This window comes from Cydia fagiglandana, chromosome 10 (genome assembly GCF_963556715.1).
Source record: "Cydia fagiglandana chromosome 10, ilCydFagi1.1, whole genome shotgun sequence".
In the NCBI taxonomy this organism is placed as follows: domain Eukaryota; kingdom Metazoa; phylum Arthropoda; class Insecta; order Lepidoptera; family Tortricidae; genus Cydia; species Cydia fagiglandana.
Window position 1 is genome coordinate 1,985,064 of NC_085941.1, and position 944,482 is coordinate 2,929,545.

Here is a 944,482-nt window from a genome sequence, read left to right on the forward strand (position 1 = left end):
TACGAAAACATGTTTGTTATTTGAGTTAGCACTGAAGACGATAAACGTATAAATAAGCATCAAAATCTCTTAAATTAAACGCAGAATTTAACGATCACGGATTAGCAAATAAATATATGTTTCAATTAATATGGATTTCCGCAAAGCTACGCAGAATAAGAGTTTTAGTTTTTTCAAAATTATCATAAACTTCATTAGCTAAATTTAAAAGTGTGTGGTTTTCATTGATACATCAAAATTAATGGCAAGTTATAGAACGCCAACAACACAAAAGTCACGTTTAGTCATATCCACAACACAGAGAAAAGAGAAAGGAAAGAAGTTGTTAAAGCCCCTGTACGCAATGGGCCAGCGCCGGCCAGTCCAAGGGACGCAGCCATGCCTTAGAATGAGATAGCAATATAAATGCGTCCCCCAGACTGGCCCACGCTGGGCCATTGTGTACAGGGGCTTTTACGGCTTACGCTTTCATTATAGCCTTCACGCTTTCAAATAAGGTTTATGTTAAATTGCTCCTATGATGTTGGCGTATGAGTGACATTTTCAACATATGGCGTTCAAAAGCTACCCGTTAAAGTATTACGTCATCGTGAAGCTCGTTTGCGGCCTAGCCGTGCCAAATATTTACAAATATAAAGCTCGATTCAATTGCCCATATTATTTGTTACACCTATACATTTATATACAAACGTTGATCGACTACACACGGACGTGCCGTGCGACGAGACTTGGAAAAATTAAAGAAAAACTAATTTTATTGATAAGCATTACCTGCGTTTTAAGTATAGTCTATTCGGATTTTAAAATATTGCAAAGAAAAAACACTTAAATAGGTAATTCGGCCATTTTATGATTGGTCGAAAGACCGAATCAACTGTTTTTTTTTTGTTACTTTAAGTTCCAAACGGAAAAAATATTTTTCCTAAGTTATGTTGTTATAGCTTTTTCCAAATTATCTCATTGTTTGATTTCTTGTTAATAGAAGTAAAAATCTGACCATGACCAAAATATTGTACCAATTCGTATCAACACAAAACAATTTATAGTTATAAATAAAAACACAGAAAAAGAAACCTTCTGACAAAGCAATAAAGTTTAATTTATCGTCGCCTGTCGCACGGAGTACCGCAAGGCTCTAGGCTCGGACCCGCCGCAGCCCTACTGTTCCCAGGTATATTATAATTAGAAACACAGCCAATAGTCAGCTATACATAGCGAAATATTGCCAAATTGGAATGATAAATGTATGACACGTCAAGTCTAAGGCAGGTGTTAAAAATATCGATATAAAACGTTATTGGCTATGTGCGAAGCTGGTGCTATTTCAGATTTTTAAGAATACAGTAAGCTGATAAAAAACTTGTTTGCAGGGAGGTCATCAATCTCTGCAGCTTACTGTATACAAAGAAAGACTCGCAGATTAACAAGAGTGCCCATTAGAAGACCTTATCACATTGCAATAAGAATTACTAATGGTTACCTTATTCAGATAAATGCTGTAAAGCATGCAAAGATACCATGCCTAGGACCAAACGAGTCATACATTTATGGCTCAGAGTTACAAGGGATTAAGTATTGCATCTTTGCCGACCGAGGGTCTATGGCGCTCGAAGTGAAAATAGACACAAGATACCAATATGGTTTTTAAGCTCTCGAGCAAAATTAAATTCTAAATTTCAAACCACAAAGACGCTTTTTGGCTGGCAAATTTAGAACCCTGAGACTCGAAAGTGGTGAAAACCTATCACTATCATTTTTCTGTGTTCCATTTTTACTACGTATTGCCGATAGGGGGCCCTCGACCCACCAGTGGCGACGCGTCATGCCAAGCCGATAATGTGGCTTCGATACCTGTAGGATTGCACCCAACTCCCTCCGCGGAGTCGAGTTACGGACGCTCCGCCACTGAAAACTACGCACCACGAGAGGATCAGCTCTCGGAGGGGTCTTGAACCTGATTTTGATCTTTAGAATCATTATCACTGACTTTTTCACTTTCACTTGGTGTGTTGGATGGTTCGTTGGCGGTGCTGGGCGTGCTGGACGTGCTGGACGTTTCCTTGGTGTTGGACGCGTTGGACGCATCTGTGGGGTTGGACGCGTTGGGTACGTCAAGCGGAACGTCGAGCGCGGGCGTCATGTTTGCGTTCACGATGTTTGCTATTACCTAAAAAAAGAAAAAAAAATAAAGAAAAAGAAACTCTTACGCTAATCGACCTAGTCCTTTAGTAAGATCTTTGAGGATTGATCCGTTTCGTCAAACTACGTCTTTAATATATCCGTCCTCTTCAAATAATTAAATAAATGTAGTCATTCATTTTAAATTTAGAATCCTACCTGCAAGCATTTCCGTTTTCGTGTCGTCTGTGTTTTATCTGTGGATTTTGAATGACAGCTAATTCATCTAGTGGTTTATCAATAGGTCGTTGAGGGATTGCTCTACGCTCGTACCATTCTATACACAACCTACTTTAGACCTTACCTCGGGCGTCATAGAGCTCATAGCGGTACGGAGGTTGTCGTCCAGAGAGCTGCTTAATTCATCTAGTGGTTTATCCATAGCATCGAGCCGTAGGTCGTTGAGGGATTGCTCTACGCTCGTACCATTCTATACACAACTTACTTTAGACCTTACCTCGGGCGTCATAGAGCTCATAGCAGTCCGGAGGTTGTCGGCCAGAGAGCTGCTTAATTCATCTAGTGGTTTATCCATAGCATCAAGCGGCAGGTCGTGGAGGGATTCCTCTACGCTCGTACCATTCTATACACAACTTACTTTAGACCTTACCTCGGGCGTCATAGAGCTCATAGCAGTCCGGAGGTTGTCGGCCAGAGAGCTGCTTAATTCATCTAGTGGTTTATCCATAGCATCAAGCGGCAGGTCGTGGAGGGATTGCTCTACGCTCGTACCATTCTATACACAACTTACTTTAGACCTTACCTCGGGCGTCATAGAGCTCATAGCGGTACGGAGGTTGTCGGCCAGAGAGCTGCTTAATTCATCTAGTGGTTTATCCAGAGCATCAAGCCGCAGGTCGTGGAGGGATTGCTCTACGCTCGTACCATTCTATACACAACTTACTTTAGACCTTACCTCGGGCGTCATAGAGCTCATAGCGGTACGGAGGTTGTCGGCCAGAGAGCTGCTTAATTCATCTAGTGGTTTATCCAGAGCATCAAGCCGCAGGTCGTGGAGGGATTGCTCTACGCTCGTACCATTCTATATACAACTTACTTTAGACCTTACCTCGGGCGTCATAGAGCTCATAGCGGTACGGAGGTTGTCGGCCAGAGAGCTGCTTAATTCATCTAGTGGTTTATCCATAGCATCGAGCCGTAGGTCGTGGAGGGATTGCTCTACACCGCTAGTACCGTTTACATCTGGAATTTATTGACATAGTCATATCACTATAGTCTGTATCTTTATGTATTTAAATAAAAGTAAACAATTTGTACATTTTCGGGTAGTTTATACCTGTATACAGAGTGGAAAGGCACGACGATCCTTTCCGCAAAAGGCGGGTTGTTTAGCCTAAGCTCTACATTTTCTCCATAGAAACTATGTTAATATGGGCAACCGTTTCTAAATTATGGCCTTTTAAACATCCATGCAAAAAACTACTTTGTTCTAACCCTAACAGGTGACAAGGTCAATGAACTTACTAGTAAACAATCTGCATACGACAGGAAATTGTACTAATTTGTTGCCATCCAACTATTCTTAGGTCTGCTTACAACACGGTAAGAATCGTTGCAGGATTTTCGCTTTCTTAGTGGTTCCACTTGTTCAATACTTGAATGAAGTAGTTATGTTATTCCTTAATATTAATAATACTAACCACAACATTGTTTACAACGACAGTTTAAATTGTGACATTGACAACCACTCAAAAGTTCGCAATCGTCTTATAAATATCTCTGGTTTCCTTGACTGATAAAAAGGTTTTAGTTTCATAACACGTTTCACAAACATATTTTCGAATAATTGGAAACTATCTAAAAAAAAAATGTAGGTTGTGTTTGATAGACCAAATGAATTTGCAAAAATGAAATATCTACTAAGAATACATCAAGAATAAATAGGTACTTCTTAAATACCTAACTAACAAACCTTCTTCCGTGGTAGGAAATAGACAAGACGTCTGTCATAGACGATGTCATATTCTTCAAATAAAAATACCGTTGTTAGATGCTCGTGGTTATTTAAATTTGTGGGACTGTGTAAAAGAATGTACCAAACGGAATGTGAAACTGCGGACGAAATGAGACATTAAAGGCTAATTGCTGCTTTTGACAATCTGCGGAGGAAAAATGAGGAACATTATCAAATATCTACTACAAAACTCTTCTCTTTCTTCTTCAATGAAATGACACGTGGGCAATGTGCGCGGGCTCGGGTGCGGGCTGCGGCGTACATTATAAGACACGGAGGTACATTTGAAAACCGTATGTGAAGAGAAGATAGTGTTAAATATTGGCAAAAAGTAATTATCTAAGGAAGTAATAAAATTGTTTGTAATATTTTTGCATTCATTTGATTTATTTGTCATTTATGCGTCATTCATACATCATTGCCATTCTGTCAACGATCGGAAAAAAACGTGAAGTCCCGAGCTTTCCCGACGGAGATCCTTAACCTAGCCGTCATGTGCACATGCTATAGGGTTATCAGTATCACCACAGTTAAAAAGTAGAACTTTTGGTATTTTTATTTTTTACTCAATTAACGATTCTTACCATTACCAATCTGCTCTGTATCACTTAAACGACTTAATACTTCCGGGAAGGATCGTCGTGCCTTTCCACCCTGTATAAAATACAAAACCGCCTGGATCAGTCACTGAACGACCTGACTTTAATCTATTTGGTCATGTAATGTTTTCATCTACCCTCAACTGGCTTATGGAGCCATTTGAGCGCAGATTTAGTTTACTTTTATTTATGATTCGGTCAAATTGTGTTTTTTGAAAAACTAATTATAGCCAGCATTCTATGAATGTAGTATGATACCTTTGGGTATGGTGCTTTACGCAGGCTAGCGTCCCGTCCCCTCCCCCTGACGCAACCCCCCCCTTTTAGCATAAATATGTCCCGGTTGGGAGTTTTTTTTGTTTTTTGGGGAAAGTATACAATATAGGAAAAAAGTGTCAATGAAAGAAATGTTCCCTATTAAATTCTAAACAAAAAAGGTTATATTAATTTTTTTGATATGACGCACCATATTCATTTTATGGCTAGATGAACTTCGACAAAATTTAACTGTTGAAAAACTTGCAGAAGATCAATATAACATAGTACGTGATAGTACTAAAAGAAATCATACAGGACAATAACCTTGCAAGCTTATTTTCCGTATAAGATTTTTTTCAGTACTATCACGTACTAACTTATAATGAACTTCAACAAGTTAATACATGAATATGGTGAGTCTTACTAAAAAGTTGTATATAACCTTTTTTGTTTAAAATTTATTAAGGATTATTTCTTACCTTGACACTTATTTCCTAACTCTAATACTTTTCTCAAAAATAAAAAAAAACCGTAAACCGGGACATATTTCATGCTAAAAGGGGGGGTTGCGTCAGGGGGAGGGGGAGGGACGCTAGTGTGCGTAAAGCACCATACCCAAAGGTATCATACTACATTCATAGAATGCTGGCTATAATTAGTTTTTCTTGCCCATACATTAGAACATAATTTAACCGAATCATTAAATACCTAAGTTATGTTAAGTTAGTTTTACTCATTCTTAGGTTTATTTTAGTTCATAATTTGTATGTTTAATCTATTGTAATCTAAAGGTTTTTAATATAATAATAATAATAATGAACAATTTCAATGTGAACGGGTTCCAGCAGGCGTTCTACATGACATTAAAGCTCTCCAAGGGGCCTCTACGTGTTGGATCTATATCCCCACGCAAGCCTATCAAAAGATCGGGATCTATAGGCCCGTGAAACCCAAAATAAACAATATAATTTATTCCAATACCTAAAGATACATAGATAGGTTACCAACTGAAGGTGTAGTTTTATTTGTAAAAATGCGAACAGCACGACTGACAATGAGTGTATTCTATACCATTTTACGCTATAACAGCCGGTCCAGCCAGGTGTTTAATTGTTGTAAGTATTATAAACTAGCGATTTGCACGGCTTTTCACGGGTAGTTCAACCAATTTACACAAAACCTTAACAAATTATACACCAAAATCTTCCTCAAGAATCACTCTATTGATTGCATGAAAATTCGTTCAGCAGTTTTTGAGCTTATCGCGAACATACAGACAGACAGATGTCGCGGGGGACTTTGTTTTATATTTTTGTTTTATGTATTGATAAGAGTCAAAATATGAAGAAGAAATCATGAAAAATAAGATTTTCGTTAAACGCTAAACTAAACGTACAGTACCCTTCCTCTACATTGCATACCATGCCTTACATTCACTACAGCATGTATTCAATAAAATAAAAAAACTAAGTTACCATCCCCCTTATCTTGATAGCGCCACGCATCGAATTCCTTCTTAAACGCAGCACTCGCAAACGCGTCTTTCTCGAACGCGTCGTTAGCGAACGCGTCCGACTTGGCGAACGCGTCGTTAGCGAACGCGTCTGATTTGGCGAACGCGTCGGTGTTGGCGAACGGGTCGATCGGGGCGCCGAACGCGTCGGCCGAGAACTGCGCCCAGCCCTCGCCCGCCATGTTGGATTCCTCGAACGAGCTTTCCCATGCTGGAAGAGAAATTGAATATTATATACACTACGGTGCGACATGAATCCGTACACGGCGGGAAGAAGTTGATATCTGGCAGGAAAAAATTGAAGAAATTTGAACCTTATGTCATTTTATTTTAAGTTCAAATTCCTTCGGTACAATATCTCGAGTTATCAACTTCTTCCCGCCCTGTACGGAAATAGTATAAGTAAAATGAGGGCGCCACTTTCTACGCAACTGGCACATTTTTGACGTGAAATGATTAAACATGGCAACATTTTAGTACGGATTTTTTTAGTTTAATTTTATTTAATTTCTATTATTTTATGGCGCACTATATCGCTGTCCCAATATTACAGGGTTCTATGTTACATTTTCAAGATAGTTGAAATTCGACTTGATGTCACTATAATAATGTTCAAATTTCAATTCGATAAAAGTGAAACATAGAACCCTGTAATATAGGGCCAGCGATATATGTAAACGGTTTTTTTTTATCATACTGAAAACGCAAGGGTTTGATGTATTATATTTCAGTGACACAATTACGTTGTTTTTGTGTTTGCACACCGTCCGTCTACCGTATCTCTGTCCCTTTCCCTCCCGTACTGTATACTCACGGCTAACAGGAGCAATGACGTCATGCACGGTGGCTCTCGCCTCGCTGTCGTCGTCGTCCGTTTCCCCCGCGTCGTCTGCCCTATCTCTGTCCCCTTCCCTCCCGCACTGTATACTCACGGCTGACAGGAGCAAGGACGTCGTGCACGGTGGCTCTCGCCTCGCCGTCGTCGTCGTCCTTTTCCCCCGCGTCGTCTACCCTATCTCTGTCCCCTTCCCTCCCGCACTGTATACTCACGGCTAACAGGAGCAAGGACGTCGTCGTCCTTTTCCCCCGCGTCGTCTACCCTATCTCTGTCCCCTTCCCTCCCGCACTGTATACTCACGGCTAACAGGAGCAAGGACGTCGTGCACGGTGGCTCTCGCCTCGCCGTCGTCGTCGTCCTTTTCCCCCGCGTCGTCTTCCCTATCTCTGTCTCTTTCCTCCTCCGCTTCGCCTTCTGGCGCGTCGTCCCACATGTCTGATTGGCTGCAGAATATAAAGTTAGGTTAATTAAACTGAATTCGTAATTCAAGACCAAAAAAGTAAGTGAATGTTGCCACTGCAATAATTTGTTAGTAAAATAGTAAATTCCTTTAAATAAACACGCTAAGATAATTTATTTATTGGTAATTTTACTCCTACAATTTAAAAAAGTACTTATATTTACTTATTTTTACATAAATACAAGACGCGCTAGTAAAAAGTGGCAAGATGGTCCTACTTTTTTTGATCTTGAATTACGATTTTCAGTTTAGGACTTCACCGATTTTACATTACATTGTATACACATTTACATTACACATACACACATTTATTTATTTAACCTTTTCATGGGTGGCGTTGCGGTGGTGTTGTGGGTGGGTCAATACAAAATTGTATGTCACATTGTTTTACATAAAGCTAGAGTTAGACCAAGAAAAGTCTGCAGCGATTTTCATAGTTTTGATTTTCATTTTGCTAGTGTTATTTAAATGTCATAACGTGACGAAGATGTTATAGAATATTGACGCTTAAAATAACATTTGCACTGCGTGGGCTATCAAAATCGCTGCAAGTCTGCAGCGATCTCTTGGTGTAATTCTAGAACATTAATATATTTGTGTAACAAATCAACTAAGAAACTATACTTACTCGCACATGCGCTGGTTGGACAGCTCCAAAAACTTATTCATGTTGGCCGACGACGCAACCTAAAAAAAAAAACAATTTAAAACACACTCGATCAAAATAAAACAGTTGAAACTCTTCACATTTTACCCACACCAGAGACTAATAACGCTAGACCGCCAATCCCCTTGACCAGCGCCATAGAGAAATATTGTAAGAATAGAGTGCTCACTCCATACATCAGGTTTGGTACCAAAAAGACTATCTTTTTCGCAGTCGACATCTAGCGTCGAGTAGCGGAATTATCAGTACCGCTACTTGATACTAGAATTCTCTAGTGTCGCGACTCACGAAAATTGTATTGAACAACAATTTACAACCTAAAGCAGGAGCTGAAAATAGAGTTCCGGTTAATTCGGTTATAATATTCGCTGAAAATTGTCGAGCATTAGACTTTTTGGTCGTTGCGTTGATTCTCATGTAGCAGTACTGATAATTCCGCTACTCGATGATAGATGTTGACTACCAAAATAATAGTCGTTTTGGTACTAAAACTGATGTATGGAGTTAGCCCTCTATGTATTTTTTTTCTCTATCCTCGCGCTTATTTATCAGTACTGCTACTTGACACTAGATGTCGCGACGAACGAAAAGTGTAAGCTCAACAATTTCCAGCTAATACGAGTATTAAAACCAGAACCATAGATAAATATAGTAATACAAGAGTGCTCACTCCGTACATCAGTTTTGGTCCCAGAAATATTAGTATTTCCATAGCAACTTTCATAGTCGACATCTAGCATCGAGTAGCGGAATTATCAGTACTTTAAGTAGTAGTAGTAGTACTGTCAAGTGACAATGGATGTAGCACCGACCGGAACCTCTAATCTCAACAACATAAGAGTTTCCGGTCGGTGCTACACTCTTGTGTGAGCACTCGTCTTACTTACTCTATACCAGAACTCTATTTTCAGCTCCGCTTGTAATATTAGTTGTAAATTGTTGTGCAATACACGCGCTGGGATTAGCAGTCTAGCCTATGTCCAATAGCCCACACACGTACCTCACTCAAATCTTCATCGGTCGCGAAGTCGCTGTACTGAAGGGAAATAGAGAAGAATAAGTTCCATGTTCAATTCAATACAAGATTATTAAGAAGCTTAGGGCCCCCCCCACATCTATCGTCTTACGAGCGTCGGCGTCTGGTCAGCGCTATGGAAAAAGACGTCGCTGCGCAGTTGCGTCGACGTTGCGTCGAGCAGCGGCCATAGAGTTGTAGACGCCGACGCTCGAAAGACGCTAGATGTGGGGGGGGGCCTTAGGGCCACTTGCACCATTCACAACCCGGGGTTAACCGGTTAAACCTGGTGTTACCATGGTTACCAGTGCCTACAATTAGACACTGGGTTTAACCGGTTAACCCTGGATTAGTAGAATGGTGCAATTGACGCTTAGTCAGTAGAAAAAAACGGCAATTTAAAAATGTAGGAGTTGTCTTCCGATTTTTTCTATTTACAAATATAATATATAGATTTACAAATTTGAATTTCGGGCCTTTTTCTACTGACAAAGTGGATGTATTTGAATATAGTATAAGTTTTTTGAGAATAAACAGCCAAGAATAGTTTTTATGCCAGAAAAGATAGTTTTAATAAGGCCAGCAACCCTTCTAGCTATGTGAAGTTAAAATGATAAAAAGTGGATACAGATAGACAAGAAACTAATTTACCAGGCGTCTCTGGTAATAGGTCGTCTTTAATATTATACTTTTTAGGGTTCCGTACCCAAAGGGCAAAAACGGGACCGTATTACTAAGACTCCGCTGCCCGTCTGTCCGTCACCAGGCTGTAACTCGAGTCCGTGACAGTTGAAATTTTCACAGATGATCTATTTCTGTTGCCGCTATAATAACAAATACTAAAAACAAAATAATATAAATATTTAAGTTCCCTCCCATACAACAAACTTGATTTTTTGTCGTTTTTTGCGTAATGGTACGGAACCCTGTGCGCGAGTCCGACTCGCACTTAGCCGGTTTTTATATTAAGCACAATTATTTATTCGTTATATTCGCCTTATTTTACTTACATTAGTATTACTCACATTAGAGAGATTGTACAGACGAGTCTCCACCTCGACCATGCCCTCCGGCTGAAACAAAAGCTTATATGTGACGTTCCACGGCAAAAGGTACCTTATGGCGGCTGGCGCTTACGTCGCATAGCGCCGCAATAATATTGGAGCGGCGTTAATAATAGCGTAAGCGCCAACCTCCATAAGGTACCTTAAGCCGTGGGACGTCACATATATAAACTTCATGAACTAACCCATGCATATTAGGGATGTACCGACTAGTCGCCGACTACTTGTAGTAGTAAAATAGGTGTTGCTTTTCACCTATTGTATCCAAATTCCTATTTAGGGTGCTTAAAAACTTATGTTCGAATTATTGACCGCTTGGTCGCTTTCTTATCCGATTGTCCGGTTATCCTATGAAATATAGCCTTAGGAATTTGTTATTTATGTATTTTAGCGTTACTATTCATAAATAATATGACGAATAGCGCGACGAAAGGGGTAAAACGTTTGCATCTGAACCGAACATAGACGAAACTAATGATCCGGCCGACTAGTCGGCCGACTAATTGGCCATCCGAGCGCCGATTAGTCGGCTAGTCGGCCAAATCAATTGTCGGTACATCACTAATGCATATATATTATAGATAGGAAGGCTATATATAGAATAGAAGGCTAAAAAATAAGTGCATTCCCGTTGCCAGGGTGGTTTTGGGATTATACTGAGTAACTTTTTACTTTTCCCTGGCAACGGAAATGCAAAAATAAGTATTTTTTAGCCACCCTATATAATATAAATAATTATCCATACCCTCTGAGTTGGAAGGTCAGATGGCAGTCGCTTTCGTAAAAACTAGTGCCTACGTCAATTCTTTGGATTAGTTGTCAAGCGGACCCTAGCCTCCCATGAGCCGCGGCAAAATGCCGGGATAACGCGAGGTAGACACAGTCCGTTTTATAACACATTCAGGGCCAAGAGCCCGACAGTCGGGTACACTGTTCGTAACGACGACGCGCTACATACGGCGAAAACGTGACTACGCGCTACGAGCGTAACCTGTAGCACTTAGTAGCAATGAATGTCTTAAGTCAGTTAGGATGGTATTCCACCTGTCCAATGTCATTGCGTCTCACTCTCTCATTAAGCAAAATGTGAGACGCAAATACACATTGAACCAAGAAATTGGACAGATGGAATACCATACCACAATTTAAAACTTACCTCGACTTCATACGTGTTGTCAGAGGGGTAGTAGCCGCCCTGGAATGGAAAAAAAATATTTCGTGTCAGTATTTAACTTTGGAAACTAAGGCTCATATATGGTGGAAATATTCGCAGTATTGGGTAAAGTCTTGGTAGCTCAGATGGAAGTGCACCGGACTAGCGATCCGATGATCGCAGGTTCAAGTCCCACACAGTGAATTTTTCCACTTTTAATTAAAAAATTATATTAGTTTACTTTTGATACTTGTATATATTCTTAATGTATCGCAGGACAAATGTGTCGCTTAACTTCAAACTCTGATAAATCCATTCGACCATTTAGGAAATATACCAAAATCGCAAAATCTGACAGTTGGATTTACCCGAGTTTGATGTTATGCAACTCAAATTAACGTTTTGACATCATGAGCAACATGAATCATTAATGTATGTCAGTATTGTATACGTACCAGTGGCGTATCAAGTTGTTTAATAAGCGATTCTATGGAAGACGCCGCCAATCGTTCCGCGGCCGGAGTCCTTTCCTCTAGCGTGGGAGCGATCGTCCGCAGTAGCCGCACCACGTGGCCCATGTAGCCGGCTCGGGGCTGCTCGCCGTACCCCTTGTCAGTATTGTATACGTACCAGAGGCGTATCAAGTTGTTTAATAAGCAATTCTATGGAAGACGCCGCCCATCCTTCCGCGGCCGGAATCCGTTCCTCTAGCGTGGGAGCGATCGTCCGCAGTAGCCGCACCACGTGGCCCATGTAGCCGGCTCGGGGCTGCTCGGCGTACCCCTTGTCAGTATTGTATACGTACCAGTGGCGTATCGAGTTGTTTAATAAGCAATTCTATGGAAGACGCCGCCCATCGTTCCGCGGCCGGAATCCGTTCCTCTAGCGTGGGAGCGATCGTCCGCAGTAGCCGCACCACGTGGCCCATGTAGCCGGCTCGGGGCTGCTCGCCGTACCCCTTGTCAGTATTGTATACGTACCAGTGGCGTATCAAGTTGTTTAATAAGCTATTCTATGGAAGACGCCGCCCATCCTTCCGCGGCCGGAATCCGTTCCTCTAGCGTGGGAGCGATCGTCCGCAGTAGCCGCACCACGTGGCCCATGTAGCCGGCTCGGGGCTGCTCGGCGTACCCCTTGTCAGTATTGTATACGTACCAGTGGCGTATCGAGTTGTTTAATAAGCAATTCTATGGAAGACGCCGCCCATCGTTCCGCGGCCGGAATCCGTTCCTCTAGCGTGGGAGCGATCGTCCGCAGTAGCCGCACCACGTGGCCCATGTAGCCGGCTCGGGGCTGCTCGCCGTACCCCTTGTCAGTATTGTATACGTACCAGTGGCGTATCAAGTTGTTTAATAAGCGATTCTATGGAAGACGCCGCCCATCGCTCCGCGGCCGGAGTCCGTTCCTCTAGCGTGGGAGCGATCGTCCGCAGTAGCCGCACCACGTGGCCCATGTAGCCGGCTCGGGGCTGCTCGCCGTACCCCTTGTCAGTATTGTACACGTACCAGTGGCGTATCAAGTTGTTTAATAAGCGATTCTATGGAAGACGCCGCCCATCGTTCCGCGGCCGGAGTCCGTTCCTCTAGCGTGGGAGCGATCGTCCGCAGTAGCCGCACCACGTGGCCCATGTAGCCGGCTCGGGGCTGCTCGCCGTACCCCTTGTCAGTATTGTACACGTACCAGTGGCGTATCAAGTTGTTTAATAAGCGATTCTATGGAAGACGCCGCCCATCGTTCCGCGGCCGGAGTCCGTTCCTCTAGCGTGGGAGCGATCGTCCGCAGTAGCCGCACCACGTGGCCCATGTAGCCGGCTCGGGGCTGCTCGCAGTACCCCTTGTCAGTATTGTACACGTACCAGTGGCGTATCAAGTTAACATCCAATGACGCCCCCCTACCTCTATGAAAAGTTAACTTTTTCACAACGCCATATTAGGGGAGCCATACGTCTTCTTTGCCCTAGACATTGCACCGCAGCATTTCGTGGCAGTTTTAAATACTCTGCCACGAAGTGCTGGAACAATATACCTCCACCTATAAGGAACTCGCCATCAATTGGTTCATTTAAATGTAAATTCAAAAAACACATTTTATTCTTACAAAAAATATAATTATTGGGTATATATACTCCTATTACTACTGTGACATCCCTACTAGAACGAACGCCTGCTAAATAATTTATTTCACCTTGTATGCCAGATAAACCAAACCAAATGAATGACTGTTTAGGTACCGTAGGTTGTTATTTTAGTTTTACTTTAGTTTTTAATTGAATAATAATTAGAGCTTTAATAAATTTACTTGAAATTTTTTACACTTATATAAAATTTGTACTTTAGCATATAGTTGCGCTCTCTCGTAAGGGTTTCCACGGAAGACCAGCGTCGAGATCTTTAGATGGTATCTTGACATTACGCTGAGTGGAGACCTTTTCAGTGACGTTTAATAATAAATTAGTTCTGTTGTCTCATGTAATACCTAAATTTAAGCGTTTTCTGAATAAATTTCTTCTATTCTATTCTATTCTATAAGTTGTTTAATAAGCGATTCTATGGAAGACGCCGCCCATCGTTCCGCGGCCGGAGTCCGTTCCTCTAGCGTGGGAGCGATCGTCCGCAGTTGCCGCACCACGTGGCCCATGTAGCCGGCTCGGGGCTGCTCGCAGTACCCCTTGTCAGTATTGTACACGTACCAGTGGCGTATCAAGTTGTTTAATAAGCGATTCTATGGAAGACGCCGCCCATCGTTCCGCGGCCGGAGTCCGTTCCTCTAGCGTGGGAGCGATAGTCCGCAGTAGCCGCACCACGTGGCCCATGTAGCCGGCTCGGGGCTGCTCGCCGTACCCCTTGTCAGTATTGTACACGTACCAGTGGCGTATCAAGTTGTTTAATAAGCGATTCTATGGAAGACGCCGCCCATCGTTCCGCGGCCGGAGTCCGTTCCTCTAGCGTGGGAGCGATCGTCCGCAGTTGCCGCACCACGTGGCCCATGTAGCCGGCTCGGGGCTGCTCGCAGTACCCCTTGTCAGTATTGTACACGTACCAGTGGCGTATCAAGTTGTTTAATAAGCGATTCTATGGAAGACGCCGCCCATCGTTCCGCGGCCGGAGTCCGTTCCTCTAGCGTGGGAGCGATCGTCCGCAGTTGCCGCACCACGTGGCCCATGTAGCCGGCTCGGGGCTGCTCGCCGTACCCCTTGTCAGTATTGTATACGTACCAGAGGCGTATCGAGTTGTTTAATAAGCGATTCTATGGAAGACGCCGCCCATCGTTCCGCGGCCGGAGTCCGTTCCTCTAGCGTGGGAGCGATCGTCCGCAGTAGCCGCACCACGTGGCCCATGTAGCCGGCTCGGGGACTGCTCGCCGTACCCCTGTACGAAAATATAATTCAATAAGTAAGCCATAAAAGTTACTTTATGTTACTGTTGCCCCACAAAAATTAACTGCGCGGTGATACACATTTTAGTATATAATATCTGGGAGCCCGAGTTTTGCTCGGAAAACATATAAAAGGACAAAAATGCGCGTTTTTCCGGAGATAAGACCTAGCTAGATCGATTTTTCACCCCCGAAAACCACCATATAGCAAATTTCATCGAAATCGTTAGAGCCGTTTCCGAGATCCCCAAAATATACATAAACAAGAATTGCTCGTTTAAAGGTATCAGATATAAGCCCCTGAGAACCCTACGTACCATACAAAGGGTTCTCAGGGGTGTAACACAGAAGACCATGCGTTACCGAAGACTGACACACCATTACAATATTGCCGGCGTCAGAGGGCGCGCGGGAAGACTTAACCCACCAATATACATATATACATACAGGGTGTCCCAGAACTCGACGTCAAGCCGTAAACGGATGATAGACCAAGTCATAACAGTTACCATAAAAATACAAAAAAAATCCAACTCATGTTCTTTAAAAATTATGGTCACTTTAAAAATTCACTAAAAAATCCACACCCTGTAATTATTCAAGATTACACAATAATAAAAAAATTAGAATAAATTATGGAATTTGTAGTAACAAGAGTTAAAGAACCATTACAGGGTGTGGATTTTTTAGTGAATTTTTAAAGTGACCATAATTTTTAAAGAACATGAGTTGGATTTTTTTTTTGTATTTTTATGATAACTGTTATGACTTGGTCTATCATCCGTTTACGGCTTGACGTCGAATTCTGGGACACCCTGTATAACACCTTTAATCCATTTGAAATTCCATTCTAATCAATCGATTTCGAACCGTAATTCTTATTGAAGAAATGCGTTTTTGTTTTGATAATTGCAAGTAATCACGGCTATGAACTTAAAGATTAAGACGCGTTTTAAGTATTTTATATAAAGTCTTCTTCCTCGCGTTATCCCGGCATTTTGCCACGGCTCACATAGGAGCCTGGGGTCCACTTGACAAGTAATCCCATGATGTGACGTAGGCACTAGTTTTTACAAAAGCGACTGCCATCTGATCTTCCAACCCAGAGGGGAAACTAGGCCTTATTGGGATTAGTCCGGTTTCTCACGATGTTTTCCTTCACCGAAAAGCGACTAGTAAATATCAAATGATATTTCGTACATAAGCTCCGAAAAACTGATTGGTACGAGCCGGGGCTTGAACCCGCGACCTCCGGATTGCAAGTCGCACGCTCTTACCGCTAGGCCACCAGCGCTTCAAGTATTTTATATAAAGTATAAACGTTTTTATTTTATTACATTAACATCCTATTACCGTCTCGAATGCCTTATAACGGACACAAAGTTTAATCAAATTGTAGATAAGTTACCTGTTCGTTTCATTTTCTTCATAAATATCCATTAGTCTGTTGAATAAGTCGCACTCGTCCAATATCTGTAACAATAGAATAGAATAGAATAGAACAGAAATAATTTTATTCGTGAGCACAAACACAAAATAAAAACTTATACTGAACAGAAATAGCTCACAGATGTAGTCATGTAGTGCATAATAGGGTATTATACTGTATTTAAAATAAATTATTTCACCCCATGCATGAAATAAAGCACCAGATAATTATTAGAAAAACAGAGATAGGAGTTATTTTTAAACACAAGTTCTATTTAATAAATCGAATAGAAATATAAAAAGTAGGCAAGTTGACCGTGACGTCACGATGTAATGCTTCATATAAATTCCATATTAGCAAATCGTTTTGATAGTTCTAAAAAAGTAACTGATTTGACTAGTAGGAATATACCCTATTATTTTCCATAAGGTGCTGTTTCCATATAGCTTCAATTTGAAATCAACCTTATCGACAGCCGACAATGTGGTAGCTTTTGATTGAAAACGTCACATTTAGTTTTTGAAAAGTTCAAATTAGATTAAAACAGAGTGTACATTGTAATAGGGAATATTAGGCAAAGCTTTGCGTAGGTGGCACCACTGGCACATACAGTAAACAAACCTCATTGACATCATCAATGACACATCATGCGTCACTACGTCAATCACATGGCCTACCGGTTTCTGCCCCTCTATCACTCTTGCTTATTCGATCGATAGAGAGTCAGATAAAGAAATTTCGATTTTAGCGTTTCGCGGTAGGCCGCCTGTAAACGAACCGCCTTGGTGCATCAATGTCATACTGAAAACTTGTCAAAAAACAGTCTAAGTATGTTTATGGTTTACAAAACAAATTAGTGCTGCTCTCTGGCGGCAGAACATTGCAGTAATACTCCCTATAGGGCCTTACTGAAAACCAGCGCCGTGTCTTATGGCTCCTCTACACGATGGGCCAGTGCCGGCCACTCCAAAGGACGCAGCCATGCAGTAGAATAAGATAGCAATATCACTTGCTCCCTTTAACGCATAAATGCGTGTCAAGCGGACCCCAGGCTCTCATGAGCCGTGGCGAAATGCCGGGATAACGCGAGGAAGAAGCTGTTCCTAATGTATATTTTTTTTACGCCAAATAAATATTTTCTATTTTTATAATCCAGCCACTTTTAACATCTTTGTGCATCGGATAGGACCAAATGGCGGGAAAGAGGGGAGGCCTTTGCCCAGCAGTGGGACACTCTTATAGGCTAATAAAAAAAACAACGGGTTGCACTCCGGGAGTGCCGGCAAAAGTGAAAACTCAATGACATTGTAACTCAAAATATTAATAACAGCGCCATCAAAATGTCTGCAGCACTTTGTACAATTGAGGTTAACGCCATCTAGCGTTATTTCGTCGCATTACTTGAAACCCCCAAGCACATCACTGTTAACTGTTAGTACTCGAGATATATTCAGAGTCAGTCAGTTAGAGGGAAACTCACTAGATGGCATTTAAATCAATAAAGAAAATCCAATGACATTGTAACAATGTCCGTCACACGTGACGTCACGTCTTAAGTGTTAAGGCGTGTCTCCATATTGCGCGGCAAACTCTCGAAACTATCCATTGCGCGCGGCTGCCTCGCGAGCCAATGTTCGATAGTTTGCCGCGCAATATGGAGACACGCCTTTACGCTCTCGCGAGTGCAAAGCGCCGCTAAAGAAGTTTTCACTTCAAAAATTCTATAAATACTTACGTGTCGGGCGTACTGCGTCCTGTAAGCGCGGTTGGTGAGCGCGTTCCGGACCATGACCATGACCTGCGCGTGGAGGAAGTTGTTGTGCGGGTGCGCGAAGAACATGTCAATAAGAACGCCCGGGGTACCTGCCAATGGTGGTTCGTAAGTGTAAGGCCTGAGTGGACGCTCGAGCGGAGCGTTCGGCGGGGAGGGTAGCGTAGCGTCGGGGTCACAGCTCTCACAAGTGATTTGAGCAGCGTGCACTAAGGCCGCTTCTATACGTTTCCATTTGTTTAACATGCACGCCGCACGTTCCGCCCCGCTGCACGCTCAACTCGAGCCTTACACTAAGGCCCCCCCCCCCCCCCCACATCTAGCGTCTTTCGAGCGTCGACGTCTACAACTGTATGGCCGCGCTCGACGCAACGTCGACGCAACTGCGCAGCGACGTCATTTTCCATAGCGCTGACCAGACGCCGACAGACGCCGACGCTCGAAAGACGCTAGATTTGGGGGGCCCTAAGGCCTGAGTGGACGCTCGAGTGGAGCGTTCGGCGGGGCGTGCAGCGTGGCGTCGGGCTCACAAGTGATGTGAGCAGCGTGCACTAAGGCAGCTCCTATACGTTTGCATTTGTTTAACATGCACGCCGCCCGCCCCTCCCCGCTGCACGCCCAACTCGAGCGTCCACTCAGGCCTTACACAGAGTTTTTTGTTGGTAGATTTGATTATAAATACTTTTTTATATAGGGACAAAAATATATACATATAACACCGTATAAGATAAATAGATTCTAAAAAAAAGTGCCTCCGAAAATCAAGAAAAATTTATGCTCGAAAAGATGACACCATTTGATATTTAACTATTTTAACACATACCAGTGAAAGAACAAGGATCAAAGTCAAATGGCGTTCTAAAAGTTTTAATCCTGTGTCGAAAGATGGCTGTAAATTTACTGTGACTACAGAATTTACTTTGACAATACGCCTCTATACTAAATTCTCTTTGATAGGGACTATCTTGACATAATATTATCAATCTACTCGAAGCTTACTCAGTTATCAAAACCAAGCAAGAATACAATAGGCTACCGTAAAGGCCCGTCTCCATATTGCGCGGCAAGCTATCGAACATTGGCTCGCGCGGCAACCGCGCGCAGTGGATACCATTGGCGCGCGAGCCACGCGCCGCGCGACGAACCATTCACTGTCGGTGTTTCGACGCGCGGCAAAGGAATGTTCGCGCGCAGCTGGGACGGGTGTGTATATATTTCAGCTGGCTCGCGCGGCCGCATACATGGATAATGAAAAGTGTCGAACTTTAATTGATTTATACGGCACTAAACAGTTTCTATGGAACGGTAAATGTAGTGATTATCGCAACAGATCATTTTTCTATTTGGCTATACTTCGTTCCGAATAATTAATTTTTGTGATATAATGTGGTCGATCGTCGGATCGCCTGCCGCGCGCGGCCGCCGCGCATAAGTTCAAGATGGTGCCGAAATTGGCTCGCGAGCCAAAATACAGGTTTTCCGCGGTCGTACATTGCTCGCGCGGCCGCCACGCAATATCGAGAAGCGCCTTAATAGGATCGATATTCACGATAAACACACAAATGAATGCCCTTATTATATTCGATTCAATAAAGGGTTAATAAATTATTTGATTGGCTTTCTTAGTAAACACCATTTAGAACAACGTTTACGAAAAAGTTAATTACCTAGTGTAAGCATAGTGGAAGCGACTTCATCCACCTCCGAGCCACACAATGCCGCCAGCAATGCTGCAACCTGAAACAGATGTGGGCGATTGAGAGATTATTCCGAGTATTGAGGATGTTAGCTTGCGGCGGTTGTTGAAAGTCCGGAGAGTCTCAGTAAAAATGTTTATTGTTCTACAATGTTACATAAGTTAACTCTAAAATGTTAATGTTAAATAGTGTCCGACCGAAGGTTCGGTTTCGGTTTCGGTTTCGGCCAGTTTCGGCCAAAAAATCATGTTTCGGCCGTAGTTTCGGTTTCGGCCAAAATACGGCCGAACCTTTCGGCCGGGCCGAAACTTACGAAATGGTACTTCGGACAAAGACCAAAAGTTGGGGAATAAGTAGGACAACAATATTAATATCTAGGTACATATACTGATTCATGTATAGGTGGTATGGGTACCTACATAATTTAATTGGTTTATTATAAAACACAATTCCACTAGTGAGGGCGCCACTGGACGGTCGACTCAGTCTTAAGAGGCTGTCAATACCTATAACGCGCACACTGTCTAATTGTATCGGAGTGAATGAGATAGCACTGTCGCACGTAGCCGTTGGCCGAGTATCCGCTCGGCCCGAGTCGAACGATGTCTTTTTCGCTCTTATTCAATCACTTATTCAGTCATTTTCCTATCTACCTCTAATGACAAATTTTAAGCGAGGCTAAAGGTTACGCTCAACTAGTGCTGCAAAGTTGATTTTCTCAATAGTTAATATTTTGCGAGGCTGAACAGCTGACTATTGATTAAAACGAAGAAAAAACCCTTAAAAGTGCCCCCAGTGCAGTTTTTCATACGAATGCTTAGCCTCACTTTTTACCTCAATTTACCATTGGTTTGCGTTCCACATGTCCTCTACTTCAGCTTAGCCTTTGGCCTCGCTGCGCCATGCTCAGCCTGCGGTCTCGCTTTTTAATACAATGGACATTGGTTGGAGTCTGTGCTCAACTACTTATTTTGAAGCCTGAAGCACGGCTTTGACTTCGCATGAAAGTTCGCCTCACTGGGGCACTTCGGACTTTTAGGCCCAGGTGAAGATCGGTACCCGGCCTTGCGATATTATTAACAAAAAATTTCGCGCTCGCTGCGCTCGCGTTTTTGGTTGACACTGTAATCACTGTATCTACATGTTAGCTTGACTGGTGAATGAATAGAGTTACACCAAGAAAATTCTGCAATGTTTTTGATAGCATACGCAGTGCAACTAGTGCAAATGTTATTTATACGTCTTATTTCATAGAAGTTTTGACGTTTAAAATAACACTTGCATTGCGTGTGTTATCAAAATCGTTGCAGAATTATCTTGGTCTAACTGTAGTAATTTTCTTAAAAAACTGCTTAAGTAACATAAATTTCAAGGACATTGGGTGTTGACAGTCCCATAATATGTGTGTAAAAGCGGTTTTATGACATTTTTTCAACGATTCTAACAAGTCTACAAAAGTTTCGGTTTCGGTTTCGGTTTCGGCCGAAACTAGAGCCAAAGCCGAACATTCGGTTTCGGTTTCGGTTTCGGCAAAAAAACATGTTTCGGTCGGACACTAATGTTAAATGAATGTTAATAAAATAGTTATTTGTTTTGAATGCACCCGGTCGCTAAGAATCCGAAAAGTACACTGATTTGTACAGCCGGCCACATCGTCAAAACTAAACTGGGTCGCGGGCGCCTGTCACGTGTTCGGTGCATGTGCACTGAACACCGAGTCTCCGAATTAGTGTTAAGGCCTGAGTTACACTTGTAAGTTTTACTTACGTAAGTAGGGACAAAGCTATTTGTTAGAATGAGATAACGATATTCATCTCTCATTCTGTAGTATAGCCGTGTCCCTACTTACGTAAGTAAAACTTACAAGTAGTGTCCGACCGAAGGTTCGGTTTCGGTTTCGGTTTCGGCCAGTTTCGGCCAAAAAATCATGTTTCGGCCGTAGTTTCGGTTTCGGCCAAAATACGGCCGAACCTTTCGGCCGGGCCGAAACTTACGAAATGGTACTTCGGACAAAGACCAAAAGTTGGGGAATAAGTAGGACAACAATATTAATATCTAGGTACATATACTGATTCATGTATAGGTGGTATGGGTACCTACATAATTTAATTGGTTTATTATAAAACACAATTCCACTAGTGAGGGCGCCACTGGACGGTCGACTCAGTCTTAAGAGGCTGTCAATACCTATAACGCGCACACTGTCTAATTGTATCGGAGTGAATGAGATAGCACTGTCGCACGTAGCCGTTGGCCGAGTATCCGCTCGGCCCGAGTCGAACGATGTCTTTTTCGCTCTTATTCAATCACTTATTCAGTCATTTTCCTATCTACCTCTAATGACAAATTTTAAGCGAGGCTAAAGGTTACGCTCAACTAGTGCTGCAAAGTTGATTTTCTCAATAGTTAATATTTTGCGAGGCTGAACAGCTGACTATTGATTAAAACGAAGAAAAAACCCTTAAAAGTGCCCCCAGTTCAGTTTTTCATACGAATGCTTAGCCTCACTTTTTACCTCAATTTACCATTGGTTTGCGTTCCACATGTCCTCTACTTCAGCTTAGCCTTTGGCCTCGCTGCGCCATGCTCAGCCTGCGGTCTCGCTTTTTAATACAATGGACATTGGTTGGAGTCTGTGCTCAACTACTTATTTTGAAGCCTGAAGCACGGCTTTGACTTCGCATGAAAGTTCGCCTCACTGGGGCACTTCGGACTTTTAGGCCCAGGTGAAGATCGGTACCCGGCCTTGCGATATTATTAACAAAAAATTTCGCGCTCGCTGCGCTCGCGTTTTTGGTTGACACTGTAATCACTGTATCTACATGTTAGCTTGACTGGTGAATGAATAGAGTTACACCAAGAAAATTCTGCAATGTTTTTGATAGCATACGCAGTGCAACTAGTGCAAATGTTATTTATACGTCTTATTTCATAGAAGTTTTGACGTTTAAAATAACACTTGCATTGCGTGTGTTATCAAAATCGTTGCAGAATTATCTTGGTCTAACTGTAGTAATTTTCTTAAAAAACTGCTTAAGTAACATAAATTTCAAGGACATTGGGTGTTGACAGTCCCATAATATGTGTGTAAAAGCGGTTTTATGACATTTTTTCAACGATTCTAACAAGTCTACAAAAGTTTCGGTTTCGGTTTCGGTTTCGGCCGAAACTAGAGCCAAAGCCGAACATTCGGTTTCGGTTTCGGTTTCGGCAAAAAAACATGTTTCGGTCGGACACTACTTACAAGTGTAACTCAGGCCTAAACCTGAGTCGCTGAAGTGGTTAAACCATTAACCCAGTGACAAATTGTACTGGTAACCACGGTAAACTCCAGGTTTAACCCTGGTTAGTGAATAGTGCAAGTGGCCTTTAAGAGGTGAGTAAATTGTAAAAATATGGGTGCAGCCAACTTATTCAAAAATATGTCCCATAGTTCTTAATTATAAGAGCTATGGGGCGTATTTTTGAGATAATTTGTGCACCCATATTTTTACAGTTGACTGATGTATATTTATAATTTTATATATAATTTGTCTAACCTGTAGACGCGCCGCGCCCACCGCCACTCGCGGGGCGGGAGGAGGTTTAGGCGCCTCCGTCGGCACTTCCGTAGCTGACGTCTCTTTAGCCTCCGCCGTTGCCTCGGTAGATCCCTCAGATGGCTCGGCAGGTTTGACGTTTGCCTCCGCGAGTGGCGCCGGTGCCTCGTGCGGTGGAGTCGCCTCGTGCGGAGCAGTTGCCTCGGAGAGCGGTGCGGGGTCGCCTCGCTCGGGCGCGGGCACCTCGGTGGTGACGGCGGCGTCGCCCGCGGCGCTCACGGCGGTGCCCCCGCCGCCGTCCGTCGGCGCTTCCCATGATGACGGCTCCTGAATCAATACGGAATTAGGAAGGTCATTTCCATAAAGTCGACCCAAAACTTGTCTACTGCGATGTATGAATATGAATAGTATCCAAACTTTGGCGCGTGTATTTAAAACACAGCTCTCACGCGACGACTTTTTCCTAGGCCCAATACGATGACGATGAATTTTCAAGGTATAATTTTTAACATACAAATCAATAGAAATAAAATCAATTAAAAAAACCGGCCAGGTGCGAGTCGGACTCGCGCACTAAGGGTTCCGTACCATAACGCAAAAAACGGCAAATAAAATCACGTTTGTTGTATGGGAGCCCCACTTAAATATTTATTTTATTTTGTAGACATGCCTCGGCCGAGGCGGCGCGAGATACATCTACACTGGCCGTTTTGTGCATGAGGAAATTGCTCGCTCTGTGTAGACCCGACTAATAACTTAAACTTACATGCATATAAGGTTCAGGTGGCTGCAGCAGCGCCGTGTGTAGAAGCGGCAAATGCGGCGCCACAGCCAACTCCACGCCGTTACGAGTGCTGGCCCCTCCTGACCCACCCCTGTTTACAAAAACACTTTTATACGTCGACTTCAATATGGGAGAAGGGAATATCTTTGAAAATGTTTTAATCCGTTAACCTTTCATTTGTCTAAGCACTGATCAGTGCGCTCGAATAAAAATCCTTTGTTTTATACAATAGGTTTGAATTCGTTCGCACTGATCAGTGCTTAGACATACGAAGGGTTAATCGCTAAAGATTTTCATAATCGTCCTTACTAGAAGTACAGATGTAATGCATAATTATTTTCCATCCTATTGTCTCGGTAACGTTCGTATTTGTCTTGATATTTCAGTCAGTCTCGGCACAAAAAGTACTGAGGCTGAAGTAGTATGACAAATACGAACGTTTCAGAGAAAATATAATGGAAAACAATTATGCCCTACAGATCTGTACAAGGTTGACTTTCGAAAGTTGGTACGAATGCAATGACCGAAACGAATTATATCTGTCATTGAATGACTGACACATGTATTGGGTACAGTCAGATACAGTAAAATTCACCATTTTATTGGTTTAGGAGCATTCCATGAAATTGTCTACCGTTGTCCCGTACAAACGCGAAGTTTCTGAAGATTGAAAGCTATAAGAGTTTTCTTTTCAATGACAGATGGTCAAAAATATGCACAGAAAAATAATCGCCTGCTTTAAATGCCGAGAAAAAAGTCGCAACACAGGAAATAAAATGCGTTTGTACGGGACAGCCCGTGGAATGCTCCTTTATCTGTTACATACATATATATTTCCATTCAATCATTTCATTCGTACCAGCTCTCGTGAATCGACTCGCCCTAAGAACTTTAGGGGTGCTTCTTATTGAAGAGACGTACAGTAATATACAAAAAAATCAGTCTCAAAGAAAACATATTATTATGAATAATTCCTAATCGTAACAAATCCGATAAAAACTTCGTTAGCGCGACGTAGGCACTGCCGCTTCGTGTTGAGCGCCATCTAGCGTGATGGTCGGTAAACTTACTGTTCGGCGTTGTAGTCCTGGTCCTCCCTCATGGCCAGCAGTAGCCTGGCGCCGTGCACCAGCGCGTGGCGGCGCGCCGGGCCGGGGCTGGTGAACACGCCCTGCAGCAGCGCGCCCACGCCGCGCGGGGACGTCACCCGCGCCACCAGCGCCTGCGCCGTGCGGGACCTGCCAATATCACTGTTATACTAAACATACGGGGTACAATTTTTAACTGAGGACAGCTCCTGTACTGAAACACCCAATTTGTCAGTAGAATGAGGCCCGAAATTCAAATTTTCTATGTAAAGTCGACTCTTCGCGCCTACATTTTTCAGTTGATCGGTTGGCCGCATCGTGAAGTGATCGATTCTAAAATGGCACTTTATGAAATTCTCAAATTCGACGATCCAGCCGCGACATTTACGAATGAAAATATTTCTATTTACCTTGTATTCCCTGCGGGCGAAACCTGGCTGTAATCAGCCGCACAACCATTAAGGATGATGTCAGTAAGCAGAGCGGCCGCGTTGGCGGCGGCGATGGCGCGAACTCGCTCCGCCGCCCGCTCCGCTTTCGCCTCCGCTTCCGCTTCAGCCTGTGCATTGTCGCCCGTCGCCTGCTCAGACGTCGGTAGGCCTTCTCGTACTTCTAAAAGGGGTTGGGTATAAGGTAAATAATATATTTTCATTAATGAACAATAGTGCAACTATTAGTTGGAACACTTATGTAGAAGAGAGGTAGAACAAACCTTTATCTTGCGCGTCCAGGTCCCCCTTCTCAACGGCCTCCTTCTCCGCTTTCTCACTCTCCTCCTGGCAAAAACAAAATAAGTAATAAATAAAATAAATAATACTAGAGGTAAATCTTACACAGATCAACCTGGCCCCAAACCAAACTAAGCAATACTTGTACAATGGACTTGTACAAAAATGAAAAGACAAAAACTTATTAGACCGTAAAGTTACCTGTTGGCCTTTCTCGAGCTCGCAGGGCGGCGCGCGCGGCGCGAGGGGCGGCGGCTCGTACGTGCCGCAGATGATCGCGATCAGGGCTTCGAGGAACTGGTGCTCTTCTAGCCACTACCAGAGAAAATACAAATCTTTTGTTCAATAAAACACATAACACAAGTACATTATAATCCAAATACACTATAAAAATAAACAGTGAACGGTCTAATAGCGAAGAGTCTCGACCAACATCTTGAGAGACTCTCGCTAGGTGGTTGGATCAAGGGTCAGATGCAGAAGGCGGTGATCTTGGACACGGCGCGGATAGTCCGCCGGTTCCTCTCTCTGCGGCCCTGACCACCGGCAGCTTGGGCCCTGCCCCGCTGCTGGCGGCACCCTAGGTTAGGTTTTTTATAATGTGTTAATACTTATTGTTTTTTATGTGTTTTTGTATTTTACTTTTATATTCATGTTATAAATGACCTAGCCTAAGAAAAATAAATAAATAACAGTAAAACAAAAATACTAAATAGGTAAGGAAACCTGTAAGCCTCTACCTAATGTATACACTCATTTTTTTACACGATAATTTAATTTACTCGTAACCGTTAAATCCAAAAAATGTAGAATCAGAAATGTTAAATGAAATGTAAAACCGCCGAGGTGTTCAGATGTCGCAGCAGATCGGGCAAGGGGCTATTCATAAATTACGTCATATCAAATTGGGGGGGGGGGGGTGTCTGGACATCGGATGATGGTAGCATGACGTAGGAGGAAACGGGGTCATTCGAAGCATGATTTTTGGATGATTTTAGGGGGGGGGGGGGGGGGTCAAAAATCGATGACGTAATTTATGGACAGCCCCCAAGAAGTAAACTTACCTCCATAATGAGCTTATTGAAGAGATCATTAAGCCGTATGAAGCATTTGAGCGCGTCCAACACCGCGGAGGTATGCAAGTGCCGCAGCAGATTGGGTAGGAAGTCGCGCCGCGCCTTAAGGAAGTCCAGGACGCGAAGGCACACGATATGGTATAAGTACCAGTCCTGTATCAAAAATATTGATATATATGCAACGGAAAAATCAACAAAAAGCATAACAAAACTTTGTATGCAGATTTCCATAGAAAGTGACCAGTTTTTATTGCTTCCGAATTAGTTATTAGTTGGCTCCACACAGAGCGAGCATACGCACGGCCAGTGTAGACGTGCCTCGCGCGCACCGCCTCGACCGAAGCACATCTACACTGGACGTTTTAAGCGCGAAGAAATTGCCTCGCGCGTATGCTCGCATTGTATGGTCCCGGCTATTCAGTAAATTCTTATATAAGATATTTCGGCAATTGACTAATGTGATCCACCATTTTAGTTCTAAGTGAAAATATCAACATTGCAATATGTGTTAACTCAAAGAATATTTGTAAAGTAAACAAAGTTGATATCACAACCTCAAACCAAGTACATTTATTTCTATATTAGTTAACTATTTCTTTCTTTCCTATTTCTATATTAGTTAACTAATCTAGATTTCAATAGGCGGATGTGGTGGACGCTGATCTGCGTGAACTCCAGGTTGAAAACTGGCAAGAAACAGCACAGGACCGGGATCCGTAGTGAGCAGTCGTGTTGGAGGCCAAGACACTTCGGGTCGCAGCGCCGGAGGAGTAATTAGTATGTATTTCTTTCCTCACCTGTTTAGGACTCCTGTCAAGCAGCATCTCAATAGTTTTACTAAAGTATGACGCCAGCAGCGGGTTCAGCGGAGGCTCCCTATTGATGAAGTCACAGAGCCTGTGCATCTGCACCGTGTCCATGGACAGCCGGTCCGAGAGCGTAGGGAGCTGGGACGTGAGGACCTCACAGGCTATGGAGGCGTGCCGGTACTGGAGGCTGAGCTCCACATTCTTGGGGGGCTCCTCTGTGATGAGTGTTACCAGCTCCGCTAGGATGTCTGGACGTGTGAGGCTGAAATATTTTATTTCTATTAGAAAATAAGTAATGAAAGGGGAAATAATATTGAATTTCCAATAGGGAATATTACGCAAAACTCTGCGTAGAGGGTGTAGACCGCGAAACACGAAAATCGAAAGTTTGGTTTCTGTCTCTCTATCACTCTTGATTATTGGATCGATAGAGAGGCAGATAACAAAATGTCGATTTTCGCGTTTTGTGGTAGGCCACCTGTAAACAAACTGCCTTGATGCATCAATTTCATAGCGAAAACTTGCCTGAAAAAAGTGTTTGTTTTTTGACAAGGCCTAGTATGTATAAGTTACTCTATGGTTTACTGTGTCTCTGTGACTCTATGTGCACTAGTGCAAATTTCATGCAAACTAAATACTGTAGTTTTTCTGACACAGTTTTAATCATATTTTTACAGTTTTCATCATTTTGAATATCTTCCAACCTTTATAAAACACCATGAATATGTGAATTCTTTATATAGTTTCATAAACTACAACTAGAACAAAAACTAGATCCAATTATTATATATATATATACAAACTATCAACTGCACTATGTTAATTTATGCTTTTTTTTTTCTAAATTTTGAAGATGGTTTAGAATTCCAGAAAACAAATTACATGCAAATATAATAATATATATATGATCTAAATGATATGTGATATCTTTATCTCCATGTTTACATTCGCAATGATAAGAGTTCTGTAGCAATTCATGTATAAGGCTTACACATTTATTAAATTAAAAGCTAATTGCATAAAATCATATGATTTGTATTGACATTCACTGTACTTTGTTTACATACTTTGTGTTCACTGAGAAATGCACATTCCTTTCAGCCAAAAAATATACAAACTATTTAAAAATGTAATTAGTTGACTTATTTAGCTAACCAAAACTAATAGTTTTAGGGAAACTTTTTAGAACTAAAGATGTAAACCAGTTTAGAAGCTAAACAGCAAATATGTCATAGTTTGGTAGACATCAGCTGATGCTCAAGTGAACCAATGAGTACTCACAACTGTATGAGTGCCTTGTTATCCGCTTTGCACTCCTGCAGGACATCATCTGCCTCCAGCACCTGACTGAGCGTCACATTCTGAAACACATCAGATTACTCATCATCACGTCACTCCACAACTTCATGCCTCCACAACACCACACACACACCGCTATCCACGGCCACCGGCCCCCACAAACCACCTCCGGTCGTAAAACGGGGCGTAAAACTCACAAATCCGCCGCAAATACAAGTCATCGCTCCCTTCATAACCATGAATTTTTCAACTATATACGCACCTCTTCTTTGAGCAAGGAATTTAGCTCCCTCACAGCTATATAGTTCCCGCTCCAGAACATGATTAAAATTAATAAGTACTGATTATTTAATTACTTTAGATCCATAGAAAACTTAATTATTTTACGGATTTCAGCGTTTCTTTGATAAAGTGCAACGATCCGTTTTCTCGTCTGACAGCACAGCACCAGTGTTGCCGTGTTTTGATTTAAGTTGCTAACACACTATCGCACCGCACCAAGGTCATTGTGGGACGCACCCATAAGTAAGAGGGAGAAAGAGATATCGCTTTCTCCCTTTTACTTATGGGTGCGTCCCACAATGACCTTGGTGCGGTGCGATAGTGTGTTAGCAACTTTATATTCGATTTCTGAGTCACGTTCGAGTAGCGACCTTGATTTTATATTTTTGATTTTTTTTTTAATTTTTGTTGATTTATTATAATTTTATATATCTTGGGCCTTACGAGTATTATATTCTTTGGGCCTTACACTGGAACTTTGGACCGTTCCGTAATGCTAAGTAGACTGTTGTACGCGAGAGTACCTATTTGGTACCTATGTAATGTGGACAACGAGTTATTGCATTACGGAAACCAACTTATATGACATAATTAATGCGATAACATCAGCCTTAGCTAAAGCGAACTTTACGTAGTACATAAGACAAAGGCTTAGTAATAATCTGCCACCCAGGGCCTCGCTATAATTAAGGCCACCGCACTAGTGTCTTCCATACATACCTACCACAAGTGTAAATTTTCAGTTTACAATCAAATTATCACTTCAACTTAAACTTAACGTATGTTAGTATCTATACTAGATTTCTATACAAGAACATCTCAATATGGGATAGAGGATTTGACAATAAAACACTAAAATAAATAACGAATATTTATTTATTATTTCCCCTTAAGCAACTGTATCGCCAACGCCTCCGCCTCCTGCACCGTCAGGGCTGCGGCGACGTCCGTCAGCCGCGCCGCCTTGCGCGGCGCCACGCTCGCCTGCGGGATGCCTTTACTTTCAACCAGCTTGCGTTTGAGGGGCCTGGGAATTAAAACAAATATTAAATATACGTCCATACAGATATTTACAGGATTTTAAAGTTTTCAAAATTTCCGAAAATTATTGGAAACTTTCCTCAACTTGCAAATCTGTAGGTTCAAGCCTTTGTACCTGATTTGGAACACATTGTAGCGTGAGTGAGAACTTATGGATGGTGTGATATGTATTAAAGATTCTAATTATTACTATTTAATAATACTTTAAGAATTAATGAATATGAAGAAATACCTGTGATATTTCTCTTCTTCAGATTCAGGTTCTGACTGTTCATTATCCGAGCCTATTCTCTCATCTTCACCAGAATTCTTTTCATCACCACTACTATCACCATCTTTTTTTGTATACACCTTATCTGGGTCTGGCAGCCATGATAGATCAGGGCCATCTGACTCTTCATCACTTCCAAAGTCATCTTTCTCTCCTTCCTCCTCCTTTCTTTTATTCTTAAGTTTCCTTTTCTGTTCCTTGTGTTTAGCTTTAACCTTTTCTCTAAACCTGATTTTGTCAAATTTGTCTTCCTCTTTAAGCACTTCTTTAGCCATCTCTATGTCAATACCACCCACATTCTCATTTACGAATTTTTTGGCAAGCTCTGACTTTACATCCTTCTTTTCATCATCTAAAGCTTCACCTTCCTCTGTGAACTTCACTTTAGTATTTACTGTAATTTTCTTTTTAAGTAACTTCTTAGCAATAGCTGCTTTGGTCAAAGGTTTGGATTTTTTCTTTGACTTGTGTTCATCTGCTTCTACTATTGTATCATCTTCAATATCAACATTGGCTTTCTTTACTTTCAGGAAATCATCCTCATCACTGTCATCATCATTGTGGAAGTTCAATTTGGGAACTTCTTTTATGAGTTTTTTCTTTACCTTCTTTTCTATTTGGGGCTCCTCTTCAGCAGGGCTGGCATCTGAGCCTTCATCCTCTTCAGCCTTTTCCTTTAATTTTGTTATTACATCATCATCAATTTCTTCAGATTCCTTCTTAGCTGCTTCATTCTTCTGATATCTTTGTAGGAACCTGATTCTAGGAGGTACTATCAAACCTAAAGACCTGGCAAAAGCATCTGTGTCTAAAGCATGGACATTGAATATCTCTTTGTTCTTCATTAAATACACTGACTTCAAGTAGCTTACAAATGCTTTTTGGGCAGTTTGTTTCAGATCTGTGTGATCTGAGAGCAGTGCCTCTATTTTTCTCTGAGGGGCAACAACTTTAGATGGGTCTACTGATATTTTATTGATAGGAATTTTGTTCTTATTCAAGTCTTCCACAATTTTTACCTCATTTGGAAGAAGCATTAGAAGCCCCTCACCTTTACCAAGGACACCTCTAGCTGTGCGGCCAGCCCTGTGGATGTATGTCTGAACATCCTCTGGACAGTCCATCTGTATCACCCAGTTGACTCGAGGAAAGTCAAGTCCTCTTGATGCTAAGTCAGTTGCAAAGAGAACCACATTAGATTTCCTACAAAAGTCAGTGTAAATCCTTTCCCTTTTTTCTTGATGTAGAGTGCCGTAGAGAGCTAAGAGACTTGTGCCAGGGCGAAGCTTACAGAACAACTCATAGGTATACTTTACTTGCTTGCATGTGGCCATGAATACTATTACTTTCTGTTTTAGATGATTTTTTATGAAAGACCAAAGAATGCCAAGTTTCTCATCAATTTCACAGACTATATAGCTCTGTTGTAAAGCTTCTGGAGTGGTTGTTTCTGCCTGCTCATGGGGTGCCACATATGTAGGGAACTTTAAACTGAGCCTAGCCAAATCTTTTACAGATTTTGTTTGTGTTGCAGAAAACAAGAGTGTCTGTCTTTCAGCAGGTAAATTCTCTATGATTGCATTCATGGTTGCTTCAAAGCCCATGTCTAAACATCTATCAGCTTCATCCAACACCAGGATTTGTAAGTGGCTGCAGTCAAATAAGGGGTTCTCATCCATATGTTGTAGAAGCCGTCCAGGAGTACAGATTAATATGTTAACTTGGTCCATTCTCTTTCTTTCAAACTTGAGGTTTTGTCCACCGATAATGAGGCCAGCAGAGAAATCGTGAAGCTGGCCAATCTTTCTTAATGTCTGGAAAATCTGGTAAGCCAGTTCTCTTGTGGGTGAGATGACTAGGGCTCCTACTCCGTCCATTCGTGTCCATTTGTTACAGAACAAATTTTCCAAGATAGGTATTAAGAAGGCTAAGGTTTTCCCTGACCCAGTTTTGGCAGCCCCCAGGATGTCTTTCCCTTGTAAAGCGTAGCCTATAGCTTGTCGCTGGATCTCAGTGGGAGTCGTATAGTTGTTATCTTTAAGCCCTTTAAGAGTTTTCTGGGATAGGGGCAGATCTTTAAATGTTTTGATTTCATCTGGTACAATCTGAAAGGAATGAACCTCTTAGTTATAGATGCAATAATTTAGGTTTAGATGTATGAATGTTTCATTAAAAAGAATAACATATGGTTATAAACAAATCTACAATACGAAGGCCTAAAAATGTGATACCTTATCATACTGTGCTTTTAAATATTGAATGGCCGCATCCTCCTCTACATTCTTTTTGCGGCGTGGTTTGTACAGTTGAAACTTCGTCTTCCTTTCTCCTTTTTTCTGTGAATTATTTTGTTGTTTCATTTTAAAAATTAGTTTAATTAATTCATAACATAACCTCGCTATTTCCCATGCACTGCCCTACGCACTTCAACATCATATATACATTTGACGTTTCGTACAGTGTTGCCAACTCGGATTTTGAAAAAATGCTAGACTAATGTCTAGATCATGCCAAAATTGTGCCAAAGTTTTTTTAAAATGTGTCAAAAAAAATGCTATAATGTAACTTAAAATTAGACACTTAAACCACTCACACTTTTCAAATTTGCCGTCTTTTTCTACTGACAAGGTCTGCTTGATCTGCAACTTTATATAGTCCGTCGACGTCCATCCGTCCACAAAAGTCAGAATTCATATGAAAATGTGAACCACAAAAGGCGATGGGGCATATTGTTGCTGCCAAGTTGGTGCAGACTTGACTTAGACTAAATTATGCTAAAAAATATGCCAGTGGCCTATTTTATAAAGCTACAACTTACAATTTACAAGCGGAAGTCTCGCTCTATCACATAGGGTTAGAAAGAGACTTCCGCTTGTAAATTGTAACTTGTAGCTTTATAAAATAGGCCACAGGTGCTAAATGGAAAATTGTGATGCCAAAGCGAGGGAAAATGTGCCACATCTGGCATCCTTTATGCTAGGTTGGGAACACTGGTTTCTTAAAAAAAAGTAAATGTCAACTATTCCTGCCCTAATCGGTAACTTGGGGTGATACCAGAATTGATACCGATTTTTACAGGTATCCATTCCTATCGACTGAATCGATTGTACGTATAATCGTTTCGGTTGTCTACGGTTTAATCCATTGTTTCCGGTTAGTTTATGGTAACTCGCTACTATTTTTTAACGAACTTTGCGTCATCCTTGGCATAAACAAATTGGGAGCTCCGCGGAACTGTCGCGTTTGATGATATTCGAAAGACTGTCCCGCGTCGCGATAATTAATTATAATTTAATTAATTTATAGCTAATTCTGACTGTATCGTTGGAGGATATTGGGGTAAGTTGAAGACATAATTAATATTAGTGCCTTAGTTATGCGTTGTTTTTTTCTCGAAGATAAGTATTCTTTCTTTGTTTGGAATCATGCCCCCTCCGCCCATATCAACACCGAACTCCTTTACAGATGCCACTGCGTAATATCTACGATTTCCTTGTTACAATCATTTGAAGGCTAGTCAAACCTGACGTGAATTAAATGTACAGTTTCTGAACTGCTTCTCTTACCTAAGCAATTTCTTGGTTTCTATAAATTTTTAGTTATTAAACTTGAACTACCCACTACTTATTTGGTCGTAGTTTCAAGAATAAGCAAGTCATTATACCTAACCGAGTTCAAGGTGGGAATAATTAACTGCTTATAAATCTTGTTTATAATTTCTGGGGCAGTGGGTTATCCTTAACTGGTCTAGACAGGGTATGTAACTTTAAATAGGGAAAGTTTTTCCGTGATAAACCGACTTAGTAGTTTGAAATTGGTTGTGCATACTATACAGTTCATAAAAAAATCTTATATTTATTTTATTGTTGTTCATAAATTCTATAAAAATACACAAGGTTTAATAATTTTAAGTATGTGTTCCACTTGTCTTTATCTACCAACTATTTATTATTTGTTATTTCAAGAATTCAATAAGCGAGTCATACCAAGCAGAGTTCAAGGAGGGAACAATCAACTGTTTATTAATGTTGTTTATTATAATTTTTGGGACAGTGGGCTATCCTTCTGGACTAGTGGGTATTTAACTTCAAAGAGAAAGTTTTAGATTAATACCCATTTAATTAAACTGCTTTAAAAATTCACTATGCAGCTACTTTAGCTCAATAAAGAAAAATCTTTTGTTGTTTATCAATTTTAAGTAAATTAATGTTTGTTATAGTAAAATGAAGTGCATAGCTGTGCTTCTGTGTGTGGTGGCAGCCGCCAGCGCTGTCTCCTTCTTTGACCTGGTTCGCGAGGAATGGACCGCATACAAGGTAATATTCCTAATTTTCTGCTATTTTTTCCTGACATTACTATTGCCAAGTCAAGCACAATTTTCAACACACAAAAACAATAATTTTATTACCTGTTGTGACATGGTCGTACCTAAAGATTTCATAAGGCTAGGTACATGACTGGCATGTTCTGTCATCATGACTATTTCCCATTATATAATTTTCTTTGAGGAAAAGTTGTAATGGATAATGTGAAAATCGGTATAATATTCCAAGAAACTCTTTTAAAATTCTTATTTTAAAAATGAATGAAGTAAAAATTGTTATTCTTAATCAATATGAAACATATTTTTAATTTATAAGGTGTACTTGGGTATATCCAAATAATAGTTTCGGAAACAAATGTCGGGTGATTGCGAAAATCACCCATGAATCCGTCATATTAGGTCCCGTTTTCGGAATTAATCATATTTCGGCAATATTCAAAATTACCACATACAACTTAATTAAACATTTTAATTACCAGACATAAAGCTCTGTTTTCATTTTTTATTCTCTTTGACATAAGCATTTATCAAATTAACGAATCAATCCCACCAGATGGAACACAACAAACAATACGAGTCAAAGGAAGAGGACAAGTTCCGCATGAAAATCTACGCTGAGAACAAGCACAAGATCGCCAAGCACAACCAGAAGTACGAACAGGGCCAGGTCTCGTTCAGACTGAAACAGAACAAGTACGGAGATCTGCTGCATCATGAGTTCGTGCACACCATGAACGGCTTCAACAGGACTAACAAGTGAGTACCTGTTATACTGTTTTTTTTAAAGCTTGTAAAGTATTCTACTGCTAGCTGCTGGGCAAATGCCTCCCCCATTATACATATTGATTTTTACTGTACATTATACATATTTACATTTTTGATCTCAAGTCCACCAATTTCATATACATGTATAAACTTACTATTAATATTATACATACAACTATTTAGATAGAAATTTTATAAAGTATTGCTTTTTCCTTAATCGAATTAGGTATGTAGCTAAAAGTATTATAACCAATCTGCACATCTGTCCATAATGTGTGATAGGTTACCAAGAGGAAAGTCCAATGCTAATAATGGTCAATAGAGATAAGCAACTGCTAACTTTTCTGACTTAAAATAAACAAAGCCCAGCTCATAATGTTATGATAGCTGCTCTCAGTATTTTTAAAGTTTTTAAGCTAACAAAATGTTTTAAACTAATTAACAAACAGTGGTCTTCTGTTTTACATATTAATTTTATAGGTATATTTCCAGCTTTATCAGTTTTATTACTTATTTAAAATAGGTAAAGAACTTGAACAATGACTTACAGAATTAGGTCGCAGATAGCGATTCTGCAAATAATGCTTATCTGTAACTGTATGTTTGGGAAAAATATAAACAATGGTGCAAACTGACCCGCGGGGCACTAGATAACTTCTATTTGTACAGGTTCGCCATTATCTATACATACTTTTGTAATAAAGGAAATGATATATGTATTGGGTTTTTGAAGTTGATTGATCTAATGTACTCGTAATATAGAATATAGGCGATGGTTGCGTTTAGGTATAGGTTAGGGGTTCCTATAAGTTTTGGATTTCTTTTTGCCAAAAATTAAACGTATGTGAAGTATTAGAACAAATTCAATTATTTTCAGAAAATATTTTAATTTTTGTTTTAATTAAATCATTTTCAGTTTTATTTCAGGTTATAATTAAACTTGTCTACATTTGACCTAGTGTCCGTCTTTTATTGTAACTCACATCTTAAAATCGTTATCAGTTTTTAATTTCATCACAAATATCTATACTAATAATGCTTGTTTGAGTAACGGTTCGGCTACAGCTAAGACTTATTTCAAAGAAAAGTATCTTTGGACACAACCTCCCCAAAGTAATAAGTACATTGCAACATCTATTGTCTATTAGGTATTCTAGGCGTAAATAGTCATCTCTAAGTGTATCTAAAGCGTTAGATTATCTCGCAGTACCTAACTATAATTAAAGCTAACGATCCTTGTACGCGTTGATTCGCAGTTTGACTGCGCGTAGCTAATCGTCGATAAGCAGTTTACGTTCTGTTCTTATCGTCAATAAATTGTTTTTTTTTTTGACCTTGCTAGTAGTCATTTTCGGATTTTTTTTATTAGTCTTAAAATTTAATGTGACATTAATATTAAATAAATAATTAAGTTTAGTACTACGCTTCCCGCTTCCAATACAAAAGAAATCAGTCAAAATAGTCACTCTCATTATGATTGACGACGATTAATTTCAACGCCTAATATAGGGGGTGAAAATGGATTTTAAAGTTTTTTGCCACAAAGTTGTGACAGTATATTACGTGTATTTAAACACTGCATTTGCCCACAGACACAAGGGTCTCCTGTCCAAGGCCGCTGGCGTCCGCGGCGCCACCTTCATCTCTCCGGCCCACGTCACCCTTCCCGACCAAGTGGACTGGAGGAAGAAGGGCGCCGTCACCGAAATCAAGGACCAGGGCAAATGCGGATCCTGCTGGTCGTTCAGTACTGTAAGTACTTTATTATTTGTTACATCACGTTAAGCTGACACCTCCTTGGCAGTAGCCATACTTGATGCCTGATAAGTTGGATTGGTGCAAGAAGGGCAGTCACCGAAGTCAAGGACCAAGATTTATGGTTGGGTTAGACCAGATTTAAAAATTTTTTTGTCATTTTGTATCCTACCCTACATAAAAAAAATTGTCTCTGTCTGATAAATACATAATTAAATTTTCGTGCCATTAAACACTATTGTACAAGAGGTGCCGCGACCAGGATAAAATAATAATATACAGATATCCGCCTCGCCTATTAAAGTCACATAAAAATTCCTAGAACCTATTAAAACGTCCGCCTCCTTTCTCCCGGCGTCATTCAAACATGTCAGTCGCGAAATGACTGCTTGACCGATTTAACATTATCACACTTCCTCCCGAGTTCGCGCAATTCATTCAAATTGGTCACACCAGGGTCTTTTGAGGACCAAAATATTTATGACCACCGAACTTAAGTAAATAAGTACCTATTTATTTATTTATTTATATGAGCCTAGAGTGTCCCACTGCTGGGCAAAGGCCTCCCTCCTCCCTTTCCACGTATCCCGGTTTTTACCCGTCTCCCACCTATACCCTATATGTTTTTGGTATTAGAGGTGAACAGTGTCAAGATCCCGGTATGTCCTTAAACTACGTCCAAGACCACCGGTGGACGGGCAGCAGCGTCCCTCAAATTCGGTGTACTCGACTGCGATCGCCAACTCGCCTGCCAAGCGTGGCGATTATGGCATTCACCCCCCATCCGGCACGTATGGAGGTCCAAGGGGGAGGCCTATGTTCAGCAGTGGACGTCTTATGGCTGAGATGATGATGATGATGAGTGTCAAGATTATGAATACCTGCTACATTAAAACGAAGTTGAAAAATTTGTCGTAACTCTTACAGAATGGTTTATATTACAACTAAATTGTATACAAACATTAGTCTGTATACATAGAAAGCGCTTCCTACGTTCCGTTACGGCGATCACGTGCCCGTTCACCTCGAACTAGAGTTACGAACCGGTCTTTGTGTCCATATGATCTTCACAACTAAGGAAAATACTCGATATCCTATTGATCGTTCCACATCCGAACTTTTTCCTTAACACAATCAGAGGGACCGAAAATTGCTAACCAAAATACGACCTTGTGGTATTAGAATTCAATTTTGATTCCTTGTTGATTTCGCGTTCTTGAGACTCTTGAGTTGAGTGAACGAGTTAATAGGATATGTACACTGTACTAAAATATTTGTGTCTACATGGTCTTGATGAAGGAAAATACTCCAATAATCGTTCGACATGCGAACTTTTTTCTTGCTGCTACGTACTTAATCGTTGAAACATCCGTTTAAAATGAATTTGCTTGGTACGCATTAACGAGGTATGAAGGTATCGGACGCAGCGTTCAAAACAATGTAGTAGGCAACGCATACATATTATGTTATGTACATAATACGCGACGTCAAACAAAACAATGATTCACGAAAACATCGATTTCTTAGTAAAAGTTTTATCAGGCTATTGCGACTGTTTGTAGATATAAAATAATATTTAGTTCAATAAAAATAGTTATCAAAGAATTAAAAAAAACAGAATCGATTGGTTCTGTCGTGTTATCTCCCCTCGTATTCTGCTGTCAAAAATTGGCGATTTTCTTTTCAATTGATTTTATCTTTTAAATTGTTGCCTATTCTGGTAGGAGTGTAAGGACTGTATCGTTTATTATAAATACAACTTTACTTAGCCGTTTTTTCTGGTATTATGTTTTTATTAAAAAATTACACATATAGTTTAATTAGTGCTTTAATAATAAGTAACATTTCGTCCTGGGAGATCACGTAAAGCATATGGTTTGGACAATATTTACCCAATCCTCCCGAGTAACTACAACGATTTCGGACAAATACTACAAGAAAATTTACGGTTTGCGAACAAGATAAGTATTACACAAAAAAAATCGTACTATGTAAACAGCAATTACATATGATTCGTAAAGCGAAACATCTGGGCATAGTCTAATCATTTCTTTTAGTTGGAAAAAAAGTTTTGGATCTGTGCTTGGTGGCCTTTTTGAAAATATGGCATGTTACTTACGACAACCCCGACTTTGGTATACAATATAACCATCATGGAGCGTTTCTATCGACCTGTTCTAGCCATGGTTCAACGCCATGAATGTCCGTTAGGCTTTGGATTTCGGTAGATTCTTTTAGCTGTTTCCGTCATTTCCCTGGCGTCAGAAATTGACGGGAATCCAAAATGTTGCATAAAAAGTCGTTTTCATGTAAAGATAAAATACACCACATTTATTCTGTGGATGTTCAATTGAGCAATCATGAAAAGGACACTTAGATGGCATATTTTGGCAGCATATTAACCTTTTGTTTCTTTAAATCGTACTAAGGAATCGGTGAAATAGTCTCAAATTAAGCTCGATAGGCTTGTCCGAATTACATTTGCTAGAAGGTATTAAAATCATCATAAAGTCCCTAAAATAAAATAAATGTAAAACATTCTTATATCAGATATGTCTTAAAAATACCCCCAGCATATACCTTAAGAACATAGTAATACAAAATAATACACACGTCAACAGTTAGACCAGGTTTTATCTGTATTTATAATAAACGATACAGTCCTTAGTAGTTACTGCGTATAGTATTCTTCCTTCCTAAAAGGACAGTTGTCACAATGGTTATGGACAAAGAATACAAATTACATTGCTAACCTTCACGACCAAACAAAATAAAATTGACCCCCCTTTTAAGCCGACACGGATTCCCTATTGTGATCCGTTTATTCGTTATAATTATCAATGTTATTAACACTAACCGATCGATGCGGGCCGTGCGTGTCATATTCTCATATTTATCTACGAAAATTATTACTTATTAAACAAAATACCCATGGAAACTAGTCTACCAATGTACGAGTATATGCAGTCAAGTGGTTCTTTCCCCAACTTATAAAAACCAGTCGCAAATCAAAGTCATTTTGTTCGTTCAACCCGCATGGGTTTTTGTATCGGGATGATGTAATCTTTTACCTCGTGAAAACATTTTAACTCGAGTCATAACTACAAGTGTATAAGGTATAATTTCGCTTGACAGGGCTGTAGCTCAATACTTGAGCCTAATGAGTCATGGCAGTGTATAGGTTGTTAGTTGCAGTTTTTATGTGATTTTACGAACACTCCATGCTTCAAAGATTGCTATAGTTGCCATCGCAGGTAGGTAGGTACTTATAGTTCACTATAAATTACTATTCGAAGTGCGGCCGCTTAATATGAGGCGTTTTGAGTGCCCTTAAAATCCTTAGCCTGCAGTTTTATACGCTTAGGTACCTACAAGTCAGTAGCAATCATATAGTTACAATAATAACAATAATTATGGCTGAGGGTGAATCACTCCTGTCCTGCGAGAACACTCGTATGTGTCATTTCCGCCGCTTGCTTTTGTAGATTGTAACACATCGCTGTTTATAAAATACTAGCTGTGTTCGCGGTTCTTCCCGTGTCGGTCTGTGTCAATTTACCAAAAAAATTTTGCCTATGACAAGACTTAAGCTCTTGTTTTCCTAGGATAGCGCTGCTGTTTGTTTTCCTAGGATAGCGGTGCCGTCATATAGCGGCCGTCTCCATACAGACTAGCATACTACGACATCCATATTTAGCCGTATTATTTTGTATGGAGACGGCCGCTATATGACGGCACCGCTATCCTAGGAAGACGGCCAAATACCAAATTTAGTTAAAATCGGTTAACTAGTTACTTACCTAAAAGAGATGAAAAGGTCACAAGAAAAGCAAAGAAGCAAGTGTGACTTATATAAAGTAAATATTTTTCTCTTATTTACATTTAAACATGCCGGTAAAAAAGACTGTTTCGCATCATGTAATATACATTTCCAAAAATACGTGATTTAATGCCTAAGTTGATCTTCAAAATAGGTATACTATATATATATAAAACATTCTCGTAATATGTTAGATACTTTTACAGACAACGCACACGCACGGCCTAAATTCTAACCAATTAACCCCTAAGCGCTACTTGCACCATCCTACTAACCCGGGGTTAACCGGTTAAATCGTTAACCCATTATCAAATTGTACCGGTAACCATGGCAACTCCAGGTTTAACCGGTTAACCCTGGGTTAGTGAATGCTGCAAGTGCATATAACAAGTGCAAGAACGATATATATATAATATATAAATACTTAAATACATAGAAAACAACCATGACTTAGGAACAAATATCTGTCTCATCATACAAATAAATGCCCTTACCAGGATTCGAACCCGGGACCATCGGCTTCACAGGCAGGGTCACTGCCCACTAGGCCAGACCGGTCGTCTAAAGTATAGATAGCGAATATTCGTTTTATATTAACCGGTTTAACGCCGATAATAACGAACTGAATATTTTATATTACAAGGAAGTAATCTTATATTTATTCATGTATGTAGATTGTAGGTCCATTTAAATCAAGTCACCCGGTCGACTTGAGGTCACGTATTGTCAACTCAGAAAATGGGTCAGTCTTCCACTTGTGTCAATATGTTTGCTGTTACCAATACAATTGCGCTTTATGGAATTTGTTACGTGTATTGTATTTGTATTGATTAAATCGTTGAAGTCGTTACTCATACTTAGAAAATGCGTTGAAATCGTAACACTATAAGTAAATATACTTTCTTCAGGTTCAAAATAGAAAGAAGTTATCGAACGTTACCTACATTAAATGTTACATACATACAATTTAAGTATGGATTAGACATATTTCGAGGGACTCATTTCTAGGAGTCAAAAGAGGATTATTTATTATATCTCTCGATATTAAGCGCGCGGTGGTTTTATGCGATAAACGCAGCGTTAAACGCGATGTGTTTGCCGCACACCATTTTACATCATATCGAATGACCAAACATTGTTTTACGCGGTAAACGCAGCGGTAAGCGCATTGTCATTTTTCCTACATTCCGTTGCATGTGTTGAACGCTGCATTTATCGCGTAAAACGACCGCGCGCTTTATTTGAACTATTTTCTAAAATACTGCGTTTTGGGGTGGTATTCCATCTCAATATCTTATTCCAATGTGTAATTATTTGCATCTCACATTTTGCTAAATAAGAGAGTGAAACGCAATGCACATGGGACAAAGAAATTGGATGGAATGCAATACCACCTAACATCACTCGCGTTGAAATGTTGTTTTTCCTTCCTTATCCTCCCGTTTTGTTTTTCGTTACTACCTGATGATTATTTTACAATAATATTTCTCCCACAGACCGGCGCTCTGGAAGGGCAGCATTTCCGCAAGAGCGGCTACCTGGTGTCCCTCTCCGAACAGAACCTCATCGACTGCTCCGCGGCCTACGGCAACAACGGATGCAATGGCGGACTCATGGACAACGCCTTCAAGTACATCAAGGACAACGGAGGCATCGACACTGAGAAGTCTTACCCCTATGAGGCTGTGGATGATAAGTGCAGGTTAGTTGAATTTGACGGTAGATGCGCGGCGGAGGCTGAATCGCGCTAACGTTTGCTCGACGTAAAAAGTGTATGTAGTGTCGATAAAAGTTCTAGTTTGAGTTTGGTTCTTATGGACAACGCCTTCAAGTACATCTAGGACAACGGAGGCATGGACACTGAGAAGTCTTACCCCTATGAGGCTGTGGACGACAAGTGCAGGTTAGTTGCTGAATTTGACGGTAGATGTCGCTGTTAGGTGCGCGGCGGAGGCTCGATCGCACTAACGTTTGGTCGACGTAAAAAGTGTAATACTAATAAGTAGCTCTTGGTCGAAAGACAATGGCGGCATCGACCTTATTATCATAATTTTTTTAAATGTTTTTGCTCACTATTAAGATAAACCAGTACAGACCGCAAGTCGTAAATTTTCCTCAAAGACCAATCAAGTTTTTCATTTGCGATGCATACATTGTTATAAACAGCGATAGTATTTGCTCCTATAGTTAAATTTACTACAGTTACTACCTACTTTAGTCAGGAAATAATTGAAACTAATGTATAAATGTAGTCAAGTTTTCCGGGCATTTCAATTTTTCCTTGAGTTATCAAAACAATATAGATAAACAATACAATATAGATATGACGTTTTGTATTTAATTTTTATCATATACAGCTAAATTAAAAGGTTGTGCAAAATATTGTAGCCAAAAATTAACAGCTTAAGTACATTGCTCTACTTTTTAGTACTCTTCATAGTTTTTGTCTATGATTTCCATATGATAGTAAATCTAATAATATGTAATAGCTGTTCGGCGAAGGAAAACACCGTGAGGATAACTGAATACATCCGCGAAGAAATTTAAAGGTGTATGTGAAGTCCCCAACCCGCATTGGGGCAGCGTGGGGATTATATCCTAATATCTCTCGTGCATGATCCGAGGCCTGTGCTCAGCAGTGGGACGTATAATGACCAAATTTTTATATTTTAACCTCTAGCAGCCCAGAGACCTATAAAAAGGTCTCCTGTTCCATTCTAATTTGAACTTTGTGTTGACGATATAAAATTTCATTTTGCTTGGCAGGTTTGACGTATGGGCGGCTAGAGGTTAATAAATACTAATTCTGAATTTATCACTTCATATGAATACGTTTACAGTCTAACCCCCTTATTAAAAAAAACTTAACGGGCCTTATAAATTGTGTTTTGGCCCTTTCTTACTACATAATACCTACATAAGTTAAAATGACAGATAACGACAAACGATTCATAGCTAATTCAGACCAGTAACGCGTTTATGAATAACGCCATTAGCTTTTACATGATGAACATCCAAATGCAACTATGAAATCCATGATTATCATAAACTATACGAGCTTTTTAACTCTGACACCCAAAACTTTACCATTTTATTACACTAATACCAACAAGATCTAACCAGAATATTCTCCCCAGGTACAACCCCAAGAACTCCGGTGCTGATGATGTTGGCTTCACCGACATTCCTCAAGGAGATGAGCAGAAGCTTCTAGAGGCGGTGGCTACTGTGGGACCAGTGTCTGTGGCCATTGATGCTTCGCAAGAATCCTTCCAGTTCTATTCCGATGGTGTTTACTTTGATGAGAACTGCTCGTCTGAGAACCTCGACCATGGGGTAAGTTGGTTCTAGAAACTTTTAGAGGCGGTGGCTACTATTGGAAATTACATGAGGAAATTTCGGGGCTTTTCCACGTATATACAAATTGTTTATTAAATTTGGAATAAAATGAAATATTTTTTTTAAGAAATATAGGTCAAAAGTAGTTTGTTGCCTACGAATACGTACAGTCACGCTCCGTGATTTTTATGCCATTTAGGGTTCTAGCTAAATTGGACAATCTATAGCTTAAGTATGGTACAATTAATTTAGCTAAGGACCCTAAATGGCATAATAATCGCGGAGCGTGATGGTACATTCTATAATGATTAAAAACTTTTGACGACTAGTCTGGCCTAGTGGGTAGTGACCCTGCCTGTGAAGCCGATGGTCCTGGGTTCGAATCCCAGTAAGGATTAGATTAGATTAGCATTTATTTGTGTGATGACACAGATATTTATTCCTGAGTCATTTCTATGCATTTAGTTGTTGTCTGAGTTGTTTTCTATGTATTTAAGTACATATTTATATATTATATATATTGTTGTCTGAGTACCCACAATACAAGCCTTCTTGATCTTACTGTGGGACTTAGTCAATCTGTGTAAGAATGTCCTATAATATTTATTTATTTTTCTGTTCACTTACCACTGATGACTGATGCAACCTTGGAGGTCAGACGCGATCACGCACGCATACAAACAAACTTTATCTGCAATCATTACAATAATAATTAGCCTATCTGTTAAACGTGCGGATAAACACGCGACTTATATCTATCTCTATCACAGATCGACACTGTACACGAAATATAACAATATTAACACGAACTTTTAAAAAATCATTGCAATACAAATTTAGCGAAATGTCATCTATAGTTCGTTTTTTTAGGATTAGAAAGAACTTTAAGGAAGGTAAGCGATTTTGACATATCTTTTAATTGAAAAAAGCTTTTTTAAAATCAATAACTATTACTTACTCGTATGAAAGCAGAAGAATATAAATGATCGTATTAGATTCATAATTGTTACATATTTGCCGTAACTTATTTTTAAAATATGTATGTTATTCAATTAAAAGACACATCAAGGTTGTTTACCTTATTTCTAATGCAAAAAAAAACGAACTATAAGTCTAGTCATCTTGTTTTTGTTTGTGGGTCAAATCAAAGGGTCAAATTTAAATTAAAAGTAAAGTGACATGTGTATTAGTGTCTCACATTTTGCTTAATGATAGTGAGACGCAATGACATTGGAGAAAGAAATGGGGTTGGCCGGTCGAAGTTTTTAGCAGATGGCGCCGTCATAACATGCCCTGTCAATCCCTAGTATTGTGTCAAATATTTTGTTTTTTTAATACCCTGGATGCCAGCCCTTTAAGTCATATCTCATAGAAAAACGGGCAAGCTATGATGGCGCCATCTATGCAAACCTTTGACAGTTGCCAGCCCCATTGGACAGGTGGAATACCACAGTACATGATCCATAAATACTCTCTTCTTCCTGGCGTTATCCCGGCATTTTGCCACGGCTCATGGGAGCCTGGGGTCCGCTTGACAGCTAATCCCATGATTTGACGTAGGCACTAGTTTTTAAGAAAGCGACTGCCATCTGACCTTCCAACCCAGAGGGGAAACTAGGCCTTATTGGGATTAGTCCGGTTTCCTCACGATGTTTTCCTTCACCGAAAAGGGACTGGCAAATATCAAATGATATTTCGTACATAAGTTCCGAAAAACTCATTGGTACGAGCCGGGGTTTGAACCCGCGACCTCCGGATTGAAAGCCGCACGCTCTTACCGCTAGGCCACCAGCCATGATCCATAAAATACTAACATATGTTTTTGTCTCACAGGTGCTCGTAGTCGGGTACGGCACGGACGAGTCCGGCGGCGACTACTGGCTGGTCAAGAACTCGTGGGGCCGCAGCTGGGGGGACCTCGGCTACATCAAGATGGCGCGTAACCGCAACAACCACTGCGGCATCGCCTCCGCCGCCTCTTACCCACTAGTTTAGATCTATATCAACTCGAAAACATTTCAAGCCCACTAACCCGGGGTTACGCGATTAAACCGCTAACACAGTGTCAAATTGTACTGGTAACCATGGTAACTCCAAGTGTAACCGGTTAACCCCGGATTAATGGGATGGTGCGTGGATCTAAGAACTCCACGAAAATATCACTTGCTACCAACTCTACTTTGACTTGTAGACACATTGGAGTTCTAATAACGAAAGATAGACATACCATATCTACTGCCAAGAAATCCTCGAAATCGTCAGGTTGCCTTGCCACCTAAAGTACCATTCTATTGAACTTACTAACTATGTAAACAAACCGCCATATTGAAATTGTAAAAGAATTATGAATTTACTAGTGAGTTTTGTTTACATAGTTAGCAAGTTCTATAGAATGACATTTGTTAACAATGTTTACACATTGGGGATCTAATAAAATAACAAAAGAAACACCATCTTAACATCTACCAACATCCAAAGAAAATAAAATTATATTTTTATAAATTCTAGACCTAAAATAATAAGCAAAAACAGTATGAGACCGTATTGTATTTTAGAATTGTTCAATACTTTTATTTAACTTTATTGATATTTTATATTTCGTTGTACAAAGCGTTGTATCTTCGATTTTTAGTTGAAATACAGAGGTCGTTACTTATTGAAATAAATACAAACTGTTGGTGGCACCGCATTTTATAATTTTAGAAGCCGATAATATCAGATTAAGGCTTACTGGAGATAAAACAATAAATAAATAAAAATCAAAATGTAGAAAGGCTAGCCTATTGTGATCATGGCTATAAGTTATATATAAAAGATCTTAGTGATGTCTAATTATAAGTCTCTGAAGCTTTACAAATTTATACTTAGTTGTAAGGCTATGGAATTGTGAAATTTGTAAATTTTATCTACTTTAAGTTTTAGCATTAGTGAATGTCGCAACCCTGTGTAAAAATGTAGCGTCATTGTCACAGGTCACAGTCAAACAGCAAAAAAAATCTTAATACTCTTAAAGGCTTGCTACACGGTCGCCGACAAGCCTTCTAACCGTCTGACCTTGGTCTGTCCTTGGTCAGTTTTGGTCAAATTTTGTTGGTAACAACTGTCTACACGGTCCGGGACCGGCCAAGGCCACGCGGTCTGGGGGCTTGTCGGCGACCGTGTAGCAAGCCTTTTATGGTACTTAGTACTTACTGAGACTTTTTGACTGTGACATTTCTGATCATTCCATTGCTTCAATCTTCAATGAAACATCACATTTTATTCTAGGACTGGGTCTTGTATAAGTGTGAATTAAATAATTACACAGTTTTATAAGGCCTAGACTAAGTAGTTTTAATGGTAGGTTAAGTTCAAATTTTACGTTGTGATATGATTTGCGACTGTGAGAAATATAAATATATTTTATTTAAAATACATTTTTTTATTTGCCACCTGAGAGCATCCTTATAAGATCCGAAAATTTTGACGCACTTTAATAAAAAAAAATGCTTAGAATAGTCAGACCAATCTAACATAGCAGCGATTTTGAAAATTCTATGAATTTGACGTTTAAAATAACACTTGCACAGTCTGTGCTGTCACAATCGCTGCCGAGTTAGCAAAGTGACTCTACCAGTCTTCGATTACAAAATGGGCAATAAAACCAATGCTAGGCGAACATAGGCCCCTTTACAGTAATAACATTAAGGGCCAGTTGCACCAGCCACATTTGACAAACTGATCACCGTCAGCCGGCGCGCCCCGGCGCTTTACTATGAAACTTTCCATACATAAAAATTTAGCGAACTCTTTAACGATACGAACAGTTTGGTGCAACCGACCCTAAGCTGGCTATTTGTGACGTCCCACGGGCAAAGGTACCTTATGGCGGGTATGGAGTTATGCATACCCCAGTAATCTACAATAAATAAGCTATCGATAACACAAAAGATCAACCTTCTAAGTTGCGTAGTTACAGAGATATGATTTTTTGAAAATAATGTTGTGAAATGAGCAACTTTACGATAGAGAAGTTTTAAGTTTAGCCGCCTAAAAAACTATGTTCCTGAAGTAAGTTACATAGTTGACTACAAATAATAATACCTTATATATCTGAGATTAAAAAAATGTTGCGACTTGTTCTGTAATGCAAATAGAAACCTTTGATATCGACTGATTTATGTGTATACTAACCAATCTCTTGAAAATAAAGTTTTATTTCATTTTCACGATTGATTGCAATGAGCTCTCAAGATTTAAATTGTATCTATTAGAAAACGACACTGAGAGACAGTTTAAGCAAAAAACAATACCGATTTAGAGGTGAAAATGTATTTTCTGACTTTTTCATATAAAATCAGAAAATTGAATATTTTTACTTTTAATGTAATAGACTAGACATAAAAATTCAAAATCGCTCTCCTTCTTGATTCGACTGGCAAATCATATTACTTTTTGGCAACCGGGTTTTTTAACCTAATTAGACCCCGCTGAATCCGAATTTGCCGGTTGCTCGATCGAAATCATGACCGGAAGTGAGATATTTGACATTAAAGGTCCCTTTTTTTAGTTTTTCGTAAATAACTCTTAAACGGAGGCGCATAGCAAAAAATATTCTATTACATGAGTAATCTGCATAAAATTGCTTACAAGAAAGATTCAGTACAATTTTTCGCTAGGATCAATATTCAAAGAGATATTAACGCGGGAAATTTAATTATAATCACTTCTGAGGTCCCTTTTTTTAGCTTTTCGTAAATAACTCATAAACGGTGGCCAATATCAAAAAATGTTGTTAAACGATAATAATCTACACAAAATTTTGAACAAAACAGATTCAGTACACTTTTCGCAGGGATCAATATTTAAAAAGATAATAAAGAGGGAAAGTTCTAGTATAATGAATTCTAAGTTTCCTTGTTTTTATTTATTCGTTAATAATTTGAAAAGTATGACTCATAGCAAAAAAAATCTTATACCTAAATAATAAACATAAAATTTCCTACAATAAACATGTAGAACACTTTTCGCTAGGATCAATATTTAAAAAGACAAAGCAGCGGGTAAGTTAATTATAAATAATTTTAAAGTCCCTTTTTAGTTATTTGTAAATAACTCGTAAACGGTGTCCCATAACAAAATAGGTTTTTAAAAATAAATTATCTACATAAAATTTCCTCCAAAAAATATCTGGAACACTTTTCTCTAGGATCAATATTTAAAGCGATATTAATGGAAGAAAGTTAATTACAATCAGTTCACAGGTCACTTTTTATTAGTTTTTCGTAAATAACTCGTAAACGGTGGCCCTTTGCAAAATAATATTCTACATAAATATTAAACATAAAATTGTCCACAAAAAAGGTTCTGTACACTTTTTTGCTACGTTCAATATTTAAAGAGGTATTAAAGGGTGTAAGTTAATTATAATCAATTTCCAGGTCCATATTTTTAGGTTTTCGTAAATGACTCGTAAAGTAAGGCTCATAGCAAAATAAGTCCTTATTGTTCTTGTAAATAAAAAATCGGCATAAAATTTTCTACGAAAACATAATGAACACTTTTCTCTGGGATAAATATTTGAAACGATATTAAAGAAAGAAAGTTCATTACGATCAATACACATGTCACTTCTTTTTAGTTTTTAGGGTTCCGTACCTCAAAAGGAAAAAACCGGTCAAGCGCGAGTCGGACTCGCGTTGCAAGGGTTCCGTACATTACCCAAATTTCAACAACGTATTTTTTATATGTGAAACGCGAGTGAATTAATTGCCATTAAAAACCCGTTCAATAACTAAGTAATGTGCGACTCGCGCTTGCTTGCATATTTCTAATAGGTCTTCCTGTCATCTATAGGTAAACCCAGTAGTTTCGGAGATAAAGCCCCCCCCCCCTCATAGCCAAACAATGACCATTCCCCCCCCATTTATCCGTTTACGAGCCATTTACCAAAACCTGAAAATAGGGACTTGGAAATTCATTATTATTGATTATTGAACTTACCCCCTTTAATGCCTCTTTAAATATTGATCGTAGCGAAAAAGTGTACAGAACCTTTTTTGTGGACAATTTTATGTTTAATATTTATGTAGAATATTATTTTGCAAAGGGCCACCGTTTACGAGTTATTTACGAAAAACTAATAAAAAGTGACCTGTGAACTGATTGTAATTAACTTTCTTCCATTAATATCGCTTTAAATATTGATCCTAGAGAAAAGTGTTCCAGATGTTTTTTGGAGGAAATTTTATGTAGATAATTTATTTTTAAAAACCTATTTCGTTATGGGACACCGTTTACGAGTTATTTACAAATAACTAAAAAGGGACTTTAAAATTATTTATAATTAACTTACCCGCTGCTTTGTCTTTTTAAATATTGATCATAGCGAAAAGTGTTCTACGTGTTTCTTGTAGGAAATTTTATGTTTATTATTTAGGTATAAGATTTTTTTTGCTATGAGTCATACTTTTCAAATTATTAACGAATAAATAAAAACAAGGAAACTTAGAATTCATTATACTAGAACTTTCCCTCTTTATTATCTTTTTAAATATTGATCCCTGCGAAAAGTGTACTGAATCTGTTTTGTTCAAAATTTTGTGTAGATTATTATCGTTTAACAACATTTTTTGATATTGGCCACCGTTTATGAGTTATTTACGAAAAAGTAAAAAAAGGGACCTTAGAAGTGATTATAATTAAATTTCCCGCGTTAATATCTCTTTGAATATTGATCCTAGCGAAAAATTGTACTGAATCTTTCTTGTAGGCAATTTTATGCAGATTACTTATGTAATAGATCATTTTTTGCTATGCGCCTCCGTTTAAGAGTTATTTACGAAAAACTAAAAAAAGGGACCTTTAATGTCAAATATCTCACTTCCGGTCATGATTTCGATCGAGCAACCGGCAAATTCGGATTCAGCGGGGTCTAATTAGGTTAAAAAACCCGGTTGCCAAAAAGTAATATGCTTTGCCAGTCGAAATCGTTTTGATGAAAAATATGACCAGTCTATAACACACAATCAATTTTTCTGAGCACATATGAAAGAAATTCTGTCATTCAAATGAAATAAATCCTAAAACCCCAACTAAATACTATATTTAACCCCTTATGCCACTTTAAACTTACATAACAATTACAGTATTTGCTCCATACATTTACGAAAAGGTACCTTATGGAAATAAATCTAATAATACATCACTACAAAACATCAATCACATTGAAGTTTATCTTTTATGAATAGAAAATATTAATTTACATTAAACTGCCACAAATTTAATTAGTTCTTCGTCATAATAATCTTAAAAAAGACCAATAATTTGTATGTAATGAAAAGGTACCTTGTGGTTAAGTTACATGATGAGGCATGATGATGATGGAACAGTTAGGATAAACTAATAATATTTTTGGGTAAAGATGGTATAAATCGTCTATTTCTTATCAATAATATATTTTGGTTGCCATTGAAGACAAGCGGCATTGAGGTTCAATGACCTCAGATATTCCATAAGGTAATGCGTCGGGTATTGGCATTTTTCAGCAAACCAATGGCTGATTTATTGCATGCGACCAAACTAAATGAAGATTATACTAGTTAAGAAAGACTTGACGAGAGCAACTTTGGTATAATAGCAGGCTACTTGGATTTGTAATGTCGGTCGATGTACGGTTATAATATTTGCTAGGCGCCCCAACCAGAACTGAAATTATCAAATTAGTTTTGCAGAATGCTAATACAGTTCTCTACCAAACTTCTTTTCCCGTATTGACTAGTTTTTTTGGGAATTTTCAATCTTTTTTCCATAAGGTACCTTTTCGACTAAACTCTGAGACGACATTACTAGGCTTATAACTAACTTATAACAAAAATAAAAACAGGTAAACAAACGTTACGCATTAAGGTTTCAGATCACACAATAAAAAAAATTGAGCATTTTTTCACCTCTTTACAAAACATTTCATATCTCCGAAACTAGAAACCCTCATAAGGTACCTTTTCCCGTGGAACGTCACATTTATACCGGTAGCTCAAAATGCGGGTACAATTCCTTGATTTTTTTTAATATCAAAAGATTCGTAGATTGCTGTGGGAAAAGGTTTTGAACCCTAAGTTAAGAAGCACCTTGAAAATTAAGATGATATTATTTTGCGAAAAAAAAATCAAAGACCTTAATATGACTCGTGGCTACACAGTTGCGGTGTAATCTATCTATACCCTGTATCTTTATGTACCTACTTAAATAAAATAGCGGAAGCAGTTATAAAGTTGACCCAAAAATTTTTTATTAAGCTATGAGCTTCATCACATATGTTCCTTGAGTAATTCTAAGCATTTCAAGCCTGGGAGCCAATAAGAAATGTGTGTCTACTCGGATTTGTAATGGATTCAAACTTTCAACCCCTTTTTAACCCTGTTAGGGGATGAATTTTACAAAACGCTGAAATTACTTTTCCTGTCTTTTAATAATATCCCCAAATACAAAGATTCAAGTCCCGCGTTCGAAAATTTTTTTGATATCCATACAAACTTTCAACTCCTTTTTCACCACCTTAGGGGATGAATTTTCAAAAACGCTGAAATTAGTTTTCTTGTATTTTAATAATATATCGTTTTACGAAGTTTCAAATTCCTAGCTTAAAATAAAACTTGAACCCCATACAAACTTTCATCCCCTTTTTAACCCCCTTAGGGGTTGAATTTCTCAAAATCGCTTCTTATCTCTTGTACACTTTATAAATGTAATCTAGTGTGCAAATTTCAACTTTCTATCTTTTGTAGTTTCGGCTCCGCGTAGCAAAAATCTCCAACCAAATTTTTCACCTTTTTACGTTTTTCTTGTAAAATTACTATGAAATTGAAAAAACAAATATCAGCAATGAATTCTACGTCTTTGGTTTATACGAAAATGATACCAAACTTGCCCTAGTACCCACCAGGATCAGAGTAGATTTTTTTTAAAGATGACGGATGGCGGCCGTCTTTGTACCCCACCCTCCCCCCCACTTCACGCTAGAAATGCTTAGAATTACTCAAATATCAGATGTGATGAAGCTCATAGCTTAATAAAATTTTTTTGGGTCATGTATGGCAGCGTTACATAACTGACTCCAGTAAAAGTAAACAAATAATTTGTACATTTTCGGGTAGTTTTAACCTCCTAAGGCCCAGTACCAGGCCCATACCAATGAAAAATGCAAAATTTGCCACAGAAATTTGAACCTACTATGTAGGAAATAAAGTTGATTTTGCGTTGTTCAAAAACTGAACGAAACAAAGCAAAAGCAACTCTGTTCCAATCCAATACGATTTAAATTTCATTGAACTGAATAAGTACTATAGGTAGGACCTTGGGCCTTAGGAGGATAATATTCATTGACTAACCAACCAAATACAAAACCACCGGGATCTGTCACTGAACGACCTGGCGGCCGATTTCTGAATTTCGATCGCTCGATTTCGTCACTCGAAAATCGGTGGAAAACGGTGAACTGAGCGATCGAAATTTGGAATCTATTGGTATTGATCACTCGATTTCATTTCTATTAGTAGAATTTAAATGCCTAGTAGTGGAGACATTATTTAATGAAATACGCGAAATCGAGTAGTCGAGATTCAAAAATCGCCCCCCTGACTATTTTATCATGTAATGTTTTCATCTACCCTTAAGAAGCCAGTTGATTTTGATTTTGTTTACGTACTCTTTTTTAAATATAGAGTAAATATACAGACTTTAGATAGGTGCGTCCAGATTAGCGAGTGCTCAACTGCCCACTTTTAAGGTATTACTTCAGACTGCTCGTCTAAGGGTGGTATTCCATCTGTCCAATATATTGGTCCAATGTGTATTTTGTCTCACATTTTGCTTTAATGAGAGAGTGAGACGCAATGACAGGTGGAATACCACCCTAAAGCCCCCTCCAGACTATGCGCGTGAATCGCGGGCGAAGCCGCGAACGCAAGTGTGGCGTCGATTTCGCAGATTGTTCACGCCTTCGCGCCTTGTTCTCCGTTTTTTGTCGGTATTTCGGCCCGCGTCAAAGGAGACGCGAAGCGCGAACTTGTAAGACTCCACATTACACAATATTTTGGCTCCTCTGTGGCAAGATAAATATGAATTAAATTATGATTATATTATATTAAGCAGCTATATTTTACGGTTTCACAAGAAAACAAAATGGAAAAAACAGCTAAATCACGTATGATGCCATAGATAACTAACAGTTAAACTCGATCAGCTGATGCTTTTCCGCCATCTTGCCGCAAACCAAACTGCGAAATCGCCGTGAAGTGTGCGAGTGTGGAGTCATACGTCAACTTCGTGGAAAGCCCCCTCCAGACTATGCGCGTGAATCGCGGGCGAAGCCGCGAACGCAAGTGTGGCGTCGATTTCGCAGATTGTTCACGCCTTCGCGCCTTGTTCTCCGTTTTTTGTCGGTATTTCGGCCCGCGTCAAAGGAGACGCGAAGCGCGAACTTGTAAGACTCCACATTACACAATATTTTGGCTCCTCTGTGGCAAGATAAATATGAATTAAATTATGATTATATTATATTAAGCAGCTATATTTTACGGTTTCACAAGAAAACAAAATGGAAAAACAGCTAAATCACGTATGATGCCATAGATAACTAACAGTTAAACTCGATCAGCTGATGCTTTTCCGCCATCTTGCCGCAAACCAAACTGCGAAATCGCCGTGAAGTGTGCGAGTGTGGAGTCATACGTCAACTTCGTGATATGTTCGCTCCGCGACGTCGCGGCGCGATTCACGCACATAGTCTGGAGGGGGCTTATCTCGCAATTCTTGCAAGGCATAAAGCGCGCAACGCACGCAGATCTGAAAGCAACATAAGTTAATTGAATCTTGAATCTTCGTCGTTCGCATGTGATATCTGAGGCCTTACCGCGAACCACGTTCGACGTGTTGCCTCCCTGTCACACTTACGTACGAATTTACAAGAGCGACAGAGAGGCAACACGTCGAACGTGGTTCGCGCTAGGCCCTGTTTCACTCTGTCACGCGATAGCTGGTCATGTGACGCCCTCGGTCAGTGCTACTTACCCCTGTTATCTTAACGCGACTGCGTCTTACTGCCCTTTCACCCTATGATAGTCAAGGGAAACTACGTAGCACAGATTTATAACTATTTTTAAACCTTGCTGGAACGAGATAGGGTCTATAATCGTAACATCACGGTATAAACTTGAGGGATAGTTTTAGTACTACTTAGCAGTAGGTACTATAGAGGTAGGAAACAGCAAAATGTCATTTTCATCACACTTGCTCGGAAAAGATGTATTTACACGTAGGGCTTGCGGGCGGGAAATTGAAATTTTCGCCCTAGGGCGGAAAAAATCTTTTCCGAGCAAGTGTGATGAAAAACACTTATTTACACGTAGGGCTTGCGGGCGGGAAATTGAAATTTTCGCCCTAGGGCGGAAAAGTGTTTTATACAGAAGTTTGTTTTTATTAATTCTCCTTTTTTTCCTTACAAGTGTGATGAAAAACATTGTGTGTGCCACGGGCGGTAAAGAAATTCCGAACTCGTGAACATTTTAAGCCCTCGCTTCGCGTCGGGCTTAAAATTGACACTCGTTCGTAATTTCTTATTTCCCGCCCTTAATACACAATGTACTATTTCCTCACTCGTATCCTTACGAAGAGTTCTTATGGAAAACTACCGCAATAATAAAAATGCTACTTGTTACAGTCAGTTCCCTACCACTAGAGATGCAACGGATAGTTGTTTGGCCGGATACCGGATATACCGCATCTCTACCTACCGCACTCACCTTGCACAGAGCCAATAGGTAGGTAGAGCCACCTACTCAGTGGAAGTATGGTCAGGTGTGGCTCACTCCACGATTTCGTCGCTTTGCTACAGGTAACTAAAAGTACATCCGTTCAACCCCAATTTTGGGGTTTGCTATAAGCCGCACGTGGCGCTGTCGCCACCTAGCGGCCATATCTGTGCTGATCATGATAGACGCGTTTTGTTAGAGGGTGAGTCTTCTGTACCTAGTACTATTATTTATTCTGTGGTATGTTGTAAGTAGAGCAAATGAGTCGTTATGATTACCATTTTCTTTGTTAATTTTGAAAACAGAATGTACACAATTAATTCTTATCGCCATGGGAATAATAAGCGATGATGCAGCAATTAAAAAGTAATTGTTTACTTTAAATTTCTTTGTTAAGTCCCAATTAGATGTAAATAAACGGTTACTCATTAACGCGTATTCAATTTGTGATTAATTCGATGCGGTGTTACTTACATTACATGAGGTCAGCGTGTGTCATTGCGAACTTTGTTTTGTTAGGTTTCTGGATCGACAAAGAAAATGGAATGGTAACTTGCATGTACACAGCTGTTTTATGTTGATATTGATGACTTTTTCGTAGAATGTAATAGGACGAGACCATTAGTCATACTTAAAAGAGTATAAGATTAGGTCTTCATCCTACTTAACTACATGTTTATATTCACCTACGTGGTATAGGTACCTAGGTAGATACCTTACTATACTTACAAATCTTATTTACGATTTAAAAAGTACCTACCTATTAACTAATTTAATGCTCAAACCGGGACTCGAACCCCGAGTTTCCAGCTGATCCATAGGTAAGGTCAGTACCGCCTTGGCTGCGGCCGTTTATTATTTTTTCAAGAGATGTTAATAGTGGACGGAGACTAGCGCTCCGTTAGTATCAAATAGGATGGGGTAAATACATCTTTGATTATAATAACTATAATTTTATTTATTTAAACTTTCTTGTACCATAAAAAATAAGTAGGTACAAATGGCGGACTAAGGGTCGGTTGCACCAAACTGTATTTGTAAACTGTATTCGCTAAATTTGTATGTATGGAAAGTTTCATAGTGGCGCGCCCGGGCGCGCCGGTTGACGTTGATCAGTCTGTCAAATGTGGTTGGTGCAACTGGCCCTTAAATTAAGGCATTCTCTTAACATCAGTCAACCGTAGGGCAAAACAGAAATTCTCGAATGTGGGTAATATATGGCCTCTATTATTAAACTTGTTATAAGTACTTAAAGAGTTTCCAATATTTCAGTAGTTGCACAATGTCACGACTAGCTGCATATGTATTCATTGTGGTATACACAGCAGGGTACTTATATATATGTCGCAGTCGGATCGTATAATCCGCCGTATTACATTACGGCTAGCCGTTTTCAAAAACAGGGGCGTTTTGAAATGCGGCGGTTTAACGATTAGCCGTATTGAATGCGGCTGAATGAGAATCCGCCGGAATGTATTCGGCGCCATACGTTCTTCAACACGGCTAGCCGTAATGTAATACAGCGAGTCATTAGCCGCCGCTTTGACAGTTTTTAGTTCCCATTTTTAACACTCGTGGCGCTGCCTGACAAACGCTGGGGTGTCCATCAAATCTGGAGTTTGTCGGACTGTTTCTTTTCAAAAAAAAATTTCCTTCGCAACTTAACTAGACGGAGCCCCGCTTCGCGGGGCTCCTATTTCTGAGCGGTTTGCCCTTCGGGCATCTGAAGCTACCTAACGAACCTAACCTACCTACCTATTGATTAAGTGAGACGTCCGTGAAAACATTACACTTTGGGGAAAAAAGCGTAGGTAGGTAATTAGGTTAGGTTCGTTAGGTAACTTCAGAGGCCCGAAGGGCAAACCGCCCAGAAATAGGAGCCCCGCTTGCGGGGCTCCGTCTATTTAAGTTGTGAAGGAAATGTTTTGGAAAAGAAACACATGTAGTGCGGTGGGACTGGGACCATGGTAGAAATAAATTAAATTGCAAACATTGTCAAACTCCGGTTACGTAGGCGACCGAAAGAACTGGTCACTCTATAATGTACGATGCGGCTAAACGTGGGCCGCCTTATTGAAGAACGTATCGCAGTGACAATCCGGCTAATCGTCGAACCGCCGCATTTCAAAACGCCCCTGTTTTTGAAAACGGCTAGCCGTAATGTAATACGGCGGATTATACGATCTGACTACGACATATAGATTGGTACGGCGTGGGTAGGCCACTTGTAAAAACAAATTAATATACATGGTAAATACCCCTTTTAAGACGAAACAGAAGCTGAGTTTTAAATAATTTAGGTAAATATACCCGTCTTGCTAACGGAAGCGGCTCCTAAAACTAGTGCGATAAGGACAAGGCGAAAAATCCTGCGTAAAAATCTCAAAAATCGAGGTTCGTACTCGACTGTTTCCTCCTCCAAAACTTAACCAATGGTAACCAAATTTGCAAATCTAAATGATTATGAAATTATCTGTGTCGGACCGTTTTGCTTATTTGGCTAATTGATATCAGTTTTATTTATTTATTTATTTATTTATTTAAACTTTATTGCACGATAACAAAATGTACAAATGGCGGACTTAATGCCTTAAGGCATTCTCTACCAGTCAACCATTGGGTCAATCAGAAAACTTGTACTTAGTGCAGGATTGTAGACAACGAGAAGAATTATGAATCACAAATCAGGTTATTCTAAACAATATTCTAATTATAAACTACACATATAAAGATAATAGCAATAGACACCTACATATATACAAACATGCATACATACATACATATATAAATAAATATGTTATATTCTGTTATGTACCCAAGAATATAAGTAAAATGCGGATCATTTATCTTTAAGCGAGTTAGAGAGTTTTGAATACTATGCCTCTCATTGCGGCATAGTCAATGAGGCCATTTTTAAACGGTCCGACACAGATATTGACAATATTAATGTGTTGAAAAAAATCATTGCTCCAGCATCAAAACCCACGGAGGAAGCAGTCGAGTACGTTTGTATGGAGAAATGACCACTCCTAAGATTCCGTAGTTATAATTAAGTAAATGACCATGTTAGCATAAAATCGTACCTACATCTTTGCTTAACATCTGGTGCCTTGGTCTACTTAGGCGACTATATCCGCCCAGCCGATCACGTGCTCTGATAGCAGTTAACACATATTTCACAACAATAAATAACATTTATTTTTGTTTGATTGCTGGCTACTTATTATCTCTTTGTTCTCGATAAATTGTTGTTATTATAATTATAAAACAAGTTCTGGGGAACTATAAAGAAGTAGGTAATTAGTAATTAAAATAAGTTTCTACGTAGTTCATTGTGCAAGTAAGATATAGAGCACTCCATTTATTATAATAGCGAGCGAAAAGAACGCAGCTTTGAGAATGAGACAGCAACACATAATAGCAGCGTCTCTGTCGGTTTTTGTGATAGATTGATAGGATAATGGCTCCTCTACACAATTGACCAACGCCGGCCACTCCAAGGGACGCAGCCATACGGTAGAATGAGATAGCAATATCACTTGCTCCCTCTAATGCATAAATGCGTCCCTTGGAGTGCCCGGGTTTGGTCCATCGTGTAGAGGAGCCATAACAGTGGCGGATTTGCCCAGTAGGCCCGGGGTTGGGGCGGCAAAAAATTTGGGGCAGCAAATTGTGACAAAAAATTTACTGATGATAACAAGAAATAACATAAAATGTAGTCAATATATGGGCGCTGCGAAAGGGGCGGCTATAATGCCTGGGGCCTAGGGCGGCAGACTGCAAATCCGCCACTGTAGGATAAGTAGATATCTATAGGTGGTCAAGCAAATCTTTTCAGTAGAAAAAGGCGCGAAATTCAAATTTTCTATGAGACGATATCCCTTCGCGCCTGCATTTTTCAAATTTGCCGCCTTTTTCTACTGACAATATCTGCTTGACCAAGTATAAAATGTACATTAATAAATTAGAAGACAGTGGTCGACACAGATGAACGTTTTATTGTAAAAACATAGCTATACACAATGCGCTGTACGCTACTATTTACACGAAAATTGTAATATGGCTGTTGACACTGGGCAGGTAGGATATTACTGTTTAGTTATAGTTTATTATGTATGGATCTATGTTCGCTGGAAATCGTTAGTTATTATGACATACAGTTATATTATAAAACAAAGTAGTCAATGGACTAGAATTCCTACACTCAACTGTCATGTTTTTAATGCAAAAAAACATCAACTTTTCAACATGCATAATAATGCCAGAGGTATATCCTGAGATTCTAGAAAATGTTATTTGTTTGTTCTATATAATAGTCGTTTACATAACATCCTCACATAATATAAAATGGAATTCTATTTGTGCGATGAGTAATACGCAGTAGGTATTTCCCTTAAAAAAATGCTATCATAAAATTGCTTGCCATTTCCTGGCTCATGGCTGTGATTCTTTGCCAAATAGCTGTCTATATTTCACACGTTCAGTGCCGAAAACTCGACTATCGGGTATTTTATGATTTCGTTGCCAGGCCGGACGACCCGATAGTCGGGATCGTGGTACTACTGCTATATGGCGAAATTGTTGTGGCCTGGCGCGGATATCTTGTTTGGATGGTTGACAATGAATGTGTTAAATTGTACGAGTAATAATGTGCGAACGGCAACCAAGAATGGCAATGTTTGGCGTCACTTTACAGTTGTAGAGCGAGTGGTACTGAATATTGGTAAATCAGAGCGCGACTGACCGATGACTAAAATCCTAACATCAATACGTATCCAAAAATCAGGACTATACACGGAGGCTGAAAAATAACTGCATTCCCGTTGCCAGGGAGGTTTTAGGATTATATTGAGTAACTTTTACTATGGGACCAACCTCGAAATCACGAGAAAAAATGTACCCTCCCATAGAATATGGATCAGGCAAAATGTATGGAACGGCAAAATTTTTTTTTCTGGTTTAGTCCGATAGTAAAAGTTGCTCAGTATAATCCCAAAACCTCCCTGGCAACGGGAATGCAGTTATTTTTAGCCGCCCTGTTTAATATATTATGGTAACCCTAATAATTCTCCCGTCACAACTATGTACTTAAATTGTTATATATTCATTCTTTTATATAGACTTAGGTACAGTCACCTGCAATAATATATTACTCTTCGAAGGCCTCAAAAATATGTGACGAGCTCTTATGGCTAGAGGCAAATAAGATCGTGTGAGATATTTTTGCGGCCTTCGTTGTGTAACATATTATTGCAGGTAGCCTGTACATAAGCGGTTAGACTAAACAGACATCGTAAGTAAGAAAAATAGGTATCGTCTTGGGTCGTCCCGTTCGTTTTTCGTCAAGTTCTTAAATTAGTCCTATTTTGCTTTCGTCACTCATTCTACATTCGTCACAATCGTCGGTGGCTTTCAATGTAGAATGAGTGACGAAAGCAGAATAGGACTAGTTTAAGAACTTGACGAAAAACTAATGGGACGACCCAAGACGATACCGAAAAATATTGAAAATAATTTCTCAGATTCCAGTAAAGTGCTCAATTGGAAATTAATTAAGTTAACCCGGGAGAATTAATGTTCGGGCCACAATCCTTGCTTATTGGTTTATTTATATGTAGAGACTACTTAAGACTCCACAATTTAATACTAGCCTAACCTACACTTACATTATAAAACTATTTACAAAATCTACACGCGTTATTGAAAACAAGGATGTTTACTTTTTGTAACAATATGTTTGGCACAATTTCAATATATTTTGATGGGACTTCACCTGCAATAATATGTTACACAACGAAGGCCGCAAAAATATCTGACACGATCTTATTTGTAGAGCCATAAGAGCGTGTCACATATTTTTGCGGCGTTCGAAGAGTAACATACTATTGCAGGTGACTGGACAAACGCTACTTTTGACTTTCAATAATGACAATAATATTGCAGGTGAAAGCAGTAAAATCAATAAGGCCCACTTGCACCATCCCACTAACCCGGGGTTAAGCGGTTTAACCGTCAACCCACTGTCAAATTGTACTGGTAACCATGGTAACTCCAGGTTTAACCGGTTATCCCCGGGTTAGTTGAATGGTGCAAGTGAGCCTATCACATTTAGAACTTCAAATACTTTCACGTTTACAAATTTAAAGTCAGTAATTAATAACAAAATGTATCAAATAATGTCCTCCAACTGACAAGCGGCTACAAATTTGTAACGAAATATATTTTGTTACTTTTTTCCTACTATTTGGCACACATTGAAATAGGTAGTTGAAAAATACTACCTATAATTCCGTACACGGCGGGAAGTTGATATCTGTCGGGAAAAAATTTAAGAAATTTGAACCTTATGTAATTTAATTTAAAGTTCAAATTTCTTCAGTAGAACATCTCGAGTTATCAACTTCTTCCCGTCATGTACGGAATTTATCATAACTATGGGTATGTATGCGTATTTATATTTTAAATAATAAACTCTTCGTGGATCCTTGGCATGCATTTTTTAAATAAAATATGTATGCATTTGCTTTTTTAAGGACAAAGGTCGGACAAGAGTAGTACAGACAGTAGGCCATCGCAATTGCACACAATCAAAATTCTAACAGTAATTTCAATTCGTGCGTGTTTTATATGAATAAAATTATTTTCGTTCAAAACTAAACAAAGAAAAAAAAATGAGCATTCGAGACTAAAACATATCGTAAAGTGTCATAATAGATGTAACAATGTGGTATATATGTCGGCGGCCGATCGTAAGATTAGGCATATCGTGAAATTCCTAGGCATATAGTGAAACGTGAAAATCTTTGACACGTTCCCTGAGTCGACGGAGCCCCGCGTGGGGCTCCTATTTCTTCGGGCATTTGAAGCAACCTAACGAACCTATCTTGCCTATATATTGGTTTAATCCTCAAAACAATACACAGGAACATTACGATCTGCCTGATCTTACGATCGGCCGCCGACATACACAGAATGTAGTGCATAACTGTTTTCCATCGTATTCTTGGGAACGTTCGTATTTGTCATGCTAGTTCAGTCGATGTCAGTATATTTTATACCGAGACTGACAGAAGTTTCCGTGAAAATACAATGGAATATAATTAAATAATTATGCAGTACATCCTGTACTGACATGTTACATACATCATTCGATAAATAAACATCAAATAGACTTTTTCCCAGTGCTTTTCGGATATTTCGATCTGTAAATAAATGCATAAAATTCTTATACATACTTCGAAAACAATAAGGGTCAGTTGCACCAACCACATTTAACAGACTGATCAACGTCAGCCGGCGCGCCCCAGGGCTTTACTGTGAAACTTTCCATATATAAAAATTTTGCGAACTCTTTAACGATACGAACACCCACCGTTAAAGCGTTCGCAAAATTTTATTGTTAGGGAATTCAGTTTCATAGATCTCTGAAGCGTGACGTTGATCAGTCTGTTAACTGTGGCAGGCGTGTCTAACTCCGCGATTTCGTCGCTTTGCTACAGGTAGCTAAAAGTACATCCGTTCGGCCCCAATTTTGGGGTTTGCCATAAGCCGCGCGTGGCGCTGTCGCCACCTAGCGGCCATATCTGTGCTGATCGTAACAGACGCGTTTTGTTAGACAGTGAGTCTTCTGTACTTAGTATTATTTATTCTGTGACTGTGGTTGGTGCAACTGGCCCTAAAAGCACTCATTCTCGAGTCGACTATATAAACTTGACCGCTTATGGCTCACTTCAGGACTATAATAAACAAAATCTGGCAATACTAACGACACGTATCATTCGACTATTTCTTCTTAGGTTTCTTAGGGTTACGCGAGCGAGACTTGGCCTTGCAGAGCGGGCAGATTGGCGCGTTTCGGTGGATCTGCTGGTGGCAGGATAAGCAGGACTTCATCGGCGGGGGCTGTTGCCTGTAAATTTCATAAGGATCATAGGATAAGTGGGTGATATTGCGAAATATACGAAGTATGGTATTCACTGGGAAAACGGTCAGATGTTACGCGAATTAAACCCTATCACTTTGATATAAAGTTCAAATCTTTGAGCGTGGTGGACGAAAACTGCGTTGTGGAAACTCTGGTTAAATCATGATTATATTATACTGAATTACATTAATTATGTATGCCGGTTTGTTTGTTTAGAGCAGCGGTCGGCAACCTTTTAGCAGCCAAGGGCCACATAGTAGTTAACGGAGGTGACGCGGGCCGTACTTTGTTAATATTTATGACTTTATGAGACATTGTCGTTTGTCATTACATACAAAATAGCCAAGGCGGCTCTCGGGCCGCAAGTGACAGGTTCACGAGCCGCATGCGGCCCGCGGGCCGCAGGTTGCCTACCGCTGGTTTAGAGTGTAAGTTTCAAATCACCTAGAATTCGAGTTTTCTATCTTGCGGTTTGTTTGTGCTCTGGTTTCCGAGGATAGCGGTGCCGTCATATAGCGGTCGTCGCCATACAAAATATTATTCTTTCATATTTAACCGTATTATTTTGTATGGAGACGGCACCGCTATACTATGGAAACAGAGCTTAACACAGTTAAATCAAAGATTGGATCTTTTGATAACGCGGAGAGCAATAAGTTGTAAAAGCTAAAATGGTGAAAATGTAGAAGCAACAAAATCGAATAACTAACTTAATGAAAAATATTAAAAAATATATAATTAATAATAAACAAAATTATTTAACACTTGAATAACGATTTGTATTCTGAACTGCCTTTAATTTTAATCTGAAATAATGCAAATTAGCACTCGGGCAGTATTTTAAAAGTAGAGAAACGCCACTAAATTGTAATTATGTAGTTTAATTTTTAAATTAAACTCAACCAAAACTTTTTTTTTTATTATTTGCAGACTGGAATGGATATATATGAGATTTTTTTTTAAAGATAGGATACAATGACAGTACATTATTATATGGTACAGCCTGGCAAAAAAGAGTAGAAATTAAAAAGTGGCAATACTGTAGTGTCGTCCCTTTCAAATCAATGGATATAAGAGAACGGGACGACACTACAGTGTTGCCGCTTTTTAATTTCTACTCTTTTTCCCAGGCTGTAAAAATAAACATCTTTATGTACATAGTTTAAAAATTTAACTTCAAAGAAAAAAGTTTCAGGCCATCGTTCAGTATACAAGAACGACAGGAAATAAGGATGAAGGGAGAGTAAAACAAAAAGAAACAAAACTCAATCGAACCTCAGCGAGACGGTAAGGAAATCTTGGTCGAGAGCAGACCTGAACGCGGGCGGCGGCGGCGGTGGCTTGCGCACCGGCGCCGGCGCCAGGAACGGCACCGCCCGCGGCGCCGACGCCGACAGCGCGGGGAACCGGCTGCAACACACAATCATTACTTTTACAGTATGTGTCTGAACATGGGGCTTTAATTCCATGGTTTGATTTTACTCGCTAAACTGAGCTACTTTTACTATGGGACCAACCCTAAAATCGGGGAATTTTTTTTTTGGCTTTTCCATAGAAAACGTCGACATCTGGTCAGCCAAAATGTATGAAAAAGCCAAAATTTTTTTCGTGATTTCGGGGTTGGTGCCATAATAAAAGTATCTTAGTTTAGCGAGTAGAATCGAGCCCTGGATTTAAAGCCTCATGGTCAGTTACACCCTGTATATGGTTGCATCCTATAATTACAATGATTTTAACTCATTAGTGGCAGTGGTGGCCTAGCGGTAAGACCGTGTGCGATTTTCCGTTTTGTACCAATGAGTTTTTCGGAACTTATGTACGAAATATCATTTGATATTTACCAGGTGCTTTTCGGTGAAGGAAAACATCGTGAGGAAACCGGACTAATCCCAATAAGGCCTAGTTTCCAAAGTCCAGCAATTATTTGAAGCACACAAAACTCAGTAGAAATAACGTATTTCCAGGAATGACAGGTATAAAAAAGTGGGTTTCTCTTTATAAATAGCTGGCCGAGATAAAGGTGAGGGAGCTATAATGTGAGGCAAAAAATATTAAAATCCAAGCTAATTTGACAGGATACTGACTCTGGTGTGACGGGGCTGCCCTCCTCCTCATGCAACTCCGGAAGTCGCTCCAGCCCTAAGCACTGCCGCCGTAGCAGATCCACTTCCGCCTTCAACGGTCGATAGTCCTCGTGGAGTCGGGACGCCGCTGACAACTTCCGGGACATTGATTCTTCTGTCTGCTTTATCACTGTTTCCATCTGTAACCAACATGTAAATGCTGTGGAAAGTAAGCAACTATAAATGAATGTCGATATTATGATAGTCCGCACGGGTGGTACCTACTATAGTCCGTTAAAGATACTGAAATAAACATGAAATTAAAATTACATATTCATGGACTGTAGAACTCCATTATGGTGAAGTAGGTTCAGAGAGCAATCTCTTCTTCTACCTAGCGTTATCCCGTCCATTGCCATGGTCCGCTTTCCTACTTAACTTTTTCCACTTTGCGCATTCCTGGGCGTCCTCTTGTGTGTCTCGTGATATCGGCTTTCACGACATCGAGCCATAGCTGTTTTGGTCTGCCATGGGGTGGGGTGGGGGGGTGTCGGATAGTTTTAGAGAGCAGTATTTTGAGAAAATCGTATGACTTTTTTAGACCACAATAATGGCTGCCTAAAATTTAGTTAGCAATCATGAGGATTTTTTCTAATGACTTTATCGATTAAAATCCTGATCCCGACTTTCGCTCGATAGAAAAAAATTACGAGCATAGGTAAAACGCACTTATACTTTTGTGGGTTGGATTAAGTCGGAGTCTGCGTGTGGTCTAATCATGAAACAAAGAGCATCCAAGACTAGTCGCACAGTTGGATTAAAATAGCTCTAGTTCTCCACAATCCAAACAAACACTTTGTAACGGCACATTTCCGAACTAGACATACAAATAAACATGCCATTGTATCAATCTAAAAATATCCGTGTGATTTTGATCCTTATACAACAGGCATAAGGTTAAAAGCTGTGTTTTTTAGACTAACGGACAGGTGGCCTAGTCACAAGACGAATGATTTTTAAACAAATTATTGGTAATGCATTTACAATTATATTTATTTTTACGAGAATTATTACTAAAACAGTAGTGTAACACTCAGTAGCCTACAATATTTCTTGCATGTAACGATTTATCTCAATAAGTGAAATGTAATTAATATTTCTTTAGAGACAAATAAATATTTTTAACCCGAAAACTATAGGAAAGAAGACGAGAGCATTCTGCCTAAGATACCTAGGACCTTGTAGGAAAAGACTCAAATATGGCTCCCAATTCAGATTTTCCATACAAAAACAGTACAGAAACTGCAAATTCCGTTTTCACCATAGAAAACCACTACCATTCCCAAGACTCTTCCCTACTATTTTGAGTATTTGATACTCCAAACAAACACTGATGATTTTTACAACAGTTTACAAACATAAGCAGTATAGGTACTCAAAAGTTTGTTGCAAACATACATACTAACAGTTTGTGCAGTGTTTCTTTTTTATTTATTTTTTCAACAAATATTCCAAAACCCTATTAATTTGATGATTGATTCAGATGTTTAGGTATAAGATAAGATAAGGAAGTTAAGATAAGTTAAGTTTTAATTTCTAATAGGTTTAGTTGTATATAGTTTATGATGTAATATTAAGTATGTTTACTTCCTTCTACAATCTTTGTCATTTTAATAAATTAATGAAATAAAAATATACTTAAAAACAAACCCTATTACTTACCGCATTAATGTCAGCATGAATCTGTCGTAGCTCCTCCACGTGGCTCATCTTCTCCTGCTGCAGAAGCTCCATCTCGCGCTTGTACTGCGCCAGGCAGCGGCCCTCGGCATCTCCGGAGCGGACCTCTGTGAGGATGCTCCGCTTTAGGCGCTCCAGGGTGATCGTCTTATTCCTAAATATAAGGGTTGGTGATACATTACACATGCCATGGTAACTCGAGCCAAACCAATGGTTTATGTGGTTCAATTCTCAGTGGGTGTAGGCTTCAAAGACTGGATTTACCAATAAGTATGTATAGCTAACTAATGAATATCCAGAAAGAGCACTATGGTATCTTCTTCCTGTATTATTTGTATTGTTTTCTGTAATGAGGTGTGCAATAAAGAGTATTTGTATTGTATTGTATTGTATGGTCTATAAAAAGCTTAGGTATTCTACTGTCAGGATTCCTTAGTCGAGCACTGTGTGGGATTGTCATTATTAGCATGTTTATGTATCATAGTAAAATATAAATAGCTGATAAGATAATTCAGTGCAGTAAGTGGAATTAGTTTCTACTATTGAAGACTTATGGCTGTATATCATTACAATATTGTAAAAAAAAAATACATTTTCATTATTGTCCAAAAAATAACTACTACCCAACAGAAATTATGCAATAAGCGGCATCAAGCTAAAGTCTATAACATAAACAATAATAACATTAGCATGATATCAGTGGAATCGGTAGCTTTTCAGGGTTGTATAGCAAGGAGTACTTAGAACAGGCTACGCCGCAATGATCACAGCGATAAATTGAGGATTTACGGATTTACGGAACTATAATCGGTGTCAAGTGTTTATTGATCGAGTCCACAGGTGCGAACTTATCTCATAAAATTCACAATAATATTCATACCTAATCTCCTTCATGGCTTCTAACTTGTGATATATTTCGCGTTCGTTTTCAGCGGTCATTTCTTATTCAAGTCGTAGTAAAAAAAACTAGCCGCAGGCTAAAATATTATAAAAATTATAACGCACAAAGCGAAAAGGATTCGGCCTCGCGCACATGAGATTAACTAGTGATGTGACTAAACACTTATTCGCTGATACCGCATTTAATATTCGATTGATACCAATTTATTTATGTGCGATTATCGATACTACTATTTGAATAGGCCAATAGTTTCTGGTGAATTAAATTGTTTAATAATGTTACTGCTATAGGTTCGTAATAATATTCTAAACATTCTAAATACATAGGTGCTAGAATGGTGCTACAGGAATTTATTTCATCACTTCTTAAAAATTGCGATAAAAACCGTAATAACTTGATGTCTCAAACACACCTACAGTGATACCAGCAAAGAGTATAAACTCCTCTGCAATATAATACGTATAGACTACTCTTTGCACTAATCATTTAGATAGAAAAACTAGCCACAACCATGATCCATGTTATAAAAATAGTAATTTATCGTTTTTATTTCTCTACTGTAAAATGACGAAGTGATGAAATTGAAATAATTCACATAGTGAAAGTATGTTTGGAATCTCAATAATCTGACGGAAATACTAACATGGCAATTCCGTCTTTAACACAAAATGAAATGAAAATGGCCGACTGAGTATAGAAGCGGCTTGCTGTCAAAATATTAAAAATAAATTATAACGCATTAGAGCAACTTTTATGTAATTAGACGATTGTAATGCCACTTTTTATCGTATTGACCGGATGAATTCAGTCATCTTCACTTCGAATGCTCCAAAATTGGACTCGCAAAGGTCATTTACACCTTTGCCAACTCGCTTCGTGTCTGCGTTCTGAGGCACCAGCGGACGGTCAGGCTGTGCTCAAGAGACCGCCAGGATGAGTGAGGACGGCAGCGAGGGCTCGGCGACACCGCCGAGGCCGCAACGACGCATCAAGAAAGTGATGGTGCTATCATCCGCCTCAGAGTCCGACAGTGACGAGAGCGATGGCCCGACGCGGACCCGCAAGAGGCGCCTACGGGTGAGCGCTACTCCTGACCTGGACTTTGCTAGTGTGTGGAGACAGTGCAGTGTTGTGACCGTGTGTGTGTTTCAGGTGGTGAGTGAGGATGAGGGTGCCAGCAGCAGCGGGAGCTCTGTAGGCGCGCGCCGGCGCCGCGCGCTGCCTCAACTCCGCGACTCGGACGCCGACAGCGATGGCTCAGTCGGTCCGGCCCCCTCCGCCCCTCCCAAGCCCGCCTCAGGCTTCGCCTCAGACAGCTCTGAGGGCAACTCAGACAAATGCTCCATCTGTCTTATGAGATTCACAGAACAAGAAGTGGGCACACCTGCGAACTGCGAGCACATATTCTGTTTAGACTGCATCACAGAATGGTCCAAGAATGTGAACACTTGTCCGGTGGACCGCATCACTTTTGATTCTATAGTAGTGAGGACATGTGCGGGTGGACGGGTGTTGCGTTCGGACCCTGTTCAGGTAACAGACCGCCGCCCCTCTGTGGAGATGCTTGTTATTGAGGACCCAACCGTTTGTGAGGTGAGTAAACTCAGCTGTGGCAATTTTTGAGTTCTATTTTCGTTCTTGACCATAGAGTAATTCAAGTTGTTATTTTTTTAGATCTGTGGCAGTATGGAGAATGAAGACTCAATGCTGCTGTGTGATGGCTGTGACCTGGGTTTCCACATGCAGTGTCTCACACCTCCACTACTTGAAGTAAGTTTGATTTTGATAACTAATTTGACAGGTAGAAACTTGCATGTGCCAAAATCAGCCTGTTAAGTAAATTTTGTTTACTATTCCCATTTATCAAGAGTCATCCCAGTGTGCACTCGAGTCATGCATAATAGACTGCAAATGGCATGTAAGTATTTAACCAGGAAGCTTTATAACAAATAAGATGGAAACGAAAGTAAATATTGTGTTGGCGTCTCTATTGCCCAAAATATAAGTGGCTCAAATAAGTACATAAACACCATTCCAATCATCCAATGCTACATTTATAAACAATATTTCCACAATTTCAGATCCCCATAGACCAATGGCACTGCCCAAGCTGCATCAGCCGTGGTCTGCACAACATTGGAAGCTTGGAAGACATTATATATCTCTCGGAGGTGGATGATCTCTTCACTGGCATTGCTGATATGGAGCTCCCGCAGGGCCCGCGTGCTGTACCTCTAAGACAGACTAGGGAAGTTAGAAGGTCTATACAGTTTTTTTATTAATTTCAATTCAGTATTTAAGCACAATGCAATAGTATAGTCATAGTAGTAGTCATATGAATTTTCTAAACATTACAAATTGCTAAATTATGTTTAAGCTAGGATCAACACCCAGATCTTCTATTATTTGGCTGCAATATAAATGCTTAATTTATTTAACAATAATTTAAACTGTGATGTAATTTAGAAAAAACATTAATTATCTTATCAGTAACAATATATATGTTAAGTTATTGGTTATTAAATTGTACCTTTCCCAAAATAAACAGTTTAAATTTAATTTAATTTCCAATAAAGAAGAAAAAATTGTATAGACTAGACTTAGAGTAGTCTAAGTCAAGTTTATACAATTGCAACTTAAACTGTAGAGTTTTTGGACCTTGTAGTATGTAATGAAACTTAAAACAGAAATCAGTTTCATTACTGAATTTTTAAATAGTACAATGAGTTCTCTGACATAATGTAGGTCATCACTTTTCTAGGACAGATGTAGTGCATAATTGTTTTCCATCATATTTTTTTGGAAACATTCGTATTTGTCATGCTATTTCAGTCAACTTTATTACTTTTTGCACCGAGACTAACTGAAATAGCAAGACACATTCGTATGTTTCTGTGAAAATACGATGGAAAATAGACTGTAAAGGTACTGTAACTGTAGTAGGTACTTACGTTGAGATGTTTACATGTTCATGTTACATTTATTCTTAACTTTAGACTAAGCACACTTCCGTTGCACCAAACTGTTCGTATCGTTAAAGAGTTCGCTTTTATGTATGGAAAGTTTCATAGAAAAGCGCCAGGGCGCGTCGGCTGACGTTGATAAGTCTGTTAAATGTGGTTGGTGCAACTGGCCCTTACTATCATCGCCATTGATCCATGTCTCATGTACTACTACACTGTCTCATGTAGGTCTTCAAGAAATCAATCCGCGGAGGAGCCGTCCACCTCCTCAGGACGCCGCGGCGCGCCGGCGGACGCGGCCGGCGCCCGCCGCGCGCGCGCCCCGCCGCGGCGGCGCCGCAAGCCCACCCGGAGGAGAACCAAGACTGTCATCATCGAGTACGAGATCGAGGAGAACGGGAAGTTCCCTATTACCAGACGGGTGAAGAGGACTGTTAGGAAAAGGAAGGTTCGGAAATTTGCTTAGTCCAATTCTTTGAAATCTACTTGTTTATTTAGCATGAAATTTTAAAGGTCTCTTTAAATAAAAAACGTATATTGGGATAAAAGATTAGATAATATATGAGGTACTTTTTAATGTACCATATAATTGGTATTAAAAAGTAAACTACCTAATACATTATGAACGATGATTGTAAATGCAAACGCGGGAAAACACATTTGTTGATTAATGATCAGTAATTTTGTAATGTGGATTTAGATACATACCTAGTAGAAGTAGTAGGTTAGAAGTTTCATTACTAAAGTAAACATATAATTGTCAGTTAACACATTCACTGCCAAGAACACGCATGTGTGTTCATTTGCATATTATATTGCATTTCACATTCATTCATAATGTAACTAATGTATTATGCTTTCTTTTATCATATTATCATAGGTACATAATATATATCATTATTGGTTTCCTATTTCAATTCAAAATTTAAATTCTTGAAATGTCAAAAACCTAGAGGTTCTCGACTCATACATTTTGTATGAAGGTGCATGTTCGTTATTGAGTCTGTGGAACTCGGAAGTAACTTTTCTGCCAAGGACTGCAGGGATTAAATCAACTCTTGTTTAGACCTGCTCTGAATCTGAACGAAATCTTTATATAAGAGATTAAAGTTACCTAAGCGCCCTAACAAATAATTAGTTACAGACGCGCGCGCGGCGGCCGCGCACCGCCGCGCGCCGCGCGCTCGTGCGCCAGTCCGTGCGCGCGCAGCTCGCCGCCCTCGCCGCGCCCGGCCCCACCCCCGTCACCGTCAGCGCCGGCGTCAGCGACCTCCATGTGCGACGAGCGAGAGCCGGGATACCGACCCTAAATCTGTTTGGATCGGAGAGGGACTTGGAGTATTTCTCGGATGAAGAAGTCGCATCGGAGGGAGCTTCGACAGTGGCGAGGGCAGTGCGGCCGAATGCGGCCGTCTTCAGTGCTTATAGACAGGTGAGTATAAAAGGTCACCGACCTCCATGTCAGCCCCGGCGCAAATTGAAGAAGTCGCATCGGTGGGAGCTTCAACAGTAGCGAGGGCTGTGCGGCCGAATGCAGCCGTCTTCGGTGCTTATAGACAGGTGAGACGATCTTACAACGCTAAGGTCACAGACCTCTGACCTCCATGTCAAACGAGCTCGAGCTGACATACCGATGTTAAGTCTATTTGGACAAGACTTGGACTATTTCTCGGATGATGAAATCGCGTTGGAGAGAGCTTCGACCGTGACATAGGCATTGCTTTGCTTTGCGATCTTAAGTGCTTACAGACAGACAGGTGAGTTTAAGAGGTCACTGACCTTCATGTCAGAAGAGCTCGGGGCGAATACCAACTTCAAATTTGTTCAGTTTGGAGTATTTTCTGTCTTCAGTGTTTATAGACTCCAAATCTACAGAAAATTCGTCAAAAAAGTGTTTACGAAAGTGAGACGTGAGGAGGTTGAAACAGTCAAATAATGATCAATCACGTCGTCATTATAACTACTTTTAATGAAACTCAAAAATTTAATCAAAGTTCAGTTTCATGAAACATCTGTTTCGTTGCGATAATTTTATGTTTTGTTAACAGGCTCGCCGTAAGATGGTGTCGGTGCCATCTCCCCCTCACGCCACCGCAGCACCCGACCTACTGTCCGACATATTGGAGAGCCAAACACTATTACACTCTAAGCGTTCTGTAGTGTCCGTCACAGTGGATGGACAGATCAGCATCAAACTGCGCGGCGAAGGCAGAGTCGATGTCAGCAAGGTAATTATAATGTGTATCTGTCTTTATCACTCACTATATTGGTAGTTAAACTACTGTCCATATTGGGGAGCCAAACGCTGCTGCATTCTATTGTTCGTTTTTTTAGCATTAGAAAGAACTTGGAAGAAGGTAAGCAATTTTAGCATGTCTTTTAATTGAAAAACGCTTATTAAAAATCAGTAACTATAATTTATGAAAGCAGAAGAATATAAATGATCGTATTAGATTCATAATTGTTACATGTTTGCTGTGACTTATTTTTAAAATGTGTTTTTCAATTAAAAGACACATCAAGATTGTTTTCCTAATTTCTAATGCTAAAAAAAACGAAGTATAAGTGTTCTGTAGTGTCCGTGACAGTGGATGGACAGATCAGCATCAAACTACGCGGCGAAGGCAGAGTCGATGTCAGCAAGGTAATTATAATGTGTATCTGTCTTTATCACTCACTATAGTGGTAGTAAAACTACTGTCTATATTGGAGAGCCAAACACTACTACACTCTAAGCGTTCTGTAATGTCCGTGACGGTGGATGGACAGATCAGCATCAAACTGCGCGGCGAAGGCAGAGTCGATGTCAGCAAGGTAATTATAATGTGTATCTGTCTTTATCACTCACTATAGTGGTAGTAAAACTACTGTCTATATTGGAGAGCCAAACACTACTACACTCTAAGCGTTCTGTAGTGTCCGTGACGGTGGATGGACAGATCAGCATCAAACTGCGCGGCGAAGGCAAGAGTCGATGTCAGCAAGGTAATAAAAATTAGTGAATAAATTGTCTGACCAACCAACTTGGTCATCAAACAGTTCAGAGAGCAATCACTAATTATTATCATAACATCATTTCACAGGAGAGAATAGATTTATGATTTTAGCTTCTCAAATGGCTGACCAAACCATGAATATGAAATAATTATGGTAATTACGAGTAGTTTGGTCATTGTCGTAAACTGGCCATTTCTATTGAACTTGAATAGATGTGTGCGTATTATTGTATAATGGTGTAGGCAATAAATAATAAATAGTCAATTACCGTTAGTTGAAACATGTTTTAGACGTAAAGATTTTCAAGACGTTTAAGATTTGAGCCGAACAAACATACAAATATTACAAGTTAAATAAAAGTTTGTAAATATATCCTAAGCTGTATAGTACACACCTCCTCTAAAAATGGAATTTAATTAAAAATAACATGAATTTAAAAGTCCGTTGTTGCATGACATGTTGCGTGTCTGTCCTTAACTTTGGTGCCGATACAATAGCGTTATAGGTAGGCAGCATCTAAATTTTTTTTATAGACGCACCAACAGTACATAAACAAAGCAAGTAAAGTTACATAAGTACAGCAGACACGTATAATATTTATGCATCAATAACAGGTGTGCAACAACATTCAAACAGTTCGAGGCTTTTACACTACTTTACAAACTATAACTATACATTAATAGTATATACATTTAAATGTATGATATTGTAAAGAACGGTTTGATGACAGGCCTCCGACCCGCCGGTGCGCTCGGCGCCGGCGCACGGGCAGCGCGGCGGCTGGGGCGGCGGCTACAGCGGCAACTACCATCGCGAGCAGAGCGCTAACAACTTTGGTCGGGGGTATGTAGTCTAATCTTATTTTGTCCAGGCATCCAACTGCAACTCAAAGCGCTTATCTTAACCTATTGCAATCGGGAGTTTGCCCAGGAAGATATGAATAATTTAAGGCCCTCGGTACACATCGTTGAAGCGTTGTTGTAGCGAATCGTATAAGATTACGCTTCATGTGCGGATTTGTTTGACTATGCACGTGTTCGGACCGTTCACGTCTTAAGGCCCGTCTCCATATCGCGCGGCACGCTATCCGGCAGCAGCGCGTCATGGATACCGGGCCCCCACGCCCGCGCGCCGACTCGACCACGGGCGCGCGAGCCCCGCGCCGCGCATAGAACCATTCGGTCATTGTCGGTTTTTCGACGCGCGGCAAAGGAATGTTCGCGCGCAGTTAGGACGGGTGTGTATATATTTCAGTTGGCTTGCACGGCAGCATACATGGATAATGAAAAGTGTCGTACTTTAATTAAATTATAGGGCACTAAACAGTTTCTATGTAACAGTAAATGTAGTGATTATCGCAACAGATATTTTTTGTATTTGGCTCTATACTTCGTTCCGAATAATTAATTTTTGTGATATAATGTGGTCGATCGTCGGATCGTTTACCGAGCGCGGCCGCCGCGCATAAGTTCAAGATGGGACCGAAATTGGTTTGCGCGCCAAAATACAGGTTTGCCGCGGTCGAACATTGCTCGCGCGGCGGCCCCGCAATATCGAGACGCGCCTGTATACGCGTTACGAGTAATACGCGTCACGCTTGCGTTCCGACGTCACGTGTCGAGGGCCTAATTTGTAACTAACCAGAGTTGAAAAAAAAAGTTGGACGGATCAAGTGAATAAACTAATTAAGTGAAAGCGTCTCAGATGATCATAGTGAAAATCTGACCGCATCGTCACTTCCACTGTAGAATAAGCTCGGAGTCCGTGCACAGGTACGAGTACGGTCCCAACGGCGGCGAGAACAACTACCCGAACCGCGGGAACAACTACGGCGGCGCGCGGCGCGACGAGGAGGCGTGGGGCGGCTGCCCGCGCCGCGGCCCCGCCCCCGCGCCCGCCCCCGCCCCCGCCCCCGCCTGCGCGCGCCCGAGGCGCCCCGAGCCCCGGCAGCAGGCGCCACACAGGTCATTAGCACTTTCAAGTCCCGAGGCCTCCCTGCCGCACTTAACGTGATTCAAAGTTTTTAACCCCTCGAAAAAAGGTATCATTGTCACTTCCGCCTATAAATGTGCGAGTTGCGAAAAATTTAAAAAAAAATTAACTTTCTAGAAAAGTTTTAGTGAAAGTTCCGTTTTGGTAATCGAAAGTTTAATTCTTCATAAAAAATATGAAAAATTTCCTTCATTTATATTTTGAAACTTTAGAAACTTTCCAGCGGCACATCTCTTCTGGCGCCTTAAGATTTCCGACTAAGTAAAAATTTTCTTTATAAAAATTTTTCGTATTTCAAAATTCATTGCATTATGTTCTTATTAAGGAATACCGGTAACTGTACCCTCCGAAACTCAATTCGTGTCATTAAACAAATGTTTTTACGAGCAAATAATGCTGCCGTTGTCTCCCGACTGACAGCACAGAATTTGTTAACCCCCACAAATATACTTACTAATGAATACATATTTCCAATTGTAGATTAGACAACAGACACAGCCTAGGCCCCGCCTGGCCGCGGGCGCGGCCCGAAGCCCCCGGGCCCCAGCGGCACTCGTTCGGGGGCTTCGACAACCCCCTCGACATGCGCGTGGCCCCCCACCCCCCCTCCGCGCCCGCACAGGACCGCCCCTTCAGACCCCTGCCGGAACCCCCCGTCTTCGCCTTCGACAAATTACCTGAAGAAAAATCAGAGGACGGAAGCGATTCGAGCCTAGTAATCGACACTGAGAAATATGACCCGACCGAACCGACACATGATGATGATGAGGAGGAGGAACCGCCTCAAACATCGGCACCGGTCTTCGGTCCATTACCAGCCCCGCCGGTACCTCCTAAAATCGATTCACCCCCCAAATCCCCAGAAATCACACCCCCGCCTACCCCTATCACTTCAGTACCACCCCTCCCCCCCGCTCCGGCCCTCCCGGCCGGTTTACTAGATACAGCCGTCAGACAAGTCTTAGAGGAGCACAGAGCGCTTATGGAACCGCAGCAAAATAACTCCGACGACGACTCTGATGGAGATTGCCCTAACTTCTCTATTTATTCCGCCACAAGCGTACATATAGCGAGCGCGGGCTCTCTAGCGCCCCCTACGATGCGTTCTAAACCTGATCTTGACATGACTGATTTAGTACAAGAGGATGACGAGCCGATTAAAACTCCTGAAGAAGAAGAAGTCAAAACTCCTGAACCGACTCCGACTAAGAAAGACGACTACAAAGAAAAGGTTTCCAAACGCTGCCCTATAACACCCAACACTCGAGACCCGATCAAAATTAAACTAAACACTCCCTCGCTTATAAAACGTGTTAGTCTTTATGATGATGAGGATGTTGCTGAAAAAACTGAGGAACCGAGTACAGAGGAGCCAGAAGCCCCGGAACCGACAATTGATGAAGTTAAAACTTCAGGAGAGCCCCCAGAAGATGACAATGATAGTGATAAAACGCCGATGGTAACGGATGAGAATATAGAACAGGATAACGATGAAAAAGAAGATGATAAACAGGACAAAGATGATAAAGAGGACAAAGAAGAAGATAATCAGGATATAGAAGAGGAAGAAAACGCCGATGAAGCCAAAATCAGAAGTCCATCGCCAAAAGAAGATAAGACACCAGAAAGACCAGCGGAAGATCTCGAAGAAGGGGAAAAACAAAATGGAACCGCCACTCCTACTAGTGAACGTTCACCTTCTGCACATTCCCCACGGTCCCCACACTCCCCACGGTCCCCACACTCCCCACGATCTGATGACGGAACGGAGAAGGAGTTGGTCGCTATAGCTGATGGTGAAGGTGCTCCAGAAAAAATGACCGAGTCCATTAGTGAAACGGAAGATGAACGCTCATACACGCCATGTTTAGACGAGAACCAGAGCAAAGATGACGTGAGACTAGAAGGCGAGGCGCTCGGCACAGAAATGATCTCCGAAGACGAAGCTAACGGCGTGTTCAGTGACGCCGCCGGCTCCCCGACGCCGCCCGAGCCGGACGGCAAGAAAAAGAAACGCAAAGAAGGCAAGAAAGATGGAAAGACTAAGAGTAAAGGAAAGAAAGATATAGCGTTTAGAAAGTTGAGCAAAGCGGGCCGCGAGCGCAGCTATAGAGATAAAGACAGACGCCGGCGCTCAGGGTCGGAGTCACCGCGCCGGGCGGCCTCGGAACGACGCAGACGCGAAAAACGCAAGGATTTAGAGAGATACGATGTTCGATCAGTCGTCACAGAGAAGAGAAAGAAACAGAAAGATCCGTTCGGAAGGGATGTGTCCCCAGCACGTTCCGCGTCGCATTCCCCGCAGCCGGAACGCAGGTCCTTATCGCGCGCGCGGCGATCTATATCGCGCCCGCGTAGGTCGCTGTCGCGGCCGCGCAGATCTTTATCGCGCGTCCGTCGATCGCTGTCACGCGTGAGGCGCTCGTTATCCCGGCCGCGTCGGTCGTTGTCGCGCGCTAAACGCTCCATATCCAGGCGGTTGACACCTAGTCCGCGAATTCGTCGGGCGAGTTTACGCTCACTCACCCCGTTATCACCGCGCGGTTCGCCTCCGCGACGCTCCGTATCGCCACGCCGAGTCCGCAAGCGCCGCAAGACGCCGTCACCGAGGCGAAGGGTGTCTCCTCGGAGGCGGGAACCGTCGCCCGTTCGCGCTCGCAAGCGAAGACGCTCCGCCAGCCCTAAGAAGGTCGGTAAAAAGAAGAAGCGCGCCCGTTCGCCCCCGGCGCCTGCGCCCCGTCGCCGCGAAGAACTTCGACGCAAATCGCCCAAGCGTAAAAAGAAGAGACGCAGCCGTAGTCGCTCACCAGAGCTATCCCCCGGCCCGCCGGCCGGCTGGTCGCCTCTGTCGGTCGATTCGCGATTGTTATCGCCGCGCACACCCCCGCCGGACGCGTCGCCGGCGAAACGTCTCGGTAAACGCAAGCGTAAGGAACCGCGCCGCCGCGAACGCATCAAACACAAGCGCGGCAAAGACCAGCCCGCGCCCAGCAAAGAAGTATTCACATCCGGGGACAATATCCTCGTTAGCGTTAGTTTCGCCGAGCAGCAAAAGACGGCCGGCCCGGCGGAAAGACGTAAGCATCGCGAGGCGCGGCGCGAGAAACGCAAGCGTCGGCGAATAGCGCCAGCAGCTGACGATAACGCTAAACCAGTAGCTATCATCGATTTAGAACGCTCGCCGTTCCGCGAGCTGACTCCCTCCCCTAAAAACGTGATCGTGCTCAGCGATAGCGACCACGGCGAGAAAGAACCAGCAGTTCAAAAGGAGCCGGAGCCTGCTCCGGCGGCGCCGGCGTTCGCGTTAGGGACCGTCGGGCCTAAGACACCACCGGAGCCCGCCGCGCAGCCTGCACCCGCCCCTGTTAAGTTCAGTCTCGCGGCTAAGCCCGGTACGGCACCTCGAGCGCCCAACCCACTCAGAGAAGACGAGGAACCGGCGCCGGCTGAAGCTGAAAACGGTCCAAACACACCTCCTGAACCTCCAGATTCTCCGGACGCCTACGATCCGTTCGAGCCGACCCGGTCGGCCTCAGCGTCGCCCGCCCGCGCGGCGTCGCCCGCGGCGGCCGAGGCGTCGCCGGAGCGGCCCAGCATGACGCTGGAGGCGGCCCAGCGGACCAACCTGTCGGCGGACGAGGTCATCGCGAGAAGGCCGCTGTCGCCTATTGAGAAGGTACGTAGTCTATTGATAAATTATACTTTCAGGTATGCCACAATGCTCTGTTATGGCACAGCTTATTTGGATAGGAAATATGTAATGTTCGATTTGGCGCGGGCACCACCGTGGCGCTATTAGATACGCTGCTTTTGCTGTAAAAGGGCTAGCTAATGTATGTAGCTCGGAACTTTGTGAAAGGATTTTTAATACAGGGCAGAATTAAGTTTGTCGCAGTCAGAAGATGCTTTACACTAGTATTTCGTTCATCGCAGGTGATGGCGCTCCTTCAGTCAACGCGAGACGAGTCCCCCGAACCAGTCCCCGCGGCCGGCACGCACCTGCCCGCGCCCGCCACCCCCGCACCCCCCGCCGCGCCCCAGCCCCAGCCCCGCATCCTCCTCCCCGAGCCTACCCGCGCTCAACCCAAACTCTTCCTCGCCAAACCTTCCCCCATCAAATCTAATCCTATCAAACCCATGCAAGCTACCAAGATATCCATGCTGCCTTTACCCAGGCATGAGGGCGGGGACTCCCCGTACTCGCCGGGCTCCAGTGACTTCGGGGACCTATTCTCGCCGCCGCCGGCGGGCAAGCGAGACGCGTTCGACTCGCTGTTCGGCGCGAAGCCGATTAAACGCAAGGATAAGTCGCACGCTAAGGTGCCGGTCAAGTTTAACAGGAAAAAGGGTAAAGGTAAGTATCGAATTTCTATATTTAAAATATGTAATTACAAAAAGCCCAAAATAATTAAATCTTATACATAGTTTAGTTGAATAAATAAACTTATTGCAAACTTTCATTTAACTTCTCGTATTTATGGGGTAAACCTAAGTTTAAACCACTTTGAGGTTAGAGACCAAAAGTGACAGAAATTGGGTGACAAAACAACGCAAACTATTCTATCTTGGATTTGTTAGAATTATTATGATTGTCGAAACAATAGTTCTATCAGCTTTTATAAAATATAATATTTTTTGTAAAAAATAAACTTAAGAATATCAATAGAATACTGACATATACTCCTAATAAAAAAACGGCATTTTGTTCAGAAGCTATACTTCGTTTTTTTTAGCATTAGAAATTAGGTAAACAATCTTGATGTGTCTTTTAATTGAAAAACACATTTTAAAAATAAGTTACGGCAAATATGTAACAATTATGAATCTAATACGATCATTTATATCCTTCTGCTTTCATAACTAATAGTTTTATATTTTTATAAAGCGTTTTTCAATTAAAAGACATGTCAAGATGGCTTACCTTCTTGCAAGTTCTTTCTAATGCTAAAAAAAACGAACTATAGGACAATTCCACTTCACAGATTGTGTAACACGGTAATATGGTTTCAGGCAACAAGACGCAAGTAGGAGTCAAGATAGACGACGACAACCTGAAGATCCTGGACGAGCTGCCCAGCTCGGCTGTCGAGATGCAGGTTAAGAGCAAGGTTGGTACACCATACACCTTGCAGCATCCAGGAGGCGCCTCCAGCGCCGCTTTCCGGACATAAGTCTGCCGTGCCCTTCGGAAGAACAACATTTTTTTAATAGCCTGTTATGGTGTCCCACTGCTGGGCAAAGGCCTCTCCCCTTGATTTCAACGACTCCCGTTGTTGAGCTTTTTCCGGCCAGTTATTAATGAAGGTGTCTAAGTCGTCCCGCCATCTCCGCCTGGGCCTGCCACGTCTGCGCTTATTTTGCGGCATCCACTTGGTGGCTAATATACTAGCCCACCCACCGATCCGGATGCATGCGGCAGACGTGGCCTGCCCAGTCCCACTTCAGCCTGGCGGTCTTCTCCCCTACGTCAGCTATGCGTGTTCTGGAGCGCAATGTAGTGTTTCGGATGCGATCCGTCCTTGTGATACCTAGAATGTTGCGCTGCATACGACAACATACAAGTAAAATATTTTAAGGCACAAATCTTATGCATTGATGAAGTTAGTACAGTTGTTTATAGAATTTACTTCATTATAATAATTATTTTGATATTCTTTCAGTTCTTGAAGAAACTGAACCGACAAGAACGCGTAGTGGAGGAAGTTAAACTCGTGCTGAAGCCGCACTACACACGCAAACGCGTGTCCAAGGAGGAGTACAAGGATATCCTGCGCCGCGCCGTACCCAAGGTAAATACAACCTTGTCTTACAGTAATAAGGTTCAATTTGTGTGGAGGAGTGCAAATGTTGGGCAGCGCTGTGCCCGGGGTAAATACAGCCTTGTCGTACATATGATAAGGTTTATTTTACTAAAGCCGCACAACACACGCAATCGCGTGTCCAATGAGGAATACATTCTGCGCGGCACCGTGCCCAAGGTAAATACAACCTTGTTGTACATCTGATAAGGTTCATTTTGCTGAAGCCGCAATACATGCGTAAGTGTCCAAGGAAATATTTCTCTTTCAGAGGCTGTTCAGAGGTAATCCTGCTTTGAGCCATGGCAGTAAAGACAACCTTATTGTTCAACTATTAAAATTTGTTGACAACGTTTTCATGACTTGTGCGAGTCGGACTCGCGCACAAAGGGTTCCGTACCATTACGCAAATACGGCAAAAAATCACGTTTGTTGTATGAGAGCCCCAGCATATTTATTATATTCTGTTTTTAGTATTTGTTGTTATAGCGGCAACAGAAATACATCGTCTGTGAAAATTTCAACTGCCTAGCTATCACGGTTCATGAGATACAGCCTGGTGACAGACCGACGGACAGCGGAATCTTAGTAATAGGGTCCCGTTTTTACCTTCTGGATACGGAACCCTAAATGTTATCATTATGATTGTAAAGTTTCGGCTTTTTGTACTGTAGTGTATAGACGTCTCGAGCGCTTACGTCATGGTGAAGTCACTGACAGTTAAGGCCTGTGCACACCGGCTGCGTGTGCGTGACGTGCACGTACGCGTGCGGCGTTGTAGTATACAGATCCTTATGAGAGATGGCACACCGCTTGCGTGACGTGTGCGTGTGCGGCTCCAACATTTTAGCGCACGCACACGCGCACGTCACGCACACGCAAGCCGGTGTGGCTCGGCCTTTAGGGTCAGTCGATGTCAGACTGCGAATAGAGCCGGTTGTACCGCGCGATGTTTGTGTTGGCGAACCGTTGGAAAAACATTAAATCGTAAGATTTACTGAGGTAAATACAGTACTTTACATGTACATTTATGCAAAGATATAAAATTGTATGTTTGTTCCAGATCTGCCACAACAAGACGGGTGAGATCAACCCCACGAAGATCCAAGCCCTGGTGGAAGCGTACGTGAAGAAGGCGCGCAAAAAGCACAAGCTCGGCCTCGCGTAACCTCCCCTTAATTATAGTTAAGCTATTTATACTTAAATGAAGTATGAGTGAAGTGATCATGTACTAGATGAATTCCTTATTTAACATAGTTTGCGATAGATATATTTCTTCACCTGTCGGATAATATTAATTGATCGTTAATTTAATAATAAAATATATTTTAGTTGGATGGAGTATTACTATTTGATAGTGCGAGCTCCGTCGGCAGCGCGCGCCATATACATAATGTAAATAATATGTACATATTTAATTGGAGTGAAATGACTATTTTATTTACCGACCCGCAGATATCGCACGCTGTAGATACCTCGTAGACATTACTAGTGTAAGCTTAGCTGTGAATGCGATGTGAGCGACGTGGCCTGGCTCGAGTTTGGCCTGAGTCCGCTCGAGTTGGCCTGAGGCTGGCTCGAGTTGGCCCGAATCTGGCTCGAGTTGGCCTGGGTCTGGCTCGAGCGTGCCTGACTCGGGCCAGCCACGGCCTCGGCGTAGCTAAATTCATGATCATGGTTTTGTGGTGTAGTTTATAATGATTTGAATAAATAAAAGATCGATTTAAAATAACCAAAAATATTTATTTCGTAGATAAAGTAAAAACACTTGAAACTGACCTAATGTATTGAGTGAAAAATGAATGAATGAATGTATTGTCATGGTTCGTATATATTTGGTTGAAGCAAGTCAGTCCGTAGTAATGAGCTACATATTAGAGATATTAAAAACAAACAGAATATCTTAAAAACTAACCAGGAATGGCTCAAAAATGTTTTGGAACCAGCTGAGCATAAAAATTTCATCAGTGTACCTAACTACCTACTCTGACTTAATCAAACTAAGTTATTGCAGTTTAATATATCATTCTTAAGCTTTTAATTAAACACTGGTAGTAATTTCGCTGATGGTTATCACAACTGATCAATATTTTTAGTTAAATTTCAAAAAGGACATAGATTATATGTTTAACCACAAATATAACTCAATATGCATAATCATACGCTAAACCGATTCACTAGAGGCCGAATAAATATCAACTTTAGTTCTGTGTGTGCTCAAATTGAACGAAACTCAAAATTTCATTTCGTTACTGAGAAAAACGAAGCGAATATATACTAATGTAATTCCCACCGACCGGCTGGAGTCGGGCCGCGCCGGAGCGCATTTTCAATATGCCTATACATTATGTATGGCAGACGCGATGGAATCCGTCCGGAGCCGACCGCGTCCGCGAGGAGCCGACCGGCTTGCGACCGTACAAATGTGAAACGCGCTCAGACTCCGCCAGTTCGGTGGGAGTGGGTCCTTTTGGACGCCAATGACCGATATATCCGCACCGCAGGTTCCACGCCAAAGACTGATTAATGGGTCACAGACCACAGAATAACATAGGCCTACGTGCATATGCATAAAATTCAATTTCAGTTTTGACACTTCGGTGACGTGGCGTCCAAGTGACATGGCGTCGAAAAGGTTAGTGAGTTATAATGTGGTCTACATACATATTATGTGACTGTAAGGCAACAATAGTGAGCAAATTTGTTATAAAATGTCATGTTAAAATGCTCTTTAAAAAAATCCTACACATTTCGTTCACCAATGTCACCTCACAACACACGGTGGCTTATACAGCGGGCGCGAACCCGATGCGGCGGTTGGCGACGTCGAACTCAGTGTAGTAGCGACCGATAAACACGTCGCCGAGGATCCAGAGGGGCCCGGCCGGTGGCGGCACGTCGAGGCCCATGAAGCCGGACAGGCAGACGGTTTTGCCGAACTGAGATACCTGTACGAAAGAGTAAATATTGAGTAACATAGTATGCGTTGTTGACTTTTACTCTCGTATTAGTAGTTTATGTGACTGCTACATAATAAAAGGCATTAAAATACGAGTGTGGGTTTATGAAACGAATGAAATGAGTTTCATAATAGTATCACACGAGTGTTTTAATGCCTAATTATGTACAGTTACATACACTGCTTTATCTACACACATATTATAAACTTTCTATGATGTATTCACTAACTTCATATTTCAGCCGACTTTCCTCTCTGGCGGAACTCGCGGATATGAGATGGCTTCTCCGAAATATCTTTATCGCACATTTTACACGAAACTTTTGTTATAGTTCCTTTAAAAACAACAAAACAAGTTATTTTTTACTTATAAACTAATTAAAAGATAAACTGTACGTCAAATGGCGGCAAATGAAAACTTTTTTCACGCACGTCACGCATCCGTAGTTTTTTTTAATTCAGAGACAAACTAGAGTCGGGGTCGATTACCATATCGTCCGATACCAACTTACATGCGAGATTTGTCAATATTGCATGTAATTGTCATTTGATTTCGAATAAAACGTCATCTCAACTGATATTAGAATAGGGGTCAAATCAAATTGCTTTTTTTTCAGAGATGTTCGAAATTTGAAATGCATTACCAAATCGATTTTGATATAGTAATGAGCTATTACCACATTTTCACAGATAAGAAATTTGCTGTGACAAAACAGTTTATCGTAAAGTGGGCCATTATTTACGAATTTTGAAGGCATCATAGACAGTTTATGATATGTGTGTAGATAAAATAATTAATTCGTTTGATTACCAATACGTTAAGAGGAGGCTAGCGGTAAATTGTAGTTTTTACTTTGAATTGTTACACGTTTTTACAAAGGCAAATGCCATGGAAAAAAAATAACACAGAAACAAGACTATATTTTTAAAACTTTAAAATTAAAAGGTTAAAGTTTGCTCAAAAAAAAAAATCACGAACACGTTATTTTTTTATTTATCTTCAATTGTATATCGTTACCATGCATAGCACAGCACAGCAAAATTCATCAGATCAATTTTTGCGAATTGTGCGGATATTTATCAGGACTTCCCTAGACGAATAGGACTCCTAAAATATCGGAGCAAGGCCAAATCAATTAGTTGAAAAGCAGGATGTCCCGAAATATTCGGGACATCTAGTGACCAGGTAATACCTATATACTTACTCATCATACATCTTCATCATATATCTTACTCATGAATGGCAAACGCGCTCAGGGTGGGGCTCGTAAGAGATGGTCTGACGCCATGAAGAAGACGAGTGGCAGCAGCCTGAGGGCCTACCGCGAACCACGTTCGACGTGTTGCCTCCCTGTCACACTTACGTACGTGTTTACAAGTGCGACAGAGAGGCAAGACGTCGAACGTGGTTCGCGGTAGGCCCTCTGCATCGTGCGGTCCACTTGGCTTATGAGCTTATGACCGCAATCAATGGAGAGATGTTGCATGTGGTCGCGATCCTCAGCATTGAGAGAACGAGGAAGAAGAGAAGAGATATACTTACTCGCAGCACATAATCCTGTCCGTCAAGCGGAAACTCCACGCCGTTGATGGTGAAGGTGACGCGCGGCAACTTGGGGATCAGCGAGCAGTCGAACACGTACCTTTCGAACAAAAAACCAGTAAAGTAGATATCTATTGGGGTCTCTATTGTTTCCCAAATAGTTTTAAGTAATAATGTATTGTTTGTCCGAATTTTCGTTAGTCAACGAAATTTTCAGAATTGCAAAAAAACAAACCTAATCTATCTACAGAATAACCTAACAAAAATCCTGAAAAGTTAACGGATCCAGTTTTATGACTAACGATAATAAGAGAAACGATACATGAGTCGCTTAACTTCAAACTCGGGTAAATCCATCTGTCAGATTATGCGATTTTGGTATTAAGAAAACGTAATAGGGTAGATATTTGCTCAGAGGGTCCAATGGATTTACCAGAGTTTGAAGTTAAGCGACACACATTATGACTTAAAACCTTATGGGAAACAAAGGGACCCTTATCTAATGGTACAGTCGTTTCCCTAACATAAGCTATTCTATGCACATTCCACCACTGCTAGACTAGATGAATGCCGTAGTTATTTTAATATAGTAATTAATAATCAGTGAAAAACACACCGGAACATGCGACACAACTGAAAACCGCCGTGTCACCGAAATATTTTTTAGCTTGTAAGATTTTTACTATTGTATGTATGTTAGTTTGTAAGGTATCATATGATATTTAGATTTAATTTAAAATATATTGCAAATTTTCTTGTGTTCTACGAAATATACACATCTACATGTTATTTAAGAAATTTCGTATGGAAAATATATATATCTACATACTGTCCAGATACGAGAGGAGTGGCGCCGAGCGCCTTGTTCAGGGTCTCTACCTCAGCTGTGGGACCGCCGATGAGGGAGGTGCCAGTGTCGGCGATCGCTTCGCATCCCTGCAACAATAATATACTCATAAGTACATAAGAGGCACAAAAATACTTCCATATTTATTTCTATAGGTACCTACGAATAAATCTGTTGTTTTTGATAAAATCGGTTTCCATTCATCTTTGTCATACTCGTTGTTAAACATGAGCTAATCTCTTTCGGTGAGCGACAGTGGTTCGTGTCTACGTGTACTCACCTTCTCACAGAACTTGTGTCCGGCAATGGCGATGCCGCCCACATGGAACTGCCAGTAGGCCGCCTTGTCGACGGGTACGTAGGTCATGTTGCCGCGACAGTGGTTCGTGTCTACGTGGACTCACCTTCTCACAGAACTTGTGTCCGGCAATGGCGATGCCGCCCACATGGAACTGCCAGTAGGCCGCCTTGTCGACGGGCACGTAGGTCATGTTGCCGCGACAGTGGTTCGTGTCTACGTGGACTCACCTTCTCACAGAACTTGTGTCCGGCAATGGCGATGCCGCCCACATGGAACTGCCAGTAGGCCGCCTTGTCGACGGGCACGTAGGTCATATTACCGCGACAGTGGTTCGTCTCTTCGTGTACTCACCTTCTCACAGAACTTGTGTCCGGCAATGGCGATGCCGCCCACATGGAACTGCCAGTAGGCCGCCTTGTCGACGGGCACGTAAGTCATGTTGCCGCGATAGTGGTTCGGGTCAGAGCCGCCGAGGATCATCTCGCCGCCGACCTTGGCTGACGGATCTCTGTAGAGATGGAGGACATTAACAAACTGGCATTGGGGCAAAAGCAGGAATGCTAGAATAATAGGCAACTTGCAGTTTGTGACGAACACTGTTCGAGCTAAGGGTAACCACACTGTTTTACTAATTTTAGATCTCTCGAGCACATATCGCATAGGGCCATTTACATGATACAAGTAAAAGGTTTTTTTACTATAATCGCCGAACGATAATTAGCAGTTGAAGTTTGAACACACCTGTTTAAATAGAAAGAGAAGACAGGCGCGACGAGTTTCTGGGCCACCATGTTATCGAACACGGGTGGCACGTGGTCCACGGAGATACTGCAACATAGAGATATACTATTAAAGTCGAGTGGCTTTTGCCACTTTGCCAGTAAAAGGTGCCAAATTTACAGATGTAGTCTCAAATGGTTGATATTAAACCTTAGCACGACAGAATAGAGTTTACTATTGTAATATAATAATAATAACTCCACGGCCGATTCGGCCACGGCGACTGCTATCAACTCCGTTGCTGTCTCTGGTGTTCTCGCAAGTGGCTGACGTAGCCTATCTTGTTACTTAAAAGTTCGCGAACATTGCGAGCATGTGAGCACACCATTTGAGTAATTAAAAGGTGGTGGTCTGGCTTTTACTTCGTCGCGCTTGGCATCCAGCTCTAAGCGCCGTCGCGATTCTTATTCGGTTACGTTGGCATTTATTGCTGCCCGCCATTCCGTTCGTATGGCTGCCTGCAGCTCCCATCGCGACACGGTTACTATTGTACTCACGTGCTGAATAACATGCCTACCTGGGATACCTTGAAACTTAGTGTCTCTGCGAACGTCTGAGACTTCGTCGTTATATCAACTATACAATAGACCTTATGTCGATGGATTAAGGTTGGTTCTTACGAGCTGAAAGCCATGCCGAGAATGCCGTCGAACTTAGCGGCGACGAACGCGAGGCCGGGCTCAGATAGAGCCTCCGCGAATGTCTGAGACTTCACCGTCACGCCACCAACCTACAAATATTACAAATAGTTAATATAAAAGTCATACACCCTAATTGGCGACGACATAACTGTTAAGCCCAAATAAGGTACGACCGGTCTGGCCTAGTGGGTAATAGTGACCCCTGCCTGTGAAGCCGATGGTCCCGGGTTCGAATCCCGGTAAGGGCATTCATTTGTGTGAACACACATATTTGTTCCTGAGTCATGGTTGTTTTCTATGTATTTAAGTATGTATATATTACATAAATATCGTTGTCTGAGTACCCACAACACAAGCCTTTTTGAGCTTACTGTGGGGCTTAGTCAATTTGTGTAAAAATGTCCTATAATATTTATTTATAAGGTACCTATAGGGACAGTGTGCGTTGGAGGGTCTACCACCTTGTAACCTAAAATACCGTAATTTCGAGACATATCACAGGCCCGAGGCAATCATTAAATTTGGACAATGGGGACCTGTGCTTATTTTAGGGCCCCGTGTCTATTTTCCCGTTGTACCACCAGATTTAATTAATCAGAATGGTATGCATATAATCCGAGTAACACAGAGAGACATGAAGCGCGCCATACTCGAGAAACGAAGCTTGGAACTCGACATTACTATTAAGTTAAAATTAAATACCTAACCAATAAACTAAAATGGTGTTGAATGGTACAGTCGCCATCAGATATATCGGAGCGGCCAAGGTGTCCCCAATATCTGAACACGCACTCTAACGCCTTGACAATAGAGGCGTGTTCAGATATTTGTAACACCTTGGCCGCTCCGATATATCTGATGGCGACTGTACATGTGTCCACAATGGTGGCACATTGGTCAAAATGTAATAGATTGGCGTTTGAACACGAAAGAAGCGCCTAACTAGCGCTACGCTACGCTAGCGCCCTTTAGCACTACGGGTGGACAACATTCAGAAAGTTACGGGTCACTTCTAGATGAGATTAGCTCATAACCAAAAATGTCTATCTCAGTGCGATAAAATGCTAAAAAGTGACGTTTTCAACCAAAAGGTACCACTTTGTTGGTTGTCGATACGGTTGGTTGATTATTGACAACCGACATAAGTACCCTTTTGGTTGAGAATGGCACAAATGGTGATGGGAAATGTAAATAATATGTATATGTACTAACAGAGACGGTGTCGGTGGAAAGGAACCCGGAGAGCGAGCCGGAGCCGTAGTGGATGGCGAACTCCTTGCCGTTGGCCACGTACGAAGAGGACTTGGTGCTGTCATATTTGTTGTGGAGCACTGCAACAAATAACATCATCATCATCATCATCTCAGCCATAAGACGTCCACTGCTGAACATAGGCCTCCCCCTTGCATGATGGGGGGTGAATGCCACAATCGCCACGCTTGGCAGGCGGGTTGGCGATCGCAGTCGAGTACACCGAATTTGAGGGACGCTGCTGCCCGTCCACCGGTGGTCTTGGACGTAGTTTAAGGACATACCCGGGTCCAACAAATAACATAATTGTATCGTACACTCTCCTGGGCACATAAGCAAAGTTAACTATTCGTATGCCTTTGTCAAAAATTTGCTACTGAATAACTTTGAAATTGTGAATTGCAGTTTAAATTGTGTGGTACGTATACGGGACGTACAAAAGGTTAAGGGATATAAAGCATATTTTTTTCATTGCTTTTCTTAATCCGCAAAAATTGATTACTCCATCCCTTCTTCTTCCTCGGACCCTCATTGTTGAGGATAGCAACCATGTGTGCTCCGTCTCCACAGTGTGCGATCATAAGCCATATGGACCATGGATCACGCACTGCATGTTGCCGCCAACCACCCTCTTCACAACATCAGACCATCTCGTGGGTGCTTTTCCTCGCGCACGCTTGCCATTTATTTGACCCAAGATAATCTGCCTTTCTAGGTCATGCTTTTTAGACCGCATGTAGGTTGACTGGTAGAGAATGCCTCATGGCATTAAGTTCGCCTTTTGTAAATTAAGTTATTCTTTTGTGCAATAAAGTTTTAAATAAATAAATCTCTTATTAATGTGGCATACTCTGTATAGATAGCTGTTGGATCTCCATAACATAAATAAATAAATGATATGACCAAAAAAGCTGAGTGCGCGTTCTTGACATATTGTAGAGAGCCGTGTGGTGATTTTCAGCTCCTCTAGGATGGACTTATTGGTTCTCATAGCCGTCCAGGGTATGCGAAGGAGTCTGCTTCATCCCTACTAATATTATAAATGCGGAAGTAACTCTGTCTGTCTGTTACCTCGTCACGCGTACACCGCTGAACCGATTTCGAATTAGACGAAATTAGGTATAAAGATAGTTTAAGGGCCCAATAACTTTTATAGTAGTATATTAAAATTAAAGCATGATAATCAACTAACAAGCTTGAAACATATTTAGAAATATGTTTTTAATTACCGAGTTGTAACCATAATTTATTTTTTATGACTGCCTAGTTACTTAGTTAGACTAGGCCCTGCACGTCATACTTCTCTAATTTACGACACAAGTTGTCCGTAATTTCAAAAATATGCATGTGCGTAATGTTATCTATTAGCAAAGAATGTGGTTTATACTTTATAGTTAACGTGTGTAGCTTATCTGTCGATAGTGTCGATATAGAGTTACACGCGCGGCGCATGTTCGTTGTATTGATTTTTATTGTGATCATTGTTTTCATGGGTCATTTCACACTAAATAGGCTTTTAGGTTACTTAACTGCTTGATTGTACACTGGTGTTCAAAAGTGCATGGAGACGTTTTAACCGTAATATTAAGACATTACATCTATCCATGCACTTTTGAACGCCACTGTACCTCGCCGATTCATAGAGTATTTCGCTTACGTGCCCGGTTTAGGTATGTCCTAATCTATAGCTTTTTAGGCGGTTCATATTTAATACGATTTCCCGTTCCAGACATTCCAGTACCACAACCATTTCAACTATAGTAGACGAAAAAAAAAATGGGAGCCGGAGTAGTAATACTTCAGTTAAATTCTAAACTTTGACTTTTTTATTGTGGGACGTACCTACCACATTACAATATACATATATACAGTTTATGTTTCAGAAACCAGAACCTTTTACTCGGGCATTCACTATCTATTTGATGCAGGCTGTTCTCAACATCACGCGTTGTGCAGCGGTGTGTCGAGCGAGTTTGGACTGTATTGTTAAACACATAAGGTTGACTCACGGCTGACAATTTGCATAGGTTAGAGAAGACCCATTGTCGAATACCACATTAAATATTTATGTGGATGAGTAAATTATGAATGTCTATACAAATAAGAGCTACTCACGGCAAGCTATGTTGGTGTAGTGGCATTTCTTAGAAGGCACCCAAAGGTTGGAGGATCCGGTGTCGAATACCACGCGGAAAGTCTGCGGCGGAGTTCCAATAGAGATCGGGCCGTAGTATTGCGCCTAGACAGACAAACATGCAAACAAAATGGTATGATTAAAATTATAGATAGACCTAGACCTAATTACTGTGCAAGAAGGTTTACGTATGGTCAGTAAAATGTGTGAACGAAGGAACATGATAATCGATTCCTTGTCTAAATTCTGATTGATGAAATTTTGTTTATTTTTAACGTCACATTTTAGTCAGACATATCTCTGCATCACTGGGATTCAGCGTTTTGGCTAGCAAAGTACAAATTAATCGGATCATAATTCGTCCAATGTTAAAGAAATGAGTCACAAAGGCAAGCGGCCAAACAGAGAATTTTCTGTCTAAGGTCTTAGAGCATTTAGTAACTGGAGACGTCATGGCTGATGTCCCGGAATCCAGGACAATTTCCACTTCGATAGCTAAAATTTTGGGAGCAAACGAAAAAAGCTGGGCTTTCAATCTGCATTTAATGACAACTAGTGTAAAAAACAAAAGGTAAAACAAAATACCATAAAAACATAGACAAAATATATAAAAAGTAAATAACATATAAAACCTCGAAATAGTCCTCGACAGCTGTCATTTTCTGTACGAAACAGTCTGCCGATTTTTGCGGGGGAGGGGACGTCAAATGTATTGCTATTTCTACATGATTTGTAACGTAACGTACAAATAGCCATGTCAGTCCATACAAAAGTTTGCACAATTGTGCAAGTTTTCCGGCAGAAGTAAGCTCTTAAGCGACTCCACTTATTAAATGCTCTAAGTCTAAGGTAAAATGACCGAATATTACGAGTAGGTATAACAAGTCACACAAAGATTTGCTTGTAACCATACCCTTTCTGTAATTGACACTTGGGACGAAGGTCAAACAATTCGTCAGCTCAGTTCAACGCCCAAACCCTCACGTATTGAAATAACTCAGACAACTCAGAAGCAAGGGGTTATCGGCCAAGTCTGTATAGTTCGGTAATTTCTATATGTCCACGCGAATTCACATCTTGTTTCGTAACTAATAAGATTCCAGAATAAGTGAATAACCAAACTATTTAAACTAGAGAGGGTTATCACTATCAGTCGTACGATATCGGTATAATGAGTTCTGTGTAAATAGCAACGTTTGTATTGATTGCAAACATTATGCTGAAAAACATGTTGTTTAATAATAACGCTGAAACAGTTGGGACCTGTTTTTAAAACCGTACGGCGTACGTGTTGTATTACAACTGACCTTCATAAATTTATAACCTGGCATTTGAAATTAATTGTTCCTGATCAAAGTTAGAAGTATATCATATCATATATCTAACTTTGTTGAGATAGACTAGATTTTTAATTTAAATTTTATTTAAATTCCGCGCTCGAATAGAATCGAATTGCATGGTCAAGTACTGAAAACTGAAATTAAACCCTGTAAACTGTAAGGTTTCTTTCTTGAGAACTTAATAGGATATATACCAAAATTAACAAAATAGCTTCTCATATTCATAATTTTATTATTTTGTTACTCAATAGGTCATGTCAAGTCTGGTAAAGAGTTTAAGGCTCTTAATAAAGATAGGTAAAGCCTCTTCATGAAATAAAACTATTGAAACGGATTATATCGCGTATATTGAATTCATACTACATCCCGACGTTTCGAACCCTTTACAGCGTTCGTGGTCAACGGGTGACTTAACTATGATGAGTAACTATCGCGGTAACCGAAGACAATATTAAAGCCTCTTCAGGTTAAGTCACACTTACATCAAGATAGTTGGAGAGGGGCTCGGGCGAGGGTCCGGCCGGGCGCCGCAGGCGGAGCATGTTGAGCTCCGTGCCGACCGCCGCCAGCTGACCGCGAGCCGTCTCTACTTTGTGCAGTGGTACTCTAAAATACACAATTACTTAGTAGACGACTCCACTCGGAACACGCCACCTCGCGAGGAAATTGCCGCGCGAAGCAGCTCGGTCCGTGTTGCCGCGCGAAGCAAACGCTCTTCTGGCCGAGACAAGTCAATTTGCAGGCGTGGCAATTGCCTCGCGAGGTGGCTCTTTCTATGTGGACCCTATTGGATATGAACCTACAGTGTATCACTTGATTATGTTTTTAAAATTGTGTTTTACAAGCAAATGACTTAATGAATATATGTACTCTTAATGCAGCGGTCGGCAACCTTTTAGCAGCCAAGGGCCACATAGTAGTTAACGAAGATGACGCGGGCCGCACTTTGGTAATATTTGTGACTTTAGCAGACATTGTCGATCGTCAGTACTACATACAAAATAGCCAGGGAGGCTCGCGGGCCGCAAGCGACAGGTTGGCGGGCCGCTGGTTGCCGACCGCTGTCTTAATGGATAGTGGATAAATACTTCTCTAATGAAATACTTAGTCAAATGGCCAAATAAAATTAAAAAAAAAGAAGAATACATACTATATCAGAACAAAGTTGCATAGAACATTGAACATGCATTTAAATGCTTTCTCATATCTCTATGCTTACATAATTCGTTTATTATTAAACATTTGCAGATAAAACATTATCTTGGAGCCAACAAATTGCATATTTATCAGTTTACATAGGTATAAATTACTTTAGTCTTTCAAATGCCATAGTATGGCATTGATACTTTAAATAAGTTTTTGGCAAAAAAACATTTTTGATACAAGCTTTTATTGCTGACTGTACTTTTCTTTCCACAGGCTACTAATACTCATAGAGACAATTCTAACAACCTCAGACACAGTTAGTTTGCGTTGCTATCACAGAGTTCGCATGGTCAAATTTAGCTTTGAAGATTTGACTCACACTAACAATATAACATACATACAAACAGAATAACATACATACTCATACTAGGACAAGTGAAATAAAAGCTTGTAAAAACAGACTGCTTGCTCAGCTTGCTGCACAATAATTGATGTCAAAATGAGTCATAGTATATTCTTCTATGTTTAAATATAACTTCAATATATGTATTGCTTTTGCCTAAGCCACACAAATATCAACAATAAGGCAATGATGATTCATGCTAAACATTATAAAATAAGAATGCTATTCTATTAGGTCATCAGAGCATTACATTATGGACTTTGATTAACATGATTCTACAACGACTAAAATTTCTACAAATTATATCTCTGGCTATTCCTATAGAAATTTTAAAGAGTATGTTCAGCAATCGTCATTTGCTTGCCCTTGTCCCATTTACTCGGGGTTGGCACAGCATGATGATGAGGATGTAGTATGTTCAGCAATATCAAAAGAATATTATATGGTTGTGTAATGAATGGCTTATTCAGTGGCGGATTTGCAGTCTTCGTTGTCCTAATGTCCTATGCCCCCTGTTTATGTCCCTTTCTCAGCACCCATCATATTGATTGACTACATTTTGAGTTATTTCTTGTTATCATCAGCGAATTTTCTGTCACAATTTGCCGCCCTTAATATCTTGCCACCCTAGGCCCCGGCCTACTTGGCCTTAGGGCAAATGCCACTGGGCTTATTACAATTACTTATCAATTATATAATTTTTTTCCTACAGGAAAACACAATTATCAATGAATTAAGGAAATATGCTGTATCAATTATATAGCCACTAAATGTTTCAATGAAGGAAATATGTAATCAATTATTTTCTTTGTTTCATCAAAAAAGAAAAAGTAAAAAGGCATAAAACATACAAAGTTAACTAACAATAACAACATTGTTTACTTAATGATTCATTAAAACTTAAAGTCATGAATGTCATTTCCAATAAGAATATTAAGAATTGTGAAAATGTTTACTGAAATATGAAATTCCTATTCAGAAATCATAATATGATTTTTGTTGCTTTTAATTTAAGCACAAATACTGCACCTTACAAGGCCCTTTTTAGTAGCTACATAAACAATATTTGTACTTTTGGTTACAAAAGATTAGGTTTATCTTGATAACAAACTACTTATGACTCACAGCAGTTAAATCAATTTTACAGTTTAATTTATGTGAGTTAAGCCGTAAAATTTATTTAAGTAATTCTTAAATCATTGCATTGTTTGCTTCATGAGAGTAAAGAAGTGTAAAAAAGTTTTATTGAACATGGAACATTAATAAAATAATGTTAAATAATAAATATGTATATTGATATACATTAAATTGTAATCTAAACTTTTACATATTTGTAGTACATTTGGTATAAATTAGTAAAATTAATTGATTACAACAAAATAAAAGTTTACCTACACCTACCTACATAATTACATGGTCTTGCTTACAAACAACGTAAATGCAAAGGTTGCCAAAATCCCGAATATTGCAAGTCATACATGTTTACATGTATGTTGCTAGGAAAGAAAGCATCACTTACCTAATGAAGTCCGCTGCGCAGGTTGCGGCGAAAGCCAGGAAAATTATAGCTAATTTTCCCATTGTTGAAGAATCACTGGGCACTACGAATAAGACAATTACTTTATTTAAAAATACTCAAGTATTGTTTACCTACACACTAATGCGTACCTGTTGTTTTATAATAGAAAGACAGAAAAAAATTAGCTCACCGACAATTCGATGATTTCTTCCTTCGCAAGTGTCCGCACGCGAGGAAAATAATTAGTTAATTAAATCAAATCGCCGGTACTCGGCGTATTTCTCGCTTTTAGTTCAGTTCAATTGATTTGACATTGACAGCTGACAGCGACATTTGTCAGTGTTGCAAGCCTGCATTCACAATTGCCAATAATGATCAGCCAATACAATGCTCGGTCAATAATGGCTCCTCTACACGATAGGCCAGCGCCGGCCACTCCAAGGGACGCAGCCATGCGGTAAAATGAGATAGCCGTATCACTTGCTCCCTCTAACGCATAAATGCGTCCCTTGGACACAGAATAAATAATAGTACTACCGTACAGAAAGGAAGCTTCCTACAAAACCGAAGTTTGACAGCGGTTCAGGGTCGAATCATACTATCCCTTTCTAATATATGGCACTATCCCTTTCGGCTATTTAGGGTTGTCAAAATTTAAGTGATTATCTTATCTGTGGTCGTGCACGCAAAAGGAAGTCAAGTGGTGCCAACCCTAAAAATTGCTCGGAGCAATGCTGAGCCGAGCGGAGCCGAGTTAGGCCGAAGACAGGAGCTTCGCACCCCTGCCTTGGAGTGGCCGGCGTTGGCCCATCGTGTAGAAGAGCCATAAAGGCCAGTCCAGTGATTCTGATCAAATCAAGTTACAAACTTCTGATTCTGATCAAAAACGTCAATTTGTCTCGCCGATTATCACCGATAAAATGTTAATAGATGGTCAAGCAAACCTTGTCAGTAGAAAAAGGCGCAAAATTAAATTTTTTTTATGAGAGGCTATCCATAACATATACTAATCTATGGGCTATCCCTTCGCGCCTACATTTTTCAAATTTGCCGCCTTTTTCTACTGACAAGATCTGCTTGACCAAGTATACTTTTTTTTACTCCTCGATGCGGACGCAAGAATACCAATTTGTGAGACTAGTGAACAGTGATATTCATTATGGCGTTATGTTATAGAATTCTCCCGCACCCCGTAATCGGATTGTAAAAACGGTTCGTCGTAATATGGGCCCCATCGACCAATAAAGCCTGAACCTGAAAGGCATTTCAAAGTAGGCCGGCCATACAGCCGGCATAATAGGTGGGCATCAGGTGGGTGAATAATGTAGAACATTGGATCTTGGGTCCTGTATTGATCATCGTGAGTTTTTGCTTTGTGGGCAAAGGTGGAAGATCTCATCTTGAATATCAATCAGCAGGGGTTAAGGTTTTTCAATGTATATTATGTTAAAAATGAAACTACAGCAATAGTGTACTTACGTTTATATTAATTAACAAGTAACAAGTATACGGCCCGACCGCGCGCCGCGAGCGCCCGCCACACACACATACACTTCTCGCACACACACAAGTCACATGATTAGCTACCTTCACCCATAAACGGGCTCTCGCCGACGATCGCTATTCTAAAAGTAACCCAATTAACACGCCCTTAAGGTTTAAATTACATTACAACGCCCATGTCTAATCAATTCTCAGTTACATCATTGTATAGTTACTAGCGTCATAGCGCCCAAAATAGTTTTTGTTCATAGAATTAGATTGGTATAGTTTTGTTTTAATTGATTTTAAAACAAATCATTAAATTCAACGTTTTGGGCTTGTTTTTCGAGAAACGTAAAATACTTCTAAATAAAAATATTTAGGCAACATAATGTACAATTTGAACATTATTACACGCAGTTTAACATCTCGATTTACTTTAAATGATATCCAAAAATAATGATATTTAAATATAAAATTATATGAAACCCATTGTAATTAATTACAATGTATTTTCAAACATTACTTAAAAGATGTCGCCAGCAATTTTCCTAGTAACGTAAACTTCTGGGCGTTACGAGGCTATTACAATTGCTTATAATATGTATCTTGTAAGTTACAATGCTACATGATTTACTATGATGGAACCGAGAATTTAATCTACATAAATATGCATGCAAATCTTTATCGTTGTGATAAAAATAGAATCTTCTTTTTCTTATTAAAATATATTATTATGTCATTTGGCTTTGGTTTTTAAGATCATTTTAAATTCAATGTCAAGTAAAATAGAATACATTGCATGCATTTTTTATTTAAAAGATAAGCACCTAATAATGTAGGGGGGTGTAGGTAAATATAAAATTAGACATTATCACCACGAAACGTTACGATCAATTAAAATAATATCTAATGTTATTGTTGCCTAAAGGGCCGTGAAAATATTTAATAATATGCATTTCTAAATGACGTACAAAAATTTTACAATTTAAAGAACTGTTCGGAACTATCAGTTCATTTTAAACAAACTTGCAAATTCTTTAAAAATTAAATTGACAAAAATTATACTTAACATAAATTGCTATCGCCCAAGGTGAAATAATTTTGATACCGTGTGACACATACTGCTTTTCACATCAACTATGAGGCAAATAAAAAAATCTTAGTGTTGACACAATGTGATGCTTAAACAGATTATTTAAGCTAAAAAAATAATGTGTGCTAGAACAAAAAAACTGTTACTTTGATCCCTCCTAGCAGGGAAGAAAATTGCCACTTTGATTCCTCCTAGCAGGGACGAAAAAGCCGTTTTCCGAATAGGTGATGTGAAAAGAACATTTGGTGGTACCCCTACACTACATTACCAGATGCTTTTCAAATACCAATATGCAGGGCCCATGGGGCGACCATGGGTGGAGTAAGGCACAGAATTTGGAGGCGGCGCGGCGGTCTCACTATAAACTACCACTTATTCTTACACTTAACATTTACTGTGTGACATGTTTGTCTTTATATATTACCATAGACTCTATATACATAGGACGGTTTTTGAAGCGCACTCGACATCGGTTACTAATCAGGAATCTGTCTTTAGCCTCTTTTATAATCAATCTTTTGTTCAATCAAAGTTTTACGCCGACGACTTATAAGCGATAATAAATTTTGTTCAAAACGCCGACTATTACAATAAAAGACACTTTATTGAAAAGTATATTTTGTTACCTAGTCTTATGCTTGTATTTCGCTTTCTATGTATTTTTTAACTTTATGGTTCACAATAAAGAATATTTACTTACTATACATTTTAAAATAACCCGACAAGAGCGAAGAGCGAGATCTTTATACACATAAATATTATTACATCATAGCTAAGTAAGAATGCTCTTAATAAAGCTATTGTTTAAACAAAAATAATCGAATAATAAGACAGCATACGCTCGTCAAATGCACAACAAAAAACTCCCGTGCTCTCAACCTGGGGTATAACCTTTAATTCAGTACACTGTCAAAAATATCATTAGTATTTCGCTCAAAAGATTATTATGTTCTGTTTAGTGACAAATTCGAGTGCGCGATTTCCAAATTTCAATTCAGATACAGTATTTAGAGATCGACAAGAGAGCCGCCGCGCGGCGCCGGGCCGTATCGGAACCCCGTTCCGTATTACAACTATTGTACTTCGAAAATATCATCTTCTCATAGAACTCTATATGTACAAATATACTCTGTATATACAATATATCCTAAAATATATTTACAAATCGATAATCATTAATAAACGAACCACAATTCTAAATAAAAATACAAAAACGAGGTAAGCGAGATTAAAATAAACAAAACGCACACAAAATAATTGCCTCGTCCAATAGGGAGCCCCGGCGTTGATATGAACGGCCACATAATTATTGTCCATGCCGTTTTAATACTGTGAGCTCACTTTGGTCTGAGCACCGTCACTTCACTTCACAAATGTATTTACAATTACCACAAAGTAAAGGTTTAATATCGTTTGAAAAAACGTCCCATGAATCATTAGGTAACTTTCTTACCTATTTTTTCTTGATACTATAATACCTCTGTATTCTCACATTCTGTCCATTTAATTGATTCAAGCTATATGTTAGAACGGGATAGCAAAACATATACTCCGTATATTTCTCGTTCTAACATACAGCAACGTTTTCCCCTCACTAAGTCACTGGTATCTAAGTCGGCGTGTCCGATATTTTTGTCGGCGTCGGCGTCTACCGCGTGAGGAAGGCGGGATCGGAGTCGGCGGCGGCGCTGTATAGACGCTCGTCCCGTGAAACCAGCCGTAGTGAGAACGAGTTTAGTGTTAATGGCGGTGGTTGCACGACTTCCACGTTGCCGGCGTTTGCCTGTAAGAACATAATAGTATAAGAGTAAGAAGAATAAGATAATAATTATTTTTAGTAAGGATTTATAGTTTTTGTTTAGTACTATCTTCGGGAAATAGGCGTTAACCCTTTATAAGGCATAAGGGTGGCAGGAATTATGCAAAATTGAATCCTATCACTATGAAATAAAGTTCAAAATCAGGTGGGAAATATATTCCCTCTGCCTTATAAAGGCTTAAATAGATGCACAAGTTATACCTAGAAACCTAATACATTCCAGCCTAATTGATAATAATTAATTCGAAGATAATAGAATTAGATGGTTGCTATACTTGCTATATACATAAGCACAGAAAAAATAATAGTACTAGGTACAGAAGACTCACTCTCTAACAAAAGGCGTCTGTTACGATCAGGACAGATATGGCCGCTAGGTGGCGACAGCGCCACGCGCGGCTTATGGCTAGCCACCAAAATTGGTGGGACGGATGTACTTGCCACGCCTGGCATAAGTCAAAACCGTAATAACTACTATATAGTCTAATAGAGAAAAAGTGTCATTATACTGACCAAGAACAGAGTAGCCAAGAAAAGCCTCGAGACATCGGCATCATCCTTCGCCGCGGCATCTAATACGGTAGTAAAGGCCGCCGGCGGGCCCTTCCCTCTCTCCCCCCCCTCGGGTAAGGCGCGCAGCACGGCGGCGCCGAGCGCGCGCACGTCGAGCCCGCGCGCCTCGCCCGCCGCCGCGCGCGCCACCACGTCGGCGCGCCACGACATCCACTCGGGTTGCGCGGAGTAGTCCACCGGCTGGAATATATCGAAACATTTACTTAAAGACACAGTTTAAAAAAAAATAGCCACAACCGAATACAGAACCTCCTTCTATGAAATGGAAGTCGGTTAATAAAACTGTTCAATTAGTTATACGGTTTAATTCACCCGCGCTACATGTTTAGGAGAGCTTGTGTCCATTTTCAAGCATTTAGAGTGCGTAATTGCGTATAGATGTGTTAAGATTGTGTGTAAAGTAATTTAATATCATGTCATTATAGTCAAAATTCGAGCACAGTTAAGTATTTTAACGGGATAAGAGCCCAAACTCATAAATAAAAAGGCCAAAAAACGGATTAGTGTGTTTTTTAATGTGACAATGAATTTAATTTAATTGTGTAGCAGCCAGTTAGCTGGTACACTAGTAGTAGTAGCTTCAGATGGGTTGTTGGTGAGCAGCACGGCAAACAGCAGTTGTAGTGAGAATGTAGATATATTGTGAAGTAAGGTACAAGTTAAGAAGGTGACCCTCCTTCTCAGGAATCTATTATGCGTCTATATCTCTCTTGCTTGTACAGCGGTTTTTATATCGTTAACTATCTTGTTTCCGCCATTAGAGTTGCTGTTCGACAAGACGTGAAGAACGTGCGACTCTAATCCGGATGACAATCACGTATAGCATGTACTACATGCACGCGCGGCTGATTAGATTCCGAAATGCATGTACAGTGATAAGACTGTACATATTGGCAACCCCTAACGAAGCGAAAATTGTTAACTGAGAAAGAGAGTCGTTACAAAGTAAGTAAAGGTGCGTAAGTAAAGTACAAAGTAGTTAAGTGAAGTTAAACAAAGTAAAATAAGAGTTACAAAGTAAAATAAGCTATCCATCAAATTCGAAGACAACGTCGTCCGCTGCGGCGTTGTCCTGATGCCGCTGTTCCTCTCGGCTGGCTGGCGGCTGCGGCTCCATCCCACGTTGCAGATTCCTTGCTGCCGGAGTAGGCTGCATTTCCATGTCCTCCTGACGTCGCTTAATAGACTTGAGTGAGCATTGACTTCGTGACGTACGTTTCGCACATAGTTTCGGGAAACGTCGCTTCCCAGCCCACACGGCGAATGAGATTATAGCTATTCCTAACAGCAGGTAGCTTATGACATATTGATGCATATCATGACTGGAGACAGTTGATGGCATACTTGTTCCTGCCTATGCTGCAGCGTTATCCTTCGATCTATTTCCGCTTCTGCTGCTCCTCGATAGTGGCGGTTGATATCTTGTAGGAAGTTAGGTTTACGATCCGATTTATTGTTAAAGACCGGTACGTTGATACCATAGCCAATTTTAATTTTGCTATTAAACTGATCTGATTGCAAACATCGTTGCGGCAACGTAATAATCCCCGACGATGTCGTCGTGCGGGTGGTAACTTCGTCCATACATATTATTCGTAATGAACAGGTGTCACAACAAACTACAAGTCAAGTGTTTGTCGCATGAAGTTCAATCCACTCGTCCTTGCATGACGTGTTTATTATGTCACACGGTGTAGTAATAATGCCGTCCCAGCAGTTTTGCTTCGCACGAGACATTGTTATTGTTTAAGTTGTAGACAGGTTGACTCTTACTGCAAACGTAGCTGTCTGGCTTCTGCTGTATGCAGTGTTTTAATAGTTCCTCGGTCAAGGTAATATAAATGTTTTTCCTGAAGTTCACGCCAATGTATTTTGAAGTAGTTTTCGTAATTGCAGCTCCTGCCGCAGGTTTCACTAGTAATGGTATAGCTTGGAAGAATGCGAAATCTGCGTCAGAGATGAGCGGCACGTGAATCTTGAATAGGAAATAACTGCCTGTCACCTTCGCCTTGACGTAAAGTAGCTTATAGAGATCCTTGGTACCTTCCTTTATATTCCCTATTGGAAGAGATAGCGTCCGCGGCAGCCTGCCAGCGACTGCTGTGAGCTGCTTAACTAAGTTGACTGGCGTGACGAGATGCACGTCGATGTGTCCTTTGTAGATGTTCGCTAGCGTGTTGAACATCATTCCTTGAACATCCTTGAATTTGTTTACTATAAAGTGCGTGCCCAATGACACCGAATTGAAATAACTGGTTGCCATCACTATTTCTAATGTATACTCGACCTTCGCAAAGTTCAAATTAGTGCTATTCATGAAGTCATCGATCATGAGGAATTGTTTTTTGATGTTCTCTTCAGACCTCCTCAGGACAGCGTTCCCGAGCTCCACTTCCACCATGCACAGACGCTTGATTCTGAATAAGCGCGAGTAGGTAGTTCTCGTTGTCCTTTACAGCCTCTATATCATTCTGATACTTGTCCGCGAATCTCTGGTCCAAGATCCCGAACAAACTGTTGCCTGCGTAGCCCACTCCGTCGAATAGGCTCCGTTTCCTCCTATCAGACGAGTGCTTATGCGGGGCCAGAAGTAACGAGTTATATATATAGTACTTCAAAAGGTCCATTTCGTGGTATAATTGCTCCATCGTAGCTTTGCAATAGCAAGGGTCAGTTTTCTGGCACAATTTATCGGTTTCGCGCAGGTAGCCTCCTACCTGACTGACAGCCTGCCAATAGCTGCTTAAGTTATAATACAAGAGAAGAGTCCATTCGTCGTGTATTATTCGTAGCTAGCCCATTGTATCATAATAAATGGAGCGCTCCGGTTCAAACGCTGTGTAATCCGAGCCGGTGCCGTAGTACCGCCGGCGGCGGCGGCGTGTGACTCATTCGTTTAGGTACACATTACTATTAACGATGTCAATAACGTCATCAGAGTTCGCATTGAGGATTTACTCTGATGATGAGCTGATCTTCTTGTGCTAAGTTCCGCCTCTTTGCCTCCTGACTGCTTGTCACCGTTGCAGTTAGATTCTATAGGTAGCGGTGACAGCTTGACTACGGGACGCTTCGTGATCCCTGACTTCGTCTTTATGGTCGTTACTCTTACGCGCCCGTCGCTGCCTGCGTGAGTCTCCAATATCCGCCCCATTAGCCTTCTATCGGGCGCAGATTATAATCCTTCATAAGGACCACGCCACCTTCCTTCAAGTCCTTGGCTGGCTGATTCCATTTGCTCCTGGCTTGAAGATGCGATAAGTATCCATTCACCCAGGCCTTCCAAAAGTGCTAGTGCCTGTGCTCGATAAGTTGCCATCGACACCGCAAATCAATAGATTTTCCGTCACTGTGGTCCGACAACGCTCGCTGATTCGATAAGTCGGCCATAAGTTAATAGTTTCCCCTAGACTTAAATCGATGGCCCAGTGTCGTGACCACGCCTTTACAGTTCTGCTCCCACTTATGATCCAATATCGTTGTCTGATATAAAATAAAATAAATATTCTGATATAAAAGTTAACCGAGCTTCTCCATGAAGCGTCACTTCCATGAGCTTGATCGATGATAAATTCAATAATTCGGCTCTTGCTTGACAAAATGATCGGGTTCTTCATTCCGGGAGGCAAGTTCGACTTGTTTAGACGACCTCCAAGCCCGATGATATTCTTTTCATCCATGTATGGATTAAGCTTGACCAGATCCGATCGTTTCGTGATCAATTGCTTCTTCAATAGTTGTTTATATTCGTGTTCAAAATCCATGCGCTGCGCACATCTTATAATGAGTCCAGTCGCCTTTGCTTGCTCGTAGTTATAGATATACAGCGTCAGGTTTTATTTTGCTAGCTGCTGTTATGAAACGTAATATCCATACAATGACCCGTACAACACGGCTAAATGAGCTGTACTTGCGCAACAATCCATTTTTGTAACATATTTACTATGTTCCCAATGTTAGCCTCTCTGCTTCTTCTATAGTGCATACATTTGTTGTAAACAACGTTAATGGAATTTTTCTTTCACCTTGCCCGTCGAATGTCTTCAAAGATTCGAGTCCGTCCCACCAAAATTGCAAGTTAACAAGTTTGTTAGGATAACGTCCTCGTGATGCACAGTCCGCTGCTTCTTGCTCGGACTTAATGTAGCTCCATCGCTCGGCTGGAATTATCCCCTTGATTTCCACAACACGATTCGCTAAATATTTTCTCCCATTTATTAACTACCCCCTTGTATCTGGATACGTGTGAGTCACACCACGCATATATGTATAGTTACGGTATATCCCGTCAATGCGTCCCTTAGCTGCGACAAGAGCAAGGCGCCCCGGCAACTCCAATCTCGGCGATTCCTTATTATTAGCTAAGGGCGCGACTCTTGTTTCCGTCTCGACTTGGGTGATGATCGATTTACCTCGTTCGTTCAGTGCTTTCGCGCACACGACACATGAATAAGTCTTCTCGCTTGCATCACAAAAAACCGAATAAATGTATCGTGTTCTCTGTCGTACCGACCCATCGTTGTAATTTAATACCTTTTATCTGTGTTAGTACTCTTTGATGAGGTCTTTGCACCTCTTCCCAAGCTTCGCTTCCTTTCGAAGTCTTTTTTCGAGTTGAAGAAATTGCAAGATAGCTACTGCTTTCGAATTTCCAAGCTTTTCCTCATAGTTGTAACGGAACGGCACCTTGATGATATATTTCCCACCCGGCGCTCGTTGAACACTTTGCCTGTAGCCAGCCTCGCAGTGATCGCCCATAGCAACGTCTGAGCTATCCTGTGTAACGTCCTCAGTCTCCCAGAATTTAGCTATTTCTTCCAAGTTTAACATAGTTAGTTACATGACAGTTCAATGTTCCGCGGTTTCCACCCAAGATCCACCCAAGTTGAGTCTCTACGGAGTCCATCTAGGATGACCTTAGCGTCGACACCTGATCCGAGTAGTAAGTCAACTCTTCGGTACATGTTATAATCAGGATCGGCGAGTTTTAAATGTTCTAAGTGCACCCAGTTCTTTCTTTCAAACGTAGAATTGGGCAAACTGTTAGTTACTCTATCCACAACCAATGCTCTAGCTTCGAAGACGTAGTCGGAGTAGATAGATTCGCAATTCAATCGTCCTTCGTCCTTTACGATCCTTGGATCCTCCAAATCCAGAGACAATGCCGCCAAGCTTGTTCCTTGGCAGCTTAGGTAGTTGACTGCATTGGTCTAAAAAAACACTCGAAAAGTGACGTAAGTTCCGTCGACTGCCTGTAGTAGTAGTTCGTAGTGCCTCTGACCCGTCCCCGATAAATGATAGCAAGACGGGCGTGAACTTGAAGCCGCCGGCCGTTGACCCGACGAATTACTTCTATTGTAGTTAGCTTGACATGTTTCTTTCCGTCGAATTATGCAACAGTGTATGATGACGCATATTACTCCTTGCACGTTTTTGCCGACTCACACTCATCGCCGCAGTGACTGTATACGCAATTTTTGCAGACGCGCAACCTTGCAACAGTTGCATTACGGTGGAACAGATCTAGGTCAATAAACCTCGGACATCGCATCAGAATTAAATAGGCATAGTTTCCATATGTTGTGTGATAACTTTTCGGTACCTTCCGGTTGGTACCTAGTTGAATGATTTCTTAGCTTGCCATGGTTTGTTGAAAGTTGGTTTGCTGAATATGGCTGACTTCTGATAGTTAGATGTATAGTTAGTTCCTTCTTTCTTCTGATTCTTCATAGTTTCATATGCCATAAATCTACTTTCCAAGAAAGATAAGAAATCGGCTAGAACCGGCAATTCCCTCTGGTTCTGAAGCTCCTTTAGATAATCATTGAAGGAAGAAGAGTCAAGTTTTAGTGACATAAGATGCACGATCATCGGATCCCATGTAGTTATCTCGACGCCGATATTAGCGAGCCCGTTGAGACACTCCAATATTACATCGTGCATCTTTTTCATACTGTGCGCATCCGGATGGTGAATGACAGATAGATTCAGCATGACGTTTACATATGAAGTAAATTGCAGACGCTTGTTGTCATATCGTTGGGTCAACAACTCCCAACAGGAAGAATAGTTCTCGGCGCTTATAGTCAGATGCTGTACTAATCTCTCAGCCTCGCCTCGCAGTTTAGTTTTCAAATGCTGCATCTTTTGAGCCTTGTTAATAGTAGGGTTGTTATGAATAGTTTCCAGGAAAAGGTCTTTTAATGACACCCATTGACTATAATTTCCTGCGAACTCAGGAACCTGGATCCTCGGGGCCGAATGTTGATAATGAGCCACCGACCAAATCTTGCTATTCAATCTCCTTTTCAGCTCGTCGTACTTGTGCTCTACGTTAACGAACAAACTGTAATAGGGCTCGTTAGAGCCTTTCAGGATGGCATCTAACTCCCAGTGCTGTTTGTCAATGGGTTCCCATTTCGACTTCAAGATGCTGAGGTGATCTTCTAACTCCCATTTCTGCGAAATTCCGCTGATGTCGACTTTAGACATGGCCCGATCGATCGCTTTAAAGTTGCACTCCTGTTTATTAAGCAGCTCACGAAGCTTGCTTTCGTCATCCTGGCATTCTTCGTCAATTTCTGCTATGCTAAAGTCAACTTTATTCCCCTTTATATTTTCCTGGTTCTGAGACCGTAATCGGTCCAAAATATCCTTCTTGGTCGACTCATAGATAGCTTCAGTTTTCCCGTATATGTCGTTCGTGAAGTACTCGATCGTTTTATCATCTATTTCCTGCTCAAGTAACTCATGTCGTCGTATAAAAACTTCCCATAAGCCTGCCAGTGCCATCAGTCGCTTATTTAAGTACTCTTGACTCTTCCTGGATGCGCAATCCCTTTTGTAGTTCGTGCACAAGGTCTTTATATTTTCGAAACTGACCTTTTGCTGCTCGAGAGTGTTCATGATTAAGTTAGTTAAGATAGTTTTTAGTAGAAAACTGCCACCTGAGAATTGACGCTACTTGCCGTTGCTTGCACTGTACCTTACTTGCTGTTGAATTTGCTCACTTTTTAGCTAATTGCTTGAAGTTCAGCTGTAGTGATAGACGCTTGAAGTTGAAGTTCGTTGATGCAGTAAACAGTAGTTCGTAGACGCTTGAAGTTAGCTACTTGTAGTTAGTTTAAGTTGAAGTTTCAGTTGAGATGCTTAAAGTTAAAGCTAGTTGAGTTTAGCTAAATGCTTGAAGTTCCTTGTAGTTGGTTATAAGTTGACGTTTTGTTGACGCTTGAAGCTGTAGTTAGTTGCTTGAAGTTGTAGTAAGTTGCTTGAAGTTGTAGTTAGTTGCTTGAAGTTGTAGTTAGTTTCTTGAAGTTGTAGTTAGTTGCTTGAAGTTGTAGCTAGTTGCTTGTAGTTGTAGTTAGTTGCTTGTAGTTGTAGTAAGTTGCTTGAAGTTGTAGTTAGTTGCTTGAAGTTGTAGTAGTTTCTTGAAGTTGTAGTTAGTTGCTTGAAGTTGTAGCTAGTTGCTTGTAGTTGTAGTTAGTTGCTTGAAGTTGTAGTTAGTTGCTTGTAGTTGTAGTAAGTTGCTTGAAGTTGTAGTTAGTTGCTTGAAGTTGTATCCCCGACGACTGTAGTTGCGCTGGTTCAGTCCGATGTCCCTTGTCCACAGGTAACTAATGCTTCTGCACTCTAAATACGATATATGCGCATTCTCAATTCACTGGTGGAACCCGCTTGTGGGAAGCCAGCAAACCGATTCGCTATCGCAATAAAGTAACAAAAACATTAAATACCCTCTGTCGAAGCCGCAGGACACGGAGAGGTTCGAAGGACCATTTAATGTAGCAGCCAGTTAGCTGGTACACTAGTAGTAGTAGCTTCAGATGGGTTGTTGGTGAGCAGCACGGCAAACAGCAGTTGTAGTGAGAATGTAGATATATTGTGAAGTAAGGTACAAGTTAAGAAGGTGACCCTCCTTCTCAGGAATCTATTATGCGTCTATATCTCTCTTGCTTGTACAGCGGTTTTTATATCGTTAACTATCTTGTTTCCGCCATTAGAGTTGCTGTTCGACAAGACGTGAAGAACGTGCGACTCTAATCCGGATGACAATCACGTATAGCATGTACTACATGCACGCGCGGCTGATTAGATTCCGAAATGCATGTACAGTGATAAGACTGTACAAATTGGCTTTTCGAGGTACTCGTAGCATTGAAACTAAAGATTCGAATCAAATTTTACATAAGAAATATTTATCATTTTCAAGACATCCAAACAACGCAAGTATTCTTTTCTTCCCTAATTTTCATTAGTAGTACAAAGTTTAGTATTACAAGCTTTTATTTACTTTCACCTGACCGTTGTCTGTCTGTCTGTAATCAAATCTTGCAAGTTAAATTTGATCCACTTCCCGGTTTCCGATTGAGCTGAAATTTTGCATGCATACGTAAGTCGGGTGACAATTCAATATTATGGTGTCATTGAGCTGATCTGATGATGGAGACCAGAGGTGGCCATAGAAACTCTGTGATAAAACAACGAAACCTTATTGTGTTTGGGGTTTTTAGAATTGTCTCGATGAGTATTAGTTGCCTGTGGGAAGAAAAGTACAGTCAGCGATAAAAGCTTGTACCAAAAATGAAATTTTTGCCAAAAACTTATTTATAGTTGTCGTTACCGGCGGCGGCGCGGGCAGCGGCGGCGTGGGCGGCGGCGGCGTGAGCTCGGGCCGCGCGCCCTCGGAGCCGGAGAAGGTGCTCTGCTCGAAGAACCCGTCGTCGTCCGACTCGGCCGCCGACGCCAGCCGCGACAGGCACAGGGAGATGTCCGTCGCCTCCGACTCCGTCGTCGCCGTGAACCCGAGGAAACCTGGGGTTGTATACATGTTAAGAAATTGTTTGTCATTGTAAGGCCGGAATTTATTTTGAAATAATAGAAACCACGGAACTAGGGAACTACTAACACTAATACTACTAATAGTAACAGAAACAATAACAGAACACAGAAGTAATAGTAACAGTAGTAGTTAATAGTAACAGTTGTAACAGAAGTAGTAGTAGTGGTGGTAGTAGTAGTAGTAGTTAGTACTTATACTAATAGTAACTACGGAAAAAGTTATCGTTTCATTTTTCGAAGGACAATCTCATAGGAATACGAAACTAAAGAAGCCCTAATGTAAATTTTGACGCGCGTATGCGCTATGTGTTATTTTGTATGGAATTTAGAGTTTCCAAATTTAGAGCGGGACCGCTTAGCGCGCTACTCAAAATCACATACAAAAATAGACATAAAGCAAACAAGAACTTGTTCTAGGGTAACAACGGCAATTTTCCTATAGAAATAGTCAAATAGGTGCCAACGACTGGTGATTTTTAAGCGCCAATCATTGGTTAATTTACCCCACTTCTTTAACCACCTAAGGCCCGCGGCCCTATCTATCGTTCTAATTAGTCCAGTTATTTTGTTTGGTTCCATGTCAATACAAAAGAAATTGAACCTTATTCCCTACACTACTGATTTCAAATTCCACCACATCTTTTTCTAGCATTTTCTTGTACGATGGGCCTTGGGAGGTTAAGTTATAACTACTCACCTCCAATGTCCATCAAGTCGGACTTGTCCACTTCGTCGAATCCACGGAATTCTGAACAAAACGAACGTGATCAAAACGTTTTCAAACTATAACAGAACTGCACCTATACTTAACTTTCACCTTATGTGACAGCGCATACAGCGTACACCTATAGCGGTCTTCACATTGGATGTGGATCCGTGCAAGCGGGACGTCGCTATATACGTGCATAGCGCTGTCTCGCTCATACTGGAACGGCAGCAGTGTGATAACCGCATAACCTCGTAAGACCCAGGGCAATTTTTGCGCTTTTGAATTTGGAACTTTTTTGTTGTTTCTATATGAGTTCTAAATTCGAATTTAATTAGTACTTGTACAAGTACACGGGGAGTTACGAGGGTGAAGCAGGATTCGGCCATGCGGCGGGTATAGGTATTAGGTAGCAAGCCATGTACTACCGTGCTAGGCTGAAAGGGCGTTTAGTACGAATATCTGGAGAAGGGCTGAATCGACTGAACTTATGAAAAGTGGTTTTTAAGACTTATACAATCTGCAGTTTTGGATAACTTTATAAAGATATTCACACACAAATCAATCGATTCACTTTGTTATCTTATACAGAAATCGATCGATTATGGAAAATATCGCGTTGGCTTAACCTCCATCCGATCTTAATCATCTGGTTTTAAAGATCAAATTCACGCTACAACATTAAGTAACCTACTACCTTTATTGTAATAGTCAACCTAGTAACTTATGAAACTTTAGGCCTATTTTTAAATAATTTTTGTAAGATTTATTTGTAAAAGGCTGTTTGTTTTCTAAATAAATAAAAAAAAAACATGAAAATAGGCCATATTTTATAAAATATCTATACAAAGTTGCACTTATAAACTGAAATAGATGTCATATATAAAAAAAAAGTGACAAAGCCCTCCATTGGTGAAGGCCGGATTCGAACCGGCGTCTTGAGCAATCCGGGCTAACCCCTTAAACCCCTGGGCCACCCCGCCACGGCGGAACCCGTCCCAATTTCTCGTCTATATGCCATCTTACTAAGACTAGGCGTTATTGACCAACTCTAAGGGCAAGCAATATACTTAGAAAACACCCAAAGTTCCCAAGGTTATGTAAAGTTACCATTGTCTGCCATATTCGAACTTCAAGATATTCACAATTAGACATTCACTAGATATGAAATAGTAACGATATGTGACGTTTCACGGAAAAAGGTACCTTATGGCCGCAATAATATTGATGGAGCGGCGTTAATAATAGCGTAAGCGCCAACCGCCATAGGGTACCCTTTGCCGTGGAACGTCACATATCGTTACTATTTCATATCTAGTGAATGTCTAATTCATTTCCCGAATCGCGCCGTGTCATTTCTCATCAAATTGGTATTGGCCAAGTATTGAGATTCTCCTCGGCCTGTTAAACGCCATAAGCCTTCTCCAGATACTCATACAAATAAACATATGTAGGGCACATGCTCCATTACTCTCGGCTACATACCGGTAATGTCTGGCTGCTCCTTAAGTTGCGCTCGCACAGCGAGTATACGCGCCGCGCGCATAGCCATCACGCGGGACACCATCTGGCCTGGCAGCGAGAATTCGCGCTGCTCTGTCAGGAATACTCGCAGTTCTGCAAGTGAAGGAAAAATCATCATCATCATCATCATCATCATTATCATCATCATCATCATATCAGCCAGAGGAGGCGGGTTCGAATCCTGGTAAGGGCATTATTTTGTGTGTTCATGACAAATATTTGTTCCTGAGTATTGGATGTTTTCTATGTATATATAAGTATTATATATGTGTATATTATATATATATCGTCGTCTAGTACCCACAACACAAGCCTTATTGAGGTTGATCTGTGTAAAATTATCCTATAATATTTATTTATTTAGAGGACGTCCACTGCTGGACATAGAGTGCCACAATGACCGGTCTTGCTGCGCCACCGGTTAATAATCAGTGTGAATCGTATAATAGGAAATTATATTAGTCTAGATTGTAGGTGAATAACTTTAGGCCTGTCCAATACTCAGGTCATACTAAGGGCTCATTTAGACGATGTGAGAACTCGCATACGAGTTTCATTACATTGCGGGTTTTGATCGGTCGATTGAATTAGACGTAACCAACAGTCCGCAATGTAACTAAAATCGCACGCGAGTTCGTGCGCCGTCTAAATCAGCCTTAAGTAAGGGGGGGGGTCTGAAAAAATCACGAATTATCACCATGGATGACGGGTGACTGTCTAAGGAAGATATATCACATGTAATTTTTTCTTAAACTGGGCCAAACCTAAAAGTGTACAATAAACTCAAAGACTAGGTACCCAAAAAAATACGTGATTAATGGACAACCCTTTTTGCACGAGAATGGCATCCGGTTGCACAAATAGCTACTTGGCTTGAAACATCTGTGCTTGATAGCTGTGGTCACGGAAAGACCGCAACTGATCACGAAGTGTCTTTCCGTGACCACAGCTGATACGTCGGAATTTAAGGTAAAAACAATGAAATTATTTCGCGGTAGACCCGTTTGTGTAATTAAATATGTGTACAAAACGCGAGAGTTAGACTGAAGAGTACGAAGATATTTTATACGAAATTACAAATAAATCTAAACTTGGACACTATCACTAGCGGCACAGAATAAATAATAGTACTAGGTACAGAAGACTCACTCTCTAACAAAACGCGTCTGTCACGATCAGCACAAATATGGCCGCTATAGTTCGTTTTTTTAGCATTAGAAAGAAGTTGCAAGAAGGTAAGCGATCTTGACATGTCTTTTAATTGAAAAACGCTTTTTAAGAATCAAAAACGATTACTTATGAAAGCAGAACAATATAAATGATCGTATTAGATTCATAATTGTTACCTATTTCCCGTAACTTATTTTTAAAATGTGTTTTTTAATTAAAAGACACATCAAGATTGTTTACCTTATTTCTAATGCTAAAAAAACGAACTATAGGTGGCGACAGCGCCACGCGCGGCTTATGGCAAACCCCAAAATTGGGGTCGAACGGATGTGCTTTTAGCTACCTGTAGCAAAGCGACGAAATCGCGGAGTGAGCCACGCCTGCTAGCGGGCATAATCTATTCATGTTAATCAGTCATTTTGGCCGCCTGTTCCTTCCTATTTTCTAACATGGTTGTAAGTGTGACAATGCCTATTGCTAAGTTTTTTCATCACTTATTTGCGCTATCATAACACAGGTGCTATGAGTTTGCAAAGGTCGTTAACCTGATTGGAAATGCTATTAGGTATTAACGATACATGTGTTGGATAACGTGAATTAGACCTTTTTATGAGGTCAATAAGATTGGTTTTCTCTTGACATGACTAATCAAATGAAAAGCAGATTAAGTAAATACTTCAGCATAATAGGTTCGGCGAATATTGTTGTAGAAATGAGAACGCCAGTAGCAATATACAACGTGTGTCCGGAAGTATGACAACTATTGGTTTTACACGGTTTAGAATTGAAATTACGACAACTATTAAGAACAAATATATATCATATGATTCGGTTTACTTGTATTGCTTAAAGTTCTAGAACCCAGGCCCTACCATTTCATTTCATTTATTTCATATTGTATTGTCATGTACATTAGATGTTACATTTTATATCATAGACCAGCGGTGGAACAAAAATTGGTTTTGATAACATTAAAGTTTTTTCTTTTTTGATATGTTATTGTAAGCATGTTAAATAACATTCATGTAAAAAGTTAGAAAATTTTAGGTGGAGCGTTCGGCCATATTTAAATATTTCAATTTTTGCTAAATAACTAGGTAAATATAAAATTAAAGTTACAAAAAACTTTAACATATTCAATAACACTTTAATTGATTCACAATATTCGGTTTTTAGAAATCTGGAACAGCTGCTTTCTGGTGAACGTAAAAACACGAATTATTATGTAAATACAGAATTAGAGTAACTGATATTGCAAAATTACGATATTACCTATCAACTTAGTATACATGTAAAAAGTTAGAAATGTAGGCAATGTGCTTGTCTAGATTTTGATTTCTGGTTAAGCAGTATAGCCAATATTGAATTAAAGTTTGTAGAGTTAATATTACACGGTCATAATAAAGATCTTACTTCTCACTCAAAAGATTAGAAATATAAAATCACGGCGACACTAAATACTGATACGTAAGTATGCATTCCGAGCTTATATTAAGTAACATTTCAAACGCGCGGCGTTTTCGCGCGCCGCGCTGTGCGCCGGGGCAGGAGGCAGCGATCGACGGTCGCGGGCTAGCGGTTAGCGCGGTGCCCTTAAAAATACGCAAAGCGTTTATAAAATTATTATCAATGGTAAATAGTTATTTTACACAGTACACTAATGGAAACTTACCTTCCCTTATTTATTTCTATATGTACTAGGGATTGCCTGCGGTTTCGTTTACGTAGAATTCGTTATCGTGTTAAGTATAGAAATAATAGATACATTTGTAAATTATTTTAGGTGCATTGTCATACAGACAACTACCCTTGTTAAAATATTCTTCAAATTCAATACACAGGTGTCATTTAATATAATTTTGCGTAATTTGGCGCTTTTAGGTTATAACTGACTAGCGACATATATTTTTTAAGAGCGATCATCTCCGATAATATTGACTTTATCATAACATCAATTTCAAACCCAATATATTATTCATTTTATACAATCATAATATTACACATCATTAATACAATTATTGTAAAAAAACCCTAAAAATAATTCAAATAATTCAAATAAAACTTAACCTACACAAAGCTTAAAATAACCCACCCTGCATCGTACCTGGCTCAAAGGTCCCCATAATGCCTGCAGCGTTCCCCCGCTGAACTGCTATGGAGACCTGTTGAACCAAGTACGACCCAGAGCGAGGATCACCACCTCTCTCCCGCAAACGCCGGCCTATTTCCCCAAAAAGTCGGCGAGCTTCGACTCCCCACGGCCCCGCTGTCTCCAGTGCTACCGGCACAAAATCGTAAGCGGATGCCAGTGCGGAGTATTTAACGTGCTTTTGCTTGGCAGCAGTCTCCGCCGCCGAACCAGCACAACGCATGGTCTGCCCTAAATGGGATGCAGCAAACGTGCTCACGCAAGTTGCATCCCACAAGAGGCAGCGTCCTCTCCGCCACGGAACCAACGTAAGGCCGTCCGGCCTCTTCCCATCCGTGCGACTGAGACCCGGCGGCTCCAACACACAGGGAACGTTTGCCGAAACCATGGCCCTCCGCACAATCTCATTTATAGAGTGGTGTCTCGGAAAACGGCCAGCGCATCGTCGGCAACTCAAGCCATGATGCCCGTTCTCCGCCACCCATGCTCCGCAGCCACAGCGGTGAGGCTCACACACCTTTGCCCCCAATCTGAGTGCCACAGCTATTCTCAGCGAGTCATTGTCTAGCATGGTACCCAGTTGAGGTGAGGGCAATGCATGGAGCCACGCCCCTGATTCTGGCTCCGCGATGGCCTTGAGACGCGCCAGATCTGCTCCCGAGGCACCAGACACCAATGAGCTGTATACATGTTTGCTCCGCACGTCGTCCCATTCCCGCTGTACGGCAGGGTTGTGAGGCCGCAAATCGCCCGGGACTGTGACCGACCATCTTGCCAGCGCTTCAGCAACGAATGGGACCGGGGAAATGCCACCATTCAAAGAAAAAATGCGAGTGACAAGACCCTCAGCTCCAAACGAAGACGCAAGAAACGCCGCTAGTCCCACATCCTCCACGCGACGAATCCCCAAACCACCGTACCGAACAGGGAGTGCCGCTTGAACCCACTGTGCTTCACTGAGCTCCACGTTCAGAACTAGCTCCAAGGTCAACTTCAGCTGTCCATCTAACTCCCTCGCGTCGTCGACAAAAAGCCACGATGGCGACGTCCGTAAAATATAAGTCATCCGCGGAGTGGCAAAACAATTTCGCAACAATGTTAAAGCGACATGGGACGACAGATTCCCCAAGTGACCCCGCACTGCTTCAAGAGCCTCTTTTTTAGTCTGCAGAGCCGCACTGACCCCATCAGGAAATATTGGCGCCCCCAGCAGAGAAAGAGAAGCTTTATTGACCTTCTTAATACCTGGTAGCAACTCTTCCAGAGATCTTGACGAGGCATCCGGTACGAGACCACAAGCGTAGAGCTCACATTTTGTTGGGTTTACTTCCAACCCAATCTCCCTCAAAGCTGGTATAAGCTTCTTTAGGTCCTCGATTACCGCTTCAGGCGATCCACCAATGGTACCATCGTCAAGGTACCACACATTAAGAGGCGAGTTTAATGCGACAATGGCCTTTTGTATCGCCAAGCAAAAAATCAAAGGACCCAAAGGATCGCCCTGTTGAGCCCCAACTTGCGACAAGATTAAGCTGTCCTTGAGATACAAGTTGCTAGCACCCGAGTAGCATTGATACGCAAAAGGGTAGAGAGACGGCGCCAAATCTAAAACCTCCTTCAGAATAACGTCCCTGTCAACACAATTGAACGCGTTTTTTAAATCAATCTTGACAAGGACACTATTAGAGTTATCGTTACTTAAAACAAACGATCTAGTCGCATGTATAGCCGCCTCACACCCCCTCGCTGTACCAAAACCAACCTGCTGTGGCTGCAACTGCTCAGACATTCTATCTCGAACAGCACGACAGCCCAACTTCGCAGTCAGACGCCTAATTACGCTACCCACAGCAATCGGTCGTATGCCGCCATCCTTTTTTGAGAGTGCACATAACGAGGCGCCGTACAGGTAGGGCCTCACCTCCAAATTTAGCATACCCTTTAACAGGAAGTTGCACAGATCGGTAAGGGAATCCAATAAACGTCGACCATTATCACCCGCAGAAGAAGAAGTAAGCTCTTTAAGATGTTGTGGACGCAAACCGTCCAGTCCGGATGCAGAACCATTATAAAATGAGCCCAGTGCCTTAGCAACCTCATGGGACGTTACTGATAAAAAGGTGCTATTTCTATCTGGTTCCGGAGGATAACACAGCGGCCTAGATGGAGATGGATGCTTCTCTCGTAAAGAGTTCAAAGTATCCTGATCCACTGGTGCCAGCGAAGAATCAGACAGAAGCAACCGTACTGCACCCCTCACATCACCGTCGTAAACTTTAGCCTCTATAGCGCGATATTTAGAGCCCGATACGCGAGTTTCATGGTCATCACTGTCATCAGGAAAACATAAACTCGCACTTTCGATGTTTTCCTTGACTTTGGTGGTCAAAGATCGACTATCCGACTTGCTTTCTGGTACTCTCAGAGCTGAGAAAGAAAAAGTTAGGAAGGTGAACCAGTCGTAAACATCGTTTGTGTCTAAAACTTTTCGTACGACCTCACAAAGTCTACGCGCAGCTTGACTCCTTGCGCCCTTCGGAATATGCCTTAAAACACGCACGCTCGATTTCAAGGTTGGCAAAACCTCCCAGTTAACTGCCTGCATTTGCGGTGGAGCTGTTGTATTACCCGGGACCGCCTGAGATACAGTATTCACGAAATTTACATCAGGAACCGCTAGACTAGCAGTCTGGGCCACATCCTTGTGAACCTTACTTATGTGAATACTAAGACCCCGAGGTACAACATATAGCTTAGGCGACCCCGGACAATACGGGCAGGTAGCCTTAGCTGGGCTACTCATATTCTAAAATAAATGTCACAATTATATTATATTTACAAGATACAATGCGCGAAAGTGTAAACAGAAAATTTTCCAAAATGTGTAAATTACAACCCGGTCACAACGGTATAAAATTTGTTCCTAGTAAAAACGAAATAAAAACGACAACATTAAATAATTAAAATAACATGTCAAAATCATAAATACAAAAAAAAAACCTTATAAAATAATATTATGTCATAAATGCCTAAAAAAAAAATTAAAACATTATTTATATTAAAATGAATTCAATTGATTTAAATTAAATTATAAAAATTTCTATATTGTGTACATTAAAAAAACCTTATAAAATAATATTATGTCAAAAATAGCAACTTAAAAAATCTAAAACATTATTCCATTATAACGAATTAAAATTCATTTAAATTAAATTATTAAAAATTCTATATTGTATACAAACACAAAAAAATAGATAAAAAATAAAATTAAGTTTAAAATTTTAAATAAAAAAAAAACCAACAAATTTAAATAATAAAATAAATACAAAAAGATGCTGCCGCGCCGGGGATCGAACTTAGGACATAAGTGTTATCGGAGCCAAAAATTCTTCTCGAAACCCCTAGACCAAACTCCCAGTTGGCAACACGACGAAATTAAGAGTCTTTTAACGTAAATAAAGTCCGTCATAAAATGATTCCACCCTCGAAGTAAAAATTTAAGCACCCACAAAAACTGCATTCCATAGTAATTGTCATTCCAATACACAAAATTCCTTTTCTGCCACAACTTGCACTTGCATTGTTTTCTTTTGTTGAACAACACCTTGTAAGTATTCCGGAATGCTTGATATTCTTACTCCGCCCGGCACTTTTGAACTTTTTTATTTATTGTTTACATCACATTTGTCACTGTATCACTGAGAATCCAAATCCTGGTCTTCTGACTTCTGTGCGGACTCTCGCGCCAAGATAACAATACCAGAGCTGATCTTCGACCTGCTGCGCCATTCTAGGTAGGTTTCGGCCGTATAAATGGAAATAAACAATTACAATAACAAAAAGTTTCTCGGAGCCGATGCGTAAGCGTTGACGGCAGCGCCATCTCCCATCTCCATTTCAAACTAACGTTATTCAATATTTCTCATTTCAAAGTCAATATTACCAACCAACTGATCCAATTTACCTATGGAAACAACTCAAAATTTGCATCAAATTAAATGCCACTTTTTTCTTATCCGTTTCGAACAATCAAGAGGGCCTTTACGAGCTGATGTGGTGAAAATTTTATTTAACCTTCGTCCCTCGAAACCTTCACTACGCTCAAGGTTCAATTTTACGAACCACTCGCTACGCTCGTGGTTCAATTTTAAAATCTTTGAATTTGTGAATGTACTTCCTGCCTCGCACAGCCAAACTGTGGAATGAACTGTCCGATACGACCTTCAAACCTTCAAAGACCCCCATCTTAAAGGTCGGCAACGCGCTTGCAACCCTTCTGGTGTTGTGTGTCCATGGGCGACGGTAATCGCTAACCACCAGGTGATCCGTCTGCTCGTTTGCCTCCTATTTAATAAAAAAAAATGTTTCGCTTGTTTGGGTATCAATATTAGCACGAGCGGTTAATCAACAACTTTTCCCCTTGTAAAACAAATAAGGTAGGTGAAGTGCAGGCATATGAGGCCCGGCGGGTAACAAGGCCCAGCATTCAAAAATAACAGTTGCTCCCTATTATTCCCAATTATTCTGAATTTGTACTTGTTGCTAAGAAGGCCCACTGTCAGTGCAGGTAAAAAGGTCCAGTCCCGGGCCGTATGAGATGAAATAATTATTAGATTAAAATATTTTAAGATAATTTTGAATATTTTTAATCTCTTATTAATAAGGTCGATTTGAAGAAACTTCTATAAAATTATGACTTATAAATAACACTTGCACTGCGTGGGCTGTCAAAATTGCTGCAGACTTTTCTTGGTCTAACTATAATAATTTTTCACTTGCTTTATTGACCTAAAGACGTTTTAAAGAATCAAAAAGTCTAATAACATTGAGGCACTTATACTTTTTAAAGGCAGTAACTATTTACAAGTAACTATTGACTTTTTTTTGTTAATACATAGGTAGTAGGTAGGAAGTGCGAAAAATAGATATTTTGCAACGAGTGACGAATTTTAAAACACGGCTAAAGGGAGTGTTTTAATGTGCTTATTATAGCACCGATGTCGTAATGTAGCACCAGATGTACTGTAAAAATTATGTTAAAAGATAATACTTACTGTTACGAATAAATATTTATACTGTAAAAAATTATCCCACCAAACACATTTTCATGTAAATTGTTGCTAAGACGAAACCATAAGACTTGCACTGTCAAAAAGTTGTCAGATCTCTTGTCGAGCCAAGCTTCAAACTCTACAAGCCCTAATATAACTTCACTAACTCTACACCTTAGTCAAAATATGAAGAAAAAAGCACTATATCTTGTTATATATCAAATTAAGGGGCTCATTGTGAGAACCTCAGATATATTTTTTCATAATTTTAAAATAAATAGTTTAGAAGTTATTTAAGAAAATACGCAAAAAATTACCATTCCCCCTCCCCCCTTATCTCCAAAACTACTGGGTCTAAAATTATGAAAAAAATACACATATTAGCTCTTTTCCTATAGATGACAGAAAAACCTATTAGAAATGTGCAGTCAAGCGTGAGTCGGACTTAAGTACCTAGTTTTCCCATCCCTACGGGTTTTTTAAAGACATTTTACTCACTTTTCTCTAAAAAAATATATTGTTAAAATTGTGTAATGTACGGAACCCTTGGAACGAGAGTCCGACTGGCATTTGGGCGGTTTTTGTATTATACTTACATACAGTAGTTCTTGTAGAAACGAAACGGCCAAGCCACATACTTTTGGTGTAGAGCTAGTAAAGTTAGAGGGCTTGTAGAGTTAGAAGCTTGGTAAGAGATCTGATAACTTTTTGACAGTGCGAGCCTTATGGTTTCGTTTGGGCAACATTTTACATCAAAATGTTTTTGGTGGGATTTCACTTCTTTTTGTAAGTTGCTTATGACAATCTTCCATCCCCTAATTTAAAGGGTTGGGGGTGATTTACTATTAAAAATCCTGAAATAAGTATCTGGGGGCATCTGTTACACAATGTACTTCTTACTGATTCCCCATATAAACCCTTCACCCCGTAAGGATAAACTTTGGGGTTGAAATCTGCCTTCAGCCCGTAAGGGTAAACTTTGAGGTTGAAGTCTATTCTATATCCTTCCCCATAACAATACCTATCTACATACCAAATTTCAACTTTTTTTTTTTTTATTATGAATGGGCTTACTCATGGCCACAGACTAGCCGAGGCGTAGACGTGGCCTACGATGGAGCGAGCTCGCCCAGAAGGTGCCTGTTCACTCTTGATTTGAAGGTTGCCGGGTTATAAGAACACGGAAATATAGACGCCGGCAAGGAATTCCATTCCTTGGCAGTGCGCATAAGGAAAGTAGAAGCAAAGCGCTTCGTGCGAATTGGTGGAATATCTACCAAGTAAGGATGGAAACCGGCCGTGCGTCTAAAAGTCCGATGGTAGAATGGGGACGGTGGAATAAGCTCGTGTAGCTCTTGGGCACACTCCCCGAAGTGCAACCTGTAGAATACCGACAGGCTGGCGACTTTCCGCCGATGGGCCAAAGACTGAAGCTTAGCCGTTAGCTTCTTGTCGCCAATCATCCTCCTGGCTCTGCGCTCCACTGAGTCCAAAGCGGCGAGTTGGTATTTAGTTGAGCCATCCCACAGGTGGCTGCAATACTCCATACACGACCGGACTTGAGCTTTGTAAAGTGTTAGAAGCTGTCCAGGTGTGAAGTATCGCTTCACCTTATTTAGGACGCCCAGCTTTCTGGCCGCAGTTTGAGCTTTAGACTCAATGAAGCTGCCGAAGCTGAGGACTGAACTCAGCTCCATGCCGAGGAGTTCCAGGCTGTCGGCAATAGGTACAGATGCACCCCGGAAAGAAGGAGTCAGGTCGAATGGACTCCGTTTTGCGGAAAATAGACACGTCTGCGTTTTGACAACTAAATCGGTTCAGCGATTATGGATTCCCCATACAAAATTAAACCCCCTCTTCATCCCCTTAGGATAAAAAATTTCAAGTTTTTGAATTTATTTGTTGTTTGTGTACTAAAACTATCTTACATACCACAGCTTCTTAGAGGACTTCAGGAAGTACCCGGTATTGATGATCATCAAGTGAGTGAGTCAGTGACGAAATCGAAGTTTTTAGATATGAATAAAATCTAAAGTATAAGAGCTATGCAATTGATATGCTTAATAAGTCCGAGAACTTTGTTTATCTGGTATAATCCAACCCCAAGTTATGAGGGTTCCAAAAAACGATGAAGCGCTTCGAGAAAAGGTAGATAGTGCCCTTGCGCTTTCCTCGTCTTGGCAGAGGCACTGCCGTGCCCCCAGATGTTAAAAGATGATACTACTGTAACTAATAGAGATTTATGTTTAGTTACCTACTATTTTCGCGTAAACTAGACAATTTTTATATCTTTAGTTATTAAGGCCCAAAATAATTATTTTCACTTATTATAAATAAATCCTCCTGTTATGAAGTATCAAATATTGTTATTTGTAAATGTATAACTCTTAAGTTAAAAACAATAAAATCTGTTATTACCTACTGTCAAAATGATTATTTTTTGCGGGATTAAGTAATACACTGCTAGTGTTCAATAAGGCCCATAATAGGACTTTTATAAAAGGTATATTTTCCAAGAGTATCGTAATATTTTTATAACTATTTTGGTATAATGAAGAAACTTAAGACTGCATCGAGCAAAATCAGCGAAAAAGGCAGTCACCGTTTAGTCGCTAGCGTTCACATCTCTTGATAAAAAAATTTATAATAAATGTCATTATTATCCCAAAGAACTGTTTACAACGAATCACCCTTGAAAATCTGAAATATTTTACAATATAATAAATACACTTATGCAAAGTTGTACCTAAAACGAGATGAACGAGTGTCAGCGTTTAGTAAAATTTGTATAAAAAAATCGATGCTCATGCTATAAAATCGAGTGATTTCGAAAGCCAGATAGCCAGATAAATGGACTACAACGAATCAGGCTTTTCCTATTTTTCCTCTTAAAGGCTACAGAGAAATTCAATCGTAAACGTAAACTTTCGTAAAATTTCCATACATCTGCCATATCTGTCAAATTCTCCTTTCAATCAGATGCCCGCTGGGCTTGGTTCGAAGCGGACGCGTACCAGGATCTCCCAGTTTGACATTTCGTTTTTGAATATATATTGACAGAAATTCATATCCGTATACGAATGATGATACCAGTGAAAAACTGTGTTCAAAATAAATAGGGTAAATAAATAACGTCACACGGAGATCTAGAGTCATTAAAATTTCGATTTCTTTTTATTCACAAGTCATAATACTTAAAAAATATAACAAATTATTTAATAAAATATATGAATACAACCAAATCAGTGTAATTAGCGGCTTCCTAATTCACTTAAAATGAAAAAAGTTTGAAGATTTGTTATTTCTTATTGGAATAAATTTTCATTGTGCTGGTATTCATGTTACGTCATTTTAAAAACATATATGACATAATGTCAATATACTAGATAAACAATTTATCAACAAAATTCTTCACATTTTAGCCTTAGCAATATAAATTATTGAAATTTTATTTATGAAGACAGAGCAATGTTGTTCACATAATTTCAGCAATAAAATTCTTAGTTTCAACTAGTTCTGTTGCTATTCTGAGAGCTATCACGAGCTCTGAAAGTTAATTCAATGATATATCATCAAGAAATTGAAATCAAGACTCGACCTGCAGTCTCAGCGAGTTTTTGTGGCTATATTATCAGTTGAAAGAACGATATTTAAAGCCAATACCAGCAGTGATCTGGTTTACGAGTACCTATATTGGTTTTATGTGACGATGTTTATATAAATGTATCTATCAAACAACAACGTGCTTTTATTTCATTGATATTCGGTGCAAAACGATAACTCAGTAACGAAATAAAATTATTAGAAATGCCTTTGGTTTTTTTCAGTAAACGTTTATATTTATGAGGTCGTTTATAAGGTCTTATGTCTTATCAGCGTGGCTTTGGCCTTTGGACATTTTTGTAATGCTTTGTAATAAGATAGGTGAGGTATCTACTTATATCCCTAATTGTAATAACCTTTTATGAAATGAATTACAATTTAATTATTTAAATAAAAAAGTGGTCCACAAAAATATACATCGGCTCGGTCCGCTAAAATAATATAAGTGCCCTTCATAATATTAAGTAGGTATATTTAAGATTAACAATCAGTAAACATCATTAATTACGCTCAAATGCTTATGTTTCAGTACAAATTGGGTGAGATATTTCCGACATAAAACCTAAAGGTAAAAGTACAATTTGCTAAGTAAACTGTCAATCTACATTAATTATTATAATAGATAGACTCTTAGAGGTCAGCTTACTGAAGATTATGAACAACATACAGGTACTTTCTAAATAAAATACAATTTGTTTTTCCATGACTCATGTAGGCCTTATTTTACTAGACCATTTAAATTGAAGATGAAATTAATTCATGATAAAAGGTAATAAGGCCCGGTAATATTCTCTGTTATTCTTGAACTTGTACTATGACTAAGAAGGCCCACTGACAGTGCAAGTAACAAGGCCCGGTTCTGAACCAACATGGTATGGTTTTTTTATAAAACGTGTATTTTTCAAAAGCGCCGGAATATTTTTATAACTATTTTGGTATATGAAGAAACATGAACAAATGAGAAATCTATATTGAATTGAATTGGTAATAATATCCTGATTATTTATAAAATTATTTCAGTTAAAATAAAGGTATATGCCTCACCTAACCCTATTCGTTCACATTTAGATCCTATAGCTATATTTGGTCACTTTGGCCCTCACTATCTATTTGATACCGATTGTACTAACAATTAAAAGTACAGCTCATATGTACTTTTTCCTGTACTGAAACTTATAAGGTATGCCCACCAAATACGCTCATAAGAACGATATATTCTATAGATATAGGCTATGAACTATCTAATGATATACAGGGTGTAATCGTTAAGTGTAGCCAGGCTATAATTCCGTAAATATAACAGATATCAGAAAACTTCAAATTGATATCGAAAGTGCGTTACCCAATGAGTAAAATAACATTAATAACTTTTTTTTAAATAAAAACAGAAATATCCCAGACATTAACTCTACTCTAAGACATTAACTCACAAACCCTCCCATACATTTAGTACGACGACTCACCCTTCAAAGAACGTTGGTGTCGTAAGAGATAAAACTGCTTGAGATTCATTATTTGCGATGATAAACTGTAATATACCGTAACCTGTAACCTACCGTAACCTGTATATGTAACTACCGTTTATGAAATAATAAATCTATTATTTCATAAACGGTAGTTTTATTATTTTATTACAGTGAGGGGTGAGTCGTCGTACTAAATGTATGGGAGGGTTTGAAGTTAATGTTTGGGATATTTCTGCTTTTATTCAAAAAAGTTATTAGGGATCATCCATTAATTACGTCACATGAATTTCTAGGTATTTTGACCCCTCCCCCCCCTCCTTGTCACACTTGGTCACATTTTGCAACTCCCTCCCCACCTGGTGTGACGTCACATTTTAGGTAATTTTGTTTTCAACGAAACCGGCAGTACTAACTCGGCATTATTTAAAAAAAAATATTTTTGGTAAAATTAATATATATAATTTTATTTTAACACAAAACCAATTAGGAACGAAAATTACCTACATACTTCCAAAACCTCATTATCTAAATGTACTGCGAATAAAAAAATATAAATTAATTTTCGGTTACTGATGAATAGTGATGAAGTTAAAGTGACGTCACAGTGTTTGTGACTCCCCCTCCCCATGTCACAACATGTCACATTTTCTTGACCCCCTCCCCCCCCCCCAAACGTGTGACGTAATTAATGGATGACCCCTTAATGTAATTTTACTCATTGGGTAACGCACTTTCGATAACAATTTGAAGTTTTCTGATATCTGTTATATTTACGAAATTATAGCCTGGCTACACTTAACGATTACGCCCTATATAAGTTACTTCGGGACGCGTCATGGTCATGGCCCAGAACCCATACTATCCGGGACACAGTTCTTTAATATTATGTGGGGCTAAAAAGGCCCTCTGTCAGTGCAGGTGACAAGGCCCGGTCCCGGGCCTTATTGAACGTATGAGATGGAATAGTAAATTTAAATATTTTAATATAGGTAATTATGAGTTTTTTGATTTCCCGATAAGTTTTAAGTAAGCATCACTTACTGACTTACAAAAGTATAAGCGTAGTACCTGCATTCTATTAGATGTTTTTAAAGCCTTATTATCAATAGAGCATTAAAAATTAAGTTATAAGTAAAATATAATAAGTTGTAAAAAATATGTTACAAGACATTATATAACTAATGAAGGGATAATTTTAGATATAAGTAGTTCACTTCGAGTAGGTAAAATCATGGTAAAATAGACGATTTCTTATATCTTTAATAATAAAACTCCTAGTTTTAATTTGGTCTATGTCTACAAACCGCATACCTACCATCGCACACCACCACACTGTTAACTGACAGTTCATAAACCTTATTACAAAAGGCATAAGGTCTACCGATGGACAGTTAAGAGCGTCGCCGTTTGTACCTATCTTAATACAAAAGTCAACAACGAAAATAAATAATTACCTAATACGTCACATACCTATGACATGACATGAACAAACAAGGAAAGCTATATATAAAACGTGTTTTTTCTCTGTCTTCTCACAAAGGAAAGTTTGACAATTTTAATTCCTCAAAGGAGGTCAGTAGTTAACACTAAACTCGAAACAGCACCTTTAAAAAAAACATTAGGGGTCACTGACCTGTCCCAGTAAATTGAGGTAGTGTGCGTGAGCTGCGTTTGTGCGTGAAATGGGGTAATTTGACAGAATCTGAAAATTTACCCTCCTCTACGCCCTCTTAAATAAATGAGAAACCTATTTGAGTGAGTTTTTCATACTTCATATCCTGTTTATTAAAAAAAAAAACATTTTAATTTAAGGTGGGCTGTATATAGGCATATATGGCCCACACGGAATATACAATAAGGTAAGTGAGGCCACTTACCTTATTGTATAAGTATTCAGGATGTATACCGTGTAATATTGAGCAGTTTGTTTATAATATACATATTATGATATTGACGTTGAATAGGACAGGACATGACAATAGGAACCAGAAATAGGTATAGTAGGTCAAACCAATTTGTCAGTAAATAAAAACATAAAACTATATTCATCCTTTTCTTTTGGGTGCTAGTACTAGTGTAAGTCAAAGATAGTATGATGATTCTCTCTGTCTATGTTTGAAATGAGACAGTCCTTTGACAAACATTTTTATTACAATATTAGTCAAGATAATGAAATATAAGCTGGTCAAGCCAATCTTGTCACTAAAAAAAAGCGCGATATTCAAATTTTCTATGGGACGATATCCCTTCGCACCTACATTTTTCAAATTTGCCGCCTCTTTCTACTGACAAGATATGATTGACCAGCTGTAGGTATTTTTACGTAATAAGATATTTTAATTTCACGTAATGTCCGCATCTTATTTTTATATGTGCAAGGTAAACAAACAAATTAATGATAAGAAAAGACAGACAGTGTTACTGAGCGGGAGGTGGGGCGAGGGGCGAGGTATAGGTAGGCTATGATAGGCTCTCGAGCGCCGCGCCGGTGACTGACGGACCAGCGCGGCGTATGTATGAATTTCGCGCCTTTTTAACTAGATTTTACTATTACAATGCAAGCTACACACAGAAATTTCTTACTTTCCATAATATGGCTGCGTATATTATTTTATAGTAATAGACTTATTTTTACAGACTCTAATTCAATATTAGATCTTATAGGACAAAAAACGCATATTAATTCTAAAGCATATATCTTATTCTTCTAGCTTTTTAGCTTGCATATTAACTTAAAAAAATAGATATGTTGTTGTGGATTTATTAAACTTTAATTCAATATCGACAAAAGAATAAGCTAATTTGTAGTTTGACAAAGAAGCACGTTAAAAAAATTTCTAATAATTTTACATTATAAAGCGTCATACATATTATAAACAATGGAACTTAAACATTGCACTTTAATTCAATATTAAAAAATCATTACTAAAAATATATAAATACCTAATTTATATCTAACGCTCGTTCTAACTTTTCATCATATATTGCAAATATGCTTAAAAATATGTCCCATATCAGATAAGTATCACTTTTTCAACTTTAGAATTATCAAAACTTTTATTGCAAAAATCCGGTCCCACTATTGAGCTATCAGTCAGATCATGACACCCTGTTAGGGCACACAATAGTATTAGTTATTGCAAACTCTTTAATATTGAAAGTCCACCAGTATACCCTCTGAGTTGTCAATGATAGGCACTCATAAAGCGACCAGTCAGAAAGTAAAGATAGAGATAGTTTATTATTCAAGTAGGCATATTACAAGTCAAAAAAAGCTACACCGGCTCCAACCCTACCCCTCTGCCTCGAGAAGATGCAACTTATAAAACTTTTGCTAGTCACACCGGAACACTCTGTATAAGTCTCACGCGCAGTCTTTTCAGACAACACATTCAACTAAGCACGTAAGCAAATCGTGCGTATGCGGTCAGGGGGCAATGCCATTTCCATAACTCTAAACCTAACTAGACAGTTTTTAGGGTTCCGTACCCGAAGGGTAAAACGGGACCCAATTACTAAGACTCTGCTGTCCGTCCGTCCGTCCGTCTGTTACCAGGCTGTATCTCACAAACCGTGATAGACAGTTGAAATTTTCACAGATGATGTATTTCTGTTGCCGCTATAACAACAAATACTAAAAACAGAATAAAATAAAGATTTAAGTGGGGCTCCCATACAACAAACGTGATTTTTGACCGAAGTTAAGCAACGTCGGGCGGGGTCAGTACTTGGATGGGTGCCCGTTTTTTTTGCCTTTTTTGCATTATGGCACGGAACCCTTCGTGCGCGAGTCCGACTCGCACTTGCCCGGTTTTTATTTTCACTCGATGGTAAAGCTAAGACGTGTTCTGTTTCCGACTATCGTGTATTTTATGATTTCGTTCCCAGGCCGGACGACCCGATAGTCGGGATCGTGGTGCTACTGCTTTATATGACGAAATTGTTGTGGCCTGGCGCGGACGTCTTGTTTGGCTGAGTGGCAATGAATGTGTTAACAGTGTATGTATGAAACAATTTTTTTCTCATTTAATTGTACATTAGAACTCTAATGCGTAAATAATTTCCAATTTATCGCTATTGGAATACATCATACCGCAAAAAAAAAGCAAATTTTCATTTAATTCACTCCATTGAAGTTCACAAATTGTGGGCATCTTTCTCTTTTACTCCAATGAAAGTGTAATTAGAGTGACAGAGAAGGATGCCCGCAATTTTCGAACTTCGGTATTCGCGGTAGGCCCTCGGATGACGCGCAGCGACGTCGCATGTTGGATGCCAATGACGCGGCACAGATAAGATTACGTAAGTCATGGCAATGTAAGTACCATCGCCCACACTGTTAACTGTCCATTGGTAAACCTTATTACGTAAGGCATAAGGTCCACCGATGGGCAGTTAAGAGTGTTGTACTATCCTCGAAGTTAACTGATCATTCGTGAATCTTATTACAGAGACATAAAGTCCACTGATGGTTAAAGTGTTGCTGCTTTGTACTATCTAGTATCTACCTTCGACACGTCTAATTGACCACTTGTAACCCTTAAGTCAACGAGATAAGATCTACTTGGGTAGACCATTAGGTCAGCTAGTGTGTTGGTTGGTATTATGGCGTTGGTGACGTAATTGATGCCTAGTTGACCTTATTTATAATGGCAGTCATAAAACTTACGATGTTGTACTAAAACTAATTATTTATTAACTAAGGGTCGTATTCCAACTGTCTAATTGCTTGGTCCAATGTGCATTGCGTTTCACTCTCTCACTAAGCAAAATATGAGACGCAAATACACATTGGATCAAGAAATTGGACAAGTGGAGTACCTCCCTAAGGACTATTTTCGGGGCTTTAACGTTTCTATCAGAACTTATAGATGCTGTTTTGAACCTAAAGGTTGTTACTGCCATCTCCTTTAACGATACACGACATATTTTTGCATGAAAAACCACATCTGTAGTGTGCACAGCCATGCCGCATCCATCCATGCCGCGTTACATTATAACTCGTGAACATTCATACTAGTTTCGTTATCTACGCTGCAACGCATCTGAACAGGACGGTCGAAATAACTTGTTCTCTAAGCCGCTGGTAATTAATACTTTGTTGTGTATCATCAACATGTTACAAACGATTTCTACCCACTTTACCATGCATTACAAAAATTATAGTATAAATTATAGTGTAAATTGTAGTAATTATTATGTATATAATATTGTTTACATTTAAATTAATTAGTGCACGTTAGCCCAAAATAAAAAGTGTTGTTTTATAAGTGTATCTCATGTAAGTGAATTTTGTAAATTCTTAATGAGATAATAAATGTCTTAAACCATAACAATTACAAGAAGCATTTTTTTGGTCTTTTATGTTTAAAGGGTGCGAGGCCATGGGCAAGGGCCTACGTCAAACATATCCATAGGCAAGCCGGGGCTAATTTGGCTTACATATTTCCTTTGCAACTCTGCTCAAATGTCCAAAAACAGGCAAGCCGATGGGAATCGGCTTTTATGGACGCGCCGCCACTGCTAGCTACGCCACTGCTCGGGTAAGTAAATGAGTCATCATCGTCAACCAAAAGACGTCCACTGCGAAACGAAGGCCTCTCCAAAGGATCTCCACAAAGTCCGGCCTTGCTATTCGCATCCAGCAGTTGCCGGGGCTCAGCAGATCGTCGGTCCACCTTGTGGGAGGCCTGCCAAGCAGCGCCGGAAGTATATGAGGATTTTATTTTAATTAGCAGTTACCTGGTGCGAGGAAGAGCTGTCCAGCACCGGTCTGCAAGACCGTGTGCTCTTCTTGCTTGCGTTTGCGTTGCTTGGCGGGCGTAGCGGGTTCAGCCTTTCTCTGTTGGGGGTTCCATAGAAAGTGTAGTTACCTGGTGCGAGGAAGAGCTTACCAGTACCGGTCTGCAAGACCGCGGGCTCTTCTTGCTTGCGTATGCGTTGCTTTGCTGGCGTAGCGGGTTCAGCCTTTCTCTGTTGGGGGTTCCATAGAATGTGTAGTTACCTGGTGTGAGGAAGAGCTTGCCAGCACCGGTCTGCAAGACCGTCGGCTCTTCTTGCTTGCGTTTGCGTTGCTTTGCGGGTGTTGCCGGTTCTGTCTTTGTCTCTGCTGCCTCCGCTGGGGGTTCCGTAGGCGCCGCAGGCTCTTCTAAACATAATAAAACGACCAAATGACATTTTATGAAATAAAAATAGAAATACACTATTGCAGACAAGATTAGAACTCAAAAAATGTACGGGAAAAAGTGCCCAATTTGGAATCTAGTGGTCACTTCTAACGAAGTTCTTTCTAATCCTCAAAAACGAAGTTAAAGACTCATTCTACTCGACTCATTTCTAGGTTCGAAATGAGTGCACGTGCAAGTGAGTGGAACGTTCAAATTGTTTTAATTATAAACGAGTACGATTATGGCCGTGACTGTATCTTAAATCCAATTCGTTTACTCAAAATCAAGCAACCGAATATCCGGTGCATCTCTAATATTGACCAACCTGTGGGTATGGGGGTGGAGCAGGGCGGGTGGTGGTCGGGCTCGGGCGAGGCGGGCGGCGGGGGCGGCGAGGGGGGCGCGGCGGCGGCGATGGCGGCCTGCAGCTCCGACAGAGGAATAGCTCGAAGGGCTAGCGAGGCCGTGTCCTCTTCCCCGCATTCCAGCTCGTCCACTAGTAGACCACCCTGTCGATAAACGTAGGTTAAATGCAATTTCTTATGGGCACGTTCTTGAGGACATCGGCTTGTGTTATGTATTTTTTTGTATAAAACAACACCATGTAAAGACCTATTATGTAGCTTACCGATGCGTAGTAAATATGTAGAAGTAATAATCTCGAAGTGTAATTAAAGTCCTGTAGCAACCACATAGGTTCTTCAGCATAGACCAAAAGTGGCACATCACATCCAAAACTCTTGGAAAGGTACATCATAGCAGCTGCATTGTAAAACACCCTATCACCTGTACTATTAATGTATTTACACCTATGATGACTAAATAAAAATGATTGATTGATTGGTTCCAACATGATATATTATCCTAGGTAAAGTTAGACCTCTAGGTCTAGTAGAGGGTCGTAAGCTGATATATAGTACTTACATGTAATCTCCAAGTGACATTAAAATCCTGTAGCAAGCCAACAGGCTCTCCAGCGTAGTCCAACAGAGGAACATCGCAAGGCGCCAAAACTCTCGGTTCCAACTCAATATACATCCTTGGTAACGTCGGCGGGGCCTTTAAGTCGGCCTCGCGCCGGGCTTGCTCGCAGGCCTCGAGGTTGATGCGAGCCCAGCCGGCGACCGAGGCGCGCCGCTTGCGGCGGTTCGTGGTCGCGGCTGAGGGGGACTCCGCTTCGGCTTCGGGGTCGGCCTCGGCGTGCGATGTGTCGTTATTTTCACTGGTGGGAAACACAGACTTTACTATAGCGGTACGCTTAGTTTTAATTTATATAAATCTGTTACAACAAGTTATAAGGGTCTCCCCACACCTGCTGAATCGGCAATAGCCGATGGAGAAAAGCTTTGTCTACGCAATAAGAGCGAAAAAGACGTCGCCGCGTCGTAGAGCAACATCTTTTTTTAGGGTTCCGTACCCAAAGGGTAAAACGGGACCCTATTACTAAGACTTCGCTGTCCGTCCGTCCGTCCGTCTGTCACCAGGCTGTATCTCACGAACCGTGATTGACCTAGACAGTTGAAATTTTCACAGATGATGTATTTCTGTTGCCGCTATAACAACAAATACTAAAAACAGAATAAAATAAAGATTTAAATGGGGCTCCCATACAACAAACGTGATTTTTGACCAAAGTTAAGCAACGTCGGGAGGGGTCAGTACTTGGATGGGTGACCGTTTTCTTTTTGCTTTTTTTTGTTTTTTTTTTTGTTTTTTTTTTGCATTATGGTACAGTCAGCAGCAGATATACCTGAGCGGGCAAGGTGTCCAAGAAAACATATACACTTCAATCGTCACAAAAATAAGGACATCTAAGTTGTCATTTTCACGTAGGCTTTCAGTTCGTCACATATACCTTAACTTCTGAGTTTTTCTTTAACACATACACCCTTATTTAATCACAATGACAATAACGGTTAAAACGTCAGTGGTAACTAAGCACTCAAATTCAAGCTGCTGTCATTAATACCTACACGCACTGCCAATCACGTACGTCAGCAGCCAGGGTGCCACCACTTGCTAAACAGTTGTTATTTCAATGGTAACTAAGCATCAACATTTTATCTGTTTAACTTTTAAATAAATACTGTAGCACTACGAATTGACACCTCCTTTCTTAAAGAAGTATTTTATCGTTAAGTGTCAAACTTAGACAATAAATAAGTAGGTTCTACGAGAACGATCGGTTTTTTTATTTTAACTGTCATATGCGGCTGTTCTTCCAAACCGTAGAGCATATTATATACCTATGTTAATATATTTATTTAGCCCGTTTATTGTACTAAAACATACTATACAGGGTGGCCACAGGTTGGCCCATTTAGATCGGCCAGTATGGGAAAATCTGATACTATAAGATATACACCGATCTTTTCTTAGGAATCATGTCATCGATTTAAGTAACACGAAACACTGCATTCATACATTAAAAAAAAATGTGTACTCAGCTCGGGAATCAAACCTCGAACGTTTTGAAAAATAAAACTAAGACTATTTCTATTTAGATATCGATTGTGTAGGTCTTAAGCAATAAATGTTACTATGAAACATGATGTCTAAAATTAATAAAATGCATTGTTTTCATGTCCTTTAATTTCATTTAGTAAGTTTTCGAAGATTTTTTGGGTTTTTAGGGTTCCGTACCCAAAGGGTAAAACGGGACCCTATTACTAAGACTCTGCTATCCGTCCGTCCATCCATCCGACCGTCCGTCCGTCTGTCACCAGGCTGTATCTCACGAACCGCGATAGCTAGATAGTTGAAATTTTCACAGATGATGTATTTCTGTTACCGCTATAACAACAAATACTAAAAACAGAATAAAATAAAGATTTAACTGGGGCTCCCATACAACGAACGTGATTTTTGACCGAAGTTAAGCAACGTCGGGCGGGGTCAGTACTTGGATGGGTGACCGTTTTTTTTTGCCTTTTTTTGCATTATGGTACGGAACCCTTCGTGCGCGAGTCCGACTCGCACTTGCCCGGTTTTTATTTTCAATACATTTTACATACATTTTTTTTTAAATGTATGAATGCAGTTTTTCTTGTTACTAAAATCGATGACATGGTTCCTAAGAAGAGATCGGTGTATGTCTTATAGTTTTAGATTTTCCCATACTGACCGATCTAAATGGGCCAACCTGTGTAGTACCTACTAAAATACGATGCCCCGAATCGATCAAAGAACGAAGGAGAAAATAATTGTATCCAACCTAGCAGTAGGTAAATATCAAATGGCATTCCGCACAGTAGTAATCTAAGTAACGCTTACTGCGGGTTCAAACCTACAAAGTCCTGATAGAAAGTCGTACATATTACGCTACATCTGACATATCTTCAAAAATTATATAAACTAATGCGAAATTAACATAAAACCTGAAGATACAAATTAATAATAAAAATGAAACCCAAAAGAAATAAAAAGCTGTAATCTCTAGGTGCGTACGACTGAGATTTGAACCCGCGGTCTCTACTTTGAAAAGCAAACGCCTGTTACTGAGACCACAACGTGCCTTGACAATTGGCTCTAAATTCGGCTTCAGTTAGATTTTGCTATGTGTCATTCGTCTTGACGATTCTGTTAAAAGAAATAGTTTGCAGTAAGTTGACCGAGAGGCTCCTGTCAAATGGTTTAAGGGCAAAACGTGAGATAGATGTATGTGATGACAAGACTGTACTGCTTTCGATGATTGTCAAAACGCTTTACCTGAAATTAGCATGGCTATCTTTCATTCAATATTCGACCCTACTTGTATGCTTTAAAGTCTATTTTTCCATATTGTTCAGATATATTTGACACGTTGGCCGCTTAGATACCATTGGTTTTTTGACAGCTAAGGTATCAATGACTTGTTGTAAGTGTAGAAATTAATGAATAGCGACTGTTAACATATTTGTGACACGTTGAGCGCTCACAAGTAAATACTACCATGACAGTCAACAACTTTTTGACAGTTTAAACGTTTACCTCTCTTTGAGCACCTGGAGTGTATAGCGACTTCTGCTGCTGACTGTACGGAACCCTTCGTGCGCGAGTCCGACTCGCACTTGCCCGGTTTTTTAGTTTATGAAACTGTAAATTACAGTCTGTAATCCATAAAATGTAGCATATTGAGGACTGATTAATCAAAATAATAACGCATTTATAATCACCGCTTTGCAATTGTGCTGGAGTCAAGTGATAATTATTATGATCCTGCCAAACCCGAGAATTTGATACAAGACGCGTTAAATACTCAATGCTTTTTTTAAATATTGGGAGTTGGGACACATTCAAAAGTTTTGTCTCATGTCGAAACATCACAGGATCGAGGCATAAAGCATCACATCGAATCTAATATCAACTAAAACTAAACTGCCTACCAATAATACCCGTATTATGCTGTAAAATTGTAATTCTATCTACCTGGCTGTCTAAAAAAAGCATGTTGCCGTAAAAGGCGTGAATAAAATCGCTTTCAGAATATCTAACACAACTCTTCAAGGCTGAGTCATGAACCTCCCGTTGCATACATTAAAATGTAATATTGTCGCCATTTTCGCTACACGCTACTGTATACGCTGAGTGAATTTTTATCTTACGACTATTCGCTGTATGGTTTTAACTATGGAATCTGAAGCAACATAAACTAATTACAGGCAGGGGTGCGAAACTCCTGACTTCGGCCAAACTCGGCTCAGCATTGCTCCGAGCAATTATTAGGGTTGACACAACTTGACGTCCGTTTGCGTGCACGACCACAGATAAGATAATGGCTTGAATTTTGACAACCCTAAATAGCCGAAAGGGATAATGCCATATGTTAGAAAGGGACAGCATGATTCGACCCTGAACCCCTGTCAAATTCCGGTTTTGTAGGAAGTTTCCTTTCTGTACGGCAGTACTATTATTTATTCTGTGTTACAGGCATAAGATATAGCTTATCCTATTCTAAGGAGTAAGGACCGTCGCCCAGACTGTTAACTGACAGTTTGTAAACCTTATTACAAAAGGCCACCGATGAACAGTTAAGAGTGTTTGTACAAAGTTACAGGGCAATCTAGGTAGTTGTTTTAAAATGAGACCGTAACTACGTTTGTATGGAGAACCGAGTTTGCTGCGGACTCTTAGGGCTCATGTAGACGATGCGAGAACTCGTATGCGAGTTTCATCATATCGCGGTTTTTTATCGGTCGGTTGAATTGGACGCAATCAACAATCCGCAATGTAACTAAAATCGCTTGCGAGTTCGCGCGCCGTCTAAATCAGCCCTTATGATCAATAAATAATGGGAAATGTTAGTAGGTATATTATGACAAAATTTATTTCATTCTAATCTCTTAGCTACAGGCGTATTTGTGATTTTAAGTAATTGTTTGCCGAATATTTTACCAGCGGATCGGCACGCAGAAATTGTACACAGTTTAAAAGAACTTATGTATGTTTATGTTGTATTTCCTGTTAGAAATATAAAGGTATTTAAAACTTTTTTGATTATACTTTTTCGATAATTTAAATTCTGTAATTTGCATATTAGGTATCTGTGTGTTTACATCTGATATCTCCTTAGCATTGCAAAATCAGAAAAAAGATAACCAAGTTTGTCCAAGATGTATGATAAAGCGAGTACAATCTATTTTGAAACTTATGCTAATTATAGTAAGGTAGATAATTAAATTAAGAACGGAGATTATTTTTCCATGAAACCTAGTCGAGGCGTAAGGTATTCTGTAAGGTGCATGCATAGACTAGGAATCCTCTAGACCGAGTTTAGAGCAATTATTTCATGCAACCGATGATGCCAAAAATGCTGGGGTCAAAAAATGCTGGGGTGCGCGGGACGAGGTGAGCGAAGTCCCGTGCCGTGATTGGTCCGTTCTAAGACACGGACGTCACACAAAGACACTTTCGACTCGAACATGGAGTAAAATTACCGTATGCGTGGCACTGGGGGTAGCGCGACTATGCTCAGCCTGGAGGATGTTTTGTCTGTGGGTGCATGAGACTTTTAATGCCCAGGACATTGTTCTTGTGTTGTTATAAATGAAGACATTGTTTGAACAGTAGTATGAATCACGTCTGTAGAAATATTGGTGCAGAGGATTTTTTTTAAATTTGTCCTTGAACTGTGGTGTCAATAACATGAACGTATGTTATTTGTTGCTAATATAGCTGGTAATTGTGTTCTTAAAACTATAGAAGAGTGTGAGTTTTGCTTACGCGCGTACGACGCGGTTTGAAAGAAAGTGCTTCCTAGGATTGCTTGTACTGGGAACTCGAATAATCTTTAAGCTGCGGGAGGGACCGAAACCTTTGACGTTAGGCTTTGTCTTATGTAGCTGTAAAAGCGCTTAGGGCTGCTTAACACAACATTCCTTCAAATTCCACACTTGCTTTTCTCACTTTGTCAACAATTTGATTGTTTAATTTCCTGTAATTCCGTAATTGTCTTCAGATTTGTCAAGTTGGTATAATTTCCATTTCATCACTTTCTGGTTAGTTAAATAATAACAAATAGTACAATGTTATTTCCTGTTTCGGGTAGGTACATAATAGTACCTACATTACGATATAAGTGCGACAAATATGAAATTCGCAACGAGTGGCGATACATTTTAAATCGACAAGAGTTGCGAATTCCCTATTCGCACATGTGTCGTACAACGTTTTACAGTACATATGGCTCTTTAAATTCTCTATATAACAAATATTTGTCGACACACAAATAAATGCCCCTACCAGGATTTGACCCCGGGACCTCCTGCTTCATAGGCACTACCAGGGGTGCGAAACTCCTGACTTCGGTCAAACTCGGCTCCGCTCGGCTCAGCATTGCTCCGAGCAATAATTAGGGTTGGCACCACTTAACTTCCTTTTGCGTGCAGGACCACAGATAAGATAATCACTTGATTTTTGACAACCCTAAATAGCCGAAAGGGATAGTGCCATATATTAGAAAGAGACAGCATGATTCGACCCTGAACCGCTGTCAAACTTCGTTTTTGTAGGAAGTTTCCTTTCTGTACGGTAGTACTATTAATTATTCTGTGACACTACCAAACCGACTGGGCTAGGAGGCTGTTTACTAGGAGACTTACGTGTTTGTGTGTAATGACTCGCTGCACTCCAGCACATGTTGGTACAACAGGTCCACCTTCCGTCCGTAAATGTTGGCGCTCTGTTGCAGCAGCAGCGCCAGCTCCGCAAAGTTGGGCGCCACCACTTGTGAGCCGGGGATCTCCGCTTCGAGCGCGTGAAGACCTGCCTCGGTCAGGTATTCTTCCAACAACTGTAGAATAGATTGATTAGTTATGTTATCATTTTGAAGAGCATCCTCAAAGTGAAACCAAGATGCATTGGGATGACGACATCAAAAGGACTGCGGGGAAGAAGTGTCTCCAGCAGTGGCGGATTTGCAGTCTTTGTCGCCCTAGGCCCCAGGCCCTGTAGCCGCCCCTTTCAAGGCACCCATAATGTTGACTACATTTTGTGATATTTCTTGTTACCATCAGCAAATTTTTTGTCACATTTTGCCGCCCCTAAATATCTTGCCGCCCTAGGCCCAGGCCTACTGTGCCTTAAGGCAAATCCGCCACTGGTCTCCAGGTTGCACAGAACCGTGACGAGTGGCGTAAAATGAAGGAGGCTTACACAAGAAGGGTAGAAAACGGCATAGAAGTGTTAGCGTTAGACCGAGCTAAGTTGGCAGCAATATTGATAGCACAGACTGTGCTGTGTGCTGTTATTGATATGTCATAATTTAATAAAGTATTGGGTTGAGGTCACGGTGGAGACAAGTAGCCCTTAGTCAGGGTATTAGTAAGTAGTTTTATGTTTCCTTTATTGTTATTTTAATTTTAACTTTTTTTTGCACTTTTGTGTACACTAACCTTTAGGCTATTAAGATGCATTTTACTAACACACCTATGGATTATGTTGGTCCGAAATAAACAATTTTTATTTTATTTTTTCATAGTTGTTTGACATTTAAAATAACACTTGCACAGCCTGGGCTATTAAAATCGCTGCCAACTTAGGGTGACTGCTATAGTTAATGGCCACTACGTAGTAATTGGCGTTTCCTAACAAACCAGAATGAAACAATCCAACTGAGACCTTATTGTTAAGGTATAATAAGATCCCTCCGGCAATTAAGCAGGCCCCGAGTTACGCCTCATTTGTTCGACAAATGAAAACAAAACTAATTAAAGACGCTTTGTACTCCATTGACGAATTTTTTTGTAGTAATTAATAAGTATTTAAAATGTTAGATTTAATGTTGTGGTAAATACAAAAAAAAAATTGTAAATGTATAAATAGATACTGTCAATAATAATTAAAAATGATACGTACAAATTATAAATGTAAATAAGCCCATGTGCAGGGCCGGATTTGAACGCCCCAGTTTCGGCAAAATTATTAAATTATACCTATTAAGTATATATGTTACTGATTCTGGTGGAGAACAGCACAGAATAGGAAGGAATGGGAAAAACTGGGGGAGGCCTTTTCCGCACACGCGGCATGCAAATGAATAAAATAAATTGAAAAACAATAAAAGTTAAAAATTAAAAATTTTTTTTAATAAATAAGTATAATAACAAAGAAAGTGTAAAAATAACAAAAACGCATGAAATAAAGGCTATTACTATTACTATATATGTTAACTATCTGTAATTATTTAATGACGTATAAAATGTAAATTTTATGAATAAATAATTGAAATTGAAATTGTAAAAGTGGCTAATTAGTAATTACTTTGTAGTGGCCAAACTTATAGCAGTCATCAGTAACTATAGCATTGTCCTTTGTCCTATCCAAGACTTATATCCAGACATCGGATTCTATGGGGCAGAATTTATTGACAGCTAGGGAGTTCCTATATCGGTAAAGTAAATTATCGATATTAAATTCTGCTTTACTGCTTATATTCTACTTTTCAGGTTACAAACTATGTGAAAAATTTCGTTTGAGTTTGTTCGGTTATGTTTGTGTGATGGAGGGATAAACATCATATTAACGTACAATCTTTCACATTTATAATATTAGTGGGATTAATGCTACTGAACTCAAATGATAGCCATTTAATAATTTATGATTTGAATTAATGAAACAATAAAAAAACATGAAATATTCTTATTGTAGAAAACTCCTATGTAGCAAAATATAGATATTTTTAATAAAAAATAATTATATTAAAATATTTATGGATTTCAATTGAAGTATTATAATAATGCAGTTTTAGTTTCGAGATATGAAAACATACATGATGACGGAATGCTTATACATGGGTCATTCTAAGTTAAGAGGTAATCGCTTGTATGAAGAAGTGGCACAACATAAATGTTAGTATTTTGATCTAATTATACAATATTTTTATTGAAACAACTCTTTTATATATATTTGTAAGCTAATCAGTCATTTTTTTAATTTTTTACCATTTTAGAAGACACCAGGGGAGATACCATACTTTTTCTATGTAATAAAGAGAGAAGGGTCTCTCCCCTGATCTCTTTAAAAACAAACAAAATCGAAATTTTGATCAGCCGTCTTAGAAATTCGAGCAAATTAAAGTGTAATGATTCATTTAAACAAGAATTCATACCTCCACTATACATTTTGGAAAATTATGCGCCAGGGGAAAGACGCCAGGGGAGTGACTTTTTCATGTCAAATCAGATATAATTGTGCAAGTATTTATTGTAAATAATAAAATTAAAGTATTTATATAATCTATGCATAAACTATAGTAAATATACAAATACAATTAAGCATTTATATCAATAATTTTGAAATAAAACTGACCAGGGGAGATATCACTTTCATAAAACAACACTGTCAAGTATAGAGTTCAATGATCAAAATGACTGACAATCGGAACCAAAAGATGACTGTCGCAGGGTTGGTCGTTAGTATTGAATGAAATGCATTTCTATTGGGATTAAAATGGCAATAATTAAAGCTATAAACCCAATATTTTTACATTTACATAATGGCCAGGGTAGGAGACATAGAATCTGGGGGACAAATTTTAACATAAATATTTTTTATGAAAAAGAAAAGTTTAAAGGATTTTATTAATAACATTACAGTCAATATTTGTTTTAGTTTATGAAGTATATCACATTTAACGGATTTATGGGAAATACATCTGGATAAAATTACTGATTTATTGAAAAACCTGCAAAGGGACAGGCCAGGGGAGAGACATTTTGCATGTTTGAGGTGCAATTGTGACAAAACTAAATTAATTAATAAATTGAAATTGACTGTATATAGAGGAAATGCAATCTTTTAAGGGAAATTACCATAATTAATTTAAATTGTTTAAGAAAAGTATGGATATGTATCATGGACACCGTTAATACCTCTTAACTTAGAATGACCCACATGGCACAAATATAGGCATGGCTTTGAATAGATTTCTGTACCAAATTAACATGAATTTATGAAACTCAAGTATATCTCAGCAAATTTCCTGTGGTTGTAGCATGGTAGGATTTTTATCGCCAGTCACTTTCGCACTTACATGTAACATGACGGGCATGGTGATAGGCTATAAAAATGTGGCCATGCTATAACTACTAACTAAAATTACCTAGGACAGATTGATATATTATTATTAGAAGCAATTGGAGATGTGGATCATTTCAACTCTCAAGTTACACATTGATGCATCATTGTTAATATTAGTATCCAAATTTGTGTATCTTAAACATAACAATGCGAGTACTTTCAACTTTGTTTCAATAATCTTGAACTATGTAAGATGTCAGAATCAACAGAATGTGATGGATTATTGATTTAATGCTTGTCAACTTTTATGTATTACGAAAAAGCAACATGTTATTGTTTTGATAGGCATAGCTTTCAGTTTTCAGTAACAATGTTGACCTATTTGAGAAATATACACAAGATTGATGCAATATGAAAGTTTAGCATGTTACATGATTAGCATTTGTTATCAATGCAACTAGTGCACATTGCACAGGTACACGGTGCAGCCGCTGTAGCCCGGGCAAGGCGGGCGGGGCACCGTGGGCGGAAAATTCACAAAGGCTTTCTAGGAAAAACTCACGGCGGGGGCGGGAAAACTAAAGAGGGGGGGTTCAAGCCCGGCTCGAGGGTGCTCACCGCGCATAGGTCCGTGTCGAAGCTGCGGCGGAGGTCGCCAATGGGGCGCATCAGCTCCGCCACGATCTGCTCTAGCCTCTGGGAATTCATACTCCACCGTTTCTCCCGCCGAGATATTAGGTCCCTGCAAAAAGCGTGGGCTCATGGATAACATATCTGACAAGCGTCGCGATCGCGGGCACAACACGACACAACTGAATACAATACACTAAATATAACACCACACGATGGCGCGAAAGTGACAGACACTCGTTCGCGCACTAACAAATTGCACTTTTACACCTCGGGGCTTTTTTGTTTGCCGTAAATAATTACCTCTGCCGAACCTCGTTATCGGCGTCCATTTTAGAAACATGAAATCTTGTGGTTATAAGGAGTCTAATAACAACGGTGGCCATTTATTTACGTTTTCGCGTGAGACAGTCCATGTTCGCTGTCAAAGCGTCGCTCGGTGCTCGCTGTTCGCGATTGTGCAACCTTGGTTAGGCTTGTCTATGGATGTTCTACATTTTGCTTGTTTATTGTTCAAATAAATATTTTACAATAATAGTATCCTAAAAATTAATAATATTTTATTTGAATTACCGATATTGAAAAGATAAATAATAAAATAATCCTTGTAAAATTTGTTGGTGCTGCCATACTCAAATAATTTAAGGAAGCCATATGATAAAATAAATGTCAAACGTCAATCAATTATAACAGCAACATATTTGCATCGTTATCGTTAAACAAATGCTCTAAATAAACACAATTATATCGTAATTAGTAAATGGTACGCAGTCCGCGAATTTAGCCGATAAAACAAGTAATCCGTTCGTGTTTAAAATTTCATCGAGTCAACATGGGGATGTCGCGCTGCTATTCACTTATGAAATGTTTGCTGATACTGTTTAACATCGTATTTCTGGTAAGATCTCAATAAATCTTAACTTATCAATGAAAACGGTGTCAAAAGTCAAGTGTGTCGTTAGATATAGTAATGTTGTAATAGTAACTATGGTTGTATAGGATTAATTGGTAGATGTTATGTTATGGTCGTATAGCTCAGCGCGTATCGCGGAGGGCGCGTTGAAAGAATCCAGATGCATTGCGCGCCGGCGGCGTGCATCGCCGACCCGCACCTCATTAAGTCTATATTAGGAAAGCTTCCTGGGCACTTCCTCCTCATTATGTAGTCCACTGCAGTCATTGTTTATTATCTATAAAAACAAACATAACTGGGTGCTACATACCAACATGTACGGAAAATTTATAGTACAGTTGAGTTCAATATTATCAGTAACTTTGAAATTATAAGAATGTTAATTTATTACTTAGTAGATAATGAGTTTAATTTAGAAATAATAGTTTTTAGAATTTATATTTACTAGATAAGTATTAATGACAACATACTGGCTCACAAAAAAAAAATAGAGATCTGGGTGCATAAAATGCATAGTTGCAGTTGATTGATAGGCCACTTTCGCCTGCTATAAATAGGTGTTGCAACCGGGGCCATTATCAAACCAGTTGTGCATGTTTGTGTGGGAGGCAACATGCTCCAACAATGCACTTTGCTATGACATCACTGGATTACTCAAATAACTTGTTTTAAGTTTATGTGAATCATGAATTCACATGAATGAAAAAAACTATTATTTGCTTTATTTTTTATTCATTTTGAATGCAGTTTATTAAACTGTTATTTACAACTTCATGGTCCTTTTTGACACTATCTATTTTATGTGGTAATGTAAAATTATACCATAGGAATAAAAGTCAAAATCAGGAAAAAAAAAACATTATTAAAAAAAAGCAATAATTTATCAATCTTTTAAAACATTTCAGACATTTATTTTTCTGACTTGCTTGCTTTTAAAATTAGAGGATAATGATGATGAGGTGTTAAAAGTAGATTGCCATGTTTGAAATTAAAAATAAAATAATAGAATAATAATTTAGTAGAAGGTACTCTTTGCAATACAATTTTCTCAATCCCTTCATTGATTGTATACTGTAAAAAAAAAAAAATTAAGCCATGCCAGGAAACAAATATTTTTAGTGTACTATGTAATGTATTTCTACATAACAGATTAAATAACATCAGACCAAAAATTAACTTCTTATGAGTAGAATTAGAAAGACTAAAAAGATGATAGTGATCAAATAAATAAATATTTTATGAGTTCCAGTTTTACCTAAGTATTTTATTTAAAAATACTTTTTATGCGTTCAAGTTATTATTATAGCAAAATTTTAAACTTCTGCCAATTTCCTCTATCTACTTCTGAATGGTATTGTTTCATTTTGCAGAAGTATTAACAGAATATTATTTTTAAGTCATACAAGTACATTGCTGGAATGCTCCTTAACCCTAGAGTAGTTGCGCCTTTCAGTGAAACGCGAGTGCTCGCATGGGGAGCATTTTGCCGCAGATAGTTAACATGAATCACTTTGTAATCATTTTTATGGAAAAATAAACCAAAAGCTATTAGAAAAAGTAACATTTATAATACTTTCACATTCAGTAGTACAAATAAAACATACCGTGACAAAGGTACAGTCTTGAATTGAAATTATGGCAGTTTTTTCGCCACAGGCGGCAAAATTCTTATAGCGCAAGCACTCTAGGGAACTCGATTTTCTGGTGTCTTGACTACGTCACCATCTTGCAGGTGATAGGCCTAGCAGCCTGCGGGCTGAGCGTCTGGGCCCTATGGGAGGGCGGAGCCTCCGCCAGCGTCGGCGGGACCGGCGCCGGTGACGCGGCCGCGGCTCGAGCGGGGCTCTGTGCTGTGGCGGCCTGGGGCGGAGCGCTAGCGTTGGGCGCTATTGCTGCATTGTGGGGAGCGGCCCGTGATGCCCCATCGCTGTTGGCTGCTTCTTTTGCGCTCTTAGCGCTGTGTGGTGTGTATTCATTAATTATTATAAATCTAAGATAGAGCAGGTAAGAGTACAGATGTAGTGCATAATTGTTTATCATCGTATTTTTTCGGAAACGTTCATACAGTTTTTGATAAATTCCATAGGTATTCTGAGATCAGATTATTTTCTTGTGCCGCTTAATTTTGTAGTTGTCCTTACTCAGTTTATTCATGTATTAAAAAATCATTCTGTATGTGCACCCTGTAATGCATATGCCTGTTAAACTTTCACTTTGGTCAAGTGAATATTAAAAATAAAATATAATACCTATATTAATGTGTATAATCAGGAGTGGCGGAGGCGGCAGCGGCTTGCTGGGGCGCGGCGCACCTGCCCCAGCTCCGGCGGGCGTTATCGCAGCGCTTACACTACGCGGTCCGTAACGAGTACGGCCACGGCGCCGCCACGCAGCTGCTCGACACCATTCAGGCCGAGGTATTATATCTGAACACGACACACGTGTACGTCAGCCGCAGCTCCGGCGGGCGTTATCGCAACGTTTACACTACGCCGTCCGTAGTCTCTTGATCTGTGATAGCTAGACAGCTGAAATTTTCACAGATGATGTATTTCTTTTGCCGCTATAACAAAAAATACTAAAAACAATAAAATAAAGATTTAAGTGGGGCTCCCATACACCAAACGTGATTTTTGACCGAAGTTAAGCAACGTCGGGCGGCTGATCCCTTGGATGGGTGACCGTTTTTATAGAATAATGATACGGAACCCTTCGTGTGCGAGTCTGACTCGCACTTGGCCGGTTTTTTTGTATTTGTTGTTATAGCGGCAACAGAAATACATCATCTGTGAAAATTTAAACTGTCTAGCTATCACGGTTCGTGAGATACAGCCTGGTGACAGACGGACGGAAGGACAGCGGAGTCTTAGTAATAGGGTCCCGTTTTACCCTTTGGGTACGGAACCCTAAAAACAAGGTATGTAAACTTTGCTTTACCTTTTGTTATATTATCCTTCATCAACAACGACTTACATTAAACTTATTCCCCAGCTCAAGTGTTGCGGCGCAGAAGGCGCCCGCGACTGGCAGAGCTCGGTGTGGTCCCGCGCCGAGGCCGGCGCCTCCGACGCGGCGCCCCCGCAGCCCGACGACGTAGCCCTAGACCTGTCTGTGACCGCCCCTAACTCTTACTACTACGTGCCGCCTTCGTGTTGCTTGGTGAGTTATATACTCTATCTATAGTAGTAACACAGTGGTATAGAGTCCAGTGTCGTCCCGTGCCGAGGCCGGCGCCTCCGACGCGGCGCCCCCGCAGCCCGACGACGTAGCCCTAGACCTGTCTGTGACCGCCCCTAACTCTTACTACTACGTGCCGCCTTCATGTTGCTTGGTGAGTATATGCTCTGTCTATAGTAGTAACACCACAGTATAATAAAGAGTACTAACGTACAGTATGGAGACTCCCTGCCTCCCGTTGAAAGTGCCGCCCCCCGCTCTCGGTTACCTCACAGTTACCGGCTGGCAAGGACGCGACGACGTGGTGCGCAAAGCGGAGGCCATGTAAAATATTCAAATATTAAACAAATATTTACAAAACCTATCAGATCACACTGAAAACAACACAATATCTGACATACATATAACATATGAACAAAAAATCATGTTTTCAACTTACGTAATATTTTGGTAGCCTGAATTTCCTTACAAAAATTTTGTTACTTCTTCGTTTATACCGATTCAAAAACGATTGTAACTATTGTATAAATCCAGCTTTACCTTACAGCATAATACGATTCTTATTTCTTCCTAATTCGCGCAATGAGTTTTGAGTCATTGAGGTCATCGAACTTGACAACAAAATGGCGGGAACCCTAGCACGTCTTATTTCACTCACACAAGCATGGTACGCGTTCACCTATACGAGCTTAGACTGTGTGCGTATTAGGAACGCGTTTGTTTCATACATTTGATCGCCAGTGTCCGAGGTGTGGTAACACAGTGGTATAGAGTTCAACCTGGTCCCGCGTCGAGACGGAAGCCTCTGAGTCCTCTGACGCCGCGCCTCCACAGCTAGCGCTAATTAGCAACTTAAATAGCTAAAATCAGTCAGTCAGCGCTAAAACATTAGATAAAAATATGGGTGCATACAACTTACTAAAAAATATGTCCCATAGTTCTTAATGCGCTGACATAAGAGCTATGGGACATATTTTTGAGTATAATGAGACCGAGTGCACCCATATTTTACACTTGACCGTACCTATGGCAGGTTTCATAGTTCTTTGCTGACTAACTTTGAATCCTATCGGCCCTTATTCTGCTTTACAACTAACAATGTTGTCAGTTCGAATTTTTCATATCTCGACATTGTTATACTTCGTAAATTTTAATTCCGACTTTTTCATATCTCGACATTTTTATACATTGTCAATTTTCATTTTCGTTTTTTTTTTATTTATTGACATTATTCAGTATTTAGCCATTTTTATACCCCATCATTTTTCCATGTCGACATAAGTCGCCTAAGGCGCACTTGCACCATTCCACTGATCCGGGTTTAACCGGTTAAACCTGGAGTTACCATGGTTACCAGTACAATTTGACACTATGTTAACGGTTTAACCGTATAACCTTGGGTTAGTAGGATGGTGCAAGTGGGCCTAAATCATATATTTTTCGATAGTCAACTGAGGAAGGCGGAGACGAAGCGTCTTGTGCGTCGGCGCGGCGCGTGCCGGCGGCGTCGGGCGGCGCCGCGGGGCTGCACGCGGCCGCCTGCGCGCCTAAAGTCATCAACGCGCTAGAGGTCAGCACTCTACTAAAGGGGCCCACTGATTAACACTCTGCCGGACGGAATCGGCCTGTCAGTTAAAACAAAAAGTTGACAGTTCCGAACAACTAACAGGCAAATACCATCCGGCGGACTGTAGTACATAATAAAGTTTGCTAATGCCTTTCGAAAAAGCAAAATGATATTTCCTATACATATATCAAAGATGGCATGATACCATTAGGCTAGTCTGATGGTATATATCAGCGGTCGGCAACCTTTTAGCAGCTAAGGGCCACAGCAGTTAATGTAGTGGACATGGGCCGCACTTTGTTAATATTTATGATTTTATCAGGCATTGTCATTTGTCAACATAACATACAAAATAGCCAGGGAGGCTCGCGGGCCGCAAGCGAGAGGTTCGCGGGTCGTATGCGGCCCGCGGGCCGCTGGTTGCCGACTGCTCGTATATGTATATCGAAGAAAGCCCCCCTTAAATATTTATTTATTTTGTTTTTAATATATGTTGTTATAGCGGCAACAGAAATACATAATCTGTGAACATTTCAACTGTCTATCACGGTTCATGAGCTATAGGTGACAGACAGACGGACAGTGGAGTCTTAGTAATAGGGTCCCGTTTCTACCCTTTGGGTACGGAACCCTACATTTAATGGTGTGTTTCCAGACGGGTGCACGGCTGCCGCTAGCGATAGGCGCGGCGCTGCTCGCGCTGCACGCGCTCGCGCTACTGCTAGCGCTCGCGCTCTGCCTGCGCGCGCGCCCCGCGCCGCGCTACAAGGCCTAGGAGCACTACGACCACGGCCGACTTTACATCTTATCACACTCACAGTAAGATTGAATTTTCCATGACTTGCGCGTTCATTGTCGTTGTGATAGATAAATATCAACTATTCACTCTGTTGAATTTATAGTAGCCGCAATACCTACTGGCGAATGAGGTCATTGCCATCGCTTTCACTCTTAGTTGGTCTTAACGAGGGTAAAGGAGATAGCATTATGACCTCGGTCACCAAATGGTATTGCGTTGAGTATAATTCCGTACACGACAGGAAGAAGATGATAAATGGCGGGAAAAAATTAAAGGAATTGGAACCTTATGTAGTTTTATTTTAAGTTCTAATTTCTTCAGTAGAATATCTCGAGCTGTCAACTTCTTCCCGCCGTGTACGGATTTATCTTGCGGTGCGAAATATTGACCTTGACTGAATATGTCTGACATAATACTAGCGAGTGTTGCATCTCTTTCTACGGGGTTCCTGCAAGATAATTTCATCGCAGAAAAAAACGGCAATCCCATTCGAGCCGGGCTAGCACATGATTGGCGCGACAGTATCTCGCCGCGAGATAGACTACCCGTCCATCTTTAATTAATACAGTTAGAAAAAGACGGGTAGTCTATCTCGCGGCGAGATACTGTAAGGCCAATCATGTGCTTCGCCTACAGTGACGTCAGTTTAGCTCATATGTCGTAGCTCAATAAAATTATATAAACGGGACATCCAGCAACATTTATAATGGCTCCTCTACACGATGGGCCAGCGCCGGCCACTCCAAGAGACGCAGCCATGCGGTAGAATGAAATAGCAATATCACTTGCTCCCTCTAATGCATAAATGCGTCCCTTGGAGTGGCCGGCGCTGGCCCATCGTGTAGAGGAGACATAATGTCCTCACTGACGAAATTCAGAATTGTGTATATTCATGAGACCAGTGGCGGGCAAACTTTTTTCATGGGGAGCCAGAAAATTAAAAAATCCGAGGACGGCCGAAAATGCAGAAAAAATGCATGTTCTATTGAAACCATTACGGCGCGAGCCATATACTAATAATTTCGAAGGACCGGCAGCGGGCCTGATAAAATTCTGGCTAAAGCTGGCCCGCCGGCCGTACTTTGCCCACCACTGCATTAGACTGTAGATATGATGAAGTTGCAAGTCTGCATCTGTTGAGTCATGACAGCTTATTGATATTTCGAGTCAGAGGGTGACATCAGATGTAATTGCGTAAACAAAACTGCATGAAATGTTACATCCGTAATGAACAGTAAAGACTTATATTACTGTTTTCTATAACTTACTAATTGACCACTAATTACGATAACATATGAGTAATTTGTAATTTCTATATAATATCGTCGGGTGACAAGCAAAAGTCACTAAGTACTATCAAAAAATTAAAGTAACAATGCACTTTATTACATCCATATTATTTATTGTCCAATAATTTCAATGGTGTTAGTTAGTGACTTTTGCTTGTCACCCGACGATATACACATATATATCTTTCACATAACAGCAAAAATACTCTTTTCATAACGATTAATAATGTTATTAATTACGAAAATATGAATTTCATATAATTACTTTTCATCCGCCTAAATGGAGGCTAGCAATCTCACATATTTTATGGCTCCTCTACACGATGGGCCAACGCCGGCCACTCCAAGGGACGCAGCCATGCGGTAGAATTAGATAGCAATATCACTTGCTGCCTCTAACGCATAAATGCGTCCCTTGGAGTGGCCGGCGTTGGCCCATCGTGTAGAGGAGCCATTATACATAGCAGCTAACCCATGACACTGTTTTATTGTTTATATTTTCCTTAGGTTACTTGTTATACTTGTAAGAATATTATTTAAAATCTTACGCTACGTCATAATAATGAATAGTGCCATAACCATTACGTGTTCTTATCCACTGCCTGAATATAACATAAACTGTCCACTGAATTAACAAGTATATTTCCAACATATTATAATTACATTTTTGACTATTTGTTTTTACTAAAATTGTTATGCTGGTTTTCATAACACGTCTAAAAGGGTCAAAACCGTTCGGGAAATGCGTATTTTCTGTGAACATTACAAAAGTCTACAATTAATTAAAACTTTTAAAAACGTAGAAAGTTTTAACATGCCTATAGAATAAAGTTAGAAAATTTGGCTTTAAAATCAGTTTATATCATAAAAGACGTGATGTCCACAGGCAAGACGCATATACATAACTCATAGTGAAAAACTTTTTGACCCAGACACATCCTTTATGTAAGCCAATATAAAGCGGTCTTCACATGGTATGCGGATCTAAACGCAACTCCGTTGTGCGAGAGAGATGTATATGGCTATATACTACCTCGCTCACACGCGGTGTGTGGACCCAAATCAACACAGGGATCTGCGTAAAAGAGGTGTTTTATTATATGATAAATATTGTAAATTAATATGTATAATTATATTGTGACGTGTAACTAACGAACCTATCTAAGTCATCGGGCTTCTAGTCATGTCACTTCACAAGCATCATTCATCTCTCGAAACTGGGTTCTGATTAACCTTCTATTAAAGAGATAAACCATTTTTAAATACATGCCCCTCCTCTTAGCACCTACTTACCCTCACCTTAGAGCATTTAATAACCGGAGTCGCCTTTAAGAGCTACTAAGAGTCGCCTTTAAGGGTACTAAAAGCTCTGCCAAAAACCTTACACAATGTGCATACTTAATTGTATGGACTGACGTTTATCTGACGTGGGTATACGTTTGTGTGTGCATTAGAGGGCCGCGCCCGCGCAGTCATAATAGTTTTTTCTCAAACATGCAATGAAATATTGATGTTATGTTCCTTATAATAAGCTGCGAAGTATGACGTTTCAGGTGCGGCTAGGACAAAAGGTCGTTAATGGAATTTCATACACATCTTGCAGGCCTAGGCCGGCAAAGTCCTCTTTTTTAATTTTCATTTCACAGATATTTGTGACACAGCATCGTGGCATTCATCCATTAAAAAAAACTAGAGGCAGTATAATTTTAAATTATAAATTTAACTACACAAATAAAAACATTTAAAATATTTCATCTAAACGTTAGCGGTAAAAAGGTCTACTCAAACACGCGTAGTTATATTTTTTTAATTGTTATGGAGGTAAAGTTGAAAAATATTCATTCTGTTTTATTGGATTTATGGTGCGTTGTTGATTTTTTGACTTTAATATGAGTTCCGACGAAATAATGAAATTAATATTAATTGTAATCGTAGGTGCTGGAATTGGCAGCGTAAGCAGAATTGATTTTAAATAACTTGCTGCCTCTGCCGCCAAGTCAAAGACGAAGTATGTATATGGTTGCTTATGGCAATTTTATTATTTGAGAAACTAAGAAAAATGGCTTACAGTTTATTAGAAACAGTTTTGTGGCATATTTTAAATGAATGTAACTACAAATTCGTCAACAGTGTGGAAATTATACTTATTTACTCCATACATAAAGCAACGATTTATGTGAAACATGATGTCAACATGAAAGACTACCTATGTAAACTTATGTGACGAAAACGACAGTCAGACGGATACAAGGCGAAAAAATCAAAGATACATGAAAATATACGGGTAGTAAAACTACACGACTCGTGTAAAACATACGCGTGATAATGATATAGGTACGTGTTGGTTATATTTTGGGTGTAGTTTACTTTTTTCTATAAATAAAACTTGGGTTTCGTGGATTTTTTATTTTATTTATTTCATTGCATGTTTGAGAAAAGCACTATACATACCTCGGCGGGAAATGGGGTTGCCCGCGCTCAGACCTATCCGGCCTCGCTTCGCTCGGCCGTCTATATGTCTTCGGCCGGCAACCCCTTTCGTCCCGGCCTCTGTAGTAATGTACTATTCTTTTTATAAGAATGTTAAATGTTTTAGACGGTGTTGTCTCGCATTTGCTCTTTTTTTTTGGCTGCTTTAGCTGTACTGTAACTGCAATCTTTAACAGCTAAGAGGATTTCATAGAGTTTTTAATATTTATATACATGTCATAGAAGATCATTTATACATTTTATATTGAAGGGAAAAAGTGGAAACATTTACGCTTCCGGCAGGACTTGAACCCGCAATCTCAACCTCGCCGCAAGTTGGTAGGCTTCCGTAGTTCAATTGGTTAGAGCAAACGCACGGATTGCGGAGGTTGCGGGTTTTTTTTTTCCTTTAATATAAAATGTGGAATATCGCTTGCAGAGGTATATGCATGTTTAAAAATAAGATCATTTACATTTGGAGCGAATAAATGGACTACAAGAAGTTGTTGGCATTGTAAAAGGTTATTCAGACCCTGTACAAGTGAATCCACAAGTCATTACGCCGAGTACAAATGATTGGTTAGTTTAAATCGTGCCATATGAGAAGATTGATTTGCATTTACTGTTTCTGCTGTAAGACTGAGCATAAGACATGCTTCGAGCACCTTTATGGTGCTACTCCAATCAACGAGGGCTTTTTTGTATACATTTTCTACGAATAATTGACCTTCGACTGCCCATATTTTTGTTTTTATTGCTTCCTCCAATGAATTATGATATTTAATTACACAAACGGGTCTACCGCGATATAATTTCATTGTTATTACCTACCTTAAATTCCGACGTTTCAGCTGAGTTTGGAATTTAAGGTAAAAACCTTCGAGCAACACGGAAGGGAGGCGGCATTCGCATTTCGCACTATTTCCCCTCTGCCGAGGTACAAGATTAGCGCGTCAATCTAATCTAGCGCGGGTAATAAAACTAGTTGCACTTGGATTTTTCACTAGACCGAGTCCAGACGCGCGCGTGAACACTGCTGCACAAAAATGCCTGTTTGCTCGGTTTTTTGTTATAAAAAGAGGTCGGGGACATCAAATTTACAAAAAGAAAGTGTTACATTTCACATGTAATATTTTTTTTTTACATATCATACGTTTAATTACATTTAAATACAATTATTATATTTTAGTCTCGAGTAATTGTTGGATTTATCGATTTTGCTCGCTCAGTACAAATTGCGGATCGGTCGAGCAACAAATCCGACTTCTCATCTCTCAGAATACAATGACATACTTCAACGAAAATGTGTTAGTGTGCGTGTTGTGACACTAGTCACTCGTCCGTACACAAAAAGAGATCGAGGTTTGCAAGATTTGTCTTTGACGTGTGTCATTTTCTATGTATTTGTGTCATCATTACAGATTGGATTTTGTATGCAAGTGTGTGAGAAGTGCGACTGTGTGCACCTTTCCCCCCGCGAAAAATGGCAGAAAGATTTGTACGGTGAGATATCGCTTGGGCCCCTCCCTTCCGACGTGTCGGAAGCCGGTGTTGCTCGAAGGTAAAAACAATGAAATTATATCGAGGTTTGCCCGTTTGTGTAATTAAATATGTGTATGTGAGCTTAAAGTGTTATATGAATTATGACATCAATAAATACGTCATCTCAAAATTATGATGGAAAATGTGTACATGTAATTAAACTAAGTAGTTCAATAATTTGGAAAAAAACTTTGACCAGAGAACGACCTACCTTACGGCATGTTATTGAAAGTTGTAACTGATACGATATCAATTATCACAATGTTATTCAGCAATATAATTAAGGATGGTGTAATTATTGATCGGTTTGGCTGCCTCGTTGATTAGATTTTTATATAAATGAGTTTCGTGTCAATTGTTTGTGAATTCCTGTGTCCTGTTATTTACTCATTATAGCTTATCTTTAGTACCTAGATGGTACATCTTGTACAACGCGCTAGGAGCATTCCATTCTACCGTTGGTCCCGTAAAAACGCGAATTTTCTAAAGATTTGCTATGACAGATGGTCAAAAATATGCACAGAAAAATAATCGCCTGATTTAAATGCCGAAAAAAAGTCGCAACACAGGAAATAAAATGCGTTTAATACGGGGCAGCCCGTGGAATGCTCCGCTAGGGTTTAACTAAAGTGGTATTCAGATTGGGTTTTGAGCATTTATTAAAAAGATTAATCATAACTTTATGCTGTAAATCGAACATTTTTTATAATTTAACAAATGGTAAATAAATGATTTCATATTTACGATAAATTTATCTGAATAGCATTTTATTTTAACTGTTGTCATTTTACGTTTATTAGGTTATATTGAATACCACTGTAATGAAAGTTGAAGCCAATAAGTTCGGAAGCAAAACTACATCATAAAAACATATAATTCCTCTTCTTCCTCGCGTTATCCCGGCATTTCGCCACGGCTCATGAGAGCCTGGGGTCCGCTTGACAACTAATCCCATGATTTGACGTAGGCACTAGGACCTTCCAACCCAGAGGGTAAATTAGGCCTTTTTGGGATTAGTCCGGTTTCCTCACGATGTTTTCATAAAAACATATAATTAAACTCTTTTAACTTAATGGAATCAACTTTCGTAACCCAAACTGTAGTTATGATAGCTCTATTTTTCGAAAAGAAACAATTAAAGACAAGAGCTAAGCGCGTACATATTTTATATAGATTCCTATATATTACAAATTATATGAATATTTCACTAACGTAGCGTAAGTTCGTAACCAAATGAGTGTTAGCTGTAAGTATATGTTGTTAACTCTACATAGATTTATATGTACTTATTGTCGTGTTTAGTATGTTTGTGTGTTTTCGGAATTAAAATGAGGCGCCGTAGACGGGTACAGTCAGCCAAGAAAATGGTCTACCACTTTTCGACTCTATCATCTGATTGATAGAGTCGAAAAGTGGCTAAAGTCGAAGTGGCACTTTCTTGGCTGACCCGTACTTGGGTATTATAAATGTACGATTGTACGTATATGTCCCAGGGTGTTGTAAAATGAGTATACTCAATACAATACATGCTGAATACTTAGTTACATTTAGACATGTGTACTTACACCTATAATATCGTATTTTAAAACAAGAAATTAATCATTGTTGGAGTAATATTTTATGACCACAACGAAACCATTATTTATGTTTACTCTTAACTAAACAATGTCCAAAATACTGGACATAACCTTTTTCATTTTTAGGGTTCCGTACATCAAAAGGAAAAAACGGAACCCTTATAGGATCAATCGTGCGTCTGTCTGTCTGTCCGACCCCCCCCCCCCTTTATCTCTGAAACTACTGGGCCTAAAATTTTGAAAAAAATACACAAAATAGTACTTTACCTATAGATGACAGGAAAACTTTATGAAATGTGCAGTCACGCGTGAGTCGGACCTATGTACGGAACCCTTGGAACGCGAGTCCGACTCGCACTTGACCGGTTTTTTTCCTAACGAATAATTACGATCATTCATAAAGTATGATAGTATTCAGTAAAAGTGTACCCATGTACCATATTACCCTGATAGTATTCAGTAAAAGTGTACCCATGTACCATATTGCCCTGATAGTATTCAGTAAAAGTGTACCCATGTACCATATTACCCTGATAGTATTCAGTAAAAGTGTACCCATGTACCATATTGCCCTGATAGTATTCAGTAAAAGTGTACCCATGTACCATATTACCCTGATAGTATTCAGTAAAAGTGTACCCATGGACCATATTACCCTGATAGTACCCTACGGCGCCGCGCATAATACTCGCGGCACCGCCGCCAGCTTTACTTGAGACTGATTTTCACTTCTATTTGTTAATTAACCATTTAAGTTGCCATTCAGTACAAATTTAGGATTTATTTCGTGTTCTCTCGACTGATTCTCTCTAGGTTAGGGCCGCCCTGCCCAGTGTCTTAATACTCTTAATGTTTCATACGTATTTGTATTGCATATTGTACTGTAGATATTGTACAAGTATTCTTACGGACATAGAACTTTACGACTTAAAACCAGGCAAAATTAACTTTGCAGTAGATTTTTTTTGATAATTTGGATTTTTCGGTCGATTATACACAAGTTTTGACGACATGTTTAACAGTTTATCGTCGTGACTGCAGGATTAAAATTATTTAAGCCTGCATCTGTAGGATATATATTAATATATATATCCTGGTAGGTAGGATATATATTAATATATATATCCTACAAATATCCCATTTAAGAAAATTTAAACCATTAAAGTCAATGAGATGTGCATAAATATAAGTACTACCAGCGCCATCTAGTGGTACGTAGCGATACTAATAGCACAAACATATACACAATTTATCAAAATAGTACAAAATGAACTAAAGTAACATAACAATGTGTAATAATTATTTAGATATTTGTGTTCGTTTTTATATTTCTATTGCAGACTGTAGATTGATAATAAATTAGTCAGGGCGGTGTAGTCGTAAGTAAATGTGCTTTTTATTGAAAAGACTAACGATCCATAACGCGGTCCACTCGAACTGCATGTCGTCCTCCTCTAAACTATTAATATTATAATAAATTAGATAAGGATAGCATGTATGTCGCGAGATGGACGCAGTTGTGGTAAAGGGTTTTTGTATTTGAGAAACTAAATAAATGTATGTGAAATAACCGTGCGTTTCATTCCAACTTATTCATTTTTGTACATTTATCAGACACTGAACTTGCATTTATTACATCTAGGTTTTCTCGTAATGGAAACCAAACCAAACTGAAAAAGAGCTATACGTATTTTTCGATTTTTACAACAGCTGAAAAGATAGCTACTAGCGCCATCTTGGAGCCGGCTTTGCATTATTTTTGTTTTGCTACTCGCTTATAGAGGGCGCTAGCTGTATAACTTGTTAACTATTAGTTTTGCTATGTAACACTAGATGGCAGTAATAGTAATAGATAAAGATAAAAAATAGTTTATTCAAGTAGGCATATTACAATGCGCTTATGAACGTCAAATAAACCTTTACCGGCTCCAACCGTACACCTCTGCCCCGAGAAGATTTAAATCCCCCCTCAATTGGAGGAGGGTATCCCAATATGGGACCGGCAACAAACTCGGCGGGACACATCTTTTCAAAACATTATTACATCTTATAATTAACATGCATTACGAGTAATTAAGAAAAATACAATTTAAATTACTATAGAATTCATGCAATTATACTCAGTGAGTACATAACTTTATAGAATTTGATATAAAAAATAAACATATATGTACATGAAATCACAAATACGTAGCTCTTTCAGAAAACATATCAAATCTTACAAAAGGAAAAGAAATTAAAATCAATAAAAGAAATGAGAATACATATTATATGAATCTGACTGATTGTTATGAGATGCTGTCATACAATTTGATGTGCTTTCTTACCTGAGCTGAGTCACCTTTAACTCTACACATAATACAATATTTTTAATTGCTACTTGTCGTTATTACAGTTTCTGGTTTGGACCATGCATGTTTGTCTGTCAAGTAGTCCTCGACTCTGTAATAAGCCTTCAACATCAATGACTTTTTTAAGTAATTCTTAAGAGCTGGAAAGGGTAATCTTAAAGCATCCTCAGGTAACTTGTTATAAAAATGAATGCATTGCCCAACGAATGACTTCTGTACTTTACGAACACGAAACTTTCTGATAGCAAGCTTATTTTTATTTCTAGTATTATAGTTATGGACATCAGAATTCTTAGTGAAGGAGTCTAGATTCTTAACAACATAAATAATACTATCATATATGTATTGGGAAGCTACAGTTAAAATATTAATTTCTTTAAAAAGTTCTCTTAATGATTCACGCACCCTTAAATTATATATAGAACGAATGGCTCTCTTTTGTAAGACAAATATAGTCTGTATGTCAGCTGCTTTGCCCCAAACCAGAATACCATATGACATTACACTATGAAACTAACTATAATAAACAAGGCGAGCTGTCTCAACATTAGTCAATTGTCTAATTCTCCTCACAGCGTAAGCGGCCGAACTTAATTTGTTTGCTAGTGTTCTTATATGAGGACTCCATTGTAGATTTTTGTCCAATGTTAAACCAAGAAACAGTGCTTTATCTACCATATCTAAGCATTCATTATTCAAAAGTATCTTAGTATCGACTGGTTTAACATTCGGCAAAGAAAATCGAATGCATTTAGTTTTCTTAGCATTAAGAAGCAAATTGTTCATAGTAAACCAGTTTAGTACATTAACGAGTGTGCTGTTAATTACCCTGTAATCGGTAGATTTACGATCAACCTTAAAAAGTAATGATGTGTCATCAGCAAAAAGAACAATTTCACAAAGATTTTCTACTACACATGGCAAATCATTTATATAAACCAAAAACAGGAATGGACCCAAAATAGAACCTTGTAGTCCTTAATTAAGTCCCAAAATAGTCCTTAGACGCGTCCCATTTCTTTTTTAACTTTTATTTTATTTATTGATAATTCTTAATAACTTATTTCGTTTGAAACTAAAATGCATTTCATATAAGTACATGGTACAAACAGCAAAAGAAAATGATTAGTACAGTTTTCCTGGTTCTTACTGACTGACAAATTGGTTTGACCAGCTATAAATTGGATAGGTGGAATACTACGCAACGCGACGCGCTTACAACGTCATTTTGATTAAAAATGTTGTTTTATCAGAATAAAATTTAGTTCTATAAAGTATGCATGCAAACTTTAATGCAGGAGGGTGTGTTGTCTCTGCAGCCGCTTGCTGCCTGTACTAAGGATAGTAAAAAGGTAGGTAAAAACGGAAAATTCATTTGTTTACTTATTTTATTACACAAGGTAGTAAATTTAAACATATTTTTTGAGTAGTAGGAACTTATTTAAGATACTTAACAGAATAAATAAATAATAAATAAATAAATCTTTATTTCCAAAAATAAAAATTACAGAGTGTTGCAGGGGTCTCCGCACTAGGCTTCGCCTGTATCGCGGGGTACCAGGAATACATGAAACAACAGAATTACCTATACAAACATAAAGTCCAGCTTATGGCAAAATAAACTTATTATAACTAACATTTATTATAACTAACACAATCAAAGGTACTTATATATAACATTATAATAAGCTAAAGTACATTATCTAAAATAGCTTCTGTCTCGGCATAACTAAGAGAACTTAGGAATTTAAATAGTTGTTTTTTTGCTTCTATAGTGGTGCTAGATCTAAGGTTACATTGTTTAAGAATGGAATTGTAAGTTGTAACTCTAATGCGATCTCCAAAACGTTTTCCAAAGGCGGAGCGTACTTCGGGAATTGGTAGATTGAAGATGCGTTTTTTAACTAAGATATTATATGAGGGCAATGTTTTAGAGACTTTGTGTGTGTATAAACAGATTTTGTGTAAGAATAGCTGTCGGACGGTTAAAACTTGAGTTTGCGCGTAAAGATCAGAGGTTGGAAACCGATAGGATTTTTTGAGCATCACTTTTAGTACAGAGCGTTGGGCCCTTTCGATTTCCAACATACAAGTCTTTGCTGCACTGCCCCAAACTGAAATACAGTAACTGATCACAGACTGACAAAGTGCACTGTAAATCATTTTTAATAGTGATTCATCTGCAGAATTACGAAGTTTTTTGAATATATATATTGACTTTCTAATTCTTCCGGAGAGATTATGTATATGGTGTTTAAAGTTCAGCTTATCGTCAACTAATAGTCCAAGATATTTTATAACATTAGTTTTCTCAATAGAATTACAGTTGCAGGGGTTTAAGGGGAAGTTAGTACAAGAGTGGATTTTTATTGTCGGGTTGAAAGATGGTTGTGACGAGGCGGTTTTGTGAAAACAGAGAAATTTAGTCTTATTGCAGTTCAGAGTCAGAAGATTGGCACGGAACCAGTCAGATGCAATTTGCATGCCCTTTTCAGCTGTGGTGACTGCATCCTTCCAGCTTGTATCATTAAAAAGTATTACCGTATCGTCTGCATAACACAGAATTTCAGAATTTGGAATATTGAGATTGAGGATGTCATTCATGTATATCGTAAAAAGAGTGGGACCAAGAATGCTTCCTTGCGGAACACCGAAATTAACCTGTTCAGTAGAACTTTTAAAAGATGCTACTCTGACAAGTTGCCTTCTTCCCGTCAAGTAACTTGCGAACCACGACAGAGGGACTCCATGCACGCCCAGGTTTTGAAGTTTGCGAAGTAAAATTGGTATAGACACAGTATCAAATGCTTTAGCAAGATCTAGGAAGACGCCAATACATTTTTGGTTATTGTCTAAGAAGGATGAAATAAGATTGATAAGAACAGAGGTGGCGTCTTCCGTAGATTTGTTCCGCCTGAAACCAAACTGCCGATCTGATAGGAGACTAAATTTTTCAAGATAACGGACTAAACGATTGTTAACTAGTTTTTCTAAGATTTTGGAAAAAGCACTAAGAAGAGATATAGGTCTGTAGTTACCGGGAACATCCTTTGGTCCTTCTTTATTAGGTCAGGAAATGAATGCTCAAAAAACGTTGTAGAGGGAAATGCCAGGAACACAATTTTTGACTCCCTAACTTTGTTTGGACTAGTTAGGAGGTGAACATATCAAAAGTCCCCGGCTGTAGCCCCGGTGCTGGGGGGTAGAGGGGGGTAAGAAGGTCGAATTTTTCGGTTTTTCATTGATATCTTGGAAACTTTGCGTCTTAGCGACATGACTACTAAGACAAAACGAAAGCTGGTAAAATTAGTTACAAGTTTTATCCAGTCAAGTTTTTCGATATCTTGAATAGTTTTTGAGATACCCGCTCTTGAATGTTTATTTAGGGATTTTAATTTTATCTTGATATCTACATCAGTGAAGCTGTTAGGCCATGTTTGGTATCATTTTCGTATAAATCGGGGGTGCTGAATTTATTTATGGTATCACATTGACACTATTGCGAAGTAAAACCAAAATTTAAAAAAATATATGTTTTTAAATCGCTCTTCACGCTTAAACCGCTGAACCAATTTCGTTGAAATTTGGTATAGAAATAGTTTCAGTCTCGACACAGGATATAGGATAGTTTTTATAACCAAAAGCATCTTTTGAGGGTGTGAAAAGTGGGGTGGAAGTTTGTATGGGGAGTCAATAACCGCTGAACCGGTTTAGATGAAATTTAGGATGGCATACATCTGTGATTTAGATGAAAATGATACCAAACATGACTTTAAATCTTACCTTAAGCAGTATTAACTTCAGGAATTCAGTTTCGTCGACGAAGTTGAATTCCCCCCATACTCCATTTCACAACTTTAAAGGATGATTATTGAGATAAAAAGTATCTTATGTCCTGTCTTGGGACTCGAAATAGCTGTATACCAAATTTCAATTAAATCGGTTGAGCGGTTTAAGCGTGAAGAGGAATTTAAAAAAAAAGATATTTGTTTAAAGTTTATATGTTTTTTCTTAGGAATGGTGTCAATGTGATACCAAAAATGAATTCAGCACCCCCGTTTTATACGAAAATGATACCAAACTCGGCCTAGCAGCTTCACTAATGTAGATATCAAGATAAAATTGAAAGCCCTAAATTAAACTTTCAAGAGCGGATATCTCAAAAACTATTCAAGATATCGGAAAACTTGACTGAATAAAACTTGTAAAAAAATTTATCAGCTTTTGGTGTGTCTTAGTAGTCATGTCGCTAAGACGCAAAGTTTCCAAGATATATAAGTGAAAAACCGAAAAATGTGACCTTCTTTCCCCCCTCTACCCCCCAGCACCGGAGCTACGGCCGGGGACTTTTGATATGTTCACCTCCTAACTAGTCCAAACAAAGTTACGGAGTCAAAAGTTGTGTTCCTAGCTTTTCCCTCTATAACTTCTTATTGCTTGGCCTATATGTATAGGGGTGATGGATGCGATTTTCCATTGGTCCGGAAAGCATCCGGAGCCAAGGCTGAGATTGTAAATGTGGGTTAAGGGCACGGTAATACAATTTCGAAGATACTTTATCAGCTTATTATTAATCCCGTCTAATCCTGGTGCACTATCGACTTTTAGCTGCGTGATAATGGCTTCTATTTCCTTAAAGTCAGTTGGTTGCATAAAAAAGGATTTATCTGTTCCGTTACTAAGTTGCAGATTGCGTGCTAAGACTTCTTCAGACGTTCCAGATTGAGAGATAATATTACTAGCTAGTTTTTGACCTACGGATGAAAAGAACCTATTACAATTATTTAGGGAGTCTTCTGGATTTGGCGACGAAATTAGTTCCATTGGTAAAGTGTTTTGTTTGTTTAAGTTACAAATATTTTTGACTACGTTCCATAATTTTTTGGTATTATGGTTATTAGCAGAGAGTTCATGTTTCTCGTGTTGTTCTTTTAGTTTTTTTAACAGGTTATTGCAAAAATTCTTGTATCTACTATAGGTTAATTGCAGTACTGCATCATGCGGATACAGTTTTGATTTTAAATGTAATCTGTCACGGTGTTGGATACAACGAAGGAGTCCAGGCGTCATCCAGGCTTTTAAAGTGAATTTGGATCGAGGAATTTTTACCAGTTTTGAGTTTAATTCCACGGCTTTGGTAATAATTGTCACAAAGGTGTCGGCTGCAGTGTTCGTGTTATTTTCATCTAGAACTTCACTCCAGTCAGTTGTTGAGAGCTCCTGGGCGACACCTTCGTAATCTATTACGTTTTTAGTTCTGACTGGTTTAACGTGATAGGATAAATGCGATGAAATTTCTATAGCGGCTGCTTTATGATCTGTTATATTGAGCTCACACACCACACCGGTTACTGAGCGTTTAGTTCTAACGAATATGTGGTCCAAGCAGGCTCGTTCACGCGTAGGCAAGGTGATCGCGGGTGCCAGACCATGTTCAGCGAGAAGGCAGAGGTATTCTGATGCACTATTATGTTGGGTATTAGAGGACAATATGTCAATGTTTATATCACCAGAGATAATTAATTGATTTACATGTCGGAGTGTTCCAAGAGTCTGTTCTAAGTCCAGAAGAAAACTAGTCGTGCATTTAAAGGATGGAGATCTGTAAAAACCGAGAATTGTGGCCTGATTTGGAATATCTATTAATAAACAACAAGCTTCCTCAAAACGGGGTTCTGAAACGGTCGCGTTCCAGTAGTCCCTGACATACACTATAACGCCGCCATTTTGATTTATGTTGTGTTTTGTATAAAAAGAGCAATATCCTGGAATCTGATCTACAGTTAAAGTATCCTGTATTCTACATTCCGTCAAAACTAAAATGTCAAATTCAACATTTGTTCGGTGTATGTTAACGAGGAATAGGTCAAAGTTTTTATTAACACTTCGAATATTAAAAGTTAAGACTTTGAAGTTCCTTTTTTGCTTAAATACCGTTTTACAGTCGTCCGGGGATAGAAGGTCATGACAAGGTATATTCATTACAGAGTCTAAATCGTTTGCCAATTCAGCTCTAATCATATTCAAAAAAGAGAAAACCAGTTTTCCGCGTTGAAATAATAGAGTTATTAGATAGTCTACTTTGGATTTGTCTAAGAACATGTAATAATTCAAGTATACCTTTGAAGATTATTATGTACACAAAATACGACGTACAATAAAACATGTCAAAGTAGTTAGGTAAATTACATTGGCTCGGTGTTGTTATTAAACTTTCGTACAGTCGGTATATGTATCTTTGAGTTCTAAAACAAGACAATTTTGTCATGATATAAAAATTCTGATATAGCCTCATGATATAAAAACTCATGATATGAATCAAAGTCACATTTATATATTTTGCCAGCAAGATTATACAAGCTAATACGACATTAATTACACGGGCAGCTAAAAGTGATAATAATGTAACGTGATTGTAAAAAACATCTAAATGATATCTGTTGCGAGAAAAATGTAGTTTTATAGTTTTCCTTTGGCATGTCTTTGACAAGGGTTTAGAAACTTTAGGATTATTAACATTAAAAATAAACATCTTAGTACATGAATTGTGGCATGCTCTAATAATATTGCATGTAACTATACTAATTTTAAGATCAGGTATTGCACGAGACAGATATTTTTGAGATCCATAAAGTGACAGGAAAATAACGCTTAAACTAAAATATATTAATAAAAGTATGAGTTGACTTGTTTTTGTCATAACATAAGTTAGTACATTTATAAAACCGCTACTAATTTTACATGTCTCGAAACGGCTCGGCTTGGCTATTTGGTGCTGGTCCCTTGGCTAACTTGTCCAGTGTTGTTTCCGAAGATATTCGTACTATCGAACTGGTTTCGGAGCGGCGCATGTAGATGGTACCGTTCGAGGTCCACACGAATTTGAAGTTAAGCTGGGCTCCAGTGGCTCTAGCTTTACTGAACAGAACCCTGTTCGTTTTGGTAAGGTGTTCATTTAAATACACGCGACGGGAATTCCCTTGAATATCCAGCATGTCAGTGGTGAGCCCGCGGCGCACTCTGGCGGCGCGCAGGATCTGGTCACGCGGGACACGTCGCGTCAGCGTCAGCACGACGGGTCGCGGCCGCTCTACACCGCCCGCGCCGCCGCCGCCCGCGCTACCACCGCGCTGGCCCACACGCCGCACGTCGTCCACGTCACGGGGGTCGAGCTCGATACCAATTTTGAACTATTTGGTATAAGTTTTCGCCGTTGTTTTCAGTGAGACCTGTAATTTCGATGTTCTTAAGCAGATGGCGCTGTTCCTTGTGTTCCAGTTCTTGGCGCAGCTCGATTATTTCAGTGCGATGATTTTTAACCTCCGATTTATAAAAATCAAGTTCTTTCAGCTGGCTTTTCATGTCCGAGATTTCGTTTCGAAACGTAGCCACGTCCTCTGAAGTGCTATTGAGTGATGTAGTGAAAGCATTCATCTCTCGTGTCATCGTATCGAAGACGCGTTGCAGCTGCTGGAGGGCTGTTGTAAATGAAGATAGAACTTCATTGGGAACAGACATCGACGCTAGGTTCTGTGCAGAAATCAAGAAATCCTTAGTAGCACATTCATCGTCAGATTTAGAGCCGGACTGCGGCGCCGCCGCCGCCGCCGCGGCCGCCGGCTGTTTTTGAGGCGAGCAGTTGCGGGTTGGTGTTTTTCCGTTTGTTACTTTGCTCGCTTTGCAGGGTTGACAAACGTATTTGTTGTCGTTCGACTTCATTAACTTACTTTCTTCTCGAGTTAACTTAACGCAATAGGAGTGATATTTTTTGGGGCATGATGAGCACGCCACGATATCGCCCTTCAAATGCTTCTTGCAATCTCCACACAGCATCTTGATAATAATATAGTATTGTGCACTCTTTCAAATAATATAGGCGCCCTCTCTCGGAGAAGCTAGATTTCACTTGGTGGTCGATAGTTGAGCTTTCGTTGCGTAAGTCTGACAAGCTTGGGTAATGCGATTATAGTTTGGAGTGATAATGTTAGATGGCGCTAAGATCAATTTTTCGGTGGGTGTGGCTGGCGGGAGGCGCGAATAATAGTAATATTTTGTTGACTTATTGTAGGTTATAATAATAATTTCACTAGTCTGTTGAATAACTACACTTTTCACTTTAACCGAAAGATAACACGTCCTTGTCACGTTTGTTGAAAATTTTTGGCAAATGAAGTGGAGATACGGGCGTAATGTCACAATAAACTTAGTCGACGCGGCACAAGTTTTATACAGTTTTTACTAATTATAACACGAAGATGGCTCAGATAACACTTGTACACAGTATTTGGACTATGAAGAATCACTAGAGCTAAAACATTTTAGTTAGAACATCGTATATAAATTATTAAAGGGAAAAAATATGAGAGGTAACTTTAATAGGTGGTGGCACGTAGAGCGCCACCTGGCGAAAAAAAAAACGCTTCTTGACGGATACCTTAACCAAACTTCAGATATCCAATCATGACAATATTGTCATTTCTAGGTTTCTCCTTTAACAAAGGATAAATCTTTGTGGGTTCATCACGAAAGCACCAAAGGTCATTTCCAAAGTCCAGACCCAACAGCCTGAGCAATGGTGTGCCAAGAAGGTTCTCTGATTCAGTACCTTCAGGGAATACGACAAACTCCATTGGGATAGTGCGGTCACCAAATTTAGTGTTGCAGGTTACTTTTAAGAAATCTGTCTCTTCACCGTTCACTAAATCATGACACTGTCTGAATCTGTAGCCTCGTGCTTTTAGCTTATTGTAGAGTGCATGCGAAGCCACACAGCCACCAGCAGCAGTGCCTACAATCCCTTCGTCAATAATGTCATCGATTTGGAATCGAATAGTCCATCTCCTCACTTTGTCCTCACAGGAATCAGCTTTCTTGCGGCATACGTACGCCGTGTGGCCAGGATGACGACAAAAATTGCATCGAATGCGCTTTTTCGGTTTCATAGATTCCTCGACGCGTTTCCCTGCCTCCAGAAGCTCGTCAAACGTCTCTACCGTGTCCCGTGGAACCTTCTCCAGTATTTTATCGTGAAGGCTCGAGTACATTATATCTAATTTTTGAGATTCTAGGTGATTGTAGGGCAGTTGCGCAAATAAAGCCTTTTTCTTTGTTATGAAAGTTTCAATGAGCTCGTTGTCTTTCTGTTTAGTAAGCAAATCTTGATAAATCTCGTGCGCTGGTTTTTTGCCTTTATTGGGCGGCCTATGGTTTCCGGATATATTCACTTTGGCCATGGCTTCATTTACTCGGAACATGTTTCCGCCAATCACACAAGTTAATTAGTTTTTGGAATAAAATAAAGATAGTTATTGTTAAACGCTAACCTTGTTTCACGAAATGTGACACTGACAAGTGACAGATAAATTTTCAATTTCATTTCACGCTAGGGTTTTCAAAATCATTCACGATTTAGTTACTTCTAAAACATGCATAATAGGTATCTATTATACTACATCATTACTACATACTTCCAAACGTTCTGTTCCGTTCTTCAGAAACAAATGTGCAAATAGTTATTATTAGTTATTTCAAATTAAAAAAGTAAATACAGAATAATCGAAGCACTTCACTCTTTATGTGAAATGGACCGTCAAAGTTTTCGACAAGAATCGATGCGCAGTTTTTACACGACTGCCCAAACAAAAAGAGTGTATTGTTTTTGAAATCGATTTCACATATCTCGTCGTGTTGAGGTGCATGGAAGCTTCAGTGCTTGAATAATGTCCTCTCAATATTTTGCAAATATGCTGTCCTCGGTGAGGGATACATATTTGCGCCATTTGGCGTAGAGACTCTGGGACCGTGGGGGCCTAGCGCAAAAGCCTTATTTAAGGAAATGTCCCAGCGTCTCATCGACACCACAGGTGATCAGAGGGCTGGCAGCTACCTCGGCCAGAGGATAAGCCTGGCCATCCAAAAAGGAAACGCTGCCAGCCTCCTGGGCACCATAACAAACGAAGGCGACCTGGGCCCAATTTTATAAAGCTACAAGTTACAATTTACAAGCGGAAGTCTCTTTCTAACACATAGGGTCAGAAAGAGACTTCCGCTTGTAAATTGTAACTTGTAGCTTTATAAAATAGGCCACTGGGGAGCATTTTTAGGGTTCCGTACCCAAAGGGTAAAACGGGACCCTATTACTAAGACTTCGCTGTCCGTCCGTCCGTCCGTCCGTCCGTCCGTCCGTCCGTCCGTCCGTCTGTCACCAGTGGCCTATTTTATAAAGCTACAACTTACAATTTACAAGCGGAAGTCTCGTTCTAACACATAGGGTTAGAAAGAGACTTCCGCTTGTAAATTGTAACTTGTAGCTTTATAAAATGGGCCACAGGCTGTATCTCACGAACCGTGATAGCTAGACAGTTGAAATTTTCACAGATTATGTATTTCTGTTGCCGCTATAACAACAAATACTAAAAACAGAATAAAATAAAGATTTAAATGGGGCTCCCATACAACAAACGTGATTTTTGACCAAAGTTATTTTTTTTAAATTAAAGTTACAAGACTATATGGTTGGATTTGGGGTTGAACAAAAGATATTAAAATTTTACAGAAACGGTTTTTTTTTCATCTCTCTAGCTCTAAAAATAAAGATTTTAGACCCGGGTCAAATTTTTATTTTTAATTTTTTGATTTTTTTTTTGTCCAAATCGGTCCCAAAAAAGGTCTATGTATACGAAAATGCATTAATCGTTTAGTACATTGTACTAACGACAGCTCAAAACTGAAGTCCATTTTGCTTTATCTCTTACCGTTTTCGAGATATATCGTTCTGAAGGTACGAATTTACGAAAAAACTTTGCTATTAACTCCATCAGGCGCTGATGACTTTTTTGTATGGATATATTGAAATCCGACTCGCACTTGACCGTTTTACATAGATTAATTTTTTTTTTGTAATTTCGGGTTAGTAAGTTCGGGTCATGATTTATATGGTAATCATCATCATCATCATCATCATCATCATCATCATCATTTTCGCTTTCAGTCGCCCACTGCTGAGTATAGGCCTCTCTTCGTGTACGCCACTTATATACATGCATTTATGTGTATGGTAATATTTAGTAAGTGACATGGCATAATGTATATTGACATAATCTGTCAAACTGTCAAATTTGTTTTTTTTTGTCAAATTTAGTGTAAAGTATTATATTTTGTCATAGTTTAGTACTAAATGTCAATGTTGGGTAATTTTTTGTAGACTGCATTTCTCATCTTAAGGGCCGGCAACGCACTTGCAGCCCCAGTGATCGCTGTGCTTATGTATTTTTGGGCGAGTTTTTGGGTTTCGTATGGGAATATTTGGTACAAAGGGACATGTTACAGTGTCCCAGTGTATATTGACATGATCTGTCAAACTGTCAAATTTGACAGTTTTTGTCAAATTTAGTGTAAGATCATATTTTGTCATGGTTAAGTACAAAATAAAATTACTTAAATATTATTATTGAATAGAATAGAATAGAATAGAATAGGTAATTATATGGTAATCATCATCATCATCATTTTCGCTTTCAGTCGCCCACTGCTGACCTATAGGCCTCTCTTCGTGTACGCCACTTATATACATGCATTTATGTGTATGGTAATATTTAGTACAAAGTGACATGGCATAATGTATATTGACATAATCTGTCAAACTGTCAAATTTGTTTTTTTTTGTCAAATTTAGTGTAGAGTATTATATTTTGTCATAGTTTAGTACTAAATGTCAATGTTGGGTAATTTTTTGTAGACTGCATTTCTCATCTTAAGTGCCGGCAACGCACTTGCAGCCCCAGTGATCGCTGTGCGTATGTATTTTTGGGCGAGTTTTTGGGTTTCGTATGGGAATATTTGGTACAAAGGGACATGTTACAGTGTCCCAGTGTATATTGACATGATCTGTCAAACTGTCAAATTTGACAGTTTTTGTCAAATTTAGTGTAAGATCATATTTTGTCATGGTTAAGTACAAAATAAAATTAATTAAATATTATTATTGAATAGAATAGAATCGGTAATTATATGGTAATCATCATCATCATCATTTTCGCTTTCAGTCGCCCACTGCTGACCTATAGGCCTCTCTTCGTGTACGCTACTTATATACATGCATTTATGTGTATGGTAATATTTAGTACAAAATGACATGGCATAATGTATATTGACATAATCTGTCAAACTGTCAAATTTGTTCGTTTTTGTCAAATTTAGTGTAAAGTATTATATTTTGTCATAGTTTAGTACTAAATGTCAATGTTGGGTAATTTTTTGTAGACTGCATTTCTCATCTTAAGGGCCGGCAACGCACTTGCAGCCCCAGTGATCGCTGTGCTTATATATTTTTGGGCGACTTTTTGGGTTTCGTATGGGAATATTTGGTACAAAGTGACATGTTATAGTGTCCCAGTGTATATTGACATGATCTGTCAAACTGTCAAATTTGACAGTTTTTTTGTCAAATTTAGTGTAAGATCATATTTTGTCATGGTTAAGTACAAAATAAAATTACTTACGTATTATTGTTGACAGATACTGTCAAATGGGATGTTGTTTGACAGAATCTGTAAGAATCTTGAAAGTTGAAAGTTTTTTAATAAATATGGATCTTGCTTACGCAGCGTCTTATGTAGGCGAACATCGCGCGATCCCGAAGCGAAACGGCGGGACGCGGCGCGAGGCGGCTCAATCAATCCTTTGATGCCCATAGAAGTGTCCTATGTAAGCGATCTCGTTGTGACCGCGGTGCGGCGCGATTTGATGAATGCTGATGGTCCTCGTTATTATGCTCAAGGCATTAGTCTTAAATAGTAGGTACTTAAGATAAGGTGTTGTATAGTAATCAAAGTGAATGAGGTTCAGTCGGCACGCGTTGATGTCTTTTTAAATTTTGTTTGTTTCATAGGAGTTTCTTTAGGAAATTTTGTTTTTAGGGTTCCGTACCCAAAGGGTAAAACGGGATCCTATTACTAAGACTCCGCTGTCCGTCCGTCCGTCCGTCCGTCCGTCACCAGGCTGTATCTCACGAACCGTGATAGCTAGACAGCTGATATTTTCACAGTTGACGTATTTCTGTTGCCGCTATAACAACAAATACTAAAAACATAATAAAATAAAGATTTAAGTGGGGCTCCCATACAACAAACGTCATTTTTGACCGAAGTTAAGCAACGTCGGGTGGGGTCAGTACTTGGATGGGTGACCGTTTTTTTAGATAATGGTACGGAACCCTTCGTGTGCGAGTCCGACTCGCACTTGGCCGGTTTTTTATTTATAAGTTTTGTTAAATTTTAGTTTTACAATACAATACAATACAAATACTCTTTATTGCACACCTCATTACAGAAAACAATACAAATAATACAGGAAGAAGAAAAAATTTTTAATTTTAATGTTGTTTTTATTATGAGTATTATCACTTTATTTGTTATTGGTAAATAAAATTTTTTTTTTTATATTTTGCCCCTCAAGGCGAGGTAATAAAAAATCCATTGGATTTAATATTCTTGCATTGTTTTATAGTATAAAATTTATACAATACAACTTGGAAGTATATGATAGAGACGATAGGCTACTGGCGCCGTTTTCTTTTTTTAAGCTTTTTAGTTTCACTACTCCCCACTAGAGAACGCGAGCTGTACGGTTTGTTTGGTAATTTAATTGGTTTTGTTAGTTTTATGGAGCGCAGCATATTAGGGCCCCCCCACATCTGGCGTCTTTCGAGCGTCGGCGTCTACAATTCTATGGCCGACGTCGACGCAACGTCGACGCAGCGTCGACGCAACTGCGCAGCGACGTCATTTTCCATAGCGCTGGACCGACGCCGACAGACGCCGACGCTCGAAAGACGCCAGATGTGGGGGGGCCCTTAGGTGTGAAATTAATAGTAGTACGTAGCACGGAAAGCGACACATATATAAATTAAAGAAAATATTATGCCCTAAGTTTTCGTCGCCCGGTAACGTGCCTGCATTTTTAAATACCTGCATGTCCAAATGGCACCAACCTTTAGACCTACTTTTTTTTAACCGACTTCCAAATCCCAAAGGAGGAGGTTATCAATTCGGTTGTATGTTTTTTTTTATTTTTATTTTTTTTATTTTTTTTATTTTTTATTTTATTTTTTATGTTTGTTACTCCATATCTCCGTCATTACTGGACCGATTTTGAAAATTATTTTTTTGATTGTATGTATATGCATACAGATTGGTCCCGTTTTTGTCAAAATCCAGTTCTGATGATGGGATCCATGAGGAATCGACGGAACTCCTCAAATCTTAAAGGCATACATATGGTGATTTTTGTGTTTTTATCAACAAATCAAGCATATACATTCAAAAACGTGACATTTGATGAAGTGGAACTGCTGATGATGATCAGAACGGAACTCTTCAACGACGCATAGTTCACCTTTGGCGATTTGTCCTCTTCGTTATGTTTGTTAAGCAAGTTAAGTTTCTAAGCCACAATTTTATCAAGCTTGAGTTCTGATGATGGGATCCATGAGAAATCGAGGGAACTCCTCAAATTTTAAAGGCATTCGTATAGAGATTTTTGTATTTTCATCAGAAAATCAAGCATTTTCATTAAAAACTGTCGCATTTGATGAAGTGGAACTGCTGATGATGATCAGAACGGAACTCTTCAACGACGCATAGTTCACGTTTGGCGATTTGTCCTCTTCGTTATGTTTGTTAAGCAAGTTAAGTTTTTAAGCCACAATTTTATCAAGCTTGAGTTCTGATGATGGGATCCATGAGAAATCGAGGGAACTCCTCAAATTTTAAAGGCATGCGTATAGAGATTTTTGTATTTTCATCAGAAAATCAAGCATTTTTATTAAAAACTGTCGCATTTGATGAAGTGGAACTGCTGATGATGATCAGAACGGAACTCTTCAACGACGCATAGTTCACGTTTGGCGATTTGTCCTCTTCGTTATGTTTGTTAAGCAAGTTTAGTTTTTAAGCCACATTTCTGTCAAGCTCGAGTTCTGATGATGGGATCCATAAGGAATCGAGGGAACTCCTCAAATCTTAAAGGCATACATATAGAATTTTTTGTATTTTCATCATAAAATCAAGCATTTACATTAAAAACTGTTGCATTTGATGAAGTGGAACTGCTGATGATGATCAGAACAGAACTCTTCAACGACGCATAGTACATGTTTGGAGATTTCGAATTTCGATTTTGACTTGGACTGGGACCCGGACTCATACCCGGATCCGGTTCGGACCCGGACTCGGACTCGGACTCGGACTCGGACCCGGACTCGGACCCGGACTCGGACCCGGACTCGGACCCGGACTCGGGCCCGGACCCGGACTTGGACCGGGACTCGGACCCGGACTCTGACTCAGAGACCCGGACCTTGACCCGGAAAACCACTATGATACCTAAACTAAATAAACCACTATGATTACCTACCATAAAATGTGGGTATGATGATGCCAAACCCCTCCCGCTCAAACTCCCGTACACCGCACCGCATGCGCCGTTAAGTGGGTTAGGTTAGGTTTGAACTGCGATCCTCACAGAATCGAACAAAAGTGGGTTAGGTTTGGTTAGAACTGCGAGTCTTACAGAAACGAAATGCTACTAGAAAAGTGGGTTTGATTAGGTTCGAACTGCGATCCTCACAGAACCGAACTGCTATCAGAGAAGTGGGTTAGGTTAGGCTAGATAACTACGACCCTTACGGAAACGAAATGCTACTAGAAAGTAGGTACTGGTTTTACCTCCTTTTCTACATAGTGCACCATCTACCATAATCTTTCACCGGGCCCCATAGAAGTCGGTTTTTTTTTCTTAAAAATTATTTAAATAACCTACTTGTCCTGCAGGTACCATATTTTACACATATGTAAATTACTGATTACTGGCCTGCTAGCATGATGCATCCCGCCATTTTATTCGCTTCGTTAAAAAATAACTTTTCTAAGCTACGCTACGCACATGCAGTGTTCGCAACCACTATTAGATAATACAGTGCAGGGCCACGCAACACAATAGTAAGAAAGCCATCAGATTCACATTTGCATCGCAGTCGTGATGCGACTGACCAAATGAATCCCTAGGTTTTGTAATTCACAAAACTTTCGACTGTAAAGCTCTTTTCTCGTACTAACTGAACCCAGAGAATCGTAGCAACTTGGCGTAATCGCAGATCAGTTTATATTAGTTCTTCTTTTCGGCTATATATAATAGTCGGTATTGTGTTAAGCGTTGAGAATCGGCACTACCATGAAGAAATGAAGATGCTTATGATTACAGTTAAGTATGCAACTGTGATGTGATGGCTCTTTGTGTAACATGACCGATACGATTTGTAGTTCCGCTGTTCTTATAATGCTATCTAGTCATTTTGCAACTTGATATCTTTATTACATATACCGTAAAACGGGGTGAAAATTAAGACACGATTTTCAACTTCAAGGACGATTTTCACCAATGATCCAAATGGTAAAAGTAAACATTTTAGACATCATTTTATGAGTCTTGGTTAGTTCTTCAATTTTGCATTTGTGAAATCAATTTTGACCCACCCAATTCAGAGAAAATCAAAGAAAACTGCATGTTTTCTCCATATCCTTAAAACGGGGTCGATAGACACACGAAAGGGGTGAATAGAAATATGAAGTTTTAATTGTCATGGGCATCGAATTTGGTCATTATTATTTTGATACTCTATTGGCAAATAGTATATATATATATATATATATCTGTTAAACAGTTATTTGATACAAAAATATTTTTTCGTGTCTTTCAACCCCCAAGGCGTGTTTTTTCACCCCTTTGCGGTATCTAATCACCCCCTATGACGTAACTATTCACCCCATATGACGTAACTATTCACCCCATATGCGTGTCCACTGTCCCCTTTTTCACGTAAAATTGCTTGTTGATAGTTTTTTGCAAAAAAATGCTTCATTATAGAGAAAATTGGTGATATTATTTATTATTTAGGTACTACAGATACTATATTACCAGGTTAGCTAACTTTAACTACGTTAATGTTACTACATTTACCGCTAGAACAAAGTTCAGACAGACATGTAATATGAGCAAAAAATTAAACCGTATCTAATAGTTTAATTTTTTGCTCATATTACAGGCCACACCTGGTATATTAGCCTACATAGGTAATATAGGTATGTAACAATAATTGTAACATCTGCTCTTAGCTATATTCTAATATAAATTAAATATAATACTTTTATTTCAATAGGAATATTACATATTTATATAATGTTACTTGCTTTCGATGTCGATCGCTTGAATTTCAAAAATTACCCCTCTGTTACCTACTCTTTACATAGTTTCGGGTCTACTATTTGGGCACATCATCCGACAGGCGTTAAAGATATTAGGTAGGTATTTAAGTTTTGAATTGGCGATCAATTGATAAACTTGTTGCGTTACCCTTGTGGCTGGATTGGCATCTTAGCTTAATTTATTTATTTATTTATTTAGAAATTTAATTCAGGCAACAAGGCCCATATTACAAATACCTTACAGACTAACATACATATGTATTTTATAAACTTAAAACTAAACACTATTTAGACGATAAAACGGCGTGGCGTTAATGAACGCATGCATGTACGATTGCTGAAGAAGCCTCAAGGAAACCTTTTATTGCCGCCAAACGGCTCCTAATTGAGGTCGGGACTCCAATCGACATCATTAAGGAGTCCTTGCGTCATGCAAATTGTTCGATTGGAACTGCATCTGCATGTTGTTCATTCAGTACAGTCAACGGTAAAAATATGGGTGTAGACAACTTACTCAAAAATATGTCCCATAGTTCTTAATTCACTGACATAAGTGTTATGGGACATATTTTTGAAATGATTTGATACCCATATTTTTACCATAATGAAAAAAAAAAAACGGAAAAAAATGCAAAAAAAAAAAACGGTCACCCATCCAAGTACTGACCACGCCCGACGTTGCTTAACTTTGGTCACAAAAATCACGTTTGTTGTATGGGAGCCCCATTTAAATCTTTATTTTATTCTGTTTTTAGTATTTGTTGTTATAGCGGCAACAGAAATACATCATCTGTGAAAATTTCAACTGTTAGCTAGCTATCACGGTTCGTGAGATACAGCCTGGTGACAGACAGACGGACGGACGGACGGACGGACGGACAGCGAAGTCTTAGTAATAGGGTCCCGTTTTACTTTTGGGTACGGAACCCTAAAAAACGTTTCATTCGCATTGTAAACATTACAAACGTAAGGATTCCTCCCGTAAGCATCCCGTCTGCATTCTGGACAACAATAGCGATCGAATGGGGCCAGTTACGAAACTCGGTCTTCCATCGATTGCATCGATCATTGCCGGTTATTGAACGTAATTGATCGACGTGCCGGCGGGCATTATTAGGATCAAGTTTGGGACGTGGCAATTAGGTCAATACAAACAATTCTCTGAAACGTGCATTTGAGACTAAAGACTGTGGTGTGTTCCCGGTATAATAGCCTGGATGGTAGCCTCGTGTATTCTTAGGACTAAGATTTTAATTAGGTAAGGTAGAAAGAGAAATTACAATAATTTCAAATGTCAATAAACTTACAGAATGGTACATTACAATTTTTTTTCAGCAACTAGGTAGGTATGAGTTTGGTACGAGACAGAAGGATATTTTTTTCTGAAAATAATGCGACTTGCCACCAAATTGTTACCATGGGAAATAAAAATTGTTTCCAAATATCCTTTTTAGTCTAAATTTAATTTTAAATGAGATTTTATTTATCTTAATTTTTTATTGTGCTTTGAGAAATAGGAAATAAAGAAAATAACAGACATTATAGACAATATTTTTATTAAGCATAATTATTAGAAAACAAAATAAATGTGCCTGGCACGATTTACGGAAGTCTAGCGGAAGATTTTATCCAAATGTCAGTAAGCTAGCCCTGATAATATTATCATTCTTTGGTTTTTCCCTTGTTAAGGGGTAGGTCTCTGTGGGATTGTCAATAAAGAACCAATATTCACTACTAAAGCCTATGTTCGCCAGGAAAGGTATTCCAAGATATGTATCGTCTTCATTTGATTCCGGGAATATAACAAATTTGGTTGGAATAATGCGGCCACGCAATTTTATATCGCATGTAACAATTAAAAAGTCCATCTCTTGGGAAAAACACAATCTATTAACAACATCACGACACTGTGTGAATCTGTAGCCGCGCGCTTTTAGTTTAGTGTATAGTTTGTGCGAAGCTATGCTAATAGCGGCGGCAGACCCGAGGATACCTTCGTCCCAAAAGTCATCGATCTGGAATTTTATAGTTCTCCTTACTCCAAGTTTACGAGGGGACCCTCCAGTCTCTGGAAGTCCAGAGGCACTGGAGCCATTGTTAACATCGGCTTTCTTGCGGCATTGGTCTGCCGTGTGCCCAAAGATACGACAATAGTTGCATCGAATGCGCTTTTTAGGTTTCATAGATTCCTCGGCTCCCTTCGCTGCTTCTAGAAGCTCTTCAAACGTCTGCACCGTGCCCCTTGGGATCTTCTCTCTGATTTTTTCACGAAGGCTCGAGTATATCATGTCTAGTTTTTGGGATTCTAGGTGGTTCGGAGGAGGTAGTTCCGCAAACAAAGCCCTTTTCTTTGCTATGAAAGTTTCGGTAAGTTCGTTCTCGTCCTGCATAATAAACAAATCTTGGTAAATTTTGTCCACAGGTCTATTGCTCATCATGGGCGGCTTTTGATCTTCGGATATTTTCACATTTGCCATGGCTTCCCTTGATATACAGCGTACACAAGTAATCTTCGAATTCATTAACTCTCGTAACTTGAAACTTCGTTATAGTATGTCACCCACATAGTATGTCAGTGTCAATTAGCAATTATTCATTTCACGCAGACGTTGTTTCCCATGTATGTAATCAAGTCAGTTTCTGAAATACTTATTTATCTATATTGGATTGGTCATAAATAATAAAGAAAACATATTTTTGTGCATTTCGATTTCGGAAATATATGCGTATGACATTAAAAGAAAATAAGAACAAGATAATGAAGCTATTTTACTATAAGTTGCAATAAGTAAAGTGAAACGGACCGACAGTAGGCTTTCATAATAATGTGATTGTTTATGTTGGTAACAGTTGTTATGGCACAGAATTATAGTACTACCGTACAGATAGGGCACTTCCTTCCTACAAACCGAAATTTGACAGCTATTCAGGCAGTGGGGAGACACTCCTGACTTCGTGCAAACTCGGCTCCGTTCGGCTCAGCATTGCTCCGAGCAAATATTAGGGTGTAAAAATTCAAGCCATTATCTTATCTGTGGTCGTGCCCGCAAAGGTACGTCAAGTCACAGAATACATAATAGTACTACCGTACAGAGAGGACACTTCCTACAAAACCGAAGTTTGACAGCGATTCAGGGTCGAATCATGATATCCCTTTCTAATGTATGGCGCTATCCCTTTCGGCTACTTAGGGTTGTCCAAATTCTATTGATTATTCTATTTGTGGTCGTGCACGCAAAAGGACGTCAAGTGGTGCCAACCCTATTAATTGCTCGGAGCAATGCTGGGCCGAGCGGAGCCGAGTTTACCCGAAGCCAGGAGTGTCTCCCCACTGGTCAAGTTGTGCTAACCCTATTCCTAATAATTGCTCGGAGCAATGCTGAGCCGAACGGAGCCGAGTTTGCCCGAAGGGAGGAGTTTCGCACCCCTGCCACAGAATAAATAATGGTACTAGTAACTAGGTACACGTACAGAAGACTCACTCTCTAACAAAACACGTCTGTCACGATCGGCACAGATATGGCCGCTAGGTGGCGACAGCGCCATGCGCGGCTTATGGCTAACCCCAAAATTGGGGTCGAACGGATGTACTTTTAGCTACCTGTAGCAAAGCGACAAATCGTGGAGTGAGCCACGCCTGCCCCTACCAAAACATTGAGTTGAGATTTCTTTGAACAGTTTGAACTTCGTAAAGTGTTAATTTTGTTTTTGTATTGCCAATTGGTTAATAATCCGTGTGGTAACTGAGTTTAGTATAAATGCACATGAGTCAACATCCCTATTTGCGGCAATGCTCACGTTTCCAAGTAAAAATTACGTCACAGGCCAATTCGAGTTTAAGTTATTCGATATGTTTCCGATAGCCAAAGAATATAAGTAATAATCTGCGCTTAGAGTTTTACGGGAATGACGGGAATTCAGTATTATCATTTACCTAAAATAAAAAAAAAACATACAAAGTTCAACTCGTAATAGGACATTTTTCACTTAATTAAACACCTTTAACGGCCGGTTAGCAATCGTTACAAAACTGATGGTCAATGTCAAATCCATTCCATCATTTTGTCAGAAATGTAACGGTTAGACGTTACTGAAACAAGACTTAAGTCGCGATTAACTTGTACAAGTTAAATGAAAATGCCCAATAATGCAAGTGGCCCTCTCAAAACAGCTTCATGCAACGTCACCCCTAATAACCCTTATACTTGATTGACAGTAGCCAGACCGGTCGCGGGACTCGCGGGTTTGAGTCCGACTTGAGATAACCCAGGTCGTTGCCCGGCGAACCGGTTCGTCGCGTGTCCGGTCTGATCAGGATATCATTTGATCGGACCATCTCGTAATATAAAGAGGCAAGGACAATATACAAAAACATAATCGGAGAGATTCTATGGAGGATCTTCATCGCTGGTGAATACAGTTGGTAGCAATATTATTGAACACTAATTAAGTTCAAATACAGTCAATAACAATGAAACCGTGTTACGTAGTGTCAGTAGCGGCGCGTTAAAAATATTCGTAGCCAAGCTGGGGGTATTCTTTTTTTTCACTAGTTGGGAAGCGCAAGAGGCACGCCGGTGGGAATCGAGTCCTATTGTAGCCCCGCCACGCGGGTCCGTCTTAAACTATGTTGGGGCCCTTGAGCACATAAGAATTTGGGGCCCTTTTGGAAAGTAAAGAAAGCTAATTAAACTAACATTTTTCTACTATGATCTTCTATTTAATACTGGTAATCAAATATTGTGTAAGCACTCGCACGACAGCTTTTTCAACGCGCGTTAAAAAAGTTTGGATGACGCAAATTCATACCTACGTGTGTATTTATTCACACGACAGCGGTGGCGCTTTTTATCAAGCGTTGTTAGATTTTCGACTTTAAGCCTTGGTCGTTAAGTCGAAATTAGAGTGCGGACAGATTAAAGCGCTTTTTTAACGCGCGTTGAAAAAGCTGTCGTGCGGATGGGGGCTTACTGTCTGTCCTTCGGGGCCCCCTGAGGATGGGGTCCAGGGCACGGGCCCCGCGTGCCCTTATAGTAAAGACGGTACTGCCGCCATGGCCTTCTTGAGTGATGCTCCTTGATTTCTGCGCATTTTATTTGCTTTGATGTCAGAATCTTGTAATTTGCTAATTTTAAATAGTTTTTATCCTTTTATAACCAAGTTATAGTGTGTTATAGTTATAAATAGTACATCAAAGTATGTATCTCGCATGGTATGTAAATGATATGATATAAATAACTGCATCGCTAATATCGAGGTTAAACTTGACTAACCCTCATTAGCTCTATATCTCGAGATGCATAAAGAGGGGACTATAAATAGGGTCAGGAGGTCAGCGCGACTGGACCAATTGAATTAGATAAGATGCTTCGGCGCCAGAGAACTGTATGGCATTGTAAGAAAGGAATGCTTTTTAGGGTTCCGTACCCAAAGAGTAAAACGGGACCCTATTACTAAGACTTCGCTGTCCGTCCGTCCGTCTGTCACCAGGCTGTATCTCACGAACCGTGATAGCTAGCTAACAGTTGAAATTTTCACAGATGATGTATTTCTGTTGCCGCTATAACAACAAATACTAAAAACAGAATAAAATAAAGATTTAAATGGGGCTCCCATACAACAAACGTTATTTTTGATCAAAGTTAAGCAACGTCGGGAGGGGTCAGTACTTGGATGTGTGACCGTTTTTTTTTTGCTTTTTTTTTGTTTTTATTTTTGCATTATGGTACGGGTTCCGTACCATAATGCACGTTTCCAAGTAAAAATTACGTCACAGGCCAATTCGAGTTTAAGTTATTCGATATGTTTCCGATAGCCAAAGAATATAAGTAATAATCTGCGCTTAGAGTTTTACGGGAATGACGGGAATTCAGTATTATCATTTACCTAAAATAAAAAAAAAACATACAAAGTTCAACTCGTAATAGGACATTTTTCACTTAATTAAACACCTTTAACGGCCGGTTAGCAATCGTTACAAAACTGATGGTCAATGTCAAATCCATTCCATCATTTTGTCAGAAATGTAACGGTTAGACGTTACTGAAACAAGACTTAAGTCGCGATTAACTTGTACAAGTTAAATGAAAATGCCCAATAATGCAAGTGGCCCTCTCAAAACAGCTTCATGCAACGTCACCCCTAATAACCCTTATACTTGATTGACAGTAGCCAGACCGGTCGCGGGACTCGCGGGTTTGAGTCCGACTTGAGATAACCCAGGTCGTTGCCCGGCGAACCGGTTCGTCGCGTGTCCGGTCTGATCAGGATATCATTTGATCGGACCATCTCGTAATATAAAGAGGCAAGGACAATATACAAAAACATAATCGGAGAGATTCTATGGAGGATCTTCATCGCTGGTGAATACAGTTGGTAGCAATATTATTGAACACTAATTAAGTTCAAATACAGTCAATAACAATGAAACCGTGTTACGTAGTGTCAGTAGCGGCGCGTTAAAAATATTCGTAGCCAAGCTGGGGGTATTCTTTTTTTTCACTAGTTGGGAAGCGCAAGAGGCACGCCGGTGGGAATCGAGTCCTATTGTAGCCCCGCCACGCGGGTCCGTCTTAAACTATGTTGGGGCCCTTGAGCACATAAGAATTTGGGGCCCTTTTGGAAAGTAAAGAAAGCTAATTAAACTAACATTTTTCTACTATGATCTTCTATTTAATACTGGTAATCAAATATTGTGTAAGCACTCGCACGACAGCTTTTTCAACGCGCGTTAAAAAAGTTTGGATGACGCAAATTCATACCTACGTGTGTATTTATTCACACGACAGCGGTGGCGCTTTTTATCAAGCGTTGTTAGATTTTCGACTTTAAGCCTTGGTCGTTAAGTCGAAATTAGAGTGCGGACAGACTAAAGCGCTTTTTTAACGCGCGTTGAAAAAGCTGTCGTGCGGATGGGGGCTTACTGTCTGTCCTTCGGGGCCCCCTGAGGATGGGGTCCAGGGCACGGGCCCCGCGTGCCCTTATAGTAAAGACGGTACTGCCGCCATGGCCTTCTTGAGTGATGCTCCTTGATTTCTGCGCATTTTATTTGCTTTGATGTCAGAATCTTGTAATTTGCTAATTTTAAATAGTTTTTATCCTTTTATAACCAAGTTATAGTGTGTTATAGTTATAAATAGTACATCAAAGTATGTATCTCGCATGGTATGTAAATGATATGATATAAATAACTGCATCGCTAATATCGAGGTTAAACTTGACTAACCCTCATTAGCTCTATATCTCGAGATGCATAAAGAGGGGACTATAAATAGGGTCAGGAGGTCAGCGCGACTGGACCAATTGAATTAGATAAGATGCTTCGGCGCCAGAGAACTGTATGGCATTGTAAGAAAGGAATGCTTTTTAGGGTTCCGTACCCAAAGAGTAAAACGGGACCCTATTACTAAGACTTCGCTGTCCGTCCGTCCGTCTGTCACCAGGCTGTATCTCACGAACCGTGATAGCTAGCTAACAGTTGAAATTTTCACAGATGATGTATTTCTGTTGCCGCTATAACAACAAATACTAAAAACAGAATAAAATAAAGATTTAAATGGGGCTCCCATACAACAAACGTTATTTTTGATCAAAGTTAAGCAACGTCGGGAGGGGTCAGTACTTGGATGTGTGACCGTTTTTTTTTTGCTTTTTTTTTGTTTTTATTTTTGCATTATGGTACGGAACCCTTCGTGCGCGAGTCCGACTAGCACTTGCCCGGTTTTTTTGGTGGATAATTTCGATTTCATTGGTGGTCTAAGGCTTGAAAAGTTGTACATAATGCAATACATTGGATATAGAAACTAGACCAAATTGAATTAAGGAAGACTCACGCTAGACCGGGCCGAGGCGTCCGGCATGTCATTTTCTATGACGGGTGATCGGTGATGACGAGGTGTTTCCATAGAAAACGAAGTGGCGGCCCGAGCCCGGCCCGGTCTAGACTGAGTCATCCTTTAAGGTTCTTAATGTCGGCGGCCATAAACAGCCAGATGTTATAGGAGAGGAATGTACTTTAATGAAATGAACCATTGTGTGTAGCTGTGTACTGTGGACATTCTGCCGATGATCTCAACTGTGTCAACTCAATGTCTCCCAGTGACATTACAAATATAACATTTTAAATATAGTCAATTTAATTTATAGATGTATTTTAGTTCATAAATTATTTATTTGTTTTTCTACTGTCTTTTTCCTATGAAATAAATTATTTAATTTACTCTCTTCTATAAGTATAAGGGGTCAAGAAGTCGGCGAGAATGACCAATTATGTACAGATGTTTGTGTCGCCGCAAGCGAACAGTGCGTTGTTGCAGCGGAGTAGGAATGTCTTTGATGACTCATTGCGTACCAAGTGGACATTTCGTCGGTGGTCTTAGTCAGGTTTTTGTATAGTTTCTTCTATCAATGTACCATTATCATATCAGACGAAAGAAGTTCACGAAACTTTAAACTCTCGCGTTTTGTACCTACACATATTTAATTACACAAACGGGTCTACCCCGTCTACCCCGAACATTTTTATAAACGAATTTCGTGTAGTTTTATTTAGATCTCCGTTGACATTTGCTGGGACGTCAGTCTTTCCGTGACCACAGTTGGCGCAACTCAGCTGAAACTGCGGAATTTAAGGTAAAATTGAAATTATATCGCGGTAGACCCGTTTGTGTAATTAAATATGGGCTAGTTTCGGTTCCGTGGGAATCTGCCGAATCCTATACCGCAACAGAAAACGTCGCCGACATGATTTTTTTGCTAGGCCATAGGCCATTGCGCTCTTAATTGCCGGTGATTCGGTGTCCTTAAGTTCAGAAAGATTAACGGCATTGTTTGTTTTCCTTGTATTTACTCAATACCTACTTTGGAATCTTCTTTATAGTAGTAACCTACTTACCTAAGTATTAGTGAGTAGTTGAGAATGCTTAGGTACTTACTAAATCTAGTAATCTATATTTCTACGCAGTAAAGCAGTGACTTGAGGGAAGAGCACACACACGCACACACACACACACACACACACACACACACACACACACACACACACACACACACACACGTCTTAACTAAATTTTGTAAATTAATTGTTTTGAGTGCACTAATCTTTCAACATAATATCGTAATTATTAAATTAAATTTTAATTATAATATAAATGGTATGTTAAACTTTACTTTAGCTTAAGTTCATACTTAATACCTTCACCTAAATATTTTGTAATGATATGTTCGGTTACTACTATTTTTATAAAACCTTAATAGTTAGTAGCGGGGTCTTCTGTCACAAGTATTTTACAATACTTACTAGGAGATTCCAAGCATAACTAATTGTGAATTGTGAAATGTTTTAATCCAAATAAACAATTTTTCATTTTCATTTTCATTTTTCAAGAGCTGAATGAGCATAACTAATTGTGAATTGTGAAATGTTTTAATCCAAATAAACAATTTTTCATTTTCATTTTCATTTTTCAAGAGCTGAAACAATGCCACATACGGGCTGAAACATACCACATACGGGCTGAAACATGCCGCTAACGGAGCACACACTACAGTACTGAGTGTACTGACGCTGTAACTGCACTGTTTTCATGACAACTTCATCAAAATCCCATTGTGTTTGTTCGTCAGTCATCTCTATATGGAAACTTAACGTCTACCTATTTGCGATGAAAAAGTCCTCCATAAAAATGTGTCTTCACTTAGTTCCAAAACTTTTTAATTGTTGCTGCTGCAGATGTGTTTGGTGTTCTTCAAGAAGGGTTCTTCAGGGTGTTCATAAATGGCTCTATTAAATTAATGTTGCTTTGTCCATGGGCGACAATTGCTTCCCATTAGAAGGCTCACCGCTTTCTGATGCTACTACATCAAAGAGTACACCCTGTTAATAGTTAAACAGTGGAAGCTTGATGACTTGACGAGACATTCCTCGAGCTTTATCGGCAGGGGTGTCGGGCGGGGCGGCGCGCGTCGCTCGAACTCCGGGCGCTCCGCTCAGTGCCTTACCTGCCGCGAGGGGCTTCGCGCGCGCCCGCTGCGCCAGTGTTTACATCGCGTGTGATGGTTCGGTGACAGACACACAGGATACAACCAGGCTACACCATGGCGTGTGCCCGAGGGATCTGCACCGCGGACAAAGTTTTCATATTCATCAACATCGCTTTCGCGGTATGCATCCCAGCCTGATCATTACCATAGATATTAAGGGTTTATTACAGGGTTGATTAATCGTATTTGCATACTTCAGGTTAAGTGTCTCAGATGATAAATGAGTCAAATTATGAGATGAGGCTGTGATATTAAATTTGTGGTAAAAATTTGGGTTTCTGGGGCAATATGTCAGTTTAAATTCTAAATATAAGATGTGTTTAATTTATGATCAAAGGTTCAACCATACCATCCATTCCATTTTGGAAAAATGGGTTACATATGCCACTTTAGTTTACAAACATATGTAAATGAGTTATGTAGAGTCGAGCTAGAGATGCATGCAACACATCGGTTAGGAATGTTAGGATAGAGTTCGATATCATCAAAAACTGGTTATCTTTTCTTTATTTTTGTTTTATCTCACTATCAAGTTAGGGACTCGTACATCTTAACGACGTTAATTCTTTGATAGCAGGGATAGACACCCGAAGGCAGATTTTTGCCGATGTGCCATTTGGTAGAGTCATATTTGTAAAAGAGCCCTTTAAGGCTGTCCTGTTTTCATAACATAAATAGGTATTTAGTTTATTCCTACCTGTTTGATTTGAGTACCTAAACAGGCTTAGAAATACTTTATTCAGATTGTAGGTATACCTCTACCTCTACTTGTAGGTACCTCTATCAGACAGCCAATAACATATACCTGCTCTATCGTTTCCATAATACATTGTTATGATTAATTAATTATATTATAGCTGTCGACTAAAAATTATGTTGTCTTAAAATACGTCTATCAGACATCAGTTATAGCTATAGCCACAGGTGCAAAATTAAAACACAACATAATTCCCAATAGAGTCAAAGACCACCGAAACTCAAAATCACTGATGCTATTCAATTTGTGGTTTTCACGCGGTTTTCATTACGCCTGCCTTTCCTGACCAAACTTTTTACCCCTGGGAGTGACCCGACGTTAATTTATGAATGTCCCAACTCCACAAAGTTAAACATATCCCTTTTACATACAACTTGTTGCAAGTACATATATAAATATTGATAAATTAAAAACTAACAGTTAAATATGTCAGTCGTGTAAAATGCGAACGCTACGCTTCAAATTGCAGCCGTTGCAACATTACCTTTTGAACTATTTCGTCTGTTTCATTGCCCCATTTCGTTACGGGCGTGCGTCAGCAAAGTTACGATCTACAGCTATTATAGTCAAACCATGCAGACCTTGCAAATCGGCCTGAAAATAAACTTGAAGCGCAATGCGGAAAATTCACTTCTTTAATGCTACAGTAACTCCTTTGAAATATGAACTCCACGCCTAAAATATCCATGACTGTGTGTACGGCCGTTTGACAAAAAGGTTGGAATTGCTAACCGACCAAACTGTATCGTCACACAAATTTATAAGATTTGTCGTAAAGTTAGCCTCGTTAAATTTGGTAGGTTAGCCCCGGCTTCCCGTTAACGGGGTCTAGCCCGGGCTACCTGCGCCCCCTCCCTCTACCCGGGGCAACAGGCAGCTGGCGTTCCATTGTCCAAGATCTGTCCCTATTCAGCCACGGATATTCCTCTCAAGTCAGCATTTATTGGTCTATCGAAAGCAGCTAAACGGGCAATATCGATGTTTATTGATGAATATTGCCAGCAATTGTCTTATTTTATGATTGAAATTGAGCATGTCGGAGTCATTTTGTTAACTATAAACAGTCTAGTAGATACTATACTAGGTACCTATAGTTGAAATGCGTTATAATCGTGTTCTTTGCTTGAGATAATGGTCTCCTTCCGCTAGTGTTAATCCAAATCGAAGTCCGTAACGTAATTTGATTATAGGTTAACCAAAACAATTCTAATATTAAACAAGTGCATACCGGCACCGCCAGTTAAATATCCTTTTTAAAATATTTAGGAAGGTATTAATGCAGGGATTCCACCAGTGTGCGGCACTGTGCGGCCCAAGCATTTTTGTACTCAATATGCCTGTGCCCTGTGCCGCACATTGGGAAGAAAATTCTGCAGACGCTACAGAATGTCAAGTTTAGTGACCGAATAGTTTCTATATTTGGTCACGTTGGTCACAGTAATGAAACAAAACTGCGACGTGACCGAGACAGTCTCTGAAGTTCGAATGTGTATAAGTAGGATAAACGGCTTACCACTTTTTAAGGCGGACCAAAGTATAGTAGCGAATTTTTGCAGTAAAAGCTTTCCAATCGTTGGGTAGCAAACTTTTAAAGCTTCTATACTTACTTTAGTAATTGTGGGCCCATCACAGAATATCAATATTATCATGTTATCCCTGTCACACGGTGTTATATAACGTAAAATCCGATACCCAAAATTTGTCTGGACGATTTCGCTCTTAGGCAATAAGACCGTCTGTTGTTACCTCTAGTATTGTATATACCTAATAGACAGTGTGATCCACCATAAGAACAACACACTTACGTCACTTACATTATTAGAAGGTACACTTAAGTAATGACACTGAAAAACCACTTTAGTTAGGATATATGTACTTAGAATTCATACTTTAAGAGGATATCCAGATTATCCAGTAAAGATCGAGTGTTCGCATTTTTGTGCTAGATAAGATGATTCATCATGGACCCCAATGAATAACGAGGAAACTCTTAAAATTAAATCGCTCACTGTAGCAATTTGGGTTCTTGTAGAGTTACTCAGGCCATGAATTTGCTTTAATTTTGAACGAATCATTATATTTAATCAACACAAATGAACTGGATAGGATAGGATCTATGGATGGCGATAGTAAACGGTACATGTCATTGTTTAGTTGATGACACTGCTGGCTCTGGGGTTTAATTTTTGCCTTTATTGTCAAATTAGGTATATCTACAGCTATAGAGCGCTATCTACATCTAATATATACATACGTATATACTTACTTAGTTTAGTTAAGTACCACACTGTTATAACCAAAATTGTCACTACTGTAGGTAATGATAATAATTTAAAATTCAACAGAAAATCAGGCTTTATTAAAGCCTATTTTTTATTCCGTAGACTAAAATGACATTTCCTAGTATGAACATAAAATGTCATTTCATATAATGAAATGTCATTTTAGTCTACGGAATAAAAAAATTAGCTTTAGCTCTTAACTTTGGAACATGAATTGGTTAATTGGTTATGTTCCTATGGCAACAGCCAAAAGGCAATTAATTAGAACCGTACACTACGTATGAGTATTATTTACTAAGTATGGCTCAAAGATACTGTAAATAAAGATCCTAGTCATTCCTCAAATCGAATGCAATTATGTTCAAACACGTCAATCGAGTTGGCACTGTAACTCAGTTTTTGTAAACAGCGAAGGTCAAAGGTCTTCGAGTCACGGGCGCGATAAGCGAGTTATTCTTTGTTAAACAATATCAAACTAGTCGGACAAACATAGTAACCAGTATAAATATGTACGTTTCTATTACGTATGCTTGTTTTGGATATTAGGGTCACAGTTACGCTGGTTTGCTTGTCGTTCAACGCGAAAAGCAAAAGGAATCCACGGTTATGATGAAAGCAACCGCAGCACGTATCGTACCATGTTGTGCGATCAAGTTTCTATGCAATTTTAAATCTTATTCTAGAGACATAGATTTTAAAATTGATGCGTACTTTTGGAGACACATACTGCGTTTGGCACCGAGATTACAGGCTATTGTGTACTTGTGTAGTCTACTGATACCCGAAACTAAAGTTATATAGCTTCTGACGAACTTGGTAAACAGTTAAATTGACTCCGCGCCATGTCAGAGGGTGTTACATAATTTAATGAACGAAAGGAAATAAATGTTTGGGTAGGTAAGCGTTTATTTTGTAATGTAATGCGTTTTGCTCGAATGTAGGTTATTAGGTATAGACATCGTCAAACATTTGACCAGTTGCTGTTATTGGCATGACATCAGTAGGTTGACCTACCTATACAAATCCTATCACGCACAACAATGAAATGAAATTGGAGAAAATAATGAAATAACATAATGTTACGAACCGTTTGACTATTACCTACATTATACCAATTTACTATTTATTCTCATTCTCAGTAACACTTTTTAGGGTTCCGTACCCAAAGGGTAAAACGGGACCCTATTACTAAGACTTCGCTGTCCGTCCGTCCGTCCGTCCGTCTGTCACCAGGCTGTATCTCCCGAACCGTGATAGCTAGACAGTTGAAATTTTCACAGATGATGTATTTCTGTTGCCGCTATAACAACAAATACTAAAAACAGAATTAAATAAAGATTTAAATGGGGCTCCCATTCAACAAACGTGATTTTTGACCAAAGTTAAGCAACGTCGGGAGGGGTCAGTACTTGGATGGGTGACCGTTTTTTTTTTCTTTTTTTTTTTGCTTTATGGTACGGAACCCTTCGTGCGCGAGTCAGACTCGCACTTGCCCGGTTTTATCATATTTACGTACATTATTAGCAGGTAGGAATTATAATAAGTAGGGTTCTTACTTCTTATCTAAAATCTTCGAGGAAAACCGTAGCGGAAACAATTTCAAAACAATGGTTTTTTTATTATTTAATTACTTTGTTATAAGTGAATAAATCAACAATTTACCTTTAAAAGTTTTTATAAACACTTCTTCGCTAAAAAACTACGCTCGTGACCTTAGTCCACTGACTAAGGAACAATATCACTGTCGTAAATAGCTATTAGGGTCATGCATGTGTTAGATTAGTCTTTACGTTTAGGTTACTATTTTTACTTTTGTATATCATGTTTTACTTTGTGCTCACATATTATGTCAAATGAATTGCGTGGAATGTTTTATATCTAGTTATAAGTCTAGGATTCATGCTCCTTTCATACGTGCTTAATATTGTATCTATTTATAAGTCTAGGATTCGTGCTCCTTTCATACGTGCTTATAATTAACGAGATTGGCAGAAATAAATAAAATTCACTCTGCATATAATACCCACTAGTTCAGAGATACAAATCGCCCGGCCATTCCTATATAAACCCGCGCCATTTGTAGCATATTCAGAGAACTCAGAGAGCTTAACTCTATCACTTGCCTGAACACTCTCCAGTAAATAAACTCAGATATATGTGTTTTTATTTCACACAACACATATTCCGGTAAATGGAGGTATAGCGGACTTCGAGACAGCACGACGGCCAGCGCGTTCCAGCGGCGAGTTTCTACGCTTCACCCAACGAACCCCTCATCACGAAAAGTTACAGTCTACACTCCACAGTTTGGTCCTTCGAACCGGATGAAGATAGAAAAACGTACGCGCTGAGTTTCAAGCGACATAGCTTAATTCAGAATCAAGAAAGAAACACGTACGCGCTGAGTTTCAAGCGACATTGCTTAACTCAGACGGCAAGAAAGAAACAAGTACGCGCTGAGTTTTAAGCGACATTGCTTGACTCAGACGGCAAGACTGAATAAAGAACGCGCTGGGCCTAGAGGTTCGCTTCGGCTTAGACCCAACCCCAATACCTTTCCGTACCCATTTACCGGCTTGCCGGTCGGACCGTGCAGCGTGTAGGTCGTCCTCCGCTCACGTGTCCTGGCAACTTTCGTTGCATGTGTCACATGGTTGATACCCACACACTGCTTTCGAACGTTCTAGGCATAGCACTTTGCCATTGCGGGAGATTCAGTGCCACGAGGGATCCACGCTACGCTTAGGGCCTGACGTTACGCTCAGTAACGGTCAGTCATAGATATAGGCAGGTCAAGTTAGGGACCCCCGCGTGTGTTAAGTGAAGTGAAGTGGTTCCAGCCAGAAAGATGTCCGAAAAGGAAGCAAGGAGCCTACGACCACGCACCAAGGGCCCGCCTGCGCCCGCAGCCAACATGGACACCCCTACCCCCTCGTCCGGTAAGACTACGTCCGGCGAGACAAATACGTGGAGCAAGGGCACCAGTGGCAACCCGAATACTACCGGTGGAAACGAGTCGGTACACTCGGAAACGTTAGATGCCACGGTAGTAAATCGTAGTAGATTAGGTACGCTAGTGAATAAAGACATCGATGCGCCGCCATCGCCGTCGCGGGCGCCGTCTAATCGCGATTCGCATAGGAGTCGCAAATCGGTTAGGGAACGCGATAATAAATTGGCCGTGCTAATGGCCGAGCTCGAGGTTCGTAAAGCCCGTCTAGCCGTTGCTAAGACAGAGTCCGACACTGCAAATGTACGGCTGCAGATTGCGCAATTGAAGGCGCAGTCTGTCGGCAGCAGTGACGCGACCGTCGAAGCTACTAAGACAAAGTCCGACACTGCAAATTTACGGCTGCAGGTTGCGCAACTGAAGGCGCAGTCTGTCGGCAGCAGTGACGCGACCGTCGAAGAACGGACTAGAAGTTGGGTAGAACGACAAGCTAGGTTACAGCACGAGATCGCAAAGGAAAACGTTAAAATCCCGCCGCCGAAAGAGACCGCGCAAACGCAACCGCCGCCGCGTGCAGCCGTCGATCGGGCTAGCAGACCACCCCCGCGCATTGTAGAGGTACCGCACGGTACCTACGCGCCAATGTACCATAAACCGCCGGAATTGCCTACATTTGGCGGAGATATCACCGAGTGGATATCATTTAGGGCAGAGTTCGAAGATACGTCGCCCATGTTTAGTGCCGTCAATAACGTCAGTCGGATTAGGCGCGCACTTAAGGGCGAAGCTCGGACGGCCGTAAAATCAATAATGTACACGGTTCAGGATCCGTACGAGATAATGGAAGCGCTGGAACGGCAGTTCGGCGACCCTGAGGAGATTGTTCTTACGGAAATTCATAACGTTAAACGCATGCCGCGTTTATCCGAAGACAATTCTAATATAACCTCATTCGCCGCGCATGTAGCGAATGCCGTCGCCACCATTAGATCCTTGCGTCAAGAGAAATACTTGCACGCGCCTGAGCTCGTGAATAAAATCGTGGATAAGTTGAATCTGATAGTGCGCTATGAATGGGCCAAATACAGGCAGTCTAACGTAGAATCACCCGGGTTAGTTGCGATTTCCGAGTTTCTTAACGAAATTAGCACTGCGGCCAAGCGCATAAACCGACATAAGCCGTCTAACAGGTCACGGAATGCAGTGAACGCGGTTTCCTCTGTGCGCGAACCGAGCAGATCGAGCCAAGCTCTCTCTGGGTCACGCGCCCCCGCGTTCTACCGTGACACGTCTGACGAATCACGGAGTGCAGTGAGTGCGGTTTCCTCTGTGCGCGAACCTAGAAGATCGAGCCAAGCTCTCTCTGGGTCTCGCGCCCCCGCATTCTACCGTGATACGTCTAGTGGATCGCGAGATGAGCGAAGCGCGGTTTCCTCTGTGCGCGAGCCCAGTCGATCGAGCAACGCTCTCACTGGGTCCCGCACCCCCGCGTCGTCCTCTCGCGACTATAGTTCGGATTCGGAGTCAGATTCCCACGAATCATACACACGTGATACGAGAAATAGATCGCGTGTTAATAAATCGACCGTAGCTCAAGTAAAGCACCGCGATGGTAATTTAAAGAAAAAGCCAGCGTCAACCAGAGCTCAGCCTAGGCAGCAGACATCGTCTGTCTCTGTCTCGCGCGATGCGTGCGCCATATGTAAGAACGGCAAAGAACACAAAGTTAGTGAGTGTTCGAAATTTCTAGCCGCGACTATATCTGAGCGATGGGACTTGGCAAAGGGTGCTAGATTGTGCTGTAGATGTTTAGGCGCGAGTCACCCTAAGCCTTATGGGTGCCAATATGTCGCGTGTGGCATGAATCAGTGCGAAGCCGGACATAATAAACTATTACACGGTCGAAACGCGGCCGCGTCCGCGAACGGTAATAGAGTCCCGGCGGCACCTGCAGTACTCAATGTTAGGCTGCCGCAGACGTGTCTCAAAGTCATGCCTGTAGAGGTGTCGGAACCGTTAGGTTCCGTCCAAACCCTCGCGCCACTTGACGAAGGCGCGACAATGACTTTGACGCTACACGGAACTGCGGACAGAATCGCGCCCGCGGTACAATTGGTTGGGCACGCAAAGCCTAATACCGCGGACGACGAGGCCTTACAACTTGTGAAACGGCATTCTGAGGTAGAATCATTAGGCGTTTCGCAAAAGTTGCCTCGGGTCGACCCCGACCAACGTGCGCTAGATTTACTAGAAGCCACCTGCGAAAAGATACCGGGGGAGCAAAGGTATCGCTCGGGCTTACTTTGGCGGTCAAATAACGAGAAACTCCCCGATAACCAAGCGCAAGCATTGCAACGGCCGTACAGTCTAGAACGAAAGCTAGACCACGATGCGAAACTTAAAGCCGAATATGCAAAGTGTATGTTGCTTGACAAAGGTTACGCGGAGAAAATGGACTCGCCACCGCCCCCCGAGGCACCCCGGACGTGGCCTCTAGCGCATTTCCCAACTTTTCACCCGCAACGCGGCAAAATGCGATTAGTTTGGGACACGGCCGCCACAGCTTGCGAACGTTCGCTTAACAGCGCGCTGTTGGCTGGCCCCGACCTGTTAGAGTCACTTTTTGGCGTATTAATGCGCTTCCGCGAAAGTAAAATCGCGGTGTTAGCCGACGTCAAACAGATGTTTTTACAGATCGAAATAATAGAGCAAGATCGCGATACGTTACGTTTCGTTTGGCGGACAGGGATCGATTGGGACAGGCCTATATCCGTCTCCCTCGCACCCGCGTGGCGATCGTTCATTAATAACGTACGGTTAGTTCGCGCCACCGCTGGTAGTCTGGTTGCCGCCGAGGTTTTCAAAGCCGTATTGCTCGCTAAGAAAACGTAAAGAAACTGCATGAAGGTGACGTAGTAACGAGGAACGTGGCCCAGAGGCGTAATCGCCCAGCTATATCCTGGCCTGGATGGCCATTGTTCGCACACGCGCAGGTGACGTCCGCCGCCCAGTTTCCAGACTCATCCCCATTTACTCCGCGCATGAAGACGGTGTTAACACACGTGGGGGAGACTGTCGTAAATAGCTATTAGGGTCATGCATGTGTTAGATTAGTCTTTACGTTTAGGTTACTATTTTTACTTTTGTATATCATGTTTTACTTTGTGCTCACATATTATGTCAAATGAATTGCGTGGAATGTTTTATATCTAGTTATAAGTCTAGGATTCATGCTCCTTTCATACGTGCTTAATATTGTATCTATTTATAAGTCTAGGATTCGTGCTCCTTTCATACGTGCTTATAATTAACGAGATTGGCAGAAATAAATAAAATTCACTCTGCATATAATACCCACTAGTTCAGAGATACAAATCGCCCGGCCATTCCTATATAAACCCGCGCCATTTGTAGCATATTCAGAGAACTCAGAGAGCTTAACTCTATCACTTGCCTGAACACTCTCCAGTAAATAAACTCAGATATATGTGTTTTTATTTCACACAACACATATTCCGGTAAATGGAGGTATAGCGGACTTCGAGACAGCACGACGGCCAGCGCGTTCCAGCGGCGAGTTTCTACGCTTCACCCAACGAACCCCTCATCACGAAAAGTTACAGTCTACACTCCACAATCACGTTAATATAATATAGGTATATATATCTCAGATACTGATAAACAACAAATGAGATACTATGCCCTATTTCGTCAGTGTTTGCTGAAGATTAGAAGGGAATACAAGAGTTGTGAGGCTGTGACGAATGTGTAGATTTGATACCTTAGCACGCATAGATATAAACTATGGATGAGCGCATGCATACGAATTGCCCGTTGCGATCTTCATGTCAGCAAAAAAGCGCCATCTGTTACACACTGCGTACAACTACGTGAACTCGACTCTCGCGATAACTTTGTACGGGCGTACAAGGCTTGTTAAGTTTATTCGCGGTTTATATCAGAAGAGCGTCGATTAAGTTTATGGTTAATCAAAATTATTTGTTGTATTTGTTGGCGTTGTTTGATATCCGTGTCGTCGACACTGACGCTCCTTCTTACCTCTCACGACCCGTGACATCTGTACTAAAATCAGCTGAAGACGAAAACCAGAGAAAATATTCCACGGCCTGTGAAATGCGACATGCAACTTTCACACCACTTGTAACATCTGTTGACAGCGTCTATGCACCCCAAATGTCCTCCGTTATAAAACATATGGCAGAAACCATATATCAACGTTGGAACCGTTCTCTAAGTACCATACTGAGCTGGCTGAGATGCAGGATCAGTAACGCCGTTATACGTGCCACCTGCATGTGCATCCGAGGCACACGCCACCGGTTTAAGTCCCCCGCCAGGTGGCTTTAGTTCGACGACGGTGCCGCCCTTCCACACATCGACTGAAACCAATTTTCTACCCTACCTACATATGTCTTAACCTAACCCTTTGCCTATGTATTACTTATGATTCTCGTAATAAATGCTTTAGTTAACATATGTATTGTATTAAAATGGGCGAACTTATCCTTATAAGTTTCCGTTCTTCTACGTTATTTCGTGATGTCATTATCGTCTCAGGCGGCAATGCAATATTTTAAACATTCGCGCCGTGCGGTGTGCCGCCCTGTGTAAGCCGGCTCTGTCAAGGTCGACAAGTTGGGGGAGCTACTAGCTACAGCAGTACAGTTTGATAAGTACCTCCCGAGCTTTCGCGAGTAAAATGGGGCGAACAACTATTTCTGTTAGTTTCTTGCTTGCAAAACGGGTAGAGTAAAAAAGAAGGAAACAGCAATACAAACTAACTAACTATTTTGGCTCAGTGATCCAAAGAGAATCTTGGCCTCCGAAATGAGAGCGTGCCACCTGTCCACAAACATGATGCAAAAATATAAGTAGGTAATGGAAAGTATTAAATACAGCGATGTGAATTAATCGGTGTTTGAAAATGCGCGCTTTGTTTCTAGCGCTCACCTGTTAATTTTTTTTGAGTTTTACCTACAGTTAATTAAAAACTTATAGGTACCTGACAAGAATTAATATACTAGGTACCTAAGTCAACGAATAAAACAATAACAAATACTTGATCTTGTTATTTTGAATGTTTTTAATAATTATGTAAAAGAAACGGGAACAAACTCTGTAAGACAGACAATAGGTACTTTAATTTCGGTAATTATATCCGGTAGGTAATCAACTAATCATAATATATTTAAGTAAATTTACCTATACAAATCACGCAGTATGCATTTCTACTTCATAATAACTTCCAAAGAGAAATGACGTCCTTACAAGGTTAATGCATTAGCGCTATGACGTAGGAGCGAACATCAGTTGCTCGTGAGAATGAAATAAAATTATCGTTTAAAATTGGTTTTAAGCAATAAATAAACCTAATTGGAAATTACTTACCGATGATATGAGATCCCATTTTTTTTCTTATACTTCCTATAATGGTTTTTGCACCCTTTTACAACGCAATAAGGCATTTTTGTGTTATGCTGCATGACAACTTTCTACTGCGCAATTCGCCACACGACTGAGCGCCGGGGTGTGATAAATGCAAATATCACACCCATGTAGCGGCCCCCTTTTTAGTGCTCGTTAGCCGCGTCCTTACGAAGTAATATATATGTCCATGTTAGCACGCCTTAGCTGATTCGTTTAGTTAGATAAACCAGTGTACGTTGGTCTTCAATTATTGAAAGGTTTACGGTACTTGAGGCCAGCTTACGGTGGCATTTTGTGAATTGACTTGTTTGCATGTTAGCGCCTTGCCTTCGTCATGGCTGTTGGTGTTGGCAACACTTGTTGAACCATGGCGAACTCATAGCCATTTTGAAGTACTTATTTTTTCTACGATTTCTTTAATTTTATTTGGCAGCACTGGTTACACTGCCACAGTAGGTACTTGGATCTGTATAGAGCCGTTAAGTTTACATCTACTTGGTAATTGTATGGCCGCGACATACTGGACAATAGTACTGGTGTGCAGATTTAGCAAAGACGATCTCTATATAGTTGGTGCGTTACATAAAGCAAACCAGAGCCATCAGGAAACAAAAAGAGTTACATTAGAAAACTAAGTTAAAAACTGGTCGTCAAAGAGAATCATTTTGAGAGTGAAACTAATCGCCTTATCTCTTTTACTCCCAAAAATAATACCAGGCGGCTTAGCACGGTGGCCTTTTTATCGCTTGTCACCATGCCTGTCACGTTCTAACAAGTATGTAAGTGCAAAAGGGACGCGTATAGTGATAGTCGATAAAAATGGAGCCGTGCTGCGCCCGCAGGCTGGTGTTTCGATCTAGTTACGACTTTGATAGATCCAAGCAAGAGAACCTGTAAGGGTACCTATAACAAGAAATTAACCTAGGATGCGTAAAACCACACAAAAAGTAGGCTTTTGAGAAAAATCACGAACCTTATCTCCGTCGGCATATTGCTTGCTGAATTGTAAACGGCTAGAGCTCACGGAGCTTTAGGAGCCTACATATTGAATTCGCGCCATATACCGCGGCGGCGGCAAGGAGCGCAATGAATTCCGATCCCCTGAATTCTCCGACGATTTATCGGGGTCGCGGATTATTTAGCAGGAGCATTTACGTACATATACGTGAAACACGTACCTGTTACGTTATTGATATAACCGTAGTCTGGAACAGTTGTCACTTGTGGTTTTAACGTTTGGCGCTGTTTAGGGTAAATACGCGTATAACCATTGCTTGTGCGCCCCCCTAGTGGTTATTGCTATTTTGATAACTGAGATATGACAAACATTAAATAATAAATTCAATTTGCCCTAAGTCCCTACCACGCATTTCGCAAAATAGCCAATGCTATACATAAAGGCGTGCATACATTGGTATAGGCGACTGAAAAATACATACATCACATGTATTTTTGCCTTCCCGCCGTAGTAGGAGCATTTTTAGCTGTAAGTATATAGTATATACCCTACCCGTGTAATTTATCTGTGCATCACAGTGGGCTTCCTTAGAGGGCCACCTTGTATCAGAGCCGGTGTAATAAATCTGACAAAGGATAAACACTTATTAGAACAGTAATTTACTCGGTGACGAGTCCTTAACTCCTTAGGGACCGCCTGTTACGAGCCCGTGATTCTTATTTATGATCCCAACACGGACGACGCTGATTCTAAGAATAGACTAAGAAAGTATAAACTAAGAAAGTAATGCTAAAAATCATTCCATGAACCAAATGTGATGTTTCCTCGAGATTCCACTCTGCAACTACACATATCTATACGAATACATTGCATTTTATATACGATCTCAAATGTCAGTACAAGAATGGGGCCACTGGGACTGGGACGCTGCATGCTTTCTATTCATTTCGACATCGATAGAAAAATGTCCATAAGATCTAATTTAACACTTTAAACGTCAATAACGCCACTTAACGTGTAAGATTTAGCTTAATAAACGAACTCGACCTAATACCATTGACCATTTACCTAGGTGAGAATTTTCAGTAGATAGGTACGAGAATTTCATTAATCTTCCAGAACTCGAGAATGAATGAAGTCAAATTGCTCATAATATAGGTGAGTAGTTTTCTTTTTAAATTCGTTTTAAGCCTTACTTTCCTGCACTACTGTATTTAACATAATTTATCGAGAGGAAGTGATATATTGGATGTAACTGCGAAGATCTTGCATTTGCATCGACCCCGAACCGGCAACAACAATGCATCTGCCAAGTTTTCAATAACGGCCATTGCCGGAAGACAGGAAAGATTAAAATGGACCAAGGAACTTCGAGCACGGAGCACGGGATTTAAAACTAAATTACCCACTCTTTCAATTACTCGTCGCAGTCGCGCGATCTCAGCGAGATTGAAAGTGAGATTAAAACCTTTTAAGTTAGATTAAGGTCTCGCGACACGAATTGAGGCATCTTTTGGCATCGGATCAGCTGAGGTTTGCCAAGACTAAAGACGGGCGCAAAGTTAGTTTAAATTGACAGTAATATTAGATGTTGGGGCTTGGCCACAGAATAAATAATAGTACTAAGTACAGAAGATTCACTCTCTAACAAAACGCGTCTGTTATGATCAGCACAGATATGGCCGCTAGGTGGCGACAGCGCCACGCGCGGCTTATGGCAAACCCCATAATTGGGGTCGAACGGATGCACTTTTAGCTACCTGTAGCAAAGCAACGAAATCGCGGAGTGAGACACGCCTGGCTTGGCGTCAAATATGCTCCAAAGAGAAATCAGAACGACACTAAAGCTTTTGCACTTGCGTTTAGATTGTGTTGAAGTATGGTGGTTATATGCTTATAAGTAGGTGTTTTAATTACTAAATTTTTGGTGGCTCAGTACAGTCGGGACACATATTCAGCACTCGTAGCCAAATTAACTATCTTGTAACTCGTAAAACAAAAATAAATCTATTATTGCCGAGTTCCACGGACATCTCACTGATGAGTGTGTAGTGTGTACATCACCGTCGATTGACGTATGTTGCACCAAGGACTGAAATAGATAAAAACTTGTTGTCTTAGCGAACCTGTCGATACTCTGACGTCATATAGAGTAAACGTACTGGTGATCACCGCGGTCTCAATCTCAATAGGTACACTACATACATGTCATCTTGAAACTTAAGTCATTGTCAATAGAGGTGACAGCAAGGTGTCATCTATTGGGCTTTAGCATGTCGAGCACTAGTACGTTTACCTGCTAAAATAATTATAAACGGTTCGGTGAAAAGCGTTTAAAATTACCGCTGGATGCAATGCATTCCATTACATTTGTGGTTTCAAATTGAATTGGATGCCATTTCACGGGGTACTACACATAGATTGCACTGAGGAATCCTTTTACGTTCGAAGCCTGAACTGACTAGCAACATGCAATTGGCTTATAGGTACATTATACATTTAGGGTTTTCTATTGTTTTTATCTCTCAATCATAGAACTACAAACATAAAAAGTGCACCCTTAATTTTCTGATCCCATATCGGAATCGGATATCTATTACCCTTGGAAAAAAGCAGCTGCTAGAGTTCCTTTCATTTTTGCATTAACGCTTTCGTTTAAACAATAAATATTTATAAAAAAGTTTCAGTATTCAACATCCAATACGAGTATGTATACTAATGCGATGATCCGATACATACCGGGTGTGGTCTGTAACATGAGCAAATAATTAAAACATAGATTGTACTCCTCAAACGGTGACACTTTTGTTCAACAACTTTTAAAAATTATGAAGTATAAATACTCTCTATTTTTCATACAAAATAAATATTATCTTCAATGGACGCCATCGCCACGACATATCATTGTGATTGACGTTGCTTGTCACGCCTTAAACATAACAAAATTCGCAATACATTGCGTCTTAGAATAAACTTTAAAGTGTATTAAAAATCAAACCACAAGTTATTTTTATAAGTCGCTGAACAAATGTTGGTCAGTATGAGGAGTACAGCCTACAGTTTAATTTTTTGCTCATATTACAGGCCACACCCGGTATACGATCAAGAATCGGACAGCGTGAAACGTTTTTAAGACCTCATCACTTCCTTCGAGAACAAATAAGTTTTGTTACATGTCTACAAACGACTCCAGTCAATTACCTACTCCGACACGCCAGCCTCCTCAGGGATTCGAAGAGGGTAATCAGGAGTCAGTAGGATGGGATCCTTAACGACGCACCGATCTGTGACGGCCTCCATTAGCTCATTTCCATGTGCGTGACCTACATACATTTCTGGCTTTACGTGCTTCTAATTTCTTAAGTGAAATATATGTCACTACTTGCCACTTCACCTGCATAGAATTAGTACCTACTTCCATATCCCATAATAAATTTAACCCCTTTGGAATGATTTTCTGCGCCCCAGCCCAGTGAATCAAATTATCCCTGTAAATTTCATCAAGTTGGTTCAGCGGTTTAGCGTGACAGTTAAAGACAGACAGAACTATGAGTATTAGTAGGGATGAACCAACTAGCCAATTACGCCGCGAAGCCAGCTCCTCAGGGAGATGAGGGCAATCAGGAGGAGTGGGATCCTTAACGACGGAGCCACTGATCTGTGACGACCGTTTTGCTCCATTAGCTCATTGCCATTTGCCATATGCGTGACCTACATACATTTCAAGCTCTATCTGCTTCTAATTTCGCTAATCGATTTTAGTGAATGTATGTCGCTAGTTAAGCTTTGCTTGCGACGCTGTTTGCGTAGAATTATTTTCATACCCCACTTCCATAATACATTAAGTCCTGTTTTCACTTTATGATTTCTGTTATAAAATCAATCTTACATCATTTACATGTCTTTTGCCGAGACTAATTATTATTTTCATACCATTTTTTTTTCTGAATACTGCAATAATAGTATTTTATGCAACAGTTTTATAAGAGGGGCCAAAAAATGTGAGTGGCGTGGGTAACAATGTGAGCCGAAGGCGAACATTGTTAATAAATACGCCATGAGCATTTTTTGACTACTTATACAACGTTGCATACAATGCTTTTTCTATGACTAAGCAATATTAAATAAAATACAAAAAATTATAAACAAAATTTTATTTATGAAAATGTCAATGTAAATTTTGGATAGTAGGTATTACTATATGTATGTAGCTCTTGTCTGCGACAAGCACCCATAATACCAAATAATACTGCAACCTGTAACAAGAAAAAGGAGAATTAAATAATATTCAGTTTCAATGCAAAAATATAAAATGTACATAAATATAGCTCGTTGTACTGTGTACCCTAAAAATGAGTGAGTATCAAAAAATTTTATAACATATACCAACCTTGCTTAAAAGATAGATCTGATCCGGTGCTTCCAATTAGTCTTTGAACATACACCAAAGACGTTTTCAGAGAATGACGAAGTTTTGTGCTCCAATCTCCACGCCATGCACTTCCCATAAGATTTGTCGTATAGGTGCTGAGATTTAATACTTAGGCAACAAATTTTCGGTCGCTGCTTGTGCTGCAGCGGATATTTCTTCAGGTGTAGAAACAATGTAGTCCTCTTTGTCCATTTTCAACACTTTTTATGAACGCAAAACAAATAGTAACGCAAAGTACTCAAAGAACAAGAAATTACCGGGAAACGAAAAACAAACGAATAATGTCTATGGTTATGTTTTTTTTAAAGCCGTTACACACTACCGCACCGCACCAGGGTCGTGGTGCTGTAGGGTATAAAAGTATTTTTTATTATGTTGGTAGCAATGAACTCAGTACAAATTTGTTACTTTTTTAATAAAAACCGTATTCATTCAATCGTTTGTCACGTTGGTAGCAATGTACCGGTATGTGGCACCTGCTACCCTGCACTAGCTTACCGTATCGTAATGGCTCTAAAACGACACAAGTGCTTTTTTGGGCAATAGACTATAGACTTTTAAGGAGTATTAATAATGTATGCCCTTATAATCCTTATATGTTCGTTCGTGACTATGTAAATGACAGATAAAAGTACCCGAGTAGAAAAATAAAGTTACCTATTACTTACATTTATAATTTAATATTTTTTCGGTACTTTTGATTTTTGTTCTATCCGTTACCGAACAACTGTATATATTGGCAATAAAGGATATTTGACATGGGTACACAGGCGTCAATACACTCCGCTAGTCTGATTTATAACGGCAGCCAACAAATCTCTAGAATTACTTTGTTTTTCGCTGGTAAATAAATATCCTCGGTCCGATGCCAGCAATTCACTTCTTAATTTTTTTATCCCGTATCATATCACTTTTATTTGCTATATTAAGAAAAGAAATGTAATACGAATATTTGGGAAAGTACGACCATGAGTAATGCAGACATGTGATGTAACAGCAAATATAATAGGCAGACGTCTAACTTATAAATATAACCATCAAAAGCTTCCCATTCCGACTGAGTGGCCTCCAACGGACCCGACGATGGAATCCCTGGAGGCCTTATTAAAGTTAGCTGAGTAACGGTGATTGCTTATTTATATCACATCCCAAGTTAGAGGGCTTGGAAAGTAGTAGGATAGAGTAAAATACATATGTATGTTTTCGTTTTTCAGATATTTAATACCATGTAGATGAGTCTCAAATTGCGGTATAGCCATCTACCGCTATCTGCTATCTACCTACCCTATAACTATATCTATTCGTGAATATAATTTTAGATAAACGCGTACGGTGCGACAAAAAAATCTCATTTTCTTTTTTCTCTTTTGTCCATTTACGAAACCCGAAACCCGAATAGAAAACAGCCCTGAGAATTTAGACAAATTGCTTTCGTTGTTTTATAGCTCACATTCGGAGGCTGAGGAAATAACAAGACAATAATGCTTTTCTTTTCTTGCTATCAGTATTTAGTAGGCAGTTCTTTCAATCTGCTATAACACAGAGAATATAATAGCCGCAGAAGCCTGACTTATTTACAAAGGCATCAGATTAAAGGGCCCTATTCTAATTGATTACGAGAACAACGAGGGAATCCCTGTAGTGTAGACCTTATTAAGGCTGATAAATTGGCATTGTTTATTTATATGGTATAAATTGGAAGGCAGGCGGGAAAAAAAGAAGTCTTATTAGGAGGCTCGAATCGGTGGTAGCTCGAACTTTGACCTAATTCGGGATCTTTTCTTTAAGGACAAAATAATAAGGTTCTCTGATGTCTCCAAATTTAGGCAATAATACCTACTATTTCACCACTACTTGTTGTTTATATGATAGACAGAAAATATAGGTGTTATAAATTGTCTACAATGTCTGCGACAGCCAGTAGATAAAGCTGATTAGTTTTAGGTAAAAACTTCGTGGTTTACGTTATATCTAAGTTGAATAGCAGTTATATGCTATATGCTAGTATTGTATAAAATATGTATCATAGGTAAAAATTTAGACTCGCACAGATACTTGACTTAAAAACCTTCTTAATCCACAATCAGAATACAGGAAGAGGAAAAAAAAACAATTCAATTCCCAATTGGATCGTGGAAATCTTTCTGCAAGCGTCGAAAGCACGTAAACATAGTAAACAAACGTATGTATTTCCTTTTCCACGTATGCTAATATTAACGAATAGATTGTGCCGGACGACCCTCGTGAATCGTAATGAAATGTAAATGGGCAGTCAAGTAATTATTCATCAGATAATTAACTATTTAAAGCTTCATCAATTTCACACATAACTACCAAAACGTAAATTCAAAAGCGTACATTTCTTATATCAATAATGGTTTTTTGTAGAAAAGATAGGTATCTTTAAGAATGAAATGCATAGGTTATACATTTTCTCTTCGAGTACTTTTCTGTGTCATACTTACTTATCTGCAGCGAAGCTAAATATTTTTCCAAATAAAAAAAACATTGATCGAGAATCTGGAACATCAGAAAATAACTGATTTGCAAGACCGAAGTGATCCCATAAGTGTTCCGTAAACAAAGTTTTGCACGGAACACTAAAAATACCTATGCGTAATTACTGGCAAACAGTAGGTACAAATGCAAAAACGAAAAACTAATACACGACAGAAAATTTATGTTTATCCAACCCTCTCACAGAACTTATATATCGCAATATCTAATTGTATTGTCGTTGATAACTTTATGGGAGTCAAATTTCTGCATTACATTTTTCTGCAGTGATCGGCCGCGACGCTTAATATTTCGCTGAACAAATAAAACTCTAGATTTCCGCCCTTGGATCCCTCTGATTTGTTGAACCGGGTCATGGTCGGAACTTGGATGGTCAAAACAAATACATATATCACACCAAATTTGGCATAGGTTTTCTCAGATACTATCAGAAGGGTGGGGATAATCAGAATAAATAAGTAAAAGCGGCAGAGGAAGAATTTAAAGTCATCATTTTCCTCGCGTTATCCCGGCATTTTGCCACGGCTCATGGGAGCCTGGGGTCCGCTTGACAACTAATCCCGAGAATTGGAGTAGGCACTAGTTTTTACGAAATGTAATGTGTGGTGGCAAATATAATAAGTAAATAACAAATAAACAAAAGATACTGACTAACAACAAAGAACAGCCATTATTGATTCATACATGCTCTGTCACCGATAAATCTAATTAATACGTAATAAATACTAGAATAAATCACGTACGCGGCCAAATAAGGTTAATTCCTCAACGTGGGCCGAGAATGCCCACAAAGCGAAATTCCTTGCCCTTAGTTAGGTTTGTGAATGCGAGTGCTTTTGCTGAGCCATGCTACGTCCCGTAGATACCGCATTATGAAACGTTTGTTACGACGAATCCTGCATTTTTGCTCGTAAGGTACGCCTTTGAGCAACACTTTGCATTCCACGTTATTTCAATATAATGCATACTTCAGAAGCCCATTCTTTATTTTCTGTGGAACCAATTTCTTATTTTCGCATCGTAACGTGGACGCAACTGTCATGTTTTCCTTTTCATCATGCAGCACTCTAACCCCCTTATTCATAAAACTTTACGGACCTGACTTAGTTAAATTACCCTGTTTTATCCCTTTCTTATTAACAGGTACATAAGTCAAAATGACAGATAAGGACAAACGATTATTAGCTAATTGAGGTTTGTAGCGCGTTTATGAATAAGGGGCATTCCACGAGACTGTCGCTTACATAACGCTTTTGCCTTGTATGGCAGCTACCTCAATAAAATACGTGAATCTCGAGAATATACTGCCAATTTGTTAGCCAAGTCATGAAATATTACCTGACCCAATATCGCTTACTCAGCATTTCCAGAAGTATTAGAAGAATTGCGTTATGTAAGTGACAGTCTCGTGGAATGCCTCATAAGAAGGTTAAACTCTAAAGGAACCCGTATTCCGTTATGGTATAACCTAGTAGATAGGCCGAGGCATTCGAGGCACTAAGTAGTTTCAACAAAATTTACACCTGAATGATGCCCTGTAACTGTGAGTGGTATGACATGAACCATCTAGTGAGTGCGATCAGTGAGTGGTTTTTGCTTAGCAATGCCTTTGCTTTGTGCGGTCGGAATGCGTTGAGTTGAGAGCACGTGGGAATGTGTGGGAGCACGCGGAAATCTCCGCGATATTGGTTCTGGGATTTGAATTCGAGTTGTATCGCAATGTTACAAGTCAGTCGCCGCCATTAAATTCTCTAAAGCTTCAATTGGCTCACGTTACAAGACTGGTGGGTATGGCAACGATACGAATTTGTAGTTGCAAAGTGCAAAGTGTCCGTGATCTGAGAGCTATTTATTAGCTATAAGTTAAAACATCATTTCTTACGATAATAGTACATTACTACAGAGGCCGGGACGAAAGGGGTTGCCGGCCGAAGACATATAGACGGCCGAGCGAAGCGAGGCCGGATAGGTCTGAGCGCGGGCAACCCCATTTCCCGCCGAGGTATGTATAGTGCTTTTCTCAAACATGCAATGAAATAAATAAAATAAAAAATCCACGAAACCCAAGTTTTCTTTATAGAAAAAACTAAAAGTAAACTACACCCAAAATATAACCAACACGTACCTATATCATTATCACGCGTATGTTTTACACGAGTCGTGTATTTTTACTACCCGTATATTTTCATGTATCTTTAATTTTTTCGCCTTGTATCCGTCTGACTGTCGTTTTCGTCACATAAGTTTACATAGTCTTTCGTGTTGATATCATGTTTCACATACATCGTTGCTTTATGCATGGAGTAAATAAGTATAATTTCCACAGTGTTGACGAATTTGTAGGTACATTCATTTAAAATATGCCACAAAACTGTTTCTAATAAACTGTAAGCCATTTTTCTTAGTTTCTTAAATAATAAAATTGCCAGAAGCAACCATATACATCCTTCGTCTTTGACTTGGCGGCAGAGGCAGCAAGTTATTTAAATCAATTCTGCTTACGCTGCCAATTCCAACGCCTACGATTACAATTAATATTAATTTCATTATTTCGTCGGAACTCATATTAAAGTCAAAAAATCAACAACGCACCATAAATCCAATAAAACAGAATGAATATTTTTCAACTTTACCTCCATAACAATTTAAAAAATATAACTACGCGTGTTTGAGTAGACCTTTTTACCGCTAACGTTTAGATGAAATATTTTAAATGTTTTTATTTATGTAGTTAAATTTATAATTTAAAATTATAGAGTGTATTATTTATTAAGTTCATGTTGATTTTGTACAAATAAAACTGCTAATTATAGCAAACATTGTTTTTTGTTTTTTTTTTATAGGCGTAGTGGCAGAGTGTCATTACGAGCCATAAAGCAAATACTGCCTCAAATTTTTTTTTATGGATGAATTTCACGATGCTGTGTCACAAATATCTGTGAAATGAAAATTAAAAAAAAGGACTTTGCCGGCCTAGGCCTGCAAGATGTGTATGAAATTCCATTAACGACCTTTTGTCCTAGCCGCACCTGAAACGTCATACTTCGCAGCCTATTATAAGGAACATAACATCAATATTTCATTGCATGTTTGAGAAAAATTTATATGTATACCTACTTATATGTTTAAAGGAATAGGAATACGTGGAGGAGCGAATTCATATTGCCCGGTCCGATATCGGATGTCGGATAACTATTGGAGAAGTGCCCCATATTTCTTTGTGGTCGGACCCGACATCCGATATGGGAACGAACAATGTGAAAACACTCTAACTACTCAATAGAGTCAATAGGTATAGTTATATATGAATAGAAAGCTATCTATGTCAGTTTGTCGTATCCTGTCAATACAATCGACGCATTGAAAATATCTAAGTTTTACATTATCTTTGATCAAACTTAGATAGTTAAGAATACGACAATAGTATCGCGGATAAAGTCTCGCGGACTTTAAAAAATACTCAATATACTCGTAGTAATACTAGTATAGAAACAGAATGTCATTGCCATATGATAGACACCGTGTTGGAAGAGGAAACCCAATAATTATTTATTGCAGTAGAGTTCTAAGTTATAACCTATTTATACGTCGAACAAGCCATAAGTCATAACAATGTGTATTAGGTGTTATAAGTTAGGTATGTATTTCACAGGAAGGTGCACAAACAAGCAATGAGCTCATGACCAATTGTCAATAAGAATAGGTATGTTTAACTGTAACGTAGGACCTTCAAAATAAATTAACAAGTGCTTGTTTATTTGGTTATGTAAAAACTTGTAATACATTTTATACATTGTAGACGAAGTTATGCGACTTATTTTTATTAATTTTTTTTTTGGCCTTGGCGACTTAGGTCCACTCAAGTAGGTAGGGACCTAAATGCTCAATCCATGGATTTTTTTCTTAACCGATTTAAACGTTTATTAATTTCGAAGGAGGCGAAGTTTGCCGTGAACTTTCTTTTATTTATATAGTTACGTATACCCATTTCTAAAATTTCCCAAAGCTAAAAGGACGTCTGTACCGATTAAAGAAAACCCTCCTTAGCCAAAAGTGACTTCTATCTTCGGTACATCTATGTAGAAAGAAGAACGAACTATTTACAAAAAAAATATTTCCTTCAAACATTGTAAGACTGTCTAAGCTGTATGTTGCTATACCTATTTGTTTTTAATGCTATAGTCACAATACAAATGCATTAGTTCGATTGTCAAGGCACTCAGATGCGCTGTGTTTAGTGTTTAGTTTGGTGTCAAGGTGCGGGAATGACACTAAGTAATTGTTACATTTGTTGTAACGCTTGAACTTTAACACTTATATAAATTAGTTATAATTATAATTGCATTAGGTACATGGCATATTCAAAGATCGTCGGTTACTATTTACGGCCATTTAACCAAAAATATTATCAACACAGTCTGTCTTTACAACACACTGCACCATTATCATATCGATGCTGAAATGGGCTACGTTTATTATTTTTCCAAACAAATATCGAATGACATTGTCCCAATTTGGTATAATTGTATCCTCGTTGTTATGCATAACACCAGTTATAGTTAAAGCGGCCTCGATTACCAAATGTTTGGACAGTTGAGTAAATACACATACACAGAAAGGCAGGGGACATCTGGGCGCTAACTGGTTAGGCTTTGACCGTATTGTCAGCAATAGAAACACCTAAATACTCGAGGCTGCACTGTCTGGCAAACGGAGATAAGTGTTTGAGTGCAGTTGTGAGAGTGCCAACATTTAGTGACCTTTAAAGTTTTGCGAAGGGTGTCAAGTTTCCCTGTCTATCTGACACAAACAAGTTGCATAACAGTGCCCAGTTCATCTTATCTATACCCTATAAGTATTTGGTGCCTAAAAATACTGAAAATTCGGAGCATTTGAAAGAATTATAATTTACATTATGTACTTAATATCATTTGCTCAGAAGCTTAACTTCTGAACTCTGAAGGGTCTGATATATGCACCGAAGAATTTATATCACCAATCACACTTTCTTGACGAATCACGTACCTACTAAAAGCGATACTTTCGCCAATATATTTAAAATTCTCCGCGAAACTCATCAATCCAACTTTAAGCTTAAGCATGGTACAGCATTTTACATCACCGTATTCCAGCTGCTGCCTTAAATCCAACACAACCCGTAATTGCCGCACGTGTGGAGTCAGCTTATCAACACGTCAGTCGCTACGTCCAGTCACTGTAATAACGAAGCCAGGGGGTCGCTGTTGCTACACGTCAGGATTTTACTGACGTGTTAGGAAATTGGAATCATTCGTTAGCAACATGTGGGAACAGTAAAGCTTACATGTCACATGTTAAGTATACTTTCAGTCGCTTTTAGCAGCTCAGTCATCAGGCCGGTATAGGGTTGCTACTACAAACAGTCAGGAATGTTAATCAAATACTAAGAATGTAGATTTCTGATAAATTCATGATAATGATGTCAGCCAGTTTCATATTTTTCTATCCACGAGCAACGTGTTAAACGTGTATTAGCTTACTGTACTTGTTCTATCTCGTAGGCAATATATGAATATAGGCCCTATGTTCCTATAGAAAATAACATGGATTGGAATTTGTGGACATTTGCTCGAAAAAAGTTAACTAATCATCACAAAACATCATAAGTTGAGTCATTTTAATAGTGCGATAAAAATGACGTGTAGATATTTACTGTATATTTTTACAGATTAAATTTGATCAGGGATTGCATCCCGCATTTTTAACGAGTGCTGGTATGTCAGCCCTATGGAACCGCCGTATTATCAACCAGCTCGTTCATTTCGTGTGCACTCATGCTCGGTCACTCGGACATGTCGAACTTTTGCTACTAAAGTTGCGGACACATTAGCAAACTATGTATATGCATGCAATATGTGTAAAGTTGGCTCCACATCGACGCAGTTTGTAAATCGATTACCGAAACTATTGAACGCGAACACTAACTACTCACACAATGTTTATTCATCAAATGATGGACAAATAAATCTTTGATAATTTTTATTATTTTTGAACACTTTGAATTGACTCGTACGAGTATATCAACATGAATATTTGAGTTTTCTGAGTTAGAGTATATATATGTAGATACATCTAAGTATTCTATTCCATACATTTGACAAATTAAATTAATAATTCAATGATAGGATGAGGCATGCGTCTGTTAGGTTACCAAATTCAAATTTATAGTCTTGAGAAATTTCGCATAATTTTGGGATATCCTCTGTGAAATTGTCTACGTACAAAAAGTTATGTACGTCAGGTACATGATCGTTTCTCTTAAATATGCTAATTACAAGGTACCTACAGAAGGATGGAATTTGATGTCAGTTAGGTATGTTTAATTTCTTAATAAAAACGTGCGGTATGAAGTCCACCTGATATTTCTCGGAAGGTTGCACAGAGAGCGTTGAAACTTTCCATGCGACCGGAAAAACTGGTGCGGTTTTCCAAACGTCATCGCTTCTGTGAAAAGCGGCTGCAGGCTACGGACCAGTTTTTACGCGTGTTTGTGGCCCGACGTGTATCATTGCAATCCCGCGGTTTTAAATTGTGACAAGCTTGGATTTTATTCGTGAGTTTGTTTAAAAATTGTGAAACCACTCAAACTCAAAATTTTATGGAACGGTAACTCAAAATGTAATCACGCTTCCCGATTGATTTTTAGGGTCCTAGCTGAATTGGTTGTTCAATACTTATGCTATAGTATCTCCATTTTAGCAAGAACCCTAAATGGCATAACAATCCCGAGTGGTGACTGTACATACCACTCTACATGATTGCATCACATCTATTCATCGGTTGTAGACATTACCTACCTAAAAAACCTCCTTGTAAATTTTTAGTGTGGGTGTGGCTGAATTTTTTTAGGGTTTGTTTAGGCACCTCTTCTATATAATTTTTGCGTTCTTTATTGTTCGGCCATAAATTTTACATACCACATTCGGCCATAGTATTTTTAATACACAACTCACACGAGCACGTAAATTGAGATTGTGTAAGCAAGTCAGAAGGTCTCAACGAAAAAAAATGCGTTATGGTATCCGATATCACCAATGCTGTTCTAAGTAAGACGAATTACACAACGTATTTCTCAATGGCATGTTGGACATGGTGGATTAGTATCTATCGGAATTGAAATAAGAAATAATAAAGTAAGAAACTAGACCTTAGCAGTTGCGGAGCGCTAGTAACGCTAAGTCTTACGTAGGCGAACAACGCGCGAACGCGGCGCGGCGCGGCGCGGCGAAATCAATCCTTTGATGCCCATAGAAGTGTCCTACGTAAGCGATCTCGTTGCGAACGCGGTGCGGCGCGATTTGCACGCGAATGTCAGGCGCCGCGCCGCGCCGCGTTCGCGCGTTGTTCGCCTACGTAAGACGTAGCGTAAAACTCGATTCCTACCGGCTTCCCAAATTTTTAGTCCGTCAAGAGCATTTACTACGGCTCATGAAGAAAAGATTCGACTTTTTCGGCAAAAATTAAGATATTATGACATAATACACTAGAAAAGGATCGGATAAAAGTAAAGGGTAGTTGAAGTATCTTAGATCGATGAAGTAGTATAGTAAAGTGTGGACAGCCTCATTAAGATGATAAAGGCTCCAAAGTTGACGTAAGGATGTGTATAATAGCGATATGGTAAACAATGTGGCGTAAGATGCAGGTGCACGCGCAGGCCCTAAGCAATGTGTTAAACTATGTTGGATACGCCCTTTTACGCGCGTGAGTGTGAGTCACTCCGATATGGATCTCGCATGTGCTCACACGGGATTTCTAACGTCTTGTACATACATATCTGCGAGTATTAGTGCATCATCATTCCGCTTCTAGGTACCTATGTGTCAAAACAAATTACAAATTAGGCTTGAATAGAATAGAAAGGGCAGACTTTGATTTCAAATCTAAGTCTGCCTGTGTCTGTCTATTATATAATTATGTTTATAGTCTTCCTACTCGGTGTGACCACTGCTGGGTTTGCCTTTGGGCATTGTGCCTCCCCTCGTTTTTTACACTCGTTGGAACTTCCCCCCATTTCGGGTATAATGCGTCCAAGTTGTCTTGCCATCTCCTTCTGGTCTGCCTGCACCCCGGCCTGCACATCTATGTTACGTGGGTCCCATTAATTTCAGTGATTAATCTCTGTCATTGTAATTATAATTAATCCCGCAAAAACTACCGCAATACGTCAACAAACCAATCAATATTCATGACATTTAATAATTGTCTTGTTACACGTCGTTAAGAAAAACAATCACTAATGGTTTCGTTTTCCTTTGTTTTTACAATGAAAAACAAACGTGTAATCTTGAAAATTATTGATGGTTTCTAGTAATAGCTTAACTACGAGTATATCGTCGGAGTCAATTAGAATTGAAGTATTCGTATCTCACTTAGGTGTCTGACACTTCATATTGAAAGACAACCCAAGACAAATAGGGTCATTGCGCTAGTTTTCGCCCACTTGACGAAGTTTGAAAACCTACATTGCAGCTCAAATTTGAACTTATTGCAATCCTTAATGTCTAAACAAAATATTTATCTACATAAAAATTATATTTTGCAAATAGCAAATTAGAGCATGGATGGAAAGTAGCGCAATGACCCTATAAAGTAGTAGAGCTCCCCAGTCCCCAGCTCATTGGAAAAACTAGTAATGTTTCTAAATTTAAATCCCGAAATTGGGTTGGGGTTGAACGTTTTTAACGACGACGTCTACTAGGACGAAGTACTATACATACTATACTATAAGTACTTAAATAAATCAAATTCGGAACCACAATTAATAATTATTATCAAACGATGCCCTGCCCTCACAAAGCTGCCTATCGACGTTATAAAGTGGTCGGGAGTCGGGAGTGTTCCAATTCGAGCTAAACGTTATTAACTGCCAAGGGTGCAGCTCTTTAATTGCAGTCTCGCACGAATATTCGAGGTCGAAGAAAACTGCAGCACACATATTTTGTTACTAAGCTTAAAATTGAGAATTTGACCCCGAAAACTAAGATTAAGTCACTGGTACAGTCAACGGTAAAAATATGGGTGTAGACAACTTACTCAAAAATATGTCCCATAGTTCTTAATTCACTGACATAAGAGTTATGGGACATATTTTTGAAATGATTTGTACACCCATATTTTTATCGTTGACTGTACTAACTGGCTCTGTGACCTGCTTTAAAATGAAAACCTCTTGAATCCCCAAGGCACGCGCTAAGTATTTAAAAAGAAAAAACAAATCAAAATATGAATTGATAAAAATATTGGATATTATCGAATCAGATTTCGAGCGATTTCACTAGTACTAATCGAAATTTTTTACCAGTAGAGGAGAACAGGGGGGGTAGGTAGTATTTTTGCCCACGCTAATATACTCGCATTCTCACCGGTGTCATATTTTTGCTCCTGAGGCTCTTTATGTAGTCAGCATAGTCTATAAAAGCACTAATGTAATCATAGTGGAAACATTATAGGCCTAAGATATTATGGTGTCGTTACTAGTTAGTGAGAGGCAGCCAGCGTGGAGCCGGCGCCTACGTGGATGTGCGCACGCGACTTTAATTGATTATATTATTGTAACGGATCTAAGAGAGTTCTGACTCAGTCACTAAATATATATATGTATCAAAGACATATGTAACTTTGTATAAGACGAAAAAAGTCTTAGCGAAAAACGGCAATGTATTAGATTTTCATGAAGTAAAAACCGCAAAGTATCATATCCAAATGAAAAATTCTTTGTTTAGTGTTAAATACTATCCAATTCCAAAATGTATTTTTCAAGATTATATTATGGCGTTGCCGCTTTTTATACAGGAAAATTACGATAATTTTCTGTGATCGAACACAGCGACAAGGTGAAATATGAGAAAATTACAATTTCCGATCAAACGAGAGTACCTAATAATGAAATACGATCCACAGAAATTAGATTTGAAAAGATTCCTGGTCGCGATGATCCGGCGACGCGATAACGGCTCACCCTAATTTAGTTTACTTTCAATTTCGCCCTATACAATTGGGATTGAAATATGATATTTTCTACTAATATTTATTAGATTATTTATACTGCAAAGTTTATTAAAAGAGTTTTAATTACCTATACATACAAAAATATAATTCAGTGAAGGAAATAAATAAATTAGCGACTAAAACTTTAGGGGTTAATATTTTTTATTGCTCTGTTAATTTTTCGGTTGCTAAACTAATTCTAAATATAGGTAATTTTCCTTATCATTTGGCGTTGCCTGTTTCCTGTGACCGTTCACGGTACCACAGCACAGGGACAAGATGAAGGGTATCAGGAAATTACAATTTCCGATCAGAGAGTAACGAAACACAAATTATATTTGGAAAGATTCCTGGCCGCGATGATCCGAGGCGATGCGGGTAACGGCTCATCCTAATTTCATTTACTTTCCATTTCGCGGTACACAATTGAGATTCAAATAACTGGATTTAAATATAATCCGTTAAGCAATCTTCTTCGTATTCAACTATATTCTAAATGAGGGGTCAGTACATTTTTTCTATTAAATTGTTATAGTCTGATCAGGCCCACGCAGTTAAATAGATAAGTATCTGGTCTACCATGTCACATTCGACACATAATGAGGCACATCGCACCGTGTGACAAACGAAATCCCGGCCCTCGACCATCAATCCAACAATTCGGCCTTCTACGGCCCATTGGACGAAAACTCCTTGTTTTACGAGCGCCCGATGTTCATTTTACGAGTCCGAGCTATAAAGCCCCGCGAGATTAATTTGGAGCATCTGTCATCTTTTATTGCCAAGACAATATGCAGACAATGCACTGAGGTCAGGTCAACGACCCGCGTTATCGCTGAGATTACGTGTACCCACGTGTGTACGGTCGATGTCAAAGATCTGTTCAAACTGTTGAACCTTACTCCTTCGTAATAAGGCGAAAATGTGTAAATATCTGTGTGCCAAGCCTACACTACATGTCCGTCTCTATATGTTGTGCGACTTGAGTCTGAGGGATAAGATTCAAATTTGCTTAAATATTTATGGATGACCACGTTTCATCATCTCAGCCATAAGACGTCCACTGCTGAATATAGGCCTCCCCCTTTTTTGGGGGGTGAATGCCATAATCGCCACGCTTGGCAGGCGGGTTGGCGATCGCAGTCGAGTACACCGAATTTGAGGGACGCTGCTGCCCGTCCACCGGTGGACTTGGACGTGGTTTAAGGACATACCCGGGTCCTGGACGCAGTTTAAGGACATACCCGGGTCCACGGGTACCCGTGACCACGTTTACTATGCGTTAATTTGGACGAGTCTCATTAACATCTCGTGTTTGATCTACTTCTTAGAGAATCAAGAAGCATGAGGATACGCATGCTTCAAGATATCAGATTACCTACAGTTAGATCATCGATTTATCATGACATAGGATATGAGAAGCATTTAGTGTCCGTTTATTTTGTAATTCGAACACCCATCGAAGCCTGCCTACCACAGAAGTGGGAGTTGGTATTTTATTAAGCGATAGGCCCCTGAATTCGGTAAATTATATGCAAATGTACTATTGGGATATTTGTAGGTACCTATTTATTTATTTATTTAAACTTTATTGCACAAAATATGTACAAATGGCGGACTTAATGCCAAATGGCATTCTCTACCAGTCAACCATAGGGCCAAACAGAGATATCTACAATTGGTGCAGAGGGAGAAATATACCTATTGAGTAAATTAAAAAAAAAGCAGACTATACTCGTACATATAAACTACATAAATAAATAAAATATACATATTTATATAATACATACTATAAATATCATAATGATGGATATTACTCCTATGTTGTCTCTCTGGTCCATATTTCCGACTATGAACCGTTAAGATGTATCTAGTACCTATTGAATTCCTCTCATAACGTATGAAGCTTTTGAATGTTTGATATAAGGACCGGTTTGTGGCCAGTTTCTTGACGTCTGACCGGTTCCGTGCACGTGGCCCATTATTTAATTTTGTCGTTGCGACGCATATACCTATTGGACATATGTTTACTATCGACGATTACGATTATAAAACCTGAGTTGCATTACGCCTTCTTGGTCACAAAAAAACCCAGGCGTATAGCTTTATGCAGTACGAAGTAATAGAGGTGGGTCGAAAATGCCCTGTTTGTCTCTATCGCATTAATATGAAAGAGTGATAGAGAGACAATATTAGCGTTACGTTTTCTGCAAGCGATTGTCATCTTGGCTAGGTCCCCAGCATAGCTTATTCGAGGAAAGAGAGTAGCTCTTTATTTAATTGCCAGTATTTTCGTTACACATTGTAAGGTATACCGACTATACCGAGTGCTCGTCACTCCCTGTACAAATAGGTGTGTCATATCATATAGCAGGTGCCATCTATTGGACATTAGCATATCGATAACTAGGACGTTTACCTTTATAACTTAGTATTTTTAACTTTATAACTTAGTAGTTTAGCTTTATAACTTAGTATTTATGACCTCATTGAAACACGTGTATTCTGTATAAGCTACAGGTAACAGGCATGTGACGTGCCCGGCTGTAGCGTGTGGAAACGTAGACAGCTCTTATTATAACATCAAATAATTACGGCGTGCAAAATAATGGGGTAGGTGACAGTATAATAGTTTCATTATGTTACATTAAATCTAATGTATCTGTGCGGAAAACACACTGGCAATTACGTCGGAATATACCTGTCGTGGTATTTTCCTGACATTAAATTTTGCTAATTAACTATTTGATCACAAAGACGTCAACTGGCGCGCGGGGCTACAGTCCAATATCAACCCTCGTGCATTCCCACAAGGTTCAAGATGACGCGCCGCGAACGACAGGCGTGGCGTTCAAAGGTTTAAACGATCGAGCTTTTGTTGCTGGAAACGTCCACCAATGGATAATCACGATCTACGAATTTAAGCTGTTGTGAGACATACTAACATTGAATAACACCAACAACAACACAACAAGAACAACAACAATAACACAACAACAACAACATAGTACAAGTAGTACAGTAAGTAAGTAGAACAAGTGAGTTTAAACCGTAAAATTATTCAATGTTAATAACGATCTTTCCTTTTTCTTGGCAATTAAGTATTATTTGATGTTGGAGTGATGTGATGTCCTTTGTTTTCTCCTTCCCCTTTTCCGGTCAGACACGTGTCAGTTTCAGAAACATAGCACTCTTTCATAATTGAAACCACCCACACCACTGTTCGCTTTTCCCTTCTTCTGGCTCCAAGTTTCCTAATGTTTATCAATAAATAAATGTTGATGACAATACCCATGTATTGAAACCAAAGAAATATCCTAAAAAGGCCTATGTTTTAGTTTAAGTAATGTGTTGGCAATTCCTCCGCAAACATTACAATATCACTGAAACTCCAAATAGAATTTGAATAAATTGTCCAGTAGAGATTCCTGTTACGTCCGGTGTTTGAATTTTCCCCGGCGGGGCAAGTTCGCAATTTCCTGCCAAAGAGGATACAGACTTATTCCGGGAATGCGGGCATTTCTGCTCTTATTAAATTTACATTTTTTTACTTCGCAGTACCAAAGAGATGAAAGAAGTGGAAACTTTGATGCGTTATGATCCTCATCTTGTTTTGTTTTAATTAAAATGTACTTTAGTAGATATCATCCTACCGACTGCGCCAATTAATGTCATTATTAATTGAAATGAACGAAATAAATCACCATTACTTATGGTTTCTGATTTATTATTCCGATTGTAGATATAAAACAAAACATAGAGTGTAATTTTTCGAGTGGTAAGTCGCGTATACACACACACACACACACACACACACACACAGCAACACACACACACAACACACACAGCACAGCAAATAAGTTGTGTGCGTACAGGACAGCAAATAAGTTGTTCTTTAATATGTTAAAAGTACTGGGATTTGCGTGACAAGTCCGCGGGTCACGCAAGGTGTACATGTATACGTACGTACTAACAGCAACACTCCTAACCATTGGTCAACCTTATGTCTTTGCAATAAGGTACACAAATTGTCAGTTAACAGAATGTCCGGTGACATACAGAGGCCCCATCGATCGAGCTGCAAATAGCAGTTTGGCAAATTCGAGTGGTAGACAAAAGAGCATCGTTCGAGCGCTCTCCGGCTCCATACTTCAGCGTGCTTCGCTGTCGAGAGCATCCGTTTACTATTCATTGAATAAAAAAATTTTAAAATCTTAGAAAAAGTTAAAAAGGTAAAGCAATTTCCGTAACCGGCATTCGCCCAGAAGGTAGGTACATTCAGCCAGCAAAAAAGTCTAGTATTTTGACAAATTGTAATTATAGGCAGTAAAGTGTACGCCCCAACTTCAGTATCCACGTCTGGAGACGTCTGGAGACGTGGATACTGAAGTATGGTGGTAGTATGGATACTAGCTAGCACCTATGCAGCTGTATAGAAAAGTTGGTAGGTACTTATGTTAGGGCACCAACTGCACTAAAGCACCGACGTTAACGGCGCTTTTATATTAGAGGCTTGTTAAAATTATATCAATACGAATACCTAAAATGTATTTTTCTACTCGTCGACTATAATTCTTGAATTAAGATTTCTTATACCAAACTTCAATTGGGTAGGTAAAGTTTTTTGAAGATAGGCAAATTATATTTTTTCCCGATAGTATTCATTATAGCGATCACGGAAATGCAGCTCTTTTATTTTTATATCATTTTATTGATTAAATATAATTTTTTAAATGATCGATATGACATTTGTGATGTGAAATGGCAGATTCGAGTAATTAATTCCTTGGCGCGTAGTAAATGGGACGAGATAGAAAAAAAATCGATGTCAACTGTCAGTGTCATTCTTGGAAAATAACTTGCAAATAATTGGAAAATAATGGTCGGACGAAACATTTGTGTTTTCTTGTAATTGGATGTCGGTGTGATTTCTAGAATAAGTATTTTTAACGTCCCTAGCACAATCAACACGGATATTTTGATAATGATAACGATTGCTTTCGACTACTTGGCACTGCTTCTTGGAGAACATTTTCATTAACGCCTCCACCACGACTCTTGGACTGCTACACGAGTCATTTTGGATCTCAGTATCAACACAATAGATGGAGACGATCCCGGAAACGTTCGAATGGAAATATAATATTACAGAGATGAACTCAAAGTGCGTCGTACCGTCTTGTAGGAAATACAGACGTTACTTTCCAAATTCAGCGTATTTGAGCACACCAAAGTCTTTAACAGCGATTCGGTGCCAAGCTTTGAAGATATATTGGCCAAAATGGTAACTTATACGTTTGTGAGGACTATATAAACGTGATTGTTGTATTATACATACATAATGATTAAGATTGTAATAGTCTTATAACTAGGTCGTTATTGGCTATTATATATGGGCTCGGCAAGGTGTTCACAATATCTGAACAGGCACGCCCTGATAATAGAGGCGTGTTCAGATATTTATGAGCACCCTAGCTGCACCAATATATCTGATGGCGACTGTACTTTAGAAAACTTATAATATACATCCAAAATAATATAATATAAATCCAGTAAATTTCGTTTCGTTTTATTTTAAAATCCACAAATTATTATCCTTAAGCATTAACATTACAACAGTATATAGAATCACGCTGTGTGGCGTGCCCTTGAAGAGAGTTGAGAGGTTCAAATATGGTCAATATGGATAAGTATGTCTGTAGGGTAAATGTGCTTCACGTTGGGGCCTGTTTACATATTGATTAGTGTTGATTGCGGGTTTAATACATTTGCCACTATACACAAGTAGCAAGTGTATCAACTCGCAAAAATACTACATTTTTGCTTCCATTGAGGTATACATAGTAAGCACTATTCTCAAATTATGTGAGGAAATAAAACAAATTCAATTTAGTAAAGCGTATTTAATAGGGGTAAAGTGACGCGAATACAATTAAAAAAACAACGCATATTCTTAGTTAATATTAAATGTAGATGGCTTTTTAGTTTTCACTTGGTCACAGAAATACGCTAAAAACCACTTTCAGAGTAGGTGTTTCTTGCGTTTTGGCTGTCCTTCTTGTGTCCTTCCACAGCATGAGCATGTCGTAAGTCCTGTTGTATTTGTCCCAGGACTTAGCAGGAAGCTAGTTATTCATTATTAAGTTTGCTTCTGCTTTCAAATGAGGCGGTGCATGCCGTCTATTCCAGGTCGTTTTCGTCACTTGAACTCATTTTGTTTATTACGAGTATTAAAATAACAAGCGGTAACTTATTGAGTATTGCACAACGAATAAACTTTGCCGCCTTTTATTTGCATATTTTTTAAAATTATATTACCATAGATACAAAGCATACGGTACGCGCATGCGTCAATCCGCGCGCACCGCGCAGCGCCCTTTCGCGGTGCTAAAGCGGTATCCAGACGGGACTGATCAAATCGGTCGATTTGATCAGAAATGAAATTGGCGTCAATCTCCAATTTTAGATTTATGGTGATATTAGACCCATTTAAATTGAAAAAATGCCCCATAACGAAAATACTAGCCTCACAAATTGGTGTTCTTGTGTCCGCACCTCATTTTATTGGTCATTATCGGCGGTTGAATTCGGCGAGCCAAATTGGCGTTTGCGTCCGTACGTCCCGATTCGATCGGGCAATTTAATCAGATTGGCGAAAAATTGACTAATCTGGATACGCCTTAAGCAACATCGAGTTCACGATAATTTGACATATAATAATAATAGATTTTTAGCATAAGTTGCATTTCATAAAACTTAACCCAAATCATTTGTACATTTTCAAGTCAAAGATAAAGACATGTTGGTTTTAAAATTTTAATAAGTATAGGCCATAACATTGTCATGATCTTGTAACATTGTTAAAATAAGAGAGTCTCCCATTTTCATTTTATTGCATTTTTTATAAAATGTCTTTAGATTCTCGGGATATCTTGGTCCTAATTCGATTGCTCTTTCACAGGATGCTCGAGGCTTAGCCGAATAACACTGTAAGGAAGTATGTCATGGCTCAATGGTTCTAATTAGCCATCAGTATAATACCGCCAATGAATGTTTACATCCACCTGAAAATAAGAACAACATTCATAAAATGAGAATAACCACACAAAACTAACAGATGGTTGAAATTGTTAGAAAAAATTAGACCGATTTCTTGTTTACGAACTTAACAGCTCATGGCAATTTAATAATAAAAATCAAAACACAAGTGAAGAAAGTTTTATGTACCTATGTATTTCACGGATACGTACTCCTGTACGGCCATTGCTCCTCTAATTCAACGGCATCGTGCTTATCACTGTTATGATAATAATTTCAAATTTGTAGAATCTGCTCGCAATCTCGTATGAACTCGCTTATTTTTCTTGCAAAACTCTGTCCAAGGGTCAGCGTAGGGGCCGTCGTGTAGGGGTGGGGAAGAAAACGTTGTCCAATAATTTATGCAGTGCCAAGTTATCGAAAGTAAATTCAATCTTTGTCCAAATACGCGCAGATGTCGTGGGGAATCAGAAGTCCGTGGGTCGTGCTGAGGTCGCCGAAAATCTCAATGATAACATTAATAGCAATTCGCAAGGTAACATGAGGCTTGTCCGTTATTTTTCGGGAATGAGAGCTAAGTGACACTGACAGTTGACATCGTTTTTTTTTTCTATCCCGTCCCATTTACTACGTACAAAGGAATTACTCGGATCTGCCATTCCATCTCACAAACGTCATATCGATCATTTAAAAAATTATATTTAATCAATAAAATGAAATAAAAATAAAAGAGCTGCATTTCCGTGATCGCTATAATAAATACTATCGGAAAAAAATATAATTTGCCTATCTTCAAAAAACTTTACCTACCCAATTGGGTGTTTTTAATGTATGGGCTTCCAACTCAACTATAATATTCATATCGATACAGTTTAGTCAACTATAATGAAATTGACCAATCACAGCTCGCCGCGATCAAGAGGACGACACAAAATCATAGCTCAAATTAATTATTTATTTTAGGTTGTATAGTAGAAACAATTGGTTCATAAGTCAGAAACTCGCATGTGACACCCTTGATATAGCAACATCCATAGACTACGAAAACCACTTAGTGTTGCTTGTTAGTCTCCGTAGGCTACGGTGGCCAAAATCGAGAAAACAACTGTCTAAAAATTTTATTTAGCGCGGAGCAAGTACCAGGGCCTCATGAGTTACGAGAAGGTGTCGTTGACCATGGCGCCGGGCGCGGCGGCCGGGGCGCGTAGTATGATTAAGGTATCGCGGCTGCTCGCGTACCATCTACATACTTTTGGTTTGGTTTGTTTGTATGATTCTACTAGTTTAAAGTATTATTTTTGTTGACTCATAGAAAAAGTATTGTATACAATAGTGATATAATCAAGCTTTTCAATCTCGTACCTGAATTAGGCAACTCAGCAAGCTTCGTTGCCTAAACACGGTACTCGACTGAAAAGCTCTCTATTATATCACGATTGTATAAAATACTATTATAATGTCTTTTTATCCGAAGGACTTAGCAAAGTAGGAATATTTTAAAAACTCGTGGACAGTCCAGTATTTTCGACGCAGCGAAAAGTGGTTCCACCACAGAAAGAGGCTTTAATATACATAGGCCGACTTAACCCTCTTTCCAGGCTGTTCTAAAAGTATAATTTATACCCGGAGGAAATCAAAGGAAATGCCTACGACGTCCTTGTTAAGTAGTCTCTCTGAAACAATAATACTTTGTTAAAGTTTCACAATTTGCCCACCCCAAGAGTATTTCAGTCGTCCTGGTAATAAAATAATGACACTGTGACATAAATTATACGGAATGAAATCGTCTTTGGGGTCATCCATTAATTACATCACACGTTTAGGGGGAGGGAGGGGGTCAAGAAAATGTGACATATTGTGACATGGGGGAGGGGGGAGACACAAACTTTGTGACGTCACTTTAACTTCATCAGTAACCGAAAATTTATTTAAATTATTTTATTGTTGTATTTTTAAATAACAAGTTTTTAAAACGATAATCGTTTTTAGGGTTCCGTACCCAAAGGGTAAAACGGGACCCTATTACTAAGACTTCGCTGTCCGTCCGTCCGTCCGTCCGTCCGTCCGTCTGTCACCAGGCTGTATCTCACGAACCGTGATAGCTAATAGAAAATTAAACGTATAAAAACCGGGCAAGTGCGAGTCGGACTCGCGCACGAAGGGTTCCGTGCCATAATGCAAAAAAAAAAAAACAAAAAAAAGCAAAAAAAACGGTCACCCATCCAAGTACTGACCACTCCCGACGTTGCTTAACTTTGGTCAAAAATCACGTTTGTTGTATGGGAGCCCCATTTAAATCTTTATTTTATTCTGTTTTTAGTATTTGTTGTTATAGCGGCAACAGAAATACATCATCTGTGAAAATTTCAACTGTCTAGCTATCACGGTTCGTGAGATACAGCCTGGTGACAGACGGACGGACGGACGGACGGACAGCGAAGTCTTAGTAATAGGGTCCCGTTTTACCCTTTGAGTACGGAACCCTAAAAAAAGTAAATCTAAATAAATCCTTTTGTGCCTCGCTTGAATGTTTTTAGTTTTTTCAACCCATCCCTTAAATAATTATTGGTTTTATCTCTTTTTGAAGCATAAAATTGTCTTTTGTTTCGAAGTACAGTCTTTAGTAGCTTAGGGACTGTAGTTATAAAGAAGTTAAAGTCTAAAGAGCCCAGGGAATTAGGTAAGTAGGCCCCGCCCGCCGCTCCAGTCATGTTATTCCCATCCCAACACTGTTCGTACCAACTACACCCTACTACTGGTTTATCACCAACTTCGAAAATCTTTTCTCCTATTTGGCAAGCAACAGCGTGGGGAGAGTGGTTATGGTGACATAACACCATACTCCTAACTTATATTGCGCATTAACTTATATTGTTAGATTGATAGAGATGTATGCCCCTTAGAGGATATAACCAACGGAGACGCCATGTCTATAATTTTCGGTACAAAATAGTCTGCCGTTTTTTGCGGGGAAGGGGTACATCAAATGTTAACGTAAACATAGTCATGTCAGATAAACGTCAGTCCATACATGTGGTTGACATGTCGTTGACCATTGGCCGCCTATTTTCGACAGAGAGGAACGTTGGTTATATTCTCTAAGGTATGGATTTTACTCTTCTTTTAATACTATATCGTATCTACGACTGTCTAAGATTTTCGCATAAGTACCTACTCACTGTGGACCGGAATTTACGTAGGTACGTGACCGATCACGCATCTACGTAACATCGGACGGAGTTTCAAAAGTAAAACAAGACGGAGTGGATCAAACAACTATTTACTAAGAGAAAAACATATAAATAAGTCACGTTGTATCAGTTAAACTAGAGGTATCTAATTCGTCCGTTCTCGCCAACCAATGGGATATTACACCCAAAACTTTTTGTGACCGGAAGGGACGCTTAATAACTCAACGTTTGACATGATTAAAACAATGACTAACGAAGTTTTGGATCTTTCCTGGCTCCAAAGCCGATAAACAAAAAATGGACTGTTTTATACCACATGATTACCTACTGCAATATGGATTTTAGGAATTAGAAGAGAAGGAAAAAAGTAAAAAATTGCCTAGACTTGAAAAGAGAGAATAAAGCTCGGTAAAAGCAAATCTACGCGACTTTCTTTTCAATACACATTAGTTTTCAATCATCAATCATAGGGCGTTGAGAAACTTTTTGGTTTGTCATATCGTGGGTCGATATTCGTTCAATTTGCATGACTTATAGTAAGTGTTACGTGTTTAGATTTAGGAACAAGTGGATATATATATAATTATGTTGCTATAGATACTAACTACCAAATACGTAATAATATAGGTAACTATACATACACACACACACAATAATAAATCTTATGATTTAAAAAGTATGGTACTGGCTACCATACATAGTACACGCGGAGACATATATACCTACCTAAATTACCATTAATAGAGCTTAATATGATTGCAATAACTCTCACAAGTGGACTCTTTAAACGTCTTCGTCCTACCTCCGTGGGCGGCGCAATTACTGGGGTCCAATTGCTCTTATCAATTCTTATAAACCGACAGAGAATCGTTGTACCGTCGTCTTATTAACATATGAATATGACCGAGGACATTACATTCTACTGATACAAGAAACTATTCTGTTGGGAACGCGGTATCTTATCAATGAGTTTATCTTCACTTTAACTGCTATTGAGTATTGACCACTTATTGGTCGATTAGTCATTGAAAAGTATTTGCACTATTTGCTGACAAAGGTTTTTTATGACTTTGACAAATAGTGTGCTAACCCTGCATATCTTTTCTGTAAACATACTTAGGTACCTAGTTTAATACTTAAGTAAGTATATATAAAACTGAAAGTCAGAAGCTCTATCTACGTCATTCCAGGTTTTGGATGAAGTTACCAACGTACCTTTCATTTGTAAGGACACTCTTGAGCTCTTGATGATCTAGACACGCGGCAGCGTGTCAAGCCAAGTTCAAGCAAAGGAACTGGCTAGCCAGCGCCAAGTGTAATATTACACGAACCACTTGGTGCCACTTTTGACCCTTCTATAACTCAAAACATCTTTGACGTAAACACATAAAACTACGTGTGTTTAATTATATCCATAAGGATATCTAGAAGCCCAAATTTCATGAAGCTAGCTCAAACGGTTATAAAGGTATGAAGGTCAAAAAGTCGTAAATTTTAAGACTGACTTATGACTTATAGTACCTAAACCTAACCTACTTCCAGATGACCTAGAAGGATGAAATTTGGAATCCAGCTTGGTTATTGTGTGTAACCGTAGGAAAAAATCTAAAAATAAAATAAAGTTAAAAAATAGGGGGGGTCCCCATACAAAAAAAACACTTTTTATTGGGACTGACATATAAGTACCTAAACCTAACCTACTTCCAGATGACCTAGAAGGATGAAATTTGGAATCCAGCTTGCTTATTGTGTGTAACCGTAGGAAAAAATCTAAAAATAAAATAAAGTTAAAAAATAGGGGGGGTCCCCATACAAAAAAACCACTTTTTATTGGGACTGACATATAAGTACCTAAACCTAACCTACTTCCAGATGACCTAGAAGGATGAAATTTGGAATCCAGCTCGGTTATTGTGTGTAACCGTAGGAAAAAATCTAAAAATAAAATAAAGTTTAAAAATAGGGGGGGTCCCCATACAAAAAAACCATTTTTTATTGGGACTGACATATAAGTACCTAAACCTAACCTACTTCCAGATGACCTAGATGTATGAAATTTGGAATCCAGCTCGGTTATTGTGTGTAAGCGTAGGAAAAAATCTAAAAACAAAACAAAGTTAATAAATAGGGGGGGTCCCCATACAAAAAAAAAAATTTTTATTGTAGCGTTGGAACCGTTACAAGCAGATATTTGAAACTACCCCAATATATGTATTATTATATTTGCTATATTAAAATAAAGTTTAGTCAAAAAATAAGTGGTGTCCCCATACAAAAAACTTGTAATACGCTCTAAACAACCGGCCAACGGTGTGTCGTCGGCGGCGCGCGGCACCACATAATTATACAAAGAACAGAAGTAAAAACCATACAGCGGAAACACAAGAAAAAACATTAAATCTCAATACCTGCCTAGTTTTCTTTACAAAAAGTATTGATATCCCACCAAAAACATAAATGTAAAAAAGGAGAGCCAAGTTCAATACAAAAATTATGCTTGGCTGTGGGGCTCGCCGCAAAAAGAATGGAGATCTAAATGAGTGCCACTGCCAAGTTCTATGCAAAATCCAAATATGTATTTATAGGAACAAAATAACATTAAAAACAAGTATTAAACTCTATTTCTTTGCTTTATTGGATACCTATAACAATTGCTGTTATTTAAAAAAATGTGAGATCTTAAAGTAGGTTAGATTTGGCTTGGCCAGGTTTTATCAGAATTACAATATATATAAAATGATTGATATAATGAAAACTGGCCAAGTCAAATCTAACCTACTTTAAGTTCTCACATTTTTTTAAATAACAGCAATTGTTATAGGTATCCAATAAAGCAAAGAAATAGAGTTTAATACTTGTTTTTAATGTTATTTTGTTCCTATAAATACATATTTGGATTTTGCATAGAACTTGGCAGTGGCACTCATTTAGATCTCCATTCTTTTTGCGGCGAGCCCCACAGCCAAGCATAATTTTTGTATTGAACTTGGCTCTCCTTTTTTACATTTATGTTTTTGGTGGGATAGATACATCTCTTTAACGGACTAATTAATGACTAGGTATTCAACTTGTCGTCTGACTAAGCTGTTACCTATACAAGACGTCGGTTATGTTATCTGAGACAAATATGTACTACTACTTATGTATCTTTGTATGTAAATCAATGTTAATGTCAGGTTAAATGCACTATTACCTACATGGTAATAAAAATATTCCATGTGATTATTTATGTACCTTTAACCTTTTGTGTAATAAATAAATATATATATATTTAATTCCATATGATTAGGTAATGTAAAAGATCCCTAAGTAGTATGTTACGATACCTAATATTTAGCAAATACAATGTATTGTTTTACCGTCTCACCTCGAAATGAAGTCACCATGCAAAGTGGAATTCTGATCCTGTTATTGGAAATTCGCAACTTGCGAATCGCAAGTCATTCAACCGCATGCAGAGAATGTATCAGGCCTCGGTCCGAGCGTGCATCATTTAGCAACGAGGAAAAAGTAACTGATATGTTTATTTAAGTAGTATGACAATAGGTACGTGTTACATACTAAATGCTAAACGTTCTTGTTAATGCAAACACAATAGGTACTCGTCTTGATTCTAAGAAATGCATGCACCAAACGTATCGTATTGGTGTGGGATACCTACATTGTTCTTTTTAGGGTCTCGTACCCAAAGGGTGAAAATGGGACCCTGTTACTAAGACTCCGCTGTCCGTTTGTCTGTCTGTCTGTCACCATGCTGTATCTAATGAACAGTGATAGCTAGGCAGTTGAAATTTTCACAGATGATGTAGGTACTTATTTCTTATTTAAGTGGGGCTCCCATACAACAAACATGATTTTTTTGCGTACCTAATGGTACGGAACTCTTCGTGCGCGTTAGGTACAGTCGAGTGCATAAATATTTATACATTGTTCACCTTATTGCAATGGGTTAAGATGAAGAAATGTATATATGTATACCCATTTATGCACTCGACTGTACTTTATGTACCTACATAATTTAATTTTATTAATATTATCGTTTGGTTGAAATGTTGTAGGTACCTCTAACTGACTCTGGCAAGGCCCTAACTAGAGCTGGATTTTTTCTATAAAATCAATATTGCTTTTAATATGTATGTACTTACTGTTGCAATTGTTATTGGTGAGCAATAAAGAATATTTGTATTGTATTATTGGTATTGTAGTTATAAGTAACAATGCACTATTATTTTTATCATATGGCTTTATTAGAAAAGAAAATTGAATTTACAAAATGTTACCTTACTTATAGTTTATTGTTCTATGTTTATTTAAACTTTAAGCAACTTGGAAAGTTATTAATGTGGAGACTGGTCGCTCGAAACACACAATGAAAGAACTGAAACTAAATATTGATAACAAAATTATAGATTCCAATTTAGAAGTAGCTACTGAATTTGAAAAATTTTTCACCGAGGTACCAGTATCCACAACTAAGGATTTAAATTCATCACCCTCATCTGCTGTTACATTATTAAAAGATAACGCTCCAGAGTGTTGTAGAGACCTTCATTTTGAACATGTTTGTACCTCAGATGTAATAAAGGCGTTTAAATCAATTAATGTCAAAAAAACGAATGACCTCTGGGGAGTCTCTGTCCATGCTGTCAAATCCTTAGTAGAAATTGTAGCGCCTGACTTGGTAGTTATATTTAACAACAGTGTCGATTGCGGCGAGTTTCCTGATTTAATGAAACATAGTAAAATAACTCCTTTGTTTAAATCTGGTAGCAGCTCTGACCCCACTAACTTTAGACCGATATCTGTGCTACCAACATTCAGCAAGATTTTTGAAAAATTAGTTCTTTCACAATTAGTACGACATTTTAACGGCAATAATTTAATGCATAATAAGCAGTTTGGTTTCACACGGGGTCGCTCAACAACCGATGCTGGTGTTGAGCTAATTAAGCATATTTTCGATGCCTGGGAGGAGTCACGAGATGCTTTAGGTGTCTTCTGTGATTTGTCTAAGGCGTTCGATTGCGTTTGTCATGAAACATTGATCAGGAAACTACACTATTATGGAGTTAGAGGATCGGCACTGAATTTACTTAAGTCCTACTTAAATGGTAGAATACAAAGGGTCGATGTGAGTGGACAGCGATCACCGGGGTCATTGGTCTCTATGGGTGTACCACAGGGGTCAATATTGGGGCCTTTCCTGTTCCTTATCTACATAAATGACTTGCCATTCCTTGTAAAGACCCACCATGACATAGTATTGTTTGCAGACGACACCTCACTTATTTTCAAAGTCAAACGACAGCAACAAGCGTACAATGATGTAAACGATGCTATTTCAAAGGTAGTAAATTGGTTCAATGTTAATAATTTATTGTTAAATGAGAAAAAGACTAAATGTATTCAGTTTGTCACTAGTAGTAACGTAAGGCATGTGCAAACAAGTGTCATTGTGAAGGATGAGGAATTGGAATTAGTTGATAGTACAGTTTTTCTTGGTATAACTTTAGATTCTAAACTTCAGTGGGGTCCCCATATTGCTACTCTTTCGAGTAGACTGAGTTCTGCAGCTTTTGCAGTGAGCAAAATCCGTCAGTTAACTGATGTGAAAACAGCTCGATTAGTATATTTTAGTTACTTCCATAGCATTATGGCATATGGTATTTTACTGTGGGGCGGTGCTTCAGAGATAAATACCATTTTTGTTCTGCAGAAGCGGGCTATTCGAGCAATATATAAATTGAACCATAGAGACTCACTTAGAGATAAATTCAAGGAAATTGACATAATGACAGTGCACTGTCAATATATTTATGAGAATATTCTGTATGTACATAAAAATATTGTTAATTTTAGGAAAAATTGTGACATTCATAATATTAATACTAGAAATAAACATAAGCTCGCAGTGCCCTTCACACGGCTCCATAAAATTAAAAAATCATTCATGGGTAATTGTGTAAGATTTTATAATAAACTTCCAAACCATATTACTGAATTATCAATTAATAAATTTAAAAATTATGTAAAGCGTAAACTTATTTCTAAAGCTTATTATACCACACAAGACTACATGAGTGATAAAACAACGTGGGATTAATTGTGACTCGAAATAGATAATTCAATGTATGTACTTCTTTGTTAAGTTTTATTGACATTTGTTATTGACATTTAGATTTTATTCTAGAAACATTCTAGACTAGTATTTTTTATACAATTTTTTTTTATGTTTGACGAAATTTTTGTGAAATTCTTAGTATTAAATTTGATCTGTATAATAATCCAATATTACTATGGAATAATATTAACTTCAATAAATTGCTCTGATAATTAGCTTAAGATAATATATTATTATGTAAAACGTTCATAAGTGCTTGTTACTAGGCCTACATGAATAAAGTATTTTTGACTTTGACTTTGACTAAAACATATTGTTACTAACTAATAAATGAATACCTATACCTATTCTTGAAATTGTATACCACCATTGTATACCGTAAACCGGTTGATTGTGACACTCTCTAATCAAATAATATTGTAACATCTGTATACTGACATTGCATAATCTGACAATAAATGATTACTTACTTACTTACTTACTTACTAAAAAAAAACAATGCACTAAAATTTTGACACAACCATTATTGCGTATTTTCGTTCGTTAGACATAAATCCTAATATACATATTCAATTACACAAACGGGTCTACCGCGATATAATTTCATTGTTTTTACCTTTAATTCCGACGTTTCAGCTGAGTTGCACCAGCTGTGGTCACGGAAAGACTGACGTCCCAACAAATGTCAACGGAGATATTAATAAAACAACACTAAACTACCCGAAATTAGTTTATAAAAATGTTCGGGGTAGACAAAGAAATTGCAGCTACCCGTTAAAGTTTAATGTTTATCAGCTGAAACGTCGGAATTAAAGGTAAAAACAATGAAATTATATCGCGGTAGACCCGTTTGTGTAATTGAATATGTGTACAAAACGCGAGAGTTTAAAGTGTTATAATCCTAATATAGTATTAGGATTTAATTTATGCCTAACGAACTATATAGTTCTCGTTGATACGGCGCTGAAAAGTGCTAAGTGTTCTGTGAACTAAACTAAATTATTGAGTAAGTATACGGGGTCGTTTTTGGACCGTTAGTCATATTGTGCGAGGTGATTAGGTATAGGCCATACTGAACAACTTTTTCTATGCTATGGGACCAACTCCGAAATCACAAAAATATTTTTGGCCGTTTCATACATTTTGGTAGAGTGGATGTCAACGTTTTCTATGGGAAGGCCAAATTTTTTTAGGGATTTCGGGGTTGGTGGCATACTTAGAAAAAGTTTTTTAGTATGACCTACCTAATCACCTCGCACAATATGGCTAATGGTCCAAAAATGACCCTGTATATATATATCTTTAAAGTAGATCACTTTTATTCACTCACTTCACTTTCATTTCACTTTTATAAGTGAAATGCATTTCTGACTATTAATTGATATTGGCCTTAACAAATTTAATATGTAGTCGAGAACTCAATACTCACTGGGGGTAAATTAAATCACGCATTTCATTATAGTTAGCTATTATTAAATGAGTAATAAGGACACACTGAGTAGGTATATATGTACTTAATGAAAACATAGACCCAGGTAAGTCATACATGCATCGAGTTGGGTTTTATCAGAATAATAATATTATTACAAGTACCTACGCTCTAATGCTAAAGTTATTAAGCATTTATACCTAAGTACCGTTATTAATTAATATATTTCAATGTGTCTCAATTAAAATAAAGGTAGGTATGTAATGTAGCTATAATTAATTAGGTACATTCTGCAATTAATACAATACTAAATCAGATAAGAAAAGTCGGTCGGACGCGCAAATTTTATCAACGGACAGTCGATTTCATTAATCAGGACAATTTAATTAATTAACATAAAGTTTCGAATCATACAATTGAAGGTATTTTTCCTGATTAAGAAATCAGGGAATCGAAAGTAGATTAAGAGAGATAAAAGGAGGCTCTGTTTTTAAACACAGTAATAAAATTTTTCAATGGAAACCGAAGTAAGCCTAAATAAAAGTTTACAATTAAAAAAGCTAACTGTTTATGACAAATTTAAGGATGACTCACGCTAGACCGGGCCGTGCCCGGGCCGAGGCGTCCGACATATCATTTTCTGTGACAGCTGATCGGTGAACACGTGGTGATTTCCATAGAAAACGAAGCTCCGGAAACTCCGACCCAGCCACGGCCTGGTCTAACGCGAGTCATCCTTTATGGAAAAAGCGGAATCATGACTAGTCGTTTTTTTGGAATGGTTTTTTGGATCCATGCTAGTAAAAATTACTAAAAACCACTAGAATCCATCTCATCTACGATAAGTCTGCACGCCAAGTCGAACTTGTACCTACATAGCTTAGGCTTAGACGGACCATTAGTAACAGAAGTTAGGAGTACCTTTTACCACTTATGCAGTAGCCTAATCAATTATAATACAGCCATTCGAAAACTCATTCAATTTGGTATTTAAGTGTCTTATTGTCGCGCAACAAATTACAAATTCAAACTGGTTTTTCAGTGACCCTTATGAGTGGGAGGTAGAGTAGCAGTTTATTTTTATGAACGTAAAATTAAATACCCATTTTCACTAATCACAAATTCACAATCCACGTACCTACTCGTCAACATTTATTACAGTAGTGAACTATGAAACTTCCTATAAGGTAAACATACTGGTGCTCGACGCGATCCCAGTACATGTCATCTTGAAACTTAAGTCATTGTCAATAAAGTTGACAGTAAGGTGTCATCTATTGGGCATTAGCATATCGAGCACTAGTATGTTTACCTTAAATACAATAAAAACTAATGTTTTGAACATTTGACGGTGACGAGGGTTTGGTGCAACCGATCCTAAGTTGAACAGTGCCTAGTTACAATACATATTTATAAAGTACTGTTTTCATTGTTGCAGATGTACAGCGGCGCCCTGCTAGCGACGGCAGCCCGTCTGGCCTGGGACCCGAGCACATACACATGGTTCCGCTTCCTCTGTGCTGCCCAGTACCGGGCCTCGGCGGCCTACGTGCTGGCGGCTGGCTTGTGGCTGGCAGCTTTAGTGTACCTGGCCGCAGCCGCTGCGGCGCACCATCCTCATCAGCCCTCGCCGAAGCCGCGCTGCTTACATCTGGTAAGATAACAAATTAATCACTTCTTTGGAGAAAAGAATAAGTCTGGGACCCGAGCACATACACATGGTTCCGTTTCCTCTGCGCGGCGCAGTACCGGGCCTCGGCGGCCTACGTGCTGGCGGCTGGCTTGTGGCTGGCAGCTTTAGTGTACCTGGCCGCGGCGGCTGCGGCGCACCATCCTCATCAGCCCTCGCCGAAGCCGCGCTGCTTACATCTGGTAAGATACCAAATTAATCGTTTCATTGGAGAAAAGAATAAGTCTGGGAACCGACCACTACTGACTGATTACCTGTTTTGAGACTGTGTAGAATGTGTAGAAATTTAACCTACCAGGCTTGCCCAATAAATCGGATCGGACGCCCCTATACCGGTACCGTATATATACGAGTAAGGTAAGTAATTAATTACCTTTACAAATTTCTATGTCAAGAAACATTTCTAACTGAGTAGAAACGGGAGACAAATGTCCAATCCTTTTAGGAAAAGGCTATGCCTAATAGTCTCCGTCTTGGGCCTAAGTACCAAATTATCCGAATTGCTACAATGAGCAGCAAGGTCATTCCATTCTGTCGAAGTATGTCAAATAAAATTGCTATCGTCAATTAAGTGGTCGCGTGATATTACTGGTTGTTTCATCGATACAATAAAAACCTTAAAGTCAAGTTTGATTTAACTAGAAAGATAGAGGCACTTGACCCCAGCACGTAACAGTAAAACGGTCCTCACTCAAGTTCTGATTACCTGTGTGGAAACGGGGATAAGACTGAGTTTTAAGAATTTCACATGCAGTAATAAGCTAAATGTGTCTCTAGTCTATAGCAAATTGTTCATACAAATTGGTACATACCACCACCAATACCTACAAACCAAATACATTAATGTAAATGATAAATCTGTTCCTGATTTCGTATGAGTTGTGTTCGGATTTATACATCAAATCTTATCATCTCTTCATTTCCTCTTGATTCATTTGACTGTGTATTAACAAAAATACCAACATACCAAATTTTTTACACATAGGAATAATAATTATTAGCTGTAAATACTTACATTAAAGTTCGAATCGGCACAACAAGGAAAGTACCCAATAAACAATGATATCCCATAAATTCAATTCAATTCGTTTAATACGTTATAAAAGTACCTATATACACGGTGTAACATGAGGAAACCGAATAATTTTAACCACGCGTTTCGAAAAAATTTAATATGAGCTTCAGGTCAATTTCACTAAAAAATAATTATTTTGTTTTGAATTTAAATTTTTTTGAATGTATTTGTACATAAAAAATAAATGTTATTGATAAACTTGTCACTTAAAATTGTTTTTTATATTTTTTTTCCGTAAAACCTACTTTTTGCAAAGTGTTACTTGTCACTTTTTGACATCTATCAATAGACTACGTCCCATAGCAGCAACATCACCATCAAAAAGGCCTTTTACACTACGTAACAATAAAAACTTGCTTTTTTTTTAATTAATATTATCTCTGAAACTAGGCGAATTTCAAAAAAGTTTATAGGACATTCTGGACATTTTTGTCTCTAAATATGATCAGGAATACGCTGTTAAAATTATTCGGTTTCCTCATGTTACACCGTGTATATGTCATATGTATACGTACTTATGTACTTTCTGTTCCTGGCATTTCTCACTACCACTGGAAACCTAACAAGAAATAATTTCGGGTGTAAGTAGGTGTTGAGTCCATGACAAGGCGTATTAGTTTTTTGCTTTCTTGTGCTGCTGACCGCCGGGCGTTCACAAAAACTACGTAGCTAGGAGCTTAGCTCTATTATTTCCCATTACTTATATACCCGTTGCTATGCCTGTTCTGCGGCTAATTCAGTAAATGAGAGTCGTAAGTCCATTTTGTTTTACACGCGATTGTAATGCTAGAACAAATAAGATTAGGGTTTAAAAAGGTAAAATATGATGTAATATTTCGACCACAGTCTCCGGTTTTTACAGTACTGAAGCGTACCTAAAAGCTCATTACGTGACCGTAGAATGTGATGAATCATCCTATCCCGAGTTAATGGTCGTTAACATTGCTATAGCATCCTAGGAGAGAACTAGTAGTCATTAGGCTTGGTAGTTATTTTACTATAATAGAAAAGATGTATAAAAGCTAGTAAGCTTTCCCTATGTCTCTATATGCCAGCAGCAATGTTGCAGAGTTGTGTCTAAAATTTCAGAAGACTACATCGTAGGTTTCGTTCAAAGTGAATAAGAGCATCCATAATTAACTTCGTTCAATATTTATCTTCCAATATCTTTAGCCAGTATCAGTAGTACCTATTCAAATAGAAATCCACCAGATACATTGAAAATGAGTGTTTTATATGTAACTCAGTGTACAAGGCTTTACGCAACATTGTTTCTCTTTAATTCCAGTACGCAGCCGGCGTGGTCTGCCTCGCCGTGAGTGAAGTCGGCTACGGGGCGTGGATGGCGGCCTCGCTGGCCGCCTGGTGGCGCGAGGCGCCAGAAGCCGAGCTGGCCAGGAAGGGCATGGATCTGATGCATGACCTGAAGCCTATGCTGCTGGCTGTTGAGCGGTACAGGGACGTGGCGAGGCCGGTGCTCGACATGCTTGATGTAAGTCTTCTTCTTCTTCCTCGCGTTATGCCCGCATTTTGCCACGGCTCATGGGAGCCTGTGGGGTCTGCTTGACAACTAATCCCGAGAATTGACGTAGGCACTTTACGGAAGCGACTGCCATCTGACCTTCCAACCCAGAGGGGAAACTAGGTCTTATTGAGATTAGTCCGGTTTCCTCAAGATGTTTTCCTTCACCGAAAAGCGACTGGTAAATATCAACTGATATTTAGTACATATAATTTCCGAAAAACTTATTGGTACGAGCCGAGGTTTGAACCCGCGACCTCCGGATTAAAAATCAGACGCTCTTACCGCTAGGCCACCAGCGCTTCCTGCTTGATGCGAATATTGTCTGTCTTCGCTTTTCACTGCTTGTGCGTTGGGACTGGGAGAAAACGTCTGCTGAAGGAATGATAAGGAAGGGACAAGGAAGCTGTAATAGCTAAGTAAACAATGAGCGGAGTAGGTAGTGATAATTTAGTAGTGGTGTTAGTTTTATAACCAAACTTTTCCAAATCTTTTGGTTTGCAGGAGAGTAACTGCTACTGAGCCGTTATAGACCAAAGATCGCAACCTCCTTTCTTCAGCTGGGTCTTGATAAATATTATTCAACTCCTCTGCTCATGTAAATGCTTCATAAAGATAACGGCAACTGGCTCTTGAATTGAATCAATCCAATTATTTCCTATTCAGAAGTGTGAGTGGTGAAATATCTCAATCAATCAATCAAATTTTATTTCAGGCAAAAAATATACCCATACAAAAATATTAAAATAAAAATAATTACAATCTAATAATATCTGTATAAATAGGTATAACAAGTCCGTAAGTGACGGAGGCTTTATCTATGGTGATAAACGCGAATATAAACCATGATATTACGCCTTCTGCCATAACAGGACCTTTTACGTCCAACATAAAATGTTCTTCGTTCTCGTAATTAGATATTAGGCGATATTAAGCACACTTTATGACAGCGATAACGTGTAACTGTCAGCCCTATAACTCCTACAAGGTTCCTTATTGGCAATATCGCATAAATCGCATCCTACAAGAGAACAACTAAAGAAATCTTCTCTCTTTATCTTGTCTGCTTAGTGCTCGATGATACTTATTTCATTGTAAGGTAAACGTACTGGTGCTCGACGAAATCCCAGAACATGTGTCATCTTGAAACTTAAGTCATTTGTCAATAGAGGTGACAGCAAGGTGTCATCTATTGGGCATTAGCATGTCGAGCACTAGTGCGTTTACCTAACAGCATAAAAAAATACCTTAAAACAAAAACTCGTACCCATAATGTACATTTTGGGCTCATGCAATGCAAGCTAATCTTAGAGACGCAGCCATCTGAAATCGCAATATCGCTTGATCCCTCTAACCAGTCTAACCTAAAGCTGCCTCCAGACTGCGAGGACGCATAGATTAGCCATCATGTGGATCGGGCCTCATAAAGGAGTTCGTTAGCACCAATCTAATAGAATCTGTCACATAAATGTACTGATGGAATTAATGAAGAAAGATTACCTTTATATTTTTCAGGAGGTCGAGCACAAAGCGCCCAACAACGTATACGTCATCATGGTGTTCGGACTAGTGGGCATGGTGTTGCAAGTGGCCGCGTTCGTGATGGCGCGGCGCTTGGCGCGCCGGGCGCCTCCTCAGGAGGACAAGGAGGATAAGGAGGCCAGCGCGTGCGTTGAGGAGAGCGAGGAGCCGGGCTGGAGGAAGAAGGCGAATCTACGGATGTATACTATACTTGACAAGATTTTCTAGCAGGTATGTTTCCAGTTATCTAAGATGCAATTAAATCTTTTGCTCATGGAGCCACTACATTATCACCAGGAATGTTAACAGTTACAACATCGCTTCGGATAATTCTTATTTTTTAGTAAGATAATTGAGCTAACTGTATTTCCTGAACATTAACGTCGCGGATACCTATGGCGATGCGTATACACCAAAAGACATTGAGGTGTCAAACAGATCACTGTGTTATGTCTTTCCTGTAGACATACACAAGAGTTAAGGGCTATAAAGGTTAATTTTCTTATTTAACCCGTATCCACGTGAAAAGGTCCTCCTTTTATTTACAGAACTATGATAAAATCATTACTTACATGCCCACAAGCTGTTAACTATTGCCCACAGAAGAGTAAAATGTACAGTTCGCGCGAACACACACTACACACGAGTAAGTTTCAATCATATGAGGTGTTCTAATTACCGTTGTAATTTCCAGGACGCCTCGGCCCCCGGGCCGCCGCCGCCCTTACCCAGCGCGCCCTGCGCGTCTCTCTCCCCGCCGCGCTCCAGAAAACGTTCCAAAAAACGACGCGGCCGACCCCCAAGCGCCCCGAAGTACAATGACTCTAAAGACGTAGCGTGGGATAAAGCGAGCGAGGGGAGGTACATGACCCGGGATTGGGAGCCCGGTGAGCGAGTGGCGAGGGAGGGTAAAGCGATGGAAGGAAGGGGACCCGCTGCGGTGCGGGAGGGTACAGGGAGGGAGGGTTACATGGTCCGGGAACTTTGGGAGCCCAGTCCAGCGCGGGATGCGGCGTGGGACGCGGTTCAAGCGCAGTTCCGGGCTACGAGGAGGCTGCGGCCGCCCTCGGCGCCGCCTACGCCGAATACCGCGGCTGCGCTTCTTATATTGCATACTGAGCTGTAATTCTAGCAATGAAGACTTTTGAGTGACTGTTGGTTTATTGTCACTTAAACGCGTTCAAACAGACAGAAAAATGCGAACCATTTTAATAGCCATGTATTATTAAAAACAAAATCCGTCTAAGCTAACTTTTCAATGACTTTGGCATGGAAAAATGAGGGAGTGACATTATAAACGCCGTAATTTGACTTTTATGTCGACACTCTTTACATTGTCGCTGCCAAATCTATGCAAAGTTAGTTTGGTTTTCCTCTGCCATTACTGCACATCTATTTATGAAATTTGATAATGCCGCATTTAGCTATGTTATCGAAAACGCTGCTTCGCGTAATCCTTCTTAATCAATGGGGTCTAGAGGATTTTAACTTTTTGAAAAACCTGATAACTGTGCTTGGTACGTATGAATGCCAGTGTTTGAGCTCGTCTTTATTTAATTGACTGAAAAGCGTTTTCCAATGAGACGTTATCTGTAAATGAAATATTATTCATAGTTCAAAAATTATTTTATAGAAAAAAGGAAGAAATGAACTGTATAAGAAAACACGTATTAGTTACATTATAATGAAATATTGAAATTAATTGTTATTGTTAGACCGACTAAAGTCGGATGAATGATAGACACTGCCAAATAAAATAAAGTTCAACTAAGCGCACCACATTATTCGATAATAGGTAATAAAAGTGTATAACATTGTTACTGATATAATGTATAACATTTAAATTGCTAATTCTATATAACGAGCGAGTCTTCTAAAACTAAATTATAAATGATTAAAGCTGCGATCTCACGGGTAGCGTAAGAAACATTAAACCAGTGCTTGGATGACTTTGTACATGTGGTTATCTAACAGTGTTTTAGATTTTCTAGAACAATAAATGTACCCATTCCGCTGTGTGTGTGACTGCAGCTTTAGGTTCCGCCAGTTTGATTAGGTTATGTTCACATTTGCGTCATTTTTGCATCTGCTTTATTTCTCTAATTTGATTGGACACAATCTTTCGGCTGGGTGAGTAAACGGATGTTTGGTCTCATATGAGAAATTACACAAATGTGGACACGGCCTCACGTTACCAGTTTGACAATATCTACCTTCTAGTAATGACAGACTGCCATATTGATTTCTAGTTTAATAATTAAGTGTAACTTAGTTAAGTAATGCCATATCACCGGGCAAGCGCCGACTCCTATATTATACTCCTATAGTTAGTTGTTTTAAGGTATTTTATGATCTGTAGAGTATTTTTTTATCGTACGAATGTGTTGAGTCTTCGAATACTATCTAAAGATACTGGCAGGCAATCGTGGCAGTGGAAAATAAGCTTTAGATATTGCACTTTATATCGCAAACTAGCTGGATTTAATACGTTAGACCCCGTGGGTAGTCAATCTTTGTCATCACTTGTTTTGTATTACAAAAGTTGCTTGCCGTACCTATCCGTAACATCTTGCCCTTACTTTACTTGTGCACACATTTAATGGTCTTTTCTTTATGAGACTTTAATCGTAAGGGAATAAAGATTATTGTACCTAACTGTGAATATCTCTATAAATATTTAAGTATACTGCCATGATTGCATGACCATACTGTATCTTGCCTTGCCGTTGATTGTATGTACTGTTGTTGAGGAGACTGGTGCTATCTGCTCCCGTGCTCCCGCGTCGTCCCTCTTCATTATTGTTTTCATTTTTGTTTGTTAAAACAAAGAGAAGTCTTATCAAAATACGAGCGTTCTACGTGTTACAAAATTATTGCCTTAACTCCATTTCAATATTAATTTCTTCAAAAGTTCTGTGATATATTAAACGTTCTGGGGCGCCGCGGGTCGTCGCTCGGCGAAACTCCATTTTGCTGTGATTTGCTTTTAAAGTTCGAAACGACTCTTCTACGTAGATAGTTGAAATTGTTAGTATACTTAAACATGACGCGGGGTGAAAATGACTCAGAACGATATCGACGAGCTTATCAAATTCTGTAAAATATACTCAATCGATTTCCAGTAGGTACAAGATTACGCGAATGATAAAAATAATACTCATGCCATGGAATATGAATAGGGATAAACGATTTAGCCGCTATATACGCACAATCCATTACAGAGAGTCCATATTTTCTAGTGTGTAATGTTTATCTTTGGAATCCAAGTACAAATGATGAGTAATTTCACCCCGCGAGTACGCGGCCTTTGGGCCGTGCCCCGATGCCAAATAGCTTTAAGATAAGCCGGTGTTTGCTGCTTTTCCCTGACCAACTAAAGTCAACATACTTCTCGACCATAAACGTTTCCACGAGTTGTTTATAATACAAGTCCTTCTTGACTGGTCGGGACGATATCAATACAATAAGTAATACGAAGTATTTATTATGATTCGATATTTAGGTCTAAATCAATGTACTGTGATCGTGAACACCCAATCACCAAAAAAAAGCCATAAACTCCCAACTATGGTCCAAAATTAACTCTAATAGCTTCGTTCTGGCATGATTAAGTACTATTTGAATGTCGTAAGTCAGGAAAGGCCTTTAGATGTCATAATGCATTGCAATTATGCAAACTTGATTTGGGAAAGGCAGTGACGCGGTCAAGTAGCAAAGTGTAGCCGACTATACTATACCGACTATGTTTAAATTTTAAGGAAAACGAAGCAATAAAGTGATATTTTTGTAAACTGTTGTATCATTTCTAACTTCATAAGTTTGCACTTCACCGATGACGTGAAATGTTTTGAGCTTTGAACAGAGATACCCATCAGCTCAATTTTTATGGCTCCTCTACACGATGGGCCAGCGCCGGCCACTCCAAGGGACACAGCCATGCGGTAGAATGAGATAGCAATATCACATGCTCCCTCTAACGCATAAATGCGTTCCTTGGAGTGGCCGGCGCTGGCCCATCGTGTAGAGGAGCCATTAGGAATTTTCGCTCTCTTTTTGTCACATCTACTCATCTCATCTTAAGTATGTATGTAGTTTAGATAAGTTAAACACGTAATGGACGTAATATAGAAAAATTCAACAATAAATAAACAATGCACTAATATTTAATTAGGCATTGAAAACTTATAATAAAATAATGTGTCAGGTGATATAGATGCGAAAAGTTAGGTACTCAAAGTCCTATCACCTTCCAACAAGACGCAAAATCGAACGTCATCAAATACGACTTATCACCTTTATCTTTTCAAACCTGTATTTTATATCTAGAACACTGACATTGTGGCTAGCTGCACCTCTGGGACGCCGAGCGATTGCGATAACTTGATAATACTGATAAGATATTCGTATTTTGTACATCATATCTAGCACACGTCAAGTACGCGTCAGTGCTAGGAGGAAACTCGTACGAAGAGTCTCATAAAATCTAGTCAATCGCCGACAGTCTTTTGTTTTAACGGCGATCTTGATGTGTCAAACTTTTTTTTGTGATTTTGTGGTGTTGTGAAGTGAGAGGGCAAGCTATTGGATGGAACAGGAGTGAAAGGGAGGCAGGATGTGTGTCAGCGCGCGAGCGGCGCACGCGCTACAGCATGTAAACCTGCTGCTTGTGGTAAGGGTCTGCGAACTTTTCTTCCCACTTACTCAATAACTACGCCAGTCACTGTAAGTAGGTATAAGCTTCTTAGCTTTAAATTATGCTACCACGAAAATCGAAATAAAATCTGCCTGTCTCTATCACTGTCCTATTCGTGTGACAGGGTCGCTAATAGACAATTTTCGAATGTCGATGTTTGAGGCAGTTCACCTGCGTCGTGGACATTTGGTTGCCGGACAACATTTGATTCAAAACAGTGGGACTTATCCGAATTAACCTTTGCTACTTAAGTGCTAAACTGAAGGATATTTACTTACCTAGGTACCTATAGCTTATAAGAGAATTCAGAATTATTATTCATTCTATTGTCTTTATTTGCCATTTTTATAGCCCACACTGTTAACTGTACATCGATGGACCTTAAGCCTTTTGTAATAAGGTCCACCGATATACAGTTAGGTGTTGCTGTTTGTACGACATGGAAGTCTCATAGTCAAGGGTCTAAAGGCGTCCGTCGAAGTGATCGAAGACCGTGTAATCGATCTTATCGACATATTACCTAGTAAGATTTATCAAATGCAGTTCAATGCCGCTATCTTGTAGTAAGTATCTTGATAATATATGTATAGGTTGTCTAGCAAACATCTCAGAAAGTAAATCGTTAATACGCTCGCGTCGCGTCAGTTTAGTTAGTTCTCAGAGTTTACTTTACTTTTGGAATGCTAATAATAGCCCAACTAGCAAAAAAGTCTCAGATTGCGCACTTTATAAGAGTAGTGAGCTTATAGCGCTCTTATTTTTGTTTTGAACTTGTCATCGCTCTTATATTAGTCTTAGACAAGCTAATACGCACTTTTAGTAAGTTTAGTCTTATTACCTAGTCTTATATATGTATATTAGAGCATTTTATAATACCATTATAAGCCTCTCGCTCTTACAATAACATTTACTAAGTCTCATTGAACTTGAGAGTACCTGGTCTTATATCCACATTCTCTAAGTTCATTTGATCTTATAATAGACTTTCTAAATGCTATTATAAGAATGTAAGACTAATATCAACATGGCATAATACTATTATGAGCCTCTCGCTCTTACAATAACATTTACTAAGTCTCATTGAACTTGAGAGTACTTGGTCTTATATCCACATTCTCTAAGTTCATTTGATCTTATATTAGACTTTCTAAATGCTATTATAAGAATGTAAGGCTAATATCAACATAGCATAATACTATTATAAGCCTCTTGCTCTTACAACAACATTTACGAAGTCTCATTGAACTTGAGAGTACGTGGTCTTATATCCACATTCTCTAAGTTCATTTGAACTTATATTAGACTTTATAAATGCTATTATAAGAATGTAAGACTAATATCAACATAGCATAATACTATTATAAGCCTCTTGCTCTTACAACAACATTTACGAAGTCTCATTGAACTTGAGAGTACGTGGTCTTATATCCACATTCTCTAAGTTCATTTGAACTTATATTAGACTTTATAAATGCTATTATAAGAATGTAAGACTAATATCAACATAGCATAATACTATTATAAGCCTCTTGCTCTTACAACAACATTTACGAAGTCTCATTGAACTTGAGAGTACCTGGTCTTATATCCACATTCTCTTAGTTCATTTGATCTTATATTAGACTTTCTAAATGCTATTATAAGAATGTAAGACTAATATCAACATAGCATAATACTATTATAAGCCTCTTGCTCTTACAACAACATTTACGAAGTCTCATTGAACTTGAGAGTACCTGGTCTTATATCCTCATTCTCTTAGTTCATTTGATTTTATATTAGATTTCTAAATGCTATTGTAAGAATGTAAGACTAATATTAACATAGCATAAGAACACTGTAAGTACGTACTTTTCTGATCTTACTAAAGCTATAATAAGATCAACAGCAGCACTTTAGTAAGATATTAGAGTGATATAAGATCAAGACACTTATATCACAATAGAGAAGATCAATATCAGATGGTTTGATCTTAAATCGTTTTTGGGAACACTATTGTTAGTATAAGTAATTCAACATGGCCACATCATTTGTATTCAGAATGCTTAAAATACTCTAATAGTGCGCTTGAAAAATGCACCTACATCAATGGCTGACTATCAATACAAAATAAAGAAATAAAATAATTATAAAAATATTCAAATACCATATTTGAGTAGGCGCATAAAGTTTGAAGTGTAAAACAGGGTCTACTTTACAATAAATAATATTTTCCCATGTGAATACTTACCCTGAAACATAAACAGACGATGATAAACAGCACGTTATTATATTTAAACATAATTCATAAAAAGCATGATAAACACTTACACTAATATGTTTTTGTCACGTTGCAGTTAATTTCACCCGTATATTTATACTTCACAAATAGAATGTTTCAAACCAAAATAAGCTTATTTAGGCTTACAAGATTCTAACGTTCGACCAATATAAGCCTATGTAGGCTTACAAGATACTTACGTTCGACCAATATAAGCCTATGTAGTATGTAGGCTTACAAGATACTTACGTTCGACCAATATAAGCCTATGTAGTATGTAGGCTTACAAGATACTTACGTTCGACCAATATAAGCCTATGTAGGCTTACAAGATACTTACGTAAAAGCGATATTAGCCTAAAGCAGCTTAATATAGTTTTGAAAAAGATTACTGTGAATGCAAACAACATTCAATTAGAACGATATTAAAATAAATACGCTTATGCTTTGTGCCCAAACCCGGGCTTATACGATGATATAAAATCAATATAAGAGCGACAAAATTGTAGTCTAGAGACTGTTGTTAGCGTGATTTTGCTAGTTGGGAGTCCTTCACTTAGGTAACTGAGCGTAAATAATTAGGGCACAAAGGCACAAGATTATGATTGATAAACATATGTTTTATTGTCACGTTTATCTGATAAATTTCTATGATTATATTTATATTTTGTACCTACTTTAACGCACATTTGTCACCAATTTTCGTCGAAAAACGTACCGGAAACACCGGTTTAGGCGGAGTATGCCACTTTCTTTGAATAAATTGGTAAATTGATAAAAGCCCACTGCTATGCACATAGTTACCTCACTTCATTAGATTAAATTGAAGACTACTTTTCCTCTCCGAATAGGGGGCAATTGAAAATCCATAAGGGCGCCCAACATCTAGGTGTGCCTACTGACTTGTCGCATTCGTGTAACTTGCAGTGTGCGCCATATATGACACGCACACTCTCTAACACGTACCCTATGTATACCCTAGCATAAGTATCATATATCAGAATAAACCTATACTCCAGCCATAGTGTTTGTCTTTACGTCCCACCTCACATGGCGATCCTGGCAGGGACGCCATGTAGTGTTGGACGTTAAATGAAACTATTTGGTTGGAGTATAGGTCTATAATCTCTAGAATAACATGGGTACGAGCTTATATAGTCTAGGCTATGTTACGTGTGAGGGTAAGGCGTAACACACACTACGAACTTAATGAGTAAAAAATGAATGCCCAGATATAATATTTTCCAGCTGTTCGCCGGCGCCGCTCTATCCACAGGCGCTCGCCTCCGCTGGGACCCGACCCTCTACATTGCGATCCGAGAACTGCTTCCGTTCGAGTACCGAGTGCTGGCGGGGGCGTTACCGTCCGCAGGAGCCGCGTTACTCGCCGCGGCGCATCTTGCCATCGTGGCCTCCCAACACAGGCCCAAGAGAATCCTGCTTTACACGGTAACTGATAGTGCTGCAGATTTATCTGACAAGGCCAACAGGACACAGGACCCAACTTCTAACTTAGGTACCCTTAGCGCCAAGCCATGAATTTCCCAGTACCAACGAGTACTTAGAGAAAATATTTAGTAGAAGCGTGACGAGTCGTCACTGACAAGGTGTCGGGTCTACTTAACTGCCTAAAAATTGTATTGCTTCACCATCTTTGCAATTAATTCAATCACCATCTACAGTCGCCATCTGAGAGGCTAATGTGCTCACAAATATCTGAATACTAATCAAGGCGTTAGAGTGCGTGTTCAGATATTTTTGAGCACCTTGGCCGCTCTGATATATCTGATGGCCACTGTACCATACGTAACTTCATACTTACTTATATACATTCTTTACAGTATGCAGGCCTAATGACTCTTGGGATGGCATTGGAGATAGCACTCGGAGTCTGGGTGTACTCCCGCATAGTGGACTTCATGAATTCCCCTGCGGCCGAGGAGATGGAGCACATCCTGGCCACGAGGGAGCACCTGGAACCGCTGCTGCAGCATCTGTCGCGGTGGCACAAGATCCCGGAGCATCTTAGTGAGCTTGTCAAGGTTTGTCTGTCAGCACCATATACATTGTTATATCCATACGGAGTATAAATACCTAAGCACTTGCCGTAGATACGAGCTAAAGTATAGCCTTCATAAATTCCCCGGTGACTGAGGTGATGGAGCATATCCTGGCCACGAGGGATGTGAGACGAGTATAATATGAACTAAAGTAAGATACTTTAAGTAGGATAGGTAGATTTGACATTCCAAGGAAAAATGCATCTCCTAACTCCGCCAAGGCTCCTAATATTTGTGCACACCTGGGACTGCGCAAACTCGGATTACGCGTTTTAGGACCAATGAAGGCATTGAAATTTCCAGCTTGCTGGGAATTAATTCTTCGAAACAATCTAATTTGATGACCTCCTAGCCTAGTCGGTAGTGACCCTGCCTATGAAGCAGGAGGTCCCGGGTTCGAATCCTGGTAAGGGCATTTATTTGGGTATTTATCACAAATATTTGTTCCTGAGTTATGGATGTTTTCTATGTATATAAGTATTTACTATGTATATAAGTAAGTACTAGACGACGATATATATATATACCGTCGTCTAGTACCCACAGCACAAGCCTTATTGAGCTTACCGTGGGACTAGATTGATCTGTGTTAAATTGTCCTATAATATTTATTTTTTATTTATTTATTTATTTAATTTGATTGGCTTATTTTGACATTCGCAGGAGGCAGAAGCAGACGCCCCCTGGAACGGTTACGTAGCGGCCGCGCTCCTGGTGGCGTTCTTCCTCCTCCAGCTCTTGGGCGTGGTGTTCGCGATAATGGCGGCGCGCGCGCCGGCCAAGGACAAACGTCATGTGCATACAAAGTATACAAACGGAGGACTATCTGCCAGTCGCGTGTCGCTTGTGGATTCTATCAGGTGGGTTCGGAGATTGAGGGTGGAGGAAAAGGTTGCAATTGTAAATGGTTCTTTAGAAATTAAGACCATGTTCAATTAATAGCTAAAGCCACAGACAAAACATCCTCCAGACTGAGCATAGTCGCGCTACCCCCTCTGCCACGCATACGGTAATTTTACTCCATGTTCGAGTCGAAAGTGTCTTTGTGTGACGTTCGTGTCTTTGAACCAATCACTTCGATCACCTCATCCCGCGCTCCCCCGCATTTTTGGCATCATCGGTTGCATGAAATAATTGCTCTAAACTCGGTCTAGAGGATTCCTTAGTCTATGGCTAACGCTCTAAAGGAGCGTTTTCATATTGTCCGTCCCGATATCAGATAGGTACCTACTTATATATCTGTTATCGGGACGTATCAGATGTCGTATAAGCACAAAGAAGTAAAATGTAGCAAAGTGCATTTTTATTTAATGTTTATTAATGTCATATAATATGCCACTCTAGCAGCTGTCTTTCTTCAAGGATCATTCGACATCGGATTAGACAATGTTAAAACGCTCTTACTGCTACTGCCACACTGAGGGCGGTATTCCACTTGTCCAATTTCTTTGTCCAATGGGCAATTATTAAGCAAAATGTACTGAGACGCAAATACACATTGGACGAATATATTGGATAAATACCACCCCTAAGGGGCCCACTGATTACCAGTCCGCCGGACGGTACCTCTATCGGCCTGTCAGTTGTTCCGAACTGTCAAAATTTGTTCTAACTCACAGGGTGGGCCCCTTTAGGCTTATGTGCTTCCGCTTAAACACAGACAACGAAACTGACACAGTTGTCTGTGTGTTCAGGTATGGCGGGCAAATAGCCGCTCAGCAATGCAAGCTCGTAATAGTTTGGCTCTCTGTGGACAGAAGCAGCCTCAGCGGCCGGAGCCGAAGCAACGTAAACGTGGTACCGCAGACGCCGGCCAGCGTCAGGAGTTACCGAAGCGGCAGAAGCGGCGAGGAATACGCGCCGCTGAAAGCCAAATACAAGAACGGGGTTCTTGTGCCGATATGAAAGTTCGCCCTACCTCCTAAAGGGGCCCACTGATTAACAGTCCGCCGGACGGTATCGGCCTGTCAGTTAGAACAAACTTTTGACAGTTCCGAACAACTGACAGGCCGATACCGTCCGGTGGACTGTTAATCAGTGGGCCCCTTAAGACCCAGAGTCATTTTTGCAGTTTTGAATTTGGAACCTTTTATTCCATTATAGTTCAAAATTCGATTTTAATTTGTTCTTTTTAAAGGAACTCAGGACTTAGGTAAGACTTTTAGGCTTAACAGGACATAGGTACCTACCTACTTGAGAATGACTCGATCTCGAGGCATGTCGTATTTCAGAGCACTATTTTAGTGTTAATAAGATTTATTTAGTGAATAAGAGTGAGCGCACTAGCGATAACTAAGAGTGATTGTACTAATGATAAGAATTCTGTGTTACCTAACCTACTTTAATGTGTAATATAAAGATGTTTCTATAAATATAATAGTTTTATTTCGTACGTATAAGAACCTATATCACTATAGGTAGTCAGCTAATAGAGTTCGATCAAGAAAAGTCTGCATCGATTTTGATAGCCCACGCAGTGCAGGTGTTATAGAAGTTTGACGTTTAACATTTGCACTGCGTGGGCTATCAAAATCGCTGAAGACTGTTCTTGGTTTAGCTCTATCACCTTTCACCTGATATTAATTTTATTAAAACACTAAGATATTAGGTATATTATATGGGAGCGGGCTGACCATCCTTGGCAAGGAAAGTATTCATGAAATTTTGAGGTGAAACTGATAGGATAAAGGGGACCAGGATCATCTAAAAACGCCAAGTCAATAGTTCAACATTTAATCGTTACACGTTTTGAAATTGAAAGTCGTTCGCCATCGCCTCGTAGCCACCGTCCGTACCGGTTCCGTATCGTACCTGAGGGCTTACCGCGAACCACGTTCGAAGTGTTGCCTCTCTATCGGACTTGTAAATTCTTGCGTAAGTGTGACAGGGAGGCAACACGTCGAACATGGTTCGCGGTAGGCCCTCTGACTTCGGCAGGTCGGACGGGTCGGATCCGTACCGGACGGCGCTAGGCGCGGCGCGGCAGACGGAGAGAAAGTGCAAAAATATAACTCGTGCCCACCTCCTCAATAAGCAAATATCGTTATCGTTGGGCCAGAACGCAGGCACGCCATAGTAAAGGGGTATCAATAAAAATATTTGATCACTTGCAATATGTTAACGCGTAAAATAAAATTTGTTTATCTTGCGACAAAGGCAATTTCTCACGATTAAGTAAATATAAATTTGTAACAATAGTTTTTTTTACCATGTAGTGTCCTTCTACGACTTAGTTTGCACCAACTTGGCAGTGACAATGTATGGGAGCGCCATACATTACGTAATAGCACTTGGCGCGAACTTAGCGTGGACGGACTCTACTCAACAATGTACTCGCTTTCTAGTTCTCCGACAACGATATTTGTCAATAAGAATATCTTTACAACAAATCTACATTGTATACATATAGCTATAATATAGTTATATAATATGAATATCTGCTACATTATCAACAAAATACGGATCACGGAACGGGTTTCCCGCCCCGCGAGCCGGTCTACATCACACCATGATATGACACCGTGACAGTACGGGTATAGCGTAAATCAGGGGTCTGCAAACTTCGGCCCTAAGGCCAGATCCGGCACGAGAGCTAGCCACTCCGGCCTACGAACAAAACCAAATGGTGGCCATCGGGTCAAAAAGGTTGAAGACCCCTGGCGTTAATACAAGTTCACAATACACCGGTACAAAAGAAACGAGACGTAGCAACAGCGAACACCGCGAACACAATGTAACGTTTGTGGGGTACTTGCCATTATATTCCGCAAAGATGCTTATAAACCAAGGCTAGGATCAACACTGTTCATTGACTATTGGTGAACCTTATGTCATCTTAATAAGGTTTACAATTTGTCAGTTAAGAGTGTGGACGATGGTTCATAGGGCCACTCCACACTAGCGTCTCCCGAGTGTCGGCGTCTATATATATATATATATATATATATATAGACGCATTTGCGCATTGATGCCATTTTCCAAAGGCTGACTAGAAGCCGAGGCTTAAAAGATGCTAGTGTTCCCACACTAGCATTTTTGGCCTTTACTTGACTTGAAAACACCTTCAAATTAGAACAAAAATGGAAAGTACCCTTGTAATGGCCGGCCACCGGCCGCGGGCGATACGCTGCTACAGCGATAATCGTCGACCCTTAACCTACTTAATTTACATTAAAGGACCCTCCACATTTAGTGCGCGAAACACTACGCGAAACACGCGAATCTGAAATCGATTCGCACATTTTTTTCGGTTTTCGTCGGTATTTGAGAGAGCATAAAACTCTACTGTCATCGTCTCCTCATTGCTTCACGGTCCGTTTCTGTCCGTAATTTTCGCGCGTGATGCATACACTAAGTTTGGAGCGGGCTTAATAATAAGGGGCAGCTTAACAAGAAGTAAGCACGTAAAAACACTGGAGGGAAGTAAAATGCCTTGAATCAGGGCACGAACTAGTTGTCATATCTCATTCTTCGCGGCAATTCTCATGAGAGTAACTGTTCCCGAAAATCGGAAATAGCTTTTAAGCTATTAGATAAATCACGGATCACCAAAAAAGAGACGGTAATAAGTACGTGGCCGTCATTCAAGCTCACATGATTTTGTTTACTATAAATGTTAGTTCTTTGTGTAACCTCCAGAGTTTTTATAAGCTTCTTGGATACGAATCTTAGTTGTCAGCCGCCTATTAATAATACTTAGTACCGAAGCTACGAAGAACCTGGGTTCTCGAAGGATTTGTGTAGTGTTGGTAAAGACTCGAGTCTTTGGAGTATCTTAAGACTTGACTAGAAAATACGCCAAATTATTATACAAAAAAAATCGCGAAGTCTTTCAAAAGCGACAATTTCCATGTATCTAACACATATTTACATCAAAACATCAATAACAAGGTTTTTATAAGTCGAAATCCATAAATTCACGACTTCAAGTTCTAAGAAATAATTAAAGCTTAGAATGTCCTTCCGCGAACGCTCTGGTTTTCTTAAGGAACTACAATATTTCGTACATAAATAAAAGTATAGGTTTAACATCAGGCGGGCTGTATATTTGTTTGGTACCAACGCGCAACGTGGCATAAAAAAAAATCTCGTAATCTCTTCATCATATAACCCTCTAACACATTCGATTTTAAATACATATTTATTCGAGCCCCCGTGCCCTAAAATTCTGCATAGGAATGAAATACAAAAAGATGACAATAATATTTGCCTTAGGATTAGGGACAATATAGATTGTGTCCTATAAGGGCTCAGTTTTATCGGTCGATAGGGCCCGCATACGGGATACGGGAGATGTCCAAAACGTATGCCACTATGCACACTATGATATTCACTAGTCGTTTTACTGTCTCGCCCCTTACGAGGAGGCACCGCGCGCCGTATATCGACCTTGTTATCGACCAACGAAATGAGCCTTAAGGCCCCATTCGCACGACAGCTTTTTCAACGCGCGTTAAAAAAGCGCTTGAATCTGTCCGCACTCTAAATTCGATTTAATGACCAAGGCTTAAAGTCGAAAATCCAACAAAGCTTGATAAAAAGCGGCTCCGCTGTCGTGTGAATACATACATTGTTTTCCATTTGTGTCATTCAAACGCTTTTTTAACGCGCGGTTAAAAAGCTCCCGTGCTAATGGGGGCTAAGGATGTAAGACTCGATTCCATACAAACTGTTTGAGCTACAGAATAGTTCAGCGGCCGTGTAGTCGCCTTGCGTGGTGTTTACCTGTAGCCGCCGGCCGCGTCCTGCAGGAAGGGGTTGGCGGGGCTGCGCGGCGCGGGCGCAGCCTGCCCCGGCACGCCCAGGCTCGCCTCGCCGGCGTAGTTCTGACAATCACATTTGTAGAGGAACAATAAGGGGCAGAAAAACTTCCCTGAGGTACACCATATATGTTGGTTATACTTGTAGCTAGTTCTAAATGTACTTGTAATTATATGTTGCATTGTTTTTTGGTTCAATGCAAGTAGATAGCTTTCAATCTGAGAGTAAGTTCCAGGAGTAAGCACTTGTGACGTTTTTCTAAGGGTGGCATGGTGTCTCAAACGCCTTTGACATACTTATCAAATGGTCAGGTATGCTGTGCTCAATAGTTTTCGTGATTCGATCATAAAGCTGAAAGCGGGCTAATGTTGTGGATTTTCTTTCCCTAAAACGCTTTCCCTATCCCTAAAATTCTCTGTAAAGTATAGTTTACTAAAGTAAACGAGATACTTTTCTATAAAGCTTCCTAAACTTTCTATTCGTACTTATTTACATAACTTTTTCATATATTTTATAGGGATTCATGTAATAAGCCTGTAGGTGGAAAGCTTTAGACCTAAGAATAAGAACTGACTTGTGTGGCTCCGTATGAATCATGATGGCCGAGGTCGGATAAACGAGTAGACGAAAGTGCGCGAGGTATGGGGTTTGAGGGGACTCCGTGGGGGGCCAGCACACCCGCTTCGGCCACAGCGCGGGCTTCTTCATCCATATCCCCTTCTACATTAGCCTGGAAATTATAAAATTTAACATTTAAATAGTACAAAGGCAGAAAAAACATCTGACAATAAGTACCTATACCTAAACGTTGCAAGTAAACAATCTGTGAAATGTATCGTTGTGTTAAGATCAATTGCCTCAACTTAGACTTTAAAAATAAGACATCGTTCTTGACTATATTGATCCAGCAGAAAATCTTCTTTAAGTTCGAATGCACAAGATGCCCTCCACAGGTTCAAGAGACATGTTTATTTTTCTAGAATATCTACACTAGAGCTAGAGACTGGGCCAGTTTAAGAAGACGCTGTCACAGAATCCTCTCAACAAGACTTTGTTGATTAACACCAATCTGATCTGAACCATTGAATGAGGGCATTACCGCATGAAGACACTAGAGATATGACAATCTATAAAGAAGAGGACCAGTATGACGACAGTTGGATAATAGTATTATATTGGTTTATATGAAGATGGCTTACCTCTTCCCGGAAGTTAAGGAAAGCGAATCCAGCGAGGGCGAATCCGCACAGAATACCGTAGCCGGCGAAGGTCCGGGTGGTGCCCCACTTGGCGACCGCCACGCCGCCCAGCACGGCGCCGCAGCCGCGCCCGAGGCCGTGGTGGAGCCCCTGGGATTTTCATTTAATTAAGTTTAATATATAAAGTCTTATAACAAAAAGTTGAAGATAAATCAGTGTCAGGGATACTGGAATGTGTGAATGATACCAATTGTTGACTATTTGATTTGATTGACTCAAAATTCAATCCCGGAGCATGACAGCCAAAATTCAGTGATGATAGAAGCCAAAGGACCGGTTTCTCTTATCTCTGATCCCTGCTGACTGAGATCAACTAACCCGAGGACGGTGTCTATATCAGACGACGCCTGGACGACGCTGATTCTTTGATAAAAACAAGATGCAATATTCTTGTTCGCAGTCAGTATTTGATTTTTTGTAATTATTGTTCTAAAACATTACCTGAAGAACACCCTGGGCAGACGAGCGTAGACCAGGCGGTGCGTGATGAGCGATGTAGGAGCAGCAAGCAGCCCATACAGCGGCGTGGGTCACTCCCTGCACGAACTCGAAGGGCAGCACCCACCACGGGTCGGTCAACCACGAGATGTAAAGGAAGCGCAGGACGTTACCAGCTAGGCCCAGGCACAGCACCTGGAGGTACACCGATAGATCTTTTACATGTCCGTCCAGGCATAAGTGCAAAAGAAATAACAGATTAAACAGCGCGAAGAGAGACTATAGAAAATGGGTATGATGGAAATCTAAAAAAATGTAAAATCAAGAATTGAAGCGTTATATGGGAGAAGGGAGAGACTTAGAAATATAAATAAGATCATTTATACCACTGCAAAAATCCTTGTGAAAAAACGACGAGTCTTTGGAAATAATGATGATTAGAACAAATGCCAAGAAAACGGGCTTACCTTGAAATGCCCCATTTGTGTAATCAGCTTGAAGCTGAAGAAATAAGCGAAGATCTCCGAGATGTGGTTGATGACGGACGCTACACCGAACAGCGTCGGCGACCCTCCAATATCCTGTAAGACAAATCGTAGGTATATTGACCCCGTGGAAAGCTATCTGCACTCCCCCATAGTAACATGGCGACACAGATCACATCAAGATACAAGATGGAGCTGGACAACTGGCGGTGATTTACATTAGCGCTTCGCCACTTATTTAGCACCGGGGTGAGCGACTGCTTATTTCAGTTGCGTCCACGTATATTAGGATTGTACTTGTATAATTAATCCATGGAGTTCCACGTTTTTCTAAAATTTCCAACCGTTTTAGCGTAGCGTTTTATAAGTAAAATTTCACCTATGCATAGTTAATTAGCTCTCTTCATAATGCAGTTTCTGTTCAGACTGCATAACGGTAAGGGGACTGAAACCATAATTAACTAGATAAGTTTACCTGCAGATGCCAGAAGAGGAAGGTGAAGATGAGGCCGATGCCGAAGCCCATGAACCAGGCCACGAACAGGAACGAGGCCGCGCGGACGTTTTGGAACTGCTTCAGCACCGTCACCCATTCAGGCATCTCGCGCGTCGTTTGGGCGAACACCTGTAATATTATTGATTGACTTCTTCAACTCCTGTGATCTAAATTTACCGATCAAATAACGATTTGTTCGATTTGATGTAGTTTTAAATTTAGAATTGAACTTTGCCTGTTTTAGCTGACCTGATAGCCGGTGGGTGGGGAGGGATAAATATGATAGCTATGTGCTCATGAATCTCATGATAGCCATGATCAAATCAAGACGACGATGATGCCTGCTCGACTAGTTGTTGTTGAAGTTTGTCGGAGCTATGAAGTCTCCTCAAGCTATCAGGCTTACCGTTTCTCTCTCTCTCTCCGATTCTCTTACCTTGGCCTGTTCCAGCGGTGGCTGTGGCGCGGAGCGAGGCGCGCTGGTGTCCAAGCCTGGTAGTTGGAGCTGCTCGGCTAACTGCTGCTGGAGTTTATCCTCCTGCGTAGGTGAGGTTGGACCTACGGGTGCTATCACTTCGGGCGCGAACTCGTACTTGAATTTAATCTGCACATATAAAGTTCCTAATAAGAGAGATGCTCAGAACCCTATGTCATGCGCCTAAATGAAGAAACCGTTTTGAAAGAGCTCAAACATACTACTACTAAGATTTTTAAAAGCGACTTAAAGGAATGTGGTAAACAGGGCTGCCAGTACATAAATCTTGATTATGCGATCCTGTGCCCGCAATTATACGAAATTCGATTGCATTATACGAGTACAAAAAAAATTATTTTAAATCGATTTTTTAATAACTGGTGAATTTCGGTTTTTGCAGTAAGCCCCCAAATTGCGGGGATATTTCTCTTTTACTCCAATGACAGCGTAATAAGAGTGACAGAGAAAGATGCCCGCAATTTGCGCACTTGGATTTTCGCGGTTATAGCCCGCGTTGACGTGTATTGAAGTAGTTGCCGTTCCATTAAATCGTATAACAGTATTGGCACACTGTTTTTTGAAGCTTTGACAGTAGTTTAACATCGATGTTTTTTTCGTATCCAATTATACCGATTGACCAACTATACGACATGTATACGAAAATAATTTCATTATACGAATTTCGTAGCCTATTATACGATCTGGCAGCCCTGGTGGTAAACACAATGCTTACAGCACACACTTCATTGACTAAAGATTTTATTGATTAATCCCATTACTATAAACTGTCTGGTCAGTTAACTGTGTTGACGATGGTATGCAAAATAAAACTCATAATTCTACCTACTTGTCGAGCAGAGGCATTTATAAAGACAAAATTTCGAATATTTTAGTGATTTACATACCTCAACGACTTTCTTCAATTAAGTAAGTGATAATAAGGATCCGTATGACACAAACCTGTCCAGCCGTAAGAAGAGCAGCGCCCATCAGCACCGAGAACGTAGCGAAGCAGATGGTATAGTTCTTCTCATAACGCTGCGGGCCGCCGCACGGGTGTGAGCTGAAGGCTGTGCTGTGGTCCAGTGCGATGCCCACGAAGAACATGGCCAGCCCCCAGCCCAGGGAGCCGAACATGCGCTGATGACCGTACCTATAATAGGAGGTATTTGGTCAGTAGGTAGGCGACAGATGTTCCGGATAACGCGAAGCTCAAGCAGACACGGGTAAACAAAAAGTGACTATTCTGTACGATTCTGGGCCATCATCTTTTATTTCTAGTAAAGCTGTCGTGGCTCACGATGTAGGACTGATAATTAATGCTTACCGGTCAGCGTCTTCTCCGAGCAGAGTAATAACAGCAGAGTCAGCAAGCGTAATGGCCGGCGCGCTGAAGAACTCGCCCACCATAACCAGCAGCAGCAACAAGAAGAATGTCTTCTGAATATCAGCTGTTCTGTACACGATAGACGAATGCAGCGGCGTCACCCAATCAGCGTTCTGCGCCGGGTTATAATTGTACGCGTCAGATACAGGCAGGGGACTGCCGGCCGAGCCAGCGGCGGCAGACGTAGTCGGCCCGTGGAATGATCTCGCAACCGCACTAGACGGCGCCATTGTATCATCGTAACGCGGCGGCAACAGATCGTAGCTAGTCGCGTTCCGAGGCACCACACAAGCAACAGCTCCGGGCTGCACCCAGCTTAACGGCAACGTAAATACAATCCATGCAGCCAGCGATGCTAAAAGTAGAGTTCTTCCTTTACGCCAGCGATCAGCTAGCCCGCCCCAGAACGGGGCGGATAGGAACTCCACAAACGGCCTCGTGCCTATAAGCAGTCCGCATTGGCCAGCGTTCATGCCCATCTGTTTAAAGTAGACGCCCATGAGGGGGAAGAGCGAGCCGAACGCGGAGTAGAAGAAGAAGTAGAAGGTCTTGACGGTGAGGAGTTCGGGGTCGACGGCGCCGGCGCCGCAGAGCATTTCGAGCACATCGCTGCGGCCGCGGACCTTGTGCGTGGCTTCCTTCGGCTCCGGATACCTGTAACAATCATTTGTTAAATGTACGTCCAAACCTGGCGTATGTGACGGGAACGCGCCACAAATGCTTCTCTTGTGATAGGCCCGCTAAGGGCGCTATTGTTCGCGGGTAGTACCTACATTAGTATCTAAGATGTGTTGCGAGCTTGCAATGCACGAGCAATCCTCTAATGGCGCGCTAGCACAGCGCATTCACCTGATTAATGCTTTTTAGGACTTTAAAATGAGGTTTTCGTAATTTTCTTACTTTTATAGAAAATTGTTAACACTTAACACTAGTTATACTCTGATATCGCATTATTTATACGATCGGACGCCCAAAATGGCGTATTACCTTTAACCATAACCAAAACCATGCTTCAATTCCTGTTTAGTTAATAAAGTCCCAAAAACAATTATAAAGTTCAATCCAATTTAAGACATCAGAGAAAATATTCTTTGATGTCTTAGATTACATCGTAATGAGATCGTGCCTTTTTCACTCAAATTATCCCACCTAAAGCGAACCCTGCACCCTTGTCTATTGCGTAGCAAGTACCTAGACCTCAATTTTAACCAATAAACCATATCATCAAACTCTCCATTTACTTTACAGCCTAACGAGTCAGTTCCGCCGTGGTTCCGTTTCCGTTCCGTTCCCACTCGCGTTTGGAGTTCGGAGGCTCGACGCATGCGCCCCGTGGCGTGGCGTCACGAGCTCGAGTTATTTCGGGGTGAAGTGCCTAACAACCTTAATTGGGGGTCAACCGAGGTTTATGATTAAGTAATAGAGCGAATCAAAGTACGCGCCGTACCTAAGGGAGTGTCATTCATTTTTAGGGTTCCGTACCCAAAGGGTAAAACGGGACCCTATTACTAAGACTTCGCTGTCCGTCCGTCCAACCGTCCATCCGTCCGTCCGTCTGTCACCAGGCTGTATCTCACGAACCGTGATAGCTAGACAGTTGAAATTTTCACAGATGATGTATTTCTGTTGCCGCTATAACAACAAATACTAAAAACAGAATAAAATAAAGATTTAAATGGGGCTCCCATACAACAAACGTGATTTTTTACCAAAGTTAAGCAACGTCGGGCGTGGTCAGTACCTACTTGGATGGGTGACCGTTTTCTTTTTGCATTTTTTCCGTTTTTTTTTGCTTTATGGTACGGAACCCTTCTTGCGCGAGTCCGACTCGCACTTGCCCGGTTTTCTAATTCAATATGACTGACCGTCGCGCTTGTGTAGGTACATATTCTTATTGCATGAAATGTTTAGGTATTTAGCAGAAACTAGATTTGATTTAATCCCAATGTCTCAGGTGACAATGCTGTCTTATTGGAAAACTAAATAATACAATTAATAATTTAACTGACGTACCTACTTAAATAAAAGCATAAATTAAAGTAAATAAAGCTTACTGTTGTCCCAAAAGCTAATAAAAAATAGAACGAGACGCTAAGCACCTACTTTATATTCCGTCCTTGAGCTGAAAACTGTCCTTCGGGATTTACATAGCACTAAGCAGTCTAAGCACCCTGGCTACAGACAGAGAAAGAGATCAGACGGTAGCAGGGACTTTTTATTGTTTTAATCAAAAGTAATTGTGTATCGTTTTAACGTTTTCATACCTCCGGTTATAGAAAGAGGGGCGAAATCGGTAGAGCGATACACGTTTTGACTAAATTCTACTTTGGTTTTCCATAGCTCCCGATTTTGTGTCGTCTCCACTTTGCCTAAGAATTCTACTGTGTATTGTATAGTAAGATCGAATGTTGTTTACCTCTGCTTGAGTTACTGTATTGATTGTATTGTATCCTATTGTATAAATATACCGTTACCGTTACCGTTACCGTTACCGTTAAGTGACTGCGCCAGCCAGCAGTTCTGCTGCAAGGACGCAGAAGCGTTGGTCACACCGGAGAGGGAGGGACGGAGAGGCTCGTCGAGCTTGCTCAAATACACGCGCTGGCACGATCCAGGCAGTCGGTCAGAGACGTATGCTACGGTACGCTAACAATCTCCGTCCAGACAAACCTGTTCCGAGCCAGGGCGTGTATTCGGGCCTACTCGCGTATTCCTTCCATCATCAGCCGCCCCGGCATGCTCAACTGACCCTCCTGCCCGAGACACCGGCGAGCCAATAATACAGGTGGGGAGTGTGGGGCGTGTGCAGTCGAGGATAGGACTTGACGGGAGTAGAAGAACCAGACCGAATACCAGCATCGTGCCCAGTGTAAGGAAGATATGTAGATAAATACTAGTGTAAATATATAGGTAAGAAGGGATGGTGACTGCGATTAAGTAGCGTTCGTTGTTCTTAGGTTTGTTGTGAAGCCGATTGTAATTTTCCCGTGAGTTGTTCAATCACTGGTCTGTCGTTCTCATCAGGCTGGGACTTCGGTATTAACAGTTTTCATGAATTCGTGATTGACTTTCTTTAAGGTCTTTTTCTAATATATGGCTTTCGTATTTTCTTAAGTTTCTTACCCACCACTGTCCGTTGTCACTTGCGAGAGCCAAAACTTTGAGCCTTGCTAGTCTCCAGACAATGTTTCTTCTGTACAGTAGGGGTTTTGTATGACAGCGGGATGGATGATGGCGGTAATGGCGATGCCGCGCTATGTAAATATTCGAGTTTGCGTGGAGATTGTCCTTAGCGTTTCGTGGGCTCGTGATCGTCCGGTTCGGTTTCAATCCGTAACATTTGTCTCAGTGTGTTGACTGCTTGTTCCATAATATCCTGGATATACGCCGTAGCGCGCTGTAAATGCACTCCCATTGGAGGGTTAACTAATCTTAGATAAATACGAAATTTTTAACTTTACCCACCCATTTTTGCTATTTCAGGCGCGATCACTATGTTTAACTCCGCTTCCATGTATTATGTGCATATTAAGGTTGTACCTAACGGACGACGTTCAGTGTCTCTCTTGTCCTAAAATAATTGTCTCAAGGTTCTTTTCTTCAGATAGCCAATATACGGTGTGTGCGAATTAATACAACTAGGTACATACTACAATACTAAGAATTAATCACGCTTATCAATCAACACTGCAAGAACGCGACAAAACACTAAGCAACACTCGAACACCTATGTTTTCAGCTAACAAAATAGAATCACCACCAAATATTATTCATACACCGTATGCACTAAATACTGTCATCGGTAGGTATGTTCTCTTTTGTTCCATTCATGTGCATAAATATCCGTATCGTTCATTAATATCCGACTTATGGATGCGCCAAGACTTAGTACTTAGGTACTACTGGGATTTGTAAGGTGTCAGGTCACGCTTAGAAAAGTGATCATTTATTTCTGTTCTTGTGCTAATACAGTTTTTCACGTAGCACCTAGAAATGATTTGCAAGTCCAAAATAACACTTCGATGATTGTTTATGTTTGACCACACTCGGATCTGGTTGCTCAACGGACATTCAAATTAATTTGGCACTGCATATAGCCAGACACTGCTAGCACAAATAAAAATACATAGACACTGTCACTTTAATAAACAAGTCACTAATTTAAGAATGTAAGAAATATTATGGGTCCAAAGATTGTACAGATATTACACTTAAACAAACATTAGGCTTGGTTGCCTTTGTCTGGGAATGCTAACAAAAAACCTTTTGGCTCGTTTGTGCAATTTAGCGGCCTGTACTTTTTATGGTTATTTGGTCAACAGATGCGTTAAAGGGAAGCGTATTTGTTTTTTCTAAACTCCATTTTCTAAACTATTGCACCATTGTTTCCCGTAATTCAAAGCCCCCCGAGCTACGTCTGAGCACCAGATGGCCGAAGCTATAGGCTGCTTTCTCCTGGTTTTATTGACTTGATATTCTCAGGATCGTAGATAAAAAGAAACTTACGATAAAAAACACTATGAACACTCCTAATGTACAGTAAATTAGCAATCAGGTTTACCTTAGTACGGTGCGTACTGCGTATACGAGATACTTGTTTGATACGTACATCGCTGGAGAAATTTAGGTGTATCCGTGAACGTGTTCACTTTTAGTGCAGCCCGTGTAGCCGATACATTATATTCACATTATAGATGCCAGTTGTGTATATTGTATCCTATTGTATAAATATACGGCATAAAATTGTATGTATTTTCAAATGTTACTACGAATATGCTCAGCGCGGTATGAGCTCTGTTATGCAAGTCGTGACGTCATTCGCGTAACATGCGAAAGCCCATTTCATTGCCAACTATTGTCATTCTTGGAAGGCGCCGGACAGGGCGCCGCCGGCTTTTCCCAGTTTTCCCTCTCTAAGCGCCATTTGCACCATTCCACTAACCCAGGGTTAACCAGTTAAACTTGGAGTTACCATGGTTACCAGTACAATTTAACACTTTGTTAACGGTTTAACGGGTTAACCAACCCCGAGTTAGTGAGATGGTGCAAGTGGCCCTAACTGGCCCTAAGGGTGGTATTCCACTTGTTCAAGATTATTGACCAATTTGCGTCTTACCTAATACATCTTGTTAAAAAAATGTGAGACGCACTTGACTGAACATTGGACACAGATCTTGGACAAGTGGAATACCACTTTCAAGGATGGCTACTATGGCTAGCTGAGCTGAGAGATAAGGCGTTTGACTTCCAAACTGGAGGTCTGGGTTCAAACCTCGGTTCGTATCAAAGATGTTCTCGTGACCTGCAGGAAAATCATTTAATATTTAAAAGTGGCTCTTCGGGAAGCAAAATACCTATATACCTACCCAGGAAATCCAGGAATCCTGCATACATTTTCAAAGATATTCATTCATATCTATGTTGAACTATATTATATCACAGAATAAGTAATAGTACTTACTACCGTACAGAAAGGACATTTCCTACAAAACCGAAGTTTAACAGCGATTCAGAATTCAGGGTCGAATCAGGATATCCCTTTCTAACTTATGGCACTAGAGATTAGTGCTACTATTTAGGGTTGTAAAAATTCAAGTAATTATCTTATCTGCGGTCGTGCAAGCAAAGGGACGTCAAGTTGTGTCAATCCTAATAATTGCTCGGAGCAATGCTGAGCCGAACGCAGCCGAGTTTGCCCGAAGTCAGGAGTGTCTCCCCACTGATTATACATACAATAGCGTGGAAATCGAGACCATGACCATCCATCCCTTGGATTCTCACGGGGGCGTCGGGGGCCAATGAGGTAATGACGATATTGTTTGCGTGAACGAAACGAAACCGTCTGTTTTTAAGCAATTACTCATAATAACTACTAACCACAAAAGTAGCGCGACGGTAATCATAATCTGAATATAAATCAATTTGAATTACCTGTTACTTTATTATACGAATGAAATATGTATTCAGGCTTTCAGTTTTGAGGGTCAAATGGGAAGCACTTACTGCGCAACCACTAAGCCTCATTCTAATCCCAGTCACGTATAAATAGACAGCTTAACACTTAGGGCTGATTTAGACGGCGCGCGAACTCGCATACGATTTTAATTACATTGCGGACTGTTGGTTACGTCCAATTCAATCGACCGATCAAAACCCGCAATGTAATGAAACTCGCATGCGAGTTCTCGCATCGTCTAAATCCGCCTTTGCTCAGTACCTACATTCGATTTTATTTTATACTTCAGCGAGGCATCTCTCTCGAGTTGTGTTTACTAATATTGGCCTACTACGCTACGGCCTACGCGTACACCTTCATAAACCGTTTACTGACAGTGTCGTAAATACACATACATACACATTTTCAGAATTCCGTAATATTACGTTACATAGGTGTATTACACATAAAATTGAGCTTGCAGATACAGAACTCTCGACGTCGAAGTTTATCAACTGTTATATTATTTTGTATACCCGGCCCAAAGTTAGTTAGTTAGTATTCTGGATGTTGGCAACAATAAAACCGATGTTTTTTCGGATATCGGATAATATACTAAGATTACTAAGTAGGCGTTTTTAATACTTTTTTAAATTTAACTTTTATTATTAGATATCTGAGGTCTCATCTGAGGCTCTACATTTGCAATAAACATGAGTTAAATGTGCTTGATCAAATTGATCTTGCTTGAAATTCATGTGGAGCCATTATATAAGTTCTGGTCCTTGATGCCTAAATTTTTTACCGCTTTCCTAAATATCGTCGACAGGTACCTTAGTTTGAAAATTGCATATTTGAAATTAATCGTAATGTTTATTTAATTGTTTACATAACGAATGCCTCTAGGTATTCAGACTAATACCTAAAGGTCTGGTCAATCAACTGATTCTTAGTAGAACTATCCGTCTCTTTTTATTTCATACCTATTGGACGAAAGAGATAATCGGTATCGCGCGATACGAAGTGTTACTGCGACAAGTTCTTAGGGTTTCTAGTGATGGCACGTTACATGTCATTTGGTTTTCTATTTCAGAATAAACATCGTTTTTGAAAATTATCAATCATTATTGTTAAGTTTTTAAAGACGCGCTCTGCGCATGTTTACGTAGCTCCAAAATCGAAACTGTTGAAAAGATTAAGTTAAGAGCTTATGTCACGTCACCTATCATGGAACTAAAAAGGCAAGTCTCAGTAGTAAAGTGAGTACCTGGAGGTGTCCACCTCGCCATACTCGTCGGGGTTGACGAGTGGCCGCGCTGGACCCTGGACTTGAGGCGGCACGTCCATCCTGCGGCTGGCGGCACACTACTAGTTAGGGTCCCGGACTCGTCGATAACTGCGCGCAGGCGCGTAGCTTGCACATGCGCAGGACTTAAGTCTACTTGGAAGTCTAATTTTTTCCAATTCGAATTGATTCGACCGCGGATTCGAGTTGACTGGATTAAAATTTTTGGTTGGCAGCCGGATACCTAGTCCCTATTACCTACTGACTGAAAATTTTGTTAATATTGACTGGTTTGATCCTTTTATCCGTTTAATTGTTCCAGAGTTTCGCTACTTCGCTTCGCCACTGTTTTTAAGTTCGAGTTGCACCGGAACTTGATTCGAGTTGACTCGTCCGTTCGAGTTATTCGAATCGAACAACTCGACTCGTAGATATTCATTAGCAGGCCTCCTCCCATAGCTAACGCACGTGGGAGGAGTGTAACTCGGGCGAAGACGAACTCAAAGCAAAAATACGACCAGCATCGATGGCGCTACGCGTCGGCGACGTTGGCCTTCCGATTTTTAAAGTAACAAAATAACTTATTTATTAAACCTTCTTTACTGAAAGATGATGCCGATTGCCGACGACGCCCACATTTTATCACGACCGGTCGTTACTTTGGGGCTCTCTAAGCTTTAGTCCGAGGGAGTTTGGTGAATGGCCTCGCCCGATTCTCAGTTGTGAGTGCGAAGAGATGCAATGGATTGTAGATATAGGTACTGCATAGCTGTAGAATAGACGATATAATAATATCTGGGAGACCAAACTTTGCTCGGAATACATAAAAACTCATAAATGCGCGTTTTCCCGGAGATAAGACTGGGCTAGATCGATTTTTTGCCCCCGAAAACCCCCATATAGCAAATTTCATCGAAATCGTTAGAGCCGTTTCCGAGATCACATTTTTACTTAATGAGAGAGCGAGACGCAATACACATTGGACTATGAATGATCTATGAGTGAATTGCAAAAAAAATGTACGTAATTAAGAAGGTGTAATTAGTCTTAACTTAATTGATTCATTTTTATTACAAAAATTTGTATTGTATTGAATTCGTAACATATAATAATATGTGACGTTCCACGGGAAAAGGTACCTTATGAGGGTTTCTAGTTTCGGAGTTATGAAATGTTTTGTAAAGAGGTGAAAAAATGCTCAATTTTTTTTTATTGTGTGATCTCAAACCTTAATGCGTAACGTTTGTTTACCTGTTTTTATTTTTGTTATAAGTTAGTTATAAGCCTAGTAACGTCATCTCAGAGTTTAGTAAAAAGGTACCTTATGGAAAAAAGGTTGAAAATTTCCAAAAAAACTAGTCAATACGGGAAAAGAAGTTTGGTAGAGAACTGTATTAGCATTCTGCAAAACTAATTGGATAATTTCAGTTCTGGTTGGGGCGCCTAGCAAATATTATAACCGTACATCGACCGACATTATAAATCCAAGTAGCCTGCTATTATACTAAAGTTACTCTCGTCAAGTCTTTCTTAACTAGAATAATCTTCATTTGGTTTGGTCGCATGCAATAAATCAGCCATTGGTTTGCTGAAAAATGCCAATACCCGACGCATTACCTTATGGAATATCTAAGGTCATTGAACCTCAATGCCGCTTGTCTTCAATGGCAACCAAAATATATTATTGATAAGAAATAGACGATTTATAACATCTTTACCCCAAAATATTATTAGTTTATCCTAACTGTTCCATCATCATCATCATGCCTCATCATGTAACTTAACCACAAGGTACCTTTTCATTACATACAAATTATTGGTCTTTTTTAAGATTATTATGACGAAGAACCAATTAAATTTGTGGCAGTTTAATGTAAATTAATATTTTCTATTCATAAAAGATAAAAGCTTCAATGTGATTGATGTTTTGTAGTGATGTATTATTAGATTTATTTCCATAAGGTACCTTTTCGTAAATGTATGGAGCAAATACTGTTATTGTTATGTAAGTTTAAAGTGGCATAAGGGGTTAAATATAGTATTTAGTTGGGGTTTTAGGATTTATTTCATTTGAATGACAGAATTTCTTGCATATGTGCTCAGAAAAATTGATTGTGTGTTACATTAAAAGTAAAAATATTCAATTTTCTGATTTTATATGAAAAAGTCAGAAAATACATTTTCACCTCTAAATCGGTATTGTTTTTTGCTTAAACTGTCTCTCAGTGTCGTTTTCTAATAGATAAAATTTAAATCTTGAGCGCTCATTGCAATCAATCGTGAAAATGAAATAAAACTTTATTTTCAAGAGATTGGTTAGTATACACATAAATCAGTAGATATCAAAGGTTTCTATTTGCATTACAGAACAAGTCGCAACATTTTTTTAATCTCAGATATATAAGGTATTATTATTTGTAGTCAACTATGTAACTTACTTCAGGAACATAGTTTTTTAGGCGGCTAAACTTAAAACTTCTCTATCGTAAAGTTGCTCATTTCACAACATTATTTTCAAAAAATCATATCTCTGTAACTACGCAACTTAGGAGGTTGATCTTTTGTGTTATCGATAGCTTATTTATTGTAGATTACTGGGGTATGAATAACTCCATACCCGCCATAAGGTACCTTTGACCGTGGGACGTCACATATAAGTCTAACACACTTTCATGCATCTAACTTAAATAGAAATGGCTTAACGCATTCACTGCCAGGGGGCGTGGCCTAGGAACAAATTTGTATGACAGTGGACACACATGTGCGTCGGGGGCAGTAAATGTGTTAAGTCTCGTAAGTCGTATCGTAACACATGGAATCAATTAATTTTCATTTTTTTTGCAATTCACTCCTGTGACATTGGACAGATGGAATACCATCCTAAACAACATGTTTAAAAGATAAAGAAATGATGCGTAATTGAATCGCAATCTATACTACAATAAAATTCATCGGTTTTCAAGTTTAGGAGGGGGGGGACGTAGCGATGGGCGAGTCGAGTTATCTGATTCGAATAATCCGAATCAACCTACAGATGAGTTGATTCGAATCAAGACTATTGGCAATCCGAATCAACTCGGCCACTAAACTGACTGGTAACTTGGTATCCGATCCGCTGACTCGGCAAATGAATCGCCAATTCACCAACTCTCCGAGCCGAGTCAACGCTACGCTAAGGCCATTCAAAAATAAACCTTAATTCCATAGCCCGAAGGTTCTTTTTACAACAACTGCCGCTTGATTTGCCATCCCGAGTCGAGTTCACTGGTAGTATGGCCATTGAAAAATAAACCTTAATTCGGTGTCCTGAAGGTTCTGTTTACAACAACTGCCGCTTGACTCGTTTGCGGCTCCGCGGCCCGTGACCTTGTCGCGAACCACGCAAACCGTCGAGTCGAGTCAGTTCGAATTTCAACTCGGATCAGTGGCCGAATCGATTCGAATGATTCGAATCGAAAAAAAGTGGACTCGTCACATCGCTAGGGGGACGGCGCGTACGCAGTCCCCACTACCAAAAATTACGCGTCCGAGTTATCCACATTAGGGATAATCGCAAGGGTCAACCCAACCGCAGTGCAATGGAAGGATCTCGCCCTGGGGGAACCGCCTTCTTGATCACGGTATCCCCTACGCCAGGTAAGTATGAATTTACTACGTTAGGGCGCGAGTGTCATTGTCGCGAGAAAAATCTTAACACCGCGATGTACGATTTCCACCGCACCTGCGCAGCGCCATCTAGCGACAAATGTTGGTTCAAAATTTCAGTGCAATACATTATAATTACTGAAAAAATGTTAGTTCCTGATTAAATGAATCAACTTTAATCATACCGAGTGATGTGTACCATTATTAACTATAACAAATAAAATTAACGCTGTGGATGACCAATTGGCACAAAAATAAACGAAAAATTTAACGGTTGCTTTGATGCCTCCGGTTTTGGCGAGTACTCATAAAGCTTTTAACCATGAAACTAATACATTTAACAAATATATAGCGGCGTCGGTGTTTATGACCATAAACCGCCACCGCTCATATAGACGGCCGCTATATGACGGCATCGCTATCCTAGGAAAACCGAGCTTTACTGGGAGTTGTACAATAATAAGACAATAGTAGTAAATATATATTTTACTTTATCTTAAGCGTTCTAGGGCCACTTGCACCATTCACTAACCCGTGGTTAAGCGGTTAAACCGTTAACCCAATGTCATATTGTACAGGTAACCATGGCAACTCCAGGTTTAACCGTTTAACCCCGGGGTAGAATGGTACAAGTGGGCCCTAGTCAGTCAACTCAGCTTCTCTAACAACTGTCCCATTATATCTATCAACTGTTGCCTCTGTTCCATATTCTCAAGATGTCGCCGTTCCCTGTTCTCCTCGCAAATAATCAGCTGTTCTAATACACTTTCCGGCCTTCGAGTCTCAGACAGTGTTTTAGTAGCATCTCTTTGTAAAATTTTAGGTTTCTCTACTAGGGACTCTATAAGCTTGGAATACCATCCACCGCGAGTGTTCCACGCCCTGCCGCCCGCTCCAGACTTATTTTTCCTATACAGTTTTAGCATCCCTGATATTTTACTCCTACATTGAGCGATGGAAACATTGTAACCTCCTTTGCGAAGTTTCTGAACGACGATTTGCCAAACTTTCTGCCGAGTTGCTTTGGTGCCGTGTAGAGGCGGTCGGTATTCCCGATATGCGTTCACTAGTATCTCTATGGATCTCCGACTCCATTTAAAGATATGAGATGGCGTGGCTTCTTCAGATTCTGAAAGCAAAATAGTAAATGCTATAGTTCTTTTTTTTAGCATTAGAAATAGACTACGCATTTTGACGTATTTTTAATAGAAAACGCTTTTTAAATATCAATAACCATTACTTATGAAAGCAAAATAATGTAATTAATCGTATATGATTCATAATTGTACATATTTGCCGTGACTTGTTTTTCAATAAAAAAGACTTCAAGAGTATTTATCTTTTTTCTAACGCTAAAAAACGAACTATAGTAAGTAACAGACCAACACAGCGACATCTAGCGACTGTTAAAAAAATGTTGGTACTAACTTTGCTTCTAAAACTGCGAGCATTTGAAGCAATGTAAGAATTTTTTGCTAAAAATAAGTTTAGTTCATTAAACTATAACGGTATAACAAATATTGGACAGTAAATAAAACTTACTAATTTCCGCCAACGTTTCGGACACCTCCAAAGGATCATAGTTAGACGTATCAGGCGTCCCATGTATTATAGAATCTATCAGATCGTAGTACCTCCACCTCCTGGGTATCAACCTATTAACCTGATTATACTCTTTTATACTCTTATAGGTTTTCTTTAGTGAATGAAACTTGACCATACATTGTGTGGCGGTGACAGTGAAACCTTGTTTCTGCATGTCTTTTTCAACGAGTCTGAAGAGAACTTTTTGTGATATGGATCCGGAGTCGAGCGCTCCCTGGTATTTGCGGTACAGGTCTATTAGGGAGAGGATGTCTGGGTTTTCCCATTTGTATACGTTTTGTGCGGTTCCTGAAAAGTAATAAAGTATTTATTTATAGCAAGACATAGCATGTTTTGTTGTTGAATATAACTTTTTTATTTTCAAGATATAGAACAGATGGTTACTTACACTTAGTATGAGATATGTTTATTATTATTTTATATAATAGTAGGCTATATGTGCCCCAATAATAAAATATTTCCTTTCGTTCATCATGTAAAAAAATTGGCATCGAAAATGTATTTATTTTGTCTGCCATTAAGAACCAATTAGTCCTTGTAAATGTACAAAATATATTGTCAAATAAAATTTAAGGATTAAAATTTTATTTTATTCGCCGTTGTATCATTGGATATGTATCAAGATTTCTGCACATTTTGTAATCTACAAAAATCTAAAGCGTCTGTTTCTTGTACTTACGTTTGCAATCTGCCTTTTTTTGCTCTTGATTGTCAGTGTTAATATTAAGTTGATTAATATCCTTGCATTTCGGCGAATCCCATGCATCCTGGAACATTATAGTAACATAAAAAAAGGAAAACTAAAGATAACTGTAAAGATTGGCCATTGTCGCTACGTAACCCATATCTTTTCCCGTTAAATATCTTTATTTTCACTTTTCAGCTAAATGTTTTGACCCTATGAGATACTGCATATGTGTATTTATATGGTACGTAACAATTTATCACTCACCCAAAACAGTTTTTTAGGTATGTGATATATAATGGTCCCTTCCGTTGTTTTGTCCGAAAAATAAATTATGTAATCAATCAATCAACTAAGTTTAGTTACCCGAAGTTTAACACTAGATGGCATAAGTAGCATTTTATGAATTATTTAATGCGAATAATTATCAAAGTAAACCATTATCAATTCGACAATTATACAGACAAAGTCGTAGGCACAGACTAGTATTTGATAACAAAATGATGCTATCAGCTTAGCAAAAAAAAAATTAATATCTTCATATTAACCTGAGATAGTTTACTGCCGCTCACCAACAGAGGGCACTAGTAGTGCCGCTTTTTTATTCAATTTCCTGATTTCTATAATTATTACTAAATATTAGCTTTTGTATTACAATATTATAATTTTTGTATTCTTTTATTACTAAAACTATTTCAAACACGTTGAAAGCTATGATAAACTTGGTATTCAAACTTACAAGAATGTTGTTTAGTTACTGTAGTTTACGAAAATTGTCAATAGATGGCGTTAGTAGTACTCGATTATCGCTGCTGTATCTTTCTTCGTAAACAAACATTACTCTTTTTATTGCTGTTTAAAGGGTAGTTTTTGCTGATATTAACTTTCAAGAATGAAGAGTGAAGTCAACTAAATAAAATTAAAAAGATTTTTAGAATTACAAATCCTATAAAAATTGTTGAACCACTTTGTAAAAAAATGTCTTCTGAAATTCTTTTGTTAATAAAAAGTTGTTAAAACTTACGTTTGAATATGACCTATATTTTTCCATCTCCATCATAATCAGCTCCATCAGATCCATGTACATCCATCTCTTCACCGAGACACCGGAGTTAATTTCCTGCTCTTTCATCTTCTCATAAATCTGTTTCAGATTTACAAACTTGTTTTTACACTGCTGTTCTGTGACTGGATGTCCCTGGCCTTGTAGGTTCTTGGCAACCTGGTCCCAGACTTGGCTGATACTCATCTCGCCACTTACTAAGGAAGTTTCGAAGGATTGGTAAGCTTCAATGAGGTGGAGGGTTGCTTGGTGAGTCCACCGGAAAGTGGTTGGTTGTATAGCTGGAATGTGAACAATGGTGGATTGTAGAGTGGACTTTGAATTAGCCAGCAAAAAATTATCTAATTTTTTTACTATTAAAAATTTTCTTTTGTTTTCTTTGCTGCATGATATAGGTATCAGGTTTAATTTCACTTTGGTTGGATATCATTTTAGCTTGACTCTTTCAACATAATGATTATTTTTCTACTCATTGCATTTTAAAAATAATTGCTGATACAATGCTCATATCTCATATGTTAATAAAATAAAAAAACAGGTCTTAAATATTGGTGAAATGATGTATAAGTTGTCAAGTACAAGTTGTGTGGCTATAAATATGTATAAATTATCTACCATGAAACCAATAAAATAATAATGAAGTCTCAGATTTTTGTTATTAAATCAAATACCTATTACAAATAGGAATCTCACTCATATTTTGATTTTTATCTATTTAAGTGAAATGTAAAATTCTTTTTGAGAAAATACAATTACTTTAACCACAATCTAAGCCTTACTTGAGCTCACACCACATTCTTGCTTGACTGAAATTGAGGTTCCGCAATCATCCAACATATCCACATCTGGAATATTTAAATTTACTTTATAATCATAAGGAATTTGTGTAGGTACGAGGTACTATAAATTATAATGGGTAATCTTCATTCGATTAAGTACACAGTTATGTATACCTAATATTTTTTTATATTAAATGATTAAAAAAGACAGGCATTTTCTGGCGAGGTGTCTACAGTTCGTTTTTTTTAGCATTAGAAAGAACTCCGCAGAAGCAAGCGTGCAGTTTTTATCAGGCTCGTTAATTGTTAATAATTATTGAATTATCTAATGTAGCATGGTCAATACATATAATTTACTTCAAATTGTTACCGCTAAAAGTGCCAGATTTAAAACCACAAGCGAACTTCTGCGAAGTTCTTTCTAATGCTAAAAAATACAGACTATAAGGGGGTTGTAACAGAATGTATTAGCAAACTATTAAACTTTACTCACTGAGTAATTCTACTGGATCATCGGAATCATTTTCATCTTCTTCTTGTGCTAAAATATAATATGTTCCATGAATTAATCAGCTCTTAACACTGGTTACTAAAATAACACTAAAAAGGCACTGTGAAACCAAGTGAAACTTACAAAAGTCAAGATATTCTTCTTGATATTCTTCTGCATCATCTAAAACAAACGAAATTATATTTAAAATTATCACAACAAAGTAATGAATGTAATGATAAAACAAACTTTATCATTGCAAGAATACAATCACTGATAAAAGAATTTCTAAACCAATGTAAACAAAGCAACTTACTCGCAATATTGTGCTCTAAAGCACTATCATTAGCTTCTGATTTAGCAACATATACGATGTAAGGAGCATCTTCAGCCATATTTCCATGCGAAATGTGACATTTTCGGCAAAAATGGCGCTTGTAATCGAGTAAAAAAGGCTCATAGAAAAGGCTCCAAAAGCGCTACAAATCCCTAAACCTTCAAACGCGATGTCAAAGCGTCTGGTCTGGTCGTGTAAAGATGTTTTAAACGAAACGGCAAAAACAATGTAGCCAACATAGAAGACAGCAAAGTTCAAAAATTCAGCCGTTTGATTTGACATTTGACAAAAGCAAAACGAACTTGAAACGAACATCGAAGCGAAAACAAATTTGTTCATTTTACTCGCGATGTTATTTTGAAATAAAAATGGAATACCGTAGTACAATTGATCAGAGATATTCTAGTGATGTGAGTAACCGCGATATACCGTCGTTTATTGAGCCTCGCCCTCCTTTAATTTTGAATCCTTTTATGCGTCCTCGTCCGCAGAAAGGTACGAATTTGTTGGAGTTGTTTGAAGAGGATGATTCGGTAGAGGAGGAGGGTCCGGAATTGGTGCAAGTGTACTTGAGACTGAAGCCGTCCAATGTGCCTAGCAGTTTGTACGAGGTCCGGTCAGACCAGTGCCTCATCACCTCAGTGGATACGGCGACCGCGGGTCATGGCCGCCGCACGCAGCACAATGTGTGCAAAATGTACAGTTTCTCACATATATTTGGACCGGATGCCAATCAGAATGTCAGTATTTTTCTGTTTTTTTTTCTTTTTGTTATGATCACACATTTTTTTTGTCATCCTTTAAGCAGTTTAGATTTAGACTATCTATTTAGGATTAAAACATAAGCTTGCAATTGTAAACTTGACTAATATCTGTATATACTTAGTTTATATTAATATTACAAAAAAATCTTATTAGGACACGGTATGTAGCCAACAGGAGAATACATACTTCTGATGATGATTGAAATTAATATATTGTGACACAATAATTTTCTTACATTATTATTCTTACAGGAAATTTTCGAGCATGTAGTAAAAGGCAATCTCCGCAAGCTCCCAGACGGGCACAGTTTCACCCTCCTCACATACGGAGCATCGGGTTCCGGGAAGACGTACACACTCATGGGTACCGTGAAGGCTCCAGGGCTGGTGCCACGGTCACTAGAGTATGTGTTCAAGGTTGTGGAGGCTGCGCAGATGCCTCTGTACCGGCCGGGGGAGAGCCGGGCTAACAGGCTTACTTTAGCTGAGCAGGAGTATGAATTACAGGTATAATTTATACTTAAAAAAAAAATCTTCTGTTATGGTAGTACCCTCTGATGTAACTTACTTAAGTCATTCTATGAGAATATGTCTGCATTTGCATCTCATTGCCACAACTCTTTTCATTAATTTTGTATGAAAATATATTGGTTGTGGCAATTAGACCATTTTTTGAGAATGATCAATATTCATAAAGTAGTTACTATGGTCAACTCTGGTGTGGTTAGTTTTGGTAAGTTTGGATACAATCAAATGAATTGTACAAATTAAGTAAGTTCAATAGTAATAAAATAAAAAAGAAATAGCAAATAGAAATAAATCATTGAAGTTTACAATTAACATGTTGGTTAACAAATTATTTCGTTTCTAAAAGCCTAAACACAATTACACAATATGAAGTCGTGTCGTGTCACGTTCCGACATCGTGTTACCTTGCGACGTCGTGACGTAACACGTTTCGACGTCGTAACACGTTATGAAGTCGTCTTGTGGCTCCATACGACGTCGTGTCGTGGAAATTTACGACGTAACCAGTAGCCAACCAAATTTACTTCTCTTAATGGTTACAGTGGGTTCGTAACCTGAGGCACTTGTCAGCGCCACTACGCGAGAAATACCGGCGCATGAGCACGAGACTCGTCAGTGACATGAGCAGAAGCACTGTTGACCTCAGCAAGAGAACTAAGCATTATGTTTGGGTGAGTTTTTACGAAAAAGATAACATTTCAGCAGCACACATTTTAAAGTGCGATCACGCCTTATTACCTTGATTTCTCCATGAGTACGACATTTAAAAGGGAGGAAGGAAGTTCCATAAGATGCTCCTCATTGATTATTATCTCGCTCGCGCCGCCTCGGCCGAGGCACGTCTATACTGGCCGTTTTGTGCGCGACGAAATTGCCTTGCGCGTATGCTCGCTCTGTGTGGACCCGGCTAATAATGGGTAAAAATCGTAAAAGTTTTAATATTTTATGAGTTGCTGTCTTTTCAGGTTTCATTTGTGGAGATCTACAACGAGGCCATATACGACTTGCTGGTGACGACCGATCGCACTGCTGCGTCTAAACTGCGTATTCGAGAAGATCCCTCTGGCAATGTTTATGTTAAGGTGAGTTTCTAAAACAAGGACTGCCTGTTCTTATAGGCAAGTGTAGGAATACAATATAAGGATACTATAACCCGCCAGTTAAATTATGTTTTATCCCTTTCTTACTAATACATGAGTCATTATTACAGATAAAGACAAACGATTATTAGCTAATTCAGGCATGAGCGCGTTTATGAATAACGCCATTATCCTGTCTTAAAATTTAATTTGATTTGCAGAATGTCCCTTTCACCAACGGCTTCTTAAAAATATACCCGACTTTTCGACTATCGTTGTTAAGATCCAGAAAATGTCTGCTCTATATTTCAATTGAGCTTACAAATTAAAAAAGTGGAAAAAAGTCTCTGGCGAAACTCATACTCGCCACTCTGCATGGATCGCTCTGCCACTGAGCTACCAAGATGTAGATGTAGACCAGCGGTCGGCAACCTTTTAGCAGCCAAGGGCCACATAGTAGTTAACGAAATTGACGCGGGCCGCACTTTGTTAATATTTAATGACTATCAGATATTGTCGTTTGTTAATATTACATACAAAATAGCCAGAGGGGCTCGCGGGCCGCTTTTTGCCAACCGCTGTTGTAGATGATGACAGCAAATATATCAATTTTGTTCTATACAGGGAGCAACTCAGGCCTTCGTCCGCACAGGCGAAGAGGCCTACGACGTGATGGTTGCTGGAAAGCATAACCTGCAAGTACACGCCACGGGCGTCCACGCGCAGAGCTCCCGTAGCCACTGCATATTCACTATAACCATGCTCACAGAGACAGGTAATGACGACGTTATGGGTCACCACAGACGTCATACATACCTAAAGTGTCATTCTATGGAACTTGCTAACTATGTAAACAAAAGTCACTAGTAAATTCATCATTCAGAGACAATTTCAATATGGCGGTTTGTTTACATAGTTAGCAAGTTCCATAGACACATTACAATATGGTTTACAGTACATTATGGTCCTACTTTCCCGCACTAGTGCGGGAAAGAGCACTTTCCGTGCGTATGTCGAAAGTTTAAAGGTCCATATGTAATGTCAAACGTTGCACGACACACATGCGAATAGGTAATTCGCAACTATTGGGGTGTTTTTCAGTAGATTTTCATAAAAAAAAAAACTATCGACGTTAAATGCCGTCTTCGTCGTCGCTGTCACCATTTTGCGTTGACGTCAATTGCGGTCTGTGGCGTTCAAAAGGAATATTGATGTTAATAGTATTTTTCATCGCCAGAATCCGGGGTGCGAGCGTCCCACGTGCGGCTGTGCGACCTGGCCGGCAGCGAGCGAGCGCGGCGCACGCGCAACACCGGAGCCCGGATGCAAGAGTCCCGCGCTATCAACTCCTCCTTACATGTGTTAGAGAGGTGTCTACACACACTCAGAAGGAAGCAGACGAGCAGGACAGACTTGGTTCCTTACCGGTAAGGCCCTCAGCACATGGAGCGTAAGCGTATCGTAAAAATGTTCCTAACTCTACATCGGTGGACCTTATTGCAAAAGGATAAAGGTCGACCAATGTACACTGCATACTGTTTAGTGTAGTTGGTTTCTTTTTTAGAGTTCCGTCACAGAATAAATAATAGTACTAGGTACAGAAGACTCACTAACAAAACGCGTCTATTACGATCAGGACAGATATGGCCGCTAGGTGGCGACAGCGCCACGCGCGGCTTATGACTAGCCACCAAAATTGGTGTGGAACGGATGTACTTGTAGCTAAGTACCTGTTGCAAAGCGATGAAATCGCAGAATGAGCCACGCCTGGTCATGGTAAAAGTGGCGCTTTCTAATAAACCGAATAGGCGCTACGGAAGACCAGCGCTGGCTCTATAGCTAGCATTATGCTGAGTTGGTTCCATTTCGTGATGCTCACTTATTGATGTCTTATTTCCTGTTGTTATTTGTACATGTTTTGTGAACGTCACGAATAAATATCTTTTATCTTTATCGTTTCCAGGGAATCAAAGCTAACCCGTCTCCTGGGCACGGGCCTGTCCGGCACCCGCGGCGAGGCGGTGAGCATGGTGGTCACGCTCAACCCGGCACCCGAGTACGCGCACGAGACGCGCCACGTGCTGCAGCTGGCTGCCGTCGCGAGGGACATACGTAAGTTGCACATTCTATACTAAGATAAGATAAGATAAGATAATATTTATTCATTAATACTGTCTATGTACTACACTAAAACACAGTTTAATTGTTTTCAACTGTTATTTTAGGTGAATATTGGTAGAAAAAACGCAGTTGCGATCGCAATGTACAGTCAAAGAATTTAATTTCCGACCCATTTCATACCTTGTCACGGTGATAATCGATACACTATTTATATAGTATCGAGTATATAGTATCCAGTCGCTATATATAGTATTTTTCAAACTGGAACGGTACAATGATAGAATAGATGTCGCCGCCATACAATTTAAAACTGCGATCATATATAACCATGGATACCGCCTTTAGGAACATTACCGTTCAAATTCTCGGGCCAAATTAGCACACATACACAATTACGCCTACATTCAAATAAGACGACGCGTTTACAGAGACTGTAATCAAAGCTGGTAAACAAAATAAGAGTCATCTTTATTACACTAATGGTACATAGCTAAGTGTAAATGAAATGCATATAATGTCAATAACTACCAATCAGCGACATTAATCCGCTAATAACCTTCTTGCTATACGTACTGGCCGCTGAGAGTTCGCGGTTCATATTTGATTAGAATATGACTTGGACAGGGATAGGTTTATGCCATACAGTGAAGAACCAGTCAAATAATTCACGTATAATAATTTAATGCAGATTAAAAGATAACTAGTTAAAATGTTGTTATGACATGACAGACTAACTCAACATAAGTAAATATATCATTGTTGTATAAATGTATTCCGCTATAATAAGTATTTTGTATATTTTATTATCAATCTGCATGGCAGTGCGAAGTCACGTTCAGGTATAGTCTGTCCGTTTTTCTAAGATCAAGTACGCCATAGTAAATGTATGGCGAACTTGATCTTAGAAATCGGACTGGCTATACAGTCTGCAAAATTTACATGGGTACACGAATCGGGTCAAAAATATTTGAACAGGCGGAGTCACAATAAATCCCCACTTTAAGTTCAGAATATTTTATATGTATATAGCCGGTCAAGCAAGTTTGTCAGTAGTAAAAGGTGCAAAATTAAAATTTTGCATAGGACCTCAGCCGTTCGCGCACTTACATTTTCTAAATTTGCCACTCTTATAATATTTTAAACTTTCGCGTTTTGAACACATATTAACTCACATTATACGAAACGAAACTGATTTACGTCGGTAAATCAAGGTAATTGAATATAATTCGCGTTAGACCCGTCTATAATGTGAGTTAAAATATGTTTGCTGCTCTTTTCTACTGACGGAAATGGCTTGAGAGAGAACCTACATATATGTGACAGTAGAGGGTGGATTCAAATGATCAACATTTTCAGATAATGTGTGTATTTGTTAAATTAATTCAGTGAAAGCATGATAGGAAAAATGTATCTACATATAGGAGACCGGGTATGATTATCTCACGGGTTATATCTCATGAATAGAAAATATTCTAGATATCTTGCCAGGCATTCACTCAATTTCATGTATCTCTAATTGGACAGCTTTTTTCCATAGTTCTCTGCGAACAGCATCTTGTGGGAATCTGAATGCAAAGTAATGTAAAATGACAATACCAAATTTGATTATTAATTTGAAATAACTAGGTAGTTTTTTTATAGCTCCATCTCATGAAATAAAAAAGGAAAATACAAATCTGTAAGAAGGAATTTATTACTACATTTATAATTATATAGAAAATACCTAAACCAAACACAAGTTAATAAAATAGTCTACTTCATTTAGCATAACACCATCCCTATTATCATCGCAATTTAAAAAGTCGTATGTTGTTATGAAAATCGTATGCAGTTGTTACGTTTTAGCTTAGCACGGTAGTATTGAAAACAAATCGTCATGTTTTTTCCAAATTCTACTGAAGTTATCTGTTTACTACAAGTGAAAAGTGATTCCACTGTCCTTGGTATGAACTAAAATAACTTCTGCACCACTTCACGACACATGAATATATTTTTAATTACAAAAAAACGTTGTTTTTATAAATCAATTTAGCCATTTGTCACTGACTGTCATCTCAGTGGTACTGAGATTGCCAATCGAGCAGTTTGTAAGTACCGCCTATCGCGGGGTAGTTTGCGTTGGGTCATAATTGAGCGGACAGAATACTTCCATGTATAGCATTTCGCTGATTTAAAACCTAAAAATACCAAATGACGCAAAATTGTATTAAATTGACATCTTATCAGTTTGAAAAATACCATAGAGACCTCATTTGTCGTTATAGTGACCTATTGTCATTGTGACAAGGTACAAAATGGGTCGGAAATTAAATTCTTTGACTGTACGTAAGATAACCAGTATCCTTAGGCACAAATAATTTTCGGTATTATCTTGGGTCGCCCCATTCGTTTTTCGTCAAGTTCTTAAATTAGTCCTATTCTGATTTGGTCACCCATTCTACATTCGTCACAATTGTCGGTGGCTTTCAATATAGAATGAGTGACGAAAGCAGAATAGGACTAATTTAAGAACTTGACGAAAAACGAATGGGAACACCCAAGACGATACCTAATTTTCAGATGCTTATATGAAAATTCTTAACGGGAAATAACTGATATTCATCAAGGGATTGTCTGAACCCCTGAAATGGTTGATTTTAAAATATGGTAATAATTAAAACAATATTTCAGAGGTGAACCACACGATAGCGGAGTCTATGTCGACATTAGAAAACAGTTGTTCTACTATTCAAGACACCACGATCGCGAGCAGCGCCGAGGTCACCAGGCTCAGAGCAGAAAACGAGAGATTACATTATGAATTAGTGCAGTAAGTTTTATTGTTATTAATAACTATCCGAAATCATTAATTTTCGCCTAATATACATTATATTATACACGGTGGCCAAAAAATAACTACTTTCCCGTTGCTACAGAGGTTTGATCAAATTGCTTAACTGTAAACTGTTGTATTCTGTACTTGCTTTTGTCATTTCACTAAACCGTTCAGAAATTTAATCAAATCAACATAATGTACCATCGTCCAGTTGAGACTTAATCATTTCACTAAACCTGTTTACCGAAATGATAAAACTAGTTGACTTTTTGAGTTCGTTTCGCCAACCTACTGTCGTGGTTAGGGATTTTGTCAAATTCCTAAACAAATCTAGGGAAATGAAAAAGCGTTTCGCGTTTATTGGCCGATTTTGTCTTTTCACTAAACACAGTCAGTGATTTGGTTAAATGACTGAATTTTTGTAGAGAAATGATATGGATTCGCCATTCTAACATCCTTAGGGGCTATTCATAAATTACGTCATTTTAAATTAGGGGGCCGGGGGGAGGGGGGGTCTGGACATCGGATGATGGTAGCATGATGTAGGAGGAAACGGGGTCATTCGAAGCATGATTTTCGGATGATTTTAGGGAGGGGGGGGTCAAAAATCGATGACGTAATTTATGGACAGCCCGTTAGAAATTTGTTCAAATCTCTGTTTTGATCATTTCCCTGCGACATATATAAGCAACGCAAAGTAAAAAGTAACAAATAGACAATTATTGTAGTTTCGACGCCCAAGAGTGTAACGGTAACTGTGGGCTATTTTTGTAACTTTTTAATATTTTCTGCGTGGATAAAATCACGTGTAAAGCCCGATTATTTGAAATTTGATTTTTTATGTGATTTTTTTAGAGCCGAGTCACTAAACCGGAAGTTAATGGAGGATATGGCGGAACAGCAACAGGAAAACGCAGTGACGGTTAAAGAGCTAGTGGAAGAGGCCCGGGATATCACTCAGCAGTACTACAAGTCGCAGCTTCGGAGTCTCGAGGAGCGACATGAGGCTGAGGTGAGGGAAAAGATACTAAAGCCTGATGATCATTGTCAAGAGGGCGCTGTTCATAGGGTGACAGTTCAGTATAGTATGAAAAAATTAGTTCCAGTGAAATTCCGCAACAAGGCGCACGATCATAATAATATATTCCTGGTCTGGTGGTTATTATAGAAAACAGATTATTAAGAACATAAAACTGCACACACCTGCTTAGGGTGGTATTCCACCTGTCGAATGTGTCTTGCGTCTCACATTTTGCTTAGTGAGATACTGAGATGCACAGACATTAGACCAAGATATTGGACACATGGAATACAACTCTTAGTGCTGTTACCCTTATTATTTTAGGGGGCTAATTGAAATGGAATAAAGGAAACTAGTACATTACTTATAATACATTTATTTGACTAAACGACAAATATCTAAGTTTAGAAGTGTCAAATGTTAACTTATGACATTATAATATATTAAATAGCCTCGGCTAGCTTACTACAGACTTAACTAAAAATATGAGAGCAAATGTGGGTTTGGCGGCTACATTTCTTATGGTTGGGCACTCTGGGTACGTGGTATAAAAAATAAGGAAAATTATTTAAAGTAAGTTGGGCGCCTTGGAGAATATAATAAATTGGTTGTCTCTGACCTTTTAAGTAGTGACATTAGAAGGAAGGTACCACTGCCGACACACTAATGGAGACTCATGTCGCAGTGCCTCTGCATCCATGGTAGTTGTAGTAATAGCGAACAGGCCCCGACCGTCGGTACACCAAGCTGGCTGGGGGCTGCCTTACAGCCAAACTGTAGACTAAGTGGTAGGCCCTGTAACGAGTTACAGGTAGTAAGACAGGGTTCACAGACTTTTGACAAGCTGGAACCTAAATAAAGGAGAAAAATCGGTTCATGATTTAAAGAGCGGACCCCCGCATGGGCGTAAGGATTACGAATTCAAAAACAAGTAATTAACTTACCCATCGAGGAGAAGCGGCATACGTGGCCGGGATTGACCAGCATGTCGACTCGATGAGGCCTCCACCAACACACCATCGTCTCACACGACTTCCATATAGGATAAAAATCCGGGACTGTGAAATAAAATTCACCACGCTATTAAATGGAATCTTATGCACAAAACCCGTCGCAAAAATCACCAAAATACTCACTTAAAAAGGAGATGTCTCCCGATGGGATATATTATAGCCATTAAACGGCTTTCATACGGCGAAACACCGCAAAAGAAAACGGTCCACGATCTTCATTTTGACAGGAAGAATAATGACAAGTCAAATGGCAGAGTTGCCACAGCCCGAACTGGATTCGTGCAATCCTAGGTGATTTTGAAAAGAAAACATTACCTATCTTCTTTACTTATTTGGACTAATATTAAATAGAAAGAAAAAACAATATTTGAAGACAATTTTAATTTACAAACCCCTTTCGATTAAAAAAATAAACAAAATGTAGGAAGGCACCGAAATTATTTTTTAATCTAGCAACCCGGTCCATGTTGTTATCGACTAGGCTCGCTAGATGGCGGTAAAGGTATCAAACGAAGACGGGTCACAAACTAAACAGTATTGAAAAAATGCAGAGTTAAAATTTTATTGTTACAGTGCTCCCCTACCCGAAGAAAATTTTGACTACGGCAAAATTTTGAGCTGGCCCCCAGCTCGCAAAACCACCCTCTTATTTTCTAGACGAAGTCCCATAAAAAAAATCGACGCCAAAGGCACAAAGGAAAGCAACGACCACCCAATTCGAACCCACGCATTAAACTATAATAAAAAAATAAGCACAGCCGAGCTGTGCACAAGTTACCCATTACAAACTATAATATTACTGTACTGTAATCTACACTACGATACCCTAAACGTATATTAACCTAAACGAAACTAAACGCTAATAAGCGAAGCTGCAAAGCTCCCTACCTACGCACTGCATCGCTGTATATCTTGGCGGCGCAGCGAGCGACCTGGGTCGCGGGCTGCACGTCCAAATTATATGGCGGAATGTGCGTAAGGTAACAGATTAATCAATAATCAGTGGTAAGGACTGAGTACAGTCAATTATCCATATGAGTTAAGGGCAGTGTCCGATAGCTCGGCTAAAGAGTCACTGAGCTACCAATCGACACTCCTCACAGGAACACTGGCCCTGCAGTGCGAAATCAGGGATTTCGCCCTGCACTGCCAACACTCACTGTGGATAGACGGCCTATAGCCAGGTAAAATTTAACTAACTAAGATCGGTGACTGCTACTTTACACCATTCAAGTAACGCGCATTTATCAGGCCGTGCCTTAAGTCGACACAGGTCTGAACGCGGAAACGAGACAAAACGCAACACAACGATACGTTGACCAGCTGTGTCTGAACGACAGGCAGACGGTAACGTTCGAAACAACACAAGACACACAAGGAAGTCGACTGTACAGGCTCCATTTCAAGCAATGCAAGTCTGTCAGTCTGACACACAAAAATCCGATGTTTGCGGACAACGCTTTAAGGCGTGTACCACATAACAACCCCCTAACATCAACATTAACGTTCACGCATATGATTTAAGTCATACCGCAAAGCGTTAACAAGGAAGATGGCACTGCTATTAAGAGCCTGACGGTTTAAAGTCCGCCAGAACCCGACCAGCCAGTGCCGATTGGAATGCTGGTTTAAAGCGCCAGCACCCCGGTAAAACACGCGAAGAGTCTTTAAATCGTCCTCTCCGCCCACCAACAACAAACAAACCACGTGACTGAGTTACGTTTGCTCAGACACGATCGAAAGAAAGTAATACGTAAACAAAACTCCTGCACGCAACACATAAAAAAAAAACTCCTACCGAAACATCAACAACAAAAAAAACTGCACGATCACCGATATTAAACTAATAAGTAAGTATTTACTTCACCTAAAATAACAACAATAAGGAAAAAACTCGATTTAAGTCGAGACAATAGATAAGGAAAAGTAGGTAATAAACATAACTCCCGTACGAAACAATTGTGAAACTACTACAATAAGATTCGACCTTAAAGGTAAACCGCTATTTGAATATCGGTAAGTTATTTAAAAAAAAACGTAAGTCAACAACAATAATTGTGACTGACTGTACCCAACCACGTCAAGAAACTATTTAATATTAATTTTATTTATTTTAAACTTCAACTCCAAACATCCCGTAATAAATTTAATAAATGTAAACTCCTGCTGACTGTACTTCACTATAACCTCCAAATTTGCTCCCTTTACATTATGTAATAAATTTATAATACGGTCCATCCTTTCAAACAAGATTACCATAGTAGTACAATTACCAGTAACTAATCCTTCACATCAAGTATATAAAAAAAAACAATGGAAATTAGGTATTACATTTTTAACACTACTACTAACCCTCCAGCAAATCATAAACTTTTGCTTGAAAACAAGTCACCAAAAAAAAATTTAAAGTGAAAAATAAATTAAAGTTTAAGCACTTAAGCACCTCACTACCCGGTAAGGGTTTAACCTTCTGTGAGTGACTCTAAAACATGATATAAATCACAAAAAAAAATACAATAGTCAAAACATAGTGTGTCTGCTATCCGGTAAACTACAACGTCTTTTATGAAGTAAAACTTTTAACATTAAGAGATACTAAGGAAATACATCTATAAAATAAATTGTGTTTATGACGATTGTCTAAAATTGCTTTAAATTAATAACATCTGGAGTTTAAATACCAGCAAATGAATAAGTAATTAGACTACAACTCCTTTACAGTTCAACATAAGTATATAAGTAGATAATTGACAACATGTGGCTGTCCTAACCACAATTAAATAGTGTTAATTATTTTGAATATTGCAGTAAACAAAGGTAGGTATAATAAAGCAAACAGGATGTCCAACCATAAGTTCCTTTAGCTAACTTATATGTGACTAAAGGGTGCTCGCCAAAAGAAAAGCCCCGCGATGGGTGACACTGTTACCCTTTTTATTTTAGGGGGCTAATTGAAATGGAATAAAGGAAACTAGTACATTACTTATAATACATTTATTTGACTAAACGACAAATATCTAAGTTTAGAAGTGTCAAATGTTAACTTATGACATTATAATATATTAAATAGCCTCGGCTAGCTTACTACAGACTTAACTAAAAATATGAGAGCAAATGTGGGTTTGGCGGCTACATTTCTTATGGTTGGGCACTCTGGGTACGTGGTATAAAAAATAAGGAAAATTATTTAAAGTAAGTTGGGCGCCTTGGAGAATATAATAAATTGGTTGTCTCTGACCTTTTAAGTAGTGACATTAGAAGGAAGGTACCACTGCCGACACACTAATGGAGACTCATGTCGCAGTGCCTCTGCATCCATGGTAGTTGTAGTAATAGCGAACAGGCCCCGACCGTCGGTACACCAAGCTGGCTGGGGGCTGCCTTACAGCCAAACTGTAGACTAAGTGGTAGGCCCTGTAACGAGTTACAGGTAGTAAGACAGGGTTCACAGACTTTTGACAAGCTGGAACCTAAATAAAGGAGAAAAATCGGTTCATGATTTAAAGAGCGGACCCCCGCATGGGCGTAAGGATTACGAATTCAAAAACAAGTAATTAACTTACCCATCGAGGAGAAGCGGCATACGTGGCCGGGATTGACCAGCATGTCGACTCGATGAGGCCTCCACCAACACACCATCGTCTCACACGACTTCCATATAGGATAAAAATCCGGGACTGTGAAATAAAATTCACCACGCTATTAAATGGAATCTTATGCACAAAACCCGTCGCAAAAATCACCAAAATACTCACTTAAAAAGGAGATGTCTCCCGATGGGATATATTATAGCCATTAAACGGCTTTCATACGGCGAAACACCGCAAAAGAAAACGGTCCACGATCTTCATTTTGACAGGAAGAATAATGACAAGTCAAATGGCAGAGTTGCCACAGCCCGAACTGGATTCGTGCAATCCTAGGTGATTTTGAAAAGAAAACATTACCTATCTTCTTTACTTATTTGGACTAATATTAAATAGAAAGAAAAAACAATATTTGAAGACAATTTTAATTTACAAACCCCTTTCGATTAAAAAAATAAACAAAATGTAGGAAGGCACCGAAATTATTTTTTAATCTAGCAACCCGGTCCATGTTGTTATCGACTAGGCTCGCTAGATGGCGGTAAAGGTATCAAACGAAGACGGGTCACAAACTAAACAGTATTGAAAAAATGCAGAGTTAAAATTTTATTGTTACAGTGCGTACAAAGCAGTCATTTTTTTAATTGGACTCTTGGTTTATTCAACGTAGAAATATCGATCGAAATATCATTGCTTGTTTTTTAGGGTTCCGTACCAAAAGGGTAAAAACGGGACCCTTATTACTAAGACTTCGCTGTCTGTACGTCTGTATGTCTGTCACCAGGCTGTATCTCATGAACCGTGATAGCTAGGCAGTTGAAATTATCACAGATGATGTATTTCTGTTGCCGCTATAACAAAAAATACTAAAAACAATATAATAAATATTTCAGTGGGGCTCCCATACAACAATCGTGATTTTTTTGCCGTTTTTTGCGTAGTGGTACGGAACCCTTTGTGCGAGAGTCCGACTCGCACTTGGCCGGTTTATTTATTTTTAGTGTCAGTATCTACAGATAACATCTATTTAACGATAAATTAAAAATTTTGTTTGCATAGTGAATAGAAGGAACTCTTAATAGTAAATTAGGATTGTTCATTTTTTTTAGACCCCCATTTTTATTTTATTTTCTGAAAATATAGGTTAATTTAAGATACCAATTTGAATGATTTAGTAATTCGTGGCTCGGTTGAATATTTATAATTTATTGAAAATATGAGATACGACTTCTCGTAAATTACATGTCGTCGGCTGATTAGGATAATGCACAAGCAACAACAAGCATTAAAAAAATAGTTGTCATTGTCAATTGATTGTAATGTCACCTGTCGACAATGTCAGTGTCACGTGTTTCTATAAATAACAATCGTCTGGAATGGAAAACTCGTTTATTTTGAATCATTAATTTCAAAATACCTACGCTATAAATTTGAGAAAGCTGATTCCAGAAATCTGCCTAAGTTATATAATATAACTTAGTTTTATTGGAGTATGTATCCATATAGCATCCAACTCCAACCATAACTTGGCTGAAATCAAGGGAGCAAAAATACAAATGTAAGTCACCTACATCATATATATTTTAACTGATTCGATTTGTAAGAAGATTGGATTCATAAAATCGTTACAAGCGTCCATTGCTAAAGGTAGCTTAGCACCCAGTGGGTGCTTTCTACCGGCTTGTCACCATTGTTTGGATATTGTACTACATACTTATACTACTATATTAGGAACATGCCAATTTTGATAATTATATCCTATTATTTCAGGTCATCGTGATTCCTATTTAGATACAGCTGTGAGATATGTAACTGCACTTGGGCCCAGAACAAAGTTGAGCATTTTGTATTGAAACGAACGTCATATTAATTATTAATCGTCGTAATACTTTACGACCGTAAATAATGCCTGGGAACAGAGTAAATAACAAACCATACACTTCTCTTCTGGATGGTCAACAAGAAGCCATCATTGTCAGATGCTCGTGCAGAACATGATAAACATACATTTAATGTAAAGTTACTATTTTTTTTGGAAACATATATAACATATTTCCCAAATTAATAAAAAAGTAGGTAAACAAAAACATGTTTTATTATTCACAACTCTTTATTAAGTCTTGTCCACCATGATATCAGCAGCTTGAACTGCAACATGTACCTGGAAATTAGAAATTATATCTTTTTAAAGCAGTTTCAGGCTGAAATTTGAGTATGGCTATGTATTCTTGTATATTCCTTCTTTCTAGTAGGCACCATCTCTGTTTAACGGTTTGCCTTTAGATACTCTGGCTACATTACCACAGAAAATAAATAGATACCACGACCCTACCAATAAAGTGAGCTTTTAAATACTTAATTGTAGTAAATTAATATTAATTTTATACTTACATCAACGTGATTCTCACAGCAATACTGTGTGTAACACGTGAAGTAGGTAGGTATTCCAAGTTTAATTCACGGCACCATCTTTCACGTCGTAGGTCTTCGTGGATTCGAACTATTATTTTTGTCAATCATTCCCACACATAGGAACAAGGTTTTTGATATATTATTAAGCAATGAAATCTACTGTTTAGGTATTAACCTTTTGGCCGCCGGACCTAGTCCGCAAAGACGCTCACTCACACGCCAGAGTAAATTCTAAGTAAACAACTAATAAAAAGTTTAGGGATTGGAAAATGTGATATCGATATTTACAATTTATGGTAAAAATCTTCTCAATTTGGCTTTGTTCTTAACCAACTTTAATTTATTTCGAGAATGCCAAAAATTAACATATTTTTTACATACGACAATGTTAAAAATAAAGGTCTTTATCATTAAAAACAACCACTAAACAATATCGATTCATGACGTAATATCACCGCACTAGGCTCTACGAGAAGTCTTGTATACATGACAACGGCGCGCATGGACTGCCCGCAGTGCAGACCGACAAGGACCGTTTCCGCGCGGATTAAGTAATAATAGTCTCTAGGTCAACGGCGTAAGCGCTTGTCGGTACGTAAACTTTATAAGCGTATGGTTAGAGCCGCGCATCGTGTGTCGATAATATAAATGTACCGGAACTGCATTGGGGAAAATGACACGTGGGTTGAATTGTCAATGAGTGAAGAACAATAATATTGGATAAGGGTGGGGATCAGAAATGTTCGGGAATGCATGTTTCACATTCGACATGTTCCTTAGAAGAGCTTGTCAGTTCCCGTATTACACCCTCCCTACCATAATAATTTTTCGTCAATTTCAAATACATAACATTCTCATAGTTAGGCGACACTGACTAGTCCGAGCGTCCGCCTGTAGGTACCATTCTTGTGCGAAGCGGTCACTGCAGGGTATCACTCCCTACTACACTATCATCTCAAAATGAATCATTTGTTCTGCAAATAGACCACAAGGACAGATTTACTTGTCTGACTCTACTATGGACAGCTGAACAAGTTCCCTGAACTCCAGCTATAGTTATGCCTGTCTCTCTCTCGTTTAACGTATTCTAGTTACTAGTTATCACCAATTGGCATTTAACAGGTGTTCAAATGCTTAAATAAAACCAGATTGGCCACTTGATATTTATTTTGAATATTATCTAGAGATGCACCGGATATTCGGTTACTATCCGGTATCCGCCCTATCCGGCCAGTATTTTAATATCCGGCCGGATACCGGATAGTGCCCTACTATCCGGCCGAATACCGGATAGTACCATTGCTTGATTTTGGAGTAAACACATTGGATTTAAGAAACAGTCACGGTCACAATCGTACTTGTTTATTATTTTAAAACAATTTAGAGATTCAACTGACTTGCACGCGCACTCATTTCAAACCTAGAAATGTGTCCGCGCGAACGTTCACTTAGAAACAGGTCAAAACTGCAGAATGCGCACCTGAAAAACCGAAATGTAGGTGCAGCTCTGCTGGCCGATATTCGGCGGGCGGATACCGGATATTCGGCCGAAGGGCAAGCCGAATATCCAGTATCCGGCCAAACAACTATCCGTTGCATCTCTAATATTCTCATATCGAATTAACATTCCCATCCCTAGCTGTCTTGTATACAAGACAACGGCGACGAGGAACATGAAAAACGTTGAAAACTGGAGCAATTTTTTTGATTGCCTTATTATAAAAGAATGGATTTATTTATCTGCTTTAAATGCAATTTGTTTAAAAATCAAAGACCTAAAACATTAACACGAGTGTAAAAATATACTACAATTGATGTTTTTTCACATTTACCGAGCGGTTGAATTTGTGTCTTGTATACAAGACAGCGGCGCCAGTGTATCGTTCTATCGTTGTCTTGTATACATGCCAACGGCGGTCAAAGGGTTAATTATAAATCAAATTGTAACAAACAACCGCAGCTGTTTAACTGAAAAATTTTGTTATGACAATCGATGACAATGATAACTTTGACAATACGTGAGTGACGGATTTATTTACTATGGTTCGATAACTTTTATCATGCAATGACTTTACATTCAGCCCAGGAGAAGGTCAAACTAAGGTCATAAGGATATTTGTTGAAATATCTTCAATCCTCAATTATTATATCGCAGCAAATGTCGGAAACTGTTTAAAAACCTTATATCTCGAAATGGTTTTCGAAATAGAACATTTGAAAAAAAATGAACAATCCTAATTGTGACTCGCTTTTCTTTTGTCGGTGTGATCGTATAACTTTCAGTTATAAAGATAACATGCCTTATGCCTCATCACGTCTTATTCTGGAACTGTAGGTATTTGTATATTTGCAGATGGCGGAGTTACGAGAGGAATACGAAGCCAGGCTGGCTAAAAATGTGGTCGCGGAAGAAGGGACGCCGTCGCGAGCTTTACAAAATAAGGTACAGACTACAGACGTAATGTTAAATTACATTATCGCTCTTGATATAATTCTTATTATTGTTTAAATGCAACCATTCATTAAATATTTAAGTTTCAGTCAGAAATAGTCAATAACTACCTCAATATTAATACTATTTACTACTAGTATGTGTTTTTATATTCTTGAAACTACTTTGCTCTTGACAACATTCTTAAATAACATCAAGGAACTTTGTCTTCAGGTTATGCAGCTTGTGAAGCAGATAGCAATATTGGAGGTAAACATTTTTTAATTAACAAACTTTTATTTAAGTTTTAGCTCAGTTTCACGCTCACATTCGACTCCTCACGCGAGCCACCTGGTCTTACGATCTTACGATCGGCCGCCAACATATCTAAAACATAAACACGAAATGTGTCAAGTATATGCTTAAGTATAAACAGGGGGCTCCAATGCTGCGCTCTTCAGTTCCTATATTATAAAGTTCCTGTCTAAGCGAACTGTCTTAAGAAGAAAGTGTGGAAATGCTAATAAAATCGTATATTTTTAGGAATTTAACGCCTGTGGTGACACTGCTACACTCTGTTGCTGTTGTCTGTACTAAGTTAGTTCAGTCTCTAGGAGGCTTACTTACTGGTCTGTGGTTTTGCAGGAGGAATTAAACGCAGAGCGGCTAGCGCGGGCGCGGATGAAGGAAGAGATGTTACATCTGAGGACCTGCATCGAGGAGAGAGACGGTTTGTACTTGTTATTCCATCACACAGAGCTTAGGATGCTATTCCACCTATCCAATTTTCTTGTTTTTGACAGAGACGGTTTGTACTTGTTATTCCGTCATACAGAGCTCAGGATGGTATCCAATTTCTTTGTCCAACGTGTATTGCGTCTCACATTCTGCTTAATGAGAGATTGAGACAGTCAAAATTCAAGTCAAATCTTCAGGTTTTTGATGTTTCGAAATGCTAGGAGTTGAGGCGTTAAGATACGCAGTTTAAATGTTAGTATTTCTTTATTTATTACAGAGAAAGGTTCAGATGACCAAGACGACGCGATACAGCTGACGGACAGTGAAGACGACAGCGACCAAGAGGACGATCTTTGCAACGACAGCCTCGAACCCACTTTCAAAAAAGAAGACATCAACCGCTCAAGACTCATGCGACAAAGCACACTCAATAACACCAGAAACACGACCTTTGATAACTTGGACGGAACACACGACACGCTCAAAGACGAAAGTGTGGCAGACGCTACGTATGACGTTAGTAAGAAGGACACCACTATAACTGAAGCTGATGAAACATATGATGCGTCTAATGATACGTATAACCAATCCATGGATTGCCCTGCTACAGTAAAAAAGGCTGAAGCGAACAAAGCAGAAGAGACAAAAGATAATTCAAAAGTTGAAAAACACAGTGCTAGAGAAACTTATTTTGTTAGTAATTCTAGTGTAAGTTTAAATGAGAAACAAGATTCAGTTCATGACTCGGGACACATAGCTGATATAAGTGTTTCTTTACGAGATGACGATGGTTTGAAAGATATTAGTATTACTGGTGACATAGTAAAACCAAGTAAGACTATTCTAACTCAAATCGATCAAATTAAGAAGTTTGCAATTAGTACAGCGTCGACTAACAGCTCCCTTGCTCAATTTGAACTGTTAGAAAAGGAAATGAACGACAACTCTGCATTCAAATATTTTGATGATGGAACTGCCAAGAAATCTATAAGCATGAGCCCAGGAAAGAAGGTTAAGAAGCCTTATTTTGACGACGAACAACCGACCCCAAATCAAATATCCAAGGTAAAAGATTTAATAAAAAAACAGGATGTTTTAAGGTCTCCATCCATAGTCCAGGATGAAATTCCAGAAAATTATAAACCTAGTACTATCAACAAAATTATGCGCGAGAGTATCACAGTAACCACTGAACTACCTCCTTTGTATAAAAATAAAATATTGAAGAAAATGCATGATTCCATAGATCCGTTTGAAGGTGCCGATTCGCCGTGCGCAATTAAAGAGGTGCTGAAGAATGTGGAAGAGGCACGAAAATCAATTGAACAAATTTCCCTAGATAACAAAGAAAACGTTTCAGAATCAGAAATTGTGAGGGATTTATTTGAAATTAAAATTAAATCAGAAATTGTGGAAAAGGATGATCAATATAATATTGTTTCCGACATTAATGACGATGCTGTTGAAACAGAACTTGGCAATGAAAATAATATTCATGATGCTGCAGCTAATAAAGAAGATAAAAACACAAATAAAAAGGATTCAGATACCCAGTCGACTGCAGATGAAATTAAATCTACTGAAAATACTGACATGGATGTAAAGCATGATCTTTTAACCGAAGTTAAACAAGAGGAAACTAACACAGAAATTGTTGAAAAAGAAACCGAAAAAGAAACGAAATCTGAAGAACTCCCAAATGAGATTAGTTCTCTAAACGACATTACCAGTTCAAATCAAACAATAGAAGCAGATAATAACACGATTGATGCATTTGAGAACATTTACAAACATATACCTGTGCCAAGAGCAACTGAATTCGATCTTCTAATTTCTGAGCAAGCTTTGGATACGACGAATGTAAATCAGATTAATAAATTTGAAGAAGTCTCAGAGAAAGCGAAGGTAAATAAGGAAATAAAAATTGAAAACCAGGAAACTAACACAGAAATTTTTGAAAAAGAAACCGAAAATGAACCCAAATCTGAAGAACTACCACACGATATCACTTCACTAAACGACATTACCACTTCAAATCAAATTATAGCAGCTGATAATAATACTATTGATGCTTTTGAGAATATTTACAAAGATATAACAGTGCCAAGAGCAACTGAATTTGATCTTCTAATTTCTGATAAATCGTTAGATATTAATGTAAATCAGACTAATAAAATCAAAGAAATCTCGGAAAAAGCGAACGTAAACAAGGATGTAACAATTGAAAACCTTGAAAAGAATGATAATAATAACGAAACAGTACAAGATAATGTCATCGACAACTACACTGATGAAATAAACCAAGAAAATAAAGAAATAGTTAAAGGTGTTAATGACAACAATAATCATGAACTTAAACAAGAAATACCCGAAGAACCTGAAACGAAGATTAAGTACAATCTCCGCCACAAAACCCAAAACACCAGTAAGACAGATAACGATGAAACAATTGAGCACCCAGAGAAATGCGGCCCAAGGACTGCTAAGAAATCCCTACGATTGAGAAGAAAGAATAAAGAAAATGAACCGGTTGAAGATGAAGTTAACTTGAAGGATATAGTGAACTTGCAGAAGGAGTTTTCTGATGTGACTATGGGAGTGCCGGCGCCGGTGAAAGTGGTGAAAGAGATCCCGTCTCCAGAGAAAAGTGAGAGTGAAAATCAGCCGCCGCTGCTGGGAGTTCAGAGCTGTCCGTCTAAGAGGTTAGTTGCTATAATTACATTATGTATTTGGCTTTTTTAGGATTAGAAAGGACACAGAAGTAAGCGTTGAGGAGTTGCATTGATTTATGCAAGATTTTAAATGATTTGCAGTCTTTGCCGCCCTAGGTCCTGTAGCCGACAGTCACAATTTGCCGCCCCTAATCTTGCCGCCCTAGGACCAGGCCTACTGGACCTTAGGACAAATCTTTCTGTTATTTTCCTGTGGACCTTTTATCGAACTCCCTGGAGGACTAGGTTTATTTGTGTAAGAATATCCCTAAATATTTATTTATTTATTTTATACTTACTACTTACTTGGTTGGCGCGGTGACCCAAAACGAGTCTTGGTTATTTATGTTACGCTAAGGCCCACTTGCATCATCCAACTAACCCGGGGGGTTATGCGGTTAAACCGTTAACTCAGTGTCAAATTATACTGGTAACCATGGTAACTCCAGGTTTAACCGGTTAACATCGGGTTAGTAGAATGGGGAAGTGGGCCTAAGTGGGGTATTTTTATTCCAGTGTGACCCGCAGCCGCCGCAAGCTGTTCACGCCGCGCGCGGAGCCGGTGGAGGAGTCCCCGCCCGCCGGGGACAGCGCCGAGCGCGTCCGCGTGCCGCGCCCCAGCTACCACCGGCCCCGGACTCGGCGCAGACTTAACTGATGACTCTACCTGTGCATAAACTGTAACATATCTATTTAACGCAAATTGTCAATCTTATGTTTATTATTTCGTTTTTTTAGCATTAGAAAGAACTTGCAAGAAGGTAAGCTATCTTGACATTTCTTTTAATTAAAACACGCATTTTAAACCAAAAACTATTACTTATAAAAGCAGAAGAATATAAATGATCTTATTAGATTCATGATTGCTACATATTTGCCGTGACTTATTTTTAAAACGTGTTTTTCAATAAAAAGACACATCAAGATTGTTTACCTTATTTCTAATAAAATGCTAAAAAAGAAACGATTTATAGTGTGCCAAACCCTCCGTCGCACGAGGATGCGAGCGTGTAATGTGGGGGGCGGCACCGGCACCTACTTGTTGACGTGAAATGACGATATATCTAATTTACCACCATTGAGTGGTTAATTCATTCATCATTCAGCAGACCCTCCGATGCTAAAATATTAAAATGAATTGAACGACCGTGATAAAGATATCGACGATTGTGAATTTGCTTTTATTATTTTAATTTAATACAGAATATTATACAGATACTAAATCGGCACTAAACAGTAAGCTACTTGATTATATATTATAAATTGTTTAAAATTTAGGTAGACTTATGAAAAAATCTGCAAAAAGAATTGTTTTCTTCGAGCTATTAAAGTTTATTATATTTAATTCTTGTTTTTGTTTCCTTTTTTCACTCCGAACGCAACGTATTTGATTTGGTAGTATAATAATACAAAGATCAGGAAAACAGATTGCCGGCCAAGTAGAATTACGCCTTCATTGGAGTAAAAGAGAAAGATCCCCGCAATTTGCGAATTTCGGGTTTCGCGGTAGCCGCTCTGGCTACGTACCTTTACCGGTCATTTTACGCCCTACCACAGAATAAATAATAGTATTGCCGTATAGAATCCTTTCTCAGGCAGAATCATTTTGATTTAAAAATGTGAGGCGCAATGCACATTGGACAAAGCTTGGAATAGTGGAATACCAACCTAGACAGGTGATCTGTGTAAGGCACGTTATACTTGAGTTCGGACTTTGGACAATCCAATCGAACTCTTAAAATCCATCATCATCAGTAAATACATATAGGAGACCTACAATTTCTATACAAAAGCGTTTGTAGGGTGCCGCTATTTTCTGTTTTTGTATTGTAGCTTTGTGTGTATGAAAATTATCACTTTACTGCTTTATTTAGTGAGCTCTCTAACTCAGGAGAAAGTTAAAAAAAAGTTTAATGTAACGGTTAAATATATAATTTGTAAACTTTTAAACATAGCTTGTTTTAACGTATCCCTAAACAATATTAGTGGCGCCAACTTTTGTGCAGTAGAAGAACTTAATTTGGTTTGGACAAAAATCCGGTCGTGTATAGTTGCCGTAACTATTGAATGGCTAAAAATCATCCTCACTATCTATGGCATTTTGAAATGTCAAAATTGTCAAACACGATTGACGATATACGTCTCGCATTGAAAACAAGACGAGTTCATCGCATCAGCTTTTTATTTATTTAGAATACTGTTTCTACTTAGTGTTAAGTTAACACAAATGTTTTAAAACTTAAGCCACAATGGCTGCAACGACAAGAGCGTCTGTGTCGCAGATATTGCGCAATAAAGACGACGCTGGTGAAGAAGAAGATGAGCCTAAAAAGAAGTCCCGCGAGGACTGGCGGAAGGCTAAAGAGCTAGAGGAGGCTCGGAAAGCTGGCACTGCACCCGCTGCCGTCGACGAAACAGGTATAACTTTGATTCGTTATTGTTTTCTAACCTAAAAAAGTGATCAATATTTCTTTATGCTTTGACGTGAAAAGTATCTAAATTCTTCTGAAATTAGCTACTCAATAAAACTTATTTAATAACTTGAAACTCGTTGTTGGTTATTTTAGCAGTGTAAAGTATGATATTGTCCATTTGTATTACAGGAAAAGATATAAACCCGCACATTCCACAGTACATATCTTCTGCACCATGGTATTATGGGACGTCCGGGCCAACACTCAAGCATCAGCGGCCTCAGGAGGATAGGGAGGCCCAGTTTACCAAACTTGACACATTTTACAATAAGGGTGTTGACACAGTAAGTATTGTAAAACAAGCATTCTTCTATGCACTATGTGATATCAGCATCACCTAGTAAAAGTGGTTCAATCTGATTAAATTATGTTTTAAATAACCTGACAATATAATTATGTACTTATACACTCAACTATCATTCATTTTAACTACTCTTTAGTGTACTCATAAGGTTTCAGGCAATGACTAAAATTTATTTACGGAATATGATACCTATAAACAGTAAACACAGTAACTATTTTACTTTGCATTTTTTCAGACCAAAGTAGCAACCAAATTCAGGAAAGGGGCCTGTGAAAACTGTGGAGCCATGACACATAAGAAGAAAGATTGTTTGGACAGACCTAGAAAGGTAAGTAACTAATTTATATTTATTTATTCATAAGAACATGCCAGAGGGGAATGGAGAGAAGCATGTTAGGGTACACAAAAAGAGACAGAAAACGGGCGACGGAAATAAGAGAGATCACAAAATTAGAAGATGTTACTCTGCAACAAGCGCTGGTGGCCTAGCGGTAAGAGCGTGCGACTTGCAATCCGGAGGTCGCGGGTTCAAACCCCGGCTCGTACCAATGAGTTTTCGGAACTTATGTACGAAATATCATTTGATATTTACTAGTCGCTTTTCGGTGAAGGAAAACATCGTGAGGAAACCGGACTAATCCCAATAAGGCCTAGTTTCCCCTCTGGGTTGGAAGGTCAGATGGCAGTCGCTTTCGTAAAAACTAGTGCCTATGTCAAATCATGGGATTAGTTGTCAAGCGGACCCCAGGCTCCTATGTGAGCCGTGGCAAAATGCCGGGATAACGCGAGGAAGAAGAGTTACTCTAAAATCAAAAACTCTAAAATGGAAGTAGGCGGGCCACATGCTCAGGGAAAAGCAGAAGTGGTCAAACATACTGACTGTGTGGACCCCACGCTACAACACAAAAAGGAAAAGAGGCAGACAATACAAAAGATGGTCAGATGATTTAAGGAAAACTGCTGGTCCACTATGGACACGACTAGCTAGAGACAGAGAGGCATGGAAGGCATTGGAGGAGGCCTTTGTGCCAAAAGGACACGTCGAGCCGACGGTTGCTGCAAACACATGAACAAATAACTAAAACTGTACTAAATATTATTATTAACTGTATGCTCGAAATTAAAGGCTTTGAAATTGAAATTGAATTCATAAGAACGGTGTACACCAATTACTATGCTAATGTTAAACATATTTACGTTGCTATATGACTTACTTGACTTGCACCAACCACATTTAACAGACTGTCACATTTAACGTCAAACAGTAGGGAAGTACGGAATTTCCCATACAAATAAATTTAGCAAACGCTTTAACGGTGACAGACAGTTTGGTGCAATGTGGTGTTATTGTCCTGTGTCCCCTAGATGGGCCAGAGGGATCAACAGTGCACCGCCATCTTGATTGGTGTTGAGCTTCATGCTTGACTTTTTTTCTCAGAGACCGTTTGACATAGATACCTAAAATTTGGAAGAGTTAAAATAGCTATTACCACCACTAATATTGTAAATAAGTCAAAACTGCTTATTTCTTACCGCTTATTTGCAGAGTACCTATTTATAGTTTTAGTCTTATTTTCATTTCCTATTTCAGATTGGCGCTAAATACACAAATGCAGGCATAGCACCAGATGAGTTCAACCAGCCCAACCTGAACCTCAGTTATGACGGCAAGAGGGACAGGTGGAATGGTTATGACCCGTCGGAACACAAGGCTATCATCGAAGAGTACCAGAAAATTGAGGAGGCTAAAAGGGAGCTGAGGGCTAAGAAGTTGGAACAAGGTATTTTTAAAAGCAGCCTTGTAACTTTGACCCGTTGACCGCAAAGACGTCAACTGACGCGCGTGGCTACAGCCAGGCGTGGCTCACTCCGCGATTTCGTCGCTTTGCTCCTCCTTAGTCGTACACTCTTGTCAGAGAGCGTCGCTTTGCTACAAGTAGCTAAAAGTACATCCGTTCCACACCAATTTTGGGAAAAAGCCATAAGCCGTGCGTGGCGCTGTCGCCACCTAACGGCCATATCTGTCCTGATCGTAACAGGCGCGTTTTGTTAGAGAGTGGGTCTTCTATACCTAATAGCACTATTATTTATTTTGTGCCACAGCCCAACATCGACTTTCGTGCTTTTGGACAGTGTTTACGATGACGCGTTACGCACGACAGTTGCGGCAATCAAAGAGTTCAACATTACTTTATTTCCTTAAAATACTTGTACAATGAAATACTGTCTATTAAAAGACTTCAACAATAAAATTTATGAAGAGAAAAGGGTTTGAAATCACACACATACAGGTACGAGCCCCGATGCATATGTTTTCGTCAGGTGAACCCATTTTTTGAGGTTCTCGCCTTTGTTCAAAAATAATGTTTTTGTTTAAAAATTACTAATATTTAATGCTTATACTAATGTAATTTAATTTTATATGGTAATACTCTGCAATAACTAAATCCAAATACAAGAAATACCGTTTGTACTGAAAGAAAAATAATAATGATTGATTATATTTTTTTTGACGGGTAGGATTACAACATATGTGAAAAGGGCTATTACCAGGGAAAGCAATAGGGCTCTGCCAATGTACTGACAATTTTGTTTCGAGCCCATGCATGCAGCAGTGCTGTAAGAGAGGACAATATGATTTGGGCAACGTTTTTGAAAAGTCCTGTTTTTCAGCAATAAAAGTCTCATGCAATTTTATTATACGATCAAAATAAACTACTTACATTAAACATTGCTATTATGGTTCCCATTACTGGGTCATTATATGTTCATGTGTAAAATTTATTAAAATAAACAAAATTGTTGCACAGAACTAGACGAAATCATTTGCATCAGAGCTCGTAAAAGTAATGTCAGGATAGGAGTTAGAAGTCCTTAATTTAAAATGTGTTGAGTTTAGATGGTTCTGTTTTGGTGGAAATGTTTCAGAAGTTTTAAAATTTTCTGATAAATAATTTTAATTCCAGATCCAACAGCAGTGGAAGATGATGATAATGCGGAGGAGGATGAAGACAAATATGTGGATGAAGTGGACATGCCCGGTACTAAGGTGTGTAAATAGTTATAACAAGTAGAATGCTTCAAAACCGAGAGACTTAATGGTAATAAAAGAAACGGCCAAGTACGAGTCGGACTCGCGCACGAAGGGTTCCGTACGAAAAAAACGGCAAAAAATCACGTTTGTTGCAAAGGCAGCCCCACTTAAATACTTATTTTATTCGTTTTTAGTATTTGTTGTTATAACAGCAACAGAAATACATCATTTGTAAAAATTTCAACTGTCTAGCTATCACGGTTCATGAGATACAGCCTGGTGACAGAGAGACGGGCGGACAGACAGACAGTGGAGTCTTAGTAATAGGGTCCCGTTTATACCCTTTGGGTACGGAACCCTAAAAACATATATATAGTGGAATATGAACTAGGAGCACGATAAAAACACTGTATTATTTGTCAGGTGGACTCGAAGCAGCGCATCACAGTGCGTAACCTGCGTATCCGAGAAGACACGGCCAAGTACTTGCGGAACCTCGACCCGAACTCGGCCTACTACGACCCCAAGACCCGGTCCATGAGGGACAATCCCAATCCTGAAACTGCCGAGTAAGTTATTATCAATATATTTAAAACTTTCGAGTTTTGAACACATATTACACACGTTTACAGACGGGTCTATCGCGAAATTATTTTATAATTTCATTATATCACGTCGGAAACTAATGGTAATGGTAACATTGGTAACTAATGTTAATAAACGGTCACAGAAAGACCCGTTTGTGTAATTAAATATTAGGAAAGTTTAAAGTGTTAGGATATAGAGTTGACTTAACTTCGGATCCAAGTTCCGACAATTTCTTTTTTTCCCGATCCAAGTTCCGACAATTTTTTTTTCCCGATCCAAGTTCCGACAATTTCTTTTTTTCCCGATCCAAGTTCTGACAATTTCTTTTTTTCCCGATTCAAGTTTCGACAATTTCTTTTTTTTTGTTTTACTTAAACAGTCGCTATCAGTTATATCTGAGCGGTCAAGGTGTTCACAATATCTGAAAACGCACTCTAACGCCCTGACAATAGAGGCGTGTTCAGATATTTGTGAGCACCTTGGCCGCTCCTGATATAACTGATGGCGACTGTACAGTTTGTCAAATGAGGTCACATTTGCCCAGGTCGGACTACACGGGCGAGAACTTCGTCCGGTTCACGGGCGACACTCGCGCGCACGCGGCGGCGCAGCTGTTCGCGTGGGAGGCGCACGCGCGCGGCGTGGACGTGCACCTGCTGGCCGAGCCCACCAAGCTGCAGGTGCTGCAGCGCGAGTACCACGACAAGTTCCACAAGTTCAAGACGCAGGTCAGTACTTACACTTGTCTCTCTCTCTCTCTCTCTCTCTCTTTCTATTTAGCCCTTATCTACCCTTCGGGTGTAGGTCCTTCATTTTACGCCATTCGTCACGGTCCTGTGCAACCTGGAGCCACTTCTTTCCCTCAGTCCTTTTGATGTCGTCGTATTCTTCCACTTGTATTTATGTAGTATAAAATCTCGGAGACCGAGCTTTGCCGGAAAACTTATAAAAACTCAAAAATTCACGTTTTCCCAAAGATAAGACCTAGCTAGATTGATTTTTCGCCCCCGAATACCCCCATTTAGCAAATTTCATCGAAATCGTTAGAGATTTAACTCCTCACTCAACTCCCAGCACTTTGATCAGTCTTTAGTCATAGTAGAGATGTAGTGCATAGTTATTATCTTTGGTTTTTTTTACGGAAACGTACGAACGTGTCTTGCTATTTCAGGCGGTCTCGATACAAAAAGTACTAAGGTCGACTGAAGTAGCATGACAAAAACGAACGTTTCCGAGAACATACGATGTAAAACAATTACGCAGTACATCTGTAGAGAGTTTTTGCAAGTTTATTGACCTCAGACAATTTAGTATACGAATTCAAAGCTAGATGGCGCTGTTCAGTGTTGTTAAAATCCTGCATCGCGCTATAAAGATTTTTCGTGGAATAATGACCGCGGACATGCCATTTATTGTTAGTCTGTGAATAGGTCGATAGATGGCGCTGTTCCATGTAGTTCAAATTCTAAGAGATCTTTTCTACTGACATCCAGTTTTTTGCGGGTACGGTTTTCTGCAGGATCCCGTATTAGTAGTAGTGTCCGACCGAAGGTTCGGTTTCGGTTTCGGCCAGTTTCGGCCAAAAAATCATGTTTCGGCTGTAGTTTCGGTTTCGGCCAAAAAACGGCCGAACCTTTCGGCCGGGCCGAAACTTAATTGGTACTTCGTACTATGAAACTATACATGTGACAAAAATCAAAAGTAGGGGAACAAGTAGGACAACAATATTAATAAACTGATTGAATTAATTGATTTATTATAAAATACAATTCCCCTAATCAAGGCGTCACTGGACGGGCGACGCAGTCTTATGGTAACATTCCATTTCTAACCGCAGCTGGATTACTGTCAATTTTACTACGGAAATTGACAATGACAGCGACGCGTTCAGTACCGGTAGTGCAGCTGCGGTTAGAAATGGAATGTTACCATTAATGTGTATAACTAGTGGAGTGGCCAAGTTGAAGAATAGCAACTTTCGTAGGACTAAAAAGGTTTATACCGAAATCATGGTTTAAACCATGCTGATTCCAACAATACCACTTGGTATTGTTGGAATCAGCATGGTCTACTGATTATCAAAATGCATGTTGTCGCTTCATAAAGTGGTGGAAAGGTGTTTCTATGACGTCGTAAAGTCGGCAGTACAAAGTTGTAAACTATTTTCTTTTAAACATACCATGTGGGGTACCAAATGTAAGGGTTTTGTGAGTAGATTACAAATGTATAACATATTAGTCTAACATGTTCACCACTTGGCCTAACAAATTATTAGAAAACTTTCAAACATTTGACAATCCAGAGTTGAATTTGAACTGCTCTAAATTGAAAATGACTGAATGGATTAGTCCAAATTTTATACAAGACAGATTTTTTTAGTATTTTAGCGTATTCTCTAGGATAACATCATGGAAAATAGGTATCATAATAACATCACTCTGATGATTTTTTTTCTAAGTGCTGCACCCCCTTTGCTTTAGTCCAGCCCGGTATAAACCTATTCGGTCCTACGAAAATTGTAAATAAGTTAATTTCTACGAATTGGCCTAAAAAGCGGTTTTGTAACATATTTTCAACGATTTTCACAAGTTTACAAAAGGTTCGGTTTCGGTCGGACACTAATTAGTAGTATACGTGCTACTATAGTAAGGTTCACACGAGCACGCATACTACAGAAAACTAAATCACGTCAGTGGGAAGGAGCTCTAAAACGCGCTATTAAGATTTGTCTTGGGAAAATGACCCAGACATACTGTACTGTACCAATTTCGTTTACATTACGAACGAATTGCTCGATAGATGGCGCTTTTGACTTAGCAAAAATCCTAAATGTGCAATTAACCAAGATTTTTCTTCTACCAACGACCAGACTGGTCCACATTTTTTCTAAACAATTCTCACTAAATAACTTCGTGTCTATTTACAGGTGAAAGAATCAGTACTGGAGAAGTACGGAGGCGAGGAACACCTGAAGGTGCCCCCGCGAGAGCTCCTGCTGGCGCAGACTGAGGTCTTCACGCAGTACAACCGCGACGGAACCGTCGCCAACGGACCTGAGAAACAACTTGCCAAGTAAGTCATAATTCTGCCCCTATAACCATTTGAACGCCCGAAAGATTTTTTTTATCATATTTCTTTTATTGTGACACTATAATTATGTGAATATATTATGATTTCAGGAGCAAATACGAGGAGGACGTGCTGATCAACAACCACACGTCAGTGTGGGGCTCGTACTGGCGCGACGGACAGTGGGGCTACAAGTGTTGCCACTCCTTTATCAAGGTACGTGCTACAGTCACAAATACGAGGAGGACGTGCTGATCAACAACCACACGTCAGTGTGGGGCTCGTTCGTACTGGCGCGACGGACATTGGGGCTACAAGTGTTGCCACTCCTTTATCAAGGTACGTGCTACAGTCACAAATACGAGGAGGACGTGCTGATCAACAACCACACGTCAGTGTGGGGCTCGTACTGGCGCGACGGACAGTGGGGCTACAAGTGTTGCCACTCCTTTATCAAGGTACGTGCTACAGTCACAAATACGAGGAGGACGTGCTGATCAACAACCACACGTCAGTGTGGGGCTCGTACTGGCGCGACGGACAGTGGGGCTACAAGTGTTGCCACTCCTTTATCAAGGTACGTGCTACAGTCACAAATACGAGGAGGACGTGCTGATCAACAACCACACGTCAGTGTGGGGCTCGTACTGGCGCGACGGACAGTGGGGCTACAAGTGTTGCCACTCCTTTATCAAGGTACGTGCTACAGTCACAAATACGAGGAGGACGTGCTGATCAACAACCACACGTCAGTGTGGGGCTCGTTCGTACTGGCGCGACGGACATTGGGGCTACAAGTGTTGCCACTCCTTTATCAAGGTACGTGCTACAGTCACAAATACGAGGAGGACGTGCTGATCAACAACCACACGTCAGTGTGGGGCTCGTACTGGCGCGACGGACAGTGGGGCTACAAGTGTTGCCACTCCTTTATCAAGGTACGTGCTACAGTCACAAATACGAGGAGGACGTGCTGATCAACAACCACACGTCAGTGTGGGGCTCGTACTGGCGCGACGGACAGTGGGGCTACAAGTGTTGCCACTCCTTTATCAAGGTACGTGCTACAGTCACAAATACGAGGAGGACGTGCTGATCAACAACCACACGTCAGTGTGGGGCTCGTACTGGCGCGACGGACAGTGGGGCTACAAGTGTTGCCACTCCTTTATCAAGGTACATATAGTGTGGACAACCATTTTCATCAAGTGATCGTATGGTCGTGGATCGTAAGTGCGAGTCGGACTCACCTACTGAGGGTTCCGTACTTTTTAGTATTTGTTGTTATAGCGGCAAAAGAAATACATCATCTGTGAAAATGTCGACTGTCTATAGTCCGTTTTTTTAGCATTAGAAAGAACTTCGCAGAAGTTCGCTTGTGGTTCTAAATCTGGCACTTTTAGCGGTAACAATTTGAAGTAAATTATATGTAAGTAAGTAAGTAAATATTCTTTATTGCGCCAATAATCATACATCTTACATACATGTAAAATTACAAAGAAGTTTATGTATTGACCATGCTACATTAGATAATTCAATAATTATTAACAATTAACGAGCCTGATAAAAACTGCACGCTTGCTTCTGCGGAGTTCTTTCTAATGCTAAAAAAGACGAACTATAGACATCACGGTTCTTGAGATAGCCTGGTGACAGAGCTGACAGAGTGGAGTCTTAGTAATAGGGTCCCGTTTTTACCCTTTGGGTACGGAATCCTACTTCATACCGGCTTCATACCGGCGGCGCCACGAGCGTGAACAATTTTAAATGGTTAAAAGGTTAATATTCAACACGGTTGTTTGCAGATGTCATACTGTGTGGGCGAGGCGGGCAAGTCTGTAGTACTGGAAGTTAAGGACGCAGACACCGGAAAGGCGTCCTCTTCCAGCGCCGTTTTTAAAGAGCCGGCGGAGAAGAAGAAAGATAAAAAAGAAAAAGGTATGTATTGCTAGCACCAAAGACATATTATGTAGTTTCGTATAAGATGAATAAAGTCTAAGGAAAAAGTCATTCCTGGATAGATGCCGTACACACCTCTAGCCTATACTCGGCTAGATGGCGTGACGGCACCGTTTAATATTTAACAATTTTAACACATATATATCAGTGAATGAACATGGATCAAAATGAAATAAAAATAATAAAATCATTTATCCATATATATACATTTTTTTGATAATTTTATACGTTTTCATTTTGAGTTTTAGACGTGTGCCGATAGATGGCAGTAAATTTACTGTGACTACAAAATTTACAATGACAGGACCCCTCTATACTATATTAGCACGATATTAAAAATAACGATTTATAGATAATATACATATACAGTTAGGAAGACCTGTTATTGGCTTCATGATTGTATCCTAGTTAATATTATATATAAGTTTATATTGTTTGTTAACGCTGTTTGTCTTCTAATAAAATAAAATATATGTATAATATATAAATATATATAACATTATATACAGTGAAACCTGGATAAGTGGGATCTCAAGGGACGAGCAAATTTGTCTCACTTAAAGAGGTTTTCCACTTACCCGGGCTCCCAGTTAGCCAGGTACAAATAAATTTCTGTCTCATTTACAGAGGGCTCCATTAATAGAGGTGAGAATAGAGTACCTAATTATCTTTAAAAATAAATAAGGGATAATAATCCTTGTCCCTAAACATTTTTAAGTCTGTTTAAATATTTCTTTGAATTTATTTTGAATGATTCTCCAAAGGATAGATATTTCAAAATTAAATTTGATACGGACTTCATTGCGTATTAGAAATTTAATAAATAAAAATTAATTTTTTCGTGTTACTGATCAAAATTTCAGCTTTCGTTTCGATAGTTTTAACTACTTACCTACATAAATTAACAAAATCAAACTTGAAGTTGTTTAGACACAATTAGGCAATTGCGGAATTTGTGGATAAACTAAAAGTTAGTAAGAATACGGAAATTGTTCAATGAAGTCCAAGTTAGAGAGGTCATAGATTGACGTTATCTCAGATACAGAAGTAAATTCCCTATAAAATTCTAAAAAACAATTAGGAAAATGTAATCTTATAAATAAAGTCTCAGTAATAGAGGTAAAATACACTGTCTGTCTCAATTATAGAGGTAAATGAGACTATAAAATCACAACAACGAATCCCAGTTATAAAGGTTCGTTTTATCTCAGTAACAGAGGTAATTCAGTGCTAAAGTGTCGGGACTACACCATGAGTTCCAGCTATAGAGGTTTCTCACTTATCCAGGTCCCACTTAACCAGGTTTCACTGTATTATAAATCGGAACGTAGCCCCTGTCTGTGTGACACCTCTACTCAAAAAAATCCCCAAAAGGTGACCCCTCACTTAAGGCGTATCCAGATTAGTCAATTTTTCGCCAATCTGATTAAATTGCCCGATCGAATCAGGAGATGCGAATGCAAATACCAATTTCGCCGCTCGCCGAATTCAACCGTCGATAAGGACCGACATTACCGATTAAATGAGGTGCTGACGCAAGAATACCAATTTGTGAGGCCATTATTTTCGTTCTGGGGCATTTTTTTAATTTAGAGGGCTCTGATATCACCATAAATCTAAAATTGGAGATTGACGCGAATTTAATTTCTGATCAAATCGGTCGATTTGTCCCATCTAGATACCACTTTAATGGACACCTCCGTACATAATCAATCTTTTTTTCTCAGAAAAATCCTCGTCATCATCATCATCGTCGTCGAGCTCAAGCAGCTCTGACTCGGAGCCCGACCACCGCTCCAAGACGGAGAAGACGAGTAAGAAGAAGAAAAAGAGGAAGTCCAAGAAGAAGAGGAAGAAGGACAAGAAGGAACTCAAGAAGGAGGAAGATAAATTGAAAAAGGTATGTTACAGTTACTTTTGTAGCAGATTCGCTTCACGGCTGGTATTAATAGAATACAAGTAAGAACCTAGCCTTTAAAAATAAATATATATGAGGATATAGCAAAGTTGACTCGTTAAAATTACACTACCCAATAACAACAAGTTTGGATTTGGAAGTACAGTCGACGTCAGAGAGAAGTTCAGTGTTGCCAACTCGGATTTTGAAAAAATGCTAGACTAATGTCTAGATTATGCCAAAATTATGCCAGTTTTTTGAAATATGCTAAATTGTCACTTGAAATTAGACACTTAAAACACATACATTTATCAAGTTTTCGCCTTTTTCTACTGTCAAGATCTGCTTGAGCAACTTTATATAGTCCGTCGACGTCCATCCGTCCACAATAGTCAAAATTCATATGAAAATATAAACCACATAACATAAGGGGATGCGCATATTGTTGCTGCCAAGTTGGTGCAAACTTGGCTTAGACTAAATAATGCTAAAAAATATGCCAGATAATGGAATGCTAAATGGAAAATTTTGGTGCCAAAGCAAGTGAAAATATGCCAGATCTGGCATCATTTATGGCAAGTTGGCAACACTGGAGAAGTTTATATTTATTACAAAGGAGTAAGGTATAAATATCTTTGACGTCGACTGTACACAACACAACTAGATGGTATAGAAAGCCGATTATTTTTTGTTCGGTGGCTTTGAAAAAACTATAACTCTAGGGTGGTATTCCATCTGTCCAATTTCTTTGTCCAATGTCAATGCGTCTCACTCTCTCATTAAAGCAAAATGTGAGACGTGATACAATTTGGACAATGAAATTGGATAGTTGGAATACCACCCTTAGCAGCCATATTATAATTAGCAGTTGTAGGCATTTGTTTCAACAATAGTTTTAACTTAAGGGGTTAGAAAAGTCAAATTAATACACAGGTGTACTGTGACTGTGTACCCAATTAAATATGTGATTTACATTCACAATTCTAAAGATAAATAAAAAAATTCTAAGAATCATGATGCGTCAAAGTATAATGTTTTTTGTTTACCCACACAGGCCTTAGAAGCGGAAGAAAGGCAGCAGAAACACGCCTCATATTTATTATCTGTGGACGAGCGAAAGCGGCCCTACAACAGCATGTACGAGGCCAAGGCCCCTACCGAAGAAGAAATGGAGGCCTACAGGATGAAACGACAGCGAGAGGAGGACCCTATGAGCCAGTTCATGTGAAATAACATTTAAATTTATAAATTATAAGGAATAATAAATAAAATTACTCTAAATCATGTCAAGTTTATTTAATAAATGTTCCTCCATTTTGTTATCTGTGGAAGAGTGCAAGCGGTCGTACATGGGTCCTACAACAGGATGTACTAAAGAGAAGCCTACACTTAGAATAACACAGCACGAAAGACCCTAGAACAAGGCCTGTTCACTTCCTAAGAAAGTTATGTCCCCAAATAATTGCGCATGTGTGCGCCTTAAGCTTCTATGTGTGCGTTGGCCTCCGGGAAAAAGTTGCGAGTAATAAAAATAAAAACATTTTTCTACAGCAAAATTGCTCCCAACTCTGATTTAAATTATCACGAATTTTATACAATATTAATCATAAAACGGGACTTAAAACGCTTAAAACTTAATTACATGCGATTAAGTTTTATAATGAATATTTGCTTCCAACTGTCTTTATCAATGTTCTTAAAATATATGGAGGGTAGGTACGTCTACCCACCATAATAAAAAATATATTTGTCAATGACTCTGTCCAACTGCTGTGGTTAAAGTTCATAACGAAAATTTTATTTATTAACTCTTTAAATAATACATACAACGTGTACCGCTACGTACCACTTAAGACTGTAAGTCTGTACCTACATGGATTACAGCAATGCACATAGAAAATGTGCTAAATGCGGAGCAACGGCTGTTGAAGCAGCTAGAGTGAAAGTTACAACTTTAGTGGGTTCAGAAGGAACAGAGTCATAACGCATCTGGAAAGCGTATTTAATTAACCGTGAAGAAATGTATGAATACAAGTTGGAAATCTGTGTAAAATGCCGTGTGTAAAGTGTAGTGTATTTGTGTGTAAAGTGTAATAGGTAGGCATGCCTAATGTTATTTGTATAAAAGGTACTGAAAACTTTGTGAATGCGCTTTATTAATGTCTATTTTTTTATTAAGTTGCCAGTTGCCAGTTTTCAGTGTATAATTTTATATGTAAAACATTTTTTAATAAATAATATATATAATGTTATAAACATAAACATGCCTTTTATTTAAATCAATTGATAATACCACAAACAAGGGTTTATTTGCATCTTTCATATATTTCGTGATATGAATATAACAGATATGATTATCAACAGAATTACTATATACCTACCTATAATACCAATACCCGCCAGGCTAAACCGGTTATCAACTTTATTGTTTGGTACACAACGAAGGCGCTACTAGTATAAACGTGTAAACGTTTGGGGACATTTTTTTGTATGGAGTTATCGTTCTTCTCCTAGTGAGTATTATATTCTTTGCCCTAGAAGCCAGTTCATGTGACCTTTCTATAATTGTCACACACACGCGTTAATACTTCGGCGTTTGATCTATGAATAAAATCCTAGAAGTATTTTTTGTATAAAGGTAAGCATTTGACCCCAATCTTACCGTGCCGATGCGGTCTAGCATGGAGCAAGCTTACACCAAAGAGAATATAATCACTACGTGCTTACACTCTCGATTTCAAAAGATCCAAAGTACGGGCTGGGCATAGATTTGCAGAAAGCGAGCTCCACTCCTTAGTCGTTTGCATAACGAAGCACGGTTACGGTTTTATTTAATTTTTCTTAAAATTAAAATTGGCAATTGTAAAGTTGGCGTCGAATCTTCCCTAAATCTTTTACGAATTTATGATACATAAAGACAGTTTGTTGCCGACCATTAAGCAAGCTAGCGATCTGTAACAAAGAATTTACTTCATCAATTCATATTTATGATATTCAAGATCAATGAATTTATGAATATTAACTTGAATGGAACTCCTTGTACTTATTTGGCAGAACAAGCGATTCCTTTGCATCAGTCTTGGAATCTTTATAACGACTAGTTTCGGTATTGCCAGCAGAAGAAAAAAAATACTAAATTGGTGGTTTCTTGATATGTTACAACAAAGAACTCTCCAATATTGCGTGGTACATCATGTTTGTACAAGTAAATGCAACAATTGTGAAATTTATGCACAATTTGGGATTGTTTTCAAATACAAAGATTGAGGTGCTTATAAAACTTGTAGTAGTTTTCACACTGATTATGGTAGATTTTTAAACTTGACCGATGACACATCGCCATGATTTTTTAAACGTCAAATCATGTCATTTCCTTTTGATTAGTGGGCCGTCCAATTATTAAGTTTGTGATTGTTTGTGAAATAAAGCGTAATGATGGCTGCTGAGGACACAACAGCGGACGCGACGAGGCGGTTAAATGTTAAGAAACAAACGCTGGACGACGCGTACGCGGCGCCGGCCAATTTCCTCGAAATTGACGTGGTGAACCCAGTGACGACAATGGGAGTCGGGAAGAAACGCTATACGGATTATGAAGTCCGCATGAGGGTGAGAACTTCTCCAAGCATCTATTAATAGAGTATAGTAATTAGATTATCTGTTTACGCTTCGTCGGTTAGTTTGTTTTGTTTTTTGTGGGCGTATCGCAGAGGCCAAGGTGAGCGCGCTCGGCGCGTCAATCTGCCGACTTGCAGCAATTATTGATGTAGAATCCATTTCCTCCTTACAGACCAATCTGCCCGTGTTCAAAGTGAAAGAGTCGAGCGTGAGGCGGCGGTACAGCGACTTCGAATGGCTCAGAAACGAATTGGAACGAGACAGTAAGGTATGCCCACTCTGTTTGACTCATTGCTGATAAACGGTCGAGTTGTTATCTTTTTAACAACAATAATATTTGACCAACGAAACTGTTTTGCAAAGATTTTCACAAACAATCCTCAAAGGGTTAAATAATGAAGTAGGTAAGTGATTGAAATACAATTCTTTTCATTGGCAACATTTTTGTGTTTTAGATTGTAGTACCACCTTTGCCGGGCAAAGCTTTAAAGAGGCAATTGCCTTTCCGTGGAGATGATGGCATATTTGAAGAGGAATTTATAGAGGACCGCAGAAAAGGTGAGGTCAACAACTCAATTTACATGATCATCTTATTAGCAAGATTTTTAGTGAACTGGCTCTAACCTAACCTAACATATCAATTTCACAATATTTTGCACTTTAGCAAACACTCCACAAATGTTCCATGTACTATATGAAATCTATTTATAGAACTTGAATGAGCCACATGTAATCAACATTTCAAAGCCTGTCAATAAGATAGATGTTAAATTTGAATATGCCGGAATATACTGAATATTATGTAAAACTATTTAAGAAAAATAAAGGCTTAAATAATAAAAATAATACTGAATATTAAAATTAAACAATCTTCTTATGGTTTAACTCACATGTTATTTAGCCACTTAGACATGTTTTAGAGACTAACCCCCTTATTCATAAACGTTTACTAAAGTTGACAAGCCGATAATAATTGTTTGTTCCTTTCCATCATACCAATATGTTGGAATTTTCAAGCACTGACATATACCAAGGTAGATTTTGGCAATATTTATCAACTATCTGCTGCACAAGTGCAGGAGACAAACCTACCTGCTGGTTAAAACTATAAGGCCATAAATGTTAGTCCATTTTAGTAATTGTTTTCACTAATTTTAATGTGTTATTCATCACAAATAATTTTTTAACACCCAACTAACATTTCAGGCTTAGAAACATTCATCAACAAGATAGCCGGGCACCCGCTAGCACAGAATGAGCGCTGCCTGCACATGTTCCTGCAAGAGCCAACCATCGACAAGAACTACGTCCCCGGCAAGATACGGAACACATAATAATCACACTCTGCCCAACTTTGGAACAATTCTGCTCATACTATCTATATTTAAACCGATAAGTTGTAAACTACTTTTTAAAGAAGAGATACTCGCGTCTGGGTGATGTGTAGATATGTTTTAGAGGTATACAATAAAGGGGGTAAATTAGTATTAAGAATACTATACACAGGATAATATTGCATCTATTTTATCTATTTCATCTATCTATTCTGATAAAAAAACCCAGGCATTCTACTGCGATTTGCCTTTATATGACATCTTCCTCACAAGAATTGCTCTTAAAAATCATAAGTAAAATTAGTAATTATTAGACTACCCATCTTTTTAGTTAAGGGTTGTAAAGGGTGTTAAGGGTGCTATTATATAACAGATTTTGCGTGAGAAAAAGATCTCATATATTCTGTATGTGTATGAGTAGGTATTGGCATAATTAATTGAATTAAGATCTCATCAAGTGTATGTTTTCACCCAGGATTTCTATGTAAATTGGTAGGTTTTTTTCTTTAAAAAGTAGTTTTATACAATACATATTCACTGAGTGAAAGTTTTAATTCAGTCACGCCACTCACGCCCTGATTGGTCGAACTATGGAGCCTTGGTCAGGTAAGTTCCAGAATTTTAGTCAAAATTTAAATAACTGTTTATTAATATCACTGTTAAAAATAACAAGCAGTTGACAAGTTAACTTGAAATGATAAAGTTTAACACATTCAGTGCCGAAAACCCGACTATCGTGTATTTTATGATTTCGTTCGCAGGCCGGACGACCCGATAGTCGGGATCGTGGTACTACTGCTTTATATGACGAAATTGTTGTGGCCTGGCGCGGACGTCTTGTTTGGCTGGGTGGCAATGAATGTGTTAAAAATGTATCTGAGTTTAACCAAGATAAATCACTATGCAAATTGTTACGATGACTAATGTTCTTAAGTCTATAAAACAATATTTTTTGTCAAGTCTGGACTTGCCACTGATAATATACTTAATGATATAGACTCCAGTTCAACCATTATTTAAAATACAAATGATCTATTTACACTAATAAATTATTTGTTCATATTACACTAACAGCACTATTATAATTAAATGGCGGGATTGTTCCAAAGTAATAGATAATGTATCAGTGATCATATTAAAATATCACGAATGCAATAACCTTCGAGCGATGGAAAATGACGACGGATTTCTTATGCGGCACTGCATTCCACAGATAAAAAATATATTTATTCTTGCGTTCAGACTGCAACGATCTGGTGCGAACAGTGAATCATTATGCTGTGTCTACATTTGAGTAAACGTTATCCGCTATGACATGACTCAAATGGGTAGACACTAATAAAATTAGAACAAAATTAGTTATTGTTTGAAATTAAGCAATATTATTGGAATTGTTGAAATTGTTTAGCGTTCATAATCTCTATGTATATTCAGTTAGCATTGCGAGTAATTATATGTTATAGTCAATAGATTAAACACTAAGGTAATTTTACTTTATTTTGTATACATAAAATCTCATTGGTTTGAATTCATTCGCCATCTTTTTTTTTTCTAAATCCCTGTGCAAGAGACTTCTGAACCGAGCTAATCCTTCTCACTCTCACATATAGCAGGGTCTCTTTTCCTTGGGAGTTTCATCATGTTTGAGCTAGCTAAGTGTATTTATTTTCCTGGTTTATTTGGTATGAGTTGAGATGCTTCTGGCCTAGATTGGTAGCGGTGAAATAATCTGAATTATTTCCCATCGTCGATTTAAACTTTCGATTTTAAAGATGGCAAACGAACCAAACAATTCTAGGCTCGAAGCATTGATGGGATTGTAATATAATTAGACTTATATTTAGTTTAACTTAGATTAAAAATTTAAAAACAAACGTAGGTTGCCACAACACAACTTTTATAAGATCTTATGACCTTTCATATTATGTATCATAAAACATCATAAATTGGCAGGTATGTGATACTGATAAGCAGATATCGTTAATTTTATAGCATTTTTGGTGCAGCGGAGTGGTGTTAACGGAACTAGTATACCTAGATAATTCCAACTGAAATGTTAAATTAAGGTTAATATTAACGTAATTAACGCTAATTAATCATTAGGGTTGTAATTGTTTATACCAATTCCGTTAACACCACTCTGCTGCACCGAAAATGCTACCTATAAAATTTACGATGTCTGCTGATAAGTCAGACTAAGCCTTTTTTATTAAACTAAAAAGAAACCATATACAGTGTGTTTTCTGTAACAGGAGCAATAAATTAAACTGTAGTTTGTACGCCTCAAACTGACCACATCTGTTCAGCAACTTTTGAAAATAATTCATGGTTTGATTTTTATTACACTTTAAAGTTTATTCTAAGACGCAATGTATTGCAAATTTTACAGCGTGTCATGTTTACAGCGTGACAAGCAACGTCAAACACACTGATGTCAGCGTACATTGAAGGCAATATTTATTTTGTATGAAAAAGAGGAAGTCTAAAGGATTTATATTTTTTAAAAGTTGCTGAACAAATGTTGGTCAGTTTGAGGAGTACAGCTTTTAGTTTAATTTATTGCTCCTGTTACAGGAAGCACCCTGTATGCTCAGAACTCATTTGAATGAGTAGGAGGGAGTTTTTCCAGTGGGTTGAAAGTAGAAAACGACCCAATAGGCATAGAGTTTAATAGTCATAATATCTTATGTCGGTTGCGTGGCATAAACATCACCTATGTGAATTCCTGTAACACCAAGTAGGCGTTTGGGTATTATTCCACTCTAGGGTTCCTCTTCGATAAGAATTCAACATTTGCAGTCAAAGTCAAAAATATCTTAACTGCCAAAATGGCAGAAAGATGTCAACAGGAGTCCATGGTTGTAATTGCTTACTTTGACTACAAATAAAATATATTGTTAGAGCCGATACAGATGGACTGCAACCCGACTGCAATTTGTATGAGAACTGCACGTTAACTGCAACGTCGGCGTGCAGTTCCTATACAAGTTGCAGTCCGTATGTACCGGCCCTTATCGAAGAAACACTAGTGTGATTTCTATGGTACGATTCTCAAATTCGCGAGTTCTATTCGAGATTCCATAGTGATGCCTTATCTCAAATTTTATCGATTCGAGAATCGGACCAATAGTAACCATTCGCCGATAATCAAAGTATTTTAAACAGTGCCTGAAGGCATAGGTAAATGAATTGACCTTTTTAAAAATATTTTTCGCCTTGGGTGTACAAAATTGGTAATTGGATGGTTACTTTCGAAAGGTCGTAACTGCATTGTGCGCACGATTTGATTGCCTTTACGAGAGATAGCTATAGCAAGGTATTTGTTTCTGAGGAAATAGCTTTTATTTTATTTTATTTTTCTTTAGTCTGTTATGCAGTAAGGTGTATTCGGGTAATTCCGAATATCGAAAACTGTAGGATAATTCCTAAAAGAGACTTTTATTATAATTGAATTTTTGGGTGATTTTCATCTGAATTTCGGAATTACCCGAATACACCTTACCTTAGGGAGGTTTTCTTGCTAACGATTTCTAAAAGAAGTGCTTTCTTAACCACATATTCAAAGATACTGCAACGTGCTTACGGAATGCGTCCATAGGCTAAAGCGAGTAAAGCGTCTACTTACCACGCGGGCCGTACGCTTGGTAGCCACTAGAATAAAAAAGAATTGAAGTGGCAGTCAACTCGTGGCAGCAACATTTGAATGTCTTTTCAAAAGGGTTTATTTTTGTATGGTTTTAGAGAAATGAGCCCTTTTGAAAACGAGTTGTCGAGATACGATCTTTCTAAAGTCACCACGTAATGTAGTTTTATATATGAATAATATCTAATTTGAACAGAAGCGGTGTCATGGTCGCGTTTTTATCACTTGTCATGCCATGCGTCACTTTCGCACTTACACATTTGTTAGAACGGGACAGACATGGTGACAAATGATAAAGAGTCGACCATGTGTTGTCGGTTAGTATAAATGACTGTTTAGATATACAGAGAGTATAAATGTCAGTAATCTGTCAAACGCAAGTTAACATTCGGTTACGTATTATGTCGATCATAATAGGATATAATGAAATAAATTTGCTATCATGTCACTATCGTTGTTTTATTGAAGACTGAGGGGGCTACCGCGAAAACCGAAATTCGCAAATTGCGGGGATCTTTCTCATTTAGGGCCCCCCCCACATCTGGCGTCTTTCGAGCGTCGGCGTCTACAATTCTATGGCCGACGTCGACGCAACGTCGACGCAGCGTCGACCCAACTGCGCAGCGACGTCATTTTCCATAGCGCTGGACCGACGCCGACAGACGTCGACGCTCGAAAGACGCCAGATGTGGGGGGGCCCTTACTCCAACGAAGGCGTAATTAGACACAAGAGAACAATGCCCGCAATTTGCGAACTTCGATTTTCGCGGTTATAGGCCTGGTATCATAGGGTGGTATTCCAATAATACAATGTTATTGCGTCTCAGTCTCATTAAGCACCTTCTCCGGGGTGTCGCTCGTGTTTTTACGTCCGAAGCTCACGAGCGAGTCGTCCTGTTTCCACAGTTTCTGGCCGCGGATCTCGATCTCCTCGTGCCAGTATTCTTGGGTCGATCTATAACAAACTTACAGGTTTAACCTTTTCGACGCAGTGTTAAACACAAAAGCTGTCACGCTGACGCCACGTCACCGAAGTGTCAAAACTGAAATTCAACTTTTATGCATATGCACGTAGGTCTATGTTGCTCTGGTCTGTGACCGATTATATAATCGGTCTTTGGCGTTGAACCTACGGTGCGCGTATATCGGTCATTGGCGTCCAAAAGGTTAAGTATGTACATGTTACCTATTTGATGTAAACTAATAAAGTGCTGTATTTATTTGATATGAAACAACATTTAAATAGATACGATGATTGATGGACGGACGCCAATGTAAGGTAATCGTCTTAAACTGTCAATAAATTTTTCTCTTTCCAAAGACCATATATCTCTCAGAATAATAAATAATACTAGGTACAGAAGGTTCACTCTTTTAACCCTTTGACCGCCGTTGTCCGGTATAGAAGACAACGATAGAACGATATGCTGGCGCCGTCGTCTTGTATACAAGACACAAATTCAACCACTGAGTTAATGTGAAAATAATAACAATTGCAATTTCATTTACACTCGTGTTCATATTTAAGGTCTTTGTTTTTTCATTTATTTGCTTTTTAAGCCGCTATATAAATCCCTTCTTTTATAATAAGGCATTTAAAAAAATTGCTCCAATTTTCAAAATTTTTCATGTTCCTCGTCGCCGTTGTCTTGTATAAAAGACAGCTAGGGATGGGAATGTTAACTCGATATGGGAATTTTTAAAGTAAATATAAAGTCAGAAATATGTTTTTATCTAAGTATTTGAACACTTGTTAATCGCCAATTTTTTTCAACGAATAGTAGGTAACTACTTACTAGAATACGTAGAACGAGAGTCAGGTAGGCATAACTATATTTAAAGTTCAGGTAGCTTCTTTAGCTCTATAAAGTAGAGTCAGACAAGTAAATTTGCCATTGTAGATTGTGGACTATTTAATTGCAGAAGAGATAAAAAAAAATGATGTTATTTTATAGCTTAGTGGGAAGGGATACACCGCAGCGACCGCTTCGCACAAGTGTGGTACAGGGACATACCTGTTTATCAGACTTTACTTTTTTTGTTATAACATTGAAGTTAATGTGTAATTTTTTTATAACAAGTCGTTGAACGTTTTTTTGATAAGAGTTTACCTATAGATTAATGTAAATTATAATGATAGATTCTAATTCCGGAATAATATCTTCACTCATTAAAAATTCAACCCACGTGTAATTTTCACTAAAACAGTTCCGGTATATAGACTTTATCGACACATGATGCGCAGCTTTAACGTTACGCCAATAAAGTTTACGTACCGACAAGCGCTTACGCCGTTGACCTAGAGACTATTATTACTTGATCCGCGCGGAAACAGTCCTTGTCGGTCTGCATTGCGGGCAGTCCATGGGCGCCGTTGTCTTGTATAAAAGACTTCTCGTACAGCCTAGTGCGGCGATATCACGTCTTGAATCGACATTGTTTAGTGGTTGTTTTTTATGTTAAATACCTATATTTTAAACATTTTCGGGTGTAAAGCATATGTTTAATTTTGGCAATTTGGAATGAAATTAAAACAGGATAAGAACAAAGCTAAATTAAAAAGATTTTTACCATAATATTGTAAATATCGATATCACTATTTGCAATCCCTAAACTTTTTATTAGTTGTTTACTTAAAATTTGCTCTGGCGTGTGAGTGAGCGTCTTTGCGGACTAGGTCCGGCGGCCAAAAGGTTAACAAAACGCGACATTACGACAGATATGAGTATATGACCGCAAGGTGGCGTAAGCGCGAGCACGAGCAGGCGTCCGTCCCGTCCCGTAGCGGTGCGCGGCAACTTTAGGTACTACACTACCCGTACTACTGCTAGACACCAAAATTGGTGTGGGCCGCATGCACTTGTAGCGACGCGACGAAATCGCGGAGTGAGCCACGCCTGCCAGTATAATATTGATCGTCGGGTACTGTACCTGCAATTCTCAGCAAGTTGCGCCGTGTTAGGGAACACGTGTTGGAGCAGGAGCAGACAGGGCATCACCACCACACACAGGAATTGGATCTGTTCGGCGGGCTGGTTCGAGGAGCGCCGGCGGTCCATCATGCTGAGCGGGGTGTAGCCCATTTCGCGCTCTTTGTCACCCTGAAAACATTATGGATCCTCTACACGATGGGCCAACGCCGGCCACTTCAAGGCACGCAGCCATGCGCTAGAATGAGATAGCAATATCACTTGCTCCCTCTAACGCATAAATGCGTCCCTTGGAGTGGCCGGTGCTGGCCCATCGTGTAGAGGAGCCATTAGCAATTGAGAATCCGATCAGACATAATCGGTAAAGCGGAGCCCTTTGAATGATAGGAGGCAAACGAGAAGATGAATGGCCTATGGTCATCAAAGATGGAAGTAATATGAGGTCGTACGAAGATTGATTGCTACCAGTACCTAGCTACCTACACATCTGTTCATAATGAATCATGATCAATTATTGATCAGCCTTCTAGCATATTTCGTCTAGTATACGGGCCACATAAGAGAGCTATCAGAACTGAAGAATTTCTATTAATTTCAAAACTTACTTGATTATAAAATTCTTCGTATATACAAGCCGTTATAGCTTTAGCAACACCAAATGGTTTGCAGCATCCCGAGAGATCACTTGTCGTCATAAGTATTCCCTGTAAATAAGTAGGTAATCTTAATAACCTTTTGGACGCCAATGACCGATATATCCGCACCGCAGGTCCAACGCCAAAGACCGATTAATCGGTCACAGACCACAGAGCAACATAGACCTACGTGCATAAGCATAAAGTTCCATTTTAGTTTTGACACTTCGGTGACGTGGCGTCCGAGTGACAGCTTTTGTATTTGACACGGCGTCGAAAAGGTTAATCGCAAATTATGAAGCGGTTTTTGTTAATATTATGATTATGAAGCGCTTTTGGATGGAGCTAACGTTCTTATTGTTTTGTTTGTAAAATAGACACTATCGACAGTACCGTGATTAATCGTTGCATATCGTTTAAGTATATGGTTTATTTTGCTCATCCCTGTGACTGCTGACGACAGGCCGTCAGTTGTCAATCGTGATGCGCAATCGTGAAACTGTCGGTTTTTAGGGTTCCGTACCCAAAGGGTAAAACGGGACCCTATTACTAAGACTTCGCTGTCCGTCCGTCCGTATCTCACGAACCGTGATAGCTGAAATTTTGACTGACAGTTGAAATTTTCAGATGATATATTTCTGTTGCCGCTATAACAACAAACAGAATAAAATAAAGATTTAAATGGGGCTCCCATACAACAAACGTGATTTTTGACCAAAGTTAAGCAACGTCGGGCGTGGTCAGTACTTGGATGGGTGACCGTTTTTTTTTCTTTTTTTTCCGTTTTTTTTGCATTATTTTGACACTTCACAGGAATCGTGGCGTAGCGTGGCCTGTGGTGTACACATAATCTTGGCATGGCCCATCATTAGCCACTGTGTACTGGAGCCTTAATACTTTTTACCTTAAGCAGGTTCCTGTGTGCGGACAGTTTCCAGTCGAAGGTTCCTTCGGCGACGACGTTCGCGAGCTGAGCCCTCACTTGGAAGTACACAGCAAAGTCCGTGCAGAGAATGTCGTATTTGATCTCCTCTAGTAGGCGCTCCTGGTCGGCTGGTGGCAGGTTTGATATGATTTTCTTATCCTAAAATAAAAAAGGAAATGATAAGAAAGGAAGAATACATCAGACTATAGACCGACCGCTTAAATGAGTCCTCGCCATGCGCGGTACGGGGGCGACGGGGTATGACGACTAAGGGCGGCGGGGAATACGCGGGCGGCAGGCGTACGGCGCGGACTCATTTAAGGTCGGACTATACTTTAATTATAATTACACTTTAGTTTAACAAACATATTTGATTATTGGTGCATGTTGAACTGTCTTTTCTAGAATAAATATTTCATCAATCATAAAAGAAAAACCATAAGGGGATATGTCGAAATGTGAAATTTGACAGTTTGGCGGTGATCTACCAAATGTTGGTTGTCACATAATTTTCCTGAGTTTTTTGGGGTTCAGAATTTAGACCCAGGAGTGGAATAGTCCATGAATTCGTGACCGAGAAATGGCAACGAGTTTATTTCACTTCCTCAGAGCTCGTGTACAGTACCGTCTTTACCATAAGGGCACACGGGGCCCATGCCCAGGGTTCCCATCCTCAGGGCGCCCCGAAGGACAGATAGTAACAGTATAATAGATTACCCATAATAAATAGAAGATCATAGTAGAAAAATTTTAGTTTAATTAGCTTTCTTTACTTCCCAAAAGGGTCCCAAATTCTTATGTGCCCAGGGACCCCAGCATAGTTTAAGACGGCCCTGTTGTGTTAGGTACAGTCGCCATCAGATATATCGGAGCGGCCAAGGTGTTAACAATATCTGAACACGCACTTTAACGCATTGACAATAGAGGCGTGTTCAGATATTTGTGAGCGCCTTAGCTGCTCCGATGTATCTGATGGTGACTGTACAAACTGCAAGTAAAAGACTCGGTACCTCAATAAGCTTCTTGGCTAGGAAGTAATGGTGGTATTCCAATAGCGAGGTCCTGTACATCTGCGAGAGCGGGTGGTTGGTCAGCGAGAGGAAGTTGTTGTTCACGCCGGGGTGGTCCAGGTCGTGGCACACTCCGGACAGGAGCAGTGCCGCTGTCTGGTCAACAGAAGAGTTTAATCATTAGGCCCCCCCCCCACATCTAGCGTCTTTCGAGCGTCGGCGTCTGTCGGCGTCTGGTCAGCGCTATGGAAATTAAATGACGTCGCTGCGCAGTTGCGTCGACGTTGCATCGAGCAGCGGCCATAGAGTTGTAGACGCCGACGCTCGAAAGACGCTAGATGTGGAGGGGCCCTTAGCAGGCGTATGATCGATATGAGGAAAGGTTCTCGAGTGGCGACCACGTACCGGAAGGCACAGTGTGGGTAGACCCCCCACAAGGCGGACTGACGACCTGGTAAAGAGGTCGCTGGATGCGGGTGGCGCAAGACCGGTCATTGTGGCAGTCTTTGGGGGAGGCCTATGTCCAGCAGTGGACGTCCTTTGGCTGATATGATGATGATGATGAGGCGTAAGATGGAGGACGTGATAGTGCAACTGTAACTTTTTAACAGCAGTAGATGGAAAGTGTTAGGAGCCGTCATTTATCACGTTATCACGTGGATGAATACGACTAATTATATCCGTACAACTGGAATCAGATATACCGTTGAACTTTTCGTCTTAGTCTTAGTCAAAGATCGGGAGGAATTAAAGCAGAATTGAATTCCAACCTTTAAAATTAAGCCGAACTAGTGAACACACTGCTGACAGCCTTTTTTTGCGCTAAACGCACCTATTTTACGGTCAGCTTCACAGATATCAATTTACATGACTAGCGTGGTCATACCTATCGATATGCGATGGATTAAGCGTGAATGCGATGGATAAGCGTGAATCTTCTGTCCTGTATTAGTTTTTCTTTCTCACATTTTTTCTGTTTGTCCTTTCTAGACTATCATGTAAGTACTTGTTTGTATAAATACTATGTCTATTATGATTTCACAGTCCGCTGTAATGCTGTGTAAATTTTATGAATCAATAAAATAAATATCGCTGCAGTCCCTAATAGTTATCATTACCTCAATAGGATCAAAGTGTCCTGGGTTTGTCAGCAGTATCATATACATAGTGTGTGTAAAGCAAAACGCGTGTTCTGCGTTATGGTAAGGGTTAGGCCGGTAACATCCCAGCACCGTCAGCGCGAAGTCAGCCATTTGCGTGCGGTCGAAACTCATCTTCTCCATGATCGTTTCACTGAACATGTAGCATACTAGCCCGGGCATGTCTTCTTTGCTGATCTCACTTATATGGAAGTTGTAGCTGTAAACGAAGAGATTTTTATAAATTGAGACACACTGGTGTGTCCAGTAGTGTCCAGTGTGTTCAAAATTTAACACTGATTCGCCAACCTGCTTAATGTGTTTGGATCATCAACGACTAGTTGATTTTTGGACCCCTTTATATATTCTCAAGACGGACGATTTGATACGGGCGGCTGGGAAGGGTTAGACACAGAATACACAAAATGGATTAATCAGCATCTAGGGTAGCTGGTAGCCCAAAGGTTATATTAGACTATGAAGATCCTTTTAGGGTGACATGTCCGTGATTACACAACCGTTTTTGTTCACTGCTGATGATGATTCAGTGAACTTAATGAGGGGTATGTGGTGAGACGAAAGAACGTACCTACCTATAAGGATATCGGTTAATTTCCAGTTCAGACATAATTGTAAGCGAAACAATATGTAACTCAATAACTTTACCAATCTTAGCTGTGCCATATGTAACTCAATAACTTTACCAATCTTAGCTGTATCAAGTCTTAGCTGTGCAATATGTAACTCAATAACTTTACCAATCTTAGCTGTAACAAGTCTTAGCTGTGCAATATGTAACTCAATAACTTTACCAATTTTAGTTGTAACAAGTCTTAGCTGTGCAATATGTAACTCAATAACTTTACCAATCTTAGCTATAACAAGTCTTAGCTGTGCAATATGTAACTCAATAACTTTACCAATCTTAAGTGATGAAGGTTAGATTAAGCAGAGGCGTAACTAGGGGGGGGTTGGAGGGGGCACGTGCCCCGGGCGCCGTCCAAGGGGGGGCGCCAAAATGGGCAAAAGACTACCTCTCCACCTTAGCCAAAAGGCAGCAGGGAAACTTTTGTCAGTCGTATTTACCACCACTGTGAAGTGTGAAATGCGCATGGTATTCTGGCCCTCAGCGCAAAAGAGAAAGCCGATCTTTTAGGTACTCTTTTTGCCTCGAACTCGACCTTGAAAGACGACGGTAGCGCCCTACTGCCCACCACCCCGCAGTGCGAATACTCTATGCCAGAAACTTCTATCAAGCAGAGGGATATTCGGCGGGAGTTGCTATGCTTTCGTTTTATAAGGCGAGCGGGCCGAGTGCTTCAGAGTTGTGTCCCGTGTTAGCGCGTCTTTTCCGTTAGGGGTCTCCTGTCGAAGTTACCATCTTATGGACTGTCCAGGAAGGTTTTGGGATTATACTGAGCAACTTTTACTACGGGACCAACCCCGAAATCGCGAAACAAAAGTTTACTTTCCCATAGAAAATGGACCAGCCAAAATGTAGGAAACAGTCAAATTTATTTTTAGGGGTTGGACTCATAGTAAAAGTTGCTCAGTATAATCCCAAAACCTCCCTGGCAACGGAAATACAGTTATTATTTAGCCAACCTGTATACAGCTTGGTCCAAACCTTGATGCCCAAAAATTTTTTTTAGAATCCTCGTCGTGGGCTATCATAATATTATTCCCCATGTACGAGTACATGTTAGCCGATTCTTCGTAGTTTTCGAGAGTTTTAACTTTTGTTAAGAAATTCCAGGATGAAGCTTTGCTTTGCTTTTATTCCTTCTTTTAATTCCTTGAAATCGCTTGTATTTTTTATTTATTTAGGCACAGATTAATAAATAGTTGCTTGATTTAGGTAAAGGCAACATCTAAGCTTGACATGCTTGAACGTAAAATTTTGTCTTTTTTTCCCAACTCAGCCAAGTGAGGATGCTGATTTTTTTTAGCAACTGTGCCGTTTGTCAAGGATTATGTTACAAAAAAAAACATTTAAAAAAGTTCAATAGTTTTTTTTAATACATTAATTGCTTCACCCCGGAATTTCTTAACAAAAGTTAAAGGTAATAAAAATCATAACTCGAAAACTACGAAAAGTCGGCTAACATACATAAGTACCTATTCTAATAGCCCACAGCGTGAGCAATGTAAAAAAAAATTTTGAACGTCAAGGATTGGACCATCCTGTATAACACATGCCGTGCCAACATCACTCGGTCTGTGATACTAGAATGTCGTGAAAAACCTGTGTCAGGTACCGAGAGCGTTCTATCTAGAGTTTTGGTGTGGGATCGGGACAATTTAGTCCAATTCAATCCCACCATGACTCAATTTTGCGCGTTTACCGCTAAGAAAACCTCATTTTTCAAGGCACACCCCTTCCCATGTCAGGAAGTATTGGGAGCCTCGATCGGTGTTGACATCTCCATCAGTGACGTCCAATAATTTCTGCTCCTTGCTAGGTAGGCTGCGCTCGTATCCAAAATAACTCGGTGCGCTCAATAAAGGGAGGCGATACTTTACTCTGGGGTAGACTGATCCCATATATTGAGTACTGCTATCACCTTTGGACAGGAGCACCTGGATGCCACCTTGGACCCTTCAAATCAGTCCAAAGGCGCGCTGTACCTATGAATAAGTCTACGATCCCAAACTCACAAGCGATATTGAACCTTTAAGTCTAAAAAAGAATCTTCAAAAAAGAAGTTTATAAGTTTTAAAATGGTCGGCAACGCGCATGTAACACCCCTGGAGTGTAGACGTCCATAGGATGCGGTGAACGCTTACCATCAGGTCGGTCGTGAACTTGTTATCCACCGATGCACTGTATTTGTCTAAATTAATTTTTAGGGTTCCGTACCTCAAAAGGAAAAAACGGAAGCCTTATAGGATCACTCGTGCGTCTGTCTGTCCGTCCGTCTGTCACAGCCGATTTGCTCGGAAACTACTGGACCAATTAAGTTGAAATTTGGTACACATATGTAAGATTGTGTCCCAAAGACAGATATGTAACGTCAATAAATAAATTTTAAACATAAGGGCTACTTTTGGGGGGTAAAAGATAAAATTAATAAATAAAGTTTTTCAAACTATATCGTGTGTATATGTATATCAAACGAAAGAACTCATTGTGAGAATCTCAAATATATTTTTTTTATAAATTTACGATAAAAAGTTTAGAAGTTTTTCAAGAAAATAGACAAAAAATTACCATTCCCCCCCCTCTATCTCCGAAACTATAAGGTCTAAAATTCTGAAAAAAATACACTAAATAGTCCTTTACCTAAAGATGACAGGAAAACCTATTAGAAATCTAGAGTCAAGCGTGAGTCGGATTTAAGAACAAAAATGTGGTTTCGGTTATTTTAGGGACACAGCCGCAATGGTTTAGGAGAAACGTGATGTAGACGCTATTGTGAAGGCTCTAGGCCTATATCCGCATAAGGCCGAAGGCCCGAAGCGTCCCGAAGAGGCGTGCCTTTAGCTTCAAGCGTGAGTCGGACTGAAGACAAAAAATGCGACTAGGCTGTATCTGGAACCCAGCCGCAATAGTACTTGTAGTACTGATTGATTAGGTTACTAGAGTCTGGCTAGCCAAAAATTGTTGACAGATATTTCGTTGTTGTATCACTAATTGTCTATGATTTAAAAAAAAGCTAAAAGTGAGTTGTCAATTTATGTCATTCATTCAAATTGTTTGCGGTTTATAAGGGGTTTATTGTAAATAATATTAATAATTTCTATACTGAGTGATGTTCGCAAACTATTATTTAAGCTCGTAAATAATTACGACAATGTGCGAAGTCGACGTGTAGCGTTGTATAACGAAAAACTGCAATGTTTACAACTCCTAACCAAATGTAAACAAATTAGGAGGTTGGTGCTCTATAAATATTTTGATACTTTAAGTACTAGTTCTAACATTTGCCTATTACTTTGATTAAGTACGTGAATTTATTAATGCCTGAATCTCATAAATAGGACAAGTGTTTAAAAAAACGGATAAACTAAAAGTTCTGAAAAATATCTATAAAATCTAAATATTGGAACGTAAACATATGTGTATGTTGTTGACTGTACTTTAAATAGTGGTAGAAATTATGTAAGCTGACTTTGAGTGCACGTAAACTTTTATTTAGCTTATTTCCATAGGTACCTTACTTGTGCACAGAATATCAAAAATATTATCTAGTATCAAAACTATAATTCCTACTAAGCAAAGTGTGACCAGCCCAAGATTTTTTGAATTTCCCGCCAATAATTTAGGTAAAATTTCAGTAGCCAGACTCTATTGTTACGTAGCTATTGTTACCAAAAAATAAACTAAGTGTATTCCAGTTGCCAACGTGCAACCCCGAAATCGCGAAGAATAATTTGGCTGTTTCATACCTTTTTCTATGGGAGGATACATTTTTTTTACATTGGTCCCATAGTAAAAGTTGTAAAGCTCAGTATAATCCCAAAACCTCCCTGGCTGAGGGAATGCACTTATTTTTTGGCCACCCTGTAGGTATTATCTCTCTTCGGCCTTCGCTTTTAAAACACTAGCGAAAGTTGTAGGAAACGCGACCCGTCGCGTCGGACGCTCCGAGCTATCAGCCCTACGCGGAGCTCGGTCTTCAGTCTTCGCATGTGGATACTAGTACTATTGTTCGGCATTTAATCTTCCTATCTAAGCTACTTTGCATAGTTGCGGAGATATAAGCCACCACGCCAGAAAACTTCATGTTACATCTGGTTTTTGATTGACCCATTCGGGTTTATCAAAACGTTTTATTCACATCACGTTTCACGTACAAAAAAAATATTGAAAATTGTGTGATGTACGGAACCCTTGCAACGCGAGTCCGACTCGCACTTGACCAGTTTTTTTTTAATAAGCAAAAGAATAACCCTTTCGTTTCGTTGGTTCATTTCGTTTGGGCGGGGGGGGGGGCGCAAATTTGGTGTCCGCCCCGGGCGCCATATCCTCTAGCTACGCCTCTGAGATTAAGTAGTGATATATATATATATATATATATATATATATATATATATATATATATATATATATATATATATATATATATATATATATGTACCTATTTTTAATCTTAATAAATTAGGTTCTATCTTAGCTTAATAATTACGTGACTGTTACGAACGAATTAAAGTTGTTCGGCGGTATAGCGATCCCGTTGCTCTCTATGAGCTCGTCGAAGTCGTGTCGGCACGGCTTCAGGTGCACATGCATCAGGTCGCAGTACACGTGGTTCAGGTTTTCCTACAAAATACAAGGTTATGAAACTTATGAAATATCAATAACCTCTTTGAGTTTGGGTCTTTTACTGTTAGTAGTTTAACTATTGACAGATTTCTCAAGTTTTGAGCGAGATGAGAGAGAAATAAAACCGGGCAAGTGCGAGTCGGACTCGCGCACGAAGGGTTCCGTACCATAATGCAAAAAATAAATAAAAAAAAGCAAAAAAAAGAACGGTCACCCATCCAAGTACTGACCACTCCCGACGTTGCTTAAACTTTGGTCAAAAATCACGTTTGTTGTATGGGAGCCCCATTTAAATCTTTATTTTATTCTGTTTTTAGTATTTGTTGTTATAGCGGCAACAGAAATACATCATCTATGAAAATTTCAACTGTCTAGCTATCACGGTTCGTGAGATACAGCCTGGTGACAGACGGACGGACGGACGGACGGACAGCGAAGTCTTAGTAATAGGGTCCCGTTTTACCCTTTGGGTACGGAACCCTAAAAAACGAAACGGTTCGCGGGAAACCATCGTGTGGCTGTAAGTAGTAAGTACTTTTAGAGAATTATGTTTTGTAACTAAATAGCTACCTTTTAAGTATTAGTGGTGGAGCGCACATGAAACTCGATTCTCACCGACTTACTTTCGCTATTTTTAGCAAGTTGACTACTTTTACGTACGGTTCACAAAGAAAAAACCGAATTAGCGGCTTCTCTACGATTTTTTATGGTCGTAAGCGCAACGCTACTACAAGCTAATTCTTAAGAGCCAACAGGAGTGGTCATTTCTATACGTGGTTTTTGAAGCTACAGCAATGATTTTTTCAACACAGATTAATATTGTCAAGATCTGTGTCTGACTGTTTTGCTTTTATTGATATTTTTTAAGGCGCTAGAGTCCTTCAAACACGGCCAAAAAGGCCTAATTGTACGTTCTTTACGTACATGGTAGATCTTCTCCTGATGCATGTGGTAGAACTGTACGATGAGAGAACAGTAGCTGACGAACACTTTGAATATCTCCTCATCTTCGGCTTTGAACGGTTTGGCATTCTTTTTGTTGGTCAGTGTGACAACTCCTGCCGATTACATACTATCATCATCATCACATCATGGATATACTAAATGTAAACTGGGTGTGCATACTTAAGACGAACTTGATGGAAACAAACTAAATGATGTAGGTTTACCGTTACGTAAAATATTAAGAAGGGTCAACGAGAATAGATTGGGGATAGAATGGGGTGAATTGACACTAATACAGGCTATTGACAGCCCGCCTGCTGTTTTCGCCCGGGCGAAAATGGTTCTAGAAATGATTATCGTGTTTGGAAGACTTTTCTTCAGTTAACGATCATTTATTGAAAGGCATATTTGCTCTAGAGAATTTATGCGAATTTGTTACAACTAATTTTCCAAAATTTTCTTCAGGTAATGCGATTTTTTTTCCAGATATATATTAGTAAACTTTCTTTAACACATTCACTGCCCCCCACGCACATGTGCGTCTACCGTCATACAAGTTTGTTTATAGGCCACGCCCCCTGGTAGTGAAAGCGTTAACTTACCTATATAGCTAAGTCACAGAAAATCTAGTAAGTACACCATGGTAACATAACTCACCAATAACTCCCTTTTTATCCATAATCGGCATAGCCAGGCACGATCGCACGACGGTACCCGTAGCGGGGTCCACCTCCTTCATGAATCGAGGGTCCGTGTACGCGTCTCTCACGTTGAGGGAGACCCCGGTCCGAGCCACTAGGCCTGCCGGGGTCTGGTCGGCGTTCAGGCTGATGAATGAGGGAATGGAATAAGGATAAATGTACTGAGCAATGGAAAAACGCGAGTGACGTCAGTGGGGAGACATTCCTCCTTTCAGGCAAATTCTGCTCCATTCGGCTTAGCATTGCTCCGAGCAATTATTAGGGTTGGCACCATTTGATGACGTCCTTTTGCGTGCACGACCACAGATCAGACTTGAATTTTGACAACCCTAAATAGCAGAAAGCGATAGAGTCCTTGAATAGCTGTCAAACTTCGGTTTTGTAGGAAGTGTCCTTTCTGTACGGTAGTAGGTACTATTATTTATTCTTTTGTGAAATATCTATTTTTTTTGAATCATGAAAACTCCTGCACTAAATAAATCCGAAGCGACCGCCACGATCGCTGGTGGAGGGGATAAAACTGAAATCGGAAGCTGGTGGACTGGTGATGGAAATATTATGGCGGTTGGTGTCAGCCAATCGTGAACACGTCATCTGACAAACTGCATCGCTCTCTCAAATATTAAATAGGCTTCAAATAACGAGAAGCTTAATAGAATTTGGGTTTGAGGTGGACTAACGTTGCGTCTTACGTAAGCTAACAACTAGCGAACGCGACGCGGCGCGGCGCGGCGGGCCCAAGGCGTTCACGCTCGCAACGAGATCGCGAGTTCTATAGGTTGATTCACCCCGCGCCCCATCGCTTCGCTTCGCGTTCGCGTGTTGTTCGCCTACTTAGTACTCTGCGTTAGGATTTGGGATCGCGGTTGATAGTGTGAATATTAGGTACTCGACTTTAGTTTTCTTGCGGGGCATGGCGGTGTTCTCTGCCCAGCCGTCGTCCCACATGTCGGCCGTCAGCTCGGCGCGCTCGCGGTCTATAATGTAGAAGCTGCTCCGCATGGCACCCATGAAGGACTTCACTACAGCCTGGAATAACCATCAGTTATTGTGATGAATGATGATGATGATGCTCTCCTGACCGATTTCGGCCACAGCGACTGTGTGCTCTGGAGTAGGCAAATTTTAACTCGTGTTATTAGAATGTAGATGATCCACTCTCTGGTGCGCCCTTAGGTGGCTCACGTATACCCTATCTTCTGGGGTATAATAACTTCCTTCATTTATTGTATAGAGCGGAGAAGTTATACATTTGACTTTATTCATAATATCCAAATAGACGTCACATAGTCATGATTTTCAGACATATATATACAGGCAGAGTTTGGGATATTCGACGCACCAGCATATCCGTAAGCATCATGTCAATGGAAGATAAATTGCAGAAGTAGTTGAGATCCGGTCTTACTGCGCCTCACAGCAGGCTACAGGCAGGTACCGTGATTGCCATCCTTCCGTAATCTAACTAAGTAATCTATGCTTGCTGCGTGCAGGGTTGGTAAAGACAGGAACAATTTTACAGAAGGTTACAAATCTCATCGTTCGGACGTTGGATATGTTTTTAAAGAATTTTACAACTCACCAACATGTCGGTAAGCATTGTGTCGATAGAGGCCAAGTTGCAGAAGTAGCTGTTGAGCAAAGCCCGCAGCTCCGCGTTGAGATGGCCGGTCTTTTGTAGCGTGATGCGGGCGGCGGCCTGGTGCGCCGCTGCGCCCGCCCAGCAGGCCACGCTCACCACCGTGTATACCACGTTCTGGAGAGTTGTGTTGTTACACTTTAGAAATTCTAAAAAGACTACCTTAGTTTGTAGCCTGTCGTAATGACAATTAACAAGAATGTCATCAGATTTATCGAGTTTAAGTCGGGCCACAGTGACGACTGTGACAAAAGAAGCAATGGCCCTGCAGAATTCAAATCGATTGTACCTAAGTATATCTTTATATATAAACGCGAGCGGCTCTGACGGTAAAACCGAATGAAATTATGCTCAATCGAAAGAGCTTGAAAAAATATCACTTTTGAATCGAGAACATGTATCCGCAAAATTCGTATTGTCGAGTATTTTGCATTTAAAAGTGAAAAAATTTCGACAAAGAATGCAAATGTTCAATTTGTTGATTGTCATTTGACAGCGTTTGTTGCGTTTAGAAACTGCAAACATGCTTACAAGTTAGGTTGGTCGTTTTTTTTTTAAATAAAAAGCAAGACGAATATTACTGTTTATTTAATGACTCCGGTATGTATAATGGTTATTATTTGCATTAAGTTTCGTTTCATATGGATATGTATACCGGTATAATTATTACATTTGTTTTTTAAGCCAGAACGTGCGATAGTCTGTTACGGCTTTTAAGACGATTGCAACACTGCCTAGACGTCAAACCATTCGGCTTTGGGGTGTTTTGAATTACTAATTTATTCGAAAATACGTGATAAAAACCTGTTAAATAGTGTATTGTGTGTGTTAACAATAAAAAATAGTCACCGAACATAGTGCAAAGTGCAAACGCCATCGTAACGTAACGAGATTTGAACTTCAAAGCGTTCCATGGGAGTATTGTGTTTAGTATTCAAAAATTCGACCTATGCCGCCGTGGCCCGGTGGCAGAATGGCACAGGCACCTGCTGCGATAGCAGAGGACGCTGCTTTGATTCCAGCCTGGGGCACTGGAGGCCTTGGTCACTTTTTAGGGTTCCATACCCAAAGGGTAAAAACGGGACCCTATTAAATACTAAGACTCTGCTGTCCGTCTGTCTGTCACCAGGCTGTATCTCAAGATCTCATGAACCATGATAACTAGATTAACTAGACAGTTTAAATTTTCACAAATGATGTATTTCTGTTGCCGCTATAACAACAAATGCTAAAAACAAATTAAAGAAATATTTAAGCGGGGCCAATGCAATGCTAGGCTGGATATGACCGATGAAATGAATAAATTTTTATTAATATGTTTTAATATGACATGTTGGTGGCAAACAAGCATACAAGCCGATGGTAAGTGGGAGTTTAGACTAGACCTCTGCTTCTCCAAGGGACTCGCATTGCTGACCGGTTACAAATCTATTACACTCTTAAAACATTTAAGCGGGGCCACTGCAATGCTAGGCTGGATATGACCGATGAAATTAGTAAATTTTTATTAATATGTTTTAATATGACATGTTGGTGGCAAACAAGCATACAAGGCTGTTAATGCCGATGGTAAGTGGGAGTTTAGACTAGACCTCTGCTTCTCCAAGGGACTCACATTGCTGACCGAGTAAATTTTTATTAATATGTTTTAATATGATATGTTGGTGGCAAACAAGCATACAAGGCTGTTAATGCCGATGGTAAGTGGGAGTTTAGACTAGACCTCTGCTTCTCCAAGGGACTCACATTGCTGACCGGTTACAAATCTATTACACTCTTAAAATATTTAAGCGGGGCCAATGCAATGGTAGGCTGGATATGACCGATGAAATGAGTAAATTTTTATTAATATGTTTTTATATGACATGTTGGTGGCAAACAAGCATACAAGGCTGTTAATGCCGATGGTAAGTGGGAGTTTAGACGAGACCTCTGCTTCTCCAAGGGACTCACATTGCTGACCAAGTAAATTTTTATTAATATGTTTTAATATGACATTTTTTATTTTTTATTTATTTATTTAGGCAACAAACAGTCTTGTACAAAAACTTATATAATAATATTATATGTGTTAATAGACCTTGAGTGCCCTATCTTAATAAAACAATTTTTAATCTAAGTGTAGGAGCAGTAAGCGGAAAACAAAGTTATCATTAAATAACAAAGTTATCAATGAGTGCATAAATTATACTAACTAATATACAAACAAGCATGTTGCAAGCAGGCGTGTTGGTGGCAAACAAGCATACAAGGCTGTTAATGCCGATGGTAAGTGGGAGTTTAGACTAGACCTCTGCTTCTCCAAGGGACTCACATTGCTGACCGGTTACAAATCTATTACACTCTTAAAATATTTAAGCGGGGCCAATGCAATGGTAGGCTGGATATGACCGATGAAATGAGTAAATTTTTATTAATATGTTTTTATATGACATGTTGGTGGCAAACAAGCATACAAGGCTGTTAATGCCGATGGTAAGTGGGAGTTTAGACGAGACCTCTGCTTCTCCAAGGGACTCGCATTGCTGACCGAGTAAATTTTTATTAATATGTTTTAATATGACATGTTGGTGGCAAATAAGCATACAAGGCTGTTAATGCCGATGGTAAGTGGGAGTTTAGACTAGACTTCTGCTTCTCCAAGGGACTCACGTTGCTGACCGGTTACAAATCTATTACACTCTTAAAATATTTAAGCGGGGCCAATGCAATGCTAGGCTGGATATGACCCTATGAACCTATTAGCGAGTCCGACTCGCACTTGGCCGGTTTTTCTTAGTAGGTATATGACATTTATTTCAGATGTACAGCTTGGCAAAAAAGAGTAGAAATTAAAAAGTGGCAACACTGTAGTGTCGTCCCGTTTTCTTATACATATTGGTTTGAAAAGGATGGCACGACAGTGTTGCTACTTTTTAATTTCTACTCTTTTTTGCCAAGCTATACTTCATTGTCCGTCATTGTCATCACAACTGAGTATTACCTATTATTATTATTTATTTTACCCGAGCGTGGCCGGGTTTTCATCTAGTATATATATATATATGTATATATATAGGTATTTATATAAGTACTTCTAGCTAAGCCTTTTTCTCCGCAAAAATGGTCATGTGTCTAATAATTTAATAATTCAGTCAGCTTAGGAGAGACTTGGCCATGTACTAAGTATACCTGTGTGTCTTTATACTGTTTGAAATATGGTGATCACGCCACGAAGAATTGTTAGAAATCATTACCCATGACCCTGGCTGATATCTTCCACCGCGTCGCTCGCCGGCGGCAAAATCTCCTCACAGTTTAAATAGTCATCATCATCATTTCAGCCTATATACGTCCCACTGCTGAGCACAGGCCTCCTCTCATGCGCGAGAGGGTTTGGTTTAAATAGTATCTGATCCTAAATGGTTTGATTTCAGAAAATTTCCTCCCTTGAACTATTCGCCTATCTTTACCGCATCATAGGGCTCCGCACACGTCCTATACAGCTCCAGCACAGCGTATAAATCTCCATCGGGCTGCAGTACTGGCATCACGAGCGCGGTCTTGGCATCTATCCACCGAAGGCCCGAGGAGAAGCGCCGGTCGCGCTGCACGTCGTCTAGTACCAGGTATTCCTTGGTGGAGGCCACGTGGGCTGCGGCCATCTTGCCCTCTTCTACAAAAAAAACAGTAGGCTATTTAGGTCTTTGATAGATGATCAGTCCAATGCACAGACTTCTGCTACCTATTAAAATCGGCTGCCGAGTTAGTTCGGTCTGACTCTATAGACAACGTTCAGTTCAGTTCATTTTTAGTGTTCCGTACAAAACTTTGTTCACGGAACACTTATGGGATCACTTCGGTCTTGCAAATCAGTTAAATACGTTTTTCTCAGAGACCGTTTGACATAGATACCTAAAATTTGCAACAGTTATAGCAATTAACAACACTCATATTGTAAATAAGTCAAAACTGTTTATTTCTTATTAAAAGGGGAAATTTAGGGGGTTGAGAGGGGTAGGCTGAAACTTTTTTCATTTGTAAGAGTCGTGTGGGGTACCATTAGAAAGCTTGCAAAAAATTGAGTCGATGGACTGATTTTGACTTCATTTTAGACTGCAATAGTTTCGTCAAAAAATGCATTTAAAGTTGCAAGTTTTCATACAAAAATTTTCACCTCTGTCCTGGCGATTTTCGCGAAAACTATAGCTAACAGGCAGCTAACCAGTCAATACCCAACTTAAAGAAGCATGGAGACGGCGGGAAAATTATCAGCTTAACTTTATCTTTATTAGTTTTTCAACTGCAGCTTGACCTTTGGTTGCTTAGGGCTAGCTAACTGATGCTTACACTGGTCAATTCATATTTAGCGAGAAACATCCTCAGTTAAAACTTTGGCATTGAAATTTATGACTTATGTCTTGCTTATTTTTGTGGGATATTTAATTTTATCTCAATAGCCTACTATAAGTATGAGAGACATCTACAAAATACGACCTTATTATATTGCAAATAAGTTTCAATTTTGAACGGGCTTTCCAACCAATGGACTAGGCATCTCAAAAATCTGAAAAATTCAAATTAAGAATTCCGTTCTTGACTGTCGTTGTGTTTTTTTTTCCACAATAAGACACATAGAGTTAGTAAGGCGTATAGAGATAATAAAGTCATTTAATATTTATGAACAGCTTTGGCCTCATGTATAGATTTTATTGAGAGTATCTGATTCGTCGAAACAATATACACAATATTCCTTTTCATTAAGTACCATTACATTTCTGTATTAATTGTATAATTATAATATCTATTAATTATATTCAGTACTTATGTATATTTTTGAACGGATCGGGTTCGAAGGTTCAGGGCTATAACCGCGAAAATAGAAGTTCGCAAATTGCGAGCATTTTTCTCTGTCACTCTAATTACGCCTTCATTGGAGTAAAAGAGAAAGATCCCCGAAAATTGCGAATTTCGGTTTTCGCGGTAGCCCCTCAGTCCTGTTACGAGAAAATAATTTTGGAAGACATTAATAGTATATGACGGTTAAATATCACAGTTTTTAGAAACAAAGGTAAAATTGACGAAATATTTAAAGTAAGCCGATCTTGTTTTTTAGCAGTTCTAAATAATATTAAAGTCTATATATATGGCATAAAAAAATAATGAGTTCTAAATTCAAATTGAAGGAGTATACATTTAAGGTAATGAGTTCTAAATTAAAATTGAAGGAGTATACATGTAAGGTATTATAGGCCAAGCGCGCACCACGATTTTAATTTTTGCGACACGATTTTAGAATCGCGCTGTAATATATCGCAGAAAATTCACTGCGCGCACTGCGATGAAAAACTCGACGATTTGTTCATTCTCAACATGGATTTCGTACCAGTCGCTTGTCATGAAACGTGTCTTTAATATGCGATTGCTGTATGACATTTTGAGCATTTATAACACAAAGGTGATCCCCGTCTATTTCCATAATTAAATGGCCAACATCTAGCGTCTCATTTTGAGACTCCATTGGAGATGCAGGTGCCGAGATGTTGGGGTTTGGAGAGCGAAATGCCGACTGAGGTCCGGCCGGGGTGCGATTTTATTATCGCAGTGCGCGCGGGGCCATACAACTCCGCATGCTGCAATTCACTTTGCGACAATCGCGTCGCGAACAATCGCGGAAAAATGTGACAAATCAAAATTTTAAAAACGCAGCGATTTTTTTGTCGCATATGCGCGCACTAACATATAAACACATACGTTGCATTTCTGCGCCAAAATTATCGCAGGACAAAAAATCGTGGTGCGCGCTTGGCCTTATACTCTAAATTATTATAATACATCAAGCATTCGCGAGATGCTCGACTTCGGTATTCAAACACAAAGCAATAGTACAAGAATCTAACTAAATGCAAAGGCCGAAGGAGCGATTCGAAGATCCGAAGCGTCCGACAGACGCGCGCCTCCCGTAACTTTTCCAAGTATTTTTAAGTACAAGTGTCTAAGTCGCAAGATCCAAAGGCTGAAGTCGCATTGGGCCGAAAGTCCGAAGCATCCAGGAGGTCAGTTCTAAACACAGGTAATTAATACAAGTGTCTAAATGCGAAGGCCGGAGGCCCGAAGCCTGCAAGATGTCAGTGGTTAAACACAGAACTGACAGCCTGGACGCTTCGGGCCTTCGGCCCTACGCGGAGCTCGGGCTTCGGCCTTCGCATTTAGATACTTATACTATTGTTCTGTGTTTAAGTACTAACATCCTGGACGCTTCGGGCCTTCGGCCCTACGCGGAGCTCGGCCTTCGGCTTTCGCATTTAGACACTTGTACTATTGCTCTGTGCTAAAGCGATGACATTTTGCTAAAGCTCGGCCTTCGGCCTTCGCACTTAGACACTTTGTACTATTATTCTGTGTGTGTAGTTGAATACGGTATCCTAAAAACAGGCAAACAACCTCTGTAAAATGTAACGATGCGAGCGGTACGGCTACCATCAGTTTGGCATTGACATAAACGCTACCGTGGGCGTGAACGTAATTTACTTTCTATGCATCTCGCTCGTACTGACATATTAGTGCGAAAGAGATATACCTATAGGAAGTAAATTACGTTCTTCTTCTTCTCTTCTCTGTCGTATCGCTCTTGACAGAGCGGTCGTGGTCACGTTGAGGCGTCCGCATCGGTAGTAGAGGCGGACACAGCTCTTCGCACGATCTCCCGCCATCTCTCCCTGTTGGCAGACTGTCTGGCACAGTCAGATACGCGATTTCCCACTGCGGATTTTATTTGGTCAGTCCAGCGCATAGGTGATCTGCCGCGCGATCTGGTTCCCTCTACTCTTCCTTGTACGACCAGTCGCTCTATGGAGTCGTTATCTCGCCTAGAGACATGGCCAAAGTACTGTAGTATGCGCGACTGTACTACGGTCGATAAACGCTGTGTGATGCCGAGCTCCTGGAGTATGGACACGTTGGTGCGGAAATCCGTCCACGATATCCCAAGCATTTTCCTCCAGCACCACATCTCCAGGGCATCTATCTTCCCCTTTTCCAACTCGCGCACTGTCCACGTCTCTGCGGCGTAAAGAAAAATGGGAAATACGAGTGTTCGCACGAGCCTGACCTTAGTGGTTTTGGTAATGTTGCGATTCCTCCATACTTTCTTTAACTTCTCCATCGCAGTTCTGGTAATAGCCATGCGCCGTTTCACTTCATCTACGCAGCCGCCGTTGTTTGAGATTAAAGCCCCGAGGTAAACGTAGGTCTGAACCACGTTACAGTTCGCAATCTGTGTCACTTCGGGCGAATTGTCGTTGACGCGATCCACGATCATAATCTTGGTCTTTGATCGGTTTATTTTTAGCCCAAACGTAAGGCTTACGCGCTCCATTTTGAGAAGTAATTCCTCCATAAGGTCAGCGTTACTGGCAAATAAGGTGGTATCATCCGCGTATCTTAAGTTTGCAATTTTGTATCCACCAATCGCAACACCATCAGTCCAGTCTTCGAGAGTGATTCGCATTACAAGCTCGGTGTAGGCGTTAAAAAGTAAAGGCGAGATTATACATCCTTGTCGCACGCCCGCACTTGGATGGAAACTATCTGAGAGGAGGTCATCTGTCCGCACTGAAGCTGTTCCCCCTTCGTAGAGTTCCCTGAGCAGGTGTACGAGGTGTTGAGGTGCACCCATGTCCAGTAATGTTTTCCACAACGTTGGCCATTTCACAGAGTCGAATGCCTTGGAGAAATCAACAAAGCATATGTATGTCGGCTTGTTGAACTCCCGAGCCTTCTCGATGATCTGACGAACGATGAGAATCTGTTCGCGGGTTCCTTTTCCTTTCACAAATCCGGCTTGTTCTGGCGCAATTTCTCTGGACAAATATGCTTTCAGTCGCTCGTTTATGATGTGCAACATTATTTTGCTAGCGTGTGTTATCAGAGCAATGAGTCGAAAGTTGCTACACTTTTTCGTGGAACCCTTTTTATGGAGAGGCATGAAGACCGTGTGAGCCCACTCAGTGGGCCATTTGCCTGTGAGCCAGATCTTGTTGCAGATGATGTGGAAGATATGAACGCCACGCTCTCCCAATGCTCTTATAGTTTCAATTGGGATCTCATCTTTCCCTGTGGCCTTCCCATTCTTAAGATGTTGAATAGCGGCTCTTACTTCTGACTCAAGAATATCCGGTTCAAGCATGTCACTCGCAGGTTCCGTGGGTGTGAAGTTTCGCGACTGAGGGTCTTGAAACAAGGACTGGCAATAATTCCTCCAAACTTCCGAAATTTTGTCCAGTTCAGTGACTACTCGGCCATTTTGATCTTCGACGGCCCAGGTTTTGGACGGCAACGTTTTCGTAATGAGGCGGATCTTGTGATATAGGTCTTTTGATTCATATCTGTCTGCATGTGCCTCAATTTCCTGACACATATTGCGCAGGTAGGTGTTGTGATCTTGTCTGCATTTAAGTTGAATCTGTGCTGATATTTTATTAAGATCCTTAATATCAGCTCCCGCTGCTTTCATCTTCCGCCGTTTTTCTACAAGATCAAAGGTGCCATCAGTCATCCAGTGCTGTCTTTTGTGAGTTGTAATTGGTGGAACGGATTTCGTGACAGTTGTAGTAATGAGCGCCTTGGCTCGGTCCCATAGTGCATCGGGTGTTTCGTTAGCCAGATCTGCTTCAGACCATTGTGACCAGTTTTGCTCGACAATCGAACGGAATCGCTGAACATCCTTCACCTCCAGCTTCCTCGGTTTTTTAATCGTCCTAGCTGCTGTTAGCTTGAGTTTTAGCCTACAGATCAAAAGTTGGTGGTCAGATCCACAATCAGCCCCAGGTAGCGTATGGGCATTTGTTAAAGATGATCTCCATCGCGACCGAGTCATAATGTAATCTATTTGATTGCGAGTTTTTCCATCCGGCGATATCCAAGTGTAGAGCCTTCGAGTGTGGTGTTGGAAAAGGCTGTTCACAATCAGCAGGTCATTTTCAGAAGCGAATTGTAGTAATCGTTCACCTCGTTCATTCCGTTTCCCGAGCCCAAATCTCCCCGCGCATTTGCCTAGCTGGTGAGCGTTTTCTCCAATCTTAGCGTTTAAGTCTCCCAGGATGACCAATAACTCTCTATTGGGTACCTTCGCTATTGTGGATTCTAATTCGGAGTAAAACTTCTCGATTGCTCCATCACTTGCGGTAGAGGTGGGGGCGTATACTTGAACAATATTAAGATTCATAGGTGAAGCTTTTATCTTAATGCTGATAATCCGATCGCTTACCGGCTCATACCCCATCACACATTGCTTCAGATGTAAAGGTATTAAAAAGGCCACGCCGTTGCTGCTCCTGATGTCGTTGCCAGAAAAGTAAATAACGTGGTGGTCTGTCAATAAATGTCCGCTGCCTTTCCAGTGGGTTTCGCTTAGGCCACAGATGTTCACTCCGACTCTGACTACTTCTAGTTCCAACACCTCAAGTTTTCCAGGTTGGTTTAAACCGCGCACATTCCAAGTTCCTATCGTCTGGAGGTGCCGTAGTTTGATGAATTTTCCAGTAGTAAAATTTCCATGGAGGGCCTGGTCTCCTACCCCGCCATGTTCACGATATCGTTTATGTGAATGCCAAACTGATCCCGACTGACTCACTGACTGTGACTGACTGACTGTGTAGCCGTACGGAACACTAAATGCCTCGAGCTATCTCGGGCTTGGCCAAATTATTTAGTTCTTATGGCTTCTGTCCGTTGGGACAATTTTGCCAGTGCTAAGACAACGTTACAAAGGTCGACGCCGTGTCAAACACAAAAGCTGTCACTCGGACGCCACGTCACCCAAGTGTCAAAACTGAAATTGAACTTTATATGCATATGCACGTAGGTCTATATTGCTCTGTGGTCTGTGACCGATTAATCTGTCTTTGACGTTGAACCTGATATATCGGTCATTAATAGCGTCCAAAAGGTTAAATTCCTGGCATTAATACAGCTTACTTAATTTGAGCATTTCTAAAAATATCGCTTTATGCACTAACATTCATTTGAATTATGTGAAAATGAAATAACTTACCAATAGGAATGTTGACTTCATGTCTCGCAGGGTTTTTTGTATTTTTTGGCATCAGTACCAGTTCATTGTTCACTTTATTCACAATGTACACAAAAGCTCCTGAAATTAAGTATGATCATGGCCTGTTATAGGCTTATAAAGTATACATAATAGCTTAAGCTATTAGGTATTTAGATGTTTCGCTAACGATGACCAAATGCGTCTACGGAACGCGTTTTGCAAAAGAATGGGTAGGTACCTAGTTTAATTTAACTCTCGTGGCTATATTGGAACCTGAGCAAGCGAAAGTAGCTAGAGTTTCAAAGAACGAGACGCAAACTACTATACATATTACTCAGTTCTTATGATAGGTCTCCACTTCTCCCTGTCGGTTGCTTTCTGGAAAGCGTTGCTTAGTGTGATGTCCATCTGGGCGGATATTTGGTCACACCATCTCGTTGGACTTGGTCCTCTAGGCCCTCTGCCATATTTAACTGTTGTATATATTTAGTAAATAATTAGCTTACCAGAACTATTAGTAACGGTCTTCAACACCATAGCAGTCTCATACAGCAGCGAGTCCAAATCAACGGTATCTTCCAAAAACACGTTAAACCTATTTATATCCAAGTATGTCCCTTCTTTCCTCTCCTCTTTTAACCCTTTCCTCACTATCTGTGCGTACGGAGCTATAACCCTTTTCGTGGCCTTGTCCAGTTTCTCAGAGGACACTAAGACGATGAAAAAAGAATTAGGTATATTTATTCAGAACGCTTACAATATTGCTCAAGACTAACGGCGCGATTCGGGAAATGATTTAGAGATTCACTATATGAAACAGTAAAGATGTGTGACGTTCCACGGCAAAAGGTACCTTATGGCGGCTGGCGCTTACGCTATTACTAACGCCGCGCCGCTCCAATATTCAGCCGCGGCAATGGTACCTTTTGCCGTGGAACGTCATATATCTTTACTATTTCATATCTAGCGAATCTCTAATTCATTTCCCGAATCGCGCCGTAAGGTTATGTGGTAACCGGCATATTCCTACAATTATTGTTTGTGAAGACCGTCATTAGAACTCTCGTATCGTATCGTAACAGTCAGAGAAGAGCTTTCGCTTCTTCTGCTCTACCTACCTTCTATAAGTGGAATCTGTGTAGGTACAAATAGCAAGAGTTAAAAATGACGAAAGTGACGAAAGAGCAAATGAGGAGAGTCTTTTAAAACGGCTTAATTCTCTATGAACACCATACAAAAATAAAGCCTCTTTGAAAAGACACTCCTTTAATTATGTAGATAGTGACTGCACGTAGATAGGTACAGTTGTACCTGATTGGCGGTCTTCTACACATTTACATTAATAAAACATGAACGCGACTAAGGGCCGATATAGACGGACTGTAACCCGCCAATTTGTATGGAAACTGCACGCCGACTGCACGCTAACTGCAACGTCGGCGTGCAGTTCCCATACAAGTTGCAGTCCGTCTGTACCGGCTCTAAAAAGATCTCTCCTCAGCTTGTTGTCATGTTACCTGGGTCAAACAGATCACTGTGTTACGTTCTTTCCTGTGGACATACACAAAGTTAAGGGCTATAAAGGTTAATTTTCTTATTTAACCTTTATCCACGTAAAAAGGTCCTCCTTTTATTTACAGAACTATGATAAAATCATTACTTACATGCCCACAAGCTGTTAACTATTGCCCACAGGAGAGAAAAATGTACAGTTCGCGCGAACACGCTAGTTTTCTCTCCTGTGGGCAATAGTTAACAGCTTGTGGGCATGTAAGTAATGATTTTATCATAGTTCTGTAAATAAAAGGAGGACCTTTTTACGTGGATAAGGGTTAAATAAGAAAATTAATCTTTATAGCCCTTAACTTTGTGTATGTCCACAGGAAAGAACGTAACACAGTGATCTGTTTGACCCACCTAAGAAATGCGACTGCGTTTTGCGAATTAGGCTTGCAGTTTTACTCATTTTAAAGTTGATGGTTTGACTGGATTGGAGATTTAACTTTTTCTGACTCCTTTTGTCGTCCTCTTCATCGTTGGCTGCGGTCTTTATATTAAAAGATTTCATCGACATGATTTACAAAGGGAATATAACTAAATTTCCTTGTTTATTTGGAAACGATGACAGTTAATGTCAATCAGAAGTCAGGTAGTTTTGTTTATCTTAATCATAAGTTTTGTCGTGGTAATATGAAGGTTAGATTTAACTGAAATATGTTTTTATTCAACCCTTTCAATCTTCGAGCAACACCGGCTTCCGACACGTCGGAAGGGCCCAAGCGATATCTCGCCGTACAAACCTTTCTGCCATTTTTCGCGGGGGGAAAGGTGCACACAGTCGCATTTTTCACACACTTACATACAAAATCCAATCTGTAATGACGACACAAATACATAGAAAATGACACACGTCAAAGACAAATCTTGCAAACCTCGATCTCTTTTTGTGTACGGACGAGTGACTAGTGTCACAACACGCACACTAACACATTTTCGTTGAAGTATGTCATTGTATTCTGAGAGATGAGAAGTCGGATTTGTCGCTCGACCGATCCGCAATTTGTACTGAGCGAGCAAAATCGATAAATCCAACAATTACTTGAGACTAAAATATAATAATTGTATTTAAATGTAATTTAACGTATGATATGTAAAAAAAGTATTACATGTGAAATGTAACACTTTCTTTTTGTATATTTGATGTCCCTGACCTCTTTTTATAACAAAAAACCGAGCAAATAGGCATTTTTGTGCAGCAGTGTTCACGCGCGCGTCTGGACTCGGTCTAGTGAAAAATCCAAGTGCAACTAGTTTTATTACCCGCGCTAGATTAGATTGACGCGCTAATCTTGTACCTCGGCAGAGGGGAAATAGTGCGAATGCCGCCTCCCTTCCGTGTTGCTCGAAGCTTTCAATGTTACAGGATAGTCGATTCATAAAAATAGATAAATAAATAAAGGACATGAGGAGACATGATAAAAAAAAGTTTTAATTTAATACTACAGAAAGTATAGCGTGCCTTAGCGGCTACCGCGAAAACCGAAATTCGCAAATTGCGGGGATCTTTCTCTTTTACTCCAATGAAGACGTAATTAGAGTGACAGAGAAAAATCCCCGCAATTGACGATTTTCGGTATTGGCGGTAGCCCTACTTAGCACACACAAAGTTACAGCACATGTAGGTGTAGGTAGGTACATATATTTTTGAGCACCTTGGCCACTCCGATATATCTGATAGCGAATGTACTAGTCACTTAACTCTAGTAGTTAAGAAAATACAGATGTAGTCCATACCTAATTGTTTTCCATCGTGCGAGTATGGTCTCGGAAACGTTCGTATTTGTCAAGCCCCCTCCAGACTATGCGCGTGAATCGCGGGCGAAGCCGCGAACGCGAGTGTGGAGTCGATTTCGCAGGTCTGCGTTCAGGACTCCACACTCGCGTTCGCGGCTTCGCCCGCGATTCACGCGCATAGTCTGGAAGGGGCTTCATGCTACTTCAGTCAACCTCAGTACTTTTTGTACCGAGACTGTCTCAAGAAACGTTCGTGCGTTTCCGAGAAAATAAGAAAAAGAAACCAATTATGCACTACATCCGTAGTTCTATTTGTATTTATTAAATTGCTAGAGTTAGACCAAGGAAAGACCAAAGCCAATTTGATAGCCCACGCAGTGCAAGTGTTATTTTAACGTCAAACTTCTATGAAATTATGAAGTAACACTTGCATTGCGTGTGCTGTCAAAATCGTTGCAGACTTTTCTTGGTCTAACTCTATCAGTATTTTGTACTGATAATCTTCCTATTGGTTAATATTGATTTATATTTTGTAATGATATTATCCTACCTAACCTAAACAGGTATTATTTACAGAAGAAAAAGTATAAAACTCATTGCTTCAAATACATTCTACTTTTAGTCACCAAATTGATAATTTTCAAGCGTCATTATAGGTACTACTTAAAACTAAAATATACAAAGAAAGAACATACCCTTCACAGCCACAGGGCAGTCGGGTAAACACATAAAACCTATCACTAACACTATAAAGCTGCAAAAATAAACATTTTTTTTATTGTTTATTATTAAAAAAAAAATTGTTTAGTAAAACATTGCTTCACATTATTTTGTGTGTTATAAGTTGTGCACAAAAAAAAAAAAGCGCTGGTGGCCTAGCGGTAAGAGCGTGCGACTTGCAATCTGGAGGTCGCGGGTTCAAACCCCGGCTCGTACCAATGAGTTTTTCGGAACTTATGTACGAAATATCATTTGATATTTGCCAGTCGCTTTTCGGTGAAGGAAAACATCGTGAGGAAACCGGACTAATCCCAATAAGGCCTAGTTTACCCTCTGGGTTGGAAGGTCAGATGGCAGTCGCTTTCGTAAAACTAGTGCCTACGTCAAATCATGGGATTAGTTGTCAAGCGGACCCCAGGCTCCCATGAGCCGTGGCAGAATGCCGGGATAACGCGAGGAAGAAGAAGTTATAAGTTGTGCACAAAGCACCAAAAATGCGTAACTATTATGATATCAAAGTTAAATTAATAATTATTATGCTTTCAAGTGAGATTAAAATTTGTTACCTTATATTGATAAGGTCACACTTATGACATCATTGGATGTTGGCATGTGTGTGATAAATTCAAAATAAGATTATAGCTGATTATAGTAACAGAGTGTTAAGATATTTGTGACACTCATGTAAAGGATTGGCCACCTCTGTGCTTAACAGACATGTTTGTCAAAAATGCAATGCACACGACATGTCACTGCATCCACTTCAGTGTGCTTAGCCAACATGCCAATAGTTAAAACTCTGTAGTGTAGTATAGTCATCTCTCTCTATCATTCTTCCATATTAGTGTGACAGTGACAGTTGCATTTTGTTCGCAAAGAAGCGTAAACGATTGGCATGTTGGCTACGCTTGCAGGTGTGGTTGATCCTCTATAGCTGTTGTTTTGTTTCCATTACAAGAAGCATCTAATTAGGGCCAAGTTATAGGTTTCCTGTCTTTTTTTGGTTGCGGACTGTCAGTTGCAGGTGTATCCTGAAACAATAAAATTTAAAGGTTAAATTAATATTTAAAAGACTTTCCTTATGCGCACTGCCAAGGAATGGAATTCCTTGCCGGCGTCTATATTTCCGTGTTCTTATAACCCGGCAACCTTCAAATCAAGAGTGAACAGGCACCTTCTGGGCGAGCTCCATCGTAGGCCACGTCTACGCCTCGGCTAGTCTGTGGCCATGAGTAAGCCCATTCATAATTTTAAAAAAAAAAATATATAATAGTTTAACAGTAGGAAATTGTCCAATCCTAAGAATTGTTAAATCATTTCAAAGTTAATAAATATTATAGGTGAGTGATGGAACGAGACGAGCTGCAAGAGACAGGATAAAATGGAAGGGTTTAGAGGAGGCCTATGTCGAAAGACAAGCTATAAAAAGGAAGAAGCGAAAACCGGTTGCAGATTCACTTAGTTAAGGAATTAGATATATAATATATAGTGTAGTATAAAAGAAACATAGTGCAACTTAATACTTATATTATTATTATGTTACACAGCAATTTTTATTTTATTTTATAGGTGAGTGATGGATACAAGTATTGAATTATTTTGTTATTAAAATGTACTTACAGAGTCTATAGACATTTTCCTTTTTAAATAAGCATCCTTTTCCTTATTTTCTATTTTAATCCTTTTCATATGCCCACTTAATAAATCTGGGGGTGGTTTGATTCTGTCAAAGTGATCCGAGTGCACAATTTTTCTTGCGTTAAAGGCTGTATTTAGAGATACTTTCTGGGGTGCCGGCGGACTGACGGGTCGTGCCTTATTTAACACCTTTCCTCTTCCTGAATCTCTATATCTTCTTTGACCGTGGGGCACACAATACTGATGAAAAATGTGTAACAATTCATCTCTTGCCATATTTTCTAGGTTCGGGACCCTTAAATGTCGCTAGAATTTAAAAATAGATGTTTATTTACACAAAAGGCACACCGAATGCGTAGTAATTGTAAACAAAATTATAGTGGTAAGCTCCACCGAAAGTTACCTCGTGAAGTACGTATATTAATTGTTCGTTGGTTAATAGTTCGGGATGTAGTAACATTTCACAAGGTACAGCCATATTCAAACGTCATATAAACCATTGGAAAGTTTATTAAAACATATTTTTACCAAAATTCATTTTGGAGGCTTTTTAAATAACCTCACTCAGCTGATAATGACAGTGACAGCTGACATTTGGAGGGCGTGTATGCAGTTTGTTATATTAAAAACAACTTGTACTTAATAGGAGCTAACACTAAAAGATTAATTTTAAAATAATAAGCCAATTTTGCATTAACAATACAAATAAATAAGTAACTTAATGTTAAACATTATTTTATTTTTAATTGAAAATTAAACGCTAGGGTTAATTTTTTGGAAGGTAAGTATACAATAGCGTACTGTGTAAACAGTAAGTATAGTGTTTGACGTAAATATTTTTTTAAAGCCATAACACACTACCGCACAGCATCGCGACCTCGGTGTGCCGCAGCGCCGCACCATGGCCGCACCCATTATTATTCGATAACTAAAATTAACTTCATTATACTCTATCTCACAATTTCTTGACGAAAGTCTTTAAAAGAAGTCAAAAAAGCAATCAATCAAGTCTAGTTGGCTATGGGTATTTTATTGGTTGGCTATGGTTTCTGTTTTCTGTCAGTTCGATTCAGTGCTGTCATGTGAAGCTTTGATTGTTTGCTTTACTTATTTCTAACGTTTTTATTTTGGACTCTTGAAGAAATTTTAATTATAGATACGTTAAAATTAATTTAAACGTTATATATCATCATAGCTACATGTGTGGCGTTCCTGCGTTAACCCCTCTTCTCTCTATCAATAGTTTTAAACCTTATTTTATTTTCGCATAAATAAATCACGCGAATCGTAAATAGATCCCGATGTTTGTTTGTGAATAAAATAAGTGTTTATCAGTGCGCGAGTGAAATACAAGAGCAGTCAAATGTTAATGGTTCCCGCGATAATTTCGATGTTAGAATCGGATCGGGACGTACGCGCGAGGAGGGACTATGTTGTTTATCAGTGCCTTAGCGATCGGGATGGTGACCGGCTTGCAGAATGCTACCACGGACGTTGCGGCGGTCAGTGACGTCACGGGGGCGCCGCGGCGCGAGATGGTGCTGGACGGTCCGAAGCTGGCGCCGCCGAGCCAGCTTGACAACGTGACGGTGCAGGATCGGCCGTCGATGTGGGACATGTATTTGAATCCGTGCGGTAAATGGCGGCCGGTAAACCACATATTTTTCCAAGTGGCCAATGTGTTTTTTCTGCTGTCGTTCTTGGCGCCTCACACGCCGACGGGACTGATATGGTTGCGCGTGGCTCTGGTCCTCGGGTGCACGTTCTCCGGGATCTGGGCGTGGAGTATCGAGTGCTACCTGGACGCTGTGTTGTGGAACAGTGCATTCATAGCTATTAACTTTGTATATTTCTCGGTGCACTTCTATTTGATGAGGCCAATCAAGTTTCACAAAGACATTGAAGAGGTAAGACACATTCAAGTATTCCTTATGTTATTTTATACCAATTTAATAGTGCCTCTTTAAAGCTTATTATATACTCTTATTATATATATATTTTATATACATATATTTATATGGGAAAACCTAAAATTTAATTTTGCTTTACTGGAACTAATATGTTGAAGGTAATTTTTATAAAAAAGGTAAAAGAAAGAAATCACATTCATTATTTTTCCATTGTGAAATTTGAAATATATTTTTAATTATTTAATATATTGTTAGAGTCTAATTAAATCTCATCAGCTGTATCATGTCTTATCACTCTTATCAGTGCATGAGTGTACAAATGTGGTGATTTTACATGTAAACACAGGTGCATATCAAACTACTGTTAGATAACACAATCTTATCTTTGTTAGACCTTGATTTTTGCAATCTATCCGTGAATTTCTTTTTAATTCATACTTAGAAGAGTTGAAGAGAAGCAATGGTCCATACCACACTAATTTTCTAACTATGCTTTACTAAGCTAAAACATAACTTTACTTAATATTGTACTTGTTTATTCTGCTTTGTAAGTAAATGACCAATGGATTACATGCATTAAGCTATTTACCTTATTTTTTACTTTAAGATACAAAATCAAATGTCTAAAATTCGTCTACCTCAAAATAGAAGTAATTTACATATACTTGCAACAATAAGACTGATATGGATGCGAAAACAACGACCTCAGAGCAATTTGAGAAGAATCACATAAGTATTAGTCATTAGTATTGACAGGATTCCTTGAGGAGCTGGGCTGGCTGGCTAGCTCCCCCCCCCCCCCCCCCCTATCACGCAAAATAAGCGCCTGTCGTCGAGTTGCAGAAAATCGCCATACAATACTAGTCGTTAAACAAAAGTACCAAAGGTCACTTGTCTATGAACTCTTATCAGTACACCTACATCGTTTTACTCTGTCAATTGTTTATGGGCATTGCATGCCAAATTACCTTATGCACATAGATTGCCTGTGTATGTTAGTAATGTCATACGTCAAGCTTGAAGTGAGCACGATTTGTCGAGACTCGCGTAGGTACCTAACTATGATTTAATGTAACCGGGTCCATACAGAGCGAGCATACGTGCGAGGCAATTTCCTCGCGCACAAAACGGCCAGTGTAGACGTGCCTCGGCCGAGGCGGCGCGTATGCTCGCTCTGTGTGGACCCGGCTATTAGAAAAACTATTTTCGCCAACGCCGAACAGGTAAATGATGTAGCTAACTATCGTGTTAGCGTATCTACGCGCTAGCACCCAAGTGATGAAGATTTGGGTAAATCGATCGGAAACTATATTTTCCCATCATAATAATATGATCATTTCAGCTACTTTTAGGCTCCTTTCATTCTCTATTCGTGTTTGGTCTAGTGTCTAGAGCTAGAGCGTTGAACGTAAAAGCTGTCTTCTATATATATCAATCATAATTTTCGATAAAGAATGGGTTCTAGTTAAAAATACAATATATTTATATTTTCTTGCGTCTTTCACCTAAAAACCACAACATTATTCAATCCCATTGCCCACTAAACTACTTCTACAAGTCCACTTCACTTTATCCCCAATACGTCTGGTTCTGACACGGAGCTACGCCTCCAGAATGAATCATGTTTTCGGAAAGCGATAGACGAAGCACGTGCTCCCGCGAGTGTGGAGCGAGTTATTGGCGAATTAGGTATTCAATAACAGCGCTGGTTCTAGATTTACGTCCACTTGGGGAAAGGGGGATGAAAGAGGGAAGTTATAGTTGCTTAGCTTTGGAGTGCCACTTTCAGATATTGTTGAGCTTGAGCTCTTGCATGCATGTAGCAAACACGAGGCTCTCCACTGTTTGCTCCCAACGTGCACTTGGTTTCTTCGGCCTACTGAGGAGGACAGGGCCAGATAGCCTGGTAGCCCATAATTACTTGCCGCATGGCAAGGAAGCGTAGGAATGGACGTAGGGCCACGCGTTGGACGGACAGAATAACGTCAGAGACAAACGCCACATTGCAGGCTAGCATGCACTGGGCCCAAGACAGAGCGGCTTGGAGAGCACTGGTGAAAAGTGTCCACATTCGTCATGTCCCTCAGTCATGAGGATACGACAAGGAAGAGAAGCAAACATTGTGACACATAAGGAGACGGCCTAGTTTGAACAAGACCTCGTTTTCTCGGGCTGGAAGAACTTATTGTGTACGCTTTAAACCTACATACTTCTTTAGGTTGGAACTGAGAAAATGCTACTTTACTGGGGATAAGTACGATGTATAAAAGACTTGTAGTTTGGTCAGAGATTTGTACATAATTTAGCATCAAGCCTTATTAAATTGCCACGTATTACGATTATAAATATTATATTAAACTTTAACTTTACGCCACCTAACTTGTAAAATTTCCTCTAAAAAATTGTTTAAAAGAAAAAACAACCATGAAAACACTGCGTAGAAAACCCGCAGATTTTTAAGTCCCGATCAAATAAAGAATTGGCCGAGTGAAACCTACAATGCGTAAAGGAAACTAGTGGCCAACTACAACTGTAGAGACTAACTTTTTACTGAAGTTTGTAAGAGATGTCGCCGAGGCGGAAAAAGTTAGACTGCCGCTTTCATCTGATAAAATTCTTGGTGACTTATGATTTCAGTAACACTTTTCGGTGGTAATGTTTGTGTGGCATTGTAAGTTTCTACTTTTATTGGTGTCATAGAAATCAAAATGTCATCTCATCTTTAAGTCTATAGGTATAAATTAAGAATTTGACGAGTGCTGTGAGGAAACTGAACCAAATTATAACCTGGAGCGTTCGAACCATACTTTTGATGTCATCCAACCATACTTTTAGTGTTCTTTAATATTATTTAAATGTAATTTCAAAACACTGTATTTCACTATAAAATATAAATAAAATAAAGTGCGGAACAGGGAGTCTATATGCGAAACGAAACGTGTATATATTCTTATCCCATCAAAAACATAAATGTAAAAAAGGAGAGCCAAGTTCAATACAAAAATTATGCTTGGCTGTGGGGTTCGCCGCAAAAAGAATGGAGATTTAAATGAGTGCCAAGTTCTATGCAAAATCCAAATATGTATTTATAGGAACAAAATAACATTATAAACAAGTATTAAACTCTATTTCTTTGCTTTATTGGATACCTATAACAATTGCTGTTATTTAAAAAAAATGCGAGATCTTAAAGCAGGTTAGATTTGACTTGGCCAGTTTTCATTACATCAATCATTTTATAAAGTTATTCAACATATATATTTTGTAATTCTGATAAAAACTGGCCAAGCCAAATCTAACCTACTTTAAGATCTCACATTTTTTTTAAATAACAGCAATTGTTATAGGTATCCAATAAAGCAAAGAAATAGAGTTTAATACTTGTTTATAATGTTATTTTGTTCCTATAAATACATATTTGGATTTTGCATAGAACTTGGCACTCATTTAAATCTCCATTCTTTTTGCGGCGAACCCCACAGCCAAGCATAATTTTTGTATTGAACTTGGCTCTCCTTTTTTACATTTATGTTTTTGATGGGATATCAATACTTTTTGTAAAGAAAACTAGGCAGGTATTGAGATTTAATGTTTTTTCTTGTGTTTCCGCTGCATGTTTTTTACTTCTGTTCTTTGTATTAATTATGTGGTGCCACGCGCCGCCAACGACACACCGTGGGCCGGTTGTTTAGCGCGTATTACAGGTTTTTTGTATGGGGACCCCCCCTATTTTTTAACTTTTTTTATTTTTAGATTTTTTCCTACGCTTACACACAATTACCGAGCTGGATTCCAAATTTCATCCTTCTAGGTCATCTGGAAGTAGGTTAGGTTTAGGTTCTATATGTCAGTCACAATAAAAAAGAAATTTGTATGGGAACCCCCCCTATTTATTAACTTTTTTTTGTTTTTAGATTTTTTCCTACGCTTACACACAATAACCGAGCTGGATTCCAAATTTCATCCTTCTAGGTCATCTGGAAGTAGGTTAGGTTTAGGTACTTATATGTCAGTCACAATAAAAAATGGTTTTTTTTGTATGGGGACCCCCCCTATTTTATAACTTTTTTTAATTTTTAGATTTTTTCCTACGCTTTCACACAATAACTGAGCTGGATTCCAAATTTCATCCTTCTAGGTCATCTGGAAGTAGGTTAGGTTTAGGTACTATAGGTATGTCAGTCAGTCTTAAAATTTACGACTTTTTGACCTTCATATCTTTATAACCGTTTGAGCTAGCTTCATGAAATTTGGGCTTCTAGATGTCCTTATGGATATAATTAAACACACGTAGTTTTATGTGTTTACGTTAAAGATGTTTTGAGTTATAGAAGGGTCAAAAGTGGCACCAAGTGGTTCGTGTAATATTACACTTGGCGCTGGCTAGCCAGTTCCTTTGCTTGAACTTGGCTTGACACGCTGCCGCGTGTCTAGATTATCAGAGAACGGAATCCGAAGGTTCCTATGTAATATGTATTCTAAGATGTCAATTCAAGTGAATATTTAAGTCTTTCCCTTTCGAATTACCTCAATCCTATTTCGTTTGTCAAAATGGTTACTAACGGGTACATATGTAGTCCTCAGTGGCAAAATGCGCCTATCTCTAACCAGAAAACACGTCGCGTTACAGCATCAATAATTCCGTGGACCGAATGATGTTGTAAATCCGCAAACCCTCGATAAAGTTAGTTGAATTTATTCGTTATCCAGGGGATAAACAGGCGGTAACCGTTTGGGAGTGTAATATGTGAAGTAATCTGTAAGTAACTCGTTTGCCCCCGTTCCCTTTCGTTCTTTATTTCGCTAACAACATCTAGGAAAAGAAACATTTATCAAGACAAGAACACACAATAAGGAAAAGGGCGTAGTCTTTTTAAAAGTGTAGGTATGTAATTAAAATACTTAAGGTTCCGTCACACAGGCGCGTTTTCCGGGCGGGGCGTGAGCGTTTTATATGTAAAAGCGGCGCGCCCCGCTCACGCGCCGCCCGTATAAACGCGCCTGTGTAACGGAGCATTTACATGTCCTGACTTTTTGAGATCTTTGCAGCATTCGTGCTTGCAGGGTATTAGGATGCCAAACCTGCAACCATGTTCTCATACCGCTGTCAACGCCTTTTTGAGATTCAGTCTGTCATACAAGGAGCGTAGCTTATGCTTTAATTGTCATGTCCATCCACCATAAAACATTGAATAACCAAATAAATTATTTTATCATAATGGGAGATAGAATACGACCTTTTTGGTACACTGTTTGGTAGAGAATCATTGTTTCAAGCCAGGCACTGGGTGAGGTGTTAGAGCGTTGAAGAAGTCCACGGTTCCTTCTCAAGCTGTACTGTCTTACAATATTTCAAAGTCTATTAATAAACGCTAGTATCCTCTCACTCGGCCCATCAACCACTCGATATGGAAACCCATTGCATCACAAGCAGGCTCTAAAGGCGACAGCATTCTGTAATGCTCCCGATATTGATCCTACTACTAATTGGTTTTTTGCTTTCCTTTATCAGTCTTCTACAAATTTGGTGTTAACTCGCTTTAAATTTATGTTTATCCCTTATCGACGTTTAATAATAAATTAATAATTGCTTCCTTTGTTAAGTTGCTGTTCTGAATAAGATTAAGTACATTTAGACAGGTTTACTGGTCTAGTTTCTTGCTGTTACAACTTACTTCTTACGCAACCGGGCTTGAGCTTGACATTTATAATGCAATTCACGTCTATAATTCATACTAAGTATTGTACTACTGGTTTGTATACGATGTAATAATAAAAGGAATAAGTTATTATCTGATTTATTACTCTAAGAAACTTATAAAATATAGCAATAGTTTCCTATTTTCTTCAATGTTGTAACACAGTTTAAGCTCGCGTACTCCGTAAATTTTGAGCTGGAAACTCTTTATGTAATAAAACTAATAAAATAACCACTAACCTACAAACTTGAAAAGTTAAGGAAAACCACGAACCTCCTCGGAACGATGTTTTACTGTTTTTCTTAGTTCTACCTTAGTTTTCTTTAGCTTTCACGCTTTTAGAGCAGGATTTTCGCTACCCCGTTGCATGTTCCAAATCCGCGAGTACCTCACGGCATTTGCACGAGTTAAAAACTGCTATTTCCCCACTTTAGACAGATTGCTTGGGCTTCTAAAAATAGGCCGGTTTGTGGCGTTTAGTTTTTCGATATTGATTGCACTTGCTGCAACTCACTTGATTTCAAGTGCAGTACAAACCCTCTACCTACCTACGGGATGTGCAGGGGTCATCATAGGCCTTTCAGTCTATTGCAGACTATACAAACAGTGTCAGGCAGGGCGACAACGTTTTTCATGGCTGTATAAGCCAATACGGGAGCGGCAACCACGACCGCAAAACTGGCAGGTGTAGTGTGCCCGTGGCGAACACATGTCGGGCTGATGACGCTTGGCTCGCTTACTTGCCAGTGTCTTAAACCAAGCGTCATCGTGGATTTTACGACCATCGAACACCAGTTTGCGCCACTTATCTCTGTCCGCAGCAAGCTCCTCCCATTTATGAACCGGGATGTTGAAGGAGTTCATGTCTCGCTTGACGCAGTCCTTATGCCGTAGCATCGGCCGACCGACACTTCTCTTGGCATCAGCTATGGCGCCAAGCATAACACGCCGCGGCAAACGAGAAGGTTGCATTCGATGCACATGCCCCAGCCAGCGTAAGCGTCTCTGCTTTAGCAGCGCAAAGAGGCTGGGCAGCTGAGCAATCTCAAGAACCCTCTCGTTTGTGACCCTGTCCTTCCAAGATATGCCCAATATGTTCCGGATGCAGCGCATGTGGAAAGCGTTGAGGCGACGTTCATGTTTGGCATACGATGTCCAGGTCTCTGCCCCGTACAAGAGTATGCTCAGGATGCACGTTTGATAAACAACCATCTTGGTTTTCCTGGTAAGATGTTTATTTTGCCATACTCTTGCACTCAGCTTCCCAAACATCGTCGCCGCTTTTCCGATACGAACGTCAATTTCTGCATCCGGTGAGAGATTGTTAGTCACCGTCGACCCGAGGTAGCAAAACTTGTCGACTGACTCGAGCGGGGCGCCATCCAGCAGGATTGTCGGTTTTTCCGCACACCCTTGAGCCAGTACAACAGTTTTCCGGGGATTTATGGACATAGAAAATAGAGAACAGGCACGCGAAAACTTGTCCATAATGGTCTGAAGCTCAAGCTGCGATGTGGCGACGAAGGCTGCGTCGTCGGCAAAAAGCAAACTGTCAACGAATAGATCGTCTCGTTTTTGCTTAGACTTTAATAGTGACACATTATAAAGTTTTCCGTCAGCCCTCGTATGAAGATGGATACCCTGTTGGTCGTCACCGAATGCAGTTTTCAGCAGTAACGAGAAGAATATACCAAACAGGGTAGGCGCCAGTACGCAGCCTTGCCGAACACCTCGACGCATAGAGAACGGGTCAGACACGGTACCGTCGAACACCACTGCACCTTGCATACTCTCGTGAAACGACTTCACAAGACTCAATAGTTTTGGGGGGCATCCAATATGTTCTAGTACGGAGTAAAGCCCTTCCCTGCTGACGGTGTCGAAGGCCTTATTCAGGTCAACGAACGCAACAACAAGGGGTGTTCTCTGCTCTCTACACTTTTCTTGAATCTGCCGAAGTGTAAAGATCATATCCGTTGTAGAACGCTGGGCACGGAATCCACACTGGCTTTCGGGATATACGCGATTGGCAAGTTGCTGTAGCCTTGAAAGAACTACCCGACCGAATAACTTGCCCACGATACTAAGGAGGGAAATACCCCGGTAATTGTTACAATCACCGCGGTCTCCCTTCCCCTTGTACAACGTGACGATGTTAGCATCGCGCATATCTTGTGGGAATTTTCCTTCCTCCCAGCATTTCCACAACAGACTATGCAGAATTGGACCCACACACTCGAGCTTTATGATGTCGGCTTGAGTGCCATCACTGCCTGGACTCTTTCCGCGTTTCAGCTGCTTTACAGCCCTATGAAATTCCTCTATAGAGGGTGGTGCATCTAGTTCGAACCCAACTGCTAGTTTCGGCGCGTGTACTAAGGCCTCTGAGTCAATAGCAATCGGATTCGAATAGAGTTCGGTGTAGTGTTCCACCCATCGTCCGAGTTGACGGCAGCTATCGGTTATGACAGTACCATCTACTTCTTTAAGAGGGGCTGTCTTCTTTGGCACAGGACCTAGAACCTGCTTGATACTCGAGTAAACACCGCTGAAGTTACCGGCGTCGACACACTTTTGGATATTCGTGCACACATTCGTCCAGTACACATTCGCGAAGTGTCGTGCATGGCGCTGCAACGTCGACGTGGCGGCCTTTAGGTTTTCTCGTGTTTCCGGTGTGGGCTTCATGCGGTGTTTTAGTGCAGCTTCACGCTTGGAGTCAAGAAGAGGTTTTAAATGCTCTGAGTTTTCAGCGAACCAATCCTGAGTTTTAGTTTCCTGGTAACCGAAAACTGAGCAGGCAGTGTCTGTCAACAACGTTCTGACACTCCTCCACATGTCGTCTACTTGTGCATTCTCACTCCAGGTTGATTGCGCGCTTCTTACCAACTCCCCAAATTGACTGACCATCTCGTCATTCCTGGTATTCAGAATGTTGACTTTCCTCTTACCAGGAGGTCTGGACGAATGGATTTTCTTTTGAGTGAAGGCAACGCGCGCTACTACCATGGAGTGATCGGTGTCACATTCTGCACTGTGAAAGGTTCTGGTGTGGAGTGTTTCGCGTAGGTCTTTCTTTCTGGTGAGGATCATATCCAGCTGATGCCAATGACCCGAGCGAGGGTGTTTCCATGAAACTTTGCGCGATAATTTGCCCTTAAAATATGTATTGGTGACGCACAGTAGGTTTCTAGAACAAAACTCTAGCAGACGCTGGCCATTTTCGTTTTGTTTACCAATACCATGTTCACCAATACAGTTCTGCCACGCATCACGGTCTTGACCGATTCTAGCGTTAAAATCGCCTACAATATAGAGGCGATCGGAGGATTTTACACCGCGCACTGTTTCATGGAGTTGGTCGTAAAATTGGTCCTTGGCCTCACCCGTTGATGGTAGTGTTGGAGCGTACGCGGAGATGACTGTAATGTAGCCGCTGGTTGTGTTAACTCGCAACACCATTACACGCTCGGAGACCCCATGAGGCTTTTCGATTGCTTTAAGCAAATCATTGCGAACGGCGAAGCCAACACCGTGCTCACGAACAGCATCAGCCCTCTTACCCCTCCAGAAGAACGTGTATTGTGCCTCGCGCAGGGAGCCTTCATCAGGTAGCCTGGTTTCTTGTAAGGCTGCTATTGATATGTTAAGCCTATCTAATTCCATGCTGATTACAGCCGTCTTACGCAGGTCGCATGCGTTGCTGTTACTTGAGCCCCCCACGGTGTCCGAGAGGCCTGTCCTCATAGTACGGACATTCCATGTCGCAATGCGCATGGATAAGCGGGTTGTGTTATTATTTCTTTTTGACTGTTTTTCAGCAGGTGAAGTACGTGACGACGCCGGTCGTCTAGTTGAAGGCTAGTGCTCCCTACACCCAAAAGGAACAGACCGGCACCGAGGCGGATCAGTACCTAACTGACCGGGGGCTGCCCGGCTTAAGCGGGCGGTAACTGATCAGTGGGCCTACGAAGGACCCTCCCACTGTCAGGAGTGACCCCTAGCGTCCTAACTTACGCCTATCCGTTTGGACTTATTACTGGTCACTGTCACTCCCCGTGTTGTTTTCCACGTGGTAAACCATCGTGGGTGAAGTTTCCTCTCCACAGACACTGCATCGCCTGGGACACAAACGAAGAGACACAGGGTTGCCCAAGACCTGTGGCTCTCTCTCGGCCTCACCGACTAGATCCGCGAGAAAGACAAGTCAATACGCGCGGAGTCGGATCGGCTGCAGGTGCATGACGGCTGGCACCGAGCCGGGTTTGTTTCAAGTTTTCCTTCTCTGTTGCCTATCTCTTCCGTTAAACAGCAGGAGGACCACGTGCAGGCGAGATAAGCCGGGGCACAAAGATGTTATTCGTGCCCCTCCCCCCCCCAGGGTGTGCAGGGGTGGGGTAGGTTATTAACCCTTGATGTGAGAAGGGGTTTATCATGCTACCAGCATTTTTAACTTCTCAGTTGAATGGTTGGGGTATTTGGGCTAGCATGGGGACTATAGTCCAAGCCCTCTCGTGCATGAGAGAAGGCCTGTGCCCAGCAGTGGGACGTACTCGTATATTATATAGGCTAATATAATTGGGCCATTGGTCTGTGTTTCCTGAAGGCATATATGCATACTTACATAATGAATATAACTTCATATATGTTAATGTATGCAACCTGGAACGCTGTCACTGTCCATTGCAGCTGTGACATGATTTATGATCAACATTAATGACGTCTTCAGTTTAAACATTTATCAACATCTTAGGTACAGTCGACGTTTAAGATATGTTTACATTCTTGCTCTTTACTCCTTAAACTTAAAGTAAACATATCTTATGAAGCGTCCTTATAGTATACCATAAGAAGTAACATAACAGTTCAGAATTGTTTATTAAGGAAGCAAACGACGTATTTGTTTGAATTATGAAAACTAAGTGCACGAGTTAAGTACGATTCCCACCGTACAGGCGGAGTCGGAGCGCATTTCACATTTGTACGACCGCAAGGCGGCTTCTCATCGGTCGGGTCCTCGCGGACGCGTTCATCTCCGGACGGATTCCATCACGTGTGCCATACATAATGTATTGGCATATTGAAAATGCGCTCCGGCGCGGCCCGACTCCCAGCCGATCGATGGGAATCGTACATTAATGTCTTTCCCCTGGTAAACCTGTACAGATAAAAATGGTGACGTAACACAAGAATTTACGGGATTTTATTTCGAATAGAAAACGGAAAAAGGAGGGCCACGTTGAAAAGCTTTGCTGTAAACAATAGTTTATTCTATTGAAGGCGTCATAAGCTACACTTGGCAGCCTGCAATCCTTTCTGATCGGGTTAGTGGGGCAACAGGGGTGAACGCTCCCTAACGTCACACTCGCAGAGAATCGCGTCACCTATTTATACGATTACGCAGGCTGCACAGTAAAAAGTAGTTTACAAGAATAAAAAAAATATTTGACACGCTGGCTCTACAGATAAGCTGTAGATATATGCACGCTTCGTATTGTGAGATATTATAGCAAGAAACAAAGTAAGGAACTGTACTGTACAACTGTGTGGATATAGTCACTGATAGTAGATACTGCAGGCCTATTGGCTTTATCCACGTGACAAAATATGCGCTACTTTTTAACAGAGCGCGAATCAAAAGAGACTTGAAGTAACTGTCATATAGGAACCATCATTACGCGAAAGATATGTCTAAAGCAAACAAGCAATCGCTATAAAATCTGCATCTTTTCCCTATTAAACGTAACAGGACACTCCCATCAAACCGGACTATATGGGCCGCATCAATTTGCCCATAAACCGCACAAGTACTTCTTCCCTTAAAGGCTTCAAAGCTATTAAACTGCATCCAACTTAGAGCTCGTTCTGTGATAGACACTTAGACAGCTGGAAGTAGAGATGGGTAGGGGTGAGTAAATACTGAGTATTTACTCGGTATTTACTCAAAGCACCCGATAAATACCCGTATTTACTCATTTAGGTGGGTAAAAACGATTGCTTATAAAATATTCAAAAAGTGAGATTAAAGAACAAAATTGTCTTTTGTTGAAGAGTGCTAACGTGTATTAACAATATCTATAAAATAAAAAGCATAGAGGACGCTTAATTTAGGAAAAAAAGGTAATTATTAGTGAGAGGAAAATTTTGTTAACAATTATGTTTTAAATGAGAAGGTATTTACTTTAAAAATATGAGTACTTAAATTCTACCGATGTTCTAGATAAGTGCATGTCGCGCAAAAGTGCGTGTTTACGCGGCACTTACGACCTTTTATTAAGGGTTTTTTAAAGAAAACTCAAAAATGGCTCAACCGATGATGTTCTAAATATTGCTTTTTGTACTCTATTATGCGGCTAATCTCCCGATATGTTTTCATATTTTTTCTGAACTTTGGTTCTAAAGTTATAGAGAGGGAAACATTATTTTGGCCTTTCGAAAGGGTTTTTTTCCAAAAATATTCAATTTATCCAAAAATGTTCTTAGAAACATTCCAGTTATTTTTAAAGACCCATTTAATGATGTGCAAAATGTTGGTGGTTTCTGAGATTTTTTTTTGTGACAATTAGTTACATGTATGGAGTGCCCCTCTTAAAAATACATTTCTTACAATTTTGAGTACGTAATCCAGTAGCGGCTTACAAAATATACCTATATTTCAAATTTATATGCCCCTTTCAGCACTCTAAATAGTTTATACCCACCAATTTGGGTATAAACGAGTAAATACGGGTAAATTGAGTAAATACTGAGTATTTACTCGGTATTTATCCGTGAGTATTTACTCACTACCCATCTCTAGCTGGAAGTGGTCATCGCAACACCTATACAACTAGGAAATAATCAAAGATACCCTAGTATTAAAGTGGTTGTTTTAAATTACATTAATTTTCTATATAGCATACTTGTTTTTAACTACTTTTACAGCTACACTGAGGAATGAACTGACGCCCGCACAATTTCCGGGACGATACGATCTTCAAATCTTCGAGAAAAGTGCGTATTCCCATCACAATTGTGCACACTTTTGTATGCGACTGACGTTTATCCGACATGGCTATTTGTACGTTACGTACAAATCATGTAGATATAGCCGTACATTTGACGTGCCCCTCCCCCGCAAAAATTGGCAGAATGTTTTGTACAGATAATTTTTAAGAAAAAAAACCGACTTCTATGGGGCCCGGTGAAAGATTGTGGTAGATGCTGCACTATGTAGAAAAGGAGGTAAAACCACCCACCGGTCCGGGTCCGAACCGGATCCGGGTACGAATCCGGGTCTGGGTCCGAGTCCGGGTCCCAGTCCAAGTCAAAATCGAAATTCGAAATTGTTGTAAAAAATAGGTATTTGTAAAATAACGTAAGAAAGAGATGTTTATGACACGAGTGTTTTATTCGAAGTAAGGTAACTAGGCAATTTTAAAATATTTTAAAATATATCAAAAATAGAAAATAGAAGACTTAACGTTTGTCTACACAAAGAAGGTTACAAACTACAACAGCCGCCCTTAATCGAAGTTGTACCAGACAAACACAAACAAAAAAAAACTTAAGTCTCTAATCCTAAGTTAAGTATACACCGTTTATGTACTATAGGTCCTAGTGGCTTCGTTAGTACATCAGCAGGCATATCACTACTTTTAATATATTCTAATTTAACAACATTATTAGACACCTTTTCCCTAATAAAGTGAAATCTGGTATCTATATGCTTAGTCCTGTTGTGGTGTACAGGGTTTCGAACGAGGTTGATGGCACTCTGACTGTCAGAAGCTAAATTAACTATATGCAATTTACCTGTTATCTCAAAGATAAACCGTCGTAAGTAGCATGCTTCCTTCGTGGCAGACGCTAGTGCCATATATTCCGATTCGGCTGAAGATAAAGCCACTGTAGGCTGCTTCTTGGACTCCCAGGATACTGGACCTCCACTTAACTTGAAAGTGTATCCAGTGTACGACCTTCTGTCAATCAGACAATTTGCCCAGTCCGCGTCACTAAAGCCTTTTAAAGGTTCTCCACTCTTCCTGTAAACCAAGGAGTAATTTAAAGTACCCTTCAGGTACTGCAGAACCCTTTTCGCAGCATTCCAGTGTTCCTTAGTAAAACACGTATTAAACTGGCTTAAATAGCTCGTAGCGTAAGCGATATCGGGTCGTGAGTTTACCGTAAGATACATGAGGCATCCTATTAAGTTTTGATACGGATAAGACTCACCTTCTTGACCATCAGTTCTTCTTTCCATATTCTTTTTAACTAGAGGAGTATCCACAGTCTTACAATCCTTCATGTTAAATTTTTCCAGTATGGAAAGAATGTAACTCCGCTGATTTAATTTAACACACTCGGAATCGCATTCAATTTGTAAACCTAAGTAACATTTTAATATTCCGAGATCTTTCAAAGAAAAATATTTCGACAAATTCGTTTTGACAGTGTCAAACGTCGAATCAGATTTAAAGAAGACAATTATGTCATCGACAAAAATACCCAATATCACGAGTTCCTTACCAAAAAGTTTCGTATATACACAAGGCTCGGAAGGAGTTCCTGTAAAACCTATTTTCAAAAGTGTTTCATTCAACTTTTTGTTCCATGCTCGCGGTGCCTGTTTAAGGCCGTAAAGGGATTTCTTCAGCAAACAAACCTTGTTTTCTTTGCCCTTCTCGATGAAACCAAGAGGTTGCTCCATGAAAACTTCTTCTTCTAAATCTCCGTTTAGGAACGCGGTATCGACATCCAAGTGCTTCATTTTTAACCCCATCTCTGCAGCTACAGCAAATAAAGTGCGGAGGGAAGAATGGCGAATCACAGGTGCAAACGTCTCATCGTAGTCTACTCCCTCCACTTGATGAAAGCCTTTCACGACGAGTCTCGCTTTATACTTGGTTATATTACCGTACGCGTCCTTTTTAATTTTGTAAACCCATTTACATGGTATCACCTTTTTATTAGGCTTATCTACTAGGTCCCATGTGTGGAGTTTTTTTAATGAACTATACTCATCAGCCATAGCATGCCTCCACTTATCTGCATCATCGGCTTGAGTAGCTTCAAGATATGTTGTAGGTTCTCGAGAATCAGCCGTAGACACGTTGTAAGTTAGGAAATCTGGTGGTTTCCTATCTCTTGAGGGGTATCTTGGCTCAGTATGAGATTCCTCTTCCACACTTGCTGGCTCTTCATCCGCACTAGGTAGCCGTGGTTCACTGAAGGGCTCTCGCTCTTCCATAGATACTAAACCTTCGGCACTTTCTAGATTTATCGGCGAAGGCGGTGGTTCAGGGTCGTTGCTCTCGTCGCAGTCATAAAAGTGACAATCTTGACAGTTTTCAGACTCGGTCTCTCTTTTATCTTCGAACAATAAAATAGAGTCTGACTGTACCTCAGGTTCTGGTGACCTCTGCTTCAGCTCTGTAAAACAATTCTCAAAAAAGGTTGCATCTCTGGACATAAACATTTTTCGTGGGTAAGCAGGATCCCTAAATATATAAGTACCTGGATTTTCTGAATAACCTACGAAAATCGCTTCCAGTGCCTTGACATCTAATTTCCTTCTGTGACACGAGGGTATATGGACAAGTGCTCTACATCCAAACACTTTCAGGTGACTAAGATCACCTCTACGACCATACCACCTGTCATACGGAATTTCTCCACCTAAGGCTCGATGAGGAGACCTATTCTTTAGGTACACGGCAACTTGGAATGCGTCTTCCCAGAATGCTTTCGACAGTGAGCTTTCAGCTAGCAACGTCCGCGCCTTTTCTGTAATCGAACGATGTTTGCGCTCCGCGACTCCAACCTGTTGAGGACTGTAAGGCGTCGTCGTTTGATGCTCGATACCTTTCGAAGCAAGATAACCAACAAACTCTTTATTAACGAACTCCTTACCTCCGTCAGTCCTAACCGCTTTTATTTTCTTGTCTAATTGATTTTCAACAAAAGTTTGAAACAGACAGAATTTATTTTTTACCTCTGTTTTGGAAGAAATGAAATAAGCAAACACCTTTCGCGTATAATCGTCTACTATCGTTAGCATATACCTATTTCCTTGAAAAGAGGTTGTAGACACTGGTCCCATGAGATCCATATGGATCAGCTCTAACGGGGAAGTAGCCCTATTAAACGCTACCTTCTTGAAAGGTTTCCTCGCTTGTTTACCTTCCACGCAAGCGATGCAACTATTTTTATCTACTACTGAATACTTTACGCCTACCTCGTGATTCTTCAGTTGGTTCATGCCTATGCGACACAAATGTCCTAGCCTCTTATGCCAAAGTTGATAACTATCCTGACAGTCAGAGTGCACATCCTGTGTCATATAATTATCTGCCACATTCTCCGGAACATTGACAGCACCGTCTAAAACGTACAGTCCACCACAGGGCGAGGCATGAGCAACAGATTCACCTGTAAAGCGAAAATTATCAGATTTATAAAAGTTACATCCATTAATATCAAAAACACATATAAAACCCTTTTGAACAGTTTTGTATACAGATAACAAATTAGCTTTTAAATCTGGTACAAAATCAACGTCACTGATCTTGTTCACCACGTTCTCGGGTGTGTTTATTGATATGTTTCCAATTCCGCAGCACTTAATCTGTTCTCCGTTTGCGACAGTAACGGTACCTTGATTCTGTATCGTAAGACTCTGAAACCAATCTCGTCTAGAAGTCATGTGTCTAGTACAGCCCGAATCTACATAAATGATATCCTTACTTGAGCTGCCAGAAGTATTAAGAGCTGTAAATGTCGTATCGTTGACAGTTACCTCATTGGCTTTCTCCTTCTTGCCTCTCATCGGACAGTCTGGTCGCTTATGTCCAGGCATCTTACAGTCGTAACAAACCAGATCCTTCTTCTTTGACTTCGGCTTCCTTTTCGCATGAAAAACCGATTCTAATGGTGTAGCCGCATCCTTGGACATTTCATTTAGCAGTTTTGTCTTAACTATATCTGTAGTCACATCGACATTACAGTTTTCTAAAGCCATAATGAGAGGTTCGTATTTTGGAGTGAGACCTCCCAAAAGTATCGCAGCAATAGACTTATCCTCTAAAACTACATCTATATCCGCCAGATTCTGTGCGGTTGACATAACTGCGTTAATGTACAGTTCCATATTCGAAAAGTCCGACAGACTCAACCTGTACAATTTTCGCTCTAAACAAAGTCTTCGTCCCATTCCCTTGTCCTCAAAAGCTTTCTGCAAAGATTTCCATGCTTCGGCTGCGGTTTTCGCACATCTAACATGAATGATTGCCGCACCATCTACTGTCAAACATATCTTTGCCAGGGCTTTCGAATCTTTTCCTACCTTTGTAGAGGCAGGGGTCGTGTCTCCTTCAGGGTAGCCACCGACTGTCTCCCACAGATCCTCGTGCAATAGGTAATTGCGCATCTTAAATTTCCACGCAGGGTATCCATCTTTGCTCCTCAGGCAAAACGATGGAAAAGATGAGCTTGAACGGGAATTAGAAACACTCGAAGCATCTCCCGATTCGTGTGACATATTTACGATTTGTACTATTTCCAATCACACAAACACTACACCTCAATATTTTACGAAAATACACTTTACACTAAACTTTGCATTATAAATTATAGCATTCGTGCTGATAACGTGTTGTAAAAAATAGGTATTTGTAAAATAACGTAAGAAATAGATGTTTATGACACGAGTGTTTTATTCGAAGTAAGGTAACTAAGCAATTTTAAAATATTTTAAAATATATCAAAAATAGAAAATAGAAGACTTAACGTTTGTCTACACAAAGAAGGTTACAAACTACAACAGAAATTACCAAACGTGTACTATGCGTCGTTGAAGAGTTCTGTTCTGATCATCATCAGAAGTTCCATTTCATCAATTGCGACAGATTTAATGATTTTAGGATGAAAATACAGAAAATTCTATACGTATGCCTTTAAGATTTGAGGAGTTCCCTCGATTACTCATGGATCCCATGTTCAGAACTTGAGCTTGACATAAATATGGCTTAAAAACCTAACTTGCTTAACAAACATAACGAAGAGGAAAAATCGCCAAACGCGAGCTATGCGTCGTTAAAGAGTTTCGTTCTGGTCATCATCAGCAGTTCCACTTCCTCAAATGTCACTTTTTTCAATGTATATACTTGATTTGTTGATAAAAACACAACAATCATTATATGTATGCCTTCAAGATTTGAGGAGTTTCATCGATTCCTTATGGATCCCATGATCAGAACTCGAGCTTGACAGAAATGGGGCTTAAAAACGAAACAAAACGAAGTAAACATAACGAAGAAGACAAATCGCCAAACATGAACTATGCGTCGTTGAAGAGTTCTGTTCTGATCATCATCAGCAGTTCCACTTCATCAAATGCGACAGGTTTGCATGAAAATGCTTGATTTTCGGATGAAAATAGAAAAATCTCTATTCGCATGCCTTTAAGATTTGAGGAGTTCCCTCGATTCCTCATGGATCCCATTATCAGAACTGGGTTTTGATAAAAACGGGACCAATCTGTATGCATATACATACAATCAAAAAAAGAATTTTCAAAATCGGTTCAGTAATGCCGGAGATATGGAGTAACAAACATAAAAAAAAACATACAACCGAATTGATAACCTCCTCCTTTGGGATTTGGAAGTCGGTTAAAAATGACAGCCAAGACGTCTCCACATCCTCTGTTTATGTAAAACCCTAAAAACACATTGGATTCTAATTATAAATAGATATGTATGAGCAGCACGCCTGCTCAGGGCTCAGGTCGTTATTTCAATTCCTCTTCAACCACAATAGACAAAATTTCAGCCCAGACAATCTAAAGTTACGATGTTTCCGCGACCTCGTCGCACAGTTGTGCTTTTCTAGCTTATTCTGTTCCTTCTTGTTATCTGCAAACAATTCTGTGGCTGCATGTTTACTTTCACGTGCCTTATAGACACAATTCTGTGGCTGCACGTTGAGTTTCAGACTAGATCTTAGCTAAAGTAATTAGGCGAACTGAACTCAATCGATTTTCTATCTTAACATCCTTTTTTGCAAGCAACATGACATTTGAGTCTACAATGTCTGCGCAACATTTGTCCATCAAACAACATCCAATCTTACCCCAAGAAGTTAGTAGGTAAACAAATTCCAAATATCCCAATCGTAACAAGGCCTAAGGTGTTTGCGGGTAAAACTATCGATTTTATGCAAAGGCGATGCACGCTGATGCCAATATAGTCTGTTGGTCTCGTTCCGTGGATATTGTAATTGGGATCATCCGACTTGGCTCTCAACCAGTGTCGTATGGAATGTCTATCACAACAGGGACCTTTATGAATTAATAAACTAATTTTAGGAATAAATATTCCAGAGCAGAGCAGTAGTGCAGGTTTGCGCTTTTTCTAAAACATTTTTAGAAGGTGAGACTTTTAGTTGTCAAATCTACATTGACAGGCTAGTTCAAAGCTAGGAATCTAAGTCCTTGTCAAAAAAAATCAGGGCTACAGCAGGGACCCATTTATTTGTACCTAACCCAGAAGTGCTAAGGATAAGGACTACAGATTGGAAACTGCCCCATTTTAGTAATTTATGGTTTCAGCCTTCTCTAGAGCTGGGTTCCTTGCACTCTATGCTGTTGCGCCCTCAAGCAATTTGCCTGCCCTAGATCCGCCACTTACAAGAGCACATCTGATTGAACCATATACTATCAAATAGAATCGGACCACGCTAAGCTTTCATGCCAAGTGATACATACGTCAAGTATCACGCTGCTGTGGAATAGATAATATGTTATTAGCATGTATCCATTGTCATTGCAAAGTCGGTGCAAACTAAGCATGATCGGAGGCTAATAGATGATTAATTTATTAAGACTTAATTGGGAGGCAAGAATAAATTGCAATTGATTCCTCAACCGACTTGTGAATTGCAAAGTTTATCCTCTACAAGTCTACATGTATAGAAATAAGAAATCTCCATTAGCATAATAATTTTTCGAGTCTGGGATCTAAAAGTCGAAGTTCACAGTAAATGTTAATACCTTAAAGGCGCGAATGTGAATTTTACGTGCACAGCGGACTGCGAGTCGATAAAATAAGATTGATGGCGTGCGTTTACCAGCTTCCACTTGGAACTATCTCACCATTTGCGGCACTTACCCGTTAACTGATGTGGACTACTTATTCATCTGTAGATGGGTATTGCTGTATTTGGTTTAGGATTTTAATAAAACTGGCCTTGAACCATCCAAATTTCGTACTTGCCTCGTTCAAAATAAGTAAACACGATCCGTTTTGTTATTGGCATTTCCATCAAATTGGTATTTTGAGCAATTCACAATATCACTAGTATGGAAGGTAGAGATGAGGAAAACAATCTTCATGTATTAAAAAGTGTCCCTCAAAAACATTAAATAGGCCGCGCCGCGGCGCCACTGTGCATCGCGAACCAATTTTTGACGGTCTTTTAGCCTTGTCGGTAGTGACCCCGCTTATGAAGCAGGAGGTCGCGGGTTCGAATCCCGATAAGAGTATTTATTAGCTTTTTATTATTTGTATTTGTAGGTATTTAATACCAATATATAAATTAATATTGATATACATATGTAAGTTGAAAAAGATAGAGAACAGAAATTGTGATGACCAGCATCACTGGAGGAGGCCTTCACCCTCACAGGAGGGGTTGTTGCAGAATAAATTACAAGAAAAAAATATAATTACTTACTACTTATTACATAACCAAGCATAATAGAACATTGATTTGAGGAATATTAAATATTATTGTAATACTAAACCTAATGTAAATTTAAGTTTATAATATTGTGTTTGTTTTACCGGCGAGAAATAAAAGGCTCTTTTTTGTTTTTCGTTTTTAATATTAATATAAAAGTAAAATATAAAAACACAAAACAAAAAAAAACACCCGAACACATTTTTATATATGTATAATGTAGTGGCGGATTTGCAGTCTTTGCCGCCCTAGGCCCCAGGCCCTGTAGCCGCCCCTTTCTCAGCACCCATCATATTGACTACATTTTGAGTTATTTCTTGTTAACATCAGCGAATGTTTTGTCACAATTTGCCTGCATCTGACCCTTGATCCAGTCTCTAGGTGTTGGTTGAGACTCTTCGCTATGAGACCGTCCGCTGAGACGACTATCGCAACAATGATCGTCGAGTCAACATCCCACATGGCGGTAATCTCGTATATAAAGTATTACTTACCTAAGTATCACTAGTGAGATTGAGTTGGAAATCAAAACCTGAGTGTGCGCGCTGCGCGGTAGTTTTCAGCGAATGCGAGTTCTTAGTTCGGGGCGAACTATTAGTAATTAAGACAATAACTTGGCATTTATCCTATTCATTTTAGTTTTGGTTTTGGCTGCGGCGTAACGTTTATTTTTATATTTTGCCAGAAAGTGGGCTCGCATAACTACGTACATATCGATAACATTTTTTAATATATGTTTGAAATGGTCGACACATCCAACTTTTATCAATGCTCCTTTTAGTCATTCTTGCGAATCTTGCGTAATTTCACTGATCGTCTCCATATTGGTTAAAGCTTTGCTTATTACTCTTAACATACATTTCTCTATCATTTTGGTCAGATTGAATAGATCGTCACTAGCATAAATTAACCCGCCGTATAAATCCATTTTATCGATTACGTCGTTTCTCACTAACAGTTTTCCCTCATTGGGACTCATTTGTATGAGTTTCAAACAATTATTGCATTTTACGATTTTTCGCAATTTGCGGACGATGTACCCAGCAATGTAAGACTGCACCGCGTCACTGGTGTAGTCATGGTCTTCATAACCATCAATCAATGGTTCACCATTATCTAGTATATGGTCGAGGCTTTCCAGCCATGCTTGCTTAGCCTCGTTTGAACCAGTTACCATATCCTTTGCTCCTAGTAAGTTCTTCAGCAAATCTTTGCCGGAAACGTTACAACCTTTCGGAGGGCGTATTAGGGAAAAACAAGACGCCAATCGGTAAACTTGTGCAAACATTTTGGGATCAGGGTGATCGTTTCCTCCACACGAATATCTCATGACGGAGAAAAATCTCTGAAAACAAGTCAAAATTATTATTCAATAAAAAATATAGGACCTCGGGTCTCAAACTATCTCCATAATTTTATCTAAATTGGTTCAGCGGTTTAAGCGTGAAGAGGTAACAGACACACTTTTGCATTTATAATAGTACTAATATTTATATGGCTATGTTCGTTTTTTTAGCATTAGAAAGAAGGTAAGCGATAAAAAACGTCCACAGCCCAAAGTTACGCCTCATTTCAAAAGAATTAAACCCAAAAACACCAGGCAGAAATATATTGATGGGTACATTAAGTATATGGACTAGGTAGGAACTGTATCCTAAAAATATATGTGCCACCTGTCATGCTTAACGGAGCTCTCTTAGACAGAGTACAGAGTTTCAAGTACCTAGGGCATATTGTTACTGCGGACCTCAAGGATGATGTGGATATGGAGCGGGAGCGGAGGGCGTTGTGCGTAAGGGCGAACATGTTGGCTCGCAGGTTTGCTCGTTGTAGTAGTGACGTGAAGATAACGCTTTTCAAAGCGTACTGCACGTCGCTGTACACGTGTGGCCTGTGGGCGGACTACACGCAAAGAGCGTACAACGCGCTCCGCGTCCAGTACAATAACGCATTCAGGGCGGTGTTGGGGCTGCCCCGCTACTGTAGCGCTTCGGGCATGTTCGCGGGGCCCACACGGCCTGTTTCCACGCCATCATGCGCGTGCGCGCAGCTGCGGTGGTGCGGCGCGTGCGGGCCAGCGCCAACACTGTCCTGGCGATGATCGCAGATCGGCTTGACTGTCCTTATATTGTGCACTGTTGCAACAGGCATGTAAGGACAGGTGTAGGTTAGTTTTGTATGTATTGTTGTGTTTTTGTGTATATATTGTATATCATTATTCTTTAATGTGATTTGTAAATTTTTAAATTTTATTGTTAATTTTAGTAGCTTATATTTAAATGTAATGTTATTAATGTTGTGTAATCAAAATCGGTATCCGATTTCTTTGCACACTGCGCCTTAGCCAAGGAAATTTTCTCTCTTAATTGGATATTCTGCAATTATATGAACGGTCGATATGAAATTCGTTACTCAAGTAGGTACAATGTATAAAGTTATAAGCCGACAAGATATTGTAGTAATTAAAATGTGGCAACATCGTAGTGCCGTCCCGTTTTCTTAGATTGATTTGAAAGGGACGACACTACGATGTTGCCACTTTTTAATTTCTACAATTTCTTGTTGGTCTATAAGCGGGTGTGCGAATAAAAAACAACAGCTAAGTAAAGTGGTATCCAGACGGGACTGATCAAATCGGTTGATTTTATCAGAAATGAAATTGGCGTCAATCTCTAATTTTAGATTTATGGTGATATTAGAGCCCTCTACATTGAAAAAATCCAGAAATGGTATCCAGACTGGCCTCACAAATTGGTATTCTTGCATCTGCACTTCATTTTATCGGTAATATCGGTCATTATCGGCGGTTGAATTCGGCGAGCCAAATTGGTATTTGCATCCGCACTTCGATCCTGATTCGATCGGGCAATTGAATCAGATTGGCGAAAAATTTACTAATCTGGATACGCCTTAAGGGACTTCGAAATGATTTCGAAAAATATGTATGAAAACTTCTTGCTCAAGTTTCTTTTTGTATTATTTTACGTCTTCAATTATACAAATACAGTATATTATAGCGTCGCCTAGTACCCATAGTACAACTTTTGCTTAGTTTGGGGCTAGGTTGACCTGTGTAAAGGCCAGTACACAATGGGCCAGCGTGGGCCAGTCTGGGGGACGCATTTATGCGTTAGAGGGAGCAAGTGATATTGCTACCTCATTCTACCGCATGGCAGCGTCCCTTGGCCTGGCCGGCGCTGGCCCATTGTGTACAGGGGCCTTTAGATGTTCCCTAATATTTATTTATTTAATATATTTTTGATAAAAAGCCGTAACAGACTACCGCACCATACCGCGACTTTACGTACCGATAGTCGTAAGGTGGTCGCCGTACGTGCGTTAAGAGCCCCCTCCAGACTATGCGCGTGAATCGCGGGCGAAGCCGCGAACGCGAGTGTGGAGTCCAGAACGCAGACCTGCGAAATCGACTCCACACTCGCGTTCGCGGCTTCGCCCGCGATTCACGCGCATAGTCTGGAGGGGGCTAAGGATGTAGCTATAATTTGGAGCGTGAAAGAGATATTTTAACCGCACCATCAAGGTCGTGGCGCGGTGCGGTAGTCTGTTACGGCTTTAATGCCGGCTACATACGTAACGATAAAACTGTGCAGTCCGATTGTCCGATTGTCGATTATCGTAACGATTTGTCATACACACGGTTCGATTTATCTGCACAGTCGGACTGCACAGTTTTATCGCAACGATTTATCGTTACGTATGTAGCCGGCATAAGACTTACCGTCCTCTTCAGACGCTTGCATTTATGTACAAGATTTGAAGCGCGCCGTTTAGCTTCTGCCATTTTTTGTAATAGAGTTGAAGTGGAATTACGGTTCTGCAAACGATTTCGTAATATTCGACAAGATTTACATCTTGGGTACTGTTGATTTCTTTCGTAAGTATCATCACCAATAATCACACCTTTACAAAATCTGAAAATTGATGTAATTATATATTAGATAAATTCGTTTTTATCTTTTATTATTCTCCTGTACCATTGTTTATGTATAAATAGTGCTTTAATCTACAGGTACCTACATAATAAGGGTTCTTAAAATACACATAAAAGTCGAGTTTTAATAGGATAGGTTCAAGAATTAAGACCTATTTAATGTACCGTTACATACAATATTTTTAATGACAAAAATGTTAAATAAAATCAAAGTTATTAGGCTTACGAGTTATCCTTTTATTTTAAATACAACTGTTACATTATGGTATATATATTCATAAGACGACTGCAAACAGTTGTATTATCGCCTACACCCATAGTACAAGCTTTGGGCACAAAACAGATAGGAACAGAAGTCAATCACATGTATGTACTTTACTTTTCATACCTACGCTCGGCGGTCGCTCTAGGGTTGCGAACTATGGCATGCACAAAAACTATCGTGGTAGTGGCACTCGTATCTATCGTATCGTATCTCGAATCTAGTTGTTTGATTTATTGTTGAGGATAAAACGGGAAGAATGGAAATATAAATTAATAATAACATTAAAAACTCAAATAGGTATTTTAATTTTAATGTCATTGTTATATTACAAATTTGTCACAGAAAATATCTTGCGATGATTTCGAGATTGGCGAAATGCACGATTATTATATTTTAAATTATAATAAATTCGCATTCTCATGTACAATGTAATAAATTCGCATTTGCATTCTCTCTGAAACCACTGGTAGCTTAAAAAACGACAATTCACCGATTAATATTGAATTTAAACAACCGTCCACTGTACAGTTATAATAACTTTTTTTTTGTTTCTCCATTATTGCACAAAAAAGTTCACAGACGCGTGTCTCAAGCGGATGGCACTCGCGCTCACAGTGGTCCTAACCGGTCCGAGATATCGTGTCCGTGAGCAGTGTCAATGTGTGCGTTGCTCGAGCGCGGTTTGTATGTAGGTTGATTTCTGTACCTATCTGTTTTGTGCTTTGGGGCTAGGTTCCTCGTATTCGAAATGAAAAGTAGAGTGTTTAACTCGGGTGAATGGCATCATTTTAGCCTCGGACTATACTCTCACTGCGTTCATCCCTTGGTTAACAATCTACCAAAACTTACTTATTGTCGTCAATCTGAGTACCAACGCACAAAGGCCATCTTTCAACCGATTTTAAGTAATCGTAGGTGTTGTCATATGAATTAATTTTCTCCTTTAGTGGCAATTGTTCATTATTGGGAAAAATTACCTGCAATTAAATAGCAATTATGTTTCGTAACAAATTCAAATCATGCCAACCGAATTTTATTGTTACATTAATAAACACTTACAGTGACAGTTAGATCATCGTTTAAACGTATATGATGTTTAATCTTCTGAGTTTTTGGATCCATTCGCATAAATTCCAGCCCATTAGGATTTTCTGCATGTAGCCAAAAAGGCGGCAACAACGAAAATGCCCGAAACTTACTTTTAAAATTCTCTATTGGATTAATTGTTACATTAGTATCCTGATATTGACTAAACAATGGTTCCGCAAAGTCCTGTTGTATCATTTCATAATCCATTAAATTATTAGAATCATTTTGATCTTCTGATAATTCCTGTTGCTCGGCATTGATTTGTTGTTGCTGCTCGTCCTTAGGTTGATTGGGGTATGGTTCGAAAGATTCCTCTATGTGAATAGTATTGGCTTGGAGTTCATGTTCGGGAATGGGAATAAACTGATGCTCAATCGTGGGCACAGCTTCTTCCTTAAGCGTTTTTCTTTGTGTAGGAATATATTTGAGCTCTCCTTTAATAGTTAACTTTTCGTACAAATTTATATTTTCTTCTTTAAAATGAAGATGGCAAATATAATCATTTGCTTTTAATGCAATTCCTAACGACTTTTTCCAACTTTCTAACCGTGCCGGAGTCTGAGAATTAATAGAAAAATGAAGAATTGTTGAAGTGAAATTGTGAATTTTATAAGAAAAATATAAAAATCACAATATAATATTTTATTAAATAACTAGCGACCGGCTTCGCACTATAGTTCGTTTTTTTTAGCATTAGAAATTAGGTAAACAATCTTGATGTGTCTTTTAATTGAAAAACACATTTTAAAAATAAGTTACGGCAAATATGTAACAATTATGAATCTAATACGATCATTTATATTCTTCTGCTTTCATCAGTAATAGTTTTTGAATTTTAAAAAGCGTTTTTCAATTAAAAGACATGTCAAAATCGCTTACCTTCTTGCAAGTTCTTTCTAATGCTAAAAAAAACGAACTATAGTCAACAAATTATATACGTAAACCTTCCTCAAGAATCACTCTATTGATACATGAAAATCGAACTGAAACCGTCCAGTAGTTTGTTTATCGCAAAGATACATTCAAACCCACGAACAGACAGTCGCGGCGGGGGACTTTGTTTTATAAGGTGTAGTGAAAATTACATACTTACCGTTGGTTGGAAAAAAGATACGGAATTCGTAACATTTTTCTGTTTTTTCCTCTTACGCCCACTTTGGCAACTGTTTACGATGAAAACTTTTCCCATTTTTACTATAGAAAATATATCCTATAGCGGTGGATTTGCCCTAAAGCCCCACATTCACACTCCTACCTTGTAGGCCGCCTCGTAGTCCACGTCGTTGGGTAGGATTGTGTATGGGGGTTGCGGACTACGAGTCGTCCTACCGTTTAGCCGTTTGTAGGACGGCTCGTAGTCCGCAACCCCCATACACAATCCCATACATAAGCCCAGGCCCGAGGTGGCTAGATAACAGAGGTGGCAGTCTATATGATGCGTACTGAGACAGGGGCGGCTAGTTTTACTGCACAAGGAAATCCTAAATTAAATAAATCACTTTATGAAAATTTTTAATAAAATTTCAAAAAACTGACAGCGCACTTCACTCAGTCAATAAGGTCTAAATTCATGTTAGTTCCCGGTGCTACCTACTAGCGCCACCGGAGAGATTTCGAACTATTCTTTATACTGACAGCTGGACACTTTTACAACCGTCTTATCATAAAAGATAGCTCTCCTTTACTTCTACACTCCATAATCACTAGGCTTAAATAAAACCCAATATTTCTAAAATAGAATTCGGTTAGATTAAAGTAATTTTACAAAGATTAATTCGATTCCATCTTCAGCGTCAGATTATTGAAACTTAGGTATAAGCTAAGCCATCTTTCAACAGCTTTAGCGTACTTAGCTCTGGTTTTACCTACTTCTCGTCCAGTTAACTGAAAATAAACCGTGATTAACGCGAAATAAAGTATACTTTTCAAAAAGGGGCATAAGCAGTCGATTTTAACGTCGAAAGGTGTGAATCACCTGCAAATGCGAATCCTTACCTCAAACTCAGCCACTTCACGGGGTTTTTTCATCGTCTAAATTTACCGACGGCCGGAGGGATCGAGTTTTTTCTTTTACCTGCTCGTGTATTTTTAATACCTCTGCAAAGTTTATCGCACGTCACGTCGTCATTTTACAGCTTATAATATAACCCTTTAAAAGCAACTTTGTCGCTCTCCCCACAGGGAGTTAGTCGCCAACGCAATTACTCTTGGCGCCTCGACCCCCTTTGCTCCGGGGTAAAGGCTACCTTCTAAATACTAGTTAACTTACAGAAACGCGTATCGTCTTTCTGTTTAATATTGAAGTTGAACTTTATCTCGATCAGAACTAGGGGACTATTGCATTTGTATTATTGAAAAAGATACATGTTGTTTGTAGTGTGCCTTCAGGCGACTGCTGTGCACGTCTGATCCGGATCATTGGACAGAAAACATGATCAAATGATCACCAATATCAAAGAGAATTTGAAATAGAGGAACATTGTCTAAGTAAATTATATAGTCAGTAAATGTACTGCCATCTTTCGATACAAATGATTAACACTTTTAGAACGCCATTACTTTGATCCTTATTTTTTCACCGATATGTGTTAAATTTGTTAAATGTCAAAAAGTATCGCCATCTATTCGAGAGTAGGCCAAAGGTATGGCGCGATCGCTCGAAAAGAGATGGCCTATCTATCGTATTGACCATATTCCTCTAGTCTAAATTCTCTTTGTCAGTATCAACACATATATCTACATGTTTTGTTTCTCACATTAACAAGTCATCGGAGCGTAAATGTGCCTTTTCACGTTGGCTCTTTTTGGAGATAATATGCTAAATAAAAACCTCATTAACAAAGGCATTATTTCGCCGCGTATGGAAATTGAATTGCTATTAAACTTAAAGGTGTCGTGCTGGTGTCACAAAATCGATTACGTGCAACCGAGTGCTACTAAAAGTTTCCTGTTCGCGGCAAATTTGGTCCGAACTCTATTACGGTAAATTTTTACGTGAAATATGACAAATTTTAGGGAGGCGCCGCTTGGTAATAGAGTGCTGTATCGTTGGCGGTTCTTTTATTGGACGGGGAATGGCGGTGTCGTTTGACACGACCATTATTAATAATTATACCTGGGTTACGTAAAGTTGCCGTCATTTTGTCGTTGTTATTTAAAAATAAATCGTATTATACTTCCCTACTTAGTTACTTAGGTATGTCATATACCCCAATATAGACCCTTTAGGTACACCAGCATCAGGAGTGTTATTAATGCGCACTTGTGATTTTCTGACACCATGCGACGAAATTTCATTTCTTTTCTCCCATCACAAAGAACATTTAGGTATTTGTCATTCCCTTGGCTTGTATTTCTCACTTAATTTGGGACAAGACATTTTAAAACACGCTGACTTAATAAGTCACACGAAGAATCTTCATTCTTCCCCGCGTTTACTTTTAACGGTAAACGCACGAGTTCTTTATTCGTTGTCACATGTGCCATATTACCAGTATCATTCCTTTTCACTCCATAAAGTTAAGTGACAAAGCTTACTGTAACTGTTTTACTAGGGTCTCTATTGTTTCCCATAAAGTTATAAGTCATAATGTATTGTTTGTCCACATTTTCGTTAGTTATAATTTGGTTTTTCTTTGAAACTCGTAACTTTTCGGGATTGCCATAAAACAAAACTAACCTATCTATAGGAGATTACCTTACGAAAATCCTGAAAATCTGAAAATAATCTGATTAATCTGACAATCATTACATTACGACTTTCATTGAATAATTTTACGGTTTAGACTCACTTGTTTTTAGTCACTCGGTCTAAACCGTAAAATTATTCACTGTTACTATGTCTCACAATTCGATTACGCCTTTCAATAATTATGTCAAACAAAGGGATCCGGTTTTCTACTTCTTCTACAGTAACTTTTTCATTTTTCATTTTCATTGTTTAATTGTCGATTCAAGCTGCAATGTCGGGTTCATGGGGTTCGATGGGAGAGCATTGTTCCCATTGTTTTAGGTCATAGTTAATTGCATTTCCTTCCCACCTTTTTTCAGTTTCTTTGTTTGCATTCTGTGACAGATCGTTCATTATGTAACGGATTTATAGCTGTTGCTTGTTCCAATATAGTTAGTTTGCTAAATAAGGCTGGTAGCTTTATATGGAGTTTCTAGAGCAGCCATAAATATACAGGTGGTCCAGCGGCAGATTCCGATTTCAAAATGTGATAAATAAAAAACTAAAACTACTTATAAATGGAAGATTCTTATGGATTTCTATTTTGGAAAATGATGTCATTTTCGATGTCGATGTCGATTTCTAAATGTCGATCTTCGCTCTGTACGCAGTCCTCCTAACTTTACCGCATCTTCCGAAATTAATGCATAACTTATGCCTTGCGGTAGGTATAAGTGACAATCTTTGGTAAGATACGTCTCAATAGCATATATGCACGCTGCTCTGCTGGCCAACGACCCATTGTTAATTTGTTACTGACTTAGAGCATTCAATAACCGGAGACGCCTTTAAGAGAGGGGTAACCCTCTGCCGATAACCTTGCACAATTGTTCATACTTTTGTATGGACTGACGTTTATTATTTGACGTACCCCTCCCCCGCAAAAATTGGCCGGCTGTTTTGCACAGAAAATGACAGACAAGGTCTCTCCAGTTACTAAATGCTCTAACGTTACTGATCAATCCTCAACACACAACTAAAACACCCTACCGTCACCCACTCGCATTTCGCGTTCCAAAATTATTTGAATTCGAACATTTGTCGCTGGACATTTCAGTAGTGACCGATTGATCAATTGACCATGTTATTTGCAGCTGATACCTAGAAATCCTAGAATTCGTGAGTTTGTTTGCACGTATTCTGAATCCAGTAGGACCAGTAGGTATACAGCAGCCGTCCATTAAAATGATTAAAAGCTGCTGAAGTGCGGGGAGCTGATGCATAATTCGGTTAGCAAAATTAAAATTTTAATGTTAGCATTATTCTTACCTAACACAAATGATTTCTGTGAGCACTCGTGACTTAATGTTATAAATTGTGCTATAAACCTGGCATAGAATCTGCAAGTCCTATTGTTATCTTTATTATTTTCTATTGTTATTACAATTGCACACTAAATAAAGTCGATGTTTCAATGGTCACATTTCTAAACCTATCAATGCGGTAGGGTTGTCTCTCCTAAAATACATATTTGAAACGTACGCGTAAGGCGCGGCACTAACGGCAACTGTGTTCGGTAACTGAAAATGGAGAGAATAATTGCGTAGAATTGCACGTGATATTTAGGTACTACAGCACACAGGCTACTGTGACATAACTAAATATTGACTACTAAGTACTACTAAACTATAACAGTAGTGTCAATGTAAGAAATGTAAGAATTATAAAATATTGCATTAAAACATTTTGATGGAGTAGAAAAGTGAAACCGCTTGGTATAAACCTCCTGATACCGATGTCTGTGCAACATGGTAACCATATTGAGATTGATTCAGAAGGGCTCAAAGCTGATACCGCTTTTCGTTTCCAACACAAATATCTTACTTACTTACAAATATGTTACTCATAACATAAGATATTTGAGTCGACCAGTGTAAAGTACAACTAAAGATTAATCGACCTCTAACAAGATAAATGTTTCTTTTCCGACAACTCTAGCACGATTTCTTTAATTTCTGAACTTTCTGATTGGAATCTCACACAAATGTAAATAGATTAGGTACGCGTAAATTGCGGTTACGGTAAGGCAGCCTTGTCACCGTTTGTTATACTCGTTAGCTGACCTTATTGGGCCCAAGTGTCAAACTGCCTTGTTACGTAGGCTGTTTGCATTTCGCTAGGGTTGTCAAATCATTGGCAACACTAGGCTGGGAGGTGAGGTAGTTTTTCAAAGTTCGTGTATTTTCACACATGTTCGTACATTTTTTTTCTTTTTGTTTAGTTTGCGCGTCTCTTCGTTCTATTCCTGACAAATGTCACGGATAATCCAAATTTCGAAGTCTCATAAATAGTGACCCTAAAATTAGCATACCTAATATAATATTGACACAGCCAAAGCATTTCGCCGAGTGGAATATCTGAGTACTAATGTGCCCGGACGGTTGATTGATCCCATTTAGTTCATCAGTTTAATGAAAGTTAGTCAAGGGTATGCTCCCACAAGGTTTCCGTAGTTAACTGGGGTTGTTTCCTAACTTTCCTAATGTTAGGTACATTTTAGTTGCTGGGCCATCAAGATTTAGTCACAGTATTTGTAATTGATTCCATGATTTCAAAGAGACTGTCCTGAATTCGTCGGGAACGCTTCTCGAAGACATCTGGGCCGGATGATAAAATATTGTTTGAAACGGTTTCACAGGTCGCTTAGTTTCATTGTCATGCTGTCAGGTTCTGATGATGAGATCCTGGTCAACTTCTTATTATATGCATAGTTGCACACCTTGTGATTAGTGCATTTTCTCTTGGAAAGTAGAATTACTGACGAACACCAAAAATGCCATTTTGTTATTGGTGGAATTTATTGATAAAAATTATATCTTTAACAAAAGTGGATTCCTTATAAGCTTCTTCTTCTTCTTCAACCTAGCGTTTTCCCGGCCTAGCGCCAGGGTCCGCTTTCTTGCTTAGTCTTCTCCACTTTGCCCGGTCTTCGGCATCCTCAAGTGTGAGATTGTTCTCTTCCTTGCAAGTCATAAGCACCTATTTAAAAAGGACTATCAGCTAGAAACTTTTCACCAACTCCTCCTAAGCACATATTTACTCGTAAAAAGGACTTTTTGTCGGAAACTTTTCACCTTGCCTAAGTTTATTATTGTCCGTCACTTCGCGATCCTCCTACAGTTTCCCGCTGCGCTGTAAACTTTTGTAATTGGATTCCAATTAGTTTCAAATGTCAACAGGCAATTGTTTCGTCCAATTGTCTGTTGCTGGAGGGTATACTACAGGGTGATTAACAAGGCTATGCTGAAATTAACAATATGGCTTTGCTGGGTGTATTATGATAAGTACTGATAAGTGGGTGTAAATTATCTTACGTTAGTCCCTGGAATAAAATGTTTTAAAATGGAAGACCTGACCTGCATGAGTTGCGTTCTCGCGCGCGCTTCCATACATCTAGCACGACTTTAAGTATGAAGTCTCACGCGAGAACGCAATTCATGATAGCCTGTCTGGTTAAATTATAAATATATTTTTTGTTGTTTCGTGGAAAGGGAGGAGGGATGCCTTTGCTCAGCAGTGGGACACCTAGGCTCATATAAATAAATAATATTTTTCTATCTGTTTTCAAACCAGATTCTGATGTCTTCAGGAATATTCATCTTCTTATTTATCGGCTCTTGTCGGTGTAGTTCAAAGTGAGCCCTGCGATCCCATCCTACCTTTTTAATATTTTGTACTGTCAGCAAAGTTATCCGGTATGCAGGATATGAACACCTGCATAAAAACTAGATTTTCTAAATTTATTACTATTATTTATGTAAGTATATGATTTTCATGTGTTTGTCATTTACATCAGACATACGTTATGAAAGATTCAACCATACAGAAATAACATATTCAATACTCCATCTCATCTCATCTGCCCATCTCACTATACATTTTGCAAGATGACTTGCTTGCACAACTATGCCTAGTGCTGCTCTTAGCAATGTTTACTTTTAATTTGTATTCCAATATACATTCGCTTTGCACAAATAGGTCGCAAGTCGCAACTATGTCAGTGATTTTATTGTGATTGTATCCATTTACTATTTCTGTAAGACTGAAAATACTCTCTTTGCTTTTACTGACCATTTGTAGCGACTCGACATTGTTTTAACTCATTCCGGCGAGAGCACTTGATTCTTGAAGCAATTACTTTAAATAATGATGCTACATATTGCATTGCAGTACAAGAAATATACTTTTCTAGTCATCATCATCATCTCAGCCCATATACGTCCCACTGCTGGGCACAGGCCTCCTCTCGAGCGCGAGAGGGCTTTGGCTATAGTCCCCACGCTAGCCCAATGCGGATTGGGGACTTCACATACACCTTTGAATTTCTTCGCAGATGTATGCAGGTTTCCTCACGATGTTTTCCTTCACCGAAAAGCGACTGGTAAATATCAAATGTTATTTCGTACATAAGTTCCGAAAAACTCATTGGTACGAGCCGGGGTTTGAACCCGCGACCTCCGGATTGCAAGTCGCACGCTCTTACCGCTAGGCCACCAGCGCTTATCTAGTGTATCTAATAATTAGGGAAATGAGTATGACTATGTATTTGACTGTATTCGAAATAAATTATTTTACGCATGCATGAAATAAAGCACTAGAAGAATAGAGAAACATAGACAGCAGTTATATTTACATTTAGACACTGAGCACCCAAACAGCAGGTGATGATGCAAACGGCATCATAAACGATAAGATCAGAGAGTTTTGATGTTTCTAAGATAATGTTTTAACTAAATAAATATGTGCATGCTCTCGCTCCAGTATCGCTGCACAGTTGTTTAGTTCATTATTCAACTTTATGCATGAGGTAAAGTTGTGGGAAAGATACAACATTGATGTTGGCATCCTTGGAACTCTCTCTACAGTCTCAACTTAGCTGTTGGAACTTGTCTTAGCCATGTTTAACTTCAATGCTGTTGGTACGACTATATTATGACTTTGAAATGTGAATAAAGACTTAAGAACAGAATACCAAATACGCTTACTAACTTCGAATTGCGTAAACTAAAATGTCACCTTCACATTCGCATCACCTTTGACTTATTTCACTTATTTGAGACGGTGACGTCTGTACCAAATATTTTTGTTATTCGTTATTCCCGAAGACTTCAGTGTTTTCCTTTGTCAATACTGTTGCAATAAAATAATAAAATTAAAAATAAATCAGACTTGGTTCATTTTCAAATTGAACTCCAGAAGTAAATAAAGAAAGTATAAACATTGCGAGATATTTGAGGTACGTTTTCTGAGTTTTCTGACATGTTTATTTACATAATCATATAATGCTGATGTGGGAAATTTTGCTGTTTAAGCCAGCGTTGTTGTTGTATAAATAAACCTGAAATAGATTGGCTGCTATTAAACTACTTAGCAACTAAACCCGTGTCCGTCCGGTGTCAATATAAGTGATTTAGATTGCGGGTACACAATACGCTATTAAAATAAAATAAAAACATTCTTAATCGTTTAGTAAAGATAATAAAGGTTACATATAATATAGTCCTTGAGTGGTAGAGTTGGTTATTTTGTATGACAATTGTCGTAGCAAAAAATCCACGGCCGACGTGCCCACATTGCGCTCAGGTTAATTACCGTAATTATGCTACGAATAGTGTGGCAGTTGTCAACAATGTCTGGGCCAAAAGAACATTAGAACAAGCGTTTATCGCGCTATTTTAGGATAAAAGATTAATTTTAGATGATCTTTGTTTCTCAAATAATGTCACCGAACTTAGGCATACCTATGTACCTAAAGAACAATCCTCTACAGAGCCCAAAAGAGGATCATTTTGCGTATCACACGACCACCATCTACGTTAAGGGGTCATCCATTAATTACATCACACGTTTAGGGGGAGGGAGGGGGTCAAGAAAATGTGACATATTGTGACATGGGGGAGGGGGGAGACACAAACTTTGTGACGTCACTTTAACTTCATCAGTAACCGAAAATTTATTTAAATTATTTTATTCCCAGTACATTTAAATAACAAGTTTTTAAAACGATAATCGTTTTTATTCGTTTAATTTTCTTTCCTAAGCAGTTTTAGGTTATAAAATTACTAATATTTATATCGTCAAAAATATTTTGAAAAAATATTAATATTACTTAGGTACTTACTTAATTCGATTTGGCGATTTCGTAGAAAAAACTGTGACGTCACACTAGGGGGGAAGGGTTTGCCAAATGTGACCAAGTGTGACAAGGAGGGGGGGGGGGAGGGGTCAAAAAACCTGGAAATTCGTGTGACGTAATTAATGGATGACCCCTAAGGGCGCAGATTACCAGTTCGCCGGACAATATTAGCCTGTCGGTTGTTCGGAGCTGTCAACTTTTGCGTTTAACTGACAGGCTGATATCGTCCGGTGAACTGGTAATCTGTGAGCCCCTTTAGTAAAAACCTTTCATTTTCACTGTTTTCACCACCATTTTCAGGGCTTTTTTTCTTAAAAGTCATGGCCACTGCTGACAACTCCGTTTTTACCTGCACATTTTAGTTGTCTAAAGGTAGATCTTATACTTAAACATAATATTGCATATTGTATTATATTTTTACCAAAAAATCTTTCAGAATAATGATAGGAAAGCTGTGGCATATTAAAATACACAAGTATCATTATAATCTCGGAGCAGACGAAACGAAGCCCGCACTTTACATTCATCAAACCATGCGTTGTCGATTGTAATTGCGTGTGAACATGTTTAAAACCAAAAGGATGTAAGTCACTATAACTCTCATATGAATATAGAATGTTTTACCAATTTAACGTGTCTCGGGTTACACTCGCACAGTGTTTCGTCTAGAACAAGCTAGGTGGACAAAAGTCGTTATCAAATTATCTCTAATGAGTCATTAGATATGATAAACAACATGTTGAAACCCCCAAACCCATTAATAGATTATGTCTAACTTTCTAATTTTATGAGCCATAGGGTGCAGAAGTCAGCTAATGAGGTAAGTGCAATTGCACAATTTAATCAGTTGCAATTTTGTGATGCGTTCAACGACATCTCTTACAAGTAAAACGTTATTTTATGAAAAGGTTTGGTAATAGATCTTATAACTGAAGGTAAGCACTTTATATTTTTCATAAAAACATGTTCATATCAGAATGCTCGTATAGAGCAATAAATATGCACTTAAAAACGTGGTGATTTTTTCTTCATTTTAGAACTTTGATAGACTAGCAAATACTTGACACCGCTTGACACCGGTCTAGATTTTTGATATTATTTACTTGCATAATTCTATTTTATGATGGTGTATATTTCATTTTGCATAAATTTGCATAACATTTTTTTTTCATTTTTTTTGCAGAACACGTTTTCTCTATTTTAAGGAAGGGGTTTTTGAAGAATGGACAAATAAGGGGAAAAACGACGAAAATTTCCACCTTTATCAGTTTATATTGGTAAAATATGAGTTACGAGATTTCAAAGAAGAGTCTGAGAGACGGTTAAAAAATATTTTAACCAGTTATTCATCAAAACTGAATACCAAGTGGAATAGTGCGTCAAGATTTAAAGAAGCAATTTGTGGAAAAGTTTAAAAGTGGTATGGATGGCCAAAATATAGAATTACGAGTGTACATAACTAGACCAAGTGCATCAACGTCGTCTGAAAATGTTAATCCTGCAGGAAGACCCAAATTAAACTTCAAAAGTTCCCCTTTTGAAACGGAAAAAACGCTGAGTTAAAGATCTGGTACAATTACGTACCTATATTTTAACTGCTGCCGAAATCCCGATTGATTCGTGATCGACAGAAAATAGAACACGGCAAAAATGTTAAAAAATATTAGAGAAAGTCCACTTAAGCCAACGTAGTCTTGTTCTTATGACAGCAGTAGGTACTTCAATGAATTCTAGGCAGCTAAGTGTTACTGAGGCATTAGCATATTATATTGAGTCAAAATCGACAAATACAAACTTACAAGCAGACTAAAATGTGGTCAATGAAGGGTGATTATCATAAATATTCATCATATCATTATTTGCCCAATGCAAAAGGTACAAGCGTGTTATATCCTTCAGAAGAACTTTAAAAAACTTACGCAAAACAATTATTATTCTGATATAATACATGAGTTAGAACAGATTATAAGTTATTAATAATTAACAGATTAATTATTAATAATAAGTTAAGTTTTAATTAATTTTCTATATTACATTTTTATTTTTTTTGTATATTTTAAAGTAAATACTATGAAAATAATGTATCTAATGAACTGTAAAATTTTGTTTATTATTGTGTTAATAATTTATTTGCAAAAAAATATATAATTAATTTAAATATATATTTTATTTTTATTTTTTTGCTTTTTTTCATGGTATTTTAAAATTTTTAGTAAATTATATTTAATTAAGCAATACTAACCATAATACTACCCAAAAACACAAAAAAATAATTTTGTCCACCTAGCTTGTTCTAGACGAAACACTGTGACTCGTCTGGCTTATGGGACGTGATCTGAAATGCATACGCATGAATTACTGATGAAATTGAGGCTCGCACACCAAAGAGAATTTAGCAACAGGTCAAATAAAGGCTTGGTTGGTCCCAATTAAATGCTAGCTACGGCTTCACATAATAACTAGGCTTATTTTGTAAACTACCTCGTCGTGGCCTCGTCCTTAAATACACTATATTCCAGGAAAACATATTTCCGTTATAAAATAGCTACGCTAACTGACATGTTTGAAATATCTGTTTTAATGCTTTAAAGATCTGCATTTAATTAGAAATGATTGCACTCAATTAAATTAAAGTAGGTAGATATCTAATATCATAGTCTATGAGTCCGAACCGTTTTCTACTCTAGTTATATACTAACAAGCATCTAACAAGGACGTAAATAAAGAACGATTTTTTTAAAGCTCGATGCCTATTGAAGTCCAACATAATAAAATCGAAATTGAGCATAATAATGTAGAAGTCTAATAAGATCGGAAAAATACGCATTACATTCGAGACCAATATTTTCTTCCCAGTAAAGCAAACAAAGCCATTCTACGCCCCGAGATGAATATTTTTCGACGTGCATCCGTACAATGGCTCGGCACAATGTTGCAGGAATTTCGCCATTCACTAAAAACTTCTATTGTTTTGCCTACAGACTAAAGACTGGTAGAATATGCATGGCTTTGGAGGCTTAAACTCTCAAATGTGGAAATTTAATAATCCATTATGTTAATTCGGTCGGAAGGACCCGAAATGCAAATGCAAAACTGGTGTTAGAATTTTAAAATAGGCTTATTTGGACATGTTACAGTGAAACTGTGTGCTGGAAGAACGTATGAACATAGACAAGGAGGTTAAATGCAGACAATTTTTTAATTAAAACACGTGACATACTAAATCTTTGGAAGATTGTATTCTTATTAAATAAACCCAGGAGATGACTTCTTAAAACAATATTTACAACAACGTTTTAACCCAAAGTATTGCAGGCATTGATAGAAATAATTGATAAATAAGGTGTGTGTTGAGCAAACCCTGCATGTCGAATTCTCTTCCTTTTATTTATATTTCCATTCCATGAATTGATTTACTAGGAAGACGTACGCAAAAACATATTCCAAGAATCGTCTCGAGACCCACAAACTAACATTAAGACTAAAAAAAACTCTCCAGGCTGTTCTCTGCATGCTTATTAATTTACGCAAAGCTCGAGCCATTTGACGAATCCATTCAGTCCACGTTTCGATGCAAACTATATGTTACTTGGAACCTCTGTCATTATCTTTATAAGGATGGCATATGCAAGACTTATTATTAGGCTGAATCACATGCCTTCCAGACTAAATTTATGTATATCTGCGGCACAAACTTATGTGGGCGACAGTGCTATAAATCATATAATATTTACACACAGTGTTCTTGCATAATTCTCTAGCAATAGTCGTTATATAATTAAGCTCATTTCCCGGAGTTTAGCTGGAACTGTTGAGTAAGGAAGGCTATTTTATGACCTAAGGAGTTGTTTGCACGTTCCGTTTAATTATCCTCATATTTCGAGGAGGCCAGGAACTTTTTTAATTATTTAATGTAGGTACCTAATGAATGTGATATGAAACTTTAAGTGAACTAAGTCATAGTTTTTAAAACGGGAAACTTTATAGTCGATGTCTTCATATATAGCGAAAAGGGATGACTAACATTATTACCTACCCGTGAACAATATTGTGATATTTGCCATTGCCAAAATCTGGAGAAATATAAAAGCAAAAAGACAAGGGACGCCGTTATTTTTGGGGTACGACAAAATTAATTGCAGAAGTCTGATTGGATATTGCCTATAGGTTGCTATAGCAACAGTACGGAAATCCGTGATTTTAAAAACGAAGCAGCAAATTAAATAAAATTGTACAAATTGAAAAACTCGTTTCTTAACATTTAATTCTCCCGGAGGATTAAGCCACCAAAAGTATTATGATAACTAGTTATTTCACAGATTATTCCTGAGTTTCCTGACCTAAGTACTTAAAAATCTCGTGTTTTAGCATGGAAACTTGGTAAAACTTAGTTACGGCGTAGAATATGATTCTACTAACTAGCGCTACCTCGAAGACGCCTCGAGTAGTGTAGTAGTTTTCCACATTTAAAATGTATGCATTGTCTTATGTTCAATATCTTCCACAGGTATACGTGGCCCTCTTCAAGCCGCTCCGAGTCTCGCGGCGGCAGTTCCGACGGGTGCTCCGCTGCATGCGCAACGTGCGCCATCTCAAGTGCCACGAGCTATACGCACATGAGAAGGTCACCAAGGTGGACAGTCTCTCCCTAGTGCTGTCCGGCAAGTGAGTACATGTCATCTTCCGCTCCGGCGAGCTCAACTTATGCCACCTCAATCAAGTGCCACGACTGCCACGAGCTATACGCGCATGAGAAGGTCACCAAGGTGGACAGTCTCTCCCTCGTGCTGTCCGGCAAGTGAGTACACTCCCTTAGTAGGCTTGGCACAGGAGCGCCGCGACAGTATCCCTCAATATAACAGTCCCTCTCTAATTAAAGCAGTTAGAAAAGACGGGTAGTCTACGTCGCGGGCGAGATACTGTCGGGACGTCTAGTCTATGCTAAGGTCACAGACACTCGTCATCTTCAGCTCCGTCGCGCCGCTACACGAAACATCCTCCTTTTATATAACTAGGTCGTTCTTTGTTTAGGATGGTCTACTCTTTTGGTCAAAACTCCATAGTAAAGGAATATAAGAATATAAATAAGCCCATTGGGGACTGTAGTGGGCTTACGTTTGTACGGTCAATGGCGGTTGCCATTAGGGCATCGTTAGTTTATCTTTTTTCAACATTCTGCTTAAAATGGCCTAGTAGTAGTTAGCCTACTTAAGGTCAAATATTTCATACATTCTTAATGTTATTTAAAAAAAAATGAAATAATACTACACAAAACACGTGTATTTGAAGTTTTTACAACTTCACGAAATTCCCTGTATGTATTATATAAATATTTCCCCTAATATCTAAGGATTATCCTCTTGAGAGTATAATATATTGTATAATAAAAACACCCCAAGGGGTCCATAGCGTGACGAAAACTCGTAAAAATAAAAGACCAAAGTCCTGCCTTGTCGACGTCAAAGATATGTTAACACTCCTACACCTTACTCCTTTGTAATAAGGTTACATATGAGTACTTATTTTTGACGCCGACTGCACAGGGATCTTTATAGGTATTCAAGATAAACTGAACCATAATAATCTGGTAGGTTGAAACCCAATACGGGAAACGGATTAGGATAGGCACCTCTACTCTAGGCCAGTGGTTCTTAACCTTTTCAGTCCGGTCACCCCTATGACTAACTAGGGAACCTGATTTTACCCCTCCTCCCAATGGTAATAAAAATTAAAACGTGTACGTTTGTTGTATTGTTATATTAGGTTAGCTTATTACCCCCGTAAAATACCAGTTTTACCCCCACGGGGGTAATTACCCCTAGGTTAAGAACCACTACTCTAGGCATTGTACAGTCACCTGCAATAATAAGTTACTCTTCGAAGGCCGAAAAAATATGTGACACGCTCGTATGGCTCGACAAATAAGATCGTGTCAGATATTTTTGCGGCCTTCTTTGTGTAACATATTATTGCAGGTGACTGTACATCTCTAGGCCGCTCTTACCTCGGGTCGGTTTAAGAATCCTACAGATGAGGAATCACTAAACAAATATGTACACCCTCCTTTATATGTTGATGTGAAGTGTTTGGGTAAAAAATAGAAGTTAGAGTGAACTGGTATACTGACGTTAGTCTATAAGAACGATTCTAATTGAATGTTTCACCTTATTGAAACTGGAATCATCATGTCCACAGGATTGTGAGAGTTTTCAATGATCCGAACACAACAAAGCGTGTGATCATTCTGAACACCTGCGCCTCACTAACTTTTGTCTGAAAGCTGCTCACATTTGCAACGGTCCAGAACTCCAGACGCCATTACAGCAAATTCCCTAATCTAATCTGGGTTACGAGTGCCTACGACGTCATATGTTTCCTATTGACTTACTTTGTGGGATATAAGCAACTTTGTGGTTGGTTGTTCTAAGAAAATCTAAAAGGACAACAACGTTTTTAGAGAAATTGTATCCCGTTGTCGGCTGTTCATTTACCTACGGACGATTTCTATTTGCACCTCCTACGGCTATGCGTTACAGTCAGCAGTGAGCTAAGCGATGTATTCAAAACGATCTAAAACAACCTTATTATTAAGAGAGTAAGCGTGTGATAATTTGCAGAGTTAGACCAAGACAAGTCTGCAGTGATTTTGATAGCCCACGCAGTGCAAAGGTCAAAATTCTATGAAATTATGACGTATAAATAACACTTGCACTGCGTGGGCAACCAAAATCGCAGCAGACTTTTCTTGGTCTAACTCCCTATCACCGGGCGCTTACCTATTTCTGAATCTAACTTTTGTCTGAAAACGGAACACGTTAGGAACGGTCCAGACTTCTCCGGCATTACAGCTACTTCCTTAATCTAATCTAGGTTACGAATGCCTGTATGTGGCGCGAATAGCTTGCTTTAACGGTCACATGCTCACAGATTCACTGTGGCATATGTAAGCTTTGTGGTTTGTTGTTCTAAGAGAAAATAGATAGAGTCGACTCATTTACCCTATTGTCGGCACTTCTCTGAAGCAGTGATAACTTTCCTTAAAGAATAGGTGCCATTGTATTTTACTTTATAAGACAACCCAATGGAAAGTTTACCCTAACTTCCATTTCTTCCAAAAGTTCTTACATAGTTGCAGATTAGCATAAAATATTTGTGTTCGGACGTGGAGAGCAGGTATAAGATTTTTCGATAAACATCGTTCAATACCACTTTTGTAGCGAAAAATAAGATTGGCAAACTAAACTATTAGCTCCTGTCCTGTGCTAACGTAGTTTCTGTTCTACGGATAGGTATCTGTGTACAGTCAGCATCAAGTAAACCATCATGCCAAAGTAGCCAAATATATCGGAACACATCCTTTATTTTTTTAGTAATAAAGGTCTGTTATGATGTATTTGGCCCCTTTGATGTTTAATGACGACATTTTTTTTTGCTGACTGTACCACGAATCGCACAAAAATATACGGAACTCTCAAACCCCGTGGACCGGCCACAAAGTCCACAAACACCAGTGACAAAGAACTAATGCCCGCCCAAACGTCATTCAGTGTGAGCTGGCCGCACTGCAATTCCCTTTTGTGACTGCGTTAGAAATAGGGTTACTAGACTTACCACATCGGAATTTCTAATTTACGGGACAAGTGGAACACTAGGTTAAAATTCTAATGTACTTAACCCTCTAAGGGCATCTTGCACCTTCCCACTAACCCGGGGTTAACTCGTTAAACCGTTAAACTAGTCTCAAATTGTACTGGGAACCATGGTAACTCCAAAAATGATCATGGTGATAAATGATCGAAACTCAGGATAATGTTCTGTCCCAAATTGGACACCCTAAATTTCGGGACATCACTGAATTCAGAGGCTGATAATCGAAGCGTGCTAAAACAATCGGGACACCTAGTCACCCTAGTTAGAAATGTCACCGCAAATCGCCAGCGACCCAAATGGACAGCGACAAAAACGTTTAAAGGAAATTTCTAGATTTTAGTTCGCTTAATCTCTATAATGCTTTTAGTGGTGATTGCATTCAACATTCAACGCCGGCCGACTACTCACTGCTTTAAGGTCGACAAAATGCTTTTAACTGAAGGGTTTATCGTCGCGTCTTAGTTCTTTAATTGACCATTTACCCTTGTGTTGATTTTGAGTTTGACTGCTTTACAGAAAATATGCCATCACGGCATGCCTTTAGTTAGCTACCTATACTACCTGTCCTTTTTTCCGTTTTGTAAGTAGAAAAGTTATTTTCAAAAAATATTTCAACAGTTTTACATAACGTCGTATACTCACAAGAATTATATTCAAAGTTTTCTCTGAAGTTTTATGGTAAAAGAAAAGTAGGTACTTTGAATATTTCACGCACATGCCGAGAAAGTAAAGTTATAAACAAATGTGCAGGAGAGAGGATAACTCGCGGATATGATTACATTTTTTGAGGATATACCTACATCAAATTCCTTTGAACATGTAGTAGGTACGTAGGTAGGTTATGTAACTTATGTAGCATAATTTCTAAAATCAAATATCCTAAGTACGAAATTCCTAACGACAGAACATCGAAAATCAAAATGTCTAATGTAATTCCTAAAGTTGCGTGTCCTACTGATACACTTTTAATCGAACGATCTCATTTTCGAAGATCAATTATATTCGTTCTACAATACTTTTAAAGTCAATATGTATAGTGCTCAAAATAGCTACGTTCAAAAAGCCTAATGACAATATATTGACAGCTGAAATAGATGGCGCTTGACAACAGTTACCGCATAATATCCGGAGCTGTAGGTATAGTTCGTAGGTTCGTAACTGAGCCCGAGCTAATGCTATTGTCTATTGTTAAGTAAAACCGCTCGTGCCACGTGCCACCACCACCTGCATAAAAACCTGCGTACTTCGGTTACTGAGTGCCGGCGAATCGAACGCTACAGAACCAGTCTAAAATGTGTCATCGAGATGCGTAACAAAGGCGCGTTATCGGAGAGCGCAACTACACTGGTTTTTTGAGCGTTGGACTAGCCTGCGCTCAGGTGCCAAATAGAATAAGGATGACCCTTTTTTGCAGGTAAGTATTAGCATGTGCGGTTTTACTGAACAATAGACAATAGGATTAGCCGCCGGGCTCAGTTACGAATCTACGAACTATACAGCGCTTTCAACATAAAGACTGTCAAATTCGAAGCACGAAGTTGTTTTAAATTTGACGCATAAAATAGATGATTATTTGGATAAAATTAAATGTCTTTTTTTAACAACGTACATAAATATGCATTTCAAGTACAGCCAAGTAACGTTTCCGCGTATAATGTTCATCATCATCATCATTAGGCCTTGTGCATCTTTACAGATGATTTAAGCAGCATCTATGACTTATTAACTAGCGACAGCGTCGCTCGTGGCTATATAACCCGATCCTTGAACGGCACAGTCGCCCACATTTGTGACAAATAAAAGTGCATTGAGGATCCGCATCGAGGCGACCCTCATCGCGCATGTGTTTCATTGCCCGTTTTCGGGCCAAGTCTTGAAACCAGGACCTATCATGGGTTTCGCGACCTCTTAGAAGGCTGTTTCTCCACTCCACGCGGTTTAGAGCTAGGTCTTCCCATGAGTCGCAGTTGATGTTAAACGCAACCATGTCGCGCTTTGCGCAGTCCTTAAAGCGGAGTAATGGGCGTCCGACGTTGCGCTTGCCTATAGTAGAAGAGCCGGCCGTAAATTTTCTAACCGACTTGATACCACGATGAAATACACAATGGGAAACCATAAAAGTGATGCTAAGTCCGAATTCGATAGTCTGCCACGGCGGAACTTGCCGAAAGTACGAAAAAGAAGGCCACTTCCGGTGCGAAAAAAGGGGGCTGATTTAACCCATCTGATACCGAAATAATAATTATGGCAGCAGTTAGAAATTTACATGTAGACACATAAAAGCGAAGTCTGCCAGTATTTTTTTAGCCGGAAGTGCTTGGCAGACGCTCTCAAAGGTGGCCAACGGGACCCCTAATTTAACCCATCTGATACCTCCATGAAACCAATTCCAGTCGGTAGGTATGAACCCTCATGTCAGGAATATATAAGTCTGCCAAGGCTATTCCTGCCGAAACACAATGGCAGACGAGATTATGTAAGCAAGGTCGGCATCGGTTACCCTACACTAACCCATCTGATACCACCATGAAACCAATTCCAGTCAGTAGGTACGAACCTCCATTTTAGGAATATATAAGTCTGCCAAGGTTTTTCCTGCCGAAACACCTTGGCAGACGAGATTATAAGCAAGATGACCATCGGTTACCTTACACTAACCCATCTGATACCGCCATGAAACCAATTCCAGTCGGTAGGTATGAACCCTCATTTCAGGAATATATAAGTCTGCCAAGGCTTTTCCTGCCGTAACACCATGGCAGACGAGATTATGTTAGCAAGGTCGGCATCGGTTACCCTACACTAACCCATCTGATACCACCATGAAACCAATTCCAGTCGGTAGGTATGAACCCCCATTTTAGAAATATATAAGTCTGCCAAGGTTTTTCCTGCCGAAACACCTTGGCAGACGAGATTATAAGCAAGATGACCATCGGTTACCGTACACTAACCCATCTGATACCACCATGAAACCAATTCTAGTCGGTAGGTATGAACCCTCATTTCAGGAATTTATAAGTCTGCCAAGGACTTTCCTGCCGAAACACCTTGACAGACGAGATTATGTAAGCAGCATCCGCATCCGAGGGATCAGTATTTTGGAATTATACAGATTACGGACATTATTAATAGCTGTAGGCTTATTTATTACTTTTCGATTATACATATTTGTATATTATTATGTTATTAATAAAATATATTTATAATTTATTAAACCTAAACTTAATACATTGGGAATTCATTACCTGCTTACGGCAGTAGTAGGGATTAGTGGGTGAGTTCTGGCTCACTGAGCCAGGCCAACAGTCCCTCCCCCTTTTTTCCCTTGTTGAGGCCCTGCAACCTTGCCTTGAACCCAAACTAATGTCATTGTAGCTCGAATCTAACCTAATCTATTTTTATTGCTTTTAAAATATTTCAATTATCTACTTTTGCAAAGTTAAATGTTGTAATCTCTATTTCGCAAAATGGAATTTTAATGTGACTTTAATGTATGTGCAGTCTACTTAGTAATTGGGTTTAAAGATATAAAAACACACATTTTATTTCCTATCCTAAGTATCCTATCCTAAGTTTATTCAAATAATATTCTGAACATATATAGTAACATCATTACTTATTCTGTGTACAGTGGAGAAAACGAATGAAATCGTGCAATTTGATTTTACTATTTTTAAATAAAGAGTAACCAAACAGTATTTTCCACAGTTGTTGGTAATGATACTATCTCTTACAATTTCTCTTCATGAACATTTTATGATACCTAACCTTCCAGTTTTCGCCCGAATTAATCAATAAATTCACCAACACCATTTACACCAACCAAATAGAAAACGGGTCCGTGTCCGAATTCGCGATCTCGAGTCCGGGTCCGCGTCCGGGTCCAGGTTCAGGTAGAAGTCGAATTCAAAATCTTGCTTGTTTTGCCAGTGGGGTAACTTGGTTAACAATCAATTAGAAAAAGACAAGTCGTCGAGGAGTTCCGTTCTGATCACCATCAGCAATACCACTTCATCAAATGCCACTGTTCTTAATGTAAATCCTTGTTTGCCTGATGAAAATACAGGAGTCACTATACAATGCCATTCAGATTTGTAGAGTTCCCTCGATTCCTTATGGATCCCGTCATTAGAACTTGAGCTTGACGAAAATATGACTTAAAAACCTAACGTGCTTAACAAACATAACGAAGAGGACAAATCCGCAAACATGAGTTATGCGTCGTTGAAGAGTTCCATTCTGATCATCATCAGCAGTTTCACTTCATCAAATGTCACAATTTTGAATGTAAATGCTTGGTTTGTTTATAAAAACACCAGTATCACTATATGTTAGGGTGGTTCAAAAAACATTTTTTTTCCTAAGGGGCACCCCCTTATTTAGTTACACTTATTATGTTGATAAAATACACCAAGTTTCGTAATTTATCTCAACTACAAGGGGGTGCTTCACCACGTTGAAATTTTGTATGTTGTTTGAAACCCAAAAAAAAGAGTATTATTCAAAATTTTATTTAAATATCTGGTTTCACACTATTTTCACATGTGATGTATAAGTTTTGAAGTAGAAAAACATTTTCTTTCAAAATAATATCTTTTAAATCACACTTTCAAATAATGTGCAAGCTGTGGTTACCTATAATTGGACAAACGTCTACCTTTAATGTTATGTAAGCTACTGATTCTTTTTTCGTGATGTATTGTCTGTTGGTGATCCTAAATAAATAAAATAAATAAAAAATGTGAAAACTACTACTTACATAAAAATCTAAAAAATAATAACTTAATTTTTTTGATTTCATACAATTTGAAAATTTCTAAGTGTTTGAGCACCCCGTTGTAGTTAAGATAAGATTACAAACTTGGTATATTTTGTCAACATAATAAGTGTAACAAAATAAGGGGGTGCCGCTTCTTCTAGCTAGAGTTTGAATTTTTCCCATACAAACGTGAACCACCCTACTAATAGTAGTAGATGTATACCTACAAGATTTGAAGAGTGCCCTCGATTCCTCCTTAATCAGAACTGGGTTTTGACAAAGACGGAACCAATCTGTATGTATATACTTACAAGTTACAACTCAACTAAAAAAACAATTTTCAAAATCGATCCCGAAATGACGGAGATATCAAACATTAAAAAAAACCGAATTAATACCTCCTTTTTAGGGTTTCGTAGTCAAATGGCAAAAAACGGAACTCTTATAGATTCGTCATGTCTGTCTGTCTGTCTGTATGTCCGTCCGTATGTCACAGCCACTTTTTTCTGAAACTATAAGAACTGTTTAAACTTGGTAAGTAGATGTATTCTGTGAACCGCATTAAGATTTTAACACAAAAATAGAAAAAAAAATACAATAAATTTTGGGGGTCCCCCATACTTAGAACTGAAACTTAAAATTTCTTTTTCATGAAACCCATACGTGTGGGGTATCTATGGATAGGTCTTCAAAAATGATATTGAGGTTTCTAATATAATTGTTTTCTAAACTGAATAGTTTGCGCGAGAGACACTTCCAAAGTGGTAAATTGTGTGCACCCCCCCCCCCCCCCCACCGACATGGTGGCGTAACTATACAAACACTTCAACACTTCGATGTACCGATAGTCAATATTGCATCGCTGAAGAGACTCAAGCAGTCTAGAGGCTAGTTTAGATCTCGTTCAAACCAATTTTCGGTGGAAGTTTGCATGATAATGTACAATGTACATCATATATATTTTTTAGTTTTGTCATTCTCTTATTTTAGAAGTTGAAGGGGGGGGGGGGGTGTACACAATTTACCACTTTGGAAGTGTCTCTCGCGCAAACTATTCAGTTTAGAAAAAAATTATATTACAAACCTCAATATCATTTTTGTTTTGAAGACCTATCCATAGATACCCCACACGTATGGGTTTAATGAAAAAGAAATTTTAAGTTTCAGTTCTAAGTATGGGGCACCCCCAAAATTTATTGTTTTTTTTTCTATTTTTGTGTTAAAATCTTAATGCGTTTCACAGAATACATCTACTTACCAAGTTTCAAAAGTTCTTATAGTTTCGGAAAAAAGTGGCTGTGACATACGGACGGACAGACGCACAGACAGACATGACGAATCTATAAGAGTTCCGTTTTTTGCCATTTGGCTACGGAACCCTAAAAAGGAGGTATTAATTCGGTTTTTTTAATGTTTGATATCTCCGTCATTTCGGGATCGATTTTGAAAATTCTTTTTTTATTTGAGTTGTAACTTGTAAGTATATATGTCACCGTTAAATTGTAAAAAGCGTTAGTTTATAATCTAACTAGCGAGATTGTAAACTGTCGAAATATTGTGTACCTTAACATACTGCTTACAATTTAACGCTTTATTTTTCGTTAGATTATAATCTATCGAAGTGAAACCGTCATATTGTGAACTGGCGTACGAAGGAACGCGCCTCAAGCGCTGATTGGTTGAACGTTGTGAGCCGCGCGCCGCCATATTTTAATGTCGATAAATACATAGATCTGTTGTCGAATGCAAACAAACAGTGTTTTGATTACTGTAAATTGATTTCGTGTTAGAAATTACTAAAAACTTTAAAATTAGTTACCTACATGACATTGTTGCTGAATGGTGAAGTAAAATTCATCTGTGATTAACCAAAGAAATGCACTTCAAATGATAAAAAACCGGTCAAGTGCGAGTCGGATTCGCGCACGAAGGGTTCCGTATCATAATGCAAAAAAAAAAAAACAAAAAAAAAAGCAAAAAAAAACGGTCACCCATCCAAGTACTGACCACTCCCGACGTTGCTTAACTTTGGTCAAAAATCACGTTTGTTGTATGGGAGCCCCACTTAAATCTTTATTTTATTCTGTTTTTAGTATTTGTTGTTATAGCGGCAACAGAAATACATCATCTGTGAAAATTTCAACTGTCTAGCTATCACGGTTCGTGAGATACAGCCTGGTGACAGACGGACGGACGGACAGCGAAGCCTTAGTAATAGGGTCCCGTTTTACCCTTTGGGTACGGAACCCTAAAAAGAGGGGAAATATTGCTGCGTTTCTGATTTTTACTTTTATATTTAGTTGTATTTCCGAGGCGTCCAACATGTAATTTTCTATGACGGCTGATCGGTGATCACGTGGTGCTTTCCATGGAAAACGAAGTGCCGGAAGCTCCGGCCCGGCCCCGGCCTGGTCTAGCGTGGGTCATCCTTAACTTAAGAGCAAGAATGTAACGTTCATGATTCTATATCGTATTGTTGTAGCGGTGGTGGCCGAGTGGATATGACATCCGACTTTCAATCCGAAGGTCGCGGGTTTAAATCCTGCATGGCCCGTACCAATGAGTTTTTCGTAACTTATGTACGAATTATCATTCGATAACTATTTACCACTAGCTTTTCGGTGAAGGAAAACATCGTGAGGAAATGGTAGGTGTATGTGAAGTCCCCAATCCGCATTGGGCTAGCGTGGGGATGATATCCCAAGCCCTCTCGCGCATAAGAGGAGGCCCGTGCCCAGCAGTGGGACGTATATCGAGTTAATTATTATTTGTATCTCCGTTTTAAAACACCCAGGTCTTTCGAGCCCGGTCATTTATAAGGCGTACGTGGGGATATAGATCCAACACGTAGAGGCCGTTTGGATAGATTTGATGTCATATAGAACGCCTTCTGGAACCCATTCACCACATCAATAGATACCCGTGAACCGGTTTCAGCAGGCATTGTAAGCTATTGTAGAGAATATGGACAGAGTACTGGTCTATGGTTTAAGTTTGGGTGAAAAAAAAGACTGGGCTATTGCAAAGAAGTCCGAACACCTGTCATAACATTGCTTGCACAAGTTATCGAGGCAGGCAGTGACTCGCCACTCGTTAGATGGGCACCTGATGCACCATCGTAAAGACGGCCAGGCGCAACATCGGTGTGAGCGGCTCAGGGGTGTCGAGAGGTGTGCGCAGCTTTCTACCCAGTGGCTGTTATCAGCCACTGTGCCAACTCGCGTCTTATGCATCTTTCACTTCCACCCCTGGAGCATATAGCTCTAGCGACTCCTCTCTGGACGGGCAATGAAGGCAAGCCAGAGCTGAGACTCCTGCGGGTCCCCTTGAGGTCCACTCCGACCAACGAAGACACGCCGGAGACCCTGACCGACTCTCTTATTATTATTGTATATTTTTTTTGTTTCACGAGAAAGTGACGTTTCTGATTTTATTATTATGTTACTATGTTTTCTTAAATATTATCAGAATGATTGATACTCTTCTTAACTAATAACAAATACATAGGTACTTGATATCACAATATTTGAAGCGTATTTTATTAATATGACAGACACCCGTGTTTGATTCTTAACTCTATGGACACAGAACGGCGTACTGTAAGACGGACCAATCAGCATGCGAGGTGCGTTTCCTCGTGTGTCGGTTCACAATTTTACGGTTTCTTGTCGATAGATTATAATCTACCGAAAAACAATCCGTAAAATTGTAATCACTAAGTTACGGTACACAATCTTTCGACAGTTTACAATCTCGCTAGTTAGATTATAAACTAACGCTTTTTACAATTTTACGGTGACATATACATACAGATTGGTTCCGTCTTTGTTAAAACCCAGTTCTGATGGTGAGATTTATGAGGAATCGAGGGCACTCTTCAAATCTTCTAGGTGAATGAAATGATGATGATGATCCTTCCGGCCGATTTCGACCATGGCGACCACTTCGACTCCTAGTTTAGCTCGGCGTTCGTGCGCCCGAATATGGCTGACATAGCCGATCTTGGAGGTGAACCTCCGCGCACATTGAGGGCACGTGAGAACACCAGCCACATAGTGGTAGTGAATGGAAGCAGGCTGGCGCGCTTTCAGATCATCGCGTTTAGTGTCGAGGTCAACTTTACGTTGCTTCTCGAAATCGCGCACTTTGTCATGCACCAGCCTGCGCCACTCCGGACGTTGTGCTGCATATAGTAGTAGGGTGGTTCACGTTTGTATGGGAAAAATTCAAACTCTAGCTAGAAGAAGCGGCACCCCCTTCTTTTGTTACATTTATTATGTTGACAAAATACACCAAGTTTGTAATCTTATCTTAACTACAAGGGGGTGCTCAAACACTTAGAAATTTTACAAATTGTATGAAATCCAAAAAAAATAAGTTACTATTTTTTACATTTTTATGTAAGTAGTAGTTTTCACATTATTTGAAAGTGTGATTTAAAATATATTATTTTGAAAAAAAAATGTTTTTCTACTTCAAAACTTATACATCACATGTGCAAATAGTGTGAAACCAGATATTTAAATAAAATTCTGAATAATAAATACTCTATTTTTTGGGTTTCAAACAACACAAAATTTTAACGTGGTGAAGCACCCCCTTGTAGTTGAGATAAATTACGAAACTAAATAAGGGCCCCTTAGGAAAAAAAAATGTTTTTTGAACCATCCTAACATATAGTGATACTGGTGTTTTTATAAACAAACCAAGCTTTTACATTCAAAATTGTGACATTTGATGAAGTGAAACTGCTGATGATGATCAGAATGGAACTCTTCAACGACGCATAGCTCATGTTTGGGGATTTGTCCTCTTCGTTATGTTTGTTAAGCACGTTAGGTTTTTAAGTCACATTTTCGTCAAGCTCAAGTTCTAATGATGGGATCCATAAGGAATCGAGGGAACTCTACAAATCTGAATGGCATTGTATAGTGACTTTTGTATTTTCATCAGGCAAACAAGGATTTAAATTAAGAACAGTGGCATTTGATGAAGTGGTATTGCTGATGGTGATCAGAACGGAACTCCTCGACGACTTGTCTTTTTCTAATTGATTGTTAACCAAGTTACCCCACTGGCAAAACAAGCAAGATTTTGAATTCGACTTCTACCTGAACCTGGACCCGGACGCGGACCCGGACTCGAGATCGCGAATTCGGACACGGACCCGTTTTCTATTTGGTTGGTGTAAATGGTGTTGGTGAATTTATTGATTAATTCGGGCGAAAACTGGAAGGTTAGGTATCATAAAATGTTCATGAAGAGAAATTGTAAGAGATGGTATCAATACTAACAACTGTGGAAAATACTGTTTGGTTACTCTTTATTTAAAAATAGCAAAATCAAATTGCATGATTTAATTCGTTTTCTCCACTGTGCACAGAATAAGTAATGATGTTACTATATATATTCAGAATATTATTTGAATAAACTTAGGATAGGATACTTAGGATAGGAAATAAAATGTGTGTTTTTATATCTTTAAACCCAATTACTAAGTAGACTGCACATACATTAAAGTCACATTAAAATTCTATTTTGCGAAATAGAGATTACAACATTTAACTTTGCAAAAGTAGATAATTGAAATATTTTAAAAGCAATAAAAATAGATTAGGTTAGATTCGAGCTACAATGACATTAGTTTGGGTTCAAGGCAAGGTTGCAGGGCCTCAACAAGGGAAAAAAGGGGGAGGGACTGTTGGCCTGGCTCAGTGAGCCAGAACTCACCCACTAATCCCTACTACTGCCGTAAGCAGGTAATGAATTCCCAATGTATTAAGTTTAGGTTCAATAAATTATAAATATATTTTATTAATAACATAATAATATACAAATATGTGACGCCCCACTGGTAAAGGTACCTTATGGCGGTTGGCGCTTACGCTATTATTAACGCCGCTCCAATATTATTGCGGCGCTATGCGACGTAAGCGCCAACCGCCATAAGGTACCTTTTGCCGTGGAACGTCACATATGTATAATCATAAAGTAATAAATAAGCCTACAGCTATTAATAATGTCCGTAATCTGTATAATTCCAAAATACGGATCCCTCGGATGCGGATGCTGCTTACATAATCTCGTCTGTCAAGGTGTTTCGGCAGGAAAGGCCTTGGCAGACTTATAAATTCCTGAAATGAGGGTTCATACCTACCGACTAGAATTGGTTTCATGGTGGTATCAGATAGGTTAGTGTACGGTAACCGATGGTCATCTTGCTCACAATCTCGTCTGCCAAGGTGTTTCGGCCGGCAAAACCTTGGCAGACTTATATATTTCTAAAATGGGGGTTCATACCTACCGACTGGAATTGGTTTCATGGTGGTATCAGATGGGTTAGTGTAGGGTAACCGATGCCGACCTTGCTTACATAATCTCGTCTGCCATGGTGTTACGGCAGGAAAAGCCTTGGCAGACTTATATATTCCTGAAATGAGGGTTCATACCTACCGACTGGAATTGGTTTCATGGCGGTATCAGATGGGTTAGTGTACGGTAACCGATGGTCATCTTGCTTATAATCTCGTCTGCCAAGGTGTTTCGGCAGGAGAAACCTTGGCAGACTTATATATTCCTAAAATGGGGGTTCGTACCTACTGACTGGAATTGGTTTCATGGTGGTATCAGATGGGTTAGTGTAGGGTAACCGATGCCGACCTTGCTTACATAATCTCGTCTGCCAAGGTGTTTCGGCAGGAATAGCCTTGGCAGACTTATATATTCCTGACATGAGGGTTCATACCTACCGACTGGAATTGGTTTCATGGTGGTATCAGATGGGTTAAATTAGGGGTCCCGTTGGCCACCTTTGAGAGCGTCTGCCAAGCACTTCCGGCTAAAAAAATACTGGCAGACTTCGCTTTTATGTGTCTACATGTAAATTTCTAACTGCTGCCATAATTATTATTTCGGTATCAGATGGGTTAAATCAGCCCCCTTTTTTCGCACCGGAAGTGGCCTTCTTTTTCGTACTTTCGGCAAGTTCCGCCGTGGCAGACTATCGAATTCGGACTTAGCATCACTTTTATGGTTTCCCATTGTGTATTTCATCGTGGTATCAAGTCGGTTAGAAAATTTGCGGCCGGCTCTTCTACTACTACTGCAATTTGGCTCAGCATAGTCTGTCTGGGTAAACGAGCACTGTCCATGCGTTGCACATGCCCTAGCCACTGCAAATGTAATAATGTTAATGTAAATAATGTTATTACAGCAACATATATACTTAATTATAATTGCAAATACAATGCCCATTTCAGGTTTGGATGCCCTAAAACAAAACGGGTTTATCTGCTTCAGACACAATACATACAACACTAAGTTAAAAAGTCGTGTCTCTTTCCCAGTTTTATCCGCACATACGTCTTCTTAGTTTTGCATGCACATACGTCCTAGTCCGAAAAGGCGTAAGTCATTTTGAGATTCGAATGAACAGTTGGACATACGACTTTCTGCCTTAGTGCGGTAGAATAAGACTTGATTTACGCTGTATCCATTTCGCAACCCACTGCCCACTCGCAGATTCACTTTTCCTTTCAATGGATCCATTCATATTATTATATGGCGAGTTAATGAACTTCATTGCGTAACAACAGCTGTTCATAAAATAAACATTTAAATGGAATTTTGGTAACATTTTTCTCTTTAATCATGTCTATCCAAATGGCTAACTATACATTTTTTTAAAATATTTATCTTAAAGTTGACATAAATTGATAGCAAATATTAAGACTTACATCATTAGTTTGTTTGCTTTACAAATATTAGTGAACCTTGGAGGAGATACTAGTCACATCTGCAACAACTACTATCTTCTAAGTACATATATGTATATTGAATTGCTTGTCCAGTCCAATACAAATACAATATATACAAAAGCGGACAACATGCTCGAAACTCAACCTCTGATATAAGGTGGGTCAAATCAAAACAAACTACCGGCACACTTTTCATAATTATTTATACCGTCAGCAACGCTTGACAGGGCCCGTGTTATGGGCGTTAATATAAAATGGTTGCCTACAGGCTACAACTCGTTCTATTCTACATTATCCACGGTACCACGGTGGAGGACAAAGGGACAATATGACTTCATGATGTGTAAAGGAAGTTGTCGGTTATCAACAAACCACGTTATAGGAGCATTCCACGAAATCGTTTACCGTTGTCCCGTACAAACGTGAATTTTCGGAAGATTTGCAAGCATATGAGTTTCTTCTTCTGTGACAAAAGGACTAAAAGTTGTTGTTCTTGTTTATTATAATAATAACGTGCCTTATTTTTCTGGATTATATGTGACGTTATCTATGAAAAGGGTCCTTATTGTCGATGGCTCTTACGCCATTATTAACGATGCTCCGATATTTATACCATGCCGCGCGACGCTGAGCGACGTAAGCGCCATCGACAATAAGGACCCTTTTCATAGATAATGCCCCATATATTGTATTACACTTCGTGCTGCACACAAGATCATGGCCCCGACGGAAGACCAGCGTTAGCGCTAGCCCAGCCAGGCTAGCACCATGCTGAGTCGGGACGATTTCGTGACTTATATCATATACAGGGGTCGGACAAAAAGTGCGGATGACGTAAAAATGACGTAATCTTGCACACAGGATGATGTTTGAGTTTGTATTTAAACTTCCGTGTGACATGTAGTAACAAAGTAGTATTAATGAAGTAACAAAATAATCGTAAATACATCCATGGAATTAATAATACAGGTGGTAGTAGGGTGATGTAGTGAGTAAAATAAATTTCACGAATAAATGTCTTTTAATATTGCTTACCTTCATTGGTATATCTTGATTACAGCAAGAGCAGTATACGTGTTTGTCACGTACCTCCAAAAACGGAAAATTGCCACAATATTCGAGTAAAGATGACATTTTAGAGCGTTTTCTTATACATTAGTAAATATAAACGTGGGGGCCAAGCGCGCGCCGTATATACAGGGCCTTAGCGGAGCGCCTTATAGATGCCGCAGGAGACCAGGGCTGGCCAGTATTTTGCTCAACGCATAAGTATTGCCATACAACGTGGCAATGCGGCCAGCCTTCTGGGCACACTGCCCATCGGCAGTGACTTGGGGGACGTTTTTTATTTATAGGCTTTTTATTTTAAGTTTATTTAGTTTAGAGATAGTTTGTATTATTATTTGTAAGCTAATTTAATGTTTTATATTTACTTAATTATTTGTGAATTAAAACATATTTATTTCAATATAAATTTTAGCTGAATATAATCGTGAAGATACAATATCTAAACAATAACGAAGTCAATTTATTGTTCATCTGATTGACAATGTGTCAGTCAAAAACGTACTTACTCATTTCAAGTGGCGATATCGTTTAATAAAGAGGTTGATAAATGATAAGTGATAATTGTTTATGAAAATCAAAAGTACTATTTGAAATCATCCTATAAGTGGTTTGACGTCATCCGCACTTTTTGTACGACCCCTGATCATATATGTTAATTTGTATTACGTGTCGTTTTCTCCTTTTATCTGTAAAAGTAATATAAAAATCCGGGCAAGTGCGAGTCGGACTCGCGCACGAAGGGTTCCGTACCATAATGCAAAAAAAAAACAAAAAAAAAGCAAAAAAAAAAAAACGGTCACCCATCCAAGTACTGACCACTCCCGACGTTGCTTAACTTTGGTCAAAAATCACGTATGTTGTATGGGAGCCCCATTTAAATCTTTATTTTATTCTGTTTTTAGTCTTTGTTGTTATAGCGACAACAGAAATACATCATCTGTGAAAATTTCAACTGTCTAGCTATGACGGTTCGTGACATACAGCCTGGTTGTCACCACGGACAACCAGGCTGTGTGACGGACGGACGGACGGACAGCGAAGTCTTAGTAATAGGGTCCCGTTTTACCCTTTGGGTACGGAACCCTAAAAATGCGTTTGTACGGAACTGTCTGTGGAATGCTGTATTGGGATAGGTCGACTAGTGTGCAAAATAAATCATATTCTTGGACAATACGATACATTTATGGCTGTAGCGTGGAAAGACTGGCAGTAAAATGCTTATGACTTGTTAACGTTTAATGGTGTTTATGTTTATACAAGACACAATAAAATTGATTTATTACGTACAGTCGCAGTCCAAGTTGACATTTATTGCATTGTAAAAGGCGAAAAAATATTTTTTTTCATCATAAACTACGTATAAGAAACAATGACAAAAACGTTGAAAGTAATTAACGTAAGATCAATAAATGTCGAAGATTAGGAATTTATTTCTACGTTTAACAAGAAGTCTCAATTATTTTAACGATACCACATAAATGATACATGTCGTGACTGTGGCTGCAATGTTTCGTGAGTTTCTAAAATATCTAAAAATCGTTAAAACATTTAATGTCTCACGAAAGCATACTCTGCAATCTCTACATATAGTGAATGCAACGATAGGCCTACCGTTTAAACGAAGTCGGTTGGTAAATTATTATTGTTATTATGGTTAACTATGGACGAAGTCTTGGCTGCATGACGCTTAGTTAACATTATACTAAACAAGAATGTAAAATTTCTGGTGTCTAGGTACTGTAACACGAGCAAATAAAGAAAACATATATTGTACTCCTCAAACGAGAAAACGAACAAATTAAATATACTACCTATTTACGCTATCATCAGTGAAATTGACGAAGCGTGTCACGCCTTGAACACAAGAAAATTCGAAAAACCTTGTGTCCTAGAATAAACTTTAAAGTATACTAAAAATCAAAACAAGTTATTTTTAAAAGTATGTTGGTCTGTTTGGGAAGTACTACAGTTTATCGAATTGCTACCTACTAGAAAATCACCTCGAAACTGCTTTACCAACCGCTTGAGACAAGACCTATAAGTCTACATCTATTTGCATTTGGGTTAAACCCTGCATATTGACCTTTTAAATGTATTCCGCCTAAAATAGGTCGCGAATTAAGGCAGGACCTTTGATTTAATTACAAATGCAAAAGCGTATTGAAATTTAGGCCAGTCTCCCGCCGCTAGGGTTTGCAATCCGGATCCGAAATGTATGAAATTATCCGGATCTGGATCCGGATCCGCGGATCTTCCCATACATTTCGGATCCGTCGTGCAAACCCTACCCGCCGCTTAAATGTAAATGTCGTACGTAACGTGAGTAAGATGAAGTAAAGGATATTCTAGCTTGTCGATAAATGTTACGTTTGAACTTTTTTGTTCAAGTCTTAAGCTAAAAGTTTGATTTTTATACAAAAAGTCCAGTAAACACACAACACATGGGTTTGTATTATTATATATTTAGGCTACTAAGTACAATATCGACACTTCTATTCTACATAACTCTTAGATCAACCTACAAATATAGTTACCAAAATGTGATCACTTATAATTAAAATATACTAGAACACGAATGGTCCTTTCTGAAGTCAGTTGGTATAGCTGTTCCTGTCTACCTTTTGACGTAAGGATTTAATTTTCGGACGCTTGACTCAATAATTATTCGCAATTTGCATTTTACAAGATGCATTAACGTATCGATACAGTTTCAATCAAAAGTGTTGAAGGCCTGATGTAGATTAAATACTGGTTCTTTTGCAAGGTCGTCGGTAATGATTATGTTTTTGTTGAGTTCTGCTGTTGTAAAAAGTGCTGGTTCATTTTTTATTCTATTTAAACTGCAACCGTGATAAAAGATTACATTTTACTTATGAAATTCTTCTTCTTCTCGCTTCTTTATAATATAGGTTTGAAGTTTTTTGTGTCCCAGTGCTGGGCAAAGGCCTCCCCTCTCCCTTTCCAATCCTCCCTGTGCTGAGCAAGATCCCGCCAATCCCGCTGGACTGCATCCAAATCGTCCCGCCATCTCTTTCTCGGTCTGCCTCTGCCACGACTACCCTGGGGATGCAGTAGCTATTTTGGCCCATCTGTCATCAATGCATCCGGCAGACATGTCCAGCCCAGTCCCACTTTAGCCTGGCGGCCTTCACCCCAACATCGACGACTCGGGTTTTGGAGCGAAGCTCTATGTTCCTCACCCTGTTAGATCTTCGGAAACCGAGGATTGATAGATTTCTGCGCCTCAGTTAGGGGCCACCTAACTGAGACACAGAGGGGTTTGGCCACCGTATGTGAGGATGGTCAAGATGCACGTGTCGACGAGCTTGCGCTTCAGTGCACTTGGGAGTTTAACCTTCATTTCAACAATATTCAGAACGAAACGGCCGACACGTCCAGATCGCCTTGAATGAAGATTTATACCAGTTTCGGTAAATGGCGACGACTGTCCACGCCCATTCCTTTTTGAGTTGTAAAGCCGCGTGGGGTCGAAAGCCTTGTGAAGTTTAATTATGCATTACTCATTAACTCGTGACTTATACTATATGTTACGTATTAAAAAGTGTATATACTACACAATTAACTGTACCCTCATCATGAGTTTTACGCTAGCGACTGCGTCAACTCAAACGCAGTACGTTTCGCTTTCACCTATGTTAGTACGAGGGAGATGCATTGTGACTTAATTTACGCAGTCGCTAGCGAATATGTCAGTGTCAAACTCGTGGTTAGGGTACTGATTTGTCTAGTGACTCAGTAGTCAGCGCTGAAAACATACAAATCTCCAGCGGCAGTACGCTGCAATTTTTTTTAAAAGCGACCCGTTAAAAGATTAAAAGTGAAAAAACCAAAAAAGAAGCTACAACTATGAATATTGAACTTACACAGAATTAGACCTTGCCGAATATTCTAATGTTCCCAAAACCTCATTAAAACTATTAAAAGTATAAAATATCTTAGTTCAAATCCGATAGCTGTAAACCGCTTTTTACCCAAAATCGTTTCCTAATGAGATCTTTTATAACGAGCGGTCGGCAAGAAGATTTTCCTGATTGTGCGGGGACCGGATGACTCAGTCAGTAAGCACTATAATCACTTCATAATGAGGTCATGAATTATAGGCACGATTTTAGAACTTCTGTGCCATTGACGGAACAATGAACTGAACTGGTATGGTAATTAGTGACATAATGATGTTCCTGTTATGTATACAATGCTGAGAAAATGCATGTCTATACTTTATTGTATACTTTTTAGCTTTTATTACGAAAGACATAAGGTCCACCGATGTATAGTTAACAGTGTGGGGTGTGAGCGATCGTACCTAGTTCTTTTAACTATAAATATTTATTTTGTCCAAATGAATTAAATCAATGACTGGCATATGTCACATCTTAAGGTTAAAAAAGTTTCCTAATTCGGTAGAAGTTTTTATGGACCAAGATTAATCGGATTAACTAGTCAGTTGGAATTCGAGCGTGTATTATTAATGGAAAATATGTCATACTGATTGCTTTACAAATACGTCATTTATCACTGTCATCATACTATTGAATGGAAGCTTATCAAGTTATCATTTATTAAACTGATCATCTATTCTGTTATGGTATCCTGATTCATAGTTCATTCATGTAAGTAGTTAGACTAATTTTGAACTTTATTGTGTCAATCAAATTAATGTAATCAATCGATTCATTAAATACTTATGTCTAATTTTGACTGAAGGGTTTTTCAGAAATTGGTCCAATAATGACTGTTTGGCGTCTAATAAGTTAAACGGCGTCTAATAACGGTAAACATTTTATGTCGTATTGAATTGGATAAACTCTAAGATGATTTTTCTCTAAAACGAATAAAAATATTTAAAATGTTTCTTCGTTTGTCCCACACCTACATTTAGGTATTTAAACATACCGTAGCATTTCTCGGCATATTCTGCCCCTTCAGTTTCAAGCGCTCTTAATTTAATAAAAGCTCTAGCACCTATCGACGAGGAATTCAAATCGCGTACAAGCGAATTAGATCACGATCCGCAATCCGAAAGTCGTTATTATATGTATAAACGTACAAGCAAATCGGGATCCCTGACATTAGCCAAATATCACTCCAGCTCTGTATTCACAAAGCTGTAAGCAGATAAAATTTATGACTGGTTTCAGGGTAACTCGGGTTCAGGTAAACTAGTCTTCTGATCCGCAACTTGTTTTGGTCTTACCCAAAATTGTGGGCTGTTGTTTCACCTCAGTTTTTGTCGGGAAAAGAAAAGACGATTGAAACGTAAATATGCGCACCCTCTTTTAAAGGGAAATCTTCATCTTGCTTGTAGCACAACTGGAGGTGGTGAATGACCTAAATCCTCCACCTTACAGAAACCTACAGAAGTAATTAAGACTTCTGCTTCTTGCGTCCACTGCTGAACACTTTCTTAACCTGTCAACACGTCGAAACAATGAAGCTTTGTTAAGGGTCGACAATACGTGAGACTGTAGGTTGTATGATAAAGATGTCCGATTACATATATGTACATAGTTGCTATGCTTTTTCCAGCGCAAGTTATACTAGGAAATACTCAATTTTGAGCCACGATGTATTGTGAATATCTTAACGCGGCACTGGCGTAAAGGCCACCCTAATGGAGTTTACCGGCAATCCCGGCTAATCCAGAATGGCGGAGTTCAATACTAAATAAGTACTCTTACACCTTTTTAATTCTAAGTAACTCAAAATAATGCAGATATTTTGGAACGAAATCGCGAAAGAAGTTGTTGACATTCAGTGATATAACGGAGACCCATTCACATCTATCTAGTAAAGATTTTGTCGGGAAATGTTTCAAATTAGAATTAGATTTTCATTAAGATTTTTCTTTCGAGTCTGATCTTTGAGTCTCCTTTCGTCTCGTCTCGACAACGTAGGTATTTCAATAAGGGTGAAAATACTCGTAGAAACCTACAGTTCTTACTACTTAGGCCCACAGTTCTTAAATGCAAATTGGTTTCTTCAAAATTTAATTTGCGTTCAGGGGCTTCAAGGTACATCTCTTTCAAACAGAGTTTTTAATATAATTTCTCTTAATAGTCGAAAGAGATTAGTCATACTCGTAACCCGTCAGAAAAGTGATTTATTCTCTGCTTTCACACGTGGGTACAACCAACCAGAAACTATAAATAAATCATAGAAAAATTCAATATCCAATCTCGATAAACAAACATCCAAGCAGATTGAAGCTACAAAGTAAATAGCCTGGAAACGTTAGTGAAACATTCATGGAAATTGTGAATCGTACGCCTGCAGCTGAGATACTTGAGAATCTTGAGATGCACTCCATGCGCGAGTGTTGTCAAGAGCTCTTTCTGTTCTGACCATATCGAAGGTAGCACAGTTCCAGTTCTAGGTTGTAGGATGGTCGGTCCACATTTTGAAAAATATACAATAACAGAAATGCTACACGGAAAGGAGAACAGCTGGACAGACAAACGAAGGCATTTTTGACAAGCTTCTCGTGCTTGCGCTCGCTTGACCAAAAGACCTGACAACGGATTAAGTTTAATAAAATGCGAGAAGAGTAGGAAATTTACTATTCCGATAGGAGTGTAAGATTTCTAAGTACCTACAATACCTACATATGTATTGGTATGTTTAGGCAAAATTATAGCTCACAGTCTAGGTTAGATTTAATAAAACGTCTTCTTTGACCAAATTACCATTTTCTCGAGAAACTTGGCTATGCCTAGCCATAAAACAGGATCCTTCGCGTGTTAACCGTGTTCCGACAATACGTTTTTATTTCACCGCCTGTGTCTAGTGCGTTTTACGCCTAACGTTTACAACCTTTAGTGTTTTGTCACCTGCCTATGAATGTTCGACCTTGAAATGTCACTTTAAGGTTCAAAATTCAGTGCAGATCACCGTAGAGTTAAGTGTGATCGTTATGGTGCCGTTTGGGACGTTTCACGTTAAATTAAGGTTAATCTTTGATCAAGGTCTATGGATTCGACCGATACTTAAACAATTTGAACATGCAACGCAACGCCTGGGTGAGAAATTGGGAATAGATAAGACTTGACGCGATATGAACACGAATTATCCTTTTCGTGTTAAATTATAGGTATTATAGATAGATATATAGGTACCTCAATATTTTTGTATACAGAAATATTCAGCTAATTTTAAGGTTTCATTCAATGGTAATCAATAATCATATAGGTTATAGCTACAACGCCATTAATTTTATTATGTATAAGCTTTTTATATGCACAGTATGCATTCCATATTTACCTCTGAAGCAATCAACGTCAAAAGCAAAATTATACAACCCGCATACACACTATCAAACTGCCTCAACAAAAATCAACTAAGTAAACAAATATTCGAAACGCAATTGGATATTTCCAGATTGGTGAGTCTGTCCGAACCTGATGCGGGGTGCCATTTCAAAAGATCGGCGTGAGGGCATGGGCATAGGTGTTGTGTTTACTTTGGTGATCAACACAGGATATTATTGGCATTACAAGTCGTTAACAATCTTGAATGCCTGTCACATAATATATACACGTACACAGCCCGCCGGCATTCGTTGGGGATAATATCAGGTGGATGAATATGCAACTTGATATTATATTATGGTAACAGCTTGTCACTTTACTGAATAGAATTGAATTCAAATATAACTGGATTTGTGTTACTTTCAATCAATACATCAAGTCCTTATTACATCTTAAAAACTCGATAACGAAATTTGAACACTACGGTGATCGCTGAACATCACGCGGATCGAGATACAATATTATCTAAGTAAACTATAATAACATGCCTAGTATTACAACCGAAGCAGAATGGCGTTTTAGGTACTGGACCATATATTTTGTGGTCACTGAATTTTCAAACGTCAACTTATGACAATTATAAAGTTACCGCATGAAATCAAAATCACAAATTCAAAACACGAAATTCTCTTAGACTTTACACATCTTACTTCATCAATGCATCTTTCGTACCTATAGTAAGAAACAAGAAAACCTGATCGCCATCTTGATGTAGACAAAAATAACATTTTATTTCTCTTTCCAAAAAATACATTATTACACCATTGTTGTTGTTGTTGTTGTCCTAAGGCACCCCAGAGGTGCAAAGGGCCTTCACAAGCTCGCGCCACGCCTTCCTATCTTCAGCGACCGCTCTGGCCTCGCTCCAGCTCAACCCGACCGCTCGTAGTTCATTTGTGACGGACCGCTGCCAAGAGTGTACAAGGCGCCCGAGGCCACGGCTTCCGCCCGGCGGTTTCCAACCGAAAGCGATGGTTGCGTTGTTTGTTTCCCCTCTTCGAATAGTATGTCCTACCCATCTCCATTTCCGTGTCGCGATTTCTTGGCCGATGGGTGTTTGCCGGCATATACGCCACAGGTCTTCGTTGCGCATAGTTTTTGGCCAGAAAACGCGAAGGATCGACCTGAGGGACTTGTTGACGAAGACTTGAAGCTTATTCGTTAGGCCCTTAGTCACTCTCCACGTTTCGCAGCCAAAAAGCAACACAGATTTCACAATTGATTCGAAGAGGGAAAGTTTAACACGTCGCGTGAGCACATTCGACTCCCAAACAGCCTTTAACTGCGCGAATGCAGCTTTCGCCTTCTTTATCCTGTTGTCGATGTCCTCATCCGCTCCACCTTTGCAGGATAATACGCTCCCTAGGTACACAAACTTTGACACCGAGTCTAGGCTCTCGCCCCCCAGTGATAGCGGATCCGTTGTCCTTGATTTAACTCGCATGCTGACTGTCTTGCGTCTGTTGATTCGCAGGCCCATCCTATCAGCCTCTTCTTTAAGTCTTTCAAGTTTGGCTTCTAGATAGGCCAGAGTAGGCGAAATCAACACGATGTCATCCGCGTAGTCTAAGTCCTCCAAAATGTTTGTGCCCCATGGTATACCTCTCGCTGTCGATACCACATTTCGCATGACGTCGTCCAGAAGAATCACAAATAGGAGCGGCGATAGTAGGCACCCCTGCCTTACTCCGGCTGATATCTGTATCGGCTCTCCAAGCTCCCTCTCATGGACCACCCTGCAAGTGCCACCTTCGTATAAGGAGCGTATTATGCGAATGATACAGGTGGGAATACCCCTCCTGCTTAGGCTTGACCACAACGCGCTCCACTTCACAGTGTCGAAGGCCTTTTCGAAATCGACGAAAGCCAAGAACAGTTCCGATTGCCATTCGACACACTGTTCTATAAGGATACGCAGGGTGTTGGTGTGGTCAGCGCAGGAGCGACCCGGGCGAAAACCCGCCTGTTCCTCACGCAGAGTGTCAGCTACTTTTGGTGCGATGCGATTAAGCAGGACTTTTGCCAAGACTTTGGCAGCAGCTGGAAGTAGAGTGATGCCGCGCCAGTTGTCGCACCGCGATAGATCACCCTTCTTTGGGACTTTAACCAAGAGTCCTTGTTTCCACTCGGCGGGTACTTGTCCAGCTTCCCATATACGGGTTATTAGGGGATACAGTAGCGTTGCAGATGTGGCTATATCAGCCTTCAGCATATCGACATGCACATTATCGATTCCTGGCGACTTTCCCGGCTTTATGGATTTTAGAGCCGTGACTATCTCATCAAATAATGGCGGCATAGTTGAAATGTTCAGCTTCCAGGCTGGTTCACTAAAGGTGCTGCATTCCGGGTCTGGTGCCTGGGACTGATATAATATGTGAGTAAAGTGATCCGTCCATCGCTGCAGCTGTTCGCTCGCTGTACATAGCAGACTACCGTCGCTACCCTTCAGCGGTTTCCTAGCACCACGCCCACTGAGCGAGCGCGTGATGTCGTACAACTCGCGCATGTCCTTGCGTTTAGCGGCGGTGTTGGCGCGGTCTGCCAGCTCGTCAGCGGCACCATTGAATATCTAATTCTAAATCAGATCTTACAATTTTCTAAGCTAAACTTAGAGGAAATGAGATAAGATTGAGCTATCTAAACCGTCAATTTCACTATTTACTCTTATCAACGTTCAGTTCAGCAATTTCAAAATAGAACCAAAAACCTATTCAAGCTCCACAAATGCAAATTGAATGCGTATTTCACACGATTACGTCAAATTAATCTGATTATAGGCTTTTATCAGCCATGTCGCCATTAACATAGTTCAGCCGATATTATAACGAGCCCTGTCAAGAGCTCTAGATCTCATTTAGATCAACTGCAAAGTTCTTAAGCCTTTTAACTTTACTTAGACGCGACTCGCGAGTAGTGATGTTAGGAGTCTTTTTTTTTTAATATTCGCGAATATGATTGCGAAGACATTAAAATGCGAAAGCGAATTTGAATTTGACTTCGTGCGCGAATGATATACATATATGTCAAAGTATGAAAATCCGGGACTATGTTCACAGGAAGTGTTTACAGTATTAGTAGGTCTGACGTCTTCGATATTATATTGGCTTTCTGCAGATTGAGCTGTTGACCATCATAAGCGAACTACAACTACTACGAGCTAGCTCATAGTCGTTTATCCATAACGAAATTTTCATGGAACTACCTATAAACTACTGCTTATTGTTAGTAGGTAGTTGGGATAAAAATAATATTTTGTTATAAAATAATGGTTATGTTTATGCCAAAACAATGCCCTATAAATATTCTTAATTTGTATACATATTCGCAAAGTATCGTGCGAATAAGAATTATTTAATCGCATCCCTAGTCAGAGCACTTCAATGTTATCTCGTAGATTGAACTGGGTCCAAGTTAATTTATCTTTCATTTCCTAAGGTTTTAGTGCGGAAAACTATAGGTACATTGCTGTACTAACTTAGTGCTCCTGATCGTAAAAATCCTGCAGCTGCTCTATTTTATGCGTTTCGGTGGAAGATATTTTAACCAGATTGTTTTATTTACTGTTTTACACTATAAATAATGTTAGTAGGAAAAACTGGCAGGTGAGTTTGAGACAAATTCATCAATATGAGGAAATTAGTTCGGCAAAATATGCTGTTGCACTCTAAATAGTCTAAATATGACACTTCTAAAATGTTTTGGCATACCACGGCACGGAGGATACATTTGTATTTAAACGTGACATATTTAGGTCTTGAAATATAACATACTGCCACTGATAACACTGCGCCAACGTCTGCTATTATTTTGCACCTCTTTTTATAACCCTTTTTGCTTTAATTGGTTCATTCGATGCATAAAATTGCACTATTTTCCTGGCGGTGCCGCATTCTCTGAAACGATTGTGCAATTAAATATTTTAAACAGTTTTCATGTTCGGTATGCTCCTGTTATTATTTGAAAAACAGGTTCACAGGTCTACAGGTTGCACTTCGGGGAGTGTGCCCAAGAGCTACACGAGCTCATTCCACCGTCCCCATTCTACCATCGGACTTTTAGACGCACGGCCGGTTTCCATCCTTACTTGGTAGATATTCCACCAATTCGCACGAAGCGCTTTGCTTCTACTTTCCTTATGCGCACTGCCAAGGAATGGAATTCCTTGCCGGCGTCTATATTTCCGTGTTCTTATAACCCGGCAACCTTCAAATCAAGAGTGAACAGGCACCTTCTGGGCGAGCTCGCTCCATCGTAGGCCACGTCTACGCCTCGGCTAGTCTGTGGCCATGAGTAAGCCCATTCATAATAAAAAAAATAAAAAAATATAACGATGTAGTCTAGAAATGCTAGTCCTAGGATGATGTCATTAGTAGCATAGGTTATCGTTATCATATTGCCTGACTTGCATTATTAGTAATTGCAAGAACGTTGATAACCTTTGGTACTTAGATACTGCAACGCTTGCAGCGCACTCTTTATAGACTGGTCATATTTTTCATCAAAACGATTTCGACTGGCAAAGCATATTACTTTTTGGCAACCGGGTTTTTTAACCTAATTAGACCCTGCTGAATCCGAATTTGCCGGTTGCTCGATCGAAATCTTGACCGGAAGTGAGATATTTGACATTAAAGGTCCCTTTTTTTAGTTTTTCGTAAATAACTCTTAAACGGAGGCGCATAGCAAAAAATGTTCTATTACATAAGTAATCTGCATAAAATTGCCTACAAGAAAGATTAAGTACAATTTTTCGCTAGGATCAATATTCAAAGAGATATTAGCGCGGGAAATTTAATTATAATCACTTCTAAGGTCCCTTTTTTTAGTTTTTCGTAAATAACTCATAAACGGTGGCCAATATCAAAAAATTTTGTTAAACGATAATAATCTACATAAAATTTTGAGCAAAACATATTCAGTACACTTTTCGCAGGGATCAATATTTAAAAAGATAATAAAGAGGGAAAGTTCTAGTATAATGAATTCTAAGTTTCCTTGTTTTTATTTATTCGTTAATAATTTGAAAAGTATGACTCATAGCAAAAAAAATCTTATACCTAAATAATAAACATAAAATTTCCTACAAGAAACATGTGGAACACTTTTCGCTAGGATCAATATTTAAAAAGACAAAGCAGCGGGTAAGTTAATTATAAATAATTTTGAAGTCCCTTTTTAGTTATTTGTAAATAACTCGTAAACGGTGTCCCATAGCAAAATAGGTTTTTAAGAATAAATTATTTACATAAAATTTCCTCCAAAAAACATATTGAACACTTTTCTCTCGGATGAATATTTCAAGGGATATTAAAGGAAGAAAGTTAATTACAATCATTTCACATGTCACTTGTAATTAGTTTTTCGTAAATAACTCGTAAACGGTGGCTCTTTGCAAAATAATATTCTACATAAATATTAAACATAAAATTGTCCACAAAAAAGGTTCTGTACACTTTTTCGCTACGATCAATATTTAAAGAGGTATTAAAGGGGTAAGTTCAATAATAATTAATTTCCAAGTCCCTATTTTCAGGTTTTCGTAAATGACTCGTAAACGGATAAATGGGGGGGGGGGGAATGGTCATTGTTTGGCTATGGGGGGGGGGGAGGGGGGCTTTATCTCCGGCTTTATCTCCGAAACTACTGGGTTTACCTATAGATGGCAGGAAAACCTATTAGAAATATGCAGTCAAGCGCGAGTCGCACATTACTTAGTTTTTGAACCGACCCCTACGGGTTTTTTAATGGCAATTCACTCGCGTTTCACATATTTAAAATTTGGGTAATGTACGGAACCCTTGCAACGCGAGTCCGACTCGCGCTTGGCCGGTTTTTTCCTTTTGAGGTACGGAACCCTAAAAACTAAAAAGAAGTGGCATGTGAATTGATCGTAATGAACTTTCTTTCTTTAATATCGTTTCAAATATTTATCCCAGAGAAAAGTGTTCATTATGTTTTCATAGAAAATTTTATGCCGATTTTTTATTTACAAGAACATTAAGACTTATTTTGCTATGAGCCTTATTTTACGAGTCATTTACGAAAACCTAAAAATATGGACCTGGAAATTGATTATAATTAACTTACACCCTTTAATACCTCTTTAAATATTGAACGTAGAGAAAAAGTGTACAAAACCTTTTTTGTGTACAATTTTATGTTTAATATTTATGTAGAATATTATTTTGCAAAGAGCCACCGTTTACGAGTTATTTACGAAAAACTAATAACAAGTGACCTGTGAACTGATTGTAATTAACTTTCTTCCTTTAATATCCCTTGAAATATTGATCCTAGAGAAAAGTGTTCTAGATATTTTTTGAAGGAAATTTTATGTAGATAATTTATTTTTAAAAACCTATTTTGTTATGGGACACCGTTCACGAGTTATTTACAAATAACTAAAAAGGGACTTTAAAATTACCTATAATTAACTTACCCGCTGCTTTATGTTTTTAAATATTGATCCTAGCGAAAAGTGTGGTACATTTTTCTTGTAGGAAATTTTATGCTTATTATTTAGGTATAAGATTTTTTTTGCTATGTGTCATACTTTTCAAATTATTAACGAATAAATAAAAACAAGGAAACTTAGAATTCATTATACTAGAACTTTCCCTCTTTATTATCTTTTTAAATATTGATCACTGCGAAAAGTGTACTGAATATGTTTTGTTCAAAATTTTGTTTAGATTATTATCGTTTAACAACATTTTTTGATATTGGCCACCGTTTATGAGTTATTTACGAAAAGCTAAAAAAAGGGACCTTAGAAGTGATTATAATTAAATTTCCCGCGTTAATATCTCTTTGAATATTGATCCTAGCGAAAAATTGTACTGAATCTTTCTTGTAGGCAATTTTATGCAGATTACTTATGTAATAGAACATTTTTTGCTATGCGCCTCCGTTTAAGAGTTATTTACGAAAAACTAAAAAAAGGGACCTTTAATGTCAAATATCTCACTTCCGGTCAAGATTTCGATCAAGCAACCGGCAAATTCGGATTCAGCGGGGTCTAATTAGGATAAAAAACCCGGTTGCCAAAAAGTAATATGATTTGCCAGTCGAATCAAGAAGGAGAGCGATTTTGAATTTTTATGTCTAGTCTATTATGTCTTACTTTGTTTCTTCTTCTATGTCGAAACCGCATCTGTAAGGGTCGTAGCCACCATAACTTACTCTACTTATATGTTATCGACGTTATCGTGCCTTTCATCCTGGTGGCCGATTTTTATTGTCTCATTTGTTAGCTAAACAAATATATTTCATTAAATAGCAGTAGGTATACATACCTATATGACAACTGCAAGGCAGGGAGCAGAATATCTGAGGTATTAATCTGTATCCACTTAAAACTATTCAACTTCGAGCGTTCAGGATTCTTATTATCTGATACGGGAGAAATTCCAATAGCCAGGAATCAAATAATAGTTGAGGGGACAATACTTTTTATAAAACTATAATAATCAGTTTTTGTATATCCATACTGTCCATTTACATTTGTAATTCAAATTTTCCAAATAATTTGCCGTTCGAACTTTATACTTCCATCTAAGTTTGTAATTGAATTCTCCTTTGATCATGTTTCGAATTTTTATCGCGCGTTCAGATTTTCATCTTTTCGCGTAGCATCTTCCAATTTATGGGTCGGAGTTCATATTTTGTATTGGTTACGTTTGGTTCGCGAACTTTTATATAAAGAAAAAGTTACTAAGACTCATAAGATCAAGAGATAATTGCTCAGGGCTGGCCTGGGATATTTTCTTTAACAAAGTTTTACGTATAAGAATTAGGAAGTATTAAGTACCCAGCCATTATTATGTTGTTGTTGGTGTTGTATCAAGTCCTTTACGACTGATGGATAAAGATCTTAATGCAATTTATTCGTACATTTGTACCATATTAGTGCCTTCTTACATGTACCAATGATTCTTTGTACTTCTTCTTGCGGCACTACTTCGACTCGATAAATGAGGTATAAGTGATCCATTTAATCGGTATGATAATTGAAATCATGTTGTCCGACGGAATCACAAGCAGCATAATGCATTTGCTGTTATTGGTCGCTTCAATTATATATTCCACTCCACTGTGCCGGCTGTTGGCAGTTGACGCAGGTAAGAGGCTTTTTCGAGTGAGTCTCTATGGATCGGGTGAGTGATTTCCAAATGTCATCAGTTGTTAATAGATTTCGATCTGATCACTGCATAAAACGCTACCTGACATCGGGTTATGAAACTCTTATACTTATCATTCTGATAAAAAATTGTGCAAACTTTATTAGCAATGTCGGGGACTGAGATATTTATGCTACAAGTTCATAGTAATACGGCGAGCTATCCTACGGATAAAAATCGAAAGATTCATAATTCGAATACACTAGTTCAAGCCGGGGTCGATGTCTCAAATTACCACGCTTATTAATTACACCGACTTACGTGTCAAACTCCCGAGTGCGCGGCTAATGCGATTATCACACTGATGCGGATCTGCACGCCGCTGCGGTGCGTGAGCGAGACAGCGCTATGCACGTTTATAGCGATGTCCCAGTCGCACACCGGGGCGACGTACGGATCCGCAACGAATGTGTAGACCGCCTAATAGTTAATTGCACTGCGTCGCTTTGTCCGCACTCATTTTAATTAATAACTTCTCACGGAGTTTATTAAACTCAGTTTATACACCTTTTTCGCCCGTCACGAGCATTTTTCTCGTTAAATCTGTTCATATTGTGGAAATGTCTGCGATGCGAGTCAGCGGTTCCTTTATCCGACTTTGTTACCGGATTTAGGAGTTGTGATGTTCGGATTTAGTGGAGGGACGCTTTTGTCGCCTTTTGAAGGTGAAATGAGAATGGAAGCCGTAATTAAATTATTTTTCTGTTGTGTTAATTCCGGTGTCATCTTCAGGTACTGGTGCGGAGCCCAGGTCCCGTTTTACTATATACATATTATATTACAACCAAAGTATAAGTTCCTCCGTGTTGCGGCGTTATCATGATTAGAAACACCATTTTTTTTGGCACAATTGTCGCACTCCAACCAAGTCTGTATTACGAATTCAGTTACACATGTCGTTATCCTTGTTACAGTAAACATAAACATGTGAAATAAGCATGCCTAAGTCTAACATTGTTGCCTTCCAACCTGTCCCTCAAATGTCTCGAGGGACTACTTAGCGAGGCGGTTTAATTTAAATGTTTTTTTATCAAGGGCAGTACGGTCAAGAAATAAAGAACTAAGTCAAGACGGTTGGACCTAAATCTATGGTCGTATCGTTATTTATTCGTTGACCCATGTACCTACAACATTCAATGAAGTAATATTCATGGAACTCTTTGTTAATAAGTGTTACTGTGGACTCCACAATCTCCACATCTCCTGCCAACTCTCAAAATGTTGCCAACTTGGAGTTTATGTGTGACGAAAACCTGCTCCTTTAAGATGGGAATGCTCTTTTCTTGAAGTTTTGAAGGTCATGTCGGTCCGGAAATACCGCAGTCAAGATGTATTGAAAAAAAAACCCTATTGACAAATGTAGGTGTTAGATGACCTTTCCTGCAAAGTTTAGTACATAAGTCAAATTTTCTGTAGAAGAGTAAACAAACGTTCGCTTTTTGCAGACTGGTGGTATCCCAGAACCAGAGGGCGCTTCACATCGTGTTCCCGCACCACTTCCTCGACTCGCCCGAGTGGTTCGGTGTCTCCACCGATGAGTACTTCCAGGTAAACTAACGTCTAAAAACTTACTTATTTAACTCGAACAACCCACCCACATCGCTCCCGGCGCCAAGGTGCTCATCACGCTTGCTGCGTTTCTGCGTTGAACCACGATGGATAACCTCTGCGCCAGGAACGACCCGGACCGAGGGAATTTGGTACACAGGTTCATGAAATATACCTACACAGCAGAAACTGTCTTCGTCCAGGATAACTATTCGCTCGTGAGCGATCAGCGAATAAACCCTGAAAGGTCAAGTTCCTGTTTGACATTGACACTCGGTTTGGCTGGTAGAAAGATGGGCGCCATTTTTACACGTATTATAGTGCCTTTTAAAGTTGGAATGAATAAAGCGGCCCTGCCCGCTTTATTTTCCCAAATCCCAATGTTTACTGATGAATTTAGAACTGAGGAAGCTGTAACCAAAATTCGGAAGAATAATTTAAAGGCATTCGAAATATAAAACTTTGCCAATGGGTCTCCTAATTACAAGCTTTTATTTAGTTTCACCTGACCGTTGTCTGTCTGTAATCAAATCTTGCAAGTTAAATTTAATCCACTTCCCAGTTTCCGATTGAGCTGAAATTTTGCATGCATGTATAAATCGGATGACAATGCAATATTATAGGACCATCGAGCTGATCTGATGATGGAGACAGGAGGTGGAACTCTGTGATGAAACAACGCAACCTAATTGTGTTAGTGGTTTTTAGAATTGTCTCGATGAGTATTAGTTGTCTGTCGAAAGAAAAGTACAGTCAGCGATAAAAGCTTGTACCAAAAATGAAATCTTTGCCAAAAACTTATTTTAACTATATAATACAGTAAAATTATACATTTTGCGTTTGCGACAAATCCGGTAGTTCTGATTTTTTGCAGGCTTGTTTATGATATTGGCCCAATGAATAATCCAAGTTTGTGACCTCGAGCGCCGAACGCAACTTTGTCAAAAATCGAATAAACCGCAATTTTTTTTAGATTTGGGCGATTATAACCCTAAAGTACTAGTTATTGTTAGTAACTTCCTAGGGCGTTTTTAAAGTGGACTAAATTTGCTACAATAAGACACTAGAATTGTCTCTGTACATCTAATATTTTCCGAGATAAAGCCTTTCAAAATTTTATAATTTTACATCAGTTCTTAGCTATAATATAAGGGTTAGGTAGGTAATTTATAAGGAATTCATCACCGCCACGTTCTACAAAATATTTATTTTCCATAAAAAATTTTTTTTTCAAAATAGGCACTCATACATTTTTTTATGGAAAAATAAATTTTGTAGAACGTGCCGGTGATGAATTCCATATAAATTACCTACCTAACCCTTATATTATAGCTAAGAACTGATGTAAATAAAAAAAAAAATTATACGAGATAAAGCCTTTTAAAATTATAAAATTTTGAAAGGCTTTATCTCGGAAAATATTAGATGTACAGAGACAATTCTAGTGTCTTATTGTAGCAAATTTAGTCCACTTTAAAAACGCCCTAGGAAGTTACTAACAAAAACTAGTACTTTAGGGTTATAATCGCCCAAATCTAAAAAAAATTGCGGTTTATTCGATTTTTGACAAAGTTGCGTTCGGCGCTCGAAGTCACAAACTTGGATTATTCATTGGACCAACATCATAAACAAGTCTGCAAAAAATCAGAACTACCGGATTTGACGCAAAAGAGCCAGGTTACAAAATTCGACAAAGTTACTGGATTAATAGGTGCGGACCCTGCTGACAATAGTGTCAAATACTTGAAACAATATCCCGTAGTTTCGCAGCGCAGTTTTCGGCCGACCTAAAAAACGGAATTTTATCTTTTATCTATGCTAAATGCGGCGTCGGCGGAGCTAACACCGGATTTGTGATTTCCTCCAGCAAAATAGAGAATTTCCTAGGAAATAGGTTCCAGAAAATGTTATAAAATCTCTTTACTTCAGCTAGAGCTAGTGGGATAAATTAAATTAGATTCTGAAACAAAGTTACCGCTTAACAACTTAGTTTGCTAGCTGCGCTGTTTAAATGGTGCTTATCCTAATTGTAACTAATATTTGGATGCCAAACTGAGTTTTGGCTCTTTATTTGAATCGTATGTTTGAGTCATAAACGGATTTTACTCCTAATTTACACTCTAAAAAATGAAGACCAACTAAGAGCAGTTTCTTCTTAGTTGACGTTAAGTTAATTACAACAATTACGATCTTATATAAATCAATGAAAGCTGATTACTTAAAACAATAAGTGTATCTGTGATTGAACTAATAAAGTAGGTATTGATTAATCCTAACAATTGTATACCTTGCATCTATTATTAACTTGTTGACATAATTATGTAACGTAGGTTGATTCAATAAATATCAAGCTTAGTTGATCTTACTAGGGTCAATTAGTTACCATAATTCTTTTTCATGTATATATTGAACAAGATCTTAGTTGGCTCAGTTACATAGCAATAGTAAGATCAATCAGAATTACCTTATTTGAAATGTCGAAGTCCTTGTTAGGCTCGTATGGAATCAAGATGCTTGATTACGACTATCAAAATATTGATAGGGCCAACCAAATTTTTTTTAGAGTGTAGTTTTAAGGACACGCTAGAGTAAAAATTCACGATTTTGGTGCAGATTAAGGCTAAAAATAGGTCAGTTAGAGCGTTTGAGCGTTGAGAAGCGTTTAATGCGAACCTTACTTCAAAGCCATGAATAAGGTTCTTAACTTTTGGGATTAGGAGGAAAATGTCCCTTCTGTTGCCGAAACTCAAGGGTGACCAATTTCCTTCATTAGTTAATATTTATGTAGGGCATGATTTGAATGTTGTATTTACTGCTAGTTAAATGCAGACAAAAGTCCTTGTCTATTGTCTACGCAAATTACTTAGCCAACTCCAATAACATGTGTATTACACAAATTTGAAATTACATTCTGTTACTCTGTTAGATATTTTTGCACGCTTCGCGGCTCGTTGTGCAAGATATTATTGCTGAAGGCTGTGATTACAAGAGTTAAGGAGAGCTAGATAAGTTTGATAAATATTCAAATCGAACGTAATGTACTAGGTAGGTACTGATTGTATTCAGTAAATATGTATTGGTTATTTGCAAAGTGCTTGCTGGGGGTAGGGTTGCCATATGTCCGGATTTGTCCGGACATGTCAGGATTTTTGACCCTTTGTCCAGATTGCGGCCGGACTTGGCAAGTGTCCGGATTTTTAGGAATAACCTTATAAAACTTAAGGCCTTAAGGTTGACTGGTAGAGAATGCCTTATGGCATTAAGTCCGCCTTTTGTACTATAAGATTTTTCTTTTGTGCAATAAAGATTAAATAAATAAATAAAAAAAAATGATTACGTGATATATTAATTACAAAGTTAACAAAGCATTAGTAAGTAATCAACGAAAACAATAATATTTCTTTCAACGATACAGCCGGCCGCCGGGGCGTCGTCGTTCAAGCTACGCCAAATCTCTGTTACAAGAAAAGTCCGATTTTTAGGGTGATGTCAGGATTTTTATCAGGACATTTAATTCTTCCATATGGCAACCCTAGCTGGGGGTAAGTTACGGTACTGCACTGCGAGAGGCAAATGTGAACTTCCATGGAACATCTTTATACTTCATACAATGACACACCTGACAAATTGCCGGATAATTAATGTATCATACCACCCTGTCCCTGTACCTATTCCCGCCAGGGCCATGTCACAGAGCGAATACTCGTAAACAATTCTGGATGTGTCCGTTTGATTGCGTTTATATTGAGTTAATCGGTTCGTTAACCACGTTTGGTGCAACCGACACTTACCTAATTGCACACAGTAGAACATTATGCTAATCCGCGAGCGTAAACAAAATATTAGCACTCCAAATCCAAAAGAGCTTAAGTTACTATAGAAATCTTTCAGAGATGTATCTTTTTGGTATAGCAGGGTGGTGGGCGTGTGCTTTCTCTTTCGTTTGCGTGGGTTATGGTTGCGATTGCGTCGCTCAACCGCCCTCAAACGGAGACTTCGATTGGTAATGTAAGCAATTTACATCCTTATTTAACTTGCAATGTAAGTAATCATTTGTAGATAAAATGTAACTTTCTTGTCAGTTTTTGACGGATAAAGAGAGCATTGGTGTGGTGAAGAGGTATTGTAGGATATCAGGTGAACTTTTTGGCTTGAGATGGTAATAATAGCTCAACTTATGTGACTTTATAATAATATGATGATAGTCGTCAAGGGAAAATTATAGTTTCTCGAAATATAAGTGTTTTAATTACGCTGTGAACTAAGATGTAAGTAATTGCGACGATTCACATCCAACCTATTCCGGGATAAATCAAAGGAATCCTGGTAGCCTATTGTTTCAAATGTAACATTGTCGCTAAGAGTTATCAACCGTATGCAAAACGTATTAAGGTTCCAAATGCAACAATAATTGAGGTATTTAGGCATGTCGACTTGAATCCCTACCTCATATTTAATCCTAACATCAATCCTTAGGCTTGGATTAGTGATGTGATATGAGAAATTTCCGTTCTTGGAAATATTCCCCGGAATGTCCAAATAAGGGAATAAAAAATGAAAATAATGTATGTAACTTATAAATTGTGTTTTTTTACTTTATTCTATTCTAAACACTTACCTGTATAGTGTGATCTCTAATATTATACCAATTTGAGATGAATGTGTTAGGCATGTAAGCCTTACATGCCTAACACATTCATCTCAAATATGTAGACTAATTTTTAGTAAAACAAACTTGAATTTTTAAAACTTTAAAAGGCAGTAAGCCCTAAAACCAGGTGTTTTTTCCAATTTTTTTTTTCATATTTGTAATGTTCATAATAATACGCAACGTTTTATTCGTCTTGTGATAGCAAAAAAACAACTTTATTTTTTTCCATACGTTGACGGGACACTCTAATGTAAGGCCCGTAGATAAGATTACGTACAGTCAAAGAATTTAATTTACTACCCATTTTGTACTTTGTCACAGTGACAACCGTATGAGGTCTCTAGCGGCTTTCATATTGATTGTCACTGACAAAGTACGAAATGGGTCGGAAATTAAATTCTTTGACTGTACCTTACAGACTAACATAGAAATTTTTTCTTACATGCGTTCTATTGATATTATCCCCAAAGTAATCCTCCAATCATAAGAAATATTCCGTAAAACAGTGAATGTTCCTGTAAATATGAGTAATATTCCCGGTAAGGTTTAGAACACTACTTAGGATGTCTCCCTGCCCCAGTTACCACCGGATTAATTATGCAACATCTAGGTTAACCAGCCACGCAGCACCGGCCACATTCACACTTTACAAATATTCCCTAAAACTGTGAATGTTCCCGTAAACATGGGTAATTTTCCCTGTAAGGTACAGCACTAGTTAGGATGTCTCCCTGCCCCAGTTACCACCGGATTAATTATGCAACATCTAGGTTAACCTGCCACGCAGCACCAGTCACACTGCCGTATTCGAACTTCAAGATGTTCACAAGAGACGACACGTACTAGATCCATTCTAGATACGTTATAGTTTAAATATCAACTAATTTTCTTTTGCAGCGCAATTCGGGCAACCAATGTCACTTTTACGTTAGATAGCGTAAGATATCTATTAGATATGAATTAGATCCTGTGGAAATCGTTCAGGAGTATCTCCAGAATCGCGCAAATGTCAAATTTGACAGCTGAGATCTTAAACATATCGTTATTGTATCTTGGTGATGTTTAAAAGATATCTAATAGATGTCTATTTCAAAATCCGAATCGGGCCCCTAGTCACACTTTAGAAATCACTACTTGATTTGATATAGTAGTTCGCCCCGAACAGAAACCTCGCGCTGGTTGCTTACATTTTGATCCCTTTTCGCTAAACTGCTCACTGCTCAGCTATTTACCATGTTAATCAGAGCATAAGGTTATTAGAAAATTCACTAGGTACATTTACATCGCCCGGTGCACTTTCCCTTATGTATACGTGGCCTTTATGGTATGAAATTGATGCAAAGAGGGCATTTTATATATGGACATTGCCGCTTTGCTTTTCGAGTTTGTACGCCGTGTGACACGAAAATGAATTTTGTATGAAGTTGGGTACGAGTTTTAGGAATGACATGTATCAACGAAAATTCATGTGATCAATTGATCATAACAAATAACCTCTGGCTTCCGGTTCAAGCGCCACGCGTCGTGATTAATTCCTTTGTTTTTTGCTCATTCATATTGTTTAAAGTGTAATATCGATATCTTATTGTGCAGTGAATACAATACCATTTATTTCTCTCATATAAGCTTACAGTAGTTTACCAATTCGCTTATGGAGAATTAATCTTGAAATGCATTTAACCACCATTTTGGAGTCAACGGCCGGTAGTCCACGTGCTACTTGTAAAGTCCAGCTATCGCTTTACAAGAGCTAATAAAATCACCGCACACTGTCTTGTACTAACCGTACAATTTTAGTCGTCGTATTTAGCTCCTAATACCTTGATACTGGCGAAATAGTACCGCTGGACTGAAGCCATAATTTTAAAAGAAACTTAACCCTCTCTCCATCACGTTTCAGGTGTCAATAATGGCGATGGAAGAATCCCGAGTGCTCGTGTGGCATCGAGACAAACTCAAGCTTTCAATCATGTCGGATGCCTTCCTACAGGCGGTGTTCGACCACATCCTCGGTAGAGACGTCGTCCACAAGCTCATGCAGGTACCTACGGATGATGATGATGATATCCCTCATCAGGGACATAGGGCTCTCAGAAGGGAGCTCTCCACCCAGCCGAGGCCAACTGGTGCAGCCTTTACCTACGGATACATGTTTTATAGGGGAATTGGACCTTGGAATGGAGTTATGCTTAACTAGAACCAAAGGTATTTGACATAGAGTGTGTTACAACTTGAGGACCCAAAAGACATCCACTGCTAGACAAAAGAAGTGAAAAGACTTCTGAGATTCTCCACAAGAACACTACGTAGTGCGCTGCTGAGATCTTGACCAAATCGTCGTCCTGTATGGTCTGTTTATGCTAATTTAATTGTTGCTATTGTACTATCCGCAAATTAAACTGAGGACAGTGAGGACCTAGGTCATAATCACTATCTCTCTCATTCTTGCCATAATCACGTAAGCGTGAATAAGATGTTTCATGACCGGGTGGTCAGCAGTTTGGTTTGCGAATAGCAGGTACCTATATTTGGCTATGTGTGAAGTGAAGTGTGTGGTGAGGTGGGGCAAATAGCGACGACAGTGTTCGGAGTGGAAATTATGCGAAATTTCATTATTTCACGCACTCTAACGCCCTGACAATAGAGGCGTGTTCAGATATTTGTGAGCATCTTGGCCACTCCGATATATCTGATGGCGACTGTACGACATCCACAATCCACAAATTCCACAATCTATTTAACACCTGTCAACTGTCTGATATCAAATGTGTCCCATTACCCGGCATAGTTTTACACAAGGCGAATAATCAACTACAACATTCCAGGTGAGCGAAACGATGGCAGTGAGCAACGGGCACTTGCCCAACAGTTTCGAGGAGGGCGAAGACAAGCCGATGCTAGTTGTGAAGAAGAGCGGCGACGGGCCCGGCATCACCGCGCTGCTCAACCGGCAGCTGCAAGGTACGCCATCTTGGTTTTAGCTGTTAAGCATGTGCCAGACGGTAGACAACCAGTTTCTGCAAGATGACCTTGGTAGAAAACAGTGATTTTAAGCCATGTAGCAAGTGGTTGAAACCAAATCCTGCATGACCTTTAAACGCCATTGGTAGAGGCGTGCTCTGCCAACCATTGGCAGAAGCAGTGGTTGTAAACTATGTAGACAGCCGCGCTTTTACCTCGCTTCTACCAAGGTCATGTTGCAGAAACTGTGGTTGTCTGCCGTCTGGCGCATGCTTTATACTCTGTACCTTTAGGTATTTAAATAAAAGTAAACAAAATATATCCTCAAATGGCTCCTTAAGCCAGTTGAGAGTAGATGAAAACATTGCATGATCAAATAACACATACATTACAGTCAGGTCGTGAATGATCCAGGCGGTTTTGTATTTGTTTAGTTAACCAATATATGTTGTAATTACCCGAAAATGTACAAATTATTTGTTTACTTTTATTTAAATACCTAAAGATACAGACTATAGAGAGACCCCCACTAGCGTCTCTCGAGCGTCAGCGTCTAGTCAATATAGCTACTGCTCGGCGCAACTATGCAGCGACGCCATTTTCCATAGCGCTGACTAGATGACGACGCTCAAAAGAGGCTAGTATGGGGTGGCCCTTAAGGCCTTGGTCTCCGGTTGGCACCGTACGATGTGAAAAAGCATATATACAACATTTTTATAAAACTTGACGATCTATGCAACACACGAAATCAAGTTGAGACCTAGGCTGAAATGTGTTTCTCGTCAGTTTTGCTCATAGTTTATGTTCGGATAATGGAAAGGTCATTAGAGTTGCAATTTTGGGAGTTATATCCATAATCTCAATATCCCGAGGAAAATGGGAACTAAGTGTGTATGAGATTTCTAGACAGATTCCTTGATTTCTTCAGATGTTTCATGTTTCTAACAGGGGCGTTTGCTTACCTTTATTACAAATTTGAAATACGTGTTAGTGACATACTTATTCACAAAAACATAGGTTAAAATGAAAAAACGATTGTCATTAATAACGGCAAATATAGAATTCGAATTATCATTAAGAAAAGTAAATCATCCGTAACAAGTTTTAATTATAGCGGTAACAGAAATACATCATCTGTGAAAATTTCAACTGTCTATCACGGTTCGTGAGATACAGCACGGCCAGACGGACGGACGGACGGACAGCAGAGTCTTAGTAATAGGGTCCCGTTTTTACCCTTTGGGTACGGAACCCTAAAAACAGACTCAACGTGGGAATTAACACTGTATTACCAGAATTTGGGTTTATTACTTTATATTAAGTGTTTTTTAACAATAACAATAACTCCCCTGCGTGGTTATACATTTATTCAAACGTAGATGCTTCAGATAATATTTAATGCGTATAGGGCATCTTGTTTGTGACATCTGAAACGCAATATTATAAATCACACAGTTGTTAGAAGGGCTTTAACCCTTTGTGTCATCGTAAAATAGTTAAAATACGACTAGTAAAATAATGTATTCATAAAGGGTGGCGGTAGCACTGAAGGGTTGAGCGAGGGGTTGGTCACTATGAGGTTTCTTTTGATTATATGGTGACATGAGCAAAACTGACGCGAACAATTTTTTGTATAATCTTAGCATGAGTATTAGTTATGCGAAGCCGGATTAGTGGCCTGGTTTAATATAATTATGAAGAATAAATTGGCAATATGATATATATTCCCAAATAGTCTGGTGAAGCAACTTTGTCAGTAGAAAAATGTAAAATTCAAAAATTTTATGAGGAATCAATCGCGTCTATATTTTGCAAATTTGTCTTTTTCTACTGACAGAGCTGGCTTGTCTAAGTATTACTGTGCCGTGAGCAAAAAAAGTTTAAGTCTATGGTTTCCAATAGTGTACAGCTTTTTTTTTTCAATAATCCAGGCCATTTTCTAATTTGTAATAAATAAATAGTAAATGCTTCTTTTTTTTATAAAATTACTAGCCGTAGGCTTGAGCTGTAGTTTGGAATAATTTAAAATGGCTCATACTAAAGCACCATCTGGATATCATTGGTTGTATTGGATGTTGTCATGTAAAGTTGGATGTTAAATGTACATTAGTATGTCTGTCCATTTTATTAGTAATGAAATATTTCGTATAGAATTTTTTTCTAATTTTTTGATTTCCATGTAATTTTGCAGACATGCTCACGTACCGAAGTTAATGTTAGCTAAATACAAATATTGATCGAACAAATATCCGTTTAATTTACTTTTCTAAGTGTATGTTAGAATGTAAAACTTTGCTACTGATGGTGGATTTGCGTATATTTTTCGATCGGTGTTGACGCTTTACATATTGGCCCATAACAATTTTTTGGTAGTTTGAGGCCAAAATGTAAGGCTGCGCTCTACGCTTTGACTCCATTTGATCCAACAGTTTGGTATTGATAATCAAAAAGAGTATTGAACATTGTGCAACTCTTGTGCATATAAATAATTATTTATGATAATGATCCAACTGTATGGGCCATCTAATTGTCAACCAGCTATCACATAACGTAAAACTCTAACAGTTTAAATGACTGAACAGGACACTTAATTCGTTGTATCGAAAGTTTTAGATTTCTAGAATCTAAAATTCTAAACTAAAATATTCGATCCGGCGTTGTATTTTCTTCGCTTTCGAATACTATTTGATAATATACGAGAAAATACAACATACGATTTGAAACTGAGGAGTCAATACGTGGAGCGATATAGCCATACAAACGTGGCACAAGATATACCTACCCTTCTCTCGGCCCGGCTACGATATTGCACGACCGGCGGCGGCGGCAACCATACGTGGGAACGAAAGGTCCGATCGCTGTGTCTCGCTCCAACCTATGGCCGCCGCTCGTCGCTGCCGCCGCCGCGCGATGTCGTGGCCGGGCCGTTACACCTCGCGTGTAACAGAGAGGTGCCCTGCTAAGCGAATAAGCGGTATCTCAAATGAAAATGACTATAACGTTTGTTTTTTTTTTCGTTTTAATTCATTCATTCATTCATGCATTCGTTGAGAGCCTCTAGCGAGAGCCGATCCAATCGGAGAGGCGCGAGTCGAGACGAGTAATAGCGCGACGAAAAAGGAGCATGTGCAGTCGCCATCAGATATATCGGAGCAGCCAAGGTGCTCAAAAATATCTGAACACTACTCTAAAGCCTTAACAATAGAGGCGTGTTCAGATATTTGTGAGCGCCTTGGCCGTTCCGATATAAATGATGGCGACTGTACACACTCGTTCTCGGGGTGTATCGACGAGTGTGTACAGCCGGTTCGTTTCTGAAAGTTCCATTTTCAACATGATTTGTTTCCGAGATACCGATGTTGAGCTTAGAAGGGCAGCGTATATCGGCTGGTCGTGTAGTAACGTTGTTGTTGTGGCGCGGCAGGCGAGCACGCGCCGCTGCTGCCCGCGCCGCACAGCTGCTGAGCATCGAACCCTCAACCGCCCCTCTCCCTCCCACTCATTATTTGCTTACGGTTACTTGGCGTTCCTCCCTCTCGCACTAACCATCTATTTTGCTTGACGTCGGCGATAAACGCCACAGTACACTGGTAAATCTGGAATCTTTTTACAATGTGGATAAGGTTGTGTTTCTCTCACGAAAAAAAAAAAAGATTATAAATATAGATCACAAAAAAGTCTGTTGTCTGTGGTGTATTTCTATGGATTTCGTATCGCCATCTGCATTGTGGGTTTACCCTCGTTATTTTTTTTGCGAGTACAGTCGCCATCAGATATATCGGAGCGGCCAAGGTGTTCACAATATCTGAGCACGCGCTCTAACTCCCTGACAATAGAGGCGTGTTCAGATATTTGTGAGCACCTTGGCCGCTCAAATATATCTGATGGTGACTGTACCTAAGAGGGAAATATATAAGGTAAATTCGTACATTTTTTATTTAATCGTTAATTTTTGTTTAATGCTTGAAAATAACCGTTTGTTTACATCAATTATGATTAAGCAAATTTAACTGCAAATAAAATAATGCGTAATACCTTATATATTTTTCGAAGTTTTCGTTTATTTCGAACTCCATAAGAGTCGTTTTTACGTCACTACATATTTTATTTTAACGTAACCATATTACTACACATATACATATAGATTTTTTTCTTTCTTATTGTAACTATAGAGTCTAGATATTGTATCTGTATAGGTAATATAGGTATTTCTCAGTTTGCGTATTTTTAGACACATATATTATCTGCGAGTACTTATATGTACCTAATGTTTATTTTTATTATGAAAAGTGTGATAATGTACCTAACCATGACATTAATATGAATCTTTTTAGCTAACATATGTACACATATTTCTAATATGCTACTTTTATATGTCGCATGTAGATGTCCGTATTAACGAACTAGTCATGTACCGTTTTCCATTATTATATATCATATTTACTAACATACTAGGTTTCCATTCACTTTTAAAACAAAATTTAAATTATCTGTCTGAATATAATCATGTTTAATATTTTTATCAATTAGTATGTGAGATGTTAGAATGTCCTTTGTCTGGGTCAAAAATAATCAAAATCTTCACCTACATTGAAGTATTTTTAAAACCGAAGGACATTTTAAAATATCACGTACTCTATATCTTCATTTTACATTGTGAACTTACATATTTGTATAAGCAAATATGTATTGTTAAAGTTCACTACGAATATTATAATTTGAATTTTGTTTGCGAATGGATTCTTGAACTTAATAATAAATGCATGCGATTAAGTATATTTAGAAGATGCTTACACGTATATAATGCTAGTATCTATCTCTTTGTATAACTACTTTTAACGTTAACTATTATTGTAGTATTTTTGAGAATTACATATTTTTCTAAAATAAGGTCACTTTTTGCAGCTAGGAAATAGATACCAGCAACATATTTAGGCTGTAGGTACCTACTTAGGTATTATAGAATGCTTTAATGGTATAGTTGTTACCCCTTAAAATAAGCAATACTTCATAGTTTATGTAAGAAAATATGAGCTTATAAACAATTATCCTTATCGTCCCATCCCTTAAGTCCAAAATCCCTGAGCATGTTTGGAAGATCAACATTCGGAGGTAATTTTTTTGTTTCATTATTTTCTCACCCTAACTCACTATTATTTCTATTGGCTTTAAATTCAAGTGTGTCTAAAACTATTTTACTTTTTTATATGTCAATCAAAAAACTGGCAACACATTTAGAATATTGTTCGTTAAATTTTTTTTTAATTAATTCTCTTTTTCAAAATTTAACGAATTGGAATCATAGAGCCAAAAATTCATCATTCAATATCCACATTCATTTGAAATGCTTACACTGCTTAATTGTTTTATTAACGCGTTCAGTTTAATTCAGCCATACGTTTGTAAATGTATACTACATTATATAATAACAAAATAATTTCACATTTGAAACACATATCAATCACGCATACACTAATATCATCATCTAGTCATGAAGTCACGGATGTACACCTATAGCGGACGGTAAAGCTCCTTTTTACCAATCCAAATTGAAAAATATTACCAAGCAAGATTGGTGATCATAGAAGACTGCAGACAGCGGTCCGAAGAGAGCATCAAACCCAGGAACTGTGTCTTGCTTACACATGTTTCCTTAAATTAGAGAAATATTGTCAAATAACGTCTTTTCCCCGTAATCAAAACGAGATACAATTCTGTATAGTCGTTGTTGAGTTGTCGAGTCCTCTTCCGGTTGGTTTTTTTGGCCGTAGTCTCGTAGACAACCGTCCGCAGTATGACAGTCTTTACATTGAATGCGAATCTACACGCCGCTCTGATGTGCGAGCGGGACAACATTATACACGTGCATACCGCTGTCACACATTAGAATGGTATGCGGATTCGTGTGAGTGTGATAACCGTGTATATGTTCATATCGATATTTACCACAAACGTCAAACTGAATTAGCCAATGAGGTTGGTATTTGCACACGGCACAAGCACTGGCGGTGTGGCTAGTAACACGCATGTTTTGTCTGTGGGACTGTTGGCTGGTGAGCTTTTGGGTTTATGTTATTTTACACAGGTCTAACTAACAATATATTATTAACACGGCAAAATGAATACGGTCACCTGATCTATTTGCCACAAAAATTAATACATTTTGTGAGAAAATTTACTTTTGATGGTAGCTTGGCTATAAAATTTGTATAATAAATAGCTCGTTGTTTCACATTACTATGTATAACTGACAAGTATGGCGAGTATATATTTTAGATTCAGAGACAAAAAAGCTCTTTTTTAATGACGATGTTAACGATTGTTTTTTTATTTGGTTCGATCAGTTGTCTATATTATAGTCAATTCTTCAAGTGGTTTAACGCCAGTCTGACGTTTTCTAAACTTCATAAAATATTGAAAAAAATCGCGTGGAAACCTTGAATCTAAACCCTCGTATATACCTGCGGAAACAGACATAGAAAGGAGAAGCAACGGACTAGAATGTAGATGGTCTTCTAAATATTGAACTGAGTTAGAGTTTTGTAACATGTCCGAAATTAAATAAATTAAAAAGTTTTTTTTTATGTCGCTTTAACCCCTCTTGTTACCATTCGAATATCTGGAATATTTTCCACTATCCCCGTGCCGAATAATCTAGAATTGTTATAGTTGGTCAAACCAATTTGTCATTCAGTAAAGCAGGAAAACTATACTCATCCTTCTTTTGGGTGCTAGTACTAGTGTAAGACAAAGTATGATTCTCTCTGTCTATGATTGAAATGAGACAGTCCTTTGACAAACTATATGTCCACAGCGAGCGACCCCAACGCGTGGCGCCTCGGTCGCATCGAGGAGACCGACCACGAGACGCCCGTGTGAGGACGGACCCAGCGCGCGCCCGCCCCGCCCGGCCGGCGCCGCCGCTAATGTCTACCTTATTGTCTACCACACAGAGTTCTAACTCGGACGGACAGATTATGAAACAATGGAGACCTCGGTTTTGACAGTGGAAGTTCGCTTTCGCTGTTTTAATGAGTGTAAATAATTTTGGATGTGAATATGGTGAAGGTCTAGTCGATATGAGTACCGCAAGATATTGTTCTTTGGCGCTAGGCTTTGTGCCGGTTATACGAAGAGGTCCTTCGGAGATGGGCAGCTTTTGCGCTAGAGATATGTGAGCTAAACGGCGAACGAAGTCAAATCTACGCTAAGGGTGGTATTCCATCTGTCCAATGTGAATTACGTCTCATAATTTTGCTTAATGAGAGAGTGAGACGCAATGACATTGGACAAGTGGAATACTACCCTACGAAACTCATATTTTACGGGACACAAGTTTTTCTTTACGATCTTGGAGAAATAAGAGAACTTATAGCGATGCAAACTACGCAGTTTAGCACATTTCTAGCAGAAAGGAAGTCCAAGTTAGATTACATGAATTGATATTATTTATATGGGGATAGATGTAGAAAAGCTGTAATGACATGTTACATAGCGCCATGATAATATATTGCGGTAGTGTCAATAGCCTCACTTAAGGCAGCTAGTGATAAAGCGGTGTAAAGTGATATGTGCGCTATGGCTTGAGTAGTAGGGTCGGAATTTGAATAAGATTGCTAATGTGTTTTTTTTATTTATGATTGAATCAAACTTAGTTTTGTTATTTTGCAGCTACGGTAATCTGTGATTATAATACAACTATTTGTAAATTTAATTTAGATTGATTGAAAATTATTTCAGTATTGTATCACCTTTAAAAGGCTTTGGTTTTGCGTCCATTATATTATGAATTATAATTATTATCTCATTATTAAGCACAAATAACCCACAATCTCTCTGCTTTGCTTAAAGGCTGACTGGTAGAGAATGCCTTATGGCATAAAGTCCGCCTTTTGTACGGTAAGGTTTTCTTTTGTGCAATAAAGGTTAAATAAATAAATAAATAACTTGATTCCCATTACATTATTCAATATATTGAAATATTGATAACAATGATAACGGGCGTAGAGGTGGGTGGTTTACTTTATTTCCAACTGAAAAATTATTAAAAAAAGGTATCTGCTCTGTTTCATTGTTTTAGTATGGTTAGGCATTAAATATTTAAGCATGTCAGGGCTAAAAAGCATATTATTTTATATATTATTTAAGCTAGGTCTTGCATACAAAACCTCAAAGTTACAGGCACATTTTGTTTCTTTTTTTGGAAGGGCTGGATGTGTTAAGAAAAGGTGAACAAAAAAAATTAGACACTTGCAAAGACTAGAATTTACAGTTACATACATGTAATAGATATGGAGATAGACTTGTTATGTCCCAAAATAAAACTGAAGTAAATAGGTTTCATCAACATTTTGTATTAAATAGCTCGTATCGTATGATAGAATAAAATGTAAAAATAATGTGTGTTTAATCAAAATGAATTGATTACCTGTAAACGGTGGAAGTCACATTTAGTTAGATGCCTATTTACAATTAATAACAATAACTAAACATCATAATAAGACTAAATAGTAGGGTTCATTACTAAACCTCCTAGTCATAGAAATGCAAAACCCAAAATTTGCCAATAGCAGAAGTTCTAAGGTCCTGTTTTCTAAGGGGACCTTGCATTTTGGAGACAAAGCAAACCGCTTGGAACAGGTGTTTCTGGGGGTGATCTGAGCCGATTAAGCCCGGTTGCCAAGAGGTTCCACCCAGCAGGTTGGCAGGGGAGGGGGGGCAAATGTGGCTCCGGCGCGCCTCACTCTAAGCTATATATCTGCATACATCTAGCAACTATAACAAGTTTGGTGTCTTTTTCGTGTAATTCGAGGATGAAGAATTCATTTCTGTGACTAAATTTTCACTCTTCCATACAAAAAAATCAAAAAAATCAAAAATTCCAAAAAAATCTTTTCACTTCTTTTTTCGAAAATCTTCTACAAAATTAAAACTATGAGGATTTGCTCTAGAAAAAAAATACCTGTGAATAGCCCAGTTATCCTACTATATAGAATAGTAAACTTGTTAAACATTTTTTTTTCATAACTCTGATAAAAAAAATGTTTTGTGTCGCGCGGCGTACCTGCATTGTAAGAGCGGTATGCAGCGTTTAGGATTTTTAAGTATGTTTCGATGGTTTCTGATAAGTTGTTATTCTTCTGGTTGTAGAAAATTACTTCTGGACGTGATATATATACAAATATAAATTAAACGTATAAATATAGATGTTGGGAAAACTTTCGCCAATAGAGTTATTATAAATGTGATAAAATTAACAAAGCAGATGTTTGATTAAAATGCGGGTTAAAATACGAGTAAGATATATATTGTTCGCAATTGCCACTACATGCCCATGGGTCCGTGCATTTTAGTTTTTTCTTAACGCAGTTGCACCTCCCTGCCCATTTTGTTTTGCAGCGGCAACGAATAAGCTCTAAACAAGCAGCAGCCGCCGCAGGTAGGCTTGTACATATGGGCTCCCAGTAACCATTTTGTTTGGACCAGCTCCAGTCAGCAGGACATGGAAGCTGTTGCTGAGGGGCTATAATCTGTCCCCAAACATAGCCTCCTTGGTAAACTGCACGGAGAAATATGTTTACGTGGGTAGGGCATCTTCCATTGGATGCAGATTCTCTAACTGAAGATTTTTTTTTGTAAAAAGTACTTTTCGGCACTCTTTTGCACTCGTACTTGTACCTGATGTACTCGTAAAATCAGTAACAAAATACTATGCATTTTGTTAAAATAACGTCTAGGGGCCAATTCACACCTCGTAATTCAAATCTGTCCATACTTACTATTGTACTTGCCATACAAGACAATAACAATTTTTATCAATATTGGCAATGCCTGCTCAATATTGCCTTGTTTGCCGTATTTAAACCCCTCCGTTACGGCAGGATATGCGCTCCAAGCTTGAAATACGCTTTTTTCCCTGTCCATACAAAAAAGAAACAGTGTCGCAACCTGAAAAGGTGTGGAAGAATGACAAGACTTCTGACCTTTCTGGTCCTGTAAAATAAATTATATATCTATGCGTTACAAATAAAATCATATATTTAAAGAAAGTTTGCAGCACTTGACCAATTGCCCTGGTGAGCTGTCTCGTATACTGCGGTGACATATTTATTTTATTTACAATTAATGGAGGATTGGCACAGGAAAGAATCACCTGTTCCTCTCGTGCCATGCTATTGCATTTTCTTAAGCTAACGTTTGTAGTTCTTCCATTAATTGTAAATAAAATAAATAAATATGTCACCGCAATAAGAGACAGGTCAACTGGGCTAATGGTCACGTGCTGCAAACTTTCTTTAAATATATGATTTTATTTGTAACTCATAGATATATGATTTATTTTACAGGACTAGAAAGGATAGTAGTCTTGCCATTCTTCCACGCCTTTTCAGGCTACAACACAGTTTCTTTTGTGTGTGGAAAGGGAAAAAAAGCGTATTTCAAGCTTAAAGCGCATATCCTGCTGTAACGGAGGGCCTTCTTCTTCGTTACACTCTTGATAGAGTGGTCGTGGCCATTATGAAAACTTTTGAGCGACTCATTTAACGACACGTCGCCATTCCTCCCGTAGAGCTGCATTCCGTAAGCATTCGCTTACTGTGACCGACACACTGATTTGGTTTGGTCAGTACATCTCATTAGAGATCTTCCCCTAGCCCTGTCACCTCCTACTCTTTCTTGCACAACTAGACGTTCTGTAGATGTTCCGTCTCGACGAGACACGTGTCGAAAGAAGTTGAGTACCGAGTTTTGCCCGTAGAAAGCAACCGCTCTTTAATGCCAAGCTCCTCAATAATTGATGCTCAGTCCATGATATGCCCAGCATTCGTCTCCAGCACCACATCTCTAGTGCATTCACTTTCTGTTTTTCGGATGCCCTTAGTGTCCATGTGAGACATACAGCATACAGAAAAGTGGGAAATATGAGGGATCTGACAATCCTGGTTTTAGTGGTCCTTGTAATGTTCCGGAGGGATTTAAATACGGTAAACAAAACAACATTGAGCAGCCAATTTTGGAAAAAAATGTTATTGTCTTGTATGACAAGTAAGAGTCTTACAATATTAAATCTGAACAGATTTGAATTACGAGATGTGAATTGGTCCTTAGACATTATTTTGATACTATGCATTGTGTTACAGTGTTCGGATCAGGTACAAGTACAAGTGTAAAAGAGTGCCGAAAAGTACTTTTTACAAAAAATAATCTTCAGTTAGAGAATCTGCCTCCAATGGAAGATGCGCTACCTACGTAAACATATTCTCCGTGCAGTTTACCAAGGAGGCTATGTTTGGGGACAGATTATAGCCCCTCAGCAACAGCTTCCATGTCCTGCTGACTGGAGCTGGTCCAAACAAAATGGTTATTGGGAGCCCATATGTACAAGCCTACCTGCGGCGGCTGCTGCTTGTTTAGAGCTTATTCGTTGCCGCTGCAAAACAAAATGCGCAGGGAGGTGCAACTGCGTTAAGAAAAAACTAAAATGCACGGACCCATGGGCATATAGTGGCAATTGCGAACAATATATATCTTACTCGTATTTTAACCCGCATTTTAATCAAACATCTGCTTTGTTAATTTTATCACATTTATAATAACTCTATTGGCGAAAGTTTTCCCAACATCTATATTTATACATTTAATTTATATTTGTATATATATCACGTCCAGAAGTAATTTTCTACAACCAGAAGAATAACAACTTATCAGAAACCATCGAAACATACTTAAAAATCCTAAACGCTGCATACCGCTCTTACAATGCAGGTACGCCGCGCGACACAAAACATTTTTTTTATCAGAGTTATGAAAAAAAAATGTTTAACAAGTTTACTATTCTATATAGTAGGATAACTGGGCTATTCACAGGTATTTTTTTTCTAGAGCAAATCCTCATAGTTTTAATTTTGTAGAGGATTTTCGAAAAAAAAAGTGAAAAGATTTTTTTGGAATTTTTAATTTCTCGATTTTTTTGTATGGAAGAGTGAAAATTTAGTCACAGAAATGAATTCTTCATCCTCGAATTACACGAAAAAGACACCAAACTTGATATACTTGCTAGATGTATACAGATATATAGCTTAGAGTGAGGCGCGCCGGAGCCACTTTTGCCCCCCCTCCCCTGCCCACCTGCTGGGTGGAACCTCTTGGCAACCGGGCTTAATCGGCTCAGATCATCCCCAGGAACACCTGTTCCAAGCGGTTTGCTTTGTCTCCAAAATGCAAGGTGGTGGACCTTAGAACCCCAGCTACAATGAAATTTGAACCTATAGTGCAGGTAATAGGGTTGATTATTATTTGTTTGAATATTTAACGAAACAAGAGAAATGCAACTCTGTTCCAAATGAATATGGTTTAAATTTCATCGAACTGACGAATTACTATAGGTAGGACCTTGGGCCTTAGGAGGTTAACCTGCAATATTTTTAGAAATACATAAGTCCAGTAGGAATCAAACAAATACTGCGAGAGAAGTACAAGTTGAATTGCATAATCTTCATATTCAAAGTTGAAATAATAAACTTATATCTGTACAGAATATACATGTAAAACTATCACACCATATTGAATGTACAAATAATACTTTATTGCCTAAAAATGCACCAGAAATTTGAACATTATAGATATCAATAAGTTCTTTTTTTATGCAGGGAGTAATTGTTAAACCAAAGTATTGAAATGGTGCCCTATTCTTGTACAGACTATAGAGCTGTGTTGTAATATTCGATGTTGGAAATTGTAAGCAATAGATTTTGATGTACATTATATTTGTAACATTCCATAATTTCCTTTTGCAAATGTGTAAAATGTTAGGAATATTTGTCGTGTAATCAAGACTATTTTGAACTATACATTAAGCTAGAGAATGCTTTGAAGAGATGTTGACAGAATATTAATTATCTGGACGTTTACACTGAAATATTACATAAAAGAAATTACATAAGGTGCATTGGGGTAACTTCGAAAGCGGGGTAATTTTGAAAATGGCAAATAGCTACTAAACTAGAAGCACTTTCTACTGTAGTAACAGTAGCAAGATACCTTGGTAACTAAGCGTTGCAATAGCGTAAGGGTTGCTAAAGTATGAAGTGCTACTGGTTTTATAGATATTTGTCATTTTCAAAATTACCCCGCTTTCGAAGTTACCACAATGCACTATATAGATGTTACTAAAATATTATCACAAATGCACTGCCAATGCAATTAATACTATAATACTGATTTTAAATGACTTGAGATCAAGTTATTACTGTTATTAGACTTGCAGAAACATGTGAGTGACACTGTGAGATAATAATTCTTAAATTAATGATCTCATGTTTATAATATCCGCAAGGCTGTTCTATAAAGCCCAAATGCTACAGTAAAATTTTCATATGGCACTGGTCCCACCGCGAGCTAGTAAGCTATGAGCTATCGGCTATAAACACGAACAAAAGATAAGCACTCCCGTGTAAATAAAAGAGACACGGCGATATTTATAGCTCACCGCTGGGCGAGTAACTATAAATATCGCCGTGTCTCTTTTATTTACACGGGAGTGCTTATCTTTTGTTCGTGTTTATAGCCGATAGCTCATAGCTTACTAGCTCGCGGTGGTACCAGTGCCTATAGAGAGAAGAATTTCCAAGAAGACTGCAACGATTTTGATAGCCCACGCAGTGCAAGTGTCATTTATTTGCCTTAATTTCAAAGAAGTTTGATGTTTAAAATAACACTTGCACTGCATATGCTATCAAAATCGCTGCAGACTTTTCTTGTTCTAACTCTTAATAAGTGTTGGGTGCATTGGGTTAAGTTCGAAAGCGGGGTAATTGTAACTGGCAAATACCTATACAACCAGGAGTACTTAACACATTCAACACCAAGAACCCGACTGTCGGGTACACTGTTCGTAGCGACTACGCGCTACATACGACGAAACCGTGGCTACGCGCTACGAGCGTAACCCGTAGCACTTAGTGGTATTGAATGTGTTAAGTTCATAATTTAGCAACACTTCTCTTACTTCCTGTTGATATAGTAGAGGGCTTCTAGTATAGTAGATATTTGCAATTTTCACAATTACCCCGCTTTCAAAGTTATCCCAATACACTAAGAATTTGCTGGTACAAAATACTGAAATATTAATGATTGAAAGTCTTCAATGTTGTTGTTTGGGAATTATGGAATGATCTTGTGAATCTACTACTTGCCTTGATATAAAATGTTTGTTGTACTTGTATAAAATGAGCGCCTGATGTGGGGTTAGAATGCCTTAACGAATTGCCATGTGTGATGAATGTAAATTATGAATGTAATTATGTACCTATTATTATAATTGAATCAATGTAGTTCATGTTGAGACAGATAAATAAAAGTAACTACTTGTATAACTTATGTTTTATTAGTGAAAAATAGATTTAAATGCATTATCCTTAAACTCTCCAAAGGATGTCACAAACATAATATGTATAAATAGATAAGACCGTACAAAAGTGATTTTGGTTGAAAAGACCCTAGAGTTAACATAAATATCACAACATAATTTCATCAAGAGTCATCAAAAGTCATTCGTCCCACCCCATGTGACTTGATGTATCTCCGATACTGTTTGTATTTGTTATTTTCGGCTAAAGCCTTCTTGGCTTCTTCATCTTTAATTGCCTTCCAAGCTGCATAGTTCTCTTTAATCCACAACTCTTCATCAAGAAACTCTTGCTTCTCGCTATCTTCTAATGAGTCAAACTGGTGCTGACCTAGCTTCATGTACTTCCTAATTAAATATAATTTCTCCTGCTCTTCATATGGCTGTCTTAAAATGGTAAACTTCCAAAACCACCTCATGTACCAATAAATATAATAAGAAATAGTGTAAGGCAGTATTATTAGCTGCACCCAGAGAATGTCTGTGATTTCTGGCTTCGCATAGGCTCCTTTAATGTCCATGTTCTCTTCAATAACTCTGCGTATGATTCTATCTTGCTCCTCCTTTTGCTCTGTCTTGCTTTTTCTATTCCCTTTACTCTTTGAGTTTAGTTCCTTTGTTTCTTCTTTGGCAATTTCTAGAGCTTTATTTCTATACTTTGGCACAGTCATAAAATACTTAATAGCCGTATCGTACTTGGACCAGGCACTGTAGTACTGGATTACCGATATGATAGAGATAGTGACAGCAATCACAATTCGAACATCCACTTTAGGTGCCATGCGCCGCCGGTAGTACCTGTAGTAATGGGCGTAGTACTCCTGAGGGTTGTCAAGCATGTAATCGTAGTCGGTCCTCTCCTCGTCATCTCGAAGTATCTCGTATGCGGTTGCGATTTGCTTGAACTTCTCTTCAGCAACTTTCTTAGCCTCCGGATCTCTGTGCATGTCCGGATGGTATTTCCTCGCCAGCTGGCGGTATGCCTTTCCGATTTCATTTTTTGTCACGTCTCTGTTGACCCCTAAGACTTCGTAACAGTTTTCTTTTCCACAATAAATACCCTCCAGCAGGTGATCGGCAGACGAGACCGTGGCGACGTGCCATGACAGAAAGATGAAAAACAGATAATGTAAGTACTTCGTCATTGTATTAAAGCATAATACTGAGTCGGAATTGTAAAGATTATCGTCGATATTAATAAACGCTGCAGTTTAATAAAAAGCTTGCGAGACTGCAGCTGGCTGGACTGCATTTGACAGCTAGCGAAAATGTTAACGTCAGTTGCGACGTCAGCTAATTTTCGTTTAGAAACTTAAATATGCGTCGAAACAAAGTTTTAATAAACTTTCAATACGCGTCATACTCGTGAACGGGTGCTGTTTGTGGAGACTGGTCTGTTAAGCTAACACGAGCTATTATACTTAGTAACTTTTATTAATTAATTACAGTGAGACGCCTCATTCTGTTCTCGTATGTTTCTTTTCTTTTAATGAATGTATTAATTATACAGGATATTGACTCTTGGAGACCTTATACATCTCTAAGGATAACTTGATAAACTATATAATCTTATAGTTCTGACACCTAGAGACATTTACACCTCTAAATATTATAGATTTTTTTTGTGTGTGTTTTTTTATCTGTATTTTGTATGTAATTCGACATTAAGAGACCATATACATCTCTTAGTAATTGTAATACGTTAGATTGAATTGTTAGTTTTATTTTATAAAATTGTTGATGTTATTATTTTTGCTTTTATGTAAATTCAATGTTGACGTGTAAAAGTGCCCTTGTGGCCTATTTGCTGAATAAATGTTGATGTTTGATGTTTGATGTTTGATGTCAATGATTTATTAAATTTGGTGGTTTATTTTCGAGTAGCGGTGGTGTAGCGCTGCTTGTATCATAGCAAATGCAAGTGATTTTAGCCTTACAACGCGATAAGAAACCTTGAAAAGTGAATGTGTTTACATTCGTCGTGTATGCCCGGCTTTAATCAAAACTGTTAGACTGTCACGTCAACGTCACAAAAGCGTGTTCGCTAGAGATAGTGATTTTTTACTAAATAAAATAAAACAAATTTAACAAAAAATGATAGAAAACGTTGCAGATACATTCACTAATAGCGTTTTTTTGTTTCTAACTGGAGAAATCAGAGACGGGCAAGGATTGTTGATAAAAAGACATTCTGAAAGTTTAAACGTACACGGCGACTTCAGCTTTCCAAATAAAGTGAAATCCTGGCACGGATACATTGATGCTTCAAAGGCGAAAGCAAACGATGATAGCTTGATGCAGTGCATCGGAAAATCAACAGAAGAATTAGTTCGTGAATCACAAAATTGGATCCTACAAGTAAACAAAGTGAAAGAACATAAAGACCGGATTCACTTATTTCTCGACCGCACAAAGTCTATTCGTAGAGGATTGACAGAAGCCTTAAATACCAACGCCACGGTTATCAAAAGATTAAATGAGACACTTGATTCAGTTACGTGTGATCCACTTTGTAATGATGATAGTTTGACGACCCTCCGTTTACGAAATCTAAGCAGAACTATACAGAATCTTTGTACTCTCTGTGGGAATAAGACGCCCATATTTGTAAGCTCAAAATCGTCCAGTATTTGCCCTGATGGTAGTAGAATGGTGCTGTGTGGGGCTGTTGTTAATGCTAAAACAGGCAGCAAGGAAAAATCTGTTGATGGGAATGAATTTATACAGTGAGTGTGTAAACCCATTTAATATTAGCCAATTTCATTGTGATAAAAACTAAATGAGGATTATGAATTATGTAAAATTTATGAATTAAATAAATTTGGTTTAGTGAGCTCGCAAAATTCAACCCAGGTTAACTCTCTGTAAACACATTCAGTGCTGAAAACCCAACTATCGGCTATTTTAAATGTTTTCGTTCCCAGACCGGACGACCCAGTAGTCAGTATCATGGTCTTCTTTTTCTTCGTTAACTCTTGAAAGACCTTTGAACGACTCGTTTAACAACAGGATTGTGGTACTACAGTTTTATAAGATGAAATTGTAGTGGCCTGGCGAAGATGTCTTTTTTAGCTGGGTGGCAATGAATATGTTAAGACAGTCTTGGCATGGATAAATATGTACTATAAAAAAAAGGAAAAAAAATTTTTGTTCATATAATCCAACCACAAATAAAATTTATCACAGTTTCATTATATTCACATTTTTATCATTTGTTTCCAGGCTGCGCCAAGATGAGATGACACTAATTGCTCAACACAAGTATGGGGTGAGGGTGTCCACAGACTCAAAATGGAGAGAGTTCATAGCTAACCTTGGGGAATCAGCTGCCATATTTGAATTGCTTCGGACCAAACCTAGTAGTGCAGTCAAAATTAATTTTGACTGCTCTTCAACAGGGTCAAGTAAAGGTAAAACCATATATTGTATTTTAATCCGCTAAGGACCACTTGCACCAGTCACTAACCCGGCCGTTAATCGGTTAAACCTGGAGTTACCATGGTTACCAGTACAATTTGACACTGGGTTAACGGTTTAACCGGTTAATCCCGGGTTAGTGGGATGGTGCAAGTGGCGCTAAGTGTAAGGCTCAAATTGTCTCATCATTTGTCACTAAATCTTAAACACTTCCTGATATAGTGGAATAAAATATCATCAGTTTATAATGTGATTGCTCTTGCTTCAAAAGTGGTAATTAGTATAATTAAAATTGTACAAAGACAGTACCTATTAGTATATCTCATTTGTCAATAAATTCATTTTGTATACATAGTGTTTCATATATTATGTTGTGTATTATGTCTATGCAATCACGCAAAATAGGCGCGAGTCATCGAGTTGCGGAAAATCGCCCGAACTACAATATGTCTATGCTAAGCCACCTACCAAGTTCTATATAATATAACATATGATGTGGCCATAAATTTACATTAATCAAGAATGTTTCCACGGAAGACCAGCATAGGTGTATCCAAAAGATACTTTGATACCAAGCTGAGTAGACCACATCACCACAAAACAGATAGGTACAGAAGTCAATCACATGTATGTACTTCACTTTTCATACCTACCTACGCTCGGCGGTCGCTCTAGGGTTGTTACTCGTAACTATAGCTTATGGACAAAAAACTATCGTGGTAGTGGCACTCGTATCAGCTCGTATCTAGTTGTTTGATTTATTGTTGAGGATGGAACGGGAAGAATGGAAATATAAATTAATAATAACTGAAATATTTTAATTTTAATGTCATTGTTAAACTGGTAGTTTAAAAAACGATAATTCACCGTTTACCAACCATTACCACAATGGTTAAATGGTTGGTGGTGCAATTAATGGTTGTATTTAAACAACCATTTACTCAACAGTTATAATAACTTTTTTTTACTTCTCCATTAAAATATTGCACATAAAAGTTCACAGACGCGTGTCTCAGAGCGGATGGCACTCGCGCTCGCAGTGGTCCCAACCGGTCCGAGATATCGTGTCCGTGAGCAGTGTCTGTGTGTGCGTTGCTCGAGCGCATTTTGTATGTAGATTGATTTCTGTACCTATCTGTTTTGTGACACCACATAATTTTCAGTCACATTATAGGGTGTTTTTCAGAGGTCATATATCAGAATATTTTTTGACGTGATAACGTCTTAGAAATCGATGAACACTGGTAGCATGCACGAAAAAGTATCATGTTGTGGACAAATCTCCATAGTAATATTGAGGACAGATCTCCATGTTAACGTTACGTAATGTAATGGTAATGTTTTCTTATGACGTTATCACGCAAAATTATCGTCCATAAACCGACTTTACAGACAACCATATTATTTATCTTCCCATGAATCTCATCTCTAAATTACAAGACTTGACCTTTAGACTGCATCACTGCATGTTTCTTAGACAGAATTCTTCTGTGTTCATGGTCGTATATCTTAGTGGCGATATTTTTAATAACCCCAACTGTCACTTGTTTTCAGGAGCTTCTTTCATACTGTACAACTGTGCCAGGCTGGAGACTATTGTGCGGACATTTAATGAGAAAGTTGATGACGGAACTTATCCTCCTATATCAGACTTTGAGCATACGGATTTCAGTTTACTAACACAGGAAGTAATAATTGTTTTATAATTCATTTTCATTAGTATCAATATCATAATATTGCTAATTTAGGTATCTAGATTTATCATATTTTGTAAAGTTTGTCAGTTGTCCTGATGGTAAGAAGAGTTGCATCCCTGTGATGTTATTTTCTGTGGAATATCTAACTTTTTTGATTGTACTAAGCAACCAAATATTTAACTTGAGATAGTTTTAGTAGGTAGACAATAACTCACTGGCCATTTAGTCCAAGCTCAAGCATAATACACTTTTCTGCCTATCCAATTCAAAATCATATAGCAAGTTCAAAAATTCGTACTTGGTTGGCGCAAAATGAGTCTTGGCCTCCGACACAAGAGCACGCCACTCCGTCCGTTCCTGCACGGATTCACGTCAGCTTTCACTGACGGAGATCTACATCTATCCGCCCACCCATACTTAGGCTGACCTACAGGACGGCGTCCAGTCTGTCGACCCAAATATGCTCTCTTTACCGCGCGATCCTCTCCCATCCTTCTGAGGTGGCCAAGCCAGCGGAGACAATGTGCTCTCTTTTTTTGAATATCGCAAACGATAGTAACACAGTCGTTCATTGCTATAACAAACCACCAAGAAAATTCCTGGCATAATGGCTCCTCTACACGATGGGCCAGCGCCAACCACTCCAAAGGACGCAGCCATGCGGTAGAATGAGATAGCAATATCACTTGCTCCCTCTAACGCATAAATGCGACCATTGGAGTGGCCGGCGTTGGCCCATCGTGTAGAGAACCCATTAGATTAACCATTGTAATGAATGCGAACTAAGAATATTTTTTCTCTTTGTCAATTATATTTATTTAATTTATGATTTCAGGATGAATGGAGCTTAATATTCAACTTCGTAATGGGGTTCCCATCTCTCATAAACAACTCCATGGATGTAGGGGAAACTACATGCGAATTCCGTCCACACCAGATCTGCAGCTTTTTGTGCTCTATGGTCAGGGTGTTTAGCCAATACTACAGGAGAGTTAGGATACTAACAGTATGTTGATCTTATGTACTTTGGTTATTAAGGTAATTGTGGGGAAGATGGGCATATAACATTTTTGGTTGGGAAGATGTTGACTACGAAAATAATAGTCGTTTTGGTACCAAAACTGATGTATAGAGTGAGCGCTCTATGTAGTTAGAAAGGATGGGCTTCGGTCCTTCTGCTCTAACAACCACAGAGCAAGTCTTCTTCAACAGAAGTCAAGTTCTACAGAAGTAAGTAGTGTAGGTATGTGTAAAAAGCAAAAATTAGAAGCGAGGAAAGAGTGTGAAGTCAGTCTTACCTGATAGATGGTCTTTTCCACATTGACTTAATATAAAATCTTAGTTTTATCGAGTTCATTGTTACAATAGGTTTAATCTTTCGTACGCTGCTATAGTTTGCTATTAACGCATTCACTGCCAGAGGGCGTGGCCTAGGAACAAACTAGTATGACGGTGAATGCATATATGCGTTCGTGGCAGTGAATGTGTTAATTATTAGTGATCATCCAAAAAATGGTTAAGACTGTTCGTCTTATGGGGCAAGGCATACAAATGGTTTCTTATTAAAGTGTTCTGTGCTGGGCCATTGATATGTAAAATATGATATGAATTTATTTGGTACAATTAAACGATCTAAAGTCGCCTAGTGCACACAATAATCACTAGGTTAGCCTAATAGTGGTCTTATAGAAATCCTATTGATTTTGTGTCCTATAGGAAGTATACTACTTAGGTTCCTCAGAGAGATTTCCCCATTAAGAACCTCTCTGAATGTTTAATAATAATCTCGAATACTTCTTTGTTACAGGAGCCAAGAAAGCATCTGTTGCCAGTATTGTACGCCAGAATCCACATGTTAAAAATATTGAACGAGACCCTCAAGATATGCTTGAAAATATTGAATATTAAAAGTGTTACGCAAATGTAAATCTGTTGCCTTTTATTGACGCCCCATAAGTCCGTAGCCATTGTACCGGCGAAATTACAATTTTAAATTATTTTATTGTAACCGTCCCCTTTGTCCAAAAGCTGTAAGCCGCTAATGAGTGTAAACTGCTTAGGAAATGGAGATTAGCTGTGTTCGCCAAATATAATAGTAAGCATCTAAGGCGGTCTATGTAGCCGGTCAAACGCTGCGCCCTACGAACGTTACGAATTATTACTAAAACCGTGGAGTTAAACCGATCGTGGCTGTTAGCGTGCAGTTGAGCGCACTTCAATGCATAGCCGACATACAGCACAATGAATACTATGCAAATAGAACTTGTTCAATATACCACTTCAGCATTCAGCAGCGCATAGAAAAAAAAATGTTTTGTTTGGAAACACAAAGTTCACGTGATTGACCCAGGTATTTTATTGTGGGCATTGCCGCGCCGCGATTGGCGCTGGCGGCCCGAGCGCGCACGAACGTCGCCGACTAATCACGAAGCGGTTTACACGGTCGCGCGTCCCAACTCGTCTAGTGTGTTTTTGACATCGGTGAACGCAGTCGTGAACTTCGGAGCGGACCGATATACTTTTTATTTATAGTTAATCGAATAAGTCGTGTGACGTTCGTGAATACCTGTGTAACCCGGGATATAAATATGAGTATTGCTGCACTCATCCAAGCCGCTGAATACCTCGAAAGGCGAGACAGAGGTGAATTGGATTTTCTTTGTTTGAATTGTCAATCGAGTGCAGTAGACGCACACGTCAACATGGCTCCCGTCTATTTTTGCCGTGTCGTAATCAGCTGATTTTGACGGAATGGCAGTTTTCTTTGTTGCAGAAGCGGAACACGGATATGCGTTGAACCTGCCGGCGTACGAGGAGACCCGCTCGGGCGGGAGACGGCCGAAGACCAAGAAGTCTCAGGGCAGCAGGTGAGCGCCGACAGTGCTAGTGCAAGTGTATATTACGTGATCTAATTAGTGGAGAGTTTCTCTCGCGTGATAGGCAAGTGTCGCCGTGGCCGGTTACAAATGTATGTTTTTTGTTCCAGGACCACTCATAACGAGTTGGAAAAGAACAGGTTAGTGGAGTTTTCCTTACTTATATCAGTGCCGCGGCCGGGAGGCTGGTCTAGGCTCGCCGCGTGCCGGCTTGCAGTGCGTCCTATGGCGCGTGGCGTATTGACCTTGGCAGACTAGACGAAGGAAAGAGTGCAAGCCGAGTAATGAGTCGCGGGTGGGGCGAGTGACGCCTGTAACCCATTTGGCAGCACTGCCACGGGTAGTTACGTCACCTCGGACTTGGGTTCTGATCTTCCTCAATCGTCACTAACCAGCGTGGGGAGATGAATGAAACAAACCGCCAAGCTATGTGCTCGTGTACCGGCAGTTTTTCATTGAGGTTCAGCCTTGTATAACGCATCATGCCATGATTAATTACTAGTAGTTAGTTTCTATAGCATTCGTAATAGCCGAACGGAAACAATACGTGTAGTATATACGGGTATGCTTAGGTAACGTGCGGTTACTGACGTGTCAACAGCATAGAACTGCTGTTTAGATAGTAAGTCAGTGTGAGATTAGTTTCCGTCCATTGTTGGAACATAAGCCTCCCTTTCATATCATTCCATTCCAGTCCTGCACTAATCACACGGCCGCTGCGGGCCCTGTAATGTCATTGATTCATTTGACTCTCCCTTTGTTACTTACACAATTCTCTAACCTCTTTGTTTCGGTTGCATTCCTGTTACCCGTTTCCGTCCTATGCTTTGTAAGATTTAGGGCCCTGGCCCTCTGCCCCTTTCTTTATCATGAGAACTCGTTATCTTTGATTATGATTATATAGCTCGAGAATGTTACGGTGTTTAGTTTAACAGGTATGTTAAGTGTTCATTTACTAACAGCCGAAACAAATAGGTTGGCTAGGAGTTTGTGGTTTTGATTGAAGGGTTTGTACTTACAATTGATTAGTAGATAGTTACTGGAAAACGAACGTAAAATTAACACTGACGAAAAATTAATCCATAATTTATTACACTTTAATTTTTATATACTAGAACACGAGGTTAGGTTGCTAAAAACGGCGGTAAAGTAAACATCACAACAGTAGTTTGCAGTAGTCTTTTTTTCCAGTATTGACGTAAGTAACCATAGATAAACTTTTTCTTAGTTCAACCACAGACAAAATACAAAAAGTGACGTGGCATACCTACTACAGTTCCAAAATTTGACATATTTTTTATTGGTAATGTTGGTATTACACGTGACCACAAATCTGCCATTTATTGAGTCTGTCCCGGTTAGATTTTATGATAGGTATTAAAACACAAGTTACGTACCATGCTCCGCTCATAAAAGAGATATTCCTTTTTAATTTTCTCCAAGGTTAGAACTGCACTTCATTTTAACGTCAGCGCGTTAAAATAGGTGCCTAATTAACGCTTGTAAATAACTCCACACTAAGGTCGTTTATTGCAATTCTGTTGTAGATAACGCTGTAATTAATTTATCTCTCGATCTTATACGAGTGATGCATGTATGTTTTTTTTTATAATGTAGGTGAGGTAAGTACCTACCTAGAAACAAGTTTTGTTCTGCTTTACCGGTATTACGTTTAGGAATTAAACATTTTTGTAAAAATGGTTAGTTGTAAGTACTTAAAGAAATTCGCAAAAAGAATTCTGGAGTTCTTAATCTCGGCTACTTTCATATTTAATTTGACAAGGGCACGTTAATGCTCGTGCAGCTCGTGGTTTGTAGAAGCATAAATTCATATTTTTAGCGTAAGTTGTATTAAGAATTCGTGGCACGTATAACCCACAAAGTTTATAATACTTTTAGAACGTTCACTGAAAATCTCTGAGCCATGAGATAAATATCATTTTGTCCGACGACTTCTAAAAAATAAAGTGAGTAATGCACTTTTTGCGGTCATTATCTAGATTTTTCTAAGTTTTTGTTAGCAATTTGTGCACAAAGGAACAAATCCACGCAAAGTTCAATATTATTTCAAAATCATCTTGGTGATCCTGTAGAAAATATAGGCAGGTTGCTATTCATGCCGTCGTAGAATTAATTACCTACTAATATGTAATTGTTTTCAAGCAAAAATATGTTTGGGTACTTGTATTAGGGGTGATGGTTATTCAAGATAGTTATTATAAATTGAAATAAGTATAGGTATGTCTAAAGGTTTATACTTAAAGGTAATAAACGTTATTTCTTCGTAACGTAGGTACGTGATTGATGGTTACTCTTACGTCACTTAAATGCTCCATTCTATAAAAGATTTTCTTGAAAGGCGGGGTTTTATAGACATAATGCGTGCGAAAATAACGTGCATTTCAGTCGTGGTAGACGCGTAGGTACTTTCTCCGTGAAATGGAACGCTAGAATGGCAGGTACATATATCAGTTGGTAATTCGGAATACGTCGCGGTATAAATTATATGGAGAAATTGTCGACAAAAGAATTTTTGATATTTTCTTGCTCACATCTGGCGCTGCGTTGACGTTACTTAAGTGGAATGGTTCACAATAGAAAGGTATTTATCGAAAGCGGCAAAGAATGTCGAGCGGGCTCTTACGCTCCCTCTTAATGTTAGAGAGATAACGATAAAAAAAATGTCTTTACATAGATACAAGATTGTTGAGCGGTGCGATTTGCGTGCAATCTTCTATTTTATAGTTGCTCGCAGAACACATGAAATATGCACTCATGTATGCTCGCCACTCGGTACGTCAAGCTATTCGTATTTATATCGATTTATGTGTAAGATAGCCATACATTTTTGATGCAAATCTCGGAAGCGGCGGATGTGATGCATCCGAGCAAAAAATATGCTTCCACCGGCTGTTCTACATGACGCTCGGAAATGCGCCTGTTTTATGCATGTTTTCTGTTCGTTATGAAATAAATAAACACGTTAAAACGTAACAAGACCAGGAGGTAGTGCTACAATGTATTAACATACTTCAAAAATATTGGCGGGTACAATTATCTATATTTTAGCCGATTCATTATGGAACGCATTTCTTATCTATCAGCCTACAAAATCACGTTAGCTATCTACCAATTCTGCCATATTGAGAAAGTTATTGGAGTATTGTATTTCCGAGTATTTATTCTAAATATGTTTAATTTTCTATAGGTAAGTGTAAATCGCGAATACATTTTTTTAGATATCCGATAACGTATTGTTCTGGACTGAATTGGATCATGCGGGCGGTATTATACTAGTTTAGTCGGCTGGCTGTTGTTTTCGGTTAATATATTTATTTTAGTGAATTTAGGGAAATATTTTGCACGGGATTTTAGTTTAATTAAAATTAACTGCCGCTACGGGAAATAGAGCGTTTTTACCTGTTGTGAATGTTGTGTAGTGTAAAATAGTGAGTCTATAATGAGCATTAAGTAATAACGACGCATCGTTTATTAGATTTTATTAAAACCATTAAGATTGAATTATTATTAATATGTTATTCGTTATCTTGCAATTCAAATGCAGCTAATATGGTACCTACCTATCTTTGCCAAACATTTAGTGATTAATAAAAACATTTCTCATACCGATAACTAATGAATTAATGATGTTACCAATTATGAATAACACATACTTACCTAAAGCTTCATTTGAAATTACTTCAATTTATTTGAATATCTTCAATGCTATATTTAATCTTTCTACAATCATTAATGTTTACGTCGGTGAATGAATTTGTTATCTTATATTTAAGTGACTCATTATTTTAGTAATAAAGACAAATGTGTTAAAGTTAGACCAAGAAAAGTCTGCAACGATTTTGATAGCACACGCAGTGGAAGTGTCATTTATACGTCAGAATTTCATAAAAGTTTGACTTTTACAATAACACTTGCATGAGTTGCACTATCAAAATCGTTGCAGACTTTTCTCGGTCTAACTCTATATTATAATCCTCTCAGAGGACACTGCAATAATTTAGGTTCCATAAAGCATAATCTACTCTCAGTTTGATTTGAACCCAATTGAAGCGCCCTCTGTAGTGAGCAATTGGCAGTATAACCCTATTTCCGCTGCAGAGCAAAACTTATTACCCACAATCACATGCGGCTCTTATCAGCTAATGTCAGTGCATTTGCAAATTCACTTTGAAATTGTTTTAATCGTGAGACTGTCCGTATGGCGACCAACGCATGGTCGCCCCGCATGTAGCGCAGTGTGCGAACCGCACTTACCACGCCAGTTTGTTGGTTATGTTGGTTATCTTGTCTAGCTGCCTCCGTCCCTCTCTGCCGCGAATGCATTGTTTGATTTCCGAACGCAATTACATATTTAAGCAAATAAGCAAGTGAGAGCTGCTCTATGTTTACAGCATTGTATAATTTCCGAACGCAACTATTTGAACGTGAACAAATATGTTGCATCCGTGCGAGCTGTTTTTATGCTTTAACGAATAATGAATACAAATTTGATGTCATTGAATACGTTTTTTATTACGCCTAATCAATATCACGTGCATTGTCTTATGAAATTGAATGGTTAACGCTTTTTCTCTGTGGTTAATAGAAATCATCACAACATTCCCACATTCAAATGATTGGTTTAAAAATAGTCGTTGCATATTCAAATATAGGTTTTCTTTGAGTTGATCATCGTTGCATTATTATGCAGGCGTATTGAATGCTAAAACGGGCGGTGTTTGAACAGCCAATCTGTCTGAATAGAGGAGCTTTACGTAACCAGTGACGCTACAGCTCGCATGCCCGCCTGCACGAGTGCGAGTGATTTTGCCAGTACATACCTACATACTACATACTTGCATGTTATAAATACGTCGTTATTATGTAAATTTGAACGCGCCCGCAATTATGTGTTGATTGATTTGTGCTCTAGATACCAATTATTTACCTACATTTGGTTACATGGCACGCAAAGGTCCTACTAATATGGAAAATATAGGTTTTAATTTATGGAAAACAACTGTAACAAAACGGAAATGGACTATTAACTTTTTAAACACATTAAAAACTTGAAATTCTAATCTATTACCTCGTTACGCTCAAAAAACTTGTCTATGGTAAATTAAAAAAGTAAATTACGGGTTCATCACGCCTGTCATGTGATAGCATTAAGTTCTTCGCCTACTTAGCACTATCGGCTATTAGCATATTAGTGCCGATAAAAATGCTAAAATAAGTACTAGGAAACGTGTTCTTACACTTTGTCCAATGCCTGGCAAGCCTTATGCAAGCCAGGCTCAATTTATGTGGCATTAGGTATAATGCAGTAAGGAATACTGTCAATTAAAGTATCATTAATTCGCAAATTGTGATGTACTTATAACGTTGCCATTAGCTTGGGTAGTTGCACATTTTCAATAAGTTTACTGCAAGTAAAAATAAAATTTTAGATGTCATATTAATTGCTTGTAGAGTCACATAATAAATAATGTACTATCGTACAGAAAGGAAACTTCCTACAAAACCGAAGTTTGACAGCGGTTCAGGGTCGAATCTTGCTATCCCTTTCTAATATATGGCACTATCCCTTTCGGCTATTTAGGGTTGTCAAAATTCAAGTGATTTATCTGTAGTCGTGCACGCAGAAGGAAGTCAAGTGGTGCCAACCCTAATAATTGCTCGGAGCAATGCTGAGCCGAGCGGAGCCGAGTTTGGCCGATCTCAGGAGTTTCGCACCCCTGGTAGAGTTATTGAAGAGCAATTTCAGGATATTAATTTGACTGAAATAGAATTGCTGAAATAGGTATACAATATTTTTTTTACAAAGCAACCATTAGGTTAGGTAAAATCAATTCCCTAGTTTAAAGCTAACCTTGATTATGTAACTCGTCGCCCTTTATTTACTGTGCTTGGTAACACCACGACCTCTGTTCGACTCATGCCGACCTGGTACCGCGTCATGTCATCACTTTTCTATTATAAGGTAGCAGACCTTGAATTTCGCTCCTTTTTAGGGTTCCGTACCCAAAGGGTAAAACGGGACCCATTACTAAGGGGCTGTCCATAAATTACGTCATCGATTTTTGACCCCGTCCAAAAATCATGCTTCGAATGACCCCGTTTCCTCCTACGTTATGTTACTATCATCCGATGTCCAGACCCCCCCCCCCCTAATTTGAAATGACGTAATTTATGGATAGCCCCTATAAGGGCCCCCCCACATCTGGCGTCTTTCGAGCGTCGGCGTCTGTCGGCGTCGGTCCAGCGCTATGGAAAATGACGTCGCTGCGCAGTTGCGTCGACGCTGCGTCGACGTTGCGTCGACGTCGGCCATAGAATTGTAGACGCCGACGCTCGAAAGACGCCAGATGTGGGGGGGCCCTAAGACTCCGCTGTCCGTCTGTCACCAGGCTGTATCTCATAAACCGTGATAGGCAGTTGCAATTTTCACAGATGATGTATTTTATTGCCGCTATAACAAAAATACTACTGACAGAATACGAGTATAATAATTATTTAAGTGGGGCTCCCATACAGCAAACGTGATTTTTTTGCCGTTTTTTGCGTAATGGTACGGAATCCTTCGTGCGCGAGTCAGACTCGGACTTTTTCTACTATTTTTTAGGTTTTATAGGTTTGCCAGAGTATAGGTAGGTACCTCTTAAGCTGGCTTGTCTCTGTAGATAAGTGCATTACACAAACTAAACATTACAGTATTTATTAATTAATTACTTTCCAGTTTTCTTGTCACTAATGCTCGTCCGTTACAACATGGGATCTAAGTCTATTACAAACATTAGTATCGTCTGCATATGTTCGTATTAACAGAAACACTAACCACCAGTGGACCTTATTGTCTATGCAATAAAGTTTAAAAATAGTCACTGCACATTGTAAAGGCAAAACTCACTCGTATAATATTGTCACAAAGTGGAGCCAGGACAAAAGGTCCGAGCCGCCTTGTACGGTATTTGCCTTGCCCGATGCCTGCCTCCCACGGGATTTCACAAGTCTACTGGAATAGAAATTCAAGCTGTTATGCAGTTACGTAGCTATTTTATTTGATATAAAGATAGGTTTGCGGAGACTAAAAATTTATAAAGCTAGCGCCGTCCCTCATTTTTATCTTTTTTTTTAAATTGCCTGTTATAATACTACAAATAAAATTTACTTTACGTACTTGATGTCCCACTGTTGGGTAAAGGCCTCTCCCTTGATTTCCACGACTCCCGTTGTTGAGATTTTTCTGGCCATTTATTAATGAAGGTGCCTAAGTCGTCCTGCCATCTTCGTCTGGGCCTGCCACGTCCGCGCTTATTTTGCGGCATCCACTTGGTGGCTATACTAGCCCACCTATCCGAATGCATGCGGCAGACTTGACCTGCCCAGTTGCTTCAGCCTGGCGGTCTTCTCCCCTACGTCAGCTATGCGTGTTCTGGAGCGCAGTTGCAGTGTTCTATATGCCATTAGAATCGGACCAAGCTAGTTGATAAGAAATATTTGTATAACAAACATGTTAATTATATTAACGTAAATAAATAATACGTAATATGTCCTCGTTATCTAGCACAATATTCTCAATCCTTTGTTTTAGAGTACAATACAAGTTTCTATGTTAAGGGGTATGTTATAATATAAGTATACATATTTTTTGTTATGTTCACTCTAATGATCGCAAAATACTCAATATAAATTTCTTTTCCAAATAATGTACATTATTTATTTGCAACAACATTGTGCCTATTAGCATATTATCATTTACGATTTCTCGTAACGCACCGTCCTCATTAAAATGTTTGCGGCTAACATGAAACAATGAAATCATAGTTTCATTTGCATGCAGTGCTTATTACTAGTGGGAGCGTGGGCATAGAGCGTTGAGTGTTGATTGAGTGTTGAGCATTGAGTGTTGAGCGCTGAGCAAATGACAGTGTTGGATTGTTTAGGTGCCGCTTTCGCAGCGTTCGCAGAACGCGGGTTAAATGGTTGTTGAACCGGTATGTGACCGCTTTTAATGCGATACCGACCTAGTATAAAATGTCCAATATAAACCCTTAGGCCCACTTGCACCATTCCACTAACCCGGGATTAAGCGGTTAAACCGTTAACCTAGTGTCAAATTGTACTGGTAACCATGGTAACGCCAGGATTAACCGGTTAACCCCGGGTTAGTGGAATATTGCAAGTGGGCCTTAATGGCTCATCAATGAAAGTCCGTGACTGTAGGTACTGCTAAAATAACGGAACGAAAATGATTTAATAAAAACTTTCAAACTGAGGCTCGCGCCGCGGGCGCGTTATCCACATTTTATCTCTTACGTAACTTTCTATAAAAACTTTATCGCCATAAAAGCAAAATATACTTACACAGGCGTTTAGCGCGTTATGCTAGAGCTATACATTAAGCACAATGGCCTATAAATGTTGTTAAATAAACGCCAACCTTTTAGGCCCACTTGCACCATCCTACTAACCCGGGGTTAAGCGGTTAAATCGTTAACCCATTGTCAAATACATAGTACCGGTAACCACGGTAACTCCAGGTTTAACCGGTTAACCCCGTGTTAGTGAATGGTGCAAGCAGGCCTTAGCGAGCAACAGTGGTAGCCACCACCAGTTTGGCACTGACATAAATGCTATCGGGAACGTAACCATAACGTAACTTACTTTCTATGCGTCTCGCTCGTACTCGGATGTTAGTGCGAGCGAGATGTATAGAAAGTAAATTACGTAGACGTTAGCGTATATGTCAGTGTCACTCTCGAACTGTGAGCGGCTCATGGTACTTACGGGCTCAGGACGGGATACGAATTATTTCTTTTTTATTTTGAATCACGAATATGGCCGTAAATAGGGCCTTTTTATGGCCTATAATCTGTAGGTTATTGTTAGTGGAATAAAGGATCGATCGCGTATGTCAGGATATGGCATTTTATGTTGGATATCCTGTATTGCTGGATCGATAAAGATAACTAATTTCTGAACACAAACGCTCGATTGTTGTGAGATAGTTTATTATGTTTCCTGCCTGTCGATGTACGCTTTACGTGCGTTTAGTTCTTTAAGGGGTACTTGCACCATCCCACTAACCCGGGGTTAAGCCGTTAAACCGTTAACCCAGTGTCAAATTGTACTGGTAACCATGGTTACTCCAGGTTTAACCGGTTAACCCCGGGTTAGTCGGATGGTGCAAGTGGCGCTAAGAGGATTTATTAACTGAGTCCCCGCTTAGATTTGAGAATTTTAGGTAAATATCTCCGTCGCGCTGACGGGGACGGCTCCTAAAATTAGTGCTTTAAGGAGAACTGCAGCTTAGGCGAAAAATATCAGAAATCGAGGTTTCATTCACGCCATTTTCTCCCTTCTAAACTTAACCAATCGTGACGAAATTTTCGGAAAGGAATGAAAAAGAAATTATCTGTGTCTGACCATTTTGATTTTCGCGTTTATTGTTGCCGATTTTGTATGCGATGCGTCTGTTTACGGCACATTTATGTGGCCGTTTTTAGCGCTGCTTGAAGCAACATAGTTTTTATAATAACAACAATATCAAAACAAGCAAAACGTACAGACACAGCACAGATACTGGTAATATTGAACTCGTATAAAAGAAATATTCATCTAGGCTCAAAATTTGGGGTCAAAATCCGGAGAGGAAAATGTCGAGAACGTTTGTATGGGAAATTACCACTAGTATCCTCTTATTGTTTGTAGAGAAGTGCAACGGTGTGTCGTCTAGAGTGGCAACACTGCAGACAATTGTATCTACGAGCGAGGCCGCAGACAAAACATGCCAGCAGGTTTACATTTTATAATAATAGTGTTTATGTTGGAGTGCCAATGACTTTCAAACCTTCGTATGTTTGCACTAATACTTGCTTAACTACATTTTAGATCTTAAGTCAAACGGATAAGGTTGCGTTTAAATGTTACGCTACGCACATCTAAATGTGCCAAGAGTTCATGGGAAAGCGCGAGCGTCGGCCATTTTTCTCGCTCGAAAGGCAAAGGGACTGCATCTTCAATGTCTTTTCCTTATTTGGCTGTGTTTAGTATGCGCGCGGACTTTCGAGATGATGCTTAACCTAGAAGTGCACCTTGAGAACGTGAATGCTGGTGTATTTTCAACGTAAGACAATCCTCCTCTTAGCTTAAACGCATACTTGGAAAGAAAAATACTTTCTAAAGTTTATCGTTGCGGTATCGCTAGCAAAGTTGCGGTTCTACATGAGAGAGCAAATTGGCGATAGCGATGGCGGTATCTTTAAACACTTTTTTTAAATCTAAATGATATACTTAAATATTACATTTCAGTTTCGGAAAAATGCGGCATGGGAAATGAAACGCCTGGTTTAGCATTATTAAACGATATTGGGAGTAAACTAACAAATTTTACTCAAAAACCAAGTGTTTATTCCCAGCTCAAAATGAGATTCCAAATGCCTAGTACAGGTAGAGTCGGACCAAATTAACTATGCATGGTATTTGCTATGACAAAGTGTAGCAATGTCAAATCCCTATGAAAATATGACGTTTATAATGACATTCCGTGATTTTGTTCTGTTCACGTCGGCGCAAAATTAACTTAGACTGATTTTATATAGACGATGTTGGAAAAAGACGTTCGGCCGACGAAAAAATCCTTCCTATTTTCAAATAACATCTTGATTAGCAGTATCAGTGCATCTCACCCGCATCGGTGGCTCGTGTACTTGTAGGTACACTCGCATGTGAACCACCAACTGTCACATGACTAATTGATATCGATCGTACGTACACGTAGCTGCACCGGAACGGCATCGCCACCCGCTCACCTTGACTTTAGGCGTTCAGTTTTTGTGCCCTCCCGTTCGAAATCGCAAGTGAACGGACTGCACCGCGCCGGCCTTGCCGCTTTTTTTCTCGTTACGATATTCGGCAGCCGAATGACGTAATACACTTAGGCGATTGTGCAAATTGATCCGACGGGAGGATTTGCAAATTTAACTCGCGGAACTCGCCACGTGTATCGCTTTTTCTCGAAGAAAGGCGCTATTTTGTAAGCGTGACTGAAGAGTGAAATGTAATTTAATTCACTGCAAATCAAACTCGTTTTAAACTCGTTTCAGTGGCTTTGTGGCGCGATCGTTCACCGCTAGGACCGGTGAGGTCGCGTTTGGCGTGCCAGTGATCACTTAAATCGCTATATAAATTAGTTGTTCTATTAACTTCATTCTAATGAAGCTACGTTTTGTTTTAAACGATTCTCTGATCGATTTTGCGTTGCGTCGGTACGCACCTCGATTGTTGTGTAAAGGTTGTTTATGGTTATAAATTCTCTAGCAGTAGTTAACGGAGCGCGAGGGGCGCCGGGCGGCGGGGCGGTGCGGGGCGAGGTAATCACGCCGCACTGGCTAGCGCCTTGATTACTACTATTGTCTTGAGGAAATCCTCGCTTCTTCACCACCGCCTTTGTCCCGTCTCTCCCATTAATTGAACGAATCTAAAAAAGCGTTCGAGCGAATTCCGGACCGTTCCGAAACGGACGAGCGCGATAGTTTCACAATCGATCACTTAAATCTGCATCCGTCACTAAGGAAATGAATCCGGGAATCCATTATGCAAACGACCCTAAAATTAATGGGGAATTTGGACGGAATTGATCCATTGGATGTAGTGATTGGAACGCGAACCCCTTCATAATTCGGGGTTCGAAAGTTCCCGAACACGCGAAGGTTAGCGATGATTTGATATCCGCCGTTCCATACCGAAAGGTCGCACAAGCGCTCGAATGTAAATTGAACTCAAATCATTTTAGATTAGACATGCAACATTGAGCGTTATCCGTGAATGTTAATTGGGTTGCATACGGACACGGACTGCAGCAAAGATTCGAATTTAGATCCTTCAGTCAGCCGTCAAGATAAGTGAATAGTGCTGCCCTCACACCGTCAATCAATAGGAGCCCCCGCTAACGAAATAACAAGCAGATATAAAGTAAAACGCATTCGGAACTCGAGTGAGGAACCTACGCGGCTCCCGGCCTGCCTTGCCCATTGATATTCAGAAAGTAAATAGTTACTTTGTAGCAACTGGCTTCGACGTCGTTATAGAATATAGCTTGAAAGCTTTCCTATTTTAGTATTTCCGTTGGTTCGATTTGAATTTCGTACGTAAATGCAATCTGTCTTTGAATGCCATTTGCCAGTGTCAGCGCGGTTTCGCGTTTAGTAAATACGAAATGGATGGAAGCGTATCATGTAATACTTTTTTTTAAACTAAGGGTCCTGAAGGGGATAAAACAAACAACCCGATAGTGGACAGGTACAATTTAATTGCCGGCCTGGTTAAGTTTACACTTTTGAGCTTAAACACTACTTAACGACTTATTGATAGTAAACTAAATTTATATTTATCTAACCGGGTTTTAATTATTGTTGGTGATACTTGGTCGATTGCGCTATTGGATAGTTAATACTAAAAGGTGAATAGTCCAAAATCGCAGTTTAGGAAAAAGTAGTGAAAGGCTTAGCTGCACTGTAGCGACAGTCGACGGCTCTCTCTCTCGACCAGATGGCCGGAGGTTCCAATAGCTCCGACTCTGGCGGGGCCAGCTGCACAGGTCGACTGGCACAGAATCTGGCCTACCAAAGGCCGCGCCCCTAGTAGACACCTCCTGGAAAATTCCGGGTACGGGATTAGTTCCACTGGCTCAGGTCACGCCAAGAATCTGTGGTCCGTGCCACGTGAGAGTCCGTTTCACATAGGAACAAGGGTTTCCATGCGTAACCCTTTGGGGTTATATTACAGTATAGAATTCAGCGCTACGCGGGATACTTTTATGTGGCCGCATGGCACGCCATACAATTTCTGACAAAAGTATATGAACGACGCCTTACCTGTCGGAGGAAAATCGTCTTGCCGGGGTTTATGAGTGATCGAATATCAACTCCGAAGTGCCCAGGACGCTCCTGGTTCGCCCTTTCGGGAAACGGGTTAACCTCAAGGTACACCTGAGGGCAGGCTGAAATAAACGGTTCACGTCAATAATCGCATAATCCAACAACAGATTCCGAATTTCACGGTCTTCACAAACGAATGTAAGATTACTTACCAAAGATGAGAACGTTGTCCCAATTATTTAATATAAAGCCGAGCCCGGCTAGGTCGGGGAAGAAAATCCAAGTCCCAAAATGGCCGAATCATTCTCCCTCGGTGCCTCCTCTTCGATGTTGCCAGGGTTACAATCCCAAGGCATTTAACAAAACTGACGTGAAATTCTAAATACGGAAATTAGAACAGAGCGTGGTAAACGCTGCTGGACAAGCACGGTATGATATTTTTAAGAAAGGGAAAGGAAGACTCGACAATCTATACATTCCTACCCGTTCATGGAGAATGATAATAATTATTTTGGTAAGAACTAGTTGGCGATCGAACTGGTTTCGAAGGGATTCAGACCTATCTCCCTGGCAACACGGAATCGCTGCCAACTTGACAGTCCATCGACACTATTCGAGACACAGATTTAATCGCCCGTCCGGCTTCATAGAAGTATTTTGTTATCTAAATATTTTTCCATTACAATCATCAATACATATTAAACATGATTTCTATCTATATAGCCACATCTGTTATTATATCCAAGCAAGTTCTTTATATCCAAGTGGTTTAAAACTGTTCAACACATAACATCTTTTTGTTAAATCGTCATTCAAAAGTCTTTTATCGTCAGTCTAATGGCGCTTAAAGCTTGTCACGGCTACAATTACAATACTAAAGACTTAATTCCTCCGTTTTTGTCGTAATTATATATTCCGTATAAGGCTGGTGCGGTGTTTCAACGTCGCGTGGGCCTTTGGAGAGCCTTGAAAACTTCCATACACCTCTTTCTAAGCAGAAAGCAGTAAATGTATGGGGTCTACAAACTCTTACAACCTTTTGCAAGTTAGAATAATCGTATAGCGGTGCCGTCTCCGCCAGGTGTCGCCATATTAGAACTCGGTTAATGTTTGGAGTGAGTGACTCTCCGATTTTAGGAAGATTAAATGCCGTGTACCGGGCGAGGGTTAGTTGTTTCGTGCCCGTGAGAGGATTACTACCAAATTGGATTGCTAGAAAAACGGACCGAAACTTTTGACTCGCTTAAAGACTGCCGAACTTTAATTATTTACAGGGAGTATTTCGAATTTGTGATTCGATGGCCCGCTAAATAAAATGTACAAGATATTGAATTAACTTTTGCCCCCGAACAAGGGGAATTTTGTCAAAAGGACTTGGGACTGTGAATTGCCGGAGTTGGACCGCACGCAAAAACTTTCCCATTGAAATGGAGGGAGGACATCTATTAATATCTTCTCTGTGAATAGGTGCTTTCATAGCTACTAAAGTAAGGCAATTAGGAAAAATCACATAAGTATCCCTACTAATAGGATCAATACAAGTCTGTCTGTTACCTCTTGACTCTTAAACCGCATGTACAGTCAAGGAATTTAAATTCCGACCCATTTCGTACTTTGTCACAGTGACAACCGTATGAGGTATCTAGCGGCTTTCATATTGATTGTCACTGTGACAAAGTACGAAATGGGTCGGAATTGAAATTCCTTGACTGTACTTAGTGATTTAGTTGAATTTTGGCTTGATGATAGTTTGATTCCCGAGGAAGAACATAGTATTGATGGAATTAAAATAGATACATAATTTGCTGTTTTTTAAGAGACGAAAAATAGTGTGAAGCAGATAGTTTTCCAGATAATAGTGTTCCATATACCATAGTGAATTAGTTTACAGATCACATTATCGGTTTCGCGAAAATCGAAACGTAAAACTCGCAAATGACCCACCCGGCCTAAAATCATGTTTCGCGATCGCCTAAACACCAAAATAAGCTATCAAATACCTGAGTGTAATGACATAACTCTACAATGGTATGTTTTTATGGTCTAGTTAGGCGAGCGCGGGTATTTATGGGCCTATAAAATATAAAGTGCACCTGTTCCGGCTTACTTTAATATACCGCTTTGACGAAGATAGTAAGTAATTGGTGTAAATATTTGAGTTGAAGGCGTGAAGTTTACAGGAATGTAAGGGGTGTAATGTAAGTGGTTGTGTTTAAATGTAAGGTTAAAATGCTGTGACGTAATATGTGGCTTTACAGCAGAGCTTTTCCGAATTTCAGAAATTCTGTTGGAATTTCAGATAAAAAAAGACCTTATTGCACTTGAAGCGTAATATGTGATGATGCACCATTCTGTGATGGAAAGCTACATAATATGACGATTGAGGTTTTAAATGGGACTTTTTTTTTATCTCTGTTTTGCATGCTTTTTTGTTATTTAGTATTTATTAACAGCAATAAGAGAATATTTCGATTTTATCATTTGCTAACATTTTATTAGATATCCACTTCTCCGATCCGCTGGATTACAACCAATAGGGTATTTGACTGTATTTAAAATAAATTACTTTACATGCATCAGAAGATTAATAGAGAAACGTAGACTGCAGCTATTTTTAGATTCAATTTATATTTTAAAACCCGTATAAAACTATAAAGAGTAGGTAATTTGTTCGTGACGTCACATGCTAGTGTTTCGTATAAATTCCATAGTAGCAAAATCGTTTTGACAATTCGAAAAAAGAGACGGATTTGACTAGTAGTCAAATACCCTATTCCCTAATCTAGGTATTGGTTGATTATAAGCATGTCTTCTCTCACCTAGGCCTCGGTGGAAGACAGCTTAAAGCGTATTCCTTGTGCTTTCAGACAAGTCACATGAAATTTGTTTCATATTACCTTTCGTGTTATAATTCTACGATGCGGTAAAATACTAGTCTGGCGGTTGCCAGTGCGTGCCGCCGCCGAATTCTGTCAATGTTTGCTTGTGATTTACTACGTCTGGTCTGGCTAGCTAAAAAACTGCTCAACTTGGTTGCCGTACCTATAGTTCGTTTTTTTTAGCATTAGAAAGAACTTGCAAGAAGGTAAGCGATCTTGACATGTCTTTTAATTGAAAAACGCCTTTTAGAATTCAAAAACTATTACTTATGAAAGCAGAAGAATATAAATGATCGTATTAGATTCATAATTGTTACATATTTGCCGTAACTTATTTTTAAAATGTGTTTTTCAATTAAAAGACACATCAAGATTGTTTACCTAATTTCTAATGCTAAAAAAAACGAACTATATTTATAGGCATTCCTATTTTATAAATCTAGCCTTTTTTTGTTGGAAAATACGCTAGACCATGGATATAAAACGAACTTAAGAGTTCGCAGCAAGCTCGGCTGAATTACTGCCTAGCTATCACGGTTTATGAGATACAGCCTGGTGACAGTGATAGACAGACGGACAGCGGAGTCTTATTTATAGGGTTCCGTTTATACCCTTTGGGTATGGAACCCTAAAAAACAAAGTACAGTCAACAGTAGAAGTAAGCTAAGCGGGTGAGGTGTTTTAAATGATAATTTATTATTCCTTCACATGAAAGTGTGCAGATACTTATATTTATTTACTTAGAGACGTAACAGGATAACACACGATCCCCGCATACAATGTTGCCAAATTCGTGTTTATCTTAAAATCAACAAAACATAACCTCTCAAAACATCCGCTCGCAATTCCTGAAACTCGCAAGACTAGATAATTCAACGCAAGCGAGCCGATTCTCCGTAGAGAATACATTACCTGCTATATACAATAGGTTAAGCATATAGACTGCCTTATATAGACTCCTCACAGGCGTCTTATTCACATAATGTGGAACAACCAATCGGTTACGTCTGCGTCACATATCATTATGAATATTACTTAATCTAAAATTAGTACATAAGGGACGTGATTGCCTTTCATATAGACAACCGAGACTGGGAGAGGTTAAAATAACAACAGACGGAGTGGTGCAAATACGTTGTAGAGGGTCGCATGTTTTGTGATGAGTCCTGGTTCGCCGCACTCGCTGACGACCCAAAAACGATGACAAGGCGCTTCAGTACCGTTTTCCGCGAACTTCACTTGTCAGGCCTGCGGTAGACCATGTCGGTCTCGCATCGGTCTTTTCAGCCGTCAAAAAAGGTGTCTCTCCGGTGTTACACCATAAATCATCTGCATTAAGGCCAATGATGATGAAAATTAGTGAATAATTTTTAGCTGCTAATCAGGGCAGTATGCATGCATTTAATAACTAGCTCAATGGTCCAAAATTAAACTGTAATCTCTTAGTTTAAGCGTGTTATTATTAGAACTACATAGTTTTAAGGCAACATTGGCAACATGTTTCATAAATAACGTAAAACACCCACAAAATGCGTAATAGGTAGGTATAACATTGCTATTCGTCCTTAATTACCAGAGACCGGAATTTTTTGACTGGCATAGGGAGTTCTCATTTATCGGTTTCGGATACACCTATATACCAGTGTAGAAAACAAAATATTTAAAAGTTATAATAGTTAATGGATATTTGACAAATAATAATTACATAACATAAGTGTAGAAATAGTGAACCACAGTTGTAGTATTGGAATTTAGTTGGATAGTTCCGGTCATGATTCATCTATTACGTAAATGATCTGTGAATTAAAGCGACAATGTACGCCAAGAGCACAATATATACGTCCTCTTACCCAAGTAAACTAACCTCAAACTAGAAGTAACGTAAACGCGTACGTTAACGTTACGCGTACCACTAATTATTGACGCAATTAAGATGACGTTCGCTTAAGGACTGTATCGTTTATTATAAATACAAATAAAACCTGGTCTAACTGTTGACGTGTGTATTATTTTGTATTACTATGTTCTTAAGGTATACTCTGGGGGTATTTTTAAGCCATATCTGATATAAGAAGGTTTTACATTTATTTTATTTTAGGGACTTTATGATGATTTTAATATCGTCTAGCAATTGTAATTTGGACAAGCCTATCGAGCTTAATTTGAGACTATTTCACCGATTCCTTGGTACGATTTAAAGAAACAAAAGGTTAATATGCTGCCAAAATATGCCATCCAAGTGTCCTTTTCATGATTGCTCAATTGAACATCCACAGAATAAATGTGGTGAATTTGTATCTTTACATGAAAACGACTTTTTATGCAACATTTTGGATTCCCGTCAATTTCTGACGCCAGCGAAATGAGGGAAACAGCTAAAAGAATCTACCGAAATCCAAAGCCTAACGGACATTCATGGCGTTGAACCATGGCTAGAACAGGTCGATAGAAACGCTCCATGATGGTTATATTGTATACCAAAGTCGGGGTTGTCGTAAGTAACATGCCATATTCTCTAAAAGGCCACCAAGCACAGATCCAAAACTTTTTTTCCAACTAAAAGAAATGATTAGACTATGCCCAGATGTTTCGCTTTACGAATCATATGTAATTGCTGTTTACATAGCACGATTTTTTTTGTGTAATATCTCGTCTTGTTCGCAAACCGTAAATTTTCTTGTAGTAATTGTCCAAAATCGTTGTAGTTACTCGGGAGGATTGGGTAAATATTGTCCAAACCATATGCTTTACGTGATCTCCCAGGACGAAATGTTACTTATTATTAAAGCACTAATTAAACTATATGTGTAATTTTTTAATAAAAATATAATACCAGAAAAAACGGCTAAGTAAAGTTGTATTTATAATAAACGATACAGTCCTTATCTGAGCTGGCTAACGTCTTGAACACATAAATATTACAAGACAAAGACAAGAAGTTATCTAATATAATCATCTCTCTCTTGCCTTATTGTTAGACGAACCCGCCTCCAAAAATCCGGTCCAATACAATTGAAATTACGCTATATTTTATATTTAAATTAAATACTTGAATGTTCATGATAAATTTCATGTTATTTAAAAAAAGTTAAATCCCGAGCAACGTTAAACCATCAAAAAACTTCAAGTCAGCATCGCGGTTGCTACTATATGACTAAATCTGTACGGATAATATGATGGTTGTTCTTGTCTACGTGACAGCGTGATAAAACGATGTCCGTCACTTTCTATCCCATGGTGTTAAAAAGTGACGGTTATTTTATCACGTGGATAAAGCCAACCATAATACGCCGGCTGAAGCGATTTTGCTAGACTGGGATACTTGGGATATAGCGTCGTATCAGCGACATCTCTCAGAACTGTAATAGCTATTAGAGCTATTATTAGTATATAGTTATTATTTATATAAGCAATTATTCGAATTTTCACACGTCCATTACCTTTCCTATTTGTGTTATTGCTGAAATAACCTCGTCATCGCCTCCTTACCTGACCCCAAATCGACGTTATTGCGTTTTCACTCCAAGGCCCGACCGGTAATCCCGCTAATAAAAAAGAAAACAATTTCCCTCGTCATTCATGAAAAGCATTAATTTGCGTTTCGTGTAATTCCGTTTAGAAAACATCGGTTCATAAATTTCACCGGTGAATTCCGCCGGATGGGCATGATGTACTGAGGACACGGAACTGAGGAGGGTTCCGGCAAGGGAGCCCTAGGGAGGGCTGTATAGTACACACTACACAGATCTAGAATAGATCTAGATCTATTATCTATAGCAGCGGTCGGCAACCTTTTAGCAGCCAAGGGCAATAGTAGCTATCGAAGTTGACGCGGGCCGCAATTTGTTATATTTATGACTTTATCAGACATTGTCGTTTATCAATATTACATACAAAATAGCCAAAGAGGCTCGCGGGCCGCAAGTGAGAGGTTCGCGGGCCGCATGCGGACCGCGGGCCGCTTGTTGCCGACCGCTGACTATAGAGATAGAATACCTATATAGCTAAACTGAAATGTACCGAACCTTCAAACTTTCTAGAAAGTGCGTACTCTCCTATTTTACAGGCCGGCTTTGCAATCCCTCAGGTGTGGCAAGTATTGATTTCAGATATAATATGCGATTGCGTAAATTACTTATTTGCTTTAGTAACAGTATATTTTAATATGCAACTAGAACTACCCACCGTGTCGCAGCGTTACGTAGTCTAGTCTTTATGTTATGGCATAGTCTAATAAAACATGGTCTTCTCTTCCCAGAGTGACACAAGTTTACGGCACAATAACATGGCCGCTATATATAGCGCTATCGCATATTATCATATAGCGCTGTGGCATGATGACGTAGGCTTGTGTCAGTCACGTGACCACGAAAAGACGGGAAGAGAATACCAGGCGTAGTATATTATTATACCATGCATTACGGTCTTATGGTACATTGAAGGCCGCTATAAAGTCTCAAACGTGGTCACGTTTTTGAATTTTTTCTCACTATCGCACTCATGAAATGTCGTACACGTGATGACTCCCCTTTTGCACACTAAGCATAAGCGTCATTGCGGTACAGTTAGTCAGCAGCAGAAGTTACTAATCGGGCGAGGTGCTCAAAATGATCTTGAAGCGACTTTATTGTTATGAGAATAAGAGCGTGTCAAGGTAATTTCGAACACCTCGCCCGTCTAGCAACTTCTGCTGCTGACTGTATAGTATCCACTTGCCTAAATGCGACCGAGAAATAAAAAGCTGAAAGCTAGACGCCCTCGACTAACACGATCTTGCGATTGTCGACCCTAACCTCAAGATATTAAAACTCATTTTCTGTTGTAGATGAAACTTTGTTGAATTTGTAATTGTTTCGGCCGTGGGCTGGCAGTTTCTTATAATTAGGCTTCTTGTAGATGGCGTAGGAAGCGTTGTTAATCCATATTGTTCTCTGAGGGATTTAAAATTTATTTCACTCGCGCCTTTCGCGACTAAAATTCCGTAGTTCGTGCTTGTTATTAGCTTAGTTTGGTGTCGATGGTATTTTCTTTAAATGGAAACCATTTTCAGTGGCTATATGTGGCTGCATTTAAAACTTGTGAAACTTCAGGCATGTAGGCAAGTTTTGAAATAGGTAGGTATATATTGCTTGTAGTTTGGCAACTTTTTTTGAGAAATAAGATGTGATAAATTGAAATTTATGTACCTTATTCATAAAACTTTACGGGTCCGATTTAGTTAAATTATGTTTTATCCCTTTCTTTCAAATACATAAGTCAAAATGACGGATAAAGACAAACGATTCATAGCTAATTCAGGCCAGTAACGCGTTTATGAATAACACCATTAATGAAATTGTTATTTAATGTCGACTCGTTAGTTTCTATTTAACATTTGAAACTATAACTGATAGTTGAGAATAACTTGAATGCTGATCGTCAGCGTAATTATTAGTTTATTATAAGGTGGTACTTGTGTTCGACATGCTAATGCCCAATAGATGACACCCTGCTGTCACCTATATTGTTGACAATGACTTTAGTTTTAAGATGGCATGTCGTCGAGTACCGTCAGTATACCACCACCTTAGTATTCAATCAATCAATCAATCAAAGCATTTATTTTCAGGCTACTAAGGCCCATAGATACATACCTTACAAACTAACATATATACCTATACAATAATAAAAATCTTAAATACTAAAAAATCATTTACGTGACGCAGTTTTCTGTTGCGATTACATACCTAGTTTTGTGTGCAATAAAAATTTAGGTACTTATTACTTACTATAAATAAATAAAATAGTTGTAAGGCATTAGTGAATGATATTTATAACTTTACGCGAAAATAAACAAGGCTAAATACTCGCTCTTCGGCCTTCTTACGATTTCTAAATTAAGTAGTAAAAACTATCGTCTGTCTGCAGGATATAAAGATTGCGAACTTTGGTTTTACAGTAATAGCTTGGAATCGATAATTTTAAAAACAGTTATAGATTTTGCACTTTAGGGCTTGAAAATGATCTTCACATGCTCTTATTGACTTTAAAAAAGTGAGGCCAATACCACTATTGTGTACCGCACCCGCTTACTTATTCGAAAGATAGAGGCAATAAAGGGACTGCAAACCGGTAAAATATTGTATTGAAAATACCGGTAAATCGGTAAATTACCGGCAATCCTCATACTAAATATTTACCGGTTGCATTCCCTCAAAATAAACGATTTGGTTCGCGACAGGGCCCTCTACGCATAATACAGTAAGTATCCCAAAATAGATTTTCCTACGTCTGTACGTACCTACATACATATATAAGTACCTACATATATTATGTACATAGGTACATAATATAATAATACGTGCAGCCATGCATGTAGCAATCTCGACCTTCCTCACATTTAGGTATAAAAGACAATGCCACGCCGTACCCCAGCGGACATAGAAGCCACAGACTTGAAAGAGTTGAAAGGTAGACAGGTAGAGGTGTATTTCATTTTACCGCTCACGTCAAATGACGGTCCTATGACAAATCCTTCAAGTTTCTTTTGTTTGTCCTTAATTTATGTGCCAGCCAAACTTATACTTAACCAAAAAATACTTACTACAAACATTTTACGTGACAGCTATATACTCCATGGATATAAAAATTAACTGTCATAGGCTTAGAGTATTTAATAACCGGAGTCGCCTTTAAAAGTTTACCCCTCTGCCGAAAACCTTGCACTTGCCTGACATGGCTATTTGTACCCATGTTACGTTCAAATCATGTACAAATAGCCATACATTTGAAGTACTCCTACCCCGCAAAAATGGGCAGACTGTTTTGTACGGAAAATGACTTAAATGACAGCCAAGGCGTCTCCAGTTACTAAATGCTCTAAGGCAGCGGTCGGCAACCAGCGGCCCGCGAGCCTCCCTGGCTATTTTGTATGAAATATTGACAAATGACAATGTCTGATAAAGTCATAAATATTAACAAAGTTCGGCCCGCGTCCACTTCGTCAACTGCTATGTGGCCCTTGGCTGCTAAAAGATTGCCGACCGCTGCTCTAAGGTCATATGGACCATCATTCGATGCGAGAGGTATAGATAAAAATTTTTGAACTGAGCTTGTTCACTTACCTGTACTAACAATGGCATTGTTTTTATTACAATCCTATTATCTGCTTTTGTTCTCGTAGGCGCCAACCAATTTACTTACAAAATAAGTTAGAAGTACATTGCTTGTACATTGAATTTTAAACTTTATTTCTTATTGAATGGGGTTAAAATGGTCTAAAAACATAATATCATATTCAATCTTTTGGAAAGAGTGCATTCTTCTTAAGGGTCGATGGTCGTTAAATGCCAAAAAAGTTAGGTGAGCCATTATTTAGTTAGTGTATTTTGTAGTCTATTGTTTAAAGAAATAGAGTCGTTAATCTATACTAACATTTCAAGGCGGTTATAATCTGCTTTTACTACGAGGTGGTTTACCACTCAATGGTATTGTATTCTTGAGACTCTTTGAGTAAACTAGCTCAGATCGTTTGATTCACACTATATATGTATATTCGTGTAGCGCGTAAACACCAGGAAATCGGTGTGTTACGTCACACCTTAGCTTACCTCTGCCCGTCTTTTTTAACTCTATGGTAGGAGCATGTAAATTTCCGTGACAGTTGTTAAGTCTACTGCAAATTAAAAGGCATCTTCGTTCGACGACCCCGCGGTAAAGACTACCTTGGAAACAGACAGGTGGATAATACAGACTGACAATCTTGGTTATTATGTTCCTTGTTACCTATTAATTTAGATCGCGGAAGCACTGTTACTGACGTCGTTAGTGACAGTGATAGATTAATACCCCCTTATTCATAAAACTTATCAACCACATTTAAATCTTTGTGGGGTTTGTCCTAAAAACATCGTCCCGATTGAAATTCCAGATATCAGACATTCTAGGAAATCATCCACATGGAATCCAGTCATTTAGTAAATGTAAGCGAAAACGAATATCGCCGCTTGAAAAACCAAACATCGTGACTTCGTGAGTGTTGTGTGTCGAGTTGTCGACTGAGTGACATCTATAGTGTGCAAACGTTGAACCACCAAGTGCGGGTAGTTCGACTAGAAGATATTGATGTCAACTTAAGCCAGTTTTCTCCGAGACCTCGGGGGCAGCTCCTTTAAACGCCGGAGGTAATTTTAAAACTTAATTATGCCCGATTAAGTAAGTCTCTTTTTATAAATAATGTGTAAAAATCATGAAAGTTTAAATCATGAGATTAGCGAGTCATCATCTGAGACATTACAGCCGCGGGTGGGCCTTAGCCGGTCAAGCAAGTCTCTCCATTCCGATCTATTTGTGGCCTTCCTTCTTCAACTTTTTACTAAGGTCCTGATGTCTTGGGCTGGTATAGCGACTACCATTCCTTATAACTTACTCGTCCCATGAAACCGAGTCCATTAAGTAATGAAAAAATGCTAATACCCACCGTCCACCACGATGGCTTCACAAAGAAATCGATGTCAAACCTCCATCGCCCGTAATTTCTGCAATTTGCTACCGGCCTGAACTTCAGGGCAATTTTATACAAGCATTTACTCATTCTAGACCTTATTGTCTTTGAAATAAGGTTGTCAGATGGTAAGTTAGTTCTGTCTACGATGGTACTTCTTAAGAGTAAAAAGTCGTAAGTGGGATATGTTCAATCATAATTAGAACTTAATGTGTGACGATAAAGTTGGAAATAGATTGATATGTGTTATAAATGTGTTTTCCGTAATCCGCTTATATAATGAAAGTGCTTTAGTTTTAATTCGTATTTAATACCATTGTGTGAGGGTGGAAGTTGATATGTCTTTTTTCCTTTTTGAAAGAATATCTACTTACCTATTTTATTAATATGTAGGTTTGTCATTAAGCGATCTATTTTTGCATAAAACTTCTGTAATCCTTTACAAAGAATGCACACTCAGTGGATGCATATTTTAGATTAAGATTAGCGATGTTAAGCTATTTGGTTGATCGATTGATATAAAAATTGTAATTCACAAGGGAATATGTGACGTTCCACGGGTAAAGGTACCTTACGGCGGCCGGTGCTAACGCCATTAATACCTACGCTCCAATACGAATGCGGTGCTACGCGACTAGGGTTTGCACGACGGATCCGAAATGTATGGGAAGATCCGCGGATCCGGATCCAGATCCGGATAATTTCATACATTTCGGATCCGGATTGCAAACCCTATACGCGACGTAAACGCCAACCGCCATACGCTACCTTTGCCCATAGAAAGGCACATATTTATATCTGCTTAGTAACTACTTAAATAACCCAATGTACCTGAATACTTACTACCTAAATGCATAATAAATCCGCATTGGGCTAGCGTGGGGACTATAGCCCAAGCCCTCTCGCGCATGAGAGGAGGCCTGTGCTCAGCAGTGGGACGTATATAGGCTGAAATGATGATGATGATGAAATGCATAATAAGCCCACAAGCTGTGATCTTAGGACGCGATAAAAGTATTAATGCATTGGATAAAATAATCTTAACAAATAATCATAATACTGATATAAATGGAATACTGATTAAAGTTATGTAACAAAGCTGCATAACATACTTAAATAACCCAATGTACCTGAATACTCACTACCTAAATGCATAATAATTCACCCACAAGCCGTGATCTTAAGACACGATAAAAGTATTAATGCATTGGATAAAATAATCTTAACAAATAATCATACTAATATAAATGGAATACTGATTAAAGTTATGTAACAAAGCTGCATAACATCACGAATGAATAATTGTAGACAGTTCTTGTTCTTGCTCTATCACGTTCACCAAAAATGTTATTAACTTCCCACATTCCCCACAAACGTGTCTTTATTTGAGAACATTGGGCTGAATAAAGTTCCTAAAACGATTATACAGGACAAGGATAAATTTGATCTGAATATCAAAGTTATGAAACCACATTACTCAGCAAACTAAAGGTATTATAATCTATTTCGCTGAATAAATACACATTTGGTAGAAACTAATTCCCACTAGACAAATAGAGCCATTAGTTTGACGTCTGGATTATCTAGATCTAGGCCGTTAAAACACAATGTCTGAAGGCTAGACATGCGATAATGCTAGAAAACTAGGCGTTAAATTAATGAGTGTGTTGTATCATGTTGTTGAAAGGCTAGGGGTCAGGCATTTTTATTCCATTTTGAACTTTACACTACTTACTTTTCACCTCTATCAGCCCTGAGGCGTATTTAGTCTTCCATTCGGTTCTGAGTACATAATTTAAATCTTCATTTCGACAAAGTCATTTTTGATGTCTGCGCGACTAGAGTTTAGGCAGTTGACAAGACAATAATAATTAGCATTACCAAATTTTAAATATCTTAACTTGATTTTTTATGAGCGCAAGCGATCGTAATATCAAGCAAATCAAGTTGGATTTTCAATGTCATCGCTCTGAAAAGCAAAAGTTCTGTGTCCACAAAGCTTTCCCAGTTGTGAAATAAATACTAAATTATGTATATATCGGTTTTCTCAATATATTCCACAATCAGAATTTAGGTTTCCACTTTCCTAAACTTTTGGGAACATACGACATTAACGAGTAACGACAACAACTTTTGTTTGTTCTGTAATTTTACCCTTTATTAAATTGTTTAAGTTAATTGTTAAAGTAATTTTTGTTGTTGTCAAGATTTAAACAAAATTTGGCTGGTTGAAAAGTTGGGTGGAATAAATACGAATCATGCAAAAGAAAAAGGAATTTTCCGTTGGGTTACGAGAATACAATAGGTACCTACCTACGTTTTTAGGGTTCCGTACCCAAAGAGTAAAACGGGACCCTATTACTAAGACTTCGCTGTCCGTCCGTCCGTCCGTCCGTCTGTCTGTCACCAGGCTGTATCTCACTAACCGTGATAGCTAGACAGTTGAGATTTTCACAGATGATGTATTTCTGTTGCCGCTATAACAACAAATACTAAAAACAGAATAAAATAAAGATTTAAGTGGGGCTCCCATACAGCAAACGTGATTTTTGACCAAAGTTAAGCAACGTCGGGCGTGGTCAGTACTTGGATGGGTGACCGTTTTCTTTTTGCATTTTTCTCCGTTTTTTTTTGCTTTATGGTACGGAACCCTTCGTGCGCGAGTCCGACTCGCACTTGCCCGGTTTTCTTAACTCAGAAGAAGTTTGAACATTTGACGCCTAAATAATAGACGTTGTTGCGTAAGCCACAACACTTTTCCATACTTCCATAATTCTAAATGCGAAAGCTACTTTGTCCGTCTGTTTGTTACATTCTTCATACTTAAACATCTTAACCGATTTCGACGATATATGGTATAGAGATAGTTTGAGTTCTGGAGAAGGACAAAGTTTATTTTTACCAAGGAAAACGTCACTCTACGCAGGCGAAATCGCGTGCAGAAGCCATTTCTTAAAACGGCTCATTTTCTGTGATTCTTTCCCCACATAATGACCCGTTTTCAGTGCTCTAGTATTTTATTACACATGTATGATACACATTCGCCAGCTAATAAGTCAGTATAACGGTGACATACAGTCTGCCGATGCCGGTTCGTATTATTATCGCGTTATGTCACTGTTATCTGCGGGTATTTCCAATGTCACCTTGCGTTTGGTATCAACAGTTCGGCATACAGTTTGACATTGGCTGAACGGTTTGGGGGGTCAATCGAATTAAACATTCGATGTTTTGTTGGAATTATCAGTTGATTTAATTTGTTCACTAAGTATACTATTCCCGTAAAACCCGACATACTTGTACAAGTACAAAACTCTTATGGAAATAAATAAAAGAAAGTTCCAAATTCAAAAGCGCAAAAAATTGTCTTGGTCTTTATACAGGGCTATGGGTGCCCGGGTTTACTTTTTTTAAACCTAAGTTTGAACCATAGACAACATAGATTACCAACTACCGTTTCGTAGTTGACAGAAACACTGGAAAGCCAAGCATGAACTAATTCCACGTAACAGCAGATTAAGGCGGCGATTACAGCAGCATATCGCCGCCAAATGGGTCCAAACAACATTATAATAGATGCATTATTTGTCCATTACAGCCACGTTCGCTGCTCAACACATTTTAGATCTTAAAACCTAAACTATAAGGTAGATTGTTATGTGAAGTTAGTTCATTACAGCCACGTTTAATACTCAACACATCTTAGATCTTAAATCTAAGTGATAAAGTCCAAAGTTGGGTGGAATCGGTTGTAGAAGAGGTAAGATCTAAATACGGAGTGTTATTAGTGAGGTTTTTGTCGTTAGCGATTCGAATTGCTTTGCGATTGACTCGTGCGGAGTTTCGATGACAGTTGACGACTGTAAAGTCTGTATTACATAGTTTCATGCCAAATGTAGGTAGGATTATTCATATAAACGTGTCACGTTCTAACAAATATGTAAGTGCGAAAGTGACGCATGGCATGACAGGTGATAAAAATGCGACCACGATACAGCTTCTGTAGACTTACCACGACTGGCTTATCAGTGTCAAACTGAGATATTCGCTAAAGTCCATCCCAGTACGAGCGAGATTCATAGAAAGTAAGTTACACAGACGTTAGCGAATATTTCAGTGTCAAACTGGTAGCCGTATTGTACCTACCTCGCATTTCGTCGATCTTATGATGGACAAAGTTATGGTAATGATAAAGACATGTGAGAGCAAACGTCACTTTTCTAGTAACAAAGGATAGTATAGAAAAAATATCTACAGAAGTTTCGTTGCTATCAAAAATTGTAGTGTTGCGACTGGGAAGCTAGCCATAAATATTAAAACGAAATAGACATAAATCACATCTAATGATTCCGTATAAATCTATAGAATCATTTATTTTGTGGAAGGCCACGAGATTATTTTATCAACGCCACACTTTTGATTTCATTGAGAATTATAGGAACTTGACTTTAGACTTGACACTACAATTTTTCGGCCAAGCCATGGGATTGAGAAGTTTCATAGTTCACTCCTGATTGACTTGAATCAGTCCGTTATGTGTGGTTTGTGCAGCTGATGATATACAAAGAATCGTGGTCACGGCACCAATTGTTCTTTAGACCTTATCGTGTTACAGTTAGTCGTCTTTTAATTTTCAAAAATATTTCCTTGGAAACGGTAAAAATGTTCAAATGTAAAGCGAGCTGGCAAGATCGCCGTAATCGATTTGTGACCAGAGGTATGCTCGCGTGGGTATTCGCCCGTTTTCGCGTCAAAACGCTTGCGATGCGATAGAGAGACATCTAGACATAGATTACCACTCATAAATTCCGCATCACCAAGGATAACTTATCTCTTTCATAAGTGTGTGTTGCTCGATAATCGTGGGTTCAAACCTCAGTTGTGTACTTAGAGCAGAAAAAATCATTCTCGAAATAAATGCAAAAAGATGACTCAGTGAAAAGATTCAGTCAGGATTCTTATCATACACAGACACAACACTTTTTTTTAAATAGATAGCAATTTAACAGATAAGACGAGCCGCTCGTTCGGAAGTACCTAGTTAGTCATCGTCTCCGATCTTTGAGATTCCGCAAAAGCGCCTTGAATAATTACAGGTCAAAACGCAAATGATACGGGGCCAGGGTCGATGACAAGAGGCCTGACGGAATGACGCTGGTGCCTTGGAGTATGGGACGGCCACTTGTCTGGGACGCTAGGTGCGTAGATACCCTGGCGCCGTCCCATATTCCAGGCACCAAAGTTGGCGCTGGTGCGGCCGCATCCTCGGCCGAAAGCCTCAAACGCCGCAAATATGTAACACTAGGTAGTAGCTACATATTTGCGGCGTTTGGTGTGGAAACCTTGGGGCCGTGGGGACCAAGCGCGCGTCGCCTCTATGGGGAGTTATCAAAGCGCCTCATAGAGGCCTCCGGTGACCAGAGGGCTGGCCTATATTTTGCCCAAAGGATCAGCATTGCCATCCAGCGGGGCAATGCGGCCAGCCTTCTGGGCACCCTACCTACGGACCATGACTTAGGGCAAATTTTTTATTTATAAGTTTTAGTGTTTTGCTATAAAGTTGTAAAAATGCTATTAAATAAAAACCCTAATGATACGCTTCAGGAGACTGATTGTAATAGCAGGTTAAGCACCATTCAGTTGCATCCCACACCGTTGTAGGTTATAATAGCCCAAATGTCCCATGCGATACGTCTTTACGACTTGCCTTTTAGGTCGTAAATGTGGAAGCCGCGAAAATAAAAAAAATCGATATCCGCCTGTCTATCGCTCGAATATGCAAGAGTGATAGAGAGACAGATAACGAATACTCGATTTATAAATCCGATTTCGATTTAAAAATTCGCGCGCTCACATTAAAATAGCCACGAAGCGCTCGCACTTTAATTATTAACTTCGGAAACGCGTGTATCTTAGCTTCGAGCCGTTTTACGAATACACATCCTCCATCTAGCAAGCATATGATCTGTGTCGACACGTTAAAGGCTAGCAGGGGGCGTATTCCGTTATCTGCGACACAGAGCGGTCGAAAGTCTCGTTCGCTCGATAACCCCCCAGGTTAAGCGGCGAAGAAATTTATGGTAGCAACTGTGCTTAAATCACGCGATCCGACTTTAAAAACCAGGCGCTAAATGCCTTTAATCACGATAGTTGTAACAAGCATTGTGTTGTTGCTGACCCTCTGGGACGATTGGATATAAGTAGGTATAGTTGGTATTTAGGATACTTCCTAAGGTGGAGTACCTTTTTAGCAATATGTGGCTTTCCATTACAGAACGGTCAATGCTTCATGTCCAATAAGGACCTTTCTATCAGAAATTCCAACAGAAATTGTGATGGAAACGTCCATATTGGCCATGGAAAGCCACATATCTTCGTTGGATTTTATTCTTTTTTACTAGTGTCCGACCGGATTTTTTTGCCGAAACTGAAGGTTTGGTTTTGACTCAGTTTCGGTCGAAACCGAAACTTTTATAGACGTGTTATAACCGTTGAAATAAATGACAGTGGCCTTTTGTGTGACATATATAACCATAGAATGAAGTATACATATTACATATATATTCCATTACAGAACGGTCAATGCTTCATGTGCAATAAGGACCTTTCTATCAGAAATTCCAACAGAAATTGTGATGGAAACGTCCATATTGGCCATGGAAAGCCACACATCTTCGTCGGATTTTATTCTTTTTTACTAAGTAGTGTCCGACCGGATTTTTTTGCCGAAACTGAAGGTTTGGTTTTGACTCAGTTTCGGTCGAAACCGAAACTTTTATAGACGTGTTATAACCGTTGAAATAAATGACAGTGGCCTTTTTTGTGACATATATAACCATAGAATGAAGTATACATATTACATATACAGAACTCAATTGGTCATCATTCGCAGTACATCTCATTTCGGCAATCGACCTATAGCATTACTTGTAATTCAGCGGAGCGGAGAAGAAATGTGGATGACAAGTATGACAACCAATGCTATTCGGTTGATTTCCTCACTCAGCGTCAATCTTTTTGTTTTACTACGTCCCAACGAATCTCCAACCAAAAGCATTTTCTATGTAAACCATACGCCGCTAACATGCGGGTGGATCCAGGGAAAAGAGCCAAAAGTTGAAATGTGTGAAACGCACGACATGTGGCGAGACAGACGGGGCAAATATAAATAAACAAATGTCTTACCGCACCGCGAAATGCATTCCATGGGAAATTGGGAAGCAATCTTCGCAGGAGTTTGGTTTTGTTTTTATCGTTTGTAACTATGGATAAGATATTATACGACTTTTTATGTAGTCAAGATTTTTTAGAACCACTTTTTGCGAATTTGTTAAATAGGTACTTATGTAAATAAAAATATGTTGTTAAATAGGTACTTATGTAAATAAAAATATGTTTTCTTTTAGGTTCTACTGTAGAATACCCATGCATTATTTTTTGGTAGTTTGTATCTAATTCCAAAACCGATGCATGTATTTTCCACATACCGGGGTTTTGGGTGTGGGAATGATTTCGTTTCGTGTATTTACAATTTTGTTTATACTAAAATATCTACCAAACTATGAATTTAAAATGTGCTGAGAAATGTTAAAATAGTTTCTGTTGTTACAGTTTTTACCTATATTTTGGCTAGTATAAAACATCCCGCACCCACCTCGGGGTACGCTTATCCACAACGATAAACGATAAAAATGCCACCATAATTTCCCTCTGAGCTTTTTGCAACCTCACAAAGGACCCCAGCCACCGCCACGTGTACTAATTACCCCTGTACCGGCGGCCCTAACAATCGTCTCGGAAAAATTCCACAACCGCGCTCCACTCAATTCCGAGCATTTGCATAAAGCCGGAGCTTTGACGTTTCGATTTTCGCTTAATTAACGCTCGTAGCGAAAGAGTTAGATATTCCCGCTCCGTCCGTTTCCGCTGTCTTCATTTCGAATTTTCCCGACTTTATTCGACGGCAATAAATTGACGTCGGCGAAGTTTCGCCCGTCTTTTGATAGTCCAATAATTTTATCTTCATCAGGGCCCCGTTATCGTGTAACGAAGGCGCGATACAATTTCCGCCTTCCAGTACATTTGAGCCAGAGTTCTACCCTAAGATAGGATGCTAGCTAGAATCGAGCAAGTGATAGGTAGGTTATAGACTTATTTGAGCATTTCGTAAGAGCGAACGATACGACAAATCCATTCGCTTGACAAGACAACCCCAGAAATAAATGAATGCTTTAACTTCAAAAGCCCAAAACTTGCCTTCATGCCTTGGGTTGTCGTCATGGTAAATCACATTATAATTTTAAATAAAAAAGTGATATAGTAGTATACCCTATAATGGACGTGGAACCAGTAATGGGACAAAAAAACATAATTCCTCTAAAATAAGTATCTAAAAGCAGTTTATAAACACTGGCTGTATATTATCATAAATAAGAGTCCTAGAGCTGTTTCAGTTTGAAGTTTCATTAAATTTGGTTGTTTTTTAAGAAATTGGCGTCAACCCAAAAGTTGTCGTGTCACTGAAAAAAAATTCCACTACGAATTCTTAACAACTTCGCTAAGAGAGGTGAGTTAATTTATTAAATTTTAATTAATTAATACTTGATGAAAACTAGAATGTGTTTTGCTAATTGCATTTACTATGAGATAAGGTATACTAACACACTATGTTGTGACTCCACAGATGTAAAAAAATAGTGGTATTTGGCCCAATCCCATTATAGGAGCTGTAAAACTGCATACCTCCTATGATGGGACAATTGACAGGATGATGCTTGCCATGCCATAATTTCATGTTTAAACAATACAGAAGTAAAATGTAGTTATGAAATATGTCAATCAGGAGGTATTCTCGGACTTCGGATAAATTAATATCGTTTTTCCAAACTTTTATTTAACTTGCCCTGTTAGTTAGTGTGGGTCCAATCTTGGTAGCTGAATTTGAGCCACTTTTCGATTTCAGATTCAGTTGAAATTTTGTGTAAGTACGTAATAAAGTATGCAAATCGGATGATAATGCAATATTATGATAACATGGAGCTGATCTGATGATGGAGACAGGAGGTGGCCATGGGAACTTTATCGCAATAAACCCTAACTAATTGTGTTTGGGTATATTAAAAGTGTCTCGATGGATCTAATACAATAATAATTGGCTGTGGAAAGAAAAATACATTCAGGGATAAAAGCTTATACGAAAAATTGATTTTTTTGCCGTAACTTATTCCCCATTTCAATATTTTATACTGATAGAGCAATGTCCATTATAGGGGGCCCATTACTGGATCCACGTCCATTACCGGGGGCCCATTACTGGAGCTTTGGTGTCCATGACTGGAGAAAAAAAGCATAGTTTTAATTTGTTAAATATGTGGAAACTAATTGCAGTATCTTTGATACAACACGCCTAAAACATGAAAGACGGATAGGACTTTCATCTTTTAACACGCTAAGCGGTAGACCATTTACATGTATTAGGGAAATATCATAAATACTCCAAATTTCCTCTTAAATGTCCCATGACTGGTGCTGTTACTATATGTAGGTACCATGTGTATTTGTTTTGTAAGTTCCCATATTTCGCCCTTATTGTAAGCATCACAAAATAACTTTACATGACAAATTACCGTTTTTAATTACATTACAAGTAGTCGAGGTTCCATTTTCATACATAGATGTCCGCTGAGACTCCGAGTATTTGCATAATAAGCCCGCAGATTAAACTTGGGCGTATGACGTCGGTGCAGCATAATTCAATACTGGCAAACTGATTCCCAACTCGAGCCGTGATTGGTCAGACTGATTCCTAACTCGTCCTGATTGGTCGATCTGCCTAGCCAACTTCTGTTGCCTTTGTAATTTCATGCAAATAATGTTCTATGACAATAATTAGCTTTATCAGTGCCGAGATTGCCGCAGAGCAGAGCCGAGAAGCCTCGGAAGATTGTAGTGCAACCGTTGTAGTTTTCTCCTAGATTCGGGGTCAGCAAACTGGCGGCTTACAAGCCGCATGCAGGTTTAGGTTTTTTCTCATGAAATATTACTTAGGGCTAGAGGCCAGACCTTAATAGTCCCTAGAAAGAAGCTAGAAAGGGCTCGTGTAAACCTATAAACAAACCGTGTCCAAAACAAGCCCAGTTCACCCGGTTGATAACCTCAGTTCGCAGGGCCGCACCGTTAGCAACTAGGAACGGAACCACAGAGTATCGAATTGAATAAGTTGTGATGTGAGCTTATGATGGACGCAGAAGAACTAAGTAGGTACCTACTTTTTTTTTTAAACTCCTTATTTTTAAGGTTTGATGTCGTTTTTAATGTGCCCCGGGGACTCGACGAGTTTTTTTCCGATATCTATAGGGTTCTAACCGGTGGTAGTTTTGACATTCATAAGTGTTTATTATGCCAATTTTTTTGCCAACTTACGCCAAATCGAAACATTCACTTCTTATACTTTTTTGCCCAAAGCGGTGAATTTTACCATTTTCCTTCTATTCTTCTCCATCCCAGAGCGTGTCACTCTCCACAAAATTTCGTCCGCTGGTATGCCGGCTAGTCCGGAGCAGGGCTATAACCGCGAAAATCGAAGTTCGCAAATTGCGGGGATTTTTCTCTGTCACTCTAATTACGCCTTCGTTACAGTAAAAGAGAAAGATACCCGCAATTTGCGAATTTAGGTTTTCGCGGTAGCCGCTCAGGCCTGTCCCTGACTGGGTATGGCGACTGTCTTGTCTTGTCTAATTTTTTTTAAATCTGATTTTTATAGAGACTAGGTGAATATGTCAGCCTCATGGGAGAGAGAGATTTTCAAGGAAGAGATCAATAAACTAGTATACACGGATTGCTTTGCTTGTCTAATTTAAAAATTAGTTGTATCGTTTGCAAGAAGTATCTGCTTGATAGATAAGACAAGGATTAGAAGTCGGCCACTCGCACGTGTCGAGTTTAGAAAGCATGTATGGCGCCGCACCGTCTGACGGGCTAACGGTACACGCAGTGCGGCCACGTGCCCTTCGCTCGCCACAACACGACGCAACATACGCAGCGCATAATAAATACGTATCACTACACCTTTTAAAAACAAAGGGCCCGATTCGGATTTTGAAATAGACATCTATTAGACATCTTTTAGACATCACCAAGATACGATAAGGATATGTTTAAGATCTAACCTGTCAAATTTGACATTTGCGAGATTCTGGAGATACTCTTGAACGATTTCCACAGGATATGACTTAGAGATCCAATTCACATTGGACATTGGTTGCCCGAATTGCGCTGCAAAAGAGAACTAGGAGATATCTAAACTATAACGTATCTAGAATGGATGTAGTACGTGTCGTCTTTTGTGAATATCTTGAAGACCGAATTCGGCAGAAAGTCCCTCGCCGCGTCTGTCTGTTTGTGTGTATGTATGTTCGCGATAAACTCAAAAACGGAGAACGGATTTTCATGTGGTTCTCACCTATCAATAGAGTGATTATTGAGGAAGGTTTAGGTGTATAATTTGTTAAGGTTTTGTGTAACCCGTGCGAAGCCGGGGCGAGAGTAATACTATGAGAACAGAATTCTCACTGTGTAACACTGACGCATAATAAAAGAAAGAAAGAAATCTCACCCTCGAACTACTGGCGAAATATCTCGGGTGAAATGGTTCACTTTCCACCCTTGGTTAACAATCTACTATTATACACAATAAACAAAAAAAAAACTTGAATATAGTAGGTATAAATGACAGTAGGTAGTGTATGTTGTATGTTCAAGTTGACGACCAGTTTTAAATTCTTCAGAACAAAACATACCTACATAAAATTCCGTAGTGTTTCATAAAGTACCTACAATTTTGAGTCTGGATGTAAAATGATGCCACACTGTTACTAATTCACTGTTAACTTTAACCTAACATTACATAGAACCTATTAAATGCAGAGCCTAAACTGCCCAGACGTTGGAAACTATTCAAACCGCCGCAAAACGGCCATTTGCCTAAGCCTGGTCTTCCTGCCAGCGAACCATTCCGGATATAAATATTTATACTTTGACTTGGGAATACTTACTATCCATCTCGCGGCAGGTTCACATTCACTTCACATTTGCTCACTAGATGGAGCACCTTTCTCCGTTACACGTTAATGTGAGTAGCGAAGCGAATGCCACTGTTTTTTTTTGCGCTAACACACTTGCGTTCGCCATTATTTCGTACTATACACGCGCAGAAAAACACCTTTTCCCACCTTTTCTGTCTCCGACAGTTAAGTGGCTTGTCAATACCAAGACATTTGTTTTAATTTAACGGTTTTCTTCACCTTTGGGTTATTCGCAGAGTAAGACCAAGATAAGTCTGCGACCTGTCTCCGACGATTTTGATAGCATGCGAGCGTTAAACGAAAGAAAAAATGTATCGGGATTCGAGATGCCAAATGCCACGTGATTATTTCCATATGGGTAGGTTTAGGTATATTAGGTATTTCTATCAACGATTGTCATCTTGTCTATTAGGCCCCCTGATCATCGAGACGCAAAGCGTGAGCGTGTGGGGCATTTTTTACCACTAGGGCACCATAAAAAGAAAACAACAACGACATTTTAATGAGGGGGCCCACTGATTAACAGTCCGTCGGACGATATCGGCCTGTCAGTTGTTCGGAACTGTCAAAATTTTGACAACTGACAGGCCGATACCGTCCGGCGGACTGTTAATCAGTGGGCCCCTGTAAATAGTGTGGTTCGCGTTATTCATCAAAGCGCTACAAGTCTCAATTAGGTATCCTTTGTCTTAATCTGTCATTTCGACCGACGTATTTGTAAGAAAGTGACAAAACATAAATGTACTAAATGAGGCTTGTACAATTTTATGAATAAGTGGGTATACTCAGGTGTAAATAAAGACATTGATTGATTTATTGAATATATGTATGAATTGACCGCTAGTCTCCCCATAGTTTTAGCAATGCGAAGTCTTCAAGACGTAGTCTAGTTGGCAGGTAGACACACAAATCACCGAGCGGAGCGGAGAGCGGACATTTTACAGTATTTATTTTCGCTCGGTCCACAGGCGGAGCCGTAAACAGTGGCTTGACTTGATACAAACGGATGAATAGACGCATCGGTGCACAATTGGATGTGCACTGTGGGAAAATTCAGAAGGTTTTTGCTTTGCTGTTGATACTAAGCTGCAAGCGTGCCTATAATGGTAACATTCCATTTCTAACCGCAGTTGCACTACCGGTACTGAACGCGTCGCTGTCATTGTCAATTAATTTCCATAGTAAAATGAACAGTAATGCAGCTGTTGTTGGAAATGGACTGTCACCTTAAGGTGCCTACTTACTTATCATCCGGTAGTTCAGTAATCATAAGGTCCCAAAGACTATTTTCGCGTAGCCAGATCCCGTGCTCTGGTAGGTGCACTTCTTCTTAGTCGGCGTCTTCATTGCTGAAGGTCGTGTCTAGTTTGAAGAGTTTCCTGCGCGATGTACCATGCTTGTCCAAGTTTTCTTCTCCTCATTTGATTCAAATGCACTTACTGACCCATTAAAAATGAGATATCGTTTATTACTCGTATAAATGTGCTAACTGAAAGGGACGAATAAAACTACATATCAGAAAGTTTCGCAGATCCTTGGCATTTGGCATGCTTTAAGACCCAGGCAAGTAGTCGGAAGCTGCAGCGGTGAAGCCTCTTGTCTTTACTCGCGGTGCACCAATGAGGCTCGGTTCCCGTCTTAAGCCATTCAAGAATACGGCTCAGGGTTTACTACTGTTTGAAGTTTTCTGATAAGTCGGAATACTCGCTGTTATTAGCTGTGTCGCTGTGTTTTAAGGATAGGTATGTTTGGTGTTTGGACTTCCAATGGATTTAAGATTATTAAAAAGATACCGTGTCTTGTTCATCAAAGAGTTAGATAACGTATTTCATGAATTTTAACAATACCGTGTACCTACAAATATTTCTCGCCTCGGTAAGATTTAAAAACATACCTATTCAAAATATTCTATAAATTTTTGAGCTTCATCGTTAATTTAATCTATCTCACATAGTGACATCCTGAAATAGAATACACGCCACGTTTTTATTACAGTCGCCATCAGATATATCGGAGCGGCCAAGGTGCTCACAAATATCTGAACACGCCTCTATTGTCAGGGAGTTAGAGCGCGTGCTCAGATATTGTGAACACCTTGGCCGCTCCGATATATCTGATGGGGACTGTACAAAATGAGCATTTTAGCGAGCTAAATTAGTCTCATAACCCTACCGTCGGAGCGTGAGCCTCCGCACACTTGTGGAAAGTTCAACCGGCCGTGCAAATTATGTCATCGCAGAAAGTATTTAATTGACAGCGAATATGACAGTAACACCCCTAGGACGGGGTCAACGAAATTGAGAAAAGCGTGACCGGGAAAGGGATAACATGATAAGGGACTGGTGAGAGGATAAGGGATGTGTGTCGTCCACCCTTGCTCATTTGCCCGGAATTGAGTAACCAAATTTGTAAGGTTTACAACGCCCTTATCACCCTTCTCCTAGCCTTATAAAAACTATAAATAATTAATTAGGTAAGGTTTCGTTTACCCACATCATCCGTGACACTTTAATGGGTGAACCTCAGGTGAATAATTGAAAATCGATTCAGAGCCAGTCCGGATTGACCAAATAAGCAAATGGAGTTCCGAACGAAAGTTGATCAACGTTTATTTATCAAGTTGGTACTAGTGTTGGTAGGAAGTTGAGTCTGAATTTGAGGAACTCGACTCGTTTTTACGAGAATCAGCGCTTAAAAAGCCCCGAGTCGAGTCCTGGGTTATCCGCAGATGGTCTAAAACGCAAAATGACTAGTGTGTTTATTGAGTTTGTTTTAAGGGCAACTGTTAATAAGGACTGGAGCCTCCGAAAAGAGATTCCGGCAACAATTTTATAGGTGTTTCCTAATTTTTGGGAAAACCTTTTTGTACTATCGGCAGTAGTGGAGAAATATAAAGGTTGACTCCTGTATGTTGTCAACATCAATAGTAGCGAATGAGAGCTTCAAAGCGCGGCCAGCTTCGATTAGGTGAAAACTTGAACACTACGATGATGAAGACGATGACATACGCTCGAAGCACAACTTATTCGATTCGATACCTGGTTACGTCTAGTCCCTAACGGTGCGGCCCTGCGAACTGAGGTTATCAACCGGGTGAACTGGGCTTGTTTTGGCCACGGCAGTTTCTTTATACCAACACGTTTACACTTCTAGTGTGAGTAGTGGAGAAAATTAATGGTCTGACCCCGTGTCGTATTTATAGTCAAAAGTCTGAACATCGGGGTAACGTAAAAAAGTTTGCAATTGCACTTAAACGCCTAATCTAAACTACTAACTAAAGTTTTAAACTACGCAGTGGCGGATTTGCCCTAAGGCCTGGCCCGGGCATAGGATGGCAAGATATTTAGGGGCGGCAAATTGTGACAAAAAATTCGCTGATGATAACAAGAGATAACTCAAAATGTAGTCAATATGATGGGTGTTGAGAAAGGGGTGGCTACAGGGCCTGGGCAGGTGTGGCTCACTCCGCGATTTCGTCGCTTTGCTACAGGTAGCTAAAAGTACATCCGTTTCACACCAATTTTGGGGTTTGCCATAAGTCGCGCGTGGCACTGTCGCCACCTAGCGGCCATATCTGTGCTGATCGTGACAGACGCGTTTTGTTAGAGAGTGAGTCTTCTGTACCTAACTATTATTTATTCTGTGGCCTGGGGTCTAGGGCGGCAAAATGCAAATGCTGCAAATCCGCCACTGAAACTATTACGTTACTTTTAGTAGCATCTGTCATCCCGATAGACTTTTGTTTTTCGTTTGGCGTATAACTGTCACCTCGATTATGCACCCAGATTAAGCTAAAGGTATACCTTTAATTTCACAAGTATTACAACGAGCCGATGATCAAACTATAATCTCCTAAAGCATTCGAGAGCAAGATTAGCGTAACTTCGAGAACAGTCTGTACCAATAGCACTGCATTTAAATGACCTTTATCTCGTTGCAATAAGGTTCAGAGATGGCCAATTAACAGTGTACAAGCGTCACGAGTAATTAAGGACCCGCGCTTTGTCGCTATCTCAAGGGACTAAGACATCACTACATTGCTTTCAAAATGTCTTAAGTCTACAATAATCTCAATGGCAAATAAGCCCTTCCGACAGTTATTTCAAGTTTGTAAAGGTCGCAAGTATGTTGATAGAGTCTGTGCGGAAAGAGAAGAGTTGTGGAATGTATGGGGCCCCATACATTCCACAACGCTTCTCTTTCCGCACAGACTCTAATTCTCTAGTTACGTCTTTCTGACAAGAACATCGCCTCGTCTAAAACCAAAGGGGATTATAAGCCAGTAGTCAATACCTTAGCATTTATGACATTTTGGCATTGAAAGAGTGGTAACATCTTAACTGCATAATCGATAGGGACGTGTCTAGACTTGACGCTGTGTTTTATGGTCACGACGGTGAGACGAAACACCAGCTTACTTGCAGAGACCCTACAGGAACTTAATGTTCAACTCTTTAAGACAAAATATCCTCATAGAGGACGCACGAGCGATGACTAAGGGCATCTGCTAGCTGGCACGGGAGCACGAAGCGGGCGCCAGTTAGCGTTGCTCATATTATTTCCTATATTTTCATACCACTTGACGAACGTCACTTATCAGAAATCACAAGTGTCTCATAACAGAGTCGAAATTCCGTCTGCCTCTCTACCTATCACTATCACTCTTGCATATTCCAGAAGGCGTATTATGGGTGGCTCTACTGTCCACGTCATAGGGTTGCAAGGGTTTCAAAGCACGAGGGTTAAACAAAATTTGCCCCCGAGTGGAAACACAATAATTTTCACCACACCAACCCGAAGCAAATATCATAATAATATAAATCAAACCGTCATTAAATATTTATCATCCAAAATCATCATTTAAATGTCAATTCTACCAGCAAACATAAGAAAACAACTCAAAATTTGCATTTGATTACTTTGCCTCACATGTGAATAAAATGCAACTTTGCTATCAGTTTTTGGAGTGCAAATTAAGCCTTTCCGAGCTGGTGTTAAAAAGAAATTTCTATGTTCGCGGTACCTCGTGGCGCCAGGGCGTCACGGACACGCAAAGAGCAAATACGTTTGTCTGAACTCTAATTCTAAACAGTGTTACGAATCTCGCCGCAGAACTAGTTTGGATACATTAACATTGTATTAGGAATGGGCGTTTCTAAGCCTAAGCGACACATGTTTAGGCTACCTCGCGTGGAACGAGGAATGCCGTTATCCGACACAGACACGGCATTTACGTGTTGAACTACGAGTTGGAAAATTTTGAAGGCATTTTCTGACGTGTTTTTAGTTCAACTTAATTATGTGACGTGTAAATTGTAATGTACCTACCTAAACTCAAAAAATATTCTGACTTTAAATTTGTGAATCACTGGTCAGCTCCGTATAGGATTTCCGCATGAACTTCAAAATTACGAAGTTGTCTCGAGAATTTTTTTTTGTTTTTTGCTCATTAACCCTGCAATCCATCGATTTGCTGGAAGCCATTTTTTTAAAAGTAGGATCCGACTATCGGAAGCATTTTATCGGATGTCGGATATCGGATCCTACATCCGAATCGGAAAAAGTGAAAACGCTCTAACACACGCAATCGGTGGGTACATTCTTTGGCAAACTGCCGTCTTCGATCTTCAAGATATTCACAAGAGACGACACGTACTAGATCCATTCTAGATACGTTATAGTTTAGATATCAACTAGTTCTCTTTTGCAGCGCAATTCGAGCAACCAATGTCACTTTTACGTTAGATAGAGTAAGATATCTATTAGATGTGAATTGGATCTCTAAGTCATATCGTGTGGAAATCATTCAAGAGTATCTCCAGAATCGCGCAAATGTCAAATTTGACAGGTTAGATCTTAAACATATCGTTATCGTATCTTGGTGATGTCTAAAAGATATCTAATAGATGTCTATTTCGAAATCCGAATCGGGCCCAAAGAGTCGCATTCGCGGTACTTTCTCCAGATTTGCACCTTTAAAGCTTTTGGTATCCTATCTATCTACTTCATTAGTAATACAGTTTCAGCAAAAAGTAACTGAAAAACTGTAGTTACGTAAACGGACACAATACGTACATAATCCGAGTTGACATGCCGCAGTAATTAACAGAGCAGGGCCCGCATAACGCTTTCACGAGTTACGCTGTGGGGTACTTTGTTAGGGCGTAGATCCCGGGCTACCCTTTCGCTACGAAAAGGAGAGCACAAAACCGAAATCTTTTTCAATTTGCTTCTGAAAAAGTGATCCGAAACATGTTTTGTTTAAATTACTTCATTTCACTATGTTATTTCGTAGTTATATGTGACATTAATTTGATTTTATACCTAATTTAATTTGGGGAGGTAAAAAGTGACATGACATCAAAAGTATAATGTACTTACTTCTTCCCGTTTGGATCTTTTGCTATGCTTAAATATTCTAAATTATAATCACTCAGCATACTACCATATAGAGCCATACGTTTGCTCGAAACTCCAAAAATCTTTTTTTCTCTCATTTGCCGACAGAGTTGTCAGTTTTGTGCCGACTATTCAAGTATAGACAGCTAAAATTATACGTGTCACAAATTGAAACTAACTTCTTATTTTAATATGGGACGATATGAATCTCAGAGGCAGAGCTACATTACATACCCTTTTGTTTTGTTCGCACACGTGTTCAAAGCACGTTTTTATCGTACTAACACCAACAACAGCACTCTTACTTGACTAACCGTAGGTGGACCTTATTCATTTGCAATAAGGCTTATAAAATATCAGTTAGTGAGGTACAGTGATAACTCTGAGAGCCTTTTCACATTGTACGATCCGATATTGAATGCCAAAGTACACGTGGAAAGAAACCGCCTCTATACTCTATATATAGAGTTAATAGAGTTCCCTATGGCACGAAGCCGTTTATTTTTTCCGATATCGGATCGGACAATGTGAAGACGCTCTCAGTGTGATACTGATACGGGAAACAATGGGTGAATTAAAGATTCCGTAACATCGAGACTTACGGTTTGGACCGTTATGTGGTTTGGTTTGAATTTGGAATTCGTCTACTAGAGAGTAGAGACAATCTAAATTTAAGTGTATTATCATGCCGCGATCAGAAAGGGATTAGAAATAACAGATTTCCATACACTTACGTCAAAATCAATATGGATTGACAGCTATCTCAATCCCTTTTTAATTGCGATTCAGTAATATTATTTTCTCTCTAATGTTTAATATGAATGAATGTTTAGAGTTAGACCAAGAAAAGTCTGCAGCGATTTTGATATCCCAACGCAGTGCAAGTGTTATTTCATAGAAGTTTGTCGTTTAAAAGAACGCTTGCACAATGTGAGCTCTCAAAATCCCTGCAGATTTTTCTTGGTTTAACTCTAACTTGTAGACTAAGTACAAGAATACAAGTTATAGTATTTTTAATTCGATGTTCTTTAATTTTGTAACTGTTTAGTAATCGCTAGTATGGAATAAAGTTCGCTTGAAAAATCGAGCGAAAATAACACAAGTTGACTTGAGCGAAAATAATACTTCGCTTGATAGGATTAATTTTTAACTACATAGTAAAAAAAAATCTTATACAGTTTTTAAACTATGTTCAAATGTTGACGTTTAATTCCGAGTTTATGGTTTATTTGAGTTTTCTTTAAAGACTTTTTCGGATAAAACCATTCTCTTACACAAGTTATTTGTACAGGCTTCCTCGCATTTTTTCCTCTGGCGTACTTTTTTAACATCCCCTTAAGGAAATTAAACAGTGCAGCGTAAGTTCTATGAAATCTCATTATTTCAAACGTAGTTTCCATCGGGCTAGTATATATACAATAAACTTCAATGGCGGACACCACGCCACGAATAAATTAAAGCGAACAACAAGATGAATTTATACGGCACCAATCAAAATGAGAAACGCCGCAAACCGATTCTGTTTTAGCAGATTTTTATTTTTTTTGTGGTATTTTTAGGGTTCCGTACTTCAAAAGAAAAAAACGGAACCCTTATAGGATCACTCGTCTGTCTGTCTGTCCGACCATTCATTCCCTTTATCTCCGTAACTACTGGGTCTAAATTTTGAAAAAAATACACCAAATAAGTAGTTTTTTACCTATAGATGACATGAAAACCTATTAGAAATGTGCAGTCAAGCGTGAGTCGGACATAATTACTTAGTTTTTGATCCGACCCCTACGGGTTTTTTTAAAGACATTTCATTCACGTGCCACATAGTAAAATACATTGTTAAAAATCGGGTAAAGAACCCTTGGAACGCGAGTCCGACTCGCACTTGACCGGTTTTTTCGTATTTCAAATACTTTAGGCACGAAATCAAAACTCCATAGAACGACTCGTTGTACAACGACGAGTGGAAGGCAAGCGGTCACGTCGTCTGTCATGTGGAAGACCGAGAAACCGTGGCAAGTGGAGGCGCATTGTGTGGCCTGAATTGTCCACATTAGATACGTCTCATGATGAGACAGATGTATGAACAACCACGACCACTTTGTCCCAAAGACCACATTGAGTCGTGTTATGTGAGGCGCGAGTGATATCCCTAATGAGACGACTCTGATCGCTAATTGGTGCGCGAACATTCAGTCGATCTGATTAGGCATCTCAGGGCCTTTGCAAACCTTGCCGAAAATTGCGTGAAATTTGCGTCATTTGATCAATCTATTGATTTCGTTGTGTGTGCCTACTTATCCGGCAGTTATCTAAAGCCACTAACAGGCCGCCGGACGATATCGGCCTGTTAGTTAGAAATAAAATTTGACAGTTCCGAACAACTGACCGGCCGATATCGTCCGGCGGACTGTTAGTCAGTGGTCGGCTTTAAGTATGTCATCTGTTCCGTATGCTAGGTCTGTAGAGACCGTAGAGAGGCCATAATGAATCACTAGGTAACAGATTGTTAACCAGAATCGGCAAACCGTTTTGATTAAATTACAAACATAATGGAATTCGTCAACTTATGTTCCCACTGTATTATGTATTCATTTATTTATGGGTACCACCTACTGTTAACTGACAATATGTATACCTTATTGCAATGGTATAAGGTTCATGTTAGTAAAGAGCACAAGTTGGTCTCCCATAGGTAAGCATACTACTCTTTGAGGTAAGTCTTTTGCGCGTTTTGCTGTTGCTTCGTGCATTTTTGTGTCAAAAGTCGAGAAATTCTCTCGGCGTTCAAACGCACCCAGCTTTCAAGATTCGCGGAAATATAGAAATTCTTTATTCAGGCATAACAGAGTGGAAGTACAAAAACCATTAAAATATGTATTCCGGTTCAAATATTATTTTATAAAAATATTACACCTATTAATGAGAAGTAGTAGAACTACGAAAAAAAATACAGTAGCTGTGGGATCATTTACAGATTTTTATCAGTGTTTAAAATTGTAGTATCGACAGTATCGTTGACATAATTATTTTTCAGTAAGTAAGTAAATATTCTTTATTGCACCAATAATTATACGTTTTCAGTTTCACGTGTTCAATTTTAAATCTAAAATATTTTTTTCAAATAGTCCTCATGGCTACCTAATGATGCTAAGGCTACCTAATGATGCTAATGGTTAAAGTACCTATGTCAGAAACAAGTAGACATTGACATTTTGCGAATATGATTGTAAATAAATATATAATGAACATTGACGTATATCTCAGGACGGGCCTTACGGGCACTAAAAACGGTACTAGTTCAGCGGTGTCACGTCACTCACGAATTCGAGCTAATCGTGCAGTCTAACGCAACTAATTAAGTAGTTGCAACCAATTGCGCGCGTGATGCGTACTCATCAACCAATCGCGTTGCAGCCGTGTCATGGCTCCTCTACACGATGGGCCAACGCCGGCCACTCCAAGGGACGCATTTATGCGTGAGAGGGATATCACATGTCTGCGTCCCTTGGAGTGGCCGGCGTTGGCCCATCGTGTAGAGAAGTCATCACGCGGCTGTACGAGCTGGGTTCATGCCTCATTCCTATTGCCCGTAAGGCCAGTCCCGAGATATAGTCAAAGATTATGAATGCATTTTGGCAATACGTCCATCAACTGTGGCCTCCCTTTACTTCCTTGGCCAATCTCCTTTCTAAAATCAACAATTTTATCATCAATCATTTCATTCGTACATTTATTTAATCTGTGCTAGGGTTGACAAAACAGCCATCTCAGTGTCGCGTGTGACTGGGTTGTTTTTATTAACGAACTAAAATAACTATAGAAGTCTGACTTGTGCTTAAAAACCGGACAAGTGCGAGTCGGACTCGCCCACCGAGGGTTCCGTACTTTTTAGTATTTGTTGTAATAGCGGCAACAGATCATCTGTGAAAATTTCAACTGTCTAGCTATCACGGTTCGTGAGATACAACCTGGTGACAGACGGGCGGACGGACGGACGGAGTCTTAGTAATAGGGTCCCATTGGGTACGGAACCCTAAAAATGACCTCACCGGAATTATGCGCGGGCCACTTCACTGTACAACGCGAATGTTGACAACATGACAACATCAAATATTGTAATGCTGCACAAGAGGTTTCTTCTACAGAACTTAATTTTTTGACAGTCTTTTAAAAGGGGCAACTAAGTACGCTTAGTACATAATTGTGACGTCAACTCAGTAGGCTTAGCATAGGTTCGCCGCGACCGCGACAGTATCTTGATCGCGGGATAGAAACCTAACCTTTCCCTCTCTAAATCATACAGTTACAAAGAGACGCTTCGTCGCGTCGCTCCTGTGCTAAACTTTGATTTTTTTTGTGTACAGGGTGACCGAAATACAAGTGCATTTCCGTTGCCAGGGAGGTTTTGGAATTATAACAACTTTTACTATGGAATCAACCCCGAAATCGCGAATAAACAAATTTGGCTGTTTCCTACATTTTGGTTGGTCCATTTTCTATGGGAGGGTAATTTTTTATCGCGAATTTGGTGTTGGTCCCATAGTAAAAGTTGTTCAGTATAATCCCAAAATCTCCCTGGCAACGGGAATGCAGTTATGTTTTGGCCACCGTGTATAAAGATGTTCACATACTTTGGAATCTTACGGGATTAACGTATTAGGCCCCAGTCGTCTGATTATATCATATATATATATACCAATCCCCACAGTCGATCAATTAGTAATTCGCAAATGGATCTTGTTGACAACCCTAACCTTGTCGTGTCAATCACGAACACATGTACACGCATGCATTTTGTTCGACATTGGTATAAACATAAGGTATAAACTATAATATTATTTAATAACTGGTTTTTAGTGTTCCGTACCCAAAGGGTAAAACGGGACCCTATTACTAAGACTTCGCTGTCCGTCCGTCCGTCCGTCCGTCCGTCCGTCTGTCACCAGGCTGTATCTCACGAACCGTGATAGCTAGACAGTTGAAATTTTCACAGATGATGTATTTCTGTTGCCGCTATAACAACAAATACTAAAAACAGAAAAAAATAAAGATTTAAATGGGGCTCCCATACAACAAACGTGATTTTTGACCAAAGTTAAGCAACGTCGGGAGTGGTCAGTACTTGGATGGGTGACCGTTTTTTTTGTTTTTTTTTTGCATTATGGCACGAAACCCTTCGTGCGCGAGTCCGACTCGCACTTTCCCAGTTTTATATTCTTTACAAAATCATATTACGCGAATATCACGAGCAACGCACAAGGCTGCGGCCATTAGGCATTCCGATTTCGTTTTGCTTTTTAGAGGTATTAGATATATTTTGCTTCATATTTAAATTGTCTGTATAACTGTAAAGTATAGTAAAGGTTCAGCGATCCAAAGAGAATCTTGGCCTCCGAAACGAGAGCGTGCCACCTATCCCGATCCTGCGCAACTTCCTGCCAGTTACTGACGCGAAGCTGAAGCAGATCCGCAAAGAAAAAAAGAAAGAATATTTCTGAAAGCAATAGTATGGAACGCTCATTTGTTTCTTGCATAGAAAATGTGTAACGTAGTATTTTATAGTAAAAAAAAACAGATTATAGTTTTTTTCGAACTACGCAGCAATGGAAAAATCAACGTTGCGTTTATATTTACGCTGTTTTAAATATGTATATATGCTAATTACAAAATAAAGTATGCACTTTTATCATATTGTGCTGAGTAACTGTTAGCATGACCATGACCAATAGATAATTGATAATGTAAAAGAAAGTAGAACATTAATATTAATTTGATATTTTTATTGGAATCTTGCAAGTAATGGCTAAAGAACTGCAATAAAATTCATAAGTAGGTACGAAAAGGCTAACGTTTATTTGCAAATACGATACGTAAGTATCTATTATTTCTTGTTCAAATTGAAATTCCTGAACGTAGCGCTACCTTTGAGTAAAATTTTAAAATTCGAACGTTCTCGTGTAACCAGCCAGTACTGCCACAGAATAAATAATAGTACTACCGTACAGAAAGGAAGCTTCCTACAAAACCGAAGTTTGACAGCGGTTCAGGGTCGAATCATACTATCCCTTTCTAATATATGGCACTATCCCTTTCGGCTATTTAGGGTTGGCAAAAATCAAGTGATTTTCTTATCTGTGGTCGTGCACGCAAAAGGAAGTCAAGTGGTGCCAACCCTAAAAATTGCTCGGAGCAATGCTGAGCCGAGCGGAGCCGAGTTAGGCCGAAGTCAGGAGCTTCGCACCCCTGGTACTGCTCGGTCACGACGCCGACGGGTCCAAATTGCACTCGCAGCGTCACGGCATCACTCAGTGCGGTTGAATCGCGCTGCGCTGCGCCCGGGTACTCGAGGTTAGTGCCCATTCGGACCGCAGCGCAAAGGGCCTCAGCCGTAGATACGATAACCTTCGCTACGCTACATCAAAATTTTGAATCTGTTCCAAATTTAAACCATAACTTCATTGAACTAGAGTTCAATTTTCAAAGATTTTAAATAAATGAGATAAAATCTTGCGTGCGTTATCATTTTCAAATAGAATTATATCGTGAGGGTAAGTATAATGGCGGTTCAAAATGGAGTATTTTGAGAATTCGGAACAGAATGGTGCTCGATTGATGGATGAGAGGGAACGGGCGTAGTTTTTAAATGCTCGGCATATTTTCACGTGTTAAAATGGCTCGTTTTTTGGATTAAGGCGTTCCGCTGAATTGCTTTATATTAATTTACAGCTATTCTCGTCGGATAAATATTTTATAAGAAGATTATAGGAAAATCACTCCCGGTTTAAAGTTGTATTGTATCATGGAATTAGAATATTACATTTGGTAATAATCAAAGAAATAACATTCAGACATAAATGTGTCATTTTACACGGAATTTATAAGGTAAAGGAATAGGGAACCAGCTCGTCCGTAAGATGGGATATCTTGCTAATCTAGCTTGAGATTGCCAGGCGAAATTGAACCTTAATTGTACGCAGGGTTGGATATTAACATAACTAGATAGCCCAGGGATCAAACATGACTCGATCTGTACCATCGTCCATGTTAATTGACGTTTCGTAAACCTTATTGTGAAGTGCATAAGGTTCAGCGATGGTTAGTTAAAAAGTAGCTGTTAGTTAGTATGATACCAGTTGAGGCCGTTGAGGGCGGTGGTACGTAGAATAGGAATTTAAGGTTATTTTTTCTAGCGAATATGTTTGAGAATAAAAGTTCCTGGATACTTTTGCCCGTCACTACAATATAAGTGTATTTGGAATATTTTAATAATATAGTGGCAACAACGACGCCGCAACAGTTTAGATATTATTTGACATAATTGAGCGTATCGCTGCCATAATTAACATGCGTGGGAAATAAACGTGACGGAAAATATATCAATCTTTCGGGTTCCGTACCCAAAGGGTAAAAACCCTATTACTAAGACTCCGCTGTCCGTCTGTCTGTCACCAGGCTATAAGTCATGAACCGTGATAGCTAGTATAGTTGAAATTTTCACAGATGATGTATTTCTGTTGCCGCTATAACAACAAATACTAGAAACAAAATAAAATAAATATTAAAGTGGGGCTCACATATATAACGTGATTTTCTGGTCGTTTTTTGCGTAATGGTACGGAACCCTTCGTGCGCGAGTCCGACTCGCACTTGTTTAAACATTTGTATGGTACTTGCGCACTGCGGCTGCGGTAAAAACAAAATAACCTATTAATGGCAGCGACTGATTTATATTCCCGGGCCCCGGGATATCCTCTCATTAAATACTCTTTTGATTTGTTACTCTACCATGTTGTACATATAAATGTAAAAAAACCTAAAGATGAAATCGGCTGCAGGAACGGACTGTAGGTAGGTAGTAGGCACTACTCGTAATAAATACTTGAATCTGGAAGATGAGTCCAAACATAAAAGTTATTCTGGGCATTTTCATTTAACTTGCACTTTAAAGCGCGACTTAAGTCGTGATTCAGTAACGTCTAACCGTTACAATCCTGACAAAATGTATGGGATTTGAAATTGACCGTCAGTTTTGTAACGATTGCTAACCGGCCGTTAAAGGTGCACATGCACAGTTAAGTGAAAATGCCCTTCTGCGCGACGAGCTACAGTACGCGGCGCGCGGCTATCGTTACTGCTGCTCATCTTACAGTTGGTGCTTGAAAATGGAGACTTAGGCTCTCCGGAACATATCGCGCGAGTGACTCAAAATACGAATTAGCTTAATGTTCTAGAGTCTAAAATTTTGAATAGGTACTTAACATTTAAAACTAGTTAAATAATATTGTCGAAGGTTTGTTTATTAAATCTTTGTTCTTAATTCTGGCCGAGCAGAAGTAAAATCGTGGTGGTAGTATAGCTTGAAGAGATATGGGACGACCAATAATTCGTTACATTTATATCTAATAAAAGTAACCGAAGTACCTCAACAGATGCACCGATAACGGCTTCCCTATTTAGGCTAGTTGTTCCTCGTGAATTTACATTTTAAATAGTCAAACAAGAAACGCCCCTCTGGATAAAACTGACTTTAAAATTATGTCAAGTTAATAGGATTAAGGGTTCACTATAAACTCCAATTTGTCTTGTAAAATGTGTGAACATCACCGGCTCAACTTTTCAGCCAAAGTGTGGAAATACCGCCAGTCACCGTCGCGCCATTTGTCAAAGGAGCTAACGGTTAGAAAATCATTTCAACAATGATACCGACATATTTTGGGGTAGCGGTTTCGGGAAATATGTTTGTGTGAATACTCTGAATTTCATTTGTAATGTAATTGATTGTAATGACTTTTAGTAATTATGTAAATACAAGGTTTAATGACGATTACAAATTTAGAATTGACAAAGCTGTTAGCTTACACTTATGAAACAAAGTGATATTAAAACTTTGAAAAATTAAATTAGTTTGTGTAAAAGTATCTTCTTTCTGTACATATTTTCTTTCTATTAATTAAAACCTATTTCTTTTTCCAGGTAAGAATCATCATTCTATCACCCTGCAGTCGTTCTTATTATTCATAGAACGAACAGCACAGAAAAGGTATGCTATTTTTTGATACTACTTACTATTAGTAAGGTTAATTCAGGTTAAGTGTGGCTAACTTCACTTTGTTTACACATTGGGGCGAGTTTGTACAAAATGCTACCTTGCTACTTGCGTTTAGTGGCAAGTGGCAAAGGTATGAACTCGCAATAAAAACTAATCAATGTGTGTACAAGCCTAAATGTGAACGCCCCACTTACCCGTATTGACTTTACTAGAACATATTTTGTATTTAGACATTCTTTAAGTAAAACTCGATTACGCTTTACGAAAGCACATACCTAGATTAACTAATACCTATAAGCCGTGACAAACTTACCCAATCCAAAACGACGTCGATTCGCCAGTATTTGGTTAAAATAAGTAGAGATGCACCGGATATCCCGTTACTATCCGGTATGCGGCCTATCATACCATTATTTTACTATCCGGCCGGATACCAGATAGTGACCTTCTATCCGGCCGGATACCGGATAGTGACCTTCTATCCGGCCGGATACCGGATAGTAACATTGCTTGATTTCGGGGTAAACAAATTGGATTTAAGAAACAGACACGGTCATAATCGTACTTGTTTATTATATTTAAACAATTTAATCATTCCACTGACTTGCACGCGCACTCATTTCGAACCTAGAAATGAGTCCGCCCGAACGTTTACTAGGAAACAGGTCAAACCTACGGAATGCGCACCTGAAAAACCGAAATGTAGCTATAGTTTCGCCGGCCGAATATCCGGCGGCCGGATACCGGATATTCGGCCACTGTCCAGGCCGGATATCCGGTATCCGGTATCCGGCCAAACAATTATCCGTTGCATCTCTAAAAATAAGTTTACTCGCCATATTTCCATATTCGCACATACGGCTTTCGCGGCACGAACTGCGAAGGAACATATTTTCCTACTTATAATTTAATGCGATTTTCATCTCTGCGGCTTATTTTGAGGATTTGCTTTAAAGTTTTCTTGGAGTTTTCATGAATTCTAGATAGATTTGTAATAATTCTGATAACTTTAGTAAATAACCTCAAAGATTGTAATTAGGTACTTAACCCCTAGAACGCCAGTGTCAAAAATTTGCTACTGAATTAATAACCAAATTATTAATTTTATTACAGTCCAAATTGTCTGGGACGGATACGGGACAAGGCAGTTGAGGGGTTAATGTATAATGCTTGTACAGTACCTACATTCAGCAGTAGAAGTGCCTAACGCACAAGATATTCACAAATTTCACAATGTTCGTGTTCTAATTTGTCAAGATAATTTTGAACACATCGCTCGCTTACCTACATCTGTTCTGTTGCTGACTGTATACTGTACAGTTGTCATCAGATATATCGGAGCGTCCAAGGTGTTCACAATATCTGAGCACGCACACTCTAACGCCTTGACAATAGAGGCGTGCTCAGATATATGTGAGCACCTTGGCCGCTCTGATATATCTGATGGTGACTGTACAATGTAAAATGCCCGCTCAGAGACGAGCAAAAGCAAAGAGCTAATGTAGTGAAAAATCCACGGCCCGGTGATACTCGGACACAATGCCTATTCCTCTCATCTACCAATATACCCAATATAACATGACCTTTTATTACGTGTAGTTACTATGTATGCAGGGGTCAGACGTATATTTGTTTGCTTGAGAACATGCGCTTAGAGGTAAGTGATAATTTTAAAAACGGATGGGCTTACATTGTAGATAAGTCGTTTTGCTTCTGTGCGTTCGAATTTTTAGGGTTGGCCATTCAAGCTATACGTCACTCATGCAATGGGTAGGGCTCGTCATATTTTGCGATAGAATCGATGAAAACTATTACATAATGGGCCAAATTTAATAAAAGAGCTTTTGGTAAATCTCCCATTGCTTATTTTTGTGATTAATTCGGTAATAATGGCACTTTATTTAGAACCTTGTTTCTAAAATGTTACAGTTGTTTTTCGTTTGCGTTGGTGTTCTGAATTCTGCAAACACATATTTTAGATCTAACAAACGCAAAGCGAACAGAGTTAATGTAGTGAAATAATCCAGATCCAATGATATGAGTCGGTGTCAAATAGGGGCCACTGTTTGGGCCATACGTCATACATACAAAGTGTCCAGTCGTGTGTGAACTTCATCCAAATTTTGTGATAGTACGAATGTGAGAAGATATTTGGAAAAAAAACTTTTTTAGGTATATATATTTGCTCAGTCGTTAGTAGCCAAGTAATTCCGCCATTCCACGGAGTTTGAATCCCAGCTCAAACTGTAGATGTAGTGCATAATTATTTTTCTTCGTATTTTCACGGAAACGTACGACCGTGTCTTGCTATTTCAGTCAGGCTCAGTACAAAAAGTACTAAGGTTGACTGAAGAAATACGAAGGAAAAGAATTATGCACTACTTACATTACATCTGTATTAAGAGAAACTGAACTAATTATATAAAGGTTCGACAGTTTTATGGCGGAAACCGAACCTACGGCCGAAAAATGATTTTTATGCTGAAACGGTTTCATGTTACTTAATTTACGTTGCACGATCCGAGGGTTTATAAAATATAATCATAGCTTATTATAATGTTAAAGTTACTAAACATTACAACAAAGTTGCATAACACGGTACATTACCTTCGTTATCGTCACCAGACACGCACCTAGCTGGCGTAAACACATAAACAGCCGCTTTTTATCACTGAATTGATTAATACAAAAAAATACAAAAAAAATATTTCCCGATTTTTAACAGTTGGCGTATTATGGATAGCTTTATCCATCTTTATCCACGTGATAAAGTAACCGTCACGTTTTAACACCGTGGGACAGAAAGTGACGGACACGGTTTTATCACGCTGTCACGTAGACAAGAATGACCATCATATTCTTACAGATTAAGGTAAATCGAAGTTCTTGAAGAACTCAAGGTGAAAGAGAGGCTCTCAGCTACGGTCAGAGCGCGTATCTTCAGATACTTCGGACATGTGACGCGACGTGGAGAGCAGCCCATGGAGAGACTTGTTGTCCAGTGAAGGGTCAATGGTTGTAGGTCAAGAGGACGTTCCCCAATGCGTTGGACGGGTCAGATAAAAGCCCTTACCAACACCCCACTTAACACATGTGCCAGAGAAGCATCTAGAGAGAATTGGTGTAGAATCGTTTGTCGTTCAACGTGACCATGACTGCTCTGCCAAGAGTAATTTGACGGAGAAGAGATGAAGAGGGTAAATCGTCAATTACTGGCCACCGGCTAATAACTGGACACCCTAAACTAAAATGAATTTTATCACCTATAAACAGAATTCATTTTAGTATAAGGTATCAATAACTAACCACCTTATCCTTAGCTGCTGAGCTTGTATCTTTACTTGGCCATCTGCGAGATGTTTAGTTGATTCTAGTTTAATTTTTATAGATTGTGAGGTTTGGACCTCTCTTAGGTTTCGGTTATCGCTTTACATAAACAATAAACACATAACTTTTGTATAAAAATTCTCAACATGTTCTCTAAAATCTAAAACCTTGACATAGCTAATGGAAAACAACTTCAAGCAAATCTGTTCCTTGAAAAATGTTCGATCTAACTACCTCCAATGTTGGAGACCTTTCAATATTGAGATTTTTGCGTGGAAACGTTCGCGTCTTTATAGTGCATATTTTTCTAAACCCCTCTGCTTTTCTTTAGCAAAAGCAAGGATTTTCAGCCACCGCATTTTCTTTGTGAGACTGCTCTGAACCCGCGAGCACAAGTTGGGATTATAGGAAGTACTAAAATCATCTTTTACTAACTTCAATTTGAGTTTCTTACTGGCAACGCTTGAAAATTCTCCTGAACTCGGAATTTGTCTGGCGTTGCTACAAAAAATTTAAAATTCTAGCGGTTTTGGAACCACTTTACGCTTTCGGTCTGAACTTATCATTTGCAAATTAACTATGCAATATTTTTTTACGTCAGGGCAAATGTCATGAAAATTCATACGGAAACTAGAGGGTTTTATCATCAGAGGGGTAGTGCCAGTGGTAAAAGGTGGGGAAAAAAATCCCAGTAGTTACTACTGGTAACAACTTGGTGGTAGTGGGAATAACCCAAACCAGACTATATTTGCAAACGTAGACTCTGATCAAAGCATTAAAAGGTTAAAGTTGTCTTTATATAAAAAATTTAAGAAAACGTCGATTTTTCATTTGTTTTCAATTGTCTCTCGCGGCGGCGGCGTGAAGTTTTATAATGTCTCTTTGTTCCCCTAGCACGCACTTTGCACATAGCCAATGCGTAGTGGACGAATGTCCGTATCTTAAGCACTACGTTCAACGCACCATGAATAGGAATCACTCATTCCGACAGTAAAGTGCGATAAAACTGCAGGGCTGCCTGCGAATGTTTTAACTACGATTTATTTTAAACTGAAGCAAATTGAGAGAATAAAGTATTTCGATTGTTTCTGGGCTAGGGATGTCCAAAATCTTGGTACAAATCGCGGCAAATGATGACCTATGATATGACGGTTCATTTTTGTGAAGTAGTTATCACGTAAAATGTTTGAAGACATTTTTATTAAGTTTTGATTAATAAATAAAATACGATAAAATTAAGCCCAAGTCTTGAAGGAACTGTCATCGGGACCAACATTCGACGTTAGGCATATACTTACTCATTATTTTCATATTTAACGTAATCTGTGAAAAGAAACAAAATTTTTCTTGTACATTTTAGGTCTCGAGTAAGATTCTTGGAATTCTCTGCTCGCTAGTCAAAGCATTACGATTTTTCTTTGTCCTTTGTATTTATGGTAACACTTTTTACTTTAAAACAAAATGCACTATATTCTAAAGTCGCTTGCTTTGTGAAATAAAAAGACGTTTGAATATTTGTTCTTTTAAAAGTATGATAGTTCTCACAGTTGTAAGTTGTGATAAAGTACCTAGTTTATAATGGTCGCGTTCACCATAGATTTACGTCTCTCTCTTACATGTAAAGTAGAGAGAGATGGATGCTTTATTTACGGCTTTTAAGTCAATGAAGTCAAATTTCCACAATGCTCCTTTGTCCGACCGCAATCGCAGCTGTTCTGTACAAAGTTTAACATGTTTGTGTTTACTGTTTCGTGTGTTTGGTAATACGGCGCTCTAGGGTACTGTCTATGGTTACACATGTGTAGAATAAAAGAAAATAGAAATAATTGACATATGTAGTGCATAATTAATTTCCATCGTATTTTCACGGAAACTTACAAACGTATCTTGCTATTTCAGTCACACTCGGCAAAATACGAAGGTTTCCGAGAAAATACGATGGAAAACAATTATGCACTACCTACATCTGTATTCGTAAACACATACACAGCATTATGAAAACAGAAAAACATAGGAAGGAAAAAGTGCCACTACATAGTCGCGTTTTAGCATGATGCTGGTGACTTCCAACGCTGATCATCCGACGAGACAGTCAGGTGAAACAATCACTTCACGGCCGGTAAAAAAAAACATTAACAACAAGGAGAAAACTATACAATAGTCTATAGGAACTTGCAACACTAGAGCTGTCACATGCGGTTCTTTAAAAACTGTATACTGTTAGAAAGAACCCCATACTTAGTGTAGTCTTTTAAGAAAACTTAACTAATGTTGTAACTGTGACAAAATTGGCCCGGAGTTTTTGGCAACCCTGAAGCACATGCATATTCATAATGGCGACTTTCGTTATCTTCGGTAGCGTATTGGCAGAGGGGGATTAGAAGATTTAGAAGCTAATGGGCCGACTTAGGGTAGTGTACACTTTCGTTCAAAAGTGCATGGAGATGTTTCCACCGTGATATTAAGGCATTACGGTCGACATCTATCCATGCACTTTTGAACGCCATTCTACAAACAGCAACACTCTTAACTGTCCAGCGGTGGACCTTATGCCTTTGTAATAAGGTCCACCAATGGACAGTTAACAGGGTGGGCGATGATATTTGGGCTATTTTGTAAGCAATTGCTTGAAAGTAACGTTAATTGGGTACCGTAAAACAACCCAACTTAGGTCCAAAAAATTAACGCGAATATTTTCGTTTACGTTATTATAACAGTACCATGATAGCGTTGTTGGATAGGTGGGACTCCCCCCTGCTGCAGCTGCAGCAGTGCACAAAACTCCACACTGTAGTAAATAAGTAGTTATGTACTTAGGTTAAGATTACATTGTAATTCAATTAACACTATTCTTTTAGTTAATTTATGAATGTAACTAACGACTATGGGTTTCTATCCGAAATAAAATGATTTTTATTATTTATTTATTTATAACACTCGGATGATGTTTTTATGAAACGAGTTGAAAGCGAGTTCCATAATACCGGGTGTGGCCTGTAATATGAGCAAAAAATTTAACTTTAGGCTGTACTCCTCATACTGATCAACATTTGTTCAACGACTTTTGAACATAACTTGTACTTTGGTTTTTAATACACTTTAAAGGTTATTCAAAGACGCAATGTATTGCGAATTTTGTTATGTTTAAGACATGACAAGCAACGTCAATCACAATGTTATGGCGTGGCAATGGCGTCCATTAAAGATAATATTTTTTTGTATGAAAAATAGGGAGTCTAAATACTTCATAATTTTTAAAAGTTGTTGAACAAAAGTGTCACCGTTTGAGGAGTACAATCTATGTTTTAATTATTTGCTCATGTTACAGGCCACACCCGGTATATCTCTCGTATTTAAATGACTCATTATGTCACAACGACTATTGATTGTTTACTAATTCTCACACAATTGAGTACACGTACGGACTTACTGTTTGTACGTATATGCATACTTATATATTGTTGTTAGTTTCATAATACTTTAAATGTGATGTATTTAATATTTATCGCATTTCTCGTTAGTTTGATAGCCGCTAAGTCTGGTACTGCATGGTAGACACTAAATGGGAAGGTTTTTTTAGGAAACTAGGTTTTATAATAATTATCTTCTCAAGTTTGGAGATAAATGTTTGTCTATAAGATCGTACGACCGGTCATTGTGGAGATTTTTAAGGGAAGACTTTTCGCAAAGATTGATTTAATGTAAAATGAAATATATAATATTTTCACAAACCAAATCATTCTTATACTCGTAATATCTTTCACTCAAGTTCAAAGTTAAATGAAACCAGAAGGAGCAATCGAAGTCACTTTCTCATCTCCGTGACATTTAAAGATGACATCACCCGTCAACGCTACGAACATTTGAGCACAATATCAGAACGGAGATGAAAAAAAGTTGCCCACCCCTGCCTTTTTCTATACAATTCCAAAACGACGTAAGATCGCTTAGAATGCAATACATTTAAGTCGTTTCTAATAATCATAATGATTTCTCTCTGTTAAAAAAGGGTGTAAGTGTATGTAAATGACTATGCGCTTATGGCTTTTGAGTCAGGGGTTCAGAACTCGGCCGTAGGCTCTCCCTTTACTTTCCCCTTGTAATTTTGAGTTAACAACTTCGCAAATGCTAATTTGGTTTAGTGAAAAATAATCAGTTTATACTCGTTAGAGTTTCGTCGTTATTTTCTCCCTTGGATTGGGTCTTTAAGAATATCACGTTTCGTATGTACCTATACAGTTTTATATGCTTGTACAAACTCTCTGTTGTATAATAGTTGTACATTACGATACAAGTCCGAAAAATAGGAAATTCGCAAGACGACGCAAGTGCGACAAATAGGAAATTCGCAACGAGTGGCGAATTTAAAAACACGACCGAATTAAGGATGACTCACGCTAGACCGGGCCGAGGCGTCCGACATGTCATTTTCTATGACGTCTGATCGGAGATCACGTGGTGCTTTCCATAGAAAACGAAGCGCCGAAAGCTCCAGTCCGGTCCCGGCTTGGTCTAGCGTGAGTCATCCTTTATACTACCTACTTATAGTTCGTTGATTGATTATATTGTAATGTACTCTCGTGTCAGCTTGTCAACTCAACAGGAGCGTGATAATCCTAACCTCAAACCCCATACATCGCCTCAGTTAATGATACATCTTCCATCCACAGCGTAACATTTGCTCCCTAACTTGTACTGTCGCACCAGATATATCGGAGCGGCCAAGGTGTTCACAATATCTGAACACGCACTCTAATGCCCTGACAATAGAGGCGTGCTCAGATATTAATGACCACCTTGGCCGTTCCGATATATCTGAGTACGACTGTGCAGTACGGGGGCAAACTACTGCTTACTTCGTACGCTAAAAGGCTTAAGTGTCAATACTTTTTGTAGGCGTTTATGCCGTTTTGGTTTTGTGTGGTTGTGTTATTCAGGCGAGGAGCAAATTGGACCAGTCTTTATCTACTCGTCACTGACCGGCCCTGTCATCAGTAGGGTACGCGCCTACCTTACAGCCTTTGAATCGTTGTAAGAAAATAAAAATAAAAATAAAAGGCTTTATTTTTCCTAACATTAACTTGTAATAAATAATGAACACCCCCTTATTCACAAAAATTAGCACACCTTTGTTAAATTTTGTCTCTTTCTAACAAACATATTTGTCAAAATGACGGAGAGGAACAAGCGATTGCCAATTATCTACGGCGTGTTAGACTTGACAGGCAATTAGTCAATATAATAATAGTACTTGTAGTAGTAGTGATAGTATGATATGAACTCTTATGGGCTATACATTTGTCTACTGCATACTATAATGTAGACATTACTGTAACTCAGACACATCATGCAGTCACACATCAGTATATACTGTAGGGTAGTTCGACTTCGTCCCTCAAAAATCACTGGAAAACGGCGAAACGCTATTTTATGAAATACAAGCGATAGAAATTAGGAATCTAGTGGTAATGACCACTCATTTTCAATTCAATTAGTAGAATTTAAATGCCTAGTAGTGAAGCTATATTGAAGGGAACAATCAAAATCTAGCTCTAGAAATTCAAAAATCGCCCCCCTGTACAGTCGGTGTGGACCCGACCCCCTCCCAACCCCACCAATTCGGACATATTGACTAGTTTCCGACGCCTTTTCGCGAAAAAAAGTAACGAGCGTCTTGTTTGTCCTCGACTAGGAAAATAGATGATATTTTTTCCAGTAAGTTTTCGAAATACGATATCCATAAGTTACTGACGAGCTGGCGTAGTTTGTACGATTATTAGGGGAGGGGTAACCCCATTTACGTAACTTGCGTAACTTTAGTAACTTCTGCGGCGCTCTAGCTTCACTTTACCTTTTACCTTTTGTTTACTTTACCTGTCTGCCTTTTGAGTTTGGAACGCTTGAAAAATTCGCTGGAAACCGGTGAAAGTTTAGGTTTTTCAGTTTTTACGTCTGATTTAAGCCTTTTTTTACTGTCGACGGGATAGGGAGTGAATAATGTTACGCCAAGGGAGTTTTTATACAGTTTACATTGAGAGGTTTAGATAAAATTTTTTTAGATAAAAATGTCATTCTGCATTTACTCAATGGAAAAACACAAAAACATCGAGTTTAGGCTCATAGAAAGGTGTCGAGAAGTACTTGATAGACTTGCAAATGTGAAAAAATCGGCAATAAGTTTGTGTCACAATAGTATATGTGACGTCCCATGGTAAAGGTCATGGTGGTGGTGGTATGGCGGTTGGCGCTTACGCTATTATTAACGCCGCTCCAATATTATTACGGCGCTATGCGACGTAAGTGTCAGCCGCCATAAGGTACCTTTTTCCGTGGAACGTCACATATTACATATCTCAGGCAGTAAAGTAAGAACTCGGCCGACAATTACATGTGATCTGAGGCTTATTTACTGGCTGAGGTGTGTATACTATTTCACTATTCGATAGAGCCGGAAAGCGGCAACTTCGTTTAAGCTCTGGAGTTCCCTATAGCGTCATATAGCGCCCGTCTCCACACAAAATTCTAGCACATCCATATTTAGCCGTATTATTTTGTGTGGAGACTGCCGATATATGACAACACCGCTATCAGCTATCCTAGGAAACCAGAGCTAGCGTAGCGGGCCATTCGGCTGACGTTTTCCGGCCAGAGGACAGAAAAATATTTTTTAAGACACGAAAATAATAGCACGTAGAATGTTTTAAGTACACAGTTTTTTTAGATTTCCGTACCCAAAGGGTAAAACGGGACCCTATTACTAAGACTTCGCTGTCCGTCTGTCTGTCACCAGGCTGACAACTCATGAACCGTGATAGCTAGCCAGTTGAAATTTTCTGAGATGATATACTTATTTCTATTGCCGCTATAACAACAAATACCTACTAAAAACTGAATAAATAAATATATTTAAGTGGGGCTCCCATACAACAAACGTCATCTTTTGCCGTTTTTGGCGTAATGGTACGGAACCCTTCGTGTGCGCGTCCGACTCGCACTTGGCCGGTTTTTTAATGATTATTGACGCTTTTGAGAGTTTGGAGTGCATTTTGTCCTTTTTGGTACCCAAATATTCGTCATGCATACGGACGCTGCGTACCACAGAAGCTCTTCGCGATAAAATATCGGATTTGCTCAGATTAAGCGACGGGTCACGACTGATGGTGATTCACATATTTAATATGCAAATGGCATCGTATAATGCGCGTGCGTGAGCCGTGCGATTTGGTAATACTTACCTACCGATTTCACCACGTTTTAATACAGTTAAACGAGCGATAATCAACTTTAACGTCCTGTTTATAACGTTGCAGTAAACGCTTGTTTATGTTTGTCAACGGGAGCGCGGGGTCGACGTTCTCGGACTCTCCAATTTTAAAAGGGCGTAAGTAAAACGTATTAAGGGTCGAGATACGCTATTTTAGAAAATAACGGCCGGGTTCGAACAATGGTAACGTAATTGTTTATTTTGGCCTGACCCGTTACTTAGGCATCGTAGACTCCTGAGGGTCTACTGCTAACATCGAAACTCGAAATTTCGCTATCTGCCTCTCTATTGCTCTTTCTTTGAACGATAGAGGGGTAAATACTGTAGGGTGGCTGATCTCTAACTTATACGGATGACATTCATTCGGTTTGAAGACGGTCCGTGAATTTTCAATATGTGGATTAGATGCAGGGCGGAGGGAAAATTGAATTACAACGGAATATTTAACGTTGTAGCGAGTTTGGGTGAACATCAAAAGTACAGTCAGCGGCAGAAGTTGCTATGCGGGCGAGGTGTTCAAAATTATCTTGACACGCTCGTATTCTCGTAACAATAAAGTCGAGTCAAGATCATTTTGAACAACTCGCCCGCTTAGCAACTTCTGTTGCTGACTGTACTTCTAGAGTTGATTTTACGTTGTTCAAAAACTAAACGATACAAAGCAAAAGCAACTCAGTTCCAATCGAATATGATTTCAATTTCATTAAACTGAATAAGTACTATAGGTAGGACCGTGGGCCTTAGGAGGATGTAGCTAGTAATTACTATTACAATGATAAAGCTTAGAAATCGCTAGTAACTTTCTGTGCCTAATTAGAATGAAATGACAGTCGCCATCAGATTTTATTATATCAAAAAGAAAAAAAACGCTGCACAGGTGCTCAAAAAGATTGGACATGCCCTTTAACGTCTTGATATACAAGAGGCTTTTTGTTCTCATATTTGTGAACACTTTGGCCGCTTCGATATATCTGATGGCAACTGTTCTAAAACAGAGTAACCAATGTCGGTTGGTTGACGTAAATAAATGTATTTTCTTTCTTTTTTCGTTCGTTCTTTCTTTCTTTCTTTCAATGTATGTTGTGAGCCAAGCGTTTATTATTTTCATTCGCGCCGGCTCATTATTGACTACATAATATGTACTACCAAATATACTCATGTATGACATGTAGGTAATACCTAGAACACCTTTTCCATATCAAAATATTATAGTCACGCGAATTATCACCACAATGATAACTTGATAACGTAACATGTGACATTATCTGAATAACAGTTCGGTGACGCAACCGCGACGCTTGTGTCATAAAATAATACACGATTTGAGGTAAATCATATGGGCTTTTGTTATTAATTAGCTTTTTAGACAATGATATGATTAATAAATAATTACTACTATCTACCACTTATCTCTACACAAAATACATAAGGTCGTTCTTATCGACGTGACAGCGTGATAAAACGGTATCCGTCACTCTCAGTCGCGCTCTGTTAATAAGCGACGGATATTTTGTCACGTGGATAAAGCCATCCAACTTTTTCATAATACCAAATGTATCTACATAAATGTAGCACATGCATTGTGCTATAGTTGTAAAAGCATAGTAACCTGAAGAAAACGCTACATAGTCAAAAATATAAAGCATATAATCATCACTTTCTCTTTATGAAAACTGATGACATTTGACATACTTTCAGTCGACTACCAGACCATCTGGCGCCGAACGATTTGCGTGATAGATGTTTTGACACTAATGCTAAATTATAACGGCAGCTTATCGTATTAAAAAATAAACCTTAAATCATAAGGCACAAGGACTGTTTTTGAATAGAATAATATTGCAGATATTATGAATTATGATTTGCGTGAAAGTGATTGATAATCAAAACAATAATCTGTATAAATGACGTCTCTAAATTCATGCGATGTTTAAAAACCGGGCAAGTGCGAGTCGGACTCCCGAAGGGTTCCGTACCATAAAGCAAAAAATAAAAACGAATAAAAATGCAAAAAGAAAACGGTCACCCATCCAAGTACTGACCACGCCCGACGTTGCTTAACTTTGGTCAAAAATCACATTTGCTGTATGGGAGCCCCACTTAAATCTTTATTTTATTCTGTTTTTAGTATTTGTTGTTATAGCGGCAACAGAAATACATCATCTGTGAAAATTTTAACTGTCTAGCTATCACGGTTCGTGAGATACAGCCTGGTGACAGACAGACGGACGGACGGACGGACGGACGGACAGACAGCGAAGTCTTAGTAATAGGGTCCCGTTTTACCCTTTGGGTACGGAACCCTAAAAAAATAATATCGTTCTTAAAAATCGAAGTCAAAACACTGCTTTGGTAAAGTCAGCAGCAAAAAGGTATTGCCAACTGAAGTCTACATCATCATCATCATTTCAGCCTATATACGTCCCACTGCTGAGCACAGGCCTCCTCTCATGCGCGAGAGGGTTTGGGCTATAGTCCCCACGCTAGCCCAATGCGGATTGGGGACTTCACATACACCTTTGAATTTTGATGCAATTTGCAATTTGAGGTATTGCCAACTGAAGTGATGAAGATAAAAAAAGTGGCCAAGTATAAGCAACAGACTTTTGTTACCATCCGTATAAGGATGTGTTGCTATATTGTTGGTCACTTTGACTGCGAGTACTTCTATTGTACTAATAGCGCGACTTAAATGATAGTGCGGCGACTTTATTTCGTCGCAATAAAAACTATGACCGGTCATCTTTGTCAAAATTATATATGTATATGGTATACCTTCAGAGTTAGTGTCCAGACTTCACATCCGTATGTTAAAATAGGTCGTATTACGGTCTTGTAAATTCGGATCTTAGTTTTTCTGCTGAGAAGCCTGGACACCAAGACTTTATGCAGAGCTGCGCCGCATCGCAAGGCATTCTGGATGCGAATGTCGATTTCTTCGTCACGGGTATTGTTGTCGTTGATTGTACAACCTAGGTATTTGAATTTGGCCACCCCTTTGAACACAGTATCTCCGACATGTAGATCTGCAGGTTTGCCTCGACCGGTTTTATAACATCGCATGTGGAGATACTCAGTTTTATCGTGGTTAATACGTAGGCCTACTTTCAGAGCTTCAGTCTCAAGGGTCTTAGTCGCCACCTGGACCCCTTCTCTACAACTACCCAATAGAGCCAGGTCATCTGCATACCCCACCACCATAAGCACTAACTCTGAAGGAGGAAAATAAGCTGTTGGTGGCCGAAAGGAAGATTCTCCGCAAAATCCTCGGTCCAACGCAGAGACCCGATGGCAGCTGGAGAATCCGAAAGAACGCCGAAGTTGAAGAGCTAGCTGCTGAACCAAACATCATTGGTGTGACAAAGGCGCAAAGGCTTCGGTGGCTCGGCCATCTTTAGCGAATGGAAGGTGATCGGGCGGTGAAAAGAGCGTTTGAGGGAAAACCGATAGGACGCCGCCCGGTTGGTCGACCTAGGTATCGATGGGCGGATGTGGTGGACGCTGATCTGCGCGAGCTCCGGGTTGAGAACTGGCGAGACACGGCACAGGACCGGGATCAGTGGCGAGCAGTCGTGTTGGAGGCCAAGACTTTGGGTCGCTGCGCCAGAGGAGTAAGTAAGTAAGTATATGGTATACCTATATACCTACTCGTAATATTATGGCTCCTCTACACGTTGGCCAAACGCTCCGCCAACGCATGGCCCATGAGTTGGCCGTGCCTTGGTCGGAACGCTACTACACGTGGCCACGTATTCGTCATTTTTAATTTTAAAAAACACAAAAAGCATGAACGTCCACCCTCGACCGCGTCCAAGCACGCACTGCCGATTGGGCCACGTGTAGATGCGTACCGCAATCGCTTGGCCAATCCCTTTGATGTGCGGCCGAAAAACCGACACCGCGGCCAACTCATCGCCATCCCGCGCGCCAAAAGCCAACCGACACCAATACCCCCTCTACACGTTGTCCCAACATATTGGACCAATAGGTTGGGCCAACGTGAAGAGGAGCCATTAGAAATTAAAGTTACTATTCTTGAATGAGTTTTGGTATCAAGTACAAATTAGACAAAGATATTTAAAATGTCAGACAGGAACAGTCGACAACAAAATAATTTACTAACACCAGCGGGTTACCAGGTTATCTGCATCCGCACACCGCTCCGTTGTGCGAGCGAGACAACGCTATGCATGTATATAGCGATGTCCCGCCCGCACACGGATCCTCACCAATGTGAAGATTGCGAACTTTAGGGATTTCCCTCTTTGTTCCCTCGGAATCCTTAATGTAAGCCTTTATTGGGAACGGCGGAATTTAGACACGTCCTTCGAAAGGGCCAAGATCAAATAATCAGGCCTTTGTGAAGGACAATATATTTCGTACCCGGGGCGATAAACGTTATCAAGGTAAGGTAGCCCCTTTTCACATGAATCAAATTAAACTTTGGTGCGTCTGAAAGTTTTGGAATGAATATGATCATTTCATAACAAAGACTTGAGAAGTTAAAGCATGCATTTGAGATACGTAATGTTTATACGCTTTAGGCATTCAGGTTTCCTGCAATAGCTGCTTCCTCTTAAGAAAGCTTTTACTTTAAAAATAATTTTTTACCAATTAAATCGTAGGTATATGTTTCATATTTGTCAAAAAAGCTAACACTTTTAAAGTTTTTGAGCTTTGTTTTGCTTTTATTGTAATAACATTAATAACTCAATCAATAATGTCAAATATGCAACAAACGTCTATCATGCAAAACTATTGTAGTCAAAATTAACGCAGCATTTAATTCGCTGACTCTTAAAATAAACTACAAAACGGCAATAAATTTACCAACACTACAAATTCTCACACCAAACTATGTCACACGTAATAAGTTTTTTGTCACTTTCATTTTTGATACAAACTTTTATCGCTGACTGTACTTATCTTTCAACAGGCAAATATATCTACTCATCAATTTAGGATTGTTCATTTTTGCCCCCATTTTTTATTTATTTTCTGAATATAATTTAAAATACCAATTTGATTGAATGATTTAGTACATACTGCCGTATTCGAACTTTAAGATATTCACAAGAGGCGACACGTATTAGATCCATTCTAGATACGTTATAGTTTAGATATCAACTAGTTCTCTTTTGCAACGTAATTCGGGCAACCAATGTCACTTTTACGTTAGATAGAGTAAGATATCTATTAGATGTGAATTGGATCTCTTAAGTCATATCCTGTGGAAATCGTTCAAGAGTATCTCCAGAATCGCGCAAATGTCAAATTTTACAGGTTAGATCTTAAACATATCGTTATTGTATCTTGGTGATGTCTAAAAGATATCTAATAGATGTCTATTTCAAAATCCGAATCGGGCCCATAGGTAATTCGTGGCTCGGATGAATATTTATGATTTATGTAAAATATGAGATACGACTTCTCGTAAACTACACGTGTCGTGGCTGATTTGATAAGGCACAAGCCACAAGATTTAATTAAAAAATTGCTTGCGTTGTTGGTCCTATGGCTACCTTTTATGTCCATATTCCATAATCAGGTCAACTCGATGGTACTATAATATTGAATTCTCATCTACTTAGATGAAGTTGCAGCTCAATTTTATAATGGGAAGTGGGTCTAACGGGGCTAATGTAGCTTGCAAGATTTGACCCTAACAATTGCATGCGTATGTGTAGGTACTTACATACATTTCAAGTTGAATAAAAGCTTGTAAAAACTACACGTTCAAATCTAAGATTTTATTATGTCACCATGATGAATGGTACAAATAATTGTCCTTTAGGGACAGAGTGGGCGAGGCTGTGACGTCAGAGCCCTGCGGTCGTTGACCCGAACAGCTGACGGTCGGGCCTCCACGCACGCGTTCGGTCGTTCGATTTGGTAATGATTGGCTTTTGTTTTACCGAGATGACTACAAGAGTGTGTACTGTCTCTTCCGAAAATCGTTTTTTCCAGATTGATATTTTTGCCATTCGCAATTTTTACCATTTTACTTTTTCTCGATAGCTTCCTTTTCCGAAATCATTTCTAGCCATTCGCATATTTTCCCATTATTTTAATTTTCCAATAGTTTATTTTCCGGATAGGTTTTCTAACCATTCGCATAATTTCCCACTTTTTTTTTCTTCCAAAAGCTTATTTCCCTATTTGGTTTTCTAACCAATCGCATAATTTCCCTTTATATGTATTTTCCAATAGATTATATTTCTGATAGATTTTTTATCCATTCGCATAGTTAACCACTTTATTGACTGAGCGTTAGCGAATCCTTTTTAGCTTGAGTAAAAATGTTGTCGTATGTGCGGGTGTTCAAATTTTGTGAGCTTTTAATAGTTACGAAGATTTTTTTCTGTCTGGAGGAAAATACCATGAAAGACTTACGGCTCGATTCGGAAAATGAATAAGATTTCTACTAGACTTCAACAAGTTATGATATGGATAATCTAAAGATATTTGTAATATAGATATGTCAAATTTGACGTTTCCGTGATTCTGGAGGTCCTCTTGAACGATTTCGACAAGTTATGACTTAGATATCCAAGTCACATCTAGTCGTCGATATCTAATGTAGATCTAGTTGATCTCTAAATCGTCTCTAGATCTTGTGATTATCTCGAAATCCGAATAGGCCTGTTAGTTAAGCGCCGACAAGTAAATGTTTTTTTTTAACCGATTTCAATAAAAGGAGGAGGTTATCAATTCGACCGTATTTTTTTGTAAGTATGTATGTTACGTCATAACTGCGTCATTGGTGAACCGATTTGCAAGGCCCCAACGTTGTCTGTTCACTTTGACGGCGCAGCAACTAACTAGAATCACTTCTCTCTCCTCGCCCTTTTAAAAATTAGATTTAGAATTAGGATTTAGAATTAATACGTACCTATAATAAAATAACTGGATACAACAGTAACTACTTTCTTGGCTGACTGTACCTACATGAATTGGTATTAAATGATTCTGATGTTAGTGCACGTTTGACTTAGCATGTCAGTTTTTACTAAGTATTATTAAATAAATAACTTACTATATTAAGCACTTGATTCAGAACCTTAAGTGTATACACGTAGACCTCTTATTGGGCTGTACTCTGTTCTATACTGTTAGGTTAACTATTATCCTAAATTATACTAACACACGCAATAATAATAATTTTGTATTTAATATAGCTTTAATAAAATAAAATTACTCTAGCACCTACAAAAACTTAAAAATAGTGACAACTTTGTCAAACATATCGATACACCATGTAATATCACTCGTAACTCGTAAGTAAGTACACGCTCGAATAACTAAAAAATATCTCTCTTGGGCTGCTCAGCTCTACTATGTTTTTAGGGTTCCGTACCTCAAAAAGAAAAAACGGAACCCTTATAGGATCACTCGTGCGTCTGTCTGTCTGTCCGTCTGTCACAGCCTATTTTCTCGATAACCACTGGACCAATTAAGTTGAAATTTGGTACACATATGTAAATTAGTGACCCAAAGATGGACATATTTTTTTTATAAATATAAAATACATAGGATCGAAGTTATTTAAGAAAATAGCCGAAAAATGACCATCCCCCCCCCCTTATCTCCGAAACTACCGGGTCTAAAATTTTGAAAAAAATACACAAAATAGCTCTTTACCTATAGATGACAGGAAAACCTATTAGAAATGTGCAGTCAAGCGTGAGTCGGACTTATGTACGGAACCCTAGAAACCTAGGTTTTTTTTTTCAAAATTGTACCTATAGGTAATTGTACCTATTGGTAATATTGGTCATATATCATATTGACACAATATGATTTTTTTACTTATTAGTTATACTTTAAGTACGACAAAAGTGAAATTGTTCTTTTCATGTCGTATTTTCCTTCTAAAAAATTATTGACAATTTTTTCTATTTTCGTGTCCATGGCAATATATTTCTTATGCCTTTTGCGAAAGGTATCGGAGCGAACGTCATTTTGTAGCACACTGAAATCCACTACTTGTGCCTCGTCTTTAAGCTCCGACAGAACTAGCAATATATTAGAATTTTTCCGAATCATGTTATTAATTTTTTTGTGCCAACTCTCGGTCACATTATTTGTGCGGTGTCTGTGCTGAAAGCATGACACAATATGTATCATTTCAATCTGTATCCACTGTGACGACATATATTCATTGAATTTTTCAATACCTGTAATGTTTGGAGTCTCGGACGATATTTCAAACCAGGCTTCGTGAATTTTGAGGGCCGGTAAATGTGCAATAGCTGCACATTTTGCAGCATAGTTGCTCCCTTCGCGGCTTGTTAAAATATTCCATTTTTCCGCATTACTGTACACCGCTTGGGAAAAGTGAAAATAACACCCTTCGATGTGTACTGCCGGGTACGATTTCCGAAACGCATTTATTGCAGCTTTTTCGAAATCTACTTTTAATTTCTCCGGTTGGAAACTAGGAATCTTTTGTTTGAAAGATTCAAACATTTTTTCATATGTGTCTTGTTGCTTGTTAGGCAAAAAGGCATAAATGCATGGCAGTACTCTTGTATGTTCTGCATCAGATCCGATATCTGCGTGGAAGGTGTACAATTGTACAAATGGTTTTGGAACTACTTTGAAAGTGCCATCTGCAAAAAATTTTTTGCAATTTGCAATCCAGTCCATGGCCTTTGCAGTAACAAATACCAGAAAATTTGGTTCCCTAACACAAAGCCAGTCCTTGGCTAAAATCTCCGGTAGGATGACATTGTCGCAGCATTCGAATGTTTCTCCATCATGGCGGGCTCTATACAGACAATCTTTTTTGTTCCGTAAGACCGGGAGTTTGTCTACGTATTCTTCGGTCATATATTGTCGCATTTCTTGATTGAACAAGAAAGGAATTGGCTTGTATGACGTAGTCACCATCTTTTTTAAATTTAGCATACTGCGCTCTATATCAACACTTTGGTAGTCGGGTATACAGCAATGTTGGCGTTCTCGGATAATATGAGATTCCTCAGGATTTAGCGTTATCGATCCGTTACATACACCGATTTTGTCACAGATCCATACCGAAGTTCCAGACTTATTATTTTCTCTTTTTAAATAATGTCTGCGACCCGCCTTGATTAGGATTCTTCCTTTGTGGCTGCTTTCAATGAAACTAAAACCTATAACTTCTTCGTCGGGTTCCATTTATAATCGTTTACCAGGACTCAATACATAAAATTATTTAATGAGAAAATAATTAACCTCTCACTTAGACTTTAAATTATGTGCCATATATGACAATGTCACGTAGATTGTTGATTACTATCTATGTAGTTTTAGTATCTATGACTATTGAAACCTTTATGATGCAATTATGTTTGAACATAATACATACAGAATAGAATTATTGAGAAACTATGCGAATGGGTAGAAAATCTATCAGAAATATAATCTATTGGAAAATACATATAAAGGTAAATTATGCGATTGGTTAGAAAACCAAATAGGGAAATAATCTTTTGGAATAAAAAAAAAGTGGGAAATTATGCGAATGGTTAGAAAACCTATCCGGAAAATAAACTATTGGAAAATTAAAATAATGGGAAAATATGCGAATGGCTAGAAATGATTTCGGAAAAGGAAGCTATCGAGAAAAAGTAAAATGGTAAAAATTGCGAATGGCAAAAATATCAATCTGGAAAAAACGATTTTCGGAAGAGACAGTACACACTCCCTAAACTGAATCGCAATAAGGACATCATGGTAACTTACTACTTACTTACTTACTTGGTTGGCGCGGTGACCCAAAATGAGTCTTGGCCTCCAACACAAGAGCACGCCACTTTGATCGGTCCAGAGCGGTATCCCGCCAGCTTACATCATGGTAAGGCCCCTGAGAACTCTTAAGTTCTCCTTTCCCTGCAGGGAGCTTAGTAGCATTCCAAAAATCAAAGTACCTACCCTTTGTCCACCCCGAAGGCTTAAAGAATATGTGCATATGCGGGAAATCCCATCACAATTGGTTTAGTGTTTAGCCGTAAAAATATAAGAGACACAGTTAACATCACATTTATAGTCTGACATAGCAATTTAGTCATTAGAAATTTTGAATAATGGAGGCGCGAAGCGTCAAAGTTTGGCAATTTCTTCCAGGTGTAGGTGGGTGAATCAACTTTTTCTTGTCACTAGTTGCCATGGTTACGGTCTCCTGGGTCACCCTTGAAATATTAGTTATTTCGTATTTAAATGAACCAAACTTGAATTTTTTGGTAGTTATAAGGCCTTTCCATAATGGGACATCTACTAAGCACGTTTGTAGAACATAGTACAGCTGGCCGCGTAGCCAAGATGCCAATCGCTTACGCTCCGTAGCGATCGAAACGCAACTGTCACTGTCGCACTAATATGGAAGAGTGATAGAGAGACATAAGGCTTTTCGTTATCGAAGCGATAGCGATTGTAATCTTGGCTAGGCCGGCAGCTCTTCTAAGAAACTATGCTACTATTGCTCCTGTCCGATGGGACAGAATAACAACAAGAAATAGTTGATCGACCCAGGTAAATATAAATTTGATACGAGACAACCACATTTTTAACGTGTTGCAAATGCTACAATAACACAAAAACAAAAATCCAAAGTATATAGAAGTCACATTGACATATGACGTAATAATGACATTGAACGACCCGAAGTCATAAAAACAGACAACAGACGCGTCGCTGACCAAATTCTTCGATTGTATGCTGTTTGTCTGCGGTAAATGCCACTGCATTTTTATTATTAAGGCCCACTTGTATTATCCCACTAACCCGGGGTTAAGCGGTTAAACATTTAACCTAATGTCAAATTGCTCTGGTAACCATGGTAACGCCAGGTTTAACCGGTTAACCCAGGCCCGGGTTAGTGGAATGGTGCAAGTGGGCCTAATTATTAAGCCCCACTTGCACCATTCCACTAACCCGGGGTTAAGCGGTTAAACTATTAACCTAGTGTCAAATTGTATGGCTAACCATGGCGACTCCTGGTTTAACCGGTTAATCCCGGGTTAGTGGAATGTTGCAAGTGGGCCTAAGAGTATTAAGGGGGAAGTATAGCTAGGTACCGACAAATGGTACTTGTTTCATACAATTTCCATTTTGGAAGAAAACGTTTTCCACTGACTAAATCTTAACAAATCACTTCGATTTTGATGTAGATTGCTTCACCATAATATATTCTAGTTCTAAGTTTATAGCTTTAAATAAAAACATGTTGATTTGCCTTACAAAAAAAAAAAAAAAGGAAAACCCATGAACCTAGTTTTTCATTGTGTCATGAAGATTGGAAAATATTTAGAAGCGGAAGAACGTTTTCTCTTTTTGTATGGCCGATCACTTGCTAAGTTGCTAATTTTGCTATACTCCCATCTTCAAGTTTTTGTAAAAGGAAAATAGAGCGAGCATACATTTTTACCATTGAATCAATATAAAAAAAAAAAAAAATTATAGGACATTTTTACACAAATTGACTAAGCCCCACGGTAAGCTCAAGAAGGCTTGTGTTGTGGGTACTCAGACAACGATATATGTAATATATAAATACTTAAATACATAGAAAACAACCATGACTCAGGAACAAATACTTATCTGTATCATCATACAAATAAATGCCCTTACCAGGATTCGAACCCGGGACCATCGGCTTCATAGGCAGGGTCACTACCCACTAGGCCAGACCGGTCGTCAAAAAATAAAAAATAAAAATATAATAAATATATATTTTATAAATATATGTAATATATATATATATATTATACAGTGTGGAAAGATAAGTCGGGCCCTGGATGGGAAACTACCTTAAATCCTTAAGCTGGCTCATTTTACTTAAAGGAGACATTCCTTTATTTTTAAAAAGAAACCAAACTGCATTCAAAGATTTATCTTTTTTTCTTCTGTCTATCGACTAGTTGAATAAAATTGCGAGTGTTTTTTTTTTAGTCGGTTCGAGTCCCGGGCGAGGCAAGCGAGTTTTAGAAAATCTTTGAATGCAGTTTTATTTCTTTTTCAAAATAAAGAAATGTCTCCTTTATGTAAAATGAGCCAACTTAAGGATTTAAGGTAGTTTCCCTCCAGGGCCTGACTTATCTTTCCACACTGTATATATTTTATATATTTTTTATTTTTTTTTATATATATTTTAGAAATAAAAATATAATAAATATATAAAATATATGTCGGCGGGCGATCGTAACGTCAGGCATATCGTGAAATTCCTAGGCATATCGTGAAACGTGAAAATCTTTGACTCGTTCCCTGAGTCGACGTAGCCCCGCTACGCGGGGCTCCTATTTCTGGGCAGTTTGCACTTCGGGAATCTGAAGCAACCTATTAACGAACCTATCTTACCTATACCTATTACCTATATTAGTTTAATGTGACTATACTCAAAACAATACACAGGAACATTACGATCAGCCTGATATGGCCTAAACGTATACTTAGTCCTTCCTACGATTGCGTAGCTTAGGCACTGTTATTAGCATCCATTTATTGAAAATATGCAATCTGTCTATAGTATTTTTCAAACTAGAATTGTAAGCTGATAGATGTCAATTCAATACAATTTTGCGATATTTAATGGCATTTCTAGGTATAAGTATATCCACAACGCAAACCTTTTGAGCTTATTTATTACTTTTATTAGGCTTAAGATTTGCCTTTACACTTGACAAGTATATATTATTAATTTATTATCAATAAAAAGTTGCCAACACCTGCACTATTTATTTTCTTGTTGACACGCCACGCGCCAGTAGCACGTGACCAGCCGATCGTGATTTGACAATCCATTTTGAACCTCACACCGACCACATAAGGTTTAAAATTAAAGTTACAAACATATCTCGGACAAGACTATCAAGTTATAAATAGCAAGTAAGAAGTGCATAAACAGAAGATAAGTAATGTTATTCGCCAATATCCAATGTAAGTTGACCTACGATGTCTAATGATTGCCATGAAAGTAGAGTTCAAGTTATACTAGTTCATATTTGTGAAATGGTCTGGAGAGCTAAACACACAACACACAACCAATGTTGGAGATAACTGCAATCGAACAATACCAATAGTAAACGAAGTGTACCATTGCAATTTAAGCCTTAACTCTGTGGGATAAGGTGTAATTAGTAAATTAACGACGTAGACTAAAGAAAAGCACGCTGAAGTGGCAGAGCTGACCATTGGTCAAGTCTGTGACAACGTTTGGGCGAGTGTGAAGTGGGAATAGGATAGAGTCGGTGCAGAAAGAGAGGAGTCGTAGAATGTATGGGTTCCCTTACATTTCATGACCCTTCTCTTTCCGCACAGAGCGGCTACCGCGAAAACCGAAGTTCGCAAATTGCGGGGATCTTTCTCTTTAACTCCAATGCAGGCGTAATTAGAGTGACAGAGATAAATCCCCGCAATTTGCGAACTTCGATTTTCGCGGTTATAGCCCAGACTCTATGTCATTATGTCGGTATGTCATTTGGTCAACATCTACAGTATAGGAAGTTGATATAAAGTACAATATTCTTACATAATTTGCTTACTTACACTTTTCATTGATATTGTTATGTGACTTAATAGCTTTTAAGATGTCCGGGTAAATCCGGACGCGTGGCCACCCTACTCGAACTCGGCTAGCGAAACGGGACATATCCCAAAAGTTGTGTCGCGGGGGACAGCACGTATGACAACTGGACTAGTTGGTAATTAAATATAATACATTAACGGTAATGGAGGGTAGAGTCGAGGAGTCAGGTTTCAAATGTCACGTACATGTAATAAATATATCAATATCTATCCAAAATTACCCGTTGTTAATTGCCCTTGAGTTAATAAACTCATATTTTCATATTTTAACACCCACCTTACAATAAAATATGCTAAAATGAGCGCTTAATGTCACTATAATTTTTAAGCCGTTATATTGACCATTGGCGTTTTCAGGCAAAATTGTATGTTTCTATATTTACAGCAGAAAAACGTACAAAAAGCGGGAACAAAAACCAACACTTTATCTAGTATGAAACTTTAGCATCGTACCGGCAAAAAAATCTACACAGATTTCCCACAAAATCACACTTTCCAACCCTCCACACTATGCCATGAGCTTCACCCGACCTACCGTTATAGGTACAGTCATCAGCAATAGTATCTTACACAACTAGGGCCGCAAAAATATATGACGCGCTCTTATTGCGCTCCAAATAAGAACGTGTCACATATTTTTGCGGCCCTAGTTGTGTAAGTAAGATACTATTGCTGATGACTGTACCTACAATTCCCCCACGCCCACCCAAGCATCCAGGTATAGCACACACCATGCAAATATCATTTAAAACTTTATAAATACGCTCAGCTCCCGCATATTTTAGCATGAACAGCGCCCGCATATTAGCATGGGCCCATGCGAGGCACGTTCGCATATCGAAAACGCTCCCGTAATCGACGAACTTTCGCTAACCTGCATCAAATGTTACCAACCCATTCAAAATACGATTTAACTCCACGGGTATAAAGTTTAAATTAGAACGAAGGGTTGAATGTTGATACGAGGTTGTTAAAGTTATATGTCAAAATGGAACACAAGTGGCCCAATGGCACACTCAATTACGTGGGCATGTGTTGAAATCTTTAATTAACGGTTTTTTAAAGAGCAGATGTGTTTTTGATTTTGTGGCACGCGTTGTTTTTTAATCATTGTCAGATTGAGGCAATGGGTTATATTATTATTATAATTATTTGCCAAAATATGTTATGACAGATGTTTTGTCATGTTACCTATGTTTAAATAAATTTATAACTGTGAAAGTAATTTTTACTGTCAGAATCACTTTAGATTAGATAATATTGAAAAAGATATAATTTGAGTCAGGATACTTTGTATCAGGGTTATCATCATTCTAGGCAAACTAAGCCCATATGTAATTCCTACGCCAATTCCTAGGACTAGTTGCCAAGCGGACCCCAGGCTCCCTTGAGCTGTAGCAAAAATGCCGGGATAACGCGAGGAATATGAGCTTGGCCCGAATCTACCTTCAAAAAGTTCAAAATGGAAGTTAAATTTTAGCCACACGTCCACTAATTGCTTAAAACAACGAAGACCGTCAAATGGTCATATTTCTCATCAAATCGGACTAACGAGCCAACTGCAGTTTTTTGCACATTTTGTGCACCGACGCGGGATGATTATGCAAACTCCTAAAACTTTGCACATGTGTTTGGTCGATTGAAATTGCCGAATTTTGCTTCTATCTCTTAACACGCTTAAAAAAAGCATTATGTAGTTTATTTACACTTCTGCTGCGGTAATTATTTTAATTATTCTCACCCGTAATTAAAGTGTTATACATCCTTACGTGTCTTATCATGTAAACAAACGCGACGTCAAAGTATCATTCCAACAATACAATTATTGAATCGTATTGTTGGAATGACAATCGACTGCGATTTATGGACAATCCATTAGACGTCGTAATGTCAGATGTTTTTAAGGTGATCAATTCGTCACTGGGATTGTTGATGAAAATATTATTAGAAATGATATTTTTCTGTGCTTTTTTAATTGATTTCAATACTTTGCGAGTCTCTAACAGTATACAACAACATTTCAAGTCATGATGATTGTGCAATTCCAGAGAAAAGTGTGATAATGTCTTCAAGAAGTGTTTGTTTACAACTTTACATGATAGGACAAGTAAGTATGAATACACTTTAAGCATACCACATTGGGGTCGAGTATCGTAGGCGCAGCCAGGCGTGGCTCACTCTGCGATTTCGTCGCTTTGCTACAGGTAGCTAAAAGTACATCCGTTCCACCCCAATTTTGGGGAAAGCCCGCAGCGCGTGGTGCTGTCGCCAACTAGCGGCCATATCTGTGCTGATCGTAACGGACGCGTTTTGTTAGAGAGTGAGTCTTCTGTACCTAGTACTATTATTTATTCTGTGCCGCAGCGCAACTGCGCAGCGACGCCATTTTCCATAGCGTTGATTAGACGCCGACGCTCAAAAGACGCTTAGTGTCGGTGGCCCTTAAAACAATCCATACACGTACAAAAGAATTTCGCAAATCCCACAACCGCACATGAATCAACACTCCATGTCAATACGAACGTCAAACCTAAGCCTTGCTCAACCGCGGGTCAACGACCCCAGCTCCGTTTTTTGCGTATTGAGGTTGCAGCCTTTCGCAACGTGTGCATCGAGTATTTACTGACTTATTGTGTACCCTATGTCAAGGTGATAGGATCTATTAAAGGTTGAGTATGTAGTTGGTGTAAGTGAAATTGAAATCATTTGATTCTGCAATTTGAAAGAGATTTTATTAGAATTTGTACTTTCTAACATCGATTAGTTAGACTCTCTTTTAAACGGGATATTTTGGTAAGTACAAACATCATCACCTATCTGTACATCGGTGGACCTTATTACAAAAGGCATAAGGTCCACCGATGTACAGTTAATAGTGTGGGCGATGATGATGCAAATCGGTTAACTAAAATAAATTATATATAGACCTCGAAACGTTACACAGAAAGTCGTAGGTGAGGTGGTTACATATATGTGACGTTCCACGGGAAAAGGTACCTTATGAGGGTTTCTAGTTTCGGAGATATGAAATGTTTTGTAAAGAGGTGAAAAAATGCTCAATTTTTTTTTATTGTGTGATCTGAAACCTTAATGCGTAACGTTTGTTTACCTGTTTTTATTTTTGTTATAAGTGAGTTATAAGCCTAGTAATGTCGTCTCAGAGTTTAGTCGAAAAGGTACCTTATGGAAAAAAGATTGAAAATTCCCAAAAAAACTAGTCAATACGGGAAAAGAAGTTTGGTAGAGAACTGTATTAGCATTCTGCAAAACTAATTTGATAATTTCAGTTCTGGTTGGGGCGCCTAGCAAATATTATAACCGTACATCGACCGACATTACAAATCCAAGTAGCCTGCTATTATACCAAAGTTACTCTCGTCAAGTCTTTCTTAACTAGAATAATCTTCATTTGGTTTGGTCGCATGCAATAAATCAGCCATTGGTTTGCTGAAAAATGCCAATACCCGACGCATTACCTTATGGAATATCTGAGGTCATTGAACCTCAATGCCGCTTGTCTTCAATGGCAACCAAAATATATTATTGATAAGAAATAGACTATCTATACCATCTTTACCCCAAAATATGATTAATTTATCCTAACTATTCCATCATCATCATGCCTCATCATGTAACTTAACCACAAGGTACCTTTTCATTACATACAAATTATTGGTCTTTTTTAAGATTATTATGACGAAGAACTAATTAAATTTGTGGCAGTTTAATGTAAATTAATATTTTCTATTCATAAAAGATAAACTTCAATGTGATTGATGTTTTGTAGTGATGTATTATTAGATTTATTTCCATAAGGTACCTTTTCGTAAATGTATGGAGCAAATACTGTAATTGTTATGTAAGTTTAAAGTGGCATAAGGGGTTAAATATAGTATTTAGTTGGGGTTTTAGGATTTATTTCATTTGAATGATAGAATTTCTTTCATATGTGCTCAGAAAAATTGATTGTTTGTTACATTAAAAGTAAAAATATTCAATTTTCTGATTTTATATGAAAAAGTCAGAAAATACATTTTCACCTCTAAATCGGTATTGCTTTTTGCTTAAACTGTCTCTCAGTGTCGTTTTCTAATAGATACAATTTAAATCTTGAGAGCTCATTGCAATCAATCGTGAAAATAAAATAAAACTTTATTTTCAAGAGATTGGTTAGTATACACATAAATCAGTCGATATCAAAGGTTTCTATTTGCATTACAGAACAAGTCGCAACATTTTTTTAATCTCAGATATATAAGGTATTATTATTTGTAGTCAACTATGTAACGTAATTCAGGAACATAGTTTTTTAGGCGGCTAAACTTAAAACTTCTCTATTGTAAAGTTGCTCATTTCACAACATTATTTTCAAAAAATCATATCTCTGTAACTACGCAACTTAGAAGGTTGATCTTTTGTGTTATCGATAGCTTATTTATTGTAGATTACTGGGGTATGCATAACTCCATACCCGCCATAAGGTACCTTTGCCCGTGGGACGTCACATATGCCCGCCACCCGTACCGCCATATCTCTTTGGTCTGCCTCTAGGCGCATATAAATAAAAATACAGAATATATAGTTGGTCAAGCAGATCTTGTCAGTAGAAAAAGGCGGCAAATTTGAAAAATGTAGGCGCCAAGGGATATCGTCTCATAGAAAATTTGAATTTCGCGCCTTTTTCTACTGACAAGATTTGCTTGACCATCTATAGAATTACATGGAGCCTTTTTAAAACTACTAGATCTTTCATGAATACTAAATATTAGTAAGGGCCGAGGTTCTTAACCAACAACCTCATCATTGGGATCCGCAAACATTACCGCGTTCAGTCGCCATCAGATATATCGGAGCGGCTGAGGTGCTCGAATTATCTGAACATGCACTCTAACGTCTTGGCAATAGAATGGAATAAAAATCTAGAATAGTCTAGAATGGAATAAAAATCGGCAGACTGTTTTGTACCGAATATTACAGACAAGGCGTCTCCATTTGGATATATCCTCTAAGACTATTCATTTCATTTGGCTGTCCTTTTACTACGAGACCTATTACATCAGTCCTTTCCCGCAATGTAAATGTAACGCCGTACACAAAGCGCGCACACGTTAACCCTCCAACCGCTCCGTGAAATCGAATCCCTAACGCGAGCGTAATTGAAACACAATTTAATCTCTTAATGGATAATCGATGTCCTCTATAAAGGACGCGAGGAAATGTGTTAAAGTCAACAATGATTAACCAAATGTCCCAATACTAGCTTGTGTTGTGGAAAATGGGCTTGTGTTTCGTAAATTAGTTTTAGAAAATTAAATAATTGCTGAGAATGCTAAGTCAAATAAAATTTACAATGATATGGAATGTGTTACCTTATTTTGCATAAAATTACTTAAAAAAGTACTCCCTTACGAAAAAAGCCCTTATGAGAATAAAGGTTTTAAATAACAGGCCTTAACTGTGTTATGTGCACAGGAGAAAAGTAATCTTAAATCCTCTGGATGACCTTACTATACACCAAGTCAACAAGTAGTCATACGAAAATAATTGAAGCGATCAAAATATGAGTTGACTAATGAATTAGATGTGACGACATGGAAATATATTAATGCAGCTCACTTACCTTGAAGAGACCAAAATCGTAGGCATGATAATACAGACGACTGGCATGGATTCCGCTTTTTAGCAATTTTATTTAGAAATAAGAGGACAATTCCTAAAAGAGATTATGCTGCTTAGTCCAGACCGCCAATTGGTATTTAAAAGTGTAATTTATCGTTGTGAAAAATGCACACTTTGTCCTTTATTATGGACACTGCAAAATAAATTCGGGTCTTACGAAGGCAATCAAAAAACCGTTTACATCATTTAATGGGTAATCGATATCGTATATATTTCAACGAGGTGCCTGTAATCCAGGCGTGATGGATAAATAAGGACGCTATTCCGCAATGCTTTTAATAGTTGTTTACATTGCAATTAGAGAAAAAATATTTTCACATCGCCTATTGGATAAAGGGCTTTTTCTTCCCCGCTAGGAGGGATCAAAGTGGCACTTTTCTGCCCTGCTAGGAGGGGTCAAAGTTGTCTGGTCAATCTTTTGTGTTCTAGGACACGATTCTTTCTTTACTATTTTTGTTTTGCTCAAATAATACATATTTTGGAACATAATATTGTACTAAGTTCACGTTAAATTTCCATTTATTAGAAATGCTTGTTGTATTCGTTGATTATTTGGTATTCGGCGTATTATTAAAATATTTGTATTAAGTTGAATGCTCCGGGAACTGCCAAATTTTTGCCCAATAAGTACTTAAGCATAGAGATGCGTAGTTATATGATAAACATCTGGAAGTTTTTAAATGCGTCACGTCCCTGAACTTGTTTTTATTTCAAAGAATTTCACTAAATAAAAGTGGCGAAATGTAGCCATGTCAGGCACGACACATAAAACAAGTAGAATTTTCCTCCAACGAAAATGCGTTCATAAAGAGGAAAATATTACCGTGAAAGCACAGATTGTGTTTTTTATTTTTTTCAGAATATCTTGCGATAATGTTGTCATAAAGGGGCTGTTTAAAGCACATTTAAAATGGTACACGTGAAGCAGGGGAAATAAAAGCAATAGGGAAACCATGACAACGTTTGAAAATACATACACTTAAAGAAAATGGGTATAATTTGTGAAGAAATCTTATATAACAATGGTTTGGTTTTGATTGGCGTGTTATTTTTAACGTCGTAAGACCCAGGCCATTTTTTGTTTTGAATTTTTTTTGTGGTTTGGAATTGAAACTTTCTTTTATAGGAGAGTTTAAATTTAATTTAAGTATGTTATGTACTTGTACAGTCATCAGCAATAGTATCTTACACAACTAGGGCCGCAAAAATATATGACGCGCTCTTATTGCGCTCCAAATAAGAACGTGTCACATATTTTTGCGGCCCTAGTTGTGTAAGATACTATTGCTGATGACTGTACAAGTACATCGCGACTTTCATGGCTATAATACTGTCTTTATACTTTACTTACTTTTTTTAATGTCTGTTTTTGAAAATGTTAATGATAATGTTCTATAAAATGGCTTGTTAGCTTATAACTTAATATTTGTTTTATTTTTTCAGGTAAGAAGCAACACTTTTTAGGCTGCAATGGTGTTTTTATGTAAGTTTTATTATGTTCACTTTGCTATAGAAGTTATTATACATATTATAGGTTACTTGCGTCCTACGCATTGTCCATTATAAAGGACATAGTCATACAATCTTATAACAATAACAAAATCTAACATTATTCGTGCTAAGCTCGAATGATGTAATAATTTTATTATATTTCAATTGTTTTAAATTAAAATTGGCAGCATGCGTATAAGTCAAGCGTTATTATGAGAATAATTTACACGGCGCTTCATTTGTTTTCCACGGGGCAATGACCCCGCAACACCGTCTTTCGCGCGCGTGAACAAATCACTGCGTAACCTTCGCAACATCCCATCACGACTTCCCTTCTGGTTTAAATTTGAACCTTAAATATGAAACGTAAAAGGTTGAAATTAGAGAAGTATTGAGTCTATACGTTAGGTTATTTAAATACATTGCAAGATAATTTTCGCAAGCTCGCATTTTAAAATTCTGCGCTAGTAAATTTTAACTATATCCACTTGATAATAAGGTTGGATTTAGATTGGCGTGTTATATAAATTCTGATTTTGCGAGAGTTGGTTCTGGTTTAAATTATTTAATCAGGAGTGATTGACCCCGTTTGATTACGAAATCACAGACAAGCATTATTCAATACTGAAGTCTTAAGCGTGCCGTTTACATTATGATTAGATTTCAGATGTTTATGTTATAACTGTTATAGGTTCCTTAGACTGTTTGTTTAAGAATAACAATGATATCGCATTTTTTATGAAAGCGGGCGCTAGGTTTCTTTATTTCTCTGAATGGACGTGCAGGCCATTACGTATCAGTTGCCATAAGATATCATAAGTAATTTACAGTACTTACATATGACCCTTTATATGGCACTCTGGGCAGAGTGGCGAAACAGAGAGGATTTTCGCATGGTGATCGCCGACATCCGTTAGGATACGGCACGCTGAAGAAGAAGATGGCCCTTTAAATTTTTGACATAGGTACGTATATACCTATTGTCCTTAATTACACCCTAGGGCGGTAAAGTAGCACCATTTGTAGGTACTGTAAAAGTAATATAATTTAGTAGCAATATTTCACCTACTTTAGGTGCCATTAAATTAGAAATGAACTAGTTAATTCTCTGGTTTAATTTTTACGGCGAATTACAAAATTAGAGGTTTCCGCTCTGAATTTGATGAAATAAAACCTGTGATGGTTAATCATAGCTGCCGTGGGAAAACTACCTTCTTTTAACATGGTACCAAAGCGTTTCCAATTAATACAATTTTATTACCAGAGAATAGATGTTTCTTCAAACAAAAACATCAGTTTTGATACTGACACATCCGATCCATATCGTATCACGATAATTTTTTGTCGTTTATTAAAATTAGAATCAGACCGATAGTATTAATTAAACCCTCGCCTTTGGCATCGGTCTTCAATTCACACTCGTTCGTAAATTCTTGTTTACCGCCCTTAATACACAATATACTATTTTACCATGTGTAGGCACAGAATAAATAATAGTACTAGGTACAGAAGATACAGAAGATAGATAGATATAAGAGTTATGGCTAGCGACCAAAATTGGTGTAGGATGGATGTACTTGTAGCTACCTGTTGCAAAGCGACGAAATCGTGAAGTGAGCCACGCCTGGTGTAGGTAGTTATAGTATAGTATGAGTACGCAATGCACTATATATTCTACGCAATTTCGCTGTTATCTTGCTCCGAATGATCCATTGTACTACACATAGTAATTTGTGTTATCGCGATCTTCACGCTTAAACAACAAAGAAATAATCGTGCGTACGGCTAGCTATAGTAAGCTTCTTGGTGGAGTTTTATAAAGCTAAAAGAAAAGCCAAGTTGAGAACGGGTTCACGCAAAATTGTTGGTTTTATACAGATTTTTACACGTTCTAACCAAGGACAAATGCCATAAAAAATCACACGGAAATTAGGCAATATTTTCTAGGGGCGTCTTCAACCAAAACCTTAAAAGTTAGCTCGATAGAAAAAAATCCTAATGATGAAAACTTCTAATTTTCATTTATTTTCAATAGTTTACGTCTCTATCCAACAATCATATGTTTATTGTAAGAGAGGCAAACTGCCAACTTCTGACTTGTAGCTTTGTAAACGCGACATTAAGTTTTCTGTTAACTAAAGAGCCGCGGGCAGTGAATGAAGGTAGTCAAAAACTACCGATTTTCTGATTTAGCCTCAAAAGTTCCAGCCGTTTTTATAGTTTTGAATTTGGACCTTTTTTACTCTATTATACTTAAAATATTCAATTGTCCTTTTAAAAGGACATCAGTATTTAGTAGGTTAGAAATAATTGCAGGTGTATAAATGAAAATTACTTATCAATTATCATGATTCGGTAAAGATTTACCCCCTTATTCATAAACGCGCTGCAAACCTCAATTAGCTACTAATCGTTTGTCTTTATCCGTAATTTATACTTATTAATTTGTAAGAAAGGGACAAAATATAATTTAACTAAATCAGCCCCGTAAAGTTTTATGAATAAGAGGGTTAATCTCATAAGAGCCAGTAATTATGACAGTTTTGAATTTGGAAACATATGAATTTGTCCTTTTCAAAGGACATCGGGACTTGGGTGGCCACATTTTATACATTTATTCTTCATTAAATATGAAATCAATATAAATTTGTATGTTGAAGTTTAATTTTCATGGTTTCTAACTCCTTATAAAATTATCATCAGTATTTATACAAAAAAAAGCTTTCTAAGGTAACTAAAAAAAAAACTATTTATTTCCCAAAAAAGTACTTAAATCTACATACATATACCTAATTAAACTCTTCCCAATTTTGATTATCACTGATGCTAAATTCGTTTTTAGTACCTAGTAGACCCTCTGTTGTCGAAAACATGCACTTAAGTATATTTATTTACCTATGCTACACAGTACACACACACACACACACACACACAGACACAGTATGGTTTCACAAGGAATCATAACGCGTAGGTCCTACTTTTCACTGACCTCAACTACTTGAATGTAACATCTAGGACACGGGTAACTGAGCTAATGTGAACCTTATTATGTCGTAATAAGGTATTAGTTGAGTCTTCGTTGTAGTAAGCCGTCCGTATTTAACGGCTATACTCTTAACTGATTATAGATAGACCTTATAAGCTTTGAAATAAGGTTTACGAATTATTAGTTAACAGTATGGATGATGGTACAGCGCCGGCTAAAGTTGCAAACCTCGTATCTCCTCCAGAGGAGTTAAGACGTTTTCAACTTTAGGTATTGTTGGCTAAGGTAGCAAATCCCTGATGTCTTTCAAATGGAGTTTCAAGGTGCCACTTTAGCCTACGCAGTGACTTTTTATGGACCTGATTTTATTGATTTAGTTTTAATTCGTACACGTATATATTTTTTGTGCTCACAATGTTACAAAAATAGATATGAAAGTAAAAAATCTTAAGCTTTTGCTGGCTTGCTAGCTGGCTATACCCACATTACTTACAAAACAAACGACGTCACTCACTTTTTGTTAGGCATAATATGAATTTGTTCTTTTAAAAGGACATCGGCATATTGGATTCTACATTCTACTTCAAGAAGTTTTATATGGCGCCTATTTTACTACCTGCTTTAAATTCTACTACGATAGCTTCTTTTGGCGTCTACTCTACACTAACTACAGCATCTACACATCCAATCGTCATACGACGCGATTCGGGAAATGAAATAGAGATGCACTAGATAAGATAAAGTAAAGATATGTGACGTTCGTGGAACGTCAGATATCTTTACTATTTCATATCTAGTGAATGTCTAACGGCGCGATATCTTAAAGTTCGAATCGCGCCGATAGTTTATAGTAGATCTGTCAAAATCGAAATTTGAAAATTTCGCTATCTGCCTCTATCGCTCTTGCATTCGAGCGATACAGGTAAATTTAAAACAAGTGGTTCACAATAGGGTTCGCTGGTCGAAGTATTTTACAGATGACGCCAGCATAGGTTCAATTCAACAGTAGTCTTATTCTTGTTTTTTTTTTAATTAAACCAAATCTCAAAGAACACTAGAAACATCTAAAACCTACGCTGGCGCCATCTATCTAAACTTTTGACAGTTGCCAACCAACCCCATTGCAATAGGCCATCAAGTCTTACCACAAGACGTTCCAATGGCGCCTAGTCGCCTACTTTGCGACGGCCTTACAACACGTTCTATTGGCGCCTTCACCGCTCTTCGCCTTTCAGCGGTCGTTGACCCGCGCGCAGCTCGGTTAAATATAGCGCGTGACGTCATCTGTTTACCATCGTACGCAAGGTTACGCAGCGCCACGCGTCTCGCACGCCGGCGCGCGCGCAGCGGCGGGGAAGGGCGTAAGCGACGCTTCCTTAAACCTTTTTGCTAATCACGGCGCGACTCGGGAAATCAATTTAGAGATTCAATAGACATGAAATAGTGAAGATATGTGACGTTCCACGGCAAAAGGTACCTTATGGCGGCTGGCGCTTACGCTTAATTAATGCCGCTTCAATATTCAGCCGGGGCAATGGTACCTTTTGCCGTGGAACGTCACATGTCTTTACTATTTCATATCTAGTGAATTTTTTATTCATTTCCCGAATCGCACCGTCACTGCCCGATTCGAACTTTAAGACACGTCAATTAATAGATCTAGAAACGATATGCTTTAGATATGATATGTCGGTGTCAATGTGACGTTTCTTCAAACAAAAACGTCGCTTATGACACTGACACATCTAATCCATATCGTTTCTAGATGTATTAATTGACGTATCCTAAAGTTCGATTCGGGCCGAGTTAGTAAAGTTAGAGAGTGAGACGCAATGACATTGGACAAAATAAAAAACCGGGCAAGTGCGAGTCGGACTCGCGCACGAAGGGTTCCGTACCACAATGCAAAAAAAAACAAACAAAAAAAAGCAAAAAAAAAAACGGTCACCCATCCAAGTACTGACCCCTCCCGACGTTGCTTAACTTTGGTCAAAAATCACGTTTGTTGTATGGGAGCCCCATTTAAATCTTTATTTTATTCTGTTTTTAGTATTTGTTGTTATAGCGGCAACAGAAATACATCATCTGTGAAAATTTCAACTGTCTAGCTATCACGGTTCGTGAGATACAGCCTGGTGACAGACGGACGGACGGACGGACGGACGGACGGACGGACGCACGGACAGCGAAGTCTTAGTAATAGGGTCCCGTTTTACCCTTTGGGTACGGAACCCTAAAAATTGGACAGGTGGAATGCCACCCTTAGATATGAACAGTAAGGTTAGATACGAGTAGGCCTCGAGGACAATGCAGGAGGCCGCAAAGGACCGCCTCGCCCTAAGGGAATGTGGATTGGCATTTCTGTTTTGTTCGTTATCTGTGCACAATGCTTAATGCCAAAGGGAGATACGCAAAGGGTTTTTCATGCGATCCTGTCCTTCTATTCCTATTAAAGATACGTAATAAGATTACGTAAGAGCTCGCTAAAGCTGTTTTTACAAGCTTTTAATTTAGTTTCACCTGACCGTTGTATGTCTGTCTGTCTGTGTGTAATTGCAAGTTAAATTTGATCCACTTCCCGGTTTCCGATTGAGCTGAAATTTTGCATGCATGTATAAATCGGATGACAATGCAATATTATGGTACCTTCGAGCTAATCTGATGATGGTGACAGGAGGTGGCCATAGGAACTCTGTGATAAAACAACGAAACCTAATTGTGTTTGGGGTTCTTTGAATTGTCTCGATGAGTATTAGTTGGCTGTGGAAAGAAAAGTACAGTCGGCGATAAAAGCTTGTACCAAAAATGAAATTTTTGCCTAAAACTTATTTTTGTTTAGAACACATACTCGCTGCTGCACGCTTTCTACTCCTCCGGACTTTCATTTTCATTTTACTCAAAACCTTATACATATTTCAAATAGCTGAAAAGTAAAATATCGGAATCTTATCTAATTTTTGTATGGAAATTGAAACTTCTCGATTCCAAAACAGAGATTTCCAAAAAAAAAACTGAAAACATTTCCAACTTTGAGGAAGTTAAACGTCGAGTTCGGCAAAGGCCTCTGGTCCCTCTAGTGTTGCGGGTGTCCATGGGCGACGGAAATCGCTTACCATCAGGCGATTCGTCTGCTCGTTTGCCTACCATGTCATAATATTTAGAAAAAAAAATCCGCAACTTGCCATTTTTGTAAGCGAGACTACACTTCTACAACTTCTACAAGAGGACCGATATCCAAGTTCATTCAACTCGTGTAAATTCGAAATTTAAAAAACACGCACGTTCCGTTTCCCTTGCGGAAACGGTTGTGATACGGAATTAACTTTAGCGGTTAAAATCAAAACTAACGGCCTGATAACTTTAACAAAAGGCAATTTTTTTTTTAATTTTCAAACTGTTAACTGAAAGAGATCCCTCAAAGGGATAAGTTCGCCTTTGTACTTCTTACTAATTGTAAGTATGTTATTTTTAATATGTCTTTTTGTACAATAAAGAGTTTACTACTACTACTTTAAGATACACGGCTCGATTCGGGAAATGAATTAGATGTCTACTAGACCTCAATAAGTTACGATATGGATAATTTAAAGATATTTGTAAGATAGATATGTCAAATTTGACGCTTCCGCGATTCTGGAGGTCCTCTTGAACGATTTCGACAAGTTATGACAGATATCCAAGTCACATCTAGTCGATATCTAATGTAAATCTAGTTGATCTCTATATCGTCTCTATATCTTGTGATTATCTCGTTTCCCGAATACGCGTGACAGTCTGTGCGGAAAGAGAAGAGTCGTGAAATGTATGGGATCCAATACATTCTACGACTCTACTCTTTACGAACAGACTATAGGTACGTAAAATTTGCTAAAGATACGACATGGATCAGATATGTCTATGTCAAAAGTGACGTTTCTTCAAACAGAAACGTCACTTTTGACACTGACAGTGACAGATCGGTATCGTATCGCTGTGGCATCTTATAAGCGTTGTTCGAATTGGGCCAACAGCCAGAGAAAGCTCTCGACAAGCTAATTGCCCCAAACCATTGGCCAGCAAAGTATGTTGTACTGAGTATTACGGAGAATTGGTAGGAGTATCCAGTAGTAAAGTTAATTTGAGCGTCCATTGCACAGAGCGGCTGACAGATGGCCTACCCTTAGATGGAGCGTGCAAAATAATTCGCGGGTACGACGCATGTTTTAGAAATATAAATGTTTTATATAACTAATTGTAACAATAGCGAAACAAAATACATATAAGAAAAATGTACAAAGAAGAAAGTGCCACGAAAATGGCCTTATGGCATGTTGCTGGCGATTTCCAACGCTGATCTTATAATGGGCTTTCAAGGTGATATATTTTATTATATTTTCATGATAGGATAGGAGTAGGGTTTGCACGACGGATCCGAAATGTATGGGAAGATCCGCGGATCCGGATCCAGATCCGGATAATTTCATACATTTCGGATCCGGATTGCAAACCCTAGATAGGAGTCAATCTGCCCGATTCGAACTTTAAGATCTAGAAACGATATGGATTAGATGTGTCAGTGTCAAAAGTGTTTTTGTTTGAAGGAACTTCACATTTGACACTGACATGTCTAATCCATATCGTTTCTACATCTATATCTTAAAGTTTTGTGTATGTATGGCTCACCCGGTATTGTATTATTTTAGCTCTAAGTAGGTAATATATTGTCTTGCACGGTAGATTTTAATGAAAATTGTACTCTAACATTAGTATTTAAGTCCTGTTACTAAACACGTATATGGGTCTTGCCTGAAATAAATGATTTAATTTAATTTAAAGTTCGAATCGCGCCGAATATAATCTGTTCATGGGATAACATAAACCGCTTTAAATGTTGTTGCATAAACGTTATGTTGCATAAACAGTACTTAAATGTACCCATCCCATTGAAACGTAAGTTTAAAGTCCATTTATTTTATGATGTCCACAGGAAAGTCGAATAATCTTAACTCATAGTAAAAAAGTTCTTGACCCCATACGGGATAATACTTAATAAATGCGGAATCCATAATAGGCAGTCTGAAGCGGCCGACAAGCGGCCATTGCTCCCACTGAGATGCGTGTACGCCTATTCCAACTCCCAAAACCAAAACGACGTAACTCCAATACATTTCCACTATACATAGGCCGTTTTAACTTGAGCTACGGTCATTTAGCGCGGAACAAATAGGTCTTAAGTCCTCACGTTTTCATAGTTTATAAGACTATTTGGATTTGGAAAAGAGCGACCCATAAAGTTAACGGCTCTGCGGTCCGTTTCTATTAGCAAGGACATTTCGCTAGATATGTTTGTGCGTTGTGCGAATATTCGTGGTTTTTGCCATCAAGGTAATGGAGCTTATGACAGCAGAGTCGTGGACTTCGTTATGATATTATGTTGGGTATACACCCACACGCGTTCATACGAGTTGCGTTATTTCTTATCTTGTTTATGTAATTGAAAATAAATATCTATATAATATTTTCTTTTATACTTACTCGTCTGTAGGTACCTACAATACTCGTATACCTACCTCGAGTCACTGTGACAGTGTCAAAACTGACATATACGCTAACGTCTGCGTAATTTACTTTCTATACATCTCGCTCGCACTAATATGCGAGTACAAGCGAGATGCCTATTCTCGATTGCGTATATGTCAGTGCCAAACTGGTGGTAGCCACGCTGCACCTCTAGCATAACTTACCGCGACAGGCGCGAGAAGAGAAATATCGGCGCGACTTGGCGGCTTGTCGCCTGTTGGCAGCACAACTCACGCACGGGAGCCGCGACAAACTCGCGATCACGTTGTTCATAATCATAGACATACAAACGTTTGTCGGAAACAAAAATGACAATAAGAAATGTGACTCATTTAAAATAATAATAATAATAACTCCACGGCCGACTTCGGCCACGGCGACTGCTGTCAACTCCGTTGCTGTCGTTGGTGTGCTCGCAAGTGGCTTTCATTTAAAATAGACCGGTATTAAACCAAGGTATGAAAATCAGATAGTCACATACATTTGATACGAAACCATGCCGTAAAACTACGTTCAGCTTTAGAGCGTTTTCAAATTGTCCGATCCCATATTGTGTGTCCATAAGGATGTAACATGTAAGATATATGTATTTCTCTGTATTTATACATGCATTTAATAATATAAACCTCAGCGTCGCTAACCCAATTATCCCGTTACGTAACGAAACGTTAATTTTATTTATCGCTGACTTTCACCGTGTCACAGAGGTGAAACGAAAAACGTTCTAAATATAACGGTTTTCACCCGACCTGCGGAGAGCCGGGAATAACCGACCTTCGCTGTTAATTTATTTGGCAGCTCACGGCTGGGGAAGTGGAAATAACACCTCTTATCAGATACCATACCTTAACAGGCGGGAGCTGGATAACTTGGAAAAGCACATTGTGGTTGGAAAAGGGAAGAAAGGGAGGGAAGGGAAGAGCCAGCGGTATACCTATAGCAAATGCCATATAAGCATACCTATACTGTATCTTTAGGTATTTAAATAAGTAAACAAAATCTACCCCCAAATGGTTCCTTAAGCCAGTAGAGGTTTGATGAAAACATTACATGATGAAATAATGTAGGTTAAAGTTAGGTCGCTCAGTGACTGATCCAGGCGGTTTTGTATTTGGTTGGTTAACCAATAATAGTACATTATTGTCGAGGCTCGGAAGTAGCTACTTGCAGGCTGAGGATTCGTTTTAAACGGACGACCTTGGGAGTCCGTTTAATTGAATCCGAAGCCAGCAAGTAGCCTTCCAGCAGAGTCATATATAGTGCTTTTCTCAAAAATGGTGCAAGAAATATAAATATCATGGAAATATTTTACAAAAGCAACGTTCTTGCATGTATATTTTGACAGAAAAAAGCCCTTGCCGCCTTTTTATTTTTTTAATAAAAGAAATAGAAGTGTATTTTTCTGCCAAATATACGCCAACCTATTTGAGACATCTAAATAGTCGCGGTACTAATCATCTGTTTGGCTGTTTAATGGGCCTGTGCCTTCATTTGATATGGTCATATCAACTTTTAAAAAGTTTGGAACTCGACAAAAATAATGGAATTTGTATGCAACATTGCAGTCCCAAAATCGAGACTGCAATGTTTTTAACTTTTTAATTTTTGACTAACCATAAACTACGCGCTTCGCGACCTATTTTTTAGATGGCAAAGTCGACTTTGCAGTCCATTTTTGAGAAAATTACTTTTTTAATATCTATAGATACAAACTATAAGTGGCGCCTTTGAGTTTAATCCCGTTGACTGCTTCTAAGGCTGCTCGCTTCCTCCTGTACCACATAAAAAGGAGAGGAAACAAATACGGACCTTTGAAAGTCCTTCGATTCCTCCCTGGTCTCTCTACTGACCAACTGACCGTCCACCACAGTGTAGAACCCTTGTCAAATTACTGTTATTTGTTTTAGAGATATTGGAGTTGTTTGTGGTATAAAGGTCATTACGTCCCTTGCGAAATTGTCTATAAATACGGACATCATTACTTCACGGCTACATGTAGTCATATTTATTTAACAAAAATAGTGCAATATCGCGCTTGTCGACGGCAGTTTTCAAACTTATTTAGTCTTGCTTATATCTTTAATTAGTTATTAATGCTTTTATAATTTAGTTAAGTAATTGTTAATTGTATAAAGCAGTTACTTTTTAGTTACAAATTCCACATAAAACTGTTTTTACCAGTGGCCTATTTTATAAACCTACAAGTTACAATTTACAAGCGAAAGTCTCTTTCTAACCCTACCGTTATCCTAAAGCCCGGCGTTATCCTAAAGCGCCAGATACAGCGTACAGTTTGAAAGTTAAATACATTGGAACAAAAACATGTTTATACCGGGTGTGGCCTGTAACACGAGCAAATAATGAAAACATAGATTGTACTACTCAAACGGTGACACTTTTGTTCAACAACTTTTAAAAATTATGAAGTATTTAGACTCCATATTTTTCATACAAATAAATATTATCTTCAATGGACGCCATCGCGACGCCATTATCATTGTGATTGACGTTGCTTGTCACGCCTTAAACATAACAAAATTCGCAATACATTGCGTTTTAGAATAAACTTGAAAGTGTATTAAAAATCAAACCACAAGTTATTTTTAAAAGTCGCTGAACAAATGTTGGTCAGAATGAGGAGTACAGCCTACAGTTAAATTTTTTGCTCATATTACAGGCCACACCCGGTATGTAAATTGTCTGCACGTTTTGCCCGTGACGTGGTGTGTGTACGTATTCGTATGTATTACCAGAGTATATTAACACAGAGTAGTCTATCTTCAAAACTTCGAACAATATTGCCTAAGGCATTGCCGATGCGGACATAGAGGTGCCGAACGTGCGAAAGCGCCACAGCTCAAAAATAGGTGAATCATTGTGATGAGCACCTGATTGGTTAAGGTGGCCACTGACGAGCCTTCCAACAGTCCAAATAGCGTGGCTCTAATCCAAAATCGGTCCGTGAATGTCAAAAACGTACAATGTTTAATATTAGGATGTCGTCCATTTGGATGAATCCATTGTAACGGCATCCATTTGAAAGGCTCGTCAGTGGACTGCTTAACTAAACATATTTGAGTCCCGAATTCATTTTTATTGTCGTTTTCGTTTGGCGTTCGTCTTGACTTTTTCTTATGACATTCTTCAAATGCATTTTGTTTGTTTCTGTGTTTAGCACTGACGGCTTACAGGACAGGCAATGCCTTAAATTAGGAGCCAAAGATTAACGATAACGATATATATTTATCTTTAATTGAGTTCACGTTTTGAAACACTAAAAATAAATCTACGGCCGACTTCGGCCACGGCGACTGTTGCTGTACTTGCTGTCGTTGGTGTGCTCGCAAGTGGCTGATGTAGCCGATCTTGTTAGTAAAAGTTCGCGAACATTGCGGGCATGTGAGCACACTAAACACTCTACACGTGTGCTAACACGAAAGGTTAAAGATAGGCTACTGTCGTGCCTACACTCTGGTGCTACGTTTGGCAGGTGTGCGTATTACGTAACGTCCTTTCATGTTTTTGTGGACAGTTATCGCGATTCGTGGGTCGCTTACATAACTAGGTGTGCCATCGTTGTACAGTTGACCAATCGTGAACCTTATGCCTACGTCATAAGGTCTATGAGTAGCTGGTTAAGTGTTGCCTTTAGTACGGTAAGGTGGTATGGATCCGCAGGCCGATCCTAATGTGTGAGCAATACATGAATGAGCTATAATATGAACTGTCGCCTGCGGTATTTCCGGATCCGGATCGACCTACAAACCTAGCAAACCCTTACGATCTTCAAAGCGTATTCCCATCTCAAAGGCCGGCAACGTACGTGCAATCCCTCTAGTGTTGCCGGTGTCCATTGACGACGGTTATCGCTTACCATCAGGCGATTTGTCTGCTCGATTGCCTCTTATATCATTTTTTTTTGCATATAGGTACTGCTTTCCTCACGAAGTTAAAATAACATTTAGCATTCCTGCCATTTTTTATGAATCACTGTTGCCAACCTTTCAGCGTGCATTAAAAAATACACATTCCGACTAAAATATCCATATCATACTATGATTTAATATTCGAGTATTAACATTCATTAGGCACACATTTATAATTGTCTAACAGGTGGCAGATTCTGTTTTAAAAATTGACACGGTTTTGATTATATTTAGATACGACCTTGATTCGTGGCATCTCACGCGCACCTATAAGCGCGAGCGAGATGCCGTATGAGACAACTTCTGGTGCATTCCACACAAAATGTCTACTTTGTCGGAGACTTAGACTTTAACTGTAGAAAAATACACGTGAGGTTTCCTTATGCCCCCCTCCCCCAACGTGATCTATCGTGATTTTTTCGTGACCCCCCCTACCCATCCTATCTAATCTATCTATCTTATACCTTTAAACGAGCAATTCTTGTTTATTTATATATGTCGCAGACCGTCATAATGAATGTATGACGGCTCCCAAGTAGCATTGCAAGCTGTATATAAGCTGTATTAAAGTTTATTTGTATACTATAAGCTGTACAGTTAGGCTGTACAAAGGCTGTATAAGCGCTTATACAGCCCTTATAAGTAAAAAAAGGGCCCAAATTATACAGCCTTTGGCGTTATTAGAGCTGTAGAGTAGCTGTATAAGCAATACATAAGCTGCATAATAGCTGCATTACAGCTATATTTCGGTGTAACAGGAAACCTTAACACTACAGATAATCTCTTATAAGTACGATATAAGAATATAAGTTTTAAATGAGTTATAAGAAAGAATTACAAGAGAATAATAATCATTTAAGAAACTAAAATGTCTTAATCTTGTTAATTCGTAATATAGTAATGGCGACAATAAAGTGTTATAGTGGATGGTAAAAGTAAAAGTAAATATTATACAGGACTTGAATGGAATATTACATTATTGGTAAGTGCCGATTATTATTTATTGTGAACCTGTGTATCTTTTCTGGCAAAATATTTACGCGCCTGCAAAATAACAAAGAGAAACCATAAGGAAAATATCAAAAATCGGTAAAGTTACTGTTTGTTTTTAAGGTTAGAGTATCAAAAATATTTATAAATATTAATTCTAAGGCTAAACAATTTATTTTAGCTGGTAATCATAACACGGCGTTAGTCTGCTAAATATTTGCAAGTATTTCTTTAATTATATTTACAAATACGTTTTTTTTTTTATTGTAAAATGGCGACAATTTTTAAACAGCCTACAGGATAGTTGGAGAGCATTATAATCTTAGTAGCTGTGCTGTGTAATAAATGGAGTGTCTTTTACAGCTTTTGTAATTAAAACAGCTTTATAATAGAATATTTGTATTCGTTTGGCTGTATTTCGGTTCTCCGTACATAAGTTATAATTCTCTTTAGAGATCCGTATAACAAATAAAAAACCTGTACTGTAACTGTCATATATTCCTTTAATGTTATAATACACTTATTTTCAGAAATTATTACACTACTATACTTATACGAGTGTAAAATTACGCCAAAAGATTGTTATAAGCGACTCTATCAGTAATACAGAAAAAAGCTGTACTATAGCTGCCATTTATTCATTTGGTTTTATAATACCCTTACAGACAGAAGTTATACAACTACTATTCTTATAGGAGAGTAAGATTACGCCATAAGAAATAGCTTTAAAACGGGGTTGACAGATACATTTGTACAGCTACAAGTGCCAAGTGATACTACAATACAGCCTGTATACAGCTTTTACGATAAAATTAGCTTGTAGTGTTTCACAACACTTAATGTTTTAAAACGGAGTTGACAGATACTTATGTACAGCTAAAAGTGCCAAGTGTTACTACAATACAGCCTGTATACAGCTTTTACGATAGAATTAGCTTGTAATCTCTCACAACACTTTTAGTTTTATAGTAAATTTTTTATATTCTGATAAAGCACCCCATGCTTCCGCAGAATCCTTTATAATGATTTTATACAGCTTGAGCTGTATAATGTCTGTAAAGTACCTTTTATACAGCTTAAATCTTTTCTGACACTCTTATACGTCCCTTAAATCACTCTAAGTTCTTAATTGGCTGCTATATTGATGTTGCCGACACTTCCATGCTACTTGGGCTGCGTTTGATGGAATGTCAAGTATTGAAATAGTCTATGCTTGAGTGTGTTTGACTGCGATACAGTGAGTTTCATTTGAATGACCGGAACAGCTTCTTTAATGGATTGGTTCCTGGCTGATTCTGAGGACAGCCCGAAATGAGATGACATCCTGAGTGGAACCGTCAGTCAGATTGGAATTGGAAAAGTGTCGCAGTCAACCTCGCTGCATTCCTACAATTAATATTTTATGAATTCTATCGTTTTAGCTGTGCCGTTCATGGATTACCATTAATTTATCTCCTCCTCGTTATCAGAAGTGGGATTTTTTTTTCATTGGTGGTTTAGCCAGTGATGTAGATTGCGGGTTACGCAATATGTTGTGGTTTTTCATTGGTGGTTTAGCCAGTGATGTAGATTGCGGGTTACGCAATATGTTGTGGTTTTTCATTGGTGGTTTAGCCAGTGATGTAGATTGCGGGTTACGCAATATGTTGTGGTTTTTCATTGGTGGTTTAGCCAGTGATGTAGATTACGGGTTACGCAATATGTTGTGGTTTTTCATTGGTGGTTTAGCCAGTGATGTAGATTGCGGGTTACGCAATATGTTGTGGTTTTTCATTGGTGGTTTAGCCAGTGATGTAGATTGCGGGTTACGCAATATGTTGTGGTTTTTCATTGGTGGTTTAGCCAGTGATGTAGATTGCGGGTTACGCAATATGTTGTGGTTTTTCATTGGTGGTTTAGCCAGTGATGTAGATTGCGGGTTACGCAATATGTTGTGGTTTTTCATTGGTGGTTTAGCCAATGATGCAGATTGCGGGTTACGCAATATGTTGTGGTTTTTCATTGGTGGTTTAGCCAATGTTGCAGATTGCGGGTTACGCAATATGTCGTGTTTTTTTTATTGGTGGTTTAGCCAATGACGCAGACAGAATACTACTAGTCGATCAACCTGTTCCATTTTTGCTGATAATAAAGCCCTAAGCAAATAAGGTTATTGCGAACTTGCACTTGAACTTGTTTCGGCTTTGAAATTCTTATATTCATAAATAAAATTCGAATGAACTTGATCGAGCAAACGTATGTAAAGTCTGTTTGCACTTATGATTGTGGTCAGGATAGCCGAGTGGACTTGTTATTCCTGTGGAGTTTAGACTTGGATAGTACTCTTCCCACGAGGACGTGTGAAAGGTCAGAATGGCCGTGTCGCAGACCGTCATAATGAATGTATGACGGCTGCGTTTGATGGAATGTCAAGTATTGAAATAGTCTATGCTTGAGTGTGTTTGACTGCGATACAGTGAGTTTTATTTGAATGACCGGAACAGCTTCTTTAATGGATTGGTTCCTGGCTGATTCTGAGGACAGCCCGAAATGAGATGACATCCTGAGTGGAACCGTCAGTCAGATTGGAATTGGAAAAATGTCGCAGTCAACCTCGCTGCATTCCTACAATTAATATTTTATGAATTCTATCGTTTTAGCTGTGCCGTTCATGGATTACCATTAATTTATCTCCTCCTCGTTATATATATAATTGGGGGATCTCGGAAACGGCTCTAACGATTTCGATGAAATTTAGTTATGGGGGTTATCGAGGGCGAAAAAGCTAGGTCTTATCTCTGGGAAAACGCGCATTTTTGAGTCCTTATATGTTTTCCGAGAAAAGCTCGGTCTTCCAGAATTAGGTATTACCACGACATAACTTCGTATCAAAATAAGTTCGAAACGTTCAAACCTATACCGAATTATTGAAACAGAATCGACTTTAATTTCTTGGCACGCCATACGACAGCTCGGATCATATGTGGGTCTGTTTATCTGTGAGTCTTTATCTGCTGAACTGATTTTAATATGCAGTGACTCAAGCTTGCCATTGATATTTGTTCTATGTTATAAGAATATGAAATATAAAATTAATGACAGAATACACATTTGCCACATATATTAGAAGCAAGAAGTGTTAATGGACCACATTTAGATTTTTTTATACATGAAATTAATTAAAAATACTTCTCGACGTTTCTTCGTTCGCGGTGCCCAGGAGACTGAGGAAAAATATATTCACCTCAGACGAAATTACAATGTGCAAAACTATTCACTAGTCACACCTCACGCAAAAAAAAAACAACTTAAATTTGCAGGCTGGTTATACCGGGTGTGGCCTGTAACACGAGCAAATAATTAAAACATAGATTGTACTCCTCAAACGGTGACACTTTTGTTCAACAACTTTTAAAAATTATGAAGTATTTAAACTCCCTATTTTTCATACAAAATAAATATTATCTTCAATGGACGCCATCGCCACGCCATATTCATTGTGATTGACGTTGCTTGTCAAGCCTCAAACATAACAAAATTTGCAATACATTGCGTCTTTGAATAACCTTTATAGTGTATTAAAAATCAAACTACAAGTTATTTTTAAAAGTCGCCGAACAAATGTTGATCATTATGAGGAGTACAGCCTACAGTTAAATTTTTGCTCATATTACAGGCCACACCCGGTATATGCAAAATAGGTTCATAAAGATAGTTATACATTAGGTACCTAGGTAAAAGCTATATATTAATTAACGCTACTATACTAAAATGTCCATAGTTCACTGACTCTATTTTCATACTTTCCTACACATTCAACCGAGTGTAAACCTTAACGCAAAGACGTAAGAACCAATTATGCTTAGTTGCTGTTATTACAACACAGTAAACCGTGACACAGTAAACAATACCACCAATCAATATCAATACGTGACGACGAAACGGACAACTTCGTTATTAATGATGCTACTGTCACTCCGCGACTAACATTCTTTCTGCCAACCTACATAGGTAGGGATTTTGTAATTTTTGTATACTTATTAGGAAATTTTCTTTATCTTTGCTCCCAGCAGGTACACTGGCGTTCAAAAGTGCATGGAGATGTTACCGGCTCGATTCGGAAAATGAATTAGATTTCTACTAGACTTCAACAAGTTACGATATGGATAATTTAAAGATATTTGTAAGATAGATATGTCAAATTTGAAGTTTCCGCAATTCTGGAGGTCCTCTTGAACGATTTCGACAAGTTATGACTTAGATATCCAAGTTACATCTAGTCGATATCTACTGTAGATCTAGTTGATCTTTAAATCGTCTCTAGATCTTGTGATTATCTCGAAATCCGATTAGGCCAATACAAATGTAATATTCTAATATTAAGGCATTACGGTCGACGTCTATCCATGTACTTTTGAACGCCACTATACATATATTAGTGTTATATTAAGAAATGATGTATAATATAGTTAACTGTTTTATGTAAACTAAAGATAGTATAGTATAGAATATAGTGCATGATTATTTTCCATCGTATTTTCACGGAGACATACGAACGTGTTTTGCTATTTCAGTCAGTCTCGGTACAAAAAGTACTGACGTTGACTGGACAGATGTAGTGCATAATTTTTTCCGAGAAAATACGATGGAAAACATGGTGGATGGTATTTTCCTACTAGTCAAATCAGTTACTTTTTTAGAACTGTCAAAACGACTTGCTAAAATGGAATTGATATGAAACATTACATCGTGACATCACGGTCAGCTCACCTATTTTTTATATTTCTATCCGATTTATTAAATGGAACTTGTTTTTAAAAATAACTCCTATGTGTGTTTTTCTAATACCTAATTATCTGGTGCTTTATTTCATCCATGGTGTAAAATAATTTATTTTAAATACAGTACAATAGGTACTTGATCATTTGACTTCCCATTGAAAATAATGAACATAATTATTGAATTTTCATATGAATTTTATTCGAAACAATATGATTGAACAAACACTTGAGATTAGTTACGACACCGGTAAAGTTAAAATGAAATCAATGCTTTTTTCTACATTCCTTCCTACAAGCCAATGTGTACAGTCGCCATCAGATATATCGGAGCGGCCAAGGTGCTCACAAATATCTGAGCACGCCTTTATTGTCAGGGCGTTAGAGTGCGTGTTCAGATATTGTGAACACCTTGGCCGCTTCGATATATCTGATGGCAACTGTACAATACTTACACCATACCTAGTAAACATTCCCACCGATCAATACGTGTGGACGGACGGAACGGCCAACTTCGTTATTAATGATGGGTTGTCACTCGTCGCCAAACATTCCTTCTGCCAATCGTTATGTCACATAATGGGGATATTATGGCGGTAACTTTTGTATTATGAGTTTGGGGAAACTATTAGTTTGTCACGTGATTTTTTCTTTGTTGTAGCGACGTTGCGAACATAATACCATGTTACGCAATTAACTGACTCTATTACCTATCACTATAACTCCTTAGTTATGTGGTAACCCTTTACTATATGATAAAAACCGGCCAAGTGCGAGTCGGACTCGCGCACGAAGGGTTCCGTACCATTACGCAAAAAAGGCAAAAAATCACATTTTTGTTGCATGGGAGCCCCACTTAAATATTTACATATCTTATTTTGTTTTTAGTATTTATTGTTATAGCGGCAACAGATATACATCATCTGTGAAAATTTTAACTGTCTAGCTATCACGGTTCTAGAGTTACAGCCTGGTGACAGACAGACGGACGGACCGCGGAGTCTTAGTAGTAGGGTCCCGTTTTTACCCTTTGGGTACGGAACCCTAAAAAGGAATATCCTGACAAAAAGCTGGGCATGCGCCTTAAAATCTAGTTATTTTCTGGGCGAACATTTCTCCAAACAAACCCACATGGTCTCATTAATAATTAGACCTCCTTATCTCAAAGGTTTTTATTATTCTTTTAGTCTTTATTAAACATCTTTTTATCAAGAAATTTTTTAGAGTTAGACCAAGAGAAGTCTGCAACGATTTTGTTAGCACACGCAAGGCAAGTGTTATTTTAAGCGTGAAACTTCTATGTGATTATGACGTATACCTAAGTAACATCACAGAATAAATAATAGTACTAGGTACAGAAGACTCACTCTGTAACAAAACGCGCCCGTTACGATCAGCACAGATATGGCCGCTAGGTGGCGACAGTGCCACGCGCGTCTTATGGCTTTCCCCAAAATTGGGGTGGAACGGATGTACTTTTAGCTACCTGTAGCAAAGCGACGAAATCGCGGAGTAACATTTGCACTGCGTGTGCTATCAAAATCGTAGCAGACTTATCTTGGTCTAAAGGTATATTTATTTTGAACCTAAAATTGGTCCGAGTAGCAGTGGGGAAATCCTGACGTATGGCAACTGCGGGCCTACCGCGAAACACGTTCGACGTGTTGCCTCTCAGTCGCACTTGTAAAATCGCACGTAAGTGCGACAGGGAGGCAACACGTCGAACGTGGTTCGCGGTAGGCCCTCTGTACTCGCAACTTGCGTTACTCACTTGCGTTATCGCGCACCTCGCTATCGCTTGCCCAATAGGTCGATGACCCGCCGTTGCATCGCCGATTCGGGTGTCTGTTGTTGGTACACACGGTGAATATCTTTGGCAGTGTTTTAACTTCACTAAACGAAACCAATATTGTACGCATTTGTAAGGGAGGATATGGAGAACATCAGTAATTTGTAGGTACCACCTTTGTAAACCGCATCCATAACCATACAATAAATATATTTTGATTTTGAAAATATTTTTTCACTTTTCTGAATACTCACTGCGATCAATCAAATTGGCGCCACTGGTAATGCAAATAGCGTGCACCAGAAATATCATTTTTACGGATTAAACGCGTTGACGTAAACACAAAAAAACGCATTTACATAAACATAAAAAGTTCGTATTCCTGGTTTCAAATAGACAGGCAATTTTTCTTTTTATTTTATTGGATTTCAGCTAGGTAGCTCATGTAATAAAATAACTCTTAAACTTCTTGAAAAAAGGTATATGTACCTATGTTTGATTTTTAATGAAAATTAAATCATATAGTCTACATTGAACTTGGAACCTGCTTAGCGCTTACGATATGTTTTACCCCATTTGATTTGAACAATAGATGTTAAGTTTGAATACTGGTCAGAATATTTATTTCGCGAATTCATCACTCACTAATGGTGATGTGTTGGAATGAAATAATTGAATGTTTGCATTGCGAGATTAAATAATGGCCGTTACGTTACGCAAAGCCAATTCAAGGCGCCAGACTGTTTATGGGAAAGTGTTCTTTGGGCCCGATTCGGATTTTGAAATAGACATCTATTAGATATCTTTTAGACATCACCAAGATACGATAACGATATGTTTCAAGATCTAACCTGTCAAATTTGACATTTGCGCGATTCTGGAGATACTCTTGAACGATTTCCACAGGATATGACTTAGAGATCCAATTCACATCTAATAGATATCTTACTCTATCTAACGTAAAAGTGACATTGGTTGCCCGAATTGCGCTGCAAAAGAGAACTAGTTGATATCTAAACTATAACGTATCTAGAATGGATCTAGTACGTGTCGTCTCTTGTGAATATCTTGAATATCGTATCCAGAAGGTCTACCGCTAACATCAAAAATAGAAATTTCGTATCTTCCTAAGTCTCCACCAATACATTTCATAATGTATAACTCTAAATAGTCTAAATAAGTCTGATGGTTATTTCGAAGCCGCACCAAAGCGTAATTTCGCACGGTGTGAACGTTCGTTTGTATGGCTCAAGCTGTGCCCAATTTGAACCAAACTTGTATGATCCAAAAGCTCAAAAGTGGCCATTTTTATTCATTTGGCTTCCCTTTTGTACACTTTAAGAGGCTACAGGAGTGGTCATTTCTCCATACAAACGTACTCGACTGTTTCCTCCGTGGTTTTTGATGCTAGAGCAATGATTATTTCAACACAGATTATTATTTCTAATATCTGTGTCGAACTGCTTTGCTTTTTTGGTATTTTTTAGTAAAAAGACGGACAAGTGCACAAGCCAATCCGTTTATTTCATGCAATATCGGACCATGAAAACTCAGACTGCCGGACAGTAAAATTCATTGTAGTGCACAATCGTCCTTACGAGGTTAACCTCAGCTCCCGTATCCTCTTAAGCATATGCGTCATTCTGTGTATTATATAGAAGTATAGAAGCCACGTCGCGCTCGTAATTGAGCCAGTGTGAATGTAACTACGTAACCATTTGTTTACGCCGCCGCGCCGCGTGGCGCACGCACGTGGTATCGATCCAGCCCGGGCATAGCTCCCTTGCTACACGACTCCCGCCCTTATTGACGAAGGGCTGATACTGTACTGCCGTGTTACCAGCGCGTATACCCAATTTCGGACGATGTGTAATCTAAAAGAAACGAATGCGAATCGGACTCGCCCACGTACCTATTTGTTGTTATAGCGGCAACAGAAATACATCATCTGTGAAAATTTCAGCTGCTAGATAGCTCCCTTGCTACACGACTCCCGCTCTTATTGACGAAGGGCCGATAATGTATCGCCGTGTTACCAGCGCGTATACCCAATTTCGGGCGATGATGAAAAACCGTCTGGCTATCACGGGTCATGAGATACAGCTTGGTGCCAGACAGACAGACAGACGGACAGTGGAGTCTTAGTAATAGGCTCTCGTTTTTTCTCTTTGGGTAAGGAACCCGAAAAAGGGAAGGTTCTTATCGCAATTGGACGAAAACAAACTGGACATTGATATCATAATTAGTCTATCTGCGTTCAATGCATATGGCCAAATCTGACAAAGTTAGAGTTAGACCAAGAAAAGTCTGCAGTGATTTTGATAGTTTACGCAGTGCAAGTATTATTTTAAACTTCAAACTTCAATGAAATTATGACGTATAAATAACACCTGCACTGCGTGGGCTATCAAAAACGCTGCAGATTTTTCTTGGTCTAACTCTAGTGTTGTTGTTGGTACCTACAACAGGTACTACAAAATGCACGAAGCTTTTTATAAAACTGGAGATACATAGGCGAATGCTACACACTCGATATTTGTTTACCGTCAACGACGGTAAACAAATATATTTATTTATTTCACAGTACATACTGGTGCTACATTATAATGAGCACATTACGTAACTTACGTCGAAAATTTAAAGGGTCATATGTACCGTAAAACGTTGTACGATAGGTACTTACTTACACGTGCGAATGTAACGTAATGTAACCACTGGTTTCGAATGTTTCAATTGCTATTTTTCGCATTTGTATCGTAAATAAATATTTCGTCATTTGATACTTCAAAATCCAATATAGGTACACGATAGTTAGGAAGGGACGATAAAGCGACGAAGTAGCGTTAAAAAGAACGGAAAATCGTCCTTTTGGGACGATCTAGCAACACTGAACGCCCGTGCTGAGCGATAGTCGCCTTTGTGCTTAGGCTGGGTTAGGGCAGAGTTGCCGAGCTGTTCTCGCTCTGAACGACTTTGTACGGAAGTGTTATTGAGCGAGAGGCGAGCGATAGAAATTCCGGTTTGTTCGTGATGGGAGACTTTTTGGACTTTATGACTCTGTTAAATTTGAAGACAGTTCTTTTAAAATTTAATGAAATAATTTGTCGTCTTTAGAAAATGTATATTAGGTGTGTTTTAGGGTTAAAAAGCACAACATTTTTCAAGATCTATACTTACTACTAATACTTCACACAGATTGAATTACATAGGTAATATAAAGCGCTGATTGGGTTTAATAATATTTAAAAAACAACCTCAAAATATAATTAGGCGTCATTATACTCATTATAGGACGAGTCGTCAAAATAACAATGGATCGTCTAATCGTTGGACTCATTTATTTAGGAAGAAATGGGAACATAGTAAGGGCAGCGGCCCTGCCGCGCGATTATCGCCCGTAACTAAGACGAGACTAACACAAAGAGATGATACTCTACTTCTGCTTGTAGCGTTTTCCTTAGTACCATCAGAGAGATATATAACTTCGTATAAGATAAATAAAGTCTAAGAAAAAAACGTGCCTCGGATGTGGAGAAAAAGTCATTCTCGAATAGATGGCGCCATTATAATTTATTACCTTTGGCCTATTCTCGGCTAGATGGCGTTGACGACACCGTTTGATATTTAACAATTTTACACATATCAGTGAAAGAACATGGGTCAGTATGGAACAATAAAAATTAAAAATAATTTATCCATAAACATATTTTGATTAATTTATACATTTTCAATTTTATTTTAAGTTTTAAGCGTGTGGCGATAGATGGCAGTAAATGTACCGTGACTACAAAATTGACAATGACAGGACCCCTCTATACTATCTATTCTTTTTGGTACCATAGTTTAAGGTCACATTTAGACGGCGCGAGAAATCGCATGCAAGTTAGTCACATTGCGGACTATTAGGTACTCGTACATCCAATCAGCCGACCGATCAAATACTGTAATGTAATAAAACTCTTATTCGAGTTCTCGCACCGTCTAAGTGTCTGTCTAAGCTTTTGAGCGTCGACATCTATGGAAAATGGCGTCGCTGCGCAGTTGCACCAACGCTGTGTCGAGCAGCAGCCATAGAGTTGACTAGACGCTGACGCTCGAGAGACGCTAGTGGGTAGCTATGACACTGGATTTTCGAAACGATCGACTCATTTATTTATGAAGAATCGGGAATATAGTAGGGCAGCGCCCCTGCCGCGCGATTATCGCCCGTAACGAAGACGGAGCTAACAAAGAGATGATACTACTTCCGCTTGTAGCGTTTCCTAAGGTACTGACTGTAATCTAATGTGGTAATATGTACACCTTATTACAATGATATAAGGTCCACCAATGGTGAGTTAAGAGTGCGGTGACTGTTACGACATGATTATAGATTAAAATGAAGTTATAACGCCAAACTACGTAATGGCACTGAGCGCTCCCGTATGAGAATACAGGATATTTTGGTTTAACGAAGGGCCGAGACCAAGAGATACTACGATTTACGATTATGATAAGTACTTACTTATATTTGAAGCAGGACAATTTAGTATTCCAACATTTCATCCATCTTTTGACTGAATAATGTTAGCTGTAACAACGAACTCTACTTCAATGCATATCTTGAAGAGACCAATGTCCTTGTGCTATCCTAAACCGCAAAACTCAACAAACCAATGCTCCTAAAGTCCTAATTCCGGCACTTTCGTAATCAATGCGACATTATCAACGGCAGACGTTTGATCTCGCGGTGTTCCATGATTGAATGTGATTTGATTGGACGGAAATGATTTGATGTTCAATGTATATTGGAATTGGGATTGCGTTATTTTTTGCGTTGTGGTTTTGATGAGTTATTTGAGGAAAATTACGCAATAAGGTACCTTATGCACTTAACTTTATTATTTGATGTTTATTCAAATCAAATTAAATCAAATCATTTATTTTCAGGCAACTAAGGCCCATTAGGCACATTATTACGTTCGTGGTCATAGGCAGACTGGCGAGGAATTGTATCAACATCTTGTTGCGCGGGTTTTGCGAACTACCCACACTTGACCTTGATTCTTCACTTGTACGTTAGGGTTGTCTCTTTGCCTGCAGACATAAATAATGTATCAAGTCATGTGACTTTTCGTAGTATCTGTCATCCCGATACATAATTATTTTTTGTTGTGCGTTTGTCGATGTAGTCTGTGCGGAAAGAGAAGAGTCGTGGAATGTATTGGACCCCATACATTCCACAACTCATTAAACTCTCGCGTTTTGTACACATATTTAATTACACAAACGGGTCTACCGCGCGCATTTGTTGGGACGTCAGTCTTTCCGTGACCACAGCTGGTGCAACTCAGCTGAAACGTCGGAATTAAAGGTACGAGTAAAAACAATGAAATTATATCGCGGTAGACCCGTTTGTGTAATTAAATATTCCACAACTCTTCTCTTTCCGCACAGACTCTGCGATTGTTAGCATTGCTAGTTGACACATGGCGACATCTTTAGGAAAAAAGAGGTTTTATTCAAAGAAAATCTGTAGTCTAGTCTGGTAGGTAATTCAAACGCTGACAACGCTGCCATTATGTTTTTTCCAATAAATTAGACTGTACTTAATTAATAGACAACTATTACAAACTACAATATGTGATGTACCACGGCAAAAGGTACCTTATGGCGCATGGGCGTACGCAGCATTTTTTAAGGGGTGGGGCAGAAGTAGGGGAGGCTGGGTACGTTGTAACAGGGTAGGGTTGAAACAGAAATTCTTAGCTTATGGTCAGAGACCAGGGTGGGGCAACTGCCCCACCTTGCCCCACCGTGGGTACGCCTATGTTATGGCGGCTGGCGCTTACGTCGCATGGCGCTGCAATAATATTGGAGCGGCGTTAATATTAGCGTAAGCGCCAACCGCCGTAAGATACCTTTACCTGTGGGACGTCACTTATATGAAAACAATATATGAAACTTATATTTAAGAGCGTCCCCGTCACTCACAATCCATTTTCACGTTCCTCAACTAAAAATATGTACCAATAAATCAAGCAATGACAAAAACATCTCTTGTTACAGGTACGTCAACGGCCTCTGTCGGCAGCGCGTGCAAACGTTCGCTTGATACACGTGGTAAGGCTATCGAGCGAAAAACGCTTCGGGTAAAGAATTCGACGAGTGGCGAAAACGCCACTTGTCAACGATTCAAAAGGGGTTTTTAATTTAAAATTTTGAATCTCATCTTTTGTAGGCGGATAACTGATTTAAATATTTCTATTTCGTTGAATCCTTCAGTAAAGAATGTTTTTTTTTTGGTATAAATGCGCTACGCATGACAGCCGCTATTACTACTAAGTCGTATCTGAATTTAAATCTTCGAATGGTAACAATTTCTTCACTGAAATATATAGATATTTCTTAATTTGAAGCTTTTATTTGGTAACTTTTTAATATGCGTTTGATGTACAGCGAATTGCTGAAATGATGATGATTAATGAGTTTCATTCATAAAGTGGGTATCAGTGGCGGACCATCCATAGAGCTCGATTCCCATCGGCTTGTCTGATATTCAGGCTCTTGGGCTATTTTCTTTTAACTTATGTAGAAAAGGAAGGGCAACTCAGCTACGGCTTGCCTACGAAAAATCTAGACGCGCCGCCACTGGTGGGTATGCACTTTTGCAGCCGAATACATATGTTCGTACGTCTTGAAATACCTACGTGCAAAACACCAGGTCTTTAGATAAACTTCGTTACGTCCTCGGCGTAAAAATTTATAGTAAAAGATACATTCTTGTAAAGAACCCCTTTTTGAAAGGTTCAGTACACGTTCCGCACGAAACCGCACTCGCACTCGCTGACAAGAGGCAAAGGCGACGACATGGTATCTCAGTACCGGTTTCCGCCAATTTCTCTTATCAGACCTGTGGTAACTACACCATGTCGATCTCGCATCGGTCCATCCAGCCATCAAAAACGGTGTTACACCATAAATCGTCTGATATAGACGAAAAGGCCTATGATGATGATGAATACACGTTCAGTACACGAGAACAGTGCCGACTATCTAACCACGATAAAAATTATAATTAACACTTTCACGCCCGCGTATCGCGTATGATACACTCGGCGTGCGTTCGAGTGTTGAGTCGAGTGGCGGGGTAACATTTTATTCGCTCAGCGAGCGCTGGCGACCTCTGTTATCAGCTCTACCATGAGTTCCGTGAACGACAGTCGATAGCGAGAAAGTTAAGGAAAATGTATGGAGTAATTGTACAGTGCCTCTACCGGTCACCTAAAGAACTAAAAATTTCAATCGGTACCATGAGTTACAAACGTTTTTACGTGAGTTTTCCATACGTGTCTAATTTCAAACCTAAAACGCTCTCTTTCTAATTATGTAATGAAAACTGAGCCAGAATTATTCTACGTAAATAACTACTTTACGCGAGTGAACGTGCAGGGCTCTTTGAGTTATTAAGTTACGTTTCGTTTAGACATTTTTATGCAAGTTAGTTTTTGTACTTGCATTACAAATATTAAAAAAAACTGGCCAAGTGCGGCCAAATATAGTCATAGTCATAGTCATAGTCATAGTCATTTATTTGATAAAACCGGTTTACATGTCAAAGATAATAATTATAATGATTCCCAACAGATTACAGTATTGTAAAATGATTGAGTTAACATTAGATCACAATATGATAAAAATAAAATATTAGTAAAAATGTACAATTATACAACCATAATTAGTCACTTCACGGATTCATCCGAATAAATTATAACACATACCCAATAACAGTACCTACTATTGAAGTCAGTACCGAAGTAATAAATAAATAATCACACTTAAAAAGGATGTAATGATATAAGTCACGCATATCACGAAAAATGCAACTTAAGTGACCATCATTCAATAGTTCCAACACTGCTGGAATTGGACTTTCAAAGCTAACCAGTCATATGAAGTTACCTATACCACAGAATAAATAAAAGTACTAGGTACAGAAGACTCACTCTCAAACAAAACCCGTCTGTTACGATCAGCACAGATATGGCCGCTAGGTGGCGACAGCGCCACGCGCGGCTTATGGCTTTGCCCAAAATTTGGGTGGAACGGACGTACTTTTAGCTACCTGTAGCAAAGCGACGAAATCGCGCAGTGAGCCACGCCTGCCTATACTTACCACAGTCTATAACACAATACAATCATTCGACGAAGCTGTCTAGACAGGGCAATCGTGCGGGGTGCGAGGGGTGTGTCGCGCGCACCCGAGCTGCATACATCGCCATTGTTAGTAGCTCGGTACTACTTTATTCTGTGGTACTACTTACAAGGCTAGCGTGTCTTATTTGAAATGTTACTCTTATTTGGGCAGTTTTGTAAAAGCCTGACAACCATACCACAGAATAAATAATAGTACTAGGTACAGAAGACTCACTCTCTACAAAACGCGTTTGTCACGATCAGCACAGATGGCCGCTAGGTGGCGACACCTATGGCTTATGGCTTTCCCCAAAATTGGGGTCGAACGGATGGACTTTTAGCTACCTGTAGCAAAGCGACGAAATCGTGGAGTGAGCCACGCCTGACCATACTGTGTTCTTGTGTGAATGGTGAACTCTTACTTTTTAGGGCCCCCCCACATCTAGCGTCTTTCGAGCGTCGGCGTCTACAATTTTATGGCCGCTGCTCGACGCAACGTCGACGCAACTGCGCAGCGACGTCATTTTCCATAGCGCTGATCAGACGCCGACGCTCGAAAGACGCTAGATGTGGGGGGGCCCTTACACTGTGGTTGTACTCGGCGTTTGACTTGGTAAGCAATATGAATACTCGAATTGGGCGGTACGTTTCGTGGTTGTTATTTGCGTGAGTTGAAATCAATGGGACTTGTTCGTCGGTGATCATTAACGGTGCTATAGTTCAGTGACGTAAATGCTATAAATAGAGGAAAAGATTTCGTTTGTTATAATATTTATTAGACGATATACTATTGTATGGATGAATGTAGACCAAATCGTCGGGTGACAAGCAAAAGTCACTAACTAACACCATTGAAATTATTGGACAATAAACAGTGTTACAAGTGTAATAAAGTGCATTGTTACTTTAATTTTTTGATAGTACTTAGTGACTTTTGCTTGTCACCCGACGAAATATCAGTGGAAATTTAGGTCTCTTGTGCGAAATAAAAACTTCTGCTGAAGTTACGTCTTGAGGTTAGGTAGTCTAGCGGAGGTACTCGTACTTCGTGCTTGTTCAGGATTTCCGCACATGAAATAGATTGCAATTTAATTAGAGTCAGACCAAACTAACTCTACATGGCATTTGCAATTAGGTACAAACAGGCGTGGCTCACTCCGCGATTTCGTCGCATTGCTACAGGTAGCTAAAAGTACATCCGTTCCACTCCAATTTTGGGGAAAGCCCTAAGCCGCGCGTGGCGCTGTCGCCACCTAGCGGCCATATCCGTGTTGATCGTAACGGACGCGTTTTGTTAGGAGTGAGTCTTCTGTACTATTATTTATTCTGTGGTACAAAGTGTGGTAATATCTCCATCTATGTCAAATTGCTACGATAATATGACGTTTATAATTTACATATGTATATACGTATCTACCGTAAATCGTAGAGAATACGCCCCTAGCAAGTTAAGTGTGTAAATGCAAGATCCGTGACAAGAAATGGACACCTAAGTTTCGGGTTTCAAAGACGTTTAGAAAAACCACTGAGCAATGTATGTTCTTACACAAGTAAGCCAAGCGTAACACAGGATCTTATTCAAGCGTGTTATCGTACGATTGTGAACCCTAAGTCCTTACAATAAGGGGTATATGAAAAAAATGGGGTCGCCACCCGTTGGGTCGCATCCGGAGTCGTCCCAATTTTGAGGTGGCCCGGGTTGTCCGGTATCTTGGTGACCAAACGTTTGACTTCAAAGGTTCGTCTGTGTTAGATTTTTGTGAAGTACTAATACGTATAATTTTAGCGTGATATTTATCTTGTAAAGGCCTTTTTGCAAAGACGAAGTCAAGTCAAAGCCTGGGTATAAAACCAAACGGATAAAAAGTTATTTTTGTAGCACTGGTTTTACTATAGATATAGTGAATAATCGTTTACCATCGTATATGTTCACGGAAACTCACGAATGGATTATGCTTTTTCAGGTAGTCTCACGGCCCGATTCGAACTTTAAGATACGTCAATTAATAGACCTAGAAACGATATGGATTAGATAGGTCAGTGTTAAATGTGACGTTTCTTCTAACAAAAACGTCACTTTTGACACTGACACATCTAATCCATATCGTTATTATTATCATATTAACACTTCGCTCTCTTACACTAAACTATTTTTGGGTTAAACTGTACAATTTAGGGATTATTTGTTTTCGTCTACCAGCCCTACCAGGTAAGGTAAGGTAAGACTATCACTTGTATGAAATCCTCATACTGTTCGTTTTGCCCCGAACGAAATAAACTATCCCACCTTACCTTATACAGAAAATTCGTAAATTTTGGCTTTCCAAGATGTAGAGTTAGATTAGGTTCCGGTCTGTTACGGATGCTAATAACAATAGCAACATATCTCTGACAAAGCTTGTAACACCGGCTGTCTTCGAAACACAACAGCTATTTTATTTACGCCTGGCAACCCCTGGAGGCCAATTCAGCTTCAACAATTTGTTTTTTTTTTTCATCTCGTTTTGATACGACCTGAGCACCAATCAGCGTAACGGTAACGTTTGGATGTCAACTGCAGCTGCATTACTGTTCCGGTGTTGTGATAACATTAAATGAGCGACGGAATGAACGTCATACGTCATAAGTTCGAATCGAACTTTAAGATACGTCAGTTAATAGATCTAGAAACGATATGGATTAGATGTGTCTGTCATAAGTGACGTTTTTGTTAGAAGAAAGGGTAGATAATCGCGGCAGTAAAGTGGTAGCGCACGTCACTCGTTTTATCATGGAAATTGACAGTTACAGCGGCGGCAACAATGACGCCGCAACACTAACTGCTGTATTCGAACTTCAAGATATTCATAAGTGACGACAGCGACTAGATCCATTCTAGATACGTAATAAATGAAAATGAAATGAAATGAAAATAATTTATTTGACACAACAATCTTAAGATTAACAGATATTAAATATCTAAGACATGGGTTTATAACTTGTTGTCTCAAAGAGGATACCACTCAGCATGTGTCGGAGCACATAGTGCAAGAACGCTGATTTTCAGTGGTTCCTTAAACTTAAAACTAATAATCCTTAAATTTAGAAATAAAAACAATAAGAACAATAAAAAACACAATGCGGAGCAAGTAGTCTTAAAAATAATATCCAGCATAAAACAAAATTTGAATTATTTTAAAAATAAAATTTGAATTATTTTAAATTTATAGTTTAGATATCAACTAGTTCTCTTTTGCAGCGCAATTCGGGCAACCAATGAAACTTTTACTTTTACGTTAGACAGAGTAAGATATTCTATTAGAATTGGATCTCTAAGTCATGTCCTGTGGAAATCGTTTAAGAGTATCTCCAGAATCGCGCAAATGTCAGACAGGTTAGATCTTAAACATATCGTTATCGTATCTTGGTGATGTCTAAAAGATATCTAATAGATGTCTATTTCACAATCCGAATCGGGCCCCAATATCCGAAAGTCACCTTTAGAGACTAACGACGCTGATTGCTAGTCCTGAAATGCAATTAGGAGTCGTCATATTAAGCTAATTTTCACTACAAGAGTGTCGCGGCACTGACAGCACGTGAAATAATCCGTAAAATTAGCTTAATGTTAGTACGTCTCACGAGAGTTTCTATTCGATTAGGAGTCGCGTTAGGCATTTAGCTCGCTTGTTGGTGCGCGTGAGATGCCTGATGACACGACTCAAGGTCACATTAATAATAATAAAGCCTTTTTTATTTCCCAAATACATACTTTACATCGATATTAGTTTATTTTATTTCTTTTCTTAATTTATAGGGACCCCTCTTGTAGGGTATAGTTCAAGACTCAAGGTAACATCAAAATTTAATTAAAACCACATCAAATTCCGGTCGGGTAGATGCACAAATCTCTGTTTTGACATTTTGCTGGGACATCAGTCAGCCGCGACCACGACCAGTGAAACCTGTGTCGAAACGTCCGTAAATCAAGGTAATTGAATAAAATTCGCGTTAGACCCGTCTATAATGTGAGTTAATATGTGTTCAAAACGCGAAAGTTTAAAATGTTACATATCAAATTCTTAACACAGAATCGTTCCCCTGTACGTATACACGGTGATATTTTATTTAGCCCGGAAGTGCTCCCTGCTGCATTTGCACGTGAATGGCTATTCATCGCTACAACCTGGGTGTTTTAGCGAAAAAGGACGTGAGCGTACAGTCGCCATCAGATATATCGGAGCGGTTAAGGCGCTCACAAATATCTGAACACGCCTCTATTGTCACGGCGTTAGAGAGCGTGTTCAGATATTTCTGAACACCTCGGCCGCTCCGATATATCTGATGGCGACTGTACAAGAGGCTGTTTTGCACTTAGGCTCTTTTTAGGACCCGGAACCCGAATGTTAAAGCTAAAAAGGGCGTATGTGTACATGAGGTGTTAGTGCACTTACGATTTTTAGAAGGGCCAGAAGACAAGCTCGCATTTTTAGCCCAAAGGGGGTGTAAGAGTGTTTGGAGTGTATGAGCATTTAGGCTTCGCCTTAAAACAAGGAAATTTGGCTTTTACGAAAATGGGCGTCAGTGCATGTACACTTTATGTGGACTTATACACTTTATGTAATGTAGGTTTAATATCGTTTTTGATAAAAAGAGGCGTAAGTTTAGGGCGTGTAAAGTTGTAGCTATATGTTCGTTAGGTGCGGATATGGAGACAGGTTTAGGAGTTTAGGAGTAGGTAGGTTTTTATAGCTGTATTGTATTGTTCAGAGAGGCGTATGTGGTGATTTTTAGATTTATAACAAAACTGAGATACCTATTACCTATCTTGAATTTTCGTTTCCAAAAACAAACAAAACTGTGTATAAATAAATTTAATTTAATGTGTCTATTTTAATTTAATTTAATTTATATTGGAATATTGTTTTAATTTTAAGTTATTATCTTTATTGTGTTCGTGATTTCAATTTTAATGTAATATGGATCTTTGTTATCTGTAATAAATATGAATTGAATTGAATATAAACGTACGTAATACATAGCTGTATTTAGTACAGTAAAGCAGGGTTAGTGTATCTGGGTCAGACAAGCCAGGGCGCCATCCCGGATGATCAGGATCCGATATCCTCACACACCGACCGACCGACCGACCGGTGTCGTGATATCTAATGACACCGAGGGAAACTTATTTCCATCATTTCCCGTTATTGTGGCTACTGCCGAAGAGAGAAATGGTATATAAGGATAATTTTGAAGGATGTGTCGGTCATCATTATGTTTTATGTTTCCAAGAGGTATCTGGGTCATACACATTCTATTATATGCTTATCTCATTCGTGTCTTTCCTACGCAAAGTTAACAGAATCTAAAGCAAATTTTTAGGCCGCTTACAGGCGGAAAATTTAAATAAAAAAGAACGTGATTTATTTTTTTAACTTCTTATTGTATTTTCCACAAAAGAGAGCTTTTTTATAAAATGTCTATGATCCGTTTATGACATATAAGCAAAAAAAACAGATTTTTTAGTCATAGACCTCGAAATCATTAACTCCTTGTAAGCGATTCACCTATTCGCATTTCGTCGCGAATATAGATTCATTGAGATACAAGATTTCTTGAAGTTGTGACTGTAAGTTGTCATTTGCTAGGTGACAATATGGGATGACTTGTAATTCGAGACATTCCTCGAATAAAACATAGGAATTAAAGCTATTTAGCGATAATTTTAGTCCAGTCAACTATCACTTCTCAAGCATTCCACAGAATGTTCCTTACAAACGCATTTTATTTAGTATATTAGAACTTTTTTGGGGGTAGGTACCTATAATTATTTTTCTAGGCATATTTTGAACCATTCGCCACAGAAACGGTACTCATATTATGTTTCAAAACCTGCCATGACCAATTTACCTAAATCGGATTAAGAATATAGGTCAAGTCTTACGTCGTTCGACCCTCAAAAGTTTCGTTGACTTATACGAGGTTAGTGGCTACTCAACATTGTCAAGAATAATACAGAAACATCACAAACCGTGCTAAAAGATTGCCTGATCTAAAGCCGTCCATTCGACGCCTGTCGGGGCCAATCTTGCGGTAGCGGCTTTGCTGTCATATCAGCGAGCTCGCCAATTACTCTCAGGTGCTAAACCCGAAAACATAGACCTGTGAAATATGAAGAAAGGCAGGATTTTACAGCAAATTGAGTTTTATTGTGATAATGACCTGGTACAATTCAGTTCAAAGATTACCTATCTAACGCCGTCCATTCGACGTCTAGCTGGCCCAATCTTGCACAAATAGCGATAGCACATATAGCTGGTAGCGACTTTGCTGTCATATCAGCACAGAATAAATAATTAGTACTAAGTACAGAAGACTCACTCTCTAACAAAACGCGTCTGGTACGATCAGCACAGATATGGCGGGTAGGTGGCGACAGCGCCACGCGCGGCTTATGGCAAACCCCAAAATTGGGGCCGAACGGATGCACTTTTAGCTACCTGTAGCAAAGCGGAGTGAGACACGCCTGATATCAGCGAGCTAGCCAATTACTCTCAGGTGCTAAACCCGAAAACATAGACCTGTGTAATATGAAGAAAGGCAGGATTTAACAGCAAATTTCGAGTTTTATTGTGATAATGACCTGGAATCCTTATAATCGTCCTAGAACAATTGACTAAAAGCTTAAATTGGAATAACAGAGGCATAAGAATGTCACTACAGGAACTTACACATCTCTGCTTCGCTGACGACATCGTGCTAGTTGCCGAAACAGCAAGAAATTTGCAGTACATGATCTCATCACTAAGTACAGCTAGCAAACAAATTGGCCTGGAACTTAATGTACAAAAAACAAAATTGATGACAAACTTCAAGGAAACACCCGTTATCATAGAAAACTCAGAAATTGAATACGTAAAAAGCTTCGTGTACTTAGGTAAACAAATATCTTTTAACGCATCAAACAACTTAGAAGAGATAGATCGAAGAATCAAGAAAACTTGGAATATGTTTTGGAGTAAGAAAGAAGTTCTAAAAAGCAGTCTCCCACTTAAATTGAAAAAGGTAGTAATAGACTCTTGCCTACTCCCAACTATGACATACGGCAGTCAAACATGGAAATACACCGAAGAAGCCAAAAACAAAATTAGAAGCTGCCAAAGGGCTATCGAACGGAATATTCTGAAAATAAAAGTAAAGGATAAGATAAGACATAGTGATATTAGAGCAAAGACAAAAATAATAGATGCGTTAGAATACAGTTTAAAATCCAAATGGAAATGGGCCGGCCATGTAGCTAGAATGCACACCAAAAGATGGACTAAAGTGGCCACGCTGTGGAAAGGACCAGACGGCAAAAGAAGACACGGCAAACCAAACGCCAGGTGGTCAGATGAACTTCGTGACATAGATAAGGACTGGCCCAATACTGCACAAGACAGAAAAAGATGGCAAGAACTGGAGGAGGCCTTTACCCGTGAGGGGTCCTAACCAAATTTATAATTTAAAAAAAAAATATATATATATATAAGTTTAAGTGTACAAAATATATATAAAAAAAAAAAATAGATTTTAATTAATTAATTTTTTGGTTATGGAATAAATGGGCTTTTTTTATTTTTTATTTTATTTTTTTTAATGACCTGGAATAATTCAGTTAAAAGATTGCCTGATCTAATGCCGTCCATTCGACGCCTGTCGGGGCCAATCTCGTGGCAGTGGCTTTGCTGTCATATCAGCGCGCTCGCCAATTTCTCACCTGACGCTCGCCACTTAAATCCGAAAACCATAGATATGCGAAATAGGAAGAAAGGCAACAAAAAAATACTCAAGAGTAAAAACTAAGCACCACTAGCTCCATCCCGCACTACACTGAGAGAAAAATCATCACCAGGAATTAAAAAACAGTTCTGTACCGGGGGAAAAAATGAATTTTAGTAATAATTATGGACGTCACTATTTCTGTAAAGTTTCTTTATTTCTACAAACAGCTCCGTAATCCCAAATATAATTTCAACAAACAGATAATAGAAATTGCAAGAACTAATAGGAATTGCAAAAGTCAATTTGTTCCTATTAGTTAACTCTCCTTGTCCCCGGATTAAGTTTATTTTTGTAATTCTAAGTGTGTTTTTGTTGTACTTTTCTCTCAGTGTAACCATGGTTTTACCAGTTAAACCGTTAACGTAGTGTTAAATTGTACTGGTAACCATGGTAAATCCGGGTTCAACCCGTTAACCTCGGGTTAGTGAATGGTACAAGTGACCCTAAGCGTTTTAGTTTAGTATATTTTCAGAGTATTTGAGGTAAAAGATAAAAACCCACTACATGGTCATATCTTCCGTCACAAGTCTCGCGCGTGTCATTTCCTTCTTATTTTCTGGTTTTATTCTTGGCGGTCTTCACATTTGGATTCGGATTCGCACGCCGTTTCGATGTGCGGGCAGGACAGCGGAACGTTCATAGGTCTAGCTGTCTCGCTCATACACCGGAGCATGTCCGGATGAGTTTTAACCACGTAAAGCGAAACAAGCAATCCTAGTCCATACACCGCCAGTCTGCTCAAAACTCCACTTTTAACTTTAATCTCACCTAACTTATTTACAGTTCTTTGTTACGGGAATTTTATTAGCGAACTTCGCCGCGCGCTAATGTGACAGCTAAAATGACAGGAGATAGCATAAATTGCCAAGTTTGCGGGTAGTTTTTTGGCTACCCCTTTTATCTTGGCTTGGCTGTATAAACTAACAGCAGATAGGAAAAGCTCAGTTCATATAAAAAACCGGGCAAGTGCGAGTCGGACTCGCGCACGAAGGGTTCCGTACCATAATACAAAAAAAAAAAAAGCAAAAAAAAAAACGGTCACCCATCCAAGTACTGACCCCTCCCGACGTTGCTTAACTTTGGTCAAAAATCACGTTTGTTGTATGGGAGCCCCATTTAAATCTTTATTTTATTCTGTTTTTAGTATTTGTTGTTATAGCGGCAACAGAAATACATCATCTGTGAAAATTTCAACTGTCTAGCTATCACGGTTCGTGAGATACAGCCTGGTGACAGACGGACGGACGGACGGACAGCGAAGCCTTAGTAATAGGGTCCCGTTTTACCCTTTGGGTACGGAACCCTAATAAACGGATATACCGGGTGTGTTTTCATATAAATAAACGAATATACCGGGTGTGGCCTGTAACATGAGCAAATAATTAAAACATAGATTGCACTTCTCAAACGGTGACACTTTTGTTCAACAACTTTAAAAAATTATGAAGTATTTAGACTAAGAAGTCATACTTTTCATACAAAATATATATTATCTTCAATGGACGCCATCGCCACGCCATATCATTGTGATTGACGTTGCTTGTCACGTCTTAAAGATAACAAAATTCGCAATACATTGCGTTTTAGAATAAACTTTAAAGTGTATTAAAAATCAAACCACAAGTTATTTTCAAAAGTTGCTGAACAAATGTTGGTCAGTATGAGGAGTACAGCCTACAGTTTAATTTTTTGCTCGTATTACAGGCCACACCCGGTATATGCAGATCTGATCCTAAGTCGCATTTTTGCTTTGGGGATATTGATATACATATATGTCGGCGGTCGATCGTAAAATCAGGCCGATCGTAAAGTTTCAGTGTAATGTTTTGACGGTAGTCACAATGATTTTCACGTTTCACGATATGCCTAGGAATTTCATGATCTTCCTGTTTTTACCATCGGCCTATGTTGCCGTATTGACTTTAAGTTTCTATGCCATTGACATGTGATTAGAGTCGGTTCAAGCCAACTCTGCATGCCATTTGCAGTGACAAAGTGTTGCAATGTCAAAATTCTCTGAAAATATGGCGTTTATAAAGACAGTACGCGTGTTACAATACGTCTATAAAATAATTTGTTTTGGCAGCTGCTATATTAGGTATCACAAATCATTCACCACAGCAACCCCTTTCAAATCCAAAAGTTAAATTGCCCATTCCCATTCGCATGAACTATTGAGCCCGTACGGTTAATTCATTCATTCATTCGTTCATCCATTCGCTCGATGACCGGCCACAAACTTTTAACATGGAAATTCGCAATCGAAAAAGTTTTAGAACACATGCTTCACGCCCGAAGGGCGTATGTAACCTATATTTTGTTTAAAAAAATGCTTACCTTTTTTCACCTTATGTCATTGGTATTAAGATGCAAATTCGTGTGAGTTTTTTGGTTATGACTGCTTCATAGGTCGTTCAGGAAATGGGACATGCTAACTAACCCCAGGCTGCGTCGTTTAGGATTTTAACATGCGGTAAAATCTATACTGGCCACTCTGAAACCAGCGTCCGATAAAAAAAGTTTCGCTAACGTTCGTTTTGTTTGAATAAAGAACGGGGTTCGATTTGGTTACTTGCGTTGTAACTTGTAATTATTTAGACGGTATTATTAGAAGAAATAATAGAAAAGTTTGAAGAAGGAAGTTTTATTTAGGTACATGTATGCTTCATTTGGAATTCATTCTCATTTGCTCAGTAACAAAGGTAAATAGTTTCTTCATTGAATGATTAATGCAATCGAAATCCATCGTAGGCCACGTCTACGCCTCGGCTAGTCTGTGGCCATGAGTAAACCCATGCATAATAATAAAAAAAAAAAAGAAATGTAATTTTTATTTTTAACTAACCATAGTTCTATTTGAGCAAATATTTTATATTAATGTTGTAATACAGCAACACAGAGTATAAGAGAAAGTAACCTACTGACTGCGCCACATCGTGTTCCAGATAATAAACACTAAAATCTTCAATTATTCAATACACAGGCAGAGCGAAGTTCAAGGCACTTCTAGAGATGTAAGCTTTTTTTGTTAGCATGTATCCATTTGGATATTTAGGTAATTATAACTGCATATTGTTATCAAAACAAAATTGACGAAGAAAGTGTTAATATGGCCTGATTCAAATGATGTTTAATTTGACTATACGAAGTTATCTGACTATGAGTTACAATACTAAGTACTTCATCACGTAAAATACCATCAGTGAAAAAGGATCACTTCTTATGAATATATTTTATACGAGTGACCTGTTTTTATCCCACTTCAGTGTGTTTATTTTATATGTACAACTCTCACTTTAACACTTTGCCGTTTTACGCAAGGATAAAGTTATTTATGTTCAACTATACGTCACCATCAGATATATCGTAGCGGCCAAGGTGCTCACAATATGTCAACACGCGCTCTATCGCCTTGACAATAGAGGCGTGCTTAGATATTTGTGAGCACCTTGGCTGCTCCTATATATCTGATGGCGACTGTACCACGGACAGTAAACACTATCAACATAAACGTCTCAAACACAAGTAAACATGACAACCGGTCTCCTCGAACCGTTGAAAATTCAATGACATTCGCTCGAGGCGAACGCTGATATCTTTTTTACGAGTCACAAAAAAAAATAGCAGAACTTTTATATCGGATCCAATTTTGCTCTGTAACTATGCTGGGATCAGTGATAAGCTTTTTATAAGGGTAGCTCACACGTACACGTCGGATACTGCTTTAGTGCAGAATACTGGCCAGATAGAAAAGAAAGGCTATGTGCGGACGCTTTAGAATGGCATGATAAAATTAATGTTGGATTTTTCGAACGTGTTATCCGAGAGAAAGAGGCAAAGAGGCAACGTGTCAATTTAGGTAGAGGTTATATTAAAATTTTTGACGTTAATTTTATAATTCTTGAGCACGTGTAAGTGCATGTGTATTAAGTTTTTGCTACACATATATTATGATAACATTTAGGGAAGTTAGAAAATCTATCTATTTTTAAAAAGTGCCAAGCGTGTTCTTTATGTAAGCTTAAAATTATTTGCAATATTATGATGGTTGTAAAGAAAAGAAACGAAGGAAGTTATAACTGCCTAAAATTACTGGGAAAAGCTATTGTAAATTTAAGAGCTGTTTTAAATTAATAGGTATTAAATATACCATAAATAAGACTGAGTTTCTTTCCAACACCCAAAGGCCCATAAAATAAGTTCGTAGAGTTTCAAGTTTTTTTTTTTATGTTCACCAGTAAGAGCCTCACACAAAAGGTTGGAAATCCATGCCATAACCAATGCGACGCATTCGAGTGCCGTTTTTAACCGATTTTCAAGTGCTACACACACGTACACCCCACGCAATCGCCGTAAGTACTCTCCTCATGTTTGTGGATACGCTCAGCAAAATTACACGTTTCCTCGCGCGAGCAAACACGGGGTGTCAACCCCTGACGTTTTAATATGTATTTATTGGACTTTATGTCGGTGGATTAAGGTTGATAATGTGTAGAGTGGATTGTTTCATTTTAAAGTGAGTGTGAGCTGCAGGTTTCTTTATGTGCGTTGGTTTCGAGATTTATGTACTGATTCGGTAGGTAATTGTCGTAGATATTAATTCAAAACGCATGTGGCCGATTCTCAAGACCGAAGTAATTCCATGAGTGCTCCACTGAAGAAAGTTTGCACACTAAAAATGCCTTCGACCCTTCGAACGAGTTCGTAGAGTGATTTCCGTGATATACTATCCTATATCCCTCCCAGGAACAGAAACTATTTCCTTACCAAATTTTATCTAAATCAGTGACAGTTTAATCAATAAACAGAAAGATCTCAAAAAATATTTAATTGATAAGGCCTTTTATAGCATTAATGAATTTTATGGACATTAATTATATAATTATTTTGAGGGTATTAATATTGTGTAATATTTTTTCTTTAAATTATTTCACGTGTGTGTAGTTTAGGTTTAATTAGTTTTAGATGTGTGTGTGTGTGTGTGTGTGTGTGTGTTTTTATTTTTGTATCTAATTGACATGTACGTTTTACACCGTATTAAACGATTTGAATTGAATTGAATTGGTACAATTCTACGCCGTACGACTTAACTTGACAATGAGGCCTTTGTTTGTACAAATTGTACACCATAGTTATATGTACACTTGTAAGTACAGTGACGTTCAAAAGTGCATGGATGGATAGTGCATTTGCCAGTGCCAGTGTACCTAATAAATAATGTAATATCACCATCTGAACTAAGTCGTAAAAACCAATGGAATTGTCAGTTAACAGTGTGGACGATGGTACAGTTAGCATAACTATTAGCTTAACACCCCTGCATTCAAATATGTAAGCCTCATGTATACAGTCGCCATCAGATATATCGGAGCGGCCAAGGTGTTCACAGCATCAGAACAGGCACTCTAACGCCCTGACAATAGAGGCGTGTTCAGATATTTGTGAGCGCCTTAGCCGCTCCGATATATCTGATGGCGACTGTAGATACATAAAGAGAGTATTGTTTGAGGTAGGCGGTAGACATGATAAATGGAGTTACATGAAGGATACGGATGAGCAATGCTTCTGACTTAATATGCGTATTGTTGAGGTTGGTCGAGAACTCGCGATGTGTTATCTATTCGATGTTTTATCAATTTCAAGATAACATGGTTTACACGATAAAAGCTATTTAAAAGTAGGTAGTCACCTGCAATAATAATGTTCCTCTTCGAAGGCCACAAATATCGTATCAGATATGTTTGCAGCCTTCGTTGTGTATATTATTGGTGACTGTTACCCTTTTGTGTGTGGACCACACAACACAAGACATCAGTCGATGACGCTACGGCTATGAGTCGATGGCAAATATCGGAGTCCCATAAGTGTTCCGTGAACAAAGTTTTGTTCGGAACACTAAAAATGCGCGCACAGAAGTCACGCAGTCTTGGCTAAAAATATATGAAATACAGACTACATTATGATATAGTTTTTGTCCATGGAAGATTATGGAGAAGATTCTTTTTTATCACTTCGCATACATATTTAGTAGGTCCGAGTTATGAGTAAAACATATAAGTGGTTGGGACATACGCCCCGATTCGAACTTCAAGGTACGTCAGTTAATAGATATAGAAACGATATGGATTAGATATGTCAGTGTCAAATGTGACGTTTCTTCAAACAAAAACGTCAATTTTGACACTGACACATCTAATTCATATCGTTTCTAGATTTATTAATTGACGTATCTTAAAGTTCGAATCGGCAGATAGTTTCTTGGTTTGTTTAATTCTCCCATTACTTATTTTTATTTCATATGGCCAGTCGCATTCGTCAGGATGAAAAAGCTCTTCTCTAAATAGTCGTAATTCTTTTAGAGAACACATAAAAAGAAGTTTATGTAGTATTTTTTCTCCTTTCTTGCGTCAGCTATGCTACAGCTATAGGATTAATAAGATAAAATAAAGATAGTTTATCATTTAGGTATATTACAATGTATTTATGAACGTCAAATAAAGCTACACCTCTAACTCGAGAAGCTTTAAATTCCCCCTCAATTGGAGGAGGGTATCCCAATATGGGACCGGCAACAAACTCGGCGGGACACATCTTTTCAAAACATTACATCTTGTAATTAACATGCATTACGAGTAAATGAGGAAAAATACAATTTAAATTGTATTAGGTATAAATAAAAACAGTAGAACGGAATAAACTATAGTATAGTATAGCCTTCGTATGAGACATTTCCCGCGTAAGGCATCAAAAACTAACCCCATTTTCATCTATTCAGGGATTGAATTTTAAGAGACACTTCCTTACTTAAGCGCCACAAAATTTTAAGAGTTTTAAGAATGCTCAAAATGTTAAGATCCTATCATAAACGGTTAGCGCCACTTGTACCATCCCACTAACCCGGGGTTATCCGGTTAAACCTGGCCTTACAATGGATACCAGTACAATTAGACACTGGCTTAGCGGTTTAACCGGTTAACCCCGGGTTAGTGGGTTGGTGCAAGTGGCGCTAAGTTAACGGTTTAACCGCGTAACCTCGGGTTACGGTACCTTGTCCCTTAATAGGTATCTAATTATTAGTAGAGAACGAACTTATAATAAGTAAGTAATGGCCTACCCGGGAAGGACCAAACCCACGCGTTTGTTGACATTATGTATCATAATTTCATTTGCTTTTTCTAGTAGTATTTATATAGATTCTAATATACTAATAGACTAGTTATATAATAGTTTATTTTGCTTACTTGCCCCTACCAAGGGTAAACCGAGAGTGCCCGGGGCTCGAATAGTAACTTTGAATTTATATTTTTGCATAAGGGATACGTTGTAATGTTAACGGACATTTGTTATGTTTATGGATATGAAAGGGACAGGACAAATCTACTTTCGTACGAATGATAGAATTGCGGTCGGGAAATGGTCTCCAATAATGGTATCAATTTTTACCTGTAAATGTAGAATAAACATATAATAATTCATACTTACTCAACAATATCACATTACTTATCGCAATAAATGTAACGTAGATAATTTACATGCGCGGAAATATTTTCATAAGTTTTACGATAATAGGCTGCGAATACGGCGTTCACCTATTTGGCGTCTCACAAGAAATGCACCACAGGCAATGAATATTCATGCAACATTGCTGGTCTGGAGATAGTCAAATCACTACACTAGTTACTCGTATACGGCCAGAAAAGCTTTCCAGCTTCCAGCATTCTATATCCACTTGACCGGCAATTAGTTATTTCCCAGCCTCTGTAGTCAAGTATGTAAGTACTATGTTTTAGGCATATGTTACGTGGTTCAGATTATATATCGTTTTTCATATAATTATATTTGTCAACTTTAACAAGCCCTTGGTGATCGTTTGTCCAGTTTCTGTTATTTTAACATTTTTGTTTGTTAGAAAGAGACAACATTTAGCAAATTATTGGTAAGTTTTATGAATGTTGGCGGCTGATCGTAAGATCTGGCCTCTGTTTCACCAACGTGACAGGTGCGGCGAATTGTAAAATCACTGTTGCTGACGTCACAGGCATCCATGGGCTACGGTTACTGCTTACCATCGGGCGGGCCGTATTCCTGTTTGCCACCATCATTGTATTATTAAAAAAAACTTTATTATATCGGAAAAAAACAGATATTTCCCTTGCTAAGATTATGACAATTGTCACAAGAAACACTACAATTGTCTCGAAATTCCGACATATAACTCATTACCTGTCAAGAATTACCTACGATTCTTCTAAATCTTTGACAATTGTCAGAAACTTCGCAGGAGAAATATCTGTTTTATTCCGATATAATAAAGTTTTTTTAAATAATACAATGATGGTGGCAAACAGGAATACGGCCCGCCCGATGGTAAGTGGTAATCGTAGCCCATGGATGCCTGTGACGTCAGCAACAGTGATTTTACAATTCGTCGCACCTGTCACCAATGTGAAATTGGGGCCAGGGCAGATCGTAATGTTCCTGTGTAATATTTTGACGGCAGTCACATTAAACCAATAGATAGGTAGAATTAGGTTCGTTAGGTTGGTATAGATGTCCAAAGGGCAAACTGTCCAGAAATAGGAGCCCGCATGTCGACTCAGGGAACGAGATCAACGAGACAATGATTTTGACCTTTAACGATATGCCTAGAAATTTCACGATCTGCCTGAAGTAACGATCAGCCGCCATGAATTTGAAGGTATATCTACTTCTTATATACGTAACGACTGTTATGTAATACGAAGTACTGTGACCGCAGCTACATAACGTATGCTAGTATGTACAAAGAGCCCGGGATTGTAAAGTTTGTTTAGGTGCATGTTTACATCTTGTTTGCCGCGGCGTCCCGGGTTCAAGTCCCTGCTTTGTTGCAAGTTTATTTGCAAACTTTGTCATAAAGCAAATATCTACATGTGATATGATTCCGTTTGATAATGGTTGTCAATAGTTAAGTTCAAAAAATTTAAAAGTTTCTTATTATTAAATCTATGCAATTTTCCAATTAATTTATGTGTAGCGCCTCACTGATACATTTTGATTCCCATTTAAAAATCAAAATGCTTTCTGGCCCTAATAATAAGTATGTATGTAAGTAGTGAAAAAGTCTCGAAAATTTCTAGAAAATCTAAAGATTTCGTTCCTCGAAGGACATTGTGATCGTTACAGAGATCCTTCCACGTGGAATCAACGCAGATATGTAAATATTCCATCGAAACCGTAGTCAACCTTTACAAAAAACACATGAAATGCAGGGTTTTTATTAGAATTTCGTGTAATACATATATAGAGAGCGTGCGCGTAGGAGGATCTGCCATCTTGTGGCCTGAATTGGAAACATGTGCACATGTATATTGCCAAAGAGCTACCATCTACCGTTCTCGTCGGTACGTTTCCTTATGCATAGTAGGTTCTGCCATCTTGTAGGCTACATCGGAAGCATAAACGACATACTTACGCCTCGCGCCAAATCTGATAGCTCCTATGCTGCCCCCTATAGTTCATGCACGGCCTACTTAGTTAAAATGTTCAAAAATATCTCAGCTGTCACGCCTTTACTTTGAACCCAGCTTAACCTAACCAAACACCCTTTATACGTAGAACTAAGACTATGAATATGAATATTTGAGCGCTAGACTTAAGACCTGGGCGAACTGACGCGGTAACACCTAAAGCCTGAGTGACGTATCTATTCGAACAGGCCTTACCGATGCGATCTATTCCCACATGTAATTTAAACATATTTAATAGTGTGTGTAGTGTGTGTGTATATTTAATAGTGTGTGTGGGTGTAGTGTGTGTGTAGTGTGTGTGTGTGTATTAAAAAATCGACGTGACAAAATTGTTTAAAATACCAACATTTTATTATCTTACTCGGCGGTTTTGACTTCAACAAATTGTACTTTTTGTGAGAAAATTATTATAAGAAGTTTTTTGGTTGAAGTACCTATACGTATACAGGGTGTCTCATTTAAATCGGTCGGTATGGGAAACTCTGAAACTAAGACATACGAAGATCTGTTCTTAGGAACCATGTCATCGATTTTAATAAGAAGAAAAACTGCATTCATACATTTAAAAAAAACCTGTACTCAGCGCGGGAATCGAACCCGATTGTTTTGAAAAAAATAATCTTGTCACTCTTTGTCCCTAAGAACAGATCTTCGTATGTTTCAGACTTTCCCATACTGACCGATTTTAATTAGACCCCCTGTATATACCTCAACTGGCTTAAGGAGCCATTTGAGGGTAGATTTTGTTTACTTTTATTTAAATACCTTAAGATACAGACTAGAGAATGAAATTGCGGAGAGGAGCTAATATTTTAAACAATTATATTATTTTATTATTCAAACAGTTTCAACTTCACGACCTTAAAGGTCGGGTTAATTCTAATGATAATTTAATTCTATTATATTTATTTAACCTTCTGTTCTCGTAATGGAGAGTAATAATCATTAGTTAAATTATCCCTAAATTACTCCGTCTGACCTTGTATTTTCACCCCACAAAAATAATAAAAACCGGCCAAGTGTGATGCGGACTCGCGCCTCAAGGTACCCTTTTTAACATTGATTTTAGTTAAAACCGACTCGCACTTGACATTGTTTACACATTTTTACCATGCATATAATTTTATTTTTTATTGTTATCTATGTTTAAAGAAAACATACGTAGGTCTAACAAAATTAATTCTTGTATAGCGGCAATAGAAATACTAATATTAAACTTCAACTGTCTATCGCTCCGAATTAAATTGTGTTTTTGAAATTTTTTCCTTCACATTTGATTATGATTAGATATTAAATTATAAACTGAAATAGATACCTAATATAGATTATTCATATACACGGTGGCTAAAAAACAACTGTATTCCAGTTGCCAGGGAGGTTTTGGGTTTATAATGAGCAACTTTCACTATGGGACCAACTCCGAAATTGCGAAAACAAATTCACCCTCCCATAGAAAATGGACCAGCCAAAATGAATGACATAGCCAAATTGTTTTTATTGCGATTTCGGGGTTAGTCCCATAGTAAAAGTTGCTCAGTATAATCCCAAAACCACCCTGGCAACGGGATTGCACTTATTTTTAAACCACCCTGTAGTGTGACTATACTGTACAAACACAAATCAAAATATTTGATAAAAGTAATCCGATTTGTTCCCAAAGTTTTAGATATTAAATGTAAAATTTCCCGATTCAACATTTCATTTTCAATGACACAAATTAAACAACACGAATCCTCGAAGCCAAATCTCCATTAGGAAATTACGAGGAAATATGTCCCGGCCGAGACAATATTTCATTTCGTAAATTATGATAATGGTGATAACTATACCAGTAGGTGAGAGCGTCCGCTAGGTGGCGCGGGTGCATGGAGCGGGTGCACGCACTTGGTTGTCTTTGGGCCCGATTCAGATTTTGAAATAGACATATATTAGATATCTTTTAGACATCACCAAGATACGACTACGATATGCTTAAGATCTAACCTGTCAAATTTGACTTTTGCGCGATTCTGGAGATACTCTTGAACGATTTCCACAGGATATGACTTAGAGATCCAATTCACATCTAATAGATATCTTACGCTATCTAACGTAAAAGTGACATTGGTTGCCCGAATTGCGCTGCAAAAGAGAGCTAGTTGATATCTAAACTATAACGTATCTAGAATGGATCAAGTACGTGTCGTCTCTTGTGAATATCTTGAAGTTCGAATACGGCAGTTTGTAGGTAAAATCCGTCGCACGCGTCCGCGTCACGGCCCGATCCGAACTTTAAGATACGTCAATTAATAGATCTAGAAACGATATGGATTAGATATGTCAGTGTCAAATGTGACGTTTCTTCAAACAAAAACGTCACACTGACACATCTAATCCATATCGTTTCTAGATCTATTAATTACGTATGTTAAAGTTCGAATCGGGCAGTCAGCGTTTCTCATACTATTTTTCGTTAACCCACTCACCCGCTCCGTACAACCGCGCCAGCTAGCGGTCGCCCTCAGAAAATGACTGAAGTAAGTATGTCCCGGTCGAGACAATATTTCATCTCGTAAATTATGATAATGGTGATAACTGTAGGAGTAGGTGAGAGCGTCCGCTAGGTGGCGCGGGTGCATGGAGCGGGCGCACGCACTTGGTTGTCTTTGTAGGTAAAATCCGTCGCACGCGTCCGCGACACGGCCCGATAATATAGATCTAGAAACGATATGGATTAGATGTGTCAGTGTGACGTTTTTGTTTGAAGAAACGTCACATTTGACACTGACATAATTAATCCATATCGTTTCTGGATCTATTAATTACGTATCTTAAAGTTCGAATCGGGCAGTCAGTTAGCATTGCTCATACTATTTTTCGTTAACCCACTCACCCGCTCCGTACAACCGTGCTAGCTAGCGGACGCCCTCAGAAAATGACTGTAGTAAGTATGTCCCGGCCGAGACAATATTTCATCTCGTAAATTATGATAATGGCCGAGATGGGCTTAAGATAACGATAAATCTTTTTTTAGCGGATCCTTTCTGTAACCTTTTGTCGTAATTGATGGCGTCAATGATGTTTTAATGTAGTTTTCTCGAGTTCTGTACTAAAAACATATTAAATTGTGAGATAATCTGCTCTGCTTTGCCTAAAGGTTGACTGGTAGAGAATGCCTTATGGCATTAAGTTCGCCTTTTGTACAGTGTATTTCCTTATGTGCAATAAAGATTTTAATAAATAAATAATCGGAATCGGAACTCTTGAGACAAGACCGAATAGCACTTGACCGGTTTTTTTTTGTATATGCAATGCATGTTCCTTGTTGCTTTGGGAAATTCTTTTTTTTTAAGTATGTAACTTCACTCTGTTTTTTTTCGACGATCACATGTACAACTAAAGTAATTTGGATATTTTTTTATAATCTTGGAAATCTTTCTTTGAGAAAGTTGATTAATTTAGCTCAGGAATGCCTGAAATTAACGGACTTGAAAAAAACGTCGTGTATATTTATATTAGTATGATTATAAACAGTTTGTTAGCTTATGTAAGGCTACTAATTAAATGTAAAGCTATAATAGTAATTCAGTTCCACCTAGAGCTCACACGTCATTTAAAATTTACGAAGTCTGTAGAGACATTAATTATGTTCAAAGCAAAACGTTTCGCCTAAAATAGTTAATATTAAATGTTACGTAAATACGGGGTGAGCAGGCGCTAGTTTGAACTAATTCAGTTTTAATAATTAAATACACTCAAAGCAACGAAAACGGGTTGCTTCTGTTAGCTGAGCGAGTGAGCTTCGGATTCAGAGGCAGTGGATACTTACCTTATGTGTTTTCAATCGCTTATATATACCTGGTGTGGCCTGTAACACGAGCAAATATTTAAAACATATATTGTACTCCTCAAACGGTGACACTTTTGTTCAACAACTTTTAAAAATTATGAAGTATTTAGACTCCCTATTTTTCACACAAAATAAATATTATCTTCAATGGACGCCATCGCCACGCCATATCATTGTGATTGACGTTGCTTGTCACGCCTTACACATAACAAAATTTGCAATACATTGCGTCTTAGAATAAACTTTAAAGTGTATTAAAAATCAAACCACAAGTTATTTTTAAAAGTCGCTGAACAAATGTTAGTCAGTATAAGGAGTACAACCTACAGTTAAATTTTTTGCTCATATTACAGGCCACACCCGGTATAAAATGAAGGCTTTTGAAATTGTTTGATATGGTAGCTCGTCGTCGGCAGAGCGCTCATTTTCAGACCCTGGAACCTTAAGGATCGCGCACTGTGCGGTTTCAGAGGGATATCTCGTGAATGTTTCTGATATGGAGTGAACTCGAACCCCTACCTACCGAGGTTTCAAAAGACTACATGGACTGGAGTTCAACAAAGCAGCAACGTACAGGTTTATAATTTATAAAGGTCTACATGTGACACTATTGACCTGCTAGCATGAGTTACGTTCTCGCGCGCGAATCCATACATCAAGCGTGGACTTGCGCGCGAGAACGCGACTTATGCTGGACCGCCGAAGTTGTAAGCGTTCATGATTTGCGTCAATTGCCAAAAAAACTTACATAAATAACTTTTGCCAAAAAATTTAAGACTTCATACAACAGCATGATAGTACAATACAAGAACTGGAAAAATCGTAATCATTCTCTAAAAGTTAAAGCCAGTGTTACCAAACAAGTACGAATATCAGGCAGGCTAGCTCAGACAGACAGTCCTGACTATTTTATCTCTTTATTATATTAGAGTGCTGCCGCAATCTGCGGCCTTTGTTTCAGAGATGGAATGAAGAACGGCTGGCGGTTTGACCAGGGTTGGCGGTTTATGTCTGAAGTAAAATTTATTTAAAAATCTTCTTCTTCCTCGCGTTGTCCCGGCATTTTGCCACGGCTCATGGGAGCCTGGGGTCAGCTTGACAAATAATCCCTAGAATCGACGTAGGCACTAGTTTTTACGAAAGCGACTGCCATCTGACCTTCCAACCCAGAGGGGAAACTAGGCCATATTGGGATTAGTCCGGTTTCCTCACAATGTTTTCCTTCACCGAAAAGCAATTGGTAAATGTCAAATGATATTTCGTACATAAGTCCCGCGACCTCCAGAGAAAGTCGCACGCTCTTACCGCTAGGCCACCAGCGCTTTCAATAAATACATAATTATATTAAATTAAAAATATGACTCAAAAGTAACGTGAATCCAATCCAAACTGGAGAGGAATAAGTAGATTTAGCAAACACCTCAATTGTCAGAAGGTAATAATCTAATAATTCTTCTCTTAAATTCCAATTTTCATATCATTTTATTTCGTTCCAATCACTACTAATAGTACCTAATGATAGTAATGTAATTCTTACTTGAAGTGATTGTTCGCCATTTGTTTTTCAATTGCTCAAATCGGAATAGTATTAAATAATACGAAAAAACTCAGAATTAGAAGGCGGTAAGTCTTGCGTATTCATTTTTGATTGCCTTAGGCTGTTGAATGAACATTTTTGTAAAACGATAACCAATGTCGAAAAATTATTCTAATGAGATTCTTTGGGCATCAAATTACCTACGGCTCCTGAATTACGAGGGCTTCTTCAAGAAAGTGTATTAATTTACCGCGAATCGATAGAATATATTTATATACCTCTTATGACCTTAAATTTGCAACGGGACATAAGAGGAGATTTATCTTTCACCGTTCTTTATTTTTTCTAAAACAACTTTTTTTGCCAATTTGAGGGTGGGTTAATAGTTATTTGTTTTACAAGGGGGCAAAGTTTTTGTTTAACCGCTCGTGCTAATATTGATACCCGAGCAAGCGAAAGATTCCAAAATTGAACCACGAGCGTAGCGAGTGGTTCTAAAAATGGAATCTTGAGCGTTGCGAGGGTTTCAAAGCACGAGGGTTAAACAAAATTTGCCCCCGAGTGAAACACAAAATTTTTCACCACACCAACCCGAAGCAAATATTAAATGTAAAATATCAAACAAAATCAAACCAAATCAAATCCAAATGAATGTTATTAAATATTTATCATCCAAAATCATCATTTAAAAGTCAATTCTACCAGCAAACATAAGGAAACAACTCAAAATTTACATTACTTTGTCTCACATGTGGATAAAATGCAACTTTGCTATTCGTTTTTGAAGTGCAAAGTAATTCTTTCCGAGCTGGTCTGGTGAAAAGAAAATTGCTCTATATCATCATAGACACTATCTGTTTTACAACTAAACACTATATTTTAACCAACTTGAACCGCGTTGGCAGCCCTAGCCCCGCTTTTATGGACTTTTTTGGGGTCTCGTCGGGAAGGTGTTATGAAATAGTCTCTTCTCCGGGCTCATCTCATTACACAATGCCTTAATTGAAATGTCTCCCCAGTTTGATTCTGTATTGTTTTTCAAAAGACTTCAAAAGTACGAAATAGCAGATTTTTAGGGTTCCGTACCCAAAGGGTAAAACGGGACCCTATTACTAAGACTTCGCTGTCCGTCTGTCCGCCCGTCTGTCCGTCCGTCCGTCCGTCTGTCACCAAGCTGTATCTCACGAACCGTGATAGCTAGACAGTTGAAATTTTCACAGATGATGTATTTCTGTCGCCGCTATAACAACAAATACTAAAAACAAAATAAAATAAAGATTTAAGTGGGGCTCCCATACAGCAAACGTGATTTTTGACCAAAGTTAATCAACGTCGGGCGTGGTCAGTACTTGGATGGGTGACCGTTTTCTTTTTGCATATTTTTCCGTTTTTTTTTGCTTTATGGTACGGAACCCTTCGTGCGCGAGTCCAACTCGCACTTGCCCGGTTTTTTTTTTGTTATGCCCCGAATTTATTTTCTTATTTGAGTGTGATTATAAAATATTATCACGGTGATGGGATCCTGAAAAAATCGAATGAGCTATTCAAATCGTCGTGGCCCCGACAGTACAGTCGTCATCAGATGATCAAAAATATCTGAACACGCCTGTCAAGGCATTAAGAGTGCGTGACGAGAAATAATAATAAAAGAAATATCTGACCAACACTGTACAGTGGCCAGATATATCGGAGCGGCCAATGTACTCAAAAATATTTGAAACGCCTTGACAAGACTATAACTGCCGTATTCGAACTTCAAGATATTCACAAGAGACGACACGTACTAGATCCATTCTAGATACGTTATAGTTTAGATATCAACTAGTTCTCTTTTGCAGCGCAATTCGGGCAACCAATGTCACTTTTACGTTAGATAGAGTAAGATATCTATTAGATGTGAATTGGATCTCTAAGTCAAATCCTGTGGAAATCGTTCAAGAGTAACTCCAGAATCGCGCAAATGTAAAATTTGACAGGTTAGATCTTAAACATATCGTTATCGTATCTTGGTGATGTCTAAAACATATCTAATAGATATCTATTTCAAAATCCGAATTGGGCCCTAAGACGTACACTAAATTATTAGTAACTTCGGCTTCGGTCTTTTTTATGTAGCTCATGCATTTTACTCGTGCGGTGAAATCCATTATGCTCCTTATATACATATTTACTTATAAATAATTATTAAGTAACCTTTTTTGTTGTTTTCAGGTAATGCATCAGCTGTGTTTATCGAGGTTACCAGAAAATTCAATTGAGTAAGAATTCTTTTGAAGACGAACGTTGTTTTATTACAGAGTTAGTTTAGCCTCCTCTTGACAAAAAATAACAGGCCAATTAGAATGTATCTGGCAGCTAGAAATATTGGCATCGTATCCTTCAGTCGTGTTTTACTGTATCGACACTTGTTGCGAATTTCCTATTTTTCTACTTGTAATACTCGTATCGTTGTCTGAGTACACAACACAAGCCATGTGCCAATTTGTGTAATAATGACTTATTAATATGTTTTAATTTAGGGCTGATTAGACGGCACGCGAATTCGCATGCGATTTTAGTTAGGTAAGGTTGGTTGCGTCCAATTTAACCGACTGATCAAAACCCGTAATGTAATGAAACTCGCATGCGACTGCTCGCACCGTCGAAATTATGATGAATAAGTATTAGTTGACAGTGAAACCATAGGCAGTAAACAGTAAATTAATAGGTTATTGATACTTATCGGTACGAAAACGACTTGCGCCTTATAAGACGAGCGTAGGCGATTTATGTAAGGATACGGTGCGGCAACGGGCACATCAAATATAATGGGCGATTATATCGTGCGATCGCACGAGATAGACGCACTGCGGTGCTCAAACATTAGGGTTAGGTCTTCTAGCTGAAACAGCCTTGATGACTCCGTTCGCGGCGTACAGTCAACTGTGGGTCGAAATAGACAAAAAAAAACGCCGCTCGGCTCGGCCGATGCGATGCCTTCCTATGCGAAGACGTCTTTTTCGCTCTTATTGCGTAGACATAAAGCTTTTTCTATCGGCTATTGTCGATTCCACGTCGATAGGTCTGGTGAGACCGGGAACACCCAAATATACCGAAATATGTTTTTCCGACTTTCATAACCTCGATTTTCATAATCCCGATTTTTTATATGTCCGAAATATCGAAATTACGACATTTAAAACCACGAAAGAAGAAAATCCGATTTTCATATGGACGAAAGCTTAAAGTTCCGATTTAGAAAAGATCCGAAAATATTTTTTTCGAATTTGTCTATTCCGAAAAATCATTGACCGATCGGAAATAAAGTAATTCGGTATTCAGAAATTCGATCTTTTGTAAACTCGGAAGAATGAAATGCGTGATTTTCAAAATAAGACTTAAACGCACTTTTTTAAGTCTAACTAACCAAAATCCGAATCGGAGCACCCCACTACCCACGTGGTCTTGTCTGTCCTACCCCTAGAGTGTATGTAAAAAGCCGGAGGCGCGGAGGGGAAGCAGCCCTCGCCCGCCGTAGCAAAGTGCAGAGCATTAGTGCCTGCGCTTTGCTACGCAAGGGCGAAGGGGCTGCTATGCCCGTAGCGCCGGAGCAGATGCGGAGCCCAACAAAAAAACTGTTGCCAGAAAAGTGGCTTAGGTTAGGTTAGAACTGCAACCCCACGAAAACAAACTGTTGCCAGAAAAGTGGGTTAGGTTAGAACTGCGACCTTACGAAAACAAACTGTTGCCAGAAAAGTGGGTTAGGTTAGGTTAAAACTGCGTCCCCCAAGAAAACGAACTGTTGTCTGAAAAGTGGGTTAGGTTAGAACTGCAACCCCCAAGAAAACGAACTTTTGCCAGAAAAGTGGGTTAAGTTAGGTTAGAACTGCGACCCCACGAAAACAAACTGCTGCCTGAAAGGTGGGTTAGGTTAGGTTAGAACTGCGACCCCACGAAAACAAACTGTTGAATCGATAAATTCGGAATTTAAACAAAGTTTTGTACGGAACACTAAAAATGGGGATATATAAAATAAGAGTCACGTGGAATTAAAATTTTCGGAATAATGGCATTACGCAATTCGTGATTTCAAAAATCGTAAATGTTAAATTCGGTGTTTATCACTATCGGAATTCTTATATTCGGAATTATGTGGTTCGGAATTTAAAAAAATCGTTTTTTTTGCTATTCGGAAATATACACTTTCGTGATTTTCATCGTTAGTAATTACGACAGTCGGAATTTTGATGGGTCGAGCATTTAAAAAACGGAATAATAAAATTCGATATTCTAAAATTCGGTATAAAATATTTCGGAATTATGTAGTGTACCCGGTGAGACCCTAAGTGGATGAGGTCAGGAGTACCGAAGTAGACCGTAGACGAAGAACCGATGAGCATTTCGGCGGCCGATCGTAATTTTTTTAACTAAAACATTAACTATTTTCGTACCAACGCAAGAACCTCAAAAAATGGTCTGACTACCTAACCTACACGAAAACATATGCATCGGGGCTCGTATTGTGGTAATGTGGTATCAATATTATTAATCATATTCATTTTGTAATCATATGTATGCTAGTTTTAAGGTATTTATCTATGAGCCAATAGTTGCCTGAAAATAAATGTTTTCATTCATTCATTCATTAACCATTTCTTCAACTTATTTTGTCTCCTTTCGCCGACATTACAAAAACTCGTGTGAAAAAAGCATCATAACATCTAAACTTTTTACGTATCTCATCTTTCTGATGCCAATCGCATCGAAATTGCCTCTAGATTACCTTCAAATCGTATTTCTTCTCGAATAAACACGTAATACCGGGTGTGGCCTGTAATATGAGCAAAAAATTTAACTGTAGGCTGTACTCCTCATACTGACCAACATTTTGTTCAGCGACTTTAAAAAAACCTTTGGGTTTGATTTTAATACACTTTAAAGTTGATTCTAAGACGCAATGTATTGCGAAGTTTGTTATGTTTAAGGCGTGACAAGCAACGTCAATCACAATGATAATATGGCGTCGCGATGGCGTCCATTGAAGATAATATTTATTTTGTATGAAAAATAGGGAGTCTAAATACTTCATAATTTTTAAAGTTGTTGATGAAAAGTGTCACCGTTTGAGGAGTACAATCTATGTTTTAATTATTTGCTCGTGTTACAGGCCACACCCGGTATATGGCAGTTTTCTTTAGTAAAGATTATCCTGCTAATATTACGAAGTTTATAATGTTTTGATGATAGAAGTACAGGTAATAAAAACGTAAAGTCAGGCGTGTCTCACTCCGCGATTTCGTCGCTTTGCTACAGGTAGCTAAAAGTGCATCCGTTCGGCCCCAATTTTGGGGTTTGCCATAAGCCGCGCGTGGCGCTGTCACCACCTAGCGGCCATATCTCTGTGCTGATCGTAACAGACGCGTTTTGTTAGAGAGTGAGTCTTCTGTACTTAGTACTATTTATTCTGTGGCAAGGTAAGGTGGGGTAAGACTATCACCGGGGTAATCTAATAATCTATCACTAGAAAAGAAAGAAGTAAGACTAACATAATTTATTTTGTCGGGGAAGACAAACATTATGAGAATTAGGGGCCCACTGATTCGTTCGCCGGACGGTACCGGCCTGTCAGTTGTTCGGAACTGTCAAAATTTTGTTCTAACTGACAGGCCGATACCGTCCGGCGGACTGTTAATCAGTGGGCCTCTTTTCTCATAACGTTTGTCTTGCCCCGACAAAATAAATTGTGTTAGTCTTAGGTACTTATTTCATTTCTAGTAAAAGCGTAGGTAGGTTCTTCATCCTTAGTTAGAAGTAGGTACCCAAATTAGTTAAACAAATTTAATTCATCACATCTGATAGCCGAGCCGAACATAATAGGTGAGACCAAAGCGCATCGTCTCCGCTGGCTTGGCCATCTCGAAAGGATGGGTGAAGATCGGGCAGCCAAAAAGGCCTACTTGGGTCGACCAAATGGACGCCGTCCTGTTGGTCGTCCTAAATACCGTTGGGCAGATAGAGTGGAGGCAGATCTCCGTGAGCTCGGAGTCGGCGAAAGCTGGCGGGATACCGCTCTAGACCGATCAAAGTGGGGTGCTCTTGTGTTGGAGGCCAAGACTCATTTTGGGTCATCGCGCCAACCAAGTAAGTAAGTAAGTAAATTTAATTAAATATGTACTGAATTTTTCTTGTAAAGAAACTTATGAATTGTTACTAGCTGCTAGCTGTGGCTGGCTATTAAGTTAATATCCTAAATTGGACGTTTACCCTCTGATATGATGATGATGATGAGCAATAATCATCGATCGGCAGTCAGCTACCGGTATTCATCGAGCGTAAAGATTGAGAACTCCCGCCCGCGACCGGTCGGACCGGCCGCCGTGAACCGGGCAAAAGCACGGATTGCACTTCACATTGTTAACTGACCTTTACTAGACCTTAATAAGACGCAATAAGGGTCATATATGGTAAGCTATTTGTGTTAACGATGGTACCCAAGCAACACATTTATCTGATTATTGATCAACTTTATGTCGATGCCTTAAGGTTTGGTTCACGCCAACGATGGGGACGATACCTACAGGTTTGCTTCTATAAAATAGGTAACTAACATAAAACCAGTGGCTCTGTGAGCTTGGTGGCTCCGCCATTTCGAATGATTTCCAAAAACCGAATCAACCTAAAATCTACTTAGTTATCGAACCTGAAGGGTGATTTTTGAATTTCGGACGCTCGATTTCGTCACTCTCGATATCTATAAATCTATAGATAAAAAGAGGAGAACAAATTTTATTCTGCTACCTTTACTCCCCCTGTTTGTCATCACGAAGCTCGGATAAGACGTTGTACAAAACGTTTGCTCATAGAGCGCTGTAGAGATAGTGATAGTATACTATAACACAAAATAAACCGAGTGTTTAGTACTAAGCCATGTCAGATGTGGATTATTGTCGGGGCACGACTTTCGAGCAATACGGGCCGTGTTGCAACCGCTTACCGTGTTACCGAGACTAGGGGGCTAGCCAAAATGACAACCGTACAACGACAAACACCAAATGTATATCTATGTAGGTAATCAAGTTCAAGGGTGCCTGGCCGAGATAGCAGTTCATCGATAACCTTACGAATTTACAAGCGCGACAGAGACGCAACACGTCGAACGTGGTTCGTGGTAGGCCCTCTGTACGGATATGATGGTCGTTCTTGTCTACGTGACAGCGTGATAAAACGGTGTCTTTCACTTTCTATCCCACGGTGTTAAACAGTGACAGTTATTTTATCACGTGGATAAAGATGGATAAAGCTATCCATAATACGCTGGCTGGTTATTAAGGCGATGGCTCGTCTAAGCACGAGCGAACTGGAATAACACAGGCCATATTGCTTTGTGGAGTCACGTGGGCCCATTTGTGCGTTATACAAGTACAGAGGTTATTATAGATATAACGGCATGTTTTTATGTTGTAAGCTGTGAGCTGGAAACCTTACAAACAATAGAACTATTAGTTGCAGCTTCTGTTACCTCTATAATCATAAATATAACTCCCTTTTTTATCACTTGAAAAACACCTATAAACAAAAATAATATGGTTAATTATGTACAGTCAACTGTAAAAATATCGGTGTACAAATCATCTCAAAAATATGTCCCATAACTCTTATGTCAGTGAATTAAGAACTATGGGACATATTTTTGAGTAAGTTGTCTACATCCATATTTTTACAGTTGACTGTACATCGTTCCTTTCAAACCGCGTTAACTCAAAATCTTGTCAGAGTAACTAGACATGTTCTTTCCGTGTACCCTTCAAATAAAAGTAAGGTATAGGTATCACGGAGTGTCGACGGACGAAGGAGTAGAGGGCGTGCATCCAGTAAATGGTCAGATGTGGTCCAAAATATTACCCAGACTTCGCTCCAGGCAACGATGCAGATGGCCGAAGATCGAGAGGCCTGGAGAGCAGTGGTAGGAAGAATAACACGTAGATATCACTATTTCAAGAAAATATTGACCTGTTCAAAATTGTTACAACATCATTGTCAAGAGTATAGGTAAGTGTGCACGCCATTTTGGCAGTAATGAGTTATCTGTAGTAAACGCCACGCTGCGATATCTCGTTATTTACGGCATTTTACGGTTGACGGGTAATGACGTTTTCATTGCGACGTAAAATATTTTATACGTCGGATAGCATCTTGATTTGACGGGCCGCGTGGCCGTTCGATATTGGGCCTTAGACTCAGAGCTAGGGTTGCCAACTTTTTTTGGTGGAATATAGTATTTTCCTGAATAAGACATCAAAAATATAGTACATTTCTAAAAAATATAGTACTTTTAGACAAAATACTAAACATGAGTGTAATATACGTTTTATCAGAAATATAGTATTATAGCGTACTATATATTTTTCCAAAAGTATATAGTACAGAGAGCCAAAATATAGAACAATACTATATAATATATTACGGTTGGCAACCCTAGTCAGAGCTAGCGTTGGTACAGTCAAGTGTAAAAATATACTTTAATGACGTTTTGTATTGACAAGCTTTTAACTTGTAGGTTGATATACTTGGCATACAAGAGGTCTTAAAAATTAGCAAACAATCTTTTGACCAATTGTTGGTATCTGATCGTATTAAAATTAAGCGTATAAAATACCTACTTAAGTTGAACCGTGTAAGTACAATTATTTTTTACGATTGAGCTGATCTGATGATGGAGACTGAATATGGCCATATATTTATGGAATTATCTCTATGATAAATGATAAACAACGCAATCTCGAGTTCGCATAGTCGTTAGAATCCTCTCAATATTGTATGTATATTGTTTTCATGAAATAGTTGTGTTACCCCTTAAAGGGTTTAATTCCTAAGTTTGGATACCGTGTACTAGGGTCGATCAACTTTTTCATGTCATGGAGAAAGATTTCTTTCGAAAAAATAAATCTTTTAATTATGATTATTTTTCAGACATTTAGCGTACAAAAACATTTAAAGTTTTGTATGCGATTACGGGCCGCGCACAAATTTTATTATTTTGACAACTTTTGGTGTTATATATGTTATGCTGTCTCAAAACGTGTCCCCTGGGTTACCCGGGATTTATTAAATAAAACTTCATTTAATCGAAATACATATTCGTCTATTATATAAAGGAGCATAAACTCTTTGCTTCTTTTAACTTAAAATTAAAGAGACCGTTTTTGGTTTTCCTTAAAATCAACTAATAGTGTCTCCTGAGTCACTTATGTCGTAAAATGTACGAAAAGTTTTTATATTACTCAAATACCGCAACCATGCATATTCTACCTATCGGAATAATATGTTAATGTTACGAAATAATCAAAAAATTATAATTAAAAACATTTATTAATCACTCTCCTCCAGAAAAAATGCAAAACATGCCTAAAATTTTTTGGGACATCGTAGTTTTCCCAGAGACAAATTTAGTTATCCAAGAGACATTTTTGGTTCCTCCAGAGACAAATTTAGTGACTCAAGAGACATTCTGTCATTCTGTTTCACATTTTAACTTATCAGTAAGTCTAATCAGTCTAAAAACACTCAGAAATCAAAACAATTAAACAAAATCAAAGTAAATGATTCTCAGCAATCAGTACAATCAACATCAAAAATATAGTGACAGCCAAAGTGGCTAAAGAAAAGCTCGCCTCATCCAAATTTCAAATACACAGTTTTCAAAAGGAATAAACAATAACATAAAGGCTCAAAAATCATCATCATCATCATCATCTCCTCCTAGCCGTTTTCGGCTACAGCGACTGCTATGCTACAGCTGAGAGCGTCGCTGGTATGCTCTCAGGTGACTGACGTAGCCAATCTTTGCAGCAAATGTGCGGCCACATTCGCTGCAGGTCAGCACCCCTCCGATATAATTGTACGTGATGGCCACAGGTGGTCTGGCCTTTAGCTCGTCACGCTTAACGTCGAGCTCTGTGCGTCGCCTGGCCTCAAATTCACGCACCTGCGTCTGCACAAAGTTTTTAGACCACTTCCGCTCATAAGCAAAGAGACATCATCATCATCATCATCTCAGCCATAAAACGTCCACTGCTGAACATAGGCCTCCTCCTTGGACCTCCATACGTGCCGGTTGGAAGCGACCCGCATCCAGCGTCTTCCGGCGACCTTAACAAGGTCGTCTGTCCGTCTTGTGGGTGGACGTCCTACGCTGCGCTTGCTAGTCCGTGGTCTCCACTCGAGAACTTTTCGACCCCATCGGCCATCTTCTCTGCGTGCAATGTGGCCTGCCCATTGCCACTTCAGCTTGCTAATCCGGTGGGCTATGTCGGTGACTTTAGTTCGTCTACGGATCTCCTCATTTCTGATTCGATCACGTAGAGAAACTCCGAGCATAGCCCTCTCCATAGCTCGTTGAGCGACTTTGAGTTTTGAGATGAGGCCGATAGTGAAAGACCACGTTTCGGAGCCGTAAGTCATCACTGGTAACACACATTGATTAAAAACTTTTGTCTTGAGGTACTGAGTTATGTCGGACGAAAAGACATTACGCAGTTTCCCGAACGCTGCCCAACTGAGTTGGAAACGGCGGTTGACCTCTTTCTCGAAGTTGGACCTACCCAATTGGACTACTTGTCCTAGGTAGATGTACGAGTCAACAACTTCGAGTACCGAGTTCCCAACAGAGACTGGGATGGGCACAACATTGGCATTTGACATAAGTTTCGTCTTGTCCATGTTCATTTTCAAGCCCACCCGTTGTTAAACTCGGTTGAGGTCATCGAGCATCATGCTGAGTTCCTCCATCGACTTTGCCATGACTACGATATCGTCGGCAAACCGAAGGTGAGTGATGTATTCGCCGTTGATGTTGATGCCAAGTCCTTCCCATTCCAGGAGCTTGAAGGCGTCTTCCATTACCCGCAGTAAACAGTTTCGGAGAGATAACGTCTCCCTGCTTTACGCCTCTTCGCAATGGAATCGCCCTCGTGCTCTGCTCCTGTACTCGGACCATGGTGGCGTTACTATACAAACACTTCAACACTTCGATGTACCGATAGTCAATATGGCATCGCTGAAGAGACTCAAGCACCGCCCATGTTTGCACCGAATCGAAGGCTTTCTCATAGTCCACAAACGCTAAGCATAATGGCAAGTAATACTCTTCGGTCTTCTGTATAACTTGCCGCAGCGTATGGATGTGGTCTATGGTCAGGCGTTATGCCCTCGGACAAGACGGAATTAAAGAGCTTCTGGAGGACTTTGAGTACCGGTGTTCCACCCGCTCTCAGAAGCTCTGAAGTGATTCCGTCTTTGCCCGGCGCCTTGTTGTTCTTAAGCTGCTTCAGGGCCATCCTAATCTCATACAGACTGATGTCCGAGATATCTTCGGTATAATGTCGGGACAGCTTGGCTCTTAGATCTCCTACCAAGCTGTCATCGGGCTTTGCGATCGAAGTGTATAACTGTCCATAGAACCTCTCGATCTCGCCTAAAACCTCCGCTCTGCTCGACGTTATGCTGTCATCTTCCTGTTTCAGCTTTGTCAGCTGGCTTTACCCAATAGACTTGTCCTTTGCGAACACTTTGGAGCCTTGATTTCGCTCAATAGTCTCTTCATAGTCAGTGTCTCAAAGAGACATAGTAATAATTTATTACTAATTTCTATTAAAAAGTTAATATATCCATGAAAAGAAGCAAATTTATCAAAACGTATTGATAAAGTCTCCTGAGTCACCATCACAGTCTCTTGGGTCACCAGAAAAGTGACCCGGGGGAACGGTGACCCAGAAGACATTTAAAGTCAAATCAATAATTTTAGTTATTATCCACAAAAATATGTTAAAAAAGTATATTGTTAGACCATATTATAGTGATGGGTAGGACATCAATTTAAAATGAGTTTGTATGAGTACCTCATTTTCAAAAATGAGGTGTTACAATGTCTTACTTCAAATGAGGTGAGGTACTGGCATATTTTCAGTATCGGCTATTATATTCTCTGAATTTCTCTGAACGCCATCGGCAAACAAAAACTAGATACAATGGATTTATTTTTATAGTCAAACGCAACTTGTCAGTCAGTAAGAACCAGGAAAGTTATACTCATCCTATTCTTTTGAGTGTATATGATGAATTTCTCTATGTTTGGTATGAGACAGTCCTGGGCCAAACCATATAATATAATTATACTCCTAGCATCCTTTACACATAAAAATGTTTAATTTGAATGCAATTCTCGAGGTGAAGAAAAGAACTTGAACAACAGAAGACAGATAAAGTTAAGAAATAAGAATCAAACCAAGGACCTAGCCCCCACATCCTACATAGAAACTTTGATGCTTTTATGAAACTGGTTCTAATTTAGCTGTAAATTATTTTTATTGTTTGTTCAATTTTAATCCTTGCTACTTGATATTATTTACAGTTTAATAATAATATATTTCAATTAGAATAGTAACCTTAAAACTGTACGACTGTTTAACAAACTAAGGAGAACAAATTCCATATTTTCTTCTAATTAGATATCATTATATATAAAAATAACTAACTTACCACTTCAGATGATTTAACAGCAAAGTGATGTAAATAAAAGCACACTAACATTCGCGCCGCCGGTAACGCAGGCGGCAATATTTTTCACTACATTTTTGCATGCAAAAGACACCAAGGTAGAGCCACGGGTATATTTAAACGTGTAAACAATGTCCCTGTTTAGATATTTCGGTAAATATATTAGTATTACCACTATAAGACAAAACTAAATTATCTGAACATCACGATGAACTCGTTGCAAACTTTTGTTATTTGTTCCGTCACTGTCAGCTGTCAAAGGGCCTACCGCGAACCACGTTCGACGTATTGCCTCTTTGTCGCACTTGTAAATTCGTACGTAAGTGTGACAGGGAGGCAACACGTCGAACGTGGTTCCCGGTAGGCCCTCAGCTCACAGCCGCCTATGATTTGCGTTTCGTTTCGCACTATTTTCTGTGAATTCAGTCTTACTTTTAGTACTTTTATCATGATGAGATTGTTGAGTGAAGAAATAGAATAATTAGGTCTATAAATAAACATGCCAATTAATAATCACTATATTTTTGAATTACAGGCAGGCCCTAACGCAAAAACGACAATCGAAATTGCTTTATCTGCCTCTATTATATTAATATAGCTCGATAGTGTGCGGAAGCGGAAGCGATATAGAGGCATATATGCCTCTCTATCGCTCTTGCATATTCGAGCTGTAGAATAGAGGTTAACGAAAAAACGCGATAAACAGAAATTTAATTTTTTTAATCCCAAAATCTAGATTTTCGTTTATCGCGGTAGGCCCTCTGACATTAAAACGAAGCGGCAAATTTTAAAATAGTAAGCTCAGACAGAATTAATTTAGACTTTTCGGCCTTTTTTATGTCGGATAGTGGTTTACAAAATGCAACATAAAATCTGTCAACCCATTTTCTTCTAATTTTCACCAAAGATATCCTTAATATCCACTTTCCAATATTTGCAAACTTTCAATTTTGACGAAATACGAAACAACGAACAATTTGTCTGATATGTCAGAAAAGAAAAAAAACGGCTAAAACGAAATACAAATTTGGTTTTTATTGGACGTTGTTTACGAAGAACGGTAACAAAATGTAAAAGTAACAATAACAAGTTCAAATCATTACGTAAAGTACATGTTTATTACACTTAAGTAAATTATACTTACTATTTATATGACTACACTAATGTAAATGATTACATTTTGTATACACCAGCACCACATTATGGACCGTATTATATTTCAATAATTTAAATAATATTTTGGTCAGTATTAATTTGGTATTAATCCTTTACTGTTTTTAAGCATGCTTCGTAAATGCTCACATGCTCAGTCAGAGGACCTACCGTGAACCACGTTCGACGTGTTGCCGCCCTGTCACACTTACCTACGAATTTACAAGTGCGACAGAGAAGCAACACGCCGAACTACGTTCTAATGACTTACATTTCTCGCGCCATTCGGGCATTTTGACAAGTAAGTCAGGATCAAAAAGGCGTAAGATCTATGAAAGCTTGCAGCGCTTACGCTTGTTATCTTTCGTGTTTAATTTTTAACGTATTTTCGTGGTGACGCGAGGCGATATTGAAGTACGGCGCGTGTCTGTCTCACTCCCTCTTTGGGTATTTCTAATTCATTGTTTCATTTTGAAAGTATTTTTGAGGTATTCATACTATTCATGTCACAAAGAGGCAGTGAGGCCAGTGCGTGGTACAAACTCAACGCATTTCTCGGTGGACCTTTTGTCGTTGCAATAAAGTTTGTAGTTCGGCAGTTGACAGTGTGGGCCATTACTCGTTTCTTCATTTGAGACATTTTGAGTTTTGAATATCGGCGAGCATGCGAGAACCTAGCGCCTCGTGCCACTCTTTTGCAAGTTGTGAGGAGTGTATGAGTATTTGCAGTTCGCGAGTGAATTTGAAAGGATAAGAGTTTTTTGAAATTTGAAGTGTGTGAATGATTTGTGTGGCAAGAGGTGTTTGTGATGCGCGCGAGTAAATGAGTAACATGAATAGAGGAGTGAAGTAAGACATTTTTGCGGTATGAAGTACTGCGACAAATTAACAAAATGAGTGGTACAAATGAGGTGCCTCGCGAGTGAGCGACTCAACACTACCATATTAGAGCTAAGAAGGATCTATAAAGCTACAAATTAATATAAAAAGACAAAACTACTTACGAAATATCACAGTAAGTCAGCGGACCGACAATTAACACATCTTGTCACACTTCGAACCACAGACGAAATGGCCGGCGAATAAGAAAGTAACCGTAATGGTGGATCTTGTCACGTGATACTTAGATCGGCTGCCTATTGGCTGGGCGATACAGTGTCATAACTTTGAGTCTTCGTTGCCATTGTAATGTGTGGTAAGTTAGGGGACTTTAAAATGAATCATTGTTTCGGGACGCAAAAACAACTTTTTTTTAAAATAAATCTACGAATTCTAGCGAAATTTTAGCATCGAATTTGTAAATTAGATGTCAATATCTTTTTAATTAAGCATTAGTAGTGAATATGGTGGAGTACATTTTTTACACTGTTAAGTAAAAACCGAAGCCGACATGCGATTGGGACATGCTTTTTTTGTATGGGAGTCTAAAATTATCTCCTGGGTCACCAAAAAAAAAACTATATTTAAAAATAATTCTTTCAGTTTTTAAGTTCTAGTTTGAATGATTATTTGGTTAATTTACTATAATATACCAGATAAATATAAAAACTGTTACGATTTGTAAGATTTGAATTTTTATATCGTTGGGACACGATATGACATAAAAAAGTTGATCGACCCACTAGCTCTTGGTATATCCGTAAAACGCTACAACAGCTAGAGATAGCGATAATAGCGCTCGTCGCAAGTATCATAAACTGCTCATTCTGATCTAACAGAGTACCGTAACAACAGTTTTTATATTTTAACTTTAAATACTTTGTCATTGATGATGGTCAGTGGTCACCTCTTATAATTTCCCGGCGCTTACAAATCAGATTTGAGACCTAACATTTCTAAGTGGATACACCCAGCAGCAAAAGTCTTAGAGCATTTAATAACCGGAGTCGCCTTTAAGAGCAGAGGCAGAGGGGTAACCTTCTGCCAAAAATCTTGCACAATGTGCAAACTTTTCCCCGCAAAAATCGGCACTGTTTTGTACAGAAAATGACAGCCAAGGCGTCTCCAGTTACCAAATGCTTTAAGTCAAAAGTACATGGGCCACTTTATGAATGAATTTAAATCGTTATGTGAAATTTTAAAAACGTTGTCCGTGAAATTTTGCAGTTCGCTGTTCATTCTGTCATGTGACGTATGTGTTCATATTTTTATAGTTTAAGAGATAAATAATTATTTTCCTTTTAAATCCATTCGTATTTAAATAAAACACTGAATGTGGCTCTGGTTTAGTAGTTTTTGTATTTCGGGTGACATACGTTACATTTTCGACCATTTCCAAAAAGTAAGGAAGTTGCAGATAAAGCTTTTAGACTCTTTACTTGTTAAAATACTACCTAAAAACTATATAATATATTGAAATGATTTGACAAAACTAAATTCTCGGTTGCTTGTCACTAAACGGGACACATTTCAAAACATATCGTCACTTGTAATATGAATTAATGTAACCGCCAAAATTACGAAATTGAGTTAAGTATACAGTTCGACTGAAAATTTGATTATCTATCGTTTACTGCTATTAAAATTTTGATACCTTGAAAAAAAGGTCGATTACGTTAACCAAAATCGGACCATTTTATTCATTTTAGCGACTTTGAATTAATGTATGACACATTTTTTATAAATAACTTACTATAGGGTAACGTAACGACAAGTTTTTTTAGTTTCGCATTGACTAGTACTGTACTACTGTAGGTACTGTCCAAAATGGAAAAAATTAATTAATGTAAGAGTCATCTGTTTATAGATATGACTCTTACATTACTCATTTTGTTGCACATTACAACCGATTGACTCTTACGCTGAATTGATTTACCTAGATCAGACAAGTTTCAAGCTTTAAAACGAGATTGCAATACATTTATATTATAAAAAAAAACCCAAGCTACAAGTGTCCCTAACCATTGCCAAAAGGCTTCGGCGGAGAACATTTATATTTCAATGTATTAGCTAGGAAGTTTTCGTCATGATTGAAACAAAAATGTGACATAGTTATAAAATAAAATTATAGTTTATCATAACTTTAATTATTAATTTAAGAGACCAATGAGTATAAATCACCTCGAGGAAAAAAAAGCATGCTACAAACGAGCTGGTGTACATCGTATAATATGTTATAACTCGACAGTGAATGGCTAGTTTCGATCTTCAGAAAGTTCTGAATACCCCACATGGCCAGAGTATTCTGCTACAATTTAACTGTGTATGAATCCAATACACAGAAGGGATTCAATTGCGAAATTGGGACCTGTTTATATAACTATCTCCTTGACGTTGACAAAAGGAACAAAATATGTAATTCTTATTACGATTCTTGCTGGAGTCAAAATAAAAACAAAGTAATACTGACCGTATTGAAATATTACTTTCGCACGCAACGAACGCAAGAAATGTACAATCAGTGCAAGTAAACTATCTCCTACCGGGGCACACTTATATGCCGGTGGATTCGATGCATTATAGTGTTATAGAACGTTCGTTGAGGTTCGAAAACTCAGTGTGTGGAGCCCAGTAAAATGGCCTACTTTCATGCTTACAGCACGCAAGACACCACGGCCTTATGTTATAAATACCTTGTACCACACAGACTTCATAACTGGGAGATTATAGCCGATCAAGGATTTACTTCAAAAACGACATCAAATCCAAATTTTAGACTCAAATACATCGGAATCGCAACAATAAAAAAAAACTTTAAAGAATTGCTAATTAAGTACACAATGAAGGACGACGGTGATTCTTTCAAAATAACATTGGGTCTAGGGACAGTAAAAATAGGAAAAGGAAAAGGAAAGGGAAAAGCTCAATCCAATGCAATACCTTTATGAACAGGGATTGCCAATTTCCACAAGAAAATATAAAGACCTTAAAAATCTCTGTGCCGACGAGGTCATACCGAAACAATGTGTACAATGTGTATTTGGACGACATAATACAAGATGAAGATCCAACTAATGATGTTGAAAATACAGACCAAAGGGGGGAAATTGATGAATGTGAGGAAAAAAAATAAAAGTGAAACATAAAAAAGGGGAGGGATAAGAAAGCGAAGAAAGGGCAAGCTGAAGGTGCAGCAAAAGCTGATGCTGTAAAAAGAGGAAAGGAAAAGCAAAGCAAGGGAAAGGAGTAAAGAAAAGTAGAAAGTAGGATAGTAAAATTAAGTGTTTTTGATGATCTCATAAATTTTATTGGTTTGTAAGGATTAATTCTTTTTTTTTTATTACAGAGCATTAAAGAGTTTTAATATATGTATTATGTTTAGTTTGTTTTAAGACAGAGGTTTCAATTTTTAAAACTGTTTCGTACTTATAAACCAGTTTTATTCATGACTTACCAAACCGAAGAAATTATTATACTTTAGACCTTATTACTAGAGAATAAGTTTGAAAATGCTATAATTAGTTTCTTGTAACGTAACTCCAAATTTTGAAAACTGTGTCACTTACGTTAATTATTCATACCTTTCCGTGACATACCATAAACTGTTCTTAATTTTTTTTACTAAACCCTAATGTAACTCCTATTATTAAAAAAAAAAATAACGTAAACGCCATGCTATTTTCTAAACTATAGTAGCAGCCTTTTTAATACTGCGTTTAGTTTAAAGATCTCACAATATCAAAATATTTGCTATAAACACGATTTCAATAACATTTGGACATAAAAAGTTACACCACTTTTTCTAATTTGCATATTAGTTTTTGGCTTCTGCCGAAAAATCGTCATTTGGCGGTTACGTTAATTCATATTACAAGTGACGATATCAGCTCTCGTCTATCAACCATCAAACGTCTTTATTACGGTAACTCCATGTAGGTAGATATGAGCTATACCCATCTAAGGTCCCTCGTAAATCCTAATCCGTCAGGTGGTTGACCCCACACGTCTCGATAGCGTTGTCTCTTTCACTCATAGCGTTCAGCGATCCGTGAGAGCGAGACATCGCTAAGTTTGCGCGGGATGCGTGTACGCATGGCAACAGCGTCGCGAAAAACAGTTGACACACGATGACTTATGGTTCTAGTGGTCAATTGACTTTATTATAGGTATAATAAATGGCTAGGATAAATTGATTCTTATTTAAATGTCTTCAGTAATTTTGACTTATCATTTTGCGTTTCTATACCAATTTATAAATGTGTCAATTTAAGGATGAATTCATTGCAAGTACATTTCAACTAACTTTTAAACAACTTGTTTAAGCATACTAAACATGTGTTTCCCCTTTTAGATGTGTTAAATTTGATGTAAGGTGGAATTGACGGGACGAAATTCAACTAAAATAATTTTTATACACCGTGTTTTGGAATTCTTGACAAGTTCGAGCATGTTAAAAAATTTGCAAAGTGTAATTACTTTAGATGTTTCTTAGATACAAATAGTTTATAACCTCAATTAACCTTATGTATAAGTATTTACATACTAATAAAACTTGTATTTTTCCTAATTTGAAAAATTTCCGTTAAAAAAAATTGAAAGTGTGCGAATGAAGTCACAGGTACAAACGAGTTCCGAGACATATTTACAAGCCAACTTTCCAAAAATAAATAAATTTTCACCACACCAGCTCGGAAAGGCTTACTTTGCACTTCAAGAACTGATAGCAAAGTTGCATTTTATTCACATGTGAGGCAAAGTAATCAAATGCAAATTTTAAGTTGTTTTCTTATGTTGGCTAGTAGAATTGACGTTTAAATGATGATTATGGATGATAAATATTTAATAACATTCATTTGGATTTGATTTGGTTTGATTTTGTATGATATTTTACATTTAATATTTGCCTCGGGTTGGTGTGGTTCAATTTTGGAATCTTTCGCTTGCTCGGGTATCAATATTATATTAGTACGAGCGGTTAAACAACAAGTTTGCCCCCTTGTAAAACAAATAACTATTACACGCCTCTAAAACTCTGACTTAAGGTCGTATAAATTTTTGGAACATTGGCTTGTGAATATGTTTTTGAACTCGACTGTACAAGCTAATACCATGTTTAAATGGATCAAAAGCTTAAATTAACACCTTCGTTGAGTTCCAAAAGCCGACTAAGCCTAAAATAAACAATATGACTGCAGCCAATGACCTGTAAATGACCTTCCTTGATTCATGACTCATATCTTTTGGCGCCATTACTGTTGTTCTAAATTATATCTTATGACTATGTTTATAAGATTGATTGTTCCCTGCTAAGTTCTCGTATGATTATGTGTGCTTATCCCACCGTTATGTACGAGTATAAAGGCTTGTTTGAGTTTGAAGTTTGAATGTCGCTAAAATTTTTGAGGCAAACAAAAGTTTAGAACATTGGAGTTAGGTAAAATACTTATATGTATCGGTAATTCATATTATTGTTTACCCACGATGGAACAAAGTCGTTTATGCATTTAGGATGAATGACTGTGGAAGAAAAAAATAAGTTCCCAATTATTTCGAAAACGCATGCAATTATAAATATAACTCCTTTTTTTCTCTTTTTATACACACCTACACACGAAAATTACATGGTCAATTACCTACATCGCTCCTTTCAAACCGCGATAACACAAAATGTTGTCACAGTGACTAGTCATGTTCTTTCCGTGTACCCTTCAATTATATTCGGTATGCGGTTATCTGGTTCTTTTACACTGAGAGAAAAATCATCACCAGGAATTAAAAAACAGTTCTGTACTGGGGGAAAAAATGAAGTTTTAGTAATAATTATAGACGTTTCACTATTTCTGTAAAGTTTATTTATTTCTACAAACATCCCAAATATAATTTCAAAAAACAGATAATAGAAATTGCAAGAACTAATAGAAATAACAAAAGTCAATTTGTTCCTATTAGTTAACTCTCCTTGTCCCCGGATTAAGTTTATTTTTGTAATTCTAAGTGTATTTTTGTTGTACTTTTCTCTCAGTGTATGGTATCGTACTTACAAAGCCATTTGAAATTATGGATTGACTGCAGAATCTATTTCTGCATGTCAGTAAAGCATTCAGAGCAAGGAAGAGTGGGAGGTGACAGGGCTAGACGAAGATCGCCAATGAGATGGACCGACCAAATCAAAGCCAGTGTGTCGGCCACAGTAAGCGAATGCTCACGGAAAGCAGCTCTACGGGAGGAATGGCGACGTATCGTTAAACGAGTCGTTCAAAAGTCTACATAATGGCCACGACCACTCGACGAGACATCATGAACCTCCCGTAAAAAATACCTAAAACCCCCTGAAGAAGCCTTTAACAGGCGTTCCCCTTTGTCGAAAACAGGCGGCCAATGGTCATACACATTGTATGGACTGACGTTTATCTGACATGGCTATTTTGACGTTACTTATACATTTGACGTGACCCTCCTCCGCAAAAATCGGCACACTGTTTTGTACCGAAAATTACAGACATGGCGTCTCCGTTTGGTTATAAATAAATAATAAATATTGCAGGACATTCTTAACACAGATTGACCGAGTCCCACAGTAAGCTCAAGAAGGCTTGTGTTGTGGGTACTCAGACAACGATATACACCGTGTTTTTATTGAATTCCGTTAACTTCGGGGTATGGTTAAGTACGTTTAAGAGAACTAAATGGCATAGTTAATTTTCAAAAAAAAAAACATTTTTTTTTGCTTTTTTTAAATAAAATAATTAAGTTTAAAAAGTAATTAAATGTAGCATGTAGCGTTGTTGTAAGACAGGCATTACATTTAACTCGACCAAACAATTGAAATCTGTGATGTATCAATGTCATTTCGAACATCGATCGACCGAGATTGTACTTAAGTTTAGTAGCAAATGTATGAACTTATTCTAAACACTAATCAATATGTAAACCGGCCCTAAGGCAAGTGTACACGCTTGTAGAGGCCTTATAGGAAAAAAATAAAATATTGATTATCTCCGAAATGGAGTTAATTAGAATATCGGTGTCTTTGAGAAAGTTACTTGATTTAAGCTCAGGAATGCACCCTTGAAATTAACGGAAAACAAAAAAAACACGGTGTATATAATATATAAATACTTAAATACATAAGAAAACAACCATGACCCAGGAACAAATATCTGTATCATCACACAAATATAGGCATTTACCCTTACTGGGCTTCCTGGCTTCACAGGCAGGGTCACTGCCCACTAAGCCAGACCGGTCGTCAAAATCCTCTAAGAAAAACCCACTTTCTGCGTTGTTTTCCTAAATACGAATATAAAGACAGACCTGTCAACATAATCGTTCGACACTCAGTTCCTCACGAGACCGGCGGAATTCGAGATCCGAAATAGGATGGCGGTCGATTTCCTCTGCTTATTTCTGCGAGGCTATTTTGGTGGGGCCTTGACATTGGCGCATGCGCGAGTTAATGTATGGCGGTGCGCCGGCACCGTACTGGCACAGTGTAAAAAGTAACAGTGGAGCGAGTTTTTTCACAATTTCCTACGTATTGCAGTTAGCATTGGCTGAATATTTGATGATACGTAGTTATTCGGTAATAATCCGTTTTTTTGTCTTTTAGCGGAGTTACCCTGTAATTTAATTGCTTAACAAGTGGTTAGAACTCGTAAATACAAAGCTTGAAAATTTTTTGTATAAAATAAATTATAATTTTATTCCAAACTGCATTAAACTACGTTCACACGCTCAACGTCAACCACTTAATGTAATAGTTACAAGCCATTTTCTGAATGAAGTCTGCAGGTTGACACCCTAATTCCGAACATTATAATGACGTAATTGCATTAAAAAAACGCCGGTTACACTGTGACCGGTAATTTATAGATCAAGATACGGTTTCGTGCGTGTCGGTGCGGTTTAAATATTTTAAGTTCGGCCAAGCGTGTGGGGCAAATGGGAATATTGTTCCGTAGTTCGGAGTCAAATTTCCTGTTGGTGTGTTTTGAGAGGCGTGAAGGATGGTGGAACCGAGTATTCTCTTAAGTCACGTAATTTACGTTGCAGTGTCGCACCAAACTAACTCTGTTTCGCATTTGCAATGAACAAGTGAGACAATATTATAATTCATGTCAAATTTCTATGACACCGTCCAGTGGCGTAGCTAGAGGATATGGCGCCCGGGGCAGGCACCAAATTTGCGCCCCCCCCCCCCCTCCCAAACGAAATGAACTAACAAAAGGGTTACTTTTTTACTTATTAAAGTTTACTTTTAATTGAGACAAATAAGTGTTTTTTTAGTACATCGGTGGCTAACAAGCTTACGACCCACCTGATAGTAAGCGGTCACCGTATCCTATGGACGTCTATATACACTCCAGAGGCGTTACATGCGCGTTGCCGACCATTTTAAAACTTATACACTTATTTTTTGGAGATCTCCTTAGACTTAAAGGTTCAATATCGCTTGTGAGTTTGGGATCGTAGACTATTCATAGGTACAGCGCACCTTTGAACTGATTTGAAGGGTCCAAGGTGGCATCCAGATGCTCCTGCCCAAAGGTGACAGCAGTACTCAATAAATGGGATCTGTTTACCCCAGAGTAAAGTATCGCCTCCCTTTATTGAGCACACCGAGTTTTTTGGGATACGAGCGCAGCCTACCCAGCAAGGTGGCTACGAAATCATTGGACGTCACTGATGGAGATGTCAACACCGAGGCTCCCAATACTCCCTGACATGGGAAGGCTTCTGCCTTGAAAAATTAGGTTTTCTTAGCGCTAAACGCGCAAAATTGAGTCTTGGTGGGATTGAATTGGACTAAATTGTCCCGATCCCACACCGAAACTCTGCATAGAATGCTCTCAATACCTGACACAGGTTTTTCACGACATTCTAGTATCACAGAACGAGCGATGTTAGCACGGCATGTCTTATATATACAGGGTGGCCCAAACCTTGACGTCCATAATTTTTTTAAATTTCTCACGCTGTGGGCTATCAGAATAAGTATGTATGTTAGCCGACGTTTCGTAGTTTTCGAATTATGATTTTTATTACTTTTAACTTTTGTTAAGAAATTCCGGGGTGAAAATTTAATTTATAAAAAAAACTATTGAACTTTATTAAATGTTCCTTTTTGTAACATAATCCTTGACAAACGGCGCAGTTGCTAAAAAAACAGCACCTCACTTCGCTGAGTTGGGAAAAAAAGACAAACTTTTACGTTCAAGCATGTCAAGCTTAGATATTGCCCTTACCTAAATAAAAAATACAAGCGATTTCAAGGACTTTTTGTTATTTTAGAAACAGACCAGACCCTAGAGTAACTACTACTACCTAGACCCTAAGTTTTTTAAAAGGTCAAAAAAATGATACTTAATTGTCCAAATTTTTGAGAGTCGCCGGTCAAAGGAACTGAGGTGGAAAGCTTCCAAATTAGTAACTCTTTAAAAAAAGTCCTCTTTTGTGGGGTCACTTCCCCATCGCTATTTCATGTTATCAGTGCAAATACCACGAACAATTATTAGAAGACATAAAAGCAAAGCAAAGCTGCACCCAGGAATTTCTTAACAAACTCGTAAACTACGAAAAATCGGCTAACATACATGGGGTATACGGGGTGTCCCAAGACTATGGGACATCAAGGGAAAGTACCTTAAATATCGTAGATAGGATATTTTGCTGAAAGAAGACTTTATTTTAATTTAAAAAACAATTTAAACTGCATGAATCCTTTCGATCGGTATAATAAAACTACAGGCTGATTTTTTTTTCTCGTGTAGCGGGTTCGATTCCCGGTTCAACCATGTAATTATTTAAAAATCTATGAATGCAGTTTAAATTGTTTTTTAAATTAAAATAAAGTCTTCTTTTAGCAAAATATCCTATCTACGATATTTAAAGTACTTTCCCTTGATGTCCTATAGTCTTGGGACGCCCTGTATTCCGATAAACCCACGACGACGATTCTAAAAAAAATTATTGGAGGTCAAGGTTTGGGCCATCCTGTATACAGGCTGGCCAAAAATAACTGCATTTCCGTTGCCAGGGAGAGTCGTGAAAAAAAATTTGGCTGTGTTCTACATTTTGGCTGGTCCATTTTCTATGGGAGGTATTTTGCCCATTTTGGCGCCCCCCCTTGGACGGCGCCCGGGGCACGTGCCCCCTCCAACCCCCCCCCCCCTAGTTACGCCTCTGACACCGTCAAGTCAGTGCAAAGTTAAGGGACTACCCGAGGTTTTCATCGATTTTTAACAAGTTTTGAACCGTATCTCCTTTTTTGCCCGACAGTTAAAATTATAAGACAAACGGTTCTTCAAACTTTTATCTCCGTTTTGGTCTACCAGATTTTGAAAGAAATGAATATTTATTTTTTTAACTACTAATACTAATAAACCCCCATTCGGGAGATGTTTACTTTTTAAATTAGGTAATTAAGTGTAAATATATTTTTATGCTAAATAACCTCGTTGCAAGTAGCTGACTAACACATGTGGAGAGAAATGGTTTAGTACACATTACATGGACTACTAAAACAACTCTTTAATTTCTGAAATAAATCATTATTTAATTTCATTTATAACATCTCGGTAAAAAAGCAATAATAAAACACTTGAAATAACGGACCTTAGACCATAATTAGCGGTAAAGCGACATCATAAACTCTATATTGACAACATGACATTAAGTACGTTCATAAAGTTGCACAAGTTGCTTCGTTTTTCTACATCTAACGATGCCTGTCTTCATAGTCCGCACAATACCGGTTCCCGCAAAAACCGGTACCAGCTGACAGTATCGACTAAAGGATAATAGCGCCATTAATTAGTATCGTAAACCCGGTGTATACCTTACCTATTATACCGATGGGCCAATGGCTGAACGGCTTAAGAGTGTTGTGAATACACCGTGGGCCTGAGGTAGGTTTTAAATTTGATTTAAAAATATGTTAGACATGGATAAAATTTGGCTCTGTTGAAGAGTTCGTTGAGAGAGCGTTGTTGAGTTTCGTATTTATTCTGGCCGAAATAAATACGAAATCCCAGTTTAGAATAAAAAAAATTAAAACACATTGTATGACATGTACAATATAAAAATTAGGTAGAATTTTAAAATATTTCCGTAGTAAAATAGACGAGACTCAGCGAGACCGCTGACTTTCAGTCCCCAACCAATTTGGTACAGCTGATTCTTAAGTAAGTTTTAAATAACTAAACTTACTGACTAGCCAAATAGTTATCTCTTCTTGATAACATTCAAAATACACCATGGTTTCAAATCTGACCCTTAGACAGGTCCACGGTGTATAAACGCACATAAGTCCCTTCGTTTCACCAGTGCTACAATGTTTCAAGCCTTTGTTTATAATAACGAGCTGGCCAAGCAATAATATTCTTTATTCCTCAGGGAAAAAGGTCGAATATATAACAGTCAAGTCTACTTTCTTTTAAAATTCATCTCACTCGTGAGAAAACTGGAATCAACGGCCTGATTCGAACTTTAAGGTACGTCAGAAATTTACTAAAGATACGACATGGATCGGATACGTCTGTGCCAGTCAAAAGTGACGTTTCTTCAAACAAAAACGTCACTTTTGACAGTGACATATCCGATCCATACCGTATCTTTAGTAAATTTTTGACGCATCTAAAAATTAAATTTCGGGTCAGTCAAAGTGACGTTCAAACAAAAACGTCACTTTTGACACTGACATGTCCGATCCATATCGTATCTTTTGCAAATTTTTGACGTATATTAAAGTTCGAATCAGGCCGCGAGTATTTTGTTACATTAGGTGCATTTTCTTTAGAATTGAAATCGGTACAAATGCATTTTGAGCTTCATTTGTAACATTTTGTTTTGCGAACTATTGATGTTAATATATCAGTGTCGGCGAGCGACTTTGGTAAGATAAATTGCTGTTGTTTCTTTAAAATTTACCGGTAAGGTTTACCGATATTGCTGAAGCCGGATGCGAGTGCAAAGATGGATTTACCGTTCTTTTATAGCACTTTCATTAGGAGAAAACTAATTATATATTTAACCGACTTATCCAAATCTCAAAAGGAATTCGGTTGTATGTTTTTTTATAGAAAATGTGAAAAGTTTTATTAATAGTATCATTCGATCAGGTTTTTTTAGGATCAAATGTCTATATGGACATCCGTTGCATTAAAGAAATATAAAAGTCTGAAATGACAGTCAAAGTCTTCGGCTGTACCTACGTGTGAAACGCCCTTTAACTAATCGACTTTCAATCCATTTATTTAGTAATAATATGTAGGTCCTCAGCAAAATTTTGTTATATGTATATAGCCTAAACAGATCCTAATAAATACTCGTAGTTAATAATTTTCGTGCGTATAAAATATTTAACAAGTCACGGGAAAAGATAGTGTTCACTAAAACTCCGTGGCTTGTGGTTTCCGCCCCTTCATTTCGTAACCTGTGGTTAAAAATGACGTTGAGAATCCGGGAATGTGTGATTAATAGTAGTTTATGTGACTGCTACATAATGAGAGGCATTAAAATACGAGTGTGGGTTTAAGAAACGAACGTTAGTGAGTTTCTTAATAGGATCACACGAGTGTTTTAATGCCTAATTATGTACAGTTACATACACTACTGTTGGAGGTTTCATTCATTTGTAGAATAGTATGTACTCCTTGCTGTAATCCTGGCCGACATGTCATGCATTTCAAATATGTGATTGACGTTGTTATTGATTTCTGATTCTTGTTTTTACCCTTGTGCTGAATAAACTCTGCTTATATATATTTGATAATATATGTGTTTAAATTAATATTTACATTAGGTTATTAATGTAAATATTAATTTAAACACATATATTATCAAATATATATAAGCAGAGTTTATTCAGCACAAGGGTAAAAACAAGAATCCGAAATCAATAACAACGTCAATCACATATTTGAAATGCATGACATGTCGGCCAGGATTACAGCAAGGAGTACATACTATTCTACAAATGAATGAAACCTCCAACACGCCCTCTTAATCTTGGACGACTTCCATCAAGTCCTGCACAAAAGACTCGTGCTTACAATATGGCAATGCCTTGGTAAGTACATCAGCAGTCATCTGCTCAGTAGGCATGTAAGTCAACTCAATGACGTTATTCTCAATAGTCTCACGAATATAGTGATATCTAACGTCCACGTGTTTAGATCGTTTGTGGAATACTGGATTGGTGGCCAGTTTAGCAGCAGACTGGTTATCACTATACAAAGTAACAGTATTACTACAACCTGACAACTCAGCAAGAACCGCACGGACGTATACCGCCTCTTTGGCAGCTTCTGACAAAGCTATATACTCCGCCTCGGTAGAGTATATAGCTTTGTCAGAAGCTGCCAAAGAGGCGGTATACGTCCGTGCGGTTCTTGCTGAGTTGTCAGGTTGTAGTAATACTGTTACTTTGTATAGTGATAACCAGTCTGCTGCTAAACTGGCCACCAATCCAGTATTCCACAAACGATCTAAACACGTGGACGTTAGATATCACTATATTCGTGAGACTATTGAGAATAACGTCATTGAGTTGACTTACATGCCTACTGAGCAGATGACTGCTGATGTACTTACCAAGGCATTGCCATATTGTAAGCACGAGTCTTTTGTGCAGGACTTGATGGAAGTCGTCCAAGATTGTAACACTTTAGGGTAGGCACCCAGTGTTATAAACGTCTGAATGTTATTGTAGATAGACACTTTATAGGTTAGAAAAGTAGATGTTTGTTTGATAAGAATTTGGTGGTTAATATACGTTCTACACGGGTATTAGAGTAGATAGGTCAAGGTCGGAGACCAGAAATGTTGTTTTTAATCTTCACATATACGCTTTTGGCTATATTTAGAGGATAAAACTTACCGGAATGGTAGGTCATCAATCATCTATAAATCGTCGCATTTAGCGCATCCATTATTCGTTCCTGCGTTGTGCTGGGACATAAATACTTTGTTTCCGTTGGAGTTTACACATTTCGCAATTGAAATACATTTGTAACATGGTTATACTACGTATAAATGGCTTTAACTTGGTAAAACGGGTTGAAACAGTGTTGTTTTCTGTCGTCATAAACATTGACGTCCGTCAATGACAGTTGGTTTGTTGTCTGTGGTTTGGCACAAACAATCAGTCATACATAAAGAGTATTTATGAATAAACATTTAGTATGTGTTCTTTTATATTTTGCAATTCGTAGTTTTAAATAATGTCCTTATTTTTAGCTTTCGAAATTAGTAATTCTTTTTATTTTTGGTGACTTCGGTTTTCTGTAAATTGAATCCGGTCAGTTGCGATGTCATTGAATGGGAGGTTTTCCATTCACCACTTTGTCTGTGGCTTTTGCCATTTGATTTTTCGCTTGATCACTGGGATATTCCGTGACAAGATGTAAGACGTAATTTCGACATCAGGTCGGCAATTAATTCATGGGGTATGTATTTTATTTAAAGATTGTATTTCCTAAAACTCGGGTAAATTCGGTGTTCAATGTTTTAATCGTTGATATATTTTGTTCCAGCTTGGCCCAAAATATGATTAACCTAGCTTCCTATGCGCCGGTAATGGCGGCATAACCTTTTCACCTCTTTCAAACCAACTTGGTGAGTTGTCCACACTTTCTAAATATACGGAAGGAAAGGCGAAGTTGTTTATTGTCAATTGCAATTAGCTAATGTCGTGTTTTGGTGTGATTTTCCAGCAATCCCTTGACAAAGATGAGACATCATTTTGTTTCACCGCGTGCGCATACGTCGCCACGTCTGGTGTCTAATATAAGGGACTCGGCTTAGAAACCGGTAAGGATTTTTTAATCTCATTATTTCCGCAAGCTAAATCGCGCGTTGTCCCAATTAAATATAAATATAACTTTTTATAACATAACCTCTCTAAAACCTAGAACATTCTCTTTGTTTCTAGGGTTCCTTTGGCTAGGCCTGTCTTTTGGCTAGGCCTGTCTTTTGGCTGGGCCTATCTCTTCCCTTGGCTCTTGGCCCTATGGCTTTTGGAAGATCTAGGGTGGTGTCGCACCATGCTAGAGGGGAAGCCGTCTTCTCCACTTAATTTTTGGACTCGAGGTGAAGTGTTTATACGATAAAACTGTGAGTTAAAAACTTATATTTACATTAGTGACTGTGTTCCTTTGCTGGAAAGGATAAACAATATTTAAGTCTGAATTTCTTTTTAACGTGAACTTTCTACATGGTAAATTCTATTATTAATATGAAACCTGCAATTCCTATGTAGGATTTTGTGTGTATTACAGGCCCAAATATGCCTGAGATGTACTTAAGTTAAATTTAATTAGTAATAGTTACGGTACGTAATTTAAATGTTAAGTCTCGAGGCCGCAGCAGGTCTTATTGTGATGTAAAGTGAATAAAAGTATTTAGTAAATAAATTTGTATTTTCATTTGGATATGTCATACGTTTGATGAGTATAGTATCCTGGCGTCCTACTTTAAATATTTGGATATCTATTCTCACTCCATAGTGGCAGAAACCACGACCCTATCTATGCTCGTAGTTAGCCGTAAGCATTTTTGAATTTTTAAGTAGGTAGATCTTGGGGGTTCTGGACCACTTACCCAGAGCTCACCCTCCCCTATTACAGTGGCGTGCCCAACGTATGGCCTATGGAGTATGACATTTCCAAGTGAAACATTTTAAAAATATTTTAGTATTAAGGTTTTTATATGTAAAGGGAATTGCAAGTTGTTGTTTGAAAGTGTTGTTTGTGTTGGAGGTTAAACTTATAAATTTAACCAACTTATAAATAAAGCTATACTTTATACGCTAAATAATTAGCTATACTTAAAGAGATTTTCTCAATATTCTAAAATACTTAAAAACTGTTAAAATCTAATAAAATTTTAACTTATCTTTAAAATATTATAACTCTATACTGACTTACTTCTGATATTACATATCAATCTTGAAAAATGGATTTCATAAAAGCTGGTTGTAAAATCACCCATTTACATAAAGACGAAATGTCACATGAATTAGCGATTCGCAGACTTCCGGTTAATCCCATCTCACGTAGATCCAGTCTGTGTCAAGCTTTGAAACAAACGGCAGATTTAGCCAAAAAGGGTAGTCTAAAGTTCCAGGACTTGGTAATAAGTAATGAAGCTTCCGAATTAGAACTCTGTCAGCATAAGGTAGAGGAGATAGAGTTAGAAGCAAAAGGAGAATTATCAGCAGCGGCGATCGACAGGCTATCCTCGCGTTGCAAATATCTATTGTGTCGTATTTCACGGTTGCCTCAGGAGACCGAAGCGGTACTTCTGTTGAAAACGTTAATTACTTCTTTATTGGATCGGTTGAATGAGCAAGGCTCTTCTGCGTCGTCTGGTTCGGATGATGACTTTCAATCTCCTAACGAATCTCGTATTGTTAGGGAGATTATTTACAAAACGGATAAGACTTTTAATATAAATTCTTTAAATTTGAAATTTAAAGGTGACACTTGTGTTCGTACTTTCCTGTCTCGCCTCGAAGAGTTGCGAGATGCTAGAAGAATTTCTGAAAGCCGAATATATAGAGGTTTTCCTGAGATTCTCGAAGGTCCTGCGTTGTCGTGGTTCCGGTCGCAACGTACGAAACTTACTACTTATAAAGAAGTCACCGCGGCTTTACAAGATGAATTTGATATACCTGATTTGGATCATCAGTTGTTACAGGAAATACGGGCTAGGACTCAAGCCAAGTCTGAAACTATTGTTTATTTCGTATCGACCATTCTAGGAATGTATGAGCGTCTTGCAAAAGAGGTTCCTGAACAAGAAAAGCTGGATACTATGATGAGAAACATTCGTCCGGAGTATTCCAAAGATTTAGCTTTACATGACATAGGATCGATTGAGCAGTTGAAGTCGTTGTGTAAACGCATAGAACTAGCTCAGGTTAAGGCTAAACAATTTCGTGAACCGGTTTTATCAAACCAGTCAAATAATTCTTCATCAGAACATCCACCAAAGAACGTTGAACCTAGGAATAGGTCCTTCCAGTCTCGTTTTCCTAATTCTTCCAGAAACTTTGTTGCTGCGGCAGCACAAAGCTCTTCTCAACTAAAATGTTTTAGATGTGGTAGGTCCAACCATAACACTAAAGAGTGCAAGAGCTCTAGAGATATCGTTTGCTTTAAATGTGGAGAAAAAGGGGTGAAAACTCCCGAATGTGTTAAATGTAACTCCAAGACAAAAAACTAAATAAGGTCTTTTCTGTTAATAATAAATGTCGACCTTCTGCTCCCTATCGCGCAGAAAAGACGATTTTCTTTAATCCTCCAAAGGGAGACAATAGGGTATATGCGCTATTGAATATACTTAACTTGAATTTCAAGGCATTGTTAGATTGTGGTGCCAGTGTTAGTTTCCTGGGCCACAACAGCCATTTAGTATTCGCCACAGGTGGGATTCCTATTCAAAAACATACGAAACCTGTTATGGTGAACGTAGCTGACGATCATCGAATCGTATCTACTGAATATATGGTTTTACCAGTAAATTATAAAGGTCAAGTTAAACTTATACACTTTAATATTCAACCGGAGATTGCCACTCCAATGGTACTTGGTTTAAACTTTTGGAGAGCCTATGGATTAGCTCCAGGTCTCATTACTGATATAGAAAAAACTGATTCTCATTATATTGCTAGTCTTGACGCTTTACCGTCAGAGACAGGACTTACTACTTATGACTCTTTATCTTCTGAACAAAAGTCTCGACTTGAGGCTACTAAATCTCTTTTTGATCAAATTGATACTGATAAGGTTGGTTTGGGAAAGACTCACTTAATGGAACATGTTATAAATACCGGAGATACTCCTCCGATAAAACAAAAATATTATCGACTTAGTCCTTTTAAACAAGCTGCACTAGCTAAAGAGGTAGATCGTATGCTGAAAGAAGGAATTGTCGAACCTTCTCATTCCCCATGGAATTCTCCTGTCGTTATGGTGGAAAAACCTAACGGAGACTTAAGACTTTGTTTAGATAGTAGAAAAGTAAACGCAGTTTCAAAATCTGATGCGTATCCCGTACCACATGTTCAATACATACTGGATAATTTACGCGATGCGAAATTCCTTACCTCTCTTGATTTGAGTGCGGCATATCATCAGATTCCTCTTAGTGAAGACTCCAAGGAGAAAACTAGTTTTACTGTACCAGGAAAAGGGTTATTCCACTATAATAGAATGTGTTTTGGTTTGGTAGGCGCTTCTGCGACTATGCAACGTCTCATGGATAACCTCTTTACTTCACATTTTGATCACAAAGTCTTCTGTTATATTGATGACGTAATTATTTGTACTTACGATTTCGATGAACACATAAGATTACTTAAAGCGGTTTTTGAAAAATTAAAATCAGCAAATTTAACTATTAATATGAAAAAGTCATCCTTCTGTAGGAGTGAACTGAAATATCTAGGATATTTAGTTGATAGATACGGTCTGCGAACCGATCCATCTAAAATTGATGTAATTTTAAATTTTCCTACGCCTAAAGATGCTAAGGATATTAAACGTTTTCTTGGAATGTGCGGTTGGTACCGTCGTTTCATTAATAATTTCGCAAAGATAGCTCGTCCCTTATCTCGCTTAACGAGTAAGAAAGTAAAATTTGAATGGACAAATGAAGTTAACGATTCTTTTAACATACTTAAATCTGCCTTAGTTTCTTCTCCTATTCTTAAATGCCCTAACTTTAATGAAAGCTTCTATATACATACGGATGCATCTTCTTACGCCGTAGGCGCGGTCTTGACTCAGTCTTATAATGGGATCGATCATCCGATCGCATACTGCAGCCGTACACTTAACCAACCAGAAACGAACTATTCGGCTACTGAGCGCGAACTCTTAGCTGTGATTTATGGTCTCGAGCAATTTCGTGCATATGTAGAAGGGAGAAAATGCTATATTATAACTGATCATGCATGTTTAAAATGGTTCCAAAACTTAAAAAACCCTACTGGACGATTAAATCGATGGGCGTGTAGATTAAGTCAATTTAACTTTGAAATTATTCATCGGAAGGGCAAAGAACATGTCATACCTGACTGTCTTTCTCGTATTCATGTCAGTTCTATAAATTCTGTTACTACTCAAGACCCTTGGTATCTTGATATATATAAAAAGGTATCTGAAAAACCTTCTCTCTTTCCCAACTTTAAAATTGAAAATGATAAACTTTTCCGTTACTCTAAGAATAAGTATCGTCTGACAGCTCAATTTGACTGGAAGCTGGTACTCCCTTATGAGCACCGAAATGAAATCTTAAATAAGTATCATGATGATCCTACTGCCGGTCATTTTGGCGTGGCTAAAACCCATTCCAAAATAGCGGACTTATATTATTGGCCTACGTTGTTTCAAGACGTGAAAGAATACGTCGATTCTTGTGAAATTTGTAAAACTTATAAACCTGTTAATTTAGCTCGTCCTGGCTTGATGGGTAATCCCCGACGTATATCGTCACCAGGCGAAGCCATATCTTGTGATATTCTTGGTCCCTTTCCTCCGTCTTATTTGAGAAATCAGTATCTTTTTGTATGTGCTGATTATTTCAGTAAGTATGTGACTTTGTTTCCACTACGCAACATAACTGCGAAAGCTATAGTTAAGTGTATGGAAAAAGGGATATTTCTTATACATGGGGTTCCTAAATATATATTCTGCGACAATGGTGTTCAATTTACTTCAAAAGACTTTCGAGACTTAATGTCCAAATATAATGTCCCTCATATTTTCTATAACCCTAGATATCATCCTCAGACGAATCAAACGGAACGAGTGAACCGTGAACTTGTCAGAACTATTGCTTCATACGTGCGTTCTGATCACCGTAACTGGGATAAGAACGTATCGGAAATACAATGTGCATTAAATACAGCTCGTCACGAAGTAACTAAAGATACACCGTATTTTCTAACACATGGTCGTCAGATGATTCTAGATGGTTCTCTTTATAATAGTGAAGGTCCTATAGATCAAAACGCGCTCGAATTAGATACCAGTGGTGCTTTTTCTGAAAAACTTAAAGAGCTCAAAACTATATTTCAAAAAGTGCGTAACTCGTTGATCGCCTCCCATGAACGTAATGCTAGGTATTACAACATGAGGAAGCGTCACGTAGAACTAGAAGAAGGGCAAATCGTTTATAAAAGATGTTTCCCATTGTCAAATGCAGCAAAACATTTCTCAGCTAAATTAGCGCCCCGTTATGACAAGTGTGTCATTCATAAAAAATTAAGTCCTCTTGTATACTCTTTAAAATCCTTAGAAGGAAAACTTCTAGGTAACTTTCATATAAAAGATATTGTACGTCCTGGTGAAGCCGAGCCGTCTTCGTAGCGGTACTCGTCTTTTCACTTGTTGGCTCAATATTTAAATTTGAAATATCCTATATGATACAAAATACTGAACTTACCTACTGAACTGAATGCAGCCTGGCGCAAGCTTGTTTTCATCAGACCGAGTAATTGTTCCATGCATTTGATTCTATATATATTGGTACCGGATGCATACGGACCAATCTTAATCTTTGATATGTCCTTATAAAGACATAAAACATCAAATAATCTGAATAAACTACAGAAACTTATTTACTTATAAACCCTTAAGTGGGACTACTCTATAAAACGTTATTAAATCGTGAAACGAGACTACGTTCTCAATAAACTCTGTACTGTGACCAAACTTTTGTTTGTCGATATAGGAATGGTGTATTGGCTAGATGATGCAGCTCTTTACTTAGTTCCACCTTTGTCGGTGATAGGCAATTTCTTTAATAAAGGGAAAGTTTTTTTTTCCGGGTTGCCGTCTTTGACATCTTCTAGATTTAGGTAAGTGTTCACTAGGAATAAGTAGATCCGGATCAAAATTAGTTGTTAGTTTTCCTTGGTTGAATTGGCCATTCACCAAGTCATAGGTATAAGTTTTGTCATAAGGTGTTTTCTTTACAGATTATCTGTGTTCTCGTGGTTAAGTTTGGTAGGTTAAGGTGTAACTTCATATTAGACATATAAATTAAAAAAAAAAAAAAATTTTTTTTTTCAAAAAAAATTTTTTTTTAACCCAACTAAAGATGAACTGTAACACTTTAGGGTAGGCACCCAGTGTTATAAACGTCTGAATGTTATTGTAGATAGACACTTTATAGGTTAGAAAAGTAGATGTTTGTTTGATAAGAATTTGGTGGTTAATATACGTTCTACACGGGTATTAGAGTAGATAGGTCAAGGTCGGAGACCAGAAATGTTGTTTTTAATCTTCACATATACGCTTTTGGCTATATTTAGAGGATAAAACTTACCGGAATGGTAGGTCATCAATCATCTATAAATCGTCGCATTTAGCGCATCCATTATTCGTTCCTGCGTTGTGCTGGGACATAAATACTTTGTTTCCGTTGGAGTTTACACATTTCGCAATTGAAATACATTTGTAACATGGTTATACTACGTATAAATGGCTTTAACTTGGTAAAACGGGTTGAAACAGTGTTGTTTTCTGTCGTCATAAACATTGACGTCCGTCAATGACAGTTGGTTTGTTGTCTGTGGTTTGGCACAAACAATCAGTCATACATAAAGAGTATTTATGAATAAACATTTAGTATGTGTTCTTTTATATTTTGCAATTCGTAGTTTTAAATAATGTCCTTATTTTTAGCTTTCGAAATTAGTAATTCTTTTTATTTTTGGTGACTTCGGTTTTCTGTAAATTGAATCCGGTCAGTTGCGATGTCATTGAATGGGAGGTTTTCCATTCACCACTTTGTCTGTGGCTTTTGCCATTTGATTTTTCGCTTGATCACTGGGATATTCCGTGACAAGATGTAAGACGTAATTTCGACATCAGGTCGGCAATTAATTCATGGGGTATGTATTTTATTTAAAGATTGTATTTCCTAAAACTCGGGTAAATTCGGTGTTCAATGTTTTAATCGTTGATATATTTTGTTCCAGCTTGGCCCAAAATATGATTAACCTAGCTTCCTATGCGCCGGTAATGGCGGCATAACCTTTTCACCTCTTTCAAACCAACTTGGTGAGTTGTCCACACTTTCTAAATATACGGAAGGAAAGGCGAAGTTGTTTATTGTCAATTGCAATTAGCTAATGTCGTGTTTTGGTGTGATTTTCCAGCAATCCCTTGACAAAGATGAGACATCATTTTGTTTCACCGCGTGCGCATACGTCGCCACGTCTGGTGTCTAATATAAGGGACTCGGCTTAGAAACCGGTAAGGATTTTTTAATCTCATTATTTCCGCAAGCTAAATCGCGCGTTGTCCCAATTAAATATAAATATAACTTTTTATAACATAACCTCTCTAAAACCTAGAACATTCTCTTTGTTTCTAGGGTTCCTTTGGCTAGGCCTGTCTTTTGGCTAGGCCTGTCTTTTGGCTGGGCCTATCTCTTCCCTTGGCTCTTGGCCCTATGGCTTTTGGAAGATCTAGGGTGGTGTCGCACCATGCTAGAGGGGAAGCCGTCTTCTCCACTTAATTTTTGGACTCGAGGTGAAGTGTTTATACGATAAAACTGTGAGTTAAAAACTTATATTTACATTAGTGACTGTGTTCCTTTGCTGGAAAGGATAAACAATATTTAAGTCTGAATTTCTTTTTAACGTGAACTTTCTACATGGTAAATTCTATTATTAATATGAAACCTGCAATTCCTATGTAGGATTTTGTGTGTATTACAGGCCCAAATATGCCTGAGATGTACTTAAGTTAAATTTAATTAGTAATAGTTACGGTACGTAATTTAAATGTTAAGTCTCGAGGCCGCAGCAGGTCTTATTGTGATGTAAAGTGAATAAAAGTATTTAGTAAATAAATTTGTATTTTCATTTGGATATGTCATACGTTTGATGAGTATAGTATCCTGGCGTCCTACTTTAAATATTTGGATATCTATTCTCACTCCATAGTGGCAGAAACCACGACCCTATCTATGCTCGTAGTTAGCCGTAAGCATTTTTGAATTTTTAAGTAGGTAGATCTTGGGGGTTCTGGACCACTTACCCAGAGCTCACCCTCCCCTATTACAAGATTAAGAGGGCGTGTTGGAGGTTTCATTCATTTGTAGAATAGTATGTACTCCTTGCTGTAATCCTGGCCGACATGTCATGCATTTCAAATATGTGATTGACGTTGTTATTGATTTCTGATTCTTGTTTTTACCCTTGTGCTGAATAAACTCTGCTTATATATATTTGATAATATATGTGTTTAAATTAATATTTACATTAACTACTTTATCTAAACACATACTTAAAACTAACTAAAAGATAAACTGTACGTCAAATGGTGGTGAATGAAAACTTTTTTCACGCATGTCACACATCCTTAGTTTTTTTAAATTCTAAACAAAAGAATGAAGTCCCTATTCTCATGTCACTCGAGATCAAATGTCGTGCGGTTTATATTTAAAAAACATACTAAATTGACGTTTCGTATCGATAACTGTTTTAATATCTATGGATACTAGAATAGAGACCTACTTGAGTTTTGACTGCTGTTCCAAATTTAAACTCATAACCTACAAAAATCTATAACGTTATGTACATTAAAGTAAAAATTTTCCTACTACCACAGATAAGAAAGTTCTCATAGTAAAATTGATTGTAATAAAGCTTGTCATTTCCTACGGTTTCTGAACGTATTATAGAGCACTAATGACATGTGTGTAGATAAACTCATTTGCATCACAAATTCAGTTAACAACATGATATAAACACTTTTATCTATCAATCAATTTGTATCTGAAATAACCTCATTATTGCAGTTCGATCAATCGATGCAGTTGGGCCATTCTATAGTCTACTTTTTGTTGTATTTTTTTTCATTTCTGATTAAAATGTACCTACAGAGTAAATGAAAGTCTTTATTGTTGGGTATATGAAGATATACAGGGTGATTCAGGAGACGTGAGCAGGACTAACACTGCGCATTTCGTAAATTATAAGCAACTGTTTCGTATCAGTATTAGTGAGGTTAACGTTAATTTTCTAGTCGTGTTGAAAAAAAAAGTTATTAATTTATTTACGACATGCATGGTCACCCTACAGTTAGAATACTAAACTACCGATATTCTGTGTCAAATTGAATGTCATCACGGACTGGTTACTTTTGAAAACTCGTATCTCACTCAAGTTTGACAGTTTATTTTCTTCGTAAACATAATGCTGTCATTACGGTTAAAGAGGTTTTATGTTTATTAATTAGGTCTTGTAGGGTGACCATGATTGTAAAGAATTAAATTTGCCCTCGCCAAAAAGTAAAAAAATAGGAAAAAGTGTGGTTGTTTCACCTAAATACGACGGTGATCGATCAATTATCAGTTACTGAGTGTGCAGGATTAGTCCTGCTCACGTCTCATGAATCACCCTGTATACAGTATACATGTCAGTAATGGTTGTTCATTATAACGTGCCTCGAAGGTATACAATACAAATATGTTCATATTTTATAAATGAAATACTCTCCTCCCGTCGATTTGCTGCGTAATGGTTAAAAACGGGACTTTTTTAGGCTATCACAGGATATTTCTATTAAAAATCCATTGTAGACATAACAAAATTGAGTTGACTTTCAGCTCTTTGCATATAAAAAAGAAACTATCGCAAATATTAAACACCCATAACAGAAAACAAATATAAAAGAAAGATGTCTATTTTATTTTGTTTATAATATGTTATAAGTCAATGGAAAAAAGTACAGTCAGCGATAAAAACTTGTATCAAAAACGAAATTTTTGCCAAAAACTTATTTTCTACCTATTTGTTTACATCAAAAGTAGATTAACCCAACTGCATATTCCGTCAATGTTAATTATTTTAATCGCGATATGGGTGACGGTTTAATGTGTTGTGTTATTTATATTTATATCCTACCGTTAGCAGTTTGTCGTAGTTAAGCTAAACTGGTGTAAATTGTGTAGTTTATTCGATGGGTCTTTAAAAGAGGGTTCGATTTGTCCAGTAATTGATCGGGATTGAAGTAGCGGCTGGAAATCCAAAAATTATACTTTATTTATATATTTAGACTTCATTGTACATAAAAGAGTAACATAGTAAACAAGTACCTACACAAGAGTTTGCACAAACATAATGGCTCCTCTACACGTTGGCCAAACGCTCCGCCAACGCTTGGCTCATGAGTTGGCCGTGCCTTGGTCGGAACGCTACTACACGTGGCCACGTATTCGTTATTTTTAATTTTAAAAAACACAAAAAGCATGAACGTCCACCCTCGACCGCGTCCGAGAATGCACTGCCGATTGGCCCAGTGTAGATGCGTACCGCAATCGCTTGGCCAATCCCTTTGATGTGCGGCCGAAAAATCGACACCGCGGCCAACTCATCGCCATCCCGCGCGCCAAAAGCCAACCGACACCAATACCCCTTCTACACGTTGTCCCAACATATTGGACCAATAGGTTGGGCCAACGTGTAGAGGAGCCATAACAGTATGTAGTGGTCAAACTTTCGACCCTAAACTAGGTAGGTAAGAACCTGTGCCTTAGGGGTTAGAATTCGTCCAAATTCAATGTTGAAACAATATGATACGTCGTGTAACAGCATCCATAAATAATGCGTATTTTTGCCCAAGTTGAAACGTAGACATTAGAGATGCAACGGATAGTTGTTTGGCCGGATACCGGATACCGAATATTCGGCCTGACCTACAGCCGAATATCCGGTATCCGGCCGCTGGATATTCGGCCAGCGGAAATATACCTACATTTCGGTTTTACAGGTGCGCATTCTGCAGGTTTGACCTGGGTCCTAGTGAACGTTCGCGCGGACTCATTTCTAGGTTCGAAATGAGTGCGCGTGCAAAACAATGGAATTATTAAATTGTTTTAAAATAATAATCAAGTACGATTATGACCGTGTCTGTTTCTTAAATCCAATTTGTTTACTCCGAAATCAAGCAATGTTACTATCTGGTATCCGGCCGGATAGTAGGTCACTATCCGGTATCCGGCCGGTTAGTATAAGAAGGGCCGGATAGGCCGGATACCGGATAGTAACCGGATATCCGGTGCATCTCTAGTAGACATTCGCTCCGCTCGGTCAAAAAACGCGAAAGACGAGCGTTTGCTGCGTCTACTTAATGTATCCCTGCCTATAAGGAATAAAAAAATAGATAACTACAAAGTGGGCCATCTGTCTTGTCTATTATCTAAACACTTTGCGTGTCATGTTTAGGCCATTACGGGCATATGGCGTACGATTAGGTAAAAAGGGGACCACGGGGGAAAACAAACGGTCCCGGAATAGTTAAAAATAATTGAGGAATTTAAGAATGTTTACCGCTGCGCCCCCATTTTGGTAAAGTACTGGTGACAGGCCTCAATTTGTGAAATTGTGGGCTATACCAGGATAATTATGTATTAAGTTTGTAGATGTCTTTATCTATTGTATGAAATTTAACTTTTTTTATTCCCCTCTGTTTTGGCTGTACAGCTTTTGATTCGAATAGAAACTGTTATTTTTTAATTCCAATACATAAAATGTTTATTATAAAATTAAACTATTTTTTTATAACCAGCGCGGCTGAATCTATTCTTTCCCACTTAAACATTCTATTTTTATATCAGCAACACGCATGTGCCACCGACGCTACCAAGCGTTCATTGGCTACAGTGTCCGCTTGATATAAAGGTTAATTTGCCGCCATTGAGTTATTGAAAACATGCCCACATTTATGAAAGTCCATCTTAACTTTGCACCGACTTGAATAGAGCAAAATAAAGTTCATTATACTTAAACGTCACATTGTCATAGAAATTTGACATTAATGATGACATTGCCACACTTCGAGATTGCAGATGCCACGCAGAGTTAGCTTGGTCCAACGCTACAGTCTGTTTCTTAGGTATTTAATAAGAGTAAACAAAACCCACCAAAAACATTCTGTAAAAAACTAGCCAAGTCTCGATGGAGCTGCTTGTTTATCTCTAAAAAGTAATGAAATCTAGACAAAGTCGTGCCAAGTCTAAGGTCCTTACTGCAATTTCTTTATTATTATAGTTAATGTTGTGTGACTTGGCCGTTGAAGGGTACACAAGGGTACAAAACCAGGTGCTCCATGACACCATTGCACCAATCTGTCGCCAGAACCGCTACCCATTGACGATGGAAAATTGCCACTTGGAAAACGTTGATTCAATAACCAGTCAATTGTAGGCTTGATAAAGCTGCGTATTTCAATAATACTTATGTATGGGCGAGCCTGAAACAAACACTTCTTTTTGGTGCAATGGCAGATTGGTGCAATGGTGTCATGGAGCACCTGGTTTTGTACCCTTGTGTACCCTTCAACGGCCAAGTCACACAACATTAACTATAATAATAAAGAAATTGCAGTAAGGACCTTAGACTTGGCACGACTTTGTCTAGATTTCATTACTTTTTAGAGATAAACAAGCAGCTCCATCGAGACTTGGCTAGTTTTTTACAGAATGTTTTTGGTGGGATTTCACTTCTTTTTGTAGAAACGTGGGCATATTGATTTATTTTATTAGATTTTCTTATTTAACACATTTTTTTTCTTTTTAGGAGTAGTTTTTTTATTATTACAAATCTTTCTTTTCTTTTTTTCTGGTTCTGATTCTTGTACAGTAGCAACAGTTTTTCGTATTGCCCATTCATTAAATCTAATAATTAAATAATAATCAGTAATCCGTCACTAATCATCATATAATGACTTGGCAATCGCACATAATGCTTTACTCGTACCGTACTCGTAAATATGTGTAATGCTCAAACTGCAATTAGCGCTAGCGTTATGTTCAATTAGAATTATTTTTAATAGGTGACGATGATCCTTTTGTCATTATGCAGCCGTGCGATGGCCAAGTCATTATACGTATTACAAATTAAAGATATCTTATTGATACGGTTTTAACACCCCCTGGCACTGATTAAAATAACCGACTTGGTTTCACATTACATCTCAAAACTTTTTTGTAGTAAAAGCGTTGCGAGACTTGCACCTTTTTACATGTAATGTTTTTGATGGGATCTCATCTCTTTTTGTAGGCAGTCCTTCTTTTCGGGTACTCATACCCATACTATGTATACACATATCATAACTAAACATATCTTCATTCATACTCACATCGTACATCGTAGTGTACCTTTACTTTACTTTACCTACTATTTGTAGGAACTGCAACAGTAACTTTGTAATATCATATATTTATATGGGATTACAAACTTACTTATGCAGTTCTTAGATCTTTAAAACGTGACTGATATTGCAATATTTTTAGGTTTTCCCTTTATGTGGCCATTAAACCCTAACTCTGTACCAAATTTCAGCTCTCTGAGTTTATGGGAAGTACTAGTTCTATTCTGATGATCATGAGTGAGTTTCATAAATGCGAAACTTTGCTTTCGCTTAACTTCGGAACTAAATGACCTACAGACTTGAAATTTTGGATTTTAAGTATGTGATTATAGCTTACTGGATGACCAAAATTTCTGCGTTCTGGTCTTATCCAGAGGTTCTCAAATAGGGGCCTGAAAATGCGGCGAAATGGTTCCAGTAAAGGATGGTACGGCAGTGTTTGCTTCGCGCTCGACTTGGCGGGGGCACTGCCGTGCCCCCCGATCTACTTTGAAATGGCTTCTTAAGCTTAGCACGCACTGCGGTTTTTAAAAAGCGGTTCCGCTACCGCAAAAAATGTAACGTACGGCATTCTTTATAAGCGCACGCACTTGCGATTTATTTCAGTGACTGATTTTAAAAACGCAACTTGCTACATTTTGATTCGCGGTTTGCAACCGCGCGTTTTTATGTATCCCATACTTCATGTACGGCAGCGCCCCCACTGCGGTTCGTAAAAAGCGGTTTTTTCGTCAGTTCGGCTCAGAGAGCGGAGCAGTGAGGTGTGTGTTGTGCGCTGCATTATGTCGTCGGAGTCCGAAAGTTCGTTGCCGGTCGAAAATGAAGCGTTGCCGGTAGACAACAAACAATAAAATATCCCTTCAAATATCTTTGATCTGTTAGAGGATGCACCCAGTACTTATGTTGGCGAAGACGTTTTCTATTTTTTTTATTTCTTAAAACTAAGGCCACAACACATACTGCTCTGAGGAAATCCATTGTCATACTGAACGTGAAAACCGCGGAAACGCAACCGCAGTGCGAGTTCCTGCGCGGTTTAGCGTTTTCGGCCAGACCGCAACCGCAAGAAAAAAACCGCAGTGCGTGCTAAGCCTTAAGCCAGTTGAGGGTAGATGAAAACATTACCCGATCAAATAATGTAGGTTAAAGTCAGGTCGTTCAGTGCCAGATCCAGGTGATGGTTTTGTATTTGGTTGGTTAATCAATAAATGTTATAACTACCCGAAAATGTACAAATTATTTGTTTACTTTTATTTAAGCACCTAAAGATACAGAGTATAGTTGTAACGTTGACTTAATGTAAAGTGAACTGAGTTATAAATTTCGTCAACTTTACGTACGCATAAAATAAATGCTTTGCTCAATTCTCCCGTAATGTTGGCCAACACGTTATTACGCGATACGCGCTAAATGACTGTCAACGCGATTCGAACTTTAGATGTCAGTTAATACTTAGATATGTCAGTGACTGACACATCTATTCCATATCGTTTTTAGATCTATTAATTGACGTATCTTAAAGTTCGAATCGGGCAGTATATGCCATAGTCAACTCGTAAACGGTAATATTTTTTTTTATTTCAGGTAATGCATCATTTGGGTCTTCTATTTATGGAGCGACGTCAGCTGTTGGTATGTTTAGAATTAGCTTATAATTATGTTTATTGTGTAACTGGGTTTTGCTTTGAAATATATTCATAAGTAATATATGGTGGTACATACAAAACAATAAAGCTTCACAATTTGTACCTTACTGCTTTGTAATAAGGCACAACCTACACATGTTTTACTACTAGGCCAATTCGAGTGTTAGTTATTCGATTCTGTTTCCGATATGATACTGATCTCTCAGTGTTAAAAGTAACGTTTTTGGTTGAAGAAATGTCACTCTTTACACAGACGTAATCAGTATCATATCGGAAACAGATCGAATAAATATAACTCGAATTGGCCTGTACAGCCCTACAATTGCGAAACGCGTGCCTATAGGTATTCCGTCGCCACACAGTCTGGGGTGTTCGACACCCGCCTTCATACTAAAACCCACCTTAATCACTTGTTGTAAGGTTAAATTTCAAACAGCCTTCGTTTTATTAAAACCGTGTAAGTGACCTGATGATTATGAACCGTATTAGTATACAGTTAAGGTTGCGTTTAGAAGAATTTATGTTAGTGTGAAATGTGTGTGGCGGTTGTAAGGCTTTAATTGAGTAGCTGCGTGCAATTATTGAATTTTAAGTTACAACATTTTGCCTGTGGGTGTGGGAAGCGCTGGTGGCCTAGCGGTAAGAGCGTGCGACTTGCAATCTGGAGGTCGCGGGTTCAAACCCCGGCTCGTACCAAAGGGGTGCGTGGTCAAACCCGATAAGTCGAGTAAAAGGGTTTTTGAAATTAGAACTATATGTGACATGCGTAGAATTCTTATTTGAATGATAAAATATTTGGATTTATCGGGTTTGACCTCCAAACCCTCGCAATGAGTTTTTTGGAACTTATGTACGAAATATCATTTGATATTTACCAGTCGCTTTTCGGTGAAGGAAAACATCGTGAGGAAACCGAACTAATCCCAATAATACCTAGTTTCCCCTCTGGGTTGGAAGGTCGGATGGGAGTCGCTTTCGTAAAAACTGGTACCTACGTCAATTCTTGGGTTTAGTTGTCAAGCGGACCCCATCAGGCTCCCATGAGCCGTGGCAAAATGCCGGGATAACGCGAGGAATAAGAAGAAGACTCCGTTTTTAATACTAGTAGCTTTGGGCCCGATTCGGATTTTGAAATAGACATTTATTAGATATCTTTTAGACATCACCAAGATACGATAACGATATGTTTAAGATCTAACCTGTCAAATTTGACATTTGCGCGATTCTGGAGATACTCTTGAACGATTTCCACAGGATATGACTTAGAGATCCAATTCACATCTAATAGATATAGATACTCTATCTAACGTAAATGTGACATTGGTTGCCCGAATTGCGCTGCAAAAGAGAACTAGTTGATATCTAAAGTATAACGTATCTAGAATGGATCTAGTACGTGTCGTCGTTGTGAATATCTTGAAGTTCGAATACGGCAGTTAAACGTATGTAACCATGTAAGCTAAAAATCGTATAAAGCGAACACACTGTATATTCATGAGTGGGGAAACTGGAGGCACTTTAAGAGCCGTGCCAAGACTGATTTGCAAACGGTCCCAAGATCGATTCCCATTACATGCCCAATTTGTTGATTCGATTAGGGAGTGGTCCGGAAATTCCGGAACTAGGAATGTCTGCGATTAACAAACGGACCCGCATCCGCACGTCGCTCCGGTGTGTGAGCAAGACACCGCTATGCAAGTATGAACGAGTATAGCGATGACCCGCTCACACTATGAGCGGCGAACGGATGCGCATACAATGTGAAGGTTGAAGACCACCTTAAAGGGCGGGATCCGGATCGAAGGACCATTTATCTTTTGTTGCCTCTAAAAATTTAAATGAAGCTAAGTAAAAGTAAAAGGGAGAACAAGCATATCACTACACCTTATAAAACGTTCTCCAGTGGTTTGGAATATGAGTATTCAAGTATCAATTGTTTAGCCGTTTCCGAGGTAGTATAAGTTATCTGAGAAATCTCTAAAATTAGAGAATTTGCGAAGGTCAAAATTAAACTGGGTTGACTCATGCCCTAGGTAGCAACTGGAATACAAGCAGTAACATCGGAGTTTCCGTTCCATGGGCTTCGAGGGAAAAATTGAAAATCTCCCCGAAATTCGGAAAAACTCCGAATCTCGAGAGCTGGAGAATAATTGAGTCGAGAAAAGGGGGACGGTGTGAAAGTACAGATTACGTAACAGGATGTGAGATAAATCAGACTTAAATAAAAAGGATAACTTGGATTGGTTTTGTTAACATAATATCCATTAAAATATACTTAATTTTTGCAGTAATCTATTATGGATATAAGTGTAAGGGTATCGTCTTGAGTCGTCCCATTCGTTTTTCGTCAAGTTCTTAAATTAGTCCTATTCTGCTTTCATCACTCATTCTACATTCATCACAATCGTCGGTGGCTTTCAATGTAGAATAAGTGACGAAAGCAGAACAGGACTAATTTAAGGTTTTGACGAAAAACGAATGGGACGACCCAAGACGATACCATCGTCAGACAAGACTAGATTACATTAGATGGTCCCAACAATCCAAACCTCTACAACTAGTAGGTACATAGTTTGGTTTTAAAGACTAGTCTAATTTTATGTTTGTCATGGGGGCTATATTAGAATTGATGATTTCATGATGACTGTGGTAATCATTTTATGAAATGATCGGTTAGCCACATCATGAAAAAGTAAAGTAATGACCTAACCATATCATGAAGTGATCAGATTCTAAAATATATTTTCATGAAATGATCAAATTCTATTATCTGGCTTATACAATTGGAAGCGCTCATAGGCTAGGATAACTGCTTACCCTTAGAAGGGCTTTATAATTTATTTGCCACGGTTGGTATGAAAAGATTGTCATTCTATTGACTGATTGAGTTTGCTGGAAAGCGCTCAAATTCTCCGCCGTGTGTGGCAATATTTTAGACGCCTTTGCCCAGCAGTGGGATACTATGTGGCGTATCTGGCTATTGTAACGTGTTATCTGTAATAAAGGGCAATATCGGATAATTTATTTTTAGGACGGACCCCGTGTTTGCGAATGATTAGGACTAAGTGGTGGGTATTACGGCCCGTCCGTAATACGGCCCGTGTTGTCGGCGGGAATGTTTAAACTCCGGACGTGAGAAGTGTTTGATTTGGAATTGAAATTGAGGATAATTTGAGGAAAATGGTGTTTAATATCTTTAATGAAAATGTGTTCTATAAACGGTAAAAAGCTATTTTTGGTGCTATTATCGCAGTAAATAATTATTATTTATTGCACTAAAATCATAATAAATTACATAAACCATAATAACTTAAAATAAGTACAGTTTAATAACTTCTTGCGATTTCTTCCTGACAACCCCAAGTCGAGCATCAAGTTTAAGTTCGCCTTTGTACTGCCTATCCTGTGCCATAAATTTGTGTTTTGTACAATAAAGAGCTTATATAGACCCGAATAGCGGTGGCTCGCGTATCGGCCACTTTAACGAAAGTCTCAATTACTCAACCAAGTCAACTCTTTAGACGTGCCGTCCTCGGCAAACAGCAGGCTCGATCCATCTTGCGGAGTCAACAGAGCGTCAAGTGGTGACCGCTACTAAATTGCTAATCCATATTGTGAACGTTTTGTTCACTAACATATGTGGCGTTCCATCACAGTTAAATCCTTTTGCTTCATATGCAATAAGGACGTTTGTATCAGAATTTCTGTTGAAATTTCAGATAGAAACCTCCTTATTGCATTTGAAGCATAATAGACATTCCGTCTTAGGTTAACTTCTTATTTGTGTATTATAAGGATCTAGGCAGAACTTTGAGTCATTCTTAGCATTTTGTTTCGAGAACGCTTTTTTCTGCTCCATACAGCACAACCGAGGTTTGATTGAACCCACAATTTTATGAAAGATTAAACGATGGTCATAGACTTTAATCTATTGAAGATAATGAAATCGTTTCTTAATAAAATCAATGTGCCGAATGTACTTATACCGGCCGGGGCGGTATATAAAGGGCCAAGGTTCTACTTGGGTCGACCAACTGGACACCTTCCTGTTGGTTATCCTAAATACCGTTGGGCAGATAGAGTGGAGGCAGATCTCCGTGAGCTCGGCGTCGGCGAAAACTGGCGGGATACCGCTCTGGACCGATCCAAGTGGCGTGCTCTTGTGTTGGAGGCCAAGACTTATTTTGGGCCATCGCGCCAACCAAGTAAGTAAGTGTATGTATACCGGCCGTCACTTCTCATCAAACATTTTCTAAACTTCTTCAATTCTGTCATCCCTACACAGGTATTTACTTATTTAGTCAACTACAAGACATTTTTGATTTTGTATACGTAGTAATAACTTACGTCGTTAGGAATTCGCAATTTCTTTTTAATCTCAAAGATGGTTTGTCGATTAATCGCTGCCTTCTTCTTCACTCTCTTAATCAATGTCGCTGTTCTCGTATTTAGGCCATACTATGCGCTAATGTATCGAAACCATTATAACCCATCTCAAATTGCTTTCAACTCCTCGGAACTACTGGAACAAACATTACAAAGCTAGCTCAAAACGTACGTAGCACCTTATCCCGAAAGGTCATATCTCCATAGCCGTTTTTAAGACATACGTCCTTTTGAATCTGTGAAGGAGGAATGGTACATGGAGTTACTACGTTTTAGGAGAGAAGCGAAGCGGTGATCCATCTTGTGAGAGCAACGGAGCGTACGGGGATGACGTAACGGACAGATCAATAATAACATTTTGAAATCTTTACGGTAGAGAGTGAATGGAGAGAATTAAAAGAAGACTTTTTTACTATCTGGTTTAATTAAGCTTGTTTTACGAAGAGGCATGCAGGCAGAGGGCAGAGCTTTGGCATTTATTTAGTGCATTTCATTGCTTGATTTTCGTCCAGAAATCTCTTAACTTCTTTCACTTTTATAAGTAAGTATCTAACAGACGTACACAAATGCATTTGAGTGCTACCAATAATAATTATCAAAGTTGTTATGCAAAGGAAACCAATAAACTAGTATTTTTTTATTGGCTGTTCATACTTTTATAAGTAGCTAGGTATATAACTATCTTATGTAATATATAAACCCATCGTTAGTCAAGTGTAAAAATATGGGTGCATACATCATACAACTTACTCAAAAATATGTCCCATAGTTAACTAAACGGACGGACGGACGGACGGACGCACGGACAGCGAAGTCTTAGTAATAGGGTCCCGTTTTACCCTTTGGGTACGGAACCCTAAAAACAAGGTTGCAATAGAGCGCGTTTGTTAGTTCAAGTTAGGAGCTAACAAACGCACACCTGTTGCGAGCTCGCTAGCAGTCATTAGATTCCAAAAATCGACAATGTCACAACGCTGCCCGCGCCGCCCGGTCGACCTGCGCTTCCGCCTCTTGTAGATAACATAATCGTCGAAATATTGGTTGGTCAAAATAGGAAACACGTCATTAGTGCAGTGTATATTCCACCGCAGCAACCTTCCTTAACGTATGAAATACATTTTGAACAGTTACACGAACTGCTATCAGAAGCCGAAATAAGTAGTTACTGGATTGTTGGAGATTATAATTACTCCTCGCTCGCTTGGCAAGATCAAGGAAACCATTTAAGTATAATTTCAAACGAACATATATCCCTTCGCGAAAAGTGCCTTATTGATTTTATCGAGATATATAACCTTACTCAGTATAATATATTCTACAACAGAGGGGGGAAGATTTTAGATTTATTCCTCACCGCCGATTCCAATTGTACGTGTTTCCGAGCTCCCGTCACCCTTGTACCTCCTGATGACCACCACCCCCCGTTTTACGTTTTAGTACCATTTAAGAATCAAAATAAAACCATTTCCCCGCCGCCAAAATATAAATATTGTTTCGACAAAGCTGACTACACAGTTATTAGTAAAGAACTTGAATCAATTCCATGGGCTGACCTCTTCAACAACTTATCAGCTGATTGTGCGGTAACCCAGTTTTACGAACGTATTTACACAATAGTAAAAAAATATATTCCATATAAAAAAGCATATTCCGCTAAATTTCCCCGTTGGTTTTCCCCTGCATTAATACACATATACAAAAATAAAAAACAAGCGTGGGTAAAATGGAAAAAATACAAAAATTTAGTCGATTATGAGACCTTTTCCAAGCTAAGGAGTCGATTTAAAGCGGAATCAATTAAATGTTATAATAAATACTTAAATGTAGTAGAGAATAGCATACAAGGCAATGTAAAATACTTTTGGACTTACATTTCGAATCGTAAACATTCTTCACAGATTCCTAACACTATGTCATATCAAAATGTACAATCCAGTGACTTAGTAGAAATTTGCAATATGTTTTCGGCATTCTTTCTCTCAGTCTTCGAACCTTCGACAGTAACTGACGATCTTGATATCACCGAAAATAATCCGACTTCTCATATAAACATACACAATATACATATATCTACAAATAATATTACCCATGAACTAAACCAACTAGACGTATCTAAAGGTAAAGGCCCCGACAATATCCCTCCTATATTCCTTAAAAAAGTTGCAAAATCAATAAGTGTACCGCTTACTATTTTATATAACAAATGCCTAAATGATGGAGTTTTCCCATCTATATGGAAAACGGCAAACATTGTACCAGTACATAAGGGAGGATCCAAACAATTGATCGAGAATTACAGACCGATATCTATTTTATCCACCCTGTCAAAGGTTTTCGAAAGATTAGTGCATAAAAAAATTTACCCCAATATACATAATCAACTAATTTCAAATCAGCACGGTTTCGTTCAACGTCGTTCAACAACTACGAATCTTCTTGTCTATACAACGTACTTATTCGAAAGCCTAGATAATAACATACAGGTAGACAGTGTTTACACTGACTTCAGAAAGGCCTTTGACAGGGTGGACCACCAATTGCTTCTGGAAAAGATAGCTTTTAATGGGATACGTGGAAACTTATGGCGTTGGTTCAAATCTTATATTACAAACCGCACTCAAAAAATTACTATAAAGGGATATGAGTCACATGCTACTACAATCAGCTCCGGAGTCCCACAGGGATCCATTTTAGGTCCACTGCTATTCGCAATATTCATAAACGATATAAGTTCCTGCTTTAACTATTGTAATATCCTACTCTATGCAGATGACCTCAAAATATATCATACTGTTAGCAATTACAACGACTGTGAGAAATTTCAGCAGGATTTAAACCGCTTCTCGGACTATTGTCATGCCAATAAACTTAGACTCAATATGGATAAATGTAAACTTATCAAATTTACAAAAAAAAGACTAACTTTAGATGACTCATATTACTTATGTAACACCAAACTAACCATAGCCCATTCAATAAGAGATCTTGGAATTACATTAGATTCAAAGTTACATCTTGATCAACATGTAAATAATGTAATCAGTAAAGCGTTTAAAATGTATGGGTTTGTAATGCGCTCTAGTACCGAATTTCGTCATCCGAACACATATTTGCACCTATTCAAGTCACTAATTCGCTCTCAACTAGAACACAATGTATCTGTTTGGAACCCTTATTACAATAAATATAATGAGGCCCTCGAGACCGTTCAAAAAAAATTTCTAAATACTATGTACTATCGTTGTCATCGCAGTAGATTATCTTATCCAGAGTTACTTAACAAATATTGTATGTTAGATCTTAGTTCTAGGCGCTCATTACTTGAAGCATTAGTACTATACGGCATTTGTAATAATCAGTTTGACTGTATTGCTCTCAATAACAAACTTTGCTATAGAGTACCCAGCCGCAGTAGACAGCGAGAGGCGCGCCCTCACCAGCTGTTTGTAACCGGCCGCTGCCGCACGCACGCTGGTGAGCGCGCTCCTCTGCGCAGACTTGTCAGTACATACAATAAAAAATTTAATCACATAGATATTTTTGGTTGTAGTTTAAGTGTTTATAAAAAACATATTATTGAGACTTTAACACGCCCTACAGACTAAGTAGTTCTTCTAGTTTCTCACACTGTATTTCATAATAAATGTATATTTATATAACTACCTCACCATTCTATGTTGTTGTTGACACCGGGAGTCCGGTGATTAGTTCGGCTCTGAATGAACATTACATTATCTATAGTAATAAGTGGTAAGCGGTGTGGGCCACACATATTGTAGATATTATAGCAATTATAGTTAAATAAGTATAACTTGTAGTGGTTGTTTGTTTACCTAAATAAATGAAAAAAAAAAAAAAAAAAAAAAAAAAAAAAAAAAAAAAAAAAAAAAAAAAAAAAAAAAAAAACTCTCCTCTGTCAAAACTCACCTCGGTCTCCCCTAACATCCGTAGTCGGTATATGCAAAACGTTGATAAACAAGACCAAGCGGTGTAAAGATGTTGATGTCAACTTTAGCCAGTCTTTCTCCGAGGCCACGGGGACAACACCGTCCTCAAAACACCGGTAATTATAAAACTTAATTATACGCGATAGTCCTGATAAAACAAAGTCCCTCGCCGGGCTGCCGCGTGTCTGTTTGTATGCATGTTCGCGATAAACTCAAAAACTACGAACGAATTTTCATGCGGTTTTTACCTATCAATAGAGTGATTATTGAGGAATGTTTAGGTATATAATATGTTAAGGTTAACCTGCTGCCCACGAATACTACTGTGACGTAACTTGATATAGATTTTCTAGAAGTCTATAGGTACCTAGCGCATTTCGATCCGCCTTTGCGTCTTCAAGGGGTTTATCGTTGCTTCATCCCTTACTCTGCTGATCCGAGTTCCTGCTGATTGGAGGATGGCTTCATAAAATAAAACTGCTTGGTCTAGGAGCCCAATTCAAATTTAACGATTTTGTTATGGTATTGATACCATTACCAATCACCAAGAAGATTTCAGAGCTTCGGACATCCAGGCGCGGGGAGCGAATGCACCCGTTCGTGGTTAGTATTCCATTTGTCCGCACAAAACGATTTGCCTCGTCTTTTTTGGTAAGGACGGCTAAGGAATGGAATGCGCTCCCGGCATCTGTATTCCCTGAGAAATATGACCTCGGTCTCTTTAAAGCTAGAGTGAATAGGCTATTACTGAACCGGTGAGCTCCATCTTAGGCTCTGTCTTCACTTTCCATCAGGTGTGACTAGAGCCAATCGCCGATCAGTTTATTATAAAAAAAAAAATGTTAAACTCTGATTTAAACTTTAACGATTTTTACACATTATTCCACACCTCTAGAGCGAAAAACGTTCAAACTGATAAACAAGACCAAGTGCGGGTAAACGAAATTAATGGCCCTTGAGGCATTATACCAAGGATGCTGGCGGCATTTCCTCGCTGTATCACAATGCTGATGTGATGTGCGAGGTAGCCGCCAGCTATTATTAATATACTACGGACTAGGGATTGTTTCACAGTGTCGTAAAATTGTATTAACATAATATTCTCCATCTTCACTACATAAAAGACATGTTACAATCAGTGAAGTTATGGATATCATTATCAGCTATCGAATTTCGCCGCGTATCTGATAAAGCTGTTTGTTTGTGCTAGAGGTCGAAATGACATTCGTCTTATGTAACCATGATTAGTGAGCGGTGACTATCTTGATAAGAATGATACGATAATGTGTAAGGTATACTAAACAACACAACAAATACCCACAATCAATACACACAAGTCACAATTTGGTCACAATGAATACACTCAGCGTCATGGAATTCGCAGTCGCACACCTTCGGGCGCAAGCGATTCTTTCAAAGGCGCCAATCTTCACAATGAATAACTAACTAACTATTTTGGCTCAGCGATCCAAAGAGAATCTTGGCTTCCGACACGAGAGCATGCAACCTATCCCGATCCTGGGCAACTACCTGCCAGTTACTGACGCGAAGCTGAAGCAGATCCGCCGTCACACTGTATTCCCAGCGATACCTGGGCCGACCTACCGGACGGCCAACCGGTCCCAAGAAACGCCCTCTTGACAGCCCGATCCTCTCCCATTCTAAAAAAAAAAATGTTTATTTTTAAAAAAGAATTTGAATTTGCTTTTTTTTCTGAGTAGTGCCTCTACTATCAGTTGGCAGAGTATTTTTCACTTACACTCGGTGAATAAACGTGCCGTGTGTCACGTTTTACGTTTCTTTACGGTCTTATGTACCTAACTTCACTCCACTCCGAACGATGCTGTCCCTTTCTAAGTATACTAAAAAACAGAGCAAGAGTTATATCGGAGTTTTATACAGCGCCTCTAGGACTCACTTAAAGAACTAAATAACAAAATTGACACATTTTCTCACGTCTACGTAATTTACTATCTATGCATCTCGCTCTCGCATATTAGTGCAAGTGAGATGCACAGAAAGTAATGTTACATATACTGGTGGTAGCCGTGAATATGGAGGGTAGAGGTAAGGAGAATCCTTTATGACTTTATGAGAAAACTCCTTTATGGGAGAATATTTGCAAAAACTGGGCACGCTGTCAGCTATTATAATTTTTCTAAATCTCTCCAGAGTAGCGAAAAAAGAAAACCCATAAACCTAGTTTTTCATTGTATCAATACCATACTAAAAATCATGGAGAATGGAAGTTTCTCGTATTTAGAAGTGGAAAAACGTTTTCTCTTTTTGTATGGACGATTACGACGTATAGTCAGACCGTAAAAAGTCTGCAGCGATTTTGATAGCCCACGCAGTGCAAGTGTCATTTTAAACGTCAAACTTCTATGAAATTAATAACACTTAAGCTGCATGGGCTATCAAATCCGCTGCAGACTTTTATTGGTACTACTATAGTATACTTCCCTCTTAAGGTTTTTGACGGAGACTTTTTCATTAATTAATTACATGGAGATTGTATTCCTTTACCTCTACCCGCCACTTAGAGCATTTAGAAAGGAGATGTCATCGCTGTCATTTTCTTTACAAAACGCGGGGACGTCAAATGTATTGCTATTTCTACATGATTTGTACGTAACGTACAAATAGCCATGTCAGTCCATACAAAAGTTTGCACAATTGTGCAAGTTTTTCGGCACAGGGGTGAGTAATATTGTCAACAAAAAAAATAAAGAATATATACTAGGTATCTGCCGTATTCGAACTTCAAGATATTCACAAGAGACGACACGTACTAGATCCATTCTAGATACGTTATAGTTTAGATATCAACTAGTTATCTTTTGCAGCGCAATTCGGGCAACCAATGTCACTTTTACGTTAGATAGCGTAAGATATCTATTAGATGTGAATTGGATCTCTAAGTCAAATCCCGAGGAAGTCGTTCAAGAGTATCTCCACAATCACGCCAATGTCAAATTTGACAGGTTAGATCTTAAACATATCGTTATCCTACGAGTATCTTGATGGTGATGTCTAAAAGATATCTAATAGATATCTATTTCAAAATCCGAATCGGGCCCTATGATATTTGATTTATTCGGTTGTCAATATAAAACAAATGCAGTTGTTCTTTCTTCTTGTATGAGACGCCATTACTATGTAGTCTTGCTTGAGATTAAATAAATAATAAATAAATAAATAAATAAATATTTGTGGACATCTTACACAGATCAACCTAGCCCCAAACTAAGCAAAGCTATCAGCTATTAAGAAACATTATTATTTGGTGTTAAAACAAGCTTTTTTTCCTGCTTGGAACCCTAATCCTAACAGTAGTCAATGACCACTCCAGTTATTAAATGCTCTAAGACCAATTTTGTCACTTTGTTACTGACTCAACCTTCATTCTAATTTTTTTTAAGATTTGACGTTGCCATAGTTACGAAAATAATAAACACATCAATATTAGTAAACAATGTATAAAATAAAATGGCTGCTATTTAACTGATCACCAGATTTAATAAAATTTAATACCAAAAAAATCTACTTTACCACCCTAAAATAATGAATGATTACCAAAATTATAACACCATTTTAATGTGAAATGATTACCAATTTTATTACATTTTACTATCCTATTAAAGGAAATGACACCAAATTAATCATTATTAACCCAAAAATTGTAAATAATTACCAAATTTCAAACCCCAATTTAATGTCAATTGATAACCAAATTTTTACATCGTGCTATCCTATTAAATAAAATGATACCAAAATAATAATTGTAAACCCAAAAATAGTAAATGACCACCAAAATTAGAACTCCATTTTAATGTAAAATTATAACCAAATTTTTAAATCTTGCTATCCTATTAAAGCAAAGCAAAATTTTCTAGTAGCATTTCGTTTCTGTATGGGTTGCAGTTCAAACCTAACCTAACCCACTTTTCTAGTAACATTTCGTTTCTGTAAGGTCCGCAGTTCAAACCTAACCTAACCCACTTTTCTAGTAGCATTTCTTATCTGGAAGGGTCGCAGTTCAAACCCAACCTAACCCACTTTTCTAGTAGAATTTCGTTTCTGTGTGGGTCGGAGTTCAAACCTAACCTAACCCATTTTTCTAGTAGCATTTCGTTTCTGTAAGGGTCGCAGTTCAAACCTAACCTAACCCACTTTTCTAGTAGCATTTCTTTTCTGTAAGGGTCGCAGTTCAAACCTAACCTAACCCACTTTTCTAGTAGCAATTCGTTTCTGTAAGGGTCGCAGTGTTAACCTAGCCCACTTAACTGATAGCAGTACAAACCTAACCTAACATACTTTTCTAGTAGCATTTCAGTATGCCTACCTAAGTTATTCGGTGCGGGGTACGGGGGTTGAGCGGGAGGGGCTAGTAATTTTGGCATCATTTTACTTTATTTGGTAATATGTATAAATTTTTTGGTATCATAGTGGTTTATTTAGGTGAAAATATCTCATTTATTTGGTCTTCAAGATTTGGTGATCATTAATGATTTTTGGTAATCATTCAATATATTTGGTACTCGAATACAATTTGAAGTGCAGTCGTAATTAAAATGGTGGTACATTTGTAATTTTAGGCCTTATTTTTTTGGTGTTCAGTAATTTTTTTTGGTAAGCATGATTTTTTTATTTAGGGTACCAATGTATTTTTTGGTGGTCATTATATTTGTAGCCAAATAAAATATATTGTATATAATTACGTAAACATCATTAATTAACGAGTTAAAATTATAACTTTGCGTGTTAAAAAATAGGAAGCAAAGTATATGGCGCGATTATACAGGCTACTTTTGGCTACATATTTATTATCTATGATGAAAATAGTACACACATGAGAAGAAATCTTAAAATACTAAAATAGGTATATATTATATTATGGTCCGCTTCAGTCCGCATCATAACAACGGCCGTCTCCTGCTATAGTTCGTTTTTTTTAGCATTAGAAAGAACTTCGAAGAAGGTAAGCGATTTTGGCATGTCTTTTAATTGAAAAACGCTTATTAAAAATCAGTAACTATCATTTATGAAAGCAGAAGAATATAAATGATTGTATTAGATTCATAATTGTTACATATTTGCCGTAACTTATTTTTAAAATGAGTTTTTCAATTAAAAGACACATCAAGATTGTTTACCTAATTTCTAATGCTAAAAAAAACGAGGTATAAGTACCATTATCAAATAGAGTGTGCGGAAAGAGAAGAGTTGTGAAATGTAGGGGAGCCCATACATTATACCTACGACTCTTCTCTTTCCGCACAGACCCTGACCTTAATAGCGATCTTAATTTTATAGTAAATGATCTCGAGTATACAGGGTGATTCATGAGACGTGAGCAGGACTAATCCTGCACACTCAGTAACTGATAATTGATCGATCACCGTCGTATTTAGGTGAAACAACCACACTTTTTACTATTTTTTATCTTTTTGGCGAGGGCAAATTCAATTCTGTACAATCATGGTCACCCTACAAGACCTAATTAATAAACGTAAAACCTCTTTAACCGTAATGACAGCATTATGATTACGAAGAAAATAAACTTGAGTGAGATACGAGTTTTCAAAAGTAACCAGACCGTGATGACATTCAATTTGACACAGAATATCGGTAGTTTAGTATTCTAATTGTAGGGTAACCATGCATGTCGTAAATAAATTAATAACTTTTTTTTTCAACACGCCTAGAAAATTAACGTTAACCTCACTAATACTGATACGAAACAGTTGCTTATAATTTAAGAAATGCGCAGTGTTAGTCCTGCTCATGTCTCCTGAATCACCCTGTATTTCAGTGCCAGGCGCCCCATTTCCAATACAAAATGAACCCACGCAGCGGGTTTTAGGCAATAAATGTGTTTTAAACCTTATTTAAATTTTCAGATTCTAAACCACCACGAAAAGTTTTTGAAGAAAGTTTTATATTTCCTGTTACCAAATTGACATGAAAAACGATTACCTAGGTATCAAACACAAGAATTTGAACATCGGAAAATAAACTATACTTACTTATTAAAGAAAAATAAATAAACTCACAGAACATTTGTATGTTTTATTTTATGTAAGATGATAATACTTAATAAAATACGTAGGAATTCTTGCGTACATATTATAATAGGTCTTGCGGTATTCTTATATGTGTTATGTGCAGTGTGCACCCAGCAACAGAAGCAGCAGCATATCGTACCGCTCCTTGTAATGAGCCTTAATTCTTATTGCATACATGCATACGCATGCATACATGATGCCATCCGGATTTTCATGGAAATGTTGGTTCTTGCCTAAAACCAAAAACTGCTCGTAAGCAATGTGATCTTCGCAAATGTAGCAGTAGAAACAGGAAAATATGATGTCAAGTATATCTCATTACCTTTGTACTAAATCAGCCTTTTATCGAGCTATTAATTGATTTACCCCTTAAAGTTTTGCTTGAAGTTCACGTACTGTTATAAATTTATACATATTACGTTGAAAATTGCATTAATACTCGTGAAAAATCTACGTATTTGTTGTGTTTACAAGTTGACAGAAATGTCACGTTGGAAACGCACGTATTTTTCGATAACATCTGTCACGTTTACTCGCGTAAAGTATTTACGCAGAATAATTCTGGCTCAGTTTTCATTATATAATTAGAAAGAGAGCGTTTTAGGTGTGAAGTTAGGCAAGTATGGAAAACTCGCGTAAAAACGTCTATAACTCATGGTACCAATTGAAATTTTTAGTTCTTTAGGTGACCGGTAGAGGCTCTGTACAATTACTCCATACATTTTCCTTAACTTTCTCACTATCTTCACTTCTCACTGTCATTCACGGAACTCATAGTAGAGCTACGTGACCGAACCAGCGAAGTCTGTGCGCTTTCGTTTCGCCGACGATATTGGGTTCGGTCACTAAATCCTCGATCTCGGCATTTTTCCGGATCCTCCACGTCATCTCTCTGAATAGGTCCCAGGATCTTGCGAAAAACACAATTAATAAAACACGTGAACAAAAGAGACAACAGATTCAAGGTTATTCAATTAGCTTTTAAATGATGTCAACTATGTATTTCACTAAGAGCTAGAATCACTCACAATCGGTCGCACCATACGAAGGTGCGCAATTTCCGTGGCGTTGAGTGTAGGTACATGAACATTTACCCTTTGGGTACGGAACCCTAAACACTGTCCTTAATATTCTCGTCAGAACAAAAATGTCGTGTATTTTTGTTCTGGCGAGAATACAGCTGAGTCAATATAACGGGTGTTGTGTAGATTAGCTGATTATTCTATTTTTAGTCCGCGTGGGCTATCTATAATAGCAGCGTAGTTTGATGTGATATGAATGACCTGGTTTAGTCGTTCTAACAACTGTATACTTTATCTATAAACTCAGTAAAATTATTCCACTTTAACGAAATAATACCTATTTTAACAAGCAGAAACGTCTGCGAACGATGCTATTAACCTTAGAATAAATTCAAAAGTGGAAAAAAGGTGGAAAAAGAAGTATAGTGGAAGTGGAAGTTGCTGGCTGTGGATGAGGTCTTGGTGGCTCAGATGGCAGAGCGCTGGAGTAGCGATCCAGAAGCCGTGAGTTCTAGTCTCACCCAAGACAGCAATTTTTCCACTTTTAAAAGAAATAATACCTATTTGCTTTTTTTGTCGTGTTATTATTATTAGTCATAATGATGGTGCCCTATAAATGATTAATAACAGCCTTTTTAATTATAAATTAAATGTTTGTTTTTCATTGACATAAAAAGTCCTTCACAATTAATAGCCCACTTTAAATATCAATCGTGCCCGGGCCAATTATTAATTATACAAATATCATATCTCCTCATATTCTATTTGATCTATTCCTGTCAAGGCTGTAACCTACATAACACCTGTCACTCTCCTGTGACGTCACAGTCAACACATTATGTAAACAAAACATTTCATGAAATCTTGGACAGTGCACCAGTGGTGGACAGTTTTAATATTAATGGGTGAAAATGTTTTGGCCTATTACTCTACAAGCGATAGTCATAAGAATTAAGTCCTAGTAGAAAAAAATCAATAGATTACTTCATTAAGTTTTTCATGTCAATTCTCCTTAACGTCTTAAGGCCCACCATATAAAAAAAAGTGAGTTTAAATTGTAATCAATACTGAAAGAAATATGGTTAAATATTTTTTGTTTTCAAATAGATTAAAACAAAAGAAATATAACTCTGTGCCAATTGAAAATGGTTTAAATTGCATTGAAGTGGAATACTATAAAGAACAAAAAGCTAACCTACTTAAATCAAATACAGCTATAACTTATTGTTGTCTGCCAAAAATGTATCCCAAAACTCACAAAACCTGTTACACAGTTCACTTTCAACTGTCCAATACTGGCACCTCTACCTCACGACAAAAACATCTCGGAGAAAAAAATAATAAATCTAAAGTGCCAGCTATACATCCCAATGGGATATTAATCAATGAAATTTGACTTGTTGTCTTCGAGCAACACCGGCTTCCGACACGTCGGAAGGGAGGGGCCCAAGCGATATCTCACCGTACAAATCTTTCTGCCATTTTTCGCGGGGGGAAGGTGCACACAGTCGCACTTCTCACACACTTACATACAAAATCCAATCAGAGGCCCTACCGCGAACCACGTTCGACGTGTTGCCTCTCTATGGCACTTGTAAATTCATACGTAAGTGTGACAGGGAGGCAACACGTCGAACGTGGTTCGCGGTAGGCCCTCTGTAATGACGACACAAATACATAGAAAATGACACACGTCAAAGACAAATCTTGCAAACCTCGATCTCTTTTTGTGTACGGACGAGTGACTAGTGTCACAACACGCACACTAACATATTTTCGTTGATGTATGTCATTGTATTCTGAGAGATGAGAAGTCGGATTTGTCGCTCGACCGATCCGCAATTTGTACTGAGCGAGCAAAATCGATAAATCCAACAATTACTTGAGACTCAAATATAATAATTGTATTTAAATGTAATTAAACGTATGATATGTAAAAAAAATATTACATGTGAAATGTAACACTTTCTTTTTGTAAATTTGATATCCCCGACCTCTTTTTATAACAAAAAACCGAGCAAACAGGCATTTTTGTGCAGCAGTGTTCACGCGCGCGTCTGGACTCGGTCTAGTGAAAAATCCAAGTGCAACTAGTTTTATTACCCGCGGTAGATTAAATTGACACGCTAATCTTGTACCTCGGCAGAGGGGAAATAGTGCGAATGCCGCCTCCCTTCCGTGTTGCTCGAAGCTTGTTGTCGTCTAAAAAACGTTTCCGCTGTCAAAGCGAATCACTGACAAGAGTTATCGTAACTACTGACGTATAGAAAAGTAGTTTTAAATCGTATTCTCAAGGTGATACAGGTTAAAATCAGTTGGTGGTGTTGTTGTGAAGTAATTATGTAATGTTTTATTAATATAGGCATTTGGGCTTCCTTGGCATTTATCTGACATTACGAGTTGTTGTAGGTCGTGTAGTCTGTGCGGAAAGAGAAGAGTCGTGGAATGTATTGGGCCCCATACATTCCACAACTCTTCTCTTTCCGCACAGAGTCTTAATAGGAGTCAAGACCTGTGTACCTTTTGGACTCAGGCATCCTTTGGGCCCAATTCGGATTTTGAAATAATAGACATCTATTAGATATCTTTTAGAAATCACCAAGATACGATAACGATATGTTTAAGATCTAACCTGTCAAATTTGACATTTGCGCGATTCTGGAGATACTCTTGAACGATTTCCACAGGATATGGCTTAGAGATCCAATTCACATCTAATAGATATCTTACTCTATCTAACGTAAAAGTGACATTGGTTGCCCGAATTGCGCTGCAAAAGAGAACTAGTTGATATCTAAACTATAACGTATCTAGAATGGATCTAGTACGTGTCGTCTCTTGTGAATATCTCGTTCAAATACGGCAGTATGACGCCGGGGCGTCATAGCGATAAAAAAAGGACGTATGTCCTATTTTAGTTTAACTTTTAAAAAAGGAACTAAACCGAAAGGTTTGGTAAATGAACCATCTTCCGGGAATAGCTCTCCGCCTTACACTTAATTAGTAGTTAAAAAACTAATGAAAACTAGCCTGTGACATGACACAATATACTACCTTTTTTGTTCATATCGAATAAGATGTAGCACACATAATCGAAAGTGTACCTACTCAAGTGTTCACCTTACCGCCTACGTCACTGATAAATTTTAATTCGTGTATCAGCTACATTCAAAAATAAACGTTATTGCTACGCAACACGACCTACATTCGCTTTTTATGTTGGCACAGCTGTGCTAATATTCCTAACGCCTACTATACCAAACCTCAAGCGGACCAATGTAGATTAAAGACGAAACAGGAGCTGAGTTCTAAATATTCTAGGTAAATATACCCGTCTCGCTAACGGAAGCGGCTCCTAAAATTAGTGCGATAAGGACAAGGCGAAAAATCCCGCGTAAAAATTTCAGAAATCGAGGTTTCGTACTCGACTGTTTCCTCCTCCAAAACTTAACCAATTCTAACCAAACTTGGAAAACTAAATGATTGTGAAATTATCTGTGTCGGACCCTTTTGCTTTTTTGGCTAATTGATATCAGTTTTGAATACTACGCCTCTCATTGCGGCATAGTCAATTAGGCCATTTTGGCCATTTTTGAAGGGCTCTAGCGCCTTAAAAAACAAAAATATCAAAAAAAGCAAAACGGTCCCACACAGATATTGACAATATTAATCTGTGTTGAAAAAATCCCTGCTCTAGCATCAAAACCCACGGAGGAAACAGTCGAGTAGGTTTGTATGGAGAAATGACCACTCCTGTTGGCTCTTAAGGTATATTCTTATGCTGGTTCTCACGACACGATGCCTCGCTTGCTGTAGATAAACGCTCGCAACACACGTGCAGTTTGACATTGACATTGAAAGTTTTATTTTGATAGTTATGTTTTTGCCGGATCTTGATATTATATCGGATTATCGGCTTTGTTGGGGGTCAGCGCACGATTGTGTTAATGCCGTTTTATGCTGACATCATTGACCTGGATTCGACTTTTGCGAAGTATAAATACCTATTATAACATTATAAAAGCAAAAGTAACTCTATCTTTCAAAATGTTACCTCTTCACGCTCAAACCGCTAAATCGATTTGGAGAAATATGGTATGGGTATGGTTTCAGCCCCGGGGTTGTTCCTACTATTTTTGTCATGGCATTATTATTTTGAGCAGGGCTCGAACAAATCATGCGGATGACGTAAAAATTACGTAATTTTGCACACAGGATGACGTTTGTATTTAAACTTTCGTGTGACATGTCGCATGAAGTAACAAAATTTGTAATCGTCCTATGACACCGCTGACAACTTCATTACTTTTAGAGCACTCCTGCAATCACAGAGCCTAGCCTGTCAACTCCAACTTCCAATAAATGGGAAAACATTACTGTCAGGAATGTACAGGGAGGGAGGGTGCCTCCTGTCTCGGGCTACGCATATCGTATAATACGGATAGAACTTCACTTACAGGTAAGTTCGTTTAATCTTTTAACTAAACGATATGCCTAGCCCGAGACATATCATATATTATTTCACTTGAATGAGTGGTTTGACGTCATCCGCATGATTTGTTCGAGCCCCGATTTTGAGATAGATAAGCAAAACGGTCCTTATTCATCCATCTGTATATCTAACATGCTCTCATTGTCTCAAAGCGAATAGTTGTCGAAATTGATGTAGATTCGTCGTAACTCGTGAGTCTCGTGACACCACAACGAGCGTTACGACTGCGAGTCACGAGAACATATCGCTGGAATGCAGGACATTCTTATGGTTTGCCGAGCGTTTGCTCTAGCTACTAGTCCAGTTGGTATTCTGTCCAGTGTGGTACAGTTTGGCACTGATATAAACGCTAGCGTGAACGTAGCTTACTTTCTATGCATTATACGTACTGACATATTAGTGCGAGCAAGATAAATTACGTACCTAGACGTTAAATAGCGTATATTGTCAGTGATGACACTGTCAGGTCTGTCAGTGTCATCGTGTTACGGGTATAGGACATTCTTATGGTTTGCCGAGCGTTTTTTCTAGCTACCAGTTGGTATGTTGTCCAGGAATTTTCCAAAAAAATGGTAAAGACTTAGGAAAATTTCACAGGAAATAAAGGAAAATGTATCATTTTGGGAATAGTAAATTGAATCCCCAATCCCCATACACAAATATGACAAGTTTCCTTAGTTTTTCCATGTGGGTTTCCATTTTGCAATTTTGGAAACATTCCGACTTCAGAGGGGCTACCGCGAAAACCGAAATTCGAAAATTGCGGGAATCCTTCTCTTTTACTCCAATGAAGGCGTAATTAGAGTGACAGATGAAAATGCCCGCAATTTGCGAACTTCGATTTTCGCGGTTATAGCCCAGGCATTAGCTTGGTCCTGCTTTTAATATTGGGCAGAGACTACTACGTGTTACTCGATGGTAACAACGCTCGAATGTCATGGATGTTTTACACGAATTCCCTTACTAATGTTATGTTAAACTTGCGATTCCTCGCGTTTCTACACGACTTTAAAACTAGGCCTTGACGAGCGCATTGTAGCCTGTTGGTAAATAATGCATTTTCTCGTGTATTGTATACCCAGGCATGTGCAAAATTTATTTGAACTGAATTCAAGGCGATTATAAGAAATACTAATGCTTGCACCACTTTAGAATTACTTAGCTTAACTAGCTGTAGTAAAAAAATATAGCTAAAAAGATTTAATAATCCTGCTAGAAGAATACGTACGCACAAAAATTACGAAACCAAACTATGGAATCGAAATATCGCTCGATGTTTCGCTCGGTTTCGAATAGGTACCAATTAATATGCTCGAGTCACAGAGAATTTTATAGTTAAAAAGTAAATTTGTTTTTCTTTTTGTATTTACCTAATTGAAGACATTTGACATCTTTTGCGATTCAATTCGATTTTTTTCGAAAGTGCTTGTCTATTTTCATTACTATAAATAAAATTAGGCTTACTTAAAGTAAAATGTTTGATTTGAATTGACCCATAGCATAGTTATACTTTGTATTTTCCATTAAGTATAAATTAATTTGTACGTATGCTGGTGTTGCCATCTGGTGGAGTTTTTAGGTGACGCATGTGTGATGTAGAACAGCGCTCTGCTATGCCGACCTTTAGTCTGTAGGGTTGGCACAACTATCATGACCAAACTATAATATACGTTCCATTGACGGTCCTCATACCCTTGTGAGTATGGGTAGGTTGAGGTATTTTACATCTAGCGAATAAGAACTTTATAGTTCCTATAGGTAAGGTAAACGGCCCCAAGTTCGTGTTAGTACGTTATTTCGTTAGTTTTTTTTCTGGCGCAAATAATAAGGAATTCAAATGTCTTTTATTCAAATTATACATATGAAAAAAATCTGTATTATTTAATCTCTTCAATAAAATGATAACCAATATTTTAGTGATTAAACTAAGAGTAATACGACGGTCGAAACTGTTAGACGGCCGCGAATAGCTGTGTTGTATGCGTGCACTTTTTTTAGGCGTAAGGTGCGCGCTCTCACTTGTTAAGCTTATAGGAAGGAAAAGCTAAACCCATTCGAATAAAAGTTTTTGGGAGTGTTTCTGTGGGTTCCTTAGTAATTGATTTGATAAGAAAAAAGATTGAATATATGCATAGAAATAACTTAAAATTGCAATAAATCGACTCACGAAATAGCGGTCATTTTATCTTACGTGTGTCTCCTATTTCGTGCCACTAACGAATCAAGGATTTTCTAGATACATTTTGAGTGCTTGTTTTTAAATATAACAACAAAGATAATTAAAAAAATAAATTAGAAAACAATTAATGTATTTCATGAAGTTTCGTATGAGCGAAATTCGGTATATGTTTTTTTCACTAGAATTCTCATAAAACGAGTTTGAATGTGACCCGAGTTAAAAAATTTAAGGTATGTTCCACGTATATTCTCATATTAACTACTAGCACAATTTTATTTATTATTGAAATTTGATTTATTTTTGTGTATGTTTATTTTTAACGTATAATATAGTAAATTATTTTTTGTATATAATAATTATTATTATTTTTTTTTATTTTTTTTTTATTAAATTTAAATAGTTTGACTTTTAATCAAGTATTAAAGTACCCATATGGTTTACCTAAGTCTTAATTCAACCATTAAAGTCGACGAGTACAAAAAACTTTAAGCTAGCTCTCAATTTAACATTTTTTTTTTATTATTATTTTTAATTTGACCTTACAATTATTCGTAAGTAGGTACGACCGTTAAATATTTAAAATGATTATCAGCAAATTATCAATTTATCACCAATTACTCTAAGAAAACTTTATGCCGAAACAGGGGACACGAATTCACGAATTTAGGAGCTGACCTAAATTTGTATCACGAAATAGGAGCCAAATAAGAGGTTCACGAAAAAATTCATATAAAAAAAAGTCTCAACTAAAACCCTACAGTTTATACATTAAATTATTAACAAAGAACTAATATAACATATTCAAAAGCTTTCAAGGTATTGATATGCTTAGTAATATTTAAAAAAAATACACAGACTCTCAACTCACTCTCAAGAGCCTTAACCTGCCGAAACAGGGGCCCTTTACCTTATACGTTATTTCAATGGAGATTTGCATTTCTTCGCAGCGTAGCGCCATATAAATAATACCTAACATGAATTTTATATAGAGCTAGACCAAAAAAAGTCTGTAAAGATTTTGACAGCACATCAGGCAGGTGTTATTTTAAACGTCAATCTTCTATGCAATTATGACGTACATATCAATAACACTGGCACTGCGTGTGCTGTCAAATTCTCTGCAGACTTTTCTTGGTCTAACTAAATTCTCTTTAATTTTTCTTTCTCTGTACGGATATCGGTCAATATTTGTCTGACATCGTGTTAATAATGTCTGTCGTCAACGTGGCGTGATGATATCTATACTGCAAAACGTAATTCAAGACCAAAAGAAGTAAGAAATGTTGCCACTTTTTTACTAGCGCGTCTTGTATTTATGTACAAATAAATAAATAAAAGTACTTTTTTAAATAGTAGGAGTAAAATTACTAATGAATAAATTATCTTAGCGTGATTATTTATCAAAAGGAATTTACAATTATACAAACAAATTATTGCAATGGCAACATTGTCTCACTTTTTTAGGTCTTGAATTACGTTTTACAGATTATGACGCTTCTCTTCATACACCTGTTGGTACACTGAGAGAAAAATCATCACCAGGAATTAAAAAACAGTTCTGTACTGGGGAAAAAAATGAAGTTTTAGTAATCATTATGGACGTTTCACTATTTTTTGTAAAGTTTATTTAGTTCTACAATCAGCTCAGTAATCCCAAATATAATTTCAACAAACAGATAATAGAAATTGCAAGAACTAATAGAAATTGCAAAAGTCAATTTGTTCCTATTAGTTAACTCTCCTTGTCCCCCCGGATTAAGTTTATTTTTGTAATTCTAAGTGTATTTTTGTTGTACTTTTCTCTCAGTGTATTTTTTTTTTTTATATTCAATTGTTGCCAACCCTATTGAGTGCAGTGATGGCGCGAGGTCGCCTGCGCCGACCTTGCACTGCCTAGCGACCGCTTCAAAAACCACGTAAACACCTCTCGCGGTTATCACACTGGATGTTCCGATATTTGAGCGAGACAACGCTATGCGCGTATTATAGAGACATCCCGCTCGCACATCAGAGCGACGTTCGAATCACAACCAGTGTGATAACCTTGCTGCATTACATGGTGCACTTCGCGTCGACCGTATTTGAACAGACCGAAATTGAACAATTACAATAACTACGCCCGCTTTACTAATGCAGTTATCAACGCCTTTTTGCGAGGACGTTAGAGATGAAAATCGAAAGAATTTAACGCAGAGTAAATTGTTTTTAAACTTTCTTGTTACGAAGGAATTAGAGACGAATGTCGTAAACTACACTGTTTAAGTATAGGTATTAGGTATACGTATGTTGCCTACTATTTTTAACTATCTGGGACAAAACATGCTAGATTGCATATGTCGGCGGCCGATCGTAAGATCAGGCAGATCGTAATGTTCCTGTGTAATGTTTTGAGGATAGTCACATTTAACCAATATATAGGTAAGATAGGTTCGTTAGGTTGCTTCAGATGCCCGAAGTGCAAACTGCCCAGAAATAGGAGCCCCGCGTAGCGGGGCTCCGTCGACTCAGGGAACGAGTCAAAGATTTTCACGTTTCACTATATGTATGCCTAGGAATTTCACGCTATGCCTGATCTTACGATCGGCCACCGACACATAGGTACATAAAGTTATTTAAAATTCAAATCACGTTACCCAGTGTGCGACACTGCTCTATTCACATCACGTTACCCAGTGGTCCCAGTATTCGCCACTGCTCCAATACTTGGCACTTAGTACAATACAAATCCTCTTTATTGCCTACCCTCAATAAAACCACCGCCTTACCTCCATCTAAATTCATAGCAACAGATGCACATATGTTACGTCCCACGGGAAAAGGTACCTTATGGCGGTTGGCGCTTACGCTATTATTAACGCCGCTCCAATATCATTGCGGTGCTCTGCGACGTAAGCGCCAGCCGCCATAAGGTATCTTTTTCCGTGGAACTTCACATATGTTTTTAATTATTAGAATGATGGTGTGAAACTTTAGATGCCTTACGAGGTTATACCACTTCGTATTGTCACAGTAATAATAATTGAGATCCCTAATTTTTACGTTGTTTGTCACTGTGACAAAGTACGAAATAGCACAAAAATGTAATATCTTCGTTAACTACATCCGTTTTCAGATTATCCGTATCTCTGGTTATTCAATAGCAATCATATGATCTCGCCACAGTAGGTAAGCATGGATGACGTAATGTTGCGCTTCACTGCACTCAGGCGCACGTGCATTTCATACTGTTTGGAAGTAGTAGGGCTTAAGTTGCAATTTACTATGAAATTTATAATATAGTCCCTGTAAAGCAATAATGCTGTAACCCGCAATACATTGTAATGCGAGTTACAGCATTATTGCTTTCCAGCAAGAATAATATGTTAGTACTAAGGAGCCGTCTTTAAATCAATCCTTACCTAGACATAAATACCGAGTTAGCATTGTTTATTGTGGCATTCGGGAAAGTGTGGCTGGCCTTCGTATTAAGGTCTGGTTACACATTTATTAGGAAATTACTAATCAATGTAAGCTGGACACAGTTATCGTGCAGCCTCACTTACCGTAGACCGTAAGTCAAAGCACTAGTTTTTTTATGTTATTCCCAAAAGTATACCATCCACATTCCAAGTATAGAGAATGTGGAGATACATGTCTACAAACATATTATAGTTATAGTCCCTATGTCTAAATATGGCGTATGCATGTACGTGTACATGTACTAGGCAAGCATGTGTCATAAGGGTTGCCGCCGCATCGCTTCCTGAACATTCATCATGCCCTCTACTGTTTCCTGCCCTTTTTCACGACACATCCCTAAAAGCCAAACGTTCTAACTTCACACTGGTTCTTCGCACTTACTTCGTTCTGTAGCTGTTTTCGCATTATACCTCTAAAACTAAACGTCATAACTATACATGGACTTACACGCGTGTAGCGCGTTATGAAAATGAGTGGTAGTATTGTCATGCCTCTAAAGCTAAATGTCCTAACTATATACGGACTTTGTAGGTAGTTAGTGCGTTTTGGAATTGAGTGGCAGTGTTGTAAATTACCTAAGTTCTGACGCGGGTAGGTTTTAAACTTATCTGTATGATGGAAGGTTCCGGTGGCGGGCGGGGTTTAATTTTGATACGATGGGCCCGATTCGGATTTTGAAATAGACATCTATTAGATACACTGAGAGAAAAATCATCACCAGGAATTAAAAAACAGTTCTGTACTGGGGGAAAAAAGGAAGTTTTAGTAATAATTATGGACGTTTCACTATTTCTGTAAAGTTTATTTATTTCTACATACAGCTCAGTAATCGCATATATAATTTCAACAAACAGATAATAGAAATTGCAAGAACTAATAGGAACTGCAAAAGTCATTTTGTTCCTATTAGTTAACTCTCCTTGTCCCCGGATTAAGTTTATTTTTGTAATTCTAAATGTATTTTTGTTGTACTTTTCTCTCAGTGTATCTTTTAAGATACGATAACGATATGTTTAAGATGTAACCTGTCAAAATTGACATTTGCGCGATTCTGGAGATACTCTTGAACGATTTCCACAGGATATGACTTAGAGATCCAATTCACTTCTAATAGATATCTTACTCTATCTAACGTAAAAGTGACATTGGTTGCCCGAATTGCGCTGCAAAAGAGAACTAGTTGATATCTAAACTATAACGTATCTAGAATGGATCTAGTACGTGTCGTCTCTTGTGAATATCTTGAAGTTCGAATACGACAGGATGCGTGTATGAACGGTATTCAGTGTTTACATGTTGCTAAAGTTGTGATATAGTAATGCATCCATGTACGTATACAAATTTGCACCCGTTTTGTTTATTTGTTTAACTTTATTAACCGATCGTTTTTTTAAGTGCTGGTTTTTCAGAAATGTTACAAATTGAACTCAACGTAGCCAATTTGGCTTTTAGAAAAAAATATGGTTATTGAAAAATAATTGGTCACATGGAATCTGAAAACTACAAAGAAATTTGTAAAACAATAGTTTTAGTTTTTACACATAGCCACATAATGTGTGTCAACACCAGAGGGTCACCAGCTAACAGTCAATAAAATATTACAATTAGGGATACACTGCTGAATACACTACGTGACATCTACGCGTGTAAGCGAGACAAACATAGTTTTAATAGGACCATGTGTAATGCAATATTGCTGCAGTTACGCCAAATGTGAAATGCGTGCGAGTAAGTGTAAACGCTGTAATCGTTATTAATAATGTGTTACTTACGAGTGTTATTTTTGTTACAGGTATGTTTGGCTTTAAAGAAATACAGGAAAAGAGTATGTATGACTTTGTACTTTAAGAAACTTCGACCGATATTATACATTTATTATTTGTGAGGCAGGCAGGCAGTTGAAATAACTGATAATGCCTGTATCTAGAGCCATCAATCGAGTTTTCAGTGTTGAGTAGAGTTTGCATTGTGCTTGTCTAGTTTATTCTTAAATTCATTGACATTGTCGCCTAAATTGTTGGTATTTTATGTCACCATTTGAAAACCAACCTGTATGGCTACTTTTAGTAATAATAATAAGTAAGAAAGTAAGGAACGTGGCTGAAATCTCACGAAAATATAATAAAATGTGTTTTTATGCTGACATAATTATTTATGTTTGCATATAAACATACACCTAAGCTAAACTGAAAGTGTGATTATATGTAAATTCAATTTTATAGTATTTATAATATAACATGCGATTGTATAAATATTAATGCAAACAAGACGCATCGCAACCGTATTTTTAAATATTTGACAAGCATCCAAATGTTCTAAAACAGTCTTTCAAATGAATGCTCCCAACATTGTAGTAAACACTAACGTAATAATAATCTTTAGCACTTGAACGCATTACATGCGCCAACGCATTCATCTTCCATCCTTTTCACTCTAAAGTAAAATAAAAGAGATGACAATTCAACTTCTATAGATATCTTAAAGAATAACATCGGAGTTACTATGGAAACCAACGGCGCTTATGATATTTTAACTTCGGCCACAGACTAAAAACATTCCCACCGGATTTCCTTGGAATCTGCTGGCGTAAATAAAGATCCCACCAAAAACATAAATGTAAAAAAGGAGAGCCAAGTTCAATACAAAAATTATGCTTGGCTCTGGGGCTCGCCGCAAAAAGAATGGAGATCTAAATGAGTGCCACTGCCAAGTTCTATGCAAAATCCAAATATGTATTTATAGGAACAAAATAATATTATAAACAAGTATTAAACTCTATTTCTTTGCTTTATTTAAAAAAATGTGAGATCTTAAAGTAGGTTAGATTTGACTTGGCCAGTTTTCATTATATCAATCATTTTATATATATTGTAATTCTGATAAAACCTGGCCAAGCCAAATCTAACCTACTTTAAGATCTCACATTTTTTTAAATAACAGCAATTGTTATAGGTATCCAATAAAGCAAAGAAATAGAGTTTAATACTTGTTTATAATGTTATTTTGTTCCTATAAATACATATTTGGATTTTGCATAGAACTTGGCAGTGGCACTCATTTAGATCTCCATTCTTTTTGCGGCGAGCCCCAGAGCCAAGCATAATTTTTGTATTGAACTTGGCTCTCCTTTTTTACATTTATGTTTTTGGTGGGATATCAATACTTTTTGTAAAGAAAACTAGGCAGGTATTGAGATTTAATGTTTTTTCTTGTGTTTCCGCTGTATGGTTTTTACTTCTGTTCTTTGTATAATTATGTGGTGCCGCGCGCCGCCGACGACACACCGTTGGCCGGTTGTTTAGAGCGTATTACAAGTTTTTTGTATGGGGACACCACTTATTTTTTGACTAAACTTTATTTTAATAAAGAAAATATAATAATACATATATTGGGGTAGTTTCAAATATCTGCTTGTAACGGTTCCAACGCTACAATAAAAAAATATTTTTTTGTATGGGGACCCCCCCTATTTTTTAACTTTTTTTTATTTTTAGATTTTTCCTACGCTTACACACAATAACCGAGCTGGATTCCAAATTTCATCCTTCTAGGTCATCTGGAAGTAGGTTAGGTTTAGGTACTTATATGTCAGTCCAAATAAAAAATGTTTTTTTTGTATGGGGACCCCCCCTATTTTTAAACTTTATTTTATTTTTAGATTTTTTCCTACGGTTACACACAATAACCGAGCTGGATTCCAAATTTCATCCTTCTAGGTCATCTGGAAGTAGGTTAGGTTTAGGTACTTATATGTCAGTCCCAATAAAAAGTGGTTTTTTTGTATGGGTACCCCCCCTATTTTTTTACTTTATTTTATTTTTAGATTTTTTCCTACGGTTACACACAATAACCAAGCTGGATTCCAAATTTCATCCTTGTAGGTCATCTGGAAGTAGGTTAGGTTTAGGTACTATAAGTCATAAGTCAGTCTTAAAATTTACGACTTTTTGACCTTCATACCTTTATAACCGTTTGAGCTAGCTTCATGAAATTTGGGCTTCTAGATATCCTTATGGATATAATTAAACACACGTAGTTTTATGTGTTTACGTCAAAGATGTTTTGAGTTATAGAAGGGTCAAAAGTGGCACCAAGTGGTTCGTGTAATATTACACTCGGCGCTGGCTAGCCAGTTCCTTTGCTTGAACTTGGCTTGACACGCTGCCGCGTGTCTAGATTGCATTTTGTTTTTAAATATTTACATTATCTGTGGGACTGGATGCGTTTAAGACTGATATATGGGTTCCTTCTGTGGGAACGAGGTATTTTAATGTGAAGTTAATTATATATTATTTTAGAATAATGCCAACGTTTGTTTCGAGCAGAATACTGAGTCATTGTAAATAAGAACCTACCTTTATTAAGATCGCACACAGTAAATATTATTCTTCTTACAAATCTGAATTAGAGATGCACCGAATATCCGGCCTTTCCGGCCATTATTTTTACTATCCGGCCGGATACCGGATAGTGACCTACTATCCGGCCGGATACCGCATAGTAACATTGCTTGATTTCGAAGTAAACAAATTGGATTTAAGAATCAGACACGGTCATAATCGTCCTTGTTTATTATTAATAAAACTCGTGTTGACAGTTGCAAACGGACTAACTTTATTTTTTAAATGTACCGTTAACCAAGATACAAGTTGTAGCCTAAACACTAACAGATGGCAGCACTAGTATGCAATACATGATGATTTTGTTATAATTTAACAATTATTTTAAAACAATTTTATCATTCCACTGACTTGCACGCGCACTCATTTCGAACCTAGAAATGAGACCGCGCGAACGTTTACTATTAGGAAACAGGCCAAACCATCAGAATGCGCACCTGAAAATCCGAAATGTAGGTATAGTTCCGCTGGCCGAATATTCGGCGGCCGGATACCGGATTTTCGGCCGATGGTCAAGCCGAATATCCGGTATCCGGCCAAACAACTATCCGTTGCATCTCTTTTCTGAGTACACTACAACTACGAGTAATGCAGCTCAATTGACATCCATACGTCACCTTTATAAACCATTTTTATAGTAATCCAAAATTAAATTATTAATACATTTTGAAGCGATGGTGGCCGAGTGGATATGACGTCCGACTTTCAATCTGGAGGTCGCGGGTTCTTACATGTACGAAAACTACATATTTGAGTTCCTCTTTGATGTCTCTAAAAACGTGTCTAGGGTTTTAATTTTAAACTAATTAACACAAAAGTTATGGCCAGAAAACCAGTTTTTTTAGCCTAAAATTGTTCAACTTTGATGCCGAATATCTCGAAATCAATGAACTAGAAGTAAATATGGGATACTATATTGCTTAAAGCCGTTGCTGTTAATATGATAAGCTACTAAAAACATAAGAAAACTAAGGGATTCAGATCGAAGGTCATTGGCGTGTTGGGAGCCCCTTAACGGTTAAAAGGGCGTTGTAATTAATCATAAATTTTATGAGTGCCATAAACAAAGATAGGTGGGTACAGGTACAAGATTTTGTTACATGTTTATTTTCATTAAACAATATAGCGTTATTCGCGAAGTACTCTAGACTTAGAGACAAGTGTCAATAAATAAACAAGTTTTATTGTGCTATAACGGGTCGTCGTAAAAAATTCAATTTGGACGCGTCCAGACATCTGTCTACGTATTATTGCTCCCGTTCCGCCAACGCTTAATTAAATTTCATAAAAGCACACAAATAAACACCGAATGTCGGTGGCCAGCAATTTTATTTGCCCAAAAACTGTTATTTTCAGACTAAATTTAAGTCAAACGGCGCGATTCGGGAAATGAATAAAATTAGAGATTAACTAGTTACGATATAGTAAAGATATGTGACGCCCCACGGGTAAAGGTACCTTATGGCGGTTGGCGCTTACGCTATTATTAACGTCGCTCTAATATTAATGCGGCGCTATGCGACGTAAGCGTCAACCGCCATATGGTACCTTATTTGCCGTAGAACTTTACTATTTCATATCTAGTGAATCTTTAATTCATTTCCCGAATCGCGGCGCCATCGCCAGCCGCCATAAGATACCTTTTGCCGTGGAACGTCACATATCTTTACTGTTTCATATCTAGTGAATCTCTAATTCATTTCCCGAATCGAGCCGAAAGTGTCTTATAGCCTATAGGATTGTTGGAAAATCAACCACCGATTTTTTAACCCTTTTCCAGGCCGCACCAAACTACAAGGTTTTTCCAAAAAATTGCATATATATTAAAATTTATGCAGCTTTGATGATTCTTTTAATGATTAGTAACTTTTCCCGAAAGACCAATTGAATTATGATTATTATGATCCTTAAATCGGATTCCTAAGGTTGAAATTCTATTGGCGTGTATGTGGTCGCTAGGAGCACCATGCCTAGAAAAGGGTTAAGAAAAATCGCCTGTTTAAGCATTTATAAGGCAGAGGGAATATATTTCCCACCTGATTTTGAACTTTATTTTAAAGTGATAGAGTTCAATTTTGCATAATTCCTGACACCCTTATGCCTTATAAAGGGTTAAAGAAAATACAATTGTGTATTTACACATTCTCAAACATTTTAATTTTCCATACTTAAAGTTACAGTGGCATTTGTATGTCGAGAAAACTACCATCGATTTCAATGACTAACGAATTTCTATAAACTGAGTAGCGCTTATGCTAAATTAGATTAGATATTTATCTTAATGGTTCGTTCTATTATTTTTCTAGGAATAGAATTTTAACTCTATAACTTAATCGCGCTTTTATATTAATTGTTTGATAACTTTTCGAACGCTATTTCTATAGGTATTACAAGCTTTTATTTAGTTTCACCTGTCCCGTTATCGATCTATAATCAAATCTTGCAAGTTAAATTTGATCCATTTCCCGGTTTCCGATTGAGCTGAAATTTTGCATGCATGTATAAATAGGATGACAATGCAATATTATAGTACCATCGAGCTGATCTGATAATGGAGAGGAGGTGGCCATAGGAACTCTGTGATGAAACAACGTAACCTATTTGTGTTTGGGGTTTTTAGGATCGTCTCGATAGTTGCCTGTGGAAAGAAAAGTAAAGTCAGCGATAAAAGCTTGTAGCAAAAATGATTTCTTTGCCAAAAACTTATTTATATAACGGTACATCCCCCGAATCCCCTGATAAACAAATGCATGATGCAATTAATTATGGGAATCCCCTTTTATACCAATCCTGCTATAAATACTGAGGAATGAAAATGAACTAGAGAACATACGAATGTTTAGATGTATACGTTTACCTTATTCGTATGCAATACTTCTATTTACCACAAATATAAAGTTCATAGAAATATCTTAATTTCATCGAAATTGCTCATAAAATTACACAGGCGCTTGACTTTCGGCGCGATTCGGGAAATGAATTAGACGTTCACTAGATATGAAATAGTAACGATATGTGACGTTTCACGGCAAAAGGTACCCTGTGGAGGTAGGCGCTTTTATTAACGCCCCTTCAATATTATTGCGGCCACAAGGTACCTTTTGCCATGGAACGTCACATATCGTTACTATTTCATATCTAACGAATGTCTAATTCATTTCCCGAATCGCGCCGTTTGTTAACCGACTTCCAAATCTCAAAGAAGGAGGTTATCAATTCGGTTGTATGTTTTTTTTTATTTTTTTTATTTTTTTTTTATTTTTTTTTATGTTTGTTACTCCATAACTCCGTCATTACTGGACCGATTTTGAAAATTCTTTTTTTGATTGAATGTATTTGCATACAGATTGGTCCCGTTTTTGTCAAAACCCAGTTCTGATGATGGGATCCATGAGGAATCGAGGGAACTCCTCAAATCTTAAAGGCATACACATAGTGATTTTTGGTTTTTTATCAACGAATCAAGCATATACATCCAAAAAAGTGACATTTGATGAAGTGGAACTGCTGATGATGATCAGAACGGAACTCTTCAACGACGCATAGTTCACGGTTGGCGATTTGTCCTCTTCGTTATGTTTGTTAAGCAAGTTAAGTTTTTAAGCCACATTTTTGTCAAGCTCGAGTTCTGATGATGGGATCCATGAGGAATCAAGGGAACTCCTCAAATCTTAAAGGCATGCGTATAGAGATTTTTGTATTTACATCAGAAAATCAAGCATTTTCATTAAAAACTGTCGCATTTGATGAAGTGGAACTGCTGATGATGATCAGAACAGAACTCTTCAACGACGCATAGTTCACGTTTGGCGATTTTTCCTCTTTGTTATGTTTGTTAAGCAAGTTAAGTTTTTAAGCCACATTTTTGTCAAGCCCGAGTTCTGATGATGGGATCCATGAGGAATCAAGGGAACTCCTCAAATCTTAAAGGCATGCGTATAGAGATTTTTGTATTTACATCAGAAAATCAAGCATTTTCATTAAAAACTGTCGCATTTGATGAAGTGGAACTGCCCACCACCACCACACCACCACAGAACCAGACCAGAACAGAACTCTTCAACGACGCATGGTACACGTCTGGTGATAACGAATTTCGATTTTGACTTGGACTGGGACCCGGACTCGGGACTCATACCCGGACCCGGACCTGGACTCTGATCCAGATTCGGACCCGGACTCGGACCCGGAGTGGGATCCTGGCTCGGAACCGGACTCGGATCCGGTCTGGGATCCGGACACGGACACGGACCCGGCCTCGGACCCGGACTCGGACCCAGACTCGGACCCGGAATCGGACCCGGACTCGGACCCGGACCTTGGCCCGGAAAACCACTATGATACCTTAACTAAATAAACCACTATGATTACCTACCATAAAATGTAGGTATAAAGTATGATGATGCCAATCTTACTAACCCCTCCTCCGCATGCGCCATTAAGTGGGTTAGGTTAGGTTAGGTTAGGCTAGAACTACGACCCTTATGGCTGCTCTACACGATGGGCCAACGCCGGCCACTCCAAGGGACGCATTTATGCGTTAGAGTGAGCAAGTAATATTGCTATCTCATTCTACCGCAAGGCTGCGTCCCTTGGAGTGGCCGGCGTTGGCCCATCCTGTAGAGGAGCCATTACAGAAGCGAAATGCTAGTAGAAAAGTGGGTGGTTTTACCTCCGTTTCTACATAGTGTACTATCTACAATAAGCTTTCACCGGCCCCCAAAGAAGTCGGTTTTTTTTTCTTAAAAATTATTTGAGTGCATGATAAGTTGATAACTCGTAACTTTACCGAAAACATCGAAATCTTGGAATAGTTTGAATCCCTGATTGAGAACGTATTTACCATAATAACGGGTTGGCTTAAAGTAATGAGAATTTTTGTTTTCGGACATAAAAACAAAAAGACAATGGCCATGGATTTCTGGATGTTATATTGAAGAACTATGCAATATCCAACATTAGAACCAAATTCAATAATGAAGTAATTGGCCTCCCTTGTGTTAGTTTACTTAACATGCTTCTGACCGTTTGCTTTTCACTTTGGACAAACTACCAAGTACTCTCTGACTGATCGTTTTGTAATTACACGGTAAAATTTATTTTATTCTATAATATTTTGCCTACTATCGCAATATACATATCAGAGTATATAATATTTGCCAAAATTCTTCGATTGATTTAAGTCTTGGGGATATTCTAGGGTTGGAAACGTTAAGTCGTTTTTCCGCGAGAGCCTAAAACCAGTTAAAAACGTCATTGCATACATTTTACCAAAATATGATACATAAACAATTTTCTCAAAATATCAATCAATTGCAGATTTCATGAAAATTTTTAGTCAGTTAGCAATTGTGAATGATGGCATGATATAGATAACAAGCTAATATGCCGAAATAATTAAAATTAACGGCAATAAAACGGTTATGTAATGTTAATAAAACGTTGTCCAAAGCATGACGCAGAGGGTTTGAATACCGTTATGAGAAATCGGATGTGGGAGACGTTTATTGTATATATAATGTTTTCTTGTAATTTAAAATATGCTCTTGTTTGTCATTGTAAAATTTCGAAAACCCATAGCTATTGTCTTTTTTTTAATATTTCCGCAAACGAAAATTCTCATTACTTTAAGCCAACCCGTTACAGAAGCAATTACTCAAACCCGTTAATGTTTAGGTCATACTGAGCAACTTTTACTATGGGACCAACCCCAAAAACGCGGAAAAATAATTGGATGTTTCATACATTTTGCTGGTGTGATGTTGAAATTTCCTATGGGAGAGTCAATTTTTTTTTCGCGATTTCGGGGTTAGTCCCATAGTAAAAGTTGCTTAGTATGACCACATTAACAGGTTTGAGTAATTGCTTTTCGTTCAGTTATATACTGGATATATGTCGGCGGCCGATCGTAAGATCAGGCATATCGTGAAATTCCTAGGCATATCGTGAAACGTGAAAATCTTTGACTCGTTCCCTGAGTCGACGGAGCCCCGCTACGCGGGAGTCCTATTTCTGGGCACTTTGCCCTTCGGGCATCCGAAGCAACCTAACGAACCTATCCTACCTATATATTGATTTAATGAGACTATCGTCAAAATATTACACAGGAACATAACGATCTGCCTAATCTTACGATCGGCCGCCGACATATATAATTATTAGCTGCTACTCGGGATAGTCGGGACGCAAACTATCCATATGAATTGTCATCTAAACTAGCCTAGATCAGCAGTCAAAACGCGTGAGTACAACAATGTTCTGAAAATAGCACTAACAAACATATTTCCGACGTAGTCGTATAATTACGTTTCCTACTGAAGGCTCGAACGAAATATACTTGTCACGCGTCTCATTAATAATTACTACATTTCTACCCTATACCGCGATGATTACATATTTACTGTCATTAACAGTTCACTAATAGGTACTTCCACATGCTATCCATCGCTGAATATCGATTACAAAATTCTTATTAAACTTTCGTGAGACATATTTTAAATTGCACTAGTTGCAGTCGCCGCGAGCACTCGAGCCTGAGGAAGGACCCCCGACGGGCCCGAAACATGTCGCCAGTAGCGACTAAAAATTCAAGTGAGTGAAACCGTTGTCGTATAAACAATTTTCAAAATTCCTTTATTAAAGTGTGCATAATGAAGCTTGCATATAATACGAGCCCCGATGCAAATGATTTCGTCTAGTTCCGCGCAACAATTTTGTTTATTTTAATAAATTTTACACATGAACATATAATGACCCGGTAATGGGAACCATAATAGCAATGTTTAATGTAGTTTATTTTGATCGTATAATAAAATTGCATGAGACTTTTATTGCTGAAAAAAAGGACTTTTCAAAAACGTTGTCCAAATCATATTGTCCTCTCTTACAGCACTGCTGCATGCATGGGCTCGAAACAAAATTTTCAGTACATTGGCAGAGCCCTATTGCTTTCCCTGGTAATAGCCCTTTTCACATATGTTGTAATCCTACCCGTCAAAAAATACTAACTAACTACCTAACTATTTTGGCTCAGCGATCCAAAGAGAATCTTGGCCTCCGAAACGAGAGCGTGCCACCTGTCCCGATCCTGTGCAACTTCCTGCCAGTTACTGACGCGAAGCTGAAGCAGATCCGCCGCCACACTGTCTTCCCAGCGATACCTGGGCCGACCCACTGGACGGCTACCAGTCGGTCGTCCCAAGAACGCCTTCTTGACAGCCCGATCCTCTCCCATTCTGAGTAGGTGACCGAACCAGCGAAGTCTGTGCGCTTTCGTTTCGCCGATGATATTGGGTTCGGCCACTAACTCCTCGATCTCGGCATTTTTCCGGATCCTCCAGGTGCCGTCATCTCTCTGAATAGGTCCCAGGATCTTGCGAAAAACTTTTCTCTCTGCTACCAGGAGCTGACCTTCTTCTTTTAGTGTTAGGGACCAGGCCTCACAGCCATACATTAGGAAAAAATAAAAATCATTATTATTTTTCTTTCAGTACAAACGGTATTTCTTGTATTTGGATTTAGTAATTGCAGAGTATTACCATATAAAATTAGATTACATTAGTATAAGCATTAAATATTAGTAATTTTTATACAAAAACATTATTTTTGAACAAACGCGAGAACATCAAAAAGTGGGGTCACCTGACGAAAACATATGCATCGGGGCTCGTATTTGCGCTTTTTTTGGCAAGACAATATATTTTTTTGTGATACCTACCTATTTTTACCTGGTGGCTCCATCACTTTACATTATAAACAAAGTGTGTCTTATGTAATAAAGAGTTTTTGATTTTTATTTTTATTTGAATTTTGAGTGAGAGCTAGGTACTTGATATTCGTTTGAAATCGCTCATGGTGATTCTCTGACTCAATTAGAATATCAAAACCACAGCAAGAACGCGTAAATCAAACCGTACATAAATATACATAAATCCACAGACATATTCATCTGAAGCTTAGCGTGGCACAGACAGACGAAATTAACGTGATTTAGTGTTTGGATGCACGCCCGCTCAGGTGTGATTGTGGGGTCGGGGCGCTTATTCTGATTAATTTGGTATTCATTTGGTATTCATTTGGTATTGATATCAAATCTATATAAGAAAGAAATGAAATACATTTATTCAACATTACAATCTTTCTATATAAAATTTTAGTCATCATTGGTCTGTCTGTAACAGGGGCCCATTTATTAACAGTCCGCCGGACTGTATCGGCCTGTCAGTTGTTCGGAACTGTCAAAATTATGTTCTAACTGACAGGCCGATACCGTCCGGCGGAGTGTTAATCAGTGGGCCCCTTAAGATGATGGTTTAAATAGCGCCCATAAGAGTGCGGCACTTCCACAAATGACTAGGATGTTTCGAGATGGGCAATTTTTAGTAATTGACAATTTAAAAAAAAAACATTTAATATCTAACAAAAATCCTTACGTTTTAAACTTAATATACGAGTATATACTATTATTACAATAAAGACCTAAAAATACACATTACACATACTTATTTAAATTGTAAAACTAGACTACAAATAAGTACGAGACGTCATACCACGGTGGTTGGTATAGCTCTGATATCTGGGCATTTCTATTTAAAGTTATGCCCCCAACCTTCATTAATTTTTTTTTGGAATTTTCAATTTATTTTCACTGAGAATCACGAGCTATACTATACAATAGGTACGAAATAGGCTAGTTTTCGCATGATCGAGAACCAAATAAAATATGATTGTATGTAAAGTCGGTTTACGGACGATAATTTTGCGTCATAACGTCATAAGAAAACATGCAACATTGATGAAAAACTGCCGTAACGTTACCATGGAGATCTGTCCACAACGTGACATTTTTTCGTGCATGCTACCGGTGTTCATCGATTTGTAAGACGTTATCACTTAAAAAATGGACCCGGGTATGTCCTTAAACTATGTACAAGACCACCAGTGGACGGGCAGCAGCGTCCCTCAAATTCAAATTCGGTGTACCCGACTGATAGCCAACCCGCCTGCCAAGCGTGGCGATTATGGCATTCACCCCCCATCCGGCACGTATGGAGGTCCAAGGGGGAGGCCTATGTTCAGCAGTGGACGTCTTATAGCTGAGATGATCACGTAAATAAATAACAGCAATTCCCAGCAAGTTATTGAATCGTAAGTTCCCCTATAGATGCTACATCCGCGAATCTGTGCCTGTCACGCATTTTATGGGTTTAATTTAAATATTCTCTGCACATCACAAGACGGATGGCGCTAGTGTCGTTGACAATAGGTGCACGAGTGTGGGCGAAAGTTCAAAGACGTCAAAACCCGCAACATTTAGGAACTTGCGATTTCTGATCAAAAATCTCGAGTATGCTATACAGGGTGGAACATTTCTAGAGACTGACGGCTCGATTCGGGAAATGAATTAGAGATTCACTAGATCTTCTTCTTGATCGGGACACTCTTGACAGAGCGGTCGTGGTCATCATTGGAAGTCTCTCTTTGTTCACTAGATATGAAATAGTAAAGATATGTGACGTTCCACCGCAAAAGGTACCTTATGGCGGCTGGCGCCGCGATTCGGGAAATAAATTAGAGATTAACTAGATATGAAATAGTAAAGATATGTGACGTTCCACGAAAAAGGTACCTTAAGGCGGCTGGCGCCTACGTCGTTTAGCGCCGCAATAATATTGGAGCGGCGTTAATAATAGCGTAAGCGTCACTGCAATTTGCGAACTTCGGTGTTCGCGGTACGCCCTCTGGGCCAGAGGAACCAGAGGGCTTACCGCGAACCACGTTCGACGTGTTGCCTCCCTGTCCCACTTACGTACGAATTTACAAGTGCGACGGAGAGGCAACACGTCGAACGTGGTTCGCGGTAGGTCCTCAGTATCAGTTCCTCTGAAACTTCGACTCTGTAAGCAATCGGGATTCCGCCTCGATAAAACAATGGCCATAAAATGCGTCTTGTCGATTTGTCTTCGTCGTTCTCGATAGCGCTGAGCGAGACGTAATCGAATTGTTTTTGGTAAACAGATAAGGGCTGGATTGTAATGCTGTAAAAAGGAATTGCTTTTGAAAATGTTAACGTATTTTATAACACGAACAATAGTGCAAGAAGTTCGCATTCAAAAGCATCTGACAACGGAATGATTTTACATACATACATACATCACTGGCTCAGTGACCCAAAGAGGATCTTGGCCTCTGACACAAGAGAGCGCCATTCTGCCCTATTCTGCGCCACTTCACGCCAGTTGGGTATTCCGAGGGCGGACAGGTCTTTTTGGGCGTCGTCACTCCAGCGGTATCTGGGACGCCCAGACGGACGTTTTCCGCCCGGGTGCCCCACATACGCTCTTCTCATAGCACGATCCTCCCCCATCCTCTCCAGGTGACCAAGCCAGCGGAGTCGTGTGGCTTTGATCTCGCCAATTATATTAGGCATCGCAACCAGCTCCTCTAGCTAATTAGCTCCTTAGCTAGCACGGAATTAAAGGTAAAAACAAATTATATCGCGGTAGACCGGTTTGTGTAATTAATAAATATGTGTACAAAACGCGAGAGTTTAAAGTGTTATACAACTCTCTCAGTCAAGTCATTAGAAAATGTAGATACTTTAAGACGCATGGTCATAGGGACGGTCCACTTTAAGACTGCATTTTCTTTCCTTAAGGCTGCTCTTCACATTGGGCCAACGCCAACGCCAACGAGGGACGCAGCCATGCGGTAGAATGAGATAGCAATGTCACTTGCTCCCTCTAACGCATAAATGCGTCCCTCGTTGGCGGTGGCGTAGGCCCAACGTGAAGAGGAGCCATTAGGTCTGTTACCTCGCGATTTTTTCCTTTAACTACCAAAACAACGTCTTTCTTCCATCGTCCAGTGTCGTATTCTCACTTTCTTTGGACATATTACGCGTCGAGATGATACATCTGTGGAACGACTTGTAGTGCAGGGAAAAGTCGAAGGCACAAGGCGCGGTAGGTCACCAATGTGTTGGTCAGACCTAGTCAAAAGTGCATTCAATGAACCACTCCATGAATGTACAAGAAGGTCTACAGTACGGGAGGAATGGCGACGGATTGTGAAGCTTGCCACCGGCCCTGACATGACGACCACGACCACTCTGACAAGAGTGTGACGACAAAGAAGAAGAAGAAGACCGAAATAACCTGGTAAATATCAAATGATATTTTAAACACAATCATGAGTGGTTTTGAAAAGTAATTTCAGTTCTCAATTTTTATTCCGTCTGCATTAACGTAAATAGGAAAATGCCAATCCCATGGTTTATTTCGGTAACAAAATATTTCCCCATCTTTTAATACACTCACCTGTCTAGTGCGTACATAATATCAAATTTCATAATCAATTCAATACTCGCCCGGGGGTACCCCAATACATTTTCCTAAAATTCTGCGTTGGACACTATTCTACCCATTTCCGCCATTACGGAGGGGGAAAACATAGATTACATATCACTAGACGGAGCAACACAACTCGCGGTGAAATAGCCACATACCAGCAGTCATACTTAGTTAAATAACAAGATCGCTTATTTCAGTTGAGTCTGTGTTTACGAACCGTGTACGAATTGATTGTAAATTTCACAACGATCGCAAATCTATTCAAAAATTATGTCAGAATTTCGAATTTAACTGCAGTATATTTTTATAGTACAGTCGACGATAAAGATGTGTTTACACTTTTGCACCTTACTCCTTTGGAATGAGGTGAAAAATGTAAACATATCTTTGACGTCGACTGTACCTTTATAACCCTTTTGGCGATGACCAACACTGACACTGGCTTATTTTAAGTCATGTCTAACTTTTTGTTTTATAATTTAACGTGTGATTTTTAAGACTAACCGTCATTCTTGTGACTACTAACAAGTCATTAAAAATTAATTAAAATGCACATATGTTCGTAATACCATCACGCTTTGCGATTGTTGCGCCATTTAGGGTCCTTGCTAAATTGGTTGTTTAATACTTACATAGAATTTCCAATTTAGCAAGAACCCTAAACTGCGTAACAATCCCGTGTGGTGACTGTACAAAAAGAGAAAAGTATATGACGAGACAAGAGTGTGACGACAAAGAAAATGTTCGTAATGCGGCCTCTAGACGAAGTAATCTGCAGGGAAACATTTTTGGCGGAAAAAGTCCTCTTTTTTCTGATTTAGGATTCCGCAGTTTCAGTGAAAATGTTATGGGTTTGATGAGGCGCTCCCGGCTGCGTTTGGAGAATTTATAACGCTTTTTTCGTGTGGAAACTATGTGGTTCTGTGGATTATTTACGGTCGTATATATAAAACGGAAATGGCAGTAAAAATTGGGGCTGGGTTTCTTTTGAGAAACACGCGTATTCGGGAAACGAGATAATCACATGATCTAGAGACGATAAAGAGATCAACTAGATTTACATTAGATATCGACTAGATGTGACTTGGATATCTAAGTCATAACTTGTCGAAATCGTTCAAGAGGACCTCCAGAATCGCGGGAACGTCAAATTTGAAATATCTATCTTACAAATATCTTTAAATTATCCATATCGTAACTTGTTGAGGTCTAGTAGATATCTAATTCATTTCCGGATCGAGCCGAAACTTATATTTTTTTGAGATCTGCCAGCAAAATTGGGAGTAGGTAGGCATTTGGCTGTCGAAATTCTTGAATTGACCTTTGGTCCCCACCCTGATTTATTTATTTAAACTTTATTGCATATAGGTATACAACAATTAACAATTAGACTTAATGTCAAATGTCATTCTCTACTAGCTAACCATGGGACCAAACAGAAATACATGCAATTGACGCAGAAAGAAAAATATATTCAATGAATTATTTATTAATGTCGTTAATTAATTCCTTTCTGTCGTAAGAGTAACGGCGCGATTCGGGAAATGAAATAGATCTCTACTAGACCTCAACAAGTTACGATATGGATAATTTAACGATATTTGTAAGATAGATATGTCAAATTTGACGTTTCCGCGATTCTGGAGGTCCTCTTGAACGATTTCGACAAGTTATGACTTAGATATCCAAGTCACATCTAGTCGATATCTATTGTAAATCTAGTTGATCTCTATATCGTTTCTAGATCTTGTGATTATCTCGTTTCCCGAATACGCGTGTAAGTCAATTTTTACCATTTAGGACTTTAGCGAGTTTCGATTATTAATATAAATTTTTACATGGGTAATACTAATATTATTTAATCGCTTAAAGTGAACATTTTACTTAAATAAATCACTTTTCTTAATTAAACTAATAGGTACTCACAGCCCCATTTTTTCGTAAAAAAAAATTCCTTTACACACTTTTTAGGTCAGGATAGAACAGCACTTAGGTCTTCGTGTAATTACCGATGAGCACGCGAGTGCAGGTGAATCTTAGTACTAAAAAAAATCAGCTTACCTCTGTCAATCCCCTAAATTTCACCCTAAAATAAGAAATAAGCAGTTTTGACTTATTTACAATACATGGTGTAACTAACATGACGAAACCGAATAATTTCAAGCGTATTCCTGATCATATTTAGAGGCAAAAATGTCCTATAAACTTTTTTTAAATTCGCCTAGTTTCAGAGTTAATACCAATTAAAAAATAATATTTTTTTATTGTTACAAAGTGTAAAACGCCTTTTTGATGGCGATGTTGCTGCTATGGGACGTAGTCTAAATAACATTATTGATAGATGTCAAAAAGTGACAAGTAACACTTTGCAAAAAGTAGGTTTTACGAAAAAAAAATGTAAAAATCAATTTGAAGTCACAAGTTTACCAATAACATTTATTTTTTATGTACAAATACATTTAAAAAATGAAAAAAACAAAAAATAAATGTTTTTGTCGAAATTGACCTAAACTCATATTACATTTTTTTCCTTCTTTTGACCTCAGAAATGCGTGGTTAAAATTATTCGGTTTCCTCATGTTACACCGTGTATACAATATTAATGGTATTAATTGCTACAACTGTTCAACATTTTAGGTATCTACGTGAAACGGTCTCTGAGAAAAACGCATATGTAGCTGACGGCACGATTTAAGAAATGATTAACATATTCACTAGATATGAAATAGTAAAGATATGTGACGTTCCACGGCAAAAGGTACCTTATGGCGGCTGGTGCTTACGCTATTATTAACGCCGCTCCAATATTCAGCCGGGGCAATGGTACCTTTTGCCGTGGAACGTCACATACATATATTTACTTATTCATATCTTGTGAATCTCTAATTCATTCCCGAATCGCGCCGTGATTCCCCGCCCTTGCTCTTTAAGCTTTTCCAACGACACCCTAAAGTGGGTTAAAAAACGCTGACAGGTTTGCACAAGTAATGCTTCGGTCAACATCGGCTCTGTTTGGTTTAACCGACTTCGTAAGTGGGGGGTTAGCGAGACGAGAAGACGAGAGACGTTGCCGTGCCAGTGAGTTGCGGCCCTATTCGAACTTTAAGATACGTCAAATATTACGGCTAGATACGATATAGATTAGATATGTCAGTGTCATTTTTGTTCGAAGAAACGTCACATTTGACACTGGCATATCTAATCCATATCGTATCAAGCCGAAATATTTGACGTATCTTAAAATTCGAATAGGGCCGTTGGTGGCATGTTGGGATAAGAAACACCAATGCCTTGGTGGTATTCGTATGTTTCAGATCTGAAATATACAAGGTGTATCAATAATAGTAGGGATCCGTTTAAGGGGCTACCCGTGGTTTACTTCGATTTTTGACAAGTTTTGAATCGCATATCACCTTTTTTTACACTACAGATAGAATTATAAGACAAACGGTTATCGGTTTTTCAATCTTTTATCTCCGGTTTTGTGCACCGGATTTTGAAATAAATGAATACTTTTTTTTTTAATTTATTAAACATTGTCTAATAAAACACTTTTTTCGTATCTAGTTTGTAGTGAAGGATCTTATAAGTACGAAATCTACATATTTGGGTCGAAAAACTTGTCCAGGGTTTTAATGTCAAACTAATTCACACAAAAGTTATGGCCAGAAAACCAGATTTTTAGCCTAAAATGTTCAACTTTGATGCCAAATATCTCGAAGACAATGAACAATGAAGTTAATATGGGATACTATATTGCTTAAAGCCGTTGCTGTTAATATGATAAGCTACAAAAAACATTAGAAAACCAAGGGATTCAGATCGAAGGTCATTGGCGTGGGGGAGCCCCTTAAGGGTATACTCGTATTTGGTTCACATGTAGTAGGTACATACGGTACATACAGGATGATTTCTGATTCGTGATCCAGAACCTCTTTTTCTGACTCTAACTGATCGACATTATCATAGGTATTTTAAACGTCAAACTTCTATGAAATTATGGCGTATAAAATAACACTTGCACTGCGTGGACAATCAAACGGTGCGATTCGGGAAATGAATTAGAGATTCACTAGATATGAAATAGTAAAGATATGTGACGTTCCACGGGTAAAGGTACCTTATGGCGGTTGGCGCTTACGCTATTAACGCCACTCCAACATTATTGTGGCGCTATGCGACCTAAGCGCCAACCGCCATAAGGTACATTTTGCCGTGAAACGTCGCATATCTTTACTATTTCATATCTAGTGAATCTCTAATTCATTTCCCGAATCGCGCCGAAAATCGCTGCAGACTTTTCATGGTCTAACTTTACGTTTAATGGCCGTAGCAGTAGCTACGACGCTACGGCGTAGAGGTTTCATTTGGGCTACGCCTGTACTATTAACTTTGTTCGTAACGCGTTATTGTCCTGAATTACCTATGAATCGTTTGTCTTTATCTGTCATTTTGACTTATGGTTTTGTAGGAAAGGGATGAAACATAATTTAACTGAATCAGGCCCAAGGCCCAGGTTAAAGTTTGAGAAATGAAGGGGTTAGCCTTGCTGTTAAATTATTCCTTTGACGACGTGTTTTCTGTTGCGTTGCGTCATTATTATTAATTTATTAACTAGTAGATTGCGTCCGTTTTCAGGGTTCTGTAAAATATTATACAGAGTGATTTCGGGGTCGTGGAGTAAGAGAGCCAGATATCATACAGAATCCAAAGATGAGCCTAATGATGTTGATATTTATTATTTATCACCAATAATGATGATTATTTTCCAGATGACAAGTCGGAAAAAACATTTTCATACAATTTGGTGACCCTACTCAATGTGACGTCTTGTCGCTTTCCATACAGCGTATCTCAAAAGTCATTGGGTGACCATAATTACTTAGTATAACATTAATTTTACTTGAAAAATAAGAATAATTAAAGTAATTATCTTTTAATCAAATACTACCATATGATAATGTGGATCATTTACAGAGTCAGAAAAAGTGGTTCTGGATCACGACCCAGAAATCACCCTGTATTTGATTCGTTATGTTCGTGTAATCCTTTGTCCGCGATTCTAAGGGTTCAGTTGTAGTACAGTCAAGGAATTTAAATTCCGACCCATTTCGTACTTTGTCACAGTGACAACCGTATGAGGTCTCTAGCGGCTTTCATATTGATTGTCACTGTGACAAAGTACGAAATGGGTCGGAATTTAAATTCCTTGACTGTACCTATTGTAATGAATCTACGTATTAAAGAGTTCAATTAATATCTAAAACTATTTTTAATTTTTTGTTTGCGAAATCTTATTTAAATTTTAGAGCTGGGAGTATATGATAATTGGATTCGGGAAATTATTTAGAGATTCACTAGATATCAAATATTAAAGATATGTGACGTTCCACGGCAAAAGGTACCTTGTGGCGGCTGGCGCTTACGCTATTATTAACGCTGCTCCAATTATTTAGCATGGTACGGGCACAGAATAAATAATAGTACTAGGTACAGAAGACTCACTCTCTAGCAAAACGAGTCTGTTACGATCAGCACAGATATGGCCGCTAGGTGGCGACAGCGCCACGCGCGGTTTATGGCTTTCGCCAAAATTGGGGTGGAACTGATGTACTTTTAGCTACCTGTAGCAAAGCGACGAAATCGCGGAGTGAGCCACGCCTGGTACGGGTACTGAACCCTTATGTAACGCGGCTGTCACAGCCCTGCTATTAGGAGTTGCATAAATGATGCTTGTTATAAGGTTGTCAACTCCGTCTTATTGGGTGGGACGGCATACATTATGACGGGATCGAGTTACATTCATTAATGTTTTAACGCTAAGGGCTGGTAACCCTAGCGTGCGACTGAGTGAAACGAAAATGATATTAATAATAAATAAAAAAAAACATACTGCCCTATTCGAACTTCAAGATATTCACAAGAGACAACACGTACTGGATCCATTCTAGATACGTTATAGTTTAGATATCAACTAGTTCTCTTTTGCAGCGCAATTCGGGCAACCAATGTCAATGGAGTAAGATATCTATTAGATGTGAATTGGATCTCTAAGACATATTCTGTGGAAATCGTTCAAGAGTATCTCCAGAATCGAGCAAATGTCAAATTTGACAGGTTAGATCTTAAACATATCGTTATCGTATCTTGGTGATGTCTAAAAGATATCTAATAGATATCTATTTCAAAATCCGAATCGGGCCCATACAACCGAATTGATAACCTCCTCCTTTTGAGATTTGGAAGTCAGTTAAAAATAGATCCGAATAGGTGGGCTAGTATAGCCACAAAGTGGATGCCGCAAAAGATATAAAGATAAAAACATACTTAGATACTATACATGTTATTTATACATTGATACACCTACTAATGAGTAAACATAACTTTGGTACTGTCAGCAGTAGAAGTTGCTAAGCGGACGAGATGTTCATAGTTACCTTGACGCGCTCTTATTCTCTTAACAATAAAGTCGCGTCAAGATTATTTTGAACACCTCGCCCGCTTAGCAACTAGGTATTGCTGCTGACTGTACCTACCTTTAATGTAAAAATTGATTTGCTTAATATTTTCTCCATACAATTATCACAAGGGAGTGAAATTATAGACTAATGAATAAAAACCCTATTTCTTATTTCAGGTTTCTTTTTGTACTGTAAATAGAAAAAAAAATCGGGTAGCGACGACGAAGTAAAACAGTTACGGGTGTTTCTTTACATTAATTATAAAAGGTCAACTATTTTTGGAAATGAGACCTTTTGAACTCGGAAAAACTGCCTCCGAAAAGTCGTTGGAGGAAAAATGTCTTTAAAACATAAATAGTTACTTATTTTACAAGGGGAAAGTTGTTGGTTACCCCTCGTGCTCATATTGATACCTAAGCAAGCGAATGATTAAAAAATAGCGAGTGATTCGAAAATGGAATCTTGAGCGTTGCGAGGGTTTCAAGGCACGTGGGTTAAATACTAAATACACTTTCCCACCGAGTGAAAGACAAAATTTTTCACCACGCCAACGCGAGGAAAATACTTACCGTTAAACATTACAAATTAAACCTAAATGAACGCTTTTATATATGTCTTTATCATTCAAAATTTTAATCACTTAAAAGTAGAGATACTTTCTGGGAGACCGAGCTTTGCTAAGAAAACAAAAATAACTCAAAAAAGCGCGTTTTCCCAGAGATAAGACCTAGCTTGATCGATTTATTGCCCCCAAAAAGCCCCATAAGCAAATTTCATCGAAATCGTTAGAGCCGTTTCCATGATTCCCGAAATATATAAATAAACAAGAATTACTCGTTTAAAGGTATTAGATTTCCTCCTGCGAAAATGGGAAAACAACTGAAAAATTCCATCTAATAAGTATTCCACTCTTGTAAAAAATGCAACTTTCATCAGTTTTTGAAGTATCAAGAGAACCTTTATAAACTTGTGTGGAGAAAATCATCATCATCATCACATAACATATATTACCATTTCTAAACGTCCATTTTAATCTATCTACAAATATCGCGGACAATTTAAAAGAACAAAAATAATCCTTACTCAGTTAGAAATAAAGTCGAAATTCCAACACGTAACGAGATTGATTGAAGCGTCTTGAGATGAAAGCAAGTAATTGACGAATGACAAAGGGCAAACATCCACTTTTGACAATTTATGCCGCCGTTATTACCCAAAAAAGGTCGTATGTACCATACTGTAACGCTTAACATAAGCCCTTTTGTAAAATATCGCGGACTCGGTAGGTAATTTACAAGTAAATTCGCTTTACAATTTGTTCGCGAAAGCACTCCGTGATGATATTCGATCAATTTAACTCTCGTATTTCACGCGAGTGTGTTATTGTATAAGCTACCTTGATCCGTGCGCTTTAAGTTCATATTTCAATACCGCTATAAAGTATGATGCGAGTTTAGGAAAGTTATGAAGTGATATCAAGTTTCGACGTGTCTTACAAGAAAAGGCGTAAGTGCCGTAGATTTTTCCTACGCAGTAATGACATTTTAGAATTGAGGTATAATATACGCTTCCTTGGTTAGGAATTCTGTTTTAGAATGAACCGTAAAAGGCCATAGCGCCTGTTTTCGGAGGTAGCAATATTTCATCCATATATGAATATTAAGATTTCGTACCTGCGTCTAACTTTGAGCCTTGTTTTCTAAACAATAAGTAGTAATTTGCCAGTATTTAAGGATTGTCTGTCAAATCTAAGGTTTACGTTATAGGCCCCGTGCATTAACTATAGGGGGCAGCATAGGAGCCGTCAGATTTTTGGCGCGAGGCTTAAAATGTGTCGTTTATGCTTGTAGTTCACTAGATCCTACTATGCACAAGGTAACGTACCGACGAGAATGGTAGATGGTAGACTTGCTTTGGCAATGTACATTTGCATTGTGCACATATGTTTCCGATCCAGACCACAAGATGGCAGACCCTCCAACGCGCACGATCCCTAATTCCCTATTATACTGTTTCGGATCCGCACTCTGCTCTCTTGCGTGAGCAAACCAGAACTATATAGCGATGTCCTGCTCGCACATTGGAGCGGCTTGAAAACTGCCTTAAGGCGCAGCCCATCAACAAAATAAAATTAATTCAAATTAATGACTCTGTCTCAATTAGGGGCGAGAGCGTTTCGTCATCAGTCATCGGAGTGATTTCTCGGTCCTCTGAAAACGAGTACCACAGATTTATTTGAGACCCTTGAGCGGTTAGGGTTGTGCCAAAAATAACGTATTTTTTGAGTTATTATCGATTAAAATTCTGATTTTAACTGAGGCTTTAAATAATATAATCATTTTAAATCATTTATTTACATACAAGATATATACAGTGGTACTAGTACTACTAAACGAAATTAATAATTAGCTTAAATCGAGACCCTTGAGGCATTGTACCGAGGATGCTGGCGGCATTTCCTCGCTGTATCGCAATGCTGATACGTTCTGCGAGGTAGCCGCCAGATCTTCGGTCACCGTTACATCGACCAGACGCTTCGCGATTTCTGTGAACAACTTGTGCGCGCTGGGACCCCATGGACCTAGAGTTTTAACTCCAAGAGATTTTTGATTACATTATGAAATGTTTTTCCACAAAAAGCTTATCAAATATTCCTTGTTCCAGGTATGAGCAGACTAAGAGAAACAAGGTTTGTCAAAATGACTTCTGTTTTATACCAAACTTAGTATCGTGTACTACGAAAAGGACGTAAATCTACACAATTTTCTAACGACATACGACTTTTTGGTCTTGAGTCAATCCACACCTTTTTCCGGAAGGATGAATATGAATGTATGTATTATTGTATTGGACGTGTGCGAAGGACTTTGCCGAGTTAAGCCTTTGCTGATTTCTTTCGACGGCACGTGTATTGTGTTAAAACGACAGAGTTCCAACATTTTTTTTTGCTAACCGCTTTTTGTTTACATAATTTACGGAAAAAAAATATGCTTTTGGTTTTATGGGTATTAGCCACTTTGCATATTTTACTTACTTATGTGTGTGTATATGTGGGGTGCATATTAGCTTACAAAAATAAAAATAAATTCAATTTTTTTGTCCAAAAATGCTTCTCATACACTATATATTTGTATATTTTCATATACCTATATATTTTTACGTTACCTACAAATAGCCATACATTTGACGTGCGCCTCCCCCGCAAAAATCGGCAGACTGTTATGTACAGAAAATTACAGACAAGGCGTCTCCATTTGGTTATATCCTCCAAGTGCCCCAAATTTAAACCAGTCTTAATTAAACTAAACACTTACTCTGATTGCGTCGATATATTTAACAAGTTCTCCCAAAACTCCAACTAAAATGTTAATTTTCCCTAATAAGTGTAGTTTACTTGGCGAAATCGGGTAAAATTAAAGTTTTGCCAGTTATTCCCTCCACAAACCAGTTCAATTGTGAACCCTGGTGACATGAGTTTGTTACGTAAGTAGAGGTCCAATTATATTTGTTTTCCTGTGGATGGGAATGGTAGACCAGGTGCGGTTGCTTATTGCCGCGAGTGCCAGCCCTATGTTATTGGCTTTAGTATTAGGAAACGTGGCGCGTTACGTATACGTTAGGGTTACCAGCAGAATTTTCTTTACAGTTCATGATTTGCAGGGCTTACAAGAAATACGTACGTATCAGGAATAGCAGGCATAATATAAATATTTCGTTCTAACACGATCGTCGATAATCTCATAATTTTTCGAAATGAATTATTGATTGAAAACAATAATTAATGGCTGTTTTTAATCACTATCTTTTGACAGAGATGGCTAAATTTAATAAGTACCTACCTATTTGTTAAACATCTTGTCATAAATTTTCCAATGTTACCTTCTACTAATTCACCACGTAGAATTGTTAGACGACAACGGTTTCACTTGAATTTTTAGTCGCTATTGACGTAGATTTGCGCCTCAGGCTACAGTTTTTTATCTGATAGGTAGTGATAACCCTACAGTAGGGTTGTCACTGAACTGTGATAGAAAGAACCCTTAAGCACACGTGTAAAACATGTAGATGTTTTCTTTGGGGCGGCTAAGTTGTTTGCTCAGCTGTTCCGATATATTTGCTCGATATGTATTGCTTTTCAGGATTGTACCCTTACACTCTGATTGAAGTGCTTGATTTTCAGCTCTACTGCCTAGGTATTAGGGGCGACGGGCGGTAACTAGAGCTTCTAATAGGAAATGAGTGACTATTTTGTCACATTAGCAAATGTAGTCTTGGGGAAGGCTTATTTATGGCTTGTCCACATAGATGGTAGGCAATCCTCTAAGGCCTAAGCTAAACTGTGGAATCAACTGTCACCAGCGGTATGTCCGGACCGATACGACCTACAACTTTATGAGGCTATTTTTGTTTTTACTTACTTATTTTTTTTTTACATTTTTACCATAATATTTTAATTTTATTTGGAACAATGATCAAAAATGCCAAAACGAACAATTTTTCGGTCTCTGAGCCTTAGGTATTTACAAAACTTCCGTATTTTCTTTCTGATTAAAAGTTTAAAACATAAACTATAAGTTTCCCTGAGGAAATAACTTTTAATTGTTATTAATTATTATATTTTCATAGTACTTCAATCAAATTGATTCTTACAATACAAACCATAAATAGATTAAAAGTAGAAGCAGACAAGGGGCGGTCGTAATCTTACTAATACACATACCGTGATAACTTTTGGCAGCTTGCTGTCAACTTTTGTTACAATACTGCAATTTTCTCTCATGACCGTTGACCCCGATGCCGAGTAACGTAAATAAGCGTAAGACGGCGTAAGCTGACGCTCGCGCAAGCGTAAGGACGTTAGCGGCTTAGCGTGACTCCGCCGATGACACGAATAATGCTCACACAGTGTTAGAGGGGACAGAAAGGATAGAATAAATTTAAAAGTGGAAAAATTGCTGTCTTAGGTGAGACTTGAACTCACGGCCTCTGGATCGATACTCCAGCGCTCCATCTGAGCCACCAAGATTCATCCATAGCCAGCAAATCTTTCCACCATATTATGGGTCAAGGGGCCTAGCGACATCTACCGTAAGAGTGTTACACTTCTTAAACGACTACCGGAGTTTCAAGTCATTTTGGAAATTCACCTGTTACGAGTCGTTCGCAGACGTTTCTGCTTGTTAAATATTAAATTTAGAAAGGATAGATGTATTTATGATATAAAACTAAAAACAGGGCAAGGAAACCGTGCATTTTCGATTTGAAGCGAACTGCTTTATCAATTTTTTTTTACGATCTGCTAAGAAATGGAATACGCTCCCCGTCGTCTGTACTCTCAGTCTGATACGATCTGGGTTTCCTTAAAACAAGAGTGAATAGCCTGTCCGGTCGAGGACTGGACGCAAGCACCGCACCGCACGCCGCTTGGGTCCAGTCTGCGGCCTTACAGAATCAGTTTCTGTTGTCACTTTAAGGTAAGTTTAGGGTCAATCGCTGATCAGGCAAGAAAAGTCCTCCAGAGCTGTTAAGCTTTTTGAACTATGTTTTAACGAGCAAACTAAGCTGCATTCGTTTTCGAACAGCCCCTGCGAGTAAAGGCAACGTTATTTAAATAGCTATCGGCGCGCCAACTAAGTTGTATTGGTTTTCGAACATTCCCTAAAGGCTGAGGCTGCGTTCACTACAAGGGAATTCAAGAACTTAAACTAGAATTTGAACGCTGGTAATTTTGTGTTTACAATTTTGCATACTTGATAGCAATACTGGATTATTACACAAAGAACACGCCGACACACATACTCATATGTGTACTTGGGTGCTAGTAGTGGTACCGGAATCTGTTTATAATGAGGCCCCAGATGCGTAAGCGACTTTACCAAAAAGGATGTTAAAGGGGAGGGCCGAAAGCCCAAAATGTGCAATTTCGAGGCCGAGGGCGCAGAGCCGCGACCGTACTATCAAGTTGTCAGTGTCAATAATAAAAAAACCGGACTCTGAGTACCTACGGAGCCCTCGGTGGTCTAGTCCGATTCGTTCCGTACTTTTTAGAACATTATCACATGAGATACAGCCTGGTGACAGACAGACGGAAATGGAGTAGTAATAGGGTCTCGTTTTTATCCCTTTGGGTACGGAACCGTAAGAAGAAAGTTATATGGTGGTCAAATCCAAACCCCCGCGAAGGCCGAAGGTTGAGCTTCGCATAGGGCCAAAGACATGCATACCAGTCTGTATAGTTTATAACATAGATAAATTACAGCTGCTGGCACCGCACGCGTGTTGAACGGTATGCAATTAAAACTGGCGATCACTCTTAGCCAAAATAGATTGCATGTTTTTAACCACGAGCCGTAGATATTTGGCACGCGGTCGCATTACAAACGTGCGCTTTTTATAGTACGGATACCGTACACTCGGGAAATATGCCGCGTAAACGAGTTACTGCAGCACGCCATGATTCATTTTGTAAATAATTATTTACAGTAAATACTGGTAGAACTTTTGAATTTAAGTAAATATCAACAGTTACTTGCCTACCCGGGTATACCTTTTTTAGTATGAATGAAGGTTATACGTCTTTTCTGTAGACATCTGAAAATAAATAGACTTTGAAGCCTAATTTTCTTGCAGGACGCCAATACGAACATACATTTTAATGTGAAAATGATGTCATTTTGTATCATTCGACCGCTCGCGCCAATACATATACATACGAAATAGTACCAACGAAATTCATGCGCGAATGTTAATTTTAAAATGTAGGTTCGAATTGTCTTTCTGCACTGAGAGAAAAATCATCACCAGGAATTAAAAAACAGTTCTGTACTGGGGAAAAAAATGAAGTTTTAGTAATAATTATGGACGTTTCACTATTTCTGTAAAGTTTATTTATTTCTACAAACAGCTCAGTAATCCCAAATATAATTTCAACAAACAGATAATAGAAATTGCAAGAACTAATAGAAATTGCAAAAGTCAATTTGTTCCTATTAGTTAACTCTCTTTGTCCCCGGATTAAGTTTATTTTTGTAATTCTAAGTGTATTTTTGTTGTACTTTTCTCTCAGTGTGGACTCTAATACAGCACGTTCAAATCTTGAAAGTTCCTTAGCAAAAGACTCCGGTTTTTGGGAATATTATTAACCATCCAAGATTTATAGTGTCTCATCTCACGTACCTAAGTTACTCTCAGGGCTAAAATTCAAAGTTAAATTTTCTTGCCTGATGTTTTTGGCAATAACCTGTTTTTTCTAAGGTCTTGCCTTTATATCCTCGGCTACTGCTTCCCATTGTCACGTGGCGCATTAATCCCAGGATCCCCGGTTTAAGATACGTCAGATAACGCGTGTTTGCGACGTGTGCTTATAGTCTCACATGCATCGAGAGAAACGACGTAAGCTTCTACATAAACCTTGACACTTACGCCCTTTTACGTTTAGAATGTGTACATTGGGATTATGAGCGGATAATTTTACTGCCTTGTTTGTTTCGGCCATTTTAAGCAGGGTGACGGGGTTCTAAAAGACAAAGAATAGGCGTACAAGTCGCGCTCTTTTGTTTTGCGGGATTATAATTTCATCAGGTTAGGCTTTGATCCCCACACTTCAAAGGAGTGAATTCCGGGGCGGGAGAGGAACGTTGCATGTGGAAATCTACAATACTGTGCATAGTATGCTTTTGCAGGGTTGGACTGTGACCATCATTACTGATGGCATACCATGCTAAAAAGCGATCATAATTTTCATAATATATGACATCCTTCTGATAAAGAACCAGTTCTTTCAGGACACGCTATGATTGGCCGTTTTATTTTCATACAAAAAAATGATTAATTTAAAACAGTAAACGTATGATATGATATGATAATTATACAATTTGTGCACCAAAGCATAATATAAACGTTGTGCAAAGCATAATTATAAATGTAAATTATAAAAAACAAATATTGATTATTATACATGATCAATGAACTGAATTATGCAACTAGTTTTTATGTAAAATGAAAATACAATATAGATTTTTTCTTTATGCAATGTGTAATTCACCCCATCCCGTCTTTTGTTTACAACTTGTCAGTAGGTAGGTACTCGGGGGCCGTTCCAAAACAAATGAAGAGCTAACTACTGGTAGAACTTTGGCTAATAGCTATATTCGATCGTGACAGTGCAATATCTGGCTAAGTTTCGCCGTTTCTAGTTGGATTGGCAGCAATATAACTTGTATTTCGCCATTGAGAAGTCGGAGGAAGGACAATCAATCTCAGAGTAGGTATAAAGTAACAAGGCTTGTCTCAGCTGAGCATATAGACGAGCAGAAAAACAAAAAAAAAGAAGTAAGCCAATAACAATATATAAAAAACAATTATCACTTTTCACGTGTTGTTCCCATTGGTTACCACCAAGTTGTAATCAGTGGTAACTACTGGGATTTTTTCCCCACCTTTTACCAGTGGTTAAAAAATAATTCCCAGTAGTTACCACTAACTCAGTTTGGATTGAACTCTAACAAAATTTTGGTTTGAAAGAAAAATCAAATAAAAACTCCCAGTAGTTACCACTGGTAACAACTTGGTGGTAACTTGTGGGAATAACCTCATTTTTATTGTGAACTTCAACTTTTTGAATGTATGTTTCCCTCATATTTCATTCAAAACGCCGCCAGCAAGCTAAAAAGTCCATTCTAAAGCCTATCGTGAATCGAACCTCCTGTAGGCCCCATTCTATATCTAAAATATATCTCGTCCGGTCCATTTGACGATTCGGCGGACGCCTCTCGCAATTTATGTCACCCTGGTTGCCAGCCCGGGATATATGACGACGATGATAGTACATGGATATATGTTATGTAGGTGTAGAAAAACGTCAGTGACGTAGAGAAACTGATGGAAATGCAGGGTGTCCATGTGTCCATTGACAGATTACCGATTTTAAATTCAAATAATTTTCGAACACGAAGTGCCAGAAAGACGTTGGGGTGTTTTAGTTTGATGAGTATTACGGATTGATTAGTGGCAATGGATCATTGACCAGCACTGCCAGCAGAGCAGTGTCCAACTGTCCATATAGTGCATATGGACATGGCTTGTCCTATGAGCTATGCTATGTCCTACTTTTCAATTACTAGTACCGCAAGGCATACGTTTTGCATTCATTTCGGAATACGCGGAAAAGGTTGGAGGAGTACTTACGTACTCAACGTAGCGAAGATCAACAATTTTTCTTGATGAAGTAAAAACCGTAATATAATTTTTCAAATCGATTGAACAGGCTTAAATAATTCGGGGAATATACCTATTTAGACAGGATTTCAATTCCCGACGAATTGAGATCTACGAAATTTGAAATCGTTTAAACAAAACTTAAATAGCGTCCTACAACAAGGAATGAATTTCAAAATATTCAGTCTCCTTTCAACATTTTCTTGCTTTCTTGAACTGAAAAGAGAATGTTCTCTTGAATCTAAAACTGCGATTCAACGTTAGACCATTTGTACATTTCCCGTGCCGGGAGCATCGTGATAACTTTGTGCCGTGGGCTTGCAGGCTTTTGACGTTCACATGCTGAGTAAATTATGATAAGTACCTGGTTGGGGGAAAAAACGTATACCGGGTGTGGCCTGTAACATGAGCAAATAATTAAAACATAGATTATACTCCTCAAACGGTGACACATTTATTCAACAACTTTTAAAAATTATAAAGTATTTAGACTCGCTATTTTTCATACAAAATAAATATTCTCTTCAATGGACGCCATCGCCACGCCATATCATTGTGATTGACGTTGTTTGTCAAGCCTTAAATATAACAAATTCGCAATACATTGCGTCTTGGAATAAACTTTAAAGTGCATTAAAAATCAAAACACAAGTTATTTTTAAAAGTCGCTGAACAAATGTTGGTCAGTACGAGGAGTACAGCCTACAGTTAAATTTTTTGTTCATATTACAGGCCACACCCGGTATGATTATTAATAGACTCTACCCGCGTTAAAAATGTCCACCAATGGGGTTGAATTTGAAGAGGGTGCTAAAGCGAAATTGTGGTTTAATATATTGAATTTATGAAGGGCAAGTGCCTTGAAAAAAAATACGCGGGTACGATTTTTGCAATAGAGTTTCCTGTTCCTACTACTACTATATTTGCAAGGGCGGAGTCCATAAGATTCTTAGAGGAGTGACTATGGACTATGGAGTCATGATTTAATAATTATAAATAAATGTTTACTTTTTTACTTATAATTATACTTAATGAACGCTGAGGCACTCGATAAAATAAAACACGGTACTTTGATTGTATTTTTAACAAATTGCACTCGAAACACCCACGCACAAAATAAGTCTTTATAAGTTGCTTATTTTCTCTCATTAAACAATAAGTAACTACTTGACTGTTTTCAATAATACTTGAATGTTCCAGCGCTCGTAGCTAAGACAAAAATGTATTTACAGCCTTAACACAACGGAATAAGGTCTATTTGATTTTGTACTAATTAATCTTATAGACCAGCCCAAATATAGAGTACAAAGAAAGCATTATCAGGTTTCAATAACATCTGTTATCCTGTTACTGGGTTCATCGTACCGTGGAATAACCTAGTTTCAGTACCTAGTTACAGTAGTACATGATTGTTTTTCATCGTATTTTCTCGGAAACTTTCGTATTTGTCATGTTACTTCAGTCAACCTCGGTACTTTTTGTACCGAGACTGACTGAAATAGCAAGACACGTTCGTACGTTTCTGTGAAAATGCGATGGAAAATAATTGTTCACTACATCTGAAAGGCTACATTTGGGTAGCGAAAGGGTGTAGCAGGATAAGCCTTCAAAAATTGCCCCCAAAGCTTTGAGTTCAAAACTACTACCAGTTGATGCCCCGTCAAATGAAAATAATCCACACCAATTTTTAACCCTCTACTGCCGCCTGGAACCCCGTGACATTCATTTAACCCTAAAAAGTTTTTATTTTTTTTCTCAAAAAGTATAAAACGGACAATTATGAAATTTTTCATAAATGTTGATGTCATCTATACAAACTATCAAAAAAAAAACTAACTCTCTACTTACTTATTTTCCTAGAAAAAAACCTAAATAAAAAAATAAAACACCCTGTATATCAGTTCAAGCTCGTCGTACTATCACCATTTTTGTACTAATTATTAACCAACTACCTATCTACATAATATATAAGTTTCATGTAAATAACAAAGGTGGAACAGTGTGAAAATATAAGTATTGTTCATGCCTACATGGTACGCATGTAGGCATGTAACACGCTTACCTAACTTACGATGACGATATTTAAAAAAAAATATCGGCCCGCCTAACGGGACGCCATTCGTTATTGATTTTTTTAATTTGCAAAGGAGGATGAATGAAACTCATTAATACTTATTCGTGCAAGTATTTTTATTTATATATTTTTAGTAACGTAACATAAGTGTTACTCCATGACAACAAACTAACTATAAGATGCTAACTACTAACATAAAATACAGCCTGTATTTAGTCTTCATCGCTGTTTTCATTTATTACAGTCAGATTATCTACAAAACAATCAAATATATTTGTGAGAATTTCTGCTGGCTTTATAATTCTAGATATATATCTAGCGTTCGTTAGATAGTAAATCACTGCAGCAATATGTGAGCAACAGCCTGCAGTTCGGTTTCCATTCGGGCAAGTGCAGTAATGGTCGGTGATGCTTGCGTAATTGTTTTGATTGGGAATGTAACGAATGAAAATATGATAAGTCTTTTTATTTATATGTCGCGATTTGATATGAATTCTTAGAATTTCATTTTCCTTTAAATACTCTATGTTAATTGACCCGTCCGGATTCTGTAGTTCCGCTAAGTAGCATATTGATTGTTTTAATTGATATGAACCTCCGAAGAATATATGCAAATCATCCTGTGTCAGCTCTGGAAAGTCCAATAGGTCATTGCTTGATATGTTTTTAAAGATAGTTTTCTTTCTTATCCATCCATTTTCCTCAACTAACTGTGCCATGTTATTAACTGTCATGTCAGATTTAGTTTTTAAATGTGTTATTATTGCATCAGTGTTATTTGTGTCACTAAGCAATCTCCTTCCGTATTTATTATTTAAAAAACAAGCAATTCTACATAATGAGCCGATATTTGGTAATATTTTATTGTCGACTTTATGATCGAGTAAACGATATTTTTGTTTTATTATCCCGTGAACAGATTCCACTACCCATCTTACTTTAGTTACAACCCGCGATTTGTTAGCTTCAGTAGTGTCAAGCTGTGCTCTGTTTCCTTTTAAGGCAGGCATTAACACGTTCAGTCCCTTACCCTCCAAATCATTTACTATATCTCGGAAACCGCGGTCAACTACTACTATATCACCGGGTTTCAATAGCTTGGATAAACCGTTTTTATCAGACATTATTTTTTTCATTATCGATGCATCGTTCAAGTTAGCGTTGAATGGTCCAACCATATCTATCACATACCCATCAGTTGTGCATATTGTAAAGGGTTTACACAGAGGAGTTTTTTTTTGTCCGGAATAAGATTTTTTCTGATATATATTATTAGAACTTTTCTGATGTCTAATGTACGTGCCATCACATATAATAATAAGCTGCTCATTACTAGCATCAAGTATTTTTTTTGCTACCTCACTAGTTCGAGACTGTATTATTTCTCTGGTGGTTGAATATATTCCGAAATATGATGGAAGAACTTTTTTTTCAAAGGCTGTTTTAACTGAAGTCACATACTCAGAGACTAATTGATGATACTCTAATCCAAGAATGGAGGCCAATAGTTCGTCACTATTTCCCGTCCTAAGTTTCATTAAAAATACTATTATAGCCTGTATTGATGTTCTATTAATAGACTTTCGTAAGCCTAATATCTCATCTAATTCGTAAATATCAGGCCATGTCAATCCTGTAAAGGCTATCAGTTGTTGGTCTGTAATGCAATGATTTGATAATGCATTAAATGGTGTGCAGCCATGACTCAAATTAAAAATATGACTAATGTCTGACAAAGGTACTGAGCTGTAGTTGGAATACGGCCTAAGGTGCGATATATCATTTTCGAAAAACTTTTTCTTCATTAAGTGGCTCTTGCAACATCTATTATTTAAGGGTACATAAATACGTTTTACTGAATAGCACTGTAATCTTGCCTCAAATGGTACAACTGTTAGATTTTTGCTAGAGCCACATATACAGCAGTATTTATGTGTTGCAATAAGGCGTTGAAAAGGAAGTTCTACATATTCTTCAGCTTTCGGGCATGTAGATGTGCATAGCATGAAAGTCGCATCCACGTCGTCATTACTAGTATCTATGTCCGGATTTTCAATAGACTGTGACTTCCTTTTGTATATTTGTAAACGACAATAGTTGCATAGCACATCACCCTCTTCAACAGTTATCTCAAAAGTAGCAGATATATACACTAGGTCATCATTTTCAGTCAGAGTTTTAAATTGTCCTTTAACTTTTCGAATGAATCTCTCACATTTTACACACTTTAAAGACATACTCGTACCTGTACCTACAAGTGCTTACTTATAAATAAAAGTGATTACAAATGCAACATCTACACGCCTATCTTATTTGTTATCATTAATTATCATCGTAATCAATTATCTAAAGTAGTTACACAAACTATCTAATGAACTCGGACATGGATATCAATATTCGTTATTTTCTATTGAATACAATGTATGATAACATCGAGGACAATATAAATCGGCGTAAGTAAATTGGCGGCGTAAGTTGAAACACGTGATTTGTTTACGATATCCACAGTTGCCACAGAAATCGCTTGTTATGATGCCTTCATCCTCAAGCCACGGCGAAATATCCTCACATGGAAGACAATTCAAAAATAACTGATTTTCTATTGTTCTTGGAATCAGCATTCCGATCCAATTTCTTGAAAATGATCGCTGAATACTTTTTATCTGTATAACAAATACGAAATAAATTGTAAATGAAAATATACAAGCTTCCTATTGACTATGTTTTATCAATCTTATATTACAAGTATGATTGTAACCCGTAAACATAATCGACATTATTAATTAAATATCAGAAAATCATCAATATATAGTTTTCCTTTGTAACATGCTAATAAAACCGTAACATTGGTTTAAACAAATAAATATATCTACATACGAGTGAAATTAACACGCCACTGAATTAGCGTCATGTCATGTCATATACGCATAGGAATAGCTTGTATCAACTTATCTCGGAAAAATAAACAGTTCCGAATATATATCCAAAATACTCTTGCCACAGGAGCGTAGCCGCATGAAGGATCTAACTAATAACATACTATACTCTACAGTTAATAAGATATATTAAATAAATTCATCGGTACCCACTCGCTCGTCCAAGGACAGTCTCCATTCATTCTCTAAATAAGTTCTTGCTTTTTCTTGTAGTGGCGTAATAACAACTTGAAATGCCAGCTCATATAAGGACTTAACTCGTTTTTTGAAAATATTAGCAATTAATTTTCTTTTCTTTAAGTTTAAATCGCAGTTTGCAGACATTTTTTTCTTTTAAAACAGCAGCAATGCTTCACGCCAAAGACCGAATTACGAAAAAAATATTTGAAAATCGAACACGGCCAGCATCACGGCCGAGGGCCATTTTTTTTAATTTATTTCGCTTGCAGGACTCAAGAACTTACATAAAATGCTAAGTAACTCAATTACGTAGTACCTTTTTACAAAACAATAAAGTAAAATAAACAGAAACACTTGTTCGAATAAGTATTAATGAGTTTCATTTGTCCTCCATTTCAAATTAACAAAAAAAAAATGATTACGGATGGCTTCCCGGTTGGCGGGCCGATATCTTTTACTAGTGTCGTCAACGTTTGGTAAGCGTGTTACATACATGGTACGTACTGAACAATACTTATATTTTCACACTGTTCCACCTTTGTTATTTACATGAAACTTATATATTATGTAGATAGGTAGTTGGTTAATAATTAGTACAAAAATGGTGATAGTACGACGAGCTTGAACTGATATACAGGGTGTTTTATTTTTTTATTTAGGTTTTTTTCTAGGAAAATAAGTAAGTAGAGAGTTAGTTTTTTTTTTGATAGTTTGTATAGATGACATCAACATTTATGAAAAATTTCATAATTGTCCGTTTTATACTTTTTGAGAAAAAAAATAAAAACTTTTTAGGGTTAAATGAATGTCACGGGGTTCCAGGCGGCAGTAGAGGGTTAAAAATTGGTGTGGATTATTTTCATTTGACGGGGCATCAACTGGTAGTAGTTTTGAACTCAAAGCTTTGGGGGCAATTTTTGAAGGCTTATCCTGCTACACCCTTTAATTACGAATTGAGTGCCTATAAGTACAGTCACCACACGGGATTGTTATGCTATTTAGGGTGTTTGCTAAATTGGAAATTCTATAGCGTAAGTATTGAACAAATTAATTTAGCTAGGATCCTTAATGGCGCAACAATCGCTGAGCGTGATGGTACATGTACCTACAGTAAATTTTTAGCACGTCGAAGAAAATAAAACGCATTTTGTAGACGACAAAGTCCCGTTTTGTTAAAATAACATGAAAATTGGGAAAGTTTAAAACGGCACAAGTTGTAACATGTTTACAGTCAATATAGAACTTGGAATTTTAAATGTCCGACGTCCCCGACGAAACGACTAACTTCGAAATACCAATACTTTTTCATGTTCATTAACTTGATGGAATTGACTTGTGTGTAAGTATAGTAAAAATATTTAGGAGGTATATCTCATATCTATTGTACACGGAGCGTTATCATGAACCTTGTTGGAATACACGAAGGCGCGTGTGCACAAATCACACGAGGTTCGATAGGGGAGGGGGGTTACATAAAATCACGACAGATCACGTTGGGGGAGGGGGGTATCAGCAGACCTCGCGTGTGTTTTCCTACAGTGAACGAAACTAAGAAAAAATACCTACCTCATGAGTACTATATACAATTTTAGAGGTGAATAGTACCTATTGTATTTACTGTATTATTATTAGGTATTATTTTTTATTTGATACACTACCAGCTCTTAGAGCTGATGCGTGTATATCGAAGCACCAACAAAAGTGTGGCCCGCGTCAACTTCCTTAACTACGTGGCCCTTGGCTGCTAAAAGGTTGCCGACCGCTGGGCTATAAGATCAGTGGCGTAGCTATTAGGCGTGGGCGAAGTTGGCCGTCACCCACGGCCTCGCGCACCAAGGAGGGCCTCGCGCGTGGCCCCTTCGGGAACAGTGAAAGATAAGGGCCTCGCAGATGCGACGGCTAGGTTGGTTCACGCGACGCCACTGGCTAGGATAATACTGGTTATACCATGGTATAAAAAAAAAATATAACTTATAAACTTGAGTTTAATTAACCTTCTAACATCACCCGTAACATAGTTTAATATCCGTTTTGTTTTCATGGCATTTGTTCTTGGATATAAATCAGGCTCTGAATATATGAAAATAAAAAATCGGACAAGTGCGATTATATTTCGATAGTAATATCGAAACCCATCAACGACAGACATTAGCTACATATCTAGATCTAGCCTAAACCCGAAGGCCGGCAATGGACGAGTATTGTTTTTAGATTAATGTACGAACTACGATCAGCCAAGGAAGTGGTCTATCATCTGATTGATAGAGTCGAAAAGTGGTAGACCACTTTCTTGGCTGACTGTACCGGACCTAAGCTTGGCAACGAAGAATTATAGTAAAGAAATTCTGTTGTATAGAAATATTGCTTTTGTACGTAATTCAATAATAGTTTGGGTGAAGGCCAGACATATAATAGTTGTAAAGGTATTTGAATGCTTTTTTTTTTTTTATTCGTCTACTAACGCAGCGTCTTACGTAGGCGACGAACGCGCGAACGCGGCGCGGCGCGGCGCGGCGCGGCTAAATCAATCCTTTGATGCACATAGAAGTGTCCTACGTAAGCGATCTCGTTGCGAACGCGGCGCGGCGCGATTTGCACGCGAATGTCGGGCGGCGCGGCGCGGCGCGGTGCGGCGCGGCGCGGCGGCGGCGCGGCGAGAGGCGGCACGAAAAAAACAAACCGTTGTTGCATATGGAAGTGTCCTAGGTGAGCGATTTTGACGCGATGGCGGCGCGGCGCGGCGGCGGCGCGGCGCGGCGCGGATCTGGCGCGATCAATCTATTTGATTTTTAGACGCGAATATGACGCGGCTAGAGGCGTGGCGTATATAGAATTACCGGCTTTGATTTGATTAGTCGACTCCCGTTTGATTTCTTTATAGGTTTTCCTGTAATCAATAGGCACAAAACTAAAAAATATTCAAATTCGCGGAAATTGGTATAAAATACGTAACTCCAGTAGCGTCTATGGCACTTACGATCCTATCCCGTCGTAAAGCCAATTTTTGCCAAAACGGAATTAATACCTAATAATAAGCAAATTAATTAAATAACCACCCGGGTAATTGTGTACTTAGTTTTTGAAGGCGGTGCCAAATCAAAATGCCAGTAAACCAAAATTTCAGACAACGAAGAACGCTGCACGTACTTGCATAAAAAGACATAGTTTACTCATAATTTAAATACGAATTTTCTAATACACCGTGTCTGCGTGCGGCCAAGGCGGTCGGACTCGGGAGTGTCTCCCTAGTCGGACAAGGCCGCCGCGCCGCGCCGCTTCGCTGTGGGAGTAGGACAAACCTATACGTATCAACGTTTTGTTTCTTCCTCACCGCGCCGCGCCTCGCCGCGTGTTCGCCGCGCGTTCGCCGCACCGCGCCGCGCCGCGCCGCTTCGCGAAGTGTGAGTAGGACACACCTATACGTATCAACGTTTTGTTTCTTCCTCGCCGCGCCGCGTCGCGCCGCCGCCGCGCCGCGCCGCCGCCGCGCGTTCGTCGCCTACGTAAGACGCTGCGTAACACTTTAGATCTAATATTGATTGAAAGATAAAAGTTAAATATTCTTTTTCTACTCCCGTACTTTTATTTGTCATTTAAAGGGTCGTGCACACACCTTTAAAACCCTACCTTATACAATACAATACTCTTTATTGCACACCTCACATACACGTAGTTATAGTTGTCAAGACAAGTCTTAGTCTATTCCCCAAAAAAGAATTTGTGCATACACGCAATATCTTTTTGGCGATTTTACGATATTCGGCTTCGCCTCAAATTGTTACTTACGCCACTCGCCTTTTTTGACCTCTCTTAAACAACGGTTGCATAAAATACTATTATTGCGATAAATAAGTAAAAAGGGAGGCAAATTAAGTGAGCAATATAAAATAGTAATAAATAGAAAGTCTTCGTCAAGTGGACACCAAAGAAAATCGTCTACAGGCTTCGACATCTACTTACAAATGATGTAATTCGCATTAGAATATGTATTTGAATATATCGTCGGCCTAAGTCGCAAATCTCGTTACTCCATTTTAAGGAAATTAGTAATTGCTACCTTGGACAACAATACTTAGTCGTAAACCTCGTAAGTCCCCCGGAGGGTTCCGAGGTTTGCGACTTAGGCCGACGATATGTGAATTCACATACTAAACCTTTTCGCGTAAATGTGACGTTCGGATATCAACTGCAGCTAAATTAAGGTAACATTCCATTTCTGACCGCAGCTGCCCTGCTCCGACACGTCGATGTTATTGTCAATTTCCATAGTAAAATTAATGACAAGACAGTGAATGACAGTAACGTCGCAACAGTAGTGCAGCTGTCGTTGGAAATGGAATATTACCTGTTAAGCTCCTCAATATTTGTCCCGTCAATATTTTAAAGCTAACCTGTATATTCAAAGGAATGGTATCCAGTCTAGACAGACGCGTCAACTTCAGTGACGCACCTACTCATTGATCATACGGGCTGATACCACCCCGTATATAGGGTTGCCGGGCCTATCCTAATTGTAGCCAAATTTTGCTTCGTTAAAACATACCAAAATTAGTATGTACCTAAGACATATGACTCATGGTAAATTATTTGAGGTATATATACTTATAACCAAACAGTACTCAGTTATTAACAGGCGTTCCTCTCTGTCGAAACTCTAGGACCTTGGACTGACATTTATCTATTTTTACGTTACGTACCTAAATATTTGACGTGGCTCTCCCCCACAAAAATCGGCAGACTTTTTGGTACAGAAAATTACAGACAAGGCGTCTCCCTTCTCCAAAGTAAATTTAATAGAGTTAGTCCACAAGGTTAGTTAGCTGAACAGCTTTGGTGCGAAGCATTTATTTTATTTAGACTTCATTTTGACTCTCAAAGACCCTTTACACCTTCAAATCTTATTAGTATTTTTTTTAACTTATATTAGATCTTCAAATTTAGTGTATTTATCAATTATTGTATTAGCAATTTATTTTAAGGATAAGAAAATACACAATGAACGCCGCAAAAATATGTCTCACGCTTCTATTGCGTTTCTAATGAGATCATGGCTTATATTTTTGCGGGCTTCGTTCATTTGTTTAATCATGAAAAGCTGGCAACCCTACACAGCATAGGCAACACTCACCGAGCTAGGTTCAGTAAGCAATTATCGAGGCTAGTGCTCCGGGGCCTTTGTTTCGGTTGTTGTATAACCATCGGTCTTTTGGGAAATAGTTCGAAACCAGTATTTTCTAACTTTTCGTTCGCTATTTAGTACCTATGTAAAAAAATAAAAACGTAATTAGATACAAAAATATGGTTGTCTATAAAGTCGGTTTACGGACGATAATTTTGCGTGACAACATCAAGAAACCATTACCATTACATTACGTAACGTTACCATGGAGATCTGTCAACAACGTTACCATGGAGATCAACGTGACAGTTTTTCGTGCATGCTACCAGTGTTCATCGATTTATCACGTCAAAAAAGCTAGCAGACAACAAAAATTAAAAGCCGTGCAAGTTAGACAAGTGCGAGTCGGACTCGCCAAAGAAGAAGAAGAGATAGGGGCAACAGCAGCATCATCTGTCAAATTTCAACTGTCTAGCTGTCACGGTTCATGAGATACAGCCTGATGATAGACAGATAAACAGACAGACGGACAGTGACGTCTTAGTAATAGGGTCCCGTTTTTACCCTTTGGGTACGGAATCCTAAAAAGTGATAATGATAATGTCATGATTATACCTCTCGCGACTGATGGCCGATCGATCGTTCATAAATCGCAAATAAATTTGAAATAAACTTTTGTCGGAGAAATCCGACTCCAATTCGCCGTATCGAGGAATATCAGAACATTACTCGAAAATATTGAAATATGGGGCCCGATTCGGATTTTGAAATAGATCTATTAGATATCTTTTAGACATCACCAAGATACGATAACGATATGTTTAAGATCTAACCTGTCAAGTTTGACATTTGCGCGATTCTGGAGATACTCTTAAACGATTTCCACAGGATATGACTTAAAAATCCAATTCACATCTAATAGAAATCTTACTCTATCTAACGTAAAAGTGACATTGGTTGCCCGAATTGCGCTGCAAAAGAGAACTAGTTGATATGTAAACTATAACGTATCTAGAATGGATCTAATACGTGTCGTCTCTTGTGAATATCTTGAAGTTCGAATACGGCAGATGATCAACAATGGTTCGTATTTAACGATAACTCAATAAAATATCAAAGGCATCAATATAGCGCGCAGGTTGTCAAGATTGCAATGAATCACGTTATTAATAGTAATAGTAATAAAGCTATTATCATTAATAATTCTGTTATTGCAGTTCGACTGACTCATCGGGTCGTTGGTCTGACAAACAAAGCAACTTTGTTGTAAACTGCGTAAATTAATGTTTTTGCGATAATAATACTACCAGAGTTTATACATCAGTTGGTAGTATATTTTCTATTACAAGTTACTCACAGTACATTTATTGGACACTTTATAATATCAAACACCTCTTCAGCTTCGCGCTTAAGGTGCCGCAGGTTCAGGATATTTTTTGAAAAATCGTACCGCTTTTTTTAAATCACAAAAATCACACACGGTCGCCAAAAAATTACTAGCGATCTTGAGGCCTCTCTCTAATAATTTCATCGATTCGAATCCTGATTTTTGACATTCGCGTCACGAACATTCAGTCTAAATAGCAGCTTTAAATATGAAAATTGCTTAAATAATTATCCAAATTTCATTGTAGGTAAGTATACTAGTATTAGGACGGTGGGACGCTAGAGGTAAGGGCTTTAAATAAATGTTTGCTATTCAGGCCATTATATAAAGTACCAGCCCTTTTTTCGTGACAATTGAGGGTCATTTAATAAAATTAAAACCTTCCTTGGCTTTTAGTCATTCTTTCATATATACCTACTAATCTCAAACAGTTTCTAAATAAAACATTTATATTAATAAAACCATTTATACTTTATAAATAATAGATTGTTGTTTTTGTTTCAGGTATGATATATCAAGTTGTATCAAAAGGAATAAAGTTTATCAAAATATGATATGTAAGTCACATTACGTCACTAAAGTTGACATTCAGATGTCAGCTGCAGCTGCCTTAGGGTAACATTCCATTTCTGACCGCAGCTCCACTATACTAGTACGAACGCGTCGGTGTTATTGTCAATTTCCATAGTAAATGAATGGTAGTGCTGCTGTCGTTGGAAATGGACTATCGTATTTATTGTTGTTTGCTGCTGTAGCTATAGACCGACCGCTTAAATGAGTCCTCGCCTGCGCGGTATGAGGGCGACGGGGTAGGACGACTATGGGCGGCGGGGAAAGTGCGGGCGGGTGTACGCCTGCCACCCGCACCTTCCCCGCCGCCCATAGTCGTCCTACCCCGTATGCTCAGTGTGTATTATAGGCACCAAGAGTTATAACCCTGTAGTATTGTTAATAAATGCGCAACGTATCCCTGCTTAGTTAATAACTGCCATTGATAGGGCTTATTAATGAAATCGTAAATGTTAGCCCGATAATATCGGATACACATTTGTATTCAAATTCGCGAATTAAGCTAGATATTCGGTCGTGCAATTTATTGTATGCAAACAAAGTTAAATCGGGGGATTAGTATTTAATTTCATAATAAACTGTAGCCTCCAGCGGTGATTTATTTTGCGGTGTTTATGTTATACTATACAATTTCAATCTAGTAAAACCATTGAGTTATTATTACTTTTGAGAAGCCATACCAAACAATGAAATGGTCGCAATCACAACCTGTACCACTCGACCAAAACGGCGTAAGCGCCGTAAGATTTATGGCGCTTACGCGTTTAAGTCGCGAGATTCACGCTCCGCTCCTATGGTTTGATGGCAAAACAACATCAACTCATGGCGCAAAATACTGGTTCTCTGTACCGGTTCTATTTCTTAACGTTAGAAATAGAGTTCTATCAGTATACCCCTTCGTGGCTGAATTCTCGAAATCGTTTCTTGGTGCTCTACGGCATTTTAAGAACAAACCATCTGAATTTCATGCTCGTATCTTTAACGGTTTAGGCTATGCGTTGTCTGCGAATGGCTTTTTAAACTTAACACCTACGGATAAAGATAGAGTTAGACCAATACAGGTCTGCAACGATTTTGATAGCACACGCAGTGCAAGTGTTATTTTAAACGTCAAACTTCTATGAAATTATGACGTAGAAATGGCACTTGCACTGCGTGTGCTATCAAAATCGTTGCAGACTTCCCTTGGTCTAACTTATTATTTGTTAGTCAGAATTTTAGCTAGTAGGAGAACCAATGATTTTCTCGGAGCCATTACTTTCGCACAAATACATGTATATGTATGTATAATAAAGGAATCGATCTAATCTCAACAAGTCCTAATTTTCCCCAGAGCAAGTTCTACGTTTCTCTAAATTCGCTGTGTAAGCGAATGACATTTTCAACAGTATTTTGTTACACAAGTTAAAAATCGGTTACCTACTCGAAATAACTCGAATATTATATTACAGCATTTCACAACAAATTGTTAGTTCCCGATTCCAAAATTCAACTGGAAAATGTTTCCAGGAAATGAAAATTGTTATACATTCTCCAATTCTGTAAATATCGGACTTCCATATTTGTCAAAAACTCTGCGCTTTAGAAAATGTGCGCCCGGCGGCCATTTTACCTCAGAGAAGCCAGAGCACATACTCCTTTGAGCATTGACATTTAAGGTCCGACACGTTCTCTCACAATAAAGTAAACTTCTACAGCCCGAACGATCGAATCTAAACCCTAAAACTATGGCAATAAACCGTGTCAAACTGCACCTGAATGTTGTAAATGCTACGACACGTACCAGATATACTAGCGATAAAATGTTCCAATTTCAAACTTATTTGTAATGTAACAAAGGCGTTGCCGGCTGCATTTGAGTCAGTTAATGAGACATGTGTTTCAATACTGCTGAAGTGCAAATTGCAACCTTATATCTGTACTAATAGAGTTGTTCAAAGCAGAAACAAGAATAGTCAACGTACTGGTTACATGGGAAACGTGACTATGGATGCCTTGTATCCAGATGAGAGGAATGATAAGAGATTTCCGTAGATTGTGGTTTTGTTTGGGTTTAAGTATTAGAGTTTTTGCTAATTATCGGTGTTTAAGAAACTTATAAACAGAACAATCATTTGTACAACAAAATAATGTCACCATGCATGTATAAATAGTACAACCTGAGTTGACAGACCATATTATTCGGCAAGAAACATCTCTTAAGCAATAATGTATGAACAGCCAGACCAGCGTACATCCTTATGACGATTTTCTCCTGAGTTGTCTGGCTTCGTTTCACTTTCGAACGTTGCAAGTCATCGGGACGAAATAACTTGAGTTGAGACTTGACGGGGGTTTCGCCATATTTTAGCGACGGTGTATTGGGCTAAATGTAAGTTATGAAGGAGTGACGTAAGTTTAGTAAATTTTCTGTCGGATGCAGTATAGATATGTGTGTGTCTGCACTACACACACATATCTCGGTGTACAAGCTACTGGAGGGAGAATGATTGTGGTTTATGGATCACTATTATTATACTCAGCGGAGTAGTGGCAAAATATATTTTTTCTTCGTCTTAGTACTAAAAATGGTTCCCTAATCTAAAGAAAGGATCAGGGAATCGTGTTTTCTTAGGAATATCTTAGAAAGTAACATTTCCAATGAATTGGCATAAAACGCTCCGGAACGTGCCAACTGCACCTAAACACGTCCGAATTAAAGCGCCCCGTAGCGCTTCAAAGCGAATTTTATCACCCATTAACTCTAAGAGATACCCCCGCCATAATCACGTTAATAACCCCCCACTGTATTTAAAATAAGCCTTTGATGTATTCGGAAAACGTCTGAGAACGCCTCTGGGCCCCCTTTTCTTTATTTGCTGCGATAAATACAGCTGAGAATCCGTTTAAGCGTTTGAGTCTATTGATACGATAGCTTTTTGCTGAGGGAAATTATTTGCGTTTGCTCTGAAGTTTTAGGGAAATGTAGTGGCTTTTACGAATATAAGGACGCATCAGAAATAACTAGGGCCAGTAGTTGCTCAATTTGGAATACAAAAGTACTTTTCATCTATCAAGAGAATCGATTTAAAACTGTTGTGAGACTGAGACATACTAACATTGAATAAATAAACATTAAACAGTCGGCAGCAGAAGTTGCTAATCGGGCGCGGTGTTCAAAATTACCACGACACGCTCTTATTCTCTTAACAATAAAGTCGCGTCAAGATCATTTTGAACACCTGGCCCGCTTAGCAACTTCTGCTGCTGACTGAACAAGTGAGTCTAAACCGTAAAAATGTTCAACATCGCAAGATAGATATACATTTATACAATCTATCTACATATATACGTATGTCGTAACATCGCTTTCGTCCAGATTCTCTTTTCCACATTCATTTTAAAGTAAAATACTACCCAGAGGACCGTAAACTTTTATATTCCTTAGCAACTGAAAGGAAATTGTGCCATTTGAAACGTGAAATGATAGAATTTCCTCTACACTATATTTATATCAGATTTTTCCTACTCAAAGCAACTTCCTCCCTTTAGGAGTCGTTACAACTCTCTGATATAGAATGAAAGTAATATGTCTGTGTAAAAAACGTATACGTACTACTGTTATTTTATTTATTTTGTTATCGCTTCGGTACGCTAGTCAAAGTAAAATTGTGGCATTCCAGAAAATTGTCGGGTATAACGCTGTAATGCTTGACGCTATTTTTTTACACTGCTGATAAAGCTAAGAAGCTGATATTTAGCATGATTACGTTTGATAATTGTAGCTTTTAATTCAACGGTATATTATGATGCAGATGCACTTATTAAAGTCAAAGTCAAAGTCAAAAATACTTTATTCATGTAGGCCTAGTAACAAGCACTTATGAACGTTTTACATATCATATTAAGGTAGCGACTATACGTGTCATGTCCCCGATAAAGTAAATCTATTTGTGGAATGCCCCAATTGTTCTAACGATTTATATTCTCTCAAATAGGCATCTTAAAATTGCTACAATTATTTTACAAAAAATACCTTAAAGGGGCCCACTAATAACCAGTCCGCTATATCGGTCCGTCAGTTAAAAGCAAAATTTGAAGATTATTAAGTTCATATTCAAAGAGGGAACAAGACTGATGAAGTTGTTAAGAAATTCTGGACATTAAAAGGAAGGGACGATTCACCATTATCCGAACGATCCGCCATTATATTTCGATATCGGGGGGCACGGCAGTGCCCCCGCCAAGTCGAGCGCGAAGCAAACACTACCGTACCATCCTTTACTGGAACCATTTCGCCGCATTTTCAGGCCCCTATTTGAGAACCTCTGGATTAGACCAGAACGCAGAAATTTTGGTCATCCAGTAAGCTATAATCACATACTTAAAATCCAAAATTTCAAGTCTGTAGGTCATTTAGTTCCGAAGTTAAGCGAAAGCAAAGTTTCGCATTTATGAAACTCACTCATGATCATCAGAATAGAACTAGTACTTCCCATAAACTCAGAGAGCTGAAATTTGGTACAGAGTTAGGGTTTAATAGCCACATAAAGGGAAAACCTAAAAATATTTCAATATCAGTCACGTTTTAAAGATCTAAGAACTGCATAAGTAAGTTTGTAATCCCATATAAATATATGATATTACAAAGTTACTGTTGCAGTTCTTACAAATAGTAGGTAAAGTAAAGTAAAGGTACACTACGATGTACGATGTGAGTATGAATGAAGATATGTTTAGTTATGATATGTGTATACATAGTATGGGTATGAGTACTCGAAAAGAAGGACTGCCTACAAAAAGAGATGAGATCCCATCAAAAACATTACATGTAAAAAGGTGCAAGTCTCGCAACGCTTTTACTACAAAAAAGTTTTGAGATGTAATGTGAAACCAAGTCGGTTATTTTAATCAGTGCCAGGGGGTGTTAAAACCGTATCAATAAGATATCTTTAATTTGTAATACTTGGCCTTCGCACGGCTGCATAATGACAAAAGGATCATCGTCACCTATTAAAAATAATTCTAATTGAACATAACGCTAGCGCTAATTGCAGTTTGAGCATTACACATACCTATTTACGAGTACGGTACGAGTAAAGCATTATGTTCGATTGCCAAGTCATTATATGATGATTAGTGACGGATTACTGATTATTATTTAATTATTAGATTTAATGAATGGGCAATACGAAAAACTGTTGCTACTGTAGAAGAATCAGAACCGGAAAAAAAGAAAAGAAAGATTTGTAATAATAAAAAAACTACTCCTAAACAGACAAAAAATGTGTTAAATAAGAAAATCTAATAAAATAAATCAATATGCCCACGTTTCTACAAAAAGAAGTGAAATCCCACCAAAAACATTCTGTAAAAAACTAGCCAAGTCTCGATGGAGCTTGTTGTTTATCTCTAAAAAGTAATGAAATCTAGACAAAGTTGTGCCAAGTCTAAGGTTCCTTACTGCGATTTCTTTATTATTATAGTTAATGTTGTGTGACTTGGCCGTTGAAGGGTACACAAGGGTACAAAACCAGGTGCTCCATGACACCATTGCACCAATCTGCCATTGCACCAAAAAGAAGTGTTTGTTTCAGGCTCGCCCATACATTATTGAGTATTATTGAAATACGCAGCTTTATCAAGCCTACAATTGACTGGTTATTGAATCAACGTTTTCCAAGTGGCAATTTTCCATCGTCAATGGGTAGCGGTTCTGGCGACAGATTGGTGCAATGGTGTCATGGAGCACCTGGTTTTGTACCCTTGTGTACCCTTCAACGGCCAAGTCACACAACATTAACTATAATAATAAAGAAATCGCAGTAAGGAACCTTAGACTTGGCACAACTTTGTCTAGATTTCATTACTTTTTAGAGATAAACAACAAGCTCCATCGAGACTTGGCTAGTTTTTTACAGAATGTTTTTGGTGGGATTGTTATTACAAAAGATGTTATTGCTCCTTGCTCGATAGAAAGGGATGGTTAACTGTTAAGGAAAATGGCAGTATTCAATATGTTAATAAAGCCTTAACGGTTCTTTGAGGGTGTAGTATAGAATAAAACTACATATACTGTGTGTATTTTTAATATAACCGCAAACTTAAATGAGACGTATGATTAAGTGCTATGATCTTATTTTTTGTGTTTTTTTTTTGCTAGTCTATTAAGGTGTCCGACTGCTGGGCAAAGGCCTCTCCCCTTGTCTTCCACGACTCCCGACATAGCGCCTGCTCTGGCCAGTTACTGAGAAAGGTGTCTAGGTCATCCCGCCATCTCCGTCTGGGCCTGCCGCGTCCGCGCTCTCCTTCTGGCATCTACTTGGTAGCCACACTAGCCCATCTATATGGATGCATGCGACAGACGTGACCGGCCTAGTCCCATTTGAGCCTAGCAGTCTTCTCTCCGACGTCAGCAATACGGGTTTTTGCGCGCAGGTTGTTTTTATTTACTGAAAGAATTTTTTATTCACCATTGACCACCAGAGCATAAGTACGGTGTCATGGCACTACCCAGGCAAAGTCTTAGTAATAGGGTCCCGTTTTACCCTTTGGGTACGGAACCGTAAAAATGTAGGTCTGTCGTTTCTTTTCCACCAGCTTTTCGAGCCATTTAGGAAACCTAACAGGCCAACTCGTAAAAAAATATATGATAGATAGATAAATCATTTATGTGACAGCTGCAATGACACACAATATAAATTTACACAGAGGAAAAGAAAAAAAAAATCTAATCCATACAAAATCATTAACCCCCTCCAGCACTCGAGAGTTGGGACGTCTGCTAATAATTGATTGTAATCGGGAAAGTTCGCAACTAGCGATCACTGCAACTGATGACGGTACTTTAGCGAGATAGCGAGAGACTAGCGGTAGCGGCAGCGGGGGAAGAGGCGGAAGCGATTTGAAAACAACAGTTTTAAGATTAAATTGACACTACACTTGTAAAAAGCATTAAGAAAGTTAGACCTAATATAGAACCCTGCGGGACTCTTTTGTTGGCAATTCGTGATCAATCGGTGAATGACTTTTCAAAGCAGGATTACGAGAAAATAACCAAATCAAATCATTGTTGATAAATAAAACTTAACGTTGTAACATGCCTATTTAAAATATAAACTATCTTTATCACATTTTGAACATTCAGGATTACGACCCCAAAAACATTCAGTAAAACGGAAAAGAAAATATTGTTAGCCCAGCCAATAACCTCGTAGCTAATTATTCGATTAGGTACGGCAAAGGTTGATCTTATACCAAATAAATAGGCTATTTCGTACAAGAATATAGATGTTCTTAAAGTAGAGGCTTTTGGCAAAGGTGTTGTATTCTAGCGAGAAAATTCGTAATATAAAAGGCTTATTTTACTCGGAATACGAAGCGTTACGCGAAATAGCCTCTACTTTAAGAACATCTATATTCTTGTACGAAATAGCCTATTTATTTGGTATAAGATCAACCTTTGCCGTACCTAATCGAATAATTAGCTACGAGGTTATTGGCTGGGCTAACAATATTTTCTTTTCCGTTTTACTGAATGTTTTTGGGGTCGTAATCCTGAATGTTCAAAATGTGATAAAGATAGTTTATATTTTAAATAGGCATGTTACAACGTTAAGTTTTATTTATCAACAATGATTTGATTTGGTTATTTTCTCGTAATCCTGCTTTGAAAAGTCATTCACCGATTGATCACGAATTGCCAACAAAAGAGTCCCGCAGGGTTCTATATTAGGTCTAACTTTCTTAATGCTTTTTACAAGTGTAGTGTCAATTTAATCTTAAAACTGTTGTTTTCAAATCGCTTCCGCCTCTTCCCCCGCTGCCGCTACCGCTAGTCTCTCGCTATCTCGCTAAAGTACCGTCATCAGTTGCAGTGATCGCTAGTTGCGAACTTTCCCGATTACAATCAATTATTAGCAGACGTCCCAACTCTCGAGTGCTGGAGGGGGTTAATGATTTTGTATGGATTAGATTTTTTTTTTCTTTTCCTCTGTGTAAATTTATATTGTGTGTCATTGCAGCTGTCACATAAATGATTTATCTATCTATCATATATTTTTTTACGAGTTGGCCTGTTAGGTTTCCTAAATGGCTCGAAAAGCTGGTGGAAAAGAAACGACAGACCTACATTTTTACGGTTCCGTACCCAAAGGGTAAAACGGGACCCTATTACTAAGACTTCGCTGTCCGTCCGTCCGTCCGTCCGTCCGTCTGTCACCAGGCTGTATCTCACGAACCGTGATAGCTAGACAGTTGAAATTTTCACAGATTATGTATTTCTGTTGCCGCTATAACAACAAATACTAAAAACAGAATAAAATAAAGATTTAAATGGGGCTCCCATACAACAAACGTGATTTTTAACCAAAGTTAAGCAACGTCGGGAGTGGTCAGTACTTGGATGGGTGACCGTTTTTTATTGCTTTTTTTTGTTTTTTGCATTGTGGTACGGAACCCTTCGTGCGCGAGTCCGACTCGCACTTGCCCGGTTTTTATAACTGTTTCTGGGCCTGTTTTTCCCGATTTTAGTGTTTTATTATCAGCAGAATAATTAAAACTCCAAGTTACCTTGTTAGGTACTTTTACGAAAGTGTAATTTAACTTCGTGAAAATTTTATCGAGTCGAAAACTTTGAAAAACGTAAAGGGGAAAATTAGATCTCTCTTCATCATTAGACATTTCGGTGAGGATCAAGTTTCGAGTGTCCAAATACCTAGGTTTGTGTAAAGTTTTGGTGTTAATTAAGTTAATTACTTTGAGTTGAATTAACGTACCTAATCAAAGTTTGGAAGTGTACTCGTATCCTACTTGACTGCGCCAACTAGTTGGAAGTTGAGTGTAATGACAACACCAGGCCTATTTGAAGTTATAAATCAGTCAATTTGATTTGTGTTTGTTATGAAAAGGACATGACATGAATCGCATCTTACCAGTTAAGTTGCCCTGGGTTCAGTCAGCAAAGTTATTAAAAACTCGCAGTGCTCATATGGTTGCCTAAAAATATGAATAACATTTTTGAGGCCTTTTTCTAGTAAGTTCATCGATTTAAAAGCTGATTAAACAAAAAAGTCACGGACATAAGTCTAAAACGCATCAATAATTGCACAAAAGCTAAAAAATTATAATTAGTTATTTAAAAAATATCTTCTGAAAATGACTTGCAGATCTGATTGTAATATTTGTAATAACGGGTTATGAAAATAATTTGGTTTGGATTTGTTATGGATTGGATCTGTCAGTACTAAAAGTGATATTTCTGACAGAAGTGTCGAGACAAGTAAAATTACGTGAGTTAAACCGGAAAAATATTTTTGAAAATGACCCTTGTAGTAAATATGAATGAGAGTATTTAACGCTCAGTAAATCTGTGTCTGACATTTGAAACTAATGCACTCCGACATTGTTCGTACCCAAGTTTAATTCATAACAGATCGCAAAACTAATTTGTACAGTCAGCCCCAGATTGCAGCTAACGAGCATGCAATCGTACAGTCGCAGATACCGAAGTTGGGGCAATTTGTAGTCGCTAAGAGCATACTTGTGTTGAAGATACTCGTATATGCTTAATGTTGAATGGATTCTTGGGATTGTTACACGTATACTTGGAAGTTAGGGAGTCTTCGATTGAACAGACAATTGAGACAGTCGAGCTGTTATTTGTAATTCAATTGATGTACTTAAACATTTGTGATAACACACACAAAAATGCCTTTATCAGGATTCGAACCCGGGACTTCCTGCTTCGTAGGCAGAGTCACCAGCGACTAGATCAGATGGCCGTCAAAAATCGTCGTAAATAGGTTCGTAATTTCTCTGAAATGAGATTCTCCAGAAATCCTAGTCACTCATACATAATTATATGTTTATTAAGATTTCTATGATTAAAATTTATATTCGGGTTGGGTAGGATAGCAACAGTAATTGCATGCAAAAATACGAAAGAAAATTATAACGAGCGAGCTGATTGGAAAGCACGTTATTATTTTCTGGATTAGTAAAATGTATTTTTATTTATCGTTAAAATTGTTTGTACCTTTACAAAACATACACGATATTAATATGCCCTACTTTCGATATAATTCCTACTAGTAATAGGTAAATAATTTACGTATCGATCGATCTTTCACCTCCATTACTTGTTATGCTTTACATATAAAGCGAATATATCAAATAATAATTCTCCTATCGGATTTGCCGTTGGCTCTTGACAATGCAATTTCAATAGACATATTGCCTGACAAAATGATAAGTTTATCTTTGAATTTGAAAACGTAATCCTTGCTATATAACCTGATCTTTTCGTGCATTTCTCTGTCATCCTGATACTTTTCGTTTGGCGTTTGTCGATGTTCGATTGTCATCTTGACTAGGCCGAATCGCATACAATTATAACATTTATGTATAGGTATTTACGTATAAGTGTACGCACTAAAGTCCCGTTTCGTTAAAATAATGTGCGGAAATCGTAAAAGTTTAAATCAATATGTTAAAAACTGTGATTCTCAGCATTTCAAACCATAAAACAAGGTGTTAAGGTTCACATTGCCACGTATTGCCTTCGGTTCCCTCAATTGGCGTTCTCAAGCTTTGTGTGTGGTAAATCAGGACATGCGTTTGTCCCATCTGACATTTATGGTGTAGTTTATATTTATGGGCGGGCAGCGTCCCCTTACCCGGTTATCACGATGATTCACCGGTGTGTAAGCGAGACAGTGCTATGCACGTAGAATAGTGTCACGTTCGCACGTTGTCACGAGAGTGGAACCGCGTTCAATGTAAAGACTGTTATCTAGCGAGCTATCAACTAACTTTGTGCTAACGTAACGTGGACAGCAACGTTAGCCAACCCCGCCGCCAACGAGTTCACAATTCTAATTTATTGGTTAATATACATCCAATTATGTAAAAATATTTTCCATAAGGTCAATATAAATATCCACGGAGGAAAATGGGGACTACGTTTGTAGAAACGTCCGTCCTCTTTCTTCTTATGGTAACATTCCATTTCTAACCGCAGCTGCACTACCTGTACTGAACGCGTCGCTGTCATTGTCAATTTCCATAGTAAAATTGACAGTAGTGCAGCTGTCGTTGGAAATGGAATGTTACCCTAAACGTCGCAATTGCTACAGAATTCAATTAGTGTGGCTCTCTGCTGTGCCACATTAGCCAACCGCGCCACCAACGAGTTCAAAATTCTAATTTTAAAGTTACCCCCGTTGTATCGAAGTGGCACAAAAGGCCCCGTAAATTAGAAGGTACAATGCCCACCCGAATTAGCATAATAAAAAGGGCATTCGGTGCTGATCGTAAATAATGCTTTATGGCTGAAACCGGGGAGGTGGCAGCATAAAGATATCATTCCGTGCTGTACGGTGGGTGTGAAAATGGAGCTTAGCTTGGTTAGCGTGTGTTTTAAAACTTGTATCTAACGTAAGCGCCATTCGACATAACCATAGAGAAATATAGTAAGACAAGAGTGCTCATTCCATACATCAGTTTTGGTACCAAAAAGATTAGTTGTTTTCATAGTCGACATCTAGCATCGAATAGCGGAATTATCAGTACTTTAAGTAGCAGCAGTAGTACGGAGTGAGCACTCTTGTCTTACTATATTTCTCTATGGTACGAGTAAAAAAACACACGCTAACGAAGCGAAGCTCCAAATACAGTATATGTATGGAGTTAGCAATCCTATGTATTTTTTTCTCTATGCTCGTTAACCTAACGTAAGCGCCATTCGACATGACCTAAACGCCAGTTGCCCAAAGGACTTAAAGTTACTTATTATATGGAACGGCAGAGAATATTACCTACGCTTTGATCGATTCTATCGACGAAGTAAATACATTCTATGACGGTAGTAAACATGCGTAACGGTCTGACTAAAAGCGGTTAAGTACCTACATTTGAATTTGCGGTATCGTCTTGGGTCGTCCCATTCGTTTTTCGTGAAGTTCTTAAACTAGTCCTATTCTGCTTTTGTCACTCATTCTACATTGAAAGCCACCGACGATTGTGACGAATGTAGAATTGGTGACGAAAGCAGAATAGGACTAATTTAAGAACTTGACGAAAAACGAATGGGACGACCCAAGACGATACCGAATTTGCCGGCCCTTTTTACAAACTGCGTTCGAGAATTCACAAGTTAATACTTATGAACGAAAAAGTACTTACTTGTCAACAAGCAGTGTTGGCATCAATCTGAACTAAATCAATCCGGATTGATCAATCGAATTGACGCGTCAATCCGAATTGATCAATCCGGATTGATCAATTCGAATTGATTCAATTCAGATTGACGCGTCAATCCGATTGAATCAATCGGAATTAACGCATCAATCCTCAATTCGGATTTAATCAATTCTCAATCTAGATTAACCATAGTCCCTAAGATTACTTTTCAAAGGTGTCCTTTTTTGAGACTTACTTACTGGACTTAAAGTCGATATCTGAGATTCTCAGAGGTTCGAAAACATGTTGCTGATGTCAGTATTGACTGATGTCCCTTTTTGGGACATTTTTCGAAATTTGGCCGATTACGTTCATATTCGTAATCGATGTCGACCATAGGTCCCGAAAGATGTCCCTTCCATTTCGGGACATTTTTATAAAATATTCGTTGGCACTTTAAAACGATATCTGAGATTTCCAAAGGTTCACATGGTAGGTAACATGTTTCCGACGGCAATAAAGACGTAGTTTCCTTTTTTTTTGGACATTTATGGGACATTTCTTAAAATTAACCGATTGCGTTCAAAATCGATATCTGAGGTGCCCAAAGGTTTCTAAACATGTTTCTGACGGCAATGCCGAGAAATGACTTTTTACCTACGCTAAGGTTCCAAATCATGTTTGCGACGGTAATATTCCGAGATGCCCTGTTTTGGGACATTTTGGGACATTTCTTGAAACCAACCGATTGCGTTCAAAATTTATATCTGAGGTGCCCAAAGGTTGCCCAAAAGAATGATTTATTATTATTGAATGCCTTGCGAGTATTACAGTAAGTATCGGGATATCCCCCGGTATTCACTGTAATACTGGCAAGGCTTTATATATTGAACTTTACTTGTTATTATGGATATTATTTATTCATTTATCTCACAATAACAATCTGTCATAAAAACATAACAAGCATGAAATGAAATCGAAGGGAGCCCGTAATATGATATTTTTTTATTGATTTAGACATAATTATAATATCGTATAGAAGTTATCTTACAGATGTATTCTCATAATTATTTTTTATCCATTAATCTTGCACACGAAAATAACAAAGTGAAATTTTTAAACCCACATAACATTGTTCTAGAATAAAAAATGTACCTATAGATATTCAATGTTAACCTTTACGACAAATAATAGTTGGTAAATGTTACTTACCGTAAGAACAACTGCGATGTCCAATCCTCAAAGTCACGCCAAGTTAATCGTATGAAACAGTCCAGAAGTAAATCCAAAAGTCCGTATAACAAGCCAACGCCAAAATAAAATCCACAGTCTAATTTAAAACAAACACACACAGTCACACACCAACAAACAACAAGGGTTGAAGACCGAATGTCTTATCTCTACTGGACTCAAACTGGACACCACTAGAACAATAAAAGGATTAGAATCATGCTATCTCTTTCGCACTCGTACGTTTTTAGAACGCATCTTGTTATCAGCAGGGTGGCGTAATGCAGGTAGTAAAGTAAGTACGTGGCTAAAGTGTAGAATCTAAATATTGCCGTTGAAACCATGTTTTGCACCTCAGATATCGATTTTGAATGCAAGCAGTCACTTTCAAAGAATGTCACTAAAATGTCCCAAAACAGGACACCTTTCAATATTGCAGTTGAAAAGATGTTTAGATACCTCTGGTTACCTCAGATATCGATTTTCAACGCAATCGGGTAATTTCTAGAAATGTCCCAAAAAAGGGCATCTCTCAATATTTCCCTCGGAAACAAGTTTCGAAACCTTTGGGCACCTCAGATATCGATTTTGAACGATATTGGTTAATTTCAAGGAAAGTCCCGAAAATGTTCCAAAAAGGACATCCTTTATATTGCCGTCGGAAACATGTTTCGGAACCTTTGGTAAACTCAGACACCGCTTTTGAACGTATTTGGCTAGTTTCGAAAAATGGCCTAGATAAAAAGGACATTAGGTAGGTACATGCAAAGTAATCGTCAATCCGAATTGACGATTGAGGATTGAGGATTGACCGATCAGTTCGAATTAACGATTAGTAATCGTCAATCCTCAATCAGTAGATTTTGAATTAGTTTCGTCAATCGTCAATCGTCAATTCGGATTGATCGGTCAATCCTCAATCGTCAATCGTCAATTCGAATTGATTTTTTGCCAACACTGTCAACAAGTCACTATTTTACAAGTTTAGAGTTTGTTTGTCGTCTTTTACATGCAAAAAACTTTACAGCTTGCAAATACACCAGTTGAGTAGTAAATAGTTCAATCTCGCACTATGCACATAGACCATACATGGTAACGTGTCTTATGCTTTGCATTTAAGTATTTCTTCAGAATATTATGCAGTGTCTGTAAAACAACAAAAATCAACTTTAATCTTTCGAACAAAAACTAAACGTTTCTCCTAAAGTTTGCTTTGATCCAGTTAAAAGGCAAACAAAACCATAATTTCAAATGGAAACTATGCTATCTTAAGCAAGTTGGTTTTAAATAAATGTCTGATGTGTTTTTCGATCAAGTTTTGGCTCCTCGCCTCGTGTTTACGCCGCGATGCCCACGAAAATATTGTATCAAATCATATTTGATCGTTTCGCTATGCACTATGTATACCTTCGGTCGGCGGTATGCATTGGCAACATTACAACGCATGTGGAATAAACTTTGGTTACTTTTTACTACGAAATACTATTATTTAACCTTTTTGTCACATGCTTTACGCCGTCACCCAAGTTACATTATGCATGATACGTCACATATGCTTTTGTTGACTATAGACATTAGATAGATAACTATATATACATATCTACAAAATCGACACATTGTCAACCCTAATTTATTTTATCGTTCCTCAAAGAAGTTCTGTTTTATTTTGCATTGGTTAATTGAATGCATATTTTTTTGGACTTTACGCCATTTAAGCTATTCTTAACAACTTCTTTACGTAAGCAGTCACCAGTTTGTCGTAAGTGCCATTGCCATAGAAGTAAGCACGTACTTTGGCGGCCAACAATATTATACGTAAATACTTTTTTGCCTGTTAATCTTGCTTAGGCAAGTAACTGCCGATTTTATGCAGATTATGTCGTTTATTAAACTAGTTTATGGGTCAGTTAAATTATTTTAAGTTAAATTTAAATGTACGTTAGGACCATATTTTACGGTATAAGCATGAGGGGTAGTTTATTCGTTTGATAAACTGGATATTAGAACTGTTATTAATTCATATATTTATTTTAATCGACGTATTCAGGTTTATTTTTGACAAAAACGCATGTAAATTTTGCAATGCATAAATGTACACACTAGTTCAAAATCACACACAAGACTTCGTAAAACGCACCATAAAAAAATATAAATAATTAAAAAGAAACTAAGATGAATTTTGTCTGCTTGTTTGAGAAAGCAATGAACTTTATTTAGTTTCTGAAAATGTGTACATTGTAAAGCACATTGGGCCTTACGAGGATAAAGGAGCTTTCAAGTAATAATTTCCACTTCCTCCGTCGAGTCCCAAAGAATTATTTAATCCCAGGCTTGATGAATAGAGGTTCCGTATTAATAGAGAATTTCGGGTATCAATAACCCATCAAAACGCCGTAAGCGTACTAGAAACCTGTGTCCGTTACGCCCTTTTTAAGTTTCCTCAATACTGAATCCGTTTCGCAAACAACCCCTAGCTTTAATATCAGCGCCATTTTGAATGGTGACGTCACGATATAAATGACATTCGGACATGTTTATGATGCTCGGTGTTTGTTACGGTTTAGTGGAATTAATGTGACGCTTTGTGACGTTATTATAGTAGTTGTAATTAATAATTGGGGATTTCGAGAATGACGTTTATGGTGACACGGTGATATACTCCCACTGATTATTGATGGTTTGGCAATACAATACATTGTAAATACCGTTTTTTGCTCCTAAAAATTTATCGGCAAAAAGTAAAAAAAAAAATTAACGTTTAAACGTGAATTGTTCAATGCATTTTGCATTACTGTCAGACTCAAAATTACGTTGTCGAAACTTTTTTTAAATGCATATTGTTAATAATTTATATACAATAAAGCACCAACGCAAAGATTTATTCAGTATCGAAGCTAAATGAGAATATATTGAATATAATACGTTTTGTTTCAAATAATTATTCTCAGTGAGTACACTTTTATAATCATATTAACTTAGCTTTTTGAATAATGACAATAAAATTAAATCTTACGTAGGTTATCGTTAGATGTCTTTTCAACTAAGGGCCACTTGCACCATCCCCTAACCCGGGGTTAACCGGTTAAACGTGGAGTTACCATGGTTACCATTACAATTTGACACTGGGTTAATGGTTGAACCGGTGAACCCCGGGTTAGTGGGATGGTGCAAATGGCGCTAACAAAAACAATTAAACGTTACTTGTGTGTTACTTTTTTATGCTGCATATTTAACTCGGATCAAAAAGAAATACTAGAGGAAAACACCACGCAGTCTCAATTGCTAGAGTGCGTATTCCACATACTAACATAGTTATGTTTTCCCATTCATGATCGTTGAAATATAGCTGTCCTCTACGCAATATTTCGCACACAAGTCAACGCTTACCCCATCTTGGAATATACCATAAATAAATAGTAGTAAATATGTAATTTACGAGGGCTGGTGGCGCGTATTTCATGGAATTAATATCGTTGTCACATCGATACTTTGGTAAATTGTCGTAAGGGACATGTTCACCAATGGCAGTTACGACGTTTTAGTCTAAGTATTGACACAATATATTGGCAAAAAAGTCGTACGCGCCATGGCAAGTAATGGCGTTTACGCTCTATACGTTTTGATTTTCGTGCGCCTACTGTTCTGGGTGGCATTGTTGAATTAAAAGCTTTGTCACACAGATAATGTGATTTAATTCAGAATGAAACGTTTGCAGTTGACAATGGATGTATCGGACGAGGACAGAAGCGTGTCAGGACGTGCTTAATGTAATAAAAATGTCAATTTCAGTATGCCGTGTATTAGGTATATTCTTTGTATCTACACATTTTTTGTGGTAAGTTGGTAACGCATCAAATAAAATTATGGGATCACTGTAATATCCATAATGCTGCTTCACCACGCATTAACAGACTTTACCCTAATGGGAAAATTTATCAAATAGTTTACCTGCTATATTTTATATCATGTCATATACTGTTTATGTATAAAAGTGTGTTGGTTTTGTTTGATCTAGTCCCAAAAAAAAAACACATTTCGATTATCTGAACTAGCTTCGGTCCCAATTAGTACGTATAATCAAGGTTCTACTGTATGTTTATTGTTTACTCAGTAACAATAACAAACATATAAGTACAATAATAAACAATAAACATACAGCATCAGAAACTTTATTGATACTTTACTATCTGAACCATAAAAGCACTTTAAGCCCCTCATTTTTATACTAATAAAACCCTCTCTTTCCAGGTAAGCCGTATTGACGTGGCGTAAGTGACACGGAGCCAATTTCCTACAAAGAAGCTTTAAAACCTACATGAATAGGTTCAATATGTTCGTACCTACAATGGATGCAGGGCTGGAGATAACGAGCGTGCACTTTTCCACCTCACGGGGCTAGAATCGAATTTACTTACTTTGTTTAGTGCTTGGGGCCCGTTTCGGGGTAATGGAATCAGTTGGTTCGAAATTGATATTGATTGTGAAAGTCACCCAAGTTTATGGTTTTCTTAGGTACTAGTCTTAATTTTGTAAGTAGTTTTAATTTTAGTCTAATATTGTTATATTCAGTATGTTTTTTCACATTTTGAGTAGACTTTGTATCACAAAAAGATATAAGAATCTAGAGGGCGATTCGAACTTTATAATCTTGTTATGAAACGGTTATAGATATGATCTGTCAGCTGTCAACAGTGACATTTCTTCAAGCAGAAATGTTTCATAACAAAATCTATTTCATATGGATCTAACTAAACGTAATTTCCCGGTGAGTTACAAAATACGAACTTTTTTGTCACTCAGAGGAAAATTATGTAGCACATAGGTACAGTAACATTGCGCTAATATTGTAAAGAATATCAACCAAAAAAGAAAAACTTCATCTAATTTTATTCGGCAGAACCACGAAAACAGAATTACTCCGCTAACAAGCGAACCGCAAAACGTACGGAACCGTCCCACAATTCACATTTCACGTTTAGCCGATTTTCATTACAACAATTCAGCTTATTATACACATTCCAGTGAATCTTTACAAGTTTTTCTGAAGGGGCTCTCATGTGTGTAGGCTATATGTTCAACCTTGTTTTCTTTTGGTTTAAGTCGAATATCGTATGGGGGAAATATATTAGTATTCGCCATTTTGACAGTGACTTCATAAGTGTCATTGACTTTAGTTATATTTGAATATTTCTGGCTTTTTGAGGGTAAATATTGAAGGCTTAGCGATTATATCTACATATCATATATGTACTTACAATAAGAAATATTTTGTTTTGATAACTTGACAAAGTTTACATTTTGTGATGATACGGCATTAAGTCGTTTTTAGCACTAAAACTTACGTCTCGTTTATATTTGCAGTTTTATCAAAAAATACACGCTGTATTTGGTCTTTCAAACCGGATAAAAACGATGTAAGTGCTTAAATTTCGCTTACACAGCTTTTACCTACGTATAAGTCTTATAGCAGTTATATGGACGCACGCGTAACCACCGTAACTCACAAACTGGTGTAATTGCTCCGCGAACAACTAATGGCGCGGGCCGCGCGTAATGGCCCGTGCGGGTTTCATTACCCGACCGAATTTTCACCAGGGTTTCGATTCGCTGCCATTTTTTTTCAGTTTGGGGCTTATGGGAGTTATGTCACGTTCGTTTATTTATTGAATGTTTGCTTAGGACTTTTGTACGTAGAAATGATTGTATATTTTTGATTGTTTACTACTATTTTAGGAGCTAACCACGTGACTATCGTGTAGTGTATTATGTATATATCTATGTAATTAAACACATATTTTCACTGGTTCGTTTCAAAGATACCGTGCTTTTTCAGTACAGTCTAAATAAGAAGTGATACTAGCGCCGGTCAGCAATCGACTGCACCTTTTTAATACTGAACAAATCGATTACAAAAATACGTGACATATTGTCGTATCTGTCATTAAATGAAATTAAACCCAATTAAAAATACACCTAGGATCACTTCCCTAGTAAAAATTTTGTATGGCGGGCGGCACGAGAAAACTGCCAAGTTTTGGCTCAAATTGCATTGCGTGACAATAAATTTTAGCTTTGAACTTGACATCGTTTCAGATCCATTTAGTAGTGAATGAAAATTTGTCCTAATTTTTTACAGTTAGAGCATTTGAATTAGAGATGGGCCGAATATGGACTTTGCCGAATACGAATATTCGGTTCAGCTCATATCAAAACGAATATTCCGCCGGATAATCGGTTGGGCTAAAACCGCCTAAAACGCTGAAGGCAAGTTCATTCAGGTCCGCGGTCTATACTCATAATGTGTTTTTGACCCTTCTCCCGACCGACCGGGAATATTTATGAAAAGAAACGGAAACGTCTCATACCTGATTGCGAAGTGCATCCGCGCTAACTAGCAGACACCCTTAAAAAAATGTTTTTTCGGTAAATATTCGGCAGTTCGAACCGAACTATTCGGCCGAATACGAAAAGCATTGAAAAAATATGCCGAAATTTACCGAATATTTGGCCCATCTCTAATTTGAATGAAGTGGTTTTTAATATCAAAAGTATTCTTATATTCTTTCTTTGTTACGGTAAAGCATAGCCCTACAAGCAAAAAAAGAGGCTTTTATCCAGCCCTAATCCTTAAGTGCGGTATTTTGTTGATAATGGATCCTAAACAGCTTCGCGGCTGTTACGCCCTCTTTGCACAAGGGTCGTAAGGGACATGGTTTGCCTTAGTAAGTTACGCTTTTCGTTTCGAGTGGGTATTGTAATTTACAAAGGTATCCATGATGGTAAAGAGGACCAGAATAAGTTTAACCTCAGGGGGTCTAGCCAAGATGACGATTGCTCATCGACAATCGCCGAACGAAAAAAAAAAAGGGATTTGGGATGACAGATGCTATGAGAACTTGAGAAGTCGCGTGACTATTTCCATACATTATTTAAGATTCGATAGACGTTTTCTATCAGCCATTGTCATCTTACCTAGCCCCCCGCCCCCTTATTACTCAATTATAAGTTGAGTCCGTGCTACATATAGTACATATGATCTTTGAATTAAAAACGAAGCTCGGTGCTCCTTTTTTTTTAGAGGAAACTTAGATAGGAGATACCTCTTTTTTATTTATTTATTTAATCTTTATTGCACAAAAGAAAAATCTTATAGTACAAAAGGCGGACTTAATGCCATAAGGCATTCTCTACCAGTCAACCTTAAGGCTAAGCACAATTTCTATTGCAATGACGCCGGGGGAAAAGGGATGCCTGAGTCCCGAAGGGATACAGGTCTCACCGCATTGGCTACCTATTATAAAATGTTATAAAACATCGTGTGACAGGGACGACATAATAAAATATTATCTATCATGCTGTCCCTGTCACACGATGTTATATAACATTTTATAAGAGCAAATATAACAAATATTACTGCCCGTCCCTGAGTTTAACACTGGTTCCGTTACAAAGACAATAACACAAAGACATATGACAACTCCGTATAAGATGAATAAAGTCTAAGGAAAAAACGTGCGTCGGAAATAAAGAAAAAAGTCATTCTCCGATAGATGGCGCATACACCTTTGGCCTATGCTCGGCTAGATGGCGTTGAGGTATCAGTGAAAGAACATGGGTCGAAATGATATAAAAATAATAAAATAATTTATCCATATATATATACATTTTGTTGATAATTGTACACATTTTCATTTTGAGTTTTAATCGTGTGTCGATAGATGGCAGTAAATTTACTATCTATTTGGTTAAGGTAAGGGTCAAGTTACAATAGAGTACTATGTATACAGAGTGGTTTGGGAATGGGGATTGGGTTAACGACGCAGAAACGATAAGTTCACTGAATAAACATGACACGGTATCATTACCGGCCGGTAATGAGGCTGGCGAGGGAAATGAATTGTTTTTTAAATAGGATCCGGGTGCTTAAGATTTTTTGACGATTTTTTAGGACGTTACAATTATCACACAACATAAGAGTAGGTACTTATGTAACATACTCGCACATGTCAATCACGTTTCACATTGATAAATATTTTTATATTTCAGTGTATTTATATTTTAGAAATAACAGTATTTGTTTGTCTTTGAAAGTTACAGCGGATAAAGTTGTATAATTAAATAATTTATTCATAATTATATCATTTGAGGTACATATTTTTAGTTCTTATGTTTAATTTTGTTCAATGAGTAATAATTAACCCAGTTAACAGTTTTGTACCCGTAAAAACAGGTACAGTCGTAGTACCAGGTCGTCAGGTTATGAATAACTATCTGGGTATCCAATGACACATATTGGGCGCGATTCGTATTATGAAATAAACATCTATAAGACATCTTTTAGACATCACCAAGATACGATAACGATATGTTTAAGATCTAACCTGTCAAATTTGACATTTGCGCGATTCTGGAGACATTCTTGTACGATTTCCACAGGATATGACTTAGAAATCTAATTCACATTAATAGATATCTTACTCTATGTAATGTAAAAGTGACATTGGTTGCCTGAATTGCGCTGCAAAAGAGAACTAGTTGATATCTAAACTATAACGTAAAACTGGAATCTGGAATGGATCTAGTACGTGTCATTTCTTGTGAATATCTTGAAGTTATGTACGAAATATCATTTGATAATTACCACTAGCTTTTCGGTGAAGGAAAACATCGTGAGGAAACCTGCATACATCTGCGAAGAAATTCTTAGGTGTATGTGAAGTCCCCAATCCGCATTGGGCTAGCGTGGGGACTATAGCCCAAGCCCTCTCGCGCATGAGAGGAGGCCTGTGCTCAGCAGTGGGACGTATATAGGCTGAAATGATGATGATGATGATCTTGAAGTTCGAATACGGCAGGTTATTATGTTACATTTTAATATCACTAACTGAATACCACTTAAGTTTAAAAGCTCTTACAAACCCTTAAACAAATGCACCTCTCGTCGCAAAGAACATTAAGAACTTCCAATAACTACGTATCAAACTTCACTCGAAATTTACCTCCCGACTTAAAACTTCTCTTTTCAACAGTACGGTAATGAGGGAGACAGTATGAGAAGTTTAGTGTTATGTGCTGCGTTTAGGCGACTTGAAACATAGACGGTTAATTTAGCAAAAGTTTATTGAATTTGTTAACGTATAATATTAAGGTAATGGTGGACAAGCCTGATTCGTGTTCTGTTTGGCAATCATTGCAAACAAACTGATATAAGTAATGATTTATTGTAAAACTAGCTTATACCCGCGACTTCGTTACGTGGAATGACGATAACTATTGTTAAAAACTATCCTTGTCCTTTTCCGGGCCTCAAACTATATCAAATTTAATCTAAATCGGTTCAGCTGTTTAAGCGTGAAGAGGTCACCGACAGACAGACAGAGCTACTGATAATTATTATACTCGCCTTGAAGACCTGTTTAATCGTATAAAACTGCAAATATGCATGTATCTTACTATTGTGTGCCCTTACAGGGTGTCATGAACTGGCCTTTTAAATTGTAACACCTTATTATGGTAATGGCATTGCAATATTGAATAAATGACTAAATGACTACTTATAGTAGGAATTGTCACATTGTCATTATTTTAGACATTTGGAGACATTTTAAAGCATTCGACGGTTAACACTTCCTAAAGTTACACAAGTGTGATTACGAAATAATAATAATGGTTGCTTTATTATTTCATATATTTCATAATAGCCAACAGTAGCTAGCCTACTCTATAGTACTCGCTGGTTAATAGCGAGTAACTGAACTGGTGAAATTTATTCCTGTTATTTAACAAGCACACTGATATCATTTTTACACATCATTGCTTCACTCATACGACTTGCAGATTGATACTACTCGACGAATAAATACCAAATCGACCGATAAATATAAAATCGGCGAGTACTGGAGCGATCTAAACAGAGCACGCTGTTATCATTTTCACACACAATTACCCTCGGTTGCATTCATTCTTACAGATTTGTACTAGCCCGATTAGTCGCAAGTAGGCAAGTACTACAGGGATCAAAATAAAGCAGTACTTAATCCTGATTATTCTTATTTGCATCGGCTCTTACGCGACTAACAGTTTAGTTTGACGTTGACCGGTAAGTAGCGTAGCAAGTAAGCAAGTCCTGAGGTTGATGTAAAACCCAGTACGCCGCTATTACTTTCACATAGAAATTGATACTATGTATCAATAATTAGACTAGAATTGTAGCGATTTAAACGCAGTAGGTGTGATAAAAGCAAGTAAATAAACGTCAGTTTAATCAGGTAAAAAACCTTTACCTACCGTAAAAACGCCCCCTTCATGTGGTTACATTGATTTTTGGTCTCTTTTCTCCACTGTCGTACAGCAATCACCTTAAAAAAATTTAAGACTCTTTTTACTCGTAATAATAAAACAGTAATAGTTCAACATATTTGTAATTCAAGTCTCTAGTCATACTCGTACATCAACCTTTATAGTAGGCGCTCATACGCAGCAGACTTGAGTCTCTGGTTGATACTCGGTTATCAAGCGGCAAGTATAGTAGGCAAGTACTATCCCGATGTAAACGCAGCACGCCGGTATCATCTTCACACACCATTACTCCCGGGTGCATCCGCTCATTACGCGACTTACAGACGTTTATTGATACTCGATATTCTACATTTTACATTTAGATGGTTATTTATACGGTTGAACGGCGTGATTTATATTGATTTAAACTTTACTTTTCGCAGTATTTTGACCAAACACAATATTATTTTAATTTGACGGCCGCCTAGCCTGTTCCTGGTCAATTTTATACCTTTCGACCTACGCCCACCGTAAGCTCAATAAAGGATGACTTACGTTAGTCTGGGCCGTGTCCGGGCCGGAGCTTCCGGCGCTTACTTTTCTATGACATGACAGGCGATCACGTGATGTTTTCCATAGAAAACGATGCGCCGGAAGCTCCGGCCCGGACACGGCCTGGTCTAACGTGACTAACATGAGTCTTTCTTAAATCCTGTGTTTTGGATACTAGATGACCATATAAATAGGTATTAGGTATTAGTTAACTCGGGAACAATAAAGGCCCTTACCAGGATTCGAACAATGGACCTCATACTTCTTAGGCAGGGTCATTACCGACTAAGCTAGGAAGCCGTTATTCTGAAACTGTCCTTGCGTTCTTGATTCTGAAGACATACTGCATTTTTCCCCTTCTCATACAATCTACTATCTTTTCCGTGTTACTTTTTAAGTGCAAACGATACGCCGTTCCGCTTATCGCTGGCAACGTCGCAAACGTTAAACAATTACCGTAAATGAGCGTGTATTACACCATTTTTGGCACAAACTTCTACAAACAACCCAAGCTAATAACGTCGTAAGCGCCTACCAAATCCATACACACTTACGCTCTTTCAATACTCAGAGCAAGCAGTTCATGCTTCATTATACTTAAGCCTTTTTGGTTATAAGATACCACCTTTGCTTTTCATAGGTACTTGGGACCTTTCGGGTCTGGGTAGTAGAAAAACAGCAAGTACTGTCGCAGCGGGAATGCAATTCTTTTGTGGTGTCGCTAAGGGTAGTACTTTGGACCGCAACTGTTTTTCATAATTATGATAAAAGCGATATAAATGTGTAAAAAATCCTACTGAGAAGACCTAAATTATCTTGATTGCATGTTTTGATTAGTGTTTGAAGTAGAAACAGTCTAAATTACAAACTGAAATAGATGTGATACAACGAAAGAAGAAGTGACCAAGGCCTTTACTGGGCTTCTGGCGCTAGATGCTAGAATGAATTAATTAATTAATGAATTTTTTTATTTCAGGCAACTAGTGGCCCATACATAAATACCTTGGCCATTTTTTTCTTTCTTGACATAAATTTCAGTTTATGATATAATGTGTTTTATTTTTTACCTGCTTTGGAACTTTTAAGCACTTAGTTTCCTAAGCGCCACTTGCACCATCCCACTAACCCGGGGTTAAGCGATCAAACCGTTAAATCAGTGTCAAAATATACTGGTATCCATGGTAACTCCATCTTTAACCGTTTAACCCCGGACTAGTCGGATGGTGCAAGTGGCCCTAAGCCAGTGGTTCTTAACCTGGGGGTAATTACCCCCGTGGGGGTAAAACTGGTATTTTACGGGGGTAATAAGCTAACCTAATATAACAATACAACAAACGTACACGTTTTATTTTTTATTACTATTGGGAGGAGGGGTAAAATCAGGTTCCCTAGTTAGTCATAGGGGTGACCGGACTGAAAAGGTTAAGAACCACTGCCCTAAGCGATTTTGGCCTAATTTTCGTAAGCAACAAAGCACATGGGTAGTTTTTCCCTAAACATTTTTGCACAAAGACGCAAATTTTCCAAGCCATCAACTATAGCAGTAACCGTTAACCCTGCTTTCCCATGCAAATTGCATCGGATTTTGTTTAGCCAGTGAACAGAGCGCTAACGCCGATTAAGTTGGTATGGTTATTTTACAAGTATAGAATCGTTATGACTTATGAGTTCGTACTCGTAGTAGTTTTAACCCCATTTCAAAGCGTGCAACAGCTTTACTGCCGTATTCGAACTTCAAGATATTCACAAGAGACGACACGTACTAGATCCATTCTAGATACGTTATAGTTTAGATATCAACTAGTTCTCTTTTGCATCGCGATTCGGGCAACCAATGTCACTTTTACGTTAGATAGAGTAAGATATCTATTAGATGTGAATTGGATCTCTAAGTCATATCCTGTGGAACTCGTTCAAGAGTATCTCCAGAATCGCGCAAATGTCAATTTTGACAGGTTAGATCTTAAACATATCGTTATCGTATCTTGGTCATGTCTAAAAGATATCTAATAGATGTATATTTCAAAATCAGAATAGGGCCCTTATATTTTATCGGTGAATTGTGGGTTTCAACTTTGCAACATAGTACCTGTGCCTTTTTTTTCTTACAAATTCAGTATAGAAGAAAGAACCATCCGGAAGAAAGCATGAAACATGACAGGCATGTGCTCGTAGCTAAAGTAGGTAAGAAAAAAATAGAAGTGGAAACAACATCCGTAGTGGGAGTTCCCACTCCTGTGTGATTTGTGTCCCATTTTGCTGTTTTTCAATTTTATTTTTAGAGAAACGAATGAAGCTAGAGTTAGACCAAGAAAAGTCTGCAGCGATTTTGATAGCACACGCAGTGCAAGTGTTATTTTAAACGTCAAAGTTCTATGAAATTATGACGTATAAACGACGCTCTACAGTAGTCTACAGTAAATACTAATTTCTAACATATCTCTACTAGCTATGAATAAATCTGTGCCTCCAGTGTAAAAGGGTTAAACTCGAGTTTGTCCAAATTACAAATTTTGCCAGTACAAGGTTTATTACATGAAACTACATCTTTTGTGCTGACACCCACGGCCCTACGACTTCTAATTGCTGAGATATCGATTGTGCAAAAGGGTTTAAGTCTGCCAAAAATCTTAACCATTATGTTCAAAACGATTTATTTTTATATAATCTCGTTTAAAAAATGGGTACTTAAGAATCGTGTTACGAACGATAGTTAAAGTAAAGTTTAATCTTAATGAATAAACTACATTTCAAGAAACATTCGGTGTAAAGAAATCAAAATTCACTTAGATCTATTTCAACTACCGAGTCTAGTTCGTGAATGACGGTAAAACTTAAGATTTTTTATTATTCACAAACATTTTTTAAGACGTCATGATGTGTAAAGGGGTATAAATAATTTACTTTGACCGTTTTTCACCATCTAGTTTCGCTAAATTGAGTTTATGATTATGGTTAATGTTCACTTAGATTCCTTTCCATATAATTTTTTTTTGTTGGTCAATGTTGTGCAAAACGGTGGAAGTCAAATATCAAAAAGAAAGTCCTGTAGAAGAAAAGACATCTAAAAGGCTGATTATGAAATAATTGTGCAACAAAAACAAAAAATAAAAAAACAAAGATGGGGAAGTAAGACAAATAAGTACAACTGCCCTGTTGTCAGTACAACACTACTACAGTACAACAGTACAACATTACTCTGTTCAGTAACCATTCACAATTTCAACAGAGTAATTAGATATATTAAGTCACTCTTTAATTACATTGATATTATTCTCTTTGGTTTGTTTTTTGTACCATCAATCTAAAAAAAAATGCAATAATTAGTTTCCAAAATGGTTTCTTTACACAACACAAAAGTTCAAAAAGATTTTAGCAACACTAGAGAAAGTGCAGTTTAACCTTTTCACACACTCATTATTTTTGTGAAAAGGGATATAAGTTGTTTTTGAAAGCCAATATTTCCGTTACTTTCACATAAGTCAGGTTAATTTAAATGACAAGTTATAATTCATGACTTAAACTATCTAAACTAAAAACAAAAACCTAATTTTTTTAGAAACAATGCAGAGAAAACACGGTTTGAAACGTTTTTCGGCCATACTGAAAAATTACATTTTTTGAGTTTAACCCTTTTACACTGGAGGCACAGAAATTATATGACTAAAAATTTTTAATTTGAAACTACCATTGTCCAAAACTTAATTACACAACAAGTAATAGATTCACCACCGTTTTTATGTGCGTTTAATCTCCATACAGGGTGGTTTTATGTCCCCGTTTGATTAAGGGACCCTTGCCCGCGGCAGTTTAACAATTTTCGAGAGGAGTAGTTTATTGATTCCTGTGTTTAGGGTTGTGTATCTACACGACAAGTGATGTTTAAAATAATTGTCTGTAACTAGACTTAACGTTAGACTACATTTATATCGAATTTCAATCGGATTTTCGATATTTCACGTGATAATAACTGCTAAGATTTACCTCTTGAGATAGGTTAATTTTGAATGAGTATTTTATTTAAATATGGTGTGTTTTTACATGCAAAATAGTACCTTCTTAAACGACGGTCTGATTGGCTAACTCAAATTATGCTATCTGGGATATGAAAACATCATCAGTTTAAGGAGTTTATTAGTTAACCTACCCAAATATAACAGTGAAATAAATCTTGCCTTTATTTTGCTGTCTTTACACTAATTTCGTTTTTATCAATGGCTAAGCTCAAATGTCACACCGAAAGCCATATTCGAAACACCCAACAAAAAACTTATACAACAAACTACTCATAAATCGACATTTAGCTCGAGAAATTGCATCAAAGGCGGCTTTATCTTCATTGACTTTTGTCAATCCGCCATATTGGATCGTAAAACCTTCCGCCTCACGCAATAAGAGCTATTATCGATCAACTGCTTCGGCCATCGTAAAATCTGAGCGTCCGAAACGTACCAAGTCTCATACAGGGTGGATAAGACATGGGCCCTTTCTGGAGAGTCGGAAATGTTTTACGATCGTGAAATATGTCTCGTAGGACGCTTTGTGAAGTCGTGACGGTTTCAATGGCGGTCTGAAGTTTTACGTTGGTAGCAACGGCATTTGATTTAATGTGTCGTTAAATTCTAATTGGAGGAGGCGTTCGCAATCACATGCTTATTAATCTTATTGTGTATAAGTTTAACAGTGTGATTGATTCAAACTTGTGTGAATGGAATTAATTATTAAATTACAACTATGGCTGTGTGAATGATACATATTTCTTATTGACCGGGAGGTCGATTCTAATAAGGAACTATTAAAATGTACCTACTTTCCTACTATACTTAGTACCTAATCATATCAGTTTCTTTTTTCGAGCTGTCAAAACGATAAGCCACTATGGGATTTATATGAAAACTGCACAAGTACCACTTTTTCAGTTCTGTCCAATTTATTAAATGGAAATTATGTGATATAATAACTGCTCTCTACGTTTTTCTAATAATTATCTGGTGTTTTATTTCGTAGATAAAAAAAGCTGATTGAATGTTGAATACAATTATGCTTATCTTATATTATGTTGTCATCTATTCAAAAACTGGTCCCTACCAAGTTCATACTGTATAGGTAACTAAAATTACGGCAAAAAGAGTGACATTGTATGACATTAAAATTACTATTTTGCTAGTTGTCAAAACAAATGTATGTGGAATATTTTCCAAAAATCAAATCATTTTGAGTAGGTAATATTATGAATATTACTTGAACCACGTGAATCATTAGCGAGTAATACTAACCAATCAAAAGCATTATAAATTACAATTAAATTACACCGCCCGGGACGTTTTTATGATTAATTATGTACAAGGGTGTTTCGGGCGTATCTCAACTCGAATTGAACTCAACAAAATGGCCGGTTGACATGCTTCCTGTTTAGGGTTGCCACTATTGCCTCCTAAGACTCAGAGTCATTTATGCAGTTTTGAATTTGGAACCATCTTTTATTCCGCTACAGTTCAAAATTCGATTTTAATTTGTTCTTTTTAAAGGAACTCAGGACTTAGGAGGATAGGGCATTTGACTGTATTTGAAGTAAATTATTTTACACCATGTATGAAATAAAGCACCAGAAGATTAAGAGAGAAACGTAGATAGCAGTTACTTTTAGACACAATTTCTTTTTAAAACCCGTATAAAACTATAAAGAGTAGGTAATTTGATTGTGATGTCACATGCTAGTGTTTCGTATACAAATACAAATACAAAACAAATACAAATATTTTATAAATTCCATAGTAGCAAAATCGTTTTGACAGTCCGAAAAACGAAACTGATTTGACTAGTTATCAAATACCCTATTTCTGGGCGAGTTTTTAAAATTCATTTTTAAAGTAGTGGTTAGTACTAGGTACCACACAGAAGGTTCACTCTCTAATAAAACGCGTCTATTACGAGAGATACAAGCGCAAGCGCGAGCAGGCGTCCATTCCGTAGCGGTGCACGGCAACTACTACTGTTAGACACCAAAACTGGTGTGGCCGCATGTACTTGTAGCGACGCGACGAAATCGCGGAGTGAGCCACGCCTGGTAGTCTTCGAACTTTCAAGATCAGTCCTTTATTTGATATCAATTTGACATCTCGTTTGTACAAATTTTCCTTTGTTAATTTGTCTGGTCTAGTCCGTAGTAACCCTGCCTATGAAGCCGATGGTCCTGGGTTCAAATCTCGGTAAGAGCATTTATTTGTGTGATGAGCACAGATATTTGTTGCTGAGTCATGAGGTATTTTCTAATATTTGTATGTATATTCTATTTATCGTTGTCTTAGTACCCACAACACCAGGCTTATTGAGCTTTCTGTGGGACTTAGTCAATTATATTAGTGAAACAAATTCAAAGATATTTGACGGTCTCAGTGGTCAATTCGTCGACTCGATTTGGGCGTAGTGATTCCAAGTTTAAGTTGTGAAAATGGCTAAAGTAAAAAAACCCAAATTTTTCATCTTATAAGTACAATAAAAAAATCTTAATTCCCAAGTCTATAATGAAGTGTTAAAAACCGGGCAAGTGCGAGTCGGACTTGCGCACGAAGGGCTCCGTACCATAATGCAAAAGAAGGCAAAAAAAAACGGTCACCCATCCAAGTACTGACCCCGCCCGACGTTGCTTAACTTCGGTCAAAAATCACGTTTGTGGTATGGGAGCCCCACTTAAATCTTTATTTTATTCTGTTTTTAGTATTTGTTGTTATAGCGGCAACAGAAATACATCATCTGTGAAAATTTCAACTTTCTAGCTATCACGACGGTTCGTGAGATACAGCCTGGTGACAGACGGACGGACGGACGGACAGACGGACGGACGGACAGCAGAGTCTTAGTAATAGGGTCCCGTTTTACCCTTTGGGTACGGAACCCTAAAAAACAATCTGACGTGCGGTAACCCTACTTCCAACAACTAGTGAATAAACCACAGGCCAGTTAAAATTCAACCTTAACGTCATTGTCATAAAGACTTTCACATGTAATATTTTACTTTTTTATCCGTACCGCGATAAGGTAAGTGATTACAACTAACTAATTAATCAAAATAATTTGACTATAACAGTCTCTATTACCATTTGTTAGTCCACAATGTTAACTGACATATCATGAGCCTTATTGTCAAGGTTATAAGGTTCAGCTATGGTTAGTTAAGAGTTTGCTGTTATCACAGTCGCCATCAGATATATAGGAGCGGCCGCGGTGCTCAAAAATACCTGAACTCGGGCTCTAACGCCTTGCAATAGAGGCGTGTTTAGATATTTGTGAGAACCTTGGCCGCTCTGATATATACGATACGATACGATTCATTAATAATTTAAGTACTTAATAAAAAAAAAATATTGATTGTTAATTAGTTGATAAGGGCTTGTTTTCAATGTTTACATGTTCATCAATAGTGGCAAGCGATGGTGATAACATCATTATTATGATAAATTGTTACAACAGAGTGGTTGGCCACAATTAATATTAAAATAATTTAAATCGGACTAATCCCAATAATCAAATCAAAATCAAATCAAATATATTTTATTATCAGGCAACTAAGGCCCATAGATACATACCTTACAAACTAACATACATAATACATACAATAGTAAAATCTAAAAAAATATTTCGGCGACACGGCGGTTTTCAGTTGTGTCGCATGTTCCGGTGTAGGATTTGGCAGATTCCCACGGAACGGCCGAAACACCACACCCTTCGGCCAGAAGTCCGCGCTCGCGATGGTTTCCAGCAGCGGCCGCGGCACGCGCACCACGAAAGAGCTGAAGCGCACGTAATGGCGCGATCGCAGCTGGAACCTGGAACACTTTCAGCTCGTAACGGCTCGTAAGGCCTGCTGTCACCTCTGGGTTGGAAAGTCAGATAAGTAATAGTAGTTTTCTCAAACATGCAATGAAATATTGATGTTATGTTCCTTATAATAGGCTACGAAGTATGACGTTTCAGGTGCGGCTAGGACAAAAGGTCGTTAATGGAATTTCATACAAATCTTGCAGGCCTAGGCCGGCAAAGTCCTCTTTTTTAATTTTCATTTCACAGATATTTGTGACACAGCATCGTGGCATTCATCCATTAAAAAAAAATAGAGGCTGTATTTGCTTTATGGCTCGTAATGACACTCTGCCACTACGCCTATAAAAAAAAAAAACAAAAAACAATGTTTGCTATAATTTGCAGTTTTATTTGTATAAAATCAACATGAACTTAGTAAATAATACATTATTAATCATATTCTATAATTATAAATTATAAATTTAACTACACAAATAAAAACATTTAAAATATTTCATCTAAACGTTAGCGGTAAAAAGGTCTACTCAAACACGCGTAGTTATTTTTTTAAATTGTTATGGAGGTAAAGTTGAGAAATTTTCATTCTGTTTTATTGGATTTATGGTGCGTTGTTGATTTTTTTACTTTAATATGAGTTCCGACGAAATAATGAAATTAATATTAATTGTAATCGTAGGTGTTGGAATTGGCAGCGTAAGCAGAATTGATTTTAAATAACTTGCTGCCTCTGCCGCCAAATCAAAGACGAAGTATGTATATGGTTGTTTATGGCGATTTTATTATTTGAGAAACTAAGAAAAATGGCTCACAGTTTATTAGAAACATTTTTGTGGCATATTTTAAAGGAATGTAACTACAAATTATACATGTATTGTATATACAATACATGAATGAAAGATGTATTGTATAAATATGTAGAAGTTCATATATATTTTATTTATTTATGTAGTTTATATGTATAGTTTGCTTTTTTTTATTCACTGAATAAGTATATTTCTCTCTCTGCGCCAATTGTAGATGTCTGTTTGGCCCTATGGTTGACTGGTAGAGAATGCCATTTGGCATTAAGTCCGCCATTTGTACATTTTTGTATATACTTTGTGCAATAAAGTTTAAATAAATAAATAAATAAATTCGTCAACACTGTGGAAATTATACTTATTTACTCCATGCATAAAGCAACGATGTATGTGAAACGTTTCACATACATCGTTGCTTTATGCATAATCATGTACATGATATCAACATGAAAGACTATGTAAACTTATATGACGAAAACGACAGTCAGAATGATACAAGGCGAAAAAATCAAAGATACATGAAAATATACGGGTAGTAAAAATACACGACTCGTGTAAAACATACGCGTGATAATGATATAGGTACGTGTTGGTTATATTTTGGGTGTAGTTTACTTTTAGTTTTTTCTATAAATAAAACTTGGGTTTCGTGGATTTTTTATTTTATTTATTTCATTGCATGTTTGAGAAAAGCACTATACATACCTCGGCGGGAAATGGGGTTGCCCGCGCTCAGACCTATCCGTCTATATGTCTTCGGCCGGCAACCCCTTTCGTCCCGGCCTCTGTAGTAATGTACTATTGTGTTACAAGGGATCAAAATGATATATTTCGTCAAGGGCGTACATTGAATCCTGAATGAAGCGATGGATTCTAAAGTAGAATCCTGAGCGTAATGAGGGATTCAAGTGTTAACGCCCAAGACGAAATAATTTTGATACCGTGTGACACATACTGCTTTTCACATCAACTATGAGGAGCATAAAGAAATCTTAGCGTTGACACAATCTGATGCTTTAACAGATTATTTAAGCTAAAAAAATAATGTGCAAAAAATGTAAAAATAGTGTGCTTGAACAGAAAAGTGTTACTTTGATCCCTCCTAGCAGGGAAGAAAAAGCTCATTTCCGAATAGGTGGTGTGAAAAAGTAATTTGATGCCCTTGTTATTTTAAATTCGAATATCTTTCGCACTGAAATCGAACGCGAATCATTCACTTTCATTTGCTACTTTAAAGTAGTGTTAATAAGATTGATTTTGGAACGCATATAGCATCTAAATCATCCTATTGAATTTCGAAAATACATAGTTCCGAATTCAAATATCTAACCGATAATACCTTCCAGAATTATTTCAACGAATCAAAGACGCGAGCGTGTTTGCATGAAGCCACATTACAAATATGTGAGGACACCTCGTTAAAACATCTATAGACCTTAAAGGCTGTGAATAGAGTTTATAATTGAATGCGTTACAGTTTCCGATATGAATGCGTGTGGTTGCGTTACAAATTTAATAAGTACGCCTCCTAAAACGTAGTGACGCTCTTTTGTACCTAAAAATAGAGTCGATAATTGAACGTGTTTCTATATAAGAAGTATATTTACAAGTTTGCGTATAATCGAAATTGTTGAGCGCAACTAACAATCATCTTCCATTAGGAGTATCCGTATTGCTTATTATGCTTTAACGTGGTTGTTTGCTAGGAAAACATTTCTATTCCGACGTTGTATGAAATATGGAAGTGGGAATCAACGCGTGATTTGAGTTAGTGTTGTGGTTTTGTATATTTATTATGATTTTGAAGGTTGAAACTTACAAGTAACTTACTTACAAAAGCGAATTAAATTTTTTTTATTCTTTTATCTCCTATACATATATTTCTATGCATTTACGAATGTCAAAAAAACTATCGCCCATACTCTGTCCCGGTCCCGAGCAGATATGTGAAGCAGGCCACTGACGAACCTTCCAAATGGATGGCTACAATGGATTCATCTAAATATTCCAAATGGACGGCATCCTAATATTAAACATTGTACGTTTTTGACGTTCACGGACCGATTTTGGATTGCAGCCACGCTATTTGGACTGTTGGAAGTCTCGTCAGTGGCCACCTTTACGTTCGGATGTCAATTGCAGACACTGTAGCTGCATTACTTGTGCGGTGTCGTTATTTTCCTTGGAAAAATCAGTGACGGAGTGAACGTCATTGTCTCGGCAGTAATGCGATGGTGAACGTCACGACTCTCACGAGTAACTCTTACAATCATTAAAAAATTACATCTTACGAAGAGGCATAGCTGTGGTTAATACATATGAGATTGCGTAATAATATTTTCAATAATTTAAATGTTCAATACCTACAGGAAAGTCGAGACAACGATTGTATAGAGAAGCTGTCCCCTTTTCGGTTGGATTTTCAAGCATGTCAGCCCCTCGTATAAGATATGGTGAATTGAATTATTTATGTACCAAATGATTCTTTTTTACTGCAAAATTGAGAACCAAAACGACACTTCTCACTGCAAATTTTGTAAAAGACTCCCAAGAAAACTCATTTATTTTAGGTTTAACATGGTTATTGTTATGTTTAGGTTGAAAAATTGAACGTTTTCAGCCCCTAGTTTAAGAAATGATTATTTGAGTACGTTATCAGTTTCAGAATAAATTATTAATAGTTACGTCGTAATCTTTAAGAGCCAACAGGAGTGGTCATTTCTCCATACAAACATACTAGACTGTTTCCTCCGCGGGTTTTGATGAGCAATGAGTTTTCAACACAGATTAATGTTGTCAATATTGTTGAAAAACGAAGCATTTTGCAAAATACTCTCGTCTGTAGATGTAAGGACTCTTTAAAAAAATGATTGTCTGTAAAGTCGGTTTACGGACGATAATTTTGCGTGACAACGTCATAAGAAAACATTGAAGAAAAATTGCCGTAATGTTACCGTGGAGATCTGTCCACAACGTGACACTTTTTCGTGCATGCTACCGGTGTTCATCGATTTATAAGAAGTTGCCACATCAAAAATGTAAATAAGTATGTAATTCTACTGTTACCGTTCCGTACAGGGAAAGCTCATTTGAATGTATACGTTAAGGGAACATGATTTGCAGAATACACGCCGTAGCAAGTGCTCGATACGTCGAACCTAATTGAAAAGGTACCGGATTCGCCCGGGGGCTGGTATTATGTACATGTCAGTTGGATAGGTGGCGTTTCGGACTCATAAGGGTTCTGTATTAGGTACAAAACAGATTTTTGGGTTTTTGTGGGCTAGGTATGTAAATTAACAATAGGTACCCTTTCAATTAAAAATATTTTAGTAACAAAATACATATTTATAGCGTAAAATTCCTCGTTGTTGCTTACCATACCAAAATAACCTGGTTTAAAAATCGTATTTTTCTAAAAAAACAGCTGTTTCAGCTGTTTGTACGAAAAATAACTGCAAAGAGGAGACCATTATTAGGAATTTGATTGTGAAATTCGTTTTATAATTTAATCCAACATTGTAGTCTTATTAAAATGGGTCTTATTGAATTACATTTAATACTCTTAAATTTATCTTTGTTTTATACGCCATTACAGGTAAAAGGTAAATGTAAGTACTAAATGTATTTGTAAATGTAAATTCACCCTCAAACACAATGTACAAGCCTTCTCGCATTTTGCATTCCGAGAAATATTGAAAAGTTGTTTTCTATCGAGCACGATCCGTCCCCACTAATAAGGTTCTTTATAAGGGCGCATCTACGTGTATGCGCCTCGCCGAGGGAATATTGCACGATAATAGTACATTATTGTCGAGGCTCGGAAGTAGCTACTTGCCGGCTGAGGATTCGTTTTAAACGGACGACCTTGGGAGTCCGTTTAATTGAATCCGAAGCCAGCAAGTAGCCTTCCAGCCGAGTCATATATAGTGCTTTTCTCAAAAATGGTGCAAGAAATATAAATATCATAGAAATATTTTACAAAAGCAACGTTCTTCCGTATATATTTTCACAGAGAAAAGCCGTTGCCGCCTTTTAATTTTTTTAATAAAAAAAATAGAAGTGTATTTTTCTGCCAAAAATACGGCAACCTATTAGAGACACCTAAATAGTCGCGGTACTAATCATCTGTTTGGCTGTTTATTGGGCCTGTGCCTTCATTTGATATGGCCATTTCAACTTTTAAAAAGTTTGGAACTCGACAAATAATGGAATTTGTATGCAACATTGCAGTCCCAAAATCGAGACTGCAATGTTTTTAACTTTTTAATTTTTGACTAACCATAAACTACGCGCTTCGCGACCGATTTTTTAGACGGCAAAGTCGACTTTGCCGTCCATTTTTGAGAAAAGAACCTTATTTGTGGCCATTTCCTCGCGTTCGGTGAAAAGCTATTCCTACGTCACACAAAGTACTCGCTTCTAGCGCCCAGCGTAAAGTTACATGACCAAAGTATGTGTGATCAGAGGTCTGCGAATTCTGGATAGGGTAGAGGGGAAAGTTTTTCAAGCGTTGGGAATAAACGAAAAGGTATTTTACATGACATATTCCCATGTGACTTTTTCTTTTATATCGTTCTGATTATTCATACTTAGTTGCATCTCATGTTTCTATGGCTACTAATAGGGTTGTTTATATGGCAGCATCTGCGCTTCACTGCGGGAATGTTGTACGATAAAGAACCTTATTTGGAGCCATTTCCTGTCATTCTGAGAATGTATTTTAGTGAATTTACCTTGTCGTCTTCTTGACATATTAGATGAGAGTTTTCTTCCTTTGATGTTGTTTGTATTTTAACGTAATATGTATGTCTACGAAATTTATTTTATAGCTATTTTTCATGGCTTGTCGATGTATATCCGTATTGTATTCAAAAGACCCAATTGATTTGATTTGATTACCATTAGTGCACACCCTTTAGTGTCACATCTTTTGATGTTAAGTCATTATTTACAATTTTTGTCATATCGTAACGTCCTTATTGCAAATTAAAGGTACCTTTGAAGCATTGTTTCATATATTCTACTGCTGACTGTACATACTATTACATGTCAATATATTAGGGTAACATTCCATTTCTAACCGCAGCTGCATTACTGTCAATTTTACTATGGAAATTGACAATGACAGCGACGCGTTCAGTACCGGTACCCAGTAGTGCAGCTGCGGTTAGAAATGGAATGTTACCATTACCCCCTTATTCATAAACGTTTACTAAAGTTGACAAGCCGATAATAATCGTTTGTCCCTTTCCGACGTACATATTGGTATGATGGAAAGGGACAAACGATTATTATCGGCTTGTCAAGTTTAGTAAACGTTTATGAATAAGAGGGATAATCTTTGGTTTGTTTTGAGTAAGGGGTCATCCATTAATTACATCACACGTTTAGGGGGAGGGGGTCAAGAAAATGTGACATATTGTGACATGGGGGAGGGGGGAGACACAAACTTTGTGACGTCACTTTAACTTCATCAGTAACCGAAAATTTATTTAAATTATTTTATTCGCTGTACATTTAAATAACAAGTTTTTAAAACGATAATCGTTTTTATTCGTTTAATTTTCTTTCCTAAGCAGTTTTGGTTATAAAATTACTAATATTTATATCGTCAAAAATATTTAGATAAAATATTAATAATACTTAGGTACTTACTTAATTCGATTTGGCGAATTCGTAGAAAAAATGTGACGTCACACTAGGGGGGGAGGGGTTTGCCAAATGTGACCAAGTGTGACAAGGAGGGGGGGAGGGGTCAAAAAACCAAGAAATTCGTGTGACGTAATTAATGGATGACCCCTAATTGAACTAGCATTAATTTTCATTAAAATGAACAGTTTGGGAGTTGTGGGGGTTTAGTTCATACAGAATGTTAATCAAATAGCAGCTCAGCCTGCGGTCTCCATTCTTAAGAGGTTCGAGTAGTTGCTATTTCAATTTGTTACGCTGGGGCGGGGCCTCACTATCAGCGGGTGAAGGCTCCGTCACGTTCTGTTACGCGGATCGGAGGCGGAGCGGTTGTGCTGTCTGCGCCCGCTTACCGCGGGCAACGCGGGTCTGCGATCAAAACGCTTTCAATCCGCCGACCGCGCTCAATATGACATCACCGTTTTGCTACTGCGCCGCACGCGCGCTCGGCGACCGCTCCTGAACGCTACTGCGTCAATGTTACGGAGCCTTAGGGCAGCGGACTGGACGGACGCACGCGTCCGGCGCGACAAGCGAGGCGGCCGGAAGCGATGTCCGCTGCTGTCGTCCAAAACAGAGGGCCTATATCAATTTCCTTAATTTTCTTGTATTAAGCTAAGACATTCTGTACGAAGTGGGACCACACCCGCTCTACGGTCCTGCTGTCCACTCGCGTTCTTGCGGCTTCGCAACCGAAATTAAACCGAAGACTTCTATCACTTCCAAAACGTCACATCTTTATATCAAACTAGTCCAGACTTACGACCTTTTTACATTAGCATGCTCCACGTACCCGACGCTAAAAGGACGTAAGTCTCTATAACTTAGTATGGGAGTGCGATGTTTTAGTTCTACGCGGCTTTTAACTGAACTATGGACATTCTCGAAGCTAAAACGTCGTATGTGACTGTAGGAACGCATGGAGATACTTCATTTTGGTGTTGGTTCGCATTCGATGTGTTCATGTGCCTGCGTCCAATTTCAACTTGTTAAGTTTCATTGGAAATCTCTGGTTAAAGTTATAGGGCCCTAGCAGATATATTCGAGCGGACATACTGACCACAAATACCTGAACACCGATCTATCATCAAGGTTTTAAACAGGCTGATTAGAGTACTTAGATGTGATACCTATTAAATATTTTTTTATAACACTAGTACATTTAGAGACCGTTTGTTTCGTCATATTTTGATTTAAATTGGTAACTTTGAGATCTGGGTGGAAATATTACGAAATCCCAATTTAGGACAAAAAATATATGCAATTTGCCGTTGTTACGAAATAACCATACGTTTTCGTAACTCAGAGGAAGATTACATAGGACATTAGGCAAAATTGCGCTTAATATTGTATAGAATAGGGGACTCAATCTATAATATCTACACGGTGGCTAATAATAACTGCATTCCCGTTGCAGTAATGCAATTAGTGCAACAACGATAATGCAGTTATTTTTTAGCCACCCTGTATATCCACCAAATTTGAAAGAAAAACTAAAAAACATATTAGCCCTGTACAGTCACCATAATATGATACACAACAAAGGCCGCAAAAATATCTGACACGACCTTATTCGTAGAGCCATAAGAGCGTGTCACATATTTTTGCGGCCTTCGAAAAGTAACATATTATTGCACGTGACTGTACCATCGCCCACACTGTTAACTGTACGTCGGTGGACCTTATGCCTTTTGTAATACGGTCCACCGATTACGATTAGGAGTGTTGCAGTTTGTACCCCTCTGCTGGTTTTTGCTTACAAAGTCACAGAATAAATAATAGTCCTAGGTACAGAAGACTCACTCTCTAACAAAACGCGTCTGTCACGATCAGCACAGATATGGCCGCTAGGTGGCGACAGCGCCACGCGCGGCTTATGGCAAACCCCAAAATTCGGGTCGAACGGATGTACATTTAGCTACCTGTAGCAAAGCGACGAAATCGCGGAGTGAGCCACGCCTGACAAAGTGCAATAGATTGTTTCTGCGAGCAAGAGCGATGGTTCCACCTACATATTTGACGAACCACACTCTGTACGTCATTTTCACCAGCTTCCCGACCCCATAATTTACTGTGGTTACCGCTATAGGGCTTCTACATCAAACAAACAAAAACACACCTCAACACTTGTGCAATAAAACTCAAAATAACTTAACATTATCATGAGTGAAGTGAAAAAGACGTTAATTCTTAAGATACAAGGTTCATTTTAGATTGTCGCATCTCGTATTCTAAAGATTCCGCGATGTAAATTAGACTGTATAACTTTTCGGTTAAGGTTGATAATGTGTTTTCGGGTTTTTGGTTGCGGTTGTTGGAAAGGATAGGGATTATAGACTGCGTCTCATAGAGCCCGCATTATAAAGACAGTTCGAGACTAGTAGTTTTATATAAGCGCTATATCAATTATCAATATATACAGTGCTGCATCATATACCATTACTGATGCCCGCGTTTGCCCCTGAAACTGAAATATTTTTGTCATTATTATAATAAAAAAAATAATATCATTCTGATATCAAAATGTTAGTTAGAATTAGCCTCCTGACTCTGATTGAATTAGCCTCGATATGGTTCTTAATTATTCTGTAAGTTCGGCAGTGTCTTTCGTAATTTTCCTGACCTGCAAATATATTTAAAGAAAATTAACTTTTCTACTGATGTTAAGGTAAGTAGGTTTGATTAAATGTTGTGTATTCTATAGTATTTTACAAACTCTATGGGCAGGGTGCAAACCAAACCCCAAATCTCGCAAAATCGTTTTAAATAAGACCTTGAAATTGTACCCATACTCGTACCCATAGAAATTGAAAAAGACAGTTTAGTATGTATGTCCTTTTATTATGGTATTTATGGTAATCATCGTCATGAAAAAAATGACTAAAACGCGCGGTTATACCGCTCAAAGATTCGCCCAGGTGATAAGCGAGCGTGATTTCATGCTCCGTCTATCGGATAGGTAGTCTGTGAAGGGACACAGGTGTGAAATTTGAGTATGTTATGCGCTTAGAGTGATGAAGTGCGCTTAGCGGTCGTGGGTTCGATTCCTGTTATTCCGGTGGTCGATTTATGGTTTGGAACGCCTTGGTTTTTGAGAAATGTACACTACAGGGTAGCTAGGGGCTAAAGGTATACGGTACAGTTGGTTCATAATTATGTATAAATTTTTTCACCTTATTGCAGTGGATTAAGATGAAGTAATATATACATATTTATGAACTCGGCTATACATATACACATAAATTAAATTCACGTCTCTCTTAGACATAAATACCCAAAGTTGTGGGTCATACAGTCTAATAAATAAATAAATAAATAAATATTGGGGACATCTTACACAGATCAACCTAGCCCCAAACTAAGCAAAGCTTGTACTATGGGTGCCAGGCGACGATATACATACTTATATAGATAAATACATACTTATATACATAGAAAACACCCATAACTTAGGAACAAATATTAGTGTTCATCACACAAATAAATGCCCTTACTGGGATTTGAACCCAGGACCATCGGCTTCGCAGGCAGGGTCACTACCCACTAGGCCAATTAATAATTTCCTAATTATCGGCATAAACGTGTCAAAATGGGTGAAAATGAGACAACTTTTGTTTTAAAATCTGTGTAGGGTACATCGCCAATTACTAGCCACCCCCCAATTACTGGCCACTTAATTTGATTTCTATTTATAGGTGAACAAAGTTCATTTTAGTATATAAGGTACGAAAATCCAATTATTAGCCAGTTTTCAATTACTGGCCACCTATTCCAAAAATGAATTCTATTTACAGATAAATAAAACTCATTTTCAGTATAAGGAAAATGGCCAGTAACTGAAATTTATCCACAACCCACTCGTTCAATAACTGGCCGCCTCTTACAAAAATGAGTTCTATTCACCTATACACAGAATTCATTTTAGTATAGGTGGCCAGTAATTGAAAACTGGCTAATAATTGGCGATGTACCCTACCTGTAATCAAAATTATGGTTAATAACTAATAGAAATCGTTATATCTGTAATTTCATATCGCTAATTTATAATTAAGTGAGTTTTTTTTTATATTACAGGTAAGCCAGTTGACAACGCCGAAAAAACAAAGGAAAAAGTACGTGTTAGAATTAAAAAAATGAACTCTTTTTTTAGGGTTCCGTAAAAAAGGGTTCGGTAAAAAAGGGACCCTATTAGAATGTGTCAAACTTCTTCAAACAAAACCGTCACTTTTGACACTGGCACATCTAATCCATATCGTATCTAGAGCTATTAATTGACGTATCTTAAAGTTCGAATCGGGTAGTTTATTGCTCACCAATATAAAAAAGAACATGACATATACAAATCGGGAGGCTCAAGTATAAGCGATTTTTTAAGTTCTAGTTCAAGTTCAAGTTTCTTTATTTGGCCAAATAACAAAAAAATGTTACATCTAGCAAGTCAAATACAGGTCATTGCTTAAACTAATCATGATAAAATTATATAAATCAAAATTTATTATTAACATAATAAATGATCGATTAGGTAGGTACATCAATTTCATAGAGTGTAAATAAAAGTATGCTTAGAATTATTTTATGTATATAAGAAAGTTTATTACATTTTTGATGTAGGTTAATAGTTATTTGTTTTACAAGGGGGCAAAGTTGTTGTTTAACCGCTCGTGCTAATATTGATACCCGAGCAAGCGAAAGATTCCAAAATTGAACCACAAGCGAAGCGAGTGGTTCGAAAAATGGAATCTTGAGCGTTGCGAGGGTTTCAAAGCACGAGGGTTAAACAAAATTTGCCCCCGAGTGAAACACAAAATTTTTCACCACACCAACCCGAAGCAAATATAAAATATAAAATATCAAACAAAATCAAACCAAATCAAATCCAAATGAATGTTATTATTATTAAATATTTACCATCCAAAATCATCATTTAAAAGTCAATTCTACCAGCAAACATAAGAAAACAACTCAAAATTTGCATTTGATTACTTTGCCTCACATGTGGATAAAATGCAACTTTGCTATTCGTTTTCGAAGTGCAAAGTAAGCCTTTCCGAGCTGGTGTGGTGAAAACATACTTTCATAGACCACAATGCGCGGATGTATAGGACAGGGCCGTAGGTAAATACGCCGATGCGGTAATAGCCGTCAACGCTATCAATTACCAACACACGAGCTTTGACAGGTGTCGGTCGATCGTTAATTATGTCCCGGCTGTCAACGTCTCCTCACGCGTGTTCGGTTTATGAAATTACGGCAAAGACTGGCCACAATAACCAATACAGGGTGTTACTGACCATCGGGCTTTAAATCCAGGGCTCGATTCTACTCGCTAAACTGAGTTACTTTTATTATGGTACCAACCCCGAAATCTCGATTTTTTTTTTTACTTTTTCATACATTTTGGCTGATCAGATGTCGACGTTTTCTATGGAAAAGCCAAAATTTTTCCCCGATTTTAGGGTTGGTCCCATAGTAAAAGTAGCTCAGTTTAGCGAGTAAAATCAAGCCCTGGAATTAAAGCCCCATGGTCAGACACATGCTGTATAAGTCGTGTAACTAAAATTTCAATATCTGGGAAACATGTTATTACTTAGAAAATACTTAGAAATGCATAACTAATAAATAGATCGATTTTTCGGCCCCGAAAACCCCCATATAGCCAATTTCATCGAAATCGTTAGAGCCGTTTCCGAGATCTCCGAAATATATAAATAAACAAGAATTGCTCGTTTAAAGATAAAACAGGTCTTAAGTCACGTATGTATAATTAAGCTATATAAACTTTTAATAAGGGCACAGAATAAATAATAGTACTAAGTACAGAAGACTCACTCTCTAACAAAACGCGTCTGTTACGATCAGCACAGATATGGCCGCTAGTTGGGGACTGCGCCACGCGCGGCTTATGGCAAACCCCAAAATTGGTGTGGAACGGATGCACTTTTAGCTACCTGTAGCAAAGCGACGAAATCGCGGAGTGAGACACGCCTGATAAGGGGTTAAGGAAACCCCATGTAACCAAAAGGTTATAATGCATATTGTACACATCTACGATATCTATGTATAAGTCGCGTGAGCTGATTTATGACCAGCAAAGGTCGCAGAATGCCGCTCGGGCGACCTTTCTGTTATTACCAGCTGGGTTGTGTCACTGGTTTAACCTCTAGCCGCCCAGAGACCTATAAAAAGGTCTCCTGTTCCATTCTAATTTGAACTTAGTGTTGACAAAATAAAATTTAATTTTGCTTGGCAAGGTTTGACGTATGGGCGGCTAGAAGATAAAGATATTTTTAGAGTCTGTCTATGCTAACTTTGCACTAGACAGGTGTCGTTTACGAGTGAGTGATTTAAATGTACTTATATCTTCTGATTGAACTCAATCACTCTTTAACTCACTGATGATTTAACTCGTTCAGTAACACAGTCGTTCTGTGTTCCTTCCTCGATCTATCTAGGTCTTTTCTCTGGGAAAACGCGCATTTTTGAGTTTGTCCGATTTGATGTTTTCCGGCCAAAGCTCGGTCTCCCACATATTATTTATTATATCAGTGCAATGTTTGGTACCTACTGTTCGGATTCAGACCTTGTATGCGCTGAGAGAAAAATCATCAACAGGAATTAAAAAACAGTTCTGTACTGGGGGAAAAAATGAAGGTTTAGTAATAATTATGGACGTTTCACTATTTCTGTAAAGTTTATTTATTTCTACTCCCCACTCAGCTCAGTAATCCCAAATATAAATTCAACAAACAGATAATAGAAATTGCAAGAACTAATAGAAATTGCAAAAGTCAATTTGTTCGTATTAGTTAACTCTCCTTGTCCCCAGATTAAGTGTATTTTTGTAATTCTAAGTGTATTTTTGTTGTACTTTTCTCTCAGTGTGGGAAGGTTAAATTGGGTCGAGCTTGCTGCGGACTCTTAACTCATAAAATTCTTCTTTATTTTCTTTCATCCTCCCACAGACCAAAAAAGTACCATGTGCCGAAGACCCGTAATCCAAGATCCAAGTTGGCAGTGCATCGTTAGTGTCATTCAGCGCGCTATTTATGGAGTGCGGTTATCAGGTGCAGCTCCAAATGCTTGCCGAGCAGCGACGAAATATATACATATATATGTACCTATATAAGTATCTTAGTACATTTTTGACTTCGCAAAACGGTCCATATGACTGACACATATAACTGACAATATATTCCTTTCTCGATTAATATACCCCGTCCGCAGCTTTGAATATTACCCCCATACACTTTTGTTTTTTTTATACCGCACACTTCGTACCGAACGTCTTAAGAGGGAAAGATTGTTTTTGTCGCAATGTGCGCACCGCCCTTAAGATCATGTTGCATCCAAACTTTTAAACTGTCAACTTGATTTGGCATTAGGTAATTGCAATTCAACTAGCCCGTATATACTTACATTGGTGCGCGTGCACTACAAATATGTATTGTCATATCGAGTTAACATATTTGAAATTGGAATACCACATCGCTCGCTCTCGCGCAGCCAATAGCGACGGAGGAGCCAAATCGCGTTAGGTAAATGGAGATTCGGTAGTTTCACCTTCGGATCGATCCTAACGAACGTCTTGTTTGGTACAGTTACCTGCAATAATATGTTACTCAACGAAGGCCGCAAAAATATCTGACACGATCTTATTTGTAGAGCCATAAGAGCGTGTCATATATTTTTGCGGCTTTCGAAGAGTAACATATTAGTGACTGTACAAGTGTACAAGCTGGCTAAACATGAGTAGGTACAGTCGGCATAATTTCATCCGCTAGATGAAATACCTCGCAAAAAGTATCTGCCACCCTGAATAACTTTTCCTAATAATGATTATATTTCTAAAGTATGCATTCAAGGGTTCAGATATGTCACAATGACAACCTATTTATTTTCATCATCATCATCATCTCAGCCATAAGACGTCCACTGCTGAACATAGGCCTCCCCCTTGGATCTCCATACGTGCCGGTTGGAAGCGACCCGCATCCAGCGTCTTCCGGCGACCTTAACAAGGTCGGTCGTAATTATTTTACATAAGTATATTTTTAAGTTAAGCTCTTAAATAAGGAATTTCTTTGAAAATTAGGAAGATTTTTTTAGGGTAAGTGTACGGTGAAATTTAGCTTATATTTACTCGAACTAGTACAACTCTATCTATCCACGAAATCTGACAAAGAAATCGTAAACTGACAAAGAAATCGTAAACTAACGGCGCGATTCGGGAAATGAATTAGAGATTCACTAGATATGAAATAGTAAAGATATATGACCTTCCAAGGCAAAAGGTACCTTATGGCGGCTGCAATACGGCGTTAAAATAGCGTAAGCGCCAACCGTCATAAGGTACCTTTTGCCTTGGAACGTCACATATCTCTAATTCATTTCCCGAATCGTACCGTAAATCAAAAACGGCCCAAAAAGCTTTTTTAACTCATTCCGTTCACTAATTAAAGTCTATATAATAATTAGGTCCATTAATTAAATAATTAAATCAACCGAGCCTTACCCAAATAAAAATGTGTAAAAAAGCCGGCCAAGTGCGAGTCGGACTCGCGCACGAACCGTTTCGTACCATTAAGCAAAAAAGGACAAAAAAATCACGTTTGCTGTCCCAGCCCCACTTAAATATTTATTTTATTCTGTTTTTAGTATTTTTTGTTATAGCGGCAAAAGAAATAGGTACATCATCTGTGAAAATTTCAACTGTCTAGCTATCACGGTTCATAAAATACAGCCTGGTGATAGACACAGACAGACGGACTGTGGAGTCTTAGTACTTAATTAGGGTCCCGTTTTTACCCTTTACGAAACCCTAAAAACACACTCAGTATTAGTAAACAAAAATATCGTTAAGCGCCATAATCGTGAACTTTTATGTGAGCTCTCATTCTAAAGTCCCTTTTCAAATTTTTCATTCACTTAACGAACGCTGTGCCCATTATTTCTTCTACCATTATCGTTGTGCCACAGATTATAACATGCTTAAGAAATACAACAAGAGTATCTGGCCATAATTCCGGAAAATCCCCATAAGTGGATGAGGTTGCAACATCTATAAAAAAAAAACTCCTAAAGCCCCATTCTGATTTTAATATTTTGTTTTAAGACTGTTACATACATGATATGTCACAGACCAGAAATGTCATTGTTTCAGCTGACAGATTATCTATAACAGTTTCAGAACAAGAAACTAAAATCCGATTCGGGCTTAATGACGGACAATTTTCGACGGAGTCGTGGAATGTAAGGAAGCCCATACACTTCACGCACGACTCTTCTCTTTCCGCACAACAGAAACAAAAAATAACAGAAATTTGGACACCTACACATTGTGTTCAATTTACCGGGTGTGGCCTGTAATATGAGCAAAAAATTAAACTGTACTCCTCATAATGACCAACATTTGTTCAGCGACTTTTAAAAATAACTTGTGGTTTGATTTTTAATACACTTTAATGTTTATTCTAAGACGCAATGTATTGCGAATTTTATTATCTTTAAGACGTGACAAGCAACGTCAATCACAATGATATGGCTTGGCGATGGCGTCCATTGGTGATAATATTTATTGTGTATGAAAAATAGAGAGTCAAAATACTTCATAATTTTTAAAAGTTGTAGAACCAAAGTGTCACCGTTTGAGGAGTACAATCTATGTTTTAATTATTTGCTCATGTTACAGGCCACACCCGGTATACATATTTCAGTAATTTACAAAAACGTAAATCGATATGCTTATGACATTGAAAATGTTTGTGTAATTATAAGTGGCGCATCTGTGTAAGTATTAATTAATCTGCGTCGCCATCATCGGATGGAGGGCCTTAGAATATGATTCAGGAGATGAAAATAAATGACTGAAACAAAAGGTACAAGTACTTAAAACGCATTATAAGGGATTATAAATCTTTTTACAATATCTTAGATAGGGTAATTGCGTCAGTTTACCGTCCACTGTCAGTTTCCGTCCACTTGACGGATTAGCAAATAATACATTTCATTTTTAATTCGCTTCTTCCTAAATATATTTTTTATGTAGATGATAAATTGTTTAGATATTAAGGATTGCAATAAGTCCAAATTTGTGCAGCAATGAAGTTTATATTCAAATTTCGTAAAGTGGACGAAAACTAGAGCCGGACGAAAACTAGCGCATTGATCCTACTGTTATCCGTTGCTTGGTCGGCAAGAGTTGTAGACAAGTCTGGTCATTGATTTTTTCTCAATAGTAATTACTTTGTGTTTTTATTTTGAATACTGTGAGAGAAAACACGTTTTTTATCCGAATCCTTGTGAGACTACATCGCCTTAACTAACGGCTACGGTACCGTAGGTACCTTTATATTTCAACCGGTATACCTTTAAAACGAATCGGTAGCGTAAAATACCGGTACCTTACCGCTAATACCGTAACGAAATCAGTCCCTGGTTAGTAGCTGTATCGTAACAGATTGGGTTGCTCGGTATACTGTAGCGAAAAATAGACCCATACAAAACATCCATCGAGCCGTAAAGAAAATGTATCCTCCTGCTAACATTCGGCGCGATTCGGGAAATGAATTAGAGATGCGCTAGATAAGATATAGTAAAGATATGTGACGTTCCACGGCGAAACGTACCATTACCCCGACTTAATACTGAAGCGGCGTTAATAATAAGCGTAAGCGCCAGCTGCCATAAGGTACCTTTTTCCATGGAAAGTCACATATCTTTATTATTTCATATCTAGTGAATGTCTAACGGCGCGATATCTTAAAGTTCGAATCGCGCCGATTAGCTATTTGATTTCACTTTTGACGTCTATTCAAATACAGTTATGTCTGACATTCAGATCATATTCGTACGGCCCGATCCGAACTTTAAGGTACGTCAATTAATGAATCTGTAAACGATGTGGATTAGTTAGATGAATCAGTGCCAAAAGTGACGTTTTTGTTTGAAGAAACGTCACATTTGACAGTGACATATCTAATCCATATCGTTCCTAAATCTCAGATCAGCAGGTAATCGTTTGAGAAACTAAATTGTTTTCTGAATACTCTCATATGCTTCAGGGCCCGATTCGGATTTTGAATTAGACATCTATTAGATATCTTTTAGACATCACCAAGATACGATAACGATATGTTTAAGATCTAACCTGTCAAATTTGACATTTGCTCGATTCTGGAGATACTCTTGAACGATTTCCACAGGATATGACTTAGAGATCCAATTCACATCTAATCTATCTTACTCTATATAACGTAAAAGTGACATTGGTTGCCCGAATTGCGCTGCAAAAGAGAACTAGTTGATATCTAAACTATAACGTATCTAGAATGGATCTAGTACTTGTCGTCTCTTGTGAATATCTTGAAGTTCGAATACGGTAGTCAGTGTCGGCTAAAATACCACCGCATTTGTGCCCAATAACCAGAAGGCCTACCGCGAACCACGTTCGACGTATTGCCTCTCTGTCGCACTTGTAAATTCGTACGTAAGTGTGGCAGGGAGGCAACACGTCGAACACGGTTCGCGGTAGGGCCTCAGTATAAGCATCGCGGTGCAATTCTCGTGTCGATAATATCGAGTGCTCGCAGCCGCGCAGACACGCGCACGCAATAGGGCTGCCAACTGATTTAGTAGTAAATAATAAATATACATTTAAAGCCTAAAGTGTAGTAACAGAATGAAAAACAGCTTACTAATATTATTAGCGGCTTGTTGTAGATCTTGCTCTGCCATAAATAAAATCTATAGAACTATCGAATCTGCTCCTAAAATAGATAATCGGTTGAAAAATGCGACTTGTAGTGGAAAACAGCCAGACATACCTACAGGACAGGTAAATACCATTTTTACCGGAGCTGAAACAGAGACCTCCTCTTTGCTCGGTTAACTAACACTTTCTAAAATACCACCCCATTTGTGGCCAATAAGCGGTATGAGCATAGCGGTGCAATTCTCGTGTCGATAATTTTCCTGATTTCGGGGATGATCACATAGTAAAAGTTGCTCAGTATAATTCCAAAACCTTCCTGGCAACGAAAATGCACTTATTTTTTGGCCATCCTGTATTAGAATTGTTGTAATGGTTAAATCTACGAGCTAATAAAAGTAACTGAAGCCCAGAACATTATTAGGTACTTACTAAATTGGAAAGTTTCCCGACGAGCCAAGAAAACTGAGAGCTTGATTACGGACCCTTTTGTGACCTTTCACTTACATAATGAGCACCGTCTACTTAATACTGTTACTTAAGATGGATCGTAATGTAACAGTTAGTTATAATTAAAATGGTATAGTTAGTTACTTATTAATTAAAAAGGAAAATATATAAACCTAGTTTTTCATTGTGCGAATAATACAAAAAATCATGGAGAATGAAAAATATTTATAAATGGAAAAACGTTTTCTCTTTTTGTATGGACGATCACGTGCTATACGTCCCTCTTAAATCATATTAAAAATATGTTTTTTTTAATATTTCTCATTCTCGCCAACCCTACTGTCCAATTAGCCCCCACTAGACTCCGCGCTAATGATCCGCGTTCGCTCGTCTTTGTGGACCAACTTGAAAATGCGTCTATTTACCTGAAAAGTTATCGTGCATTTCGCTCGCACTTGTCCGGACATGTACGTATTGGAGGGAGACGCACAGCAACTGAATGCCATGATTTAGATAACATTTAATCATTCTATTATTTAGTGTAAGTACCTAGTACCTACCTATGTTCGAATTAACTATTTTCACTGCGCAAGTGAGCTACGAATGCATAGTGCTACGTCGTAGCAAGCCGTAGCACATAGCTTTATTACCGCTACGCCGCCACAATTGGCTACTTTCCTACTAGTCAAATCAGCTTTTTTTAGAACTGTCAAAACGATTTGCTAATATGGAATCACAGACAAAACATCCTCCAGACTGAGCATAGTCGCGCTACTCTCTCTGCCACGCATACGGTAATTTTACTCCATATTCGAGTCGAAAGTGTCTTTGTGTGACGTCCGTGCATATGAACGGACCAATCACGGCACGGGACTTCGCTCACCTCGCCCCGCGCACCCCCGCATTTTTGGCATCATTTTTATATATATATGCAACCGAGCATGAAATAATTGCTCTAAACTCGGTCTAGAGGATTCCTAGTCTATGTGGCAGACTAACGGCCTGATTCGAACTTTAAGATATACGTCAATCAGTCGTCAGTTATTGAGGTAAAACTAATCCATAAAATGACAAATCTTCCATCGCAAGTTTCGGGCGGCGTGCCATATCTTTTGTTCCTCTCTATTTTCTTGGCTGTAATGCCCCCTCTTAATTGTGTAAATATACAAATGTAAGGGAAGCTAAGTATCATGTAAAAGAACACGTCCTGTTAAATTTAACACTTCCATTTTAAAATCTTTTAAAAACCTGTTCCAGTCCAACCCTCGTGATGGAAAGATCATTACACAAAATGTAAAGAGACAACTTTTCAAGGTAATAACAACTCTATATATAAACAAATAAGACTCAGATTCCTTTGACTATTTTCAATGATGTCCCCACACCTCTCATTTACGCTTTCAAGCCCTAGAACACTACCCTCTATTTGAATACAACTGATAAATTAAAAAATGTCTTATTTTCATATAGAGAGTACGGTAGTTACGTCCTTTTAAAAGTAATTCCTCGATCGTGTCGAAAAGGAAAGGAAGTAACTTTATAAGAAAAATAAGGCGCTTACGTCTTTTTAGGCTTCGGTTTTTTTCTTTTTAATAACCTAAGTGCAGCTCGTCAGTTGTCGTAAAATTCGTAATAAACCGTTTTTAGTGTCCCCGTCGCTTGGACCCTTGACCTGAGGTAATTAGTGAAGTACACTTGAGTGCATTAAAAAATGTCCTTGGTTCTTGAGGAGGTTTTTGATTTCGGTGTAAACAAGATCTCGCCTAAACTGTCGCCTAAAAATAATGAATAAATTGCGATGCTTTTTAAGCTTGCACCATAATGTAATTCACCTGATTATGGTGGCTAGACTCAGTTACCTAGTTAACATGACTCACTTAATGATTATAAGTACAGTCGCCATCAGATATATCCGACCGGCCAAGGTGTTCACAATATCTGAACACGCACTCTAACGCCCTGACAATAGAGGCGTGTTCAGATATTTGTGAACACCTTGGCCGCTCCGATATATCTGATGGCGACTGTACCTACGTGAATAAAACGGTATAACCTCTAGCCGCCCAGAGACCTATAAAAAGGTCTCCTGTTCCATTCTAATTTGAACTTTGTGTTGACAAAATAAAATTTTATTTTGCTTGGCAAGGTTTGACGTATGGGCGGCTAGAGGATAATGTTTATAACACTATCTACTACCCGGGACTTCCGGATCTGAATAAACGTCACTTTTGACACTGACATATCTAATCAATGACGTATCTAGGCGTAATAGGCCCCGTGCATGAACTATAGGGGGCAGCATAGGAGCCGTCAGATTTATGGCGCGAAGCGTAAATATGTCGTTTATGCTTCCGATGTAGCCCACAAGATGGCAGAACCTACTATGCACAAGGAAACGGACCGACGAGAACGGTAGATGATGCACATATTTCGGATTCGGGGCACAAGATGGCAGACCCTACAACGCGCACGGGCGTTATGGTGAAATAATGGGCCCGATTCGGATTTTGAAATAAACATCTATTAGATATCTTTTAGACATCACCAAGATACGATAACGATATGTTTAAGATCAAATGCATTTAATACATATTAAAATGTTTAAGATCTAACCTGTCAAATTTGACATTTGCGCGATTCTGGAGGTACTCTTGAACGATTCACAGGATATGACTTAGAGATCCAATTCACATCTAATAGATATCTTACTCTAACGTAAAAGTGACATTGGTTGCCCGAATTGCGCTGCAAAAGAGAACTAGTTGATATCTAAATTATAACGTATCTAGAATGGATCTAGTACGTGTCGTCTCTTATGAATATCTTGAAGTTCGAATACGGCAGTATATATAATAATCATAAAGCATTTTCGTTATACAATTCAGTGGCTGTGGGTGTACCTATTTAAATGAAAAGGCCGCGTTTTTACTGCTCGGTGCTCGCGTAAGGTTTATGACGCGATTTGTCCACTTGGGTGACTTTAACGCGGCCTCCGGGCTCGATCTACTATCTACACTCGAACGCAATGAAAATGGGTCGCTTTTTATTGATCTCCGTGCAGAGCATAGAGAAATAACCAGGTTAGATTGCTTACTCCTTACATCAGTTTCCTTACTTGATAATAATAGATAAGTGGTATAGTAAAACATACTATCTACATAGGGGCTATTCATAAATTACGTCATTTCAATTTAGGGGGGGGGGGTCTGGGCATCGGATGACGGTAGCATGCAGTAGGAGGAAATGGGGTTATTTGAAGCATGATTTTTGGATGATTATAGGGAGGGGGGGTCAAAAATCGTCAAAAATCGATGACGTAATTTATGGACAGCCCCATATTGATAAGAATGCCCGATTCGAACTTTAAGATACTTCAATTAATAGATCTAGTGTCAGTGTCAAAAGTGGCGTTTTTGTTTGAAGAAACGTCACATTTGACACTGACACATCTAATCCATATCGTTTCTAGATCTATTAATTGACTATCAGTTCGAATTTGGCCGTGAATTTCTATCCAACCAAGTTACTTCTCAAACCACCCTTACGTATATCCTTTGTCTTATTCCACCCTGATCCTTGACTGCTTTTAGATTTCCTAGAAAACGTTAAATCTAGGATAAATTATTTCTTCCTACAATTTACTATTTTCAATTTACCTCTATACCGTAACATCTAACTTAGGTGTACTCCAAATGCAATATACGTCTAAATACTTGGAGAGGTAATAAAATATAAAGGTATACGATTTGCTACTTTATTGCAATGCGGTGGGGTTAAAAGTTGTAGAGATATTTATGATTGCAAACAGGTAGTGCTGGAAGGCTAATGAATTGTAGTTTATTACAGTTTCCTTCGCATTTCTGTTTTATTTCATGAGGTATGTCGGTTTTATTTTATTACGCTGCAGTCTGAGCTTGATACTTTTTTTTAACATCCGGTAAATTGAAGGGACATATAACATTATTTTTATTTACCGGATGTCATTAACCTTTTCATAATCTATGTTCTAAGAAATACATAATCTTTTTGTATACCTATATATTTTTCTTATTGCAAATTTTTTAGAACTTTGAAGTGGCAGTGAAGTTTGAATTGTGGATGTTTTGTCTGTTATGTGATAAAACTCTCACATTAGGTACCTATCATGCGCAACGTTTTACTTAATGAAAAGGGATCTAGTTTTTGCCCTGACTTCGCCTGCGTGGAATGATGATTTCCGTGACAAAAATCTTGTGTCCTCCCTGGGATCGAATTTATGCCATTTTAAACCAAAAGGGTAATTATTGTTGGTCAATACAGCGGTATTTCCATGAATCTTCAGTTTGAATTCTAGCTTATTGACCACCATGTAGTACCTTTTAGTTGACAAAGTCACATTTTATAACAAATTATGACTAAATTAGGTCTGCAGTTTAGAGTAACTTTCGCATTCGCATTTATGATATTGGTAGGCTTATTAAACAACTTTACAGTAATATTTACATGTAAAAATGAAGCCAACTTCTCATTAACACGCGACAATCCTTTTTCAAACCCTCGTGCATCATTAGTATGATTACTACCTATATATCCCCCAGTGACTTAAGTGAACTCGACAGTGTTAGCGAACGAGACTAAAGATCCACGCGGCGTTTGTTGACAGCGTGCAGCACAAATTGACAAGGGGGTCGACCCCCCTTTTAAGAGGGGGGATGGGGTTGCCAGCAATTAAAAAAAAATCCCTGACTAGTCCGGATTGTTGAATAAAATTCTTTATGCAATTCGGTGTCGCTTGTGAATTACGTGGCATTTTGCCGCGAGAATTAACCCTTTAACCGCCAGAGTTTGATATATAAGACATTACATATCCAGCTCATTTCGCCACAGTTTGATAAATAAGACAAAGATCGGATTTGATTTTTACAGCACATTTATAACTCCCGTAACTATGGCAACCTTACTCTGCATGGTACAATTACTGTCGGTGGCGACACGAGCACGCTCGACCAAAAATTGCTGGCGGTTAAAAGGTTAAATGGAACAAATATTATTTTGATGCAACATATTTAAATCTATTTCTGAGACCAAGCGTTAGTACAGTCAGCATCGTTAGTAGCAGTTGAAACAACGGTCCAAAAGTATGCATCCTGAAATATTTTCAATATAGAGATATGCCTCTACAGTTCGCTATCACAGTTCTACGATATATACGCCAGGCTAAAGTGGGACTGGGCAGGCCATGTACGACATATACACCCGCACAGGTGGGCGAAACTAGCCACGGAGTGGGTGCCACAATGTAAACGCTGGCATGGTCGGCCTAAGAGGAGATGGTGGGACGACTTGGACGCATTTCTCAGCACGGACGGATGCTGCAGTTAATCGGGAAGATTGGAAGTCTAGGGAAGTCTTTGCCTAGTCATATCTTTTTATTAATAAATAATTTTGACGCATAGCCTGATTTGTTACGTTTAATGCTGTACGAGCGTTATATAAATACACTTTAACCGTGGAAATACCTGCATCTTTCGCCCCTATGTCAGCGCACACAATCATGTCTAAAAATATTACAAGCAAAGTCAGGAAAAATTTCAATGCCTAGCAACCCGACTCTCAGCGCCCCCTGTCCCCATTACATAATGCATGCATGCAACTCTTTGATTAAAAACAGCCGAAAACAGGAAATGCACGTAACATTATTCACATTAATGTATTTATTAGGGCAGGTCACGCGACTTTTTCATTATTTCCTTCGTGTAAGGTTAATTTGATTGCTTTGACTTTTGTTGTGTTGATGTTGTTTTTGTACAATCTTTTCTTTTGTGTGATTTAATCGCAATTATTTCGCAAGTTGAGGTGAAAAAGTCGCATTTACTTAATTCAATTGACATTTACGTTAACTTGTTAATATAATAATTTTAGACCCAGTGGTTTCAGAGACAGGGGGGCGGCGAATGTCGTACAAGGGCAAACAGACAGATGCAAGAGTGATCCTATAAGGATTTCGTTAAACTTTAACGTTTATAACATGGTGAATCAGGATTACAGAAGTGTACCAAATACAGTATTTTGTCAAACACAAGTTTTGCTAAAATGACAGGGTTATAGAGAATATAATGTTTTCTTTTGACTTCGGTGGCTATCCGCAAATTTCTACGAATTACTAATTACTGTCATTATTATGCTTCACGATCGTTAGATTATCGTGGCAAACTTATCCAAGAAACCTGCAATAGACGCGATTACCATAACGATGAGAGATATTGTTAAATACCCAATTAAAAGTTTTTAAAGCCAGCGGCCGTGATCTGCTTTGATATCGTTACTAGTTCAAAACCAGTTGTTAAGAGGCAAAATACACTATAGTACTTTCCATTACTTCTATAGAAAAGTTATTTTGTTGCGAAGAAAATCTTTAGAGATCATTAGTAGATGTAGGTATCTCAACGGAATTATGCTTATAGATAGTAGGTTTCTATACAATCTATGTTGCATCTAAATCATACCTACTTTTTCATATCCTAATGCACGTAAGTACGTAAACTTATTTGTATGATGCAGAGATGCTAAGCTAATAGTTTTGCTGACTGTACATAAGGCACATAAATATATTTACAATTATAATGTAAAATATGATTTTTGCTGTCTAGATCAAAACTTTTTTTACAAGCCGAAAGAACGCCAATTTACTATGCAAGCTATTAAACATTTATGTATATCATTAAGTGTAGTAGTTTCATTTTAAAACTACATTACACTCAAAACATTTCCGTACCAACTAAAACGCAGATATAATCACCATAATGATAAAATTGCCAGCTGAAATGTCCCGTGTTGCACGGCGATTAAAATATATTAGCAATGGAATACAAATTCTAATTCCCGTGGCTCTAATTTCCGTGGCGAAGATTGCACGGTGTATGGGAACGGACAGGTGCGTTGTTAGGCTGAAAACAAGTTAAAATGATAAAGTTTAAAGCTTTCACGTGTCACTCTTTATGACGTTGTTATAAGGTCTAATTTCCCTGGTTAGTTAAGTCAGGTTTCCGTGCGGCCTAGGATTGACAGTCACGCATAGGTTTAGGTTCATAACGATAATGAAAAATGATTTTTCCCTAATTGTATTGTACGGTACTAATGGAATGGTTGGAAAACAGTAATAACTTGAGGTTTATAAAAATGGTGTTTTTAAACACCAATGGAAATAATAGTACATTACTACAGAGGCCGGGACGAAAGGGGTTGCCAGCCGAAGACATATAGACGGCCGAGCGAAGCGAGGCCGGATAGGTCTGAGCGCGGGCAACCCCATTTCCCGCCGAGGTATGTATAGTGCTTTTCTCGAACATGCAATGAAACAAATAAAATAAAAAATCCACGAGACCCAAGTTTTATATAGAAAAAACTAAAAGTAAACTACACCCAAAATATAACCAACACGTACCTATAATCATTATCACGCGTATGTTTTACACGAGTCGTGTATTTTTACTACCCGTATATTTTCATGTATCTTTGATTTTTTCGCCTTGTATCCGTCTGACTGTCGTTTTCGTCACATAAGTTTACATAGTCTTTCATGTTGATATCATGTTTCACATACATCGTTGCTTTATGCATCGAGTAAATAAGTATAATTTCCACAGTGTTCGCGAATTTGTAGTTACATTCATTTAAAATATGCCACAAAACAGTTTCTAATAAACTGTACGCCATTCTTCTTAGTTTCTCAAATAATAAAATTGCCATAACCAACCATATACGTACTTCGTCTTTGACTTGGCGGCAGAGGCAGCAAGTTATTTAAAATAAATTTTGCTTACGCTGCCAATTCCAACACCTACGATTACAATTAATATTAATTTCATTATTTCGTCGGAACTCATATTAAAGTAAAAAATCAACAACGCACCATAAATCCAATAAAACAGAATGACAATTTTTCAACTTTGCCTCCATAACAATTTAAAAAAAATAACTACGCGTGTTTGAGTAGACCTTTTTACCGTTAACGTTTAGATGAAATATTTTAAATGTTTTTATTTGTGTAGTTAAATTTATAATTTAAAATTATGGAATTTGGTTAATAATGTATTATTTATTAAATTCATGTTGATTTTATACAAATAAAACGGCAAATTATAGCCAACATTGATTTTTGTTTTTTTTTATAGGCGTAGTGGCAGAGTGTCATTACGAACCATAAAGCAAATACTGCCTCTAGTTTTTTTTTAATGGATGAATGCCACGATGCTGTGTCACAAATATTTGTGAAATGAAAATTAAAAAAGAGGACTTTGCCGGCCTAGGCCTGCAAGATTTGTATGGAATTCCATTAACGACCTTTTGTCCTAGCCGCACCTGAAACGTCATACTTCGCAGCCTATTATAAGGAACATAACATCAATATTTCATTGCATGTTTGAGAAAAATAATTTACTTGAAATAAAAACGGGTGTACATTTTGTACTATCCTATTGCACTTTCTTACTTTATATACTTTTACGAACCTTACGTATAAATACGAATCGAATTAATCAATACGTACTTATACCGGGTGTGGCCTGTAATATGAGCAAAAAATTAAACTGTAGGCTGTACTCCTCATACTGACCAACATTTGTTCAGCGACTTTTAAAAATAACTTTTGGTTTGATTTTTAATACACTTTAAAGTTTATTCTAAGACGCAATGTATTGCGAATTTTGTTATGTTTAAGGCGTGACAAGCAACGTCAATCACAATGATAATGGCGTGGCGATGGCGTCCATTGAATGTAATATTTATTTTGTATGAATAATAGAGAGTCTAAGTACTTCATAATTTTTAAAAGTTGTTGAACAAAAGTGGCACCGTTTGTGGAGTACAATCTATGGTTTAATTATTTGCTCATGTTATAGGCCACACCCGGTATGTATAGTTTGTAACCGAGTTGAAGTATAAATAATAAGAGCACCATATGTGGGTTTCAAGAGTCAAAACATTATGATTAGGTCAATTTAATCAATTAAATATACTGTATAATTATGGGGTCATATTTAATCCGATTACTTACCGATACGTGCCACTATATAATACTGTACGTTTGATGGATATACCTTTTATAGTTCGTTTTTTTTAGCATAAGAAATAAGGTAAACAATCTTGATGTGTCTTTTAATTGAAAAACACATTTAAAAAAATAAGTTACAGCAAATATGTAACAATTATGAATCTAGTTAATACGATCATTTATATTATTCTGCTTTCATAAGTATACTTCGTTTTTTTTAGCATTAGAAATTAGGTAAACAATCTTGATGTGTCTTTTAATTGAAAAACACATTTAAAAAAATAAGTTACAGCAAATATGTAACAATTATGAATCTAGTTAATACGATCATTTATATTCTTCTGCTTTCATAAGTAATCGTTTTTGATTTTTAAAAAGCGTTTTTCAATTAAAAGACATGTCAAGATCGCTTACCTTCTTGCAAGTTCTTTCTAATGCTAAAAAAACGAACTATAGTAACGACGAATCTTAATAAAAGCGATGTTTCTTTGTTACTGACGCTATAACCCATACAGTGAAATAAAAGATTATCTTATAGCTTATAAGGCTTATATGCAAAATAAAACAGCATTTTATTGCGAAATAACTAACTGAAATGTTTATTTTGTTACAGGTACGTTTTCATCGTAAAAACTGTCGGATTTCTGGGTAAAGTATTTCATTAGGAGCTATATTTAGAACTATCTAAATTAGTTGACCATCTACTAAACTATCTAAATTACCGATGAAGCGAAGGCTAACTGGTATTTTCGATCTAATTTTTACACTGTCCAATCCAATTTTTTTTTACACTATCATTAAGGTCGCCTCTTAGGATTGTTCATTTTTTTTAGACCCCCATTTTTATTTTATTTTCTGAAAATATAGGTTAATTTAAGATACCAATTTGAATGATTTAGTAATTCGTGGCTCGGTTGAATATTTATAATTTATTGAAAATATGAGATACGACTTCTCGTAAATTACATGTCGTCGGCTGATTAGGATAATGCACAAGCAACAACAAGCATTAAAAAAATAGTTGTCATTGTCAATTGATTGTAATGTCACCTGTCGACAATGTCAGTGTCACGTGTTTCTATAAATAACAATCGTCTGGAATGGAAAACTCGTTTATTTTGAATCATTAATTTCAAAATACCTACGCTATAAATTTGAGAACGCTGATTCCAGAAATCTGCCTAAGTTATATAATATAACTTAGTTTTATTGGAGTATGTATCCATATAGCATCCAACTCCAACCATAACTTGGCTGAAATCAAGGGAGCAAAAATACAAATGTAAGTTACCTACATCATATATATTTTAACTGATTCGATTTGTAAGAAGATTGGATTCATAAAATCGTTACAAGCGTCCATTGCTAAAGGTAGCTTAGCACCCAGTGGGTGCTTTCTACCGGCTTGTCACCATTGTTTGAATTAATAAAAAAGTAGGTAAACAAAAACATGTTTTATTATTCACAACTCTTTATTAAGTCTTGTCCACCATGATATCAGCAGCTTGAACTGCAACATGTACCTGGAAATTAGAAATTATATCTTTTTAAAGCAGTTTCAGGCTGAATTTTGTGTATGGCTATGTATTCTTGTATATTCCTTCTTTCTAGTAGGCACCATCTCTGTTTAACGGTTTGCCTTTAGATACTCTGGCTACATTACCACAGAAAATAAATAGATACCACGACCCTACCAATAAAGTGAGCTTTTAAATACTTAATTGTAGTAAAATAGTAAATTAATATTAATTTTATACTTACATCGACGTGATTCTCACAGCAATACTGTGTGTAACACGTGAAGTAGGTAGGTATTCCAAGTTTAATTCACGGCACCATCTTTCCCGTCGTAGGTCTTCGTGGATTCGAACTATTATTTTTGTGAATCATTCCCACACATAGGAACAAGGTTTTTGATATAAGTATTATTAAGCAATGAAATCTACTGTTTAGGTATTAATAATTATAAATCAAATTGTAACAAACAAGCGCAGCGGTTAAACTGAAAAAATTTGTTATGACAATCGATGACAATGATAACTTTGACAATACGTGAGTGACGGATTTATTTACTATGGTTCGATAACTTTTATTATGCAATGACTTTACATTCAGCCCAGGAGAAGGTCAAACTAAGGTCATAAGGATATTTGTTGAAATATCTTCAATCCTCAATTATTATATCGCAGCAAATGTCGGAAACTGTTTAAAAACCTTATATCTCGAAATGGTTTTCGAAATAGAACATTTGAAAAAAAATGAACAATCCTAATTGACATGAGTTTGACAAATAAAATGATACCAGGAATAGCAAAGAAAAAATAGTCACGGGTATATGTCGATAAAATGATATCGATAAGTAGGTAAGTTATTGCAATTACTACCCAAGTCATCATTATAAATAGACCGGGAGATAGTGACACATTTTACTGGATCATTTGTACCAGTATGGCGGTTCGTCAGGGGTCTAAGTACGTAATGAAGGAAAGAAAAATGATGATCATAGCGCTGGTACCGGCGGCCCAATCGCGTGGGCGTTAGTCGAACGTGTCGGATAAAATACGAGTGTCAAACGATTTGTTCCACAAAAATCCTCGTATTTTCCGATAGTCCATAAAAAAGAAGTAGGCGGTAGCATAATGCCATACTTCTCCGGTGTGACTTACAGCCCGCCATACTGAGGCGAACACATCAATTTAAAAAAAACAATTCAACCATTTGTGCCAAGCTAATTTTTGCACAGGTGATCATCGTCGAGCAGCCATTCATGGACAACATCACCATGCCATACTCTTCGGACGGTTCCAAATGGCCGTCATACCGCGGCAAGGGAGTTATTTTTTTTTGTTTTGCTAAACGATTTGTACCAGTATTGCATTTAAATTTTTGGAAAGTATTTGATAAAATGTGACCGTTATTATAATTGCCATACTTATAGTAGGGGGAAAAAGTGCTGCCATACTTGAAAAACTTATTTAATCGACACGTTTCAAAAATACGACTATGTATACGTAATAGTACATTTCGATGCTAGTGCGGAAGGTGTGTCATTACTTCACGAGTACCGAGATATCTTGCCACGAGCCGCAGGCGAGTGGCAAGACTCGGGACGAGTGAAGAATGACATTTCCGCACGTGTATCGAACGACGTTTTTTAATACAGTTGCGAAAAAATAAGAAAAACATTGTTAATCGTACACTAAACAAAAGTGGTAACAGTGACAGCTCGGTTAGACGTCGTCTTTAAGTATATTATATCTATGGGCGTTTGGCAGCTATTCCGTTCCATTCAGTCAACTTATTAAGAACGGAATTTTCAATATTGAATATTAAAAAATAAACGTGTTATAATGATGAAGAGGTAAGTAATTAAATATGAAATATGTAATATTTTTCGTATTCTTACATTAACGGTAGGTTTTTATGCTGATTACGACGTTTAAAGGAAACTAATATTAACACTCATCAATAAGTAGTCGTGAATTGGAACAAGTATAAATTTAAAAAAATTGGAAAAGTAAAAAGCACTAGTTCGAGATAACCAACTTTCCGCACGCTAAACAGCTACGTAAAGTAGCACTTTTTGAGCAACTGTATTAAAAAATATTTTTTTACAGCATGGCATCATCATATTCTGTTTGTTTGGTTTGGATACAATTATACCTAAAAAAAAATATTCCAGATTATAACTACGGGGCGGACGACTGTGAGACTTAAGCCAAGACTTAAAACAAACAAAAAAAATTTTGACGATTTGTACCAGTATGGCATTTGGATTTTTGGAAATTATATGATGCAATGTGACCATTATTATATTTGCCATAGGTACTTCTAATAGGGGGAAAAAGGGGCACCATACTTGAAATAAAAAAAATATATTGTACACATTTGCCACCTCCTACAGGTATGGCATTATGAGATGTCCATTTATGATCACACAGAAAGTCTTGAAAAATAATTTCAAGATGGTACAAATCGTTTAGAAATATAAAAAAAATGTACTCCCTTGCGGCGGTATGGCGGCCATTTGGAACCATCCAAAAAGTATGGCATGGTGATGTCCATGAATGGCTGCTCGACGATGATCACCTGTGCAAAAATTAGCTTGGTACAAATGATTGAATTCTATTTTTTAAATTAATGTGTTCGCCTCAGTATGGCGGGCTGTAAGTCACACCGGAGAAGTATGGCATTACGCTACCGCCTACTTCTTTTTTATGGACTATCGGAAAATACGAGGATTTTTGTGGAACAAATCGTTCGACACTCGTATTTTATCCGACACGTTCGACTAACGCCCACGCGATTGGGCCGCCGGTACCAGCGCTATGACCAACATTTTTATTTCGTTCATTACGTACTTAGACCCCTGACGAACCGCCATACTGGTACAAATGACCCAGTAAAATGTGTCACTATCTCCCGGTCTAAAAGGGGTCACAACCGATTTCGATTTATATGAATGTGACCTGAAAAGTGGTTGATTCCATTGTAAGATTGTGATGTGACGTTACCGATCAAATCAGGAGGTACGGATGCGAAACTGACAAATTTCTATCCTAGAGTCGGACCAAGAAAAGTTTGCGGCGGATTTGACAGCCCCACGCAGTGAAAGTGTTATTTATAGGTACGTCATAATTTCATAAAATTTTGACGTTTAAGCCCACGCAGTGTAAGTGTTATTTATAGGTACGTCATAATTTCATAAAATTTTGACGTTTAAAATAATACGAGCACTACGTGGGCTATCAAATCCACTGCAGACTTTTCTTGGTCTGACTCTATGCAGGTTTGGGGGCAAGTTATTTCAAGAGCTCGGTTGTCGCCATAAATCTAAAATTAAATCACCTTAATTTTATACATGTGGCCAGTAGATGACACAAATTAAATGAGAAATTAATCACATTGTACGAAATATTTCCCCGTCAAGGCCGGCCTTTTTTTGTATTTTGAGCCAAAATCACTGTTTCTATGTTATCAGCTAACTATTAGCTAGAACAGGCCGCGTAGCCAAGATGCACATCGCTTACGCTCCGTAGCGATCGAAACGCAACTGTCACTGTCACACTAATACGGAAGAGTGATAGAGAGACATAATGCTTTTCGTTGTCGAAGCGATAGCGATTGTAACCTCGGCTAGGCCGGCTGTAAGTTTTCCTAACAAATGAAACAAAATAAATAAATATCTATTTAATTACAATATGTTTATCCAATATTCTTGTCTCTATACTATTAAATTGCACAATTTTCGAAATAACAAGTAACATTTGTAAAATAGCTTAAATTACTTAAAGATACATTTTAACTGACCGCGCAACAGTAGCGCCGCTAGCGGTGAATTCTCGCGATATTCTCTAATTCAAACTTTTTTGAAAATATCGATATGAACAGCACTGGCCAAACTGTGGTATCATTTGTGCACATTGACCTGTCAATTTAGTTCGCGAGATTCTGGAGGCAACTGTAGAATGCCATTTGAAACGTGTTATTTAAGTAAGTAGTTATATGTGCCAACACATGTACATGGACAAGTACGAAATGCACGATGTCAGTCTAATTTGTAAGTACAGTCAGCAGCAGGAGTTGCTAAGCGGGCGAGGTGTTCAAAATGATATTGACGCGACTTTATTGTTAATAGAATACGAGCGTGTCAAGGTAATTTTGAACACCTCGCCCGCTTAGCAACTTATGCTGCTGACTGTACCTACTTAAGTAGTTGATATAGCAGCTGATGAAGGAAGCATGTAAAGTGTTCGAAATTATTTTGACTTTATTTTGACAACATGATAATTTTGAACACCTCGCTCGCTTAGCTACCTCTCTTGCTAACTGTACAAAAAATGGTTGCTTTTCCATATACTTTATCTTTAATATTAATATTCATGGCTGCAAAAGCGCCGCTGGGCGTGGCCAACATGATGAAACGATAGTGGACAGCGTCGGGCCTTTAATTTTTCCAGGCAGGCCGGGAAGCACGAATTTTCCGGCCTAATGATCGGGAAATGCCCGCTTATCGGCCGCGACATGCAGCGAAAGGAAATTGTAATAAATCACACGATTTAACAATGCTGGTGCAGTGGAAATAATGAGGGAATGGGCGGGAAATGTAAGCAATAAATGACGGGCAGCCAGAAATTATAATACTTAATGATAATGAATGTAGCAGTGGTGGCCGAGTGGATATGAGTCTGACTTTCAATCCGGAGGTTGCGGGTTCAAATCCTGGCTCGTATCAATGCGTTTTTCTGAACTTAACTATGTACGAAATATCATTTGATATTTACCACTAGTTTTTCGGTGAAGGAAAACATCGTGAGTAAACCTGCATACATCTGCGAAGAAATTCAAAGGTGTATGTGAAGTCCCCAATCCGCATTGGGCTAGCGTGGGGACTATAATAGCCCAAGCCCTCTCGCGTATGAGAGACCTGTGCTCAGCAGTGGGACGTATATAGGCTGAAATGATGATGATGATGATGAATGAGGTACAGTTGTCTGCAAATACGCAACAATGTATGACTCGTTTCTATCCCATCGAAGCTGTTGATACCTACTCGTACTGTATGATAAGCATAACCAAACCGCGGCCCCGAGTTTCCAGCGACTCCCGGGGCTCTGGGTATGGTAGCGGTCAGGGCACTGAGTCAGGGGGCTAAGAATCTCCGGCAAAGATCCGGCTCCTGGGGGAGGCCTATGTCCAGCAGTGGACGTCTTTCGGCTGATATGATGATGATAATGATGACCTAAAAATTTTGGTTTTTCTTCTTTGGAATTGGGTAATATTTTTGGTTTGATGAAGAGTTACTCAAGCTAAAACCGTTTTAAGAGCAGGCAATATCTCTTGCCAAGGGCCACTTGCACCATTTCACTAACCCGGGGTTAACCGGTTAAACCTGGCGTTACCATGGTTACTAGTACAATTTGACAGTAGGTTAACGGTTTAACCGCTTAATCCTGGGTTAGTGGAATGGTGCAAGTGAGCCTAAGACGTTTTTTTATTGCGGCGAATAATTAATATCTTAACTCAAATCACTACCATTTGCTTTAAAAATGTGTAAACATAAGACTAAATATTTTTTATTCTCCTTTAAAAAATCATGATGTTTTTAACACAAGACATATTTATTGGACTAAGCAATTTATTATTTCCTTTAAGCAACCGTGCGCAAGAGAGTTTTGCGTTTTGAATTAAGATATATTTTTTATGTGTACAGAGTTATAGCGCTAGCAGTGAATGCGCTAATCTTCTTCTTCTTCTTCTTCCTCGCGTTATCCCGGCATTTCGCCACGGCTCATGAGAGTCTGGGGTCCGCTTGACGACTAATCCCATGATTTGACGTAGGCACTAGTTTTTACGAAAGCGACTGCCATCTGACCTTCCAACCCAGAGGGTAAACTAGGCCTTATTGGGATTAGTCCGGTTTCCTCACGATGTTTTCCTTCACCGAAAAGCGACTGGCAAATATCAAATGATATTTCGTACATAAGTTCCGAAAAACTCATTGGTACGAGCCGGGGTTTGAACCAACGGGGTTCCAAATTGCAAGTCGCACGCTCTCACCCCTAGGCCACCAGCGCAGTGAATGCGCTAATATAACATAATGGTGATGTATCATGACATTCCCAAAATATGATATTCCCTTACCTACATTGATGAGCACGATATAATTATTATTACGTATAAACAAGGGGAGAAAGGTCATCTAAATTAAGTACACGATCAAAGCGGAGCCATACATTCAATTATAAACCTTAATACTTAGTAACAAGGTCTTTAAAACCCTTTTAGGGTAAGCAACTCGAATGTGACAAGGATCCTGAAGTGGGAGTTGGGTCTGGACCTTTGTCCGAACGATTGACAAACATTTTATGTGAATGATCAATGGATTCTTTGTTCACTTTAGAGCAATGGAAGCGGGTTGTCTTGCATGAAAATTTAGTACAATATACATTCAGTTGCATATAGTTTGATTGTAATAGAACAATTAAACCGGTACATATTATATCGTCAGGTGACAAGCAAAACTCACTAATTACTACCACAAGTTAATAGCCATAGTGAACCATATTAATACCTAAATAAGGTTGTTTTTTGTTTAATATTTTTTTAGTAAATAGTGAGTTTTGCTTGTCACCTGACGATATAAGAATTAAAACCGGTTACAGCGGACTATTGGTTACATCCAATTCAGCCGACGAATCAGACACCGCAATGTAATGAAACTCGCATGCGAGTTCTCGCACCGTCCGAATGAGCCTTTATGGTACCCGATGATTTATATCATGCAAATGAAAAACTTGTCATTCCATGGAACTTGCTAACTCATCATCATCATCATCATCTCAGCCATAAGACGTCCAATGCTGAACATGGGCCTCCCCCTTGGACCTCCATTCGTACCGGATTAGCAAGCTGAAGTGGCAATGGGCAGGCCACATTGCGCGCAGAGAAGATGGCCGATGGGGTCGAAAAGTGCTCGAGTGGAGACCACGGACTAGCAAACGCAGCGTAGGACGTCCACCCACAAGATGGACGGACGACCTTGTTAAGGCCGCCGGAAGACGCTGGATGCGGGTCGCTTCTAACTTGCTAACTATGTAAACAAAAGTCACTATGTAAACTCATCATTCAGAAACAATTTCAATATGGCGGTTTGTTTACATTGTTAGCAAGTTCCATAGCCACAAGCTCCACAAGAACACTTATACAGGGTGATTCATGAGACGTGAGCAGGACTAATCCTACACACTCAGTAACTGATAATTGATCGATCACCGTAGTATTTAGGTGAAACAACCACACTTTTTCCTATTTTTTAACTTTTTTGTGAGGGCAAATTTAATTCTCTACAATCTTGGTCACCCTACAAAACCTAATTAATAAACATAAAACCTCTTTTATCGTAATGACAGCATTTTGATTACGAAGAAAATGAACTTTCAAACTTGGTGAGATACGAGTTTTCAAAAGTAACCAGACCGTGATGACAGTTATGACATTCAATTTGACACAGAATATCGGTAGTTTGGTATTCTAATTTTAGGGTGACCATGCATGTCGTAAATAAATTAATAACTTTTTTTTTTCAACATGACTACAAAATTAACGTTAAACTCACTAATACTGATACGAAACAGTTGGTTATTATTTACGAAATGCGCAGTGTTAGTCCTGCTCACGTCTCCTGAATCACCCTGTATAATAAAAGACAAAATGCATATTGCTGAAGAATTCTCTTAATTTCCGCCATAAACTCGTTATCAACGGAGCGTTAAAACGGTAAAACGTTTTTTATACCGTTTTTATAAGCGTCCATTAAACATTTCGTGTAAGTAGATTCGCGTTCCTCCCCACTAAACTCTTTGTAGACTAATGAAATGGAGCGCGCCAGGGCTGCCACATCGGAATTAAAATCTTATTTTATTGCCTGCGCGGAGAAAATTGAGATTTTCTCGTTTTAGTAAGGTGCAAGAAGAACCATCTACAGGTAATGTTTGCATTTAAAAATAAGTGGAGTAAGATTTTTATACTTCTTTGCACGGACCTAGAGGCTATTTCGAACGTGCGTTTGACATCAAAATGATTTCATTTCCGTGCATTTCACTCGCACTTGTCCGTACGCATGGGTGAATTGATAACATATGGACATTATTTACATTGATCTCGTCACTACTTTGAAAAAATCTCGTATCTCGCACTGCTACTCAAAGTTAAAACGCAGTAGCTCTATATGCATCACATACGTAGTTGCCGTATTTTTCTTTTGATTGACAGAACAAGATACGAGATTTTTTTCAAACTAATCACGATCTGTCATAATGTAAGTTTGAGTCGGTCCTGGCAACGACAGAGGGCCCGATTCGGATTTTGAAATAAAGATCTATTAGACATCTTTTAGACAACCAAGATACGATAACGATATGTTTCAGATATAACCTGTCAAATTTGACATTTGCGCGATTCTGGAGATACTCTTGAACGATTTCCACAGGATATGACTTAGAGATCTAATTCACGTCTAATAGGTATCTTACTCTCTCTAACGTAATGGTGACATTGGTTGCCCGAATTGCGCTGCAAAAGAGAACTAGTTGATATCTAATCTATAACGTATCTAGAATGGATCTAGTACGTGTCGTCTCTTGTGAATATCTTGAAGTTCGAATACGGCAGAGAGTGTGTTATCATTATCAAATTATATAATACACTATAGACACTATTAATTATATGAAGCATCCAAACGTACTAAATAATTATTCCGCCGTTTCTGCCCATCGAACTATGTACAAATGCTTGATTGCGTCAGACAATTATTTCTATGATATCGACTCATGAGCGCGTTCGTCATACTCAGATAACTAGCTGCCGTATTCGAACTTCAAGATATTCACAAGAGACGACGCGTACTAGATCCATTCTAGATACGTTATAGTTTAGATTTCGACTAGTTCTCTTTTGCAGCGCAATTCGGGCAACCAATGTCACTTTTACGTTAGATAGAGTAAGATATCTATTAGATGTGAATTGGATCTCTAAGTCATATCCTGTCGAAATCGTTCAAGAGTATCTCCAAACACGCGTATTCGGGAAACGAGATAATCACAAGATCTAGAAACGATATAGAGATCAACTAGATTTACATTAGATATCGACTAGATGTGACTTGGATATCTAAGTCATAACTTGTCGAAATCGTTCAAGAGGACCTCCAGAATCGCGGAAACGTCAAATTTGACATATCTATCTTGTCGAAATCGTTCAAGAGGACCTCCAGAATCGCGGAAACGTCAAATTTGACATATCTATCTTACAAATATCTTTAAATTATCCATATCGTAACTTGCTGAGGTCTAGTAGAGATCTAATACATTTTCAGAATTGAGCCGATAATCGCGCAAATGTCAAATATGACAGGTTAGATCTTAGACATATCGTTATCGTATCTTGGTGATGTCTAAAAGATATCTAATAGATGTCTATTTCAAAATCCGAATCGGGCCCTAGGTCTAAGAATTTGTGGAAACATTATTTGTAGCTAACTCGGTCGTATTTTGGTACCCACTATTAAAAAAAGGATATAAATGCTAACCCCCTTATTCGTAAATGCACGACAAACCTCAATTAGCTAATAATCGTTTGTCCTTATCTGTCATTATCACTTATGTATTTGTAAGAAAGGAAAAAGGCCCGTTAAGTTTTATGAATAGGGGGGTAAAAAAATACAAAATCGGTAAATATTTAGAGGTTGCGGAGCAATGAAGATTATCTCATATAAGTAACGACTCTACGGCGGAGGGTAGAAAAAGCTTTAAACGGCTTTTATCAGTGTATCACAAGGAGTATATGTTACATACATACACTGTATGTAACATCTGTGGTGGTAATAGAGGTATAGTATCCAAAACAAATGTATCGGTATAGAACATTTCCGAACGTATATTTAAAAAAATGGTCAAGTGCGAGTCGGACTCGCGTTCCAAGGGTTTCGTTCAAAAGTACGACTCACGCTTGACTGCACATTTTTAAAGGGTTAAACCTGCATAAATAATGTAGCCATATTGCTACCTGAGCACTCTTAAAAGACAGTCGAATATTTAGACCAATTGCAATAGGCTCAAAATGGCAAAAGATCTTAGTTTTCCTTTGTCCAGTAACGAGACAAAGAAACTTTATCCAACTAAAATTATTTAAAGTCGCCAACCCTGCGTGTCGCTGAGGCAGTGTTGATTAATTGCTCCGTAATCCACCGCGAGCCAGACTTTACCTTCCACTAGAACCTTGTCGTAGCCAGCGATAATACAAGCTGAAACCGTTCGGAGTTTGATACAGTATAGCAGCGAGCGGTCGGCAACCTTTTAGCAGCCAAGGGCCACATAGTAGTTAACGAAGATGTCGCGGGCCGCACTTTGGTAATATTTAGCTGACATTGTCGTTCGTCAGTATTACATACAAAATAGCCAGGGAGGATCGCGGGACGTAAAAGAGAGGTTCCGGGCCGCTGCTTGCCTAAATGCCTACCGCTGCACTTAGCAACAAAGTACTATGAAACATTTTGAATAAGTACCTATGAGCACATTTTCAATATGGATGTGAGCGGCAGTGAAATGTGATCAAAAATAATAATCCATATCGTTTCTAGAATCGTATCTTAAAGTTCGAATCGGGCAGACGGTCTTGTCACAAATTTTCTGAAGAAAAGCTTGAAAACAGTCCCCTACCGCTTCAGAAACAAGCCATCCTTTTATCGATAGCTATTCAATCTCCAACCAGTATTATATCTCTTGTATTCTCGTAAACTTTAAACCGGCGTATGAAAAATTTATCAAACAATGTAACACCCTTAATCAAACATTGCTTCTCTTCACTTTTTACTTATTTCAAGAGACTTCTTGGCTGAAATACAGCGAAATGTTTTCCTCCGTTCCTTCAACGAACACTTCCAATTATCGAAGCTTCACTTACAAGCCATTTTCAACTCTGTATGTACCTTTTAAGGTTCTAAATTGCGCGTCTCACTTATATGTAGCTTTAACAACGACTGAATCGGAGTATGTCGTTGCGTTTTCAACTCTATTTCGCAAGTTTAGAGTTGGAAATTGAATGTGTCGTGTAGGAAGCGTGGAGGTAGGTATACGTGGCAATGTTTTCGCGAGTGCGGATCGCTCTCCGGAGGAACATTCGTCGCTCGGTCGTTACGGAGCGACCGGCAATTTATTAAAGAGATATAGAGGACTTGTTTTAACTACTGCCGCTGGATTACCTACAGGATTACTGCTGATGGCTAAAATGATTTATGAATATTTACATTAGCGATAGCGAACTTTCGAGATGGATAACGGATGTCTGGGGCGGATTTTGCGTTAGAGAATTTGATGTGAATTTCATTCTTACTTACTTGCTAACGTATACATCGTGTATATTATCTAGCGGTGTAATTATAAGTATTGAAATTAAGATTTTGAACACACATTTTCTTCATTAGTTTTATTACATATGTAACAATTTTAGATACAATTTTATATTTTAGATATAAAACTAAACAGGTTAAGGATTATGTGGTTATGGATATGTGAGCAGGTTATATTACCTACATAAGACAGGTTGAAATAACAATAATAACCAAACAAATACAATTTTTAAAAGCGAACTTAATCGCATTTCGTTTTTCTGTGCATTTATATTATCTGTTCTTTATATAAATGAAAGCATTTATTTACATAAATGTCTCCCTATTCTCTTCTTTAAAGTCCAAGGTGTACTAGGTTTGAAATTAAATTGATATTAGGCTTAATAGCATCGTTATCAGACGTTTCTGCTTGTTAAATATTAAAATTGGTATCGGAAGCACATCGTAACTAGTGAATTTCCAGTCCGGTGGCCGTTTAAGAAGTGTAACACTCTTACGGTAGATGTCGCTAGGGTCGCCTAGACCCATATGATGGAAAGATTTGCTGGCTATGGATGAGGTGTTGGTGGCTCAGATGGCAGGGCGCTGGAGCAGAGGCAGTATTTTTTCCCCTTTTAAATTTATTCTAAGCTTGATAGCGTCTGTGTAAGATATGTTATGTGATTACTTTCCCTTTCCCTCGCTAACTATATAATAGATGCATGTGATCCACTTCTTATAAAGAGGAGCACATTGTCAAACATCCCAGTCAAAACTTCACTCCTGTTTCGCCGTTTTTAAATCTATTCACGCCACTCGCCATTTCTAAACGTCCCAAGAACTTACAACTTAAACTACAGTTACGTCCTTTCGGTGCGGAGATAGTGTTCGGCCGTCGTTCCAAAAGGTCATAAGTATCTAAGTTTTAAGTGTAATTATGTCCTGTTGGTTGTGGGGTAAAGTGCAGAGTGCACCGTGCATTTTTTATGAAGCATTGAAGCCGTATTGTGCAGACATACATGGTTTAATCATGAGTCAGGGAGGTTTACATGGTGTATATGTTTGTTTTGGACCTAGGCTGCGACACAATTCTTTTTTTATACTACGTGGGTGGCAAAAAAAGCATAAGGCCTGTTATGTGGCCCGGTAGCCTATATGGATTTGTGTAACTTCAAAGATTACCGTAGCATTATATAGTCAAATTAGACTTTTCCAGGAATTAATTCCCAGCAAGCTGGAAATCGTCTTAATACCTTAATTCGGTTCTAAATTAGCGTAATCCGAGTTTGCTCCATTCCAGGAGTTGTGGAAAAAATTTTGCTCCTCAATTTTTTGCTTGTAGTTCAAAAACGGTACGTCCGACGGAAAATTTGCTCTAATCATGATAAAAATTGACATCTGAGGATCCGAATACCTATGAAGTTTTCATGAATGAGAACCCCTGCAAGTGGACTGATAATGACGTAATGAGAACTCGGTTCATTTAACAGGGATTTCGTCGCGCGCTGCCGCTCTAAGCTCTTTTGAGCGTTGTAAATTCATTCTGAGCGCTTTAGGTCCATTCTGAGCGCTTGTGTTTCAATTGAGCACTTTAGTTGTCTATTTGTGGAAAATTAATTATGTCATCAAACTGCACAACGGGACTTAATCGCGTATTTAAGTTTTAAGATTTACCTCCGAGACCACGGGGACAACGCCGTCCTCGAAACGTCGGAGGTAAATCTTAAAACTTAAATACGCGATTAAGTCCCGTTGTGCAGTTTGATAATGTTTAATAATCGTGAAAGTTTAAATCAGTATTAATTATGTCATTGCAACACTTCTACTACCCGATTCGAACTTTAAGATACGTCAATTATAAAATAAAATAAATAAATATTACAGGACATCTTCAAAACGACCTAGTCCCACAGTAAGCTCAATGGCTTGTATTGTGGGTACTAGACGACGATATATGTATACCGGGTGTGGCCTGTAATACGAGCAAATAATTAAAACTAAGGTTACACTTCTCAAACGGTGACACTTTTTTTCAACAACTTTTAAAAATTATGAAGTATTTAGACTCCCTATTTTTCATACAAAATAAATATTATCTTCAATGGACACCATCGCCACGCCATTTCAATGTGATTGACGTTGCTTGTCACGTCTTAAACATAACAAAATTCGCAATACATTGCGTCTTAGAATAAACTTTAAAGTGTATTAAAAATCAACCCACAAGTTATTTTTAAAAGTCGCTGAACAAATGTTGGTCAGTATGAGGAGTACAGCCTACAGTTTAAATTTTTGCTCATATTACAGGCCACACCCGGTATATTAATATAAATATTATTACCTTTATACATAAAGACACACAAATAAATGCTCGTACCAGGATTCGAACCTGGTTCCTCCTGCTGCTTATTAAATTAAATTAAAATTGGTTACATAACATGCAAAATAACTACGCAGGCACTCGACTCCAGCAACACATATTATAAATTTTATAAATAACCAACATGGCATGTGAACAAAGTGACAAACATGTTATAGCGATTTTCCTAAGCAAATGTCATTAAGACTCATTAGCTGCAATCAGCCATCGATCGGCTCAGGCATTTATGGGTCACAGCGGAGATAATTTACTGCATTTAAATATAGTGCGCTAAAATTGTATCCGTTTGTAATCTGCATGTTAGCTATGTAATTGCAAAATGCAATTTACAAGGTATCAAAACATATACGAATAAGATCAAGGTTAGATGGGGTACCTAAGCGAAAGACAAACACTTATAAGGAAGCAAGCAAACACTTTTAAGGAATCGTATAAGTTTACCTATTAAAATTTTTTTTTTTATTATGAATGGGCTTACTCATGGCCACAGACTAGCCGAGGCGTAAACGTGGCCTACGATGGAGCGAGCTCGCCCAGAAGGTGCCTGTTCACTCTTGATTTGAAGGTTGCCGGGTTATAAGAACACGGAAATATAGACGCCGGCAGGGAATTTATAATTATGTATATTAAATTAAATTTTAGAATTGTAATGATTGTCATATCATGAAAAGTTTAATTCTAAGATCAGACCACGAGATATTGATTTAGAAATTCCTCGGCAGGCATCCGTAACTTCGGCAAAGTCAACAATTCCGATACGCAATATTAAAAACGCAGCCATAATCCCCCTGAAATATCGGCTCGGCGGCCATTAACAAAAACTACCAGCTGCACCGAAACGGAAACTGGTAAATAGGCATTTTCGGCGCCCATGTATCATTACGGGAATGTTCTCATTGCTGTGCTGCGGCTAGGCCGCCAATGTAACGTGGCCTGTAACAGTGAACTTACAGGTTAACATTACGAAACCACCAGCTGCACGGAAACGGAGGTAAATAGGCATTTTCGGCGCCCATGTATCATTACGGGAATGTTCTCATTGCTGTATTGCGTCTAGGCCGCCAATGTAATGTGGCCTGTAACAGTGAACTTACCCGAGCCGCAGCACATGCGGCTAGGGCGCCAATGTAATGTGGCCTGTAACAGTGAACTTACAGGTTAACATTACGAAACCACCAGCTGCACGGAAACGGAGGTAAATAGGCATTTTCGGCGCCCATGTATCATTATGTGAATGCTCTCATTGCTGTATTGCGTCTAGGACGCCAATGTAATGTGGCCTGTAACAGTGAACTTACCCGAGCCGCAGCACATGCGGCTAGGGCGCCAATGTAATGTGGCCTGTAACAGTGAACTTACAGGTTAACATTACGAAACCACCAGCTGCACGGAAACGGAGGTAAATAGGCATTTTCGGCGCCCATGTATCATTATGTGAATGCTCTCATTGCTGTATTGCGTCTAGGACGCTAATGTAATGTGGCCTGTAACAGTAAACTTACAGGTTAACATTATACAACTACCAGCTGCACTGAAACGGGAGCTGGTAAATTATAGGCATTCGGGCTGATTCGAAGTTTGAGATACATCAAAGATTTGCTAAAGATACGATATGGAATTTAATTAGATAAGAAATTTTTGAAGTGAAAACTTCTTTAGCGACGCTGTGCACTTTTTGAGGTGGGGAAAAAATGTTAAACTCGAGACAGCGTAAGGCTTAAGGCGTAACGCTCTCTTTCTACCGCGCGGCGAAAATGTATGCCTGAGCCTACTGTTTCGTTTAGGCGGCGCAGGGCGCTTGAAGCGTGAGTTGCGTGACGTATTGTGTGACGGACAATGTCATTGTTTTTTTATTTAAATGCCATCTAGTGAGTTTCCCTCAAACTGGTGTTAATATAACTGTAGTACTCACAGTGATGTTAGGCGTTAACCTCAATTATACATAGTGCTGCACAGCTGCAGACATTTTGCACTAAATGGCGGTGTTATTAACATTTTGAGTTACAATGTCGTTGAGTTTCACTTCTGCCACAACGAATATACTGGTTCATTAGACTGCCCAACCACGCACCGTACGGTTAGGAACAACGCTTCCGAAAAAAGGTCCACTTTCTATCTGCAAAAGCCATTAACTAGGAACGGGCGTCGGTGCCGAAATTCTGCGATTTATCGCCCAACAGAATCGTAACTGTAATACCAACATAACAACGCATACCAAACTCTGGAATGTAAGCTTAATTATATAAGCGTTTGTGGAGCTGGTGACCGCAAATGTAAGTCGGTATTGGTTTTATGGGTGTAACTGCCGGCAGAGGTAAGCGAGGACGTAAAGTTGACAATAAAATATGAAATTAAACATGACGTGTTCAGTTTGATGTGCAACTGCAGTTTGGTTACAAAGTAAATGGCAAGTGTTGCATACACATCAGTCTTAAATCGTACGGTAGAAGCACAGTTCTTTAATTACTTTTTTTATACTTTCAGCTATAAATTTTGACAAGATGTGTCCAGCTAGTTTGTTGCCGGGCCCATATTGGGATACCCTCCTCCAATTCATGGAGCCGGTGTAGCTTTATTTGACGTAACGTTCATACGCGCATTGTAATATGCCTACTTGAATAATAAACCATCTTTATCTTATCTTTATTTAAATGTCATGCTATAGAAAAAGATGCCATGATGAATTTACAAGAATCTAAATGGAATTTAACATGTTTTATAAGCATTAATTGAAATAGGCTCGCAAAAATAGGCGTATTGTTTTATCACTTTGAAATTATTTACTAAAAAAACCTCTTCAAATCGAAGAAAATAATAAGACTGTACTTATACTTTTGAGTAGTTACTTCTCCATATGAATTTATTCTTACCTCCTCAGGTCGATATAAGTAAGGCGAAAACTCGTTAACACGAACTTTTTGGCGTTTCCCTTGAGATTTATGCATCATCGCAACACAATTTTCTTACCTTACGATGTTTTACTTATTTCGTATTTTTCGGTCAAGCCTCGTGCCACCCCCTACATACAAAATTATAGCTAAACTTTGAATCTAGTTATATATTTAATTGGATCAAATTTCATTTGTTCGAAAATTTGACGTGACGAAAGAAATGCAACTTTGTTTGTTTTTAATTAAGGTTGACATTCCATCGTAACGGAGTGTACATCCTAATGCACATTGGGCGACAGGAGGCTATTTACTTGCTGACTGCACAATAGAACACGTGCTATTGTTGAACGGAGTGGTCGTTAGCGGATCCACTCCAAAGAATCGTTATTTGTTTTAGTTGTTAGCAAACACTCCTTGCACCGGGGAGAATTCTCCTAAGGCACTGGTGTGGGACCAGCGCGAGCTAGTAAGCTATGAGCTATCGGCTATAAACACGAACAAAAGATAAGCACTCCCGTGTAAATAAAAGAGACACGGCGATATTTATAGCTACTCGCCCAGCGGTGAGCTATAAATATCGCCGTGTCTCTTTTATTTACACGGGAGTGCTTATCTTTTGTTCGTGTTTATAGCCGATAGCTCATAGCTTACTAGCTCACGGTGGGACCAGTGCCTAATGCTGTGGTAATTGATGTGCATTTCTTTTATAATGCCATAGAGAAATATAGTAAGACAAGAGTGCTCACTCCATACATCAGTTAGACTATTAATTTCAGTGTCTACATCTAGCATCGAGTAGCGGAACTATCAGTACTGCTACTTGACAATAGATGTAGCACAGACCGGAAAGTCTTATGCTGTTGAGATAAGGCTTTCCGGTCGGTGCTACATCTATTGTCAAGTAGCAGTACTGATAGTTCCGCTACTCGATGCTAGATGCTAATAGTCTTTTTGGTACTAAAACTGATGTATGGAGTGAGCAATCTATGTATTTTTTTCTCTATGATAAAGCGTAAGTTAACGATTGGAATGAGTTTATAAAGACTGTTGTACTAGTATGATGTAAACCTTAATTCGTATGTATGACTTATTTCCATATCTTAATTTTTTTAGCCCATACCTATGCTTAAGTCACAGAATTAAAATATAACACCATCTATAGTAAATATGGCTATTTAGAGAGCTTTCAGACGAATGTTCATCCATAATCAAAATAAAAGTGTGGTACAATTAAACCATACCCGAATCACTAATATAGGTGCGCACTATATTATAAGCAGGTATATATATTTTTTATTTTTTTCAAATTCCTAGCATTATTTTCTAAAAAACCTTACATCTTGAATCTTGACCTGGCGACTAAACCTAAATCTTCTGCTAAGCAAAGACGGTCGTGTCTTCCAGAAATTGAGGATTTCTCAGTTTAGTCTTTTAAAAAGTAGAAACATTTTTAGGGTTCCGTACCCAAAGGGTAAAACGGGACCCTATTACTAAGACTGCTGTCCGTCCATCCGTCCGTCCGTCTGTCACCAGGCTGTATCTCACGAACCGTGATAGCTAGACAGTTGAAATTTTCACAGATGATGTATTTCTGTTGCCGCTATAACAAAAAATACTAAAAACAGAATAAAATAAAGATTTAAGTGGGGCTCCCATACAACAAACGTGACTTTTGACCGAAGTTAAGCAACGTTGGGCGGGGTCAGTACTTGGACGGGTGACCGTTTTTTTTTGCCTTTTTTTTAAACCCCCTTTTACTTTTTTATGAGACCCATGTGAACATAATATTTCGCCTTAAGCGGGTCTCTATTGTTTCCCAAAAAGTTTTAAGTCATAATTTTTTGTTTGTCGGCATTTTCATTAGTCATAATTTGTTTGGTTCAGGAACGCGTAACTTTTCAGGATTGTCATAAAACAAACCTTACCTAACCTATCTATAGGATAACCTTACGAAAATCCTGACAAGTTAACGGTTTCAGTTTTAGGAATAATTATAATATGACAAACAATAAGCACACTATGACTTAAAACTTTATGTCAAACAAAAGGAGTACCTTACCTTTAGGCCCCCCCCACATCTGGCGTCTTTCGAGCGTCGGCGTCTACAATTCTATGACCGACGTCGACGCAACGCATTTTCCATAGCGCTGGACCGACGCCGACAGACGCCGACGCTCGAAATACGCCAGATGTGGGGGGGGGGCCCTTAGCTCTTCATCAAAACACAAATACCAACTTTCCGCCACAGCTGCCTTGAGCAATCAGTTTTCATCTTGAGATAAGCAATTCAAATCATACACCAAATGTAACATACACATTTATACGTTAATATTAAAGACAGGTTAATAATGCAGACTTCCTGCCCGCACAAATTCCCGTACCATATTATTGTCAAACTCACTAATTACTACCACAAGTTAATAGCCATAGTGAACCATAATTAGTTCGGTTTTTTAGCATTAGAAAAATACTACGCGACCTTGACGTGTCTTATAATTGAAAAACGCTTTTTAAACATCATTATTTAACTATTACTTATGAAAGCAAAATTATGTAAATCGTATTAAGTGACTTGTTTTTCAAAAGTGTTTTTCAAAAAAAAGACGTAATGATTGTTTACTTTTTTTCTAATGCTAAAAAAAACGAACTGCCTAAATAAGGTTGATTTTTGTTTAATAATAAGTAAGTAAAAAGTATAATGGGTTCGCACTGATTGAATTAGCACGTTATATTTCTCAGATTACCAAAGTATTAAGGGGCCCACTGATTAACAGTCCGCCGGACGGTATCGGCCTGTCAGTTAGAACAAAATTTTGACAGTTCCGAACAACTGACAGGCCGATACCGTCCGGCGGACTGTTAATCAGTGGGCCCCTTAAAACATCGTAAATCAGAAGTTTACTTTCGTATATTTAGGTTACTGATCGATATTAAGTAATTAATTTTATTTTCTTTCTACAACTATAAACGTCACCTTTGACTGACAGACCAGTATCAGATCGGAAACAGATCGAATAAATAAAACTCGAATTGGCCTATTAGACCGTCACAGAAGGTACAAATAGGGACCATAAATAAACCTACGCGCTGATAAAATAACAGCCTAATCTGGGATCAGACATGAAAATGAACATAACACACTCTTTCCATTTTGTGGGCCCCTTTATTTTTGTTTTGATAACCTTTTCGCCGCCACGTCAATGAAGTAACGAAGTGTCATCAACGCCAAGCCACAAATTGCACGTAGTGTTAGGTAACCCGTAAAACATATCAAGTCGTGGCGTGTGGCACGAAATGTACCGACTTTATATCAAGTCAATGGCGGCGAAAAGAGTAACGATAGACGCGTTTTGTAGATTGTCAGTCTTCATTGTTAACATGTCTCTCGTATATACACACGAGAGAAGCCATTTATATCAATAAACAGCCGCCATATTTGTGAGTGCTGTGGAAGTAAGCCTTTTGTTTGTTGCCTTTTAGTATATGTTGTTTATGGGCCCTGGTGAAGCATAAAACATGATGTTTTACAGTTAGGTCAAGGCTGAGGTCAAAAATATCTGAGCACGTGCTAAGAATACGATTATTAGCGTGTCGAGATTGCAACATAAAGAAAGACTCACGCTAGAACGGTCCGGGACCGGGCCGAGGCGTCCGACGCTTCATTTACGTGAACACCGATCACCCCACATATAAAATCGAGGTGTCTCGGACGCCTCTCCGCGGCCCAGATCCGGCCGAATTCGTTTTATTACGCAGGTTTCACTGGTCGTGGTCGCGGATAACTGATGTCCCATTAATGGCTCCTCTACACAATGGGCCAACGCCGGCCACTCCAAGAGACGCATTTATGCGTTAGAGGGAGCAAGTGATATTGCTATCTCATTCTACTGCATGGCTGCGTCCCTTAGAGTGGCCGGCGTTAGCCCATCGTGTAGAGGAGCCATACAATGTTGTTTGAAATTGTTATGTTTAGTATGTCTACACTGAGAGAAAAGTACAACAAAAATACACTTAGAATTACAAAAATAAACTTAATCCGGGGACAAGGAGAGTCAACTAATAGGAACAAATTGACTTTTGCAATTTCTATTAGTTCTTGCAATTTCTATTATCTGTTTGTTGAAATTAGATTTAGGATTACTGAGCTGTTTGTAGAAATAAATAAACTTTAAAGAAATAGTGAAACGTGTATAATTATTACTTAACTTCATTTTTTCCCCCAGTACTTCTGTTTTTTAATTCCTGGTTTAGTTTACTAATGATTTTTCTCTCAGTGTACCCCAAACTTTTTCATCGACTTTCCATCCTGAGTAATATAACAAATTCCCGATAGACCCGGTCTTAAATATGTTTTACTTAATTGCAATTGACAACGGGAATCCAGTTATTTTTTACCCGACTACGGCAACGCAAAAGGAGGGATATGATTTTGATTAGCCATCCTGTATACGTTACACTTAGCTGTATTAAGCCTAGAGAATGCAATAATCTCAAGTGTGTTCATTCCACCTCAGCGTGAGCCACTGTAGACAACGTAACAAATCACATTAATACGGCAACAAGGCAACCTCGCGAGTATGCGGCATCCATTACTCTGTACGACATAGATCTAATATTAACAAGAGGGGTGCTTTGCTTTTGACATAATTTCATTTTTACTTCCCGAAAAACTTTCTAACACAAAAAGTTCAACACCGAATTAAGTACCAACACCAATGTTATTTTGAATATTTTCAGTTAGATAGAGGAAGATATCTATTACATGTGCATTAGATCTCTAAGTCATATCCTGTGGAAATCGTTCAAAAGTATCTCCAGAATCGCGCAAATGTCAAATTTAACAGGTTAGATCTTAAACATATCGTTATCGTATCTTGGTGATGTCTAAAAGATGTCTAATAGATGTCTATTTCATAATCCGAATCGGGCCCCCCGAATCGAGCCGATAGATAGGCGTGTCGTGTGGTTTTTAGAGGTACTAAAATATTTTGCCGAAGCAATTTTGGGCGGGTTGCAGTTTTGCACCATTGTTGGTTAAACTTAATCAATTACACTTACTTAAATAAAAAATAAAATAATACTTTTACGAAACAACTAACTGAATTGTTTATTTTATCACAGGTACGTTTCTATCGGGTAAAATGCCGGGTTCCGGGGTAAGTGTCCTCTGAGTTACGAGTATATTAAGAATGAGATGTGTAGAACTAACTTCGAAGCTAGTCCCCTGAGACAAAAGAATGGAGGAAGCCCCGACTCACAGGTACACACAACGATGAACAATACAGCCGTATTCGAACAATGAGATACGTCAAATACTAGATATTGAAACGATATGGATTAGATATGTCAGTGTCAAACAAGTGTCAAAAGTGACGTATTTGTTTGAAACGCCAATTTTGATGCTTGTTTGACATTGACATATCTAATCCATATCTTTTCTAGATTATTAACTGACGTATCTTAAAGTTGGAATCGGGCCGTTAGTATTTGCAGCCAGCTTAGAGAATATAACCAACGGGACATCTGTCGAAAAAAATGGTCAACCACATGTCAAACACATGTATGGACTGACGTTTATCTGACATGGCTATGTTGACGTTACGTATACATTTGATGTGCCCTTCCCCCGCAAAAAATGGCAGACTATTTTGTACCGAAAATTATAGACATGGCGTCTCCGTTGGTTATATCCTCTAAGGCAGCCAGGTATCTATGTTAAAGGCATGGATGGGACCCCAAAACAGAAAATTATTCACGTCCACACATTTTTGTCGAGCCGCTATAGTTCCCACGCTAGGCCAACGCATGTTGGGGACTTCACATACACCTTTGAATGTCTTCGCATATTTTTAATTATAAGTATGGACATCGATTCGTACTTTAAAATACGTCAATTAATAGATCTAGAAACGATATGGATTAGATGTGTTAGTTCCAAAAGAGACGTTTTGGTTTGAAGATCTATTAATTGACGTATCTTAAAGTTCGAATCGAGCCGTAAGTATCATTATTACTTCCGGCTTATCAAGCAAGCCAACGCTTCGTTCGCTGCGTAGACAAATGCCGCTACGATCTGTAGCGTAGCATGCGTAGCGCTGTGGCTAGCCGCTAGTCTCTACGACGACGCTTCTAAAACGTAGACGTACGCTGCTACGGTCTACGGTCTGCGACGTAGCGATCGCTACGAATCACAGCAAAACAAAGATAAACACACAGCTATATTTGAACTTTAAGATACGTCAAATAATAGATATGGAAACGATATAGATTGGATATGTCAGTGTCAAATAAGTGTCAAAAGTGACGTTTTTGTTTGTAAAAATCTCACTTTTGACACTTGAATAATGCCCGATTTGAACTTTATGATACGTCACGTCACGTCAATTAATTAGATCTAGAAACGATATGGATTAGATGTACCAGTGTCAAATGTGTCGTTTCTTCAAACAAAAACGTAACTTTTGACACTGACACATCTAATCCATATCGTTTCTAGATCTATTAATTGACGTGTTTTAAAGTTCGAATTGGGCCGTCTATATTGTTTGTCACTGTCATTCTTGTTTTGACATTTGCACCCTCTCACTCAAAGAATCTTCATACCCGACTTATTTATAACCAAACTGACTGCTGTATTCGAACTTCAAGATATTCACAAGAAACGACACGTACCGTACTAGATCCATTCTAGATACGTTATAGTTTAGATATCAACTAGTTCTCTTTTGCAGCACAATTCGGGCAACCAATGTCACTATTACGTTGGATAGCGTCAGATATCTATTAGATGTGAATTGGATCTCTAAGTTATATCCTGTGGAAATCGTTCAAGAGTATCTCCAGAATCGCGCAAATGTTAAATTTGACAGGTTAGATCTTAAACATATCGTTATCGTATCTTGGTGATGTCTAAAAAATATCTAATAGATGTCTGAGTCGTTTTTGATGTCATCTCCCAAATTGGGAACAGGTAACTCGAAAGGTCTTACAAAAAACTCCCTTGTAAATATTGCACTTTGAGCCTTATCTAAAGAACCATAGAGAAGAAATCCATTTTAAAAGTTTGGTGTAGTTAGGATCAGTTTAATTCGAAATTCAAAAGAACTTTCGCGAAATCACTGTGATATTTTAATATGAGCTTTATCATGGTATTCATAGAGTTGAAATTCCTTGTGATACTAGGTGTAGTTATATTTTTTCCGCGGTGGAAGGGAGACGAAAGACGTCTGCCGTCACTTTATTGTGATTGACATATGATAAAGATTCAGTGACGCGTATTAATGAAGATATTGCGAAGGCTTGGCTTAGACTTGCTTTTGTTGTTTGTGTCACTCACGGCAAAAAGGGACGTTATGACAGTAAGCTATTTTCTTAATTGTTTTACTTTTATTTTGACAACCCATCTTCAAAAAACATTCCGTCTGTCTTGTTCTTTTTACAAGCTTTTTATTAACATTTGATGTACCTATTATGTACCTATATCTGCCAGATTCGAACTTTAAGATACGTCAATTAATATATCTAGAAACGATATGGATTAGATATGTCAGTGTCAAAAGTGACGTTTCTTCAAACAAAAACGTCACTTTTGACAGTGACATATCAAATCCATATTGTTTCTAGATCTACTAATAGACGTATCTTAAAGTTCGAATTGGGCTTTATGTATGTTTGTACGATTTTTTTTTAAATTAAGAATAAATTATAAGTATTAGTTGCTTGTAGAAAGAAAAGTACTAAAGCTTTCACCAAAAAAACCGGGCAAGTGCGAGTCGGACTCGCGCACGAAGGGTTCCGTAACATAATGCAAAAAAAAAAACAAAAAAAAAGCAAAAATAAAAAACGGTCACCCATCCAAGTACTGACCACTCCCGACGTTGCTTAACTTTGGTCAAAAATCACGTTTGTTGTATGGGAGCCCCATTTAAATCTTTATTTTATTCTGTTTTTAGTATTTGTTGTTATAGCGGCAACAGAAATACATCATCTGTGAAAATTTCAACTGTCTAGCTATCACGGTTCGTGAGATACAGCCTGGTGACAGACGGACGGACGGACGGACGGACGGACGGATGGACAGCGAAGTCTTAGTAATAGGGTCCCGTTTTACCCTTTGGGTACGGAACCCTAAAAATGAAAATTTGCTTTTTACATGATTATAACCATTAAAAAAATTCTACTAACGTATGACATTTTGAATCTTTCCAACCACAAAAATGCTTCAACAAAGATTACCAATAATTAAGTTATCTGAAATGTAATCCATCGCAGACTCCATGCTGCCCTGGGCCCAACAAAGGGGAGGCTTCAGAAAATGAGCTTTCAGCATCCGTTCTCTAGTCCAAATCAATCGTTCAAGGAAAACATAACTTACCAAAACTCATACCTACATTACAAATCCCATTGGAATTTGCACTTTATGTTACATAACTTAAGGCTGATTTTATAATGATAAAATTAATCTAGTTACGACGCTTTGAAAGTTAACTATGGTTTACGGAATTTCATGCTTTATGTTATAAGAATTATGGTTGCATTTAGATTGGCACAGTTGGGGAGATAAGAGAATGTGGAAATAAGACGTAATGTAATGCAAATATTTGAGTGTGCAATACGCGCACAATAATAAAATTTATTCTAAAATGTAATTGTGTTGGATATTGAATTCGTTGTTTTTGTAACGATATCCATGTTTTTATTTATATAGGACTGAGCTAGGTATATAAAATTTGTCGTAGTCTGCTGCTATTTTTAGTTTTACCAATAACTTTCCGCCTCGGGGAAAATAGGCAAGCATACTTTTTAGGGTTCCGTACCCAAAGGGTAAAACGGGACCCTATTACTAAGACTTCGCTGTCCGTCCGTCCGTCCGTCTGTCACCAGGCTGTATCTCACGAACCGTGATAGCTAGACAGTTGAAATTTTCACAGATGATGTATTTCTGTTGCCGCTATAACAACAAATACTAAAAACAGAATAAAATAAAGATTTAAATGGGGCTCCCATACAACAAACGTGATTTTTGATCAAAGTTAAGCAACGTCGGGAGGGGTCAGTACTTGGATGGGTGACCGTTTTTTTTTTTGCTTTTTTTTTGTTTTTTTTTTTTGCATTATGGTACGGAACCCTTCGTGCGCGAGTCCGACTCGCACTTGCCCGGTTTTTTTTGACACAGCTTTAAAATGTGGGCAAACAATACATTATAACTTAAAACTTAACTTATATGACGTAAAAAACTTTCTACAATCCGACATTAACGAGTTAGTAAATGTGAGTGCTTCATGTATCAGGAGCAATAAATTAAACTAAAGGCTGTACTCCTCAAACTGACCAACATTTGTTCAGCAACTTTTAAAAATTATGAATCCTTTAGACTTCCTCTTTTTCATACAAAATAAATATTGCCTTCAATGTACGCTGACATCAGTGTGTTTGACGTTACTTGTCACGCTTTTAACATAACAAAATTCACAATACATTGCGTTTTAGAATAAACTTTAGAGTGTATTAAAAATCAAACCACAAGTTATTTTTAAAAGTCGCTGTAAAAATGTTGGTCAGTATGAGGAGTACAGCCTACAGTTTAATTTTTTGCTCATATTACAGGCCACACCCGGTATACACAGTAAAAAGTATATTAGATAATATTTAAAACTATACATTTATTCATGAACGACATCATGAAATTCCCGTTTCTCTTACAAACAGTATTATACAAATTGGCATGTAAACGCCAGTAATTGGTCCTGCAGCCGTACCAGCGACTCAGTTGAAAACTAACCTTTCATGAACCGTATTTCAAGTGCACAAGGTCCACCGCTGACCAGGTATATATGTTGTTATTCTTGCCCCTGGGCATTGGACCGGGTATCGCATTGTCCGCCATCTTTGTATGTGTATGTTTGACAACATAAGTCCCGGGTGACATGAGCTGTGCATTGAGAAAGTTTGACATTTCTGTTATGCTGTACGGTTTAACATCTGCATCTGAATTATATACAGACCTGGGGGACCTAACAAAGGCCCGATTCGGATTTTGAAATAGACATCTATTAGATATCTTTTAGACATCACCAAGATACGATAACGATATGTTTAAGATCTAACCTGTGAAGTTTGACATTTGCGCGATTCTGGAGATACTCTTGAACGATTTCCACAGGATATGACTTAGAGATCCAATTAACAACTAATAAATATCTTACTCTATCTAACGTAAAAGTGACATTGGTTGCCCGAATTGCGCTGCAAAAGAAAGCTAATTCATATCTAAACTAAAACGTACCTAGAATGGATCTATGTCTTGTGAATATCTTGAAGTTCGAATACGCCAGTGATGAATTGATAGAAAACGCTAATCGGAACTTATTTACGTATGGAAATAGTCTAATACGCAGTGGCGGATTTGCCCTAAGGCCCAAAATAATAAGGGAAAAATTCGCTGATGATAATAAGACATACGGCGCGATTCGGGAAATGAAATAGAGATGCACTAGATAAGATATAGTAAAGATATGTGACGTTCCACGTCAAAAGGTACCATTGCCCCGACCGAATATTGGAGCAGCGTTAATAATAAGCGTAAGCGCCAGCCGCCATAAGGTACCTCTTTCCGTGGAACGTCACATATCTTTACTATTTCATATCTAGCGAATGTCTAACGGCGCGATATCTTAAAGTTCGAATCGCGCCGATAGCTTAAAATGTATAATATGATGGGTGCTGCGAAAGGGGCGGCTATAGGGCCTGGGCCTAGGGCGTCAAAGATCGCAAATCCGCCATTGCTAATACATTTATTTATTATTTTAAAATTATGGTTTTAGTCCAATGGGACCAGAACGACTAAAATTGTACGGTTAGTAGAAGACAGTGTATGGTGATTTTATTAGCTCTTGTAAAGCGATAGCTGAACTTAACTTAATTATATGTATAAAGCATCCACAATGATAATGTTTTCTTGTTTCTTATATATATAAAATTATATTCTAAAAATACTCCTTTAAAAATGTACCACAACAAAAAAATAATTACCACCACAAATAGCGTAGGTATATTATTATACCGGGTGTGGCCTGTAACACGAGCAAATAATTAAAACATAGATTGTACTCCTCAAACGGTGGCAACACCTTTGTTCAACAACTTTAAAAATGTATGAAGTATTTAGACTTCCTATTTTTCATACAAAATAAATATTATCTTCAATGGACGCCATCGCCATGCCATATCATTTGTGATTGACGTTGCTTGTCATGCCATGAACATAACAAAATTCGCAATACATTGCATCTTAGAATAAACTTTCTTCTTCTTGGTCGCATCCATCATGACTGATGATCGTGGTTGGTGGGTTTTGTTCGGGCACGAACACACTCTCGCCATCGATTCCGGTCCATCGCTTTCCTCACCACGTCATAGAATTTCTGAGATGGTTCCTCGCCTTTGAGTTGGTCAGTCCATCGTGCTGGTGAACGGCCCCGTGACCTTTTGCCATCAGTATTACCAACAACGATTAACCTTTCCAAACTTTCGTCTCCCCTTCTCATTATATGGCCAAAGTAACTTAGGAAGCGTTGTTCACAGATTGTGGACAATCGCACTTTCACGTCGAGTTCCAACAGTATGGAGTGATTCGTGCGCTTAGCTGTCCATGGTATTCTCAGCATACGCCTCCAACACCACATCTCAAAGGCATCGATCCGTTGTTTCTCTCTGCTTTTGATTGTCCACGTTTCGGCTCCATACATAAATATTGGAAATACCAGGGCTCGTACAAGTCTTATTTTAGTGTTTCTGGATATTCCCCGATTACGCCATATTTTCTGAAGCCGCGTCATGGCATCTTTAGCCATTCCTATGCGCCTTTTGATCTCCGGAACACAGCTGCCATCATTACATATCTTTGACCCCAGATATACGAACTCATCAACAGTGTCTATACCCTGGATTGTAGGAGCTGCAGACAGGCGGCCGGCGCGATCCACAATCATCAGCTTGGTTTTGCTTCGGTTGATTGCAAGACCTAACTTCCCGCTCTCGACCTCCAGTCTGTTGACAAGTTCTTGCATGTCAGATATTGAAGATGCCAAAAGGACAGTGTCATCAGCATATCTCAGGTTATTAATTCTCCTCCCACCAACAGCAAACCCTTTGTGCCATCCTTCAAGAGATTTACGGACAATATACTCGCCATAAATGTTAAACAACATTGGTGATAGTATGCATCCCTGTCGGACTCCTTTTTTGGTCTGGAACATTTTGGAACATTCTGATCCAATTCTAATGTAGCTTCTGTTGTCAGTATACAAGTTACGAATTAATCCTATGAGATGCTCCGGTGCTCCCATCTCTGTCAGTACAGACCATAGTTCCCCCCACTGCACGCAGTCAAATGCCTTTGTGTAGTCAATGAAACAGAGAACAACTGGATTGTTGAACTCTCGACTTTTTTCAATAATCTGTCTTATGTTAAGCATTTGCTCGCGAGTGCCCTTCCCCTTCACGAATCCCGCTTGCTCTTCAGGAACCTGTCTATCAAGAAAGTGTTTCAGGCGCTGGTTAATTATGTGAAGGAGAATTTTGCTTGCATGTGGGATCAGTGCAATGGTCCGGTAGTTGCCACACTCCTTTGTCGATCCTTTCTTATGAAGCGGGATGAAAACCGACTCCCTCCACTCCTCTGGCCATCTACCTGACATCCATACGAGGTTACAGAGTTTGGTCATTATGGCTAAGCCCGCGTTACCCAGATTTTTCAGAAGTTCGCTTGGAACTCCATCCTTTCCAGGCGATTTCCCAGTCTTTAAACTCTTGAGGGCTTGCTCAACTTCCGAAGGGAGTATGTCAGGTTCATCCGCGGTCCACAAACTCGTCGAAACTGAGGCGTCAGTACAGTCGTAAAGTGACGCGCAGTACTTCTTCCAGCGGTCCAGTACTTGATCCAGTTCCGTAAGAAGTTGACCATTTTCATCATTGACTCCATATTGCTGTACCGGTCTGGATCTGGTCAGTACTTTTAGCTTCTGATACAGGTCTTTAGTTTCGTTTCTTGACGAGTGCTGTTCAAGGTCCACACAGATGTTATTGATGTAAGCGTTGTAGTCTTGCCTGCATTTCCGTTGGACTTCACAGCTTAGTTGAGCATACCGTTGGAACTGTTCTGGGCTAGATAGTCCTCCCTGCTTCAATTCCCGGCGTTCTTTTATGACTTTGGCTGTTTCATCTGAGATATGGCTTTTCAGAGTTGGTTCTGTCTGGGCAAACTTCCTCGCTGTTTGTACAATTGTGTCTCTCAGTGTGTTCCACAAGGCATTTCTCTCCGGGATGTCGTCTGCTGGTATCCTCGCCATCTGGTACTGCATTTCATTCGCGTATGCCACTGTATCCACTTTTTGTAGCTTTGGAGCCGATTTTGACTTCATGATCCTTTTTAGTCGTAATCGAATCGTTGCAACTAGTAATTGATGGTCGCTGCCACAGTCTGCACCTGGATACGTGACTACGTTCATTATAGACGATCTCCACCTTGAGCGCATTAAAATATAGTCAATCTGGTTCTTAAATCTGCCTCCAGGAGAAACCCAAGTATACAGCCGTCTTATATGATGCTTGAAACAGGTGTTCATCGCTGTAAAGTCTTCTTCCGTACAGAATTGAATGAGCCTTTCACCTCTCTCGTTTCTCTCTCCGATCCCATACTTTCCGATCTGTCGACGAAGATCTGATCCATGTTCACCTTTGCCTATCTTGGCGTTGAAGTCGCCGATCACCATAGTTATCCCGCGGTTCGGGATTTCGTCGATGGTTCGTGATAAGGAGTTATAGAAGTTCTCTATTTCCTCCTCACTGGATTGACACGTAGGGGCGTAAACCTGGATCACGTTCAGTTTGCACGGTGTGGTATTGATCCTGATGCTAATTATCCGATCATTGACTGGCTTGTATCCTGTGACATGTTTATCAAGTTGAGGTGGCACTACGAAAGCTACACCCCTACTGCTGTCATTTTCCGGACCCGAGAAGTAAATTTTATTCCCGGAATCGGATAAGTAGTGGCCGGAGTTACGCCAATGTGTTTCGCTTAATCCTAGCATGTTGATGTTCACTCGTTTCATTTCATCCTCTATGATCTTGAGCTTGCTTGGGTTGGTAACAAGTCCTTGAACATTCCAAGTGCCAATGCGATGAGGGTGTCGGATGGATTCGGTTGTATTGACGGCACCAGTAGCAGAGTTTCCATGCGCAGCCTGGCGAGCCACATGCACATGGCCGGTAGCACATTTCACACCACCTTGCCCGGTAAGATGGCGCCGGGCGTCAGCCGGATCGCACGACAGAGTCCTTACTTCATGCCGACTTTCCATCTCAACTTTCAAGGGAATATAGTGCAGTGGTTTCCCGTTGCCTTCTGCACCAGACATTTTAGGAAGTATTTAGCCTCCAAGGCTCGCTGAAGCCTCCTCTACCCGTAGGTAGGTGATGAATGGTTATTCCGCCATTAGCTCGGTCGTCAGAGCCCCGTTGGTTATCTAGCAGGAGGTACCACGGTTTCCACCGCCGTCATTACACGCGAGCAGGAGGGGTTGACATTTGGGGTGGATAGATGTTCCTTCTCCCCCTTACCTCCCTGAATAAACTTTCAAGTGTATTAAAAATTAAACCACAAGTTATTTTTAAAAGTTGCTGAACAAATGTTGGTTAGTATGAGGAGTATAGCCTACAGTTAATTTTTTTGCTCGTATTACAGGCCACACCTGGTATATTACATAATTTACCCGGAGGCCGGGTAAGTCTCCGGTGAAAACGTTTTCGGTAACTATGAATTCGTTATGACCCTGTGAATTCAACATGTAAGTTATCGCGCTGGACGCGCCGTCACGAACGTCATTAATTTTTTAACACAAACATGTTTTGGAGAAAAAAAGGACATATCTTATCATATCAAGCTTTATAGATTGATAATTTGCATGGGGTCCCTTTGTTTCACATAAAGTTTGATGTCATAATGTAGTAGTAGTAGTAAAACACTTTATTGTACAAAAATCAAAACAAAACAGGAAAAAAAAACATTCGCAATTAGTACGAAGGCGAACTTATCCCTTTAAAGCAGCGGTCGGCAACCAGCGGCCCGCATGCGGCCCGCCAACCTCTTTCTTGCAGCCCGCGTCATCTTCGTTAACTACTATGTGGCCCTTGGCTGCTAAAAGGTTGCCGACCGCTGCTTTAAAGGATCTCTAATCTAATGTATTGTTTGTCATATGATAAAACCGCGTTTCAGAATCAAACAAATTATGAGTTATGACTAAGGAAAATGCTGACAAACAATACATTATGACTTATTAAAACTTATTGGGAAACAATAGAGACCCAAATTGTATATATATGATGGCCAAACAGATCGTGAAAATTGTAGGCAAATACAAGCCAATTCGAACGTGTACGGCTAATACACAATCGGTTTGATGTCAGTGCACGTTCGGATTGGCCTGTTAGTAAAAACAAAATGCTAATCTTGTCAACTTTAAAGTCTAAACATTAAGGGGCCCACTCATTAACAGTCCGCCGGACGGTACCGACCTGTCAGTTAGAACAAAATGTTGACAGTTCCGAACAACTGACAGGCCGATACCGTCCGGCGGACTGTTAATCAGTGGGCCCCTTAACTCACTTTTTCACGTACCTAACCACGTAAAAACCGGGCAAGTGCGAGTCGGACTCGCGCACGAAGGGTTCCGTACCATAATGCAAAAAAAAAACAAAAAAAAGCAAAAAAAAAACGGTCACCCATCCAAGTACTGACCACTCCCGACGTTGCTTAACTTTGGTCAAAAATCACGTTTGTTGTATGGGAGCCCCATTTAAATCTTTATTTTATTCTGTTTTTAGTATTTGTTGTTATAGCGGCAACAGAAATACATCATCTGTGAAAATTTCAACTGTCTAGCTATCACGGTTCGTGAGATACAGCCTGGTGACAGACGGACGGACGGACGGACGGACGGACGGACGGACAGCGAAGTCTTAGTAATAGGGTCCCGTTTTACCCTTTGGGTACGGAACCCTAAATAGAGTCTCATCATTTCAGCCTATATACGTCCCACTGCTGAGCACAGGCCTCCTCTCATGCGCGAGAGGGCTTGGGCTATAGTCCCCACGTTAGCCCAATGCGGATTGGGGACTTCACATACACCTTTGAATTTCTTCGCAGATGTATGCAGGTTTCCTCACGATGTTTTTCCTTCACCGAAAAGCTAGTGGTAAATATCAAATGATATTTCGTACCTACATAAGTTCCGAAAAACTCATTGGTACGAGCCGGGATTTGAACCCGCGACCTCCGGAATACTCCGGATTGAAAGTCGGGCGTCATATCCACTCAGCCACCACTGCTTATCAAAAGCTCTGCTTATAAAAAGAGTCTACCCCAATATTTTCGCTAAAAGGGCTGTACACGCTTCACAAAGCTTGGACGCTTAGCAACCTCCAATCGTAAATTAAAACTTAATAGAGCCCTATCGGCACGAAAACCGGAACAGTTTCCGGTTCAACTTCAAAAACCGGTAAACGAATCGACACAATTATGCGCGTTTAAATTTAACTTTTCATACTAAGCGGGAAGTTATGGGGCACGTATGTAAGTGTTTTCGTATTAATCGTTTTATCGGTTCGAGAGTTTGCAGGTTTGGAGATTAATAAACAATTTGTTTATGGTAAGTTATTAAAGTCTTTTTGTAGGGGAATGTACTCGTATAAATAGTTCAGGAACTTGATTTCTGTGCCAATTCAAGGAGGGTTTTCAGAAAAAACCGGGCAAGTGCGAGTCGGACTCGCGCACGAAGGGTTCCGTACCATAATGAAAAAAAAACGGAAAAAAAATGCAAAAAAAAACGGTCACCCATCCAAGTACTGACCACGCCCGACGTTGCTTAACTTTGGTCAAAAATCACGTTTGTTGTACGGGAGCCCCATTTAAATCTTTATTTTATTCTGTTTTTAGTATTTGTTGTTATAGCGGCAACAGAAATACATCATCTGTGAAAATTTCAACTGTCTAGCTATCACGGTTCGTGAGATACAGCCTGGTGACGGACGGACGGACGGACGGACGGACAGCGAAGTCTTAGTAATAGGGTCCCGTTTTACCCTTTGGGTACGGAACCCTAAAAAAGTGTCCCCAGTATGTATGTATGTGAAAATTCATTACTAAATGATGACATTTTTTTGGGACAATTTTTTTTAGACCCTCGTGAGTCTGAGTAGAGATAACCCAAAGGTTTATGGGTATGGATTTCCGAAAAAAAGTAAATGGTACAGTTTTAAGTGAAAATGCTCACTTACGAATTTTTAGATAACCAATATAAAAGCTAAGAAAGATCTCATAGTACAGTCGTTGAAACAATTGAATTGGGTTGTAACAATGCGTTAAAAGTACTTTGCCTGTCTCCCCTCTCTGCAACCTCGGAATACATTTCCATTTTCCAAATAGGGATAAATCTACAGAATATGGCGTTGAAAAGTTTCTGCTACACTCTATTTCATTGTTCTACATACGAGTATAGAGTCATATCACTTTTTGTTAAGATGCAAAGGCAATTTTTTTTGATACTGACGGTATTTTTTTTAATTTGTTTTCGATAATTTAACCTGTAATATATGTTTTATATGTGTCTATTTATTGTATATATCAAATTCTATAAGCTAAGTTACATGCATGTTACAGAACATGTGGCGATTCTAACCGGCAGAATCACAAAACTTGTCCTATGTCCTTCAACTTTCTACGGCTAATAAACTAACATGTTGTATGTAAAACTTTAAAAAAGTTAACAAAATAACACTAACTCTAAACTTAATCAGTCTAATCACACAGCCTTTCCAACAAGTAGTAACACATAAGTTTCTAGATTACGGTTAGCTAACGTAAAATTCTAGACCTCAGGCGCTGATGTGCGGCGTCATAAAGCAGTCTTGTAACCGCCCCTGCTGTATGTATATAAACTTGTACATATGCCGCAAGGCGTGATGAAACACCGCATTATGGTTTCACGTAAACTAGCACTTACAGTTGTAAGCTGTGTTGTGTTTCGTTGGCAATTGTACTTCTCAGTTATACAATCTAATCTGTTACACCATTTTCTGATAGAGTCTGCAAAGAGTAGAGTCGTGGAATGTATGGGGCCCAATACAATCCACGACTCTTCTCTTTCCGAACAGGCTCTATTCAAATAGTGTTAACTAAAATGATTACCATTTTTATCAATTTTGGCCTGACCACTAATGAACGAATACTAGCTGTCCGATTCTAACTTTAAGATACGTCATATATTATATGTCAGTGTCAAAAGTGACGTTTTTGTTTGAAGAAACGTCGCCCTTTAAGGGGCCTACAAATTACCAGTTCACCAGACGATATCAGCCTGTCAGTTGTTCGGAGCTGTCAAATTTTGCGTTTAACTGGCAGGCAGATATCGTCCGGCGGACTGGAAATCAGTGGGCCCCTTAAGATTTGACGTATCCTAAAGTTTGAATAGGGCCGTAGTTTATGTGACAGCTACATAAAAACCGGGCAAGTGCGAGTCGAACTCGCGCACGAATGGTTCCGTACCATAAAGCAAAAAAAAAACAGAAAAAAATGCAAAAAGAAAACGGTCACCCATCCAAGTACTGACCACGGCCGACGTTGCTTTGGTCAAAAATCACGTTTGCTGTATGGGAGCCCCACTTAAATCTTTATTTTATTCTGTTTTTAGTATTTGTTGTTATAGCGGCAACAGAAATACATCATCTGTGAAAATTTCAACTGTCTAGCTAGATATCTGTTCGTGAGATACAGCCTGGTGACAGACAGACGGACAGACGGACGGACGGACAGACGGACGGACGGACGGACGGACGGACAGCGAAGTCTTAGTAATAGGGTCCCGTTTTACCCTTTGGGTACGGAACCCTAAAAAGGCACAATTAAAGCGCGAAAGCAGGAGTGTTTATTAATATCACAGTTCATATATTTTACATCTCTGGTTACGTTTACGTTTTAAACCCAGTACATGCAACTCCGAACGTGTTGTTTAATCGCTACAGTTCCGTTTAACTGATTGTTAGCACTGTTGTTAGTTAGACTGGCTGGCTAGTGTTCGTACCGTACGCTGACCATTTGTAAACTTTATTACAACGTAGTAAGGTCTATAAATGGTTACTGTTCTGCCGCTGGGGACAGGTTCATTTCGTTGTGGTCGCCGCTGCCCAATAACATCTCGTACTATATTAGTTTAGCTGCTAATTGTGTGCTTTAATGTGTCCTTTAACTGTTACGTTTCGTGTGAGTTTAGTAAATAAATAATAACTATTAATGCAATAGTACTAATATACTTATCGGTGAAAATATAATCGACATACAAACAGCCTCTTATCTGCCTCGGTGGACCTATTACAAAAGGCATAAGGTCCACCGATGGACAGTTAACAGTGTAAGCGATGGTACAAAAAAGATAGTAGATATTAGGTACCACTTTTAATAGTTGCGACGCTACGCAAAAACAAATAAAAAAATATGCATAAGTAGTGTAAAACTTTAAACTCTCGCGTTTTGTACATGAAATTTTATCGCGGTAGACTCGTTTGTGTAATTAAATATGTATATAGGTATACCGGGTGTGGCCTGTAACACGAGCAAATAATTAAAACATAGGTTGTACTCCTCAAACGGTGACACTTTTGTTCTACAACTTTTAAAAATTATGAAGTATTTAGACTCCCTATTTTTCATACAAAATAAATATTATCTTCAATGGACGCCATCGCCACGCCATATCATTGTGATTGACGTTGTTTATCACGCGTTAAACATAACAAAATTCGCAATACATTGCGTCTTAGAATTAACTTTAAAGTGTATTAATAATCAAACCACAAGTTATTTTTAAAAGTCGCTGAACAAATGTTGGTCAGTGTCAGTATGAGGAGTACAGCCTAATACAGTTTAATTTTTGCTCATGTTACAGGCCACAAATAGTGCGTCAAAATAACGTTTCCTTTTGTGTGCGTCATGTTCGAGTAAAAAGCACAAAAATGAGCAACAGGAAGACGCAGTGGAAAATATTAATGTATAATCAAGTCCCTTCACTTTGGAATTATATATCATTATTTTCCTCCCGCGAATATAACCAGATACAATAGACATTCATGTTACGGGCTTAAGCGGATATTTTAGGTATGATATTTACTCATATTAAGAGTACATCTAGTTTAAGTGTTGTTTGTCACAGCTGTGTTGCATTGCCGTCAGAATAACAACTTTTAAATAAATGACATTCGAAAACTCTTTCATTTGCCCACTGGTTGCTTAATGTCAAATACTTGTATGTAAGTATTGTGTGTAAATAGATGAAATCAAGGACAAATTACATTTTATGAACTTTGGTGAATACACAAAATTAATACGTTTCCTTTTCGGTAGTAAAAAAAACAGTGAACGGCGCTCAAAACAAAAAATAACAAAAGGAAATATTTCACAGATATTACATTTCTACGAAAAGCTTCATTATTCAATTCCATGAAAAATAAGGATAAAAAAGAAACAATCAAATCACCTACTCAACTTTCAATAAACAGATCTCTTGTAAAATCATGTAATTTGTGTGTATTCAAGTTATAATTTTATTATGAGTTTTAGTGGAATAACTATGTACCTAAACGAATTATCTCGCGTATTCTCCATTGCATATGCAGAGCAGAAACATTGGAGATGTGCGAATCAGATGCAGTGTGCCATGCGCCTAATCGCTCACCATCAGGCGATTCGTCTGCTCGTTTGCCTCCTTTATTATTAAAATACATGTATTGGTAAAATATCACTCTGATGTCAGTTTACCTTCGCTTGTAAGGCGATTTCTTTGCTAACTGAAGATGAAATGGAAAGTTATTGTAAACTAGTCTCTCTATCCAGAACCATCTACAAAATGATATCAAAAATCTTGCTCCTTTTTTCCCATTCGCTCGCCCCTACACCGTGTGCCGCGCCGCCGGCTGAAATTTATCAGGAAAATTAATTTCGTCTCATATTTACGGCGCGCGGTCGGCGCGACTCGACTAAACCAATTCCGCTGAATTATACAGCTCACTTCTCGCCCGATACGCGGGTTCCGTGTTATGTAAACCTTTGGAAAGAATCACGTTTCCTATAAAAAAATACCTATATACAGGGTGGCTAAAAATAACTGCATTCCCGTTGCCAGGGAGGTTTTGGGATTATACTGAGCAACTTTTACTATGGGACGTCGATTTTCTCGTTAGCCTGGTCCAAACACGTACGTCTCGGTCTTCCTTTGCCTCTCTATTTTTCTATTCTGATGCCTTCAATTATAGTCTTTATGTAAGTATCGTATTTTGGTTACACCTTGTATAACGTTTAAGTACCTAATATTTAAAAATAATAACAAAAAAACTACAAAATTAGCTCCGAATCATAAGCATGTATCCTAACAAAGCATTTTAATAATTTCCCAATAAGGAAAGATTACTCGTTTATCAATAATTAATAATTCTACATGACATCAAACCTCTTCAAGGGGCCTCTACGTGTTGGATCTCCCCACGCAAGCTCAAAATACTGGGATTTATAGGCCCGTGAAATCCTAGGAGATTTATTATTAATAATTGATACATAAAATATAACAATACCGGCACGAGGAAGCCAGAAGTTGTAATTGAAGGGAAACCAATTAACGGTATTCGGTATTACTCCCACGCTGGGAATGTGGCCCTACCACGGGAATACGTACGGAATATTCTCTCATTAGATTTTACGAGCTATCGTGAATATTCTGCCGTATTCGAACTTCAAGATATTCACAAGAGACGACACGTACTAGATCCATTCTAGATACGTTATAGTTTAGATATCAACTAGTTCTCTTTTGCAGCGCAATTCGGGCAACCAATGTAACTTTTACGTTAGATAGAGTAAGATATCTATTAGCCGATAAAAGTCGAGTGATATTCCATGTGTTTGTACCTTTAGATTATATTATACACGAAAAATAAAAACTAAGTTTCATCTCTTACAAAAACTCCACTCCGTCACATTTTTGGGGACAAAAACGAGACAACGCAAATTTTTTACACGACTAAATGCTAAATTACTAGTATTACAACCAGTGTGTAATATCCGCCATTCTACAGAGTGACCAAAAACTAAGTGCATTCCCGTTGCCAGGGAGGTTTTGAGATTATACTAAGCAACTTTTACAAAGGGACTAACATCGAAATCCCGAAAAAAAAATTGGCTGTTACATTTTGGCTGGCCCATTTTCTATGGGATCGTAAATTTTTTTTTCGCGATTTCGAGGTTGGTCTCATAGTGAAAGTTGCTCAGTATAATCCCAAAATCTTCCTGGCAACGGGAATGTACTTATTTTTTGGTCACCGTGTATAAATAAACAAATGGATATCGAATACCTGTGTATCGAGGATCGAGAACAATTAGTATCCAAATAATCCGGATTAGTTAAGCCACAGTTCCAATTACGCCGCCGTGTCATGTCATATTCATTATTGTACGGTTTCCAACGACCTATCATATCAAAGCTCTCTTGTTTTTAGTCTATAGGGTAAACTACGCAATGATAGGCCTTTTAAAGTACCGTCGTTAACTCTATTTTTGTATAAGTCAGTAACCGGATTTTGTGACGAAACTGAAACCGAAATCGAAGTTTCGGAAACCGGATCTTCGGCCGAAACATGATTTTTAACACATTCAGGGCCAAAAACCCGACTGTCGGGTACACTGTTTTCGGGGTTGGTCCCATAGTAAAAGTTGCTCAGTATAATCCCAAAACCTCCCTGGCAACGGGAATGCACTTATTTTTTGGCCACCGTGTATGGCAGTCTAGTTAATAATGTAAAACATGGACGCTATATTTCGATTTGTTGAAATTTCCCGCAGTCGAAATTACCTTACATTTAATTTATAGCGAACTATTTACTACTTGATACAGACTTTATAATTTCAAACTATGCGCTCCTTAAGGTAAACGTACTGCTGCTCGACGCCGTCCCATGACATGTCATCTTAAAACATATACATTCAATTCATTCATTGTCAATGGACGTGATATCAAGGTGTCGTCTATTGGGCATTAGCATGTCGAGCACTAATACGTTTACCTTATATTGATTTGAAGATCTACGCTGTTTTGAAATAGGCTCAGGCTCAGAAGAGAAAAATGAACATTTCGCGCGAACACACTAGTTTTCTCTCCTGTGGGCAATAGTTAACAGTTTGTGGGTATGTAAGTAATGATTTTATCATAGTTCTCTAAATAAAAGGAGGACCTTTTCACGTGAATAAGGGTTAAATAAGAAAATAAACTTTTATAGCCCTTAACTCTTGTGTATGTGTACAGAAGAGACCTAACACAGTTTTCTGTTTAACCCCGTATGTTTACTCGTTCCTAATACAGAATGCATGGGGCTCCGCAGGACGGACAGCGGCCAGGCGCCGTACAGACGCAATCTGTATGCTAAGCGCGCAGCAGCCGTAGGGTTGACAACGACTGCGTAAAAATGTGACGTTTAGAAAACGTTTACATATCTAAACTCTGAACTACTGCAAAAATTGAGCTAAGATATTGTACCATCTCATATTGAGTTACCATGGTTACCAGTACAGTTTGACACTGGGTTAACGATTTAACCTGTTAACCCCGGGTTCGTGGGGTGGTGCAAGTGACCCTATGGCGTATGTTTACACGTTCCTAAAGCAGAGTGCATGGGGCTCCGCAGGGCGGACAGCGGCCAGGCGCCGTACAGATGCAATCTGTATGCTAAGCGCGCAGCGGCCGTAGGGTTGACAACCACTGCGTAAAAATGTGACGTTTAGAGAACGTTTACATATCTAAACTCTGAACTACTGCAAAAATTGAGCTAAGATTCCATTTGAGTCAGTTATAGTGCATCTCGCTCGCGTCAATATATGTATAAATACAGACAAGTACGAGCGAAAAGCACGATATTTGAATGACATAATTTAGAGTAATACTGTTTAACTCACGTGACGCGGCGTGCAGCAGTACGCGAAGCACGGTCATCGTGAACGCTACTTGCACTGGTTAAACCTGGAGTCACCATGGTTACCAGTACAATTTGACACTGGGTTAACGGTTTAACCGGTTAACCCCGGATTAGTGGGATGGTGCAAGTGGCGCTAAGATAATTATACGATTTAACTCAGGTATTTTCAGTCACTCACGCGACATGTTTCGGAGAGCTTTGCGGCTCGATTATAACTTTAACAAACACATTCAATAGACATCATGTAGATACGATTCCCAATACAATAGTTAAAATTCGACATCTTATCTTCTTGTGTCATGTCAGAGTGTACGTTCGAATTGGCCTGTAAGTCGTATCTGAGGGCCTACCGTGAACCACGTTCACACTTATGTTCGTATTTATAAGTGCGACAGAGAGGCAACACGTCGAACGTGGTACGTGCTAGCCTCTCAGCGGACAGCCCACGGCGCCGGTCAGAAGCAATCTGTATGCTAAACTCGTTGATTAGGTAGGGTTGACAACATCTGCTCATTTAACCGATGGCATGGCCGGCAGAATAGAGAATGGACGAGGCAAAATGATAGGTCACTCGATAAGAAACGAAACTTTCTTTAAACTATATTAGAAGGCAAGATCGAAGCTAGGAGAGGAAGAGGAAAACCACGAGCAAGCTATACACAACAACTAAAGGCAAAAGCAAATGTCGTGTCTTTCAGGGACCTAAAGAACCTGGCCGAGGACCGCGAAAACTGGCGCATACTCCACCGACAAGAGCCATGCTCTTAAATTATGATGATGATGACCGAGAGAATAGGGTAGTAAAGTTAGTTTTACCTGATTGCGCGAGGGTTTTTAAAAGTTTGTTGTCAGTCGACTGACTGACACTCGCAAAGTCGTATCTTATCTTTTTACCTGCATTTTATTCGAATTTGTCGTTGGTAACTTCGGTCTTAGTTCTTAGTTCGGTCTTAGTACCCTCTAAATAGGTACACAAGATGAGACATGTAAGAAATAATTTAGTATTTACTTTTGAACGTTTTCTTATTTAAATCCATGTTCCAAGTTTTAACAGTTTATCTCGCTCGTGCCTACTTATATTTTGTAATGTATTAATCTTTGTGTATAATGGATTCGTCAATATTGTCGATTATATAATTTACTTCGCAAAATATTAGTCAAATCCACTGCTAGAACAATATCGAATCAATGTCAGAAATATGAATAATTATAAAAGTTTTGTGAGACGCAAACATAATAAAATTATCTTCAGGCATAAAAACAAAATGTCGAGTGATATTGCGACTAAAATTAGCCACGACCACAGAATAAATAATAGTACTAGGTACAGAAGACTCACTCTCTTACAAAACGCGTCTGTTACGATCAGGACAGATATGGCCGCTAGGTGGCGACAGCGCCACGCGCGACTTATGGCTAGCCACCAAAATTGGTGCGGAACGAATGTACTTTTAGCTACCTGTAGCAAAGCGACGAAATCGCAGAACGAGCCACGCCTGCCACGACACGAGTTAGCCATTCCAATAATTTTAAATGACAAAAATAAGTACCACAGTGGCAACCTTAATAGCGACACCTTTTTCAATATCAAAGCACTCACGCCTCCATTCTATCACCTATGTGTTATTTATTTAGATACAGGAGGGTGTATCACAAACAGCCTGTGTAAATATACAGGGTGGAGTGTGTATACTGTGTAGTGTGTAGTGTGTATCCACAAAATGGAAGTGTGATTGAAGTATAAATAAAAATAAAAATATTCCTATTTTGGTAAGGAGTGCAGGGACAGACGCGAGGTTTTGGAGTTTTCCAATTACTTACTTTAGAGACATATTTATAACAACTTGAGTAAGTATTCTGCTAAAAACACTCAAACAGTTTTAAAAAAACGTCAAACGGTCTCTGAGAAAAATCCATTTAACTAATTTGCAAGACCGAAGTGATCTCATAAATGTGTTCCGTGAACAAAGTTTTATACGGAACACTAAATAGTAGTGTTTTCACATTAAAATCCATCAACATCTTGCTGTTTCGAGCAATAAATAACAACAGCTAGTTTAATGTTATGTATTTTCATTTTTATACTGTATTTATACTAAAACGAGCGGTTTAAGTTACCTAGATAATATTATGTTAATAATGTTTAATGTCTACATTGCAGTCCAAAAGATGTTAGCGAAAAGACATTTGCATTTAAGGTCCAGATGTCAGAGCCACGAGTTCATTTCACAGCGCAGCTTACAGAATTTTCACGTGCAATTGTTTTTCGTTTGCCTTTTGTTCTGCCGCAAAATTTGCGACGCGATAAACCCCACAGCCGAAAAAAATATAAAACAACGGGTAAACGCGGGCATCTAGTTTTTTGTACATAAAAAGGAACGTCCTCGCAGAGGAGAATTCCTAACACTAACAACCCAAGCTGGTATAAGCTGGACTCTTATGTCTGGCGGAAAATTTTCTTTAGACTGTCGGTCCTAATCTCCAACATACATATAGAAGAAACCATACTCTTGTTCCTAAACAAATGTTTGGTACAAGGTATGGTTTCTTCTTGACACTGCACTGCAGTGCACTTGAGGGTATTTTTCTATTCTCCGTGCGGAAAACGTTAATTTTCGGCCCGCTGTGCTAAATGATGTTGCCACTTATCGACTCCGTCGAACATAAATACACATCTCGGCCAATAAATAAGAAAGCCTCATTTCAGATCACATGTGACATATCTTGATCTGATCACATCTTGACATAATACCTTCAATTTATATTACGGGTTCACAAATACGATTTCTTTGTAGATTGTAGACTTGTAAATTGCATATTTGAAATTATTGTGATACGTATTTTTATTAAAATTTTAACAATTACGCAACATGTACACATGTAAAGTTTTGTGGGATGGGGCCAAGAGGTCCACGTATACTGGTACTAGAGGCGAATACTTGTCTACCCTAACAATAACAACTCTGAAATTTTACGGTAATGCTTTTAGATACCTCTTATCGAAAGTACCGCATACCAAAAACTTTAGTCTAAAAGACCTTAACTCTCTAGTTAACTCGTATGGGCTACGGCTTTTTATTTTAACATTCTGTTCATGTTTTGTTTTTGACAATATGTTATGAAAAGGAGTTTGTTTTAATGTTTTCACAGATAAGGCCGTTGTGGACTGAGGTGAAAAAATACAATTTGTCCGTGGTAAAATAACTCGTACAGATGTTTCAGGCTTTTCTGAGGGAGTACCTATTGGACTTGTATTTATAACTGCGGCTAAACCTCTGTAAAGGGCTGTTTTTGCAACACGAGAAAAACATTACATGGCGTGTTTATGGACATTAGACAAAACCTTTTATTATGTTAAAAAAAATTGATTTAATTTATTGTTCTGAAACTGATACAGGTTTGACCTGTCAGCTGTAAAAAGTGCCATTTATGAACCAGAAAAAAGCTTTAACCGCTAACTGCCCATACGTCAAACCTTGCCAAGCAAAATGAAATTTTATTTTGTCAACACAAAGTTCAAATTAGAATGGAACAGGAGACCTTTTTATAGGTCTCTGGGCGGCTAGAGGTTAAGATACGTCAATTAATAGATCTAGAAACGATATTCAAGTTCAATTCATTTCAATTCAATTTCTTTATTATTCAATTTATCAATTTAGGCATTAACGTAATGCACCTATGAAGGTCGAAAAAGTACCTACATTTTTACAGAATTCAATTTAAATTAAATTAAACAATCACAACAAACATCAAATACATAATAACAAACACATTGCATAATTGTTATACATAGCACCAAATAAAATAAAATCATGTTCAATTATTTAACCGTTTTTTGGTTTATGTAAATTTCTTTCCATATATAGTTTTACTTATTCGATGTGTTTCCGAAGTGTCAAAAGTGACGTTTTAGGCCTATACTACTTGTTTCCAAGCCGGCTAAAACGGACGTGGAACAAAGCCATCCCGTTAATAAGATCACAAACAGCGATACGAACGAGTGCTCAATAAAACCGTCTCAGCCAATCCGTCAATATACGTAAAAGCTGGCGATAAAAAAAAGTAGAACGTACGAGCAAATGTGTGTTATTACATGAAATCATAAAGGGCGTAATAACCTACTGGCGTGACGCGAATGCCCGTCTTTATTCCTTACAGGGAAATTTTACTGCGCAAGCTACATATCTAACGGCGCGATTCGGGAAATGAATTAGAGATTAACTAGATACGATATAGTAAAGATATGTGATGTCCCATGGGTAAAGGTACCTTATGGTGGTTGGAGCCTACGCTATTTGGTGGCGCTACTGCGCCAAATTCCCTTTCGACCTATTTTAAATTAAATACTGTACGGTGACTGATGACGTTGACATACTGACTTACTGACAGACGTCACTATTGAAAATTAATTGCCGCATAAAGCATCGCGTACGGATTTCTTCGTGTTCGAAGATTATTTTACAAGTGAATACATCAACATACCGTTCCGCCCGCTAGAAATATATTTAAACTAAACCGCTCCTGGATTTCGTGGACTAGGACGACGGACAAACGGGTAAGTCACCTGCGAGAGTAGTGTGTTTATGCCGCTCCGGGGCCAGAACTTTTCCGCCAGAGGGCGCCAGTATGTATGCACAAGGTAGTGACAATTTAGTTCACCCTACTCCCCGCTAGATGGCGCCACTGTGTATGCACAGCGTTAGTTCCAAAGGTCTCCGCTAGATGGCGCCACTGGTTAGTTCACCCTACTCCCCGCTAGATGCGCCACTGTGTATGCGCAACGTTAGTTCCAAAAATATCCGCCAGCCCCGCCGGAGAGCGACAGTATGTATGCGCCGCTGGTTAGTTCACTCTACTCCCCGCTAGAGGCGCCACTGTGTATGCGCAACGTTAGTTCCTAAAATTTCCGCCAGCCCCGCTGGAGGGCGACAGTATGTATGCGCAAGGTTAGTTCCTAAAATCCCCACCAGCCCTGCCTGGGGGCGACAGTATGTATGCGCAACGTTAGTTCCTAAAATTTCCGCCAGCCCCGCTGGAGGGCGACAGTATGTATGCGCAAGGTTAGTTCTAAAAAGCCCCCGCCAGAGGGCGACAGTATGTATGCGCAACGTTAGTTCCAAAAATCCCCACCAGCCCTGCCTGAGGGCGACAGTATGTATGCGCAACGTTAGTTCCAAAAATCCCCACCAGCCCTGCCTGAGGGCGACAGTATGTATGCGCAACGTTAGTTCTAAAATTCTCCTGCCAGAGGGCGACAGTATGTATGCGCAACGTTAGTTTCAAAACCATCCGCTATGAAATGAATAGATGTCTCCACTTTGTATGTGAGTTGTTGAATCGCTTAAATGAATAGATATCCCTAGTGGCGCCTTCGTCGGTGGACACCGCTAGTTAGTTCCAAAAATCCCCGCCAGGCCCGCCAGAGGGCGACAGTATGTATGCGCAACGTTAGTTCCAAAAATCCCCGCTAGCCCCGCCTGAGGGCGACAGTATGTATGCGCAACGTTAGTTCTAAACTTTCCCCGCCAGAGGGCGACTGTATGTATGCGCAACGTTAGTTCTAAAACCATCCGCTATGATATGTATAGATGAGCAGCCGTCTGAGTATTTCTAAAAAAGTCCGCAGAGTCAGAGGGGGTTCATGGTAAGTTAATTAATCTTGGTCAAGCAAATCTAGTCAGTAGAAAAAGGCAGCAAATTTGAAAAATCGTGGGCTACCAACACTACGTTTGAATAGTTCGAAAATCGTGTGTCATTTATATCTTATCTTGTTTTGTTTACATTTCATCGCTGTTCGATGTACATTTCTGCCTTTTGTTCGTTTCCTAGGGTTACCATACTTTAGTTTGCTTTACATTGCTTCTGACATATCCGGCTTGGCAGACTATCGATTCGCTTAACAATATAGATGTCGCTAGTGGCGCCTCGTCAGTGGACACCGCTAGTTAGTTCCAAAAACATCCGCTATGAAATTGCAAAAAGGCCCATCATGTTTGTTTTAAAATATGAGACATATATCGGCGTTTTTTGTTAATACCACGTCAGTGGCAAACAAGCAGACGACCCCGCCTGGCAGTAAGCAGTCGCCGTAGCCTATGAACGCCTGCGAATTCTATAGTTTACACGGATGCACTTTTATTTGCGGTTGGTTTTGTCGCTTGTGCTTATCAAATGTATGGAGTTTGTAGTTTACCAACCGTAAAGGGGTTTTTCTTTTATTATACCACATTGGTGGCAAATAAGCATACAGTCCGTCTGATGGTAAGTTGTTACCGTAGCCTTTGGACGCCTGCAACTCCAGGGTGGATACAAGCGCGCTGCCGACTGCCCAAAGATTCAATAACTTTGTTTTAAAATATGAGGCTTATATCGGCGTTTTTTTTAATACCACGTCAGTGGCAAACAAGCAGACGACCCCACCTGACAGTAAGCAGTCACCGTAGCCCTTGGACGCCTGCGAATTCAATAGTTTACACGGATGCACTTTTATTTGCGGTTGGTTTTGTCGCTTGTGCTTATCAAATGTATGGAGTTTGTAGTTTACCAACCGTAAAGGGGTTTTTCTTTTATTATACCACATTGGTGGCAAATAAGCATACAGTCCGTCTGATGGTAAGTTGTTACCGTAGCCTTTGGACGCCTGCAACTCCAGGGTGGATACAAGCGCGCTGCCGACTGCCCAAAGATTCAATAACTTTGTTTTAAAATATGAGGCTTATATCGGCGTTTTTTTTAATACCACGTCAGTGGCAAACAAGCAGACGACCTCGCCTGACAGTAAGCAGTCACCGTAGCCCATGGACGCCTGCGAATTCTATTGTTACCACGGATGCATTTTTATTTGCGGTTGGTTTTGTCGCTTGTGCTTATCAAATGTATGGAGTTTGTAGTTTACCGACCGCAAAAAGATCCAGATTTTTTTTTTTATATACTACGTCGGTGGCAAACAAGCATCCGGCTCACCTGATGGTAAGCAGCCACCGTAGCCTTTGGACGCTTGCAAGTTCAGACTTTTGAAACCTATACATCATCATCATCATCATCATCATTATTATCATTAGACCCTCAGGAAAACCTCGACAGGGGACACCTCCGGCCCCCCTGCTCATGTAGTATTTAGGGTTTCTAGCACACTTATTTACGGTTGATTTTGTCTCTTTTGGTTATCAAATGTAGTTTGTAGTTTGCAGACTGCAAAAAGGCCCAGACTTTTTTTTTTTTTTATAATACGTCGGTGGCAAACAAGCATCCGGCTCACATGATGGTAAGCAGTCAACGTAGCCTATGGATGCCTGCAACTTTAGAGTTGTTACATGCGCGTTGCCGACTGCAAAAAGGTTCAATAAGTTTTTTCTTTTTTTATATACCACGTCGGTGGCAAACAAGCACACGGCCCGTCTGGTAGTGAGCAGTCACCGTAGCCTATGGACGCCTGCAATTTCGAGATGTTACATGCGCGTTGCCGATCGTTGAGATGTAGACCGTGACGTTCGAAAACAAAAAGTCGTATGTGACTGTAAACTTCCATTCACCGTAGAATTTGACAGATAGAGAGAGTTTGAATTAAGTATTGTAACCTTAGTCAGATAATGAAGCTTATTTGAAAGATTATTAACTCTAAGTACTAGAAATAAAGTAGATTTTACTAATGCTGTAATTCTGTAATGCGACATGGTCATGAAACTCATGCGATGTTGGGGGTATACTCTTCAATCTTTTCAATCGGAATGGTCAGAGGTCAGAGTTCAGAGGTCAGAAAGTCCGTGAGGGACAGAACATACGCAAAGTGAAGAAATTGAAAACACGTTTTAATATACCTGACAACATATCAAGCATAACCTACGTAACTTGGTCGGGTTATTTGTTACCTAACATAAACCATACTAAATTCACTGTGGGGAATTAAAAAAAAATGTGAGTGTGTGACAAGGACAAACAATAATAACGCTTTCTCTGCTACTCCTACTGAAAGATTACATAAGACTATCTCGTTTGGTCATTTCCCCCTCCCAGTCCCTCCTCCCACCAGTTCCAATTATAATATCATAAATGAGATCACAATACCTGCAACCTGTAACTGACGCATACGCTTTCTAAAATTAATTAAAAAATCAGAAAATAACAATGGAGTACGTCATTGAACTCGTTGCGAGGCTGTGGTTTAATAACAAGGGGTTAGGGTACAATTATAAATGTGGAGATAGCGACGAAACAAATATTGCATTCATCTCATCAATCGAGGCGCTGGCACCTGACGTGGACATTTACAAGTGGGAGGCGGCCCGGATCGATCTCAAGAAGCTGATCAAAGAACTTCTGGAGGAGAGGAGCATCCTTCAGTTACACTCGGGATACCATGCGGAGGGGCTTTTGCTGGAGGTGCTAAGAAAACACAACATTAGATCATTCCTCTCCGTGCCTCTTAAACAGAAAACTTTAATCTGGAAAGACGCGGGGGTGTGGTTCGTAGAGGTGACCAACCCGAAAATCATCAAGAGAACTTATGTGTTTTTTGACTTCGAATAAGTGTACGTCTGTGTATGTCTGAAATAAAAAAATGTTTAAAAGTGAATGACTATTTATTTATTTACCAATCATTTAGGTATTTTATAATGTTCCCAATGCGAGTACAAAAAAAATGCAAAAGCTGGTTTTTCAAAATTCGTTGTTAAGGGGCTCCTTGGCGCTAATGACATTCGATCTGAATCCTTTAGTTTTCTAATGTTTTTAAAGTGAGAACTTCTTTAGCGGCGTTGGGCACTTTCTGAGACAGCGATCACGTGATCGTAACGTTTAGATGGCCACTCAAATAGATGGCAATTAAATCAATAAAGAAAAACTCAATGACATTCCATGAAAAAGGTTCGAATCTTGTACGGGTTGAAATACGAGGATCTCACAGTTACCTACATTCAAACTTTATATCACTCAAATATAATTCAATAAAGCTACATCTTGATGAAATCGCTAATAAAAGTGAACTCTAGTAATGGTGAATAAAACTCAAAATATCATGATCAAATATATTTAGATGCGAGATCTGCAAGGTAACTTTACAATTTCTATTCGAATTTTAAAGAATTAACTATACAAATTTGAATTTTAAACAAGCTCACTGACCAGCAATTTCGGACTAAAGTTTTTCAATAGAAAGGAGGATACATAGTGCTGCAGACATTTTGGCCTAGTCATTGAGTTTTCACTTCTGTCGGCACTCCCGGAGTGCAATCCGCTGTTTTTTTGTAGCTATAATAGCAACGACTTTTAGCAATATAGTATGCCATATTTACTTCAAAGTTCATTGTCTTCGAGATATTCGACATCAAGTTGAACAATTTTTAGGCCAACAACCTGGTTTTCAGGCCATAGCTTTTGTGTTAATTATTTTAAAATTTACATCTCTGACCAGTTTTTAGAGACGTCAAAGACAAACCCAAATATGCAGATTTCGTACATGTAAGATCCTTCACAGCAATCCAGCTACGAAAAAAGTGTTATTTTTAGACAATGTTTAAAAAAATCATTAAAAAATAAGTATTCATTAGTTTCAAAATCCGGTAGACAAGAATGGAGATTAAAGATTGAAGAATCGGTAGCCATTTGTCTTATAATTCTATCTGAAGTGTAAATGTAGAAGTAACGGCTCAAACCTTGTCAAATATCGATGAAAACCGCGGGGAGCCCCTTAAGGTGAGGTTGTGTAGAGCAATGTTTCAGAGTTACTAAGCGTGTGTCATCATCGTCGTTAAAAATATATCAAGTTCGATTTCAAACAAAAACAAGACCTAACCTAATCAAAGCAAGTGCTATACCATCTACATATTATGCATAGTAGGTTCTGCCATCTTGTGGGTCCCATTGGAAGTATAAACGTCACATTTACGTCTCGCGCCAAAAATCAGATGGCTCCTATGCTGTATAGTTCATGCATGCTCCCTATTGTCAGTTCAGTACGGTGGCGCTTAAGCAATGTCAATGTGAAAACAAATCCGTTTAAAATTACAAGGAGGGATTTCATATCATCGCTAAGTAGGCGAAAGTGTGTCTGTCTGTCTGTTTGTCTGTTACCTCTTCACGCTTAAGCCGCTGAACCGATTTAGTTGAAATTTGGTATAGAGATAGTTCGAGTCCTGGGGAAAATCAGGGATATCATTCCTGAAGAGAGTGCAAAGGCGGGTGGAATTGAAAGGTTTAATGGCATTGCCTAATAATTGAAGTAAGCAATGAGCATATTGAATGATTGCTATTAGCATTATCCAGGCGCTATACCTACTTTAGCTGCTGTCACTAATTCCACGCAGACGAAGTCGCGGGCAAAAGCTAGTATTTCAATATTTTCGCTAGGATTTTTTGATTGTTTAGTACAAAAATCAACTTTACTTAAATGTAATAAGGTTGACATCTGTTGCGGGGTAGCAGAACTTCTGTGATTGTAGCTCAACTATGCGACGCTAGATGGGCTACTCGTATCTTCAAAAATAAAAATCGTAGATGCAATTTCGACATAATTTCCTTTACTGTAAAGTTCAAATTATTGTAATGGGCTAGGGCTCATAGGATAATCTCTTTCGAAATAAGAAAATATGGTCAATCATCCTTTAGATAACGTTGCGTTTGTAGTAGTGTGCATGTTGACGACATAGGTTTCCAGACCGCAGGGAAGCATCATATATTTGTTAATGCCTGGAAGATTGAGGCCTGTCTGCCCATGCTGATGCTAGCTCTGAGCTTATTGAATTGCCTTTCTTGGAACTCTTCAACGTACTTTCGGTCATTGGTTCATTTGTCTTAGAGTTTGGTAAAATGACATTCGGTGTATATGTTCAGTGGGCATGCTAAGGGTTATATTTGCAAAAACCCAGGTGTTGAGTTTGGTTAATGCTTGAGAGCTCCATGTGCATTTGGCCTGTTTAGTGTCCATATTATGCAGACGCACTGCTTGCCACCATTTGAATATTGTCTTTAGAGCTCTTTGCATTAGGTTGGATATCGTGTGGAAGAAGAAGTTTTGGGTAGAAACGATGTTGGACTAATAATGGACTGACGGATATAGGCTGTCAGTAGTCCTTTTTCCCTGCTTTTGCTATGAAGTTTACCTTGACCCGAGTCCAATTATCTGGTACGATTCACCACGCGAAACTTGCTCTGAATATTATGGCCAGATGCAGATTGCTGTAAAAGCGCCGCTGATTTAAATCAAAAAGTTTGGTCTAAAGATGTTTCTTGCTATATTCCAGTCGATATTGCGTGCCACTGTGGATTCGAGGATTCCTATGGGCGCAAAGCTGTGTTTATTACTGGTTGAGTATGAACCGGGGAAGTGGGTGTCTCTGAGCAAGTTCCTCTTCCGTGTTCATAAATGTGCCATCTAGTGTTTAAGGAGACCGAGATAGTTGGTTGGTGTCTTGGAGAGTATTATGTAAGTTCATGCTCCTTTATGAGTTTGGGCAATATCAGGAGGCACCGTGTACGATTGCCCTGTCTAGACGGAACCTTCTCCATTATCTTATTTTTGCCTCCCATATTTGTTTATTATATTCAGTCAATGCTCTATGATACGCGTAGTACCATACCCATTCTGTTAACAATTAAAACAGATCAATTCCAAAACCTGTTCTGTTGTGATCTGTTCTGTTCTATCTTGTTCTGTTCTGTTCTATCTTGTTCTGTTCTGTTCTATCTTTTTCTGTTCTAACCTGTTCTGTTGAGAGCTGTTCTGTTGTGATCTGTTCTGTTCTAACCTGATCTGTTATGATCTGTTCTGTTGTGACCTGTTCTGTTGTGACTTGTTCTTTTGCCGCGCGCACCCGAGTTGCATACATTGCCATTGTTAGTAGCTTGGTACCACTTACAGGGCTAGCGGGTCTTATTTGAAATGTTCTTTGTCTTATGAGCAGTTGTGTTAAAGTCTGTCACAACCCTACTGTGTTCTTATGCGGTGTCTGCATTAACGCATATATCAAAGGCGTCGGTTCACTGTTACTTTTTATACTGTGGTTCCGTCTAGACAGGGCAATCGTACACGGTGCCTCCTGATATTGCCCAAACTCATAAAGGAGCATGAACTTACATAATACTCTCCAAGACACCAACCAACTATCTCGGTCTCCTTAAACACTAGATGGCACATTTATGAACACGGAAGAGGAACTTGCTCAGAGACACCCACTTCCCCGGTTCATACTCAACCAGTAATAAACACAGCTTTGCGCCCATAGGAATCCTCGAATCCACAGTGGCACGCAATATCGACTGGAATATAGCAAGAAACATCTTTAGACCAAACTTTTTGATTTAAATCAGCGGCGCTTTTACAGCAATCTGCATCTGGCCATAATATTCAGAGCAAGTTTCGCGTGGTGAATCGTACCAGATAATTGGACTCGGGTCAAGGTAAACTTCATAGCAAAAGCAGGGAAAAAGGACTACTGACAGCCTATATCCGTCAGTCCATTATTAGTCCAACATCACAGACAAATACACACACACGAACACAAACACGTGCACGTAAACACACACACACACGTTACGCAAGCCCATGCACCTACTTTGTGAAATGCATTTTTTTTTTCTCCCTTCTTTTTTCTTAACATTTTTTTTTTGTGTTGCTTCCACTTAGTTATTGTATATTAACTGTATTATTGTGGACATCTGTTATTGGCTTTGTTTTTTGCTCACTGTGCTATGTATCATGTACTTTTTGTATTGCTGTTGATGCCCCAAATAAATAAAATAAAATAAATAAATAAATCGTTTCTACCCAAAACTTCTTCTTCCACACGATATCCAACCTAATGCAAAGAGCTCTAAAGACAATATTCAAATGGTGGCAAGCAGTGCGTCTGCATAATATGGACACTAAACAGGCCAAATGCACATGGAGCTCTCAAGCATTAACCAAACTCAACACCTGGGTTTTTGCAAATATAACCCTTAGCATGCCCACTGAACATATACACCGAATGTCATTTTACCAAACTCTAAGACAAATGAACCAATGACCGAAAGTACGTTGAAGAGTTCCAAGAAAGGCAATTCAATAAGCTCAGAGCTAGCATCAGCATGGGCAGACAGGCCTCAATCTTCCAGGCATTAACAAATATATGATGCTTCCCTGCGGTCTGGAAACCTATGTCGTCAACATGCACACTACTACAAACGCAACGTTATCTAAAGGATGATTGACCATATTTTCTTATTTCGAAAGAGATTATCCTATGAGCCCTAGCCCATTACAATAATTTGAACTTTACAGTAAAGGAAATTATGTCGAAATTGCATCTACGATTTTTATTTTTGAAGATACGAGTAGCCCATCTAGCGTCGCATAGTTGAGCTACAATCACAGAAGTTCTGCTACCCCGCAACAGATGTCAACCTTATTACATTTAAGTAAAGTTGATTTTTGTACTAAACAATCAAAAAATCCTAGCGAAAATATTGAAATACTAGCTTTTGCCCGCGACTTCGTCTGCGTGGAATTAGTGACAGCAGCTAAAGTAGGTATAGCGCCTGGATAATGCTAATAGCAATCATTCAATATGCTCATTGCTTACTTCAATTATTAGGCAATGCCATTAAACCTTTCAATTCCACCCGCCTTTGCACTCTCTTCAGGAATGATATCCCTGATTTTCCCCAGGACTCGAACTATCTCTATACCAAATTTCAACTAAATCGGTTCAGCGGCTTAAGCGTGAAGAGGTAACAGACAAACAGACAGACAGACACACTTTCGCCTACTTAGCGATGATATGAAATCCCTCCTTGTAATTTTAAACGGATTTGTTTTCACATTGACATTGCTTAAGCGCCACCGTACTGAACTGACAATAGGGAGCATGCATGAACTATACAGCATAGGAGCCATCTGATTTTTGGCGCGAGACGTAAATGTGACGTTTATACTTCCAATGGGACCCACAAGATGGCAGAACCTACTATGCATAATATGTAGATGGTATAGCACTTGCTTTGATTAGGTTAGGTCTTGTTTTTGTTTGAAATCGAACTTGATATATTTTTAACGACGATGATGACACACGCTTAGTAACTCTGAAACATTGCTCTACACAACCTCACCTTAAGGGGCTCCCCGCGGTTTTCATCGATATTTGACAAGGTTTGAGCCGTTACTTCTACATTTACACTTCAGATAGAATTATAAGACAAATGGCTACCGATTCTTCAATCTTTAATCTCCATTCTTGTCTACCGGATTTTGAAACTAATGAATACTTATTTTTTAATGATTTTTTTAAACATTGTCTAAAAATAACACTTTTTTCGTAGCTGGATTGCTGTGAAGGATCTTACATGTACGAAATCTGCATATTTGGGTTTGTCTTTGACGTCTCTAAAAACTGGTCAGAGATGTAAATTTTAAAATAATTAACACAAAAGCTATGGCCTGAAAACCAGGTTGTTGGCCTAAAAATTGTTCAACTTGATGTCGAATATCTCGAAGACAATGAACTTTGAAGTAAATATGGCATACTATATTGCTAAAAGTCGTTGCTATTATAGCTACAAAAAAACAGCGGATTGCACTCCGGGAGTGCCGACAGAAGTGAAAACTCAATGACTAGGCCAAAATGTCTGCAGCACTATGTATCCTCCTTTCTATTGAAAAACTTTAGTCCGAAATTGCTGGTCAGTGAGCTTGTTTAAAATTCAAATTTGTATAGTTAATTCTTTAAAATTCGAATAGAAATTGTAAAGTTACCTTGCAGATCTCGCATCTAAATATATTTGATCATGATATTTTGAGTTTTATTCACCATTACTAGAGTTCACTTTTATTAGCGATTTCATCAAGATGTAGCTTTATTGAATTATATTTGAGTGATATAAAGTTTGAATGTAGGTAACTGTGAGATCCTCGTATTTCAACCCGTACAAGATTCGAACCTTTTTCATGGAATGTCATTGAGTTTTTCTTTATTGATTTAATTGCCATCTATTTGAGTGGCCATCTAAACGTTACGATCACGTGATCGCTGTCTCAGAAAGTGCCCAACGCCGCTAAAGAAGTTCTCACTTTAAAAACATTAGAAAACTAAAGGATTCAGATCGAATGTCATTAGCGCCAAGGAGCCCCTTAACAACGAATTTTGAAAAACCAGCTTTTGCATTTTTTTTGTACTCGCATTGGGAACATTATAAAATACCTAAATGATTGGTAAATAAATAAATAGTCATTCACTTTTAAACATTTTTTTATTTCAGACATACACAGACGTACACTTATTCGAAGTCAAAAAACACATAAGTTCTCTTGATGATTTTCGGGTTGGTCACCTCTACGAACCACACCCCCGCGTCTTTCCAGATTAAAGTTTTCTGTTTAAGAGGCACGGAGAGGAATGATCTAATGTTGTGTTTTCTTAGCACCTCCAGCAAAAGCCCCTCCGCATGGTATCCCGAGTGTAACTGAAGGATGCTCCTCTCCTCCAGAAGTTCTTTGATCAGCTTCTTGAGATCGATCCGGGCCGCCTCCCACTTGTAAATGTCCACGTCAGGTGCCAGCGCCTCGATTGATGAGATGAATGCAATATTTGTTTCGTCGCTATCTCCACATTTATAATTGTACCCTAACCCCTTGTTACTAAACCACAGCCTCGCAACGAGTTCAATGACGTACTCCATTGTTATTTTCTGATTTTTTAATTAATTTTAGAAAGCGTATGCGTCAGTTACAGGTTGCAGGTATTGTGATCTCATTTATGATATTATAATTGGAACTGGTGGGAGGAGGGACTGGGAGGGGGAAATGACCAAACGAGATAGTCTTATGTAATCTTTCAGTAGGAGTAGCAGAGAAAGCGTTATTATTGTTTGTCCTTGTCACACACTCACATTTTTTTTTAATTCCCCACAGTGAATTTAGTATGGTTTATGTTAGGTAACAAATAACCCGACCAAGTTACGTAGGTTATGCTTGATATGTTGTCAGGTATATTAAAACGTGTTTTCAATTTCTTCACTTTGCGTATGTTCTGTCCCTCACGGACTTTCTGACCTCTGAACTCTGACCTCTGACCATTCCGATTGAAAAGATTGAAGAGTATACCCCCAACATCGCATGAGTTTCATGACCATGTCGCATTACAGAATTACAGCATTAGTAAAATCTACTTTATTTCTAGTACTTAGAGTTAATAATCTTTCAAATAAGCTTCATTATCTGACTAAGGTTACAATACTTAATTCAAACTCTCTCTATCTGTCAAATTCTACGGTGAATGGAAGTTTACAGTCACATACGACTTTTTGTTTTCGAACGTCACGGTCTACATCTCAACGATCGGCAACGCGCATGTAACATCTCGAAATTGCAGGCGTCCATAGGCTACGGTGACTGCTCACTACCAGACGGGCCGTGTGCTTGTTTGCCACCGACGTGGTATATAAAAAAAGAAAAAAACTTATTGAACCTTTTTGCAGTCGGCAACGCGCATGTAACAACTCTAAAGTTGCAGGCATCTATAGGCTACGTTGACTGCTTACCATCATGTGAGCCGGATGCTTGTTTGCCACCGACGTATTATTAAAAAAAAAAAAAAAAAGTCTGGGCCTTTTTGCAGTCTGCAAACTACAAACTACATTTGATAACCAAAAGAGACAAAATCAACCGTAAATAAGTGTGCTAGAAACCCTAAATACTACATGAGCAGGGGGGCCGGAGGTGTCCCCTGTCGAGGTTTTCCTGAGGGTCTAATGATAATAATGATGATGATGATGATGATGATGTATAGGTTTCAAAAGTCTGAACTTGCAAGCGTCCAAAGGCTACGGTGGCTGCTTACCATCAGGTGAGCCGGATGCTTGTTTGCCACCGACGTAGTATATAAAAAAAAAAATCTGGATCTTTTTGCGGTCGGTAAACTACAAACTCCATACATTTGATAAGCACAAGCGACAAAACCAACCGCAAATAAAAATGCATCCGTGGTAACAATAGAATTCGCAGGCGTCCATGGGCTACGGTGACTGCTTACTGTCAGGCGAGGTCGTCTGCTTGTTTGCCACTGACGTGGTATTAAAAAAAACGCCGATATAAGCCTCATATTTTAAAACAAAGTTATTGAATCTTTGGGCAGTCGGCAGCGCGCTTGTATCCACCCTGGAGTTGCAGGCGTCCAAAGGCTACGGTAACAACTTACCATCAGACGGACTGTATGCTTATTTGCCACCAATGTGGTATAATAAAAAAAAACCCCTTTACGGTTGGTAAACTACAAACTCCATACATTTGATAAGCACAAGCGACAAAACCAACCGCAAATAAAAGTGCATCCGTGTAAACTATTGAATTCGCAGGCGTCCATGGGCTACGGTGACTGCTTACTGTCAGGTGGGGTCGTCTGCTTGTTTGCCACTGACGTGGTATTAAAAAAAACGCCGATATAAGCCTCATATTTTAAAACAAAGTTATTGAATCTTTGGGCAGTCGGCAGCGCGCTTGTATCCACCCTGGAGTTGCAGGCGTCCAAAGGCTACGGTAACAACTTACCATCAGACGGACTGTATGCTTATTTGCCACCAATGTGGTATAATAAAAGAAAAACCCCTTTACGGTTGGTAAACTACAAACTCCATACATTTGATAAGCACAAGCGACAAAACCAACCGCAAATAAAAGTGCATCCGTGTAAACTATAGAATTCGCAGGCGTTCATAGGCTACGGCGACTGCTTACTGCCAGGCGGGGTCGTCTGCTTGTTTGCCACTGACGTGGTATTAACAAAAAACGCCGATATATGTCTCATATTTTAAAACAAACATGATGGGCCTTTTTGCAATTTCATAGCGGATGTTTTTGGAACTAACTAGCGGTGTCCACTGACGAGGCGCCACTAGCGACATCTATATTGTTAAGCGAATCGATAGTCTGCCAAGCCGGATATGTCAGAAGCAATGTAAAGCAAACTAAAGTATGGTAACCCTAGGAAACGAACAAAAGGCAGAAATGTACATCGAACAGCGATGAAATGTAAACAAAACAAGATAAGATATAAATGACACACGATTTTCGAACTATTCAAACGTAGTGTTGGTAGCCCACGATTTTTCAAATTTGCTGCCTTTTTCTACTGACTAGATTTGCTTGACCAAGATTAATTAACTTACCATGAACCCCCTCTGACTCTGCGGACTTTTTTAGAAATACTCAGACGGCTGCTCATCTATACATATCATAGCGGATGGTTTTAGAACTAACGTTGCGCATACATACAGTCGCCCTCTGGCGGGGAAAGTTTAGAACTAACGTTGCGCATACATACTGTCGCCCTCAGGCGGGGCTAGCGGGGATTTTTGGAACTAACGTTGCGCATACATACTGTCGCCCTCTGGCGGGCCTGGCGGGGATTTTTGGAACTAACTAGCGGTGTCCACCGACGAAGGCGCCACTAGGGATATCTATTCATTTAAGCGATTCAACAACTCACATACAAAGTGGAGACATCTATTCATTTCATAGCGGATGGTTTTGAAACTAACGTTGCGCATACATACTGTCGCCCTCTGGCAGGAGAATTTTAGAACTAACGTTGCGCATACATACTGTCGCCCTCAGGCAGGGCTGGTGGGGATTTTTGGAACTAACGTTGCGCATACATACTGTCGCCCTCTGGCGGGGGCTTTTTAGAACTAACCTTGCGCATACATACTGTCGCCCTCCAGCGGGGCTGGCGGAAATTTTAGGAACTAACGTTGCGCATACATACTGTCGCCCCCAGGCAGGGCTGGTGGGGATTTTAGGAACTAACGTTGCGCATACATACTGTCGCCCCCAGGCGGGGCTGGTGGGGATTTTTAGAACTAACGTTGCGCATACATACTGTCGCCCCCAGGCAGGGCTGGCGGATAATTTTGGAACTAACGTTACGCATACACAGTGGCGCATCTAGCGGGGAGTAGGGTGAACTAACCAGTGGCGCCATCTAGCGGAGACCTTTGGAACTAACGCTGTGCATACACAGTGGCGCCATCTAGCGGGGAGTAGGGTGAACTAAATTGTCACTACCTTGTGCATACATACTGGCGCCCTCTGGCGGAAAAGTTCTGGCCCCGGAGCGGCATAAACACACTACTTGCGAGTATAAATTTTGTTTAGAACCGCATCGCAGTATCGGCTCCAGCACCCGGATTCTTCGTATTCCTCAAAATTCTAAAGTCCACGATAATCTAACACTATTATTAACGCCGCTCCAATATTATTGCGGCACTATGCGAAGTAAGCGCCAGCCGCCATAAGGTACCTTTTGCCGTGGAACATCACATATCTTTACTATTCCATATCTAGTGAATCTCGAATTCATTTCCCGAATCGAGCCGTAAGTTTACGCCCTTTTTCGTTATGTTTTATTCCTCATTTGTCATTTGTTCGGTAGACAAAATGGAAAGAGTGTGTTATGTTCATTTTCATGTCTGATCCCAGATTAGACTGTTATTTTATCAGCGCGTAGGTTTATTTATGGTCCCTATTTGTACCTTCTGTGACGGTCTGATAGGCCAATTCGAGTTTTATTTATTCGATCTGTTTCCGATCTGATACTGATCTGTTAGTGTCAACGGTGACGTTTTTAGTTATAGAAAGAAAATAAAATTAATTACTTAATATCGATCAGTAACCTAAATATACGAAAATAAACTTCTGTTTTATGATGTTTTAAGGGGCCCACTGATTAACAGTCCGCCGGACGGTATCGGCCTGTCAGTTGTTCGGAACTGTCAAAATTTTGTACTAACTGACAGGCCAATACCGTTCGGCGGACTGTTAATCAGTGGGCCCCTTTACAAACAATTGAAAATAGAATCATAAAATAAAAATAACAACTAAATTTAATCTGTCAGCTCTATCTAGGTCGACAATAATAATTATTTCAATATTTCTAGTCTGTTGAATAAAACATGGCTTTGGATAAAAATAAATGGGATTTTCTCTTGATTATTACCTTATCCTTTGTAATATTGTTCAAAGAAAGAAAAACAACAAGAGTTTCCACTTAAAACGGCTTACAATGTCAATTGAACCAACGCCTACTAACTAGACGTCGTTAAAAGTAAATTCGATTTCAATGACAGTTTGCTGAATGAAAATGACTCAAATAATTATATATTTAAAGGGAAATAAATCATGACAGGCAATAAGGTACCCACCAGTTCGTCGGACGATATCAGCCTATCAGTTGTTCTGACCTGTCACTGTAGCCGCCGTGCAGGTCAGGATCTCGACGACTCAAATAAAAAGCTTCGATTTGAAGTAAACTATTATAATTTCAATAGGTACTGGTTTTACAAGGGTTCCTTGACTAAACGGTTAAATGTAAAAGTGGTGTGGTGATTGTATGGAGGCTGATGAAAGAGTGATTTGCATAATTTGAATGTCCGAAAATAGTGGTTAAGATTTGGGTGCCTCTAATTGGCCGCGATACATAATATGTGGAGCGCTCCTATTGGTGCTTTAGAAAAAGCTTCCAAATACTAGCCGAGCCCGACGGCTGCGTTTAGTTACTGTATACAAATAAAGGTTGCGTTCGCAACAGTCACCTTTAGCGATTATCTCACAGGCTTATATCGTCTGGCGAACTGGTAATCTGGGCCCCTGTAGCTTCTAGCCTATTTGGTAGTGACCTTTCCTACTAAGAAGGATGTCCCCGCGTCTTTGAATCCTGGTAAGGGCATTTATTATTGTTTTATTTGTTCCTGAGTTGTGGATGTTTTCCATGTATACAATTATTTATATATAGATATCATCCATTGACACCACAAGCGTTATTAATTTGACATTAATGATGTCATGGTCACACTTTGTGTTAAGACGAAACAGGAGCTGAGTTTTAAATATTTTAAGTAAATATCCCCGTCTCGCTAACGAAAGCGGCTCCTAAAACTAGTGCGATAAGGACAAGGCAAAAATCCTGCGTAAAAATCTCAAAAATCGAGGTTTCATACTCAACTGTTTCCTCCTCCAAAACTTTAACCAAATTTGGAAATCTGAATGATTATGAAATTATCAGTGTCAGACCGTTTTGCTTTTTTGGCTAATTGATATCAGTTTTGAATACTACGCCTCTCATTGCGGCATAGTCAATTAGGCCATTTTGGCCATTTTTGAAGGGCTCTAGTGCCTTAAAAAACAAAAAATATCAAAAAAGCAAAACGGTCCGACACAGATATTGACAATATTAATCTGTGTTGAAAAAATCATTGCTCTAGCATCAAAACCCACGGAGGAAACGGTCAAAAACGTGTGTATGGAGAAATGACCACTTCTGTTGGCTCTTAACAAATGCCATGCAGATACCTTGGGTCGACTCTAGTTAAGCTTCAATAAATATTTAAATTCTTCAGTTATAATAACCTCCCCAATACCAGTGATATCTCCGGCAAAGCGCGACACATCAAGAAGTTCTAAAATATTAAACATTAAAGTAAAATAAACATAAAACTCAAAATTAACTCAACTTAATGCCCTCCACCGAGCGAACTTCAACCAAGTCCCAACTTATCGCGCTCGTAAAATAGCGTTTGATGTTTATTTCTCTACTTACTGAATATAAATTTATGCCCGAAATAAATTTAGTTATGAAGTAAAAATATGCTGAAATACTTATAGTGTAGTAAAGTTAAAGGAAGAAGAAACCGGGCAAGTGCGAGTCGGACTCGCGCACAAAGGGTTCCGTACCATAAAGAAAAAAAAAACGGAAAAAATGCAAAAAGAAAACGGTCACCCATCCAAGTACTGACCACGCCCGACGTTGCTTAACTTTGGTCAAAAATCACGTTTGCTGTATGGGAGCCCCACTTAAATCTTTATTTTATTCTGTTTTCAGTATTTGTTGTTATAGCGGCAACAGAACTACATCATCTGTGAAAATTTCAACTGTCTAGCTATCACGGTTCGTGAGATACAGCCTGGTGACAGACGGACGGACGGACGGACGGAGGGACAGCGAAGTCTTAGTAATAGGGTCCCGTTTTACCCTTTGGGTACGGAACCCTAATATTAAACATTAAAGTAAAATAAACATAAAACTCAAAATTAACTCAACTTAATGCCCTCCACCGAGCGAACTTCAACCAAGTCCCAACTTATCGCGCTCGTAAAATAGCGTTTGATGTTTATTTCTCTACTTACTGAATATAAATTTATGCCCGAAATAAATTTAGTTATGAAGTAGAAATATGCTGAAATACTTATAGTGTAGTAAAGTTAAAGGAAGAAAAACAAAGAAAATGAAAAGCAAACAGCTGTCGTCTGCGATCCATCGCGTTTCGTTATACTTGTATTTGTATAATATTTCAATTCACATGTATATATCTCTGTATAACGTGTATTGAATATATGTATGGTACTTATAGGTATATGATATGATTTATCTCACAATATATTTATATTAATGTGATTTGTTACGTTGTCTACAATTCTTAGGAATTTATATTGTGATTGTTAGTTTGTTTTACGACAATGTAAAAAAGCTCATGTGAGTATGAATAGGTAGGCATTGAGTTTCAACTGGTATAATGAAAGTCATTAGCATTGGACTATTTTGGCTACATATAGAACCGGCACAAAGAACCAGTATTTTGCGCTTAAGTTGTTGTTGTTTTGACAACAAACGCCATAGAAGCGGACCGTGAATCTCGCGACCTAAAAGCGTAAAGAAGTAACTATTCTGTTCGCTAGCACACGCCCATCGGTTCTGCCCATCACAATACGCCCCTAAACGCCAATATCTCTCGATGAGCCATAAATCTATTTTACGGCATTATACGGTGGCCAGTAATTACGGCCGATCGTCCGTATTATCATAGAGTACGCCCAATTTTGGGTTGATGACTTTTTTACGAGTGTTCGCAAGCGCGGATTTCACCGGCCCGGTAATTTATGACATCGTAAAAAACGTGGGAGCGATAACATTGTCCCGGTGTACCGAATTAGGCCGCAACTATTTTGCTTTATGTACCGTGAATGAGACAGAGGGCCTACCGCAAACCAAGTTCGACGTGTTGCCTCTCTGTCGCACTTGTAAATTCGTACGTAAGTGTGATGTGACAGGGAGGCAACGCGTCGAACGTGGTTCGCGGTGTGCCCTTAGGTATGAACTTCGGTCTTTACAGCAATTTAGAGCGATCCTGCATTGCCTTCAGGCTGCTCGTGACATCGCAACTCATCCACCACCTTACCTATCTATCCACCAAATCACTATATAAACTGCCGTATTCGAACTTCAAGATATTCACAAGAGACGACACGTAATAGATCCATTCTAGATACGTTATAGTTTAGATATCAACTAGTTCTCTTTTGCAGCGCAATTCGGGCAAACCAATGTCACTTTTACGTTAGATAGCGTAAGATATCAATTAGATGTGAATTGGATCTCTAAGTCATATCCTGAGGAAATCATATCATATCAAGAGTATCTCCAGAATCGCGCAAATGTCAAATTTGACAGGTTAAATCTTAAACATATCGTTATCGTATCTTGGTGATGTCTAAAAGATATCTAGTAGATGTATATTTCAAAATCCGAATCGGGCCCTATGTCCCCCGCCGCATCTGTCTGTTTGTATGTTCGCGATAAACTCAAAAACTTGTGAAACTCGTGCGAAGGGGCGGGTAGCTAATATTATCGAAATCTAAAGAAAAAAAATAATTGCCAAAACATAAAAACATACAGAAAAGAGCTTTCCTTCGGTTCCACTTTCCCGCATGCTTCCCTAATACTTTCACAGATTACATAACTCCATAATTAGATAGAGCGTGTCACAACACAGCCGTGAGATCCATTACTCGTTATTACGAGTTCTGACCCTCGTAAAGAGTTAACGGCGGTGACAACACGTAATTACGTACGCACTATTAAATTATGGACCACTGTAATGGTATTAAATATTAACGTGATAATTATGGCGTTAACGTTGCTTCACCCTTGAAAAATGTGTATGTAAACATAACTAGACGTTGTGCTGTATTGCTACATTCTAAAATGATAATCTACCCTTTCTAATACTTTTTTCTTTACCTAAGTATTGTTTGTGCCTAGAGAAATATGTACAGTCAGCGTCATATTATTTGTATGGCGCACCGAACTATTGGAATGCTTTGGATGCTACCTACTATACGACGCTGACTGTATCATAAAGACCTGTAATACATTATTATATACCAAAGGAAACGCATAATAGAAGTCAAGCGTCCAATTTTATTATTTAGTCATTCATTGTCATCAAACAAGTGTCAAAATTGACATTTCTTCAAACAAAAACGTCACTTTTGACACTTGTTTGATACTGACATATCTATTCCATATCTTTTCAATATCTAATATTTGACGTATCTCATTGTTCGAATACGGCTGCCTCCAAGTTCCATCCTCCTCTCTGATAGGCCCCAGAATCTTCCGCCAGATTTTCCTCTCCGCCACATAACATATATCAGTGAAAGGATAATTATCAAAGTCAAATGGCGTTGTAACAGGTTTAATCTTCTGTCGAAAGATGGCAGTTAATGTACTGTAGCTAACTAAATAATTTACCATGAGTACCATGACAGTAACTCTCTAGGCCTAAGCGCTGGCTGGACGTCGTGACAGCGGCTATGCAAGAAAACAATCTCACACCTGAGGATGCCGAAGACCGGGCAAAGTGGAGAAGACTGAGCAGGAAAGCGGACCCTGGCGCTAGGCCGGTAAAACGCTAGAAGAAGAGTAACTCTCTATTTCAAATTCTCTTTGATAATGGTGTAAAACTTAAACCTGTCTCACACGCTACAATTCAGAATCAATCAGGTTGCGCAGCCAATATTTCACTTAGCTCACGAGAAGTCAAACATCAATTTTTCAACGCGTCACACCAATGATGGATTACGGCGGTCAAACAGCGTCGCGATTACCGCTCTAATGGTTATTTATTACACGTTAAGTATGGTTTGTATGTTTGATAGGCAATTGTTAAGTAAACATGAACCTTGAGAACTTAGGCCTGACGAGAAAGGCCGATAAAATTGGAGCCGAAATTATAAATCACTCTTTAGGGTTCCATACCCAAAGGGTAAAAATGGGACTCTATTACTGACTCCACTGTCCGTCTGCCTGTCGCCAGGCTGTATCTCATGAACCATGCCATTTGACTACTTACAATTGAATACTGATGAGACAGTTGAAATTTTCACATTTCACACGATGTATTTCTGTTGCCGCTATAACAACAAATACTAAAAAGTATGGAACCCTCGGTAGGCGAGCCCGACTCGCACTTGTCCGGTTTTATAGGTTGTAAATCACGCATAGACAGACGGACAGACGGACGGACGGACGGACAGCGGATTCTTAGTATTAGGCTCCCGTTTTTACCCTTTGGGTACGGAACCTTAAAAAGGATATAATGTAGCACAGTTGATACTCCAAAAATGTCTTCCTTTCACCTGATTCATCAAACATATCATTTTATCTGCAGAATTTACGTGTGATCTTCCACTTTGTAACGCGATGAAATGAGACGCGGCACGCAATATAATTCCTATTTTATCGACTGCCTTATCTCTCGATATCACAGATCATTTCAGTAGATGAAACATATACGATTTGCGCTTAGCACGTGTTTGACAAGCTTTTATGCTTGCAATATTTGTACATATGTATGTCGGGTCTAACCTTGCAAGCTAAATTAGATATTTCCATTGTTCGATTGAGCTGAAACTTCACATAAGATATATAAATTGAGTGACAATGCAATATTGTACCATCGAGCTGATCTGATGAGGGATACAGGAGGTGGCCATGACCTTAGCAACCCTATGATAAAACCGCAACCTAATTGTGTTCGTTAGAATTGTTAGCTTGTATCAAAAATGAAAATTTTGATTAAAAAAACTTATTATAATTCAGTATGACAGCTTTATCCATTCGTGGACAAGTTTATGGTTAACTATTCTTAATTTACGAAATAATCTCATCTTGTTCTCATTCTGTCATCATTCGCAGTGCCTCTTGCTTGCTCTTAAGTGTGTTGAATTTTTAGAGTGTCCTAAATGAAGCTTGCAAAATGTACAAGCTTAGGGAAACCAAATTTTCGTCGCATTGTGTAATCGCACGAATAAGATCGTTTGTTCGATATTGTTGTCTATGAACCGCGTATCACCATGTATTTTCCACCATGTCGCATCCATGCGGACTCTATTGGACGAAGTCTATATCTCGATATAACACGTGTCGGTTTAACGACGTGACGCTCGATAAAACGCCGTGTGTGTCGCGTCGATATAAAATACCGCGGTGAAACAAAGATGTTTTTATGGGGTGCTTATTGAGGTATTTCAAAACGTCTGTTAGCTTAATGGTAACATTCCATTTGTAACCGCAGCTGCACTTCAGGTACTGCCGCGTCGCTGTCATTGTCAATTTCCATAGTAAAATGAACAGTAATGCAGGTGTCGTTGGAAATGGACTGTCACCTTAGGGGTCATCCATTAATTACATCACACGTTTAGGGGGAGGGAGGAGGTCAAGAAAATGTGACATTGTGACATGGGGGAGGGGGGAGACACAAACTTTGTGACGTCACTTTAACTTCATCAGTAACCGAAAATTTATTTAAATTATTTTATTCGCTGTACATTTAAATAACAAGTTTTTAAAACGATAATCGTTTTTATTCGTTTAATTTTCTTTCCTAAGCAGTTTTGGGTTATAAAATTACTAATATTTATATCGTCAAAAATATTTTGATAAAATATTAATAATACTTAGGTACTTACTTAATTCGATTTGGCGATGTCGTAGAAAAAATGTGACGTCACACTAGGGGGGAGGGGTTTGCCAAATGTGACCAAGTGTGACAAGGAGGGGGCGGGGGTCAAAAAACCTAGAAATTCGTGTGACGTAATTAATGGATGACCCCTTAAGATAAAACCGAAGTTATGGCTACTTTCTGAGTAGTATCCTTTTTGGACCAGCAAATTACTTAAAAAGGTATGTCACATGTGATATCTGTTAAGTGTAAGATTATGTTGTTTCAAATAAATTATTCTAATTTTTCATTCATTTATTTATTTTTATTTTTCATTTCATTTCACTTGAATCTTGTGTAACTTTACTAAGCGTATTTAAACTTCGTACTTGTACTACCAATTAGATGGCGCTGTACTTAACAGCAATCTCTGCATCGCGCTAACGGCATTCGACGACTATTTCATACATTTGCTCTATTAGATTTATTTACGAAAACACAAACAATTGGCTTAATCATAATTCGCCTTAAAAACACAGTATAATATCTTAGTACATTAGTAAACCCTTTAATTAAGAATAAGTTTAATACTACATACTGCATTTTTATTTCCAAAAAATAACTTTGGATAATAATTGCATAACAATCATTTACGCTACTGCAAATTGTCTCAAACAACAATATCGACAACGAATCAATCATGCAATAAACTACCATGAACGTATTAACTATAAAGCTCATAATCTATCCACAGCCACTTCCATTGTAGAATAAACAATACAACGGGCACTAGCCAGAGTAGCCGGTGATTTCCGTCGCCAGAGTTGCAGAATGGACCTAAAACCCAACACTAAAAAGGCTTAAACGCCTCGAATTTCATATCAAGTTACGGCCTTTTGAGTCTGCAGTAACAAAACTAGTTTAATCATAAAATGGCGTAAGTGATGCAGGTTTTCAACATAGTTAGGATGTTTGAATGTAAATGGAATTCAACGACTAATCTCCGTCGGTGATTTATTGGCTTGCGTTGGAGTTCGATTCAGGTATTCATGAATTATTTCATTGGTTGGAGAATTGTTGTGATTTCTGCGGGGCGTTAGGTTTGAAATACAGATGTAGTGCTTAATTGTTTTCCATCGTATTTTCTAGGAAACGTTCGTATTTGTGCCCTGGCGGAAGCCAGCCAGGGATACCGGGGGGGCGTCCTGGTAGAATGTTCGCGATCCCAGGACGCCTCCCCAAACGGCATATTGCGGGAAACGCCGGTGTGGGTTTAGTGGGTAGGCTCCTCCCCTCTCTTCACAATTGAAGAGAGCTGGGAGGTGAGAGTCCCACATACCCCCCACATTGGGCCCACCTCGGGACCAGGGGGACGATGCGTAACGGCATTCCCACATCGAAAAAAAAAAAAAAAAGGAAACGTTCGTATTTGTCATGCTACTACAGTCAACCCCAGTACTTTTTGTACTGAGACCGACTGATATAGCATTAATAGCAAGACACGTTTGTACGTTTCCATGAAAATACTATGGAATATAATTATGCACTACATCTGTCTGTACCTTGCCCAATTTATTACCTATTTAGCTAACTTTATGAACCAAGGTGTTCGCGATGCAAATACTATCTCATTAACAGCGTCAATGAATGTGTAAGAGCTGAGAGAGGTGCGGGGAGCCGGGGGATGCACCTATGCATTTCCGAACAAACCCGAGTTGGTTCCGAATTAGATTCTGCGCCAGCCGCACGTCTCTTGCGCTCATTTTTTATATGTGTACCTACTTTCCGTTTTTAAATTCGATTAATATAGTTTTGTGCATTTTCGGACTTTCACTTGGTGTTTTAACTCCCAGCCGTTACAAAAGCTGGTCTTCGAGCCGGATCGTGAATGTTCCATACGCCTAAAATAAAAATGTCAAATGTTTCAAATGTTAAAACACGGAGTGTTGCTAAGCGGGAACAGTTGCAATTGGAGGGTACCGCCAACAAAGAAGCGACCCGTACCGATATGCCGCAGGATACCGAAGCTAAAGAAGAACAAAATGAACCTTCAACATCACAGAAACGGATATTGGATACGACATCAGTGATCGCGAGTACCGTCAAGACAGAAAAGACTCGCAAATCTGAGCGCGCCGTTAGTGTGCCGAAAACAAAGCGATCTTCTGTATCTTCTGTAGAAGCGCGCAGAAAGAAGCTGGAGTTAGAAGCGGCGGAACAGAAAGCACGAATTAGGATGGAGTTAATTGACAAGCGGTTGGAAGCCGAGATAGCGGAATTAAATAACGATTACAGTCCACATTCATCGGAGGCCGACAGTTTAGTTTCCAATCGCAGTGAGGTTGCTAAATGGGTGGAGCGAAGTCAGCAAGAATTGGAGTCACGGCCAGTCACTGAACGGAACGAGGGTCTCCAGGGGCCAGGCTTGCCGTGCCCGCCAGCGTTACAGAACGACGCTAGCACCGACGGTCCAATTCACCAGCTCGCTAACGTACTAAAAGATTTCCTCACAACTAGCATCACTGAAAAACAAAACTCCAAGCTCCTAAGCCGTATCAGTACACCCAAGGATCTACCACTATTCACTGGTGATGCAATGGAATGGCTACAGTTCAAGATGGCATATGAAGAATCAACTCGATTGTGTCAGTTTAGTGATTCCGAGAACTTGTGGCGTCTACGAAAATGTCTCCGTGGCGCAGCTAAAGATGCAGTCCAGGCGTTACTCATCACGGCTACTTCTCCCGACGTACTTATGTCTACCCTCGAGCTGCAGTTCGGCAACCCAGATACTATCTTGTCGCGTATAAGACAAGAAATAAAAAAATTAAATTCAGTGGCTCCAGAATACCATAAAGACATTCTCATGTTTTCAAATAAAATTAAAAATTATGTTGCCGCTGTACTCGCACTTAACCGTGAAAACCACCTCGAAGACTCGAGTCTAATCACAGTTGTGTTATCTAAACTGCCTACCATTCTTTTGTCTAAATGGGCAGACTACCGGTACTCACACAACACGGCTAGTACCACGACTAGACTCGATCAACTATCGGATTTTCTCAACGAAGAAGCTATTAAAATATCAAAGTGCAGTGTTACGTTAATTAATGCTCCAAAGGACAATTTTAAACGTAAATACACGGACAATAATATCAACACTAAAACTATACTACTACAAAGTGAACAAAGTTATACTAAGTGTCGTTATTGTCACGGATCTAATCACAATCTCACAGACTGTAAGAAATTTAAAAAATCATTAAGAAAAGATCGCTGGAGCTATGTGAAACGGTCTGGACTATGTTACAAGTGTCTATTACGTCATCACGATAAACAGCTGTGCCCGGCGCCGGTATGCGATATTGATAACTGCGGCGAAGCGCATCACCGCTTATTACATTTCGTTCCGAATAATCGTGGGACATCAAGCAGCAACCCCGTCGTAGAGGAGCCGCCCGAGACTGAAAATACGGAAACTCAAGTCGTTACTCATGTTGACTGTACCTCCGAAAGTGTTGTGTTTATAAAAGTCGTGCCAATAAATGTACACGGACCTAATGGAACAATTATAAACACGACCGCGGTTCTTGATGACGGTACTAGTGTGTCGATGATAACAGCTGGTCTGGCCGCCCGGGCCGGCCTGCAGGGACGTCGCAAGTACCTGCGCGCGCGCGGTGCATGGCACAATGCTGAGTTAGCGTGCGAATCGGAGCAGATTGATAACATTACGTTGTCCAATACTTATGACAAAAAACTGTTTACGTTGAGTGCGCGCAGTGTGAATGAACTTGATTTACCTAAACAAAATATGAACTTAGTTAATTGTGATAAGTTCGCGCATGTGCAAAAGTATAAAAAATATTTCAGTAACGGACAATATAAAAAACCTGAAATACTAATCGGCCAAGATAATTATCATTTGATATTTCCATTAGAAGTCATAGGTGGAAGTACATACGACGAGCCTTATGTAACTCGTACTCCGCTGGGCTACTGTGTACACGGCAGGGTTCCCACTGGTGTGACGTCATCACACCGCGCACTGTTTACAACCCTGCATTTAACTACTTATGACGACGACGCTGACGTCACCGAGAACAACCGGTTGCTTAATGATCTACACGAGGAGGTTCGCCGTAACTTTGCAGTGGATTCTATGGGAATTTCTACTAAACCGCGGCTGAATAGTGAAGATGAACGCGCTCGTGAACTGCTGGAGCAAACTTCTACTCTCGTTGACGGCAAATGGCACGTCGGCTTGCCCTGGAAAGACGTGAACTGTGCTATGCCCGACTCATTTCCCCTTGCGATGTCACGATTAAAAAACGTCGAACAAAAGATGTTAAAGAATAGCGCATTCAAACGGAGATATATGGAACGTTTTCAACACTTATTCGAAAATGATTATGCGCACGAACTACTCGACACTCAAGTTACGCCGAAAACCTGGTACTTAGGACATTTTGGAGTAGACAATCCAAATAAGTCAAAACTTCGTCTTGTTTTTGACGGGGCAGCTACCACGAACGGATTTTGTCTAAACGACTATTTACTAAAAGGACCCGACCTACTCATGTCTCTCTTCGGTATAATGCTCAGATTCCGCGAGCACCCTATCGCCATATCTGGTGACATAAAGGACATGTTTCTACGCATAAAAATAAGACCCGAAGATCAGAATGCTTTTCGATTCTTATACAGAAAAGAACCCGAAGAACCCGTGAGAACGTATGTGATGTCGTCCTTAGTATTTGGAGCCTGCTGTTCGCCATTTATTGCTCAATTTGTCAAAAACAAGAACGCTCAACGCTACGAGTCATCATATCCATCAGCCACGGAAGCTATATATAAGCAACATTACATGGATGACTGGATTGACAGCGTGCCAGATGAAGAGACCGCTATCAAGTTGATACGCGAGGTAAAAATGATTCATAAACAAGGAAACTTTGAAATACGCAACTTTATGTGCAACAGCCAAGCGGTACTCGATAGCATACCAAAAGAAGCCCTAGGTGAGACGGCCGTAAAATTCAAAACCGGCGATCAGTACGAAGGCGAGCGAACCCTCGGCTTATTGTGGCGTCCAGATGATGATACCTTGGGTTTTGACGTGTCGTTTAAAAAAATACCGGAAAGTATTTTAAATGGACAACAAAGGCCAACAAAGCGTGCCATGCTGCGCGTTGTGATGTCGATTTTCGATGTTTACGGATTTTTATCGCCTATTACTATCATAGGAAAACTGATTATTCGTGATACCTGGCGATTAAATATATCTTGGGATGAAGGCGTACCCGACGACATATACGATGAATGGTGCAAGTGGACGAATCTACTTAAATCATTAGATAATGTGAGACTGCCCAGGTATTATAACGACGCCGCCGCAACGAGCCCCGCCAGCGTAACGCACACCGAACCGACGCGGAGTCAGCTGTTGCTAAGAGGCGACGCGCCCGTCCCGGCCTTATTGCTATCTACACCTGCGCCGGCGCTGCAATTGAATGACAATAATAAATATACAAACCTGCAGTTGCATTTATTTTGCGACAGTTCATCTATAGCTATGTGCGCGGTGGCTTACTGGAGATGGGAATGTAATGGATTAATACACGTTGCATTTATAGCTAGCAGAAGTCGTGTGATGCCTAATAAAACCTTATCGATTCCTAGGGCGGAATTACAAGCTGCTGTATTATCTGCTCGCTTAGCAGATACGATAACAAAAGAACATAAGATAAAGGCCGAGCGACGAACCTTCTGGAGTGATTCAAGTTGTACTCTGCATTGGATAAGGAATGCCGCGCGTACCTATAAACCGTACATAGCACATCGATTAGGCGAGATTGATGAGATGACGCTCATTAGTGAATGGAGGTACGTGCCTACAAAATTAAACATAGCGGACTTGGGCACGCGAATAAACTATGACTGCCGCATTTTGGAAAACGAATGGCTTCATGGACCTAACTTTCTCCGACGTGATGAGTGTGACTGGCCAACCGATGTACTGAACCCTGAAATAAAAAATACAGATGATTTAGAATGTGTAATTATAATACAAAATAATGAAATAGACTTACCTGTGCCGGACCCAACAAGGTTTTCTTCGTGGTTGCGCCTACTTAGGTCTACTAATATGGTACTTACCTTTGTAAACAAATGTAGAAAACATACAACTGAGAAAGATGTTACCATGGAAAGAGCAGAAAGCTTACTTTTGAGAAATTCACAAGTTGAAAGTTTCGGACAAGAAGTAAGTGACCTGAAACAAGGAAAACAAGTTAGTAAAACTAGTAAAATACTTACTCTGTCACCGTTCCTTGACGAATATGGAGTCTTGCGCGCGGCGGGCCGCATCGATGAAGCTGCAGATGTTTCGCCGGCAATGAGAAGACCTGCAATCCTAGATGGTCAGAATTATACGGCGCGCCTGATTGTAAAATATTATCACACTAGCGCCGCGCATGGATATCAGGAATTGGTTGTAAATAATATAAAACAAAAATACTGGATTACAAAATTAAGGCCGACCGTCAAAAACGTCGTATCTAAGTGCATGACCTGTCGACTTAAAAAATGTAAACCAGAGATTCCCAGAATGGGAAACCTACCTAGTGCTAGATTGGCTCACCATCAACGTCCCTTTACCTTTTGTGGCGTAGATCTGTTTGGCCCTATGGAGGTAACTATTGGAAGACGACGAGAAAAAAGATACGGCGTTCTGTTCACCTGCTTAACGGTGAGAGCTATACATCTGGAGACCGTCACATCACTTACCTCCGATTCCTTCATCATGGCTCTGCGTCGCATGGCAGCAAGACGAGGCTGGCCGCAGCAATTGTTTTCGGACAATGGGACGAATCTCCGAGGTGCCGATACTGAACTTAGAAAGTCGATTCAGGAGCTGGATGAGGAGAAACTCAAAGATGGAGCGATGAACCACGGGGCAAAATGGACTTTCATTCCCCCTGCTAGCCCACACTGGGGAGGTGCATGGGAGCGCCTGATACGAAGTGTAAAGGTATCCCTGAAAACCATACTAAAAGAACGAGCTCCTAGAGAGGAGACTTTGAACACTCTACTCGCTGAAGTTGAAGATATAGTAAACAGCCGCCCGCTGACCCATGTTTCTGTCGAGCCAAATAGCCAGGAAACTCTGACACCTAACCACTTTCTTGTGGGTACCTCATCTAATCTACCACACATTGGAGTCTTTGACGGATCAGAGTTTTTTCTACGAAAACAATGGCGCATAGCTCAGCTCCTTGCTGACCAATACTGGAAGCGTTGGGTGAGGGAGGTTCTGCCTGACCTGGTGCCGCGAAAGAAATGGCAAGCAGAGCAGAGGCCATTGCAAGTTGGAGACCTCGTGCTCATTGTAGAGCCAGACGGGCCTCGTAATGTGTGGCCCAGGGGCATAATACAAGAAGTTATACCTGGAAAAGACGGGCGGATCCGAATGGTGAGGATTAAGACCAGAACGGGAATACTTACCAGATCTGCCACACGCGTCGCTCACCTTCCGATAGGGGATGAGTGCTGCTAGTGCAGCACTAGGGGGGGGTATGTTCGCGATGCAAATACTATCTCATTAACAGCGTCAATGAATGTGTAAGAGCTGAGAGAGGTGCGCGGAGCCGGGGGATGCACCTATGCATTTCCGAACAAACCCGAGTTGGTTCCGAATTAGATTCTGCGCCAGCCGCACGTCTCTTGCGCTCATTTTTTATATGTGTACCTACTTTCCGTTTTTAAATTCGATTAATATAGTTTTGTGCATTTTCGGACTTTCACTTGGTGTTTTAACTCCCAGCCGTTACACAAGGTGTACTCTTTAGTCTTAAGTTGGAACCAGAAACAACAGGTGGTATACATAATTAGACTAAATAGCTGACAGTACATACTTTGGTTTTTAAAATCAGGTCGGTAAAAATCGACCAACCAACACAGGCATTATGGGTTGAAAAACAAAGGGAAAGGCGTAGAATTGTCAAATTAAGAAAAATAACGTTATGTACTTATGTCCTAGAAATATTAAGATTTATGACATAAGGCGGTGTATCATCTAATTGTCGTTACCGTTGTACAGGTTGTACTTAAAGCTTCTCACTAAATGAACACGATCAGATAGGTAAAATCCGATTTCGCTCACTGTTTTTGAGCAGTATTATGCTTGCTTGGGCCATATACTTGAAAGATATCCAAAGACAAACGCCTAGTCCTACTGTTTACGCGCGACACGCACACATTGACAACTCGAATGAACACTGAATAGCACATACCCTGTGAGTGTGGGTGCGGGATCGGCTTTCCATGAAGACATAGGTTTATTTTAGCGACCCTACCTACACAGGATGGCTAAAAAATAACTGCAATCCCGTTACCTGGGACGTTTTGGGATTATATTGAGCAACTTTTACTATGGGACCAACCCCGAAATCGCGAAAAAGAATTTGGCTGTTCCATAAATTTGGGCTGGTCCATTTTCTATGGGAGATTAATTTTTTTCCCGTGATTTCGGGGTTGGTCCCATAGTAAAAGTTGCTCAGTATAATCCCAAAACCTCCCTGGCAACGGGAATGCAGTTATTTTTTAGCCACCGTGTATGTGTCTGCTTTGTGGTTTGAACTGATGCTAAAATATTATTGGCAATCGTTTTAAATGGTAATTTTGTATTGTTGCAGGAGAGCGCACCTCAGAAGTTGCTTGGAGAAGCTGAAGGACATGGTGCCACTAGGGCCCGAGTCCTCCAGACACACCACACTAGGATTATTAACGAAAGCCAAAAGATTTATAAAGGTTAGTACTTAAATATCACTTAAAGCCAGGAATATATTACCACGGCCATGTTGCCGTATTTCACTGGAACTAATGTTTTCATACTTTACTGAACTGTCCCCCTATACATGAGAATAACAGCGCCCTCTTGACAATGATCTTACTTATCTATATTACTGGTCAGGCTTTACCTACCTATTTTCTTAACCTCTATTGCACAGTGCAAGAAAGTAAAACTGAAACTTAAATTACTTAGTGCTGCATAGTGAAACCCTTAGACTGCCTTAGAGCATTTAATAAATGGAGTCGCCTTTAAGAGCTTACCCCCTCTGCCGAAAATCTTGCACAATTGTGCAAACTTTTGTATGGACTGATGTTTATCTGACATGGCTATTTGTACGTTACGTACAAATCATATAGAAATAGCTGTACATTTTGTCGTACCCCTCCCCGTGTTCGTAACTTACTTTCTTTGCATCTGGCTCGTACTCGCATGTTAGTGCGAGCGAGATGTATAGAAAGTAAGTTACGCGGATGTCAAACTGACGACACTGCTAAGGTAGTGGTGGTAAGGCTACTGTTTTGTCCTACAATGGTATTTAGGGCACTCTGAAAATTCCTGGAACTGGCCACTTAGAAAAAATAAGTCGTCTCATATACAGGGTGATTCAGGAGACGTGAGCAGGACTAACACTGCGCATTTTGTAAATTATAAGCAACTGTTTCCTATCAGTATTAGTGAGGTTAACGTTAATTTTCTAGTCGTGTAGAAAAAAAAAGTTATTAATTTATTTACGACATAGATGGTCACCCTAACATTAGAATACTAAACTACCGATATTCTGTGTCAAATTGAGTGTCATCACTGTCATCACGGTCTGGTTACTTTTGAAAACTCGTATCTCACTCAGGTTTGACATTTTATTTTCTTCGTAAAAGAGGTTTTATGTTTATTAATTAGGTCTTGTAGGGTGACCATGATTGTAGAGAATTAAATTTGCCCTCACCAAAAAGTTGAAAAATAGGAATAAAGTGTGGTTGTTTCACATAAATACGACGGTGATCGATCAATTACCAGTTACTGAGTGTGCAGGATTAGTCCTGCTCACGTCTCATGAATCACCCTGTATTAGAATCCAGAAACTTTCAGTATAGCCCACGTACCTTCTATTATACATTAACACTATCTTACTCATCTCATCTTACCCCCTCTACAATTTTAACCACCCCACCCTTGGAGAAAACTCTCGATAAACAAAAGGGCAAGGGTTCCGCATCCGGTCGGCGCCGTTTCCGGCCCGTCACATCCGGTTTGGCTTTGTGCAGTTTGCGCCGTTATGTTGGTGGTGTAATTGGTTGAAAGTTTGAGTCGGTTAGCTTAAATGGGTTTGAAGTTTTTGTTGATGGATGATATTTGATGTTTATATATCTTAACGATAAGCGACGACGTGTATCTTACTGCCCTGTTCGAACTTTAAGACACGTCAATTAATAGATCTAGAAACGATATGGATAAGATGTGTCAGTTGTCAAAAGTGACGGTTTCGTTTGAGGAAACGTCACATTTGATGATTTGTTTCTAGATCTATTAACTGACGTATCTTAAACTTCGAATCGGGCCGTTAGTATCTTAGCACATTAAAGCTACATACGTACCGGCCTGATTCCAACGTTAAGATGCGTCAAAAATTTGCTAAAGATACGACATGGATTGGATATGTCAGTGTCAAAAGTGACGTTTTTGTTTGAAGAAACGTCAGTTTTGACAGACTGACTGATCTTTAGCAAATTTTTGACGTATTTTAGCGTTCGAATCAGGCCGATAAAGTTCGTCTATCTAACTTTGCATTTAGCTCCTAATACCTTGATACTGGTGAAATAGTCCCACTGGACTGAAGCCACAATTTTAAAAGAATGAGAGTGTCATTATAAATGTATATTCATAGAAATTTGACATTAATGAAGACATTACCACACTTTATCATTTCAAATGCCATGCACAGTTAGCTTGGTCCGACTGACGTTTATTATGCAACTGTTGCACACGGTCTTATAGAGATACCCTGTGTATTGGTTTTCGCGTGGAATACTATTAAATAATAATGGCATGCATAATATTGTCATTCCTTGCTTTCATTATTATAGTTATAATGGCAATGTCAATTTTATTGATAGTGTCTGGCTTGCACAACAACGACATTATTAAATAACAACATTTAACAAAATTTACATCGAGTAAAATTTTCCAATTCTAATACAAAATACAGTAAAGGGCCAAAAAGAATGCACATCGGCAATCATCGCATTTCCGAATACAAACGAATGCTCATTTCCATGTACATCAATTATTAGGTTATTCGTTTATCAGAATTTGAATTTAGAACTAAGTACTTTATTGTTGTTTTGTTTTGATTTCACGTGAAATATATAGAGCTGTAAAACACGATGTAACTATTTTTAATTATTGCTATGTTCTTGTCAGGGAAAAATAATCTTCATAAATATATATTTTATATAAGATCGACAAAAAGTGTAATATTGTAATGACAAATCTCTGTTGAACCTAAATAATTACTTACATTAACATCCTCATGTTTTTTAAATTGGTTGGCTTCAGATAAAAAATATTTATAAACATTGTGGATAATTTCGCGTGACTGGTAGAGTAACGGCTTACCTTTTTTCCCTATAGATGCCATAGTACAAATTTAATTTTATAGGGGTTTTAGCAGCTCTATATATATATTGACTTAGATAGGCGACTGCACTCTCTCGCATTTGAACCATGACTGACAAAACAAACGTCATGGTGTGTGCGACACAGATATCGCTATACGAAGTCGAAATTAGCCGATTGCCTCTTTCTAAAGCTCGATGTGCATTCTTTTTGGCCCTTTACTGTACATTTTTGTTATTTCGCAATCTCTGATTTTTGCGCGCGCTCCCACAACTTCCGTAACCTATTAAAAAAAGGAAAATGTCTTCCCCGTGCCCTGGACGGAATTAAAACAACAATTTCCCCCTAGCATGCGAGATTATTAACATTTTTACCGGTAACAGCCGTAAATTAAACGTTTGCGCTTCCACGAAATTAAAAAAAAGAAACCGCAAAGTCAAACAATGTAGAATTATATGCAGAGTACAATTATATACAGTAGTTTATTTTTAAAAGGCACAGTCGACCGATCAGGACCCTAGTTTTACGTAAGACTTCGTTTTTTTTTTATATTAGGAGAAGTAATGTGTCTTAAAGTCAGGCAGTATCGACCCGATTCGAATCTTAAGATACGTCAAATATTACGCCTAGATACGATATGGATTAGATATTATGGGCCCGATTCGGATTTTGAAATAGACATCCATTAGACATCTTTTAGACATCACCAAGATACGATAACAAGATCTAACCTGTCAAATTTGACATTTGCGCGATTCTGGAGATACTCTTGAACAATTTCCACAGGATATGACTTAGAGATCCAATTCACATCTAATAGATATCTTACTCTATTTAACGTAAAAGTGACATTGGTTGCCCGAACTGCGATGCAAAAGAGAACTAGTTGATATCTAAACTATAACGTATCTAGAATGGATCTAGTACGTGTCGTCTCTTGTGAATATCTTGAAGTTCGAATACGGCAGTATGTCAGTGTCTAAAGTGACGTTTCTTCAAGTTTGTGACGAAAAGCGCCTACGAATAAAGAACCCGCCCCTAGCGGGGGGCTGGCAGTGAATGTGTTATAAGGGTCTCAGCACTTTGACTTAGGATGATTTTTCCCGTTCTTGGCTTCTAACGGGTTAGAGTTTGTATACGTCATGTGTCAGAAATTTAAATGGCTTTTAATCTTAAGTGTTTTACTGACATATATTATTTTCTATACCGTAATTTTACTAAGCATGGTATACTTTTTTCTACGAAGTAAGTCCAGTTAGATAAGGAACATTTTAAAAGGTTTCGAACGCGCTGTCGAGCGAAATAGACTCTTTGCATGCGGCAGGCAATGGATTAGTGCTCATTTAGAACAAGTTTGCAATGTTATCACGTTGGAAATGTTATCCTGTATTCATTTCATTTTTTTTTTTATTATGAATGGCCACAGACTAGCCGAGGCGTTATATAATATAAGTAGTTATTTTCACGAAGCTAATTTTAAGTGGAATGCAACCGTTATATCTTTAGATATAAAAGTAGGTAGGTACTTATACGATGTTCTCGTGAAGACTATTTGAACATTGAAGCTTTTTAGTTGGTTGCAAATTTTAGATCAAATCGTAAGCGAAAATTATTTGCGACACTTCAATACTCTTGGTTATTTAGTTATTAAGTTGCCAATGTAGAACTTGTTATCGTGAAATACAATGACTTTTTGTATTTGCGAGACTCAATGAGGTACTCATTCCCGAAACTCACCCTATTCATGGCACTTTATTACCCTGACACTCTAGTGTGATATCTCATCGCATTGTCTGTCCGGTGACGGATGCCCATCCGGTCCGGCCGCCGGACGCGAGCCGTAGCTCATGCGATTATGAACGCGTTCACAAAACTGTTTTGTGGACGGTGAATTTATATGAAGCTATCTCCATCCATATGTCTGCGTTGTGTGGGATTTTATACTTACAGTTTTAAGAGGGCGTAAAATCAGGGCATTAGAAGGGGGCGAAAGATATAGCGCGCTGTGCGATACTTGCGACGGCATAAATAGTCATCGCGCGGGTTTTTATCTATGAAAATATGATGATGGTATCCTTTTAACCCTCAACAGGACATAAATATAGGGCTTTCAGACGGGATTTCCATTTTTGGCGGTCTAGCGCGGCCTCCTCCAGCTTCGCTCAGCTGAGGCCAACTGGAGCCTCCTTTTCCACTGTGCGCCTCCAGGTGGTACGTGCGCGACCTAGCCCCCTTTTTCCGAGATTTTTCGAAGTCAGCCCTTGCTTGGATAGGTGGTTGGCCTTCGTAAAACATAGGTATCCTATCCATATATGAAAATGTACTTTTGTTTAAAATGTTGTTCGTCAGATACCTCGCCTTATCACTAGGCTATTTTATGCTAAAATTATTCTACTATTATTGTAGGGGCCCACTGATTAACAGTCCGCCGGACGGTATCGGCCTGTCAGTTGTTCGGAACTGTCAAAATTTTGTTCTAACTGACAGGCCGATACCTTCCGGCGGACTGTTAATCAGTGGGTAAAATAATGTACAACTGAAAATAAATAAACATTGATAAGCCTTGTTTAACTAAAGAGTATGTCCTTGTATAATATTAAGCGTCTTAATATTTATATGTCTATGACTGTGTTAATTAAACAATATAGCGTAAACAATATACCTATTTACCTAGTAGGTACATAATAATTACTGAAACTCACTAATGTTGTCACTCATGCGTAAGTTATTACATTCCGGACCAATTATATAATAATGAGATCATTTATTGCGAGATACGAGTAGTATATTATATTGCTATTTAATTAATTTTGGCAAGCACGATATTAACTAGAACTTAGTTTAATAATCTGATAACGGAAATGAAAGTGCTAAAAATATTATTTATAAATAATTTGTGGGGCCCGATTCGGATTTTGAAATAGACATCTATTAGATATCTTTTAGACATCACCAAGATACGATAACGATATTATGTTTAATAAATTGACATTTGCGCGATTTTGGAGATACTCTTCAACGAATTCCACAGGATATGACTTAGAGATCCACTTCGCATCCAATAGATTTCTTACTCTATCCTATCTAAGGTAAGAGTGACATTGGTTGCCCGAATTGCGCTGCAAAAGAGAACTAGTTGATATATAAACTATAACGTATCTAGAATGGATCTAGTACGTGTCGTCTCTTGTAAATATCTTGAAGTTCGAATACGGCAGGTGGTCTTTTTTGGGTTATCTAATATGAAGAGTTGGCACAGGCTCAAATTTTTACATTAACGACAGCCATCTGACTGATATTATATTATGTTGAAATAAATTTGGCATCAACGTTTTTCTATAAGTACTTAATATTACTTACTTATCTTCATGATCGAATGTCGTATTTTATTCATTTCCCGGCCTCATTTTAAATCACCCTATTTATTCTGAATCCACCGAACCGCACCATTAAAACCCATTAAATAAAACCCTTTACAAATAAATGAAACGCTTTAAAAAGAAATTCAGTGCGAGCTCAAAATTTAAGCCGGAAAATTCAATAGTGAGTTTTGAGTCGAAATTGAATGAAAGGGCTCGTCCTAATTGGTTGGATTTCAACTATTTGGCATTACGTATGGTGATGAGTTTCCATTTGGGACTTTATTCTGAAAGGAAAATAATTGTTAATAAAAATCCCATACAGAAATAGACATAAGTAACACAAACGCGAACGCTCATCATTCTATCACCGGTAGCAACCTGCGACCCGCGGGCCGCATGCGGCTCGTGAACCTGTCACTTGCGGCCCGAGAGCCGCCTTGGCTATTTTGTATGTAATAGTGACAAACGACAATGTCTCATAAAGTCATAAATATTAACAAAGTACGGCCCGCGTCACCTCCGTTAATTACTATGTGGCCCTTGGCTGCTACACTGAGAGAAAAGTACAACAAAAACACACTTAGAATTACAAAAATAAACTTAATCCGGGGACAAGGAGAGTTAACTAATAGGAACAAATTGACTTTTGCAATTTCTATTAGTTCTTGCAATTTCTATTATCTGTTTGTTGAAATTATATTTGGGATTACTGAGCTGTTTGTAGAAATAAATAAACTTTTCTCAAACATGCAATGAAATATTGACGTTATGTTCCTTATAATAGGCTGCGAAGTATGACGTTTCAGGTGCGGCTAGTACAAGAGGTCGTTAATGGAATTTCATACAAATCTTGCAGGCCTAGGCCGGCAAAGTCCTCTTTTTTAATTTCCATAGCACATAAATTTGTGGCACAGGCATTATGACCATGACATTCAGTTATAAAAAAAACTAACCAACATTTGCTTTCTGAGGGGTTACCGCGAAAATCGAAGTTCGCAAATTGCGGGCATTTTTCTCTGTCACTCTAATTACGCCTTCATTGGAGTAAAAGAGAAAGATCCCCGCAATTTGCGAATTTCGGTTTTGGCGGTAGCCCCTCTGGTTCATTAGGACATTCTGCCACAATGCGTATTAAAAAGAAAACAATAAACGATTGGTATGTACTTTGTGCAGTTTTATTTACATAATAAATCCACATCAACATGACAAATAACACATTTTTATCAATTTTTTTCTTAACTATACATATACACATTGAAATAATAATATTTCATCTAAATATTAGGTAGCGGTAAAAATGTCTACTCAAACGTGACTCTAACCGTATAAAAAAAAAAAGGTTTGGCGGGAAACTTGATAATTTTTCACCGTAATTCTGTTTTATCGGATTTAATTTTGTTGTTTGTAATCTTGTTTTGTTATAAATAATTCAATATGAGTTCGGACGAAACTACCGACGAAGAAATGATTATTGATTGCACCCCACCTGAATTAAGAGCCGAAGCAGAATTGGCTATACAGAACTTGCTGCCGGCAAAATCTAACGCGAAATATATGGTTACATATAACAATTTTATAAATTGGAAAACCAAAAAAAATGCCCACAGTTTTCCAGAAAACGTATTTTTGGCATATTTTAAAGAACTGGGAGAAACTAAAAAGTCTTCAACATTGTGGGCATTGTACTCCATGCTCAAGGCCACAATGCAAGTGAAGCACAACATAAATATAAAAAGCTATATAAACTTAACTATGTGGCTAAAACGACAGGCAGATGGATACAAAGCAAAAAAATCAAAGATATTTAGTTCAGAAGATGTACAAGCATTCCTAAATCAGGCACCCGATGAGATATATCTGGCCACAAAGGTAACTAAGCCTACATACTTATAGAAATGACCATAATAATACATTATATTACAAATAAAAAAATAATTCTATGAGCTGAAAATTTTATTTCATTTAAACAACTGACTAAACTTACTAATAACAAAAAAAATCTTATATCTATTTGTATGTACACTTATCAACATATCATTTACAGGTTGCTTTGGTCTTGGGCATCAGTGGTGCATGTAGTGGAGGTGTAGAGTTGACAAATATAACCACCAGCGATATTGAATTCCAAGGAGAAATAGCGATGGTTAAGCTTCGAGACACCAAGACTAAAATTGACCGTTCCTTCGTGATCCGGGCTGAGTTTTTGGACATATTCAAAAAATATTATGCTCTACGGCCTCAGGGCACACAATCTAACCGGCTTTTTCTGAACTAGATTAAGGGAAAATGTATCAGGCAAGTCATTGGACGGCATAAAATGTTATCCCTGCCAAGGCAAATAGCCCAATTTTTGAATTTGGAACACCCCGAGCTCTATACCGGACATTGCTTCCGTCGCTCATCTGCAACATTTCTGGCAGACTCGGGAGCTAGTCTACGGGTCCTCAAGATGCATGGTGGCTGGAAATCAGACAAAGTCGTTGAAGGCTATATAGAAGATTCTGTTAAAAATAAGGAGAAAATTACAAGGAGTATCACAAAAAATATTGTCCTAGAAAACAAAAATAGTACAGCCCAATCTAATGCACAACCACCATCACTTTACACAAATCCACAACCAGGGACATCCCGTGACTCTCCTGTTTTCATTGAGCTACCATCTGCCCCTTGTCAACCGCCATTGCATTTCCACCAGCCTCAAGATTTAAATTTGGCTGCACCACAATCATCACTTTACACTAATCCACAACCAGGCACATCCCGTGACCCTCCTGTTTTCATTGAGCTACCATCTGCCCCTTGTCAACCGCCATTGCATTCCCACCAGCCTCAAGATTTTAATTTGTCTGCACCACAATCTTCACTCGGAGAATCACATCCTCAGCCACAAGTGCCTCCTCAAGTGAGAGCAGGTGAACAATCCTCCACTCGCATTGTATCATCACAACCTGGCTCATCAGCAGAAATTCAGCAAACCACCATAACTGTTCCTGGCAAAACAATTACAATATCAATAACTAATTGCCCTAATATGGCTAATGTGTCATTTAATATTTCCTAAATTTGTTAAATAATCTGATTTGTGTTTAGTTTTTAGAAGTCATGCTTACCTTTAATGTTTTGTTTACTAAGCATCTTTTAACCCGAAAAGCATTGTTTTAGTATTTTAATCTGTAACTCGACAGTTTAGACTACAACGCTTAATGTTTTTCTTGTATAAGTTTAGTTTATCTACATATCTAGCGACAAGTACCTATTGCTATTGATTATTGAGATTGAGAAGAGGTTATAATTTAATTTTGGTTGCAACAAATTGACAAGAACGACAAGTGTCAATTCTAACCCCGGCTACACACGTAACGATAAATCGTAGCGATAAAACTGTGCAGTCCGAACTGCGCAGTTTTTTATGCCGTGTGTATGACAAATCGTTGTCGATTATCGTAACGATATGTCATACACACGGCAGAAAAAACTGCGCAGTTCGGACTGCACAGTTTTATCGCAACGATTTATCGTTAAGCCCCCTCCAGACTATGCGCGTGAATCGCGGGCGAAGCCGCGAACGCAAGTGTGGAGTCGATTTCGTTGTCTGCGAAAATCGACTCCACACTCGCGTTCGCGGCTTCGCCCGTGATTCACGCGCATAGTCTGGAGGGGGCTTTACGTATGTAGCCGGCATAAAATTTGTAAAGGTTCGTTCAGAAACGTGCTTTCGTACTTTTTTGAAGTAACATGATAATAAATATAAATGTATGAAGAACTGAGTTAAAATATAGCGAAATAGTAATATACACACGTTAGTTTTAGTTTTTGTCTTGTTTACTTATAATTTCTTTAAAAATAAAACATTGATGTTTTTGTTGTTTATTTCATTGCATGTTTGAGAAAAGCACTATACATACCTCGGCGGGAAATGGGGTTGCCCGCGCTCAGACCTATCCGGCCTCGCTTCGCTCGGCCGTCTATATGTCTTCGGCCGACAACCCCTTTCGTCCCGGCCTCTGTAGTAATGTACTATTACAGAAATAGTGAGACGTCCATAATTATTACTAAAACTTCAGTTTTTCCCCCAGTACAGAACTGTTTTTTAAATCCTGGTGATGATTTTTCTCTCAGTGTAAAAGGTTGCCGATCGCTCAGTCTATGCTATCAAATGAAATTTCCCCTAGGGGTTTTGTTTGACAATTTTTCTCGCTGCTTATCTACTTGCTGCTAACTACTGTCGACTCGTTTTCATTTTCACTGCCATTTTGACACGTCAAATGTCCATGCCAGAATAAGGCATGCCCTTCAAACATTTTTATGGCCGCCATAAATAAAGGCGGACATGAAAAGGCGAGAATCGGCCCAGATTTTACTGAGCGTATTCATAATGTTTTGGCTATAGAAATATTTATGAAAAGGATTTAAAAGATTTTTAGTCGGTTTACCTACGTATATAAAACATGTAAGTACCAATCGTGAAATGGTTCATTTCAGACCTGGACGGTTGGTAAATTTTCTTAATGATAAATTTTTAAAAGGAAAATTCTTAGTTGTCGCGACTACGTCTGCGTCGAAATTTGTTAAGCTGTCCCCAAATTTCGATAACAACATTTATTTGTGTGATAATCATGGAAAGAAGCATTAAGAAGGACGCGTTGTTAATCTTATATCAATAGACTTATAAATTAAATGTATGTAGGGTTAGATCAAGACAAAAAAAAAGATAAGTGCGCAACGATTTCGAATACACACGCAGTGCAAGTGTTATACCGGGTGTGGCCTGTAATACGAGCAAAAAATTTAACTGTAGGCTGTACTCCTCATACTGACCAACATTTGTTCAGCAACTTTTAAAAATGACTTATAGTTTGATTTTTAATACACTTTAAAGTTAATACTAAGACGCAATGTATTGCGATTTTTGTTATGTTTAAGGCGTGACAAGCAACGTCAATCACAATGATATGGCGTGGCGATGGCGTCCATTGCAGATAATATTTATTTTGTATGAAAAATAGGGACTCTAAATACATCATAATTTTTAAAAGTTGTTGAACAAAAGTGTCATCGGTTGAGGAGTACAATCTATGTTTTAATTATTTGCTCGTGTTACAGGCCACATCCGGTATATGCGTCATATTTCATAGAACTTTGACGTTTAAAATGACACTTGAATTGCACGGCTATCAAAATCGTTGCAGACTTTTCTTGGTCTAACTAATATTTTATCCTTGGCACTATGCCCCAGGGGCCCACTTTAGATATAGATTTTTCGGTTTAGTTTTAGTTTTGTAGGTAGTTTTAATTTTAGGTTACTTTTTATTGTAAATATTTATTTAATTACAATATTTTATGTATTACATTCAATTTTTGATTTGACTAACATCGAAACGTATATACTCGTATAGTTTTGATTAAAACAACCTCGGACCAAGATAAACAAAACAACCTCCCGATTGTTCTACATTTCATATTTTCAATATTTGTTACCACATACCCTAAACGAACTACCCGAAGTAACTTATAATAATATCAGTAACAACCCACATAAATGTAAACAAATATTGAAAGCCCTATATCTTAGTTAAGTAAATTATACCGGGTGTGGCCTGTAATACGAGCAAAAAATTAAACTGTAGACTGTACTCCTCATACTGACTAACATTTGTTCAGCAACTTTTAAAAATAACTTGTGGTTTGGTTTTCAATACTCTTTAAAGATTATTCTAAGACGCAATGTATTGCGAATTTTGTTATGTTTAAGGCGTGACAAGCAACGTCAATCACAATGATATGGCGTGGCGATGGCGTCCATTGAAGGTAATATTTATTTTGTTTGAAAAACAGGGAGTCTACATACTTAATAATTTTTAAAAGTTGTAGAACAAAAGTGTCACCGTTTGAGGAGTACAACCTATGTTTTAATTATTTGCTCGTGTTACAAGCCACACCCGGTATGTATACGTCACACTTATAGGAGTGCCTCATATCACGAAGACGGGGAATCTAGACTCCAACACCTCATAATAAGAAACATGATTGCCGATCTCGTGAAATGAAATACTCCATAGTTTAATATACTTAATATTAAGAGTAAATAAGAGCGATTACAGCGGCAGTTAAGCCTCAGGGGGCTTTATTCTTTGAATGTATATACTTAAATATTTTGTGTTAATAAATAAATAAATGAATAGTTTTTACAGTGAAATATTTACAATATTCATTTCGCACACAAATCAAAAGAATATAAAACAATTTATAAAAACACAATCAAAATGAAAAATAAACTAGCGTTTACTTTCTTTCATACGAAATTGATACGAAATAGTTGAAGCACTGGTTTCTTTAAGGGTGATTATCCTGTGACTGTTATCTTTTTATACAAGGGACAGCGGTCACCGTTTCAACTCAGGGATTACCTTTAAGGAAAAACTACTTTCCCTTGTTATTTTTCTGAGCTCGAGACAAAAGTGTATAATCTATATCACAGATTACTAGTGTCCGACCGAAACATGTTTTTTTGCCGAAACCGAAACCGAAACCGAATGTTCGGCTTTGGCTCTAGTTTCGGCCGAAACCGAAACCGAAACCGAAACTTTTGTAGACTTGTTAAAATCGTTGTAAAAATGTCATAAAACCCCTTTTATACTCATATTATGGGGCTGTCAACACCCAATATCCTTGAGACCTTTTCCAGCAGTTTTTTAAGACCAAGATAATTCTGCAAAGATTTTGATAACACACGCACACGCAGTGCAAGTGTTATTTTAAACGTCAAAACTTCTATGAAATTATGACGTATAAATAACATTTGCACTAGTTGCACTGCGTATGCTATCAAAATCATTGCAGAATTTTCTTGGTCTAACTCTATTCATTCACCAGTCAAGTTAACATGTAGACACAGGGTCAACCAAAAAACCAACCAAAAACGCGAGCGCGAAATTTTTTGTTGACAATTTCGCAAGGCCGGGTACCAATCTTCACCTGGGCCTAAAAGTCCGAAGTGCCCCAGTGAGGCGAACTTTCATGCGAAGTCAAAGCCGTGCTTCAGGATAAGTAGTTGAGCACAGACTCCAACCAATGTCCATTGTATTAAAAAACGAGACCGGAGGCCGAGCATGGCGCAGCGAGGCCAAAGGCTAAGCTGAAGTAGAGGACATGTGGAACACAAACCAATAGTAAATTGAGGTAAAATCACTCATTCACTCCGAAACAATTAGACAGTGTGTGCGTTATAGGTATTGACAGCCTCTTAAGACTGCGTCGACCGTCCAGTGGCGCCCTCATTAGTGGAATTGTGTTTTATAATAAATAAACCAGTTAATTTCTGTACCTATACATGAATCAGTATAATATGTAGGTATTAATATTGTTGTCCTACTTATTCCCCAACTTTTGGTCTTATTCCGAAGTACCATTTCGTAAGTTTCGGCCCGGCCGAAAGGTTCGGCCGTTTTTTGGCCGAAACCGAAACTACAGCCGAAACATGATTTTTTGGCCGAAACTGGCCGAAACCGAAACCGAAACCGAAACAGATTACATATTGTAGACGGAGTAAACGGGACACAATACCAAAAACACACGACCACTAAAGTAAATTTTTTAGGGTTCCGTACCCAAAGGGTAAAACGGGACCCTATTACTAAGACTTCGCTGTCCGTCCGTCCGTCCGTCAGTCCGTCCGTCCGTCCGTCCGTCCGTCCGTCCGTCCGTCTGTCACCAGGCTGTATCTCACGAACCGTGATAGCTAGACAGTTGAAATTTTCACAGATGAGGTATTTCTGTTGTCGCTATAACAACAAATACTAAAAACACAATAAAATAAAGATTTAAATGGGGCTCCCATACAACAAACGTGATTTTTGACCAAAGTTAAGCAACGTCGGGAGTGGTCAGTACTTGGATGGGTGACCGTTTTTTTTTGCTTTTTTTTTTTGTTTTTTTTTTTGCATTATGGTACGGAACCCTTCGTGCGCGAGTCCGACTCGCACTTGCCCGGTTTTTTTTTTTTTTGATCTGTGCCCTACAGCATTCTCGCGAATTTAGCTGGAGGTCCTGGCTACGGTTGGGAGGGCTCCTTTTTTGGGCCTCCCGAACCGATGATAAATGATTTGGGATCGCGGGCACTCAGCAGCGCGCGGGCGTTCTGAGGCAGTGTGAGGGTGTGTCAATAGTTACCTAACTGTCTTTGAGCAAATGTGGAGTGTAGTGTATTGTCAGCTACTCGGTGCGGATGCACCGAGTAGCGACGTGTCGTGGTGGAGTGTAGCTGTGTCTCGCGGTGGTCGACCTCGTCGGCGGTGGCGAGGTCGAGTGTGAACGTCTATCGTTGAGTCATTTGTCGTGTCCTGTCTCTGTCTGGTCCATTTGTCGATTGTTTCTGTTATGTAGTCTGTCGTGTCGTTTAGGACGTCCTTAGGGCGGCGAACCGCGCTGCCCTTTGGTTTCCGTCTGCTGTTGGTCTGTGTTGGTGTCATTGTCGGTTGTCCGTCTGTTGGTGTATTTGTGAGCGTGAGGGAGGGTTCTAGAGTGTCCTCATCTGTCTCATTGTCATATGGTAGGGGAGGCCGGGCAGGGGTGGGTCGTGGGGTGACCTTAGGTGGGTCGGGTTTTGGGTGTGTAGTGTAGTTTATGGCTTGTTGGACGAGGGGGTTAAAGAAGCCGCCATATCTCTATATATGGCCCGTCGACATGCCGCCAGGCAATGCCACATGCGAGAGGGACGGCAATATAATTATGCGCGTGCGACAGCGATACGAATACGTAGGCAACTCTGAAAGTTCTTAGAAAAGGCTACTTAGAGATCATATAACAAAAAGAGGCATATTATTTATGAAAATATAACTCCTTATACTTTTTTTGAGGTATATGCAATTTGGTCGTTATCTGTGTTTCAGGATTTATGGCAATTTGGAAATTGTACGTCGAGCGTTATTCCAATTTCAACCTAAGAATTTTTTCGTATTACTATTTATAACAATTTTCATTGTGGGCTCAGCCAACAACAGAGTTACAGTAGGCTTCAGTTATAGTTTTATAATGAAGCCTAGTTCTTGTACGTCTGTTTATTTTTTAAATTACATATTTAATCGCTTTTGTAGTTATTCAACGGATGATCATAGAGAAGCATGTCATTCAAGAGTGACGTCAAAAGTTTACATCGCACAGCTGTGCGTAGAGATGGGTAACTACCCGGGTAAATACCCGAGAGCGGGTATTTACCCGGTAAATACCCGATATTTACCTACCCACGGGTAAATACGCGGGTATTTTCGTATTTCTTCTAAATTTTATGTGTTTAATGGTATGTGAGTATAAATAAGATTAATTTAAGTAATTTTTTATATTGTTACATAAAATGTATGTTCAAACTAATTACGGAAAGGTTGCTATGAGGTGAAGTTCGATTTTAACATATCAGTCCAATTATGAATACCGTGTAAAATCATTCCCTGGCTTTCGGAAATGTTTTAAAATGCTTTTAATATACATTAGAAAGATGAAAATATATACTACTTATGAATGATATGAAAAAAAATTTTGCAGTGTCACAACTTGGGAAGCTCATTAGTTCAAAACAGTTAGTTGTAGGACAAAAATGTATATTACCTTTTTTGTAGGAAATTCTGTCTACTTTAGTTTGTACATACAAGACTTTTCAATATTAATGACAGATTCCAAGAAAAATTAAAAGTTCACTTTTACCCCCTCCCCCCCCAACCACACCCCCCGCCGACCGAAGTTCGAATGTGTATTATCAACGTATAAGTACGATAATTTACTCAAATCTAAATAAAATACTCTTATGACGGCCTTTTTTTAAACATTTATCAAAATTGTACTAAAAATTCCTTAGTTACAACTGCAGGTTTCACTAAACCATTTCATTTTAAATGACATATAATAATTAAAACCATTAACTCGGTTTATATCTCCACTTTAACACAAATCGACATGTGCAACAAGAAATGAATCTACCCGCCCATTCGGGTAGATACTGGTAAATACCGGGTAGATGGGTATTTACCTGGGTGGGTAAATTGGGTAAATACCCGCGACCCATCTCTAGCTGTGCGGTTAATAAAAAATACTGGCAAAATATTGTTTATCAGTAGTTTTTGATATCCCTCAGTATTCATATGACACTGTTAATGGGATTATTTTACTTCGATATTTAAAAATTATGTGGACTATATTCAAACGAAATACGAGACGAGATACGAAACGATATACCGTGGAACTTAGGACAGGCTGGGTCAATTGGTAAAAGCACTCACCTTGCTGAGCTGTAGATGACGGTGCAGCTCTCGGTGGAGGCTGGCGCAGGCTTCTCAGACCTTCGGCTCGTCTAGACTTACCTCGAATCCGAGTTACCTGGATCAGCGTGGACACCGAAACGGAGCAGGAGCAGTGCTTCTTCAACTGATTAGCCTTCCACAATGAGTACACACAGTTTACAGACGAAATTGAATCTTTTAAATGAACCGAGACGATAATATTCGAAAATAATAATTAGCGCAGCGAGATGCGCCCGACATGTTACATTCGCGATACGAGAAGGGAAGGGGGTATATTTTTTTTTAAAGTTTGAACGATAATGTTGCCAGGCGAAATTATTTTAAGACTACAATCCTTAACATTTTCCGCCCACCAAAATACAACGTATTTTCCACAAGTTTGTACTGTTATTGTCAACTGAGGATAAAATAGAATCGATATGGCTCAGGGTTTATTTTCCTATTACTATATATTTTTTACTTTAATCTAAATCTACGATAAAATTAATACTTATGACTATATGATAGTGAATTAACACTAGTTTTGCAAAGGTAAGGGACACAGTTTAACTATCGGACGTTTAAGTTCGCCCGATTCTGTGCGAACTGTGACAACACGACAAATCCCGTCACTTCCTGGATGGAGTTGTACCACCCGGCCAATTTTCCACTTCATGGGGCTACATTGCTCATTGACAATGAGCACGAGCGTCCCGACGACAATGTTTTTCTGACCATCGAACCATTTGTGGCGTTGCTGCAATGTGTGCAAATATTCGAGGTGCCACTTGCGCCAGAAATCTTGATGGATCTTTTGTAATAATTTCCATCTCTGAAGTGGACCTAATTTCGCATCTACCATGTTGCTTTCAGGCAATATGGTGAGCGGCTCCAAAGTAAGGAAATGTCCGGGGGTCAAAACTGACAGGTCGTTTGGGTCTGAGCTGACAGGGGACAAAGGCCGTGAGTTCAGCATCGCCTCAATTTGGGTCAAAATGGTATAGAATTCCTCAAATGTAAGGCGCTGAGAGCCCACGACGCGAGCGAGATGTGTCTTTACTGACTTTACACCAGCCTCGGCTAACCCCGAGAAATGTGGGCTGCCGGGCGGGTTAAAAACGAAATTTATTTGTTCTGCACGTGAAGCCTTGGCCATGACTTCTTGGAGCATATTGGATGCGCCAATAAAGTTTCTACCCTGATCCGAGATCAGCCTAGAGCACCGGCCGCGGCGCGAAATGAAACGGCGCAGAGCTGCGAGATATGCCTCTGTGGTGAGCTCTGAGGCCAGCTCAAGATGTACTGCTTTGGTGGCAGTGCATACGAAAACGCAAATATACGAATGTGCGTAGACCACGGCCCCGGGCCAAACAAGTATCAAAGGGACCAGCGTAATCTACTGCCGCTGACGAAAATGGTTTAATTTGATTAATTCGAAACGATGGTAAGTTGCCCATTATTGGAGGAGATGCCACTTTAGGCCGAGCGCGAAAGCACTTCATACAAGATGAAATAACCGAATTTATAGCCCTTCTTGCCGATAGAACCCAGAATTCTTGGGCTAATAAATTTTGCAATGTTTGCAATCCAGGGTGCATAAACTGGTGATGGTAATCCTCAATGATCAGCGTAGTCAACCTATGATCACGAGGCAATAATAGTGGATGTTTCACATCGAACGACAGGTCTCCTTTAGACAGGCGACCGCCCACCCTTAGCATTCCACGCTCATCCACAAACGGCGCCAATTTCCGCATGGGCTTCGATAGAGAGTGGGGTGACTTATCTGTCAACAAGCACCGCAATTCTGAAGCGAAAGCTCGCTCCTGGACATGTTTCACGAGAAAATGAAGAACTTTCATAATTTCTTCAGACGACAGGTTTGGATCTGTGATTTTCGACGATGATTTTTGCAAGTTATGCATGAACCGAAAACAATAAGCGAATATACGCAATATGCGTTGTAAAGACGAGAATCTGCTCAAGATGTTGTCAATCAACGATATATTAGAGTCTGTGAACAAACTATAGATTTTTTGCTCGTTCGAAGCAGCTTGATCTGAAAGGATCTCAGATTGTGGCCAAGATTCTTGAGGATTAGACAGCCAAGTAGGTCCCGCCCACCATAGCGTATTCTGGATTAATTCAGCAGGTAACAAACCGCGGGAGCCGCAATCCGCTGGATTATCCGAACCAGAAACGTGGTGCTAATTTTCAGGGGGGACGTTTTCTTGTATGTGCGCAACCCTATTAGCCACAAAAGTTTTCCATTTTGATGGACACGAACGAATCCAAGTCAGCGCGACAGTAGAATCTGACCAAGCGTGGATATCATCAAAAGTGTGAAAATCTTTTAGAGCTTCTGTAAACGAGACCATCAAATCCGACAACAAGACAGCAGCTAACAGCTCACATCTCGGGATAGAACATTTACGAAGTGGGGCCACCTTCGTTTTAGCGCAACAAAGACGCACGACAACGGATCCGTCATTTTGAACGACACGACAATAAATGACAGCACAGTAACCCTTCTCCGAGGCGTCACAGTACCCGTGAAGCTGTAACGATACGAAAGATACAACCATTCTACGGGGAATGGACAACGAGCTCATTTCCGCCAATTGCGATTTGAATTTACGCCATTCTTGAGCGATAGCGATAGGCACCTCGCTGTCCCAATCGACACCAGAAACCCATAGAAGTTGAATTAAATATTTTGCGAAAAACACGACAGGCGATAATAGACCCAGAGGATCAAAAATACGAGCGATGTCCGAGAGGATCGATCACTTCGTACAACGACAATCATTCAAGGAGGTCTTGAATGTGAAAGTATCTTCCTTGGGAAGCCACGACAAACCGAGAATTTTTAACGATAACGATAAATCATGGACGTTTTCGACATTGTGAAGTTGACCTTCAAACGACAAGGGAGGATCAACTTCCACCATGTGACCACAACTAAGGTAGTCATCCATGAAATTGACATAAGCTGTCCGAAACTGAGGATTCAATTTGAATTTCCTCTCTAAATTTAAGAGACACTTGAGAGCTATCTCACGAGAATTTGAAAACCTGGGTTTATCCTGAGGGTCGACATAAGTTAATGGTACTACCATCCTACCCTCGGGAGTGCGACAATATGAAGTTTCCCTTTGGTTTTCACACGACATTTCTGATTTCGACAAAACGATATTTTTGGGAGGATCTACACTTTCCAGTTCCCTTCCAGTCAGAAGCGCTTGATATTATTGTCTAATGATAGACTCGACACGAGATAGCACCTCTGAGTATCACTTTCTGAACCTTTATGACAACGAGAACGAGAAGTGTTAACGTTTATAGGGCACTCACCCATCACCAACCAGCCGAAAACAGTGCGGACAGCTATGGGCTCATCTGCGTTGCCCTTGACAACGCCAGATTGTAGTGCAGCAGCGAAAAGGTTGACGTTAACCAACATGTCTATAGGTCCAGATTTGTGGAAAGACGGATCAGCAAGATCTAAATCCTTCAGATGCCTCCAAGAAGACACATTCAGTGGTTCTGGTGGCATATCATGGCAGATCTTGGGAAGCACGAACGCTTCAAACGAAAATTTGCATGAGGAGTCCCCATTCGAAGGAACTATCTCACAATCGACAATTCCAAAAGTGTCAGTCGATGACAGACCAACACCGTTCACCGTTGGTGAATTATTTCTAATTGGTATTCCAAGTTTTTGAGCGCACTTCAATGTTACAAAGTTACAAGCTGAGGCATCGTCCATCAGCATTCGAATTGGTACAAAATTATTAAATTTATTTTTTATCATCACGATAGCTGTCGAGAATAGACTTGGTGCATTTGCATTATGCACAGCCAATGCCACTTGGGTCGGCGAAGCTGTTGGTTCCAACTCCTTATCCTTTTCGAAATGCAATAATGTGTGGTGTCTGCGCTTGCAGATGCCACAAGTCACCGATGATTTACAATTTTTAACCGAGTGTGATGGCCTACAACAAAGTATGCAAAGTCTCCTCTCCTTAACCTGAGCAAACCTTTCCAATGGCTGCAGTTCCAAAAATTTAGTACAGTTATCCAATTTGTGTCCCGGTGCTGAACACATGGCACAGTTGCTCACTGGCGGCACAAGGAGAGCAGGCTTAGCCTTATTCGACACTGGCTTACTATACACTGGTTTACCAGATAATGTTAACGACTTACCAACGCTGTTCTCTAATGCCTGGCTCCGCTTTTCAATAAACGAAATTAATTCCTCATAACTGGGAATTTCTGTGTTTGATTCAAGTTGCAACTCAAAAGCTTCCTTACTACTAACATCTAATTTTGACCAAAGTGCATGGAATAACATAAAGTTCCTGTCAGGCAATTGATACTTTGATAAAATTTCTAAGTTTTCCTTAAAGGTTCGACAAACTCAGTCTTGGACTTCGCCGCCTCACAGTTTAATATTTTTTCATAAAATATACTGGCAATCACCCTTTTTTTCTCAAAATGTAATTTTAGTGTGTTATAGGCCATTAAATAATTTTCATCACATAATGGGTAATTTTTAATTAAGTCGAAAGCATGGCCGGTAACACTCGACAACAAATAGTGCAGTTTTTCTACTGCCGGGATATTTTTACTGTGAATCAGCGAGTCAAAGATCTGGATGAACGACACCCAATTCTCAATTTTCGAATCGAAAGGAACTATATTAATTTTAGGTAATTTAACACTCGAACTTGAACCGCAACTGTCACTTTTATTTAACACTTCAGGTTTTATTTCCGCTAAACGTATTTTTATGGATTTTACCATTTGTTCGAACTGTGATGATATTTCTAATTCACTTGACCTATCACCAGCTGGAATCGCCGAAAGCAATTCAATTTGAAAAGCATGAAACTCACTTTCAAGTTTAATTACATCTTGTAAACAATATCCTTGCAAATCGGAACTCTTTATATACTCCATCCGCACAAACGCATAATCCCGACCTACACGGCTCTTGTCGAAACTTTCGGACGAATCCCCATTAAGTGACATGTTTATTTTGTAAAAATATGTATATTGAATCACTAAAACAACAACAAAACTATTTGATTCGATAACACTGATATGATAGGTTATGTTATGATTTTCAATTGACACTTGTCAAAAATGACAGCTAAAAGTTGGGTTCAGCAACGTAATTAATTCGACACACAATTTTAGTCTATGAACTAAACGCTCGATAGTTTAACTAACGGAAAAACGCCCAAGCCAAGTGTTTCAATCTTACCCTCCAATGTTTTTATGATTTTACAATGAACAATTTATTGACGAAAATTGATATTTAAAGCGAAAATAACCACGGTCACCTTACAAGTTATCCGGATCGTGGGACCAAAAAATGTTAATGGGATTATTTTACTTCGATATTTAAAAATTATGTGGACTGTATTCAAACGAAATACGAGACGAGATACGAAACGATATACCGTGGAACTTAGGACAGGCTGGGTCAATTGGTAAAAGCACTCACCTTGCTGAGCTGTAGATGACGGTGCAGCTCTCGGTGGAGGCTGGCGCAGGCTTCTCAGACCTTCGGCTCGTCTAGACTTACCTCGAATCCGAGTTACCTGGACCAGCGTGGACACCGAAACGGAGCAGGAGCAGTGCTTCTTCAACTGATTAGCCTTCCACAATGAGTACACACAGTTTACAGACGAAATTGAATCTTTTAAATGAACCGAGACGATAATATTCGAAAATAATAATTAGCGCAGCGAGATGCGCCCGACATGTTACATTCGCGATACGAGAAGGGAAGGGGGTATATTTTTTTTTATAGTTTGAACGATAATGTTGCCAGGCGAAATTATTTTAAGACTACAATCCTTAACAGACACTGTTAAAAAAATCTTGTTTAAATTATTTTGTGTCAAAAAAGCTTGAATCCCGATGGGTACCTCATGAATTTCATACAAAACCTCCGAGGACCTAAAATCGCCATACAAAAAAGGCATTGGAAGAATGAGCTGTGTGCGCTTCAGGGTAATCCTATCCTAATGAAAATTTGTACGCGTGGTCAGAAAGAGATAAATCACGCATTAAAATTAAGAGTAAAGTCCTAATTACTTCAGCTTTTTCTATTCTAAACACTTTCAGTTTGCCCCTATTGATAGAGTCGAAAAGTAGGACATGGCGGGTCAAATGTACGCTACGTGCTTAGGGTCCTATGTATCGCTGCCGTACTAATCTTGTGTGAGAGAGCTCTGCCGGTTTTATATTGTAAATTAAAAAATTAAAGAATGATTTATTGCAATACTGTGGACAATTGGACATTGTAGGTCTTAATCCTAACACAAGTGGAACAGTTACCCATTTCGCAGAAATAAATTATGATCAATCGTCAAAGATTCAAGTAAATGATGCGGCTCCTACTTGATTTGGTGGTGGCCGCGAGTCTTTATATTCTCCTACTAATATGGATAGTATGTAACTCAAAAACGGGTGAAGTGAACGAATTTAAATTAAATTTGGTATTTGTATAGTTTTGTTTCGGTAGTGGAATTTATAATATAACATTGTAAAACAATGTTTGGAATTTTTATCACGATGTAAAAGGCGCGGCCAGAAAAACCTTGTCCTCCATATTGCAGGTTCTATGGGATTCTATATGCATTGAACTGAACCCGGGTAAACACGGGGCTGATCTAATAGAAAAACAAGGTTTTTTGATGTGTCTGTTTCGACGATCAAAAGTTTTCTGGGCGTGGGTGTTATTGTTGGTTGAACTATGGAATAAAAATATTGCTGTATGTTAGGTCGAACTACTCCTATGCCGTCTGAAAGTTTTCTGAATTGGGAAATGGGCACATAGAATTCTTTGAAACTTCTCATAATTTTGAAAGAGGATCGAAATTTTTCCACCTCCAAGTTATTTAACTAAAGTGTAATTTAAAAAAATCCTGAATGTTCCGATTTTTTTTTTATATGTATATCTGGTACTAGTTTTTGTTGACAGAAATTAATTGGAGCGATTAGAAATATGACGTACAATTTTTTTTTTTACACACTCTATTTGAGAAATTTTAGTAACATAATGTAAATGTGATTGTTTTTAAATGAACCCCTTGCACATACCCCCCCCCCCTCCGAAAAGGGGTTAGGACGCCAAAATTTTTCTAGGACTCGGCAGATCCTCATTTCTAGTGCCAATATAAAGGTCATAAACTACCACCCTCCCTCAAACGCCTGCCCACTTCCCCAATGAAAGACTTGGCCTCGGCACACACAGCCGGCGGTTTCCACGGCAAGAGGGACAAACAGGTAGTTCGCCAACACCGCGTACTTTAATTGATGTACATATTTTGCCGCCAAATGGCCATATTTAGGCTTATTTTATATTTCGGCGATCTCAGAAACGGCTGTAACGATTTCGATTAAATTTTCTATATCGGGGGCGATAAATCGATCTAGCTAGGTCTTATCTCTGGAAAAACGCGCATTGTTGAGTTTTTATATGTTTTCTGAGCAAAGCTCGGTCTCCCAGATATTAGAATATGTAACAGACATAAGGGATATAACGCTGCTATAACTCCTCCACGTTACACAGTGTGAGTTATTTTCCTGTTCCTCTCGAGGACACGTGTGCATTAAATATCCATAATTTTAGGTTGTTAAATAACAGGTTGCTACTGAATGATGCTAAAAATAAGGCCCCAATGTCCTTATTTTAGGAGACGATGCTTTGCTTGCTGAAATGTATTTTTTAACGAAATAAATAACCACATATATGGGGAGAAGTGTCATGATCTGACGCCGCATTGCAAAGCGTTTACAAGAGAGTTGTATTCTACGCTATTTTATACTATAAATAGTTAACTAAAATATAAAACTAAGTGAAAAATTCTTGATATTACTGGCTTACTTACAAAATTCATAAAGCTAACTCATACTTAGTCCATAATAAACACCTATTTTGTTTAGAAACTCGCTTAAACTCTTATATATTAGCATACACAAGATCAGCCCTATTCTCTTTAAGATACGGTATAAAATCAAACGCCGATGAATATTTTCAGCCCTGTTTACAACTATAAGTACCCCTAAGTCGCAAAGTGGTAAACTTAGTCGAACAAGAGCGGTAATTTCTATATAACTTTATCGTACTACGTCGTAAACAGCTCGACTTACTGCCGTATTCGAACTTCAGGATATTCACAAGAGACGACATGTACTAGATCCATTCTAGATACGTTATAGTTTAGATATCAACTAGTTCTCTTTTGCAGCGCAGTTCGGGAAACCAATGTCACTTTTACGTTAGATAGAGTAAGATATCTATTAGATGTGAATTGGGTCTCTAAGTCATATCCTGTGGAAATCGTTCAAGAGTATCTCCAGAATCGCGCAAATGTAAAATTTGATAGGTTAGATCTTAAACATATCGTTATCGTATCTTGGTGATGTCTAAAAGATATCTACTAGATGTCTATTTCAAAATCCGAATCGGGCCCTTACTAAGATTATTACGAGTATGGCTCCTCTACACGATGGGCCATCATACTGGCCCACTGAGATAGGCCGGGTGAAGAGAGGGTAGTGGTGTCGGATGGCTTTTGGCGCGGCGGGATGGCGATGGGATAGCCACGGTGACAGTTTTTCGTCCGCCCATCAAAAGTAGTGGGCCAGCGATACACGTGGATCTGCGTACGCATCTACACGTGGCCCATTAGTGCTCTAAACCATAGCATGGCCATCTCCCTGGTCCAGCGCTGGGCCATCGTATAGAGGAGCCATTACGTATTCGAGTTATAAGTTTACACTAGGGAATATGGGGGGAATATATTTCTTAAGCGCCAATTTGTGTTAACGAATACCTACAAAACAGTGGCGGCGCGTCAAACATATCCATACGCAAACCGGGGCTAATTTGGCTTACATATTTCCTTTACAACTCTGCTCAAACCTTCAAAAACAGGCAAGCCGGAGGGAATCGGCTTTTATGGACACGCCGCCACTGCTACATAATCGTGCGGCAAACGCACGACAGAAAGCAAACTTGTTTTAGAACTCACAAAACAAGTACATTATGTTGTAAATAAAAGGTTTCTGTTATAAAATAATTGCTTACCAGGGATTCAGGAAATTCAAGAAAAAAGGCCCGGGAAAGTTCTGAATTTACGAAACCCTGGTAAGGGCAGTACGCAATCGGTCGCCTTTCTCGGATGATCGCGCGATCCGTCAACGTCGAGATAACACGAGAGATTGAGAGACGCACTCGATGAACTTGTAATGACCTGCGTCATTCAGTAGTTTCAGGCCAATTCGAACGTACACTGATATCAAACTGATATCTAAACTAATGGCTACCGGCCCGATTAGAACTTTAAGATACGTCACTTAATACATCTAGAAACGATATGGAGTAAATGTGTCAGTGTCAAAGGTGACGTTTTTGTTTAAAGAAACGTCACATTTGATAATGACATATCTAATCCATATCGTTTCTATATCTATTAACTGACGTGTCTTAAAGTTCGAATCGGGACACTGACATCAGAATGATATCTAACTAAACTAGTGAGTTGTAGACTTCGCGATAAGCATAAAAAATGCAAAAAAATAGTAACTTCATTGAATTGAATTGAATTAAATCATGAATTATCACAACGAACTCAAAGTAGGTAGTTTTAAGTCCCATAGGACTTAACACCTACTGGCGCTTAAATCCTTTAGGGCTATTTCTGCCATTTTGATAATTTTCCATGGCACGTATTTAACCCGTAACTAATTAATCCAATTTGGGTAGAGGTACGAGTAGTAGGAAAAAAATAGAAATACTAAAATTAATAAATTGGCCAACACAGTCAATTTATATTAATATTTGCCCAATGAAAGTTCCTGATGAATATTTTAGCTGCCCGGTTAATAATAAGCCTATTTTTAGTACTGTTGTCACGGCCCTGTGTTCGAGCAATATCAATAAATTACACACAAAGGGAATCTAATTCATACCTGATATTGAACGCTTTGTCGTCGTCTATCTGTTGGTTTTGATATTTAATATGTTCGTTCTGAAATACCTCTGCTCCTTTGTGTACATACAAAGATATTTCAATTTTCAACGAAATTAATAATCTGTAATAGTTTCCGAACCGAATTTATAACTATTTTAGGGCTATTTTAAGGATATAATGGAAATATTTATTAACGTATTAGCACAACGTTAGCATAAAAGGCTTGTTCTGTCACCGAAATGATATGAAATTAATTATTTCGTCGTATTTCTCGTATTTGTGAGCAATTGTCCAATAATTATTTTTAGGGTTCCGTATTCAAAGGGTAAAATCGGGACCATATTACTAAGAGACACTAAGAGTCCACTGTCCGTCTGTCTGTCTGTCACCAGATTGTATCTCATGAACCGTGATAGCTAGACAGAATAAAATAAATATTTAACCACTGGGGCTTCCATACAACAAACGTGTTTTTTTTGCCATTTTTTGCTTAATGGTACGGAACCCGCGTGGCCGGTTTTTTAAAGGATTAAACGAATATCGTAGAAATGTGGAGCAAGAATAAATGATTCAGATCTGAGTACGCACGTCTAACAGTGCCTCTGCGGCGGTAACCAGCCTCATTAAATTAAGTCAGTTAACATTAATATGTACGCCTAATTAAGGACTCCGTCGCAACTCATGGCCACTTTTCATTTTATTAAAGGAGTACGCGTTCTAAAAGTTGCGGAGACTTCAATAGCGTGGAACCCTACGGAACCCTACGGAAAGGTTACGTGTTCCGTGCAAATTAGCAACGTCATTACGCCGCGAGCTTTTTTAGGGTTCCGTACCGAAAGGGTAAAAACGGCACCTTATTACTTAGCCTCCGCTGTCCATCTGTCTGTCTGTCACCAGGCTGTAACTCATGAACCGTGATACAGCTGAGAGTTGAAATTTTCACAGATGATGTATTTCTGTTGCCGTTATAACAACAAATACTAAAAACAGCATATAATAAATATTTAAGTGGGGCTCCCATACAATAAATGTGATTTAATGCCGTTTTTTTGCGTAATGTTACGGAACCCTTCATGCACGAGTCCGACTCGCACTTGACCAGTTTTTTAAATATGTATCCGCGAGATGGGAAGGCAAGTTTTTCCTCTTGCGCAACGTATTACTGCGATGAAGAGTTCTTTCGCATCGGATGTACGTTGCTTCGAGTTTTCTTTTTAGTTATATGGAGGCGCATTCTGATTGTAATAATAGGTTTTTTTTTATTTATTAAGATCCTACAGCCTTTGCAGGAGTCAGAGGTAGAGAATATCAATTAAAATAATTATTTTTGTCTCCTTTATTCATCATTCTTCTTAGGCTAGGTTTTTATAATATGAATATAAAAGTAAAATATAAAAACACTTACAAAACAATAAAAAATACATATAAACACATTATAAAAAACCTAAACCTAGGGTGCTGCCAGCAGCGGGGCAAGGCCCAAGCTACCGGTGGTCAGGGCTGCAGAGAGAGGAACCGGCGGACTATCCGCGCCGTGTCCAAGATCACCGCCTTCTGCATCTGTCCCTTGATCCAACCACCTAGCAAGAGTCTCTCAAGATGTTGGTAATAATTATTCATTATTATAGTTCGTGTTTTTAGCATTAAAAAAAAGGTAAGCGATCTTGACATGTCTTTTAATTGAAAAACGCGTATTAAAAATCAGTAACTATTACTTATGAAAACAGAATAATATAAATGATCGTATTGGATTCATAATTGATACATATTTGCCGTGACTTATTTTTAAAACGTGTTTTTCAATTAAAAGACACATTAAGATTGTTTACCTTTTTTCTAATGCTAAAAAAACGAACTATTGCAAGAAAAAACGATGGTCTCCCACCGAGATGGCAGCAGGTTTCACAATAATGTAACTGTTGACAAATTAAAAACATTAACATGTTATTACAATCAGAATACGCCTCACAAACAATATAATAGATATTTAGGGAACAAGACGCACATTTCTATTTGATTGTAAAGGGTGTGTAATGGTTAATATAATTATAAAAATACTATCATACATTTGTTATAACGCCACTTGATATATTATTGTATGTTATAATGTAATTTTTATTATACGTTTCCTTTATTATATTGTGATTTCATCTAAACTGTCATTGATATAATGCCTAATGTAATATAATTTTCAAATAGTATATAGACATATTTTATAACTACATTTGTTATATTATATTTTTGTATAACGTAATACTTCATACAATTTTATCAAGTATAAATACATATATTGTATAACATTTTTTGACATATTTCTTTTACTGATAATATAGGTTTACATACTTTTTAGTCAGATCTACTGCTTTTGCTAGCTATTTTATTTTAGGGAGGTCGCAGTTCTAACCTAACCGAACCAATTTTTTCACGGTTTTCGTTATGCGGGGGCCGCAGGTCAAACCTAACCTAAACCACTTTTTTGCTCAAGTATTTTATTCTTCGGAGGGTCAAAGTTCTAACCTAACCTAACCCTCCTTTTGTTAGGTAGTTATTAGTTTGTGCGGAGTCGCAGTTCCAACCTAACCTAACCCATTTATGTCATGCAACTATTATGCCATATAAATAATTATGTGATGTCACTTGTTATAACAAATAATATGCTTTAGAGTATGCAATAATTATGGCAATGTATATTAGACGAAGTGTAAATATACCTTATGACCATTATACCAATAATAACATTATGTATACCGTTAATTAGGTATTACGGCAGTATGCCATTTATTACGTTATTAAAAATAACGATATATCAAACTATAATATATGAAAAGTAATTATAACAAATGTAATGTACCCGATTGTAAAGGTAGATAGAAAAGGGTGCTAACTTTGTACTTTGTAACTGAAACTAAGGACTTGTGAATAGAACCCTTTTCAAAACTTTATAGACTTTCTTAACTCTGTTTATGTCTTTTGTTTAGGACTTTATTCAAATTGTTCTATGATAAGTAATATAGGTACTAATATAGGCTTTTAATATTCTTGGTCTAAAACGCTTTTTAAATAAATAAATATTCTAGGACATTCTTACACAGATTGAAGGCCCACTGTAAGCTCATGAAGGCTTGTGTTGTTGGTTGTACTCAGACAACGATATATATAATATACAAATACATAAATACTTAGAAAACACCCAAGACTCAGGAACAAATACCTTTGCTCTTCACACAAATAATTACGGCTTCACAGGTGGTCACTAATACCCACTAGGCCAGACTGGTCGTCTTTGTATAGCCGCAAAATATACATCAAAGTAAAGATTAGGGAAACCAGATCGTCCAAAGTTTAACCCTCTATTTGCCACAAGTCTATCTAAAATGTAACGTCGAACAGCAGACAATGCTCACCGCACAACAGGGTAATCCTGAGCCGATTCTGTATAACCGTTTGGTATGGTTTTCATCTTTATTTTGATACAACTTTGAGTCACCGCCGCTACATCTATCCGCAAAAACGAAACGACAGAAAATAGTACATTATTGTCGAGGCTCGGAAGTAGCTACTTGCAGGCTGAGGATTCGTTTTAAACGGACGACCTTGGGAGTCCGTTTAATTGAATCCGAAGCCAGCAAGTAGCCTTCCAGCCGAGTCATATATAGTGCTTTTCTCAAAAATGGTGCAAGAAACATAAATATCATAGAAACATTTTACAAAAGCAACGTTCTTGCGTATATATTTTCACAGAGAAAAGCCCTTGCCACCTTTTTATTTTTTTAATAAAAAATAGAAGTGTATTTTTCTGCCGAAAATACGCCAACCTATTTGAGACAACTAAATAGTCGCGGTACTAATCATCTGTTTGGCTGTTTAATGGGCCTGTGCCTTCATTTGATATGGTAATTTGAACTTTTAAAAAGTTTGGAACTCGACAAATAATGGAATTTGTATGCAACATTGCAGTCCCAAAATCGAGACTGCAATGTTTTTAACTTTTTAAATTTTGACTGACCATAAACTCCGCGCTTCGCGACCTATTTTTTAGACGGCATAGTCGACTTTGCCGTCCATTTTTGAGAAAATTATATTTAGCTATTGACTGCCCGATTTGAACTTTAAGATACGTCAATTAATAGATGTAGTAACGATATACATTAGATGTGTCAGTGTCAATATTACGTTTTTGTTCGAAGAAACGTCACATTTGACACTGACATATCTAATCCATATCGTTTTTAGATCTATTAATTGACGTATCTTAAAGTTCGAATCGGGCCGTAAATCTGCTCACAAAATTTCAGGAGAATCGGTTAAGAATTGGGACCTGTAGAAGAGAACATCCGGACATATGAAAGCAGTTTGCACGAGTCGAATCGGAGACATCCGCTAACGCTACGGTCAATAAAAACCTTATCAAATGGTTAAAACAGAATCGACTCCCCGTCTTTAAAATAAGCCGTTACTTGAAGACACATATATAGGACAGCTTTAACCCGCTACATGTTTAATGAGACTGTTGATAGTGACACGGGAACAAAGGGTTACTACATTGTAGGAATGTAATGCGGTAGGCAGAGGGGCTTTGATGTTTACATGTAGCCTTTGACATTGAGAAAAAAAATGGAGTCTGTTGCAGTTGTGCAAGTTGCGGAGAATTAAAAAAAATTGGGAAAGTTCTGGGAAATTTCAGGAAAGTTTCATAGGAAATTAAGGAAAATGACATTTTGGCTACGGAGAAAATTTCGAGCCCCATATTTGCGTACCTAATTATTCATAATATAAAACACAGTTGACTTTTTTTTTCCAAATAATTATAATGGCTCTGAAAATTAAACTGCATTCCTAATACTATAAAAAATTATAGTATTAAGCTAATAACAATAGAATAGTTTGTACTTTGCACCTTAGGTTGACGAAATATAAAGTGAGCCGATCTCTCGAACAAGTTTGGTACCTTTAACTTTACTTAGTACCTTCTTTTGGAAAACCCGTTGTTTACTTGTATAATAAAATTACATGAAATAAACCAAATAGCTGAATTTCAAGAAATCATATTATTCAGCGCATTCAATAGGTCAATGAACTGTTGACAGATAAGTAACTAGAGACTAGAGTAACTATAAAACATGTTCCGTGAAAACTAAACTTGCTTATGAAACGCGGCGAGGCATCGCGGCCCTCGTCATCCGTCATGAGCAGAAACTGAACGGGCGAATAAACTGTTGTTTTAGTCGTTGCTAAACTGTTGTTTTGCAGCTTTTTAAAGACAATCGGCCCCATTCGAACTTTAAAATACGTCAGTTAATATGTCCAGAAACGATATGGGTTAGATATGTCAGTGTTAAATATGACGGTTTTTTCAAAAACGTCACTTTTGACACTGGCACATCTAATCCATATCGTTTCTATATCTATCTATTAATTGACGAATCGGGCAGAATGGCGATATTCATAAACGGCTGTCAAATGAAACAAGCTGTTAATAATCGTTTGCCCGTATCCGTCATCTTTACATTTGTTCGTTAGGAAGAGACAAAATTTAACAGCTAATCACAGTTTTATGTATGTATGAAAGATTAATATTCCGTTCCCGTAGTAATTTTAAATAAGGTAAACGTACTGGTGCTAGACGCGGCCCCAGTATATGTCATCTTGAAACTTAAGTCATTGTCAATAGAGGTGACAGCAGGGTGTCATCTATTGGGCATTATCATATCACGTTTACCTTACCAACCAAATGGAATTTTAAATTGGTACGCTTTTTTAAAACACCAATTTAATATTCTACTTTAATTCACTTTTTCATTGCAACTAAGAAACAATTTAACAGCCACCCGTCCCATAAACCGCTTGGAAATGATTTAACACATTCATAAATATCAATTACACATTCTCCAGAGCCCATTATTTTTATTAAGCGCGTATTTATAGTGTTTTTACAGTCATTTGATTCATCATTCGCCATTAACTTCATTGCCCATAAAAGACTTGACTCCAATTCTGTTGCAACAATTTGATAACGTTTTGATCTTATTTTGACATGACTCTGAGTCGTGCCTTCAGGGGCCTAGCAAAGTATGTATGGAAATAGTCACATGACATTTCGTAGCATCTGTCATGTACGCCATACACTTTTTTTCACGATTTTGACACATTTTTAAATTGTAAAACGGGACTCAATCGAGTATTTAAATTTTAAGATTTACCTCCGACGTTTCTAGGAAGGCGTTGTCCACGTGGTCTCGGGTCTTAAAACTTAAATACGCGATTAAAACCCGTTTTACAATTTTATAATGTGTAATATGTAGGTGCGCTATGTACGGTCGTCACCTTGGCCAGACCCTCAGGTATCCCACTCGCATAATAGTGCGAGAAAATTCTTTGAAACGATTCCTGATTGCATTTCGTAAGAACCACTCGGCGTTAGCAGCTCATGCTGACTTAAAATAAGATAAAAAACCACCAAATTGCTAATACAGAATCAGCCTCCTTATAATTCCAGTGTATCATTTGGTGATATAACGCGGTTTAAGTGGCTCCCGAAGTATAAACGGGGTAATAGTAACCTTTATGGTTGTATCAATGGGAATTCTATTGCGTAATATTGGCGAACGAAATGATAACATTATAACTAGGGGCCTTTTGCATAATAAAATACAAGCTAATACTATACACCGTGTTTTTATTGAATTCCGTTAACTTCGGGGTATGGTTAAGTACGTTTTAGATAACTAATTGGCATAGCTAATTTTCAAAAAAAAAAGAATTTTATTGTCTTTTTTTCCAAAAAAAATAAGCTTAAAAAGTAATTAAATGTAGCATATAGCGTTGTTGTAACACAGGCATTACATTTAACTCAACCAAACAATTGAAATCTATGACATATCAATGTCATTTCGAACATTGATCGACCGAGATTGTACTTAAGTTTAGTAGCAAATGTATGAACTCATTCTAAACACTAATCAATATGTAAACCGGCCCTAAGGCAAGTGAACTCGCTTGTAGAGGCATTATAGGAAAAAAATAAATTATTGATTATTTCCGAAATGGAGTTAATTAGAATATCGGTGTCTTTGAGAAAATTACTTGATCTAAGCTCAGGAATGCACCCTTGAAATTAACGGAAATCAAAAAAAACACGGTGTATTAGTGAATTTGTATGTAAAATCACTAATAGTAATAGTATTATAATATGCAATAGGTCCTAGGTTGTTACATAAATTAGTAACATGTAAAAGTTCACGGTTGAAATAGGACAAAACTATCCACTCAGACATTTATTTAGCAAATGGGCCACATCGTTTTTTGGGATTCTATGATCTATGATACTCGAAAACTAGGTTGTTGACTATAGTTCGATTTTTTTAGCATTAGAAAGAACTTGAAACAAGATAAGCGATCTTGACATGTCTTTTAATTGAAAAACACTTTTTAAAAATCAATAACTATTACTTATGAAAGCAGAAGAATATAAATGATCGTATTAGATTAATAATTGTTACATATTTGCATTAACTTATTTTTAAAATGTGTTTTTCAATTAAAAGACACATCAAGATGGTGTACCTATATTTCTAATGCTAAAAAAAAAACGAACTATAATGGACCGCATAGTTTACCTTCTATTTGGATTTAGATTACCAAATGCATCATAAACAAGACCTAACAACTGATAATAAGCGTATAAGTTTTTACCTGTCTAAAGGAAAAGAATATCGAATGACGGGAATAATTTACGCGGAAAATAAATATCCTTACAAACGAACTCGTTATATGTGATTATTGCCGCTCGCTTCCTTTGTTACCCCCAGATCGTTGCTAGCTGTTATTGGTAACTATATCCTTATATCTTATAGGAAGGTGACAGTCCATTTCCAATGACAGGCGCACTACCGTTCATTTTACTATGGAAATGGACAATAACACTAGCACTAGTAGTGCAGTTGCGGTCAGAAACGGAATGTTACCACCTAATGTTAGATTAGTATCGATAAAAATTGTTAAATTTCCCGCAGTCGAAATTGCCCCCCTGCACGCCCATTTATTGACATGTATGTGTAGGTAGGTAGGACCCGGGTATGTCCTTAAACTACGTCCAAAACCACCGGTGGACGGGCAGCAGCGTCCCTCAAATTCGGTGTGCTCGACTGCGATCGCCAACCCGCCTGTCAAGCGTGGCGATTATGGCATTCACCCCCCATAAGGGGGAGGCCTATGTCCAGCAGTGGACGTCTTATGGCTGAGATGATGATGATGATGATGTGTAGGTACGATTCTACAGTACATACTACCTATACATAAAAAGCTATGACGTAAGTATAAATTTTTTAATACCATGGGTACATAAAAACAAAGTTAACAAATTGAGTCTCGATAACTCAAATAAAGCGTTCGTTCACACAGGGGAAAAATTCGAACGCAAAATTCAGCAGTTCGTTTTCGGCACGTCTTTTTTCCCTTACACAATTTAATAAGCGTGGTAGATTTGGATGGAGCTTTCTCGAAGTCTGTTACCAAACCAGAATGTATCAGGCCTCCGACTCTGCATACTTATTAATTGTGTTCGGTCGAAGTTATAAATTTATAATAGACTTGGACAAGGGCTTTGAAACGAGAGTTCCTGAATAGGATTCTTCAGTGTTTCGCTTACCGAGAGCATGCGAGTTTCGAGGCTCTAGTGATCAGTATATTGAATATACTGGTAGCTAGAATCTTGAGACTTAGAGAGAGTACCTACACATTTTGTACGGACGGACTACGATGGACAAGTTAAATCAGCGTTTACGCGCTGACTACGACATGGCTTCGGCTAAGGTGACAACCACAGGTTGGACAGGAGCAAAATACAGCGATCGGACCTTTCGTTCCCACCTGATAGTTGTTGCCTTAGCCGAAGCCAGTCGCGAAATGTCGTGGCCAAGCGGGCGTCCGCTAGGTGGCGCGGGGGTTCACGAAGCGGCCGCACGCGGGTGCCATTGTAGGTAAAATCTAGACATGCAACGAACAGTTGTTTGGCCGAATACCGGATGTACGGCCTGATCATTGGCCGAATATTCGTTATTTGGCCGCCGAATATTTGGCCGGCGAAACTATACCTCTAAAATCCGTCGCACGCGTCAACGCCAGCTAGCGTTGCTCATACTATTTTTCACTAACCCGCTCTGTGCAACCGCGCCACTCGCGCCAGCTATAATAGCGGACGCCCTTAATCGATAGCCACTATGTGCACAGTGAAAACATGTTTTTTTTTACTACAGTCGTTATAACAATTTGTCGAGCTCTCGTTACACTGGTACCAGTGAACCGTGCAACCGATAGGGAGTGCAGGCGGTGCCCATGGCCCCGGGCGGAGGGGGGCAATTACGACATCCGACACCTAAGCTGTCAGCTTGTATCATGGACTAGGAATCCTCTAGACGGAGTTTAGAGCAATTATTTCATGAAACCGATGCTGACAAAAATACTGGGGCGCGGGGGACGAGGTGAGCGAGTCCGTGCCGTGATTAGTCCGTTCAAAGACACGGGCGTCACACAAAGACACTTTGAAAATGGAGTAAAACTACCGTATGTTTCTGGCAGAGGGGGTATCGCTACTATGCTCAGTCTGGAGGATGTCCTGTCTGTGGCTTGTATCGACCGCAGCGCGCACTCGTTTTTGAATTTAGAACTAGGTTTGATGTTGTGATGTAGACGCAAATTGGCTTCCAAAAGAGCGCCATAATCCTGAGCGTTATCAATATTTACTTCGACATATTCGATTGTTTACTCTCGAAACTATATCATTGTTCATATTACTTAGGTACTTTATCATTCTGTAATATAGATATACTTATTATATTATTATATCTTTACTAAAATTGAATTAGAGCAGTCATAAATTTGACTTATGCCCCTATTTGGGGACCTCCCGCTGAGATGCCATATCTCAAGGTGCCCCGCCGCGCTCATCTTAGAATTAGAACTTTGGGGAGTTTGTTACTGCCCTGGAAATAGCTCAGATGGAAAACGTTGTTCAACAACTACTGGGGTAATGATTACCTAGAAGTTGTAGAAATGATAACTTAATGGCATAGGAAAATAATAACATTATTAAAGGTACCTCAAGGTACAAAAGCTCCTACCTATAGGTATCAGTTATCTATTGTAACATTCCACGGGCTGTCCCGTACAAACGAATTTTATTTCCTGTGTTGCGATTTTTTTTCGGCATTCAAAGCAGGTGACTATTTTTCTGTGCATATTTTTGACCATTTGTCATAGAAAAGGAAACTCAACCTGCAAATCTTCAGAAAGTTCGCGTTTGTACGGAACAAACGGTAGACAATTTCATGGAATGCTCCTATTATGTTACGGAAGGAAAGGCACCGGCAAGTTACCAAAAGCATCCATATTATAATCTACTTGTATCTATTCGTAAATCATTTTTTTTTTCGGAAGACTAACTGTGGCCCCTGATTTTGAATTATCCCTACCTAGGATCAAGTATTGGTTACATCAAGTATAACGAATAACTTATAAACGAAGAATATTAGTCTCCCGCATTCTCCATTCTGCCATAATTCTACTTTTGGTGGATAGGATAGGAGAATTGGATAATTCTATTCGCTTATTGCGTTTAAAAATTAGACTCGGGTGGTTTTATCTGAAGCTAACTCCAAAAACTTTACTTATCACTTACATTGTAATCCTATCAAACATTCTAGAATCATGGAACTGTACATAAACACAGAATAAATAATAATACTAGGTACAGAACACTCACTCTCTAACAAAACGCGTCTGTTACGATCAGGACAGATACGGCCGCTAGGTGGCGACTGAGCCACGCGCGGCTTATGGCTAGCCACTAACATTGGTGTGGAACGGATGTACTTGTAGCTACCTGTTACAAAGCGACGAAATCGCGGAGCCAAGCCTGACATAAAGCATAAATGTCATATTGTAAAGGATAATTACAACCACATACGTCTTTTTGCGTTTGAGCTGAAGAAATGTCGCAATTCGTAGTCGACTCACAGAACATTCTGCCATAAGTTGTTGAAGTAATTGAAAATTCTGCGCTCACATGTAGTTTTACTGAGAAAGGACTTAAGGGAAGCTATTTAATTTCAATTTTACTCTGGGGTCTTTATTCTACTTTGTACCAGTCTAATAAGGGTTTCTTAAAGAATTAGCTTCAGATTCTAGATTTAAGTAGCTCTTCCTCGCGCTATCTCGGCATTTCGCCACGGCTCATGAGAGCTTAACAACTAATCCCATGATTTGATGTAGGCATTAGTTTTTACGAAAGCTACTGCCATCTGACCTTCCAACCCTTATTGAGATTAGTCCGGTTTCCTCACGATGTTTTCTTTCACCGAAAAGCGACTGGTCAAATCAAATCAAATCAAATCAAATGATATTTCGTACATTAAGTTCCGAAAAACTCATTGGTACGAGCCGGGGTTTGAACCCGCGACCTCCAGATTGCAAGTCGCACGCTCTCACTTCGCTTCGATTTTCTAGATTTAAGTAGCTACTGGATTTTTTTTTAATTTTTAATTTTACCGCTATCACAGAATAAATAATAGTACTAGGTACAGAAGGTTCACTCTCTAACAAAACGCGTCAGTTACGACAGACTCGTTTGCCTCCTATAATATCATAAAAAAACAATTGATATTTGTGTAGGAACTAACAAGATGTTTTTTGTTACAGGTAAGACAAGAGAAGACACAAGTGCTAAATAAACAGTGTGAAGAAGTAAGAAAGAAAACATGCTATTATCTATGGTGCAGAAAACGGAGTGTTTAAGGCCCCCCCCACATCTAGCGTCTTTCGAGCGTCGGCGTCTACAACTCTATGGCCGCTGCTCGACGCAACGTCGACGCAATTGCGCAGGGACACCATTTTCCATAGCGCTGACCAGACGCCGACAGACGCCGACGCTCGAAAGACGCTAGATGTGGGGGGCCCTAAAAAGTCGTAGCGCCTTTTTGGATCACAAATCTCTTCTAACCCACAATGCATCTCCCTCCTACTGACTAGTGCAAGTGAGATACACTGCTTTTGAGTTGACGCAGTCGCTAGCCGTTTACGGCCGCGTAAAACTCATGGTAAGGGTACTCTCGTAGTATAAGTAACGAGATGAAAATGAGGTCATTTAGTGGAGTACGAATAGACCCCATATCTCGTGTTCGAATAGGACCCTAATTTTTCTTGCGCCTTCATCTACTTGGGATTTCTCTAGGGTCCACTTCCTTATTTAACGTATCTAAAGGTTACAAGGTCAGTGCTATTTGCTACATATACATATACCTAGGTATGTGTAGGCCAGAGGCGTTGTAGTAAACACTATATTGAAAACACATATTAAAAATAACATAAAATTAGTAAGAAGTACAAAGGCGAACTTACCCTTTTGAGGGATATCATCCAGTTAACCTTTGAGTAGATGAGAGGAGAGAGTGAAAAGAGGGTGACAACTGCAGCAGAATATACAACAAGGTACCAGAAAGATAACGGATTAAATACATACAAAATTTATAGGATAAACATATACCTATTACAAAAAACGAGCTTAACAAGCGGATTAGCATGCTGAAGTGGCAATGGGCGGGCCACATTGCACGCAGAGAAGATGGCCGATGGGGTCGAAAAGTGCTCGAGTGGAGACCACGGACTAGCAAGCGCAGCGTAGGACGTCCACCCACAAGAAGCAATACACAATTTAAAACAATTATAAGTTTAAACTTTCACGATTATTAAACATTATCAAACTGCACAACGGGACTTAATCGCGTATTTAAGTTTTAAGATTTACCTCCGACGTTTCGAGGACGGCGTTGTCCCCGTGGTCTCGGAGAAGACTGGCTCAAGTTGACATCAACATCTTCTAGCCGCGCGAGTTTTTCGAACTACCCGCACTTGGTCTTGTTTATCAGTTTGAACGTTTTGCGCACTAGGGATGTCACTCTGTCGACACACAACACTAACGATATTCGATTTATCGACTGTCGATATTCGTTTCCGCTTACATTTACTAATGACTGGATTCCATGTGGATGAGATCTTAAAACCCTCGTCCCGATTAAAATTGCAATGTTTTTTGATTTCAATGGCTTCCCGCACTTTTCTACTGTAGAAATGGCGATCCGTGGAGAGGATTTTAGGGTTATGCAGCTCAATCCAGTGGTTTGGTCCTGACTCCAGCAAATGCTCAGCCACCGCAGACTTGTTGACCTGACGATTTTTGACAGCTGCGATATGTTCCTTAACTCTTTCTGCTATGGTGCGCTTAGTTTCTCCGATATAGGAACTACCACAACTGCAATCTATTTTATAAACGCCAGGTGACTGGAACGGAATAACGTCCTTCGGTGACCTTAGGCTCCCTGCTACTTTGGATAAAGGTGTGTACACCGTCTTTATAGAGTACTTTCCAAGTACTGTGCCAACTTTATCCGTTACCCCCTTTTACATACGGCAAAAATGCCGGCTGTCTGGAGACATCAGGACGTTTCCGCCTTGCCTTTCGTCTGGGTTGCCACTTTTTTACCTTGTACCCGTTCCTCCTTAGTACGTTAGTTGTATTGTGGAAAGCATTACCTCCAGATTGATGGGGTAGCCATGGGTAGCCCTGTAGCACCGGTTTTGGCAAATATCTGGATGGAGCATATCGAAGCCAGTATAAACTTGCAGCCTTGGGCGGTGAAGTTGTGGAAGCGCTATGTGGATGATGTTTTCTGTATTATGAAGGGTGGGAAGCAGGAGGTGGAGCAACTACTCCGATATCTAAATTCAATTCATCCGAAGACGAAGTTCACGTATGAATTGGAATCACAGCGCAGTTTGCCGTTTTTGGACGTGAAAGTGATTGGTCGAGTGGACGGAACCCTAACTCATACTGTTTATAGGAAACCTACACACACTGACAGGTATTTGAACGCCCTTTCTCACCACCATCCTCGTCACTTACAATCGGTGGTTACCTCGCTAGTAAACAGAGCACATGATCTGTGTGACCCTGAATATTTAGAGAGCGAGATGTCGCATATTCAGGAGGTACTAAGGAGGAACGGGTACAAGGTAAAAAAGTGGCAACCCAGACGAAAGGCAAGGCGGAAACGTCCTGATGTCTCCAGACAGCCGGCATTTTTGCCGTATGTAAAAGGGGTAACGGATAAAGTTGGCACAGTACTTGGAAAGTACTCTATAAAGACGGTGTACACACCTTTATCCAAAGTAGCAGGGAGCCTAAGGTCACCGAAGGACGTTATTCCGTTCCAGTCACCTGGCGTTTATAAAATAGATTGCAGTTGTGGTAGTTCCTATATCGGAGAAACTAAGCGCACCATAGCAGAAAGAGTTAAGGAACATATCGCAGCTGTCAAAAATCGTCAGGTCAACAAGTCTGCGGTGGCTGAGCATTTGCTGGAGTCAGGACCAAACCACTGGATTGAGCTGCATAACCCTAAAATCCTCTCCACGGATCGCCATTTCTACAGTAGAAAAGTGCGGGAAGCCATTGAAATCAAAAAACATTGCAATTTTAATCGGGACGAGGGTTTTAAGATCTCATCCACATGGAATCCAGTCATTAGTAAATGTAAGCGGAAACGAATATCGACAGTCGATAAATCGAATATCGTTAGTGTTGTGTGTCGACAGAGTGACATCCCTAGTGCGCAAAACGTTCAAACTGATAAACAAGACCAAGTGCGGGTAGTTCGAAAAACTCGCGCGGCTAGAAGATGTTGATGTCAACTTGAGCCAGTCTTCTCCGAGACCACGGGGACAACGCCGTCCTCGAAACGTCGGAGGTAAATCTTAAAACTTAAATACGCGATTAAGTCCCGTTGTGCAGTTTGATAATTATAAGTTTATAAGCAATCGATTAATTGACTAATTTTTTTTACAATGTCAATACGGCTAAGCATGGATATCTCATGATCATGAACGTCATATTAAAATAAGCTAGTATTCAATAAAGCGTTTACAATTTACATGCACACAGCGGTAGGTAGCGGCGGCCATCGGCGATAAATCCCCGCGTTGATTTACCGCTTCCGCGCCGCTCGCGCAACTTAAATGGCCTCGGTTCCGCTCCGCTTAATGTATGGCCGGTTTCATTTCATAACCGAAAGCCTAAAGATTAAGCTGAAATGTAAATATGTTGGTATACCGGGTGTGGTCTGTAACATGAGCAAATAATTAAAACATAGATTGTACTCCTCAAACGGTGACACATTTGCTCTACAACTTTTAAAAATTATGAATTATTTAGACTCCGTATTTTTTATACAAAATAAATATTATCTTCAATGGACGCCATCGCCACGCTATATCATTGTGATTGACGTTGCTTGTCACGCCTTAAACAAAACAAAATTCGCAATACATTGCGTCTTCGAATAAACTTTAAAGTGTATTAAAAATCAAACCACAAGTTATTATTAAAAGTCGCTGAACAAATGTTAGTCAGTATGAGGAGTACAGCCTACAATTTAATTTTTTGCGCATATTACAGGCCACACCCGGTATAGCACAAATATACTAACTTTTACCTGCGACTGTGTTTGCGTGGAATTAATACGGAATGTTTTGAGTTATAAAAACTACCCTATGTCCTTCTCCGGGACTCAAATGATCCCCAAATTTCACACATTCAGGGCCAAGAACCCGACTGTCGGGTACGCTGTTCGTAGCGACTAGGCGCTCCATACGGCAAAACCGTGGCTACGCGCTACGAGCGTAACCCGTAGCACTTATTAGTGGCAATGACGGCGCGATTCGGGAAATGAATTAGAGACTAACTAGAAACGATATAGTAAAGATATGTGACGTCCCACGAGTAAAGGTACCTTATGGCGGTTGGCGCTTACGCTATTATTAACGTCGTTCCAATATTATTGCGGCGCTCTGCGGCGTAAGTGCCAGTCGCCATAAGGTACCTTTTTTCGTGGAACGTCGCATAACTTTACTATTTCATATCTGGTGAATCTCTAATTCATTTCCCGAATCGCGGCGCCAGTCGCCATAAGGTACCTTTTGCCGTGGAATGTCACATATCTTTACTATTTCATATCTAGTGCATCTGTAACTCATTTCCCGAATCGAGCCGTTAAGCGTGAAGCGGTAAGTCAGGCAGATTTAGTTTTGCACCCATAATGAGTAATAGAGACCTATTAGTAGAGATACCATCAAATTCAAAGGGATATAAATAATTAAAATAAATAAAAAATTTCAACCAACATACGTCCCACGGCTGGGTACAGGCCTCCTCTCATGCGCGAGAGGGCTTGGGCTATAGTCCTCACGCTAGCCCAATGCGGATTGGGGACTTCACATACCTTTGAATTTCTTCGCAGGTTTCCTCACGATATTTTCCTTCACCGAAAAGCTAGTGGTAAATATCAAATGATATTTCGTAGGTAGGTACACAAGTTCCGAAAAACTCATTGGTACGAGCCAGGATTAGGATATATATAGACGATTTTCTCATAAACCACAAAGTAACATATGAACTTACCAGTAGGTATATATGTGGAAGTGAAAATGGCGACCGGACTGTTCAATAATTCATCTGGCCGCAGGACCGACATGGCTTATTGCGCACTCAAGTAAGTGCCCGATACGCCGTTTGGTTATTTATTTCTGTATTTATACGCTTAAAGACGTTGGTCTGGAGTTAAAGAGCATAGAAAATGCCACTTAAATAAGGAGGGGCTGAAATCTTCTCGGATAGAGGTGTAGGGTTAGAGCTGTGTAGCTTTATTCAATGTTCATAAGCGCATTGATTACAATGCGCTTATGAATATTGAATAAAGCTACATTGATTACAATGCGCTTATGAATATTGAATAAAGCTACATGGCTCTAGGTATTAACCTATAACTAACCTTGAAAAATAACTCTCTCTCTCTCTCTTTATCTCTTAACCGATTCGGTGCTGATGACACGCCTGTCGTGTCATCAATGTTTTTTACGTGTGGCGTTGGACACGGGAGGAGTGTTATCATATTCTATGGCGCATGACATGGCTGCCGTGTCACGAAATGATTATTCCGTGCCACAGCCAAAAGTTTTCCAAAATGGAACACGCAACGAATCGGTTAAGGGCTCATTGAGGATGCGAGAACTCGCGCTTTATTACATTGCGGGTTTTGAATCGGACATAGCCAACAGTCCGCAGTGTAACTAAAGGCTCCTCTTCACGTTGGGCCAACGCCAACGCCAACGAGGGACGCAGTCATGCGGTAGAATGAGATAGCAATATCACTTGCTCCCTCTAACGCATAAATGCGTCCCTCGTTGGCGTTGGCGTTGGCCCAACGTGAAGAGGAGCCTTAAATAAATACATAAATCGCATGCAAGTTCGCGCGCCGTCTAAATCAGCCCTAAGATGAGCGCAAAATATCATTCTCATTTATTGGAATTGAGATTACGAGTACGATCCACACTCAAATGTGCAGTAAGATTTAATAAATCAGACACTCGTATCGTATCCAATAAGTAATAGACATTTAGTAGCGTGTTACAGTCAGCAGCAGAAGTTGCCAAGCGGGCGAGGTGTTCAAAATGATCTTGACGCGCCTTTATTGTTAAGAGAATAAGAGCGCGTCAAGGTAATTTTGAACACTTCGCCCGCTTAGCAACTTCTGCTGCTGACTGTACTTAACGCTACACAGACTAAACGCCAAAAATCCACGCGCGAATTCCTTACAGATAGCTAGGGTTGGCTTTTAATCACTGCCATAATTAACCCCGACTACGCAAAGGCGTGGCGCACTAAGGGACCTTCGCTCGGCAATAAATATCAGAGGCAGCCCTAATTAGCGCGTGCAACGAAAAATGTTCCGGCTTAGGAGGCTGCAGGGGTTAATGATGCGGCAGCTATTGGGAGATTCGGAAGTGATGGTTCTGTGCTTATGAATGTCACTATACTCTGTCGGCGCGATTCTGGAAATGAATTAGAGATTAACTAGATACGATATAGTAAAGATAATATATCTTCACTATTTCATATCTTGTGACTCTCTAATTCATTCCCGAATCGCGGCGTGTATCTTTAGGTATTTAAAACAAAATCTACCCTGAAAGAATCTGCAATAACTATGTAGAAAGCAATTAACTACCTCTACATTCACTTCGTCTTTGTAATGTTTACATGTAGTTGTAGCTGTATAAGTGTATGTGATGTGTATAAGTGTATGTGATGTGGCTGTGAGCATTTCGCTGCGAGATGAAGCGAGTTTTATAGGCCATCGATTTTAAAAGGGAATTGTTTTATTGGACAACTTTAATTACTGAGCATTATTTCTCGTTGATATGTTTATTCTGTTTTATTGTTTGTGTTTATTGCTGTTGTTACAATAGTTATTATACCTAGTTATCATAAAATCATAAATCTTGCATACCTACTTGAGTAAATGGAAATAAATAATACTGTTACAGTCGCCATCAGATATATCGGCGCGGCCGAGGTGCTCAAAAATATCTGAACACGCACTCTAGCGCCTTGACAATAGAGGCGTGTTCAGATATTTGTGAGCGCCTTAGCCGCTCCAATATATCTGATGGCGACTGTACATTTATAAGTTATTCATGTCGTAAAAAATAAGAACCGTTGCATCGTAAAGTTATACATAAGTATAGAACTCTGAAAATTACGAGCTACATTATTTTTATTAATTTATTTGGCACACAAAGCAGATAACATTTATTACATGTAATAATTATTTTCAGTACAGATTTTGGTTGGAATGCCATTGCCAAAATACCTATAATTTTGAATAACATCCAATAATTATTACCAATAGGCTACATTCCTACTAGTCAAATCAGCTTCTTTTTTAGAACTGTCAAAACAATTTGCTAATATGGAATTTATATGAAAACGAATGTAGTGACGTCACAGTCAACTCACCTACTTTTTATATTTCAATCCGATTTATTAAATAGAAATAGTGCTTAAAAATAACTGCTGTCTATGTTTTTCTAATTATTATCTGGTGCTTCCGTGCACGGTGTGAAATAATTAATTTTAAGTAGAGGAAACATCCCTATTATTGTATAAGGGACTTCAAGCTAATCTAATAAATTTTATTATTCCAAATACCCGCTAGCGATTTTATATTCTATTATATTTAATATGAATTCACGAAGCTAGCAAGAATTGAAATTATTTATACGATTGCACTTGAATAATTTAATTTTATCGAAAGACCTAGACCAAATTTCAAACCTCATTTCTTTCATTTCATTACGACATGCTGCCATTAAAGTGTCATAGACACATCGCATTTATTTTTAAATCCGCAACAGACGATCCAACCGCCAGTCATGTCTACCCCGACATGACAATAACGCTGTCGCTGCCCGTCGAACGAAATTATTTCTATCCGCTGTCTTATTTGAAAATAGAATTCAAATTCGAAATGAGGTTCACTCGTATTGTTCATTATTTTATATTTAGAATCGTAGGTCACTACCTATCGCGTGTAATGATGATATCGATAGTCACGCAAATTTTGCCATCAGAACAAGGCACGAAATTCAAATTTTCTATGAGATGATATCCCTTCGCGCCTAAATTTTTCAAATTTTGCCGTTTTTCTACTGACAAGATCTGCTTGATCAACCTTAGTTCATTTTATATGGAGTGAGTAGCTGTTACGTAAAATGTTTGTAGTAGTTTTTTAAAGTCAGGCACATTATTTCATTTATAAATTAAAATTAAATCTCAATATTTAACCTCAATAGTTCGCAATTTACCTAACTAAAATAGCTTTAAACTCTCGCGTTTTGTACACATATTTAATTACACAAACGGGTCTACCGCGATATAATTTCATTGCTTTTACCTTTAATTCCGACGTTTCAACGGATATATCTTCGGACCAGTGTACGGATACTGTCGGTCCGATTCCAACTTTAATATACGTCAGTTAATAGATCTAGAAAAGATATGGATTAGATATGTCAGTGTCAAACAAGTGTCAAAATTGACGTTTCTTCAAAAAAATACGTCACTTTTGACACTTGTTTGACACTGACATGTCTAATCCACATCGTTTCAATATCTAGTATTTGACGTATCTCATTGTTCGAATACAGCGGTGTGAGTGTTGCGTGTCGTGCCGTGGACAATAAACATTAAACATTAACGGGTAGCTGCAATTTCTTTGTCTACCCCGAACATTTTTATAAACTAATTTCGGGTAGTTTAGTGGTGTTTTATTAATATCTCCGTTGACATTTGTTGGGACGTCAGTCTTTCCGTGACCATAGCTGGTGCAACTCAGCTGAAACGTCGGAATTAAAGGTAAAAACAATGAAATTATATCGCTGTAGACCCCTTTGTGTAATTAAATATGTAACTAAAATCGCATGCGAGCCCTTAACCTTGCTTAAAATGGCCTACATTAAAATTATTTTATTCTCTCTTCTTTTCACTTTTCGATTACAGAATACATCAAGCATATTAGAGGCACCTTTCGTCAAATAACTTTATTAAGTTGCTTCAGAAAATTCTCATTTTTATTTCACAAAAGCCATCCCAGCGTGGCGCGAGGACCGTTCAAGCGAAGTCATTACCACGGTAGTGCCGCATCAATCTAGTGTGGGCCCATTTGCCTCTTACACAATATTTTACTACTTTGGTATATTGTACTTACTATAGTCTGTATCTTTAAGTATTTAAGAGTAAACAAAATCTACCCTCAAATGGCTTCTTAAGCCAGTTGACGTCGGCAGATGAAAAGATTACATGATCAAATAATTGTACTTTCGGATCGCATTAAACTACTTAGTTTTCTATAAGCTGATAAGTGCATTCTCGTTAATTACAACATGCGTGGTCCGACATGCACTTGCATGAATTAAAGGTGCTTCATTCATATGTCTAAAAAGAAAGGCCACCGACAATTCAACCATTTTATTAAAAGCCTACAAAAACGGAAAATATTTATCACCCTACCTAATACATTTCTGATACCGTCAGCAAATACATTTTCACCCCAAAACATTCGTCATATCCCGCGTTACGTAACACTAACAGTGACCTTTGCTCGGTACTTCTAGCTCATGTCTGAATTATACTGTCACACCGCCATATATTACAACTTACCATACATAATTTTTAAGAAAAAAAAACCGACTTCCATGGGGGCCGATGAAAGATTATTGTAGATGGTACACTATGTAGAAAAGGAGGTAAAACCACCCACTTTTTTACTAGCATTTCGCTTGTGTAATGGCTCCTCTACAGGATGGGCCAACGCCGGCCACTCCAAGGGACGCAGCCATGCACTATCACTTGCTCCCTCTAACTCGAACTCGAGCTTGACAAAAATGTGGCTTAAAAACTTAACTTGCTTAACGAACATAACGAAAAGGAAAAATCGCCAAACGTGAACTATGCGTCGTTTAAGAGTTCTGTTCTGATCATCATCAGCAGTTCCACTTCATCAAATGCAACAGTTTTTAATGAAAATGCTTGATTTTCTGATGTAAATACAAAAATCTCTATACGCATGCCTTTAAGATTTGAGGAGTTCCCTTGATTCCTCATGGATCCCATCATCAGAACTCGAGCTTGACAAAAATGTGGCTTAAAAACTTAACTTGCTTAACAAACATAACGACGAGGACAAATCGCCAACCGTGAACTATGCGTCGTTGAAGAGTTCTGTTCTGATCATCATCAGCAGTTCCACTTCATCAAATGAAACAGTTTTTAATGAAAATGCTTGATTTTCTGATGTAAATACAAAAATCTCTATACGCATGCCTTTAAGATTTGAGGAGTTCCCTTGATTCCTCATGGATCCCATCATCAGAACTCGAGCTTGACAAAAATGTGGCTTAAAAATTTAACTTGCTTAACAAACATAACGAAGAGGACAAATCGCCAACCGTGAACTATGCGTCGTTGAAGAGTTCCGTTCTGATCATCATCAGCAGTTCCACTTCATCAAATGTCACTTTTTTGGGTGTATATGCTTGATTTGTTGATAAAAAACCAAAAATCACTATGTGTATGCCTTTAAGATTTGAGGAGTTCCCTCGATTCCTCATGGATCCCATCATCAGAACTGGATTTTGACAAAAACGGGACCAATCTGTATGCATATACATTCAATCAAAAAAAGAATTTTCAAAATCGGTCCAGTAATGACGGAGTTATGGAGTAACAAACATAAAAAAAAATAAAAAAAAAAATAAAAAAAATAAAAAAAAACATACAACCGAATTGATAACCTCCTTCTTTGAGATTTGGAAGTCGGTTAAAAAACTACTATAAACCATAGATTTAATAGTATATTTTCTATCGCCGGTGAGGGACAGAACATACGCAATGCGACAAAATCAAAAACACGTTTTAACATTCCTGCCAACATACCAAAAACAATCTACGTAATTTCGTCGGGTTCATTGTCGCCCACCATAAAAACGGCGGGCAAGAAGAAACGTCTACGTCACTTAGGACTTTTAAGAAGTAGGCAGAAAGAAAAAGTGAGACTATGACAAAGACAAAAAATAATAGCGCTTTCTCTGCTACTCCCACTGAAAGTTCCATAAGATAAGACCACCTCGTTCGGTCATTTCCCACACCCCGCATGTCTGATACAGAGTTATACAATATTCATGCTATAAACACACGACTTTCATACGCACTAAGGCCGTTTATCGCTTGAGCACACATTTATCCAGAGATTTGTTGTATGAATGGTGTTCTCGTGAAAAGGAATGGATTAATTTTAGGTGAAAAGACGTATTGGGTGATTTTTGTTGAATGCTTTGACCGAAAATTCGTATAAAAGATTATTGGGCTTTAAAAATGGATTATAATAAGTTTTTGGCAAAAATTTCATATATAGCGTAAGTACAATCTTTTATCGCTGACTATACTTTTCTTTCCACAGGCAATTAATACTCATCGAGACAATTCTAAAAACCCCAAACACAATTAGGTTTCGTTGTTTTATCACAGAGTTCCTATGGCCACCTCTGGTCTCCATCATCAGATCAGCTCGATGGTACCGTAATATTGCATTGTCATCCGATTTATACATGCATGCAAAATTTCAGCTCAATCGGAAATCGGGAAGTGATCAAATTCTATGCACGTATTCTAAATCGAATGCCAACTCACGGCCGTAAAAAGAAACGGAAACCAAATCACTAACTAGATAAAACACAAACATAAATGACTTTGATGAATTTTAAACATCGAACTCCGAGACAAGCGGAGTATCGGTTATAATTTAATTGGTTATTACGAAAGTTTTCCAATCTGCATGAGAAATGCCGGCAGCGAGTTTTTGTACGGTTTAACTTGTAAACCGGGCGTGGACCATAGACAATATAGGCGTCTTTATAATTGGAATTCATTGCGTTATGTTGCCGTTCTGTCGTTCTTCGATTGATTTCATTGTCGCGTTCCTTTTTCAAATGAAGACGTTAGTATTTGTGGATTCGAATACTGATAAATATAGCTGGTCAAGCAAATCTTGTCAGTAAAAAAAGGCGCGAAATTCAAATTTTCTATGGTACGATGTCCCTTCGCGCCTACTTTTTTCAAATTTGCCGTCTTTTTCTACTGACAAGATCTGCTTGACCAGCTATATAATATTCGAATTTCTGGATGTCGACTTAAAATAAATTATTTCACACCATACGAAATAAAGCACTAGAAAATTATTATAAAAACAACAACAAACTGAGTTACTTTTTGACACATTCTATTTAATAACTTGGAACCGATAAAGATGTATACTGAAACACACCCAACTTTTTACACCCAATTAGAAAAAAGTGCGAAAACAAATTTTCACCGCGCCTAAATTTTTAAAAGTCGCCTTTTTCTACTGAAGAGGTCGCTGTGCCAGAGTACCTATAACTTGGCCGTGACGTCACATGTCTGTGTTCCATAAAAATTCACTGTGGCAAATTATTTTGACATTTCAAAATAAGAAGCTGATTTGACTTGTCAGTCATGCTATATATCTCGCGTTCCTTTTTCAAATCGCGCTGTATTTTATTTATCATTCGAATTATGAAAACGCGTTTATGAATCATTCGAAGTGTTTGTTTTTAAATTCGTAAAGAGGCAGCGGAACAGTCGGGAAGCGGGTAATAAATCGTAGTGTTGCCCGCCTTATTCAAGGAGATGAAATATTGCTATCGTTACGGGAACTTGAAAATTTTCACTATTTACGCTGGATGATTTTCGTAAACAGAAGCGGGATGTTGAAATAATGTATGTGGAATAACTAATGAATTTCACGTGCTGAGTTTACAATATCTGTTAATAATTAAATATAAATACCATGCTTGCTTGCACAGTCTAGCACCACACCAATATACATACAGGATGGCTAAAAAATAAGTGCATTCCCGTTGTCATAGGTTTTCGGATTATACTGAGCAACTTTTACGGAACCGCGAAAAAAAGTTTGGCTGTTTTATACGTTTTATCAATTTTTTGGGAGGGTAAATTTTTTTCCGCGATTTCGGGGTTGGTTCCATAATAAAAGTTGCTCAGTATAATCCCAAAACGTCCCTGGCAACGGGAATACACGTGTTTTTTGGCCACCCTGTATATAACCACAAACACGCCAATCTCGAACGATACCAAATTCGTTCAGATTGCCATCAAATCAATGGAAATGACATGTAATTGGAATAGAATTACTCTGAATTACAGACTGTCTTGAGGCCAATTCTGCTATTAAATAAATATTTAAGTGGGGCTCTCATTCAGCAAACGTGATTTTTTCCCCGTATTTTTGCGTAATAGTACGGAACCCTGCATGCGCGAGTCCGACTCGCACTTGGCCGGTTTGTATTTGTATTTAAATAGTATTTGTATTGTATCGTATGCAGCGGCGCATATTGACATAAGGTCGTATCAAAATAAGATGAAAACCAAATCAAATTGTTATTACAGAATAGGCCGCCGTGTCTACGATACATTGCTTTTATGTGGGTCGTAGAATCCTATGGGCTTTTATGTCACTCAATACGATTTGGACTGTATAAATAAACTAGAGACGTTTTTGGCAATAGGTTGTATTGAAAGCCTAGCCATATTAGAAGACGTAGGCTGACTTGTGAAAATTTGGTACAAATATTAATTGTTTATCACGAACGTCATGTATTAAAAGATTAACATTCCTTTTCTCAAAAATGGACGGCAAGGTCGACTTTGCCGTCTAAAAAATAGGTCGCGAAGCGCGTAGTTTATGGTCACTCAAAAATTAAAAAGTTAAAAACATTGCAGTCTCGCTTTTGGGACTGCAATGTTGCATACAAATTCCATTATTTGTCGAGTTCCAAACTTTTTAAAATTTGATATGGCCATATTAAATGAAGGCACAGGCCCATTAAACAGCCAAACAGATGATTAGTACCGCGACTATTTAGTTGTCTCAAATAGGTTGGCGTATTTTCGGCAGAAAAATACACTTCTATTTTTTTATTAAAAAAACAAAAAGGCGGCAAGGACTTTTTTCTGTGAATATATATACGTAAGAACGTTGGTTTTGTAAAATATTTCTATGATATTTATATTTCTTGCACCATTTTTGAGAAAAGCACTATATATGACTCGGCTGGAAGGCTACTTGCTGGCTTCGGATTCAATTAAACGGACTCCCAAGGTCGTCCGTTTAAAACGAATCCTCAGCCTGCAAGTAGCTACTTCCGAGCCTCGACAATAATGTACTATTTTTTAGTGATTTCTTTTTCTCGACTCGTGTAGGAAGAACATTGTCACATCACTAGTCTGTTAGAAATTGTCAATCGCTACCTAAGTGCCACGAGTTACCGATGTGTAGTCACTAGTAATCCAAACGAACTTCACACGGTGGCACACATGTACTAACCAGCAACTAACTTATAAACTTACCATCCGTCTTTCCAATAAGGCTTAGAAATGATAAGTTAACAATTTAGACTACTGGCAGCACCATTCGTGTCTGACTTCAGCTGTACCTTAAGTTTATTACATTAAGGTTTACGAAGTATCAGTCAACAGTGTGAAAGATTGTATGTTGTTTAATAGCTTTCTCTCCAGTAACGGCTGAACGATACGCCTTTCCCGTGTCGTCATTTTTCATGTCATCGGCCCATTCCGACTATATGCCTTCACTTTTTCGTTCCGGATCTAATATCGCGACGTTTGATCGTTTATTTTTCTTTTCCATTTGTTTTTACGTTTATTTCTTTTGGAAATCGTACGTTATGTTAGACATGTAACAAATTAACCGAGTTAGCAGGGTTTTTTCGCGTTCTAAATACAATATTTTGTATTTTTTAATACCTTTCTGACGCATGTTTTGTACTTTGGTACTTTCGGGTTCTCAAAATCATAAATCTTCTTTTCTCTAGTAGTTAAAAGGAAAATAGTGTCACTGATTCAACTTATTGACGTATATAATTATTCAAATAAAACCAAAGTAAATTAATTATAACAAAAAACATTCATAGTTCGTGATTAGCAACGCAGGCTTCGTCAAGTACATACTATAAGTATAAGTGTAATAAATTAATAATAAATACAAAATATAATTTATATGTCTCGTTGTATATACATCATTATCTATAGCTGAATTTTTCCCAACTGTACATTGTTCAAAAAATGAACGGAACGAACTGACTTCCTTTAACATCTCAATTGATTTGATGGTACCTATTAGCTAATAGCTATGCCAATTTCGTTAATATGGTGGTCAAGTTATATGTAAATTGACCACCATATTAACGAAATTGGCAATACACACTGGCAACTTTCATACGAACAGCACACGCTCGCAAATCTCCCGCAACGCAATATGTGCCACGTCCGAATTTGCAAGCGTAATGGAAAAAGCAAGCGTTACGCCGCGTTCCATAATTTTTAAGCTTTATAATATCTATCGCTTTCCGTATAATTCAGAGGCGAGATGAAAAATTTGCGTTAAGCTACTATTTGGATTCAGACTACCAGCGTTACTGCTGTAGAATTGCGGCGCGACATTCAGTGTCAAAAGTGACGTTTTTGTTTGAAGAAACGTCACCTTTGACACTGACATATCTAATCCATATTTATCACGTAATATTTGACGTATCTTAAAGATCGAATCAGGCCGATTGTCGCAGTAAATGTCAAAATGAATGTTGATGCCCAGGTTTTTGACAATAGCAGTTTTTGACAGTAATGTCGCGCTGCAGCAGCATTGTTGCAAAAAAAGACAAATTTAAAAAGTCTCACAAAACTAATCTTTTTGATATTTGCTGCGACTGAAAAATTCGCACGACAAGTCGACAACATTGATTAATGATTATCAAGATGACAGTTCATTTCCAACGACAGCTGCACTTTACTATGGAAATTGACAATGACAGCGACGCGAATAAATGACGAATAGCGGCAATGTCGCTCCATAATATTATAGCAATAACGCCGGTGCAGTCTCAATCCGAATGTTACCTTCATTCCATAATCTGTGGCAAAATAAAAGACTGTGGTCAGTAGACGGCAGATTTATACGCGAATATATCATACATACTATCATACAGCAGGGTTACCGCATGCGGCCTTTATGCTGAACAACCGAATTTTGAGTAAGAATATGTGCATGTGAAGATGACACTTGTGTAGTAAGACGAAAGCAAAGCGCTTTTTCATGCAGACATAGTTCCCATTTTCTTCTCTACAATATGTCTGCATTATAGCAAAAAAAAATTACACAGTTTGATGTTTAAACACAACTATGCGAAAAAAAATCAATCAGATGTTTTTTTTACTTACAAGAGTTAGTTAGAAGCTTATAATATGGTATTCGTTTTTCGTTAGGTACTAATTCTACAATAATCAGAAAATTGTAAAAACTTACCGAAGGACATAGATAGCTATAGATATCAAAATGTTCGATATCAACGTTCGAATTGACCTCCTGATCGGTGAAGACGTGTTTCTTCGATCTCGCTTGCTCTTATTCCCATCACGTTATCTATCCCGCTTAGTCCCATCGGGCAGATAATTTCGACTCAATATAGGGCATAGACAGAACTGACAGCCCTCGTCCAGGGACCGCCGATGGGTTTTATGCGCTACGTGGTCTCCGTAACGACGGAGATGGCTAGCTGATATCGTTACTGCCATCCCCTTCTAGCCAATAGTCATTTAGGGCATTTACTAAGATCCTTTTCTTTTCTACTACTTGGCTAGATATGTGACTTTTTTTTTACTTTATTTTATCTTATACGGAGTTATAGATATCTTTGCTACTAACACAAAAACATAAATGTAACGTGTTTGACAATCACGATTGATCGTCTGGGGATCGTTAATATTTGTTGAGACTAGAAGGACAACTGAAACTCCATTATAAATCTAGAAAGTACCTATTAATGTAAAAGCTAATTGATACACTGTATATAGACTAGAAACCCTGCGTAACGTAAGCTTGTAAATCTACTTTCAATGGTTATGTGCACCTCCATAAAAGAAATTTGTCAGAACGCAACCTCTATTAATGAGAACCTCTATAATTGAAACAACGATTTTTTGAACTTCGTTAATTGGCACGACCTGCTTAAATGAAAAATCTGGTTAACTGACACGAAATTGTCGGTCCCTTGAGATTTCATTTATCCAGGTTTCACTGTACATGTATATTCCCTTGTTCCAGAGTCTAGAAGAACGGGAAAAACGGCACGCGTCACACAGAGAGCAGCTCGCGCGCGAGCAGCGCTACCTGCGGCGGCGGCTCGCGCAGCTGCGTGCCTCGCCCTCGGCTCGGCTCTCAGAGTCGCTCACGCACACGCGCGCGGACTCGTGCTCGTCGCTAGAGAGCTCGTCCGGCGTCTCCACTGCCGAGCGGTCACCTTCTAGTGTCTCCGAGAGCGGTGAGTACTTTTTGAGCCCAATACGAAACAGCATGGACGCATGGACAGTGCTCGTTTGCCCAGACAGACTATGCTGATCCAAATTGCAGTAGGCAAGCGCAACGTCGGACGCCCATTACTCCGCTTTAAGGACTGCGCAAAGCGCGACATGGTTGCGTTTAACATCAACTGCGACTCATGGGAAGACCTAGCTATAAACCGCGTGGAGTGGAGGAACAGCCTTCTAAGAGGTCGCGAAACCCATGATAGGTCGTGGTTTCAACACTTGGCCCGAAAACGGGCAATAAAACACATGCGCGATGAGGGTCGCCTCGATGCGGATCCTCAATGCACTTTAATTTGTCACAAATGTGGGCGACTGTACCGTTCAAGGATCGGGTTATATAGCCACGAGCGACGCTGTCGCTAGATAACATAGGTAAGTCATAGATGCTGCTTAAATCATCTGTAAAGATGCACAAGGCCTAATAATGACGAAAGTGTGAAGAGCCTTTGACGCCTACCTACAGCATAAATTGGTATTTGAACGCACGCTCCGGATTCGCACGCTCGACGCTGACCAATATCATACATTAGTTAAAACAAATGGAGTGCGTTTCGTGGCCGAGGCTTTTGTACGGTCGCCATCAAATATATCGGAGCGGCCAAGGTGCTCACAAATATCTGAACACGCCTCTGTTGTCAAGGCGTTAGAGCGCTTGTTCAGATATTGTGAACGCCTTGGCCGCTCCGATATATCTGATGGCGACTCTGTACTTCTGTAGGTATTACATAAGGACGTAGCGTTACTATCTGTCTGTTTGACGGTGTCTTGACATTTATTCTTTGACACCATGACAAGTTAAGCCACGCATGACCAGTTTCTCATTTTTAACATATAACGGTGATGACAAACATAGCAAACTATTACGGATATGATGGTCGTTTTTGTCGTGACAGCGTGATAAAACGGTGTCCGTCACTTTCTATCCCACGGTGTTAAAAAGTGACAGTTATTTTATCACGTGGATAAAAATGGATAAAGCCATCCATAATACGCCGGCTGATTTATTTTGGTTATCATGACCTAAAGCGAAATATGTATATTATCGAGACACATTTTATAAAGCGGCAACCACATTACCAAAACTATGCCCCTGTCAGCACCGCTAAACTGTTCTGAAGGCGATTATCAGCCGTTAGCGGCGAATCACGTCGTTCGGCGTTTATGTAAATTCAACAACATTATCCATTATTGCCCGGGGCAGACGAATGCCGGGTGCAGCCCGATTTCTACAAGATATAGCCCGTCTTTTTGATCAAAAGGCATTTCTTATTATAGCCACGTTTTAAAGGACAAAACCGTACCAGTGCTAGTGATTAATTAAATATGGACTACTACAAATTATAGAATACTTACATCATTTTAAAATTTTATCGAAATCAACTTAAAGTAGGTAAGTTTCACTTGTTCTCGCACTTTTTAAGCGTCAAACCGAAGGACCTCTGTCAAGCCAGAGTATGGTTCTTATACATATATTTGTTACTAGCCTCCGCTTACGTTCGTTCACGTACGCACGTAATCCAATTTTTACCACCCAAATTTCAAGGTCCTATCTTCAAAGATTTAGGCTCTGTATTTCTGATTTATTACATACAAGTGTAATATATTATGGCTCACAGTTCTTTTTTTGGTTTAAGTATTATAAAATGAAAATAACTGATTTGCAAGACCGAAGTGATCCCATAAGTGTTCCGTGAACAAAGTTTTGTACGGAACACTCACTAATAAGCGAAATATTCAATAATGACAATTTACTTGGTCCGTAACTATTACAGGTACTTATATTAATTTTAGGTAAAAGTATAGTCATTAAAAGCGGTTCCAATAATAAAGGTATCTCATTTATCCATGGCATTAATAGTAATTACCAATCTGTACTGCATGCCACGTAAGATAACATTAAGGATCAAATCTTATAACATATCGGGTCTCACAAAAGGCAAAATCCGCCATTATTGTCAAAATTTTATTTGACCATTATCTGCAATATATTGGTTAAGCTTAGACTTCATAATCGATAACTCACAGACGTATGACCTAAATTCCTTTGAAGTAGAATGAAAGAACTAAGTATTTAAGCAAAAGTATCTCATTATTTTCCCATCACCACATAATGACAAAACAATCAAAAGTGCCTTAGCAAGGGTTTTCTTCTTGAAATTGAATAGTCAAGTTTACCCTTAAGCCTATATTAGGCCTTATTTCAATGCAGTAAGGTTCTAAAACGGTTACTTTAGACAAACTGCAAACTCCAACCGAAGAGCCTTGTACAGGCCACAACGGGCGGCCTATATTGTTACCTTTTATTTATGCATTAACTTTACCAATTTAACTGTCCAAGACGCAGTCATAAATCCTTTAGGCATTGTTGGAAAAATCGCCTTTATAACAGCGATATTGGGGTGATATTAGTGTATATTGTTATGTAAATAGGTCGTTTATAGTGTAAATAGTGGGAGATTAGGCGAGTCATTGGGCCGGTTCGTGTGGCGCGGCGGTCGTTAAGGGCCGGTTGCCTCTTGTTTAAATTTGAATATTTTAAGGATATATTGCTGTTTTTATTGCAAATAAAACGTTGGCAGATTAAGAATGAGCAAGGGTGCGAAACTCCTGACTTCGGTCAAACTCGGCTCCGCTCGGCTCAGCATTGCTCCGAGCCATTATTAGGGTTGGCACCACTTGACTTCCTTTCGCGTGCACGACCACAGATAAGATAATCACTTGATTTTTGACAACCCTAAATAGCCGAAAGGGGTAGTGTGATATATTAGAAAGGGACAGCATGATTCGACCCTGAACCGCTGTCAAACTTCGGTTTTGTAGGAAGTTTCCTTTCTGTACGGTAGTATATTAATTATTCTGTGGAATGAGACTGCTTAAGAATGTGCTTCGACAATAATTTCACTATTTATACTTCGATAATAATTACCGCTAGGCAGCGGCAAGAGCGTACAACTTTCAATCCGGAGGTCGCGGGTTCAAACCCCGGCTTGTAACAATGAGTTTTTTGGAACCTAGGTATGTACGAAATATCATTTGATATTTACCAGTTAGGTACTTTTCGGTGAAGGAAAACATCGTAAGGAAACCGGACTAATCCCAATAAGGCACAGTTGCCCCTCTGGGTTGGAAGGTCAGATGGCAGTCGCTTTCGTAAAAACTAGCGCCTACGCCAATTCTCGGGATCAGTTGCCAAGCGGACCCCAGGCTCTCATCAGCCATGGCAAACAGCCGAGCCGGGATAACGCGAGGAAGATGAATAATTACCAAAAATCGACAATTTTTTCCTGTACTTAAGAATTTAAGTACCTATACTAAATAGTACCTATTACTATATTAAACGAGCAATTCTTGTTTATTTATATATATATTTCGGGGATCTCGGAAACGGCTCTAACGATTTCGATTACATTTTCTATATGGATTCTCGGGGCCAATAAATCGATCTAACTAAGTCTTATCTCTGGAAAAACGCGCATTTTCGAATTTTATAAATGTTTTGCGAGCAAAGCTCAATTTCACAGATAGTAAAATTTAAATAACGAGTATATTTTATTTTATTCATCTGGGTTCATTTGTTTCATGAACTTGATAAGTTTCACCACCCTTTGTGCAAAGTTTAATGAAATACAAACTTTTCTCACACCTATTCCCTTGAAGCCATAAATTTACAGCCACAATTTAAATAAGAAAGTAAACGGAACAAATTTTAAGTACCTATACCGTTTCTTGGTAACAACTTCATGAACAGGTTATAAAGTATACTAGCGACCCGCCCCGGCTTCGCACGGGTTAACAAATTATACACCTAAACCTTCCTCAAGAATCACTCTATTGATAGTTGGAAACCGCATGAAAATCCGTTCTGTAGTCTTTGAGTTTATCGCGAACATACAAACACACAAACAGACGCAGCGGGGGACTTTGTTTTATAAGGTGTAGTGATAAGTAAGGGCCCACATCTAGCGTCTTTCGAGCATCGGCGTCTACAACTCTATGGCCGCTGCTCGACGCAACGTCGACGCAACTGCGCAGCGACGTCATTTTCCATAGCGCTGACCAGACGCCGACAGACGCCGACGCTCGAAAGACGCTAGATGTGGGGGGGCCCTAAGGAAGTATGTTATTCGGAAAGTTATAGAACATTGATATGTGTCGATACAATTACCCCTCCAACCTCGGTTGACTGCACACCTTAGAAACACATCCGCACCATACATACCAAAGAGAATTTGAAATAGAGAGTTACTGTCATGGTAAATTATGTAGCTACAGTACATTTACTGCCATCTTTCGACTGACGATTAAAACTGTCAGAACGCCGTTTGACTTTGATCCTTATTCTTTTACTGATATGTGTTAACTTGTTAAATATTAATATAAACGTCATCTACTCGAGAGTAGGCTGAAGGTTATGGCGCCATCGCTCGAAAAGATGGCACCATATCTTTGGCCTATAGTCGAGTAGATGGCGTTAATATTAATATTTAATAGGTTTACACATCAGTGAAAGAATAAGGATCAAAGTCAAATGGCGTTCTAACAGTTTTATGTTCTGTCGAAGGATGCCAGTAAATTTACAGTGGCTACATAATTTACTTTGACAATCCGTCTCTATACACTCTACTTCTTCCTCGCGTTAACCCAGCATTTTGCCACGGGTCATGTGAGCCTGGGGTCCGCTTGACAACTAATCCCAAGAATTGACGTTGGCACTAGTTTTCACGAAAGCGACTGCCATCTGACCTTCCAACCCAGAGGGGCAACTAGGCCTTATTGGGATTAGTCCGGTTTCCTCACGATGTTTTCCTTCACAGAAAAGCAACTGATAAATATCAAATGATATTTCGTACATAAGTTCCGAAAAACTCATTGGTACGAGCCGCGGTTTGAACCCACGACCTCCGGATTGAAAGTCGCACGCTCTTACTGCTAGGCCACCAGCGTCTCTATACACTCTATTCTCTTTGATACATACCTAATACATCATAACACCATTATCTCATTTATTATAACAGTGATCAGGGCCCTGTCCATAAATCAAGCTAGGATATTCGTCTGTAAATCTTTTCCAGTACGCTGCCTCGCGGCCATCGGCATGTGGGCATTTAGGTCAGCTTGTGATCGTGCTTGACCAAGTAGAGATCGATACATAACTATATATATATACTTCGTTTTTATAGCATTAGAAAGAGTGTAGAGTAACACCACGATAAGTCTGCAACGATTTTGATAGCATACGCAGTGCAAATGTTACTTTAAACATCAAACTTCTATGACATTATGACGTATACAATCGTATGCTTTCAAAATCGTTGCAGACTTTTCTTGGTCTAACTCGAAGCGATATAATAATAGCATATAAGATCATTTACATTCTTTCCGTTTCATACATAACATATTTTTTAATAGCGTTTTTCAATATAAATACACATCAAGACTGGTTATCATTTTTCTAATACAAAAAAAACGATCAGGGAACAGGTCAAATTATTTTACTAAACATTTTTCACTTGTGTTCTAAATAGTCATTCATTTTATATAAATAATATACTGTAATGCCTTTGTATTTGGAGCATTCCACGAAATCGTCTACTGTTGTCCCGTACAAACGCGAAGTTTCTGAAGATTTAAAGGTATAAGAGTTTCTTTTTCTATGACAAATGGTCAAAAATATGCACAGAAAAATAATCGCCTGCTTTAAATGCCGAGAAAAAAGTCGCAACACTGGAAATAAAATGCGTTTGTACGGGACAGCCCGTGGAATGCTCCATTTGTATTAAATTAAAGCTACATACGTCTGGTGCAAGCCGACTTCCGTCATCCTCTCATCATGCGTACAGACGCAATTAATGGCCCCAGGCGCAGTTTTATTACAGGGCGACGAGAATGAAGAAAACCCAATAGAGAAAAAAAAAACAAAATGTCTCCTCATTAATAATTGTCTTCCATCCTTGGAACATGTAAGAAAGTTTTTTAAATTGCCTGGGGCGCTTGGGAAATTTTAATATTAATAATGTTCATAACAAGATATAAAATGGCATATTTTGCTTAGAAACAATGAGAAGAATTTAACCTAAACTTCAGTTGGGGTTGGCATCTGACGTGTCCTTAATAAAGAGGGAAGAATACCTAAAGATAAAAATAAAATTAATTTCGTTGAAAATCTCCAAAAATTAAAACAGTCATAATACGCTTAAATAAAAAGACAAAAACGTCACTTTTGTTAATGGCATATCTAATCCACATCGTTTCTAGATCTATTAATTGACGTATATTAAAGTTCGAATCGGGCAGTAGGGATTCTGACTTGCCGCCGCCCTCTGTTGTATAAATAAGACGTATTCGTAGGTGTCGATTTTTCTCCCTCTAACAATAGGTCGGTAATTAATAAGGGCGAGAGCGCGATAGGCCTCGTAAATCACCCCCTAATGACGTGCGGGGCTAGACGAGGCTGGCACTAGAATTGCTAAAGTAAAAACATCACAACTCGACTTACTGCTGTATTCGAACTTCAAGATATTCACAAGAGACGACACGTACTACATCCACGGCTCGATTCGGGAAATGAATTAGAGATGCACTAGATATGAAATAGTAAAGATATGTGACGTTCCACGGCAAAAGGTACCTTATGGCGGCTGGCGCTTACGTCGCATAGCGCCGCAAAAATATTGGAGCGACGTTAATAATCGTAAACGCCAACCGCCATAAGGTACCTTTTCCGTGGGACGTCACATATCTTTACTATATCGTATCTAGTTAATCTCTAATTCACTTTCCGAATCGCTCCGCCATTCTAGATAGGTTATAGTTTAGACATCAACTAGTTCTCTTTTGCAGCGCAATTCGGGCAACCAATGTCACTTTTACGTTAGATAGAGTAAGATATCTATTAAATGTGAATTGGATCTCTAAGTCATATCCTGTGGAAATCGTTCAAGAGTATCTCCAGAATCGCGCAAATGTCGTATCGTATCGTTATCGTATCTTGGTGATGTCTAAAAGATCTCTAATAGATATCTATTTAAAAATCCGAATCGGGCCCTTAAATACAGGCCAATTCAAATGTACACTGACATTTCGCCGCTCCAATATTTTTGGGGTGCTATGCGACGTAAGCGCCAGACGAAATAAGGTACATTTTGCCGTGGAACGTCACATATCTTTACTATTTGATATCTAGTGAATCTATAATTCATTTCCCGAATCGCGCCGTTAAAGTTCGAATCAGGCAGGTCAAGGTGCTCACAAATATCTGAGCAGGCCTCTATAGTCAATGCGTTAGAGTGCGTGTTCAGATATTGTGAATACCTTGGCCGCTCCGATATATCTGATGGCGACTGTACCATTGGTCAAGCCATAAGTGTTCTACATATATTACTCGTAATCTAATTCCAAAGGAAAAAAGCTAAACAAGTTAATAATCAACATCAGCTTAAATGCGATCGCTCGCTCGTAGCGGACACGTAAACGTAGTCGTAGCACGAATGCTCGCTGCTACGAATTCCCCTCGTAGCACTAATAAATGCAACGCTACGACGCTACGTAACCCGTAGCGCGAGTAATGTGCAGAGTAGTAAAATTTCCTCGTTAAATTAATCTGAGAATTATATACGGCGCGATTCGGGAAATGAATTAGAGATTCACTAGATATGAAAAAATAGTAAAGATATGTGACGTTCCACAGCCAAAGGTACCTTATGGTGGTTGGCGCTTACGCTATTATTAACGCCGCTCCAATATTATTGCGGCCGCCATAAGGTACCTTTTTCCTTGGAACGTCACATATCTTTACTATATCGTATCTAGTTAATGTCTAATTCATTTCTCGAATCGAGCCGATAGTGTGCATTTAATTTTATGGATATATAAAGTTAGAGATTTGGTGCTAAACTTCATGACTAATTCGGCTTTATATAAATAAAAAATAAAATAAAATATCTTTATTTCAGAATATAAAAATTCCATACAATATTGTTAGCACCATAATACATTACAGCTAGATGTTAGTAAGTACATTAAAATTAATCATTAACACAATATTTTGACAATGAGATCAAGATTTATAATAAAATTAAAATTAATTGGAATCATGGATATATGTATAATAAATAATAAGTAAAATAAAATTGTCTAGAATTGAATTGAAGGATGTCACAATATTGTTATTCATATAAATAATGATTTCATGTCAAAAGTACAAATAGAAATAAACAAATGTCCTAAAAAATATTAAATATATCTTTTTAATTAATAATTTTGACCCAAGTGCACAGGATGGAACTATCTGGTCTGTCAGCGATTACCTTCAGTATCCTGTTGTCGCTGCGTCGGATGCGGTTTAGCAGGGATGCGACACGCTTTCGCCTGATCGCATAAAAGTCGTCGGTACGCGCCTCGGCAAACATTCCTGACGCGCTACAGAACCGTGGCAACCTCAACAGGACTCTGAAGGCATCATTATACTGGATACGAAGGGCATTATAGGCTTTTAGCGTGTAGTTGACCCATAGGCTACCCGTGTAGAATACTTGGCAGAACGCCTTAAAAAGGGTGATTTTAACTTGTTTTGAGCAACGGGCAAACCTACGAGCCAACATATTGCTTCTGACCGCTAATGCCCTTCGTTCCCTCTCCAAATCGAGATCGTCCTTGAGGTCCTCCGTCACATAGTGTCCTAGGTACTTAAAATGTGAAACCCTCTGTAGGTCATTACCTTTCAAAGCTATAGAAGGCACATGCTTAGGGTTCATTTTGTTTGACCTGAAAACTAGGACTTCGCTCTTTTTGGAGTTGTATATAAGACCGTGATTTTCTGCGTAGGCCTCACAGACACCCAGCATTTTCCTGAGTGCACTGACAGAGGGGGACAGCAGCACCATATCGTCGGCGTAGCTTATGTTGTTCACGCTGACGCCGTCGATATAACACCCCACCGGCATTCTGCTGAGCTCCTCTATCAGCCCGTTAACATACAAGTTGAAAAGCTTCGGTGAGGTTAGACCCCCCTGCCTCACCCCGCATTTCAACTTATATGCCTCCGACTGTGCTACCCCCCATCTAACCGTATTGGTCTGGTTGCCGTACCAATATTTAAAAATATCTACCACTTCACGCGGGACCTTACATGATGATAGTTTATCCCACAGGATACCATAGGACACCATGTCAAAAGCTTTAGACAGATCGAGGAAGCACGCATATACAGGCGTGCTCCTGTCAGTGTAATACTTGACGGTGTGCTTTAGACTTAAAATGGCGGTCTCAGTAGATAATCCTGCTCTAAAACCAAACTGCGCATCATGTAAATTTAGGTATCTACCAAGTCGCAAGTCAAGCACCCCGTCAAGTACTTTAGCTATTATTGTAGCTAATGAGATGGGCCTATAGTTACCTGCGTCTGACACGTCCCCGGTTTTATTTTTAACTATTGGTACGACAATTGTCCTCAACATCTCATCCGGCAAATAGGTATGACCAATACACAACGAAAATAGCATAGTTAACACTCTGGGTAAGTGTACTCCAGCGGCCTGCAGATGCTCGATGCTAAGTCCATCGTGTCCCGGTGACTTTCCTCGCGTCATACGACGGATCACATCGGATACTTCCTTACATGTGAACACGGTGAACTCAGCACCGGACTCAGCATTGCATGACTGTACTGTGGTACCCAGCGGGGACTCCACTTTGAACTTATCTCTGAATAACTTTGCTATTTCCGATGGCTCATTACATCCATTAACACTTACTGGCAGGCTAGGTCTTACGTTAAGGGAATTAGTGTGCTTCCAGAATGACTTAAAATCGCCATTTGAGCGATGGGAGGCCAAAACATCCATTTTAATTTGGTCTTGGTGGTTTTGACACCATTTTAACCTACACTTAAACCTGCGCCTGCTATCACACATGTCACGGTATATACTTCCAAACTTGGGTTTACCACAATCTACCCATTCCAGAAATTTCAATCTTGCCTCCCTATGCACCGCACTCACATGTTTGTTCCATCCTGTGATATATCCTCCTTTCCGCTTTACAGACTTTTTACAGCTCAATACAGACGCTTCCACTAAAATACTTACAATCCTACTATACAGGTGATTTATAATCACATGATGTCCCACGTTATCACAGTTTCTATTACAACATTCTCTGAGCTCCTCAGGAAGGTCAATATCACGCAACCTGTTGTTACAGACGTCATGATACTCACTCACCTGTTCTGAACTCCTCTCACCCCATATTACACAATTTCGCGGTCTATTACCTATGTTTACTTTACATCGTACAATGTTTATGTTAATTTCTATTTCCATCGGAAAATGATCAGACCAAAATACATCATTATTTATACTAATACTAATGACCGATTTCAACACCAACTCCGATACTAAACAGTGATCTAACCACCGTCTAGATCCGTGCGCCTCACTAAGATACGTGTAACTGTCAGAGTGTAAACCTAACTTCACAATATCAGCACAAGTAAAACCATTTTCTAAACAAAATTCTAAAAGTTCCTTACCAAAGTTCTCACCAGGATGCGCATTAAAATCACCCAAGATTATCACAGATTCTAGACCAGCTGTTTCAACTACGGCACAAATTTCTCCAAGACACTGTGTAAATTCCAGTAAATTCTCACTAATGTCTACAGGCATATACACACTCATAATCAGTAACTGTCGATCACTCGTGGTCACTTTAATACCCACTAAGCGCGGACTATCACACTCAATTATCGACACTGATTGACAGATATCCTTTCGCCACAAGAGTGCGACACCACCGTGGGGTCGCCCGCGCAGGATTCCCGCTGCATCACTTTATGTGAGAACGTGAGGCAGATTCGAACTTAGATTTCGTTATCAAAATGATGTTAGTTATTCGCCTGCAGGTCTCGCTAGCGCGAAATAACGCGAGATTATATCAAAATGACATAATTAATGATATCGAAATTTATGTTCGAATCGGCCTTTGTAATAACTTACCGAGAAATCGAAATCAAATTAATTCTAAATTTCCGTTTTCATTTTATAAGCAGTCCGTACGTGAATCTCAATGCACTAGCATTTAAACTATACAGGGTAGCCAATAATAAGTGCATTCCCTTTGCCAGGGAGGTTTCAGTATTATACTGAGCAACTTTTACTATGGGACCAACCCCAAAATCGTGAAAAATAAAGGCTGCTTCATTTTGGCTGGTCCATTTTCTATGGGAGGAGGGTAAATTTTTTTCGTGATTTTGGGGTTGGTCCCATAGTAAAAGTTGCTCAGTATAATCCCAAAACTTCCCTAGCAACAAGAATGCACTTATTTTTGGCCACCCTGTATAGCAGCGGTCGGCAAGCCTCCCTGGCTATTTTGTATGTAGTACTGACAATCGACAATGTCTGCTAAAATCTTCGTTAACTACTATGTGGCCCTTGGCTGCTAAAAGGTTGCCGACCGCTGCTGTATAGGGACCCGGCCTTATACTCACAAACTTAAACATCATAGGTATGTACATATAATGCACCGCATGTCACGCGTCAGCTAGCTGCACACATGCGATTAACGTAATACCGTAATACGATTGCCTGGGGTGTGCGCCAAGCCTAATTAATACAACCGCCGCCAACCCCAAATGAACCTTAACTCAATAGCGACATGGTTGAAATTACTTTGGACGGGGAATATTGGACGTGCTAAATTTTAGTCGTACAATTCATTTTTTAGTTTGAATGATTAACGGTGGGCAGTGTCTCTTTTAACTGATGTTTTTTAATGAACACCGTGCATGGGAGGTGTTTTAATAACCATTAGATGTTTTATACGTGTAGGGTAAATTACACAAAATTGGTACTGAATAGTGAGACTAATATTGTAGGCAAGTCATCAACACTGTGTACGAAGAAGAGAGATAGCATAGACAGTTTTCTCTTCAGGTTGGTGTCTGTGTGTCGGGATCGAGGTCCACTGATTATTATATATAACACTTTTAACTCTCGCGTCTTGTACACATAAACATATTCGGAATCAAAGGCATTAAAAAAATTAAAGGTAAAAACAATGAAATCATATCGCGGTAGACCCGTTTGTGTAATTAAATATATTTATTATATATATTTTGGGGATCCCGAAAATGGCTCTAACGATTTCGATGAAATTTGCTATATGGGGGTTTTCGGAGGGGAGGGGGGGTTAAATCGATCTAGCTAGGTCTTATCTCTGGGAAAACGAGCATTTTTGAGTTTTTATATGTTTTCTGAGCAAAGCTCGGTCTCCAATGTCTGACGACTCATTGTACACTTACTATGGTACTAAATAGTCCTGAAATAATCCTTTAATAATTGAATTTTATATGCAATGAACTCACATTTCAGAGTTAACTCCAAACCTCTGCAATTTTACGATTACTCCCCAAGGGATCAAAGCGGAGCGAAATTACTCCCGGCGTTACGTAATCATTGTTTTAAGAAGACGACCGCTTCTCCATACAAACGGGATCTCATTTTCCTCTATGGATATTGACATTATGGACAATATTTGTACACAATAATGTCCAAGGTGGCCCAAAAAAAGGTAGACTAAGATTTTTTTAAAGAAAGAGTTTTTGTTTGTAATTTCAAATTGTCAACATATCTTTGGACCAACTGTATTCAAATATAAACCATAGTTACTTATACTATAACGAGACGTATTTACTTTTTCCGATTTGTTAAGAGAAAAGAAAAATATGCCTTCTTGATTTTAGAAGTTTCTAACTCTTGTAATTATTAAAAAATTGATAGAAATTCTAACGACCCTTCATTTGAATAGATAAACTGTGTTAAAATATTTTCCATTATGTCAATGTACAGAGAGGAAAATGTGAGTACGTTTGTATGGAGCGATCGTCTACTTTCCCCTTAATGCACAAGGCTTTAATGGAGGCATAAAGCTGCATTAATACAAAGCGCTTTGAGAAATTACTCAAGGTCGAGATTGGGATGCTGTAGATTAAAGGCTTGTTGGACTGAATCTTTATAATTATGATTATAGAAAACCTAAGTTAGGCAAGCGTCCGGTTTTATATCCCATAGCTACGCGCGGTGCTGAAGGCAACATGTAGAGGATTTTTTGACACTGATGAAATGTGAGGTGAGAGTAGGTACCTACACTTAGCGGATGCTCCCCTGGCCCGTGTTATGGAACGCACGCAGAGGCAGCACCAGGCGTGGCTCACTCCGCGATTTCGTCGCTTTGCTACAGGTAGCTAAAAGTCCATCCGTTCGACCCCAATTTTGGGGTTTGCCATAAGCCGCGCGTGGCGCTGTCGCCACCTAGTGGCCATATCTGTGCTGATCGTAACAGACACGTTTTGTTAGAGAGTGAGTCTTCTGTACCTTGTACTATTATTTATTCTGTGGCAGCACCCGCCCGGGTGTAAGCCTGTAAGGGCTATACAGAGAGTTGATGGAGTCTGAGATGGAGTATGACTGGTATAATGAAAAATGAGTGATGTTAAAGCTATTACGAGTAGATGAAAGCGATGGATTAAAATTTGGGTATCGTCTTGGGTCGTCCCATTCGTTTTTCGTCAAGTTCTTAAATTAGTCCTATTCTGCTTTCGTCACTCATGCTACATTGAAAGCCACCGACGATTGTGACGAATGTAGCATGAGTGACGAAAGCAGAATAGGACTAATTTAAGAACATGACGAAAAACGAATGGGACGACCCAAGACGATACCAAAATTGGCTTCGGCACCGCGCACGCCTCCTAAAGTCCAGAATACCATTGTTCTGTGATGGGCAAAGACACAATAATAAAATAGTTTAAATACACTACAAAAAAAAATACAGTGAACTAATTGGAATCTAACGACGTAGGTAACACCATGCGGACTTATAGCCAAACAGATATCTCCTTACAGAAAAATATCCTATAAAACACAAAAACAAAATGATACCTATAGTTTATTTTAGAAACGTTCCATCAAAAATGTATTAAACAGTTGTACACGTTGGCAGGGATGCCATCACGGGGCAAATTGCGCGCCAATGAGGAAATTGCCCCCTGACGAGGTTTGCGAGGAAATTGTCCTTGCCCCACGCACGCACATTTACCTACCTACTGGGTGCCTACTTGACATACGTAAAGTCATATGATTGTAGGTAGATTGCCGAAGCGTCCATAGAATTCGATAACTTACCTACTACGTATTTTGAGCGCTGGTGGCCCAGCGGAAAGAGCGTGCGACTTTCAATCCGGAGGTCGCGGGTTCAAACCCCTGTTCGTACCAATGAGTTCTTCGGAACCTATGCACGAAATAACATTTGATATTTACCAGTTACTTTTCGGTGAAGGAGAACGTCGTGAGGAAACCGGATTGATCCCAATAATGCCTAGTTTCCCCTCTGGGTTGGGAGGTCAGATGGCAATCGCTTTCGTAAAAACTAGTGCCTACGTCAGTTGGGATTAGTTGTCAAGCGGACCTCAAGCTCCCATGAGCTGTGGCAAAATTCCAGGATAACGCGAGGAAGATGAAGACTTATTTTTATTTGTTTATTTATTTATTTTAGCTCAGGATACTAATTAGGAGATTAATTAACTAATTAGGAAATTTCAATAATTTATTTATTTTGTAATAATGTCCTAACAATTACAATATCCACATTTATTTAGAAATGTAACATTTAAGTTATAAAAATATTTTAAGATAGGAATTAAAACTTACATTGCGACATCAAAATGATACCTAAATGATGTCAGTTCCCGTGCGTCTCACTCGCGCCAATACATGTACGGACATGTATATCCAATTTATGCACCTAGCTAGCTAAAGCTTTAGCACTCTTTAAATAACATATGTATAGAATCATAATAGGATAATTATAATTAAACTTGAGCAAAATAACAACTATTTAACATGTAACCAACGATCAATTAACATAACACCATATCTGAATACAGATCGCATCAACCGTCAGCGGTGGCGATACGCGGGTCCCGACCTAATTTAACTCGGATAGTTGGGGTAATTATCACCCCCTCCCCTTCGACCCCTCACCCCCCCACCACCGACCTGATAAGAAGGAACACGACGCTTTATCAGGGGTTACTGTGGGGGTTACTGTTCACATAAAGATTAGCGCGGTTGATGTATTAGGATTAGTGGAGTTTTTGTTTTAAATTATGGCGTGGATTAATTACCTGACTTTTTTCTATATTTTGATGAATGTCGGTTTTATAAATATCTTTTTTTCGCTTTAAATCGGATTAATGGCTAAAACCAAAAGGAAAGTATCTTATTTTAGCAGTTTACTTAGATGAGTAGATACGTGTATGAATGAATAAAGTGTCAATGCATTCGTCTTTAAATCCCGAGTGGACCTATTAGGTAAGGTACACTATTTTCGAGTAACTTCCAAAAGAGTACCTACTTATAGTTTTTTAGAAGAAATCATAAATAGGCCTAAATAGTCTTACAGGCTAATTCTAACGTGCGCTGACATCAAGATTATGTGCGTCTCGCTAGCTTTAATACATGGACGGACAAGTACGAGCAAAATGAACGATAAAACGATAACTAAATATCATAATTCTGATATTTGTCTGATGTCAACGTACATTTAAATTGGTCGATAAGGCTGTTTTGCTTGGCCTGCTAAAACGCGACTATCTTATGAAATACACGGCCACAACTGCCGCTCTCTGGATACGAGTAGCGGCTCGATTCGGAAAATGAATTAGATCTCTACTAGACCTCAACAAGTCACGATATGGATAATTTAAAGATATTTGTAAGATAGATATGTGAAATTTGACGTTTCCGCGATTCTGGAGGTCCTCTTGAACGATTTCCACAAGTTATGACTTAGATATCCAAGTCACATCTAGTCGATATCTAATGTAAATCTAGATTAGGTATGTTTCTAGATCTTGTGATTATCTCGTTTCCCGAATACGCGTGTAAGTCTGTACCAGTGTCGATAACCACACATTATTACACATACATACACATAGTTACACACATCCATAACTCTACGGATGTGTGATACATAACTCACACCTCGGTGTGATTAATATTCTACTCCATTAAGCGCCCACGTTTGTTTATATGGATTTCCTTTATAGCAATGTTTACAAAAACAGAAATAAATACCCTCGTTATTTGTAAAAGCGTTGGTATCAATTGGCTTTTATTGTTTTGGAAACATTAATCATTTTCAGTCGTCTGAAATCGCTATTTACATACCTACGTTAAAATCACAAAGGTATTAATAGCACTGATGAGATGAAATGTCAAACATATTCGTTATGCAAGCTGGAACTAATATGACTTATTTTTCCCTTCATACCAATGTTATGAAACTTATGAATGTTATGATGGTCATTCTTGCCTACGTGACAGCGTGATAAAACGGTGTCCGTCACTTTCTATCCCGAGGTGTTAAAAAGTGACAGTTATTTTATCACGTGGATAAAGCCATCCATAATACGCCTGCTGGATATAATAACATCCCATCAAATCGTACGCCAACCCTGATGTAGTTACATAAGAAGAACCAGTATATAACAGTATTATAACTATTTGGCTTGGCACCGACTTCAAACGTTTCAGTTGCTAGCGCATATAAACGGGATAATATTTTATTTTATCCGATTTTTAAGTCGATATTACTCTTCTTTTTAATTACTGTTATCTTTGTTAAAACTGACAAAAAAAAAATCAAAAACATGACAACCGCGATCCTATTTTTCGTTTTTTTTAGCATTAGAAGTTAGGTAAACAATCTTGATGTGTCTCTTAATTGACAAACACATTTTAAAAATAAGTTACGGCAAATATGTAACAATTATGAATCTAATACGATCATTTATATTCTTTTGCTTTCATAAGTAATAGTTTTTGATTTTTAAAAAGCGTTTTTCAATTAAAAGACATGTCAAGATCGCTTACCTTCTTGCAAGTTCTTTCTAATGCTAAAAAAACGAACTATAGGCACGCACAGCCATCTCGCTTACGTTCAGTAAGAGTGAGAGAACGTGAACCCACGGGGCCTTAAATCCCATCTCAACTATACGGCATGCCCTATCCGTATACGATTACTCATAAAGCGGTCCCGTCACCTGGTCCCCGGCGAGTACCCGATAAATCCCGATAATTTACCGTTTCTTTGTCTCTGCCCCCTATAAATCCGGGACATCCCTGTCGGTGACGTCACCGTGCCCGGTTATTTATGTAGCTGCTCTCTAACTGCGGATTAAGTTTTTATTGTCTTTCCATTGCTATAGGCTGTGATTAATTGTTTAATAACGGGAAAATATCTTTGCGGTGTTTGTGCGAACAATCTAATGAAGAATTATGTGAACGAATCGTCTGTGAAACGAAAAACAGGTTACGACCCGATTCGAACAATACGACGCGATTCGGGAAATGAATTAGAGATTAACTAGATATGATATAGTAAATATATGTGACGTCCCACGGGTAAAGGTACCATATAGGTGTTGTATTAGGTATGTTTGTGAAGAAAACATGCGGTACAGCTATTTTACTCATAATGTCACGACTTAGAAAAAAAACTGGATCTTCGACAGTTATTTAATAAAAGGCACCAATCAAAGTGAAGTAACCAAAACAAATATATAGTTCGTTTTTTTAGCATTAGAAAGAAGTTGCAAGAAGGTAAGCGATTTTGACAAGTCTTTTAATTGAAAAACGCTTTTTAAAAATCAAAAACGATAACTTATGAAAGCAGAAGAATATAAATGATCGTATTAGATTCATAATTGTTACATATTTGCCGTAACTTATTTTTAAAATGTGTTTTTCAATTAAAAGACACATCAAGATTGTTTACCTAATTTCTAATGCTAAAAAAACGAACTATAGGTAGTACCTAACATAAGCTAGTAAAACGAAGTTTTCAGCCTTATATCCGGCCACTAATGTTTCCCAGTGTTTGCCTTCCAATAGTTCCAATGCTTTTATCTCGTTTCTATTATGTTTCAACCTTGACAGAACACAATACATTATTTACTCGGCAAACAGAAATAAGAGCATCCAGTTGAAATCGTAACTGACATAAGATATTACTTTCCAACTGAAATACATTTTAGCTTGACTTTAGGATTTCATTAGCTTTATTAAATTCTAGCAATTTAAAGTTTCTACAATACTGGTTTCTTCTTACTCGTAATAATTATCGGCTATACCGAGTGTGGCCTGTAACACGAGCAAATACTTAAAACATAGATTTTACTCCTTAAATGGTGACACTTTTGTTCAACAACTTTTAAAATTTATGAAGCACCTATTTAGACTCTCTATTTTTCATACAAAATAAATATTATCTTCAATGGACGCCATCGCCACGCCATATCATTGTAACTGACGCTGCTTGTCACGCCTTAAACATAACAAAATTCGCGATACATTGCGTCTTAGACTAAAATTTAAAGTGTATTAAAAATCAAACCACAAGTTATTTTTTAAAAGTCGCTGAACAAGTTGGTCAGTATGAGGAGTACAGCCTACAGTTTAATTTTTTGCTCATATTACAGGCCACACCCGGTATTTGGCTATTGCGGCTAACACCTTATAGTTTTCGACTATTTTTAAATTTCGAATTCTGTAGTTCGTGGTTATATAGCGTGGTGGTGTATGGTGACGACTGGTCTGGTCTAGTGGGTAGTGATCCTGCCTGTGAAGCCGATGATCCTGGGTTCGAATCCTGGTAAGGGCATTTATTTGTATGATGATACAGATATTTGTTCCTGAGTCATGGTTGTTTTCTATGTATTTTAGTATTTATATATTGTATATATCGTTCTGAGTAAGTGAGTACCCACAACACAAGCCTTCTTGAGCTTACCGTGGTGCTTAGTCAAGTTGTGTAATAATTTTTTTTTTTTAATATTGGGGACATCTTACACAGATCAACCTAGCCCCAAACTAAGCAGAGCTTGTACTATGGGTGCCAGGCGACGATATACATACTTATATAGATAAATACATACTTATATACATAGAAAACACCCATAACTCAGGAACAAATATTAGTGTTCATCACACAAATAAATGCCCTTACTGGGATTCGAACCCAGGAACATCGGCTTCGCAGGCAGGGTCACTACCCACTAGGCCAGACCGGTCGTCAATTTGTTTATAATATTTCTTGTATCCTATGAAGCACACGCACAATCGCACATGACCGATTTTTCAATTAAATTCCCAATAAAATATAGAAATTCAGTGATAGTGATGAACCATTTACCGAATAAATTCGGTGTTTGTGGGCTAAGCCGTTGTCTGTCTATTTAAATAAGCCACGTCCCGGCTTTAAGCTCTTTAGGCCGCCAGTTTTTAATCTGACAGACGACCTCGAAACTCAGCTTTTGTGCCTGATTCCAGACTTTAGTCGGCTATAATTATAATTATATATATAGACAGATTTGGATATTTATTAATACCCTAAATACGCGTGTAACGCGCCTATTCGCCTTACCCATAATTAGAAGAGTTATATTAGGCGTATTTTACATTTATTTTAAGATTTGGAATAAGTTCTAGTATACATAAGATTCATTAAAAAAAAGATTAGGTTGTTGAAGTTTGGAAAGCTAGGTTATTATAGTATTATATTTTTTACCGACCGACTCTTTTATTTTCTCTTGTAACAAATAGGTAATTTTGTATTGGTTTTTATGTATAGTACAAGCAGGGTGTTGACGAAATTATATTGTGGGTGTAAAATAGTAAAATATTGTGGGTGTAGTTATGTACTTATATAATTTGTAGTTAGGTACGGTGCATATTTTGAAAAAGCGTGTTACAAATGTTTTTTGGTGATTGTATTTTTAAAGCCTGCATTTATTATTTATGCGCACAATAAAAGATACCTACTACTTATATAAGATTTTATACCTTAAAATAAAGAAGTAGGCAAGTAATGCCATAATCATAACAGTGTACCGATTGCCTTAACTCAATTTACATTACGCTCATTTTGATATGTAAAAAACAACGTTTCATTTATTCGTTCAATTATTTCTCTTCTTCCTCTAATCCAATTGTAATGCGAACAAAAACGAACTTCATTTAAACTAGGATCTCTTTTAAAAACCCAACTCGGTATTCGCCTGGTAATCTCTATTTTACCGAATTAGCATATTGGGAACGAGACCTAGAATTCTATTGCATAATAAAAAAGGGAAATGTATGGAAATCATGCGCTTATTATACGAAAGTGGTTCTCTTCTCAATTGTTTTAATGGGATAAAAAGGCAAGAGCGAGTATTCTGTTCCAATAGTACTTACGTACGTAGAAACTAGGTAGTTTCTTAATAAAGATAGGTTTGTTATCTTAAAGGTTTTCACAATTTTCTTGCGACTTCAAAACACGAGTTTTTTTTTGTGAGTTTGTCTATATCGTACTCCCATTTTAAATCCTGGCAACGTACTTGCAACCCCCTCCCCTCCCTCTGCTGTTGTGCTGTTGCAGATGCCCATGGGCGACGTCAATTGCTTAACATCAACATTGCGCCTCAGAAACGTTCGCGCGGGCCACCGAGGGGGGGATGTATCTGCTTGCTGCTGTTTGGAGCTGGGGTTTGGAAAGCCCTGCCCTCACTACCCACTAGGGAGACCGGTCGACAAATACGGGACCAGTAAAAATACGGGACGTGATACTTAAATACGGTGACAGTCCCGTATATACGGGACGTATGGCAAGCAACCCTAAATATAACTAAACTATGACTTGGCGTTATTCTCGTCCCTCGCATTGTGATTCTATTTGATCGGACTGCGATACGCGTCCCATCCGCATTACTAAATGTTAAAACTCCTTCGATATTCTATCCTTTTATATATATTCGAGGGACAGGGTGCCCAAGATGCCAATCGTTTGCGCTGTAGCAATGTAACGGTAATCCGTCTGTATCACTCATATTAGTGCGACAGAAACATAAAATGTTAGCATCTTGGCTAGGCACCCAGATCTCAAAAGGACGTAAATGACATGTAGCTACAAGTACGATACAGCTTTTAAAATTTCCATTTATGGGTGTCCCGGGTAATTGATTAGTAGGTCTATCATTTTGCCCGGTTGTAGGGACACCAACCGACACCAATCAAGGATAAGTCTCGGTTCAACTGGGAAAATGTGGTCTAGGCTTTTCTCTTGAATTTAACTCGCTTTAGATATGGTCATTTATTAATGAATATAAAATAAAAGTTCGACTACATGTGTCTCCCCATGATTCAGGCTCGACCTAATAGTTTGAATACCATTGTAATTTTTTTTGATGTTATGTTTTTAGCTTCAATAAAACTTTTTCTATGTAAAAATTATGTGTCAAAATCATCGTTAAAAAAACAATAGTATTGCCATATCTGTTTGACGTATGTATGTATGTATGTATGTCACTTTATTGCACATAACCAGGTTTACACGACGTTTTTAACAACTTTCAACTTTCATTGAAATCGAAGAATACCCTAAATCAGCGCATGCGGCCCGCGAACCTGTCACTTGCGGCCCGCGAGCCCCCCTGGCTATTTTGTATATTTTTTTATTTTTATTTATTGAACAATAAGCTAAATAACGTACATTATTATTACAAGACCCATCGTGGGCAAAACCTTGAGGAGGTTTGTATGCCGATGGGGAGTTCGAGAAAATAACATGACAATATACATATCTATCTTATACTAATTAAAATTCTTAATATATGTAACTAAAGTCGTTAGATTGTAACAAGTGCGTCTTAATTACTTTTTTTCTATTTTTCCCGTTTACATATTTATATAATATTGTCAAACAACAATGTCAAATAAAGTCTGTAATGGAAAAATATTTAGATAACAAAATACTTCTACGAAGCCGGACGGGCGATTAAATCTGTGTCTCGAATAGTGTCAATGGGCTGTCAAGTTGACAGCGATTCCGCGTTGCCAGGGAGATAATTCCGAATCCCTTCGACACCAGTTCGGTCGATAACTAGTTCTTACCAAAATAATTATTATAATTCTCGATGAACGGGTAGAAATGTATAGATTGTCGAGTCTTCCTTTTCTTTTCTTAAAAAATATCATACCGTGCTTATCCAGCAGCGCTTACCACGCTCTGGTTTAATTTCCGTATTTAGAATTTCACGTCAGTTTGGTTAAATGCCTTGGGATTGTAACCCTGGCAACATCGAAGAAGAGGCCCTCAGGGACAGTGATTCCGCCATTTTTCACTTGGATTTTCTTCCCCGACCCACATATTAACAAAAATGCCGCCCGCGTCAACTTCCTTAACTACTATTGGCCCTTGGCTGCTAAAAGGTTGCCAACCACTGCCCTAAATGATACAAAGATTTTACTTATTAGTTTTAAGCTATTATAATTGTACTTAATCATTATCAATAACTAAAATAACCCCTACATCAGATAACCTGCAAATACTTAGCGCCACTTGCACCATTCCACTGACCCGGGTTTAACCGGTTAAACCGTTAACCCAGTGTCTAATTGCACTGGTACTTAAGTTAACTCCAGGTTTAAACTGTTTTTAACCCCAGGTTAGTGAATGGTCTGAGTGGTCCTTAGAAATGTAAAAAATCGCACCCCTCTCATAACTGTCTTTTTAAAATCTGCATCCCATGGTCCCCCTACATCCGGCATCCTATTTCTACCGGCGAGGGGGACAGAAACCTATTTTGCCTAAAATTAGGACCTCATAAGACATTTGACGCGTCGAGATTCAATTCCAGGGCGAATTGGATATTTAGCCGAGGGTCGATGCCTTGAGGTCATTGACTTACGATCTGATATATAATCTGTATATATGTCGGCGGCCGATCGTAAGATCAGGCATATCGTAATGTTCCTGTGTAATGTTTTGACGATAAGTAGTCACATTAAACCAATATATAGGTAGGATAGGTTCGTTAGGTTGCTTCCGATGCCCGAAGGGCAAACTGCCCAGAAATAGGAAACCGTCGACTCAGGGCACGAGTCAAAGATTTTCACGTTTCACGATAGGCCTAGGAATTTCACGATATGCCTGCTCTTACGATCAGCCGCCGACATATATACAAGTTGAACCGCTTAAGAAGATTCTGAAGGAACACGAAAATGCACATATAGCGAAAAAGCGCGTTAACCGTGATAATATAGATGAAAACACGTTGCAAAATGGCATACGATTATTACACGGGAAATCATACATTTTATTTTTTATTTTATTTGTATTACATACATGGAAAACCAACAGCTATAAACATTTCTAAAAACTAAAATAGATTCACAGAGCCAATTACAGGTTCTCACTTATAAAAATTAAGTAGGTAAATAAAGAACAAATATAATCACAAATCAGTTACACACACAAGTTAAGCAACAGCACAAACCAAGGTTCCTGTGTACAACTAGCTGCAAAACTGCATAGGCACATTAGGAATGGAAAACATTCATAAAGTGGCCATGCACTTCCACCGCCGACTGCACAAAACTTCAAGAAAAAACCTAAATACAGAAAATACAATATATATATAAAAATACAAGTGTACCCATGTAGTACTCGTATAACTTCAGTAAGCCAAGCCCGAACCCGCGCTAGAAGTATCACCCATAAAAAATGCAATTAATTTATTTCTTATTACCGATATGCTATCACTAAATACATCGAAGTCTAAATTAAGTAAAACTTTATTTAAACTCATGCCTGCCCTGCACAAGAAACTGTTTTTTCTATATTTAGTGGAAGCCTGGTTAATACTAATGGGACGAAAGTGCCTTAACCTTCTTAAGGGAACAGTGAAAGAAATTTTACTGAGTAAACTAGGACAATCGACATGGCCTTTAATAATATTTTCTCAAACATGCAATGAAATATTGATGTTATGTTCCTTATAATAGGCTGCGAAGTATGACGTTTCAGGTGCGGCTAGGACAAAAGGTCGTTAATGGAATTTCATACACATCTTGCAGGCCTAGGCCGGCAAAGTCCTCTTTTTTAATTTTCATTTCACAGATATTTGTGACACAGCATCGTGGCATTCATCCATTAAAAAAAACTAGAGGCAGTATTTGTTTTATGGTTCGTAATGACACTCTGCCACTACGCCTATAAAAAAAAAAAACAATGTTTGCTATAATTTGCAGTTTTATTTGTATAAAATCAACATGAACTTAATAAATAATACATTCTATAATTTTATAATTTTAAATTTAACTACACAAATAAAAACATTTAAATTATTTCATCTAAACGTTAAAAAAGTCTACTCAAACACGCGTAGTTATATTTTTTAAATTGCTATGGAGGTAAAGGTGAAAAATATTCATTCTGTTTTATTGGATTTATGGTGCGTTGTTGATTTTTTGACTTTAATATGAGTTCCGACGAAATAATGAAATTAATATTAATTGTAATCGTAGGTGTTGGTATTGGCAGCGTAAGTAGAATTGATTTTAAATAACTTGCTGCCTCTGCCGCCAAGTCAAAGACGAAGTATGTATATGGTTGCTTATGGCAATTTTATTATTTGTGAAACTAAGAAAAATGGCTTACAGTTTATTAGAAACAGTTTTGTGGCATATTTTAAATGAATGTAACTACAAATTCGTCAACACTGTGGAAATTATACTTATTTACTCCATGCATAAAGCAACGATGTATGTGAAACATGATATCAACATGAAAGACTATGTAAAATTATGTGACGAGAACGACAGTCAGACGGATACAAGGCGAAAAAATCAAAGATACATGAAAATATACGGGTAGTAAAAATACACGACTCGTGTAAAACATACGCGTGATAATGATATAGGTACGTGTTGGTTAGTTTACTTTTAGTTTTTCCTATAAATAAAACTTATATTTTATTTATTTCATTGCATGTTTGAGAAAAGCACTATACATACCTCGGCGGGAAATGGGGTTGCCCGCGCTCAGACCTATCCGGCCTCGCTTCGCTCGGCCGTCTATATGTCTTCGGCCGGCAACCCCTTTCGTCCCGGCCTCTGTAGTAATGTACTATTTCTCAAACATGCAATGAAATATTGATGTTATGTTCCTTATAATAGGCTGCGAAGTATGACGTTTCAGGCGCGGCTAGGACAAAAGGTAGTTAATGGAATTTCATACACATCTTACAGGCCTAGGCCGGCAAAGTCCTCTTTTTTAATTTTCATTTCACAGATATTTGTGACACAGCATCGTGGCATTCATCCATTAAAAAAAACTAGAGGCAGTATTTGCTTTATGGTTCGTAATGACACTCTGCCACTACGCCTATAAAAAAAAAACAAAAAACAATGTTTGCTATAATTTGCAGTTTTATTTGTATAAAATCAACATGAACTTAATAAATAATACATTCTAAAATTTTATAATTTTAAATTATAAATTTAACTACACAAATAAAAACATTTAAAATATTTCATCTAAACGTTACCGGTAAAAAGGTCTACTCAAACACGCGCAGTTATATTTTTTAAATTGTTATGGAGGTAAGATTGAAAAATATTTATTCTGTTTTATTGGATTTATGGTGCGTTGTTGATTTTTTGACTTTAATATGAGTTCCGACGAAATAATGAAATTAATATTAATTGTAATCGTAGGTGTTGGAATTGGCAGCGTAAGCAGAATTGATTTTAAATAACTTGCTGCCTCTGCCGCCAATTCAAAGACGAAGTATGTATATGGTTGCTTATAGCAATTTTATTATTTGAGAAACTAAGAAAAATGGCTTACAGTTTATTAGAAACAGTTTTGTAGCATATTTTAAATGAATGTAACTACAAATTCGTCAACACTGTGGAAATTATACTTACTTAATCCATGCATAAAGCAACGATATGAAAACGTATGTGAAACATGATATCAACATGAAAGACTATGTAAACTTATGTGACGAAAACGACAGTCAGACGGATACAAGGCGAAAAAATCAAAGATACATGAAAATATACGGGTAGTAAAAATACACGACTCGTGTAAAACATACGCGTGATAATGATATAGGTACGTGTTGGTTATATTTTGGGTGTAGTTTACTTTTAGTTTTTTCTATAAATAAAACTTGGGATTCGTGGATTTTTCATTTTATTTATTTCATTGCATGTTTGAGAAAAGCACTATACATACCTCGGCGGGAAATGGGGTTGCCCGCGCTCAGACCTCGCTCGGCCGTCTATACCTATGTCTTCGGCCGGCAACCCCTTTCGTCCCGGCCTCTGTAGTAATGTACTATTATTAAATACAAAATGTCAGCAATTTCACGGCGTTTAACAAGTGGGATTAAGTGATGTTTCTTACATAGCCTAAAATAATTGGCAGAACTATAATTTACATGCATTTTAAAGCAGAGAAATTTTATGAATTTAGTTTGTAATCGCTCAATCCTATCAACATATATTTGATATTGAGGATTCCAAATCTGAGATGCATATTCGAGCTTGCTCCTCACATAAGCACAATAAAGGATTTTAAGGGTCTTAGGACGAGTAAAACAAGCTGAACTACGCATTATAATAGTATTTTATACAATCGTGATATAATAGAGAGCTTTTCAGTCGAGTACCGTGTTTAGGCAACGAAGCTTGCTGAGTTGCCTAAGTCAGGTACGAGATTGAAAAGCATGATTATATCACTATTGTATACAATATTTTTTCTACGAGCCAACATAAATAATACTTTAAACTAGTAGAATCATACAAACAAACCAAACCAAAAGTATACACAGCTAAGATACGCAAGCCCCCGCGATACCTTCATACTGGTACGCGCCCCCGCCGCCGCGCCCGGCGCGTTGGTCAACGACATCTTCTCGTAACTCATGAGGCCCTGGTACTTGCTTCGCGCTAAGTTAAATTTTTAGACAGTTGTTTTCTCGATTTTGGCCACCGTAGCCTATGGAGACTAACAAGCAACACTAAGTGGTTTTCGGAGTCCATGGATGTTGCTATTTTAAGGGTGTCACATGCGCGTTTCTGATTTATGAACCAATTGTTTCTACTATACAACCTAAAATAAATAATTAATTTGAGCTTTGGTTTGGTTTCGTCCTGTTGATCGCGGAGAGCTGTGATTAGTCAATTTCATTATAGTTAACTAAACTGTATCGATATGAATATTATAGTTGAGTTGGGAGCCCATACATTAAAAATACCCAATTGAAGTTTGGTATAAGAAATCTTAATTCAAGAATTATAGTCGACGAGTAGGAAAACGTATTTTAACGTAATCGTAGTTATTAGATAAGCGGTTTTTCCGATATAACTAGTAGGAGCTTCAAATTTCGAACATAACTAATACAGTCGCCATCAGATATATCGGAGCGGCCAAGGTGCTCACAAATATCTGAGCACGCCTTTATTGTCAAGGCGTTAGAGTGCGCGTTCAGATATTGAGAACACCTTGGCCGCTCCGATATATCTGATGGCGACTGTACAATACTAAGATTCTTCAATGATTGTAGGTAGAGATGCACAGTTGGTGAGGTGTGTATTACGAGTATAATATGTGACGTCCTACGGAAAAAGGTACCTTATGGCGGTTGACGCTTACGCTATTATTAAAGCCGCTCCGATATCATTGCGGCGCTATGCGACGTAAGCGCCGGCCGCCATAAGGTACCTTTTTCCATGGAACGTCACATATGTAAGATGACGTTTTGGGAAAAGAAAATGGTGTTGATAATGTTTGAAAATTTTTGTGTTATAATATTCAATTCTCCGGCGTAAACTGAAATACCTAAGTGACCTAAATAAATATATTACACCTATAGGTTTCTTGTAAGATATCCGCCAAAGTTAAACAATATAAACAATTTAACATGACGCAGAATTAGGAAAATGAGTTCCGTTTCATTATGCGACAATTTCACACGGACCTGTATCGAAATTGTTCTCAGTTCGCCATTTTGTTCAATCGCCGTATTTACTGGAGTGTTTCTCCACGGTCGCCCCACTTTGAGAATTTAATGCGTTAGCACGCTTTCTTCGAGTTGTGTTTAAAGACTAGCTAACATTAAAGACAACATGTAAGTCTTGGTCCTGAATAAATAATAGTACTAGGTACAGAAGACTCGCTCTCTAACAAAACGCATCTGTTACGATTAGAACAGATATGACCGCTAGGTGGCGACAGCGCCACGCGCGGCTAATGGCAAGCTAGTGGCTAGCCACCAAAATTGGTGTGAGACGGATGTACTTGTAGCTACACAGTTGCAAAGCGACGAAATGGCGGAGTTAGCTCCTGTCTTGGACTCCTGATAATTGATGTAGTTGATGCCCGCCATTTACCGAGGGTAGACCTGTTGAAAAATTGTAAATAGGCTCTAGATTTAGACATTAGATACGGCCACTTTAGGTACATGTGACCTTCCTACCCAAAGGGGAAGCAGGTTTTTTTATAAGTGGTTTCCTTTCGATGTTTTCGTTCACTGTAGTTCCAAGAAACTCAACATATTCCAGCCCGTAACCTCGGGCAAAGACTCACGACTTTTCGTTTCGGCACAGTGCTCTTTTTTGTAAAAATTCTCATCATCGTTAATATTTGAGAGCTGCAGTCTTGTCAGTGAAATTACCTCCATTGTTCGTATGTAGGCAATCTCTTGACTTATCTGTGACGTGACAGCATATTTCTCCTTCACTTACGTGAAACATGTATCTATCTGCCCATTTTTGCCTCTCATAAAATTTAAATATATGCTGTTGTATCTCATAAGGAGGCCAACCATATTATATAAACACTAGCACTAATTATTACGGTCATATAAAAAAGAGACCCAAAGACCATATCGTCAAAAAAGCCTTGAACTTGCCGACGGTGAAGCGTGGAAGCGAAAGGCCCCACTGCCACTTGATCGACGACGGTCCAAAAAGACCTTAAACATTACCAGGAATCGTGCCACCTGTGGCCTATTTTATAAAGCTACAAGTTACAATTTACAACCGGAAGTCTCTTTCTAACCCTATATGTTAGAACGACTGGGGGCTAAGAGATAAAGGTCCAGGATAATAATAACTACCACTCTATATTATTCACTCGTCTCTGGTTGCCGCGTTGCATTCGATTCGGAAATAAGCCATTTTATTTTACGTCGTAACTGGGGCAAGACTGCGTAGGTACTTATTACATTTATTTACATTCGCTTGCATTTTATGTCAGCTATTACATAACTTGAAAACTGGGTCCTGTATGAAATTGTTTAAAATGTATGTACCTATTTTCAGTATCTCTGAACTTGCAAACACTTATTTAAAATGAAAATGAGAAAAGGAAACTAAAGTTGGGATTGTCTCTTTATTTACCGATTCCGATTTACCGACTGTTAATCAGTGGGCCCCTTAAGGCAACAAGAGTGAAGCACTTAATTAATAAAATCTCGTCATATCAGTGGGCCCCTCTACTTGTCGTTGGGCCATACAAATTTTCTGTTTTTCGATGCTAAGTTTTTATGGTGTTGACAAACAATAATAAAATTTTGGAGGAATAGTCCTGAACGGATTCCCACAATCTTTACTAAATATACATTTTTGTTCGGACCATAAAAAAATATCGACGCAAAATTGAAATTTCTCACGTCCCAATTATGACGACTTATGACGTCCCCAGGCGTCTTTTGCGTCAAAGCGTGCTAAGTATTTTAGGTACATGATTTGGCTGCTTGTATTTTCAGAGGTGCACACGCGTCGCTCCTTTAAAAAACCTTTATATTACTCCTTTTTTTAAATCTATACCGACAAAGTTACTTAAGTGAAAAACACTATAAATCTATGCAGATTGAATATCATGTAAACTTTGAACATTTCATTCGCAATTCCCCACAGCACTCGGATCCTTGGCTACGCACAGGCATTCAGCTTCTGCATCATTTCACTTTCCGCCAACTTTTAACGGCGGCCGGAAGCGAGCGAGGGTTCCGCGAGGGTTGCCACTTCCGGGAGACATTTTATTTTTGACTAGCACATCCAAATGTCACGGTAAATCTTTTATTGTATGAAAGCGTGTTGAATGTAAAGAGATTCCTACTTTTATCAGTGGCAATATTTTTATCCTAATTTTTTTTTATAAAGCCTATTAGGTGTCCCACTGCTGGGCAAAGGCCTCCCCCCTAGACCTCCAATCCTCCCGATTAAGTGCAGCATCTGTCCAGTTGCTGAGAAATGTGTCCAGGTCGACCCGCCATCTCTTCTTAGGCCGACCTTGCCGGCGTTTACATTGTGTCTAAATAAAATTATTTTATTTATTTATTTTATTAATACCTTTTTAAATATGTTGGATGCGTAAACAAGAAATGCTATGTATGCACTAAAAATATATCGATACTTAATCAAATAAGTAAGTAAATGATAAAAAGTAACTACTTTACAGTCTGACAAAAAAGAGTAGACATTAAAAAGTGGCAATACGTTAGACGTCGACTACGAAATAAGGGCCCGATTCGGATTTTGAAATAGACACCTATTTAAGATATCTTTTAAACATCACCAAGAGTCCAAGACACATCACGATAACGATATGTTTAAGATCTAACCTGTCAAATTTGACATTTGCGCGATTCTGGAGACACTTTTGAACGATTTCCGCAGAATATGACTTAGAGATCCAATTCACATCTAATAGATATCTTACTCTATCTAACGTAAAAATGACATTGGTTGCTCGAATTGCGCTGCAAAAGAGAACTAGTTGATATCTAAACTATAACGTATCTAGAATGGATCTAGTACGTGTCGTCTCTTGTGAATATCTTCAAGTTCGAATACGGCAGTAACTCGCGTTTTGGATAGAAATAATTGATGTATGGAGCACTCTTTGGTTGGAACTAAAGCACCAGATTTATTTTTTCCCACGTTGTCAACCCTACGTCCGATCCCCATTTACCATGGATCGCCGGAAATTGGCGCGCGCGCCGCACCGCACTGGCCACTTTGTGCTTTATACCTCCATGCCAAATCGTCACAGTTCGCTATCTTACTTATTTCACAACTCACATGTCTGAACTCCTATGCCAAATCGTTTACTGTTAGCCTTATTGAGCTTACTGTGGGACTTACTGATAGTCAATTTGTGTAATAATTTTCTATAATATTTTATAATGACAGATCAAGCTAAATGCTAATTTTAAATGTGATTTTTTCTCAACATCAATATATGACACATAAATAGAGTCGGACCAAGCTAACGACGATACCTTTATACAGTGTGTTTTCTGTAACAGGAGCACTAAATTAAACTGTACGCTGTACTCCTCAAACTGACCAACATTTGTTCAACAGTTGCTGATCAAATGTTGGTCAGTTTGAGGAGTACAGTCTACAGTTTAATTTATTGCTCCTGTTACAGGAAGCACCCAGTATAAAATACCCATGAACAAATATCCTTGCTCATAAAATGCAAATATTTGAACCCGCATCCATCGGCTTCACAGGCCACTACTGCCACTAGAGTTAGACCAAGAAAGTCTGCAACGATTTTGATGCAGTGCAAGTGTTATTTTAAACGTTAAACTTCTATGAAATTATGACGTATAACACTTGCACTGCCTTTGCTATCAAAATCGTTGCAGACTTATCTTGGTCTAAAGTAAACTCTACCCACCAAAGCCAGACAGGTCGCCTAAAAAGTAAAATAAACCGTATCTTATTTTTCAAAACCGTCCTAAGTTAATATTATTGTGCAACTTCGCGTATAAACGTAAACAATCCTGGAACCCCTAATATTAAGAGCTATTATGTGTGTACTTCAAATTATAAAACGTGATTCGTTCCTAAATAAACCGACCATTAAATTTGTATTCATAAATCAGAACAGGGATGTTTTAAGATCCCGTCAAAATGAGGTCAAGCGTCACTTAACGAACCCTGTTCCAAACCGCACGGAACCCAAGGGCACTCCGTTACGGAACCCTTGTTTTAAAGCCAGCATTAGCCTTGCAAAACTCTAGCTAATGCCGAATTAGGTTGAAAGTGTTTTCATTCGATTCTGTAATTGTTTTTGTTTGAATAAAAATGTTTTGAATAAAATCTAAATATTTATGCTGACAAAGGAACAGAAAGTGGACTCCATCGACAAAATGAGGAGTTTATATATTTTTAATAACATATTAAAAACTTATAAATAATAGTTGTTTGTTTTACAAGGGGGCAAAGTTGTTGTTTAACCGCTCGTGCTAATATTGATACCCGAGCAAGCGAAATATTCCAAAATTGAACCACGAGCGTAGCGAGTGGTTCGAAAAATGGAATCTTGAGGATTGCGAGGGTTTCAAAGCACAAGGGTTAAACAAAATTTGCCCCCGAATGAAACAAAATTTTTCACCACACCATCCCGAAGCAAATATTAAATGTAAAATATCAAACAAAATCAAACCAAATCAAATCCAAATGAACGTTATCTATTATTTATCATCCAAAATCATCATTTAAAAGTCAATTCTACCAGAAAACAACTCAAAATTTGAATTTGATTACTTTGCCTCACATGTGAATAAAATGCAACTTTGCTATCAGTTTTTGAAGTGCAAAGTAAGCCTTTCCGAGCTGGTGTGGTGAAAAAGAAATTACCTAAGTCGCAGTCGCTCGGTAGGGTGCCCAGAAGGCTGGCCGCATTGCCCCGCTGGATGGCAATGTTGATCCGCTGGGCAAAATATTGGCCAGCCCTCTGGTCACCAGAAGGCGCTGTGAACCTGTAGATAATCTGCAGGCCCGGATTTACAAACCTAAGGCCCCTAGGCACTTGGTATGGCACTTAGAATTTTTACTTATTCCGTGGAAAAATGTCCATTTCAGCCTTCTTATGCCATCTGTTCAGAAAAGTTTTTAGCAAAAATTTTATTTATGGTACAAGCTTTTATCGCTGACTGTACTTTTCTTACGACAGACAACTAATACGTACTCATCGTGACAATTCTAAAAACCCCTAACACAATTAGGTTACGTTGTTTCATCACAGAGTTCCTATGGCCACCTCCTGTCTCCATCATCAGATCAGCTCGATGGTACCATAATATTGCATTGTCATCCGATTTATACGTGCATGCAAAATTTCAGCTCAATCGGAAACCGGGAACTGGATCAAATTTAACTTGCAAGATCACACACAGACAGACAGACAAACAACGGTCAGGTGAAACTAAATATAAATAAATGCTTGTAAAAAGATCCATCGTCACGAGTCACACATGTAACCCATAGCGAATACAAAGAGAGCAAGACAGATCCCCCTGTGGATTGAAAACGTGATCCATTCCATTGGCAATCGTCACGTGACGCTGACGTGACGGCGTCACAAACGATGCTCGGGACGGGAGCGTCACAAACGATACATTACGGATCCGATTGATACCTGCTACGTTGCCTGGATTTAAACGTTGCGAATTCTTTTTTACGCTCGAATATAACCACTCTTCGACAATACCTACGTACTTAGATCTTTTTCACTAACGATTTGTAACTAACAATCTATGGATCTGAGGAGTGTGAAAAAAAAAAAATTAATAGACCTTTTTAGGGTTCCGTACTACCCTAAAAACGGGACCCTATTACTAAGACTCCACTGTCAGTCTTTCACCAAGCTGTATCTTATGAACCGTGATTATGAACGTGTTACCGCTATAACAACAAATACTTAAAAACAATAAAATACAACAACAAAAGCGATCTTTTGCCCTTTTTTTTGCGTAATGGCACGGAGCTCTTCATGCGCGAGTCCGACTCCCACTTGGCCTGTTTTTTTGTTCTTTAGTGATATTTTTTATTGTTATTTACTTATTGCAAAGTTTCTTTTGCCCTGTTTAATAATATACATATCTCAATTTCAGACGAAGTGGACGTGATTGGCTACACGTCCAACCAGAGCGACAGCGAGTCGCTGGTGTCGGGCCGCAGCGGCAGCGGCGACAGCGGCGTCTGCGAGCGCGCGCGGCGCGGCCGTCGCTCGCCGCGCACCGCGCGCCGCGCGCCCCGCAACACGAGGGTCTAGGTTAGTAGTAACGTGAACTATACAACCAGAACGACAGCGAGTCGCTGGTGTCGGGCCGCAGCGGCAGCGGCGACAGCGGCGTCTGCGAGCGCGCGCGGCGCGGCCGTCGCTCGCCGCGCACCGCGCGCCGCGCGCCCCGCAACACGAGGGTCTAGGTTAGTAGTAACGTGAACTATACAACCAGAACGACAGCGAGTCGCTGGTGTCGGGCCGCAGCGGCAGCGGCGACAGCGGCGTCTGCGAGCGCGCGCGGCGCGGCCGTCGCTCGCCGCGCACCGCGCGCCGCGCGCCCCGCAACACGAGGGTCTAGGTTAGTAGTAACGTGAACTATACAACCAGAACGACAGCGAGTCGCTGGTGTCGGGCCGCAGCGGCAGCGGCGACAGCGGCGTCTGCGAGCGCGCGCGGCGCGGCCGTCGCTCGCCGCGCACCGCGCGCCGCGCGCCCCGCAACACGAGGGTCTAGGTTAGTAGTAACGTGAACTATACAACCAGAACGACAGCGAGTCGCTGGTGTCGGGCCGCAGCGGCAGCGGCGACAGCGGCGTCTTCGAGCGCGCGCGGCGCGGCCGTCGCTCGCCGCGCACCGCGCGCCGCGCGCCCCGCAACACGAGGGTCTAGGTTAGTAGTAACGTGAACTATACAACCAGAACGACAGCGAGTCGCTGGTGTCGGGCCGCAGCGGCAGCGGCGACAGCGGCGTCTGCGAGCGCGTGCGGCGCGGCCGTCGCGCGCCGCGCGCCCCGCAACACGAGGGTCTAGGTTAGTAGTAACGTGAACTATACAACCAGAACGACAGCGAGTCGCTGGTGTCGGGCCGCAGCGGCAGCGGCGACAGCGGCGTCTGCGAGCGCGCGCGGCGCGGCCGTCGCTCGCCGCGCACCGCGCGCCGCGCGCCCCGCAACACGAGGGTCTAGGTTGGTAGTAACGTGAACTATACAACCAGAGCGACAGCGAGTCGCTGGTGTCGGGCCGCAGTGGCATTAGGGAAACCAAAATTAGGGTTTTTAGTGTTAGGACAACTGATCATTATGACAAACCATATTAAGGAATGCAAAGATAGGAGAAAAGACTTTAGGGATTCAGATATACTCGAAGATACGCAGCGGGGACAGCGGCGTCTGCGAGCGCCGCGCGCCCCGCAACACGAGGGTCTAGGTTAGTAGTAACGTGAACTATACAACCAGACGGTTTGACAGCCTAAGTGAGTTTTCCTGGGTGGATAGTTAGGTAAGAAGAATAGAAAGGCTAGCCTTGCATATATCACCGACATCAACGTTTAGATCGTCCTTACCTTATCTTCTAATCTAGTCAAGTTTAGTCGCTTAAGAAAAAAGGATTTGGAGCCAATCGAGCTGAGATTACATATCATATCATGCACCGATAATTATACTAAAAGACTGCAAATAAATATTATCTTGTAACTCAACTAATCCAGTACTCATGTCTTCTGAAAAGGATCGATAATTAAGTCAAACGTTTTCATTTCCAGGTTTCAAGTGGGCGGAGCGAGCGTGACGTCATAACTTTGTAACGTAAACAATCGTAGAACATTTTGTTGATACATGTACTAAGGCGACTGTTGTTTCTGTGACTGAACGTGACGAGTGCCCGCGCCGCGACTGAACGCCGGCGACCCTGGCGCCATCTAGTCGCCCCGAGCTCTGGCCGCCTCGCGCCGGTCTTAACACCTCTGCAAATTATCACCGAGTACAAAATTGCCAAAAACCCGTTTATTTCAACTTTTCTGTAAAATCGCATATCGGTGTGGATTCCATTTTTCGGTTACAATGAGCGCTCGAGTCGATTTTAGAGGTGAAGGGGATTATATGCCCCCAAATGCAATGCCTGGCTCACTTTTTGTGTGTTACTCGCACATTCCTTTTTATATTAATCAATTCGAGCGCATATTGTTTTCCATTGTAGTTTCACAAATTACATCCGTTCTTTGTAATTAGTTTTAGTTTAGCATTGGGGTAAATTCTTAAACAGTAAAAGATTTTAAAACTAGTTTTGAAAACTTCATGACTCTTCGTACAAAATAATACATATTGGGCTTCGAACGCCTTGTATTTTCATCATCATTGATATTGTGGTAAATCATGTTATTTTACTATACGTTATTGAATTTTCTATCGGTCATATTGAAGCGGTCTAGTTGATCGTTACTCTCTAGGGTACTTATCGTTATTTTTCACAAACGTTGCTGATTTAGCAAAATGTTGGATAGATAAATATCAATTTTATATTTGTATATAATTATTTTTCTTGTAAAAAATCAATCAAATAGAATTAGATCTGTGAATTTTAAATGGACGTCTACAAAAACTTATATTGGGTGACAAGCCCACCAAAAATAATTATAGAAAGGATTCCATTTATTAGTTCACGCGTACTAACTAGATCATTTCGGCTATGAGGTTGTTTTTGGAAACGCTCTGTACAGGCGGTCCCACTTAACAGTCTTAACATCTCGCTGCGTCAAGATATTGGATGCGAATGTATTTGAAGACGTGTGATTCTCACTGTAAAATTTATGTCCCAAAATATGCTTTAAAGTTGCTATAATGACTTTTCTACCGATCATAACTAATCCTGGGTGTTGCGGTCGAAGAGGTTTTCTTTTCTATTGTGTTTTTGACATTTAGCACAATATTAATTTCCTTGTAAAGTAACATTAAGTCAGTTAATATCCCTGAAAACACATTTTGTCCGAATCCGAACAGCGGCGACAAAATGGTGTTTTGTGGCCACACGTTTTCTCACTGCGCTACCACAAAATTACGAAGATTTCGAGATTTTCTTTCGCCCTATTTCAGTGGATTAATGCAAACGCGATTGAGATGTACGTAGGTAAATGAATACATCATACATCTTAATCTGTATGTTTGTGTCAGTCTTAGGTATGTCTGTTTTAGTATTTAACGCGGAAGTTGCCCAGTCGTATTTTGCCGCTGTAACGATGCGTCTTACGTAAGCGAACAACTCGCGAACGCGACCTGGCGCGGCGCGGCGGGCCCAAGGCGTTCGCGCTCGCAACGAGATCGCTCACGTGACCTACGTGACTACTTATAAAGGTATCAAAGGATTGATTCACCCCGCGCCGCATCGCTTCGCTTCGCGTTCGCGTGTTGTTCGCCTACGTAAATTTGCAAATTTTTGTAAATTTGCTGCGTAAATTTGGACCGCCTGTACCGCCCGTTACGTAGGTAGCTCGATCAACTCACGCGCAAGCCTACCAGCTTCTTGTCATCAAATTTTATTTATTATCGTCGTCTACGCATGTCGACGGACCCCACAGACTAACATCGTATTCTTAAGTATTGATATTGAATATTCTATGATCTCACTTCATTGTCACACACCCATCTTCAGTAATATGTCATTATAATAGACTTGTTTATTAAATTATTTTATTTTATTCGACACAGTCGCAGTAATATGGGAGTGGTCATCGTTGTGTATAAATCTTGAGATCAACAATATTATTATTTATTTTAGATAGAGTGAAATGACTATAATAATTAATATATTATTGCGAATTAATATAAATTTATATTTTTTTTATTTTTAAATATATTGACAAGTCGAATGACATAATTACTTTAGTGGTATTTAATTTATGTGGACATTCACATACCAAAAATAAAATTATACACTGTAAATGACAATATGGTAATGTGTCGATACAAAATCTTGCAAGGGGATAACAACTATAAGAGTACACATATTTTGTTAAAACTATTTTACCTTGTATAAATTGTTAATTCATTTTGTGAAGAGCGAATGACCCTGTACATTATGTATGTTCAACAATTTTGGTGACGACGCAATTGCCCGGAGTTACCCTCAAACTCCGGCGGCGCGTGATTTTAATAATTGCATTAAATCTTATTGTAAATTGTTTTAGGTATGAATGTTATGTAAGGATAGTTGTAACGTATGATCATTTGTAAGTATAACATTTATTTTAGAAATGACAGTCTGATCTCTTAAGGTAATTAATGCGTGTGATGAGGTGTGCCAGTCGGGTTTTAGAGATGTTCTACCGCGGATCAACCTAAGTTATGAAATTATATGTACTTTAACTATATGTACCTAAAATTTAACACTTTAATATCGATCGGATTCTAAGTTCTCAGATACTACAGTCAAGTGTAAAAATATGGGTGCAAAATATGTCCCATAGCTTTTATGTTAGCAAGTTAAGAACTATGAGACATATTATTGAGTAAGTTATATGCACCCATATTTTTACACTAAAGTAATTTTATACTTCATCTATCTTTATGTCATAAAAATACATTATAAACAAAAACCTTTTCGAATCCTTTTCGCCCTGACTGGTAAAAAGAGTACTTTGATAAAATATTTATGCCCTCGTTTAATGCTCTTAAAACTTAGCGCGCTAAAAAAAATTAAATTTTATCGCTATCGCTACGCTTAAAGCTAATAGAGGGGAGCTGGCGGGATTTAAAATAATGTGATATCTTTGCTGCCAGCTCCTAGTCTATGAATCTCGACAACTTTTATTGATCTCGAGGAAAATTTAAATCTTAAAGGCGAGTTAAAAATACAAAAAGATCTCAATCACTTGGTGAATTTAATTTTGAAAGCTAGTGAAAAGGATTACATAACGGTAATATTTTTTTGATGGTCATTTTTGACCAATTTCCCCCTTTTCATAAAAACTCTGGTTGGTCCGCTGTAGTATATTCTTAGAGGGCCCGACACCTCCAAATACTTGTGACGCCTAAGACCTGTGTGCCTCTGTCAATCCTGCCTCAAAGATATCAACAAACTATCAGTTTCAAATTATATTACTATCACAAAACTATATATTTTTATTTAATTTATTTTAGAACAGTGCTTTGTCGATCTTGTTAAATATGTACTACCAATGTGTTGCGATACTTCATTCAAGAACTTGTGCGAATGCCTGGATTTATATTTGCTGTCTAGATTGAGTGAACCATTATTATATTAAACTCGACGATAATTAAAAATAGAAGCCTTGTCCATTGTTAAAAATATATCGTTTAGCTAGAGAAAATATAGTTGGCAAATCCATCCTTACTTGAACTAATTTAATTGCACTTTTATTCTTGTGACTTTCTGATATTTATAACCTTCAGTCCTCTTTCGTAACTATGGGTAAAGTTGACGAAATATAAAGTGAGCCGATCTTGTTCAAACTTTGTTCGAGAGATCGTCTTACTTTATACCTATTTCGTCAACCTTACCTATTTGGTAACCTGTTGTGAAATGAGTTTGGTCTGAAGGTTTAATGTCGAAAGATCTTACTTTGTAAAATAATAAGACCTTGTTTTCATAGGGTACATTTTGGCGCGTTTTCTGTTAACCTCTAAAATCGTTTTGCTGACTTTGTCTGTGGCCGACCAATAAGATCTCAGAAAGCGCGCAATAGACTATGGAAATGAGGACTTATTGTCGTAGCCTAGCTGTCAGAATGCTCCGTTAGAATTTTGAATTATTCTCTCTGGTCTACTCAGTTCGAGTAGACGCTAGGTTATCGTGTAGAACTCATGTTTCATTTGCGATTGCCGAGTGTGGGTGCAAGCGGCGACGGGACGCTTTAAGAGTACAAATTCTGTATAAGCCCCTACTTGAGTGTTAATTCTAAATGTTAATTTTTAAAAACACGAAACAGGGAGACGGTATCGGTGTACGATGTACGAAAATTAGTGTATTTTAGCGCGCGGGCGACAGTAGTGGCAATGGATCCAGTCATCTGCCTTCGGTGTTGTCTCTTTCTTAAATAAATTGTCTATCCTATCGCTACAGTGAGTTTAAGTTGCTATTTCCTACTTACTCTATTCTGTCGCACGTAGTTTAAGAGCCGCGGCTCAGAGGGGCTACCGCGAAAACCTAAATTCGCAAATTGCAGGGATCTTTCTCTTTTACTCCAATGAAGGCGTAATAAGAGTGACACAAAAAAATGCCCGCAATTTGGGAACTTCGATTTTCGCGGTTATAGCCCTGTGTCAACCCGACAGTCACTGTATCGATAGGGTATTTGTACGTGCGTGCACTGTACGCGCGCACTCTTTACTAGATAAGAAATGTGTTATTAGAATTGAAATTGCAATAAATTGTCCTGCCGACCAGCTCTGGCAACCCTACTTGAACTTGCTACTGTAAATTAAAAATTTTAGTCCGGCGTGTAAAAAAATATCAGTACGGTTGTAAATATTGGAGCCAAAATTTTTATACAAATTATTTCATAAATATATTGTCCGGCAAGTTCGGGTTGGGGTTGCCAGGTTGGACGGAAAATGCGCCGTCACAAACTCCTGTCGTGGTTTCTGAACGAAAGATTAAGACCGAATGGTACTACTTAAACGTATCCCTCTTAAATCCGCCAATCAGGTCCATACCCTCTGTAACAGCCAATCTGAAAAAGTTTACGTTTGAATAGTATCACGGATTTCGACTAGAATAGTGCTAACAGACGCGACCTTGGTCCGGTAAGCTTATCTCTTTCTCACTTTCACTCATAGCTGCGTCCTTAACGGACGTACGACGGACCACCTTCCACTCGATCGAACACTCGGATCGAACAGGCGTTGGACCGTACCAAGGTCGCGCTCCGGTATGCCCGTCTATTAGTGCGTTAGTTTTGAGCACCTATAATGCATACTGGTCACAAGCAAGCAAGCATCATTGTGCAAATTATTAAATTCTACGTGTGTAACAAAATTATACTGCTATCTTTAGGTAAAAATGGTGTTAAAATCGTAGAATCTAATAACTTTTCCCTGTTGATGTTTTAAGGCAGACTTCAAATGTAAGCCTGTAAAACATGTCAGAAAACTTCGTCCAGCTACTTTAAGGCTACTACGGCCCCTATTGAAAAATTCTTAAATTAATTATATATAAGACCTCTAGACGATCCAGCCGGCCTAGCCAAGGTTACAATCGCTATCGCTTCGACAACGAAAACCATTATGTCTCTCTATCACTCTTCCATATTAGTGCGACAGTGACAGTTGCGTTTCGATCGCTACGGAGCGTAAGCGATCGGCATCTTGGCTACGCGGCCAGGTTCATTGCGCAATATTGCCTCTCACTCCAATGAACTGCATGTAATGAGATGATGTTCGTATGTACTATTAGCCGTAACACACTACCGCACCGAGACCTTGATGCGGTGCGGTTGTGTGTTAAGACTTTATGGGAGGCACATTTTTGTTTTTGATATTTCGTACAGAAACCGGCAGAGTACGACCGACGGTTCTGTCTGAGTAGGCAAACATTAGGTACCGCGACAACTGCTGATGTGATTTGGCAGCATTATTCAATGTATTTGACGAACGTGGCACATATAATTTACTATATGTAAAAAAGTTATAGAACTAATTTAATAAAATTATAAATAAACAATTTCTTTGTTTTATTTCTCTATTTTTACCAAAAAAGGTACATTTTAACCACCGTACGAGTCAAATTAAGAATATCGTTTCAATGAAACCCTTGTTTATAACAAGTTATAATGCATGACCTGACGAACGGCGGTTAAATAGAGCCAGTGGGTTTATAAAATACCATACACACACATACATACATCTCATCATACATACATAGATCTAGAATAATTACTTCTACCCTATGAACATAACGGAGATACCTTTTGAACGCCAAGAACACCTAAAGTTGTCGTTACTAGTCGTGCCCACAGCGCCAAGGACAACTATAGCTGTTATGACTATGACAGGCACTGTTAAAATTAACCTTCACACTTTCAAGTAAGGTTTACATAGCTAATAGCTCCCTTCCACCCGGGAGCTTGGCCGGGAGTTTATGACATAAAGCATTCAAATGGTTAAGTATATCACCTGAACTCACAAGGATATATACATATACCTACGTCTGTAGGTAGGTATATCGAAATCCACTGGACAGTGTTGCGTTGCTGTTTATTGCTGTTACTGTCTATTTTTTAGCTTGGTATCTGTGACAAACTCAGAGATAAAATGAAATAACAAAATCTGAATGAAATACTTTATTTCGACACACAAATCTGGATTAATCGACCAGCGAATGACCAGAGAAAGACAAAAACATCTCGAACAAGAAACATGAACATTTGCCTACTGAATAAAGTATAATATTATGCCTACTTTGGTACTCGTAATAAATAATACAAACGTTCTAAAGTGATAAGGGTCTCAATATCACGATAAATCCACAAGAATCTTTCATTTTGGAAATGGAAAATTTCAATTCCCAATATGAGAAGTTTCCGAAATTAAATTACATATGTGGAAATTTCGCAATTTTGGAAAGTTTACGACATCACATCAATAGTTAACTTAACCCTTTAAACATCTCAGGACATGACATCACATCAAAAATAACAGAAATAAAATGTCTTTACTTACTCTTGATAGTCGTTAGATAGCTTGCTTTAGTACGATCATGGAATTTAATTTCAGTATGTACCATCGTACCTTGTCACTGCGACAATAGTATAAGGTCTCTAGCGACTTTTTCCACCACCAAGGTACGTTTATGGTACTGAAATCAAATAATCAGTATTATTTATAACCTATACTATACAATCGCATTAATGAATATCAAACTAGTACTATTACTTTGGTCAGAGCATGGCATCTAGAACGGATAGCCTCAAATATATGAATAATGTGGTTTAAGCTAGTAGCCCTTATTGCTTTGGCGTATGGTGCATATTCGCTAAAAATAATCATTTCGCTACAATATTCTTACATATTAACACTGTCGCACCGCAGGATTATGTAGGTACCTTACCTATCCCTCGCTTTGAAACGAACACAATTTACGAAAATATTCATAATTTTCTTAACAGAGACCATGAAGAATTAAAAGTATCAATTATCAATCACTAAATATACAGTCAGTGCCCTCTTCATTGCTGTTTTCCACGGAAGAAAGAATGAGCGCGCCGCGCTCTGACGGGAAACGGCATGTGCCTGGATTAGTATGGAAACCTATGTCGCCAAAACGCTGTCACAAAAATTGGCCATAGTTTCTTATTTCGAAAGGGATTATGAGCCCTCGCCCATCACAATAATTTGAACTTTACAGTAAAGATAATTATGTCAAAATTGCACTACGATTTTTATTTTTGTAAATTGACATTTATGCTCTATCGCTTTTACACTTGCATGCCTTTTCCAAGAGTGAATGCGATAGGCAACTATGAGGTTGACACATGCGATAGGGATGTGCATGATTCGGTGTGATATCGATAAACGCTTATTAATGATTAGTGTATACACGTAAACTACTCAGTTTTTTTATACATATATATTATTAATAATACTATACTTTCTGGCGACGATTAGGTACTTACTTACTCTTTAATAAAAAAATGCTCGTATTGGAAGTAATCAAGCCACCAACCACGCATATACTCGTAACTGTAAGCGAGGATATAATAAAAACTGACTCCTTAGCACACCCCGCGTGATGTCCGCGTCCTCAGTTACGTGCTACATGTCGCGCAACCATCATCTTCCTTTTTCCTAGCGTTGTTCCGGCTATTTGCCACAGAGCCGGCCCGCGTCAGGCACGGAGCCTGGGGTCTGCTTGGAAACTTAACACAAGAATTGGCGTATGCACTCTTTTTTCTGACAGAGACTCATCTGACTGTCCAACTCCGAGAGGAGACTTTACAGCCGTATGGAAATATTAACAATATTTTTTGCACTTAGACGGTTATCACACTAATTCGGATACGAATGCCGGTCTGATGTAGGTACGAGCGAGATAGCACGTTTTTACCGGAGCATGGTGCGTACTCGCATCCAATGTGAAGACCGCTTTAAGATTTGTGCAAGAGTGTGGAGCGGGCTTTAGACCGGCCAGCAAATACCCAGCAATAAAATTATGTAACAGCTTAAAGGCCGAGCCACACCGGCCTTAAAAGTAGTGTCCGACCGAAACATGTTTTTTTGCCGAAACCGAAACCGAAACCGAATGTTCGGCTTTGGCTCTAGTTTCGGCCGAAACCGAAACCGAAACTTTTGTAGACTTGTTAGAATCGTTGAAAAAATGTCATAAAACCGCTTTTACACACATATTATGGGGCTGTCAACACCCAATGTCCTTGAAATTTATGTTACTTAAGCAGTTTTTTAAGAAAATTACTAGAGTTAGACCAAGATAATTCTGCAACGATTTTGATAACACGCAATGCAAGTGTTATTTTAAACGTCAAAACTTCTATGAAATAAGACGTATAAATAACATTTGCACTAGTTGCACTGCGTATGCTATCAAAATCATTGCAGAATTTTCTTGGTGTAACTCTATTCATTCACCAGTCAAGCTAACATGTAGATACAGGGTCAAGCAAAAACGCGAGCGCAGCGAGCGCGAAATTTTTTGTTAATAATATCGCAAGGCCGGGTACCGATCTTCACCTGGGCCTAAAAGTCCGAAGTGCCCCAGTGAGGCGAACTTTCATGCGAAGTCAAAGCCGTGCTTCAGGCTTCAAAATAAGTAGTTGAGCACAGACTCCAACCAATGTCCATTGTATTAAAAAGCGAGACCGCAGGCTGAGCATGGCGCAGCGAGGCCAAAGGCTAAGCTGAAGTAGAGGACATGTGGAACACAAACCAATGGTAAATTGAGGTAAAAAGTGAGGCTAAGGTTGAGCATTCGTATGAAAAACTGTACTGGGGGCACTTTTAAGGGTTTTTTCTTCGTTTTAATCAATAGTCAGCTGTTCAGCCTCGCAAAATATTAACTATTGAGAAAATCAACTTTGCAGCACTAGTTGAGCTTAACCTTTAGCCTCGCTTAAAATTTGTCATTAGAGTTAGATAGGAAAATGACTGAATAAGTGATTGAATAAGAGCGAAAAAGACATCGTTCGACTCGGGCCGAGCGGATACTCGGCCAACGGCTACGTGCGACAGTGCTATCTCATTCACTCCGATACAGTTAGACAGTGTGCGCGTTATAGGTATTGACAGCCTCTTAAGACTGAGTCGACCGTCCAGTGGCGCCCTCACTAGTGGAATTGTGTTTTATAATAAACTAATTAAATTATGTATACCTATACCACCTATACATGAATCAGTATATGTACCTAGATATTAATATTGTTGTCCTACTTATTCCCCAACTTTTGGTCTTTGTCCGAAGTACCATTTCGTAAGTTTCGGCCCGGCCGAAAGGTTCGGCCGTGTTTTGGCCGAAACCGAAACTACGGCCGAAACATGATTTTTTGGCCGAAACTGGCCGAAACCGAAACCGAAACCGAACCTTCGGTCGGACACTACTTAAAAGTGACACTTTACCTACTCGTATTTAATATAGAAAATTGACAAATATGTATCCATAAGGATGCAATACTATAAGAAAAACTTTAAATCAAATAAATAAGTAAGGACATATTTTGTTCATAATATACCTAAAATGTGCATAAGCGACGACCTTTTCGATATGATTATCCAGAGGCAAAACAAAAATAAATTATTAAGAACATGTATGAACATAAACAAACCGAACCTGTGTATTTATACGAACATCGACATCGATAACATTTTTGATATGGTCCTTGCACTGTGACCGAATAGCGCACCCGTACAGTATGACTTTTACGCTAAGTAGATATCAACCTTATCTCATTTACATAAATTAGATTTTTGTACTAAACAATCCAAACATCCTTGCGGAAACCGAAAATGCAAAAAATATTGAAATATTACTTGAAATAATACTTACCGATGATACGAAATGCCTCCATATCTAATATTTTTTATTCGGCTATTATTTTTACACTCCAAAATGGAGCAGCACGGCATATTCGTAATTATTTCCAATTTTTACTAGAATCGTTTTCACATCTGACATGTCAAAAGCGCCATACTGAACTGTCAATAGTCTGCGCTGAAAGTGAATGCAGCTAACCTTAATCTTGCCACACGCTATAGACGTACGTTTCACTTCTATTACTTCTTTGTTTTGTGCTGTTTTCTGTAGGTAGCTTCACTTAGCACATATCTTATAGCACGTATATGCGCCCAGCCGACTGGTGAGCAATCAAAGGGTTAAAACATGGCGAAGGATTTAACCGATTAAAAAAATTCAGAGCTATGATAACAAAACAAAAATAATTTAGGATCAAACGGGTCTACCGCGATATAATTTCATTGTTTACCTTTAACACACTTTTTTTTTACTTTTTCCGTGACCACAGCTGGTGCAACTAGGGTTGCCAACTTTTTTTGGTGGAATATAGTATTTTCCAGAATAAGGCATCAAAAATATAGTACATTTCAATAAAATATAGTACTTTTAGATAAAATACTAAACATGGGTGTAATTTACGTTTAAGACGAAACAGGAGCTGAGTTTTAAATATTTTAGGTAGATATACCCGTCTCGCTAACGGAAGGGGCTCCTAAAACTAGTGCGATAAGGACAAGGCGAAAAATGCTGCGTAAAAATCTCAAAAATCGAGGTTTCGTACTCGACTGTTTCCTCCTCCAAAACTTAACTAATCTTAACCAAATTTGGAAATCTGAATGATTATGAAATTATCTGTGTCGGACAGTTTTGCTTTTTTGGCTCATTGATATCAGTTTTGAATACTACGCCTCTCATTGCGGCATAGTCAATGAGGTCATTTTGGGCATTTTTGAAGGGCTCTAGCGCCTTAAAAACCAAAAATATCAAAAAAAGCAAAACGGTCCGACACAGATATTGACAAAATTAATCTGTTTTGAAAAAATCATTGCTCTAGCATCAAAACCCACAGAGGAAACAGTCGAGTACGTTTGTATGGAGAAATGACCATTCCTGTTGGCTCTTAATCGAAAATATAGTATTTTAGCGTACTATATATTTTTCCAAAAATATATAGTACAGAGAGCCAAAATATAGTACAATACTATATAATATAGTACGGTTGGCAACCCTAGGTGCAACTCAGCGGAAACGTCGGAATTAAAGGTAAAAACAATGAAATTATATCGCGGTAGACCCGTTTGTGTAATTAAATATGTGTACAAAACGCGAGAGTTTAAAGTGTTATAATTTAGGATCAAGGCGGGAACAGTGGCTCAGCTCCAACAGTGGATCGGTCGCTCAAAATGCTCAAATATCGCTCTACACTGTAGCACCCTCGCATTTTAGAAGAACTATTGCTTGATCATTTGCATTTATTCGATTACTGAATGTTTCTGCTGTATTAGCAGGGAAGCAAATAGCATCTCGTGTTGAAATTAGGTTCAGTGAGCGACTTCCATCTGAGCCACTGTTGCTGCCTTGACCGTACGGCTAAAAGGTCCTCCTATTATAATCGTATTACATGGGTAGGGTACCTTCAGCAGTTCGGCAAATAAAGGCATAAAATAGTCGCATTTTATTATTTCTAATTTATATAAGTAATGGCAATTGAGCCAACGATGCATAAAATCAATAAAACACATCTACGAAATTTTGATTTAACATTAATATAATAAATAGGGGTGCAACATTCAACTTGAAATATAATAATATCAATATTATTTCAATAATATAATAGGTGAAGCTCGATCAATGGTGAGCGGTGCTCATTGAGCATATAATTTTAATACTGAAAATGTATCGTTCTGAGGAAAAGGTACCCGACCTTTTTTTTTTTTATTATGAATGGGCTTACTCAAATACTCATGGCCACAGACTAGCCGAGGCGTAGACATGGCCTACGATGGAGCGAGCTCGCCCAGAAGGTGCCTGTTCACTCTTGATTTGAAGGTTGCCGGGTTATAAGAACACGGAAATATAGACGCCGGCAAGGAATTCCATTCCTTGGCAGTGCGCATAAGGAAAGTAGAAGCAAAGCGCTTCGTGCGAATTGGTGGAATATCTACCAAGTAAGGATGGAAACCGGCCGTGCGTCTAAAAGTCCGATGGTAGAATGGTACCATTACTGTATAGAAGCATCGCCAATGCATGGCGAATAAGCCGAGCCGCTCTGGGGTCTTTTTCTGCGAACGACACATTGACGGAAAAGAGACAAAATCTAAACGCGCCGAATTAGTTATTAGACATTGAAAATGCAATTAAATAAGAAAAGTTAATAATACTAGCGTAAAAACTGTTTGAAAAAAAAACAGAAGTTAATTTCAGTTAGTGATGTTGATGTGTAGGTAAGGTGTATTGCGTCTCACATTTTGCTTTAATGAGAGAGTGAGGCGCACTGAGATTGGACAAAGAAATTCGACAAACGAAATACTAGACATGTGTAAGTAATGCTCGTAATATCACAAATGAGATATCTCTCGAACACGTAATATGGCATTACGTATCTCTCCGCGAAATCAACCAGTACTTCAAACATCACGCATCACGCGAGCCGCACCGAGCGCGCGAGCGCCAACGACCGGCCGAAGCGCGCGAAATGGATTCAATTCCAAATATCGTTTAATGCATCTCTTAAAACCAAGAAAAGGATTACATAACGGTAATATTTTTTTGATGGTCGTTTTTGACCAATTTCCCCCTTTTTATAAAAACTCTGGTTGGTCCGTTGTAGTATATTCTTAGAGGGCCCGACACCTCCAAATACTTGTGACGCCTAAGACCTGTGTGCCTCTGTCAATCCTGCCTCAAA

General features: G+C 38.8%; 21 protein-coding genes, 1 long non-coding RNA gene and 2 other non-coding genes across 28 annotated transcripts; 12 read left to right on the forward strand and 12 right to left on the reverse strand.

Moving 5' to 3' along the window:
* Positions 1 to 382: 382 nt before the first annotated feature.
* Positions 383 to 29,744, reverse strand: LOC134668303 (uncharacterized). Its single transcript, XM_063525786.1, has 28 exons — positions 29,578 to 29,744; positions 29,298 to 29,377; positions 28,005 to 28,278; positions 27,196 to 27,360; positions 26,333 to 26,446; positions 26,116 to 26,179; positions 25,814 to 26,015; positions 25,386 to 25,553; positions 24,298 to 24,406; positions 23,532 to 23,858; positions 19,963 to 20,032; positions 18,260 to 18,387; positions 16,504 to 16,568; positions 14,935 to 15,088; positions 14,410 to 14,562; positions 13,401 to 13,553; positions 13,051 to 13,203; positions 12,526 to 12,678; positions 12,176 to 12,328; positions 11,724 to 11,762; positions 10,514 to 10,576; positions 9,489 to 9,524; positions 8,450 to 8,508; positions 7,662 to 7,804; positions 7,456 to 7,575; positions 6,486 to 6,734; positions 3,248 to 3,381; positions 383 to 2,167 (listed from the first exon to the last, which is right to left on the reverse strand). The coding sequence occupies exons 1-28, from the start codon at positions 29,635 to 29,637 to the stop codon at positions 1,931 to 1,933; spliced, it is 3,825 nt and encodes a 1,274-aa protein (XP_063381856.1). The 5' UTR covers positions 29,638 to 29,744; the 3' UTR covers positions 383 to 1,930.
* Positions 29,745 to 30,455: 711 nt separating this feature from the next.
* LOC134668389 (probable ATP-dependent RNA helicase DDX10) lies at positions 30,456 to 33,355 on the reverse strand. The gene is made up of 3 exons (XM_063525870.1): positions 33,141 to 33,355; positions 30,871 to 33,014; positions 30,456 to 30,624 (listed from the first exon to the last, which is right to left on the reverse strand). The coding sequence occupies exons 1-3, from the start codon at positions 33,267 to 33,269 to the stop codon at positions 30,477 to 30,479; spliced, it is 2,421 nt and encodes an 806-aa protein (XP_063381940.1). The 5' UTR covers positions 33,270 to 33,355; the 3' UTR covers positions 30,456 to 30,476.
* Positions 33,356 to 34,110: 755 nt separating this feature from the next.
* LOC134668390 (cathepsin L) lies at positions 34,111 to 47,431 on the forward strand. The gene is made up of 7 exons (XM_063525871.1): positions 34,111 to 34,248; positions 35,129 to 35,225; positions 35,787 to 35,989; positions 37,591 to 37,750; positions 43,070 to 43,275; positions 44,711 to 44,909; positions 46,746 to 47,431. Exons 2-7 carry the CDS (start codon positions 35,133 to 35,135, stop codon positions 46,905 to 46,907), a joined length of 1,023 nt encoding a protein of 340 aa, XP_063381941.1. The 5' UTR covers positions 34,111 to 34,248; positions 35,129 to 35,132; the 3' UTR covers positions 46,908 to 47,431.
* A 13,248-nt stretch (positions 47,432 to 60,679) lies between these two features.
* Positions 60,680 to 69,475, reverse strand: LOC134668391 (zinc finger C4H2 domain-containing protein). Of its 3 annotated transcripts, XR_010098765.1 has the most exons (6): positions 69,309 to 69,475; positions 68,411 to 68,582; positions 66,710 to 66,888; positions 65,901 to 66,035; positions 62,603 to 64,610; positions 60,680 to 62,468 (listed from the first exon to the last, which is right to left on the reverse strand). XR_010098765.1 is itself a non-coding variant. In XM_063525874.1 (5 exons), exons 1-5 carry the CDS (start codon positions 69,365 to 69,367, stop codon positions 64,484 to 64,486), a joined length of 633 nt encoding a protein of 210 aa, XP_063381944.1. In that variant the 5' UTR covers positions 69,368 to 69,475; the 3' UTR covers positions 60,680 to 64,483. The 3 variants fall into 3 exon arrangements, 2 of the variants coding, with proteins under 2 accessions (XP_063381944.1, XP_063381942.1); XM_063525874.1 differs by having other exon boundaries at positions 60,680 to 64,610; positions 65,940 to 66,035; XM_063525872.1 differs by having other exon boundaries at positions 60,680 to 64,610.
* Positions 69,476 to 69,992: 517 nt separating this feature from the next.
* LOC134668304 (PHD and RING finger domain-containing protein 1) lies at positions 69,993 to 84,416 on the forward strand. The gene is made up of 15 exons (XM_063525787.1): positions 69,993 to 70,406; positions 70,482 to 70,922; positions 71,004 to 71,099; positions 71,411 to 71,589; positions 72,521 to 72,740; positions 73,437 to 73,724; positions 74,341 to 74,520; positions 75,005 to 75,106; positions 76,020 to 76,132; positions 77,062 to 77,253; positions 77,747 to 80,957; positions 81,215 to 81,635; positions 82,292 to 82,389; positions 82,942 to 83,070; positions 84,143 to 84,416. The coding sequence occupies exons 1-15, from the start codon at positions 70,263 to 70,265 to the stop codon at positions 84,245 to 84,247; spliced, it is 5,919 nt and encodes a 1,972-aa protein (XP_063381857.1). The 5' UTR covers positions 69,993 to 70,262; the 3' UTR covers positions 84,248 to 84,416.
* A 385-nt stretch (positions 84,417 to 84,801) lies between these two features.
* Positions 84,802 to 98,243, reverse strand: LOC134668392 (lysosomal aspartic protease). The gene is made up of 11 exons (XM_063525875.1): positions 98,134 to 98,243; positions 97,944 to 98,025; positions 95,358 to 95,481; positions 93,517 to 93,640; positions 91,363 to 91,481; positions 90,130 to 90,239; positions 89,471 to 89,557; positions 89,081 to 89,237; positions 88,411 to 88,517; positions 87,582 to 87,681; positions 84,802 to 86,027 (listed from the first exon to the last, which is right to left on the reverse strand). The coding sequence occupies exons 2-11, from the start codon at positions 98,003 to 98,005 to the stop codon at positions 85,866 to 85,868; spliced, it is 1,152 nt and encodes a 383-aa protein (XP_063381945.1). The 5' UTR covers positions 98,006 to 98,025; positions 98,134 to 98,243; the 3' UTR covers positions 84,802 to 85,865.
* A 1,167-nt stretch (positions 98,244 to 99,410) lies between these two features.
* On the reverse strand, positions 99,411 to 145,187 carry LOC134668084 (uncharacterized). Its single transcript, XM_063525563.1, has 11 exons — positions 145,018 to 145,187; positions 144,703 to 144,826; positions 140,667 to 140,857; positions 134,512 to 134,809; positions 133,913 to 134,096; positions 133,425 to 133,568; positions 113,943 to 114,074; positions 112,449 to 112,499; positions 111,534 to 111,724; positions 102,854 to 103,093; positions 99,411 to 102,304 (listed from the first exon to the last, which is right to left on the reverse strand). The coding sequence occupies exons 1-11, from the start codon at positions 145,098 to 145,100 to the stop codon at positions 102,170 to 102,172; spliced, it is 1,773 nt and encodes a 590-aa protein (XP_063381633.1). The 5' UTR covers positions 145,101 to 145,187; the 3' UTR covers positions 99,411 to 102,169.
* Positions 145,188 to 145,402: 215 nt separating this feature from the next.
* Positions 145,403 to 151,288, forward strand: LOC134668183 (tetraspanin-1-like). The gene is made up of 6 exons (XM_063525689.1): positions 145,403 to 145,612; positions 147,360 to 147,591; positions 147,899 to 148,044; positions 148,619 to 148,790; positions 150,265 to 150,374; positions 151,027 to 151,288. The coding sequence occupies exons 1-6, from the start codon at positions 145,547 to 145,549 to the stop codon at positions 151,144 to 151,146; spliced, it is 846 nt and encodes a 281-aa protein (XP_063381759.1). The 5' UTR covers positions 145,403 to 145,546; the 3' UTR covers positions 151,147 to 151,288.
* Positions 151,289 to 187,635: 36,347 nt separating this feature from the next.
* On the forward strand, positions 187,636 to 244,451 carry LOC134668165 (uncharacterized). Its single transcript, XM_063525682.1, has 5 exons — positions 187,636 to 187,820; positions 236,291 to 236,506; positions 238,906 to 239,109; positions 240,655 to 240,891; positions 241,355 to 244,451. The coding sequence occupies exons 1-4, from the start codon at positions 187,755 to 187,757 to the stop codon at positions 240,886 to 240,888; spliced, it is 720 nt and encodes a 239-aa protein (XP_063381752.1). The 5' UTR covers positions 187,636 to 187,754; the 3' UTR covers positions 240,889 to 240,891; positions 241,355 to 244,451.
* A 573-nt stretch (positions 244,452 to 245,024) lies between these two features.
* LOC134668184 (uncharacterized) lies at positions 245,025 to 251,578 on the forward strand. Its single transcript, XM_063525690.1, has 5 exons — positions 245,025 to 245,329; positions 248,862 to 249,062; positions 249,455 to 249,655; positions 250,337 to 250,533; positions 251,431 to 251,578. Exons 1-5 carry the CDS (start codon positions 245,273 to 245,275, stop codon positions 251,576 to 251,578), a joined length of 804 nt encoding a protein of 267 aa, XP_063381760.1. The 5' UTR covers positions 245,025 to 245,272.
* An 812-nt stretch (positions 251,579 to 252,390) lies between these two features.
* Positions 252,391 to 267,289, reverse strand: LOC134668393 (major facilitator superfamily domain-containing protein 6). The gene is made up of 10 exons (XM_063525876.1): positions 267,176 to 267,289; positions 259,914 to 260,627; positions 259,547 to 259,739; positions 258,548 to 258,715; positions 258,091 to 258,240; positions 257,598 to 257,711; positions 257,134 to 257,325; positions 256,633 to 256,782; positions 256,008 to 256,163; positions 252,391 to 255,498 (listed from the first exon to the last, which is right to left on the reverse strand). Exons 1-10 carry the CDS (start codon positions 267,253 to 267,255, stop codon positions 255,394 to 255,396), a joined length of 2,022 nt encoding a protein of 673 aa, XP_063381946.1. The 5' UTR covers positions 267,256 to 267,289; the 3' UTR covers positions 252,391 to 255,393.
* Positions 267,290 to 270,675: 3,386 nt separating this feature from the next.
* LOC134668437 (U1 spliceosomal RNA) lies at positions 270,676 to 270,837 on the reverse strand. Its single transcript, XR_010098775.1, has one exon. It is a non-coding gene; the product is annotated as a U1 spliceosomal RNA (small nuclear RNA).
* Positions 270,838 to 271,309: 472 nt separating this feature from the next.
* Positions 271,310 to 275,936, reverse strand: LOC134668096 (uncharacterized). Its single transcript, XM_063525580.1, has 8 exons — positions 275,777 to 275,936; positions 275,605 to 275,643; positions 275,464 to 275,511; positions 274,971 to 275,036; positions 274,153 to 274,472; positions 273,123 to 273,210; positions 272,381 to 272,731; positions 271,310 to 271,967 (listed from the first exon to the last, which is right to left on the reverse strand). The coding sequence occupies exons 1-8, from the start codon at positions 275,853 to 275,855 to the stop codon at positions 271,486 to 271,488; spliced, it is 1,473 nt and encodes a 490-aa protein (XP_063381650.1). The 5' UTR covers positions 275,856 to 275,936; the 3' UTR covers positions 271,310 to 271,485.
* A 59-nt stretch (positions 275,937 to 275,995) lies between these two features.
* Positions 275,996 to 706,305, forward strand: LOC134668059 (kinesin-like protein KIF20B). The gene is made up of 15 exons (XM_063525509.1): positions 275,996 to 276,537; positions 276,814 to 277,068; positions 277,632 to 277,760; positions 278,055 to 278,171; positions 278,793 to 278,943; positions 279,406 to 279,595; positions 280,132 to 280,280; positions 282,960 to 283,098; positions 283,960 to 284,116; positions 293,491 to 293,580; positions 293,803 to 293,838; positions 294,214 to 294,298; positions 294,584 to 297,008; positions 297,534 to 297,686; positions 706,295 to 706,305. Exons 1-14 carry the CDS (start codon positions 276,166 to 276,168, stop codon positions 297,673 to 297,675), a joined length of 4,437 nt encoding a protein of 1,478 aa, XP_063381579.1. The 5' UTR covers positions 275,996 to 276,165; the 3' UTR covers positions 297,676 to 297,686; positions 706,295 to 706,305.
* LOC134668394 (pre-mRNA-splicing factor Slu7) lies at positions 299,153 to 311,628 on the forward strand. Its single transcript, XM_063525877.1, has 12 exons — positions 299,153 to 299,435; positions 299,621 to 299,775; positions 300,031 to 300,123; positions 301,387 to 301,576; positions 302,762 to 302,844; positions 303,253 to 303,398; positions 303,962 to 304,145; positions 306,344 to 306,489; positions 306,597 to 306,702; positions 308,292 to 308,424; positions 310,173 to 310,345; positions 311,397 to 311,628. Exons 1-12 carry the CDS (start codon positions 299,267 to 299,269, stop codon positions 311,568 to 311,570), a joined length of 1,752 nt encoding a protein of 583 aa, XP_063381947.1. The 5' UTR covers positions 299,153 to 299,266; the 3' UTR covers positions 311,571 to 311,628.
* Positions 313,692 to 319,385, forward strand: LOC134668395 (sorting nexin-12). 2 transcript variants are annotated; one of them, XR_010098766.1, is made up of 5 exons: positions 313,692 to 313,951; positions 314,133 to 314,228; positions 314,416 to 314,518; positions 315,167 to 318,677; positions 318,802 to 319,385. XR_010098766.1 is itself a non-coding variant. In XM_063525878.1 (4 exons), the coding sequence occupies exons 1-4, from the start codon at positions 313,775 to 313,777 to the stop codon at positions 315,292 to 315,294; spliced, it is 504 nt and encodes a 167-aa protein (XP_063381948.1). In that variant the 5' UTR covers positions 313,692 to 313,774; the 3' UTR covers positions 315,295 to 319,385. The 2 variants fall into 2 exon arrangements, 1 of the variants encoding a protein (XP_063381948.1); XM_063525878.1 differs by having other exon boundaries at positions 315,167 to 319,385.
* LOC134668305 (cAMP and cAMP-inhibited cGMP 3',5'-cyclic phosphodiesterase 10A-like) lies at positions 319,751 to 346,210 on the reverse strand. The gene is made up of 15 exons (XM_063525788.1): positions 346,078 to 346,210; positions 344,667 to 344,870; positions 344,161 to 344,259; positions 337,580 to 337,782; positions 334,071 to 334,244; positions 333,378 to 333,517; positions 332,445 to 332,614; positions 331,767 to 331,900; positions 330,721 to 330,839; positions 325,556 to 325,796; positions 324,438 to 324,593; positions 323,407 to 323,586; positions 322,473 to 322,571; positions 321,869 to 322,038; positions 319,751 to 319,892 (listed from the first exon to the last, which is right to left on the reverse strand). The coding sequence occupies exons 1-15, from the start codon at positions 346,124 to 346,126 to the stop codon at positions 319,751 to 319,753; spliced, it is 2,280 nt and encodes a 759-aa protein (XP_063381858.1). The 5' UTR covers positions 346,127 to 346,210.
* On the reverse strand, positions 348,051 to 350,387 carry LOC134668185 (ashwin-like). The gene is made up of 3 exons (XM_063525691.1): positions 350,216 to 350,387; positions 349,795 to 350,118; positions 348,051 to 349,205 (listed from the first exon to the last, which is right to left on the reverse strand). The coding sequence occupies exons 1-3, from the start codon at positions 350,288 to 350,290 to the stop codon at positions 349,143 to 349,145; spliced, it is 462 nt and encodes a 153-aa protein (XP_063381761.1). The 5' UTR covers positions 350,291 to 350,387; the 3' UTR covers positions 348,051 to 349,142.
* Positions 350,876 to 441,802, forward strand: LOC134668110 (blood vessel epicardial substance-like). Of its 2 annotated transcripts, none has more exons than XM_063525608.1 (7): positions 350,876 to 351,719; positions 391,819 to 391,935; positions 392,069 to 392,109; positions 425,502 to 425,604; positions 432,156 to 432,296; positions 433,081 to 433,216; positions 440,031 to 441,802. In XM_063525608.1, exons 1-7 carry the CDS (start codon positions 351,243 to 351,245, stop codon positions 440,093 to 440,095), a joined length of 1,080 nt encoding a protein of 359 aa, XP_063381678.1. In that variant the 5' UTR covers positions 350,876 to 351,242; the 3' UTR covers positions 440,096 to 441,802. The 2 variants fall into 2 exon arrangements, with proteins under 2 accessions (XP_063381678.1, XP_063381679.1); XM_063525609.1 differs by lacking the exon at positions 440,031 to 441,802 and adding an exon at positions 436,641 to 436,971.
* On the reverse strand, positions 447,584 to 448,887 carry LOC134668115 (dnaJ homolog subfamily C member 25 homolog). The gene has a single exon (XM_063525615.1). The coding sequence runs from the start codon at positions 448,766 to 448,768 to the stop codon at positions 447,749 to 447,751; it is 1,020 nt and encodes a 339-aa protein (XP_063381685.1). The 5' UTR covers positions 448,769 to 448,887; the 3' UTR covers positions 447,584 to 447,748.
* LOC134668102 (DALR anticodon-binding domain-containing protein 3) lies at positions 449,650 to 454,665 on the forward strand. The gene is made up of 5 exons (XM_063525595.1): positions 449,650 to 450,349; positions 450,846 to 451,033; positions 452,595 to 452,728; positions 453,573 to 453,743; positions 454,545 to 454,665. Exons 1-5 carry the CDS (start codon positions 449,718 to 449,720, stop codon positions 454,662 to 454,664), a joined length of 1,245 nt encoding a protein of 414 aa, XP_063381665.1. The 5' UTR covers positions 449,650 to 449,717; the 3' UTR covers position 454,665.
* Positions 455,171 to 929,872, forward strand: LOC134668129 (max dimerization protein 1-like). The gene is made up of 6 exons (XM_063525637.1): positions 455,171 to 455,380; positions 455,511 to 455,604; positions 455,724 to 455,753; positions 840,590 to 840,704; positions 895,644 to 895,860; positions 929,712 to 929,872. Exons 1-6 carry the CDS (start codon positions 455,326 to 455,328, stop codon positions 929,870 to 929,872), a joined length of 672 nt encoding a protein of 223 aa, XP_063381707.1. The 5' UTR covers positions 455,171 to 455,325.
* On the reverse strand, positions 467,907 to 469,171 carry LOC134668186 (uncharacterized). The gene is made up of 2 exons (XR_010098732.1): positions 468,492 to 469,171; positions 467,907 to 468,268 (listed from the first exon to the last, which is right to left on the reverse strand). It is a non-coding gene; the product is annotated as an uncharacterized LOC134668186 (long non-coding RNA).
* On the forward strand, positions 649,839 to 649,911 carry Trnaa-agc (transfer RNA alanine (anticodon AGC)). Its single transcript has one exon. It is a non-coding gene; the product is annotated as a tRNA-Ala (tRNA).
* Positions 929,873 to 944,482: the final 14,610 nt, after the last annotated feature.

Bases quoted from the DNA above. Each gene is read 5' to 3' on its own strand.
- LOC134668102 (XM_063525595.1), top strand. From the start codon at position 449,718: ATGATAGAAAACGTTGCAGATACATTCACTAATAGCGTTTTTTTGTTT. The intron at 451,034-452,594 runs GTAAAACCATAT...ACTTGTTTTCAG, and splicing joins TTCAACAGGGTCAAGTAAAG to GAGCTTCTTTCATACTGTAC. The intron at 453,744-454,544 runs GTATGTTGATCT...TCTTTGTTACAG, and splicing joins GGAGAGTTAGGATACTAACA to GAGCCAAGAAAGCATCTGTT.
- LOC134668395 (XM_063525878.1), top strand. From the start codon at position 313,775: ATGATGGCTGCTGAGGACACAACAGCGGACGCGACGAGGCGGTTAAAT. The intron at 313,952-314,132 runs GTGAGAACTTCT...TCCTCCTTACAG, and splicing joins ATTATGAAGTCCGCATGAGG to ACCAATCTGCCCGTGTTCAA. The intron at 314,519-315,166 runs GTGAGGTCAACA...CTAACATTTCAG, and splicing joins TATAGAGGACCGCAGAAAAG to GCTTAGAAACATTCATCAAC.
- LOC134668389 (XM_063525870.1), bottom strand. From the start codon at position 33,269: ATGAAACAACAAAATAATTCACAGAAAAAAGGAGAAAGGAAGACGAAG. The intron at 33,015-33,140 runs GTATCACATTTT...CATTCCTTTCAG, and splicing joins TAAAAGCACAGTATGATAAG to ATTGTACCAGATGAAATCAA. The intron at 30,625-30,870 runs GTATTTCTTCAT...TTTAATTCCCAG, and splicing joins GAAGAAGAGAAATATCACAG to GCCCCTCAAACGCAAGCTGG.
- LOC134668183 (XM_063525689.1), top strand. From the start codon at position 145,547: ATGGGGATGTCGCGCTGCTATTCACTTATGAAATGTTTGCTGATACTG. The intron at 145,613-147,359 runs GTAAGATCTCAA...ACCATCTTGCAG, and splicing joins TGTTTAACATCGTATTTCTG to GTGATAGGCCTAGCAGCCTG. The intron at 147,592-147,898 runs GTGTGTATTCAT...GTGTATAATCAG, and splicing joins TGCGCTCTTAGCGCTGTGTG to GAGTGGCGGAGGCGGCAGCG.
- LOC134668392 (XM_063525875.1), bottom strand. From the start codon at position 98,005: ATGGGAAAATTAGCTATAATTTTCCTGGCTTTCGCCGCAACCTGCGCA. The intron at 93,641-95,357 runs GTAAGTGTGACT...TTGTCTGTCTAG, and splicing joins CCCTCTCCAACTATCTTGAT to GCGCAATACTACGGCCCGAT. The intron at 86,028-87,581 runs GTAAGTATATCT...TCTTTCGTACAG, and splicing joins GACAGGATTATGTGCTGCGA to GTATCTCAGTTCGGCAAAAC.
- LOC134668096 (XM_063525580.1), bottom strand. From the start codon at position 275,855: ATGGCTGAAGATGCTCCTTACATCGTATATGTTGCTAAATCAGAAGCT. The intron at 275,644-275,776 runs GTAAGTTGCTTT...CGTTTGTTTTAG, and splicing joins TTTAGAGCACAATATTGCGA to ATGATGCAGAAGAATATCAA. The intron at 274,473-274,970 runs GTAAGGCTTAGA...TTCACATTCCAG, and splicing joins AGAATGTGGTGTGAGCTCAA to CTATACAACCAACCACTTTC.
- LOC134668115 (XM_063525615.1), bottom strand. From the start codon at position 448,768: ATGACGAAGTACTTACATTATCTGTTTTTCATCTTTCTGTCATGGCAC.
- LOC134668185 (XM_063525691.1), bottom strand. From the start codon at position 350,290: ATGGCTGTACCTTGTGAAATGTTACTACATCCCGAACTATTAACCAAC. The intron at 350,119-350,215 runs GTAACTTTCGGT...TTTAAATTCTAG, and splicing joins TAATATACGTACTTCACGAG to CGACATTTAAGGGTCCCGAA. The intron at 349,206-349,794 runs GTAAGTACATTT...TTATTGTTTCAG, and splicing joins GGAAAATGTCTATAGACTCT to GATACACCTGCAACTGACAG.
- LOC134668110 (XM_063525608.1), top strand. From the start codon at position 351,243: ATGTTGTTTATCAGTGCCTTAGCGATCGGGATGGTGACCGGCTTGCAG. The intron at 351,720-391,818 runs GTAAGACACATT...TATCTTCCACAG, and splicing joins TTCACAAAGACATTGAAGAG to GTATACGTGGCCCTCTTCAA. The intron at 392,110-425,501 runs GTGAGTACACTC...CGCTTTTTGCAG, and splicing joins TCCCTCGTGCTGTCCGGCAA to ACTGGTGGTATCCCAGAACC.
- LOC134668305 (XM_063525788.1), bottom strand. From the start codon at position 346,126: ATGAGTAAAACTGCAAGCCTAATTCGCAAAACGCAGTCGCATTTCTTA. The intron at 334,245-337,579 runs GTAAAGATAGGC...ACAACTCTCCAG, and splicing joins GTGCGGAGCCCTATGATGCG to AACGTGGTATACACGGTGGT. The intron at 330,840-331,766 runs GTACGTAAAGAA...TGTATTTTGTAG, and splicing joins ATCAGGAGAAGATCTACCAT to GAAAACCTGAACCACGTGTA.
- LOC134668393 (XM_063525876.1), bottom strand. From the start codon at position 267,255: ATGGACGTGCCGCCTCAAGTCCAGGGTCCAGCGCGGCCACTCGTCAAC. The intron at 256,783-257,133 runs GTAATGTTTTAG...TGAAAATCCCAG, and splicing joins CTGCCCAGGGTGTTCTTCAG to GGGCTCCACCACGGCCTCGG. The intron at 255,499-256,007 runs GTCAGTTCTTAT...TGTGATTGTCAG, and splicing joins ATTCATACGGAGCCACACAA to AACTACGCCGGCGAGGCGAG.
- LOC134668084 (XM_063525563.1), bottom strand. From the start codon at position 145,100: ATGGCCACCGTTGTTATTAGACTCCTTATAACCACAAGATTTCATGTT. The intron at 134,810-140,666 runs GTAAGTCTCCTA...GTTTCCCACCAG, and splicing joins GAGTCATTACACACAAACAC to TGAAAATAACGACACATCGC. The intron at 103,094-111,533 runs GTAACGACAACT...GATATATTCCAG, and splicing joins CGCTGCCCGCGCCGCCGCCG to CCGGTGGACTACTCCGCGCA.
- LOC134668394 (XM_063525877.1), top strand. From the start codon at position 299,267: ATGGCTGCAACGACAAGAGCGTCTGTGTCGCAGATATTGCGCAATAAA. The intron at 301,577-302,761 runs GTATTTTTAAAA...TTTTAATTCCAG, and splicing joins GGCTAAGAAGTTGGAACAAG to ATCCAACAGCAGTGGAAGAT. The intron at 303,399-303,961 runs GTAAGTTATTAT...ACATTTGCCCAG, and splicing joins CCCAATCCTGAAACTGCCGA to GTCGGACTACACGGGCGAGA.
- LOC134668304 (XM_063525787.1), top strand. From the start codon at position 70,263: ATGAGTGAGGACGGCAGCGAGGGCTCGGCGACACCGCCGAGGCCGCAA. The intron at 74,521-75,004 runs GTAATTATAATG...TCTATATTGGAG, and splicing joins GCAGAGTCGATGTCAGCAAG to AGCCAAACACTACTACACTC. The intron at 80,958-81,214 runs GTACGTAGTCTA...CGTTCATCGCAG, and splicing joins CGCTGTCGCCTATTGAGAAG to GTGATGGCGCTCCTTCAGTC.
- LOC134668391 (XM_063525872.1), bottom strand. From the start codon at position 69,367: ATGACCGCTGAAAACGAACGCGAAATATATCACAAGTTAGAAGCCATG. The intron at 68,583-69,308 runs GTATGAATATTA...CCTTATATTTAG, and splicing joins GAAGCCATGAAGGAGATTAG to GAATAAGACGATCACCCTGG. The intron at 66,036-66,709 runs GTCAGTATCCTG...TGTGTGTTGCAG, and splicing joins GGCAGCCCCGTCACACCAGA to CCGGTTCCCCGCGCTGTCGG.
- LOC134668184 (XM_063525690.1), top strand. From the start codon at position 245,273: ATGTGTGTCAGCGCGCGAGCGGCGCACGCGCTACAGCATGTAAACCTG. The intron at 249,656-250,336 runs GTTTGTCTGTCA...TGACATTCGCAG, and splicing joins ATCTTAGTGAGCTTGTCAAG to GAGGCAGAAGCAGACGCCCC. The intron at 250,534-251,430 runs GTGGGTTCGGAG...CTCTGTGGACAG, and splicing joins TCGCTTGTGGATTCTATCAG to AAGCAGCCTCAGCGGCCGGA.
- LOC134668165 (XM_063525682.1), top strand. From the start codon at position 187,755: ATGGCGTGTGCCCGAGGGATCTGCACCGCGGACAAAGTTTTCATATTC. The intron at 187,821-236,290 runs GTATGCATCCCA...TCATTGTTGCAG, and splicing joins TCATCAACATCGCTTTCGCG to ATGTACAGCGGCGCCCTGCT. The intron at 239,110-240,654 runs GTAAGTCTTCTT...TATATTTTTCAG, and splicing joins CGGTGCTCGACATGCTTGAT to GAGGTCGAGCACAAAGCGCC.
- LOC134668390 (XM_063525871.1), top strand. From the start codon at position 35,133: ATGAAGTGCATAGCTGTGCTTCTGTGTGTGGTGGCAGCCGCCAGCGCT. The intron at 35,226-35,786 runs GTAATATTCCTA...CAATCCCACCAG, and splicing joins AGGAATGGACCGCATACAAG to ATGGAACACAACAAACAATA. The intron at 43,276-44,710 runs GTTAGTTGAATT...TATTCTCCCCAG, and splicing joins GCTGTGGATGATAAGTGCAG to GTACAACCCCAAGAACTCCG.
- LOC134668303 (XM_063525786.1), bottom strand. From the start codon at position 29,637: ATGTTCTGGAGCGGGAACTATATAGCTGTGAGGGAGCTAAATTCCTTG. The intron at 25,554-25,813 runs GTAAATAGAAAT...TGATATTGGCAG, and splicing joins TCGCCCGCAGGGAATACAAG to GTCCCGCACGGCGCAGGCGC. The intron at 24,407-25,385 runs GTAAGTTTACCG...TTTTGTAAACAG, and splicing joins CAGGACTACAACGCCGAACA to GGGTGGGTCAGGAGGGGCCA.
- LOC134668129 (XM_063525637.1), top strand. From the start codon at position 455,326: ATGAGTATTGCTGCACTCATCCAAGCCGCTGAATACCTCGAAAGGCGA. The intron at 455,754-840,589 runs GTTAGTGGAGTT...GTATTGTTGCAG, and splicing joins AACGAGTTGGAAAAGAACAG to GAGAGCGCACCTCAGAAGTT. The intron at 840,705-895,643 runs GTTAGTACTTAA...CCCTTGTTCCAG, and splicing joins AAGCCAAAAGATTTATAAAG to AGTCTAGAAGAACGGGAAAA.
- LOC134668059 (XM_063525509.1), top strand. From the start codon at position 276,166: ATGGAATACCGTAGTACAATTGATCAGAGATATTCTAGTGATGTGAGT. The intron at 279,596-280,131 runs GTAAGGCCCTCA...TATCGTTTCCAG, and splicing joins ACAGACTTGGTTCCTTACCG to GGAATCAAAGCTAACCCGTC. The intron at 293,839-294,213 runs GTAAACATTTTT...GTGGTTTTGCAG, and splicing joins AGCAGATAGCAATATTGGAG to GAGGAATTAAACGCAGAGCG.